Source organism: Balaenoptera borealis (genome assembly GCF_965194805.1).
Source record: "Balaenoptera borealis genome assembly, chromosome: 9".
Taxonomy (NCBI): domain Eukaryota; kingdom Metazoa; phylum Chordata; class Mammalia; order Artiodactyla; family Balaenopteridae; genus Balaenoptera; species Balaenoptera borealis.
The window spans coordinates 45487803-46438255 of record NC_138873.1 but is presented as its reverse complement, the minus strand read 5'-3'; the positions used below and the strand labels follow the sequence as shown (position 1 = coordinate 46438255).

At 36.9% G+C, this 950453-nt stretch overlaps 1 protein-coding gene, 5 long non-coding RNA genes and 1 pseudogene across 8 annotated transcripts; 4 read left to right on the top strand and 3 right to left on the bottom strand.

Annotated features, from left to right (window-relative positions):
• The first annotated feature begins 12220 nt into the window (after positions 1 to 12220).
• LOC309634561 (sentrin-specific protease 2 pseudogene) lies at positions 12221 to 23570 on the top strand (annotated as a pseudogene). The gene has a single exon. The product of its transcript is annotated as a sentrin-specific protease 2 pseudogene (transcript).
• Positions 23571 to 27164: 3594 nt separating this feature from the next.
• HS3ST5 (heparan sulfate-glucosamine 3-sulfotransferase 5) lies at positions 27165 to 303829 on the bottom strand. Of its 2 annotated transcripts, none has more exons than XM_082404879.1 (5): positions 303054 to 303829; positions 205702 to 205896; positions 136402 to 136510; positions 33264 to 33402; positions 27165 to 29741 (listed from the first exon to the last, which is right to left on the bottom strand). In XM_082404879.1, exons 4-5 carry the CDS (start codon positions 33368 to 33370, stop codon positions 28811 to 28813), a joined length of 1038 nt encoding a protein of 345 aa, XP_082261005.1. In that variant the 5' UTR covers positions 33371 to 33402; positions 136402 to 136510; positions 205702 to 205896; positions 303054 to 303829; the 3' UTR covers positions 27165 to 28810. The 2 variants fall into 2 exon arrangements, with proteins under 2 accessions (XP_082261005.1, XP_082261004.1); XM_082404878.1 differs by having other exon boundaries at positions 136398 to 136510; positions 303054 to 303827.
• Positions 238138 to 400965, top strand: LOC309634636. Its single transcript, XR_014248268.1, has 3 exons — positions 238138 to 248150; positions 248462 to 297849; positions 400813 to 400965. It is a non-coding gene; the product is annotated as an uncharacterized lncRNA (long non-coding RNA).
• On the top strand, positions 304025 to 309162 carry LOC309634615. Its single transcript, XR_014248242.1, has 2 exons — positions 304025 to 304174; positions 305255 to 309162. It is a non-coding gene; the product is annotated as an uncharacterized lncRNA (long non-coding RNA).
• On the bottom strand, positions 371343 to 542036 carry LOC309634640. Its single transcript, XR_014248272.1, has 2 exons — positions 532105 to 542036; positions 371343 to 373648 (listed from the first exon to the last, which is right to left on the bottom strand). It is a non-coding gene; the product is annotated as an uncharacterized lncRNA (long non-coding RNA).
• On the top strand, positions 403831 to 737672 carry LOC309634622. The gene is made up of 4 exons (XR_014248253.1): positions 403831 to 440521; positions 465798 to 466849; positions 586656 to 586706; positions 730736 to 737672. It is a non-coding gene; the product is annotated as an uncharacterized lncRNA (long non-coding RNA).
• Positions 737673 to 750873: 13201 nt separating this feature from the next.
• LOC309634637 lies at positions 750874 to 760344 on the bottom strand. The gene is made up of 2 exons (XR_014248269.1): positions 751773 to 760344; positions 750874 to 751458 (listed from the first exon to the last, which is right to left on the bottom strand). It is a non-coding gene; the product is annotated as an uncharacterized lncRNA (long non-coding RNA).
• Between the last annotated feature and the right edge of the window lie 190109 nt (positions 760345 to 950453).

Below are 950453 nucleotides of genomic sequence, written 5' to 3'. Positions count from 1 at the left end.
CTAAGTGAAGGTCCCCGTATTAATCCATATATTAAATGCTATTAAGCCTTATTTTTTTCAGATGACAATATAACAAATACATATCAACAGAAGTTCTGAAATTTCCTTTCTGAACCATAATGGATACACTTGTACCCCTCCTAGGGTACATTCTTCTCACTTTGGAAACCACTGATGAAATGGATATAATGGTGTCTTCCCAGCTCTTTGCTAGCCTCACACCCCACTTGAGTCTATACTCCAAATAGCCTAGGGTCAGATTTTTAAAGTGCATATCTAATTAAGGTATTTCAAGGCTTGAAACTATTCACCTCCTGCCCACTTCCTTCCCCGGCTTTACAAGCCGTTTCCAGCCTACACTGCCAAGCTCTTCATTCCAGCCCTTCAAACCCAGCCCTTCCCTGCCAACACCCCCGGCTGTCCTTTAGTCATGCACTAAACTTTTATTATCTTACTATAAACCCTGACAATTCAGGCTTCCTTGCTTTTGCTCATTTGGCTTCCTTGCCTGGAAGGCACACTTGCAATTTGTCTGCGGGCAAATGCTTTTTCCTCTTTGCAACTCATCTTAAGAAACGTCTCTTCATTGGAATTTAACAGCGGGATTTTAACAGCGATCTTGTGCAACAGGGCTCTGCCCTCAACTGCTGCCCCAGTTTCTGGTTCCAGCACCTTCTCAAAAGGTATGCTTGCAGCAGACAGTGATGGCTTTCAAATGACCAAATTCACCCTGAAACCAAGTCCCCCTAAAACCGAGTTCCTCTGCCGAGTTTATCTTTATCCAAAACATTATTCCCTCTCTTGTCCAACACCTGTTCACCTCAAGGTTGAAGAGTATCAAAGAAAAGGGGGGAGATTGAAACCAAGCAGAACCCTGTGGGGCTCTCCTGTGTCCCCTGTTTCTTGTTTGTAGGAAAAACGCTTCAGCCTCCTAGACCTTCCCTGAGTTCCAAAGGGCAGATTAGAACAGTTACTAATTATCAGGGGGTGAGGGAATGCAGAAACAAAGGAATGGCAGTCTAGAAACAATAGTGCAGGGATGGGGCAGGGTCCTGGTTTCTCCTCGGGATGTGCATAACAATTTGATACATATCTCTGAGCTCTTCTATAGGAGCTGGGGCCCCTACCCAGGGGGAGGATGGTAACTTCAGGCTAAGCATAAGCATGTGGACCCTAGACTGGTTGGAACCAGAAGGCTGATGATTAAGATTCCTGAAATACCACTGACTAATCAGAGGAGGGTCACACACCTGCAGCCCTTCCCCCAAATTTTGCCTGTAAAAACTTCTTCCCTGAAGCCCATCAAAAAGTTCAGGTCGGGCTTCCCTGGTGGCACAGTGGTTGAGAATCTGCCTGCCAATGCAGGGGACACGGGTTCGAGCCCTGGTCTGGGAAGATCCCACATGCCACGGAGCAACTGGGCCCATGAGCCACAATTACTGAGCCTGCGCGTCTGGAGCCTGTGCTCCGCAACAAGAGAGGCCGCGATGGTGAGAGGCCCGCGCACCGCGATGAAGAGTGGTCCCCACTTGCCGCAACTAGAGAAAGCCCTCGCACAGAAACGAAGACTCAACACAGTCATAAATAAATAAATAAATAAATAAAAGAACGTGAATTTCTAAAAAAAAAAAAAAAAGTTCAGGTCTTCGGAGCACAAGCCACCCATTCTCCTCACACGTCCCTTGCAATAAACCTTTCTCTACTCCAAACTCTGATGTTTTGCTTTGTTTGACCTCAGTGTGCATTGGACACACAAACTTGCATTCGACAATATTACTATGCTAGTTTAGGAAACCATCGCCTAAACCAGTGGCTCTCCAACTTTACCGTTCATCAGTCTTATCTGGAGAGTTTTTTTAACACACATATTCCTTGGTCCCAAACCCAGAGTTTCTAATTTAGTAGATTTGGGGTGAAACAAGAGAATTTACATCTCCCAGGTGATGCTGATGATGCCAATTGGGGACCACACATTGATCAAAATCGTGCCTGCAAACTTTAATGTTCATATGTTATTAAAATGGTCTATGACATGTTAAATTGCAGGTCAACAGTGGGGTCTGAAATTCTGCATTTCTAACCAGCTCTCAGATGATATGAATGTTGGCAGGTGTGCAGACCACATTCTAAGTAGCATGGATCTAAAGCAGAGGTCCCAAATGTAAACACACATAGGGTCCAGGCCAGCATGTAAATGAGTGATGCAGTCTGGTCGTGTCTATCAAGCACAAGCCCCATCTAACAGGGAAGTTAGTTTTATACAAATGTGGACCCAGTGCTATGATCAGATTTTTCAGGAGAATAGTATTATTTTATCTGTTAGGCACCACAGGCATGGTCTACAGTCTAGAGCTTTTGAAGAACTGATGAAGTATGGATAACCTAGAATTAAAAAAAGAATTTTGGCTTTAAAAACAAAACTGCAAATTGAAATTAATAAATGTTTTAATTAAATGTCTGTAAACACTAAATTGTTGCCAACTAATCAAATGCAAATCAACTTCTAGAAAGTTGGGTATAAATTATATTTAATGTTGGATTTGGTTTCACTTAGTAATGTTTGATAGAAAGTGGGATGGGGTCTGCAAACTCAATGCCTAGGCCTTAGGAACTATGAGGGTCTTAAAACAGCCTTTCTGGAAAAATTGGAAATTTGAGTTTTAGTGGGAAATATTCCCATTTTAAATGTTGGAAACTTATTTTGAATTTTTAAAAAAGTATTTAGGCATTTGCGGAAACATGGGTGGACCTTGAGGGCATTACGCTAAGCCAGATAAGTCAGACAGAGAAAGACAAATACTGTATGATATCATACCTATGTGGAATGTAAAAAAAGCTGAACTCATAGAAACAGAGAAGAGAATGATGGTTACCAGGGGCTGGAGGGTGGGAGGAACTGGGGAGATTTTGGTCAAAGGGTACAAACTTACAACCAGAAGATGAATAAGTTCTGGAGATCTAAGGCACAGCATAGTGATTATAGCCAACAATACTGTATTACATGATTTAAAGTTGTTAAGAGACTAGACTGTAGATGTTCTCACAACAAAAAAGAAATGATAATCATGTGACGTGACAAGGGTGTTAATTAACATGACAGTGGTAATCATATTGCAATATATTGAATATAACTGTATCAATATATAACAGGTTATACACCTTAAACTTGCACAATGTAATACGTCAATAATCTCTCATAAAAATAAGCATGTAGGCCAAATAAAATCTGCTATGGGCCAGATTGGGCCACTAGTGTGTGAATTTGGTTTGGCTGGCTTGGATTATTGAAATAGTCTTACTGATTTTTCAATTTTCATTCTTTCAACACATCTCATTCACAGATATCCCTTCAAACTTTCTAAATCATCAATCTCTTCATCTACAGGTTGAGTACAAATTGCTAAACCTGACATTCAAGAACTACATCATTTTGCTCTTAATCATCTTTCCAAATTTATTTTTTGTTATATCTAGTACAGGAATCCTGCACTGTATTTCAAATAAGACAAGCCAGATGAACTCCAGCTCTAGATTTTTACTGACATATTTTCCTTACCCTGGATGTCTGTATTCCTCTTCTTTATTTATCCAATTCTTCCAGTACTTTCAAACTCACTTCATGTCTGCATTCTCTGTGAATTTTTTCTTGACTTTTCCAGAGCATTGTTACCTCTTTCTGTGGCATTTATTGTCCTGAGCATTCATTTGGTACATAGTTTATGCCCCTTTGTTATTTCAATGCATGCTTTTCTGCATTTGGGTTTTGTCTCCTCAATAAGTGTTTGGTGATGGTGCAAATCTAGAGTAGTGTATGCTGCTTCAAAGTCAGGAAATAAAAGAGTTAACACACCCATCAAAGAACCTACCTTCTTAAGAAGTCACTTATGCCCTTGAATAAAATCCTGACACCTAAATGGAGAGTCAATACATTAAAAAGATCCTTAATCCAGCTGCCTGGGAGCATTCCTATGACTGATGGAACTTTGGACCAAATTGGCCAGATGTTCTGCTCAAGGCCAAATGTATTTGTTTGGAGTGAAAGTCTGTGACAAGAAATACAGGACATTTATTTTTATTCAGAAGCTTCTAGATATATACTTTTGTCTGCTCATACCTTCTCCAGAGGGTGGTATGGATGAGATATAGCCCCGGTTTATCAAGTTTTGTATTGGATTGAATTTTCATTTTTCAGTCATGGTTCTTAATATCATATTGGAACATGTTATAAGGCAAGTTGTAATCTATTATTTATATTTAATAAAAACTACTCCTCAGTCCATAACAATTTCACACGTAGGGTACTGCCCCCAAGACCTTCTAAGAATCTGAGGTTACAGAATCTTTCTATCTTGCATCTGAGTGTTAACACTGAGTGCTGACAGGGCCATTACTAGCATTTCTCTGACTTTGCCCTTTACAGCTTTTACTCTGAGTGTGAAATGCTCTCACACCCTTTGGGGCAATCTAATTATGATGTAGGCTCTTCCTTTTGTCCTCCTCGGCTCTAATATCTTCAAATGATAGCTCTTATTACCTCTGTTAGTGAGAGCGGACAAGTTTTCCTGCAACCAGGTTTGTTCCCCTTAATGAAGAGGAGCTTTGTCCCTTGGTATTCTCAATTGGTTTCTAAAAATAAAGCCTGATACTTTCTTTAGGACAGAAGTTAAAGCAGCCAGTCCACAGTTTTCTGAATCTAGAGCATCCTGGGCCTTTATTACTGTTACCTAATTTCAGTTCCTCGTGAATTTCTTGAATTCTTGACTGATGTCAATCCAATTAAATCACCTTGGTGTTTAAGTGCTGTGCTAAGAATTTGGCCAATCAGGACTCCTAAAAATAAGTTAACACTAATTCTGACGCTGTGACCAGTAAGTGTTGATGCTGCATTCTTGTTCATTCTTTTGTTTTATGAGCAAATGAGCTTTGGGAGGGGCACAAAGATGGTTTCCACTGCCTGCTTTCAGGAACTGATGTACTTCTATCCCCCAAAGAGCAGTATGAAATAAAATCAGGCAGAGTACGTTGAAAGTAGCTAGCTTGTTTACTTCCTTCGTTTCGAGTTAAACTGTTTTTCTTTTTCTTTCTCATCTTTAGTCTAATGGACCATCACCAAACTGGAGTTAAGTAGCATGCAGTGTGTTCACCATCGTCATCCTTCCATCAGCTCTTTGTCTGCTTTGGGCAAGTTTTCCAAAACAATTCAGTTTTGGCAGTTTCTGCCTCACTTAAGTACATTTAAAAAGCTGTGAATTACTGCCCCGGAAAGTTTTCCAAACTTCCAAGTTCACCTGCCATTTAAAAATGCTGTTTTCCTCATTTTAACTTTTGTAACTCTTCCTTCTACAAGGATCTCTGAAGTTATTTAAAAAGAACTCCAGTAGCATGTGGCACTCAATTTTTTTTTTTAATTGATTTATTTTATTTATTTAATTTTTTATTTTATTTTTGGCTGTGTTGGGTCTTTGTTGCTGCACGTGGGCTTTCTCTAGTTGTGGCGAGCGGGGGCCACTCTTTGTTGTGGTGCACAGTCTTCTCATTGCGGTGGCCTCTCTTTTGTTGTGGAGCACAGGCTCTAGGCACACAGGCTCAGTAGTTGTGGCACATGGGCTTAGTTGCTCTGCGGTATGTGGGATCTTCCCAGACCAGGGCTCGAACCCATGCCCCTTGCATTGGCAGGCGGATTCTCAACCACTGCGCCACCAGGGAAGCCCTCAACTTCTTTTATATCTGCCTTACCTTTGGTCTTGTACATTATTAGAAGGAAAATCATTTACTTTCAAACAATTGTTTCTTGCCTAAGCTGTGAGTTTTTCCAATGTTATTTTAACCAGTTTGCTTGCAGTGGGAAATTTTTTTTTCTAACATTCTATTTTTTATAGCATATGAAAATAGAGTAAAAAAATATGAGTTTGGGGTAGCAAATATCCTGATTAATAGATAAATCTTGTCAGTTCTTTTTACCAGAATGGATGCCATCTTCAGGCATATAAACATTTTTCATGCTGAAAATGTGTGAGATGTGGGACCAAGAACAAACTGCATTTCTGATGAAAGGAATAACCTCTGCATAAGCTATAGGATACATTAATTTAACAAAAAAGGCACTGAGGATAACTATGAATTCAGAACTGTGCTAGGCATTGTGGAGACACGATTTACACCAAGTTAGAGTTCTAGTTGGAGGGACAAGACTTTGATGTGGACATTTAAATGGCAATACAAGATAATAAGTCACAAGGAGTTACTAGGTAGGACTGGCAAGAGTGGTTTGTGAGTCATTGGGTGAGAATGGTCCGAGATGTCTCCACGGAAGAGTTGACAGTAGAGCAGAGTTTTGTGTGATGGGAGGATCCAAGTAGGCAAAGGGCAAGGAAGAGGGCCTCTTGGGTGGGAACAGTGGTGGGAGTGAGGTTTAGAGTCAAGAAGCAGAAGATGTGGCAGGTCCTAATGAGTACTATTGCTGTCAGCTAGGAGTGGGACCCAATTTTGAAAAAGCATTTGGGGTCACACCATGGAGGGCCTTGACTGGAAACCTAAGGAATCTGGAGTTTATCTTTAGAATAATGAGAAGTTATTGGATAAATTATCAATCTCTTTTTACTTCAGTTTACTGTAAAGTTAGGATACTAATCATTCCTATTGCATAGGTTTGCTGTGAGATGAATTAATGCATGTAAAGCCTTTAGAACAGCGCTTGTCACATAATAAACAATCAGTGACAGTGATAATTATTTTAAATTATCGTTAGTGGCATTATTATTACTGATCAGGAAGGAGCATTATGAATATGCTTAATAGCAACCAATCCCTTCAGCATTGAACGGAAATGTTCCTTGGACAATCATTCCTGAACTTCATCTTTAAATTATTAAATATTCCTTTGTCTATCTTTTAAAATAAATAAGTACATTAAATAAAATGGAAGATCTCTTTTCATCATCCATCATCAGGCCCCTTTGCCCTGGGTTCTGCCCTGGTCCAGTAAATCTCATGCCCTTCCCAGTAGGACCAATGACACCGACATAGAATAGTTTTGCAGGATCACATCCAATTTATTTGAACCTTTGGTTTAATCCTGAAGAAAAAAGAGAAGCAGATGAGGTGTGTTGAGATATCCCTGTCCCAATCTGCTCTGTTATTCTATTTTATATCTTTTCCTCACTCCATCACTCCACTATGTCCTCTATTTCAGTGCCCAAAACCCTTGTATATAAAAGTACATAACGAATGAGATGGGTACAGAGGAACAGTTCCCTGGCCCTTGCACCATGTTTTCTCTCCATCCCTGGGCTCCTATGATGTGTTACACATGTGCCAGGCTCAGGGCACATACCCACTTTCCTTTCTCTTTTCCATCTACTCTCTTACTGAGTGCCAGGAGAGAAATGAAGAGGAGGAGGAAATGAGAGCATCAGAGAAAGAACCAAGAAGAGTTATAACTGAAGATAGGGGACAGAAAAGCAAGAATCGTGAAGATAAGAGGAAACACATTCGATGTCAGATCAGGCTTCTGGGCTGCACACAGTTCTTTAGTGCTTCCTGTGTGGTCCCTGAAGCAAACATGAAGGGAAAAAAAATATTGTAAATTTATGCTGTAATTAAAAGTAATATATTACATTTATTCTAAGACCTAAAATAACTCCTCAATAAAGGCATATGAGGATAACTTAACCAACCAGTGACAGATAAAATGTTTTTACATAAGAGTGCCAGTATTTGCAATTAAATGTATTGTTGTTCAATGGAGTCAGTTCTGGTGTCCTTCTCCTGGTAAGGCTGGTCACTCATGATTGTGAACAACTGCCTTTGATCCTTTTAGGCAGATTGTAGAGTTGTTTAAATATTCCCTAGTAGTATCCACTAATTTTTTTGAATTATAAAATATGTTTTTTTCTGTAAGCTCTTTCTTCTTTCTATTTTGGGGGAAATGTATTATTAATTTTTAAAAATTGTTTTGTTCCCAGGGGCTTCCATTGTAACTTCTAGTGATGCTGTTTATTAGAAAGAAAACATCATCATGTTATGTTGTAAAAAGAAATAATAACTCTGAACCACAAAAATTACAACAACTATAAAAAATGTTGTGAATTTGTTGAAAACGGTAGTTGAAATGTTATTGGCTATTTACCGTGAGGTTCATTGTACAAAATATTGACTTGATTAAAAAGAAATTAGCTTTATTGAGTTGGAATGACTTTAGGGAAAAGACAGGAAAATGAGAGGAGAGCTTGAGGTGATTCCCAGGGTTTCTGGGTAGAAGACTTCTTACTGGGTAATGGGTGCCCTACTGTGGTTCTCTACAAGACTCTACAGGTCAAGTCCTGCCTCACAATGGCATCTTGTTTAGCCTAATGGCACGTTCTGTCACCAAACTGACTCAGTGGCAGTGACCTCAAACACACATCAGTGTTCACAAACTCACTGAATTCAGAGGACTTTGGCTTAAATGGAACATAATCTACTCTCTTAAAGAATAAAACAGTTTGGCTTCCCTGGTAGCGCAGTGGTTGAGAATCTGCCTGCCAATGCAGGGGACACGGGTTCGAGCCCTGGTCTGGGAAGATCCCACATGCCGCGGAGCAACTGGGCCCGTGAGCCACAATTGCTGAGCCTGCGCGTCTGGAGCCCGTGCTCCGCAACAAGAGAGGCCACGATAGTGAGAGGCCCACGCACCGCGATGAAGAGTGGCCCCCACTTGCCGCAACTAGAGAAAGCCCTCGCACAGAAACGAAGACCCAACACAGCCATAAATAAATAAGTAAATAAAATTTTAAAAAAAAGAATAAAACAGTTTAAAATCAAAATTTTGTTCTATGAGAGACAGCGTGGGATAATACAGTTTGGGGATTTGCAGGGTGGAGGTCACATAACCATAGGAGCTGTGTGGCTCCAGGTAGGTTATTTAACCTTTCTGAGATCCTTTTATTCATCAGTAAAATAATTACTATTTCAGAAAGTCACAGTGAAGATTAATGAAACAATAGAACTACAGTGACAATCATGGCCTCCGGTAGACAGTAAGTAATAATCAGTAGTGTGTTGCAGCTGGTCCTTATCAGCTCTCAAGGACTGATTGATCAGTTATCAGAAATGTTGAGAGCCAGTTGTTAAACACAGTCATTGTTGAAAATTATGTATATTTACAGTTAAAAAAATTATATTAAAAACAAATGAAATATATATATACTCATAACATTACTTTCTAATCAGTTTATTACATTTTATTATTATCTATGTTCTGAGCCTATTTGCATCTATTGTATCTGTAGGATGAAAACACTGTATGATGGTGTTCCACTGCACTTTTCTTCCCAACTCTGAATTCGGTGACTACATGGTGGTAACTTGAAATCATGGTGGGAATATTTGCACCTCAGATATTGGGAAAATGCTACAAATCAGGGCTTTTTTTCCCCTCCCCTGAAGAGAGCTGGTTGTTAAATATTTATCACCACTGGTAACAAAAACCATTAGTTTTCTTCCCTTTAATGTATGTAAAGTGTCTGGCAGCATGTATGGCACATAGAATGTGCTGGTGAAACACAGGTCTCCATTGCTCCTATTTTTCTTTATATTTTTGGCCACCCCACACGGCATGCGGGCTCTTAGTTGCCCCACCAGGGATCAAACCTGTGCCCCCTGTAGTGATGGAAGCATGGAGTCTTAACCACTGGACTGCCAGGGAAGTCCCTCCATTGCTCTTAATTGGGGGTCAACTGACTCTTAGAAGTAAAGGAGCCTTAGATATAATCTCATTCAATTCCCTTGGTAGACCAGAGGCAAAGTGGCCTGCCCAAAGTCATGGCTAATTAAGGACAACCCCAGAAACTCAAAGTCTTGTGTCTGACCTTGATGATTTCCAAGTTCTCTCTCCTTCCTTCCTTCAAAGCCAGAGTAATTAACCCCACCTGAAGGCTCTGTTACTGGGACATTGAGCAGGAGGAACTTAGGAGCTCTAGCTTGACATTTGGAGTTCAGCCTAAATCCCACTTAGTCCTTATCCAGCTCTGTCCTATGCTCCCATTTTGGTAACTCACCTTGGGCCTTATTCTGGGGTCTCAGTTTACTTCTTGGATTCCTGGCAGTTCTGCCAAGGGATCTCACTTGCTTCCTCTGCTGGGGTCCCTGTCTTGGGACCTTGAGCTTCTATACTTAGGCCTTTGCCTTGTCCATGCCAGGCAACCTTCCTCTGTAGGGACAGCAAACCTGCCTGGAGCAGATCCTTGCTATTTGCTGTTACCCAGCATAAGTGGATTTCAGGATTGCCTTCACACCTGGAGTCACTGCTTCCAGACCTCTCCTTATATCCTTGGTGTTAACTCTCATCTTCCTCGACAAGACCAAAGACATGGGACCCATGGTCACAATATTGCCACACTCGAGCTGCTAGCTCCCACATTTGGCCTGCTGGGCTGGGCTTCCTCCTCTCAGACCCTATCCCTGTGAGCAAGTCTGCCTCTGGGTCATGTACCCTCCTAATCTCTGTTTTTCTGTGGTTGGCTAAGCCAGGGACGATCCTGTCACAAAACATGAAAAAAGTAAAACTACAAAGGGAAACTAGCTCTACCAGACATTAAACATACTATAAAGCCTCTATAACTAAAGCAGTATGGTACTGGCTCTTCGGAGAAGTGGGTCATTCCAGAACTGAGGCAGGGAAAATGCAAGATGAACCCATAACATCTTGTGATCTTATTTAGTGGGAAACACTACAGTCTTCTTCACTAAGATCAGGCACAGGTACGTTTCTCCCAAACCATCAAAAACCACATGGTCCACCTGCTCTGTAAATTATTCCAGATCAAATGTCCGCAAACTAAGGCCCACAGATCAAATCTGGCCCTCCGCCACCTATTTTTATGTATAAAGTTTAATTGGAACACAGCCACTCCCACTTATTTCCTTATTGTTTATGGCTGCTTTCCGGCAGAGTTGAGTACACACAGCCCTCTGTATCCATGGATAGAGAACGCATGGATACATGCTGGGGTACAACTGTTCTACGCCATTTTATATAAGGGACTTGAGCATCCTTGGATTTTGGTTTCCGTGGGGATCCTGGAAACAATCCCCCGTGGATACTAAAGGATAACTGTAGTTGCAACACAGAGACCATATGGACCACATTGCCTAAAATATTTACTATCGTTTATTGTCAACCCATTATAGAAAAAATGTGCTGACACATGTTCTAGAACATGGAATGGGAAGAAAACTTCCTCACTTCTTTTATGAAACAAGTTTGACACTGATACGTAAGCCAGTTAAAGATAGCACAAGGCAAGAGTACTGAAGACCAGTAACACTCATGAACACTGATGCAAAAGTACTAACTAGAATACAGCAAGCAAAATGTTTCCCTGTAACTTCTTTGGCATTGTTTTGAACAGAACTTTAGTAATTTGGCTCAGTGCCATATATGTCTATGTTATCACTGCCGGTGGTGGTTTGGGTTTTTTGAGGTCACTGTGCTTAGTGTTGGGGAACACAGACAAAGTCTAATTGATGCCCTCACTATGCTTATTGTCATGGGGGAAATAAACACTGTAAATATTTCACTCAAAAGTGATGTTTATCAGGGAATAAATGGAGGGTGTAGAAGCAATTACCAGGCCAAGGGGTTCAAGGAAGGCAGTTGCGCTGTTGTAGTACATTGCATAGTGCACCACTATGTCCATTTTGCCCATATGGAGCCTGGCCCACATCTACAATGAGTAGGAACCTTGGATTGTGCACTGCTATGCTCCTTGTGTCCAGCACTGAGCCTGGACTCTCGTTCCCTCTAGGTAAGCTCATTTCCTTCTGCACTGGTGTGCTTCTTGGGTCCAGTGCCGAGGCTGGCACTCAACCTCTGTGGGCAGGCACCTTGCATCATGCGCTGTCAAGCTCCTTGTGCTCAAAGCTCAGCCCGCCCTCAGCTTCTTGGAGGTAGGTGTCCTGTGCACTGTTGTTTTCCATTTGCCTAGCATTGAATCTAAGTGCTCCTTGAGGATAGGTATCTTGTACACTGGTTCATCCTTTGTGCCAAGCAATGAGCTTAGGATAATTGCTTTCCCTGTGCACTGTTCATCATGCCCACTTGTGAGCCGGGCATACAGCTCCTTGAGGGTAGGCATCTTGTACACTGGTTCATCCTTTGTGCCAAGCAATGAGCTTAGGATAAATGCTTTCCCTGTACACTGTTCATCATGCCCACTTGTGAGCCTGGCACACAGCTCCTTGGGGGTAGGCATCTTGTACACTGGTTCATCCTTTGTGCCAAGCAATGAGCTTAGGATAAATGCTTTCCCTGTACACTGTTCATCATGCCCACTTGTGAGCCTGGCACACAGCTCCTTGGGGGTAGGCATCTTGCACTGTGCACTGTCATGTTCCTTTTGCCTAGCACTGGGCCTGGCACATAGTCGTAACTGGAATGATTCTCAGTTGAGCCATGAAGGGGCAGCAGAGGTTACCCAGGGAAACACAGAACAGAGGATTCTGGGTAAAGGAAGTAGCCTGAAAAAGGCAGGAATGTAAGTGTTGAGATGTGTATATACACCTTTTACTCCTACTGCCTATTTTTTCCCTTCTGGTTTTTGGCCACCCCCAGCAAATAGGTCATGGAGACACATTTCTGGCAACCTGCCAAGACCTCTGCTTCCTGTTGGGGGCCATGTGTTTGGGGCCTCAGTTCCACTCACAGTAGGATGTGCATCTTGCTAATTTGCAGTGAGATAAGTAAGATCTAGTAACTTTCTTGGAGATGATGTATTAGGCTCAAGAATAAGCAGAACAAGCGGCAACTTACTTGAACTTACTTTCACATTTTCCTCCTATTCTACCTGGAGAGAGATTTTTGTTATTTCATGGTTTTCTGATGAAAGATGTCTCGGGTGGGAAAATCTTCAGCAACTCTGAGAGTGTCAGAAATTTTCAAAGAGGAGGGAGAACATGCTTTGAAAGCTGAGTTAAAACGCTTCTCTCTTCTGAATGCCTTTCACAGCCTCGGGTCTGGTCTTTTCGATCTGGCTTTTGAAGTCCTGTTATCTTTCAAGCTTAATTCCTCTTGGAGTGTGACCAACTTACTAGAGAAGCTATGTTTTTCAAAAGGAATGTTGAAACCAGAGCATTTCCATGGGAATATGGGTTAGTGTTCCTGTACTTTTTCTCCCGGCTAGCACTCGCCCTGCTTGAAAGAAAGTGCATTCTCCTGCAGGCCTGTGGATCCCACGCTATTGTTTCTCAACCCAATTGACTAGGACAAGCAAAGTGAATATGCTAAAGGGACACCCCCTCCATCCTACTGATCCTGTTGTGCCTGAGTTTAGGTCCAGAAGTCTGAGATTGTTGCCTCTCATAGGTCGAGGGGCCTACCACCATTTTCTGAGGTTTCGGGTGTATTAACAAAATATGTCAAAAAATACTTTTTGGAAAACTAGGGTAACTGGTTAGGATACCCTATGAAAACTGAAGCAATGAGGTTGTGCTCCTCTGGTGGTACATGGGTGCAAGTTATCCAAACCAAGGGCAGAAATCTCAATATCCTTGTACTCCGTGTGGTTTTGGGATTCTCTTCTGGGCCTCCAGTGAAGAGTTCCTAGGTCTGAGAATGGCTCTGGCAGTAGTGGATTTGGGGTTAAGGATAATCCCACTCCTTGGTCAGTGGATGGGCAGTGGTCCATGCCTCTACAGTGGATGACAGGATATCGAAGGCACCAACTGGCAGACGAGACCCAGGCAGAAGTGACTCACTCTATTTTCTACAGTGAACACTGATGAAATACCAGCCAAAAGACCGAGATTAGATTGCTTTATTCACCAGGTGAAAAACAGTCTCTACAATGCTGCCAGCTTATTTGGATTCCCATTCCAGCTGACCACAAAGCCCATGGTAACTTCTGTTTGTAATAGAACACAGAATGTGGTTCCTTCAGGAAAGGTATTTTCGAAGTCTTCATCTTCTGAACTGACAGGTTCTGGATCCTGGAACAACATGCTGAAACTGGGTGATAAATCTCCTAATGGAATAAGTGCCTATCCAAAGATCAGAGTGACAGTTACTCGAGATCAGCCATGCAGAGTCCTGTCTTCCTTTGGTTTTACTTTGAGCTGAGAAGCCTGTAATAGAAGACCAGGTGGCCGTCACCATAGCGAAGGCAATCTGGAGAGCTCCTTAATGTGGAAGCCGCAGGAACAGGTTGTGACAGAGATGATTTCTGAAGAGGGTGGCAAGGGTCTGAGGTGTCCCCATTGTACTGTGGACGAGGGTGTTCAAAAAGAGGAAAGAGAGAAATGCCGAAGGTTATTAGAGTGACTTGAAGGTGGTCATGGAAACTCTGTTCCACCTGTAACTTCAACTCACTATAGTTCTCAAAGAAGTCAGATGGACACATTAAAGACCAAAGGCTGGGGGCAAGAACAAAGTCATGGAGTCAAAACAACTCAGTTTGTTCCAAAACAATATAGAGTTGTTGAAACAAGGGGACCTCTATGTTCAGTGAGGAGTGAAAAGAGGTGTCCAAAGGAGAAAATTTCTGACACAGAGAAGACAGTTGGAATCACACTTGAAAATGAAGGTAGGAGGGGACTCCAGCTGGAGCCTGAGCTATCTGAAGAAGTGTCAGCCTGACTCCGCCTGGGCAGGGGAAACAATGGCTGACTCAGGAGGAAGATGTCAATACTTGAGACAAAAGAAAAAAATTGCTCAAGCAAAGAGAGGGATAAAAGGACAGATGATCTTCTTGAACTTACAGAGGACATGGAAAAGGAAATCAGTAATGCTCTAGGCCATGGCCCACAGGATGAGATCCTAAGTAGCGCTTTCAAATTACAAATCACTCCAGGAGACATCCAGACCTTGAAGAACTATCACTGGCTCAATGATGAAGTCATTAATTTTTACATGAATCTCCTGGTGGAAAGAAATAAAAAACAAGGATATCTAGCACTTTATGCATTCAGTACTTTCTTCTATCCAAAGTTAAAGTCTGGGGGTTACCAAGCAGTGAAAAGATGGACCAAAGGGGTCAGTCTCTTTGAACAGGAACTTATTCTGGTGCCTATTCATCGGAAGGTACCTTGGAGCCTGGTAGTGACAGACCTAAGAAAAATGTGTCTTAAATATCTGGATTCTATGGGACAAAAGGGCCACAGGATCTGTGAGATTCTCCTTCAGTATTTACAGGATGAAAGTAAGACCAAAAGAAATATTGACCTGAATGTTTTAGAGTGGACCCACTACCGCATGAAGGCACATGAGATTCCTCAACAGTTGAATGGGAGTGATTACTTATAAATATGCAGATTATATCTCTAGGGAAAAACCCATCACATTTACTCAGCACCAGATGCCTCTGTTCCAGAAGAAGATGGTGTGGGAAATCCTTCATCAGCAGTTGCTGTGAGAATGCCCTGCCGCAGTCCCTCCAGCTGCTGGTGGTTCTTTCATGATGGACGCTTCCCTATACCTCATGCATTGTGGGTTAAAAAGTCCCTGCATCACCTCTGTTCTCTCACAGGTACTGAGCTGTCAGAAGTGCGTGAAGGCCCCTCTCTGCACCCTAGTCCTGACTTGGTGTGCGGAGGGCTGCTTGCAACCCTGTTTATAAGGCCATGCCTGCTCAGAGCCCTGGACTCTCAACCCACACAAGAACAAACGCTAATTAATACTCTTTTTTAAAGATTTTTTTCCCTATGAATGTGGGAAATGAAGGATTTATTCTATGATTTATTTCTTCTGTGTGTTTGTTCACGTGTATTCATTCTCTCACTCATTTGCAAACAATGGTCAGTGGCTATTTTCTGCTGCTCTTTTAAAGTTAACTCTAAATTACTCATTTGAACTATTTATTTCTGAAAGGAATGTTAAGCTGCCACTCCCTGCTGAAGATCAGGAGGGAAAGCAGTGGGGAGGGGAAGGGTTAATTAACTTCTCTAGCCGGAGCCATAACTGCAGACTTGAAGCAGGAGGTCTTTTTTCTTTTGAGGCTTGAAAATGCCAGGCGAAGCGCTGTGGTGTAGGGCTCTGGCTGCCTTTCAGAGGAAGTTCCACACTACAGCATTGGCACGGTGTCGTGGAAAAGTGGAACTGTGGCCAAGGAACTCTGGCTATCCAAGTGTCTTCAGAAGAGTGTCGTGGTCATCCTAAAGAGACTTCCCTTTCTGGAAATGAGGTGACTTGGCTACTCTTGAAACTGGATTTAAAGTCACTGTAAACCCTAAATCTTCATTTTCATCCCAGATCTGGTTGAGTATAAACCTCACATATGTAAGTGCTGGACTGAGCTGTTTATTTCAAAAGATACTATTCAATTTAAAGCTATTTTCCCTCAAGGTTTTTTTCTATATATAAAGCCAAAATTAAGTTTGGTACTCATTAGGATTTACATCTCCCCATTCCACTGCCACTGAAATCCGTGCAAGAAAAGTTAGTACTTGGCTCTGAGGTTGCCAGTTATACAGTAATCTATTTTGCAAATGAAAGTTTGTATTTAACTGTTTTGTTCATTAAAAACCTTACAGTGGTTGTGCATATTTAATTTCAGAAAGTTTAGAGTTGGTCAGAACTTATTTTGCAAGATCTAGTGCCTAGTGTTGCTTTTCTGATGTCATAAAAGATGGTCTGGAAAAAAAAAAGTCAAAAAATAAGATAAGTCATGGGCTTCCCTGGTGGCGCAGTGGTTGAGAGTCTGCCTGCCAATGCAGGGCACACGGGTTTGAGCCCTGGTCTGGGAAGATCCCACATGCCGCGGAGCAACTGGGCCCGTGAGCCACAACTACTGAGCCTGTGCGTCTGGAGCCTGTGCTCCGCAACAAGAGAGGCTGCGATAGTGAGAGGCCCGCGCACCGCGATGAAGAGTGGCCCCCGCTTGCCACAACTAGAGAAAGCCCTCGCACAGAAACGAAGACCCAACACAGCCATAAATAAATAAATAAATAAATAAATAAATAAATAAATAAATAAAGATAAGTCAGAGTTTTTCAGGAACAGCAGTCTAATCTCATTTGGAGGTAATGTCACCAGTCCAACTGTGACTTCTTCGCCAATGTGAGTCTTGGAGCAAATGGCCCTCCTTGCACCCCCTGTGATGGGTCCTACACTAAATGCATGTATCTACGATCATCCATATTTGGTGGGTTCTGAGTTTTATTGTGCATGAAAAGCTATTTTTCAGCAAATAATGAATTTTCAAGATTCTTGATATTATTTAAATAAATAGTTATAATTTTTTCATTTGAAAAACATTTTTTAAAATTATTTACTATGGTGCAAAGTGTGAGTCTGTGGCCTTCAAGGGAAAGGGAAATGTCAATGACAATACTTGTCATAACGTTGCTTACAATGAGAAGAAATGTTAAACAAAGACACCATTCTCTCTCTCTCTCTGTTTTTATTTCCTGGCCCCGCGGCATGTGGGATTTTAGTTCCCCGACCAGGGATAGAACCTGTGCCCCCTGCATGGGAAGCACAGTGTCTCAACCACTGCACTGCCAGTGAAGTCCCAAAGACACCATTCTCTTAATGATGCTGCATTTACTAAGACAATAAAGTCAACACCTACATTTTAGAATAGAGAATAATGGTTCTCCAGCTGGGCTGCTTATCTGCAACATGAGGGGTAGGAACTGGCAGAAACATTTCTTTTGAGTCTCTGCCAGAATTACCTGTGAGATACTGAAACAAGCAGCCCAGTGGGTAGATGTTAACCATATTACCATCCTGCCCTGACAGGTGTAACTCTATTGACAGGTGGATACTCAGGTCAAGACTTTTCATGTATTCACAGCTACTGCCTCTTCACTTGCTGAATTTTCCAAAATCATTCATGCATCAAAGTATGTTCCTAAAAGATTTGCCTGTGTCTATATGATGTAACCAATCAACTGAGACGCAAGAATCAACTAGACTCAGGGAATGACAATTTCAATTTGCAGGGACTTCCACTATTAGAGTAGAAAGAAGTAGATCATCCATGGTCTGGTTATTTTATTTGGACATATGGAGCCTTCATCAAATAATTAGCTTTAATCATTCTTTAATTAATATCTAATAATGATTTCCTAAATGTGTCAAAGCAAATAAAAGTGGGTGTTTGTTCTACTCTGTGACTGGAGAGTTATTGTGCATATGTAGATTCCTGTTTTTTTCCAGTGTCTTTGTGGCCTATGAACGGTCTACTTCTCTTTGAGTCCACCGTATTGTGTCTGCACATTCTCAGGCTAAGATGTGTTAACATGAAAAAGAGGTAGAAGTCAAGTGTAATTAAAAACGACAACAATGAGCTGTATGTACTTCTATACCATTAGTGAACTAAGCTGTTCACCTTTAATACTGTAAAACACTAAACAATGATATTCAGAGCATGGTTTACTGTGATGAAAGTGGCAATTAGTTTATTGTTTTGGTCATTATTTTTGAAATTCACAATTTTACTTTATGCTAAATTAAGTCTAAAATTTAACAGTTTAATAGAGAAAATTTAGGGATCCATGTTATTGAGGGGCCAGGACTCTTATAAATAGAAGTTGACATCTGCTGCCTCACTGTCGTATATTATGAGACATAAAGGAGAGAAGTGATTTAAACTGTCATGCTGGTTCCTGGCATGAAAAGGTCTTTGAAGTGTAGAGTCTGAAGCTAGCCCTTGGTTCTTAGCATCTGTATCTTACAATGCATTAAAAGTATAATGGGCGTTCAGTAGCCCAGCAAAAGCCTGCATTATGTCCATTGCTGGAGAACATGTCTGGCTGTATGGTGGGTTGGCCACCAGAGATCTCTTTGCATAAAGGACCTTAGAATCTCCTGGGCAGAGGTCCCATTCTAAGGGAAGAAAGAGACAGGCAGACACGCTTAATCCAGCAGTAAAGTCTCCATCATCATCAGGAAAGAGTCACTCATCTGTTCAATCCACAAAGGTTTATTGAACACCTATCATGAGATTCTGAGTTTACCATGGGGTCTGTTACTCAGATTTGTCTTCCACTCTAGCCTGGCCTTATGGAGAGGGTGGATTCTGAACACAGAGTGGAAAGGGCACCTTTTTTGATATCTACATAGGATGGCTTTTGTACTTCTTAAAAGGGAGTATAGGGCTTCCCTGGTGGCGCAGTGGTTGAGAATCTGCCTGCCAATGCAGAGGACACGGGTTCGAGCCCTGGTCTGGGAAGATCCCACATGCCGCGGAGCAACTGGGCCCGTGAACCATAACTACTGAGCCTGCGTGTCTGGAGCTTGTGCTCCGCAACAAGAGAGGCTGCGATAGTGAGTGGCCCGCGCACCGCGATGAAGAGTGGTCCCCGCTTGCCGCAACTAGAGAAAGCCCTCGCACAGAAACGAAGACCCAACACAGCCAAAAATAAATAAATTAATAAAAAATAAAAATAAAAAATAAATAAAAGAAAAAAAATTTAAAAAAAAAGAAAAAGGGAGTATAACATAAGGAGAGACAGGATCTCCCCCCCCCGCCCCGCCCCTTACACACACACACCCAACACATACCCATACATACATTGCCATAGGTCTTTGGGGATGTGGAGATGGTGGCAATGCCAGCTGGGAAGCCACAGTGCCCAGCAGGGTTGGCTGCAGTACTGACAGACAGCCACTCCTGACGGTGCCCTGTGGTGCTGGCTGGCTGTGTGTCAGCAGAGCTAAGGAGCTGTTGAGGGCTCCTGAATGCTCTGAGAGCACGTTGCAGGGGCCGGGGCCCATGGGGGGCATGAGCCAGCCAAAGAGATGGAGAAAGAAGTAATTTCACATAAAGAGTTGTTAAGTTCTTTCTCCAGATATTTCAAAGATATTGTTTGAAGGAGAAATTGGAAAGATTGAAGTAACTTTTTTTGAGGACAATCACATAGTCACCAATTTGACCAATTTCAACAAACTCTATCCAAATTAAGGGTTTGTGTAACTGAAGTCAGCTGGTCATTCTGTGGGTATAAACACAGATAATGCTCAGTGGGTGTCTGGTCCCTTTGCAGTCTTTCCCATGAGGTGGCTCTTTCCCACGCAGAGCACTGGGGCTATTCTGTCATGATGATTCTGGCCCCTCACCTCAAAAAACTTTTAATTTCAGTGTTGTTTCCCAGAAAGAGTTATCAATGCCATGCTCTCAGAGTTTTAGGCTTGGAGGTTTGTACTTACTAATTTCAAGCAATTTAAAATTAGTGCCTCAAGCACAATAGATGCAGATAATAATACCAAGTAAACACATTGTTCTTAAATTTATCTTTAAATTTAAAAGTAATGAAAAATGGGGCCTCCCTGGTGGCGCAGTGGTTAAGAATCCGACTGCCAATGCAGGGGACACAGGTTCGATCTCTGGTCCGGGAAGATCCCACATGCAGCGGAGCAACTAAGCCCGTGCGCCACAACTACTGAGCCTGTGTTCTGGGGTCTGCGAGCCACAACTACTGAAGCCCGCGCACCTAGAGCCCATGCTCTGCACAAGAGAAGCCACCGCAATGAGAAGCCCTTGCACCGCAATGAAGAGTAGCCCCCGCTCGCCGCAACTAGAGAAAGTCCGCGCACAGCAACGAAGACCCAGTGCACCCAAAAATAAATAAATAAATAATGAAAAATAACTCAGAATCTAGTGATAGTTGTTCAATTAGACTTTGTGGATTGAATGAATGAATCACTGTTTCGTTATTAATTATACTGTTGTCATATAATTATTTTCATTATTAATATTAATTAATTATTACTGTGTTTTCAGAGAAACCTGATACAATTCCAAGGTGGAAGACTTGTGATGATCAAGCTGAAGAGTAATGTGATAATCACATGAGGATGAGACACTGTTATAGAATTGTCAAGAACCACACACACGCGTGCACGCGCATACACACGTGTCCACATGCACAGCACACAATGGTGGCAGGTATAATATTTCCCATGTGAGCACCTTCAAAATTCTTGAATTAGCAAGACAAATAAACATATATTTTTTACCACTGAAACTTATACTATATGTAGTGACACTTTAATTAGGCAAATTGTATTCTTTTATCAAAATATTTGTTTCCAGATCGGTTAATGTGCTTTTGAAATATTAATTTATTGAATTTTTCTTTTCTTTATGTGTATTCACTGTGTTTGGCTGGACTGTGACACCTTTGGAATGTGATTTTTAGAAGGCAGCTGTGCAAATTTGACAGATAATCACTAACAAAAGAATGGTTTTGATTAGTCCCATAATGAACCATTATCATCAGCTTCTTTCAACAAGCTTACAAATACAAATATGTCCATAAACATTACATGTGTACTAAATGTGCATACATTTTAATTTTAATGCTAATTCATATTTTTATACAGACTCAATACATGTTACCATTCAAGGTTGATTAAGTACAAGAGGATTGAAATGCAGCCAATAAAACAAGATTAGAAAGAGATTAGAAACAAATTTTAATTAGAAAATTGCCACCTCAAATCCTTTTAGGAAGTAGGTAGACATAAATAATAAATAGAACCATTTAGAGACTTTTCTTGACAAGTGGCTGGAATTCTGGAGGGCTGTATTCTAGTCACACCTCTAACTCTGGCTTTCCTAGTGACCTTTAGTAATTGTTCGGTAAACCTCTCAGAAGCTAGGAACATATTAGGTGATCAATAAATGCCTCTGAATTTCATTAAGGTCAGGAGAAAGAATCTCAGGTTGTTTTCCTCACAGGACAATTTCCAAGGCCATTTGGAGGAGATCCTGGGACCAATCTATAATAAGGCTCCTGGCTCTGATCTTTGGAGACTTCAGATATTCTGGGTCAAGGCTAGATTTTATGGACTTGTAAGAAGACCGAAAATGTTTTAGTTTTTCGGCGTGAAAACCAAAATGTTAAAGATACTTTTAAATGTCACATAATCTAGACCTTGCCGTAAACTTATCTGCAATTTACCATTAAACTGTTTCTTACTCGTTGGGCTACAGTGGAGGTGTCCCAGAAGAAATGAGACTTGCTCTGTGTTTCAATGACCAGGGAATTGTCTCCTTGAGGGTCACTCTGCCTGCATTCACCTTTGGGAACTTGCAGGGGTGCTATCCTTCAGGTCCTATGCTTCAGGACTTCTGCTTGCTTTGTTTGGAAATGCCCTTTGTGACTGACGGCTGCTGCCCCCTCACCCTGCGACGCTGGAGGAGCATAAGCTGATTAAACACACCAGCATTTGGTGAGTGCTCTGTTTCCCCTGATTTCTTGCACTCATCTTCTAAGGCTACTGTAACAACTTACCACAAACTTAGTGGCTTAAAACAACAAAAACTTATTCTTTCACATTTCTGTACATTTAAAAGTCCAACACAAGTTTCCCTGGGCTAAAATTAAGGTGTCGGCAGGGCTATGTTTCCTTCCGGAGGATCTAGGGAAAACTATTTCCTTGCCTTTTCCAGCTTCTTAAAGTTGCCTATATTCCTTGGCTTGTGGCCACCTCTCTCCATCTTCAAAGCCAGCAATGCTGCATCTCTCTGAAGGTCCCCAAAGTCTAAACCCATTTTTCCATTATCAACATCTCTCTGACTGTCCCCTTTTCTCTCTCTCTCTCCTACCTTTAAGGACCCTGTGGTTACATTGGGCCCACCCAGATAAGCCAGAAAACTCTCCCCATCTCGAAGTCCTTCACTTCATCACATCTACAAAGTCCCTTTTGCCACATAAGGTAACATATTCACAGGTTCCTGAGGTTAGGATGTATATGTCTTTGGAAGGAGGGCATTATTCTGCCTACCACCCTTCTTATTAACATTATGTTTCTTCAGGAATGGAGGAAGATAAAGTTGTTTTGTGAATTATTACTATAATTGTTATAACTTTCACTATGATAGAATCACGGTTGAGAGATGTGGTCCATATTTGCAGAAATGGCCACGATAATTTTCTCTCCTATACACACTTTTGTGTCATCCCCTCTCATGCTGACTATGGGCTTGACCATGTGACGTACTTTGGCCAATGAGAAATAACAAACAGGATGCAAACATGTGCTTGAAGAATGCTTGCACGTTGGGATTTGCCATCTCTTGCTATTCTTTACACCCCTCTGACTACCATGAAGACACCCGAGTGAGTCTACCAAGTGGTGAGACACATGTGACCCAGGCACCTTTGTCATTGAGCCAATAGTCAGTATTGGCAAGTAGCACCAATCAGTCAGCAGCACAAGCCACCAACATTTAAGAGTGATCACCTTAGATCATCCAGTCACCAGCTGACCTGCCAGAAACCACAGGTGCACGAGGAAGGCCAGCAGTGTGGAGCCAAGCTGGACCAGACCAGAAGGACTGCCCAGATAAGCAACAGAATCCTGAGCTAATTAGGATGTTTTGAGGGTGGTCTGTTATGCAACAAAAGTTAATTAATGCAGGAAGTGACGGGCAAAATGGAAGCCAAAGCCAAGAATAAGGTTGAATAGAAAGAAAATTCAGTTACAAGGGAAGAGTGAAAAAGAATATCCCTTAAAAGACAAACCATAGATATGAAACTTTTGCGAGAGATTCTACGCACAGGAACAGCTAAGTACATTGAGTCTAACCCCTCTTTCCTCTCCACCTTCATGCCCTCAACTCTGTGACATTCACTGTCAAAAGCATGCTCCAATAATCATTTTCATCTGATGGTATGATGTTATCTTGAAAGAGCTTAAACATCCCCTAATCTGATGCTCCTATTTTATTTAATAGAAAGCTCAAGCCCAAAGAGATGAATTGACTTGCCCATTTCACTTACATTTAGCTTATATGTCCTTTGTTTTCAATGAAACCAATATATTTCCTAAACACTTTTGAAAACGCTACGGTACTTTACTTGCAGGAGAATGTTGTGTTCAGTTTCCTTCTTTTTCCTGTATCTCCCGATATAAGTCTCAGGATGGGTGGACCTATAGCCAGAAGCTTGGTGGCAAGGAGAGAGTATGATTCTTCCATGGTCAGCATACCCAGAGAACTGTCTTTGAAAGGACACCTTTGCCTCATTCCTGGAAAAAATGAGCCACAGATGGAGGATGCCATCAGCGTGTCCTTACCAAAGAAACAGGCAGTTTTGCAGTTGGTCTTAAAGATTGTTCTCTGGTGCCGTTAAAGAAGAGGTAATGTAAAGCAAAGCTGTGTGCATTTAGAAACGCTGGAGGTGAGCCAGCTCTTTGAAATGATGTTACCAGTCTTCTGGGAGCAACTCACCTTCTTGGTGGACTCTTTTTAAAGGGGGATGATATGTATGTTTAGAAACAATAAACCATTTCACCAACAGCTCCCCAAGACCTGGTAGACTGATACGGTTCACAAATTCAGAAGTGACGGAACCAGCCCGATAAGGTACCAAGCATGCTGCTGCCTCCTTGATATGATTGAAAGGCTATTGCTTTTCGACTGAGCTGCCTTTAAATAACAGACACTTGTTCTTGGAATACCAATCAGGTGCTTTCTGTGGGAAATGCATATTGCTCTCAGTTCAATTCTGCCTTTTCAATGCACCAATCCACTTTTAATCATTATGAAATAGCACTCTTATTCCTTAAAGCTACGATAAAATGTAATTGGAAATAAATCTTTAGAAGCATAAAACATAAAGAAATTGTTCTTGTAAGATGTATCATAAGGTATCATTTATAAGGACCTTACCAAATGATCATATTTTGGCCTAAATTTCATCCTTGCACTAGCTGTAAAAGAAAGGTTTGCTACAAAAATTCATAAACAGATACTAGGGGGTCTGAGTAACCTACTTAAGAGGACAGACTGTTTTGAAATACTTGAAGTAACACCCATTTAGGAAAAAAATATGCCAATTAAGAGGCTTTTATTTTGTAAAGCTGGTGCAATTAAGATATTTATTTATCAATGCACTGTTAGTATAGTTTGGTACTTTGTCTACTTGGGAATAATTGCAATGAATTTGCTTTAAAATAATTTCACCTTGTTAGCCTGAATTGCTAAGATTTTGCTGTATTTAGTCATTTTTAGAGGGAATGTTTTCAGCAAAGTTTTCTTTTCTGCTTAGACTGTGTCTGTTCTCATAAGTGGAAAATGGCTGCTGAGTGTGTGAAAAGAGTACAAAAGACTTCAGCAGGCAGACACTATTTATGATCATTTGAAATTTTCCATCCATGGAAAATTCTCAAATTAAGCTTATGAAGGCAATCCAATTTAGCAGACTGATAACTGCGCAAAGCACAAGCTTATTGGCAGGGCTGGATTTGGGGCTGCACTTGTCCTTGGTTCTTACCTTCCCTTAGCAGCATCCCAGGAGTTTTTCACTGGTCCTGGAGCTTGTCCTCCAGCAGGGCCCTTGTTCCAGGGGCACCACCCCAAGCAGTGCTCTCACAAGGCTTCATCAGCTTTAGTGGAAACTGTTCTGGCAATTGCTGGTCCATCAACACAAAAGGAACCAAATCTAAGATCAGATGTGATTACAATAGGTTTATGTGCCTTTGCTTTATCACACATCAGCTAAAGACCCTGATGTCTTAGATTTTTTCCTATACTACAATGTAATTAGTGGGAAAAATTAATACCTTCATCAACTGAAGGTTTTTGTGAGGTGATTTCAGGTGACTACAAGATGGACTTGGAATTTGATATCTGTCTGTGGGTTTGCATGTCTCCTTTTCTCTCTGTTCCCTAATCTCTCTCACTCCCTTGGGACTCCTGTTCCTGTTTGTACAATTATAATTGGAATTCCCTGGCTTCCAAAATGGTGTAGTTTCAGCTTTACAATCCAGCAGAAACCTCCGCATTGCCTAAACAGTTTTTTACTCTTTGCAGCTTGAACTGTTTCACAGAACCGTATGGTGCCACCAAGCCTCTGGAAGAAATGCAAAGTTTTCATGATGTAAAAGGAATAACTTACTAAAGAGAATCCTAGTGGATCTATTGGGATGAGCTGTAGATTTCTCTAGAGGTCGGTTGCCTGTTTGATGACAACAGGAAACATCTTCTAAACAAGGAGGTTTGAAACCTCCAGTGGAGTGTGCTGTTAAGGTCGTAGGATTTTTATTTCTACCTAGCTCAGTCAGCAGTGGCTGCGACTGGTTTTTTGTTTTGTTTTATGTTTGTTTTTTTTTTTTGGTGAAATGAAACCCGCCTCTAAAAACACCCTCCTAGGCCAGGCCTCCTGTTTTAGGTATCTGTGAGGAGGCTCCAGACTTTAAAACAACCCTCAAACTTATTTAACAACTGGAAACTGCAACACTTTTTTTTTTTCTGCATGTGATGAAGAAATACTTGCTTACTGAGCTAAAAATAACAAATTATAAAAGACAGCACAAGTCAAATAGAATCTTAGAATCAACTCTGATATATATTCTTGGTAGCAGCAGCAAAGTTGAAGAAAAATTTGGACTATAAAAGATTATCATTGAAAAATTTCTATGCATTACTTTTAAAAATGTCTCTATGAGTCTAGGCAAAGATTGCTATTTTTCAGTTTTACTGGTGGAATACCTAGGCTGAGTTTTTTTTTTTTTTTTTTTTAATTTAATTTTATTTATTTATTTAGTTAGTTATGGCTGTGTTGGGTCTTCGTTTCTGCGCGAGGGCTTTCTCCAGTTGCGGCAAGCGGGGGCCACTCTTCATCGTGGTGCGCGGGCCTCTCACTATCGCGGCCTCTCTTGTTGTGGAGCACAGGCTCCAGACGCGCAGGCTCAGTAGTTGTGGCTCACGGGCCTAGTCGCTCCGCGGCATGTGGGATCTTCCCAGACCAGGGCTCGAACCCGTGTCTCCTGCATTAGCAGGCAGATTCTCAACCACTGCACCACCAGGGAAGCCCTAGGCTGAGTTTTTGAAACGTCAGTGTTCCAGTGGAGCATACTTTGACAGTTACTGGTATAAAACTGTACTAGCTGTAGAGTGCTCTAGGAAGATTTATAATAAAATTAATGATAATGTGTTGATTATGTCCTTGAGTGTAGTATTCAAACAGTTTACTCTGATGGTTAGCTGAGAGTTGAGGCATAGAGAAGTCTGATGCTAAGTTCCTTATATTTGGTTTCCTTCACTGCTTAGAGGAGAGTGATTGACATTTAGACCCAAGGCTCTCACTCCAGACTCACTGCGCAGTCAGTGAGAAGCTGGCCTCTCAGCGTGTGCTGGTGTCATGCCTGTTCCATGCTGAGAAAACGGCACCAATGCTAATTGAAACGGTAGAGATGATTACCAAGGCTGTAGCTTGAGAAGCAACATACCGACAAGGAAGGGCAAAGGGCTATTTATTTAGAAAAGTTCACCATCAAATCACTGGACAGGATGAACAACTCATGGAGAAAATCAACACTTAGTACAATCAAAAGGGAATCCACTGTTATTTGCTAGGCACTCTCAATGTGAACAGAACTCCCTTAAACATCTTCCACTGGATAAGCAACCATGACTGTGAAAAATCCATCTTATTTTTTTTTTTCTGTTGATACCTCTTTCCAAGGTTTTCCGAATTATATTTAAGCATAGTACAGGCTATCTGATGTTAGCAAGCACCCAGTTTAGCATTAATTTCTCTGGATGGAAATCTGAGCCAGATGTTTATGTTAGTAATAGCAACACTACGTAATTTGATCATTCCTGAGCAGGCTGATGTAGTTTCATCTCAAAGAGGGACTTCTGAGAGTTTGTGGAAGCATCAGCAGATTTCAGTACAGAGGCTACACAAGTTTTCTAATCTTATTTTATTTAATTTCTTTATTGGTCTGACTTTGATTAGAGGTTCATATAAAACTGTGATTCTTCTATGCCTGGATTATGTTAAAGTATTTCTTGTCTGTCTCCTAGCACCAGGAGCAACTGCAAGTAAGTTAATTGTTACAAGGTTGTAGCAGAGAAGCACAAGTGCTCTTTGAGGTGGCTGTTATACTAGATTTCCAGATGGTTGAGATATTTTAAAAAATATTATCCAACCTTGCTTCATATCACAAGGGTACAGAAATCCAACGGAGAAGTGCATCTTTCCAAGTGCTCTCATGTGCACATAAACAGCTTTGACTTTGGGAGCCAGCAAGGGGCACATAAAACAAAATGAGTAAAAAAAAATTGCACATAGAGTAATTTTAATCCATTCCATTTTTTAAATACCACAATAAATTTAATTTTCACAATAAATTAAATAGCCATATTCAGTTTACAAAATAGAATTACTTAGTGTGAAACCAGTATTTACAACTATATACACTATGTACATGAAATTTCTCTTTATTGACATAGAACACGGAAGTAAAAGGACTTGACTTTCCGATGTGTGACTGACATGCTACAAGTGACACCATGGTCCATATGAGAAAACGATAGTGCAAAATCACCGCAGGAACTTTGGAACGATGTCAATTTTATGAGATAAGACATTTTTTTAAATAATAAGAAAATAGCATTTTCTGTTTTCATGGCATCAATTCAGCATCTGAATTAAAGAGTCAGCTTTCCCTTAGAAAAGAATGCATAACCGAATCCTCTACTTCCCGAAACTTCACAGCCATTGGTACATTTTCACATGTTAATCTTTTGGCTTAAATCTATGAAAATGGCAGGCGACAAATTCTGACTCAAAGGAAGACTAAGTCTTTGAGAATAGCTGAAGTCACTTTCCCCCAGTACCACCACCTCTTCTTTTTGTAAATAGCATAAAAGATGCAACTATGTAGATAGCAAATTGGTTTGTTTTTTTGTTTTGTTTTTTTGTAAATTTTCAGTAGAAAAAGAGCTGATCTTATATTTGGTCACACACTGCGTATGTACAAGTATACATGGAAAAATGACTTGGACAGTTGTGTCTATAGGAAAAGTGCATATTTTAATCCAGACGAGACATTGTGGGTCCCCAGGCACAACACATAGTGTTGTACGACATTATTTCAGGGCCAGTTCAATGTCCTCCCAGTGATCTGGTAAAATTTTTGATTGAAAGGGTGAAAGAATTTGCGCAATTTGGTAATGACAGAGGGGTCCACCTCTGGATGAATGCGCCCCTTGCTGCCCGCCAGGCACTTATTAAAGATAATGTTAAATCGCAAGCAGTAAAACCCTCTGGTAGCATTGAAATACAAATTGTATTGACTTATCCTCGGGGGAAGATTTAGGAACTTCTCCACGAGTTGAAGTTCTGGCAGGGGTTCCATGATGAGGCGATCTCCATCGACGATGTGAAATTGCTCAATTGGAAAGTACTTCAACCACCGTTCCAGATGTTTGGTGTAGATGCTGGTTCTTACTGCCTTGTATTTCGTGTTCACTTCGCAGGTATTAGGGTCTATAGCCAGCTTCTCAAACTTGTAATAGGTTTTATTCTTCCTCTCCTTCCCCTCTAGCACCTGAGTGTAATCAGAAATAGCTCTTGTGGTTGGCTCCCTGACAATGATCAACAACTTGATAGATGAGTTCATTTTGTAAATCCTTTCTGGAACTTCCTCCGTGATAAAATATGCTGGGCTCTTTTCAATTGTGATTTGCTGAGGGTAGGAAAAAGGCATCTTTTTCCTATACCACTCAATGCCCTTGGCATAATTCTCGTCATTGTCAAAAAAGTGGATTTCTTGAGAGGCTTTGACCACTGCCGGATGGAGGTTCAGCATCTCAAGCAGGGCCCTGGTGCCTCCTTTCCTCACCCCGATGATAATGGCCTTGGGGAGCTGCTGGACCAGGTCATGAAGGCGTACCTGTTCCTTGGAAGAGTTGCCCTTCCGAAACTCGTGCAGCAGGCCACGCTTAAACTGCAGGGCGCGCAGGGGGAATTCAGCCTGACCACGGGCTCCGAATCGGCCTTCGATGGGGCAAATGGGTTGTAGCCTGTAAGCAACAGAGAGATGCTCTAAGGAGCTCACTGCAACTAATTTCTCATTTCTCTGGTTCCCCAGTGAGAGTAAGACTTTAAATGCATAAATAAAACCACTGTTCTCCGCCTACTGCAATCCATAATGAACATATGTTTGGGAAGTTTTATTTTAAGCAGCTCTGTATTAAATGAAGCACACATAATTGATGGAATATTTTTATTAGTGCTTCTTAAAATTTTTATTCACCAAGCTCTTAATTGACTATAGCGTGTACTGACATTCACAGTACAGGACAGACAAGTGACACCAACTATACTAATAGCCTTTTGGCAGCCCACCCGTTAACATCATTTAGAAAATACGAAAGACGGAAGATTAGAATCTTCAGCTGGGAGGTTAAAGGGCAGCTAGGAGGCCACGTCTTGTGGGTTTCATGTGGTATTATTTTCTTGCAGCTCAGCTGCACTCATATGACTCTGAAAAATCTTTGAGATATAATCTGAAAAGAGGTCCCAGTCTCTGCCCTCGGCTATTTGCGTCATCAACCTGCAAAATTCCAATCTTGGCACTTGCTGAGCTTTTCATTCTATGAGAATTTCTGCTTTGGCCTTGGGGGCAGCTAGAAGAGTACATATTTCTTCTGCTTCTCTTTCTCTTTCTATCTAAAAAGGTCAGGCTTATGTTTTTACTTTGCTGAATATACGAGCAAACCCAATGCCAACAGCAAGTGCCGTATATCACCTACCACACCTGGGACCAGAAATCAACAAGACCTTGGCAGTGTCAGAAACCTCAGGTCCTCATCGTCAAGCCCATTTAAATCCGGGACTCAAGCTCATGAAGGAAGCAAAGCAATGGATGGACCCAGAAAGGAGGATTTCCATTTCAACATTGCCCTAAGCAGTGAAAAAGCACCATTGCTTTTTTTCAGAGAGAAAGTTGTGGTAACAATCACAGTGATATTAGGTTGGAGTGACTATTTAATTTGGTGTGGCCAATTTATATGGTTAGTAAATTGAATTTCCTTTTGGGTATAGTCTGCAATTGAACTGAATTCATTATAACTTTCTTAAGTTTATCTGAGAAGGTATTTTCGCTTTCTTGTTAAAGGGTATAATATTAGTCAAAATGGCTGTTAAACCAATTCCTCCAAATGAAGCTTCTAGTTGCCCTAATAATTTGGAGTCTATGTTCCCCTCTCTGTGGCAATGAGGCTGTCTCCTGCTTTTCCCAAGAGACCCCACTGTACCTTTCTTATCTTCTGTAATGTTTACAATTAAAGGGAGAAGGGAAAAACCTCAAGGTCATGCCAAGGCATTTTGCAGAACTGAGGGGAAGGGGCTTGGCCTATGCAATGTTTAAACAGCTATCTATCATAATGCTTAAGGAAATATATGAACACATTTTACCTTTTTTGTGGGTTTTTTATGATTCTAAAAACAACTTATGCTCATTGTGGAAAACATAAAAATATGGCATACTATAAAAAACAGGGGTAATCACAGTTAATATTTTAGAGAAACATGAATTTTGTTTTCATAAATTTGTTAATAGGATTAATATGTTAGAGCTCTAAATGGAAGATATATAAGGAGCAACACATACATAGTCAAAGTATGTTTTCAATTGTGACGTTGATTGGGCTGTCACAAATTCATCTTTTAGCTCTTGCTGGGCTCTGGTTGAGAATTAAACCTTAATCCCTTAAGGCATCCATTGAATGGAATGGATGGACTTCTCTCCCAGGCACCTTGAATGATGCTGTCCTTGGGAGAACTGAGGAAACAGTCAATCAAATCCTTTCCTGTAGGACTTGATTCTCTCACACAACTCAGGCTGAGAGAGGCTGAAACAGTGTCTTCCCTGTTTGAGCTCGAAAGGAATTTCTCTACTTCTAGAAAAGGTCATTTTCCTTCTTTCCTTTATTCACCTTCTACCATGGGAGCTCATTCCCTGCAGAGCAATTGCTTTTTGGACTCCCTAACTCAAGATAGGAAAAAATATCATATTATTTCCACTCCTTAAAGAGTAGGCATGGACCCCAGACTAAAAAACATGAAATTTTAGGATTGGAAGGGACAGTAGAAGTAATTGAGCTCAGCCTCCCACCCAGAGAGCAGGGTCTTCAGTTTCTAAAGGACAGGTCTGTGTCAACATGTGTCAATTTTAGACAATCTGCTTGAACTCTCAAGTGAGAGGTTTTGAGAAAGCCCCCCAAGCAATCCAATTCCCTATAAAAGCTACCCCATTAGGGACTAGAGACCAGGTTAAAAATGAAAAGAGTTATCAACTAAATAACTAATACATTAATGATTGTTAGATCAATTACTCAATAAAGCAAATGATTAGAAGCAAACTAAAGGTATTGGGAAGCACTTGATATAAAAGTTCCATGATGGACACAGGACAATGGTACCACCTCAAGGCTCCTCACTAATAACAAGTACTACTTTAGGGAACTACTCGGAGTCAGTGATAAGCTCTGGGTTATACCGTTTCCCATAGTGAGTAGGAAGTTTACTTAGGAATTTTGAATTGAAAAGCATCAAAGGGGTTCATTTTATCAGTCAAAATTAATACTGGCTGAAGGAAAGCAAAGACCACTGTTATATTATTTGTTAAATAGTTCTGTGATAAGATCTATAGATTAGAAAAGAAAAACTGTAAGGAAGATATTTTTATTTTAATGTGTGGCTGCACTTTTATAGAAAATGGGAATTGAATTCATGGGGAACATACACCAGTCTTTCAACAGCAAGAATTAATTTTAAAGGGCAAAAAAGGAAGCTTCAAATTTCAGAAATTAACTTCTCTACCCTTTCCAATCATACCGGATGTGGGACAGTCCAGTGGCATTCAATCTGAAGCCAGCTGACATTGCTGGACTTCTGCAGGTCTAGTACCTCTCAACTGTTGGCTTATTTAGAGCCAAACCCTAGCTCTGTAAATTTCCTCTCTGTGAATTTTCCATTGCTTTCCAGGCAATTACTCTGAGCGACAGACTCCTTGTCTGGTATGTTCAGCTCCTGGAAACCAGAGCTAATTAACATAGTTAAAACTCCCCAAGCCTGCAGCCATCTTTCCAGGGCAATGGATTCCAAACCTGATGAGCTCCTTTACAGGCTCATACATAATTTTAACTCTCTTGGTAGCACATTAATTGCCCACTTATAAATTTCAAAATGTAGATACATAAATACATTATCACTATTTTGCTACGGCTAGAGGTCAACAACCAGATGCACACAGAGCTATAGCAAATGACATTTTTACTGTACATGGCTTTATCCCTTCTCTGAAAGCAAACAGCACACACAGAATACAAATGGATCTCGATGAACACCTTGGTTTGGGCAACTTGGATCTCTTTCTTTTAAAGGCTCAATAAATCAAAATCAATACTGCAGAAAAACATGCTTCTTGGGAATCTTGAAGGAGGAAAACAAATGGATAGATTTAAAATTATGTCCTAAGGAAGTTTAAATCGAGAGACATTTAAAGTCACACAGGCATAAGTATGTGTTTAATCACCTACCTATCCAAGCTCCCAACTCTGGCGACTAGATACAGGAGACTGCCAACGGCAAGGCTTCCCAGCACCAGGAGCTTCTGTCTCAGCCATGCCTGCTGTTTGAATAGCATGGCCCTCCATCAACCTTCAGGACTTCTGCAGCCTGAGAGATGGGGATAGAAGGGGACTCATCAGCAGTCATCTCTTACTGGCTCTGTTGATTGTCTCAAAGCCAAGCAGGGGTGGGAATACAGGGGATAAAGTGATGTCACACAAAGAACAGACGCCATACCAGCCTTGACAACGTTCATGGACGACAGCTATTTAGCAAAACTTACCTACGTTTTCCTGCTCTGTGTTATAAGATCAAATACTAAACCAGAGAGAAGACACTAACCGGACAGAACTTGCTGGGCAACTGTCAAAGTACACTAAAATGCATATATAATTTTAAATGCATACATAAATGCATATATATATATGTAAATATATATATGTTTTTGTTGTTAATCGTTCAAAGAATACTGATAAAATGAGCAACTGAGCAACCTGAGGTTTAGCAGCAGGGCAACCAGTAAACTAAAGGTTCTACTTCAGTATGATAGGAGGAATGTAGCCATTGAAATCCCCCTTCAGTAAGTTAGTATTTGGGGCATAACAATGACACGCTTTACTGATATGTTTTTTGTTTCGTTTTGTTCTAGTTGTGAATGGAGGAAGGGGGTAAGATCAAAAGCTATGTCTTTACTTACTGAGGTTATCGGTGGTAACTATCAGGATCTCAAATGTTTGGGGACAGTGGCGCTCAGTAACCTGATGTTTCCCTTCGTCTCCTCTGCCCAGGCCTGGATTGGACTGACTGATTCTGAAAACATGCTCAGACTAGATGCCCTGCTATGCGACCCCCTCCTGGCTCTCAATGAATTTAAACAGGGTTGGTGTTATGCGCCTCACTCTAACATCAAGACAGAAGCTTACCCGGAAGCTTTGTACTCTTATACCTGAAATAAGGCCAGCTGAGGAGTGTAAGGCTTTGCTAGTGCTGTTATTAAATTTTGGGAAAAAATGCAAGCTTCCGATTCAGTCTCTCTTATTAAATATAAATCCAATCCCCCTTTCAAGATAAGATTGTTTGCTTCATATTAAAAGTCAAAATGGTAAATTTGCTGTTGTCCCTCTTCTGTCCCCCAGAAGAGGGACAACAGCAATGGGTCGTGGGTAGAGATTGTTTTGATGCAATAGTCTCTCCCTATTTGCTAAGTGAAGATTTTCTCTGTACAAAAAAGGATTATACTAGGATTGATGGGTTGGTTCATTCATTCATCAGGAAATACTGAGCACTGATAGCATTTCCAGCTATTCTACAAGGTCTATGGGGGATCCCAAAAAAGATCCCTAAAGAGTTTTAGCCCTTGGAAAACTGATGATGTGATTAGGGAATCATGAAACAATCAGAGAACACCACCTCATTCATGATAATGTATGAATAAATGTTGGGAAAAGAAAATGGAGATGGTCAGGTATGTGGGCTCGATGGGAATGCTGTTTGGTGGCATGTAGTATATGATTTGTTGAGGAGGCTGTAGGAGGTCATCCCGAAAGGGAGAGAGAAGAGCAGCAGTCACCCAACACACAGCCCACAAATATTTATGGAAAGTGACTTAGGTTTTAGATTCTGTACCGGGTGCCCCAGAGATAGTGGCCAACATGGGAGGCTATAGTCTCGTGGAGAAGACAGAAACTAAACCGGTAAATGTAGGATTCACATGCACCTACAAATTGTAATAACAGAGGAAAAGCACAGGATGCAGTGAGAAAGAATCCAGGAGGAAGCTACTTCCGTCCTTCTTGAAGAAGTGACATTTGGGCTTACGCCTGGAGCACAAGGACCGAGGAGGGCTGGAGGAGGGCAAGGCGGGTTTCAGCCAGACTAACCAGTGTGCGCAAAAGCACTGCGCAGGGAAAAAGCTTGGCTAGTTTGAGAAGCGAAGGAAGGTTGGTGTGGTTGGACACAGGGATTTAGGGGAGAAGAGAAAGGGCTAAGAGCAAAAGCAAAGTAGAGGCAATAAGAAAGGTCTTTGTAGGGAGTGGGTGAGGCTGGGGTTCTAGCTTAGCACGGTCTGCCTTGTGTGTAGATAAAATGGGGAAGAAAAGGGGGAGAGAAAAGGAGGTTTGTTGAGACCGACTGCGTGACAAGGACATTATCCAGGTGGTATTTCAGGAAATTGTCAGAAAAATCCTACTAGGCAGATACAGTTATTTCCATTTCAAAAACAGGTAAAGTGAAGCTCAGACAATTTTCTCTAACTTGCCTGTGATCACACAACTTGCAGGTAATGTGGAGGCAAAGGCAGTAACTTATGTAGCATGACTCAGGGCTTCACTGAAAGAATCAGTCTTCTCCTATCTCTGGGTCGATGTCTGAAGTCCTCAGAGCCATCTACCTTCAGCACAGGGCTCTGATCCCTGTTGAAACGTAAATACTGCAGCAAGATGTGGAACAGGGTGGCAGAAAGAAACCTGTGTTCAAGTCCCCTATTGAAATTCTCCCCTTAGTGATCTTGCAGTGGCTGTTTAGATTCTCTGAACCTTTTTTCCTTCTCTATAAAATGGGGACAATCTCTAACTTCCCCACTCCATAGGGCTATAACGAGAATGAAGTAAGTGTTCTACAAGTGATATCACTACACAAAGGCTTATTAATACGCCAGGCTAACATAAGGGATTATGTGTCATTATATCTTAGTGTAAATGAATTTAACGTGTGCTCACAAACAGTATGAGAGAGTAAAAGCTAGGACGTGGTTGAAGAGGGCCAGCTACAAATGGGAGAGATGGGAAAAGCAAAGGTAAAAATGTGCTTGCCCGTGGCCTCAATGAGGGTCACCGGCCTCATACAGAGGAGCAACTTGGAGGGAGGCTGGGGGTCACCTGGCCTCCTCTGCTACCTAAATGTAGCACCCACGCTCCCCATCCAAAACTATACCGCATGATGCTTAGTCTGCTTTCACCAGCTCCCTGATCCACCTGTCGGTCTGCAGCTACAGCTCAGCCATTCTTCAAGGTCTGGGCCATGTCCCAGGCCCTCTAGGAAGGGCTCTCCAGCTGATGCCCTAGTCCATGGTCCACCCCCTCCTCTCCTGAATTCTTGTTCTTGTAGTTAGAACCACAGTTAGGAGTCCAGTGTTCAGAAGTGTTGCGTTAGCGTTAGCTGCTGCCTTCTGCGTGTTCCATCACACCTCCTAGCAATGGGCTAAGCCCGCTGACTGAGAAATCCGAGAAAACTAACTGAAAGGCAGTCTGCCTGGAATCTGTCTGCTTTGCGCCATAGGCTGGTGGTTCCCCACGTTGAACTTGCAGAGTCTTTAGAAAACACACACCTGCCCCCCCCCCCCCCCCCGCCACTCAGAGATTCCAACTCAACAGGTCTGTATTAATCTTGTGTCTGTATTTTTACAGTGGAGGGAATGACACACAAAACTCCAAATCGTCTTCTATTATCTTTTTTCTCTTTGGTCACCACGGTCAGTAAACTCTCCTTAATTTCGTCTCTCCTTGTCCTGTCCAGGCACTTAATGCCTCCCTTGTTTCTTAACATTTGGGTGTGTCTCTGTGTTCATTTCCTATGGTCCAGACAGTCTGATTAACCTTCCTAACACAACTTATTTTGTCGCTCATCTGTTTTCAGTTGTTCAGTAGATCAAGTCCAATCTCTTCCCCTTGCCAGCCCAGGCCCTTCCTTCTGAGGTCCCAGCGTGGGCAGTTGGCTTCCTCCCTCTTATTACTCACCAACACCAGCCCCATGCCTGTCAGGTCGGCCTCTTCATGGCTCCGCATACCCCTGCGCCCTCATCTCTATGCTCTTGCCAGTTTCCTCACTGGCCTGGAATGTCTTTCCTATGTCTCCCCCTTTAATACTCCCAGATTCCACTGATATCTTCCTGGGGAGGGTGGTCCTGGTGGAGGTGGAATCTGGGGGGAAAAAAAATCCCAACACTCTTCCCATTGGTAGGTAGTAATGGGTCAGGTCCCTTGTGTAGATAATTATGGGACCAAAGGGTCAGAGCTGGGTTTAGGGATAAAACTTGGGAGACATTTACCTGCATGGGGTGCGTGAAGCTATGAAGGCATCTCACAGCTGAACTCTGCTTGAGTGAGCAGGCAGGAAAGAGACGAAAAAAGCGACTAAGGATGTGAAGGCTGCTGGGGAAGTAGCCCAAGATTTAGGAGAGTATCATGGCAAAGTTCTCCAGTTCTCTATCGCAACGCACATATCATCTGGTAAACATTAGATTATTAAACCTGGCTGAATATGGGGTCATTACTTCTTCTACTGCCACTGAATGTCGCTCAGTCTCCAAGACTCCAATGCTCCACCCACAGACTCTTCCTTTGCGATGAGCCCCATTATCACCATGAAGGTTTTCCTCTGCGGGATAAGTTGCTGCTGCCGGCTCAGCTTCTTTATGTCTGAGATGACTTAAATACACCCACTGGGGTTTTCTCTCTTTGGGAGTCCTGATTTCTCCAGCCTTTTGTTTGCAGGGCTGGCCTAGTTCTTTACACTGCCTCGTCCACTTATGGAAGGTCCATTATGCCCTCCAAAGCATCTTTATGCCCACTGTGACACTGAGGAAAACTAAGATTTTTATATTTATTTGAGACCTCAACTAATATGAACAAGTTGTACAGGGTGAAGTACAAAGACCATTGGATTGGGAGTCAAAGCCCTTGAGTCACATTTTTGTTTAGTTTTGTAACTGAAAGTTTCTGAGTTTTGGTATCTTCACCTGTAAAATGAAGATAATAATGTCTGTCTCGCAGGGGTGTTATGACAGGAGCCTTGAGTAAGATACTGAGGGATAGAACTTTACATTTGGGCACTTCACAAAAATGAAGCAGAATTAGTATCTTCGGGAGGGTAATACTTTAACAAGAAAAGAATAAAATAAATGCAGTTCTCATTAATAGTGCAACTGGATTGCAAAACACTAAGTCCACTTTTATATAAATAACTTTCAATGGAAATTCCTGTTAAACATTAAAATGCTAACACACACTATAATTGCTGTTCAAAGCAAGATGGCACAATTACAAACAAACAAAAAGTTAACACTTAAGTCAAAATCTCTTGGAATTTTTGAGAAGTGAGGGGGGCCAAGGTTGCAGTTTCTAATGAGGCTCTCTAGGACACAGGAAGTGAAATCTCATTCTGCTTTGTAATCACTCAGATCATGTGCTAAGAGATAGTATTAGAGCAGCCACAGAATAAACCTTGCTCAAGGAAAACCAAAGGTGGACTTCCCTGGTGGCACAGTGGTTAAGAATCCGCCTGCCAATGCAGGGGACACAGGTTCGAGCCCTGGTCCAGGAAGATCCTGCATACCGCGGAGCAACTGAGCCCACGTGCCACAACTAGTGAAGCCCGTGCGCCAAGAGCCTGTGCTCTGCAACAAGAGAAGCCACTGCAATGAGAAGCCCGCGCACCACAACGAAGAGTAGCCCCCTCTTGCCACAACTAGAGAAAGCCTGCGTGCAGCAACGAAGACCCAATGCAGCCAAAAATAAATAAATTTATTTAAAAAAAAGGAAAACCAAACGTACTTGGCAAATTTAACATTCAAGATGCCTCTTCGGTTTTCTATGACATAACGAAGTGCTCAAGCATCTGCCACAATGGAGTCTTAAAAGCTGGGAGTTGCAGGTCTTGGTCTAGGAGTACAAGTCACAGAGAAGCCATACCATCTAACCCTTACAGACAATGCTATTAAATTGGGGAGAAGGTTAACTGCTTCTCCAACCCCAAAGTCCCTTCCCTTTAGCTATGCCAGCTTTAATGGATAGTTTAATAATCTTTCATCAGAGCAGTCATACTGGTAATAGGCAATTTATGTAAAATTAAAGGTTTAAAAAATTTATTATTTCTTTGTATTAAAAAAAAGTGAAAGACCTACAGTGACATTTAAGCCCTCCTTTATCTCCAGTTTTTAATCTCCCAGTCTCTTTCATTTTGCGTGCCAAGAACAGCACAATTATAGTTTCTCCAGGCTATGAAAGCTTTAATAGACACGGCATCTTAGCTGAACAAAGCCGAGTATCTAAATAACAGAGTATGTGGCCAGAAACGACAAATTGTAGAGACATCTGGCTGTTTCTCCAAAGCAGCACTAAGCAAAGAAAGAAATGATTCCCAAGCTGACACAAAGAAATAAGGGAATTCAAAAATAATAATAATAAAGATATGTTCAAGTGCTCTTCAAAGGCTTGTAGACACGGTTGCTGCAAGCCCCTGGTACCAGTAAAAACGATAAGAGAAACAACATCAGCAAAGTTCATTAAAAACAACTGAACTTATATAGCAGAATTATTCCAAGGAAATCACAACAGTCTATTGAGTATTAGCTCATTTATCCTGGGCAACAGCCTTATGGGGTGGACAGGAATCACATTTACTGAGCCCCAGTCTCTCTGTTACTTTCTTTCACATTTATTATCTCACATAATACAACAGACCTGTGAGGTATTATCTGTTTTATTTTTTTTTCTGATGGAAACTGAAGAGCAGAGAGATGAATAGATTATTTACCCAAGGGCATGTGGCTGGTAAATGCAGGAGGATTTAAATTCAGAATTATCTGACCCCAAAGAACATGACTCCTTGATTGCAATGTCACTCCCTGAGCTTTGGATGCTCACCTGAGAGGTGCTTTTTTTTTTTTTTTTTTTTGATTAAATTTTTCTTTCAGTTTTATTGAGATGTAATTGACATAGAGCACGGTATAAGTTTAAGGTGTACAGCATAATGATTTCACTTACATACATCATGAAATGATTATCACAGCGAGTTTAGCGGACATCCATCATCTCACACAGATACAAAGTAAAAGAAAAAGAAATCTTTTTCCTTGTTATGAGAACTCTTAACAACTTTTATATATAATATAGAACAGCATTAATGATATTTATCATGTTGTACATTACACCCCTAGTACTTATTTATAACTAGAAGTTTGTACCTTTTGACTACCTTCATACAATTCCCACCCACTACACCCAACCCCTGCTTCTGGTAACCATAATCTGATCTCTTTTTCTATGAGTTTGTGTATTTGTTTTTTGAAGTACAATTGGCCTACAACACTATGTCGTTCCTAATGCATAACATAGTGATTTGATATTTCTATACATTTAGAAATGATCACCACTGGGAGACCGTTAATAAATACTTGTTTATTGACTGATGCGAGCAGACAGAACCACTTCAACTCTCCTCAAATTTCCTTCCATTGAACCTTGAAGTAGAAGATGAGGAGGTGAAAAGAAAGAGTAAAAGAGGGAAACATTTTTATGGAGGGGTAAATAAAAAGGGCTATTTGGGTGGTTTGAACCTAATAAAAGGAAGGGAAAATATTAATAAGTAATGATAATAATGATAATGAAAATAATAATGAAAGGTAATGTCTTGATAGTTTGTAATGTATTTTTCATATTCACTATACTGTTTATGATTAAAACCAACCAGAATCATGGGAACCCCACTTGTTTTCCCCATAATTCAAGAACTGACTCTCTTTTTGAAAGATTTTTTGGTAGAGGATCAAAATAACATTGGTTTTGACTGCCACTTGATTCAGATTCTTCTGTCCTGATCTCTGTAAGATCTTGGTTAAATCCGTTTATTGCCTTTTCATTATCACCCCGTCTCATCTTACCTCCCCCCAGCTCTTCTCCTCAGTATCTCAGTGAATGGCTCCCCATCTGTTGACGGGGTTGCCCAACCCAGAAACCCTGGAATCCAATCATCCTTGGCTCCACCCCGCCAATAAAATTCTCTCTCCAAAGTACTATTAGACTCTACCTACTTCTCTGCACTGTCATTTGTGACTGCCTTGGTTCAGGCCACACTCTCTTTCCCTCAGATTTTATGGGCTCCTAACTGGCCTCCCCACTGTTAGTTTTGTTTTTGCCTCAGTTTATTCTCCACACTGATGACAGAGTGGTCTTTCCAAACAGAAATTTGATCCTGTTGCCTTCAGGCTTAATACTCCTTAATGGGACCCTATTATCCACAGGGTTTTAAAAGGTCTTTTACTTCTTTCCACCGCAATTCCTCATTACCACCATCCCTCCCCCAGCACGTTCATGTACAAACTTCAGTAGATAGAACAACTTGCAGTTCTTTTGAATAGGTCATGGTCAGTTTTGCATCAGGGCCTTTCTATTGATACATAAAGTTTCCAGAGCCTAAGAACAATAACTTTGTGCCTCATCTATAGGTCTGGGGCACCAATAGATGGTGTCCCAGTAGGATACTAATAGCCTGTCCCAAAGAACTTCTGTGAGTAGGAAATGAGCATGTAAAGTAATTAGAACACTGTTTGACACATAGTAATACTCAATAAACATTAGCCACATCTACTAATGCTGACTTCTCTCCAGGCTTGGATTAATTCCTATCTTTTAGATTTTAGGCTCCTTGGGAAAGTCTTTCTCGACTACACGAGGTTGTCTTACATGTTCCTTCTATGTGCCAGCACAGCATCATTTAATTCTATTGAAACCAAATTGTAATTGCCTGTGTACTGTGTGTCCCTCTAACTAGAATGTAACTTCCATGAGATTATGGACTGCGCCGTGCTCATTATTGTATCATCAGCATTTAGGGTCTCAGATACTCAGTAAATAATTGCTGAATAATTGAATCAGCTAGATGAAATGAACTTTGACTATCCTAATAGCTATGGTATCTGGATACCACATCTCTTTAAGCAGGTAAAAGTACTTTATCTTTGTTTAGTAATTTGCAGGTTTACAGAGTACCATATGTGTATAATAACCTCATTAATATATAACCTCATTTCCCCACCCTTTTTCTTTTTTAAAGATTTTTTTTTTTTGATGTGGACCATTTTTTTAAAGTCTTTATTGAATTTGTTACAATATTGCTTCTGTTTTATGGTTCTTTTTTTTGGCTGGGAGACATGTGGGATCTTAGCTCCCTGAACAGGGATTGTACCCACACCCCCTGCATTGGAAGGCGAAGTCTCAATCACTGGACCGCCAGGGAAGTCCCTCCCCACCTTTTTATTTTGAAAAATTTGAATGATTACATATCCTTCATCTAGATTTACCGATTGTTAAATTTTGACACCTTTGCTTTATCTTTCTCTATATAAATATATATTATTTTTACTAAACCATTTCAGAATAAGTAGCAGATTATCAACATTTCAGCATGTTAGAAGACCCGCACCTGATCCCCACAAAGTCCTGTGATATAAGTGGGGCAGTGGGCATTCTTGGGGCCTAGGAAAGTGAAATGACCTGCTCAAAGCCTCAGACTATTAAACCTGGGGTTGCTAACTGCTAGTTTCAGGCTTTTTATATTGTGCAACTCTGCCTCCCTACTACGTTCTTTGAACGTTGAAAATGTTATAGAGTTTATTGGTAGAAATAGATATATCACTCATCTTCTCTGAGACAGTCAACTTGTAAATTCTGATGAGTTAGGTATCAAAAAAAAAAAAACCTTTGGAAAAGTGGCTGAGGAGAAAATATTCTCAGGAGATTTCTTGTACTGTCTCCTATTTGCTTTTCTCAATTCTTTTCAAGAAAGAAAAATGGGAAAAGCTCTTTCTATACAATGTGAATAATGGCAGCATCTGATGACGCCCATCCATTGGAGGGCTGGAGGTGGCTCGTACTTTGCAAGCTAGTTCTTAAAGCCATGATTAAGAACTACATTACAGACATTCACAATTAAAGAAATTAAAAAACAAAGGCAATAAATATTGAAAACTCATTATTTCCTAATTATCATACTACATTTTACTATTATCTATGCTCCTAAAGTTAGGTCTATTGTGTTGTACAGTGGAGATAATATTGTGCCTCTCTTCCTAATTCCACACTTAGTGAATTCATGTGGGTGGTTTAAAATTGGCCACGGAGGGAGGATTTATACAACTGATATTGAGAAACACTACAAAACATCCCCCTTCCCCAAGAGCAGGTTGTGAAGTATTTACCAGCACACTACTAACCATGTCCCATCCATTTTTTCTTTTATGGATTCATTAATCACATCTTTCCTGAGTGCCCACCGAGTGTGTAGTGTGCTGCCAAGTGCCATCAGGGAAAAGGACAGTGTACCTGTCTGTCACCTCCTCTTCCCTCTTTAGCCTCCTCCTCCATTCTCCTCCCTTTCTAAAGAGACTATATTCATTTCTTTTTTTTTTTAATTGGAGTATAATTGCTTTACAATGTTGTGCTAGTTTCTGCTTTATAACAAAGTGAATCAGCTATATGTATACACATATCCCCTCCCTCTTGGACGTCCCCCTCCCCCCCATCCCACCCATCTAGGTCATCACAGAGCACCAAGCTAAGCTCCTTGTGCTGTACTGCAGGTTCCCACTAGCTATCTATTTTACACATGGTAGTGTATCTATGTCAAACCTAATCTCCCAGTTCATCCCACCCTCCCCTTGCCCCTCTGTGTCCACATGTCCGTTCTCTACATCTACGTCTCTATTCCTGCCCTTCAAATAGGTTCATCTGTACCATTTTTCTAGATTCCACATATATGCATTAATATACGATATTTGTTTTTCTCTTTCTGGCTTACTTCACCCTGTATGACAGACTCTAGGTCCATTCACATCTCTACAAATGACCCAATTTCGTTCCTTTTTATGGCTGAGTAATATTCCACTGTATATATGTACCACATCTTCTTTATCCATTCGTCTGTCGATGGACACTTAGGTTGCTTCCATGTCCTGGCTATGGTAAATAGAGCTGCAATGAACACTGGGGTGCATGTGTGAGAAAATATTTGCAAATGAAGCAATGGACAAAGGATTAATCTCCAAAATATACAAACAGCTCATGGAGCTCAATATCAAAAAAACAAACAACCCAATTAAAAAATGGGTGGAAGACCTAAATAGACATTTCTCCAAAGAAGACATACAGGTGGCCAAGAGGCACATGAAAAGATGCTCAACATCACTAATCATTAGAGAAATGCAAATCAAAACCACAGTGAGGTATCACCTCACACCAGTCAGAATGGCCATCATCAAAAAAATCTACAAACAATATATGCTGAAAAGGGTGTGGAGAAAAGGGAACCGTCTTGCACTGTTGATGGGAGTGTAAATTGATACAGCCACTATGGAGAACAGTATGGAGGTTCCTTAAAAAACTAAAAATAGAACTACCATATGACCCAGCAATCCCACTACTGAGAAAACCATAATTCAAAAGAGACTATATTCACTTCTGAGGCCCTTGTAATCCCTTTCTTTCTATTTTCACCTTTCTAGGTCCTTGTCCTCAGCTTTCTGTGCCTGCTTCCAGATTCTCCCTGCATCCCGCCACTATGTTCTTTAAATAACAGAACTTAAAGAGAAAGAATGCAGTGCTGTTATTCTTAGCATTGATAGCAAAAGAAAAGTACAGCTACATGTCTTAGAAAAATCTTTTGAGTAGTTAATAAATCTGTAAAATAATTTATAATTAGTTTGTATGCAAAATGATTCTAAAAGTCTCCTTCTTGGGCAGGCTAACATTTTCTTAAATTGCAGAATTATTAATGTGCTTCAAAGCATTCCTCTTTTTATTACCGTAGACACCTCTTTTTTCGGAATCTCAGATCTTCCTTTCAGGGCCAGAAGGGCTCCACCAAATTCTGTTCTCAAGATAACTGCCTATGTTACCATTCATCAACAAATGTTTACTGAGTGCTGCCATGTTTACTGCAGACGCTGGGAATGATGTGGGCAACAAGGGACACAGATCCTGCCTCATTACTCTCTTCGTCTTCCAGCATTCAAGGTCAACTCTTGTTAAAAGTGTAAGGAAACTGCATCTTCCCTTAAACACAGAGCCCAGATCCTCTTAGACTGGCAGAGAAGGAAGACTCCTCACAAGGGCGGGGTCTGCTGGACCTCAGAGTCTCATCTCCTGGCCCTAAGATCCACTTCCCCTGTGGAGGGTCCTTGCCTCCTACCCAAGTATCCACAGTCAGACCACTCTCCAAAAGGCACTAGTCTTCCTTTAAAAGACTCCTCTTTTCAAAACCCCCTGCAAGTGAAGACTTCGTTGGGGATGTTTAGACCAGAATTTGCCAAGGGAACAACTTGCTGCCTGACAGGGCTAGCTGTTGGCCACGTGACCTGTGTATTTGCATGGGGCTCTGTGTTCAGAAGGGCCGAATGCTTGGTTTAAGGCTCTGCTGTCACTGCCTTGAAATTCTTAATAATTTCTGAACAAGGAGCCCATTTTCATTTTGTAGTGGGTCCCACAAATTATGTGTACAGTCCTGCTGCCAGGCCCTCCAGCCTTCAGAGAATGGATTACTTGTGTATAGGCTGTGGGCCTTCACAGCGGTGCCTCCTTTTTCCAGACGCTTGGCTTTAAGAGAGGTGCTGTCTTAACCCCATCACGTAGGAACACAGTCCTGCATAGCTTCTTACAGCACTGGGATTCCACTCCCCTTCATTTCTCCCTCTAAGTTCTGTGGTCTTCCCTGAGGCCCATCTCTTCCTTGGGTACCCAACCCTGGGAATGGTGTCTGTTTTCAGAAGCATGGTAGCTATCCACAAAGCCTTACAGTCCTAACTACAATATCCCTACAAGAGCATGGGCCACGCAAGGATAATGTGGTCACACACACACACACACTCTCTCTCTCCAGCAGAGGGGATCCCCTACCATAGATCTGTGGGGGGAAATCCTCTGAGGTGAAGAGGGCAGTATCAGCATCCCTATCATGCAAATAAGAAAACACATGGGCTTCCCTGGTGGCGCAGTGGTTGAGAATCCGCCTGCCAATGCAGGGGACACGGGTTCGAGCCCTGGTCTGGGAAGATCCCACATGCCACGGAGCAACTAGGCCCGTGAGCCACAACTACTGAGCCTGCACGTCTGGAGCCTGTGCTCCGCAACAAGAGAGGCCGCGACAGTGAGAGGCCCGCGCACCGCGATGAAGAGTGGCCCCCGCTTGCCGCAACTAGAGAAAGCCCGCGCACAGAAACGAAGACCCAACACAGCCAAAAATAAATTAAATAAATAAATTAATTTAAAAAAAAAAAGAGTATGCCTTTAAAAAAAAAAAGAAAACGCAGAGACCCAAGGACTGCAGAATCTGCTCCTATTATATGGCAGAAAACTGTCTCCCACCTCTCTGCTCCCTTTAAAGTAAAACAAAACAGGAAGCTCAAACTATGTTACTCCCCTAATCCGTGACTTTGGGTAAATCATTTACCCTCCCTGGTCTTCTGATTTTTCCTCCCAAGAAACAAAGGGTTTGGAAGGGATGAGTTTAACAATCCCTTCTGGGTCTAAACTTCTCTTACACTAAGGAATTCCATCAGATTAGCACTAAATGAGTGTTCTTATAAGGAGAGATTAATGTGTAAGGAAGTAGAGACAATTGCAGTGGGGGGGAAATTAGTGCCTGAGGTGAATCTCAATTGTTAAGTGCTTATTAGCCCCCAGGTGTAAATAGTCTTGAACTCTTTCAAGATGGCTGCCTCACATTCCACTGCCTATCACTGTGAAAAGCAATTCTCTCGTTCAAAGACATGAAATTTCTTTGAAAAGACACCGACACTTAAGAAAGAGTCTACTGATGAGCTTTCAATCTGCCCGGCCGTCAGGGAGCCCATAGGAATCGCGTTCTGAAAAAATTAACCAAAGGCAGCTGAGGAAAAGTGTCACAAAGAATTCTCTTTTCTTCTTATGATCACATAAGAGAGCTGTAAGGAGAAAGAAACAAATGAAGAGGGGTACAAGAACAAGGGCATGGGAAGTGGTGTTCTGCATGTGTCAGGTCGAATGTGAAGAGACGGGTGTAGATTAAGAGGAAAATGGACACCACTTGTTAGCAGATTAAGCAGAAAATGTATCCGTCAGGATGCTCATAATTGCTCCATCAAATGGCTAAGGAAGCTATTTAGTTCTTTGTTTCTTCAGTTAACCATGAAGGGTCAATGTTAGAAATGAAAAGAAAAAAGTTGGTAAATTATATAGAACTGTGGAGTTTATTACGGCTCCGGGCTGAGGGCTTATCCTCCTGGGAGTTACTGCAGGAGCAGCTTTGAGCAAATTCCAAATTTTCAAATGGGTTCTCCATTTCTTTCCTCCATTCAGCTTCTGATATTGTGCATACATAATTTATCACAGCTACCATTATTGTGTTAGCTTGAGTAGTCCTCTGGCTCTCTGCAGGAGGATACTCATTTTGCATTTGTAATTACTAAACTTAAAAGGAACCAGTTAATTCTGTTTCTGTTTCAGGGTCTCATTTACTAGAATGATGTCTTAAGGAAAGAGATGGGAACTGAATTTTATTTTGGCATGAAATCCCAATTAGTCTTCATCTCAGTATCTCATTGGTATATGTAACTAATGTTTGTAGAAGAAGGGTATGTTTTTTCCCTCCTAAAGTTTCTTTTCACTTCATTAAATAGTTACTGGAGTTTAGTAAATCTGTCCTGCTGATAAGTTCAGAAGCAGAATCTCTCCTTCTCTAATCTTGTGTTTACATAGAACAGTGTGAGTTGGAGAGATGACAATTATACAGGTAATTAAGTTAAGATACGTGGTCCAAACAGATCATGCCAGTAATGTAGGCTCATGCAGTTAAAGAGCTCAAGTTAACTGGATAAGCTCTTCCCTCTCCCTTGTATAGCTGGTAAATTTTATAGTAATATCAGTTCAGCTTGTCATACTCAGTAATAGTTGAGTATATTTATTTTAAAATCAAGTATAGTATTAACTACCAGATAGGAAGTCAACTTTTAAATCTAATTTCCTGTCTCACAAATTTTGTTTTTGGTGAGGATCAAAGAAATGATGTATATAAAAAAATACCTTAATGCCAAAAATAGATTAAAAGTATGGTGGTACTTTTATCATTAACTTTTATTTCATTGTAGTTTTCATTATCCTCTGCAGCGACTTTTCCCTCCCCTTTAACCTCTATAACACTAAGCTATATATTTCTTTTATAATCTGAAGATGATGCTGATTTTAACATTAAAGTGAAGAATTAAACCATTAGCAGACTGATTGCACAGAAATGTGAATGCACCATGTTCAAATCTCAAAGTTGGACTCAGAAAATTCAACACATTTAACATAAAATTTAAGTGAATTTGTATCAGAACAACCTAAAAACTTTAGAGAAAGATTTCCTATTATCTACTTAGTCATCATAAAAACACAGTTTTCATAAAGCTACTATCTATTTGTGTAGCACTTTGCAGTTTTTAAAGCTCTAGTTTAAACATTGTTTTATTGGAGTTTAACAGCAAAGATATGAGAGACAATAACTATTTTATTCTCTATTCTCTAAATGAGGAAGCCAATGCCTGGTCCAGGTACAGTCCTAGGTCCACTTAGCTAATGACTGGCAGAGTTCAAAATAGAATCTAGCTGTATTGACCGTCAGTATTTGTGGGAAAATTCATCCTCTTTCTATGAAGATTTGGCATTAATTTTAGTACCAGGACTAGATACTCATTCATCAGTGCAAATCTAATCCTTGGGTGCTATACGTTTTGAAAGAGTGCTAAAGTGATTTTTGTCAAAGTATAGCGCTTGGAAGAAAAGAAAGCGGTATAAAGTAATTAACAAGTGTTAATATCCTTTCTGTCTCTCTCTGGTTGGATCATCAGTTCTTCCCAGAAATATATCCTGATAGGATGAGAAGGATGACAATACTTTCACCAAGGGTAGAAAAAGAGGACATAAACCAGTTAGTTAAATAATTCCCGAGAATAACAATCATTATGCCAATTACAAATTTAACACGTTAACTCCAATCACTTTCTCCCAGCTACTATGTACATTTCGGGTCAGGATATTCATTCTAGTGTGATTCTGCAACACCTCCTAGGTTAGGCATTATTTTTGTTATTACTGTTTTACAAAACATTGCTTATTTAGATTTATCTGCATTTATCAATATCATCCAAAATTCCATTATCTGAGGCTGTTGAGGTTTTTTGTTTTACTCATAGTGTCTTATTTCCTTGTTTGTTCCGTGATTCTTCATTCTGGGTTGTTCATTTTCTAAGGAACTTTATTTAACCCAGGAAGCCTGTTTTTTTTTTTTTTTTTTTTTTTTTAAATAAAATCAGTTTAATAAGTCAATTAAAAATATATGCAGTACACATGCAACTGTCAGACACCTAAGTTTGCTTTCAAGTTTTCTCCATTATTAGGAATAATGCAATACATATTCTTGTATGTCTTCTACTACAAACAGCCACTATCTGATTCAAACGCAAACTGAGTATTAAGATGATCATGTTGTAAAAAACATGACTTTTTTTTTATTGGAGTAGAGTTGATTTACAATGTTGTGTTAGTTTCTGCTGTACAGCAAAGTGAACCAGTTATACGTGAACATATATCCACTCTGTTTTAGATTTCCTTCCCATTTAGCAGGAAGCCTGGGTTTAAGTTGGGTCTTTCAAAGGAGTTACAGATTTGTTTCTGCCAGTTGCCTGAGGGCATGATCCTCTGGGATAATGCTTGAGGTTTTTTGGACCACATCTGTAGCATGAATTAGAACGCCAAACTCAAGGGAGGACCAATTTGTGATTACGAATCCTCAGGGAATTTTGTCTTCTCACTCTGTGCCAAAATTGATTTCCTTGTGGAATATTAAGGTTTATTTCTAATTCATTCTTACAATAACAGTATAGTCTTCTAGAATACTATTTTTATGAGTGTCTCTTATTAGATTCCTTGCACTGACCAGTTCCCCTGCTTTTTCTCAAAGCTAAGCCCACATAACCATCAAAGTGCAAGCTAAAGGATTCTAGGGTTTGGTAGAAATTCTCGGAGTAATATTCTCTTGGGAACTTACTGACTAATCATTCCTCATTTTATTTCATTTTTGGGCTCCACTGATTCCCTCCTTTCAAGTAGCCTCATAGATATAGTTATATACTTATAGAGATGGACATATAGTTTAGTTACTTCACCATACATTTTAGTCATTTCAATAGTGAGTGCGATACAGGGTACTTATTTGACCACACTGCCAGAAATGAAAGTCTCTTTTATTCCTTTCCCCTGAGACTCATATAAATTTCTTGCCCATCTGTTTAATCAGTCACACAGCAAGGACGAAATTTGTCCTTTTATAGACAAAGAAATTTTGTGTCTTTGTTTCATCTTGTAAAGGGGCTTATTTCAATTTACAAGGAAAAAATGAAATGGTTCCATTTGAAATGTATTCTGATATGATATAGTAAGGGCACAGTAGGTGGGGAAGAATTCTTCATTTCCTCCATGACCTTTGCCCCTGGTGTTCCTCCTGTGATTATGTTATCTTATAGAGCAAAATGATTTTGCAGATTGTAATTAAGGTTGCTAAACAGTTGACCTAAAAATAAGGAGATCACCCAGGCGGGCCTAATCTGATCAGAGGAGCTCTTTAAAAGCAGGGAGTTTTTCTCCAGCTGGTAGCAAAAGGGATGGTTAGAGAGATTCCAAGCAAGAGAAGGATTTGATGTGCTGTTGAGAGCTTAAGGTACAAGGACTTGGAGAGCAACTTCTGGGAAGTGAGAGCAACCTCGGGCCAGCAACCAGAAAGAACACAGGGACCTCATTCCTACAACCACAAGGAACTAGATTCTGTCAACCACGAATGAACTTGGAAGTAGATCCTTCCCCAGACTCTCTAGATAAGAGCCCAGTCAAACTGATGGCTTGATTTCAGCCTTGTGAGATTCTCCAGAGAGAATCCTGTTGAGCCCACCTGGACTTCTGACCTACAGAACTGTGAGTTAATAAATCGGTATTAAGTTGCAATGCTGGCAAGTCATTTGTTATGCAGCATTAGAAGACCAATACAGACATATTTCCCCATCATCTGTAGCTTAAAGAAAACAAAAAAGCAGTAGTGATTTCTTTCTTCTCTTAGAATACTGAGTACCAAACAGGGAAGGCTTGCCTTCAAGAGATACATTGTACCCCTGGCAATGCCAGCTCTATGCTCAAACTCTGAACAGAGAGGATGATGCAATTGAGTTTGCTATTGGCAAGAAAAGGTCAATTTAGTGAAATGTCAGATACTTTTCAGTGAAAAGGCAGATCATTATATCCGACACTAAGTCAGTACTCCGAGTTATAATGTACAAACTACTGTCTTCATATTACTCTCTCGGAAGCCGACCCCTCTGCATCTTTTTCTCAAGCTAAAGCTATGTTCCCCAACGCCCACCTCTGGAAGTGGGCTTCTTTCCCTGATGACGCTCCAGGCCTCTGCAGCAAAGTGGAACACTGTTCATTTAACTAGCTGTTGACATTCCCTCACCCCGATTTCTCCTTAATCACCTTTCCAGCTTCCTTTCATATATGTCCATACAGACCCTAAATTTGGCAAATATTTAGTTTCCAAAACATGCCAGATACTTTGCTAATTTCCTTCATGCCTTTCCTTCTACTCATGATGTCCTTTCTTTATGTCCACTTGTAGAAATTGTCCTTATTCTTAAATATTCAGCTCTGAGCTCACTTCTCCCAAGAACCTTTTCTAGATTCTTCCAGGCAGAACTGTATATTCCCGCTTCTGTGTTTCCAAAGTGTTCAAAGTCAGGTTTTGCTATCTGTTGTGTAAATGCCTGCTTTGCCCATGATGTTGTTAAGTTACATTAATAACAAATGTTCATATATATACATTTATAAACATTTATATACATATACATACATATATATATTTATAAACTCCCCAAAGCCTGGCACAGTTCATTAGTAGATGTTTGTGGAACTGAGGTTCCAATCTAGTGAGATAAGCAAGATAATCAGGTGATGCAACAAATTTTTCTCCTTTTCCTTTAACTATGTGAATTGGCATACTGCTCATTACTTTCTCCTTCAATTGGATTGTGCAGACTTGGCATTTCTCCCAAACTTCTATAATACATGAGTCAACCACCACAATCCATCTTCAATTATTTCAAAGCCAGGTTATTTCCACAACATCATCTCCCTGTCTTGTGTCCATAATATCCTCCCTGTGACCATAATATCCTCACAATCTGATACATGTCTACATACTAAAACATCATTCAGCTGTCTAAAAATTGTTTTTACTGAACCACTCTCTACCTCAAAACCCAGCAATGTCTGTCCATAGCCTAGAGTTGCTTTGTCTAATACTGTAGTCACTGGTCACTAGCCATTAGCACATTGCTGCAAGTGTTAAATACCCACAGATTTGAAAGACATAGTATGAAAAAAAGAATGTAAAATATTTCATTAAAATGTTTTCTATTGATTATATTGACTATATGTTGAAATGAAATGATACATTGCCCACACTGGGTAAAAGAAAATATATCACTAAAATTAATTCACTTGTTTCTTTTTACCTTTTTAAATGAGGCCACTTAAGTCTTAAAATTATGTATATGGCTTGCATTATATGCTATAGCCAGTGCTAGCCAAAGGCATAAAGTCCCAGCACCTGCACTTGGCATCGTGATTCACTCTTGACCTCAATCTCCTTTAACAGCCTCATCTTTCATGCCTCACACATGAAATGTCCATATGGTCAGTACTTTTTCAGATATCCTGTTCTTAGTCTTTTCCTCTGCCCAAACTATTTCTTGTATGACCTCTTCTTCCACTTTGCTTCAAAATCCTATCCCTTCTTCCAGGCTCATTTTAGCACCACTGCCTACAAGAAATCTTTTCTGATCCGATCAAGTGAAAGGATTTTTTTTTTTTTTCTAAAGAAAGGATTCTGACATGTAATTATTTGTGAATATCTTTTGTCTCTTCTATTACAAAGTGCTTAGAGGATAAGGACTGTTTAATATATCTGCACATGCCACCACAAATAGCGAAGTGACTCCCCTCAAAGACTCTCAAGGTGTGATGCATAAATGAATGGAGGAATGCTATTTAGGAAATAAGTTATATATGTGCATATGTGTATACATTATAGACATTGTAATGTCTCTATATACATATTCATAAATATTATTTTGTAACTTAATGAATAGGAAAGATCAGCATGAAGACTCCCTGAGTCTTTGGAGGAGAGTATAGGATGAAAATCTGCAGAGAGGAAAAAAAAGACATTAGAACTGAAAGGGACTGGAGAGACCCTCATGCCCGTTTCCCCCTTCTTACAGATGCAGGAGTTCTAGATGGAGAATTTGAGTGATCCCTGCTAGGGATGTGCGAAGTATACTGCTGTATCTTTTGTGCTCAGTACAGGACCTGACACTTAGAGGTCAATAAACATTGGTCCAATGAATGAATGAATGAATAACAATGCAATGCACACCTAGGGAACTGAAACTAGACGACATATCTCCTGGTTCGCAGAGTAGTAAGATTTTCACTCTGCCATGTAGAAAGGGGAAGGAAAGTTGGGAAGCAATGTTTAAAATATTCTTATTAGCCAACTTTGGCATTATTCATTCAACAGTTTTTCTGGCAATGGCATCTAGGCATATGTGGTTATACAAGAGTAAATTACACTTCCCCTCCTGTTCAGGTGACCCCCTCCAAGTTGGTTAGGGTTTATTTATCTTGCTGCCCTTTATCTGGGCAGAAGAGTATGTGCTTTCAGTAACTTTCAAAATAGCAGTGATGGATTTCATTGATTCCCCCATTCTTTCTTGTTCTGGTCCCTTCTGTACACTTATCTGTTGCTTGATATTTTACAGAGCATTTCTCCCACATATATTACATCATAAAATCCTCAAAGCAAAGTTACTAGGTATTGTGAGCACTTCCACTTAGAAATGTGATACTCAGGGAAGTGAACTAAGAACTGGTCAAACATCATACAGCTAAGAAGGGTCAGAGCTGGATGTATCTTCTATATTATTTCCAAATACTATACTTGCTCCCTCCATTATTTCCCATTATCACTGTGAATAAGAGTACACATTCATTATAGCTGGGGCAAGAGGTATTATCTGTGGCCACTGGACAGAAGAAAGCCATCGGTCAACCTCATGGGGCAGAGCTGAGCTCAGAGGCCAGGAGGTCTCTGGAGAAGGAGAAAAGCAGGCTGATGAACAAAGCCTACAACTCTGAGAAGGAGCACAGTTGCTTTGGCAGGAGAACCGGAAGAACATGCTGCTGTCTGGGGCCATCTTCCTCCTTCTGACCCTTATCTACGCCTACTGGACCCTGTGAGCCTGAGATTTCTCCAGTCAGCACAGGCTTCCCCTCAGCTCCGTGGTCATGGCCAAGCAGGCCCTTCAAGCCTCAAGAGGACCAAGGTACAAGGGCCATTTCTCCCTGACCCAGACATCGGAGCAGGGCTTCCGGTTGGCCCAGCCCCTCTCGCCTCCCATTCCTGCTGTGGGGCTTGAGTCTCCAGAAGGACTTCGTGTTGGCTTAGCCCAAGGGAAAGGCAATAAAGACCACCCTGGCTGAAAAAAAAAAAAAAAAATCACCAGCTAATTTCTTATTTTTCAGAATATTCTCTTCAAAACACAATTTTTGGGGTTTAGTATGTGTGGAAAGAAAACAGCTTTTCTTTTTCCAATAGTTTTATCCAATATAACAACAACTAGAACCATTGCTAAATGGCTCCCCAAAACTTCATATGGGGTGTACTCTTGCTCCATTTCTGAAACTCCAGTGATGAAGAGACAGCAATTGACATTTTCTTGGGAACTCTGTACAGGTGGATTCCCCCCACCCCCTGCTAAAGATTAGGGGACTTATGAAAGCTTGAAGATTTTGAAATGAGGTTTAGGCTTAATGATTTTTTTTTTTTAAGAAGTTGAAAAGAATGCAGGATATGATTTTAAATAGGATAGATAAGTAGAACAAAATTCATAAATCTTAGTTGAGGTAGTTTACACAGGAGATCTATTCATCTCACACATTTTCCATCTGCATAAGGCAATTTGCTTGTTATTTAGATGGGACTGACACAATTTGACAATCTGGTTTATTAGCATACTTTGTAACTAATTGTATGTAAAATGCCAGCAATATTTTTCCCACCTCTTATTTTAGCAAGGGGAATTTTTCTGAAGCTGTAAATGAATGTCCCCAAAGTTCTCTCCCTCCCCTCTTTTCTTCCTCTCTGCTCTTATCTTGAACCAACTAATGAAAACAAAATTTAGAACATCAAATATTACTGGAAAGCCTGTTGGCCACGCATATCATTGTGGGTATGCCACCCTCTTAGCTTTAGGAAGCTTGAGTAAATGTCTACTATCCCTTTATGTTACCGCCCTGCTCCTCCCATCGCCCCCGCTTCCCTTTTGGGTGTGATGGGTAGACTGAAAAAAGTGCCAGTGAAATAAAGGGAAGCAGTTCCAAAATATGTGGACTTGCATTATGAAATCCTTGTGTTAAAAAGTAGTGTTTCTTAATAGAAAGAACCTATTAAATGAACAAGAAGAAAATCATAATGAAGTCATCTTGCTAATTAACTTGGACGGAACTAACACTGCTGCAGCTAAAACTCACAACAAAACTGCCTTCTTAGCGGAATTTTGTTGAATCATAATCTCCTGTTTCTTCGGTATCCACATGTCTAGCTATTTCAAGAATGTTTATATCAAACTTTCATTGTAAATGCTAATACTGAGTTATTTAGGAGAAATAAGTGACAAATACTTTCCGTGTGTGTGTTGGGGTTTGTGGCGGGGAAAATATCACTGTCATTTCAGGGGGCCTAATTATAACACTACTTTCTATTTTAGTCTTTACTTATTCTTCAGTTCTTTGTGGATTGGATAGTTTTTAACAATGAAACAAACAGTGCTCCAGTGTCTAATTAAGATTTTCTTGTAGGATTCATAAATCATGTCTCATTAGCCCCCCTGAACTAGAGCTGTTACTCTTCACCTTGGCCTTCTAGTCTGGAGACAAGTTTGTGGATCAAGTATTGAAGGGTATTGAGCAAAGAGTTTGATTAAAGCCACTAAGTCTTCAGATGCTAGTCTCATATTATTGATTCAAATGCACTTCTCTATATAAATGCTTAGATGTGCCTTTTCAAATGTACAAAGCAATGGTCTGGAATGACCATCAGAGGAAACCATCATCTTGGCCTTCCCTGGCAAAGAAAGTAGAAAGCATCTTTGCATTCTGCCTGAATTACCTCTGTTTCTATGACAGATTTTTTTTTTTCATGCTTGGGAAGAAGCAATGAGACCAGAGCACAGCCACCAGAGAGAACTCTTGTCAGTTTTCTGGTAAAGACTTGCAGGAGGTTATGCCATGCACGTTTGGGGCAACGTTCTCTGAGAGGAGTGAGCTCAGTTTCACAATGACGTGGCAGATGGTAAAACCATTCAGTTCCAAACTCTTGCTCAGTTAAAAACACCCTAGACTTTTCTCTTTGTTTTTCAAAATGACATGATTTAGTAGGGCAAAAAAAAAAAAAAAAAAAAAAAAAAAATCAGTGATGAAGAAATTAAAAGCCAAAGTCATCTCTTAGATCCTCAATCACACCTTTATAAAATTAAAGAGCTGGCCAGATAATCTCTTAGGTCCTTCCAGTTTTAAGATTCACATGCTTTTACTTGAGTGGTATCATCCATGCCTCATTCCAGGAAGCCAAGCTGTTATTCTTTGCTCTTTTTTTTTTTAAAAGGAACTCCTTTATTTATTTATTTATGGCTGTGTTGGGTCTTCGTTTCTGTGCGAGGGCTTTCTCTAGTTGCGGCGAGCGGGGGCCACTCTTCATCGCGGTGCGCGGGCCTCTCACTATCGCGGCCTCTCTTGTTGCGCAGCACAGGCTCCAGACGCGCAGGCTCAGCAGTTGTGGCTCACGGGCTTAGTTGCTCCACGGCATGTGGGATCCTCCCAGACCAGGGCTCGAACCCGTGTCCCCTGCATTGGCAGGCAGATTCTCAACCACTGCGCCACCAGGGAAGCCCCCCTGCTTTTGTATCCCCATGCATCCCACACAGTGGGTGCTCAAGAAATATTTGTTGAAGGAATGAATGAAGTGCGGCCGTGAAATGCTTTGTAATAGCAAGTGCCAGCTGAGTTTATGATGAGCTCAGCAGTGGGAAGACTTTCCCCAAGTAGTTCATAACATCATTGGAGAAATTAGCTTACATCAACTGAAACTTTGCAAACCCACAGCACAACAAAGAATGAGGCAGACTCTACAGATCACAAGAGCTTACGGAAAGTCAAGCAGCTCTCAGGGACAATTGGGTAGCCATTTTGGTTTTGGCAGATGGAAAAATAAAAATAATGATAAAAATCAATAAATATGTGTATACTTGCTAGATGTCAGGCATTTCATATATATGTAATCATATTTAATCCTTATAACACCATGGGGTTGATATGATTATCCACATTTTACAGATAAGTGAACTGAGGCTTGGGGAAGGTCAGTAAGTGGTCCAAAGTCACACAGCCAACAAATGGTGGAAGAGGAATTTGAACCCAAGACTGACTGGCTTTAAAGACCATGATCCTCCACATGCACCTAGCTGCCTAGATTAAAAGTACACTATGTCATGGGAAAGCCGGGGTCTCAGGCAGAGTACTCTCTCTTATCAAGCTGTTCTCTCATCAAGCAGGTGAATATGCACCTGCCTGCTCTTTTTGATCGCCCGCCCATCCCTATAATGCCTGAGAAGATCCTCACACATGACCTCTCTTGCCCTCTGGGATTTTGTTTTCTTGGATGCTTTCTGTCTGCCCATCTCTGCTTATCTCAACACTTGATACTTACATTTGTCCAGGCTAAGCAACCTAGCTTGGCTCTAGGGATTGGTTTTGACTTCTAGGATGTGATGACATTAGTGCTCATTATACCCACCTTCTTCCAACCTTCTGTCTCCGCCTTCTCTGCCACCTTCTGAGTCCTGTTATAGATTTGTTTTGTCGTTCTCCTTTTCTGTCATATACATAGAATCTGGCTTTCCCCTCATTCTTTACCTGGGTTCTCCATCCTCCAATATCTATTCATTGTGACTTAGGGCATTTATGATGATGATGACAGGGGCATGGACAACCCAAGTACAATATGAGCAGAGATAAGGACACAGACACAAGCTTGCCTTGTGTAGGAACCAGGAGGGAATTACTGGAGAGAGAAAAGATGGTTTGTACTAAACAATGGAAGTGAGATTGAATGGAATATATATGAGATGATAGATCTTGTAAAAAGCCAGACATGGGTGTGTATAGATGGTAGCATAGGAAACGGAACAGCAGCACAAAATGATTGAAAAAATAAACTGTTTGTTAAAAGCTGTTTATGTAGAAGAAAAATTCAATCTTGAATAGGACTGACAAAGTGGGGAGGAAATATTAGAGTAAGGACACCAGGTAGGGGGCTGATGCTGATTTATCCAGACATGAGGCACTGACAGCTTGCCCTAGAGTACACATTGTGTGAATGGAGGAAAAGGGGTAAGTATAGCAGGTATTTTGAAGAAAAGGTCATTAGGACTTGGAAGAAAGACTGGATATAATATGTGACATTTTAGGTTGTCTCTAGTTCTCAAAAATTCTTGTTTTTTGGGGGGTGGTAGTGTTCAAGAACAGGTGCCCAAGGAAAGGATTTAAAGTCAGTTCCAATATTTCACTAAATATTCATATCAAATCAAACCTCATAGTGGATAGTGTTGCAATCAGCAACAACCCAATGTTTTTATAATTTCATTTGGTATGAGGTTTTCTTAGATATTGCTCTTTTATAATTTTGAAACGATGAACTGAGATTTCTCAAATAAAAATTTGTTTCTGAAGAACAAATTTTTATTAAAAATGTATATTGTAACCTTTCTTGAATGGATGTTGAAGATCAGAAAGAATTGAGCTTTTCCTCCCTCTCTCTATGGTAGGTATTTTCAGGATAAATATTCTAATAATCCTAAATTAGTGTAATAATGGTCCAAGTTACAGTATATAATGGAATTTCCTTGAGTTGACAATTGGAAGTAGAGATACCCAGAAGTTTCACATTTTTAAACCTTATTAAAAGGCTCACGTGATGGACAGTTAGGGTATCACCCATGATCCCTGGGACCTGATGTTCATGCCTTTGGATAAGCCCCTCCCCTTGAGCATGGGTAAGACCTATGACTTGCTTCTAACCCCTAGAATATGGCCGAGGTGATGGGGTATCACTCCTGTGGTTTTGTTACATTATATAAGACTCTGTCTTGCTAGCGGGCTTTGCTGGCTTTGAAGAAGAAAGCTGCTATGGACTCTCTGCTGAGAGAAACTGAATGCAATCCACAGCTGCACAAGCAAGGAAACACATCCTTCCCTAGTTGAGCCTCCAGATTAGAACCAAGCTCTGGCTGACACCTTGGTTGCAGCCTTATGGGGCCGTGAGGGGAAGAAACCAGCTAAGCTGTGCCCAGGCTCCTGACCCAAAGGAATGATGAGATCATACATGTGTGTTGTTTGAAGCCGCTAAAGTTTGCAGGAGTTTGTTACACAGCCTAGAAAACTAGTTCACTTTGCTCCTTCTCTCTTACTGGCTCTACAAACCAGTGATTAGTGCTTCCATCTTCCCAGTTACCATACCAGAGGCCTAGGAGTCATTCTGGGCTTCCCCCAACCCTTATCCCCAACATTTAACATCTAATCATTCTGCATGTTCCATGAGTTTGTCTCTTCCATGCTTTACACCCTCCAAAGTAGTGAAATTTGACTACACAACCCATGTCTTTCTTCAAGGCTGAAGGCTATGAGATGCTCATGTGAGCTCACTTTCAGAGAGAGGGAGGGAGGCAGTAGTATGGCCAAGGACAAGGGGTAAATAAACAAAAAGACAAAATTGATGGGGTGCTGAGCTGAGGCATGGTGTGCCAGGGCCTTTGCTCAGAACTTGGTTAATTCCACTGTCACCCAGGGTATCAGTGGCTCAGAAATGACCTCACTTACTGCAGAGGCACTTTTACAACCTGCTCTACCAGCTCTCATCCTTTTCTGCCTGGACCAAATCTTCACTCTGACTTGTATCTTACTCCCTCTCAAATTTATCCTCTACTTTGTTCCCAGACTCACTCTCTAAAACACAGATCTTACTATCTCAGGACATTTGCCACTGGTGTTCAGTGTAAATTCAAATCCCTTGGCATAGCTGCCAAAGCCTTCCATAGTTGGGTTGGCCCTGCAGCATCTCTGGATATGTCTCCTATGCTCCCACCACTCACTCTGTGTTTCAATGATATTGACAGTTTACCATATGGTTTCCAAGGCAAAGTCATGCTATTTTCATCTCGACATTCCTGCTGAAGTTTTTCTCACTGTGAAGAACGCTCTCCCCCATCGTTTCTTTGACTTCACCTCAACCTTTAAGATTCTGTGGAAGTGTTAAAACCCACAGAAAGCCTTTGCTCACCTATTAAGGAGGATCATTCCAGGCCAGAATAGAGTAGAGGCTTTGTGGGGATCTGGTTGGAAAAGCATCAGAACTACTGCTAATTACTCACTTGACCCAAGGGGACATCATACTTCAGCCCATCATCAAATCTTCACCATAATTAAAAGTAAGTTCTAAACGTTTTATATAGTTGTCCCAATGACAATGCAGTCTAGGTATCATTGCGTACATCTTCCTTTGGCTAGACGGAAGTATAATAAAGATATGCCTCTGTACTACAAAAATATTAAAACTAACATCTATTTGGGTAGACGTGTGTTTTTACAATTTAATACAGAAATTTTGTTTCCCATGAAAATGTTTCTTCGTGGTCAATCTCCAAATGGTTTCTGAGATGACTGGAAAGGTCACAAGATGAGAAAGAATGAAAAGAGATTGTAGCAATTGGGCTTTTGAATAACTGGAGATGAGAATTATTATGAATATGTTTTTGATTCCAGAAACATATTCAACATTTGTGGGACGTGAAAGGAAGTCTACTTGTGTTTAAAAACTGGGAAAAAAGTCAGCAAAATATGTGTAAGTATCAAAACTGGTCCAAGTAATTAGTAAAAAAAAACAAAACTAAACTAACTTTATTCTTTAGTTTGGAAATTTATTAGAAATACAGGTGCCACTAGGGGGCTCCCTAATATTCCAAAATTGTTGGGAGACCTGAATATCATAGAAGGGGTAATAGAATAATGAATAAAAATGCTCTGTAATTTAAAGTATATTCCTTAGCAACATTAACATTTGCATGTTTGTATAAAGGCTGAAAATGGAACTTTATTATTTTAAGGTTTGCTAGAATTAAAAATGTATTTATGGTAAATAATTTAGAAATGCAATTGTAAATATGCACCTGATAGAGAAATGCATAATATGCTTCGCTGAACTCAATTTCTTTGGTGTAGTAAAAGGGGAAGAAAGAACTTCATCTAGTTTCCTGATTACTTTTCTTGCTGAGTAATACAAAGTGAAAATATTAAAATTTTTTTATCACCTGAACTATTCTATCATATTAGTAGATCATTATTTACTGACATGAAATAAATATCCCTCTGTAGAACATATAGATATATATGGAATTGGATATTAGAGTGTTTAACTCTATGCAACAGAATATGCAGAATAAAAATTTTAAGTTGTGAATACTAATATATTACCAGTTAAAGAAATCTATGAAAGGCTTGGTCCTGTGTAGATATACTTAAGAGAAAAGGTATCTTTTATTATAAGGATATATTTGATTTATTGTTCTCAGGCGTATAAAATGCCAAACTCATTTAAAAAATTTTCCCCCGGTAACATTAAATTATATTTATGACACAAAGCATTATTACTAGGAAAGGAAAAATTGGATATTTAGCATTCTTTATACAATATATTGTGATTGGTGTTTGTTTCCACAGACTTTTAGATATGTCCAAATTATGAGCACTGCATTACATTATTTCTTATTTGTTTCTATTCTTGTCAAACGCTGTAGCATGAATATCTGAAAATTTCACATAGAACTATATCTGAAGTGTATTTTGTGCTCTGGAAAATATGTATCCTTTGAATTGAAGTAATCAGAAGTGTTTTAGGGGGTGGTAGGTATGGAGAATGAGAAAGGGAAGAAAATTTTCCCTAGTTTTCCTTTCTTTTTCTTTTTATCAGAGTATAGTATGCATTCTCATTCTTTTCTTTTTCCCATTTCAGACTTTTAATTCCCCACTAAAATTTTAAATATAGATTTTTAACTAACTCTACCCCCTATGAACAAAAAAAAGCAGGGACAAAATTTTGTGGGTTGACAAATAATTCATTCTTATTTTTAGGTTTATATATGTACATTTTTTTCTATTTCTTTCCTACAAACAAAAGACAGATGCATAACTTGTGTACAACATTTACTTGTATGCCCCTTTCACTAGTCTTGAAAAAGCAGGGCAGGCTGTGAAAGGAAAGGACAGGAATTAAATATTAACATACACTTTAGACTTTTACTAAGCAAGTAAAGAACATACTAAAACATTCAAGGTAGTAAATAAAGTTATTATGATCTCAACCTGGAAGTTTTGGGCTGTGACAATTCTTGTGCTAATTTCTTTTCCTTGAAACTTAAAAAACAACCACACAAAAACCTACAGTTTGGTAACTGAAGTCAAAATCAGAAGATCAATTAATTTGTTAAATGCATTCATTTAGACAACATATTTGAAAATTCTGGGTTACCACTAAATCTGGAAACACAGGCAAACGAATAATGATTTATTGCTATTATATTACATATAGTTGATAAATTAATATTATCCATGATTCAAGACTTTATGGCTACTCTCAAATCATTTTATCTCATTGTCTTAAGTATACATATTTGAAAATGATATTTATATGCTTGAGCATGAGAGAAAGGCCTCTAGGAATTACTTAATGAATGTGTATGTTAAGCAGTTGAATAAACTATGAGAAGAAAAGCATTTTTCATTCTGAAAAATATTTTCTGAGTTGATTTGAGCTTATCCTAGAATGAATAACTGTGTAAATCTATTGGTATGTATATTTTTGATTTCAGGGTGAAAAATGGCTAAGTAATTTAATGTCATAGGGATAACTAGCTCATCCTGCATTTAAATATATATATATATTATATATAATATAAATATATATATATGCATCTGTGTATATATATATATATATATATGTATGTATATTTATAGGTTTTTTTCCTTAAGCAGTTATGAAGTTATGCATTGCTGATAACACAATGAACTATAATGCATGGTCTCTGACTTTACTAAGCTTGCTATCCTTTTGGAGATATTTAATCAACATATATCCAAAGATAAATAACAGTACAAGACAACAATACACGGGATGGCAGGAGGCAGAACCGTCAAGAGCTGGTCTAGAACCATCATAGGCAAATATCTCTGGGTCTGCACTGGTTTTCCAGGCTGCAGGAAGGGCTGCTCTTGTAACCTCCTCAGGGAAACTCTGGAGGATCAGCCATAAGCTTAGTTTGTTAGTTAAACTACAGCTTTAGCAAGTTATACCTATTTTAAGAGCTACAGATTAATTGTAACTGTTTTAAGACAGTTGCCCTAAATTGCAAAGTCCCATCTACTTAGAACATTTGTTACCTCATTTGTTACTACAAAGTAATTAACTGTCTTCTGCAAGCTTTTGCTACACATTCCTAAATTTTAATGCAGGACATTCAGTATAGAATGATCTCATCATAATAATTCCCATTCCCTTAAGGTCTATTTCCGATCATTGTTTTTTATTTAATCTCGAGGGCAAAGTGTATAGATCATGAAATCTAGAATACCTCAAAGGTCATTGAGTAATCAACAAAAAGCTAATCAATTTGCAATGTGGAGTTTTTAGGCCTGTGCCTAAGGCCAACGAATCAAGCTAAGTGGATTTAGCTCTCTAAGCTACCATGGAGGGAATGACCCTTCCCCTTATCAGTTTATTAGGAATTTCTCTAATCCCAATAGCTGATTCCAAATAATCCACATATATTGGCAGGTGATGATCTCTCCTCTTCCATACTAATTTTCCATTCTAACTGCCCAATATTAAAATCCATCCCTTACCCCAGCTGAATCGTGAAGTGCAGCCTCGTCTAGGCAGCTGAAACCTCCACAGATTTGACCAAAAGCTGCATGATTATTAGGATTCTTGGCCTTTTCTTAAACTGTTCATCAATATTTACAAGCACTGGGGCCTATGAGTAAAGCACAGCTCAGAAAAATCACTTCTAAGAGGGGAAAATGTGGCTAGTTTCCTACAGGCTGAAGGAGAAGAAAGGCCCCAACTTGGTGGTTTGTATCCTAATACATTTCACCTTCTATCTTACCTTATGGTTATCTTTGAATAGGATTTTCTAAAAATAAACATCCTTCTGAAATGATCTCTCTTGGAACACATGGGCTGGAAATTTCTAGCTTAAGTGTATGTGTGCTCCAATCCATATACAACAGGCCAGTTGGTAGGTAGGTGGCGTGGATCCACATCCTTTCCCACAGACAAATCCCTCTTAAACTTAAAATTCTCTTTTTCATTTTACTCCTGGATATAGGGACTCTGGGCCATTTTTTCGAGCAGAGATTGCAGATGACGGACTAGCATCCTACCACACCTCAGTTAAAGAGGAAAATTTGATGTCTGGACATGTGTAGTCTTGTGGAAAGGAACCTTATTTCACTCATAGACAAGAGCAGTACTATGGCTAGCAGTATTTCCCCAGAGATGGTCTGATTTAAAAAAAAAAAAAATCGATATCAACTCTTGACACATTTTCATTTACATCAACGCCTGGCTTTCAGTCGGGGCACAGATCAATAGGCAGCTTTTAACACTGCCCAACTATTTCTTCCTATCGGGCTCAGGCAGGCCATTTGCTGTTAACGTACCATGTTTCTTGGGGAGGAAGTTTAACTGTTTTTCCTGTGACTAATCACAGCAGCCTAAACTGTAGTATTAATCACATGACATTTCTTCATCACCACTTACAGCCAATTGACTTTATACTTAGTGAAGGCGTTTGAAGAAGGCGACAGCTGTTCTAAGGGGGTCAAGAGTCAATGGGAAGAAGAAATATTTAGTTCCAAAACATATACAGTATATGCTTCTAAAGTTGACATCATGCCAGACAGTCACTACAGGCCTTATCACTTTGTAGGTAAGGTCTCCCAGACAAGATGGAGAATAGGATTTGTTTAAAATTAAAGTGCTAGCTAAGAGTCATAGTATTTGGATTGAAAAGAATTAATCTGTGCCTTTCTGTAAACTAAGTCACATCCAGGGTCACTAGCAACTGGCAAAGTGTTTTCTCTAACTCTTGGAAGTGAATTCTTTTTCTTTTTTTTTTTTAAGCTGGCATGAAAACTCAGTAAGGTCTGATGCCATGTGAGATTGGCAACCTCTGCAGTATTTGTAGTCTCAATTAAGTGTAATATCTACTTCATTTACTGCAGCTACTAAGATTTCTAAATAATGAATCAAGTTCTTACATTATTCAGAAGCCACAAAGAGGTTACTAAGCTGACTAAGCAGAGACTTAACGAAAGTTTGAAACATATTTATCTAGGGCAATTCCAAAGCACAAAAGTAACATACTTTTAACATAGATGAAAAGGTAACCTCCTATATTATATTGCATTACATTTATATTATCCACAAAGAGCAATGTTATATTTTTAGAGCAGTGCTCCCCTGGGACACTAGTCTCCTCAGATACTCCCTAAAATAAAAAGATTATGTGGTAAAATCAGTCTGAGGACTGATGCATACGGAGTCCCATCTTGGTGATTTTCAGTGCCTATGGGTATATCAAAGGCTCCAAAAATATCATCAGTAAAGAAGACTATGGGGCTTCCCTGGTGGCGCAGTGGTTGAGAATCTGCCTGCTAATGCAGGGGACACGGGTTCGAGCCCTGGTCTGGGAAGATCCCACATGCCGCGGAGCAACTAGGCCCGTGAGCCACAACTACTGAGCCTGCGCGTCTGGAGCCTGTGCTCCGCAACAAGAGAGGCCGCGACAGTGAGAGGCCCACGCACCACGATGAAGAGTGGCCCCCGCTCGCCGCAACTAGAGAAAGCCCTCGCACAGAAACGAAGACTCAACACAGCCAAAAATAAATTAATTAATCAATTAAAAAAAAAAAAAAGAAGACTATGTATTTACTGTAGCATTTCCTCTACTGACTAACCATTTTGGTATATGTTATTGAACTCCTGGCTTAGGAACAGTTGCACACAGCCCATTCTACCTTCGGACTTTGGCATTCTGGAACATAAGCTGATTCGAGAACCTCTACATTCAGTGCTGAAATGGGAACAAATCTGTAGATCTGGGGCCTCCTGTTGTCGTTAGTTTCCCCATCTACAGCCTTCAGAGGGGCAGAGCCGGGTAGCTTGAAAAGTGCTAGTAAACCTTGATGGCAGTACTTATACACTAGGAAGCAAAAGTGAGGCACTCTGGTCTGAAGGGATTTCCATGGTCTTTGCTTCCCCTTTTAGAATGCTCAGTTTACTGGATGAATGCTTGTGCCAAAAAGTCACACAATATAGCCTTATTTCAGACTCTATCATTGAAATTACATCATAATGCCAACATGCTGAGCTACAGCTATGGCTGTGTAAGAAATTTAAAATATGGCTTCATAAACAGGCATTTCAGAAAAGTCTCCCCTTCTGAACTGCAGCATGTGCCAGTGTGCCCTTCCCCTGATGAACAGAAATTGCTGGACCAAGACAGGTTTTTAAAACCCCAAATACAAATTTTTCTTGGGAAACCACACTTCCAGATGACTTTAGTTATTGTAAAGGCGTTTCAAAATAAAATTCCAACTCATCTAAAGTTAAAAAGCAATACTGTACCTTTTGGGAGAAGAGTGATTATATCTGAAAAAGGATAAAATAATTGCCAAAACCTTTGATGTCTTCCATTTCTGACTCTGTTCAGCCTCAACTACTTGCCTGAATTTTAAAGCACTCTTCTTTAGCAATGTTTACTGAAGCATGTTATAGAGAACTATAAAGAATTTTAATAAGTATGAATTTATTTTAATATATATTGCAATTATATAAGAAGCACTTCAACCTCTGATTTTATGAATATTAATTTTAGGATGAGGCTTCAGTAGGCAAAAAAGAAAAAAAAAGTGAGTTAATTTATGGAAAAAATACTAAGTAAATAATAGTATAGGTGGTAGGAGGATATGGGAAAACTCATGGAAACTGACCACAAATGGTTGACCTTTGAGAACCACAGCTCTGCAGAGTCCAGCTAACTTTGGAAAACACTCAGCAATTCATTACTTGTTGACTGACTATATGCTTAACATCTTATCTAGTGCTCTAATTTCCAAAGCACTCCTACATATTGTATCCCTTTTGATATTTAAAACGATCCTGAGATCCAAAAGGGAGAAGCATTTGACTTTCATTTTAAAAATGTTTAAACCATAGAGATTTTTATGTTATAAAAATCCTATGACAAGCTTGGAATTGAACTCAGTTCCTCTGATACCTAGACTGTGTGGTGAAGGAAAAAATACTAACAGCTAGGGGACTATGTGCATTCAGATTTCCCAACAGACCTTTCACTTCTGTTGACTAATTATAGGTTAAAGTTGTGTCTCCAGAGAGACAAATCCACACTCATTATCTCCTTTTCTGAGCATCAGTGTGTGTTTAAATCAGTGGTGCTTGGTATCCCAAGTCCAGGTCCCCAGCAGCCATCTTGCTCTTTGTATCTTCTCCAAATCTATTCAGTTTTGGGGTTTTCCAGAACTGGTCCTAGTTTCGTAGGCTCTCTTGGGCCCTGCAGAATCCTACACTTAACTTCATCTCCACAGCTACTCTTGGCATCACGTGGGCACAGCTGATTTTTATGCTGGCACTTCACTAGATTTTGTTCAGCTGCATGAAATATGCAGGTGCTGGTCTTGAAAAGTTAATGTAGCTTCCCCAAAGGTTGACCTGACTTTTTTTTACCTCTCCTTAGAAAGTTTTGAAGAACTAGTATGTGGGACCAAATGCAAAGGAAAAGAAGAATACTTTTGGCCCAAGTTACCTAAGGACTAAGTGTATGTCACAAGACTCCTTTTTGTGGCTTTGAATATCATCCTCCTCAATTCAGGCTTAATTAAAACCTCAGTTTTTGCCACCCTTTATCCATTCACTTAAAATTGACAGATTTTGGAGCAAATACTTGTGCTCTGGGATACCTCTTATCTTTGCAATTCCTAAGAGAACTTTCAAAGCTCTGAAGAAAAAGAAAAATAAAGGTTTGTGTCAATGACCTGGTGATTTTTTTTACGGCCTCCCAGCGAAGTGTAAACCACTCTCAGAGCTGTCAACAGTGGCTCGTTATATTGAGACCAATGATTTTGATTTTGAGGTCAACAAAATAATTATGTATGAAAACTTTTGTTTAGTAGAGGGAAAAATACATTAGGAAAAAGAAGGGAGACGCACAGATGTCTATGGATAGCTTTAGGAGAGTTGAAAAAGTCACAAAATCCCTCAGATGTCCTCCTAAATTTTAAGCCAAAGAAATTTTAGTAAAATTTTAACTAAAGCTTGTTTTAGCCAGTATCCTACTTTAGGTTAGTTACCACATAGTACAGTGGTATTGTTTGGTACTGGGAGGTATGATTTTTAACTTCCTTGAGGGGTTCATAATTAGTTTATTTGTTCTCTTTTATACAAAGGGCAGCATCGTTTTCCTATTTGATCTGATCAAATTTTATATTTGTTGTATCTTTGCTATTTTGATATAATATTGATTATATTTTTAATTTATATTCATTTGATCAGGAAATGGAACCACAATAACATATTCCCCCTGTGGAGAAATACTGCTGTCAGCCTAGAAACAGTTTTCAAGAATTAAATTTGCTGAAGAGTGTAGACTTGTTCTTTTGATCACTATTGTCCTGATTTTACTTAGGTTGAACTCTATGCATTTGCTGTAATCACTAGCTGATCAGCTTTTAACACACACAGCTCAGGCAGTTTTCTATGTCAACAAATGTTTCTACATAATACTGTACACATCTCCTTCCTTATCTGGACACATCTCACATAAAACAATTAGAATATTTTGATGAAATATTCTTTTTTGTCTCACAAAACTATCTTATTAGTGAGGTCAAATTAACATTGTGTAGAAAATACAATTTCATGAAATAGGTTGCACACATGTTCTTTTACAAATGGACTCGACTCCTTGTGGCATTAGGAAAATTTACATTGATTAACCAGTAAGCTGTAATGCTGCTTTCGATCTGAACTGAACAAATCAATTTTATTAACACTAAGTTTTCTTGACTTTGGGGTGTTTAGGATAAGTAGATATTATATTGCTTGTGGGAAAACACTACACTTGTAATTAAACTAAGGAGGTAATTTCATGAAAAGAAGAAAACTGGGTAAAGTTTTAAGGATAATGGGATTCCTAGAAATGCAAAAACTCTCCGTACTTGAATGAAACAAATTACATTATCATCCATCATATGACTAATCTAAGAGTAGCCATCTCTCTGTTAAAATAGACCTATCGAATGAAATGATAAAATACCATCATTTCAGAGAGGGATAACAAATTAAGAAATACTATTAAGAACCCTGTGTTGAGTTGGCATTCCTTAAATGTCCCTTCAACTGAATAAACAGCAACAAAAAAAGACTTACATAAAAGGCACTCACCCTTCCCCACTCATTATATGTTCTATTTGTATTTTTCTATAAATAATAGTACAGAGCAAAACTACATATAATAGATATATATCCATACTTTTAAATGTATCATCTAGAACTACCTTTTTTATGCAGCACATAAAAATGATGTCCTGATTTGTGGCAGCCACAGGTAAAATGACTGCCCAGAAGTGGTGTCCAAATAATACGGGAGAATATTTAGGATGGAACTGAAACTTCCCTTTCGACACAAATTCCTTGCTAGTTAGAGTTGAAGCTTACACCAGAACACAACTGAAGCTTATACATGAATTCAATTGTTCATGGTAATTATGAAATGTCAGGTACAATGTAAAAGTTGGAAATGAATACAAGGTTCTGAGAAAGTATACAATCATCTATTCCTAGAAAATAATTAATGAGGAAAAACTACTTTGAACATTATTTCTGTTGGAGAGAAGTTACCAAGTAAGATATAAATTCTATAAGGTTATTATGTATTTTACCAAATCTTAGTCTCTGTTACTAGTGCTAAAATTAAAAGACCAGCAGATGGCATATTAAAAATAATTCCATTAACCACATTTTAGAAATTTCACAAAAAGGCTTGTGTTAGAAATTATATTGAGAAGTAATGAGAAGCAAACATAGGTTATAATCTTCCCCAATGCTCAAATTACTGACTAAAACTGAGTAAGGAATTAAGAAGGAAACACCATATTTTCCTGGCTTTTCATTTTCTTCCCATGAGTTTCAATTCCTGCCTTTTTGAGACAAAAAATAGAAAAACATTAAAAAAATGCATTATGACCAAGTGAGGTTTATCCCAAGAATGAAAGATTGGTTTAACATTTGAAAATCAAATAATATAACTACATAGCAATAGACTAAAAAAGAGAAACCGTATGATCACCTCAAGAGATGCTATAAAAGCATTTGACAAACTCCAACATCTGTTCCTGATGAAAACTCTCAGCAAATAAGGAATTGAAGGGAATTTTCTCAACCTGATAAAGTTTATCTATGAAAAACCTTCAGCTAACATCATACTTAATGATGAAAGATTTAATGCTTTTCCCCCCAAATCAAGAACAAGACAAGGATGTTTGTTCTCACCATTTCTATTCATCATTGTATAGGAAGTTCCAGCCATTCCAATAAGGCAAGAAAAGAAGAGACAGATTGAAAAGGTAGAGGTAAAACTGTCACAGATGACATTATTATCTATGGAGGAAGATTGACAGAATTTATAAAAATGCTACTAGAATAAGTGGACTTAGGTTGCAAAACACAAGTTCAATTTATAAAAATCCATTATATTTTTATATACTCGCAATGATCAATATAAAATTCAATGCCATTACAATAGCATAAACATATGGAATATTTAGAAATAAACTTGACAAAAGATATGCAAACCTGTACACCAAAAATTATAAAACACTGCTGAGGGCAATTAAAGAAGTCTCAATAACAAATGGAGAGGTATACCTTGTTCATGGGTTGGAAAACCCAATATTGTGAAGCTGCCAATTCTCCTTAAATTGATTTATAAACTCAACATAATCTCAATCAAAATCTCGGTATGCTTTTTGGTAGAAATTTCCAGGGGATTCTAAAATTCATATGAAAATCCACCATGCTTACAATAATCAAAACAAATTTGAAAAATAAGATCCAAGTTGGAGGATTAATATTACCTGATTTCAAGGCTTATTATAGAGCTATATTAATTCAGTGTGGCATTGGTATAAGGATGGGCAAATAGATTGATAGAACAGAAGAGAGTCCAGAATTAAACCCACATATATATGGACAACTGCTTTTTGACAAGGGTACAGAGCAATTTAGTGGAGAAATCATCTTTTTAATAAGTGGTGCTGGAACAACTGGATATCTATATTTGAAAAAGAACTTGGATCCATACCTTGCACCATATGCAAATATTAACTTAAAATGGATTACTGACCTAATGTAAAACCTAAAATTATAAAATTTATAGAAGAAAACATAAGAGAAGATCTTTGGGTTCCTATATAAAATTCTAGAAAATGAATTCTAATCTACAGTGACAGAAAGCAGATCAGTGTTTGCCTGGGGGAGGGAGGAGTAGCAAAATGGGATGGTTAGGAGGGTAGTAGATACATAGATATATAGGAAGGTATAGATAGATGGAGAGATTAATGGTCAGTCTGGGTCTAATCAGGAGAGGGAAAGAACACAGTAATTCAAACAGAGGAAGTTTAAAACACAGAAGTATGAACTATACCAGAAGATCGGAGTAACCAGGGATTGGCTAGTAAGAGGTAATAAGGACTCTACAGGAATAGCGATATAGAAGCAGCTATCATCCTGAATGCTGAGATAGAGCAAGCATCTGAGTAAGAGCCCCACTGCCACCTCCCCTCCTCCCATGGTTGAGACACAGACCTTGTTGGAGAGGGTGCAGCTTTGGCTCACTGGATAACAAAGGAAGTTGCTGGGGTGCAGCACAGGTGCAACTTGATTGAGATCCACCCTCTACGGTGCCAGGGGGAGCTGTTCCCTGGAAATGTCTCACGGGAGGCACTCAGCTATGAAAGTGCCCGAGGAAGTGCCGTGGGAAGCTTCTGGCCACGGTTGGGTGGGGGGGGCTGCTGGCTGCTAGGCACTGCAGGAGCCTGGCCCTGCACATGCTGTAGAAGCCTGCTCAGTGCATCCAACAGAACCTAGAAGCAAGCCCCTTTCTTCCTGTGATACCTCTCCAGCATCCTCTACCTACACAGGTCCTTTTTCACTGAGCAGGCAAAAAGGGTGCATTTGCAGCTGAGAGGCAATAAATCAGTAACTGGCACAAAGGGATTAAAAAGAAGCAAGAGGACATCTTTTTGGTAGATGCTGGATATATTCACTATCTTGATTGTGGTGACAGTTTCAAAGGTATAGACATATATTGAAACTTATCAAATTGTATACTTAAAATACGTGCAGTTTATTGTATGTCAATTATACTTCATTAAAGCTGCTAAAAAAATGTATACAGCCTTCCTCTACTTCTCTCCTAAGAGAACTGACCCTTGCATCTATTAGAAGTCTAAAGTGGAAGGTGTTTGTATGTATGTCTGTATATATTATTTTTTCACACCAAGAGACAAAATTGCTGACCATTAAGGGGTCCTTGCTTTACTCAGAGTGAAATCCTCTAGAAGCTCTACCTATAGATCCACTCTGACTCTAGTTCAGAAGCCAATTTTGACTGAGGAAGCTCATCTCCACCTGCCTGTCCAGTGGGACCAGGGATTAAGTAATCCTCCCTTGCAAAATTCAGGGCCAACCTTAACTGAGACTTGGTTTGAATGGGCATCGACTGTCCCAATGTAGCACAGCTCTCCTCCTCTGCCTTTTCATCTGGGTCTTGATTCCTGGTTTGATTGGCTTCCCTGGACCTCATAGCTCCCCTCTCTCTGAGGATGGCATCCAGTGGCTACTGCTGATTCTAAGATTTTGATAGTACACTGGGTTACAGCAGCGTGTGCTACCTTTGCAGTCTTAGAGTGACTGCCCTTCCCCTCACCCCTTGTCTCCTGTATGTTAAAGAGCAATCTGGCATTAATTTAACTGTATTTAGTGACTACTGTATGCAGGTATTGTGTTAGTTTTTAAGGCTACAACAATGAACAATACAGACATAGTATTGTAATCCCTCATGGAGCTTACATTTTAGTAGGAACTATAGAAAGCATAAGCAAAAACCTCTCTCAACATGCAATGTCTTTCCTCAAGCCAGAATTATTGTCAGCTTCTTGAGGGCAGGGACTCGGAAATGGTGAGCTATAGTGATGCCATTTACATGCGTACCCATATACATATAGAACATTTACCCTTCTAGATGATGACCTCTTGCTAGATAAGTGCTTATTGGAGAGTTGTGTTGTTTTTCTGTTAGTCTTCTTTAATCTGTCTAAAAGTAATTAAAATTGTTTATGAAATATACAATTGTGGCCTAGAGTCTATACATTGTTTTATTTCCCTGCTCTGTCACCACTGCCATCACCAAGTGAATCTCAAGCTGGTGGTTGGGATGGCTGAGGTGGGGTGGAGAGTTGAGGCATGCATCAGTTATTCATTGAATCAATAAATAAAACATGCTTTTGAGCCTGACTCTGTGCCCAGGGCCAGGCTGGTTCTGTAAGAATGTGATTTAATTTGTCCTTATAGACGTTAAATTGTAAAATGTTAAGATTAGTCAACAGAGACCATGTGCACCGAGAATAGTGGAGCTAACCCCAGGCCAAAAGGAAGCCAGAGATGAACTGTGTGTGGGTCTCAGGGTCAAAGAAATCTCTGTGGGAAAGCTGGGCTTCACAAGATGTTCAGAAAATTAAAAAGCTGCAAGAAAGAAGGAAGGGTGGATATGAGAGAATGAAAAAAGGGTGTGAGGTGGAATGAGACACGTGAGGCTATTAGAAGCGTGGAAATAATCACATGAATGTTTTAAAAGTGAAACTTGTATTTGCACATTCCATAATGTAGAGGCGTCTATTATTTTAATAATATATTTAAAAGATATATGATGGACTAGTTTCTAACTAGTTAAAACAGCCAAACATTTGTTTCCAAATTCTCTCCAAAGGCACAAGGCAAATCCTTATTTTCTAATAATATCACTGCAATAATTACATTTAATTAATTATTGACCTCAGAACACATAATGTACCATTCCATTTATTCTCTGATTTTATTCAGTAGATTTCTCATCCAACTCATATTCACCCCTAAATTACAGAGAACATGCAGACCTGGCCTCTTGTTTTCAGTAAGCTGTCATTTTATAATGCTTTAGAAAAAAGTATAAAAAGTATATGCATGGACCTGGAAGAAAATAATGATATTTTAATAATGTGACATGAAAACTATGCACCCCTCAGACAATTTTGTACCGGTTTCGACAGCAGAACTAATTCAATGCTTTCTGGGCATAGTACACTAGAGAGAAATCTTTCAATGAACACTGCGATGAGATGACCCATATTTGTATTGCAAAATAAAGCATGAAACAGTTTTAAGCTCAAAATAGAAACATCTTTAGTAAATTAGATACAAAATATTCTATAGGTACCATAGAAGGCATCACAAATAACACTGCCACACTTTAGTGGAAGCAGTTACACATAATTTTCTAAGTCATTTACTAGTCCCCGAATAGGATGGATATCCTCCTCACACAGAGCATCTATCTTCTGGGTTCTGCTTCCCTGGGTGATAGAAATTACTGTGCAAGCACTGCTCTCCCCTCCCACCCTGCTGAGGCTGGAGGAGGGGCTTCTTCCAGACAGGTCCAGGGACCAGGAACAGAATGTAAAACTTTTCAAAATGGATACACTGCACTTATTCTTTGGAAAAAAAAAAAAAAAGCAGCCAGGAACCTTACTATCTCCTTGGGGTCAATAGTAGGTGTCTGACTTATTTTGGAGGAAAATGACTTGTTATTAGTTTCTTTGGGTTCTTCAGTTTTCAAAACTCATCAACCTTGCCATTTCCAATTACCCCAAGCCTCTGAAATTCCATTTTAAAATCTTCTGCCCTCTGACCATCACCTCCTATTCTTCCCGCTTACTAATTCCAGTCCTCCCACTCCAGAAATTTCCCGACCTCAACGAGATCCATTATTCCTGGATATTACAAGTTTGCCTCCTTCTAACCATCCTTCTCATACCCTCACTCTCTACTTACAGCTTGGATTCTACGGTTCAACTCTATAACCTTTCCTTGAAAACACTCAAGTTTCTCACCCGCCTTCCTTTTCTTCATTATACTTCACGTGTCAAAACTCCAACCATGGTGTATGTTATGGACTGAATTGTGTCCCCTCACACAAATTCATAGGTTGAGGCTCTAACCCCCAATGGGACTATATTTGGAGACAGGGCCTATAATGAGGTAATTAAGGTTAAATGAGGTCATAAGGGTGGGGCCCTGATCCCACAGAATTAGTGTTTTTATAAGAAGAGACATCAGAGCTCCCTCCCCGCCTCTCCTCTCTGTCCCTCTCTGTCTCTCTCTTTCTCTCTCAATCTGCCGTGTGAAAACACAGTGAGAAGGCAGCTGTCTGCAAGCCAGGAAGAGCGTTCTCACCAGAAACTGACTGTGCTGGCACCCTCATCTCAGACTTCCAGCTTCCAGAACTGTGAGAAAGTAAATTTCTGTTGTTTAAGCCTCCCAGGCTATGGTTCTTTATTATGGCAGCTAGAGGAGACTGGTACAGTGTTAGGCAGAATAACAGCTCCCCAAAGATGTCCACAACTTAATCCCTGCAAGTGTGAATATGTTAGAGTGTATGGCAAAGGGGAACTAAAGTTGCAGATGGAATTAATGTTGCTAATAGCGGACCTTGAGATGGAGGCTTATGATGCATTATCCGGGTGGGCCCAGGGTTACCATATGGGATGCAGAGAGGGAGAAGCAGACTGTTGGCAGCATGAGAATTTGACCAGCCAGATGCTGACTTTGAAGATGGAAGGGAGCAGTGAGCCAAGAAATGTACTCTAGAAGCTGGAAAAGGCAAAGAAATGGATTCTCCCCTAGAGTCTCCAGAAGGAATGCAGCCGTGCTGACATCTCAAATTTAGCCCAATGAGACCCATTTTTGACCCATTTTTGGACTTCTAGCAAAGTAAGATAATAACTTTGTGTTGTTTAAAGCCCCTAAGTTTGTGGTATGTTACAGCAGCAATAGGAAACTAATACCCATGGTTAAACCCAACGATCTACTTATTCTCTGCCAGCACCCACACAGCTGATCCTTGGAAAAATTACACAACCTTGTTAACTGGCCTCCCTTCAAATATGACTACATATCAAAATTGACCTCTTGACCTTTCCAATCAATCTTAGCACATTTTTTATAAATTCTCTTTCTCCCTCTCTAAGGTGATTATTTCATATCTTTTCTTTCCTCAAATCTCCAACACTACCTTTCCTCAATTTACTCTCAGCTTGTGTTTGTTTCTTCATAGAAAAAATGATTCTAGATGGGAAATACAGCATCTTCCCACCATTTCCCTAATCTGCTCCCATTGCTACATATGCATCTTGCCTTCCACATGGAGTGGATGAACTGTCCATGAGCCAGTCGAAAGCCAGTCTCTTCAACTGAGAGATCCTTGGATCCCTTCCCTCTTAACTTTTCAGGGGCCTCCCTAATGGCAGCAGCATTAACTCAGCAGCTCAGGCAAAACATGTAGAAGTCTTAATTCCACTTTTCACCTCACATGCCACATCCAAATGCACAAGAAGTTTCTGTATGTCCTGAGTCCAGTGACTTCTCTCATTTCAAATGCTAAGGCTCAGTCCAGTTCCCCTTCATCTCTCACCGGGATGGAGGCAATAACCTGTCTTCACTTTCCACTACTCTATAGACTTAGGGTTTTTTCTCTAAAGTGAAGATTAGATTTAGCTATCTCCTCACTTACCATCTTCAAAAGTCTCTCCACTTCAAAAGTAAAAATTCCAGACTCTACTATGGGCTACAAAAATTTACATGATTGGACGCCTGTCTACTTTTCCATCTCATCTTCTACAGCTCCTCCCTTTGTTTACTTTAGTCATGCTGACCTTCTTTCTCCTTTCTTTTTTCTTCTGTCCGCAAATTAAACAGGTTTGTTCCTACCTCAGGGCCTTTGATTTGCTTCTGCTTAAATTGATCTTCCTCCACTTCATTGGATAGCTATCTTCTCCTCATTGATGTCTCAATTCAAATGTCGCCTCTTTTAATAAGGCTTCAGTGACCCTATCCAAACAAGCCTGAGGTTGTTCTGTTAAACTGCTGGTAAAAAACTTTCTTCATAGCATGTATCAGTACCCAAACTCTCATTCATTCATTCATTCCTTTATTCACTTATTGTCTGTGTGGCTCCATCAGAATACATGCAAGGCATGTATTCTTCCAATGAATTTTTATGACTAATTCTTACATACCAAATTCCACTCCAGAGTTAACTTGGTTAAAGGAAGATCTGGGCAAGTCAGAGTCTTTTTCAAGTGATCATTTACTTGTCCTTGGAAGTAGTATGAAAATAGCATCCCTGTAACTTGCGGCAGTTCTGGCCAAAGTTGACATCATTAGAAAACAGGCTGGGAAGCTGCAGCATCCATCTTTGTCTTGTTTCTCCGTTGATTCTGTGACAGGACTGATGACAATAACAAGTATCTCAAATGAACAACATACCTGTGGGCACCTGTATTTTAATTTTTGTTCTGCCATTGCAGTGATGGGCTTTGGGCTGTCTCTGCATTTTTGGCTTATACATGGGTTTGATTTCTCAGATTAGAATGGAATAATCTTGATGGTGGAAACAATTTATAGTTCTTTAAAACACTACAGCACCAAGTATGTAGCAGGTTCTCTATGAATAGTTTAACACATTGATAGATTTTTAATGCAGTCAGGAATATTAAATACTTATCTTACTGGGTCTTCCCTTTCCTCCATGCCGAACAACATATTCCACGTTCTACCTTATCCATCATGCTGTTATGTTAGCCATGAGCAGGGGAATAATCATTCCCGTTTCTGATTTACAGAAGAGAATGTTACTGAAGTTTCCTTGACGGTAATGGCACAAACTCTTAAAAGCTTTTCGACAGAGGCTTAGCTGGTGAAGATCCAGTGAGACCATTCAAAGACTTAGCTGTTGAAGAGCCAATGAAACTCCATAATAAATTGACCTCCTACGGCATGGGCTGCACAAACAGGAATGTTGTAAAGCTTCAATATGTCATTTGGCATTATATAAAGTCACATATTTTCCCACTTAGAAAACTGTTTTTTAAAAATCTGATTGTGTGAAGGTAATAAGTCTATTTTGTTGTTATACATGTGATTTTCTGACTGGTACAATATTCATGCTTTGATTTTTGTCTTTCTTGACTGAATTAATCATAGTACAATATATAATCGAAGGGGTTAATATTAAGGAGATGGCAAAAACTTTAGGGAGAAAGCTAAAGTTAAAACTACACAGATAATTTTTCTTTTAATTCTATTGACCAGTTGTTTTGTTGTAATTTAGACTCTGACGTAGGCAAATATACTCTTTTCATGTTAAAAGATTATGTGAAAACAAAGGTCATTCATTCATTCATTCAGCAAATCATCTTCTCTATTACCCTTGTAGGATTTATAAATGTAAGGACGGTGTCTATATGGTTCCGTTTGTTTCTCCAGTTAGCCACAGTGCCTGTCCAAACTCAAATGCATAAATGCTATGTATTATGTGAAATCTCAGTAATTACCCATTGACAAACTATGAAGTTCAACAACCTATTCAAGGATTTTATGCCTCTCCAAATATTTCTCCTACACATGAAAAATATATGAAAATAACACATGAATGTTAGAATGATTGTAGTTGAAGAGTGTATTCATTTCCCTGAGGATAGTAATTTATTTAAGATCCTGATTTTCAGGGTACATGCCCAGTAGTGGGATTGCTGGGTCGTATGGTAGTTTTATTTTTAGTTTTTTAAGGAACGTCCATACTGTTCTCCATAGTGGCTGTATCAGTTTACATTCCCACCAACAGTGCAAGAGGGTTCCCTTTTCTCCACACCCTCTCCAGCATTTATTGTTTGTAGATTTTTTGATGATGGCCATTCTGACCGGTGTGAGGTGATACCTCATTGTAGTTTTGATTTTCATTTCTCTAATGATTAGAGATGTTGAGCATCTTTCCATGTGCCTCTTGGCCATCTGTATGTCTTCTTTGGTGAAATGTCTATTTAGGTCTTCCGCCCATTTTTTAATTGGGTTGTTTGTTTTATTGATATTGAGCTCTATGAGCTGTTTGTATGTTTTGGAGATTAATCCTTTGTCCGTTGCTTCATTTGCAAATATTTTCTCACACATGCACCCCAGTGTTCATTGCAGCTCTATTTACAATAGCCAGGACATGGAAGCAACCTAAGTGTCCATCAACAGATGAATGGATAAAGAAGATGTGGCACGTATATACAATGGAATATTACTCAGCCATAAAAAGAAACGAAATTGAGTTATTTGTAGTGAGGTGGATGGACCTAGAGTCTGTCATACAGAGTGAAGTAAGTCAGAAAGAGAAAAACAAATACCGTATGCTAACACATATATATGGAATCTAAAAAAAAAAAAAAAAAAAAATGGTCATGAAGAACCTAGGGGCAAGACGGGAATAAAGACGCAGACCTACTAGAGAATGGACTTGAGGACACGGGGAGGGGGAAGGGTAAGGTGGGACAAAGTGAGAGAGTGGCATGGATATATATACACTACCAAATGTAAAATAGATAGCTAGTGGGAAGCAGCCGCATAGCACAGGGAGATCAGCTCAGTGGTTTGTGACCACCTAGAGGGGTGGGATAGGGAGGGCGGGAGGGAGGGAGATGCAAGAGGGAAGAGATATGGGGATATATGTATATGTATAACTGATTCACTTTGTTATAAAGCAGAAACTAACACACCATTGTAAAGCAATTATACTCCAATAAAGATATTTTAAAAATAAAAATAAGTACTGAGAGCAAAAAAAAAAAAAAAAAATCCTGATTTTCTAAGTAGACTGTAAAAGTCACTTACAGGCACATTCAAAACAAGGAATAATGGCATTTATTTGAAGATGGGGATGAAGTGTGTGCAGTTAAGTATGTATAACATGAAGCTGGCAGTCTTAGAACCCCTCGGTTGAATCACACTATTCTCTCAAAAAGCTTAACCAATTCCCTATTAGCTGAGTCTAGTTCTGCTGTTAATAAAAGAGTAATAACATCATAATAGCAATGATATGATGTTAACCTCTTATGGGAGGGGGAAGTGAGGTATAGACACCAGGATGAACCCACTGGTTCTAAAACCCTATTCTTTCCCTTATAGCACAATCTTTCTACAAATGCAAAAAGCATAGTGGAACTAGTTGTGATCTTTCCTCACATTATTTCAAAAGTGCAAAGAGATGCTCAATCAAATCAGAAGTTGAACTATTCGAAGGAAGTTATCTCTCCTTGTATACTTTGATTGAAGTTCTGTTTAGCATTGAAGCAGGCTTCTGTGATCAAAGGTGGTAAATGATAGATAGGGTTCAATAGAGTTCTGTAGTGAAGTGTAAGTATTTTAGTGTGTCTGTGACCTGATCCAAAGGCTATTTCTAGCAGTTTGTCATTTAGTACAGAGAAGGTTAGTGAGGTCATGTTGATATATGATCTTTTATGCTCTGAACTTTCACTGCAGTTGAACTGGCCCTACAATTCTCATTATCAGTGAGCAGTTATCTTTTGATACTAAAGAATAAAATAAAAAAACTGCTTTACTTTATTCTCCCAACTAAAATATAAAGAAAAATCAAAGCCTAAAGTTTGAGATATTTAGCTGGCGAAATTTAGGGCATCTTTATTTTTACCCAAGGAAGTAAAAATAGCTTTAGTATTCTCAGAAGAAAACCAAATAAGATCACATGGATGGAACTGCCGGTGAGAAGTGTCTAAATGTTAATATCACCATGATAAATATTTAGTTCCAGTAGAGAATGAGATTACTTTAAAAACTGTTCTAGCACCCTAGCACACATTTCAAAGGGAATAGAATTCTCTAAAGAAAGAAAATGCCAAAGAGACAGGAAAGCACTGTGGGATGGGGAAATAATGGCAACCTAGGAATTAGAACACCTGGGTTCTAGTTTCTGATCTGCCCGTGTATGTGCTAAATGATATGCAGCAAAGACCATAACCTCTCTTTACTTGGTCGTTTCTTGCTTGGATTTCACTAACAACCTCTTTGGATGTTTCCAAGTCAGCTGACAGACCTGCCAGGCCCCCAAATCCACCTGCCCCACAGACCTTTCTGATTTGGTCAGATTTGTCAGTGGCTCCAACAGCATAAAGTTGAAATTTCTTAGCAGGGCATCCAGGTCTTTCAAGGTTGGACACTTGCTCACCTCTCTAGCCCATCTCACTCTACTCCTGCCTCCTTCCGCATCCTCTTACCATGCAGAGCTACTTAAACTCCTGCTCTCATATCCAGAACTCCATTCCCCAACATTGACCTAAATAACTCTCCCACCACGAGGTTAAGTAACAGCTTAATTCACTTTAATGGCTGCCTCTTCCAAGAAGTTTTCTTGACCTTTCCTTTGGGGTTTGGTATCATCCTTTGTTTTCTTATTTTCTCCCCATTCCTCTACCCATTAGACTGAAACTTCTTGGCAAACGGTAGTAAATGAATGCATAATAAAGGAATGAGAATCAACTCTCCTTATTTCTATTATTTTTCGGGGGGGGAAGATGGAGTTGAGTCGTTGGCTAATACCATCCTAAGAAATCAAGTCATCATTTTTACTGGAAATTAAAAAGATCTTCCCCCCCCCCCCCATTCTGGCTGAATGCTCTGGTGGAGAAAAACTGATTAATTAACTGAATTAATTTTAATTCATTAGAATATTAAGATTAATCTTGAAGGAACGGTTAGTTCCTTTCATTTTCTAAGCAAAAGAAACCTGTAATTGGCTTTAAATGATAAGTTCCTTCCTGCTTGTTCAATCAATTCCCTCCTTTCCTACCCTATCTTGGTTCCACCTGATCATGGTTTATAGCTGGGTGTCACCTATGTCTGCCAAAAACACAGAGGCAGCCTGGAACAACGGAATACAAGATTACTCCATGCAGAATCAGAAAATCCAGGTTTGAGTGCATTATTTCTTAGTGTGGCGACTTTGGGCAACAGACTGAATCTTCTGGGCTTCATTCTCCTTTTTTGTGACTTAGGATGATGCCCACCTCACAGAGTGATAAGGTAAGGCTCAAATAAGATTATATGTGCTGTGAAAGCACTCTGCAAACAACTAAATGCCAAATAAACATATCATTACTCTAAACTCAAAGCATAGTATTATTTACAACCAGCTCTCCAATCTAGAGATTTTTCTAGAGATGATATACTCAGCCAAAAAAGGACTAATTTGAATTTTCTCTCTTCTGCCAAATGGTTAGGATAGAAACCAGAAAAATGCCTGAAGAAAGGAGGAAGATCAGTGTATCCAGCAGCCCAGATATAATCCACAACACAGATCCATGACTCTGTCTACTCGGGAATTCAGGAAGTGACATCTCTGCCCTATAGAACTACCTCTGGCCTCAGACATTTCTCTCTCTGGCCAGACAGTCACCTCTAGGAGGAGAACTGTAGGCAACAATGGGAATTCAGAGCACATCAAATGTCTCTACAGCGTCTCATATTCTGAAAATGCCTTTGCAATCAAATCTATATATTATGCCTCACAAGGACCTAGAAGAATATGTTAATATTATCCTTGGACCAGGAAAGGAAGACAGCTAGCAATTAAGTGATTGGCCTCAGGTCATAGAGGGAATTAATGCTGCCATTAATATTCACAAAGCCTTCTCTCTGTGACAAGGAGAACTCCTTTAGTCCCCTAGTTCTGGGTTTTCTGTATTATGACCAGACTTTCCAGTCTTCAAGGCAGATGACCTTTAGGTACTGTTGAGGGTCTAAGGGGGCAAGTATACACTTCTTGCTGACTTAGACATTCCCACATGTCAAAAGAGGTAGGCACAATTTTCAGTGGAAAAAAATGACATAGAGAAAGAAGTTGATCTATAGTTAAGCAGGACATACAAAGAAGAAATAAGAGGGCAAATTTGTGTTTTGTCTTAAGAGTTTGATGTTCTTTTTAGTAGACTAGTGATTCTCAAACAGTTGATTTCTTAAGGACGGGAGTTAACTGTATTAAAAACAATCTGTATATAAATAATAAAGCAGTTGTATGGGGTTATTACCACTATTTACTGTTATCTTGACTACTGGTTCCCGTTTTTCTATTCAAAAGTGGATGGTTAATAAAGTAAGCAAACTTGAAATTTTAAAGTATGGAAGTAAATATGAGCTCCCACAGGTGGGACAGGATGCATGGCCACAATGAATTGGTAGAAAGATGATGTCTTAGGCATTAATCTCTTTCCCAGTTATTTCTAGTTCTTCTTTTAGACAGGTGGTAGGAGGGTACTGCCCCGTTCCCTTTTAAGACAGGAATGATATAGGGCTTACCCTGGCCATTGAAATATGAGCAGAAATGACAGATGTTGCTTCGAAGTGAAAGCTTTAAGAGCTAGTGTGAGATGTGTCACTGATCTTTCTCTTTCTCCCATAGTGGCTGTTGTTTGACTATGTTCCAGGTAGTACCTTGTCTGTTTGCCTCATACTAAACTGAGGCCAAAGGGAACAGAGGAGCACCAACCCGTGCTGAGTATGTAGCTTGACAGAGAAAAAAGTTTATTTTAAACCACTTAGATTTGTGGGTTGTTTGTAACCAAAGCATAATATATACTGTCTTAACTGATACAGTTCACCTTGTTCAAAAGGAACAGATACACTAAAGGGAATAAGAGATTAGCAAGGAACAGGAAAAGGTACACATTGAATGGATGTCCACACACCTAAAGGGAAAAGTAGAATGCACAGTCTCTGAGGGAAGACAAATGGAGGAGTAAAGAGATGACCTTATCTGGGTGTATCAGCCAAATGCCTTCCTAACACAGATGGTAAAACTGGCATGGTGGTCAGACCACCACTGGGAGACTTTACCATTTCATATGTGTCAAAAATTTTGTTCCGTAGGGAGCCCAGAAATAAACTCATGGACCTACGGTCAATTAATCTATGACAAAGGAGGCAAGCATATACAATGGAGAAAAGACAGTCTCTTCAACAAGTGGTGCTGGGAAAGCTGGACAGCCATATGTAAAACAGTGAAATTAGAACATTCCCTCAGACAATATACAATAACAGACTCAAAATGGTTTAAAGACCTAAATGTAAGACACGAAACTAACAATCTAGAAGAGAACATAGGCGAAACACTCTTTGACATAAATCATAGCAATATTTTCTTGGACCAGCATTCCAAGGCAAAAGAAATAAAAGGAAAAATAAACAAATGGGACCTAATTAAACTTAAAAGCTTTTGCACAGCAAAGGAAACCATCACAAAACAAAAAGACAAGCTACAGAGTGGAGAAAATATTTGCAAATGATACAACCAACAAGGGGTTAATATCCAAAATATACTAATGGCTCATACAACTCAATAGCATAAAAACAAACAACCCAATCAGAAAATAGACAGAAGACTTGAATAGACATTTTTTCAAAGAAGACATACGCATGGCTATCAGGCACATGAAAAGATGCTCAACATTGCTGATTATTAGAGAAATGCAAATCAAAACCAGAATGAGGTATCTATTACCTCACACCTGTCAGAATGGCTATCATCAAAAAGTCTACAAATAACACATGTTGGAGAGGACGTGGAGAAAAGGGAACCCTTCTGCATTGTTGGTGGGAATGTGAATTGGTGCAGCCACTGCGGAAAACAGTACGGAGTTTCCTTAAAAAACTAAAAATAGAACTACCATGTGATCTAGCAATTCCACTCCTTGGAATATATCCGGAAAAAACAAAAACATTAATTCAAAAAGGTTCATGCATCCCAGTGTTCATTAGAGCACTATTTACAATAGCCCAGACATGAAAGCAACCTAAGTGCCCATCAACAGGTAATTGGATTAAGACGATGTAGTGAATATACATACAATGGGATACTACTCAGCCATAAAAAATAATGAAATATTGCTATTTGCATCAATGCGGATTGACCTAGAGAATATTATGCTTAGTAAAATAAAGTCAGACAAAGAAAGACAAATATTATATGGTATCACTCATTTGTGGAGTCTAAAAAATAATACAAGTGAATCTATATAAAACAGACTCACAGACATAGAAAACAAACCTATGGTTACCAAAAGGGAGAGGGATGGAGGGTGGGCGGGGAGGGACCAATTAGAGGTATGGGATTAACAGATACAAACTACTATACATAAAATAGATATGTAACAAGGATTTACTATACAATAAGGGGATTATACCCAATATCTTGTAATAACCTGTAATAGAATACAATCTGCAAAATAACTGAATCACTAAGTTGTATACCTGAAACTAACACAACATTGTAAATCAACTATACTTCAAAAAAAAAAAATTTGTTCTGATAAAATGGCAGAATCTGACAAATTCTTGACTTATGCAGAAAATAAAATGACCTTTCAAAAGCAACATTCTGTTTTTTCAAAAGCTGAGGAGGCCGTGAGAAGAAATGTAAATTAGAATTAAATTGGCTCAGTAAGGAAGAATTGCTTAAGGTTAAGGAAGTAATGGAAAACATGGGAAAACAAAGAGCAATGAAAATAGGAAACACTGGACATAGAAATATACTCCAGCTTCTAGAGAAGTGAATACAAAAGATTTAGAGAAAAGAAATGTATGATAACAAAATCATAAAATTTAAGAGGAATTGGAAATCTGGCATAATCTACTATATTATATTCCAGTAAAGTCACAATTAATCCTGAGTAGGAACGCTCAGTCCTTGCAGGATATTATACTACTCCATTAATTTATTCAACAGATGTTAATTGAGCAACTACTAGGAGAGAGGAATTGTGCTAAAATGTTGGGGGTCCGAAGAGACTATAGTTCCTGCCCTGAAGGAGCTTACAGTATAGTGAAACAAACAGATAATAAACAAGTCCTTAGCTAGCACTTATTACATACTTAGTATTTGCTAGTGATTATGACAGGGACTTTGCATAATTGTTTCCCTAATTTTTACAAGCCTGCTGCATAGGGGTTACTGTCCTTTTAAACAGGAGACACTGAAGCTCAGGGAGATACAGTAATTTGGCTGTACATTTATACAATAAACAATGATTGGCTAAAATGGGACTTGAAATCAACTTTCTGTGATTTCAATATCTGTACACTTTCAACCATATCTTGATGACTTTCATATCTAACTCTAAAATTACGTGATACCTCTTTTTACATTTTTGAAATGTTAATTTTAGTGTGTGTGTGTGTGTGTGTGTGTGTGTGTGTGTGTGCTCTAAATAGACAATGGATTCATTCCACAGGGAAAAAACATTTTTGTGTGATTACATTTTAGTCTTTTTTTTTTTTTTTTTTAGTTCAACTGGAAGATGATTTTAGAAACTGATGAAACATTAATGATTTATAAGCCATATTTTAAGAATCTTTCTAGTAAGTCACATGCAAAATACTAAGTTGCTTTTCAGGAAAGAGTCTAGAAATCAAATTCAACACAGGAAAAGGAATACTCTTAGGTAAAATAATAAAATCTTCTCTACAAAGATAAGCAATGATCAAGCTGGTTTTATACATTTATAGCTGAGAGTAGAAACTTTCTCCTTTTAGGAGCATTTAGTTCCTTTTCTTCAGGACTTGAATTCCAAGAATTAAACAGGGAAGTTTCTCACATTTTTTATTTTTCAGAAGTCCCAGTAATGTACACCTACAATTGGAGGAAAATTTGGCATCTGAGATTATAGCCCACCACTTAATACAAGCCAAACAGCTAAATTGATTTTAGCATTCTGGAAGAAAAATTGCACCTTTGGTGCTGAATTGCTTCTCTCTGAGTGTTGAGCCAAATATTAACGTAGATTTGAAAGGAAACAAAAAGCGTTCGAACTCTAATGTACCTCAGGCTTACAAATTGGAATTCAGTCACCTTAAATTAAGTTGTATTTCTTGAAGCAAAACTACACTTATTATTTTTGTATTATGGCTCTGACCCACAGTGTATGTATCACATAACAGTGTTCTAAGTTTTTTAGCTACAACAGAAATGGAAAGCTCGGTGCCAGAGGCTTCTGTGGTAACACTCACTGCAGCAAACACTGACACACGCCAGAGCAGCAGTCCCTTTCTAAGGACTTATAAAGACATGAGACATTCCACTCAGATGTCTTTCTGTAACCTGTGCATCAAGGAACAATTTACTGTTAATTCTTTTATATTTTTGTTGCCTTATTTTTATTTAAAAAGTAATACATGTTCATTACAGAAAAATTAAGAGTTCCAGGTAAGCAAAAAAAAAAAAAAAAAAAAAGTAATCCAATTATGAAACAAAAACCATTGGTAACATCTTGGCTTATATCTTTCTAAACTGTTTTCTTTGTAAATAAACTAAATTTTCTTTCTATAAAAAATGCAATACTAGTTACTTATTACCTTATTTTTTTCACTTAATAACGTGCTAAAATGTTAAAGAATACTTAAAAATAATTTTACATAGCGGTATAGTATTAGTGCATGGTTATTCCACTTTATTTTAAACCAAGCACTGGATTTGAATATTTAGGTTACCTCCAATATTTGGTTATTATAGTATCATTCCTTAAAGATATTTGCCACAGTCTTTGGAAAGAAACTGAAAGTTTATTTTTAAAAAATTGTTATTCTTTATCTGTACATTTGTTTATTTTTAGCAAAGGTTAAAAAGTAACATTTTGATGGTGGTGACTAAGAAGTTAGCTAGTATTAGATCCTAGTTCTGATAGCTTATCCTACCTTCTACCCACTGGGGGTCCTTCCCGGGCTCAGGCTGGGGGCTAGATGCCAGGGCTTGCTGCTTTCTCCATCCTTGCTTCCCTTCTTAATGAGACTCGGGTTCTCCCCTGGCCCAGTCCAGACACCAGCCCCTGTTCCCGAGGATGAGCCGAGTTGGTGCAACGCTGAAAGAAAGTTCCAGCTGGGATCCTCTGCCACTCTGCTTAGCCAGCCTTGCTACTGACAGTTTCCAGAATGTCTGACCAGCCCTTAGAGTCATGCCTTGACTGTCTGGAGCCCTTCAGGAGTCACCTTAGCAGGATCTATGCCATCCTCCAAGGCTGACCTTTAGGGTTGTGCTTAAACATTTCACCATTTCACATAAACATTCTGTCATCTATCACACGTTATAGTGAGCCTCTACTTTTTGGAAGATTGTCTGGGCCTGGGGATATAGCTGTGAATAACACAATCTCTTTATAAAAGTGGGTCTACGGTTCACAAGTCCTTGGGAATTCGGAGGAGAGAGAGAGCGAGAGAGAAAGCATGCATTTATTGCATCCAGTTGGAAAACTCTCTGAAATTCATTTTCAACAGGATGGTAGATTATATTTAGTAGGAAATGACTGTGGCATTAGATATTTCTAATGTCTTTAGCTCTATGTGCTTTATTTTCATGGTTTTCCCTTTTAAACTCATGATAATCCTTGTTAACATAAGCTTGGAAGAAAAAATCACCTAGGATGTTTAAACTACACTTCTGTTAACATGTATTACAGGTATGTTACCACACATAAAATCAGCTGGACCTCCACCACCTACACATTTTCCACCTTTGGAGGAGTGTGTGTTGAACAGTCAAGTGTGGGGCACAGAAGGAAAGAAACAGGGATGACTCACGGGTCATAATATTATCATCCTTTACACAAGATTGTAACATTTGCTTCACCGAACTCTCAATGTGTGGATATCTAATTTTAGAAATTAAGTCATTAAGCAAGTGAAAACAACTTTTCCCTATTTCAGTGTCAATTGGATATGTACAGCATTTCTTTACTTTTTTAAACTGCCCAGACTCACAATTGTAAATTGAAAGAGATCTCAGAAATATTCTAGCCCAAGACTTTCATGGTAGAGATGAGAAAACCGAGCCAAGGTTAAATGGCTGGAGGTTCCTTCATGGCAGAGTTTGAATAACCAAAAACAAAAGTTTCTCTAAAAAAAGTGAACAGAACAAGGTCTATACCCAAGAGAAAAATTTTTCAAAAGTGTCAAGAAATAAAAATTAATTAATAGTTGTCCAATTATCAAAACCAAATTTTTTAGCCTGACATTCAAGGTCTGTTTTTTGTTTCTAACTAGCACAAGTTCTCCTCTCCAGCTAAACCAATTTCTGAGCACAATTAACATTTTATCACAAGCATACAGATACATTATACCATTCGGCATACTAATGCATGGCTCTGACCTTCTTCACACCCAGCTCAGAAATCCAGCCCTCGTTTTCTCCAAAGAAATGGGTCTTTCCTTGGTTATGGATTCTTGCTCACACGTAATTTGTAAGGAACACATTTACTTGCAAATACAAAATATTCCTTTGGAAATTTAATAACTCTTTGCATTCGCTGATATTTGATGTCTGCAAAATGTTTCTTTCTCCCCCTAGGATTTTAGGACCTGGTGAGCTTGCTAGGATGCACCAGGGAGAATTTGTTACTGCTCTCTGGATTTCTTTTTCAAGCATTATGTAAGGATAGCAGCTGCCTCCCTTCTTATCTTTACTGTGGTCACCACCATGTCCTCTCTCTAAGGTGGAGATCAAAGCTGGCAGTGGCCTCAGCATCTCTTTCACCAGGAGGGAACCTGCCGCAAAGAGCTTCCTCCCCTGGCTTCAAGTTGCCTCTGGAAGGCTCTCTGAACTCCCTAGCTTTGAGTTTTCCAATTGCTGTCCCCGGTTTTTTGTCTAGCTCTTTCTGTGATTGACTTTGCCACTGAGGACCTAATACTTTAGACTCTGTCCTTCTTGATGGTGCTCCGAGGGCTGACCATCCCTGACAGTCCCAGCTCCAGAGACCCAGTGTAGGTGAGAACTGCTTCCGAACTGGAGGGAAGGAGGAACCCAGTAGTGCAGGTGACACCAAGGATGCAGGCTGGGCCAGGCCCAAAGCCCCGGCACTGAGTAATCAATTTCTTTCATTTCTTTCAGCCCATAGTCATTATTCTACAAGCGCTTCATTTAACCATACCCACTTCCTGTGCCCACACACATACGAGACTAAAAGAAGATGTGGGTTTTTTTTTGTCTATCAGACTGATATTTAGATTTAGGTAAATGAGTTTTGAAAATGTTCCGGCTTATATATTTCCACTACTGTGGCTCAGTTGTCTGGTTACCAAATCTATTCAAAATCAGCTCGCCCCCTCCTTTTTTAAATCTAGTAGTACTAGCTGATGAAAAATAAACCCTGATAGTGGGGAGAAAACAACACAAAGCCTTTAACATTATTATCCTTCTTTCTTGGTACATTTGAGACAATGGAATTGAAATGTGTCTCCTCTTTCAGAAGATAAAGGGACCATATTATTAACAATCAACTACTGATTTTCAGATTTGCATTGTTTTCAGTCATCTGGTATATTTCTCTGCAGTAAATTGCTTGATGGTAGTAAGGAAAATGTCCTATAAAATAAGCAAGTAAGATGCAACATTTCAAAGCGTGGTCTATGGGGTGATTCTAGCTGTGTGACAATAAGCAATTTGCTGGGGTGGCTACTTTTACTAGGAATTTCTTAAGAGAGGCAGCCAGGATATAAGTTTATGTGTCTTAGATTGGCACTAAACTCAGTCTGGGAAAAGTAAATAAAATGTAATTGATTTTTCTCTTGAAGATGTGACATTCGACTGAAATATGTAAAATGTAATATGGTCAATGAATTAAATGATTTTATTTTCCTTTTAAAAATACAAAACACTGTTGAAGTTGAAATATATTCAGAAAGAATTAGTATTTTAGCTTTTCTAGCATCATATATCAAGAGTAATCTAACAGGTCCCCCTCAACTGAGAACAGGATGTACAATTTGGAAACTTTATGTCTTTCAGTAGAAATTCCCTTCCTAATGCACACAATTTTAAAGGAGAATTCTAAAGGTCATTTAAAAATGTGTCAGTATTCTCAGAAAATTAGCTGTAAAATTTAGGGCAATACATCAAAAATAGTTTTAAACATATAAAACTTGATTTTGGTTCAGCAAAAAAAAAAGCATCATTGAATTCTAGAAAACCAGTTTTCTACCATTTCATGAAAGTAGTTAAATATTTAGCAAGATCAAAAGGTGCTCTCTTTCTGGCATCATCTACCTCAAAGGTGATTCTCAAGAAATTGGTAATTAGGTAGAATTTTATTCCAGTAATGGAGTCTTATACCACATATTCCTATTTAAGGCACTAACACAATAAATGGCATAAGCGGGACCCTAAATTGAACGCCACCTGATTAATCGAATCCCACAGCGTAGAGAGTACTTAGTGGACTCAAGGCTGAAATGACTGCACAGCCTCAAATATATCAACTTGATGACTACCTGACTGGCCTTTCCTGCTGACTCCTTGTCAACACATGATAGCCTACTTGGCATTGTTTGACTCGTTCTAAAACGCAGAAATAGGCAAATTACCCATCTTTCTTTTGAAGTAAAAAACATGCAGCAAGGAAGCTGACGGGCACTGCTACAAGGAACTAGGAAACAAAGTCAGCGGAGAACTCTCAGAAAAATATCTATAGGAGGCCATTAAAACAACAAAGCTCTGAGGTAAAATTCTATCTAAGAAGCTTTAATCAAAGAACAGCTTGAATCTTATATTCCTGTTCTTTCTTCACCATGATTAATATCATCAGTTCCTTAGGGCACAGTAATAAGCAACATTTCAAAAACATTCCTTGGATACACAAAGAAAAAGTTGCCAAATATACATTCTGCGCAAGCAAACAATTTACTGTCAAGGGAGATGTTTAAAAAAAAGAGTAAGAAGAAAATAAAACAGAGAGCCTTTATAAGTTTTTCATAGCGAGTCATTCATAAGTAGTAATTCAGGTCAGCCCCAGGCAAACTTAGGCAAAAAGTTCAATTTCACTCCTTTTTCCAGCCACTTGCATTGGGAGTGTTCCTATCTCTCATCCTTCCTGTTCCGTGTCTAATTAGAAGAGGGTCATGTAAGGGGCAGTATACTATAGGGATTAAAAGCACATCTGTACATCTAGGCAGATTTGGGATTTTAAAAAAGTTTCTCCAGTTACTTCCTGTGTAAATTTGGGGAAGTCACTTAAGCATTCTGGGCCCCGTTTATTCATCGGTCATAAGAGGATGACAATATCCACCTCCCAGGATTATTCTGAGAATTCAGTGAGGTATCTACTGAATGCAGAAGACTAGCACAGAGTCAGGGATGGGGTACAGGTTAAATAAATGGCAGTTGTTTTTATTATTATTAACTGATTTCTATTGGGCGAACATGATGTAAATGCAACTCATCCCTCAGGCATTCCATTTTTTTTTAACATCTTTATTGGAGTATAATTGCTTTACAATATTGTGTTAGTTTCTGCTGTATAACAAAGTGAATCAGCTATACGTATACATATATCTCCATATCCCCTCCCTCTTGCGTCTCCCTCCCACCCTCCCTATCCCACCCCTCTAGGTGGTCACAAAGCACCAAGCTGATCTCCCTGTGCTATGTGGCTGCTTCCCACTAGCTATCTATTTTACATTTGGTAGTGTATATATGTCCATGCCACTCTCTCACTTTGTCCCAGCTTACCCTTCCCCCCTCCCTGTGTCTTCAAGTCCATTCTCTACATCTGCGTCTTTATACTTGTCCTGCCCCTAGGTTCTTCAGAGCCATTTTTTTTTTTTAGATTCCATATATATGTGTTAGCATACGGTATGTTTTTCTCTTTCTGACTTACTTCACTCTGTATGACAGACTCTAAGTAGGGCATTCCATTTTAAAAGGGATTTCTAGAGAACTGAAGAACTCTCAGGAATCAAAGACGTCAATTTATTTCAGGAATTCCATCACCATGATAGGCTGGTGGGGAAGTTAATTTTTGTCATGGGAGCCTTCCTTGTGCCCTTCAAATAAACAGACAGGCAGCTGTGAGCACTGAACCTGGGTCAGGAGAATTGGGTTCAAATGACAGTTCTATCACTTGCCAAATGCGTGACCTTGGGCACATCACTACTTAATCCTTCATGGCTCAGGCTTTCTCTTTGGTAAGGTAGGGATAATGATAAATCACAGGGTTATTAAGAGGATTACATGACACAAGGCATGAAAATAAGTGCTGTCAATGGTCAATGCTATACAACTGTAAATTATTACCACGGTCCGTTCCTTGTCCTTGGCAAGGAACATGCCCTAAGAGTGACAGAAATGTCTTACCACTGAGAGACACATTAAAATCTGACTGGCTAACAATAAACCAGAGAAAGGAAGGAAGGAAGGAAGAAAGGTTGATTCTAGCATTCATTTGGTTAGCAAGAGTTTGAGAACCTTCAAAATTACTTGGGGAAACAACTACAGTTATGAGCAACTAAATGGGTGATTCTCTAAGCATTACGCTAAGTGAAAGAAGCCAGGCACACAAGTGTACATAGGCAGATGAATGGATACCAAACTGTGATATATACATACAATAAAATATCACTCAGTCGTAAAAAGGAAGGATATTCTGACACATGCTACAAGACGGTTGCACCTAGAGGACATTATGCTAAGTCAAATAAGCCAGTCACACAATGACAAATACAGGATTCCACTTATATGAGGTACCTAAATTTATAGAGACAGAAAGTAGAATGGTGGTTTCCAGGAACTAGGGAGAGGGGAGAATGAGGAGTTAGTGTTTAATGGTTACAGAGTTTTAGCTGGGAAAGATGAGAAAGTTCTGGAGATGGATGGTGGTGATGGTTGCACAACAATGTGAATGCACTTAACGCCACAGAACTGTACACTTAAAAGTAGTGAAAATGGTAAATTTTCTGTTATGTGTATTTTATCATGGTAAAAAACAAAAAGAAGCCAGGCACAAATAGTACATATTATATGACTTAATTTATGGAAAATTCTAGAACAGACAAACCTGATCCATAGTGATAGAAACAGATCAATGGTTATAAAGGCACAGGAGACAGTTTTCTGGGGTGAAGGAATGTGCTTTGTCCTGAATGAGGTAGTAGATACTGAAAATATACATTTTCAAAACTCATCGAACTGTATACCTCAAGTGGGTACATTTACAATATGTAAATTGTACTTCATTGTGATGGTTAATTTTATGTGTCAACTTGGTTAGGCTATGGTACACAGTTGTTTGTTCAAACACCATTCTAGATGATGTTGTGAAGCTATTTTTTTTAAGATGTGATTAACATTCAAATCAGTAGACTTTGAGTAAAGCAGACTACCCGATAATGTGGGTGGGCCTCGTGCAATCAGTTGAAGGCTTGAAGAGAAAAGACTGAAGTTCCTAGAAGAGGAAGGAATTCTGCCTCCAGACTGCCTTTTGACTCAAGACTGCAACATCTGTTCTTGCTGGAATTTCCAACCTGCCTTACAGACTTCACACTTGCCAGCTCCCACACTTGTGTGAGCCAATTCCTTAAAATAAATCTCTCTAAATAAATATACACCTACCTCCTATTGGCTCTGTTTCTCTGGAGAACCCTGACCAATACACCCATAAAGTTGATTTAAAAAGAAAAAAGATTACCTAGGATTCTCTGTGAGAAAATAGATTCTTAGACTCCACCCTGGATTCATGGAATCAAACAATCTTTAGGGGAAACACCTGAGCCTACATAGTTTTTTGTTCATTTGTTTACTGAAGTATGGTTGATGTATAATATTACTAAGTTACAGGTGCTCATAATAGTGATTCACAATTTTTAAAGATTATACTCCATTTATAGTTATAAAATATTGGCTATATTCCCTGTGTTGTACAATATATCCTTGTAGCTTATTTTATACATAGTATTTTGTACCTCCTAGTCCCTTACCCCTATCTTGCCCCTCCCTCCTTCCCTCTCCCCACTGGTAACCAGTATACTTTGTTCTCTGTATCTGTGAGTCTGCTTCTTTTTTGTTATATTCACTAGTTTGTTGTATTTGAGCCTATGTAGTTTTGAAAAACTCTTCTAGATGATTCTGATACATGCTCTGCCCCCTCCCTGGTTGAGCATTGGAAATATTCTTCAATAACATCTTAATATAGCTAAATAACATTTTAAGAAATTCTTAAACACGTCAAATTTTGTGTGCATGCCTTCTTTCCCCCATGTTTCTTAGTATTTTATATAAATAGTAAAACACTTTTAAAAGGGGGCAAAATTGTAACCCCTCACCCCCGCAAGATGGGATAGAGGAACATAGTGCAACCATATGAATACTTTGAATTTTGGTCATCGCTCATCTAACAAATGGTGATCAAGTGCTTATAATATGTCAGGCACTATTTAAAGGACTGCAGATACATGTAGAAGTGGACAAGCCAGACCAGATCCCTGCCCTCACCGAGCTTACACTCCAGTAGGGGGGACCTTAAAGAGAAGCCAATTATGCCTATGCCCTGAATACAGGTTTTCATGAAAAAATAAAAACTGCTCCATAGGCAACACACTAGACTGCCAGGAGGTTAAAAAACAACAAGAAACAAACCTATAGATCACAACTTGTATTTTCATGGTAAAATTTAACTGAGAGTACCAAACCAAGACTTTAGCAGCACCCTGGAGTGATTAATACAACTGCTGAGAGTAAAAAGTACAGGAAAATAGAGTAAGCAATTAGCTCCAGTCCAATGTGAATGTCAGTGAGCCAATCTGGGCTCTTTAGAGCTCCCGAGCATTGCTCTTTCAACCCTTGGTTGCTACGAATATTAGATAGTCACGTTACGTTCTGCAATGAAGAAAAACTGCTGCTAAGGTCTTGTCATTGTAGAAAAGGCTGCTGAGAACTTCTTTTTGTCTGTCATGAGCAAGGCCAACTCCAGGAAAAGGAAAAGCCAAGTTTCTGGCTTGATACTTTGTCCATTCATCATACATTTATTAAACTGAGATTGTAATAGTGTTTATCGCATAGATTTTGTGAGGGTAGATGAGAATATAAATCCCTTAGCACAATGTCTGGTCACAGCAAGCTCTTGGTAAATGGTAACTATCATCGTTGGTATATGGGTCTCATTATTGGCAAGGCAGACTTCCAGGAGCTGGGGATGCAGACGGTTGCCACAAGCCCACCACAACAAGAATCTTAACATCTAGCAGAGGGAGGGACCCCATACGTGAAAAGTATTCGAATTGCTACTGTAGAGATCAGTGGTGTCACTGCACAAGAGGTCTCTGGTGGGGACGGAAGGGACAAGGGAGAGACAGGTGAGCCTCGCAGGAGGATGTCTGGCCAGTGGTGGCTTTTGATGTAACTGCAGTTGTGCGAAGGCAGTTTTAGGAAAAAGTATTTTCTGTGATCTGTGTAAAAAGTGGTTGTGATAACATTGATTATCAAAGATTTTGTATAAAACTCAAGTGTCATTTTCACTGATGCTACTAAAGCCTCACAGTATTAGATTTGATATTTAGGCTGTTATAGAATTAAAGCTGGGTGTAAAGAGTGTGATATTTTGAGACAGAGAGGAGAGTCAGACAAGTTTGAGCTGCAAAGAACATTTAGAAATCACGTAGTCAACACTCTCATTCTGCTAATGAGAAAATCAAGGTGCACATAGGTTTGGTCTCAATGGAACGCTGTATACAGGCAACGAAATGACCACATCTGTTTGCTCTGTGCTATCCAATACAGTAGCCACTAGTCACAGATGGCTATTTAAATTTAAAATAATCACGACCTTTTAATCCCCTACTGTATCTTGCCCCTCCCTCCTGCCCTCTCCCCACTGCTAATCACTAGTTTGTTCTCTGTATCTGTGTCTGTTTCTGTTTTTTTATATACATTCATTTGCTTTATTTTTTAGATTCCACATATAAGTGATAACATAGAGTATTTGTCTTTGTCTGACTTACTTCGCTAAGCATAATAGTCCCTAGGTCCATTCACATTATCACAAGTGGCAGAATTTCATTCTATTTTATGGCTGAGTAATAGTCCATTGTATATATGTACCACATCTTCTTTATCCATTCATCTATTGATGGACACTTAGGTTGCTTCCATATCTTGGCTATTGTAAATTGTACTGTTACGAATACTGGGGTGCATGCATCTTTTTAAATTAGTGTTTTAGTTTTCTTTGGATATATACCCAGCATATATGTTGCTGGATTATACGAGAGATACAAACTACTATGTATAAAGTAAATAAGTAACAAGGAGCAGAGTAACAAGTAACAAGTGCTATATATTGTATAACACAGGAAAATATAGTCATTATTTTGTAATAACTTTAAATGGACTATAATCTATAAAAGTATTGAATTACTATGTAGTACACCTGAAACTAATATAATACTGTAAATCAACTATACTTCAATAAAAAATAAATAAAATAAAATGATCATGATCACTTAAAATTAAGAATTCAGTTCCTCAGATGAACTAAGGATATTTCAAGTGCTCAATGGCACTAGTAGTCCCATATCACATACACAGATTTTCATCATCATCCTAAAGCATTCTACTGTACAGCACTGTGTTATTTTTATGCAGTGAGAGAGGAAAGTAACTTTTAGTCACTATTAAAAGCATTTCACAATAAATAAAGAGCTTATTTCACATTATGACCAAATTTTCCAAGTGTACTTCTAAAATTACCTATGTAATTGCTAGCCTATAGAAAAATCTACCTTAGCACACAAATGTTTCGCAGAAAAAATTGGGCTGGTGTCACCACAGAATGCATGGCTTTACAGATGCATCAAAGTTACAAGCATAATTTTGGAAATGGGGTGGAAACAACTTTAATGTTCCAACTGTCATACATTTCAGGAGCAATCTAATACAAACATCTACTCCATAGATTATCAAAGAGAAGAAGAAGGAGGTAAAGGTAATTTAAGTAGATCATATTTGAGGAGAGAATTCCTAAAATAGGAAACAAAGAAACAAATAAAAGTTTTGTTCTTAAAATGTTGCAAAAGTAAACTTTAAAAAAGTTAGCCACTTTCCCTATACATTTGGGAAGTAAAAAAGTGCATTCTCCCTCCTTTGACAATAATTTTTCAAGTATAAAAATACATATAATACCAGTTCTTAAAAGATGTGTTTTAAAAGAGTATGCTGTATGGAGGGAAAATGTCCTTACACTTCTTAGGAACCACAGTTTTTATATAATGATTGGAAACTGGCCAGGGGTGGGGGGGGGGCGGTGGGCGGGGTGTGGATGATCTGAAATTGAAAGAGAGATTTTTAAAAATGTCCTTCAGGAAGCTGACATTTTAGACTTGAATATTGTATTTTAAGATTTGTTGTATAGCTACCAAAAATCTTTACCAATTTAGTTTCTTTTCATATATATACATATATGTGTATATATGAATTATATTTATAAGTGAAATCCATGTTTAAGTGACATTTCACATATAAGCAAAATCCATAAATTTCACTTCTGCAAAATTACTTTGTGCCATTTTTCCTTCTATATTTCTCTTTCTGACTAGTACAATTCCCTACAGTGTTCACCATTAGCTTTGGCCTTAATCCTGTGGGCATTTGATATTCCAGTGTGCCCTTTCACCAATGCCAAGGGTGTGACTGTGGTGTGGCTTCCATTTGGAAATTCCTCTCCCATTACTATGTAGTGTGTTTTACCCCTCATCTTAATTTTTCTATATTTTATTTTATAAATATTTTGGTTCTTTATCTTATTTGCACTCTGCATTTTAAATATCCTTTTGCATACTAATGATTCACTTTTTTCAATATTCTCATAGCTTATATCCCAGGGTAAAGGTTCTCAAACACCAGTCTATTAACTATTGTCAAAAGAGAAAATAAGGACCAGGCAATGACCATAATGTGCATGATATGGTATAGAGAGTCGATTTGTAACCAGTACATTTGCATGATTTTATGAATTCCCAGTAAAACTTCGCAAAAATACTCTTCATTTTATCACTTACTCCTACGATGAATTAAAATTTATTGGCAAATGTGATTTTGTTTTCCTACACCCAACATATCAATTTCTGATACCGATTTATAGACCATGTTTACTGTTAAGTTTGCCATATCTTGTTATGCCATATAAATGCTGGAAATGAATAAAGATCACCTTCTTGTTCTCCTAGCAGCTGGCTAGCCAGCTATTCAAAATTCAGCCAAGTACCAGCAGGGCAGGCATTTTCCAAGAATGTGCTAGTGGTCACAAACAAAGAATTTTCCGTGCTGTCTGCCTATAATATAAGAGCAACAGGAAACAGAGCAGTTTCCATGGCCTGAAGCAATGGAGATGGCCCGGCCTGATTGAAACAAGAGTTTTGGCCAGGTCTGTGGAGAAAAGGCCGACTTGTAAATAGTTTCAGGCACAGTAAATATTAAATAGGGCCTGCACCAAGGCATGCGTGTGTGCCTACTGTGAACCAAGGCTGGGTGTGGTAGTTCTGGAACACGGGCTAACTGCTGGACCTTTGGGCCCTTGTCTTATTCACCACCTGAGGCCAAGGCTCCCTTTCGGGCCACTCTGAATTTGGAGCATTTGACTTTTGACTTTCTTCTGGGACATTTTCAGGGCTAGGTAGACTGCCTTATGTGACATTTTCACTATTCTCTTATTCACATTATGCCTTTGTCAACCGAATCTCCAACCAACCTTCCAATTTCATCTCTCCCCTAAGCCCTTTCATTGCGCTTGCTCCCCGGTGGGCCTCCTCCTCCTCCTAGGTACTCCCGTTTCTTACCCCTTCTCCAGTTTCCTCTAGGCCCTGCATCCAGACCTGTTCCTTCTGGATTATTCTTCCCATACAGATTGCATCATTTCCCATTCAGTCTTCTGTCCATCTGGGTATGACGCTGGGTCTGGTCTCCACTGCCCTGTCCGTTCCTCCATCTTTCTCCTTCAGAGTCAGCTTCTCTGAATCTCCCCAAGCTCTGAGCCTAGACCCTTCGGGTTCTAGAGGTGGAGGGAACCTGAGAGCTTCTTCAGCCCGTGACTCTACTGCTCATCTGAGGGCACTGAGGCAAAGGCAGGGGATGAGAAAGGCAGGGGATGAGGCTGTCTGCAGAGGACAGTCCTTGCCTCTGTACTATCGTGTATCCGTGTGTACGTGTGTGTGTATGTGTGTGTGTAACCAAAGGTACACTCTAACTAGGTTTCTGTCCGTGTGGTGGTGTTTTTCTCATTTAACCCAAGAAAATGATTCCAATGGTAGAAAAATCAGGCTGGAAGAAGGGAGTGGGTATCTTAATAGGCCACCAGAAAAGATATTTTAGCACATTTAGGTCAGTCAACATTGATTGAGTGCTTGTGGCATACTGGACACTGTTTTAAGCACCAAAGGTACAAGATAAATTACTTCCAGGAGCTCAGTTCTAGTGGGGGCAAGGGGCACGTGCATAGATAGTTACAACACACTGTGATAAATGCAGAGTTAGAGATAGTACAGGGCATTTTAGTGGCACAGAGGAAATGACTCTGCTTGGCATGGGGTGAGGGGATGTCCAGGGAAAGTTTCAGGGAGATGATCACGAGATGAGTCTCAAGGATGCAAAGGAATCATGAAGGCTGAAGGAAGGACAGAAAGAGGCCAGGCCAGGCAGAGGGAACAAGGCAGGGTTATGAGAGACACCATGGAGAAGAGAGAAGAGAGAAAAAGAGAGAAATTAAAAACAATTCAAGTTGGAAGATGCAATGAGCCAAGAAATTGTCAAACCCTGAAGCCGGGGGCTGGGTAGAGACTTGCACATGCCAGGCTGACACGCACTGCTGACAGCAAATAGCAGCCATCTGCTACGCGCCAGGCACTACGTGAGGAAATTTACACTTAGACTTCGTGAAATCATCACAACCCCATGAGGTGGGTATTATTATTATCATCTGTTTACAAGTAAAGGAATCCGAGGCCAGGAGAGGTTAATTAACTGGCCCAAGGGCTCACTGCTGGCCTGGGTCCAAGGTCTGACCCAAGGGTCTGATTCAAACACTGTTATCACTTAGCCATCTCTTTCCCTCTCACGTACAGGGTCGTCTGGTTGGAGCCCAGTTTGGGAGGCCCAAAGTGGGAGGGAGGCCCAGGAAGGAGTCTTTCCAGGCAGGTAGGCAGAGTCCTTTGCAAACAGCTGCACGGAAGGCAGGATCCACAGAGAAGTCCTTTGTCGCGGCTCTGATTGTAGCTCAGTGGCCGTTGGCCCTGACGGATAGTAGAGTCATCAAGGGAATACCGGCCTGGGCTTTACCCCAGAGGCTCTCATTTAACTGGGGACTGAGCATTAGTTTTTGAAAGCTCCCCAGGTGATTCTAATGGGCAGCCAGGGCTGTTGGAAACTGCTGCTTCTATGCAGGGCTTGGGGTACATCTCCTTATATATGCCCTATATTCATTTCCCTTTCTCCCTGTTCTCTGTCAATCTTACTTTCCCTCCAGTATCCCCGATTTTTCTGTTCATTCAGGTTCCCTTTAAACCCACATCACAGTCATTGCCTACCACTCTGACATCCGTGCTTACTTTCCAAGTAAACCATCCAGGCGCAAAGGGACCAAAGATACAAGGGCTGGACAGGATGAGGAAGCTCAGAACCCCCACGGGAAGGGATCATGTCTGTGTGTGAACTCAGTGACAGACTAGTTTCCTGTATAAGTGACGGCTAGGCTGGGGAAACGGGGTGGAAGGGGTGTGAGAGATAAGATCCAACCTGGCCAGGAGGTAAAGACCAGGAGGGCGCCATGAGCTCCTTCTTCAGAGCCCCTGTGGAAACTTCTCCCATGTTCCTACTATGCAGTGGCTGCAAACATTCCCTATACCCTTCCTGTTCCTTCCATCATTCACAGGACTACAGATTCGAGATTAGATCATGACCCGGATGCTAACCTGAGAGAAAACCTATGCATTCATTTGATTATTAATTAATTAATTTATTTATTTAACTTGGGGGTTTTATTTTTTTTTATTTATTTATTTATTTATGGCTGTATTGGGTCTTCGTTTCTGCGCGAGGGCTTTCTCTAGTTGCGGCAAGCGGGGGCCACTCTTCATCGCGGTGCGCGGGCCTCTTACTGTCGCAGCCTCTCCCGTTGCGGAGCACAGGCTCCAGACGCGCAGGCTCAGTAATTGTGGCTCACGGGCCTAGTTGCTCCGCGGCATGTGGGATCTTCCCAGACCAGGGCTCGAACCCGTGTCCCCTGCATTGGCAGGCAGATTCTCAACCACTGTGCCACCAGGGAAGCCCCATTTGATTATTTATTTATTTATTTATTTTTATTTCAGATGTCAGAAAAGTTAAGCCAGGTAAGAAAATAGATGAGTGTGTTGTGGGGGGTGGGGAGGGACTGTGCCCCAGAGTCAGGGACAGGATGACCACAGCACTTCCCAAGCAGGGAAAGACATAGAAATGGATAGGCTGCTCAGGGCAGAAAGAAGCAGCAGGGTGCTGTTAGTGAGGTAATGAGCACCGTAATCCAGAGAACCCGGGCTGTCATAGACAGGCAGATGCCAGCAAATCCCACCTGCTCTCACCTTCTCCCACTGCTCCCCGCTCGTGCTGAGCACTACACACATCTACCTTCCTCACAGACTCTTCACTTTGCCCTGCTTTTCCCCTGCCTAGAATGATCTTCCCCAGATCTCCCAGTGATTTACTCCTTTACCTTCTTCATGTCATTATTCAAATGCCACCTTCTCTGTGAAGACTCCCCTGGACACCTTATTTATCACTGGAGCCAACACTGTATCCCCCTTCTCTGCTTTGCTTTTCCCTGTATCACTCTTTTTTTTTTTTTAAGGTTTATTTATTTATTTATTTACTTATTTATTTATGGCTGCGTTGGGTCTTCGTTTCTGTGTGAGGGCTTTCTCTAGTTGTGGCAAGCGGGGGCCACTCTTCATCGCGGTGCGCGGGCCTCTCACTATCGCGGCCTCTCTTGTTGTGGAGCACAGGCTCCAGATGCGCAGGCTCAGTTATTGCGGGTCACGGGCCTAGTCGCTCCGCGGCATGTGGGATCTTCCCAGACCAGGGCTCGAACCCGTGTCCCCTGCATTAGCAGGCAGATTCTCAACCACTGCGCCACCAGGGAAGCCCCTGTATCACTCTTTATACCATGAAGGCAGAGATATTTGTTCTTTGCTTTATTTCCAGCACCTAGAATAGAGACTGACATACTGGGTACTCAATGCATATTGGTTGAATGAATGAATGAATAAATCCTGGCCTGCATTACGATTGTTAGAGGAGCTGTCTGTCTAGCTCATTAGACTGTAAATCTCTAAGGACAGGAACTGAACTGTATCCGCCTCGTATCTCTCACAGCACCTCCTACACAAAAGTTCACACGTATTGCTATAATGAACTGAATGGGACATTACCTTGGAATCCTTCAGCCTCTCCTGAAGGAGTCAGTTTGTTTGGTTGGTGGCTATTGTGATGTGCTGCCTTTATTTTATGGTTTTGGCACTTGAGAATACAATTCAAGGAATTTATGGCAATTTAAAAGCTTTGTTTAGTTCAAGAGGAGGTCACTGTAGACAATCCCTCATTTCATTTGCATAATCCAAGTACTCCCAATCATTCTGGACACCTTCAGGGAGGAAGCCATGGGGCCGTCTTTCATATTGGGCTCAACATCTTTCTTCAGTTTGGTTCTTTTAATTATAATAGTTATAAAATGGTATTTATGTAGTGCTAAAAGTCCTGGTGTTTTTATGAAGAATTACTTTTGAAGAGAACATCATTCTGTAATATTTTGCCTTCTTAATCTCATCATTCAGAAAACGTAATGTATTCTGCTGAGAAACTATTACGAAAGTATTTTTTCTTCTAAATCTGTATGTGGATATGCCAGTATAATGCATCATAGCAATCTTATTCCAATGCCTTTTTGGATAACGGCAGTATCCAAAGTAGAAACCTGAGAATTATCTTTTCTTGAATAGGTTATCTGGAAAAGATATTTTCTCCCTTAATGAAAACAATTCCCATTTCTCTGTTTCTCCTCACATATCCCATTTACAGTTTCAAAGTACAAAAGTTAATAGTATGCTGGTTTTAACTCTTGGATACTAGGAAATTATCATTGCATATGAGAAAGCCACTTATGTTAGTAAAAGTGATAAAAGAAATACGCACCTATGGATATTACAGAGACAAGATCTGCTGCAGTTCTAGATTTTAAACATTAATATCTCTTTGGGGTGCCAACAACTGGGTTTTGGACTTGGTATTGCTCCACAGATATCGGCTAAATTGCTACAGTAAATTAATTAATTAAGTTGGTCATACAAAAGAGTGAGACTCAAAACAGTGGCAGGAAATGATAAGACTTTTTCCAGGTAACCATTCAAAATCCCCAACTTCTGTCTCTCCTGTAGCCTGAGACGATACTCTAAGGAAAGGAGAGGTGAGAGAGGTAAATCCCTCTGTCCCACCTGCTAACGAGGCAGGTACTGTTGTCACGTCACTCTGACTCAGATCCTCTGCTTGGCTTCCTTTCTTTGTCAGCCTTTTATATTCGATTCTTTTATTCCTATTTCATCTCCCCCACGTTTTCCATTTCCCGCTGCTAATGTCCCCTTTGGCATCCAACATTATGTCCTACTGGTGGCACTGACTAAAAAGAGTTGGATCTTTGAGGGAAAAGACATTTTTAGACTTCCTTAATACCCCCAAAGAATAAGGACACAGCATAGATGCACTTAGCTACCATTTATTAAATTCCTCCTACGGGCCAGGTACTATGCCAGATGCTCTACATACTTTATCTCTAATCTTAAAAATAGCACTAACATTTTATAAATGAGAAAATAGAGGCTCAGAGAGCTGGGTACCTTGCCTAAAGTCACACCACTAGTTAAGTGGCAGTAGCAGAATAAACATCCACATCTGATTGCTCAGCCCAAATGTCCAAATGTACATTCATTCATTCATTTGACAAGTACTTATTGAGCATCTATTATAATGCAGAGTAGATTCTAGGTGCTGGGGACGGAACAGAGTCACTGACTTCATAAAGTAAGAAGTTTCTACTACTGAATTGAACTTAAAAAAACATTTTCTTCACAAATTCACTTTTCAGATTGTCTTTTTTCTCCAAAAAAGGTGACTTGTATAGTATCAGCACAGTTAGAAGCAAGGTATTTGGGTTAAAAAGATCTTGTCTGTAATTGCTGTTAGAGTCGCTGTTGCTTAAAGTGATGGAATTTTGGGGAGGGCAGAAGGTCTTGACATTGGGAGAGGTCAGGTAAAACTTAAAAGCAGAAGCCAGAGTTAGGAGAAACTGGGTTGGAATGAGCCAGTAACCATTTAGGAACATCTTACATGTACTTTAACTTCTTTCTTAGCATTGCCCCCTCTAATTTATGACGTCAAATGGCTGAAAATATCATCTGTCACAACCCTTTGGGCCTAAACCATCTACTTGGCTCTTCTGGTAAACATCCAGAGCAGGATGTTTAAGGGAAACATTTCTGCAGGCTCCACTAAGAGCCAGGCTGTGCACACCACAAAGATGGCAGCAGGGAGGGTGCCGTGCCAGGAGCGGCATCCTTTGGTCCCAAAGGCACATCTTTGCCCTATTGCCCAGATCCTCTCCCCACTCTTCTTTCAGAAGCACTTCTTTAGTCTTTACTGCAATGACTGAGGCAGTTTTGTTTCCAACTATTGCTGAGTTTTGGTGTTGAACAGTGAGGCCATCTGGGATGCATGAACATAACTGCTTAATCTCAGCTACTCTCAGGCCAATGCAGGTAAGGAGACTATGAAGCAGGTTGGGAAAGCAGTCGCAAAAGTCCATGACGAGCTCAGAATTTTAAAACTCATTCTAATAGCATGGGAGACAAAGGGAAAAAATGGGTGAGGAAGGCAGAGGAGGCCTCTGTAGACAACTTCATCTTCTAGGTCATTCAGCATGAGTAATCCCATTTATCTTTGATTCTGCTCTAGATGAGCAAAAAGAAAAGGTGCCCAATAAACTGAAGTTGGATTTAATTGTTGAATTCAGAATGAAAAATACGACAAGATTCCTATCCATCTAAAGATTTATACCCTATTGCTTATTTAATACATCTTGGATTCCCAGCTCCATGTTAGGTTTTGGCTTGTAGAACTTGGACCTCTTACAGAACCTGTACCCAGCTCTTTTAACTACCATTTACGCAGCATCTTCAACTTGTGAGGCAAGATGCAACATTAGCAAGAACACTGCTGGGAGTCAAGAGACCAACTGGCATTTGATCGTACTGACATTAAGTGGTAGCAACAGAATTAGAATCCACATTCTATTCTAAAGCCCAAATATGTCCAAATAGCCCATTTATGCATTCATTGAACATCGACTAAGTGCCAGGTATCAGATATGTGAACATGGAAAATCATTTCACCTTTCTGGATCTCAGTTTCTTTTTTGGTAAAATGTGGGAAATAGACAAGACCAGAGTTTTCCAAGTGATGAATACAGACTACTGTTTGTGCTAGAGATGACTAAGTTATGCACGGACTTGGCATTAAGTAACATTGAACAACCTGGAAAGATTATTTCCTTCTAATTCCTTTTTTAATCCTCCTATTTATTCTAGGAGAAAAGTCTCAGTTTGATGCTACAATGTCTTTCATATCCCCAAACAATTTCAAATATGCACAAGAAAAACCTGGCTATCAATTTCAAAGAATTTTGGCCATATCTGGCTAGAATTTAATAACGTTACTTTGTTTTGTCTGTATTTTTTATGGTTAACTTCAAATTATGGAAAGTGTACTGGTTTTCCATTTAAAATAGTGATGTAAAAGTTCCTTTTATAATAAATGATTTAATATAAAAAAGAGTTTATTTAAACGATGTATTAAATAATTGTAAAAAAGTGATGGGTGGATCTGGCTGAAATGAAGGTGGTGTGTGACTGGCTAGAATTCGAGACCCATTAGATGTTTGAGATGAATTAGAAGAGCTCTAAGGTCTGTCTACCCTCACTTGTTATAATGTTCTAAGATTCATTGGTAAAACAAATGAAGATTTAGAAGGCATTGGACATTACTAATTCTATTCCACTCTCACCCGACACAGGGCACTAGTATCACATTCAGATCTGCTCCAAGGGCTTAGGGAAGAGCATCTTGGACAGAGGCGCCTCGAGGGGGCTGCTCTGGGATCGAGCCACCAGGGAGATGTGTGACTAATGTAAAACATGGCAAGTTTGCTATTTGCCAAATGGGAAACAGACGAGGGTTTTGGAACCAGGCAGGTCTTTGCATTTACTAGTTGTGTGATTTTTGAGCAAGTTATTTAATGTCTCTGGTTCAATTTCCTCATCTGTAAAATGGAGAAAACAAGGCTGTTTAATGATTAAATAAGATAGGGTGAGCAAATCAAGTAATAAATGGCAGCTATTATCTTTATTCATATGAGGACCAAAACGGGATTTTGAAAATAGTTTCAAATTGGGTTATCTGGCTTCACTGCCTCATTAAAATGTACTCATCTACGTTACCACTGGAAACCCGTGTCTCTTCCAGCTTCCCCAACCTCTAAGAATCTCCATTTATCCAGCAACCAAGGACAGGGACCTGGGATCATTCTAAATTGCTTCCTTTCTCCAGGATTGAAATGTAATCATAGCACTGCCATGGATGGCTAAAAACAGCCCGGTGTATTAACTGAACATTTTTATCATGTAAATATAGATACTAAACTTCTTCTACAGCCTATCAGTAAATCAGTGATGAAGAAGTTATTTTTCAGATCTCAAAATTCCATATAATATTTATAGCCTCTGAATATGTTTAAAGCTAAGCATACCAGGGATAAGAAAAAGTTCCATAAGCAGAGAAATAAATACACTAAATGTGTGCAGTATATCTGTCCTACAAGGCCCAAGCATGCTTCACGCAGTGCTGAGAGTTTCTGAGTGAGAGCTAAGCTGCGTTTCCCTGGTTGATCTTTTTAACTATAAAGGAAGGTGATAAATTATAAATGTGCCCCAGCCTCCCAAGTCTGACAGTTTTAATTTTCATTTTAACAATACGTACAATACCAAATGCATGAAACTCAGTTGGAATATGACAAAGCAGCAGAGGTTATTTGGAAGGTGAAGCTGAGAAGGTGAGTCTGATCTTCCTGCCCATTAGCTCCTGTCCGGTAGCCATTGGTAGGGACAGCCAGTGTTCTCAGCGCCTTACACTCTGCCATCTCTGTGCTCTATCTAGATGATAGTTCATCTGTTGCTTTGTACACAGGCTTACCATGCTAATGACTGCTCGAGTATTGAACTGGCTCTGAGATCCTCACATTATCTGAATAAAATGAACACTTCCTTGCTTCACTTTTTAAAAATTTAATTTAATTTTTTTAAAATTAATTTTTGGGACTTCCCTGGTGGTGCAGTGGTTAAGAATCCACCTGCCAATGCAGGGGATGCGGGTTCCATCCCTGGTCCAGGAAGATCCCACATGCCGCGGAGCAACTGGGCCCATGAGCCACAACTACTGAGGCTGTGCTCTGGAGCCCGTGAGCCAAAACTACTGAGCCCGCGTGCCACAGCTTCTGAGCCCGCACGCCTAGAGCCGGTGCTCTGCAACAAGAGAAACCACTGCAATGAGAGGCCCGCGCACCGCAACGAAGAGTAGCCCCCGCTCGCCGCAGCTAGAGAAAGCCCGCATGCAGCAACGAAGACCCAACACAGCCAAAAATAAAAAAAATTAAAATTAAAATTAATTTTTATTGGAGTATGGTTGCTTTACAATGTTGTGTTAGTTTCTGCTGTACAGCAAAATGAATCAGCTATACGTATACAGGTATCCCCTCTTTTCACTTTGTATCCCACTTTTTTCCTTCATTTCCTACAGCCAGTTGGCTGTTAACACACATGATATTTCTTGGTTTCCATGTTGTCTCTTCTTTCTCTCTCACAAAATGATGCCCCGTCCTTTATGTCCTTGTACTGCCTTTCTTTCCCTGTCATCCTTATTTCTTAAGCTTTTTGACTTGGAGCATCACTGCTTGCTTATTTCAAAGGTGACAACTTCTGCCCTTTGTATGGAATCCTCAGAAGAGGCTATGAGAAACATGCCACTTTTATAGACATTGTACAATTGCAATTAGGGTTTAAAAAGTCCAAACAGTCCTAGTTCAAATAGGACCTACAGTTTGGGATTGGCAAATCGATGAAAAGAATTAGTAAAATGAAGTAATATCAGAAAAGGAATGTCATCCACCTTGTTTCCTTGTCTTTTTCATTAAAAACCTATTCCATGTGGAAACTCTGAATGTGGTCTTGCGGCAGGCACGTGTACCCTGGGAGATGGGGAAGGCAGGCAGGAAGGAGGGGCAGTAATTGCGAAGGTGGGTGAGGATAATGCAAACCTGTGAGCCAAACAGAATTTAAATCTGGCAATATTTGAAACATGTTTGTCAAGATGGATAATTACATCACCGATAAGTAAGTATGATAATCTTTTTGCCCCTACAGGTAAAGTCACAGACTAGTAAATGCCATTACAGGGAAGTATTCTGTAAAATAAAACTATTTCAAGTTCTCAGAAGAGGGGCTAAAATAACACCATTTAATGGATCTAGTCTTATAAACTCTATGCAAGGAATAATCCTATGTTAAGGCTTTCCGATAAGTCTATCTATCTATGGGGGATAAGGAGGGATAAGGAGGGGGAAGGGACAAGTGCTCCATAGAATGGTATTATTTCCTTTGGACTGTTTTTAGGTAAAAGTTATTCTTCTACCTCACTCACCATTTCCTATCTCATTATCACAGATTCCTCACCTAAATATATTCACAAAGAAAATTTTTCAGGTTTTTGGAGTAGGCAAGATACAAGTGGATGGTGCCACAGGGAGCAGTGCAGTGACTTAAACAGTGTTAAGTTACACATGTGAGGTGACTACTGAGATCTCTCTTCTCCCTTCACTTATTCCAAAGTACCTGTCACTCATTATATCTGCCTCATCAACATCATCCTTCAAGTAAGGAGCACACTTTTAGGAGTTGCTTTTTACTAGATACCTGGCTTTGGGCAAGTTACTTAACTGGTCTATGCCTTAGTTTCCTTATCTCTAACTTTGGCATAATAACAGTACCGCCTTCACGCAACTGTTGTAAAAGTTACATGAGTTAATATCCATAAAGTGCACAGAACAATACTCAGCACATCATAAGCATTACATAAATGTCTGATGGAAAAATAGCGATTATCATTGTTAACAACACCTATGTTGTATTCAGTGGGAGTTCACTGTGTACAATCATTGCCCCATTCTTCTTCATGATTTGTGTTTCTCTTAGGCACTCTGCTCATGGCCACAGCAGAATAAGGGGTGCTTAGGTATATAGTTTTGTTGCTATTTCAATACTAGAGTTTGGCAGGCAATGCAAACTCACTCGAGGCGTTCCCAGCGGCAGTGCACTCAGCACCCTCCGCTCTGTGCCCAGGTAACTTCTCCTGACGAGGCTGATGATTTGAGTATCAGGAAAACTGCTGTTCTGTATTTTTAAGCTGAAAGACTTTCATTCTGATTTGGACTATACCAAGGCAAGCATGCTGTGCTCCCAAACATTGTCAGGACACAACTGGATGACTGAAGACCAATACATTTAATGAAATGATTACATTATTAACTGGATTTCCCACCGGTCATTGTTCAAAGACTGAAATTTCACAAATAAAATCAAAGCCTGTTGAAGGCTTTTTGCTTATATCATAAAGAAAGAAATCTGTTTCAGCCTTGGGACTATCTTTGATAAAAATGCAGAATGGTCTGGTTCAAGGACTTAAAATTAAATTCTCCAAAGATTCCTGCAGTCTAACCAAACATGACCATTTAATGATGAGAGAAATCCTTGCCCAAAGAAAGCTTTCACTCCAATATGTCTATAGGACAAAAGCAGAGAAATGGAAACTGGCTGTGACAGGCCCAGAAAACTCATGGACCATTTCAAACAAGTTCTAACCCCTGCTAGATGAAAAATGTAAAGCCTTTGGCATCAGGGAGATCTGGGCACTAAGTTCTGACACTTTCTAGCTATGTGATCTGAACCATGTTTCAGTTTCCTCATCTGTAAAATGCTGAGTTGACACCTACTTCAAAGTGGTGTTGCCAGAATTAAATGAGCAACCTTTGAATAGCTCCTATGACAGTGTCTGGCATATTAAGAGCTGTTCTGTAAATGTTTGTGTCTCCCTGGCTCATTGCTCTGCTGTTAATTAGGACCTGAACAGTGGGAGCCATTACCAGGTGCGGGTTCACCTGTGCCGTAGAACCTGGGCCCCTCAAACATGCTCAACTGATGCTCGTGGAAATTACTCTCACTTGCCCACTTCTTCTCCACCCCTGCTCCTCTATGCCCTGTTAGTTTTTGTCCCTGACTTGACCCTCACTTTTTGGTATTCCTCATTGTTTACCCTGAGACTCTTGGCTTTGAACCTGACCTCATAATTTTCATACTAATTAGGTTCTGGTTTTCTGTTCATGTTCCTTCAAGTTCTGGATCAGGGTTTGCCTTCGCACTTCTGGGTTGGTCCTGATATCACACACCAGGCCTATCTCACACATGGCTCAAAGACTGCCTCACCAAAACAAAACAAAATGACACCTTGTTTGGATTTTCACCATCTTTTCAGAAAGAGTCTTTATTATGGAAGATCTCTTCTGAAAATGGCTTAGTGTGCTTCTAGTTTCATCTCAAGTGTTATCTGCAATGGTCCTAGCAGTAGGCCTGGCCTATCTGGGTCCTGGTTTATGGTAGAGGCTGAATGGGAGAGACCAGGTATGTGAAGCAGGCAGGGTGGAGGGCACCAAAGCAAACACATACCGCAGATGCATAAGTGAGAGTTCAGTCTTTGCTGTCTGGGGAATTGCTTGTGAGAGGGCGTGCATGTGTGGTTGTGTCATGGGAAGGCTCTGCCATGGCAGGAAGAGGGCTGTCTGCCACCAAGCCACAATTCTCTGCTCTGGGCTGACCATTTCTGACTATAGTGTCATACTGAATTTAAAGAATTTGTGGAAAGTGACTTTAAATGAGCTATTACCATTATGCCTCATTACCTCTAAACCAGTGGACAGCTGAAAGGCAAGTACATCTTCCTCAGGTTGCATTGAAGTAAATTGCTATTGGAGACAGGCTAACGAAATGGGTCCAAAGCCTCATCATTTTTAGCAGACGAAATTAGTCTGATTTGGAAATAAGACTGCCTTCAGCATTTCCATTAATATTGACAAAAATAACCTGATCCAGTTATTCTGCTTCTACATATGCCTCTTCTCTTTAAAACACTGATCTACAAGAAGCAGTCTTTGATAGCAGAGAGCCTTATTCTGATGACTGATCACAAAAACAGCAAAATAGGATATCTGAGAGAACAATTTGTCAGTGCCATTAAAGGGTAACTGCTGTTTTAAAACAAAACAAAACAAACAAAACAAAAAAGTAATCAGCTTTCTTCCTTTCTTATGGCAGAGACTAGCTGAACCTGATTAAATTTTTAGAGACTCATGTTGCTAAAGAAACCAGAAGTCTAGCCCATAAAAGCCTGTGATCATTCAATCTCTAAATTAGGCCCCAAAGAAGGTATTCTTTCTATCTCACCTCAGATATGGCTAAGGAGAATACCGGACAAGGAAGAAACTCCCAGAGGACTTACCCAAGGGGACAAGTCCCCAGGCAGGGTACAGAGTCCCAGAAGTTCCTAAGCATCAGGATTTCAGCACTGGCATGGACCACTGCTCTGTGTTTCCCTTGACTTCTTCTCTACAGGAGCACTTTTATGGTAGTTGTCCTATTCCTAGGCCCACACTATGTATTGAGGGCAGGTGAGTAGAGTCAGACAGCTTGACTGTTTGTTTACAGGTGGCTGGAACACAGGAGCCATCTCTGCTCCGGATGGGAAAGCTGGTACATGACTATGTGCTGGATGCAAAAACTGGCTGGGTTTTTGAAAAGCACATGTGCATCTGGCCACCCAGAGGCACACACTGGATGGGGACTGCCACAGACTATGTGTCCAGCCTTCCTTGCCGCTGGATGTGGTCATATGACTGAATCCTCACTAACAGAATGTGAGCTGAGTGACGTGCACTACTTCCGTATCATTTACCTGATTGCCCTTCATTTCTGCTCTTTCATGGGTGGGAGCACCAGCAGCTTCAAGCATGAAGATGAAGATGATGGAAAACAACGTGGAAGGAACCTGGGTCTTGGAATAATCTCATGGAGCAGAGCCACCCTACCAGCCTGGACTGCTCACTCCAAATGGTTAGGGCAGTGAGAAACAAACTTCTATTATATGGAAGCTTCTGTGGTTTGGGATTTCGTTGGCATAGCAAATAAGTCCTCCTTCATCCCAATGCATGAAATCATGATTTCAGAACGATTCGATACATTTGATATAAGAACAAATATAAGCATCATCTCTAGAGTCATTTTAAATTTGAAATTTCAGTTCTCGGCACCACAAAATCATTTTTCTAGACATTGTAAATTCGTAGAGTCAGCAGGAGTTTTGAATCTGGGGCATATCACGCCCCCTGAAATTACATGTAGAAAAGTGCAATACACACATAAAATTTTTCATTCTTATCAGCTACTCAAAAGTAGTCTTGGGCTTCCCTGGTGGCGCAGTGGTTGAGAGTCTGCCTGCCAATGCAGGGGACACGGGTTCGAGCCCTGGGCTGGGAAGATCCCACATGCCGCGGAGCAACTGGGCCCGTGAGCCACAACTACTGAGCCTGCGCATCTGGAGCCTGTGCTCTGCAACAAGAGAGGCCGCGACAGTGAGAGGCCCGCGCACTGCGATGAAGAGTGGCCCCCGCTTGCCACAACTAGAGAAAGCCCTCGCACAGAAACGAAGACCCAACACAGCCAAAAATAAATAAATTAATTAATTTTAAAAAAAAGTATGAATTTGCTAGGATTAAAAAAAAAAAAGTAATCTTGAATGAATTAAAGCACTGTTAAATATCTTGGTAATTCTGCACCATCCAGTATCAAGAACTGTATTCTTAAGATACAGTTCCGCTTTGCTGGTTAGACGAACATGTTAGCTAAATGAGAAATGACTCTATTTCTGCCAGGAGGATGTTCTGATACTATTGGCCTAGTGTTACTTTTAGATACGAGAATTTGTATTCAGTAGGGAGTAAGGAATGGCTAATTCCATTTTTCTTGGCTGCCATCAAGTACTCTTGTTGAAAACTAGTCTTTTGCTCATTATTACCACCTGAATGGAATTAATTTAACAACATTTCCAATACACTGAACTGCTTTAGATGTCCTGTGGAGGTTGTTATCACCTGTACTTTTATTCATGCACACAGATCTAGATGTCACACAGCCTATGTCCACGCAACCGTAAACATAAAACACCACCAAGCTCTATCAGGCTCCAGTCCCACAGAGTACAAAATGATGGCTGTTCAGTGTTTGCCCTCTTAAAGTTTTCTAAGATGGGTAATCTCATAAGCAAATGTATAGAGATTCAGCTGCCTTTTTGACTAAGTACATCAAAGTAAGTATCTACTTCATATATAAGAAATTATACAAGTGCCCTTTACAGAGTAGAGAATGTGGAAAGCTGTTGCAATTAGACCTTAATATGGAGGATTGGAGGGGAAAGCCCTACTTCATTTTCATTCAGGAGAGATTTTGTGAAGAATATGGGGGTTCATAAGCTATTTGGGTGTGGTGGGAGAAGGTAAGGGGGATTTGCATTCTATAATGTACAATATGTATTTTTAAAAAGGCCCAGGGAAGGAGGTAATACCTGACTGTAGGAAATGAACTCAGTAGTTACAATAAAACCATGAAAGAAAGCATTGTCATTTGTGATCATATTTATTTATTCACTAGAAGCATGGAGAAAAAAACCCAGAGGGGACAGTCAAGGTATCTTCTGTGAATTACACTGGAAAACTTGTGTTTTAGACATTTTCAAAACTCAAAGTATTTTGCTTATTCTTGAAAGTGGGAATTCTAGTATAACTTAATATTCTTTCATCTCACATATTTCACTGCTTGTTTAAACCATGAATAAAAAACCAGAAAACACCTATTCCCTTATGCCTGTAAATTTTAAATGATCATTTTTCAAGTTATTCAAATGAAGGCTAATTCTGATCAAATCAAACACCTAAAAATGTTGATGATGAGGTATAGGCCTTACAAACCAACCATATTGAGTCAGGATTTTTAGGGGTTTTGTTTATTTTGGGCAGTATGATTTGACCCACAGAATAGCTATCTGAAACCACGTAATAAAAATCTTCTCTGTAATGGGGCTCTACTGTATTGCCTTTAAGATCAAATGTCAGTGTTCTTTGACCTTTGTTGCTCAGATGTTCTCATTATGTGGAGCAGAATTCAGCAGGTGTTTGATTGTTTATCCAGTAAAGGGGAAGGTGAGCTGGGATTAAATTGCTGTGACATAGCTTTGTTTTCGCCCCGCTGAGTCTCACTGAACTTGGAGGAACTGTGTTGCTGCAATAGCAATCTTGCTAAGTACAAGAGGACACAGAAAAGTTTGGCTCAGAGACTAACGGACTGCAGCTACCATTTGTGGGATTGAAACTAAATGCCTCTAAAAGAAATACTCATAAACGTAACTAGCCATCTTGTTGACTAGCTTGCTGGTGGCCAGGATTCCAGTGGTCTAAACGAACCAGCACAAGCTCTCTCTGGAATCCAATAAGTAGACGAATAACCATTTGCTTCTGAATAAGCATTTGCCCAATGAATTCCAATATACTCAAAGTCCCTTTGAAAGAGGACACTTACAATCAAATTATATAAAATGTAGAAAGTTATATCAACACTTCACAAGCTGTAAATTAAAACAGGAAAACATAAGTTCTTGCGCCAGCTTTTATAAGGTTGTTCTTTTCCAGTTCAACAACATTCTGCTCTCCTCTTGTATCCTATTCTGTGTCTGAGTTAATTGTAAACTGGCAAGTTCATGTTTCTGTTCTTTGATTTATTCAAAAGAAAATTTTAGTCTCCATTCTCAATATTAGCACACATTTTATTTTTTCTCTTTTTAATGAAAAAGAATCCGTCTTTGCAAGTGCACAGTTGTGTTTCTCTCAGTGTACTCACATCTGCATAGCACATACCACTCTTAGGCTTCATTAACTATTATTAACACACCCACATTTTTAATGTCTTTACTTTTGATTCCAGAATTTTAAGTTTCTGAGGACATAATTCTTCACTAAAATCCACCTAGAGGTGAAATTTTAGATAATTAAGAATTATTCTGTAACTATATGAGCTAAGCAAGAACTGGTTTTTATAAAGAATTTGAAACCCCCAAACAACTCTACAGATTTACTTTTCTCGTCTTCTCAGAATTTCATCTTGCAGCCCGAGGAAATCCAGAGGCTAACACTGGATTTTACTGAGAGCTTGCTAGATGAGAGGGGTTAGCACAGGTTCAGTTCTCTGCCTCTGCACACTTTCTTCCTATGGCCTAACCTCCCAAATGCAGGTACCAATCAGTGCCCACCTCAGCTGGGAGGGATGTAGGATCTCGGTGTCAGCATCATGCAGCTTTTGCTGTTAGGTGCTTTCGCCTATGCTTTGGGTTGTGACTCCAAAGTTTCTGTCTTGCCTTTATGTATTGGATCTTAGTTTTGTTAACTGAATCTGCCTGACGACCTGGCGAATTATTTCCACACTCTTTAGTTTACCCCATGTTAGTCCTAGTCTCTAACCCCTCTTGTCCTTCTTGACTCTACAAAGAGTTGAAGTCTTGCCTATGATCCCAGCCAATGATTGAGGCCCTACACATTTGCCTGAATATTCCCAGTTGTCCTATTTAACTTTCCCATCAAAACATCCCTTTATTGCCCGATGTCTGTGTTAGTGGTAACATGACTGCTGCCGTTCAAAGTGGCCTCCGGGCTTCCCTGGTGGCGCAGCGGTTGAGAATCTGCCTGCCGATGCAGGGGACGCGGGTTCGAACCCTGGTCTGGGAAGATCCCACATGCCGCGGAGCAACTGGGCCCGTGAGCCACAATTACTGAGCCTGCGCGTCTGGAGCCTGTGCTCCGCAACAAGAGAGGCCGCAATAGTGAGAGGCTCGTGCACCGCGATGAAGAGTGGCCCCCGCCTGCCACAACTAGAGAAAGCCCTCACACAGAAACGAAGACCCAACACAGCCATAAATAAATAAATAAATAAATAAATAAATAAATAAAAACAAAAAAACAAAGTGGCCTCCGTCTTTTAGTCTAGACTTCCTTAGAGTACATACGGCTGACATGTAGCCTCTTGTATGTCCTGTGCTGGTGGGGCTGTGCCAGGCCCTGACACCCTGCATCTACCCTGCTTCAGTATAGCTAACAGAATAATGTTCAAAAATCCCCCATTAAGTGACAATAGGTTGGAATATTTACATATTCTATTGGAATTCTGTTATACAACCTAATTTTCCAAATGTTGTCTGTTTCTATATCTTCATTGATATACTCTTCCTTCCCACCCATTGAAAAACTCTGGCCACTCTTAAGGGCAGGAATTGCCAGATGCTCATTTTCATATTCATGTTCTCAACTGGGCAGACTCCCATCACACCATATTGATGGACAGATCAAGCTTTGGCCCTGGACTATCATATTCTGTGTTATCTCACTCTAGTTAACTCTTCTGCACTCAGAAGTGGCAGTATGGTGAGACTATGAGGCTAGAACAAAAATGTTAAGTAATTTTCACCTCTGTTTCTTCTATTTCAAGTTCCTGGGACCCCCTTTTTGCCCTCCTTTTTCTCCTATCGGATCAAGGACTCACCTGGAATCAGCCATAATCACTTTATTAATAGCTACTACCCCATACAACAATTCTGCAGGCTGGGCAAGATCAGGCCCATTTTGCAGATGAACAAGCCAATAATCTTGACCTTTCTTGACTCAGAAAGGTCAAGATTATTTTCCCTTCAGCTCTTTGCTGTTCAGGTCCCTTCAAGTGGGCAACAGTGAGTAGGGAGGAATTACCTAGGAGACCCACGGGGACTGAGGGCACATGGGGTCAGGAGGGGGTTCAGTGGGGAGCAGAGAGGATCACAGTGGGTTTTATTTCCTGGGTCAAGGAAGTGGGCAGAAGCAGAAGCAAATTCAGTTGCTGGAGACTTGGTTCTTGGACTTCAGGCTATTAATAAATGCAGGTGGGTGGGGGAGCAGAGATGGAAAAATCGGCATGAGAAAGGCTATGTCTGGAATGGTTCATCTCTTGGCCAGCTCTGATCTTTTGCAGGCAGACCAGAGAAATCTGTGATCTTGTATTGCTGCCTGCCCCAGGGGAGGAGAGGGGAGCGGCAGCTTGCTTATTTTCTGATCCTGCTCTCCTTGGTTTCAGGACAAATCATCCAACTGGATCTATTTATAACTAAGAGGAAACCCGAAAGAGGAGCAAACCAGTAAAACTTGGATTGGACATGTTAAAGCAATATTAATTGTAAATGTGACTTCCTTACTAGATTTGACTAAAGTCCTCACGTGACTTACAGGGCCCTCTGAGGTCAGACCAGCTGCCCCATTACCAGGCCTGTCGGATTTAGTAGCTCGCTAGCCATTCTCCATTCCCCTAACCTATTCATTCTGGCTACCTGGCCTCCTTGCCTTGGGGAAGACAGAGGTAGGGACACACAAACACTTGGCAAGTTCCTGCTTTGGGTTGGTTGGTCAGGCTTCCTCTTCCTGAGGTGCACTGCACTGGGCTGTGGGCAGGGTTTGCCCCCTGTGGCTTCTGTCTAACTTTAACTCACCTGAAAAGTCTTCCCTGACTGCCTTACTTGAGAACACAACGCCTCTCTTTCCATCCCCTTGGCACTCCCTTTCTACTTGACTTTGCCTTCTCTTTCCCCGCTGTCGTGGTTATACATGTGTTTACTGTCTACCTCTCCCCTCTCCCACTTAGAAGGTCAGCTCCAGGAGGTAAATAATAAGATATAAATACATATAAAGAATAAAGGAAAGAAAAGAATAGGGTGGTAAAGTGAAGCCTGTGATAGATTTAGAAGACAACAATATTAGTCTTCTGTTAATCAAGCAAATAGACTCTATTCAAAACTTGGAAAGAAAGCAAAAAGCCAAAACAAAAACAAAAACAAAAATGAACAAAACAAGCACAAAACTCTTTAGTTCCAGTATGTCATTGTGGAAAAATCTGGGTTTGAATCCAGGTCTTGTTACTTATTAGTTGTGTACTTGGGCAAATTACTTCATTTCTCAGGTTCTGCCTTTCCCTTTCTGTGAAATGAATATAATTAGAGTATCGACCTCTCAGCTGTGCTGGAGATGAAGTGAGAACAGAGTGCCCCATCCCCAGAGGGGAGGCGCTCAGTGAGGTGGAGGACAAGGGTGAGGGGTGCCCCGCAGGGCTCTGCCACTGAGCGCACCAACCGCTCCACAAAGCACCGCTCCTTAGCTCTGCCTTCACGCACCAAAGCCACTGTGAGAGGACGCCCTGTCCGTGAAAGGACCCATTCTATCATCCACCTAAGTGACCTTATATATATATATTTTTTGAAACTGGCAAAGATTTTATTTTATTTATTTATTTTTTAACATCTTTATTGGTGTATAATTGCTTTACAGTGGTGTGTTAGTTTCTGCTGTATAACAAAGTGAATCAGCTATATGTATACATATATCCCCATATCTCCTCCCTCTTGCGTCTCCCTCCCACCCTCCCTTATCCCACCCCTCTAGGTGGTCACAAAGCACCGAGCTGATCTCCCTGTGCTATGGGCTGCTTCCCACTAGCTATCTATTTTACATTTGGTAGTGTATATATGTCAATGCCACTCTCTCACTTCGTCCCAGCTTACCCTTCCCCAGTGACCTTATATATTTTTAAAAGGAAAATTCCCCAAACACAATCCTTTTCAAATCTCTTTTAAACATGAATCTCACGCATTAAACTGGTCTGGGGCTTGGTGTGAAATGTGAGGATAAATGCACCTTACATTTATAGATGAATTGGAAGCAGTGCTTTCACATAGTGTTCCTACACCCTCCTAAATGAATTTGCTACGCTTTACCCTGGTGCCCTAACAGGAGCTGCTCCTGAAATGAAAAGAGCTGAAAATGAAAGTGGAACAGGGCAGGGAAAACAGAACTTGCTTCTCCTGCTTATGATTTATAACATGTACCCTCTTAGCTCACAACAATGAATCACCGACTTTTCCGCCAAGGAGTATATTCTCTCTCCAAGTTTGACTCTGCATATATGTAAATGCAAGGACAGGAACTTTCCTTCCAGTTGGAATTCCTCCATGCTTTGCGTCCACATTCTATTCTTTGCAACATTAACAAAAAAAATCTCCAAAAGGAATTTCTCTAAAGGGAACATTCTCCCTCACCCCATTCCTGTTTCTTCAGAATTCTCAGCTGAGTTTCAAAAGGCGAGTTACTAATAATCAGATTAAGACATAAAATTCATATTCTTCTAAAGAACATTTTTATGATTCAAAGGTGTATGTTAAACCAGTGATGAACACCCATTATGGAAAAAGAAAACATGATTGAAGTGGTAGATATTTTGTAGTTGTTGTATTTAAGTTTTAAAATATGTATTTAACAGATCTCAGAGTAATTACCTTACTAATATAGTTCTGTAACGTGCTATTTAGTCATCACATTTACCTGAAATTCCATCAAATCTTAGTTGTGTTTCCATTTATTATTTGTACCTCGACTTGCTCAAAGCCAGCCACTTCCTAGCAAAGTTTCCACAGATCTCCTTGTTGCCAAATCTGGTGGTTACACGTCTCAATATCCAGCTTATTTCACACCTAGGCAGCATCTGCCACCACTAGCCATTCATTCTCTCCTTCTAAAAACATTTTATCCCATTGGCCATCACGATAACCACACTCTACATTTTCTTACCACGTCTGTGGCTGTTCCTTCTCAGTGTCCTTTGAGGTACCTCTTATTCCATCTATATCTGAAATATGGCTTTACCTCAGGGCTCTGTTCTAAGCCTCTGTCTTCTCACTCTAAACTCTGCTTAAGCAACCTGTCAGGTGTTCACGGCTGCTGCAATCACCGTGTTATTTACATCTTCAGCTAAGATTTCTCTCCTAAACGCAAAACTATTTATTCAGCTCTTACTGGTCTTCTGCACTTAGATAACACACGCACTTCAAACTCAACAAGCCTTCAAGCACCAAAGCTGGAATATATCCATCTTTCACCTCCACCTCCTCTTCCTTCTGTTTTCTTTCCTTCAGTGACAACTATGACTGCCCATTCCATTGCTTGTGCTAGGACTGTGGGTGCCATCCTAGATTTCCAAGTGAGATATTTTTTATCCATCCTCTTCTCCCTGTTCTCACTGCTGAGACCTGAATCCAGACTGCTGATACCTCCACCCTTTTTACTGTCCCAACCTCCTATCTGTTCTTCCTGCCTCCTGTCTTGTTCCCACCCAATCCATTCCTCACTCTGTACCAACAGTGGTCCTTCTAATACACAAATCTGATCAAGATACTCAAATTTAAAACCATTCAATTGTTTCTCATTATCGTCAGGATAAAGTCCGAAGTCCAAAGTCCAAAGTCCAATCTATAAGGGCTTAATGGATGGGCATCTCCTTGCCTTTTTAGCCTTACCTCTTTTTTTTGGACACATTTCATTTTTTTTTCCCCATATCTAGTCTGCTAAGCTTCAGTCTTTCTGAAAATCTTCCAGTCCGCTCATACTATTTCCTCTGCCTGGTATGCTCTAGCTCTTGTACATTCCTTACCCCTCCCTCACCTGGTTAAGTCCTATGCATCTATCAGTTGTTAGTTGAGCTGTCACTTCCTCCAGGAAGTCTTCCTGAAGTGAAGGGCCTCTTCGATAGTGTCTGGACTTCCCCTTCATACCGAGTCCCACCACACATTCACTGCGTGAGGACTTGAGAGCCATATCAGCTCTGCCCAGAGCAGTGTCTGGACTGTTTATGGTGAAATCAGGGATTGTAGGTGTACAATGTTGCATAGTGCATAGCACATAGTAGGTACTCAATATTTATTTGTGGAATAATTAATAAAAAGAAGAATAAAATCTAGCTGTCAGGTTCTGATTGACTTTATAGCATATCTGTCTATCCACAAAGTATGAACAAGGGAATCTTTACTATTTTTAGACAGAGGTTGGAAGAATACCCATCTTAAAATTTAAAAAACAACAATAACGCCACCTGTTATTTATTGGGTATCACATGTAGGCACTGTGTGAAGTGCTTCACATGTGCTATGTCATTTGTTCTCACAGTGATCCATGAGGCAAGTTCTATTATTTCTCCACATTGCAGATGAAGAAAATAAGACTAACGGAGGGGCTCCCCTGGTGGTGCAGTGGTTGAGAATCTGCCTGCCAATGCAAGGGACACGGGTTCGAGCCCTGGTCTGGGAAGATCCCACATGCCGCGGAGCAGCTGGGTCCGTGAGCCACAATTACTGAGCCTGCGCGTCTGGAGCCTGTGCTCCGCAACAAGAGAGGCCGCGATAGTGAGAGGCCCGCGCACCGCGATGAAGAGTGGCCCCCGCTTGCCGCAGCTGGAGAAAGCCCTCGCACAGAAACGAAGACCCAACACAGCCACAAATAAATAAATAAATAAAAATTTAAAAACAAACAAAAAAACAAGTTCCGTTAAAAAAAAAAAAAAAGACTAACGGAGATTAATAATTTGGCCAAAGTCAGTTGGCAGAACCAAGATTCTATGAAACCCCCAAAGCCCTCCCCCCAAAAAAAACCCCATTCAACAAAATGGATAAATGAGTTCATCAAAAATGTACTGAGTACTTGTTTTGTGTAAAATACCAAAAGAGATGTACACCTACAACCCCTGATTTACTCCAGTGGAAATAACCAGGAACATTGAAGGGCGAGACTGTTTTGCATTTGGCTAATTATTACCATCAGCCGGGCAAACAACGTTCTGTGTTACATGAAAAAAAATGCAATTGGGCAAACCAGAAAACTTTCCAGCTCTTCTGCATCGGTTACTGTAATTTCATTATTTAGCATAAAATGTGAATGCTCAGGTTCATTAACAGTCAAATCCAGATGCAAATGTAAATAGAGAAATATAATGGAAAACCAAATAGCAGACTTTCATTATTTGCCTTATGTTGAAATCGATGCTAATGTTCTCCACTGTAAACAAGTACTGAATTACAGAATTTTTGGCCTGAAAGAAACCTAGAAATTATTCGCTCCAATTCTCCCCAGTTATTTTTAAGCTTGGGGTCCAAAGTAAAATAACTAGTAAGTGTAAGAGATTACCGGGACTCTGGAAAATGTTTGGCAGTATTTATGAAACCTGAATCTATACCTATCCTGAGACACAGCTATTCTACTCCTAGGATATTTCCAACAGAAATGCTTTCATTTTTCTTCAAGTGATATGTGTGTTAATGCTCATACAAGCATTTTTTTGCAATAATCCCAAAATGTAATCAATCTAGTGATCAATGTAGACTGGGTAAATAATATATGGTATATTTAAATGAAGAAATACACCATGTGGCAATGACAATAAAGTACAACTACATACAACCATGTGGATGAATCTCGAAAATATTACATTGAGGAAAAGATGTCATACTTTTATCATGATTTTACTTGTATAAAGTTCAAAAAAGAACCCAATGTAATCTAAGATGCCACAAATCAGAAGAATGTTTACTGGGGTGAGGGTGGGAGGTGGTAGCTGGAAGGAGACAGGGATGTTTGCTGGAAGGCTGGTGATTTTTGTCTCTTGACTTGAGTGCTGCTTACACAGATCTGCTCACTTTGTGACCATGCATTGAGCTGTATACTTATTATGTGTGCGTTTTCCCTGTATGTATACCATACTTCAGTAAAAATCCACCCCCAGAAAAAAGAAACTTTGGCACTCCCATTATGAGACTATACGTTATCAAGAAATCCTCTGGCAGAATAGGAAAAATTTATAGAACGTTGTAAATCGTAATTCTGCTAAAACTAACATTTGTTTCAGTCATATCAACAAAAATAAATACTTCAATATTGAAAACGTTTGCTAAAGAAACAAATGTGTTTGATGAGAAAGCAAAAAACGCTATTTCCTTTGGCAAGCATTTGTGGGATTGGAGGTAGCAAATGTAAAGCTTCCAAAGTGTTACTGAATTTGTTTACATGCTCAGTTTACTCAGGATTCAGAATTTTGTGGAGTTGTATTTTTTAAAAACCGTAGGGATAAAAATAATTGTAACAGAAATAAAAAGAACACATTTCTAAAATGTTGCTATGGCTCTGTCCCAACTCCACACAGTTTACAATGCCTGGCACGTAACAGGCATCCAAAAAATATTTGCTATATGAATAAAAATATACAACACTGAGTACTCTTTAGAATACATCTAATCAATTTTTGTCACATAGAGGTAAAATGAGTATTTTTTAATACCTGGTAAATAGAAAATTAACTATACTTCTTTACAATTTTAGTAGACAATAATAGAGAACAATGACTGAAAAAAATAAATCTCTATTAAAGTGCTAATTAATATTATTTACAAAGTACCTGTAAATGATAGAACATCACTAAGTGATTTATGAAGCAACAAATCATTTAGGATAAAAAAGTTTTTTTATTAAAGAAAAACTGGAAACTTGTTAGAACCTTAGAAAAATGAATAAAAAATCCACCTTCCTGTCCACTACCTTTAGAGAAAAAATTAAGACTGAAGTATTACTCTCCCTGGAATTAATCATATATTAAATTGGTGTCAAGAAAACCTTAGAAAATACGAGCTTTCAGGGAAAAACACTTACAATTTATATTTTCTACTTTTAAGTCATATATTCTTACTATGACTCTAAAATCTGTCTAAACCACCATTAACGTTTTAAGAGAAAGTTCTCTACTTCTTACCAAACAGAAATAAATAATACCTGACAATAGCATTAGGGAACATAGACATAAAATTACCTGTTATTAAAAACTGAGCACATTTTTCTCAAAGAAATATATTACTCAACTGTAAAATAGTATGTTTGCCATTCACACTAATGTTTCAACATTATGGTTCAATCTTCTAAAAAGCTGACATGGAAAATAATGGTGTAATAAACTAATTCATCATAATGTGCAAAAGAAACGGCTGGAATAAATTGTAATAACCTTTCAAAAACTAGCAGCTTTTAAAAGTATTAATTTCTACTCCAGATAATTGGAAAGGACACCTGGGTGGGTAGGCAATATTTTTTATGGGATTGCTCTGTCAGGAGCTCAGATTGTCTCTGGCCTCAGCAATGATCATTTAGCACTAAATGACAGTGAATCTTGCAAATAGGTCTTCCTAGATAGCGTTTGCCATAAATTACCAAACTCAGCTCCCCTCAAGGTCAGCCATATGAGAGGGCAGGTATCAAACGGCCTTTGCAGAGACCTAGAGTGGTCCTCGGGTTTCTCATAAATGGACAATAGTTGTGTTGGCTGCCATAAAATCAACGTAATGGACTGACAACATAAATTACTGTCAAACTTTGACAACATTCGTCCCTAGAAAACAACTGAAGAATGCTTTTATATCAAAGCTGGGGAAAATGGATAACAATATGTTTTGCTCTATACTAGAACATAAATATTCTTAACAATGCTAAGTGGGGAATGAATTAATATTAGAAGCCACAATATGTCTTACTTGATGCACTAAAAACAGCATCTAAGTAATATTAAAATGACACTTGCTTTTTGAAGTAACTGATATATATATATATATATATATATATATATATATATATATATATATATCATAGTAATACAATGGAGAGAGAGAGAGAGAGAGGGAGAGAGAGTGTGTGTGTGTGTGTGTGTGTGTGTGTGTGTTCGTTCTAGGGAAGAAGGTTGCATTTGCCTGGCACTGGGTATTTTTATTAAACCTAAACAACTGAAAAGAATATTGATGTCTTTCTAGTTTTATTTTATCTATGTAGTCCACTGGATCCATAGGAAAGATATATTCTTCTGCTCTCACACCACCTTGGATAAGTCATTTGAATTCACTTTCTCTATGGCTTAATTTTTCCATCTATAAAGTAAAATAATTATTATACAAAGACATCTTGAAGACAATGGAAATAATCCTTGGGGGAAGGCACCAAATAAACCCCAAATTACTAGAGAATCATATCAATAATGTGTGACAATAATGTACTCTAGACATTCAATTCACTGTTTTAGAAGTCAATTTGGTAGAAAATACAACAGCTAAACTAATAAATTGGAATTCTGGAGGTAAATTAAATAACAGCGTTTTGCTAAATTTTCTTTACTCATCTAATTTTGCTACCATTCTGTAACTACGGTTGTTATTATTATTATTATTACTATTACTACTATGATACACAGTTAGAATTATTCTCTCAGGCATTTTTACAATATCATCTACTATCTCTTGGAAAGCAGCACTTCACTGTAGATTTTGCTAAAAGAAATGCTACATTGAGTAAAAGCAAGATCTTCCTTGAATCTAATGACATCTCAGACCATGAATATTGTACATAACATCAAGTGAACTCTATCCACTTTTATAAACTATAGAAGTTCCTAAACAGAATTTAATCTATTTTGTGCCGCTCTCTCCCGTATCTAGACATCACCTTCTTTTATGTCCTTCTTTGCACTCTCTCTGGCATTTGTTTCTTTCCTTCTAGTCCCATTGTTACTCTGTCCAGAACCTCGTCACCTTAGACCCAAATTATTGCAGTAGTTTCTTTGCTCTTGCTCTCTTTCCACCAAACCATCCTCCCTAGTCCTGCCAAATTAATCTTTTTTAAAGCACTATTTTAATTATATCATTCCCCTGCTCAAAATTTTTCAATGACTCCCCATCACCCGGAGGCCAAAGGTCAGAGTCTTCAGCTAGAATCGAAGCCTTTGGCTATCTGGCCTGACCTCCTTTTCCAATCTTATCTTTTCCAGTTCCCCTGCACAAACCTTCAGGATAATAAATGTATTTGCTGCCTGGGCACCTCCACCACAAACACCGGCCCGGCCAGTGCCATCCATCCTCTCTGCCTAGCCAGTTGCCTTCCTTCGGAAAGGCTTTTTTTCCCCACTTCAACCCATAGTCAGCACCTCCAGCCATGAAATTGAAGCATTCATTTTTTGGTGTTTAACATGATGTATTTCACTGTTGCAATATTACTTAACTCAGTCTTTGTTGCTTAATAGTTATCATGTCTTTTCTCCCTAATTAATTTGTAAAGGTCTTTGAGGGCAAGGGTGTTTGAGTTCTTATTATCTGCCTATCTTCCTAGCACACACTTATAAAAATAGTTGGCAATCAATAGATATTTGTTTAATGGATGAATGCACAATGCTGCTCTAGGCTTCTTGTAAGATTAGGATGAAAGCTATCCAGTTGTGTTTGTAACTTCTAGTATTCCAGCACAGCAATTTATGTAAATGAGACAGTTTTCCTAAATTTAATACGTTTCAATTCTTAAGTTCTTAGTGAAATTCTAGATTATAAAATATAAGCTGGGCACATTAGATAGTTAATGTTAACTCTGACTTTAATGTAAACATGAGCACTATTAGAAGAAACACAGACTAGTGCATATTCATTGAATTAGTGTTAATTTTCTGGAAGTTTCTTACTAACAGAAAGCTCAGTAATTTCTAAACAAAACTAAAATCATTCTGAGAATAAATTCAGAGTAAAAAGATAATGATGCAGCAGTCCACAACCTAAAATATAAATCAGACATATATTATATTTTAGTTTATAATAGTCTATAGAAAGATTATGAATTTTGGAACTTGGCAAGACCTGAGTTGGCAACTTGGTTCTGCTACTTACCAGGGGTGCTATCTTGAGTTAGTAACTCAATGCCTTGAACCTTAAATTTCTCACAAGGCAGATGGGAATATTAATATCCAATTCATTTGAAATAAAAGGAATCCAAATTGGAAAGGAAGAAGTCAAACTGTCACTGTTTGCAGATGACATAATACTATATATACAAAATCTTAAAGATGCCACCAAAAAACTGTTAGAACTAATAAATGAATTCAGTAAAGTAGAAAATTAATATAGAGAAATCTGTTGTATTTATACACATTAAAAATGAACTATCAGAAAGAGAAATTAAGAAAACAATCCTATTTACAATTACATCAAAAAGCGTGAAATATCTAGGAATGAATCTAACCAAAGAGGTATAAGACTTGTACTCTGAAAACTATAACACAATGATCAAAGAAGTTGAAGATGACACAAACAAATAGAAAGTTACCATGCTTATGGACTGGAAGAATTAATATTGTTAAAATGGCCATATTCCCCAAGGCAATCTATAGATTAAATGCAATCCCTATCAAAGTACTAAAGGCATTTTTCACAGAACTACAACAAATAATCCTAAATATTGCATGGAAACACAAAAGACTCCAAATAGTCAAAGCAATCTTGAAAAAGAAGAACAAAGCTGGAGGTATCATGTGCCTTAATTTCAAACCATACTACAAAGCTACAGTAATCAAAACAGTGTGGTACTGGCACAAAAACAGCTGCATAGATCAATGGAACAGAATTGAGAGCCCAGAAATGAATCCATACTTCTATGGTCAATCAATCTGTGACAAAGGAGGCAAGAACAAACAATGGGGAAAAGACAGCCTCTTCAATAAATGGTATTGGGAAAACTGAATGGCTGCATGCAAAAGAATCAAACTGGATGACTTTCTCACACTATATACAAAAATAAACTCAAAATAGATTAAAAACTTAAATGTAAGACCTGAAACCATAAAACTCCTAGAAGAAAACATAGGCAGTACACTCTTTGACATTTGGTCTTAGAAATATTTCTTTTTTTTTAGATTTTTTTTTTCCTCAGGCAAGGACAACAAAAGCAAAAATAAACAAATGAGACTACATCAAACTAAAAACCTTTCATACAACGAAGGAAACTATCAACAAAATGAAAGACAGCCTACTGAATGGGAGAAGATATTTGCAAATAATATATCTGTTAAGAGGTTAATATCCAAAATATACAAAGAACGCATACAACACAACATCAAAAAAACAACAACCCAATTAAAAATTGGGCAGAGAACCCAAATAGACATTTTTCCAAAGAAGACATACAGATGACCAACAGACACATGAAAAGATGACCAATATCACTAAACATCAGGGAAATGCAAATTAAAACCATTGAGATATCACCTCACACCTGTCAGAATGGCTATTACCAAAAAGACAACAAATAATAAGTGTTGGCGAGGATGTGGAGAAAAGGGAACATTTGTGCACTGTTGGTGGGAATGAAAATTGGTGCAGCCACTATGGAAAACAGTATGGAGGTTCCTCAAAAAATTAAAAACAGAACTGCCATACAATCCAGCAATTTCACTTCTGGATAGTTACCTGAAGAAAACAAAACCACTAATTCGAAAAGACATATGTACGCCAATATGCATGGCAGCATTATTTGCAAAGGCAAGATATGGAAGCAACTTAAGTGTCCATCAGCAATGAATGGATAAAGATGTTGTACACACACACACACACACACAATGGAATATTACTCAGCAATTAAAGAAAGAAATCTTGCCATTTGCGATAACGATGGATGGACCTACAGGGTATTATGCTAAATAAAATGAGCCAGGCAGAGGAAGACAATCACCATAAGATTTCACTTATATGTGGAATCTAAAAAACAAAACAAACAAACACAACAAAATAAAATGAAAACAGACTTTTAGATACACAGAAGAAACAGGGTTGCCAGAGTGGAAGGGGATGGAGGTGGGTGAAATAGGTGAAGGGGATTAAGAGGTACAAACCTCCAGTTATAAAATAAATAAGCCATGGGAATGTAATATACTGCATAAGCAATGTGGTCAATAATCTTATGATAATTTGGGGGACAGATGGTTACTAGACTTATTGTGATAATCATTTCATAATATATGCACATGTCAAATCACTACATAGTAAGCCTGAAATTAATACAACATTGAACATCAACTATATTTCAATTAAAAAAAACTTCAAAAGAATATCCACTTAATTGAAAAACCTGAGATGACTGAACTCTTTTTGAGCTGGTTATTAGGATAATGAATTTAAAGCCCCTAGGGCACCTAGCCCAGTACACAGTCCAGCACATTAATAAATGGTAGCTATTATTATTGTTTTGTTTTCAGAATTTTTCTTTTTGACTCATTACCTCCTATCTATTATGGAGGTAACTAGCTTCCCTAATAGTTAAAGAGCATGAGTACAAAGTCTAAAAGATTTGGGCTTGAATTGTGGTGCTACCATTTACTAGTTTACTAATCTCTTTATTAACCTCTCTGAACTCCAATTGTATAAGGATATATGGGGAAAATAAAATCTCCTTGCAGGGACATCCTGAAGACTGAGAGATACCTATTTCAAAGTGTCTAGCATAGAGCAGGCCCTCTATGAATGTCAGATAATATAATTCATATGAGTCTCCTCTGAGATGGGTACCATCCTACTATGTGTTAAGGAACACATGTGTATGAATATTTTTTAAGTAATGGAGATAGAAACATTTTTCTCTGTTATATTCCAGTACTTTTCAGAAAAACATAATTTGGTATTTTAAAAATTATTCTTATAAATAATATTCATATAGTGACTTACAGTTTACAAAATACTTTTATAACTTAGGACAAGACCCTAAAAGTGTTCCCCAAATTAGCCATTTGTTGCTATATTATTGAAATCATTATCTTTGCAACCCCTTCAACCATCAAGATGCTTAATAATTAACAATAATGCTAAACTGCTAATATTAGGGAGGCTATTTCAAAAAAGTTAAATGTGTTACTGTCATAGGCCTATAGTTTTAGGAATACTTGACAGCTGAAATTGGCCAGATGAAACTGAACAATTGATGATAGCTTTTCCATATCAGCAGTAATCTTGGAAGCCTCTTCTAGGCAGTCTTTCACAAAAGACACTTACGAAAGTGGTTTCTTAATTTCTCTTTTACTTCTTGAATACTGTTCTAAGTATCAGATAGGTTACCTGTTCTCATTCAGGTTAAAATACAATTTAAAAAAATCTGGTAGGTGGTTTCTGGAACTTTGCATGTAAACAAAAGAGTAGAAAAAATGTAGGTAATTTTCTTAAATCTAAATGCATTAGGTCATATGCTGAGATTAATGATTTATTGTCTAAACTCAGTAGGAATGCAATTAAATGCTCAGAAATGGAAAGCACCTTACAGTTTTTCAAGACTGAGCTGTTTTTATTATCATAATAACCGAAGCACATGCTTAATAACTCATCAAATACATTGACTTCTCTTCAACATCTACAAGGTCAAAACCAGACATCAGGTACAACTTGAGTGCCATTAATTCCTCTGAAAAACTTTTGAAGAGATTGTTTCAAGAAGCAGCAGGCTGGATCCCACTGAGGCCTGTAGGATGTTTTAGGTTAGGGGTTCCCAAACCCTGGGCCACAGACCAGTACCTGTCCGTGGCCTGTTAGGAACTGGACCGCACAGCAGGAGGTGAGCAGTGGGCCAGCGAGCAAAGCTTCATCTGTATTTACAGCCGCTCCCCATCTCTCACATTACTGCCTGAGCTCCGCCTTCTGTCAGATCAGCGGTGGCATTAGATTCTCATAGGAGCACGAACCCTACTGTGAACTGCGCATGCCAGGGATCTAGGTTGCGCGCTCCTTATGAGACTCTAATGCCTGATGATCTGAGGTGGAGCTGAGGCGGTGATGCTAGCGCTGGGGAGCGGCGGCAAATACAGATTATCATTAGCAGAGAGGTTTGACTTCACAGAGACCATAATAAACTGCTTGCAGACTCATATCAAAACCCTATCAGTGGGCTTCCCTGGTGGTGCAGTGGTTGAGAATCTGCCTGCCAATGCAGGGGACACGGGTTTGAGCCCTGGTCTGGGAGGATCCCACATGCCGCGGAGCAACTGGGCCCGTGAGCCACAACTACTGAGCCTGCGCGTCTGGAGCCTGTGCTCCACAACAAGAGAGGCCGCGATGGTGAGAGGCCCGCGCACCGTGATGAAGAATGGCCCCTGCTTGCCGCAGCTGGAGAAAGCCCTCGCACAGAAACGAAAACCCAACACAGCCATAAATAAATAAATTTTTAAAAAAACAAAAAAAAAACCCTATCAGTGAGTGGCAAGTGACAATGAAGCCGCATCTGGTGGCAGGCTTTAAGTCAGAATCCGACACTTATTTTAGTCCATGCATAGCCCGCCCATTATTTTATTTACCACTTCCATCCGAGCCTCTTTCCCGCACTGTGCACTTGTCTCAGTCACAGATTTTGTAAGCCCACAAGCTAACCCTAGCCAAAAAGAGTAAAAAACAAACGTTGCTGGAGAGCTTCTTCGAAAAGGGGGAAAGACCCAATGATGAGAGAGCAGAAGACTTTAACACTGCCAACAAAAAGAAAGCTGCATTTAAAAGAAAATACCAAGAGTCCTACTTAAATTACAGGTTCATTGCAACAGGTGATTCACATTCTCCAAGCCCGCTTTGTATAATATGTGGCGACCGGCTATCCAATGAAGCCATGAAACCTTCAAAACTTCTTCGCCACATGGAGACCAAGCACCCTGCATTAAAAGACAAGACTTTGGAGTTTTTCAAAAGAAAAAAACATGAACACAAAGAACAGAAGCAATTATTGAAGGCCACCACTTCATCAAATGTGTCTGTACTGAGAGCATCATTCTTAGTGGCTAACCGCATTGCTAAAGCTAAGAAGCCCTTTATTATTGGTGAAGAGTTGATCCTGCCTGCTGCTAAGGACATTTGCTATGAATTTTTGGGAGAGGATGCTGTTCAAAAGGTGGCACGTGTTCCCCTTTTGGCTAGCACCATAACTAGACGAATTGGTGAAATAGCAGAGGATATTGAGGCACAATTGTTAGAGAGGATTACTGAGTCACCATGGTACGTAATCCAGGTTGACGAGTCTACCGATGTTGACAACAGGGCAACAATGCTTGTTTTTGTGCCATATATTTTTCAGGAGGATGTGCGTGAGGATATGTTATGTGCACTTTTGTTGCCAACCAACACCACAGCTGCAGAGTTATTCAAGTCTTTGAATGATTACATATCAGGAAAACTGAATTGGTCATTTTGTGTCGGTATATGTGTGGACAGAGCGGCTGTCATGACTGGACAGCTTTCTGGTTTCACTACTCGGGTCAAAGAGGTCGTTTCTGAACGTGAGTCTATGCACTGTGTCATCCATAGAGAAATGCTGGCTAGCCAAAAAATGTCACCTGAACTTAACAATGTTTTGCAGGATGTGATTAAAATTATCAACCACATTAAAGTACATGCCCTTAACTCACATCTGTTCACGCAGCTCTGTGAGGAGAAGGACTCAGAGCACACACATATTTTATCTTACAAATAAAATATTTTGATCCTCCTGACAATGTCATGTGAGATGAGGAAACTGAGGCATGAAGAGGTTCTATGATGTGTCTGAGTCACTTGTAGTTAGTGTCAAAACGTAGTCCCTGCCTCATAACTCTGAATCGAGCCCTCACTTCATCGCCATTACTACTTCATCATTTGCTTGGTTGATTAGACTTGTGTTGGAAATTCTTTCTCACTAGCTTTGTGACTTTTACAATATGTTAGTTAAACTCTCTGGATTTTAGCTTCCTTGTTGGTAAAGGGGATATAATAATACCTATTTCATGGAGTTACTTTGAGAATTAAATAAAATGCTGTATGCAGAGTAAAAAACCTAGAATAAGGTAAGTGTTCAAACATGTTAGTTCTTCCACTCCTCTCTCTTGGGTATGCTTCACATAAGGTAGTTCCTCTAGGTCCACAGAGGACTTCTGAAGTTACTCTGTAATTCAGTGGTAGGCCAGGAGAGCAGAGCATATTTAAGTATTAGTAGGGTGACAAAATTCAACTTAATCAAGGATTTATCAATCATCTACTACATCCCAACACAGAGCTAAGTGCTACAGCACAAATGAAGTAGCAGCAGCTGAAGAATTTTGGCAGTGAGAAGAACAAGACTGTTGATAACTTCCTAGAAAATAGAGAGATTCCAAGAGGGGCTAGTCTGCCAAGTTTAATAGAGCTCTTTGTAAATTCTCCAAGATAATTTCAAATAAGATAAAACAATTTTAAAACTCATCAATTTTATGGTTTACTCTTAAGTAGCACATTCCACCAAACCCCAAAGTGTTATCTTTGTAGACAATGATACTGTGTCCAACCTACATTATTACATGGGGTGAGGGAGGGACCATGGAAGAGCCAGTCTCATAAGGAACCTAGAGACGAGTGGTTAAAAAATGTGTTAGATATTTCTGCTTTGTTTCATTACTTGAATCACCTAGATTGTAAAACATCCTAGGGTAGGAATAGCCATCTTGTAGTTTCTTCATCTTTCTCCTTCAGTGCCTGGGACTAGAAATACTTGTTGACTCAAATTTGGTTTAAACCATAAGAATAGAGAAGAATAAATTTCATTATGATCAATATGAACTAGTCACTAGGCACCTGTGTGAGACAGCGTGGGGAGTGAAACAGCCCAGGGTTTAGGATCAGACACTTTGGTTCTCATGCTGACTCTTCTCTCCATCTTAGGCAGTAACCTGACCGCTCAGGGTCACAGGGTTCCAGTTTTTAGAATGGGAATTATGCCATCTATCTTCTAGTATTATTGAGAAATTAAATGAGATGAACTATTATTGTATATACAGTAACAAATAAGTAATGATTTTTGAGTGTTTGAAATGTATTAGACACTATTCTAAGCTCTTTTTCTTTATTAGCTCACTGAAACTTTACAACTTAAGGAAATGGGTATATTACTATTATTCCTATTTTGGAGATGAGAAGATGAAGACATAGAAAGTTTTGTAGGTTTTTTTTAGTAAATTTATTTATTTTATTTTTGGCTGCGTTGGGTCTTTGTTGCCGCTCACAGGCTTTTCTCTGGTTGTGGCGAGCGGGGCCTACTCTTCGTTGCGGTGCACGGGCTTCTCATTGCTGTGGCTTCTCTTATTGTGGAGCACGGGCTCTAGGCATGTGGGCTTCAGTAGTTGTGGCACACAGGCTCAGTAGTTGTGGCACACAGGCTTAGTTGCTCCGCGGCATGTGGGATCTTCCTGGGTCAGGGATCAAACCCATGTCCCCTGCATTGGCAGGCAGATTCTAACCACTGAGCCACCAGGGAAGCCCCATAGAAAGTTTTTTAAAAAACCTTGCCAAGGTCACACAGCTAGTAGTTGGCTGGGCAGCAACTCAAACTCAGGCAGCCTTGCTCTAGAGTCTGTGTTCTTGACCACGCCCCTTTGTTGCCTCGCTCCATCATGGTAGCTCTTTTCAAGCCCATTTCCCCTGGTCCTGGACTCTGATACAAAAATGCAACAGATCCTGCCTCTTCAGAAATAAACAGCTACACTGAGGACACAGGATAGACGCATGAAGAGAGAAACAACCATACATGATAGAAGTGGTCAAATGCCAGAGGAGAGGTATGACTACAAGCCCTACACACATTTGAAAGGAAGGAATGAATTGGGATGGGGAATCAGCAAGATGTTGTCATGTACGTGAAACCTGACTTAGGTCTCGGAGGAAAAACAGAACTAAAACCAGCAGAGAGGATTTGGGAAACTTATTTCAGATAGTGGGACAGCAAAGACAAAGGCCTTCTGTGCTCAGGAAACAAGATTCAGTGCCAGTGGGAAATGTTTCTATATGGGAACGCTGAGATTACAGAATCAGGAGGCAGTTTAAAGTCATTCTGTAGAATGTTTTAAAAGCCCACAGAGGAGAGAGGACCTCCTGCTGGAGAGCCGCCCTGCATTTCTGAGTAGCTGTGTGCATCTGTGCGTGCCTCCAAGTCCTGCCAAGTAGGGCTTTCAAAAGGCTGATGAGACGGCAGGTGTATAACATGAATGGGAAAGCTAGATAATAGATTGCAGGAACACACAGAAGTCTTTGGTACACATACCTACATTCAGACACCTCCAGTTATTCCAGCGATGATTATCTGCTTGGTGGATGTTCCATGGCCTCTCCGCATCTACTGCTGTCCTTTTGGCTTGTCCCCTGCTCTGTTAGCACCTGGGGGTAGAGACAGAGGCAAAGTGATCTTCCCATTAGTCTTTTTTTTTTTTTCTCTCCACTCCTCAGTATCTGTGGTTAAAAACTTGTGTTGGAAGAAGCATATTAGGTATGATCAGAACATTTCTTTTTTTTTTTTAAAGTACTTCTAGTCTTTTTATTAAACAATTTGTTGATGAAAGACAGAGCTCACATTTGAGCCTAACCTTGGAATATGTAATTGCTAATTACCTTTGATCAGAGATGGACTTGTAAATTGGGGGCTACCCACATGTACTTTCACGTAATGTTCTTGTTTCTGATCTGGCTGCTGAGGATTTTAGGTTGAGAGTGGTTAAATGTACTCTTTTAAAAAATGCTATATATTGACCTTTTTACAACCATATGATGATTATCCATCAATCATTCTTACCTTTGCTACTACTTGAATATATTAAGCAATTGCTGCTTCTTCCTAAGTTGAATATAGATTACTAGGAGACCTGAGTAATTCTCTAGCTGCAGAGTACATGTATGGCTCTAAAACAAAAAGTGTTGTATTGGAAAGATGAAAAAAGAAATTGATGGGAAAATGAAAAAAGATTTCAACGTAACAGATTTGCAATGCCAAACTCCTTTTTAAAAAGTAATATTTCAGTGTCATTTCAGGCTATTATTAAGAATGCGTATGAAGTCTAAATAGACTGTAGGAGCCCAGTCCTAATACATCATTAACACTAATATGTATTTGATAATAGTAGACATAAAGATTATTCAGTCCAAAATAGCCAGAATGTCCATCTTTCACTTGGGTCCACTGGATGCAAATATATTTAGAGTGCAAAGCACACATACACACACACACACACACACACCTCTTTCAAGAAAAGGAAAGTCTTTTTAAAATTTTATATATACTTGGCTAATAGCCAGCTACCAAACCTATTGTATTTCTTCTCTGATTAACATGCTTTCATTCATTATTTCCAGTTCTTCCATTTGAATCCTTGTCAACACTTCCCCTCACAACCCCAATATTGCCCAGATAGTTTTAGAGAAACCAGAGAATGAGTAAAGTTCATTCAGTTATTTCAGGACATGGCACACATCAATAGTATCCACTTATTAGCCAGAAAACTGGCTCCATTGCTCAGAGAACTTCTTGGCATGTTCATACACCTGCTGAGACCTCAATATAAAATAAAACAAAACAAAGCCTCAACTACTCTGTTTCTCAATTTGTTTTGATAAACCAGAATTATTTCTAAAGTTCCCAAATAAACAGAAATCATTATAATTATGAATAATTAACATGCTAAACTCAAGAGGGCACTCAACATTCATTACACTGTAGAATTCGTCCCCTAAGGGTAGTACCTTCAATTAGTTCAGTTTTTACAACAGAAAGAAAATGTGACAATCAGTAATTGCAGATACTCAGTACAAGGAACAAAACAAGCTAACTTGCCTTTAAATCACCCTCTTTCAGCCAGCAGAGGCCCTGCTCTCTTTTAGAGTCTTAACATTTGTGCTACTTCCAGAACACAGAAAAGCAATAGATAATAGAAAAACACACTGCCTTCAAAGATGTAAGTAGATGCACTTCAGCTTTATCAGCTATTCTAATAGAGCAGGTTAAAGTAGAAGGTAAGATATAGCAATAAATGGTTTTAAAACAGAATCTTTTAAAATACGTTTTATAAAATATATCAACATATTTATTCACTCAATTTACAAACATTTATTAAGCACTTACAATGTGTCAGGGTAAATGTGCTAAATGATAGTTACATTGTAGTATAAGAACTAGCCAATGTGGAGAAAAGGGAACCATAGTAAACTGTTGGTGAAATGTAAACTGGTGTAGTCATTATGGAAAACAGTATGGAGGTTCCTCAAAAAATTAAAACTAGAACTACCATACGATCCAGCAATTCCATTCCTGGACATATATCTGAAGAAACAAAAACACTAATTCCAAAAGATATATGCACCCTAATGTTTATAGCAGCATTATTTACAGTAGCCAAGATATGAAAGCAACCTAAGTGTCCCATAAGCAGATGAATGGATAAAGAAGGTGTGGTATACATACACACACAGGAATATTACTCAACCATAAAAAAGAATGAAAATTTGCCATTTGCAACAACATGGATGGACCTGGAGGGCATTATGCTTAGTGAAATAAGTCAGAGAAAGACATGATATCACTTATACGTGAAATCTAAAAAACAGAACAAATGAATGAATATAACAAAACAGACACAGACTCACAGACATGGAGAAAAAACTAATGGTTACTAGTGGGAAGAAGGACAAGATAGGGGTAGGAGATTAAGAGGTACAAATTATGATGTATAAAATAAATAAGATACAAGGATATATTATAGCAAAGAGAATATAGCCAATATTTTATAATAACTTTAAATGGAGTATAATCTAAAAAATATTGAATCACTGTGTTGTATAACTGAAACTAATATATTATAAATCAACTATAATTTAATTTAAAAAAATAAAGACTGAAACATAAGAAAAAGAACAAGCCAATGATTTTTTTAAATAAATACACATTTTTATATACAAATTTGAATATAGCAACACATTTGTATATTCTTACAAATATAAAGTTTGAAGTATATTTATAAAACGAAGCTATTCAGTGTTATTCCTCAAATTCAACTGCAACTGAAATTGCAGTACATCATTTTAATTAAAAAAATTAAATCACAAAATTATTTAGACTTTCTTCTTCCTCAGAGTCTCCTCTATAAAAATTATAAAAAATTTCAACCAAAATATATCCATTTTCTTTTGCAGTAATAAACGCTATTACAATTATTAGGGGTTTTCTTAGGCACTTATAGAACTAAAATATAAGTCAAGTTGAAAATGGTTTAGCAAATAGTAACTACAGTTGTGTATGCAAGTAGACATTTTTGTTCTGATTCAATATCAAATTGACAACCATGACCCAAGAAAGGGTTATCTTTTATTAGCAGCCACTTTGGGGAGATACATTTTATCTTCCATTGAAGTAGAGGAAAGAACTCATTAGATATGTGGTACAAGTGGTTTCAGAGTGATAAATCTCAAGTTACCAATTCCACTTTTAATGATTAGTTGCCCGAGTCTTGTATTTAATTAAAATGGTTATTTTAAATGCTTATATTTAATTTAAACATAATTAGCTAAACCTCAATGTTACTGCCTCATCTATTTTGAAATTAATTTATAAAATAGCTAAAAAAGTGCTGTAAGATTTTAATATTAAAATAAATCACGATCAGTCTGTATCTTTTGTTTGTTTCAGTTGTGAACCCACAGTGAGCCGTTTATATTAGGTATGACTGCAGGGTCTCTGGAATGGCTAACATGTAGTAGAATCAAATATTGATATGCCATTGATGTTTCCTTTATACATATGACATATATTTTAACCTCCTAGGCAAAAATAGTCTATAGACAGGATATGATTATTTAAACTTTAAAGGGATCTAAATATAAATTAATTTTGGCCTTAATACATTTAGGAGGAACCACTGTTTTTAGCAGATGGTTCATAAGCGTGTAACAATCAGTGTAACAAAACTTCCTTTGTGTCAGTCTGATAATACATTCTGATTTTAACTTCTATTTAAACAGACAACATGATATATATATATATATATAACTTAATTAAAAGGTGAAGGTAACACATTTGGCTTGCCTATTAGTAACTAAAATCTGTTCTTCCCAATATTAATATCTTTTCATACCAATATATGCAGAATTTTCTAATATTTTATTAAATCCTGGGCCTTCTACTCTCCAATGAATGCTTATAGCTGGAGGAATCTGTTTCTACCATTCTCTGACATTAGCTCAAACCATCTGCACCCTTCTCGCCCCCCGCCCCGACCCTTTAGGAATTTTAATTCAGAACATAAAATCTGACTCAGCTTACACATCAAGTGAAGCTGTGTAGAATATTTCTCCTCTTTTCACACTAGTACTATTATGTGGCATTCCAGGATGCCTTCAAGCTATACTGTATCTCAATTACCTCAAATGCCATCTGCTTTTGTTTCTTTCAGTCCTTCTCCCTGGTTCCCTAAACAATGAACAATAGATATTATTACTCAGGAGCTAGACTTAGGCGCATTCTCTGCAAAGAATGTAGGTAATATATACTAATATCCCTCCTGCTTAGATAAGACAATATGAGATTGTGATCAAATCCAATTATGTATTGATTTACCATTTACCATTTCAACTATCAACCATTATCTTAACTCCAAACATCCTCAGAAAGTCCAAAGGATTGTAACTGTCTCAAAGTAATCACAATGGAGAGGGACTATTTGAGAACCAGGAAGGTACATCTGCTTTGTTCACCTTGCTCAGGCCTTTAAATACCATCTGTTTTCCATTCTTTTCTGGCTACCATCTTCCCCTAGGCTAAAAGATTTTTAAATGACTGGGGAAAAAAAAAAACTTGAGAAACTAGTTTGAGATTTTAATTCAGCATTTCATCTGCCAGACAGTGAAATGCAGTTAGCCGCAGCAAGTGTTCCTAATAGATAAGGGAATTGTTGCTTCACATATAATTACATTGAGTCTAACGGTAGACATAGCCAACCATATCATCTTCATACTATTAGAAGTGCTAGTAAGTCTGAAAAGAATCCATTTGGAGGAGGGTCAGAGCTACTTTTATTTTACTTCAAACTGGGGTTATCATGGAATAAAACTGATAGTTCTTTTGGAGGAACAATTTTTGGTATATAAGAAAAAAGTATTAAAGAGTAAATGAAACTGACTGTTGTGACTGGCAGTAAGTTCAGGCATTTTGTGCGCTTTTGTGTTTGCTTTGGAATGTTAAACAGGTTGGGTTCTTCTAGAAAGAAAACATTTTATTCAGAACATTTTCCCATGAAAGCCCTCTTTGACAAAGTGTCATTTTTTGATATATTAGTACATGTCTGCCCACATTTTATATTCAAAAAAGGCAAGCAATGTTTTAACAACTTTTGACAAGCATGGGGAATTAAACTACCACAGAATCGACTCTCAGTGTAATACTATAGACTGTTATATTTTCTATTTCTGTACTTCTTCATGGCAGGACACAACATTTTAATTATATAAATTTCTGGTTGAAGAAAGAGACATTGAAGATGAGTAATTAGAATAGGAAACGTCAATTCATCAATAAAGCATGTTTTAAGCATAGAATTCTGAACTTTGTTGAGAAACAGAGCTACAGATATAGCATGCAGTGAAATATAAATAAGTAGTAGGAGATAAGTCAAAGAATTTTCTAGAAAACTAGCCAGGAAATCTCAAGAAATTTAACTACTTCTTCATTATACTTACAAGTTGCCTACTAAATTACAAATTTCAAAACCAAACCATCCTTCATGTTTTGGCAGTGCAGGCTCTGCCTATTGGAACCTCACTTGGATACACACAGGTACCTCCAGTCAGCAAACTGCTTCCAATCCTGTGTCCCTCTGACTGTGACCCTGCAGGACAGGGTCCTGGCTGCTCTCCAGCCTCATCTGTCTCCACCCCACCCTGCCCTTGCTCACTCATTCACCCAGACCTTCTTCCAATTCCTTGACTACGTCAGGTTCTTGCTCCTCTGCCTAGATCACTTGGCTAATTTCTCCTCTTCTTTTCAATCTCAGCTTGGATGTCACTTCCCTGAGGAAGATCTCTCTGACAGTTCTCTCTCTAGGTGTCCTTTCTCTACAGCCTGTATAACCCTGTTCTCTCCAATGCAAGTCCCTGTCATACAGTGATGCCATTGTCTCTTTATTTGCAGACTGTAAGCTCCATGAAGGCGAAGACCATGTCTATCTTATTTACTGTTAAATATCTACTTCTTAGACAGGTGCTCGGAATATTCTCGATGCTCTCGAACACTCTGTTAAGCAGGTTAGCGAATCATCTGAGTGAAAAGTTCATATATAACCAATGACTTTTTTTCCTTTTGGTGACAATACAAACTATTAAATATAACCACTTTTACCAAATATATTAACTTATTTGAGTTGGCAGTGTTAATGTTATTGCTCCCATTTGATTATTTGATTTAGCTGGGACAAGTTTCACATTTTAGTTCAAGAGCTTTCTCATACCACCTTTCTCTATAAAGAAAGTGCAACATGGATAATAGCCATTGAAGGATGTTAAGCTCTGAAATGCCATTCTTGGATTTGAGTTTAAGATACAGACTTCTAATGGTAAAATCAGGGTAGATTGAAAAGGGGGAGAAAATATTTATGGAGATTAATGTATAATATCTGAAAGAGCTGAAGGTCTTGCTTTACTATCGCTCTGTTAGTATAATCTGATAATTTTAGGGAGATGCTACAACTGGAAAAAAAAAAAATAAAGAAAATTTGAGACCAATACCCATTAGTGAGTAGGGAAGTGGAGTTGGAGAAGAGGGCATCTTACGAATATTGTTATCAGATAATCAAGAGCTGTAATAATCGTTATACTCTTTTTTTTTTCTTATTAGATATCCATTTTATACGTATTAGTGTATACATGTCAATCCCAATGGCCCAATTCATCACACCACAACCCCCAACCCCCGCCACTTTCCCCCCTTGGTGTCCATACGTTTGTTCTCTACATCTGTGTCTCTATTTCTGCCCTGCAAACCGGTTCATCTGTACCATTTTCTAGGTTCCACATATATGCGTTAATATACGATATTTGTTCTTCTCTTTCTGACCTACTTGACTCTGTATGACAGTCTCTAGATCCATCCACGTCTCTACAAATGACCCAATTTCGTTCCTTTTTATGGCTGAGTAATATTCCATTGTATATATGTGCCACATCTTCTTTATCCATTCGTCTGTCGATGGGCATTTAGGTTGCTTCCATGACCTGGCTATTGTAAATAGTGCTGCAATGAACATTGGGTGCATGTGTCTTTTTGAATTATGGTTTTCTCTGGGTATATGCCCAGTAGTGGGATTGCTGGGTCACATGGTAATTCTATTTTTAGTTCTTTAAGGAACCTCCATACTGCTCTCCATAGTGGCTGTATCAATTTACATTCCCACCAACAGTGCAAGAGGGTTCCCTTTTCTGCACACCCTCTCCAGCATTTGTTGTTTGTAGATTTTCTGATGATGCCCATTCTAACTGGTGTGAGGTGATACCTCATTGTAGTTTTGATTTGCATTTCTCTAATAATTAGTGATGTTGAGCAGCTTTTCATGTGCTTCTTGGCCATCTGTATGTCTTCTTTGGAGAAATGTCTATTTAGGTCTTCTGCCCATTTTTGGATTGGGTTGTTTGTTTTGTTTAATATTGAGCTGCATGAGCTGTTTATATATTTTGGAGATTAATCCTTTGTCTGATGATTCATTTGCAAATATTTTCTCCCATTCTGAGGGTTGTCTTTTCATCTTGTTTATGGTTTCCTTTCCAGTACAAAAGCTTTGAAGTTTCATTAGGTCCCATTTGTTTATTTTTGTTTTTATTTCCAATACTCTAGGAGGTGGATCAAAAAAGATCTTGCTGTGATTTATGTCAAAGAGTGTTATTCCTATGTTTTCCTCTAAGAGTTTTATAGTGCCTGGTCTTACATTTAGGTCTCTAATGCATTTTGAGTTTATTTTTGTGTATGGTGTTAGGGAGTGTTCTAATTTCATTCTTTTAGATGTAGCTGTCCAGTTTTCCTAGCACCACTTATTGAAGAGACTGTCTTTTCTCCATTGTATATCCTTGCCTCCTTTGTCATAGATTAGTTGACCATAGGTGCATGGGTTTATCTCTGGGCTTTCTATCCTGTTCCATTGATCTATGTTTCTGTTTTTGTGCCAGTACCCTATTATCTTGATTACTGTAGCTTTGTAGTATAGTCTGAAGTCAGGGAGTCTGATTCCTCCAGCTCCGTTTTTTTCCCTCAAGACTCTTTGGCTATTCGGGGTCTTTTGTGTCTCCATACAAATTTTAAGTTTTTTTGTTCTAGTTCTGTAAAAAATGCCATTGGTAATTTAATAGGGATTGCACTGAATCTGTAGATTGCTTTGGGCAGTATAGTCATTTTCACAATATTGATTCTTCCAATCCAAGAATATGGTATATCTCTCCATCTGTTGGTGTCATCTTTAATTATCTTACATTTTTCTGCATACAGGTCTTTTGTCTCCCTAGGTAGGTTTATTCCTAGGTATTTTATTCTTTTTGTTGCAATGGTAAATGGGAGTGTTTGTTTCCTTAATTTCCCTCTCAGATTTTTCATCATTAGTGTATAGGAATGCAAGAGATTTCTGTGCACTAGTTTTGTATCATGCAAATTTACCAAATTCATTGATTAGCTCTAGTAGTTTTCTGGTGGCATCTTTAGGATTCTCTATGTATTGTATCATGTCATCTGCAAACAGTGACAGTTTTACTTCTTCTTTTCCAATTTGTATTTTTTATTTCTTTTTCTCCTCTGATTGCCGTGGCTAGGACTTCCAAAACTATGTTGAATAATAGTGGTGAGAGTGGACATCCTTGTCTTGTTCCTGATCTTAGAGGAAATGCTTTCAGGTTTTCACCATTGAGAATGATGTTTGCTGTGGGTTTGTCATATATGGCCTTTATTATGTTGAAGTAGGTTCCCTCTACGCCCACTTTCTGGAGAGTTTTTATCATAAATGGGTGTTGAATTTTGTCAAAAGCTTTTGCTGCATCTATTGAGATGATCATATGGTCTTTATACTTCAATTTGTTAATATGGTGTATCACATTGATTGATTTGCGTATATTGAAGAGACCTTGCATCCCTTGGATAAATCCCACTTGATCGTGGTGTATGATCCTTTTAATGAGTTGTTGGATTCTGTTAGCTAGTATGTTGTTGAGGATTTTTGCATCTATATTCATGTGTGATATTGGTCTATAATTTTCTTTTTTTGTAGTATCTTTGTCTGGTTTTGGTATCAGGGTGATGGTGGCCTCATAGAATGAGGTTGGGAGTATTCCTTCCTCCACAATTTTTTGGAAGAGTTTGAGAAGGATGGGTGTTAGCTCTTCTCTAAATGTTTCATAGAATTCACCTGTGAAGCCATCTGGTCCTGGATTTTTGTTTGTTGGAAGATTTTTAATCACAGTTTCAATTTCATTACTTGTGACTGGTCTGTTCATATTTTGTATTTCTTCCTGGTTCAGTCTTGGAAGGTTATACCTCTCTAAGAATTTGTCCATTTCTTCCAGGTTGTCCATTTTATTGGCATAGAGTTGCTCGTAGTAGTCTCTTAGGATGCTTTGTATTTCTGCGGTGTCTGTTGTAACTTCTCCTTTTTCATCTCTAATTTTATTGATTTGAGTGCTCTCCCTCTTTTTCTTATGAGTCTGGCTAATGGTTTATCAATTTTATTTATCTTCTCAAAGAACCAGCTTTTCATTTTATTGATCTTTGCTATTGTTTTCTTTGTTTCTATTTCATTTATTTCTGCTCTGATGTTTATGATTTCTTCCCTCTGCTAACTTTGGGTTTTGTTTGTTCATCTTTCTCTAGTTCCTTTAGGTGTAAGGTTAGATTGTTTATTTGAGATTTTTCTTGTTTCTTGAGGTAGGCTTGTATAACTATAAACTTCCCTGTTAGAACTGCTTTTGCTGCATCCCATAGGTTTTGGATCATCGTGTTTTCATTGTCATTTGTCTCTAGGTATTTTTTGATTTCCTCTTTGATTTCTTCAGTGATCTCTTGGTTATTTAGTAACATATTGTTTAGCCTCCATGTGTTTGTGTTTTTTACTTTTTTTCCCTGTAATTCATTTCTAATCTCATAGCGTTTTGGTCAGAAAAGATGCTTGATACGATTTAAATTTTCTTAAATTTACTGAGGCTTGATTTGTGACCCAGGATGTGATCTATCCTGGAGAATGTTCCATGTGCACTTGAGAAGAAAGTATAATCTGCTGTTTTTGGATGGAATGTCCTATATATATCAATTAAATGTATCTCGTCTATTGTGTCATTTAAAGCTTCTGTTTCCTTATTTATTTTCATTTTGGATGATCTGTCCATTGGTGTAAGTGAGGTGTTAAAGTCCCCCACTATTATTGTGTTACTGTCGATTTCCTCTTTTATAGCTGTTAGCGGTTGCCTTATGTATTGAGGTGCTCCTATGTTGGGTGCATATATATTTATAATTGTTATATCTTCTTCTTGGATTGATCCCTTGATCATTATGTAGTGTCCTTCCTTGTCTCTTGTAACATTCTTTATTTTAAGGTCTATTTTATCTGATATGATTACTGCTACTGCAGCTTTCTTTTGATTTCCATTTGCATGGAATATCTTTTTCCATCCCTTCACTTTCAGTCTGTATGTGTCCCTAGGTCTGAAGTGGGTCTCTTGTAGACAGCACATATATGGGTCTTGTTTTTGTATTCATTCAGCAAGCCTGTGTCTTTTGGTTGGAGCATTTAATCCATTCACATTTAAGGTAATTATCAATATGTATGTTCCTATTACCATTTTCTTAATTTTTGGGGTTTGTTTTTGTACGTCTTTCTTCTCTTGTGTTTCCCACTTAGAGAAGTTCCTTTAGCATTTGTTGTAGAGCTGGTTTGGTGGTGTTATATTCTCTTAGCTTTTGCTTGTCTGTAAAGCTTTTGATTTCTCCATCAAATCTGAATGAGATCCTTGCTGGGTAGAGTAATCTTGGTTGTAGGTTCTCCCCTTTCATCACTTTAATTATATCATGCCAATCCCTTCTGGCTTGTAGAGTTTCTGCTAAAAGATCAGCTGTTAACCTTATGGGAGTTCCCTTGTATGTTATTTGTCATTTTTCCCTTGTTGCTTTCAATAATTTTTCTTTGCCTTTAATTTTTGCCAATTTGATTACTATGTGTCTCGGCATGTTTCTCCTTGGGTTTATCCTGTATGGGACTCGCTGTGCTTCCTGGACTTGGGTGGCTATTTCCTTTCCCATGTTAGGGAAGTTTTTGACTATCATCTCTTCAAATATTTTCTCGGGTCCTTTCTCTCTCTCTTCTCCTTCTGGGACCCCTATAATGCGAATGTTATTGTGTTTAATGTTGCCCCAGAGGTCTCTTAGGCTGTCTTCATTTCTTTTCATTCTTTTTTCTTTATTTTGTTCCATAGCAGTGAATTCCACCATTCTGTCTTCCATGTCACTTATCCGTTTTTCTGCCTCAGTTATTCTGCTATTCATTCCTTCTAGTGTAGTTTTCATTTCAGTTATTGTATTGTTCATCACTGTTTTTTTGTTCTTTAATTCTTCTATGTCTTTGTTAAACATTTCTTGCATCTTCTCAATATTTGCTTCCATTCTTTTTCTGAGGTCCTGGATCATCCTCATTATCATTATTCTGAATTCTTTTTCTGGAAGGTTGCCTACCTCCATTTCATTTAGTTGTTTTTCTGGGGTTTTATCTTGTTCCTTCATCTGGTACTTAGCCCTCTGTCTTTTCATCTTGTCTATCTTTCTGTGAATGTGGTTTTTCTTCCACAGGCTGCGGGACTGTAGTTCTTCTTGCTTCTGCTGTCTGCCCTGTCATGGATGAGGCTATCTAAGAGGCTTGAGCAAGTTTCCTGATGGGAGGCACTGGTGGTAGGTTGAGCTGGCTGTTGCTCTGGTGGGCAGAGCTCAGTAAAACTTTAATCCACTTGTCTGCTGATGGGTGGGGCTTGGTTCCCTCTCTGTTGGTTGTTTGGCCTGAGGCGACCCAACACTGGAGCCTACCTGGGCTCTTTGGTGGGGCTAATGGCGGAGTCTGGGAGGGCTCACACCAAGGTGTACTTCCCAGAACTTCCGCTGCCAGTGTCTTTGTCCCTTGGTGAGCCACAGCTGCCCCCCGCCTCCGCAGGAGACCCTCCAACACCAGCAGGTAGGTCTGGTTCAGTCTCCTATGGGGTCACTGCTCCTTCCCCTGTGTCCCGAGGCGCACACTACTTTGTGTGTGCCCTCCAAGAATGGAGTCTCTGTTTCCCCCAGTCCTGCTGAAGTCCTGCAATCAAATCCCACTAGCCTTCAAAGTCTGATTCTCCAGGAATTCCTCCTCCCTTTGCCAGGCCCCCAGGTTGGGAAGCCTGATGTGTGGCTCAGAACCTTCACTCCAGTGGGTGGACTTCTGTGGTATAAGTGTTCTTCAGTTTGTGAGTCACTCACCCAGCAGTTATGAGATTTGATTTTGCTGTGATAGCACCCCTCCTATCGTCTCATTGCAGCTTCTCCTTTGTCTTTGCATGTGGGGTATCTTTTTTGGTGAGTTCCAGTGTCTTCCTGTTGATGATTGTTCAGAAGTTAGTTGTGAGTCCAGTGTTCTCGAAAGAGGGAGTGAGAGCATGTCCTTCTACTCTGCCATCTTGAACCAATCTGCCCAATCTATATACTCTTGAAAGACCTTAAATCTAATGAAGCAGCTGTGGATAACTAAATTATGATTATGACAAATTCAGGGAATTGGTTCAGAGTTCCTTGCATCTGATATGCAAACAAGTAATCAAAGTGGAATTATATTAGCTCACCTCCTCAGACCACTTCTGAAATACAGGAGGCATTTATTAAGAATACTCAAAATAACAGCATGACATAACTGTTTCCGTATTTCACAAATGCCTTTGGCTAAGGGGGAGGGTGGTTGAAGTTGGGTTGGGGAGGGTGGGTATGAGGGGAAGGACACAGAAGGAAGAGAAGGAGCTACTTGGAAAGAGATCAGTGGAGCTCTTCTTTTAAAAATTGCCATAGCAAACTCTCCTTAAGTCAAGATTAAAAATGTGATGAGCTTATGGAATGTTACCGTCCACAGCAAAAGTAATATAAAAATAATTTTTATTCCCACATAAATTACTTAACACAGCAGCCACTGGTTTTATAGACTAATGCTGGAATTGATGGTCCATTATGTATAAGAGATTCTTTCTCTGTATTTTCTTAGTCTTAGGCTTTCAGTATTTCTTCATCTCTTTAGTAAACTCTTATTCTTAGAAATATATTGAAATAGTTCACCAGAAACACACATAGAGTTGTTTCTACTGGCTCTCTTCTGGGCTTCCTGGGGCCATTATGTGGGTGGTGGCGGAAAATAATCTCAAACACAATAATAATGATGAATAAATTAAAACACGGTGTATATAGCCCCCATCAAAGAAATACATTTGTTTTACTGAACTGTAGTTTCATCTCAAAGACTGCTCACCCCATCATCACCTCATTCCAAAATGCTTCTTTATAGCAATTCTCATTTCAAAAGGGTGCTTCAAATTGATTCTGAGGAATTTCAGTTCTTCACACTGTTTTCTGGCTCTATGCTTTTTTTTTTTTTTTATCAGATCAGCAGAAACAATGTGAAAATACCTGCCACAGTAATTTCAAATGTTTACCATCTACCAAATTATACATAAATGATCTATGGCTGCAATGAGGTCCTTGAACGAAGAACTTTTTCAGGAAAGACCAACAAATGCTGTTGAAAATATAAATGGATATGTTGCAAGGAGAAGACACTTGTAGCATTTGCGGAAACTTAAGAGTTTTTGTTTTTATTTTTAATCAGAACCGAGAGAACATTTCTGAAAGAACTAGTCTTGCTTTTCACAAGAGTCTTGCATTCACACAGAGTGTTATATATATACACACTCGCCTCCTCCTCACAGGGGTAGACATCACTCAACTAAATGCTACAGGGCTGCAACTGGCAATGGAGTCCGATGGGCAGCAAAGCATTTACTGGATGCACTCTCAGGGTAAAATGATAAAAAACCTATGTCCCCACCCCACACCACCCCCCCCAAAACAAAGAAAGGTATAATCGTTGAACATGTATAGGTTTTTTAAAAAGCACAGAGAAAGGCTCTGGGCTATAAATCTATGTGTATGTCCTACATACCAGTTCTGTTCTGTGGTCTTAACTTACATGCTAGTCACTCTTAGGGACTGCTGCGCTCCACGAGGATTCTGTTGTGCAGCCAGAGCTGAGAATTCTGCTCTAAAGCCTCTTCTGCTCTGTGATTTAGTGACAAACTCCCTTCCCATTTCTTGTTTCAGTCACCTGTGCACATCTGCATTTCCCTCACAACCAAGGAGACCTTTCACCAGGGCTTGAAAGTTTTGGTATATTTTCCTACTCCATTCCCCTTCTGTCCTCAGAACTGGAATATAGTTTGAATGTGAAGTATTACAGATTTTAGCATTCAGATTCAAGGAAGTAAGTATGTATCAAAATAATGTTTACATTTATCATCTAAAAGAATAACACTCGAAGTAAGCCTTTTGCATGGGGTTGCAATTTTATAGGAAATAAGATGGTATAAAAAGAAATGGAAAAACATATCCTTTTATTTTTTTAAGTTCAGTGTATTTCAGACTTAAACCTATGGGAACATAATGACACAGTATTATAAACACTCCGATATTTCTAAAGGTTTGACATTTTTAAAGAGTGTGTATAATATTCAGGTGGGGCTCAAATGGATCTAACCACCCCGGCTGCTGTTTTGTAAAGCAGCATGTTCTACGGTAGCGCAGCTAAGGGCAGCAATATCCAACCCTCAAAAGGCAATAATAAACACTCTTAAATGTACCTTATTTCTAAACTACGGTGGCATATTACAGCACTCTTTGTCAGCACTTTATTGGTTTCACAAGAATAAAAACAAACACTGAGGTCTTTACTCTGAAATCCATTTCTAGAATTTATTTTACTAACAAAGGCCTTAGTCCTGTGAGAGGTGTTCTAGTTATAAAAGAAGAATCTCTCTTGGTAAAGCTTATTTGCTGTTTGAAAGGCTGTATTTATTTGACATTCTTAATTTATAAATGTGCTTTAAAAGCAACAAACTCTTTAAAATCATGCTTTTCCATGATCCATATGATAAACCAAAAGAAGGAAATTTACTGAAATAAGAATAGTTTTCTGTATCTGGGCAAAACTGATGCATTTATGCATTTATATGGGAAGAAAAAAAGAAACCCTAAACTTTGTTTAAACATGAAAAAAAATTGGAATAAGTCCAATTTGCATTCAGCATTGTTCTAGAGGTTATTTACCACAATTGCATATTCGTTGAAGTTTTGCCAAAACATTTACTCTTACTTTTTCCTTTCTTTTATTTAAGCATACAACAATAGGCAGCTGATATCAGTGCTTCTCTTAGCTGTTTTGATTTTGTATTGTATATACATGAACTCAGGTTGCCTCAAAATAATAAAACAAAATAAGGTATATTTCCAAAGCAACAAAAGAACAGTCTATTTTGCTACACTGTTACTGCAGAATTGTGTCTAGGAGAATGGATGTTTAGATGTGAAAAATGGTTTATGAATCATAACCAAATCCATTTACTGATCAGTCCTGCCTATGGGTGACAAAAGGATGACAAACACAACAAAGAACATGGTAAATGGCCACCAAACCAAACAAAATCTACTCTGCAAATATTTATGCAGAGTATTTATTCCCTCTTCTGAATCAAGAGGGAAAGATGAATGGGGGCTGGAAAAGTGAGAACACCCCTCGTTCCCATCCTCCAACACTAGGAGGTTAACAGACTGTCCTATACAGACATCCACAAATGCTAAGAAAGGGAACTGGCGACAGAAAGAGGCCCCTTTTAGAAAGGTATCGTTGTGAAGCTTTAATTTCCCAACTTGTTTTAAGATGTTTTCCTTTTTTCAGGCTGAAATTTTTCAGAGACAGGATTCAGGAAAGCCAATTAAACATTATAGGACAATGGATAGATCAAGGTATAATTCTCTTTAGGATAAGAAAGCTGTCTTTATATAAAGCCTGTCTCACTAGAGGGGAGAGATGAGAGAAGAAAGGCTCTTAGAGAATAAGAGTAATGAGTAGCTTTTTATAAAATGTCATGTCAAACAGGAGTCCTTCATGCATTTTTGAAAAAGAAATGAGTAATATTTACCATATATGTGACAAGCTATTTGACAGCATACATTTTGTTTCTTTTTACATATATTTAGCCATTCATGGGGACTGTGTGAGTTGCCCAGAACAAAACCTTTTTGGACATGAGACATGGCTGGGGACTCAGGAGCCTGCCAACCCCAGGTTTTTGTCATTAGACTCCTTAATTCTCTCTAGAATGTAAGCTCTGTGAAGGTAGATTTTGTTCTGTTTTGTTTCTGTTTTGCTAGCTGCTTTATCTCTAGCACCCATAATCAGGCCTGGCAGTAAGTATGCAATAAATATTTGGGGTATGAACAAACGAATGTAGGCTAGCTCAGACCCCAACTTCTCTGACTTTGGCTACTATATGTAGTTACCAATTCACTGAGATGTTAGCATGTGTCACACACGGTGCCAAATACTAATGTTGACCTTAAACAAATAGGCTGCAGCAAAGACGGGTTTATTCAGGATCAGCAGAAAATTGCAGTTCAGGGTCTGCAACCATTGCGAGCCATGTGAAAGTCCCCCCCTGCCCGCCCCCGCCCAGGAAGGGAAGGAAAACTTTTATAAAGGAGAAAAGGAAGTTGGGAGGGCTATAGGAAATAAAGAGTCCATGGCTTTTCATTGGCTGAGTCCTTGCCAGGAAAGAGAGGAGTCTTCCTTCTTCCTGTTGGCTCTGCTATTGTTTCAGGGCATGAGAGCTCCCCCTTCTGGTGGCCCAACTCTATTTAATTGAGGTTTCTGTTTATTAATTTTTTACACTAATCGTTTAATTCTCACAAAGGCTATGTGATAAAAGCACTATCATCTCCATTTTAGAATTAGTTGTGAAGTACCAGAATTAAATTGAGGTACTTAAGTAACTTAAACTCTTGCAACATGTAGAAGATAGAGAAAAAAGTCACTTTAGTTTAAGTCCAAAGCCTAAACTCTTCCTTACTATGCTAAATCCTGGCTCAATCTTGCTTAGTTGATGACTCTGATCTATCCATAGTCTCAGTCTTGTCTTTATTCTGATCCCTACTCTTATCTAAACTCTGCTCTAACTCTGATCTTGGGATTTGTACTGCACCTGAGGCAAACTTCTCTTCAACACTCCAATGTCTCCAGTTCATCTGTGTGGGACTGTCTTAGTCAGTTTTGGCTGCCATAACAAAATGCCATAGATTGTTGGCTTTAACAACAGAAATTTATTTTCTCACAGTTCTGGGTGCTACGAGTCTGAGATCATGGTGCTAGCACAATCATGTTCTGGTGAGACCTCTCTTCCTGGCTTGTAGATGGCTGTCTTCTCACTGTGTGTTCACATGGCCTTTTCTGGGTATGTGAACCTGGGGAGAGATCGCTCTCTCTTTCTCTTCTTATAAAGCCACCAATACTATTGGATTAGGACCCCACCCTTATGACCTCATTTAACCTTATTAACTCCTAAAAGCCTTATCCCCAAACACAGTCACACTGGGCGCTAGGGCTTCAAAATATGAATTATAGGGGAACACAATTCAGTCCGTAGCAGGTATCCTTCTGAACTAAATAATCTGGGACAGTAACAACCAAGCATATCCTATTTTTCTGCATTTAATCACATGGTTCACTGTCACGCTTGCAGAAATAACTTTTTTGTCATCTTTTGGGTTCTTGCAATGTTTTGGCCTCAGTAATTTAGAGATTAAATATGCAAATCTTGGTCAAATGTGTACTGGATTTGAAGAACTGTTAAAACTCAAGTCATTCGCTGATGCAATCATCCAACAGTCATCTCTTGGGAATTCCTCTATTTTTCCAGAGTCTTCATTCTGGCCATCCCATGATCAGAGTTAGCATTATAGAGGAAAACACAGATTCGGGGGTCATATACCTGAGTGCTAAGCCTCTTTCTATCTGTATGACCTGGAGAACATGGTGCACTTCACAAAACATACATTTAAAAATTATTGTTGTTCAAAGTCTACCAAACCAAAGATACCTCTTGATTACCTAAGGGAAATTTTATAAGTATTATATGGTCTAATACAGTTTCCAGTGGTCATCACATCTGTGTGCTGCTTTCTTTTTCCTATATGTAATTTTGAGAATCCCTGTTCTAGGTAGACAATGACCAGAGGGTCAATATAACTCTTAATTATTCCTTGAGATATTATAAGTATTTCTTGGAACTTTCCAGTTGGATCTTAGGATCAGAAATCATATTCTGACGTAGTTATTACAAAGGTTCCTTACTACAGGGAAAAAAAAATGAAGCCTGTGAAAGTATCTCTTTAGTAACAATGGCCTTGTTTTCTGAACTTGTATTAAGCTTCTATTGGCGTGGCAGAGAATCTTGTATAAGGATACAACTACATGGCATCATGACCTGCACCAAAATCCCAAAATGCTGTTGTAGATTTGACCATTGTAGACATGACTAAAACATCAAAAAGCCTTGGTGCAGCAGTGTGAGCATCTTGTTTTGACAAAAATAGACCTGACTTATGAACGTTCTTTCTTCAGGGAACTCAGGGAAGTCTAATTGTGTGTGTGTGTATGTGTGTGTTGTATGCACATGCTGTCGTGAATTGCAAGGTTCCTCTGGAAGGGAGATATTTCTTTACATGTTTCATTAGCATAATTACATTTTAAGATATAATAGTGGGTTTTAAAATATATGATTAAAACAATTAAAATATGTGTCTACAGTAAATGCAAAGCCATTACTTAAAACAGAATGAGAATGTGTGCAAGTCATACATATTGCAGTATTTATAGGCATTTCTTAGAAATATTGTAACAAGTTATCACCATTAGATTTTCACATAATTACTTATGAATCTAAAATAGAAATTATATTTTTTTAAAGAAGAGATTGAACATCCGTAAGCTGCTATCAGGTACTAAATTTAGACAATAATGCAAAATTCAAGTAGAAAAAGTAATTCCTTTTTGCAATATTTTCTTTCATTACTGAACAAATAAAGTTTTCAGTTGTTTGCTAACACTGTGATAATTAGTTTAATAATTTCAGTTTCTCAAAAAGACCAAGGTATATTTTTCTCTAAAATTGTAGAGAAGAGTTCTAGACAAGGAACTTGGAGATCTGAGTTCTTGGCTTTGGCTCTAGCATTAAATAGCTGTGAGACTTTGGGCAGACTACTAAACCTCCTGAATTTTCCTGACTACAAAAGGAGAGGATAAGATAAGAATACATGAGCTCTGAAGTCCTTACAGGTCCTGCCAGTCTGTGATTCCAGGTGATTATTCATATTCTAAAGCCAGTAGAATTAATCTCCATGAACAGATTAGATGGTAAAGGTAATTACAGGTGAATGTTGTTCCTCACATGGTCACCATGGCTCATGTTGTCATTATTAAACACAATGCTCCAGGTGACATCCTGCAGTTAATTACCCCAGACCAACAGAAGCCACATTTGATGGTTCCTTACTCTTCTCTGAAGTTTATTACTCATAATGGTTGTTTGCCAACTACTTGGGGTTGGCATCTACCACACAAGGTGCCAACATGTCACTCTCTCACATAAGATTTACTTGATCCCCCTACTATGCTAAGCCAGCACTCTTTTTATATGGGTTTACACAAGATTAAATAAGAAATTTCAGTCACAGCATTTAGCACAGTTGGTAGTTAGCTACATACCTATGTAATCGTATCATATCTGTCTCTTGCTTTAGGGTGTAAGCTCCAAGACAACCAAGATGAGGCTAGTATTTTTTTTTTTTTTGGTTTTTATTTTTTCAAGGGAACAAATGAACATATCTTAAAGAGACAGTGCTATGGGGCTTAATAGGGAAAACAGCAGCTCCCTGCCCACTCCAGTACCATTTTCAGCTCTTCAGAAGCAACTACTTTCAATTCTTCTAGCTGAATATTTTGGCATTTTTGACCACTATTTGTAAATAGCATGCCTATATTACTTTTGCTTGAATTATTGTTTTAGGCATTGAATATTGATTTCCCTCTTGGAAGAGAAGGTTTTATTTAGTTCTCTTTCACTTCTCCACTATTCTTATCTCACAAACACTTTCTGTCATCTCATTCTCCCAACACAGTTAGATCAACAGTGATTATTATGACTGTCATTAATACATTATTATTACATAGTGCCATTCTCTATGTAATAATGTAGTAGTATACTGTACTATACTATACTATACTATACTATACAGTAGTATACTGTACAGTATACATAGTAGTATACTGTAGTATACCATGATTGAGTCCCTTTTTGTACAATTTCTTATTCCCGATGAGTTAATCATTATCTTGTTTAGTTTGTTTTCAATAGTTTATCATTATTTCAATCCTAGCCCTTTCCTAATTGGGAAAATCTCTCAGTATGTATAAATACACTAGGATTCTGTCAGTTTCCTTCTTTTGGAGAAATCTCTTGGAGCTTTCTGCCTGGTTCCATTCTAAACTAGTTGCTGCACAGATGTCATCGTGAAATTCCCAATGCTTTCTCAATGTTTCCTGATTCCTTACATCCTATGTTTTCTACTTTTTTTGGTTTCTTTCTTCTTTCATGAAGTACATCCTTCAAAGGCTTTTTGAGAAAGAGTACATGTAAGTTAGAGTATTCTGAATCTTGTATACCTAAAATATGATATTGTGACATATGTCTCTCTTCACAAATAGTCAATAGTGCCAGTTGGTATAGAATCTAGAAGTAATTTTCCTTCTGAATTCTGAAGGTGTTTATTATCTTCCAGCTACCCAGTATTGCTGCTGAGAGGTCTGATATTATACTTATACTTTTTCCAATCTATGAACTCCGCAATTTTGCTGTGGAATTAGGGTTTTTCTTTGTTCCAAGAGTTGTAAAATTTCTTAATGAATGTAGTTTATTTTTATTCATTGTGCTGGGCACTTCATGGCCCCCTCAGATGAAAAACTCATATTCTTTAATTCTGAGAATATTCCTTTGATGATTTTTCCCCTCCATCAAAAATTTTTCTCATATTGGGGAATTCTTATTATTCAGAAGTAGGATCCTTACACTAATTAAAAAAAAAATCTTCTACATTCCATCTCTTTACCTTTTTGCTGTATTTGCTGGGATAATGCCTCAACTTTATCTTCCAAGCTTTTTATTTTGTTTCTCATTTCTGCTATTATAATATTAATTTCCAGGCATATTTTTCTTTTGCTCTCTGGATACGCCTCTTTTATATAGCAAACTCTTCTGGTTTTACTGAGACAAATCTTGTCTTATGTCTTCATATAAACTCTGTTTCCTAAAAAGTATTACTTTCTGTTTTTGGTCTGTATGCCAAATTAGATGCTTGCCTTAAACACGTATGATCTATTGTTGTTTACTTACACTTATGAGTAAGGTGCTTGTGAATATGCAAGAAATGGGTCAATTGTACTCTGTATACTCCACGGTGATCTGGCCAGGCTGTTTCCCTAAGGAATCCCTGATCTCTGTATCCTTTGGATTTTCATTTCTAGATTGATCAAATTCCCCAAAGACTCTTGAATATCCTTCCTGGAGAACTCTGATTGTCAAGATTCTCTAAGTCCAGTGAGGAAGAAGGCTGTGAATCTCAACATTCCATATGTAAACTCTCACTTAAATCCATCATTTTTAGGGTGATACTCTGTTCTTTCTTCTCCCTGATGTTCCCAAGTCCACTAACTCCGTTTTGCCCTCATTATGGAATAAAACATCAGTCTCCCAGCTGTATGGATGAGTAAGGGGATCTGGAGGGTGACTAGTTGCTCTCGATCAATCTTCCTGTTATTTAGCTCATGTTTACTCCCCAAATCTAGACATTCACGGTGAGGTCATTTCTTGAACATTTTGGGAGTGCTTTGGTGGAAACTGCATTGCTTCTAGACTTTGCCCCCGTGCTGGTTTTAAGATTAAGCATTTTGGGGTTTGTTAAATTGGTTTCCATGTCTACATCTGCTCTCTAGCTTAAATGACTTGTTGCTATTGTCTCTTATCCCATGCTTTTGTCCTTATAAGTGTGTGCCTTTAAAATAATCCATTTTCAATCATTTCATTAGGGGTTAAGAAGATAGTTAACACACCATAACTACCCTGCTCACTATGGCATCCTCATCAGAGGGCATAGTGCTTTGCACTTAGGGGGTCCCTAATAAATATCTGTTACCTGAGTGAAGTAATCATCACCATGTATAATTCTTCTCATAAAAATAAGCCTCCTCCAATTGAGCAAATTCTCTGGATTGGTCTTATGCAGATATCTCCAAATATTCTAAGATCTTAAATATTCTCTGTCATCTCAATGTAAAACCATGTATGGAGCTCTTTGGTCTCTTAGAATGTAGCTGTTGTAAAGATATCTTTTTGAAGCTAATATACTATTTAGACTAGAACTGAATATCAGTCTCCAAGAAAGACAAAGAACTTCTCTGTGGCTGATATTGCCATCTGTCCTGTTTTCCACTTAACATGTATATTAGTTGTTTGAATAGATTCTTGGATGGTGACGGTCACTTTATTGCTGCCCTTTGATTATGGGGTCATCCTGAATAACCTCAAGCTGCAGCTGTGGCCAAAGAGAAAATGCCTTCAACTGTTGACAAATGCTCTTGGTCCAGATTTAATGGTGGTCTAATAACATTAAATATAGAAAATATAGAACAAAGGAAAAAAACCATGGAGTCACAAGAGTGCCATTGCATCGACAATTTTTTCCTCTTAAAGGAAGTGCTTCAAAATGTATATTCAACGTACTTGTGTGTTCTGTGTTTTGCTCCGTCTCCCAAAGTTGTTTTCAGTCACAAAGTAATAATTATTATAAAATAAAACTGTACTTATAATTGATCATTATTGTCACTCAATCTGGCCTTATTTTTTTTTTAATCCTGCCTTATTAACACAGAATAATATACATATGAAAATAGCCTCCTTATTTTATTAGAGAGATACTTAAACAGGTAGCTTACAAACTGTTATTTATTTATGTTGAAATAAATGTTGTGTTATGGGCAGAGAAAGATGACATAATCAAATTCAATGAGAATCAATCTTGAGGCAAGTAGCTTCTAGTCTTTGAAAGTAAAACAATGGATGCTGGCTAAATGGAAGAGACTTTGTCTTTATATTTGTGGCAGCACCAGGTTGAGTGAGGAGAACCCTCAGCATACAGCCCTGCACCATCAAATACCCACACACTCAGTGCCTTGCAGTGTCAAAAGCTGCTGCTTCACAGTTACACTGGGACGTTTGTGGAGGTGACTATTTTCTGAGGAAAAGCTTGGCTCTGTTCACTGTGGGTCCCCGGCCCACCTCTACCCTAGGTACCAGTGACCATTCTTGAGACATTCTTCCTGATTAGACTCCTTAATTTCCGAAAACAAAATTTAACTCTATTTTCATTTGGTTGATCATAAAAGCATATGTATCTTGACAACACAGGCACTGAAATTTCAAGTTCTTCCAAAGGTTGTAACCTTGAACTCTGTTGGCTAATTCTTCCTCAAGGCAAAAAGTGGTCTATAATTTTCAATACCTTATAGAAACAGATATCTATTCTTCAAGAGAGAAAAGTTTTACTGGTACTAAATTCAAAATTAAATTTGTCATGTAATCTTTAGGTAAGAAATAACATAATGAATATTAAATAACATACTAGATATTATTTTGGACAAGGGTTCTAACTCGGAGAAATATTTTTCACAGGGTTATTTTTGTAACACCTTCAGTAAGTGGAGGGCACAGTATATAACAATTTTTGAAGGCACTTCTTTTGAGATCTAATGTATGCACATAGATTTCTAAATAACCTGATGATGATGATTGCAAGTACTCATATGGTACTTATGTGCCAACACTGTTCTAAGCACTTTACTTAGATGAACTCACCTAATCCTCCTAATTACCTTAAGAGATAGACACTTATCATTATCTCATTTTACAGATGAGGGAATTATCTCACAGAGAGGTTAATATCTTGCCCAATATCACACTGTTAAGTTGCAAGAACACAAGGCTTGAACCTGTCTATTTATGGTGTGTTCCACTTTTTTTGGCCTACCTTTTTTTTTTTTTTTTTTTATATCACTTCTTTCACCTTGGAATTTTTGAAGTAGTTGTATAATGATAAATTCAAAACTGAACTCCAGGAGCCTACTATCTTGTCATTCTAAAGTGTCAATTAAAAGAGCAACAACCAGGGACTTCCCTGGTGGCGCAGCAGTTAAGAGTCTGCCTGCCAATGCCGGGGACATGGGTTCGAGCCCTGGTATGGGAAGATCCCACATGCGCGGAGCAGCTAAGCCCGGGCGCCACAACTACTAAGCCTGCACTCTAGAGCCCGTGAGCCACAACTACTGAAGCCTGCGTGCCTAGAGCCCGTGCTCCGCAACAAGAGAAGCCACCGCAATAAGAAGCCCGCACAGCACAACGAAGAGTAGCCCCCGCTTGCCGCAACTAGAGAAAGCCTGTGCGCAGCAATGAAGACCCAGCACAGCCAAAAAAAAAAAAAAGATAAATAAAAGAGCAACACCCAGGAGCAGGGGTGACATTCCATTTTTGAAAATTTAGGAAACTGCCTGCAGTCTGAGGGAGGGTCACAGATTATTCAGCTAGAGACTTCAGAATTATATAATTTGGGGAATATTGGTCCTCAGCTCATAGCTTTTACCATAAAGTTATAAAGAGAAAGAAATCATTCCAATGTCAATAAAACATGTGCTACCACAATCTCTTTTAAAGAAGCTCTACCATGAACTTCTATGCTATATAACATGGTTATATTATTTTTCTCCATAGTTTCCATAGAAGGCTGTTATTGTCTAAGTTGTTTTTTCCTCTTTTTAAAAATTTAACTTGATAGCAGCATGGATGTGCTTTTCTTTTCTTTTCTTTTTTTCTTTTCAGATTTTATCTTTTTTTCTTTTCAGATTTTATCAAGCTAACATTACAGCAGTCTTTATGGAACAGGACTTAAGTGGCTAATACCTTGTTTGCCCATTCATGGAACATATTAAATCAGCAAGCTCCCATTAATCATTGATGTGTGGGGCACTGGAGATCAAAGCTACCTGCTTCCCGATATCATCATATTTGGTGGAGGAACAAGCATAACAAATGATAGTTTAATACAGTAAAGGCTAAAGGAGAAATATATGTGAATATAAATATATAAATAAATATATATAGAGAGAGTGTGGTGTGTGTGTGTGTGAGTGTGAGTGATCAGAGCTGAGAGGAAAGAAAACTGTAACTCTCCTTGGAAAAGCCAGCAAGTCATCATAAATGAAGTAGCAAGTCACAACATGGACCTGATGAGCAAAGGTATCATGGGTAAAGGGACAACCTTGTGGGACCCAAAAAGCTTGGTGTGTTGGGGAACTGCGATGGCTGTAGTACAAACATGTGTGTGAAGTAGTGTCACATGGAGGTTAAGAAGGTAGAGCCTGGCATCATTCTGCCAGATCTGATCCCGGGCACTGACCTTGGATAAGTTCCTTATTAACTTCTCTGTGCTATAATTTCCTTATTTATATAACAGGGAAAATAATGGTACCTAAACTGTAGGGTTTTTGAGGGTTAAATAAAATAGTAGGATCGTAAAGCCCTTAGTATAGTGCCTGGTGCATAAGCATTCAATAAATGTTAATTGTCATTATTATTACCCTAAAGAGACAATTAATTCTTAAGTAATCAGTATCACTATTAAGGGTGAAATGTCCTCCACATGTGTCTTCACACTAATAGTAACTTTAGATCATGCTTATAGATTCCTTTTGTCTAAGGTACTCTCTTCTGTAAATCAGAAGGCTATTCCTGGAAGGCAGCTTCCCAACTCAGATGTTCTGAGTGGTGTCTGAATAGCTGTTTTACCTAAGCATTCTGATCTCCTAACTTATAAATTCAGTTGATGAATCGGTGCAAAAAGTAAGTGCAAGACACCCACACTGTCACTAGATACCTTACATACATATTTTAGAAGGATAAATGTTATTTTCAAGACATATAAGGTTTATCTTTTGGGGGAAGATGAATGATATTGAGAGGAACAAGTTCTCATCTGAGCTTGGGTAACTCAGAATTCAGTCCTCTAATTCTGACTGAATTTGACTTAGACATCTTTACCCTTCCATTGGCTAAATTTGGAAATTTGAGTGGAAGAAAGACTTGAATAAATTCATTTTCTAAAAGCTGCCTTCTTCTAGCTGAATGCTATTAAGTGATTACAATCACTTCAATGGACACCACTGAAAGATACAAGGAAAGTTAGCAGGACATACAGTCTTTACATTCAGATCCCATATCCCACCATTTCTCATGTGAGAGTTTAGCCATTATTAAGTGCAGAGAGCCACTGAGGAATGCCTGTTTGAATGACATGGGCAGGTTTAGGAGGACCAATTTCTCCAGAGCAGAAATTCAGCAGGACAGACCAAATTACACAGTTAGGAGATCTTTTCTAGTTCCTTAGATCAGGTCAGTTTGTTCTTAGGAACTCCTCTTTTTGCCTGTGAGTTGGGGCAGAGGTGGTGTAAACAAAGGAGTACAAAGATCTATCCCAATCCGTCCTTCCACTAAGTGGGGCTTTTGTGACAGAATAAGACATTATGTCCTTTAAGTAACTTCTTTTAGCTTATTCTTTCCTTTGTATTCATTCATTACTTTAAAATGGCACATGGAAAAGGTACTGCCCAAATTCCAGTGACAAAGCCTAAGAAGTAGGGAGTGGCCCTTTGGAAAATCTCCTCTTTCTAGCCTAAAACTCAAATACTAGCATCTTTCCCAGCACCTTTTAGCCAGACTGGGGCTTTACAAAGAGACACCCCAAATTCCTTGGGAGTTCAGTATCTGTCTATAAAGTGACAGTCACTGGATATGGATTTTAGAATGTGTGATGACAACATGCTACTATATGAGTATATTTTGAAGTTACTAATTTGCTTAATAGTGTTTTGAAAGATAACATTTTTTTTAGAAGGGAGTTGGTATCATTACGAAGGAGAGACTAAATTCCTGGCAAATTTGCAAATGAAAAACAAAGATTAAACAAGAGGTGGGGAGAGGACTAACTGGAGAAAAAGTTCCTTTGAAGGGCAAAGGAGTACAGAGGCAAGGTTCTTTTTTCAGTGGTTGTTATCTTGAAAAGACAAAATAATTTTAGTTGCAGGATGGAGACAGTACAATGTCCCAGAACTGCAACCAGCTAGCCAAAAACCAGCCACTTTTGGTTGAAATGAGAAGTGACCTACTCTAGTTCACGGAATAATCAGGGTTAATGGAGAAAGGTAGGGGGTAGGTTTAAGGGGCAATTAGCACCTTCTTTCCCACACACCAGCAGTGCTTCTACAGCAGGTGATGTGCTAGGCTGTGTGAAGAAATTTAGGATGGCTCTGTAGGTGGACAAAATTCAATGAGTAATTACGTAAATTAAAGAAATAATTCAGCTTACTTGGAAGCATCCTATACTTATTGTGGACTTTGCTCTGCTTTGTAAATCATGTAGATTTAGAAAGAAATTTAGTAGAAATTACAGATGGATGAAAATATCTGCTACTTAGTAAAAGTTCTTGTTTACAAGAAAGTAAATGTATGAATGAGATAATTATGGGTTGTATACCTAATTCTCATGATGGCCTATGCCTTAGGACAGCCAAACACCAGTCTATGACATATACACCCACACCCCCATTTCCCAGGAGCAGCTACCCAGACATTTAATGCCCTCAAGCAGTGAATTGGCCTTTAAAAGGTTGATTTTAGAATAGCAAACATTTTACAGACTTAAAACATCACATGTGATTTCAAATAGATATCTAGGTGCTTCCAAGATTAGTGTAACTGTCCAGAAATAGAACTGAGGGAATAGTGAAAGTGGTAAAAATATTAAAGTCATAAAATATTCATGGCATTATTATCAAAGTAATAAAATGGGAACACAGAATATTTATATTTTAACTGAACATAAAAATAGCATATCATGAAGCAAAATTAATAGGAGAAAACATCAACAAACTAAAAAGTCAAGTGCAAAAGTTACTTAAAAGTTTTGGTGACTATGGCCACAAAGGATGCAGGTGCAGGATAAGGTATCAGAACAAAATAAATGTACCCACTGTTTCTGGAATTGGTCAGATCTGTATTAGGTCAGCATGGCATTTTCCAGTGTGTGAATTGGTCCTAGGAGATACTCCATTAAAAAAAGTTCTATGATCAAACACATTTGAGAAATGCTGCAAAACACATTTCTCTCTTGAAATTTTATAACGCACACAAGCAAATTAAAAGTCCTGAGAAGTCCTATAGTAAAGAAATGTTTATGTTTATTTAACACCCAGAGCTCACCACTGTAAGGTCAAATAAAAATTAAAAACAAGAGGCTTAATCCTCCCTGTTGAAGATTAGGGAAGAGATTCCCCCATCTCCCACCCCTGCCTCCTTTTACCTAGAGCATTTACTTTAGAAACTTTATCATTGTAAATACTTTCTCTTGTCTTTAAAATGTACATAAATCCACTTGAAAACTAGATAGGGCTTTTGTCAGCTTTATGACCCAGAGACCTGGGAGCCATCTTTTTGAAAAGCACACATCAAGGAAGACAGCACCCCTCTCTCCCTCTTCTGTGGGAGGATAGGAGCCTAACTTCGGTGAACGCCTTGCTCTAATTTGCAAAGCTACCTCTTGTCATAAAGATATGAGGTATGTTTTTCCTCTGGATGAAGCCAATAAGCTAACACAGATAGGCAACCCAATTACTAGGTAGAGTTAGGATAAACTATATGTGACAAATGGTGCTGTCAAGTCCTCTTACTTTCAGACTAGTTACTGTGTCTGTAATGGGTTGTATCTACTTGCCTGTACGAGAGAGTGCAATCTCTTTCTGTTTCTGCAGTCTCTTATTAGACTATGTGTGATGCACATCACATTTAAATTTAATTCTTATTCATTAATAAAAGTGTTTTCTTTTTCTACTGCTTTTGTGGAGAGTATATCTGGATTGGTAGAAGACTTTGTTTTAATTATTTTTCTCCAACACCATACATATCTGAGCCATCACCCCCCACCGCCTTTTATACGAGCACCAGTGAAAAACGTGACCATTTTGGGAATCACTAGTTTACAGTATTCCACTTAAGGTTTTATAAAATGACTCCAAATATCTTAAGATCTCAATCACTTTAAGAATAAAAATTAAGACAGTTTGCCTGAAAAAGAGACAGAGAACCTAAATTTTCTTTAGGCATCCAAGCAATCTTTCTCATCTGGGCTTCCTCACCTGAACCACACAACACAAAGAGACAATTTCTCAACTCTTTAAAGGAGGCTACATAATCCGTACCATCCTAGACACCCGGGAGAGAATGGAGTTGATTACATACAAGAGATCTTTAGGCAGGAGGGCTTAATTCCCTTGTGAAACTCCAGCTGAGGGGTCTGGCTGGTCTTCACCTCCTCTCAGAGTAGAACAATCTACATGCTGATGACCTTTCCTTTGACTTTAGATTCATAAAGGCAATTGCTGACTTGCCATTTCCATTTAAATGTCTAATAAACATCTCAACTCAATACATCTAGCAGTAAATTTGATCTTTCATCACAATGCTGCTCCTCGAAATATCTCCTCTATCTCAGTTGATAATACTATTCTCCTAGTTGTCAAGTCAAAAAAATCTTGGAGTCATTCTTGACCCCTCTTTTTCATCTATACTAAAGAAATATTGTTGGCTCTACCTTCTAAATATGTCTCGAACTGGCCACTCCTCACTACCTCTATTGCTATCACCCAGGAGTGAGATATCACCATCTCTTGCCTCTTTATCCCAACAGCTTTTCACTAGTCTCTCTACTTGTACATTGGTCTCTCCCATCCAGTCATTTTCAGCATGGCAGCCAGATTGGTCCTTTTAACAGTTATCTCTCTGACCTCATCCTGGCACATTCTCTCCTTGCTGTTCAAACATGCTAGGCACCTCTCACCTTAGAGTCTCTGCCTTGGCTCTTCCCTCTGCCTGGAATATTCTCCCTCATGGTCACATTCCTCACTTCAAGTCTTTACCCAAATGTCACCTTCTCAGTGAGTCTACTTTGACCATACTACTTAAAATTGCAACCCATTCCCCAATCCTTGGTGCTCCTGATCTCCCTTACCCTGCTGTTCCCCTTCCCCCATAGTACGTATTTCCTTCTAATATACTAGGTAATTTACTACCTTTTATGTTTACTGATATTTTCTGACTCTCTTCTCCTCCCTTTAAAATATAAGTACCATGAAGGTATGGATCTTTGCATCCCAAGTTCCCAGAGAGATCCTGGCACACAGGAAGTAGGCAATGCACACTTGAACAAATTAAACAAATGGAGTTTGAAACCAGCAGCAGGTGAGATTAAGATTTGATGCATGGGGAAAAAATTCCAATAGGCTAGTTCTCAGGTTCATGTATAGGTTAATGATCAAGGTCACAAATTCCTCTCATAGGAAATCGTAAGCCTAGAGGACATTTCTAAACAGTCTAGCACAGTGAGGGGAAGCTGGCCTGGAGGCAGGGTAACGAAGCTGACTTTGGACGATTCAGACAGCTCTGTTTCATAAATTATTTTAGGGAATGGAAGAAACAAAACTTGAGGGCTATGCTTTTCTTTCAAAGTCAATCTAAGAGTAATTTACTGACTAGGAGCTTGATTAACTCTCCCTAAATGAAAATGAAAACTGGGGTCATAAATCCCTACTGACAAAGTGGTATTGCAAATAATCTAAATTTTGATATTACTCTTAGGATCACAGGTGATAACTTCAATGTCTTAACAAAAAACATTAGGAAGAGTTGAGGTATGGTCGATTCTCTCATTTTGTAATTAGAACTGGTGGTTAGTTGGCTAATTGAAAAGTTGGCTAAGGAGGGAATTTGACAAGTAATACACACTTTGTGCATTTCATTTTAACTTAAAACATATGAATCATCTTTTGAAGAAGAATCAAGGCCTTTTCTTTGAGTATAGGTCTGGTGGTTGGTGTTTCTTATTTTCTTCCTTGCTAAGTCACACCCATATTTCATCATCTACAAATTTCAGTTTTATTTCTTTAAAGTGAAACCTTAAAGATACTTGTGAAGAATTTTGAGTGGAGACTCCTCCTGATTTATTTTTTAAATTTAAAGCTTTTGTACTATAATTCATATTTATGCAATTAGTTTTTTTATGATTCTAAAAGTATATTCTGAAGTAACTTCTTGGGTAATTTTGTATTCTAGGAATAGATACATTTTTAATCTTTCTAGATTTAAATTTTTTCTTCAGTCTTTTAGAATGGTCTTGTCCAAGCCCACTTTGATAGAATTTTTTTTGGCAACTTACCTTTATCAAAGTCTTTCCAAAGAATCTGACTAAATTTTCATAGAAACTACTCTTGAATTTCACATTTATAGTCCTAAGTTTACTTAATATTCAATCATAGTGCGTAACTATACAAAATACAATTACCACAAACAGTTTGGGGGCAAACACTACTAGTTATTGATAAGTACACAACACAACTGGTGGACACAGAAATGCAAAGTGACCTAGAGAGTACCACACTGGCCACATATACTCCACATGCCTTGAGCCACATACAGGGCATTTTGTAGAGGACATGGTGAGCACTGGTGTTTGGTTTTTGCAAGCAATAATCAATTCTCCAATCCTCTGACCCCAACCAGGTATCTTACAATTCAATTCAATTTTGACAGTAACTACCCAGAGTTAGCACAGACACCCTCTGCCCCCCCAAGTTAAGGGCTCAGTTTCACAAGATTGTCTTCACTTCAGATGCTAGTCTCAAGTCCCAGGTCCCCAGGCTATCCATACTTCTGTCGTCCCTGGTTATAAATTCAAGGATCCCCTCATCCCAGGTTCAATATTCACTAAAATGACTCACAGAATTCAGGAAAACACTATACTCATACTCACTGGTTTACTATAAAGGATACAACTTAGGAACAACCAAATGGGAGAGATGCATAGGGCAAGGTATGGGGGGTGGTGATGATGATACAGAGCTTCCATGACCTCTCTGGTTGTGCCACCCTCCCAGCACATCACTGTGTTCACCAACCCAGAAGCTCTCTTAACCTCATTGTTTCAGAGTTTTTAATTAAAGTTTCATACAAAGGCATAATTGATTAAATCACTGCCAATTGGTGATTGGACTTATCTCTAGCCCCTCTCCCTTCCTGGACATTGAGGGGTGGGACTGAAAGTTCTAGCCTTCTAATCACGTGGTTGGTTTTTCTAGGCCTCCCCCCTTCCCCCATACGTCATCTCATTAGCAGACAATGAGACATTCCTGTCAGGAAATTGCAGTGGTTTTAAGAGCTTTGTACCAGAATGGGAGTGGAGGGCACAAAGACCAAATATATTTTTTAGTACATTACAAATGGTTAAGGTATTGTAGTGAGCATATATGTTTATCTGCTTTCCCTTCTGGACTGTGTACTCCTTGAGGGCAGCTTCTTACATCTGTTTTGCTTTTTTTCCTCCTGAAGAACAAAGTAGATACTCAAAAAATTTTAATTAAGGAGTGACTGCCTGAACGGAGCAGGCAAATTGCATTTTAGCAGTCTATAATATTGCCCAGTAATAAAAAAAGGATAGAACGAGACACTTCAGCAGAAATGAAACTATCATAGTCAATTATAATAATTCCTACAACAAAATTCTTATAAATATTGGCATGTGGAAACCCCGGTATCTGGCACCAGCTTGGCCACCTATTCACTATATATGACTGGGCAAGTCACATAACCACTCTAGGTCTGAATATTCTCAACCGTAAAACACAGGAGAAATAATACCCTCTTTTATCACACAGCAGTATCGTGAGGGTTAAATAAAATAAGGTACTAAAGTACTTGTAAATTTAAAATTTTAGTCAAATAAATGTAATTAAATATATAATATTAACAAAGTCTGACTCCTGAACAGCAAAAGAATATTCATGAAAATGCATAGAAAAAACATTAGCTATGAAGCTTATTTAATCTGGAAAGAGGCTGAAAAGTTTGGCGTTGTATACATAGCTCAACGTGAACTTCCAACTCATGAAGTTTGAGAAGGCTATAGCATAAAACCAGAAGGGACATTGTGAAGTGTGTTACACATTACCTCGTCTTCAGTCCACTTTGGGTCTGATGCTGTAATCAATGGGAAATTTCCCTGTATAAAGGCTGGAGGATACAGTATATCACATTCAACCTTTTCCAATAAGGTTATTTATTGCTATTCAATTCACATTTCCCTCAGGTTTTGGCAAGATTATAGAATTTATTCTCCTACATAGTGTCCAGCCAAGTAAATCACATCATATATTTCCAATGTCACATATTTATCTCACCCTGCATCAGTGGCTTTATTTCTTTGTCCCTCAGAGTATCTTAAAATTTAGCTGTACAAGCTTCCTTTTTATAATTCTGCAATTTAGTATTATTGTTTCCTTCCTAATATTTTCTTAATAAAAAGTGTTGAAAAAATAGAGTAAGTCAACAACAAAACCAGAGACAAGGTGATAAATATTATGGATGAAACACTTGTCCTTGTAGACAAAAGGTACTGGTTGATATTAAAAAATACTATCTCTGCCACAGGGTCTCCAAACACTTCATTAGCAACACACAAGCACAAAGAGCTGCGTTAGAGCAGTCCTGTGGGCCCCCCCAAGGACAGTAAGAGTGAAGATGGCTCACTCCCTCTGCTTTATGCCAGGCATTCTGAGTAAGAGTCCAAACTCCTGAGATCTGCTCAGGTTATGCTGCACTATAATTCAGTGGCTCCCACTTTTTTTTTTACTGACTTTTGTAGGCATCCCTTTTGGTAAAAAAAAAACACCCCACCATTCATCTATGTCGCTTGTTTCCACTTTCAAATGGGAAAAAAACTTTGTGATAACAATATTATACCGTATCATATTATCTATATTATTACTATATTATATGGTACTATTTTATAGTATTACTATACTATACTGTTTGTATACTTTAGTATAATTATAATATTCTATACTGTATATGTTATGCTGTACTATACTACACTATACTGTACTGTGTAATTTCTGAAGGGAAGTTTGTGCGTGTATCTACTTTAGCAATAAGTTGCATGAATAATCCATCTTTGAATCACAATATATAGCATGTCTCAAAGTATAGTTACTGTAAATCATAGGCCAAAAATACTGTTTATAAAAGTAGGGATAACTAAACACTTCAGGGTTAACTAAGCAGCATATAATAAGTGAAATCGATAATGATGAATTAAAACTAACAGTAACATATAATAAGGAATAGCAGCAACTGAAAACCCTGACCAACTCAAAACTACACTGCTGAAGCACTGATAACATGTTCTCTCTAAAAACTGGGGAAATTCCAGTGGTGTGTATACATTTGCAGGAGGCTTCTGAGTGCTGCCCAATGGTCAGGTTCTTGATAAATTCTAACAATCATTAATATTCAGGTCATGAATGCCAAGTTTTAAAAAATATTAATAACTCACTATTAGTAATTAATGGCAGAGGTGTTTTTCAGCAGGGACACTGTTCATATTTGGGGTTGGAAATCTCTTTATCACGGGCACTGGTCTCTCGCCTAGACAATTATTGTCTCTCGTTCCTCTGAACGCTAAATGCCAATGGCATCATTCAATCTCTGTGATCGTCAAAAAGATCAAGGCCAAATGCTTGCTAGTGGGGGGAGGGTGGTGTTGAGAATCATACTGCTTGTAAACACTCAACAAAGGACTGGTGCAGGGGCCAGTCTGCCTCCCACCAGGAAGAGCCCAACCTCTCATATTGCCTCGGTGACTCTGAATCTGACCAGTCACACTCTAAGACAAGAACAGATATGTTTCTTAGCTTTGCACTGTAGGAAATAAACAGCTTGGCCTCCTTTACTTTACTCCTTTTATCTGTGACTCCAGATGAGTTTTTCCTAACTTCTCTGAGCTTTAGCTTTCTCAATTTTGAGAACGGGACAATAATGCCTATTTTAATTTCTATACAATTTTATGTGAAGTGCATCGTAAATTGTAAATCATGATGCAAAAAGATACTATTAATTTTTTTAGTTTTTAAAGATCAGAGATTGCCCTGGACTATATATTCAATTCTCAAATACGATGGTTACAAGCTACATCATAAGCTCAATAAATATTCCTGGGTAATGAATGCAATGGCAAAACAGGGAGGATAGGGTTAAAATCCATAAGCGATCACAGCAATTACTGGAGTATAAATGGCAGCCTGTAGCCCAATGACAGTAAGTCGGATTGTGGGTAGGAGAGTCAGTGGGCTATACAGATTTTCAGAAGCACTTCATTATTGCCAAATTAAAATGTATAATGTTCTTTCCTATTTTCTGTATTTTTGGTGAGACCATACACTCTCCACAGTCAATTCAATTCAATCAAGCAGTTTTATTGAACATATGCTAAATTTTGGCACTGTTTTTGCTTTGAGAATTATTAATTATATATTTTAAATCTTCAAACAATAATCATTTCTAGTTCCCTTTTTATTACTGAAAAAAACCTTGTCTATCTTCTCTTTTATAGCCTTCTTTTCAAAAACACCTTCCCTAAGTATAATTTCCAAGATATTTTTTTCCCTCAGACACAATTTTCTCCCTTTTAAGCTTCCTCTTCCTACATTTTCCCTTCCTGTATTCTCTCAGCTTTTCTATGGAGTATTGTCTTTCTTTTCGCCAGCACACTAAGTAGTCCTAGAATAAACAATTTGGTATTCAAATTCTGGACACTCATTTTAATAAAAAGAAAGTTGTTAAGCAGAAGATGAAAATTACTTGTTCCTGTTCCAATTTTTATTCTGAGATAAATTTGTTTATAGTAGGAACTGGCATGTGAGTATGAATTTAGGTCGGTTAGAAATAGAAATCACCTATATCAATCGACTGAATATAATTTCCAATATCCTGGGTGATTGATTGGAAGTCAGGAGGGGAAAGGAGAAAGCAAGAGGAGAAGAGGGAGAGGGGAGGGATGGAGAGAAAATACGAAAGCATGTCAATGACTGTGCGTGTTGGTGAGAAGAGGCATAAAGTTCAAGTTTTTTCTCCTTTTAAGGTATTGTAGAGAGAAAATTCTCAATTAATAGCATAAAGTGAACTTTCAATGTATCTTTAAAATCCACAAAAGGCTAAGACTATCATTCTAATAGCATTTTACATCATGCCCAGGTTGTTCACAGTCTCTGATTTTTCTGTCAAAGGCCAAGGTGGAAAAATGGATACGTCATCCGTGACAAATATGTAAATATTGTATTGTGCATGAACCAAATGGAATAAAATGGAAAAGCTGCTAAAACACTTAGATAAAACATTCATTACTAGTAGTAATTATAAACTAAAATTGGAAATAAAAGTTCCATACGGGCAGAAGTGATTTTGTAGCTCCATTCACCTGTGTGCCCCTGTAGGTACATTCCACGTTTTCACTGCATAATTTGAAAGCAAAAGGCTGTTGTAGTCTTGGACCTCAATTACAGGAACAACAACAACAAAAATTTAAAAAAATCTGTGATCACAATTCATGTCTTAAGGGATTTTAGCTTATTTTCTCCATTGTAGCAGCTGCTCTGGTTTCGGAGAAAATGATAGACAAGAAAACTATTAGCAGTTCTCCAGCTTAGGTAGTAGGAATGCGAACACCGACTAATAAGACAGGAACTGGCTTATTTGGGGCTGCATTAAATGGCTTACTGTAAAAGTTACACTGTTGTTTCATTACATTTTCAAAAGGCAAACAGACCTCTGATGTATTGCTAAGAACATGTGCTGTACTCTGTTAAGGTATGGGCCACTTCTGTATAATTCTGATCGAGGTTTAGGAGGCACCAAGAACTGTGGCCTTTCGGAGTCACCAGACACCGTGGTTACTTGGACCAGCCACATTTTGATTGAGTTCCCTTAGCACTCGCGGTGATAGGTTTTTGACAACTCAGAGGCCACTTGCTACCTGCCGGGCATCTCAGTTATAGTTATAATAAAATTCCGACTTAAATTGAGCAAGGTTTACACACCAGTGTCGTCCGCCCTTTTCTCCTTGTTCTGCTCTATTCCTATACTCCATACCCCCTGGCAGCCTTCAGATACAGAAGACAGTTTTCAGCCTTCCACTCTGTCCCACTACACCTCATCTCCTTCCAGCTAAACATATCCTCTCCTTCAGGGTGCTCCTTCCCCTGTTACAGCTCTAGGGGCCCTACTCTGAACACACTTCGTTCCAGTTGCAGCGCAGCTCTGAAAACCTAATGCGATGTTTTAGGCCTGGCTGTGGGTGTGCTCAACCTAGTGTAAGAAAGGCCATCATCCTCTTTGCTATGGAAATGTTCTTATTATAAAACAAATCTAAGGCCATATCAGCTTTTTTAGGCAATTACATTGCGTCTCTAATTCATAATTAAATGAATGTCTAGAATCTTTCATGTGTGTTTCTTTCAAGTTCCTCTCAATGGACTTTTTTTCTTTTTTTTTTTTTAACTGGAGGATGGGATTTTACATTTGTTTCCATTTCATTTTATTTCCCCAGATTTGTTCCAGTGTTATAGCCGGTACAGATCTTTCTGAGTCTTGGTTCTAGCTTCCATGTTATGAGTTATCCCTCAGTTTCATGCCATCTGCAAATTTGATTTCTAGGATGCCACTGGTTCCTAGGAATCATTCTAGAAACCCTTTTCTAATAGTAAAATTAAAGATAAAATTATACACGTATTTTATGTGATGCTTATATAAATAATTTTCCTTTCTATTAACTTTAGGATTTTTTATGTCTCATGAATATATTTACTAAAATTATGCCATAGTCCATTAAAATAAAGACTTTATTTACTAAGATAAGTGTTTAACTTTATATATGTCAGAAAAAAATGTGTTAAAAACTAGTTTTCATTAATTAATTCCCAGATTATACAGAAGGACCAAAAAATTATTTCCAATTATGACACTATAGTGGTACAGAAAAGACTTGGCATAACAGACTAAGCTAGAAGAATCAAATGGAATTCATAATAGACTCTGAATTCTCAGAGGCTTTGGAATTACTGAAAGAGCATGTAAGGTGATTGCTAATGGCTAAAACATAATGAATGGGAAAAAAAAAGACCGTCAAGTGTCATGAGCACATGTTATGTGTCCCGCATTGTTTTGCAGCCTTAAGGGAAACATGATAGAAAGACATACTCTAACACTTTGCAGTGATTTTGTGAGAACTGGCAACCAGAATGTGTTATTTCAGGCATGGCTGTGGGTGTGGTCTCTAACTGCTTCTCACTGATCTCAGATCAAAAGGGTTTGTGTTAATGGAGTCTCTGCTTGCTAACAGGTTAAAGTGTTTGCTTACCAGGACTTAGTAGGAGTTAGACTGGGAGTTAAAAAGCGTCTCCCCTCCAGGAGACATGGAACTTCTTCAAAGGAGGGCAGGCTTGGCCTTCTGAAAAGTTGTAGTCATGGTCACGGTTGATACAGTATTCCAAACTCCTGACATGTTTTTCCAATGGGAAGCTCCTGCCATTGCGTTAGGATATTCAGGAATACATGGTGATGCTGAAGTTTTATTGCTCTTTTTGGATTACCGTTCCAGAGTAATGAGCACCCCTCTAATTTATCACTCCTCCTCTTGAACCCAAAAAGCAAGACATCAACACTCATATTCTACAAGTTCTGGTAGGAAAAACAAAAATGGCAGTGGAGGTTTATTATTTCCTGCTAACAAGTACATTTACTGGATCAAAACTGCTTTTACACATAGAGAACTTCTAATATTATTTAACATTTTAATAGTCTTCTCATTAACTTAGACATGTTTACTTTTGCAATTCCATCAAAGAAATCTATTTTCTCTCTATCCAAACATTTAAACTAAAGCAGTTAACTCCAAATATACTGCCTTGTGTTTCTAACACCCTTAACTTGCCCACTGCAGTAGGTCAGTATGGCCTTCATTCTAGCTAATATGTCTTTACTTTAAGCCTTTCTCTCAGGTATTCATCTTCTGGCCTGCAGATTCAAGCTTCTCCTGCAGCTTCCTCTCTTTTATTCATAACATCTCAATTTTGGATATTTTCTCTGTACACCTATTCCCAGATATCTCAATATAAGATACAATTCCAGTTTTAAAGTACTTAGAGTCTCCTGGGGAATAAGCTCAAACATGTACAGGGCTATCTTGTTGCATAAAAGAGGCAGGTCAAACTCCTTGCCTGGCATTCAAAATCTTTCACAATTTTATCTCTACAACCTTCCTATCCATCTTCATCCCCCACTCAGCCTCAGTTCACATATGGTGAGCTCAAGCAAATCAAATTGCTTGCGAATCTTTTTCCATGTCCCATACACCTTCCTGCGCCTTTGTTTGCCTATAAACTAAATCCCAAGTCCTTCCTCACGGGCTATAATGCTCTTCATTTTACTTACACTGTTTTTCCAGAAGGGTCCTCCCTTTTCCTGTTTTCATGCCTTTACCCACATTAATTGCTCTTCCTAGAAATGTCCCTTTTATTTTATTCTCGAATGTCCCTCTATGAAGCTTCACCTTATCTCATCAATTGGAAGTACATAATTTTTTCCTACTTTGAACATCTAAATGTACTCAGCTGTGCCTTCCTTATAGGATTTATCACTTTCTAAATTAAAAAAAAAAATTTTTTTTTTTTGGCTGCATCTAGTCTTCGTTGCTGCGCGCTAGCTTTCTCTAGTTGCGGCGAGCGGGGGCTACTCTTCATTGCAGTGCGCGGGCTTCTCATTGTGGTGGCTTCTCTTGTTGCGGAGCACGGGCTCTAGGCGCACAGGCTTCAGTAGTTGTGGTGCATGGGCTTAGTTGCTCTGCGGCATGTGGGATCTTCCCGGACCAGGGGGTCGAACCCGTGTCCTCCTGCACTGGCAGGCAGATTCTCAACCACTGCAGCACCAGGGAAGTCTCACTTTTTAAACTTTTAATTTGAAATGAATTTAGGCTTACAGAAAAGTTGCAGAGAGTTTCCATTATACCCTTGAATCATATTCTCCTAAATGTAAATATATCATAGAACCATAGCACAATTTTCAAAATGAAGAACTGACATTGGTACAATACTTATAACTAAACTGGAGAGTTTATTTGGATTTCACCAGTTTTTCCAGTAATGCACTTCTCTGGTCCAGGATCCAATTCAGGATCCCACATTGCATTGCGGTCATGCCTCGTTCATCTCCTCCAAACTGTGACACTGCCTCAGCCTTTCCTTATCTTTCACGACTTTGACAATTTACCTAATAATATGATTGCAGCTGTACACGTATACTTCCTCACTCTGCTACAAGTTTCTCGAAATATTTGTCACTGAGACATGTTTTTATTCCCAATAATGTCTAGCACATGACGGGAGCTCAATAATTAATACTTCACTACATGTCAGAAACAATTAGAAAAGATAGTAACAAAATCTACATAATTAAATACTGAGCTGTGTGCTATAGTGACTCTAAGTTGTTACAAAAATTAGAGAGCAAGAGTGCCAAATCATAAGACAGAAAACGCTCTTTGCAGATATTATATCAGAGGCCATTATCTGAGCCCCCAGAGCAGGAATCATCAAAGCCCCCAGCCCGTGAGCTGATCATGGCACATTGATATCTGGTGGCAGCAGGAAGGGCAGACACAGCCTCAGTCCCAGAATCGAGCATGACTTGTCGGATCTCGCTACCAGTAGACTTCATCTGTCCTGTGACAGGGGTGGGTCCTTGCACACACTACTGAGCTAAAATAATTACTCCCTCTGTCCCTTACACCTTGGTTTCTATCCAATAGCTTCCTGTTATGAAGCTCAGGACAGAGAACTCTAGTTTTCTTGCCTGGGGTCCTGAGCCCTGGCTGGTTCTGTTTCTGGCTCTCCCTACAAGTGACTGACCAGTGTGTCTGGTGCCTCACACCATGACACCAGCACTCATCTACCCTCTGATATCCAGTTGCCTGGACTTCCCCATTGTTATGACATGTTTGGCCCTATTGAATCCCACTCCTCTTCCATGAAGCCAGGAGAAAGCTCAGCTGACAGGTCCATGCCTTTTATATGCTATCATACCCACTGGCTATCCTCCTTAGCCATGGAAGCTTCTTTTTCTCTTTCCCACCAGCACCTCCTGCTAAGTTCCAGCATATTGCAGAATTGTGCCCATTCTCCTTATGACTCAGATGTCTTTAGTTATTTCACTTTGTTTCTAGTCTCAAATTGCTATGATATCCACATAAAGCTATACTTCCTCATTACTGCTGTAGAGGCTGACTCTGTGTTTTTCCCATCTTGCTGAACTTGTTAGTGTTGGCTTGCTGAAGAATCCACCCATCTTCTGGGGCCACAGAAGCTTTGCTTTGTTTTGAAGGGACTGTAATTACTGACATCTGAAAGAGGGCATTCTTTAATTTCAATTCCATACTGCGTCTTTCACAAAGACCCAGAAATACCATTTGACAGGTTCGAGAGAATTTGAACTGATATCTGTTGGGTTTTAACTGGGGCACTGCTGCATAATTTTTCATTTTCTTTGGAAGGCCTTACCACAAAGAGAAAACATGCCTAGTAGGGCCTCACAGAGGTGTTTTGACATTAGGCTTAATAAAGCATGAAGAACTCATTAATAAATAATGTTCTGCTAGGTTAACAAATAAAGCTGAGTGAACTAGCTAGACCCTGGAGTAAATCAAATCATGCATGCAGCCATGTGACCTGTTAACCTGCAGCAATCTCTTCACAGCTTCTGGTAGAGCCCAGTGCCACAATGCACAAGTGAACCCAGCACATGACAAAGGCAGGCACCTTTGGTTATGACACAAGCTGTCATTCTTCTTCATACTCTGTGGGTCCCCAAAAGTAAACAAACCTTTACTGTTATGATCAGGAGGCACATCAACGATACATTTTATCTTTGCTAGAAAGAAGGTTCCACTCATCAACATGTCTACACAACAGTAGACACAGTTATACCTTCTCGGCTCGTAGCCTTTGTCTCATTATCTACAGGTAGTTGACAAAAGAGAACTAGAGAATGAGTTAATGTGCACAGGCGAGCTAGTCAATTCAGCCAAAATGGTTACTGACGAACTTTTTGTCTGACTCAGAAAACCTTTAGGAATGACCAGAAACAGAGAAAAGAATCATCCTCTCTTTTCTAAAAGAAATGTATGTTCAGTGCTCCTGAAGAGTCCTTTGCTGGATTCAGAAGTTTTCATGGTTTTAGCTGGAGAGAGATTTCATGGCTGCCCAAAGTGGGTGAAAGCTCTCAGAGTGGTGGAGGGAGGGAGGGAAGCTTTGGTACTTTGGGCAGTTGTATTTCTCTTTTCGTTCTGTGGTGCTTAAGGCAGCTGCTGCTTCAAGGAAGCCCTTCTGAAGATTAAAAGCTTATGGACAGCTGTCAGGTGTAGGTTCAACATGACTCACTCCAGCTGCTCAACAATCTGGAGGGACAGAACCTCCTGCCCCCACACTCTTCTGATTGCCCACCTACTACGTTCACTAATGGGTTTAGCTGGAAAGCCAACCACCAAGCAAATAAGATGCAAACATTTCCAGGCACTGTTTTGATGAAACAACTTGTTGGGTGGGTTCAATTTCAACTCAAAGCCTTGCCAACCATGCTCATATGCACAAATTTACACATCTTGCCAGACCTTTTATGTGGTTATGATGACAAAGCCATTAGGCTGCCATTTAAATGCTGTTCCAAAGCTGCAGATTTAAAGGCAATCATTATCCCGAGAATGAAAGTATTCCATTAAACACTCTTACTTGAATATTTTCACAATTCCTATATACTTATGTGTATGTATATGCCATATATACACAGTTATATGATTATATAAAGTTATCTATTTATAGTTTCTTCATTTTCAAGTTAATGGAAACAATGAAAATAAAGGAACAATCAGGGTTCAAAGTAATGCATGACAAGATTTCATTTTTGAGAAAACAAGAGAGGCCATGTGGAATAGTAGCAATGAGAATAGTCTATAATTATTGAGACTTACAAAGTACTTCATGTGACTCATCTCCTTTAATTCCAATAGCCCTAAGTTGTTGGCAATATTATCATCTGCATTTTACATAGGATGAAATTGAGACAGTGAGTTGAAGGTATCCAAGATCACACGGATAGTAAGCAGCAGAACTGGGGATTTGAATATAGGTGATATGATTCCAGAATTCACCTTCTTAATTGTTATTCTATACCACCCCTGTTATGCTATCAGGAAATCCAGTCATGGATGGCTCTACCACTGAACTGGGAATAATGGGACTTCCTTTGTCCTCATATTAAAATGGGTTTAGGATTAGGCTAAATATTTGTTACCTTCCTATATGATTATTCTAATAAACATTAAGTTACGTACATATACATGGTCCCCGACTTACAGTTTTTTGACTTTACAATGGTGCAAAAGCAATATGCATTCTGTAGAAACCATACTTCGAATTTCCATCTTTTCTGGGGCTAGCAATATGGTGGATACTCTCTCATGATGCTGGGCAGAGGCAGTGAGCTCCCGGTCAGCAACGCAGTCACAATGGTAAACAATCGACACACTAACAAACATCCTGCACCCATATAACCATTCTGCTTTTCACTTTCAGTACAGTACTCAATATATTACATGAGATATTCAACACTTTATTATAAAATAGACGTTGTGTTAGATGATTTTGCCCAACTGTAGGCTCGTGTAAATGTTCTGAGCACATTTAAGGTAGGTGAGGCTAAGCTATGATGTTTGGTAGGTTAGGGGTATTAAATACATTTTCTACTTACAATGGGTTAAAGGGGATGTAACCCCATCGTAAGTTAAGATCTGTTTTTAAATTATTTTGCTTGCAATAGTGATGGTTCTCAACTGCAAGTTACAAAATGAAATTGAAAAAATTCATTTTGATATCTGAACAACTAAGCAGTTCTAGTTTCAGCGACAAATGTCCTTGACATTTAGCCAAACATATATTGGTATAAATACTTTTCTTCATAAAGTAAACAATACTTAACACCACAGTGTTGAAAATTTTGGTTCTTTTGGAAAGAACAAAACTTGGGTGAAAGGCCCCTAAGTCTTTCAGTAGATATGAAACTTTGAAGGAAAGATTCTATTTCCTGATCAGCTAGGAGCAAGCTGGGATTTTGACAGTCTACTCTGAAGAAATGGGAAATGCAATGCCTTGATTAGGTTTAGCATGAGGCTGTATTTGATCCCTGTTAAGAATCAAGCACCTACGGGAGACCTTCAAGATGGTGGAGGAGTAAGATGTGGAGATCACTTTCTTCCCCACAAATACATCAGAAATACATCTAAGTGGAACAACTCCTACAGAACACCTACTGAACGCGGGCAGAAGACCTCAGACTTCCCAAAAGGCAAGAAACTCCCCACATACCTGGGTAGGGCAAAAGAAAAAAGAAAAAACAGAGACAAAAGAATAGGGATGGGACCTGCACCACTGGGAGGGAGCTGTGAAGGAGGAAAGGTTTCCACACACTAGGAAGCCCCTTCACTGGCAGAGATGGGGGGGGGAATGGTGGTTGGGGGAAGCCTTGGAGCCATGCAAGAGAGAGCAGCAACAGGGGTGCAGAGGGCAAAGCGGAGAGATTCCCGCACAGAGGATCAGTGCCAACCAGCACTCATCAGCCCGAGAGGCTTGTCTGCTCGCCCGCCGGGGCGGGCGGGGGCTGGGAGCTGAGGCTTGGGCTTCGGAGGTCGGATCTCAGGTAGAGGACTGGGGTTGGCTTCGTGAACACAGCCTGAAGGGGGCTAGTGCGTCACAGCTAGCCGGGAGGGAGTCTGGGAAAAAGTGTGGAACTGCCTAAGAAGCAAGAGACCATTGTTCTGGCGTGCACGAGGAGACGGGATTCAGAGCATGGTCTAAACAAGCTCCAGAGATGGGCGCGAGCCACGGCTATCAGCGCGGACCCCAGAGACAGGCATGAAACGCTAAGGCTGCTACTGCAGCCACCAAGAAGCCCGTGTGCAAGCACAGGTCACTATCCACACCTCCCCTCCCAGGAGCCTGTGAAGCCCACCACTGCCAGGGTCCCGTGATCCAGGGACAACTTCCCCGGGAGAACGCACAGCGCGCCTCAGGCTGGTGCAACGTCACGCCGGCCTCTGCCACCACCGCAGGCTTGCCCCGCATCCGAACCCCTCCCTCCCTCCCTCCCGCCCACTCCACCCCCCCTCCCCCACACTCCCACCCCCCCACCCCCCACTGAGTGAGCCACAGCCGCCTAATCAGCTGCTACTTTAACCCCGTCCTGTCTGGGTGGGGACAGATGCCCTCAGGCGACCTACATGCAAAGGCGGGGCCAAACCCAAAGCTGAACACCAGGAGCTGTGCAAACAAAGAAGAGAAAGGGAAATCTCTCCCAGCAGCCTCAGGAGCAGTGGATTAAATCTCCACAATCAACTTGATGTACCCTGCATCTGTGGAATACCTGAATAAACAATGAATCATCCCAAAATTGAGGCGGTGGACATTGGGAGCAACTGGAAACTTGGGGTTTGCTTTCTGCATCTAATTTGTTTCTGGTTTTATGTTACCTTTCTTTAGTATTTGGAGTTTGTTATCATTGGTAGATTTGTTTATTGATTTGGTTGCTCTCTTCCTTTTTTTTTTATATATAGATATATATTTTTTTCTCCTTTTTCTCTTTCTGTGAGTGTGTATGTGTATGCTTCTTTGTGTGATTTTTGTCTGTATAGCTTTGCTTTTACCATTGGTCCTAGGGTTGTGTCTGTCCGTTTTTTTTTTTTAGCATAGTTTTTAGCGCTTGCTATCATTGGTGGATTTGTTTTTTGGTTAGGTTGCTCTCTTCTTTCTTTCTTTCTTATTTTTGTTTTCCTTTTTAAATTACTTTTTAATTTTTAAAATTTTTAATAATTAAAAAAACTTTTTATTTTAATAACTTTATTTTATTTTATTTTTCTTTCTTTATTTCTTTTTTTCTCCCTTTTCTTCTGAGCCGTGTGGCTGAAAGGGTCTTGGTGCTCTGGGCAGGTGTCAGGCCTGTGCCTCTGAGGTGGGAGAGCCAAGTTCAGGACATTGGTCCACCAGAGATCTCCCAGCTCCACGTAATATCAAATGGTGAAAGCTCTCCCAGAGATCTCCATCTCAATGCTAAGACCCAGCTCCACTCAACGACCAGCAAGCTACAGTGCTGGACACCCTATGCCAAACAATTAGCAGGACAGGATCACAACCCCACCCATTAGCAGAGAGGCTGCCTAAAATCATAATAAGGTCACAGACACCCCAAAACACACCAAAAAACATGGTACTGCCCACCAGAAAGACAAGACCCAGCCTCATCCACCAGAACACAGGCAGCACTCTCCTCCACCAACAAGCCTACACAACCAACTAAACTAACCTGAGCCACTGCAGGCAGACACCAAAAACAACAGGAACTACGAACCTGCAGCGTGCAAACAGGAGACCCCAAACACAGTAAGTTAAGCAATATGAGAAGACAGAGAAATACACAGCAGATGAATGAGCAAGGTAAAAACCCACCAGACCAAACAAATGAAGAGGAAATAGGCAGTCTACCTGAAAAAGAATTCAGAGTAATGATAGTAAAGATGATCCAAAATCTTGGAAACAGAATGGAGAAAATACAAGAAATGTTTAACAAGGACCTAGAAGAACTAAAGAGCAAACAATGATGAACAACAAAATAAATGAAATGAAAAATTCTCTAGAAGGAATCAATACCAGAATAACTGAGGCAGAAGAACAGATAAGTGACCTGGAAGATAAAACAGTGGAAATAACTACCACAGAGCAGAATAAAGAAAAAAGAATGAAAAGAATTGAGGACAGTCTCAGGGACAACATTAAATGCACCAACATTCGAATTATAGGGGTCCCAGAAGAAGAAGAGAAAAAGAAAGGGACTGAGAAAATGTTTGAAAAGATTATAGTTGAAAACTTCTCTAATATGGGAAAGGAAATAGCCAATCAAGTCCAGGAAGTGCAGAGAGTCCCATACAGGATAAATGCAAGGAGAAACACACCAAGACACATATTAATCAAACTATCAAAAATTAAATACAAAGAAAAAATATTAAAAGCAGCAAGGGAAAAACAACAAAAACATACAAGGGAATCCCCATGAGGTTAACAGCTGATCTTTCAGCAGAAACTTTGCAAGCCAGAAGGGAGTGGCAGGACATATTTAAAGTGATGAAAGGGAAAAAACTACAACCAAGATTATTCTACCCAGCAAGGATCTCATTCAGATTCGATGGAGAAATTAAAATCTTTACAGACAAGCAAAAGCTAAGAGAATTCAGCACCACCAAGCCAGCTTTACAACAAATGCTAAAGGAACTTCTCTAGGAAGGAAACACAAGAGAAGGAAAGACCTAGAATAATAAACCCAAAACAATTAAGAAAATGGTAATAGGAACACACATATCGATAACTACCTTAAATGTAAATGGATTAAATGCTCCAACCAAAAGACACAGACTGGCTGAATGGATACAAAAGCAAGACCCGTATATATGCTGTCTAAAAGAGACCCACTTCAGACCTAGGGACACATACAAACTGAAAGTGAGGGGACGGAAAAAGATATTCCATGCAAATGGAAATCAAAAGAAAGCTGGAATAGCAATTCTCATGTCAGACAAAATAGACTTTAAAATAAAGACTATTACAAGAGATAAAGAAGGACACTACATAATGATTAAGGGATCAATCCAAGAAGGAGATATAACATTTGTAAATATTCAGGCACCCAACATAGGAGCACCTCAATACATAAGGCAAATGCTAACAGTCGTAAAAGGGGAAATTGACAGTAACACGATCATAGTAGGGGACTTTAACACCTTACTTTCACCATTGGACAGATCATCCAAAATGAAAATATATAAGGAAACACAAGCTTTAAATGATACATTAAACAAGATGGACTTAATTGATAGTTATAGGACATTCCATCCAAAAACAACAGAATACACTTTCTTCTCAAGTGCTCATGGAACATTCTCCAGGATGGATCATATCTTGGGTCACCAATCAAGCCTTGGTAAATTTAAGAAAACTGAAATCGTATCAAGTATCTTCTCTGACCACAATGCTATGAGACTATATAACAATTACAGGAATAAAATCTGTAAAAAATACAAACACATGGAGGCTAAACAATACACTACTAAATAGCCAAGAGATCACTGAGGAAATCAGAGAGAAAATTTTAAAATACCTAGAAACAAATGACAATGAAAACACAACAATCCAAAACCTATGGGATGTAGGAAAAGCAGTTCTAAGAGGGAAGTTTATAGCAATACAATCCTACCTCAAGAAACAAGAAAAATCTCAAATAAACAATCTAACCTTACACCTAAAGCAATTAGAGAAAGAAGGACAAAAAACCCCCAAAGTTAGCAGAAGGAAAGAAATCATAAAGATCAGATCAGAAATAAATGATAAAGAAATGAAGGAAATGATAGCAAAGATCAATAAAACTAAAAGCTGTTTCTTTGAGAAAATAAACAAAATTGATAAACCATTAGCCAGATTCATCAAGAACAAAAAGGGAGAAGTGTCAAATCAACAGAATTAGAAATGAAAAAGGAGAAGTAACAACTGACACTGCAGAAATACAAAGGATCATGAGAGATGAGTACAAGCAACTTTTTGCCGATAAAATGGACAATCTGGAAGAAATGGACAAACTCTTAGAAAAGCACAACCTTTCAAGACTGAACCAGGAAGAAATACAAAATATAAACAGACCAATCATAAGCACTGAAATTGAGACTGTGATTAAAAATCTTCCAACAAACAAAACCCAGGACCAGATGACTTCACAGGCGAATTCTATCAAACATTTAGAGAAGAGTTAACACCTATCCTTCTCAAATTCTTCCAAAATATAGCAGAGGGAGCAACACTCCCAAGCTCATTCTACAAGGCCACATCACCCTGATACCAAAACCACACAAAGATGTCACAAAGAAAGAAAATTACAGGCCAATATCACTGATGAACATAGATGCAAAAATCCTCAACAAAATACTAGCATAAATAATCCAACAGCAAATTAGAAGGATCATACACCATGATCAAGTGGGGATTATCCCAGGAATGCAAGGATTCGTCAATATATGCAAATCTATCATGTCATATACCATATTAACAAATTGAAGGAGAAAAACCATATGATCATCTCAATAGATGCAGAGAAAGCTTTCAACAAAATTCAACACCTATTTATGATAAAAACCCACCAGAAAGTAGGCATCGAGGGGACTTACCTCAACATAATAAAGGCCATATATGACAAACCCACAGCCAACATCATTCTCAATGGTGTAAAACAGAAACCATTTCCTCTAAAATCAGGAAGAAGACAAGGTTGTCCATTCTCACCACTATTATTCAACATAGTTTTGGAAGTTTTAGCCACAGCAATCAGAGAAGAAAAAGAAATAAAAGGAATCTAAATTGGGAAAGATGACTTAAAGCTGTCACTGTTTGCAGATGACATGATACTATACATAGAGAATCCTAAAGATGCTAGCAGAAAACTACTAGAGCTAATCAATGAATTTGGTAAAGTAGCAGGATATAAAGTTAATGCATAGAAATCTCTTGCATTCCTATACACTAATGATGAAAAATCTGAAAGAGAAATTAAGGAAACACTCCCATTTACCATTTCAACAAAAAGAATAAAATACCTAGGAATAAACCTACCTAAGGAGACAAAACACCTGTATGCAGAAAGTATAAGACACTGATGAAAGAAATTAAAGATGATACAAACAGATGGAGAGATATACCATGTTCTCGGATTGGAAGAATGAACATTGTGAAAATGACTATACTACCCAAAGCAATCTACAGAGTCAATGCAATCCCTATCAAACTACCAATGGCAGTTTCCACATAACTAGAACAAAAATTTTCACAATTTGTATGGAAACACAAAAGACTACGAATAGCCAAAGCAACCTTGAGAAAGAAAAACAGAGCTGGAGGAATCGGGCTCCCGGACTTCAGACAATACTACAAAGCTACAGTAATGAAAAAAGTATGGCACTGGCACAAAAACAGAAATATTGATCAATGGAACAGGATACAAAGCCCAGAGATAAACCCACGTACATATGGTCAACTTATCTTTGATATAGGAGGCAAGAATATACAATGGAGAAAAGACAGCCTCTTCAATAAGTGGTGTTGGGAAAACTGGACAGCTACATGTAAAAGAATGAAATTAGAACACTTCCTAACACCACACACAGAAATAAACTCAAAATGTATTAAAGACCTAAATGTAAGGCCAGACACCATCAAACTCTTAGAGGAAAACATAGGAAGAACACTCTATGACATAAATCACAGCAAGATCCTTTTTGACCCACCTCCTAGAGAAATGGAAATGAAAACAAAAATAAACAAATGGGACCTAATGAAACTTCAAAGCTTTTGCACAGCAAAGGAAGCCATAAACAAGACGAAAAGACAACCCTCAGAATGGGAGAAAATATTTGCAAGCGAAGCAACCGACAAAGGATTAATCTCCAAAATATATAAACAGCTCATGCAGCTCAATATCAAAAAAACAAACAACCCAATCCAAAAATGGGCAGAAGACCTAAATAGACATTCTCCAAAGAAGATATACAGATTGCCAACAAACACATGCAAGGATGCTCAACATCACTAATCATTAGAGAAATGAAAATCAAAACTACAATGAGGTATCACCTCACACCAGTCAGAATGGCCATCATCAAAAAATCTACAAATAATAAATGCTAGAGAGGGTGTGGAGAAAAGGGAACCCTCTTGCACTGTTGGTGGGAATGTAAATTGATACAGCCACTATGGAGAACAGTATGGAGGTTCCTTTAAAAACTAAAAATAGAACTACCATACGACCCAGCAATCCCACTACTGGGCATATACCCTGAGAAAACCATAGTTCAAAAAGAGTCATGTACCACAATGTTCATTGCAGCTCTATTTACAATAGCCAGGACATGGAAGCAACCTAAGTGTCCATTGACAGATGAATGGATAAAGAAGATGTGGCACTTGTATACAATGGAATATTACTCAGCCATAAAAAGAAACGAAATTGAGTTATTTGTAGTGAGGTGGATGGACCTAGAGTCTGTCATACAGAGTGAAGTAAGTCAGAAAGAGAAAAACAAATACCGTATGCTAACACATATGTATGGAAACTAAAAGCAAAATGTTTCTGATGAACCTAGGGGCAGGATAGGAATAAAGACGCAGAGGTAGAGAATGGACTTGAGGACACGAGGATGGGGAAGGGTAAGCTGGGACCATGTGAGAGAGTGGTATGGACATATATACACTACCAAATGTAAAATAGATAGCTAGTGGGAAGCAGCCACATAGCACAGGGAGATCAGCTTGGGGCTCTGTGACCACCTAGTGGGTGGGATAGGGAGGGTGGGAGGGAGGGAGATGCAAGAGGGACGAGATATGGGGATATATGTATATGTATACCTGATTCACTTTGTTATACAGCAGAAACTAACATACCATTGTAAAGCAATTATACTCCAATAAAGATGTTACAAAAATAAATTAAAAAAAAGAATCAAGCATCTAATTTTCATATGTCTAGAGTCCAAATCATTAGGAAATATACTCTGCTGTCAACACACGAATAAAATGTTTTTGTACTTTTTTGCTTAAGCTTCTGCATGCACTGAACTTGTTTACATATGAAATATAGAAAGATAATTTATAATGGCCATGTCAATCCATATAGAAAATTGTATTTATTATTAACTCTTGTGTAATCTGACTTCTTATTTCTCTGTCCTTTACTTGTCCAAATAGATTAAAAGCTCTTTGTGGGAAGAAACTGCATTTGCTATTTCTTTGTTACCCTTTTGAAAACAATTGTACTTTCCACAGTGTGATTTATTATGCAAGTCTAAACTCTAGACAAGAATGTGTAAATGCAAATACTTATTCACAATAAATGTGGTGCCCCAGGGCACTATTTCTAGCTTATAATAATTTGGGTATTATATTACATGATACTGTCTGTCAAACTATACTCCCAATCACATTACTTTTATTTTTACCCATTTACATAATGTGTGAAAAGACAGTGAAAGGCAAAGGTATGTTCAATTTTCTCAGCCCAAGAGACAAATGAAGACACTCTTGGACCTGTAGGTTTACCTAGAAGTGAAGTCTGGCCCACTAATTCCCTTGGCTATCAGAGACCAATCATCTATGAAGTGATTAAAAATGGAAAAATAATGTTCCTTTGGGAAAAGAATATGCAAAAAATGTTGCTGCCTTCTAAACCATAAATATTCATGGGAGGGGGGAGAGGAGAAGGAAGAGGAGAGAAATTTCCAAGGATATCACTAAAGGCTTCAGACAAAATGAATTTAATCAATCAAAAATAAGCACAAATCAGTTATTTTCAAAGGTTTTTTTTCCACTGGTAACCTGAAGTATATTAGCTTTGTATTTTCTTAAACATCTTTTTTTATTATTGTTGAAAATAAAAAACAATCTAAAATGCCTAATGCTAGAATGCTAATAATTACCCATGACATCAATAAGAACCAGATGTAGTCTTAAATTATAATTTTCAATTAATTTTACTTATTATAGAATACTTTAATTGAACTGTGTCATGGATATTGGAACAGATAGCAGATCCAATTTTTAGCTTGGTAGTCTTATAGGATTTACAAGTGTACAAAAGCAGGAGTAAAAACTGGTTGAATTACTCATTTTCTTACTTCATTTACCATCAGACAAAACCATTAAAATCTTGCTAAGTTCACAAAGTACTCATTAAGTCTTCTGGACCCTGTGTCTTTACAGCTGTTTTCTTTAACCATCCTCATCAATCATTTAAAGTCATGTGCCTAATGTTATATATACTTTTTAATATACTTAAAATTTAAATTATGTTGGTTTAATAAATGATATGCCTGGAAATACATGTGAAAATTCTATTCTGTTCAATGAGAAACCCCAATTTTATCATTATATAAAGCCATGGTTATATCCTTCATTTCAAGCAAATTTAGAAACCATTTATAAGAACCAAACATACAGCATTTTAAGATGTATTATAATGCTTAAACTAAAAACTGTCTTAGAAAATTAACTGATATTGCTTTAATTGTTTAATTGTTTTTTGCATATGAAATTCCCTAGGCTTAGCAGACAGAGTTTTTTTATACTTTGCTTTGTGTTTTGAATATATTGCCTCTCTGCTCTATTAAATCTACTGGCATTATTTTCCAGTGAGTTACATAATTTTCCCTTATGAGGGTTCAGAGTTCTCACATGACTCTGTATCATTTCCTAAAGACTCTGAGGAACCCAGGGCCCAGGTGTTACTTAAGCTGTTTTCTAAACTCAGGACTTTACTATATATAACTTTCTCCTTCCACAATTTATTGAAAAATAATAATGTTGTATTACACTTGTACCATATATACTGATTAATAGGTAAGTAATTTCATGACTCATAAATTATTTTTCAAAGAAAAAAATCTCAAAAGATCATTAAGAAAAGCTCACTTCTGGTACTGCTGAAGAAGTTATCAAATAACAGGCCATTTCTGGGAGCTTAGGCACACTCACTAATCAGGTGACTTTGTGAAATTCAAAGGTATGGTCAACTCTCCTTAATTAAAAGGAAACATTATTTTAATAATAAGCATTGGGAAATCTTAGGTAGAGTGATTTGGCAAGCAAAGTATGGATTGTGATTTTTTTTTTAATTTTTATTTATTTATTTATGGCTGTGTTGGGTCTTCGTTTCTGTGCAAGGGCTTTCTCTAGTTATGGCAAGCGGGGGCCACTCTTCATCGCGGTGCGCGGGCCTCTCACTGTCGCGGCCTCTCTTGTTGGGGAGCACAGGCTCCAGACGCGCAGGCTCAGCAATTGTGGCTCACGGGCCTAGTCGCTCCGCGGCATGTGGGATCTTCCCAGACCAGGGCTCGAACCCGTGTCCCCTGTATTGGCAGGCAGATTCTCAACCACTGCACCACCAGGGAAGCCCTGGATTGTGATGTTTAAAGAATGGATTCCTGTCCTAGTTCTACTATTAATAGGCTTCCTGGCCCTACACACAACCATCTAACCTGCACAAATAACTTACCCTCTTTGGGACACATTTTTTCACACCTTTAAAATAAAGGCAGTTGGACTAGAATTTCTGGGATCATTTCCAGCTCACACAGGCTGTAATCTATAGCGTCGGTAGTTATGGCTGTACATGGTTATCAACATGAAAATAATTCTTAAATGGCATCACAAAATGAACTAAATTAGAAATGACTAATGGGTTGTTTTTTTTTTAATATGTGCTCAAATTTGGAGTTCAGTCCTTATTTTTCTGGGAATCAAGTAAGAATCTTATCTAAAGTGTCCAAAACCAGATACTCTCAAAATCCAGGTTAATTCTAGAAGTTAATATATTCTAACTTGATGCTTGAGTCTTTTTGAACTAATTAGGCACTGTGTAACATTACTGATGAAGATTATGGTTGCACTGATACTATAATTTAAAATTACTTCATGAATTATAAATTGTCAGAACAAAAGAAGGAAGTTTAAATTTAATATAACTTTTTATTCTTCATTGTTTGACCCCCTTTGGAAATTCCACAGCACCCTTTGGAGAACACTTGTTAATTAGACTACCTATAATAAAACCAAGCTCTAAAGCTAAAATTTAATAAACACATGCAGTTGATTAATTTGGGGAACTCTAAGGTGAGTATCTCAAGTATGAATGTCAATGTATAGAAGCTTATCGGTAAAAAAAGAATATTTGAGCAATGGTCATTTGATAATGACTCCACCCTCCAAGTACAATCCTCATATTCTGATTTAAAGACAACCAAAATAAACATAGAGAAACACCTGCCAGAAGAGCTGGTACAAACAGTACTGGATCTGATCCTACTCCTGTCATATCATTCCCTCCCCCTTTTTACCTTTAATCCACGTTTTCTTTCTTTCATACCTAATCACCGTCTATGATACTACATAATTCACTTACTTGGTAGGATTATTTTTTATTGTCTGCACGTCCTAAGAGAAGGCCATATTTTGCTCACTGATGCAGCTCAAGTCCTAGGACAGCCTGGCACTTAGTAATTATTAACCAAATACTTGTTGACTGAATGAAGAAATGGAGTTTGCAGTGGAATAAAATGTGTCCAGTTATGGGTCTTGTTTCTCAGCTGAAATCACAGTACTATACATAAAAAACCCCACCAAGCCAGTATAGTTTATAAAGTTCATATTGGGCTTGCTGGACATTTACTTCTTCTGTTATAAAAAATCAATCATTGAATTTGGCAGTGTTGACCAGGCACAATGAAAATGTAGTTGTCATGGGATGGTGCATATGTACCTTACTCATTAAAGAAGAGCAGTTAACAAAAGAACAAAGTTAATTCCTTGAACATCAGCATGAAGTTAGAAGAGCTTGCGGTTGACACCCATCAAATCTATTTGACTTTAGCCAACTTGATGAAACTGCCATCTAGAATTTTCTTATTCAAAGGATGAGACCAATATCTTAGTAACCTACATTATAGTAATGTGTGGTTTACATAATTCAATTTGAATTTATTACAGATACAATTATTTTAATACTAGGAGAAAAAAGATGCTATTCGAGCAATCTTTACTTTCTCAAACAAAGTAAGGAAAGTTTGAACCATATGGTTGAAGTTGAGGCCTAGTAAGAAAGAAATTAAACTGAAGAAAATGTATGTAAATTAGAGAAACTGTGCCATCTAGGGAAAAAAATGCTACTGTAAAATATAATAGCTTCATTAAAAAAATTTTTTTGCTGAAGTAATATATCATACAGGCCAATGTACTACATTTTTATTTTTGAATATTTTTTCTCCTTTTGTTTTAATGGGAGTGCCACATGCTGGCATACATGGCATTTCTTTACAATTTTAGGTCAGAAAAAATAAGCTTTTTCCTCTCATAATTTTTCATGCTCTACAAAGTCTGCCATCATAAGCCACTTTGCATTTATTATAAATAGGTATTACATTAGGAAAGCAATTCAAATGTATTCCATTTCACTTGTGAAGCTAAGCGGCTTTGCATTATAACTAAGTTGAGTTAATGGGACTATGCTTAAAGAATGTGTTAACCTGGAACTGAAGTTACCTACTTGTTTCCTACTCAACTTAGGAGTCTACAAAATGAAGGCAGGAAACCTGCTGTGAGCAGGATAGGAAAATTATTATAATCTGCATTCCTAAATTGAACGAGAATTTTTGCTCAGCAGAAACCTCTTGACTGCAAAAACTCTGAAATTGTATCCTGCTGTCAAGAATACCTGTTGGGGTGGGGGGGAATCCAAACATCCCACTTTTCTTCATATCAAATAAGTGTAAGGCATACATTTACAGTCTTAGTGGAAGCTATCTTTCTTTTCACAAAGAGAAGCAACTTGTAACCCTTTCTGCTGAAAATGAAAAAGAAATTTTCATTAATCAAGTACTTACTTCTTGGTTAATAGGTAGTTTTAACTCTCTTTGATACCAAAATACTTTCTCTTGAAAATAAATTTCAGTATACATGTTTTGCTTTATAATACAGAAGGTGACATTCTTTTGTTTTAGTCCAGCACCTAAAATACAGATTATTGATATTTCTTGGGATGTTTTTAGAAGTTTGCTGAACAAACTCTTATGGTAGCCCTTAAAGCCATTATTTATTCATGACTGTATACCTTTATTATGTATTACACATATCAGCATTCACATAAAGTTTTTCTTTTGTCTTAGTTAATGCCTTTGGCCCTAAGCATCACTTTTTCTGATATTAAGATTCTAACTCCTAATTTCTTTAGATTGTATTTGCCTAGTACACTTGTTTTAAAATTGTTTTTAGTACCGTTTTATTTTAGTGGACTAGGTAAACAGTTGGATGTGAATGTGTGCACTGGGTTGTGAGGCAATATTTTTTTTTACTCTGGATTTTGTCAAAAAGGCATGAAATCCACTGGTATAGTTATTGACAGAGAAAATTTGTGATATCCTAAGTATTCCATTGAAGCAAAAATCCCATTAACCACAGCTGTTTTCAAACAATTAGAAACATGCCATCAGAAAAGTACCAAAGTACCAAATGGTATCAGGGGAAATGGAAGTTTGAGTTGAATGCCCAAAGAGTAATTGAGAATGTGAAAAGAAAATGTTGTTTTTATAAATCTTAAAATAGTAAGTGCTAAGATAATCATGACTGCCATCATGGTATGACTGACCATAAAACTCTGACAGGAAATTCCTTATGGGATTAGCAGAGTTATGCGTGGTGTGGTAAAGTGTGACCCGTCTCAATACCCAGCACCAGCAATTGCCATTTTGTGACTCTGCTACCTTCCCCTTTCCATCTGCTCTTTGCAGTCTTACATTAAAAACCTAATTTTTACAGGCTTCCCACCAATACGTAGGCCTCGTCTCCAGGTCCTTGTTTTCTCCATTATCCCCTCTAACCAGTTAGAGGTCAAGTCCTGATAATTCTTCCTTCAAAAGATGCATTGCATCCATGTCTTTCTCTTTCCACTTCCCTTCTCACCTCTTGTCCCGACTATTGTTTTAACCACCTATCCATCCCCTCTACTCTACTCAGCCTATCCTTTCACTTTCAAATTTTTAAATAACTTTGTTTTTGTTGTATCCCGGTATCTGTATAGACAGAATTTGGTTCAGCACTGTGATCCAAGCTGAAAATATTTTCTTTAACAAAAATCTATATATTTCTTTACATTTATTGATATGAAAGATAAAACAAACCTATTTTGTCATAATATTTTTAAGTTTTTCTATTAAAGGTTTTAAGTCTTAAAAAACTTTCATTATATGATCTGTTTTCTTTGCTTAATATATGTATGTAACTTCTTAAGAATATTTAATAGAGTGCACATTTTCTTCTAATTTGTAACTTTATAAGTTCATATGATAACCTACATATAAAGTTTGTAACTTCATATAATAACCTTAATCTTCTATATCTTTAGAATATTCACTATTTCCCTATTATGACTGATAGAAAAAGTAGCATTTTTTCCCCTCTGTCTCCCCATTCTTTTTCACCTAATGTTGAGCATTAACATGACCTTCCTTAGTGTCTTTTTTTTCTAGCTTATACTTTTATGACTTGATTTGTCAGGTTTAAGTGGTATCTGATTCATAGATATTGAGAATAAAGCAATCAGCTAACTTTATATACCAGTTTCTTTCTGTTGTGTCCTCCTAATTTTTGTTAGTTACTTTAGTTCTACAGGATATTATTTTATGCTCTATTCTGTCACCGTAATCTCCATATCTGTTTTAGATTTAGTTTTAGAATTAAATACATTCAATGCTCACAAGCAGTCATTTTTCAGTAGTGTCTACAGTCATCTCTTGGTTTGATGGAGTTTGTCCTCTAATAGTTGCCTCAAGAAGGGCTCATGATAGCAACATTTCCTGAATTCCATTATGTTCAGAATATTTGTCTCTAGCTTTTATACCTTGAAGCCAGTCCGGCAGGTTATAAAACCCTTGGTACCAACTTTCTTTTCCTGTAATGATGGTGAATTCACTATCTCCCAAGGCATCCTATCTCATTGTTGGATATCTCATGTGTTACTAGGTGGGTTTCTTTTTGTTTTTAAGTTTTGCCAAAATTGGTCTCTTTGTAAATTTCTAGTAGAGTAGCCTACAGTCTCTTCTACGTAGAACTCTCCAAATATTTCTCTTCTCCAGGATAAAAGTAACAAGTCATTGAAGGAAAGTTCTCCAGAGTACCTTTTAGTAGACTTAAGGATTTGTTTATTCAGTCAGCTCAAGTCATTGCATCTTCCTTGTGCTTCTTGTGCCTTCCTCATCGCACTCTTTTAAAGCAAGTCAGAGTTAGCATTTTAGAGGGACCATTGGGATCATCTAGTACAAAGGCATCATTTTAGGAAGAAGGAACAGGCCCAGGGAGAGGCAAAGAGATTTTCCCAAGGTCAGTCTGCTACCAGGAAACTGAGTCTAACTTTGAACCCCAGTGATCCCCAGGCAAACGTTCTTTCCACTTCACTGAGTCCTTCAAAAATACAATGATCAATTTTTGTGTGTGTGTGTGTGTGGTGAGAATATTGAAAATCTCTTCTCTTAATTATGTGAGGTAATGAATGTGCTAACTAACCTTATCATGGTAATCATGGTATCATGGTAGTTGCATTATATAAATGTATCATATATAAATGTATCAAATCATCACATTGTACACCTTAAGCTTACACAATGTTATACATTAATTATATTTCAATAAAGATGGAAAAAATACAATGATAAAAAATGTTTCAATGCACTTAAAGAACTCAATGTATGCCCCATCACATAAGGGAAATTACCTAATGTCTGCTAGATGATTATCATTTCATTTCTTATTCCAGCTACGTACAAAACAATACAAAATACAGGATAGCCATATCAGAGAATTTAAAGTGGGTTTGCTGTTCATGTACACAAATTGTCACTTTCATTTTCTGTTTCTTGAAACTGACAAACTTCAGATAAATGCAGATTTCATTTTCCTACTGTAAACTCTCTAAACCATCATTTTGAAATCAAATTACACAGCTTATGCTTAAAACATAAGGGCCAGATTCTATCTTCAAATACACCACCCACTCTCTAACAGCAGAATTTGGCCCTAAAAACCCATTAACAAATATTGTCATTAAACTAAAGAGCTAATTACTTTGAATTCAGACAGAATAAACAAAATCATAGGCCAAACTCAGCTGGTAGTAATAATGGTAAGACTAACCGTATGTTACACTGGAGATTTAAAGAACAAAGACGTACTAACACTAATGTAACCAAACATAGAAAATTATCTTCCAAATGGAGCAAACTATTATAGTTAGAAAATTCCTGAAAGCACACTGGAATTACATGATACAAGAAATAAAGAATATTCTAAGAAATTAATGTCATAATTCAAAAATTTCAGTGTTTAATGAGGAGGGAAATGAGAAATTTATCTACTGCAATATTCCACAAATGAAGAATTACAACTAAAAATCATTTTGATCTAATTGGAAGTACTATTCTCATATTCAAATCAGTTTAATACTACAAGATGCAAGAGCCTTGCTTTAAGGCTATTTTAAATAACCATTAGCAGGACTACTTTATAGTTCTATGAACGTGAACTTCCCAGATAACTGAACATTTTCTCGGCTCTTAAAAAATATGTTAAAATTACTTTAATAATATATACTTCAGAAAAAGTTTTATAAATCCTGAGGAGCAATAAAAATTAGCCATAATTTCATCAATCCATCATAACCATGAATAATATTATGATATAGATCATTTCAATTTTCTTCCTATGCATCTGTAGCTTTTTCTTAATCAAAATGGGACCATACCACAACACAGTTTGTAACTTCTTGTTTTCATTTACAATATATTATGAGCATTTTGCCACATCAATTTTACTTTTGCTACATCAATTTAAATGAGTGTCCAACTTATCAAATTGAGAATAATAGACATTTTAATTATTCTGGATATCTCACAAATATCATTATTACACTGTTTTATAATAACACTAATACTCCCCAGAGATTCCTACATATTTAAATCTCCTTTCTCCTATACTGAATGGTCCCAGATGGCTCTACTGCTCTAAAGCTCTATCTTACATTCAGCTCTTTTTCCCTCTCTCTCAATATAGGATTTCCAGATACAGCTAACCCAGGCTGAAATAAACCTAAATTTTGCTATTTTCATTTCTAGATTAATGACATGGTAGATTATCTACTGACAACTAAAATAATACATGATTTCAAATTGAATTACATTTATAAGTACTCAGGTATTTTCTTCACTTCCTCAAACTTCATCTTGGAGGAAAAATTCCTCCTACCTTTCTCCCTCAAGAAATCATTATTGCAAAACACTTGGCTAGTTTCTCCTTGTTAATAAGTCATACCTGACCAGATTGATGTTTACTGCTCTTTGTATTAAGGTTTTTACCAGCAAGTTTGGAAGACAAAAGAATGCTATGATACATGAGGGGACCAGACTAGATCTCAATGGTCCATTTCTGCTCTAAAACTTTATGCTTCTATAAAGTTTCTGTATTTATTCTTTTGTTGTGTATTTTACTTCATGAGTATGGAGGCTGTTTCACTCAGGTTCCCTGATTGTAAGTTTTCTATAGGGAGCCACAATTTAAGATAAATAAGCCAATGATAATGAACATGACTCGCTTGAGGACACAATTCTATTCTTTCTCCACCTGCTCCTCTGCAAAGAAAAAAAAAAAGAAGATGAAAGAAAGAAAGCGTGGAAAAGTAGTTTCTACATTTTTCTGAAATTGAAGAATTATAAAAGATCTGCACTAAAAGCTTTATGAAATCTTATTTGGAGACTCTGTTGAACCATAAACTTGAATACTATATATTTAAGGATTTTTACTATCTTGTGTACTACACATTTTAGAATTTTATCATCAGATGGCAATCTTATTATTGAAAACAGTTCTAACAACAAATGTACATGAAAATTCATTGTTAGAGTTAATCCAATTCTGTAAATCTTTTATTTTAGTTACTTTCAGTGTTGCTTTATTTCATTTTATTATTTTTTAATTTTTTACTGAAGTATAGTTGATTTACAATGTTGTGTTAGTTTCTGGTGTGCAGCCAAGTGATTCAGTTATACATACATATGTCTTTTTAAAATTTTTATGCTGCTTTATTTTATGCATATAACTATATTCATTTTCTTTGTGTAATACTAATAGGTAATGTGTAGCTAACTTGCATTATAGGGGCACACTTCTTTTTGATTAGGGTTTATTTTTGCCTTTTGATATTTTATGGACAAGAAAGTCTGTACAATATGAATAAGTTCACACAAAGACTAAAAGAAAAGAAAATAGCTATAAGCCTGAAACTCAAAGGATTCTGATTAAAAACTTCACTCTTCACTGCAAAAGTAATATCATATTGAACCTTTAAAAAAAAATCATCACAATTTAAGGTCTGAATATGTCCATACCAGCCTCTTCTTTTACTGAAATAAAAATGCAAACATTTTATAAACTTAAAATTGCAAATAATAAAGATGAAGTTGCTAAATTATATATAGGAAACAGAAATAAAATAAAGTAATATTCAATGAATGTACATTTACCCTATTATAAATATAGCACGTGATTTCTAAGGTTTAATCTGCAGAGGAAAAGAGTAGCTAAAGGCATATTAAGCAGATCTGTTCTTTTCAAATTTAAGGCTAAGTTTTCAAACGAAGAGAAAAAGAAAAAACCCTCAAAAAAAAAAAATGCTTACCCAACCCTCAGTAGTAATTCATTATTATCATCCTCTAGATATTTCTTAGAATTAGATCCACAAACATCTGAATAAATTAAAACATTATGTGGAACAGAGAAACAGCTAAAGAGAGCAATGGCAGGACTGTCACTCTAAAAGAGAGATAGAGACATCGGGGAAATTAGCTCATCATACTGAACTTTAAAAAGGAATACTGGAGGAGCCACGGAGGAGAGCGCAGCAACAGGGGTGCGGAGGGCAAAGTGGAGAGATTCCCGCACAGAGGAGCGGTGCCAACCAGCACTCACCAACCCGAGAGGCTTGTCTGCTCACCCGCCAGGGCGGGCGGGGCTGGGAGCTGAGGCTCAGGCTTCGGTCGGATCGCAGGGAGAGGACTGGGGTTGGAGGCGTGAACACAGCCTGAAGGGGTTAGAGCACCACAGCTAGCCGGGAGGGAGTCCGGGAAAAAGTCTGGACCTGCCCAAGAGGCAAGAGACCATTGTTTCGGGGTGCGCGAGGAAAGGGGATTCAGAACAACACCTAAACGAGCTCCAGAGACGGGCGCGAGCCGCAGCTATCAGCGCGGACCCCAGAGATGGGCCTGAGATGCTAAGGCTGCTGCTGCCGCCACCAAGAAGCCTGTGTGCAAGCACAGGTCACTCTCCACACCTCCCCTCCCGGGAGCCTGTGCAGCCCGCCACTGCCAGGGTCCCGTGATCCGGGGACAACTTCCCTGGGAGAACGCACGGTGCGCCTCAGGCTGGTGCAACGTCACACTGGCCTCTGCCGCTACAGGCGCACCCCACATCCGTATCCCCCCCTCTCCCCGGCCTAAGTGAGCCAGAGCCCCCGAAGCAGCTGCTCTTTAACCCTGTCCTGTGTGAGTGAAGAACAGACGCCCTCAGGCGACGTACACGCAGAGGTGGGGCCAAACCCAAAGCTGAACCCCAGGAGATGTGTGAGCAAAGAAGAGAAAGGGAAATCTCTCCCAGCAGCCTCAGGAGCAGCGGATTAAATCTCCACAATCAACTTGATGTACCTGCATCTGTGGAATACCTGAATAGACAACCAATCATCCCAAATTGAGGCAGTGGACTTTGAGAGCAACAATATATATATATTTTTCCCTTTTTCTCTTTTTGTGAGTCTGTATGTGTATGCTTCTGAGTGTGATTTTTCTCTGTATAGTTTTGCTTTTACCATTTGTCCTAGGGTTCTGTCTGTCCATTATTTTTTCTTTTTTTAGTATAGTTTTTAGCACTTGCTATCATTGGTGGATTTGTTTTTTGGTTTGGTTGCTCTCTTCTTTCTTTCTTTCTTTTTTCTTTAATTACTTAAAAAAATTTTTTTAAATAATTCTTTTTTATTTTAATAACTTAAGTTAATTTAATTTAATTCTCTCTTCTTCTTTCTTTCTTTCTTCTTTCTTCTCCCTTTTATTCTGAGCCTTGTGGATGACAGGCTTTTGGTGCTCCATCCAGGCGTCAGGGCTGTGCCTCTGAGGTGGGAGAGCCAAGGTCAGGACATTGGTCCACAAGGGACCTCACAGCTCCATGTGAAATAAAACACCAAAAACCTCCCAGAGATCTCCATCTCAATGCCAAGACCCACCTCCACTCAACGACCAGCAAGCTACAGTGCTGGACACCCTATGCCAAACAACTAGCAAGACAGGAACACAACCCCACCCATTAGCACAGAGGCCGCCTAAAATCATAAGGCCACAGACACCCCAAAACACACCATCAGATGTGGACCTGTCCAACAGAAAGACGAGATCCAGCCTCATCCACCAGAACACAGGCACTAGTCCCCTCCACCAGGAAGCCTACACAACCCACTGAACCAACCTTAGCCACTGGGGACAGACACCAAAAACAATGGGAACTAAGAACCTGCAGCCTGCAAAAAGGAGACCCCAAACACAGTAAGTTAAGCAAAATGAGAAGACAGAGAAACACATAGCAGATGAAGGAGCAAGGTAAAAAACCACCAGACCTAAAAAATGAAGAGGAAATAGGCAGTCTACCTGAAAAAGAATTCAGAATGATAGTAAGATGATCCAAAATCATGGAAATAGAATGGAGAAAATACAAGAAACATTTAACAAGGACCTAGAAGAACTAAAGAGCAAACAAACAGTGATGAACAACACAATAAATGAAATTAAAAATTCTCTAGAAGGGATCAATAGCAGAATAACTGAGGCAGAAGAACAGATAAGTGACCTGGATGATAAAATAGTGGAAATAACTATTGCAGAGCAGAACAAAGAAAAAAGAATGGAAAGAATTGAGGACAGTCTCAGAGACCTCTGGGATAACATTAAACACACCAACATTTGAATCAGGGGTCCCAGAAGAAGAAGAGAAATAGAAAGGGACTGAGAAAATATTTGAAGAGATTATAGTTGAAACCTTCCCTAATAAGGGAAAGGAAATAGTTAATCAACTCCAGGAAGCACAGAGAGTCCCATACAGGATAAATCTAAGGAGAAACATGCCAAGACACATATTAATCAAACCATCAAAAATTAAATACAAAGAAAAAATATTAAAAGCAGCAAGGGAAAAACAACAAATAACATACAAGGGAATCCCCATAAGGGTAACAGCTGATCTTTCAGCAGAAACTCTGCAAGCCAGAAGGGAGTGGCAGGACATATTTAAAGTGATGAAGAGGAAAAAACTACAACCAAGATTACTCTACTCAGCAAGGATCTCATTCAGATTTGACGGAGAAATTAAAACCTTTACAGACAAGCAAAAGCTAAGAGAATTCAGCACCACCAAACCAGCTTTACAACAAATGCTAAAGGAACTTCTCTAGGAAGGAAACACAAGAGAAGGAAAAGACCTACAACAAAAACCCAAAACAATTAAGAAAATGATAATAGGAAGATACATATCGATAATTACCTTAAATGTAAATGGATTAAATGCTCCAACCAAAAGACATAGACTGGCTGAATGGATACAAAAACAAGACCCATATATATGCTGTCTACAAGTGACCCACTTCAGACCTAGGGATACATACAGACTGAAAGTGAGGGGATGGAAAAAGACATTCCATGGAAATGGAAATGGAAATGGAAATCAAAAGAAAGCTGGAATAGCAATTCTCATATCAGACAAAATGGACTTAAAGACTATTACAAGAGACAAAGAAGGACACCACATAAGGATCAAGGGATCAATCCAAGAAGAAGATATAACAATTTTAAATATTTATGCACCCAACATAGGAGCACCTCAATACATAAGGCAAATACTAACAGCCATAAAAGGGGAAATCGACAGTAACACAATCATAGTAGGGGACTTTAACACCCCACATTCACCAATGGATAGATCATCCAAAATGAAAATTAATAAGGAAACACAAGCTTTAAATGATACATTAAACAAGATGGACTTAATTGATATTTATAGGACATTCCATCCAAAAACAACAGAATACTTTCTTCTCAAGTGTTCGTGGAACATTCTCCAGGATATATCATATCTAGGGTCACAAATCAAGCCTTGGTAAATTTAAGAAAATTGAAATTGTATCAAGTATCTTTTCCAACCACAACGCTATGAGACTAGATATCAGTTACAGGGAAAAATCTGTAAAAAATACAAACACATGGAGGCTACACAATACACTACTTAATAACCAAGAGATCACTGAAGAAATCAAAGAGGAAATCAAAAGATACCTAGAAACAAATGACAATGAAAACACGATAACCAAAACCTATAGGATGCAGCAAAAGCAGTTCTCAGAGGGAAGTTTATAGCAATACAATCCTACCTTAAGAAACAAGAAACATCTCAAATAAACAACCTAACCTACTAAAGCAATTAGAGAAAGAAGAACAAAAAAACGCCAAAGTTAGCAGAAGGAAAGAAATCATAAAGATGAGATCAGAAATAAATGAAAAAGAAATGAAGGAAACAATAGCAAAGATCAGTAAAACTAAAAGCTGGTTCTTTGAGAAGATAAACAAAATTGAGAAACCATTAGCCAGATTCATCAGGAAAAAAAGGGAGAAGACTCAAATCAATAGAATTAGAAATGAAAAAGGAGAAGTAACAACTGACACTGCAGAAATACAAAGGATCATGAGAGATGACTACAAGCAACTCTATGCCAATAAAATGGACAACCTGGAAGAAATGGACAAATTGTTAGAAAGGCACAACCTTCTGAGACTGAACCAGGAAGAAATAGAAAATATGAACAGACCAATCACAACCACTGAAATTGAAACTGTGATTAAAAATCTTCCAACAAAGAAAAGCCCAGGAAAAGACGGCTTCACGGGCGAATTCTATCAAACATTTAGAAAAGAGCTAACACCTATCCTTCTCAAACTCTTCCAAAATATAGCAGAGGAAGGAACACTCCCAAACTCATTCTACGAGGCCACCATCATCACCCTGATACCAAAACCAGACAAAGATGTCACAAAGAAAGAAAACTACAGGCCAATAGCACTGATGAACATAGATGCAAAAATCCTCAACAATATACTAGCAAACAGAATCCAACAGCACATTAAAAGGATCATACACCATGATCAAGTGGGGTTTATCCCAGGAATGCAAGGACTCTTCAATATACGCAAATCAATCAATGTGATACACCATATTAACAAATTGAAGGAGAAAAAACATGATCCTCTGAATAGATGCAGAGAAAGGTTTCAACAAAATTCCACACCCATTTATGATAAAACCTCTCCAGAAGGTAGGCATAGAGTGAACTTACCTCAACATAATAAAGCCCATGTATGACAAACCCACAGCCAACATCGTCCTCAGTGGTGAAAAACTGAAACCATTTCCACTAAGATCAGGAACAAGACAAGGTTGCCCACTCTCACCACTATTATTCAACATAGTTTTGGAAGTTTTAGCCACAGCAATCAGAGAAGAAAAAGAAATAAAAGGAATCCAAATTGGAAAAGAAGAAGTAAAGCTGTCACTGTTTGCAGATGACATGATACTATACATAGAGAATCCTAAAGATGCTCCCAGAAAACTACTAGAGCTAATCAATGAATTTGGTAAAGTAGCAGGATACAAAATTAATGCACAGAAATCTCTTGCATTCCTATACACTAATGATGAAAAATCTGAGAGTGAAATTAAGAAAACACTCCCATTTACCATTTCAACAAAAAGAATAAAATACCTAGGGATAAACCTACCTAAGGAGACAAAAGACCTGTATGCAGAAAATTATAAGACACTGATGAAAGAAATTAAAGATGATACAAAAGATGGAGAGATATACCATGTTCTTGGATTGGAAGTGGGTCACTTTTGAAAATGACTATACTACCCAAAGCAATCTACAGATTCAATGCAATCATCAAACTACCACTGGCATTGTTCACAGAAGTAGAACAAAAAATTTCACAATTTGTATGGAAACACAAAAGACTCCGAATAGCCAAAGCAATCCTGAGAACCTGCCTTCAGACTATACTACAAAGCTACAGTAGTCAAGACAGTATGGTACTGGCACAAAAACAGAAATATAGATCAATAGAACAGGACAGAAAGTCCAGAGATAAACCCACACACCTACGGTCACCTTATCTTTGACAAAGGAGGCAAGAATATACAGTGGAGAAAAGACAGCCTCTTCAATAAGTGGTGCTGGGAAAACTGGACAGCTACATGTAAAAGACTGAAATTAGAACACTCCCTAACACCATACACAAAAATTAACTCTAAATGGATTAAAGACCTAAATGTAAGACCAGACACTATCAAACTCTTAGAGGAAAACATAGGCAGAACACTTTATGACATAAATCACAGCAAGATCCTTTTGACCCACCTCCTAGAGAAATGGAAATAAAAACAAAAATAAACAAATGGGACCTAATGAAACTTCAAAGCTTTTGCACAGCAAAGGAAGCCATAAACAAGATGAAAAGACAACCCTCAGAATGGGAGAAAATATTTGCAAATGAAGCAACTGACAAAGGATTAATCTCCAAATTTACAAGCAGCTCATGCAGCTCAATATCAAAAAGACAAACAACCCAATCCAAAAATGGGCAGAAGACCTAAATAGACATTTCTCCAAAGAAGATATACAGATTGCCAACAAACACATGATAGAATGTTCAACATCATTAATCATTAGAGAAATACATATCAAAACTACAATGAGATATCATCTCACACCCGTCAAAATGGCCATCATCAAAACAAACAAAAAAAATGGTCATGAAGAAACTAGGGCCAAGACGGGAATAAAGACGCAGACCTACTAGAGAATGGACTTGAGGACACGGGGAGGGGGAAGGGTAAGCTGGGACAAAGTGAGAGAGTGGCATGGACATATATACACTACCAAATGTAAAATAGATAGCTAGTGGGAAGCAGCCGCATAGCACAGGGAGATCAGCTCGGTACATTGTGACACAATTGTTCTTGTGACTGAAGGAAACAAACCACATAAAACCCCTTTAAATGAAGTTTGAAAATTAGAAGTACATTATTTTAAATGCCAACTTCCATGTTTCTCAAAGGCCCAAGACCCACTTTCATCAGGATCTTTTGGGGGTGAGTAGCTGTAAAAATGCAGATTGCTGGACCATATCCCAGTCTAGTAAATCTAACTCTCTGTGAAATATGCCCAGGAATCAGCATTTTAAGAACCGCTCTCTCCCCTCATGTCACTCTCATGAATATTAGAATTTGGGAACCACTGTATGCCATGCTTTTTTGTGTGAAACTGATTTCAGATATCAAGATAACCACTGTGCCTTGCTTGTATTTATATTTACATGACATATAACAACTTTTGAACTTTGTATTTTATTTACCTTTTTTTGCTGCAGAACTAAACATAGCTGGCTATTTTCCTTATATTCAACAACTGCTTTTACTTTTGTATATTTTAAAAAATATATTAAATATTCACTTTTGATGTAATTAAGAGTTACACAAGAATGTGAGTTACTTCCAAAGTTCTCTTACCTTCAAATCCTTATTGTTATTCAGAACGTTCTGAACATATACAATGGAAATTTTCAAGAAGAATATATGCAGTGGATTCTCTGTTTAATTTTCAAGTGTTTCAGGGCTGGCCAAGGAGACTCCTGAGGTGGACACCAGAAACGCCATTGAGAAGGGAAGACAGCAATGCTGAAGCCTCTGGGTACCTGATCACCTCTGAACAGAACAGAAAAACAAGTAGTTGGTCACCTGAAATTCACAGAGAATCTGCTATGGAGAAGGTTATTTTCAGTAAACTAGCACTGTTACTAAATTTAAACTTGGCCTGGGTTCGCTGCTCCCTGATTTAGCACCGTTGTTATTTAAAATTTCATATCACTGTGAAGTCAGCATTGCATGATGCTGTTGCCTGCAGAGGATTCTGGTTGAATTCATATTGCTTTAATTGACTATTTTTCTAAACATTGCATCAAGTAGTATAATGACTAATTTTATTTTTGATATGCAGGTGCTACATTTTGGTGCTGAATTTCTTCCTAAGTCAAGGCTGATGAGGTCTTTTGGAAATACATCCTTATGTGAAACTCTATCACATCTCATAAAAGATAAAATGTGATACTTTTACTAAATCCCAATGGAATCATCTGGTACTTTTGCTATGTTTTCTTTCACATGGGTAATGCTTGCCAAGATAATTAGACATAAATAAAAATTATATCCTTTGTAGTCAATATGTGTTGCCTACTCAGGGAAACCAAAATTCTAGCTTCTTTGCTGTATGAGTTAAGCAGGTGTTAGTAGTAGCTAATGGAAAAAGAGAATAAAACATCCATTTTAAAAATTGGTAATTAATCATGCAAATATTCTCCCAAAGGGTAGAGGAAGCATCATGTACAGATAAATACAAAGTCAAATACAAAATAAGAGTGTAATACATATGTAAGCACAGAGCACACTGTAGAACGATAGGTTTTCACGGAAGAGCTTACTGTTTGGCCACCCAAAAACCATTTCCAACTTTCTTCTTGCTTGCTATGACTCACACAAATAGAGAACAGAAAATCAAATGTTCACTCTCCTGGTCTCCCTTACTGCTAAGAGTGGTCATGCGATCCCATTCTGGCCCATGAACTATAAGAAGTACACTGGGTTAGAAATCCAGGCAGAAATTTGTTTTATTGATAAATAGAAAGATTCCTTCTCCCCCTCTCTTTACCACACAATTGCTTGCCTTGAATGAGGCCGTGATACTTGGAGGTAGAGCAGTCACCTTGTCACCGTGATGTAAAACACAACAAAAGTCCAGAGAAACTCAAAGATATCGGCCCTGTTATAGATGAGCAACTGAACCAACACTACTAACTGTTTCCTTTGGAATTGTACTTGTTTAAACCAATGGGTTTTCTGTTGCTTGCTAACAGAATCACTGTAGGTTGACGAAATGCTCAAAAAACATTTGTTAAACAGTAAGTGCCACTGCTATGATTGTAGTGATATCTATCTTTATAAATTGCAAAGTAATCTGCAAGTTCTCATTCTATGGAGTCAAGGACAGCTTTCATTCTGACAGAGGTTGGAACTTGCCTTCTTTTGACTCCTAGGAAAGTTGTGCATGTGGGGAATAATGGGTCACAAGGTGGTGGTAACTAACTAGAACGAAATGAAATGAAAAGCCTAGCTCAGAGCTAAGTTGGGAATAAAAGGGTCAAGTACTACAGTAAAAGAAAGGATTTCATTTTTGCCTCAGTGCCAAAGCTACCACATTAGTCGAAATCTCAGTGGAAGAGTTTGAAGTTCCACCATTATTATCTTGCTAAGTCTCTTGGATTCTTCTTCTGAAATATTGTTCACATCCATTACTTCATTACTGGCTTCCTTTCATCAACATTTCTTACTCAATCACAGTCTGGGTTTTCACTTTCTCTTTCCTAAACTATTGCTATACACTCTTGAACAGATTTCTTTTTCTGTTTTTCTTAAACATTGCCATATGTACTATAGTTGCCTCAAGACTTAATTTTTTGAAATAATTTCATTGGATGCCTCTTCTGTTCAAAACACAAGAACTTTTGGTCTATTAGATTAAGAACAAGGTCTTTAACTTGGCATTTAAGACTTCTTATAACATAACTCCTTCTAGATTTCCTATCTCCCTTCCCCAATACTCTAGGTAGTTTAGTGAGAGGATTTGTCTCCATTCCAGAGGTACACCCTGACTAGGTTAAAATAATCCGTGTACCTCAATCTCTACCTACAATATTAGCGATGAGCACACAACCTTAATAGGTCAATGATCTCCATTCTGGGGTTTTCATTGCCCTATTGTGTAAATAAATAAATAAATAAATGAACTTTGTTTTTCTTGCTGGACATAAGCATATGAACATGTAGCCTCTGGAACTACTAGCAACCACCTTGGGATCATCAGAGGAGAACTTGCTAGAACTTAAGTCAACACCAAGGAAATAGCTGAAAAACAGAAAAAAAGGATCTGAGTTCTGAGCATGGTGTTTCACCCCGGGACAGAGCTTTGCTTGCAGGTAGAATACCCTGAACGTCTCAGTTATGTGTGAATTTATAGATTCCTTTTTTCTTGTATTAAGCCAGTTTGGGTTGGTATCTCTGTTACTTGCAACCAAAATCTTTACAGTCTATTTATGTATATTTTTATTGTGTTCCTGCCATTTCATTCATTTCTACTTCTCTCTCTTCTTATCTATATTCTACCTCTTTTCATGATCCAGTCCTCTTCCCCATGAAATGTTTCCAGAGTCTTCTAATTCATAGTGAGAGAACCCTAATCTAAACCACTTTATTTTCCACTGTACATATTGATAAGAGAGCCCATCAGAGTATATGATGCTATCATTAGATGACTCTCAAATCTTATCTTTAGCTTAACATTTTCTTCCATCGCCAGACTTTTATTTCTAACTGAATAGTTGACATGTAAACTTGAATGTCTTGAAGGTCCCTCAAACTGAATTTTTCCATAACTGTATTCATAAAAACCTTCCTCTCAAACACACCATTCCTCCAGTGTTGCCTATTTTTGTAAACAGAACCATCAGCCATCAGTTAAACAAGCCAAAAAGCAAGGCCTTCAACCTTTAAAAAAAGGAATCAGAGTGGATTTAATCCTTCTTTTCCCCCTTAGCCCCAGTACCTGATTATCAAATGCTTTTGATTTTACTGCTTAAATAATTTTTAAATCTATCTACTTTGTCCCCTTTCTTTCTCTATCTTCCTCTTTCCTTTTCTCCCCCACTATCATCACCACTACCACCACCACCACTACCTCTAAAACCTTGTCTGTTGCCTGGAATACTGCATGGCTTATTTCTGTCTCTCATCTCACATTTTGTTTCTCTCCACTAAATTCTCCTCATGGTATTTAGATCTTTTAAAAACACACAACTGATCATGTCAACCCCTTGTTTAAAAGCCTTCAATGCCTTCTCATTGTTCTCAGGGTAAAGAACAAGGACTTACATCACCCAGTCCCTACCTCTTCATCCTCATATCCCTAGAGAGAAGTGACTATTTCTGTTTATAATTATCCTCATTTTTAAAATACCCTGCATTCAGCACAGTGCTTAGCACATAGTAGGCACTCAATAAATATTTGTTGAATGAATGAACAATATCCTTGCAATAACTCTTGAACCATGAACCACCTTGTGTTATTATTTTTTCCTGTATATTTTATTTTTTGAATTACTTATAAGTACGCTGAAGGCAAAGAAATGTCCTATTTCTTTGTACTATATAGCAGAATGCTATGTAAGTAGTAGGGGTTCAGAAGGCATTCAACTGTACTGATACTGATATTTCTTCTACTCTGATTCTTTCTTAAAAGGATAAGATTAAAGTGAACAAGGGGAAATATATTATTAGTCTGTCAAAAATGGAAGTAAAAAATAGGTAACTTGTTTCTGGATCCCAATTCTACAGAATCTGCGCAGATTAATTATTATAAAGGAGCTCTTTTTCTACATGACATGGAGAACCTTCAGATAAGCCCTGAGTTATGTGAATAGACACTCAAACATGATGTTTGCTATTTTCACTGTCACACTTTTAAATATTTTATATTTCTCATTAAAAATCTTTTGTCTTTGAAAAACATAAGCAAAAATTCAATAGTTTCAATAATTTTTAAAATATTTATTTATTTATTTTTTGGCTGCATTGGGTCTTAGTTGCGGCATGTGGGATCTTTTGTTGCGGTGCATGGGCTCTTTGTTGCAGTGTGCGGGCTTCTCTCTAGTTGTGGCGTGTAGGCTCATTAGTTGTGGTGCGAGGGCTCTCTAGTTGTGGTGCATGGGCTCAGTAGTTCTGGCATGAGGGCTTAGTTGCCCTGCGGCATGTGGAATCCCAGCTCCCTGACCAGGGATCTAACCGGCATCCCCTGCATTGCAAGATGGATTCTTAACCACTGGACCACCAGGGAAGTCCCAATAGTTTTAATAATTAACAGCTAAAGTCTTTTGGAGCTGAGACAAGTTATTTTGGAAAATAGTTATCCCAAGTACAAATTAATTCCTAGTTATTGTATATTTACCTGAAAGGGGCAAAAAGAACTGCAGGGATTCCAAGGTAGGGATGAAATTTTAGCCTATGCTATATACTGATATTACCTTAAATAAGATATTTCTTAGGGTAACCTAAAATAAGAACATGCACTGGAGTCTAAAGGTAATGAAGCAGTGGGGCTGTAAGTGTTATTAAACAGGAGGACACAGGGATACATGTTTCTCAGAGGCTTCTGACTGTGTTAATTGTGGCCAGAAAATGCTTTTTTAAGTTGAAAAATGGTAGATAGAATTGAGGGGAACCAGAAGAGGAGAGATCGGGAAATTTAAGAGTAGATAATGCAAATTTTGTGCCTGAATAAAATTCTTGAGACGGCTTAAACATCTGTTTCTTAAAAACTAGTTGAAGTTTGCCTAAGGCATACTTATATACGAGGTAATCGCCTTTGGGGTTCTATAGACTTGTTGTTTAGTTATAAATATCTTCTAGTTTTCTCAGGGTATTGGATCTGTTAGGGAGTTTGTAAAAGTAAAAAAAAGAAAGGAAAGGAAAAAAATTGAAAAAGAAACCTTCTTGCACAAAACGCATTTTAAGAAGGACTACAAATAGTTGTCTTAAAAATCAGAGAACAGGCTATTTTACAATTTTTACCCAGATATTAAAAGATATTTTAAGAAACTAGTGATTTGTAATTTAATATTCAACTGCTTTTCAAGCAAAATTCCACCAGAATATAGTCATGATTTCTTTTCTCCTGTAACTTAAACTCCAAGGGATAGGCTGAAGTGGCCCTGTTTATTTTGCTTCTCTTTATGTAAATAAAAAATAAGCTTAACTGCATGAAGGAAGGACCTTATGCTCTGCCTCTTTTTACATGCTTCTTTTCTGTATAATGGAAAAAATTATTTTCAAGTATATGGTATTTCACTGGCTAAACTTTTCTGTTTTGTTAATTTCTATAGCTATTGGCAAGATTGGGTTAGTCCTTTTGCATGAAAATTGACATGTGTTCTATAATTATAGTACAAACCTTTTGCTTTTCTTTTTTTTTTTGAATTTTATTTTACTTTTTTATACAGCAGGTTCTTATTAGTTATTTATTTTATACATATTAGTGTATATATGTCAATCCCAATATCCCAATTCATCCCTTTTGTATTTCTTTAAAAACTGATTCCTTTAAGAGTATGAGATTGCCAATGGATGTCACAGCCATTCTATAATGCAAGTAGTGAAGTTTTAAAAAAACACATGGAGTACAGATGTTCATAAGTGCTACAAAAAGAATATAAGCTTGCCTATTTATGTATATTTTTGGTAGGTTTTTCTCAATATTGCATTGAAATGTAAAAAGTTTTATTTATCTACCTCTGGCTCAAAGATTTAGAGTACCCTATAACAGCACCTACTAGTAAAAAGTAAAATTCTCTCTTATAATTTTGAAAACTTCCTAAGGAAATGAGAGAAATAATATCATATGATGAGAATTAAATAAGTAAAAGCTACACATAAGACATCCATGATTATTCCTAGATGATTGACCTTCTGTGATTATCTCAATAAAAGAAACACTGAGAGTTTGGGAACTCCCTATAGTCCATTAAGGAGATCTGGAAATAATTTCATTGCCAGGAGACAGGACTGGAAAGTGACTGGAGAAGCTAAAATTGTATCATAACAGGAAGGGAATGGCTAGAGAGGGCAGTAGTTTAAGTTTTGTTTTTTCTTTGTGAGAGGATCCATCTCCCACAAAATAATCCTTACACAGAATCCTAGCATTCTGTGGAACATGGATTGACCAACACTAGCTTTGAGAATGAAGAAGAGAAAATCCAGAAATCAGAAGTTGCCAGGGTGGATCAAGAGCTTGCATCCTACTGCAAACAGAAGTCACATCTTCAGAAGATTCCTCACACTTCCCTATGGTCTGAATGGCACGTCCCTCACAACCACCCACGTTTACTGGTCAGCTCCCCCAGGGACTGCTAGGTCAGAAAGAGGCACTGGACACAAAGGACACCAACATTCTGGACACAGTAGTGGAGTGGTTCTCCATTCATGAACTGACCACCTAGTTCAGGTACTTAAGTTCCTTGTGAGTCTGACCAGAATGAGACTGCCTCCTTAAATCAAATTCTCAGGCTGGTAATGCAGAGACTCATACTCAGAGCAGTGGTAAATTCCATCAAAGCAGTATGGCTTTCATTAAGGACGTCCATCTGGTCTGCTCCTTCTTATACACTGATCTTCTTTACTCTGTGGTTCTGACATTGGCATTTCTGCAGCATTTTCATAAAAACAATCAGTAAAACACCTGCTATTCATGAATTTCTCTATTCTTTGCACTGTGGAGAAAATCAGTACAAATCATACACGATTCACATAAGGTAACACCCACTTGTAGACATAGACACACAGTTCAACTATCAACTGTCTAACTGTCTTTAGTGGAGACTTGTAATAGGTTGAAAAAACTGTGTGAATGTATATAGCTCTACTCTTAAATCACAGAATATATTTAGAAGTTCTAAAAATTTCAATGTTTATTCTTTACTCTCAACGACTTTAAACTGTATTTATTTGCTTTTGCTCCATAAGAGCTGAGAGTAGAAACTATGCCTTCAATATTCTTCTGGCATCTAGAATGTCTGGCTTACAGTGGATGCTTAATGCATGATGATGATCACTACATAGAAAATTTTGCATCAGTGCAAAAGAGAAAAACGTTTCTAGCCTTTATTATCGTTTTCATTTATTTCTGGCACTGGCGAGACAGGAGATTTGCATTACTTTTGAGCATAGGCATGATGCATTTAGATATGCTTTCCCATCTCGGCACAAGATAAAATACGAGCCATACAACAATTGGTACTGCAATTTTATGCTGAATTGAAATACTTTAGACTTTGATGGGTTCAACAGATATACACACACAGAAAAGATAGATGTCAAAAAACCAGGAAAATGTTTAACTGTATCTTCAGCACTGCAAACTGGGCAGTGTTAACGGTGCTGTTTTCTCAGTAAGTGAGTTACACGAACTTTACATGATGATTTTAAAAATGGGTCTACATATGCTAAAATGATTAAAGATATCTTGTGGACTTATATAAAATGAAAGTTATACATATGGTTCAAAAACTCTTCACTACAATCAAAGACTAACTTCTTTTTGGTAGAAGGCAAGGAGGCCAACGCTACCGAGAAACGTAGGAAATTCATGTGCTAACCCAGCATGGTGGGGTTTTTCCTCAAGTCTATTTGACAGAAAGTTTTAAGAAGCATCATTCCTTCTGCTAATTTTGTTACTGAGCCCAAGCTCACTCTGCTCGCTGCACAACAGGCTGAAACTGGGAGATGAGGTGTTGGGGCAAGAAGCATCGACTTTAATCAGAAAGCCAGCAGACCAAGAAGATGGCACACTAGTGTCTCAAAAACCATCTTCCCTCCGGCTGAATTCGGGCTCCTTTTATACAGAGGAAGGGGAGGTAGGGGAGAGGGGCCCCTTGTGATGCCAATCAATGGCTGAGTGGGACTGCTAACTGTTGCTTGCTAACGGTTGCTCCCTAATGGTCACTTGCTTAGGGGAGGGGCCCCAGTTGCTTGCTAACAGCTGTGTGCCCACCCCGCTCCTATCACAATTTTATCAAGAGAAAGTTCAAATGAGTCAAACCTAACAAAAGATATTAGTACCACATTGTTATGGAAATTGCTCTGGACTGGGGCTAGGTAATGTGGTTTCTAATCCAGGCTCTACAAGGCCTGAAATACTTCATTTCTTCCTGATGGGTTTTTATTTTGCCTATCCTTATGAAAAGAATTGGACTAAACCAGGGGTTTTAAAACCTCAGCTGCACTTTAGAATACTCTGAGGTTTAAAAAAATACCCATCCTCAGGCCCTATCCTCAAAGATGATGGTTCAGTTGGTCTGGGAAAGATGGAGCCTCAGAAGTTCCCCAGGTGACTGTAATATGCAACCTGAACTGAGAATCATTGACTATATGTCCTCTAAACACTTTGACTGCCTAAGAGTCTGTGATTCTAGAATTTCTGGGAAAAGTCCCTCTCTCTCTCTCTCTCTCTCTCTCTCACACACACACACACACACACACACACACACACACAGAGCCAAAGTTTGTTCATTAAACTGGACTCCCATTTCTAGTCTGATGGTAGTTTTCTACACTTAGTGAGGTCTAGATTTTCAACTAACAAATGAAAACTGTGATACCCTTCATACTAATCAGATAAAGTATTAATTCACAGGGAGTGTAAGTAGAAGGAAGAGAAGCAGAGAAACAAAATATAAGTGCTGCCAGAATATAAGCTTTCTAAGAGGAACAGTGTACCTGTTCATCAACATTTAATAAAAGCTTTGCTAGGTGTTTATTTACATATAGAATTTTAGAGTTATAAGCTTTTAACAATTCCTCTACTTTCAACATATCTTAGCAACTATAAAAAAGATAATCCTGATAGTGAGAACACTATAGAAATGTTGAGAGTTGGTCTAATTAAAGGAGACAAATCTATTTCAATGAAGATGCTTGATGCTTATTTATTGAATGAGTGAAATTCTCCAATGTCCTAAATATAGACCTTATGACTGGATAGATCTGATGACTGGAAAAGATCTTTCCAAGGAAAATGGTAATGGGTTTTGCTTTGCTAAAGGAAGATCCAGAGTATCTCTGACCTTAATCTTAAAACTGGAATGGGGTTTCCTTGGGAGAGAGGAATATAGCATAAGTAATAAGCATATTAAGGTTAGACCTCCCTCTCCACTCTTGTACTTCTCTGTTCAGGCCACAGTGAAGAGGCTGAAGTCATGGTTTGATAGTAGGAGTTAAGAACTGTGGCCCTATTTTGCCACCTATATTTAGGCCTGGCCTCTCTTTCTGCAGTTGCTGGGACTCCTTCTAGCCTTTGAGACATGGCAACAGGGACAGAGTGCTAATGGTTATATCTGAAAGGCTGCTCAATTCTTAGATCTTTCTTTCTGTTTGAAGGGGCTTAATTTCCAGAAAAAGGTAAACCCATAGTCACTAAAATTTCTTTAATTAGATAACATTTATTCATTTGTTCATCCAATAAATATTTATGGTATATCTTCTTTGTTTTAAGCCATGGGGATATAAAGATTCTTAGATAATCTGCAAGTACACAGCATACTCATTGACTTCAGCTCATACTGTTTTAAGTCAGTTCTCAAGTTACTGCTTGACTCATTTCAATTTATTTTTAATCCCCATCTAAAAATATCTTAATAAAAGGAAATGACTCAAAATATTTCAGTGTCAGAAGCAAGAATGAAAAATATGTGTATGTGTGTTGGAGGAGGGGGAGCGGAGAGGAGATACTGGTGGATGTCTACTGGTGCTGAAAAATAGTATTTGAAATGACTGAGATGATCCTTTGTCACTAAACACAAGACCAATGTTCCTGTTCTGATTTAAATCCTTCATGAAAAACTGGAGTAGATGCACAAATATACCTTTGTAATTTAATGTGTAAAAAAGCCCACCATGTAATCTGGACTCTCTTCTATGTAATTATAGTCATTTTCTAAAGTGTCTAGTATGAAAACACAGAGCCATAACTCAGTTTTCAGTAATATCTTGTAAAAACAGCATCTCGGAGCTTACAATCCACTACACTGTTCTCCGTACCAAACTACCTAAACTGTTTACTATCTGGAGACGAGTACCGATCACGCAAGCTATGAAAGTCAAAGGTGCTCTGGGTTTCCTAAGAGCGTGAGCCCAGGTGTCAGCACTGGGACCTGCCATGTTGCCAGAGGAACAAGGAAGCATGAGGGCATTTGCCCAGAGTGGTTTTGATATCAATGGGTTACACAACCAAAGCACTGAAAAGGCACTGAATCACCACTGAAAAGGCACACAATAAGCAGAACAGGAATAAAAAAAGAAAAGAAATCACGGGGTGATTCATGGCATTTAAAAGAAACCTTTTTCAGTTCTTTAAGCTACGCTGATATATTTAAACAAACATCAGGGTTTTTATTTTTTAGACTACAAAGAAAATATCCTATCTCCCTATTCTTTTCAAGACGCTTTATCTGCAATTTCAACAGACAATAATTGTTTTCTAAAAACTACCCTTTTGATAAATCTTGCTTGGACAGTTTAGTGCAGAGAAATCAAAACTTTCTTTTAGGCACTTACAAGCTTAATCAGGTCAAAAACAGATAAACACTATTAATGTTTCCCTTTTTTTTCTCATTTTCTCCATTCTCTGCCTCCGTTACTCCTTGTACTACTTCTGAAGCAATAGTCTCCCCTTTATCTATTATTATGCATTCTCTCTACGACCACCCACAGTTTTGTTTTGTTTTTTTAATTTTTTAAAAAGCAGATAAGCACTGAGAAAGTAAACTTTTCCATTCAACTTTTCTATAATGAAGGGTCCTGGGCTCTTATCAGGTAAAGTTATAATGTGGAAATTTATCCACCTGGTAATAAGATCTCAGGTAATATCCCTTTACTATATTGATTTTGAAAAAAAAACAAAAACCACATCTTTGTTGCCAGACTTTGGAGTACAGCAATGGCGTTCCATAAGAGATTTGAAAAGACATGTTGAAATGTCTCCAAGCAAACTAGGCTAGAGAGGTTGCATGGGGTTGTATTATAGAGAATTAGTACCATAAGGACAGGAGTTGGTGCACAGGGGCATGACAAGATCTGAGAAATGCAAATTAAAATATGAGTTTCTCAAAAAGATATATAATGACTACACTATTTAAATTAAATCTCCTTTCTCTTGAGATTGTAAGATCTGTGGGGCAGGTGTCTTGTATCCTCAGCACCAAGTTCAATACATAGTCTATAACTTCACTGTCTAATACGGTAGCTAGTAGTCACTTGTGGCTTTTTAGCACTTGAAATGTAACTAGTTCAAACTGAAATGGGCTGCAAGAAAACACTACATGCTGGATTTTGAAGAGTTAGTGCCCCCAAAATAAGAATATAAAATATCTCATTAATAACTTTAATACTGATTACATGTCAAAATGATAATATTTTGGATAATTTCACTAAATAAAATACATTATTACACTTAGTCCTATCTCTTTATTTTTACTTTTTAAAAAAGTGGCTACCAGAAAATTTTAAAGTCCGCATATGACTCACAACATATTTCTAGTAAGCAGCACTTGTCTAAAGAATTCAACATTATGTGTTAAATGAACAAGTGAATGAATGGATGAATGAGTGAAAGGTGTTTGCATCTAGAGCTGACACTACCAGAAGGAACCATACCTAACTTTTAATAGGATGATACTCAAGAATAATAGGTCAACGACTATAGTAGACTTTATCAATGTTCCCAACCCTTTACCTCTTCCAACATCCATGCCCATTGCCATGTGCCTTTGTAGGCTGTCCTGAGAAAAAGGGATAATCTCTTTCCCTACTCCTTTTCTTTGGGTTTGTTCAAAGGACTTTTTGGTCCATAAAACATTAGAGAGCACAATTTATTCAAAAGCCTGAACAATGCTTTCACTATTGAGTTTTCTCACCAGCACTTCTGCTACTGCCATGAGAACTTGGGCAGGCAGGAGGAGGATGGGAGACATGCAGAACTACGTTGCCCCAGTGGAGCCCAGCCTGATCCCCAGTCACATGAGTAAACAGATGAGATCATCACATATCAACCCACTGCAGCCTAGATCAGCCAATCCCAAATGACCCACAAACCATGAGATAGATACATGCTTATTATTGCACACTGCTGAGATTTTGCACTTGTTTGTTATCCAGCCTACTTTGAGACACCTAACTGATATAGAAGTGTAGTCTTCAGAACTGAGCTTTCATTTTGAATGTGAGAATTCACACTGGGGACCTTACAGTCACACTTGAAAATACCCCTCTCTCTAACCTCTTAGATAAAATAATTTTTGCTATGATGACATGTATGGGAACTAGGGCAGATATTCTAGCAGGAGCTGGACAAATTCATCCTAGAAGTATAACTCATTGATTATCACGGGCAGTTTTAAGGCAGGCATCAGCAGGGATGCTAAAACTTAAAAGGAATGGAGTAGCATAGCATGATTCTTATTTTTCCAAGCAAGTGTTGGATTTGTTAAAAAGGTCCTTCTTATGAAGGTCCTTAGGTTTTTTGTTGTTGTTGCTGGGGAAAAGCTGTTAATATATGCGTACTCCCAGCTTTGTCGTATCCCTCTGCTTGATGAAGATGGTACTGGCTTTGTCCACTAGTCATCCCCTGCTTTGCCCTCAACATGCTCCTGGGAGGGATCTCCTACTGCCTCATGGGTTCTTTGGGCTTTTGTGATGCTGAATAAGAACGTTGAGAATGAGAGAGAACTGGAATTGTGGGTAGAAAAGTAAAAGGGTAAGATTAGGAGAGTAGTGTCCTTTTATAAAAGACAGAAAAGTTGTAGAAGATCAGGGATGGCACAGTGTTTTGTGAAGGACTTTTAAATAAGGGGACTCAGAGAAAGTGAGGGTAAAAGGGACCATGGATAGAAAAGGAAAGGAGATTTTAATGAACATTCCTGTAGGTTTTGTTAAGTTCTCTTCACATGATTTAAAAAATGTAGCTAGAAAACGAGTTAATTAATTAATTACATAATTTTTTTATAAGACCACCAGCTTCTGTGGGTCAAAGCTTCTGCCAGTGATGACCTTGTACAAAAAGTTTAATATGGAATGAAGTCATAATGTGGTGGAGAGAATGGAAGAACACATAGGACCTACAGTGATATTCACTTCCCATATCACTTACTAGCTGCATATCTGGACAGTTACCAAGCCATTCCAAAGCTCATTGTCTTGATTTATACTGTGGAGAAAGTTATACACGTCATAGGTTGTTTTCAGGCTTAAATAAGACAGTGAATATCAAAATGTCTACCACATTGCTTAGACATTTATAAACATTAGTTGAAATGTTGGGGCACAGTATTTTCTTTACAAAATTCAAAGTTTGGTCTATAGTCACTATAAAAGTTGACCTATACACCCAGGCTATGCTCCAAGTTTAGTAGCAGCAGCCGACTGCTTAAGCAGTTGCTAATCGACAAAGAACTCTGTTTTCGTTACAAGTTCCTTTTATGGAAGGCGAAAGAAGCTATGCTCCGTACCAGGCATGGTCGATGAGGAGCTTCTAAAGGAGGAGTGAACTCAAATGCTGGGAAACTCAACAAACAAAGTGACGACTTATGGAGACTTTTTAAATTAAATCTTTGAAAGAGCACCTTATATGTCGTTCCATCACTATCCTAAGTTACTTTGAGAAAAGACAGCAGAGGTATACCCGTGATCAAAATAATGTCACATATTATTTTCAGTAGTGAAATTTGGAAACCTGGTGCTACTGCATGGGAATTGATTGTGGCCTGATAGAATTCTAGTTTTTACTAGCAATACAACCAGCGAATCACAAGGTGGCATCTAGGTTTTAGATACTCTTCAGCATGGAAGAGCTATATAGAGCTGTACAGAAAAGGCACTGGCAATCTATGTTTTGAAATTGCAACACAAAATTGCTAGCTGATGCTATGTAAGCAGCAACTTGCCTAAGGCTGCAAGGAATGAACATAAGAATAAAATTAGATTAAGAAGATAAATATGCTTTTCTGGAGACTGGAAAACACCAATAAAGCATCATGCTTCTGAATTTACAAAATGGGGGTTTAGAAAGGACGGGAAGTAGTATGGGACCAAACCCACAGCTTTGAGACAGGGATGAAATGGAAAAATCCACCTGGTTCTTCTCACGTACATGTGAATAGTGCTTAACGTGAAATGGCAAATCAGGATCATCATCAACAATAATGTCTTGGTATGCAGCCAGCCTACCAGCATAGATTGCTAGGCTGGAGCTCCACAGGTGAGAGGAATAGATAACAACAGCGTAGCTGAGCAGATGTGGTTTGGTGAGTTTATGTGGGGACAGCCACAAGCTGCGAGGACAGATACAGTCTTGCAAGGACACTGAAACACAATTTCAAGGTACATCATGGAGGGCGGTGGACTACTGGGAAGCAAGAGCCTGACAGATTGCTCTGACACATAGCAATAAGGAAGAGTGGCCTCGTTTCCAAGGCACACCTGGTGCAAAGAGCAGACTCTCAGAATCCTAGGCTCTGCCCACACCAGTAGAAGCCATAGACAAATAAGACAATCCGCTATGCACACACAGGTGGGAAAGGATTGCTGCAGGTATGTGGTATCCAAACCAGGTTAGTTACACTAGAGCCAAATCTGGAAAACCCTATGTACTGTTTACTCATATAAAGGTAGGAGTTTTATGGAAAGGGCCTGGGAAAGATATTTCAGTCAAGTCTCATGACCTCCGAGAAGCTGCGGCTTAAATGATGGCATAGCACGTATCTTCAGGCTTTGAATGCAGGTAAATAGAATAAGGATTTTTACAAACTGATCTAGCCTGGGAATGCTCAGTGGCTATAACCAGTGTACAGCAGTCTACAGACATAATGCTTGATACATGTGGTGTATTATATCCTCTGTTAATAAAATGTCTTAAAATAACTTTGAGGAAGAGAGCTTGCCCAACATTTAATTATTTCCATGATTACTGGCAAAGGGAAACATGTCACACAGCAATAGTCCATGAACTAAATTACCAGCGGGGGGGGGGGGGATTATTAAAAACGTGCAGGTATGGTTGAATCACATGAGTTTTAAATTTGTCAGATATCGTCTCGTGGCTTAAGTCACAGTGTTTTCGTGGGGATGAAAAGTGATAATAGATATAGATGGGGTTTGTAAGCCATCAAGCACTGTACACACATATTGCAAGCCTTAAAGTACAATCAAGAGAACTTCAACAAGAGTGTTCCAAGCAGACCTACTACAATTTGCTCTTCGACTCATCTCAGCTTTAATAGACAGTAATATAGTTTGTTTGCTAGCCTCTTAAGCTAAGGCAAGTAAAAAGCTTTAATGATGGCTTAAGCAGCATTTTTATAGCAGTGCTCCTATTAAGAGAAAAAAGGAATAAACTCTCATCCTCTTGTTGTAGTAATAGTCTTGATAAAGCCATCTTCCCACCCCAAATCAAGTTTGTTTGGACTTTACACAACTTCTGAATGTAAGGCTGGGCACTCTACCAATTTGCAGTTACTGAAGAGGACATAGGTTGTGTTCTGTTCTACTTGTGTAACAGGACCACCTTCAAAGAGAAAGGATTTCTTTTTTAGCTCGACTGTTACTTTATTTATACAGATTCCCCACCCCCCAAAACAAACCTCCCCAAACCAACAATTTGAATTCAAAGGTAAACTCTAATCTACCACAACCTGGTTTCATTTATTGTGTTAATGGGAATAAGAATAGTAAGAGTAGATTAAACAAAAATCTCTTCCAATTTTCTCTTCATTTTAATTTTAATTTTAGAGTTCCTAACTAAAATAAAGTCATTTTTATCCATCTCTTCCTTAATCTTGTTTCTTTTGCCTTCATCCTGGAATTGGTAATTCACTCAACTGTGGGTTATTGTTTCTCATCTTTCCAAGTACCCTTCTGTGGCTAACCCTTTACATTTGTTAGTCTGGTTGCAACACAGCAGTTCTAAAGCTTTACTGAATTTAACGCAAGGGACCACAAGGAGAGCGCTCTGTAATTTTCTAGTGGCGTCAGTTTGCACTGGAGGTACCAGCCAATCGGGCAGTGAGAGTTAACCTAACGGCCACTGATACATTAGGCTGTTTTCTACTTGTTCCTTAGTGATGAAAACAAGAAAAATGTGCATCTTCATGAGAAATGAGAGAGATAAACCAAGAATGAGAGATAAACTTAAGAAAAGTAGAAAATAAACTTGAGGTCTGAGTCTACTCAGAGAAACAAGGGTGACTGACAGAAATGTGACTTTGAAGAAAGCACTGGGGCTTCCATAGTATGTAATCCACAAATTTGGTGATTCCAAAATATCAGGACATGTTTTATAAAGAAGTTGCTGTCTCATTTAAAAGTTTGATAGTTAAAAATAAATTTAAGAAACTCCTTGGGGTTAAGCATTTTGTCTTCTAGTCATTATTCAGTTTTCCCAGTGCCCTTGAAAACTGCTACATCCCATATTTGCATTTCTATACTTTATTTAATATCTATATTTTTTTCTATTATGTATACTGGATAGCTCAGTCTAGGTGAGCATAAATAACATTGAGCAGAGTTAGAAACATCAATTTTTATTATTTGTTTTTGAAGTCAAAAGAAAATTATTTTACTAACTGAATTTAAAAGCCTAAACTTGTTTTGTTAATAAATAATAATATATGAAATATGCACTATGGGATCCACCAATTATATATTCATATACATAGATGGTGATCCTTTTTGGAAATATAGTGAATAGTTGAAACTGAAAGAGCAACTAATATTTGATTAGAATACAATATTATGAAGATTGCTATAAAAACTATGTGTCTCTAAATAAGAAGCAAACACTAACAGTTTGCTACAGAAAGTTCTGTTAGCTTTTCAAGATTCACCCAGCAAACAATTCAGATATTTACCAGACAGTCTGAGAAAAGAGTGTATGGTCACCAGATTGTTGTGCATTACTTCATGGTTCATTCAATCATCAAAAATGTACTGAATGTCTGCTATGGGCCAGGCACTGAGTTAGGTTGTAGGGTAAAATAACAAGGACAAGCAAACAAGGTCTCTTCTTTCATAAAGCAAATGTCTAATAATTTTCAAAACAGAGGCAAATTATTAGGACAACAAAAATTGCAATAATTAAAATAAAAGTTAATAAGACAGCCCTCACTTTCCACGGTTCCAACATGTTTGAATTTCAGTACTGTGCAAAGCAAAGATTGCCTGTAATATAATATCGGCTGTTTTAGTCCCAACGCAGGATTTTCAGGCTGAAGGTACTGTTTTTTCAATCACGTGTCTACCCTGATTTGTTTTTTATGTTTTTTTGTGAATATGCTATGTGAGAAGAACATCTGTGACACTTTTGGTGGTCCCTGCTGACAACAAGATTGCTACCTAGCTTTTCAGAGTCTGGTCAAGACTAGCCCATTTAATCAATGAAATACGTGAAATAATTTTCTTGTAATTTCCTCTCCTGTCTCCCTACTTAAGAAATGTATCACATACCAAAGAAGTCAACTCCTAGAAATTCATTGCCTTGTGTCTATGCTTTTTATTAATATTCTTTTAGCACAAACATGCTAATCAATAATTAACTTTTTAGGCCCAGGGGAACCTCTTACATGTTTTTCTTCTTCTATCAACTATCTATTACTTGTACGTTCATTGTATCAACAACTGTCTTTTACTTTATTCAGTCATGCATTCAAAGTTACAAGAAATAATTTGAGTGGCAAACGAGGTATGAAACAGAAGCCCTTGGCACTCCTTAGGTACATACCTCAAAGCTCCTTTCTGGTGGTAAGCACTGTCCTGTTCTGGTGCGGTCACTGTCCTGCGGTGGATGTCCCCCTTCAGAACTGAAGTACTCATTCCTCCAACATCTACGAGTGTTGACTGCAGGCAGCTCACAGTTGCATCCCTCTCCCGGCATCGCCCTTGACTGAAGGGAACTGCCTTACCTACGGTGTGCCCCCTCCCCAGGGGTAGTCTTTATCCAGTGATTGGTCAACATGGGATACAAAGGCTGGGACTCTTGCCTCAATGTACGACAATTCTGAGGACCCATCTAGGTTAAAAGCTCCCATGATAACCTGGGGTCACTGTTGTAACAGCTCACAGGTGACCTTCTCCATCTGTCCAATCCTGCTTCCCTCAATTCCTTACAGCTGTTATTCCCAAACACTTCCCCAAATTCTATGTATACAAATTTCCCTTGGAATGTGTTTCCGGGGAAGTCAAAGGAGGATATAGTACCAAAGATAACTAATATAAAAATAGATCAATATGAATCTGATTTCTAATCCTTACCCATTTTCATGATTCTTATCATTCATGTAAGGAAATATTACTTACATAATACCACATTCCCCCAAATTTTATGATATGAGTATTACTCATTGTTTCAGAGTGAATTTTAGGAAATATTCTGAATTCCCTAAATGCTTCTCAGAAAATATTTTTTAAGGATAAAAAATTTTTATAGACCAAATACATCATTATGACGAAATGGGATGGAAGTAGACTGAATACAAATAAATACAATGTTAAGATATGAATCCTTTCAGAGCTAACAATAAATGTGATATATTTTCAAATTTTACATTTCATTGACTAGAATATGAAGGAGATAAAAATTTAGCAGCGAAAGAGAAGAATTCACCAAGTATACGACCACAATAAAGATATTGCCAACTTTGGTATGAAATAAGGGATATTTTGTCTTCTCTTGTGTTAAAGTTTGGCTCTTTGTTACTGTAAGTGTTAATTTTCAAAGTATAGGGTATAACTTCAGTCCAGGTAAGCAAGTGGATTATTGAAAGGACAACAGTAATCCCATTGCTTAGTGTCTACATTATTGGATCTCATCGGCAGATTCACTCATCCGTTAAGAACTCCACTTGCTTACTCATGACCTTAAAGTTGAGTATTTAGAAGTATTAGAAAAGTAGAAATCTTTCTCAAGTGTTTTGAGTGAGTAAATGGATCAGGGAACGGAAAGAATGTCTATGAAAGGACTTACTAATAGCAAAATATCAGAAGCATGAGAAAAGGGCCTGTGAAATATAATCTTCAGCAGTAAGACGTGTTCCAAGAAATGCCTTTCTGATTCATTCAATTAGCACTGGGGAGGTCCTGTAGCAGTAAGGATATGTTTAAAAAGTATAAAACATAGTTAATTTTGCCATTGCGGTAGCATTAATGTGGGAGAGTGGTTTTAAAATTGCCTTTCAGCAGCGAAGCACTTTCTTCAAATGAAATCTTATACAGAAGCCCAATATGTAAAACAGAAGAAAGAGGACTAGGTCTGTTTGAAGTCAAGGTCAGGGGCTGGGAGTTCCAGTGGTGCAGAACCCCTCAAACTCCAAGTCACACTAGAGAACTCCTAGGACTCCAGGGAGCAGAGTGTAAAAACCAACTGGGCTATTGGAAAGCTCTCAACTGTGAGCACTTGAGTGCTTAAAATTTTTGTTGCTTCCCAGCTTTGATTTTTCCATTTCCCCTTCCTATCAGTATTTTGGAATTCTCAGCATGTATTCTGGATAGGTTTGACACCATTCTTGACTCTGGGAATGGCCCCCAATTGGCTTAAGCCAGTCAGCATATCCAATCTCCAGGTCACACTAATAGACTTAATAGATTCAGGGTTGAATACATGATCCAACTCAGGTAATGAGAGCTGCAAGAATCAATTACAAGTTGGTCTTTTTTTTTTTCTATCCTAAGAGCAAAGTGCTAGATTTGTATCTGAAAGCACATAACCCCAGGAGCTGCTGAGTTGTTATATTGTGACAGTAATGGAGGAGGATTGCAGAATGGACCCAGCACTGGGGAAGTGGCCCTGAGAACTGGAAACAGTCATCCTCCAGAATGCATTTGAGCTACTGGTCACGAGTTGCCCGAAGCCATTCAGCCTTCTCAGCTACATGACAATAAATTTCCTTTATACTTTAAACCAACTTTTAATTGGGTTTTCTGTTATAACAGGAAAGTATCACCACTGGTATCTATTTCATCCCAAGACCTAGAAGAGTCAGTCCTAGCACACAGTGAGTAGCTCAGCAAATATCTGTTGACTGAATGAGTCATGGGTTCTAATGCCCATCTTGCCCCTAACTGATTCATTTTACTCCACCAGATCTTACTTCCTTTATTTGTAAAATAAGAAGGGTTGCTCAGATAGTTCTTCAAAACCCATTCCTGCTCTAACACTATGAGTCTCTCTATGCCTTTGTGCAGATTATTACTTATGTGTCTGCTTTTCAGCTAACCTGCAGAGGTTTGAGAGTTAATGAACTGATTCAATTTTGTAGAAATTTAGCCCACTGAGGATTTTTCATTAGCTGTGGGTTAAGGTGGCCCTGTTCCTCCCTGAGGTGACTGCCTGATTGTGAAATTATGGTAACCCACAGAAGAGAATCTGTACACTGGAGGACTGGGAATGTTGAATTCATGGGAATCAAAGCTGGGTTATCACTATTTGCTTGAGAGTATCCTGAACATCTGTGGAGGGGGATGAGTATAAGTTCTAGATGATTGCAAGAGAAAACTGTATTATTTGAGGATAATTGCAAGGATACCTATAATTCTTAACTAAAATTTCAGAATGCTAGGGGCCTGCGAGCAGAATGTGCTGAGAAATGGAAAGGAATGCTTTCTTTTGTAAAAAATGTAATCTAGTCAATACCTATAAACTCACGTCAACTCAGGCCTGACCCTGACTGCGGCTTATGGCAAAGCACCATCATCTCTGGAGCTTCAGAGGCTAGGATGGGTGGGTGCAGAATCTCTGTCCTTTCTTTATAAGCTTTCATATTGTAGGTTGTTCCATCATAGTCACAATCTAGAGTAGATTCAATAGAAATATAATGCAAGTGAGCCATAAATGCAATTTAAAATTTTCTGGTAGCAACATAAAAAAACAGTAACAAAAACAGGTGAAATTAATTTTAATAACTTATTTTATTTAATCCAATATATCCAAAATATTACCATTTCAACAGGTGCTCAATGTAAAAAGTTGTTAATGAGATGTTTTATATATTTTTGGCACTAAATCTTAGAAATCTGAAATTATAACATATTTCGATTCAGATTAGTTACATTTCAAGTGCTCAATGGCCACATGTACTCTGTATGGATCAACAAAAATCTAGAGAATAGCTCCTTCCTCCCAGGTTTTTGTTTTGTTTTGTTTGGGGTTGGGTAGGGTAGGGGGATCATAAGTGCACACACTATCATCAAACACTGTAGTTTAAATCTGAGGGGTCAGCATGTCTCTTCTCACGAGGGACAGAAGTTTAAGATGGCCCAGCATTGGGCAGGAGTGGGGGAGTGACAGGGAAGGAGAATGGGGAAGGCTGTGGGCTTGTGCTAACATGTCTAAACTTGCACACCAGGTCCAGAAGTTTAGATGTAATGCTCAACACAATCAGAAGCCATGGGAAATGTTTACACAGGGGAATGACATGATTTAAGTAGTGTTTTAGGTCTTCAGTCTGTTTGGCTTCTGTCTACTGAATGTGTGGTGAGACAATATTTCAGATACGAATCTATTTTTTCTCCTGGTAATTCTTTTTCCCTTTCTTCACTTAAGCAGACAGCAGACCCTCTGCTCATTGCCTCAGGGAAGGAATATAGCAAGGTGAAAAATAGAAATGTTCTCTCTGGCTTTACTGATCCAAAGTTGCCTTAGGGCAACTTAGAGATTGTGTGAGGTAGGTTAATAAAAGAGAATGTGGAGGTGCAGGGAAACTGTTTTGGAAAGAAACACAAAGCTAGAAGGGCAGTCCTCTGAGCAAGGAGGAAAATGGCGAGAGAGAAGAGAAAAGTAAGAGAGAGAAGAGAGGGCTTGAGCTTGCTTCTTGGAAAACAGGTCCTCTTTGAAAGGCTACCCAGAGAAGAGGCAACACTGCATGAAGAAAATGAGTGTGTGCTACAAGAAGATAGACGAGACCACAGACAACCTGGGAAAGATTTCTGTACCCAGGCATGGCCAGGATGAAGCAGAACAATGCACGCTGTGGTGGGGGACACCTCATGGCCACCAAAGAAGACCAAGGACCAGATTCTCATTTGTCTCTGCCCTACAGGATGATCTGATACTGTGGAAGACCCCGAAATGCTCAAATGAGTGTGTTTAAATTTCTTACCATCCTGGCACGTTCAATACGGTTTCAGAATAGAATTTGATTGGGCTTTGGAAAATTGTGTAATCTTTACTGCACACCTGAGTTTGTGATTGAGATTCATATCAACAAGGGTGCTAGGCTGAGGTAACAGCCCAGTGAGAAGACTACTGCAGGTCAAGTTAAAGATGTTGAGTGGGACAGCCGCCCTTCCAGAGAGAGAAGTAGATGGTGTCAAGTGCTGCTTAGAAGGCAGAATTGGCAGTGTTTGTTGAATGGAAGCAGTGGGCTGAGGAGAGAGAAGAATCTGGGCATATCTTAAATTCTGACCTAAGAAAACAGGGAAAAATTTGAAAACATCTACATATCTAAATACTCACCAAATATTAGGTACTATTCTAAGCTCTTGACAAATAGTTCATTTTATCCATATAATACCCCTATGACTATTATTATCATCCCTATTTCCAGATGAGGACCCCAAGGCTCAAAGAGCTGAAGTGACTTACCCAAAGTCATAGCTGAGATGGAACAGAGGCAGGATTTCAACCCAGGCAGTTGGGGTTCACAGTCTGGCTTGTACATCTCTACTACTATCAGGTAACAGGCTAAACAAAACTCAGGATTTTATTAAAACTAACAGGAAACTTATAGAAATACCCCAGTTGAGGCAATCCTGTACTTTTGTTGTCAAGGTCCTGGATACTCAGTAACTTTTGTCCATACTCTGTGCCTGTCTTTAATCCCTTTATGTGTATATATCTTATATATGTGTCTCTTTTTAATAAGTTATTATGGACTTCAAATCCAAATATAAACGTTCTTGAATCCATCTTCCAATAAATTTAACAACTGAGCCACAAAATGCAAAGGCTTCCAACGGCCTTTCCTTACTCACAAATAAAAGATGGCGCCTGGGGTGACTTGCTTCATCCACATGTGCCCTCCTTTGGAGAGCTGATTTGACCCTGGGGAAAGTACATGAAGATTCGTCTCCTGTTTCAGATCTTGAAGACTCAGGATTCCCTGATGGGATTCTGTGTACCAACCAGTTCTCACAGAAATCTGAATTTAGATTTTAAAAAAAAGTTCCCATTTACAGTACTAACTCCACACCATCAGCAGCATGGTGACAAACACTAGCAGGGCAGACCAATGCTGTGTAAGACTTTGGGGGACAGAGGAGATGCAAGGCCAGAAGGGAAGATGAGGAAGGCATTGCAGCTATGGCCCTGGGCATGGTGGTAACTGAGTGTCTTGTCCTTAGGCTTTAGCAGTGGGGGGACACCTGGGGACAGGGTACCCCTCGGTAGTGCCTCCTTCCCTAATTGAAGCCCTTTTTGCCCAGTCTCCTTGCCCTAGCTCTCAATCCTTGTTAGTAGGCAATTTCCCCCCAATTTAAAAACTGCTGGCTGTCCTGACCTCTTGCTATATTCCTCTAACTGCCTGGTGTCCCCAATTTTGATGTTCTTAGCTCTAATCTGTTTTACCAAGGTTGACTTCCATTTGATAGGGTTCTTTGACTCCAACTGAATTGCCAGGTCCTGATTATTTAAAATTACAGAGACAATAAAGCTAGTAAGACATGGGTTCTGAAGTAGAGATGATGTGGGAAACAAATACTTAAAGCAAGGCTTTGGACAAGGAAAGCCTTAATAGCTTAGATTCTCATCTGGAGATAGTAAAAGTATTTGCTTATTTTACACTCCATGCATAGGCCACATCACACTGTCTGGTCAGTAGTTGGGTTAATGTTAGCTATTAATATTATTATTTTTTATTGTTATTATTGATCTGAACCTTCAGATTAGCCTCAGTTTTCTTAGATCCTACTCAATACCCTTTGTAGATGAACTATTACATGTTAGTAACCAATTAGTAATCAATAATGATTAGGAATCATTATTGTAGCCAGTAAAAACATGAGCAATTTAATCATTTCACAGAGGATTTTGGAGAAAAAGTTTTTGTGTTTATAATTTACGATATCATTGCCTTTCCATCAATCTCTATTTCTATATACTAAATTTAATAACTATTTATATAATTCTTTAACACTCACGTGACATCATGGTAACAGATTTTTATGAATATGCATCATGTCTCCCCTCCTAGATTATAACTACACAAGGCAGGACTGTGTGTCTCAGTGTTTTGTGTCTCCACAGATTGTTGTTTGGCACATGGCAGAAATGCAATTAAAATCTGTTGACTGACTTGTCCTGTTACGTAAGGGAGAAGACGTGTACCACACACTGTGAAATGGGTACTCTTCTACAACTAAGTGGTTCTTCTACCAAGATAGCACTTTAGTGGTTAAGCTGCTAAACAATCAAGTTAAAAGATCAATGTGCTTGTACCTAGAGACTGTCATACAGGATGAAGTAAGTCAGAAAGAGAAATACAAATGTCTTTTATTAACGCATATATGTGGAATCTAGAAAAATGGTATAGATGATCTTATCTGCAAAGCAGAAATAGAGACACTGACATAGACAACAAAGGAGTGTACACCAAGGGGGAAGCAGGGGGTGGGATGAACTGGGAGATTGGGATTGACATATATACACTATTGATACTATGTATAAAATAGATAACTAATGAGAACATACTGTATGGCACAGGAAACTCTACTCAATGCTCTGTGGTGACCTAAATGGGAAGGAAGTCCAAAAAAGAGGGGATATATGTATATGTATAGCTGATTCACTTTTCTGTACAGCAGAAACTAACACAACATTGTAAAGCAACTACACTCCAATAAAAATTAATTTAAAAACATCAATGTGCTACTTCAGTGTGATTATCTTTATTTATTGGAAAGGATATTACTAAGATTTCTAGACATTTTTTGCTGGAATCCCTTAACACATAGATATAGATCTAGATAAGATACAGAATAGATATAGATACAGACATAGATATATGTCTGAGCGATGATTTAGAGCATCAATCTGCAATGCACATGCTTCTCCAAACATCTCAAAAAGCAAGCAAAAATTCCTATTTAACAAAAAGCAACTAATGGCAATAAAATTCTATTAATAAGTTGTTTTCACTTTTTAAAAGTGGAATTTCTTATTTAGGTTTCACTTTTGCTAGTGATATGTCAAGATAAAAATACAAAAATAAGTTGTCAACAAGTTGAGCTGTTTATTACACATTTAAGAACACAGCCTAATTAACAGGTCCAAAGCATCTCATATAGGTAAACTATGACAGGTCATGTAACAAAAATAACATGTGTGTTAAGGTGTATTTTTATACTAAGAACTTAAATAACTTTAATATCACGATGTTTTTATCACTAAAGAAATCAGAGGAAATTGCAAAGTTGAGTATTATTTGCCCACAAACTTAATATCATCTATTCAAATATGTCAGACTATATACAATTTCAATTAATGTAAGTAATGAAAAATTTATGAATGTTTTAGGTCTTTTGAAACTAATGTTTAACACACATTTTCCCAGAGATAAATATTATAAAAATTACTGTGTAAAAATTATGAAATGATTAAAATTCTTCCACTGTGTTTACTTATAAGAAATATGCCTAAGATAATTATAATTTTAAGGCTTTTTCTTAAAATTCTTTCAAGTTGTTCATTTAATAGTAAGATACTAGCTTAAAGATACTCTATCCCTAACCAGATATTAAAAGGTACTAGCAGGGTTTTAATAGAAAAGTCAGGATATTATAACTAGAATGTGTAAGGTTTTTTGGCAGATATAGAGAAGAGATCATAGTATTTCAGCAGTTATAACCATTACTGTCTTTTCCAGAGTTTAGAGTAATCTAAGTGATAAGACTCTAGATTATTTTAATCTAAAAGGTAAAAACGTACTCCAAGCCATGCTCTATGCTAGCTGCTGGGTTGGCCTGGGAACATAATGACATTAGTGTTTTAGATTGTTCACTCTGGAGGCAGTGTGTGAGATGGATTTGAGGGGAGCAAAAGAAGCTGCACAGCCATTGCTATGATGATGATAATGAGAGTGACAGTAGCGACCTGAGCAGTTCAGGTGAGTGGTGGGGGCAGAAGCTAGAGTTCAGGGCTTTGGATAATGCCTGGGAAAAGGAGAAGGGTGTAACAGTGTGGACCCTTATTCAAGAATTTGGGCAGTAAATGGAATGAGGGAGATAGGGCAGTAGTTAGTCAAAAATAAGATTGAGGGAAGGCTATTTTTTAGGATGGAAAAGCTTAGTTATTGGGTAGGAGAAAGGAGATTGTTGAGAAGGAACAACTACAGATAAAGAAGAGGGGACTAACTGATGGGATGCTGTCCCAGGAAGTTGAGAGACCAGGTACAATCATACAAGTTGAAGAATTAACCATGGGCAGAAGACTGAGCATCTCCAGTTGACGGGCAGACAGGAAAGTAATTTTAAATGGTTGACAGGGAAGCTGGTTGAGTATATGCTTCTATTTTTTCTGTAAGTAAGTATGGTCTCAGTATTAAAGAGAGTGGCAATAATCAGTCAATATGAACAGGTCTGAAGTTGACCTTTGTAATAACTTGCAGAGAAAGAAAGAGAGAAGAGGGAAGTAGAATTTGATGATTTTTATACTATAAACACAGCATGGAGGAAATACATGTATGTCTTACTTAACAACAGACATTTTTTCCAAATCTATTTACAGTATGTTCTATTGCTAAATCATAAATGCAAATGCTCAGTATTTATTAATATGCTTACATTAGATATGTCTTCCAACACTTACTTACTTTTTGGAACACTCAAGCAGGACCAAGCTTCCCCCTCCCCCTTCCCAATGTGCCCATCTTTGTCAAAACCCGACAGGAGACTGTTTCTGCCTCCGTATTCACTCATCTGACATGTAGTTACGAGGACCTCAGTACAGGCATGATGCTAAAATGAGAAAGTTTCTGTCCTCATGGAACTTACTGTTTACTGGACACTCTCTTCTCAGTAACCCCTTCTTTACACAATTTCTCTACTATTAACAGAAAAATGGGTATTGCTTTCAATGAAATTCCATTATGTGGGTATTGTGCATTACAGATTTCTATAAGAAGCCAAAGCAGTAAAACTTCTCTATTTTGCACCATTCTATTTTGCAGATCACTTCTATTAATAATTAGACCACAGGTTACCTAAAGAATCTTTCCATGAGATGTGATCTATGAATCAAACTATAATACTCTTTTCTAAGACTCTATTCTGCCTCGTATCTAAATAAGACTATTATCATGTCTTTTAAAAATGTTTTGTAACATGTATTTTTGATTAAGTTGTACCAACATACTTCCTCTCACTTTTAAAATGAAATGAAAAGAATTTTAAATATTGCAAATATATTAAATTTTTCCATAATATTATATATATCTACCTTAAAATGACTGAAATAGCAAAACAGCAATGTTACTTAACAATAAAGATAAAAGTCAAAGGAATGTAGAAACTCAACTACTTAGACTGCATGAGAGACTATGAACTATTATATTCTCAGGTTAATTGATAGTGATTCAGGATCTCTTCTTGTTGAATAAGTTTTTATTGAAGAAATGCTATCAAAAATATCTTGTTCCCTTAGAAATATACTAAATATAAATGAATCTTTCTTTGATAATTGAAGATTTTGCTATCCCTATGAATAAAACCAAAATATTAGTAGTAGTAGTCTTGAAAATATAGACAATGTAGGAGATCTAAATAAACATATAATAGTATCAGGTTGCTATTGTTTCCAGCAAATTCCCTATATAAGTTTGCTTTCTTTTAATTATCATCAGTGTAGGTCTGGAAACAAGGGGTGGAGGGATGGCTATCTCTGTTGGACTCCAGCTGACTGAGATTTTTACAAAATATTCAAAACATGAAACTTTTTTTTCTAGTAGACAAGCCTTTAATAATTAAATTATAATTTTCTTTCAGGACTCTGGGCCTGTCAGACATACTTTTTAGTAAAATACTTCAAGATCTTTATTAACCACTTTCATTCAGACAATTATAACCTCCATCTTAATATTCAAAAACAGATCAAAGACTTGGAAAAAAAAAGATTTCCAATATGCTTTGAACTCTTATATACTATCTTTCCTCATTAAATTTGGTAAAAAAAAAAAAAATTCTTCTTAGCTAGTTAAACAGTGAATTATCCAATTCTCCAGATAAGAAAAAAGCTATTTGAACTTCTAACATATCTCCTAATCTTCAAAGCTTTGAAATTTGTTATTTTCAGGTAGCTTTCTGCCAACCTTGTTTTAGATGGAATCTCATTCCCTTTTTAAAGTTTCTACCTCTAGTTTCTAACTGAAAAAGAAAAGCAAAAAGCTTGCTGATAAAGTCTGAAAATGAGGTTGTGTTCAGGTGGTCCATAAAAGTGTTTACGGACGACAATGTCGGCAGCACCCTGACCTCTCCAGGGAAGGACGAAGGGAGTGTGGGGCTCAGCCTCCCTACTCTCCTTTCAAAATTGGTCGTAAGAGAAAATGGATATGGAGAGAGATTCATCCCCCATCCCATTGCCATGAAGTGTCAACACTAATTAACTAAGTGAAATAAGCCAGACAAAGACAAATACTACGTGGTATTACTTATATGTGGAATCTTTAAAAAAATGTCAAACTTACAGAAACAGAGAGTAGAAAACTCTACTATTAGGGGCTTGGGGGTGGGGGAAATAAGGAGAGGTTGTAAAAGGGTACAAACTTTCCTCTATAAGATGAATACGGTCTGAGGATCTAATATAAAACATGGTGACTATAGTTGATAACACTGTTTTGTATAATTGAAATTTGCTAATAGAGTAGGACTTAAATCTTCCCACTCCCCCTGCAAAGAGACAACTATGTGAGGTGATGGGTATGTTAATTAAATAGATGGGGGAATCCTTTCACAATGCATATGTATATCAAAACATCACACTATACACTTTAAATATCTCACAATTTTATAAAGCTATTGAAGTATAATTTTTAAAAAACAGTAATTAAGAACAGAAAAGTAACACCCATATTCATTTGTAAGGAGAGAGATTTTTTATAATTAAGGAGGTAAAAGTTAATAACATGGTATAGTGAAAGAATCTGAAATACATAAAGTATAAAGAAAAATATAAAGTGTTCTTATAATAGCATAGCCCGAAAAGACTCACTATCAACCTTGTATTGGGTCTCTTTCCAGACTATTTTCTAGGTATGTCTAAACAAATATTTTTTTTAAAGGATCATAATATGAATATTATTTTGAAAACTGCTTTTTTACTTAATATAGTATTGCTCTTGTTCTAAAAATAAAAATACAGCCACATTATTACATGTATGATAGCTTCATATATAGATAATACATAAATTATTTAACTCATTCCTTATTGATTGACATTTAGATTGCTTCTGAACCTTTGCTTTTATAAACTCTAAAAACTCTAAAAACATTGTCTGCATATCATGCAATTACAGCATTATTTCAGGATGCCTTTCTGGAAGTAGTAATGTATCAAAAGGCATGCATAATCTGCATTTTGATATATATTTATAAACTGTACTTCTAATGTACCATATTATTCCCCCACCAATGTTGTATGAAAATGTCCATTTCTTCAACCTTACTCATTATAATAAATATTATAATTCATCTTCATATTGTCCAATGGAATTGTTTTAACTTGATATTTTTATTACTAGTGAGGCTGAACATATTTTCATGTGCTTATTGCCTATTTTCATCTTTCCTGTCCTCTCAGTTTCCTAATGTGGTATTTCTTTTTCTTTCTTTCCTTTTTTTTTTTTTTTACTACAGATCTGAAAGAGTTTTTCATGTTCATTCCATTCAGTAGGTATGTGTGTATCAGATATTCACTGAAAAGCTTGGATTGTTATTGTAAACCTGACAGTTGCAGCCTATGGGAGGCATTTCAAATCCAGTAACAGGTGTGGTCACCTACGGGGAGAGTTAGGAAAACAAGATAAATGGGTCTAGGACAAAACCCAGGAAAAATGTCTCATTGAGAAGTTGGGTAGAAGAAGATAAGTCAGCAAAGGATACAAAGCAAAAACTGTTTACATAAGGTAGAAAGAATGCCAAAAGGATATGGTGTCACAACAAGAGAAGAGAATGTATGAAAATGGAGAAAGGGGTGGATGATGTGTAATTCTGCTGAGAGGCCTAAAAAGTGTCCGTGCGGTTTGGCTGCCTGGAGGTCACTGGTTATCTTAATATCAAAGCAGCTCTACTAGAAAGTGGGGGTGGTAATGGTGCAGAAGCCAACCTGGAGTGGGTTAATGAGTGAAATGGATTCCAAATGGCAGATGTAGCATGCATAAACACTCGTTTCAAGCAGCTTGGCTGTGAGAGTGGAGCGGAAAGATTGGGTAGTTGCTGGAGGAAGGTCTGGGTCAAGTATGGATATATTAGCTCACTTTGATGGAAATGATCCAGTAGAGGAGCAGCCACATTGCAGGAGAATGACAGGAAACCCAAGGAGATAATTTTTTAAGAAATCAATAGTCAGTTGGTTCTAGCAAAGGACTGACTCTTCTGGATCTCTCTGGCCAATGTCACCAATGTCCTTCGGACCAAATCTCATGACCAGTTTTCAATTCTCCTCTTATTAGATATAGTTAACACCATTGGCTACTTATTCCCTCTACTCCTTGTCTTTCATGACACCCCTCTCTTCTGGTTCTCTTCTGTCCTTTCTGAGTGTATGTTCTAACCTTCTGGGGGGGCATCTCTTCTTTGCCCACCCATTCTTGGTGCATTTCAGGATTCCACCTCTGGTTCATTTTTCTTCTCATTCTACACGTGTCCCTAGGTGATCTCTTTTAGTCTTATGGATAAAATATAATTTATATGTCAATGGCACCCACCTTGCAACCTAGTTCCAATCTCAGCAAACAGACTTTGTATCCAATTGCTTGAGAGATACCTTCACCCAAATGTCCCAAAGGTACCTAAAACTCAAGGAACCCAATTTGAACTCATCACTCTCACTTTAAGATTTGCTTTCTATCTTCTGTTCTGTCAGTTAATGACCTTGTCAACTACCAGCTGTCATATCCAGAAACCCTTGTCATATCCTCCTTTTTCTCCCTCCCCACTCATATGCAAGGCTTTGCCATATTTCATTGCTAATTTGAAGGAATCATTACAGGGGAAAGGGTTGAAAATAAAGGAGATTTGATTTTCTTCTTGAAGAAAGAAGCAAGGTATTCCATTTAGATAGGGTTGAGAAATATGTTTGTGATGTGATGGTTAGAGGTGAGTGAAGGTTTGATATTGTCATGGAGAACTAAAAAAGAGAGCTGGGTAGGAAAACATAACAGGACTGACAGTGTCGATATTGTGTTGGGCCCAATGAAGAGAAAGACTACTTATTGGTATCCTGCCTTAACAAAATTAAAAATGAGTATTCTTATCTGGTAGTTTCTAAAGTACACTGGAAACTCTGATATTTACCTTGAGGATGGGTTACAGGGGAGACCAGTTTTACTGGGTCTTTGGGCTCTGCCTTATTGCTCAGCTTGTTAGTCTCAAAGGCAGAAAGCCAGCTCAGAGGTGGGTGGCATCAGCACTGCCTGTAGGGAAAGCAAGTAGTTTAATTTCTGGGTATCAGTGAGTTTACTTGCCTGAAATGTCCTTTCTCTCATGTTTGTTGACGCCCTAAATTTGCCTAAAGGAAAAATGCTTGAATTCAGAGATAAGGTTTAAAGATTAGGGAGCACTTCACAAGAATTTGAACTTACAAAAGTTTAAAAATTGGTTTTTGAAAATAAATGGAGTCAAATATCTCCTCACTTTTAAGTTAAATGGAGAAGCATTAGTTAACTATATATAAGTCAAGTCTCATCGTGAGAGAAGCAAGAAAAACAATTACTGATTGTCATTTTCCATTTTTTTTTTTTTTTTTTTTTTAATTTATTTATTTATTTATTTTAGCTGTGTTGGGTCTTCGTTTCTGTGCAAGGGCTTTCTCTAGTTGCAGCAAGTGAGGGCCACTCTTCATTGCGGTGAGCGGGCCTTTCACCGTCGCGGCCTCTCTTGTTGCGGAACACAGGCTCCAGACGCGCAGGCTCAGTAATTGTGGCTCACGGGCCCAGTTGCTCTGCGGCATGTGGGATCTTCCCAGACCAGGGCTCGAACCCGTGTCCCCTGCATTGGCAGGCAGATTCTCAACCACTGTGCCACCAGGGAAGCCCATCATTTTCCATTTTTAAATGCAATGTGTGGGTTTCTTTTCTAAAAATTCTCAGAAATGCATCAAATTATGAGGAAAAGAAAACAACATTAATACTTATCATGCAGGTTTGAGAACCATAATTTGCCAGTATTCATGTCAGTATTTTTCTGCATCACAGACATGTCGCCAAGAACCTTTTAAGATAGGTGACAAGCACCAGCTTTTTTCTTCAAAGAAATGTTTGCTCCAATTTTTGTTGATCAAAAGTATCAAAAGGATACACAAAACGTCTGTATTTGAAATAACTGAAGTGGCCAAGCTAAGCTTCTCGTCCATGCCCAGCACTCAAATATTAGTTCAAATATACTAGGGAAAAATCCCCTTTCAATTGTAAAAAGTATGTCTAGTTGCCTATTAGATACACTTTTTGGTACCTGTTATTCTCATGTCTGCAGAGAACAGGGGCTCTCACTTTTTACTGCATCTTCCTTGTCTTGCCTCTAAACAAAAATGCCAGCCTCGGATCAAAGCACAGTCACGTGTGTCTTGACACAAAATCTCAGATGTGGCAAATGTGACACAGAATGAATTGGTCTTTCAAGAAGCATAAAAAAAAAAATCAAATAACTGAAGATTTATTGGTAGATAATTTAATATTATAAAAAATGGAAGTTATAAAAATGAGTCAGTATGATGAAGTTATTTTTGCAATTAAAAATCCAGCTACTGTGCAGAATATTGAGAAAAGAGTGTCCATTTGCCCTAGCTTCAGGGTGGGGCTCTGGGCCTTGAGATGAGGGATGGTGAAGCAGACACCAGATCCCAGAGGACATATCAGAGATTCAGATTCACAGAAGACAAGGGAGAGTCCCTCTTCCTAGAATCAGGGTAGCAGATGTACTTCTAGCTTCTGGACTGGGCTATTTACTTCTTTCTTTATTTTTTATAAGGCAGGGGTTTGGTCAAAAGAATGACTTGCTAGATCCAGGGAACAGGCTGGACCAACCAAACAGCCAATTAGGCCAAGCTACCACTGGACCTTAGAATTCCCGAGGGCCTGGGAGACAGGGCCATGACGGACAGAAGCCAGACAGAACATGCAATTTCTTTTTTGTACAATATCCACATCAGTATACTCTTTCACAAGTTCCAGGTCACTGCTTTCAGAAAATGTGGCTTTCTTGGACATCTTCCCTGGGAAAATTTGTGTTGCTGCCCACCTTTCCTCTAGTTCTCACGATACAAGTCTCTATGAACACAATTAAGGAATAGAGAAAAAAAAAATCAATTTATAAAACTTTGTCATCTGTTCCTGGGTACAGACATAGAACATTAAGTTTGTATACCCCATATAGGTCCTGAGCTTTCTACCAGACAATCAATCATGAATGTCCACTTTCCTCAATCATAGTCAATATGATTGGTCCAGGGAACCTCTCTCTCCTGGTTCTTTGACCTTGTGTGCTGTGTGGTGCAGACACTCATACCAGACCCCGAGCCCTCAGGGAGCGTTCAATACCACTGTATGTGCGGCTTCCCTCTCCTCCACCATCCAGGTGTGTAGGCTCACTCAACTCTCTAAGGGAGGATCTGACATAGAATGTATTCTTATTGTTGGAATAAGAAGTACTAATGGATAAAAGGATAAGAGGGAAGCTTAATCAGATCTGCCTCAGTTTCTCTCTGCCACTGCCACTCATTCTCATGACTTAGAGGAATAGAAAATAAATAGGAAGGATGGAAACAGTACACATTCCCTGAGCACTTCCCTAAAATTTTTATAAACAGCAGTTAAAACTGCTTCTTTAAAACTTTTCATTCTAACCCAACTACAGGAAGAGACATGTCGGAAACAGTATGAATTCTGCTCTGACCAAGTCTCATCTTGCATTTCCCAAAGTATAAACTACAAGACACTCACAGGTAGTTGCTTGTCAAGCAACAATCCAGAAATGAGGAATTGAGCCATTATTATGCAATTAGTCATTTCTTTGGGCAACAAGTACTGAAGGCAGCAGTTAAAAAGTTGGAGGTGTGGTAAGAAATATTTTATTATGCACTGTTAACAATTTAACTAAATTTTAACTTAAAATAAGCTAAGGAGGGAGTAAGGCAAAAGGGTGGAAACTACGGGACAGATGGGTTTTAATGAGTAAGAGAGACCAAGCTGGTGCCCAAGGCAGTGTGGTCTGGATGAAGCCCCACACCAGAGAGAGACCTGACCACGGAAGGTCACTGAATATGCCAAAGAGGAGATGGTGGGACTCTGAAGATGCCCCGCAGGCCCCACTCCAGTTCTCCAGTATCTCAAGTTGCAGAACTTACAGTCTAAGAGTTAAGAATTTTATGGGCTATTAGATCACTACCTTTCAACACTTAACAATTTATGATTCTAAAATTTCATTAGTTGCTCTTCTCAAACTTTCACCTAAAGTATAAACCAGTCACATTTTTGAAAGGAAGCAGGAAATAGATTTGTTGATGTATCAAGCATGGTGTTGGGGAATATTATTATTATCTCATATAACCCAAATTCTGTGAGGAAAGAGTTATCTTCTTGTTTGATGGGTGAAAATAAACTCACAGTGATTAACCATCTTACCTAGTATCTCAGAGCTCCGTGCAACAAAGCTCTAAGGTCTAATCCCAAAGCTCGTGCTCTTTCTAATCACATCGTGATGCTGCTATGAAAAACCCAACATATACATACCACCCACCAAAACAAAGACATTTCAGAGGGGACAGAGATGGCTCTAAGAGGTACATGAGCATTCTGAAATTCAAGCGAAATTTGAATGGTTGTGTGATTTCTGGGAAGGGACAGTTTATAATTTTTATCAAATTCCCAAAGGGTTAAGCCATAAAATTTGAAGAACCACTGCACTCAGTGTATTTAGAAACTAACAGCCATAGTCTCCTTCAGTCCCATATGGCATATGGCATCCTGAGCTTATTCCCAACATACTCAATTTTCTCCAGAGATTGGAGCAAGGCTGGAAACCTTAGAAAGAAGATTAAATAATAATGAAATATACAAGAGTCCATTTAGCTATGTGTGCTGTTTGGCGGCTGCCCATATAATTTCGGGCTATCAGTACACCCCAGGGGCTATTGCAGGTTCATTAATATAATTTTAGGCTGGAAGATCCTTGGAGATCATAGAGTCCAATGCCCTCAGTTTACAGATGATAAAACCAAGACCCAGAGGGCTAGAGTGACTCACAGATTGTCATATAACCTTTTACTGGCTTGATAATGGACTTAATATTTACCCAGCAATCAGTCACTTTTGGCCATCATCTGTGCCTCCATGGTCAGTCGAGGGAGAAAACTGCGCTAATGCTCAAATTGCCCCTTCCAGTTCTAATATTGATCTAGCATGGCTAGATACTATTTAGTTTTTAAGTTCTAATCAGATTTGCATGGTGGCACCACAGCCGTCTGGCACCACTGTGGTCTGCAGACGATTGTCAGGAAAAGTTGACATAAGGCTGAGGATTCTTGTGTTCCAAATTAATAAACCAGAAAAAAGAAGATGCACTTCTCAAATGCAGCTTAATGTGGCAGACTGTGCCAATTTTGCTAATATAAGCCAAGTTATAATGATAAAATCAGTAATTTAATTAGTCTATTGCAAATGAAAACATTCTATCTACACCATTATTTGAAAGCACTATGATTCTATTGATTTCCTTCTCAGTGAAAATATAAGAAGAAACTTTTATTTTCAAAAGTCTGTTTTAAAATCTTTGACTTTGTGTTAAGAAGAAACTGCTAAAATAAATTGCAGTTTTAGACTGCATTATAAAATTTCATATTGGTTCAATTTGATGCATGCTCCTGGTCATTGAACATGTTGCACCTGTACTGAAATAAATTAGATATTTGAAATAAAAACGCTGCAGAAATAGTCATTTAAATTAGTTTAAACAGGCAAGAGGCCGCTGTATAGTAGACAGCTCTGGAAGGGGGTCCAAGGAAGTTCTACGCCCCGTGAGCTTGGACAACTCATTTGGCCTCTCTGGACCTTAGTTTCTCTTCCTGCAAAATGTTGAAGTCTGTGTTACTTTTAAGGCTTACTCCAGATCTAAAATTTTAAGTCTATGATTCTATCATACTATTTTATCCCTAGATATGAAGTCAAGAAACCATACAAATAACATTTCAGCTAGATCACTAATAATGGGTTGTAATAATTAACAATGATCACAGAGAAAGTGGGGACTGAAAAAATTAAATCAGTATATTTTGGTTGAGGTCCTGTATTTAAAGAAAAAAGCTCCAAGTAGCCTTATTATAATAGTTTACTACTAGATTCTGATTCTAGAGTCTTAGAACCAGAAGGGAATCTTAGAGGTCATCACTCAATACAATTCATGATAGAAATTTCCCCTAAAGTATCACAAAGACATGATGTTTATCCTTTGTTTGAATATTTCTATTAACTAATGATACGAGAAAGTCTGCTTCAACAGATCTAATTGTTAGAAAGTTCTTCTTTATGGTAATTAAAATCTGGCTACCAGTTGTCCTTACTTATTTATCCCACTTAGTTCTGGCATGTAGTCTGATACTCAGTTGACCATGAGGCTCATCTCACCACGCCTGCTTCCTGAACTTGATAGCTCTTAATATAATCTCCTAGTCCTGGATGAACAGAAAATCTAAATTATAAATATAATGAATCCAGGTCTTAGAGAAGCTTAACTTTAACACATATGCACTTTACATTTTAAAAACCAATTATGACTTCAAATTAAAGCAAAAATTTAGTTTACATATTGCTGATGTATTATCTCTTCCCCTACAGTATATTCTAAATTATTTTTAGTTTCACTAAATTTTCCCCCTAACTCTCTGCACATAATCTTGCCCCCTATATAATAGGGATGACTGAATCCATTCAACATGGGGTCCCAATTAGTCTTCTTTCTGACTTAAACTGAATATTTATCATAAAATAAACTTTCATTTATTTTATTCTTCTCTCCCACCTCAGAGGAAGAATTCTCTCAACTTCCTAAATTCTACACTTTGCAATCTCCATCTGATTCCCACCTGCCTACAGGAAGACCTTGCTCCAGTTCTCTTTCTCTCAAATCTCCCATCTTTCCTGGCAGCCTATAAATATGTCCTCAACATATTAAAAAAGCAGAAGATGGCAGAGTGTTAGATGGACAATGGATGATACTGGTGAGCCACTGAATCAACCATACCTGGAGCACATCCTAATGCTACACTTCTCTGAATATATTTTTCTTTAATTATTTGAACATATTACAGGTTCTTTAAAGTCTTTGCTAAGTCCTACATCTGGGTCATCTAGGAGTTAGTTTCTATTGAATCCTTTCTTCTTTACTATGGGCTACATTTTCCTGTTTCTTTACACATACAGTAATTTTGATTGAACACTGAATGTGGTGCATGATATACTGTACAAGTTCTGGAGTCTGTTTTCTCCCTCTGAGGTATGTTGATTTTATTCTAGGGGGCAGTTAAATTATTGGCTGATCACTTTGACATTATGTAGGCTTGGTTTACACTTTCAGGGCAGACCTATGGAAAGCTTGAGGTGTTTCTCAATCCCTTCTCGCTGGGCAAGACTTAACTCTGAAACATCTCCCCTTCAAACCTTGTCATGCCTGCTTTTAAGCTCTGAAGAGCAGGTGTGGTCCTATCTCCTAAGGCATGGCCTTTCTAGTCTTGCATCAGATGTTGAGGAAAACAAGATGTGAAGAAGGTGTTAACGTGGCTAGAATGGAAACTCAAAGTCTTCCAGCACTGCTGTTCCATTCTCAACTCCAGAGCAGTCCCTCACTGTTAAGCCTCAGGGGGGTCTCACCCTAAGCCCAGCCCTCAGCCAAGGATCCATAGGGACCTCTGGGACTCCTCTGCAAACTCCTTCCTTTCTGGGAGCATGCATAGGGCACTGTAATTACTGAGGTGATATTAGATCAATGAGCTAAATGAGGTGAAGAAGTAAGGCATGTAGATATCAGTGGAAAGAACATTCCAGGTACAGGGAACAGCAAGTACAAAAGCCTTGAAATGTGAATATGTCTGGTGTATTGTAGGACTTGCAAGGTGGCCACTGTGTGACTAGAGTGGAGTGAACTAAAAGTAGCCGAAGATATATTCAGAGACATACCAGGAGAGGGGGAGGGGGGGACAGACACCTTGCAGGAAAAATGGCCAGCCATTGGGGGATTCTGAGTAGAGAATAGTGACAAGATCAAAGTCAAGTTTTACAGCAATCATTCTGGCTGCTGTGGTGAGAATTAACTCTAAGGAAACAAAGACAAAGGAAAGGAGACTGAAATAATGCAAGTGAGAGAATATCATGGCAAGAACAGGTGTAATCATGGTGGAGAAGGTGGGATGCAGTTAGATGTATTTTGAAGATGAGTCACCAGGTAATCCTGATGGATTAGATGTGATGTATAACAGAAAGAAACTCTGTCCTGAGCAATGGGAAGAATGGCATTGCCCTCTACTGAGATGGTAAAAAACGTTGGAAGAGAATTAACAGGAAAATCAGGATTGGTTTTGGATCTTTAAATTTGAGATGTTTATTAGAATCTAAGTGATTTAACCTGCTGTATCTGAGTCTGCAGCTCCAGGGTGAGGCCTGGGTGGGAATTATAAGGCTATTGATGGTATTTAAAGCCATAAGAATGCATTCAATCATTGAAGGAGTAAAAATAGAAAAGAGAAGAGGACTGATATCTGAGCCTTGTGGAACTCCAAGTTAAGTGGTTAAGGACATGAGGAGGAATAAGCAAGACACTGAGAAAGAGGAGTCAGTGAGGAATGTGGAAGTTTAGGAGAGTATAGTCTTCTGAAAGCCAAGTGCAAACAAAAAGTGTTTCAAAGAAAAGTAGAGTAATTAACTGTGTCAAATACCAAAACATCAAGTTGGATGAGGAATAGAATTAATCACTGTATGTGCAACGTGAAGTTACTGGTGACCCTGAAAGAGCAGTTACAGGGAGCAATAGGGTGAAAGCCTGATGGGAGGCGGCCCAAGAGAGGTGAGAAGAGGAACCAGAGCCAGAATACTGATGACAGTTTAGAGAAGTTCTACTCTAAAGGGGAGCAGAAAAACTGGGGTGTAGCTGGAGGGGAAGGTAGGGCAAAGAAAAAGTCAAATTAAAGATTGGAGAAATAACAGGTTTGCACACTGTGGGAATGATCTTGTAGAGAAGGACAATTTTAATGATACAGGATGAAGAGGAGAAAACTGGTGGAGCAGTGATCATGAGTAAGTACAAGGGAAGGGGATTTAGTGACCGAAAGGCAGCCTCAGATGGGAGCTGAGGTTCACCTCAAATAATGTGGGCACAGAGGCTAGGGCCAGGTAGTTCTCTTGGTGGACTCTTTGGAAGTTCTCTTCTGATTGCTATTTTTGAAATGAAATAGGAAAGACAAAGATCAGTTGAGAGACAATAAGGAGGATGTGTGGACGTTCAAGAAAAGAGGGTGATGGATGGATGAGGGAAATATAACACAGCTGCTGGGCAGCACTAATGACCCCTTGCGGTTAATGATCGTGAACTGAAAGATCATGCTGAAAGAGCATCAGCATGGTTGTGTGTTTTCCTCTAGAAATGTTAGGCTGCAAGGGACCCTGCATAGATAGAGAGCTGGATTTAGTTACTGATAGAACTGAGGGTATAAGCTAGGGAGTAATTTTGATGAAGAGCCACATAATTAAGCTGATAGGAGGGAATTAAAGCTGTGATAGGGCGAGGGCAGTGAGAAGGTGGTGGGTCAACGGATTGTAGGTCCCTGGGCATTGCTCGAATTGGAGTAATAAAGGGAGTAAGATGGAAAGACAAGTAGTAGTCGGGGATGCGATACTTGAAAATAGGATTATGAAGGCTATGCGATTGTTGGTAATGAGAAGGGTTAGACTACGACCTCAGGAGTGGTTGTGCAAAGGAAAGGACAAGATCAGCTCAGATGTTGCCTTCTGTAGAAGCCTTCCCTGATTTCACCTTTCCTCTCCTCTTGCCTTCCAAGTCTCATCATACTTTATCTGCAAGTCTTTATGACTCTAGTCTACTTCGCATTTACTGTTATTCAATAGATATGTTTTAGAGTATAAGCTCATTGAGGTTTGGGAATGTGTCAGAGTTACCTTCCCATCCCTTAGGACCTAATGGTTCCCTGACTACACAACTACACATAATAAGAGCATAATATATATTTGCTAAATCAATATACATATAAATAAATAAGAATAACAATAGTAGTAGCTAACATTGTCTCTCTGTGCCAAGCATTCTCCCACGTGCTTTATATAATGTTACTAAACTTTAACATCCTTTTGCAGATACACAATGCTTATAATACATGTACAGTAACTGTGAGAAGAGAATGATTTAACTGACTCACGTGATAAGACTGCAGTCAGGGGATGTGCATTAGGGAGCACAGGGACAGTCAGGTGGCTTCTGGCTGAGTAGGGTCAGGGTTGTTATAGAGTAGGGTAGGTGCCAGCAAACTTTTTCTATAAAAGGCCAGAGAGTAAATATATTTTTTGTAGCCCTATGGTCTTTGTAGCAACTAGTCAACTCTGCCATTGCAGCCTGAAAGCAGCCACAGACAATCCATAAAGGAACAAGTGTGGCTCTGCTCCCACAAACTTTATTTATGAATACTGAAATTTGAATTCTGTATAGTTTTCATATGTGACAATATATTCTTCTTTGGATTTTTTTCAACCATTTAAAAGTGTAAATGGTCCCAGGTTGTAAAAAAACTGGTGACAGGTCTTTGGCCCAAAAGCGATACAGTTTGCTGACTTTTGGGAGAGAGAAAAGTCCTCGTGGTTTTGGCTTAGGCAGCAGTTTTCAGTGTTGATAGAATCTCAGGTTGGTTACTGTTGCTGTTCTCCTGGCTCTTGCCCTGGGGTTTTTGATATAATCCCATAACCATCTGAAAAGTATTTCCCCAAAACTGTTTATTGGCTAGTCAAAATTCATAGGGTTGGGGAGGTAGATTGCCAAAAAGAAAGAAAAGGTAGCAAACGTAGAAGGCAAGTTAGGGTGACTGGAGACCCTCTATCATATCTATTTTAGTCCTTTTACAAAACCAAAGATAGAGAAATTAAGTGACTTTCTCAAGACTACACATCTCAAAACTGACAGAGCTGGGTGAGAACTGTGGACCTATTTGGTCCTCATTTCCTTGGCCATCCTACTGTACAATGCTATGCAAGTCATGCTAAGGATTAATACCTTGCTCTGAATGTGCCTATAACACTTCATCTGCCATGCACACAGAATGTTCTGTATGTACTTATTATTTGAATATATTAACTCACATTTAAATACTGGCACGGTGAGAGAGCAAGTATTCAGTGCCACCTTAATAAGTGGGTAACTCAGGCTTTTATGCAAGACAAGGGTACTCTACTAACCAGCCATTAAAAGGCAAAAAACACTCTTTTTGTACTAGTACAAATTCCATTTGGGTAAATTAGCCCATGATCTGCCACAGCTAAATCTCCAAAAGCTGTGAGAGTAGAGAGGAAAAAAACAAACAAAAAACCAAAACAAGTCTCAGATTGGTGAAAATTTCCAGGTGAAATACATTAAATGATCTCAGCACTGCATTTTCAAGTTTCCTCTCCATAGCCCAAATTTCATAAAATACACGGCAATTTCTACAGCTAAGATTGCAGTCTAATGGGCACAAAAAAAGGCCTGTTTTCCAAGCACATGCATATTTTCCCTCCTTTCTAGTTGATCCACTTAGCTCACCTTTGATGAAGTACTTGCTCTTTCCTGTATCCCTCTGTTTACGTAAGGACATAAAGAAATGGAATGATGTTCAGTATGGGGTTATTTTAGACACTGTTGGAAGACATTATGATCCTTTGGCTGCATGAGGACAAATCTCCAGTTAAAGAAGTTATCCTATGAAGGGAAGGGTGCATTTGGCAAAGAATGAACATCAGTGGGACCTATTTTAGCTTTTCCAGGTTGACTTTCCTTTACATCAAAGAAAAATCTGTAATCAGAATGTTTTTGGTGTTTTGTTTTCTTTTTTTTTTTTTTAAATTTTTATTTATTTATTTATTTATGGCTGCGTTGGGTCTTCATTTCTGTGCGAGGGCTTTTCTCTAGTTGTGGGAAGTGGGGGCCACTCTTCATCGCGGTGCGCGGGCCTCTCACTATCGCGGCCTCTCTTGTTGCGGAGCACAAGCTCCAGACGCGCAGGCTCAGTAGTTGTGGCGCACGGGCCCAGTTGCTCCGCGGCATGTGGGATCCTCCCAGACCAGGGCTCGAACCCGTGTCCCCTGCACTGGCAGGCAGACTCTCAACCACTGCGCCACCAGGGAAGCCCCTGTTTTCTTTTAAGACCAAGCAGAAAGATACAAAGAAATCCAGAAGAATCATAGTTTTTCAACTTGAAGTTTCAAATATTTGCAGAATCACTTTTACCCCTAATAAGGCTGATACATTATTAAAGCTTATATTTTTAAAAAAATTCTTGATTTAATTCTCTTTAATTCCATCCAGGGGTGGCTCTCCTTGGTTACAGTATCAACAGGGTATTAACTGCCAATGGTGGATAAGTAATAAGTAGTGCCGAAAAAAAGGGAAAAATGAATTATGTTCCTTTTGCTTTTTCGCATTAGGAAATATGTAGCTGCTTACAAGAGCAGTTATACAAACAGTAATAATAATTTTGACAATAATAAAATCCTGTTTGTATAAATGCAAATCTTAGCTTTCTCCCCCTCTCTTTTTTGGTGTTGCAAATTTATCACTTTCATCTGCTGAATAAACAGATACGTTCCTGGGTTATGATGTTTGTTACACACAACGTTTCATAGGCAAAGGAAAGTAGGGAAGTTCCTGATAAGAGAATTCATTCTAAACTGCTCCATACTTGAGTACACATGTGGAAATTTCAATGACTTCAGGAAATGCCATATGCAGAAATTATTCAAGGATGTTTTAAAAGGTTTAGTTCCAGAGGTATATTCCTATATCCTTTCCTGAGCAGAAATGCTCTCATTAAAGGTTGCCTTGTCTGGGTTACAGTTTTAATTATAAAGGAGAAAATGATGACCAATATTTTTTACTCTGATATTTTAAGGTATATTTTAAAATTCCCCAAACATGGGAAGGTCACCCTAATTATCCCTGATGAGAGAGGATCGTGGCTCTCATTTCTTACTTTTGGTGAAGGCCACCTGAGATGGGCTTCTGGGAGTTCGGTTAGCGTGAGAAACAATAGATGGTTAAACACAGCCACCCATGACTGACAGCTGTTTCCTGACATTTGGGTTAAGTCATGAGGGAAGAGACCCAAAAGGGACAAGGGAGCAGGTTTACATGTGCTCCTCAATTATCCTTATGAGATTTATATAGCTCCATAAATGAACACCATACTGTAATAAAAAAATATGTCAGAATCAATAGAAATCCTTTCTGTGTTCAATTCTTTTACCTCTTGAATTTGAGTGTAGGTAATTTAAAGTGTTTTTCTTGTCATTATTACTAATTTCTCTGCCTTGAGGGTTGCATTTTCTGTATACTTTTGCTTGCAGATTTAACAATCTTACAAGGTTTGAGTCCAAATGAATGGAAAAATTTCCCCCCAATAAACAGTAAAATAAAACGCAATAAAATGAAAACTGAGGTGCATTTAGCAACTTGGCAGGAATGTGAAGTCTTTTTATATTCATTGAAAAAGGTGATATTTCAGTATTCTTTAAAAACCCAGTAAAATGTGAGACCATAAATTCTTATAACAAATCTCCAAGGTTTTAATTGTTCATCAGCTGTATTCAGATTCCTTGAATACCAATTTCCACTAGAAGGTTGATGGCTGGCAGGGTAGAGGAGAAAGCACATGCTTGAGGTTGAGGCGGAGATGAAATGGACAGGGAGTGATAAGAACCTCTGAGTGAATTTACATGAAAAAAGACCAAGGCTAGGGAAACACACTTTTTTCTTTGCATAAAATTTCATGCACACATGCAGATCTCAAAGGATCCCTTTTGAAAACCAGATGGAAATGTGTTCTCCACAGCAAATGACGGAATGTAGCTAACAAGATCAGTTTATCAGTAATTCACCACTCAGGAAAAACTCCAAAGCTTAGTAAAGAATCAAGCACAACTACAAAAATAACCTATTTTCATTCTGATTCTACTTTACTGCATCAATTCCATTTCTATTTCAAGAAATAGGCAGTGCGCTATAGGACTGCTAATCAATACCAGACAAACTTTACTGACAAGAAATAATCTATTTTTTTTAGTTAAGAATTAGACAAAGAAATCTGGAACTACTTAAGGATGTTAAAACTTTAGGATTCTTCCAAGTTCATATTTCTTCACAAGAAAAATCAGCGCCTTATGTCAATATTTAGATGTGTGTGCTTGGGTTTTAATGAGCATTGAATGAAAGCAAGAATGTATATGCAATGATATTGAAATGTGAAAGTACTGCTTCAAGAAATGCCCTGAAGTTGTACTAGTTCTTAACACAGTACAAGAGGCATAAGGAGCAGCAAATTGCATTATGCGCTTCTGCAACGGAAGTATAATTTCAACTTTAACCATAACTTGTTCTTTCTATTTAGGGAAAAATAGGTGGAATCTGTGCTTTGTGTGTTATACAAGGTTCTAAATGTAGATTATGCAGTGATAGAGGATAACAAAGCTGTCCCAGATTTTTGTTGCAATTGCAGTGAGATTTAAATGATGAAAACACCAATCAAGGGTGTTCTCCATTCCGGCAGCTTCCACCTTTCTATTAGCTCCTGAAGACTGTTCCCATTTCATTGCTTTCTGAGAGCCTCCTCATTATGGTCAGGACATGGTCTAGTATGGCAGGATTTACCTTGAAGGAATGGGGCAGGGTAGGAGAATCAGAAAGAGGGACTGTCTTCTGCAGGGGGCCGTGGTCTGGTGGGAGGAGGAGGGCTACCTTTCAGATGTTGTGAGAGAGTTGGGACAAACTGGCTCCAGTTTGCTCATTCATTCAACAAATATTTACCGAGAAATCACTATGTAGCCAACAGTAGGGTAAGTGATAGGAACACCATGGTGAGTAAGTCCTGGTCCCTAACCTCAGATAGCTTAGGGAGCAGCGAGGAAAGAGTTCCCAAAGAGAACAGGAAAGGGAAGGCAATTATAATTCAGAAACATAAACAGGACCAAGGTTTCTACCTGGCCTACATGGCCCCAGAACTAGTGAAGGACATGGAAGGACAGCCAAAACAGCCCAGGAGGGCTTCTAGATATTTATGTGAACCCTGAAGAGACTGGGGGTTTTCCAGGATAGGGATGTTTGTGTTTATGTGTGTGGGTTAGAGCCAGAAAGAGAGAGAGAGAGACAGTACAGAGACAGAGACAGAGAGGCACACAGAGACAGACAGAGAGATGAAGAGGAAGATGCTGGAAAAAGTATCCCACACAGAGGGAAAGAAAACATGAAGAATGTGGGAGGGGGAAAGTCGTTCAGGGTGACTGGAGCATGAAGGGAAGTGGGAAGTTGAGGCAACCCAAGCAGATGCCAACTTATGAAGGGCCTTTTTAGGCCGCGTTGAGGATTCTTTACTTGTTCCTGAGGACAATAGGATGCTATATTCCAGGATACAGGCAATGACATAGGTCAACGTTTGGCAGCCAATGGAGTTAAAAAAGATTTAAAAGGGGCATGGTGAGCTGAGTCTGAAAGGAGACTCTGGGTCACATTATAGAGCCTTTCAACAGATAAAAATGAGAGTTCTGGCCACAGGATGAGATTTGGGAGGTAGACTCCCTTCCATTAGGCAGCGGGAAGGGGGATCAGAGCCAGTTATCCAAATCCAGTTACCAAAACTAGACTCAAGATCAAACTTGTTCTAATCACATAGTTGATTATTGCTGAGTCCTCTGAATACTGAATTACTAAATGATTTCTGACAACATTTTCTGTCTTCCACATGGCAAATGGTGTATCTAAAGTTTATTTCATTACAATGATTTTCAAAAAGTTCAAAAGTATGATATTTTTGAAGGCAGTAAATATTACATTCTATCTCTTCCCTTTTGGATGAGCCTTCAGAGATTCAATTTCAATTTGTATGCCTTTGAAGATAATCTGACCTGCTTATTCACAATTCAGCATTAAAACCAAAGTAGGGCGCCTTCAGCTGTAGACAGAGCCTTTAGGAATTATAAAAACTGGTAAGTAATAAAATCATAAAACGTCTAATCATCATCAGACTTACAGTGCAATCTGTAAATGTGAGAGCTTCAGATCAATGGTTTTGTGGTTACACATTGAGGCCACTCATTTCTACTTCTTTAAGGCAATAGCCTAATAAGTTTGGCAAAGTTTTTATTAGGAACAGATTTTGAGCATGAAAATGAGAGTTCAGACATCATTTAATTGGGAATGCAGAATAAGAAATGTATTCTAGGATACATCTGATGATTTCTCCAAATAACATATTGCACCTTTGTCTCAATGGTCCCTTCCAATATACCTCAGTGTTTCACTTATTTTATCTTACCTTATCTTTAGTCAGCAGTACAACTTATATGGATACTAATGAGGGTAACATGATCCCTTAATTAAAATATACGATTTAAAATGAGTTATACTTTACAAAGTATGCCAGTGTAGTCCTACAATGTTAGATCTAATTCTTGGAATGATAGTTCTGTATAATGCAGTTTTATCATGAAAGTGTTAAAAGCTTGTTCTGAAAGTAACAGAATTCCTTTGAAAGGCCACAGATGCTTTTTGGCCAGCTTCTAAAGAGACTGATAAAAATAAACTTCTTTTCTCCCTGCAGCAGCAGCCATCAGCTTCCTTGCCTTCCGTGTCTATATTCCCATCCCCTGTGGCCACCTGGAACACAGCTCACCACTGCACTGATGTTCGGGATGGCGGGCATTGGGGGGAGGGAGGGGAATCAAATGTGAAGACAGAGGTAAGCTTTTAACTCTGCTGTCAGTAAAGGAAAGAGGAAGTAGAAGATATTGCTGCTACCCCCTTTTATCCACCTTCTTCAGCCCAGGCATGGTGTGAAGTCCCTGAGGGAACACCACAAGATGTTTTAGCTTTTCTCAGTCTGGCAAAGCCTCCAGGAATACAGTGAATTGTTTATTTCAGATAGGCCCTTTGCTGTATTCAACCCAGAAAACAAGCATGACAATTAGCCTCCTCGCTGAAGACATTGGGAGATGGCAGGAAATTACTAATAGGAAGTGCACCAGAGGGGAAAAATAAGCACCTTCTACAAAAAAAGCAAGGTGCTGATGAGACTTGGCATGTGGAACAACCAAAATCAAGTAAGATTTTTGAACATTTTAAAGGAGTGAATTGAGGTAGTAGCTTAAATTTGCTATGGAAAGGAATGTACATGCAGCAATAATCTTTATTTTTAAAACAACATATTCAGAAACTGTATGAATACACATATATACTAAATATATATAATATTTTGAACCCCTTAAGCACCTTACATGGAGATATTAACTGAGGAAATATTTTTTCTAAAATGAGTGGCATATTGATGTAAAAAAAAATTGCATCTTCTTGTTTATTTTGAAAGCTACCTTTCAAAAATGTAATATGCCACCACTGGCATCTTTGAACTCACTATTCCATTTTTCAAGCAGTCTCAGAGTTGAATCCTGCATTCTTGCCATATGCCAAGGGTTAGGCCATTAATATGTAAAAGAAGCTGGTATCCAGAGAATTGACTTTATAATTGGAGAACACCAAAATAAACCTAACACTTCTCTAACAATGTTGCACCCCAGCATCCCTGTTCTCTTAGGCTATTAAGCCATGTCCAATTTTCTCAGTCTGTCAGAGGATACAGCTGCCTCCATGTGCCAGGGAAGCTTTAATTAGGGGGACTTTTCCTCCCACTGGAAAGCCTCTTCCTGTGGTTTGAAAGTTTGAATTATTCAAGCCCATGTTAATACACTGGGCTGAAGGCTCTGTCTGGCCCACTGAGGTGCACCTGGAACTGTTCTCTTTTCACAGATTCTATTTCTTTCTTTCCCTCTCTCTCTCCCTCCCTCCTTTTTCTATCCTTTCTCATCCACTTCGCTCCTATTATTCAAGGCAAGAAACAAGGAACACTGAGCACGGAGAGACCCATGGAATCTGGCACAGCAAATCTCATAGACTCTTCATGTGCAGTCACAAGAAAAATAATCTCTCAACTAAAAGTTTCTCAAGTATAAAGCTTCATTCCCTAAACCTTTCTTTTTTGCAAAAAGTAATACGATTTATATACTCTGGTAGCCAGAATTTCAGGACTTTTAAATCTATTTCTCCCAAATTCAAGCTGTTAATTTGGTTTTACTCCTAAAATGGAATCAACAGGAAAATTCTTAATTTTTCCTGTTGAAGCTACACAGAGTTGATACAGATAAATCCTGTTTTAATACCAGATTCTAGATTTCAGTCTTTGATTAGTTTTTAGGCTTTGCTTAAGATTCCAACCCTAATTTTCCTTTATTCTAATTTTTAGTCTAGTTTTGAGTTGTCATTGTGACTTCTTTAGAACCAAAGTCAGCGTCAAGATAATATGAGGTATCCTTGGATTAAGGGTACCATGATTTCTAGACTTGGTTTGTCATTCATCACCTGCAAGGCCTCTCAGAGGCTTACTTTTCTCATATATAAAATAGTAGTAACAATACAAACACTATCTAGAACCTGCAAAAAATCAAATAGAATTATATTCAGGAAAGTTTTTTCAAAATTATAAAGTAATATATAAATTAAGATGTCTTTGCTATTATTTTTTCATGTCATAAAAGAAGCATCATCTTTGGTTTATACTCCAATTCATTCATTTAAATTAAAATGTTTTGGAAGTCTTTCTTCTATGTCCAATTACAAAAAAGAAGCTACTGAGTTCACAATGCAGACAGTGGGATTCTCTTCCTTTCCTACACATTGAGTCTATTGTTTTAGGAGGAAAGAAAAAGGTAGGGAAGAAAAATGTATTCCCTGAAAACTCCTAAAGAGCTGTCCAAGTCCTCTGGCTAATAAACCAGAGAATTTGTGAAATTTATTGCCTACACTGAGAAATGCTCTTAGAAACTGTTTCAGAGTATCAAAAAATAATGTATCTCCAAAAAGAACCTCAAATCTTTTTCAGCAGCAGGTGGAATATTTAGGCAAAAATAATACATATAGAAAGAACTTATTCAAAATAACACTGCATGTACCTCTGGGATTGGAGAAGCTGATGAAGGACTCAACCAAGCCTACCAGTTGGAGGTTATTTCTATCTCTGTACAGGTCTAATCATTGGATGGTAATTACATATCTGCCGTGTTATTGACCAGGAATCTGGTCTTAAACATTCAACGTCAAGAAAAACAAAACAAAACAAAGGTAATAACCAAAAGACTTTAAAGATGGTAACAAAATGGCTCTGTGCTCATACACCATTATTTAGAAAATAAAACACTTGACTCGCTGTCTAGGAAGAACTTAAACATCATTAAAGAATTTTAAAGTTTAATACCGAACCTATATTGGCTTCCTTTTTCACATTAACAATGTGTTCTTCATCCACAAACCCATTCACAATGCACAGACCTGAAGGCTTTGTACTATGCTGAACCACTATTCTACAAAGGCAGTATTTTTGGTACTAACTGAAGAGTTGTCACAAGTCATATATTTTTAAAGTTCTTTTTTTTTTTTCTTTATGTGTGCCCTTTTTTACAATGAGAAACCAGGTATGAAGTCATTCGTTTCCAAAGAATTGTGCTGTGAGTTGGGAAGCTAGCCTGAGCCAGGAGATTTAGTTTTACTCACAACTTGGCCCTAGAAAAATCTGTGATGGTTTCTACAGTAGGTTTCCTAACCACAACCTTGGGAGCACTGCATCTCCCAGCTCCTAAAAGCCTGAGTCTGTGACTACAGGAGCCAGGGAAAAAAAAGAGCTAAAACTTCTTCAATATCAGTGTTACAAATCTTTGGAATGTTTTCCATAATAATTTGTGGGAAGTAAAATTACTACAAACTAAGAGTTTACAGCCAGAATAAATGTATTTTGTAGAGGTAAAAAGTAAATCCTCAATTTGTCTTTTTGCAATACACACACATACACATACACATATATATATGTATATATGAGTGTGTATGTATACCTCTATGTACATACACACACGTATATTATTGTATATTCAGATCAGAGAAGAACACTAGATTTGAGAGGAAAAGATACTAAATTTGACAAAATTAAATTAGGGGGAAAAGAGAGAAAGAGAAAATATCCATAAGACTAAAATCCAAATTGGTCTGCAGCTCATGTTAATCTATATACATTATTATACGACTCATTCTCTAAAGTGCTAGAATATTCTATTTGCACACCATTTTCATACATATGTTAGTTTTACAAAGTAAGATAGATCGTCTAGTAAAGGTTTGAATGGTTATTAGCCAAGTATATCATATTATATGGATTAATTTGTCTAATAAAATAAAAAGAGAAGGGCTTCCCTGGTGGCACAGTGGTTGAGAATCTGCCTGCCAATGCAGGGGACACGGGTTCGAGCCCTGGTCTGGGAAGATCCCACATGCCGCGGAGCAACTAGGCCCGTGAGCCACAACTACTGAGCCTGCGCGTCTGGAGCCTGTGCTCCGCAACAAGAGAGGTCGCGATAGTGAGAGGCCCGCGCACCGCGACGAAGAGTGGCCCCCACTCGCCGCGACTAGAGAAAGCCCTCGCACAGAAACGAAGACCCAACACAGCCAAAAATAAATTAATTAATTAATTAATTTAAAAAAAAAAAAAAAGAGAGAGAGAAGAACTAGGCATGTTTATGTTCCAGTGGGAAAAACCTTCTTTTTCTTCCCAATTAGATATATAATTGTCAATTTTCATTCTTCCCTTTTATGAACTAACCTTGAATTAACAAGCAGTGACTTACTAAACTCTTTTGCCCTCAAGCATGCAATTTTGCTTTTCACATTTTCTTGGGACTCACTTTCAATTAGGAAAACATAAGTAACTTTAGAAACTTAAAAAGTTGTAATGAATGATAAAAAGTCTGTCTTAATATTTATTACTATAAATAACGTTTTGAGAAGAAAAGCTACTTACATTTTTGTCTGCTAACCTTACTTCTGTGGAACTGTTAAGATCTTAGTAACTTAGTAACATTTCAGTTTTAATCCACTACGAAGAATGAAATAAAAACTAAAGTGATATAGAGTAGTTTCTGTGTAGAAGACTTAAAGATGGCTGGAGCTGTGCTTAAAGATTTCTAATATAAATTAGAGTATTAGCCTTTTTATCCTCTTATTTAAAAAACAATTTAACCTTTATTCATGGGAATTTTAGCCAATTTAGAAAATACATAAAATTATAAAGAAGAAATAAAAATTACTTTTAAGTCCAATTATCCAAGATAAGCACTATTAATATTATACATTAATAATAACAATATAATTTTAACAATATTGAGTACTTACTCTGTACCCATCTCCATTCTCTATTATATATAAATAATTTAGAACGGATAATATGTATAATTTTTGATGTACAAACCCATTATTTCCATTTTGCAAATGACGAAATTAAGGTACAGAGATGTTTAGTAACTTGCTCTGGGTCAAAGGTCACATATTTAATAAGGTGAGAAGCTGGGATTTGAAATTGGGCCCTCTGAACTATGTCAGAAACTGTGATCGTAACCACAACTCTACTACACTAGGCTTTCCTCTGTGTGTATAACATAAAAGGGGGCTGTAATTTATACACTGTTCTATAATCTGTTTTTATCCATGTAACTTACTATGAATCTCTCTTCTCACATCAGTAAGTGATCCCCGACCACAACACTTGAAAAGGAAGCATTTTGACAAGTAAGAAATCTTGTAGCATGGCTGTTTCTAGCATGGTATGATTCAAGAAATCTAAACAAAGAACACTCTCTATTTTCTGACATGTATTCAAATCAAGCAAACATCACCCTCTTTAAGCAAACAGAAATTATCATAGCAGAACTGACCAATGATCTGATCAGTCCAATATCCTATTTCTGAAACTGTCCAATGCTGGCTATTTTAGTAGAAGAAATAAAATCCCCCATAAAGTACCTAATTGTGTGATACACTGCAGTAAGATGAAAATTTCCCCTTTGCCCAGTTTCTCATCTTCTTCTACATAAAAGCTTTAGAGGGAATAGTCCTTGAAATTTTATCCTACTGAAACTAGTAATGTGTGAAGATGTTATTTTAACACACACATGTGCACTGTAAACGTGAAGAAACAAGAGTTCTTCCTGATAGCTTAAGAAAGTTAGGAATTATTATAGCTATTTCTATAAATATATAATACATAGAGCACACATAATGAATCCATTACAATTATAAGAGAATATTGCTAGGTAATATACAGCACCAGTGAAAGAAACTGGTAAATAGCATTCAATAAAATAATCCTTTCCTCCATTAACAATATATTGTAAAATATATTCTTTAGGGGAGGTAACCACAGGGCAATTACTGAGTGGCAAAATTCATTGCATGTGTTTCTACACAGTGCAAATCAGAAAATCAACGCAATCATACATTTTATTTTGTTTTATATATTTCAAAGTCCCATCAACCACTGATACTATATTACAGTTGGAATTTAATGTGGTTAAAAATATCACTAAGTATATTGGCATGGTAGCCAGGAAGACAGGGACATTTTAAAGAGAGTTTTTTAAAAAAATTTTTTCTCTGAAATTGTGCCTTTCTCTAATGAAAGAAGACTTAAGAGACTGGTATCTTCCATTTCCTGACGCTTGGAATACTTGCTCTTAGACCCCTGAGCTGCCATGCAGATACAGACAGACAGATATAAAGACATATAGATATAGATACATAGATATTTGACACAAGATGCAAGAGCTTTGTGAGTTCAACTAAATAGTCATCTTTGACTGGACAGATTGTAAAGGTTTCATGAGGAGAAGGCATTTACACCATTTCTATCTGCACTCTTCCAGAATCTCTCACCTGTGTCTCTTGTAGCCATCCCCCAAAACAACCAGAATGTTAGATGTAGTCTGTGCCCAAAAATTTGAATAAAGTAATTCAATCCAATAGTGATGGGGACCATTGCCTCATAACCTTGGGGCTTTTCCCTGACCTAGTCAGCTACTAACTGATCATCCCTACTTCCCATGATAGTACCGATCCTTAGTTCCCTAAGAAGACAGACTGTACTTTATGAATTTTGTATTCCAAATGCCTGGCACAGTCCCTGGAACAGAGAAGACGTTCAATACATCCTTATTGGAACAGTACCTGACACATAATAGGTCCTCAATAAATGCTGGTTGGTGGAATATTTAAATGGATGAATGAATATATTTAACCACTGACTAAGTTTCTCTATTTAACGTTATTTCATACATTTCAGTCTGGAATACACATATTTTAAAATCTATTTCATAGGAACTATCATTATACAACATTGTAGTTTTTACACTAAAAATATATTCCCTAAAGACAATTCAGTCACCAGTTTAAAAAATAACATATATTGGATACTGACCAGTACTATTTATAAATTCTTTTTTGGATAGGAAATGCAATGCTGCAACTGCTTCCAAATCAGCAAAATGTACAGCCAGTAAGTCCAAGAAACATGAAGATACTGTATGTTCTACAAGAACAGAAACTCTAGATATTTATTTTAAAATTTAAGATAATTGATGGGATGTTTTTCCATAAAAGGCACAGGCCATCAATTATCTTCCTCCTTATTATTTTTAAGTCACCCCAGCCAGTAAGCCAGCACTGATGGAGTTAATTCACCAAACATTCTCCCTTGCTTGGTAGTTTGTTCCCACCTTAGGTAGGATGCAGAGAAACCGCTCCAGGAGGTTGTTTTCCTTATAACTCTGCAGATGATAAAAGCTTAAGTCAATCCTAACCTGTGTTTCAGTTTGTCAGCTGAGGACATTAATACTTGTAATGTTATCTCCTTCTCAGAAGACCCCGAGAGCAATACTTTCTAGAACCCACCAGCTAAACTCCTCATCAAACATGTTCTACACATACAAATTTTACACTTCGTATCATCACCTAAGTGATGAACAGAATTGAAATCAGAAAGAGTAAACAAGATATAGTTTAAACTTTTCAAACTATCTTTCTGAACTTTGAAATGAAAGTTAAACATTTTACATTCAAGTAACTCTCTTGACCACAGTTCTTAATTAAGCACAAAATGTCCTATGGGTAACATCGCAGTGAGTTCTGTACCTCAAATGAATAGCAAAAGTAATAAAATTTTTTTATAATAATGATTATATAAGTTGTAAGGAGCCAAAAAGTCTACATCAGCTTATTACATAAGAATTCTCGACCAGAGGGCAGACAGCAGAAGCAAGAAGAACTACAATCCTGCAGCCTGTATAACAAAAACCACATTCACAGAAAGACAGACAAGATGAAAAGGCAGAGGGCTATGTACCAGATGAAGGAACAAGATAAAACCCCAGAAAAACAATTAAATGAAGTGGAGATAGGCAATCTTCCAGAAACAGAATTCAGAATAATGATAGTGAAGATGATCCAGGACCTCGGAAAAAGAATGGAGGCAAAGATCAACAAGATGCAAGAAATGGTTTTTTTTGCAAAGACCTAGAAGAATTAAAGAACAAACAAACAGAGATGAGCAATACAATAACTGAAATGAAAACTACTCTAGAAGGAATCAATAGCAGAATAACTGAGGCAGAAGAACGGATAAGTGACCTGGAAGACAGAATTGTGAAATTCACTGCTGCAGAACAAAATAAAGAAAAAAGAATGAAAAGAAATGAAGACAGTCTAAGAGACCTCTGGGACAACATTAAACGCAACAACATTCGCCTTATAGGGGTCCCAGAAGGAGAAGAGAGAGAGAAAGGACCCGAGAAAATATTTGAAGAGATTATAGTTGAAAACTTCCCTAACATGGGAAAGGAAATAGCCACTCAATTCCAGGAAGCACACAGAGTCCCATACAGGATAAACCCAAGGAGAAACATGCCGAGACACATAGTAATCAAATTGGCAAAAATTAAAGACAAAGAAAAATTATTAAAAGCAGCAAGGGAAAAACGACAAATAACATACAAGGGAACTCCCAGAAGGTTAACAGCTGATTTCTCAGCAGAAACGCTACCAGCCAGAAAGGAGTGGCATGATATACTTAAAGTGATGAAAGGGAAGAACATACAACCAAGATTACTCTAGCCAGCAAGGATCTCGTTCAGATTCGAAGGAGAAATCAAAAGCTTTACAGACAAGCAAAAGCTAAGAGAATTCAGCACCACCAAACCAGCTCTACAACAAATGCTAAAGGAACTTCTCTAAGTGGGAAACACAAGAGAAGAAAAGTACCTACAAAAACAAACCCAAAACAATTAAGAAAATGGTCATAGGAACACACATATCGATAATTACCTTAAACGTGAATGGATTAAATGCTCCAACCAAAAGACACAGGCTTGCTGAATGGATACAAAAACAAGACCCATATATATGCTGTCTACAAGAGACCCACTTCAGACCTAGGGACACATTCAGACTTAAAGTGAGAGGATGGAAAAAGATATTCCATGCAAATGGAAATCAAAAGAAAGCTGCAGTAGCAATACTCGTATCAGATAAAATAGACTTTAAAATAAAGAATGTTACAAGAAACAAGGAAGGACACTACCTAATGATGAGGGGATCAATCCAAGAAGAAGATATAACAATTATAAATATATATGCACCCAACATAGGAGTACCTCAATAGATAAGGCAACTGTTAACAGCTATAAAAGAGGAAATCAACAGTAACACAATAATAACGGGGGACTTTAACATCTCACTTATACCAATGGACAGATCATCCAAAACGAAAATAAATAAGGAAACAGAAGCTTTAAATGACACAATAGACGAGATACATTTAATTGATATTTATAGGACATTCCATCCAAAAACAGCAGATTACACTTTCTTCTCAAGTGCGCACGGAACATTCTCCAGGATAGATCACATCTTGGATCACAAAACAAGCCATAGTAAATTTAAGAAAATTGAAATCATATCAAGCATCTTTTCTGACCACAATGCCATGAGATTAGAAATGAATTACAGGGAAAACAACGTAAAAAACACAAACACATGGAGGCTAAACAATACGTTACTAAATAACCAAGAGATCACTGAAGAAATCTAAGAGGAAATCAAAAAATACCTAGAGACAAATGACAATGAAAACAGGATGATCCAAAACCTATGGGATGCAGCAAAAGCAGTTCTAAGAGGGAAGTTTATAGCAATACAAGCCTACCTCAAGAAACAAGAAAAATCTCAAATAAACAATCTAACCTTACACCTAAAAGAACTAGAGAAAGCAGAACAAACAAAACCCAAAGTTAGCAGAAGGAAAGAAATCATAAAGATCAGAGCAGAAATAAATGAAATAGAAACAAAGAAAACAATAGCAAAGATCAATAAAACGAAAAGCTGGTTCTTTGAGAAGATATTAGCCAGACTCATCAAGAAAAAGAGGGAGAGGACTCAAATTAATAAAATTAGAAATGAAAAAGGAGAAGTTACAACAGACACCACAGAAATACAAAGCATCCTAAGAGATTACTACAAGCAACACTATGCTAATAAAATGGACAACCTGGAAGAAATGGACAAATTCTTAGAAAGGTATAATCTCCCAAGACTGAACCAGGAAGAAACAGAAAATATGAACAGACCAATCACAAGTAATGAAATTGAAACTGTGATTAAAAATCTTCCAAAAAACAAAAGTCCAGGACAAGATGGCTTCACAGGTGAATTCTAACAAACATTTAGAGAAGAGCTAACACCTATCCTTCTCAAACTCTTCCAAAAAATTGCAGAGGGAGGAACACTCCCAAACTCATTCTAAGAGGCCACCATCACTCTGATACCAAAACCAGACAAAGATGTCACAAAGAAAGAAAACTACAGGCCAATAGCACTGATGAACATAGACGCAAAAATCCTCAACAAAATACTAGCAAACAAAATCCAACAGCACATTAAAAGGATCATACACTATGATCAAGTGGGGTTTATCCCAGGAATGCAAGGATTCTTCAATATACGCAAATCAATCAACGTGATACACCATATTAACAAATTGAAGGAGAAAAACCATATGATCATCTCAATAGATGCAGAGACAACTTTCGACAAAATTCAATACCCATTTATGATAAAAACCCTCCAGAAAGTAGGCACAGAGGGAACTTTCCTCAACATAAAAAAGGCCATATATGACAAACCCACAGTCAACATCATCGTCAATGGTGAAAAACTGAAAGCATTTCCACTAAGATCGGGAACAAGACAAGGTTGCCCACCCTCACCACTATTATTCAACATGGTTATGGAAGTTTTACCCACAGCAATCAGAGAAGGAAAAGAAATAAAAGGAATCCAAATTGGAAAAGAAGAAGTAAAGCTGTCACTGTTTGCAGATGACATGATACTATACATAGAGAATCCTAAAGATGCTACCAGAAAACTACTAGAGCTAATCAATGAATTTGGTAAAGTAGCAGGATAAAAATTAATGCACAGAAATCTCTTGCATTCCTATACACTAATGACGAAAAATCTGAAAGTGAAATTAAGAAAACACTCCCATTTACCACTGCAACAAAAAGAATAAAATATCTAGGAATAAACCTACCTAAGGAGACAAAAGACCTGTATGCAGGAAATTATGAGACACTGATGAAAGAAATTAAAGATGATACAAATGGATGGAGAGATATACCATGTTCTTGGATTGGAAGAATCAACATTGTGAAAATGACTCTATTACCCAAAGCAATCTACAGATTCAATGCAATCCCTATCAAACTACCACTGACATTTTTCACAGAACTAGAACAAAAAATTTTATAATTTGTATGGAGACACAAAAGACCCCGAATAGCCAAAGCAATCTTGAGAAAGAAAAACAGAGCTGGAGGAATCAGGCTCCCTGACTTCAGACTACACTACAAAGCTACAGTAATCAAGACAGTATGGTACTGGCAGAGAAACAGAAATATAGACAATGGAACAGGATAGAAAGCCCAGAGATAAACCCATGCACATATGGTCACCTTATCTTTGATAAAGGAGGCAAGAATATACAGTGGAGAAAAGACAGCCTCTTCAATAAATGGTGCTGGGAAAACTGGACAGCTACATGTAAAAGAATGAAATTAGAACACTCCCTAACACCATACACAAAAATAAACTCAAAATGTATTAAAGACCTAAATGTAAGGCCAGACACCATCAAACTCTTAGAGGAAAACATAGGAAGAACACTCTTTGACATAAATCACATCAAGATCTTTTTTGATCCACCTCTTAGAGTAATGGAAATAAAAACAAAAATAAACAAATGGGACCTAATGAAACTTAAAAGCTTTTGCACAGCAAAGGAAACCATAAACAAGACCAAAAGACAACCCTCAGAATGGGAGAAAATATTTGCAGATGAAGCAACTGACAAAAGATTAATCTCCAAAATTTACAAGCAGCTCATGCAGCTCAACATTAAAAAACAAACAACCAAATCCAAAAATGGGCAGAAGACCTAAATAGACATTTCTCCAAAGAAGATATACAGATTGCCAACAGACACATGAAAGAATGTTCCACATCATTAATCATTAGAGAAATGCAAATCAAAACTACAATGAGATATCATCTCACACCGGTCAGCATGGCCATCATCAAAAAATCTAGAAACAATAAATGCTGGAGAGGGTGTGGAGAAAAGGGAACCCTCTTGCACTGTTGGTGGGAATGTAAATTGATACAGCCACTATGGAGAACAGTATGGAGGTTCCTTAAAAAACTAAAAATAGAATTACCATATGACCCAGCAATCCCACTACTGGGCATATACCCTGAGAAAACCATAATTCAAAAAGAGTCATGTACCAAAATGTTCATTGCAGCTCTATTTACAATAGCCAGGACATGGAAGCAACCAAAGTGTCCATCAACAGATAAATGGATAAAGAAGATGTGGCACATATATACAGTGGAATATTACTCATCCACAAAAAGGAACGAAACTGAGTTATTTGTAGTGAGGTGGATGGACTTAGAGACTGTCATACAGAGTGAAGTAAGTCTGAAAAAGAAAAACAAATACCATATGCTAACATGCATATATGGAATCTTAAAAAAAAACGGTACTGATGAACCTAGTGGCAGGGAAGGAATAAAGATGCAGACGTAGAGAACGGACTTGAGGACATAGGAGGGGAAGGGGAAGGTGGGACGAAGTGAGAGAGTAGCACTGACATATATACACTACCAAATGTAAAATGATGGCTAGTGGGAAGCTGTTGTATAGCACAGGGAGATCAGCTTGATGCTTTGTGACGACCTAGAGGGTGGGATAGGGAGGGGGGGGCGGATATGGGGATATATGTATATGTATAGCTGATTCACTTTGTTTACAGCAGAAACTAACACAGCATTGTCAAGCAATTATACTCCAATAAAGATGTTTTAAACAATTTAAAAAAAGAATATATAGAGTGCTTTAAATATATAAAGTAAAATCTAAAAAACAAATAACTCAATTTAAAAATGGCCTAAGGATTTGAATAGACATTTCTCCAAAGAAGACATACACATAGCCAATTAAGACATGAAAAGAGGCTCAACAAATTCATTAGTAGTTAGAAAAATGCAACTCAAAACTATGAGACACTATTTTACTGCCACCAGAATAGCTAAAAGAAAAAGACAGACATAATAAGTGCTGGCAAATATATGGAGAAATTAGTACCCTCATAACATTGCTGGTGGAACTGTAAATGGTGCAGCTACTTTGGAAAACAATTTGGCAATTCCTCAGTATATGAAGTATAGAGTTACCATGTGTCCTAACAATTGTACTCCTAGGTATATACTCCAAAGAAATTAAAACAAATGTACATACATATATGAAAGTTCATAGCAGCATTATTTGTAATAGGCAGAAAGTGATGAACCCTAATAACTGATGATAACGCATGATAACTAATAACCCTAATAAACTGATGAATGGATAAATAAAATGTGGTAAAGTCATACAATGGAATATTATTCAGCAGTGAAATGCTGAATCATACTACAGCATGGATGAACCTTGAAACATTATTCAGAGTTGAAGATGTTAATCACACAAGACCACATATATGCTTCCATTTGTATGAAATATCCAGAATAGACAAATCTATAGAGACAGGAACTAGATTAGTAGTTGCCTAGGGATGGTGGGTTGGGGAGAGGGAGGATGGAGAGTGACTCTAATGGGTACAGAATTTTATGTGAAAAGCAATTAAAGTGATTTTTAGATTGTGGTAATGGTTGCAGAGCTCTGTGAATATACTAAGAACCACTGAACTGTATACCTCAGGTGAATTTTATGATGTGGGAATTAAACATCAGTAAAGTTGTTTTTAAAAAATAATGTTTCTTCAAAAATTGATTCTGCAAAAAATCTCTATGTTAGTAAATTCATTTTTAGTTTGGTATACATAAATTAAACCATCCTGACACCTTTGTTATTGTTCCATAAAAAGTTAACTTATTTCTGAAGGTCATGCACAGGACACACTAGCATGCCCTGGGAAGTTAAAGATGTCTTTGTGTTCTCAGTCATGGAGCCACTGTCAAAGACTTGTATTCTTAGCTCACCTAAGTCAATGGCATATATAATTTGAGAAGCCCCATTCCCAGTAGCAAGTAAGGTCTACATGAAACCTTGGTATCCTAGGTGCTGGTGTACATTTAAGGCATCTGTATCCCAAATAAGCTATCATTTTCTCCCTATTGTCTCAGCACCAGGGCTCCCCACCCCACACTCTTTCCCCAAAACAGTAAATCTTTGGTTTCCTAATTTCTCCACTTGGGGCCTGGTTCCTTGACCTGCACTCAATTTCAGGGACACTGACACTCTCTTTAGCTCTTACCATCCCTCCCCTGGAGGGACTGGACATAGAGCTGAGCCCTTAGCTACTTCACAAGTTTCTCTTTAGAACAGGATTGGTCTCCCAGGACCATGACACAGCCCTGCTACGTGCCATCATCACCACTCAAATATGCCTGCCAAGTTTAGAGGAATGGCAGGGGAACCAAGGGCTTAGAAGAAGATTTTTAAGGAAAAAATAGCCTTTTGGATAACTGAACGTTGATTTCCAGTGTTAAAACTACAGCATGTATTCATTAGATCTTTGTTGGCTTTGAACATCATTGATGACTCACTACATTTGCTCAAGCTGCAAATCATACTGTCTGCTCTTCTCTCCAAGATTTGCAAATATTTGCAGTTACCCAGAAAGGTGCTGAATTATTCTTGCCATAGTGGCAGCCTACAAACTATACTTTAGGTATCAATCAGGAGGTATGCATTCAATTCATGAGTGATGATCCTTGATGCCCCTAAATATATTTTTTTAGGTTCAATTAGGTCATGATAGAGATAGAAAAATCACTCATTTCTATCACTATAACCCTCAAAAAGGAGAATCAAGGTAAGAATAATCTAGCCTTGCTGAAACTCATAGAAAATTATTATTTCATGATCATTGGAACATAGCAGTGTGAAATACTATGGGAGGGTCATGTTTAAGTTTATTAATGATAGAATTTACCAAGTTTTATTTCTGCACTATAGCTATATCCAAGCACAAGCAAAATTAAACTATCAATCACCTACTACTTAAGTAAAACCAATGACAATAATTCAGATATATAGATGTATCGTTAAAAGAAGTTAGAGCATCTGGAAAGCAATGCAGAATAATGAAAATTCCTTATAAAAATTCTAGGGGGCAGAGATCTGGGGTACAGTATTTATCTTGAAAGAAAAAAATATTTTATTTTCTGGTAAGTTTCAACTATCAACACCAGCCAGGAATTATTGAACAAAAGTAATTTTCCACCCTTTTCTCTCATCTTTTTCTTTCCTGTAGGATCCTTAGTGAGCATTTTTAGTCCTTCAATCCTTTATCTCTTAGTGTAATCATCTTATGTCTTCATTATTTGCAGTTTAAATATATTATTCCAATTCCTTCTCAATTAAGAGTAAAAATGTTACAAGCTGAATATGGATTAACAATTTTAATGTTACTATTTAGGTTTGCCTGTAATTTAAATGCTCTTAGCTTATTTTATATAACTTAAACTTGTGTAGCTATTACCGATGAATTCTTGAGACCAGTTCGGCTCCTGGGGATTGAGTGCTCTAAATCATTCAAGAAAGTTTAATTTGTTTAAACCAAGATTAACTCAATAAGGCTTTTTTAAATGCATCACTTTCTTAAATTTGTTTAAAAAACCTGACAGGCTGAATGGACTTTCTGCACTGAGGAGTTACCAGGTTTCACCAGTTCTGGCCTCAATTCTACCAAAGCTTCCAGCTCTAGCTTGCATAAAATTTTAACAGAAAAGGATTATGAAGCCTCTACTAAAAGCATTTCAGAATACCCAAAGATATTTTTAGTGATTCCAACATAAATAAGATTATTAATGCATACTTATCCCAGATACTTATCTTTTCCCCCCAAATAAACAAAAAACACTACCATGTTCTATCTTCACTGGTTTTCTATTGATTTAAACAAGAATTCTTAACTGGAATTCTTGTGGACTTCAGAATATCTGAAAACCTTCAAAATTGTATGCAAAATTTAGCATATTGTGCTTGTATATTTTTCTGGGCAGAGGAATCATGGTTTTCATCTGATTTTTAAAGTTTTTCTTTTCTTTCCTTTCTTTTTTATTTCAATATGTTAAGAACAACTGGTTTGAGAGAGCACAAGAAGTTCTGCAGGAAGAAGAAAGTACTTAGTGAAAACAATTTCTCTTGCAGGGGACTTCCTCACCTTTGCCCTTATCAGGGCACATCACATCTTACCCAGGAACAAACATCCTAAGAAATCTGGAACAACATAGCAGCTGTAAATTTGGATGTACTTAGCTGTAGTTTTACCATAACACTGATTGCTTAAGATTATTTATAAAATACAAATAATAATGCATGCAATTATTTCTAAAATACCTACAAAAGTCATCTAGCAGCTTTAACTACTGATCCTGCACCCATCTCTTAACAATTAAGATGTGGTTCTCCATACCAAGCCTTCAGGAAGACAAAGATAATAAATTTATTATTAAAAAATGGATGTCATTGAGGGAGAGTTCATAAAACCACAGGAATGACTGGCTGCAGTAGCAGTGTGATTCTACGTGAACTTTAGAGACGAGAAGAAATAAATCATTCAGAACTCAGTCACTGATTCCATACGTACAGTCATTTCCCCATAACTGATACAAATGTCTCTGGGAGAAATACAAGATGGCAGAAGCATTTCTGACTGACCTATACTCAACTAGCAATTACTCAAAGGTCAGCGAGGAGAAAGAACTGCATCAACTCCTGCTATTTATAAGGAAGCAATTAGAAAGAGAACAAAAGAATTAATGACTTCTTACCATATGGTGTCATATAGTAAGACTTCATGATGTTTTCTTAAATGTCTACTTTAAAGGAATTTTCTTAAGCATACTAGGCACACACAAACTTACGGCTATAGAAAAAAAATCCTTCCATTACGTTTAAAGAGCTACCATAGAAAGAAAGCACAAAAAGCTGGGGGGGTTCTCACAAAGCTCTGTGTTTTATATATTAAGTGCTGTGAGTCTAGAATTTTTGCATTTATTTTTCATATAAATTCTTAATGCCTCTACTCTATACATAATTTATATAAAATAAAAGCTCCCTCTAGTGGCTAAAAAGTACTATTTTTAGCTTTATTTTATATTTGAATAGCTTCCCCCACACCAGCCTCATGGTTTCTATTAACAATTCTCAATCTTTTTGGTCTCAGATCCTTTTGTTTATGTAGGTTATATCTATCACTATTTACCATATTAGGGATCAAAACTGAGATTAAAAAATTATTAATTTGTTTTAAAAATACCAATAATAAACCTATTATATGCTAACACAAATAATATTTTTATAAAGAAAATAACTGTACTTTCACAAAAATTGCAAGAAGAGATATATTGTTTTACATTTTTACAAATCTCTTTAATGCCTGGCTTAAAACTGCTGGATTCTCATAAATGCCTCTGCATTAAATCTGTTGCAATACATTGTTTTGGTTGTAAGATACATATCAGGCTTCACACAGATGTGTACTTAGAAAAGGAAAGAATAATTCAAAAGCATTTTCAGATAATTGTGGTTATTTTTCTTTAATACTACACTGACATTTGACACGTAATAGTTTCTTAAAGCTTGGCTGCATTGTGGAATCTGAAACTATATCAGTGAACTTTTGTACTCTTACATTAAAATAGTTCTATCTTTCACTTTTACCAAGCATAAATTTTAACACGGGTCATTTGGAAAATATTACACTGAACTCTACAAATCTTCCAAATGTTGACACATTTCATTATCAAAAAAATTACCACCTGTCTCATCAGAAACGTCTTTACCTATTTCAAAGCTGTCACAGTAATAGAGGCATATACATGTTTTCCAGTACTTTTATTTTGAAAGCTTGAATTTTATCATTGCCAGAAAATATTGTCAGTTGTTCTCCTCGAAGCGACAGCCCACCTTGCTCATTTTTGAGAAAATGTCTGTGAAATACCCAGGAATGAATAACTGCAGTTTGTCTGCAATTCTTTCAAGTAAACATAATGTTCCATGGAAAAATGTGGCTACTTTAGCTAGCAACTCAAACAATCCACTTGAGCTTTTTCTCAAGAGAACTTTTGTACTTCGATATGCAGAAGTGCTTGATGCATACTTCCCATTTCATCACGTAGCCTATTTAAAAGATCACATTCAATGGTTAAGATTTAATATAATTAAGTTTTACTGCTTTATCAAGGACATTCTTAAGGAAAGCTGCATCCTCCTCCTCCTCTCCCTTCTCCTTCTCTAAATGCGAGTGTGTGGCAGGGGAGAATGTAATCAGTTTGCCTTGATTTGTGCTAAGGCTTCAGAAGTTTTTCTCACCACTGACTGCTGCACCATCCAGACAAATGTCAACACAGTGAAAAGGACAAAAAACACCCTCATATTATTATGGAAATGGTTTTGACCTCACAGACTCCCTGACAGTGACTCGAGGCTCCCCAGAGTCCACAGATCACATCATGAGAACCAGAGTTTATATGATAGATTGTACTATAATGTTGGAAGGGAGAGACCAGCTGATTGGCTTCTTAAAATAGTAGAAATAAACATTTAAGCTTAGAAAGTCCAAGTGACTCACTCAAGGCCACACATTGCCTGGGCAATTCCCACTGCATTCTGCCTCCATGAAAGTACTTTAAATTCTGAAATTCTTAGTCTGAATACATTTTGAAACAATTATGACTACTAAAAATGTTCAACAAAGTCCTCCTTTTCTCTTTAAGACTCTAAATTTTATTTTAGCATTCTTATTTTGGTTTATTCAGGGACCATTTAAGGCAAAACTTTTCATGAATAGTATATAGATTATTCAAAAGCAAAGAGTTTAATCATGAGATTATAAATAGTATGTAATTTCAACCTAGAATACATCTTAGGGCCAATTTCATATTATAACATTACTAAAAGATGTTAGTGCTTTAGTGCCCGAGATTGTTTATAATAATTTTTCAACAGAATGTTGTGTCTCTTGTGTTTCGATATTCTAGCTGCAAATTGTTATCTATCAATATGATAATAGACTAAAAACATTCTCATCATTTCACAGGTTAGGAGAAAAAGGAGACACATATAGTGTTCCTGCAGTTAAAGATATAGTTGCTATAAAAACAGTTATATTTGAAAAATGCTATTTGGGTACCCAAATTAAGTGAGATGGCATTAAATGCTTTATAACCCAGGAATCCAATGAGTTTAATAGATATCTCGATCACCAAGAAAAGAAAAGCTCTAAATTTAAGGAACACACATTAGGACATAAGATCACTTCTTGGGTGATTCTTCATTTCACTATCTCCTATTCCTCCTGAAACCCTGTTCTGACCACAATTGTATAGGTGGTAGCAGCAACCAGAGGAGACTCATGGGGAAATACACATAACTGCAGTAGTAAGAACAGCATGAACATCTCATTACATTCCTGTTAAGCAAGGACTCCCAAGTCATGAGTAGAGAAGATGTGGATTGGGTTTCCTTTACTGTTGATACAGAAGGTCCAAAGCCTCATGCTGTCAAACTACAGTTTCTTGACTTTGTGGGCACTGAGAGGAAATTCCAAACTTTGATTCCTAAAACCTTGTTATACTATGGTCCATGAGATCACCTAGGGTGGGTCTGCTGGGACATCCTCTGAGTCATTACTCATTCTACCAGTGGTTGAATAATATAAAAATCATTTCTCTTTCTCTTGTAAGGCCAACACAGGATGCCACATTTGAAATATGTGTATCACAAGTATCCTTACTTTTTCACATAGTACTCTGTTGAAATTACATACAGATTGCTATGAACTATGATAAAACTCTTTTTATAAATATCTAAGAATTTTATTATATTAAAATTTAATACAGGAACTAGGATAAAAATTGGATTCATTGATGTTGGTCTGAAATAAATTTTTGGAGAATAGTGATAAAAAATAATTTTGGTATTGAAGCCTGTGTAAAGCAATGCATAACATATGCAATTTCTACTTTGTAAAGGTAAAGGGCAGAAAGAATTTGCATTTAAATTTAAAAAGCAGATGAATTGGCATTTACTAGTGAGATGTAATTTGCTTCCTTTTAATAGATAATAAAATATTGATAGCAACATATCCAAGGAAATTTGGAATACTACTATTTTAATTAATACCAATGTGAGGTGAATTCAGATTTATTCTCAAAGATATTCTTATTGACCTGTTTTGAATTGGTTTTGATTAAAATGATTGGGGGTTTTGAGTATGTTAGTATATATAATATTACTCTAATTTATAGTTATTAGTCAATGTGCAATATTAAGACTGATGTAGTCAAAAGTTTAATGAGTTGAGTCACATAGAGAATGCTTAAAAATGATTGCTTTAGAAAGCAGATAACAACAGATTAATTTGGAAGGAAACTTTTTATATACTGACATTGTTCACAGAGAGGAAATAAGTAATTAACTGAATATTCTTTATTTCAAGAATAATGTAGGAAAAGTTGTCATAGTAAATGCCTATTAAAAATTTTAAGTTGAAATTTTATATACTAATAAGCATATCTTAAGAGTACATTGAATTTTTTAAAAAATTCTCTTTAGAGCAAGAGTCTCTTAATATTCTTGTCCTTGTTTGACTCGCATAGCAGGAAATAGCCCACTTTCACACAAACTAGATGGCTCACTGAACATTTAAGTATAAGTATAGGAAGTTAGCTTTCTCACTGTTGACTAGAGCTGTAGCTCTATGCAACGTCTCAGAGGCTCCAAACTGCCCCAGCACAGGGTCCCAGGAGGAGGCAAGACCCGGGGAAGAAGTGAGTAAACACAAAGGTTGGTGAGGTGATTCTCCTGACAGTCCCTTGCATATCAACAAAACCCTGAACTGTACATAGAGATATTCCTACTCCCTGGGAGCTGGGACACAGCTGTCCTTGATAAGCAGGTGGTCTCAGGGTCAAGCAGGCGTGAAACAAGAAAAGGATGATCTTCCCTTCAGACCAAGAACCATATTAACAAGCAACCAGGAGGCAAAAATGAGAACCAATCCCACAAAGCATTGGTCTTTAAAATGTCACACTCACCTGGGATGTGGTTAATATTATGTAATGCAGAGTCCCACCTCTAGAGATTCAGATTTAGAAAAGGTAAGGCCAAGGAAGCTGGCTTTGTACAAGTAACCTAGGGGATGCCACTGAAAGTGGTTTCTTTGATCACACTAAAGAAACACTTTCACGGAGTATGTACAAGTACCAGAAGACATGAAGTTCTGAAAAGGGTGGTATGCTTCAAATAAGTGAAACTTGTAATATACTTAAAGTACAAATAGAGTTGTCCAAGACATAGATTTAAGCAGTAATAAGTGAAAACTTCTTACTATTTGGATGACTTTTCAATAAGACACACCTATACGCCTCTTCTAAAATACCACTCCATGTAATAAATTAAATAGTAACCTCAGGTTGAAAATATTATAGTCTTTTGTGTTAAACATTTTAATTTTTTTATAAGAGGACTAAAACACTGAAAAACATAGTACTACAATACATTTACCTTTGGGCCAAGATTGTGTCACATTTTGAGCAGAAAATTAAGTTTGCACTAAATATTACCTGCCAGGGCTCTTTTCCAACTTTATTTCATAAATATAAAAATATCTAAAGAAAAAGGTCTCTATATTTATTTATACTTGAGCATGCCTTTCATCAAGGTCTTAAGGGTAACACGCAGAGAACAAGACCTATGAGCCAATGGAAGATGGCAGTGAACCTGTTCCCTCTCATATATTACATTAGACAAGCAAGCAATGAATCTATGACAGAATGGCGGGAAAAAAATATTAAAGTCACGGTCTTTACAGAAGACTTAGATTTCATTGCAGACTAACATTCTTATATCTAAAATATGTTTCAAGTTTTAAATTCCCAGACAGGTGGCAAGCTCCTCCGGGGTACTCAGTACAACATCTATTATGTTACTCAATAAATGAATGAGAAATCTGCCTTTACTATATACCAATGATCAGAGAGAGGCAGTTGCATAAAAAAAAAAAAAAAAAAAAATTGGGACTCTAGATTTTTTTTTTCTGAGAGATAAGAAATCAAATGATTTAGCTTATCTGTAAGTTACTTAACGACTTTAGAGTAAGGAACTCGGCCTAAAATGGCATTTCAAGCTTTCAAATTCGGTTGTATTGTAAAAGGTAGCAATTTAAAAAACTTCTTGTGTAGAAAAGACCATTTTATTTAATCACCAGTATTTTTCTCCTCCTAGACACTCAGGAAATGTATTTTTTTTCTCCCAGCCCACTTCCATCTAAGTAGGCCTTGTACACAATAAATATCTGTCGAATATATGTTTATTTAGTGATATGATTATATTCCCCACAATTTTCAGTGATAGGAAAGTTTGATAAATTTTTCATTTATTTCCACATATATAAACGCACTTAAGTCTTCAAAATGCCCTGGAAAAATAAGTACAGTTTGGCAACTTTCTGATTCACTTCCAGATTGTAAAGTGTCCAGTAGGTTGAATTATTCTGATACAACCACAGTCATCAAGATAAGTGCTCAGGCTCAAGAATAAATACATCAAATAAGCAAAGAAACAGAACTCCCAATTCTATTCATTGAAGCAAACACTGCCATTTAAAACAATCAGACAAGAATGCAGAATTATACATACCAGGCTGTTAATCACAGCACTATTTTATAATAACAAAAATCAAAACCAAAACAACAACAAAAACATTTATATGTTTATTTTGAGGGAAGTGGTTAACCAAGATGTATAACTTTCAAATAATATAACCCTATACGATTCTAATATTCATTTACTAAGACATAAAGAGATCTACAATGTCTTAAGGAAAACAGTGATATCTTGACTATGTTTCCATTTGATCTCTGTGATTATGTATTTGGGCCAAACTAATATTCAGACTAATACTAAATGCCTAGGAATATTTGGAGTTCTTGTTAATATGTTTGCAAACTAACATTATCTAATGGGACCTCTAGCAAAATCTAAAAATAATGGATAAGAGTCTCAAGCTTTTAAAAGAACTCTAATGTAAACTATTTAAAAGTTAAAAACAGATGCTTGTCAGAAGTTTCAACAAATATGCTGAAACAACTGGATAGCCAAGTAAAAAAAAAAATGAACCTTGACCTTTACCTCACACCATACACAAAACATATTTAGACTTTAGGTCTAAATTAAAAATATAAAATATTTATATTTATAAATATAAAAGCTAAAATTATGAAACTTCTACAATAAAACAAGAAGACCCTTGAGGTAGGCAAATATTTCTTAGACTAGACACAATAAATACAAACTTAAGAAAATAAAATTGATAAATTGGACTTCATCAAAATTAGAACTTCTGGTCTTCAAAAGATATCATTAAGAAAATAAAAGGGTAAGCCACAGATTGAAAGAATATATTTCTAATACCTGTTATGACAAATACTTGTATCCAGAAGCAAAAAAAAAAAATTCTTAAAGCTGTGTAATAAGAAAATCAACCCACTTAAAAATGGCCAAAAGAATCCACTTCATCAAAGAAAAGATACTCATACCCAATAAACACATGGTAAAATGTTCAAGATTAATCATCAAGGAAATTAAATTTAAAACCACAGTGAGATACCACTTTACAGTCATTAGCAGGGCAAACATTAAAAAAAAAAAAAAGACAAAAAGCTAGTAGTACTAACTCCTGATGAGGATGTGATGGAATCACTTGAAACTCTCACATGTTTCTGATGGGAATGCAACCATGCTGGAAAACCATTTGGCAGTCTTAAAAGGTTAAACATACACTGACCATGGGATCTGGACATTCCAGTCCTATGTATTTATTTACCCATGAAATATAAAAACATGTCCACAAAAAGACTTGTAGAAGAATGTTCATAATATCTTTATTCACAATAATCCTAAACTGGAAACAACCCAAGTGGCCAACAACAGATGAATGGATAAACAACTGTGGTATATCCATACAATGGAATATTACTCAGCAATAAATAGAAATGAACTACTGATACAGCAACCTGGATGATTTTTTTTAATTATGTAGAGCAAACACAAATTGTACAATTTCACTTATGTGAAGTTTTAGGACAGGCAACACTAATCAACAGTGATAAATATCAAATCAATAGTTTACTATGTAGAAAGTGACAAGGATTACCTAAAGGTACATGGGGGAACTTCCTAGGGAGATGGAAAAAATATTCAATATCCTCATTGTGGTAGTGGTTAAATGGGTACAAAGATTTGTCAGATCTCACTAGATGTACACTTAAAAATGAATGCATCTTATTTTATGTAAATTAGGTATCAATCAAGCAATTTAAAATAGATGCTTGGCTATGGGGATTCGAAATAAGAAAATTCGTTAGGATAGTGGTTCACAACCTTTACCTTGCATCAGAATCACCTGGAAGCTTCTTACAATATTTTGTTAGGTTTTACCCTAAGTTTCTGATTCAGCATGTCAGAGGTGATGCCCCAGGAATATGCATGTCTAACAAGTTCTCAGGTGATGCTGATGTTGCTAGCCCAGAGAGCACAGTTTGAGAACGACTGCCTTTAGAGGTAGACATAACTGATTCCTAAGTTGAGACATTAGATAGGTCAGTTTCAGCAAGCTACCCTTGTCACAGTAAGATACAGAGCAATTTTACAAGTTTAAGTCCATACATATGCCTTTCAATTTAATGGGAATAACATATAGTATTTTGAGTAATTTCCTGGAAAAATAAAGTGAGCTTTCTTTTTGCTTTCATGGGTCCAAGGAGTCCCTGGAAATTCACAGAGAGAGTTGGCAAATCCTCTGAAATTCAGTAGAAATTTTTGTGTGCATGCTCTTTTTTTTTCCCTAGAGAAAGGGCCAAATTTTCAGCAAATTTTCAAGTGAATATAGTCAAAAGAGATTAAGAAGCACTAAAGTAATTCTATGAATATCCTTTCCATTTTTAATTTTAATATACATGTGTTTTCTTCAAAGATAAACAGTAGGAGAACATGAACGCTTACATATTCATTTTTTTAATTTATGCTGAGCACTCGGAAGTTTTAGATTTAAGACTTGGCATAGATATTATGTAGGTCACTGACTGTGAAGAGAAATGAATAAAAGTTCGACACTGAAGCTTCTGAGCATTGTAAGACTTTCTAGAAATGTAATTTTTTTCTAGTAAGATTAAAATTAAGAGAGTATTAATTTTATGTTATTATACCTCTACCTTTCCCCACTATTTCTGGTTCCAATGTAATTAAAACAACAAATATTAATGTAAAATTAATAACTATACTATGTGACTTGGGCAACATATGAACAATAGAGCATTTGTGGCATAAAAGCTTTTTTATTTGTGCATATAAATTCTCATGTATAGAATATGCAAGCACGGTTAGATTTCCTACCTATTTTACCATTATGCATAAGCATTTTAATGGAAATGCCACACATAATATTAGAATATAGCACATCTCTCTATTCATCGTCCACTACAACTCCCTTTATTCCTTACAAATATGAAAGAGGTATATTTTCAGTCTTATGCTTTATCTGATCTGTATCCTAGACATATATTTAGGGGGTCGTTTTAGTTTCTTAACAAGGTACCAGAAACCTTGTTTCATTCAATTATTTTCATAAAATAGAAAAAAATTGCAAATAGAGCTTAGCCGTCAACAGATTTAGTAAACATATTTAGTATTAGTATTTCAGAATAAACATGTCAAAAGGCTTCTACAAATATGTGATCCACTGACTGTTTTGTGACTTAGAGGTACACAGAAAACAATTTGATTGTAAAATATTATGACCACTGCTAATTCTTTCATGCCCTGCTTTATGAAAAGTTCTGACTTATTTTTCTGCATGCTTTTTAACAGGTTATAGACTTAGATATGTTCATGGTCTAGATAATATATAGACACTAAACTCTTTAGGAGATTAAAAAAAACAAATTTTCTCTTAACTAAACTTTGTTTTCTCCCCCATTTTTAAATCTTTGCATAAAATCACCTTGCAGAATAATATTCTTTTCTCCCTCTTCTTGTCTGAGCTGTTGCTAACAGCTTTTAATTTGGGAAGTCTATCTCTGAGTTTTCTGTGCCTCACTGATTTCAGCTCAATTGTTTCTCTAGCCAGCAGAGCATTTCATTTCTTCTGAAGGTCACCGCAGGCTGCCAAGGTTTTGAAAACATACCATCTTTTCATTCATGCTGCAATCTAACCCTGCAGTGCCATTAAGAGAAATGGAAGCAGGCATGTGACTTTTTCTATCAACAATTATTGAATTTACTGTTATATAAAGTGAACTAGGCCATCAGTGAACAAGGATCTTCCATAACGCCGCCTTTTTTCAAGGCAATAGAAATTATTTTTTGTATTTTAGTAGTTTGCTTGTGTACATATAATTATTTGTATAAATTATACCATAATGTCATCTGCTTTTGGAAGTAACTCTTCCAACCATATCACTACCAGTTGCAATAAACCAATGATTCAGGAAGCAGCCCCATTCTAAGGACACTCATAAAATGAGCACACATTGGCCATCTGTTGGAGGAGGGATGGCATTAAATGTGATGTGGGCCTGGAACACATCCAGTATTGTTTATTCTGTCACATATCAGATGAGCACTGAAATCAAATTGATGATTTTTTAATTCCAAGGGGACAAGAAATGGAGAGCAGATGAGGGAGATGATTCCAGATACATCCAAAAGTATTCAAGTGACAACTTGATTCAAAAAGAAAAAAAAAAACTAATAAAACAAATGATCTCAGAGGAAGAGTAATCCACATTATACACACCAAATATTTATATTATTGGGCTAACAGAAATTTTCCATAAATATTACTTGTATTCTGTAGTTAAGGCTGCTAGAAAAAATAAAGTTTCCTAGATGAGCAAGTTCATTGAATTATCAGCACTAGTTTTTATTTCTAAGATTTTAAAGGTAAGAAAATTTTTTCTATATTTTAGGTAAGATAAAAATGTTTTAGATTATCGTATATGCTTAGATTAGCCTATAAGAAAGAGATGATACTGTGAATCATGAGTTGCTATTCTTTTTGTTTTTGTTTTTTTTCATTTTTTTTTTTAGTTCTAGGGCAATGAAATTATTACATAGCAGTTACACTATGTTAGCTAGTTTGGGAAATAAAATGAGATTTTCCTTATAAAAGCAAATTATTTTAGGTGTTTTAATGGGAAACTCACTGAAGTTTGATTCAGAGATCTGACTTAACATCTTAGATTTTCCAATTATTAGTGAAGTGACTTTGTGCAAGTAATTTCCCAACTCTAGGTTTCTTTAAGATGTAAAAATGTCAAATGGGGAATTTATGTCCAATATCTCTGTAAAAGCTATGGTATCATGAGAATGTAAATAATTTTATTTTCCTTTTTGTAAACTCTATAGGTCAGTCTTGGGGGAAAATGCCCTTAGGATCTCTTACGTTCTCATGTAGAAGTGCCCCCTTCTTCCTCAAGTCAATTTTTCTTCCTGCATTACTCACAAGGGCAATCTTCAACAGACATGGAGTACACAGAAGCATATAGTCTCAGTTACTGAGCTTCCTTAAGACTGAAAGTGCTAACAGAAATACAAAGGAATTCTGTAACAGTCTTAAAATCTCAATAAGAAAAATATTCTTTCTTTAGGTTGTGGGCAATATCTATGGATATGAGATTTGAATTGTATATTACAATGTTTTTGATTATTCAGGTTTAATGGGAAAGACATTTCATGCATCCATCTGTTCATTTAACAAATACTCATTGAGTACCTATAGTGGTAGACTGGGCATCTACAATACCTAGTTGGGAACAAAAGTGACATGGTGCCTGTTCTAAGAGAGCTTGTTTTAATTGGGGGCTGATACCAACACAGGTAAAATATTCCCGAGTTGTCCTAAGGACTATGAAGGAACCTCAGAGTAACGATGGTGTCTGTGGGTGGGCTGGAACGTGGGCGGAAGTCATGGGGAAAAGTGGTTGACTAGATAGAGCGGCTAGTGACCTGAGTTCCATATCATCAAAACATATGAAAACGCGTACACACCAACAAGATTCAGAAAATCGGATGTCCTCATTAACATCACTGTTAATGCACATACTCAAATAAGAATACTTTATTAGATAAAGTGAACTTTTCTCCACTTGAAAGTCTGAACTATGAGCTCTTACACATATAACTGGCAAGAGTTAAGCCCACTGCCGTGCAAGCAGATGCCACCCAAGCCCCCCCACACCCTGACCTGCCAAGGCTCATTAATCTCCACCGTTTAACACCTTACCATTCATGGCTCCCCATCCTGGGGAGTGAATTACATGCTGTCCGCTTCGTGGCTTGTCCATAATATAAGGTGACCAATTAGGAAAACTGCAAGGTCTACACTAGCCAAAAGCATAGTGTATATTTTTTTCAAAAACTCTTAGCAATGCTTTAACTCAACTTCAATCTCTTCCTCAGTGATTTCAAAATCCATGTGGATTATTTTTATAATTTATCTAACTACTCATCACTGGATTGGTCAAATTTTTATTTTTTCTCCCTCTCTCACCTATTCCCGGGATCTCTCAGAGTCTTTAAACAGACTTAAAAAAAATAACTATCTGATAATAAACTAACTATCCTGGACAAAATTATAACAGTAAAATACAAGTCATAGATTCTGCCCACCACTCTGCACACATTATTTCCTGTTTCTATACCCAAATCCATTCTCTTGAGTTGCTTTCCCTGTAGCTCTGTATAGCTAACTGAATCCTATCCCATCTCCCTCCTGTAGATTACACCCTAAGCTTAGAGCATTCAGCATCTTGGTTACAAACAAGAGCTCTGGTGTCAGCAGCTCTGGGTTCAAATGCCCACTTAACCTTTTACTACTTGTGGGACCTTGGGCAAGTAATGAACCACTTGGGGAAACAGAAGCACTTACCTCATCAAGTTGTTATGGGGAATTAACTATTATGTAAATCACTCAGTACCATGCTTAGACCCAGCAAATGCTCAGTACCTATTAGCTCTTTATAACTTCATAATCTTTTACCAAGAATGGCTAAAACACCGCTTTTATCAGCTCCTATCAGCCCAAGGAGAAACAAGATTTAGGTATTCCCTATCATCTTGGCAAGTTTTTGTTCTGCTTTGCTATAATTGTTTGCAAAAAAAACCCTAAACCAAAAACCATCCATAGTATGTATTTTAAATATGCATCTAATTTTATGTTTATGCAGCTTCTTTTAAATGTGATATTTGTATGTCTCTGAAGATGTTATATACTCCAAGCTCACAGAGAAACTGAGAACTCAATCTGTTTAATTTTCTTAAACTTAATATATTTCTTTTGTATTATTTAATTTGCATGCACCATTATGCAACACTTGTGATTTATATCAATTCGTGTCCTTTGGGTTCAAAAATGTTACTGCTGGGAGTGATGCCACAGAAAAATATAGCTTAAGAGAATGATCTGTACCTTCAAGTTTTCTCTAAATTTGATTCATATGTAGTATAGCCTCTGGTCACCAGCTGTCACTGCTATTTCCAAGTCTATCCATAGTTGTGACCATGTTGATGTTCTGTGAAGGCCACTTCAAAAGACTTAGTTAAAAAACAACATCATCTTATCATTTTTTATTCAATTTTTTTCTTTTTTTGGTACCCTGAATATAAATATCATGTGGGAAAGCTTACTGTTATTTTTCTGGAGAGTGCACATCTTGCTTTTATATTTAAAAATATGTTAAAAATCATCTCATATTTTTATTTTAAGTTCTATTTCATTCTTTCTTTTTGTCGACTAGTATTCCACTGTATAGGTGTATCTTAATTTATTTCATCAATTCTTTTTTTTATAAATTTATTTATTTTTTATTTATTTATTTTTGGCTGCGTTGGGTCTTTGTTGCTACACGTGGGCTTTCTCTAGTTGCAGTGAGTGGGGGCTACTCTGCATTGCAGTGCGCGTGCTTCTCATTGCGGTGGCTTCTCTTGTTGTGGAGCACAGGCTATAGGCGCACGGGCTTCCGTAGTTGTGGCTCGCGGGCTCAGTAATTGTGGCTCGCGGGCTCTAGAGTGCAGGCTCAGTAGTTGTGGCGCATGGGCTTAGTTGCTCCACAGCATGTGGGATCTTCCCGGACCAGGGCTTGAACCCATGTCCCCTGCAGTGATAGGCGGATTCTTAACCACTGCGCCACCAGGGAAGTCCCTATTTCATCAGTTCTTGTTGATGGACGTACAAGTTTTTCCATCTTTTGCTACTATGAACAATATTGCAATAAACATACTTCAGTTCCTTTGTATATTTGTGTAAGTATGTCTGTAAGTCCTGATTCTTATTTTTTGTCAATGGCTCCACCATTATCCCAATCGGAATCTCTCTCTCTCACCCTTCTTCATAATAATATATATATATATAATATATGCCACATCAAGTTTAATCAGTTCTTTATTACATCCAATCTTTACTAGAGAGGTAGTGGTAAAAATAATAATAGAACTTGTTCTTGAGTACACATAAGACAGTCCCTAGAAAATCTTATAAAAATTGGTGGTGATGGGATGGTACTTTGTAGAAGACTACATTGTTCTTGGGATTTTACATGTATTATCTTTAATTCTCACAATTAGGTTTTATTATGCCCATTTTTCAGATAAGGAGATTGAGGCTCAGGTCAAATTAGAAATTTGACCAAAGCTATAAAGTAAGTACTGAGGCCATACTATGTACCTGGATTCTCTGATTCCAAAACCCATATTCTGCCCTGAAATCTACAATGTCTCTTTAATGTGTGACATCAGACGTAATGCTGACTCATTATATCTTCTGAATCCTTCTGAATCTACTCAGTGCCCACTACCATATCATTAGTTCAGGTAAACAGCCTCCTATGAAGTTTTCTTGTCTTCTGTTATTCCCCTCAAATTTCTCCTGCTCGCCACTCTCTGATAACCTCACTCCAGTACTAGTTCAATTACATCATAAGTTACTCTTTCAATCTAGTATTCATACTTTCTCACCATCTGGACCCATTTGCAGTTCCCACACTGATATCTCCACTGTTCTGGTAGCAATCTCAAGGTGTAGGGACTCTCTAAGTAGGTATATGTGAAATGAGGAAGGAGGCAAGGGAAGTGTTGATTGGGTAAAGTTCCCAGCTCCTTATCTTCACCTTAAACAGAGCATCTTTATTTTTGTCTGCTTTATGTATGGGGGAGGGCATATAATATTTTATTTGAAAAAAACGTAACATTCCAAAAACAAAATAGGAAACCATGAATATTGGAGAAATACCAGCCCCATAGGACAGGAGGGTTTTCCTCTCTTGTTCACTGCAGTATTCCAGCACTTAGAATGGTGTCTAGAAAACACTCAATAAATATTTGTTGAAAGAATAAATAGATGAATGGATTTAATTAATTTTGGTTTCCATGATGTTCTAAACTGAAACTTAGGGCAAATTAGCCAACTGCTTGCTATAAGCCTCTTCTTTTTTTTTTTTTTTTTCCTCCTGTGGAACTCACCACTCCCACTCAGGAGCATTGTGGAGATTAAAAATGTAAAGTACATAGCACTTATTTTTTTTTCTTTAACATCTTTATTGGAGTATAATTGCTTTACAATGGTGTGTTATAGTTTCTGCTTTATAACAAAGTGAATCAGTTATACATATACATATGTCCGCATAGCTCTTCCCTCATAGCACTTATTGTTATTGTGCTATAACTGAAACATTCTAACCTTTGGGTTTATTGCTCTCTCTATATCGAAAATTATTTGTTGTTTCATAATTCTTCTTCCACTTGGAATTTCTTGTTCTCTTTTCCTTTAAAATTTGTCTTCATCAGAGCCACTAATGGCTTTTCCCAGAGTCTTTCTCAATTAACTCAGAGTCTGACTATTTGTCTGATTGTTTGGCATTTGTCTGTTTCTCATGGTAATGGGAAGTGGAGAAAAATAAGGCTAGTCCGGTATTTTTTGGTCACTTAATAATTTAATAATGTGGTGACTTGATAGAAGCCTTTCAGATTAATTATTAAAATCAACTTAGAACAAACAGAAAAGCCACTTTTTTCTTACAGTTACTATGGAATTTACTTTTCTCTATGCCATTTAGATTAGTGTAATATAATTTTTTTCATTTATACAGTGCTTGGTAGTATACAGACTTTTCCCTGAAAGTATGTTCAATTCTTGTTAATAGTATTAACTACAAGTAATAGAATTGTTAGCCATTTCAAAATTCCTGTCACCAAAGTCAGAGGAGGAAAGCTCTCTATGCCTGCAAATGTTATTTCCCATGCAACGGAAAAATAAATGTGGTTTTAAAGGAGCAACATAATGTGTCTTTGGGAATGTATATATATTTTCAATTTGTTTTATCTTAACCCTGAAAACGAATAAATCTATACTCGTCAACTACCTTCAAAGCAACTTAACCTTAATTTTAAGACCATACTAAAAATATGGTCTGCACAACCTTCCCTAATCAAGTTTGAAAGAGACAGATGGGGCTGCTTTTTCCTTGCACTGTGTTTATAGTTACAATCTACATTTGCTCACATAACACATTAAAAAAAAAAAAACCAGCTGCAGAACTGACATCAGAGAAAGTGGTTCCAAATTCTACATATATACTCTAAATTCAAAAAGGCAACAGTGCAGTATACAAATTCCCTTTTGATAATGACTAAAATCCATTTTAGCAAAAGTAAGAGACGTGAAGAAACACTACTTGTGAAAGGACAAGAATTCTGGAGGTCATTTCTGTTGAAGCTGCTAAGGTAGCCCTTGAGAAAATTCCTTGCAGCGTAGTTCCCTTCTTGCTATCTATACTTTCCAGTCTCTCTGAAGGTTTCTCTGACTTTTGCCCACTAAAGAGACTAGACATACCACAGTTTCGAGATATGGTGAGTATATGTAATGTCATAGACAGTATTAAACTTCCAAATACTTGCTACTCCTCCCTGGGAGAAAACTGTATTTTCTTGGCCTCACTGATGTCAGACTTGGCCATAGGAACTGATTCGATTAATAAAATAAATACAAGTGACTTGTGTCACTTCCAGAGGGAAGTCTTGACAGCTAGCATGTCTTCCACAGTGATGTCTCCTCCCTATGCCACAAGATCAGCAATGTTCCCCACAGACGCTGCTCGCACAGAGCAGGTCACCTTGTGGCAGAGTCCTCCAACTTGCAGTGCACATGTGGTGGGAGGGAGAAATGAGCCTTTGAGTTGCGAAACCATTGAAATGGGGTCTTTTGTTACCTCAGCTCAACCTAGCCCATTCCTAACATACTTGATAAAAAGTCATACACTGGAATGAAGGGAAGCTCTTTTACCTAGAAGCCACAAGGAAAAAATAATACTAAAGCAGGACTGTTATTGGGATTAGAGAAAGATAACATATGTAAACTACCTGGCACAAATGTGATGATATGTAAAATTATTAAGGCATTCAAGGACTCGTGTTCGGATGACTATTAAGTGTGTGCAGGGGGATACAGGTAAAATTATTAATCTGTTGGTGAGTATCAATAGTACAGGAATACTTAAATTTTATGCTCAGAAAAACCTACAGTGGGTAACATGACTGGTGACAGGAGTCATGAATTTATGGAATCAGAAAGACAGGAGTTCAGTTCCCACCTCTACTTCTTCCTAACTTTTCGGCTTTGAGCAATTTAACTTCAGCTGCAATTCCTCATCTATAAAAGTTGAAGAGAACCTACCTCATTGGGTTCACATTTACACACTGTTATATTCAAAATCGATAAGCAACAAGGACCTATTGTAAAAAATTTTTTTAAAAAGTAAATATGTGCGATGATAGATGTGTTAGTTAACTTGCGGGGGGCGGGAAATCCTTTCACAATGTATATGTACATCAAAACATCACCTTGTGTACTGTAACTATCTTATAATTTTATTGGTCAATTATACCTCAATAAAGCTGGAAAAAAAGAAGAAAATAACAGTGCATGTTAAGGCTCTAATATAGCATGTGGTATTCAATGGCAACTCAGTCAATGCAAATCTTATTATTTCTATATATTTAGTTTACACTTTCCTTCTCAATGAATGGAAAGCTAAAGTATACAAAGTTATCCAGGGTATAAAGCTATGCTGGCCTGGGGTGGGTTAAGGAGTACAGCTTTCAGTACTTTTGATCTTAATTTTGGGACAGAAGATATTTTCAAAAGTTCTCAAAAGAAAAACACAGTTTTAACTTTAGGGCCAAAGAAATCTAGAAGGCTACTTTGAAGGAACGCTCGTGTCACGAGGTGAGGGTTAACAAAGACATCCTGAGGAGACTCCAGCAGGAGCGCTGGAGGATGGGAATTGACTTCTTTGTGTTTGGTCTTAGCTCCTGAGAGTTTGAGATTCAAGAGGAGGAATAAAAAGGAAGGAGTCTGCATGAGATAAACATAACCTAACAGAAGAGGTACTGTGCACTGCTATAGCCATTATTGCACATAAAACGTAAATGCTTGAAAAGGCTTACCCATTCTCATTCCCTTTTAGACAACAGGGCTGCCATGTCTCATGGGCATCCGAAAAATTGGAAAGTTTCTAAGATTCTGGATCATGTGAAGAGAGTTAACACCTGTGTTGCCTTGAATATCTTTTCTGAAAACTCTCATTTCTAACTTGGCCCTGGAGGGACAAGTAGTTTCTGACATGGGCAGGTTTATGGTTTCAGCTCATCACTTTTATTCATCATGTACACATGGCTTTTGACATTCAATCACTGTACAATGGAACAAAATCCGTGGACCTAAGACGTTCTGATGCAACATTAGTTAGATGGCTCTGACTCCAAGTTTTAAAAAATGAACACCCTTCCCCCCAAATTGTTTAATCATTATGTAGGCTAGGATTTATTCTCCTGAGTTTTTTGCAGATATTTGCCATTAAAATAAATTCCCTTAAAAAAAAAACAAACAGGGTATTTCATGGTAAACTACATCTTTGTGCACTTTAAATGTCACTTGTCAGTTACTGACTTGTTTTTATGTCTTCTGCATTCTCCAGCCAGGATGCACAAAGTCTGTCAATAGCCTCTTCATACAGTGATGTTCTGAAAGAAGACTTTCAGCCAACATAGTCAAGTGCATTCAGATGGACCAGGAATGGGACTGCCGACTTGAGCAAACCCCCATTATAGCCTCCTTTCAGTCTGTGGGATCACCACTCTTATGCTTTCTAGTGATTCCAATTGCTGACATTATGTCTCATCCAACTTAAAGGACATTATAACATAGGACAGCTTTAGTCATATGGCTAGTCAGTGAAGTACTGTCAAACTAGGAAATGATAGTTATACATGCAGAAGATGTCTACACTGGGTTCCAGGCCAATAATCTGGAGAAAGAAACATTTAAACAAAGATTTAAAAAAACTCTTTGGATTGCCTTATAGTAGGAAATGAACCTTGAATGCATCAGCCTAATCTCCCACTCTCTGAATAAACAGACTGCTAGGTTTAGTATCTGCAGATGATTTATGCTTCCTCTGTAGTAGGAGATTTGGCTTTGGGCAGAGACCCAAGTGGTTTCTACAGGTCAACTTGATGGGGTTAGTTATCTAGGCATAATTGATCAAGGGTTAAAATAAGAACCTATTTAAACCACGAAGTAGCCTAGGCTTCATAGCAAAGCCTGCTCCAGTTTAAAAATGTGTATTATAGACAAATGGTGATAAAAATTAGGTAAATGGTTCAAAAATATAGTGGGATAGAAACATGATCAAAATGTTGTTCCTTCGTTGAGGTGGGCTGAATTGGAGGATAGTTTCATTAAGCATTTGTAGAGAAGGAAGGCATATTCTAGATATAGCTGTTGTGTATGTGAAACACACATAGAGATGGACAGAGGCGTCTCGAGGAGTTTTGCTGCATCCCAAGACTCAAATTTCTTATATACTATTTTTGGCTGTCAAAGTAGTGCTTCTTTGACTCAGTGTTAAGGCATGTTTCAAGACAAAAAGAAAACAAAACAAAACAAAAAGAAAAAAAAAACAAACAAACCCACTCAGCTTTATGCAGGTATATGTGGCCTCTGTAAGCTTTGTTCAAATTATTTTCCATTTAGAGCTTCTAGACTGAGTTCAAAGTTTACCTCCTCCTGGAAATACTTTCTTACTCCTTTCCCTCCCAGCCTCTTCTCTGTTCCTCTACTCTTCTTCTTTAATACCTCATATAACTATGATTTTATTCAACAAGTATTTATTGAGCACTTACTATGTGCCAGGTATTTTAGCATACTTAGGGTATATTGGTAGATAAAAATTCTTGTTTTCAGTGGATTTTACATTCTAGTTGGTGGGAGGGGAGAAGTGAAAATAAATGGATCCTTATTTTATTGTAAAGTTATAATTTACTTTTTCACCTGACTCTTTGAAGCCAGAGGACTGTGTTTCGTTCGTCTCCGTAGTACACAGTAGGCCTTCAACAAGTATTTGCCTAATGACTGAAAATGGAATTCTGAGTAATGACAATATTAAGAGTCAAAGACATTTTCAAAAGAGAATATTTGGGCCTTTATTACTCAGTACTGATTTATGAACTAGCACAGTAATTAGAGCAGTTGCTGGCAGAGTTTCCAATTTTATAGATCTAATTTTGGAAAGTTTTATAGTTGAAACATTGAGTTGTCAAACATACCCAATTTCAATGATCACAATACTTTTTAGTCAATGTCCCTGAATCCTATAAACTGTTTTTGGTGAAGAATCTTCTGTTCTTGGTTGGTTTCTAAAGCACAAAATAAAAATTAACCTCTATTTTTAATAGGACTTAAATACCAATATAGTATAAGACTCAGTAGGGCTTTAAATTTAGGGTTTTAGTGAAGCTTTGTACTTTAATATTCAAAATTACTCTTAAATGGTCTTAGATATTTATATTTAGTATCCATACAAATGCTGCTCCTTAGAATTTCCTTTTTGTAAAATCTCCCTGAAATACAGGTAAGCTCCTGATTTTTTTTTTTTCTTCTAAGTACCCTTGTTAGAATGATCAGTATTTGAGAATGAAGATGGTACACTGCCTAGTGGGGGGTTGTGAACTCAGTTGGTGGTCATATTGTCCTTGTGAATAATGATAAGTATCAAACTAGTGGGTTGGCCACATCCTTTGTGGAATCTCCACTGTTTACCTTGCTCAGGCTGTCCTGGGAAGCCCCCTTGTTCTTTAGCTTATGTCCACTAGAGGGTGAGTGGGAAAGAGGAAAAAAAAAAACCAAAAGACGTTTAGCAAGTCTGCTAAACAGTTTGATGATGGAAATTTTTCGGAGGATCAATTTAGGATTTCTTTATTCATATTCATCTTGCCTCTTATTACCATGGATACATAAGTTGATTTTTATGGATACAGCATTTATAAGTGGCAAGTTAAAAGATGGTAGTATATTATACTGAGTCTATTTTTACAACTTGAAAAATAAATGCCGTCCAGATAACTTAAAGCAGCATCGTGAAAACACACTAGGCTTTCTCAGTGAAAACAGCTTCCAGACATGCAACATCATATTTTTTTGCTTCAGATTTTAGACCTCCAGTAAATATTTTTGAATTGGGTTCCGTGAGTGTGAGAAAATATATTAGGTTCTTGGACTAACATTCTACTGATAATGCTGCAATAAGCTGATCTGTTTAAATATCTCGAGTCATACACTTAAGTAATGAAAATAGCAAATGTCACGTAAGTCAAGGACTGCTAGTTTGAGCGTTCTTCGCAGCCCTTCTTAAAGTTAGCGGCAGCTACCTATGCCCTGCGGTTTGATGATGTTAGGAAGGTGGTACATGTTGCTCAAACTATTGACCATCTATTTTGATGTTTGGAATCCCACCATTATATGTTCACGCTTAGTAGAAATTACCAGATGAGGGCAAGACAGGGCAGGGGAGGGGGAGTAACAGGGGCAGTGGGAGACAGGACAAGCTTATATTATAAGAAGGAATGGATGGAAAGTGCAGTTAACTTTAAAATTTAGAATGTATATAAAATCCTAAATTTGATTGCATATACTTTTCAAGTACTCTACAAGTCACAGTTGTATATAGGGTAAAGCACAAAAAAAGAAAGAGGGAAGGAAGGAAGGAAGAAAAGAAGGAAGGAAGGAAGAAAAGAAGGAAGGAAGGAAGAAAAAGAAGGGAGGAAGGAAGAAAAGAAGGAAGGAAGGAAGGAAGGGAGGAAGGAAGGAAGGAAAGGGGAAGAGTCAGAGTGTCAATATAATCAGAAATTACTAATTTACATGGTTAATTGTGTTTCTGTCTTTGGCACCCAAACACCTCCACCACCCCTGACCCCCACTCCCCCCAAACGTACACACAGACTCAGACACAAAAAAAATGACACACAGTTCCAGACCAGGGACCAATGTTTGGCACTGGACTATTTCTTATTCCTTATACAATCTGCCTGTTTAAAACAACAACAACAACAACAAAAAAACACTTTTATAGTTAATGTTTTTCTTTCTTTTTGTAACCATAGACACTCCCACGTAGCATAAGCTCAATTCCAGCCAAACTCTGTGTGTGTTTTTAAATAAAGAAAACGGGTCTTCTAGTTCTGTGTTAGCAAAGTCACCTCTTTTACTGCCACTGCTAATGCTAAACATGTAATAATACTTTATTGTCATGAGCAGGAATCTGCTTTGCTAATTAAATGCAGCTGTCAGTAATTACTACTTGTCAGTGTAATCTATTTTAGGGAGCTCTACTTTAAATGATAAAAGATGGGCCTGATATTGAGAGGGTGGAATAGGCAAGGTGACTGCTTACTTCCTCAGATCAGAAACTCACTCTTTTATGATGAATGAGTAACTTTATTGTGAGTAACTTTATCTTAACTAGGTTATCCTGTATTTCTCTGGTGCATGAGTGACGAAGTTTGCAATTACATAGTTTTTCTTTTTTTTAATATCTGAAATCTAAATGTCACCACCTTTGTCACACCAACAAGTACTATGACTTTCACAGAGTTAAAAATGTGTCATGATGGTAATCTATAAGAAAAGCGTCAATGGTGAAGTCACTGTAACCTCCACTATCAAATATTGAGCTCAGTATAAATGTACCTGCTAATTCTCACAAACTGGATTAGACACAGAGGAGGATCACTGTGAAAGGTGGGCAGGGGGAGGGGGGCTAGTAACTGTTTCTTGTAAGCATTTTTCACTGCTATTCAACCAGGTTTTCTCTGGGGAAATGTTTAAACTTTAGGTTAGGTCTTTGAAATCTGCGAATGAAAAAAAAAATGCATGGTGTTGGCTTGTAATATTAATTTATCTTAACTGATTCTGAAATGAACCTCAAACTCTTTAAAGCTCTACATCTGCAGGACTAAAAGTAATGTCAGGACAAGGGTAATGGCAGCCTGATTTGCTCCATGGGATAGGTGCTGGGGCTGCCACAGATGCTGGCATTGTGTCCAGGGTCTAAGGGGAGCAGACCTTTGGCCCTCACCTCCCCTTACTTCCCCTGACATTTAAAATGAATGTGGTGGCAGTGGGGCAGGGAAGCTGCAGTCTCAAGGACAGAAGTGATGGAGTGGTGGAAGTATCAATGGAGAAAAATAAGCACAGCAGGGAGTATGAGAGAGGCTTGGCGCACAGGTGGCTTTACCCCACACAGCCTGAAAGACTTATCACACCCCTCACAGCACCCTGACTGCTTCATCCTTCTTCTCCCACCATCTGTTTTATATCCAACACTCAATAGTCCTCGTGTTGCTGGATAATTAATTGTCTTGTTATAGGCCCCAACAAATTTGGCAGCTACTCTTCTGAATACAGCACATTATTTAAATAGAATTAATAATTCGGTTGTTCATCCCAGGTGGAAAAAAAAAAAAAGCTTTCCAGATGGAAAAATAATGAAAAAAAGCAGAGCAACCTAAGTGTATTTTTGAAATACAGTAGGCAAAAGACTCTAACTTGTATTCTTTTTCCCAGTACTCCTTCTTTGGGTAAGAGATGAAAGGTCTGAGGGGAATGGTATAAATTCTCCCTTTTCATGGCATAAATGTTAACCTCTTTTACTGAGAAAATGTGAGTTATTCCAGATAGTTCTAAAAAACCAAAATGTTAAAAATTCCGAGTGACCAGCATCTCAGTCAAAGAGAGGATACATTGAATGGCCACTGAGCTCCTTAAAAAGTATTCAAAGGAAAAAACCGAGAAGACAAATATATGGATAGTGGTGGAACCTCTGAGAGTTTCTGACTTTTATGGGTTCCTACAACCATAATTTCACTGCATCTTGAATAGCCTGTCATGTGCCAAACTCAGTCTTTTGAATCAGCTAAATGATATTCCTGGATTATAGTAGGTGTTCAATGAATTAGCGGCCGAATGTAGGAGTGATGATTTTGAACTACTGTCATGATATTGTTTCTTGCTGCTCACACCAGCTGGTTGAAGCTGGCAGGTGACACTCAGTGGCAAGTGTTTAGACAGCAGGGACAGAGGTATACTTCCCACTTGTGGACTGGTGGTGATAGGGGTGGGGAGAACATAGACCTTGTTTTCTCATATGAGCATTGAGAGGGCAACACACTCACAAAGATCTCCAGTTCCTTTCTCTGCACTACACCCCCTCCTGCATCAGGGTCCCTTTTGCCGACTTGGGTTTTAAGACCCACTTAGCTCTCTTCTCCAACAACAAAAAATGTCCTTCTCCTCGAGCCGACTTTAAGTAACAAAGGCATCCTGGCACAAAGACTATAGTATGTACAACTACCAGCATGTCTTTCCCAGCCCTGTGCTGGGTGAGGGATGAAGGTGCAGGCCCAGGCACTGGTGGGGGTTAGGACGAGTATGTGTATATGTACTTTGGGGGTTCATTAACAAATAAACCAACAATTCAATAAACTACATATAATAGAGGACCAGAAAGCTAACCCATCCTGGCTTGGAGCGGGGTGAATAGGCTACAAAGAAGGAGAAGAGTAAGAAAACAAAAAGAAGTGAGGAAGACAAGAAGTTAGACAAGCAGAGAATCCGCTTGCAGAGGGGCCGGCATGTACAATGGCTTGAAAGTGTGAAAGAGCACGCTCTATTCTTTGCTTGGAATCACCCAATTGAAGGGACCTCAGGTTGAGTGACAGGAGATGAGTCCCAGGCTGGGCCACTGAAACAGTAAGGACTTTGAAAGTTGAGCTAGCTTGAACTTTACCCTGAAGGCAAAGGATGCTACAGGTTATTAAGCTGGGGAATTACATGATCAGGTTTGCATTCAGAAAAAATTTCAGAAGCATGGAAGAGGATGGAGACCTGAAGCTAATAAGGAAGCCAGTAATTCAGGTGAGAAGTTCTGATGGCCTAAACTAAAGCAGGAGCATTGGGGCTGGTAGTAGGTAGATGTTCAAAGGGAAACACTGTCATGTCTTGGTGACAAACTAGAGGAAGAGAAGGAAAAATACAAGATGATCCCCAGTTACCTGTGTTCCTACTCTGATCTTTTAACTATTTTTCCTGGTTTCTCACTTTTCTTGGGTATCTGGACAGTTGATGCTACCAATACAGGAGAGCAAAATAACAGCAAGTATTTGAGAAGAGGTAACATTAAGAAAGTAATGGTGTGCGGGACTTCCTTGGTGGCGCAGCGGTAAAGAATTCGCCGGCTGATGCAGGCGACACGGGTTCGATCCCTGGTCGGGCAAGATCCCACATGCCGTGGAGCAACTAAGCCCGTGCGCCACAAATACTGAGCCTGCGCACCACAACTACCGAAAGCTGTGCGCTTGGAGCCCGTGCTCTGCAACAAGGGAAGCCACCGCAATGAGAAGCCCGTGAACCGCAATGAAGAGTAGGCCCTGCTCGCTGCAGCTAGAGAAAGCCCGTGCGCTTGCAGCAATGAAGACCCAATGCAGCCAAAAATAAATAAATAAAATAAATAAATTTATTTAAAAAAAAGAAATGGTGTATGAAAATTCTTAAACTTTTTTTTGCTTGTTTGTTTTTAACATCTTTATTGGAGTATAATTGCTTTACAATGTTGTGTTAGTTTCTGCTGAACCTAGGACAGGAATAAAGATGCAGACGTAGAGAATGCACTTGAGGACACGGGAAAGGGGAAGGGGAAGCTGGGACGAAGTGAGAGAGTAGAAAATTCTTAAACTCTTGATCTTATTGTTCAGGTAAGTACAGAGTTGGGTGTCCCTTATTTAAAGGATGCTAGTATTTGTAGAATTCGGAAACTCCAAAACTAAACGCTGCCTAGTAACCTTTGACTGTCTAGTCATCCATTTCAGAGTAAACGGTGTATAAAAATAAGTACTTGATTAAGAAAACATAATTCTGTCTGCAGAAAATCAAGAAATAATAATTATAGCTAATACTTATTAAAATTGTATGGTGTGCCAGATACTGCTACCAGGACAGTAGGCAATAACGTTCTTCATTTTACAGAGTCAGATATCAGGGTTAAGTGCTCACTGCACATCTAGGCTAGATTTGGGAACAGAGGAATATAACCATAACCTGAATAAAAATGAAATGAAAATAAGTACCGCCCCAGCTACCAATCCATCTGCCAGCCCTTCACCCGCTCGCACCCCCTTATCTGCCCTGTTTTCTGCCTCCACCTCCCTCCTTGTGTCTTTCCAGCCTGGATCCCTCACCTCTCTGCTTTCCAGGTTCTGAGATGCCTGAAGGAAGAAGCTCCGAGTCTCCCCGCCTTATACCATGTGCCAAGTACCATGGAGAAAAAGGTGACAAGGACACAATCCGGCACAATCCCTGCTCTTGAGAGGTACTCAGGCAGGTGGCCCATGGAACAGTCCTCGGGCCTTTTCCAGCTATTCTTAGGAGGAAGGAACCCTTCAGACCCCCAGGAACGCTGGAGCTCCCCATAGTAAGACTTTCTGCTTATGCACACTGTGTCCGTGAGATGAAGAGCCCCTTCCCAGTGCCCTTTGGTCCTATACTATTTCATTCAGCTCAGAAAAAGTGAGGCAGTTAGGAAGTTCAGGTCACAGGCGGCTGGCTCACCAGATGAAGAAATTCCACTAGCATAGACTGGTAATTCCCTACCACTGCATACAGAGCATAAACGCAACTATTTAGCAGGATCTTGGCAACCAATTTAAATCGATTGAAAAACAGATCCAACCATTTACTAAAAATTAATATGGTCTCATTCTTTGCTTTTGTGGCCGTTGTACATACACAGGAAAATAGTGTGATAGGACAAAGCCAGGAAAGTAAACTTTATTGAAGATAAACCCCTCTTTTGTTGCAGGGAGGACACAGGGAAATAGGAAGGCGTGGGTTTCAAGGCCCAGAAATACAGGGAGGTGCTTGGGGGCTAATTGCTACTCAGAAGTCTGTTGGTGTGGGTAAGTGTGGGCTCTGGGCCAGATGACATGGGTTTGTATCATGGCTCCACCCCTCTAGCTAGAGGACATCTCTGGGCCTCAGTTTCCTCATCTGTGAAATGGAAATACTAATGACACATACCCTATTGAATGCACTGTGGGAAAGAAATGTGTTAAGACCTGTACAAAGCTTGGTACATTAGTAAATGTTAATTAAATGTTAGCTATTATCATTTATTATTTTTACAAAGATAAAGAGGTAAATAGGTATATCCATTAGGACAAAATAACATGGAGGAACATAGTTTTAAGCTTTATAAGTTTGTAAAGTGAGGATAGCCAGGTGGCTACCGGAATTAAATGCATTACAGAAAAATAATCTAAGAATAAAATTAAACTTTTAAATCAAGTTACTCAAATTTAATCATCAGAGTTAGGAAATAGCTTTTTAAACCATGAACTCTATATGGTATAGAAGTATAAAAGGAAAGAAATTTCTGTGCATCCTAATACTTCAACTCATGTGGTATAAGAAGATAAATATAAATAGGTCAATGCTTTTAGCAAACCTTTTGTTCTTCCCCATTAACTGTATTTGTATAAGAGGATACATCTTTCAAAGAATTATGTAAACATACATAGCTGGGCCTTGCAAGAAAAAACTGTGCAGTAGCTGTCCCAAAACCCTCCTCTCAATTTCTGTGCTTGACGCAGGCCTTTAAATCCAGTAACATTTTAATCACACTTAACTCTGAAACACATATTTCTTCTCTTCAGACCCTTCTCTCAACAGTAAGACAGTCCAGAAGACCTATGCTTTGTAATGGAGAACAACCAATTCAAGATACACACATACATATAGACAGATTGATAAATAGATATAGAGAGAATAATGTACCCATTATGTTTAACCATTGCTGATGATATTACAGTGATGTTAAAGATGATAACAGCGATATCAATTACTACTTGCTGAATCTTCACTATGCATGACACTCTATGCTAGGCATTTTACATATATTATCAAACCTAGATATAGGGAAATCTAGAACTGCTATTTCCATAACCATATTACAGATAAGATTACTAAGAATTAGACAAGTTCAGTAATCTGTCCAAGATCCCACAGCTAACAAGCCATGTAGCAGGGATTCTAATTCAGCCAGCTCTGTCTGACTCCAGTACTTATACTATAATAAATACCTTATTTATATTGAGGTGCATTCAGAATTATTGTGATTTTTTTTTATTGACTTGACTTACTTAGGCTATGGCAAACAGCATTACAACGACATTTTAATATGTTCCTAAATAGTTCCCCAAACTATACTCAAATAGTAAAGTTGTTAACATTTATGATAGAAGAGTTGTGCTACCCCGTTAGCAGTGTAAAGATTCTGTTACTTAATGTTAATTATGTCTTATATGCCTTTTTTTTTTTAACATCTTTATTGGAGTATAATTGCTTTACAATGGTGTGTTAGTTTCTGCTTTATAACAGTGAATCAGCTATACATATACATATATCCCCATATCTCCTCCCTCTTGTGTCTCCCTCCCTCCCACCCTCCCTACCCCACCCCTCTAGGTGGTCACAAAGCATGGAGCTGATCTCCCTGTGCTAAGCGGCTGCTTCCCACTAGCTATCTATTTTACATTTGGTAGTGTACTTATATGCCTTTTTAAAATAAAAGGTACAATTACAGGCAGTTTTCCTTTTCTCAAATTCTAAATTTAAACACTTTAATCAATTTATTATTTTACTTTCCTTCCCCATCATCTTCCTTCATCTCAGGCCACTCAATCTTAAAAAGATTATTATTCCACAGGGTTTCATAGATGGTGATGTCCTGAGGTCATCACAACGAAGGAAAAAGCCTGTACAATATTGAATCACAATCTTAAAACTATGCAATTTTAAAGACTTGTAAAGTTTCTGGACTATCAACTTCTAGAATACCCTTCATCAGTTTGTGCAGTAAACATTAATTGGATGCCTACTGTATGCCAAATGGGTCAGAGCAGAATAAGTCTCATTTCACACTTTCACATTAAACTCTGATTCCTTTGGCAAGTACCATATAGGAACACATAACACTGACCTCTATGCAAGAAGCCGACATTATAAGGACATTAATGGCAAGCATAAAACATGCAGTATCAGAACTTCTGAGCTATTAAAACTACTTAAATATGGCATCAGTTGTTAAGTTACCTAATTTTAAAAAGTAGTTGAACCTAAGAAAATTGTTGAGTCCATTAAAAACTGAATTAGGCTATAGCACTGCTCTAGCATTGCTCTAGATCAGGTTATTTCTGTGCTTCATACCAATCACCTTCCTTACAAATTCCTTAAGAATTCACTCTAACTTGAACTGTCATAAATCTCAGTTGCTAGAATGCATTTACTCTACAACTCAACTTGGTCCCCCTTTGGTTCCCTGTTTAAGTAAACTTAAAAAAAAAACCACATCTGTTCAGGAGCCGCGGCACAGCACAGTGGACTGCCTGGGCGCAAAGGCCAGCTCTGCCATTTAGCAAGTGTGGGGCTAAAGCCATTTATTTAGGCTTGCTGAGCCTCACTTCCTCACCTCCTAAATGAGGATAATAATAAAAACATCCGCTTTACCTATTTATTTTCCCTCTGGGGAGAGCAGGGCGGCTACCAGAATTAAGTGAGTTAATATTAGCAGAGTTCTTTGGACAGTGTCAGGCACATACTGAAGGTTATGATAAGTGTTTTTTAAATAAATTGTTCAAAAAAGTTTAGTACACTCCCAATTTTTTAACCTCAAACTAGTTGAGCATTTAATAAGTATCATTCTCCAGATAATGATGACTTCACAAACCGCATATGCCACAAAGCGGGACTCTCTTCCTATTGTTCAAAGTTATGAGACAAAACGTAGATACATACCTAAACATACACAAGTATGTAAAGTATACAAGTAGATAGAGATGTGCTCTAGATATATACACGTGCTCATATGTATATAAATATTTATACAGAAGCACATGTGTATATAGATGTAACTTACCAACCTCCCACACACAGTCCAGGTAAAATGGCCTAAAGTCAAACCAACTCTGCCAACATCTCTTAATACTGACAGAGTTTTCTTTTGTAAAACTTTTCAAGAAGAGGGAAAATAATCCATTGTACCAAATGTTAATTAAGACGTGATAATGGAACTTGCATATGAGATTTAAAGAGGTTCATTTACCCTGCTTATACATTATGGGGATCTCCAGATATAATCTTTTACTTCTACTTTCGATAAGTGTTAGCTGCTCTGAAATGGTTTTGAGTTAGATCAGTGATTTTCAAGTGTAGTTCTTAACATCTTGCTTTAATTGCACTCCTGCTGTAAAGGTTAGGATAACCTCATGACCCTCAGAAACAAATATCGGTTCTAGACTAAGCAAAATTTGTCAACAATTAAACTGGATTTCAGTGGGAAAGAAGTTATACTTTTGCTGGTTTTAAAGAATTTGTATTAAATTCACAGAAGAATTACAATGTAGGATTTTTCTAAATAGTAACAATTTAGGTCATAGTGAAAGTTTAACTAGTGATTTTGGTTTTGAGGTCCCCCTTACCACCAAAAAAAAGGACAGAACTTGAATGAAGATAAATCTGAGGTTAGACAATCATTTCCTTAACTTGACTTGCTCTCTCCTTTCAGACTATTTATGTTTTCTTAAAACAAAACAAGCTATAATTCCATTACCAATCAATATCTCCTCACTTAATTGCAATAATCTCAGAATATGAAATATTTGAATAAAGTATTAAATAGAAAATTTAAAAATCATGCATAAATAAAATATACAAGTATTCATATAATTTCAATGGCACAAGAGTGTTACTGCTTACACTCTATTCCTCGTTTTAAGCATCATTTTTAGCAAGTGTCCCCTTTGCTAAGGGATTGCTATCTCCTTTTACTAGGAAGTTACCTTGACAGTTACTTCATTCATGAATGAACATCCCTAAAATAAAAGACCACTCTGGCAGACCTACCAACAGAGTCAAAGAAAATTCTTCTCAAATAAAATTTCCATAAGGTATTTCCCTTTTTCTAAAGAGTCCTAAATAACCATTTTTGTTAACCTGCTCTTTTACATATAACTGCACTTGTAAGAGATGTTACTGTTTCTGAGATTATAAAAATAAAAAGATGAGGAAAGGAGCATAATATTTGTTGCATTCTAGGAATTTGGGTTAGCTTTCTCAATGCAATGGGAACATTTGCATTTACTCATAAATGAATACTAATGACATATGCAGATCTGGCACTGCTTCACAGAAATCACACACAGAAAGCTAGAGCAGTGCACAGATAGTTCTATTTCTCCAAAGTATTCAAAGAGTGAGACGATTAAAGTCAACATCAGTTCTCTGAAGTTGAGTCATAGCTAAATGACACGGTGTGTTAAGAATAATGGTGGGATTTATGGTGAAAGCGAAGTTAGCTAGTGAACATCTTGTATGATTTTTGAGTCAACAACTCATGACTGACCACCTACTTTGGGCAAAATGCTGCTTCCTTAAATAAGTCACTATTCTGCAGTTCTTTTTACATTACACAGTGTAGGAGTAAGCACCCAGCTTCCACTGGAAACCCTTCCTTGTTATTTAAAATAATGCTCAGCTCAGCTTTGCATACTGTGTGTACTCCTGTGCTCCTTTTTGAATGAGTAGAAATTCAGTGAGTAAGAAGATTATTCATTCAAAAACATCTGTGTATGCCTGCAAAATGGTACGGACAAGGATGCAAGCATAGGCAACTCACTGTGGGCATCACTTGCTCACAAAGAAGTCAAAGGGATTTCTAAGGGAAGTGTCAAAGGGACACTAAAATTTAAGAATGAGGTCTGGCTTAACCTAGAAACCATGATCCTAGTACTTCTGCAAAACTCTGAAGAGTGTGCTTGTGATTTCCCATATTATCTCCTTTAGGCATCTATTTGAAAATATTACTTTATATTATTGATGATGTTTCTATATATTTTATTAATCCAGGAAAGAGTATTTTTTAAATAGCCCAGAGTAATCTGGAAGGGGCCAGAGCAGTTTTCTTGTTCACTGCTAAGAGTCCCTGCACCGGAGACAGTTAAATTTAAGCAGCAGTTTCCTTCCCATCATTATGTTTCTTATACTGTCTTCCTGTGTCTCCATCAGTTCACTAGTGAATGACTTCGTATCCCTAAAGAAGCCTACCCTGCCGCTCATTCAGTCACTTTAAACAAGGTTCATTTGTAAACAGAGGGAGGAAGGTTAGTATATCTCTTTCATTTCTCCTTTTAAGAGCTTTACCAGGAGGAACCACTACGGCAACTTCAAAAAAAAAAAAAAAAAAAACTGCTACAACATAATTGATACCAATAAAAACATCAAAAATAGTTTTGATATCCAATTTTGTAATCCCTTTTATTATCTTCAACTTTTTCTTGGAATAGAAGCTAAATATACTTCAAATAAATTGTACTGTGGAAACATTCGTCTAAAGCCCTGAAATATGCCAAAACTACTGAGCAAAAAAGCTTTCAGAAGCACCAGCTTTAAATTACTTCTAGCAAATCAGTTCAGAAAGGAGCACCGTGAGAGAAAGAACGCCCACCCACTCTCGCTCCCACCCCAATCCGACCCTGAATGCTATTTATCCGACTAAGTTTACATAAATCAGAGTTACAGTGCAATTAAATGTATCCACGAAGTAATATGATATAAAGCACTTTGCAAATATTAAACCTCCCCTTAAGGGATCAATGTTTTCCATGAAGAAGCTGGAGGGGTGGGGGGGGGGGAGAGAAAAGCAGAAGGGAGGGAGTGGGAGAGAGAAAGAGAGTCCGACCCACCGGGTGAGTACTGGGGAGACCGGGATCTGAGCAGCAGCTCTCTTGGGTGGGCGCCCTGAAGCACTCAGTGAGGGAAGCCAGAGAGCGGAGCCCGCCAAGGTGAAGTGATTCCGGAGTCGTGACAGAGGTTTGCTCGCTGTGCACCTGGAACCGCCAGATAGAGGCATCCGCAGGGGGCTGGGCGCTCCTTCCCGGCTTCCCCAAACCAAGGCGGTCGCCCAAGTCCCAGAAACAGAAGTCTCTGCGCTCCAGTTAGTAGCCACAGCGACCTCGCGCACCTCTGAGTAGCAACGGTATGACCACCCACTCCACTGCATTTATCTCCTGAGTGTGTGTGCGAGTGTGTGCGAGTGTGTGTGTGTGTGTGTGTGTGTGTGTGTGTGTGTCGGGGGTGGGTGGGAAGGGCTGCGTGAACTGCGTGCACTGGGGCTGCCCTGGGGCGGGGACCAGTACTTCGAGGGGTGGGGGCCGGCGGGGCCGAGAACGCACCCCACCCGCAAGTTCACGGCGCCTTTGCTTGCCCTCTGCTTGTCCTCCTCGGGCCTCGCAGCCCCCCACTCGCCCAAAGCCGTCTCGCGCTCCAAGCGACAGCCCCACAATCACCCCGGCAAGTGGCCGAAGGCGGGCCCCCAAACTCTGCTGTGCGCATTTAACGCGTGTTTCCAACCTCCCTCAAAGCCAGCCCAGAGCGCTGCGACCGGCTCGAGGAGAGACAGACAGACTGACTGACTGACACCGACGACTCTCTCAATCTACCCCGAGAATCCTCCCTAACGTTTCCCATCTCGCACTAGTTTAACCTCGAGCCCCAGACAACGTCTCAAAAGTCTCCTCCAGGCAGTGCCCAAGAGAACCGCGCCCCACAAAGCGCTTTGGCCGGCACCACACGGATGTCTCTCCTCGGCGACCTCCCCTCTTGTCATTTCCCCCCAAATCTACGAAGCTTCAGCCCCCTGTGCTCGAGCCCCTCCCCGGCGCGAGGCGGGCAGCGCGCCCTGCTCACCAACGTCCCCGGCGGCGGCGGCGTGGGCGGGAGCCCAGGGCGCGGGGGCCAGCGGCGGGTCGCGCCGGGCCACAGGGCGTCTCCAGCAGTCCCGTTGGCAGTCGGTGCAGTAGTTCCGGACGTCCGGGCTTCGGCTCCGCGGGGAGCGAGGCTGCTCGAATGCGAGCGAGCCAGCGGGGCTGTGCGTGCGCGCGTGAGAGTAAGAGGCAGGCGGGCCCCACACGCAGGCGGCGGCGGCGGCTGCCAGGTCTGGGGCGGGGAGCCAGGAAGGGGAGGAGGCGGGCGAGAAGTAGTGGAGTTTAGGGCGCGTTTCCCGCACTTCCCCTGGAGGCTGGAGCCAGGTACGGCAGGGCGCGCTCCCGCGGCGCGGGCACGGCAGGGGCGACCGCGGGAGCCCGAGTCCGCGCAGTGCCTGGGCCCGCAGCGGCTCTGCGGGAGGAGGTGAGCATCCTCCTCGCCCCACGCGGGCACCGGCGCGGCCCCAGACTCTGAGCGCCGACCGGAGAACCTCCTGCGTCCTCGTGACAGGTCCTTGCGCAGCTTGCTTCCTCCCGGTCAGCCTAAAAGAGCGACAGTCAGTGCGGCTGGGATCTTTCCTTCCGGGGTCTTGGAGCCGCCGGGGCCAAGCTGCGTGGGCGCCCGGCTCCCCGCGGCTGGTGCTGTCACGGCCGCCGCCCGGCTCCCGGCGGCTGCCTCCCGGAGACGTGCCCAGCTGTGTGCGCGAGTGTGTGTCTAAGCGAATCTCTTCCCCTCCATCACTCGGGCGCGCGGGAGGGATCGGGTCCCAGGCGACCAGTTGCGGAGTGGCTGCCAGTTCCCACCCTCCCGGCTCTCTCCCCACCCACCCCGCCCCTACTCCTCCTCGCCCTCGTCCTCCTCCCCTGCTCCTCCTCCAGCTGCCGCTCTGGAGCTCCCAAAGGCAGGGGAGAAACCGCAGCGAAAGGGGCGGAGAAGGGTGGGGAAGGAAGCGCAGGTGTCTTCAGCCGAGAGCGGGGCCGCCCACACGGGAGCAGCTTGCTGCAGGGGGAGGGCAGGGCCTTAGGCGGAGAAGGGGGAGGAGAGGATTTACCCGGAGGCCGAGGTCCTGCGGCTGAACCGCTGCGCGTCCCACCAGGAGCGCGGTGAGGAGGCCGGGTGGGCGCTCAGATCTCCCTGGCCAACTGAAGCCGCAGCTTGTGGAACCCGCGGAAGTGACCAGGGTGGCAGAACCCGGGAACACAGAAGTCAGAGAAGCTGAGACCGGTCTCTCCCGGGTCAGAGGGGCCTAGACCTGGAGCTTGGGGCACACAGGTGTCCAGGGAGCTCGAGTGTGGCTCCAGCATGCCAGGCGGGAGAGCTGGAGGCTGTGAGGGGTCGGGCGGCTGCGGCAGCGGCGGTTCTCAGACTGCTGTGTGCCTCCGGAGTCGCAGGGGGCGATCACCGCCTAGCCGGCAAGCGGAGATCAGGGCTCTCTGCCTTTTTCCTGGTTCCAGATCCCAAACCCGAGAGGCACACTGGCCTTCCCAATTCAGTCAACGTCCCGCCTACCCCTTGCTCCCAGAATAGCAGTGGGGCAGTGGACTCTACGTGCTATTTCCTGTGCTCTCTGCCTGATTGAAAAGATCCCACCTAATCTGAGACTGATGTGTTGATTCTTCTTTCCTAACTCCAGTCCCCTCACTCATCATCTAGCCCCACCCAACTAAAATTTCCCAGAAAACTAATATCTTTCTCATTGATAAAGTTTTCCCCTCTGCAGTTTCCTTAAAGAACAATTTTTTTTTCTCTCGAGGTATTAGGTCTCATATTAATTCCCTAGTACAAATGCAATACGCAGAAAAGTCCTTTAGACTGGGAGTCACGTACGTTATTGCTTATGAGCGCTGGTCTGTTTTCAGATGAGTCATTGTATGCAGAGTCGAGTCAACCTGGGGTCCTGGAGAGAACTGGTCCATTTAATTAGAGGTCTGTTGGAATGCTCACTGGCAACAGCACTAGAAAGAATTGTGGTGCTTCCGCCAGTATCCATTCTTTTCTATTATGGTAATTTTATTTTGTTAATTTAGGCAATCCGAAAATGAAAGGTTGGATGCAATTCACAAGGCACAATATTTCTAGATTATCATTCAACTGCGGCCCCCTCCCCCTTCCCCATGTCCACTCTCACCATCACTTCCAAAGGTGGTGAGCTTGGATCTCAAGCTGTACTTTTTCAATTTCAGGATACAGCCTGAAGGACCAAGCTGTTGAATTCTAGAAAGAGATAACTTAAATGTAAGTAAACTTATTTACCAACTACTCAGACAAAATCATAAGCTCAGCAGCAACACAACAGAATGTATATTGTTTAATATATTGAGCAGGAGGAAAGATGGCTGTTTGCCAGATATGTGATCCATTAACCTCTGTAGCTCATTGTTGGCAACAATAGCATACAATCACATTCTTATGTTTGAAAGACAAGGGATTGTTTTTTCCCCATCTCAAAATCCAAATGCCACATTATAGTCTAAAAGAAACCTCAAACAATAAAAGTAATAAGAAAGGAAGAAGCACAATTTGCTTTTTTCTGAACAAATGTTGCTGTTCTGTTTTTCTGGAGGGGAAAAATTCTGATAAGCAATAAAGTCTGCAAAAGCATGACAATAGATTTTGAAGAATGCATCGCTCCATCTATCGGTCTTTTCAATTAGGCAACTTTATTTAAAATGTTTATTTATACTACCTTTTTATTGGTATTCATTCTTTCTTTTGTGCCAGGAGGATTACTGAGGAGGATGATGGGGTGAGATGAATCTAGTTTCTCATAATTCTGTCTTGCTTCAGGTTTATGTTTGGCAGCAGAGGAGCAATCAGCAGCCCGTGCTTTCTCAGCAGTCCTAACTTCTCCTCAGAGAATCCTTAGCTCTGTAGCTGATGGACTAAGACATTGTCACAGTGATTTTGCCTAGCTTGTGCAAGATCACACCGGGGGCTGGGAGCAGGTACAACCCCAGAAACTGTGAAGCAAAGCTCTGGAAAGGCTTTCTACCTAGCCTTGGGTTGGAGGATTAGATCAGGGTAAATGCACTTTCAGCGTGTGCTGTTCTTCAACTCCTCCAACAATGTGGCTTTCTTGCTAGGTAAAGTGCAGAGGAGGGTGGGTGGGTGTCTAACATTTTTAGTAGAAACATTTTAGTATTGTGTGAAATTAAACAAATAAAACTAAACACTGGATGATGAGGCACAGCCAAAAAATCTTTTTAGGATGCAGTTTTGAAAATGGTCACAGATTCATTGGTTTGGTTTAGTCACCAAAGCCAAATAAAGTGCACAGTAATAAAAATATCTGGTTAATTAGTTTTCATTTGGTAAAGAATATATTTTTTCTGAGCATCATCACACTCTCTTGTCTCATAAAGATGCAACCGTTAAATATTGTTCAGCTTACGGTTTCAAATGGAGGCTGTCCTTTCAGGAAAGTATAGAAATGTTTGTCATTATTAGAGGGTATTTGACTTGTTTTCCAGCTATATCTTTTTTTCTTTTTTAAACGAGCCAATCACTGACATCTAGACTCAGTTGGTTAAGTAAATATTTATTAAAAGGAACTCTTTTTATGCCAACCACTGGAAACCAAAAGATGAATAAAAGAAGCCTCTGCTCTCATAGGCTGAGTTCAGTAATCACTAGGGTTATCAGGTGTAGGTCCGGTTCAACAGGAGTCCTTACCTTTTTCAGAAATGAGCCCCTGAGCCCACATCTCCATGCTCCATCACTGTATTTGAATGTCCCTGTATGAAAGTTCTGGTTTTCTATTGTGCTAGGAAATGTTTAGCAGTCAGAGGCCTAAAGGTGTAAGGCCACACCTGATTATAAGGAAACTATTTCTTATGGAAGAGGTGAGTCCACAGATCTGATGTCAGAAACGATGAGGACGGTCAAGAGGATTTAACCCCTCTCTAGGTCCAGACCAGTGCTGGCTAATAGAAGCGTCATGCAAGGCACAAATGTGAGCCACATGTACAATTTTAATTCTATATAGCTCATTTAAAAAGTAAAACAAAACAGGTAAAATTTAATATTATATTTTGTTTAACTTAATATATCTAAGATATTATAGTTTTGACATATGATCAAGATATAATTATTAGTGAAAGATTTTACATTATTTTTTTCACATCGTGATGGGCAGAATGGCTCCCACACCCTAATTCTTGGATCCTGTAAATATGTTACATTACATGGCAAAATGGACTTTGCAAGATGTACAGTAATTAAATTACAGACCTTAAAATGGGGAGGTTATCCTGGATTGTCTTGAGTGGGCCCAACCTAATCACACGAGTTCTTAAAAGCAGAACATCTGCTCAGGGGACAAGCAGAAGAGATGTGACCCAAAGAGAAGTCAGAGAGATTCAAAGCATGAGAAGGATTTAACATGCTTGAAGATGGAAGGGCCAATGGGACAAGGAACGCAGGTGGCCTTTAGCTCAGCGAGCTCCAGAAACAAGACCCCTGCCCTATAACCACAACTGAATTCAGCCAACAACCTGAGTGATCCTGGAAGCAGATTCATCTGCAGAGTCCCCACAGAAGAATGCAGTGCTAATGGCACCTTGGTTTTGTCCTTATAAGACTAAGCAGAGGGCTCACCTGAACCAGCTGTACCAGGACTCCTGGACTACAGGACTGTGATAATAAATGGATGTTTTAAATCATTAAATTTATCATAAGTTTTTACAGCAGCAATGTAAAACTCATACATGTACTGAGCCTTGAAATCTGGTGTGTATTGTACACTTACAGCCCATCTCAATTTGGACTCTCCACATCTCAAGTATTCAGTAGCCACATGTGGCTAATGGCGATCATATTGGACAGTGCAACTCTAGACCAAGAGGAGTAAGATGTCTAGAAAGTGCTAGATCTGTAGGCTAACTATAATGTCCCTATGTGGAGAGAGAAGACATGCAAGGAAAGGAGGAACTGGCAAGATCTCTCCTGATTCCCCAACCATGACCCATGTGAATCGGGGGTAATCTTGCTCATACAGGACACAAGCTAAATCTTACAAGTGAGACTGTCAAAATTCACTGAATTCTGATATTTTTGCTTTTATTACCTTTAGGCTATTAATAAAGTCTTTCTGAATATTCCATTTTTGTGTCAGTTAAGTTTTGGAGCAATCAAGAGAAGAGTCATTGCTTCTACTTTTCTTCATGCTTAATGTAGAACATCATTTATTTCCAGTATTATGGTGTGGGGGACAGTAGGCAAGGGTAACCATGAAAGGTCTCTAGGAGAAGAGGAATTATGTGGATTGATTTAGCAGTCCTAGGAAGGCTGTTCCCCCCACCAGAGAAATTGTTTTCAGTATCAATCTTCTGAGATCTACATTTTATTTTTATTAAGGCAGCATGTTTTACAATTCTAACTGCATTCCATGTTTAGCTTTCTAAAATCATCTTTTACCATCTTCCTTAATAAGGAGGAATGTAGGCTCTTACCCTATAAAACCTAGAACAGGAACTAACTACTGTAATCTGGGACCATTTTAGGAAGGTTTTGCCAAAGAGCTGTAGACCTGAACTGAGTTTAAAGAAAAAAAATGGAACCTAGACCATGAGAGAGTAGAAGGAGGACTTTCAAGGCTGCAAGGAGCAGTGGGGTAACAGTATAAAGACCGGAAAATGAATGGTAGGTTGATTGGCTGACAAAAAGGTCCTTTGACTATAGCAAAAAGCTTTTGTAAGGAAAGCTGTAGCTGATGTTAAAGAGGGAAAGGTTAGTTAGCTCTAGATCTGCTCTGTTCAATATGGTAGCCACTAAGCACATGTGGCCATGAAGCTCTTGAAATGTGACTAGTCTGTGAGTATAAAATACATACTTGTCTAGGAAAAAAAGATAACAGTGGCTTGAACTAGATGAAAAGGCATGGATGGTCTTCAGATATATTTCGAGGGCACAGCCATAGGACTTGCTGATAAATTGAATGCAGTGAAGCAAAGTAAGGAACCAAGGATGACTTCTAGGTTTGGAGCAAATGGGTATATGTTGTTACTATTTACTGAAAAGGGAAATAATAGGGTAGTAACAAGGCTTGGTGAAGCAAGGTCCCCACCAAGAGGATACATTAGGCATCCAAATGGAGATGTCACTTAAGGAGGCAGATATATCAGTTCAGAGGTTTGAGAAAGCCTGGGGTTAGAGATATGAATTTGGAAGTGATCAGCATACGGAAGGTGTTCAAAGCACCCAGTGGGGGGAAAAAATAGAAAGAAGCCCTGGTGATTGGGAAGGAGGGAAGGAAGAGCATAGACAGAAGACTGAAAAGAAATTGCCTGGCCAATTAAAGGCAACCTAAGAGTCTGGCAACTCAGAAGTCAAGAGAAGAAAGGATTTCAATGAGGAGGTAGTGGCCCCTATGTCAAATACTGCTCAGAAGTCAATAAAAGAAAAATAAGGATGCCTGTATTGAGTTTGGCAACATTGGAGATAATTAGTGACCTTTACAAGAGAAGTTTCGATGGCAAGGTTAAAGCCAAATTGAATTGAGTTGAAAAGTGAATGGGAAATGAGAAAGTAGGGAAGTGAAGGCAGACAGCATTTTGAGAAATTTTGCTTTGAAGAATTGCAAAGAAATGGGGGCATAGTCCAGAGAGGGATATGGGATTAAGGGATGTTTTGTTTTAAGATGGGAGGTACTAGAACATCTTTGTATAATGACAGAAATAGTCCAGTAGAGAAGGGGAGAATTAAGAGAATAATTGAAGTCCTTGAGTAGGGTAGAAAAGAGGGGGTGTGGACAAGTGGAGGGGTTGGTTTTTCAGGAGCAGGCATCATTGTTCCATCATAAACAAAAGGAAGACAGGAGTTGTAGAACCATATGAAAGAATATGTAGACCTAGTCAAGAGACGATAAAGGAGTTATTTCCATTTTCTCAAAATATGAGTCAAGGAGTAATATTTTAGAGAAAGGAAGTAATGGAAAATTGAGGAGCGAGGAAAAATCATGGAATAGTGATTTCAGAGAGTGAGAAGTCAAGCTTCCTAGAAGAAAACAAGAGATTAGGTGGGGGAGTGTTGAGTGCTATTTGAGGTTTGAGGTCCTGAATTTCCTATGAAATCAGTGAGGCCAGTTAGATAATTTTCTCCAAGAATAATCAGCTGATAAAGTATACATATGGAGAAGCCAAGCAAGTGGTTGCATTCTGCCAAACTGGGAATATTTTAAGCAGCATGAAACATGGGAGTTGAGACTGTCTGCAAAAGAATTGTTATAGGGCTAGATCATGATATTCAACCTGAGTACAGAGGGAAGTGGAGTCAGGAGGTTGAGATGATCAGTGAAAAAGTAGTGAGGTCAAGAGCTTCATTTCAATTTTAAGAGTGATTCAGTCTGGCAAGTAGGAGTTGGGACAAATTGGGGAAGGAGGATCTTAATTTTTTATAGGCAGGGTATTTCTATGCAGAGTCTAAAAGGAGAAAATTAGGGAGTCAGATCAATCTAGATTCAACTTACATTTATTGGAATCAACTGTGTGCTACACTCTGTACTGGGCACTTTCCTGTTATTTCATTTAATCCTCACAATATCCCTGTGCTTTGGGTAAAATAAATCCTTGTTTTATAGATGAGAAAATAAAACAGAGACAATTAAAAAAATAAATAAAATACATACTGGATTTCAAAGTCTCAGTCCAAAAAGAAAACTTGTGAAATATTTATTAATAATTTTATATTAATTTTTGAAATGATAACCTTTTGGATACCTTGGATTACATAAATTATGTTATTAAATTATTATTACTTTTTTTAAAAAAGCTTTTTAAATAGAGCTACTAGAAGATTTTAAATTACACATGTAGCTTGCATTATACTTCCACTGGCCATCACTGCTCTAGACTAAGTGCTTCTTATACTTTAACGTACATATGAATCACTGGGGAATCTTGTTAAAATGCGCATTTAGAAACTCCCAGGTAAACCGCTGTCACTGGTCCTTGGACCACACTTTGAATATCACAATGATGATTTACAACTTCACCTGCAATATAGAACCATTCAGGAATTTTTTTTAAAAATCACAATGACCAGATTGCTGCACCCAAAATTAATTAAATAGGAATCTCTGAAGTTGTGACCTGAGGATAAGTATTTGTTATAGCTGTCTAGGAGGTGATTTTAAAATATTACAAATTTCAGAACCACTGCGTTAGAAGCTCTTGAATAGAGGTGAACTAATTTAAACTTTATTCTGTAGAAAATGGAGAAGTTTATATATCAGGTGCAATTAATTTGTCACTAACAAATATTCATTTATTCATTAAGTGAGTGTAATTACTATATGTAAGTCATGGTGACTTATATCCTGCCTTCTAGAAGCATAGAAACTAGTTACAGAGATAAGATACCTACTTAAATAATGGCAAAGCAACATAGCATAGGTTCAGCATGACTGGTATAGATATTAAGAGTTATAGGACTCCAGAAAAGGAAGAGTTAGTCTTGGATGGGATAATTAGTGAATCTTCCTGGAAGAACTGATGTGTAAGAAAGATCTGATACAGGGGTTCTCAAACTATAGAATGCATCAGAATCTTCTCGGGTGACCAGGGCAAGGCCACTATTGTCATGGAACACTGCTAATATCACCCCTGCCACACTATGAATGAATTGTAAAACCATCCTGCTTCTCTGTCCCAGTAACTCAAGTTCAAAGTCCCCAGTGGGAGGCTGACTAACTGAGCCCAGACCACATGCTCCAGCCTAGGCTGCCAGGAGCCACTGGCTATGCACAGCTTTTCACCAACACTGCACACAAAGGAACTTTTTCCAAAAGCAGGAATAAAGACGCAAGTCTGCTCAGCCTGCCCCAAAACTCCTCACCCTACCCTTGCCAAAGCCAAATCAAAATGAAACAAAGCCAAAAACCCCCCAAAAGAGCCAATCAAAGAAATATCTACCACAGGTAGTATTACTCAAAACGTTGACATATATGAGGGGGGACTTGACTTTGGCAAATTCAATTTTAGATTGTTAAGCTTGAGATTATGATGTTTAACTCAAGTAGAGTTGCCTATTTAGTTTGGGGAATGAGGCAAAGGCTAGAGAAGGTTGCTTAGGTGTCATCTGCATAGAGGTAAAAATAGAGAACAAATGTGAGCTTCAGGAGGCTGAATGTAGAAGGAGAAACTCTGGACAAAGACTCTTATAATATCCTCATACTTCTGGGACTAAAGGAGCAGTACAAAAGGGGTGTTGCATTACCTCTCAAAAGGTACTAACCCTCCAACCAGCTCAGATCAGAAGAGTTAAATAAGAATTTCTATTGTAGTAGTTCTCAGAGTTTTTAATATGCTGATTTGTATTATGAAGCTCTGATTATGCTACACTTCCAAATACCATTTGCCTATGGAACTTTCTTGAGAAACTAGTGATATATTGAAGACATTTTGGGAAACAATGGGCTAGAATTATCTGGAACCAGAAAAAGACAGAAAGATCTTAGAGAAATGTCCAGGGGGAGAAACAATAGTCCAGAATCCAGATTATTCTGACAATTCTGATGCCTGTTATTCCACTGTTATAGGAGATGGGTTTAATAGTATGGAGATTAGTGCTACTGAATTCTGTTTTACCCCCATGTCACCCAAATGCACAGTGCTTGGTAAATGGAGGCACGCCATACAAATTTGTTGAGTGAATAAATAAGAGAATAGTTAAGAAAAGCCCTTTAACTTGTCAATATGGAGGTCACAAGTAACCTCCAAAAGCATTGTTTCAGAATAATGGTGAGGTGGGTTGGAGGAGGCATCCACCTGCTAAGGATTTCTCAAGTGATTCCTCAAGGATCTCTGGCAGAGGCTGAATTGTCTACCCCATCATCTGTTTCTCTCTTTTTTTCTTGGTAATATAACAAGAGTGACCATGTAATTTATCATCTGAACTAGGACACTTGAGAGAAAGAAGGGGGGAGCTATTAATATTTATGCCGGGACAACACACACAAAACAGACTTTCAGGCAAACTGGGACAAATGGTCATATTAAAAATAATTCCTGATTTTTAGCTGAACACTTGACTGTTAGGAATAAAGACAGCCTTGCCCAACCTCTCTTGTATTTATGGGTAACAATGTGACTAAAATGTTACTAGATCACAGTGGTTAGTTTTCCCCCAAAATTTTTACAGAGGTACACATATCTTGACCAGCGTGTGTTCTCATTTATCAAAGAAGATGGTAGAAGATGGTTTCAGAAGGTTGCACATGGAATGTATCTTTTTTTAAATTGAAGTATAGATCATTTACAAAGTTGTGTTGGTTTCTGGTATAGAGCAGAGTGATTCAGTTATATATGTTATATATATATATATAAATAATCTGAAAAGTACTTTTCAGATTCTTTTCCATTATAGGTTATTATGAGATATTGAATATACTTCCCCGTGCTATACAGTAGGTTCTTGTTGTTTATTTTATATATAGTAGTGTATATCTGTTAATCCCAAACTACCAATTTATCCCCCCCACTTCCTCTTTAGTGACCATAACATTGTTTTCTATGTGTCTTTAATGGTCTGTTTCTCCTTCCAGCTGGCTGGAATGTGGTTATTCTGGTTAGAGCTTTAGCAGCCATCTTGAATAATCCTGTGTTATTCTGGAGTTTTCTGTTACTTGCGGTTGAACCTAATCCCAATAGATAGACCTTATACCAAAGCTGCCTAAAACCAGTATAATATGAGCCACAAATGCAAACCACATATGTAGTTTTACATTTTCTTGTAGCCATTTTAAAACATAAAAAAAGAACAGGTGAAATTAATTTTAATAATGTATTTAAATAAATGTGTCCAAAATATTATTTTTTCAGAATGTAACCAATATGAAAAAATATTAATGTGATATTTTATATATTTATGTTTTATGCTAAATCTTCAAAATCCCATGTGTGTTTTGCACTTACAGCACATCTCAATTTAGATTAACCACATTTCAAGTGCTCACTAGCCACATGTGGCTAGTGACCACCATATGGGACAACACAATTTTATACCATGAATAACCTCCTCTCACCCATGTATTTTCTATCTCTCCCTCTCCTCTTGCTTCTCTTCAATAGATAAACATAGATAGATAAAACTCTGTATCTTCCACAACAACAAAACAGCAACAATAAAACCCTGTTTCATTTCTTACTTCCCAGAAGTGATTTCTCTATTGTTTTTCTTCCCTTCACAACTCTATTTAATTGAATTTGCAATATCAGGTAACTCTGTTCTTAGCATAATGACAGAATGTTGTCCTTCAGGATACCTTTTGATAAATTGGGTCTCTGGGTGTTGATCAACCATAAGCAATCTATTTTTAGAATGATCCCCTAGCAAATTGAGCCCCTAGCTATCAGGAGTTGTTAATATCAGGACCAAACTCCACTATGCTTTGTCACCAGTTGCCACAAGAAATTGGTTAAATAATTTTTTTTGCAAATGATTTGAGAAAATCGCTTCTAGTAGAATCAAGTTTACCCTTCTAATGATGACATTCTTCCCTTCTTTGAGACATATGTTGAAGAGTGGGAGAGAAAAGAGAACTGTTAGAGCTGGCCTCTTGGGAATTGAACCTAAACTGGATACTCCCTGGAAGGGTAATGGATGTGTACATTGACTACCACGTGTGGGACGATGGAAAAGTGACTTCCAGCAGCTGGGCTTTATACAGTACAGCATAACCTCAGTTATCCAGTGTAGTGTTCAAGCACCAGGAAAGATGTCAGATACAAAAGGAAAAAAATTGTGTATCTTGTAAGAAAGAAACTGTGAGATTTGAGCATTTGAATGAGTTAAGAAGGACCAAAGACGTGAAGGTTATAGCGGATGAGCTGTGATTGATTAATTCTCCAGCAGGAGGAACAAGTCTTCTGGCTTGATGGTGGTGTATATAAAAGGTCAGCCTTTTCATGTAGGAGCCAAGAAGCTCACACAACATGACAGGGATCCAATGAGATAAGAAATAAGAAAGGCCGAGAGAAGGGGAAAGCAAGCAAAGAAGATTGTATATGGAGCCGAAGTGGTGGTAACAAAGACAGAAGTAGTAGCAAAGGAGGCTAACAAATGTCGCCAGCTCTTGTGGGCAGTGGAAAGAATGGTGCAGGGGTGAAGTAGTCTAATGGGTGTCAGGGTGCCATGTGTACTTAAATCTTCACACACAATATTTCTGGAAGAAAATCTCTTATGCCGACTGTAATCATTTGTTTCTTTGTCAATTTACTTACTTCCCTGTGGTTGTCTAATCTGTACCAGAGGTTTGCTCTCTCTTAGTCTGTGTGCTCTCAATGACTTAGGTAAAGTCGTTGGATGCTGTGGGTGATACTGCCAAACTTAAGACCTAAACCACAGTCCACTGGCCAAGAAAAACAAAGTAAGGAGGAAGAGAAAGAAAAAGACCATCATAAATATTTTAGTTATCCAGAAGTCATTTACCTAGCCTCCTTAACTATGCATACTCTAGCTAAGAACAAAGGAGTAAGCAAAAACACATCTGAAAATCTAGATAGATGATGCCAAGACCACACAGTAACTTTCATGAGATTTACTCATTGAAAACTCCCCAGGCTCCAGAAGCATGGCACCACTTTCTCTTGTCTTAACTATGCCAGACTTTGCTATGCCCAGTGGGCCCTTCCTGCAGAGCGTGGATGTTGCCTCAGCCCCGCCCGCTGGTCAGCTACTACTGTGCCATCAGGGTCAAGCAGGCAGCTCGAGTACCAGTTGTCATCCTTTCCTTATGTTGTTACTAAGAATATTTTATTCTTATTGCTAAATAAGTCTAACAAGCATGGTTAGTATTTTCTACGCTGATTGAAAACCAGAACAGCAAAATCAGGTAGGAGAGGGCAATAGCCAGAGGTGACAGGTGACTTTGAGGGAGGGGCAGAAAAACTGTATGAATTTCATCTCCAACCAAAAAGCAGGTGGCCCATTCCATGTCAGAGTGAGTGTATGTGGTTTGGCAGGACGTGGATGGACTTTGGCATAAGACAGGTCCAGGTTCAAGTTATAGCTCTTCTGCTGGTAGCTGTGTGATTTGGGGCAGGTATTTGAGTTACCTGAGCCTCAGCTTTTTCATTTCTAAAATAGAAATACTAATATTACCTTCTTACTCAATTATTGTGAAGATTAAATATATAAGAAACAACAAATTTGACGGAATTATCTTTTTCCTCCCTTTGCTCCCAGAGATGAGTAGGTGCTTGGGTTATCACTGAATTTTATAACTTAAGATAGTGCTTATTAAACTCATACCACATTATGGATTGTATAATCCATAGTGCTAGGCACTGGGACATAGAATTATATGAAAAACAGTCAATGCCATCAAGGAACTGAGAGTTATCTGGGTAGAAAGACTGTAAAACACAAGTTAGACGGTGGGTAAAGGTGCACCAATAGAATCAGGAACAAGTAATTGAAGCAGTACTAGCAGCAACATGAGGTGGATGGCAACAATTTATTGGGAGGAGGCATTGTATATATAGTGATGATAGTCCTGAATTATCAAGGAAACAGAAATTGTGTTTAATAAACTATGTTTAAAGAGGCAGGATATGAGTAATCTTGTTTTGAAATTTTTCCATTTAGGCTGATTAGAACTAAAAAATAAATTTCCATGGTTTAGTTTGGTGGAAAACTCATTAACTTCTAGTGGAACATCTTATCTATTGGTCTGTCAAATAAATGAGGCATTGTTAAAATGGCAGATGAAAAAGGCAAAAAAAAAAAAAAAAGGAGGAAAGTAATGGAGAAAGGATTGAGAAAGAAGCAGAAAATATTATGCTGCCAGAGCTACCTCCTGAGTATCAGTCTTTTCTAAGTGCATCCTTCTCGCTGTTTCATTTAATCTTCACAGACACCCTGTCCAGTTGGCGAAACAGATATTGTTCTCTGTTTGACAGATGACGAAGTTGAAAATGTAAGAAGCTATTTCTTGTCCTAATTCACATATTGAGTAAGTCACATATCTAGAAAGAAGAGCCCACATTCTCTGCTTGAGGCACAAAAATGTAAAGAAAGTTACCCACATAAAAATGTATGGTTCTAAAGAATTTTATTTAAAGATAAAATTTTAAAACCAGGAAGCAGAGTGATAGGGGCACAAAAATATTCTATGTAGAAAATAAATGCTGAGCATGATGGCTTCACTACAACTTTACCTCTTCTTTCTCTTTTATTTCCTTCCTTTCCTTCCTTCCTCCCCTCCTGCCTCCTCCAAGAGATGAAGGTATATGTGAGAAATACCAGAAAAGAAGGAAACAGAGGAGAGAAAAACAGAACTTTATGAGGAGAAGGCATAAGAGAACAGGAAACGAATGTGTAGGGCGATCTTAGTCATGAACATATAATATGCCCCTGGTAGATTTAAAATTTGGAAAGAACATATCAAAGATTTTGTTTTAAAATTTCTCCTGAAAAAAATTGAGGTCAGAGAGGGAGTAAATGTGTCAAGGAGTTTAGATGATGTCTTTGCTGCCAGTAAAAGAATAGGCTGTTTAGACAGAACCGAAAGCTTTCCCTGTGGTCCCCGAGCGGGCACCTCTGGCTTCAGCTCCATGGTCTGACACTCTCTATTACTCAAGGGCATCGACTGGCCAAGCACACCTTCTCCTCCCCATCGAGTCACTGTAAACACCACCCAGGGCTGCTGCTGCTGCGGGGAGGTGACAAAAGATCAAGTGCTGATCATGTTCCCTGGGCATTTTCAGGACACAGATCTACATCTGCAGAGCATAGTGATCAAGAGGCGGGCTAGGTTCCAACACCAGTGTCATCCTTACTGTGTGACCTCTTGGAGTACCAGTTTCTCCTCTGCTGGGGCATAATCATGGGACACATCACACAGGTTATAGCGAATGTCAGAGACGATAGTTCATGTGAAGTACTTAATATAGGGATTGCTCACGGAAAGTTCTCAATAAATATTAGCCTTTTGTAGCAAGCTGTCTTTCTCCCTTTCAAAAATTAACACTATTTGTCTCGTGTTAAGTTATAGTGAGTTCTCCAACCTATAATTTTCATTTTTTAAAAAATGAAAAATAGGCCTCAATTAAAACTAGCTATTCATCATTTTCTATTGTTCAGCACAGAAATTTCCCTCCTAAAAATAAGTGACAAAAATCTGGTGGTATTTGAAATACCTGTATTAAAAGTCTTATGCGGCTATGGGCATTTCCTGGTTTCTTGCATCAGCTTGGGAAGAATTGCTCCATGAATCAAGGACTATAAATTTGTATCATTTACATTTTCATTTCTCTAAACAGCCTCCACAAAATTAAAAAGAACATAATTTTGAAAGTTGATGTTTATTCATTGGGAATAAGGGAGGGAAAATAGTGAGAAATCTGCCTGAGAAAATATTTGAGAAGACATGGAGTTTTAGTAATCTCAAGGGAAGTTAATATTTTAAGCTAACATTTAAATGGTTATTAATGGGTAATAATACTAAGCTCATAAAAAACTATACTTCACAAAAATCCTTGATTGTTTTATACTGCATCATAAGTATAAGATACTTTGGTAACATAATAAATTTAATTACTAGAGCCAGAAATAAATGACTTTAAAAAAAAAAAACCCTAGATTTTTCTAGCTTACAAATAAGATTCTAACAAACTCTTTGAAGAAAAAGTAATATTTCTTAATATTAATTACCTGTAGTTTGGTTAACTATAAACATGAGATTAGTGAAGTGTGAATTAATGGGGTTTTATTGCATAATACAAGTTAAAGCAACATACTCATAAAATAAACAGTCTAATTATCTTTTCTTATATCATAGCTTTCAAACACCTAGGGCTTTGGTCTTGTTTATCTTTAGTTGTTCATGGACAGAATTCTATCAAGGGAATGACAGGAATATAAAGCTGTTAACTCTTTCCACTGAAGTTGGAGGTCAAGAAACGTCTTGCACATGAAGTCCTGATTTCCTAGCATAATTTAAGAGCGTGGGCTCCAGACTCAGGCTGCCTAAGTTCAAACCCTGCTTCCCCTTTATAGGCTCTGTGACAGTTGGGAAATTACTTCAGTTCCCTCCTTCGTGAAACAAAGATGATTATGGAATTTATCTCACAGGGTTCAGTAGAAAGATGAACATTTAAGAGTGCCTGGTATACCGTGAGCTCTCAATACATTCCACTGTCACTATAGCTTACCTGGTGGAAGTTTACCCACCTTTAACCTCATGGCAACAAGTTAATCAAGTTCTAACTTAGATTATTAATTGAAATGTACTTATACTTTGCCATATCATTTAGTGCTTTGTGTGTTTCTCACCCAGGAGGTGATTTTTAAAACTTGTTCTTTGTATAAGTGCATTGTAAAATGCTTTTTAAAAATTCTTTAGAATAAAACATCTACTAAAGTTCAGGTACTGTACGGTTAGTATTTCAATTCAGATGACAGAACAAGCACTGGATGACTTTCATGAACTTATTTACTTTTTGTTATTTGTTTTATGGCCGTTGAAATATCACAGGAGAGCTCTTGAATCTGCCCCTCCCAACCTGCTCTTTGCCAGCCATCACCCATTTGTTCAAACCCCAAAGCCTTGGTTTCTCGTTGGTTCCTTCTTTGGCCTCATATCCCATATCCACTCTATCACAAGAACTATAGACGTTGCTTCTAAAACATGTCGTAACTCCATTTGTTTCCCTCTCTGCATGATTATCTCTGTCTCCAAAACTACCTCCATCTGACCTCTTGGGTGAAATGCTGCAGTAGCTTCCTAAATGGTGTGCTTGCTTTCACTCCTTTACTAATAAAATTCATTCTCCACTGACAGCCCAAGCTGATCTTGGGGAACCACACATCTATCCCTGGTACTATTCTTATTTAAAACCCATTCTCCATTGAGATCTCAGACTGATCCTCGTGAAACATATCTAACCATGACACTACTCTTATTAAAGACTTTCCAGTGGCTTCTCAGCATCCTTAGAATAAGATCCAAACTCTTGACTCTGGAATACAAAGCTTTGTATGCTCTGACCACTCCCTACCTTGTTGACCTCTTGTCCTACCCTTTCGCCATCACCCACCGTGCCTCAGCCACATGGGCCTTCTTCCTGTTGTTTGAACATGGCAAGCTTGTCATCTTAGAACATTTGTACTAGCTGTGACCTTGGCCAGGAATGCTCTTAACCCCCAAACTTCTCATGGCTGGCTCCTTCTTGCTCTTCAGATTTCAGGCTAAATGTCACGTTTTGGGAGATGTCCTCCTCTCTCATCCAACTGAAAGCATCAGCCTAGTTACTCTCTATCACATTACCTTTTTAAATGTCTTGCATGGGATTTATCAAGATCTGATTTTTTCTTATTCGTTCATTTACTGCTCACTTGTCTCTTTGCATATTTTCAGCTTTGTTCCCACTAAAACATAAATTACAGCAGACAAGGGACAACTTTTCTCTGTCTCTCTTACTTCTGCATGTGGTATCTTTTGCATTTGGCAGACAGTCAACAAACTATTGAATGAATGTACAGAAAAATTCTCAGATTGCCCGCAGGAAGATACTCCCTGTATCCTGACTTCTAAATCCCTTCAATTCTTAAGTTCCACCCAGGATCATTCCATGCCACACCCCGGAGAGTGTAATGACATGAATTCCTCATCAGGAAAGCAGTATAATTGACTATTTCTTTCAGGACTGCCTTAGTTCGTTTCTATACTACCATGTGTTTTATCTCCCTTCTCTCAATTTTCTTTTTCTTGTCTCATAGTGACATCTTCAACAAAATTATCTCATTCATTCACATAACAACCTGGGCAAGTATCATTTCCTCCTTGTTTTTTAAGGGAGAAAGCTGAGGCTCAAAGAGGCCATGCAACCCATGAGTGACAGACTGGAGATCTGAACCCAAGCCTGCGTATTACCTGTGGATTTTTCCTTGCCTGGAGATAGTGTCCCATTCATTATGGGGTCTCACATTTCCCACAGTAGCCATTAGTGAGCTGACCAAAGGGTTGCCAAACTTGGCTGCCCTATATAGTCATTTGGGGATTTCTCCTCAGACTTGCAGAATAAGAATCTGGATTAGAGTTTAAGAATCTGCATTTTTGAGGAGCTCTACAGATTCAGGTACCACTGAGTTAGATTAAAAAATCAGGTAAGGGAATGTTAAATATATGTTATTCCAAAATGGCCTTTGAGATATCAGCTGAGATTAGTTTGTCTCATAAGGTTAGTGACCTAGTGAGCCTCTGGGGCTGAGACATGGAAAGATAGGGATTGTATACCTTCAAGCCCTTGCTTGGGGAAGAGGAACAATATATGCTATTTGTTAGGAAAAGAGCCACAAAGCATGCACTGGGGCCTGGTCTTGGGTGTGGAGGGCAACCCAGGGAAAGTGCTGAGAGTAGAAGAGCCTACTTACAGTGGTTTAAGGTCCTTCAGTAAAACCCCATTAGCTTTTTGAGCTTTTTCAACTGTCTGTTCAAGTTTCCTGAAGTCTTTTGCATAAGTAATTTAGCATGTTTTTGAACCATTAAAAATATATTCAAAATAAAGTGGGCAAGAAGGGCATTTTATAGGAGTATAAGCTTACTTAGGCTATCAGAAATAGCTTAACAAGCATCTCCATATTACTCCCCAAACACTGAGAAGTGTTTTCATCATATAATTATAACATAATGAAAGGAAACAACACATTTGAAGTACTTTTCCTCTTGGAGAACATGCAATTTTGTCAAATCTATAAATGCTAGTAAAATGCTCCTCCACCGTGCATCTTGTTAGCATTGAGTCCTATCTAATAGAAGAGATAAATGGCCTCCTGAGGCTTAGAAGCCATGGAAAGTCACATCTGGTAGCTTGCACCTGGCTGACCTATTCATGGAAAAGGTCAATTTAGTGCAAAAGGGCATTTAAAAAAATCAGTTCTGGTGGAGGGAATTAAGCAGCTGTCAGGGGGGAAGGGGTTCATCCTTTCACACCCTTCCACTTGCTGAGCCCATTGCTTTAACCATTGCTGGAGGGCCACAATTCTGCATTTGGTAACATTATTACAGGCTACTTTTTATCTCCTTTTGTTACTAGAAATTCAAGTATTTCTGTATTTCCTATATTAATGCAGTATCCAAATAAAGACTGAGAGCATTTCATTTTATTACAACTTGAAGTAGTATTTAGGACTAGGTTTTATTGTCTTTAAAAATATTCAGTATTGCCTTTTATATTTCAGTGAGCTTTATTTGTTGAGCTTTCTTCAACATTTGGTTGTAGTTTGTCATGAAAAAAATGCCTTTTTTTACTCTTCCCATATTTGAGTCAAGAGACAGTTCCAGGAAATCCATGTGAAAGGAGAGGCAAGTTAGAGTCAGCTTCTAAGGGATACAGTTTTGATCTCAGTACTGTAAGGCTTCAAGAGTATCCACAGTATATTTTTCTAAAATGCAGGAAGTAAGGTGTGGTCTTTCATAATATTTGGAAGTTTCAAAATGCCTGCGCTGGATGAAAGATTTGTTGGACTAGACTGAAGTGCTGTTTCTTAGCTAGACCCAGAAAGTCTCCACTCAGAGTTGGCTTCCATCCTTTAATGCCCAGGGGACAATTAACTACATAAGCTGAATCTAGGGTTTAGTGTTGCACCTACTCTCTGGCTCATCAATTGCAGATATTGATAACATCTGAAAAATATGTTTAGCTATTTAAAAAAAAAAAAAACCTCATTACTTTATCTTTTAACTTTCCTGGTTCTCTGTTCAATTTTATTTATTGATTTATTTTAAAAGGAGCTTTTTTTTTTGGCCACGCAGTGCTGCTTGCCGGATCCGGATCCTAGGGATCAAACCCAGCCCCCAGCAGTGAAAGTGCAGAGTCCTAACTGCTGGACCGCCAGGGAACTCCCTCTATTCAATTTTAAATGGCCTAAAGAGAAAGGCAGTATTTACCCAGATAATGCAGAGATTTGCCCTCTGGTGTTTCCGGACCCCAGATTCCCCGTCACTGATGGACCGAATTTCTAGCTTACTTGATGAATGCTGAGCTTTCACATCACGTCATCCTGAGGAGACAAGTTCATACTGAAATAATTTTCCTTTCATTGAAAGCAAAACATCAATATCCCCAGAACAGTCTACCCCTTCAAAAGAGAAGAGTCGGGAATCTTTGAGACTATTACGTATAATTATTTTATGTTTAACTAAGGTGCTTTTTAAAAGGCTTCAGATATATACTTTAGATATTTCATGAAGATTTATGCAGAGTTTAAATATTTAGTTTAACATGTTTAAGTTTCAATGATTCATGTCAAAACAAAATTACCCATTAGCCAAATGCCAAACAAGTTTGACATGGAGATGAGTCAGACTGGGGCCATTTGGGCTCCACACGGCAAAGTGCTGTTAAGCATTCCCGCATCATGGGTGCCATTTCCTCACAGGGTCCTCTCTCAGCGTTCGGGCCATGAGGCTTGCGGGGAGTCACACTAGAAATATGGAGAACACTCCATTTCTGTTAATTTATCATGGCTGAATTGGCATAACAAATGGTGACAAATAGGCCTTTTTCATCCACATAAAAGTTACCATTACATTTTCAATGGCTTTTGCTTGAGCGTCAAAAACAGCAAGTTTAATTACACAAAAGCTGGTAGAGGCATGTACTGTGAATTTAATGCAGGGAATAGGAGAGGGGCTGCTGGACCATCAACTTTGAGCCTGCATAGGGAGATAGAACCAACATAAATATACACATGGAAGGAGATATTAGAGATTACAGAAATCATAGGGAAATTTACTTCTTCAGGTCAGTGTTATATTTATCTAGAAATAGGTTGAAAGAAAAACAACTACTAAATATTATTCCTTGATTCCCTTCTGTCTCAAGAGTTAACCATATGGCTGAAACTCTAAATGCATGTGAAATGTGAATTTTGCAAGATGTCTTTAACCTAATTTCAAGAAGTGCTTAGGCTTTGATCATGGTATTTAATAGACTGTCATTAGTTAAAAGAGAAGAGCCCATTATAGCATTGTCGGTTGGGTAGTAAAATCCTTATGTATAGAATCAACTTGATAAAATATGGCCCCCAAATGGAATTATTATCACTAGACAACCATTTAGAGTTACTTGATACCTATTATATATCAATAAATCTAAATGGAGGTGGATCACAGCACACAAAAGATATTCCTTTGCAGCCCAGACTTACTATATTTTCCTTATCTTACTTGATTGATTATAACATAATTCTCTGTATAGTTTCACCTCTAGGAAATAAAAAAAATTAATATTGATAATATAAAATGAACCATCTCGGTAAGTGTTTTGATACTAAGAAAATGCAATTTGTTGCATCTAAATATTACTGGCATGCCTTATTTTAACTACATATTGATTTTTTCTTATATACCTATGAAATGAAGTTTTTCATGATAACTATAATAACATTAAGAAGTATGTTCGCCAATGCCTTATCTCAGTTTTTTAAGGATACAAGAATTTAATGACCATATGGTACAACTAACTCAGATCTAAACAATGATAAAAACAATTAGCTACTGCAAAAATCACCTTAAAGACCAACTGGATGAATATGTAAAACTGCACATTAGAGAATCAATGCCAAGAAATCACAAATCCTGATATTCTGATGTTCACGTGTACTTCACAGTTGCTGAGTAGTGTTTTTCAAATTGGAGCAGGAGGGAAGCCATGTAAATTCACACCTGTCCCAGAGGTTTAGATGATCCTTTTTTAGTTTTGTTAGTAGGAAACTGCATGGAATAGATTACTTTCCCTTCTGCAGCTCTATTGTAATTTCCTTAAAGAAGATCAAGGGCAAAATTGTGTTCTATCTGCTTATCGAAATGCAAATACCATCTTTAGGTTCTAGATAAATACTATAAATCATTCTTCAGGTGTATTTTGGATTAACTATGTAAAATATAGCTAAATATGAATATAAACATATCTAACACTTGCTATGTACCAGGCACTGTGTAGAAGATAAGAAAGTAAAGAGGCAAACACAGTGCTGGATTTGTTGGTGCATAAAAAGATACACCATGCCCTTACGGAGTTTACAGTATTACTGGGGAGACAAGAAAACTGTTGGAAATATGATTATGTATAAGCAACTTGATATAGGGCTAGTCTATAAGGGTAGGTGAACATAGAAGTAGAGGGTAGTGTGTGGTGCAACATGAGAGGAAGCAGGGGTGAGGATACTGATGACTATAGTCCTGAAGAGGAGACTCTTCACTCCTTGAATATGCTTTGGCTTGTGTCATCATGATATGAACAAAGAGTCAAAGAAACGCTAAGAGTTTGGACTCTATTGCAAATCAACCCTGTAATTAATCCTTCTTTAGTTTTTACTTTCACAGGGATCCTAGGGGAGAGAAACCTCCCCCCAGCAATGTCCTTTCTTCCTTTTTTCCCAACGGCAAATCTATACTTCTTTCCACATCTAGCTTAAACATTTCAGGGAGGGTCAATCTCTGAAAATTCAGAAAAATCTTGATTTTGGAAGGAAAGAGTAGTAATATTGTATATAAAAAGTCTTAAAAGATAATTTTATGGTAAGCTGAGAACAAGATTAGTTTTAAGAACTTTTAATTATATCATAGATATTTGTTATCTTGTATATGTGTGTTTGTGAAGAGTCATTCCAAGGCCACGATCTCACATACCTCAAGGAGGTGGCTAGACAAAGCAAAAGTTAATATTCTAAAAAAGGAAGGTAATGATTAGTGATCACTAAAGAAGCACCTCAGTTCCTGAGGAAAATATAGTTCTTTTAATTAGAATGGAATGATACAACTCTGAATGTGTTTTCTCTTGTAGCATTACAATTATGGCAATAACATTTAGATTTTTAATATTAAAGTCTTATATTCCCCTTGAAACTTCCCTCAACTCCTACATGATTCAACTAATTTTTTTAACTTAAAATTAAATGTCCTCATTTTTTTCCATGGAAGTATGTATACATTCTTGGCCTCAAGATGGAAAGTTATTTGCTTTAATATTCATGATTCAGCAGGGTATTTTATAGCTCGCAAGAGTTGCAGCTTAAGTGCATATCTTCTGTACATACAGAGGTCAGAAATAATTTGCTTCATGATATAGGAATTAAAATCAATACTCTTACTTCCTTAAGAAAACAAATGTAACATAATGTAAATGAGAAATGAGTAAATTATTAATAGATGGGCCTATCTAAAATATAATTCAAGCGAAGCAAGGTCAACCCAGAGAATCGAGTTTTAAGAAGCACTGCAAGTTACAGGAAGCATGAGGAGGTTAGATATATTACCACAGCTTTGTCTTTAGAAAGTTGCTTTCATCTAGGGTCTTTAAGCCATATTAGAAACACCCTGTTATCTGCCCCTGTGAATAAGTGCATGGTATGATGTTTCTCAGATTGAGGATGAGGAAATGGAGAGCAGAGAAGTCTTACTGGGCCTGGAAGTCTTGCACATGGTACCTGAGGGGACTCCCAGGTTTCCTATTAGCACTTAACTAGCCATCAGGCTAGAGGGAGTCCCACTGGATGCTGTTGTCAGGATTGTTCATGCTTCCAGATTTTCACTTCCAATGCCTTTCTTTTCTTTTCTTTTCTTTTTTTTTTGAAGCAGACTGCTTTCTTAGTTGTATTTTAAAAAGATAAAAATGTAAAAACAATAATGACTTGACACCAATGCCTTTCTATGTCCTTTCTGCTCAGGATTTAGGCAAATCCTATACTCCAGAATGATCCCTTCCTTTCTCTCTCTGCTTGGTATATTTCCACCTATTGAAGATACGGTGAGCCCAAACTGGCTGAGTTAGGTGGAAAGGGCATTTTCTTCTTTATTGTTAGAGAACAGAATTTATCATCTGCCATCTTTCTGGGTCCTGCTCTAGCTTATGATTTCTACACAGCATCTGGGTTTGGCTTCCTATTTCCCAAGTCAAGAACGAGTATTTCCATGTGTATAGAAAAGTATTCCTCTTAGAAGGAGGAAAGCTGCATGAGAACCTGACCCCCTTGAAAGATGGACAGATATATGACTCATGATCAGCAAAGTCAGAATCAGCTTTGATTCTGTCTTTCTTACCTTCTAGTCCATGTAATTTACTTACATTTGTAGGATCCTCTCCCCTACCATCAAGCGTTGCTTCTATAGCAATTCATTCATTTATTTCTTGACCCAAAATTTGAACTTCTTTTGTGTCAGTGTTGGAGATGATAGATATACCCAAAGCAATTCCTTACCTTAAAGCACTTATAGTTTAATAGGATGGACTTATACAAATGAATTCTAATAAATTGAAATGAAAAAGTGTATAATGAACATATGTCCAAAGTACTGTGGAGACACAGAAGAGAATACGATTATTGCTAACTGGTAGGTGGCAATGCTATATGCAGAATTTTTTCAATGGAGAGATTACCAGTGTTGCTGCTGGGGTGATTTTCTTAGTAGACAAACAGGCAGTTCTTAAGATGGAAGTAAATATGTTCTGTCTGAGTAATTGCATGGTGCCTGAGGTCTCCGTTTTCTTTCAGCTGGACGTAACACTTTTCAAAAAGCCTCTAAACTGGTTGACCAATGAAGGTAAGGTTAAAGCGAATTAACAGATTGGAATGGGGAGGTCTGCGAGTTGGATTACTCAGGATAGGATCACAGATTTTTCATCTTTTATGCTCAGCCCCTACCATGGAAGATGGTTGTTGAATTTGTATATATGTACCCATACATACTCACTTTTCTAATGCAGAATACTTCATGAACATGAGGTCATTTGCAGTCGTATCTTTCAAGCAGGCTTTCAGAAGGAATTTCATTGTTCTTTGACTATTACAAATCAAATAGATCTCTAGCAGAGACCTTAGGGCCTCACTTACAGACTAGAGTCGAAGTTCAGAACAGATGGTCATTTGAATCTAGGGCATTAGTATGTATCTGAGAAAGGAGATTAAAACACCACAAAAAAGAAAGCCTTGTTCAGAGACATCATGTGGGCACAAAAGGTGAGAGATTATTTATCATAATGACTTATTCAACCACAAGGGAAAACATGAGTTAGAAGACATTATTTTCATCACACTTTTCCTCTGAGAATTCAAGAGACTGCCCCAGTCTTATGTAATGGGCAGCAATTCTCTTCATACTATGTTGCTTTGTTCCTAACCCCCAGCAGACAGTAGTAATAAAAAATTCCCAAAGATGACCAACTTATTCTCCTCTCAAAAATTACTCTCCCACAGATCCTGTGAGCTCATGAATACTTAAGGACAAGCTTATTTGACCTTAACCACCATAGTTACCTGCTCATTTCTCGTCAGGCCGTTCTCCTTATTCCACCCCCTCAATGCTCCATCTCTCCAATTCTAAATACTCTCCTTGTCCTACCACTTCTGTGGAAAGAGCTGTTCTCCTTTCCCTCCTCATACTTAACCACATCACTTCGACTTTCAATTACTTCCTCAAGTTGAGAGGCAGGGTGAAAAATTTAAATGCAACACAAAGCATCTGGTGGGATGGGAAGGGGCATAATTCCTGCTCTGCTTCTATCACCAAATGATAGCATGCACTTGGAATACTGTTTTATTTCCTGGGCTTTAACTTCCTCATTTACCAATAACAAAGGGAAAAATAAACAGTATATAATATGTAAGACATATCCTGGTATGAACAACAATATGATTCCTCAGTGTTTATCAAGATGAGTGGCACCAAGTTCTAACATGTCATGTAAAAGCCCCTACAAAGTCATGAAGGAGTCGGCCTTCTCATATCTGTAGCTGTCACTCATATACTTCTGCATATATGCACACACATATGTTTAATAGCATGTGTTTATTGTGTACATGTATATAAATGTGACTACTTTTCTAAAATATTGACATGCTATTAATATATTTATCATTATTATTCCAATGTCTTAGATTATAATCTTTGTCATAAATGGGAGAGCAGTGGAACAAATATCAGGAGACCCGCATTCTAGGCTCCTCTGCACCTCTCAAATTTCATGGTTTTGAACACGTCAGACTCATTGAGCCTCAGTTTTATCTATAAAAAGATAAATTGGGGAAATTATCCCTTTTAGGTCTATAATTGTATGATGTTTGTATTAATGAAGACAAGAAAGATGATATTGTGGGGTAACTAATTAAACCCCAAATCTTATAGCTTAAACAATAAAGGTTTGTCACACGTGAAAAGCCTGACTGCAAGTTGGAAGATACTTAAAGATGACTGTCCTCCATGTGGTGTCTCAGTAAACCAGGGTGCTTGAATTTTGTGTATCTATTATCTTTACACAAGAATCCCCCTTCCCCATGGCAGGGGCCCCATTTCAAGCCACATTGCTTCTGCTCACATTTCACTGGCCAGAACAAAAATCATGGTCTTACCTAACTGCAAGGTAGCGAGCTGGATATGTAGTCATCATTATTACATCCTCGAAAGACAACTATTAAATGGAATTTGTCGGACACTCAGACTTGTCTTTGCCATGGTGCTAAATCAGAATAGAGCAGGGAGTGTGTCCCATGGAATTGTTTCTCCTGTCCCATCTTTAATATCATGGCATTTAGAACACATCTGTCATTCAGTACTTTCTGAAAGAGCAGGAGATTTTTTCTCTTTACTGAATGATCCTTGATGTTGTAGGGTGGTTCTAAGACTTCTCCCGGGTTTTTAACACGTCAGGAATTTCCAGATACCCAAACTCTTATCCCTCAAGTTTAATGGTGAGAAATCTGTGCTCCCTCCATTGAGTCCTTTGCTAGTGGGAAGAATTGACTGGAATTTACATGTCACATGTGTTGAAACATGGAGGATTCTTAGGATATCCTTTGGAATGAGAAATATAAATGGAAAATGAGAGAAAGAGCTAAAGAAGTTGTCTTTTCTAACAATAACTTTCTTATTGCTTTAGAAGGTTTTGGTTTAGTGCCTTTTTTTTTAAAGCAGGAAGAATGAGTCTTGGAGAAGAGAGAGAGAAGAAAATCATTATGAAAAATCAGCCATGAAAGCATAGAAGTCAATTCAGACAGATCTTGGGAGTGGTATTAAATAGTATCAGCTTTTTAGTTTGCTCTTTCTCCTTATCAGAGTAAGGAGAGTTTTGTCTTGATTGAGTGGCTTCCACAGAGGGGCCTGGGTGGTTTATGCAGTAGAGTAGATGATGACAGATAACATTCTTACTTCAAGGCCTTTGGGACGGCAATGTGCGTAGAAGGATTTTTCCAGGGAGATTTGCTTCTGCCCACTAATTGTGGTCATATATTTTATGGCTTTGGGAATATCTTGGCCACTAGTATAAGTCTCAGTGCTGCAAGAAGCCATGTTTGTGTCTGATTCAGCAGAAGCTGTAGCTGTATTTCTGAAGCTACTCTTGATAAAATCACTCTTGACAATAATTTTCACTTCCAATCCTGTATTTTCTTTCCTCATCCTGCATAATTTGTTTACAGTTGCTACTATTGATAATATCTACCTTTTAAAACACTCTCTAACTTTTCAGCCCCACTTCTTTATGTTCATCATTTTATCTAACTACAACTTTTCCTCGGCACCACCAGTAAACACCTTCTCTGTCAACTCTTTAAATATTAACGTTGTCTGGAATTTTATCCTTGGTCCTCCTTGCTTCTCCTGCAACATGTTTTCCTTAGGGGATCTTATCTACTTTAGTGGTATTCAGCCACCACCAAAAACCTTTAAAATGACGAGCTCTTGGTCAATTCAACCACCCATGCTCTCTGTGCCGACACCAGGGCTGCATTCACTGGAGAAAATAAGAGAAAGAAGCAGTTGGTCCTCCACCACATTGGTGGTCTCCAGGCTGATCCAGGCCTTCAACACTGCCTGGTTGTCTTTTTATTTTCTGTAGACACTGCCCTCTATTAATTTCTGCAAGAGCAATTTTAGATCTTCTACACGGATTGACAGATGACCTCACATCTTCCTTCACAGTTTTGAAATTGAAACCATAGGCCAGACTGAGTATCAAGAAGGAGAGGTTGGTGGATTTTGTAAAATGTTGCCCAGAGGGCAGAGAACATGTTTACTTCGTTAAGACTTTCAAGAGGACTTGGGGAAAATCACTCTGTTTTGGTCATCAAAACCAATGGGGATCATGGAAGGGATCATGATGTTTCCAAAATCTTTTTAACAAAAGTGTTACTATGAAGGCGAGGAATGACATAGTGTAATAATTGTTGGAGGGTCATGAGGGATCATGAGAGCGTACTTAAGAGATTAAAGAAAATCAGTGTGTTTTAATCCTCTGGGAAAGGGCCCAGTAAAGGCAAGAATTTAAAAGCAATTCCTTTGCTCTAGAAACCTTCTCCTGGTTTTCCTCCTGCTTGTCTGTCCATGTATTCTTAGAGAAATATGAAGGATGATGCCCACATTTCTGGCTTAAGTGACTCGTTGAATAGTTGTGCCTTTCACTGAGTTGCACAGTGTTTCTCAAACTATCTGTGGTGAAGGATCAGTTTTTGTTTTTGTTTTTTTAATTCTCATTTATTGTATACTTTTGTAAACTACAATAAAAATGAATTAGTAGAAGTATGCTCATGCAGTTAGACGTTGCAGCATTGTCAAATTGCTATGAAAGTTTCCGAGTGCTTGCTCTCAGTTTTTGTACTTACTTCATGGACCAGTTCAAATAATCCCCAGATCATCACTTCTCCATGGTTCATGCTGTCAGTAGCACTGACCTAGAGAATATATAGAGATTAGCAATGTGAAGGATGGTGATAAATTTCATCTTGGACATGGGCAAGTTGCATCCCCTGTTAGGCATCCAAACAGAGATTTCCAATAGGTAACTGGATAGAGCACATGATATGTGCTTCAGAGAAAAGTTAAGGAGCCCATAAAATAACATGATGTCTATCAGTTGTAGAACGTGGCATATCTGTATCATGGTAAACTATTAAGCAGTAAAGAATGAGAGCACGAAAGCTAAGTGTCCCGATATGAAAAGAGCTCCAAGACAAGTTGTTAAGTCAAGAAAAATAAAATAGGGTACAATATGACAAAATCATGTTTGTATAACATACATAACATGTATAAGATACATTGAAAACTTCTAGAAGAATATGCATCTGTTAACAGTGGTTACTTTTAGGAAGGAAGCTAGGGTTAATGGGGTGTACAACATTTTAGATCCATATGTTACTTTTCAAAGTTAACTTCAGTATTATTCTTTTACAGATTTTTTTTACAGTGTTTATATGACTTGGGTAATTAAAATGTGAATCATAAAGTTTTTGTATATAATGCAGTATATTGCTTTAAGAATATAGAGGAATATAAAAGCAATCAGTAGCTTGTTACAGTTTAGTTTTGTAGTAATTATGTAATTGAGGGAGGCAATAACATAGTAGGTAGGAACTCTTTAGCACCATGCGATCAGAGGTTCAAGCCCAGCTCTGCCGCTGACATGCTGTGTGGTCCTGGATAAGCTTTTGAACCTATCAGCCTGTTTCCTCATCATTAAAATGGAGACAGTAATTGTATCTACCTCGTGTTATTATTGTGAGGATTTATTTTAACTATTTATTATTTTAATTATTGAACTATTTTGTTACATGATATAATGCAGGTAGCATGCTTAGCTCAGAGCTTGGCAAATATGCAAATTTGTAAATATTATATCCCTCAAGCATTTTGTTGTTAGGCTCTTCAAATATGTGGAATTACATAAAATGCTAAATCAGAAAGCACTCACCTCCTTTTTTTCTCCACTATGCATTTATATTATAGTAGTAAAATACCAGAGTTAGAATATTTTTGTTTCTATTTTGTTTATTTGTGTTTGTATGTAGTGCCTCTGTGGGGTACATGATAGTCAGGTCTCAAGAAAGAAAATGGAATTGGGAGCCAGACAAAGTTCAGATTCTGGGTCTGTTATTATTAGTGGTGTGGTCTTGGGCACATAATCTGTCTGAAACTCAATGTGCTTACCTGTAAAATGGGGCTGATTTCCCGTCCCTCCTTGGGCTGTTGTAAAGATTGATGGATATAATATATGGAAAGGCCCTTGTAGAATAGATGCTCCATAAATATTAGTTCTCCTTCCCTTCTCTGAAAAAAAAAGGGCATTTTAAAAATAATCAGTGTTTCAAAATTTTACTTTATATAAATCTTCATGATTAAATGGAAACGGCATCCCAAATATACTTATAAATTATTTTCAAAATTTTGGAAACTCCTTCCAGAGTACTCCGATTAGGCAAATATTTCTATCCATCCCCTCAAATTATCCAGTTCAAGATACCCTGAAATATTTTCTTCCTGACCTCTTGTATTGAGAAAAGAAAGAGCTTGATAGAAAGAGGGAGTTTTAAAAGTTCTTTCTGAATGATAATGGTAGAAATATATGGTGTGTGGAGAGGTGGGGAGCGTCCCACATAATGAATCATACGTAGAACGTACAACAGAGAATCGAATACTGTGCTTCTAAAACCTCAATAGTGCTTACTGTAAGTGATACTTTTGTGGCCTTTTCTTTGCACAGATATTTGTCATTCTGTAGTTGATTTATAAAGAGATTCATGGAAAGTCATAATTATTTAAAGAAGAGAACAGGCAAAGTGTTCTTTTGCCATGTCTATAAATCTTTACTTATGCTTTGCTGAGAACTCTGTGCTGGCTGTCTGCTTTAAGCATGTAACAGGAGTATATCACAATGTCAGGAGTTGTCAGACCCTCAGAACTCTCCATAATGTGAGATCACAAGCAGAGACAATTTCATTGTAACATTTCTGACTACAAAGTATAAATACCATTCAGTTGGCATGCTGATATCACATCAGGGAGTTTCTTTTTTTTTCTGTCCTTATCCTTTAAGTTTGTCAAGGTATTTAAATCTGTAAAGTTAGATAAAGCTAGAATAAGAAAATTAAAATTCATAATAGAATAACAATGTCAGAAGAAAAACATATTTTTGAAAGGAAACATAAAAAAGAAATTAAAGATTACAGAGACATTGAAAAAGTGCTACATGTATTTCAGTTATGTTTTCATTAGTTCTCTCCAGAGAACAAAAACATTTCTCAGAACAATTTAGAATAGTAGATACATTTTTAAAAAAACTCAATCATAAGATTTAAAAATCTCTTTGAGAGCCTTGAGAGAATATTTCTTTCTCATGATGAAGTTACCAACTGGGAATATTTCACTAATTCTTCCGTGTGTTTACCTGCCTCACTGCGTACCACTATGGCTCCCTTAACAGGTATTGTTTTTAAAATGGAAAAAAAATTTAATGCTTGCATAAACTCAGATGTGAAAAACGAGCTTACAGATGTTTTATTTTTTCCTGTGATTATGCATTTCCAGTACATGTGCCTTTTCAATTTTGCTATATAAAATAAATGGACTCAACCATTAAAAAAAAAAAAAAAGAAATATAGAAAGGAAGATAGAGGTACATTATTTTCTTCCTAGAAATACCTTACTAAATTCTCCTTGGTCCTTCCAGGTTAACCTTAACTTCTTGTTAGTGATTAAAACACAACAGCCCGATTATCCCCACAGAATCAGTATATCCTGACTGTCACTGAGGAAGGAGCTTTGTTAGGAGATATGCTACATGAATACATATGTTGTGCTCAGAGAGGAGATACTATACTCTTTTTCTATTTTATAACCGACTCTCTCCTTCCTGGAAACCAAACATGTTTGCTGAAGTCTCAACTGGGTCTCTCTCCCCAGGATGTGTTGGAAGGAAGCCTGCACTTCGTGTCTGCGGTACATGGCTGTCATCAAAGATTCAGCACCATTGTTAGCACCTGGTGAGGGCATGGACAACTCGCTTGGTCTCCTACATGCCAAAGCAAATCTCATTTTAAATGCTTGGAGATAAATTCGTTTTCAATAGACATGGGACAAATATATTGGTTGGTAAATGAAAACATCCTTCAATAGGGTAAAAATTAGACCTTAATATATATTTTTGATTATTTGAGGGTTTTTTTTGTAGTTTACTTAAATCAAAGACCCTTATAAGCCATCTTGCTCTCATGTGTTTCCCTGACTTTTGAAATTATGATATTAGTGTATTCTGCTCTGTTCCTTTATTTGTTGTTTTCTGCTTTCTTGATAACATCTTTTTAGGTTAGGGTAAAGTCTAGTCACAATGAGGAAGTTGTGACAGATTTCTCCCTCCCCATTAGGCTTATTCAAATCTCATCCTAAGATTTCCTTTTCTCACTTTATTCACTCTTTCCAGGCAATCCCACCCAGGCTCATGGCTTCGATTACCATCTCCATGCCTTACATGCCTTGTCTATTTTTTTTTTTTAAACTTCTTCATTGGAGTATAATTGCTTTACAATGGTGTGTTAGTTTCTGCTTTATAACAAAGTGAATCAGCTATACATATACATATATCCCCATATCTCCTCCCTCTTGCGTCTCCCTCCCACCCTCCCTATCCCACCCTCCCTATCCCACCCCTCTAGGTGGTCACAAAGCACCGAGCTGATCTCCCTGTGCTATGTGGCTGCTTCCCACTAGCTATCTATTTTACATTTGGTAGTGCCTTATCTATTTTTAACTTCAGCCCAGAGCTGTCCTCTGAGCTCCAGACCAGTATGTTCAGTTGACTATTTGGTATCTCCACCTGGACATCTTAAAGTCATTTACAATTCTACCCATCCCAAATGGAACTTATCATTATCACCTTCCCACCATAAACAAAACAAAGTAAGATGTTTTTCTAGCATTGCTGTTTCAAAGATAAGCAAGCTGGAAACCTGAATCATCCTTGACGGCTTGCTTTTTTCATATGCCATGTCTAATTAATCCATCACCGGGTCCTGCTGATTTTACTTTCTTTTTGTCTCTCAAGCCAACAACTTCTCTGTTTTTATTACCACCATCCTAATTCAAGCTGCCATCATCTTCACCTGGAGAACTGTAAGAGCCTCCAAAACCCTTCTACCTTGGTACTTTAAAATTGGGGCTGTACTACACTGTGCATCATGCCACTGCCAGAATGATCTTTTTAAAATAAAATGTAACTTCCCGTGCCAGTCTCCTGTTAAACAACTGAATGGTTTCTCATGATTCTTAGAATAAAGACCAAGATATTTCATGTGGCCTTTCTGTGTTGTTTTCCCCCTACGTCCTGCTCCCTCTGTCACTACACATCCCTTCCTCTGGGCTTCTTAGTCTCATCCCTTCTTCTTCAACACCCCTCCCCACCGCCACACACATCATCATCCTGTTAACTCCTACTCCTTGTTCAGATTTCAGGAAACTCATCACTTCCTCAAGGATGTTGTGTTGTGCCATCCTTTTTAGATCAAATCCCCCTCCTACAAACTCTCAGAGAATCACTGCACTTTCCTTTCCTAGTGCCAATCACATTTTGCATTTACTTGAGTGGATACTTTATGGACATCTTCCATACCTGATGATAAAGTCTGTATGAGCAGGCACTGTGTCTGTTTTTACTAAGTATTGTATCCCCGATACTCAACATAGTGATGGCACTTATGCTGGATTCAGGGTTGATTCAGAATTCTGCTTGTTTATATTAACATCTGATGTAGCACGTCTAACTGGTGATGCTGGTTTTCTGCTTCTGTTACTTTAGCATCCTTCACCTCTCTCTGCCTCTTTTGCATTTTTGTACATCTGTGAATTATCCTTGCTGAATGAAAGGTACTTTCTTTATATGGACAGGAAATACATTATTATTTTTATTCTTCATCATTTGGACTTTGCTTTTTGTACCCAGATCAATCTTTCAGAGCAACACTAATGGATAGGTTACAGTGTGTTCATGTATTTATTTTTTCATCTGGTTCTCAAGGCTGTACTCTGTCATCAGCCATCTGCTTCTAAGACAGGTCTCCATGTTCTCTAAGGATCTGAACTCCATCTGTTAGAACTTCCTGAGTATTTTGTTCATTGTCAATCTGACCAATTTAGTCTCGCTCTTTTCCCTGGCCTAATTCTGATAATCACAGCTTCCTGGTAAACTAATTTTGACTCTCAGGTTTCACTACTTCTCCAAGTCTGCTGACCTCCCCCCAGGTCTCAAGGACACCCTTTGTCTTCGGTTTTCAGCCCTTAGGGGAGGTATTTATCTTACAACTATGGTTTTAGGGACAAAGGATGAGAGTTTGAAGCAAGTGTCACTGAAAATACTGAACCCATGAAGTGATGCATTTCATTTTCTTTGGTCATTTGCGGTTGCCCTTTCAAAAAGTTAACCTACTTTGCTTTTCAACCGCAACAAGAGAGAAGGGGACAAAATGACAATCTTTAATATCTGCAAATTGCAGTTTAAAATTAAAGTGCTACTTTTCCAAGAGAAAAGTCCTTGTCAGTACTTTTAAATCCTTTGGCATTTTTCGCCCACTATGTGTGGATTGCATAAGCATAAAGAAGTTGTTCTATGAGCGATGCAGTAGGTCAGATGCCTCCTGCAAGCCTCTTTTTTGTGACTACTTAAAACAAGATTTTGAAGTGAATGTATCTTTCTCATTAGTGCAAAGAAATATCTCTATAAAGGAAAAAAATATAGCTATTGTTTTGATAATTAGAATTTTCTGAGAAAAGAGTTTACTATTTGCTTCTAGTGCTTTCATCAGGCAGTTGGAAAGAACCTACTACGTGTTGAATACCATCCCAATGCTGTAGGGCCTTTAAAGATTCACAGATCACAGTGCCTGCACTCAACAGCATGTTCTGAGTAGGGAGGTATAGAGTAATACAGTAAAGAGTGAAACAAAGTTAATTACAAAGAATTTTTTGAGCTCAAAAAATACTAAAATAATCTACTCTATGTCCTTTATTTAAAAAAAAAAAAAAAAAGAAAAGTGGACACAAAGAAGCCATGGGACTAGTTCAAGGTTCTCCAGAACTAGATTTGGAACCCTGCTGTTGCTCTTTCATCTGCAGCATCTTGTGTGCTATAGTGAAAAGTTCATGTTCCCTTATCTACCACTGAGGGAGATCTTTCTGAGTCCCCTTTTTGACATCAGAATATTGCCTTGAATGGAAAATTGGCATTGGTGATACAACTGAGAAAAAATAGACTGGAGTCCAGCTCTCCTCAAAGTGTCCTCTGTGGATAGAGTCAGCATCACCTGGAAGAAGCTTCTTAGAAATGCAAAATCTCAGGCTCCACCCAGACCTGAATTACAACTTTTTTTTTTTAATATTTATATGATACATGTTAAAGTTTGAAAAGCATATCTCTAGAATGCTTGATGTAGAGCAATGGTCCTGAAAATTTAACATGCATCAGAATCTGGATGGAGGCCTTGCTAAAGTACGATTGTTGGGCTTTAGCCTTAGAGATTTTATTCAGCAAATCTGAGGTGAGGCCAGAGAATTTGCAGCTTTCCAGGTGATGCTGATGCTACTGACCTGGGGGCTATACTTTGAGAACCAGTGATTCTCAGCTCTGGTTGCACATCAAAATCTCCTGGGCAGCTTTTTAAAAATACCCAGGCCTATGCTTCATCTCCTAATAACTGGTTTTGGATGAAGCCCAGTCATTTTCTTGAAAACTTCCTCATGATTCTAATGTGCAGTCGGGATCAGGAACCGCTCTCTAGAAGATGAAAAGAGCTTCTGTATTTCCTATGATTAACATGGGATCCCAGGAATCGAACACCTTCCTAAGGAACTCCAGGAGACCATCTCTGTCCACACAGACTTCTGCATGATCCAGGCCAGTTGTGCACTGATAAGGGGCCATCAGAACTGGGCCCCAGTCTCAGATCTGCTACTTACTGGCTGTGTGGCCTTGGGCAGGTTACTTCTCCTCTGAGCTTTAGTACTTTATCTGCTAGGTGGAAATAGTAATTTTTACCATTGTGGGCCTGTTCTTGGGAGAGTTAAATAAAGTATCAAATTGCCCAATCATAATAGGAATTCGATAGTTGCTGGCTGATAATAAGTTTGGGTAGTTCACTGTTTTTCCTACATGAGAGCTGAGATGAGCATACGATATTACTAAAGTCATACCGTTAATTTTCCCAAATCTGAAAGATTTTGAAAGGATATCCAATATTAAAGTTATATTGAATGAGCAGAATCTAGTGGCAGATATAACTCCTGAAGAGGCTCAAACAAGGAAGTTTTGCTTTTAATATACAGTTTATCACTCTCACCATCATTACCTGAAGTTCGTTCAACATGCACAGTGTTTATAGAGCACCAAGGCAGTCATGCCTTGAGCAAATGATTTATTTTATGGTGATATAGACAGTTTACTATTGATAAGTCCTAAGGATTATAAGTCTCTCTCAGCGTCCACGTGGTCAAGGTCAACGGCAGATGTGTCAACCAACTGACCATTCCCCTGCTTAGTTTAGGCACACTACATGTTTTGTTGGAAAACTCTGTAATTCCTCTAATGCTGAATGTTCAGGTGTACAGCAAATGTTTTAACCAAATGCTTTGGTGGGCCATTTGGGGTTAGGCAATAAGGGTTCATGACTGTTGTTTGTATGCAAATCTAAGTACATGTTCCTAGAGCATGAGAGCTTGGGAGACACTAATACAGCTCTCATGTTTCACAAATGAGGGACCAGAGTGACCTGCCAGAGGTGAATCACTTAGCTTTTCCCAGAAATAGTCTAGGGGCCATGTTCTCCTAGACATACAATTTTCTCTTTATTTATTTATTTTTGTTATTGTCATTATATTGACATATTCTTGAGTTGACCAAATTTCTGTCATATTTGTAAGACGTTATTTTTCAATTTGGTGATAAGACTTTTTGTAATAAAGAGGTCACAAGGTGTGTGACACAAGGTGTGTGTGTGTGTATCCATGTGACTTGGTATGTGTGTCTCTGAGTCTATGTATTTGTGCACATGAGAATGTTTGAGCATGTGTGTGTCTAAGTGTCTGTGACCAGGTATGTGTGGTTCTGAGTGTGTGTTTATATGTGACATTTGTGTGTATGAGAATGAGCATGTGTGTGCATGTGAGTGTGTAGGTGTGTGTGTACAAATGGAAGAAGGAAGGGTCCTGATTCCATATTCCCTGTGATATGTACTGTGCTTCTCAGCAGAGCTGCAGCCTCACCAACTGTTCTTTCCAGTATCTGGGCTAATAGAAAATCTGCCACATTTATGACTGCATATTGTTCAAATTGAAAAATTTCCCCCTTGACCTAGAATGTTTTTGGTATCAAAGACTCTTGAGTCACTTGTAGACTTAACACTCTTTAAAAATGAAACCTTTATTTCTGTTCTGAGTGCTGCAATGTAATCTCTTTCGGTGCTAAATGAAAAACTGAGTTTGGAAGAAAGATATACCAAAACAAGAAATGTTATGATACCAGTAGGATGACTTACTAAAGCTGTTTTGAATTGCATTAGATACTATTTTATTCTGCTCCAAGTGTGAAAACAAGAATTAAAAGCTCATGTTTACAGACTTAGAAATAAGAACCACAGAAGCTAAGTGTTGGAAGGGCTTGCATAGCTCCCCTAAGTGCCCCGGATCTCAGTTTCTTTCTTCTCTAAAACAAAAGGGTTCAGGTTATTTTTCAGATGTCATGCCCCTTGTTTGCTATCCCCAGTCACAATTTAGAATTTATTTATTTATTTTTTTCAATTTTGAACAGCCTGAACAGCCAGACCTGCCTGACAGGGAATGTGTTACTTTTTTGGATCTTAAAATGAAATATCTAGTGTGATGTTCAACTCTCTTAAAACATTATTATAAACTCATTATCATGCAATCATTTAGAAAGGCAGAATACAGTATGCATGACACGTCAGAAAGGCATTTACTTACCTAGGTATGAAAATTTTGCTTATTTAGAGTAGAGTCATACAACTGGAACATGGAAAAGGTCATTTTTATAGACAGAAGGATTGTTGTTTTATAAAAGATGATGCCTTGCAATTTAAGGAAGCCAAAACTCTGTGTCTGAGGAATCAGTAACAAAGTTCTTGACATCATGAGGTAGAATATTCATGTCAAAATATTTCAAGAAAAGGGTAAAGTGTAAAAACTTTAACAAAACTGAAATTTTACTAAGCGAACACATTAAGTTGATAATTCAAGTTAGTTATTAGCATGTTTTTAGTTTATACAAATTTTATACCTATGTTCTTATTCAGTGCTTGGCCAGAGGAAAAACCTACCATTTTTCTTTTCTTTAAAGCTTATTTTATATTTACATTATTGATTTATTTTAAATTTAGTTTTTGTGTATTTGTTATTCAATGTTGTGAATATCTGTAACAACATTGTTTGAGTGTATGAGTGGAGAGATGATAACATTACAGTCCCCCATTGTCCACAAATAGGTGAAATCTATGTTGTAATTATAGTCTATAAGAAATAAAATATTTCTGTCTGGAAGGCAAAGCATATTGAAGAAATGAGGAAAAAAGTGCTGAATTGAAAACAAAAAGACAAAAAATCCCCTAAAAATAGAAAACAGGTAGAAAAATAAACTTAAGCATTTTCCCCCAAAACACCCTTCCTACTACATTCATCCAAACTGCTCATGTTTTCTGTAGACCACAGTCCTCACAGAAAACTACATAGTAGTAATAAAGGCACAGTGATCCTTTCCTCCAGATCAGAGGCCAGCAAATGTTTTCTTAAAGAGACACATAATAAATATTTTAGATATTTCAAGTTAAGAGGCAAAATCAAGGGTACTATGTAGGTACTTCTATAGCCATTTAAAATGTAGCCATGTAAAAATGTAAAAGGTGTTTTAGCTTGTGAGCCATACAAAAACAGATGGTAGGCTGATTAATCTTTTATTATGGAATTGGAATTTCAAAATTCTATCCTATATCAGCTATACATTCAATGTTTTATAAAAATTAAATAGGTTAGGTTAGACCTTTAAAAAATTTTAATGTCATTTTTTCCTCAACACCATTGCTACTAGCTATTAAAGGTATTATCTTTAAATAAGAAAAGAACACTGAGCCTTAAACTTCAGGAACATTTCCCCATAGGATATCTCCATTGTCTTAACTCAGAAGCAATGAGGTAAAAATGAAAAGTTGAACACAGAGCTAATAATAACAATATAAACAACATTAATAAGAATGGTGGAGGATGATCAGTGATTCAATATCTATACTTTAAAATTTGATCCTCCAATATATGTCTTTAATGTTATATTAATAGTTGATGTAATTTTAAAAGTTTCGGACGAGATAATAAACATTTAACAATTAATGTTGTAAAAGTGTATGAAAACATTATTTAGATATTGAGATATATGCTATTGGAGGGAGATTAATATATTTTCACCCAGAAATTCTTGGGCACCCCATCAACTGGGGCAAAGAAGTATATTCTCTTCAAGATTGGAACATACGGAAAGCAAAGATAGCCTTGGCCCATCTTTTACTGTGCTTTTATCTTAGAAGGAACAGAACTTAGCAATATTTTCCTCCATTGGCATTTATGGAATTATGTAGTTTGTCTTAATTAAGGAAACGAAAAGGAACTCGATATTTTTGTGTGAATCCACGTAGGTGGTAAAATACATAAACAAGACAGGAAAAGATGATAACGCAAGAAAAACACAGACTTTTCAAGAAAACTGGAAGCTATAAAACATCATATGTCATAATGTTGGGGTGGAATGTGACGTGCCAAACTATTCAGATTTTTTAAAACTCAGCCATCAACTCATTAACCAGCATCTGCATGCAGGTGTTGCCTTGTGCTGTGGTGCTATTTGGTGTGTTCAGGGAAGTGGAGATAGATATCAGCTTTTCAAACAGAAAGTTGCTACCTAATATAAAAAAGTGACTTCTTTTCTCAAAACTTACTTGTCATATTATGTTACATTAGATGATGAAATAGAACGTTAACTGTGTAATGAGACAGGGATACTAAAACGTAAAGGAGAACACACTTTTTTCAGCTTAGATACGTGCCATCGTTTCAGACACAGGTAGCCGTTCTGAAATGATGGCAGAATTTTTCATGCGAACCAGCTGCTTGTGAATTAGAATAATGTGAAAGTTAAATAAGTTTGAAAACTTCTCAAAAAAAACAACAACAAAAAAGCAAGAGGCTCCAAGTGATACTTTGCTATTTTTTTAAATTAATTTATTTATTGATTTTTATTTTTGGCTGTGTTGGGTCTTCGTTTCTGTGTGAGGGCTCTCTCTAGTTGTGGCAAGCAGGGGCCACTCTTCATCGCGGTGCGTGGGCCTCTCACTGTCGCGGCCTCTCTTTTTGCGGAGCACAGGCTCCAGATGCGCAGGCTCAGTAGTTGTGGCTCATGGGCCCTGTTGCTCCGCGGCATGTGGGATCTTCCCAGACCAGGGCTCGAACCCATGTCCCCTGCATTGGCAGGCAGATTCTCAACCACTGCGCCACCAGGGAAGCCCGATACTTAGCTATTTTAAACAGAGGTGTGACTGTTGGTAATGCAGAGTGACTCAGTACCCGGCTTTTTTTTTGCCTGCTAAAATGCCCAGGGCCCCTTGTTAATGCGAGCACCCCAACTTTTGGGTTGCTGATGCTTCTCAATACTGTATGTGGTTCTTTTGACAACGGTGCATATAGATGAGCTTCTAGACCTTCACTAAAGTCTTTGTAGTTTATCTCTCAAAACGGAATGTAATACAGATATTTGCAGAGTAGATAAACTGCATATTTGATTTATTCTGGTAAGAATGAATATATCATTTCAAGGTGAGAAAAATTTATAAGTAAAAATAACTGTTAATAGAAAAAAAATAATGTGGAAATACACAGAGATGGACCACTGATAAAATCACTTTAAAAAAAATTATTTTATTTATTTATTTATTTTTGGCTGCATTGGGTCTTCGTTGCTGCGTGCGGGCTTTTCTCTAGTTGCGGCGAGCAGGGGCTACTCTTTGTTGCGGTGCATGGGCTTCTCATTGCAGTGGCTTCTCTTGGTGCGGAGCACGGGCTCTAGTTCTGCGGGCTTCAGTAGTTGTGGCATGCGGGCTTCAGTAATTGTGGCACGCGGGCTCAGTAGTTGTGGCTCGTGGGCTCTAGAGCGCAGGCTCAGTAGTTGTGGCGCATCGGCCCAGTTGCTCCGTGGCATGTGGGATCTTCCCAGACCAGGGCTCAAACCCATGTACCCTGCATTGGCAGGCGATTCTTAACCACTGCGCCACCAGGGAAGTCCCACTTTTTGTTTTTAATAGGATTTGTATTTACTCTCTGCTCTTGAATCATTCTTATGTATATACTGATTGATTTTTTAAACTATTTCAACCCAGCCCACAATTAAATATCAGCTTCATTTAATCTTAAAAATTCTAGGTTGGTTCAGACCTAAATGATTCCAAGAAAGATAATCACTTACTTTATTCTTTTTAAGATCTTGTCAGAAAAGGAATCTCACAAACTTGTTTGGGTTAAATTCTCATTTTTCTTAGCCTTTGGTTGCAATGTGTTCCCTGGGAAGCTGACTCTGAGGCGGCAGTTACATGCAGGACTTTATTAGGGATTGTTCTCTGTATCAACAACTATAGAAGAGAGGAGAAGGCAAGCAAAGAAAGGGAAAGGGACGGGGAGAAGGGGGAGGAGAGGGGAGAGAAAATGGGGTGGGAGTGAGAGTGAAGAGAAGTGACGGAGGGGCCGGGGGGCGGGGGAAGCAGGACTGGGCAGAGAGCAAAGCTGGAGCTGTGATACTGTCTCAGTAACAGAGTTATCACTGGACCTTTACACTGTATACTATATACTATGCTAATAGTTTACATTGTAAACTGTATACTATGCTATATATTCCAGACACTACACTATATGCTGTTTTCTATTCTATATAGTATATATTCTATATACTATATTAATATGCTATATACTATTCTCTATACTATACTAATTCTATGTATACACTGTATACTAATCATTTTATTCTATATACTATATTATCATACAGTATATATTATATATAATAGTTTATACTATATAGTTATATGTAGTTTGTACTATGTAGTATACTTTATAATTTACATCAGTCGTTGGATACTGCTGTCCCAGGAAGAAGGCTTGCAGTTGGCTGAGACAGCTTTCTTTAGTTCAGGGCACTTTCCGAGGTCAGTTTCTGGAGAAGACTGACAGCTAAGGACACCTCTTCTATCAGCTGGGATAGTAAGTCCTGAAGTCCTGAAGGGGGATATGGCTGCTCATCAGAGCATCCACTACAGCTTTAAAATGAGGAAGATTGGGGCTTCCCTGGTGGCGCAGTGGTTGAGACTCTGCCTGCCAATGCAGGGGACACGGGTTCGAGCCCTGGTCTGGGAAGATCCCACATGCCACGGAGCGACTAGGCCCGTGAGCCACAATTACTGAGCCTGCGCGTCTGGAGCCTGTGCCCCGCAACAAGAGAGGCCGCGATAGTGAGAGGCCCGCGCACCACGGTGAAGAGTGGCCCCCGCTCGCCGCAACTAGAGAAGGCCTCGCACAGAAACGAAGACCCAACACAGCCAGAAGTAAATAAATAAAAATTAAAGTGAAGAAGATTGTTTTAAGTTCTAATCTACATTACTGCAATAAAATAATTTATATTTTTAAATATCGGAGTACCGGGCAGTTACTTTTCATTATACAGACTACAAATTTCAATCATGATGCAGAATAAATTTACTAATATAACTGAAAGCCAGATGAACAATCCCAGTCTACTCTTTTTTCTAAGCTTTGAAAGCACTTCTCTTGTGTTTCCTTGAATACATTGGTTAAATCTAGAACAAAATTTATTGATTTTGTATAATATTTTTGCAGAGATTATACCAATAGGGCACACTACATAACAATGCTTGGAAGATACTGTTAAAATTTTAACTACCTGTAGGAGACCAGCTATTCAATAGCACAATATCTTTTCATTTCATAGTGGACTGTGGGCAAGATATGTGTAAGCACATTTTGGGATCATAAAGTAGGATCCCAGGCTATCTATTTAATTTGGAGAGATGAGAACTAGGTATTTAGGGAAGAATAGAATAATTAATTTATTTTACCTGAATTAAAAAAAAAGAAAATTATATGACAATGTAAGAAGCAATGAGATGTGCAGAAACATCAGTTCTTTGTGGGACATGCAAGCCCAGTGACCTCCATCAGTTGGCCAGGGGACACTTCATAGAAGCCAGATGAAGTAAGCATGTTTTGTTGACACCTCCATTCATGAGACTATCAACAAATCACTGCTTCAACCCCAGAATGCGTACCTGAACACAGAGGGAATCACATAACAAGGATTTCCAGTCAATTCTGTAATGGAGACATAGCTTTCCCTTTTTTTGTGTGACTACTTTGATAGGACCAACTGGAAATATAAGAGTTTGAATTACATGAAGTCTTCAGAAAAATAGTCAATTCTGAAAAATTGGGAAAAATATTTCAGATTTCAGGACACCTTAGAAACACTAGAGGTAAACATGACCTTCAAAGTCTGCCCACATAAGAAGTATTAAAAGTTTCACTCTTTAGGAACCCAGGAAAATTTTTCCTCATTCGTATTTTTAATTAATATATAAAGTACTGCCCTGTGTATTGCCAGTTGATGACACCAACCATTCCTTAGAAGGGCAGGTGCTTTAAGGGAACCTTCCAGGAGCAGAATTGGTAAACCAGAATTATAAAAGATGATCCACTAAGTTATGGGGACTTTTATTGCAAAGAAATAATAGAGGCTCTAAATCTGGTTAGATGAACAAATGCCCATTAAAAATGATACCTTCAAGAAGACTAGACAGCAAGTAGTAGTTTAATGGTACAACAGTACTATAGTTTGCTACTGATTGAACTTGCTCGGTGATGTATATATTTTTTTCCAGTGTGAGATAAGAAAATGAGACTTTGGTAAGGACTTGTAGAGGTTATGCTTTTCACTTTTCTGCCTGTAGAATAGTCTGAGAGTGTTTGGTTAAGACTTTCTCTTATTCTCTAGGCAGAAATAAAATTGCTGAACTTTTATAGAAATGTTGACCTCTAAATAATACTTCCAGCCAAGACTGCAAGTTCCATAAATCTTGTGCAAAAGTGTGAACTGATCCTTTACCAGTTGCTGGAATTACCTATGCCCAGTGGTAGCAAGCATTTTTAATCCAACATTTTCTGCGTCTTTGTCTTTCATTATTTTGTTTACTTTAAATACATAAATGAATGTCCATGTGTAAGAGATACAATTATTTTCAAAGATATTTTGTGCCAAAATGGCTAATAAGCAATATGATTTCTATAATTATAAATGAATACTAAAACTATAAATGGGTCCTGCCTTTGGACCCATATCCTACAGAACATACAGATTCTTCCTCCCTACTTATTTATGTTTCTGTGTAAATAAGCAACATTCTTAAACATTCTGGGGTAAGGAATTGAAGTTTCTCTTTTACCATTATTGTCTAGTCTTTGACTAGCCTCAGGTCTTAGAATATGAGAAGCTGAAATGTATCATTCGGTTTTCAGTTGACTTAGACTGAAGAAAGAACCTAATTGCACATTTTTGCAAGATTTTAAATATATAACATCTGCTGTCTTGGCTATAGATGATTTAATTTTTAACACGTGCTTCCAAACTTTAATTTTCTGCAAAGCAGCCACATCAATTATTAATGCATCTATATTTCCTCAAAGCAAGTCAGACTTAAGATCCTTCATAAATATTTAAGAATACTGCTACAAAATAAACAGAAACTTTTACTGAACTTTTGAATGCAAGTTTGAGAACCAACTATTGCAAAAGCAACAAAAAGCAAGACAGACATGTTAAAGATTCCAGAGACGTGAAAAGAGCAGACGCTGAAAGAACAGGGAGGCCAGATTTCTACTATAACCCTCATTGTCTCAATTTTACAATGTGACTCACATTGACTGCACACTTAACTAATGGAATTAATGGATGTGGCCAAATTTAACTCAGGCCTGATTCATGATAGCACTTAATTTCTGATGGCTCACTTTTTCTCTTTCTTTCTCTTTCCCTCTCACATACACATTTCCATGTGTCCTATACAGTCTTTACCATTAATACTGACCAAGTTACTGAATGAATGAATACATGAATGTATAAAAATAGCTCTAACTTTCCTTTCTTATTATCATTAGCAAGGCTTCTGAGATAGATGTGCTGAATTGTGTCCCTTCTCCCACCCCCTCATGACATATGTTGAAGTTCTAGCCTCGGGTACCTGTGAATGTGACCTTATTTGATAATAGGGTCTTTGCAGATGTAATCAAGTTAAGATGAGGTCACACTGAATTAGAGTGGGCTCTAATGCAATATGACTAGTGTCCTTATAGGAAGAGAAGAACCACACAAAAAGACACACAGGGAGAATGTCATGTACTAACAGAGGCAGGGATTGGAGTGATGCATCTACAAGCCAAAGAATGTCATTGTGGGCGATAGTAGAAGCTGAGGGAAGGCATGGAACAGATTCTTCCCTAGAGCCTTCAGAGAAAGCATGGCCCCACTGACCCCTTGATTTTAGACTTCTAGCCTCCAGAACTGTGAGAGGATGAATTTCTGTTGCTTTAAGCCACTCAGCTTATGGCACTTTGCTACAGCAGCCCTAGGGAACTAATATAGATACTGTAAGCAAATCTATCTTTTTCTCATTTAAAAAAATTATGAAATGAAACATATGTATAATGCATAGCATATATATACAGTTTAACAAATAATTATAAAGCAAGCATCCATCTGACCATCATTCAGGTCAGTAAACAAGATATTTCTAACTTCCTAAAACGCTCTCTCTCTATACCCCTTTATTATAGCCTACTCCCTTCCCCCAGGGATAACTCCTGCCTGATAATTGTTAGCTTTTCCTTATAGTTCCATCACCTATGTAATCATATTGTAAACAACATAGTTTAATTTTTGTACTGATAAATCTATTTTATCAGGCCAGGCTCTTGGTCTCCATGTCTCTTTTTTGGTTTTTTGTTTTTTTTTAATTTATTTATTTTATTTATTTATTTTTGGCTGCATTGGGTCTTCGTTGCTGCGCACGGGCTTTCTCTAGTTGCGGCGAGCAGGGGCTACTCTTCATTACGGTGCGCGAGCTTCTCACTGCAGTGGCTTCTCTTGTTGCTGAGCACGGGCCCTAGGTGCGCAGGCTTCAGTAGTTGTGGCACGTGGGCTCAGTAGTTGTGGCTCACAGGCTCCAAAGCACAGGCTAGTAGTTGTGGCGCACAGGCTTGGTTGCTCCGCAGCATGTGGGATCTTCCCGGACCAGGGCTCGAACTCGTGTCTGCTGCATTGGCAGGCGGATTCTTAATCACTGTGCCACAAGGGAAGCCCTGTACTGATAAATCTTAAAATAAGAATATATTCAGATGAACCTACCTGATGAAAATGCATTTTAGAGCTCTGCTTAGGCAAATTCACAAGTTACTAACTGATATATAAAAATTAAAACCAATATTCTGTAAAATCGTATTTTAAATAGGCATATTCATTCAGTTGATTTACTCATTGAACACTTACTATTACTCAGGACATGTCGAGAGAACTTTATCTTTCAGGAATTTTCTAGAATAGAGATTGAAAATAATGTCAATAATTCCATTTTAACAAGTAAAATTAAATTTTTATAGTCATACTTAATTGTTGCATCCATACACATACACACATTGAGAGTTTGTGAGATTTAGTAGTATTCTTTGTAATGTAGAATACTTGGTCCATACAGTGGATTTTACTAATTTATAGATAAACTTTATTGATTCAGATAAACAGGAGTGTATAGTTTCAGAGATGCTACACATTTTAATTTTTATTAAGTCACTAGGTTTATCTAGATGTGTCTAGTTACTGAACTTGCTCTGTTTGTGCGTATGAGTTCCTCTTGGTATCTCCATGTATATTTATTGTTTTTTTGTAACATCTTTATTGGTTTTTTTTATTTATTGTTAATAGAAGGTAAATAAATCTTTGTTTTGATTTCATAGACTGCTTACTATACTATGTATTTAAGCATTAAAATGTGCTATACTGTAAATGAGGACATAAAGGGATTCAAAGTAGGTTACCTTAACACTGAAATGTTTGTCAGTAGAATACATCAGAAGTTTTGGAAGGCACCAGAGCACAAGTATTTTCTGCCTTTTGAGAAGCTCATGGTCCCCAGGAGAAAAGAATGGGTTGGCTAATGATTATAATATAATAATGCATCTGTAGTCCAGAAAAATTTTAAGTGCATATTGTAGTCCACAGAAGAAAATCAATGAAAGCTACCTAAAGAGAAAGAAATTGGTTCACATAGGGAATGGCATTTAAAAAGCCATTCTTGTGTCTTGAAGAACAGGAATTTGTAGACAGGACATCATAAAGTCAAAGAAGGGCAAAAGTGTATGGTATGCATTGGATTTTTTAATGCCTGGAAGTACACCTAGATAACATTTATCTGTAAATATAAATGATCATTATTATTACCTTAAGCCAACTTTTAATTGGTCTTGGAAAGTCACCAACTTTATTGATTATTATCTAGTTAACAGAAAATATAACTGACATGTAATTTGGTTGACTCTCTCACTATCACAGCATTATTTCTTTTTTTTTTTTAAACATCTTTATTGAAGTATAATTGCCTTACAATGGTGTGTTAGCTTCTGCTTTATAACAAAGTGAATCAGTTATACATAAACAATATGTTCCCATTTCTCTTCCCTCTTGCATCTCCCTCCCTCCCACCCTCCCCATCCCACCCCTCTAGGTGGTCACAAAGCACGGAGCTGATCTCCCTGTGCTATGCGGCTGCTTCCCACTAGTTATCTATTTTACATTTGGTAGTGTATATATGTCCATGACACTCTCTTACCCTGTCACATCTCACCCCACCCCCTCCCCGTATCCTCAAGTCCATTCTCTAGTAGGTCTGTGTCTTTATTCCCGTCTTGCCACTAGGTTCTTCATGGCCTTTTTTTTTTTTTCCTTAGATTCCGTATATATGTGTTAGCATACTGTATTTGTTTTTCTCTTTCTGACTTACTTCACTCTGTATGACAGACTCTAACTCCATCCACCTCATTACAATTACCTCCATTTCATTTCTTTTTATGGCTGAGTAATATTCCATTGTATATATGTGCCACATCTTCTTTATCCATTCATCTGTCGATGGACATTTAGGTTGCTTCCAGGTCCTGGCTATTGTAAATAGAGCTGCAATGAACATTTTGGTACATGACTCTTTTTGACCTATGGTTTTCTCAGGGTATATGCCCAGTAGTGGGATTGCTGGGTCGTATGGTAGTTCTATTTGTAGTTTTTTAAGGAACCTCCATACTGTTCTCCATAGTGGCTGTATCAATTTACATTCCCACCAACAGTGCAAGAGTGTTCCCTTTCCTCCACACCCTCTCCAGCATTTATTGTTTCTAGATTTTTTGATGATGGCCATTCTGACCAGTGTGAGATGATATCTCATTGTAGTTTTGATTTGCATTTCTCTAATGATTAATGATGTTGAGCATTCTTTCATGTGTCTGTAGGCCATCTGTATATCTTCTTTGGAGAAATGTCTATTTAGGTCTTCTGCCCATTTTTGGATTGGGTTGTTCGTTTTTTTGTTATTGAGCTGTGTGAGCTGCTTGTAAATCTTGGAGATTAAGCCTTTGTCAGTTGCTTCATTTGCAAATATTTTCTCCCATTCTGAGGGTTGTCTTTTGGTCTTGTTTATGGTTTCCTTTGCTGTGCAAAAGCTTTTAAGTTTCATTAGGTCCCATTTGTTTATTTGTGTTCTTATTTCCATTTCTCTGGGAGCTGGGTCAAAAAGAATCTTGCTGTGATGTATGTCATAGAGTGTTCTGCCTATGTTTTCCTCTAAGAGTTTGATAGTGTCTGCCCTTACACTTAGGTCTTTAATCCATTTTGAGTTTATTTTTGTGCATGGTGTCAGGGAGTGTTCTAATTTCATACTTTTACATGTACCTGTCCAATTTTCCCAGCACCACTTATTGAAGAGGCTGTCTTTTCTCCACTGTATATGCTTGCCTCCTTTATCAAAGATAAGGTGACCATATGTGTGTGGGTTTATCTCTGGGCTTTCTATCCTGTTCCATTGATCTATATTTCTGTTTTTGTGCCAGTACCAAACTGTCTTGATTACTGAAGCTTTGTAATATAGTCTGAAGTCAGGGAGCCTGATTCCCCCAGCTCCATTTTTCGTTCTCAAGATTGCTTTGGCTATTCGGGGTCTTTTGTGTTTCCATACAAATTGTGAAATTTTTTGTTCTAGTTCTGTGAAAAATGCCAGTGGTAGTTTGATAGGGATTGCATTGATTCTGTAGATTGCTTTGGGTAGTAGAGTCATTTTCACAATGTTGATTCTTCCAATCCAGGAACATGGTATATCTCTCCATCTATTTGTATCATCTTTAATTTCTTTCATCAGTGTCTTATAATTTTCTGCATACAGGTCTTTTGTCTCCTTAGGTAGGTTTATTCCTAGATATTTTATTCTTTTTGTTGCAATGGTAAACGGGAGTGTTTTCTTAATTTCACTTTCAGATTTTTCGTCATTAGTGTATAGAAATGCAAGAGATTTCTGTGCATTAATTTTGTATCCTGCTACTTTACCAAATTCATTGATTAGCTCTAGGAGTTTTCTGGTAGCATCTTTAGGATTCTCTATGTATAGTATCATGTCATCTGCAAATAGTGACAGCTTTACTTCTTCTTTTCCGATTTGGATTCCTTTTATTTCTTTGTCTTCTCTGATTGCTGTGGCTAACACTTCCAAAACTATGTTGAATAATAGTGGTGAGAGTGGGCAACCTTGTCTTGTTCCTGATCTTAGTGGAAATGGTTTCAGTGTTTCACCATTGAGGACAATGTTGGCTGTGGGTTTGTCATATATGGCCTTTATTATGTTGAGGAAAGTTCCCTCTATGCCTACTTTCTGCAGGGCTTTTATCATAAATGGGTGTTGAATTTTGTCGAAAGCTTTCTCTGCATCTATTGAGATGATCATATGGTTTTTCTCCTTCAGTTTGTTAATATGGTGTATCACATTGATTGATTTGCGTATATTGAAGAATCCTTGCATTCCTGGGATAAACCCCACTTGATCATGGTGTATGATCCTTTTAATGTGCTGTTGGATTCTGTTTGCTAGTATTTTGTTGAGGATTTTTGCATCTATGTTCATCAGTGATATTGGCCTGTAGTTTTCTTTCTTTGTGACATCTTTGTCTGGTTTTGGTATCAGGGTGATGGTGGCCTCGTAGAATGAGTTTGGGAGTGTTCCTCCCTCTGCAATATTTTGGAAGAGTTTGAGAAGGATAGGTGTTAGCTCTTCTCTAAATGTTTGATAGAATTCACCTGTGAAGCCATCTGGTCCTGGGCTTTTGTTTGGTGGAAGGTTTTTAATCACAGTTTCAATTTCAGTGCTTGTGATTGGTCTGTTCATATTTTCTATTTCTTCCTGGTTCAGTCTCGGCAGTTTGTGCATTTCTAAGAATCTGTCCATTTCTTCCAGGTTGTCCATTTTATTGGCATAGAGTTGCTTGTAGTAATCTCTCATGATCTTTTGTATTTCTGCAGTGTCAGTGGTTACTTCTCCTTTTTCATTTCTAATTCTATTGATTTGAGTCTTCTCCCTTTTTCTCTTGATGAGTCTGGCTAATGGTTTATCAATTTTGTTTATCTTCTCAAAGAACCAGCTTTTAGTTTCATTGATTTTTGCTATTGTTTCCTTCATTTCTTTTTCATATATTTCTGACCTGATCTTTATAATTTCTTTCCTTCTGCTAGCTTTGGGGTTTTTTTGTTCTTCTTTCTCTAATTGCTTTAGGTGCAAGGTTAGGTTGTTTGTTCGAGATGTTTCCTGTTTCTTGAGGTAGGCTTGTATTGCTATAAACTTCCCTCTTAGCACTGCTTTTGCTGCGTCCCATAGGTTTTGGGTCATCGTATCTCCATTGTCATTTGTTTCTAGGTATTTTTTGATTTCCCCTTTGATTTCTTCAGTAATCACTTCGTTATTAAGTAGTGTATTGTGTAGCCTCCATGTGTTTGTATTTTTTACAGATCTTTTCCTGTAATTGATATCTAGTCTCATAGCGTTGTGGTCGGAAAAGATACTTGATACGATTTCAATTTTCTGAAATTTACCAAGGCTTGATTTGTGACCCAAGATATGATCTATCCTGGAGAATGTTCCATGAGCACTTGAGAAAAATGTGTATTCTGTTGTTTTTGGGTGGAATGTCCTATAAATATCAATTAAGTCCATCTTGTTTAATGTATCATTTAAAGCTTGTGTTTCCTTATTTATTTTCATTTTGGATGATCTGTCCATTGGTGAAAGTGGGGTGTTAAAGTCCCCTACTATGATTGTGTTGCTGTCGATTTCCCCTTTTATGGCTGTTAGTATTTGCCTTATGTATAGAGGTGCTCCTATGTTGGGTGCATAAATATTTACAATTGTTATACCTTCCTCTTGGATCGATCCCTTGATCATTATATAGTGTCCTTCTTTGTCTCTTGTAATAGTCTTTATTTTAAAGTCTATTTTGTCTGATATGAGAATTGCTACTCCAGCTTTCTTTTGATTTCCATTTGCATGGAATATCTTTTTCCATCCCCTCACTTTCAGTCTGTATGTGTCTCTAGGTCTGAAGTGGGTCTCTTGTAGACAGCATATATATGGGTCTTGTTTTTGCATCCATTCAGCCAGCCTGTGTCTTTTGGTGGGAGCATTTAATCCATTTACATTCAAGGTAATTATCAATATGTATGTTCCGATTCCCATTTTCTTAAATGTTTTGGGTTTGTTATTGTAGGTGTTTTCCTTCTCTTGTGTTTCTTGCCTAGAGAAGTTCCTTTAGCATTTGTTGTAAAGCTGGTTTGGTGGTGCTGAACTCTCTCAGCTTTTGCTTGTCTGTAAAGGTTTTAATTTCTCCATCACATCTGAATGAAATCCTTACTGGGTAGAGTAATCTTGGTTGTAGGTTTTTCTCCTTCATCACTTTAAGTATATCCTGCCACTCCCTTCTGGCTTGCAGAGTTTCTGCTGAAAGATCAGATGTTAACCTTATGGGGGGATTCCCTTGTGTGTTATTTGTTGTTTTTCCCTTGCTGCCTTTAATATGTTTTCCTTATATTTAATTTTTGACAGTTTGATTAATATGTGTCTTGGCGTGTTTCTCCTTGGGTTTATCCTGTATGGGACTCTCTGTGCTTCCAGGGCTTGATTAACTATTTCCTTTCCCATATTAGGGAAGTTTTCAACTATAATCTCTTCAAATATTTTCTCAGTCCCTTTCTTTTTTCTTCTTCTTCTGGGACCCCTATAATTCGAATGTTGGTGCGTTTAATGTTGTCCCAGAGGTCTCTGAGACTATCCTCAGTTCTTTTCATTCTTTTTTCTTTATCCTGCTCTGCAGTAGTTATTTCCACCATTTTATCTTCCAGGTCACTTATCCTTTCTTCTGCCTCAGTTATTCTGCTATTGATCCCATCTAGAGTATTTTTAATTTCGTTTATTGTGTTTTTCATCATTGCTTGGTTCCTCTTTAGTTCTTCTACGTCCTTGTTAAATGTTTCTTGCATTTTGTCTATTCTATTTCCAAGATTTTGGATCATCCTTACTATCATTATTCTGAATTCTTTTTCAGGTAGACTACCTATTTCCTCTTCATTTGTTAAGTCTGGTGTGTTTTGACCCTGCTCCTTCATCTGCTGTGTGTTTTTCTGTCGTCTCATTTTGCTTATCTTACTGTGTTTGGGGTCTCCTTTTCACAGGTTGCAGGTTCGTAGTTCCCGTTGTTTTTGGTATCTTTCCCCAGTGGCTAAGGTTGGTTCAGTGGGTTGTGTAGGCTTCCTGGTGGAGGGAACTAGTGCCTGAGTTCTGGTGGATGAGGCTGGATCTTGTCTTTCTGGTGGGCACGTCCACGTCTGGTGGTGTATTTTGGGGTGTCTGTGGCCTTATTATGATTTTAGGCAGCCTCTCTGCTAATGGATGGGGCTGTGTTCCTGTCTTGCTAGTTGTTTGGCATAGGGTGTTCAGCACTGTAGCTTGCTGGTCATTGAGTGAAGCTGGGTCTGGATGTTGAGATGGAGATCTCTGAGAGATTTTTGCCGTTTGGTATTACGTGGAGTTGGGAGGTCTCTTGTGGACCAGTGTCCTGAAGTTGGCTCTCCCACCTCAGAGGTACGGCCCTGATGCCTGGCTGGAGCACCAAGAGCCTTTCGTCCACACGGCTCAGAGTAAAAGGAAGAAAAAATAGAAAGAAAGAAAGAAAGAAAGAGGCTATAATATAGTGAAGTAAAATAAAGCTATCATAAAGCAAAGCTATACAGACAAAATCTCACCCAGAAGCATATACATATACACTCACAAAAAAAAAGGAAAAGGGGAAAAATTAATATATCCTACTCCCAAAGTCCACCTCCTGAATTTGGGATGATTCGTTGTCTATTCAGGTATTCAACAGATGCAGGCACATCAAGTTGTTTGTGGAGTTTTAATCCGCTGCTTCTGAGGCTGCTGGGAGAGATTTCCCCTTCTCTTCTCTGTTCGAACAGCTCCTGGAGATCAGCTTTGGGTTTGGACCCGCCTCTGCGTGTAGGTCGCCTGAGGGCGTCTGTTCCCCGCCCAGACAGGACGGGGTTAAAGGAGCAGCTGCTTCGGGGGCTCTGGCTCACACAGGCCTGGGGGAGGGAGCGGTACGGATGCAGGGTGAGCCTGCGGCGGCAGAGGCCAGCGTGACGTTGCAGCAGCCTGAGGCGCGCCATGCATTCTCCCGGGGAAGTTGTCCCTGGATCACGGGACCCTGGCAGTGGCGGGCTGCACAGGCTCCCGGGAGGGGCGGTGTGGAGAGTGACCTGTGCTCGCACACAGGCTTTTTGGAGGCGGCAGCAGCAGCCCCAGCGTCTCACGCCCGTCTCTGGGGTCCGCGCTGATAGCCGCGGCTCGCGCCAGTCTCTGGAGTTCGTTTAGGTGGCGCTCTGAATCCCCTCTCCTTGCGCGCCGTGAAACAAAGAGGCAAGAAAAAGTCTCTTGCCTCTTCGGCAGCTGCAGACTTTTTCCCGGACTCCCTCCCGGCCAGCTGTGGTACGCTAACCCCTTCAGGCTGTGTTCACGCCGCCAACCCCAGTCCTCTCCCTGCGATCCGACCGAAGCCCGAGCCTCAGCTCCCAGCCCCGCCCGCCCCGGTGGGGGAGCAGACAAGCCTCTCGGGCTGGTGAGTGCTGCTCGGCGCCGATCCTCTGTGCGGGAATCTCTCCCCTTTGCCCTCCGCACCCCTGTGGCTGCGCTCTCCTCCGTGGCTCCGAAGCTTCCCCCCTCTGCCACCCGCAGTCTCTGCCCGCGAAGGTGCTTCCTAGTGCGTGGAAATCTTTCCTCCTTCACGGCTCCCTCCCACTGGTGCAGGTGCCATCCCTATTCTTTTGTCTCTGTTATTTCTTTTTTCTTTTGCCCTACCCAAGTACAGGGGGAGTTTCTTGCCTTTTGGGAGGTCTGACGTTTTCTGCCAGCATTCAGTGGGTGTTCTGTAGGAGCAGTTCCACGTGTAGATGTATTTCTACTGTATCTGTGGGAAGGAAGGTGATCTCCGCGTCTTACTCTTCCGCCATCTTCTCTCCTCCCCTCACAGCATTATTTCTAAATCCAGAACCCCTGGTACGGCACATTGCCAAATGCAAATTATTTCTCAAAAACATTAATTAAAAGGTAATAAAAAGCTCACTAATTTTTAAGGATTACATTTCTCAATTTTTAATATGAGAACTAAATTAATGCCTTTCTTATAGTTTAGGATAGGTCAATATGTGTTAGAAGTTTTAGTTCAGTGTAATTATCAAGTTTTCTTAAATTGCTCTTAAACCTGTCTTTGTTAAAGACTTTGAATTTTGACCTTGCTATTGACTCAATCAGCATTTCTCAAACATGGGCCAGTGAACCTTCATGAAATTTACTACCATAGTTGGGAGGCCATTTAATTTTCTAGGGTTGTTAAAAATTTTAGAGGATTATGAAATGGAAATATAGAAAAAAAGCACTATTTATACATTAAAATACTGTTTTATAAAATGTTACTTAAAAATGTAGTTGTAACAAAATTAATACATTAAAGACTGTAAGTAATTATGTGATCAGTTATCTACATCCCCCAAAATTTATGTTCTTGGCAGCCTGAAAAGAAGGAATATTTTCATATCAAATACTACACATGCCTAACTATAAAGTAGCTCTATAAGGCAATCATAAATCCTTCATATTTTGCTTTTTTTCAAATATGCTTTTTTTATGTGCCTCTTTCTTCAAGGATTCTGATACCTTTAAAAAATTCCTTAACTACTTTATAGTTCTTTTCCAATAGTTTGATTAATTTAAATTCCTGAAATTAAATTTCCTCAGTCCCTCCCATGAGGAAACTTGCACAACCGTCTTAGATAGCTTCATCCACCAGAGGGCAGACAGCAGAAGCAAGAAGAACTACAATCATGCAGCCTGTGGAACAAAAACCACATTCACAGAAAGATAGATTTGATGAAAAGGCAGAGGGCTATGTACCAGATGAAGGAACAAGATAAAACCCCAGAAAAACAACTAAAGAAGTGGAGATAGGCAACCTTCCAGAAAAAGAATTCAGAATAATAGTGAAGATGATCCAAGACCTCGGAAAAAGAATGGAGGCAAAGATCAACAAGATGCAAGAAATGTTTAACAAAGACCTAGAAGAATTAAAGAACAAACAAACAGAGATGAACAATACAATAACTGAAATGAAAACTACACTAGAAGGAATCAATAGCAGAATAACTGAGGCAGAAGAACGGATAAATGACCTGGAAGACAGAATGGTGGAATTCACTACCATGGAATAGAATAAAGAAAAAAGAATGGAAAGAAATGAAGACAGCCTAAGAGACCTCTGGGACAACATTAAACCCAACAACATTTGCAATATAGGGGTCCCAGAAGGAGAAGAGAGAGAGAAAGGACCCGAGAAAATATTTGAAGAGATTATAGTCGAAAATTTCCCTAACATGGGAAAGGAAATAGTCACCCAAGTCCAGGAAGCACACAGAGTCCCATACAGGATAAACTCAAGGAGAAACATGCTGAGACACATAGTAATCAAATTGGCAAAAATTAAAGACAATGAAAAATTATTGAAAGCAGCAAGGGAAAAATGACAAATAACATACAAGGGAACTCCCATAAGGTTAACAGCTGATTTCTCAGCAGAAACTCTACAAGCCAGAAGGGAGTGGCATGATATACTTAAAGTGATGAAAGGGAAGAACCTACAACCAAGATTACTCTACCCGGCAAGGATCTCATTCAGATTTGATGGAGAAATCAAAAGCTTTACAGACAAGCAAAAGCTAAGAGAATTCAGCACCACCAAACCAGCTCTACAACAAATACTAAAGGAACTTCTCTAAGTGGGAAACACAAGAGAAGAAAAGGACGTACAAAAACAAACCCAAAACAATTAAGAAAATGGCCATAGGAACATACATATCAATAATTACCTTAAATGTGAATGGATTAAATGCTCCAACCAAAAGACACAGACTGGCTGAATGGATACAAAAACAAGACCCATATATATGCTGTCTACAAGAGACCCACTTCAGATCTAGGGACACATACAGACTGAGAGTGAGGGGAATGAAAAACGATATTCCATGCAAATGGAAATCAAAAGAAAGCTGGAGTAGCAATACATATCAGATAAAATAGACTTTAAAATAAAGAATGTTACAAGAGACAAGGAAGAACACTACATAATGATCAAGGGATCAATCCAAGAAGAAGATATAACAATTATAAATATATATGCACGCAACATAGGAGCACCTCAATACATAAGGCAACTGCTAACAGCTCCAAAAGAGGAAATCGACAGTAACACAATAATAGTGGGGGACTTTAACACCTCACTTACACCAATGGACAGATCATCCAAACAGAAAATTAATAAGGAAACACAAGCTTTAAATGAAACAATAGACCAGATAGATTTAATTGATATTTATAGGACATTCTATCCAAAAAGAGCAGATTACACTTTCTTCTCAAGTGCACATGGAACATTCTTCAGGATAGATCACATCTTGGGTCCCAAATCAAGCCTCAGTAAATTTAAGAAAATTGAAATCATATTAGGCATCTTTTCTGACCACAACACTATGGGATTAGAAATGAATTACAGGGAAAAAAACGTAAAAAACACAAACACATGGAGGCTAAACTATGCGTTACTAAATAACCAAGAGATCACTGAGGAAATCAAAGAGAAAATCAAAAAATACCTAGAGACAAATGACAATGAAAACACGATGATCCAAAACTTATGGGATGCAGCAAAAGCAGTTCTAAGAGGGAAGTTTATAGCTATACAAGCCTACCTCAAGAAACAAGAAAAATCTCAAATAAACAATCTAAACTTACACCTAAAGGAACTAGAGAAGGAAGAAAAAACAAAATCCAATGTTAGCAGAAGGAAAGAAATCATAAAGTTCAGAGCAGAAATAAATGAAATAGAAGGAAAGATCAATAAAACTAAAACCTGGTTCTTTGAGAAGAAAAACCAAATTGATAAACCATCAGCCAGGCCCATCAAGAAAAAGAGGGAGAGGACTCCAATCAATAAAATTAGAAATGAAAAAGGAGAAGTTACAACAGACACCGCAGAAATACAAAGCATTCTGAGAGTCTACTTATGAGCAACTCTATGCCAATAAAATGGACAACCTGGAAGAAATGGACAAATTCTTAGAAAGGTATAACCTTCCAAGACTGAACCAGGAAGAAATAGAAAATATGAAGAGACCAATCACAAGTAATGAAATTGAAACTGTGATTAAAAATCTTCCAACAAACAAAAGTCCAGGACCAGATGGCTTCACAGGTGAATTCTATCAAACATTTAGAGAAGAGCTAACACCCATCCTTCTCAAGCTCTTCCAAAAAATTGCAGAGGAAGGAACACTCCCAAACTCATTCTATGAGGCCACCATTACCCTGATACCAAAACCAGACAAAGATACTACAAAAAAAGAAAATCACAGACCAATATCACTGATGAATATACATGCAAAAATCCTCACCAAAATACTAGCAAACAGAATCCGACAACACATTAAAAGGATCATACACCATGATCAAGTGGAATTTATCCCAGGGATGCAAGGATTCTTCAATATACGTAAATCAATCGATGTGATGCATCATATTAACAAATGGAAGAATAAAAGCCACATGATCATCTCAATAGATGCAGAAAGCTTTTGACAAAATTCAACACCCATTTATGATAAAAACTCTCCAGAAACTGGGCATAGAGGGAACCTACCTCAACATAATAAAGGACATATATGACAAACCCACAGCAAACATCATTCTCAATGGTGAAAAACTGAAAGCATTTCCTCTATGATCAGGGACAGGACAAGGATGTTCACTCTCACCACTATTATTCAACATAGTTTTGGAAGTCCTAGCCACAGCAATCAGAGAAGAAAAAGAAATAAAAGGAATCCAAATCGGAAAAGAAGTAAAACTGTCACTGTTTGCAGATGACATGATACTATACATAGAGAATCCTAAAGATGCCACCAGAAAACTACTAGAGCTAATCAATGAATTTGGTAAAGTTGCAGGATACAAAATTAATGCACAGAAATCTCTTGCATTCCTATACACTAATGATGAAAAATCTGAAAGAGAAATTATGGAAACACTCCCATTTACCATTGCAACAAAAAGAATAAAATACCTAGGAATAAACCTACCTAGGGAGACAAAAGACCTGCATGCAGAAAACTATAAGACACTGATTAAAGAAATTAAAGATGATACCAACACATGGTGAGATATACCATGTTCTTGGATTGGAAGAATCAATATTGTGAAAATGACTATACTACCCAAAGCAATCTACAGATTCAGTGCAATCCCTATCAAATTACCAGTGGCATTTTTTACAGAACTAGAACAAATCATCTTAAAATTTGTATGGAGACACAAAAGACCCCGAATAGCCAAAGCAGTCTTGAGAAAAAAAATCGGAGCTGGAGGAATCAGACTCCCGGACTTCAGACTACACTACAAAGCTACAGTAATCAAGACAATATGGTACTGGCACAAAAACAGAAATATAGATCAATGGAACAAGATAGAAAGCCCAGAGATAAACCCACACACCTATGGTCAACTCATCTATGACAAAGGAGGCAAGGATATACAATGGAGAAAAAACAGTCTCTTCAATAAGTGGTGCTGGGAAAGCTGGACAGCTACACGTAAAAGAATGAGATTAGAACACTCCCTAACACCATACACAAAAATAAACTCAAAAGGATTAGAGACCTTAATGTAAGACCAGACACTATAAAACTCTTAGAGGAAAACATAGGCAGAACACTCTGTGACATAAATCACAGCAAGATCTTTTTTGATCCACCTCCTAGAGTAATGGAAATAAAATCAAAAATAAACAAATGGGACCTAATGAAACTTAAAAGCTTTTGCACAGCAAAGGAAACCATAAACAAGATGAAAAGACAACCCTCAGAATGGGAGAAAATATTTGCAAACGAATCAACGGACAAAGGATTAATCTCCAAAATATGTAAACAGCTCATGCAGCTCAACATTAAAAAAAAAAACAACCCAATCCAAAAATGGGCAGAAGACCTAAATTGACATTTCTCCAAAGAAGACATACAGATGGCCACGAAGCACATGAAAAGCTGCTCAACATCACTAATTATTAGAGAAATGCAAATCAAAACTACAATGAGGTATCACCTCACACCAGTTAGAATGGGCATCATGAGAAATTCTACAAACAACAAATGCTGGAGAGGGTGTGGAGAAAAGGGAACCCTCTTGCACTGTTGGTGGGAATGTATTGATACAGCCACTATGGAGAACAGTATGGAGGTTCCTTAAAAAAAGAAAAATAGAATTACCATATGATCCAGCAATCCCACTACTGGGCATATACCCAGAGAAAACCATAATTCAAAAAGATACATGCGGGCCTCCCTGGTGGTGCAGTGGTTGAGAGTCTGCCTGCCAATGCAGGGGACATGGGTTCGAGCCCTGGTCTGGGAAGATCCCACATGCCGCGGAGCAACTAGGCCCGTGAGCCACAACTACTGAGCCTGCGCGTCTGGAGCTTATGCTCCACAAGAGAGGCCACGACAGTGAAAGGCCCGCGCACCATGATGAAGAGTGGCCCCCGCTTGCCGCAACTAGGGAAAGCCCTCACACAGAAACAAGGACCCAACACAGCCAAAAATAAATAAATAAATAAATAAAAATTAAAAAAAAAAAAGATACATGCAAAAAAAAAAAAAGATACATTCACTCCAATGTTCATTGCAGCACTATTTACAATAGCCAGGTCATGGAAGCAACATAAATGCCCATCGACAGATGAATGGATAAAGAAGTAGTGGTACATATATACAATGGAATATTACTCAGCCATAAAAAGGAACGAAATTGGGTCATTTGTTGAGTCGTGGATGGATCTAGTGGCTGTCAAACAGAGTGAAGTAAGTCAGAAAGAGAAAAACAAATATCGTATATTAACGCATATATGTGGAACCTAGAAAAATGGTACAGATGAACCGGTTTGCAGGGCAGAAGTTGAGACACAGATGTAGAGAATAAATGTATGGACCCCAAGGGGGGAAAGCGGTGGGGGGAGGGGGTTGGTGGTTTGCTGAATTGGGCGATTGGGATTGACATGTATACACTGATGTGTATAAAATTGATGACTAATAAGAACCTGTTGTATAAAAAAATAAATAAAATTCCAACATTCAAATAAATAAATAAATAAATTATGTGCTCATCCTTTTTTTTTTTTTTTTTTTTTTTTCCCTTTAGTTGTTCTGACTACCTCCAAGCGCTCCATGGCTGCACGCTTGTCTCACTGGAAAATGCACAGCCCCAATTCTGTGCAGGGACGACGCAAAGCAGAGTGTGATGCATCTCTCTGGAGCATCAAGTTTATTAACTAGAATTGGAAGAACCAAGGAGTTCTTGGAACAAGAACTATCCCCCTCCCCCACCAACACGGAAGACAGAAGAGTAGGGGAGGGGAGACGTGCCCCAGGAATGACAGTCCAGTCTCTCAAGTTTCACCCAGGTGGGGGTTGAGGGGCAGACCTGCAGCCACGGTGGCCTCGCTTTTGGTCGCCCGGGCTGCTCCGGACCATCCTCTGAGCTGGCCAGGGTCTTGGATACGATGCTTCTGAAGGCCGTGCAGAGAACACACTCCTCTTCCCCTGCACCGGGCCCCAGGGAGTGCGGCGGCCTGACCTTCCTGCCTCGGTCATCCATGGGGTTCACATGGGCTCACTTTATTATGACGCCTCATGCTGGGCAGCTTGCAACAAAGATGTTTCAAAATAAAGTTCCAGATTCTCCCAGCCACCCCTTGCTTTTTCTGGCTCTGGCCAGAGACAGTGGATGAGGACACACTCTCAGGCTGCCCAGCGTGGGAGGACCTTCCAGTGTTGGACACACCCAGGGGGCAGCTGCTTCCCTCTGGGGCTCCAATCCTGCTGCTGCTGCTGGAGGTGGATGTCCCAGTGCCACACTGGGGGGCTGGGCTGGGAGTGGCAGTCCTCGCCTCCAGGCTGGGTGGGGGACAGGCAGACTCACCGGTCTTCTGCCCTGCCTGCTGGTCTTCCTGCAGCTGCACATTTTTTCTGTGGTAGAGCCACCTGGTTTGCAGGGAGGACACCACAGGGCTTGGAGAAGGCTCAAGTTCACTGCCACAGAGGTCCCCGCAAGAGAAGGGCTTCAGAGTTATGATGGAGACCTCCACCTTGGGTTTCTTGGAGCTCACACTGCCTGTCCCAGTGTCCTGGATCTGGTCGCAAGTCAAGCCCGGAGTCCTCACCATTGTCACCTCCAGGTCCTCTTCACAGGGTGGCTGGAGTGGCTCCTTCTGGCCCATGTTGACCCATGGATGCCTCATGAGGTCAGGTAAGGTGCCTCTGTCACTGGGGTTGAGGGCAATCATTTTTTGTAACAGATCCCTTATCTTCAAAGACAGATAAGGTGGGATGGGGTATTGCCCTTGTAGGATTTGCTTCCGCAGCTCCTGGAAGTCTTTTCCCACAAAGGGCTGGGACCCAGTTACCATGGTGTACAGCACTACTCCCAAGCTCCACACGTCCACCGCAGGGCCGCTGGAGCTCTGCCCCAGGAAGAGTTCCGGGGCAGCATAAGGGTGTGTGCCGCAGATCGTGTCCAGTTGGACAATGTCATCACACTTGTTGCTGAGGCCAAAGTCTGTAAGTTTGATATTCATGTTGGAATCAAAGAGGAGGCTCAGTGGCTTCAGGTCTCGGTGCACGATGCCCCTCTGGTGGCAGTGCTGCAGGGCGGAGACCAGCTGCTGGAACGGGCCTCGGGCCTCCGCCTCTGTCATACGGCCATGGATCTTCAAATAGCGGTACATGTCCCCCCCACTGAGGTACTCCATCACCACGAAAAATGTCTCCTCTGTGTCAATCACCCCCAGCAGTTTTACAATATTGGGGTGATTCAGAGCCTTCAGACTGCACACTTCCCGGAAAAGTGCCTGGACACTTGAGAAGCTCTGACGCCTTTTCTTTATGACCTTCACAGCCACCTGTGTCCCGGTCAGAATGTGCCGGGCCAACTTCACTTTACTGAAGGTGCCTTCACCAATGGTGTGGAGGATCTCGAAGTCATCAATATGAGCCTCCTTGCCAGCAGATTTGGCTGTGAGGCCCTGCATCATGGTGATCTGCTAACTACACTGACTGACAGCACTACCTAGCAACGCTAACTACGCTAACTAACAATGCTAACTGTACTAACAGGGCTAAGTATGCTGTCTCTACTAACAACGCTAACTACGCTAACTGTACCAACAGCGCTAACTAGTACTAACTACACTAACTATGCTAATCAAGTATTAACTATACCAACAATACTCACTATGCTAACTGTAGAAAGAACAATGACACAAATAAAAAAGAGTAGAGAAAGGAGAAACGAAAATCAACAAAATGGCAGAAACAAGGAAAACACAAGCTAACTGTAGGTCCAAGGCCGTCAGGTCACCAAAAGCAGCTTCCTGGGCTCTAAGGACCAAAAACCTGGGCCCACCTTTCTCTTTCATAGGGCTTTGTGAAGTACATCACAATGGTGCACTCTGAGGTCAGAGCAAGAAATGGACCCATCACCGCTGGGGATACATCACAGTGGTTTTCTCACTTTTGGAGTTCAAGGCCCCTTTACACTTAGGAAAAAGGATCCCAAAGAAATTTTTCTTTACGTGTGTTATTAGATATTGGTATTCACTTTGTTATAAATAAAAATCTGCAGGATACTTCAGTGGCCTTTTTATTTCTAGTTTGAAAATGTGTAATAATTTTAGAGACCTCATAATGTCTACACTTGAAATGTTCAATTCCTTTTCCTTAAATTCTGGTCTCAAAATAACGTTACAACTTAACTGACTTCACGATACTATACAAAATGTTCTGTTGCATAAGACATGATACGGTACATTATGAAAGTCTATGAAGCTGAGAGAAGGTTTGCCAGGAAGGTCATTGAGCAGATTTCTCATCAGGAGCCTCGGAGGCCAGATGGCATGACTCAATGTACTTGAAGTGTTGAAGGAAAGAAACCGTCAACCAAGAATCCTATATCTAGCAAAACTTTCCTTCGAAAATGAGGGAGAAATCAAGACATTCCCAGTTAATCAAGAGTTGAGAGAGTTCTTAACCACCAGACCCGCCTGCCACAGGGAGTTCTTCAGGTTGGAGTCAAGGACCCTGGACAGTAGCTCAAAGCCTTATGAAGAAATAAAGACCTCTGGTAAAAGTAGACAGACGGGCGATGAGAAAAGCTAGTACTGTTGTAACTTTGGTTTGTAGCTCCACTTTTTGTCTTCTATTTGATTTAAGAGACTAATATATAATAAAACACACACATCCAAATCAAAAAAAAAAAAAAAGATCACCTCTTCACCTAGAAAAGTTACTTCACCCCCACTTTAGCCTAACTTTGGGAATTTCCATCAACAACATTCTTCTTTCCACTGTAGGAAGCAACGCTGCCAGAAGCTATGGCAAGCAGAGCCTCTTCTAAAATGCCTTTGATGACTGCAGCAACATGGATGCAACTAGAGATTATTAAGTGAAGTAAGTCAGAAAGAGAAAGACAAATACCACGTGATACCACTTACATGTGGAATCTAAAGTATGGCACAAATGAACCTATCTATGAAACAGCAACAGACTCACAGACATAGAGAACAGACTTGTGGTTGCCAAGGAGGAGGGGGGTGGGAGAGGGAAGGGCTGGGAGTGTGGCATTAGCAGAAGTGCTCATCCTTTTTTTTTTTTTTTTTTTTTTTTGCCTGGGTTGCAGAAATGTTCTTAGATGGCAGTTTCTTAGAGCTTCGTGTGTTTCCTCAGTTTGTATTAGTTTTCATGTTAGTTTTTCAACTTGATATTTCCATGTAACCCTAACAATACAAATGCAAATTTCACACCTAGGATAGCACAGGTTTAAGGTTTGAATTTCTCTTATTAGACTCTATCTACATACTATCCCCACCCCCTATCTTCTTTTGCTCAACTCTGGTAGAGATAAGCTTTCCTTGTGGATTCCCTAAACTAATGGCTATTTTCAGTATCAGTCAGATGCAGCCTTTCCATATTTCTGGCTTTTTATGCAGGGTCTTACATCTAGCTTTCTACCTTGCACAAGCCCAAGGTTATTCAGTTTCCATGTGAGTGGTAAACTTCCTCCGGCCAATATCCAAGTCTCTTTGACCTTCTGCAGCATTAGCTTATGTGTTCTTTATTCTGGCTTTGACTCCCCTCTTCGTTTATAAAAACTTCTAGTATTTATTTCAAGCATGACAATATTTTGGTATGCTTCATACTTTCTATATTATTGTTGCCAAGAGCTGAGAAAGAGCAAAGAGAGGGTGTATTTTTCAAGTTGCTAAATTGCTAGAACTAGAATTAGATATTTTGGGTAAAGTTACGGAACGATTTGGGGATGACCCTGTCAGAGAAGGTTTTACAGTGTAAATAACTGAGAGATAAGTAGCAAAGGATGATGGTGGAAGGATGGGGTAGATATAACTTTTCTGGTAAGAGTGGACAATTAAGGAACAAGTCAGAAGAAAGAGTATTGGGGACATATGGACATGTATGAACCAGTAGAGAAGGAGGTGTCAGTGAGGGAGATGGAACAGCCAGATATTGAAGTAAGAGATTCAGGAAACTGCCATCACCAAAACCTCGGGAGGAGGAGATTTCAGGAAAAAGTAGGGTACAGAACAGTGTTAGGGACCATAACTGGGAAAAGCTCATTGGATTTGGCACCCAGACAGTTATTAGCAGTCTTCCTCACTTCAGTTGACAGCAACACTATCCTTTCAGTGCTCAGCCAAAAAACCTGAAGCCATCTTTGACTTATGGAGCTCTCTTTCACAAGACAGATATCCAATTCATCAGGAAATTCTATTTGCTTGGCCTTCAAAATGTATCTGTACTGGACTACTTCTTTCCACTACTCTATTTAAAACACAAACTGAATCTCTCCCCCCCATTCCCAACTATTCCAATACTGGTTACTCTGCTCTCTTATTTTCCCACAGTACTTCTTACCTCCAGCATACTAGATAGTTTCTTCATTTATTACAATGATTGCTTATTGTCTGTCTTCTCTCACTAGAGTATGAGTTCCATGAGGGCAGGGCTCCTCTTCTGTGTTCCAAGGGCTTAGAGCATCAGCACCTGGCACATAGTAGTCACTTAATATATGTTGAATAAACAAATTATAGTTTTGTTGTGTATTTAACTAAAATTTGATTTGAGTTTATAATTGGAGCTGTATATTTTAGGTCTATGAACCAAATTCAATTCTAGAGTGAATTCAAGCAGTATTTTAGTAAAACACAATCTTTTATCCTGTTATAACAATTCTGTGCTCAAGAATTGCTGCATTCATCATATCCCAGAAATTAGAGTCCACATACTACTACTAGAAGCAATTTTCATCTTGTGCTCTAATTAAATTAAATACTTTAGCAAAAGTTTTAAATTATGAGATTAAAAATATTCATAGAAATTAATACTTTATTTAGCATTACTTCTAAGTGCTTATCCAGTAAACAAGAATATTCAAATTATAAAAAAAGAGTGCATATATTCAAGGACTCACAACATGTTCTTTGGGCAAGCTCATTCAACACACATTATTGTTGAATGTATGTAGACATTTAAATAATAAGGTTGTGACATGAATACACAATTTTTCATTGATGCAAAATATAAATTTATTCCATTATATCAGCAATTCATATAGAATCTGTTTGTCACAAGGCATTTAAAATATTATTTTTTCCTGAAAAATCCTAGTAAGAACTTCTAGCCTCTCTTTGACTGGAAGTTAAGAAATTGACCTCACACTTCCTTCCTTTCTTCCTTCCCTCTCTCCATCACTTCTTTTTTCTTTATTTTTGGTCTTACTCCCCACCTCACATCTTTATTCATTGACTGAAGAGTCAATGCCTACTCTAGAAATGAGCAAATGAAATGACAATGAACTACTATGCTTAACTTGTCCTGCAGACTTCACTGCACATTTTTGGTTCATCGTTATTTTCCAATAGATTGTGTTTCTTCGATGAATATAATTGCATTGACTTCCTACCAAGTAGTGTAACTCTCAACTTTTTCTCTCTCACACCTCTCTTACACATCTAGGAATCGAGCCCACATCCATTTTCTAATCATCAGAGCTGATACTCATTTGTAGCTCCCTCAGCATTCAAATCATTTGTCTCTTGGGCTCAGGGGTCTATTTATTTTCTATTGCTTGGCCACTTGAAACCTCAGAATAGAGACTTCAAAGACTGTGATCTGTGGCTTTTCTTATGATTTGCACATGCTAAGCTTACTGGGTGTATTAACATCACACCTGGGACACAAACAAATGCAACAAGATGAAAACAAGTGAAAACAAGATCCAGAACTCTAAGGACCTTACTGTTGATGCAAGTTAATAGAGAGTATTAACCCAGAGAAATCAACCCAGCCGAGTAATGTAAAAGCAGCTCTTACTCTTTGCTCATTCAGATATTGAATCAAGAAAACACTAAAGTCTAATTTTCTTTTTTCTTTGCAAGTTTTACCATCTCATAAAGCCCTATAATTCAATCTTGAAAAATTTTGAATGTTAAAATTGATTTTCAAAATTTAAAAGAAAAATATAGACTCCTTTTCTGGCTAGAAGCAAATCAAGTTTGAAAATGGCGAGAAAAAGCACTATGTCTTTCTCCTCCTTTTCCTTTTCCTTTCTCTCTCTCCTCACTCCCTTTTTTCTTTCTCCTCCATTCCTTTCTCCTTGTCTTATTATTTTAATCCCCTGTCCCCCCAAATATTTATGTGAATGAAGCAAACTATATTCCAATTTGATAATTTGGCATTTTGTATTTTAAATTACATCTTTTCTCCATGAAAATTTTAGAGTGAATTTATCTTGGGGGATGAAATTACCCCACTTCTTGAAATATAGTGAAGGCTAACAACATAAGCATATCCATGACATTTTCACCTGCTGTCAATATAATTTGGTTATAGTGATAAACAAATATATTTAAGATAACAATAAGCTAAAACCTATAGATAACATAGCTTATTTTCAAAGGAGACATATGGATGGCTAATAGGTACATGAAAAGATGTTCAACATTACTACTTATCAGGGAAATACAAATCAAAACCACATTGAGATACCACCTCGCACCTATCAGAATGGCATCATCAAAAAGAAAACAAACAACAAGTGTTGGTAAGGATGTGGAGAAAAGGGAACCCTTGTACACTGTTCATAGGAATGTAAATTGGTGCACCCATATGGAAAACACTATGGAGGTTCATCAAAAAATTTAAAAAAGAACTATTATATGATTCAGCCATTCTACTTCTGGGTGTTTATCTAAAGAACACAAAAACACTAACTCAAAAAGATATCTGTACTCCCACGGTCATTGCAGCATTATTTACCATAGCCAAGATATGGAAACAACCTAAGTGTCCATTGACGGGTGAATGAATACAGAAAAAATACGTATATAAACGGAATATTATTGTCATGAAAAAGAATGAAATCTTGCCACTTGTGACAACATGGATGGACCTTTAGGGCATTGTGCTAAGTGAAATAAGTCAGACAAAGAAAGACAAATACCCTATGATCTCACTGAAATGTGGAATCTAAAAGACAAATAAACAAAACACATACAAAAAAAAACCCCCAAAAGCCAAGTTCATAGGTACAGAGAACAGATTAGTGGTTGCCAGAGGCGGGGAGTGGAGAGTAGTGAAATGGGTGAAGGGGGTCAAAGGTACATTCCAGTTGTAAAATAAATAAGTCATCTGCTTATAGTTAGTGTACAGCATGGTGCTTATAGTTAATAATACTGTATTGCATATTTGGAAGTTGCTAAGAGAATGAATCTTAAAAGTTCTCATCACAAGAAAAAAAAGTTTGTAACTATATATAGTGATGGATATTAACTAGACTTACTGTGGTAATAATTTTGCAATATATACAAATACTGAATCATTTTGTTGTACATCTGAAACTAATATAATGTTATATGTCAATTATGCCTCAATTAAAAGAAAACATAGTAGCATATACAATTCAGTTTCATTTTTATGAGAAATAAAAGTCAAATAGGACAGCAGATCTTTGTATTTACACAGTAGAATAAGAAGAACACATTTTAAACAACATTTTCAAAGTATAAATACAGAAAACATTTGTAAAGCTTAATATAATTTTGTGATAATTTCTAGAATTATGCTACTCCTCCAAGTATGGTGCTAATGTTGTAAAAAGTTGATAACTTCAGTAATGATTGCCAAATTATCTTATTTAATGAAACCAGAGTGATGCCAAAATTATTTCTTTTTCATTGTGCAATTTTTTCATAATTTTAAAGTGACCTTCTGTCAAACAACTAAAAATCCCAATGAAATAGTATGTTTTCTTTGAAATCATCTTTTTCTCTTCTCTGTACCCTTTCTTCACATCTTGTTTGCTGATAGTGGAATAGAAGGGGATTGGGAAGCTGAAGTTGAGAAAAACTAATTTTTGGAAATTTGTATCATATTGAAAATCAAATTAATGAACATAGGTGATTCCAGATCATACCAGAATTTCTACAGTTCCCCAATAAGTTACTTCTTAACCTAGAAAAGGTCCTTTGTATAGCTAATAATCATAAACCTACATGCTCTAGATAGTTGTTTGAACTTGTTCTCTCTTGTCATATGAGAATTGTACATAAAAGAGGAAAAAAGTAACATGACAAGGTCGCCAGTCCTATAACTTGTCCATGTGCAAATATTTGCTGATGAATTCAAAGAAAAGGTAGACTTGACCTTTAACACGAAGCTCTGATTGAAACCAAGTGAGAAACAAAACCCATGTTGTACCATCTGTATTATTTTAATCATCAGTATCTATGTAAATCTACTAAATACAGTGCTTCAGCCCTTAAGCATTTTATAATTTAGTCATCTGTATTATCTTTATTTTATTGTCATAATAGCTATATCTCATAATATTTAGATATTAAAAATAATATATCTTAAGTGATGCTTATAAGCTGTATATGTCTGAAATAAGGGCAAGCAAACCTCAGAAACAGAAGATATCTTTTGGGGAGGATATGGGATTAAAAAGGTACACAAAATAGCATGTTTTATAAAAAATTTTGCTTTCTTATATCTTAGTGCTTTAATGTAGTTCTATATTTATACTTTTCTTTGTGACTTTGTAAAAAAGTAAACAGCTAGTGTGTTTCCTGTTTTCCCATTTAATTGCCCCTATAGGCTTTGCTACAAAAAATAATCTTAGAGAAGCAAAACTTAAGGCTTTTTCTAATTTGTATTTAGTCTCCCTCTGTGTAGATCCAACTCACAACCCAGCAAATAGTACAAAATTATTTTTTTTTCTGAACTTCCTTATGGTACCTTCACTAACCCATTGTTATTTGCACAATATATTTAGTTAATCAAAGATTTTACTGGTTATATTTCCCAATTGAACCTTTAATTGTTTTTCTTGCAAAACTCCAATCTCGATTTTCCATTTGAAAATGACAATCATGACTAGGAATAAAGTGCTTTTGCTAGGCTGCTTGGAGAAGTATGCAGTGGTTTTGACTGACTCTATATCCCAGTTTTTGAAACTCTCTGCACTTCTTTGAAATGAGCTCTCTTCTTGGAATAAGAAAGAAATGTGAAAAAGCTAAGCTGCTGTTCAGGCTCTGCTCTTTTTTTTTTTTTTTTTTTTTTTAATTATATATATATATTTTTTATCTTATTTATTTATGGCTGTGTTGGGTCTTCGTTTCTGTGCAAGGGCTTTCTCTAGTTACGGCAAGTGGGGGCCACTCTTCATCGCAGTGCGCGGGCCTCTCACAATCGCGGCCTCTCTTGTTGCGGACCACAGGCTCCAGACGCGCAGGCTCAGCAATTGTGGCTCATAGGCCTAGTTGCTCCGCGGCATGTGGGTTCTTCCCAGACCAGGGCTCGAAACGTGTCCCCTGCATTGGCAGGCAGACTCTCAACCACTGCGCCACCAGGGAAGCCCCCAGGCTCTGCTCTTTAATCAACAGCAAAAATCATGCAAAATAAACTTTATAAGTTTATATAAATATAGTAGTACTTTGTCATTTTAAGCATGAGCAATTCTGTAACAAAAGCATAATTTATTCAATCATGCAATTATCTTTGTATTGAGGGCCCTGTAAGGTGGACATGAAGACTACCAAAGCAGGAGCTCTGCCCTCTGGGAGCCCACAGTCTAGCGGAGGTCTCAAAGATACACACACGATTACAAAACAACTAAGTAAGTGGTATTGATGACAGAAAAATGCACCAGCTCTGGAGTGACTGTGCTTCTTGTTTGGGTGTCAAATGTCAGAGAAAATTGTATGAAGATTGTAATGTTTTGGCATCCACGTGAAGACAGAGAAAGAATTGGCTAAGAGAGAAGGGTGAAGGGAAGCATTCAGTCACAAAAAGATGAGGACACACAGGCTTACTGCAAAGAGATTGATGCTTAAGTTTGCATGGCTCCTTCACTGGCGTGGGCTCCTTCCAAGGTGAAAAACATCAGAGGTGGCACAGTAGAGCAAATGGGCCAGTTAAGCAACGTAAAAAAGCTGTGGGAATTTGAACCAGATCTCATGTAAATCATTTAATCTTTTTTGTGCCTCCATTTTGCCATCTTTATTTTCATCTCTATCACAGGGCCAATTAACTGCAAGAATCCAGCTGGAAAATTGTAACAATATTTAGCTACTAGGTTGAATTTTTAGGGCTGCCTGACTACCGTGATTCTTTTACATCTTCTTGTCTACTTCCTTCATCCTACCCTTATCCACCAAATAGCCAGTTTACCCCACAGTTCACTACCTATTCCCCCTCTTAAAGACTAAAACTGTCTATGATTTCAGTAAACTTTGTCCCTGAGTTACTTACAGAAACAGTTTCATTTTACCACAAAGGACAAGAAGCTCAAATGTTGAAATAAATTTTCTTTGCTCTTATTTATTTTGGATTGGGAGAGGCATTAGTAAGAGCCTTGTTCTTCAAAGTCTTTAACCTCACAACAATTCTAGAGCTTCCCAGTCTTTCAACTCCTCTTGAAAAAAGCTGTTTTTAATGCAGAAACAATAGAAAATTTGTCCTTAAACAATCCAGAGGGAATCCATAGAAAGACTTGTCTATTTAAAGGAAATCAGAAGAAAGAGTATTAAACAAATCACATTTCATCCATGAACTATTTCAAGAATCTGTTTTTTAAAACAAAAAAGCCAAGTTTCACTGAAAATTCCTCTAGTTCTTAACTTTCCTCCTTTTAAAGGTGCCCTTTCTTCCTCTGACTATACAGCTCATGGATAGTGAGCTCATAGAAAACAGGGGAGAGAGAGAGAGAGAGAGAGGGAGAGATTTTAAAAGATGAATACTTACAGGTAGCTTGGTTATGAGAAGGTAGGGTATTTATGAAGACAAAATTGATAATCTGATAATCTGCTAATGTACTGCTTTGATACAACTTGCAGTCCTATTATATCCTACCATGTGTGAATCCATCACAAACAGTCTTACCCCAGTCTCAAGGTTGACTGTAGGACACATGCTTTGAGTTAATGTCACACAGGAGATCAGCTTTTTCTCACTGTGGTCCCCCCATTGGCACCTTGCAGAGAGCTTGTTAACAGCACTACTGCAGAGTGGATTGGCTTATCATTAAATACTGGCCTAAAATAGTGCCCAGATTTTGCTTTATGTCATCAAATACTAGAAAATTCCACACTTACAGGTGGGATAGCTGAAGAATGGAATCAATATCTAGATACAGGAATAGAAATTAAAATGGATTTTGGCTTAGATCATAGCATATCGAGATAACTTTCATTCCAAGGTTTTTCAATTGAATGCAGTTATTATAAGCATGTTGAAGAAAAAAATGTTCCTGGGCTTTTATGTTCGTTTTGTCCTGGAAAAAATTGAAAAATAGCTGACTTACCATTTTCTTCCTTTTTTTTTTTTGCAAAAGAAGAAAGGCCTTCAGAGTTGAAGTACTGGTGACCTTTCAAAGGAATTATGCAGGCAGACGTGCAGGGCTGTTCTAATGCTGATGGTGTGGTACAATCAGTTTTACTTGAAGAAGAGCCCTCTAGGCTGCAGGGTAACTAGCTTAATAGCTTTTCAAGAGGACAAATCTGATACAAGACCTTAAAATGCACTTTACGTATTTAAGTATTAAATGGGCACATGGGGGAACTCCTGTGGTTGCACCGAGGTGGATAAAGACACATTGCAAATATGGGCAGCTATGACTTGCTACACTCCCACCTGCACAGAGATTGCCCTGCTTGCCAGCCAGTTTGGATTTGTGAATTGGCAGTTTTTCCTCAGTATTCCCAAGTCCAGGGTACTCTGTATGAAGCTAGTTGCCTTGGAAATACATCTGCTTTCTCTTTGTTTTACATTCTCATTTTTCTCACCTTTTGCCCACTTCGCTTGGTTAAATTATCCTTGAACATCACCACTAGAATATTGAGGGCTGCCTCTACCCGGAGCCTGGAGGGTTTGTTACTATCAGACGTTATCTCCATTGGTAGGAGCCAAGAGAAACGGTCTGAGTACAGCACACTGAAATGTAGCTGTGACTGTGGCTCTAGTTTAAAGATAACTTCAGTCTTGGTGTAAAATGTTATTTTGTGCATGTAAATTTGAGGGATATTATAGCATCGTGCTTAAGTGCCCTGTTCACTTGGGTTACAATGCCAGTCCTACCTCTTCTTTGCAGAGCTATTTAACTTTTTCAAGCCTCAGTGTTGTCATCTGGAACTCAGGAATTAAAATGATATTTATCTCATAGTGTTGTGATGATGAAATAGTCCAAGCAAAGTGGTCAGCACAGAGCCTGGCACATAGTTCTCAATAAACAATGGTTATTTTTTTTACTGAATAAACCAAAGATGCTTTCCATTTCTTAATTATTTTATTAGGCAATTGCACTATCTTTGTGTTTAACTTAATTTTCTTTTTACTTTAAAAAAAATTTAAGAGAAGCATTGCTTCCATCAGTTGCAATGAACTTACATTTATTAAAAAGATAAAGCAAAAATATTTGACTGATTTCTGGGGCAGTGGAGGTAGAGAAGGTGAAGTTGCATGAGCCAGTAAATGGTTCTGGAATCAATTCAGAAGTTGCCTAATCTTGGACTAGAACACTCTAGAGGAAAGAGGCTAGAGCTCACCATTGGAGGAGAGGTCTTGGTAAGTTATGAAACGCAGGCAGAGAAAGAGAAAATTTCCAAACCCAAAGGTCTGACACAGCTATGAGACTTATCAGAAGAACTATTTTTTTTTTTTCCTCCTGAAGCACTGGTGAAGTCTGATAATAGTTACTTATTCATTCAGCAAACATGTAGCAAGTATGAATAAACACTAGGAAGTTCTCCTGTTGACTCTCTTTCTGGCTTTGCAGTAAGTGTGAGAGATACAAAGGCAAGTTAGGGTCTCTGCCCACAAAGAAGGCAGAGTATGTAATTTTATTAGTTATAGATGAATATAATTCTAAGAAAATTCTTAATTTTATAGAAGGGATGAAAGGAGGCATTGAGATAATGATTCTATTATATCAGTAAGAATAAACAGCGAGAATTGCTATTTTTAAAATCTAAATTAAGTAATTTATGATTATTAGTTATCAAAGCACATTATAAAGTTACAAGAATTCAAACAGCTTGGTGGGGTCCTGAGAACAAAGATCAGCGGAACAGAAGAGCTAGCAGACAGGATTGTTAGAAAGACATGGTTTCGATGTCTGAAGGGGCCAGTGTTGTGATATTCTATCTGTGAGCAAGAGGTTCTTTTTTTTTTTCTTTTTTTTTTTTTTTTTTTTTTTTTAATTTTTATTATTTATTTATTATGTTTATTTTTGGCTGTGTTGGGTCTTCGTTTCTGTGTGAGGGCTTTCTCCAGTTGCGGCGAGTGGGGGCCACTCTTCATCGCGGTGCGCGGGCCTGTCACTATCGCGGCCTCTCTTGTTGCGGAGCAGAGGCTCCAGACGCTCAGGCTCAGTAGTTGTGGCTCACGGGCCCAGTTGCTCCGCGGCATGTGGGATCTTCCCAGACCAGGGCTCGAACCCGTGTCCCCTGCATTGGCAGGCAGATTCTCAACCACTGCGCCACCAGGGAAGCCCGAGCAAGAGGTTCTAAAGCAACTACCTGGATGTATTTTTTTCTTTAATAGATCTTATTCTATTCATTTGAAAACTGGGACATACAAAAAAGGGACTATGTATTGAGAAATCTCACTCACTCTGATGTCAATCAGTGAATATTTTTAAGAAGAATTTAAGAGAAAGCTTTTGGGTACATAGAGGTGGCTGCATTTTTTTTTTTTCCTGTAAATATGCTTATTGTTGCAGCAAGCTAACTTATGGAACACTCTAGCTAAACTGTCACTCATCAACATAAACAGATTGCCTGTAAATTTAATCAGGAAATTCATTTTGCTTTGAAAGAAGGCATTATGTGTTCATTTAAAATTAAATATCATAAGTAATAGGATATATTATGGCAAAAACTATAGACACTGGAACATTGCAGAATATACACTATGTAAATGACAAGCTTATGGATGACCTAGAGGGGATAAAGTAGCATGATATAATGGCCCTATGGCTGCACATTGAGGACTAGTCAGGGAGAGACCCTAAGTTAAGGGGCTTAGGATACAGGCATACCTGTAAAATAGACCTATTTTTTCCAGACTATTTTCCATTATAGGTTATTATAAGATATTGAATATAGTTCCCAGAGTTATACAGTAAATCTTTGTTGCTTATCTATTTTTGTGTATAGTAGTTTGTATCTATTAATCCAATAGTCCCAATTTAGGAAACTGGCTTTTTAAACTCATGATAAATCTTTTGAGATTCATCCATGTTTTTGTGTCTATCGATTCCTCACTCCTTTATATTGCTGAGTAGTGTTCCATTATATGAATGAACTACACTTTGTTTACCCACTCACCTACTGTAAGACATATGGTTGTTTCCATTTTAGGTGATTATGAACATAACTGCTATAAAAACATTCATGTATAGGCTTTGCATGAACATAAGTCTGTATTTTTCTAAGTAAATACTTAGGAGTGGGATTGCTGAGTCATATGGCTAAGTGTACACTTCAGTATAAAATACTGCCTGTTTCCCAGAGTGGCTGCACTTTTTTGCATACCCACTAGCAATGTATAAGATTTGCAATAGCTCTGCATTTTTGCCAGTACTTGGCATTGTCAGATATTTTAAAATTTAGCCATTCTCATGGGTGCATAGTGGTATCTCATTATGGTTTTAATTTGCATTTCCCTAATGGCTAATGATGTTGAGCATCTTTTCATGCTCTTATTTGCCACTCATGTATCTTCTTTGGTGAAGCATCTGTTCAAATTTTGTTGAATTTGGGCATTCTTTACATTCGGGGTACAAGCTCTTTGTCAAATAGGTTATTTGCAAATGTTCTCCCAGTTTGTAAATGATCTTTTCATTCTTTTAACCATATCCTTCAAAGAGCAAAATTTTGGTATGTTTTAAATTTCCCATATTTATTGACTTTATCCTATACTACACTGTAAATTTTTTTCCAGGTTTATTGAGAAATAATTGACATACAGCACTGTATAAATTGAAGGCATAATGACCTTCTTTGTCTCTATTTACTATTTTTAAAGTCTATTTTGTCTGATATAAGTATAGCTACCCTTGCTTTATTTTTTGGTTACCATTTGTTTGAAATGTCCTTTTCTATCCTTTCACTCTCAGTTTCAGTGTCTTTAAGACTAAAGTGAGTCTCTTGTAGGCAGCATGTTGTTGGATTTTGTGTGTTTTTTAGTCCATTCAGTCATTCTATATCTTTTGATTAGAGAATTTAATCCATTCATGTTTAAAGTAGTTACTGATAAGGGCTTACCTATTAGGTAAGGACTTACTATTGCCATTTTGTTTATTGTTTTCTGGTTGTTTTGTAGATCCATTGCTTCTTGTTTCTTATCCTTCTCTCTTTTTAAATGTGTGTTTTGACATCTTTAGTTTCAGTATGCTTTGACTTCTTTACCATGTTCTTTTGTGTAATTAGTACAAGACTTTCTCTTGTGGTTACCATGAGGCTTACATAAAATGTAATCTTATAACACCTTATTTTAAACTGATAATAAATTAACTTCAATAGAATTAATATACTATACATTTTTACTTCTTCCGCTCACATTTTATGTTATTGCTATTATAATTTACATGGTTTTTAAATATTGTGTAACTAATAACAGATTAATGTATTTATGCTTATTCTTGCTACTTTTTTTAGCTTTTAAACTAGAGTTGTAGTGAGTTATGTACCACTATTACCATATTGCAGAATTAACTATGATTATCTATTTACCATTACCAGTGAAATTTACACTACCTTTTTTTTTTTATGATGCTAATTAGCATTCTTTTGCTTCCACTTAAAGAACTCCCTTTAGCATTTTTTGTAAGGCAGGTCTGGTGGTAATGAATTCCCTCAGCTTTTGTTTGTTTGGGAAATCTATGTTCCTCCTTATTTTTGAAGGATAGCTTCACCAGGTATAGAATTTTCTGTTGACAGTTATTTTCTTTCTATTGTTTGCAATGTGTAGCCACTTCTCTTACTCTTCTAAAGCAGTCTGTCTTGGTCTCTGAGGTGCAGGGGATGCTTCAGCTTATCCCCATGTTCTAAGATTTTCTCAGTGGTGTCTTATTTTTGAATAGCTGTTAGTTGTTCTTCTTGTGAGGAGGAGTAAAGTCAGAGAAAAACCTATGTTGCCAACTTGGTGATGTCACTCCTTTGAATGTATATCTTAAAGAACCGCCCTATAGACTTAGCATAAGTGACTAGCAGAGTGGACCACACTATATAAACTATACCTCTAGGAATAGACACTGCTTATTTCTAATTGCAGGAGGAAGTAATCAATGGCCAGAAGAGCAGTGTCTTCAGCAGTCTCTTTGATTGGAAAATACTATTGCAAGATAGTAACCAACATTATAAAAAACTTGAAAAAGAATAGATACATGTATATGTATAACTGAATCACTTTGCTGTACACCTGAAACTAACACAACATTGTTAATCAACTATACTCCAGTATAAAATAAAAATTAAAAAAAAAAAAGAAGCAGTTTTAAGAGCTCCTTTTTCATTCCTGAAATCTGTTCTCAGGAGGCCAACACATTAATCTTGAAACTACTATCACTTACTGAGGCTATTATATAATGCAAAATTAATGTTTATCAGCATCCTTTTATGTTGCTCTGGAGATTATTGTAGGAGAAAAGGGCATTTTGTCAGGTCTTCACAGGCAAGGCTAAATGGGAGAATTGAAGCAATTATCTGAATAATTTAATAAAACTCCTTTTATTTAATTATTCAAATTAAATAAAAGGAGTTTATGTATTCCTTATTTTTCTTTCTTTGCTCTGGCCATGGAGATTTCTTTGCCATCTAATTTGCTTATGAAAAGTGACATGCTTTTTTTTTTTTTTTTATAGCTAGTAGAGGCTTAAAGTTTTTTAATGTTTAAGGTTATCAGACCTTTATAATAATTAGTAGAGATTCTAAAACGCTGCTCCTCATAGCAGTTTTGAAGATGACTGAAAAAGTATGATGTAATCTCATGTTTTTACACATTTAATTCTATATTCTAAAGAAACTACTACTTGCTCCTAATTTCCAGCTGCCAACATCTGCAATTAGAAATTGGCAAAACAATCACCCTAACAGCTGCTAGAAACATACAGTTTACAACAAAATGTCAAATGTGTCTTGAATGTTGAATAAAAAACACTGTTTTCATTTCAGTTATCATACAACCTTTCTCTCAATTAATTAATCATTCTGTTGAATAGTTTCCCAAAGAGATCACATTTTATTAGCATTCACCACATTTATTTTTAGTGAAGAGATAATGGGAATACAAGGGACATTCAACTGTAAACACAAGATTGAATTACAAAACCTGTATCTAGATGACCTCTGTCGTCCCCTCTAACTCTCAGACCCTGGGATTAAAATCAAAGGAAGGTTTTACCAGGTCTATACAACAAGATTATCATCCATACCCCTTGTGGCCTTCAATTCTATTTTGCAGAGTTACAACTGCTTTTGTATTCTCTTCTACTGCAGGAATTGTTCAATATGCATTATATAAATTCAGGCAAAAACATATTTGTCAAGGCAGCAGTCTTTCCTAAAATATTTCTGAAAGCAGTGTCATCTGATCATACAGGTTAAAGCAGGTGTATCATTTTGCTCACAAAATTGCAGATGAAGCAGAATTGCAATATTTTTCTATTAGTTGATTTGAGGAATGAAAATTAATGAAAAGGTCTCTGAGATTCTTATAATAGGTGATTTGCTAATTCAGGAATTTTCTGTCTTAAAATAATGATATAATGAAATGAGACTACAAATATTATTTCTTAACTCTAGTTTTTAAAATTCATTCAACTGCTATTTTGCACAACAGAAAATTATTATAATGGAAAGCATAATCCAATTCTATGTCTCTTTTAAAGATACACTTAATTTAAGAATTCTCTAAATACATTTTCTCCAATACTATAATATTTGAAATTTAAGCAGACTGAATTATATGGAGTCAAGGAAAGAAAATAGCAGGGAATATAAGATTATGAATTGTTAAAAAATGAATCTCACCTCTTCCCCTAATAAGTATACACATACGCATGCACACTTGACCTGAGCTATCAGTTTATAAGACGGCAAAGTGGTCTTCTGAACTTTCTTAAGTATATGAGAAATAAAACTTAACAAGCAAGGTCTATTGTTTTGATATGTATAAAATCAAAATAAATATGACAATGAGATATTCATATGTTATTTAGTTGATCCATTTTGAATTGCTACATGTAGTATAGAATTCTTTTAGAACATTGAATTAGCTATATCATCACCATTACTAAGAGCAAGTATAGTTCAGAAAGTCTGTATCATTTTCTTTCTTAATATACCTTTGTTAGTATTACATTAAGCACTTTTTATAACTCTAATTTTTTTTAATAAAGATTCTGCTGATTTTCCAAATAAGCCTTAAATGTCAATTAGAGAGAAATAAAATAATTGAAAGTTTAAATATACTATCTGCAATAACCGTAACTTTTAATATGGAAATATTCTTCAGTATATAATCTGCGTTCATCAAAATGTATGGTAATATGAATAGCTTGTTAAATACTTGTTCAAAATAGAATGAATGGAAAGATAACCGTTTGGTTATCATACCCCAGTTGAGCTTGCCCTATAATTATCCAATAAAATAAACATAAATATACAAAGAAAAAGACTAAAAAGCAAAAATAATATTTAAAACAGGAAAATTATAGTAGTGGGGGTAGTGACTACAAAGGATGCACAGAGAAAATTTTGGGGTGAAGGAAATGTTTCATATGTTCTGGGGGTGATGGTTACATAACTTGATTTGTCGAAATCCATAGAACTGTACCTAACAAAAAGTACAGTTTAATATATACAAACCAAAAAAAAAAAAACAACTATACATAAACTCTGTACTCTAGTTGGCAAATCTGTTTCTCACAGAAGTATGGATTAACAATTCTGAAACTGGTTTACATGTATACTGGGATTGAACACATAAGTAAATGGATTTTGGGTGGCAGGGGCCAAGTTTCTCTTTGTAATAAAGGGAAGTTACACATTAACAAAAAAGGAAGTCTAGTATGAACACTGCACTGATTCATTAGAGTTGGAGACATTGGTAAGAATTTGTGTTTAGCTTAATATAGAAGAACTGGATTAATATAGAAACAATTAAAGGTACACAGGTTAGTATAAGTGCATATAGTACCCAGCACTGTCCGCTGAGAGAGCCTAGAAGCAGTGACACCCCAGTAGCAACAGGCATACCCCACACCCTAAATACCATTCTCCAATAAAAGCAATAGGGCTCCTTGAAGAATGGCTGGTTCTAGGACTGGGGCAGGGAAAATACAAGATGAGTCTGAATTACCTGTAAGTACCAGAAAGTAAGGAAGTGGGCTTCCCTGGTGGCGCAGTGGTTGAGAATCCATCTGCCAATGCAGGGGACACGGGTTCAAGCCCTGGTCGGGGAAGATCCCACATGCCACGGAGCAACTAAGCCCGTGCACCACAACTACTGAGCCTGTGCTCTAGAGCCCGTGAGCCACAACTACTGAGCCTGCGTGCCGCAACTACTGAAGCCCGCACGCCTAGAGCCTGTGCTCCACAATGAGAAGCCACCTCAATGAGATGCCACCGCAATGAGAAGCCTGCACACTGCAATGAAGAGTAGCTCCCGCTCGCTGCAACTAGAGAAAGCCCGTGCGCAGCAGTGAAGACCCAAAACAGCCAAAAATAAATAAATAAAATAAATAAATTTATATTAAAAAAAAAGAAAGTAAGGAAGTGTTCAAAAAGCAAAAGGATGGGGGACATGTCAAAGAGACACAAGAACCAACCCGAAAGAGCTCTGAATGACCAGAGATGGAACAATTTGAGCAACAAAAATATGTAGTATTATCAATAAATTATAATCCAAAGTATATACATGAGTCTATGCTGACAAAAACAAATGATCGAATAAAGAAATAAATGGGGGAAAAGAGACAAATGTTTCTTACAGAAGAATTCCAAATAGTGTATGTAGATATTCCCCACTATAGGATGTGAAGATTAATTTCCTCTACTCACTAAAATGCTCTAGACTTTGTGACTGATTTCCAAAAAATAGAGTAGGAAATGGAAATAATCATAGATTTACTGTGGCAAATGCTACTTTAACCAAGTGAATGAAGATCAACATCACAGTAATGTCATGTGGATATTGTATGCCCCTTGATATGATATGATGCACCTTTGTTTCTTTTTTAATATAATCCATAACTCCAGTGTGATGGTCAGTTTTATTTGTCAACTTGGCTAAGCTATAGTACAGAGTTGTTCAATCAAACTGTTATCTAGGTGTTGCTGTGAAGCATTTTGTAAATGTGATCAACTTCTGCAATCAGTTGACATTCAGCAAAGGAGATTATTCTCCAAAATCTAGTGTGTCCAATCTGATGCAATCAGGTGGAAGTTTTTAAGAGAAGAGGTGAGGTTTCCCTGAGGAAGAAGAAATTCTGGCATGCAGTGTCAGCTCCTGCAGTGACAGTTTCCAGCTTACCCTTCCTGATGGCCTGAACAATAGATTTTGGACTTGTCTAGCTAGCCTCCACAGTCACTAAGCCAATGTTTTGTAATCTATCTGCCTATCTATCTATCCATCCATCCATCCATCCATTCATCCTTGTTCTGTTTTTCCAGTGGATACAAACCCAGGTTGGGGGTCACTCTAAAGGATACCTGGCTGATCCTGCTCAAGACTTTCAAAGACATAAAAAGCAAGGGCAGACAGAAACCATCAAAGTTCAGAGGAGACTAAGGAAAATGATTTCCAAACACAATGTTGCAAATAACTTTATTGGTCTCTCAAGAAACATCTTGAAAAACCCATTAACTCTTCAACAGAAAATGGTGAAGGAAAGTTTACATCCCAAGGCAATTTTTTAGCCCTCAAAATTTATTAGATAATTTGGGGGATCTTGAACACTCATATTTAATGATAATAAAAAATACTTATTGAAACTGGACCACTATCTTACACCATATACAAAAATTATCTCAAAATGGATTGAAGATTTGAATGTAAGACCTGAAACTATAAAACTTCTAGAGGAAAACATAGGTGGTAAGCTCCTTGACATTGGTTTTGGCAATAATTTTTTGGATTTGACACCAAAAGCAAAGGCAACAAAAGCAAAAATAAACAAGTGGGACTACATCAAACTAAAAAGCTTCTGCACAACAAAGGAAACTATCAAAAAATGAAAAGGCAACTTACTGAATGGGAGAAAATATTTACAAATCATATATCTGGTATGCGGATCATATCCAAAATAGATAAAGAACTCATACAACTCAATAGCAAAAAATCAAATAATCTGATTAAAAAATGGACAGAGGATCTGAATAGACATTTTCCCAAACAAGACATACAGATGGCCAACAGGTACATGAAGAGATGCTCAACATCACTAATCATCAGGGAAATGCAACTCAAAACACAGTGAGATATTATCTCACATCTGTTAGAATGGCTATTAACAAAAAGAAAAGAAATAACAAATGTTGGTGAGGGTGTAGGGAAAAGGGAACCCTTGTGCACTATTGGTGGGAGAGTATATGGGTTCACCCACTATGGAAAACAATGTGGAGGATCCCCAAAATATTGAAATAGAACTCCCATATGATCCAGCAATTCCATTTCTGGGTACTTATCCAAAGAAAACAAAAACACTAAACTCGAAAAGATATCTGCACCCCTATGTTCACTGCAACATTTTTTACAATAACCAAGACATGGAAACAACCTAAGTGTCCATTGATAGATGAATGGATAAAGAAGATGTAGTATATATACAATGGAATATTATTCAGCCATAGGAAAAAATGAAATTTTGCCATTTGTGCCATGGATGAACCTTGAGGGCTTTATGCTAAGTGAAATAAGTCAGGCAGAGAAAAAGAAATACCATGTGATCTCTCTTATATGTGAAATCTAAAAAATAAAATAAAATAAAAACCAAGCTCATAGATACAGAGAACAGATTGGTGGTTGCCAGAGGCAGGGGGTAGGAGGTGGGTAAAATGGGTGAAGGGGGTCAAAGGTACAAACTTCCAGCTATAAAATAAATAAGCCATGGGGATGTAGTTTACAGCATGGGGACTACAGTTAATAATACTGTATTGTATATTTGAAAGTTGCTGAGAGAGTGTATTTTAAAATTTCTCATCATAAGAAAATTCGTAACTATATGTAGTGATGGATGTTAACTAGACTTACTGTGGTGATCATTTTACAATATATACAAATATCAAGTCATTATGTTGTACACCTGAAACTAATCTATAATGTTATATGTCAGTTATACCTCAACAAGAGAGAAATGCTGTTAATTATTTAGGTATAGTGATGGTGTTTTGATCATATTTTTTTTTCCCAAGATACTTTGAACCTCTCTTCTCAAAATCTACTTTTTGCTGTGTTTACCAGTCCTATACTATTATATCATGATCCTTACTCTCCTTCTCTTCTCCTCCCCATCAAAAGATCTACTTTAAATGAGACTTCAAAATCTTATCAATATCCCAACTTTGCCCTCTCTCCTCAGAGATGCCATGAATACTACAGAGGTAGCATGTTTTGTTATCAAGGTAACTCAGCTTTGTCTTGTTAACAGGCTCATTTGGTAAACCAGCATTCAACAGAGGATTGGAAAAACTCACTGTAATCCAGGAAAAATTCAATGAAAATATATCTCCCCTTGTTCACTGAATAAAAAATATTGAATTGCATAGATTAAAATACCTTATAAGTATCTAAGCAGGTAAATGTAATTTATCTTCAAGGAAAGAAAATCCAGTTTGGCCTCAGGTCATCTGAGGCAAAAATTAATGTCCAGAAACAATTCTGAGGGGCTAAAAAATTCTACAATCTATAAATGTTTTATCTAATCAATCTGTCATTTAGGAAACAGAAAGATAATTTTGGGTTTCATTCGGTCTGAGAAAATATGTTACCTGTCCACATTCTTGAAAAGTTATTTAGTTATATACTTCAAAAGAATGAGAGGTAAAGCACAAAAGCACTAAAGAAAGATTTTCACTAAAACAAGTTAGAGAAAAGTTAAAAAAATTTATGAAACAATGCAAATGTTAAAAATTATTCTTAAAAGATAGGATACATCATATAAAATTAATAATGCAATAGTAATTTAATGTAAAAACAATGATAACAATAATCATATCAAAGACACCAGACTCATTTAACAAAGGCTAAGAAGTGAGAGCTGGGAACTGTATAATGAAGGAGTAAGAACGTGAAAAACTCAGTAGCTTATGTAGGTGACCCTTAAAGTAAAATCTCCCACCTGGAGCTGGCATTTAAATAAATATATGTTTTAAAGTTTTTGTTAAAGGAAACACTATTAGAATGAAAAACAAGAAAAATACTTCCCACAATTCATTATGAGTAGAACATGAAGTGGGGTGAATAGAGGTGAACAATATTTGTAGAGGCAGGCAGAGGCCATCTCATAAAGGACCATGCACATCATATTAATGTGTTAGGACCCTAATGATGCAATATTTGTTTAAGGAAACTTGGAGTAAGAATGAGGCAGTATGCCTAGTTAGCTGAGAAATGATGGTGGCCTGGACGAAGACATTGACATCAGTGATAGAAGGGAGTGGCGGGTTCTACAAGACATTAGAAGGTTGAGATAGATACTCTCACTAATTAACTGGATGGAAGGGTTGAGGTAGATGGAAGAATCAGGGACTCTGATGTGTTACCAGTGGATTATGAGGCCATTCACTAGGGGTTGGTGGGGAATGCAAAATGAAATCTGGGCTGGAGCTACAGATGTGGTGGAGCCACCCACATATACATTCATTTGTCCTGCAAATATTAACTGGACACTTCTGTTTGTTAGCTGCCCTGCTGGCTTTGAAAATTCCATGATGAGTAAAACAGATTCAATTCATGCCTTCATAGAAATTATAGTTTAGTTCAGTGCTGAAAGATGATCTGCAGGTGGTCACTGCGTTTCTCCGAATTGTCTGGGGTGCTCGTTAAAATGCTAAATTTGGCCCCAGCCTACATCTATTAAATCAGATTTTCCAGTTGATTCTTATGTACACTACGATTTGAACTCCACTGGTGGAAATAACTGAAACCATCTCACTATCAAGATCACCCAAGGGGGTGAACGCTGTAAAGAGATGAGGGCCTAGCACCACACCAGCATGTCTCAGAAGGCCAGAGGAAGAGCAGTTCATCAAGGAAAATGAGCATCTGTGGCCAGAAATGTAAGAGGAGAACTAGAGGTTGTATTGTGTTGGAAGCCCAAAGGAGGGACTCTTTAATGTAGGAAAGTTTGCTTAACATTTCAAATGCTACCAAGAAATCAGTACGATGAGTCCTGAAAGATATTCGTTATATTTAGTGATTCTGGGGAGAGCAAGCTTGGCAATTGTAGAATGGTCGGTGAGGAAGTAAATGCCCAGAGCCAGCAACATGTCCACAGAATCCGTGAGGAAGAGGGTCAAAGAGCAAGACCGGTGACCAGAATCTGAGGGAGAATTTAAAAAACAGAAAACTGAATGTTACATGCTGATCGGAAGGAGAAACAGAAGACAAGGGAGTGAAAGGAAATAGTTAAAAAAAAAACAACAATGAGAAACTCTTTATGGCATAAGAACCAGATAGAGGATCTAATATAGATCTAATAAAATTTAATAAGATCTGATAAAGAAAGGAAGGCAGGAAGAAAGGAAGAAGGAATGTGAATACAGGTGGTTCTGTTTAGACTAGTGACCTTGAAGGACACAGGCACCTGTCTCTCTGTTCATCTGTATAAACAGTACCAGGTACTATCCCTGGCACAGAGCAAGTCCTTAATCAATACTTATTAAATGGATGAATAATTAAGGTAGAGAAGGTGTCAGCAGCTCATCTTCAATTTCTCTGTAAAATACTAGTTAACGTCCACTACAATGGTGAGGGTTATTTTGCTTTCCATTCTGTACCCTTTATATAACAAATGACAATGACAAAAATGGCACTTTTGTAGTCTCGATGGCATGCGTCTCTTCTGTTTTATCCTTGTTTAAGTTACCAAACTGAATGTTTTTGTTTATAAATGTGAGAGGAAAGGGAAAAGCCAAAATACTGCACAACTAAAAAAGCCCATTGTTCTGAATAATAAAACTGCCAGAGAAGGTAAATCGTGTGTCAGTGCATGAATTTATTTAAAGAAGATAAAAGACTTTGTTTCCTTAAACTCTCTGATAGAGACACTAAATCAAACTCCAAATCTGAAGCAGCAGATATTAGAAGTGAGATGCATGGGTCATTCATTCATCTCCCCCTTTCCTTGATATAACTCAGCTCAGAACAAGGGTAAAAGAGTCAGCTGTATTAAGATGCAAAGACTAGGTCTCCATCCTTGGGTGTTGCCAGCAGTGCCCGAAGTAGCAGGCCCTCAAATGTTTGTGCACAGCTTGAGAAACTTGATGATGGTGAGAGAATTTAAAGGGGAGGGGACAGTGGATAACATAAGATATAACATGATTTTCTTCACATCAATCTCGTGGTTTCCCTCCATATGCAGACCCAAAGTATTTAGGAGAAGATTTTGAAAACGTCACGAAAAATGACTACTTCTCTTCAACTTTGCTATTTTTGAAATTGTCTCCGTAAAAACTAAACAAATATTGTGACGAAACTTTTCAGTTCTAATGTTTTAACTGATTCCAGGTTAATTAAGTGAAACCCTTCAAGGGTCACACTGATGGGTGTCTTTTGGAATTGTCCTAAAATTCGAATACGTATTTATAATTTCCTAACTGTGTGAATCTCATGCTTACGTTGTGGCCTCCTCTAAATGGGAAAACAATTTAGGCCCCAAACAGGTATTCTTCCTGCAGTGTCATACCAATTCAATTTCAACCATCTGAAAAATTACTCAATTAAAGTCTCTTTTCTGAGTGAAAGTGATTGCCCTTCCTGGAATAACTCTCCTTCTCTGTGGCCTTTTCTGCAGGGGAGCTGATAAGGAGCTGGCTGGGCTGACAACATGTGTGTGTACAAACACACAGCTGGAAGTTAATCTTCTAGTGTGAAAGCTTCTGTACTCAGAAACTTTGTGTTGATGTTGGAGGGTGTTTGAGTTTTTGTTTTTTAATTATAATGTTCACGTATTCACTATATATTTGTTTAAGCTGCACACTAATAGTTAAATATCCAAAATGACTTAACAACAAAATGCATTTTAAAGCCAGAATGGGGAGGGGAGTTAGAGCAGTTCAATCTTTAAGAGAAACTTAATGAATGCCTGCTGGGTGAAGCAGGGATCCCGGAATGAGTCAGACACAGTCTTAGTCTCAAGCAGTGTATGATTCAGTTGGAGGATTGAGAAGAGGATGCAAAGAATTATAATATAAAGCAGGTGAGATGAGTCATCCAGAGGTACCAAGTAAAATGAGTTCAAAGGAGGGAGTGCTTACATCCCTTTGGAACTGCAAAAAAATTCAGTTAAACTTGGAAATTTAAGATTGGCTTGAAAGATGAGTAAGATTTTGACAGGCAAAAATATTCCACATGTAAGGAATAACATATGCAAAGGCACAGGGAGCAAAGGACTGCATGGCAAGTAGTTTATTTTGGCTGGAGAATGTTCTTCATATAAAAGAACATTAGGAATGAAGACCAGAATGCACTTTAGCCTGGGAACACTGCAGACTAAAGTGGGGTGAAGATAGAAATGAAAGGGGAGGCTGTAGCTGGTTCATGCAAAAGACTGGAACAGCAATGCAAAAGAGAGAGATAAAGAGGAACTTAGCCGTAGCGGTGACAGCAGGAAAGGCAAAGACAAACATGAAGAACTTTCTAAAGAACTCCTTGCTAAAAACTGGTAATACATTCGATGTGGTTGAAAAAAACCAATTATGACTGAAATGGAGCCTGGATAGCGAGGGTGCTGCCTAACAACAGAGACAGCAGAGTCAAGAGGAGGAATTGGCTGGGGGAAAAAACAGAACCTTTTTGTTCTGAGATTTGATTCCTTTGAATACTCGGTGCGATGGCCAGGAGCAGAGGGGCTCTTTTTTCTGTCACACATCCTCGTGTCAAAGCCGTTATATTGCAGCTATGGATATAAAATTTGGGGGTCAGTGCTTGATGATGGAAGTTTAGATGGGAAAATGTAGGGCTTACTAGAGGAGAGAGAAAGGAGAGAGAGAAAATGAAGTCAAAGGGAATACCAGGTAGCTGAAATGTCAAAAATCTCAGAGAAGTTGGGAACAGGAGGGCTATTTTTGGTGCTTAGGTGATCACTGGCAACACTGAGAGAATTTTTAGTACAGAACTGGGAGTGGGGTCCAGAAGGAAAAGCCCTGAGTGAGGTAGGAGAGAGACAGGGCTCTCCTTCTGGTATACAGCTTCTTATGGGACTTGAACCATGACGTGCTGTTAAAAATGACCAGAATTATGTTAGCGTTGACCAAGCATTCCAGTTTGCCCAGGGCTGTCCTATTTTAGCACTGAGAGTCTGCATCCCAGGGAACTCCTCAGCTCTGGGCAAACTGGGATGGTTGGTCACCCTTACAGCTCCTACTGTGACATCTGACACTTAGTAGATTTTCAGTACATTATCTGTTGAGTGAATGAAAAAAATGCATGTGATAGCACAACAGCTCTGAGGCTTGGTTCCTTAATTTCATAAAATGATGTTAGTAATAGTAGTAACCAGCATGTGAGGTTGTTTTGGCGATCAAATTAAATAACGTATATGAGAACATTAAGAAAACCCCATAAAACACTGTATAAATGTAAACAAATATATAGGATTATTTCTATTAATTTTTGCATATTCTTGATTTATGTGAAAAGCGTACTATTCTTTGTTGAAATTTTCGATACTGTCTGCTTTTTTTTTTTCAACTAGCCTCTCATTGCCAGTGATCTGATATTGGCACCGAAATTAGTAATTAATTTTGTTTATATGGCATCCAACACCCAAGAGTCTCTAGGCACCTAGCCAAATCCTTTCTTAAATATAGTCATTAAATGGAGGAAAAGAGCCAAGCAAATTCCTAAAAGAGGCAAGTGAAAAAAAGAGCAACTGGCAAATGGGAAAAAAAAGTTATCAACTGAGAGAATTTCATCCACTATCTAGGGACAAAAATTATACCCCAAACTTAGCAGAAAACTAGTTGTATAAATTTAGCTACCCATCTCTTGACCTCTGGATAAAAGGGTCCCTGAAACATGGATTTTTAACAAACATTTCCAACTTTTTATTTATTAAAAATACAATTAGGGGGCTTCCCTGGTGGCGCAGTGGTTGAGAATCTGCCTGCCAATGCAGCGGACACGGGTTCAGAGCCCTGGTCTGGGAAGATCCCACATGACACGGAGCAGCTAGGACCGTGAGCCACAACTACTGAGCCTGCGCGTCTGGAGCCTGTGCTCCGCAACAAGAGAGGCCGCGATAGTGAGAGGCCCACGCACCGCGATGAAGAGTGGCCCCCGCTTGCCGCAACTGGAGAAAGCCCTCGCACAGAAACGAAGACCCAACACAGCCAAGAATGAATAAATAAATAAATAAATAAATAAATAAATGTACTATTTAAAAAAAAAAATACAATTAGGCTTTTTCCACTTATCGAATTCTCATGTTAAAGCTGGAAGAGACCTTGGAGATCATCTCATCCCACTTCTTATTTGATAGGTGCTTTCTGTAGGAACAGCTCTGGGTAATGTTTTATTAACATACAGAAAACATAACAAAGTTTTATTAACACAGCTTGGCTAAGTGAAGCGAACACTCCCCTGTGAATGAAACTGCAGTTTTCTGCCGGCTCTTTCAGAGTACAGACACGGAATGGATCAGGGTCTTTGACCCGACTCCATCAATCCCTCCATCGATGTGCCAATTCCTGCCTCTCTACCAGACAGACCACCGTCTCATGGACCTGGGAGATTTTGACTCAGTTTTAACCCCCAAGGGCTGAACCTCGAAGACTTGTTTTGTTACCTGCTTTACTTTCCTTGCCTTTTCTCAGTTCCTACTGCTTCTTTTTCTTTTTTCTATAAACAGCTCTCTATATTTCTAAAATGGTAGATGTGATATGATTCAGAGAACTATTATTCAAGGACTTACACTTTTTTCTCCAAGAAATTCAGCACACTTTAAACTTTTCTTGCATTACCCCACTCATATTGCCTTTGAAGATTTCCCTGGGAGACACTCTATGTTTGAAGTGTCCCTACATCTCAAATTCTATTTCCACAGCAACAAAAGAGTTTCTGAGATTAGACCTTCTCCACAAATAAGTTACTTGATAATTGGCAGAATAATTATTTAGTACTCAAAGTTCTCTGACACCACTGTGCTATGCTAACAGGTTTTAATAAATTATATGCACAAATTTGACCTGGATAAGTAAATTGTGAGAAGTTTATTCTGCGGTGAACCCTGTTATATAATGTCTGATTCTCTAATTGTGTTGATCAAATTATCACTCTAATATATCAATATATGATATTGTTAGCAAGGATATCTTGTTTGCAACAGTATTTATTTCATGAATGTATAACTTGTCACATGACTAGCTTGTGTCAAATTGTGACATAAAGTCACCTCTCTCCACTTTCCCTAGTAAATTCTTAAATCCTTAATTTATAGAGGTGTCTGTTGCTGAGAACAGCTTAAAATGTTACTGCTTCCAAAGCACTTCTATTCACAGTAGATGGAAAACATGAGGGTAACTATGTGGAATTAATATCAAACTCTGAAAGCTGAAGCACCGGTGTCTCTGGCAGAGAGGGAAGGTGCCAGAGTACAAGGAGCTCTGACATGACATCATAAGACCTGAATTCACTTCTGATTCTAACTCTTATTAGCGATTTGACCTTAACTATGTGATTAACTTTGCTAAGCCTTAGTTTTCTTATCCATAAAATAGAAGAATATGTTTTTCAGATAAAGTAGGTAAAACATGTTGTAAACAAATTATAGAGCAATATACAAATGCCATATATTATTAATTCGCTTTTTTGTACTTCCCATAATGCTTTTCTATGTGCCCATTAAATACTTTTCAATAAATAGTGACATGAAATTTTTACAGTAGCCCAAATATAATTATTTCTTATAATTAGTCACTTTTGGGGAGCTGCATATCATTTCATTAAATTTTATTTTTTAGAAGTGTACTGGAAATTCAGTAATCTGGAAACTATTTTGTTCTTTCAGATATCTGGGACAAAACATTTTAAATAAATCTCACAAGCTAGGTACAGGACAACCTTGTAATATTGGCTATAGATTTCTGAAAGAGGGTTACATTTTATTCTCAAAACCCATTTTACTCTTGTTAACTTTTTTCCTTTTACAAGGAAAAATCTGGTTAAAATCCAGCTGTGTTCTTCATGTAGTATTCTCTTAGACAAAATTTGGTCCATAAGGTTTGAATCTTTTCCTCTTTCAAGTAAACAAAACCAACTAAACACATGGTTATTTGTAAAATTTTTCCTGTGGAATTTACAATTCATTCTACTCTTATTTTTTTATCGAAGTACAGTTGATTTACAATGTTGTGTTAATTTCTGCTGTACAGCAAAGTGATTCAGTTATACACATATATACATATTCTATTCTATTTTATTTCTTTGGCAAAATATTGACTGTGAGGGCACTGCCTGGATGCATTTGAGAGAGGCTTCTATTTTTAAGCTTCTTAGAAAAATTACTTCTGTTCTTTGGGAGTCATCTTAAGGGATTTATTACAGTAATTCTATTATGTAGAGTTAAATATATATACTGGGATTATTTCACACTTAATAAAACATAGTACCAAAATAGATTTAGATATTTTCCTCACTATAAATAATCTCCCCCAAGTCCCTGATTTTTTGCCATTTTCTTCTTTCTCCACACCGTCCATGAAGGATTGCATTTTTTACAAATAAATTAACTGTGTACAAGCAAGTTCTCCCTGTTTTAATCCCAGTTCCTGGGCCAAAACTCCTTTAAAATATAAATTGCCCTAGGATTTTTGGCTTTCACTTTCATATCAAAGACTTCTTTCTAAACCTATATCAATAATCATGCTGAGTGAACTGCATTGTACTCAGTTCATCCCCTACAGAAAAAGGGAGGATTTAGTTGATACTGTCTGGCTTTGGCTTCATGACTAGCGATAATCTGAACTAGTACCAGGCTAGACCCTAGACTGAACATGATGGGCAATATTCCTGCATTTGATCAAAATCTTCTGCTATTCTCCTCCTCCTTCCCCTCCTCCTCTTCTATCTCCTCCCTCCTTCTCTTCTGTTTCTTCTTCTCCTTCTTCATATTTTTTTTGGAATCATCATTGACTGTGGTGGCAGATGGCATGTCTCTCAGTGAAATCAAAGGCATATGGCAAGCTGTTTTCAATAGTGCCATGCCACCTAAGTTGCAGAATTTATAGTTCAAAAGAAAAAATAATGTAGCCTGTGATACCAAGCTTTGAATGCAGTCACAATGAGTACTTAATTCCCAAACACCATGCATTTTGTTTCTAAAATATTGTATCGAAATCCTCTCTTGAGGGTAGTGAGCAGTCAAGTTTAGAAATGTAGAAACTGTCTCTTAGATGGATCAGGCAATTCTAAGAAAGAGACTAAAAAGGAAACTTTTAAAGAAGTCATCTTAATAGCTTAAGGGAGAGTATGAAACTTTCAAAAACAATGTCATCTATTTAAGAGAAAAAAATACACTCGTTTGAAATGCAAAGCCTTTGTCCATTTCTCTTCTTTTTTGGTTTATTCATTAAGTTGTATGCAGGGATCAGAAGCTAGGGGTTAAAAAATTCCTTAAGTTATTTGTATGTACGCTTCATTAATTCTATATAAATAATTCATTTCAGAGTATTAATGGTTAAATAAAACTAGAACAATAGTCAAAATTCTAAGAACACTTCCACTCAGTATTTTTTTCTATATAACACAATAAACCTTAGTCTTCCTAGAAGACTAGAATCAGATTTAATGTTAACTCTCACCATCGTGTCTCTCTGGAGTACACATTTTTGCGTGCAGAAAATCAGCACCATGAAACAGGGACAGCTGCTGTGATAGCAGCCCTGTAATTGTCCTGGGCTGAACTCCCAGGAGTGTAAAGGAGGTGGGGTAGAGAGAAGCAACAACATCAAAGCTCAGAGAGACTCCATTTTTATGAGTATCTCCACATTTAAGTCTAGTCAGTATGTATGTCTGAGTAATTCAGTGTTGATATTTGCTATTTTATTAAGTAAAAGTGTTGCAATTTCCTTCCTCTGCAAATACAGATTTTTTTCTTTCTTTTAACGGAATTATTGTTTGCTAACAAGTCTTATGGCTTTTGTAAAGCAAGTCTCTGAACTCAAGCTGTTACATCATCACCAGTTCCCACAAGACAGAGTGATAATTATCTCTTTTCCTCTATTTCAAATTTGACAAATCTACCAGAAACTACTGGATCTTATAAAGATTATCCCTTCTTTTTCCTCTCAAGAGTTTTCCTTTTTATGAGGTACTATACATTTATTTCCTATAAGATTCATTATACTTATCTTTATGTATCACGATTGTGATGCTAAAACTCAGAAAAGACAACCTGATGGACATTATATGTAGTGTTGCCTCTCCCAATACCGCAGTGTTGTTTATCTATATCTATACCTATTCCCATTTGCTGTTTGTTGTATCATTTAGATTTGCTAATGGATTTGCAAAAAACACCTTTATTTAGGATGAAATGCCTGTTACTCTGAAATTTCTTGACTGCTGAAAAAAGCCTAGCACAGTGTCTCTGATGTCTGGTCAGTCTCTGCTGCCCAAATTTTGGCAGGTAGAGAATTAGTCTTCCTTTTTTATCAACTAGAATTATTCACATTGACATTCTGTCTTGTTATGATAAATCCTGATGCACAAGGTTGGAGTATATGTGGTTGTGAATTTTAAGAACTAAATTTAAAAATGGCTATTTGGAACCTATTAATATTCTTATAGCATCATGGTTAATGGTACATAATCTGAAGCTAGTCGCCTGGGTTAAATTATAGGTCCTCCATTGATCAACTTTGAGGCTTTAGGCAAGTTACTTGACCTCTTTGTGCCTCAGTTTCATCAGTTATACAGTGGGAAGAACAACAATACTTTCTAAAAGAATTAATGCATTTAAGTACTTAGAAAAATGTCTAACATGAAGTAAACACTAAATAAAAGCTAGCTGTTTACTTTTTAAATACAGCACAGAGGTAGAAAAATGTGATTCAAGGCTTATGGATTATTACCATATTGTAAGTATTTTGTTGTCCCTGTAATTAATTTGCCATGGGCAAATCATTCAGCTCTTTGCACCTTACTTTTCTCATCTGTACAATGGGGACGATAACAGTTACTTTAGAGATATTATTGTGGATATTAGAAATAAAATATGTAAAACTCCTAGTCTAGTCCTTGGCAAAGAGTAGGCAGTCAATACATGTGTTAGTAGTTGTTACTCATACTTACTACACTCAATTCTCTCTAATGCACAGGGAACTGATTTCAGAAGTAAAAAACATGTATGAAAACATCTTTTCTGTATTTCTATCGAAAACAAACTTACAAAGGACATATTTAGAAAAATCAGAAATATGGAGCTAATGTTGCACCTCTTTATCCGTCTGTCCTGGCGAAGCAGGAGGAAGCTCAGGCCAAATTCCTTAGCTCAAAATTCAGACTGGTGCCAAGGGAACCATCATCCCTGATGTGGGCTAAGAGCGGTTAATGTTGATTCACATATGGTTTTCTTTTTCCTAAATGAGATTATTCCTTTGAAACTGCTGCGTGCCCAAGGTCAGTGAGAACTCTGATCTTCTGCAGGTGTGCCTGTTCATAGGGAGGTAGGATTCAGATGGCTTAGCATAGTGAATTTCAGGCCCTGATTTGGAAGAAAATAAAATTAAATAAAATGCTTGCTCTCAATTTTAAAATTAAAAGAATTTAAAAGTATAAATATGAATTTTTTTATTGACATCGTTCAGGAAACCTTAGTCTAAAAAGTAGAATAAAGATCAATGTAATGTATCCATTATATATTAGCTAACATTGTTATGCATTGTATAGCATCGGGCAGTTTGTACTGTTATGTGTTACAGTCTACATGTGCATTTTTCTTCAGGGAGCTCTGTTTCCATCCTATTTTTGTTTATGTAAAATTTCTGTCTTGAGGAACAGACATATTTTTGGTAGTCTTCTTACTCAGTAGTTTAGTTTTAATTAAGACAATTTGGTTACATTGAGCTAAAATGAACAACAGTCACAGAATTTTATTTTATGTGCACATCATTAGTTAAAAGCTTTAGTAATTTTAAAATAAAACCTAAGTTGGCTTTTGTTACCCCTCTCTCCGCCTCCCCCAAAAAATAAGAAAAGGAAAACACAGTCACAAAGACATGTGCCTGTACAACTAAACAAAGTCTTTTTCTCTCTCTTTCCTTTTTTTTTTTTTTTCATATTTTCTACCCTATCTTTCTCAAAACAGTGGATCTCATTTAGTTTTCTAAATAAGTCATGATGGTGCCAAGGGGAAGATAATTTTCAAAGTGCTCTGAACATCTATCTAGTGATTGTAAAACAAAACTGTGATATTGATAACCCATTTTACCCACTAAGAATATTAGTCAAAGAGTGCAATACAAGAATATTAAAATAAATTTATAAAATAATTTAGTTTTTCAAGATAGTCATGTTGATTTGTTAATTCTGGGCTACCTTGTTATAATATTATTTTAATCCAAGTCTAGATAGTGACTAGATTTTGAGTAGCCTTCCTTAAAGTATGGTCTGGTGACCACCACATCAGAATTATCAGGGCCCCTTGTTGAAAATGCAAGTTCTGGGTGCCCACATGTGACTGGTGGAATCTGATTCTCTATAGGCTAAGTCCCAGAACTGTGTATGTTTAGAAGAACCCCAGATAATTCTCGTGCACACAAAAGTTTGAGAAGCAATGGGTTAGTATCTGTAGCTTCTACCCTCTTGATTCCCTACCTACAACTGAAAGCCAGTTGTCAGTCAGGGTGGAGACTTTCCAGCACAGTAGATATCATCACTGGCTATGTATTAGAATAACCGAGGAAGCTTTCTAAAAATGTCAGTGCCTGGACCTGTACCTGAGGGAGTTAAGAACAGTGCTCCTTGATATTTCAATACAACATTTAGTAATTAAATATGCAGTGGCTTGTACTATCCTCTTTTTAAGATCTGGCAAGTTTTTAACCTTCAATTCCACTAAAAGTTCCACAAAGGTCATATTTTAGTGTGTATGTATTTTCCCAAATAATGGTGCTGGCACATAGGAGTAGTTAAATAATACTCTTCGATTATAGAAATTGGACTGGAGAGAAGAAAATACGGGGATAATGAGTGTGGGGTGAATCAATTTTCTAAACATAGTGGTGGCCTAGAGGGGTTTAAACAATATCAAGCAAAAGAGAGGGAAGCTGACTCACTGGACAGAGACCTGGAAGTTGAGAGGATGTGATGAGCTTGAAAGCTGAGGGTCAGTGCAGGTTTATTTCCTCCCCCGGGGACTGTTGAAGAGGGTTGTGACCATTACCGGCAAGGCCAGTGGGGGAACATCGGATGCCCTGAGGGGCAGGTACACTGTGTATGCCAGGCACTTGGGCTTGTTTAGGGCTGGTGGGGGGAGATGGAATTTACTACTGCCCATGAGCATACACACATAGGCCACTATTCTGGCTAACTTAACTAAGTATCCTTCATATAGCAATCTAGTTTTGTAAATGCTGTTTTTCTTAATAAAAAAATAACTGGTATCTTAACTAACAAAGGCCAGTTCTAGGGATTTAAATGAATGTGTGTGTGTCTGTGTGTGGTGTTTTAATTGTAAAAGGTCTTTTTCCTCAGTTTCTCCAAATGTTGCTTTGCCTTTTGTTTCCTGTTGCTTAATCCGTAAGTAGAAGCTGTTAAAAGTTCCTAACAAGACAATCTGTAGACTACAGTCGTCCCTGAGCTCTTAGTCTTTGAGAGATGTGGCTCTCAGAACTGTAGGTTCTGTTGGACAAGGTGTTGGCTAACCAGCTGATTTTAACTAGAGTCAGAACTGAGATGGCTGAGTGTTAATAAATTAAACATAAGAATGGTTGGAGCTGTTGTTTAGCATGTGCTGTAGCTACTTAATGGTGAACTAAGGAAACTCTTTTGAGAATGTGGGCAAAGAACTAAATATCTGTTCCTAGGTTTAGTTTTTTTTTAACATTTCTTTTTTTTTTATTTTTAATTTTATTTATTTTTTGAACATCTTTATTGGAGTATAATTGCTTTACAATGTTGTGTTAGTTTCTGCTGTATAACAAAGTGAATCAGCTATATGTATACATATATCCCCATATCGCCTACCTCTTGCGTCTCCCTCCCACCCTCCCTATCCCACCCCTCTAGGTGGTCACAAAGCATAGAGCTGATCTCCCCGTGCTATGCGGCTGCTTCCCACTCCCTGTCTGTTTTACATTTGGTAGTGTATATATGTCCATGCCACTCTCTCACTTCGTCCCAGCTTACCATTCCCCCTCCCTGTGTCCTCAAATCCATTCTCCACGTCTATGTCTTTATCCTTATCCTGCCCCTAGTTTCTTCAGAACCTTTTTTTTTTTTTAGATTCCACATGTATGTGTTAGGTATTTGTTTTTCTCTTTCTGACTTACTTCACTCTGTATGACAGACTCTAGGTCCATCCACCTCAGTATAAATAACTCAATTTCATTTCTTTTTATGGCTTAGTAATATTCCATTGTATATATGTGCCACATCCTCTTTGTCCATTCATCTGTCAATGGACACTTAGGTTGCTTCCATGTCCTGGCTATTGTAAATAGTGCCGCAATGAACATTGGGGTACATGACTTTTTTTTTCTTTTTTTTTTAACATTTTTATTGGAGTATAATTGCTTTACAATGGTGTGTTAGTTTCTACTTTATAACAAAGTGAATCAGTTATACATATACATATATCCCCATATCTCTTCCCTCTTGTGTCTCCCACCCTCCCACCCTCCCTATCCCACCCTTCTAGCTGGTCACAAAGCACCGAGCTGATCTCCCTGTGCTATGTGACTGCTTCCCACTAGCTATCTATTTTACATTTGGTAGTGTATATATGTCCATATATACATTACCACTCTTTCACTTTGTCCCAGCTTACCCTCCCCCCTCCCCGTGTCCTCAAGTCCATTCTCTAGTAGGTCTGTGTCTTTATTCCCGTCTTGCCCCTAGGTTCTTCATGACCATTTTTTTTTTTTTGATTCCATATATATGTGTTAGCATACGGTATTTGTTTTTCTATTTCTGACTTACTTCACTCTGTATGATAGACTCCAGGTCCATCCACCTCAGTATAAATAACTCAATTTCATTTCTTTTTATGGCTGAGTAATATTCCATTGTATACATGTGCCACATCTTCTTTGTCCATTCATCTGTCAATGGACACTTAGGTTGCTTCCATGTCCTGGCTACTGTAAATAGTGCTGCAATGAACATTGGGGTACATGACTCTTTCTGAATTATGGTTTTCTCAGGGTATATGCCCAGTAGTGGGATTTCTGGGTCATATGGTAGTTTTATGCTTAGCTTTTAAGGCACCTCCATACTGTTCTCTCTAGTGGCTGTATCAATTTACATTCCCACCAACAGTGCAAGAGGGTTCCCTTTTCTCCACACCCTTGCCAGCATTAATTGTTTGTAGATTTTTTGATAATGGCCCTTCTGACTGGTGTGAGGTGATACCTCATTGTAGTTTTGATTTGCATTTCTCTAATGATTAGTGATGTTGAGCACCATTTTATGTGTTTGTTGACAATCTGTATATTTTCTTTGGAGAAATGTCGGTGTAGTTCTTCTGCACATTTTTGGATTGGTTGTTCGTTTTTTTGATATTGAGCTGCATGAGCTGCTTGTATTTTTTGGAGATTAATCCTTTGTCAGTTGCTTTGTTTGCAAATATTTTCTCCCATTCCGAGGGTTGTCTTTTTGTCTTGTTTATGGTTTCCTTTGCTGTGCAAAAGCTTTTAAGTTTCATTAGGTCCCATTTGTTATTTTTGTTTTTATTTCCATTACTGTAGGAGGTGGGTCCAAAAGGATCTTGCTGTGATTTATGTCATAGAGTGTTCTGCCTATGTTTTCCTCTAACAATTTTATAGTGTCTAGACTTACATTAGGTCTTTAATACATTTCAAGTTTATTTTTGTGTATGGTGTTAGGGAGTGTTCTAATTTCATTCTTTTATGTGTAGCTGTCCAGTTTTCCCAACACCACTTATTGAAGAGGCTGTCTTTTCTCCATTGTATATTCTTGCCTTCTTTATCAAAGATAAGGTGACCATATGTCCGTGGGTTTATCTCTGGGCTTTCTATCCTGTTCCATTGATCTATATTTCTGTTTTCGTGCCAGTACCATACTGTCTTGATTACTGTAGCTTCGTAGTATAGTCTGAAGTCAGGGAGCCCAATTCCTCCAGCTCCGTTTTTCTTTCTCAAGATTGCTTTGGCTATTTGGAGACTTTTGTGTTTCCATACAAATTGTAAAATTTTTGTTCTAGTTCTGTGAAAAACGCTATTGGTAGTTTTATAGGGATTGCATTGAATTTGTAGATTGTTTTGGCTTGTACAGTCATTTTCACAATGTTGATTCTTCCAATCCAAGAACATGGTATATCTCTCCATCTGTTTGTATCATCTTTAATTTTTTCATCAGTGTCTTATAGTTTTCTGCATACAGGTCTTTTGTCTCCTAAGGTAGGTTTATTCCTAGGTATTTTATTCTTTTTGTTGCAATGGTAAATGGGAGTGTTTCCTTAATTTCTCTTTCAGATTTTTCATCATTAGTGTATAGCAATGCTAGAGATTTCTGTGCATTAATTTTGTATCCTGCAACTTTACCAAATTCATTGATTAGCTCTAGTAGTTTTTTGGTAGCATCTTTAGGATTCTCTATGTATAGTATCATGTCATCTGCAAACAGTGACAGTTTTATGTCTTCTTTTCCAATTTGGATTCCGTTTATTTATTTTTCTTCTCTGATTGCTGTGGCTAAAACTTTCAAAACTATGTTGAATAATAGTTGTGAGAGTGGGCAACCTTGTCTTGTTCCTGATCTTAGTGGAAATGGTTTCAGTTTTTCACCATTGAGAATGATATTAGCTGTGGGTTTGTCTTATATGGCCTTTATTATGTTGAGGTAAGTTCCCTCTGTGCTTGCTTTCTGGTGGGTTTTTATCGTAAATGGGTGTTGAATTTTGTTGAAAGCTTTTTCTGCATCTGTTGAGATGATCACATGGTTTTTATCCTTCCATTGGTTAATATGGTGTATCACATTGATTGATTTGCATATATTGAAGAATCCTTGAATTCCTGGGATAAACCCCACTTACTCATGGTGTATGATCCTTTTAGTGTGCTTTTAGATTCTGTTTGCTAGTATTTTGTTGAGGATTTTTGCATCTATGTTCATCAGTGATATTGGCCTGTAGTGTAGGGGCCAGGAGATCTCTGGTGGTCCAATGTCCTGAACTCGGCTCTCCTACCTCAGAGGCTCAGGCCTGACACCTGGCCGCAGCACCAAAACCCTGTCAGCCACATGGCCAGCTACGTGGGGAGTTTCTTGTCTTTTGGGAAGTCTGAGGTCTTCTGCCAGCATTCAGTAGGTGTTCTGTAGGAGCTGTTCCACATGTAGATGTATTTTTTATGTATTTGTGGGGAGAAAGGTGATCTCCATGTCTTACTCCTACACCATCTTGAAGGTCCTCCTCTCCCTAGGTTCAGTTTTAGGATGGATTACTTATTAATTTTTTGGCTACAGGATTATTTTATGAAGGTGTCATTTATGACTGTCGTGGTGCAAGTTGTGATTTGGCTATAGAGGATATGATTCAAGTATTAAGTAATGAAAGAAAATAGACTTTTTTTTCATTGATATTCAAATAGGGTGGAAGAAAAGGCATTACGTAGGGATGCATATGCAGTCAAAAAGCAATATTATATGTATATGTATCATAAAGTTACATTGAAAATGGAAGTGCTGCAAAATGCTTCCAGAAATTCTTAGTGGGAATTAATAGAGAAGATGAAGAAAAAGACTCATCTTAATGTTTATATTTGTGTGTGTGTATATCTATGTACACTGTGAACTTGAAATTTTGATACAAATAGGTAAATTCATTCTCATAAAAATTACTGAGTTGTATTCTCTTGAGTTCAATTCATGACTAGAACAGCAAAGAAAGGGGATTCCTTTTCAAAAGAAACTAAAACTGCAAGAAAGAAATCTATTTTCCTGAATACACTGTAATTATGATGACTTGTTTTCCTTCTTTGGTCTCAATTCAAAAGTGACCACCACTTGGATATTTTCCTCTGTGGAAAGCAAGGATAAGTAATCAGAAATAGATATACCTTTTTAGCTTGTTCTATTTGAGATATTTGGAAATTCAGCATTTTAGTCAGAACCATATAAAACAAATTACTCTGGATATTTGTTGTATTCAGATATTTAATCACACTGTATGTATAATTTTATATAAACTCTAAATGAAGAGCTGTGACTGATTTAGAGTTTGAAACTTTTAGATTATACTTAACTTTTAATTAAAACTTCAAAACAAAAGAGCTGGTACACTTGAAACTAACACTACATCGTAAATTAACAATACTTCAATTTAAAAAGAAGAGCTGGCATTTTAGCACAATGCACATAAAGCCTTGCCTCTTCTCCCTCTTCCCCCACCTCCCTCCCCCACACCCCTTGGGTTCCAGTGTACAATATTTCCCGTGGCTCCATCCCCTTGGTGTAATTATCACATAGCTATCCCGTCTCCTCAGTAGGAGGAAAGCCTTGACCAAGCTTCATTTTAAGAAGGAAGATGGAAACTATAGCCAAATCACTCATTTGCACAGGAAAGCGTGAGCAAAGATTTTATTTATACTTTTCAAATAGAAAGAGGTGATCCCTTGGTCAGGGAACTGGTATTTTAATGACATGTCATCTGTATTTGTTACAGGTAAAAATCAAATGGAGGTCTGGCTTCTTTCCTCCCAAATCAGAAGTCTGATTTCTCTCCTTTAATCTCCACTCCAAAAACTAGTTGCCTTGAAGGAAACATTACCTTTAGGGGGAGTGCTTTCTTTTTCTTCCTTTTATTTTTTTCTTTTTAAAGCAGGAGTTGGCATCTGGATGCCTCAAGTTGCCAGGTATATTCCATGTAGAACTACAGCTGTTCTCTCTGCTAACTGGAGAAATAAAGAGCAAGAGACTGCTAGACACTTGGAGACAGCAAGAGATAGCTAGACACTTGGAGTCAGCAAGAGATAATGAACTGTTATTATTTTAATTACACAGGGCTCCTGATTTGTATTGTAATTTGTATTGTAATTGTAATATAATATTTTTTAAAGTTCATGGTATTCATGGAAAAATACCAAAAATGTCGTTTTCAGTAGTACTAAAGTTTACCAACAAGAGCAATGCACACATAAACTAGGAGAGAGGGAACAATGATGATTGCCATAGTTTTTGAAGCTCTGTTTTAAAGTCAGTCTAACTGGGAGATGAATGAAACAAGAGCAAAAATTGAAGATGTTCTTTAGATAATCTGCATGATATCGTTCTTTTCATGATCACTCTCTGTCATAAGAGATTTGTATCTAAAATGTTTCCTACATAACTATATTATTTTTACATTGTAGAGTTTCTCAAAATATAATTTTACTAGTAACTTATCATCGCTTTGGGTCCATATCTGTATTTACTTAAAAATTGATGGTTACACAATTGGATTACATTCTACAAAAAAACAAAGTCAAAGAGAGTATTTTTAAAAATAAGTCCTGTTTCTATGGATCAGTCATGATATACACGTAGATGTCACTAAGCCTCAATATATTATTACAGTTAATCTAGGCTAAGATATCATTACCATAACATCATGAGCAAACAGATGGCTGATTTAACAGATTGTCTTAAGGCAATATTGTGTTAATCAATATGATTACTAGTATGGATTTAGTAGATGATTTTTAGATTCAGAGTTTACACAATGGCAAAATATTTTACTTAAGACCACATTTCATAATTTTTAAAACATATATTCATTACATTAGAGTATACAAATATTAAATTTAACTATGTTTTAATTATAAAATTTTAAATGAATATCTAAAAGGTGTTAGAAGGCATTAGAAATGTGGATTCGATTTGCACTCCAGTTACACTGTTTACAATGTAAATATTCAGCCATTCAATCATTTCTGAGAGCTTTCTGTGTATGAGGTAGTACTCTCAAGAAGCTTACATTCTAGTGAGAGTGACAAGGAATAAATTATATCAGTAGGTGTAGCTATTATCAAGAAAACTAAAGTAAGATGGGGAAGAGAGTGCTGAGCAGGAGACTGTGTTAGAAACCTCTGTTGGAAAACCTTTCAGTTAAGGTCAGATTGTTAAGCAAAGATCTGAATAAAGTGAGAGATTAGGACATGCAACTAACTTGGAAAGAGTATTCCAAGTTAACTTGAAATAAAAGGTAGACTTCTCTTATTAATAATTGCTATAAATATTTGTTTATTCAAAAAATATTTACTGAACACCTTCTAAGTCCTAGGGGCTGGGCTCAGCAGGATTACCGGGGTGGATAAGATACGGTACCTGTCTTCAAGATGCTCATGGAAAAATATAAAAAATTAATTATAACAAAAATGCTAATTACCACGATTAGAGCTATTCACAGGGCATTTAGCTACCATTTCTACATTTTTATCTTGATTACGCTATTAACAATGGTATTAACTATAACTTCTAATTTGTCTTTAATGAAGACTTAATTAATATGGTTATATAATCAGATATATTGGGTTAAATTCTGGCTCTAGTATTGTATTAACCAGAACTCTTCCTGTTGCATTAATAGAAATCCAACTCTGGTTTAAACAAAAGGGATATTTATCGACTTTTGTTACTGGCAAGTTCAAGGATTGGCATTAGCTTCAGCTACACCTGGATTCAGAAGGTGTAATACGATTCACTTCTTTTCCATCTCTCAGCTCTGCTTTCCTCAATACTGGAATCACTCACCAGCAGGCTGCGTTTGTGTAGTGACAAAGAAGGTCCCTGGTACCTTAAATATATATGACTCAAACGCTATCATGAAAGCAGAAAGATCATTTCTCTCCCAGCATCCATACCCACTGTCCTGGCCTCGGGTCCTGCAAAGATCACATGGTTACTCCTAGACCAATAACTGTATCCATCCTGACTATCCATTCTGGTGACTCACCCACACTTGAGGGCAAGGTCAGTGAGAAGCCGGGCTGTATAAGTGACAGACCTACCAGAATCCTGTAGTGTGGAATGGACAGTAGAAAAATGGTTCTTCTACTAACAGAAGAAAGGGAAATAGTACTATGCTGGCTAAGACAAAAATATTCTACTACAGAAAGATTTATTCTGTGACCTTGGTCAAATCATATCTCCTCCCTGAGTCCCAGTTTCATCATCCATAAAAGCATCAACCTCATAGTGTCAACTTATTTATTTATTTATTTTTGGCTGTGTTGAGTCTTCGTTTCTGCGCGAGGGCTTTCTCTAGTTGTGGCAAGCTGGGGCCACTCTTCATCGCGGTGCGCGGGCCTCTCACTATCGCGGCCTCTCTTGTTGCGGAGCACAGGCTCCAGTCGCGCAGGCCCAGCAGTTGTGGCTCACGGGCTCAGTTGCTCCGCGGCATGTGGGATCCTCCCAGACCAGGGCTCGAACCCGTGTCCCCTGCATTGGCAGGCAGACTCTCAACCACTGCGCCACCAGGGAAGCCCCACATAGTGTCAACTTAGATAAGGTAGTGTGTGTAGCAAGTTTAAGCACAAATAAACAAATGCTTAATAAATAACTATATCATTGTTACTACTTATAATAAACAAACATAATATGTGGCAAATTCCAGGTAGTGGAGACCAAAGTATCAGAAAAGATGAAGGGTAGACTCCCCTCTGAAAATAAAATAAAGTGACAAGGCCAGCCAGAGTCTGGACACCATGTGCTCCACTGAATGGTTCCAGAACAGGGAAGCAGAATCCATCACCTTTGGTAATAAGGAGCCATTTAGTTGCATAATGTAGCTCAGAATGGAATTTATGCCTAAAAGATCAGAAAGCTGCCTTCTTGTTGCTACTTCTCAAATAACTAATAAAATGAACATTTTAGTGACTTAAAAAGAAGACAGATTCCCTCAGCAACATTCAATTCAATTCCTGTTCAATTAAGTCGATAATGTAAATTGTAACAATATGCACTTCTCTGCTAGGATGCTATGGAGTTATTTTCATCTTGAATGAAATATAAATATGGCATTTTTATGTTTCCTGAATCGGCTCTTAGGCAGATAGGGCTGCTCACCTCTGCTCTAGGCCAGGGGTTGCAACCATAGACCCTGGACCAAATTTGACCCTCTTCCTGTTTTTGTATGGGACCCAAACTAAGAATGATTTTACATTTTAACTGGCCCTTTTTGGAAAAAGTTTGCTGACCCTAGTTTCAAGATAATCTTTTCCCTGAGAACTTTATTCCTTTTTTCTGTTTTTCACAGTTACTCTCTAGATCTTGCTAAGCAGCATGGTTTATATCTCCTATGCTATTCTAGGCAGTTGATACAAAAGGATGTCTCTGAATGAGAAAGAGATTTTTGTCCTAGATGTACTTTCTGCCTGTTTCATTCATTTTACCGCATAATTTGTTTCTTCCACAATGCCTTTAAGGGATTTTGTGTGTGCCTGCTCTCTCCTAGCGTCAAAGATGAGCATCTTCACCAGCGCTTCTGACTCTGAATCCCATCCTTTGATTCTCTCCTCTGTATCACTGTTCATGTGCACCAATGCATTCTGCCACATGACTGACTCTAGACTTCCTCAAATCTACACACTAGGTCCCCTTTACTTGCATACATTTTTCAGACAAGGAGCTTATCACTCAGCAGACCTTCAAGGAATATATCACAACAGGATAGGATAAATAAAGAGGCAGAGCTACTGTGTTATTTTGGCTCCCCCAAAGAAGCCAACACATAAGTTTGATTACAGGCAACATAGGACAGGGCTGGGAGAGCTTTCAAGTCATAATGCAGGTCTAGCCCCTGTGTAAGAGAGAGGGAAGGAGAGAAGGTTGGGCAGGAAAAGTTGTAGAATGCAGTATAGTTCTAAGAAAGTTTAGGCAAGGTTTATGCATAGTTCCTGAGCCAAAGGGCCCAGTCAGAGGAGACTGTATCTCTCAAAAAAGAGGATCGACTTACAATTTTCTTCTCATAGGTTCTTTTCATTTCTAACTTGTCCCCAAGCCATCTGTTTGAGATTCTGCAAATAATTTGTCTTGATGGCTGTCACACAATGGAGAGAAGGATGAGCATGGCTGATCTGCAGCTTGGGGTGGGGGCCCTTTTTATCTAGAGTTTCCTGCAGGGACATGGTACCTGTCAATTTCCAGATCTGGTCAAGACAGTTGAAGGATGACGTCTAGTCTTATTAAAGAGAATGTCCTTCAATGTGCTAGTCCTTCAATTTGTTCATTTTCCTTTAACATGTTAATTAAGGGAAGAAAAGTGAGAGAAGTGCTTCTTAAAAGGATGATATATGTGAGATTTTGAACTTCTGTATTTCTCATTTTAAACATTTCTAAGGAAGTTTGACACTGACTTGGACATTTCAGTATAAAATGGAAATATCTGATATTCTCTCAGCTTTGGCTTTCTTCTTGTGTGTGTATGTGTGTGTGTGTGTGTGTGTGTGTGTGTGTGTGTATGTTTATGTACTACTTTCCCCAAGGTGTAAGCAATTTAGCTGATGTGCCCACTGGTTATTTGAAACCAACTGAACACATAATAAAGGTGAAGAGTATTTACTTTTTCAGTGTTCTTTCATCTATTTTCCAAAGGCTAAAGAATGGTGACCATATACAAACAATGCTATTTAGTCTTTTATAACTCTTTAAAAACTATGAAGATAAAGCTAGCTTTCTCTCCTTTTCATTTCCTGACTTCTTTCCACTTCTGTAGGCTCATCTAAGGGATATATATTTTCTCAGTTTTCTGATGAACTATTGTTGGGCTTTCCTTTTGTATATGTGTAGTGGAGTAGCAATTTGGATTTATTAAGAAATGAATAAGAAAAGAGAAGATAAGCTCTACTAATTTAAAGATTATGGATACTTTCTTTCCCAGTTAATTTCTTCCCCTTTTGGAGGACAGGAACTACATCTCTCTGTGGGATACATGATATACAGATGATCTCACTTTCATCTCTTTTTTCCCTCCCCTTTGGTCTTTTGATATGTGGAGATGGTTTTAGAATCATTTTTCAACTACTTTCTTCTAGAAGAATATGTCTTCTGTTTACTGATATTCCTATCCACTAGATTCAAAGAACAAGTTTCTAGCCCTGTGCTTCTTTTAAGAGGGAGAGACATTGTCTTTAAAAAGAACTAATAAAATATAATTTCTTAGAAAAAAACCCCAACTTTTAAGATAGCTGCTCTTCCATTTTAATTTTAGGACAATAAGACTGTGTCTATGTTTCTATGTTGCTATAATCAGTGATTGTAGAAAATATTTTTATTATCTAATTTAATATTAAAATTATTTTGATATCCAGCACACATGATGTTAAGGGTTTTTGTGCCAGCATGTTGGTTGAAATAGAATTCTAACTAATGAGAACTTTTATGAGAGAAGAAAATTCTAAAGCTCACACAAGGAATAATTTCATACAGATCTCTCCTATATTATATATGACTTCTATCATTGTAAAAAGTTACATATCAATAATAAAATATTAATAAAGATGATTTTAATTTTTATTGTTTTTATTAATTTCTTCTACTGCTTGTTTATATTTTCACAATATAATTATCTTTGTCATAAACATTAAGAAACCTGTATTAATTATTTATAATATGCATTGACACATAACACCCATGTAATAAATAGACCTTTCAATTTAAACATGACTCTTGATTTTTAGAGGTTTTTTAAAAAATTAAAGTATTCATGTTAATTTCGCTCCTTTTTTTTTTTTTTTTGTCTTTCTTAGTGTTAGCTTTGGTGTGGTGCTTAATACTGGTAATATTGGTGAAGGATTTAAGTAAGAAAACTTATAGGAGCCCAGGAACCTGGGCACGAAAGAGGTAGATTGGGAGACATACATGCATTGCTGGGGCTGCCATGTGCTGTCCAGGTTTTCTTTACTCTCTGTCAGCATGTGCCATTTTGATCTTTGCCTTTTATCAACAGAATCGGGAGACATGATAAAGAAATAAGATCGTTTGCTATTTAAGCCATCTTCTTTACTTTCTGGTTTCTGCAACCGGGTGAAAAGACCAGTTTAAAAATATTATGATCCCATTTTGAAAAATAACGTACCTCTGTTTTTGTATCTGTAGACAAGGACCTGTTAACAATGCTTGCCTTTGTGGAGCAAGTTTATGGAGAATTTTCGCTTATTATTTTAGTCATTAAAATATTTTTAACAAAGTCCATGTATGACTTCTGTAATCTGAAAGTGTTAAGGAGTTTTATGGGTGGCAGTGAAATTGAAATTTATTTTGGAAGCATAAATCTTTGCTATTTTAACTTTAAGCTTAAATATTTTGACAAAAATAACTCTAGGTTCTATTACAAATGACCTAAAAGTTCTATATTTCAGAAATTACTTATAAATAGATTGGGAATATAATTTATCCTTTAAACCAGTATACTTTTGAGAGTGAAGGAGGGTCTTAATTAAAAATTACTACAAGTGGCAGGCCTTGATAAGGACTGTCCCAAGTAAACCAGGACATACAGGAATGGTTACTACTAATCAACTAAAAGTAACATATTAATAAAATAGATATAAAAAAGCCTATTAAGGAATCTATTTTGATTAATATGGTTTAATAAAGAATTGTTCTGGTGTTTAGTCCAAATAGCATTTTAGGTTTCATGTTAATATTTGAAACTGATATATGAGAAATGTATTAGTAGGCTAGTCAGAATAATTCAAAATTCAGTATAATGCGGGTGAGTCCATTTCAATTATCTCCAAAGGGCTCCTAACTAACTCCCAAAGTTCCTAATTCCCAAAGGGCCTCTTTATGAGGCTGTTTCTATTACATCACCAAGGACCTGCTGATAGCACTGAGAGGGAGGCTCCAAGGTGGTACTGGGTGGGATTTTCCTTCTAGAATACAATTTTAGCTTACATGCTCTATATCTATGCTACTATTTCTGTACCAAACTTTTGCCGAGTTAGCTCATCTGTGCAGAAATTATTCACGATCCATTAAAACAGAGGAAGAGAGAGAAAAAAGTGATTGAGGTGAGGGTGAAGTTCAACTAAATTTTGAGATAACTTTTAAAGAAAAAGATAATATATTGTATTGAAAAAGGCATTTCTTACTCATTATTCCTTGCTGTTAAGTAGTTCTACTTATCACGTATTAAAAAAGACAAGGCAATTTCCCACTGAATGTGGTAAAAATCAAAAGGCTATAAAAAGAAAATAGTTTAGTGTTGAGGCACCCTATTGGGTTGCTTATGTGTTTGTATAATCTATCTACAATATCATTTCTCAAACAATAGCCCACTGCATCAGATACATGGAAACCTTTCTAAGCTCTAAAGACATATTTTTAAGATGGTGAATGCTATTTTCTATCTGGCCAACTGCTGGGATCTGATTGGTCATTACCCCATTTCAGGGGAAGATTCAAGAGCTAATCAGGGGTGTTATCAGCTATGACTTTTATTGCTGCTGCACAGAAAACTTAGCAATAAAGAAAACTGTAAATTCAGGATTTATTCTTTGTAGGGGTGTTCCCCATGCTTGGAAGATTAATGAAGAATTCCTGGTCCATTGTTTGTTAAAGATACCGCCATTCTATAGCATTTTAATTGTAAATCCACTCTTTGACATCCTAACTAATGGTTCCTGCTAAATTAATAAAAGCAACATATTAAATTTAAATCCCAGATAAGGTAAAGATTGCTGTTTTAATATCCCATCCATATCCTTTATCTTTCTACAGGGGCTTTCAGGCCAGTAGTTTTAATAACATGCATGAATGAAGATGCTCTTTTTTAACTCAAATGGTGGTGAAGAGTTTTTCCTTTATATTAGCAGGCAATCAATTCCAATAGCTTTTTAATGCTTTCTTAAAGAATCAATTTTAAAGCAGACCCTCTTAAACTTCTTCACAGCCGGTCTCCTAATTTTCTATTACAATGCAATCTAAAGCAGCTACAAAAATAATGCAGATAATGTTTGCTGGGTAATGATTTCCAATTTCCCCATTCCATGTACCCTGTTATTAGGAGGATCATCTTGGTTGTGTAAATTAATTTTCAATTCACTTCAGGGGAACATTACAATGATTTATTCAGCACCAGTGTTGAAGAAAGTGTTGGGAATATTTTAGCAATCTGAGAAACAAAATCAATTTGTTCTGATTATCACCATGTTAAAGGGAATAAAGGGGAGAAACAAAAAAGTCACTAGAATGTGTGTCCTGACCGTTGCAAGCACACTAGAACCATGATTTGATGTTGGGTTGTCACTCTGTAATACATGAATTTAGCAAAAGTACGGTGTTTGGTGGTTCATCTCAACTTGGAGATTAAGTAATGAAATAGGAATGTTCCTCCATTTGATATTTCAGGTAAATGCCTTCAAGGCGAGATAGCCACTCATTCATATTTCCTTGGAAGAAAGAAGTAACATACTAGCTTATAATCGAGGAGGAATAGATTTCCTAAGCAGAGCATAATTAGCCACTTAGTTTGGTACAAAACTTAAAATAGGAACTATCAAAGCAATGTCTCATAACTATAAGAAGTACAGCTTCTGTATTTATCATAATTTATCGCATACAAATTTTTCCAGGATTGTATATGAACAATGGTCCTTGTAATATTGCCAAAAAGTCATCCTTTGTAAAGGTTTTACTGACCTTTTACTTTAATTAACTTGTATGTGTTGATCACCGGAGTCAAATTTCACTGTGCCCAGGTGTGAATGTAAATCAATGCCCCATTCAATTCACCAGATCACTTATCGTCATTCAACAGATACTCATGAGTAGGCTGTGCCATGCACTGTGCTGGGAGCTACAGAGATGCTGAGAAAGAAAAGCAAACTGCTATAAATATGAAACTGCGACCTGTGACACGACCTATGAAAAAGAGGCTCATGGTAATATTTTAAATAACTTAAGTTTAACGATTTAAAGAATCAATTTAAAATTTAACCAGGTAAGAAAGGCTGGGGGGAAGTTTCCCCAGGAAGTGATGGTCGGAGTTGATGAAATTTGACCTGAATGATAAGTGAACTGACCACGGGAAGTGGGGAGGGAACACTGTTTTAAGACAAGATACAGGATCAGATTTGTTTTCTGAAAAGCCCCGGCTACATTGTGGTGAACATATTGTTGGGGTGGGGGGGAGTAGAATGGATGTGAGATAAGACTGTTGACACAGTCCAGACGGAGGTAAATCATGCCCAGGTGGATGTACTGTCTTTCCAAACCTCTGTCCATCCATCTGTGGGTGGCCAAGTTGGACGTTCCTTTCTTGACTTCACTGTAGCAGATGATGAAGGTCCAGGTCTGTGTGGACTGAAGTGGAGTAGGCTTAGTTGGATTCCTGAAACTAGGTGCCTTCAGGAAAAAGATTGTGTAGACCAGTGGGAATGGATTTAGTATCCTTGACTGAGCAGTGGAGGGGGTCATAGAAAGATCCAGAAACTTGAGCTTAATTTATGAAGCTAAATCTTTTTTTTTTTGGGGGGGGGTGTTAAGTCTACATATATTATTTGGGGACACTATTGAGAAATGTTCTTGTTTCAATAGAATATTTTTATTAATAACACATACGTGTACTGCCTTGGCCTTGTTCTGTTTCCAAGTCAGAGCCAAGTTTGTCTCTTTAGTAGAGAATGGTCTAGTGAAGCAATTAAGCACATGTAGTCCATACTCAGCCTGATGTGAGTGCAAAGCCTGGGTCTGTCACTTACTAGCTCTATGACTCAGGAAGCTACCTAATTTCTGAATCTCAGTCTCTTCATCTGTAGGGTGAGGGCACTCAGTATCCCCTCAGACGAGCTTGCAAGGAATAGGTGAGATGGCGCTTGTGAAACTCCAAGCAGAACGTTTGTCATGTGAGTTGGCAGTAGTGTTGGTTCAGGGTACAGTTCCAAAAGTGTCAATTTAGCTTGAACAGGTTTAAATGACACAGTCTAGACAGTAACATGCCACTCAGAATGGAAGGGTCACAGGGAACCAGGAACCAGGGCAGTGGTAAAGCAAGTTTACTGAAGTTCTAGAGTAAGGGACATGGGATTACTGTTGGAGAGCTGAGTGGCACCAGAATCCCCTGGTCAAGAGGAAGCTGTGCGGCAGGGGTCACTTGGACTGGAGTCTGGGGGGTTCAGATGATTTCTACACTCAGGATACATAGGGCCCTGAGTCTCATCTGATTAGACCTCTCAAACAGTACTGACTGTAGAGCTTCAAGAGAGCATGAATACCTGAGGTCTTGCTCCTGGAGTCTGGAACCCTGTGCACTGTTTTCACTTCTACGAGCTGGGCTGGGGCCTGGGTCATAGTGATCTTGAATGAGTCCTCCCTCCACCGTTTTCAAATGTACTTAGACCTGCAGATGTTTTTGGCATTGGATTAACGTTGGAGTCAATGACCTCAAAGAAGTTAAGCACAAAGGCACACTACCTGTTGTGTATAGAAATGTAAACTTTTGCATCATCCCTTTTAGGCTTTTTCATAGTCATAAAACAAGGATAGGGGTAGGATAGGCTCTCTATGAGATTGAAACATGAGCTCAATGGAAGTAATATGGGAATTCAAGTTTCTTCTTTAGACTGATTTTAACATTATTTATATTCTCTCAATAATGCAAACATAAATGAAGAACAAAACATAACTGATATATGTGTACGTGTCTACTAAGTTGGGCTGTTCAAAGAAAAGAGGCAGATTATTTTTGAATTTTATTTTATTTATTTTTTTATACAGCAGGTTCTTATTACAGATATTTTTAATGCTTGAATTTTTTTAAATGTTAAATGCTGTTGTGGCAGGTAGAACAATTGTATATTTGAAAACTGCATTTATGAGAGTTAGTGGTATAGATTTTTAAATCTATGCCAGCACTTTTCCCCCATTCATTCCAAAATCCATCATCAAGCTTGTCAAATGAGAAGAACCCTTCATGATTTCAAAGGACATACAAACTACATTTATTAATCTCTTGATTATTTCAAGTTTTAGCAATCAACTGACAGATTGAGTTAGAAGTAATCATATCTAAATATTCTATGCATGGGGGAGACATTACCTCCATCTACCTAATCTTTCAAAACTACATAAAAATGAAATTTGTCTGCTTGGTTTATTAATGCATCATGAGAAAATGAACGTGTGAATTGTCACCAGATTTATAGAGTAAGTTTCGAACCGTCTGATGTGAAAATGTAAGCCGTGTAGTATTTACGAAATTCACCTATGGGGGCTCTGAAGACCACCTCAAGGAGAGAGATAATGAAGATATATATTTTTCAGTAAATATGAAAGATATGTGGGAGATCATCTGACTTTAAAGCAGGCTATGACATGCCTGAAGTTCTTTTTTGAGGGAAACTGGAGACACCTCAGGTAAAGAGAAATTCAACTTCAGAGGTTAAATACAGTTAGATCGAGGTCCATTTGCTGCTCATTGGGAAAGAACTATCCTACATTTGAAGACACATGGAATGGTGAAAACAATCAGTGGTTTTAACAAATAACTGGACAGATGCTCAGAATTTCAGGTATTGGTTTGCATTTGAGCTATTTCTCACATGGGAAACTTTGTTTCTAACTCTAGGGCAAATTGTAGAATATGCAGCAAGAATTTTTTTAAAATATATTTTAATTAATTCATGGTTGGTGAGTTTCCTAAGAAAAGTTGGGAAGCTCAGCTAATAGACAATATAAAAACCTCTTATAAATGAATTATCCAATAACCAGAAATAATAATTGAAATAAATTTAAAACAAAAGTCTAACGAAGAATCTAACATTAATTGGGGGAGGTGGAGAAGTAGAAATAAAGCAATGTAGAATATGTAAGCAAGCCCTCTTTCTCCCTTTTTTCTTAAATTTCTCTTTATATTTATATTCCACTACCTTCCAAATTGAATATATAAATGGGACAATGGAGAATAAAATTCAGAATAAAAATCTATCAAGAGTAGTTAATAAATACACGTATCTGAAACTGGCATGAGTTGGTTATTTTGAACATGTGCTAATTTTATTCCTGAACTTCAACAAAAACAAAGCAAAATATGAGATTCTGATTCACATTGTCTCAAAAAAGTGAACTTTTCCCTGACACTGCATTCTAAAAGCTTTTTTTGTGTGTGATGTCAAATAACAAATACAACAATAATAATTAAAACATTATACAGCACTATTATGTGCCAGGCAATATTGTAAGCTACATATAATTTATATATAATCCTCACAATAATCCAATGAAGTAGGATTATTATTCCCATTTTAAAGATGGAAAAACTGAGGCACAGAGAGAGTAAGCAACTTGCTCAAACTCACCCAGTAAATAAATGGGGGAACCAGGGTTTGAGCACAAGCCATTTGGCTTCAGAGTCAATATTCTTAACTATTATGCTATACTGCTTATATATACACCTAACATGTATATATGTATGTAAGTGTGTGTATCTATACATCTACATATGGTTACATAGATATAGATAGCCACACACACATATATATATAATATTTAGTAAATCAATAATTTGGATTGTCTCTTGTCAACTCAGGGTTCTACCTTCATTTTCTAATGTCACTTCTGCACTGTAGAGAAGCTGGGAATTATATTTTCCAGAATTCTTTATTCTGTGTTGCTTCAGCTTAGAGCTTGCCAATGAGAGGCACTGGGTGAGGCTGAGGGTGGAATAGAAGAAGCCAGTTTCCTACAGAGGCAGTTGCAGCCAGATGTATGAACAGACCTGACATGTCATGGAGGCTTCCCAACAAGCTCTTGAGAGGCACCTGCTTTCCTATCACAGACTGAAATAGTTGATGGACGACTTCCAGAGACTTTTAAGAAATGCAGAAGCTTCTGTGAGCTGTTAAGGACCGCTTGCCTCTGACCTTCTGACTTAGAAATTTGTGGAGACTTCTCTGACCTTCTTCCCTGCAGATTTTTCAAATTTTTAAAGCCTTGAATTCCTGTATTAAATGTGTTGTATCTAGTATGCAAAGAGTGGCTGTTGTTTTCCTGGCCATGGCCTTCATACAATAAAATAGTAAAATAGTCTAACATAGTGGTTAAGACCACTGGCTGTTGAGTTAGACATATTTAGTTTAGTCTTTCAATTCTACTACCGACTGGCATATATATATATATATATATATATATATATATATATATATATATATATATATTTGCCCCTTTGTAAGATATGGATAATAACAGTACCTTTGTTAGTAGTACTTTAATGGTAGTATCTCTTTTAGGCAGTTCTGAATACTAAAAAAAAAAAAAAAAGTAAGGCACTTAGCACAGCACTAGATTTCAGAAGTAGTTATCGTGATTTACTGCAGTTTAGCTTAGAAATATTGTCCAAATTTTCTTATATCATCTTTTCTATACATCTGGGAATTTAACATTAAATTTAAACTGTACAAGTTAAATGAGAACTAAGGTAATATGGTACAGTCTGGTTTCATTCAGAATATTTTTGTAATGAAAAGATTAATTTTTCCTAAAATAAAACAATGTTAGGCTTATTATCAAAAATTAAAAATACAGAAATGTATACTGTCTAAAGTGAAGGAGTTTACACAACCATTGAATAACTATACTTATAGTTGTATACTTTTTAATATGGATGTGTGTGTTTATATACATTTAAACAAAAAATCAAATTATATTTGCTTTCCCACATTTTTTAACTTAACAATAAATCTTTACAGATCTACATATAGAGAAAGCTACCTTAGTCTTTCTAATGGCTTCATGGTATTACACTGTATTGCTGTGTCATACTTAATTTAATTAATCTTGTATCTATGAGTATTAAGGTTTATTTCCAATTTATCTGCACTATAAAAATGTTTCAGTCAGTATCCATGCAACTTGGTGTAAAGTCTAATCATTTTCTTAGAATAAATACTTGAACATGCAGTTTTTAAGTCAAATCAAATGTACGTTTTCAATTTTTGTTCATATTGTTAAATGCCCAAGAGAAAGTTTGAATAAGTTTTCACTTCCAACAAGAGAACATGAAAGTGTTTGTTTCTGTAAACTCTTGATAAGCTTCTGGGTAGCTGGTGATAAAGGTATTGTGTTTACAGTATCCAGGATTCATGGATAATTAAAATGTCCCTTATCCCATTTGTATCAAACATTCATTGTCTTAAGTGGGTCTTTGGCAAATGCTGGAAGGAAGTCAGGTTTCAGGAAAATTCTCTGATGAGTGCTCTAAAGGCCAGGACTCTGTGTTGTTGAATTAAGGGAAACTGTATGCTTTAGATACCAGCTGCACAGACCACAGATCCATGCTACTGTGGACATGTGAGAGCTTGATTTGAGTTTCTGCTCAGCTTCAGGATTTTTCCAATTGAATGGAGGTGGGCTTTGGGGATGCTGAGAATATCACGTTAAAAAAAAATTGTCTCATAAGAAGGTGAAGATGTATTTAGTTGAGATGTTTAGGTTCTGCACCAGATACTTAATGAAGAGGTGATTTGGGCCTTATAATCTACGTCTGTTATGGAAACAAAAATGAACAATCCAAACACCTCAATAAAAATGTGAGATTTTGAATAAGAGTAAAATCTCATTGCTTACCTAAATAGGTGAAAAAGCTTCTAAACAGTGGACTGAGTGGAGCTCTTGGGCGAGGCCATTTTAGTTTAAGCCGTTGCAAAACCATGTTCTTATTGATTAATGGCAACAAGAGAAAACAGGCTCAGTATCTTTTTTAAGGCCATTTTATGAAAGCAAAATGGGAACACTGACCCAGAGAAAAGTAATAGTTTCCTTCTTAACTGTGACTAAAGAGAAGGTCCCCACTTCATCAAGACCTGCATCTACTAATTTAATATAAATTAAAAGTGTGACAAGGGCTCAGGGCTCCTTTAGGCTATTTGAAATTGAAAATTAATTTGTCAAGAAAACAATTTCTTCTCTAATTTCGACAGCAATGCTATGTGCAGCCTAGTCTGTGATCCCTGTGTCATGAGTTGTCCGGGGAATCAGAGGTAGATGGAATGAAGGTTTTCTTATTGACTGAACACAGTCAGACTTGATCTCATTTTTTTGTCTATATACTTCTTTAACTGATTCTCTATATATCCAGTTAGGACAAAAATGGAGCCAAAATCTAATAAAAGAAATCTGGGATTGGAAGGATTTGGGGCAAGATATTCCTAGTGTACTGCTATTAATTTGACTTTCCTACCTCTCCACTATTTTGATGACCGTGGGTGTCAGAAAAGGACTATTGGAATAGGTTTTGCAAGAAGAATCTTGTCAATTTTAATTAGAACATTTTTCAAAAATGTTATATAACTTACATGCTAGCAATGCATATTTAAAGAGACAATACCTTTTTAGAAAAGGAAGAACAATGAAAATTGATTTGTATAGACTCCTAAATAAAAAGCCATTTAAAGGAAAGTTGTTTTTTCATTTTTTATAAACTGACTTTAGCAGTTATTTTCAAGTGGATGCTTAAGATAATAAATACATATATTAATACATACTCACTTTGATTGAAGTTTTTGGATCAGATATTTGATAGCAGGAAAAAGATTATTAAGAATAACAATAATAATAGCTTAACTTTCTATAGTCTTTTACAGTTTTTTTAAAATTTAATTTAATTAATTAATTTATTTATGGCTGTATTGGGTCTTCGTTTCTGTGCGAGGGCTTTCTCTAGTTACGGAAAGTGGGGGCCACTCTTCATCGCGGTGCGCGGGCCTCTCACTATCGCGGCCTCTCTTGTTGTGGAGCACAGGCTCCAGACGCGCAGGCTCAGTAATTGTGGCTCACGGGCCTAGTTGCTCCGTGGCATGTGGGATCTTCCCAGACCAGGGCTCGAACCCGTGTCCCCTGCATTGGCAGGCAGATTCTTAACCACTGTGCCACCAGGGAAGCCCCCCTTTACAGTTTTTGTAGAATTTTACACACATCAATTATTAACTGATGTCGAAAATCTAGTATACAATTTAGACAGATGGAACTGTCTCCCTTTTAAAAATGAGGCCTCTGAAGCTCTGAGACGGTCACTGACTTTACTTCCCTGATAGTCCTAAGGTTTTCCCTCAGGGTACCTCCGGTATACTGTTCTTGGCACAAGACAAACTCAGTCTACTGTTGTGTAAGTGACCTGCCTGAGATCACGTGGCTAACAAATAGTTTCTTGGGACTCACACTTAGTCCTCCTTATACTTTAAAAAGTTGGAAGAAATAAGACAATGTTTACTTTAACATTCATTGCAAAATTAAGCCCTTTTTGATCTGATGGTCTAGCTGAGTTAAGGGGAATAAACGTTTTCTGCCAGAGCGTTTTCCCTTTTGAAATGTCCATGAATTAAGGTCAGTCAATTAATGAATGTTCTTCTTTGAAATTCCGTCTAGTGGATGCTATGGTGCAATGCCCAGAACGCTTCAGGACTGGACCTTCTTGTCCAAGGGCATACCATCTACTGCGTGGGTGGGTCTAGCCTGCATCCAGTGACTCCTCCATGCTGAAGCATAAAGGCTCTGTCTCTTTGCATCAAGACAAGACACTCTCAAGGGCCATCGTAGCTTCAAAGCTCACCGGGTACAACTGTTTCACAGTTCACCTTCTCCCTAGGCCCAGCCTGCGTGGCTCATCTCTCATAGGTATTGTCCTTGGGCAAACTTCCCAATGACCTCTTACACACAAATCTCTGATCTCAGAGTCTGTCTCCTGGGAATGTGATTTAAGAGACTCCATGCCTGGACTCTTGCTGGGGATGGGTGGAAACTGGGTTCTGGCGAGCCCATGTTTTTTTTCATGTAATTTCAAGGCCTTTTCATGACGTTTCTCTGGGTGGAAGGGTAGTTAGACTTCTTCCTTGGTGACTTAGGACTTTGAGAGACCAAGGCTGAAGCATCCAGTCCTCTTAAAGGCTGAGCCTAGAAATAGCAGAGCATCACTTTCTTTGTACTCTATTGGTCAAAGCAATAGGCCAGCCAAGATTCAAGGGAAGAGAAAGAAAGTGGGAGAAGTATGAAAGAATTTGAGTTTATCTTTATCTGCTACATGTACTAATTGAAATATGATTTAGCCTGACAGGGAGAAATGGTTTTTTCCCCCTATCTCTTTACACAGGAGTGCAGAGTTTACACCTACGAATGTATTAGTTGGCCTGGTGCACTTTTTAGTGTTAATAGAAAGAAATCAAGACATTCTCATGGGCCATGGCTGGGGCAGAGGGTGTGATGGGGAGGTAATGTGTAGAAGGAAGGTCAATGAATTATTCCTCTTCTGTATAAACTATTAGAGGAATATCCATCATAGGTATATACTTTCAATCTATATTTATATTGGTTGTTCCTATGTATACAAAAATATAACAAATCAGATGCTGAGTTGGTTAGAAGTTAAAAACCTGAGACATGAAATCAGATAGTCTTACATTTGAGTTCCAGTTTTGCCACTGAATGAATGTGTGACCTCTGATGAATGAACATTTGAGCCTACTTTCCACCTGTACAATAGGGGTAATAATGCCTACTTTATGGATTTTGAAAGTCAAGTAAGATGAAATAAGATAATGTCTATAAAGTATTTGTATTGGGTCTGGTGTATACCAAAACCTCAAAAATTGTGACTAAAATTTGCAAAAAGAAAATAATAGAAGTCAGAATATTGATAGGAAGCAAACAAAACAAAAAAATTAAGGGAGAAACACTAATGATAAAAATCACGAGTAATATTGAAGGAGTCTATGTGTTATTAAATTGTAAAATTGAGAAAGGTAGACTTGAATTGTTAAATAATAATGAACTCTAAGGACTGCTTTTCACAATGCCTGGCAGATAACAGACACTAAACAAATGTTGCAGATTCTGAGGTATCATGAAGATTTAAGTGGGAAATGAGCTGCATTTGAAGGGGATTGGTAAAGGATACGTAGAGGGTGGAGAACTAGAAAGTGACTTTCTTTCTCAGTGGAACCAAACCAGCTGGTTGTTTTCTAGAATCATGTTTCCAACACTATTCAGATGCAGAAACAAAACCATAGGTTTTAGAAGAAAACTTAATTTTCCACATTTAGTCACTGGGAAGTTTCCCTCAGTTATTTCTCATTCTTCATGCTGATTAACTACAAACCCTACTGGTGGTAAAAATCTAGACGTTGTTGTGCCTATGTTTTAAAACTTTTGTTTAACTGTCTTTTTGACAGGACATAGCTAAAGAAGAGAAAAACTTATTTTGAAGAAAGTATATGCACCAATCCATTTCACCCATTAAATATTGATAATTTTACATTACAGTTCTAAAACAACACGGAATTATTGCTCCCATATCAACCGGTCTGAAACAGAAGCAAGTCTGTTTTCCTTCCCCTGTGGTTAGCACAGTGTGTCTGGACGAACAGGCAATTAAGTTCTTAAAATATGCACCAAAATGAGGCTGCGACTGGGTGTGTTTTCATATTGTTCTACAACCAAAGACAGTTAACTCACTGGGGTGGCTTAACTTATTCTGACTCTTCTTGATAAACATGTGCATTATACATAATATTTACACAGGTTCTTAGCAAGTTTCAGGAAAAAGGATTATTTGTAAAATAAAGAACTTATTTTTCACATCTCAGTGTTGATATGGTGGAAAGAAGAATCATTCAACGGAAAAGGTCAGAACATCTTGATCATATATCTATTTCACCCTTTAGCTATTAGTGTGACCTCAGCAAAGTCACCTCTTTCATTCGACCTCCAGGTACCTCATCTCTAAAATATGACTGATGCTAGTTCTTGATTGACCTACAGAATAAGGCTGTGAGGCTCAAATGAAATTATAAATGGAAAAAAGTGTTCAAATGCCATATAAAGCTCGTTTTCCATTAGTACTTTAATATTAACGCCACAAAAATTTTGTAGTTTTATAGTATCTGTTTGCATATACATGGCCACAAATATTTTGAACGTAGAGTTTTAAAAAAATCAGCCAGACTATCTGCATGCTTTATCTCCAAGAGGCAATAACCTGCCTGTCTAAAATTATATAACATTTATAAAATAAAACACATGTAAACATATACATAATTATAATGTCATTTAATTTTATATATGTGTTAGATACACATATAATACATATTATATACTAAATTAAATGATTTGTTAAAACTTAACTTTTAAATTATGTGTGAGGATGTGTTCTCAAGCTCTTATCTACTTTTTAAATGTTTTTTCTTAAATGCTGGTTTTAACATTCACCTTCTTCTGTAGCTTCCTCTCCCCTTTGCTTTATTGTATCAAGCTTGTAAAAATAATTTGTTACACAACCTTGCTGTCTGTGTCTATTTCAGAAAACATACTATTTTATACTCTTGTTTTTATTTTAACAAAGTGGCGATATTGGTGGAGGGCCAAGGGAGAGTGTATTTCAAGCACATTCCACAAGAGAATTGCTGGAGGTAGTTAATAAATGTCAAGAATTGGCATGAAATACTCAAGATTTTCCAAGAGGAAAAAAAATAAATAAAACTTAGGTCTCGTTCATCCAAACGGTACCTTTGATCAGAACAATTTTGATTACATTCTTTTAATTTCCTTGCTTCAGTTTGCTCATTGGCTTTTTCTATATCTCTGCACAGTTAACAAATTGGCTGATATTTCTGGCTATCTTCACAATCAATTATGCATTGATCAACTGACTGACCATGCAGCAATCTGGTTTGGTTGTTAAGACAGCTGCAAACACTGGATTGACTGTTGCAATTGTTAATTCAGCTGTACAGACCTGGCGTCAGAGAAGGACTTTTGAAATATGTATAAAATGCCTCACATTCTCAAATGGTCATCTAAATGTTAAACCTGTGTTCAAAATAAAGTTTAATTTGAATAATCTTGTTCTCACAGATTGCACATTAAAAATAAAATTCCACATGGAACATAATTTAAGGTTCTCATATAACAAGAAACTGCCAGACTAACAGTGAGGCATATTAGTAAATATTGCTGTCCTTCAGTGCTGAAGAGGATGTTGACCCTTGCAATTATGTTGTTCTTATTCAATTTTTGATTATGGTGAAATGATCAAAATACTTAGGTTTTATTCTATATCATTATTAATATTTCTTCTTTTATGACTCTGTGCTGCTGAAAATTAAGAGAATTTAATTGTTATGAATTGGGAACTGTGTAGCCTTAATTTCTGCCAACAGAAACTGTATTGTCTGTAAGTCTAAAATATTTACTATCTGGCCCTTTAAGAAAAAGTTTGCTGACCCTGCCAGAGTTACTAACCCCCCCTCTAGTGAGAAGGCTCTTTTCCACTCACAACACTAGTTGTCCCTCCGTCCCACCTAGAGATCTGACTCTGCTTCAGATCAGGGACAATAGGAACCCCTCGGCGACAGCACCTTGCTAGGGCTCTGGAGGGCAGAGTTCTGGGTGGGATGAACAAAGGACTTAAAATATCAGGTAGTCACAGAATGAACTTTTGAATATGTTGGATTTTGGCTTCTCTCCTATGTCATTGTCATACAGGGATCCAAAACCTTCTCTCCTTTGCGAAATGTTTCTTTTTTCATAACTTCCTCAGAAAACCCATTGGTAATCAGATGGATTCCACAGTCCAGTACTGGAGTGGGTGCATTAGCTTTCTGTTAGGCCTTGAAATGATCTTTCATGGCTTCATCATACTATTAATGTAGAAAGATATTAAGCTTAGTTCAGTGCATGTTTAGGGAAAAGGAGCAAATATAAATACCTGACACATCTTCACATAGGCCAGGGACTCAACAAAGATACTTTGTGACTCAACTGGGGTCTGTTCTAGCTCACCGGAGCTTAGGATTCCTTTCCAAGCTTTGAGGCCAAACTCCAGTAATAAAGTCTGTATGTTTTCTGGTCTCTTCCAGTGGTCTTTTCCATCTGTAGTGCCAGTAGCCTTATTTTGTCAAGGATTCAATATTCTCAGCCATCTTTCCCCTCTTTAGCAAACAAATGATGACATCATTACTATTATTGTTGCTGATGTGGTTGCTGTTATTACAGTCCCTACTCTCCAGTGATTGCTAGTCTGGTGATAAAAACATGAATGCAAACAGCTAACCTTAATGAAACGCGGTAAGTGAGGAACTGCTTCACCAGAGAAGGTAAAATTTCTCAGTGGTGGGATGTAGTTGGATCTTACCATCTCCATCATTAAATATTCAGGAATCTTGACAGCTGGTTGTTAAAACCTTTTGTAACTTAAAATTGGCCATGGTGGGAATATCAACCCCATGGAAACTGGCAAGTGCTACAAAGCAGGAATTTTTTTTTTTGTTCAGAGAGCTGATTTACCAAAACAACACTGCATTTGAGCTGGAAAAAAGAGGAAGGGAGTGAAATCATTGCAAGAAGGGGGGACAGACATTATGATTAATATATAATAGATATGAGGGCTTCCCTGGTGACGCAGTGGTTAAGAGTCTGCCTGCCAATGCAGGGGACACGGGTTCGAGCCCTGGTCTGGGAAGATCCCACGTGCCGCGGAGCAGCTGGGCCCGTGAGCCACAATTACTGAGCCTGCGCGTCTGGAGCTTGTGCTCCGCAACAAGAGAGACCGCGATAGTGAGAGGCCCGCGCACCGCGATGAAGAGTGGTCCCCGCTTGCCACAACTAGAGAAAGCCCTCGCACAGAAACGAAGACCCAACACAGCCATAAATAAATAAATAAAATAAAAAAACAAATACTTTTAAAATATATATATATAATAGATATAAAATATCAGTAATATTTGATGTTGAAAAAATTTATTCTCTTTGACATGCAACATTACTTCAATTTTATTCATTAAAATATGAAAATCGTATTTTAATCAATTGGAATCAAATTCTAATTCTTTTCTATGCTTAATTTGCCACAGACTGATAGGGCAAGCACAAGTTTCTCACCACAATTAGTTTTGGTAATTTTTCTCTTATTATTTTTCACAGATTTTATTTCTATTTCACAGGATATATATATCCTGCTCTGTTTTCCTTTGGTATATAGTGTTATTCAGGATTCAGGAAGTCTAATGTCAGCCTGACTTTTATCCAATTGTAGGCGAGCCACCCTTCTTCTTTGATGTTTTTAGTATTCATATATTATTCTATAATCCCAAATTTCCATTGTTTCCAGAATGAGTCTATTATTTTAGTCTGATATTTAGTGAAGCTTTTAAATCTATAAATTTGGGTTTCTTTTTTTTACCTTAGGCAGATTTTTCTGTGTCATACTATTCCTTTAGTTGCGTCAGAAAGAACTTTCTTGGGTTGTATCTTTATTCCCTTTCCTCCATATCTATAAATTTTCCTGTCACTTTCTGTCCTTTACCTTTAGACTTAAGGTTTCTCAAATCTGCTATCCTTATTACCAATTTGATTTGGTCACATCCATTTATATCACCTCTAATGGGAATTTCAGTTCTGCTCTTGCTCTGGGGTTTTGTGCATTCTCTCATTATTTTACTCAGATTTCTTTGTATCTCTGCCTTTACCTAACACTCTTTAGTCTTCTCTTACTGCAGAGGACACTTCCTTCTTTAATGTTTTCGAAGACAGCAAGCATAGTTTGCTAAACTTTGCCTTTTTCCTACTGTTTTGTTCTGTTTGCTCATTCTTACACAGGTGGAGATTCACCCAGACCTGGCATGTCCCAAAAGATGCTTTTTTGGTTTCATTAGCCTGGGCTGCTCTTCTCCTAGGTACAGGCACTGCCATCTTTCAGCTCTAGAACCAAAGGCAGATTGATTTCCACAGACCTTAGAATATTTGTTTCTAATAGTGATTAGTCCAGAAAGGATGGACTTAGTAATTCTTTCCTTAAGAGGAAAGGCATTTCAGCCAGTGTTGGCCAACATGTACCTCTGACGGCTTTAAGGGTAGAAGCCCCTGAATGGATATATGGGCAGACTCTGGTTGGCTTAACAAGTGATTCTTTGGCAGCTGGAAAAAAATGTCACATGTTTTTCTGGTCTGTGTAATTTCTGTGGTCAGCGTTTAGGGCAGATAAAGGAGGGTAAATCGAAGACTTTTCCTACCCCTGGTTTGGACTCACCCTTGTTGCTTTGTATGTGCCGCTGTATCATATGTTGTGCCACAGGATTTCTCAACAGCAGTGCCACTGACATTTTGGACTAGACGATTCATTGCTGTGGAGGGCTGTTCTGTGTGTCGTAGGGCGGTCTCCCTGGTCTCTGTCCAGTAGATGCAAGTAGCCATACCCTGCCCAAGTTGTGATAAGCAAAAATGTCTCCAGATGTTGCTAAATGTTCCTTGGGAAGCAAAATTGCCCTCCCTCCTTCCCACTGAAAACCACTGCTATAGGGTCTAAGAATATACTTCCAAATCCATAATAAATGCTATGTATTTTATGAAGTTTTCTCCAAAACTGAATGATGTTCTTTTATGTGAAATTTTTTGTACTGCTGCCAGTCTTTTTCTCTGTCTTTATACGCATTTTGTAGAATGTTGAATGGAATTGTATGAGGAATTACTGCTTTTGCTGTTGCATTTCTTTATTCACTGATTAATCTGCCAAATATTCATTGAGTGCGTAATATATGCCATGGTCTCTGCTGAGTTGTGGAACAACAAACTGAGTAAGATACTCTCCTGCCAATTCTTAACTTTTGGGATTTCTTCTAAGATTTATACAAATGATTATATCTATCTTCTTGAAATGTCTTGTTCTTTTGGCTTTCTCTGGTTCTTTTCCTACATCTGGACTAATTGTAGGACTTGTCAGTTCCTTTAAAATGTTAATGTCATTTACAAATTTCCAAAGGAGGGGGTAAAGCATGTGGTATTCCTTAATCTTATTTGATCCTAGACCCCTATTTTCTCCAGACCATCTCATGAGATTGTTAGTCCAAGTTATAGGCTTTGCAAAATACTCATTTAGAGATTTCTCTATTATCTGAGGATGGATGATACAGATGTTTTTCAAATTAATATCTTCAGCCCTGATATTTTACAGAGTCCCAGACCCAAATATTCAATTCCTCCTGGGTATCTCCAGATTACATACAGTCCCACAAATACCTCACACTCAGTACTTCTTCCAAGGCATCTATGACCCCCGAAATAGAAAGTAAAATTTTTCATTTTCCTCCGTACCTTTAACACTGTTCTGTCCTAACCTTAAGTCAGTGTAGGTTGGGCATCTGTTACAATTCTGTCTCCCCTGCTAGACTGAAAACCCAGAGGCAGGGTCCAGGCCTCTTCTTCACTCTTTTTCAGAATTTGGAATAGAATGGGTGCTCAGGAGATTTTTTTTTAAATTAAGTTTAAAATACAAAAACCCTGGAAAAAGTAATACCATTGACATTTCTTAGAAAATGTATTTAGCTGATTTCTCTACATATTTAAATTGAGGTTCAGGGATAGATCTGAAAGCTCTAGGAACCTAAGGTGAGGTGCTGGAGAGGAGTAATAGCAAGTGGAAAAAGGACAGAGAAGCAAGGTACTTGGATTTGCCAAAGACAAACTTGAATGATTCAATAATACTGGATAGTGCTAGCAGTGTTTTTGAAAAAAAAATTTGTGTCTTTTGTTTTTATTTTTGTGTTTTGCCAGTCCTGAGGATTTTGCAGGTTGGCTTGGGTCCAGTGTGATGATTAAACATTTGTTTCTTAAAAAGCAAATTGATTCTTTTGTTCCCTGTTACTCAATTCAAGATTAAATCATGAGGGGATTTGGAAGGATGTACTAAAGTTTCATCTGGTTTGTTGAGAACACTATACTACTAGATAATCATTCCTTTATAACAGCTGAAGAAAGTAATAGTTGTTGTTTTTTTAAAATTAAAACTCCATATACACTTCTGATTAAATCCACAACACAGTAAACATCATGACTGGGATTGGGGGAGCCCACCAAATCTTCCTGCCACAATTCTTTGCTGAGCCCAGAAATGCAATTTCTCTCTCTTCCCTTTTGAGATGGGTATGTTATGGGTCCATTTATCTTTGCATTCAGGTGCGTGAGACAGCGAAGAGGAAGAGAATCTGCCAAGCACTAGGAAACAATACTAAATGAGCACCTTGAGGAAACTGCAAAGTAGTTTCTACTTTATCAGGATTTTCAATTCCAGGTATCTTACTTTGGAACTTTTGTATTACTTTGATATCACTCATAAAATGTTCCATTTCTGAAACTGCTAGATCCACAGAAATCAGTAGCCTCTTTGGGGCAATGTATAAAAAGAAGACCATAGATTGCAATCTGATGATTATAAAAATAAATAGGTTGATTTTCTTTTCTCAGCTATCAATACAGCTTTATTCTTCATCAAGAAAAAGTAAATCTTAGATCTCTGTTCTTCTAAGTCTGTGTGAAAAAAAGACAAACCTCAGCGTTTTAGAGGATCAAACCTCATAGCGTAGGTATTAGGCAATTTGATGCTTTCTGTGTCTACAATTAGCATTATTCCAGGTTCAGGTACTAAAATCAACAAAATAGGGTAAACTTTTTTTCTTTACATTGATTTAACAACACGTGAGGTCACTATAGAAGATGTAATTTGACTAAATTAGGCCTATATTCACAATGTAAAGAAATGCTTTTTAATACAGTTATCTAACAATGCTAAGTGTACATTAAAACATAAGTCAGTGGTTATGTTTATTTAAAGTAGATGGGGAGGACCTTCAAGATGGTGGAGGAGTAAGACGTGGAGATCACCTTCCTCCCCACAAATACATCAAAAATACATCTACATGTAGAACGACTCCTACAGAACACCTACCGAACGCTGGCAGAAGACCTCAGACTTCTCAAAAGGCAAGAGACTCCCCACGTACCTGGGTAGGGCAAAAGAAAAAAGAAAAAACAGAGACAAAAGAATAGGGACGGGACCTGCGCCAGTGGGAGGGAGCTGTGAAGGAGGAAAAGTTTCCACACACTAGGAAGCCCCTTCACTGGCGGAGACGGGGGGTGGACAGGGGGGAAGCTTTGGAGCCACGGAGGAGAGCGCAGCCACAGGGGTGCAGAGGGCAAAGCGGAGAGACTCCCGCACAGAGGATCGGTGCCGACCAGCACTCACCAGCCCGAAAGGCTTGTCTGCTCACCCACCGGGGCGGGCAGGGGCTGGGAGCTGAGGCTCGGGCTTCGGAGGTCGGATCCCAGGGAGAGGACTGGGGTTGGCGGCGTGAACACAGCCTGAAGGGGGCTAGTGCACCACAGCTAGCCGAAGGGAGTCCAGGAAAAAGTCTGGACCTGCCTAAGAGGCAAGAGACCATTCTTTGGGGGTGTGTGAGGAGAGGGGATTAAGAGCACCACCTAAACGAGCTCCAGAGACGGGCGCGAGCCGTGGCTATCAGCGTGGACCCCAGAGACGGGCATGAAACGCTAAGGCTGCTGCTGCCGCCACCAAGAAGCCTGTGTGTGAGCACAGGTCACTATCCACACTGCCCCTCCTGGGAGCCTGTGCCGCCCGCCACTGCCAGGGTCCCATGATCCAGGGACAACTTCCCTGGGAAAACACATGGCATGCCTCAGGCTGTTGCAATGTCACACTGGCCTCTGCCGCCGCAGGCTCGCCCCGCATTACGTACCCCTCCCTCTCCTGGCCTGAGTGAGCCAGAGCCCTCTAATCAGCCACTCCTTTAACACCCTCCTGTCTGGGAGATGAACAGATGCCAGAGGGCAACCTACATGCAGAGGCAGGACCAAATCTAAAGCTGAACCCCAGGAGCTGTGCGAACAAAGAAGAGAAAGGGAAATTTCTCCATGCAGCCTCAGGAGCAGTGGATTAAATCTCCACAATCAACTTGATGTACCCTGCATCTCTGGAATGCTTTAATAGACAACAAATCATCCCAGAATTGAGGCTTTGGGAGCAACTGTAGACTTGGGGTTTGCCATATGTGACTGACTAGTTTCTGAGTTATGTTCATCTTAGTTAAGTCTTTAGCACTTGTTATCATTGGTGGATTTGTTTATTGGTTTGGATGCTCTCTTCTTTTTTTTTAAATTACTTTAAAAATTTTTTATTTTAATAATATTTTTAAAATTTTTTTATTTTAATAACTTCATTTTATTTATTTATTTATTTATTTATTCTCCCTTTTCTTCTGAGCCATGTGGCTGACAGAGTCTTGGTGCTCCAGCCAGGTGTCAGGCCTGAGCCTCGGAGGTGGGAGAGCTGAGTTAAGGATATTGGACCATCAAAGACATCCCAGCCCTACGTAATATCAATCTGTGAGAGCTCTCCCAGAGATCTCCGTCTCAACACTAAGACCCAGCTACACTCACCGACAAGCAAGCTCCAGTGCTGGACACCCCATGCCAAACAACTAGCAAGACAGGAACACAACCCCACCCATTAGCAGAGAGGTTGCCAGAAATCATAATAAGTTCACAGACACCCCAAAACACACCACCGGACTCAGTCCAGCCCACCAGAAAGACAAGAACCAGCCTCATCCACCAGAACACAGGCACCAGTCTCCTCCACCAGGAAGCCTACACAACCCACTGAACCAACCTCACCCACTGGGGGCAGACACCAAAAACAAAGGGAACTACGAACCTGCATCCTGTGAAAAGGAGACCCCAAACACAGTAAGTTAAGCAAAATGAGAAGACAGAGAAATAGACAACTGATGAAGGAGCAAGGTAAAAGCCCACCAGACCAAACAAATGAAGAGGACATAGGCAGTCTACCTGAAAAAGACTTCAGAGTAATTAGAGTAAACATGATCTAAAATCCTGGAAAGAGAATGGAGAACATACAAGAAATGTTTAACAAGGACCTAGAAGAACTAAAGAGGAAACAAAGAATGATGAACAACACAATAAATGAAATTAAAAACTCTCTAGAAGGAATCAATAGCAGAATAACTGAGGCAGAAGAACGGATAAGTGACCTGGAAGATAAAATAGTGGAAATAACTACACAGAGCAGAATAAAGAAAAAAGAATGAAAAGAATTGAGGACAGTCTCAGAGACCTCTGGGACAACATTCAATGCACCAACATCAAATTATAGGGGTCCCAGAAGAAGAAGAGAAAAAGAAAGGGACTGAGAAAATATTTGAAGTGATTATAGTTGAAAACTTCCCTAATATGGGAAAGGAAATAGTCAATCAAGTCCAGGAAGCACAGAGAGTCCCATACAGGATAAATCCAAGGAGAAACATGCCAAGACACATATTAATCAAAGTATCAAAAATTAAATACAAAGAAAAAATAATAAAAGCAGCAAGGGAAAAGCAACAAATAACATTCAAGGGAACTGCCATAAAGTTAGCAGCCAATCTTTCAGCAGAAACTCTGCAAGCCAGAAGGGAGTGGCAGGACATATTTATAGCAATGAAAGGGAAAAACCTACAACCAAGATACTCTACCCAGCAAGGATATCATTCAGATTCAACAGAGAAATTAAAACCTTTACAGACAAGCAAAAGCTAAGAGAAATCAGCACCACCAAACCAGCTTTACAACAAATGCTAAAGGAACTTCTCTAGGCAGGAAACACAAGAGAAGGAAAAGACCTACAAAAACAAACCCAAAACAATTGAGAAAATGGTAATAGGAACATACATATCGATAATTACCTTAAATGTAAATGGATTAAATGCTCCAAACAAAAGACAAAGACTGGCTGAATGGATCCAAACACAGGACCCATATATATGCTGTCTACAAGAGACCCACTTCAGATCTAGGGACACATACAGACTGAAAGTGAGGGCATGGAAAAAGATATTCCATGCAAATGGAAATCAACAGAAAGCTGGAGTACCAATTGTCATATAAGACAAAATAGACTTTAAAACAAAGACTATTACAAGGGACAAAGAAGGACACTACATAATGATCAAGGGATCAATCCAAGAAGAAGATATAACATTTGTAAATATTTATGCAACCAACATAGGAGCACCTCAATACATAAGGCAAATACTAACAGCCATAAAAGGGGAAATCAACAGTAACACAATCATAGTAGGGGACTTTAACATCCCACTTTCACCAATGGAAATATCAACCAAAATGAAAATAAATAATGAAACACAAGCTTTAAATGACTCATTAAACAAGATGGACTTAATTGATATTTATAGGACATTCCACCCAAAAACAACAGAATACAATTTCTTCTCAAGTACTCATGAAACATTCTCCAGGATAGATCATATCCTGGGTCACAAATCAAGCCTTGGTAAAGTTAAGAAAATTGAAATCATATCACGTATCTTTTCCGAACACAATGCTATGAGACTAGATATCAATTACAGGAAAAAACCTGTAAAAAATACAAACACATGGAAGCTAAATAATAAGCTACTAAATAACCAAGAGATCACTGAAGAAATCAAAGAGGAAATCAAAAAATACCTAGAAACAAATGACAATGAAAACACGACGACCCAAAACCTATGGGATGCAGTAAAAGCAGTTCTAAGAGGGAAGTTTATAGCAATACAATCCTACCACAAGAAACAAGAAACATCTCAAATACACAACGTAACCTTACACCTAAAGCAACTGGAGAAAGAAGTACAAAAAAACCCAAAGTTAGCGAAGGAAAGAAATCATAAAAATCAGATCTGAAATAAATGAAAAAGAAATGAAGGAAACGATAGCAAAGATCAATAAAACTAAAAGCTGGTTCTTTGAGAAGATAAACGAAATTGTTAAACCATTAGCCAGACTCATCAAGAAAAAAGAGAGAAGACTCAAATCAACAGAATTATAAATGAAAAAGGAGAAGTAAAAACTAACACTACAGAAATACAAGGACCATGAGAAATTACCACAAGCAACTCTATGCCAATAAAATGGACAACCTGGAAGAAATGGACAAATTCTTAGAAAAGCACAACCTTCTGAGACTGAACCAGGAAGAAATAGAAAATATAAACAGACCAATGACAAGCACTGAAATTGAAACTGTGATTAAAAATCTTCCAACAAATAAAAGCCCAGGACCAGATGGCTCACAGGCAAATTCTGTCAAACATTTAGAGAAATGCTAGCACCTATCCTTCTCAAACTCTTCCAAAATATAGCAGAGTGAGGAACACTCCCAAACTCATTCTATGAGGCCACCATCACCCTTATACCAAAACCAGACAAAGATGTCTCAAAGAAAACTACAGGCCAATATCACTGATGAACATAGATGCAAAAATCCTCAACAAAATACTAGCAAACAGAATCCAAAAGCACATTAATAGGATAATAGACCATGATCAAGTGGGGTTTATCCCAGTAATGAAAGGATTCTTCAATATGCGCAAATCAATGAATGTGATATACCATATCAACAAATTGAAGGAGAAAAACCATAAGATCATCTCCTTAGATACAGAAAAAGCTTTCAACAAAATCAACACCCATTTATGATAAAAACCCTCCAGAGAGTAGGCATAGAGGGAACCTACCTAACATAATAAAGGCCATATATGACAAACCCACAGCCAACATCGTTCTCAATGGTGAAAAACTGAAACCATTTCCTCTAAGATCAGGAACAAGACAAGGTTGTCCACTCTCACCACTATTATTCAACATAGTTTTGGAAGTTTTAGCCTCAGTAATCAGAGATGTAAAAGCAATAAAAGGAACCCAAATCGGAAAAGAAGAAGTAAAACTGTCACTGTTTGCAGATGACATGATACTATACATAGAGAATCCTAAAGATGCCACCAGAAAACTACTAGAGCTAATCAATGAATTTGGTAAAGCAGCAGGATACAAAATTAATGCACAGAAATCTCTTCCATTCCTATATACTAACGATGAAAAATGTGAAAGAGAAATTAAGAAAACACTCCCATTTACCATTGCAACAAAAAGAATAAAATACCTAGGGATAAACCTACCTAAGGAGACAAAAGACCTGTATACAGAAAATTATAAGATACTGATGAAAGAAATTAAAGATGATACAAACAGATGGAGAGATATACCATGTTCTTGGTTTGGAAGAATCAATATTGTGAAAAAGACTATATTACCCAAAGTAAGCTACAGATTAAATGCATTCCCTATCAAATTACCAATGGCATTTTTCACAAAACTAGAATAAAAAATTCCACAATTTGTATGGAAACACAAAAGACCCCAAACAGCCAAAGCAATCTTGAGAAAGAAAAACGGAGCTGGAGGAATCAGGCTCCCTGACTTCAGACTATACTACAAAGCTACAGTCGTGAAGACAGTATGGTACTGGCAGAAAAACAGAAATATAGATCAATGGAACAGGATAGAAAGCCCAGAGATAAACCCACACACATATGGTCACCTTAGCTTTGATCAAGGAGGCATGAATATACATTGGAGAAAAGACAGACTCTTCAATAAGTGGTGTTGGGAAAACTGGACAGCTACATGTAAAAGAGTGAAATTAGAACACCCCCTAACACCATACACAAAAGTAAACTCAAAATGGATTAAAGGCCTAAATGTAAGGCCAGACACTATAAAACTCTTAGAGGAAAACACAGGCAGAACACTCTATGACATAAATCACAGAAAGGTCCTTTGGACCCACCTCCTAGAGAAAGGGAAATAAAAACAAAAATAAACAAATGGGACCTAATGAAACTTAAAAGCTTTTGCACAGCAAAGGAAACCATAAACAAGAGAAAAGACAACCCTCAGAATGGGAGAAAATATTTGCAAGTGAAGCAACTGACAAAGGATTAATCTGCAAAATATACAAGCAGCTCGTGCAGCTCAATATCAAAAAAACAAACAACCCAATCCAAAAATGGGCAGAAAGCCTAAATGGACATTTCTCCAAAGAAGATATACAGCTTGCCAACAAACATATAAAAGGATGCTCAACATCACTAATCATCAGAGAAATGCAAATCAAAACTGCAATGAGGTATCACCTCACACCTGTCAGAATGGCCATCATCAAAAAGTCTACAAATAATAAATGCTGGAGAGGGTGTGGAGAAAAGGGAACCCTCTTGCACTGCTGGTGGGAATGTAAGTTGATACAGCCACAATGGAGAACAGTATGGACGTTCCTTAAAAGACTAAAAATAGAACTACCATATGACCCAGAAATCCCACTACTGTGCATATACCCTGAGAAAACCATAATTAAAAAAGAGACGTATACCACAATGTTCATTGCAGGTCTATTTATGATAGCAGGACATGGAAGCAACCTAAGTGTCCATCGACACATGAATGGATAAAGAAGATGTGGCACATATATACAATGGAATATTACTCAGCCATAAAAAGAAACGAAATTGAATTATTTGTAGTGAGGTGGATGGACCTAGAGTCTGTCATACAAAGTGAAGTAAGTCAGAAAGAGAAAAAAAAATACTGTATGCTAACACATGTATATGGAATTTTAAAAAAATGGTTTTGAACAACCTAGGGGCAGGACAGGTATAAAGACACAGACATAGAGAATGGACTTGAGGACACGGGGAGGGGGAAGGGTTAGCAGAGATGAAGTGAGAGAGTAGCATTGACATATATACACTACCAAATGTAAAATAGATAGCTAGTGGGAAGCAGCACATAGCACAGGGAGATCAGCTCAGTGCTTTGTGACCACCTAGAGGGGTGGGATAGGGAGGGTGGGAGGGAGACGCAAGAGAGAAGTGATATGGGGATATATGTATACATATAGCTGATTCACTTTGTTATACAGCAGAAAGTAACAGAACAATGTAAAGTAATTATACTCCAATAAAGATGTTAAAATAAATAAATAAATAAATAAATAAATAAATAAATAAATAAATAAAAAGTAGATGGGATAAGGATGACGGTTTATGGAGACAAATGAGGTGCTACTAAAAGAGTGATAACCTGTCACATTCACTTCATTATTCACCATTTGTACTCTGATGGGAAAGCCAGAAACATAGGATAGCTCTTTGCTTATGTTACAAACTTGATATGTATGGTATGCCACACATTTTGTTTAAAATACACAAGTTAGCATGTTCAACAGTTCTTTTTCCCAAAAGTGAATTTTAGACATTTTGGGCAAAGTTTTATGAAATTAAAGGAGAACATTTGTGAGTTAATATACATAAAACTCTTAGAAAAGCAAACGTTGCAGAGTAAGCTCTCTGTATTTGCTATTATATATAGAACACTTACTGTGAACTTAAGGATTTACATATTAGTTAATATTAATATTAAGCAGCTATTATGCATTAGAGGCTATAATACTATAAGCTATCAGAGTCACAAATAAAGTAGACACAGTATTTTTCCAAAAGAAGCTTGTACATCAGTGGTAAAGAAATGCACAAACACAAAAATTTAAAAATATAAAGCAGCATGGTAGGAACTTGGTGACATCAGGGGTTCAGAGAATGGAGAGATTCTTCTGGCCCCAGGCAAGATATAGATTGATTGATTACACTGGAGGAAGATTGGAAGAGATAGTAAACATTTCAGGAAGGGAAAGAAAAAAAGAAATGGAGATAGGACTACATAAAAGATGTATAGGCTGGATGTACTGGAGGTCAGCCTAAGAAGACGAGATTAGAAAAGAACACCAGAATTACAGGCCTGGACTTGGCCCCATTTAGTCATTGAAATTTTCTTAGTAATAAGCCAGGATGATATTTGTGTTTTGGAAGGTTAACATGACAGTTATGTATAGAGTTAACGTGTCCAGTTATATATTTTTAGGGGCAGAGAAATGGGAGCCTAATAAGATGGCTAATAGGTAAGTAATAAAATAGGTAGCAGTGGAAATGGAAAGGAAAAGTTGAATGCAATGGACATTGCTGAAGAATTACCATACTTTATTGTTTATAAGATAGTATTTTTTGTATACTCTGCATATTGGAGTAAATGCCTTCATTTACAAAGATGGTATTTCAAATTCTTAAGGATTATGGTCAATTTTTAATAAACATCATTCATTTCTATGGCTAAAATAATTAACTAAATAATGGCAGATGAAAGAGATAGCCATTTTAAAGTGTTAATAATTTAGCAAATATTTTGAAAGCTTGTGCTAGAACTTGGGTTTTGGATGCAGCTGACCATAATTCAGTTATGAGCTTTGCAACTTACTTAAGTGAATTTGGGCAAGTTATTTAACTCTCTGAACCATGCATTTCTCATCTCTAAAATGCTGAATAATAAAGCTTTCCTCACTGATTTATTATAAGGATGAAATAACATACTTTAAAATGCCCAGATGTATCTGCCGCATGTAATAATTATGCAGTACATGTTAGGTGCAATTAATGTCTGTAAACTAAGTGCAAAAAAGTAGAAAGCAGATCTTATTGTAAAATCTATTACAGGGCTTAGCACACAATTCACTTTATTTTTCTAGCTTCAAGGACCTTACAATCTTTTTATTTTCCTCCTATCTCCCTGATTTCTCCCTTAAAACCTTATTTGTTTCTTCTCTTCTGTTTGACCTGTTTCTGTTGGTATGATCCAAAGATCAGATCCTGGATTTCTCTGTCTCACATTTTCCCTTGATGATCTTATCCAGTCCTATGACTTTAAATATTATCTCTGTGCTGATTACTTTGTGCTAATTTTAAAGATATGGTCTCAAATTCTTTGATAGTTCTCCCTCCAAAAGACTGAGCTTAATTCCACTTGCCTGAGTACAGAGTGTGGATTATACATAGTGACCCTTCTAGTATGACTAAGTGATGGACTGTCACTTCTGAGATTAGGGCTTTCATATTGGGTTATCTCTCTCTCTCTCTTTCTCTCTCTCTCAGTCATCAATTGCTCTGTGTGAAGTATATGCCCTGAGAAGCCCTAATGTAGAGGTCCATATACTGAGGAACTGAAGCCTCCTGCCAAGAGCCACATGAGTGATCTTGGAAACAGATTCTCTAGCCTCAATCAAGTGTTCAGAAACTACATACAGCCTTAGTAACAACTTGATTGCAACCTCGTGAGGAACTCTGAGCAAGAGTCACGCAGGTAAGCCATGTCTAGATTTCTAACATTCAGAAACTGTGTGAGATTCTTTTTTTTTTGCTTTAGAGTGCTAAATTTTGGGACAATTTTTTACATAGCAACAGATAAGTAATGCAACTGTGAATTTACATCTCCATCAGACCTCTATCCGGAACCCCAGACTTGAATATCCAACTGTCTACTTGCTATCTCTACCTAGATGTCTAATAGACATCTTGATTTCAACATGTTTAAAGCTAAACTCATTCTCCTTGTTCTCATTCTTCTAAAGTTCAAGATAACTTTCCCGTGCCAGCTGCTATGTTCCTTGACTTCTGTCTTTTACACTCTATCCCCAATCTATTAGGGAATTCTTTTGGCTCTACTTGAAGACTATATCCTGAGTTGACCACTTCTCACCACCTCACTGCTACCATTCTAGGACAAGTCACTCTCATTTCTTTGCGGATCATTTCAAGGAACTCCCTGTTGTCTTTCAGTTTCTATCCTTGTCTCCCTCCCCCACTATATATTCTCAACACAGAAGACAGCTATCCTTTAAAAGTGTATCCTATCCTTTAAAAACTTGAGTCAAATTTCCAGCTTAGATACTGGTGGAGTTGCTTGTATTGCACTGACTTTCTTGCAGATAGCAATTATAAACCCTGGACAAAATATTTTTTAAAAAGCAGTTAAATCCCTCTCAGTGTCTGCCTATTTCGGATTAGCACTGGAGCATAATCCAAAGTAAGGAGACGCTGAGAGGGATTTAACATTGGAAAGAAGGGTACCATCCTGGGTAACAGCCACATTTAAAGGCTTTTTTCCTGATGGCAATACCCAATTAATGTGTGGTGCAGTTGGATAAAACTACTGTCTTATGGCTTCTAAGAAGTATAAAACTACTGTCTAGTGGCTTATAAGAAGCCACTGTCTTCTTGACTTGTAATTTTATTACAAGGTAGGAGCTACCAGAGTGACTGGAAATTAAGGGGAGAAAGCCCAGAAAAGGAGCCACAGACACAGGACCCCCAAATCTGTTTTTGGGGTCCTGCAAAACTCCCCCCCAACCTGTGGACGATTTCCTGAAGTTCATATATAGTAAGCATTACATTAAGGAGTCCAAATCAACAACGTGGTGGCTGAAAAAGTTAAGCATAAATTTCAGCTCTGGACCCATATTGGGAAGACAGGTTTAGAGCCGAGTCCTGCCAAGTAAAAGGGACCTGGTAAATATCACAGACTTTCCATTGAAACCCAGGAAATTCCCCATATTAGATGCAAATACTATGTTCCCTGATTTGCCCAAGTGCTAAGAGCAAAATGGAAATAAATATGTTCCAACAAAGCATAAAACCAACACTTCAAAAATTCAATGTGATCAGCCAGTAATTTAACTATCAGAAAAAAAAAAATCACCACTTTTCACAGGAAGAAAACAGAATTCAGAGTCTCAGTTCACAATACCAAGAGTACAATAAAAAATTTATTAGATATAGGAAAATGTGAGTTATTATCAAGGATGAACGCAATCAATATCAGTAGACCACTGATAATTAGTAGACAATTAACAGTAAATGACATTTAAGTATCTATTATAAGGACTTAATTTAAAAGATAGTCACAATGAGAGTGAACAGATGGGAATTATTGGTAGAGAAATGAAAGCTATAAAAAAATCAAAAAGAATTCCTACAAATGAAAAATTTAGCATCTGAAATAAGTTCTGTGGATGAATTTAGTAGAAGATTGGAGTTAGCAGATAAAATGTTTTGGTAGGCAGAATAATAGCTCTGTAAAGATGTTCACATCCTAATCCCTGGAACGTGTAAATATGTAACTGTGATATTATGATTTATAATAAATATATATTTGATCTTGGTCCCAGTTTCTAGCTCAGAGCTCCTAAAACTCTTGGAATTTCCTAAGTGATAAGAGTGATAAAGGTGAAATGTGTGTCTTTTGTTATTCATAACAAGCCCCTTTCAACCACACCTGAGTTTATATTACTGAGGCGAATTTTGAAAAGTCCCTAGGTACGCTAAGGATGGGGGCTGGTTACCAGGGGAACCAACCTTGATTAGAGAGTTGGAACTTTCAGTCCCAGGCTCTAACCTCTTGGGAAGGGAGAGGGGCTGGAGGTTGAGTTAATCTCCAACAGCCAATGATTTAATCAATCACGCCTATGTGATGAAAGCTCTGTAAAAATCCAAAAGGATGAGATTCAGAGAGTTCTCAGGTTGGTGAACTCGTAAAGGTGCTGGGAGAGTGGTATGCCCAGAGAAGGAATGGAAGCTCCTTGGCCCTTTCCCACATACCTTCCCCTAGGTATCTCTTCCATCTGGCTGTTTCTGAGTTATTTTTTAAATAATAAATTTGTAATCTAGTAAGTAAAATGTGTTCCTGAGTTTTGTGAGCCAATCTAGCAAATTAATCAAGCCTGAGGTAGGGGTCCTGGGAACCTCTGAATTATAGCCAGTTGGTCAGAAGCATAGGTAACAACAACCTGGACTTGCAGTTGGCATTCGAAATGGGGGGCAGGCGTGTAGGACTGAGCCCTCAACTTATGGGATCTGATGCTATCTCCAGGTAGGTAATGTCATAATTGAGTTAAATTGTAAGACACCTAGCTGGTGTCACAGAATTGCTTTGTGTGTAGAAACTACCCTGCACCCCTTCTCCGCCTCCCCTTCCACCACCACCCCCCCCCCCGCCGACACATTTGGTGAACAGAAGTATTGAGTGTGAGTAATATTAAAAGAGTCACACAGGAGGAAGTGAGCTTTTCCTTTACAGTAACTTTCCATGGCAAAAGGAATTTTGCACATGAAATTAAGACTACAAACTTCAAAATACAGAGATTATCCTGAATTATCTATGTGGTCCCAATGTAATCGCATGGGTCTTTAAAGGTGGAAGTGGGTCATAGATTTGAGAAAATGGAAGAAGACAGGAAAGATCTGAAGTGTGAGAGACATGTCACCAAATATTGATGAATTTGAAGATAGAGAAAGGGGCCCACATGCTAGGGCAGGCAGGGAACCTGTAAAGCTGGGAATGACCCTCAGCTGACAGTGAGCAAAGAAACAGGGACCTCAGTTTCACAAACACAAGGAACTGAACTGTGCCCACAACCTGCATGGATTTACCTAGAGCTTCCATAAAAGAAGACAGCCTTGCTGATACCCTGATTTTAGCCTGGTGAAACCTGCGTCGGATATTTGACCCACAAAACTGTAGGATAATACATGTATGTGGGTCTAAGCTTCTAAATTTATGGTAATTCGTTATGGCACCAATTGAAAACTAATACAAAAAGGTCAATAAACTTCAAAATAGATAAATATAAAAAGAAAGAAGGGGCAGATAATTATTTTTTTAAAATACTGGCCAAAAATTCCCCAAATTTGTTCAGAAACATAAGCTTATAGGACCAAAAACTTGAATAACTCCCAGCAAGATAAATACAAAATAAACTACCTTAGGCACATCATTATAAAACTTCTGCAAACCAAACATAAAGACAAAATATTGAAAGCAGCCAGACAAAAAGAAATTATACACAGGGGAACAATTATATAAATGATGGCTGAATTATCATCAGAAACAGCAAAGACCAGGAGACTATAGACACACTTTACATTTTCAGCAAATGGTGTTGGAGCCATTGGATAAATATATGTTAAAAAAGGAATCATGACTCCCCCTCATGCCACAAACAAAAATAAATTCATGATGGGTTATAGCCTTAAATGTATATGCTAAAACATGAAAGAATATAATCATAAATTACACTTCATCCAAATAAATATATTTTGCTAATTAAAATATACAAATAAGAGAGGAAAAAGTCATACTATGGACTGGGAGAATATATTCGCAATACATATATCCAACAAAGAAATTATATCCAGGATATTTAAAGAATTCCCTCAAACCCTTAAGAAGCCAAATAATCCTTTAAAGTGATTAAAGGAATTAGGTAGATATCTCACAAAGGAAGATACATGATGGTCAAAAAGTATATGAGAAGGTGTTGACATTACAAATCATCAGGGAAATGCAAATTAAATCACAATGATTTACCATTATACATCGACCAGAAAAAAAAATTTTCAGTGTCCAGTACTGCCAAGGATGTGGAACAACTGGAACTCATACATTGCCAATGGCAGGGTAATGTGATACAAGTGCTTTGGAAAATTTATTGGTAGTTTCCTATAAAGTTAAACATATAACAATCACTCAGCAATTCTACTCCTAGGTATTAACCTTAGAGAAATAAAAATGTGTCTTCAAAACGACTTGTATGAGAAGCAGCTATATACCTAATTGCCAAAAAAAAGGATATAACTCAAATGTCCATCAACAGGATTACAAATAGCAAATTATAGTATTTGTACAATGAAATACCACTCAGAAGTAAAAAAGAATCAGCTGCTGATACAAATGACAACATGGAGGAATCCCAAAAACACTATGTTAAGTGAAAGAAGCGAGACAAAATGAGTAAGCAAACAGAAACAAACAAAAAAAAAAACCCACACATCTTGTTTGATTCTATATATTTATTAATTTATTTTAAAATTGAAGGATAGTTGACTTACAGTATTAGTTTCAAGTGTACAACATAGTGATTTGATATTTTTATAGATTATGTACCATACAAAGTTATTACAATATTATTGACTATGTTATTGACTATATTGAATGTGCTATACATTACATCCCTTTGACTCATTTATTTTATAACTGGTAGTTTGTACCTCTTGCTCCCCTTCACCTAGTTCACCAATCCACCCACCCACTTCCCCTCTGGCAACCATTAGTGTGTTCTCTGTATCTGTAGTCTGTTTCTGTTTTGTTATATTTATTCATTCAACATACAGGTGAAAACATAAAGCATTTGTCTTTTTCTGTCTGATGTATTTCACTTAGCATAATACCCTCCTGTGCATCCATATTGTTACAAATGGCAAGATTTCATTCTTTTTTATGGCTGAGTACTATTCCATTGTATATATATGCTACTTGTTTATCCATTCATCTGTTGATGGACACTTAGGTTGCTTCCATATCTTGGCTACTGTCAATGAACATGGGGTACGTATATCTTTTCAAATTAGTCTTTTTGTTTCTTTGGAAAAACTGGATCGTATGATAGTTCTATTTTTAATTTCTTGAGGAAGCTCCATACTAGTTTCCATAGTGGCTGTACCAATTTACATTCCCAACAACAGGACACAAGGATTCCCTTTTCTTTACATTCTTAACAACACTTGTTATTTCTTGTCTTTTTAATGATAGCCATTCTGACAGGTGTGAGATAATAACTCATTGTGGTTTTGATTTGCATTTCCTTGATGATCAGTGATGCTGAGCATCTTTTCATGTGCCTGTTGGCCATCTGTAGGTCTTCTTTGGAAAATTACCTGTTCAGATCCCCTGCCCATTTTTTAATCAGATTGTTTGTTTTTTGATGTTGAGATGTATGAGTTATTTATATTTTTTGGATTTTTATCCCTTAACAGACATACCATTTACAAATATATTCTCCCATTCTGTAGGTTACCTTTTTGTTTTGTTGATGGTTTCCTTTGCTGTGCAAAAGTTTTATAGTTTGATGTGGTCCCATTTGTTTATTTTTGCTTTTGTTGCCTTTGTTGGAGGAGACATTTAAAAAATATACTGCTAAGGCCAATTTCAAAGTGCATATTGCCTATGTTTTCTTTTATGAGTTTTATGGTTTCAGGTCTTATATTTAAGCCTTTAGTCCATTTTGAGTTTGTTTTTGTATATGGCGTGAGGAGATGTTCTAGACTGGTTCTTTTAGGTGTAGCTGTCCAGTTTTCCCAACACCATTTATTGAAAAGACTGTCTTTTCCCCATTTTATATTCTTGCCTCCTTAACTGACCATATGTGAGTGGGTTTATTTCTGGGCTGTCTATTCTGTTCCATTGATCTGTGTGTCTGTTTTTGTGCCAGTACCATACTGTATTGATTACTATAGTTTTATAGTATAGTTTGTAGTTAGGGAGTGGGATACCTCCAGCTTTGTTCCTCTTTCTCAAGATTGCTTTAGCTATTTGGGGTTCTTGCCTCTTTTACAATATACTTCATAATGTATTAGTGAGGGTGATAAACACTTCACAAGAAGACTGTAGTTACGAAAATTACTCTGGTTTACATATTTAGTGACTTCAGTCTGAACCTTAAGTCTTTTGATTTCAAGTCTCATTTCCTTTCAACTACTGTCTATGAAATTCCTGGTGTTAAATTCAGTACTAAGAAAAAGAGAGTTGGGAGGATAGAATACTCCTTGGCTTTTATTCAAAAAGTATTAGTCTTTTCCAAATCAAAATAGATTAAAAAGGAAATCAAAATTAACTGCAATCTGTATCATTGACTGCAAATGTTGCTATAAAGTACATTGTGGGTGATTGACAAAGTATAAACATGAACTCTAGATATGGATTATAATGTGATTTTGACAAATGGAATGTGACTATATAAGAATTGCCTTGTTTTCAGGAATGCACACTGAAGTATTTAGGGGTAAAGGGCCATGAAGTATGTGACTTACTCTCTCTCTCGGGTAGAGAGAGAAAATGGGGAAGTAAATATGACAAAATGTTAACGACACACGAAACTGGATAGAAAGTATAAAAGAGTTCTTTGTACTATTTTTGCAAATTTTCTGTCCAAATTATCAAATTGTTTCATGATAATAAAGTTTTTAAAAAAGGAAAAATATTGAGTGTCTACCAAGTGCCAAGAAGGCATTCTTAGAGATATTTGCAATACAAAAACAGATAGGATGCAAAAACAGATGACTTGGGCTTCCCTGGTGGCGCAGTGGTTGAGAATCTGCCTGCCAATGCAGGGGACACGGGTTCGAGCCCTGGTCTGGGAAGATCCCACATGCCACGGAGCAACTAGGCCCATGAGCCACAATTACTGAGCCTGCACGTCTGGAGCCTGTGCTCCGCACCAAGAGAGGCTGCGATAGTGAGAGGCCCGCGCACCGCGATGAAGAGTGGCCCCCGCTTGCCGCAACTGGAGAAAGCCCTCGCACAGAAACAAAGACCCAACACAGCCATAAATAAATAAATAAATAAATAAATAAATAAATAAATAAATAAATAAACCCAAAGTTTAAAAAAAAAAAACAGATGACTTCAGGAAGTTTTAAGCCCTGTGTGAAAACAGGAAATTAAACAGGAGTTACAAAATGGTGTCACAAGTGCTATAATCTAAATAGCTCTACTGTACCTTTTCCTAAGTAAAGCTGGTTGTATTCCCCAGATTCATCTGCCCTCCCAAAAGACAGTAGAGGATTCTCCACTTTAGTATGTTACTTTAACCCTTAGCCTTGACCTTTATTCCTGGCCACTGATTTTCCTATGTGATTGACCATCAAAATGATCACACTCTCAACCCATTGATGCTGGCCTGTGACCTCTATTTGCTGCAGAAGAAGAATCTCAGGATATGCAACATACATGTGGGTAGATTAAACTTGTAACTATGGGGTTTAGGTCTTCTAGACTTTGGGTTTTTTGGGTGTTTTTTAAAAAAATTATTTATTTAATTTATTTATTTTGGGCTGCATTGGGTCTTTGTTGCTGCGCATGAGCTTTCTCTAGCTGCGGCGAGCGGGGGCTACTCTTCGTTGCGGTGCGTGGGCTTCTCATTGCGGTGACTTCTCTTGTTGCGGAACATGGGCTCTAGGCGCAGGGGTTTCAGTAGTTGTGGCTCGCAGGCTCTAGAGCACAGGCTCAGTAGTTGTGGCACACGGGCTTAGTTGCTCCGTGGCATGTGGGATCTTCCCGGACCAGGGCTCGAACCCGTGTCCCCTGCATTGGCAGGCGGATTCTTAACCACTGCGCCCCCAGGGAAGCCCTCTTCTAGACTTTGAATACTAACTAGACTGTAACTTTTGGTACCTGACATTCAAAGAACTATTCTGTTCACTGGAACAATTCCAGCACCTCACTCTCATGTTTTCAATGAGGCAGGAAAATGGAATGGTTCAATAAAGAAGCATATCAGAACAACTGTCTGCAGGAGAGAAAAAATGTGAAACCTTCACCCCTGTCCCCATTTAGAATCACTGTGCATAAGGAGAGTTATTACGGATAGTGCTGTGTAGTGATGTAAAAAGCAGCAAAGCAAAATACAGGTTGGCACTCACTGATCTAGTCTAGTTCACAGGTAAGGAAACTTTTACCAAGAAAGGTAAAACATCTTAACCGAGATTATGCAACTGGTACGTTGAACTCTATGAAATCAACATTTTTGTAGGTTAAAAAAACTGTCTAATAATGGTGACTTTATATAGTTAAAAATAATAATGTTATGCTTGGTCTTCATACTCCTAGGGAAGGGCCTTTCTAGTAGACCATGCTTTTTCCTTGATATAGAAAACAAAGTACTTTCTGAAAGATTCTCCAATGACAGATATGCTGTTTAAATTGAACCATTTTCTTGATAGCCAGGGCCCTCATATATGGTCACACTCAGGGTGCAAGGCACAATTTCAGGAGGCACTATTCACGTATTCCATGATGCAAGTGGCAGAATCATCACATTCTACACTGGAAAAACATTTTACACCCATACTCTTTTGAACTTGTTTCTTTTCCTTGATATCTGACATTAATATTCACTAATTATTGCTATGCCCACTTCCTGATACTAACCCTCCTTTCAAATTCCTTCCTATTTGATATTTCTCATTTTTACAGTCCTAGAAGCCTACTCGTTGCTTTTCCGTTGGTAGCTTATTTCCCTCACATGGCTCTGTATCCCTCCCCGCCTTCTCCTTAATGAGGATCATCCCATCTGCCCTTATTCTCTTTTCTCCATGAGCAATGTCATCAAAGTGAATCCCATCCAACGTTAATTTAAATTTACAGATTAATTTATTTATATATGGTAACTCTTATCTGAAGTGCAGAAGCAGAAACACAAAACAACATAAGAATGAGATTTCTAGGTGTTCATTTTTTTCTTAAATATTTCTTAATATGTAGACGATTGGATGTGTTTTGAATTATATTTTAAAGTCTATTTTATTTTATTTTTATACGTGCATATATGACTGAACTGATATGTTCCATGACAGTTTTCTAGAAGCAGCATGGGGGAGAAGAAAACTAGGAAAACAGAGTATGGACCAGAAGGAAAGTTAGAGACAGAATCTGAAACATGTATTTAGAAAAGTGCTGAATAACTGAGTTATGTGGAAGAAAGATCAGCAAACATGCAGAGATGTGAACTCATCCTAGCAACAGTTTCCAACCATGGCTGTAATGCCAACGATAGCTTTAGCTGAGAGCCTCTTTCATTCAGAAAACATTACTAATTCTAACATGCATTGTCGTATATAACTTTATCTTAGGTATACAAGTCCTATTTGGGAAAAAAACCCCTAAAAAACAAGTAATATTGGGTAAAAATTTGATCTATTTTTAAAAATTTCTATGTTTCACATTTTAAGTTAAACCACTAGATTTTTTTTTTCAGCAAAACTAGGACCAATTTGATGTTTTATTGATTTAGAAATATCATGCTTTCTCAGACTTTACATGCTATGCTTTGATGGCCTGACTGCTGGGTGTTATATTTTAGCACAAAGCCTTAATAACACTCTTGGGGATGGAAGGTCTGTTGCTCTTTTGTTATTGCTGTTTGTTTGTTTGTCTATCATTTTTTTTCCTGACTAGAAAGTCAATAGATATGTGCATTTGGTTGCAGGTTACCAACTACAGGCTGAAAATAGTTTTGTAAGACATACTTTATTTTTCCTTTTTCTTCCTTTCATCGAGATCTGGCATAGATAACAAACATTTGTAAAGAATAAACACTGGGGAAAGAAAAAACCATAAAGTTTTTAAAAATATATATATAAAACGTTGGAAAGAGTCCCCTTGTGAATTGTTATAGAACTTTATGGTAACTTTTGTTTAAATTCATGGGTTTATTAGAAGTTACTAATTGGATGTTCAGATCCAGTCCTTTATTTTTATAAGAATTTTATCTACATTCCATTCACTTATGAAAAACACATTTTCCTAACTCACCTACTTTAACAGCAGGACTCAAAATGCCTTAGGAAAGGAAAGTGAGTGCTGAGAAAGACTTTGCCTTAAAAGGGGATTTTGGTTGGCATACTGTTCAACAAGACATAGATTAAAATGGCCAGACATCCTGGATTGTCTTTTCCAATTTTAATTCAATTCACTTTAACAAATAGTTTTCTAATGGTCTAAAAATTATAAGACACTGGATTGGACTGGGCAGGAAATAAACATATGGGATATCCTTTTCCCCCTAAGTAGTTTAGTTTGGTTTTGGGGGAGGCAATAAAACTTGTACATATGTAGCTGTTAGAGGAAGCAAGAGTAAATGGGCTTTGTTAAAGAGCTATCAGTACGGTGCTATAATGTAACAAGCCCAAATAGATGTCATTCTTTTAGGACTGAGAGGGTTATTAAGCCTTCAGGGAGGGAGCTATTTTTGAAATAAACATTGGAAAAAATTAAGTTTTTAAAAGCAGAGAAAGAAAGGCATATCAGAAGGAGGGAAAAGTGTGAACCAAATGCAGTTTTAATTTTGCCAGCGAGTAGGGGGCTTATAATGGCTTTTGATAGAGATTGGAGTTGTGTTTTAGGCAGTGAAGTTTAAGATGAAGTTCGGACAAACACCTCAGCAGATCACATAGGATTCCATGGGTATTTTTCATTGGGTGAAATGTATCAAGGTCTTAATATAAATCTCTTTATAATCTGGACCCAATCTATTTACTCTAGCACCTTTTTCTTTTCTTTTTTTTTTTTTTTAAACTTTTGGATTTTTATAATTTTATTTATTTATTTATTTATTTATGGCTGTGTTGGGTCTTCGTTTCTGTGTGAGGGCTTTCTCTAGTTGCGGCAAGCAGGGGCCACTCTTCATCGCGATGCGCGGGCCTCTCACTATCGCGGCCTCTCTTGTTGCGGAGCACAGGCTCCAGACGCGCAGGCTCAGTAGTTGTGGCTCACGGGCCTAGTTGCTCCGCGGCATGTGGGATCTTCCCAGACCAGGGCTCGAACCCGTGTCCCCTGCATTGGCAGGCAGATTCTCAACCACTGCGCCACCAGGGAAGCCCTAGCACCTTTTTCTAACACACCAAGATTAAAAGTAGAACCTAGGGAAACTCTAAAATATAAAGGATGGACACAGAATTATAAGTGAAAAAAAATGGCTGAGAAGAAACAACAGTATGAAAAAAATATGGAGGAAATAAACTATGAGAGAATAATGTAAGAACATGTTTCAGCTCAGTTTTTGAGACTAGAATAATCCTGACACCAGAACTGGATAAGGACAATAACAAAGAAAATTGCCAGTAAATGTTCCTTATCAACATGGACTAAAAAATTCTGAGTTGAGTTATATATAACTGGAAATCAGTTATATATAGAAAGAAAAATGACCGTGTGAAGTTTATTCCAGGAGTGCAAGGATGGTTTAAAGTTTGAAAATCGATCAGTGTAATTCATCACATTAATAGAATATGATGGTCTCAGTAGATGCAAAGAAATATCTGATAAAATTCAACACCCATTTATGATAAAAATTCTCAGCAAGCCAGAAATTTAAGGACACTTTCTTAATCAAACAAAGGATATCTGCAGTTCAGAAACAGTTGCTACAGCCATTTGGAAAGTATTTTCATGCAATGATGTTGGGCGGGGGTGGGGGAGGGGAGCTAAAGCCTGTCTAAAAAGGAATGAAGAACAGGGGAATTCAATGTAAACTGTACAAGCCTTGGCTATGATGGGAAAAGGAGAAAAGGGTGATAGTTCCAGGAGGGTAGTAGGAAGGTGTTTTTTGGGTTTTATTTATTTTTGATACTTTGAAAATTGGAGAAAATGAACTATTTATCATTACCTAAATAGACCATGCAGTTTTACTCCCTATGCTTTGCACATTGTATATATCTGGGGACTGACAGGAAAGAGATATACACTTAAAGGGTTTAACTGGAGAGAGCTAAATATTGGGACTATTTAGAGGTACACAGGGACTTGCAGTATTAGAATGCTGTTACCACCCCTAGACCTGGAGTTGCACCCATGAGAATTATATGGTCTAACAAGATTAACACCTTGAACTCTCTTTCTTCCCACCCTCCATTATCCTGTAGGTACCTACCACTGGCTGATCCCAACAGAAAACAGAGGGCAAGGAATCCTGGGTAATGCAGTCTGTAGGGGTCACTCTGCTAGGTCACAAAGAGATGGACAGGAAGAGATTTGGAGAGGCCAATGAAGAATAACTAGTACACACGTGTTGTTGTCTAACTATTATGCCCTTCCCTACTTTTCTATCTGGCAAAATCCCCATTACTCGTCAAGGCTCAGTTCATGAGAAATATTCTATATGGACTCACAGTGCTTCCCAGCCAAAGAGAGTTGATCTCTCTTCTATTCGTATGCATGTATCTGTGACAAAGAATATTTACTGGTGCAAGAACGTGATGGACACAGTATTAACCTGTATGGTTTATCTCATTTATCCATATAATCTTTTAAGGTAGATATATCTATTTAATCACTGAGGAATCCGAGGCTTAGCAGGTTAAATAACTTGTCCAAATGTACAGAGCTGGTGACTGGCAATTTTGCCGAGTTCATACTGCCTTCATCACTTCATGCTCCCATAATGCTTTGTGTATAGATCAGATAGAGCACTTTACCACATTCCATTTGTTGAAATTCAAGCAAGAAAAATATACATGTAGCAAATGATGATCACAGAATACAACAGGCAAGCAACTCATCCTGGCACCTTTAATCACTAGTAATGGTGTGAGTTTCTCTAAGAAGAGGGCCTTGGACTGGGGTTCAGGTTTGTTATCTGTCCCAGTGACAAATGGGATGACAGCAAAGCATGGAGTCAGAGTTCTACTATATTAGGTAGGTCTTCTTCTGTTGCAAACAATAAAAATCCTCCTTAAGGTAGTTGAAGCAACAAAAGAAAACGTATTTGTCCATATAGCTAGCAAGTCCAAAGTGAACCTGACTTAAAGTACAGATAAACAAGTCTAAGAGTTCAAGGGTTCACACAATGTCTTCAGGGCTTTTTCTCTCTCCCAATCTCTCTGTTTTATTTTCTAAAAATCTTTTCCTTGCCTATTGCTCAATTTTCTTCTGACAAGTGCTCTCTGCTGCCACTGGTAGCCTTTGGTTTACACAGCAATTTCTTAGTACACCCAGTTGAATGAGAATATCTTTCCAATATCCATTTATCAATTTGGGAAGGCATCTCTTTGGTCTTGCTTATTTGTTAAATGCTCACCCCAGGGTCAATTACTGTGATAGGGAAATTGGTCACATTAACTGGTCATGTTTGAGATACACGTCCACCACTAAGGATGGGAAAGGGAATAACTGTAGGATGCTAGAAAAATAATGAGAGTTAATGGAAAATGTGCTGGGAAGTCCACCCAGATAGCTATCACAATCTTTACCCAGTCTCCTTGCCAATTTTCAAATTAAATGCACTCTTCTTTCAAAACATGGTTTTGTTTTTTGTTTGTGTTCCAGCTCTACCATCAAGCTTTTCAGGAAATAATTAGCATGAGTCTAATTAAGAAAAGTATGGTATTTTCACCCTTATGAAAAATCTTTCTCACCATGGTTAATTCAGCACAGGGAAACTGTATTGCAGTTTACCCATATTGTCACTCTTTTAAAAGCACAAGAATGGCTTCATATTGAATGATGTGTTATACTAGTCTTCAGTTTTTTTCAGAGGACTGACATGACATGTACCTGACAACCCATTGACATGTACCTGACAATCCAAATTACTTTTCTCCTCTGCCTGCTGTATCAATATTTCTTAAACATTTTGGGTCAACAAGGATCTGATGAAAGCCGAGGACCCACACCCTAGAAAAATGCACATATAAACATACCATGAATTTTCTACAGAATCCTAGGGAGTTCACAAATCTCTAATGTGGAGAACAGTTTACAATGCGGGGAAAGCAAAGTATAGGCTTGCACATATAGTTAGTACCTTAGCTGAGGAGTGTGCAGTTTTGTAGGCTTTGTTTTTTTTTTTAACATCCTTATTGGAATATAATTGCTGTACAATGGTGTGTCAGTTTCCACTGTACAACAAAGTGAATCAGCCATACACATACATATATCCCCATATCCCCTCCCTCTTACGTCCCCCTTCCCCCCTCCCCATTCCACCCCTCTAGATGGTCACAAAGCACCTAGCTGATCCCCCTGTGCTATGCAGCTGCTTCCACCAGCCATCCACTCTACACTTGGTAGTGTATATATGTCAGTGCTACTTTCTCACTTCGTCCCAGCTTACCCTTCTCCCTCCCCTTGCTCTCAAGTCCATTCTCTACGTCTGTGTCTTTATTCCTGTCCTGCCCTTAGGTTCTTCAGAACCATTTTTTTTTTTTTTTTAGATTCCATATATATATGTGTTAGCATACGGTATTTGTTTTTCTCTTTCTGAGTTACTTCATTCTGTATGATAGAATCTAGGTCCATCCACCTCACTACAAATAACTCAATTTCATTTCTTTTTTTTTTTTTTAAATATTTATTTATTTATTTATTTGGTTGCACCAGTTCTTGGTTGTGGCAGGCAGGGTCCTTAGTTGTGGCATTCGAACTCTTAGTTGCAGCATGCATGTGGGATCTAGTTCCCTGACCAGGGAGCGAACCCGGGCCCCCTGCGTTGGGAGCACAGAGTCTTAACCACTGCGCCACCAGGGAAGTCCCTCAATTTCATTTCTTTATATGGCTGAGTAATATTCCATTGTATATATGTGCCATATCTTCTTTATCCATTCATCTGTCGATGGACACTTAGGTTGCTTCCATGTCCTGGCTATTGTAAATAGAGCTGCAATGAACATTGGGGTACATGACTCTTTTTGAATTATGGTTTTCTCAGGGTATATGCCCAGTAGTGGGATTGCTGGGTCATATGGTAGTCCTATTTTTAGTTTTTTAAGGAACGTCCATACTGTTCTCCATTGTGGCTGTATCTATTTACATTCCCACCAACAGTGCAGGAGGGTTCCCTTTTCTCCATGTCCTCTCCAGCATTTATTGTTTGTAGACTTTTTGATGATGGCCATTCTGACCAGTGTGAGGTGATACCTCATTGTAGTTTTGATTTGCATTTCTCTAATGATTAGTGATGTTGAGCATCCTTTCATGTGTTTGTTGGCAATCTGTATATCTTCTTCGGAGAAATGTCAGTTTAGGTCTTCTGCCCATTTTTGGATTGGGTTGTTTGTTTTTCTGATACTGAGCTGCATGAGCTGCTTGTATATTTTGGAGATTAATCCTTTGTCAGTTGCTTCATTTGCAAATATTTTCTCCCATTCTGAGGGTTGTCTTTTCTTCTTGTTTATGGTTTCCTCTGCTGTGCAATAGCTTTTAAGTTTCATTAGGTCCCATTTGTTTATTTTTGTTTTTATTTCCCTTTCTCTAGGAGGTGGGTCAAAAAGGATCTTGCTGTGATTTATGTCACAGAGTGTTCTGCCTATGTTTTCCTCTAAGAATTTTAGAGTGTCTGGCCTTACATTTAGATCTTTAATCCATTTTGAGTTTATTTTTGTGTAGGGTGTTAGGGAGTGTTCTAATTTCACTCTTTTACATGTAGCTGTCCAGTTTTCCCAGTGTAGGCTTTGTTTTGCAAGCCTTCAGAATGTTTTAGCAGAGGAAAGACATTGTCAGATTTGCACATTAATTATATTACTTTGTCTGAAAATTGAATAATACTTACATATTCCCAAATCAAGTAAAATCAACATAATTCAAGTTTTATTTGCATATTTCAATTTGTGTTCTGGTTGCTACAACTACTGATTTGGTTATCTTAACATGAACACCAATCTAGGTAGAATTAGCCATAGAGTATGTGCTGGCATGGGCTCTGTTTAATTGTTTCTGCTCTGATGGTGGTGTTGTTATTGTTACTGATTTATAGGGAGACATTCAGGTCTCTGTCTTGTATTTTGCAAGCAGCTCTGATTAACATCTACAGATGCTCTTACTATTTTTCTTTTAGTACAATGAAATTAACAGGAAGGAGACCACCTGAGGCACATTAATTAATAGTTAAGAGAAAAATTTTAACCTATTTGCCCTCTTCATTCCTTCAACTGGATAGATAATATGTTTTCACTAATAAAATTTAGCCTGCTGCTATGCTGTATGTAATGTGAATTACCTTTCAGTGGGGCACTAGGAGAATTTAGTGTAACATGCAAAACCTCCAAAGAATACCAGATCTTGTTTTTGCTCTTCCTTGAATTCTCTCTCTGGTGTGCCTTGTGATGTTTAGAGGGATTTTAAAGCATCTGATTTTTTTGGAAAAAGAAAAAAAATTCAGATTGACAATGACTTGACAAAGTTTCTCTCACTCTTTATATTACTGACTGTGTAAAATTGTTAATATGCTTCTTTACTATTTATGGTCTCCCCAATATCTTAGTGACAGTTGAAGAAGAAAGATGAATGCCCATGATTCATCTTGTTCTGAGAGAGCACTTCTAATCTTAAGAAAAAAGTGGAATATTACCTTTTGATGAGGTCTACTATTCCAGTGACAAACAGGACCTTAATAATCTACCATTATTGAATGAAGACAATAAATGACATATCACTTATTCTCAAGACATCATTTTAACAGAAACTTTGGAGGGAGGGGTTACTTTATATCCACAGGGGGGTAAATATTAAGAGTTATGTATAAACCCTGAAGCTATTATTCTCTAGTTATTTTATTAAATTACAGATGCGTGAAACCTTTCCAGGCTTATTTAATTTGTGCCCCTGGCTTCTCTTTAAGAGCGAGGACAGATAGCACACATTTCCATGATGTAGCATGAACAGGGACCTTATTTCATTTGTTAGTGGAGTGGAAGTTGAAAAGAGTTTTCTGGGGGAAATATAAAACAGAGTTTCCCACTGAGCTAACCTCATTTTCTAGGATTCTACCATTGCCCTCGCCATATGTCCCACTGCATTATTATAAAGACATCAAACTGCTAAGGTTATTTCTGTTTCTAGTAAATAGATGCTAGTTATATTTCTAAAATTATCCCCATGCAAGTTAAATTTCCTTTTGAAAGAAGCATCGGTACTAATGTACAATTTTGATTACCTAAATGCAATGAGAGGAAATGACATGTACAAAAGAGAAGGATGGGGCAGGGGTTGGGGGTATTAGAAAGGTAGATTGGAGTACAACATAAACATTAAGCTAAGGAGTTTGGAATTAATTCCAGTACCTTGGAGAACTCCTTAGAGTAATTGGCGTGGGTCTCTGGGTATCATTGCAAATTCAAACTTAAGCCATATGTGAAGGGTTTTTTTGAGAACTTCTACTGCCAGCACCATTACCAGGCTTCACCCTTGATGTGAGAGATGTGAGTGGGGGCTGTCTCCTCTTCAGCCAAAAGATTATTTCATTTCAGATCCTGTGTTTCCATTCAAATAGCCCCTCTATCCATCCTCCTGCCAGCCTCTGTCTGATACATGCACACTGATATTGTAAGCCAACTTTCTCTTGCAGGAGGCTCCCACAACTTTTCTCATAAATATAGTGCATGAAAGCAACATAACCTGTTTTTTAAGCATTGTGGACATGCAAAGAATAAATCAAGAAATGTGTAAGACTAATGATTAAGAGCAGGCATTCTAGAGTCCGAATGCATTGGGTCAATTCCATGTTCTGAAACTTACTTGCTGTGTGACTCTGAGAAAGTTATTTAACTCTTTCAGTCTCTGTAAAATGAGGATAGTGTTTGGGCCTCATATGGTTATTTCAAAGTGTCAATGAGTTAGTATCTGTAAAGCACTGATAACTGTGTACAATACACAGTAATGTCTCAATAAATGTCTGAAATATTTTTTATAGGTTTTGACCTGATGAGAGTCCTAATCAGTTAATATGGGTTAGTGGAAAAAGCAAGGGCTTTGTAGTCAAGCAACCTTGGTTTCAAATCTTGGCTCAGCTGCTACTAACCATGTGAACTTGGGCCTCTCTGAGCCTATCTCCACATCAGAGGATTGCTCAGCAGGCATACCCAGGCTGCAAGTAATAGAATACCCTACTTGAAATGGCTTAACAAATAAGGAAAGATATTACCTTGTGTAACCAGTAGTCGGGGGATGAAGGTACAGTGTGTCACTTTCTGACTTTCTTCTTACTACTCTTTGGCTTCAGCCCTTCTCTCTCTGTCAATTTTGTTCTCAGTCTGGCTCCTCTCATGGTCCCAAGTTGGTGGCTGGGGCAACTTGGGCAAGATGCTCTCTTTTCCTGCCTAGAGTGAAAAAGAGAGATTCTTAGCCAACCATGAAATACAAGTTCTTCCCTTTACCCTTCTGAATCATTTTAGGACACACAATCACCCATAGACCAATAACAAGAGTCAGAAAACTAGCATAGACTAATTAGAATCCTCCTTTGGAAGGGATGGAGATAGAAACCTGAAAAAAAAAAATCAGCATTGTATTTGGAAGAAGGAAGGGGGAATTGGATACTGTGTGGGCAACCAATTATGTTCATCACAATTTGTTTTTAATGTTAAATAATATAATATAGTTACATATATATCATAGCACCCAGCTGCTGTACCAAAATGCTTTCTTCTTTTCTCTCTGTAGTAATTTTCTTATTCATAAACACATTAAATTAAACTGAGGCTTTATCTGGCATTGTTGATGGATTAGTTGAAAAAATGAAGGTTGGGAGGGGAGCTGGAGAGAGAGATTTAAGAGGAGTTAGAACAAATTAGAAGGTTATTATAGTAGTTCAGATAAGACATAATAAACCCCAAACCATGGAGGTGACAAACTGGAAGATAATGATAAGTGTGAAAATATTATGGAGCTAGAATTCATAGGACTGGTGAGTGATTGGTGATAGGAGATGGGTGGTAGGAAAGGAAGGAACTTCAAGATTTTGAATCTGGTTGCCAGGGAGAATGCTAGTGTCTGTAATACAGAGAGGAGAAGAAGGGTTAGTCTGGGAGAGCGGGATGACTTTGGTTCAAGGGGTGTTTTGAGTTCAAAGGTCTGGCAGAATATCCAAGCAGATAATTAAAGAGATTATTAATTTACTGTGGAGGCTAGACCCTTTGGTTCATTCAAATAGGGGTGTTAGACTTGGTGAAATTTCAGGAAGGATTGTGCACATCTAAATGGAGTGGATTAAGCAAAGGAATTAAGAAACAGCTACATTTGTAGATAGGAAGAGAATGATCAGTCAGAAAAACACACAGATACAGCCCAACAATAGATGCTGAGGGATAAATTATTTCAAACAAAGGGGTATTCAACAATGTTGAATGGCACAGATGTTTCAAAGAGTTTAAAAACAGAGAAAAGACACAGGACTCAGTGATTAGAAGGTCAATATTACCTCTGAGGAAGTAAATTTGATAAGATCAGTAATGAAATTTAAGAAATTTGGAGTGATCAGGAAAAGACTACAGGAATAGCTACTCTTTCAAAAACCTGGTGGTAAAGGGAGAATCATGGGGTGGTACGCACAGGATGCTACAGGGTTGAGGAATTGTTTTTGTTTAAATTCAGAGAGAACTGAAGAGATCTGTGGGAGAAGAAACAGAATCAGTATAAGAGAAGAGACTGACGATTCAAGAAAAAGAAGCAATGATAGAACACCTCTCAATTTTTAAGAACTTACTATGTGGCAGGCATTGTTAGGATTCCATATTTCAAAGGCAGAACCTGAGCTCGTGGGCTGTTAAATAACTTACGCAGGATCCCACAACTAAAAGGGGCAGAGCCATGCTATGAGTCCACTTGTGATTGCAAACTCCATATTCCCTGCTGTGCTGTGATCTCAGCTGCTGGAGGAGGGGGTGGGGGGCATCAGAAGTACCAGTGAAGACAGGCATTCACTTTGGCAAAGAGGAGGGGCACTTCTTTTTCAAATCTAGGACAAAGAGAGAAAGAGAAAGTGAAGGTGGGAAAGAAGTTGAGATGGAGGAGGAAATTGAAAAGTGCAAGTGAGACCTTAACTTGCTCATCAGAGTCCTGCCTTCGGAACATAAGAGACGGGAAGATTTCTTAGCCTTAAGGAAATAGGAAAATTTTCTAACAGTTAATGCATATCTTGCCCTTTCACCACCTCTCTGGCCAAATTTAACAGTTGTTACATATAAAGTTTTTCCTTTAGTAGAGAATGATTTAATATCATCAGAAAGAATTGTAAGAATGGTAATGGTAAATGTAAAAGTTAAACACCTTATAAATATTTATAGAGTGAGTGATTGGGCCCATGAACATTTAAAATGGGTAAGTAGTTTATGTATGATTTTACCAGTAGTATGAAGGGATATTATGTTCATTGCTATTTTTTTCATACTTTCTCTTATATAATAACCCTAGCCAGCTGGGCATTTTGCATCATTGCCTCAGGGAAGAAAAACACAGTAGAAAGAGAAAACAAGGGGTTAATTCTTAATTTTTGAGGGTTTGAGCCTAGGCCTCCGACAGTGAACATAAAATTTGGATAAAGCAAAATGATGAAAGTGATATAAAGAGCCATGAAGTTCTGTCTCACTTTGTCTACCACTGGTGTTTATCTCCAGACTAGATGACCATTTTCATTAACACAGTAGAGATGTGGAGGAGAGATAAAAGGAAAACCAGGAGTGAGCAGATGCTGTGACCCCTAACAGGATCTGGTGGACCTAAAGGAGACCACAGCCACCCCACGGAGATCTGAAGATCGAAGGGCAGAGGACCCTTTTCATGGGCTCCACTCAGAGAAGAAGTTCTGGCTTAGTGTATCTATGCAGTGTATGTAGACAGATGGACCTACAATTGACCTATTGTTTCTTGCACTTCACTGGGGTGTAAAGAAAGTTGAATGACTCCTGGATGTGGGAAAGCTGCACAGAAAAGGAAAATGACTGCATGGGGGAACTCAACTGGGTTTCTCCAGGCTCAAAATGAAGCAGGAAAGGCAGAATGACTCCAGAAAGGACTTGCAGAAGTTCACCGAGAGAGAGAGAGAGAGAGAGAGAGAGAGAGAGAGAGAGAGAGAGAGAGAGAGAGAGCCAGTTCTGAAGGATGCCAAGAACAAGGGATGACTCAGGATTCTGACATGAATAGATGATGATGTAGGACAGAAGCACCTACCTTCTACCCCTCGATGGCTCAGTACTGAGTAAATGGTTCCTATACCACTCCCCACCCAAATTCACCTTGTGGATATTGGTGAATACCCACAGTGACATACTCATGGTAGGAATATACTCATAGTAACAACAGAGTCATAATTTTCATAAGAATCGGATTTGATAAGTTTACATTTCATAATTTCAAAGGACTGGAAATAAATATACAGCATTTTAATTCAAATGTCCAGTGCTACCTTGAAATTCAACAATACTGTAATCCTTAGTAGCAACAATGTTTCTAATGTATTGGTATTATTTGCCACACAAAGTTGTACAGGAAGTAGAAAATCCCCAGGTAGTACATGGATAGACTAGCACATTTTTAAGTCCAAAATGAAAATGTTATAAAGTTCTCTAAAGTGCTTTCCTCAAAAGTCAGGTGTAATCAAGATGAAGGGAGAGTGTATTTATTGCTTGCCATTTTGAATTATGTTTTAATTGTTTCATGTGAGTACTTATTTTATTTCTCAAGAGAATGTAAATTCTTGAGGGCAGAGTTTGGGTCCCACCCAGCAGTTCAGACAAGCAAAAGGAGAGCTGCATTCAAGGAGATCCTGGAGAGCAGAGGGGTAAAAACCCAACGCTGCCCAAGTCAGCATTGACAGAAAGAAAGATGAACTATTTTGAAGAATGAGAGCCAAATTTTGGAGCCGAAAAAAGCAGTACAGGAAGTAAGTGCAAAGGCTTAGGGAACTATCAGTGGTGCACAGCTGCTGGAGAATCTCTTTTGGGGAGTACCAGCTGCAGAGTGGAGAGATGGTACTGTTGATAGGAACTACACCACACATGGTGTTAGCACACCTATGATTCAAACCCGGAGGAGCCCAGCATTACAGTTTTCAAGCTTTACTTTAAAAGGGAATTTTTACTGGAATAAAGCAACTAGATTTTGCATGTAAGTTAATCTAGTATGGTAGAAAGATCCCAGAATTTGGAGGTAGAAGGGCACTGTTTGAAGTCTGACCCAGGGAAAACCACCTCTTGACCTATTTTCCTCACGTGTAAAATGAAGTTAATTACACTTTTTCTACCCTGCAGCATTACTTAGATGATCAAATAAAATAATATATGAGAAAGTATTTTTGTCTTAAAGTATTAAAGCTGTCAAGTGTTATAAAATATTAGTTATAATTATTTTTGAAGTTGTAATTTTAAAACTATTAAACTCTCCTAGTTGCCTTAAAAATACAATGGAAGGAAAAGTACGCATAGTACAGAGAACTTTTCAGAAATCAGTTATCTAATCAAACAATTGCATAATGCTTTTGTGCCTTTCCTCCTCCTTTTTTAGTTATTCCATTAATCAGTATCCCTTTACGGGTAGAGAGGCTGGGGAAAGAAGATTCCCCAAATCGCTGCAGCTTGGCCCACAGGCCACCAAGAGTCAGGCCCCATCCATAGTTTCAGACTTAGCTGCCCCCAGCGACTTGTTAAACAAGTAGCAACTTAAGTCCCAAACAAAGCCTGGTTCATGCCTCCTTGCCTTTAGCACTTACTCCTTCTTCTTACTGTAGCACATTTTTTTGGACTCATATTCAATCTGCAAGACCCACTCAGGTGTCTCTGAAACCGTGGGGAATCATCAGTTAAATCCATTATGCCTGGAACCTGCCTTCCCCGAGCAAGGTCCTTTTAGTTGTTGCTACAGAAAAACCTAACTTGTTCTCCAAGCCATACTTACCCTAACAATAAGAGGTTTGCCCGAGTTGTTTTCCGGGAAGGTAGAGTCAGCTGTGTCTAGTTAGGACTGAAGTGGTTAAAGCTGGATAGGACCACCCATCCTCCAACTGGGCATGCGCTAGTGCCGCTCCGTGACCTTTTGACGTCAGAGGGCTGAAAGCTCCACCCTTTGATTAGGCTAAGTGACCCCATTTTAAAACAAGCATTCGCAGAAGAAGCCGGTAGCTTAGTTATCTCCGCACAGAAAGATGGCTACGTCAGCTTTTTCTTATTTCCAGTCACCTTTCCCCAAGCTTCGCATGCCTCCCATGCCTCAGACGACCCTGCTTCTTTATCTCATAAATATCCCGAGGCTGTCACCTTCGTGGAGGTGCATCTGAGAACTTGTTCTCCCATCTCCTCGCATGGCTGCTGCAAAACTTGACGTCTTAGCGTTTTGGCTTGCTCCGTGTCAGGCAAACGAAGCTGGTTCAGTAACACCTCCGACTCAGCAAAGCTTTTCCTGACCACCTGTATGTTTTCCTGCTACCTGTGATGCCCTTCCTCCTCCCGCTCATTCTTTCTGGCCGAAAAATGAGGTTTCCTCAGGGAATCTTTCCCTGCTCTATTAAGGGTCTGCGCCAGAGCTCTTCAAGGACAGAGATTGCATTTGGTAAGCTTTTCACCAGAACGTCAGCTCCAAGAGAGGTGAGACTTTGTTTTTATTCTTTGCTGTTTCCTTGGAACCTAGAGCAATGCCTGGTATATAGTAGGTGCTCAGTAAATACTTGTTGCTCCATAGATGGTCATTTTAAAAGGCTATGGGACAAAGATTGCTAGTTGAAATTCTTGACTGAAGTTAAAATTTTTATTTTCTATTTTAAGAATTCAGTGTACTTTCATATGGTGGTAAAATATGTTGCATTTCAGTGGAATTGTGAACTTTCTTGCACTTTTGTGTCAAGGAAATAATATTAAAATTCATCGGGAATAAAAATGGGTGAGTAAATGGATGAATAAAAATGTGTCCTGTGATTTTGCTGTGTTAGGAATGATCATTACAGGCCCTGACTGCCATGGTGAATTGAAAACCATAACAAGTTAGAATATGGAAAGAACCAGAGTTTTCTATTATCAAAGTGAAATAAAACAATAAATAGGGAATCATCTTGATAATGCAAATAAAAATTACGTTTTAGCCTTATTTAGAGAAGTATTCCTGGAAGAAAGTATTTTGGTTCTGAACTATCATAGGCAGTTTCTTTAACTTTTCACTTTCTTTTGTATTTATAAGTTTTAGCCTTGGGATAATTTAAAAAATCCTCATGATTATTCTGTTCAGAGAAGTGACTCTGTGTCTTATTTGAAGTTTGGAAAGTTTGCTTTCTAGATGTACGGCCACGTGCCATGTTGGCTGCAGAGCTGTTGGGACGGGCTTGATTTGATTTGACTGCAAGGCCTGATGAACTGTTTTATCAAGTGCTGGCAGTTCATTCAAATAGCACCTGCTACAGACCAGAGACGCTGCTAAGCTGAAATTAATGCTTATGTTACTCTTCCAAGCAACTAATTTGATAAACAAAATTAGATTTCTTGGATGGTAATTGACGTAGTCTGGTAATTCAGAGACTTGTCATTAAAAATTAAGCATATAGGGAAACAATGTGAACTCAGCTTCCACCACCAAGCCCCTGGCGGCAGAGCATCCAAAGCAAAAATACCTCAAAGCAATGTCAATAGCAGAAAAAAGATCAAAGGGGAGTCTTCACTGAGTATGCACTGAATCTCTTCGGTCTTAGCAGAGAAAAAATTCTCATGATACTTTTCTCTCACTGCAAAAATCGGTTTATATTTGGGAATGTGTAATTTTACTTAGAAACTATTGAAAACTGTTTTAGCATTCCTAGAAAGGTAGTAATGAATTTAACTTTTTTCTAAAAATAAGCGAAGACCTTTTTTAAGTTCCTCAAAAATCCAGTAACTCTGAAATTCCAGGAGGTTGTATGACTTTTTTTGTTTGACCTCTAAAATTTTTCTCATAATAAGAATCCTTTTTTCTTCCGTGAAGTTCTTAAGTATTATAGAAAGATATGTGCCAGAAGAGTCAAGGAAAATCTTAAGTTCACAGGGAGAAAAGTTAGTGCTTTATTATTCTGTCTTCACTTTTGTTTTTCTCCCCATTTCAAGGCCTCTTCTCCACACACCTCATGTCTACCTAGCAACAACATTACTGCTTCTCAGAAGAGTTGCCCCACTTATCCCAGCCTGATTTATCCCTTTTGGATGTCCTTTTGCATTTACTTTTGAAACCACGTATTTGGTATCTAATTTCATACTGCACTTAATTTTTTTTTTTTTTACTAATTTTACTGTTTATTGTGTATTTTCAGATTGTTCTCCAGCAATAGTGGCTCAATTTGTGGCACTACACACATGTGTAGTTGGTTGCCTGGCTCTCTACCAACATAGGGTTTGTCAAAGGAAAACTCAAAGTTACAAACATCTAGAAAAAGAAACAAAGAGTTGACCTACAAAGAAGGACTAGTTCTCCAAATAACACAATGCTGAGTATTTAAAAAGAAAATACCCTGTGAAATTAGGAACGTTTCTGAGTTCAGATCAATCTGTTCAAAGTGGAAAGCAGCAACTTTGTGACATGATTTTTATATTCACAAAGGTCAAGACACAGCTTCAATATCTGCATAGAAAAGATGAGGGACAGACCTATTTTTGCAGGAAGTCCAGGTTATCTGAAATGTTCAGCAATTGGACATTGAGGAAAGGATCTCTGAGCTTGAGGATATCTCAGTAGAAACCACCAGAACTGAAAAGTGAACAAAGACTGAAAAAATCAGAACTGTGGGACAGTTACAAAAGGTGTAACATATGTGTAATGGGAATAACAAAAGGAGAAGGAAAAAAAGGAAGAGAAGAAATATTTAAAATAATAATGACTGAGAATTTCCCCCAAATTAATGTCAGATACCAAATTACAGATCCAGGAAACTCAGAACACCAAACAGGAAAAATGCCAAAAAAATTACAACTTGGCTTTCTGTATTTTGAATATGATATACCTTAGTCAAAGAAAAAAATTCTGAAACAAGCCAAAGGTAAAATACACCTTACCTATAGAGGAGCAAGGATAAGAATTACATCTAACTTCTCATAAACCATGCAAGCCAAGAAGAGAAGTGGAGTGAAACATTTAATCTGATGAAAGAAAAAAAGCCACTTACCTACAATTCTGTACCCTGAGAAATTTTCCTTCAAAAGTGAAGGAAAAGTAAAGACTTCCTCGGACAAACAAAAATCGAGGGAGTTTGTTCCTAGTGGGCCTTGCCTTGCAAGAATGTTAAAGGAAGTTCTTTAGAGAAGAGGAAAATAAGTCAAAAACTGGGATCCACATGAAGGAAGAGCATCAAAGAAGGAATAAATGAAGGTAAAATACAAACTTTTTATTTTTCTTAGTTGATCTGATAAGTTTGTTCAGAATAGTAATACCAACAATGTATTCGATTATGTATGCTTATATGTAAATGAAATGAATGATGGCCATGCTACAAGAGACATGATTAGAGTATGCCAAAGGTTGGAGAAAGATATACCATGCTAATACTAATCAAAAGAAAGCAGGAGTAGGTATATTTAGAAAGAGTAGACTTCAAAGCAGGAATGTTACCAGGGATAAAGAGGAGAATTGCATAATGATAAAGGGATCAATTCTCCAAGAAGACATAACAGTTCTCAATATGTATATGCCTAACAGAGCATCAAAATAGATGAGGTAAATCTGAAGAAAATATATTAAAAAGAAATTGCTGACAGTAACTTTGTCAGCCTTTGAGCATGATTATGTTTATTTTTAATTGGAAAATACCAGCAAAAACTGAAATATATTAATGCCCTTTACCTATATAAAATTCACCTAAGAAGCCTGATTTTTTTTTTTCCACTTGAAAATAAAAATAAACAAAATAGCTCTAACAATATTGCACTGATCAAACATCTGGGTAGTGTCAAATATAGCTAATTATTTTTTAATATGCCTTCTTTTAAAAATGAAGGAATACATCTCTGTATCTATCTAATACATCTCTAATATCTATCTAGCTAGGTAGCTAGCTAGCTAGCTAGTCATTTAGGACACTTAAACATAATTTACATATAAAAGAAGTCTTAATAATTTTATTATTTTGAAATTGGAACCTGAATTTGCAAAAGACAAGGCAAGAAGAGTCATCAGAAGAGATAAAATATGGATATATATCGCAAGTAACTAAATACAATAATTATTAGGTAATATTTTAAAACAGCAATAAATAGAAATTATGAATTAAACATTTTCAAAGAATAAGAAACTTTAGTTGAAATGATTAGAGTATGCGAAAAACCACAGAATTATTTTGATGATAAAAAGGGACTTTATTTGTGCAGGGTATAACTTGGCCCTTTTAACAAAGAGAGCACAGATTTTACTTTTACTTTTTTGGATTATCATCTATATGATGGTATGCAATAACGGATTCATGAGTTTTTTTCTCTCATAAATAAAGTCATCAAATTTATCCAACTTTGGCAAGCTCATTTCATAGTTCCTTTCAAGCTCATTATTTCTAAATATTATTCAAGCTCATTATTTCTAAATATTATAAACCCAAGCAAGTGAGGTTCATTTCTCAGACCTACATTTATGGTACAAACCATCAGATTTGTACTTCATTATATGCTTTTACATTCTGGCATATTTTTCCTTTAGACTAAATTATTCTCTTATAGCTCATAATAAACCAATATATATTCATTATTTTGTTTACATACCTTACATCCCATATTTTTACATTTCTTAAAAATGAACATGAACTTTAACATAACTAAGATTCATTTGCCTTTTTAATGTGTTAACTGATGGCTACTCTATAACGTAGTAAATAAGAGCCCAGGTATTTTAAAATTAAGCTGTTCCTATATAAAGACTATTAACTGACTCAAATTAAGGTTAGTTTATGACTTTAAGATTAAAGACATGGAAATTATAATTTAGGCTAACATATGAAATCCTTATGATTTGTAGTATCATATGCATTGATCTCTTTTAAAACATTACTTACTAGTAATTAATTCAGTTGAAAACAAAATTTTATGGCTTTCTAAGTGATGTTAGTTTATCTGATGCACCAAACCAGTAGAAGTAGTTTGGGAAATTCACAATAGTCTATTCGTTAGAAAATAAATCCAAGACTTGCATAAACTAGAATGTTGTGCTAGCATTATTTTTACATGTTGGTAAAATCAGGAAGAAGATATAGAACACTTTCTATTAAATCAGTTATGATAAATCAGTTATCAAAGTTATTAAATCAGTCTAATTAGTCCAGAATTATCTTGAGGAAGAAAATTACATGGGTTTTTTTCTTACACAATGATGTACCAGATATTAGAATTTTTAAGTTGTTTAGAAGTAATGTTTTTCTTTTTATCTTGTAACCTAATAACTAAGGGCATTCATTAAATTCACAGGTCAAAGCTTTCTTAAAATTTTTTTTAATTTTGAGATAATTTTATATTCATGTATAGTTGTAAGAACTAATACAGAGAGGTCCTGTGTACTCTCTACCCAGTATCTCCAATGGTAAAATCCTGCAAAACTATAATTTATTAATGTTAATCAGATTTCCCTGATTATACTTGTGTGTGTATTTAAGTTCCATGCAATTTTATCACATATATGAGTTTGTATATACACCATCTTCAGGTTACCAAATAATTCCGTCACCACAAGAATCTCTAGTTGGTGTCCTTTGATGACTGCATCCCTCCCCTTCCCTCCTCCACCCCCTTCAATCCATTCCTAATCTATGGTGACCTCTCCCTCCTGCACCCGCTACCCCTAGTAACCACTAATCTGTTCTTCAATTATATAATTTGTCACTTCAAAAATGTCATATAAATGGAATCATATTATACGTAACCTCTTGGAATTGACTTTTTTCACTTAGCATAATTTCCTGAAGATTGATCCAAGTTGTTGTATGCCTCAATAGTCCATTTCTTTTTATTACTGAGCAGTGTTCCATGGTATGGAGGTACCACACTTTGTGTAACCATTCATCTATTTAAGGGCATCTTGGGGTGGTTCCAGTTTTTAGCTGTTACGAGTAAAGCTGCTATGAACTTTCATGTACGGTTTTTTACATGAACATAAGTTTTCATTTCTCTAGGATAAATGCCCAAGAACTTATTGCTGGGTAGTATGATAATCGTATGTCAGTTATAAGAAGCTGCCAGACTATTTTCCAGAGTGGCTTTACTCTTTTACATTCGCATAGACAACATAGGAGTGATCCAGTTTCTCAGCATCCTCTCCAGCATTTGGTGTCATCACTATTTTAGCCAATCTGACGCATGTGAGAGATATTACATTGGGGCTTTAATTTGCCTTTGCCTAATAATGATGCTGAATATCTTTTCATGTGCTTACTTGCCATCTGTGTATCCTCTTTGGTGAATGTCTGTTTATATCTTTTGCTCATTTTATAATTAGATTTTTTTTATTCTGTGAGTTTTAGAGTTCTAGATACTAGGACTAGATACTAGTCTTTTGTTGGATATGTGTTTTGCAAATATTTTCTTCCAGTCTGTTGCTTGTCTTTTCATCCTTTTAATGATGTATTTTTGAGAGGAAAAGTTTTAACTTTTGATGAAGTCTAATTTATCAATTTTTCCTTCATGGATCAAGTTTTGGTATCAAGTCTAAGAACTCCTTGCCTAGCCCTAAATCCTGAAAAATTTCTGACTTTTTCTAAAAGGTTTATAGTTTTATATTTTAAATTGATCCATTTTGAGTTAATTTTTGTTTGAGTTGTGAGGCTTAGAGTTCATTTTTTGTCTATATAGGTCAAAGCTTTTTGTTTTGTGTGCATGTATGTTGCAGCTGTAATAATAATTAAAAAAAAACATTTTAAAGAGCCAACGCATTTAAAACATAAATCTCTTCCTGGAAATGTTGTAAGTTGACACTCCTGTCTTTCAGACGAAATCTGCTGAAATCATCACCTTCCCTTATATTTAATATATTTGCTGTCCTGGAATCAGGCTCAGTATATACATGAGGCTGTCCCTCTTTCAGTGTCAACTACCTACACCTTGCAGTGTTGAGGCGTCAGTAATGCCACCTGTTGTTAATTTGCTGTAGACTAACTTTTCTCTGAGAAAAGACCAGAGAAAATGTGTACATCCAGTCATTCAAGAGGGATCCTTTGTGACTATTTCCTCCTTACTCTACCAGCATAAGACTTGATCATCTGATGCTTTGATCATCTGATGCTTTTTCTGTGACTCTTCATAATTCCTACCATTTTTTTCTTTTCTAATTTTAAATTCCTCTTATTTGTGCATCAAACTCTGATAATATTAGCAGCAATAAGGATTACTTATCAAATGATTATTTTGCACCAAATATATATTTTTTCTCATTCCTCACAATTGTTTATACAACGTACACTTTATTTACTCATTTTACAGGTGAGAATACTGAGACTCAGGGAGTTTTTTTATTTCAATGCTTTTACTTTTTCCACTAAGACCTTCTCTCTTTCTACAGACATCCTATAAATTAGGCCATTGCTATTATATTGAAATGTGATAATCTGCCACAATTTTTAAATATTTCTGAAATTCTTAGATAACTTTCATCACTACCTTGCCTCCAAAGTTCTTGAATTTATTTAATTTGTCTCATTATACTACTACTCTGCTCCTTGAATGTATAGTAACAATTCCATTCTCATTTTTCTTCCTTATGACTCTGGAAAACTTTGAATTTGCCATTTTTGTTCTTGTCACTTTAACAGCTTCCCTGTTGCCTATCTTCAAAAACATACTGCACTATTCAAAGGAATAAAACAATTTAGCCTTCAGAATTGAGTAGATTCATCCCCTAAGTGAAAGGTGAGCGAGAAGGATTTTCAAAGTTCTTTTTATTTGGTTGCTTTTCTAGTTGTTTGCAAGCAACCTCTTAGACCTTTATTTGAAACTTTGTCTTGTGTTTCAAAATAATGTTCTAGCTTAATGGATTATGAATAAAATTCTGCCAAAAGATTCTTGTAAAATGTATCCATATTCCTGCCTAAATATATAAGTATAACATTATTATTTTAAGTGGATACAATACTGGATCTGATGATTTTTATAACAAAATTAATGTAATGTTTTACATTGGTATTTAAAAATGGAAGGAGTACTTTTCCATGCCTTTGACAGAGTTGACCATAAATCAACCCATACAATTTTAAAAGCAAATAAAACCCACTTCATGCCTCTCCATTCTTAACATTCTCTGCTTGCAAGTGTAATAGCTTGTTTTCTACTGAGCTCCATCACCTCTACCTGAATGCCTTAAAATATGACATTAGTGTTTTTCTCCCCTTGTTCCTTCAACAACTTTAATATCTAGCTATCTTTTACTACTCTCCTATATAAGGACTTTACTCAGATGAACTCATTGTCTCTATAAAGCTTTCTCTCACCTTTCTTTCACTCTTCTTCTGATTATTCTACCCAATGTATTCCTTTCTTCACTACAGTCTTTTCAGTCTTAGGCAGTATTTAGCATTGAGACAAAAATATATCTTCTTTATTTTTTTCATCATCCTCCAAGGTCCACTCATCTGTCCTTCTCTCCATCCATGCATCTACTCATCCACCCAGCTCTTTATCCAGTAACCCAACAAGTGTCCACAGGATCCATAATATGTGCTAGATGTTGTGGTAAACTCTTGAGTTATAAAGACATATAATCAGGTGCAGTGAGAATACAGGCATAATTTATCTGAAGGGAGTTGAGAGACACTCCGCTTGGGTGGCTGCTTGAAGGATCAGGAATGTTTGACAACTGGAGAAGTGTAAGGCGAATGTTTGAGACAGAGGCGATAAGTGCAAAGTTGTGAACATTGGTGAGAGAAAGCGAGTGCCACTCAGGATCTACGAGAGATCTTGTGCTATGATAGCATAAAGTACAATGTGGAAAGAGGTAGGAAACAAGGCTGAAGGAATCATGAACACTGTATACCAATCCAAAGAATTTGAGACTTTGTGATAAGTCTGTTTTATTTGATTTATTTTTTTAAATAAGATTGTTTATAGTTAAGGTATACAACATGATGATTTGATACACATATATTAATACATAGTGAAGTGATTACTACAGTCAAGCTAATGTACATATCTTATCCTCACACAGAGTTACCACTTTTTCTGTGTGTCACGAGAAGTCTACTTTCTTAGCAAATTGCCAGTATTCAATACAGTATTATTAACTATAATCACATTTCTGTACATTGGATCTCTAGAGGTATTCATCCTACATAGTTGCAACTTTGTACCTTTTGGCAAACATCTCCTCATTCCCCTTACCTCCCTGTCCCTGGTGACCACCATTCTACTCTCTGCTTCTATATATTTGACTTTTTAGATTCCATATATAAGTGAGGTCATGCAGTTTTTAAGACCTAATGATATTCCATTGTATATATATACCACAGTTTCTTTATCCATTCATCTGTTGATGGATACTTAGGTTTTTCTATATCTTGGCTATTGTGAATAACACTGCAGTGAATATGGGAATGCAGATATTTCTTCAAGGTAATGATCTTTTTCTTTTGGTTATATACCCAAAGGAGAAATTGCTGGATCATATGGTAGTTATATTTTCAGTTTTTTGAGGCTGTACCTGTTTACATTCCCACTAACAGTGTACAAGTGTTCTTTCTCTTCACATCCTCGGTCACACTTGTTATCTTTATTTATTTATTTATTTTTGTAATAGACATCCTAACAGGTGCGAAGTGATATCTTATTGTGGTTTTGATTTGCATTTCCCTGAGGATTAATGATGTTGAGTACCTTTTCACGTATCTTTGGTCAGTTGTATATCTTCTTTGGAAAAATGCGTATTCAGGTCCTTTGCCTATTTTTAAATCATTATTCTTTGTTTTTTGTTCTTGTTTGTTTGTTTTTGATCTTGAGTTGTATGAGTTCCTTATATATTTTGAATATAAACCCCTTATCCAATGTATGGTTTGCAAATATTTCCTCCCATTCCATAGGTTGCCTTTTTATTTTGTTGATTGTTACCTTTGCTGTGCAGAAGCTTTTCTGTTTGATGTAGTCCCACTTGCTTAATTTTACTTTTGTTGCCTGAGCTTTTGGTAGCATATCCTAAAAATCATTGCCAAAGCCAAGGTCAAGGAAATTTTCCTCTAAGCTTTCTTCTCGAAGTTTTATGGTTTCAGGTCTTACTTTTCAGTCTTTAATTCATCGTGAGTTGATTTTTCTATATAGTGTAAGATGAGAGCCCAGTTCAGCTAATTAAGACCTGGCTCAGCTGGGAGTATCACCCATCATACCAAAAGCAGTCTCACCTTGGCTTGGACCTCTCTACTCATGGCACCTGGGTTCCCAGCATGAAGGTCCCAAGAGAGAGTATCCATAGGGCAGGCATTCCAAGAGACAAAGCAGAAGTGGATTTTTTTTTTAATAACCTAGCCGAGGAAGCCACATAGGGTCACTTCTTCTGTAGTATGCATAGTATATTGGATGAAGCGGGAACTGCCCTTCCAGATTCCAGGGGAGGGGAATTAACTCCACAGCTTGGTAAGGAGGATAAAGTCACACTATAGAATACAGTCTATAGTGTGTATACAGAATACTGGGAGATTTGGGGAAATATAATCTGCCATGGTTGTTGGTAGCTGCTGGCAGGTTGGGAGGGGTTTTGGTAAAAACATTGTCTTAGAGGCTTCTAAGTCTATTTCTACCGGATAAAAAAGTCTAAGGAAATATTAATGTTTAGGAACAGTGAGAGGTAATTTACAGAATACTCATACAACTCAGTGGAGATTACAGTATTGCAACTTTGCGCTTACACATTTTTAATTAACAGGTTTTTTTTTTTTTTTCCCTGAGCTCTGGACAGCAGCACAAAATACCATTTGTCACTAGTTTTTTCGAATAATAAATTGAGTTGCTACAAATTTTCATTAAGGTTATTATTAATATCTCCTATTACTGCAAGCTTCTAAGTACTTCATTTATAACATCACTGGTGGTTCTTCACTTACATTTTATCAGAGTGGCTGGCTAGAAAGATAGACTATTCGATATGCAATAGAGACAAATGAGGGCAGAAAAATGGATTCTGAATGTTGCTTGAAAAACCACAATTCCCTTCACTGAGTTGAGACTCTAGAATTGCCCACACTTAATCATCAACTGTTCATTTTTTATGTTTTTGCCATCTGGCCCACTGAATAGAAAACAATAAGACTACTACCCCTTTGGAAATTTCTGTTAAGCCATTCCCTTTTCTGAGGTGAATGAGATATATACACATGTATGGTCATACAATTTTTTGGTTCATCTGTTTCTTTTTGTTCCTATACCTGTTACCAGAATAACATATTTTCTTAAGTCTGTACTGTTTTTTTTGATAACCTTTGTTGACAAATTCTTTTCATATCATTACTAATCATGGGGAAATCTACTTAGCTTAATCAATAATCCATTTCTTAACTTGATTATTTCTGTGCAAAAAAATGGTCCCTGTATTTAAGGCAGTTTCCAGTTTAGTTATGAAAGCAAATCACATACAGTCTATCATAGGAGCAAAAGAGAAATAATGTGTGCATTGATTAACATTTATCAGCAATCCTTTTCTTTTTATACTTTTCTGGGCCTTTTATGAGGCTAATTGTGGGTGGTAGAAGTAAAGAAAGGAATTATAGTAAATTTCAAAAATAAAAAGAGATGAATTATTAAGTTACTATATCATTATTAACAATAATATACTTATTATTATCAACAACAGTATACTATACTTTAAAAAATGTTCCTATGCTTTCATGATAAAAGTAATACAATGCTCATTGTAGAAAATTTGGAAAATATGAAAAAGAAAGTGAAATTTGCCCATATTCTCCCATTTCAGTGGAAACTATTCTTAATATTTTAGTGCATTTTCTTCTAGACCTACATGTACATATGTGTGTGTTTTCTATGCAAAAACACTGAAGTCATAGTGCAGTGGTGGTTGTGGTGGATTGTCACTCAGCAGCTGATCTCACCTCCTTCCAGTGTGCTTTACTGTACTGCAGAAGCCAGAAAGATAAAAAAGTATATCTTCTAGATGCTTTTGTAGAAAAACATTTTGGATGTAAATTGGTTTTGGCAGTTAGATGCTTCTTGTGAGTTTTGTAGGGGTTAGGTTGGGCAGCAGCTTTCTGCCTTGTAAACATTCTTGCTCTTGCCACTAGCAAACACAGCTGTAGAGATGATTTTTTTTTTTTTTTTTGCTGCAGTTGCATTCCAGGGTCCACTTGCTTGCTTCATGGGTATCTTGGGGCAAGTTAGTGATAGCAGTAGCTTCTAAATCCTCGGATGTAAATGATTCCAGAGAATCTCTTGATTCTTCAACTTCCCAATTGTGATGCTGATTTTAAGTCCATAGGCAAAGTCGGCTATTTTATTAATTAGAGTGATTCAATTATTGTAACAAACCCTAAAATGTCACTGCTTTGACACTTTATTTTTATGTTTTTAAAAAAATTTATTATTTAAAAAAATTTTTAATTGAAGTTTAGTTGCTGTAGAATATTATATGTTACAGGTGTATAATATAGTGATTCACAATTTTTAAAGGTTATACTCCATTTATAGTTAATATAAAATATTGGCTGTATTCCCTGTGTTGTACAGTATATCCTTGTAGCTTATTTTATACCTAATAGTTTAACACACTTTAATAGTTTTTAAATAGTTCAGTGCCAGTGCTCCTGGTTGGCTGACACTTTCCTTCCATTTTGTGGCTCTGGAATCCCCTAGGCTTCATCATCTTTGTGTCCAACTGGCAGAAAGAGAAAGGGATTGTGGAAAAAACACATGTTCCTCTTAAAATCCCTGGCCCTGAAATGACACACATAACTTCTGACCATATCCCACTGGTGAGGCTATTATTAAGTGACCTGGCTTTACCTGCACTCAAGGAAGATGGGAAATGTGATCATTGGGCAGTCATTTCCCAGTAACAACTCTATATTAAAGGGACATGAAGTTTGTATCTGTGACAATGGCTTATTCTGGGTGTCATTCTTAGAATACCAGACAGTGGAACCCATTCCTGCATCCCTTGCAATGATTTTTTAAGACTCTATTTCCTTATATTCAAGTTCTTTTTACTTAAAAGCAGCTAGAATGATTTCTGTTTTCTACAACCAAAGTATACGTTATATTCGTTTTGTATCTTTTCTTAATCTTTATATTTCATAAAAATCAATTTCTAATACAATTGAAATTTGTCTTTTGGCTCTCAAATGCTGCTTCCATGACTTACACTATTTCATATCGTAGGGGATTATAAGTCTAGGTTGGGTTTTTCTTTTATTATGAACATATTTTCTGCCTAGATTTAAATGTTTTATGGCAATTCAAATATTTTGACAGAATGTGTCTAGATATAATTTTCCCTGTAATACACTGACCATTTTTCTTTTGTCACCTCTGGGCTTTTTGTACTTCAGGAAAACTTATGCCAACCTTAAATATATTGGATTGTTTCTTTTTCAAAGGACTTAAATTCATTTTGTGAGAACACCTGTAATTTTGATGTTGAATTTCTGTCATATTTATAATTTTTATTATAAAAACCTTGTAGAATAATGTTGCTCTTTAATTATACATATGTATAATTTTAATAAAATACAGCCTAAATATTACATGATAGTGTTAATAAAATGCCCTCCAAAATCTGCTCCCAAACAGTAAGTTTTACTAGAAAGATCAGGCAGTTTTGTTGGAAACACTCTAAATGACCATGGTAGGGACTGTGTAAGTAAACAATAAAACATCCTTACTTTAGAATGTGATATAACCCTTAAAAATAAATTTTTAAAAAGCAAGGAAACATAAGCATAACAACTGAGAAAACTCATATTCATATGAATGAACTTTGAGATATTTTGTTTAGGGATAAACTCAAGTTCCAAAACAGTGGGACTCATGTGCTACATTTTTGTAGAAAGGGGATGAGAAAGAAAATGAATTTACATTTGCATATGCGTAAAATACCTTTCCAGGCTTACATTAATAATGGATACCTTTGATTGTCCCTGGCTGGGTAACTAAGTGGTTAAGGGCAAGATTTGGAGAGAGATTTTTGCATTGCATGCCCTTTTGTACCCCTAGAATATTGAAATATGTGTGAGTGTAAACTGCCCCCCAAATAAAATAAATAAATAAATCTTAAAGATGCAGATGTAGAGAACGGACTTGAGGACACAGCGGGGGAAGGGGAGGCTGGGATGAAGTAAGAAAGTAATGTTAACATATATACACTACCAAATGTAAAATAGATAGCTAGTGGGAAGCTGCTGCATAGCGCAGGGAGATGAGCTTGGTGCTTTGTGTCCACCTAGAGGGGTGGGATAGGGAGGGTGGGAGGGAGGTTCAAGAGGGAGGGGATATGGGGATATATGTATACATATAGCTGATTTACTTTGTTGTACAGCAGAAACTAACACAACACTGTAAAGCAATTATACTCCAATAAAGATGTTAAATAAATAAATAAATCCTGTATGATAACCCAGAGATTACATCATTCATATTAAAGTCTTGATCTGTAATCCCTTCAATAAAACTTTCAGTAAAAGAAACATTTTACGTGTATATGGAGGGCCTACACTGTGTCAGATATTGGGAATGCTAGCAAGAACTAAGACAGTTCTACTTTCAAATACATAAAAGTCTAGGAGGGGAGATGACTTTGTAAACCAATCACTGTAGTACATTTGATAAATGCTGTAATGCAAATTACTTTGCTGTCCATAATCAACACAGGGAAATCAACACCTAGCCTCAGTGCCCTGCCAACCTAAAGCAGTAGGTTAAGCTAGAGTCTTTGACTTCTATGCCAAATATATACAGCCTATATAGGAACCCCATGTGAACCTAACTGATTTGTCCTAATTATTTGTCTAGGTGTTAGAAAATTAGTAGTCAGACACTTCTCCAGATTTCTAGGTTTGCAGTTTTCTTTCTTGTTCTGGAGGAATGTCATGGACTTCTTCCACTGCAGTACAAAATATTCCTACTGCAAGTTTTCTAAAGAATTGTCGTTTCAGCGTTTGCCTCCACTGATGGGAAATGCACCACCTCTTGAGGGGCCTGTACTAACAGCTCCTGTTCCTCTGTTGTGCCTCCTTTTCCCACAGAAACTTAGCTGAGTCAACAGACGCCAACCTCCTGTGTGTCAGTATGGCTTAGTGGTTAGGAGCTTGGGCTCTGAAGTCAACCTGCTTGATTTTGACAAGTAGTTTCAGAAATTACAAATATGTGAACTTGAGTAAGTTATGTAAACTTTCTTTGCCTCAGTTTCCTCATTTGTATCAGGAGGATAACAGAAATACCTACTTTATGCAGTTGATATGAAGATCAAACGAGACAATTAAACAAAACTTAGAGCAAAGTGACTGGGATATAGTAAATGCCTAATAAATGTTGATTATTGTAATTTTCATTATTGTTTACAGGTTTGGTCCCCGCCCAGTCTCAGGATTGTCCCTGTGACAATCCTAACTAGGGAATTAAAACTACAAGTAACTTCAGTTTCCATTCATCCCCATCAATACTCCTTATATCCAGGGCCAATAGAAAATATTTTACTGGGTGGCATGATGAATAAAGAGAACGTGAGTGCAAGAGGAAATTAAAGACATATTCGTGAACAAAATTTATTTCTAGACCATTTGCATAGAGGGTGTCAGACAGGGGTGGAGTCCATCCCCATTGAAGGGTTTGATGAAGCTGTGGTCAGATGACGGGGGAGCAGTGTTGAACAGTGATTAAGCGCTCAGCATCTGCAGTCGGCCAGAACCTGGTTCAAATCCCAGCTCTGCCTCTTTCTGCCTGTTTCACTTTGGGGCAGATTACCTGATTCAAGCCATGGTTCCTTTAATTATAAAATAGGGGAATATTATAAAACTAACATCATGCGATTGGTGTGAGCTTTGAATGAGATGATGACTGTACGCTGCTTAGCAGAGTGTATCCATAGGACAAGCAGAGTAAGGAGGGGCATCGACTAAATGGGCTGAGCCCACTGAAGGGGACATCCAGTGTTTCCCTCCCGGAACACGGAGGTATGAGAATGAGAGGGGTTGAGGGGCCTTGCCACAATCGGTCCCTTTTACAGTGGCCTCGTTCCCCATTTAACAGTGGGTTTGGGAATACTTTATGCTGAGTACAGGGCAAAAGGCTGCTTGAGTGGGAGAAATGGTAGGAAACCTTAATTTTAGTTGGCTTTTGCTGTGAAGGCTTCCTTTTCTTACAAGCTTAAAGCAAAAGTAGAAGTGTACTATCAATGATTCAGTCTTTGCAGAAGTTGCATGCAGACCTACGTCCTTGACCTTTTTCCCTTTTAACATTTATAATGCTAATGGAATTAACCTTGTTGTGGTGATCTTTTTTTTCTTTTTAAATGATTTTTTTTTTAATTTATATATTTATTTATGGCTGTATTGGGTCTTCGTTTCTGTGCGAGGGCTTTCTCCAGTTGTGGCAAGCGGGGGCCACTCTTCATCACGGTGCGCGGGCCTCTCACTATCGCGGCCTCTCCTGTTGCAGAGCACAGGCTCCAGACGCGCAGGCTCAGTAGTTGTGGCGCACGGGCCTAGTTGCTCCGCGGCATGTGGGATCTTCCCAGACCAGGGCTCGAACCCGTGTCCCCTGCATTGGCAGGCGGATTCTCAACCACTGAGCCACCAGGGAAGCCCCTGTTGTGGTGATCTTACTGTATGGCGCTTAAGATTTCTAGTGGCCTTTCTCATTTGTTATTCATAGTACAAATAAATTTCTCCCACAAACATTATTTTGTGGCAGCTAAACTTTTGCAGTGTAAATCGGGGTCCCCAACCCCTGGGCCACGGACCTGTATGGGTCTGTGGTCTGTTAGGAACCAGGCCACACAGCAGGAGGTGAGTGGCGGGCCAGCAAGCGAGGAAGCTTCATCTGTATTTACAGCCACTCCCCATCACTCACATTACCACCTGAGCTCCGCCTCCTGTCAGCATTATGGTGAGTTGTATAATTATTTCATTATCTATTACAATGTAATAATAATAGAAATAAAGTGCACAATAAATGTAATGTGCTTGAATCATCCCGAAACCACACCCCCTCTCCAATTCTGTGGAAAAGTTGTCTTCCATGAAACCGGTCCCTGGTGCCAAAAAGGTTGGGGACCACTGGTGTAAATAAATAAAGAAATGAAGGGCACACTTTACTTTAAATTTACAATTTTTAGCTTAGGGTTCACTGCAGGGGGAAGATTTCCATATAAACTACCACCTCTAACAAAATGTAGAGGTAAGTCATGTGAGAGAGAAAGAAGGGGAATTTAGTGACACAATCAAATCCAGGTTTAGGGGTGGGGGAAGAAAAAGGTAAGAAGGTTTTCCAGAGGGGTGAGTCTTGAGATAAATCAAAGAAAGGGCTGGCTATTCTGTGAAAGGGATGGGAGGAGCAGAGACACATAGAAGTGTGAGAAGATGATATTTGGAGAAACTGCCAGAATTTGAGCATGTTGAGTGGAAAGTACAACAGGAAAATTGTGAGAGGCGAAACCTAAGGAATCAGCAGGAGCCAGATATTGTAGGTCCTGATACTTTATGGCAGGAGTTACTGTGCCAATCCAGAGAGGCTAGGGATTCATTGAAGATTTTAATCTAACTAGGATAAGGAACGGATGTGATCTGTTTTTAGATTTAGAAAGCCCACGCTGACAGATCTGACCTGAGAAAAAGTAATTTAATTTTATAGTGATTGCTTAGTTTACTTGCTGCAAATGGAAGAGATGACAATTCAAATCAGTGAGAGCATAAAGTGAAGTCAAAATTATGTGTGCAGACTTTGTCCTTGCTTACTAGTTGAGAAAGAAGTACATATTGAAACTAAGAAAAAAAAGACTAATGATGAGATTAAAGCCATCTGGGAAAAAAAAGAGAACATATTCTTGGATGCCTGAAGAGAGAAAACATAGAGTTGCAGGAAAAATAAGCTTGGAGGGAAATAATAAAGAGCTTTGGAGAAAAAAACCAAGTTTGAACAAAAGACGTACAGGAAACAAAATAAAAGCCTAAAGCAAGACGAAAAAGATATTTTACTAAAAGATGGACACGGAGCAGGAAGTAATTGAATGATCCTAACGTGTGGAATCAGCCATTAATCGAGTCAAAGAAGAAAGGGTAGAAAAGCACATTGCCAACTCATATAGAAGCTCAGTTTTTAATTTGTCTTTTCCTACATACTGCAATATGTGAAGCAATCTAGTTAGACAAAACACGTTCGTTACAGTCTGTGTAATTTCCCCACAAACAAAAATGTTTTGTTCAAAATGTTAAGTGTACTACAAAATATTGAGCTCTTTCCTAAGAATTCATATGTACTTTGCTGTGTAACACTACTGTAATGGGTAGAATCCTAAAAGGATTTAGTTCTGATGAGCAGTCATAAGTTTTTTTGTTTTTGTTTTTTATTTTTTTTAATAGTAGATTCTTTTTTTTTTTTACTTATTTATTTATTTATGGCTGTGTTGGGTCTTCGTTTCTGTGCGAGGGCTTTCTCTAGTTGTGGCAAGCGGGGGCCACTCTTCATCGCGGTGCGCGGGCCTCTCACTGTCGCTGCCTCTCTTGTTGCAAAGCACAGACTCCAGACACACAGGCTCAGTAATTGTGGCTCATGGGCTTAGTTGCTCCGCGGCATGTGGGATCTTCCCAGACCAGGGCTCGAACCCGTCTCCCCTGCATTAGCAGGCAGATTCTCAACCACTGCGCCACCAGGGAAGCCCCTAGCAGTCGTAAGTTTAAAGCTCATTGTTTAGAAACTAAATTGTTTAGATATTTTATTAGAATTAGAATTGTTAGATATTTTATTGGAAACATGAAAGAAGAATTTTCGATGGGGCTATCAGTGTTTTCTGATTTGATCCATTTAAGAATTTTCTGGGCTTTCTGGAGGCTTCCTGAATAGTATAACATCTCAGCACAGTAGATGTGAGTGGGTGGGGCAGTGGGTAGCCACATTTGTTGTGCGGTCTGAAGGATTTTAGAAAAACTCCAAATTCTCTCTCTTGCCCAGGTTGTCAGTGCTTGAAATTTTATCCTAAGGATTTTTTTTTTTAGTAGGTATTTTCCATTCCTTGCTGACCTGAAGCCCAAATAATCCTTGATGTCGTTAAGGTCTTTATTAACGCCTATGAATTTAATCGTTGTGGAAGCTTGGAATTGTGGAGCTAAAAATAAGCTTAAAGATCCAAATTCACCTCTCTCAGCCCAGGCAGTTTAGGTAACTGGTCCCAAATCACAATTGTGGACACAGAACTAGCTCAGTTTATATGCGTCCTAGTTGGTTGCTTTTACTTAGTGATGGTGGATCGTTTTTTTCTGAGAAGCAAGGACCAAGGACCTGAGAGTCTTGGGCTTCATGTGGGCACAGAAAGGACAAAATGGGTGAAGGTGGAAGGTAGAAATACAAGAGGGATTTCACCTTCTTCTCGGTTGGTTGGCTGCCATTGTCTTGTGAACATGCAGAGGAAAAGGGTAGCTTGGCATAAAGTCTACTAAGGTTTTGAATCATTTCCTCCCAAATAGAAGTACTTACAGTCTTTAACTTGGGTGTTATCTACTTTATAATGGAGAAGCTAACTTGTTTGGGACTTTCTCTTTCCTTTGTGTTAGCGTCTCAAGCAACAAACTTTCTCTGCTGCAGAGTTGTTGCACTAAACACAAGACTCAGGCCATGAAATTCAAGTATTTTCCGGTATTTTCTTCTCCAGCTGTGTTCTCTGATTACAGAGTTAGTGTTTGGAACTCTTACTCTTTAAATGACCCTTATATATATTCCAGTGACCAGGAAACCTGCAGCTTTTCCCTTACTCTTTTAAAGTGCCATTTCAGTGCTCAGAAAACATTTCATCCGTCAGCGGTATCAATACTTTTCATGCTGTGAAAGTTGTCTGTCCTGGCTTCTTGCACAAATAATGAGCATGCAGAGCTGACCCAAATTCTACAAAAGAACTGCATAATATAAGCTAATCATTATATAAAAAGTGCATCAAGTGGCTCTATAATAAATTTTGAGAGATCTACAAAATAAAATGCACACCATGTCAGCTCTTTAATATGCTTTGTCAGTGTTAGGAAAAACATATTTTCTTTTACTATTTCCTGTTCTCTCCAAATTTCTCTCCTAAATAAGAGTTTCAGTGCTTAGTGTAAAAAATAGAAACAGTAGATATAAATATAAAAAATGAATGGTAGTTTCCAAAGAGAGTTCCCATCCAAAGAAATAAGTACTGAAACTATGGTATGTTTCTTCATCTGTAGGTATTCATAGAGAATGTGTACACACACACACACACACACACACACATTTATAAAGTGGACCATGACATATGTTTTATTCTATAACCTGCATTTTCCCATAATAATATACCATGGGAATCTTTCTGTTTCATAAAAAGCAACCTATGTAATCATTTTAAATGGATGTATGTCCCATGATATAGTTAACTAGTTATCTATTGATGAACACATAGGCTATGTTCCAAATTTTTCATTATTACACACTATGAGTCACCCATGTCTGTCCAAGGCACACAATTATAGCATCCCAATAAATTGCCACCACCTTTCTTTTTTGCCTTCCTGGCACTTCCTGTTTGTGCCATGTAGCTGGCTCTTGAATAAGCTCTTTGTTGTACCTGGCACTGTTAGTATATATTTTAATATATGTTCAGTTTTTCTGTGCAGTGTGTAAGCCCCCTGGAGAATGGAATTAGGTCTTCTATTTCTTTATTCCCTCTCCCTTAATGTATAACACAGACCATTGATATAGTAGGAGATCCTCAAATATTAATACTTGATTTTTATTTCAGTTTGATTTGTGGCCCCTAGGTAGTTTCCCATGTTCTAGGCTTTTGCTGTTTATTTTATTCTATCCAGATTTATCTATTCTTTGATTTATCCCCTTTTAAGTATATACACCTAAATACAGGATGGTTAATACAATTAGACTTTTATAAACTAATAATGAAAATACAAAAAAAATAGTACTTCCAATGTTCCAGGAACTTTTCTCACATATATTAATTCATATCCAAACATATTAATTCATTTGTTCCTCACAACAGCCAAATGACATAGGCTTAGTTAATAACCCCATTTATAAGTGGGGAACTTGAGGCATAGAAAGACTAAATTACAGCCCAAACAAATAGGGGCAGAACCAGTATTCCAACCTTGATAACTTGGCTCCAAATAAATGTACTTATCTATGAATGTACTTAATGAACGCTTCTGGTTCAATGTGTTTGCACCGTTACCATTACAGAGACCTGAAGAGATGGGACCTAAGAAACAGAAACTCCAAGCACTGTGAGGAGGGGAAATGCTTCAAACAGGCTTCTTCTTAGATCTTATGGGAGATGCACTGCTCCTTTGCCTTCATTAGGGATTCCCTCTGCGTACTTTAAGACCATATAAGTCTGAAAAGGAAATGCCCTTAATAGTCCAAATGCAAAAAGGATCTCAGAACTGTCTTAGTCATTGAGACTTCAGATATAGTACCCCATATTAGTGGCTCCAAATACATACAGTTACAATTTTATGCCATAATCATCTGTAAAAACCGCACAAAGCAGTATGTTTGCAGAGTAGGTTTGATTGCAGGATGCTGAATCAAGCATTTGGAAAGGGTCTTCCTTCTTTTTGCTTACCACCAGTGAACATGCATTGGACACGACCCTGGGCAAGTCACACCTCTTACAATCTAATTTTCCCTTTAAAATGAGCTGTTTGGAATGAGTGATCTCCAGGGCCTTCCTAAATAAGACAGTCAATGACAATCTGATGTTAAATACTTCGAAATGAACATGTCAAGTAGAAACTTTAGAGCAGGTAGAATGAGAAATAAGTCAGCTGATAGTGACAGGGTCTTCTTTACCCTTCATCTTCCCTTGCAGGGCCTTGGGGCCAATTAGGCTAGTGCTCTCCACAAAGCCAGCTGACTTCACCAAACCCAAGTTTCTCCTGAATTTACAGTGTTTGGCTGACATGAATATTTTAGGTGTAAAGAATAACAAGGTGATTTTTGACAACAGTCAGAAATGAACTCTTCAATGTGTGTGTGGGAAGAGGTAAGGTAATTGCTAGCATGGCTTTTGGGGTCCTTTTTGGCTGTTGGCTCCTGCAGGAATAATGTACATTAAGATAGTATTATTGCCTCTTTGACTACAACTAGCTCAGTGCTTCCCAACTGAGGTCAATATTGGCTCCCCACGGACATTTGGTAATATCTAGAGACATTTTGATTGTCACAGCTGGGAGTGGGGTGGGGGAACAGTGTGCCACTGGCATCCAGTGTGTAGGCCAAGGACCCTGCTAAACACTGCTTCCTAAAATGCACAGGACAGCCTCCACAGTAAAGAATTATCCAGCCCCAAATGTCATTAGTGCCATGGTTGAGAAAGCCTAGACTAGCTAACCCATGGAGAAGGTCTAGGCTGAGGAAAAGATAAATGACCTGTGGGTCCTGGTTCACATGCAATTTCATCTTGTAAAGTCAGAAACCTGTGTAATGACAACCGAATGAGCTTAGAGAATATATTGCTAAGAAGCATTTTAAACTAGTAAGATAATTTAGGTTTAATGAGCCCTACGACCTTTATAAATATCTCCCCCCAAACTTTCTTTTAAAAAATAAATTGAATTATGAAACTCATCTGCTTAGAACACTTTAAATAGATTGCTCTCAGGAAAAATGCACACTTCTTAGTGGCCCACAAGGCTCTGCATGAGCTGGTCCCAACTCACAGGGCTCCTTGTCTGCTCTTCTCCCCATACTAGCCCTTTAGCTCTTGAAATGCATGATGCTGTTCCTATTTAGAGTCTGCACCCACAGTCCCTCCTTCCTGCCTCTGTCTAGAGCATGCCTTCCCCACCCGCAGGACTTCTTCCTGCACCTCCTTGGCCTTAGCTCACATGTTGGCATCTCTTGTGACTGTTTCGCTAGAGCTCTTCCTAACCTAAAGTAGTTTCTGTGTATTCTTCTCTACATTTTAGAATATTTATCACACTTCTAATCATATATTTTTATGAGTTTGTGTGTTAACATTTAGCTCCCTCCATGGCTCTAAGATCCATGAGGGGAAAAAAATTGATGCTGTTTCTTCTTTTTTAACTTCCCAGAAAGTATTGATTGCCTCATTTGTACATATTTACTGAGATGACAAATATAAGATACATTATTTTTTTAATGTGGTTAGAATAGGTAATATGAGTTCTACCGTCTTAACAAATTTTTAATTATACAGTGCAATATTGTTAACTATAAGCACACTGTTGTCAGCCAATCTCTAGAACGTTCTGACAGTGCTTTTGCACCTTGCATCTCCAGTGTCTAACTTCAGATCTGCTCAGAGTAGGTCCTCAATAAATATTTATTGGATAAATAAAAGAGACTGGCTTTGAGTCATGGAGGAAGATGATATCTCTGTCCTTTTTCCCCTCAGCCCCTCAGACAGAACCACAATTTACCACAGTGCTCTAGGAAAGGAAGTTCCTCTGTTGGGTACAAGGAGCAGATGTCTTTACCAGGGGCTCCATTCTTTCTCTGAGGCAGAAATAGATAAGTATCCAAAAAAGGAGAGAACATTTGTTCAATGCTGTGTGTTCAACCTGGAGTTGATGTTTCTTGCTGCTGCCTTGTGATACAACTACATCTAGCTAGAAGTGCTGCTTCTCTCTGTAATAACAAGGACAAAAGGGGCAAGACAGTTCTTTCCCAAAGTTTAGGATTAGAACAGCAGAGCATCTCTGCTTGAAGTGTGCACTGGATTGAAGAAAAACAGTCCTAAGTGATATCCACATGTCAACTGATCTTTGATAGGAAGATTCCTATGAGTACCATTGCCCATGTACGTTTAGGGTTTTGATTGACAAGGATTTAAGAAGAGCTCGGGACCTCAAGAAGTTATCTAGTCTGTGCACATCCTTCTTGAGGCAAATAAAGCTTTATTAACAATTACAGCTGGAATAATCTGATTAGCATCCTGATATTCTGATTGCTGGTAGCCTGGTCTGCTTTCCTGTTTATTATCAGCACATCATCATTCTGTTCCAAAGAACTGGGACTGACCTGGAACACTTAGTTCTTCTGAGTAAAATCATAAAGATATGTTTTCCTTTTTTAGTTCTCTGAATGTCTGGCCTACATTTTATCTTTTTGTTATCATGTGTTCTACTTATGGTTTATTATAAGAGAAGATTATGTCTCTGTGTGTAGATATATATGATCTTCAGTTTCTATTGGGTCAAGGTATCTATATATAATGAAATGTATTCTCACAGTGAAAATCCTTTTATATAGATTTTGTTCAGATACAGAATTTAATTTTATAAAATGGATAAACTAAATCAATAGAGGTCAAAACTTTTTTTCTAGCACTATAATTCTTTCTGTTTGAGGTTAACGATAAGATGATCCTAATGCCTTTAGTCTCTAATCCAAGAAGCTACAAATAGTTCTTTTTAAAAAATGCTAAATTTGAGATTATTTTTAAATATGAATTCCTGAATAAGTATATCTGCTTTGTTGTGGTTCGAATCTTAACTGTCTGATGTTTTGAATTGAGATCATGTGTTTTACATATTCACTATTATCTTGTGAATAAAAACAATGATCCTGATTCAAAGATGGTATTTCCCTTATTAATGACAAGAAAAATTTCTCAGAAATATCAAATTGCCCATTGAAATAAACATAGAGTAAAATTTCACTGGATGTTCTAATTATTTAAAGCATGGTGTAAACCAGTAAATGTGTATTTTTAGTATCAGCATCATTACCGTTATCGCTTTGAATACTATTGTCATCACTGCTGCCCTCATCATCATTGTCATGCAGTTTTCCTTTTCTTCCTCCTCATCCTCCTTTTCCAATTCACAAAAGGCTAACAAAGTTTTCTAAAGAAATACCTTAATGTCTACTTTAAGAAACAGTTAAGAATAGACAGCATAATTTTATAAGTTGAGTCATTCTGCTGAAAGTTTTAAAGCATATTCTCTTAAATAGGTTAAGCTCAAATTCTCTATATTAGTTTTCTGTTGCTGTAACAAGTACCACAAACTTCGTGGCTTAAACCAACATGCATTTATTATCTCACAGTTTCGGAGGGTTAGGAGTCCAGGCATGAGTTAATGGGGTCTTCTGCTCAGGGTCTCCCAAGGCTGCAGTCAGAGTGTAGGCAGGGCTGTGATAGCATCTGAGGCTCAGGGCTCTTGTCCAGGATTATTCAGACTGGTGGCAGAATTCAGTTTCTTGCAACTGTAGAACTGAAACCCTATTTTCTTGTTGGCTGCTGGCTGGAGACTACTTCAGGTCTTAGAGACAGACTTCTGTTCCTTGCCACGTGGCCCTATTCATGACATGGCATTTGCATCTTCAGTCTCTCTCATACTCAAATCTCTATCTTCAAGAAAAGCATAGTTCTCTGTAAGGATTCGCATGAGTAGGTCGGGCCCATCCAGGATAACCTCTCTTTTGATTAACTGAACATTAACGGACTACTAACCTAATCAGAAGAGTGAAATCCCATTATGTTCACAACTCCCACCCACTCTTAGGGAGAAGAGATCATGCAGGGTATATGTACCAGGGAGCAAAATCTTGGGGTTCTCTTTTAATTCAGTCTACCACACTCTTTATTAATTTCTTCAGCTCTTCCCTATAGAGAGAAGCTAGGAGCCACATGTGGCCATTTAAACTGAAATGAATTAAAATTATATAAAATTACAAATTCAGTTTCTTAGTTGCACTAGCCACATGTTACATGCTCAATAGTCATATGTGGCTAGTGGCTGCCATGTGGCAGTGGAAAGTGCAATTATAGAACATTTCTACTATCACAGAAAGTTCTGTTTGGGGTTAAGGTGTTAATACTTGGTATGAATTATCACTTCAATATAGCATAGCTAATAAGACTTTTATTGTCTTAGAAGATTGACTAAAACTGGAAATTTTAGACATTATTATGCAGGCAAAAGAAGGCATTTTTTAAAAAATTATTTATTTATTTATTTATTTATTTATTTATGGCTGTGTTGGGTCTTCGTTTCGGTGCGAGGGCTTTCTCTAGTTGCGGCAAGCGGGGGCCACTCTTCATCGCGGTGCACGGGCCTCTCACTGTCGCGGCCTCTCTTGTTGCGGAGCACAGGCTCCAGACGCGCAGGCTCAGTAATTGTGGCTCACGGGCCTAGTTGCTCCGCGGCATGTGGGATCTTCCCAGACCAGGGCTCGAACCCGTGTCCCCTGCATTGACAGGCAGATTCTCAACCACTGTGCCACCAGGGAATCCCGAGAAGGCATTTTTAAAGAGAGTATTTTCATATGTATCAAGTCATACCACAGAGGTGGTATTTTCTGGTCTTCTCAGAGTCTGAGCCTCAGGGACAGTTTCTTGGTATTGTCTCTTTGCTGTGGCTGATTTCAATAATAGAACATTACCAACACCACAGAAAGTCCTATTGAGGAGTGCTCCATAGGAACCCATAAAAAGGACAAAATTCAATCTATCATGCAGCTAGAACAGTGCTGTCCAATGGAACATTCTGATGACAGAAATGCTGTTTATACAATACTCACTAGCTACATGTAGCTATTGAGCACTCGAAATGTGGCTAGTGAGGAACTAAATTCCTAGTTTTATTTGATTTTAATTATGAATTCATTAAATAAATAAAATTTTAAAAAGATACATGTGGCTAGTGGTTACCATATTGGACAGTCCAGGTCTAGAATATCATACATTTTCAATCACTGGAGTCCCTAAATGAAGTTGGATACTATTTTGCCATTGGCTCGTAGGTAACATCTGGGCGCTTTTAGGTTGGCGGTGGGAAGATGATTGGGTAGATAAGGGAGAGACAGTGTAAGGTGCTTAATCTTCATTATGCTTTAGACAATTTTGAAAGTGCAAGAAAAGAGGTTGAGAAGTAAAATCTCCTAGTTTTAAATCTTATTTTAGATTCAAGTTAGCTTTTCATCTATAGCAATTTGTCTGCCTTTAGAATGTTACAGCTTTATTCAGCTGGAAGAAATTTTCTCACAGTGTTTCTCCTCACATTCACTTGCCTTTTGCTTTGTTACATTTAATTAAATCTCCCCTTAAGGCAGATAGGAGGGAAAGCATCAAGTAAACATGTTCCACTTCAGAACTTGTGCTTCCCCAAAAGGTATAATTTGTAACTTAATAAACACAACCACATTGTGATTTAATTAACAAGTCACGGCAACAAACAAAATAGTAAATCTGTGATGTATTTTAATATGATGAAAATGGCAGATTTCTTTTACATGAACATTTAAAGTGGAGCAAAATCAAATTTAGCTCAGCGTATCATCTCTAGATGTGCTGATGTGCTGTCACAAAACACACACTGACTCTCTCCATGAAATGTACACCTATTTTTAGGGATGACGATTTCCAGCATGCTAATATGTTTAGGTATCATCTCCAGACGCTCATCAGCTTCTTAGGAACTGGACCAACTATTGAAACCTCATGGCACTCATAATGATAACTATCTCTGAATTAACAACAACATGGAAAGTCCAAGTCAAACAGAGTTAGGCAAGCGTATTTTGTAGTTACATTTCACCATAGCCAGAGTTTGCCATTTCTATTATATATATATTATTTTTGTTTGTTTGTTTGTTTTGCTTATGGGTCAGAATGCCACAGAATGAAATGTCACAACTGAAGATTTCTAAGAAAGAAGGTACCACAGAACTTGGCTCCGTATGCACCATAGAGGTTAGAGAAGGCCACTTTGGGCACTGGCTTTGGTCCAGTTACAAGTTCGAATTCCAGAACTCTCCAAAGAGAATGAATTTAGAAAATGGAAACTCTGAAGAGTTCTGTACTTTGCCTAACCAAGACCCAAGGAACATTTCGACCCACCATTTTCTCTGTGTCTTGTTGCCTTATTATTTTTTCCTTGAGCTACAGAGTGATAAGTAGGATTGGAAGGTAGGGATGTACAGCAGGATAATGATACTTTGAAATATCACCTAAATATTCTTCTTTGTAGGTAATTCACTTTATTTTTCTCCCTTGCAACCTTTCAACACTCCCATTAGACTGTGAAGTTGAGACTTATTGCCATGGAAAATAAGGAGAATGGGGATATACCTGAAAATAAGCATTTTTGACTGAGTCAACAAAATAATTTTATTTAAATACAGAGTAGAGGGAGGGGACCTTCAAGATGGTAGAGGAGTAAGACGTGGAGATCACCTTCCTCCTCACAAATACATCAAAAATACACCTACATGTGGAACAATTCCTATGGAACACCTACTGAACGCTGGCAGAAGACCTCAGACTTCCCAAAAGGCAAGAAACTACCCACGTACCTGGGTAGGCAGAAGAAAAAAGAAAAAACAGAGACAAAAGAATAGAGCACCGCCTAAACGAGCTCCAGAGATGGGCATGAGCCGAGGCTATCAGCTTGGACCCCAGAGATGGGCATGAAACACTGATGCTCCTGCTGCAGCCACAAAGAATCCTGTGTGCAAGCACAGGTCACTATCCACATTCCCCCCAGGAGCCTGTGCAACCTGCCATTGCCAGGGTCCTGTGATCCAGGGACAACTTTCCTGGGAGAACACATGGCGCGCCTCAGGCTCTTGCAGTGTCACGCTGGCCTCTGCCACCGCAGGCTCGCCTCACATTCCAATTATAACTACTGTACCCCTCCCCCTGGCATTAGTGAGCCAGAGCCCCCTAATCAGCTGCTGCTTTAACCCTGTCCTGTCTGGGCGGGAACAGGTGCCCTCAGGTGACCTACACGCAGAGGTGGGGCCAAACCCAAAGCTGAACCCCAGGAGCTGTGCGAACAAAGAAGAGAAAGGGAAATCTCTCCTAGCAGCCTCAGGGCAGCGGATTAAATCCCCACAATCAACTTGATGTACCCTGCATCTGTGGAATACCTGAATAAACACCAAATCAACTCAAAATTGAGGGAGTGGACTTAAGGGGCAACTGCAGACTTGGGGTTTGCAGTCTGTGACTGACTTGTTTCTGATTTTTATGTTTATCTTAGTATAGTTTTTAGCACTTATTATCATTGGTGGATTTTTTTATTGGTTTGGTTGCTCTCTTCTTTTTTTTTTAATTGTTTAAAAATTTTTAATAATAATTTTTTATTTTAATAATTTATTTTTATTTATGCTTTTTTTTCTCCCTTTTCTTCTGAGCTGTGTGGCTGACAGGGTCTTGGTGTTCCAGCCTTGTGTCAGGCCTGAGCCTCTGAGGTGGGAGAGTCAAGTTCAGGACGTTGGTCCACCAGAGACCTCCCGGCCCCACATAATATCATTCGGCAAGAGTTCTCCCAGAGATCTCTGTCTCAGTGCTAAGACCCAGCTCCACCCAATGGCCAGCAAGCTCCAGTGCAGGAAGCCCCATGCCAAACAACTAGCAAGACAGGAACACAACCCCACCCATTAGCAGAGAGGGTGCCTAAAATCATACTAAGTTCACAGACACCCCAAAACACACCGGATGCAGCCCTGCCCATCAGAAAGACAAGATCCAGCCCCATCCATGAGAACACAGACACCAGTCCTCTCCACCAGGAAGCCTACACAACCCACTGAACTAACCTTACCCACTGGGGGCAGACACCAAAAAACAAAATGAACTACGAACATGCAGCCTGCGAAAAGGAGACCCCCAAATACAGTAAGTTAAGCAAAATGAGAAGAAAGAGAAATACGCAGCAGATGAAGGAGCAAGGCAAAAACCCACCAGACCAAACAAAGAGGAAATAGGCAGTCTACCTGAAACAGAATTCAGAGTAGTGATGGTAGAGATGACGCAAAATCTTGGAAATAGAATGGAGAAAATACAAGAAACGTTTAACAACGACCTAGAAAAACTAGAGTAAACAAACAATGATGAACAACACAATAAATGAAATTAAAAATTCTCTTGAAGGAATCAATAGCAGAATAACTGAGGCAGAAGAACGGATGACCTGGAAGATAAAATAGTGGATATAAGTACCGCAGAGGAGAATAAAGAAAAAAGAATGAAAAGAATTGAGGACAGTGTCCTCTGGGACAACATTAAACACTCCAACATTTGAATTATAGGGGTCCCAGAAGAAGAAGAGAAAAAGAAAGGGTCTGAGAAAATACTGGAAGAGATTATAGTTGAAAACTTCCCTAACATGGGAAAGGAAATAGTCAATCAAGTTCAGAAGTGCAGAGTGTCCCATACAGGATAAATCCAAGGAGAGACACACCAAGACACATATTGATCAAAGTATCAAAAATTAAATACAAAGAAAAAATATTAAAAGCAGCAAGAGAAAAGCAACAAATAACATACAAGGGAATCCCCATAAAGTTAACAGCTGATCTTTCAGCAGAAACCCTGCAAGCCAGAAGGGAGTGGCAGCACATATTTAAAGTGATGAAAGGGAAAAAACCTACAACCAAGATTACCCTACCCAGCAAGGATCTCGTTCAGATTCAAAGGAGAAATTAAAACCTTTACAGACAAGCAAAAGTTAAGAGAATTCAGCACCACCAAACCAGCTTTACAACAAATGCTAAAGGAACTTCTCTAGGTAGGAAACACAAGAGAAGGAAAAGACCTACAAAAACAAACCCAAAGCAATTAAGAAAATGGTAATAGGAACATACATATTGATAACTACCTTAAATGTAAATGGATTAAATGTTCCAACAAGAAGACATAGACTGGCTGAATGGATACAAAAAGAAGTGCCATATATATGCTGTCTACAAGAGACCCACTTCAGACCTAAGGATAAATACAGACTGAAAGGGGATGGAAAAGATATTCCATGCAAATGGAAATCAAAATAAAGCTGGAGTAGCAATTCTTGTATCAGATAAAGTAGACTTTAAAATAAGGAATGTTATAAGATACAAGGAAGGACACTACCTAATGATCAAGGGATCAATCCAAGAAGAAGATACAACAATTTTAAATACTTATGCACCCAACATAGGAGCACCTCAATACATAAGGCAAATGCTAACAACCATAGAAGGGGAAATTGACAGTAACATAATCATAGTAGGAGACTTTAACATCCCACTTTCACCAATGGACAGATCATCCAAAATGAAAATAAATAAGGAAACACAAGCTTTAAATGACTCATTAAATAAGATGGAGTTAATTGATATTTATAGGACATTCTATCCAAAAGCAACAGAATATACTTTCTTCTGAAGTGCTCAGGGAACATTCTCCAGGATAGATCATATCTTGGGTCACAAATCAAGCCTTGGTAAATTTAAGAAAATTGAAATCAAGTATCTTTTCTGACCACAATTCTATGACTAGATATCAATTACAGGGAAAAAAACTGTAAAAAATACATGGAGGCTAAACAATATACTACTTAATAACCAAGAAATCACTGAAGAAATCAAAGAGGAAATCAAAAAGTACCTAGAAACAAATGACAATGAAAACATGATGACCCAAAACCTATGGGATGCAGCAAAAGCAGTTCCAAGAGGGAAGTTTATAGCAATACAATCCTGTCTCCAGAAACAAGAAAAATCTCAAATAAAGTGAACTTACACCTAAAGCAATTAGAGAAAGAAGAACAAAAAAACCCCAAAGTTCGCAGAAGGAAAGAAATCATAAAGATTAGATCAGAAATAAATGAAAAAGAAATGAAGGAAACAATAGCAAAGACCAATAAAACTAAAAGCTGGTCTTTGAGAAGGTAAACAAAATTGATAAACCGCTAGCCAGACTCATCAAGAAAAAAAGGGAGAAGACTCCAATAGAATTAGAAATGAAAAAGGAGAAGTAGCAACTGACACTGTAGTAATATGAAGGATCATGAGAGATTACTACAAGCAACTATATGCTAGTAAAATGGACAACCTGGAAGGAATGGACAAATTCTTAGAAGAGCACAACCTTCTAAGGCTGAACCAGGAAGAAATAGAAAATATAAACAGACCAATCACAAGCACTGAAATTGAAACTGTGATTAAAACTCTTACAACAAATAAAAGCCCAGGACCAGCTGGCTTCACAGGCGAATTCTGTCAAACGCTTAGAGAAGAGCTAACACCTATCCTTCTCAAACTCGTCCAAAATACAGCAGAGGGAGGAGCACTCCCAAATTCATACTACAAGGCCACCATCACCATGATACCAAAACCAGACAATGATGTCACAGAAAAAGAAAACTACAGGCCAATATCACTGATGAACATAGATGCAAATATCCTCAAAAAAATACTAGCAAACAGATCCAAAAGCACATTAAAAGGATCATACACCATGATCAAATGGGGTTTATCCCAGGAATTCAAGGCTTCTTCAATATATGCAAATCAATCAATGTGATACACCACATTAACAAATGGAAGGATAAAAACCATATGATCATCTCAATAGATGCAAGAAAAGCTTTTGACAAAATTCAACACTGTTTATGATAAAAACCCTCCAGAAAGTAGGCATAGAGTGAACTTAACATGATAAAGGCCATATATGACAAACCCACAGCCAGTATCATTGTCAATGGTGAAAAACTGAAACCATTTCCTCTAAAATCGGGAACAAGACAAAGTTCTCCACTCTCACCACTGTTATTCAACGTAGTTTTGGAAGGATTAGCCACAGCACTCAGAGAAGAAAAAGAAATAAAGGGAATCCAAATTGGAAAAGAAGTAAAACTGTCACTGTTTGCAGATGAAATGATATTATACATAGATAATCCTAAAGATCCTATCAGAAAACTTCTAGAGCTAATCAATGAATTTGGTAAAGTAGCAGGATACAGAATTAATGCACAGAAATCTCTTGCATTCCTATACACTAATGATGAAAAATCTGAAAGAGAAATTAAGGAAACACTCCCATTTACCCCTGCAACAAAAAGAATAAAATACCTTGGAATAAACCTACCTAAGGAGACAAAAGACCTGTATGCAGAAAACTATAAGACACTGATGAAAGAAATTAAAGATGAAACAAGCAGGTTGAGAGATATACTGTGTTCTTGGATTGGAAGAATCAACATTGTGAAAATGACTCTACTACCCAAAGCAATCTACAGATGCAATGCAATCCCTATCAAACTACCAATGGCATTTTTCACAGAACTAGAACAAAAAATTTCACAATTTGTATGGAAACACAAAACACCCCGAATAGCCAAAGCAATCTTGAGAAAGAAAAACAGAGCTGGGGGAATCAGGCTCCCTGACTTCAGACTATACTACAAAGCTACAGTAATCAAAACAGTATGGTACGGGCACATAAACAGAAATATAAATCAATGGAACAGAATAGAAAGCCCAGAGGTAAACCCATGCACATATGGTCACCTTATCTTTGGTAAAGGAGGCAAGAATATACAGTGGAGAAATGACAGCCTCTTCAAAAAGTGGTGCTGGGAAAACTGGACAGCTACATGTAAAAGAATTAAATTAAAGCACTCCCTAACACTAATACACTACAATAAACTCAAGATGGATTAAAGACCTAAATGTAAGGCCAGACACTATAAAACTTTTAGAGGAAAACGTAGGGAGAACACTCTATGACACAAATCACAGCAAGATCCTTTTGGACCCACCTCTTAGAGAAGTGGAAATAAAAACAAAAATAAGCAAATGGGACCAAATGAAACTTAAAAGCTTTTGCACAGCAGAGGAAACCATAAACAAGACCAAAAGACAACCCTCAGAATGGGAGAAAATTTTTGCAAACGGAGCAACAGACAAAGGGTTAATCTCCAAAATATACAAGCAGCTCATGCAGCTCAATATCAAAAAAACAAATAGCCCAATCCAAAAATGGGCAGAAGACCTAAAGTGACATTTCTCCAAAGAAGATATACAGATTGCCAGCAAACACATGAATGGATGCTCAACATCCCTGATTATTAGAGAAATGCAAATCAAAACTACAGTGAGGTATCACCTCACACTGGTCAGAATGGCCATCATCAAAAATCTACAAACAATAAATATTGGAGAGGGTGTGGATAAAAGGGAACCTTCCTACACTGTTGATGGGATTGTAAATTGATACAGCCATTATGGAGAACAGTATGGAGTTCCTTAAAAAACTAAAAGTAGAACTACCATATGATCCAATAATCCCATACTGGGCATATACCCTGAGAAAACCATAATTCAAAAAGAAGCATGTAGCACAATGTTCATTGCAGCTCTTTTTACAATAGCCAGGACATAGAAGCAACATACGTGTCCATCGACAGATGAATGGATAAAGAAAATGTGGCACATATATACAATGGAATATTACTGTGCCATAAAAAGAAACGAAATTGAGTTATCTGTAGTGATGTGGATGGACCTAGAGTCTGTCATACAAAGTGAAGTATGTCAGAAAAAATCAAATACCGTATGCTAACACATATATATGGAATCTAAAAAAAATAAATCCTTCTGATTAACCAGGGGGAAGACAGGAATAAAGATGCAGGTGTAGAGAATGTGCTTGAGGACACAGGGAAGGGGAAGGGTAAGCTGGGACAAAGTGAGAGAGTAGCATTGACATATATACACTACCAAATGTAAAATATATAGCTAGTGGGAAGCAGCTGCAAAGCACAGGGAGATCAGCTTGGTGCTTTGTGACCACCTAGAGGGGTGGGATAGGGAGGGTGGGAGGGAGACGCAAGAGGGAGGGGATATGGGGATATATGTATACATATAACTGATTCACTTTGTTACATATCAGAAACTAACACAACATTGTAAAGCAATTATACTCCAATAAAGATGTTAAAAAGAAAAGAATGTGAAAGAATTTTTATATATAAAATGTACAACTATCACTTTGCTGTACAGTAGAAATTAACAGAACTTTTAAAATCAATTAGACTTCAATAAAATAAAATTTTTTAAATAAAAATTAAAAATAAAAAAAATATAGAACAGACACAATAGTATAAAAGCAAGATGCACTTGACTTGCAAGAAGCAGGCACTTGAAAGAAAAATGATTTATGGATTTATCTTGGTAGACCCAGAGCTTTCTGGAATCACACAGTGGAAGGGTGCAGGGTGCGACAAAAAGTGGGTTTTTGTTTGTTTGTTTTAATTAGAAAGAAAGTAGATAAAGAAAATGAGAGGCTTTGACAGTTTGAAAATGTGCAAGAAGGTCTGGCACAAACATGGGGCTTTATATGTTCATTCAACTGTGCTTTGCATTGTTTTAGGCACTATATACTCGTAATTGGAGTAGGCTTGAGTCAATATGAGAGGAAAGAATTGGAAAGAATGAGTCTAATGAAGTTTTGAGAGATGTTCTTTAAGAAGCTGGAAGGTATGGGGGAAATAGAATCAAGAGGCAGAGTTTTGTTTTGTTTTAGTTAAAAATTTTTAAGATGAAATGAATAATAGCATGTTATATTCTGATAGGAATGACCCAGTAGAAAGGGGGAACTTGTCAATGCAGGAGAGAGGAAAAGCTCATTGTGACAATGTTCTTGAATAAGTGAAAGGGGATGGGAATGAGAGGTTGGGTTTAGTTGGAAGTAACAGGAACACTAGAATTGAAGGTGGATGTGATAGTAGAATCGGAAATGCAAGCAAACAGAATATAGCATTATTTGAAGATTATACTTACATAGAAATAATGCATTGAATATTTAGGAAAATAAATTCAGATTGGAAGGGATTCCAGTTGTGAAAGATGATGTTGGCTGGGAATCCTGACTTTAAAGACATTAGAGAAGCCCAGTCGTTTTCAGCTGGAGGTGATTTTGCCTCTGCCAGTGCCCAAGGAGATTCGGTACTATATGGAGATGTGTTTTATTGTCCCACCTAATGGAGGGGATGCCACTGACATCTAGCACGTAGAGGTGAAGGGCGTTGTCTAAAAGACAGCCCCCGCCACAAAGAATTATTCTGACCAAAGTGTGATTAGTGCCAAGGCTGAGAAACTCTGGCAGGAGCCAGTCTACCTGATCTCTACCAAAATATGCTGGAGTTTTCAAGGTTGCAATTGATTTTGTTTGGTCTTTAGAGCCAAACAGAGGAGGAAGAAGAAAAAAACCAGGCCCCAATCCAGAGCACTGAATATTGACTTTTAGAAGGTATCTGGCCAGGTAACATGCTGTGGGGAATTCTCCTATCTAAAAGCATGTAACCTTTGGCTTAACTATGTGGCTCAGTCACCACCCTAAATGCATTTATGTTGAATAGGCTCACTCAGATTCTAGGAAGTCACCACACTAAGCTAATTCAACGAGTCCTATGAGAAACAAATGTATACAGGTATTCTAGGTCAGCCTAAACACCAAAATGAGGTTTACTGATGAATTAGTTACTGAGGAAAACAAACTTATTTTAACACCATCTTTTGAAGTCATACATTTTGTTGCTTAATATGCATCTTCTTAGTTCAAATGAGAGTAATGAAGATGCATTTTCATAAACTTTATATGATCACATCCAAAAATTATTTAATAGTTAATAAAATAAGCCTCAGACAAAATAAGGATTTGAAAATTTGCCTATTTCAGATGCAAATGTCACATTATCTGGCACATGTTTTGGTAAATTTTTAAGTGGATTCTTTATTACATTATAGGCAGAGTGAAGGGAATGGGGTTAAGAGAAAGGTTTGAAAGACCAGAAAATTTTAATATTTGCAAACTTGAAGACTGTTGTGAAATGTCATCTTGCAACTAACTAAGGTTTGCTTGAATACTTCCTAAAAGTCATCTAAGTACTAGGACCAATGTAAATGCTCCTATCTTCTTTGACAACCTTTCTCGTTTTTCAGATGCACTGGATTATAGTAACTGCAAGAAGGGCTAGTCAAAACCAATTAACACTTGCATCCTAATATTAGCTTTACGTAGTTACACATAATAACACAGGTAAACTATATAAAAAAATCAGCTGTCTCTAAACAATATCAGACTGAAATACAGCATATAAATATATTTATTGTAAAACGCCTCAATCTTTTTAAAAGAAGGCAAAGCATAAATTATACAGAAACATCAAAATATTTAGTGACATATGCCTTAAAAATGAAGAATGACTTAAGTTTCTCTTACATACGTTCTTTTATTTTCAAACTCCTTTTAAAGAGCCTTCATTATGTCAACGTCAGCTATAAATTGATCTTTAATCCATTTGTCTATATTTGTTCTCTGCCCACTATATGCAAAACACTGACTTGGGCCTGGAGAGTCAGTGATAAGTAATATGCTGTACTTGTTCTAAGGGCTTTATTGACTAGCAGGATAGAGAGAGAAGTAACACCAATATAATGTAAGTTCCATGTCAAGGGTAACCATGAAGATGCAATGAAAGGTCAAAGAAAGGAGTACTTAACCCAGACTTGGAAGGTTTCTGAGGAGGGTGAGTTCGTGGAATTCTAAGCTGCACTCTGAAGGAAGGATAAACAATAGTTGCCTAGGGAAGTGGGGTGAGAGAGGAGGAGGTCATTTCAGTGAAAGGGAACAGCTGTTCAGATCAAATGTTCAGATATGGGATAGAGGATGGTGTATTGGAAGAAACATAAATGGTTCAATACGACATTAATCTAGAAAATGGAAGAGACCAATGGGATTGTGCTATGGTCTGAATGCTTGTATCCCCCCAAATTCATATGTTGAAATCCTAACCCCCACAGGTATTAGGAGGTAGTACCTTTTGGAGGTGATTAGGTCATGAGGGTGGAGCCCTCATGAATGGGATTAGTGATTTTGTAAAAGAGATCACACAGAGCTTCCTAGAGTCTTCTACTATGTAAAGTTACAAGGAGAAGGTGCTGGATATGAACCAGGAAGAGGGTCCTTACTCAACCATGTTGACATCCTGATCTTGGGCTTCCAGCTTGCAGACCGTGAGAAATACATTTCTGTTATTTATATGCTACCCAGTCTGTGGTAATTTGTTATAGCAGCCCAAAGGGACTAACAGATTGCTGAAGATAGAGAGGTAATCAGGGGCCAGAGCACCAAAGGCACTTTATCCTGAGAGCATTGGGGAGTCACTAGGATGCATTACTCTGTGAAACAACTTGATCAGGTTCTAAAATGAAGGATCTATTTATTTTTGCTTTTGTTTTCTTTGCCTGAGGAAACAGATCCAAGAAAATTTTGCTATGACTTATGTCACAGTGTTCTGCCTATGTTTTCTTCTAGAAGTTTTATGGTTTCTGGTCCTACATTTAGGTCTTTAATCCATTTTGTTATTTCTAAATGTTCTAATTTCATCCATTTTGTGAGGAAATGTTCTAATTTCATTCTTTTACACGTAGTTGTCCAGTTTTCTCTGCACCACTTATTGTAGCTGTCCAGTTTTTCTAGCACCATTATTGTGTATTTTTCCTCATTGTATATTTTTGCCTACATTGTTATAGATCAATTGACCATATGTACATGGGTTTATTTCTGCGCTCTCTGTTCTGGTCCATTGATCTATGTGTCTGTTTTTGTGCCAGTATCATACTGTTTTGATTACTGTAGGCTTGTAGTATAGTGTGAAGTCAGGGAGTGTGATACCTCTAGCTTTGTTCTTTCTTTCTCAAGATTGCTTTGGCTATTCGAGGCTTTTGTGGTTCCATATAAACTTTAGGATTATTTATTCTAGTTCTGTGAAAAAGGTCATGGGTATTTTGATAGAGATTGCATAAAATCTATAGATGCTTTGCGTAGTATGAACACTTTAACAATATTAATTCTTCCAATTCATTAACATGGGATATCTTTCTATTTCTTTGTATCATATTCAATTTCCTTCATCAACATTTTATAGTGTTCAGACTATAGGTCTTTTGCCTTCTTGGTTACATTTATTCCTAAGTATTTAGTATTTTTTGATACAGTTTTTTTTTTTTTTGAGTAGATTTATTTATTTATTTAACATCTTTATTGGAGTATAATTGCTTTACAATGGTGTGTTAGTTTGTGCTTTATAACAAAGTGAATCAGTTATACATATACATATGTTCTCATATCTCTTCCCTCTTGCATCTCCCTCCCTCCCACCCTCCCTATCCCACCCCTCTAGGTGGTCACAAACCACTGAGCTGATCTCCCTGTGCTATGCGGCTGCTTCCCACTAGCTATCTATTTTATGTTTGGTAGTGTATATATGTCCATGCCACTATCTCACTTTGTCACAGCTTACCCTTCCCCCTCCCCATATCCTCAAGTCCATTCTCTAGTAGGTCTGTGTCTTTATTCCCGTCTTACCCCTAGGTTCTTCATGACCTTTTTTTTTTTTCTTAGATTCCATATATATGTGTTAGCATATGGTATTTGTTTTTCTCTTTCTGACTTACTTCACTCTGTATGACAGACTCTAGGTCCATCCACCTCACTACAAATAACTCAATTTTGTTTCTTTTTATGGCTGAGTAATATTCCATTGTATATATGTGCCACATCTTCTTTATCCATTCATCTGTTGATGGACACTTAGGTTGCTTCCATTTCCTGGCTATTGTAAATAGAACTGCAATGAACATTTTGGTACATGACTCTTTTTGAATTATGGTTTTCTCAGGGTATATGCCCAGTAGTGGGATTGCTGGGTCGTATGTTAATTATATTTTTACTTTTTTAAGGAACCTCCATACTGTTCTCCACAGTGGCTGTATCAATTTACATTCCCACCTTGATACAGTTTTAAATGGCATTGTTTCCTTGCTTTTTCTTTTTGATAGTTTATTATTAGCATAAAAGTCTCAAAAAACTAAAAATAGAACTAGTATATGTTCCAGCAATTCCACTTCTGGGTATATATCCAAAGAAAATGAAAACACTAATTCTAAGAGATATATGCACCCCAATGTTCATAGCAGCATTATTTATAAAAGCCAAGATATGGAAGCAACCTAAGTGTCCACCAACAGATGAATGGATAAAGAAGATGTGGTGTATATATACAATGGAATATTATTCAGTCATAAGAAAGAACAAAATTTTACCATTTGCAACAACATGGATACACCTGGATGGTATTCTGCTGGGTGAAATAAATCAGAGAAAGATAAATACTGTATGTTATCACTTACATGGGGAATTTAAAAAGTAAAACAAACAGATGAATGTAACAAAACAGAAACAGACTCACAGATATAGAGAACAAACTAGTGGTTACCAGTGGGGAGAGGGAAAGTGGGAGGGGCAAGATGGGGTAGAGGATTAAGAGGTACAAACTACTATGTATAAAATAAATAAACTACAAGGATATATTGTACAGCACAAGGAATATAGCCAATATTTTATAACTTTAAGTGGAGTATAATCTATAAAATATTGAACCACTATGTTGTACACCTGAAACTAATATAATACTATAAATCAACTATATACTTCAATAAAAAAAATAAAATTAAGGATCTATAGCTGCAGTGTGAAGAACATATTAGAGAAGGATAAAGTTGGAGTCAGTGTACCCAGTTAAGATGCTCTGCCTTACACTGTGTGGCCTGGACAAAGGTAAGGGAATCTTGATGAGAAGAGTGGGAAAATTTGGCAAATAATTTGGTGGTAAAATGGACACGACTTTGTGATGAGAGCTAAAGGAAATAGAAGGTTTGACAGTGATCTCCACCTCTTTGGTTTAGGAAGTTGGGTTAATGATGATGCCACTGACTGAGGAAGGCCATCCAGAGGTTTGTAGGGAAGATGAGGTCTATGAGCTATTGCACTTAAAGGTATATATTGATTACAGTGGGAATTTAGTTGCATGGTGATGGTTTCTCCTCTGGAATTTCCACATGTCCCATTTTTAGGTATCTAAATGCTACATTTAATAAGATATATTTCTGAAGACAACCAGTAGAATTTGTAAACAAATCCCTCTGATAGCTTATCAGAGGTGTCAACTCAACAATTCTATTATTGTTTTCTCAAGCCAACTGGCTCACTAATAAATACATCCTAAATAATGATACATACATTTGCAGAAATGGCCACTAAATGTAGGATGGGGATGTTAAATTTCTAGCACTCAAGTTGGGGAAAAATATATTTTGAAACTACATTAAGGTGCTATCAAGTGATATAAGAAGAAGAAGAAACGATATGCATTTAAATTGTCTTACACTATTCAATAATGATACTAGTAAATATACTCATTGGTAAGTGTACTCACTGGTAAATAATACACTAAACTCATAACATTTTATTTCATTGCTAAGAATAAAGAATAAGTGGTAAGAATTAGGTGAATTCTATTTACAGAAGATTTTTGAAATTTGATGTGGTTAACACAAAGTATTAATAAGTTGTTTCTTATAATCTAAATTAATAGCTGATATAAAATGTTCTCTTCAAAATAAATTGTTGTTATTTGTTGCTAGTTTAGATTATTAGGTATTAATGAGTTGCTTGTGCCTTATCCAACACATGCCTTACCCAACAACATTTATTGTCTTTTTTAATGGTGACAGGAATTATATTTTTTTCTCCATGGAATTCAAGATCCTAACAGAGCTTGTGACAAGGAACGTCTTATGCTAAAATATTGCTAATACAGCTCATTTCTTTCTAAAGAAAAATAAAGAATGCGCAGGAGCTGTTTTCCAGTTCTAGGTATAAATCTTGATTTTTCTCAGGTTTTATCTTTTTGTTCTGGTAAACCAAACTACAGTTGTCTTCTATAATTAATACACTGTGATTTTATGATTCACTTCTATAATAGTGAATCATAAAATCACATTGAAGGTGATTTTAATGTTCGAACATGACCTTGTATAATGAAAATTTCAGAAATATTATTCTTTAAGTACTCTGACATTTTTCAGACACTCTTCTTTAAATGCTATAGCTCAGAGAAGGGAATGGGCCACTTTTACAATAACATGCTGTGTGCATATGTCTCTCTTTTTAATTTCAATTCAAAGAAAGTGCAAAAATCTTCAAACACAGCAGAAATTGTGAATTAATAGGATCTGCAATTAGATCTTTTTTGTGTGGTATAAACTGTGCCTGTGCCTTAGCAAAACAAGTTGTCAGCATTGTGAAGGTCAAAGTTGCTTGGTATCAAATAGATCAAATGCTGAATTGTTTATATACATGTTAGAAAAGTGCACTGCTGTAAAAATATTCTTATAATCTGCAGAACGTGACACTGAAAATAGCATTTACTATTTAATTAAATGTTGAGAAGGCATTTATAGATAGACACCAATAGACAGCAGTTTTCTTGGATTGTGTCTAGAACGACCTTTATTCTCCTTTGCAATAATTCCCTTCCACCAGAAATACTTGACAAAGAAGGGTGTTTGTCAACGGATACATCCCTTGCAATTTCAGCTGGGCTTTGAACTTTGAGGTCCATGTGAGACAATTTTCAAGACTTATTTTTCACAAGATTTCCTGATTATTTTTTCTATACTGGATGTTTTCTACCTTTTACTCACCCTAAGTATGGTGCAGATTATAGGTAAAAGTTTTCACTGTTAGAAAGAGTGGAAAATCAGACATGGAGATGAAACTAAGATACTTTACTGTGACCACATGAGGCTCCTCAAAATATCTCAGTATGTTCCTATTGCTTTGTGGATAAAAATTTAAATTCATTAACTTTCCTTTCCATCATCCAGCCTTTCCAGCTTTGCTGACTGTTCACACTAGCTGAAATGGCCTACTGTGTGTATCTTAGGTACTATACGACCTCTGTTTTATGTTTATTTTGTGTATTTATGTTGTTTCATGCAAAAGAAACAATTTCCCTCTTTTTTTTTTTAAATTTATTTATTTATTTAGTTTTGGCTGTGTTGGGTCTTCGTTTCTGTGCGAGGGTTTTCTCTAGTTGCGGCGAGCGGGGGCCACTCTTCATGGCGGCGCGCGGGCCTCTCACTATCGCGGCCTCTCTTGTTGTGGAGCACAAGCTCCAGACGCGCAGGCTCAGTAGTTGTGGCTCACGGGCCCAGTTGCTCTGCGGCATGTGGGATCTTCCCAGACCAGGGCTCGAACCCGTGTCCCCTGCATTGGCAGGCGGATTCTCAACCACTGCACCACCAGGGAAGCCCTCCCTCTTCTTTTTATTTGTGGATCTCAGTGAGAAAATATTTACATAAAGATATCTCCCTATACTGCCCCCCGCCCACCCAGAATTTGTTGCTTATTTCTACCTCAGAATCAAGAGAAATATGCAGAGTGGATAGCTGGGGGGAAACCACAGCTTGTTTTTATGAGGCTGTCTCCCCAAGCTCCTGTGAAGAAGCTATTCTCCTGTGAACCAAATCAGACCACAAAGGACCTACTGAGATGCTTCTTGCTTTTCTGGTCTTGATTCACTTTTCCCATGGTTCACTACTATAACTTGGTGCTCTAGATCTACGGTCCTTAGGAAAATCACACATTCATTTACCCCCTATCAAAAATGTCACCCCATGCATCAATAATACCTAATAATATTACATAAATGATATTAATATTACAATATTACATTAATATCCCTTTATATTCCTCAAGGCAGATATGAAGCAAAAAAGGAGATTAAACTTACCTTTGAGCAGTTATTTTCAAATACTGAAGAACATTTGGAGTATGGGAGTGCTGATGGTGAGGATTAAGGGGGGATAAGGAGGGGAAGAGAGGTTCCCACCCTGTCATCAGAATTGCTCTTCTTTCATGGTTTTGTAATTTTTTTTCCATACAGTATTTCATTTAAACTAAGATTGCCATGGATAAAAAAAAAGAATTCTAAAGGTTGAAGTGAATCACTAACTCACTCTGTTCATCCAAACTCAACTTTCTCTCCAAAAAGCAAACCTTACCTTAAAGTTTGTCCTGACCTCCCCATCCAAGGTATGACTTCCTTTGAACGCCTGTAGCCATTACTGACTGGGCTCTGGGAGTCAGACATTCTAAAGTCCTCTGTGCTTTGTTTCTCCTATTATTATCCTATAGTAAGAGGATAATAATAGCATCTGTCTCAAGGATCTGTGCTGCAGATTGAATGAATGAAGTTACTAACACCTAATATGCAAATCGCACTAGCTATTATTATTAGCTACTTAATTCTATTCTGCCTGATGATAACTCGTGTGTTACTATTTTGAATTGATTTTTCATTTTATTATGAAATATATGCATTCAAATAATTGATATATATACACATATATGTCAAATGTATGTATTATATAATACATATAAGTAAATATTCACTTAGGAAATAGAGCTTCCCCAATATCATTGAACCAGTATGCACCTTTTTCCAGTGCATACGTCTTAGTTTCTGCCAGAAATTTTATCACACTTGTATCTCTAAAAATTCTATTTTTTTCGTCTAGCACTTTAAAAAATTTATATCAGTGGTACCACACTGTTTATATTCTTTATTTTTCAAAATCAGATGGCTTTTGCTCGTCAACAGTTTTTTTGTGACGTTCATATGTATTATTTCATATTGCAGTAGTTAATTCATTTCTGCTGCCGTAGAATGTTTCTTTTAATATTCTATAGTTTGATTTCCCAATGAGAGGCATTTTGATAGTCTCAAGTTCTTTGCTATATTAAAACTGCTATAAACATTCTTGAACGTGTTTTCTAGTGTTAAATGGTACCTTATTTTACTATTTAATTTTTCTCTGCCCTCCTTCCCATCCCACCTAAGTTGAAAATGTCTCTTAAAGCCTTTATAGCATTGAACAGTTTCTTGAACACAATAGGTACTGCACATGTGATGGTTAATTTTATGTGTCGACTTGACTGGGCTACGGGATGCCCAGATAGCTGGTAAAACATTATTTCTAGGTGTGTCTGTGAGGGTATCTCTGGAAGAGATTAGCACTTGAATCATTAGACTGAATAAAGAAGATCCACCCTCATCTATGTGCACGGGCATCATATTGTCCTTTGAAGGCCTGAAAGGAGCAAAACGGCAGAGGAAGGGTGAATTCTCTCTCTTTTTGACCTGAGTTATATATTTTCTCCTTCCCTTGGATAATGAAGCTGCTGGTTCTCAGGCCATTGGATTCCAGGCTATGTATCAGCAGCCCCTTGGGTTCTCAGCCCTTCGGACTCAGACTGAGTTATAACTGGCTTTACTGGTTCTCCAACTTGCAGATGGCAGATCATGGGTTTTCTTGGCCTTCTTAACCATGTGAGCCTGTTCCCATAATAAATCTAACTATCTATCTATCTATCCATTTACTATAATCAAAATAGATTTATCCCTTGACCAATATATCACTTAATTTAATTGGTCTTTTTCCTTTTTCTGTCCTTTAGCATTCATCTCTTCATTTGTTGCCTCCTCGTTTGGCCATTTATTCTGTTCTTGGTAGCCCTTTAGAATATCAGTGGTGCACGTGCTTGTTTTTAAAGTCATGTTCACAATTAACATACGCTTTTTCAATATTACACACTATCATATGTTGGATAAGCTACTTAACCTGTCTAAATTTATTTCTTCCTCGATAAAATTAGTATAAAAATATCTACTTAATAACTTTGTTGTAGAGATTGGACATAGCACATTTAAAATATCTAGCATAAGGAGGGCTCAAAATATGTATTATTATTGTTATTATTATTCCCTAACTGACTTCTGTAGTTAACTCCGATCTCTGAAGCCGGACGTTATGTCCCTAGAGCACAAAGAACATTTTCATAATTACACCCACCCACGGTGCCTGACACAACTCATGTTTGTAGAATTGAACAGAATAGGCAGTGGCTATTAAGCAAGGACTGGTTGACTGACTCCCTGTTGAGTAACTCTTCTTCCTCCTTTCTCTCACTTAACTCTTGAAGGTGATTTACCCTCGCATAACATTACTGGTTAGGACGGGAGCAGAGAGGGAAACCATCAGCTGCAGCAAAATGAAGGAGAAATAATAACAAGAAATTGTTCCTGAGGCTGAGGACTATGGGCAGACAAGTTAGGTGGTCACCTCTGTGGTATGGCTTGACATATATTATCAAAAATGTCCCCTCCCACCTCCTGTCACGTTGTCAAGAATCGCTTCTTTTAGTCATTTCTTTTGAATTAAGACAATAGGGCTTCCCTGGTGGCGTAGTGGTTAAGAATCTGCCTGCCAATGCAGGGGACATGGGTTCGAGCCCTGGTCCAGATCCCAAATGCTGTGGAGCAACTAAGCCCATGCACCACAGCTACTCAGCCTGCGCTCTAGAGCCCACAAGCCACAACTACTGAGCTCGCATGCCACAACTACTGAAGCCCATGCACCTAGAGCCCATGCTCTGCAACAAGAGAAGCCACCGCAATGAGAAGCCCACGCACTGCAGCGAAGAGTAGCCCCCGCTCACTGCAACTAGAGAAAGCCCACGCAGCAACAAAGACCCAACGCAGCCAAAAATAAATAAATCAATAAATTAAAAAAAAAAACTTTGAAAAGACTTAATAAAAGTCTTGTTAAAAGTATATGAATAAATAATAATAGATAATATTTATTTTAAATAATATTAAATATTTACTATTAAATAATAAATAATACTATATTAAATAATAATATTTCAGAAGGGAGGATGCAGAATGATCAGTTGAACTCTTTAGGGTGTCAAACTTTGCTAATTTCAAAGTTTTTCTTGGAGTCACTTTATTATAATAAAACATTCAGTATGTGTTTTCCACATGCCAGACAGCTTACTTATGTCATTTATAATGTTTACAAACATCTACAGTTTTGATATTATGTCCATATTACAGGTAAGCAAATTGAAGCCTAGAAGAGTTTTTTACCCAATTTATCAGATCTTAGCTATCCATGCCTTAGAGTTTTGTGATCCTAAACTCTACTACATAGTGAGGTCTTTAATCTCTTGCCATGGCCTGTGCTTGCACCACAGTAACTGACAGCATGGTGGGATAATTAGAGAGGACGTTCTTGACTTGTGTCAACAACCCTGTAACCCCATTGCCTGCACTTAGCTGTCTTCTATTCACATCATAAAAAAGCCTAGTGTTAGACCTCATTTCAGTAATGCATGAGCTTTCTCGAGTCTTTTTGGGGATGTGTTCTTCTGCTTCTGGGTGAAACCACACTGCAGCTTGCTTCTCCCCAGTAACATGGCTCCTGACCATCCTCTGAGCAGCTCCATCCCCAGTCTTCACTCCCACTCCTGTGGCCACTGGCTTTTTGTGCACAGTTGTGTCCCCCATGTGATCACTTTCCTCACTCCTTCATTTCTCTGCAGCACCACTTTTACAAGATAATTACCAAAATGTGCAGATAACAGTTTTACCCTCATGTTGGCCTAGGCTTGAGTTGTCTACCCTAAAGCCTTGGCCAACGATTTCTTCACCTGAGGTGCAAGAACTCCCTGCATGTTCACATGCCTTGTTCTCTCATCTCATCTCAGGTCTTTTGTTACCTATTTGGTGAGTTTTTTGCCAACCATCCTATTTAAAATTGCAAGCTTGCATCCTCTCTTCTCTAGTTTCTAAACTCTCTATCCCCCATTGTTGCTCTGTTTTTATTCCTAGCACCTATCATCACTCTACTTATACAAATTTTACTATTTTTGTCTTTCTTCCCTCAATATAATCTAAGCTTCAAGAATGAGAGATTTTTGTAAGCTTTGTTCACTACTGTATCTTCAGAGTCTTAAGCAATGTAGAGCATCTAGTGGATACTCAACAAATGGTTGCTTAAATAATTAATAATTATGTTGGATTACTTGAATGACAGAAGTGGTACTGGGTGTGACAGCTGAAGCTATTGAGGTAGTGGGGGCTGGGGTCTGGCACATCATGTTTTTTAGGGATTGGTGCTACATCAACATGAAAATATTCTTACTAAACCTATTTATTTAAAAAAACTTGATAGAGACACATGAAATTATTTAACATATTTTACTCCTCTTTCTATCTCAATGTCAAATCCATAGAACTTGTTATAGGTAGTCACTTTTTATACACTATTGTCCTAATTTGAACATTTGTACTGTGTAGAAGGTAATCATTTTCCCCTTCAGTTAGATCTAAAACATGTGGCAGAGATATTCCAGGGACTGTTTGCTGTTATGGTACAAATGGTGAGAGAGATAAAGGGGATGAGAAAATGGTAGTGAGCTGAAAGACTTTCAATCTGGTGCTGATCTTCAGCTATCTGAGATTATTACCTATTTCATTCTTGTCAAAAATTGCTGATAAATGGGTAGCAGTTATATTAGCCCAATACTTTGGTTTATTCTTTTAGTGTCTTATTTGACAAGGATTGCTAGGTAGGAAAAAAAAATCTTGGCAAGGCTAGTAAAGAGATCATTTGGGAAATTTTCAAGTTGAAATCTAATTATAAACTTCTCATTATTGAGTTGTTCAGTCAAACTAATAATAAGGAAAGAGTCTGAGATATTCATAAATTCCTGAAGGACGGATTTCATGGATGAGGTTGTAGAAATCAAGACCTTAAAGCTGACTTTTTCCAGTTTTTCAAATCATGGTCTGGTATTTGAAGCTTCTTTTTTTTTTTTTTTTCATTTAGTGCTGGTAATATTTTATTATAGTATAAGATATTATCTATAAACATTTCCTGAAGTTTATATTATAAATCTACCCTTTCAGTTGCTCTAAATTTTGTATTTGGATTCAACCAGGTCGTCAGGAACTTCCCACTTGTTTTGCATCGTTTCAGCCCCTTGTGGAGTTGCTTGTACAGAGTTGCATTTTAGATTTATGCCATCAGCTTGTGTTGAGGGACATTGTAAGTAACAGCCATAGGAAAGACACTATCATACATATTGTAAAAACCTTGTCAAGCACTTGTTCCTTATGAGAACTCCAGGAAAAATTTCTTTCCATATTCTATAACAGGGAAAACTGGGTTTCTTTTGAGCAAGTGCTTTGTATATGTCTTATAAATATGGTGAATTCAATGACTAGTGGGCTTTCTGTCTGCTTTGGCCTCTGTGGAACTATATCAGCCAGGATTTGGACAGGAAAACAGAAGTCACTCCATGCTTTCCAAGTATGAAGAATTATAATTTGGAGAGTTAGAGTTTTGCATAACTGCTGGAAAATCTGTGGGTTATGAAGGTTGTCACTACTGCAGATTACAATTTGAAGCAGCAAAGGGAGTGATTCTCAAGTCTCTGTGGAAGCTGTTACGCTCTCATATCTGCCTCTGCTTCCCGAGAATATGGCCTCTTTTTTACCTTTGCCTTCCAAACCCACATGAGTGCTTCTCCTTGGCATATTCTAACCTGGAAAATATGGGGAAAGAGATTTTGAGAAATAATATTGTCAAATTCTCTTGTGCAATACAGAAAAGAGCTTAGAAAAGCTGGTGGTAAGGCTGAATGGATAATAGGTAATTAAGCAAAAAAAAATTTTAAAGCATAGCACATTTTGCCCACTTCTTGCAATAGGACAGGATCTAAAAATGCATAGTTTATATTCTAATTTTAGACCTGGATTCCACTTGCTTTACCTATTTTTTTAATCCTAATTTTCTTATTTATTTATTTATATTTTGTTGTATTATAATTATCTATTTTTATAAGCCATCTCAACTCTTTTGGAAAAGTGGTGTATAAATAAATAACTTATTTGAAAGGTAAGTAGAGAAGAATGAGTTTGTGAGAAATGTGTATCTAAAAATAACCTAATACACATGAACTATGGCTGAGATCTAAAGTGGATGGTAAGAGTAACCCAAACAGTTGCCATACCACTCTCCAAAACACCACCCGTTATCTTAGATATTTCCTTTTTGTTATCACACTGATTTTTTTCTCTTACTAATGGATTCTCAAAATATGTTATTAAAAATAATAGACTATAAAATATACACATTTACCCAGCATAACTGAACAATGAAGTCTTTCATACAAGCAAATTTTTCATGTAGTTTAGGCTTATTCCTTTAAAGTTCTTAATTTTTTAATTTTAATAATTTTTGTGAACTTTTATAGAGAAATACAAAAATTTTATAAATAAAAATGTATATCTCTGCCTTCTTAAGCAGTCAATAGTGAAAAATAATTCAAACTTTTTTGTACAAATTTAAAGTAACTATTATGAAGCAATAATTTAGTTGTAGTGTACCGTTGTCATGCTTTCAGGGACTCTTGGGATGTAGAAGAATCAGATTCCTTAAAAACGAGCTTAATTCTTCTGCTCTTTTTGATTTGTTTCTTTCTTGCACTATTTTCCTTATCCAATGTCTTATTTTTCACCTAGTTGTCTAGAAGAGTTCTGAGAATGGCTCTACCTTTCCAGTAGAATAAGTATAATGGTCTCAGTATAACAGTTAATATTTCTTCATGCTTGAGAGCTTCCTTTTTCTTTATTTTTTTTTCCTTTTAAGTTTAAAGCTATATATCAACTCCTGAGGTTTCCAGAAGCTTGACCTCTGAATGAGTGGGCATTATTGCATGTATTTGATCCCTTTAATAGGATTACAGAGTAATGAAATTTAGAGACTAAGGGAGAGTATGAAAGGTCACCTGGTCCACCACTTTCCCAAAGAGGCCACTTCCATTTAGAACCATATCTAAACCACTGCAGGCAAAGGGCAACCTCCACTATTTTATAGCCTTTTAAAGACAGAAATGCTACAATCTCTAGTGGCAAGCCATTTTTTAACGTTTTATAATTCTGTCAGAAATTCTTCCTTACATTTAACTTAAATTTCTCATGCAAAAGTTTAAGCTCCTGAACTCGTCCCTGAGGAAATGTGAAAAAAAAAAAAAAAAAAACAACTGAGGTTTTGAATGGACTTAAGAAAATTATGTTCTACTGTTCCTCAGTTTTACTTTTTCTATGGCAAAACTTGGCGTTAAGGGTGTGTGTGTGTGTGTGTGTGTGTGTGTGTGTGTGTGTGTGTAAGTAAGAGAGAGACAGAGATAGAAACAGAGGCTGTAGATATTTTCAGATGCCCATCATTCATATGACATTCATTCATGGATCAGGCTAGTTGGTGAGGGTCTGGGCTGAACTAATTCTACATTCTTAACAAGTCTCCCTTGATACTTAATTCACATTCACAAACTAGCCAGCTGCAGCATAGGATTAGGAGTGTAGTTTGTAGCTATCAGGCAGGATATAGAGATGATATAGCAGAGAAAAAGTATAGCGACTGGAAAGAAGACCCACCATTATCCTTGGCATTTAAGAACTGTACGACTTTGAGCAAGTTTATTTCTGCTGTGGAATGGAGATTGACAGTAATATATCATTTTTATCATCCTATGAAGAGGGAATTTGGGGGACCCAAAGAGAAAATGGGTGTATAAATTCTTCAAAAATTGTAAGCCACATATAAATATATGGTAATTTCTCATTCCTCAAGTATTTACCTCTTCCTTAAATACTGGATTGTGGAATTAGGAAAATCTGTTTTGGATTATAGATTTGGCACTCTGTAATTGTGTGGCCTTAAGCAAATCTCTTAACATCTTTGAGCCACAATTTCTCCTACAAAATGGGACAATATAATTGACCTTGCAGGTTAGTGGTGATGATTAGAGGTAATGAATGCAAAGTGTTTAGCATGATGTTTCACAAACAGTAGGCATTTAGTAAATACTAACTATTGTTATCATCCAGTCATTGAAGCAAAAAAACCCCAAAACATTAATTTCTACTTCTCTTGCTATCTCATATCTCCCATGCAGTTATGCCAATTCTACTTTCTTAATATTTCTGGAAGTACTTCTCTTTTACAGTCTCCAAGGCTATTGTGTAATCTGTGCCATTATCATAACTCTCACGATGTATTTCAGTATTTAGCTATCCCCTTTGCTTCCAAATATTTTCCCCTTTGATCCAGCTTCCATACTATAACCAAAGTCATCTTTCAATGAGCTGTATGAACATTGTACTGGCCTTTATCAAATACTACAACTCTGCCATTAAATGAAGCCAAAGATATTCACAACCAGTTAAGGTCCTTCATAGCCTAGTTTATTATTTTTGTATTATCTTCATCTTTCCTCTCCTGGTAATACATCCTATTCTTCTTCTACACAATGCACTGGCAGTTAGTCTAAATGTGCCATGTCCTTGTGTGTGCTGCTTTCTCTGCGTGAAATACTCTTGTCCTCTTATCTTCCTTGAAAGTCTACATTTGCTCTTTGGAGAATATGGAGATTCTAGCCTTGAAAGCTACAGACATGTAGAAGAATCTATATATAAGCTTCATGGGTTCAAATGTTAGGTATATGGATTTTTCTGAGGATTCTGTGACTCTTAAAATGTTAGGAACCACTGTTTGGAATCAGATTAAGCATCCTCCCCTTGGCAAAGTCTTTACTTTTCAGTGACCCTTGGGCATTGAATATCAAATGATGGGTAACATTGTCTTTAATATTTTGAAGCAGACATTTATCACTGTTGCTTTCAGCAGGCAACCGATGAGTCAAAGTAGGATTCTGAGCAGATAAACTCCTGTGTGAAGTGCCTTCAGAGTCAGATCTATTGCTCAAACTCTGTCCCTTTTGACTAATGCCTGGAAATACATGATCAAAGTTCATTGCTCTAATATTACAGTGTTGATTCCATTGAGTACACAAATCCATACATTTTAGTGTAAAATGTACAACTTTGGGCTATTATCAACCATCGTGCTTTAAAATTATAAGTGAGTTTTAGGTCTTTTCTTAACAGAAAGAAAGGGCAGGAGGAAGGATGTTATGGTCCCAGAGAATCTAAGGAAAGTAACAGGACTACCATGAGAGAAAAATAAGAAAGTTAGGGAAATCAAAGTCAAATTTTACCTCTGTCTCTCTTTGTTAAGTGATACTATAAAGCAGTAGTCTTCCCACTGGATGTAGATAACCCTGTGGAAACACAAACATTTTCCAAGGGGTACAGGGACACCAAGAGTTTCAAAAAAATTAATTTCTAGATACTCAAATTCTATGTACTTTTTCCTAAAACTGATTGCCTGTGAATAAGCCTGAGGTCATGCTGAGTGTCCTTTCCCATCTTCACACCTTTCTCCCACTCTACAAAAGAAAAGAAACTCTCTTACCTGTCCAGAATCATACCATGGTGCATTGCTATGGTTCATTGCTCTGCCATGTAAAACCCCTTGGGGCATTGTGTACAGGTATCATGGGAAATATTGCTGTAGGTGCTAAGAAAGTGAGTTAAATTTGCTTAGTAAAAACCAATTTGCAAGTGAATTTGATTCCAATTCTTTGCTTTCAATGCAGTTGAAGGAGGACCCAATTGAATTGTTGGCTGTGATGGCTTTTGTCAGGTAACTCAGAAGTAGTGTAATAAATTGAGTTAAATTATTATAGCAAAACTCCTTCCATTCCCATCTAATTGTTCATGTAACCCATGCTTACATGTATAAAAATGAAAAATAAGAATTGAATTAATGCTAAAATTCTGTCATTTTATCAAAAAGTAGTATTCACCCCAGGGTTACACCTACTGATAGAGGAATGAAAGCTCCATACATCTCATTAAATGCATTTCCAATAAAAGTTGACTTTTTATGTTTAATTATTATCAATCAAGTATATTTATATTGTTTTGACCAATAGTATATTAACAATAATTACAATACTGAAAATTTTTTTAAACATTTAGAGCTTTTGAATCTCTGAAAATAAAATCACAAAAATATATATATGTTCATATATGTAATATATTGTATATAACATTTAAAATTATATATTATAATATATAATATATATGAAATATATACAGTTGTAGGAAAGCATTATAACTTGAATAACAGTAAACATTCAAATAAAATAATATGTTCCTCTAAGAAAAAATTCTGTGGGAGAGGTGGAATGATAATGCAAGTTTAAGGGGAAAATAAAATGCTAAATTTCTGACCATTAAAAAGAGCTTTTCATTTTCCAATGGATGATGGTATGAAACTGCTATTATAAACATGTGAAAGTATGATATCATATTTTAAATGTCAGTATTTGCAGTATGCTGGAGATTACATTCTTCACAAGTATTTAGACTTGAGCAAATGTTCTACTCTCAGAATCATCTATTATAAAAATTGTGTTTTGGGGGGTTTCTTTTCACGGAGTCCTCTTAACTACTCATCCTTCCCCAAACTGAGCACATTCTAGTAAATACATTGACTCCTCAAACAGATCCCAGTGGACTTTGGGATGGCCTTGGGTACTGAGAGTAAGGGAGCTGGACCAAACAAGGAGAGGTAAGGATGAACAGAGTGGGGAGTGCCAGAGGCAAACACACCTGTGCCATGATTTTCCTGGCTGTGGCTTTGGCTCTTAAAAGTAGATATCCCTCGTTGTGGTAACAAGAGCCACTGCTGTGTTTTCAAAAGGCAGGGGAGCTTACCTTAGAGGAGGAGGTGGTCCCCAAGTACTCCAGGCGTTACCTCATGCCTACTCGTGAGAATCATCTCCAAGGAAGGAAATGAGGTAATAACCAGGCAAACATAATTCAATGAGGGAAAAACAATTTTTATCTCATTTATTTTCAGGGATGAATCATTTTCTCCTAGTTTATTTTCCCTGTTTATTAAATCATGTTCAGCTCTTCATCATCAAACTCTTCACTTCCTTTAGGCTTGTTTTCCCATGTTCAATACTTCTTTGCTTCACAATAATTTGGATTTATAGCTACCAACTTAGTGCAACAGTTTTAAGTAAGTGAGGAAGCAATACTCTTGGCAAATTCCTGACTGATTTGTCACTATGTCTGAATTTATGACATATTTATACAAGTCAACACAATTCATAAATTTTTTCTGTGGTACTGGAGGGGCAATCCTGAACTTCATTGAAGCGCTAATAATACAAAATAACAGCATGCATATTCACCAGAAAGTAGTTGAGCATGTTTTATTATTTAAGTGTCATTTTAACATTGGATTGAGTGACAACATGACATGCTTGGAGCTCCCAGACTTGGGTTCCTGGCCAGCCAGTATTGCTACCAAATACTTTGTGTCCTTTGAGAAATTTTGGTCCCTAACATCTCTGGTCTTTAGTTTCCATATTTATAGAATGAAGGAGTTGGACCCGACCAATTCTTATTTTCCTTTTCTGCTAAAACTCTATTACCTGACTTTCTAATCTTATAATGAACTTCAGTAGGGATTTACTCTCTCCATGTCCCATTTATTCATTCTATTCTTAGGAACAACAATATTCCTCTTTGAATTTTAAATACGTATGAATTTCTGGTATTCCTTGTGTTAGATGGAGATCTTTAAGGAGAAGAACATGTTTGAATTCAAATTTGAGTCCTACGTAACTTTTCCACATTTGATGCAATGTAAGTTTTGGCTAGATTGACCTGAAATTGTCTCTTTTTCTGCTTATTATAATCCTAATGTCAAGATTCATTTTACAGATGGATGTTAAGTGATCTTGTTTCAATATGATGTTTTCTCTTTCATCCTTTTCCCCATATCCGTATTGATGTAATTTAATGTTCTGCCTCTTTGATTCAGAATTAAATTTTTCTCTGTTTCTTGTATTTCTACGTAACCTCTCTAAACTACATCAAAGAATCTGTATCCTGTTTTATTCTCTACTTATTTGATCATCTTTATATCCTTGGCTGTCTTTCTGGTACTCATCAACTTCACAATGGGACTATATTTTAAAATATTGGTGTTCAGAGAGGATGGGGGGGTTGGATTATTAAAATCCATGTTTAACCAATTTACAATTTTATTTATATAACACTTTAGTATTAGGAAAACTAGATCTTTTATTAAGTGGGAACAACACATATATTTTATGTTTGCATACTTCCTGTGTTTGCCAGTTTCCATGAACTAGATGCTTGAGGCTACAAAAGAATATATTCTCCTCCCTTATCCTCAACCAAGAGTGAAGTATAATGGTGTGATTTTTTTTTTTGAATTTGAGAACCACTTTATTTTAAATAATTTATTTTTCCAGTCATTTTCCAGTCACAAGAGAAGGTTCTTAAATGATATCTCTAAGGCAGTGGTTCTTTTTTTTTTTTTTAACATCTTTATTGGAGTATAAATGCTTTACAATGTTGTGTTAGTTTCTGCTGTATCACAAAGTGAATCAGCTATATGTATACATATATCCCCATATTACCTCCCTCTTTCGTCTCCCTCCCACCCTCCCTATCCCACCCCTCTAGGTGGTCACAAAGCACCGGGCTAATCTCCCTGTGCTATGCGGCTGCTTCCCACTAGCTATCTATTTTACATTTGGTAGTGTATATATGTCCATGCGACTCTCTCACTTCGTCCCAGCTTACCCTTCCCCCCTCCCTGTGTCCTCAAGTCCATTCTCTATGTCTCTGTCTTTTTTTTTTTTTTTAACTTTTATTTATTATTTATTTATTATGTTTATTTTTGACTGTGTTGGGTCTTCGTTTCTGTGGGAGGGGTTTCTCCAGTTGCGGCGAGTGGGGGCCACTCTTCATCGCGGTGTGCGGGCCTGTCACTATCGCGGCCTCTCTCGTTGCGGAGCAGAGGCTCCAGACGCTCAGGCTCAGTAGTTGTGGCTCACGGGCCCAGTTGCTCCGCGGCATGTGGGATCTTCCCAGACCAGGGCTCGAACCCGTGTCCCCTGCATTGGCAGGCAGATTCTCAACCACTGCGCCACCAGGGAAGCCCCCTATGTCTCTGTCTTTATTCCTGTCCTGTCCTGCCCCTAGGTTCGTCAGAACCTTTTTTTTTTTTTTTAGATTCCATATATATGTGTTAGCATACAGTATTTGTTTTCCTCTTTCTGACTTACTTCACTCTGTATGACAGTCTCTAGGTCCATCCACCTCACTACAAATAACTCAATTTCGTTTCTTTTTATGGCTGAGTGATATTCCATTGTATATATGTGCCACATCTTCTTTATCCATTCATCTGTTGATGGACACTTAGGTTGCTTCCATGTCCTGGCTATTGTAAATAGTGCTGCAATGAACATTGTGGTACATGACTCTTTTTGAATTATGGTTTTCTCAAGGTATATGGCCAGTAGTGGGATTGCTGGGTCATATGGTATGATATTTTAAATGTGGTGGAGGGCATTAATATAAGTTGAAAATCTAATAAAAAATCTGTTTTCAAACAGGGTATGGATTTTTCAATAGAAGTAAGAGGAAATGTAATAATAAAAAGCTGCAAGGTAATAGCAGTGTAATAAATCCCCATCTCTTTTTCTCTGCAGGCCTTTTGTCTTAAAGCAGTATAGAAAATACTCTCAACTTTATAAGCCCTATCGAAAGCTAAATTTAGTGTTTGAAAGGTGAGGCCACCTCACTGACCTTAATTACATATCTTTAAAAATACAATTGAAAATATTTTTTCCCGTACAGGGGTTGCTGACACCTGGCTGTCGCAGGCCATATCTGAACCCATCTTCTCAGTCATAACTGTAAACATGTAGTTTCCAGTGCTCTTTTCAGGCGGTATGTTAGCAGTGGACTTGCTGGTAAACTCTAGGGGATATTAGATGGTCACTTTTGGAGGACACATCAACAAGGCATGTTTGAGGCTCACAGGAAGGTATTAGAGTGGACGTGAAAGAAACAGACTTCAATTCAAACCCCATTTCTCTCTCATTAGATGTGTGGCCTGTTAATAAACTGAGGATGCCATAGTACCTGCCTTGTAGAGGTAAGCCAGGCATACTTACGTGCTCTTATGAGTTTAATTTTACATTAAGATCTTTCTCTTCCAAAGACATGCCTGACTCTTCACTAGAAAAGACTGGTATCACCTAAGATTGGATAAGCAGGGTGTAAGCCACCTGTGGGAGAGGCGGGGGATTAAAAACCAGGCAAAGATGCTTGGATTTAATATGGCGAGAAACGGGAGGAGAACACATTTTTGAGCATAAGAAGCAGTGTGTTTTGGAAGCGGTCTTCCAGGTGAAAAGTAGTTCATAAATCAAATCACATTTAGAGTACAGTCTAAGAGGACATCTTTCTTTGTCTATATAATGGGATAAACACTGTCCACCTCTGAGTTATGAGCATCAGAGTACATAGTGGTGCTTTATAACCATAAGGTATCATACAAGTAATACACAGGAACAAGGGCAAGGGGGAGTAAGACAGGAAGAAGCTTGTCCCGACCTCTTTTTAGTCTCTGCAGATGCAGAGGGTGATTTTCACAGGTACATCACACACTCCCATTTATTGTCTATTCCAGAAAATAAGAACTGTAGAGCTGTAGACCTTTGGCTGTGTGGTGAGGGGGAGGGTCTTGGTCCTCCTAAAATCATGTTTTAAGCACATAGATCATAAAGGAAGCCATTTAAATGTTCACTCTCCTCAGTCTCGAGTGCATGTGGAGATATATTTAGCAGTATAAGCACAGTTCCCTGCAAAGTAGCTCTACCCTTTTTGCTTCCACAAGAACACACTGAAAGCAAGTGAGAGGGATGTTACTGCAGTGATTACTCAAATCATCTTTAATTTGTAAAGAGTATAATTCACAAACCTCATTAACTATTTTCAGGGGCAAACAATGTGTAATATTCTGTTTGCTGAGACACCCAGGTGGAGAACTTTACGTTAGCCTGGACGCAGAGTGGTTTACCTTCCCTTCTTCGTGAATGTCATATGACTGTTGTGAAGGCAGAAGGTACCTGGTAGCTAGGACCAAGGATGCTCCATCCAATCCTTCCTGTAGTCTCCCCAGCATGGGTTCCTCATGTTTCTCATCTCCCTTCTTTCCCTGCTCCTCCACCTCCATCTAATGCTTTTCCTTCACTCCTTGCCTTTCACCGCTGCCCTTTGCTGATATTTCTTGTGTATTACTAACACATTCTGGAAATGGGAGTGCTACCAAGAGATGTTCTAATAATACTTGAGATGTGAAAAAGTATCCTATACTTAAAAAAATAAAAGCCGAGCAGTTCTTAACTGCCAGATGAAGATCAGTGAATATGATTTTTGTATAGAAATTCTTTGGTATTGACAGCATTTACCACCAGAAAACACAGTGTCAGCCTCTGTATCAGTTAGGATGACTAGTGTGGGGCAGGACACCTCCCGATTCTGCTGCATAAACCAAATGCCTTTGGCCTCCATGCAGGTCTAGGCTAACATGTGTCCCCCAAACTGAGAAGATGTCATGGAGGAATGTTGCAGGAAAATTTGAGGGTCAAACAAATTATGAGAGGTCATAAAAGGGAATGTTGGGAACAAAAGAAGAAATCAGAAATCTAGGAAAAGGAGTCTCTGAAGTAACAGACGTAGCAAGGAGGATAAGAAAGAGCAATAAAGATTCTTATGTATTTTGGCGACTTGATTATTGAGTGGTCCTTGGAGTGTGCGTGCCATGGGGAAAACACAAATCTCCTGTCTCTCTGCCTCAGAGAAGAAGATTATTAGAGTTGCTTTAAAAAAGATAAAAGGTGTGAGGGACAAACTCTCAGATGGGATAAATGTATACAGCACAGACACCAGAAAATATCTCCCCAACAGAGAAGCCTGAAATAGCTGTGTGCTCCCCACTGGCACCACCGAAGCTGCTCACAGAGCCTAGTAATTCACTGAAGGGAGGGTTTTTTAAAAGACACTTTCCATTACTCTGCATATGTGTATCGCCTTTGGAACAGTTATTCTGCTGAGCTTTATACCAAAAGGGAACTGTTTACGCTATCATTTGCAGCTAAACCCGTGTGTGTGTGTGTGTGTGTGTGTGTTTGTGTGTGAAAATTTGTAGGAAAATATTCAGAATAGTGTTTCTTTAACCCATGGTTGATTTTCACTACAGAAATCAGATGTTAATGTGAACTTTTATTTTCACTCTTCCCGAAATCACCAGGAGGCCCTGAGTATTGGTATAAGACGCTAATCCAGGAATTCGAGATATTTGCAAAATATACTTGGCATGTCCTTGATTAATAGTCTTAATTATATCTAAAATGCAATTTTTAATTTGAATAAGAGAGAAATATAAACTTATTGAAACAAAAGTTAAGCAGTAATGATAAGTAAAATTGCTGGGAGGGAAAAGAATGGAGGAGTTTTGTGATGCTGTCGAATAACTCTGAGTTCACTACGTTTTGCTACTGTTTTTTATTTTATTTTTTTAAACACAAAACATGAAATTTACCATTTCAACCATTTTAAATATATAATTCAATGGCAGTGAGTACATTTATAATGCTGTGTAACCCTAACCACCATCCATCTCCGGGATGTTTCTCATCTTCCCAAACTGGAACTCCACACCCATTCTCCCCTCCCTGAGTGCCTGGCAACTACCGTCCTACTGTCCGTTTCTATGAACTTGACTGCTCTAGTACCTCATACAAGTGGAATCATGTAGTAGTATCTGTCCCTTTGTGACTGGCTTATTTCACTTAGAATAATGTTGTTAAGGTTTTTCCATGTTGTAGTGTGTGTCAGAATTTTCTTCCTTTTTAAGGCTGAATAATATTCCATCCTATGTATATATCACTTTTTGTTTATCCTTTTGTTTGTTAAGGGCACTTTGGTTGCTTCCAACTTTTGGCTGTTGTGAATAATGTTGCTATAAATGTGCGTAAAAGTATCTGTTTGAGTCCCTGCTTTCAATTCCTTCAGGTGTATGCCCAGCAGTGGGATTGCTGCATCATATGGTAGTCCTTTTTTAAACTTTTTGTTTTGCTGTTCTCCAGAGTGGCTGCACCATTTTACATTCCCACCAGCAGCGCACAATGATTCCAATTTCTCCACATCCTCGCCAACATTTAGTCTTTTTTCAAACAATAGCACTTTTAATGGCTATGAAGTGGTATCTTTTTTAAAAAATCAGATAGATTACTGACTAATTTCTGATACAGATTGAATGTATTTACAAATTTTGATTTTACTAACAGAATGTTTTATTCTTTCAGGATAGGTTACTTTTCAGTATTAGTGCCCAGCAGACCTGTAGCTAATCCGGTTTAGGCAGGTTAGATAACTCCCGCATGGTCATTTGGCAGTAAGGGATAGAACCAGAATGCAAAGCTAAGTATGTCTGACTCCATCACACAAGTCTCTTGAGACAAAATCTACCCACAAAATCTTATATTGTAGAATGATGGGTGTCTACCAAAACTCCAGTAAGGATATATAGTTCATATCCGTTGAAGGCTTACTCTGTGCCAGGTACTATGTTAATGGCTTTACAAACATTATGGCTAACTCTCACAGCAGCCCTATGTTTACACATAAACAGCCTGAGGTTCAGAGAACTTAGTTTACTATTCAGTATTATCCAGCTGTGAGTGGATGGACCGGGGTTCAACGTGAGGTCTTCACACACTCAGGCCAGAGTTACCAGTAGGGCATATACTTAGAATTTTGCCTCCACAAGATGCGTATATCAAAAACTGCTGGGAAGACATCCTGTTTTTGTCCAGTAAAAAATTTCTAAGAGTATTTATAGAGGGAATATGATCCCTTGGAGGATGGGAAGAGCACAAGTACATAGAGATGGTAAGAAGAGGATTCCAGACAGAGGGAAATTGTGAGCCTCTAATCTAGAACCAGGTCTGGTGCGGCATTTCAAGGCTGCAGCATCTCGGTGGTGTTGGGTATATCTCCAAATTAGTGACTACATCAGCAGGTGACTTGAGTCACTTCCTGGTCTAGCTTTGTCTGCATCCTCCTGCCTCCTAGATGGCAGTGTTATATTAGCCACAGCCTCTGCAGTGGCAGTCAGCTGCATCTCTTGCTTCCTTTCATGCGTGAAGAATTCCACTCCAATGCCTGGTTTTAAGAAACAAGATCTGATCCCGTGGGGATCAATTTTAGTTTCTGCTTCCCTAAAGAAGCCAAATATCAGGCCTATTCTGCTATGACTCAAAACCCAGCAGATAGTGGCTTTAGCCCCTCTTACCACTTCCTGTGTGCACTTTTGCTTTGCTTCATTTTGTGTGTGTGTTTAGTTCCTGATGATATTTGTTTTTTCTCTTTTTACCTATCTCTCAATGCTATGTGTTTAGAACAGCAGGGATGCTTCAAAGTGTGACCGTACAGATCTTTACTGATTAGAAGTCCTGGAATAAGGTTGTGAGGTACCATTAAGTCAGGGCAGAATGGAAAGGGGTGAAGGGGAGTGCGCTTTCCAAGGGGGCTGTGAAAACTCAGGATTATTCAAGGAGGCACCAGTAATAAAGGGAGTTCAGTATCCATGGCTGGGTCACAGCAGTAGGGATCTGAGCTGCAAACTGTATTCAGCATTAGACTGGAGGCATAATGTGGTTTGGACAATCAATTCAAACTTCAAGTGATAATGGATTTGGGACAGGAGAGGAAATTTCAGGATCTCACTTGTGTGGCCTGTAAACTCACTTCCAACACAGCAGGAAAGTGTAGTGTCAGGTAAGGTAAATAAAGTGACATTGTACTGTGGTGGCAGGGTTGGGTGAGAAACTTCATCTTTTCAGAATATTCACCTTTCCTTCTCAAGCCAGCCAAGAAACCCATGTGAGTGGGTTTGTAGTGGGAGGTTCTGGTACCTCTGGCTGAGAAGTATTGAGAAAGACAAACTTTAACATCAGGTCCTTCTAACTCTGACATTCTACAATCTATAAAATAGTCTATTGAATTTTTCTACCTCTTCTACTGCTTCTATTATAGTTAATATCACAAGGTCATTAGCTGTAGTGTGCTTGAAGTGCTTATTGCACCCACATGGAAATAGGGCCAGATTAGGTACCATATAATAAGGAATACTGTTTATTGCCAGTACTTCAAAATAATATCTGTAAACAAAAAGGTAGGTTTTCTTGCTTATTTAATTTTCCAAATGGCTTTTTGTAGTTCAGGACCGTCTAAAGAAAACAGAGGCATTAACTGAAAAGAACTTAACTGTTAGTAAGACTAAACTACAGAGAAGTTGATAAATAAGTGAAGCATAAATTTCAACATAATAGAAATAATGCTCAGCTAAGACTTCAATGTGATTCTCATGGTAATTGAAAATTAGTAGGGGCTTGGGGATAAATGTAATTCTTGAAAGGAATTCTTTAATTTTGGGGTCTTTTTTTTTTTAAATGAATTTATTTATTTATTTATTTTTGGCTGTGTTGGGTCTTTGTTGCTGCGCGCGGGCTTTCTCTAGTTGCGGTGAGTGGGGGCTACTCTTCGTTGTGGTGCACAGGCTTCTCATTGTGGTGGCTTCTCTTGTTGCGGAGCACGGGCTCTAGGCACATGGGCTTCAGTAGTTGTGGCTCATGGGCTTAGTTGCTCCGCGGCATGTGGGATCCTCCCGGAGCAAGGCTCGAACCCGTGTCCCCTGCATTGGCAGGTGGACTTCCAACCACTGCGCCACCAGGGAAGTCCCTTGGGGTCATTTTTTGATTAAATTTTCTTTCCATTTATCCGTTTATTCAAAAAATATTTATTGAGGGCCTACTATAGGAAATATACTTTGCTTGACTTATGTTCCACACCCTTATAAAGCTGATACAAGCCATCTTTGAGCTGACAATCTTCTGTATCCTTGTGGGATACATGTTATCCCTTGCTGGTTGCATGTTAAATCATTCCAAACCACTTTAGCTCTTCACTTGTATCTGAGCTGACAACGGATTCTCAGAGAATTCCTTCTGAGAGTGAATGAATTCTACTCATTCGCTTAAAGACTATCTAGTAAAGTCTAGTCTAGTGGGACTTTGTGACACTTTTTCCTGCTTTTGCAATGAGCACTTCTATTATAAAAATGTATACATGTTGTCTCAGCTCAGATATGCTGGGAAATATGAAAACCATTCTTTAGATTAAGGTAGGAATAGAATAACTTTCAGACTGGATGCTACTTAGGAGAGCTTCCCATTTCTCACCTCAATCAATTACTTGGAATTCCAGTACTCAGTGACTTCTCCCTATATCAGACTGTCTAATTTGGGTATGGTCCACAAACTCAAATGCCTGTGGGATTTGAGAAATAATAAATTTGAATAAACATGAATAAAACAAGCAGTGCCCCTGGCAATGAGGAGGGGTAAGAATGTGGTCATCTGGAAAGTGCATACGCTACCTAACGGGACAGCCATCACTCAGCTGCCACTGAATGTCCCATATGGGAAATCTTGTCTTTTATTGCTAGACCAGCTCATGTAATTTGTAAGCAAAGACAGATTCTGAAATGTTATATAAAATTTCCAATTGAAGATAAAATAGAATTTAAAAAAATCACCTGACTAGAGAGAAATATTCATGTTCCTGAATTTCCATTTCGTGACCTCTTCTATACTCCTAAAGCTGAAAAAAAAAAAAAAAAAGAATTCACTCTCTATCTTACTGGGCTTGGCTATTTTAAAGTGTAATGTCTATCTGTAGTTGTCATGTACAATGTGAAATATTTTTTTCAGTTTGCAGTTATAGACAAAACCGCCTTTATAATCAAGTCTAAAAATAAAAAAAGACTGATTATACTTTAGTAATTTCTTGCTATTTCTCATACAAGTTAAAGGAAGAACTAATATGACAGTGCTATCTTCATTCCATCAATCATTACACAGTTTCTGGGAGAATCAACTTTCAAGATTTTAATAAGTTTACTGGAGTTCTGAAACCAAATTAGGAAGAAGTATTCTGGGTGAAATGTTCCCCGAAAACTCTTTATAAGCTAGGTAATCAAATCACCAGTGAAGGAACTTAATGCACGAAAAGTAAGAGAACTTAAAAGGTTTGGATCCAGTTCTCCTTTATACCAGAAATTATTCAAAACTATAATCTCTGCTTTCTCCAATCTTTGAATTCACTGCTGATTTCCTATGATCTTGAGCAATGCTAGCATATAATAAGGTGCTTGATTACATTTCTTGATGAGTAAATGAATGAAATAAAAGGAGAGGAAATTTAGAGTCAGCAAGTAATGATAATGGTCATAAAACAAAACCCCACTGAGGAAGACAGAAAATATGGTCACAACACGTCTAGGTCATAGGAAAGAGGACCCCTTGTGCACCTAGGGACAGATGTGGAAAGATGTGCCAAGGAACAGCCAGTTTCAACCTGACTGGGAGGCTGTCACATAAGTGAGCTCCAAAGTACATAAACAGAAACAATGGGACAAAGTTGAACAAAGGGTACATGCTTTGTAAATGTTTTTCAATTCTTCCTTTGAAAGGATTGGATTTTGATTGTCTCTCACAGTCTGGGACAAAGGTGCCATGATTAGAATTGTGGTAAGTACAAAAATCAACTGATAAGACTTTAGGGCTGGGTAGGTAACAACTGCTGGTCTATAAGATTTTTTAAGTCATCATTTTTTTTTTTTTCCAGTGGTTGTATTTACCATACAATAATTGTTGGTATGGATTTCATAGTACAAGAGAATTCAGCATCTTAATTGATTAATCAGATTAAGCTCATATTGGTCAAGTAAAATATCTCTTTGCTTTGTGGAAAGAGAGGCAATTTAAGGCCATTGAATCCAATAATAGTTTCAAATCAATCAACTGAATTACTCCCTGACTTGATAGATCAACATGGTGATTTTGTAATGAGCTATGGGCAAGAAACATTTACAGTTGCCAACTTATCATTTCAATATCAATGGTGGAATGAAAAATAGACTCTGTTCCCAGCTGGTTTCCTTGTGAGCAGAACAAGTTAAACATGACTGTGTTTCTTAGGTAGAGTCAGAAACAACATTAGATAAGAGTAAATTAAGGGTCCTGCTTTGTTTTATTAATTACTAGAAAATTATTCATTCTCCTCCACAAGCATGGCAGAATCATCCTCTCCCACTCCAGGCTCTCCACCATCTAAGTTCTATCTTTACACCAAGATAGCTATCTAAAATTTAGTGGATCTCAATATTATACCATATAATGTATCATATTTAATTCTAACAGCAACACTGCAAGGCCTGCATTTTAAATCAATGTCTATGTATTTAATTCTAAGTAAATAAAATGATTGGTTTGATTATTTAAGGTTATTAAAAATGGTGGTTATACATCACATTTTGAGATTTGGAAATATTAATAATTTTTTCAATATGTTCATATGTTGAACTTTTATATAATTATGTTAAAAACATATATATTTATATTATATAAAGTTTCAATATATGTTAAAAGTACAACATGGCACATGAAATAACAGTAATATACAATTAAGATATAGTGTATAGATTAAAATAGGCAAATTAATCTTCTAAGAAATTTTCAGGAAAAGCTTTGCAAGTTTAATACCTAAAAATAGGGGCTGCTACCCAGTGGTATATACTTCTAGTGATTTTAGAGACTGAAACAAAAAATAATTAAAATATGGACACTTCATTTAGTTTATATATAATAAATTTGGAGATGTCTAGGAAATGCATTAACGTATTTTCCACTCTACTGTGTTGTGGTTTTAAAAATATGCATACATAAGCTATTATAGGATCCAATCATGTTAATTAGGTGATTGTAGGACCAGGACATTTAGTTTCTACAGACTGAGGTAATTAAATGATTCAATGGCATGAGGGAGAATGATTTTGGAACTCTTGTTAATTTGTTGTGAGAACTCTGCATGTCCATAAGATATTTCTTCACATTTCAAAGCTGAGAAACTTGATTCCTAAATCTTTGGTTGCTTTAATCACCTGAAACCTCTTCACCATGAATTGTGTAAAATAATAAATTATGTTAGGGTATGGTGATATCTTCAAAGTGCCAGGAATTTTCAGGCTCACCTCAGCTGTTATTCAAGAAGCTTACTTTTGAAGACAGAGGGGAAAAAAGTGAAATCCTGAGTTCACTCATTGCTTGGCTTTCATACTACATGCCAAATCTAATTGTGCACTAGTTACCCTATTACTGGATAGTGTGAATGGCATCTGTGTAAACTATGAGTACAATTAAATGATTTTCCACAGTCCTGTTTGTGCTTTGGTGTCTGTCAATGTATAAAATTGAGTTTACACTGAAGTAAAGGGGTGCTGGGTAGCTTTATACAAGTCCTGGAATTATCACAAGAAAAATAATTCAACTACAAAAAGAAACATAGATGTATCTTAACTTACCTTTAAAGATTGAGGAACTATGCATTTATTTTTCTTTGCTACTTCAAATATGATTTTGAGTAAATATTCTGAAAATAGTCATCGAATCCCATTTCTATTTAAAAATTAAATAAACAAATTAGATGAAAGTGCAACACACAAAAATGTTTTCAGCGATTTAAGCTCTTGTCAGTGAAGGCAAGCATGAAGTGCACAGCAAAATCTTATTTATAAAAATGTCTTTGACTTTCATTTTTCTGGTATAATAATGTGGTATTTTGATTGTATAAAAGATACTTTTAATTTAAAACAGAAATGACTAAGCTCTAAACCTAAAATAGCAGTTAACAGTGCTTTAATAATTGAGAAAGAGATTAAGAAGACCCTTGTAAATTTATCCTTAATCATAAACTGTGTGAAAATTATATAATTTGAAAGTCAATTTATTTTTGGCAGGTTCTTTTCGTTATGCATATGTCACAGATTGAAAATATCTAATTTGCATATAAAAGTCTAAGTAGCATGTCTTCTGGAAATAGAAATACTTAAAATGCTGAATTAGCCTCTTTACTATGTATAGAGAAACACTATCATAGATTCTGAGTTAAACTATATGTCTAGGCTGATGTCCTGAATGGGCTAATGTCCATTAACAATCAACAAATTAGTGAATTGCCTTTATTGAAATTTCTTTTCTCAACCTAGTGGTTTGTTTAACTGATGTGACCATTAGGAGCTATTAGCATGTTAAGTTGGCCTTAGAAACAAAAGGATAAACACAGCACAATTTATTATTTTGCTAGGCTAAGCAAGCATGGTTTACATGCATTACTGCCTTCTAACAATGCCAGTAGTCATCTGTTGAATAAATATTCTGTTGGGCTAAGAACAAAAGAATCAACAAATCTATGATCTACTGAACTTCTAATTATTGATATGTTTTAGCTAATTTGTAGACTTTGAGCCATATGTATGTAGACCCATCCAAAATTTCATATTGTGTTGGATTTTTTCAATCAAATATTACTATTATGAATAAGAAAAATGCATATTGCAACCAGATGTGGGTGAAACTTTCTTAAAATGAAGCTACTTTCAAATGTACTCCATTTAATATACATTAAGGTAAAGGAGAATCAGATGGAAGTATTTATTTAAATGTTCAACATCCTCATGTTGATTTTTTACTACTGCTACATTTAGTTTCTCGTTATTGGTTTTATATCTAGGAAAGCAGATTTAGCAGTGTCATATAGAAGTCTGAGGAGAATCTCTTTCCATTAGCCTGTTTTATTCTGATTTAAATGCCTGTGCTTTTGAAGTTGTTTCTGATAGTGTTTCAGAAAGAAATAGGAATTTTTGTATGTATTCATTTTCCTTAGCTTGTGCCTTACAGGAAGAAATGGAGGAAATAACATTTCCAACAGACTCTGAGTATTGCACTAGGCATGTGGCCCCATTGCCCCAGTTTGAGCCTGAATTTTCGTTAATTCGCTCCATGAATGTTTACTGATCACCACCACATGCCAGATACTTTTCTAAGCACTAAGGTTACACACTGAGCCCAAAAGAAAAAAATCCCTGTGCTTGTGAATCTTACATTCTAGTAGAGGAAGACAGACAACAGACAATAAACCTGAGTAAGAAGGATATTGAAGGATGATAAGTGCTATAAAAGAAAGAACAGAATAAAGAGATTGGAAGCGGTGAGGGAGGGGGAACAAGTGGCCTTTTGAATAGAGTCATCCAGCTTCCCTCAATAAGAGTGACACTAAAGTAAATATTTTAAAAAGGTAAGGGAGTTTGTTTTTCAGATATCGGAAGGAAAGAACACTCCAGGCAGAGGGAACAGCTAGTGTAAATGCTCTAAGGCATGTGCTTGCCTGATGTGTTCAAGGATCAGAGTAAACAAGGCTAGGTAAGAGATCTGTGGGAAATGAGGTCAGAAGGAAAAAACAAGGAGAGTCTTATATTCCATTGCAAGATATGTGGCCTTTACTCTGTGCATGGTCTCCCATATGTTTTAAGAGTATCACTCAGACTGCTTTAGGAAGATTAGACTGTAAGAGGGTCAGGGTCTATTAAAGGAGGCCCGGTTAGGTGTCAATTGCAGTGATCCTGGAGAGAGATTATGGTGATTTGGTTGTGGGAAGGGGGATCACAGGACATGAAAAAGTAATGAAAAGTAGTCTGATTCTGGATATATTTTGAAAGTAGAACCAAGAAGATTTGGATTGTGGAATAGGGAATATGAACGAAAGAGAGAAATCAAGGGTGGCTCCAAGGTTTCAACCTAAGTGGCTGGAAAGATGAATTGACATCCACAGCTCATTGGGAAGAGTTGTGGGTAAGAGTAAGAACAAGAGTTCAGCTTTGAACCTGTTGGAAGGTTGCCAGATTGAGCAAATAAAAATACAAGGCAAGTCCGTGGAAGTTCTCTTGGTCAAATTTGTATTTAAATGTGTATTTAATCTGGTAGTCTTAACATGTTGTCATCTAAATGAAGATATTGCAAAAGTATTTGGGGCACAGCTGTGAGCTGAAATTGTAATTTTTGTTAACATGTAGATGAAATTTAAAACCATGAGACTGAATGATACAGCAAAAGACATGAGTATAGATAAAGAAGGACAGAGGTTCTGTGGCCTTCCTATAGTGAGGCTTGAAGCATCTCAACTTTTATAAAGCTTGGGAAGAAGAAGAGGGAGTTGCTAAAAAGTCCAAGAAAGAGAAACAATAATAGCAGGAAAACCAATAGAATGTAGTGTGCTAGTAGTCAAATGAGGAAAGATTTCAAAGAGGAGGGGGCAATCCATTATGATAAGTGCTGATAGGACTAATCCTATATAGAGGAAAATATTGATGTATTAGAGAAGAAGAGTAATTGCTGAAGCAATGTCCTTGACTAGATAGGATGTCATGGATTCAACTAGTCACGTATAGGAATGAAGCTTGGCAGCAAGAGTAACAGATAGGAGGACAGAAAATGCAGTGACAAATGCTGGTGGGTAAGCAGAGGAGGTGGTGAGAGTCGGTGGAAGTTCTCTTTGATTGCTTCAGTTTTCTCAGTGAAGTAGGAGGCAAGATCATAGTTGTAATTCAGGATAGGTAAAGAAATATTTGGAATTTGAAGAGAAAGAAGACATGAGACACATCTAGGTGAGGAGAGTAACTGGACAAGTCAAACATAGCATGATTGGGGAGCATTAAAACCCTCTTAATTTGTGGGCATGAATTTAAATTGAAACTAGTTAAAATGGTTTTGTGTTATTTGTAGCACATCCACACCAAAGTAGGGCATTGAAAAGTTTATGGTGAAAATTAAAGTTAGGATTTTAAAAAGTGAGTGTTACTTACCAGATATTACCCAATTTAGGTGAAAAAATCTTAAATATAATAGACAGTCCTCCATTTGCCAGCACCAATTTATAACAAATCCGAGAGAAGTTCCTTTACATGGTGATGAGTAAAACTATAAAAGATTTGTTGAGAAAGACTAAACCCAAAATAAAGGAGAGCTTTGTATACTTTACTATGTAAGAAATTATTAAGGGGATCCTGAGCTTAGTTTTCAGATCCTCACAGAAATTGGTAGGAATTCTAAACCAGTATTAAGAATTCACTTTCTAGTGAAGTTTACCTTCTCGTCCACGTTTTTTTTTTTTTAACATCTTTATTGGAGTATAATTGCTTTACAATGGTGTGTTAGTTTCTGCTGCATAAAAAAGTGAATCAGCCATATGCATACATACATCCCCATATCTCCTCCCTCTTGCGTCTCCCTCCCACCCTCCCTATCCCACCCCTCTAGGTGGTCACAAAGCACCGAGCTGATCTCCCTGTGCTATGCGGCTGCTTCCCACTAGCTAGTTAATTTACATTTGGTAGTGTATATACGTCCATGCCACTCTCTCACTTCGTCCCAGCTTACTCTTTCCCCTCCCCATGTCCTCAAGTCCATTCTCTATGTCTGCGTCTTTATTCCTGTCCTGCCCCTAGGTTCTTCAGAACCTTTTTTTTTTTTTTTAGATTCAATATATATGTGTTAGCATATGGTATTTGTTTTTCTCTTTATGACTTACTTCACTGTGTATGACAGACTCTAGGTCCATCCACCTCACTACAAATAATTCAATTTTGTTTCTTTTTATGGCTGAATAATAATCCATTGTATATATGTGCCACATGTCACATCTTCTTTATCCATTCATCTGTCGATGGACACTTAGGTTGCTTCCATGTCCTGCTATCATAAATAGAGCTGCAATGAACATTGTGGTATATGTCTCTTTTTTAATTATGGTTTTCTCAGGGTATATGCCCAGTAGTGGGATTGCTGGGTCGTATGGTAGTTCTATTTTTAGTTTTTCAAGGAACCTCCATACTGTTTTCCATAGTGGCTGTATCAATTTACATTCCTACAAACAGTGTAAGAGGGTACCCTTTTCTCCACACCCTCTCCAGCATTTATTGTTTGTAGATATTTTGATGATGGCCATTCTGACTGGTGTGAGATGATATCTCATTGTAGTTTTGATTTGCATTTCTCTAATGATTAGGGATGTTGAGCATCCTTGCATGTGTTTGTTGGCAATCTGAGTATCTTCTTTGGAGAAATGTCTATTTAGGTTTTCTGCCCATTTTTGGATTGGGTTGTTTGTTTTTATGATATTGAGCTGCATGAGCTGCTTATATATTTTGGAGTTTAATCCTTTGTCAGTTGCTTCATTTGCAAATATTTTCTCCCATTCTGAGGATTGTCTTTTCCTCTTGTTTATGGTTTCCTTTGCTGTGCAAAAGCTTTTAATTTTCATTAGGTCCCATTTGTTAATTTTTGTTTTTATTTCCATTTTTCTAAGGGGTGGGTCAAAAAGGATCTTGCTGTGATTTATGTCATAGAGTGTTCTGCCTATGTTTTCCTCTAAGAATTTTATAGTGTCTGGCCTTACATTTAGGTCTTTAATCCATTTTGAGTTTACTTTTGTGTATGGTGTTAAGGAGTGTTCTAATTTTATTCTTTTACATGTAACTATCCAGTTTTCCCAGCAACACTTATTGCAGAGGCTCTCTTTTCTCCATTGTATATTCTTGCCTCCTTTATCAAAAATATGGTGCCCATATGTGCGTGGGTTTATTTCTGGGCTTTCTATCCTGTTCCATTGATCTGTATTTCTGTTTTTGTGCCAGTACCATACTGTCTTGATGACTGTAGCTTTGTAGTATTGTCTGAAGTCAGGGAGCCTGATTCCTCCAGCTCCGTTTTTCTTTCTCAAGATTGTTTTGGCTATTCGGGGTCTTTCGTGTTTCCATACAATTGTGAAATTTTTTGTTCTAGTTCTGTTAAAAATGCCATTGGTAATTTGATAGGGATTGCATTGAATCTGTAGCTTCCTTTGGGTAGTATGGTCATTTTTACAACATTGATTCTTCCAATCCAAGAATATGATTTATCTCTCCATCTGTTTGTATCATCTTTAATTTCTTTCATCAGTGTCTTATAGTTTTCTGCATACAGGTCTTTTGTTTCCTTAGGTAGGTGTATTCCTAGGTATTTTATTCTTTTTTGTTGCAGTGGTAAATGGGACTGTTTCCTTAGTTTCTCTTTCAGATTTTTCATCATTAGTGTTTAGGAATGCAAGAGATTTCTGTGCATTAATTTTGTATCCTGCTGCTTTACCAAATTCATTGATTAGCTCTAGTAGTTTTCTGGTAGCATCTATAGGATCCTCTATGTATAGTATCATGTCATCTGCAAACAGTGACAGCTTTACTTCTTTTCCGATTTGGATTCCTTTTATTTCTTTTTCTTTGATTGGTGTGGCTTAAACTTCCAAAACTATGTTGAATAATAGTGATGAGAGTGGACAACCTTGTCTTGTTCCTGATATTAGAGGAAACGGTTTCAGTTTTTCACCATTGAGAATGATGTTGGCTGTGGGTTTGTCATATATGGCCTTTATTATGTTGAAGTAAGTTCACTCTATGCCTACTTTCTGGAGGGTTTTTATCATAAATTGGTGTTGATTTTGTTGAAAGCTTTTTCTGCCTCTATTGAGATGATCATGTTTTTTCTCCTTCAATTTGTTAATATAGTTTATCACATTGACTGATTTGCATATATTGAAGAATCCTTGCATTCCTGGGACAAATCCCACTTTATCATGGTGTATGATCCTTTTAATGTGCTGTTGGATTCTGTTTGCTAGTATTTTGTTGAGGATTTTTGCATCTATGTTCATCAGTGATATTGGCCTGTAGTTTTCTTTCTTTGTGACATCTTTGTCAGGTTTTGGTATGAGGGTGATGGTGGCCTTGTAGAATGAGTTGGGGAGTGTTCCTGCCTCTGCTATATTTTGGAAGAGTTTGAGAAGGATAGATGTTAGCTCTTCTCTAAATGTTTGGTAGAATTCGCCTGTGAAGCCATCTGGTCCTGGGCTTTTGTTTGTTAGAAGATTTTTAATCACAGTCTCAATTTCAGTGCTTGTGTTTGGTGTGTTTATATTTTCTATTTCTTCCTGGTTCAGTCTTGGAAGGTTGTGCTTTTCTAAGAATTTGTCCATTCCTTCCAGGTTGTCCATTTTATTAGCATATAGTTGCTTGTAGTAATCTCTCATGATCCTTTGTATTTCTGCAGTGTCAGTTGTTACTCCTCCTTTTTCGTTTCTAATTCTATTGATGTGAGTCTTCTCCCTTTTTTTCTTTATGAGTCTGGCTAATGGTTTATCAATTTTGTTTCTCTTCTCAAAGAACCAGCTTTTAGTTTTATTGATTTTTGCTATTGTTTCCTTCATTTCTTTTTCATTTATTTCTGATCTGATCTTTATGATTTCCTTCCTTCTGCTGACTTTGGATTTTTTTGTTTCTCTAATTGCTTTAGGTGTAAGGTTAGGTGTTTATTTGAGATGTTGTTGTTTCTTGAGGTAGGATTGTATTGCTATAAACTTCCCTCTTAGAACTGCTTTTGCTGCATCCCATAGGTTTTGGGTCATCGTGTTTTCATTGTCATTTTTTTCTAGGTGTTTTTTGATTTCCTCTTTGATTTCTTCAGTGATCTCTTGGTTATTTAGTAGTGTATTGTTTAGCCTCCATGTGTTTGTATTTTTTACCGATTTTTCCATGTAATTGATATCTAGTCTCATAATGTTGTGGTTGGAAGAGTTACTTGATATGATTTCAATTTTCTTAAATTTACCAAGGCTTGATTTGTGACCCAAGAGATGATCTATCCTGGAGAATGTTCCATGAGCACTTGAGAAGAAAGTGTATTCGGTCTTCCACGTTTTTTAAGTGGCTGTCAGAGACAGGCTCTGGATTTCTTACTTAGAATGTTACTTAGAATCTCAGTGGTAATTACAATTTACTAAATTGCAGTTTAGTAAGTACGATTATCTCAGTGGTAATTACTAAAATGCATTTTAGTTCTATCGAAACACGTTATATACTTGGTGAGGTACAATCTTTAGTTCTTAATCCATTAATTTCTCCGGAGTGTCTTGCTTTCCTCCAGCAGCTCAAATTCTGAAAAATACTGACACCCAGCCTTTCTAGGTATGAGAGTGGCTGTGTAACACTGTAGCTCCCTGATTCTCAAACCAAGCTGAGTACTCTGCTTTGTGGCCATGATCCCTGCCAGGTACATTTTTTGCTGGTATGATGAGATTTCCCTGAAGAATAGTTTTCCCTGATAACTGTAGTGAAGAAAGGGCTGTTTGAAATTTATTTTGTTGGAAAAAAAGTGACTTCTTTCTTCGACTCTCAGTTAAAAATGCATCTTTTTTTTTTTTCTTTTTTTTTGGTAGTGCTATGATAGTTTTGTACAATCATCAAATATCTCCTTAATAGCAAAAGCTTAAAGGCATTATTAAAGTATAATGACTTGAATAACTTTCTGTCTAACATAGCTTAGTCCAGTGGCTCCTTAGTACCAGTCCATGAGCATAATTGGCTGTCTGTGATGATATTAATATAGACGATACAGATATTTACCATAATCTTTGGTAAAATGAGAAAAACAAGGACATTGTAAGATTGTCAACTGTCTTTATTTGAGAAACACTGTGATTACATCCTTTTTAATTTTATGGCAATAATGGGTAATACTTCTTTTTATTTTATATCATGCTTAATTTTTGAAAGAAGTCGACACTCTATGACCTCTAATTTAATTTTAAGATTTAACTGGTCTGTCAAATACAGAAGACAGTGAACCAAATATTTAGTCCATATATGATCCCATGAAGAACAGAGCATATGCAGGGGCTTAGAAAAACATAGAAAAGGTGAAGAAAGGAGCAGTTCTGTTCCCTTCATACAGGAATAAAAATCCATTTATGCCCACAGCTAGAAAAATTTGGTTTAGTGTTTCCAAATTGATTGATTGCATTATATTTTTAAAATTAGGATGAAAAATATGTAGCTTAAATGTGACTTTGCTTATAAACTTTGTATAAAAATTCTAGATGGGAAATAGAAAAATTATTTTTCTGTAATCGACCTTTAAAAATCATCTGTGTTTTCTTTACATGGAAACTAGATGTTTACTTTTGTGACTGTGTGTGTACCTTCATATTGGAGACTGACTAATGCTTAGAAGGGCAAAATGTCATAGGCAGATCCTAGGCAGGAGGCAGTCAATCCCCTACAGTATTTCAAAAGGTCCTTCTGAGTAATTTTTTTCCTTGAGTGTTTAGATGCCTGTGGAGACATCTGAAAAATAAGATCCACAAAATATTTTGTAGTAGATACCTATAATCATAGAATTATCTTAGATTAAGTTTTAAGTCATGTAGAATTTAATAAATGATTTTATTTAAACTGGGATGAAAATGCTAAAGAAACTTGAAAGAAATCTTATCCTTAGGGTAACCATATTTTCTATAATATGCTTTTGACACATCATGTAAAAAGTAACAAAAAAAACTTGGGGAGAAATATGATACTCTGAAGTTTAAATACTTTACTATGTTCTACAAATCTCTAATTATTAAAAAATTAGATTAAGTTAATTAATGGAAATGATTTTTTAAATGTTCAAATAAAAATTCAGATTACATTATACTTTACCAATTAAAAAATAGTTTATGGTGAGGTGATTTTTAATAAGTCCCTAAATACTTTTATCATAGATAGCAAACAAAGAAAACAACTGTTTTGAACTTAAATGTCTAATTATCGAGTACTATTTTGAAAATCTCTGGTAAACATATTTCATGCCATCCAGTGTAGTTATCTGGGCCAGAATAGCTCAGGGGTGAAAGTACATACTAGAAACAGACTACCTGGGTTTTTTTTTTTTTTTTTTTAATTTTTATTGGAGTGTAGTTGGTTTACAGTGTTATGTTAGTTTCTACTGTAGAGCAAAGCAAATCAGCTAGACGTATACATATATCCCCTCTTTTTAGGATTTCCTTCCCATTTAGGTCATCACAGAGCACTGACTAGAGTTCCCTGTGCTATACAGTAAGTTCTCATTAGTTGCCTGGGTTTGTATCCCTGCTCTGCCCCTTACTTGCTGTGTAAAAATGAACAAGTTACTTAACTTTTCTGTGCCTCAGTTTGTTTTTTCAATCTGAAAAATTGAGATGTAATGGTATATACCTCGCAGCCATAGAACTGTTGTGAGCCTCACCTAAATTGGTACATTTGAAATGTTTGGAACGGTAACCTACATACGATCAAAGTGTTAGCTATTATTTTTTGAAATAAAAATCTTGAAGTTTATGCAAAATGTTAAAAAATTACATACCATACAATGTCAGGTAAAAAAAAAACACAGGATACACGATGAAATATGTTATGTGGTTAAATTGGCTTTTCAGATATGATTAAAACAACTCACAAATAGAAAATGTCTGCAAGAAGAGTTACAATCTGCAAAATGTTAAAAAATTACATACCATACAATGTCAGGTAAAAAAAAAACACAGGATACACAATGAAATATGTTATGTGATTAAATTGGCTTTTCAGATATGATTAAAACAACTCACGAATAGAAAATGTCTGCAAGAAGAGTTACAATTGAGGAGTTTATAGTGCAACCTACATTAGTGTCTGCTTTGCGTAGATATTCAGTATTCACAACCCTAACCCCCAATTTGCAAGTAGTGGGGAACATCTTGTCCTTTTAAATGTGGACTCTGCCATAACTAGGGAGGGAGGCACACAGCCTGACAGAGGCGGCCCTGGGGCTGGCTGGGGCAGTGATGCACTGCCCCTACATGCCCTCACCTTGCTCAACTCTAATGTGTCACAGACACTGGTCACTGGAGAATAATCAAAACTACAAATATTAAACTGGAAAAAAGCCAAAGTCAAACCTATTCCTTGATCTATTTCTGCTGGTGTTGCCAAATTTTTCGCTGTTTCTATGATCACAACAATGGATCCTCATTGAGCACAGCAATTTGAGAGTTCTAAGAGAAACTTGTCCTTTCTTTTTTTTTTTTAATTACCTCTCTCTGGATCTGAAATATAAAAATATACAATCACTTTCCTCCTTAAAATCCTACTGTTCACAGGGATTGACAATATGAACTTTATCCCTAAATTTATGGTTGCTTTTATTAAGCAGGTTCAGTTGTCATTAAAGACTGTAAATCCCAGTTTGCTTCCAGTTGTACCACAGCTCAGGACTGGTTTGTTGCTCTTATATTAACTTGGCGAATATAACTAGTGTTGAGATAAATGAATGGGCATTTTCTCATTACAGAGCTGCTTACTGTCAAGGACAATATCTAAAGCTGGAATTGGGGCAGTTTGCTTGGAAGTGAGGGGAAAGGCATAAAATCAGTAATAATGTTTATATTTTTTTCAATTATACTTTTTTTGGTGTTGTAAAAGAATTTCAAAAAAAAGACTTCTCTTTTTCAGCAAAGAAACCATAAAGTATTTTCTTTATGGAACAATAAGTAATGTCTGCACATGTATACTGTGGCCACACATTGTGTGCAGGTTAACTGCTAACTTAATATTAGAAGAATCAGTATGGTACAGTTATCCAGATTGGATATTATCTGATTATTCAGTTTCTTTTTCCCCATTTTTCCATTAGTTTGTTACTAAGGGATGAAAATGTAGGTGGTTTTATTGGAATTTTTGTCTAAAAATTTGCAATAAACTGTATATTTGCAATAACAAATATCTCTATATTTGTCTTGTGGGCATTTGTCCATATGAAAAAATTATTATAGCAGCAATTTCTTTCATAACTTCCTGAACATATTAGCTTTGCTTGGTAATATAAATTTAAAAATCATTGATTATTAGTATGATGCTAGCGTTCTAGAAAAGATTGCACTACTAATTTCTGTATTCACTTAGCAGTCATGATGCTACAGTTAAACTCATAATTAGTAAAATATATCCTTCAGGAGGTACTTGTGTTCAGCCTTTTCCAAAACTTTTCTAAAATTTAGGTGATATTCAGTGAAACAAATACTTTTAATCATCTGCAGTCTGTAATCCTCTTTGTACAAGATCACACAGAAATCAGCAGCATAATATTGGAACAAAGTCAGGGAAACCAAAAGAAAGTGGATGTAACTGTGAAATCAAGGGTGTTCTATGACGGTAGGGGGTAAGGTTGGAAAGAAAGATTGGGTCTAGATTGTGAAGGACCTGTGTGCTTTGATAAGAAGTTTGGGAGCAATGAATGGTTTTGAGCAGCAAACTAGCAATGAAATATAGGCTTAGGGAACATCTCTGAAAGCAAGTCTGGTTGAATGTAAGCATGCTGTCTTGGGAATATGAGCCTTTTACTGTGATTCAAGCAAGAAATAATGAAGGGCCAGACCTATAGAGAGAGAAAATAGAAAGGAAGGGATTGATTTAAAATGTAGCTTTGATTTTTTTCATTATATTTCCTTCAGTCTCTTCTGAGTTTTCTTGGCCTCATTTCAATCAAGGAGTCTTGTTAAAATATCATACTCCATTGAAAGTATGACCAAATAAATATGTGATGTTGGGGAGTAAAGGGTATGAGGAGGAGAGAAGATATATTTTCCAATAACAGGAGTAACAGACTTGATGGAAAACTCTCCAATTCGCACTCAAGAGTCTGATGTTTGAGCCTTATCTAAGTGATTACTAAAGATATGAAAGAGGAACAGGCATGACATTCTTGAGGAATTCAGTTTGATACATCAATGCATACCACCCCTTTTTCCCCTGTAGGATGACACGAGCATTGCTCACAAGAATCCTCTTATACATCCAAGATAATCTAAACCCTGTCTTTTTCCTGTCTTATCCATTTTAGAGACATTTGCCAAGTGGCTTAGGACTAGAGATTTAACAAAGACAATGTTTTGCATCTTTACTATGTTCAGTCCCCTTTGGGCCATCAAACTAATTATAACTATTGATTCAGCAGCCCTGTTATTCTGTTATAGAAGGAAGTTAGATTAGGCAGACAAGCTTATTTTTGGACTTTTTCTCAATTCCTCATGAACTTTTGGATGCTTGTAAATTGATTTTTAAAACGTTTAATATATTCTATGCACAATTATACAGTTCATAAACTTATTTTTCTCCTCTTTTACTTTGAAATAATGTGTAGTGCTCACAGAACATCTTGCTGTAATATAAGGATAAATGAATTTTCTCATTTCCCATCTTTGCTTCCTCTTTATTTCTCCATCCGCCTCACGCTAAGTCATTTGTTTTTCGTGCTAGCAGTTGTTCTGCCAGGTCTCTCTGGGCTACCCAGGAGACACCTCAGAGCACGCTGCAGGCAAGCATGCAGAACTGCTGCTAGTTTCTTTGAAAAAGCCTGTCTCCTCTCTTGGAGGGCAGCTGAAGCAGGGTGGTATCAGCTGGCTGACAGATACAGTATAAAGCAAAGCCCTCCACTGCTTTCCTCTGATGATCTGGGTGAGCACCTGCCTGCAGAAGCGATAAATTAGTGATACCCCTCTCTGAATATAGCTTCCTTCTTTAGGTTACTTCTCCATACTCAAGCCTCCAGTGAATTTATTCCCATGATATAAGAAACTCCATTTTGTAGACACATCTACTTAGCAGTGAATTAGCCACACATAGCCAATTCCATTCATAGGGTCCTGAATACGACACTTAAAAATCAACATGGCCTGTTAAAAGACCTCAAGTTATGTGTTTATATCTTTTTACACATTGTAAGGAGTAAAAAATGGGGCACAGTTAATCAAAACAAATCTAACACATCAATGGGTTCAAACCAGGTTCATGTTTATTTGGGACCAAATTATTTTCTCTCTCTCCTTTTTTTTGTCTTTTAATGGAATTTAAACATGCTTAGATACAATGGGGTGGTGATATGTCCCAAAAAAGAGAATTTTATGAGAAAAAAAACCCTCAAAAATGGGAGAAATATTTAGAAGCAATGGATAAAAGGTAGTAGAGTCAAACAGACACCTTAGTCCATGGCCAAACATGCCAGTTAAATTCTAACCAGATCAGGACCACCTTAGACCCAGGCAAGGGCAGCCCCTGCTCTGGGCCTTGTGTTTCAGAGAGCCCTGCATGTCACAAACACAGAAATTCATTGAATATAAAACACATTGGCCATCTGTCACTTGGGATCTGGCACTTGTGACCTGTAACCCTAAACATCTGCTCTTGTGACTAATATCATTTAGGCCCCAAAGAAATAGATGCTTCTTCTACATCTCTTTGCCTATGATCTTGAAATGAAAGGTGATTGCATGCCAATGCCAGGGAGGTTTGTGGCATGTACAGCTGCTGACATCAGACATACACAATGCCTTGGAATGTAGGAAGCATTTGAGGGGATAAATCTCAAGTGTGAGGCCCACTGAGTTTCCACAAAGTGAATAATACCTGTGTAATTAAGCATTTTCCAATCACAAGCACTGCCAAGAGGAAGTGCTAACCGAACACTGTAGACTGTTGTCGTCTGTTACTTCATGTAAATAGGATCCTCTAGTACTCTATTGTGACCAGACTTTTTTTGCTCAATATTTGTGAGATCCATAAAGATTGATGAATATAGTTATAATTCATTCATTGCTGTATAGTATTTTATTGTGTGGAAAAAACCACAATTTATTTATCCTCTGTTGTAGATGAACATTTGTGTTATTTCCAGTTTGGAAATATTACTGAATAGTGCTGCTATGCACATTCATGTTCATGTCTATTAGTAAATCTATATATTTATTTCTGTTGGGTATACACCAAGGAGTGGAATTTCCGGGTAATAAGGTATACATAGGTTTAGTTTCAGTTTTCCACAGTGGTTGTATTGATTTATACCCTCTAGAGCACTCTGTAAGAGTTGCTGTTATTTTCTATCCTTGCTAACTTCTGCTATTTTCTGTTACTTTTATTTTTGCCATTCTTGTGGTGTACAGTAGTATCGCATTATGGTTTTAATTTAATCTTGTGTGCAGAAAAATCTTAAAAAATCCATACAAAAAATCTACTAGACCTAATAAATGAGTTAGGTAAGGTTGCAGGATACAAAACTAATGAAACTAATGTACAAAATTCAATTTATTTCTATATACTAGAAATGAACGATCCAAAATTGTTCATGGACATTGTTGATGGACAATCATATTGTTTCCAGTTTTCTGGCTGTTACAAATAAATTGCTATGAGCATTCATATACAAGTCTTTGTGTGTACGAAAGCTTTCTTTTTCTTTTCTTTTCTTTATTTTATTTTATTTTATTTTAAATTGGGGTATAGTTGCTTTATGATGTTGTGTTAGTTTCTGCTGTACAAAGAAGTGAATCAGCTATATGTATACATACATCCCCTTCCTCTTGGACCTTCCTCCCACCCCCCGGCCCCATCCCATCCCTCTAGGTCACCCCAGAGCACTAAGCTGAGCTCCCTGTGCTATATAGCAGGTTCCCACTAGTTATCTATTTTACACATGGTAGTGTATATATGTCAATCCCAGTCTCCCAATTCATCCCACCCCACCCCCTTACCCCCACCATGTCCACACGTCTGTTCTCTACGTTTGCGTCTCTATTCCTGCCCTGCAAATAGGTTCATCTGTACCATTTTTCTAGATTTCACATATATGTGTTAATATACGATATTTGTTTTTCTCTTTCTGACTTCCTTCACTCGGAAAGCTTTCTTTTCACTTAGGCAAATACTCAAGAGTGTATGGCTGGATCATACAGTACGTATGTGTTTAACATTTAAAGCCAATCTGCTTTTGAAAGTGGTTATATTGTTTTACATTCCCACCTCCAGAGTATCAGAGTCCTAGTTCCTCCACATTGTAGCCAACATTTGATATGGCCAGTCTTTCTATACATCACTATAGTTGGTATATAGATGTGTCATAAAATATCCTTTTGATTTTTATTTGCATTTTTCTGTTGACTAATGATGTTATTAACTTATTTGCCATTGAATATCTTCTTTGGAAAATGTCTGGTAAAATTTTTGCCCAGTTTTAAAATCAGGTTGTTTGCTTTTTTATTATTGGGTTTTGAGAGTTCCATATATATTCTGAAACAAATTTTTTTATCAGACATATGATCTGCAAATATTTCTCCTACTCTCTAGCTTGTCTTTTTATTCTCTTAACAATGTCTTTCAAAGAGCAGAAATTTTTAATTTTAAAAAGTCCACTTCATTTTTTTCTTATACAGAGTGTACTTTTAGAGTCATAACTAACAACCTTTTGTCCAACACAAGATCACAAAATTTTTTTCCTGTTTTCCCTTATAAGCTTTATAATTTTAAGCTTTATATTTAGGACTCTGATCCGTGAATTTTGAGTTAATTTTGATATGTGGTGTGATATGAATCAAAGTTCACTTTTTTTTTTTTGCAGATGATATCCAGTTATTTTAGTACCTTTTATTGAAGAGTTTATCATTCCCCTATGAACTAAGTTTGCACCTTGGTCAAACCTTAGTTGTCCATATATAAGCAGGCATATTTCTGGACACTATGGTGTTCTAGTCATCTATTTATCTATCTTGATGCCTATATTGCACCTTTAGTTGTTGCAGCTTCATAATAAGTCTTCAAATAATGTGGCATTAATTTTCCAACTTTGTTCTTTTTTTAAAGTTGTTCAGGTTATTCTAGGTCCTTTGCATTTCTGCTTATTTTAGAATTAGCATGTTAATTTTTACAAAAAACTCTTCTGGGATTTTGCCTGAGAAGCATTTGAATCTATTGGTCAATTTGAATCTTTAGATCAATTCCTAACTACATTTAGTCTTTCAACCCAAGAACATGATGTATATTTTTGTCTTTTTCTTTTTGAAATTGAATCTGTTGTTTAATTGCCACATTTCAAAAACACATTTTTTAATTATTTTTTTATGGAGGTATAGTTGACTTATAACAGTGTATTAGTTTCAGGTATACAACATAATGATTCAGTATTGGTGTGCATTGCAAAATGATCACCACAGCAAATCTAGTTAACATCCATCACCATACATAGTTACAATTTTTTTTCTTATGATGAGAACTTTTAAGATTACTCTCTTAGCAACTTTCAAATATGCAATACAGTATTTTAAACTATGGTTGCCGTATTGTACATTACATCCTCATGACTTATTTTATAATTTAAAGTTTGTACCTTTTGACCCCCTTCTCCCACCCCCTACTCCATCCCTGGCAACCACCAATTTGTTCTCTGTATCTGTGAGGTTGGTGTTTTTGTTTGTTTTGTTTTGCTTTGTTTTTAGATCCCACATATAAGTGAGATTATATGGTATTTGTCTTTCTCTGACTTATTTCACTTAGCATAATGCCTTCAGAGTCCATCCATGTTGTTGAAAATGACAAGGTTTCCTTCTTTTTTCTAGCTGAATAATATTCCAGTATATATGTACATCTTACATCTTCTTTATCCATACATCTATTGATGTACACTTAGGTCATTTCTCTATCTTAGCTATTGTAAATAATGCTGCAATGAACATGAGGGTGCATATATCTTATCAAGTTAGTGTTTTGTGTTCTTTGGATAAATACCCAGAAATGGAATTGCTGGATCACACAGTACTTCTATTTTTTATTATTTTTTTTAGGAAGCTCCATACTGTTTTCCATGATGGCTGCACCAATTTATATTTCCACCAACAATGTACAATGGTTCCCTTTTTTTCACATCCTTGCCAACACTTGTCATTTCTTGTCTTTTTTTATGAGAGCCATTCTGACAAGTGTGAGATGTTACCTTATTGTAATCTTGATTTGCATTTTCCTTATGATTAGTGATGTTCAGCATCTTTTTGTGTACCTTTTGGAAAATGTCTATTCAACTCTTCTGCCCAATTTTAATTGAATTGTTCAGTTTTTTGTTACTGAGTTGTATGAATTATTTGTATATTCTAGATGTTAATCCTTAATCAGATATATGATTTGAAAATATCATCTCCCATTCAGTAGTTTGCCTTTTCATTTCGTTAATGATTTCCTTTGCCGTGCAGAAGCTTTTTAGTTTGACTGTATTTCCACTTGTCTATTTTTGCTTTTGTTGCCTTTGCTTTTGGAGTTAGATCCAAAAAATCATTGCCAAATCAATGTCAAGGAAATTACTGCCTATGTTTTCCTCCAGGGTTTTTATGTTTTTAGGATTTAATCTCTCTCAACAGTGTATTATTAAAATCTCTATATCCTTACTGATTTTCTGTTTAGTTTTCTATCATTATTGATTAGAAAGTATTGAAATCTATGACTATAATTGTGAACTTATCTAATTCTTCTTGCAGTTCTATCACTTTTTGCTTCCTGTATGTTAAAAATTGTTATATTCTCTAATAAATTACCTTTTTATCATTATGAAATGAGATTCTCTATTGCTGTTCATAATTTTTGCTCTGAAATCTACTTTGCTATAATATAGTCACTCTAGCTTTATTTTGATTATTATTAAAATACATTTTGTTTCTTCCTTTCAATTTTAACCTATTTGTACCTCTGTGTTGACAGTGTATTTCTTTTAGGCAGTATATAGTTGGATCTTACTTTTTTATCTATTCTGACAATCTGTGACTTTTTAAAAGTGTGTGTAAACCATTTATATTTAATGCAATTGTTGAGATAGCTAAGTTTAAACTCATCAGATTTCTATCAGTTGTGTAACTGTACCATCTATTCTTCTTCCCTTTTTCCTTTTTTGCTTCCTTCTCATAGATTGAATATATTTTTATGGTTTTATTTTATCTCCTTTGTTAGATCATTAGCATAACCATCTATTTTTCTATTTAGTTGTTGTTTTGTGTTTATTGTTACATTTTAACCTTATCACTGTCCACCTTCAAATGGTATTATAACACTTCACATACAGTAAGAATATTACATGTTACACTTCTGTTTCTTTCTTCCTGACCTTTGTGCTATTGCTATATATTTTACTTCTAAATATGTTATAAAACTCACATTATATTATTATTATTGTTTACATAATCAATTATATTTTATAAACATTTATATTTTAAGGATATTTAAATTGTAAAAGATTTATATATTTACTATGTAATTACCATTTCTGCTCTTCATTTTTTTGTATAGATCCATATTTTCATCTGGTATCACTTTCTTTTTTTTAAATTTTTATTGGAGTAGTTGATTTACAATGTTGTGTTAGTTTCTGCTGTACAGCAAAGTGAATCAGTTATACATATACATACATTTACTCTTTTTTAGATTCTTTCCCCATATAGGCCATTACAGGGTATTGAGTAGAGTTCCCTATGCTATACAGTAGGTCCTTATTAGTTATCTGTTTTATATATAGTAGTGTGTATATATCAATCCCAATTTCCCAATTTATCCCTCCCCCTGCCCCGGCTTTCCCCCCGGTAACCATAAGTTTGTTTTCTACATCTGTGACTCTATTTCTGTTTTGTAAATAAGTTCATTTTATGATTTTTTTAAGATTCCACATATAAGCAATATTATATGGATCTAGAGATCATCATGCTGAGTGAAGTCAGTCAGACAGAGAAAGACAAATATTATTGTCTACTTTCTAGAAAGACTTCCTTTACTGTTTTCTGTAGTGTGGACCTGCTCGTGATAACTTCTTTCATCATTATATGTCTAAAAAAAACTTCATGTTGCCTTAATTTTTGAAACTTATTTTCAATAGGCACAGAATTTTAGGTCACTTGCTCTCTCCAGTTATTTAAAAATGTTGATTTCCTGTCTTCAAAATATTTTCTTTCCAACAAGAAATCTGATGCCATTTTATTTTTATTCTTCTCTAGGTAATATATCTTTTCGCTGACTACTTTTAGGATTTTCTCTTTATCATTATATTGTAATAATTTGATTGTGATTTGTCTTCTTGTAGTTTTCTTTATATTTTGTGTGCTTAAGGTTCATTGAGTTTCTTAGGTATATAGATTTATAGTGTTCATCAGATAGGGAAACATTTCAGCCACTATTTATTAAAATATTTTCCTGCCTTTCATCTAACACATCTACTTTATTCTCTATTTTGAGAACTCTAATTACATGTATAATTGACCCCTTGACATTTTCTATAGCTCAGTGAAACTTTTTCCTTTTCCTTTTCTTTCTCCTCTTCCTCCTCCTCCCTTTTTCTCCTTCTTCTTGTCCTTCTCCTTTTCCCTCTCCCTTTCTCTTTCCCCCCCTCTGTCTCCCTCTCCTTGTTTTTCTTATCCTTCTTTCATTCTCTGCCACCTCTGCATTTCGTTTGGAAAATTTCTATGAGTTCAGGTTCACAAATACTTCTGCAATATCTAATCTGCTGTTAATATCATCCAGTAAATAGTTCATCTAAGATGTTATGGTTTTATTTCTAGAAGTTTGACCTTTTTTATATTTTCCATATTTCAACTAAAGTTTTTGAGCATATGTGACACAGTTGTATTAAGTATTTTAATATTCTTACTGGCAAATTCTAATATCTATTTGAATTCTGACTCAGTTCAATTGGTAGATTTTTCTGTTATTATGGGTTATATTTTCCTTCTTTTTTAAACATCTTGTAATTTTAGATTGGATGCCAGACATTGTTAATTTACCCTTGTTTGGTGTTGGATGTGTTTGCACTTCTATAAATATTGTTGTTTTGTTCTGTAATGCTGGTTAAGTTACTTGGAAACAGTTTGATATTTTCAGGTCTTTCTTTTAAGATTGATTAGTTGAAACCAGAACTGAGTTTAATCTCAGGCCAATTATTCCTGACAACTAAGACCCTTCACTCTGCACAGTGTCATATGAATTATGAGATTTTCTAGTTTGGCTGGTGGGGATAGGGACTATTCTTACCCTGTGTCAGTTATGCACTGCTCAATCTACTCCTTTTGAGTAGCTCTTTTCCTGGCCCCAGGTAGTTTCCTTATACACATGCTAATCAGTATTCTGCTAAATACACAATGATACCCTCTAAAGATCTTGAGGTTTCTTTCTCTGGATAGCTCTCTTCTTTCCCGTACTCTGTATGGCAAACTCTTGCTGCTTGGTCTCCCTGAATTCCCAACTCTATCTTCTTAACTCATGGAGTTTCCTGAGCACTACCTGGATTCTTCCCATGCTGTTACGCTGTACTTTCTTAAGGCATTGAGTTAGAGCAATCGTAGGGTTCTTGTTCATTTCCTGTCCCTCAGGGATCACTGTCCTTCATTGCCTCATGTCCACTGTCTTAAAAACTGTTCAAATATCTGGGACTTTCCTGGTGGTCCAGTGGGTAAGAATCCACGTTCCCAATACAGGGGGCCTGGGTTCGATCCCTGGTCGGGGAACTAGATCCCGCATGCATGCCGCAACTAAGCGTCCACGTGCCGCAACTAAGACCCGGCACAGCCAAAAATAAATAAATAAATAAATATTTAAAAAAAAACAAAAAAAACAACTTCATATATGTGTTCATTGTTTCAAATGGAAGGAAAATTTTTTTCTCTGTTCCTCCATCTTGTCCAGATGTTTGGTATTTGATGTTTTGATATCTTTGATGTTATCTTTAATCTTTTATGTAAATTCTGTATTTCTTTGTTGCTGATTGTGATAGGTTAATTACATATATAACCCTAGTTTTCCACCCCTTTTTGTATTCATATTCTTTACAGTATGATTCTTTAATTCTTTCCATCAAGAGGAGGCATCTGTTCCTCCACCTGTGGAATCTAGATGGCCTTGTGACTTGCTTTGGCTAAATGGTTTTCTAGTAATACTTAGCTTCCATGCAAAAAGGTCCAAGATGGCCTGCTGCTGCTGAGTAAACATCTTGAGCAGAGTTGAGTCATCCTAGCTACAGCCATCTCAAGCCAACCAATCCTAAGTGGCCCAGAACCTGACCACAGAGTATGAGTAAGCCAGGCCGAGAAATGAAGAGCTGCTCAGCTGATCCCAGACCAAATTGTTGATGTTCAGAATTGCAACTGAACAGGTAGTTTTTTAATCAATAAGTTTTAGGGGTGGTTTTTACACAGCAAACATTAACTGATATATTGGTATACAGAAATGCAATTAATTTTTATTGACCTTGTATAAAATGATCATTAATTATTCTTATAGTTTGTCTACAGATTCTTTTGATTTACTATATTCACAAAATAGTCATATGTGAATAATGACAGTTTTACTTCTTTTCAACACTTGCACCTTTCATTTCCTTTTCTTATTTTATTGTAGTTGCTTGAACCTCCAGTATAATATTGAACAGAAATGGTGATCCTCCTTTCATTCCTAATCTCAGGAGGGAGCGCTTATAATAAACTTCCTTTGTGTGTAAGGTTTCAAAGCCCCTTTAGAGTTTGACAGGTCTCTTGAGGGATATGCATTCTTTATGCTTAAAGCTTCTCAAGTCTCACTTTCTTTGTCACTGCAGAACCAGGGGACCACCAAAGTTCTGCCAACCTTTCCGTCCCCCAGTGAGACCCTTTGTCTGAACCAAGCTTCTGCTATGGATTCTGACTGCATCAAGGCAGCAAGTATTCCAGGGCAGAAATGGCTACAGATCTGTTGGCTACTCCTCCAGGATTCCTACTTCTTCAGAATTTTAGCCTCTCTAGTCCTCTTTGTTTCCACAGATCTCTGATGCCTATAAACGGAAGCTCTTTTTATTTTATCTGACTTTTCTATTTTTTTGACTAGAACTTTTGTTAGACACAGACTATATCATTTGTATTAGAGTTCTCCAGAGAAACAGAACGAATATTATATATATATATATATATATATATATATATATAGAGAGAGAGAGAGAGAGAGAGAGAGAGAGAGAGAGGGAGAGAGAGAGGGAGAGAGAGAAAGATTTGTTATAAAGAGTTAGCTCCTGTGATTATGGATACTGAGGAATCCCACAATCTGCTGTTTGCTTGCAAGCTGGAGACCTAGGAAAGCCAGTGGTATAATTCCAGTCCTATTTAAAAGCCTGAGAATCAGAGGAGCTGATAATGTAAATTCCAATCCAAGGGCAAGAGAAGAGCTATGTCCAAGCTCAAGTAGGCAAGTAGGAAGGGAACTAATCATTCCTTCTTCCGATTTTTGTTCGTTTTGGCCTTCAACATTTGGATGGTGCCCACCCACATTGGGAAGAGCAATCTACTTTTACTGAGTCCACCAATTTAAATGCTAATCTTACCTGAAACACCCTCATGGATATACCCAGAAATAACCTTTTATTTAGGCATCCCATGGCCCAGTCATGTTGACACATAAAATAAACCATCACACCATCCTACTAAGAAACTTAAACAAATTAGCCTGCTATTTACAACAGTTACACATGGAAGCTAAATAACATTTTACATTATAAGATATTCATACTGAAATTAAATTTGTATATATGCAACTCTCTTAAAACATTAGCCAGATCTCTACAATTTATGTTGCTATTTACAGTAGAAATCTAGTTACTGCTTTTAAAGACAGTAAAAATTATGATTTTAGGAATAGTGATTTATGTGAAGAAATTGAAATGTTTTGTAATGTTTTATGCATAAGGACAGTTTGTGTGTTCCCGTTATGATGTTTGAATGTGATATGTAAAATTTAGTATTTAGTTCTGAATATAACTATTGCTTTAAGAGTTTTATTGACAATTTTAGTTACTACTGCCTATGCAGAGTTTCTTCAAATTGAAATTAATAAAAACTTGTCTAATAACTAGAATGACTAAAAATTATCTAATTTGGTATTTAAGACACATAAAACCATAACTCTGTGCTTATACTTACAGTTATTTTTGAATTTGAAGTTATAACTTTTCAGGGTAGGAAAATAGAAAATATTTTACTTGGAAGTTTTAGCTCAACTTATAATCAATATATACTTATTAATATACCATGGGGACTTCCATTTGTACTCTTGCTGCAGGTTGTGAAAATAGGGTCAGCCCTCACCAACACATTTGTGTTAGAGACATTTTAAAATGTCTTTTTCTTTTTTGTCTGCATAGACTGGCAAGATTATTTTTTACAATTAAAAAAAACCAAAATCAAACCCTTTTTGTCTTTACCGACCACTATTTCATTTCATCACTTGGGGTTCAATCATGGATGCAGAATCACTATGAGTATTATGGAATAAGAAATTTATTATACAAAATAAACCTCACCTTGTTGTTGCAGGGACTGGGAAGTAAAGGTCTGAAAAGATTTAGAGAAAAGTCCTTAATTAATCCTGGTGTTGATGGATGATTTAGAACTTGCAGAAAGTCACTTCAGGGTCCTAAAGTAGAATTGGTGCAGAACTATCTGAAGGTTTTTGACTCTCCATGACTGTCGCCTCTCTGAGTTCTCAAGGAAGCAACTTTTGTTGCTTGGGGTATTCAGCTGGGGCAGTTGTCAGGAAGGAGAGATAGATGTACGTGGAGCATTAAAGGAAGGACAAGTTGAAATCTGCCAAGCAAATTATCACCAATGTTGTCCCTTAGAGCACAGTGGCTACTTCTTCACTGCTGCCTCCTATATTACACACACACTTTTCTTATGATTGACCTTAACCCAAATTATTCAGGGAAGGAAATTCTGGACAATGCAGATTTAGCTTAGCTAAGATGACACAATACAAAATGGCCATATCACCTATGACCCTATGGGATGAATTAAAACATTAGAGCAGGGAATATTGAGCTGAAAAAAGATTATGTGATTTTCCTAAGAATACCACACAAAGGGGGTTTTTAGGACTTTTACCTTCTGATTTTTCCATCGGTGTGCTCAACATCTAGCCTCCTGATGTGCTTATTTTTTACTGTATTCGGTGTTTTTCCTTTGCATTTAGGACCACATTTGTATAGAGAACGATGCTTGTCCAGCAGAAATGTCTGAGCTCTCATAGAAATTAAACAGCAAGGGATGGTAAGGAATTGGAGCAGCCAACTTAAATTGAGTATAATGATTTCCCAAGGATGTGATGTGGCCACCACTGGCACCATTAACCACATCAAGCATTTTCTCAGCTCTGTAAGACAAGAACATAGAGGAGAAATGGCTTTCCCATCAGCCAGAATTGTTCCTTGTTTGTTAATTTATAACTTAATGCTGTGTTTCCTCATCAGGTGTCTCTGCATTTGCTGAAAATGTCAGGAAGATGCCATGGAGGGCTTAATATTTTATACAGTAGAAATGTTAGTTTTTTATGTCTCCGGTCCTGTATCTGCCTCACAACTTCCCTACTGCAGTGCTTGCGTGGCTTCTGTTTATCTATTGAAATATAGTTGGGATATCTCCTGTTATGTTCTGTGACAAGGTAATGTTAAACAGGAATCTATTTCTGCAGACACTGTTTTGTTTGGTTATCTTGCTGTGGAAGCTCAAGAACTCCCTTATCAGAACTCACGGGTTTTCCAGACTAAATGGCTCTAATTAACAAGCAAATCACAATGACTAGAGATAGAATTTGCGTGGTGAAGCACTCTGGGGTCCCAGGCACACCAAAGAATGCAAAAAGTTGGACACGAGGGACTATTCAGCACCAAGTAGTACTTACATTTTATAGACAAAGCACCCAGACAGTAAGAAAATATAGATATTGTCCCAAGTGTGTATGCAAAAGTTAGAGTTTTCTTAAATTCTAAAGGCAATAGAATTTCTAAATTGGTCTTTACTGTGTCTTTTTTTAGATTTGTAAGCAGCATTTATCTTGTAATGTATTATGTTCATAACATGCTTCATTTACAAATCACTTTCCTGTAAAAATTATATTTACTTCTCACAATGACACTATAAGGTCAGTATTAATATGTTCATTTTACAAAAGGAGAAATAGAGGCTCAGAGGATAAGTGAGTTGCCCAAGGTCATATCAAGTATAAGTGGGAAAGGCAGGACCTTCATCAGTTCTCTGCTATGACACAAACCTACTCTTATACCCAGTGAAACACAAATGAGCAGTGTGCTGTTCAATAGCAGTATTTTTTCCAAAACGTCTCAGTCTTTCATGTTGTAAGTTTAACTTACATTCAAGTCTCTATCATCTTATGAGACCTTTATTGTTTGGTAGCTCCTGAATTATTTTTTTTCTTTTCCTTCTCATCCAAACACTGAAAGCATAATCTACACTCCCTGTCCCTATTCACCTTCATTCATCTCTAAATTCTCAGCAACCTGGTTTCTTCAGCCACCACATCTCATAAGATCAACAAGTACCTCTTAATTATTAAATAAAATGTATATTTGGGGTAATTTTCTGGGACTGTTATATTTCTCTTGAATTGATTCATTACAAAATGCCACTCAATCTCTACTGATACTTTCTTGCCTTGTCTTTAAAATCTAATGTATCTTATATTAATAAAATATCTTTCTGTTTCCATTCTTTTACTTTCAACCTTTCTGTGTATCTAATATTTAGATCTCATCTCTTGTAAGCACCATATATCTGGCATTTAAAAAAATCAGTCTGAAATTCTTTGTCTGTTAAATGGAGTCTTTAGTCCATTTCTATATACTGTACTTTGGCTTATATCTACATTTTGTTGATTCTTGTTTTTTTTATTTTGTTTCTATCTATTATTCTTTTATTCCTCTTTGTTTCTTTTGGTTTAGTTACAAATTTTTAATATGCTATTTTTCTAGTAATTTTAAAATTCATTTAAAATCACATTTATTTATACATTTTGACTTTTAAAATATATACTACTTATTTACCCTTTCTATTTCTCTTAATTGCTTTCTGAAATGTCATGCTCCCATGTAGGATAGTTCCTGCTGCCTAAAATCTCTCTTTAGTATTTCTTGGAAGGCAGCTTTTGTTTGTCTGATAACCTCTTATTTTACCTTTAGTTTTACAGGATATTTCCTATGAGCATAAAATTCTACCTTACCATGTTTTTTTTTTTTTTTCCACACTTTAAAGATGTCATTTCACTACCTTCTGCTTTGACCATTTCTATTGAGAAGCCAGCCGTCCTTTTATACTCTGCTCCTTTAAATGTAATGCGTCTTGTTTTCCCTCTGCCATTTTTATGATTATTTTTCTTTGTCTTTTTTCTAGCATTTAATTATACTATACCTATGCATGTTTTCTTTATACTTTTCTTTCTTGGGTGTTGTAGAGCTTTTTGAAAGTATGGATTGAAGTCTTTGCCACTTTTGGAAAATTCTCACCAGTTATGTCTGCAGGTATTCCTTCTGCCCTATTCTCTTTCTTCTACTTTTTTTTCTTTTCAATTTGTGAAGTGCTTTATGTACTTTATCTCATAAAATCCTTAAAATGATCCTACAAGGTGCTTTTGTGATTATCGCTACTTTACAAATGATTAAACTGAGGTTTGAAAGGGTAAGGGATCAGCCCATGATCAACAACCAAGAAGTGTCAGAGTCAGAACACAAAACCAAGTTTTCCCCAAAGAACTCCGTGGATGATTTGGGCAACAAGCCAAAGTTCAAGAGACAGTGGAGTCCAGAGTGGATTTTATATATGGATTACCTAGAAAACTTCTCCAGTCCTCCGTATTACCATCATATTGAGTGGTGCAGTTGAAAGAATGTTTAAATGAAAGTTGAGGTATCTGGGTTATAGACTTTTTTTTTGTTACCAAAAAGTTTGTGGAATTGGGAGCCATTTATTTAAATTGCTGAGGCACTGAAGATGTTTTCAAGGTGATAGAGAAGGTCCCTTCCAGTTTTAAACATCTTTAATTAGATGGTAGCTGCCTTTTGACTGGCTTGGAGGAATCAAGTATATCATAATGGTCTCTGATAGTGATATTCTTCTACAGCTTTATTTATTCATTTATTTTTTGACCTTGACATTTGTAACATTCTCTTTTTTTTTAATAGATCTTTATTGGAGTATAATTGCTTCACAATACTGTGTTAGTTCCTGTTGTACAACAAAGTGAATCAGCCATTTGCATACACATGTCCCCATATACCCTCCCTCTTGAGCCTCCCTCCCACCCTCCCTATCTAGCCACCTCTCTAGGTCATTGCAAAGCACCAAGCCGATCTCCCTGTGCTATGCTGCTGCTTTCCACCAGCCAACTATTTCACGATTGGTAGTGTATATATGTCGATGCTACTCTCACTTTGCCCCAGCTTCACCCTCCCACCCCATGTCCTCAAGTCCATTCTCTATGTCTACCTCTTTATTCCTGCCCTGCAACTAGGTTCATCAGCACTATTTTTTTTTTTTTAGATTCCATGTATATGCATTAGCATACGGTATTTGTTTTTCTCTTTCTGACTTACTTCACTCTGTATGGCAGACTCTAGGTCCATCCACCTCACTACAAATAACTCAGTTTCGTTTCTTTTTATGGCTGAGTAATATTCCATTGTATATATGTGCCACATCTTCTTTATCCATTCATCTGTCGATGGACACTTAGGTTGCTTCCATGACCTGGCTGTTGTAAATAGTGCTGCAGTGAATACTGTGGTACATGTCTCTTTTTGAATTATGGTTTTCTCAGGGTATATGCCCAGTAGTGGGATTGCTGGGTCATATGGTAGTTGTATTTTTAGTTTTTTAAGGAACCTCCATACTGTTCTCCATAGTGACTGTATCAATTTACATTCCCACCAACAGTGCAAAAGGGTTCCCTTTTCACCACACCATTTCCAGCATTTACTGTTTCTAGATTTTTGATGATGGCCGTTCTGACTGGTGTGAGGTGATACCTCATTGTAGTTTTGATTTGCATTTCTCTAATAATTAGTGATGTTGAGCATCTTTTCATGTGCCTCTTGGTCATCTGTATGTCTTCCTTGGTGAAATGTCTATTTAGGTCTTCCTTCCATTTTTTAACTGGATTGTTTGTTTTTTTTTTGATATTGAGCTCCATGAGCTGTTTGTATATTTTGGAGATTAATCCTTTGTCTGTTGTTTCATTTGCAAATATTTTCTCCCATTCTGAGGGTTGTATTTTCATCTTGTTTAAGGTTTCCATTCTGAGGGTTGTCTTTTCGTCTTGTTTATGGTTTCCTTTGCTGTGCAAAAACTTTGAAGTTTAATTAAGTGCCATTTATTTTTGTTTTTATTTCCGTTATTCTAGGAGGTGGGTCAAAAAAGATCTTGCTGTGTTTTATGTCAGAGTGTTTTCCCTATGTTTTCCTCTAAGAGTTTTGTAGTGTCTGGTCTTACATTTAAGTATTTAATCCATTTGGAGTTTATTTTTGTGTATGGTGTTGGGAGTGTTCTAATTTCATTCTTTTCCATGTAGCTGTCCAGTTTTCCCAGCACCACTTATTGAATAGGCTGTCTTTTCTCCATTGTATGTTCTTGCCTCCTTTGTTGTAAATTAGGTGCCCATATTTGTGTGGTTTTATCTCTGGGCATTCTATCCTGTACCATTGATCTATATTTCTGTTTTTGTGCCAGTACCATACTCTCTTGATTACTGTAGCTTTGTGGTATAGTTTGAAGTCGGGGAGCTTGATTCCTCCAACTCTGTTTTTCTTTCCCAAGATTGCTTTGATTATTTGGGGTCTTTTGTGTTTCCATATGAATTGTAAAATTTTTTGTTCTAATTCTGTGAAGAATGCCATTGGTAGTTTGATAGGGATTGCATTGAATCTATAGATTGCTTTGGGTAATGTAGTCATTTTCACAGTATTGGTTCTTCCAATCCAAGAACATGGTATATTTCTCCATCTGTTTATATCATCTTTGATTTCTTTCAACAGTGTTTTATTGTTTTCTGAGTACAAGTCTTTTGCCTCCTTAGGCAGGTTTATTCCTAGGTATTTATTCTTTTTGTTGCAATGGTAAATGGGAGTGTTTCCTTAATTTCTCTTTCTGATTTTTCACTGTTGGTGTACAGGAATGCAAGAGATTTCTGTGCTTTAATTTTGTATCCTGCAACCTTACCAAATTCATTGATTAGTTCTAGTAGTTTTCTGGTGGCATCTTTAGGATTTTCTATGTATAGTATCATGTCATCGGCAAACAGTGACAGGTTTACTTCTTTTCCAATTTGTATTCCTTTTATTTCTTTTTCTTCTCTGATTGCTGTGGCTAGGACTTCCAAAACTATGTTGAATAATAGTGGTGAGAGTGGACATCTTTGTCGTGTTCCTGATCTTAGTAGAAATGCTTTCAGTTTTTCACAATTGAGTATGATGCTTGCTGTGGGTTTCTCATATATGGCCTTTATTATGTTGAGGTAGGTTCCTTCTATGCTCATTTTCTGGAGAGTTTTTTATCATAAATGGGTGTTCAGTTTTGTCAAAAGCTTTTTCTGTATCTATTGAGATGATCATATGGTTTTTAATTACTTAATTTGTTAATGTGGTGTGTCACATTGATTGATTTGCGTATATTGAAGAATCCTTGCATCCCTGGGATAAATCCCACTTGATCATGGTGTATGATCCTATTAATGTGCTGTTGGATTCTGTTTGCTAGTATTTTGTTGAGGATTTTTGCATCTATCTTCATCAGTGATATTGGTCTAGAATTTTATTTTTTTGTGATATCTTTTTCTCGTTTTGGTATCAGGGTGGTGGTGGCTTCGTAGAATGAATTCCGGAGTGTTTCTCCCTCTGCAATTTTTGGAAGAGTTTGAGAAGGATCGGTGTTAGCTCTTCTCTAAATGTTTCATAGAATTCCCCTGTGAAGCCGTCTAGTCCTGGACTTCTGTTTTTTGGAAGATTTTTTTTAAACATCTTTATTGAAGTATAATTGCGTTACAATGGTGTGTTAGCTTCTGCTTTATAACAAAGTGTATCAGTTATACACACACAATATGTTCCCATATCTCTTCCCTCTTGCATCTCCCTCCCTCCCACCCTCCCCATCCCACCCCTCTAGGTGGTCACAAAGCACGGAGCTGATCTCCCTGTGCTATGTGGCTGCTTCCCACTAGCTATCTATTTTACATTTGGTAGTGTATATATGTCCATGACACTCTCTTACCCTGTTACATCTCACCCCACCCCCTCCCCATATCCTCAAGTCCATTCTCTAGTAGGTCTGTGTCTTTATTCCCGTCTTGCCACTAGGTTCTTCATGGCCTTTTTTTTTTTTTCCTTAGATTCCGTATATATGTGTTAGCATACTGTATTTGTTTTTCTCTTTCTGACTTACTTCACTCTGTATGACAGACTCTAGCTCCATCCACCTCATTACAAATACCTCCATTTCATTTCTTTTTATGGCTGAGTAATATTCCATTGTATATATGTGCCACATCTTCTTTATCCATTCATCTGTTGATGGACATTTGGGTTGCTTCTATGTCCTGGCTATTGTAAATCGAGCTGCAATGAACATTTTGGTACATGGCTCTTTTTGAACTATGGTTTTCTCAGGGTATATGCCCAGTAGTGGGATTGCTGGGTCGTATGGTAGTTCTATTTGTAGTTTTTTAAGGAACCTCCATACTGTTCTCCATAGTGGCTGTATCAATTTACATTCCCACCAACAGTGCAAGAGTGTTCCCTTTCCTCCACACCCTCTCCAGCATTTATTGTTTCTAGATTTTTTGATGATGGCCATTCTGACCGGTGTGAGATGATATCTCATTGTAGTTTTGATTTGCATTTCTCTAATGATTAATGATGTTGAGTATTCTTTCATGTGTCTGTTGGCAATCTGTATATCTTCTTTGGAGAAATGTCTATTTAGGTCTTCTGCCCATTTTTGGATTGGGTTGTTCGTTTTTTTGTTATTGAGCTGCATGAGCTGCTTGTAGATCTTGGAGATTAATCCTTTGTCAGTTGCTTCATTTGCAAATATTTTCTCCCATTCTGAGGGTTGTCTTTTGGTCTTGTTTATGGTTTCCTTTGCTGTTCAAAAGCTTTTAAGTTTCATTAGGTCCCATTTGTTTATTTGTGTTCTTATTTCCATTTCTCTGGGAGCTGGGTCAAAAAGAATCTTGCTGTGATGTATGTCAGAGAGTGTTCTGCCTATGTTTTCCTCTAAGAGTTTGATAGTGTCTGGCCTTACACTTAGGTCTTTAATCCATTTTGAGTTTATTTTTGTGCATGGTGTCAGGGAGTGTTCTAATTTCATACTTTTACATGTACCTGTCCAATTTTCCCAGCACCACTTATTGAAGAGGCTGTCTTTTCTCCACTGTATATGCTTGCCTCCTTTATCAAAGATAAGGTGACCATATGTGCGTGGGTTTATCTCTGGGCTTTCTATCCTGTTCCATTGATCTATATTTCTGTGTTTGTGCCAGTACCAAACTGTCTTGATTACTGTAGCTTTGTAATATAGTCTGAAGTCAGGTAGCCTGATTCCTCTAGCTCCATTTTTCGTTCTCAAGATTCCTTTGGCTATTCGGGGTCTTTTGTGTTTCCATACAAATTGTGAAATTTTTTGTTCTAGTTCTGTGAAAAATGCCAGTGGTAGTTTGATAGGGATTGCATTGAATCTGTAGATTGCTTTGGGTAGTAGAGTCATTTTCACAATGTTGATTCTTCCAATCCAGGAACATGGTATATCTCTCCATCTATTTGTATCATCTTTAATTTCTTTCTTCAGTGTCTTATAATTTTCTGCATACAGGTCTTTTGTCTCCTTAGGTAGGTTTATTCCTAGATATTTTATTCTTTTTGTTGCAATGGTAAACGGGAGTGTTTTCTTAATTTCATTTTCAGATTTTTCGTCATTAGTGTATAGAAATGCAAGAGATTTCTGTGCATTAATTTTGTATCCTGATCCTTTCCAAATTCATTGATTAGCTCTAGGAGTTTTCTGGCAGCATCTTTAGGATTCTCTATGTATAGTATCATGTCATCTGCAAACAGTGACAGCTTTACTTCTTCTTTTCCGATTTGGATTCCTTTTATTTCTTTGTCTTCTCTGATTGCTGTGGCTAACACTTCCAAAACTATGTTGAATAATAGTGGTGAGAGTGGGCAACCTTGTCTTGTTCCTGATCTTAGTGGAAATGGTTTCAGTGTTTCACCATTGAGGACAATGTTGGCTGTGGGTTTGTCATATATGGCCTTTATTATGTTGAGGAAAGTTCCCTCTATGCCTACTTTCTGCAGGGCTTTTATCATAAATGGGTGTTGAATTTTGTCGAAAGCTTTCTCTGCATCTATTGAGATGATCATATGGTTTTTCTCCTTCAATTTGTTAATATGGTGTATCACATTGATTGATTTGCATATATTGAAGAATCCTTGCATTCCTGGGATAAACCCCACTTGATCATGGTGTATGATCCTTTTAATGTGCTGTTGGATTCTGTTTGCTAGTATTTTGTTGAGGATTTTTGCATCTATGTTCATCAGTGATATTGGCCTGTAGTTTTCTTTCTTTGTGACATCTTTGTCTGGTTTTGGTATCAGGGTGATGGTGGCCTCGTAGAATGAGTTTGGGAGTGTTCCTCCCTCTGCAATATTTTGGAAGAGTTTGAGAAGGATAGGTGTTAGCTCTTCTCTAAATGTTTGATAGAATTCACCTGTGAAGCCATCTGGTCCTGGGCTTTTGTTTGGTGGAAGGTTTTTAATCACAGTTTCAATTTCAGTGCTTGTGATTGGTCTGTTCATATTTTCTATTTCTTCCTGGTTCAGTCTCGGCAGTTTGTGCATTTCTAAGAATCTGTCCATTTCTTCCAGGTTGTCCATTTTATTGGCATAGAGTTGCTTGTAGTAATCTCTCATGATCTTTTGTATTTCTGCAGTGTCAGTGGTTACTTCTCCTTTTTCATTTCTAATTCTATTGATTTGAGTCTTCTCCCTTTTTCTCTTGATGAGTCTGGCTAATGGTTTATCAATTTTGTTTATCTTCTCAAAGAACCAGCTTTTAGTTTCATTGATTTTTGCTATTGTTTCCTTCATTTCTTTTTCATTTATTTTTCACCTGATCTTTATAATTTCTTTCCTTCTGCTGGCTTTGGGGTTTTTTTGTTCTTCTTTCTCTAATTGCTTTAGGTGCAAGGTTAGGTTGTTTATTCGAGATGTTTCCTGTTTCTTGAGGTAGGCTTGTATTGCTATAACCTTCCCTCTTAGCACTGCTTTTGCTGCGTCCCATAGGTTTTGGGTTGTCGTATCTCCATTGTCATTTGTTTCTAGGTATTTTTTGATTTCCCCTTTGATTTCTTCAGTGATCACTTCGTTATTAAGTAGTGTATTGTGTAGCCTCCATGTGTTTGTATTTTTTACAGATCTTTTCCTGTAATTGGTATCTAGTCCCATAGCATTGTGGTCAGAAAAGATACTTGATACGATTTCAATTTTCTTAAATTTACCAAGGCTTGATTGGTGACCCAAGATATGATCTATCCTGGAGAATGTTCCATGAGCACTTGAGAAAAATGTGTATTCTGTTGTTTTTGGGTGGAATGTCCTATAAATATCAATTAAGTCCATCTTGTTTAATGTATCATTTAAAGCTTGTGTTTCCTTATTTATTTTCATTTTGGATGATCTGTCCATTGGTGAAAGTGGGGTGTTAAAGTCCCCTACTATGATTGTGTTGCTGTCGATTTCCCCTTTTATGGCTGTTAGTATTTGCCTTATGTATTGAGGTGCTCCTATGTTGGGTGCATAAATATTTACAATTGTTATACCTTCCTCTTGGATCGATCCCTTGATCATTATATAGTGTCCTTCTTTGTCTCTTGTAATAGTCTTTATTTTAAAGTCTATTTTGTCTGATATGAGAATTGCTACTCCAGCTTTCTTTTGATTTCCATTTGCATGGAATATCTTTTTCCATCCCCTCACTTTCAGTCTGTATGTGTCTCTAGGTCTGAAGTGGGTCTCTTGTAGACAGCATATATATGGGTCTTGTTTTTGTATCCATTCAGCCAGCCTGTGTCTTTTGGTGGGAGCATTTAATCCATTTACATTCAAGGTAATTATCGATATTTATGTTCCTATTCCCATTTTCTTAGATGTTTTGGGTTTGTTATTGTAGGTGTTTTCCTTCTCTTGTGTTTCTTGCCTAGAGAAGTTCCTTTAGCATTTGTTGTAAAGCTGGTTTGGTGGTGCTGAACTCTCTCAGCTTTTGCTTGTCTGTAAAGGTTTTAATTTCTCCATCGAATCTGAATGAGATCCTTGCTGGGTAGAGTAATCTTGGTTGTAGGTTTTTCTCCTTCATCACTTTAAGTATATCCTGCCACTCCCTTCTGGCTTGCAGAGTTTCTGCTGAAAGATCAGATGTTAACCTTATGGGGGGATTCCCTTGTGTGTTATTTGTTGTTTTTCCCTTGCTGCCTTTAATATGTTTTCCTTATATTTAATTTTTGACAGTTTGATTAATATGTGTCTTGGCATGTTTCTCCTTCGGTTTATCCTGTATGGGACTCTCTGTGCTTCCAGGGCTTGATTAACTATTTCCTTTCCCATATTAGGGAAGTTTTCAACTATAATCTCTTCAAATATTTTCTCAGTCCCTTTCTTTTTCTCTTCTTCTTCTGGGACCCCTATAATTCGAATGTTGGTGCGTTTAATGTTGTCCCAGAGGTCTCTGAGACTGTCCTCAGTTCTTTTCATTCTTTTTTCTTTATCCTGCTCTGCAGTAGTTATTTCCACCATTTTATCTTCCAGGTCACTTATCCTTTCTTCTGCCTCAGTTATTCTGCTATTGATCCCATCTAGAGTATTTTTAATTTCATTTATTGTGTTTTTCATCATTGCTTGGTTCCTCTTTAGTTCTTTTACGTCCTTGTTAAATGTTTCTTGCATTTTGTCTATTCTATTTCCAAGATTTTGGATCATCCTTACTATCATTATTCTGAATTCTTTTTCAGGTAGACTACCTATTTCCTCTTCATTTGTTAAGTCTGGTGTGTTTTGACCCTGCTCCTTCATCTGCTGTGTGTTTTTCTGTCGTCTCATTTTGCTTATCTTACTGTGTTTCGTGTCTCCTTTTCACAGGCTGCAGGTTCATAGTTCCCATTGTTTTTGGTATCTGTCCCCAGTGGCTAAGGTTGGTTCAGTGGGTTGTGTAGGCTTCCTGGTGGAGGGAACTAGTGCCTGTGTTCTGGTGGATGAGGCTGGATCTTGTCTTTCTGGTGGACACGTCCACGTCTCGTGGTGTATTTTGGGGTGTCTGTGGCCTTATGATTTTAGGCAGCCTCTCTGCTAATGGATGGGGCTGTGTTCCTGTCTTGCTAGTTGTTTGGCATAGGGTGTTCAGCACTGTAGCTTGCTGGTCATTGAGTGATGCTGGGTCTTGATGTTGAGATGGAGATCTCTGAGAGATTTTTGCCGTTTGGTATTACGTGGAGCTGGGAGGTCTCTTGTGGACCAGTGTCCTGAAGTTGGCTCTCCCACCTCAGAGGTATGGCCCTGATGCCTGGCTGGAGCACCAAGAGCCTTTCGTCCACACGGCTCAGAGTAAAAGGGAGAAAAAATAGAAAGAAAGAAAGAGGCTATAATATAGTGAAGTAAAATAAAGCTATTATAAAGCAAAGCTATACAAACAAAATCTCACCCAGAAGCATATACATATACACTCACAAAAAAAAGGAAAAGGGGAAAAATTAATATATCCTGCTCCCAAAGTCCACCTCCTGAATTTGGGATGATTCATTGTCTATTCAGGTATTCAACAGATGCAGGCACATCAAGTTGTTTGTGGAGTTTTAATCCGCTGCTTCTGAGGCTGCTGGGAGAGATTTCCCCTTCTCTTCTCTGTTCGCACAGCTCCTGGGGTTCAGCTTTGGATTTGGACCCGCCTCTGCGTGTAGGTCGCCTGAGGGCGTCTATTCCCCGCCCAGACAGGACGGGGTTAAAGGAGCAGCTGCTTTGGGGGCTCTGGCTCACCCAGGCCGGGGGGAGGGAGGGGTACGGAGGAGGCAGGACGAGCCTGCGGTGGCAGAGGCTGGCGTGATGTTGCAGCAGCCTGAGGTGCGCCGTGCGTTCTCCTGGGGAAGTTGTCCCCAGATCACGGGACCCTGGCAGTGGCGGGCGGCACAGGCTCCCGGGAGGGGCGGTGTGGAGAGTGACCTGTGCTCGCACACAGGCTTTCTGGAGGCGGCAGCAGCAGCCCCAGCGTCTCATGCCCGTCTCTGGGGTCCGCGCTGATCGCCGCGGCTTGCGCCCGTCTCTGGAGTTCATTTAGGCGGCGCTCTGAATCCCCTCTCCTTGCGCGCGGCGAAACAAAGAGGCAAGAAAAAGTCTCTTGCCTCTTCGGCAGCTGCAGACTTTTTCCCGGTCTCCCTCCCAGCCAGCTGTGGTGCGCTAACCCCTTCAGGCTGTGTTCATGCCGCCAGCCCCAGTCCTCTCCCTGTGATCCGACCGAAGCTGAGCCTCAGCTCCCAGCCCCGCCCGCCCCGGCGGGTGAGCAGACAAGCCTATTGGGCTGGTGAGCGCTGCTCGGCGAGCCTCTGTGCGGGAGTCTCTCCGTTTTTTCCTCTGCACCCCTGTTGCTGTGGGTTCCGCGCTGATAGCCGCGGCTCACGCCCGTCTCTGGAGCTCGTTTAGGCGGCGCTCTGAATCCCCTCTCCTCGCGCACCAGGAAACAAAGAGGGAAGAAAAAGTCTCTTGCCTCTTCGGCAGCTGCAGACTTTTTCCCGGACTCCCTCCCGGCTAGCTGTGGCGCACTAACCCCTTCAGGCTGTGTTCATGCCGCCAACCCCAGTCCTCTCCCTGAGATCGGACCGCAGCCCGAGCCTCAGCTCCCAGCCCCGCCCGCCCCGGCGGGTGAGCAGACAAGCCTCTCGGGCTGGTGAGTGCTGCTCGGCGCCGAGCCTCTGTGCGGGAATCTCTCCCCTTTGCCCTCCGCACCCCTGTTGCTGCGCTCTCTTCCACGGCTCCGAAGCTTCCCCCCTCTGCCACCCACAGTCTCTGCCCGCGAAGGGGCTTCCTAGTGTGTGGAAACCTTTCCTCCTTCACAGCTCCCTCCCACTGGTGCAGGTGCCGTCCCTATTCTTTTGTCTCTGTTATTTCTTTTTTCTTTTGCCCTACCCAAGTACGGGGGGAGTTTCTTGCCTTTTTGGAGGTCGGACGTTTTCTGCCAGCGTTCAGTGGGTGTTCTGTAGGAGCAGTTCCACGTGTAGATGTATTTCTACTGTATCTGTGGGAAGGAAGGTGATCTCAGCGTCTTACTCTTCCGCCATCGTCTCTCCTCCCCATCTCTGGAGGATTTTTAATTACGGTTTCAATTTCATTACTTGTGATAGGTCTGTTTATATTTTCTAATTCTTCCTGGTTCAGGCTTGGAAAATTGTACCTTTCCAAGAATTTGTCCATTTCTTCATGGTTGTCCATTTTATTGGCGTATAGTTGTTTTCAGTAGTCTCTTATAATCCTTTGTATTTCTGCAGTGTCAGTTGTGATTTCTCCTTTTTCATTTCTAATTTTATTGATTTGCCTCCTCTCCCTTTTTTTCTTGATGAGTCTGGTTAAGGGTTTATCAATTTTGTTTATCTTCTCAAAGAACCAGGTTTTAGTTTTATTGATCTTTGCTATTGTTTTCTTTGTTTCTATTTCATTTATTTCTGCTCTGATCTTTATGATTTCTTTCCTTCTACTGACTTTGGGTTTTCTTTGTTCTTCTTTCTCTAGTTTTAAGTGTAGGGTTATATTGTTTATTTGAGATTTTTCTTGTTTCTTGAGGTGAGATTGAATTGCTATAATCTTCCCTCTTTGAACTGCTTTTGCTGGGTCCCATGTGTTTTGGGTCATCGTTTTTTCATTGTCATTTGTTTCTATGTATTTTTTTAATTCTTTGATTTCTTCAGTGATCTCTTGGTTATTTAGTAGTGCACTGTTTAGCCTCCATGTATTTGTGTTTTTTACAGTTATTTTCCTGTAATTGATTTCCAGTCTCATAGCATTGTGGTCAGAAAAGATGCTTGACACAATTTCAATTTTCGGAGGCTTAATTTGTGACCCAAGATGTGATCTATCCTGGAGAATGTTTCGTGTGCACTTGAGAAGAAAGTGTATTCTGCTACTTTTGGGTGGAATGTTCTATAAGTATCAGTTAGATCTATCTGGTCTATTGTGTCAATTAAAGCTTGTGTTTCCTTATTTATTTTCATTTTGGATCATCTGTCCATTGGTGTAAGTGGGGTGTTAAAGTCCCCTACTATTATTGTACTACTGTCGATTTCTCCTTTCATGGTTGTTAGCATTTGCCTTACGTATTGAGGTGCTGCTATGTTGGGTGGATAAACATTTATCATTGTTATGTCTTCTTCTTGGATTGATCCTTTGATCATTACGTAGTGTCCCTCCTTATCTCTTGTAACAATCTTTATTTTAAAGTCTATTTTATCTGATACAAGTATTGCTACTCCAGCTTTCTTTTGATTTCCATTTGCATGGAATATTTTTTCCATCCCCTCACTTTCAGTCTGTATGTGTACCTAGGTCTGTAGTGGGTCTCTTGTAGACAGCATATATATGGGTTTGTTTTTGTATCCATTCAGCCAGTCTGTGTCTCTTGGTTGGGGCATTTAACCCACTTACATTCAGCGTTATTATCGATATGTATGTTCCTATTACCATTTTCTTAATTGTTTTGGGTTTGTTTTTGTGGGACTTCTCTTGTGTTTCCTGCTTAGAGAAGTTTCTTTAGCACTTGCTGTAAAGCTGGTTTGGTGGTGCTGAGTTCTCTTAGCTTTTGCTTGTCTGAAAAGCTTTTGACTTCTCCATCAAATCTGAATGAGATCCTTGCTGGGTAGAGTAATCTTGGTTGTAGGTTTTTCTCTTTCATCACTTTAAGTATATCCTGCTACTCCCTTCTGGCCTGTAGAGTTTCCGTTGAAAAATCAACTGATAGGGCTTCCCTGGTGACGCAGTGGTTAAGAATCCGCCTGCCAATGCAGGGGACACTGGTTTGAGCCCTCGTCCGGGAAGATCCCACATGCTGCGGAGCAACTTAGCCCATGTGCCACAACTACTAAGCCTGTGCTCTAGAGCCCATGAGCCACAACTACTGAAGCCCGCATGCCTAGGGCCCGTGCTCTGCAACAAGAGAAGCCACTGCAATGAGAAGCCCATGCACCGTAACGAAGAGTAGCCCCTGCTCACTGCAACTAGAGAAAACCTGCGCAAAGTGATGAAGACCCAATGCAGCCAAAAATAAAATAAATAAAGTAAAAAAAAAAATTCTTTAAAAAAAAAATCAGCTGATAACCTTATGGGGATTCCTTTGTATGTTATTTTTTGTTTTTCCCTTGCTGCTTTTAATATTTTTTCTTTGAATTTAATTTTTGTTAGTTTGATTAATATGTGTTTTGGTGTGTTTTTCCCTAGGGTTTATCCTGTATGGGACTCTCTGTGCTTCCTGGACTTGGGTGACTATTTCCTTTCCCATATTAGGGAAGTTTTCAACTATAATCTCTTCAAATATTTTCTCAGACCCTTTCTTTTTCTCTTTTTCTTCTGGGACCCCTATAATTTGAATGTTGGTGCATTTAGTGTTGTCCCAGAGGTCTCTGGAATTGTCTTCAATTCTTTTCATTCTTTTCTCTTTATTCTGATCCTCGGCAGTTATTTCCACCATTTTGTCTTCCAGCTCACTTATTCGTTCTTCTGCCTGTTATTCTGTTATTGATTCCTTCTAGTGTATTTTTCATTTTAGTTATTGTGTTGTTCATCTCTGTTTGTTTGTTCTTTAGTTCTTCTATAGCTTTGTTAAACATTTCTTGTATTTTCTCAATCCGTGCCTCCATTCTGTTTCCTAGATTTTGGATCATGTTTACCATCATTACTCTGAATTCTTTTTCAGGTAGATTGCCTATTTCCTCTTAATTTATTTGGTCTTGTAGGTTTACCTTGCTCCTTCATCTGTGACATATGTTTTGCCATCTCATTTTTTTTTTTTTTTAAATGAGTGGGATTGTGTTCCTGTTGTGCTCAGGTTGTTTGGCCTGAGGCTTCCAACACTGGAGTTTGTAGGCTATTGGGTAGAGCTTGATCTTGGTGCTGAGATGAGGAACTCCATGAGACCTCACTCTGATGAATATTCCCTGGGGTCTGAGGTTCTCTGTTAGTCCAGTGGTTCAGACTCGGAGTTCCCACCGCAGGAGCTTCAGCCCGACCCCAGGCTCGTGAACCAAGGTCCCACGTGGGGGGGAAAAAAAAAATAACAATGTAAAAAATAAAATTAGACTAGGAAACTAACAGAGATGTTAGAAAGAATATAATAATAAAAATATAGATGAATCAACAACTGGAAGGTACATCAGTACCACAATAATAAAAAAGAGGAGGGAAAAAATGGGGGGTGGGAAGGCCTTGGCTGTGGAGGGCGGGGCCTAAGCAAAGGCGAGGTTTGGGCAGTGGGCAGGGCCAATGCTCAGGACCCACAGGGCTGGAAAAGGCCCTGGGGGCTGTGGGGGGTGGGGCTTAGGCTCAAGGAACAGAAGGGTCCCAGGCGTGCCCCCCACCCCTGGTCTCAGAGGACAGGGGACCTCACCTGGGAGCCCAGCAGGCTTCCTGGGCTTGAGTGGGTAGGGCAGATGCCCTCCTCTTCTCTCTTGCTCCTTCAGTCTGGGAGGGCCCCTCCTGCCTGCCTCTCCTGATCTCCCCGGCCTCCCTCCTATGCCCCCAGGACCAATGTGGCTGGAGGGGAAGGGGGGGCCTTGGAGGGCAGGGGACCTGCCTGGGAGCTCAGCAGGCTCCCCGTGCCCGAGTGGGTGGGGCAATCGCCCTCTGCTCCTCTCCCGCTCCTCCTGGATGGGCCCTCCCACCTGCCTCTCCTGATCCTCCTGGTCTCCCTCCTATGCCCCCAGGACCCATGTGGCCTGGGTGGGGCTTTGGAGTGGGGATACCAGCCTGGGAGCTCAGCAGGCTCCCCTGCCTGAGTGGGCCAGGCTATCACCCTCTGCTCCTTTCCTGCTCTTCCCGGAGAGCCCCACCCGCCTTCCTCTCCTGATCTCCCTGTCCTCCGGGGCATTGATCCTGTCTGGCCTCTACTTCTCCCCCCTCAGTCCCCCTACGTCCTACTGGTTCACTCTGGGGTTCCTCCCATCTTCTTGGGTGTCAGAGTTCCCCACCAGCGGCCGGCAGGCACCCTAGTTGTGGGGAGACGCTAACTGCGTGTCTTCCCCCACCGCCATCTTGACTCTGCCTCCTGTCTTTCCTCTACTTTTGAGACTCCATTTATATGTATACTTGCCTTTTGACTGTGTCCCACTTGTACCTTTTATTCTGTTCTATTTTATTTTTCTTGTTGCTTCAATTTGTATTTTTTCTATTGATCTCTGAATTCATTAATCCTATCTTCTCTTATGTTCTTAGTTCCCAATAATGAATTCTAACTTAAGATATTTTATTTTTTGTTCTAGAATATACATTTGATTCATTATAGTTTCCAATTCTTTATTGAAATTCATATTTTTACTCATTTTGTTCAGCTCTTACTCTGTTTTCTTTAACATATGAAGTATTTAAAAATACCTATGTATTGAGTCCAATATTTTGATTATTTGCACATATGCTTCCACTGGATAATTTTTTACTTTTTTAGTCACATTTTCTCACTGCTTCATGCTTCTATTAGTTTTTCTATTAAGTTCTAATCATAGTTTAAAAGATGGTATATTTTATAAGTAAAAGCAGTAAAGTTGTTTCCCCCTTTATTTTAGTCAGGCATAAAGAGAGAGGGGGTGATAACTCCAATCAAATCAGAGTTCAGTCAGAGCTAGGTTGCAGAAAGACTCAGTCCATCGCTGGTTTGACCCTATTCATTGTGCATGATTCTCCTAGGGCCTTTAAGAACATGTCAAATCTCTGTCTCCTCTGCTCTGAAAGTCTATGGAAAATTTCATTCTGCACTTTAAAGGCAGAACCCTAATTCATGTAATCCTCTTTTTTTTCTACCACTCTCCAATATGTTTAAAACTATGATTTTATAATTTTCCAGATTTTACGTAATTGTTACAGCAAGAGCATCGGGCTTCCATGACCTAATAATCCTATCCAAAAGTAGAAGTACTCTCCTCCTCCCTTAAAATTTCACTTTAGCAGCAAATCATCCACTAGGGCTGCTCTGATTTTTTATATTGAATGAGGTTAGTCATCTTTTTTTTTTTTTTTTTTTTTACCGTGCATTTGAAGTTTTCACACTCATCATCGTGAATTATAATTTTCATTATATATGTTTCTGTTTCCCAGAAACATTCTCAAGGTTCAAGACCTTCTTGTGGAATATGCATTCTTAAGTGGCTTAGCATCCTCAATATATCCAATATGAAAATAATGTGCTCATCACTTTTGTGTGTAACTTTGGTCATCTCTCTTTTTATTTTTAAAAAATGTTTTTCCTGTTTGAGAGATTTGTCATCCATTGTACTCATTCATTCAACCATTGCACCAATAACATTGAGGATCTTCTATGGGGCAGAAACAGGATTAAGAGCAGGCAAATTAAATGATCAGGTTCCTGTAGTGTTTTAATTTGAGTACCAGACATACTGAATCTCAAGTAAAGTTGTACTGCATTCATAGCATTGTGAATAGCAGAGACTATGGCTTTGGAGGTGCAAGTATCCAATCAAATGCAAGAATTAATTGCAGAACCAGTGATTCCGTGAATTCAAATCGCACCTACGATGCAGAGCTAAAATTTGATATGGTTAGCTGGAAAGTCTTCTGAACTCTGACAAAAGGTTTATAAATTCACTTAATTAGCTGTAAGTTAGGGAATACAGATGTGACTACCAAGAGCAAGATTGTTTGAGGGGGGCAGGAATTCCACGTCCTGGATGACTGTGGCCTCAGGGAGGCCAGATAGAAAAAAAGAAAAGGTTAAATAAACACACATGGGCACGGACACACACCTAGCTCTTCCTGGGGGGATGACACTTTCATCTTATTATTCTGCCTTATTACCCCTCCCTCCTTCCCTTAACACTCCTAGAATGTAGTCCACTACATTGAGACATCTTGTTTCATTTACACAATTACATTGCTTTCCAGATACTAAAATTCTGGTTCAGTGCCAGCTTACTTTGTCACGCCACTGCAAATTCCTTGCTAAAAGGTAGACACTCTAGCACAGTTACCCTCTTTATAAGCATAAGAGTCTTTACCTATGGGGCATAATTTGAGAAGCACCTCAGAGTCCTATAGCTTGGGTCATAGTTCCCTCTAATTCGTCTCTAGAAAGACTGGTTCCTTTCGGTTAAGTGATGGTCTTTAGGAGGACTGGGGTAAGATCATGATGTTAGCTCATATTTTCCCAGGGTTTCCTGTGTGTCAGACGCTGTTACTAAGTGCTTTGCATATGTTAACTGGTTAAACCCTTAACACAATGCTGCGAGGTAGATTCTACTTATATTTTGCAGAAAAGAAACAAAGAGGTAGTAAAACTTGTCCAAAGCCACACAGTTGGTCAGTGAGGCAGGATTTTGAAGCCAGGAAGTCTGCTGCTATGGGCTTACGTCTTATCCATTGCTTCATGCCAGCTTTTGAGTGAATTGAGGTCACGTGGCATAGGAAGAGGGAGCTAAGCCAGTCAGTGCTTACCCTTTAAGAGTGGCCTCATGTAGGAGGCAAGTCAATGGTAAGACACAGGGAGTAGTGGAGGTGTTCTGTTCAGAAAGACCCAAGCGTTGACAAACACCTTAAGGTGAGTCTGGGGATCAACAGAAGGTAGAAACAAATCAGTCTTGCAAGCTATTCCCTGGTAGCTGTGAAAAAGAGAATGTAATCTGAGCATCAGGCTGGAAGAAGTGGTAGTTAAATTTACTGTGCATAATAATCACCTGCTGTGCTTGTAAAATGCAGATTCCTGAGCAGTACTCCCAGAGGTTCTGACTCACCTCACTGTCTGGAGGAGGTCTAGCACTTTCCATTTTTGACAAGTGCAGCAGAGGATGGGGATAGCTTTCTGGCCACACTTCAGGAGAATGTTGTATTAGTATAAGATAATCATGCATTTTTATATTTTCAAAGTTTTCACAACGTTAACCTGTTACACATATTTAAATGGTTAAATAGAAAGTCTACCAGAGTGGTAAAAATTTGTATCTACTTTTTCATAAGTAATCAGTCTTTCTGCCTTAGTTACATGCATTCTAAAGCCTATTCTTTAAAATACAGTAAAAAAAAAAAAAAAACCTTTCCCAGCCTAATCAAACACAATATCCCAAATATTTTTTTCTGCATATTTATTTCAGTACAATTCAACACAACAAAAGTAACATGACTTTTATACTAATGTTTCAAAATTAATATACACGTTTAGAAGAGCTCTTTTCTTAAAAAATTATATATATATGTATATAGTGTTATATGTATATAATGTTTAAGAGAAAAGAATCAGGCCTTTCTGAGGCCCTCTTAGGCTTACTCTATATAATGCTCATAGGCAGACACTCAGGGTTGTGAATCTAGGAGGTCTAGAGATGAAGAGAAAATAAGATATTTCTTTCTTTTTTTTTTTTTTTTAAACATCTTTATCGGAGTATAATTGCTTTACAATGGTGTGTTAGTTTCTGCTTTATAACAGAGTGAATCAGTTATACATATACATATGTTCCCATATCTCTTCCCTCTTGCATCTCCCTCCCTCCCACCCTCCCTATCCCACCCCTCTAGGTGGTCACAAAGCACCAAGCTGATCTCCCTGTGCTATGCGGCTGCTTCCCACTAGCTATCTATTTTACGTTTGGTAGTGTATATATGTCCATGTCACTCTCTCACTTTGTCACAGCTTACACTTCCCCCTCCCCATATCCTCAAGTCCATTCTCTAGTAGGTCTGTGTCTTTATTCCCGTCTTGTCACTAGGTTCTTCATGACCTTTTTTTTTTTTTCCCTTAGATTCCATATATATGTGTTAGCATACTGTATTTGTTTTTCTCTTTCTGACTTACTTCACTCTGTATGACAGACTCTAACTCCATCCACCTCACTACAAATAACTCAATTTCGTTTCTTTTTATGGCTGAGTAATATTCCATTGTATATATGTGCCACACCTTCTTTATCCATTCATCCAATCATGGACACTTAGGTTGCTTCCATGTCCTGGCTATTGTAAATAGAGCTGCAATGAACATTTTGGTACATGTGTCTTTTTGAATTATGGTTTTCTCAGGGTATGTGCCCAATAGTGGGATTCCTGGGTCATATGGTAGTTCTATTTTTAGTTTTTTAAGGAACCTGCATACTGTTCTCCATAGTGACTGTATCAATTTACATTCCCACCAATAGTGCAAGAGGGTTCCCTTTTCTCCACACCCTCTCCAGCATTTATTGTTTGTAGATTTTTTGATGATGGCCATTCTGACCGGTGTGAGATGATATCTCATTGTAGTTTTGATTTGCATTTCTCTAATGATTAATGATGTTGAGCATTCTTTCATGTGTTTGTTGGCAATCTGTATATCTTCTTTGGAGAAATGTCTGTTTAGGTCTTCTGCCCATTTTTGGATTGGCTTGTTTGTTTTTTTTTTATTCAGCTGCATGAGCTGCTTGTAAATTTTGGAGATTAATCCTTTGTCAGTTGCTTCATTTGCAAATATTTTCTCCCATTCTGATGGTTGTCTTTTGGTCTTGTTTATGGTTTCCTTTGCTGTGCAAAAGCTTTTAAGTTTCATTAGGTCCCATTTGTTTATTTTTGTTTTTATTTCCATTTTTCTAGGAGGTGGGTCAAAAAGGATCTTGCTGTGATTTATGTCATAGAGTGTTCTGCCTATGTTTTCCTCTAAGAGTTAGATAGTGTCTGGCCTTACATTTAGGTTTTTACTCCATTTAGATATTTCTTTGTTTCCAGGCATGCATTCCTGTTTGGGGTAGAAGCGAGTATTTTGGTATCAGGCATGGTGATCAGAGATGCTTACATGGAGTTTGCAACAAGTAGATAAAATAAAGTGGTAACTGGCGGAGAATGGAGACCCCAGTCAGGGATGATGGAAAGGATGCTGCAACCTCTCAGTAAGTGTGTGTAGCAGGTGGATCCTACTGGAGTGTACAGAGGCCCCGTTTGAGGAAAAGACAACCCCATTTAGTTTGGATGCCTGATGAGAAAATGTATACATAAAGTTTAAAAATTTACAATGTTCCTTGAGTAGTCATTTTGGGGATGATCTTTGGAAAGCATCAATGTAAGATTATGCATTTCTGCCCTATGCACTGAGTGGGTAACTGTAAGAGAAAGGGAATTAGAATGTTTTCTCTTAAAAATAAACTCATTTTATCATAAGGCCTTATAAGTTACATATTTTATAGATATTCTTCCATATGCATCAAGTAACATGTAATAGCAATTCAAAATTAGTTAGCACTAAAGTTCCACTGTAATCTAATAAACTGGGCTTTTTTTTTTTTTTTTTACTAGTTTTGGAAGCAAAACTCCTCCTTTGTTATGGTAAGTCACAATGGATGAGCATTTTTGGATAAAGCTGAAAGCCTACTCTTGGAAATTTATGAGAATAATTTTCCTTTGAAACAAGTTATATTGCTTGTTTTTGAGAATCCCATATTCTAGGATGGTGAATATGGGAGCTGAGTCCCTTGAGACTAGATATCAGAGGCAGAACATGGAGTGCAGGGGTGGGGAGAGTAAGATTGGTGTGAAATCCTTATAGTCTGTTTCCATTGAAGTGGTAGCCCTGGCAGAGTGACAATCTCTGGCTTACAAATGGGATGTGTTCCACCCATTTTTTGGGGGAGAAGTCAGTTGCCTGACTGAACACATTTTCTTTTAGAAAGAGTGCTGTAAAAATTAGGTAGTGTCTTGGTCAAACCACATGAACTATTTAACCAATGTGTGACCAAACAAGACCAATGTTGAAAATGGCCAGCTTCTTTACATTTGGGGGAGACAGAAATCCTGCGGAAAGAGGTGGCATGCTTTGAAATATAGCTCTGCCACTTCTTGGCTGTGTGAGCCTGAGAAGTAACTTAAATCTCTAAGGTTTAGTTTTCCCCCAGGCAAAATAAAGACTAATAATAGTACTACCTCAGTTCTTGTGAAGAGTAAATAAAACACTAAATACATGTGAATGAGCTTAGCCAGTGATGAAAAATATAAAGAGCCCAATAATGATATTTATTATTATTATTTGAATGAATTCCTGCTGACTTATGAGTGACTTATAAGCTCTTTACTCCTCCCAATGGTATCAGCATTTAAAATAGACACTTCGTCCCAGCTTACCCTTCCCCCTCCCCGTGTCCTCAAGACTATTCTCTACCTCTGCATCTTTATTCCTGTCCTGCCCCTAGGTTCATCAGAACCATTTTTTTTTTAGATTCCATATATATGTGTTAGCATACGGTATTTGTTTTTCTCTTTCTGACTTACTCTGTATGACTTCGAGGAGCTTTTTACACTATCTCACAGAGTACCCAACAGGTTTGAGCAGTAGTATCCCCAGGGGTAGCAGACTAGATAGTGCACTTTATTGACTATTCCCATAATTTTCCCACTCCTGCATGTATCTAAAAGTGTTTCCTGGGATCACTTCCCAAAGTGCTTAAATTCTAATCCTTGTCTAAGGGTCTGTTTCTGTGGGAACTCAAACCATGCTAGTATGTAACATAACGCTAATAACGATTGTATTTTATTTAATCTTTGTAACAACACAATGAAACGACTATTTCTTCATTTTGAAAATTAAAAAAAAAAAGCAAAAAACTAAGTCTCAGAGTGATCAAGAAAATAACTCAAGGGCAATCCAATTGATTGTGACATATCTGAGATTTTATTCTAGGTGTATCTTGCTCTAAAGGTTACTATCTTCTTGGTATCATTATCAACATGACAAGTTGCAGTGATAACAGTAGACTATCTAGAGAATAATAACTCTAAGTTAAAAACATAGCCATTAATTTAAATTGGCCATTTTCCATCTGCTTTCAAAGATAGTTTAGTCTAGTCTATGTTTTATCTTTAAAATTTTTTCTTCTTAATTGACAATAATTCAAAGTTTAATTGGGTTTCCTTCCCAAATCACTTGTTTGTAAGGATCTACCCTCCCATGAACAGGTAGGTAGTCACATTCTTGGCATCATAGGACTTTTCTAATAAAAATGACCCCTTTTTGTCCTCCCATGGTACTTGAAATTTTTATTAGTAACTTCACTTTTTAAGGATTTCTCTGGACATTGCTCCTTTTTAACTGAGTTACACAGAGCATATGGAGTGTATCTCTTTGCCAAGGGGAACGTCTTCTTTCATTTCTTTCCCCAGTGTCTACTGTGGTGATTCCCAAACTCTGTTCCATGGAGAGAAAAGAAAATTCATGATGGCAAGAGTTTTCCTTCAGTATGTATTTTCAATTACATATGTAAAGAGGTTTTATAGTTGTTTTTAAATTTTGTGCCACAGCTAAGAATTCCAGGAAGTCACAAATGTGATCACATTATGCATTGCCCTTAACAAATAGGCATCATTTATCAACTTTCCTGTAAGTTATACAATGTCTGTTGGATTAAACTGGAATAAATTATTTATGTATTATGTATTATCCCACAAATTCAAACATAATTATGATATTATTTTTTCCTTTATTGATAATTTACTGCTGCAATTAATTAGTCTCTGATGAGGGCTTTTTTTCTTTATCCATGTCATGAATCATATTGAAGTTTCATCATTACTTCAAAAAATCTCTTGTTTAAATAAACATGGGTAATATGAATCCAAGTTCTCAGCAGTAGCATCTAGCTGTTTCTCATTCCCCACCTACCTCTCAGCCCCATCACCTCCCTGATAGTACTTTCTTGAATATGCTATTTTCTGAATACAGTATACCTTTTCAGTTTTCTGTGCACTTGCTGATGATTCTTCCTCTCCTCTGGAATGCTCTCCTTCTCTTCTCCACTTAATAAAATCCTTCACAACCCAATCCAGATATTAATTGCTTCTGAAACCCTCCTTTCCCTGCCCAGGAGTTATTGTTCTCTCCTTACTCTCATTATATTTGTACACTTCTCTATTACAGTCCTATACATTGTTAATGTATTATTTATTAAAACACCTGTCTCTTTTACTAAGCTAGCTCTTCCTAAGTTCAGGCCATTTTTATATTTGTGCTAGTGTTTAGCATAGAAAATGGAAGCTCAAGATAGCCAATAAATACTTAGGAAATGACTAACTGCACACATTGTATGACCTTTATTTTTCCTCCCTCCTCCTTCCCTTGTTTTCTTCTATCACCATGACACTCATCCATGTATTTTTATATGTCATATATTCACTGATTACCTACTCTGTAAAAGCCACTGTGTAAATGCTACAGAGGAAACAAAAGTGAAAAAGAAAGACATCGTTTTTGAGTTTAGTGAATTTACATCCTAGTATTAACTATTATTGGACATTGTAACTTGGGCCCTGGAAGGAATATGTATTATATAAAATATTATATTATCTATACATACAGACATATACAATGTATATCTCTGTATTTTGGGAGATATATATATATATATATATATATATATATATATTTCAAAAGATTTAGTTGTTTTACTTTGTTATGGCCTAGTTACACTGACTTATAAGAGGTTGTGTCACATAATTACTTTAGGTTCTTGTCATTCTGGATCTGATAGTAATTAGATATGATGGTGTTGTGATTATTTCTTATTTAACCAAGAGCATGGAGACATGGTTTTTTTATTATGAAAAACTTTAAATGAGAATAGAGAATAGTTGTATTTATCAATCTTAGACATTCCAAGAGTTTTATTTTTTAAAAACTATTCATATAAAAATTAAATCTTGATAACTTATTTATCCAAATATCTTGAAAATTTAGACTTGAGGGCTCTTCAGCCTGGCTTATTTAATTTATCTCAGCAAAAGAATGTCTCCAAAATGGGTTCTGTATAAGGCCTTGAAAGGGTTCTGCAAATAAAATGTGGGGAGTGCCTTGATCAAACAGGTTTACACATGGTGGATAAGCTTCAACACACCTCCCCTTGGAAATTCATGTGCTTATTAGCATAGTAAAGAGCCCTGAGCTATGAGTAAATGAAGAAACTTAAGTTTATTTCACCTATTTTTTTTTTCACAAATTCCTTTGACTTCAGAAACTTTTTCTATGTAACATCTAGAAACATTGCTTGTAATTAATATTTTGAAGTCCATGATGACATTGGTTAGTGAACTGGTTACAATTGGTCGGTACCTTCTTTTTTTTTTTTTTAAAGTCTTTATTGAATTTGTTACAATATTGCTTCTTTTTTTAATGTTTTTTCATTTTTTCGGCCTTGAGGCACGTGGGATCTTAGCTCCCCGAGCAGGGATTGAACCCGCACCCCCTGTACTGGAAGGCAAAGTCTTAACTACTGGACCACCAGGGAAGTCCCTGGTCAGTACCTTCTGATAAAATGTGATGTAATGGTTCATTCCATTAACCATTATAAATATTCCGACAGATGGAGAAAGAAGCAAGAGAAAATATCTGCTTTAGGCTGAACACCTTTTGACCCAGTAAGAAAAACCAAGGGAGAGAGTGAGAATGGAGTACTTTCAAGGTTTAATAAAGGATCAGCTGGAATCAGAAAAGATGTAGGGCAGAGCTCAGAATCAGTGATCATGAATCAGAGCTGAGAGGAACTGGAAGACGTCATTTAAACATGCTTCAGAGGAAAAGCCTTCTTTTCCAGATTATGGTCCCTGTTTCCAAGGACAAAGCCACCTTGGAGGTTGGGCTATCAAAGTGTACAGCAGGAATTAGAGCTCCAGGAGGGATATATACATTACTTTCTGGACAATGAAGTCCATAGTTTCTCAAATCGAAACCACTCTTCCATCCTGTCAAATAACAAAGATCTTTCTGTCTTTCCTACTGATAATTTAGGCTTCTCTTTTCCCCCCACCTAGTTATTTAAAATGTCACAGAGAATTAGGCTACAGATAATGTTTCAACAGTATTGCCATCATTTAATTTATGATGTACTCCAGCTGAAAGTTTCTCAAGTTCAAGGCTTTGGGCTTTTATAAAAAATTATTAACATATTATTAATTAATAGAGTCAATATTCTATAAAATGTTTTTTTTCTTTCAACTGTATAAAGTTGTAAAGTATTGGCCATTAAATAGAAATCGTGCCTCTTTTTTCAATTGGGACTTTGTCTTTTGTATCTCTGTGATTGCACATACTAGGCACTCCTAAAATAGTTATAGGATTGAAGTCAGTAAATTATGGAATGAAAAAAGTGATCATACACCTACAATATAAATGAAGAATATTAGTTTATCTATAGTGTTTTGATAGAGTCACTTATGTTTGCTTTGCTTTGATTTTTTTTGATTCTAAAATGGGTTTATTTATGTATCTGTTTGTTTCCTATTGGCACGTATGTATGAGGCTGCAAAGAGAGCCACAGTAAAGATACTCTTTACAACCTACCTCGTATATGATGTAAGGATTTATTAAATAATGGTGACTCTTCTGTGGTTCCTTCCCATACTCAAACCAATCCATACTGCTTCCTGTGGAGAAGCCACTGGGTGAATAACAAAAATGCTTTTTGATGGTGATGATGAAACCAAAAGACAGACTGCTTCTTTAGAAGATAGATTCTCTAATGTTCTTTTATTGACATAGTGTTGGAGGAGTAGAAAATTATAATCTTCTGTCTCAGCTAACCTGGAGTTCTACCGCAAATCAATTCCTTATTCAAACACAAAATGTACTTCTTATGACCCCTCCTCTCTCCTCAACTTCTTGCTCAGGGCAAGGCCAAGGAGCTTTTGAAGTGCTCTGGCTTAGCTGGCTTTTAATCTTCCTTTTAAAAACATCTTCTGCGTCTGGAAATCTGATTCAGTTTAAACAGCTGAGTTACAGTATGCTGCAACCTAAAAGTTATAAATGCATAGTAAAGGTGTAGTGTGATAATTGAAATAATAAAATAGCATTATGAAGAGAGTTAGTTGATGTGCATACTTGAAACCTATTTTTCATGTATTAAATACTGACTTTAAGTTATTTCAAAATCAAACATGCTTAAAAATAGACAAGAGTTAAAGGTCGCATTATGAAATATCTATAAATTGTTGTCTTTTTGTAAGCTTCACTGATTGGAAGTTTTTTGTTTTTTTAAAAAATTTATTTATTTATTTATTTTTGGCTGTGTTGGGTCTTCGTTTCTGTGCGCGGGCTTTCTCTAGTTGCGGCAAGCGGGGGCCACTCTTCATCGCGTGCGCGGGCCTCTCACTGTCGCGGCCTCTCTTGTTGCGGAGCACAAGCTCCAGACGCGCAGGCTCAGTAGTTGTGGCTAATGGGCCTAGTTGCTCCGCGGCATGTGGGATCTTCCCAGACCAGGGCTCGAACCCGTGTCCCCTGCATTGGCAGGCAGACTCTCAACCACTGCGCCACCAGGGAAGCCCTGATTGGAAGTTTATAAGAAAAATACCCAGTGATTCAAAAAAAATCAGCTAAAACTATGAACACAGAATATTATTTTTATATTATCTTACAATTCCCTTTTCTATTATTTTGCACTTAAGCTGAAATTTGTTTTATTTTTAGTGTCATATATTTTAAGTTTTGCAAGAAGTTTTTAAAAGACATTTGCAATGAATATTTCTCTAAAGATCAAGTTCCTGATAGTGTAGAAAAACCTTGAAAGAGGTGTTTCTTTTAAGATATCTATAAACTATTCATTTCTTAATGCAACTTCAGAAAAGTATTATCTCCAATAATAAACATAAAACTATCCGAAAACTTTCTGCCACTTCGTGATTTCCATTTTATTTGGAATTGTCTTAATCACAGGCAAAGTCTGAAGCTATAACAACTGTTGAAAGTCATCACAAATCGGTGTTTTATTATTGGAAGTGGCCCGCCTCATGCTCCCAGAATATGGAGTTTTTAAACTACAGAAGGACATTCCACTAGCTGAGACCCATTCTTATTGTTTACAGTGAACATTGGGTCTACCCTTAGGGCTTGTCACCAGGCAGCGATTCAAGTAGAATAATGCTCCAAGACCATTTGTTCTTAATGAAAGCAATTTATTATGAGCTGAGGGGAAAGTGTCCTTTGTCCTTCTGCCAAAGCAGCCTTGCTCTGTGTTTGTTGAGTTTGTTCAGATTAATGGGGATACTACAAGATGCTTTAAGACAAAAAGCATTAGCAGAAAGATGCAAAGCATTTTTCTAAAACAATGCCAAACATCAGTGAACATATCATGTTTTCAGACATCTATTATGAAAACTGCTTATGTTTTCCTATATGTGTCCATATGGCCCCATTATTCATTTGATAAAATGTTTTTTGAGGAATGTTATTTTTTAGGATGATGGTAAGAATTGTATGGATAGAAATAACATTCGTAAGACCACACAATTTATAATTTATGGTCAGTCCCCTTGGATAAGATGATGACCAGAACATATCACTCCATTTTGTACTTAGTAAGTCCCTCACGTTAACATCATTTAGGGGAAAAATGTCCTTGAAGAGCAGCAGGTCAGAAAAATGAAAAGTAAAATATGAAGAAAGATAATGAACCATCTTGGAGAGAAAAACCATGACCAGGCCATATGAGATATTGTTATAGTGAATTTTCAAGTGTTCTAATTACTACATAGACTGAGAAATATATGCGTTTGAAAAGAACTACCACCCGGATACCTTTTTTAGTTAGCATTCTGTACCTTTCAGGGACTTCAGCCTGACAACTCAATCCAGAAAGACTGAGTTTTATCTCTCACTCTTCCTTTTTATGAGCTGTGCCTATCATTGTAGATGTTTATTTCAAACACTTTGTCTTCATTTTCTGTAAATTCTGTAACTTTGACCATACATTCCTTCCCAAGGAGTCTATGAGGGGGGCAGAGAATAACACATTTATCTAATTTGGAATTTGAAAAAAAAAATAACCCACACTGTTGAGTTTTTATACAGCCTGGTTCTGGATGACAGTGACTCTATAAAAAATAACAAATATTTCTCCATTGAGGAGACTTCTGGACCACATGTGCACCCTGGAGGAATCATGCTCAACAGTGGTACTTACCTTGCTGCCTTTATCATCCCATTTAGGAAATTTTAATTTTTCTCTTTGAAAATTTTAAAGGCATCAATGATTCAGTTATTTGTGGGAACTTCTGACCAGTTCTCATCTTATGATATTTATATAATGTTATTCAGAGAATTTTTTATTTGTAAACATTTTAGTTTTACAGTTCTTTTTACATCAGATTATCACATTTTACAATACAGACTTACTGCTGGAAACTGAGTTGATATATAAGAGAGTCAACATGTGATATTAAATGGAATGTCTCATCCACACATTAAGTACCTACTGTGTTCTCTTTGCACTTTAAAACGTTTTCGGTAATTATTAATTTGTCACTGTAAGTGGATGTAATATTGGTTAAAAGTCTTGGTTGGCTGGAACAGAGATAGATGGCTTATGTGCCGCTGTCACAGGGTTTCAGGCTTGCTGCCACAATATGTATTTCAACCTTGATCGAGAAGAAGCAGCATGGATGGTAAGGAGGGAATTCATCATTTTCAGTCATGTGGCTTTTTAATTATAGACCTCTTTGTTGAGGCAATTCACTTGGGTATCAATTAAGATCACCTGTGATGTTGCACTGGCTGCTGAATACATATCTGCTAGGAAAAGCATTGAGATGACCATCTGAAAATTGTCATAAACAAAAATGACATGTGGTCACCTGCAAACAGTTATCAATTAGAAATTGGCTGTTACAATAGTGGATGAGGTTTGTTGTGAAATAAATGATTAAATCACACAAAAACAATTTGCTGATCATTTTCTTCATCTGCAGTAGAGATGGCAATATTTTGCCACGAACATTTTTTTAGGAATAATTGAAAATTGAAATGTAATTTTATGAGCCTTACCTTAGCAAAGTCTTCATAGTAACAACAACAATAATTAAGTATATGCCAGCTAATAAGATAATTGGAAGATGTATTTCCTTGACTGCAATGTTTATACTAAGAGGTATAATAATATTGCTAAGATTCCATCAACATCCATAAAATACAAATTAATGGATTCAAGCTGCATCTAAGTATTAGCACACATTTGTATTAGGATTAAATTATAAAGTAGATTTATACAAATAATAGATAACAGGCTAGCATTTTTTGTTTAAATTTGAGATACTATATTTTTGGAGAGTTTGTTGTTACACTAAGAACATATAGCCTTAAAACCTTAAATAGAGATAAACAAGTGTGAAAGTCTGACTAAAGAAGCTGCAACTAAAGGAGCTTGAGAGACATACAAAGACATTTTGGTCCTGTATGCCTGATACTGATAGACATTGAAAAATACAAAATTCCAACAATATCCTATTTCTTAGTATAGATAGAATTGTTCTCTGAATTCTACATATTGATTAGCTGAATTAATTAGTTGCCTTGGTGCCATTTAGATGCATTTTTAAAGATAAAACAAAATATAGAGAGACAAGTAATCCAATAAAATTAAATTTTAATTTATAATTTCCTTTCTTCCTTCTGTCTTTCCTTCCCTCACTTTCTGTCCCACTTTCATTTTTTTCTCCACTTCATTATGTAAATAATTTTAACTGATTGTAGAATTAATTTATTATAGACCCTCAAAATCAAAATGAAACCTGATACTTTGAGAATATCAATATGTTTCTATTCATTTTTATATCATACTTAAAAATACTGCTCGTATTTCATGCATATCTGAGCAAACTCTGAGGTACTGAGTTTTAAATGGGGGTGTGGGTGAACATGGGACTGGGCAAAACTCTGTAATTTCTGTAATTTGGAGAACCATTGATTTGCTGTGTTGCTTGTGACTTACTCTGGGGTTCCTACGTGATTCTAAAATGGTGACCAGTGGCTGGCTAGCCAGGGACAGTGGGCCCAGTGCTCCACTTTGTGGTAGTGGCTTCTGGTGGGTGGTCAAAATCAGAGCCCACTCCCATTGATACATTCATTTTGCCTTCTCTGAATACCTATGTGCCCAGGAGATGCTTTTCTTAGTCTCCTGCCTGGAATAGCACAACAGAGACAAGGTTTTCAGATAATGATTATCTTATTTGCTGTCTGTTCTTTTGGCCGCAGGTGGAACAAGAATTGGGAAAACACCAAAATCAAATCTTCAGGAATTTTTAGGTAAGTTTGAACTTCTTTTTTTACTCAAAGGCTGATGCAGAAAAGATGGTAATCCAACAACCTGAAAGAAAAAAAAAAAAAAAAAATCAAGCCATAGGAATATGGTTATATCTTGATCTTTAAAAAAAATGACTATACCTTCTGGATTTGATTCAAGTTTGATTTTATTCTCCCTGGATTTCTGCTATGTTGAATTTACCTGAAGCACACTTATATTTTATGTTTATATTTTTGCTGGATTTTTAAGTGACTAATGGGTCATACATTTTATGATAAAATTTTCCTACACTTGGAAAAGGACATGAGAGCTTATTATTCAAAATCTATTTGAGTCTCTTTTGTAATAACCAGGTTTATTCCCTTCTTTTAGGTCATCCCTTATTCCCAGTTGGAATTTTGCTAGAAATAGAGTCTAATCATTTCTAATTCCCTTAAGAGTTGAAAAGCTGAAGTAGTATGGGAAGGTTTTAGATACAACTCTAGTATTTCTATAATAAGCATAATTCCACTGGCTTGTTTTGCAAGACTGTTATCGAAGAGCTATTTAATCACTGGATTTTGAATTGTGGAAAATTTCATAACAGTTGGCATATTAACAGATAAATGAAATCCTGAATTTGTAGGGTGCTTTCCAGTAGAAAAGTTAAATTCAAAATAACATTGTTAATTATAAAGTAACTTGCAGCTTGTACTCTATTATACAATTATTATACAATTATTGGTAATAATTTGTTTTAATAAAGAGTTTTATATAGACAGTATTTGTTCTAGCATAGACTTTTGTTGGAAACAGTTATCTTGGTCATCTGAAAAAAATTACCTATTGTGAGTAAAGAATAGTATAGAATAACTTGAAACTTAATTTTTTAAAAATAGATATTGTGTATTGTTCTTTCAGTATGCTTTACATATGTAAATAATATTTTTATGAAATACATGGTAAATATTTGAATCAAAAATGAAGTAAATTTTCTTTATAAAAGTTTGGATATTTTTTCCAGCTTTATTGACATATAATTGACAAAATTATAATATATTTAAAGTGTACAATGCAATGATCTGATAAATGTATACATTGTGAAAGGATTCCCAAAATCAAGTTAATTAACACAAGGCTATATTGTTAAGTAAAAAGCAAGAAATGTAAAAGATTTTGGTGTAAATTTTCAGATTCCACCATTATAATGCTATTGGTCAAGCATTATACTATACTAATTATACTATACTAACAAAATTATACTGTATTAACTATGTTAATAGTACAAGAGCCTAGGAATTGAAATTTAGAAAACTGTAAAATATGAGCATTTTCTAGCATGAAAATTTAAACAAACTGATGACTAATCAAAGAAGTTTCTAAAATGTCATATATGGACAACGTTAAGTTCAATTTCCAAATTTTATAACTTTCCAGTCTATGCAATTTGCTGGTCTGAAAGAAACTACAGATTTACTCCCTAATTCTCAAATTTTTCACTCTAAAACCTCCTGTACTTAGTTTCTTAATTTATCAAAATTAAGTGACCTGGATGTGAGAAGATAGCTGTTAATGTTTTAATGAGCCTGATATACCACTGTATTCAGAGCCTGCCCCTTTATTGACTTCAAAAGTGCAGTTTGGGAGAGTGAGAGGACAGAGAAAAATGAAAGACTGGAGAAGGTTGATAGTGCAGATTGATTAGAAGAGACAGGAGAAAATGTTTTGAAGGTATATTCTTTAAGAATTTTCAGCTCCTTAACAGATAAAGGACCTAGTAATTATAATGGCAAAAAAATTAAATAGAACTTGCTATGTGATATATATATAATATATATATGAGGAAGATTTTATTACCACCCCTTTTTCAGATGCAGAAAGGCAAAATAGATGTTAAGTTACTTGCCCCAAACCACCCAGCTAATAAATGGCAGAGCTGAGCTTTAAACCTAGGAAGTGTGGTTCCAGGGTCTGTGGTCTTCCATATGAATTACTATGCCATACTGCCTTTCTATATAATTTTTTTCCCAATAATATATGCCTGTGAGCCTGGACAATTGGAGAACTTGCTTCAACTATTTAATTTTCTTCTAAGCAGAAGGACTTGGAGAGTAACAGGCTGAATGTGGCTACATTCTTATGTATCCACACCGAGAGAAATCTAGCACATTCTGTACTGGGAGTTACAGCTCAGCCCAAAGTGTCAGGTTGCTTCAGAGGGCTCACATAAGCCCCAGAGCTGTGTAAGTGGCTGTCACTTCACTGGAAGCTTCCCTCACAACGCACAGCACTACAGGAAGTCCTGCTAAGAGCTTGCTGAGGATTTGCAGACCAATGAGCCCTTCTGATCACAGGTTCCCCATATGCAAAATAAAAGGAATCCATTTGGGGTCATGACATTTAATAACACTTTGACATCTGATGTGATTGAGAGGTTAAGGGTTTGGGCCTTGGAATCCAGAAGCCTTAACCAACCTGTTCTTAGTTATATTAAAGTGGTTAAGAATGTACACTTTGGAGCTAAGTTGCTTGGGTTCAAACTCCATCCCCACCACTAGCTACTGATGACCTTGGGAAAATTCAGTTCACTTTTTATACTCATTTTCCTCATCGGTAAAACAGGTAAAATGTTAGTACTACCTCATAGACTTGCTACAGCAACTAAATGAAATATATGCACAAAATTTCAAATAGTGTCTGGCTTTTGGTAAGCCCTCAATAAATATCTCTCCTAGTACTTACCCTTTTAAGTGTCAGCTTCCTCACCTATGACATGATGATAAAATAGCCCCTGCCTCACAGAGTCGCTGTGAGGCTAATAGGAGACAATTAATGGAAAGTGCTTCATACAATGGCTGGCATAAATCCAGTGCTTAGTGACTGTGTTATCATTTTCAACTGTCATCCTCTTGGTTTTCTACTTTGCCCTCCTGGACGTGATTACCCTGGTGTCTATACACACCTGCCAGTGAGGCTGTTGCTATGTGATTGTGCTACTTTATTAAGGATGGGATGCAGCGAGATGGGGAGGGCTAGGTTAGGCCAGTTGGGCAGGGAAAGGCTGCTGCCGCGATGAAAAGCCCCACTTTCAGGAGCAGGTCTATGAATGATGCTTGTGGTGCTGCCACAAGGACACACGTGCTGGGTGGAATGAACAGTTGTGTTTGAAAGCCCAGAGCCTGGTGCAAGCAGCATCAGTGTAGGGAGATCATGTGGCCGACCTGACCAACACCAGTGATCTCCAGGTCACGTTGCCTTTTGTTTCTCTAAGAATGTTTGGAAATCTGCTCTGGCAGGGCCATGGCTGTTGGCTCTGTTTTAGATACATCATCAAAGTTGAACACGTGTGACAGTGTGAGCAGGGAAGTGTGAGCAGGCAGGGAACGAAGGGCCAAACATCACACGACTCTTCTTACTCATTATTTCCAGCACAGTCAAATGGATAGACCTGGGTAAACTCTTCTTTCCACTGAATTTTTTTTTTACTGTATGTAAGTACATGCAGGTTAAGTATAAATTTCATTAAAGAATCATATTTTCAAGCAAAAATATTAAACATGTTAATTCATTTAATTCTCACAAGAATTATGATCCTAATTTTATAGATGAGGTTGGGGAAACTCAGGCTCAGGGAGGCTGAGAAACAAACCCAAATCCTAATAGTGAATAAAAGAACTTGGATTTGAAGCCTGATATATCCTATACTAAAGTGTGTATATATGTGTATGCATGTGTGTGTGTGTGTGTGTGACATGTACGGGTAGAGATAAAAATTTCACTACAACTCAGGAATGTAAGAAATAGAACTTATTTTTTATAATTAAATTCAATATCTCTTTTGAGCCTACATTCTACCCAGTGGCAGAAATATTATCTTAGTCAAGTTTGTACCTTTTTCTTCAGGCTGAATCTAAGTTTTAGGGGGCTTGTCTTGGAATATAGCCAGGGAGGGACATGTCATCCTTAATATTGTATATTCATGAACAGACCTTTATATAGACATCCCTATTCCTATAGAAACCATGTTATTTATCATCTACATCAGATACTTTCCAGAATAAAAGGGGGTGCTGGAAATAACTACACCAAGAGAACAAATATAAGGCAAACCAGATTATGGTCACTATACATTTTGATTCCTTCTGGGTCTCTTCTGGTCTGGAAACTCTCTCCAGTACTTTTGTGCTGGGACTGGGCCACAGCGAAGGCTGTGTACAGGGAGCATAGGTCAGTTTCTGGAGGCACTGCAAAGGGGAATGTGGCTGCAGCAGTGTGGAGTGAGGGCAAAAACACATTGCATTAGTCAACTGTGTGTGCCATTTGCCCTTTCTCTGCCACTGTGCCCTGAAATCGTCTGCTCTGAGACCACACCAGGCACGGGGACTCTCTGTGAAGCTGTCCCTGTCTCTGTCTGCTTAGACCCACGTGCATCCCTTCCTTCTCCAGGCTCTTGCTATCTTCCCAAGCTATATGTGGGAAGGACAGTGCAGGTCTCCTCCATTCTCAGGGTGCACAAACATGCCCTGGGTTCATCAAATCAGTAGTAGAGGGAGGTGAACAGCTGTAGCAGAAGACCTCAAACCCCGCTGGCTTTGATCTTGGTTACCTCCTGCTTTAATTGAGTGTTTAGTGGGCATCTATTCATTCACACTTGCGATTCAGGTTTCAGGCTCTTTCCATCTTGTGGCTCTCTCATCTTCGAGGGTCTTTTTCCAGAAAAGAGACAGAACATGGAGGACCAGCAGAGAGCTTATAGAAACTAATCATAGAAGTAGTGTACATCACTTCTATCCACTTAAACTGGAAGGGGGCTGAGAAATGTGATCTAGCAGGGATCAAGAACTAAGAGGGAAAACTTGAGTTTTTGTAAGCATGAATGTTCTCGGCTCGTTAGCCCCTACCTGTGTCAATCCTTTTGAAAAATTTACTTGTACTGTATTAAAAAACTTTAATTGCTGTCATTGTAGAGAAAAATGTAATGAGTTATTTGTATTTGTAGAATTGAATAGCTAAAACTCAGCTGAAACATTTTGACTGGACTTAATACTTTGTGTTCTTGTTTATTTTTAATGTTCACACAAATATGAAGTGGGTAGAACTTAGTGATATTTAAGTCTGTCCTTTGTTTTTTCTTTTACATTCATACAGTTGTGATCCTTTGACTTCCTTGGGGTTATTTGTCTTCAGTGGAGAGTTTTAATATTCAGAGGTAGCAGTAACAGGAAGAAAAGTTTTGTTTTGTTTCATTTTATTCGTTTTGGGATGCTATCTGGGAATGGACTATTTCCCATCCCGGTAGAGCTTAAGCACAGTGGCTTCGTGTGCCTCAGGCTCACTGGCATTGCTTTTATAAGTTTGGCAAGGCTGGAGTTTTCAAACTGGCAGAACATTCTGGAAGCATTTCCCTGTTTTGAAGCTCCGAACAACTTCTCACACTGAAATGTGGCTGTATTTTTGAACTAATTCACTGGAAAGGAAGTTTATGCATGAGAAGTTCAGAGGATCATTAGTAAAGTCTTACTTAATTGAGTGTCTCAGTACGGAAACTGTTACAATGAGAGGTTCTTTTACTTCTCCAGAAGAGAGCACGCTCTTGGGAGTAGCTTCTGTAACAGTGGATGTGCATATAATTATTTAGTATCAGTCGTGGTATAGAAAATTCCTTGAGCCTCCCCCTTCCCATCTTTTCTACTCATACCCACAGCCCTATTTTGACTGGAGTTAGGGAATAAGACTTCAAACATCAGCCCACTGATTTTTGAAATCTTGATAGATAGAAAATGGAAAAAATAAAACCAATTCTTTCTCCATATATGTTCTTATAAAAAGATAGATATTTGAATTCATCTTTGAAGCAGACTGTTTTTGTTTGCCTGTTTCGGAAAAACCATCTAGATTGTCCCTTTTGTTTCACAGATATAAAAAACACCCATTCACTGGTCTTGAGGAAAACTGTAGAAATCTGAACTGTTGTTTTTAGATAGAGCAGCTAAGAATTCTGATTAATAATTTAAGCTGCTGTGTACGTTGAAAACTAGTATGTTGCTTCTTATGTGAGGGGGATTGTTTTCCCCTGTCAATGGATTTGAATTGTTCTTGGCCTATAAAATAGAACACAGTTTGTATTTGTGGAGCTGCGTCCTAGTTGAGCCGTAGCTTACAGGAGCTGGTGAGCTAAGATGAAGGAATTGCAGAAGGCTTTTGACTTGGTCATTAAGAGAGGCTTTAAAAAAAGGAAATGAACTGTTCTTTGTGTACCTGAGCTTAGATATTTTTGTAGATGCCATAGTTGTGATGTTAATAACAGAAAACTCAGAAAGTTTTGATTTTGGATTAATCATACTCAGCATCATACCTGCTTGCAAATTGCTCAACTCTTTTGAGTTTATCTCTTTTTTTGAAATAACTTGTCAAAGGTGACCAAATACACTAATGATTTTATTAGTAATCTCTGTTTCTAAAGCAGGACTTTTCAACCTTGACAGTATTTACATTTTTAGGATCAGTATTTCTTTGCTGTGGGAGGCTATCCCACACACTGTGGGATGTTAAGCAGTATTTATGGTCTCTATCGACCAGATGCCAGTAGCACCCCCCTCACTCAGTTGTGACAGCTGAATATGTCCCCAGACGTTGCAAAATGTTGCCTAGAGAGCAAAATTGTCCCTGGCATAGAACCGCTGGTCTAGAGCCACTATTCTGTTCCTTCAAAGCCTTCTAAACTGTCCCAGGTGATGGCAGTTTTACCATCTCTGACATTGAATCTAATGCTACATGTTTTAGAATTTTAATTATGTCAGTACTTCATTTCTGTTACCAATTTCTACATTAGTTATTATTATGAATTGAATGTTTATGTCCCTCCAAAATTCATATGTTGAATCCCTAATCCCCAATATGATGGTATTTGGAGATGGGGCCTTTGGGAAGTAATTAGATTTAGATTAGGTCATGGGGGTGGGGACCTCAGGATGAAATTAGTTGTCCTTATAAGAAGAATATAGAGGAAAGGCAATTTGAGGACATAGCAAAGAAGTAGGCATCTGCAAGCCAAGAAGGGAGCTCTCATTAGGAACTGAATCAGCTGGCACCTTGATTGTGGACTTCCCAGCCTCCAGAACTACAACAAGTAAATCTCTTGTTGTTAAACCATCCAGTCTATGCTATTTCATGATGTCAGCCTGAGCTGCCTAGGACGGCTGTCTTTCACCATTATCCTAAGTAACAGCACAAAAATTTTAAAATTCATGTTGCTTATAACAACATAAGTTTATTTCTCACTCATGTTATGTGTTAGCCGAGGCAGCTGTGAGTTATTTGTGTGTCATGTGTCTTCTTCATGCCAAGATGCAGACCGTATTGCCAGTCACGATTTGGAACATGATCTCCTCAAAGCAGAAGGAAAAGTGTAAATGCCGAACTATGTGATGGCTCAAGTTTCTGCTAGGATATCAAATACTTGAGATCTGCTATGCCAAGGCAAGTCATATGGTCAAGCCTGAAGTCAGTCATGTGGGAAAATTTACCTGCATAGGAGGACACTGCAAGTTAAGACAGTAAAGAATTGAGAACAATGATACAATGTAAAATGAATGGCATCATTTTGGGGGGTTATAGGATAACACTTCATCCTCTGGGCAGGAGGTACAACTTCCCCTATAGGATGTGGACTTTTCCACTACCAATTTATCATTCTGTAAAGGGGTAGCTCTTGAGAAAAAAATGTGAGACTGGGGATGCAGGACTTACGCTGGAGGGCAGGAGAAAACACTTCTTTCACACAGGCATCATAGCGTTTGGATCTGAACCCCAAGGCATACTACTTTAATGTGCATAAGTAGCTCCAAAAGGCCTGACAGGAACTAAGCAGAGCTTCTCAGAAGGAAACTGTGAGCAAATCTGACCTGGGTACCATGAGAATGATCTCATCAAATAGCAGCTGTAAGTAGCTTTCTATATCATGCTGTATTCCCTACACCTTCAGGTAGCACTCTAAAATGTTACAGGACGTGCTGTGGCTGTGCTGCTTTAGGGCAAGTGTGGACAAACTCTATAAAAGGCAAGATGGTAAGTTTTTTAATGTTGGTGGGCCATAAAGTCTCTGATTCAACTGTTCAACTCTGCTACTGTAGCATGAAAGCAGCTATAGATGACACTAAAACAAATGTGTGTGTCTATGTTCCAATAAAACTTTATTTATAAAAACAGGTATCAGGGCTGGAGGGCTCTATTTTGCCGTCCCCTAATTTAGAGGAAAAGATTGTTTTGTGCTTAAGATAATGTGATAAATGGACACTTGACACCCACCCTACAGTATAATCTCTTCTCCAAAGCCAGAAGAACTGTAGGAGGTGATCAGAGGAGAGGCACTGCGGTGCTCATATAGGGAGGCCACAGGAGGGCAAATGAAGCACCAAACGTCCAAGGACCGCCTCCGCCCCGGCTGTAGAGATACCAGAGAGTCTGGAAAACAGACCCTGACACAGTGATATTGCTACTAACCCTCCTGAGTGGGGCTCCAACAAGGATCCTCCTGCCCAGTTTCGTTTTGAGTCAATAGAATGAGATCAAGTTTGGTTCAGTAGCAAAGGAAAGTTTTATTCTTTTTTTTTTTTTTTTTAAGACTCCGCGCTCCCAAGGCAGGGAGCCTGGGCTCGATCCCCAATAAGTTTTATTCTTTGATCAGAGAATGGAGAGGTGCAAGCTCTTGCTCTAGAGCACACACTCCCCTACAGGCCGCGGGTGGGGCTGCTTCATAGGCATCTCTTGGGCGTCAGCGGGGAGGGGGCGGAGTTCTCGAAGGGGCGCTGCTCGTGCTCCAGGTGTCTCTGCACCTGGCCGCCCGCCGAGCTGAGGCATCAGCGCAGCTGTTTCGCACTGAGAACCCTGGTCTGAAGTGCCTGGTGTGAGGCCTCTACACGCGGCACCCTATGAGCAAGTGAAACTAGACAAAGTGCAAAGGAAAAGAAAAAAACAGGTTAGACTTTATTTTGATACCCAGATTCTATTTTTATTTCCTGGGAATTTTTAATGGGCTTTGCTGGTGACAAATCCCTCCTCGGTCTTTTGTCCTGCTCCTCATTCTTGAGGGGCGCTGAGGGGCGGATGGTCCAGCTTCTGTAACTTCTTTGCTGACATGGGGCGTTGTCACAACCCCAGGGAGAGGAGTGGAACTTCTCCCCAGCTGCTTTTAGATACGTTTGGTTGTCGCCTGGCCCTTGGCCCTAACTGTTCGTATCCCTGAGTGATCACCATTTGTGTAACCTTTTGGAGAAAAAGAACACCAGACAATTTAAGATGCATGGCCCAAATATTAGCAAGAGAATAATGGTCACATGTCAAATTTTCCTAGAAATGAAGGTCTCTAGGTCTTTTGCCTGCAGGCAAAAGTGTGCTGTGATGTTGAGGCTCACTGTGCTGGGCTGAATATTTCTGGTTGCACTTCTGTTGTTTTTTGGAAGAGAAGCTTCAGGTCAGAGAGAGGTTCACATGAGTAGTCAAGGGGGTTCCTGACCCAGGTTGTCCCTCTGGAGTTTGGGGCTTGGGGCCCTCTTCACTTGAGTCTGATGTACCCACAGAGTGATCCCCTGAAGCTTTGGGCAGAATGAGTGGTTAGGATCACCAAGTGGGGTCTGTTCCCCTTAGGAGTGAGCTAATTTTGTGGGCTGCCGGTTTTCCAGGATTTTAGGTTCACCAGGTCTCCCGGCCAGAAGGGGTCGGGGGCCAGGTCAGTGGGTGCGGGCAGCACCTGGTTACCACATGCCATGAGAGCTTTCATGATTTCTCCTACCTGGAGGGCACACTTGAGTTGTTCTATTTCAAGGGTATTACGGTATCTCTTCTCTCTGGTTTAGGGAATGGGTCTACCATACGTGAGTTCAAATTCACTTAACTTTAACTTATCCCTTGGGACTAACATCAGGCAGAGCAGGGCAATCAGAAGCAACTTAATCCAGTTTTCTCGAGTTTCCTGACGTAGGTTGGCTAAGGCCCCTTTCAAGGTCTGATTGAATCTCTCTACTTTCCCTGATGACTGGGGTCTCCAGGTTGAGTGCAAGGTCCATTTTATGCCCAGGGCCCTCGTTATCCCCTTCGTCATGTGAGACACAAATCCTGGACCATTATCAATTTGTAGGGATCCTGGGACCCCAAATCTGGGGATTATTTCTTCTAGTAATGCCCTAACCACTTCAGTTGCTGTTTCAGTTCTAGGAGGGAATGCTTCTATTCACCTAGAAAATACGTCTACTAGCACTGAGATACCTGAAATTGCCTGGCACTCTCGGCATGACAGTGAAATCAATCTGCCAATCTTCCCCAGGATATGTCCCTCTGGTCTGAATGGGCCTTATCTGGGGCGTTTTGGGGGTCTGGTGTTGGAGTTGTTCATTGTACAGATGGGACATGTCTCAACTATCTGACTGATTATACTTTTCATGCCAGAAGTTACCATGACCTCAACTAACCTATTATATAGGACTTCCCTCCTGTAGTGAGTTAGTTCCTTGATAAGCCTCCCTGATGGCTTGACAAGATGCAGTTTGGGGAAAGAAGTGTTGCCCATGTTCATTAACTAGCCACCCATGGCCTCCTAGATCTCTACTGAAGCCCCGTTTTAGGGCTTTATCTAATTCTTCCTTTGTGTAGATTGGGGAATAATTGGATGGATCTGGCCTTCGAGGCATGAGGGATAGTTGCCAAGTTACTGGTTCTAGGGCCACCCTTTGGGCAGTCGTGTCTGCCTGTTGTTTCCCTTTATTACCTCTGCATCCCCCTTTTGGTGACCCCTGCAATGCGTCCCTGACACCTTTTTGGTAGCTGTATTGTTTTTAAAGCTTCAACATGCTTAAGCCATGTTTCACCTGTTTATTCTCTGCAATAAGCATACCTCTTTCTGAAACCGCTAATTGGCATCTCGGTGGGCTCTGAGGAGCTCCAGTTCTTTATGTCTCAGTGCAGAAAGAATTCAGCGAGAGGCAAAGTGATAGATAAGAAGTGATTTATTAGAATAGGACGCTTGTGAGAATTGCAGGTGGGTGGATGAGAGGGTGCTGTGACCCGAGAAGTTAGTGGGCAACAATTTTATAATCAAAGGAAATGTGGGGAGGGGGGAAAGACCACCTTCTTCCTCATTCTTGAGTAGACCTCAAGCTTCCATCATCAGCTCCTCCCCCATGTTGGGCAGGGGAGTTTTCTTGTCCCCACATGGTCAAGCTAGGACTGTCACAGCACTGTGGAAAAATTATTTCAGGTCTCAGTACAGTGAGGGTCTTTCACTTTGAAATGTCACCTTTCCATAAATTATTGTTCTTTTGTGTGCAGAGAGCATGTCCTAGGGGTCATTAACTTACTGACTCGCTGGACAGGATGTGGGTCTCATGCCACCATTGTTATTGTTTTGGGGCATGTCTCATGCTTCTGTTGGCATGGTTTTGTTGCTAAGCAGGCCTGCTTGGTTTTGTGGTTAAGCAAACCTGCTTTCTTGAGTGATCATTAACTTAAAGAGCTCTCCCATACTTTTTTCTTTACTTACAATCCCCTAGTGGGATTAACTATTTAATTACCTACTTTTTATTCTGTCCCTATCATTTCCTTCCAAATAGCCCCACGTGTGTAGGATGGCATATGCATACTGGGAATCCATGGAAACAGTTAAGATCTTCCCTGCCCTGAGCTCTCAGGCTCAGGTGAGGGCTATCAGCTTGGACTTTTGGGATGAAGTCCCTGGGGGTAAGCTTCGTGCTTCTATGACTTGGGTCAGGGAGGTTACTGTGTATCCTGCCAGCCTTTCCCCCTCTCTCGTAAAACTGCTGTGGACCTTTCTTCTTCTTCAGGAAAAGGCTCACTTCCTACGTCAGGGCAACTGATCACTTCCTAGATCCTGTCTATGGTTTCTATACAATCATGCTCTAGGGGCCGCATTTCTGTGGGTAACAGGGTGGCAGGATCTAGCGTGTGATAGGATTTTATGGTAACCACTGGGGTGTCTTAAAAGCATAGCATGAACTTGAATCAACCTTTAGGGGATAGCCGTTCTGTTCCCTTAGAACTTACTAAAGCTTGAACCTGGTCTGGAGTCCATATAGTGGTTGGCTGACCAAATGTTAACTTTTCAGCCTTCTTTAGCAGGGTTGTAGTAGCTGCTACTGCCTGTAGGCAAGGAGGCCACCCTTAGTGGTTTGAGGTAATTGTTTAAAGAAATAAGCAACCACCCGAATAAGGGGTTCCAGTTTTTGAGCTAATACCCCAAGGGTGATTCCCCTTCTCTCTTGAATGTCTTGAAAGGTCAAAGGGTTTAGCTAAATCTGGGAGGGCCAGGTCAGGGGCCTGAAGTAATTGCTTTTCCAATTCTTGAAATGCCCTTTTACATTCTGAATTCCATTCAAAAGGATCATCAGTCTTTCAACTTTTTATATAGAGGCCTAGCTACTAGACCATAGTTAAGGATACAGATGCAGCAAAACCCAGCCATCCCCAGGAACCCCCTAAGCTGTCTTCTAGTTTTAGGCGGGTCCCAACAAGGGTCCTCCTGCGTAGTGTTTGAGCCAATAGAACGAGACTAAGTTCAGTTCGGTACAGGAGCAAAGGAAAGCTTTATGCTTTGATCAGAGAATGGAGAGGTGCGAGCTCGTGGTCTAGAGCACGCACTCTCCCTGACACGTCATGGGCAGGGCTGCTTTATAGGGATCTTGTCAGCAGCTGGAGGGGGTGAGCTCTTGCCGGGCAGGTGCAGCTGGGCTGCTCACAGCTCCAGATCCACAGTGCCCAGCGCAGCGTCTCTGCACAAGGCCCACTGCTGCCACCTTGAATTGTAGTGCTGTGCAGAGGGGTTCTACACATGGCCTGCCAGCTGAGGTGTCAGCACAGCCCTTTCACACTAGGAACTCGGGTCTGAAGTGCCAGGTGTGAAGCCTCTGCACGGGGCACCCAACGAAGAAGTGAAACTAGACAAAGCACAAAGTAAAAGAAAAAAAAAAAGTTAGACTTTATTACCCAGATTCTATTTTTATTTCCTGGGACTTGATAATCGGCCTTGCTGGTAACAATATCACTTTGAATTTGGGAAATATACTCCTTTTCTAGTGTGTTTGATGTAACATAATCTTTTTTCTATGTAATTCTACCAAAACTAAAGTGTTATGAAATATTTGAATTTTTTTTGAATCCTTCCAAAGTCCTAACACTATGCACGGATGGTGATCTACGTGGTGTATTTAATCTGGAATTATCAATCATCATCATCATTGATCCATGTAATTAGCCAGATTGTTTAGTTAATAAATAGATCCACAAGTATTTACATTGTTGCTTCCATGTGCCTAGCATAATGCAAGACCTTATAGGACATGTAAAAGCTAAAAGCATAATCTGGGTTGGGAAATTGAGTGCTGAAGACAGTTCAGAGCAAAAACCCTAAATTTTGAGTGAGCCAGTTAGGAGGGAGTGAGTGGTGACATCCTGTTGGTGGATAGTTTATTTCAGGATGTTCCAAGGGTTGGTTAGGTCCCAGCTACCACTGTTACTGAGGAAAGGGCTGCTCCTGCATTCTTGCCATGCTCACAGATGGCCACATTGCTGGAAGAGACTGAGCCAGACCTTTGTGTTTCCTGCAAAAACATGTGGGGGGCAGCGGTGGTTGACATTGGCCTTATGCTTCTTTTAATACTGTGTCTGTTTTATGTTTGTTTGTTTAACTGTGTTTTGCCTGTTAACATTATTCAACTTTTTCTTGGGAACTTGACTTCTTCCTCAGAACTGAAGTTTCCCCCTTTTAATTGAGTCACTGGCTAGGTCCTAACGTTTTGCTGCTGGACTTCCCTGAGTCTAATACATTGAACTGACCATTGAAGGACCTTTTGGAACACAACCACTTCCTAGGTTGGGGACTACTTGTCTCTAGATAATTGACTCTTTCCCTTATTTTGCTGTGTAGAAAAAGGATCAGTAAGATGAAGAGCTGTACTGTGAGATTTCTATTCCTGCTTTCCTATAAAATAAAATAATTTTAAATGATTGAACTACTGAATTACATTTTTGAGATAGAAAGCCTCTTGTCCATCTTTTAGAATTGAACTAATAACAATAATGATTTCAGATTTTAAAAATAATCAAACTAAAAAGATATAGTAATTCTGTTTGTTATGTGCCCTCTCACAGCCCTTGAATTTTTTTCATTCCTGGACCAGAGAATCCATTAAATATAGTCAGAATTATAAAGTTCATAAAACACGCTAAAAAATTCAGTATATGCTCAATAGAGTTCATAATTAGTAGTTGTAGAGATTGTGATTTTAGGCTTTTAATATTATTTTATAAACTATGAAGCTAAAAACAGGACAAGATCATGCAACTTCAGTTTTAGTGCACATTACTTTAATGACAGTAGCTTCCAAAATTTTATGTACGCTGATAACAGGGAATAAAATTTCCAAGTACTACACATTTAGAATACTATTATTAAATATTTTGCACATCTTAAGTCATAGTTTTATAAAATTGGAATATGTACTTTGCTATTTATTTTTTTACCAACTAAGTGTTGTAACAGTTAACAAAGCAGATCTAAAGGTATCATTCTCACACTGGTCAGGATGGGTATCATCAAAAGATCTATAAACAATAAATGCTGGAGGGGGTGTGGAGAAAAGGGAATCCTCCTACACTCTTGGTGGGAATGTAAATTGGTACAGCCACTTATGGAGAACAGTCTGGAGATTCCTTAAAAAACTAAAAATAGAATTACCATATGACCCAGCAATCCCACTCCTTGGCATATACCTGGAGAAAACCATAATTCAAAGAGATACATACACTCCAATGTTCACTGCAGCACTATTTACAATAGCCAGGACATGGAAGCAACCTAAATGTCCATTGACAGAGGAATGGATAAAGAAGATGTGGTATATATATGGACAATGGAATATTACTCAGCCATAAAAAAGAACAAAATAATGCCATTTGCAGCAACATGGATGGACCTAGAGATTGTCATACTGAGTGAAGTAAGTCAGACAGAGAAAGACAAATATATGATATTGCTTACATGTGGAATCTTAAAAAATGGTACAAATGAACTTACTTACGAAACAAATAGAGTCACAGATATAGAAAACAAACTTGTGGTTACCAGGAGGGGAAGCCGGGAGAGGGTGAGGGATAAATTGGGAGACTGGGATTGACATATACATACTACTATATATAAAATAGATAACTAATAAGGACCTACTGGATAGCACAGAGAACTCCACTCAGTACTCTGTAATGACCTATATGGGAAAAGACTAAAAAAGAGTGGATATATGTATATGTATAACTGATTCACTTTGCTGTACAGTAGAAGCTAACACAACATTGTAAATCAATTATACTCTAATAAAAATTAAAAAAAAAAGAATATGGCCAATTAAGTATAAGAAAAAAATAGAGTTATATATTCTCAAGGATTTTCATGTAAAGATATGGTCTTTTAAAAAATCCTCGTAACCCACGTTCTTTTAATCAATCTTTTTTCCAAAGATGAAATCTACATTACTGTACATTATGTTAAAAGTTCATAAGCTCTTGTAGGATTGGAGCAGATCATACTACAACAGACCATTATAGAATTTTCAGTTCAAGAGACAATGTACCCCCCTAGCCTTTACCTCTATGGCTTCCTCATCCCTACCTAAACTATACGATATCCACCCTAATGGGCACTTAGCCACATGTTACCTGAACTTCCGTTAAAAGCACTCCTTTTTGGCTCATAGAGACCCCAAGTTATTACCAGAATCAAACGGATAACTAAAAGTAAATATCTTACTTTGATACCCATTATTTTTAGCACACACTTTAAATTAATTCAGATCAAAGAGAAGGAATTTATCTGTTGCTCTTCTGAAGATACTCATTTATTGTCAATGACTGTGCTCACTAAGAGATATTAAAAGTATAATGTGATGCTATTAAGTACCTCTAGTACACCTAGTGAGAGCAAGATATTTTTTCCTTATAGATTTATAAAAATAGTTTAGAGGTTGTGAGACATGGTCTTTTTCCTGGCATTTATTCTGAATGTTTCTGCGAGGGTGTTTTTGGATCAGATTAACATTTAAATCAGTAAACTGAATACTGAAGATTGTCCTCCCTAATGTGGGTGGGCCTCACCCAATCAGATGAAGACCTGAATAGAACCAAAAGTCTGACTTTCCCCTCAATAAGAGAATTCTTCTTGCCTGATTGCCTTCAAACTGGGACACTGGCTTTCTTCCTGCTTTTAGATTCAAAATGAATCATGGGCTTTTCCTGGATCTTGAGCCTGCTGGCCTTAGGACTGGAATTAAGCCACTGATTCTCCTAGATCTATAGCTTGCCAACTCACCCTGCAGACCTTGGGATTTGCCAGCCTCCCTAGTTGTGTGAGCCAATTCCTTATAAAAAATATTTTCACTCACACACACCAGATATATATATATAGATATATATATATATATATATCACACACACACACACACACACACACATACATACATACATACATACATACATACATACATACATACATATTCTGTTTTTCTGAAAAACCCTGACTAATATACCTATTCTAAGTCATGAAGGCATTCTCCTGTGTTTTCTTGTAGAAGTTTAGGAATCTAGCTTTTACATTTAAGTCTATGATTTATTTCTAATGAATTCATAGGTATGGAGTAGAGTAGAAGTCGATCTTCATTTTTTGTTTTCCTCCATGAGTGCATTCAGTTGTTTCAGCACCATTTCTTTAAAAAGCTTTTCTTTCCCCATTAAAACGATTTGGTAAATTGGTCAAAAATCAGTTGTCTGTATAGATGTGCAACTATTATAAACTCTGTTGTATTCCACTGATCTTTATTTTTCCATATGCTATTACCACATTGTCTTAAATACTATAGCTTTACAGTAAGCCTTGTAATCACATATAGAAAGTCCTCCAAATTTGTTCATCTTTTTCAAAATTGTTTTGACAATTCTAGATACTTTGAATTTCCATACAAATTTTAGAGTGAATTTGTCCATTTCAAACAAAAAGTCTCTAGAATTCTGCTGGTATTGCATTGAATCTGAAGATCAATTTTGGGAAAATGTGCTTGTTAACATTATTGAGTCTTACAACCTATTAGCATGTAATATCTATTTATATTTTCATTAATTATTATTTTCAATATTTAAAATTTTTAAACACACATCTTTGGTTAGATTTGCTTCTAGATATTTGATATTTTCTGATTTTTATTCTACTTTTCATTTAATGTATATTATAATCCACAAATAATTCATATCAGAGGAGAAAGAAAAATAAATTACAAAACATTAAATAAAATCTCTATCTGATAACTGTTGCACCTGGGACCATCTCAGTGTCTATTTCAGTTGTGTTTCCTCTATTTACTGTAAATCACATTTTTATACTTATTTGTGAGTCATGTACTTTTTCATTATATACTGGACATTGTGTGTAAAATAGAGACTGAAATAAATACTTACAGCTAGTAAAAGCTATGTTCCTTCTTTGGTCAGGCTGTTAGTGTGGGGAGCTGAATTGATCTAATAGAAATTTGATTTGAGTTTGGACTTTGATGCAGCTCTAGTTAGTTTTAGTTTACAACTGGTTTCAAATTTTTAGAGTCAGGACTTTTCCTTTATCAGGGATTGAGATCTCAGCATGCCAAGTCTTTAGCAATCTCTTTATGCTTTACAACTTAGCTGACAACTTTCTCACCTTGTGGTGAGAGGTTGGGGGACCAGGGCTCACTTTGAAATCCTCTGTAGTGATTAGAACCGAACAACCATGGAAGGAGTGAAATGTTCTGAGTGTGGAGAAAACAACTATAGGATTTAAATGTTATGGCTCTGGAGTCAGAGAGCTGCCACAGTATGAATTATGTGAATGAGAGCTAGGGGCAGGCTCATAGGGTTTAGTCTTTATAATGTCTATCTCATGGCTGTGGTGAGGATTAAATAAAATACTAGTGGATAAGAAAGCAAGATAAAAACTTCTCTCAGCTATAGATGATATAGACAGACCCAAAAGATAATGAACACAGTTCTTTTTCCTCAATGGCATTGATCTTCTCTCAACATACATGACATGAAAGCCAATTTTTCATGCACACCTGACAACTGTCTTAAGAAAACTTTGCGCATGTTCTTTCCAACTGGAAAGTGGAAAACACTGAAGTTTGTGTGGTGTTCTCAAATGATTTTTATATGCCCCGATAGCTTCTCTTCAATTTTTAGTTTCATTTGTTGTATTTCTTTCCTGAAATAATATTGCCTCATCATAACTGTTGTCATGCGACTACAGTTATACATTTTACTGAAGAATGTACCATAAGTATATGATTAGAAAGACCAGTGACAATACATTCATGGGCAGTTTTGGAGAATGAATTTATGTCGGCATTTTTCTACCCCTGAATTTGGTTCTTAATAAGCATAATATGAGAGGGTTAATGTATAGTATCTCCTAATTATGAACACTACATGACAATTGAAAAGTACATGGAAGCAAAATAGTTGAAAAATCAGTATGCTGTCTGTGTTTCTAAATGTCAAAGTTTGTGTTAGGGTTAATTTGGTTATGAGAGTGATCATAAATGATGAAATTTAATAAATATCATACTCTAACATGAAAAAAAAATACTGGTGGAAAGTAGCTTAGCCTGGTACCTGTCATATAATAAGAATGCAATAAATGTTACTGTTGTTCTTATTATGAGTTTGTGGAGGAAGAGTAACCAGTTGTCAGGGTTGCTACACCCTGTATTTGGTGAGAAGTCGTACTTCATTTTTGCTTTCATGGGTCAATGAATATTTTTGTTAAATAGGGTAACCAATATAAGGTTACCAAGTATTTATTTTGCCAAATAAATATATTAAAAGAAAACTACCACGCACTCTTACCATAATTTCATAAGAGAAATATGCTAAAAACAAAATGTAGAAAGGGTATAATTACCTACTTAAGGCAAGTCTTTTATAAGAAATGTTAAGTGATATTTGAATGTGCCTATACTTGTTTCTCTCTATATTCATATAATATTGTCCTGTTTTTAACTTCTTATAACAGCCCAGTAAAGTTGTCATGAGGTGGCCAGCATTTGTCAACCACAGAGTAAGACAATGTTCTTCATCACCAAAGTTTTAAGAATCTAAAAACTAAACACAAAGCAATTTGGCAACTATAACTGTTTTAGAGATTTTTAAGCATCTGGTTTTAGAGGATTAGACCAGTTCTACTGGTTACCCCTGGATTTCTTCTGAGTTCTGGGATATAACATAGCTTCATATTAAGAGATCTTGGCTTCTTCCTGATCCATTTCCCCAAAGAATATGAAGCTGAGGCTTGTAATAATCAAGGGGTAAAGAAGCTCAAAAGTAGTTCAGTCAGCACTGCTTTGCTCCCCTCTCAAGTTTGGCAAAATTCCATCAACCACCAACACCTGGTAAATTACACTCCTTGCATTGTATGTAGATTATCTGAACTTATTTGAATTATATACATCTTTTGAAATTAATTCTGACTCTACAGGCATGATTGTTTTCTCTTTGTAAAAAGAAACAACAAACAAAAGCATGTTATGGATTCATTTGTTAAATAATACTAACCAGAAACACAACAGAAATTATAATGGAGAGCCGAGACTAGGTGAGGTGAGTGAGGTACTTACCTTAGTTGCAAAATTTAAGGTGATGCCAAACAATCAATAATCTAGGTGAATATTTCAATGCAATATTTTAAAAAATGTAAAACACTAATGATGAACAAAATATCAAAAATTTAAATAAAGAACATATCAGTATTCTTCCTTATTTTTTTTTTCTTCTGGTTCTGTTATGCTTTGGCACGGCACTGTTGCAATTACATTAATAGGTCTTGTTCACATTTTGGAGAGGTCTTTTTGTAAGGTCATTAGAATTCCAATAAGAAGCCTGTAAAGAGGAGTGATCTGTTAATTGGACCCTGTAACCTGAGAGACATCACATGCCACCTTTAAGTCCACAACTTCCCATCTCCTCATTGAGGTTGGGGAAACATTTTTGAGAATATTTCAGACTAAGTTCCTATTTTAGCAGAGCATTGGTCTACATGAAGTCTTCCTACTTTTGAACTTCATGATTTTAGTAAGCCTGTCTCAGTCCTTCTTTCATACTCTAAATTTTTAATTTTATTTATTTATCTATCTATTTATTTTTGAAAAAAGACTTTTATTTTTATCCCTCATCCTGCACCTTCACTCTCCCTCTAGTTAACCATTTTATTTTATTTCCAGGTTTATTGAAACACAATTGAAATAAAACACTGTGTTAAGTTTAAGGTATAGACTTTGTTGATCTGATACATTTACATATTGCAATATGATTACCGCTGTAGTACTAACACTTCCATTATATCACATTATTACCATTTCCTTTTTGTGATGAGAACATTTAAGATCTACTCTTTTAACAATTTTCAAATATACAATTCAGTAATGTTAATTATAGTCGTAATGCTTGTGCATTAGATCCCCAGAACTTATTCATCTCTTAATTGGCAATTAGTGCCCCCCGACCAATATCTCTCTAATTCCCCTATAGCCCCTCCACACTGGTAATCACCGTTCTACTCTCTATTTCTATAAGTTTGACTTTTTTAGAGTTTCACATATAGGTGATATCATATAGTATTTGTCTTTCTCTGTTTGACTTATTTCACTTAGCATAATGCCCTCAAAGTCCATTCATGTTATTGGAAATAGCAGATTTCTTCTTTCTCATGGATGAATTATATATACACACACACACACACACAATGGAATGTTACTATATATATACAGTATTACTATGTATATACAATATTGATGTATGGTGTATATATACAATGTATCTATAATATACAAATATTTTAACATAAAATTTTATAGTCATGTTTTTGTTTTAATATGTAGCTACTCTCCTTGGAGAAAAGACATTGTTTGGTTTTTATTATCCAGAATTATAAAGGCAATAATAAATTTCTATTAGAATATTAATCTCATCCAGAAAGTTCAGAAGCAATAGAAAAAGCGTAAAAAATACATTCTGGGGTCAGAATGTAAGTATTATTTTATGGTATCTACCTTGTTAATAAATTGATTCTTATAGGAATCAAATAAGTTAAGATGATGGAAGTAATTCACTGAACAAAACTCTGCTTCTGGTCAAACTTCTAGTCTTCACAAAATCCTGAAAATGTGATTTTAATGTTCATTATCTCAAAATAAAGAAAACCAATTAAAATAACGTTGCATTGACAAAATAAAGTTTGTACATTTTAATTTTCCCTAATACTAATAACATTGTAGATTACTAAAACTAAAGGCTTTCAGAAATCCAATTTATTTTCATTCTTTAAGGTCATCATTTCCTTCTTGTATTCTTCTCAGTTTGAATACTGGATGAAGGCAGATTTTTCTTTTTTCTTATCCTATGTATTTTCTGGTCTTCATGCAGTATAACTGTTTTATACATGAAGCTGGGAAAAAAGTTTGAATATTCTTTTTCATAGTAATGTTTAAAAATATTACAGGAACATTTTTTCAAACTGTTTTAAAAATATTCACTAAGTTCTTCCTTTAATTTGCCTAAAAAGTCAAATAATAACAGAAATACATATAATAATAGACCCCCTGGAGTTTGAATCTAATAAAATATTTGTACCTAAACTATAGTAGGATGAACTTACCTTTGTCATTGTCAAAAATAAATGGCAACTTTAAAATATTTTGGTAACTGCTTTTAAAAAGAGTTTATGCATTTTATGTAAGGCTCATAGAAAGAGAACTTATCTTTCTAATCATGTTATTAATAAAAATATTCATATGTTATATATATTCATATATGTTGTCATATAGACTATGTTGTTGGCACTAGAAGTAATATTTAAACAAAGTAAGGAATATAGGAAGGTGTACAGAATAAATAACATAACACATTTACTTATAGATAATCCTTTATATAAAAATTGCTAGTATTTTGGTGTATTTTCTCTACAATATATTTCTGTTTTTCTTATTACTCTGAATATATTTATTTATCCTGCTACCTTTTACTCAGCATAATATATCATTGACATTTTTCAATATCACTAAGAATTCTTTATTGTAATTAATTGTACTTTAATTGTCTATTTCTAAAGAAATTTGGATATCTACTTTTTTACAGAATATGGTCCATTTCTAATCACCAAATTTATTAACATAGAATTATAATGTATACTCTACTCCTATAATAGCTTGTTTTCTTTTTCTTAGTCTTATTTGTGTTTTTCTCTTATTTTTATTGATTCAATTTTTATTAGTTTTCTAGAGCTGCTATAACAAGGTACCACAAACTAGGTGGCTTAATCAATAGATTACTGTCTCACAGTTCTGAAGGCTAAAAATCTGAAATCATGATTTTAGCAGATAGGGTTCCCACACTCCTGAGGCTTTCAAACTAGAAGAGGAGACAATATGTGGTCATAAACAAATACATACATAAATAATAATTTAATTTACTATTGCAGTAAGTGTTAGAATGGGAAAGTGAAAGGGTACCCTGCCAACTCAGGAAGCTCATTCTTAGGATACTTCCTACTATATAAGATTATCTATTTAAGTGAATATAAGATGACTCTGGATGAGGAGAATTTTACTAATGGAAGATAGAGATGTAGAATATTCCGGGGAAAGGGAATTGTGATGGTGCAGACCTTAAAATTGGACCTCCAAGGTGGAGCTTGAAGAAAATACTAAAAAAGTAAAACAAACAAAAAAAACCGAAACAAAAACAGAGTGACTAACACAGCAAGCAATGAGGAGAGCTGCAGAAAAGGAAACTGAGAGACTCTGTAGGGTCTTGCAGCTCATATTAAGGATGTTGGTTCTTTTCTTTAGGCAAGATAGCCATTGAAGCATTTAAGTAGAGAAATACGTTAAGATTAAGTTGGTTGCTGTGCTGAGTGTGATTGGAAGGATTAAAAGAAGATACGGAAAGCTAGTACAGCAGTATAGACCAAAAGATGGAGGCTTGATCTAGAATGGTGACAATGACAGTATTGAAAAATCATTGGACTGGAGACATATTTAGTAGGTAGTATTCACAGAATCTTCTACTTGATTAAATGTTCAGTGTAAAGAAGGGAGAGCTGTCAAGATAACTCACAGTTGTTTGGCATGGAAATCCTAATGGATGGCATAACCATTTCCTGATACTAATAAGAACTCAGTAAATGTTGGTGATGTTTAGCTGCTTGCATAATAGTTTTAAGAAAAATGTGGATATGTGGTAAGTGTCCTTCCATCCCCAATGAATCACACCACACATACACACATATCCAAAAATCATTTGAGGGGAGTTCTGTATCAAGATGGCAGAATAGGAAGATCCTCCTCCCACGGACACACCAAAACTACAGCTACACATAGAACAACTGTCTCTGAGAATGGCCTGAAGACTCACAGAACTGATTTTCTACAACTAAGAATATAAAGAAAAGACCACATCAAGATGGGTAGGAGGGGCAGAGACATGGTCTAATCAGAACCTGCATCCCCACTGCAGCAACCCACAAGCAGGAGGGATATCACAGCTGTAGAGGAGTGAAGGGTCTGAGCTCCGCATCGGACTCCCAGCCCTGGAGACCTGTACTTGGAGAATGAGCCCCACAGTGTCTGGCTTTGAAAAGCAGTGGGGCTCATATTCAGAAGAGCTGGGTGTCTGTGGGAAACCAAGACTCTGCTCATGAAGGGCTCATGTACAAGCCCACTCGCTTTGAGTCCCAGAGCAAAGGCAAACAAACAAAACCCAAAGTTAGTAGAAGGAAAGAAATAACAAAGATCAGAGATAAATGACCTAGAGATTTAAAAACAGCAGAAAGGATCAATAAAATAAAGAGCTAGTTCTTTGAAAAGATAAAATAGATAATCTTTTATCCAGACTCATCAAGAAAGAAAGAGAGAGGGCCCGAATAAATAAAATCAGAAACAAAAGAGGAGAAGTTACAACTAACACCACAGAAATACAAAATATCATGAGGTTACTACAAAAATTATGTGCCAACAAATTGAACAAGCTAGAAGAAATAGATAAATTCTTAGAAACATAATCTTCTAAAACTGAATCAGGAAGACATCGAAAATCTGAACAGACTGATCACTGGTAGTGAAATTGAATCCATAATCAAAAAACTCCCAACAAACAAAAGAATTCAACTAACTCAATGTCAAAAACAAATAAACAATCTGATTAAAAAATGGGCAGAGGGGACTTCCCTGGTGGCGCAGTGGTTAAGAATCTGCCTGCCAGTGCAGGGCACACGGGTTCGGTCCCTAGTCTGGGAAGATCCCACATGCCGTGGAGCAACTAAGCCCATGCGCCACAACTATTGAGCCTGTGCTCTAGAGCCCGCAAACTGCAACTACTGAGCCCGCATGCCACAACTACTGAAGCCTGCGCGCCTAGAGCCCGTGCTCTGCAACAAGAGAAGCCATCGCAATGAGAAGCCCACACACCAGAACGAAGAGTAGCCCCCGCTCACCGCAACTAGAGAAAGCCCGCATACAGCAACAAAGACCCAACACAGCCAAAAATAAATAAATAAAAAATAAATTAATTAAAAAAAAAATGGGCAGAGGACCTGAATAGACATTTTCCCAAAGAAGACATACATATGGCAAGTGGACACATGAAAAGGTGCTCAAACTCACTAATCAGTAGGGAAATGCAAATCAAAGCCACAATGATCTATCGCCTCACACCTATCACAATGGCTATCATCAAAAAGACAAGAAATAACAAGTGTTGTGAGGATGTGGAGAAAAGGGAACCCCTGTGTCCTGTTTTGGGGAATGCAAATTCATATAGCCACTATGGAAAACATTATGGAGCTTCCTCAAAAATTAAAAAATAAAACTACCATAGAATCTAGCAATTCCATTTCTGAGTATTTATCTGAAGGAAATGAAAACACTAATTTGAAAATATATCTACACCCCTGTGTTCATTGCAGCATTATTTACAATAACCAAGATATGGAAGTAAACTGTGTTCATGGATGGATGAATGGGTAAAGAAGATGTAGCATATATATACAATACAATATTACTCAGACATAAAAAACAATGAAATCTTGGGACTTCCCTGGTGGTCCAGTGGTTAAGACTTCACCTTCCAATGCAGGGGGTATGGGTTGGATCCCTGGTCCCACATGCCTCATGGCCAAAAAACCAAAACATAAAACAGAAGCAATATTGTAACACATTCAATAAAGACTTTAAAATTGGTCCACATAAAAAAACAAAACAAAACAGTGAAATCTTGACATTTGTGACAACATGCATAGACCTAGAGGTCATTATGTTAAGTGAAGTAAGTCAGACAGAGAAAGACAAATACTGTATGAGTTCACTTATATGTGGAATCTAAAAAACAAAACAAATGAATAAACAAACGAGAAGCAGATTCATAGATACAGAGAACAACTGGTCGTCACCAGAGGAGAAAGGAGTGAGAGTTGAAGGAAATAGGTGAAGGGGATTAAGAGGTACAGACTTCCAGTTATAAAATAAATGTCATGGAGATATACAGAATAGGGAATATAGTCAATATTGTAATAACTTTGTATGGTGACAGATGGTTACTAGACTTGTGGTGATCAATTCATACTGCATATAAATGTTGAACCACTGTATTGTACACCTATAACTAACATAATATTGTATTTAAACCAACAATCAAAATCAACCCCCCATAAAACACAAAAGCCTCCAAAATGTTTGAAGAATAAAAAACAAGTAAACGAACAAAAACTAGACATAAACCAAACTAACCAAATTAAATTTTACCATTCTCCTAAAAACTTTTCTAAGTCATAATTTTAAGAGCTATTTGGTGAAAGACCTGTATTATCATCTCTCTAGCCACTGACTTCAGGGTGAAATTTGACAAGATGAAGTGGCTGTATTTTTTAAAAATTAAGTAATTTTTTTTGGCTGTGTTGGGTCTTCGTTGATGTGCGCGGGCTTTCTCTAGTTGTGGCGAGCAGGGTCTACTCTTCATTGCGGTGCACGGGCTTCTCATTGCAGTGGCTTCTCTTTGTTGCAGAGCATGGGCTCTAGGCGCGCAGGCTTCAGTAGTTGTGGCACGTGGGCTTCAGTAGTTGTGGCACACGGGTTTAGTTGCTCCGTGGCATGTGGGATCTTCCCAGACCAGGGATCGAACCTGTGTCCCCTGCATTGGCAGGTGACTTCTTAACCGCTGCGCCACCAGGGAAGTCCCGGCTTTACTTTTCTGAGCTTCAGTTTCCTCAACTAGAGGGAAAAAAAAGGCAGGAGCTCTTGGCTATTAATTATTATGTAACATATTATCTTCTGTAGTTGTAAGTGGATAGCCAGAGCCTATAACACTATGAAAATTTCTGCAATGGTCATGACGGTGGTGATGCAGTAGTCACTATATTTACTTCATTATTGACACATTTATAATAAATTTTATCACCTAGAAGGATGGAAAGCAAACCTAATCTTAGAATATATTCAAACCACTCTATTTAAATAGCATTATATAATTTTTCTATGCCCAGTATGATATTTAAGTTTTCTTAGTATAACTCTCCATATTTTTATTGTAGTGTCTCATCTACTTTTTGTCCCTTAATTATGTGTACATTAGTTATGAGTATTAGTTCAAAACAACTATTTCTGAAGTAGATAAACAATCATATATGGAAAATCTATCAACTACAATGTTTCTTTTTTTTTTTTTAATTTTTTAATTTATTTTATTTATTTATTTATGGCTGTGTTGGGTCTTTCATTTCTGTGCGAGGGCTTTCTCCTGTTGCGGCAAGCGGGGGCCACTGTTCATCGCGGTGCATGGGCCTCTCACTATCGCGGCCTGTCTTTTTGCGGAGCACAGGCTCCAGACACGCAGGCTCAGTAATTGTGGCTCACGGGCCCAGTTGCTCCGTGGCATGTGGGATCTTCCCAGACCAGGGCTCGAACCCGTGTCCCCTGCATTGGCAGGCAGATTCTCAACCACTGCGCCACCAGGGAAGCCCTACAATGTTTCTAATTAATATTTTTCAATGGTTTCCATCCCATTTAGAATAAAACATTAACTAGTTACTATAGCTTATCAAGAAGTACTGTATAAACAGGCTTGACTTACATCTCCCAAATCACCTCATGCTCTCTTTCCTTTGTGCACCATTTGTGGAAGTTCACCTTTGCGCCTGTCCCCTTGGCCTTTTATCTGTTCTTACAACATTGCAAGCTCTCTCCTTACTCATGACTATGGATAAGCTACATTTCTACTCTGAGAAATCTCTATTCCTAGTCTTCCCTTGGCTGCTTCATCTTGATATGTCAGCCTGAATATCACCTTGAGAGATGTCCTCAGCTTTTCCATCTAGATCTGGTCCTTTCCTGTTATCTTCTTTTACAAAATCCTATTTGTTTCTCTCATTGCACTCATCCTTTCTAATTACTAAAGTATGTTTATTTTTTTTTCTCCCCCCACCGGGATCATAGATGTCATATTCATTTCTGTATTCCTAGTGCCTACCATGTTGTCTGGCACAATATCTGGTGTACTTTAGACTCTCAAAAATATTCGTTTAATGAATTAACAAATAAACAGTGTTGCCACATCTGGTACATATGTAGAATCTGAACTCTGAACTTTACCTGCCTGCAGAGAGTATGATATTTGAATTCTGTCATCTTACCCTCAACTGATTTTGAGTCTTACAATGAGATAATTTTAAAAAAAACATTTAAAAATTGAGAGTTAGTAAAATGAAGATGTTGTCTCTGAGGCAAAGTTAAGAAGAAATAACGAGTTTCTTTTCCACAAGCAGCTCACCTTATCACGTTTAAACTTTTTTTTTTTTTTAATGCTGAAGGAAATGTCACCATGTTATTCACATATATGCCTGAAGCATGTTTAAGTTATATTTTGTCAAGGTGAAAATTTTGAAAGTCAGAAATATACAACAAAGGGTCATTTTGTTGCTTACACCGATTTAGTCTGAGAAAGGATTTCAAAAGTTTGATTTATTTCATATACTAATTTAAGTTCAAATTGTATGTAATTTTAATTCCAGAGCCTGTCATATCTCACAGAATAGTGTTGCATTATCCTTATTTCATTATTTGGAATCTACTCAGATTTTCAAAGAAGGGGAGTGAAATGAGTACCTAGTTTGAGGATTAGAAGTCATTTTAAGTGATGTGTCTATGCTTTAAAGATACAATAAACCTTATGCGATAATCTATCTTAGACAGGGAGGATTCTATGATGTGTTGTTTCTCAGTTGGGGGAGTTCAGAATAGTTTTCCAAATAAATCACTTGCCAGACTTTGGTTAGAATGAAAGAAACTTTATTTTGAGCCTAAGAGAAATTTTTACAGCTTTTCAAATAACTTTTTTCATGACGATCACTATTCTAAAATTTTGCTTTCTTTGGCCATACTGGTATAGCTGCAAAGGGAGTTTTTTTCCATGTTGTTTATTCTATATCCATTTAATCAATTGTGCCTAAAAGTAATTGGTTACATCTAATCCCCTTTCTCCTTCCTTTCTGTTTTCTTTAATAATGACTCCAGTTTGAGGCAATTTTGTTTACTTCATTAGTATTAACCATTATAGACAGCAAATAAAAAGTACTAGGATTTTGTGTAAATTAATCCTAAATATACATTGTTTTCTGAATCCAATTTTGGGAACTGAACCTCTGCATTTCTTTTTAGAGGGGAAAAATGTGTCAAGCTTTATATTTACCACAGCCAATGTCAAGCACATACATTTATGCTCTGTTAAGTTAATCTCGGGTTATACATAATGCCTTCCATATTTTTCACCTTTTTATAATTTATTCTAAATTACATATGCAAACAGTACTATAACCTTTGAAGTAGGAAATCTGTCTCTAGGTAATATTCCCATCCTGTCAGAGCCATCCACCTAAGTGATATTAATGGGACTTTAATGATAGAAATTAATTACAGGGTTGAGTTGTTTCTCACTATTGTGTGCCACTGTGTTGTCACATTGCTTTCAGCTTCAGTGCTCCCTGCCACTTGTCTCTCAAGAAAGTTTTGCTTGTAACTGAAGTATGTGCATGTTTATCTCAGTCTGAACATATGTGTATGTGGGGGAGAGATGATTCCATTTTGCTGATCACTGCTTGTGATGATTATTTAGCTCTTTAGATCACTTTTATTTCCCAGAGTCTACTTCTGCCTTCTAGGAAGCATTTTATTGAAAGGGACATTTTGAAACATCAAAAATAGGTACCCTACAGCTGCCACTGGCCATATTCTATACACAGTAAGGATAATATAAACAATTTTAACTCTTTAAATATTATATTTATAGGATAATGTATTCAAATGGATCCACATTCAAGTGCAAGATAATATTACAGTTAATCTGTGGTGATAACAGGATATCCTCAAAACACATAGGGTTTTGAAGTATTTATGAGCAGGGATGGGGACAGGGGTGGAGATTAGGAAGGAAAAAGAAAAGAGTAAAGAAATTGTATGCTGTACAATCTTAGGAAATTATTTGAAGCTAATAAACCAAGTATGAAAATACTTGAAGTTTGATTTAACAAGAAAAACAGATAAACAGGCAGATAGAACCTGGAGAGTCTAAGAGGTTAAAAATGAATTTGTTTAAACTTATGGCTCTACAATTTATCTGTTCTGAGCTCAAAGGGAATGAGAGTTTTGGGAAAGATGTGGGGAGGAATCAAAACTGAAGTAATTAGAGTCATGGGGCACTTTATATTTTAAAGGAAGGAAGACTTTTTTACACACCTTTCTGAAGTAGAAGTACGAGGGTTATATGGGGCAGTAAGGCAGGAAAGAGTATTGGGCGCCTGGAGAGAGAAAAAACAGGAACTTAGAAAAGAGGTAGAAAGGATGGTATTAAAAAATAAACATTGAATATTTCAAAAAATTCCCTTGGGTCAATCATCCACCCCGAATCAGTGAAGAAACATTCTATAAAGATCACACATACCATCCCTGTTGTATTTTCAACCTGCTTTTCCACCTCTCTTATTTATCCCATGAATTCCAGTTCTTAAAACCCTAAACCAAGGCTGGTAATGTATGTGCCAGGCAATGCTTCAGCCTCTGGGGATTTAGCAGTGATCAAAACCGACACAAAGTTCTTCTCTCACAGAGTTTATGGTCTAGTGTGAAGGGGAGACAGGCAATCCAAAAAGCAAGTTGGTAAAGTTTACAGTACATTAGACCATTATAAAGGCTTTAGAGAAAGATAAAGCAGGGAAAGGGGATAGGAAATAAGAGTGTTGTATGTTCAGGAGGATCTCACTGAGGAGGTGAAATTTAGAAGCAAATACATTGAAAAGGAATGCTTTAGAAATTGGAGCATACTAGTTGGATGCTATTATCTTGGAGATTTAATTTTTGTACAGCCAGTAGATAAGTGCAAAAAAAGCTTTGCTTCTAAATCAACAAATAATAAAGGAAGAACACTAAACACAGTTGGAAAAAGTTAAAGAATCTGACAGAAAGATCAAGCTTCCCTTTGTTCCTAAGAGTGTATTACTGCCATTTTATTTCATTTTCATTTGTTTGCTTGAAATTGACCAGAGAAGTACTAGAATCTGCTCCTTGCCTGCACCCTCAGGGTATTTTACAAAGAAACCTCTGTGAGTAAGCCAGGGCACAGCACATAAACTAGGGTTTCTCTTGACACAGTTCATCTCATACTTTTGTTTCAGCAGAAACTAGACATCCTTCAACCCAAATTATAGGAGCTCACAGCCTGAGGCACTGAATTGCATGGCACATAAAAGACCTCATTCAAAAATAACTTATTTAAACATTCTGTTACAGCTGCATGAAATTTATCTATCAAAGAAGTGAGTGGGTCCTACATCAGTAACTCCTGGTTTTCCTACACACCCCATAAACCACCAATACAATATTTTAAATGTGAAAGCCAGCATCTTTTGTTTTTCAGAAATGTGATACTATATGGGATACTATAATGATTCCTTCCTTTCAAATTGTAGAAGTGTTCTTTTTGAGTAAGAGAGGCACTCCAAATACTTCGTGGCACTTTAGGTAGATTTTTATTTTACTAAATTTAATAGATATTGATATTTACCACAGTTCTAGCATAAGAGCTTCTGTTCCCTGAAGTGAAAGCACCATTTAAAAAATATATAGAACAATCACTTATTCTGAATTGTTTTGCCTACTGAAGCTCCTGAGTGGATGACAAAGGTAGGAAAGTAGATCTGATATTGCATCACAAATATCCATGTGATGTGAACTACAAGAAAATATTAAATTAGTCTATTATATTTGATAACATCAATAATTATTTTGCAATCATTAAATAAAGTACTCTGACTAATTTCTGGAAACCAACAGTGGCTTGCTTCTCAAGGAACAGATAATTGTATCTCCTTCCTCAAGAGTATCAATCCAGAAGGTCTGTTTCAAGTTCCTATATCAAAGTTTGATATAAATCTGAAAGCTCCAGAGTACATGGGGACAAAATTTTATAGATTGACCTTTCACATGACTTTATTGGGTGGTTCTATCGTCATTCAGGGCTTATTGAGTTGTGGCACCTGGAGAGACCGGCCTGGGGTTGCCTAAGCTTAGGTTCTCATTGTTGAACTAAAGCACTTTGTGAGATTATTATATCGGCATGACCATTAATTCTCTTTACAAAGTGTTGACCTGATGGGGTTTCCTTGACCAGCTATCAGTCTCAACTCTGTCAATAAGATAACAGAAAAAAAAGGTCTAAGCTTGAGGAAGCTAAACGCCTGAAATCAATTTAATTTATGATAAATAATCTCCTTCCAGTGAACACTTGATTTCTTAATGACATTTTTTCTTTTAAAAATGGAGGTGAGTCATTCTTGTTAGAATAACAATTGTTAGAATAACTGGTAGCCTTTTACCACAATTACTTCAAAGTGACTACTTATCCTTAAAGACATCCCATGTACTCCTAGGGCAGAAAAGTACATTAAACTTCATATGTTTAACTATTCAATGTGTTATATAGCTTTATATAATCTATATAATGTGCTTGTATACTTTTTTTTTTCTAGAGTAATGCCTGGGTTATCTATGAACCACTTCTAGACTTCCAAATTCTCAGAATAATTTTTTAAAAACTAAGAAGGAAAATGACCAAAGTAACAGAGGGAGTATTTTTGACTGAAAAGAAAGAACTCTTTAGCAGAAAGAAGTAATTAAACACATATGTCAAGCCAAAGTTTTAAATATGATACCTGCCTCACTGTGAGTGCTTTGTTTTATATCAAAAAGAGAAAAAACAGACCAGTGCCCATCATCTATTCATCCTTTAAATTATTGATTGCTCAGCATGTGCCTAAATAATTGGATGAAATTTAGTCTTTTCCTTAAAGAACTCACAAATAAGTGACGAACTATAGGGACATGTATGTATATGTGTATGTGTATATGTATACATGCACATATGTACACACATGCATATACACACTGCAAGTAGATATAAATATATAATTATATATAAAGTATTACAATAAAAATACATATATAATATATATAATAGTATAAATGTAATTAAATATATTTATAATTTTTAACACAAGGTATACATATACAAAATACAAATACAAGCAATTATAGTGGGATATATGTTCTAGTACTAGATATATCTATATAACAAGATATTTATGCTTTCTCGGTACATGGATTGTAGGAAGGGTCAGAAGAGAAAGGCTTCTGCAAAGAGGTCTCTAAAGTCTTTTCAATAAAAATCCAATAAAAAGGGGGAGCAGCCAGAGACATAAAAGATCAAAAATTTTAAAAAAAGGGAAGAAGAAGAGCTGAGAAGAGCAGTAGAGATTAGAAGTGATGGTAGCAGAAGTGGCAGCATCTGGGTGATTAAAACCTTGTGCATCAGCAGTGGAGGGTAAAGGCTGGCTTGAGGTCAATGAGAAGACACACAGAGGGGAGGAAAGCCCGTAATGAGGAGACAACAGGTAGGACCACCACCATGCCATCAGACTCAATGGCATATAGACACTTATATCTAAGTCTCCTTAGAAAGCACAGGTATCTGGCGATGAGTGTGTATAGGTGTGTGTGTTTGTGTATCTATATGTTTTTGTGTATATGATCCTGTTTAAGGATGGAGTAAAAGTGAAAGTCATTAAAGAGTATGCCACCAGTTATGACTTAGGTTTTGAGGTTCTAGTGTTTAAAGTAACGTTCAGTTTCGTAGAAGATCCTCTTGCCAGAATAGATAATAACCCTCTCATCAGTGATGTCAGCTGATGTTTGTTAGGATTGTGTCAACATTTTTTCTCTTCATGCTGTCTGGTGGGATTAAGCAGCTTTCACAACATAGCTTTATATGACATATATCTTCAATCCCTCTGTTTTTGCTCCCTCTTCTTCATAAATTCTTCTTTGGAAAAATAAATTGTAGACATATATTTTATAAATTGAGGTTATCTCAGTTGACTGATCTGTATTTTTTGTTTAAATTTTTATCCTATCAAAACTGGTATCAAAATCAAAATCATAATCATCTTCTACAGGTAAATTGCTAAACTCTAATAGTGGGTTTTAGATTTAAGAAAATCTCAATTTTTTAACAGAAAAATTGTGAGCTGGCTTCTATTCCTTTCATCTATATTGTTTATTTATCTACAAAAACCTCTGCTTTTTTTTTTTACTAGCCTTTTCAGGTTTTTTAGGAATTTTGATAATACTTATATTTCCTCAAAGCCTTATTTTTTCCACATTAAGAGACTTATTTCTTTAGTTCTTATAACATTTCTGTGATATAGTCAAGAATTTGTTTTACCTGTTCTACGAGAGAGATATATACAATATATTGTATACAGCATTTGCCTATAATTCAAGATAAATCATAGTAGAACTGAGTCTTATGTCTTCTAAACTAGTTCCCTTCTCTTTCTCCCTCTCTCTTTCTCTGCATCTCTCCCTGACTCTGTCTCTTATCTCTCTCTCTTTTTTTCTTCTTTTTATTCATCAGTTTAGGTTTTCTATATTGTATGGTATCACTTTTAATAATTTTATTTGCACATGACAATTTCCATTTCATCAAGTTTTCAAAATTGTTAGCAGTCACGTGTACATGGTAATATCCTTAACAGTGGTTAAGCGGCCAGATGCTAGGGTATGGGAAATGCTAAGGGAACAAATTGTGGTTATAGACCACCCACAGGAATGTTTACAAATCCTTGGCAGAAACTGCATGACTCTCACTGCAGTTGCAAAAATAAATATCCTTTCCTGTAGCTTCACAGCTCAACATTTTTAGGTAGGTTTTGAGAGAGCCCTCTGTCAGCACTTCCACTCAAAATGTCCATTTCCCTGTTCTTTGCTTTCAGTGTATGTTTGCCTTTATTTTAAACCATTCTGTAAAATGACACTAATAATTCTGATCTGATTTTGTAACTCTCTTATGAAAGCAACCTAGGCAAATAGCAATAAAATATAGGCATACCTCAAAGATATTGTGGGTTTGGTTCCAGATCACTGCAATATAGTGAATATCGCCATAAAGCAAGTCACACAGATTTATCCCAGTGCATATAAAAGTTATGTTTACACTATATTGCAATCTATTAAGTGTGAAATAGCATTATATATAAAAAGACAATGTATACACCTTAATTAAAAAATACTTTATTGCTAAAAAATGCTAACCATCATCTGAGCCTTCAGCAAGTCATAATCTTTTTGCGATAGTAACATTGAAGATCACTGATCACAGGTCATCATAACAAATATAATAATAATGAAAAGTTTGAAATATTGTGAGAATTACCAAAATGTGACCCAGAGACAAAAAATGAGCAAATGCTAATGGAAAGTGATGCCAGTAGCCTTGTTTGACACATAGTTGCCAGAAACCTTCAATATATAAAAACGCAATATCTGCAAAGAGCAACAAAACGAGGTATGCCTTTGTATAAATTGGACATTATCTGCTTCATAAAAATATTAATGAGATATGCGTTCTTGGCTAAATTGACCTATTTGTGCCTCTGGCTATTTGTTATTACCATCTCATCTTTTGTGAGGGTGGATTTGTAATCATAATTTTTCACAAATCCAAATGAGTATTTATACAAGAAATATTTCCTACCCATAACTGTTAAACCCCACTTAAACCAAATTTCATAATATTATTATAATATCAAATCCCTCTGGTGAAGCAGAAAGGGAAGGAGATGGGGAGCCCAAGGTCCCCATCTGTTCAAAATCTGTCATTGACTAGCAGAGTGAACTTGAGTAAGTCAGCTAATCAATCTTTGTTTCTCCAACTGTTGGATGAAGGTTTTAATGAAAACAACAGTGTCATTGCTAACATTCTAAAATCCTAATCTGAACTTCCAGGAAGAAAAAAAAAACCCTGCTCTAAGCATGGGTAAGCACCTGCAGTGCATTGTCCAATGTTAGGCTGAAATCAGATTCTTCACGTAGGCCTTGATTTCTCCCACACGTAACTTATGTTTCACAAAAACTGAACATGATGGATATGAGATTTTTAGTTAGAGAGTGTTTAGGAGCAGCTACAGTCTGCAACTCCGTGAGCTATGACCCATGAGATTGATAGAGAATATGGTAGAGGTAAACCAGAGATGGAGGAAAGGCATTAAAAATTGGCTGAGAGAGAACAAAAGACAGTCAGCTATGTGATATAAAATAATAAAAACTAAAAGAGAGGTGTGATGGATGGAGTGCAAGGAGATATAGTGGATAAGGGTGATTGACAGTGAAGAATTAAAGTTTGGGATGAGGCATACTGTGACATTTAGTTTTTAATAAATAGTATAATGACACCTGACATCTGACATAATGACACCTGACATATAAGCTCTCAAAAATTCACATCAATGATGTTCATTCCAATAATTAAAAATAAATAAAAAATTTACTTCTTTTTTGCTTTCTTTTTGACTTCTTGAACTCCTTAAAAATAGGTTTTAAACCTAAGGCAAAGAAAATTTTTCAGGTGAAGCATACAGTAAACAGTGTTTGATGAATGACTTTTAATTTTTAATTGATAAAATTAAATGTATTTAAATTCAGGTATTAATATTCAGGTAATAGTTTAGCTATAATCTGTAATGATATTATGTTGGCCAATAGAACTTTAATGGTACTGATTAGAATACTTTGAATCATTACAAAGAAAAATAACACTTATTGTACCTTGAACTAGACTGTAGCCAAATAGAATGTCTGGAAGTCACTTGATGATATGATAGACATATATGAGAGCAGCTGATAAAGGATAGAATGAACTTTAGACCATAAAACTGGATAAAGAGTCTTCCTTTAATAGGTATATTACACTAACCATTTATGATCAAGGACTTAGGCATTTTAAAATTTAGATGTGAGAAGTGGGTGAAGAAGGAGAAATAGTTTAGGATTTTTTAAATACCCTTTTATATTTAGCATATTTTTTTAATCAAACATTTTTGGGGGATTGGGGTACAAAAGGGAAATAAAATTATACAAGCACACTAGCATGGCAGGAATCCTTTACCAAGATGGTATTAAGACTAACTAGGAAAAATAGATTTAAAAAATAGATGAATGACGTCCATAGTGAAAAGTGCTGCCTTACTCATTCTGTTATCAAGTCTAAAATGCATACAACTATTTATTGAGAACCTGCTACATGCTCAACATTGCACTAGACTGTTTAGAGCACTAAAGAAATATGTGAATTTGATCTAACAAGAGTTTTGAATTGAAGAATCAATTTCAACACAAAGATAGCAATTAAAGAGCAACATAGGCCTTTATATAATAAAGTAATGAACTGACAAAGGGGAAGGAGCACTTTGCCTGAGAGATCATAAGTCCCTGCTCTATGCTTCAGTCTACACTCCATCATTTAACATTTGTCAGCCACTGAGGAAAGAACCTGAACAGAAGCTTTCTTAATGTCCCTTTCTGCCAATGGATTTATAATACAAATAAAGTTCATAGTGTTTACTTCATGCCTGACATGATTTGCTTCATAATATTTCAATTAATCCTCACTAAAAGAGTGAGGTCTTACGGAATTTAAGAGATGAGAGGGCTTCCCTGGTGGCGCAGTGGTTGAGAATCTGCCTGCCAATGCAGGGGACACGGGTTCGAGCCCTGGTCTGGGAAGATCCCACATGCCGCGGAGCAACTAGGCCTGTGAGCCACAATTACTGAGCCTGCGTGTCTGGAGCCTGTGCTCCACAACAAGAGGGGCCACGATAGTGAGAGGCCCGCGCACCGCGATGAAGAGTGGCCCCCACTTGCCGCAACAAGAGAAAGCCCTCACACAGAAACAAAGACCCAATGCAGCCATAAATAAATAAATAAATAAAAATTAAAAAAAAAGAAAAGAAAAATATCCCCCAGGAATCTGAAAACAAAGACTAGATTCCAAAATAATTACTGTGAATGTACAGGGAGCATATCTCTTTAAAAAAAAAAGAGAGATGAGAAAACTGAGAAATCAATAACTTTCTTTGGTTAATATAGCTGGCAAATTGTGGCTCTGAGATCAAACCATGTTGTTGATTCTAGAGCCTGTGGTTTTTGCTATGTATTACCCCTTTTATCCCAATGCTCTTCTGATTTTATAAAGCTTTAAAATATATTCTGCAAATGTAACTGACATGTAATGGGACATAAGAGGATTAAGCAGCCACTGAAGGAATGTTCAGTGTTATTTTGAAGGATACATCATGTTGCTGCCCACATGGAGAACAGTTGGAAACTCTCACCTAACAAATTAAGAAATCTGACAAAAAGGCACACATCCCACTGTACCACCCCCATTAACACCCATACCACCCCTAATGCCAGCACAGCACACACATATGGATCATATCAGCATGATTGAGCATAACAATGTATCAGCTATTCCTAGAGTACGTAAAAAGAGACTAACAGCATTGTGTGACAGTCATAAGGGTTCTGAAGCAAAACTGGCTACATGGAGCTACAGACCGAGGGCAACCAGGGTGACTGGACAAGGATGTAGTCTCAGTCACTTAGTTAGCACCAACCCCTTGCTCCTCACTAAAGAGAAATTGAAAACTGCTATCCTCTGTTATACAGCATTTATAATATTAACTTGTCCAGCACATTGCTTTTTTTTTTTTTTGTATAAGATGTGAGCTCATTCTAGCTACATTTTTGTGTCATCTTTCAAAGTATTTATTTAAATACTCCTTCAAGGTATTATTATGAGGTAATTGTATGGTATTTATACAGATATAAATAATATAAATATATCAGAATGAGAGAGAGAGAGAGAGAGAGAGAGAAAGCGATTGCTCAACTAGGATGCCCCCTTTGATTATCCCAGTTATTACAGTAAAGATTTTTGGGGACCCGAGTAGGGGTAGGACCCAGTACCATCTCTTTTTTAGTGTGCTGCATTGAATACAGACAATAGAAGTTCTGAAGAGAAAGTAGAATCCATGAGGAAGGCTTACGAGAAGAGATGGATTTTTGAGGAAAGTCTTTTTTTTTTTTTCCTTTATGTGGTGAAGGAAAGCACAGCATTTATTGCAGGGCACCGAGCAAGGAGTCCAGGCTGCTAGTGCTCAAAAGACCCAACTCCATGATGGCTTTCAGGCAAAGGGGTTTTTTTTGTTTGTTTGTTGTTTTAATTTTTGAATTTTATTTTATTTATTTTTTTATACAGCAGGTTCTTATTAGTTACCCATTTTATACATATTAATGTGTATATGTCAAGTCTTGATATGACCTTTGTTTGATTTGTAAGATGATCACTGTTTTGCTACCAACATGCTTTCATTGGCCCTAAATGATGTGTTACCTTAATGTATTTGGTATATATGGCTATTTTGCTTTGGTATGCATGTCAACCTTGAAAAACTCAAAGGTGCATAAAGCTGGAATCAGTGAGGAACAGTATTAAGCTATAAGAGGCAGATTTAGAGGGCCATTTGTACCTTAGTAAACTTTAATCATTATCTTTCTTTAATCCACTTCCTTTAATCTTCATAATTACATATATACACAAGTGTGACGTACCTTAAATGTAATTTGTATACATCTATTAGGCACTATAGCAGAAACTCAGAGATTATCATCTTATATTGCAGAGCATTATAAGTTCATGATAGCCTTTTGATAATTTTTTTTTTAACATCTTTATTGAAGTATAATTGCCTTAAAATGGTGTGTTAGCTTCTGCTTTATAACAAAGTGAATCAGTTATACATATACAATATGTTCCCATTTCTCTTCCCTCTTGCATCTCCCTCCCTCCCACCCTCCCCATCCCACCCCTCTAGGTGGTCACAAAGCACGGAGCTGATCTCCCTGTGCTATGTGGCTGCTTCCCACTAGCTATCTATTTTACATTTGGTAGTGTATATATGTCCATGACACTCTCTTACCCTGTCACATCTCACCCCACCCCCTCCCCATATCCTCAAGTCCATTCTCTAGTAGGTCTCTGTCTTTATTCCCATCTTGCCACTAGGTTCTTCATGGCCTTTTTTTTTTTTTTTCCCCCTTAGATTCCGTATATATGTGTTAGCATACTGTATTTGTTTTTCTCTTTCTGACTTACTTCACTCTGTATGACAGACTCTAACTCCATCCACCTCATTACAAATACCTCCATTTCATTTCTTTTTATGGCTGAGTAATATTTCATTGTATATATGTGCCACATCTTCTTTATCCATTCATCTGTCGATGGACATTTAGGTTGCTTCCATGTCCTGGCTATTGTAAATAGAGCTGCAATGAACATTTTGGTACATGACTCTTTTTGACCTATGGTTTTCTCAGGGTATATGCCCAGTATTGGGATTGCTGGGTCGTATGGTAGTTCTATTTGTAGTTTTTTAAGGAACCTCCATACTGTTCTCCATAGTGGCTGTATCAATTTACATTCCCACCAACAGTGCAAGAGTGTTCCCTTTCCTCCACACCCTCTCCAGCATTTATTGTTTCTAGATTTTTTGATGATGGCCATTCTGACCGGTGTGAGATGATATCTCATTGTAGTTTTGATTTGCATTTCTCTAATGATTAATGATGTTGAGCATTCTTTCATGTGTCTGTAGGCCATCTGTATATCTTCTTTGGAGAAATGTCTATTTAGGTCTTCTGCCCATTTTTGGATTGGGTTGTTCGTTTTTTTTGATATTGAGCTGCATGAGTTGCTTGTATGTTTTGGAGATTAATCCTTTGTCAGTTGCTTCATTTGCAAATATTTTCTCCCATTCTGATGGTTGTCTTTTGGTCTTGTTTATGGTTTCCTTTGCTGTGCAAAAGCTTTTAAGTTTCATTAGGTCCCATTTGTTTATTTGTGTTCTTATTTCCATTTCTCTGGGAGCTGGGTCAAAAAGAATCTTGCTGTGATGTATGTCACAGAGTGTTCTGCCTATGATTTCCTCTAAGAGTTTGATAGTGTCTGCCCTTACACTTAGGTCTTTAATCCATTTTGAGTTTATTTTTGTGCATGGTGTCAGGGAGTGTTCTAATTTCATACTTTTACATGTACCTGTCCAATTTTCCCAGCACCACTTATTGAAGAGGCTGTCTTTTCTCCACTGTATATGCTTGCCTCCTTTATCAAAGATAAGGTGACCATATGTGTGTGGGTTTATCTCTGGGCTTTCTATCCTGTTCCATTGATCTATATTTCTGTTTTTGTGCCAGTACCAAACTGTCTTGATTACTGAAGCTTTGTAATATAGTCTGAAGTCAGGGAGCCTGATTCCCCCAGCTCCGTTTTTCGTTCTCAAGATTGCTTTGGCTATTCGGGGTCTTTTGTGTTTCCATACAAATTGTGAAATTTTTTGTTCTAGTTCTGTGAAAAATGCCAGTGGTAGTTTGATAGGGATTGCATTGAATCTGTAGATTGCTTTGGGTAGTAGAGTCATTTTCACAATGTTGATTCTTCCAATCCAGGAACATGGTATATCTCTCCATCTATTTGTATCATCTTTAATTTCTTTCATCAGTGTCTTATAATTTTCTGCATACAGGTCTTTTGTCTCCTTAGGTAGGTTTATTCCTAGATATTTTATTCTTTTTGTTGCAATGGTAAACGGGAGTGTTTTCTTAATTTCATTTTCAGATTTTTCGTCATTAGTGTATAGAAATGCAAGAGATTTCTGTGCATTAATTTTGTATCCTGCTACTTTACCAAATTCATTGATTAGCTCTAGGAGTTTTCTGGTAGCATCTTTAGGATTCTCTATGTATAGTATCATGTCATCTGCAAATAATGATAGCTTTACTTCTTCTTTTCCGATTTGGATTCCTTTTATTTCTTTGTCTTCTCTGATTGCTGTGGCTAACACTTCCAAAACTATGTTGAATAATAGTGGTGAGAGTGGGCAACCTTGTCTTGTTCCTGATCTTAGTGGAAATGGTTTCAGTTTTTCACCATTGAGGACAATGTTGGCTGTGGATTTGTCATATATGGCCTTTATTATGTTGAGGAAAGTTCCCTCTATGCCTACTTTCTGCAGGGCTTTTATCATAAATGGGTGTTGAATTTTGTCGAAAGCTTTCTCTGCATCTATTGAGATGATCATATGGTTTTTCTCCTTCAATTTGTTAATATGGTGTATCACGTTGATTGATTTGCGTATATTGAAGAATCCTTGCATTCCTGGGATAAACCCCACTTGATCATGGTGTATGATCCTTTTAATGTGCTGTTGGATTCTGTTTGCTAGTATTTTGTTGAGGATTTTTGCATCTATGTTCATCAGTGATATTGGCCTGTAGTTTTCTTTCTTTGTGACATCTTTGTCTGGTTTTGGTATCAGGGTGATGGTGGCCTCGTAGAATGAGTTTGGGAGTGTTCCTCCCTCTGCAATATTTTGGAAGAGTTTGAGAAGGATAGGTGTTAGCTCTTCTCTAAATGTTTGATAGAATTCGCCTGTGAAGCCATCTGGTCCTGGGCTTTTGTTTGTTGGAAGGTTTTTAATCACAGTTTCAATTTCAGTGCTTGTGATTGGTCTGTTCATATTTTCTATTTCTTCCTGGTTCAGTCTCAGCAGGTTGTGCATTTCTAAGAATCTGTCCATTTCTTCCAGGTTGTCCATTTTATTGGCATAGAGTTGCTTGTAGTAATCTCTCATGATCTTTTGTATTTCTGCAGTGTCAGTGGTTACTTCTCCTTTTTCATTTCTAATTCTATTGATCTGAGTCTTCTCCCTTTTTCTCTTGATGAGTCTGGCTAATGGTTTATCAATTTTGTTTATCTTCTCAAAGAACCAGGTTTTAGTTTCATTGATTTTTGCTATTGTTTCCTTCATTTCTTTTTCATTTATTTCTGACCTGATCTTTATAATTTCTTTCCTTCTGCTGGCTTTGGGGTTTTTTTGTTCTTCTTTCTCTAATTGCTTTAGGTGCAAGTTTAGGTTGTTTATTCGAGATGTTTCCTGTTTCTTGAGGTAGGCTTGTATTGCTATAAACTTCCCTCTTAGCACTGCTTTTGCTGCGTCCCATAGGTTTTGGGTCGTCGTATCTCCATTGTCATTTGTTTCTAGGTATTTTTTGATTTCCCCTTTGATTTCTTCAGTAATCACTTCGTTATTAAGTAGTGTATTGTGTAGCCTCCATGTGTTTGTATTTTTTACAGATCTTTTCCTGTAATTGATATCTAGTCTCATAGCGTTGTGGTCGGAAAAGATACTTGATACGATTTCAATTTTCTTAAATTTACCAAGGCTTGATTTGTGACCCAAGATATGATCTATCCTGGAGAATGTTCCATGAGCACTTGAGAAAAATGTGTATTCTGTTGTTTTTGGGTGGAATGTCCTATAAATATCAATTAAGTCCATCTTGTTTAATGTATCATTTAAAGCTTGTGTTTCCTTATTTATTTTCATTTTGGATGATCTGTCCATTGGTGAAAGTGGGGTGTTAAAGTCCCCTACTATGATTGTGTTGCTGTCGATTTCCCCTTTTATGGCTGTTAGTATTTGCCTTATGTATTGAGGTGCTCCTATGTTGGGTGCATAAATATTTACAATTGTTATACCTTCCTCTTGGATCGATCCCTTGATCATTATATAGTGTCCTTCTTTGTCTCTTGTAATAGTCTTTATTTTAAAGTCTATTTTGTCTGATATGAGAATTGCTACTCCAGCTTTCTTTTGATTTCCATTTGCATGGAATATCTTTTTCCATCCCCTCACTTTCAGTCTGTATGTGTCTCTAGGTCTGAAGTGGGTCTCTTGTAGACAGCATATATATGGGTCTTGTTTTTGTATCCATTCAGCCAGCCTGTGTCTTTTGGTGGGAGCATTTAATCCATTTACATTCAAGGTAATTATCGATATGTATGTTCCTATTCCCATTTTCTTAAATGTTTTGGGTTTGTTATTGTAGGTGTTTTCCTTCTCTTGTGTTTCTTGCCTAGAGAAGTTCCTTTAGCATTTGTTGTAAAGCTGGTTTGGTGGTGCTGAACTCTCTCAGCTTTTGCTTGTCTGTAAAGGTTTTAATTTCTCCATCGAATCTGAATGAGATCCTTGCTGGGTAGAGTAATCTTGGTTGTAGGTTTTTCTCCTTCATCACTTTAAGTATATCCTGCCACTCCCTTCTGGCTTGCAGAGTTTCTGCTGAGATATCAGCTGTTAACCTTATGGGGATTCCCTTGTGTGTTATTTGTTTTTTTTCCCTTGCTGCCTTTAATATGTTTTCCTTATATTTAATTTTTGACAGTTTGATTAATATGTGTCTTGGCGTGTTTCTCCTTGGGTTTATCCTGTATGGGACTCTCTGTGCTTCCAGGACTTGATTAACTATTTCCTTTCCCATATTAGGGAAGTTTTCAACTATAATCTCTTCTAATATTTTCTCAGTCCCTTTCTTTTTCTCTTCTTCTTCTGGGACCCCTATAATTCGAATGTTGGTGCGTTTAATGTTGTCCCAGAGGTCTCTGAGACTGTCCTCAGTTCTTTTCATTCTTTTTTCTTTATCCTGCTGTGTAGTAGTTATTTCCACCATTTTATCTTCCAGGTCACTCATCCTTTCTTCTGCCTCAGTTATTCTGCTATTGATCCCATCTAGAGTATTTTTAATTTCATTTATTGTGTTTTTCATCATTGCTTGGTTCCTCTTTAGTTCTTGTACGTCCTTGTTAAATGTTTCTTGCATTTTGTCTATTCTATTTCCAAGATTTTGGATCATCCTTACTATCATTATTCTGAATTCTTTTTCAGGTAGACTACCTATTTCCTCTTCATTTGTTAAGTCTGGTGTGTTTTGACCCTGCTCCTTCATCTGCTGTGTGTTTTTCTGTTGTCTCATTTTGCTTATCTTACTGTGTTTGGGGTCTCCTTTTCACAGGCTGCAGGTTTGTAGTTCCCGTTGTTTTTGGTTTCTGTCCCCAGTGGCTAAGGTTGGTTCAGTGGGTTGTGTAGGCTTCCTGGTGGAGGGAACTAGTGCCTGAGCTCTGGTGGATGAGGCTGGATCTTGTCTTTCTGGTGGGCACGTCCACGTCTGGTGGTGTATTTTGGGGTGTCTGTGGCCTTATTATGATTTTAGGCAGCCTCTCTGCTAATGGATGGGGCTGTGTTCCTGTCTTGCTAGTTGTTTGGCATAGGGTGTCCAGCACTGTAGCTTGCTGGTCGTTGAGTGAAGCTGGGTCTTGATGTTGAGATGGAGATCTCTGAGAGATTTTTGCCGTTTGGTATTACGTGGAGCTGGGAGGTCTCTTGTGGACCAGTGTCCTGAAGTTGGCTCTCCCACCTCAGAGGCACGGCCCTGATGCCTGGCTGGAGCACCAAGAGCCTTTCGTCCACACGGCTCAGAGTAAAAGGGAGAAAAAATAGAAAGAAAGAAAGAAAGAAAGAGGCTATAATATAGTGAAGTAAAATAAAGCTATTGTAAAGCAAAGCTATACAGACAAAATCTCACCCAGAAGCATATACATATACACTCACAAAAAAAAAAAGGAAAAGGGGAAAAATTAATATATCCTGCTCCCAAAGTCCACCTCCTGAATTTGGGATGATTCATTGTCTATTCAGGTATTCAACAGATGCAGGCACATCAAGTTGTTTGTGGAGTTTTAATCCGCTGCTTCTGAGGCTGCTGGGAGAGATTTCCCCTTCTCTTCCCTGTTTGCACAGCTCCTGGGGTTCAGCTTTGGATTTGGACCCGCCTCTGCGTGTAGGTCGCCTGAGGTCGTCTATTCCCCGCCCAGACAGGACGAGGTTAAAGGAGCAGCTGCTTCGGGGGCTCTGGCTCACCCAGGCCGCGGGGAGGGAGGGGTACAGAGGAGGCGGGGCGAGCCTGCGGCGGCCGAGGCCGGCGTGACGTTGCAGCAGCCTGAGGTGCGCAGTGCATTCTCCCGGGGAAGTTGTCCCTGGATCACGGGACCCTGGCAGTGGCGGGCTGCACAGGCTACCGGGAGGGGCGGTGTGGAGAGTGACCTGTGCTCACACACAGGCTTTTTGGAGGCGGCAGCAGCAGCCCCAGCGTCTCATGCCCGTCTCTGGGTTCCGCGCTGATCGCCGCGGCTCGCGCCCGTCTCTGGAGCTCGTTTAGGCGGCGCCCTGAATCCCCTCTCCTTGCACGCCGCGAAACAAAGAGGCAAGAAAAAGTCTCTTGCCTCTTCGGCAGCTGCAGACTTTTTCCCGGGCTCCCTCCCGGCTAGCTGTGGTGCACTAACCCCTTCAGGCTGTGTTCACGCTGCCAACCCCAGTCCTCTCCCTGCGATCCGTTGGAAGCCCGAGCCTCAGCTCCCAGCCCCGCCCGCCCCGGCGGGTGAGCAGACAAGCCTCTCGGGCTGGTGAGCGCTGCTTGGCGCCGAGCCTCTGTGCGGGAATCTCTCCGCTTTGCCCTCCGCACCCCTGTGGCTGCCCTCTCCTCCGTGGCTCCGAAGCTTCCCCCCTCTGCCACCCGCAGTCTCTGCCCGCGAAGGGGCTTCCTAGTGCGTGGAAATCTTTCCTCCTTCACAGCTCCCTCCCACTGGTGCAGGTGCCGTCCCTATTCTTTTGTCTCTGTTATTTCTTTTTTTTTTCTTTTGCCCTACCCAAGTACGGGGGGAGTTTCTTGCCTTTTTGGAGGTCGGACATTTTCTGCCAGCATTCAGTGGGTGTTCTGTAGGAGCAGTTCCACGTGTAGATGTATTTCTACTGTATCTGTGGGAAGGAAGGTGATCTCCGCGTCTTACTCTTCCGCCATCTTCTCTCCTCCCACTGATAATTTTTTATCATTAACCAAAAGCTAAAAATAACTCATGAGATATCAATACAGTAAAATATTTTTATTGGGGACTGACATAATCTTTAAAGGATTCTCATATAATTTTTTGGAAAATAGCAGCTATTTTATCTCAGTCTGAAATTTTAACTCAACTCTTAGATTAATAGAAATAAAACGGTGGGAAGGGGATGGGACTTGTATTTGTTTACACTGATACATACCAGGGTACTTTAGTTATGCATATTTGAAAGCAAATCTCTCATGGCAAGTGATTTCTGGATAGAATCTCATGAAACTTTATAGCTTTACTAGAACTGAAATATGTAATTGATTAAAATCTTCACAAAGTACAAATAGAATTCACACATCAAGAGCAAGAGGAAGATTATGGCTTAACATGAGGTGTAGCCTCTGGAGGAAGTGAAAGGCTGGTCGTTCACGCTTTGTGCTTATGAACAAAAGAGAAATATAATTTTAAGACTCTTGGGAATGATTGAAATAAAACAACAAAAAAAGTGATGTACCTTTCAATTTTCATCTAAGTCACACTTGACATAAAATACATGTGTTAAAAAATGATTACCCAGGATATAATTTCCTAGCTAGTATGTCAACATGTAGCAGTCGGTTAGATACATTATGCATATATAATAAGAAATATTCTTACTGTTAAAAATATTTAAGTTCAAGAGCTAACTTAATTGTAGAAACATATTTAGTTAAGACCCTTAGGAAACTACATCCTTGATTTATTGCCCTGTCACACAGCTCTGCTTTCTGTAGCCCAGTCTCAAAAAGCCATATTACCTGAACTTTTTAAAGATTGTAAGGTGGCAGTTCCTCTAAAGGTTATTCATGATCAGTATTTTAACATGGCACTTCAGCTCTGATATTGGCTTAACTTACCAGTTTTAGTTGTTGCTTATCATATAGTAAAGCTGATTAAAACCAAATAAGAAAGTATTATGCTACACCACATTTTCTTTCTCATCTGTGGTCTTGCTATATTTGTCTAATATAACGTTATCTCATTATATTGCAATTGTATGTTTATGTAACTTTCTTCTTCACTGATCTAAAAGATCCTGGAGGGCAAGTATTGAGTGGGGTTGTATAGATTCTATGTCTTTCATACCCACAACAACCTAGAGCTGGGGAAGATAGGGACCACCATTATGTGGCTAAAACAAAAGATTTGTCTAAACTAAGTCTCAATGTATTTTTTAAAAATCCAAATGGCAAGTCTAAAAACAGCCTTTTATTCTGATAATAACTTAGATGAGAAAAGTAGGCCCTTAAATTAAAATTGCCTTATTCATTTGGTTTTTTGTTTGTCTGTTTGAATGTACTAATGCTGCATTTGTGTAAGGTATTCAATAATTGAAGCAAACTTTCCTCTATTATTCCAGATTTGTGAGGTTTTATTATATAATTTCCCTTTAGGGTTAGTGTAGATAAGAATTTTCCTCACATTGTGTTTTTATTCTCCATATAGTTATGGATTACAAATAATTTATGTCATCTAGATTTTTGAAGAGCTCATCAGTATCAGTTTACAGTTAATGATTTTCTGTTGTTCAATTATGTCATCATCAGATGATTTTTTTAATGTGGTAGCAGTGGTAAATGATTATTTAAATATCACAAAGGATCATTTAAAAACCATAAACAACTGCAAGAATGGTTATCTAGAAGTGGTGAAACCAATCTGAATTTATAGAAAAGAAGCTCTTGGTATATTTTGGGGAAAAATGAAGTGTAAAAATCATGGGGAGGGGGTGGAAATGGACATAGAATAAGGCAAGCAATCCCAATTTCAGCATTAGAAAGACTGTAATTTTATATGGTAAAAATTTTAAGGTGTCATAAGAAGTACTTAATGGATGTGCTGCCTTGGAACACTCCACTGCCTTGGAATATTTTGTGTTCTCCCTAGTATTGCTTTTCTCTCCATAGATATTTCAAAATGCTGAGGGTTAAGAAAGCAGAACTGCTTCTGATCATGTATGTTCATTAGAAACAGTTGGTTATGGAAACACCACTGGCTTGGATGATTCAAACTTGTCTAAATTTTTCAGGTAATTAAACACAGATGAGAACTGATGACTGCTGGGGTTTTCTGAACTTTTCCTAATACTCTTGTTAGTGATATATAGATGTGAGGGAACATGATACTTATAGCCTATATATACACGTGGACAGGTAAAGTTCTTTTTGTTCCCAAACACTTCTGCAACTCAAATATCATATGGCAAATGAGTCTTCCAATAAGGATTCATCAACTACCTAATGGCTCAATTTCAGCTCAGACAAGTACTGTGATATGTTTGCAGGGTTTTTGCTTCAGGTTTGTCTTGATTAATGTTCAGTGGATAAGCATTATCAACTTAGTTTTCGTGTCTCAAGCCATTAGTATAATGAGGAATGGACTTTTCCATTTTTGAAGTAATCTCAGAAGTTCAGAGGACACTATAATTCATGACATCTATGGTATCATGACCCTCTGGGTGAGGGGTAAGATATATCAAACATGAGTGTGATTTCTGAAGAACTAGGAAAAGTTTTTTTCTCTTCTTTTTGAAGGGCTTGATTTGCAGTAATTGACACAATTACTAGAATCAGGATACTTCATCCTACACTATGTATATGTAACATTTTATCCTGTGGTCAATGAGCAAGTGATGATTGTTTTTATCAAAACATCATCTTACTATTTTGAATTTTTTTTTGCTTTATTAAGACTTTATTTTTTTAGAGCAGTTTTGGATTCACAGCAAAATTTAGGGGAAGGTAGAGAGACTTCCCACATACTCTTTGCCTTCACACATGCATAGCCTTCCAAATTACCAACATCTCCTACCAGAGTGGTACATTTGTTTCAGTTGATGAACTTATGTTGACTCATCATAATAACCCAAAGCCCACAATTTACATTATAGTTCACTCTTGTGGGGTTGTTTGTCTCAAATGTATAATGATATGTATCCATCCTTATGGTATCATACAGAGTATTTTCACTGTCCTAAAAATCCTGTGTTCCACCTATTCATCCCTCCCCTTCCCCAACCCCTGACATCCACTGATGTTTTTACCATGTACATAGTTTTGCTTTTTCCAGAATGTCATATAGTTGGAATCATATAGTTTGTAGCCTTCTCTGATTAGTTTCTTTTACTTAGTAATATGCATTTAAGCTTCCTCCATATCTTTTCATGGCTTGATAGCTCATTTCTTTTTAGTGCTAAATAATATTTGTAATATTCTATTGTCTGGATGTACCACAGTTTATTTATCCATTTACCTACTGAAAAACATCTTGGATGCTTCCAAGTTTTGGCAATTATGAATAAAGGTGCTATAACCATCTATGTGCTGATATTTGTGTGGACATAAGTTTTGAACTTCTTTGGGTAAATACCAAGGAGTGTGATTGCTGTACCATTTGGTAACAGTATGTTTAGTTTTGAAAGAAACCTCCAAACTGTCTTCCAAAGTGGCTGTATCGTTGTGCATTTCCACCAGCAGTAGATGAGAGTTCCTGTCACTCCACAGCCTCTTCAGCATTGGAGGTTGTCAATGTTATGGATTTTGGCCATTCAAATAGGTATGTCGTGGTATCTCATTATTGTTTTAGTTTGCATTTCCCTGATGACATATGGTGTGGAGCATCTTTTCATATGCTTATTTGCCATCAGTATCTCTTCTTTAGAGAGGTGTCTGTTAAAGTCTTTGGCCTATATTTTAATTGGATTGTTTGTTTTCTTATTGTTGAGTTTTAAGAGTTCTTTATATATTTTGAATAATAGTCCTTTATCAGATGTGTCTTTTGTAAATATTTTCTCCTAGTCTGTGACTTGTCTTGTCATTCTCTTGACATTGTCTTTCACAAAGCAGAAATTTTAAAATTTTAATGAAGTCTGGAATATCAATTGTTTCTTTCATGGACCATGCCTTTGGTATTATATCTAAAAAGTCATTGACATACTCAAGGTCATCTAGGTTTTCTCCTATGTTATCTTCTAGGAGTTTTATACACTTAGGTCTACAATCCATTTAGAATTAATTTTTGTGAAAGGTGTAACTGGATTTTTTTTTTTTTTTTTGCATGTAGATGTCTGGTAGTTCTAGCACCATGTATTAAAAAGACTGTCTTTGCTCCATTACACTTATTGCCTTTGCTCTTTTGTCAAAGATCAGTTGACTATTTATGTGAGTCTATTTCTGGGCTCTCTGTTCCTTCCATTGAGCTCTTTGTTTCTTCTTTCTCTAATACTATACTGTCTGGATTACTGTAGCTTTATAGTAAGCCTTGAAATCAGGTAGTATCAATATTTCAACTTTATTCTGTCCTTCAATGTTGTGTTGTCTATTCTGGGACTTTTGCCTCCCCAAACACACTTTAGACTCAGTTTGTCAGTATCCACAACATAATTTTTTTAATTGGAATTGCATCAGATCTATTGATGAAATCGGGAACAACTGACATCTTGACATTTTGAGTCTTCTTTTCCATGAATATGACGTATCTCTCCATTTATTTGTTTCTTCTTTGATTTCATTCATCAGAGGTCTGTAGTTTTGCTCATTTAGATCTTGTACATATTTTGTTAGATGTAAAACTAAGTATTTTATTTTTGGAGTGCTAATGTAAATAGTATTAGGTTTTAAATTTCAAATTCCACTTGTTCATTGCTATTATATTGGAAAGTGACTGACTTTTGTATATTAATCTTCTATTCTGCAACCTTGCTATAATAGAGTTTAAAAATATTGGTTCATTGGCTGTAACAAAGGTACCACTCTGGTGCAGGATGTTGATAGGAGAGGAAGCTGTGTGTGGGGAGACAAGGGGTATATGAAATATCTCTGTACCTTCTGCTCAATTTTGGTGTGAACATAAAACTGTTATAAAAATAAAATCTAAAAAAGAAAGAAAGAAAAGAAAACTGACTTTGTGAAATCTGTTCTTATTTATCTGGAGACCAATTTACTGGCGAAGGATATATTCAACATATGAGTTGTCAATTAGAGAAAAATCAAGAAGTTACATTTTACAAATTGAAAGACTCATGGCATTATATTTTATCAGAATACATTTGCAAAAACAAATGTGGCTATCAAATAAAAAGGAGTTAGCTTACCAAACATTTACTGAATTCCCCAAAACATTGCTATTTAAATCTTGCTCTTATTTTGTATTTATTTATATTATCACTGTAGAGCACAATATGAGTTTGTTAGCATTTGTCCAGAAACGAAGCTTCTGCTGACAAAGCTGGTCTGAACCGGAATGGTTCTGGAAAAATGTTACTATTGAGCTCTTGAAGCAGTGAATCACCGGAGGAAGTAGCAGTGCTTCCGCAGGTCCTGTCAGGTGCAGGTTCAATTATACATACCTGGAGCATATCTAGCCTACCCATTTGATGGTATAGGCCCTGATCAGCCTGAAACCAAGTGGGGATATCCATAGGAAGAGAGGAATTGCCAACACACTTCCAGTGGAGAAGAGAAAAGGATTCCACCAATAACACGGTATCTCCCACCTGTACCCTTATTTCTTCGTATGTATTGAAGAGGGTCTACACACTCACTAACCTCATGCCATCTATAATACTTTTACCTGTGATAATAAAATGTCCATTGGAAAGCACCATAACACTACTCTACCTGAGGTCATTATAAACAAAAATGATAAAATGTTTTTCTTAGAAAGATTAAATACTTTGTCATAAGAAAGCTTTTAAAATAATTGAACACTTCTTTGTCATATGATTATTTTAACTCTCTTTTTTCATTTTACATTTTAAGCCATCTGATTAGACACAAGCTAGGAGCTAGGATCTCTAAGATCATACCGTTTTCATAGACCATAATACTATTTTTGCATACGTTCATCCACAGACCATAATATGAGACACCGATTAAATTGTTTACTACTCTTTAGTCAAGCATGAGGGAGCATTTAGTTCAAAAGATATTACGTTTCTCTTGTGAGCTTTATGGTTATATTTTTCAGTATTTCCAACACTTGTAAAGAGCTGCAAAAAGCCGCTAAAACAAAGAGAAAAATATTTTGAGCAAGATGTTAATTAATTGTTAAAAACGGGAAATCATCACATTCTTATTAGATGATACACATATAGTCAAAATATGAATTATTTCAAAATGATACTCATTGAATTAACAATAATTTCGTATATGATTTAGTTGTTCTTGCACTCTAGTAATAAACTTGATTACCTTTTTATCTTAAGGTAGAATTCAAAGACTTTAATTTCTTGCATTCTGAGGGAAGCAGAAACCTTAATACTGGTTTAATTGCCCTTTCACTACATCAGTCTCAATGGCAGCTGGCACTATGTTCCATCTGGCACATTGAGGGCAAACCATTAGAAAATTTCAAAAGGAAACAAGAAATACACAGCTAAATCAATGAGGAAAAAATAATAAATAGGACTTATACTTTAAATAGGTGCTTTACTGTATTTATTCTAAAACTTATATAATTATAGAGACCTTTTGTTAAATATTGGAGTGGCAGTGGCATGAGTCCTTGCAAACATAATTCTAGGACAGAAAGTTGGATCTCCCTGCAGCCCTCTTTTCCATAATACTATTCTTCTTTTGATCTGTCTCAAACTGTTATATTTTTTTCTGCAAACATTCTAGTTGAGTCTTAAATCCTGCTGTAGCTTGGTGACCCACCTCTTCTTTATTTGTAGAAATAACTTCCAGTTTTAGTAACCCGCATCTGTTCAGAAATAAGGAAGGACTCTCAATATCCACTTTTACCAATGGTTCAAGTGATTTTCTATTTAACGCCTTTTCATGCTAATTTTTTAACATAATCAACATTCATTTTCTACTATAGTTCACTTCATTTATGCAGCCTTTAGTTTCACATTCTCAGCTGACTTTTTTTTTTTTGTCATCATAATCTTGCTTGTTTACAATTATCTTGATCTAGAAACTATCTTGGAGTTTTACAGTTGCCTATCAAATATAACAAAGAAGGGAAAAACAAGAAAAGAAGCATAATATAAAGCTTATTAAGCTTGATAATTAGGTGTTAAAAGGTGAAATGTTTCAGCCTGTGAGTGGAAACTTTAACACTTTATCTTTATTTTCTTACAAAAACAAGAAAAAACTAAGCATACAGTTTCCCATTTCAGTAAGTTTGTTTTGGAGTTAACTTAAATCATGAGTCAAAGATAAATCTATAATGATCAAGAAGAACAAATCAGAAAAATATCTGGGGTATTTAACTTGTTTTCTGAGGTAAGACAAAAGAAGACACTTTGCCTCTCAACGTGCCTATGATGAAGAAAACAGTGAGAGAGGACCACGGTCTCTGTCCTCTGCTGCTCACCTGTAAATAACTTTGGAAGAAGTATGAAAAGGGAGGGAGTTAATTTAATCCTGTGCTGGTTAGGTTTAAGGGGTAGTTTAAAGGATGAAGAAGTAGAAACTACAAACCACCTGAGATTTCATCTGGGGCTGATAAGAGTCAGTACTATATCTGGCCCATTGTTACAGTTGTCTGAGACCCAAAGCACTTCAGTTTTTCCAGGACTGGCTGGGTGGGAATGATTTCCCCTTTTGTCCATGAACCTAATATAGCATTAAGGATGGTACTTCAGGGGCTTCCCTGGCAGTCCAGTGGTTAAGACTTTGCCTTCCAATGCAGGGGGTGCAGGTTCCATCCCTGGTCGGGGAGCTAAGATCCCACATGCCTCGTGGCCGTAAAACCAAAACATAAACCAGAAGCAATATTGTAACAAACTCAACAAAGACTTTAAAAATGGTCCACATCAAAAAAGTCTTTAAAATGTAAAAAAGAATGGTACTTCAGATAAAATTTGGAACTGGGCCAGGGATAATTTAAATAGGCTATAAAAATGAACTTAGCCCAGACAGTCATTCTGAATCAGAGACAAAGTGAGGCCACAAGAATAACTAAATGTTATATACCATAATGACCCACAATGTATTATGAGATGGGTCAAAATATTAACCAGGAACTTTCTAGCAAACAGCCTGACAAGACTCATTACATAATCATTTCCCTCTGTTGTTCTTTTCAAATATTTTCTTGCACCAAGTCTCTAAGTAAACCATAGCAGCTTCAATGGGAGTTATAGAACAGCTCCTTTGTCATCTTTTTATAAAATCTCCCCACCCCAGGAAGGGTCAGATCTTTCTCCTCAGTATGTCAGTATCACTTTGTTCATGACTCTTGTAATTATAATGATTTTTTTTTCCCCATTTAGGGATTATGTTCCTAAAATTTCCCATGGTAGAAGAATTTGTGATTGAGGAAGCTGAGACTTAAGAGTAAAGTGATCAAAGTTCCGTGATATGAGGTGACCTTAAGTTCACCAAAATAGTGCAGTAAAGATAGAACACCAAAATAATAGCAATGACAATGAAATATATTAGTAATATCCATTCCAGTGCGAAGTATTGTAGAAACTCTTCCCTTAAGCTCTCCTAAGTTTGAACTTGAAATTTTATTTTATTTTGGTGCAGGTAAATGAATATTAACAGTCTTTTGTTTTGTGTCTCAAGTTTTTTCTTCCCAATACTTAATGCCTAGTCACAATATTTTCCAAAGCATATTTCTCAGGGCACTAATACACCAGCCTCCAATATGGTCCGTGAAAAATAGGTTCCATCATCCAAAAATAGTATGAGGATTGCTATATACCATATTCTCCTGCTTAGAATTTCTACTTTAATGTGTTAGGGACCACAAGACCTGTAATATAAAAAACCCATTTGAATTTTGTTTTAGCTTAGTATGTCATTAATGTGTTTGAAAACTAATTAATTTGATGCGTATGTGATGCAAGACATCTATGAAAGTCCTTTGGTAACCATTTTTGGGGAATCTGTCTTAATGCACTGGGTTATGAGGAGTATTATACTAAATTATATTGATATATCTAGCACAATATCCAGAATATATTCGGTGATGAGTAAGCACTGCTATTTAAAATATTATTACTGTCTTTTGATCGTTTCTCCCATATCTCTGCCAAACACTCCCTTAAAATCCACTTTCACTTGTGATCATCAAATTAGCAACTATCTGCACGGCTTACTCAATTCTTCTTCACATAGGTGCTTAAGAAATGCAGCCATATGGCCCAATTTGACTTTTCCTTTATAGGTTTTATCTTTCCTTAGGAAAAGAAGAAGAAAAGTACACACACATGCAAATATGCACACACACACCCCCTCTTTTCTGCTATTTTTGTTTTATACTTTTTAACTTTGTTTCTTCAGTTCTCTCCTTTTATAATCAGTAGGAGTGATTTGATATTTTTCTAATTCCAGAATCAAAAATTCTCCTGATTTCTCATAAGAGAGATGAAGCATGTATTTGCAAATACTTTTATAACAAGAAGAAATAATATTCAAGTTGTTTGTATGTATCCTTTGTAAATCATGCAATATCTAAAGCAAGGGATATATATTTTTTAACTTTGCTTTCCTAGCAACTGGCACATCCTAAAGAGTCTCAGAAAATGTTTGGTAAATATAAAAGTGAGTAGTGCATTTGATTTTGGTTTAGGAGAAATAAAGTTTCAAGCCACAAGTAGAATGGGAAATCTCAAGACGATAAGGTAGAAATCAGGGGGACTGGACAGAGGCGTTCCCTGAATCCTTCATCTCCTACTGTCCATCCCTGTATCACAGTCTTTAGTTTTTTAATGGACCACTGGTCTCATAGTAGGTACTCAGTAAGTATTTGACAATTTACTGAAAAAACTGTGTCAAATTTCCTAGAAGATCATGATAGAAGAAACAATGTAGACAGGAAAGCTACATTTGCTGAGAACTGTGTCAAGTTCTTCAGCATTTCTCCCGCAGTTTCATTAGCTCTGCCCTTTTTTTCTGCTTTGACTTCCAAACCAAATGGTCTCTCGCAGGAGAAGACAGTATGGAAAAATCCCTTCAAAAAACATGAGATCTAAGGGTCATTAAGCTCCTAAATGTCAATAAATGAAGTAATATTACCAAGATTGGTTGAATTATTGTAGTGTTCAAGACTCAGTGTGAACTGAGTTTGGCTTTTCCAGATCGGGAGCAATAGATCTTTTACAGATTCTCTGCAATCAGTGGGTATGTCCTCCTTCCACACTCTTCTCCCCAGCTGGCTTGTTCAGTGGCCACTTTTGCAGCCCTTGGGTCAGTCTCACGTAGAACAAGAGAGAAAAAAAGCTAGTTTTCAGGCAGCCAGAGCAACAGTTGAGCCAATAGTTGAACCAACAGGAAGTCCTGCATCAGTTAATTTTTTTTGCTCTTGTCCTGCTTTCCCCAAAGTAGAAAATCTCTCCACTAATAGCTTTTAGCTTAATTTCTAGTCCCAGCTACTTATCTGACCTCTTGATTCTGCATCCGTCAGTCTCTGATCTGTCTACCTGGCATTCTTTCCTGCCTTGCCCTGACCTTACATGTATGACACTGACTTCTATTATTGGCTCACTTCTACAGATGCTTTCTTGGTTTTGGCTCTTTAATGCATCTTTACTGCCTATAGATCCTGGTGCCAAAGGAGAAAAGGAAATGATACGCATAATCTTGATTGAAAACTAGAACAATACTATTCAAGTATGTTGAGGTGCAAGGAAAATAAACATTTCTAGGTTAGGTATTTTCTTTTTTCACTAATTAGAAGCAAGCTCATTTAGAAAGATAATTGTCTTTCTGTCTTGGGATTCTATCATATTGGATGACTGCCAAAGTGCTAGTACAAGAGAAAGAGACCCCAAGGGTTGGGGGTGGTGAGAATGGATATTGGCTGATCCTGGGTCAGCAGAAAAGCACTGTTTTTGAAAGGAAACATAATATTAAAAACTCCAAAAAATTTATTACAATTTGAAATTATGAAATAATCTTTCCATTAAATACTGAACGTTTGTGCTCTTATTAGAGCACAGTGGACAGTTCTGTACTTCTTTACTAGAAAAGTTGGGAGGAAAATTAAAAGGGTAAATAAACTTTCCCTAAAAAGAAAAACAGGTAGAAAAAAGTTAAAGTGAATTTCAGCATGAAGAAAATAGTCCTCAAGACCAATGACTAATTGAATCCAAAGTTTATTTACTCTAAAATGTATTGGGCACCTGTGAGGTGCTGGGTACATTAGAAAGGTAGCATTAAATAAGAACTAATCTGACTCTCAAGAATGTCATGATTTAGCAAACTTTTGAATGAACTTACAAGGAGGGAAAGCAGTCTTGGACTGACAATGGTTGATCAGGTCTTCATTTTCCCACTGAGGACAAATAATACGAAGGAAACCCCTAGATATCCAGGTGAGAAAGAAGAGAATTGAGACCTATAACTGGATTCTTAGATGTTAGAATGGTAGAACAGGATATTGAGGCCTTTCTTCTATGGAGGTCAAGTTAAGCATAATCAATTATTCTTTTTCTTGTGAGGTTTTGATATGATGACGTAGTCTGGGAAAAGTGGGCAATATGAGAACTTCGGTGTATTGCTGCAACCCTGTGGCCCTTTGCTTCTATTTATTGGGCATAAAGTCAAACTACATTTGTTGTGCTCTAAGGTATGGGTGATCTTGTGTGACAGAAATATTTTATCTTACATTTGTTGTGCTCTAAGGTATGGATGATCTTGTGCGACAGAAATACTTTATCTTAAAAACAAATTAGTTAGCAGAAGCCAATGATCCACAATAATTTGTTTTGGATTGAGACATAGAAAGCACATGGGACTTGGCATTGGAAGACAGAGGTTCTTTTTCCAGGAATGGTACAAATGTGTGTTGCTTTTGGCATGACATTTAATCCCTTTTGCATCTTACTTCTTTCAGCTATAAAATCTAGGGGCAATCTATAAGATCCTTTCCAATTCTATGATTATGAATTTTTCAATCTCTTTTATGTTGGTGTCTGAAAACAAAAGATAGTATTTGTCACCATGTTTAATTTTTCCTCTCCAATATGAGGCATTAACAAAATGAAATATTATATTAGCCCTAAATAAAACTTTCCATTTTCTATTTTCTTTAAAATAATTAAATGATTTGGGGTGTTATAGTACAGCTGAATAGAAAATGAGATGAAATTACAAATTTCTATCTCAATATCAAGTATCCCTCCTGTTTCTATGCACAGGATTTTTTCTAACAGATAAGCATATAGTAGCAATTATATGCTAGCACATTATAGAGTTTTAGGCACAATTTTACAAAAGAGTGATGAAGCTGTATTAATTATTTTTCATTATGTAAATATATTTCTATGTCCATTATTGGTTATTATCTCTTAGAGAATGAGAGAGAGAGAGTTCTGATCTGGCAGATTGTAACAATTCTGCCAGCCCACTTGCCACATATGAACCACAATTTGCGATAAGTCATTTTCAGTTAATTGCTAATTTACCTCTAAATTATTTAGTAGTTCTGATTTTGATTCTGAAACACCTAGAGGCAATGATCTGCACTAGGAACTAACAGCGTATAAAAATTTTGGTTTTAATAAGAGTCATTTGCTCTTAGAAGTTAAGTAATGACAATGATATATAAATTTTAGGGAAGAGGGAAAATATTTAAGAAGTACTTAAGAAATCTGAGTGTAGACTTTGCTGAATGCAAATTAATTATAGAAGAAATTTGTTTAGGTATTATAATCCTTAAGTTTCCTGCAAATTAATGAAAACAATGTTTGAAAAAAGGAAGACAAAAACCTAGGAGAGTAACTACATAATTAGAAAACATGGCATACACAAAATTTAAGTGAAAAGAAAGGCTATCATCAATTGCCTCCTAGTAAACGTAATAAAATTTTTTAAGAATGACCTCTATATAGATAGATATTAGCTTCCAGATAAAATTATAGAATCCAAATTAATAACATCATGTATGTATAATAACTATAAGAACTAATAATTAATGTGTGTACTTATGTGCCAGGCTCTGTTCTTATTACTCTATAAGTAAACTCATTTAAGCCTCACACAAACTTATGAAGTAGGTACTATTACTTATTTAATAGAAAAGGCAACTGAGGCATAGAAAGGCCATTTGCCAGAGCTCACAATCCTACCTACAGTCACCTTCTCTATGCAAGTACGAAATATACAAATATGCACTCATTAAGAAAATAACATTAAATATTATTGATCTATGAATATTCTGTGGGTCAAAACATTTAATAGCGAGTAAAAGTAGTACATTACTGTAAGAAAAACAATAATCATAATGATGCTATGTCTAAAAGCAGGCACTGCAAAGTTGGAGATCAGTGGTCAATCCTCTAAAATGTTTACTTTTATCTTCTTTTATTGTTCTTGAGAATTTTAATTCACAGCTTGGTTTTGAGGGTCAAATAAGATAATGGACACGGAATCATCTCACCTCCCTATTTACTACCATGCATAACACTGCCTTATACACATATATCAATTTTTAAAATATTATATTTTTGCATGTCCCTAACATGTTCCTAATGTTATAAACGCATTATTTTCTGTGTTCACAGATATGCCTCCATACAAAGTTTATATTAATTCATTGATTCTCTGGATAAGTATTTATTGAGCTACTATCATTGTCAGATGCTGTTAGGTAAATAAGAGTAAAATGATGGACAAAATCCAGTGACTATCTTTAGGAAAACTTTGAGTAAGTAACGAGGTAATTATTGTGTGATACAGTCAGTCCAATGTTAGGAAGCATATATCAGGAAGAAAAGGGAGTCATTAAGTTTTGTAAGCAGGATAATGAGATGCATTTTGGAAGGACCACTCCTTTCACAATATGGAGAATGAATTGCGTTGGAGGCAATGATGGAGATACGGAAGCCAAGGAGGGGACTGTTTTAGTAACACAGGAGAGAAGTGTTGGTGACTAGGACAAGAACAGCAGCAGAGAGAAAATATAAATTTTTAGAATTTTGTGAGATCTAATCAGTAGAATTTGGAAAGTATTTGATATAGTGGAAAAACTAATATTTTCCTGTTTTATGGGATGACCAAATGGTCAAGTGACAGAGGATCAGGATTTTCCTAGCACAGTTTTTTTGCAAGTTGAATTTGAGGTAATTGTGGGACATCCAAGCATACAAGCTTATAGTATATATTGGTTCTCATGAAACCATGAAGGGAGAGGGCTCAGAGTGAACAGATACAATGACCAAGGATAGAAATGCCAACTCATAAGCAATTGGCAAAAGAAGAAAAGCCCTCAAAGTAGATTGAAGAGCATCCAAAGAAACTGGAAGAAAATCAGTGTTAGCAATGCGATGTCAAGGGCCTCAACTAACCAAGAAATTACTCTATAAAAGTTAAAGTACTGGAATTGTTTGAGGTTCAAACTGGAATGGTGATGACTAAATGCAGCTATTTCCTTCTTTGGCCAATATTTTCAAAATAAAATATTTACTCATGAATAATTAAATGGATGTTGCTTCTAAGCAGTCATTTGAGTTAAATTAAAAAAATCACTGAAACATATTTTCTGAGAATAAAATTAGGAAGAACCACAAGTTAAGGTAAGTCAGCAAAGTATATTATCAGCTATCTGTAGGAACAACTCAAGAGGTTGTCTGAGAGGAGCCCAAATGCAATCAAGTTCTTGTGAGAGTGTGATCTCAGGCACAGCTGGACTCTGTGTGCTCCTAAGAAAGTCTCTTTCTAGATAATCATTTTCTTCCTCTTCTGAAGAAGGAATATGTTAAAAGAATGGCCAGACCTACATGGGAGAATATATATATTTTTCATGTGTACATTGCATTATTTCTCTGTGGGGTTTCATTGAAGAAGATTTTCTGCCGCACAAACATTCAGAGACCCGTCACCTACGTAATTTTGCTTCCTGTTTGATAAGTCGACATTCTTGTTTTCATACGTGGATCGTCATGAGCTTAGTTAATGAAAATATGCCCCCTTTAGGAGACAGGCCTGCTCATATGAACAAAAACTCTTGCCATGAAAGCCAGATCCTGAGCTAACATGAATCTACTAGATAAAGGCCTTACTGTAGGTGATCACGTCTTGATGGCGAGCAAGCCAGCTTATCTCTGGTGAACCACAACTTTGGTATGAACTTTTCAAAACTATAAAACTGTCTCAAAGGGTTAAGTATTTTTTAAAATTTATTTTATTGAAGTATAGTTGATTTGCAATGTTGTGTTAGTTTCTGGTGTACAACAAAGTGATTCAGTTATATATATATATATATATGTGTATTTGTGTGTGTATGTGTGTGTGTGTGTATATATATATATATATATATATATATATATATATATATACACACATTCTTTTTCATATTTTTTCCATTATGATTTATTACAGGATATTGAGTGTAGTTCCCTGTGCTATACAGTAGGACCTTGTTTATCCGTTCTTTTTTTTTTTGTTAATTGATTTATTTATTTTTGGCAGTGTTGGGTCTTCATTGCTGCATGCGGGCTTTCTCCAGTTGCGGCGAGCAGGGGCTACTCTTCGTTGTGGTTCACGGGTTTCTCATTGCGGTGGCTTCTCTTGTTGTGGAGCATGGGCTCTAGGTGCGTGGGCTTCAGTAGCTGCGGCATGTGGGCTCAGTAGTTGTGGCTCGCAGGCTTAGTTGCTCTGCGGCATGTGGGATCTTCTAGACCAGGGCTCGAACCCGTGTCCCCTGCATTGGCAGGGGGATTCGCACTGGCAGGCGGATTCTTAACCACTGCGCCACCAGAGAAGTCGTGTTTATCTATTCTATACATACTAGTTTGCATCTGCTAACCCCAAACTCACAATCCGTCCCTCCCCCACCTCCCCTCACCCTTGGCAACCACAAATCTGTTTTCTATGTTTGTGAGTCTGTTTCTGTTTCTTAGATAAATTCATTTGTGTCATATTTTAGATTCTACATATAAGTGATATCATATGGCATTTGTCTTTCTCTCAAAGGGTTAAGTATTATTTTTGATTGGAAAATTATTTTACTAAATATTTAAACAAACAGCATTGCTGTGAATAATTCTAATAGCACAGCCTTTTCATTTTACTCAAATTTGGAATAATAGGTACTATTTTTTCATTGAAATCATAGAAGAGATTTTTCAGCTAAACATAGGCTTGGAGTTAGGTGGTCTGTACTAATTTTAAGATATGTTCTATCTACCTGGGAACCAGAAAGTGCTTCTATCTATCTATCATCTGTCTATCTATTTATCTACCTATACATATCTGCCTTTTATTCTTTTCCTTCCTTCTTTCCTTCCTTCCTTCCTTCCCTCCTCCCTCCCCCCTCCCTTCTTTCTTTCCTTCCTTCTCTCTCTTCCTCTACCTCTCCCTGCTCCCCTTTCTTTCTTCCACCATGGCCACTAACACCTGACACTGACAATCCACATTGAGTGTTTGAGCCTCTCGTTACAAGAGGGATCCAGCAAGGGGTTATAAATAGAATTAGGAACAAGAACAAACTTGTCACTCTGATTACAGAAATACTTTAATATCTCAAGCCCTACTAAAGGTGGGTTAGGTGAGATGATTTATGAAAGAAGGCTAGTATGTGCCCAACAATAGCAACACCCTTCACAGCAGAATAGAATTCCTGATAAGCATCCTCCTTGCCATCTCTCCAGTTGAATTTTATGATTGGAATACACAGAAAGCTTTAGTGTACTGCGGTATTTCAACATGACCCTTAAGATCAAACTCAGGCTCCAAACACCTTCCATGTAAACATTTTCCTGTTTCCCTTGATGACAAACTTAGTCTCAAACCATACTCAAATATTATTGAAGAACCTAAGTTGGCTGAGTTTACCAGGGTCCCTTGATCTTGAGAAATTATCTTGGGGTCATTTTTGAATGAGAAAGCACATGCCCTACGGTGGCATTCAAGTCAGCTGAGTCTGCTAGAATTTTGTTTTGTTTTGTTTTTAAATCATTTGTCTTTTGTCTCACTCACAGTTATTCCACTGGCCTCTCAGAAGCCTCCCCTTTAACATGCTTGGATTTATACTGTTCAGATGATACCCTGCAGGAGAACCCAATCAAATATATGAGCAAATTTCCTTTCTTTACACAAAGAAGTGAAAGCATACCCTCACCCCTCCTCCTGATATAGCAAAATTTCAGTCCAATGAAACATTAGAATTTATGTAGATAGACTCTGCAATATGAGAAGTATTCCAAATTTCAATTCTTTGGTCATATGAAAATATTTGAATACTGTATTCCTTGATTTTTTGTTTGATAACTTTAAATATATTTTGTGAATGGATGGAGGGAATTATCTGAGATGGACAGTGTAAGATGAAGTTTAAATGACCCTACTTTTTGTAAATGGAGGTGCTAGTATAACTTTAATGGAAAAAAACCTGTGAATCTAAAACAGTATTAAATGTATTTGTATTACATGTATGCAACCACAAAATAACCATATAAAATACCTAATTAAAAAGGTAATTAGAAAAGGGTTTCCTGTAATAAACATACAGTATCCTGTAAGAGCATCAGACTTTTCCCTTAATTTTATTATGTAGATGCTATGATATTCACAAATTAACTAATAATAGAAATTTCTTGATTTGTTTTGGATAAATCTATGTTTCTCAAAGGCATTCTTAGAAAAGCACCATTATTACTATATTAAATACAAATTTTGCCTACTTGAGCTTAACAAACAAATCTAATGGTATGAAAGAATTTAATTTCAGAGCTGAATGATAATTTGTTAGGCACTGTTAATTCACATAATTCAAAGTTAATTATGTTTGCAATATTAGGAGTGTGGTGATTTTGTTCTGTTGAGCTATAACTTTTATAAAATTTTATATTCTGATTAAGCAAACCCAGTTGATAAGACTATATCACAAATTGTAATATTTACAGGAGATATTTTGTGTGTACATGTGTATGTCTAATCAGATCATATTTTAGTCTAATTCACTCACACTTGGTGGACTCTATCTACTTCACAAAGACTCTCATGTTTTGTTTTTCAAGACGTATTCATTCTTCTTTGGTTATTACTGAAGCTAAAATTCTCAAACATCATTTGCTATTGTTCTTTTTCTTTTTCATTATATAAAAGTTTAGTGTTTTACTTTTACCCTGAAGCTCTACTGGAGCTGCAAAAACAGTGTAATAAATTACACTTCTAAAGAACATTAAAATTATCTTCCCTAAATGTGTATTTATGGTTCATCTCTCCCATAATATTTGTCTCTCCTAGTCAAGTTTTAAGCAATAATGGAAAGTATTACTTGGTATGACATCAGAAAAACCATTTCACCTTTCAGAAAACATGGAGGAAAGCATATCATATTGATTACTTTTTCAAAGATGACCTTATGACAAGAGTTTCAAAATTTGTTGACATATCACTGTATCTTAAATGATCAAAGCCACCTTAACATGTGTTAAGTATGAAAAGCAGGCAAAATGAAAAGAACACATCCTAGAGAGTAGGTCTATCATAGGTCCAAAATTTTGCATGTCATTATCTTGAACGTTTAGTGGAATTCACAGAATGGGTTAGATATTCCAAGTTAATTCTTCAGTCTCTTTGTTCATTCTCAGCATCATTTATCCCTACGAACTGAATTGTCAATTTTTGAAGCAGTTGGATCACGTCATTAATTCCTTTCCAATCATTACACCTTCTCTAGATGCCTACCTGCCCTATTTCAAAACTCCCATAGTTAGGAACTTTTTAAAATAGTACTTTTGGAGGGACCTTCAAGATGGCAGAGGAGTAAGACAGAGGAGATCACCTTCCTCCCCACAAATAGATCAAAAATACATCTACATGTGGAACAACTCCTAAAGAACACCTACTGAATGCTGGCAGAAGACCTCAGACTTCCCAAAAGGCAAGAAACTCCACATGTACCTGGGTAGGGCAAAAGAAAAAAGAAAAAACAGAGACAAAAGAATAGGGATGAGACCTGCACCTCTGGGAAGGAGCTGTGAAGGAGGAATAGTTTCCACATACTAGGAATCCCCTTCACTGGCAGAGACGGGGGGTGGGCGGGGAGGAAGCTTCGGAGCCACAGAGGTGAGTGCAGCAACAGGAGTGCAGAGGGCAAAGTGGAGAGATTCCTGCACAGAGGATCGGTGCCAACCAGCACTAACCAGCCCAAGAGGCTTGTCTGCTCACCCGCTGGGGTGGGTGGGGGCTGGGAACTGAGTCTCGGGCTTCGGAGGTCGGATCCCAGGGAGAGGACTGGGGTTGGCTGCGTGAACATGGCTGAAGGGGGCTAGTGTGCCACAGCTAGCTGGGAGGAAGTCCGGGAAAAAGTCTGGAACTGCCTAACAAGCAAGAGACCATTGTTTCAGGGTGCGCGAGGAGAGGGGATTCAGAGCACCGCCTAAACGAGCTCCAGAGACAGGCATGAGCCGAAGCTATCAGCACGGACACCAGAGATGGGCATGAAATGCTAAGGCTGCTGCTGGAACCACCAAGAAGCCGGTGTGCAAGCACAGGTCACTATCCACACCTCCCCTCCCGGGAGCCTGTGCAGCCCACCACTGCCAGGGTCCCGTGATCCAGGGACACTTCCCCGGGAGAACACGTGGCGTAGCTCAGGCTGTTGCAATGTCACGCTGGCCTCTGCCGCTGCAGGCTCGCCCTGCATTCCGTACCCCTCCCTCCCCCTGGCCTGAGTGAGCCAGAGCCCCCTAATCAGCTGCTGTCCTGTCTGGGCAGGGAACAGATGCCCTCAGGTGACATACATGCTGAGGAAGGGCCAAATCCAAAGCTGAACCACAGGAGCCGTGTGAACAAAGAAGAGAAAGGAAATTTCTCCCAGCAGCCTAGGATCAGTGGATTAAATCTCTACAGTCAATTTGATGTACCCTGCATCTGTGGAATACCTGAATAGACAACGAATCATCCCAAAATTGAGGCGGTGGACTGTGGGAGCAACTGTAGACTTGGGGTTTGCTTTCTGCATCTAATTTGTTCTGGTTTTATGTTTATCTTAGTGTAGTATTTAGAGCTTATTATCAATGGTAGATTTGTTTATTGATTTGGTTGCTCTCTTCCTTTTTTTTAATATATATATATTTTTTCCCCTTTTTTCTCTATTTGTGTGTATGTGTATGCTTCTTTGATTTTGTCTGTAAAGCTTTGCATTTGTCTGTATAGCTTTGCTTTTACGATTTGTCCTAGGGTTCTGTCTGTCTGTTTTTTGTTTTTTTTCAATACTTCTTAGTGCTTGTTATCATTAGTGGATTTGTTTTTTGGTTTAGTTGCTCTATTCTTTCTTACTTTATTATTACTTTTTTATTTTTAATAATTTTTTATATTTTTATTTTAATTATTTTATTTTATTTTTTTCTTTCCTTCTTTCTTTCTATTTATTTATTTATTTATTTATTTATTTATTTATTTATTTATTTATTTATTTTTCTCCCTTTTGTTCTGAGCCGTATAGCACACAGGGTCTTGGTGCTCTGGCCAGGTGTCAGGCCTGAGCTTCTGAGGTGGGAGAGCTGAGTTCAGGACACTGGTCCAGCAGAGACCTCCCGGCCGCACATAATATCAAACAGAGAAAGCTCTCCCAGAGACCTCCATCTCAACGCTAAGACCCAGCTGCACTCAATGACCAGCAAGCTACAGTGCTGGACATCCTATGCCAAACAACTAACAATACAGGAACACAACCCCATCCATTAGCAGAGAGGCTGCCTAAAATCATACTAAGTTCGCAGACACCCCAAAACACACCACCAGACGCAGACCTGCCCACCAGAAAAACAAGATCCAGCCTCATCCACCAGAACACAGGCACCAGTCCCCTCCACCAGGAAGCCTACACAACTCACTGAACCAACATTACCCACTGGGGGCAGACACCAAAAACAACAGGAGCTATGAACCTGCAGCCTGCGAAAAGGAGACCCCAAACACAGTATGTTAAGCAAAATGGGAAGACAGAAGAATATCCAGCAGATGAAGGAGCAAGGTAAAAACCCACCAGAGCAAACAAAAAGAGGAAAAAGGCAGTCTACCTGAAAAAGAATTCAGAATAATGATACTAAAGGTGATCCAAAATCTTGGAAATAGAATGGAGAAAATACAAGAAACATTTAACAAGGACCTAGAAGAACTAAAGAGCAAACAGACAATGATGAACAACACAGTAAAAGAAATTTTAAACTCTCCAAAAGGAATCAATAGCAGAATAACTGAGGCAGAAGAACGGATAAGTGAGCTGGAAGATAAAATAGTGGAAATAACTACTGCAGAGCAGAATAAAGAAAAAAGAATGAAAAGAATTGAGGACAGTCTCAGAGACTGCTGGGACAACATTAAACACACCAACATTCAAATTATAGAGTTCCCAGAAGAAGAAGAGAAAAAGAAAGGGACTGAGAAAATATTTGAAGAGATTATAGTTGAAAACTTCCCTAACATGGGAAAGGAAATAGTCAAGTCCAGGAAGTGCAGAGAGTCTGATACAGGATAAATCCAAGGAGAAACATGCCGAGACACATATTAATCAAACTATCAAAAATTAAATACAAAGAAAAAATATTAAAAGCAGCAAGGGAAAAGCAACAAATAACATACAAGGGAATCCCCGTAAGGTTAACAACTGATCTTTCAGCAGAAACTCTGCAAGCCAGAAGGGGGTGGCAGGACATATTTAAAGTGATGAAAGGGAAAAACCTACAATCAAGATTACTCTACCCAGAAAGGATCTCATTCAGTTTTGGTGGAAAAATTACAACCTTTACAGACAAGCAAAAGCTAAAAGAATTCAGTACCAACAAAACAGCTTTACAACAAATGCTAAAGGAACTTCTCTAGGCAGGAAACACAAAAGAAGGAAAACACCTACAATAACAAACCCAAAACAATTAAGAAAATGGTAATAGGAACATACATATCAATAACTACCATAAATGTAAATGGATTAAATGCTCCCACCAAAAGACACAGGCTGGCTGAATGGATACAAAAACAAGACTTGTATATATGCTGTCTACAAGAGACCCACTTCAGACAGAGGGACACATACAGACTGAAAGGGAGGGGATGGAAAAAGACATTCCATGCAAATGGAAATCAAAAGAAAGCTGGAGTAGCTATACTCATATCAGACAAAATAGACTTTAAAATAAAGACTATTACAAGAGACAAAGAAGGACACTACGTAATGATCAAGGGATCAATCCAAGAAGAAGATATAACAATTGTAAATATTTATGCACCCAACATAGGAACACCTCAATACATAAGGCAAATGCTAACAACTATAAAAGGGGAAATCGACAGTAACACAATCATAGTAGGGGACTTTAACACCCCACTTTCACCAATGGACAGATCATCCAAAATGAAAATAAATAAGGAAACACAAGCTTTAAATGATACATTAAACAAGATGGACTTAATTGATATTTATAGGACATTCCATCCAAAAACAACAGAACACACTTTCTGCTCAAGTGCTTATCGAACATTCTCCAGGATAGATCATATCTTGGGTCACAAATCAGGCCTTGGTAAATTTAAGAAAATTGAAATCATATCAAGTATCTTTTCCGACCACAATGCTATGAGACCAGATATCAATTACAGGGAAAAATCTGTAAAAAATACAAACACATGGAGGCTAAACAATACATTACTAAATAACCAAGAGATCACTGAAGAAATCAAAAAATAACTAGAAACAAATGACAATGAAAACACGATGACCCAAAACCTATGGGATGCAGCAAAAGCAGCTCTAAGAGGGAAGTTTATAGCAATACAATCCTACCTCAGGAAACAAGAAACATCTCAAAAAAACAACCTAACCTTACACCTAAAGCAATTAGAGAAAGAAGAACAAAAAATCCCCAAAGTTAGCAGAAGGAAAGAAATCATATAGATCAGATCACAAATAAATGAAAAAGAAATGAAGGAAACAGTAGCAAAGATCAATAAAACTAAAAGCTGGTTCTTTGAGAAGATAAACAAAATTGATAAAACCATTAGCCAGACTCATCAAGAAAAAAAGGGAGAAGACTCACATCAATAGAAATAGAAATGAAAAAGGGGAAGTAACAAGTGACACTGCAGAAATACAAAGGATCATGAGAGATTACTACAAGCAACTATATGCCAATAAAATGGACAACCTGGAAGAAATAGACAACTTCTTAGGAAAGCAGAACCTTCCGAGACTGAACCGGGAAGAAATATAAACAGAGCAATCACAAGCACTGAAATTGAAACTGCGATTAAAAATCTTCCAAAAAACAAATGTCCAGGACCAGATGGCTTCACAGGCGAATTCTATCAAACATTTAGAGAAGAGCTAACACCTATCCTTCTCAAACTCTTCCAAAATATTGCAGAGGGAGGAACACTCCCAAACTCATTCTACGAGGGCACCATTACCCTGATACTAAATCCAGACAAAGATGTCACAAAAAAAGAAACTACAGGCCAATATCACTGATGAACATAGATGCAAAAATCCTCAACAAAATACTAGGAAACAGAATCCAAAGCACATTAAAATGATCATAAACCATGATCAAGTGGGGATTATCCCAGGAATGCAAGGATTCTTCAATATACACAAATCAATCAATAGCATACACCATATTAACAAATTGAAGGAGAAAAACCATATGATCATCTCAATAGATGCAGGAAAAGCTTTTGACAAAATTCAACACCCTTTATAATAACCCTCCAGAAAGTAGGCATAGAGTGAACTTAACTCAACATGATAAAGGCCATATATGACAAACCCACATCCAACATCATTCTCAGTGGTGAAAAACTGAAACCATTTCCAATAAGATCAGGAACAAGACAAGGTTGCCCACTCTCACCACTATTATTCAACATAGTTTTGAAGTTTTAGCCACAGCATTCAGAGAAGAAAAAGAAATAAAAGGAATCCAAATCAGAAAAGAAGAAGTAAACCTGTCACTGTTTGCAGATGATATGATACTATACATAGAGAATCCTTAATATGCTACCAGAAAACTACTAGAGCTAATGAATGAATTTGGTAAAGTAGCAGGATACAATTTTAATGCACAGAAATCTCTTGTATTCCTATACACTAATGATGAAAAATCTGAAAGAGAAATAAAGGAAACACTCCCATTTACCATTACAAGAAAAAGAATAAAATACGTAGGAATAAACCTACCTGGGGAGACAAAAGACCTGTATGCACAAAACTATAAAACACTGATCAATGAAGTTAAAGATGATACAAACAGATGGAGAGATATACCATGTTCTTGGATTGGAAGAATCAACACTGTGAAAATGACTCTACTACCCAAAGCAATCTACAGATGCAGTGCAATCCCTATCAAACTACCAATGGCATTTTTCAAAGATCTAGAACAAAAAATTTCACAATTTGTATGGAAACACAAAGGACCCTGAATAGCCAAAACAATCTTGAGAAGGAAAAACGGAGCAGGAGGAATCAGGCTCCCGGACTTCAGACTATACTACAAAGCTACAGTAATCAAGACAGTATGGGGCTTCCCTGGTGGCACAGTGGTTAAGAATCTGCCTGCCAATGCAGGGGACACGGGTTCGAGCTCTGGTCCAGGAAGATCCCTCATGCCTCGGAGCAACTAAGCCCGTGCGCCACAACGACTGAGCCTGTGCTCTAGAGTCCACGAGCCACAATTAGTGAAGCCCACACACCTAGAACCTGTGCTCCGCAACAAGAGAAGCCACCGCAATGAGAAACCCACACACTGCAACAAAGATTACCCCCGCTCACCACAACTAGAGAAAGCCTGCATGTAGCAACGAAGACCCAATGCAGCCAAAAATAAATGGATAAAAAATTTAAAATAAAATAACAGTATGGTAGTGGCACAAAAACAGAAATATAGATTAATGGAACAGGATAGAAAGCCCAGAGATAAACCCACGCACAGATGATCACTTTATCTTTTATAAAGGAGGCAAGAATATACAGTGGAGAAAAGACAGCCTCTTCAATAAGTGGTGCTGGGAAAACTGGACAGCTACATGGAAAAGAATGAAATTAGAACACTCCCTAACACCATACACAAAAATAAACTCAAAATGGGTTAAAGACCTAAATATAAGGCCAGACACTATAAAACTCTTAGAGGAAAACATAGGCAGAACACTCTATGACATAAATCACAGCAAGATCCTTTTTTTCCCCCCCCCCCACACACGCTGTATTTTATTTTTACAAGAGATAAATAGACTGACACCAAGCATTGTACATGGATGACCACAACAAAAGCAACAATGATTGCAATTACCAAACATGAAACACACTCTTACTATGTCATAATATTGACATTCAGTCCAGTAATCCTCCACTGTAACAGCTCCTTTACTTTGCAGTGAAAATTGATTTGTATATTCTTTGCCTCTGAGTCCTTGTGGGATTTTTTTTTTTAATTCAGACAGAAAGTCACAAAAATTACACTCATCCTCATCAGTTCACTCAGTCCCATGTAATTAATTTTTTTTTCATCTTGATCTTTTGTAAGCACTTTTATGAGTTCATCAGTTTTTCATTAGAGTTCTGAAAATGCTTATTCATTCAGTTCAGCAGTACAGTCAGTTACCAGAAACCTGTACTTGTCAGAGTCTTTTCCATGAATTTCTTGAAGATGAAACCCTTTTATAGGAACATATTTGCAAAAGCATCAGAGTACACCCAGAACTGTCTGTAAATGACAAAAGACTTAAAAATGACCACAGTTAAAGATTTGATGAAAGTTCATAATAATGCAGTTGACAAGAAAATTAGTTATTTCTGAGATATACATTTTAAAGTAATAACTAGGATTATGACTTATAACATTATACCAGAACATATAAGATTTTTAGAAATTTCATGTAATGTCTGAAACATTTATATTAACATATTTCCATACACATAACCCAATGAAAGTTTAGTATTAGTTGTTTTGTTTGTTTGTTTTTTTATACTGCAGGTTCTTATTAGTCATCAATTTTATACACATCAGTGTATACATGTCAATCCCAATCGCCCAATTCAGCACACCACCATCCCAACCCCACCGCAGTTTTCCCCCCTTGGTGTCCATATGTCCGTTCTCTACATCTGTGTCTCAACTTCTGCCCTGCAAACCGGCTCATCTGTACCATTTTTCTAGGTTCCACATACATGCGTTAATATACGATATTTGTTTTTCTCTTTCTGACTTACTTCACTCTGTATGACAGTCTCTAGATCCATCCACGTCTCAACAAATGACTCAATTTCGTTCCTTTTTATGGCTGAGTAATATTCCATTGTATATATGTACCACAACTGCTTTATCCATTCGTCTGTTGATGGGCATTTAGGTTGCTTCCATGACCTGATTATTGTAAATAGTGCTGCAGTGAACATTCGGGTGCATGTGTCTTTTTGAATTACGGTTTTCTCTGGGTATATGCCCAGTAGTGGGATTGCTGGGTTATATGGTAATTCTATTTTTAGTTTTTTAAGGAACCTCCATATTGTTCTCCATAGTGGCTGTATCAATTTACATTCCCACCAACAGTGCAAGAGGGTTCCCTTTTCTCCACACCCTCTCCAGCATTTGTTGTTTGTAGATTTTCTGATGATGCCCATTCTAACTGGTGTGAGGTGATACCTCATTGTTGTTTTGATTTGCATTTCTCTAATAATTAGTGATGTTGAGCATCTTTTCATGTGCTTCGTGGCCGTCTGTATGTCTTCTTTGGAGAAATGTCTATTTAGGTCTTCTGCCCATTTTTGGATTGGGGTGTTTGTTTCTTTAATATTGAGCTGAATGAGCTGCTTATATATTTTGGAGATTAATCTTTTGTCCGTTGATTCATTTGCAAATATTTTCTCGCATTCTGAGGGTTGTTTTTTCGTCTTGTTTATGGTTTCCTTTGCTGTGCAAAAGCTTTGAAGTTTCATTAGGTCCCATTTGTTTATTTTTGTTTTTATTTCCATTACTCTAGGAGGTGGATCAAAAAAGATCTTGCTGTGATTTATGTCAAAGAGTGTTCTTCCTATGTTTTCCTCTAAGAGCTTTATAGTGTCCAGTCTTACATTTAAGTCTCTAATCCATTTTGAGTTTATTTTTGTGTATGGTGTTAGGGAGTATTCTAATTTCATTCTTTTACATGTAGCTGTCTAGTTTTCCCAGCACCACTTATTGAAGAGACTGTCTTTTCTCCACTGTATATCTTTGCCTCCTTTGTCATAGATGAGTTGACCATAGGTGCGTGGGTTAATCTCTGGGCTTTCTATCTTGTTCCATTGATCTATGTTTCTGTTTTTGTGCCAGTACCCTATTGTCTTGATTACTGTAGCTTTGTAGTATAGTCTGAAGTCAGGGAGTCTGATTCCTCCAGCTCCGTTTTTTTCCCTCAAGACTGCTTTGGCTATTCGAGGTCTTTTGTGTCTCCATACAAATTTTAAGATGATTTGTTCTAGCTCTGTAAAAAATGCCATTGGTAATTTGATAGGGATTGCATTGAATCTATAGATTGCTTTGGGTAGTATAGTCATTTTCACAATGTTGATTCTTCCAATCCAAGAACATGGTTTATCTCTCCATCTGTTGGTATCATCTTTAATTTCTTTCATCAGTGTCTTACAGTTTTCTGCATACAGGTCTTTTGTCTCTCTAGGTAGGTTTATTCCTAGGTATTTTATTCTTTTTGTTGCAATGGTAAATGAGAGTGTTTCCATAATTTCTCTTTCAGATTTTTCATCATTAGTGTATAGGAATGCAAGAGATTTCTGTGCATTAATTTTGTATACTGCAACTTTACCATATTCATTAATTAGCTCTAGCAGTTTTCTGGTGGCATCTTTAGGATTCTCTATGTATAGTATCATGTCATCTGCAAACAGTGACAGTTTTACTTCTTCTTTTCCAATTTGTATTCCTTTTATTTCTTTTTCTTCTCTGATTGCCGTGGCTAGGACTTCCAGAAGTATGTTGAATAATAGTGGTGAGAGTGAACATCCTTGTCTCGTTCCTGATCTTAGAGGAGATGCTTTCAGTTTTTCACCATTGAGAATGATGTTTGCTGTGCGTTTGTCATATATGGCCTTTATTATGTTGACGTAGGTTCCCTCTATGCCCACTTTCTGGAGAGTTTTTATCATAAATGGGTGTTGAATTTTGTCAAAAGCTTTTTCTGCATCTATTGAGATGATGGTATGGTTTTTATTCTTCAATTTGTTAATATGGTGTATCACATTGATTGATTTGCGTATATTGAAGAATCCTTGCATCCCTGGGATAAATCCCACTTGATCGTGGTGTATGATCCTTTTAATGTGTTGTTGGATTCTGTTTGCTAGTATTTTGTTGAGGATTTTTGCATCTATATTCATCAGTGATATTGGTCTGTAATTTTCTTTTTTTGTAGTGTCTTTGTCTGGTTTTGGTATCAGGGTGATGGTGGCCTCATAGAATGAGTTTGGGAGTGTTCCTTCCTCCGCAGTTTTTTGGAAGAGTTTGAGAAGGATAGGTGTTAGCTCTTCTCTAAATGTTTGATAGAATTCAGCTGTGAAGCCATCTGGTCCTGGACTTTTGTTTGTTGGAAGATTTTTAATCACAGTTTCAATTTCATTACTTGTGATTGGTCTGTTCATATTTTCTGTTTCTTCCTGGTTCAGTCTTGGAAGGTTATACCTTTCTAAGAATTTGTCCATTTCTTCCAGGTTGTCTATTTTATTGGCATAAAGTTGCTTGTAGTAGTCTCTTAAGATGCTTTGTATTTCTGCGGTGTCGTAACTTCTCCTTTTTCATTTCTGATTTTATTGATTTGAGTCCTCTCCCTCTTTTTCTTGATGAGTCTGGCTAATGGCTTATCAATTTTGTTTATCTTCTCGAAGAATCAGCTTTTAGTTTCATTGATCTTTGCTATTGTTTTCTTTGTTTCCATTTCATTTATTTCTGCTCTGATTTTTATGATTTCTTTCCTTCTGCTAACTTTGGGTTTTGTTTGTTCTTCTTTCTCTAGTTTCTTTAGGTGTAAGGTTAGATTGTTTACTTGAGATTTTTCTTGTTTCTTTAGGTAGGCTTGTATAGCTATAAAATTCCCTCTTAGAACTGCTTTTGCTGCATCCCATAGGTTTTGGGTCGTCGTGTTTTCATTGTCATTTGTCTCTAGGTATTTTTTGATTTCCTCTTTGATTTCTTTAGTGATGTCTTGGTTATTTAGTAGTGTATTGTTTAGCCTCCATGTGTTTGTATTTTTTACAGATTTTTCCCTGTAATTGATATCTGGTCTCATAGCATTGTGGTCAGAAAAGATGCTTGATATGATTTCAATTTTCTTAAATTTACTGAGGCTTGATTTGTGACCCAAGATGTGATCTATCCTGGAGAATGTTCCGTGCACACTTGAGAAGAACATGTAATCTGCTGTTTTGGGATGGAATGTCCTATAAATATCAATTAAATCTATCTGGTCTATTGTGTCATTTAAAGCTTCTGTTTCCTTATTTATTTTCATTTTGGATGATCTGTCCATTGGTGTAAGTGAGGTGTTAAAGTCCCCCACTATTATTGTGTTACTGTCAATTTTCTCTTTTATAGCTGTTAGCAGTTGCCTTATGTATTGAGGTGCTCCTATGTTGGGTGCATATACATTTATAATTGTTATATCTTCTTCTTGGATTGATCCCTTGATCATTATGTAGTGTCCTTCCTTGTCTCTTGTAACATTCTTTATTTTAAAGTGTATTTTATCTGATATGAGTATAGCTACTCCAGCTTTCTTTTGATTTCCATTTGCATGCAATATCTTTTTCCATCCCCTCACTTTCAGTCTGTATGTGTCCCTAGGTCTAAAGTGGGTCTCTTGTAGACAGCATATATATGGGTCTTGTTTTTGTATCCATTCAGCCAGCCTGTGTCTTTTGGTTGGAGCATTTAATCCATTCACGTTTAAGGTAATTATCGATATGTATGTTCCTATGACCATTTTCTTAATTGTTTTGGGTTTGTTTTTGTAGGTCCTTTTCTTCTCTCGTGTTTCCCACTTAGAGAAGTTCCTTTAGCATTTGTTGTAGAGCTGGTTTGGTGGTGCTGAATTCTCTTAGCTTTTGCTTTTCTGTAAATCTTTTGATTTCTCCATCAAATCTGAATGAGATCCTTTCAGGGTAGAGTAATCTTGGTTGTAGGTTCTTCCCTTTCATCACTTTAAGTATATCATGCCACTCCCTTCTGGCTTGTAGAGTTTCTGCTGAGAAATCAGCTGTTAGCCTTCTGGGAGTTCCCTTGTATGTTATTTGTCATTTTTCCCTTGCTGCTTTCAATAATTTTTCTTTGTCTTTAATTTTTGCCACTTTGATTACTATGTGTCTCGGCGTGTTTCTCCTTGGGTTTATCCTGTATGGGACTCTCTGCGCTTCCTGGACTTGGGTGGCTAATTCCTTTCCCATGTTAGGGAAAGTTTTCAACTATAATCCCTTCAAATATTTTCTCTGGTCCTTTCTCTCTCTCTTCTCCTTCTGGGACCCGTATAATGCGAATGTTGTTGCATTTAATGTTTTCCCAGAGGTCACTTAGGCTGTCTTCATTTCTTTTCATTCTTTTTTCTTTATTCTGTTCCGCAGCAGTGAATTCCACCATTCTGTCTTCCAGGTCACTTATCCGTTCTTCTGCCTCAGTTATTCTGCTATTGATTCCTTCTAGTGTAGTTTTCATTTCAGTTATTGTATTGGTCGTCTCTGTTTGTTTGTTCTTTAATTCTTCTAGGTCTTTGTTAATCATTTCTTGCATCTTCTCAATCTTTGCCTCCATCCTTATTCCGAGGTCCTGGATCATCTTCACTATCATTATTCTGAATTCTTTTTCTGGAAGGTTGCCTATCTCCACTTCATTTAGTTGTTTTTCTGGGGATTTTTCTTGTTCCTTCATCTGGTATATAGCCCTCTGCCTTTTCATCTTGTCTATCTTTCTGTAACTGTGGTTTTTGGTCCATAGGCTGCAGGATTATAGTTTTTTTTGCTTCTGCTCTCTGTCCTCTGGTGGTTGAGGCTATCTAAGAGGCTTGATGGGAGGCTCTGGTGGTGGGTAGAGCTGACTGTTGCTGTCGCAGTCAGAGCTCCGTAAAACTTTAATCCACTTGACTGTTGATGGGTGGGGCTGGGTTCCCTCCCTGTTGGTTGTTTGGCCTGAGGCAACCCAACACTGGAGCCTACCTGGGCTCTTTGGTGGGGTTAATGGCAGATTCTGGGAGGGCTCACGCCAAGGAGCACTTCCCAGAACCTCTGCTGCCAGTGTCCTTGTCCCCACGGTGGAACAGAGCCACCCCCCGCCTCTGCAGGAGACCCCCCAACACCAGCAGATAGGTCTGGTTCAGTCTCCCCCAGGGTCACTGCTCCTTCCCCTGGGTCCCGATGCTCACACTACCTTGTGTGTGCCCTCCAAGAGTGGGGTCTCTGTTTCCCACAGTCCTGTCAAAGTCCTGCACTCAATTCCCACTAGGCTTCAAAGTCTGATTCTCTAGGAATTCCTCCTCCCGTTGCCAGACCCCCAGGTTGGGCAGCCTGACGTGGAGCTCAGAACCTTCACTCCAGTGGGTGGACTTCTGTGGTATAAGTGTTCGCCAGTCTGTGAGTCACCCACCCAGCAGTTACAGGATTTGATTTTATTCTGATTGCACCCCTCCTACTGTCTCACTGTGGCTTCTCCTCTGTCCTTGGACCTGGGGTATGCTCCTTGGTGAAGTCCAGTGTCTTCCTGTCGATGATTGTCCAGCAGCCAGTTGTGATTCTGGTGCTCTCGCAAGAGGGAGTGAGAGCACGTCCTTCTACTCCGCCATCTTGGTTCGCAAGATCCTTTTTGACCCACCTCCTAGAGAAATGGAAATAATAAAAAATAAAGAAATGGGACTTAATGAAACTTAAAAGCATTTGCACAGCAAAAGAAACCATAAACAAGGCGAAAAGACAACCCTCAGAATGGGAGAAAATATTTAAAAATGAAGCAACTGACAAAGGATTAATCTCCAAAATATACAAGCAGCTCATGCAGCTCAATATCAAAAAAGCAAAGAACCCAATCCAAAAATGGGCAGAAGACCTAAATAGACATTTCTCCAAAGAAGATATACAGATTGCCAACAAACACATGGAAGGATTCTCAACAACATTAATCATTAGAGAAATGCAAATCAAAACTACAATGAAGTATCACCTCACACCAGTCAGAATGGCCATCATCAAAAAATCTACAAACAATAAATGCTGGAGAGGGTGTGAAGAAAAGGGTACCCTCTTGCACTGTTGGTAGGAATGTAAATTGATACAGCCACTACGGAAAACAGTATGGAGGTTCCTTGAAAAACTAAAAATAGAACTACCATACGACCCAGCAATCCCACTACTGGCCATATACCCTGAGAAAAACATAATTCGAAAAAAAAGTCATGTACCACAATGTTCATTGCAGCTCTATTTACAATAACCAGGACATGGAAGCAAGCTAAGTGTCCATCAACAGATGAATGGATAAAGAAGATGTGGCACATATATACAATGGAATACTACTCAGCCATGAAAAGAAACGAAATTGAGTTATGTGTAGTGAGGTGGATGGACCTAGAGTCTGTCATACAGAGTGAAGTAAGTCAGAAAGAGAAAAACAAATACCATATGCTAACACATATACGTGGAATCTAAAAAAAAAAAAAAAGTTCTGACGAACCTAGGGACAAGACAGGAATAAAGATGCAGACTTAGAGAACGGACTTGAGGACATGGGAAGGGAGAAGGGTAAGCTGGGATGCAGTGAGAGAGTGGCATGGACATATATACACTACCAAATGTAAAATAGATAGCTAGTGGGAAGCAGTCACATAGCACAGGGAGATCAGCTCGGTGCTTTGTGACCACCTAGAGGGGTGGGATAGGGACAGTGGGAGGGAGACGCAAGAGGGAGGGGATATGGGGATATACGTATATGTATAGCAGATTCACTTCATTATACAGCAGCAACTAACACACCATTGTAAGGCAATTATACTCCAATAAGGATGTTAAAAAAATAAAAAATAAATAAAATAGTACTTTTTGCTGAATAATGAAAGTGGTCATTTTTACTTAAAGTAGCCTTGTCAACAGAATAGAATAAAATGTATAGATTTATATACTTTCTTTACAAACTATGAACTGACTATAAATTATTTGAAAATTTAATGTTTTTTAATAAAATTTATTAAATTTGTTTGCTTTCTTTATGTTAATTTTTTTTCTGTCTTAAGAGAGAAACCAAACCTGTTTCATAAAATAAACACAAAATTTTCTTGATGAAATTCCTGTATTTTATTTTAGTTTATTAAGACTTGCCTGCTTTTAATTAAGTCTTCTTGTTAATTACATTACAGGTTTTAATTTGCATCCTTTTACATCAGTTAATTTTGAAGGTTGGAGAGGGATGGTTTAAGTAAATCTCTGGCAGTTGGAAAATCTCTACGTAGGAGCGAGTCCGTTTTTGTTTCCTAGATTTTGTAGAGCCATTGGTGTGAATGGTGGGCAGGTGCTTTCTGACTTTGACAATGCTTATCTCTTTTCCCTTGGTTATTATTAGTCATGAGCCATCATGCTTCGGTGCTATGCAGAGCGTCCAGAGAGATAGGTGATTGGGTAACAAAGCTAAGTTCTTGGACCTCTTGTTTTCACTGATGAGTCATATTTTGCTGCAGTATGCATGCTGGGAGGGCCTAATTTTCTTACGGAAAGGGTAAACTTCTCCAGTTCAAGCTCAAATGTTATTGCTCATAAAATACGAGAACTCTTCTAGTTGGGATACTCTGTGGCTACAGTTGTACCTTTGAATTGAAATGAAGGTTCTGTTAAGTATTTAAAATTTAAATGGAAGGATGGCTGCTGGCCAGAAAGGAGATTGAAGCAATAAAGGGTATTAAAAATTCAAATATATGTTAGTAGAAGAAAATTACTTCAGGTTAAAAGGACTATTATTTGAATTATAGGATAGGAGATGTAGAATGGACCTTATTATTTAATTCCATTTGCACTTTTACAGATGAGGAAACTGAAGCCCCGAGAGATGATAGGGCATGATTAAAGATTTTATATTATTTCTGGAAACTACACAGAAATTGAATTCTTGAAGATGAGAATGTCATTTTTCCTCTGTTCCCAGAACTCTTGGGCTAGGAATTGTCAAAACAATGCTTTTATTTCTCTCATTTTGGAAATTTAGCCGAGTTCCTCATTTTTATTTTGTAAAATGTTCTTATTGAGAAGAATCTTTGGAATAACTGTACTAAACAGAGAACAATAGAAGTCAGTACTGCCTTGCACCTATAATTTTACTTGCCTAGAATACTGGACTATAGATAGTTTCAGGCCCTTTTGCACTTTGACATAGATATTCTGTTAATCATGTTCTAAAAATGCTTGGACCTTGGACTTCAAAACCACTTGACTAGATAGAACAGGCCTTGCATTTTCAGGGTTCTCAATTATAAGCATGCCTTCCCTTAGTATTTGGGTCCTTTCTATTCATGAAACTCAGTCCTCAGTCCAGCTGTACTATCTTCATCATATAAACATTATTGGCTCCCAGGTCTCCTAGGACAACACCTTAAATTTGGCATAGCTTTGTCAAAATCAAAAGGCAGTTTCCAAAGAACTAAACTGCTCTCAGTCATCAATCTAATTATATAGCCAGGTGTTGTGTGTACACATCAGGAAATAATTGCCAAAGTTTTCTGGAGCCTTACTTGTAAAAAATCACCTGCATCTTCCAAATTATTTGCTTAGGGTTAGAAATTTTGCACAGAGGAGTGAAAATTACTTTAAAAAAATAAAACCAGATTACCATAATTTAGGAAAAAAAGATCCTTGAGTCCCTAAAATGTGGCCTCCATAATGTGATAGATCCTTATAATATATATTCACAATATTGCAATAATTATGTCAGTGAGGATTCTTTTAAATGTATTATAGTTTCATGTGTATGATGTAGAGAGTATATAGACACACATTTTTTTTCCCCTTTAAATAAAATTATATGCCTTATTCAGTGAAAGTAAGATTTTGGAAGTTCTACTAAAATTAACACATCTCTTGAAAATGGTTACTGGAAGGTAAACCTCCCAAATCTTATTTACTTTATTTACTTATTTACTTGTCCTGGGTCATCAGTAAGCAAGTTTAACCTCATCCGCCAGCTGGTGATAATTAAGTTTTACTTCACCATTGGCATTGCAGGTGGCAGCTGTTCTAGTCATCCATAATGAAAACAAAAAAGGATGGCAAAAAGCTCTCCCAGATCAATTATAAAATAAATTTATTTTCTTCTCTTTTACTTCAGGGGAAAAGAAATTTAGCTCAAAAGGACAACAACTCTTTTTCCAAAATTAAATATTTAGAGCAAATTCACCTGCAGAAATAGAGTAGGAGAAAAGATTCTTGGTATGTTCCTGAAGTTAGAATTTATCTTTTTTTTTTTAACTCAAGAATACAGGATTAAAAGTAATTTTTCAGTATATGTATATATGGCAGTAATTCATTTCTTTGAAGCTTTTGCACACCATGCATTGGACTTTCCTGCAAGTGTTGATTACTACTTCTACCACTACCACCATTATCATTATTAAATTGTCTAAGTGTGGTGTATGGCATCCCACCAGAGGCCTGTTAAGATTCTACTTGCCAGGGAATTCAATCATAGAGATTGTACAAAAAGGCCACAGGTATCCAGAAATCTGGGGATGAAACATTCAGATATCTAAGAGCATTTTCCTTCAGGCAGCCACTGATGTTATGCAGGGCGAAGATTCCTTGTTTACTTTGGTGATACAAATGCAACACATTCAGGGGTGTTACTCAGTCTTGGGCCAATTGGACAGCAGCTGGAATCAATAGAGGTTGTTCAGATGGAAGCACAGTGGATCCATTGAAGCCAGGCTATTCCAGGAACGCTAGCAAGACAGCTTCCTCAGAGAAAATCTTTCTCCCCATTCCACCCTGTTCTTTAAAACTGAAGTGGAGTTTCTATGGAATTTTCCCCTGCAGTACAATTATGGAGTCACATACTGAAAGCATTTGACTCTATAATAACAGCAACAGCAGTCTCAGCAGTTAGATAATGGTCTGAAATTTGAGAGCGGCAAGTGTTTTTCTAGCAATGGGTGATAATGGATAATAAACAGTGGCTTTAGATTATATGAGACTTCTGGGGATCAATATTCTAAAATGCTTCTTAGCATCAATGCTGTTTTTATTGACAGAATAAGTATCATTGTTTATGTCAATATCAGCATGACAACAGATTGCAGATGTGCAAAACTGATTAAGGAAATTTGAGGGTCTCAAATCTCCCCAAATTTTGTACTTCAGCATGCATTAGAAATGTGTAAGAGACCCAGAAATTATAAATTTTATTAAAATACTTCAAATGGGTGATTCTATAGTAAATGATGAGTTAGAAATAGTGAATAAACTTATACTAGGTTGCGGTAGAATATTTTACTGAACTTTCAAACCTCTGTTTTTCATTTTGCAAACATAGGCATCATATATGTTTCAGTTGCATCTGAAGGTTAGCAACCTATGACTTTATATTTTCTTTTGATATTTATGAAATAGTGTTAGAAATCTGATGAGACTGATAAAGGATAGACATTTCTCTCAGTTTAAATAAGTGCCTGTGGGTTCTTAATTTGTCTGGCTTCTGTATTATCTTACATAATACAGTTGAATGCAAAGTAATTCCTGACTCAGAGAAGTTTTTTCCCCTGGTATTAAATCATTTATTATATTAGATCACTAGACTGATCAATGTATGTCCTGTATTAGGTTGATTTTTTTTTTTTAATACTCTGACACTCTTTATTTAAAATTTTTTATTTAGTTGGGGAGTGGGGAATGGGAGCACACAATCTTTGGCAAATATAATGGCCTCAATAAACAGAATCATATGGAATAATATAGGGAAATACTATAAGTTGTGTCCTCACACTGTTGATGAATATATACTGTTGATGAATATATTCACCTTGCCCTCACCTTCTAATTCTTTCTCCTTTTTCTTTTAAGTCTCTGAAATAAAGTGTGTAATGAAGACAATTTAAGGGGTCAGAGATTCCAGTCCTATAAAATATCTCGAAGAAAATGGCAGTGTACGAGAATTTGCAGGGGCCCTTTGGAGGCACTGCTGAAGAGTCTTGGCCCTGGCATGGCCCTTAGGGGCGGTGCCCTGCCATGCTTATTGCTATGTAATAGCCAATCAGAGCTTACTTGGCTCCGATCAGATCGAATGCTGTGGTGTTAGCCCATGCTTTGCAGAAACCTGAGACAGCTGTTTCAGAGTTGGACCTGCTTATTATTTGTCTTCTCTGTGTGTAACTGTAACCTGTGAAGAAGAGTTAACAGAACAACCAGGTGTATCTCATCTCTCTAGATAGGTTTGAAGAAATTCAGTCAAGCTCATACGTTTAACTGCGTTCTGTGTGTAGCATTTAATACTATGCATTAGAGAAGCAACAGTGCAGAGGTGATCTAGGAGATTCTAGTTTTATTCCTGCTAAGGATTTAAAGATTAAACCCTCTATTTAAAAAATAACTCCTTGTTGAATGTGAAAATAAGGTTTCAAGGCAACTGTATGTCTGATATTGCATTAGGAACATGAAACTTTGGAAACTAAAGCGTTTAGTAGATGGTCAGTTTCTAATCTACATTTTATTTCTAGATTTAAGAAAATATAAGCCAGCGTAATTTGTGAACCATGGTTCTTTCCCAATGTTATTATTCTAAACTGATGAGTTTACAGCTAACAGAGTCTGAAAATGGAAATAATAATAACATCCACCTCAAACAGCTTTTAGGGGTTAAATTAATTAATATATTTATAGTGTTCAGAACATTGTTTGCACATGGTGTTCAAAAACTGTAAGCTGTTATTATTATTATGACCTATGTGTTTATAATTTTACCTATGGAGGAACTCACATGATTAATTTTACTTATTTATGAAAACCTCTTGATATGAATAACATTGTGTAAAGAAAAGGATAAAATCAACTAAGGAGAGGATGAGAGTAAACCACTCTTTCTTGGATTTCTTACAGAAAAGTCTTCATGGAAGGGGTAATGTTTGAGCCGGATTTTGAAGGATAGATGGAAGCTTGCCTAGTAGGCAAAGGAAGGATTAATTTTCAGTGCAAGCCAAATAACATTACTCTATGTTTAGAGGCAATCTAAATACTTCTCTCATATTTACTAGATCAATGTTTATCATTTTTTCTGTGTATACACATCACCTGAGGTCCTTGTTAAAAATGCAGTTTCTGACTTAGTGGGTCTAGGTCAGGACCTGAGAGTTTGCATTTCTACCGGTTCTCAGGTACTGGAACCACACTTTGAGTAGGAAGGCACTAGATTACTATAGATCTTGGAGTCTCGATATTGTCTTTAGATAATTGTTAACTTATTTTTTAAATAATGTACATCCTTAAAGCTAAAGAATGGAAAAGAAAAGAATGCGTCTCAGAAACTGTCACTACTCGTGTAAGTCTTGCTGCAGACTAAATACCTGTCTCTGGTGGATTTTATGTTAGCAGTGGTTAACCTGTGCTCTTTTGAGGAGCACATTCATAATTCAAGGGCCTCAGAGTATACCAGAGGTGATCGCAGCTTCTTTGGGAGACACCGTAATCAGAGGAGGGGTGGGACAAGAGCAAGGGCCCTCTCCTGGTCTCAAAGTCTCATTTCTGAAGACTGAAAGCTTACAATACAAACTGCAAAGCTGAAGGTCTCTGACATCCTTGACCTGATCTGGGTTGATGCATGCACATGGGCTCTGCTTGGGTGAGGGGCAAGCAATGCCAGGATTGGCAGGTGGTAGTGGCATTGTGGTTTTGGTTTGGAGCTAGCAGCTGCAGGGAGAAGTGTGTCTTGCTCTTGGAAAGGAATGCTGGCAAGAGCCGGATGGCATGTCAGGGTTCTTCTAGTCAAGCCAAATGATCTAAGGTTTGGTGACTGCTTCAGTTCCAGTTGAGAAAACTCGAGTATAAATCAGGATTCAGGATAAATATCTGGTCATGCATATTTTATATACAGGCTAGAAGTCAGGGAGAAAGTCTGCAGTTTAGTTAGCATGCAAATGAATGTTGGTTTGTTCCAGATCTACTGGGTGCCAGAATGAAAGCAGTGGGTAAATCTAGACCTCAAGTGCTGAGGGGCTAGAGCTACTGATATGTGACCAGACTTGGTTATGGCTGAGTTGAAGCTGAGGCAGGGCTGCATACGCTGGCTGAAGATCTGTGGTGTGTGTATTTAGTCAGGGCAAGAACAAGGAAGCTGCTGCGAAATACTTATTTCTAGAAATGGCCCCTCATGTGTATTCAGAACAAGAACATGAGCACTACCCAAGTACATTCTCTGTGTGAGTTATATCCTTGTGACAACTGCAGAATTTCTAATGCCTAAAATAGGTTTCTGATTCTGTAATCATGTATTCGCTTCCAAAGAGGCATTGAGGTTTTAGAGCAAGCACCTTGAGTAGGTGCTAGAATCAGAGAAGTACATGTCATAAGAGATGTCTAGGTTCATATTGAGACTCTCAGGACAGTTGAGGATAAGTTGGTAATTTTGATGAAAGCGGCACAGAGCCTGACATGAAAATGATCAACAGGTCAGTGATGCTCATTTTTTCATTTAGTGAGCATTTATTTGGTGCTCACTATGTTTATAACACTATCATAAATTTTGATAATAAAAAACTAACAAGACAGGTACATCCCTGGCTTCCATGGAGGTGGACAAAAGCCACATTTCCAGATAATAAATATCATGACTCTAAGTTGTAATAAGCGTCATAAAGGAAACACACATCCATATACAATATTGGACTCGTGAGTCATTTCTGGAGGGCATCGTCTATAAATAGGGTAGCCAAAGAAGACCTGCTGAGGAAATGACCAAAAAACAAAAGGTGGTTTCACTCTTTGATTTGCACTGTGATTTTCACTCTATGACAGGACACTTGGGAGTAGACAGGGATAGTGGAATACAAGACCCAGATCTGGGCCAGAAGACTAGCAGATGAGCAGAGATCCAGTCCTACAAAGAAGTACTGAGAAGGCAATAGGATGGAAACTGAGGTTGGACACCTGGGCCATAACCTAGCCCTTTGGATGGGGCCTAAATATGGGTGAGGATGGGGAAAGTCTCCCTTAAGGAGTTGAGGGGTCCACAGCCCAGTTTCTCAGCCAGTGGGGACTATGGGAAACGAGGGTTTAGGTGGCAGCTATGGAGGAACCAAGAGGCTCAGGTCAGATGAGTGTTTCCAGCCCATATTCAGCTTCCCTCCCTGAATCATACACCTGAAAAATCTGAGAGGCAGTAGGATAATCAAACATGATCTTCCACAAGTTGCTGGCACTGGTGAAAATGATACAAATGCCTTAATCTAAAGTTCATATAAATGTGTGTTTCTGAATTCATCCAAAGGATCTTGGACAAAGTTATTTAAAACCATTCTGTGACTAATGAAATTCAACCCTATTAACAAACTTAAAAAAAAAAAAGAGAGAGACAGAGAAAACAATGTAGTTTGTCCTTGATGATTACAATTAATAGAATAAAGCCATTGGGATAAGTCAAACTATTCTCTCAAATTATAGTTTTATTTTATTTTACAAATAATAATTTTAAAAAGCCTCCTCCAAAACTTCTTTCAGAACACCAAAAACTCCCAAAGTCTATAAGAAATGACAGGTATTTTAAGACTAAAATTTGATTAGAAATGTGATAAGAAAAAGGTGGTTCTGAAGAACAATGGGAATTTGAAAGCACTCCTTCGACTCCAGAAATAGAAATGCAAATCTGGAATTGTCTCTGAATGATTTAAAGAAGTTGAACAAACTTAAAGTAATCATGTTTCAGATCAGGCAATCCTGAGGTGAAATAAAGGATGAAAATCACATATGAAAGAGGAAAAGGAGCAAGAGTAGGGAAATAAAAGGCAAAAGAAAATGATAGTGAGGAATAGGCTGAACAGATACCCTACTGACCTTGCATGTGACTCAGATATTCCCTCCTGACCTATCTGCTAGGCTAGGGACAAGGGGCCCATCTAGGAGCCAGATGGATATCTCCTTTCTGTTTATCCACACCATCTAAAAGACTGATTCTCCAATGCTTCATTCGGTTTTCCTCTGTCTTTTAGTTTTTATTTTCTGACTACCCTCATTGGTTATATGACTTTTGTCTTTCTGGGGTGTTCACAGTAGAAGATAATGGCTTAGCCTGCCAGAGCTAGGTCATAAGAGTAAAATCTAGGAGTAAAATTCCATACCTCTATGATAGTCTACATTTTTTTTTTTTCTGCCATGCAGCACGGCCAGTGGGATTTTAGTTTCCCAACCAGGGATTAATCCCAGGCCCTCGGCAGTGAGAGCACAGAGTCCCAGCCACTGGACCACCAAGGAATTCCCGATAGTCTACATTTTTAAGTAAACTGTGAAGTTTATTCAGTTTCATAGTTCAAATGACACCATTGCATGAGAGAAACATTATGGAAAAGCTACAGAACTTCTCCATAGGTATGAAACATTCCAACTTGGATTGTAATGGTGCTGGCAAAATGGGAAAATGTTTGGTGTTTTATATTGAGGGGTAGAAATTTGAAAGAGAGTGAGTACCATTAAGTCGCCATTTATTCGGGTTTAATCGAGTGGGACACAGTAAGAGGACCTCTGATAAGTCTCTGGAAATCACTTGAGTGTAAGGTGAAGCCAAGAAAACCACATAATTTTAAAAGAGTAAAACATAATGGCACATAGACTGACAGACAGTCTGTCACCCTAATCCTGGAGGGATTTCCCCTCATTGTAACAACAGCAGCACTGGACTGAAGTTGGCTTCAGGGTCTCTTCAGCAAGTAGCAGATACCCATACGCAACACATGTTGGTAGAATTAATGAATTTGATAAGAGAATGAATAATGAATCAAAAAGAAATCAAGAGGACACTATAATCCTGCCAAATTATCAATATTAATCAAATGTCTTACAGTAATTCCTACACTTTGATCGAGCAATTCCACTTCAGGAGTCTGTTCTAGGGAAATAATCAGAAACACACAAATTTATGTGAAGTGTGTTCCTAACAGAATTACTAATAGTATTAAAAAATTAGAATATTAGACTAAATATAAATGTCCAATAATGTGAGAGTAATTAGATGATTATATAAGTATATGATCATGCTTCTGAAGGCTGTACAAGGTCATTATGAAAATCTTCATGTTTGACTAAGTGGAAATACACATTTTCAGATCATTAAAGACATAAGTATGCGGCTTTTCTATCTCTCTATCTGTAAAAGACCGGAAAGAAATATATCAACATACTAACAATAGATATTATCTGAGTATTTGGAAAATGGAGATTATTATTATAGTTTATATTTTGCATGTATTTTATGCTATGTCTTAATAGGGAAAAACTGGACATATTAATTTTAAGAAGAGGTTTTATATTTTAAGACTGTATAAGATAAGATATAATACCAAGAGGCCCATTGATAAAGTTCAATCAAAATCTTTACTGTGTGGGGTCATAGATGGCATTAAGGCACCTTCAGAGAGAGTGTAGGGCAGAGAGCTTGCAATCTAGTTGGAAGAGTACAGAAGTGTATTTGATGTGTATTAGACTGTAAGGCTTGATTGAAGGGCTGCGAAGGTACAAAGGAGAGTGACTATGTGGGCTGCTGTAGGCAGAATGGCTGCAAGGACACGGAGGCTGACAGAGATACAGGTTATCCATGGGAAGGACAAAGTGGTTCAGGCAGGCCAAGCAGTAGAGCGAGAAATGAACACTGAGCGTTCAATGAAAAAGGAAGAGGCAACCTGGGTGAAGTGGAAGTGGCTTGTTGGGGAGTAGTGGAAAACACGCTGATTTGATTTGGGAATGTCAGATTTTGAGCAAGGTTATAAATTGATCAGAGAACTAATAGGGCCATGTGCATTAGATGTGAGAATGAAATAAGCAAGGCAACTAAGTCATTGCAGGTTACTTAATTAACTATCCTTCATTAATTAAGGATTGGGGGAAATGAAAGAAATGATAAAGATGGGATCTATTCAATTGAACATATAGAAACTGCAAATAGCACCTTCAGATGGACTATTTGATGGTTACTAAACGTCCACTGGAACATCAGGAGCAAACACAACCCACAAGGTAAAAAGTCAGGCAGTAGAAAGAAAAAGAATATGGCTTTCAGGTTGTGAGTTACAGGAAAAGACGTGAACAAAAGGCAAGGCAAACACGTGCAGAAGTGTGCTATTGACTAAGGAGCACAAAAATTTAATAGCAGAGAGATTCAGTACATTCATCTGAGTGCTTACCAGGAACAATACCGCTGCTTTAAATATGGAAACTGTCACTGGCCAAACACAATACCACTGCATTGTGTTGCCATTGGCTGTGAAGCCAAGGCCCTGAAGCTTTTACCTAAAAGAAATATTTGACATCTTAATATGTTTTGGGAATTTTTCTCAAAAAAAAAGAATAAATTATAAAATCTCAAAGAGTTCCAAAGAATAGATAGTGACAAATAAGTGAGGCAGAATTAAAAAAGAAAAACAGAAAGAAAATCTTTCACAAAGTTACAGGGATATGTTACTGGAATTATTGAGAAAGGAGAGGGCATATTTGTCATGGCCTGGGTAAATTGAATGGAAATATGATTTGCTTGATCCATGCTGTCCCAGAGAAAGCAGGACTTGTTCATAACATGTATCATTTTTATGGAAAATGCAGGAAACTCAGTGCCTTGAGTTGGGAGAGAAGATGAGCGATGCCACAGGGATCAGAGAGCTGTCGTGGGCAGGGCCCTGACTCCTTTGTGACTGTTTGTCAGACTCTTGCACCAGATATTTCCAGGGGTCTTGGGAAATTGCAGTCTGAATCAATGTTGCCACCTGCCCAGGCTTAGTTTTGGCAAGCTACTTACTTGTTGCCTCAGGTCATACATTGATTCCTAGATTAATGGATTAAAATGTGAATGTAAATACTCTGATCCAGCTACCAGCACCACAAGGTGAAGAAAATTGGCCTCCAATGTTTAATTTAATTATGCTATCTATTCAGGACATTTATCTATAGGGTTATTGTGTCACATGTAGTAAGCATTTCTAAAGAATCTGATGAAGTCAAGTCCTGTAAAGAGATCTGCATTACAAAGAAAGGAAAACAACTGAGTGTTTGTGTGTGTATGTGTGTTTTGTGTGTGTGTGTGTGTGTGTGTGTTTAAATCCTGCTGAGACCAAGTGAGACAGTTACTAAAGCCTAGAAATATGATTCTGGAAGAGAAATAAATAACAAAAAATTGAGTAAAAACTGTTTGTACAAATTACATAATTTAAAAAAAAATCATTAAATTCAACCCTCAAAATTAAGTGGAAGGATAAAGTGCCCCACTTCCTAATACTCTTAACAAAGGAAAATAAGAGAAAAACATATGAATTATGTAAAGAGCTATTTTATTTCTCTTGGTTTTTCTTATAGGCTAAGGTGCATAATTTCTGGATGTCCCAAAGAAGCCTGTGTGTCTGTTGTGATCACTATTCATAGTAATTGGTGAGGATAATGATGGCCATTGATGTCAGAATTAACTATGTGATATCTACAAAGATAGGAGTGTGCCTAAAGAAATATTGTTATTGAACTCTTGGGAATAATTTATTAATGATTGTGTGGGTTAAACTACAAGTTTATTACCTGGTACATTTTTAGGGAGAGCATTTCTACTAATAGCACTCATTCAAACTGATCAGAAGAACATCAATAGAGAATTGTAATATCTCTGCAAAATGATGCGTTGATAGACTGAACATATGTGACCTTATTAGCTAAGACAGTAAGATGTTGCCTAGAGTGATGGGAACTAATCATAGTCATTGTAGAAATGGAAGGAGCTTTAGAAGGGACTCTTTGCCAATCCCTTCATTTTACAAATGAGGAGCTAAGCCTAGACAGGTTGTCACTTGCCCAAGGTTATATCATTAACTGGTAGTAGAGCCCAGACTGGAACTCAGGTCTCCAGAGAAAAGGCATCAAACATCTTGGGTTGATAGTTCTTCTGACAGTGGTCAGCCTTCCTGATACCTCCCTGCCCCTATCCTACCCTCCAACCCAGGATACTATAGGATCTTACCACAGAAACAACAAAAACAAGAGGCTATTGATGGGAGGAAAACAGGTGTGAGAGAATGATAGTTTAGAGTGATTGAAGGTTAGTATGTATACATGTTTTTCTGCCAAATTTAACAATTTAAAATTACAGACTGAGGGATGTATTTATGGCTTATGTGGTTTATAACAAAACTTTAAGTTATTCAGGATATGAGGGTGTCAGTTAAATGCTCTTTATCATCACTAACATCACCATCATCACATCATCGTCATTTACTGAGCACTAATAATGTGCCTGACACTGCATTAGACACTTTACAAATATTATATCCTTGGCTTTTAAAAAGATAATACTGTGTTATTTTATATATCAAAATAAACAGTTCTAAAAAAGGTGAATAAAGCTGCTTATAGTGTGTATAATTACTAAGTTATGGAGCTAAGGCACTAATTCAGACCTGTGTGCTAACCACTAATTATGTCAGCCCACAGCTATTCTCACCACTGTCCAATTAAAAATATCAGTATTAACAGAGTGGCATAATTTGCCATTCTGGCTTTTATACCTTTAGGTAAATATTTTAATATTAGGCAGCATTCTAGGACACCTCTCACCTTTTCCTTTCCTTCTTGCAATACTTTACTTGAAATGTGTATCTTGTATTACAAAAATGCAAAATGACGAGTGATAGAGGAGCACCTGAAGGCAGTCACAGGTGAAGTGGGCAGAGGAGCGCGGTCCCAGGATGGAAAGTGGACTTAGTTGGCCCTATTTGCTCCCCCTGGCTCTAGGCCTAGACAGTTCATAAATAAATACATGGTTGTTTATTTTTAGAAGTTAGATTTTCTGGATTTTTAGAAAAAAATTTCAGAAATTACAAACACTGCTGCTAAAATGATTTGCTTTATAGAAAATTATCAAGATGTTATAGATGCCCAATAAATGCTATATTCCTAAATGGCAGCAATTTTGACTATACATTTTCAAGTATTTTAAAGAACTGATGGTAGCTTGTGTGTGGGGTGCTGGTGACAGGCCTTGTGTTCCTCCTTTCCTGGTAGAGGGAGATGGAAGACCTTGTCAAGAGTTTCAGGCCTGGGCTCTACTTTGGACTGCTGGCCTTTTATGAACTCTCCACCCGAGACATGTGGGTTACCTCTCTCAGTCGTGACCTAGCTCCTTTGAGATTACCATTTTGTAGTCAAGAGGTATTTGTCCAATGGCTACCATGTGCCAGGATACAGCAGTCAGTAAAAAGACATGGCCTATAATCATAGTTTTCAGTCTAATGGAGAGGACACGTTGAACAAATAAACACAGGAATAAACACATAATTGCCGATTGTGCTAAGTGTTATAAAGGAAACATCAATACAAGGAATGGTAAGGAAGCACCTGGAGGCAAAGTTACAGGTGACGTGGGCAGAAGAGAAGGGTCCCTTGGCTGGCCCCCTGCTGCATCTACTTCCCTTAAAGGTAAACAGCCTGAACTCCTGGGAAGGAGGGTGGTGGAAATGCACATACCCTACAGAGAGAAGTTGAACTAAAACAAAAGTGAGGTTGGTTCAGTCTGAATGAAAGAGTATGACTTGGCAAACAGACACAATTACAAACAATGTACGTATTGGCTGGCTATATAAAACAGTGAAAAACAGAAGGAATTAAAACAAACATGATAAGATAGCAAAAAGAAATGGCAATACCTGGGCTACTAGTGATGTAGAAAAGCTGCTATATCAAGGTGCATCATGATAGGAAATCTAGTGAGCTGACCTTCATTAATAAAGAAGTTCAATTACATCACCATCTCAGAAGACAGTTTATAAAAGAAAGGGGCTGAAGAAGGCATTGCTATTTACCTACTTTATACTTTTCCCAAACTACATGCCTATTCCTTAAGCTGATAACAGAAAGTCTCTCTGATCTTCTGATATCTGAGGAAAGGTGAATGTTGGTGGGTGGGTGAAATCAAACTTTCTCATTGAAACAAAGCTTTATGGAGCTGCTGTATTCCAACAAAACACTCATTTAACTTATTATTCTTGGGGCACAGGCCTGACAGTGTTATTTCAACTAGTGATCCTTGGGAAAAATGGAAGATGGATTTAAATTAGAAGGATGAGATCACCCCCTTAACAATATCTGGATCTCCTTAGAAGAAGTACCTGTTACAGAGCAGTCACTTGTTAATTTTCTGTCTTTGCATAGCAGGAGGCATCTGCTAGGGGTCAGCACTTCCAAATGTTATTTAAAAAAATTTGAGAGAGGGCTTCCCTGGTGGCGTAGTGGTTGAGAGTCTGCCTGCCAATGCAGGGGACATGGGTTCGAGCCCTGGTCCGGGAAGATCCCACATGCCGCAGAGCAACTAGGCCCGTGAGCCACAACTACTGAGCCTGCGCGTCTGGAGCCTGTGCTCCGCAGCAAGAGAGACCGCGATAGTGAGAGGCCCGCGCACCGCGATGAAGAGTGGCCCCCGCTTGCCGCACCTGGAGAAAGCCCTCGCACAGAAACGAAGACCCAACACAGCCATAAATAAATAAATAACTAAAATTAAAAAAAAAAAATTGAGAGAGCTATACTTATAACGGGGACAGGGACTCTGGACCACAAATTGCCTTCCTGCAGCCCATTCATTCAGTCATTCATTTATTCATTCAGTTATTCATTTATTCATTCAGTCATTCATTTATTCATTCAAACATATTCCATCAACATTTATTAAATACCTCGTATATTTAGGTACTTTTGTTGTGTTAGGAATTAAAAACAGGATTGAAACCCAGTATAGCTTCTAAGAACTTCAAAGAACAGAGTGGAAAACTACCAAATAAATAGATATATTTTAATAGTGTAAAAGAAAAATTGTACCTGACAGAGTTAAATGGACAAGGAATACTTTATTCAAGACTATTGTTAACACGGCAGAGAGATTGTACTCTACTCCACTCAGACAATAGATGGGAGAGTTTTCAAGCACTGTGGTCAGCTAGTGAAAAATACAGGAGGATATTAAAGAGGAGATTGGTCAATGAAATTGGGCCTTCTGTGTTTGCTAATTGGTGCTTATCTTAGAAGCTTCGGCTCCTGTGTCACACAGACACTGGAAGATAAAGGTGCTATCTTTCTTGATGATTACCTTTCCAGGGGATGGCTCCTAGGTCCTTGAGTAGGACCTTCCTGGGTTGTAAAATTGGCAAGAGGCTGGGAGAATACTTACATCTCAAAGAGACAAAGACAGCATTTACAATTGTTTTCTAAAGTAAATGCTCTAAGAAAAGGGAGGTCAGGGCAGGAAGAAACCTGTCTCAAGTTTAGTCAAGCAGGGGCAACATTAAGGACATCTTGGTCAATTCGGTGTGATAAATGAAGTGATGGAGTCTATCTCAAGGAAAACATAGGAAGATAAGTGTTAAGGTGCATTGGAGGGATAAGTTAAGGTGACCCATGGGGCCATTTAAAAGTTAGAGTAAGAGGCAAGATAGTGTGCTCAAAAGAAAACTGGCCTCTGAATTATTTGGGATGTTAACCTTGACTGCTGCTTGTTACACCAGTGTGACATTGGACAAGTCAAGCCTGTTTGAGCTACTATTTTTATCTTTAATGGGGAAACAACTACATACACTTGATTCATCATGTTGTATTGAATATCAAGTGCAATAAGATTTACCTGGAACCCCATTTAAATAGCACAGCAGCAAATAAATGCAATGTAAAATTGTTAGATATTATTGACTAAGCCCATGAAAAACTGTAAACAAAAAGTGAAAGAATTACTTCCCAAAGTCTCTAAACCCAATCAGTTTAATTAATATATTCTTTCCAGTTTTCAAATAACTGGTGATTCTCTTTTTGTGTAATCCATTCCATTCTCCCCAAAAAAATCCTATTTAAAAATGTATCACTTATTAAACCATGATCTACAAACTGACATCTGTAGAAGAAAGCACAAAAGACGAAACTACAGACCATTTATATTTCAGATCTTTTCATCAAACATACCCAGATACCCAGGTGGGGCTTATTATAGCAAAAAAAAAAAAAGGTTTTGACAATCAATAAGTTTTGACAATCAGTAAGTCAGAGGGAAAAAACACTATTTTTAAAAGAATCAGAAAGGAAATTTTACAGTTTATAACAATAAATTTTTATTTTAAAATTATAGAAAGATAGTAATGGAAAGATAGTTATCACTTATAATAAAGGCTATCTATTGAAGTCAACAGACAACATTATACTTAACCTTGAAACAGCAGAGGCATTCCCATTAAAATCAAAACAAGACCAGGAGGCACTAACATTACTATTAGCATTGTTCTGGGATAAGAGTACGGTTAAAAAAGAGGAAACACAATCACAGTGTTCTCAGAAAAAAGAAGTATAAATCAAGGGATTCTACTAAAAATAAATTAGAAATATTGTTTTTAAAAGAAAATTGTTACAAATAAATATACAAAACAATAGAGTTCAGTATAGTAGCCAAAAATAGTTGCAAAAGTAATTTTTTTTAAAAAATTAATTAATTTATTTATGACTGTCTTGGGTCTTCGTTTCTGTGCGAGGGCTTTCTCTAGTTGTGGCAAGCGGGGGCCACTCTTCATCGCGGTGCGCGGGCCTCTCACTATCGTGGCCTCTCTTGTTGCGGAGCACAGGCTCCAGACGCACAGGCTCAGTAGTTGTGGCTCAGGGGCCCACTTGCTCTGCGGCATGTGGGATCTTCCCAGACCAGGGCTGGAACCCGTGTCCCCTGCATTGGCAGGCAGATTCTCAACCACTGCGCCACCAGGGAAGCCCCAAAAGTAATTTTTAAATATTATATTTCCAATAATCTAACACTTGAATTATAAAAAAGAAACACACAAAGCCATTGTGAAAACTATTACAAACAATCATGAGGATGAAATTAAATGGCTAAACAAAGAGACAAAATATATTCTCAAATGGGAAATTGAATATTGTGGAAGTAGATACATTAGATACATTAATCATTTTCATATTCATTCATATGATGTGATTCTAAACAGAATAATGGGAGGAAGATTAAACTTGATGAAGTAGTTAAAAAGTGATAAAGCAGTAAAAAAGTAAAGTTATAAAAGTAACCTATATGTTATTAAAATTAAAACCACACATAATTGAATGAAGAAATTTAAAAGATTACTGTCCATCCAACCCCGCACATTCTCCCAAAGTTTACAAACAAACCGAATAGGTAGGGACATCTGAAGAGGAGCTGCCTCTCTACATATTACAGTGAATTGTAAATAGACAGTACTTAAAATTATATGTTCCTGGCACAAGAAGTGATACAGCTTAGTTTAGAAAGATTGACTATGATCAATGCGACAAAGGAGGAATGATTCAGTGCCTAGGGCAGAGGCTGGCTCACTGTGAGTAGGGAGTCCTTATTGAATGAAAATGTCGATTCACTCTCTGGTGCTGGAACAATTCCAGAATAAATTCCAGAATAAAAATTAAAGTGTTTTTTCTTATACCCTGCATCAAATTATTTCAGATGGATTAAATAACAAAATATAAGAAAACAAAACTGTAACAACAAGATGGACATTTAGATAAATATTTATATAGTTTCAGAATGGAGAACTTTCTAAGAACAAAAACAGCAGAATAAATGGCATGAGAAAAATAAAGAATAAAGATTGAATAACAATTTAAACTTTGAGGTTCAAAACATTAGAAGAAATAATAAATGGGGAAATATTCAAAACATATATATTAAATATAGCAGTATCATCCTTAATATGTAAAGACATATGTTCTTAAAATCAGTTAGAAAATTATGGCACCAGTAGAAAATTCAGAAAAGAACATATACAGTAAAGTCAAGAATTATCTATAAAAGCAAACATGTAAAAGCATGTTAGTTAGTAGTTTATAAGAAAAATAAAATAAAAGTAAAATGTAATACTATTTAATCTCCCATGAAGTAATGGTTAGTAGCATAATATCTAGTGCATGTAAGACTATCTATGGTAAAATGGGAGTGTCTCTTATGCAATACTAGCTTGGGTATAAGAACCTTTCTGCAAGGACAGTTGGAAAATTGTAGCAGGAGTTTTAAATAACCTTAGGACCAGAAATTCCATGTATAGGAATTTTTCAAAATATGTGGGTTTTGATCAGATATAATGTAAATATCCAAAAAATTAAAAAGGCTTTATAAATTACAGTACAAGTATAGAATGGAATATTATATAAATGTTGAAGTCATGGTTTTAGGGAGTATTTAATGAATGGAGAAATATTCGTAATAGCGGAGTTAAATAAAAAAAATCGGATGCAACTACATATGGTACATATTGTAGGAATGTAATTTCATGTGACAAATGTATATATCTAAGAGAAGACATGCTTGAAACCTACCAAAATATTAATCTTGATTGTGGGTAGACTTATTGTATTCTTTTTTACTCTGTAGAATGTTCTAATTTTCAAAAATTACTATTAAGTTAATTCTTCAGTCAGAAAAACTGCTCATAAAACATAAACGGTCTAAGGCCTGCTGTGGGCTGTTTGCAAAATGTTTGCTGTCACATTAGTCCAACAATCATTACAAACAACCCCAAAACATTGAGCATATATTATATAGATTATGAACATTATTTCTCTTAACTTAACCCAATCCCAATCCAAACCCTAACCCTAATATTAACCACATTGCTTCATAAGTAGCAACGTCAACTCTATGTTTAACTTTTTTTTTTTAATGATGATTATAAATTTCACTTTTATTTTCCTATGGAAACTTGTCCTCCCTTGGTAAAAATAGCATTTTTATGACTTGTTTTGGCTGACTTTTTTTTTTCTTTTTTTAACCTTTTTATTTATTTATTTATTTATTTTAACATCTTTATTGGAGTATAATTGCTTTACATAACATTTTAAAAACAATTTTTTCTCATAGTACTAGAGACCATGTAAAATTATGTACAATATAATCTTAATATTTTGGACAATAACAAAAGAAGTCATGCAAGTTTGTATTAGGCAGTGCAAAATAAAAATTGTCCCCTTTATATCAGATACCCATTTTTTTCTAATTTATTCATCTTCATTTACTTAACAAAAATGTATTGAATCTTAAGTAGAAGTTATATTCTAAAAAAGATGACAATCCAGGAGTCATAAATTAGAATTTTAGAAAGATAATCAAGATGTTATTCTGGGACAAGCTTAGTTCTGAACTCCAGAGCTTTTATTTACTGAGAAAAGGAGTATTTGTTTATTCCCTCTAATCTTCTCAGTGAAAATCCCTATCCCCTTTACTTTCATACATTTATTTTTCCTCATCTTTGTATTTAGTGCTTGTCCTTATCATATGTATTTTTTTAGTTAGTCCTTCAGTCAACTTCATGATTCATAACAGGATCCTCTAGCCTGTTCTAAACATAGTGGCCACTCATTAAATAAATGGAATTAATTCCATGTTTCACTCATGCAATTATTGCTGAAGTGGAGGGTCTAATTTTAGATTATTTTGCTCTATTCATAGATAATGCTTTTACAGGTATTGTCTATTCAATACTATGCATGTCTAAGATTCAGTGACTTTTTCTAAATATCTAGCTGTGAAATTAAACTATTGAATATTTAATAATGTTTAAATATTAATGTTCTTAGAGGGCAGGAATATATAAAAATGGGATTCATATTTTATTCCTTTAGATAATGGTAGTGAAACAACAATCATTGCATCTCTTGAGCATATAGATAGATAGTTTGCTATCGAGGGTGAAACTAAGTGGGTGTCCATCAAATAGAACTAGCTGGAGGCCTGGATTGTTGGCTGTGAGATGTCGATACCACTTGTATATTAGTGTTTGTTTGCAGGATTTCCTAAATCAAACTTAGCTTTATTCACTAATATTGAATGTAGTAATTAAATACTGTCATAACATAAAGTTAAAATTAAAAATTGTCTTTTTTTATATAAAAAAAGAGTTGTGGAATTTTTAAGATCTTAATGAGGTATAGTTAAATACACAGACTAAGAAAAAAAGAGACATAATGTTTTACTTAATTGTGATTAAAATAAATACACATTATTGTGGTGGAAGAGATCTTGCCTGCACTGTTGAAATATACAGAGAAGATAGAACCAATAGGAATTTTGGCTTAAGCACTCGTGTAAATCAGTGGTCTCTAAATTGGGGTGAATGCACCATTAGATACACGGATGGCCCTTTGAAGAGTGTGAAGAAAATATTAGCACTGATATTTATATTTTTTCCTGAAGATGAAATAAAAATTGTCTTGTTGATATTTGAAATGTGAATAGGCACTGGAGTCTTCACTAGGTCATTATGTCATATTTGGAATTTCATGAAGAATCCGTAAGGTATCTGGCGGAAGAGTGGAGTTTGCATAAAACCAAGTAGATGTTTGCTTTCAGCATTTTCTAAGGCTGTGTAGTTTAGATGTATCTCATTAAGTTGTTATATGGATTATATTATCTAGTTTTAACTACACTAAACTTGTGGAAATGAATAAGTGGATCAAAATGAACCCTGCAGAATAACTCTGGGTTGAGGATAATGTTTTTAAGTAGAAGCAAACAACCCTCCTCTTCACCCCGTAAGAATGTTAGAGCTGAAACTTCTGCTACTAGTACATGTGGGTTTTTTTGCCAGCCACATGTCAAGGCAAGATCAATGAAGATCTAATCAGGTCTGATAAAAAAGTCTGCTAAATTCTTTGAAATTATAAAATTATTAAGAAAACTATTTGAAATATAAATTTATATATACTATATTTAGCAGTAAACATAGTCTTAAGCATATTTTATGCCTTGAAATATTGGCTTAGAATAGTAGTACACACACACATATATCACTTTTAAAGAAAAGGAATGCATATGTAGATTCTGATCATGCATGGCTATTTATTTTTTATATTTTAATTAATTGTTAATGATATGAGTATTTGATCAAAGAAGTTTGGAGTCTACTATTAGAGATAGTCAATTTGGCATTATGCTGGACAAATTGGACTAGGGCTGGTTTAGGCAAAATAGAAGGTGCTAATGTTAAGTGAATATTTATTAATATACATACCCAAAAGTAAATCTAAGGATCAGATAAGAGACAGGGAATGTCTGACAGTGATCTTGAATTATTGACAAATAACACTCCAGTATTGACTTTCCCTCACCACCCCCCAAAACATTTTCATAATACCACTGAAGTCAATTTGGAAAGCTTAGGGTACTATATCCAAACTCCTGGGAAAAATTCCCAGGGATAGTTCCTATTAGAAACCTGACAGCTAAGTCTGAGGCTCCATTTCTAAATGTAAGTTTTTACTGCTGAAATGGCTCACCATAGATAAGGATCAGAGGTATACATATAGACTCTTCTTCTAAGTGTGGACTGATAACATCTCCTTGCCTTTAGTCTTGAGCAGCGTTAACTGGATGCTACGGGGCATTTCAGAGTGGCAGCTCTTGGAGACTATGTTCTAGGTTTTATTTTAGGTCAAGCTTGAGGAAAAGAGATGCATATGCTCTATCCCACAGGTTGTAGTCTGAGAATACCAGTATCCCACCTAGCAAGGGGGTGTAGAACCTCTGGGGCTACAGACAGATTGTTTTATCCTAAAAAGTTCGGCAAAGCTAATATCTGGGGCTATCTCTCTGGAATCCACACTGCAGTAATGATGAAACACTAGGCTTGATGATTGCTGCCTAGCAAAGTGATTTGGAGTTTCAGAGAGTGATCTTAGGAGGGAAAAACTGAGTCTTGGTGGCAGAGATTACACTTCCTCCAAAGGCAAGCAATTGCTGCTCTAGGAACTATTGTATATTACTTTATAAGGGGGGTTCTCTCTAGCATATTATAATACTCTGGAAATAAGCTGTAGTAACTTTGGAGACCCAGAAAGAAAATAGACATAGAGCTAACTCAGTCTTTGTTCTTCTGAGGTAAGATAGGCTAGAGTGTTCAGACAAAACATGAGACCTGTACCTGAGGCATTCATGAGAAAAAAAAATTACCCATTCAGAAAGCTCCACACCAGACTCATGTCTGAAAAATGATAACTAGATTCATACCTGAAAAGTCACTCAAGTTAATTTTATTGAATTTTGCCTTTAGGAACATACTGTCAACATCTGAGCAATAAATAGCTGGTGATATAAGATTTAACCCACATGGCAGGTATGTCCCACTGTAGATCAGAAAATATCCACCATAGCAAGAGTGTTATGGGAACAAGTCTCTTTTTATGGATTTTCTGCCAAGATTCATTCAAACTAAGGGGCAAATTCTTAAGCAGCTTTATTTACAATAAATTTCACACATTTGAAGTGTATAATTTGATAAGCTTTGCTTTCTGTGTCCATCCATGGAAACATTACCACAATCAAGACAGTAAATATATTTATCACCCTTTTGAGGTGCGTATAAGAACCGAGTGGAATCTTTTGGAGGAATACCTTTATTTATTTTTAGGTCGCGCCGTGTGGCATGTGGGATCTCAGTTCCCTGACCAGGGATCAGACCCGTGCCCCCTGCATTGGAAGTGCAGAGTCTTAACCACTGGACCACCAGGGAAGTCCTGGAATACCTTTTAAAATGAGAAGAAAACTGGACTAAATAGATTTCTGAAGAACATTAATTTTATGGAAGGGTAGGAAAAATGTAAGAGACAGTATCCAAAAAGTGATAAAGGATTCTGAAAGTCAAATAAACGAAGAATCAGAAGTATTCATTCATTTGGCCTGTGGATATAACTGGTGGGAGAGATTTTAATCAAAGTGATGAGGATGGCAATCATAGTGCCAGTGATTTCATGGAAATGGGAGGCAAGGAAAGGGTGATCTTGACTGTAGATTACCACTTTCAGAAATTTGGCTCTGCAAGTCCCAGGAACTGTGGTAGTGAAAAAAAGGATGTAGGGTTCATGGAGTGTTGGGGGTTTGCTTACTTGTTCCTTTTTTTTTTTAAGATGAATAGTTGTTCACATCTATAGACTTTCAGAAAGAGTGAATAAGATGGAAAAGGTAAAATTGAAGTAGGGATAACTGGGAGTGTGAGGCAAATAAAAAAGGAAGGGGAGAAGATTTAGAGAACAGTGGAAGGATTATACTTCAGGTTAAAGACAGTCTTTCTTCTACTAACAGAAGAAGAAAAGAAATAAATATTTGGGCTTCCCTGGTGGTGCAGTGGTTAAGAATCCTCCTGCCAATGCAGGGGACACAGGTTCGAGCCTTGGTCCAGGAAGATCCCACATGCCGCAGAGCAACTAAGCCCGTGCGCCACAACTACTGAGCCTGCGTTCTAGAGCCCGCGAGCCACAACTGCTGAGCCCATGAGCCACAACTACTGAAGCCCATGCGCCTAGAGCCCGTGCTCCGCAACAAGAGAAGTCACCGCAATGAGAGGCCTGCGCACCGCAACGAAGAGTAGCCCCCACTTGCTGCAACTAGAGAAAGCCCGCATGCAGCAACGAAGACCCAATGCAGCCAAAAATAAATAAAATAAATAAATTTATAAAAAGAAAAGTAAATATTTATTTTGGCAATTTTACTTTCTGTTTTTTCTTCCATTTCTCCTGTTCTGATTTCTCAGTCAATTGGGTAGATTTGTCTTTCTCATACTTCAGCTGTCCCTATCTAAGAAATGGTACTCCCATAAATTTTGGGCAAAAATCTAGAAATCATGCTCAGTCTGTGCCTTTCCCTTATCTCCCGTATGCAACCCATAAATATATCCTTCAGTGCTACCTTCAAAATAAGGTCTTCAATTGAATCACTTCTTACTTTCTCGAACACCAACAACCCGATTCAGGCCAACAGTATCTATCTTGTATACTCCTGCTAAAGTCCCTTAATGGTTAGAGTGACCATATGCTTAACTTCCTGACTTAAACAAAGCATTTTTGAGATTATAAAGGATGCTATTATGCTCAGGTGGAACATTAGACAAAAATTTAAGGGTCCTAAGACACGTGGTCACCTTACTAATGGATGCTCCAGTTCCCACTCTTGTCGGTGTACAGTCTGTTCTTCATGTGGCTGCCAGAATGAAAAGTAATCAGATGGTGTCAATCCTCCCCCCCTCCACCTGCCCCCCCCCCCACTCATCCCCAGCTTCAGACTTCCTGGAGAATTCCACTGAATATAAAGTTAAAAGCAAACTACAGCCAATAGTCTAGAAGGGCATGCACGAGCTGATCCTTGTTCACCTTTCCCAACTCATCTCAGAATGTATGCCCCTCCCTTTCTTTCTTATAACCTATCAGCCAAATGGGTCTCTTGCCTTTTTTGTGTACCATGAACATACCAAACTCTTTCCTGTCTGAGGGCTTTTATATTTGCTTTTCTTTTTGCCTAGCATGTGCTTTTCCTGGCTCTTCCTATGGGAATCTCTTCCTGATAAGTCCAAGCTCAAATGTCATTGCCACAGAGTGCTCTTTCCTCATCGCACAAGTAGCTCACTTTTAATCTCCCAAGCACTATCTAGCCCATTAATTGTTTATATCCTTTATAGCACTTGCCACAACCTGTAATTATTTAGTTTATTTGTTTACTTTTTTTGTTATTTGTTTTTTCTTACTGAAAGGTAATTCATGAGGTCAAGGTCTGCATAAGAGTATAGAGTGGTGCACTCAATTTGCAAAGTGGTTTGGCACTTCTAGTAGAGCTGAACATAGGCAGACCATGTAATCTAATAATTCCACTCCTACGTATACATCCATCAGAAGTGCACAACTGTGTTCACCCCAAAAAATGTACTAGAATTTTTATAACAGCATTATTTTTAATACCCCAAAACTAGAAGCATACCAAATGTCTGCCTATACTATAATAGATAAATGTACTATGGTATATTCATTAAAAAAAAAGAAGAGAAGGAAAAAGAAAGGAAACAAGGAAATTAAAAAAAAAAAGCAAAATAACCTGTATTGTTTAAAGTCAGGCAAATGGGGCAAAAGGGAGCCCAGCAGGGCTTCAGGGCTGCTGATAATGTTTGGTTTCCTGGTTGGACTGCCAACTTACACAGGTGTATTAAATTTTTGAAAACCCATCAAGATGTAAACTTACGTGCATTTTTTGTTGTGTCATTTTATGCTTTCATAAAAAGTTAATTTTAAAACTCATGGGGACGCGTCAGGATACAAGGATTGAGAATTCTTGTAATAGCTGGTACTTGTACAAGGGTGCTAACTGGAAAGAATGCCATGCAATGTAAGGTACCAAGCTGAGGTTCGAGACTCGGACTTTGTTGTGGCCCAATGCGCACAGCTCTGTGGTTGTCTCCAATCTCATTTTGGCAGCTCTGGCGCGAGAGGAGAGGAGGTGGGATGTTCCAGATCCAGGTTGGAGATTTTTCAGAGCAGGGATGGCAGGAAGTTAAAGGAGAAAGGAAGCAGATGTTGTTAACAAGAGATGGATTCAAGTTGGTGGCTCTAGATTGGATAGGAAGGAATATGGAGTTTGTCCGTAGATTGAGGAAAGGCAGAGAGATAAGCAACTAGGGGCTTATGGGCTTCAATTATAGTTGTAATAGGAATAAATAAGTGAGAAAATGGAAGGATAGGCATTAGAACAAATGAGAATTTACAGCTGAAAACTTCAGAGATGGAGTAGTTCCATGTGATTACAAGATCCCAGGTGTATTTTTGGGTTTGAGGGCCAGCAGCAAGGTGAATATAAAGTTCACCAGAGTCAAAAAGCTCCAGAAACTATGAAGCAAGCACTTGAACTGGTCACCTGCATGGGAGAGTATTGACAAGAAGTTGAGTGGAGGGGAAGCCCACAAGCATGGTGCTAAATCCTTTGATAAATGTGGGAAAATGACGCAGAGGCTTGTTCATGATTCTGGATTGTAGAGTTGAATGGCATGATGTCAGAGGAGGCAGGCTCTATCCATAGGGGTGGAGGAGTAAGAGTTCTGAAGTGCCAGGTCTATGGATGGGGTGGAGCTAGGGGCTAGCAGAATGCTGACACCCCCTCCTGACGTGAACATCCCGACCCTGTGACTTCACAGTCTCCATTTCAGAGAGCTGGGGTTAGTGGAAAGGAGAAGACTATTTTCAGCCAAAGCAAGGAACTGAAGGGAATGTTTGATGAAGGGATGTAAAAGAGGGTTTTTTGTTTGTTTGTTTGTTCTGTGTTGTTTTGCTTTGCTTTGCTTTGTTTACCATGGAACAGGGATTTTAGAAGGAATAGATAAAGTTTTGGGAGGAGAAGATCAGTGAAGTCTAAGTAGGAAAGTAAAGCATGAAACTATGGAAACGAGAGTGAACAGAACACTGGGTTCTGATTAAGGGTGACAGGATGTTAAGTGTGGTGTTCTGCTGTATCTCAAAGTTCCATGTATCTCTGTTGTTATTTCAGCATTTCTAAGGGACCAGGTTCCAGGTCGAGTCAGATAATCCATGATGTAGGCGGATGGACTGTCCTTCAGAGCTCCAGCAGATTGTCAGGGAGAATTCATTATAACGCTCCTGGAAAATTCTAGACTAAGGTTAGAGAGGAAAGATAATTGAGTTCCTGGGACTTATTCTTTCTTTGTAATCGTATCAGTTTTTGGTGGATGGAAAAACTTGTACTCCTTCAGAATGAGCCAGGAAACTCTAAACTAGTTCTTAGAGTAATGATCCATGGTATTGATTCCTGATTCCCTGTTGAGATGGTAGCTGATAACCAAGGAAAGTAGCCTTTCCTAAAGCTGGAGCAAGATGTAAACAAGGAATCTTCCCTGGGGTGGACTGAAAGAAAGTCTTAGAGAGAGAAACAAACTTTCTGAGAACAGGATATGCAGTCACAAAGGAGAGAAAGTAAATGAGGGAAAAGCCTGGCTCTGTGGTGACAGTCTCTATTTATCCCAAAGGGGCGGTTTGCTTTTTTCCAGGGCTGATGGAATATCCCCTGGTAACACTCATGTGTTGCTGCCCATCAGCTTCTTTAAAGGACTTGACTAGCAGCTGGGGAGTGAAAGGGCGTGAGCAGCCCCATGGGCACAATCATTGCGTTTCTGCTGTTTAAGAGTGCTCTGCATTGGGCCTGTGAGTTCCTGTTATGTCCTCAGAGTAGAGGAAAGGGCTGAATTTCCTAAATAACCAGGGTCTATTAGCTTGCCATGCAGCGACCCCACATTTGGCCAGATCTTGATGTCCCATAGCAAAAGCCTTCTGGAACTACATGATTAAATTTATGAGGGGGAAAAAAGAGTGAACTAAAAGATTCAAAGGAAGGGGTTCAGTCTTACAAAGAGAGAGAGCCAATAACCACATACTTGAGAGTAAAGACTCTTGGGATGCTTATAAATGTTTATAAGGCTCAGGAGAAAACTTTTCCAGAAAGTAAAACATTAAAAAAAGTATGTGTGTGTGTGTGTGTGTGAACAAGATAACGAAAACACTAAAGAACGACTAACACACTAAGAATATAATGAAAATGGTAAGCAATATCTTTGGAAAATTCATTTGTTATTTTAGAAGCAAAAAGCAGACAGATTGTATTATCTTGAGACTTTAATATCTTGTTATGTCCAAATTGTAGAATAAAGGTAAGAGAAATTAGGGATTTGGTTCTTAAAAAGGCATAAGAAAATGAAGGGGTAAGTGTCTAAATGAGAGAAAAATCTGCAGTCTTCATTTTCTCTTGAGAAAAGCCATGCCCTGGAAGCCCACTGAAGCGACTTGCATAAGAAACAAATATATTCTAAAGAATCCAGTAAAATATCTCCTCCCTTCTAGTTCTCCTTTAGGTTCTAAGCTGTACTGTCTCCTTTTCTGCTTTGTAGGACTGAATTTAAATCAGTAAATAAACACATAAGGATGTTAAAGCACTTCATCAATTTGAAGTATTTAATGAGATGTTACAGGGTGCTATATCATGCTGTGGATGCTGGTTCAACTCCCACACTCAGTTTCTAATGGCCTAATTTAAATTGTGGCAATAGTTTCAGTGTCACGGTAGCTAAGGTGACCTTTTCTAACCCCATGTTAATTATCTATGCCCCAAATTTTCAGTTTGGTGTCATGTCTTTCAGTTTTTAAAATAATTATTGTATTTGATCAATGATATCTAGGAGTATTTTATTTCTTATGCCACAAATATTATATAATTGTTTCTTTATCTTTGCTGCTTTTAACATCTACACAGTATCCATCTTTCTAACGGCTAAAAATTAAATATGACATTGTGTTTTGTATGTGCAAGGAGTTCAGCTATGATTAAGTGGCAAAGACTAGAAAATGCTTCCTTAGAAAAACCAATAACAAAGCGTTATTTGGCTTTTCAGTGTGGAAAATGAATGTTGCATTTTACTCCTTTCCATCATTGCCCTTAGAATTGCATCTTCTTGCAGTAGCAACAAGAATAATGCAAGGTCATTTCTAAAGTGTTTGCTTTTCTTAGCTTTGTTCACCTTTCCTCTGAGAGAGGGAGGTTATATGTTTGAATTGTGACCCAAATGTCTCTAGTGTGTCCAGAAGCTCCCCTTTAATTACTCAAGTGGACAGATAAAAATAGAGTAAGTGCACAAAGGTTTATGGTTTTCATAAATGCATTCATTGTGGTAATTTTCATTATCCATACCATCTGAAGGCTATGTGCTTTTTAAAGCTAGCATTTTCTAAGTCTGAGGCAAAATGGAACCATAGAAAAGTTAATTTCAAATAGAAACTGGTGAATTGCTTTCTCTATACCATTACCTTAAAGAGTCTACCTAATAATTATATTTTTCAGTCTCTGGGACTTCCTTCCCTTGCTTTGACATGTAGATAATGGATCTTTCTATTATGTAGAGCACAGGCTCAGAATTCATATTCTGCCATGTTAGTAGGCTCTTTGAAAACACTATTTATCTGTAAACCTGGGTCTAGGTAAGTTTTCATTTTAATTAACCTGTGTAATCTGTTTTTGAAAATAAAATTCATCCCTTCATTTGCATTTTAATTACAGGGTGTACAAAATGTCAAGTTTTAATTGGCTTAAGAGAACTATGTACAACAAAGCCTCATGCTAAATGTAACAGAGAGCTTTACAGGGGACCAGCTGGCCCTCTATTAAGATTAGGGCTACCATAAATGGAAAAGGTTTAACCCCGTTTCAGATTCTCCAATATCTCAAAATCAATACAGAAAAGCTTCATAGATGCCCTGATCTTAAAAAAGAATGTCACAGATGATTTCTCCAGAGGGTTCTTAATACGCTGCAGTTACTAGTTATTATTTCTGCACAGTTACAGTACCTACTAGTCCATAAGCAGCTAATGTTGATGGGATAAATCCAGTAGCATTAATATAAGTCTGCACTGAATAGTGGTTGAATGAAAAGTTCCTAAAATCACCTAAATCCTTATGATTCCAAGGAGTTCTAAATCTTCTCAAGTATTTGTTATGTAAACAATATTGCTAAGCCAAAAACTTTCTAAGGATCTTTATACTTCAGATGTAAATGCTCAACTCTCTTCCCTGCCTTGTTCTCAGCTCCCTTTCTGTTTTCTCTTTTCATTCATTATTCTTAATAGCCAGTAGCTTTTTCAAAACTTACTGGAGTGAATCCATCTTTCACTGGGCTCTGACAGATAGGGAGGCTTAAAAAATGCACAAAGTCTTCAAGATAAGACATCTGAGGAAAAAACATTGTAGATTTTCTTCTGAATGCCTTCTCCAGCATTACGAGCCCAGAGTAAAACATTTCAAGTACAGCTTGGGAGCATGCGTATAGTCAGCTGAAGATAGCTCGCCTCTCCTTTGTCTGAGAGCATTTCACTGAAGGCTTCTTAACTTGGAAGCCAATATGACATTTTGACACAAATATACTGTTTCAGCATTTGTCTCAGAATTTAGCTTGTACTCTGCCACCATTAAATATTTGAAGTATTTACGTGATGTCAAATTAGAAAAGGCCATTTATTTTTAATGGTCTTTAGAAATGTGGCCATTTATTTTTAACGCTCTACCTTATTTCAGAAGACTGGATTCAAGTAAGTGCTACTTTCCTTAATCCAATTCCTTTTCAACCTGTATCTCTTTTATATCAGAAACATTCAGTGATTTCAAAAGAAACTCCTTACGTTGTAATGATATTCAGTGAAATAGGAAATAATGTCACAGTCTCAGATGAAAAACTTTTCCCAAGCAGGAAATCTTTGCCTTCCCCCCTGCCACCTCCCAGCCCCTGCCCCGCAGTATTTCTAGATATTGGTCCATCTTGATAGATCTTTATAATAAGCTCATAATGATCATCCTGTCACCATGCTTCTTAATGTTAAATTCTTATAAAAATGGTTTGATTTAGGGATCATAATGAGAAATTTTTGAACTAGAGATACTGGGATGATCCCTCCAAACCAATGGACAGCATTTCTTGCCAGTAAGTTTAGTGACATCTCCTACTCCCCCAGAAATAGGGTGCTGAGGTGTCAGTCTTCGAAAACATCAAGAAAAAAAAAGCCAAATTATAAATTAAATATCTGTATTTTGTTAACAGTTTGAACTTAGCAAGACCACCAGGGGGAGCAAACTACTGGTCAAAGGAAGTGAGGTACAGTTTCAGGCTTTTAATAGAAAACCTAACTTGAGAGAGCAAAATTACACCGGAATTGGTGAGAGTAAAAGCAAAACAACATGACTCAAACTTACACAAACATCTAACTCTCTATAATAATGTTAAAATCAAATTGTTTTACTTTAGTTTCTGGAATAAGTGGCTATGCCAATACTGCATAGTTATTTTTTTTTTCTTTGTAAATATTTTTCTAGTGAGGTATCCTATCTTCTGCAAACCTGATCATCTGCATGCTAAGAACACTTTGGAAAATACAAATGATTCTACAAATTTAATGATGTAACATATGCCAACTCCGTGTAGTTATAAATAGAAAAAAAATTGACAGTATGAGGGTCTGCCTGCTTGAAAAAATGCAATATAATTTACATATAGAGGGAAAAGTCCTCAAAGATTTTACACTCAAATTAAGGGGAAATAACTTATTTAAAGAAAAAAAAAGTGACTTCTGAGCAATCTGTGAGCCAGTACTCTTAAGTCCTATGACTGGGATTTTTCAAGAAGTCCTTCATGGAACAAGAAAGATTATTTATAAAGCATTTTTAAACAACTGTTGACAAATTTATAAGTCATATTGAGTTTATAAATTTAAAGTATTTTGAGGAAAACAACTTGTATCAGTGTTACTATGAATATTTCATATTAGAATAGAACAGAATAAAATCTAGATTTTATTTAACATGAGACATTTATTGACTGCATACTGAATAGATAATACTAAATAAAACTATTTTGACCCCATTCTCCTGGGTGTAATGGGAAAGGAAAACATTAAATACACAATTACTCCAATATATGATTATATAGCATAAAGTTTTCCTAAGAAAGCACTGTATGCAATGGGAGAGTATAATGGGGATTCTAACTTTGGTTAAGTACTTAAGGAAATCTTCTCAGAGGAATATATGATGTGGTAGATACTAAGAGTTAATGAGAATCATAGGACAGGAGACAGGGAAGAAAAAAGAATAATTTGGTTAGAGGAAACTGCACCTTTGTGAGCTGAACAGAGAAGAACCGAGAGACACCTAATGAGTCAGGAGTTGAGAGATCAATGGATGCAGGTCAGCGGAGGTGAAGATGGAAGAACTGTGGCATCAGATGAATCTGAAAAGATTTTCTAGGCCATGTTGACGATTTTAGATATTAATCAGAATACAATGGAGCCTGGAAGGATTTTGTGCTGGAGAGTGACGTGATCCAGGTTAGGTTTTGGGAAGAGCATTTTAGTATATGTATGGGAAAGAATTAGAGTGAAAATAAAGGTGAAGCAGGGAGACCCGTTAGAAGCCCTTTGCGGCGATCCAGGTAAGGAATAATGATGAATGGAATTAAGGTGGAGACAGTGAAAATGAAGAGAATCACATATATCCTTTTGGAAGGAGAATCCAGAGGATTTGGTAGTAAACTGAACATAGAGAATGATAAAGAGGGCAAAGACAAGGCTAGGAAATGCCCTTTAATAATACAACAAAGACTGGGAAGAAACAAGTTTTACAGAATGAGATTAATAATTCATGTTTTCAAATATTTGAATATTCAGAAGTTTGAAATTCTTGTGAGCCATCCAAATTGACATCTAAGATGCCAAGCTACTCATTTATTCTAACCTCTCTCTATATATATGCATTAAATAAGCAACATAATTGGAATGGAGATATGGGAGTCATTGGCCATCAGATGGTAACTGAATTGAAAGCATAAGAATTGACAAATAATATACAGATAAGAGTGTAGAGTTTGAAGAGAAGAGAGCCCAATACTTAACACTGAGAAACCTGATTATTTAAATAGTCTGAATAACTGAGAATCTTGCCACAGAAGTTGAGGAGGTGACATCAAGGCAAGGAGAAACCTAGAGATGTGCATATATGAAAGCCAAGAGAAAAGGTTATTTAGGTGCTAAACTTTTGTGGCATGTTTTGGAATATTTTGTTTTTAAGGAGATAACTACATTCAAGGAGGGGCTGACAATTATGATTTAACACTAGGGCTATATTTAGAATTATTCTTTCAAATAAAGTTTATTGTTGATTGTATTTTCTCAGAGAAATAAGAATTTTACTAGTCTTCTTTATTGATGAATTGTGAAAATGTAGACTGTAGAAATATCTGAGTCAATATTCTGGTATTATACGTCATTTTGCTATTTAGAAAATAAGGTGAATTAAATACATGTACCTTCGGTCAATGCCCCTTGGTTCCATCCTCCCTTCAAGAACAATCCAGAATTGAGTAGCTATAATGGCTTTGAGTCCTGTTCAACTTCCCTATGAACTACTGGGAGTGCAAGCTGCCAGCAGTTTCTTTTGTCACTGCTGCTAGGTGGTTCATATTCTCACATGACTGACACTTCTTCCTCTTGTCTAAAGCATGTTTCTGTTCTCACTTTATTTGCGACTCTAGTTATTAGCAGATTCTTGACTTCTGTTCATTTTACTGTTATAGGTACACTTGAGTTTGGATAATTTCTCCAACTTGCCACAGGTTAGTCCTGTGCAGTATCTTGGAGTTATATTTGAAGACATTGAATGACTTCCTGTTACACACCAGAACATCATTTACTACAGCTGATATGGTCCTGCCCAGGTGTGCCATACTTTTTCATATGAAGTTGCTGTCTGTCTCTATCCAGTTAACTCTTATACATACTTATCCTCCTCTTTATTTAGCTATCTTAATCCCTGCAGCTCAGGACACGGATATCTCACCCAAAGTTTTCTGTGTATTTTTTTTTTTTTCCCAGTAGCTTAGGGAGGCCTGTTGTACAACCTTAAGATATGAAGTTCATAAGAAAGCTGTGCAGGTAATTCCATCACTACCTATCTCTGAATAAGCTCTACAATATGGTTGGTATATCACAAAACCTTTAAATGTGATGTGTTTACTTTTTGTGTCTGTAAAGCTTTGTCATGGTGAACTGTGGCTGCTAGTAATAGCTAAAAAAAAGAAAAGAAAAGAAAAGAAAAAAGCAACTGAGAAAAAACTGGGAAACATTACTGATACAACATTTCCTTCCTTGGGTATGTCCAAGATCCTATCCAGTCAATGAAACCCTTAAATCTGGAGTTTAATTTTGAGCTCATTTTAGTGTCAGTTGGACATATTGATTTTGATTTGGTTTTTCCATTTTGAAATATTATCTTTTGTGCTGATGTAAGAGCTATATATAAGGACTCTTGGTAGAAAAATATTTTCTTCTTCGATTGGAGCAATTTTGCTCTTACAGGTTATTTTTTTCTTTTCTTTAAATGTAAAATTACTTAAGATGTCATCTTTGGTGTCAGGCAAAACACTGTGAAAAAAATGTGCCAGTCTTAACCACAAGGCTTTCTAGACAGGAAGCCTTTTGTTCTGATAGACTGGGAGTCCTAAAAATGAGTTCACAGCAAATGCAAAGCTTATAAAAAAATCTGTGTGATGTTGAATCTGAGGTAAAATTCTATAAAACCATTAGGATTTACCTGTTTAACCTAGTATACTGAAAGGTACTTCCTTCACCTGGTAAATATTGTCAATTAATAATATAAACATCCATTTCTGTGATATAGCTAGACTGTAATTAAACTCCCAAACTTGTTTGTAAAACCTAAGTTATTTATGGTTTTAATGATATGGTGATCTTCCCTAGCTTTAGTATCCAAAGTGTCCTCTTATTGGCCAGTGTATCAAAAAGGGGTGGATGGGGGAGACACCTGAACTAGGACCCGATTCACTAGCTGAATTACAAGAGAATTTTCTCTGAATTTATAGCATGGTTAATTATTTTATATTCCACAAGCAACTTTGTGTAATGACGATACTTAAGAAAGAGGCCAGTACACTGGGTATTGATAATAGACAATGTGACAAAGAAGACACATAAGATAAAGTATTAGTCAGTATTCTCCAGAGAAGCAGAACTAATAGCATGTGTGAGCATGTGTGTGTGTGTGTATGTGTGTGTGTGTGTGTAAAAGAAGGGGAGGGGGAGAGAGAGAGAGAAAGAAGACACATAAGATAATGTATTAGTCAAGGTTCTCCAGAGAAACAAAACTAATAGCATGTGTGAGTGTGTGTGTGTGTGCGTGTGTGTGTGTGTGTAAGAGAAGGGTGGGGAGAGAGAGAGAAAAATTTATTTTAAGGAATTGTCTCATTGTCTCACATGATTGTGGATACCAGCAAGTCCAAAATATGCAGAGTAGGTCACCAGGCTAGAGAAGCAGGGAAGAGTTGCATTATGAATCCGAAGGTAGTCTGCCAGCAGAAATCTCTCTTGAGGGAGATGAGTCTTTTTCTCAAGTCCTTCAACTGATTGCATGAGTTCCACTCACATAATGGAGGGCAATCTGCTTTACTCAAGGTTAATGATTTAAATATTATTCCATCCCAGAAATACCTTCACAGAAATATGTAGAATGGTGTTCGATCAAATTTTTGGTACCGTGGCCTAGCCAAAATAGACACATAAAATCAACCATCACAGATGGTCTTCACAGCTTCTTAAATAGGAGAATATTTAGCAGAAAACACACATTTTGATTAAATTAATTATTCCACAGTGCACTGTTTCTCCTACCATTGTCTTGTGGCCAGAAAATTCAGATATATTCTGCAAAAGGTTTAGGAATCCTGCTGAGAGAAACTTATGTATATGACTATATAGAAACTTCACTTGGTTTGGGATTAATGCAGCCAGCCAGTGAGTCAACCTCTGAAATTTTTTACTTTGGACATAAAAATAAATACCAGTTGAAAAGGTTTTTTTCTGTAGGCTAAGCTAGCTTTCTACTTGTGCTGCTACTGAAGTTACAAGGGAGAATCTGAAAAGCGACATTGAGACATGTTGTGAGAAATGCCTTGCATTTAGATCCAATTTACTGATACCCTACAACTAATCTGTTATACAGTACCTTTTCAAAGACTGGGAGCCCTCTGGCCCTGGTTATCACTGATATTGAAATAGCAAATAACTAGAGTAGACAAGCTCTGTTATGCATAAAGAGAATAGAGAACTGAATAAGACAGTGCATTTTTTATATACATAAAAGCCTACAGAGTGTATTTTAATTCTTTTGTCACTAATTTTTATAAATCAGGGTTTTCAAGCTCTACCTATTTCTTGAATTTTTAAAGCTGTTTTTGTAAAAATCAGTATAGTAATAATAAATATATACAAAATTGGAAGTTCAAAATTAATTTTTTACAGTTACTAACTTTCCTTCTGATATTTTTATATTCATAATTTTTGTTGTGATACTAAAACGGTTTCAATAATATATGATTTATAATTTTGCATGCTGCTTTTAAAAACTTATCATATAAATACTTTTTTATTATACAATGTCTAGCACATGCTAAAGACATTTGCTAAATACATGAATAAATTAATGAATATAGTTATTGTAGGCAGTGCATGTTGAAATTCACCATAAAAATTATTTTTTAAGTTTTGGCTTATTTATTCAAGCAAATATTCCATAATTATGTAATTATTTGCATATTAACCAGCATTTAGGTTATTTTCGATATTTTCTTTTATAAATAATGTGATGAGCATCTTCAAATGTACAGATTTTTCTGCTTTCAATATTTTTTCTTAGGTATATTTGTACAAGTGATAATACATGGTCAAACAATTTTTCTAAGAAAAAACAATTTACCTATCAAGGTCATTAGAGAGAGAAATGACAGATTCCTTATATTATAAAATTTCAGGTCAAAAGATGTTTTATTGTTATATAAAGTGAATAATGTTCAATATGAGAAAAGATATACTTGCAGGATACAAAAAGCAGTGGAAAATAGAAATACATATCCTATTCCTTTCTTTCTGATATTACTCAGATACCTCTTATAGTCCCAGCATTCCTTGTACCTAACTTCTGGGGTTTGGAAACTCAAGCAAACAGAAACAACAGAATTTTTATAAAACATTTCAAAACCAAATATTTAGATTTAACTATTGCTTTGGATTACCCAAACCACAGCTTTTCTTCATACAGAGACTTAATAGTTGGTAGTATTGAAAATAAGCGGGAGAAGAACACTGGGATATGGTAAGTACATGTTGAATAAAGTTGATTGGCTTGGATTTAAATTACATAATTTAGATTTACTCAACCAAGAGTTCACAATAAAGATAAGAATGTTCTGGGCATCTAATTATCGTTCTTTCTTTATTTGTATTCACAATAGAATATTGCTCAGAGAGAAACCAAATGCTAATATAACCAGTGATGCATTCTTCAGGCCCCAAATAGATGTACATAATATTAGAAAAGTGCTGCCTTAGGAGTTTATGTTATACAACGTATAGAAACTATCAATCTGAAAACATAAATAAGTTGGTCCAAACACTAATAGTGTTGGAGAAACAATTTAAGGGCAGGCACTAAAAATAAACTTGTCAAGAGAGAATGCAAATAAGTAAAATACCTTTTGTTATTTATTTGTAGTATTAAGAGTTGGGAACAGCCTGAGTCCTACCTCCATCCTTTCTTGGTTGTCCATCTGTGCACTTTTTCCATAGGCCCCAGGAATTTATTTGGTGTTCTTTCCCTTTTAAATATTTTTCTTCTTTATTTCCTGAGACTCGTATCCCCATGAGGCTGGCTCTCCATTTTTCTGTTGATCAAGATAATCCTCATAATTTTGACTAATCTCTCTCTAGAAAATAAAAGACAATGCAAATATGACATTTAAGGACAGAGAAGTTGCAAAGGTGTCAGGAACCTAATAAAGTTTTCAGTTATTTTTATTGGACTAAAATTCTTGCTATTATTAGATAGTGCTATAAACTTCCTGTTATCTAACTTTCTTCTTAAAAAAAAAGATAGCTGTAAGACAGGAACAAATATTCATTGTTAACAAAGTGCAGACAGATATGCAACAGTGGTCCTCAACATTTTCTGTGTGTAAGAATCAGAAGCATCCTAGGGTCCTGCCCCAGGAAATGTGGTCCAGGGGCCAGCAGCTTCAGCATCATTTGAGAACTTGTTAGAAATGCAGATTTTAAGGCCCCATTCCAGACCTGCTCAATCTGCATTTTAACAAGATTCCCAGGTGATTTCTGGGCACGTTAAAGTTTGAGACATGCTGTGTGATTCCATTTAAATGAAATGTCCAGAAAAGGCAAATAGATAGAGACAGATAGTAGATTAATGGTTGTCTGAGGCAGGGGTGAGCATTGAGTTAACAGTAAAAAGATGTGAGGGGTCTTATTGGGGTGATGAAAATGCTGTAAAACTGATTTATGGTGATGGTGTCACAAGTTGATAAAATTTCTAAAAATCATTGAATTGTACACTGGAGTGAATCACATGCTGTGTAAAATATGCTTAATACATTTTTTTAAAAGAGAATAAAATGTCAAAATGCAGATTCCTGAGTCCTACCCTAGATACCATGTGATTCTATCTGGTTTTTTTGTGAACTTCCAACGAGAAACACTGATCTTAATAGTGACAACCCAAACCCAAAAGCCCACCCCAATCATCAGTTCAACCTCACTGCTTCTCCTTCTTCTTCACGTGTCCTAAAGAATTCCAGTGTCAGTTGTTTAATTGCCAGGTAACGTTCCATAGTATGCTGGTACTCTTTAACGATATCCATACCTGATGGAGATTTTTTTCCCAGTATTACGAACAATGTTTCATTTGCATTTTTTTATACATGCCTCTATGTATAGGCGCAAGTATTTCTTTAGGATGGTTACATAGAAATGGAAATTGAATCTAACAGTTTGAAAATTTTAATTTGTAATAAATACTGTTGAAATGATTTCCAAAAAGTTGAACCACTTTATCCTCCACCCAAACAGTATACGAGTGGCATTTCTTCAAGATAAATGATTAATAAATGCAATCAATCTTTTCCCTTTTGTCCAGGTGTTGGGCAGAAGAACATAATTCATCATTTGAATTTGTATTTCTTTTAATATGAGATTAAGCAAACTTTCAATATTTTTCTTATTCAAGTTGTCTGTTTTCCTTGCCCATATTCTTTTGGGTTATATGTTTTCTGTCATTTATTCATAGAAACTATTAATTGTGGTTAACTAATCCCATGTTTCTTCTAAAAACTAGTACTAAAAGTTATTCATCCGGTACTTTATTTACATTTTCACCATGTAAATGGTGCCTTTTATTATTCCAGTTTTAAAATGTTTATGTAATTGTATTTTTCAGTCTTTATTTGTACGTTATTTAGGGATACATACAGACAGATAATAGGAAGTTTATAGCACTATCTAATAATAGCAAGAATTTTAGTTCAATAATAACAACTGGAAACTTTATTAGGTTCCTGAAACCTTTGCAACTTCCCTGTCCTTAAATATCATATTTGTATGTTAGGGATATGTGTGTGTGTATATATATATATGGATTTATTTCTGAGCTTTTTATTTTATTCTGTTAATTTATGTGTTCTCTCTCCAGTCCAAGTAGTTTCTGTTATTTCACCATACATTTTAATATCAGATGGGGCTAGTTCTTCCTCACTAAAATTCTTCCACAAATTGTTCCTTTCTAGTAAAAAAATTCAGTTTAAACTGCCTTTCAAGAATAAACAATGATTATCTCTCTATTCCAGCCCTTTCTCCTTTTAATTTTCCTTCAGTTTTATAAAAATTTGCCGTTAATGAGGTAGAGGGTGTTATTAAACACATTTGCATTCCCAACTTTATGCAAAAAGAAATTATGCTATGTGAAGAAAAGAATAAACATGTTTTTAGAAACTTCTATATGTCAGGCACCTTAATGATAGATACTCTCCAAAATAAAAAAAGAAAGAGGGGAACAAACAAAATGAAGGAGAACACTACACTAAAATCTTGGTATCTCAAATCTTATTCTATGATTTTCCTAAATAACTTGGAACCATTAGTGAAAAAAATATGGGAGGATATCCCTAATATTGAGAAAAATAGGAGGTATTTTATTTAGTAAATTAAATATATATGAGAATAGACACAGCAATTGGGGAGGAAATCAGTTGAAGAATACCAATACAAGTAAGGTTATTCTGAATCTTCTTTTCTTTCTCTGTAGATCCCTTTCACTATCATTCACATGATTATCTTCATCTGTCCAAAAATGTTGATATTTTTCAGAGATCTGTCCTTTCTTCTGTTATCTCCTTTGGGTTTTGCAATCAATTGCCTTTAGGGGCCAAGCTGGTTAACACAAGGGAGTAGAGCAGGCTGTACTATGTTTACCTTGATAGTGCCTGGTGAGAACTGGGACACTTAGAGAGGGCCTGCCCCATAAAAGAATGCTTAAGTGCAGATATTTAATAAACACCCTACTGACTCAAAAAACCTACCTGGCAACTTCTGAATCTCAACTTTCCTGGTCACCTCTTCCCAAGTCTGAAATTACCATTTTTGGGCAAATTACTCCCAAATCTATATCACTAATCCAATTCTCTCTTAGCTTCAAATCAGCATGTCCAACTCTCTAAACATATATAAGATAGGCACCCAAAACTGAACATAGATACCACACTGATTTTCTTCTTGTCTAAATTTGCTCCTTTTCATATATGTCTAATTTGCTTTTAATGTTAAAAGCAGAATCTTGAAAGCCAACCGTGACTCTCTACTCCATCGCTTATCTCTAAATGAGCTACAAGTCAAATACAAATCACCTCCATGATATTGCTAAAGTCTGTTTGTTGCCCTATTCCCACTTCACTCTCTTAGTTCAGCTTCTCATAATATTTTTGCTCTGGATGATTGAAACAGCCTCCTAATTATATCCACAATTTACTAGTGTTATATTTCAGATTGTCTTCTGTACTTTTATAATTTTCTAAAATAAAAATTTAATGAAGACACTTCTCTTCTTGAAATTCTTGGTGACTCATTGGACTTTGGGCACATGCTTCTTGGTCTTATCTTGGCATTTTTCCAGCCTCCTTGCTCATCACTTCCCTTATCCCATCTTCCTGTGCTACTTTTCTCACTCATCATTCACCTTCGTGTACTGTATTGTGCACTTCAAAACCTTTGCTCATGATTGTCCTTTAAATTCCTGGTACTTTCCCCCACTACCCCTTTGCTTTCCACATGGCTAACTCCTATTAATACTACAGGACTTAGCCCAGTGTAATTTACTCCAGGAAATTCATAGTTTCTTATGTTTAGGCTTATTTTAACATGTATCATATGTATCTTTATCTTCTTTTTACTTGTCTTTCTCCCCTTTCTCCTCTGAGCATCTTGAAATTAGTGGCTTAGTCTTCCTGATTTTTCATACCTATAACATTTATCTCATACATGGTAGATATTAAATAAATACTTGTTTAAAAACATGGATGAATAAGTGAATGCATGACTGGATAGAATAGGCAGTAACCTAGAACTTGAGAAATGCAAACATAATTTAGGAAGAAGGGTAATGCTGGTGGTGCCAAGTCTTATTGACTCTTTCATGTAAGAAGCATCAGAAATATTTGATACAAAGAAACCTGAAATAATACAAATAATGTTTCAGGAAAACGATAATAAAATCTGAATTTTAGTAAATAAACTGCGCGACTAATATGTCCTGAAACATAGTGTTTGGAAAGAAATATTTTTTGTTTATCTTTTGTCAAAATATCAATGCTAGAATAAAATCAGACTTAAGTATATTAAGCTTTATTTCAGAAAAATTTCTAGTACCTGTGAGCATGCAGCTTCTAATAAAGAGTTACATCCAATGTTTGGTTATGAAATTAGTAATCAGTTTCAGATAAAATTTCTGTCAGTGTGAGATTCTGCCAAAATGTGCTCAGTGTAGATATTGAGAGTGTCATGGAATACTCTGATGTTGTCAGTGTGAGAATTTTAGGTAGATTCTGTTTTAGGTAACTAGTTTCATACCAGCTTTTATTGTTTAACTATTTTTAACGGAATAATTTAGCCAGATTAATAATTACTGTATTATGATGAAGTTCATTCATTTAGTAATTCACTTGAATTTGATTTCATATATCCCTTGAGTTTGTTATGTAAATAAAAGTCTTAATACAGAATTAGCGAGTTTGAGTGCTTTTGAACTGAGATCTTTGCATGCAACCTAAGGTGATGAGCATAGCTCTGTTTTAATCCTTGAGTTAGTTTTCTGTAAATAATAATTTTAGATAAAATAAAATGATTTACTGTAAGCTAAGAGGATTAATATTGTAAAATTCTGAGTTCTGAATTTATATAAAAATACTAAAATTATGGACAAAATATACCTTGGAAGTTCTTTAGGCAAAAATATCTGAATATTACCAAAGTAGGATATAGGGATGGTATAAGAACTAACAATTTGAAATGAACTCCTAAAATTAGTAGATGAGGTATGAATGAAAGAAAACTTAAAAGGCTGACAAAGTAAAATCTTGTTTTTAAGAAGGAGACTTCTGTTGGAAATCCAATTTACATTCAGGACATGTGAGGAACTATAGTGCTATTATGCTAGGGCCATGAGTTCATTGTTAGGCTATTTGATAGCATAATTTAACCTATTCTAATATGAGGGAGCAAAGTCCAAGGCCAGCTATAATCATGTGCTACAGAAGGGAACAAAACACCCAAAGAATGCCTGCACCTGCAATTTTACCTACAAGTCTAATACTTGGGCTGAAATTTTCCCAGTAATGATTAGGGGATAGAATTTGGATAATTCTCTTTGCCTGAAGTTTAGTCAAGAAAAGAAAGACTGAATGCTGGGTACATCTGGCAGCTTCTAACACCTAGTACCATGAAATTACTTCTTTCACTCCAAATTTCAAGGAATCAAGAGGGCAATAGCATAATTCTTGGTATAGAAACCATTAAAATCTAACCAAAGTTTTAAAAAACATTTTTCCTGTTTGTTTAGATAACAGGCACATTCTATAATCTCTGAAGTTTTGCTTTTTATGTATTAAATTGTAAAGATGTCACTGTAAAAATCCTTGAAAAATACCTGTGGCTCACCTCTTCTAAATTGTATATATATCTTGTATAAATAATTAAATATATTACAAAATTATAGACATATATTTATAATATATAGATAAATTATATATAATAAATACAAAAATATAAATAAAATATAGAAAATATAATGCCTTCTTTAAGTCTCATTTAAAAGTATCAAATATTCAAGGACTTAGACTTGAATGCAGCTTGCAAACATTTAGTCAAAGGACCATAGGAATAATTGAAAGTAATAAATATCTCATACCTTTATTCAAATACCAATAACAAAAAAGATTAAAAAAAATACTGAAGTAAGATATGACTTACTGAATAAGACACAAAACTATATGTAAGACAGGACAGAAATGAAGAAATATTTGAATGCTGTTATGCCAAAGACTTAAAAATAAATATTATATTTATGAAAAAAGGAAAAATTTTAAAGCATAACATCCTCATATCAATCTTATGCCACCTCTTTCATATTTACTTCTGTAAATAAAATCTCCAAGAATATGAAATTATGCAAATGAAGACATCATGGACACTCTGCAGTTAGATACCCTTAAAGTTTTGGTTCTGTTTTCATGTAACATATGTGCAGAGGAACATATTAACTAGTGAGACAGGCCGGTGGCATGAAATGAAATCAGCTTTCCTTAAATTATTCTCCAAGAAATAACTTAAATAATAGCTATCTATATTTACCTTAGCACAAGGAAAAAAGACTTTATCAATGTTTAGGATATATATATATATATATGACCCAGGGCTTAGTGGAGTGCAAGAATGGCTGTATTATAAAGCTGACTGGGCAAGGGCAAGTGTGTTTTTCTCCGGGGCTTACAAATGCTGTAGCTGTTCTCTCATGCAGCACATTTTCAGTTTCTTCAACAGATCCATAACATATCTTTGCCACCTCAACTGTGTCAGTTCAAATGACTTCCAAACAGCCCCTGGATTGCCAACTATAAAAGATGGGCTTATTTGCTCAATCTCCTTACTCAAGCATATATCTACAATGAATCTGCAATCAACCGCTTTTCTTTTTTTTAACGTAGAAGTTTTTAGATACGGTTAGCTCTGCTATGATGTTTGTTTTGAAACTCAAATTTGTTCCAAAGCAATTGATATATTAAGAAATAATTGGGGCAGAACATGAATTCCACATTTGCCTACGTACAGTTTCCCCCACAAGAAACACTAGGTGAATGCAAAATGTGCACTCAGCTGAATGGAGTTGTGAAGGAAAAAACCAGACACACATATGCAGATCTCAAATATCCACCAGTTTCCACATGTCTCTGAGACACCTGTTCACATCTGAAGTTACAACTTTCCCTCCTAATTCAGATAAACCTATTTCATCATTTAACAATAACTCACAAGCTGAAAACATTCTTATGTTCACTGCTACAAGTAAATTTCAGGTATCTTTTTTTAAGATATAGTGCCATATTTATTTCAGGATTTATATATTTCTTCACAAGTTAACCTGTTTAAAAAGGTACTACCTCAAGTTACAGCAAAACTGAACATATCATCAAGAGTAAAATGAACTCTAAAACTGTTGCATGCTATATAGTACATCCTCAATTTCCACAGAGTGAAAAATGTTGGAAACTGTTTATGGAAAACTTGGAAAAATGCCTGCTTCTTCTCTTATAGAAAATTTAGTTATTGTACTTCATAAAATCATTGTCATTGCTTTCTAACTGTTCAAAATGTGCTGTCACAACTATGCAGCCCATTGTCATCATAAAGGAGCAGTAAGAATCTGAAATAGTAAACTGAGATTTCCTCCAAAAATATTTTTGTAGTTTTCTTCAGTCTTATTGAGATAGATCCCATTTCCAATGTGCAAAATCCAGAGAAAATTTCTGAAGACAGCAAAATAAAAATAAATATCTGAACTTTTAGATATTTACAGCTAATTTTTCCACATGCTACTGAAAATTCTGGGATATGTCACATAAATCTTTAAGTCCTTCTCCCTGTTTATTTTCAATTTAAATGAGACCCACATTACTTGCTAGTTCCAGCTATCATACAAGGATTAAAATATTTTTTAAGGATTTATTATTTAATATTTAAAAAGTAATTGAAAATATAACATCAGTAATCTAAATTTTCACCTCAGGAAACTAGAAAAAGAAGAGCAAATTTATTCCAAAGTAAGCAAAAGAATAAAAAATAGAATTAAAGCAAACTTCCAGTTATAAAATAAATAAGCTCTGGGAAAGTAAAGGTACAGGATGGTAACTATATTAATAATACTGGATTGTATATTTGAAAGTTGCTGAGAGTAGATCTTAAAAGTTCTCATCAAAAGAAAAAGAAATTGTAACTATGTGTAATGATGGATTTTAAAGAGACTTATTGTGGTGATCATTTTGCAATGTTTACATATATTGAATAATGATGTTATATACCTGAAACTAACATAATGTTATATGCAACTGTATCTCAATTTATGAAAAAAGAATTAAAGCAAAAATCAATGAAATTGAAAACAGTAAATCAATGGAAAATATCAAAGAAATCAAAAACTGCCTCTTTGAAAAGATCAATAACATTGAGAACCTCTAGTCAAGCTAACTAAAAAAAGAGAGAGGACAGTACTAATATCAGAAGTGAAAAGGGACATAACTACAGATTCCATAAACATTGAAAGTATAAAAAAGGAATACGAACAACCCTACACCCACAAATTTATAACCTAAATGAAATGGACCAATCCCTAGAAGGACACATTGTGCCAAAACTCACGCAAGAAGAAACAGACAATCTGAATAGGTCTATATCTATTAAAGAAACTTAAAGAAATCAGATAAATAACTAATAACCTTCCAAAACAGAGGAAGCACCAGGCTCAGTTGGGTTCACTGGTGAACTCTACCAAACATTTAAGGGAGAAATGATGCCAATTCTTTACAATCACTTTAGGAGGATAGAGACAGAGGGATTACTTCCTAACCCATTTGATGAGGCAAGCATTATTCTAATACCAAAACCAAAGAAAAACATTACAAAAAGAAAACTACAGACCAATATCTCTTGTTAACAAAGATGAAAAAAATCTCAAAAAATATTAGCAAATTAAATCCAATAATGTATTAAGAGAATTACAGTTGACCCTTGAACAATGTGGGGATTAGGGATGCCAACTCCATGTGCAGTTGAAAATTCATGTATAACTTTTGACGTCACAGAAACTTAACTACTAATGGCCTGTTGACCCGGAAGCCATACCGATATCAGTTGATTAACACTTATTTTGTATGTTATGTGTATTGTATACATATTCTTACAGTAAAGTATGCTAGAGAAAAGAATATGTTATTAAGAAAAATCATAAGGAAGGGAAAATATATTTTCACTACTGTACTATATTTATTGATACTGTAAGTTTACATTGTCTGTTTACAAAATGAATTGTCTGTCAGTACTTCAGTATTGTCTTATATGATACAAAACACTGTAGGTGTTATAAGTATTACTAACTCTAGACATCAAAAATAAAAAGATAATGTGAAAAAGAAATTCATATTTATTTACAGATATAATGATGCATGCACTGATAATGAAGAAGCAGCAATATGACTGCTTCATGGTAGTCTGCCTATACACTAATGAATAAATCGTTATAAAATTTTTATAACATACACTATTACAATCATATTCATAATACAGTATTGGAAACATTGTTAACTTTAAAAAAAAAAAAAGCCACTCGTGATGACTGGCTGATAACGAAATTTCTCCAGTTACAAAGAGAGAGAGGCATACTGTATGGTAATGTAGGTTTTGAAAGCAAAGTTATAAAACAGTAAGCAAACTAACACATTATTAACTTTAAATATTGCTCACCTTATGCCTATGTAAGGATAGGCTATCCACTTTAACACAAGTCTTGCACACGATGTTCTACACAATGAATACTTAGGTGATGATGACACAAAAAAATGTCTCATACAGCTCTTGCAGTTACAAGTATTAGATTTTCACACAGACACTCACACATATACACAACAGATAGGTTTATTAACTGAGTGGCATGATGATTATTTACTATTCATTAAGTGGAAGTGGATCATCATAAAGGTCTTCATCCTCATAGTCTTGAGTAGGCTGAGGAGGAGGAGGAAGAAGAGGGCTTGGTCTTGCTGTCTCAGAAGTGGCAGACGTGGCAGAGGTGGAAAAGGTGAAAGGGGAGACAGGAGAGGCAGACACACTAGGTGTAAGTTTAGGGAAATATATCATAATTTCTGTCTGACCTTTTTGCTTTTTTATTTATTTAAAAATGTTTCTATATAATACCAACCCTTTTTTTTTTAACTTTTTATCTTTATTTTGTTTTTATTTTTTTAATCGAAGTATAGTTGACTTACAATATCATGTTAGTTTCAGGTATACAACACGGTGATTCAGTCATATATATATATTCTTTCTCAGGTTCTTTTCCCTTATAGTTTATTACAACATATTGAGTAGAGTTTCCTGTGCTATACAGTAGGTCCTGGTTGGTTATCTACTTGATATATAGTAGTGTGTATATGTTAATCCCATACTCCTAATTTATCTCTCTCCAACCCTCCCCGCCCCAGTCCTTTTTCCACTGTTTGGTGTTTCCACTGTTTGCTTTAGTTTCAGTGCCTGTATCATAGAAGGGTCTATGTTGTAAAGGAAGTCAAAAGCATTCTTGAATAATTGGAACCATTCTTTCTGCCAGGTTGTCTAATGTCAGTTTGTTTTTTGGCACTGCTTCTAATCTTTTCTTCCTCATCATCTGGCACTGGTTTAGAAACACTCGTCTTCATCAAGTTTTCTTCTGTTAGTTCCTCTGATGTGGTGTCTATTAGCTTTTGAATTTCTCCAAGATCCATATCTTGAAACCTTTCACCCACCCCCCCTTTTTTTTTTCACATCCACAATCTCTTTCAAGATTTCCCTGATTGGCTGTCATGAATCCTGTGAAGTCATTACACAACATCTGGACACAGTTTTCTCCAGCAGAATTTATTGTTTTGGACTTGATGGCTTTCACTGTTTTTTCTATAACAACATTGGCATCCCCAATGATATAATCCTTCCAGACTTTCATGATGTTCTCTCTGTCAGGATTCTCTTCCATAGTAGTGACAGTGCTTTCCATAAAATACTCTGTGTAGTGAGCCTTTAAGGTCTTTATGATCCTGTGATCTGGATACTGAATTAGAAACTTTATGTTTGAAGGAAAGTAGACCACTTTTATGCCTTCAGTGTTTAACTCATGCAGTTCTGGGTGGCCAGGGCCATTGTTCATTACCAAAAGAACTTTAAAAGGCGTTCCCTTGCTGGCAAGGTATTCCTGACTTCAGGGACAAAGCATCGATGGAACCAATCCAGAAAAAGGGTTCTTGTTGTCCAGGCCTTCTTGTTGCACAACCAAAGGACTGGCAGCTCGTGTTTATCTTTTCCTTTCCAGGCTCCGGTGTAAGCAACTTTATAGATAAGGGTAGTCTTGATTATAAATTGGACTGCATTTACACAAAACAGTAGAGTTAGCCTATCACTTCCTGCCTTAAATCCTGTTGCTCACTTCTCTTCCTTACTAATAAATGTCCTTTGTTGCACTATTTCCTTTTTTTCAAAATAGGGCGCTTTCGTCTGCATTACAAACCTATTCAGGCAGATATCCTTTCTCCTCAATAATTTTCTTTTTATTTATTTATTTGTTTGTTTGTTTATGGCTGCATTGGGTCTTCGTTGCTGCATGCAGGCTTTCTCTAGTTGTGGCGAGCAGGTACGTGGGCTTCAGTAGTTGTGGCACACGGGCTCTAGAGCGCAGACTCAGTAGTTGTGGTGCACCGGCTTAGTTGCTCTGCGGCATGTGGGATCATCCCGGGCCAGGGCTCGAACCCATGTCCCCCGCATTGGCAGGCAGATTCTTAACCACGGTGCCACCAGGGAAGCCCTCAATAATTTTCTTTATGGCATCTGGGAACTCACCTGCTGTCTTTTGGTTGGCAAAGGCTGCTTCTCCTGTTATCTTGACATTTTCTAAGCTAAACCTCTTTCTAAAATTATCAAACCATTCTTTGTTAGCACTCAGTTCTCTGGCTTTATACCCTTCACCTTCCTTTTGCTTTAAATTGTTATATAATGACTTTGCCTTTTCTGAAATCATATTAGAGTCCATAGGGATACCTTTCTTATAGCAATCCTACACCCACATAAAAACTGCATTTTCAATATGAGATAAAAGGGTATTTCCCAAAAAGGCAAGCTTTTTGCACCTGCTGGCATAGCTGCAGTGATGGCTTCATGAAATTCCTTTTCTTTTTTTACAAAAACGGTCCTTACATTGGATTCATTTATCTTGAAATGGTGGGCAACCACAGCTATAGACCTCAATCTACAATACATATCAAGCCATTCAACTTTTTCTTATAATGTCATGACTTTGCTTCTTAGGAGCCCTTCCAGCATCACTAGTGGCACTTCATATGGGTCCCACAGAATTATTCAAGGTTTATGGTATTGCACTAAACACAATGAAAAATACGTGAGAACCACAAGATATGCATTTTTACTGTGATATGCAGTTTACTGGAGAGAAACTGCTCACGAAAAGATGATTAGCATTACAAAGTGATTTAAGCAGATACTCACAACATTCTAGTTCACCACAATAGTAACAGGAGGTGGCTACAAAATTATTACGGTAGTACAGTATGTACCAGAGTTAATTTTGTGCAGTTATAATTCAATACTGCATCTTTACATTTGTTTACATTTCTCTCCACTGCAAATGATTCCATGTATGATCTGTAAGTGTGTGTGTAAGTTTTGATGAATTTCAAGTTTTTGTATTAGATTTGTGTATATTTTATGATAGTAAATAATAAAAAAGTCTAGTATCTATGTACATTTTATGCATTCATGACATACCTAAAATTTTCTTAATTTTTCCATGTTTCCAGGCTATATGGTTTATCTGAGTTTTTTCAAATCATCGCAAATCTCGAAAATTTGTTTCCATATATCTTTTGCAAAAATCTGCATATAAGTGGTCCTGTGCAATACAATCTTGTGTTGTTCAAGGTCAGCTGTATACACCACCATAAAGTGGGATTTATCCCAGGCGTGGAAGTCTGGTCTAACATTGAAAAATCAATTAATGTTATCCACCACATCAACAGGCTAAGAAAGAAAAATTACATAATCATATTAATAGATACAGAAAACCATTTGACAAAATCCAACACCAATTCATTATAAAAACCCACAGTAAACTAGGAAAATAGGGGAATTTCCTCAACTTGATGAAAGAATATCGACAAAAACAACTAACATTGTACTTAATGGTGAGAAACTCAAAGCTTTCCCACCAAGATGAATTACATGACATGGATGTCCCTTCTCACTGCTCCCTTTCAACATTGTACTCAAAGTTCTAGCTAATGCAATAAACAAGAAAAGGAAAAAAATAGTACATAGATTGGGAAGGAAGAAACAAAATTGTCTTTTTGCAAAAAATCCAAAAGAATCACCTATGCAGAAAAATCCAAAAGAGTTGACAAAATAACTCCTGAAAGTAATGAGTGATTATAGCAAGGTTGCAGGCTACAAGGTTAATATACAAAAGTCAATCACATTCCTATATACCATTAGTAAGCAAGAGGAATATGAAATTAAACACATAATACCATTTATATTAGCACACACAAAAGTGAAACACATATACAGTCTAACAAAATATGTACAAGATCATATGAGGAAAACTACAGAACGCTGATGAATGAACTGAAAGAAGAAATAAATAAATAGAGAAATGTTCCATATTTATGGATAAAAAGACTCAATATTGTCAAGATTTCAGTTGTTCCCAACTTGATATATAGATTCAATGCAATCCCAATTAAAATCCCAAGTTATTTTGTGGATATAGAAAAACTGTTTCTAAACTTTATGTGGAGAGGCAAAATACCTGGAATAGCCAGCAAAATACTGAAGGAGAAGAACAAAGTTGAAAAACTGACACTACCTGACTTCATGACTTTCTGTAAAGCTACAGAAAAGAAGACAGTGTGGTATTGGAGAAAGCATAGGAAAATAGATAAATGGAACAGAACAGAAAATCCAGAAGTAGGCCCACATAAATACAGTCAACTAATCTTGGACAAAGGAGCAAAGGCAATAAATGCATTGGAGCAAAGATAGCCTTTTCAACAAATGATGCTGGAACAATTGGATATTAAATGCAAATAAATGAATTTAGATGCAGACCTTACAGAGCTTTTTCCTTTTTCTTTCCTTTTACTTTCAGCCTATTTTGTCTTTGAATCTAAAGTACATCTCTTGTAGACAGCATGTAGTTGGATTTTTTTTTTTATGAAATGTGCCAATCCGTCTTTTGATTGAACTGTTTAGTCCATTTAAATTAATGTAATTACTGATAAAGTACAACTTTTGTTCACCATTTTGCTATTTGTTTTTTCCATATTTTATGTCTTTTCCTTCTATTCCTCTATTACTTTTGTATTTAAATAGATATTTTCTGGTATACCATTTTGATTCCTTGGCTGTTTCTTTTACTATATTTTTGACAGCTTGCATGGCTATACAAGGAAAATCTACAGTAAACATTATAATCCATGGGGAAAAAAATAAAAGCTTTTTCTCTAACATCTGTTACAAGCTAAGGATGCCTGCTCTCGCCACTTCTATTCAGCATGGTACTTGAGGCCCTAGCTAGAGCAGTTAGACAGGAAAAATAAATAAAATGCATTCAGGTCAGAAAAGAAGCAAAATTATCTCTGTTTTCAGATGGCATGATCATATATGTAGAAAACTCTAAAGACTCAACAACAACCAAAAAAACACTGTAGAAGTAATAAATAAATTCATTAAGGTTGCAGGAGACAATGACATCACCTGGGTGATGGAGTAGGAGACCTCAGCCTATGTGTTCCCACAAAGATCTAAAATGGTTTGGAAGATTTTTTGTTTTTTTTTTCTGGTGGCTCTCAGGGAGAATCTGTTTCCTTACAAAGCTCAATAATAAAAAGACAAACAACCCAATTAATAAATGGGCAAAAGATTTTAATTGATATTTTCCAGCAAATATATACAAATGTCTAATAAGCACATGAAAAAATGTTCAACATCATTAACCATTAGGGAAACACAAATCAAAACTCAATGAGATATAATTTCATACCAACTAGGTTGGTTATAAACAAAAAGAGAGATAATAAAAAATGTTGGAAAGTATGTGGAGTAATTGGAACCCTGTACACTGCTGCTGGGAATGTGAAATGGTACAGTCATTTTGGAAAATAAATTTGGCAGTTCCTCAAAGGAACAGTTGTAGAGTTACAATATGACCTGGCAATTTCACTCCTAGGTATCAACTGAAGAGAAATAAAACACTGGTCCACACAAACATGGAAATGCAAATTTTATGGCAGCATTATTAGCAATTGCTAAAAATTGGAAACAACCAAATATCCATTAATTGATGAATGGATAAATAAAATGTGGTATATCCATACAATAAAATATTGTTCAACAATAGAAAGAAATAAAATATGGTACATTCTACAACATGGATGATCCTTGAAGATATGCTAATGAAAGAATCAAGCCACAGAGGTCCACATATCATATGATCCCATTAATATACATTGTCCAGAATAAGCAAATCTATAGAGATAGAAAGAAGATTGTTTGCCTCGGGCTTGGGGGCAGGTATAAGGAATGGAGTGTGACTGCTAGTGGGCATTATTTTTCTTTTAGGGATGATGAAAATGTGCTAAAATTTATTGTGGTGATGGTTGCACAACTTTGGAAATATACTAAAACTACTAAATTGTACACCTTAATATGGTGAATTTTATGGTATGTGAGTTATACTCAGTAAAGGAATTATAAAAAAGTAATTGAGATGCCTATTTGAAAGGTACCACATAGAAAATGAGTTTATATTAAGCTACTTGGAAACTGTACAGTAAACTTTAAGATTTACTTCACAATCATGTAAATTCCTTTTTGGGGGGGAAAGCTATTTTACTGTCTATTAGAATTCAGTGAAAATATTTTTTCTGATACTCTGTTACTCATTTCTTCGCTTAATCTAATATTATTCCTATTTACACTCCCTAATTTTTCAATTAATTTGTAAAGATCATTGCCAGTTGTTAGTGTTACCGTATTTGTCAAATGAAAATACATGACACTATTAAATTCAAATTTAAGATAAACAAAAAATATTTTTGTCACGTAAGTATGTTCTATGCAATATTGGGGAAATACTTATAACAAAAAAGTATTTGTTGTTTATCTAAAGTTCAAATTTATCCAGGTGTCATATACATTTTATCTGAAAACCCTACCAATTGTTTATATAAGGATAAAAATAAACTTGAGAACCAGTTGTAAAAAGTTGTGTATTGGTATGGGGCATGCCAAATTGTTGCTCTACAAATAGTTTGCAGAGGTCTCCATTACCATAATTATTTGAAAAAGGTAGAAATTTTAGATGTTTATAAGAGAACTTTCAATTTCACAAAGGAAGGGAAATACCATACTGTGACTTTTTAAATACTTATTTCTACCATGACTGAAACTCACAAAAACATCACGGGAACAGAGCAAAGTTTTAAATAAAATCCGATCTTCACTCTTACTTGGCCCAATGATGGAAAGCATTCCTTCAACCCTACCTTCACATCTCCCAGAGTGTTTTTTGTATACTATTTGGAACTATTTTGAATAGAATACAGATGCTTGGACATTTAGTGGGTGGAACATTTTATAGCCACATTATTCCATTATATATATCACCGGGGCACATTGGATCATACTTCTCATCCTGAGGCCTTTTTCTAATCATTTGCTATAATTTCAAATGTCTCATCTTTCTTTTAGTTTATTGCATGCAATGATGGGTATTGCTTTTCTAATTAGTAGGATTATTTACCATGGAAGATACGAAAATTGCCTTTCTTTTTATATCTTGGGAATATTAGGAAATGACTGTTATAGCAAGAGTCACATTTGCTTACTGACTCTATTAACCCTCTAATTTTTCCTACTTATTGAATCATTAAAATAATCACAATCCAGACAACTCGTATTTGTCTAGGCACAAGGAAGCTATTTGCACATTATTGGATTAATAATAAGACAATGCCTTTCAGCTATTTTCATTTGGGGATTCAATTTTATTAGGGAGAATGTAGGGAGAAACATACGGATCCATTTCACAAAGTGTCTTGGTTTTTATTCATTTTAAAATCAGTGCAGTAAAGATAATTACAACTTTTTAGAGCACTGTGGTATTGTTTAAACTGTTATTAGAGGTTCATGATTCAATTTATGCTCTTGCTATTTCCATCTATATGACTTAACTGAATTTATCATAGGTTTCAAGCAATGAAAATTAATTTGAAGATCATCAAGTCTATCACATACCAAAATGTGTTTGCCAGGGTCTTGCTACCCATATATTTTGACTACAGAGTCTATTTATGAACAATTTCTATTAACTTACTGTACTACTATACTGAGAAACACTCTTTGGGGAAAACAAATTTTGCTCAACTATACGTCCATTTAAAATTGGCTGTAATATCAACTATTTTATTTCTGTCAGTAATATCAACTATTTTATTTCTGTCAGTAGTATCACCATTCTTCTGTTTCGAAGGTACAAATTTTTATGCTATTGTAGACACTAAGGCAGAAAGACTAGATCTTAAAATCAAACTCTGTCCATTGACTATATTTCCCAATTCCATTGAGTCTGTTTTGCAGAATACACACATACAAATGTCATAAAAAGCATTATTTTTCTTTTGATAGAGGTGGAAAAAAAATGTCATGTTCTGCATGGTGCTAATTCCAGGAGTAAAATTACCTACCATTAGTTTTTGAGACTATTAATAGAATTAGGTTGTATAGTATATCATCAAGAAGCAACCAACATAAAAGATACTTAATATAAATAAGTTACATACTGTTGGGTATGTCAGTTAAGAAACTGACACACATGATTGTTAAGTGTTTATTCAATACTGCCTAGGGCAAAGAAACCTTAGCTAGTCAATACAAAGAGAAGAAGTCACACAAAGCAGCCAGCCTCTATTTTTTTTCTTTTTAAAGAATCAATTTTATTTCTTTCTTTATTTTTGGTTGTGTTGGGTCTAGGTTGCTGCGCGCGGGCTTTCTCTAGTTGCGCCGAGGAGGGGCTACTCTTCGTTGCAGTGCGCGGGCTTCTCATTGCCATGGCTTCTCTTGTTGAGCACGGGCTCTAGGTGCAGGGCGTCAGTAGTTGTGACACGTGGGCTCAATAGTTGTGGCACACGGGCTTAGTTGCTCTGCAGTATGTGGGCTCTTCGCAGACCAGGGCTTGAACCCGTGTCCCCTGCATTGGCAGGCGGATTCTGAACTACTGCACCACCAGGGAAGTCCCCAGCCTCTCTATTTTGAAGTTTCAGTTTCTATCACCATTCAGTCAGACATGTCTGCTTTACTCCTATCCTTGCCAAATTCACATCTGACTGTTAATTTATTTCCCATGTATGTTTTCAGATTTTGGACTGGAGTCCCAGAGCAAGGACAGATTTACATACTTTCTTCAGAGTGTTTCTCCCATTGTAGCTGAGTTTTGTTTTTGTTTTTCTTTTTCTGGAACTTACATTGATCACCTGATTTTGTTTTTCAGGGTCTGATCTCTCTTTGTCTTTAAATGTCAAAACTATGATCATATTCCAGAAGGTGATGATCTTACCAATATGCCCTTTAGGTTAAAATGAGGCTGTCCTCCAACTTCACCAAAGTTACTATATTACAGCAGTCATTTGAATTTTTTTCTGTTACTTGAAATGGTCAAAGTCTTACATACTACGCATATTTCTCTTCCTCCCTAAAAAAAAAAAAAAAAAAAAAATTAAAAACCAAAACAAACAGTGACAGAAAACCAACCAATTTACTGTCAGCTCATTCTTTTATTGGTTTCATTATGGCATAGCAAATTACCCCAAAACTTAGTTGCTTAAAAGAATAAATACTTATTATCTCATATAATTTCCAAATGTTGGAAACCTGTGTGTGGCTTAGCTAGTTGGTTCTGGTTGAAAGTCACTTATGAAGTTGTAGTCAGGATATTGGCAGGAGCTGTAGTCATCTGAATGCTTGACTGGGGTTGGAAAGTATGCTTCAAGAAGGATCATTCACATGGCTGTTGGATAGAGGCTTCTTTATCTAGCTGGCCTCCAAAGGGCTGCTCATGACATGACAGCTAACTACTCTAAGAAAGAAAGCAAGGATGAATACGCAGTCATTTTATGATGTAGTCTAAGAAGTGATGTACTGTCACTTCTACTGTATTCTATTGATTAGAATACACTTAGAGAATCATTAAGTCTAGCTGGCTCAAAGAGAGAGGAATTAGGCTCTACCTCTTGAAAGGAGGAATATTAAAGAATTTGTGGGCACATTTTTAAACCACTATACCCTCTATTATCTGGAGTACTACAACAGACCCCAGGCAAATCTCTCTGACCCTAAGATTTTCTTTCTTTAAATCCAGTTGGCAGAGAGTACCAAATTATCTTTCCTCATGTTACTTCACTGCTTAAGAACTTGAAGAAGTTTCATGTAACTCCTGCATCAAGTTGACTCCAGTGTCTAAGTTCTAATGTTGCTCATAACCTCCTTTTAAATTATAAAGACTAACTCATAATATAAGCTGAATCTTGTTATAAAATCTCATTTCACATTCCAAACATTCTAGACTTACACATTGGACAATTTCCACAGTACACTGCCAAAATCAGACTCTTTGCCTTCTATCTTAATATCATTCCCCTCCCTCCTTTCCCTTTAACCCACTCAGATCCTCTTACTTTTCCAGATCTAGCTCAAGTGCTATATCCTAAGACCACACTTGCCATTCTCTCACTGACCTCACTTCCCACTTTTCTGCTCTGAGCCTACATTCTGTTACCATAAGTACTACATGTTCTAGCACAGAACTATTCTCAAATTGTTTCAGCTATGGTTGTGTTGTTCCCTCCAGCCAGATCATAAGCTTCTCATAGAAAAGAACCATTTTTCATCTTTTTCAGTTCTCATAGACCCTTACAGAATTTGGGAAATATAGGAGGTTCTCAACAAATGTTTGTTCTTATATTTCTCTTGAATATGAGATTAAAGAGTGTTTTTGATATACTTTATGTAAAGTGCCTAACAATATAGGAACAAGAAAAAAAGAAAAAAGCCTACCTTTTTTTCTGTATATGTATTCCTTCTTTTTTTTCTTTGCTTAATATAGGAATTCATGATATCCAGCCAAAAGTTATCTTATGAATCCAGACAGTTTAAAATTGGAAAATAATTCATGGTAGCAAAAAATTCTGTTTGCAAGCATGAAATTCACAGTATTAGAATTTATATTGATTATGATTATACCAAAATAACTTTTCAGCCTCACTTTTCTTAAAAATATGATTATTAGTAGTATAAAGGAAATATAAGGAATATATTATTACTTCTATTTTCTCTGGACACTTTAAAATGTAGACAATTTGATTTTTAAAAAGCATTAATTCTACCTAGATTAGTTTTTTCTCAGTTCAAAGGGAGTTCTTCTGTGAAAAATGTCTATTTCTCCAGAGTCTTTTTGAGAACTTTTGAAAAGTGTTACCTACCTGTAGTGTTATTTTTTTGGAAAAAAATTCAACTAAATACTGCATTTTATATTTTTACTTGTTCTTTTTAAAATTGTTTAAATCTTTTTCCTCTATGTGAGTGGTAATAGAGAGAGGAACATTTTGACATAATTTTGGTTTTTAAAAACTTTTTATAATGAAGCATTTTTAAAGCCACTTTTGAGGTATGATTGACATAGAAAAAGCCATACATATTTAATGTGTTACAACTAGATGAGTTTGGAGATAAGTATGCATTTGTGAACTCATCATCACAATCTATGCCACAAACATAGCCATCACTTCCAAAAGTTTTCTCCTACCCTTTTTCTTTTATTATTATTATCATCATTATTATTATCACTTTGTGGTAAGAACCCTTATCATAAGAGCTGATGAAACATTTAAAATGTAAACAAAAACTGATGAGACGAATATAATGAACCTCCATTTACCTATCGCTCAGCTTCAACCATTATCAATATTTTGCTAAATATTTTTTATCCTCATATCTTCCCTACTCAATGAAGACATTATGATTATTCTTACAGTAGACTTCCATTGTTGACCCAAATGGTTTGCTGAGCTTTGGAATGTTGAAAAGATGGGTCTTCTCTCTCCTACATCTATATGAAATGGAATGTGAGAACCCATATCATCGTGCCTTCACTTCCTTACCTTCAGATGAGGAGTTTTGAATCCTGGAGAGGTTCAATTTCTAACTTCTTTGTGGTCAAATAACTGGTTTGCAAAGCTGGAAGGAGAGTCTAGATTTTCTGCCCAATTATTTTTTGCTTCCTATTGCTCTGGTCAGGAGATTCAGAAAACTTCTCCAGCAGAATGTGGCTTTGGAAATAAATAGAAGAGACATCATTGGAGTCACTTTGCTACAGTTACCTAAGTTCCCCACCCCAGCTGTCCTTTAATCAGTAGTTTACAAAAGTTAAGACAATTATATGTCTTTTTCTCCTTTGTGTTTGTAGCCTATTTTCTCTTTTTGGTAACATTTTTCCAGTTGACTCTATCGGGTACTTTTTATACCATTATATAATTTCTAAATTATGATAATTATGCAGATCGATTTTAAAATTTTATACATATTGATTTTTTTCTCAATTCTAATTCCATCAGCTCACATCTCTAGAATAACACCAAATAAGACAACATCTTTCTCTTGTTCCTAATTTTACTTTTATTATTTGACCATTAAAATGATGCTAAATTTATTTATACATTCATATATAAAATTGTGTCTATTCTTCATGTTTTATTAGGAGTTTTCATCTGGAATAAATATGAAGCTTTTATTAAATGCTTTTCAACATCCATGGAATTGATTATATGATTTAATATTTAAATTTAGTAAATTGTATTACTAGACTATTATCACTGCATTCCTGATATATAATCTGTTCTTCATTGTATATTGTTCATTTATTGCTTTGATTAAATAGCTTTGCTAATATTTATTTATGTGCTTACATTAATATTTGTAGATAAGTGGTTTTTAAAAAATCATTGTATTTGTTAAATATTTTGTTATTTTATTTAGCAAAAATTTATATATCACTGTGTACCAGGTATTGTTCTAAATGCTTTACAGATACCCTCATGATAGACCTATGAAGGAAATACTATTAGCATCCTCGTTTTGCAAATTATAATATGGAGGCACAAAGAGGTTAAGAAACTCTAGTAAAGCTAGTTGAAGATAGGTTTTGAACCCAGGCAGTTCACAGGTGAAACAAGAAACAGAGATTTTCTCCTTTCTTTCCACATACATTTGAAAGACTTAATCTGTACAATTGTTTGATATATGTTTGGAAATAATAATTCATTAAAATTTTCATTAAGGCAATGAGCATATTTATATTTTCACAGAAAAAATCTATTTAACTCTGATTTTCAATTTTTTTGTATACATATAAACAAATCCTATAATTATTTTAATTCCCTTTGCCTTTGGTTATTTCCACATTCTCTCTTTTTTTTTAAAATTATTTATTTATTTATTTATTTATTTTTGGCTGTGTTGGGTCTTCGTTTCTGTGCTAGGGCTTTCTCTAGTTGTGGCAAGCAGGGGCCGCTCTTCATCGCGGTGCGCGGGCCTCTCACTATCGCGGCCTCTCTTGTTGCGGAGCACAGGCTCCAGACGCGCAGGCTCAGTAATTGTGGCTCACGGGCCTAGTCGCTCCGCGGCATGTGGGATCTTCCCAGACCAGGGCTCGAACCCGTGTCCCCTGCATTGGCAGGCAGACTGTCAACCACTGAGCCACCAGGGAAGCCCCTCCACATTCTCATTTTTATCTATTTTGCTTGAGCTTTCATTTTTATTTTTTGAGAAGGTAGCTAATAATTTACCTAGCATGTAATTTCTCTGCAGAGAACTGGCTTTTGATTTACTTAGTAGTCTGTTCTTTTCTTTCGGTAAATTCTTTAATTTCCAGCAGTAAAATCTTAGTTTATCCTTGAAGAAAGTCTAGAGGTCCTGGTTCTTCTCCTGGTCCCCTTTAGTTTTATTTATTTATTTTTTCTTCTGTCTCTTCAGTTTAGGTCAGCTTTTTGCAACCTCCTCCTCTGCTAAGAGAATAAGCTGGGAAAATAAGATTGTAGGGGTAGGATATATATTGATCATATGATACAAGGGAGCTATTGGGAATAAACTGAATATTTTGTGTGAAGGGGTGTATTGAAGACAGGAGTGCACCAGAGAAAAATACCCACATCAGTTTAGAAAGTAGCCAAGACCACTGTTTCTGGGATCAGACAGATTAATACTTGAATCCCAGCTCTGTCATTTACTAGCTGTATGATTTTGGACACATTACTTAAATTTTTTAAGTCTCTGTTTTCTCATATGTTAAGAGGGTATAACAACTATCTCATGAAGTTAAAAGAAGGTGAATATGATAAATCAACCATTATACTGAAGCTATCTACTGCATCAACTGGGAGCTGTATTTAGAATTTTACAATCATAAAACTATATTGGATGATGAGTATTATAATTTTGCCCTCTAGATTCATTACCACTTTTTTCCATCTTGCTCTGTGCTTCAAGAGGCTGGCATTTGTGGGCCACATAAACAAATTCTCTTGTTCTTTGGCTTTCAGTCAGCTTAGGGCAAAGAGAGAATCCAAGAGGGAAATTTCAGGGTGGAAAAAGCTTAGGTGTGGGGTATTTATTCCCCTGGATGACTCTCTCTCTCTCTTTCTCTTACTATATAAAAAAGAAACTATCATTTATAACCCTAAAGGAACAAGAAGAAGGAACAAGAAACTAGAGAGAGTAAACTGTCATGGAGATAGACAGATAGATAGATAGATAGATAGATAGATAGATAGATAGATAGATGATAGATAGAGGTGTTGATATAGATAAGTCTGTATATCTCTCTTTGTCTACATCTGTCTGTCCATTCATCCATCCATATACCTCTCTATATCTGTCTATCTGGATTTTGTATTTAAGGAATTGCTCACATGATTGTGGGGACTGGCAAGTCCAGAATCTTCAGAGCAGGTCAGCAGCAGGTCAGCAGTAGGCTGGAGACCCAAGGAAGAGTTGATATTGCAGTCTTGAGTCTGAAGGAAATCTGGAGCAGAATCCTTTAGGTCCTTCACTATTTCCTATTGACAGGAATGACTACATAATTTGTGGGGCCCAGTGCAGATGAAAATATGGGGGCCTTTGTGAAAAAAATATTAAGAATTTCAAGATGACAACACTAAAACATTACACCAGACACAGGGCACTTAAGTGTGAGGACCTATGCAGCACTAGAGACGGCACACCCCTGAAGCCAGCCCTGCCTGTTCATTTCCCTGAAACCTACCCACACACATAAACATCTCCTTATGAAACTTTTCTCAATTAACCTATATAAGTGTGTCAGATGTTTCCTGCCAGGACCCTGTTGCGTGCAATCAGAATGAAACCAAATACTAGGATTTGAGTGTCAAAGCTCAGTGATTCTAGAATTTATTTATTCATCCAATATTTTTGGTGAATTTCATTTTCGGAAGAGTGTACTGACTGTGAAACATATTGAAAAGATTATAGACCCTAATTTATGTAGCCTGGAAACATTCACATGAAGAAAGGAGGATTTACACCTACTGATTTTTATAGAAAATGAACATACATTTATTTTATACTTATATTTATTTGTAATCTAAAAATATTATTTCATCAACCAAATATTCACACATGAAATTAGAGTACTTATTAATACTTTAAACAAAGTTTTCCATTTGAACTCCATTCCCTCATGAGCATTGCTTCTCGTGAGTATGATGCTGGTTTGTATTTTTCACCATTCAGTAACCAGAATTCTAGCAATATATGAGTCTTCTGTGTTGGTTGTTTTAGGTGATGAAGTGATAAGGGTATTTGGCAACATGTTTATTTGTCCTAGTCTAGTCTAAATAATCTGGCATCAATGGTATATATAAAATACAACTTTCAGAGTTAACGATATCAAAAAGAGGAAGGGTTATTGAGGGGTTGCTAGTAGTACACTGGGAACATGGCACACCTGGAGATCATCCACATCTCTGAAGGACCAGGCATTCAGAAATTCCCATCTTAAAACCTTTGGGTTAATTTTGGTAGGGCATACTTCTTGGAAGTTCTAAAAAGGAGATTTTTATCTTGTTTCCACTTGATGACATAGAAATGTTTATTGTATCTTTTTTTCTCTCTCTCGTATTTATTTGCTATAGAGAACATTATATTTTAACTTACTTTAATAAAAAATTTGTTAATTGACTTTCTGTATTAATCTAAAGTAAACTATTTTAAAATAACTTAATAATAGGACAATATTTTATTAGGGCATTGTGTTCATTATTGATTATGATAATATATCAATATTTAAGAGTACAGAACTATTTTAATAAAATAGAAGAAAATTACATAAACAACATTTTTTATTAATGTACAATTTTAAGAAATAGGAAATAATTTATTCACATTAGGAAAGGCCAGTTCTGATGTTTATATAATATGGAAAGTGTTGATTACTGAAAAGCAAAGAGAGAGAGAATAAATTGTCTATCAATCATATTAAACACTTTTCCACACTTTTCCTTTGTTGGAATAAAATTGAGTCTGTCATTTGTCAAGAAGCCATGATTGGACGAGTGAATAAATGCCACTTACCTGAGTCTCCTTGATTACAGTTTGGTCCTGATAGCAGGCTGAAGGAGGAAAGACTAAACATACACTGGAGAACATGCCAGGCATCTCATAAGGGGTCATATCTTTGCATTTGTAATTTGTGCCCAGGATATGATAGGAAATTCGCAGTCCAAAAAGTAATTTCTTCTAGTAACTTGGATGTCCCCTCATGCACTCGTTATGCATAATGGTAATTTTTGTGCTAATAGTGTCTACTACAGTATTCTTACAGATGGAAATGAAGGCAGGATGGCAAAAAGGTAATGCACATTGATGGGTTCTTGTCAAAAGAGATGATAAACCCAAAGTTTCTGGTTGCCACTCATATGATTAGAACAACACACTAGGCTTCCAGGATCACATCCAGAAATTCGTTTTCAAGCCTGGCTGCTCTGCATTCATTAAAGTATAAACTTTGACGAGCACCTTTGAGCACATTCTTTCTTGGACATGGGAGACAAAGCAAGAAGGAAAAAATCTATTTCAGGATTGAAAATGTATTCTCTTCTCGGGTACTTCCATATGATATTTAGCTTTTTCAAGCCTAATCTACTTGTTCAATGAATTTCTGACAATTCCGTGGTTCTCACACTGCATGCTAACCCGGTGTAATCTTGAAACCATTTATTTACAAATTTTGGACCTCCATATTGGGCAGATTTCGGCCATGCCAGAATGAGACACTGATCGGAATGAATTGACGGCGATTCTTTCCTGCTGAGTGCCTATAAGAGTGGAAGCTTAAAACACATTATATTCAAAATCCAGTGGGGTATCAGTTTCCTCTGAAGCTGCTGGTGCAGGTGGACTTTCCCTGGTCCATCTGTTCTGGATAGACTCTGTCATGACTGCTCTTCTTTCAGCCCATCTTGTCTGTCTTTCATTGACACATAAAGATTCCTGCTATTTGGTCATTTTGCTGCTTGTTTCATTTCTTCTTTTCTCTAATATTCCCTAATTGAAATATCCACTTTGCTAAGAGAATTTAGTTATATGTTTAATATACTTTTTAAATCTCAGAATCTATTATAAATAAGTTCTTCCCATTAAAAGAAAAATAAACTAGCATAGCAAGGCCTTCCCTCCCAGCATTTACAGTCTCATTTAGTAGGTCTTATATAAAATCACTTTACTTGAAAGTTTTTTTTGTATATTTAGTCTTAATTTTAAAAGACTGGGTGATATTCTAATATTAATACCTGGAAAAATCAGACAGCTGAAAAAAGGCCAAATCATACCGTATAAGTAACATATCTTATAAATGCATATCTTACATATCTTATACTTCTTTTAGAGTGATCAAAGTTAGGTCAACAAGTGTTGCAAGAATCAAAATATATTCATAATTAAAACTGGCCTGTATTAACTGTAGTAACTTCCTCTTCCTTCTGGCCAAGTTTGACTACATCTGTTGAACATTTCCTTTGAGACATAACTTATTCTTTGATGTGCAGAGATGACAAATACTCCAATAAAATAAGGATTTTTAATTAGTACCACATAGGTTGACTACTCCCTCACTATTTTGCCAGTCTTGAACCATTACTGTTCATTATTTTTCTTCACTCTTGTTATTTTACTTTTTACTAGCTCAGCTGATTCATCTTATGTTGTTCTACCTTCAGTGTAAAGAGACAATTGATTCTATGAGGCAACAAATAACGTCCAATGTATTCATGCTTTTGTAAGATCATAAGCGTGTCACATAGCAAAGGCTCTGCTGTGACTGAGAAAAACTATGCTTCCTTTATATAGGGCTTTTTGAGGAGACATACGTTGTCCAGAGGCTTTGCTTTTTAGCTCTTGACCTGTGAACTTAGCAGTAACAGAACATTTTTTGTTTGTCTTTATGCCTGAGAACATGTAGAATGGGTGCTTACAAACATGAATTATGAAAAATAATTAATAGAAAAGCATCTGCCAGAAAGAATGATAAAGGAAGGGTTTTCTCTGGTATGTTCTTATCTATAGTAGATATGGAGCATATCTTTTAAAAAGATGTGACTTAAAGATCCCAAACTGGTCCATAATTTCTTATCCACAACTCTTGAAGCCAGATGGATTTTGAAATTCAGTATATTTTGGATTATAGGTTACAATATTTTATATATAGCATTTAAAATATAGAATTTTAGAATACAGAAAAAATGATAGATAACACAGTGGTTGCTCTTTTAAGCCCCTAAGTTTAGGTATAATGTTGTTTCTCTGCAAGAAATAACCATTTATGTATCTAACCATTATGTATCTATCTTTATGTTTAGAAAGATAATGTATTTAACAGACCATTCTGGGTCTCTATTTCTCCTTCACAGAATTAGAGCCTGGAAGATGGATGGAGGAGGCAAAATTCTTTCATTTAATTGCTACTGTGGTGATCTTCTTCCGGCTAATTAACATCAAAGTCCCTCAGAAGTCTTCACATGGGAATGTCTACTGTGTCCCGATGTGTTCCCAACTTCTTTCCGTGAGAAATCTGGTAATCCATCTTGTAACATGTTTTGTAATCGGGGTCTTTGCCTGGCAAGCAGCTCAAGTTCCATATTTTGTAGCATCCACTTGAATTATGGGGATCTCGCCTACTGTTGCCTTGCCAAAGAGTAGGAATTCAGGCAAATCAACAGCTGTTCTCTTTATTCTTCTTGCCATCTCTGCAGCTTCTTTGATTTTGCTTAGATGGGCAGAAAACAGAGAGAAGCAAATCTAGTGTGTAAATATATATCCAGCTGAAAAATGAGATCCCATTCTCCTCTTCTTTGCCAGCACCTGTGTTCTCTGGGAGTGGTTCTCTTGCTTGATTTAACTAAGGATAGGAGGAAGTCACATCACTGAACCCCTGAGCAGACAAATCTGAAACACTGAACAACCACTCTAGTCATCTTTCCCAAGCTGGGCTAGGGTAGTGGTGATGTTGTGTGGTGATGTTTGCTCAGTAGCAGAACTGTTCTGCTCACTCTGAGCAAGTCCTAAAAATGTGTCTGGTAATCCTTTTATACAGGAGTCCTTAGCATTTGTGGTCCTTAGCTTTGGGGATTCAAGAATATTTTTGAGACCAAAGGAAAATTCCCATTCCTTCTTCTGTTAGTCATGGCTTTTCAAATGTGTTATATTTGCTTATTTTTTTCTGATAACGAAACAAATCATTGTTGAATAAAACTTTAGAAAATATAGAAAAGCAATAAGAGCAGAAAAAGAAAACCTCACTGGCACCTCTCTCATTCGGAGACAGTCATTTTAATTATAATATTTAAATTTCTTTCCATCTCCTTTCCATGTTTATGCAGCTTAAATCACATCTCTGTCAATATATTTTTGAATTCTTTTATACTTACCATTACATCATAAATTTTTCCTATGCATACTTTTTAAGACATGTTTATGGTAAATACTTACCTTCTTATGATATAGGGGAAAGTGCATTAACCAAACGTTTTTATTAATCATTGATGCAATTCAGATTTATCTGAATGCCTATAGCAAAAAATTGTTCTAAGTTTGCTCCTAGTTGGACAGAAACAATTCTTTTATGTGCATTAACTCTGTGGTAAGAGCATAAAGAACTGTGCCCGTTTTGTTACAATAATAATCACAATATTTATTGCCTGTCAGGTGCTACTTAGACTATAAACATAGAGGCATAGCCCCCAGTAGGATGGTTATTTAGCCAATATAACACAATCTGAAAGCTGATAAATAGTAGTTTGGTAGGAAGCAGTGAGAAAATGTCAGTATTTTCAGTTTCTTCTTTGGGGAAAATATCTAGAGAACTTGGGAAGAACCGAGTTTAGGGACTAATACAGATCATAAGAATAGAGAGTAAAAGCTCCTTGGTAATAACTGTTCCAGTTTGAGAAGGAAACAGATCAAGAGAAATAGAGTTCTAGTAGTGACTAATTATGTATTAATTTATCCACTCTTCATTTAGCAGTGGGAAGATAGCTTCTGGTCTCAGAATTGTAATATTGTTGGAAAGAATGACAAAAAAATTGTAACATGTAATGCTGTCTTAAAATGTGAGGTGATTTTTGTATAAATATGGTAACTGACTGACTGCTGTGTGCCAGGCAATATGCCCCATATACTGTACAAACCATGTGTGCTCATGAAATTGAGGAAGATGTGATTATTGAGGAATGGAATGGTCAGAGAAGGTTCAGAGAGGAAACTGCATCGGATCTGGATGAGTAAGAGAAGTTCAACAGAGGTGGGCATAAGCAGTTGGCACGGACACATCATGGAGAAAGACAAGGCAGTACGAAACACGTGACACTGAGTACATCCTTGTCAGCTGTCAGCTCTTGTAGGAAAATGGCAGGACCAGGACTGGAATGGAGGTTTAGTGGACTTTGTTGTACTTGCTCCCCATAACACCCACTTCCCCTTCCTCAGGTCACAGGACCTGATTTGGTCCTGAAGGAAGAAGAGTTGCTAGAGTTGCTAAGTGGAGAGGGTCTCTGGGAGGGGTGGAAGGCAGGGATGAAGGTAGGGAGGAATGGAACGGGAACTGGGAAGGTATTAAAGAGGGAGTCAAGATGGTAAAGAAGCTGCTGACCAATTATATTAAGCCAACTAATATACTAGGGCTTGGCTACTTAAAATTAGGAAGATGCAATGAAAATAAACACATAAAAATATACTAAAAATCAGTATGTCAACCACAGACGTTGATAGGAGAAAACAGTTTTTATCTGCTCCTGTGCATGCTGGACAATGACCCAGTGGTGCTCTTACAGCTGTCTGATCGTCCTTTACAGCTGTCAACTCCACAAAGCCTTCAAAGCCCAAGCAACAATTCCCAAGAGACTTACAGCTTTGGGGAGAATTGCTTGACTTGTCTCAGAGGAAATAGGAGATGGATAGAATAGTAACTAGACTGTATGCCTTCTGTTGGAAGAATGTTAAATGTGTCCTTTGAGCTTATCTCCTAAGCACTCCTGCAAGGCTGAGTCCCCTGCTTCTTGCTCTAGGCAGGAGATGGCCTGGTAGGGAGTCAGCCCTGAGCACCAAAAGACTGTGATAAAATTCATCTTTTGATGCCTTCCTTTTCTTTAACTGGTAACTGCTAAATGATTATCGTATGGTAGTTGTGCATCTTGTAATCTCTCCCTTATCTGCCTATCAATAGGGGAGTGTGAGAAGTACATAGTTGTCACCCTGGGTTTGTATAGATAGATATTCATCTAAGGCCTTTGTTCTCAACCAGGCACAATTTTGTTCCCCAGGGGACATTTAACTGTGTCTAGAGACACTACTGGGTAAGACAGGAGGGATACAGCTAAACTTCCTGCAATGCATAGGACAACTCCTCATGAAAAGGAATCATCTGGCCCCAAATGTCAATAGCACTGAGGTTGAGAAATTCTGGTCTAGGGCTGGACATAGAGCTGATTTTGGGGGACCGTGAACAATGCAGTCTCACAAGGTCACACACTCAGGAGGGGCTTAAGGTTTAATACCTGTGGTCACTGTCTCAAAAATCTTAATAATTATATTTTGGGATTTGCATTCTGTACGTGGAGTCCCATGGGACAATGAAGCACTGGTGCTGGGGACTTAGATTCCCGGCTCATACAGGGTTGTGGCTCCCATACCTCCCATCCCCTTGCGGCAGCTTCTCAGACACCTGCTCACTGCTCCTTCCCAGGGACCACTGCCACCCTCACCCGAGCAGGCTGGGTACAGACGTGGAGAGGGCAGTGATTGGGCACACGTGTCCAGTGTGCTAAATCACCAGCTGGGTCCTGTGCTCCTGTGAAGGTCTTCTCTTGCTGGGAGTGTCCTTATGGTGGAAGAAGTTCAACTTTAAATAGCAAATAAAAAACCAAGGCAAGTTGAGAGAGAGAGAGAGAGAGAGTAGAAAAAAGGAAATAACTTTATTTTTTGGTGTTTGAATAGGGGGCCTCACATGTTTATTTTGCACTGAGCCCAGAGAATTATGTAGCTGGTCCTGGCTAGGCACAAACTGTTTTGAGGTTCTCGATTATTAAGGTTCTCCTCAGTAAAGAGTTAGTTCTCAGATCTGATGCTCTTTTTGGAGATCCTAGATAGTCCGAGCTATATTCTTTGAAACTGTCTTTGGGCATCTCTGTGGGCTGCCTACTAATGTTTTAGGAGGGTCTTGTTTAGGAGGGTACTGTTTAAATTCCTAGAAGTTTGGTGCAGATAACACCGTCTCCTGAAACAGAAGTCAATAACTGACTTTTGAGTTACTTTTTCTTAAATCAGGGTACATTTTTTTTTTTTTTAATTTATTTTTGCTGTGTTGGGTCTTCGTTTCTGTGCGAGGGCTTTCTCTAGTTGCGGCAAGTGGGGGCCACTCTTCATCGCAGTGCGTGGGCCTCTCACTATTGCGGCCTCTCTTGTTGTGGAGCACAGGCTCCAGACGCGCAGGCTCAGTAGTTGTGGCTCACGGGCCTAGTCGCTCCACGGCATGTGGGATCTTCCCAGACCAGGGCTCGAACCCGTGTCCCCTGCATTGGCAGGCGGATTCTCAACCACTGCGCCACCAGGGAAGCCCAGGGTACATTTTTAAAGTGTGTTTTGTTCTCTTTTTATTTCTCCTTTTGAAAGAGTATGGGGGAAAAAATCCCCACATTTCACAGTAAATAAAAATATCTCAATGTTAGTGTTTTTTCAGAATCAGAAAAATACTTAATATCTAAATTTTGTTGCTGAAAATGTATAACAGTGATAATTTAATGTAGTGATCTCTCTTGCCATTTTTTAATGTGTATGTTTGATTGGTTTTGTTTACTTCTGGTTTGTTTTCTGTTGCTTGTTTTACCATAAAATTTTGTTTAGGAAGCTGATATAATTAAATTTTTTTTTTGATTGGGTGGAAAGATGAGTGAAAAATAGGAATCATTTAGATCACTAAAAATAACTTAAAATGTTTAGAATAATGTGCTATAGAAAAGTATTACTTTGCTTTTCATAAGAAACTTTCATTTCTGGGAGTTTTTAGTCCCCCGGGAGGGGGACGGGGCAGGAATTCAACTGCTGTGCACAGAATTGGGTTAATTGTTTTCACAAGCTAGATACATTACTGGTGAAATTGGTAATTGAAGCTTGTTTTCTATGGGAGTGACAGCTCGTCTTTGGTATCCAGGGAGGCTTGTCAAAATCTGTGTGATATGTGTCTGTATTATAAGGATTTTAAAGCCTCAAAACCATACCTCTTTGTCTTTAAGCAATTTTCTGCACGTCCAGTGGAATGTTCAGATGTGGGTTAGAGACAGTGAGATCTGCTTTAAGCTCATGAGGTTTCGGTAAAAGCTCTAGAAGCTCATTATCCTCTCTGATGTGTTGTGGTTTATACCATTATCTGGCAAAGTAAAATTGAAGCCACTATATAAGTGCCACTTCTCCCAAACCTATATAAGTGCCTTTATCCTAACTGAAGATTCAAACTAATTTGAGGAATTGTTTGAATCTTCTGGAAGAAAAAAATACATCTTCAAGAAGCTCTAGCTAGTCATAAAAAAAAAAAAAGTAGATATCAAACTTCTATTCCAAATGGGTTACTGCTGCTATAATTAAACGTTCTTTATTATGAATGTTAAATTCATTGTGAGAAAATAAGAGTGATTGCTTCCCAGAAGAGGATAAGCTTTAAAGGATTTTGCAGTTTTGAGGTAATGTTCTATTATTATAACATAGGAAGCCAGAGTGGAAAGCCCTCTGTAGATGTTAGATGTTAGATGTAGATGTTAGAGTTGTAGAGTTTGATATTTGGTGTCCACTTCTGCCTACAGATAAGATACATCATCCATGTTTATTTTTAAGGTTTAACTTTTCATAGTTGGGCCACTTGCCTGGTTAGGAAGATGGATGGTAACACAAGGTCATACACACTGATTAGGTGACAGACTGTATTCTGAACAGTAGCTAGGGCCATGGCCTGCAGAATTTTCCATTGTTGGCAGTAGCTTTTGCCTTTGCAATATGGACAGTGTAATAGTTTTCCACAAATTAAACCACTCCGTCTTCAGCTGTTGCGGGCCAGTAGGTTCTGTTGACCCTGGGCACTTTCAGATAATCAGCATCTGTGTAATGAAACTTTTCAAGCTCTGTTTCCTTTCCTACTTTTCTTTCATTTGGTTGAAAACTGCCTTGTGTCTTCATGGTTGGGGCAGTGGATTCTCAGCCAGAATGGGCATCATTCTTTTTTAATAGAATGGATGAAAATCTATGTTATTCTTATTTATCTTATCAGCTAATTATTTGGAAAATGGTCTCCTCCAGTACTTATTCAGGAGAAAAGATTGCAGGGAGAATATTCTAACACATATTTTTAATTTGGGTTTAGATGTTTAGTAAATGAGGATATTATTCAGCTTTATGGATGGCTCCGAGGAGAAGGTCTGTAAGAAACTGGATGAGCTTGGTTTTGGGAATCAGACAGATTTACAAGGCAATATTCAAATCTTGAATATAGGAAAAAAATAAAAATCTTGGAGAATTAGGTAAGTTTTGAAAATCAAAATATACTCAGATTACTATTCTAATGATTCTTTAATCAGCTAATGAGTATATTCATACTTATTTCTAAATTATCCCATTTTCAATGGCAGTCTTTTATGGTCTTTTATCTCCTTCCAAATTCTTTCAAATACTCCAGCTGTAGTTTTCTTTTTTCAAACTATACCTTCCATCTGTAATGTCTGAAATGTATTTCTTTACCTATTTAAGACCTTTAAAACCTTGAATAAGTGACCTCTTAAATGAAGATCTTAACAATAAGACATCTCAACATAAGAATCAATTATTTATAAGGTTCTGAATATTAATTTAAATCTGCTGTATTTGTTGTAAATATTTTAATTTCAGTTTTCTCTATGTCTTGAAATTGTTTAAGTAATATCTGACATGGAAAAGTTTTTTTTTATTTTATATAATAATATCTTTCAAGTTTTACCATTGTCATATTGTCATAGATTTTATGAAATCTATGAAATCTATGGGTCCAATAAATATTGATCTATATTTTCTTTCAAGATTTATTAAACTTTTTGTTTTTATATTTATCTCTTTAGTATAATAGCCTGAAATTCATTTTAGTGTAATACATGAAGATAGAATTTGATTTTTGCCCTTAGAATGTAAACAGTTATATATATTTGAATAACATTTTATTCTTCTTCTTGATAAAACTGTGAGGGGATGAAATATAACTAAATAAGAGATGACTTAAAACAAAAACCATGGTCAAAAAACTAGTTGTGGGCTTCCCTGGTGGAGCAGTGGTTGAGAGCCTGCCTACCAATGCAGGGGACACCAATGCAGGGGACACCGGTTCACTTTTTTTCATCTAGCTCTCTGATAATGCTTTTTTGTTCATCTCTCTTCTTTTTATCACCTAACACTGTGTATGCTCCTACTAAACAGTTGATGAACAAAAATAGTATTTTCCTGACCTGAGGCTAAGCAGAAAGAGGGCAGAGCTCTGTGGATCTCCCTTCAGACTTCCAGCTTAGGTAGTTTATTTGCCATGTCTACTAAATGGCAACACCAGCACCATGTGGAATCTAGTACTTCTCTAAGGGGCTTGAAATTGTCTACAGCTGTATTTTGGAAATGAGAGAAATATTCATGGAGCATGTACATGAAAAAACAGAACAGGATTTTCAATATACATTTGAGGGGGAAAAAAAGGTTTCTATTAAACCTGTTTGTTTTTATAAACTTCTGAACCTGGAATTTGACACCTGGAGAAATGTGGAGGGTGCAGGGGGAGTGAAAGGGGTGGTAATTCAGATGCTGTGGATTGCTACCTGAATGTTTATCAATATTGCTTTCTTCTCCTCCTAACCTGGAAGAAGTTTATATTTTATTTTCTTTCCTGATGGGGACTTCCCAGGTGTAATATCTTTCTCTTCTTTAGGTAAAATTTGCCCTTCTCTTTCTCCCACAGTAGAAAGGCTGCAGGGATGAGGAGCACTAGATTACTGAAAGAACAGAATGGATGGTGAGTTATTTATAAATATATCTCCATTACATTGATTTTTAATTTCTAAGATCAAACTAATGACAAGGCAAGGAAACCCTTATTATCATTACCAGACAAAATGTAAATGTTATTATCTCTGGCAGTGTCAAAACAAAATTACGGTGGTTAGAGACTGATCCGAAAAAGGAGGCAGGGATGATGCAAGTTAACGCTTCTTTTAATAAAGCCGGGGTCAAAAGATTCTGCCTGTGTTTGATGTGACATGTAATGAAGATATAAGTCCATCATTTGCGGTTGCACAGATCAGTAGAGAAATTAGAATAGTGATATAATTTTAAGAGATGGATGAGTAGATTGAAGTCAAGAGATAACTTAAAGGTAGCAGATCAAGAAATAGGGATCAAATTATATTAGAGTAATGGATGATCACCAGAAGGTCTAAAAAATTTTTTGTTTGGTTTTTCAAGTGATTCCTTTCGGGGAGTTAGGGATAGGGTAGCAAATTATTGATATAAACTAAGATCTTCTGTGTATTTGTTTAAAAATTTTTAAAGCAAAATAGTAAAACAGGCTACCCTTTATAAATTGTTTCTTCTTCTGTCTGACTCACATATCTTAAATGAAAATCATTGAAACAAATATAACAACAATAGTAATAATAAAAATAAAATAACAAGGCAACTCTTCCACTAGGAGGTAAACAGGACTGTGGTACCAAGAGTTTCTTGACTGTTTTTCAAACCCTCTGGTCAACCTTTTCCTATGTTTGTAAACACCCTCCCTCTCAGCTTCATGTAGCTAAATCTTATTTAACCTTCAAATCTTAGCTTCATCTGAAAACTTCATCTGATACTGCTAATTCGGCCCCTAACAAAACTTGAAAATCTTTTTTAAGGGTCTCTAGCAAAAGCAATTGAATTTGATTTTTAATTCACAGAGTAATTGTGGCATATCAGCTATTAATACCTCAATTCTGTTCATTTGGTATGTATGTATGTATGTATGTATGTATCTATCAATCTATCTATCTACCATTCATACAACAAATATTTATTGGGTATCTGTGTGTACTATGATCTTTCTCATCAGAGTTTAATACATTGGGTTGAGAAAATAAATATAAATAGGCAGATACATTTGTTATAAATATTAGCAAGGATGCTTTGAGAGGAGGAATGTCTACTTTACATTGATTTGTCACTGAAGCCTTCTCTGTGAGAGTGAGTTTTGTGTTGAGGCCTGAAAAATGAGAAGTAGCCACCTATATGTGGAGTATTAAGATGAGTATTGAAATAGGTAGAGGGAACAGTGTCAGCAAAGACCTTATCCTTGAAAAGAAGAAGTCATAATCAAGAAGCTGAAGGAAAATCAAGTTGACTGGGTCAGAGTGAATAAAGTGAGCCTTGATGATGAGTGTAACGGAAGTACAGGTAGTGATCTATGCTCACAGGGCCCTGGGGAGGCACTGTAGACATCTGATATAATCTTCAATGTGATGGGGAGCTGTCCTGGGGTCAAACCAGAAATAATAATCCAACCTGCATATTAACGAATCATTCTGGCTTTCCCGTGGGGAATGAAGTGAGAGTGGGGTAAGAGTGGAATCTTACAGATCAATTATGACTGTACTGCTTAGTCTAGAAGAGAGGTCGTGGCAGCTTAATTTAAGGAGATGGATAGAAACTAGATGGGTTCAACACACATGATAGAGGAATGATCTCTCAGATTTATCCTCCTACATTTCACTAGAATAAAATGTAGTTCCCCCTCTCTCCTCTCAGTGCCTAAACTCTTCCTATCTTCTAAATTTTGCCCTATCTCGTATTTAGTACTACTTTTTATCTGTTATCTCTTCTTTATCACGTCTTCTTCAGCCACAGCTTCACTGATCTTATTCCTTCAGCATATACACATATCAGGTCTCTCATCTTTCCACAGACTTCTTCCCCTTGTAGTGCACTCCTCCCTCCTTCCCTCCAGAATCTTACTCATCTCTGCTTTCTACCAATCAGGCTTCTGACTAAAATTATGTTCCCTAGGACCTTGCTTCATCCTTAAATGTCAAGGTCAATGTATCATTTTTATTTAAAATCTTACTTGATCCCTATATGACAACATGAACCATTTATCTCTTGTATTTTGCTTTATTTCCATGATGCCTATGGCAAAGTTCTTTTGCTATTTCCTCCCCCCTGTATTTTTCATGGATAAATACATCATTTATGGTGTCCCTTCACCTCTCTGTGCTTAACTACTAATACCCCATTGTGTTTGATCTTTCCTTCTTTTCTTCTCTCATTCTGTGAAATCTCTCTGGATTGTCTCCGTAATTCTTAAGTAGCCACTAAGACTACCTATTGTTGATGGATTCCAAACCATCATTTCTTTTGCATATTCTTTATAGTCACTGACTATCCTCCCTTGTTTTTCCTTCCCACAGCATAGTAATATGCACTTTCTCTTTTCTCTGCACTTTGATCAAACTAAATATCTAAGACTCCCACAAAGATAATAGTGGGTGGAAAATTCATGTCACCTCAGAGCCACCCAAGGTATGTGTAGCAACAGAAGCAAATGAATTAAGGTTAAATTGTTTGCTTCTTACTTCCTGTAGGAGCTTGAGCTGATTGCAGATATTGGCAGTTGGCTGGGCACTACAAATGCAAGTTCCCCCTAAAGAAAATGTTGAGACTTTGTAAGTTAGTTGATGTCAACTTTTCTAAAATAACTTTTATTTGCTTTTTAACAACTTGAATTTTAAAATTTCTTATTTAAAGATCTTTGGAAGTTTTAGTTTTGGGCTTTAGAAATAGCTATCTAGGGGCTAAAAGAATTCTGTCTTTCATCAGGAAATCTTGGACCTTTTGATAATTAGTCTCCTTCATTACCTTGTAAAGGCAAGGTAAAGGCAAAACGCTAAAGGCAATGATTGATAGATTTTTCAGAGCAAACATCTTTATGCCAAAAACATGAGAAATGAAACTAAAAAACAAATGGAATAATTTTAAAATGTATTGGCACAATATGTAACAGATAAATTATTTTTACCTTAGTTTATGAGGTACTCTTAGAAATAAAAAAGGAAAGAAAAACAATCTGATCAAAAATAGGCCAGTGATACAAACAGATGGTTTATATAAAGAACACCAATATTCTGTGGATATATAGAAAACATTTAAATAAAGACTAAACAAAGGCACAGAAGGAGACAGTACAGCAAAAAGAAAAATAGCACAGAATCTCCTGTTAGACTGCCTGAGTATAGAGCTCAAATCCCTCACTTAGCTCTTTCATACTTTTAGGTAAAAAACATTGCCTCTCAAAGCCTAGTGTCCTCCTATTTTTTTCAAATTGAGGGGAAATTCATATAAGATCAAATGAAACATTTTAAGATGAACAGTTAAGTGGCATTTACTATGTTTACAATGTTGTGCAACCATCACGTCTATCTAGTTCCAAAACATTTCATCACCCCAAAGAAAGCCCTGCACCCATTAATCAGTTAATGCCCATTACCTTCTACCCCTAACCCCTGGTAACCACCAATCTATATGTGCCAAAATATTAGTAACGGTTATTTCTGGGTCCTGGGATTAGTTACAATGTTATTTGTGTTTTTTCCCTTACAAGTTTTCAAATGTATACTTATTATTTATGATTTTTAATAAGGAAAAAGACAAACATATTGTCTGAAAAGATCTTACTAACCTTAAGAAAACATTTTCTCTCAGAATCTACATGTTACCCTTTTGAAACAATCAACTTTTACTTTTTTTTTTTTTTTACCATTTCATTTTATCTTTATCTGGAGAAATAATTCTCCAGTGGTATGTGTTGTAGTGAGTTATGGTGAAAAGAAGAGGAGAAGAAAGTCTCTAGTCAACTTATATAGTATCTATATACATATTTTGCTGGAGCTAAAACTGTTCTGCAGAATGCTCTTCATGAAAGTTTTTTGAAAAATTAATGGAAATAACCACAGCATCCAGGTATAGGAACTTAAATGGGACAAGGGTAACAGGAATGCAAGGAAAAAGGTTATGATACTTAACAATTGAAAAACTAATAAATTTTAGCTTAAGTTAATAAACGTAGGCTAAATTAGTTATAATTGCAATTTTAAAAGTCTGTTCAGTATGTAAGAAACAGGTGATACTGAGGAAAGTAAACAATTCCTGTTACAACATCACATTTTAAATTTGAGATCAGTGACTGCAAGAGGAAAATAGGTATTGCCGGCTTCTGTTTACAAATTTTTGTTTAGGAAAATTACAAATCCTGGTGAGGTATTCTATTAAGAATGAGAATTCCTTTAAATGTTACTATTCTTAGTTCTCTTTTATTCCTCAAAATATTGTCATTTTTTAAACAGGAAGCTTACTAATATACTTGTGTAACCTGTGTATTTATTTGTTTTGAAGTTTAAATAGCTCTGTTTTCCAAATTTTACAACCATTTCTACAGTAACTTGTCAATATAGACATTAAGTGGTACTTAAATGATAGGCATGAAATGTACACTATGTTTAACATGGCTAACATTACTGGAAATCTTTGAATTTTGATAATCTCCAGCATTCTATACTTAGTAATTTTTTGGCTACGTGAAATATAGTTAATTTCTTCTACCAGAAGTACATTAGAATGTAAATTAGTTAATACTTTATCTCATGTTAATGTGGTATGTCAAAAATGAACAGAGTTTGAACCTAAAAGCCTGAAAAAATTACAATGTGGCATAGTACAAATCTCAGAATTGTCTCTTTGTAAGATTTTCACCTTTTGATACTGTGTGGCTATTTAAAACATATGATTTAGATTAGTAACCTAATATTTCTGCTAATATGGCTCTGATCCCATAAGCAGTAATAGATAGGCCTGAATTCTATCAACCTAAGGAAGGTTTAGAGAGGTATATTCATTTGTTGTCAATGTCTATGTCATCATTTTTAACTACCCCACATGGCACCAGTGACCCTAACCTACTTGTATTTTTGTGGAACTGCTCGTACTCTCTCAGATCTCTAAGACTATGTGTGTATATAAATATATACGTGTGTGTGTATATATATTTATATACAAACATATGCATGTGAGTATATGTATATATACATATATTTTCCTCTTTATTCTGTATCCTGTTACAGTCTTTATATTTTTTATCCTCCTCTTCTTAGTATTGCTTGTCCTTCTTTTTGTCTGATTAAGTTTTTATCTGTTCAACTACTTTTTTCTCATGCCTTTTTATTTCTCTTTTAAATGTGTTACTTGGAAATGGCATAAAGCTATGTTATGTTTTTTATGCCAATATGAAGGTACTTGGTTTTTAATGGGAAATTTCAGTCTATTTTTAACGTAATGCAATAAATAATAAAACTGATTTTATTTTTCACTAATTTTTAAATGTTCATCATTTATTTTTCTTATTTCTTATTTTTTTCCTTTAGCCAACTTTTGGTGAAGTGATCAAATTGTTATTCACTCCCTTCACCCCTCTTGGCATTTTGGAAGTTTTATTTTACTTTTTCATTTTATTTCTGATTATATTCTCCTTCCTGGTACTCATAGTCAAACACACAGTTTACTAACATATTAAAACAATGCCCTTTCCACCTACTCATAGCTTCCATTTCCTTACTGCTTCTCTCCATCCAGTCCCAAAATACTTTTACCTCTCCCTCTTCTGCTTGCCACTATCAAAGATTTTGCTGAGACATTTTGGAATTTTTGTTCTAGATTATAATTAGTTTCTTCCTATATTGTTGTCTCCCTATTTCAAAAATTCTTAATTAGTATTTATAAATCGTATACATAGATTATTAATCATATTCATATCTATCTATCTATGTATCACCTATCAAATCTATGTTTATTGATAATACTATTTATTTTCCTTCCCATCATTTCCTATTTTGAAAATTCCATTCTGAATTATTACTGTCTGGAAAGAGTATTTTCTTAAATAGTTTCTTCGGAAGGGGCATATGAGTGATATATTCTTTACTTCTTTGTGTATCCACATTTACCTGACAGGGAAATGCTGTCTTGGATGAATACAGAATTCTTAGTTTAAACTCTTTTTTTTTTTTTTCTCAGTGGTCCGCTGAGGTGGTGAGAGCCCAATGACATTCTCTCTTTTTTTTTTTTTTTTTTTTTCATTCTAAGTAACTAATTCTTTTGGCTTGAGAGTTTGTAAGAGGTTTCTCCTTGTCTGTACTAAGTTATGCCTTGGTGAGTGCCTTTTCGCATAGATTCTATCCAGAATGTATTGAGCCTATCTGCAGTCCCAGGCTCTTCTACAGCTCAGGGACATTTTTTCCTTCCTTTATTAGTTTAATTATTGCCTCTCTTCCTTCTGTTCCTTTTTATTTCCTATAAATTTTCATGATTCTAATATTTAGCCTCACACATTCATTCTCCACATCTTTTATAATTTCTGCTCATTTATCAGGCCATCACTTTGGTAATTAGCAATATCATACTCTATTCAGTCAATAAAATCACTAATTTTATTATATTTGAAAAAGTGTGCTTTTTAGTTCCAAAAATTGTATATTTGGTGCAGTCCTTGAATCTTCTTAATGTTCTTACTATTTCTTTTCAGGTTTTATCCTTCTCTATGATAGAGCTAGTTCTGAGTGCACTGCCTTTTCTTTTTTTCCCTGATGTCTACCACCCGTTGGTACATTATTGTTTAACTTTGTCAGAAATGGCAGCTCATCTCTAGTTTCTGGGATATACCCTCTCAGCAGTGCTGTGGTGGCTAAACTCTGTTCCTGTGACCTGGCCCTGTAGCAAGAAGAACCTGCCAGTCTCCTAGGGATTCTGCATGTGGAAACCTCTCTGCTCCCTGGTCTTTTCACACTCTTCAGGCTTAGAAGTAGAGAGGTAGAGAACACCCAGGTCAATTTCTTCAGCTCTTTGGGGAGAAGTGAGGCAAAGCACAGGTGAGGGAACAAACACTGCCTTTTCACAGGGTGACAATAGGGGAGTTCACAGGTCTCTGAGGATCCAACCCTCTTCCTAAAGAGCTCTTGGCAGACTTCCTGGGGAGACATTTCTCTTCCATTTATTTCTCAGTCAGGATTCCATGGAGCTGGGACCTCACTTGCATCCCCTTGGCCTTGCCTACCTGCTGTCTACAGCCAGAGGTAATAACTGAGGAGAAGGAGATAAGAGTTGAGGTGACCAGGATAGACTTAGTCAAACCATCACCTTTTTAGAATCCCCTGTGCACTTTTGGCTTTAGCTCTTTACCCCTGAACTGACATGTGCTAACTATAATGTTGGACTTACATAAAACATTTGCATATTAAATCATGAATTTTCTTGAGTTCAAATTAGAAGCTGACTACAGAGGCTTGAGGAGGCCTGCCAGGAATGAAGCTTCTGCATTCTAGGAGCCAGACAGATTCTGGGAACAATTAACAGCACAGTCAAAAAAAAAAAAAAGGACATGAGAAATCTGTTCTGCTAATTATTTTCTTTAATGACTCAAACACACACTTCTTGAGTACCTACTATTTACTAATGAAAGGTTATTAAACACACATTAATAAACCTCATCTAGGCACCATTTGGAAGAGGGTGATGACCTGCACTTCTCAGTTTGATTTTCAGAATTGTGATTGTAAATGCTGGATCCATCTCTTCTTGGAAATGCACATAATGTTTATTATTGTTGTTATTGATAAAGACCATAAGGTTATTGCCTAAAAATAACTGGGTTTACATACCCATTTTACTACACAATGCTTAAATATATACATTATGTATTCATTCCAAAAATTATGTAACTATTTGCCAAATACCCTACAATAGTGAAAAGCCAGACCCTTTTGTTTACCTCATGGGCAAACACAATGTAGATGTATATCACCATGTGTATATCTTTCACAGTGTAGATGTATATCAAATCATCATGTCACGTATTTTGAGTGTTACAATTTTGTCAACTCTACTTCAATAAAACTGAAAAAAATAATTTAAATTATTACAAACAAAGTTTAACCTGATATATGCTACTAAGGAACACACAGAGACAGAAAAACCAAAGATGACCTATTTTTAAAATGGTCAGGAAAAGCGTCTTTGAGGCGTATGTAAACTGAGACCGAGAAATGATGAGAAGTAGCAGGTTAGGCAGATGTGGAAAGACTGATGTTAATAGAGGGAACAAACATACAAAGCTCCAAAGATGAGAAAGAACTTTGGCAGTTTAAAAAAAAGACAAAAAACAAAAGACAAAACAGAGTTTCAGGGACTTGGTATATAGCAGGAAGAGTGGGAAATAGAAGAGGCTGTAGTCCAGGCATTGATATACCTTTCAAGCATAGTAATAAATAAGGATTTTATTCTATGTGCAATGAAAATCCCATAAAAATTTCAAGTGTGGGATTCATATAATCAGATATACATTTTTAAATAAACTTTTGGTTATTAAGTAGAAACAGATTGGCAGCATCATGAGAGTGAGTTTGGTCCAGGAAGTGGGGAGATTAGGGTAAGGAATCAAGATCAGATTGCCTTAAATTCTTTACTTCAGATTTGTATTTTGGCCCAGAATTCCTTGGGAACTTTCAGGCCTATCATCTTAAATTGGCTTCCTCTCACCTTTTCTTTGTATTGAAAAATTAGGAGACTATGTAATAGTCCAGACAAGAGATGCTGAAAGCCAGAGTTAGGTAGTAACAATGACTATGGACACCAGTGGATAAATGTACATTAATTTTTCAGGTTAAATTGACAGAATCATCTAAGGTATTAGACACGAGGTTGAGCAAATGATAGATTTCAAAGATGATATATAGTAATTTCCAGACCTAGCAGCAGGATAGATAGTTATGCCATTTTCTCAGATAGGAGAAAATTGGGGGTAACTTGTTGAGCCGAATCAAGAATTCATGTTTTATACTTATTAAGTTTAAAAGTTTGTGACATTTAAGGGATAGATCAAGTAAGTGTGTGCATTTGTAAGCCTGCAGCTCACAGAGAGATCCAGCCTTGAATTATGCATCTGGGAGCCATTAGAATAAAGATGATCTTTAAATCCATGGGGATGGATTAATCTAATCATGCTACATATCTACTGAGCATCTTTTATGGAGTAGATATTATTGTAGGCATGGGGTATATAATAGTGAGTAGTATAGATTTGTGCAAGTTTCCTCACAGTGGGAGGTAGACGACAGTGTAGAGCAAAGCCGGGAATTGAATCTGAGTAACACATTATAGAAGTCTGGCTGAGGAGGATTACTGAGCATAGGAGACTAAAAGGAACTGGTTAGTGGGTAACAGAAAATTCAAGAGGGTTCCGAAAGAGGTGGTTTTCAAAAAGGAGAGAGTTGTTAACTGTGTTGAGTATTGCTAAGCAGTCAGTAGGCTAAACAAAAGAAAGAGTTCACAGCTTGGCAGTGGAGATTGCTGGTGCCCTGAGAAAACTCTGGTAACGGTAGGGCAGCCAGGTTGGAGCAAGGTATGGAGTGAGTGGGCAGGAGCAGAGGCACTGAATGGAGACATTTAGATTTTTTTTTTTTTAAACTAAAAGATTGCTGGAAGCATCATCTCCCATTTTGGGGAAAAAAATTAACCTGATCATCCTGTCTAAAATATCATTTAGAAAATTTTAAAATTTACTTTTATACTGAGAAAGGACAGATGAGAAGCATAGAGACCCTTTTTTTCACGGGAGATCCATTAAACATTTTCGTAATATTTACAGAATTTTGGAGGGTTTACAGATAAAGAAGGATAGGATTTGCTCACATTACGTTAGATAGTTTTTATGGTGTTGCAAAATTATGATTAATCAATGATATCTCTCTAAACTGTAGTGATTTAGACATGTTTATTGTAACAGTCCCTAAGACAGACATAACAGATTCACATTTAAAAATACTCAACATCTAATGGTGTTGTGTACATGTTTAAGATAATAAAAGTGTTCTATAGTATTTTCTCTGTGAGGCACTTTAGACTGACTGTTGTTAATGTATTAAAGACTTCCTTTGCTTAATGGTGAGCTGTAGTGTTAGATTACCAAGTAAGAGTGGGAGTGCCTTTAACCAATCCATAATCCTCCCTGGTGCTCTGTGTGGATAATCACAGTAAACGTGCCTTACCACGGCAGCACTATGCAAGCCACTGCAGTGCTTAATTTTGACAAGTTTTGTTTTTGTTTAATGGTATATATCTTTGGAGTGGTTAAACAATGTTTAAGTTGGGGTGATAACCAGTTCAACATTGTATATGGCTTACAATAACAGGATTAGGATGAGATAAACATGCTAGACAGAGAAAAAAATTTTTCTGGTGAAAGTAAATACAGGCCCAAGAAATATTGCCAAAGGTTACAGTTAAAGCTCTAGTATTTGATATTGTACCTACACTTAAGTTGGATATTTTTAAATTATTACAGTAGTCCTACAGCTGACATGTTCATTTTCCCCTTACATTGATAAACTGGAAAATGTATAGTGATATCTTCCACAATTTTTTCTAGGTGAGGCAGGTTCACACACAACATGTGTGTTGGAATAACCTGGAGTTGCTTTGCCCAAGGAATTGATGGGAATAAATTTTCAGAATTCTTTTTTTTTTTTAATGTTTATTTATTTATTTGGCCATGCCAGGTCTTAGTTGCAGCATGCGGAATCTTTAGTTGTGGCATGTGGGATCTAGTTCCCTGACCAAGGATCAAACCCGGGCCCCCTGCATTGGGAGCATGGCGTCTTAGCCACTGGACCACCAGGGAAGTCCCAATTTTCAGAATTCTTGATCAAAATGCTAACTCTATATTTGCAGGGTAAATGGAGCTAGAATGAGTTAAGAAAAGCTTAGCTTCCTATTTAATTTTAAACTTTTAAAATAAGATAGTATGTGCTTTTTAGGTTTGCAGCTTGTTTTCATGTATTGAGAAAATACATACAATTCCTAACCTATGTATTGACTTCATTCCCTAAATTCATTTATATGGTATTATTTGGAACTGGGAATAGGTTTATCAGCAAGAATGGCTTAAATAGAGTAGTTATACTCTAGGTCAGCTTACAAAGTTTCATTGAACTCTTACGATAAGAGAGATTTTCTTCCCTTGTACAATAAAATATAAGCGCACTGGAGTGAAAAAAAGCAACATGAAACATAGCTTCTTATGTCACAGAGCATATGCCTAATTGGAAAAGAATGACCCATACATAAATACACCAATAACAATACAAATGCCAAATGAGTGACATGTTGAAATTATGTTTGTGGCTTGAGTGGCGAGAGCAATATGGTCATAGAATTTAGAGTAAGTTTTGAGAGTAGGTATATTTTGAAATAAACCTTTGAATAATGAGGAGAATTCAGGTACATAAGAGGAATGGTGAGCATTGCAGGTGGGTGGAAAGAAACAAATGTTAATGAAAGAAGATAAATAAGAGGCTGGGCTTGGTAGGCTTATGAATTAGATTTGTAGGCAAAGCTATGAGAAAGTGAAATATGCAGAGAGCTAGAAAAGGCCAGTGACCTCCCTGCCCTTCCCCTACCCTTCCAGTGAACTGAACTGGGGGTCCCTTAGTTCTCTAGGCCTATTTTGGTTGTGTCCTCAACTATGTCAGGCAGAACTTCCACCTGAAATCAGGTGTTGATGTGACTCTTTCCTTAGAACACTTGCAATGGACCTAAAACACATACTTGGCTTTGAGAATAGCCTTGCCGACTTCTTAGCTGCCTGAGAAACCTGACACTAAGAAGAGTGAAATGCTTCCTTTTCAGCAGCTCAGCTGCCTCACCTTTACAGTTATGACGTGATTTTGGTTGTTTACTTGCTTGTTTTTAATGTAGCTCTCTATTTAAAACAAAATGGCTGCATAGTCTTCTCTGAAAAATTGGAGATTAGTAGTTTAAATTTAACATGTTAGGGAATATTGTTCAAGGCACTAAGAGAAGGCCTGAGGACTTTCATCTGTCCTTTAGCTAACATCCGTACAAGAGGTAAGATACGTAACTGCATTCACAGTTGCATCCTCTTACGTGTTTGAGGCATCATAGCTCTAAGTGACCATGAGCTTATTGCACTCACTTATTTTATGACACTGAGATATCATTCTGCTAAATGTCAGTGCATCCCTTCTGTGAATGCATGTGACAATGTATCTCCCCAGGAAAACATTCTTCGTTTTGTTCGTACTTGAATTTTTAATAATCCCAACCAGATGGACATCTGCCTTCTTCTCTAAATAGCAATGCTATAGAGTTTGCTTATCCTGGGACTTTTTAACATTTGTGATGAACTCTTTAATGATCAGTAGCAAAGAGATCCCGGAGTTCATCTTGTTAATTAGTAGTACAGCTTCTGGCTAGTGTTAGGTCGAAAATAATTGATTTATATTTCAATGCTATACCATACATGTGTTCTCAAGCAAAGGTATTTGTTAATCTTACTGCAAAGAGGCTTTCCAAAAAACACTCTCTAAATTGCATCTGTTTATAAAGCAAGTCAGGAAAGTAGGTGTTTACATTTTATTCATGTGGACGATTAAGAGGATTGTTCTTATCCTAATTATAGCTACTTGTTATAGTATTTGCAAATGTAATAACATATGATTTTCTCCTATGATTCTGTGTATCTCTAAGATAGAAATTTAAATGAAGTTGGATTATAAATGAAAGTAGGTATAACATATATTGGGACACCATCAAATATTAGCAAATGAATACTTGGCTGTAGATTTTTATCTCTGATTTGCTTGCTGTCATAGACCCATTAAGATTTGTCTGACCACTAGTGTAGTGAAAAAAATATTGACTAAGAGTCAGTAGATCTGGGTTCTAGTTTTAATTTTGCCACTATTTAAGTATGCAACCTTCAGTAAGTCATTTATTTACTTCTTTCATTTGCTTTTGCAATCAGTCTTTAATCTGTAAGGTGAGTTGCTATACAATTCCACGAATTGAAATTTCGTCTGTTTCCTTTCCTCTATAATGGCATTTCCAGGGACCTCAATGAGCAAGTGGCATGTGCTAGTCTTCAATAGATCTTACTTGAATATATTAAGTATTATCATTTACATTTTTAAGTGTTTTTGAACCAAGATATAGTTCTCTGGGCATTTCCATATCAACGTCTTTTTTTTTTTTTTAATTATTTATTTATTTATTTATTTTTGGCTGTGTTGGGTCTTCGTTTCTGTACGAGGGCCTTGTCCAGTTGCGGCAAGCGGGGGCCACTCTTCATCGCGGTGCGCGGGCCTCTCACCATCGCGGCCTCTCCTGTTGCGGAGCACAGGCTCCAGACGCGCAGGCTCAGTAGCCGTGGCTCACGGGCCTAGTTGCTCCGCGGCATGTGGGATCTTCCCAGACCAGGGCTCGAACCCGTGTCCCCTGCATTGGCAGGCAGATTGTCAACCACTGCGCCACCAGGGAAGCCCCATATCAATGTCTTTTAACTCCACTTGCTGAATAATAGCCTTTGTCAACCTTTATAAGAATTTATGACCATAACTGAAAAAAATGTACATTTGGATTTTTCCATTCACCCTTGTAAATAAATTATGCTTAAATTCTAAAGAAGAATGTTTTAGGTGTTTTGGGGCCTGAGAGGTGCTGGTGGAGTAATGAGATACTGTGTCATCCATCTCCTTCTATGTACTCTGCTCTCTATTCTGATTAAACATGATCGTTAGCAATTTTGATGAAGAAACAAATGGTGCAGTTATCAAATTTATCCATAAATATGCTAAATGAAAGAACCAAACAATACACTTGAGAATCGTGATTTATCTCCAGAGCATTTCCGGGAAATACCAACAGAATATACAATAGAGAAAAATATGTCAAGGCCTGAATTTTGGTAAAACAACAAAATCAGCAGGACAAACCCAGATTTATAAAGACAATTTAAAAAAAAGCTTCACAACGAAAAACAGTAAGATGCTCTTAATTATCCACAAAATAGGCTACATTAACATAAATAGACTATTTCAGTGTCAGAAGGGGATATTCTTACTTGTGCCACATCTGGAGAATTTCATTTCATTCTGTGTTTAATTCTTGAACTCAGTAAACTTTTGTATAACATCATATCTAAAAAGAGAAGTTCCCAACCTTGGTTGCCCTTTAAAAGTACCTTTGAAGCTTTCTAAAATTAACTGTGGTAGAACTCTACACTAGGTGATTTTGATACAGAAGTAGTTCTGGGATATATACCAAACAGCTGCATTATTTTTATGCAGATACATAACCTACATAGCCAGCATCAGCTGGTATAGTGGGAAGACATCGTTGTCTAAGAGACCTGGATAGGAATATAAAATTAATTAACTTGGCCTTATATGATAATGCTAATTATAACACTTAACAAATAGTGAATAATTTCAATGAGTTAAATTGTTTACGTATATTATTGCATTAATCATTATAAAAATTTTTTTCTAATGATAACTGAGCTTCAATGATATGAAATAATTTTCCCCAAATGGTGTATTTAACAAGTGGCTTCTTTGATTTCAAAGATCCTTTTCTCATTTTAGTTATTGCATTATATCACTAGTAGATGACCTGGGATGATGGGAGGAATCGCAGTTCTGAGCCACACTGGAAGTAGGCCTGAAGCAGGGACTCTTCAGGCATTGGGTCACAAAGGACACTGGAGCCCTAGTGGGTACTGGGAGTCAGAAGGAGTCACAGTTGCAGGCACAGAGCCCTAGTGGGAACAGGGTGACCAGGGCAGAGCTGGAGAGGAAGGCCCAACAGCAGAATGGTACCCACTTGTCCTTATAGTAGAAGTCTTATAGGAAAAAGGAAGTGTAAAGGAAAATCCTTTTCTCATTTTGCCTATTCTGGGCACCAGAATCAAAACTTCAGTTACTAGGTAGAGTTACTTGTGTTGGGGTATCCAGTTCTTCCTAAGGGCTGGTCCTTAACACCACAGCTAAGGAGATGCATGGTTCCAGCCTAGCTTTTCTTTTGTGTCTCAAGTCAATCTGGTCCTACATCATCTGTGCTGGAATTTCTGTTTTGCGCTTTATGGTCCACACTATTAACTAAAAGTGTTCTGTCTGCTCCATAACCATGTGAGCGTGTGTGAGCGCACATACACAATTCTGCATACCCTCTTCTGACCTCAGGACTCACTCTACACCTTCTTTGAAACTATTATAGCCATGAACACGGTTTAAAAAAAAACTATTTTCGGTGTCAACACTCGTCCTGAGATCAAGACAGTTCCCCATATGGCAGCAGAGTATTCTTCAAATCAGTGGAAACAGTAACTCACCTTACCTCCCGGAAACCAGATTGGTGCAGAGGTGACTGTGTTGCTATCAGAGAGCTGGAACAGGACTTGGAAATCAGGATGGGTTGGCAGAGCAGTTCGAAGCCACGTTAGCTTAGTCAGGACAGGAGAGGCTCAGAACGACATCGTTGATGCTGCAGTGGCAGTAGCTGGTTAGTTCAGCTTGTTGTCATAGGACTAACCTGGAAGGAAAAGCCTGTGGAGGGGGGAGGTTTACACACTTTTTCAACATTCAAATGGTTATTAGCTCCATGAAGACACGGGTGAACTTGCTTTGACCAAGTGACTCTAAGCTTCTGTTTGAGCTAAAAGATCATGGACTTTAACGGGAATCTTGATTTCTCCACTGTTATGTATGACCCGGGAAATAAAAGTTACACAGAAGACATGAAAGCACATAGAAGACATATTATTTTTCTTCAAAGAGCTTTTATTCTCGGTATATTTTATATTGGAAAATACTTTGTTCATTCAGGAATTGTATTTTCACAGTACACCACTTTCTTTTATGTAGTAATATGTTAATTGAACTATGAAGAAAAATACATAAAATTTGCTTTTAAGAAAGCGAAACATTTCTGATTAGTAAGTGTTACCATAGTGGTGGGAAACTATTTCAGAGAAAGAATGACTGCAAAACAAAAACAAACACAAAAACAAAACAAAAATGAGGAATGGGCACAAGTAACTGTATATGTATTTATTAGAAAGTAACAAAAATAACCGTGAGGGCCTGGTATACTAGAGCCATTTTGCAGGGAACTTTTGATAAAATTTAAATTAATGTATGACGACACACCAGAAGGAAATGTCTATTATTGTGGCATTTGAAATATAAGATTTATGGTTCTCAAAATGCTGATGAAGCCAAACAAATATACTTATTCATTATTCATTTTTTTGCTGGTTGCTATGTTAATGTTGGGTGTCAGTAAAAGATTCTGATGCAAAGGCCTTGATTATGCCCTTGATGAGCTTAGTGACTTGTTGAGGCAAACTCAATTCATACTTGAATGCAATGTTTTCCTCAATAAATTCATGTCATAATGAATATAGAGGCCATAGAGATAATGATTGATTCTTCTTTTGTGCACAATGTGCTACTGATTTTTCTTTGTTGGCATAAATTAACTTACCCCTTTAACTTCCCAAGACAAAATAAGCTAACCCACCTTCTTTTTCACTGGTGCCATATTAGAATAATGTATATCCACTGACAACTTTATTTTTTTAAATATATATTGCTACAATAATTTTATTAAATACTCACAAATTACTAATAAAAGTACTTAAATCACTGAAGTTGGCGGTAAGTGCAATTTTTATATATTGACAATTCTGAGGAAGATAAACTTCCCCATAAGATAAGAATGCTAATCTGTGTCTAAATTTTGTGTGTGTGTGTGTGTGTGTGTGTGTGTGTGTGTGTTGAAATATAAGGAGAAAAAACATCTTAGACTTAGTGAAGTTCTGAATACCTTATAATATGAAAGTTGTGCTTTAGTGGGTTTTGAAATTGGATTTAGAGAATATTAAGGCAAAAGATCAATAGAGATGGATTATTTTAGAGAGAGAGCAGGCATGTTATCATTGCTTAAAGGATTACCCATATTGTGCTTCTAACTTTTCAACAAAGTATCCTGGTATCATTGAAATAGAAAAGTACATTCTTAAAGTTTCAAATCATATAATTGATAGGTCTTGCTATTCTTTGACCCTTTAACAAGTAAAATTACATGAACTCAAGGTGAGGGTTTCCATCTGTTTCCAAGTGGTCTTTTATCATTCTAATATTAAATATAAGGTATTGGGGATTCTAGAATAATAATGAAAATAGTGTTTTCACCTGGTTATTGCCAATTTCTAGGGGTCCCATTAATATTGTAAGCTATGTGAATGGTCACTTATGGAAGTCTCTAGTGTATAACACCCCCATAGGAGTATTTTGCAGTTGTGATTATTTTTTAATAGAAAGTGATGATTTTCAATTTATTTTAAAAATCTGATTTCACTTTAGAGTATATAGGGTACAATATCATAACATTTATTTTCTTCCTTTTAACTTATCTTTGAGGCAATTATTCGCTAAGCAGAGGACATGAAAATATCTGGAATACATTTAACATGACCTCTTGCACATGTAGATTCATAATTTCTATCTCCTCCATCTCCTTTGTGTAGCTCAAAAATAATGTTATTACAAAGTTTGTAACTGCCATCGATTTCCTCTTCTTTGTCTCCATCTAGCATTTGATGCATTGTCAACTGCCTTTTGGTAAATTCTTTTCCTGTATGTTTTATACTGGCCCACAACAGGCCAAGCAGAACAGACAGATGGTATTCATTCTCTATTCAAAACTATTTTTCTGGTAAATATAAATTCTAATACCCATACAAGGTTGCAGTCTTTCTGCAGGGATACAAAGAGAGTAAATCAGGAAGTAAAGCACATTGAATTTACCTTGACGGTTGGCATTTCTCTTTATTAGATGTATACTGGGCTCATGTGGAAGGTTTTGGGATGCTCGTGCTGTAAATATTAAGTACTTCTCCCAATGAAGAATTATGGGGAAAAGCTTGCAGCTTCTATATCTGATCTCTAGAAAAGATTATCGCCCTTACTATAAGACTCTAAGTAGAATTCCATTAATTAATTTTTTTTTATAAAATAGTTGTGTTTTCTCTTTAGAATACTTAACAAATGTAACTCAAATATTTTATTTTCTTACTTTTCATTTGAGATTTTTTTAATCAAATTCAATACAACATTTCCAAGCATCAAAAGCAAAATGATAGCATAACTAATGGGAGAAGAACAGAAAAACATTTCTAGAATTAGAGAACATTAAATAACCATTGATAAAAAGAAAATTAACTAAGTTCCCTGTAGAGACTTCAAATATTTTTGTCAAAGAAAAAATATTTTGTTGGCTATCTTAATAATTTTAAAATATTTTTAATACTTAATCACAGCTGTATTTAGTATGTATACATATCTGCATGTACATATTATGACAGTTATAAAATATTTAGTTTAACTTGACTTCTCTCAGCTTAAATTGTCATTCTAATTTCTTTCTGTCCTCCAAGTTTTCCTGTGCTTTCTGAAGCCTGATTTGTGGTGGCTCACCTATCTTTTTTTGTTGTTTGTCTGTTAAGTTACCATTGCTTGAAACCTTTGCATCTTAAACAAAAACAATTTCTGTTATTTCCTGATGAGGCAGATTCTTTGTGCTCTATTTCAGAACTTGTACCACACCAGTTCTTCTGAGATCCTTATACTTCATCTAGGTTTTTCCTCAACTCCATTCTCCTCTTTTCTGGGTAAAGAGAGCTAGGAAGGGTACTCAGTTCTTTCATGCTTGTCTTCCTCTACAATGCCTTTTAAAGTCTCAAATCTACAGATAACATGCTCTCTGAACAAGTCCCTATATCCTGATAATTTCTAATTTTAAGAACTGCCCTTGATACTAAGTTTGGCTACCAATAGTTGTATTTTTTTATTAATTTCCTGAATTCCTACAGAGTAATAAATTGAACACTTAAAGTGTGCCTGGCACTGAGGTAAGTGTTTCAGGTAAGGTAACTTCTCTGGACTAGTCAACTGTAACAAAGGAACAAGGCAAATATCACAGTACTGCTGCATAGTTAGGAAGTGAGGGTAAATATCCAAGAGAAGGGGAAAGTTAAGCAGACAGTCCTATAAATGTCTAACCCAGGAGTTTTCCCCTGGCTTTATGAATGGAGTGTGTCAAACCGTTTATTTATTGTTTAATTTTTATTTATTATTGATTCTAATACATTTTTTTCTGTTGACCATGGATTATTAGACAAATATCTAACAATAGAAACAGGGTCAAGGTAATTCTATCCTCTTAGCATGGTTGTTTGGCCTTCTTGCCTCACTCTGTATACTCTGGTGGATCTCAGCAGCTCTAATAATCTGGTCCAGATTTTTTCCCCAAATCTGAACTTCCAGCACAAATTTCTCCCAGGTGGTAGGCCCATATATCCCGACATTCCTTTGTTTTCCTCATGTCCCACATCAAACCCGCCATGTAGTCCTATAAATTCTACTTTTGAAAATCTCTCCTCCCACTTCCATTTCCAATCTCATTCCCTATGCTTTAGTAAACAATTTAATTATCCTTTGTCTGTACTATCGAAAAGGTTTAACAACCGCTGCCCCTGATTCCATTCTTATGGGCTTCTACTTTACCTTATACATTAAGACATCTTTTTCCATCACAGAAATGATCTCTACTTAAATCCACTGTTACTTGGATACAGGCTCAAATCCAAATTAAGTCCAACACAATTTCATTCTCAAATATCTCTCCAGTCTTGACTGTTGCTCTAATTGCCTTTATAAATCTCACTCTATCTATACTAGATGTAAATAGTTCTGATATATGAAACTTCTCTGCTGTTGATATAACTGCTCTCTTTTCTTGAGGAGAGTCCTTGCTCTTTTTCCTTCTGATGGCAGGAATAATTTTAACGACTCTTCTCCTACTAAGAGCTGTAACATAAGGTATCAAATATAATGCTATGTAATATTATCTCATATAAAGCTGATGCTCTTGTTATCTCCATTTTTACTGTTGAAGAGACTGAAACATAGGTTAAATAACGTGTCCGAGGTCAGAAGCTGGGAGCATGTCAGAGCTGACATCTGTAATAAAAGTAATGTATGCTGTTATCACTGAAGGACTTGTCCACATTAATTTAGTGCAGAGATGTGAAGAATTTAAAATGAAGAGCTTAACCCCCAATGAAATGTATAAACTGAATATAAACCTAAATGCAAGGAATTACTAAAAGAAGCAATTATTATTATTTGTGAATTTGTTTGGGTCTTAATCCTTGGCTTAGAGACCCACAAACTTTGTGGCTTAATTTAAAATAGGTAGAATAATAGACTCAGTTGGGTAGGCAGTACATGATAACACAGAAGTATGTGACAGAATGCAGAGACACAGCTCTGATAAAGGAACAATAGTTACTGTCTCAATCATTTCCTTTATTAGAACAGAAGCTCCAAACAGGGTATTGTGGGCCATACATTACTCTCCTAGATGGGAGTCTTCCACCTAAAATAGCTACACGGTGGTTCTGGACCAATTTCAGAAGTAAGAACAGTTCTTTTTCATATGGAAAAGGTAGGAGTCTGTCCCTCATAGAGAGAATGACGTGTATTTCTGTTTCACCAAGTGGACAGACAGATTGTGATATTTTACTTTTAGCTAAATTAATCTCATCGTTATTTCACTTTTTTTCTGAGAAAGAAAAAAATAGGAAAGTGATGTTTTCTGTTTCTAGTAAGTAGTTTCTTAGAACACAATGAAAGAAATCTTGAGTAAGAGATATTTGAAAAAGAACTTTAAATATTTCATATATATTATCTTTCTTTAAAATTCACGGTGTTTTCTTGGCACCTATCATAGTAGAAAAAGGTTTCTTTTTTATTTTTGACAGAACAATAAATTGCAACTTTGAGGGATTTTTGTAAAGCCAGATAACACCATTATCTAGTAGAAAATGTATTCTTGTTATATTTATGCCACTCTTGGAATGTAAAGGATCACCATAATACATCTGAGAGAAATAAATGGATAGAACTATGAATACAATTTTTTTTTTAATTGATTACTTCTAAGCACAGGCATTGCAGCCTACTGGCTGGACTTGCAGTGCTCTCCTTTCAAGTCAATACATAGCTCTCCAGATCTACTTACTTCTATAAAATGGTCAATGCATTGCTGAGCAGACTCTGAGATTTGAAGACAGAGAGGCAGTATGGCATTTCAATTGAAATTGTTTTGACTGGAGGGTTGGGTGATTAAGCTGGTCACTTGTGGAAATATATTGATTTCGTGATGTATTTTCAGGAAGCAATTTTTCTTTTCTGAAACGCTGTGTCATCATGTGCTACTTAGAATTTCTTCTCTTCCCAAAGGGACATGGCACAGCTTTCAACAGCTGAAATGAAGACGTAACAATGGAAAAAGAAAATATTTTGTCATTGTTATATTCAACCCCCTAAATGTTAATAGAGACTCTGCAAATATGAGTTTGTGTTTTTCTTGATTCTTAAGGGCTTATGAAGTAAGCATATTTCAGCTTATTATGCATTAGCCATACTATCCAGAAAAGCATACTGTGGTATATTCCAATTTTAAATTACAGACAACACATGAAATGTATAAAATACTTAGTTTTATACTTGGCATAGAATGTTGCTTACATTTTAGATTAGATTTGTTTCCTTTTTTCCACATTTCTATGCTTTAGAAATCGCTCTTTAAAATTGACTCTTTTAAATGAATAGTTTCATGATCTCTTTTTGAATACTTACCTTTGGAAAGAAACCAACATATATTGAGCCTGTATTATATGCCAGGCACTTTAAGATTACATTTCATTTAATAGTCATAAGAATTATTTGAAGTGGACATCATTACTCTTTTGCAGATAAGACAAAAAAGATAAGACTCAAAAATGTTACATGGGACTTCCCTGGTGGCGCAGTGGTTAAGAATCCACCTGCCAATGCAGGGGACATTGTTTTGATCCCTGGTCCAGGAAGTCCCACATGCCACGGAGCAACTAAGCCCGTGCACCAAACTACTGAACCCGCACACCACAACTACTGAAGCCCGTGTGCCCTAGAGCCCGTATGCCACAACTACTGAGCCCGTGTGCTGCAACTACTGAAGCCCACGTGCCTAGAGCCCATGTTCCTCAACAAGAGAAGCCACCGCAATGAGAAGCCCATGCACCGCAACAAAGAGTAGCCCCCACTCGCCGCAACTAGAGAAAGCCCGCATGCAGCAACGAAGACCCAACGCAGCCAAAAATAAAAAAAATTTTAAAGGTTACATGTCAAGACTCATCCAAATAATAAGTATAATAATATAATGGTAAAATATGACATATTTTGGGGCACATTCAATACCCGGTCTAATCCTGTTCTCTTTTATCTTCATTAAATGGAGACTAGACATTTAAAATATTTTATTTTTCAGCTTTGCTTGCAGCTAGGGGTGGCCTAATGACCCAGTTCTGGTCAATGGGATGTAAAAAGAAGTTTCTGTAGAAGGTGTCCTCCTTATCTTTATTTTTCTCTTCTGTCTGAAAACAGATTTCATACCTGGAATTATGCAGTCATTCTGAGATCACATGAAAATTGCCAATCGGGAGGACAAATAATTCTGCAATATTAGGTCTTCCTGGAATAGTTATATGAGGTCTTGGTTGTCCAGCCAAGGACTTGATATTGCATAAGAAAAATAAATTGCTTATTTTTTGAAAGATCATGTTTATATGAATTTTTGTTACTTTAAGCCCAACAAGTCTTTGCTAAGTGTTAAGCCCACTTCCATTGTTGGTTTCTGTGGAGGGTAAGGGAGGGTTCAAAGAATGTACTCCCGAAGAAATTTTAATCCACATTTAAAGAACTGTTAAGGAAATTAGATAATAGTTTAAATGAATCAAATTAACAAATTACGAAGCCTCTATTGTGGGCTGGTCACTTAGATAGCGAAGCACAGGATGTGATTGAGTTAACGTGTATTTTGTGTTCGTTTGTTTGAACTTCCTGCCTTAGCTCCGGTGTAGTTGAAGAGGTGAGGTTTTTGATTTTTTTTTTTTAATTAATTACTTAATTATTTATTTATTTTTGGCCGTGTTGGGTCTTTGTTTCTGTGCGAGGGTTTTCTCTAGTTGCGGCGAGCGGGGGCCACTCTTCATCGCGGTGCGCGGGCCTCTCACTATCGCCGCCTCTCTTGTTGCGGGGCACAAGCTCCAGACGCGCAGGCTCAGTAGTTGTGGCTCACGGGCCCAGTTGCTCCGCGGCATGTGGGATCTTCCCAGACCAGGGCTCGAACCCGTGTCCCCTGCACCGGCAGGCAAATTCTCAACCACTGCTCCACCAGGGAAGCCCGAGGTTTTTGATTTTTTTTTTTTTTTTTTTTTGAGGTTTTTGATTTTTAACTGACTCCAGGCAGCTAGGTCTGGCTTAGAAGAGAAGGCACACCATGTCTTGACTTTTCTCTGAGCATTCATTTCTATGATTTCTCTAATTTTTGTAACATTTCTCTCTCCCCTCCCTCTCCCCCATCTCCTTCTGTCTCTTCTCCCTCCCCGTCCTTTCCTTCTTCTTTTCTACATAATCAGGATTTGTTGATTCTAGTTTATGTTTGTTTGCTGTCCTTTCCTCCCTCCTAAAAATGTGTGAAGTTCAGGTTTGGATTCATGGCTTTTTGGTAATTAATCTCTATATTTTGTGTAATTTAATATTATTCTTTTTTTAAAATATAAAACGTAGAGCCAACTCTTCTGGATAGAGTAAGTGACCACCAGGAGATACAGGGTTATGAATCTGGTTATTCTTGCCTGTAATTTGTGAATTGTAGTTTTTTCAGAGAATAATCCTATCTGACAATATGTGAACACTAGAGGAAGTAGATAACTGAGAAGGAATGATTAGATAATTAACTTTTTCAGAAAGATACAGGATTACAGTTTTCAGTAAACAAACACAGCCTCCTATCTGGACAAAGGCTAGGTTAAAAATTCGCTACTTTCTAGGATGGTAGTAATTTTTTACACCATTTTCATCTCTTCCTCATAAATTGCAAAAAGATGGGAGAGTCATGGTTCATCTTACAGTTTCCCTTTCGATTACAGCAATTTTAAGGCAAATCAAAAATAAGACCAAACAAGCTGACAGGGCCCTTTTAAATACCTTCTTTACCATTTAAATGCAGTCTAAGAGTCCAAAACAGAAAGCCTGGGCTTTTGAAACACAACTGGACCAGGTGTGTGGAGACATTTTGAAGGCTGAATTAGGTATGAATGTTTATTAATGTTGGACTGATGGCTTTGAGGTTAAGGTATGATTTTATTAGATAAAAATGAGGTCAGTTATGGAGCAAAAAGAGAGCTAAAATGTAATGTTATGCTTGTAAACTTGTTTGATAGATAAATAATTGCAGTGATATAATATCTGAACAAAGGAATTCAGTTGACATTTTGCCAGGCATCTGAACGAACAATAAGCTCCATGTTGGTTTTCCTTTTTTCCCCCCCTACGAATTATTTAGATAGGTGTGGTGGAATGGAGAGCAATCTGGGAGAAAATATTTGAAAAGTGAAAAAAAGAAATTATTATCTATTTTCACTATTGTGAAGCTATAAGAGACTTTGTTGTTTGATTAGGAACAATCAGAAGAATTACAGTAAATTATTTTAATGTTTTTCAATATTAAGTGTAATTGGGATTTTTGGGGAAATGCTAAAACATTTTGAAAATAAAAAAATTAATTCAACAAGTACAGTGTATAGTGTGAAGATTTTTACCTCCTCAAAAATGTTATAGATCATTATACTACAATGGAGAATTGAGGTTAACTTCTTTACTGTAACTGTGTCAATTAATGATACTTGTCTTTATTTCTCCCATGTGCCTACTGATATTTTTATGCCTTGTAATTCACAGCAGTCATGGAACTGAGATTATCTTTCATTCTCAATTGTTCCTATCACAATTTTAGTAGTAAGTATATTACTTTTAAAAACAATTCTTGTACTACCAAATTTTTAAAAGACCAGTTTACAGAGTTTTAAAATGAAATGTAAGTTAATAGGATGTCCAAAAATAAGGCTTCTTAGGAAAAATATAAATTAGAAAACAATTTTCAAATTGATACTTGATTATTAACCTAGAATGTACCAAGGCAAGAATTGTAATAATTATCAAACTTTTATTAATCAAACAACCTATTTACAAATATGTTTCCTGACAAATTGCAATAAATAAGAATGTTTATGGAGAACAACTGATTAGGTAGCTATAAAGGATGATATCAATTGAAAAGATAAGAAAAGTACTTTATTGCATAAGGCATGTGAGAAGCCAGCCACGGAGTCAGCATATAGTACTGTATGGTACCCCATTTAAAAAGCCTATGAAAGGCATTGGTCATGAAAGGCAAGCAGATATACAATCTCTTTGATGGCTAAAATAAAATGAGGAAAATACAGCTTGGAAATAATGTTCAGAATTCTTTTCATGTACGAATGTATGATGGTTTGCTGAGAACTCAATCATGACTGAGAAATCATGATTCTTTTACAATGCTTTCTTTCCTTCATGCTTTAAGCAACACTAATTTACATATTTATATCTTCAAATCTCAGCTTGTGCAATTCTAAAGCAGAGCTAACACTTCCTTTTAACCTGAAATCATGAAATCAAAGCAGCGTCTGGGTAGGAACAGGCTTTAGAATTGAATTAGTCTACTTTTTTTTTCATTGTGAATATTTTTGCTCATTGTAATTTTATTAGCTCATAATGAGTCAGTCAACTTCAGTCTACTTCTTGATCTGCTGACCAAATTCCCTTTATTATTCTCCTGCTAAGGTGATTTACAATTGAACTCCTTTATTGATGGGGAAGTCTGTCATATCTTTGAACTTCACAGACTGATGTAGGAAGAATGTCTCTATCTTAACCAAACATATACTTTTATATATATTTTCCTATAAAACCTAGTTCCACATCATGGGGACATCGAGAACACATTTGGTCCCTCCTCCAGACAATAACCCTTCAAATATTTAAAGATTATAATTTCTACCACACTCCCACATTCTGATTTTCTCAAAATTTTTAACTGTTTATATTTTAGAATAATTACATTGATATTTATACAACAATCTTGCTGGAACTTTATAGGAATTACATAAGCCTGTATATCAATTTGTGAAGAACTTACATCTTTACTATGTTGATTCTTCCAATCCAGGAACACATATGTCTTACTACTTATTTAGATCTCCTTTGATTTCATCAGTTTTTTTCAGTTTTCAGCATACAAGTCCTGTATATGTATTGTTAGATTTACACATAACTATTTCATCTTTTGAGTGATTGTAGATGGTGTGATGTTTTTAATTTCAGAATCTATGTTTTCATTGCAAGTATATAGAAATATAGTTGATTTTTATATGTCTGCACAAATAATCGAGTTCTCTGCAAAGAGTAAGTTTTATTTCTTTCTTTCTGATTTTTGTGACTTTTATTTCCTCTTCTTGCCTTATTGCCCTAAAACTTCAAGCCCTACACTGAATGAGAGTGGTGAGAAAGGACATATTTGCCTTATTCTCAATGTTAGTGGGAAAGCATTCACTGTTTCATCATTTAAAATAATGTTAATAGATTCTTTTGTAGATGATTTTATCATGTGAGGAAGTTCACCTCTGTTCCTATTTTTCTGAGAATTTCTGATGTGAATAAATGTAGACTTTTATCATTTACTTTTTCTGTATCAATTAATATAATAATGTGATTTTCTTCTTTATCTTGTTAATAAAATAAATAACATTGATCGGTTTTCCAATATTGAACTTACCTTTCATCCCTGAAATAAACCTCTTGGTCAATATTTTTCTTACACATTTCTGAATTCTATTTGTTGATACTTTGGAGTATTAACAAATAAGATTTTTGTACTATTATTAATGCTCACATTTTAATCAGCGTCCTTTTTTGTGAAAAGCTCTATGTTCTATTTTAGGAACATATTATGGAGTAAAAATATTTTAGGTCTTCATTTATATTACACTGATGCTAAAGCAAACTCATGGAGAAATAAGTAAATGGATTTAAAGGAAAACTATCTATTAGGTAGTAAATATCTAATAGGTGAATATTAGATAGTCATGAGTAAGTAAATGAAAGCAGTTTTCCCCAATTACTTGAAAAGTGGAAAAAGTTCAATTTTATGTATACAACATGATTTTGTGGATGTGCTATATATGAGTATTTGATTGATTTATTTCTTGTTACTGGTTTTGTGTATAGGACTTATAATGTGCCAAGTGCCATTTAAAAATACTAATTCATTTAATCATACATATAGTCTGTAAGACATTATTATTATTCCTGCTTTTTATATTATTAACTAAATTAGTAGCAGGAAAGGAAAACAAAATTGAACCATGAGTATTTACTCATCACTTTTTCTTTGCTGCCATAAAATTACTCAGATATTTATGCTAATAGAAATGTTGAGGGTGGGTTTTTTTTGTTGTTGTTTGTTTGTTTTTGGTTTCAAGAAAAGTTTTATTACCTTTCCAAAGCATCATCGTTTTTCTAATGTTATAAACAAGACAAAATTTTAAATAAGCTTGCATTTCCTGAAAATAAAACAGCAATATGAAAAAGGGACATAGAACCTAAGGTGATCATTCTCAATTCATTCAATAAATTTTCTTGATCCATTTATATTAAAACTTTGGTGTCACTCAAAAAATAAGACTGGGTAATAAAAGTAAGGGATATGGGAGGAATACTAGTGGAAATAGATGTTGGAATCTTACTTTAGAAGCAATTGAAAATGATATTTTAAAAGAGAAACAATGAAATTACTTTATTTTGATATCTATCATGCTAAGCAAGGAGTTAACTTATATGTGGCTTCAGAAAGAATAATCTTTTGTTCAGTCATTCCGTAAACTTAGTAAACATCTATTGTGTGCCAGGTACTTTGTGTGGTTTGGGAACAGAATTGGAGCTGTGACAGGGTTTTACCTTAAAAATGCTCTAAGGGAAGAAAGACATGTGAAAAGAAGAAGCATAATGCAATGTGGTAACTCCCGTAATAGAAATACTATGCACAAAGTGATGTGTTGTGGCCAAAGGGAAATAGTTACGGGGAATCAGATTTTTGCCAAATATATTAACAATCTTTAAAAAATAGAGCTATTTCTTTACAAAAGGAACAGGCTGAGGAGTAGTAGTCCATAATTATGAAAACATTCAACCAGCACATTGCTAATCGTGTAAAAAGTATTGGAGGTTGATTTCCTCCACTGGTTGAGATTCAAGACTAGGAGACTTCACCTCTATGACCTCTCGACTCCAAGATTCTGTGGGGAGATTATGAAGTGTTGTGCACACTTGTCAGATCATATAGAAATGTCTTAAGTAAAAAGCGTTTTAACAAGTGTTTATCAAAACCTCTTATGGGCCTCTCTCTCTGGTTGCTGCTGCGGGAAATACAGATAAGTACAGTGCACAGATATTTTTCACTAGCTTAAAATTGCATAATATTCAGGTTGAAAAGTATCCTTACTCATTTAACAAACAAGTATACTGCATTTCCACTAGACACTAGATGTTTTGCTATTTTTATTACTTATGAATAGCTATCACTTTTTGAGATCCTAGGGCACTCCACTGGCACTGTAGCATGCTATTACTTAACCCTTTCAAGGTGACTGTATAGTAGAGATAGTCTCCATTATAGATAGGATGATCACATTGATATTCAGAAAAGTTTAAAAAATCACCCAAGATTACCCAGCTGGTAAATGGCACAGCTAGGTTTTAAACTCAATTCTACTAATTCCAAAACACATAGTGCTTGGTGACAAGGTAGATGATCCATTAGAAAACAATCTAAACCACACTAAGCATTTGTGCAATTACCGTGGATGATTCATATATTGGTTACTAATATCAGATAATATTTTTTCTTACAAACTTAAATTATAATTTCATATATTCTAATACTTTCTAACATGTCTTAAGCCCTTGACATGCTCCAGGCGTTATTCTAGAGCGCTTGCACTTAATCATCACCATAAACCTATGAGGAATTTCCTTGCTCACCATCTAAATTTTAGAGAAAATGTTATCCTTAGTCTCATAGCATTATTCCAACCATCAAAACTATCTGTTTCTTTGAACCCCCCTCCTTCACATACACACTACCATGGTGTGTATATTCTTCCAAATAATTTATGAAATTTTGCTATTCATTTTCTCTATTCTTGAAGGCATAAAGCATGTAAAATGCACCACCACGTTATTATCCACATTTAAATAGTATTTTGTTCCTTGGAAATTATATGCATTAAGAAGAAACACTTCAGTCTATTGCCTGAACTTGCCATATTAAGCTTAAATAACTTAGCATATGATTCTCATGACCTGTGATTAACTCTATCATATTTTTAGCCTTATATTTGCTCATTACCTGAATAGCTATTTAATGAAAATAATCCTGAAATTATTCAATCATTATTTATCACCACACAGCTAGTTTCCTACAGAATCAATACAAGTATATTTGACTATTCCTGAACTTAATATTGGACTTGTAACTTTGATGACTGAATCTATCAAAATCTTAAATGCATATTTGGATTTTTTTAATGAAAGAACTATAAAATTTATGGAATTTTAATCATAACTATTTTGTTATTAAAACTTTCCAAATTTTACATTTATATACATCATATTTGTACTCTAACTGCAGTATGGCATTTTATAATGGTAAGAATTTTAATATCAGTAAGCTCACAAAAGTTTAGTAAAATTAAACAAATACAGATATTTTATCATCTTTGGTAAAATAGGAATAATAGCATCTGGGTTGAAGGGGTTTGAAGCAGAATTAGAACACAATACATGTAAAAAGTTGTTGGCAAAGTAGGCAACCAATAAATACCTTCTGTTATATTATGGACGAAACTGGTCAGACATTTCAGCCCTGCAGAATGGCATAAACAGTGACCTGTATGACATTATATATATATATTGTTTCTGTTTCTCTGGAGAACCCTGACTAATACACTAATAGAAGTAAAAATCTACCACGATACACTCTGATACTCGTATGGTCATATATTGACTAGAAGTTGATAAACACATAAAACATATATTTTCTAAAGTGATTTTTACCCAAGGCACTAATGTTACAAGATAGGAAAAAATATTTTCTTCATTACAATAAGCCAGTTAGGCCCCTGGAAGGATTACTGATGCTAGAAAACAAATCAAGACCCTGGGCACTTGCCTAATCTATGTCCTGCCCTGTTCATCTGCTTCATCATTTTCTCTCTGCAGTCCAACTTGTTTTGTCCCCCAAGCACACAGCAGTAAACAGGTTTGATTTCATTGTTTACATGCTCCTTCAATCCAAATGGCCCATCTGGGTTAGGTTCCAGTTTATATCCAGTGGGTTGCAAGATATATTGTCATATTCCCTGCTGCTACTGTAGTGGGATAGGTAGTGAAAGAGGTGGTTTTGAAGTGGGCAAACCCTGCAATCAATGTCCACTTACATTTCAGTGCACCCCTGAAAGCCCAGCCTCCATATGTCCATTACCTAAATGTATACATGTCTAAAACCTATGATCTTTCCATGGCATGTGCCTAGGTAAAGCACACCAGTAAATTTCATTTGAATTATCTGTGTGAATACTGCTGTTTAGAGCAACTAATACTTAATTGATGTTTCTTTCCCCCTCTCTTTTTCTCTGACTTCAATATCATCTACTGCTCTATGAAATATTTGTTTGTTTTATCTTTTGAACAATTTTATCTGCTGCGAATATGCATATGGAGTCATTGCTTGGCTTTGGAGACTTGTTCTGTTGGTTATCACATTGTTTCTTCATGTCTGACTTTATACAAATAATCTGAGGTTACTAGGAACCATTGTATCTCAGAACTTTGCCCAATATGCTCATTTCTTTTTACCGTGTAAGATGCAATTATGAAAAACCCATGTCTCAGCATTTTCAGAGTATCCTAGTTTCATTTTAACTCTAAGGTCTCAGAGGAAAGAATAAGTTTACTGCACTGAACTTGAAAGGGGGAATACTAGGTAAAATGGTTGAGAAAAAATTAAACCTGTAGCCCTTTTCATATGCTGGATCCAGTAGTGGACTTCTCTTGTTACCAGAAGATAATAGCCCAAGCTGATTGAATCGAAAATTTGGTTTCCTGGGGACTGCTGTTTTTTCTTGATGGAACCCTGTATCTGGGTCAATCAAATATCTAATTTAAATGTTTTTATCATAAAGATATTATTCAGTGCTCTGACTCTGGTGTGCAGAGTATGTCCAGCTTGGAGTGTATGCGTGTCTGATAACCCTTAGGGCTGACTCTGAAAAAGCCAAGAATGTGTGGAGCAGGCAGGGGAGGCTGTTGGTGTTCCTGATCTCTAATCCACTAAGCTGCTATTAGGTTTTAGATCAGTTTCTTTAACACCACAAGCATCCCACCAGAGTGCCAAGCATGGCCTCTACCACACACTACACTGATGGCAAAGCACAGAGTTAGAGACTGGTGATGCATATTTATATGTCCAGGGACCAGAGATTATCAAATAATAAATCTGTCCCTTAATTAATAGTCACTATAACCCTTTCACATTTCCAAGTTTATTTTTAATGCTATCTGTAATTGTATTTTAAAATGATGGCAGTAAATTTGAGTAGAACTAGAGATAAAATATTAGCATGTGTGGACTCCTGTATGCTCTCTGCATTTACCTATTACAAGGGTGGGATTCAGTGACTCTTTAGAAAGCAGCAAAAGATCTGCCTAGTACACAAATCACAACTTAAACATTCAGACCCAGAGGTGTGATGAGGCTTTTTATGTGTCAGGGTTTGCAGTACTACTAGTCTAGTTTGTCGACTCCTGTATATTCTTGTCGATTTTCCCCTCATTTTTGATATATAAGATCTATACTGATTGTTAGTATGTGAGCCTTGAAAAGACTTTGGTTTTATTGCAAATTTAGGATTGAAAATCAAATGTGATTTGAGAAATGTATTTGGAGATAGAATATACTGTTTTTCTCAGGAAACATAAGTTGAGTAAGCTTCTTTGAACCATATGTTGTTATTTTTAAGAAGACCTTATTTAGTACTTTCTAATTCAGCTTCATTCTTCTTATGCTATTAAGAAGAGTCTCCTTTGTTTTCAATTTTATTGATTAGTATTAATAATTGACATAGTCTTGGGCCATAATTTTAGCAACAATTGAATGCACAATATGATATAAATATTGAGATTGTTAGTGAAATAGATCGATTTTTATCAACTCTAAGCATTTAGTTTTAAGTTCATAATGCTTTATTCAGGTTTTACAAGTTAGTACCAATTTAAAAATTATTTGCAAATCAATTTAATAAGGAAACCAAGTTCATATTTTAATGTAATTACTATAATTATAAAATAAAAGAAGTTGGCAAACCCATATGTCATCATAACAACATATTAGACATAGTTGCATAAAATATTGCTTCAGAGACATAATTTACTGTGAAAGATCAATGGTGAGAGCATGAAAGCTTGGCAAATATATGGCTTTAATTAATAATCAATAATAATGATAACAACAATAATAAATTTTCCTTCACAGTAGTCATTCCCAAAGGTATGTAGAAGCCTAAGTAAAAATAAGAAAGAATAGATTCACTTTAGAGAAGACAATACTCTTTGCCCATATATGCTTTCAAAGAAATAAAAGCAAATAAGATCATTTTATGTACAGGAATAGCATCATGTTTATATATGAAAAATTTAAAACATCTCTACATACATCAATAATAATCTGTTCACACGTTAATCATATCAGGATAGTTAAAATGGCATAAATTAATGTTCAGGATAACTAAAAGTGAATTTACCTTTGGTGGTTCTATACAAAAGAAAAAGAACAGATACACTGTGGCATATTATTTTTACATTTGAAAAAACCAAGCTGATTTTTTAAAATGCTGACAATTCTCTTTGCTCTTTCTGCCTAACTATTCATTATTTCAATAAATTTGCTCTAATTCACAGAATCATATGAACTCTTCGTGAGTTGGAAGCAATGGATCTTTTGATTTGAAAGAGTTTATGCTTTTATTAAATAATTCTTAATTATTCTGGAAAATTAAGATTCACAGACAACTCTAAAGATTTAAGTTAAATTAAATTTTAAATTAATTTAAATTTGAAATTAAATTAAATATATTTGCTATCCTGCCACCTAAAAATACATCTGGTAAATTTGTTTTGTATATCCTTCCAGACTATATTCAAAGAACTTTTTCATTTTTCAACCAAAAATGTAGGTACAGTACACATATTGTGTTATAATTTGTATTAGCATTATATTGGAAACATTTTATTAAAATATAATTCTATAAGATTTTGAAACACGTATGGAAATTATATTTTGAATAGTATATTGTAATTCAATACAGTAGATTTTTCACTGTGTGACACTTTTTTTACTGAATATATAAGATAATGTTATTTTAGTCACTATTCTGAATTCCATATAAAAATCTAAATTAAAATAATTTTATTTGGTGTTTTTGGTAACTTTACACAGAATGTAAAATAGCAGTAAAATGTTTTTTACTAGTTAGTAAAATAAACACTAATTAGCATATTTCTTTTAAAGGTAATAGGTAAGAGAATATTTCTTTGAATCTGCCTGTTGATTTTGTCAATATTAAGGTCTTTTCTTTTTCTTAGACTCTGTCACTATCAGAAATGTTAGGAGAAAAAAATAACCAAAAGTGTTTTTCCATGTGATACTTGAGGATACAACTACTAAGAACTTTGAAATGTGTATTGAGCCTTTAACCGTTTAAGATTTGAATATTTGAGGATAAAATGAAGAAATCCTAAATTTAAAAAAAAATGAAAATAATCTTAAGAAATGTGTTAATGAGTTCAAATGCAATGTTTCATTAATTATGTATTCACTCATTTAATAAACAAATATTGCTAATATCCCTATAACATGTCAAACACTGGAAATAAGCCTTTAAAAAAGATGGCTATGTTTTCTGTCTAGATAGAATCTGAGGGAGGCATACAGACAGGAGAACTGAAATTTGTAACATTGTGAAAGGAAAGAACAGGGTCATTTAAACTAGATACAAGTAAGATTAAGGGAATCAGTCCTGGAGGAAGAAGTTCTGATGGCGGATCAGAGATACATGCTAGGCAAAAATGTGGAAAGGAAAGCGTGTGTTAGGGAGAGAACTTCAAGTGTGGAGGCCCAAACAACAAAGGATTTATTTATAGAACTCCAAGATGGTAGAAGGACCAAGCGACTGAGTGTAAAATGATGGCTGCTTATTGTTGAAGTGGAGTTCCAAACAGGGGCCAGATCACATGAGGCCTTATAAACTGTGTAAAGGGTGTTGACTTTATCAGAGGGGCTCTAAAGGTCATTAGAGAGTCTGAAGGGAAATGATATGGTCAGGTTTGCATGTTATAACAATGACATGGGATTCAAAATGGAGGGTAGATTGGAGTGAGACAAATTAAAGGAAGAAAGATTAGGTTGATTCAACAACCCAGTATATAAAAAGTAGTAATTTGCAATGTTATAGTGGCATTAAAGGTAGAAATAACTGGATCAATTTGCATGCTGGGGGAGGGTAGATAAGAAGGATTCCAGATGGCACCCAGGTGTTTTCGTCTGATCTCCTACATAGACGGTGATGTCTTTTATATAAAATTCTAAAAGGAGAAAGGACCAGAAAATTGTGTAAAGTTTCAATAGTATATTCATGGCATCATATTGGACTGAAATAGCTATTTAATTGCAGCAAACCTATGTCATATCAAAATATTGTTATTAACTTCATTATTTAATTGTTGGTAGAGTTAATTGTGTTTAATTTTAACTCATTTTGATTTACAAATGATTTATTGCCTAGCAGAGACTCCTCAATAGGAGTTGTGGCTGCAAAGGAATGCAGACTCCACCTCCACTAAGCCAGGCAGGTGCCGCAGGGGACTCTGAAGGTGGGGTAGGGCGGAATAAATATGCTGGCCTTTCTCTTTGCCTGCCGTCTGCTCTGCTTTGGCAGAACTGTTAGGGAAGCCACAGGGCAAGAGGGCCCAGGTGATGTAGCTCATTAACATAGATCGGTTTCCTAGGGCTCAGAGATCACAGAAAACAGAAATGGGAAAAGGGTCGTAAGATGAAAACAAGCATACGAGCAAAGACGTATCTGCTTAACACGCCGAAAGGAAAAATTTTCTTTCTACTCTTCTAGGTTCTTTGCTGGTCTAGTAATTAAATTGACATAAGACAGATTAACAGGAGAAAAATAAATTTAATTTCATATGTATGGGGGTCCCTTAAAAATATGAAACCCAAAGATAGACAGTTGGGGCTTATATGCCATCCTGAGCTAAGGAATGAGATTGGGGCCTGGGGCTTCAGAGGGCAGGAGGGCAATTCACAGGATGATAAAAAGAGCAGATGTTTGGTAATCAGATGTTTGCAAATAGATCTTTCAGATAAAAAGTTATCCCTGGTAATAGCTCTTTTTCTGGACCAGGCCCATAGCTAAATTCTTTTAGGCAGTTAGAAAGGTAAAATATTTTCTTGACTCTGCTGGGTCATAACTGCCTTCAGCTCAAAATAATCCACTTGCCAAAGTGGCATATTTTGGGGTGACATATTCTGCTCCCCTTCAATACCAACCACATATTCATTTTTTAATAGTGTACTGAAAATGGTTTCAGTTACTAAGAGTAGAAAGCAATACTATGACTTAAGCAATTTATAGTTAAGCTGAAAAATAGCCACACAAATATTTAGAATACACTAAGGATTAAAGAATGCTTTAAAAATTACGTGCAGAGGTGCTAATGGGATGTGCAAAACATGTCAGAATGGGGATCAGCACTCAACGTGATTTGCCTTGGGCATTACACAATCACAGGGAAAAAAAACACTATACACTCCTAAAGACAGAAATTATTTAACCAATAGTATAAAATATGGCGGAGTCTCTACACCAATTTTCCCAGAGAAGCAGCGATGTGTTTAATGCATTTTTATTGCTACTAGCCACTATTTTTTCTACTTATACTTAAAGTTGTCATTGTTAGGATAGAACCTATTTGCAATGCAATGTGCAAACAGAATATCACCTCTGCCTGTCTGAGCCTTGCCCTGTATTCAAAGTACTTAATTTTCTGACTCATCCATTTAGATGCTTTGTCAAGTGCAAATTCTTAAGTTCTACATAGGAAGAAGGCTGAGGGGGAATGGTTTATTCCCTGCCAAGTTTTAAATAAATGATCACAAATGGATATTTTCCAATTAGTAATGTCCCATTTCTCACAAAATCATTGAGTAATAACTACCTAGTCTTAACATATGTTCACAGTTGATAGATGCTGTAAGTTATAATCTAATGTGTATGATCCTCAGTGAGCTACTCATGCTGGCAAAACTGACTCATTAAATAAACATATAATCAGCATATAGAGAGTGTTTAGACAAAAATGATCTCTGATACCTTATTTTGAATTTCTGATACCTTCACTTCTAAGAATTTAGCATTTCAGGTTCAGAGCTGGAGTTATGAGGTTTAACATGCAGAGCATAATAATATGTAATATGTGCTGATATGTAATACTTACTTCATTGCTACTTTGTGAAAACAAAATTTCCTAGCTGAGAATTTGCAGTAAATATTCAATTCAGTCTTAGAACAACAACAAATATCTTACATGTGAACAGTATCTTATGGTTAATAAAAGCCTATACCAGGTACTTTATCATTTAGTCTTCACAGCTCTGAGAAACAGTTATCTTAATTCTGTTTTCAAGATGAGAATAATGACGTTAAGTGACTTGTCCCAGATCACAAAGGCTTCAACTTCCAAGGTTATTTTCTTGCAACTACCCCAGCTATCCTAATTCATGTCCTTACATCATGAGTGAACTAATAATAAAATTAATACTGATAAAAAAAAGGAACTGAAATAAAAGTAATTTCAAAATATGTTTTGTCTGTGGTTAGAATTCACAGCTCTCTGTTATATTGGAAAGCATACTTGGAGTTAGAAAATAACCTGAGTTCAAATCACGGATCTGCCACTTAGTGGATGGTGGACATGAGGAACTCTGTTAACCTTTGTCAGTCAGGTTTTCTCATCTCAGTGACAAAAATCATAATATCTATCTGCCAGAGTTATTTTGAGGATAAAATGAAATAATACATGAAAGTACCTAAAGTGAAATCCACTCAATATTTAGTACATTTCTTTGATGTCCTTTTTCACTGTAAATGTTCATAAAATTGTCTACTGGCAGGCTTTATGAATTATCGAATTAGCCTAATTAGGGACAAGGATAGTTAACAAAATTGATCCCAGAGATTGATGGTTTTTCTATACCTTGGAGCCATTTTCACCTTTTCTGTAATATGGAACAAGCAGTTCCAAGGACAGTAGGTTCCAAATTATCTTTCTGGTATTTGAAAACATCAGGAAATGTTACCACCTAAGCTGTAGGATTTTCTGAAGCTGTAGGAAAGAAACTAACATGGCCATGATCCCTAACATGGCTAAAATAACAGTCTCCACTCAAACTCCATGTAGGAAGAATGTAAAGTGGTGTTGTGATATTAATGCTTCAGTACCAATAACTGCATAAGTTGATTTTATTACAATGGACTGATATTTTAATCAGTCTTGTTATAGTAGAACAAGGTAGACAGAGATGCTGATTACTGTAAGTATCAAAAAGCATTACATTGCATGCAAGGAGATTGTGAGGAGAAGAATTTGCATTACCTTTTCTTTTTGATTTTATTCATTTCTTATTATCCTCCATATTTGCATTGGGATCAATATTCGCTGAGCTTGTAATGAAATTAGAAGAGTCATTAGCTATTAGGAGAATTAGCTTGGGTTGCAAGAAAAGAATAGAAAACTAATGAATGATCTGACTTGTCACCAAACATCTATAACTCCTCTGAATTCTTTATATAATATAAAATCTAAAATGTAAGTAAGACATAATTAAGGCATATACACATATATTTTATCGTTTCAGCAAATATTTTTGAAGCCCCTTAATATGTGTATAGCAGTGAGCATTGGTTATCACTTCTCTGCATCGTAATATCTCTGCGTTTGATAACAAAATGTAGAAAAAGGGACTTCGAGCTTGACTTGACTTGATATATGTGTGTTATTTTTAGGCTGAAGTCTAGTCACCTATGTATGATTGAATCCAAAGTAATCAAACTGAGACATCACTTATTGGGCACCAGTGATTAGAAATGTATTATTCTAGCCACTGTGGAGGATACAATATGTGCTGAGAGAGAGAGACAGACAGACAGACAGAAAGAGAGAAACCAAGTAACTTAAGGTAAAGAAGAGAAATGCCCCTAGGCTAAAAATTGTCAATGAGAAAAAGAGCTTGTCTATGAGAGGGCAAATGAGGAACTCGTTTTGGAGGCAGTAGGAGTTGCACAGAGTCTACTAATACATTCATGAGAAGAATGACCACACACCCCAATTTGCTGGGACAGATCCAGCATAATTACTACTAACACCGTCTTTCATTTTCAAAACTATCCTTTCTTACACCAAAATTTTTATTATAACTTGAGCTATAGAGAAGTTTTGAAATGTGTTTCTTTTCAGTGTTTAAAGGACTGCTGTCTTTTCTGAACAACACAAAAAAGATTTTCTATTTTGGGGCCAATATTATTAAGATTTTTATAATAACTAAACATTTTAAAGTAAAATCAATCATGGAAAGTATTAGCAATTTTATTGCCTTTTGCTGCATATATGAATTTTAAAATATTTTCTTCCTTTCTCACAATCAAGATAAACAGAAAAATCAGTTTTCAATTTATGGAGTTTAGAATGTTAAATAAGATCTCTATGTAAAGCAATAATCATATTTTTGTGACTAGAAATATAGCTAAAACGAACACTCCAGATATGTGATGCATTCCTGCTCAATCATGATTTGTAAAATTAGACAGGCACCCTTTGTAAAAATTAAACCTCCGAATAGGAATCAAAAAATTTGAGATGGTTCTGTGTGTCCTTGGGCCATAACTTTTATTCTCTAAATTTAAGTTTCCTCATCTTTGAAATGACAGGGTTAACATAGATGATCCTTAAGGTCTCTCCCAGCTCTAATAGCCTACTAGTTGAAATTCAAATAGGTTAATGTAAATTTTACTCTTGGTAGTGAAACTTCCTGAGGTGATTGCTTAAAATAATTGAGAAAGTAAAGGATAAAAGTCTTCAAAAGAAATTATAGAAATACGTCTGCAGAATGCAGTGATAGACTGGAACCAGTAGACAGCTTTCTTTGTTGGGACATATTTAATATGCACTAATATATACTTCCTGTTACTTTACTCTTAAACATTAAATTGCATCAAATTACTTGAGCTGCTTGTTAATACCCAAATTCTGAAACACACTTCTAGAAATTTTGAATGCAGTCATAATGCTATATATACAAGCAGTGTTTTCTTTTTTCTCAAGTAATAGGTCCAAAATATTCTACTGCCTTAGACTGTGTCTTTCTGGAAAGAGATTCTGAGCTGAGGATTTGAATGCAAGTGATTTATTAAACATATGCTTCCAGGAGAAACCACTGGGAAGTGGGGGAGTGGGGAAGCAGGGCAGGGAAGGGCACCTCCAAGTAAAGATGGAACTTCAAGACAAGTCTCAGACCCAGCATAATCCACAGGGGAGTTCTGGAGTACAGCAGAGAGTTTTCCCAGCAAAGGACCTGGACTTTTGTATTCTCACACCAGTCAGTCATTGGCTGTGAATCAGTAGGAACATGGCGGAGGAATGAGAATGAAAACGTGTATAAACTTTTCTGCATTTCCAGTTCATCCAACTGGCAGGGCACTTTCAGTGCCCAAGAGTGATACTTTGAAGACATTTCCAGGTGGGGCATTTTAGCAGCAAAACAAGCAGAAGCTGGGAGGTGGGGCACAGTGCCAGTAAAGGGATGTGAGGTTTTCTAGGTGGCACATCAAGAATGTCCACTGCGGCTGTTTACCTCCCAAACTCTTTTCATGGTCAAACTAATGTGAGAAACCTTACATGCTATACCTCCTTCTGAGATTGATGATGCATGATAGCATATTATAGCTCTTAAGTAGTAATGCAATAAAGAAACTTTTTGTTTCCTTTTTCCAATCCAGTATTTCCCAAATGAATTTGACTAATTTATCATATAACTACCATATGAAAGTTGGTAATTTTTAAAATAAGACCGTAAGAATTCTGAGTTAAAGAGGGACATTTTACTAAATCATAGCTTTTTAGTCCAAGTGGCATCTAGTAGCAGCATCTGAAGTAGACTGTAGTAGACTAGCTACCCACTAAAATACTTATTAAATACTTATTAAGGGATGTATATACACAAACACACTTACATGAACAGTAAGGGATGACTGTCAACATATTGTATTAAACTGTGAGGGATTTCCTCCAACTAAAGACCCTGAGGGAATGGGATTGAAAAATAAAATTGTTAGTTTATATGGTCTCTGCTTGCAATTTGTTAGCAGAGATATTCTGCCTTTTGGCTCCTACATTCAAGATCTATACCAGTAGTAAAAGTAATTGACTGTCTCTCTCATGGGGGTGTGCCACTTATTGAAGCAAAGTGTAAACCCTAACCCTTCCCCATCTCATCCTTCAGTATAAATTTGCTTTTCGTGTTTAGTCAAAATCTGCAACACTGAGGGGAAAATCTGGACAGGAAGACAGAGTAGTTGATGGTGACTCATTACATCCTGGAAGTGTAATAATACTTAAATCTATTACTTATTTTCATCTATGTGGTATGCCCAGTGTTAGGAACTTTACATGTGTCTTTTCATATAATTTACACAACCAACACAATCATCCTGAGAAGTGAGAGATTAGAAAACAGATTTAACAAGGTTAGGAAACTTTCCCAAAGCCATAAAACTAGAAAGTGATAGGGTGGTGATTCAAAAGTAGACCTTTCTATATTCTCACTAGACCATGCTAATTGTAGTTAAGGCAGTCAAGATTAGCTTTGTCACTAATGCATAATAAAGATTTTGGTAATGCAAGTGGCCTGCCTATTTAGAGAAACATAAAGCTAGAGGGAAGAGAGCAAGATAAGTCTGAAAGACCTGCCTTCAATAAGAGTATTTTAAACAAAGTAATTTCATTTTAAAATCTAGAGTCTCATTTTTTTTTTTTCAGTTAGCCATCTGAAGGAGAGGGAAATTAAGAGATAACAAGGTAAATAGTATTCATATACATTGTTTGTTGGCAAACGCAGGTTTTGGGTATAGCTCTCACCTTTCAAGGAGAGTTGTACAAACAAACATGGCACTATGAATTCATGTTGTAGAACAGCAGTAAAAGAATATCTTCCTGAAGACTCATAAATCCCTGAAAATGATTTCCTGTAAGAACTAGAAGGAAATTTTAAAACCCTGTTTGGTATCTTTAATAGGAAATAAGAAAGAATGGCTTCTATGATAAAGAAACAGAAATCACATGGAAGGAATAGGTAAAGATATAAAGCTCACAGCATTTTGTGAAAAGAGAGATTGTAACATAGAAATGTTTGCAGGGAAGCTAAAAATGCAAGAGCAGAATTGACATTGTCAAATGGTACCAATGTTGTAGAAGAACATAACTGAGTCACTCTTCCAAAGTCATTTTTCCAGAATATTCAGAGGAAAACAAGATTAAAACAATGACAGAGAATATGACACATAAGGATTCCGAAAGCAAAGGTTTAATGTATGAGTTGTTTGTTTCCCTGGAGATAATACCAAGATAATCACAGAAGCAGGAATATAAAACTGATTTATTCCTGACCCATTACAGAACTCAGGATACAGATAAAAATAACAATGTTGCTATAAGAAAAACACACAAACACACATAAAGAGATCTACATCTAGAAAAATACTTGAAACATTTTCAATTTTAATGATAAAGAAATTCTTATATACATTCAAGTAGAAAATTGTGCTTTTCTCCAGAATACAAGTCATACTGAATATAATCTTCTCTTTTACAACTTAATATTAAATTGGATAGAGAAAGTTTATAGAGTTTTAACAGAGAAAAGTTTGCAATTCAATACGTTTTATATCCAGCTGAGATATATTTGAAATGTGAATGCAGTAATAAAAATTTTCACTTAATACTTAGGTTCAGACAGAATGCCTTTTTCACTTCTTAAAAATGTTATTTAGCATCATATTCCCATTGACTATGGAAACTCAAAATAATAATTCAAGACTTTGGAAGTTTACAGAGAAAAGCTGAGTAGAGTTTTCACACATAACAAACAGATCACCAACCCACATCATGATATTTGGGAAAATCACCATTTTACCGAGCCATGTCTATTTATACTGACCATTTGATTCAACCTGTAAGAAAACTGAGTAGTTGCCTCCTCCATTCATGGATGAAACTTTAAAGAAGAAATCCAATGAATTATTATCATTTATGACAGGCATAAATGGGACTATTGTTGAATCCCCCCCATGAAATTCTTTAGGAATAAACTCTCCCATAGATAGTTTTCCACCATTCAGAAATCCAAATAAATGTGATTACAATTATGCTTAAGCATTGAGACTTATTAAGCGCACACATAACTGTTTCTAAGGCATATGAAAAGAAGCACATTAATTGTTAACGCTTTTGTCTTTGAGTGGTGGGAATATGTGTAACATTTTCACTCTTTTTTTTCAAATTTTCTATAATGATTAGGTTTAATCTAAATTACAAATAAATCTCACATTAAAACAAAAAGCAAACAACTACAAAAAACTTACTTTCCAAAAATCCAAAATTAAAAAAAAAGCAGTTTTGGATATTTGGATTTATGGTTATTGTCATAAGTAATTTGGTAAAGTTGGTTTTCCTTTCCCCAGTTTTCATCCAGTGAAGTAGATGTGCTTCTGTGGGCAGGGAAGATTCTAAAGATGTCCTTCCAAGATTCCCAACTCCTGCTCATTCAATCAAACACTAGTCTAGGTACTGCTGTGATGGGACTTTGAAAATGTAGGTAAGGTTACTACCAGTTGACTTTAAGATAGGGACATTTTCCTGGATTATCTGGGTGGACACAATGTACCCACATTAGTCCTTCAAGAATAGAAGACTAAAAAAAAGACTAAAAAAAAAAAAAAAAAAGAATAGAAGACTATGGCAGAAGAGGAAGGCAGAGATTTATTTAAAGCAGGAAGAAGCAGGAGAAACAAGATTAGGATTCTCTACATCTTTGCTGGCTTTTAAGATGGAGGAGGCCATAAGCCAAAGAATGCGGGCAGCCTCTCTACAGCATGAGAACAACCACTGGCCTATGTCCAGTAAGGAAAAAGGGACTTCAGTACTACAGTTGCACAAACTGATTTCTGCAAAACATTCTGCTTGAACGTGGAAGCAGATTCACCCCTAGAGCATCCAGATAAATAAAACAGCCTGTTTCATACCTTGACTGTGCCACTGTAAGCTCTTACGGTTACACTCAATCATACTATATTCAAACTTTTGGACTACAGAACTGTGAATAATAAAATGGGTGCTTTTTAAAAAATATACCTTTTTTTCTTAGAGCAGTTTCAGGTTCAAAGCAAAATTGAGTGGAAGGTACAGAGATTTCTCATATATCCCCTGCTCCACAAATGCATAGCCTCCCCCATTATCAACATCTTCCACTAGAGTGGTACGTTTGTTATGATTGATGAACCTACACTGACACATCATAATCACCCAAAGTCCAAAGTTTACATGAGGATTCACTCTTGGTGTTGTAACTTCTGTGGATTTGGACAAATAGTACATTACACAATAGTTTCACTGCCCTAAAACTCCTCTATAATCTGCTTATTCATCCCTCAACTCCCTAACCCCTGGCAATGGGTCTTTTCTTTTTTTTTTAAGTTGTGATAATTTGTTGTAGTGGTGATAGAAAATTAATACAGGTCCCAATCTCTACTTGAAAGCTCTGTAGCAGCTTATAGTCTTTTACTTGATTCAGTCCTTCTATTTTTAATTTATGGGTGCTTCTTCATGGGACTTGCTAAAGAATTTAAGGTTAAGCTGATAAACTAACTTAAATTAAGGCAAAATATATTTAAATAAGGGTGTTTGTACCTTGACCTAAAATGGTGACTCTTGCAGGGAAATTCAGGCATATTATTCACTTGACACATTTTACACAAGCAACTCTCTTATCATCTCTTATGTACTAACACATATGCACTACCATGCATTTGCTTGAAGAGCCAACACTGATTGTCATAGTTGTTCTACTTGGACCAGGATGACATGGTGTTTTTATATCTGAAATTGTCTAATTCTCTGGAAAGAGAAATTTTAACTGTTGTGAGATCATCAGTATGTATTACAGATACACAGGTTTATTGAAAACCTTATTAACAGGGATTCCCATTGCCAAATATCTTTGTTTCCTAAAACTCACTTCTAGGTTGCTTTAAAAAATCACTTCACCAGTATATTTGGAATGTGGTTTTACATATAGAAATTTATGTATTATGAAAAGAGAAGTATGTCTAGAAAAAGTTAAAGATACAATAAATGGGTCCCATAGGAAAATGCTTATAGTCTTGGATTTATGGACATTATATTTTCTGGTCTTTCAAACTAATTCACTGATTAGTGCTGCCACTTGCATTCCTTTAATCTGTTAAAATGCAGCTGCCCATAAAAACAGTGACTAGATTCAGACTAACATAATTATCCAATTCATTTAGCATCTGTTCAGAAGGTTAGCCTACAATATTAAAATTAGACAAAATTATCACTAATTTCACAAGGATGTTCACAAATTCTCAATTTGCATATGTAAATTTTCAGTGTGTGATTAACTAGACCAAACCTGTTCCAGGCTTCTACTTTGAAGTCCATATTTTCAATTAATAATGTGATTCTAAATGCATCATTGAGTTGAGTTTTTAATATAAACTCCAATAATTCAGACAAACTTTTACTTAGTTCCCCAAATCACTTGAAAACTTTAAGCCAGCTAAATGGTTAGGGAATCTTTTCAGTGGTTGCCTTTACTGATACATAATGTTATCACTTTCCTGAGGAAGAGATGGAGCCTCATAGAGAACCCAAACACTACGATCCTTAACTGACTTTGTCCCCCTACCTCCTTAGGTCTGTCCCCAGTCCTGAGTCTGATTTGAAGATCTGAGTGGCAGAAGCTAATTTTAAAGGATCAACATTACTACACATCAAAACAGTAAGTACTGTAATACTACCTTGAGTCAGTCATGCAGCAATGAAGGTGAAGTATATATAATTCAAATTTTAACTAGATTTGAAGAGGCAATGAGCAGATATTGGTCAAGGGGGGCAATACAGCATCTCTCCTGTGGAAGAAAGAACTGGAGGTGAATATTTTCCAGTGCCAAGGAGGTACAGTGAGCAGATTTTCAATTATAACATATGGTGGTAGGTGGAAGATAACTGAAATCTTGAGTTGTGTGTTCATCAAACCTTATTGCTTCTGCCTCATTTCCTGCTTGACCATGAAGGAATAAGGATCCAGATAACCCCAAAACTATGTTATGGTTGTCAGAAGCCTACTCATTAAAAAAAATGGACAACAGCCTTTTAAAAAAGATTATGTTTTACGGCTAAAATTAAAGGAAAACACTGTACTGAGGATGAGAAACCTATCAGTATTAAAAATGTATGTGGCTCTCGCATATGGCAATACTAGGTGAAAACAAAACAAGCAGAGAGTCAAAATGAGGAAATTATGCCATTAGGCCTATTTTCTAGGTACTCTGACAATTATGTACTTAATGAAACTTTTCTGACTTCTGATTTCCATTCTTTATAAGAGAGTCAACACCTTCAGAAACTGTTAAAATAGATAAAAATAACTCTGCAGTTTTATCATCACTTCCTGGATCTGATTTGTAAATCTCATGACAGCTGTTTCTTTTTTGTTGCTTCCTGACAATAGTGCTTGTCAGAGCCTTGAATACTTAAGTTCTAAATCAAGAAACTCAAAGATAAATTGTCCTTCTTGATACTGTGCTGAGTTAACATGAAATGACTACATAACTTAAGTGTTTGTTGCTCTGTGTTTGGTCACCAGATACAATTGAGGATACTTTCATTGTTGCCAACGTTATGTTAAAAAATAAATTATTCTTTTTCTAAGGTATGTGTAACCCAGCTCTTTTCAATTATATAAAGAACTGCTTCCCTTAAGGTTACTTGACTTGTCCAAATATTAATCTTTTCTCTCACAGAACGCTGTAATGCTCCTAATTATAGTCTTCCCAATCAGGTTTTGCTCAAGCTCTGTAGACTGAGTGTGGAATTCATTAATGAATTGCTCTTCATTGTGTAGATTGCCTTTATACTCCTAAGAAGGTGGCATTATTATTACGTTTTTCATTTAAAGGCGATTGAGTATGTAAGGCTAATTGCTGAATTATACATAGCAGTACGTAAAAGGAACATAAAATGGCTTTCTCAAATTAATATAAAGTTCCACTGAAACAATGTCTATGTAATAGCAGAAAAAACAGATTAAATGATTTCATGAAATGTTTTCTGTTCTTTGACTAAAAATCACCTAGTTTGATTTATTTTTACTGATTTTTTTTAAACTAATATATGTGGACTATAATTATGCTTATGTTTTTCAATTAAATCTTTTATTTTGAGATAACTATAGATGCACATGCAATTGTAAGAAATAATACAGGAAAATCCATGTATTCTTTACCCAGTTTCCCCCATAGTAACATCTTGCAAAACTATTGTACAACATTCCAACCAGGATATTGACATTGATACAGTCAAGATAAAGAAATGTTTCTATCTCAAGGATCCATCGGTTGCCTTTTTATAACCACACCTATTTCTCTCCCACCTCACCCCCTTCTTACCCCCTTGCAACCACTAATTCATTCTCCATTTCTATATTTTTGTCATTTCAAGAACGTTATATATATGGAGTCATATATAAATGTAATCTTTTGGAATTGACATTTTTCATTCAGCATAATTTCCTGGTGATTCACCACATTGTTGTGTGTATTAGTAGTTCATCCTTTTTATTGCTGCTTACTATTCCATGTTATGGATGTACAACAGTTTGTTTAACTATTCACCCATTAAGGACGTCAGGGCTGTTTCTACTTTTGAGCGATGCAAATAAATAACAAAGCTGTTATAGACATGCATGTCCATGTATTTGTGTGAACAAAAGCCTTCATTTCTCTTAGGTAAATTCCTAGAAGTGCAATAGCTGGGTTTTATGATAGTTGAATGTTTTATTTCTAAGAAAACTACCAAAATGTTTTTCACAGTGACTGTACCATTTTATACTCTCAGCAGCACTGTATGAGTGATCCAGTTTATCTGCATTCTTGTCAGCTTTTGGTATTGCCGCTGTTTTTACGTTGGCCATAACACAGGCTGATAGGTTGGTAGTGGTACGTCATTGTGGTTGTAATTTGCATTTTCTACTGGCTAATGATGTTGAACATGTTTTCATGTGCTAATTTTCCATCTGTATATCTCTTTTGGTTAAATGTTTCTTTATGTCTTTTGCCCATGATCTAGTTGGATTGTTTGCTTCTTTTCACTGTTGAGTTTTGAGAGCACAGCCTGAGTTCTAAAATATAAATCTAAATATAAATTTTAGAGCCACTTTCAGCTTGTGGTTAGAAAAATCAAATATTTGAGGTAAACACAAGCAAATCAAAAATATCAAGACTGACAAAATCACTTAATGCAAAAAGAATAACTCTAGTCCAGGGGTCACATCATTTGGGAAGTACAGTTTGCCATGATCAAATGCTATAAATGACTTTAAGTAGATATGCATGAATTGGAAATCATTACATGAATTATGAAGTAATTGGGGCAACTTTATAAAACTTCTGTTCCAGGTGAAAAAGGGAATACATACACACTACAGAAAATTTAGAAACACAAAGAAGGATAAAGAAAACAAAAAGTTACCAGTATTTCTACCACACAAAGATAATTACTATGGAATCAGTTTATTTATTCCAGATTTTACACCCAAATTATACGTATGTAAGTTGGAATCATACTCTATACACAATTTTGTATAATAAGTTCCATATTTTAAATTATGATACTTTCTATGCCCTTAAATATTTTTCAAACATAAATTTAATGGCGATTATTTAATCATTCACCTATTTTTGGACCTATTTTGGACATTTGGGATTTTGATGAATAAACCACATTTGGTCTTTATGTCAACTTTCACATTAAATCTCCAATTGATCTACAGTTGTTTTATTTTTGTACAGCGTAAAGTAAGAATCAAAATTTACTTTTATTTCATATGATTTTCAATTGACCATCCTTTCACTACTGTACTGCCTTAATTCAGGTTAACATAAAGATGTGGGTCTATTTCTAGACTATAACATTCCATTTATTTGTCTACCTTTGTGCTAATATTACATTGCTCTTATTACTGTAGCATTACAATCAGTCTTAATACTCGGTAGTTTAAATTCTCCAACTTTGTCTTCTTTAAGATTGATTCATCTATAAATTTTAGAATCAGCTTGTCAATTTCTACAAAACCCTGAAATTTTTGACTTTGATTTCATTAAATTTGTAGATCGATTTGAGAAGACTGACTTATTTACAACTTGAGTTTTCAAATAACTAATATAGTATGATATATCCATTTATTTAGATATTTGTTAATTGTTCTCCATAATATTTGAAGAATTTTACCAAGTGCTTTTTCTACATTCATTGAATTGATCATTAAATTGCTCTCCCTTTTGCAGTCAATATGACACAATATATAGATTGATTTTCAAATGCTGAGCCCACCTTGAATTCCTATAATCCACACTGTTTGTGATATGTTGATATAATCATTATTAGTTATCACTGGAACAAATTTGCTAATATTTTGATTATAATTTATTACCTTCATGTTCATGAGAGAAGTTGGACTATAGCTTTGTCAAGTTTTGGTGTCAGTATTATTCTGGCCTCATGAAACAAATTGTGAAATATCCCTTCTTTCTCCGTTTTTCAAAAGAGTTTGTATAGGATCTATAAGATTAGTGTTATCTCTTTCTTAACTTTTTGTTAGAAGGATTTTTTCTTTGTTAGAAGAATTTTAATAACAAATTCAATTTATGAGAGATATGGGAGCATGCAAATATTTTTTCTTTTACCAGTTTTGATATATTGTGTTTCTAAGGAATTTGTCTGTTTTCCCTATATTGCTGAAGTAATTCCTTTTCTGTCTGTAGGGTTGCTGGTAGTGTGCTTCTCTCTCTCTCTCTGTTATTCTTATTTAGTCTTAAATTTTTGCCTTTAGATTTTCTTTATTGTATACTTCTATTTCATTTTCTCCTGGCATTACCATTATTATTCCAGTTTATTTGGGTTAGTTTTACTGTAGTTTCTTGAGAAACAAGGTTGGATATTGATTTTTAACCTTTCTGATTAAATATGTCTTTAAAACTATATTTCTCTCTAAGCCCTGTTTTAGCTACATTCCATCCATTCTGATATGTTCCTTATTATTATCATTAAGTTTAAAATATTTTCTAATTCTTATTCTGATTTCTTTTTGTTCAATAGATTTTCTAAAAATATATAATATTCCAGCAGGTTGGACTTCTTAATGAATTTTTAACTGATGTTCACATTAACTCTGTTGTGGTCAGAGAGTACTAAAACATTTTAATTTTGAAATTTGTCGAGACTTGTATCCTCATCTAGCATATAGTTAATGTTGTTAAGAGTTCCGTGAGTCCTTAAAAAGGGTGTGAATTCTGTCATTGTTGGGTGCAGTGTTCTAGTTATATTTTTATAAATTGCTTTACAGGTAATATATTTATTTTCAAACAGAATTCCAAAGGGCAGTATTTCATGAAAAAAAATCTATATCCTTTTCCTTTAACTATGTGAAATTGAATGATGAAAGGATTTATCCATCATCCTTCATTTAATGTGAGAATATCATTGACTCCATTTCTTAGAAGAAATTCCTCCCTTTATATCCTGAAGACTTCTTTCCAACAATTTAATTCAAATCTTTGCATCATTTGATAAGGTAGTGTTAGACCTGAGAAAATAGGGTTATAGGTTGGACTCCACTTAGAAAATGCTATTTTGAGAATAAACCCAAAAGTGTCATTCTTTAAAAAAGAGAGAGAGAAAGAAAAAGAAAGCTAAAAAAAAATTATAAAGAGATATCTTTCTTCCATCTCATTGTCACTCTTGATAGTGCAATCTAGATTGAAGTGCAGAGTTGAAAGAGAAATAATCCATATTTACCCTTTGTTTGTGCAATTGCACAGAAAAGTGGAAATAAAGATGTCAGCACCTCTTTGCAAGAACATGACCTTGCTCCTTCTCTACTTGATTACTAACTAAATTCTAAAAGCACATTGGTAGCGGTTTGAGAGCTTGCCATTATCTTCTGTTAAATGTTCTGCATGTCATAGTGCAATTCAGAATGCTCATGTGATCACTCTCACCTGATAATTCTGAATGTATTAAGCCTGTTTATGCCACCATTTTCTGGGCTTCTCTTCTTTTTCCTAATTCATTTTCCTTTTTGCCACAATTCTCCCTCACACATCTGACACTTTTCCTTTTCTTTGTTACTCAGTGAAATGGAGCATGCTTATGCTTCCCTATGGAAGGTGCTCCCCCTGCCCCCGACCCTGATACAGTCAGTTATAATCTATTGCTACATTATATGAATTCCATTATTTTTCCACTGTGTTAACTTCAAGTGCCTTAAGCTGAGTTTTTGTACCATGGGACCAAAAGAACTAGAGTTTGTGAAAGTGAACTTATCATCAAAGCTATATATCTATAATTTAATAGATTGTTTATTCATTCAGGTGTCTGTAAGATTTCCCAGGGAATTTCTCAAGTTATGTCATTTTAATAAAACCCATCATATCTAATGTTCAAGGGACAATAAACTAGATTCTATTTGGAACAATCAGCAACGACAAACACTGGAAAGATAAGACATTCTAAAATGAATAAGAATTCAATGACGTTTTTTAAGACATTACTTTCTAACTTGCCTCATTTGCATCTCTTTGGACTCTTTCACGTTATTGTATTTACCTGAGTTTTAACAGTGCTTCATGTTCCTGAAATTGAAGACATTTTAAATTTATTTTGGTATGAAGTCCAATAGTAGGCCTTATAATTTAAGATAATAGTTAACTAAAACCCTGGTGTAAGCCATAAAATCAAGCTCTAAAACTACATCTTCTTTCCCAAAAAACAAAGAGAGACCATGGGAACTTACAGAATATTGTAGGAAAGTTTCATAATTTCATTCCCTTCTGGGCTTTTAATCATATATCCCAAATACTATCCATAGGATGGCTTTACAGATCATCATAACTCACAGTCTGAAGGTTCACTATTTGGGATCTCCCTATTAAGTGCATTGGCTTTTAAAAATCGGCCATGACAACTGCTGTTTTCTCCAGTGTTAAAAGATGAATGCTACTTTACTTAAGTAAAGACCAAATATTTAATCCCTTCACCCCTTAAAAATGACTGTGTCTGTTATCAAAAAGGCATAGAGAAAATTCAAATCATGGTTACACTAGAACATGGAGAGAGTTTAATCCCATTTATATGACAGTACTAACTTAACTGCAAGGTCAGGTACTATCTTTAAAATCTGTTTTGATAATACTCACCACTGCTTTTCTGCCTATTACCAATATTGTAGCCAAAGTATTTACAGTCCTTCAAAAGAAGGGCTTCTATTCCCTTTCCTTTTTCTTTTTCCGTCTTCTCTTCCTTTTCTGTTTCCCTTTCTCTTTTTAGAAAGAGATTTAGATTTAAATGTTTAGGTTGTTTATCATAGCTGGCAGTAAGTTATTCTGGTGATTAAGTGGCAGAGAGAAAAATTTTAGGCATAATAAACCATTTTCCTGTACTCATTTCCTTTGTAGATTAGTTTTTGCTGTCAATCTATTTGTGCATGACGGTAGAGCAGAATGTAAAGGAGCACGAGACTGGATGAACTGGCTTTGATCCATCGCTGATATTATTTAGTTGAGTAACATTATCTGTCTATGAAACTCCTTGTCTTCCAAAATGGGGACAATTCCTACCTCACTGGGTTGGTGTAAACACTGAAAAAATATTGTATGCAAAATTTAAAAAGACAGTTATTACTATCATATTTTATAAGTGGTTAAAACTAAGGTTAGGGCAGCAGTAGAAGAAAGAGAACCAATTCAATGTTATTCATTAATTTGTTAACATTTAAATAATGTAATAAGAATTTTTACAGATTAGTGATTACAAGTTTAATACTACTAATTGTATATATATGTGTGTGTGTATAAATATCTTAATTATATATAGTTGTATGTACCATATTCACTTAAATTGCTAATTGTTTCTGAAAGGAGAAAGATACCTCCAAAATCAAAATTTCTGTAATGTGGCAATATACCTTGAGCCTTGTTTTCTCCAGTGCTGTAGTCTATTTTGGTCAGTGCACAAAGATGACTAAAAGGAATGTGCGACAAATCTTATGTGAAAGTAGGGCAGGCTATTCTCACCTGAGAGTAAGGCAGGCTGCATTGCCTACAGGTTAGAACATATGATGCCGCATCAGATCGCCACAGCTTCATCACTTACTAGCTGTGTGACTTTGACAAGCTATTTAAACATTATGAGTCCCAGGTTCTGCATCTGTAGGATGGGGACAAAAATAATATCTATTTCTTAGAGTTGTTATGAAGATTAGATGAGTTAATAAATGTGCAGCACTTAGAACAGTTTCTATCAAACAGTAAATACTCAATACATTTTAATTATTACCATCCTCAGATTTTTCAGCCTTGGTTTTCACTGATGCTTTAGAATATACGACTCTTTTACTCTCTTCTCTACCAACCTGTCACTTTCCTCTCCAAAGCTCTTATTGTCCGCTCATCTTCCTGTTTCCATCTTTTCCTTGGCTGAAAACAGATGAAATCTTGATGGTACTAGCTGAAAAGCAGGACTCCCTTACCTCACCAGGCCACAAGTGGGAGCTGAACTGTTTTAAGTATGAATGATGGAATTGAATGGATATGAGCAAACTTCATGTCTCAATGTTATTTGTGGTGTCAGATACGTTTGCAGACTCCTTCCATTTGAAATGTCCTCTTAGGTTAAATTAAAGGTTGAAAATGATGCTCACAGTTCTCTGCCTCAAGCACATTATAAATATTGTAACTTCTGAGAAAGCTTCTCTGGGCGTTGTATAACTGCCTAGATGTTTTGGACAGCCATAGTTTGCAAGGCATACAGTGACTGTTTTAATAACACCCGTCCCTGCCTTACTGATACTTCCAATATCCCCTACCCTTTCATACATTGTTTTTCCTCAAAGCATAGGTTACCTTCTAAGCTATTATATAGTTTGCTTGTTTATTTAATTTTTAAAATTTCCATCTCTACCCACTGAAATGTAATCTTCATGAGAACAGTGGTTTATGCCTGTTTTCTTCACTAATATATTCCCAGAGCCTCAGAAAGGCATCTGGCACATAACAGGTATATCAGGTTAACAATGCCTCTAATTGACAAAAGTCAGTTTATTTTTCACAAGAACTTTACGCTTTCTTGGCCTCATCTCGTATAAGAGTATTATTCATTCATTCACTTACCATTACTCAATCTTTCCTAATGGGTGTGTAATTGATACCTCAAATCCATGCCCAAAACTGAACTCTTAATCTTCCCTGTGAAATTTTACTCCACTCACATCTTTCCAATCTGAGTAAAATCCAAGCTATTCTTCCAGTTGCTTAGATCAAAAAAATCTAGGGTCATTTTTGACTTTTTTTTTTTTCTCATACTATATATCCCTTCCAAAAGCAAATGCTATTGACTCTACCTTCAAAATATGTCTAGATTTTAAACATCTGTCATCACCTCTATTGCTATCATAGTGGAGGCCAGCATCTTCTCTTGTCTGGGTTATTGCAAAACATACCTAACTGGTCTCCCAGCTTCCATTCTTTTTCCCTAGACAGACTCAGCTGTGAGATTAATCTGTTTTAGTCAGAACAAAACACAAAGCCCTTCAAGGATTTACAAGATCCATTTCAGTGCTTGGATCATCTCCTAATATATTCACCACTCACCTAACTTTCAGCTACATTGGACCCTCTTCTATTCTTGGATCTTACCAAACACGCTCCATCTCAGGGCTATTTTGTTGTCTTCTCCTTTGGCATGGCATGCTCTTCTTCCAGATTTTGAAGGAAATTTCTTCAGATTCAGTGAGTAGATCTTACATATAATTTGACCTATGGCTTTTAGACAATATATTTGCAAAGTGAAATGGAAATTCCCTTTATATTTTTATGGTCTTGCAGCAATAATATGCTTGAATGCTGGCTAGGTTAGATATGATTCAAGCCCTAAAACTGCGCTACAGAAAGCTGTAAATGATTATGCAAAAAAAAAAAAAAAAAAGGCTCAAATAGCCAGATATGTCATGTGTAAAATAAGCCAAGTATAAGGGAAATCCATATTTACTTGTTTTACTAACTGGATCTATGTTTCTCACATTTGAAACAATGTCTACCAGCTTCTAAAAGCACATACTAGCTACTCTAGATTGATTTCCTCCTCTTTCTTTATCAATTATTGGACAATTGGCTACCAAAGTATAGAATTTATGAACTGCTTTATGCAGTTATTTGCCAAATGAAAATCAGTATCTGTGGAAGATGGTGTTTTGCTGCTGGTGTCGATATGGACAGACTTACAATCTCAGGGTCTATGAGAGCTTTATGATTGGTAGTGCAGTATATTATTGAGGGTGCTCTCTAGGGCCAGAGAGCCTGGATTTGACATCCATTTAACCACTTACTAGCTGTATACCCATGCAAGTTGTTTAAACTCTCTCAGTTTTTTCATCTATTAAATGAGGATAATAATTCCTCAGGGAACTTTTAAGAAAATCACACGTGAGTTAATAAATGCAGGTCTTTTGCAACAGTGCTGACCTACATAGATATGTATTCAGAAAAATGGTATTTATTATTATGTTCTACTTCTCTTTCCTTTTAAATAATATTTTTTGGTGGGGAAAACATCATAGACGCATACGAGAGTCTGATGGATTGTTGATTTCTCTCATAAAAACTGTACGCAAATATATACACACAAAATTTTACATACAATTTACACAGGTTTGCAGAGGCCCCTGAAGATCACCAAAGAGGCCCCTATTAGATCACCAAATGTCTCTATATCCCTGGTTAAAGTTTTGCTTAAGGTGATAAATTTTAATCCAATCACATCAGTAATCACGTTAAATATGAATAGTCTAAACACAACAGTTAAAATACAGAGATTTCCATATTGGCTAAAAAAGCAAGATCCAATTATATGCCATCTAAAGGAAACCCATTTTAAAAATCAAGCTATTAATCATTTAAATGGAAAAGGATGAAAAAGTTATACCATATGTATGGGAAAGGTTAACTCAACAGGTCTGGATTGTTTAAACCCTGCACATTCCAAAGAAAGGCTTGTTTTCATTATAGGTCTTTGGCTGGCTTCTGGGAAATGAGCTCTTGGAATGTTCTGTTTGAAAAAAAGGGTATTTTTGTGGGCCTACAGCTTTGGGCTATGCTGAATTAGTTGATTTAGATAGTTTGTGCTAACAGTGTGATTTGTGGTGAATATCTACTTTTGCTCTGGGGTTCTGGATCTTGAGGAATTAAGGTCAGTCATATAGGTACCATATGCCCATATGACAGATACCCAATAAAGTCCTGGAAAACTTGGTTAGGATAAGCTTTCCTGGTTGGCATCTTTTTGTACATATTGCTAGACATCATTGTTGAAGGAATTAAGAGTGTCCTGTGTGAATCCACTGGGAAGGGTCACTTGGAAACTTGTACCTGGTTCCCTCTGGACTTCACTTTATGTACCTTTTCTCTCTCTGATTTTACTCTACATCCTTTCAGTAATAAATCATAACCATCATCACAAAAACTTGTGAGTCCTGTGTGTCCCTAACATCATTGGGCCTTAGGGTAGTCTTATGAACCTTTAACAATCCATGCAAACACTAACCAAAAGAAAGCTGGATTTTCTATATAATATCAGAGAAAGTAAACTTTAGAACATAAAATTTATTAGGGATAACAAAGGTTATTACATAATGAACAAGAGGCAGTTCTCCAAGAAGACATAACGATATTAGATGTGTATATACCTAACATCTGAGTTTCAAAATAAATGAAGTAAAATTTAACAGACCTAAAAAGAGAAATAGAAGAACCCACAATTACAGTTGGAGATTTTAACACTCCCCTCCTAGTTGAAGGATATAGAGTTAATAAATGAAAATCTATTTCACTTCTATATAATAAATGTAAACAATGGGAATTTGAAATTTAAAAAATCTTTAAAAATTGCAGTATCTGTATGCTGAATACTTCAAAATACTGAAGAAATAAATAAAAAGACCTAAATAAATTAAGAGATGTTACTGTGTTCCTGAACACTATGTTCCTTGATTGAAAGACTCAGTATTGTTGAGATAGCAGTTTATCTCAATTTTGTGTACAGATTCAATACAATCCCAATGAAAATTACAGCAGGTTGGTTTTTGTTTTGTCTTTCTGGAGTAATCAACAAGCCGATTCTAAAATTTATATGGAAAAACAAGGGACTGAAATAGCTAGAACAATTTTGACACAGAAAAATAATTTGAAGGATTTACATCTCCCAATATTAATTGCTTAATATAAAGGTACCTATTTGAGACACTTTCCCCCTGCAGTAGGACATCTGAGAAGTGTATTTTCATGACTGCCAAGATGAAATCATGCATTTATCTCCATTTCCTCTCAAAACTTCACTGAAAGGATGATAAATAAATAAAAGGACAAAACCCCACAGAAACAAAGAGATGGGAGGGAAGGATGATTTATGTCAGCAACATTTTGGAACTGGAAAGCAGGTGATAATTAACCTAGTAGACAAGAGAAAGCCAAAATTTGGACCAGTATGTGTGTAAAGCTCACAAGAAACAACATGACTCTTCTCATGGTAACTCAGATGTTGAAGGGAATAGGTAGCAGTAAAAACAGAAGTGCAGGGTAGATTGAAAACAGGAAAAATGAATATAAATATTTTAAAAGAGCACTTAAATTCACCCATCCTTTCCCTATACCAAATAGTCATGAGACCTCCTTCTCTGAGCCTCAGCAGAAGGCTAGAGATTCCCTGCCGAAGAACCTGGAACAGACAGACTGACATTGGACTTGGGGACATCAGGAACAATTTGAGGGTGGAGATAACAGAAGTCTACTTACTGAGAGGTGAGAACCACCCTCCAACTTTCTCTTCTCAGGTCCCAGAATTCTGGCAAACACGCTGAACACTTGCCCAATCCCAACTTGCAGCTGAGGAATTTCTTTCAGATGAAAGTGACTGGTTTCAAAAGAAAAGGCCCTCAAAGAAAGAACCAAGTCTGTCCTAATTACTCCCCAGTTAGGCTCATCAATTTCCAAGCCCCATGAATGCATAGGGAGTCCTAACCTGCTTTTCAGATCCTCACTCTTACGTATGATCTGACAGCAAAGATCATTACACCATTGAAGAAAATCTCTAACACAAAAGAGAAGAAAACAAGCAAACTAAAACATCATGGAAGTAAAAAATGAAAATAGCAGAAGAATACTTTAAGAAGATTAATAATTCAGAAAAGTAAGAGAATACATTACATCCATGAATCAAGAACATATACATACATATTTACACAAAGAACATTCAGAGAACAAAAAAGAATTCCTTTAAATTAATTATCACATAGCAGAAACTAACATTTCCAAAAGAATATTTAAGAAAAATTTCCCAGATAAAAGGGAGGGAAAAAGAAATGAAAAGTGAAAGGGAAAGAAAAAAAAAACCACACTGTGGTATTGGTAAAAGTATAGACACATAAATCAATAATATAGAATATAGAGGGCTCATAGACCCTCACTAATATAGTTAAGTAATTTTTGACAAAAGGTAAAAGTGATAAAATGGGAAAGCAATAGTATATTTAACCAATGGTGTTGGAAAAATTAGATAACTACTTTTCAAAAATAGAATTTCAATGCATAACTCATACCTTATACAAAAATTAAAGTTCAAAATGAATGATGTCTAAAGAAAAACATCAAAATATGAAGCTTCTAGAAAAAATGTAGGTGAAAATTTGGATGCATTTGTGTAATACAAATAGTTTTAAAATACAACACCCAATGCATGATCTATTTTTAAAAGTGGTAAATGAGATTTTATTACAAAAATTTTGCTCTGTGGAAGTCACTATTAAGAGAATGAAAAGGTCAGATACAGATTGGGAAACACATTTTCAAATGATATGTCTGACAAAGAATTATATCCAGAATATATGAAGAACTCTTAAAAACAACAATAAGAAAACAAACAACCCGAACAAAAATAAATGAGGAAAAGTTCTGAACAGAAATTTCACCAAAGAAGATATGTGACTGGATGATAAAGACATGAAAAGATGCTCAACATTATTTGCCTTTAGGGTACCAGAAATTAAAACCAGGAGCTACCACTACACACCCATTAGAATGGCAAAACAAAACAACCAAACAAAGAAGCAAACAAAACCCTATCATTATCAAGTGCTGGCCAGGATGCCAGACAACTGGCATTCATTGATAGTAGGAATGCAAAATGATATAGCTATTTTGGAAAACAGTGTGAGGAGTTTACTATAAAATTAAACAAAATTAACCATACAATCTTGCACTCCTACTCCTGGTATTGATGAAAACAAAATAAAAATACATACTGTCAAAAATATTTATGTGTGGAGTTTATAGCAGCATTATTCATAATCACCAAAAGCTAGAAACAACCAAGATGTCCTTCTACAGGTGAATGGATAATGAACTATGAAATATCCATGCATTGGAAGACACTTCAGAAGTAAAAAGGAAAGTGCTATCAATTTACAACCAGATAGTTGCCTGTTAAGTAAGTGAAAGAAACAGGACCTGATAAGCTACCTGATAGGTATGATTCCATTTTATGACAATTTGGAAAAGTCAAAATTGTAAGCATGGGCGATATGTAGTGCTACAAAAGAACAGCACAAAGGAATTTAGGGAGTGTCAAAAATTAGTTGGTATAATGGTTCTGTGTGGCACTGTGGTAGTAAACACAGAACTCTATGTAGTTGTCAAACCCCATAGAACTGTACACCAAAAAGAGGGAATTTTAATGTCTGAAAAAATTTAAAAAATAAACCAGGATACTGGGGAAACCAAAATAGAACACAAATTGTGGCAGTGAATCTAATTGTATTACAAATAAATGATATTAGCACCAGAAGAGAGTGGGAAAGAAAGGAGTGGACCCAGTAACTTAAAAAAATATATATTTTCACTGGATACTGTAAGGCTAATGATAAAAAGAATAGTATACAAATACTGAACTCTAGTTGGTAAAATTTGTTTCTCCCAAAGGTATATGTTATCAATTCTGAAACTACTTTACCTATACAACAAATAAGTAAATATTTGTAGATAATAAAATCCAGGTATTGCACTATTGGAGAAATGTTACAAATAAGAAAAGGAGGAATTCTACATAAACCTAGTGTATATATTCATAAATATCCACACAGAAATAGGTAAAACAATTACATAGATGCTTGTGTATGCATGCATGCTTGTGTATACTTGCCTATGCACACACACACATACACACACAGAAATAGCTAGAAACAGCAATATATATGTGTGTGTGTATATATATGTTTGTGTATGTATGATATATATGTGCGTATGTGGGTCTATATATAAATATAGACACACACATATATACATAATTTCCTAGCTCTGTTCACTAAGATTGTCTAGAAGCAGTGATAACACAGTAGCAATAAATATGCCTAATATCCTGATCTTGGTTTCTAAAAATCATTCTCCAATTAAAAAAATGGTCTTCTTGGAGAAATAAATGAATCCAAGCCTGGGATAGGCAAATTGCTAGATGATCCTGGAGCATCTTATAATATTAGTTATGAGGAAGTTCTCAAAAACCAAAAATATAGGGGCATATTAAAGAGACACAGGAGTAGATCTGAAAGAGTTCCCATTAGCCAAAGTTGAAAAAAAATTGAACAACTAAATAAATAACCACAGTTGAATTTTTCCAATTATTATACTTATTATATAAATTTACATAATTTTATATAATAAAATAAATATCTTATTGATATAAATGGATATTGAAAAAACAAATAGATTGGAAAGAAGGAACAGCTCTTCCTTTCAGTTTAATTCTACTTAATAAATGTAGATGAATGAGGGAAATAGAAAATCACTATTAGAATATCATTACAGTAATTGATGCTGGCAAGATCCGCAGATAAATGGTAAAATTAGTGGGCAAAAGTTTAAGGAGAAACAGGATATTTGCATACCTTCTGTATTAGTCAGGGTCATACAGAGAAACAGAACCAATAGGTCTCATCTGCAAGCTGGAGACCCAGGAAAGCCAGTGGTATAATTCAGCTTGAGTCCAAAGGCCTGAGAACCAGGGGAGAAGATGGTGTAAATCCCTGTCCAACGGCTGGAGAAGATGATACGAGACGTCCCAGCTGAATCAGTGAGGCAGGAAAAACCGAATTTCTTCTTCCTCTGTCTTTTGTTCTATTCAGGCCCTCAATAGGTTGGTTGATGTTCACACATCCTGGGGAGGGCAAACTACTTTACTGAGTCCACCAATCCAAACGCTAGTCTCACCTAGAAACACTTTTACATATACACCCCAAAATAATGTTTAATCTGGTCACACCATGGCCAGTCAAGCTGACACATAAAATTAACCATTATAGCTGCAAAATGTTTCCCCCCAAATATTTACTCAGTGCAAAGGGAAAAGTTAACTTACAATAGAGAAACCAGGCAGATATCACATTAACCAAGTGGTTAAAGTTAACACCCCAATAGTAAGATATATGAACATCATGTACCCCTGATATGATACAGTGACTTCTCTCAAGGGCACATAACCTCTGTGGTATGCTTGACAAAAATTTATAACTTCAATTTTATGATGAGAACACTTTAGAGAAACCCAAATTGAGAGACATTTTGCAGAATACCTGACCCATGTCCTTCAAAAGTGTCAAGGACATGAAAGACAAGGAAATATTGTCACAGATTGAAGGAGATGAAAAAGACATGACAATTAATTGCAATGGCATTCTTGGTCAGACTCTTGAACTGAAAAAAGCATTGGATAAACTCTGTAATAATTAATAGGATAGTGCCAATATTAAGTTTTTGGTGTTGATAATTGCATGATGGTTATGTAAGATGTTAACATTAGGGGAAGCTGAGTGAAGGTTATTTGAAAACTTTCCATACCATCTTTGCAACTCTTCTGTAAGTCTAAAATTATTTCAAAAAGAAAAGTGTTCTAAAAATCCTTGCCTAGGTCCTGTCATTTTTTGTGCCTTTCAAGATCTTTTGACACGTTTAAGAACTAGAGGTTTATCCATATGACAAAGGACCTCACCTGGAGATGAGAGAACAAGTTATTTTCAAGTTGGCTGTACTTTTCATTTCCCTTCTTTTCTAATAGTTCTCTTTTTTTTTAAATCAGTTTTATAATCCCTATGAAATTCCAGTTGGAGGTAAATCAAATAAGCTGATTCTCACAATGTGTCTTTTATTTATTTTATTTTTGATGTATTATCATATCAATATTAATTTTAGTGCTATACTAGGACCTAGGGCACTTGATACCTTGGTAGTCATTTTTCTAACCAGTGTTGTATGAATACTAAAAAAGGAGAAAACAAACATCTACATTTACATAATCTCCTAATTTGCAGTTAAAAGTCCTGTACCCAATTCTAATGTGAGCGAGGAGGGTATTTTCTCCATACCACCAACAAGCAATTTTCGGAGGCTAGCTGAGTGTCCTACAATTCAATTTAATTCTGACATTATCTACCTGGGGATAGTGTCAGATCCCACAAGTTATGGGCTCAGTCCTACAAGACTGCCCACCCCTCCACTTCAGAGGCCAGTTTAAGTCTAGGTTGTCACCTGTGCTTCTGACAGGCTACAGATTGGAGGTTCCAACGCACCCTCCTTGGGTTTGATTAATTTTCTAGAGTGGCTCACAGAACTCAGAGAGACACTGTACTTACTACATCACCAGTTTATAATACAAGGATATAACTCAGGAACAGCCAGATGGAAGAAATGCATAGGGTAAGGAATGGGGAAAGGGCATTCCATGCTCTCCCAGGGCCCACTCTCCCCAAGTCTCCACATGTTCACCAGACTGGAAACTCTCTGAACCCTATCCTTTTGAGTTTTTATGGAGACTCCATTACATAGGCATGATTAATTAAATCATTGATCATTGGTGATTGATTCAACCTCTACTGCCTTTCCTCTCCCTGGAGGTGGAGGGGTGGGTGGGACTGAAAGTTTCAACCCTATAAACACAAGGTTGGGTCTTTAGGCACTCAGTCCCCATTCTTAGTTTAACTACTGCTTTCCAAAAGTCATCTCATTAACATAAAAAATGACACTTTTATCACTCTCATCACATAGGAAATTTCAATAGTTTTAGGAGCTCTGTGACAGAAACAGGACAAAGACCAAAAATACCTTTCTTATTATAAGCCACACTGTCACAACAATGTAATTAAATGAATTGATTGATAATGCTGTGTGCTGAATTTAGGTCATGCATTCAGTCATTTTGCACATCTGTAAAATGAGAGGGTGGGATACATAAACTCTATGGTCCTTTCAGTCTTAAGCTTCTGTCAAACATTATATATGAATGCTATTGGAGATGGTTGCATTGATTTACTTTGTTTAATTTATTTGGACTTAGAACTTCTCAAACTTAGCATGTAATTTTGTGTATTAGCAAATTATTCTTAGTCAAGCACTTTGCAGATATCCTCATCAGATGAGTGAACCTATTATTCTTAGTTTTCCTATTTATGTTACTGGTCCCATGGGTCCAGACATATTTTGTTTATCATCAATGATGATACTACCATTTTTGCGCAATTCTGTTCTCATGCAGCTACTTCAAGGATATATTCTGGAGCCAGTTTGTCTTTGGCTTCCTGTTTTATACACCATCTGGAAACTTCAGCTGATACAGAATTTTGACCCTCACTATTTAAAAGTAATTGCTCATGTAGTCTATGCAATTACCACCAATATCAAGGAAATATCTTTATCACACATTTCCCATTTGAGAAGGAGGAAGTGTAGAATGGATACTTTTAAACAGCTCTATGTGTTCCTTCATCTAAAACATTCTTCTAGGAGCAACAGATTTACATTTCTGATAATAATAAATAATTGGCTGAATGATTCCCATAGTGTCCCCACTGAAAAATTCATTTTGAATGTGAAAAAGTAATTCGTCAACAACAAAAATTGTAAATGTTTTTCTCAACTTGGCTAGAAGAGGACATAAAAAAATAAAAGAAGATATTGATACTACATGTAAACCCTATGATTAAAGTATTAAAATCACATGTACAGAGCACAGTGATTAGAGTTCTCTAATCAATGCCTGAATGTGTATTCAAATATTATCGCCCCTTACTAGCTGTGTGATATTGGACAATTAGCTTAACATCTATAAAGCATTGGTGGCTAAAGGGGCTTTTACAAGAATTAAGTGAGATCTTTGACTTCAAAGCTTTTAGCACAATCCCAGCACATGAGAAACTAAGTATTAACTAGTATTGTTGTAGCTGGGATGCCTAAGATGATGATAATTAATGAGGATGCTACCAAGCCATTTATTAACATATTGCCTTTGAGGTAGTTACTGTCTTGCTTTTGGAGAGGTGGTATCCTGTCACTTTGTCGCCTGATTCACAATTTGAATAACAACTGTTTCAAGTAATTTAACTTGTTTAAGGAAATGTACTGAAACAATTCAAATTATACATCCAAGAGGCAACAAGAAATGGTCACAAAAGGGACGTAAGTCTTTCTCTCTCCATCTCTCTCCCTGTCTTTCTCTCTCTCTGTCTTTCTGTGTGTGTGTGTGTGTGTGTGTGTGTGTGTGTGTGTGTGTGTGTGTGGTTCTGAGTGTTTGCAGTGGAGCAAGAAATATTGATTAACTTTGGTAGTTAATAGATAAGAAGGTATCTATTTTATTATTTTTTACTCAGAATATATCTCCCCAAACTGGAAGCACCTAATTATTTAGCTGATACATTGTTTCTCAAAGCTAGTGATCCAGTAAAAGAAAAGTGCACTTTCTAATTCCTTGGTGTATCTGTGCATCTATTCCTACCTCATTGGCTCAGGACAGCCCTCAGGTGCACATATGACACTTTATTGACACTGGTGACCTATAAGCCAGAGATGCAACTTCTAAATTATGCAGTTCATTGTTTGGATTGCTGGAATTATGCCTTACTCTTGCTTTTCAGTTATATCAGAAGTCCTGCTTTTACATTTGAGATTTGATTCTGTCTCCGTGGGCTTATTGTTTGTGGTAAAAAGAAGGCCACTCTTGTGCTTAGAAACTTCAGGGATCAATCTTGAGTGTTTGAAATATTTGCTTAAACATTACTTGCTTAATCAGGCTTTTAGCTGATTGCTACACAGTTCAATGTTTGCTTTATGTAGTTCTAGAGGGTACTGTTATAAAGCACTCTACAGATTGCTGCAGAAATGTACATTATTATCCAGCGGTCCTATTTCATTTGGTCATACTCTCCTATCTGCATTGGAGCACAGTAAGAAATATTTAAGACATTTCTTTTCAAACCTCCAAGAAAAAATAGGAGCTTCCAAGATAATTTTCTGAAAGAACTCATTATAGGTATTTGAAATTGTAGTTAAAGTATTTGTGTCATACCTTCACTTAAGTCACGACTTTAAAATCTATTAACAATCATTTTGAAGTACTACTGATCTGTCCATGAAAATGAATCAAAATATGACAAAATAACCAACAAATCAACCACAGGTATCTCAATATTTGTGATAATTACATATGAGAGAAGGACTCTAAAATTTAATTTAAAAGTCTGATTGGCTATTAACACCTTATCAGTCAAATGATTTGAAAATATTTTCTCCTATTCTGTAGGTTGTCTTTTCATTTTGTCAATGGTTTCCTTTGTTGTGTGAAAGCTTTTAAGTTTAATTAGGTCCCATTTGTTTATTTTTGCTTTTATTTCCTTTGCTCTAGAAGATGGATCCAAAAGAATATTGCTATGATTTATGTCAAAGAGTGTTCTGCCTATGTTTTCCTCTAGGAGTTTTATGGTTTCTGGTCTTACATTTAGGTCTTTAATCCATTTTGAGTTTATTTTTGTATATCAGGTTACAGAATGTTCTAATCTCATTGTTTTACATGTGGCCGTCCAGTTTTTTGAGCACCACTTATTGAAGAGACTGTCTTTTCTCCATTGTATATTCTTGCCTCCTTTGTCATAGATTAATTGACCATAAGTGCATGGTTTTATTTATGGGCTCTCTATTCTGTTCCTTTGATCTATGCATCTGTTTTTGTGCCAGTACCATACTGTTTTGATTACTGTAGGTTTGTAGTATAGTCTGAAGTCAGGAAGCATGATCCATCTAGCTCTGTTCTTCTTGTTTTCAGTATTTGGGGTCTTTTGTGTTTCTGTACAAATTTTGAAATTATTTGTTCTAGTTCTGTGAAAAATGCCACTGGTATTTTGATAGGGATTGCACTGAGTCTGTAGATCACCTTGGGTAGTATGGTCATTGTAACAATATTAATTCTTCCAATCCAAGAATGTGGTATATCTTTCCATCTGTTTGTGTCCTCTTCAATTTCTTTCATCAATTTCTTTCATCATCTTTTAGTTTTCTGAGTACAGGTCTTTAACCTCCTTAGGTAGGTTCATTCCTAGGTATTTTATTCTTTTTGATGTGATGGTAAATGGGATTGTTTCCTTAATTTCTCTTTCTGATAGTTTGGTGTTACCATATAGAAATGCAACAGATTTCTCTATATTAATTTTGTATCCTTCAACTTTACTGAAATCACTGATGAGGTCTAGTAGTTTTCTGGTAATGCCTTCAGCATTTTTTATGTATAGCATCATCTCATCTGCAAGCAGTGACACTTTTATTTCTTCCTTTCCAATTCGGATTCCTTTATCTCTTTTTTCTTGTCTGATTGCTGTGGCTAGGACCTCCAATGCTATGTTGAATAAAAGTGGCAAGAGTGGGCATCCTTTGTCTTATTCCTAATCACAGAGGAAATGCTTTCAGCTTTTCACCATTGAGTATGATGTTAGCTGTGGGTTTATCACATATGTCCTTTATTATGTTGAGGTAGGTTCCCTCTATGCCCACTTTCTGAAGAGTTTTTATCATAAATGGATGCTGAACTTTGCCAAAAGCTTTTTCTGCATCTATTGAGATGATCATATGGTTTTTATTCTTCAACTTGTTAATGGGTATCACATCGACTGATTTGCAGATATTGAAAAATCCTTGCATCCCTGAGATAAATCCCACTTGATCAAAGTTTATAATCCTTTTAATGTATTGTTGGATTCGGCTTGCTAATATTTTGTTGAGGATTTTTGTACCTATGTTTGTTCATCGGTGATATTGGCCTGTAATTTTCTTTTTTTGTGATATCTTTGTCTGGATTTGGTATCAGGGTGATACTGGCCTCATAGCATCATTTCAGAAGTGCTCCTTCCTCTGCAGTTTTTTGGAATAGTTTGAGAAGGATAAGTGTTAACTCTTTTCTAAATGTTTGGTAGAATTCACCTGTGAAGCCATCTGGTCCTGGACTTTTGTTTGTTGTGAGTTTTTTAATTACTGATTCAATTTCATTACTGGTATTTGGTCTGTTCATATTTTCTATTTCTTCCTGGTTTAGTCTTGGGAGATTGTACAATACTAAGAATTTGTCCGTTTCTTCTAGGTTAACCATTTTGTTGGCATACAGTTGTTTGTAGTAGTCTCTTATGATCTTTTGTATTTCTGTGGTGTCAGTTGTAATTTCTCCTTTTTCATTTCTGATTTTATTGATTTGGGCCTTCTCCCGTTTTTCTTGATGAGTCTGGCTAAAGGTTTACCAATTTTGTTTATCTTTTCAAAGAACTAGATTTTCATTTCATTGATCTTTTCTATTGAGTTTTTAGTCTTTACTTCATTTATTTCTGCTCTGATCTTTATGATTTCTTTCCTTTGACTAACTTTGAGTTTTGTTTGTTTTTCTTTCTCTAGTTCCTTTAGGTGTAAGCTTAGGTTGTTTATTTGAAATTTTTCTTGTTTCTTGAGGTAAGCTTGTATATAAATATTTACACAGCTCATACAATTCAACATCAAAAGAATAAAAAAGATTAAAAATGGGCAGAAGACTTGAATAGACATTTTCCCAAAGAGGACATGTAGATGGCCAACAGGCACATGAAAAGATTCTCAGCATCACTAATCATCAGAGAAATGCAAATAAAAACTACAATGAGACATCACCTCACACCTGTCAGAATGACCATTATGAAAAAGAACATAAACAACAAATGTCGAGCATGTGGAGAAAAGGGAACCCTCATACACTGTTGGTGGGAATGTAAATTGGTACAGCCACTGTGGAAAAAAGTATGGAGGTTTCTCAAAAAACTAAACATAGAACTACAATATGACCCAGCAATTCCACTCCTGGGTATATATTCAAAAAAAAAAAACAAAAAAACAAAAGTACTCATTTGAAAAGATACATGCACCCCAATGTTCATAGCAGCATTATTTACAGTTGCCAAGATATGGAAGCAACCTAAGTGTCTGTCAACAGATGAATGGATAAAGAAGTGAGACACACACACACACACACACTCACACACACATGATGCAATACTACTCAGCCATAAAAAGGAAGGAAATTTTGTCATTTGCTACAACATGGATGGACTTGCAGAGTATTATGCTAAGTAAAATAAGTCAGGCAGAGAAACACAAATACAATATGCTATCACTTATATGTGAGATCCAAAAAACAAACTAGTAAATACAGAAAAAAAGAAACAGACTAATAGATATAGAAAACAAATCAGTTTTTTGGTATTAAGAGGTACAAACTATTAGGTATAAAATAAGCTACAAGGACATATTGTCCAATACAGGGAATATAGCTAATATTCTATAATAACTATAAATGGAGTATAACCTTTAAAAGTTATGAATCGGGGACTTCCCTGGTGGGCCATTGGTTAAGACTTCGCCTTCCAATGCAGGGAGTGTGGGTTCGATCCCTGGTCAGGGAGCTAAGATCCCACATGCCTCATGGCCAAAAAACCAAAACATAAAACAGAAGCAATATTGTAACAAATTCAATAAAGACTTTAAAAATGGTCTACATCAAAAAAAAAAAAAAATTTTAAATAAATAAATAAAAAGTTATGAATCACCATATTGTACATCTGTAACTTATATAATATTGTTCAGCAACTATACTTAAACTGAAAAAAAATTGTTTTAAGTCTGATCGGCACTTTCAGTCCTCATGTGTAACAATGAACAAGGTAATAGATGCAAGCGTATACTATAAAATTACTTGAAGTCATCAATACATACATATGGGTTAAAGTTTATTAATATAATAATCCTCTATTAATTAAAGCTAAAATAACAAATTCAAATAATTTATTTACATATATCCAGTGTATATGCAAGTTTATTGTTACATTTTAGTAAATAATTTTTTCCTCACTAGATTGTAAGCTCCATGAAGATAAGAATTTTTATCTAATGTATTCAATGTTGTATCTACAGTATCCAGAACAGTTCCTGTCACATAGTAGATGCTTATTAAATACCTGTTTCATGAATGAATGATCTAATACTTAAATGATCTAAAAATCAAAGTTTTTTTTCCTTGCTGTAAACCCAGGACTACCATGACATCAACTCACAGCAGATGCTCAATAAATGGTGCCCCCATTGGAGTCTGCCCACGGGTAGACGCAGGCACAATGCAGACCTCCAAGTGGCAGTTTACTGAACACAGATGGTTAATTCTCATGAAAATTTGCCAGACTTTATAGAATTCATATTAATAAAAACATTTTTTTTCTTTTCAAGGTGATGATTTATCTAACAGATAAAATAAATTACTCTGACAAGAATAAGCCCAGGCTTACTGAAGAATCAAGTAAAATATTATTCCTCAGTTCTCAGGCACTATTTCACCAAAAGTTACAGGTTGTTTAGGAAAAGTTGTTCTATCAGAATTTTCATACCAGACATGTAATATCATTTTGTTTGTAAATATAATCTCTTTCTGTGAAAGATGTGCTAAATGGCCTTCAAGTTAATCATTGATCAGAGGGTACAGCTTTTATTTCAGAATGCTAAAAAATACCATTTCATATTGAGAAAGCAACTAATATTTTGGTGTTTAAATAAATATGTGGCTTCCTATATACAATTAATTTAAAATGATCACTCTTGCCTTCAAGAATCTAGATAGAGAAAATATACCCAATAATATATATGAGTCCTCAAAAACTATTTTCTGCTTGAAAAATATTATAAAAATGTTTGACTCATTTACTATACTTATTCTTCTTATATCAGACTGATACCTTTTTTTTTTAGGTACACTGAAAGTCTTTGCCATGTGAATGCTACCCCATTGTCTTTTTCCCTATATAAATATTGTTTCTATTTTTATACTTCTATTTCTACAGAATCTCTCAGATCCATTTTTCCTATTTATTCCACTTGTTTTTGACCCAGTTCATACCCTGTTCCTTAGGCTACTTTAGTAACCTCCTGGCTCATCTTCACTGTCTGTCTATCTCTAGGTCTATAAACATCATCATTTCTCACCGGACCCTCAGGCTTCAACACTCCACACTTCCATTCTTCTTCTATGTTAACCTTGTCTACACTACACCCAAAGTGATCTTTTAAGAAGTAAATCACATCTTGTTAGTTCTTGGTTTACATCTTTCTAGTGAGTTCCCTTTGTGCTGAGAATGAAATCCAAACTCCTCACCAAGGCCCGGATGGTTAGGAATATGAGACCTCTGCCTTCTTGCAGTTGATGCCCTGTCCCTCTTTCCTTATGATCCAGCTTAGACTACAATAATTGGCTAACAACACCCATTTTACAGGTAAGCAAATGAAAGCCTAGAGAGGTTAAGTTTATCTGAGATTACATAGCTAATCAGTGGCAAAATGAGGGCTCAACTCAGGTCTATTTGACTCCAGAGCATTCCCTCTCTACGAGTGCTAAAAAACTCTGATTTCTTCCTCTGTAGAACTTTCCTTGATACACTCTAGAAAGACTCTGAACTTTTACTAGGACTTATAAAAGACTGCTAATTATAAATGCATTTTTTCCCTGCAGACTGTGGGCTTCACAAGGCATTTCCTACTACATTTTTGATACAATGTCTAGCACATAGGCGATGGCTATCAATTTTTGAATAATTAATGTATTATCTGGGCTATAATTAATTAACAGAAAGCAGAATCACTATAGATATGTTGCAAAGATTTAAATAAAATAAATTTCCCTAAATGCTAATAATTAATCATAATAGTTGAGTAGTGCAAAATGCTTTCAATTTTTTTTTCATTTTCTAACAATCGCTTTTATTATTTTAGCATGTTCACTTAAAAGAAAAACAAAACAGAATTCTAGAAAATACTTGTTCCAGAAGCAAAAGCATAAAAACAATCAATATTTATTTAGTACATGGCAAATTAAATGCTATGGGAGATTTTAATAAATGGAAAGATCATAGGCTGCCTCTGAAGGTATTTTGGTTTTCTTGTCACTCCAGTTGGTCAAAAAAATATAGCATGTGACAAGTACATAGAAAACCATAATTTTACTGACATCCAAGATTCCAAGAAGTAGGAAGAAATTTCATCAAATATGTTAGAGTCTCATATGCTTGGACAAAATAATCATGTGATAGTTTAATGTTTCAGCAGAGGAGGAGGGTATTCTAGGCAAAGTAATTGTCATGTTAATATCTGGCTCAAAGAGAAATTTTAAAATTTAATTTTAGTAGGGATTGATTATTCATTTCAAAAGCAATGTTTGTCCGCTAGATGGTGAGAGCAAAGATGGCTGGATGAGGGAGGGCATTTGGGTCAGCAATATCGAGTAAAAATCCTTAGTCTCACTACTGAGGAGTTGTGATTTGATTAGAGGCAAAATGGAGAGACTAGAAATTAGTAGGTGTGGCTCTAGTTTCATTATATTGTTAGCCCAGGAGTCTCTTCCAGTGTTCCTCTTCCTCACCAATTCATTTCTGTCTTTAGATGAAATTTACCACAGGCATTTTTAACCAAATCTGAGAGTTCAGTGAAAATTTCTACTTTCACCCTTCCCCCATTGTAAAGAAGGCAGACGTCTGAGAAACTTCCAATCTCCTCTCTTCACAAGGAGGCTCTACCAATCCTCTGGGTACACCAGGCAACCTCCACTGTGATGCAATAATCAGCCTCCGTCCCCAGAGAGATTAGAATACCAAAGCCCTTTTCCTTGTCTCTTGAAGGAGCCAAGATCCTGTCTATATTAAGAGTAAAGATATTCCCATATATTTACACTATAAATGCTTCTAAAAATACTGATATATAATAATACAATTTAGATAACTGAAACATTTTCACTTCTCCTAATTTTTATATATACTTCATCAGTCCACTTAGCTGATTTAAGGTGACGAATATGTTGTCTACTAACTATAGATGGATTAGAAATTCTTCAGGTTAGTCTGAATCCTCTAATATTTTACCAATCAAAGTGTGTTTCTCTGAGCAGCAATCAGCTTTACCTGGAGTTTGTTAGAAATACAGAATCACAGCCTCACCTAGCCCAGGTGATTTGTATTGACATTAAAATAAAAGATGCCCTGTTCTAGACAGGGCATCTTTAGCCATTTGTGGTGAAAGACCAGTGGTGTGTTTCCCCCAGGCCACCCAACCCCAACAATTGTGGACTTTTTGTAAAATGCCATAAAAATTAATTTCTAGAAAAATTAAATGACAAAAAATGACAATCATATTTTAAAGTGTCAAGCTTTTCCATGTGTATGTGCATACATTTAATTTTGTAATCTTACTTTCCTTCCTTCTTAAACATGTATGAATGAATATGAAAAAAATACCATATAAGAGAAACTTTAAAATAATGGATAACATAACAATGCATAACTATATTAAACATAATACCATTTATGGAGTGTTTCTTTGTGCCAAGCATTCATTGTGCTCTATATTTTCACATATTACATCATTTCATCCTCACGATTCTTTCAGAGTAGGTCCTGTTCATGTGCCCATTTTACAGATGAGCAGTTTGTTTTGAGTTAAACAATTTGCCCAAGGTCTCACAGCAAGAAAGTAGTGAATCCTATATTTGAATCCAAGTTCTATATGACTTGAAAGCCTGAAATTTTGCCTTCCCTAATGCCTCAGACTGATCTTTCCGAAGAAGAGAGAAGTTCAGAGAAAAACACGTATGCTGCATTATTTCTAGAAATCCCAAGTGTTAACAAGAAAGTCAGAAGAATGTTGCTACATGAATCCTTTCCCTCCACCATCTAGGCTCATTCTTGTTATCCTCACTGTATTACAGTTGATCGCAGGGAACTTGGTAAAACTGATTTTGGGGAGTGGGAGGGATGGAGAGTTTGTGGTAGAATGAGGATGGTTCATCAATAGTTAGAATAAACACTATAAACTAACACTCAAAGGAGGAAAAATCTTATCTTGAGCTTTTATAATAATGTCATTGCCAAAAAGCTTCTCTAAAGTGTAGAAAAATGTAAAAAAAAGAAATTTGAGGAGACAATATACAACTTGGGAGCGGAGTTATTTGAGTAAAAGTGTATGCTTTCAGCAAAAAATGGCACAAAAATTATTAACAGACCCCACATTTAACACTTATTTCTGATTTAATATTGGGTTGAAATGGGCTTCTTATATCTTTTTTTTTTAAACATCTTTATTGGAGTATAATTGCTTTACAGTGTTGTGTTAGTTTCTGCTGTATAACAAAGTGAATCAGCTCTATGCATACGTATATCCCCATATCCCCTCACTCTTACGTCTCCCTCCCACCCTCCTTATCCCACCCCTCTAGGTGGTCGCAAAGCATCGAGCTGATCTCCCTGTGCCATGCAGCTAATTCCCACTAGTTATCTGTTTTACATTTGGTAGTGTACATATGTCAGTGCTACTCTCTTACTTCGTCGCAGCTTACACTTCCCCCTCCCTGTGTCCTCAAGTCCATTCTCTACGTCTGTGTCTTTATTCCTGTCCTGCCCCTAGGTTCATCAGAACCATTTTTTTTTTTTTTTTTGGTTTCCATATATATGTGTTAGCGTATGGTATTTGTTTTTCTCTTTCTGACTTACTTCACTCTGTATGCCAGACTCTAGGTCCATCCACCTCACTACACATAACTCAATTTCGTTTCTTTTTATGGCTGAGTAATATTCCATTGTATATATGTGCCACATCTTCTTTATCCATTCATCTGTCGATTGACACTTAGGTTGCTTCCATGTCCTGGCTATTGTAAATAGTGCTGCAATGAACATTGTGGTACATGTCTCTTCTTGAATTATGGTTTTCTCAGGGTATATGCCCAGTAGTGGGATTCCTGAGTCATATGGTAATTCTAGTTTTAGTTTTTTAAGGAACCTCCATACTGTTCTCCATAGTGCCTGTACCAATTTACATTCCCATCAACAGTGCAAGAGGGTTCCCTTTTCTCCACACCCTCTCTGGCATTTATTGTTTGTAGATTTTTAAAAATTTATTTATTTATTTATTTATTTATTTATTTATGGCTGTGTTGGGTCTTCGTTGCTGCATGTGGGCTTTCTCTAGTTGCAGTGAGCGGGGGCTACTCTTCCTTGTGGTGCACGGGCTTCTCATTGCAGTGGTTTCTCTTGTTGCAGAGCACAGGCTCTAGGCACATGGCCTTCAGTAGTTGTGGCTCATGAGCTCTAGAGCACAGGCTCAATAGTTGTAGCGCACGGGCTTAGTTGCTCTGTGGCATGTGGGATCTTCCTGGACCAGGGCTTGAACCCGTGTCCCCTGCATTGGCAGGTGGAGTCTTAACCACTGCACCACCAGGGAAGCCCCATGTTTGTAGATATTTTGGTGATGGCCATTCTGACTGGTGTGAGGTGATACCTCATTGTAGTTTTGATTTACATTTCTCTAATGATTAGTGATGTTGAGCATCTTTTCATGTGTTTGTTGGCAATCTGTATATCTTCTTTGGAGAAATGTCTGTTTAGGTCTTCTGCCCATTTTTGGATTGGCTTGTTTGTTTTTTTGATATTGAGCTGAATGAGCTGCTTGTATATTTTGGGGATTAATCCTTTGTCAGTTGCTTCATTTGCTAATATTTTCTCCCATTCTGAGGGTTGTCTTTTTGTCTTTTTTATGGTCTCCTTCGCTGTGCAAAAGCTTTTAAGTTTTCTTAGGTCCCATTTGTTTATTTCCATTTCTCTAGGAGGTGGGTCAAAGAGGATCTCGCTGTGATTTATGTCATAGAGTGTTCTGCCTATGTTTCCCTCTAAGAGTTTTATAGTGCCTGGCCTTACATTTAGGTCTTTAATCCATTTTGAGTTTATTTTTGTGTATGGTGTTAGGAAGTGTTCTAATTTCATTCTTTTACATGTAGCTATCCAGTTTTCCCAGCACCACTTATTGAAGAGGCTGTCTTTTCTCCATTGTATACTCTTGCTTCCTTTATCAAAGATAAGGTGACCATATGTGCATGGGTTTGCTCTGGGCTTTCTATCCTGTTCCATTGATCTATATTTCTATTTTTGTGCCAGTACCATACTGTCTTGATGACTGTAACTTTGTAGTATTGTCTGAAGTCCAGGACCCTGATTCCTCCAGCTCCGTTTTTCTTTCTCAAGATTGTTTTGGCTATTTGGGGTCTTTTGTGTTTCCATAAAAATTGTGAAATTTTTTGTTCTTGTTCTGTGAAAAATGCCATTGGTAGTTTGATAGGGATTGCATTGAATCTGTAGACTGCCTTGGGTAGTACAGTCATTTTCACAATGTTGATTCTTCCAATCCAAGAACATAGTATATCTCTCCATCTGTTGTATTGCCTTTAATTTCTTTCATGAGTGTTTTATAGTTTTCTGCATACAGTTCCTTTGTCTCCTTAGGTAGGTTTATTCCTAGGTATTTTATTCTTTTTGTTGCAATGGTAAATGGGAGTGTTTCCTTAATTTCTCTTTCAGATATTTTTGTCATTAGTGTATAGGAATGTAAGAGATTTCTGTGCATTAATTTTGTATCCTGCTACTTTACCAAATTCATTGATTAGCTCTAGCAGTTTTCTGGTAGCATCTTTAGGATTCTCTATGTATAGTATCATGGCATCTGCAAACACTGACAGTTTTACTTCTTCTTTTCTGATTTGGATTCCTTTTATTTCTTTTTCTTCTCTGATTGCTGTGGCTAAAACTTCCAAAACTATGTTGAATAATAGTGGTGAGAGTGGGCAACCTTATCTTGTTCATGATCTTAGAGGAAATGGTTTCAGTTTTTCACCATTGAGAACGATGTTGGCTATAGGTTTGTCATATATGGCCTTTATTATGTTGAGGTAGGTTCCCTCTATGCCTACTTTCTGGAGAGTTTTTATCATAAATGGGTGTTGAATTTTGTCAAAAGCGTTTTTTGCATCTATTGAGATGATCAGCTTCTTATATCTTTAAAGCAAGAATCAGATTGAATTATTTTAAATGACTTATTCCAACATCATTGCTCTCTGGTGAGGATTATACAGGCAGGCCCCTCCATAGCTGTTCTCTTAGTGGCATGGCTCACTGGCACCTCCGCTCAGACTTGAGAATTGAGCTAACAACCATAATAAATCTATTCTTGGCAACAACTCTGGTAGAGGGTTTGCTAGAAGCTGATGCAGTCTGAAATGTGATTGTTGATGCTGGCCATCCAAGACAGTCACCATCTCACCTGTCATGGATAACTGTCACTGAGCTATAATTTTACATATAGCTCATTTTATTTTTCTACTGTCATTCCTTTCCTTTGTGGAATTAAAATATTATACAACATTTAGTAGATTAGAATTAGTGATCTATCTGCTTTTTAAATGGTGTGTTAATAAATAAATGTGTAGAGACCAACATTTCATTCAAGAAGTAAGCTAATAAGCAGTCACTACTGTAATAGTACTCCTACCATTTATTAATTCAAGAATTGTTTGATTTACATTACCCAAATCCTGCAATTACCTAGACAACTACATCACACTGACAGTATTTTCTTACATGTTATTTTGACTCTAACAATTAAATTAGAAATGTAATATATTAATTCTCAGAGCCCTCATCCCTTACTTTTTTCCAACTTTGTTAATTAATTAATTAATTATTAATTCAAAGATGGTCTGGTTCAAGGAATATTGCACCACCCTGACCAATGGATATTTATGCAATATGAATGAGGTGCTGAAATTTTTAAGAATAAGGTACTAAAATTTTTGTAAATGGGTATTTACAAAATATGAATAAAGTGTGGAAAGCTTTGAACATTCAGGGTTATGGAAATCTGTAAGTTTGTTGGTGTTGATTAGTCAATAGAGGAAGTACAAAAGGTAGAGGTAATGGGTTAAATGCCTTGAAAATTACATAACTTATAACTGGAAAGTAACTTAGAGGTAATTTAGTTTCAAACTCCTCAGTTTTCAGGTTTGGAAACAAATGCAGAAAGATGAAGTGGTCTATGAACTAGCTAGTCCAATATTCTTTCTTCTCTTCTTTGATTTGCACTATTCATCTTGACAACAACAGAAGTCTAATTAGAACCATATTGTACTTAGGGAACTTGGTTGTAGTTTCTGAGAACATAGGATTTATTCTGAGGGTGTGGAGTGTCTAGGGTTTTCTTTGTTCCTTCTTTTGCTTTCTTGTTTGTTTAAAAAACTTTGTTTTTCCAGTAATATATGAAATCAGGTTGTCTGTTTCTCTATACAGCTGCATCACTATTTTGAGGTCTTTTTAAAAATTTTAATGTTTTCTTTTATGTGCATGTCTGATGCAGCCAGCACTTGAGGCTATATCTTAATGGAAGCACCATATTATGAATCATTGCAAGTCAGAGAAGTCAGGAGATACTACAAAACAAAAAATAGAGATGTATTTTAAAAAGCAGTCCTGAAGATGTCACAGAAAGCTATTGTTCACAGCCGAAATAAATAACTGTTTTGGAACAGAAGAAATTAGCGACTGAGAGCACTGAAGAATGCAGATGGAAGCTACATGGAGCCCTGGGAATAGCACCGACCCAGGCCTGACTTCACTATTAACTAACAATGTGACTTTACGTATGTCACTTCAAATCACCAGGCCTCAGCTTTCTCACCTCCACAAAGAAGAAACTGGATTGGAAAGTCTCTATGTTCCCTCCCTCTAAAATTCGGATTTCAGGTCTCAAGTTTTCTCTTCTTCAACTATATATACTGGATGGGACCTGGAAGTAAATTAATTGTTTTTAGGTCACTGGCACCCATCAGATGTCTGGGTATAGTAAAAGACAAACTATTGCTGGAAGAGTTCACATACGGATTTTGAACATAAGTACACATAGTCATGAGTAAACATACTTTAAACCATAATTGGGAAGAAAAGTAAGAAAGCTGCCTAATCATGTTAAATTTTTTGCAATGATATCATAAACGAATGGCTGGATTGTTATTTTTAACCAGAATTTGAGAGCAAAGAAATACTAGAATCTATAAATTATTTGAAGCACAAAGAAACTGTTTTTTGTCGTTGCCCTCAAACTTAAAAAAGAAACAGATACGGCTTGCAAAATGGCTCTTGATTTATTCAGTACCAAGAACAATACAAAAAGTGATGGAGAGAATCAATATTTCCTTCTCCTCCAATTATGTTTTGCCTTAATGTCACATCTGGGACAGCTGTGGCCATCTGGCTTCACTGCATAGGGCCTGAAATTTAACCAGATACAACATTTTAATATTTTACAGTGCACAATCTTTACATAATCATAATGATATTGAGTGCAAGTTATTATTAACTCCATTTAATAGGTGAAGAAGTAGGAAATTTTATCAATTTTCTCAGTGTCAAATAGAATGTAAATGATGGAACAAAACCTTAAATCTTTGTCTTCTAACTCCAGATCCCTGGTGTAAGCTCCCTAAACTTCCTTGGCATTAAAATTCACTTACATCTGAAAAACAAGACCAAAATCAGCTGCCTGTTCTTCCAGGGTGAAAATGCTCTTCCCCTTAGAGCGCCAGAGTTGTCTAGTTTTATTCCTACTACATGAACTAGAAAGGCAGTACTACATACCTTAGTGACAGTGAGGTAAAATGACTTGTGGCACTGTGCTTCCAGAGTGAAATGGAATTATAGAGCTGGAATCTCAGCCATCAAGTATTTTATTACATGATCACAAGTGTCATGGTCTATAAGGGACAGTGAGATTACTCTGCTTTAACCCTCTTTGACACAAGGGTATGTGCCAAAATATCTTTTAAAAATATGAAGGATATTTCTGCCAATCATGCATATACTTTCTATTCAGTCTTGCGTTTACATAAATCTATTTCTGAAGGAAGAGTCTTGATGATAATTTAAGTGACTGAATTAATTAAAATTTAATATGGTATTTTTTTTTAACTTGAAAGGAGTTTAGAAGCTATTCCAAATTTATCTAATCCATAGATTCACATTTATAGACTCTATTAAGATGCATTCTGGCTATATAATAATTTCACATTTTGGAATGAGAAACATGAACTATAATTGGTATAGCACTCTGATTTAAAACTTTATAAACTCCTTTCTCTCTTGGACCTAGTTGACAGAGAAGCACATTCATTTAATCTTTATTAGAAACTGGAGTTGGCTTCCAATATCAACATTCTTACAGTTCATCTCATTCCTTAATGTGATTTTTCTAGAGAGATCAGAGGTCTTGACTTCTGTAAAATAGCAATTACTGTATTTTTCACAGTTGTGTGGGTCTTTATAGATTATAAAATGTCACATATCATGACAGCCTTACAACTAGTCAGTCTAGGGGTATTTATTTTTTGTCCATATTTGGAGTTTCAAACAAAACAAGCAAAAACAAATAAATAACAAACTTCCACCACCACCACCAATACAGAACACTCTGAATTTGAGACCATAATACAGTTGAAAAGCCTAAGAAAGAACACCTGAAAACATGTCTTCTATACCCAAACCCAGTACTCTCTGTACCCCTCTTTTGATCCAGCCTCCTAGAGACCATATCTTGGTATCTGTGATAGATATTTATGGTGTCTTTGGAACTAGAAAGATTGAGTGTTTATAATTTTCTCTAAGCTTTGGTTTCCTCATCTAAACAATGAAGTTAAGATTTAGAGTGTATTAAAGAAACAAAATACCTTATAGCACTTGGAACAAAATGTGGAGTATAATATATTTTCAATAACTTACAAGTTACTAACATTGTTTATGATTACATGGTTAATGTGAGGTGCATTACAGTATAATGAAGAGACTTGCTCCAGAATTTGGAGTTTCTGAAATGCTGTCCAGGAAGCACTTTATAGGCTGAGTTACATGCGTAAATTTTGCAGACTCCTTAGAGAATAGGTCTCAGGATAAATAAGCAAGGTTGACTTATCTCTGGTGGAGAGAATATGAAAGGCAAATAAAGATAATTTATTGCTATTCCAAATATAAATTCTTATGCTAACTTGTATGTGGTTCTTTAGTTGCTTAGAACTAATTAACAAACCCTGCACACCGTTTTGTTTTTTTCTGAGGGACCATCAATACAGTAAGTACACATATTTAGAAGGAAGCATTGGCAAAAGTTTTCCAAACCCAAAAGTATAAGAAGTCAGGGTTAGGAAAACTGGTTGCCCATGAGCTATCCCTCCAGAAATAATTGTTTAAATCATAGAGTAAAATATCTCATCCAATTCACTTATTAGCACAACTTTAGAAGTTTTTACAGTACATTTAGGAGCAATAAAATCTATAGATAGAAAACATAAATTATGTAGAAACAATAGAACCTGTAATAATAACCAATAATCTTTATTCTTTTTAAGTTTTTTTTTTTAAAGATTGTGTGTTTTTGATGTGGACCATTTTTAAAGTCTTTATTGAATTTGTTACAATATTGCTTCTGTTTTATGTTTTGGTTTTATGGCCCCGAGGCATGTGGGATCTTAGCTCCCCGACCAGGGATCGAACCCGCACCCCCTGCATTGGCAGGTGAAGTCTTAACCACTGGACCACCAGGGAAATTCCGATGACCAATAAACTTTAATTTGTTACATTAGACTAGCTATGCTTACATTAGTCTATTTTAATACTATTATTTTTCACTTGATCTTATTTCAACCCTCCTTATTTTTAACCCATGAGTCTTAAGACGCACATTGGAAGGGTAAGATTGTACTGATAAAGAGGTTAATATAAACCACAGAGCACAGATAATTTTTCATTATTAACCTCCAAAGAATCTGTTAGCCCACTATACTAATACTATCATTTGGAAAATATATTCCTTTTAATATACATAATGCCAGATCCAATAATTTTAAAAGTGTATTTTCTTATATATAAATGTTTAAATTTTCTGTCTGTACTATTTATCAGAAAGTTAAGATATTTCCTTAATTTAAAAAATGTAAACTATTGATGTTATATTACTATCTCATTTAGGAACCCTATGAGAAAGAATGGAAGGCTATTGTGTTAAAAATCTGGTCCCCCTGGATTATAGGTTCTTTGGAGATAGAGATTGTGCTAATTTATCATTATAGTTCAAATGTCCAACATAACACCTGTTATATGCATAGTCGTGGATTAAGATTTGTTGAATTTAACTATCCTATTAAGGTAACCACCTCCATATGATATGATGTCTTTTTATGAGTAATTCAAGATCTCAAATGCAAACAGTAGAAACTTCTGAAAACAGTTATTTAAGAGTTTACTGATTAGGAAAGCCCAACGGTCAGGTCTAAAGGTCACACAGCCTGGAATAATGCTCATATCACACTTGCTGGGTCTACCAGCCACTGTAGATGCAGACCCCAGTGCCATCATAATTGCCGCTGACCTAGGTGGCAGAATTTCCACTCCACTGCCCTGAAACCTGCATGCTTCTATGGCTACTGTCTTCCCCAAATGGATTCTACTCGGTTTCTGCTTCTTCATATTGCCCATGTCTGAATTAAAGTCTCATGTAGTTGAGTCTGAATTGCAGAACCTAGGTCATATACCAGTACCCTGGGTACAAATAGAGGTTGAGAAAGTGGCATTCTGGCTTCTGCTTGAGTTGGAAGTATGTAGGATGCATGAAACGGGGATTTTTCTCAAACAAAATAATTGAAAAAGTGCTATATTACAGGAGACATCACACATTTCTGCCACAAGTCCTTGCCTCTCCACCCTCACTCCACATCTCCTGGCTCTCTATGTTTTAGTCATAATTGTCCTTTTTTTATATCTTACCAAAAGGATTTTTAAAAATTAATTTTTATTGGAGTATACAAAGAGAAAGATCAAGATAATTTTCAGCTTTTGGCATTCAAAATCGGATTATATAACAGGTAAACAGTCTTGCAAACCACGCTGTTGTAGTGAGAAAGGATTTGGATATCTCAAATCATAGATTTATTTTCCCTATGGTATAGTGGTAAAAACACACTTAAAAAATAAGGTTATTATTCTATGGCCTCTAAGGCCTTCATATAATAGTAAGATACAGCAGGGGAGAAGAATAAAATAAAGCAAACTGTATTCTGGCTCTAGAGAATGGAAGAGAGAAGAGGGAAATCAAGAGGGGAGGGGAGAGAAAGAATCCTGTATCCTGATTTTCTTGTCCTCAGCAATAAGTAGTTTAAAGAAACTAAGGGTAACATTGAGAGAAAAGAGAAGATATTCTCAACTAGCCGCTTGGAATTCTGTGTGAATAGGCTTCCCTGAGGCAAATAAAAAAGAAAAGTAGCTCAGGTGATCAGGCAAAAGGAGATCCTCTGCTTTAGGTTTTCCAAAGCTGTTCTTAGTGTCTACATGTGGATACTGAGGTAAGAGCCAGCGGACCTACCGTGGAAGGTAAAATGACTCCAAAACAGGCTAGGGAAACAGGCTAAATTAAGTACAAATTAAAATAAATAGTAATAATGGATAATGCTAAAATAATAGTAATAATATTAATTAACATAATAGTAATAATAGATTATTGAGCACTTACTAAGTGCCAGGAATGGTTCTAAGCACTTTAGGCTTTTCTCGTTTAATCATAACAACTCATTGAAGTATAACCTCTATTTCGCAGATAATGCACCTGAAACCAGAAAGGTTCAGTGTCTTGCGCAAAGCAACACAACTAGAAAATGTGTCAATAAATGTACACTACAATTATTCAGGTGATATATATTTTTTTCTTTTTTATATACATATATCCCCATATCCCCTCCCTCTTGCGTCTCCCTCCCACCCTCCCTATCCCACCCCACCTATCCCACCCCTCTAGGTGGTCACAAAGCACCGAGCTGATCTCCCTGTGCTATGTGGCTGCTTCCCACTAGCTTAGCTATCTTACATTTGGTAGTGTGTATATAAGTCCGTGCCGCTCTCTCACTTCGTCCCAGCTTACCCTTCCCCCTCCCCATGTCCTCAAGTCCATTCTCTACGTCTACGTCTTTATTCCTGTCCTGCCCGTAGGTTCTTAAGAGCCTTTTTTTTTTTTTTTTAGATTCCATATATATGTGTTAGCATACAGTATTCGTTTTTCTCTTTCTCACTTACTTCACTCTGTATTTTTTTTTAATTTTTTAAAAATTTTTGACGAGAGTTTTCAAATTTGAGATCACTGCAGTTCTTTCAGGGCGAACCCTAGTGCCTTACTGCTTTCAGATAACTAGTAATTTCCTCTCCTATTTTACCTGTATATTCTCAGTGATAGCTTTCTTTTCTCTTCAATTCTAAGAAGGAAAAGATAAGAACATCTTGAATATCTCTATATTTGAGGGTCTCAAAAGAGTTCTCTAGATTTTTCCCTTTCACCATTATGACTTCAAAAGGGAAGGGGGGGGTGTTACTTGGAGTTGCGCAGTACAGTTACAAGTTCTTTGGCTTTTTTTCTTGACCAACACTTTTTAAAATATTTCCGGTGCTAAGTGTTGCCTCTTCATTTTTTTCTGTGTGTGCTTATTTCTTTAGAAATAGGAGAAAGTTTTTCTGATAAGACTTTATACTGCCATCATTAAATGAAAGTTAGATTTTTTTTTCCAATGGGAAAGATTAAGCAAGTTTAAATAGTGATGACTATGCTTTGATAGATAGGGAGAGATGAAGTTACAACTTAGGGGATATTTGATTACAATAATAATAATCAAAGAATATACATAATTCAAAATTATAATAAGCAACATGATTTTTGGAGATAGTTACATAGTTAGCTTATCTTGACTAACACAGGAACTGTATTTGTGGGGGAACTGGACCTGAGAGGAGGGAGAACGGGCAAATATGTAAATGGATGAGTGGTTCGGGGTAGATCATAGGAGGAAACAAACTGGGTAAATGGCTAAATATCCATGAAATATAATGGTAATACCTTTCCTAAAACTAACACCTGTGGAAATTAGAAAGCAAACCAAATGCTTACTGAGCTTGTAGCTCTAGGTAAAAAAAAAAAAAATTTAGTAATGATTTACATTGGTTTTTATAGGCTTCAGTTAGAAGATAATTAAAAGAAAATATGAGTTTAAAAAAATGAATTGATCAGATAGGGAGTAGAAATGAAAAGAACTAAAGAGTATTCAAGAACTTGGAGTTAAAGATTTTGGAAAGAGAACTTCTAGACGTAGTAATAGATGAGGTTCTAATAGATTTTGAGTAACAAAGACCCAGCAGGACTTCTTCAAAAAGAGTGACTCAGCCTGTGGCAAAGAATGGATAAAGGTTTCGTCCTGTTCACACAAGTCTATTAGCCACCAAGCAGCTGGAACAAGTTGAAAGAAAAGTTATGGAGAAAAGACTGTAGAACTATGTCTAGGAAAATAACACTTGGGTGGTGGTTACTGATACAGGGCACTTTCTGAAAGCAAATGTATCAGAAGCTTACTGATTTTTGCAGGGATTTGTATTGGTAGAAAGAAAATTAAGGCCAGATTTTAAAATGCCTGAGATTGATAGTTGAGCCTTAAAATAATCCAAAATCAGGGAGGAGGATGCAAAACAGCATCTTCCTCATCAATAGATAAAGGAAACTTTCCAGAGCATATTTCAGGAGAAAATGGATGCAGTAAACCACACAGAGAGCAGAATCATGGCCAATTCAAGGAACTGCCCAACCCCCAGAGTAGAAGTTTTTTTACAGTGTTTATACAGAGGAATTTCAGAATAGCTGTGTTTTGGTGACTTGCCTGGACTCTTATTCCTCCCTTTTCCAGAAGGGAATGAGTGTTGTCTCTTCTTTGCTATTTTAGCTCATAGACTGATGCAATCAAAGAGCCACATCCAGACCAGATACTGGACCATGCATTAACCAGAGACCCTTGACTTTTAAGAGTTGGAGGTATTAACTGGGCCTTTGACTCACTGGAGAGAAAATGTCGTTTTCATTCGGAAAAATGAGAGGGACAGACATTTGTTACTGAGAAGAGTGGATTGTGGCAGTAATATTGCTATGCATTCAGCAAACTGATTTCATTTTCTTCCTGGGTACATGGCCAAACCACATTTTCCAGGTCTTTTATAGTAGGTTTGGAACATGACCGAGCTTAAGCCGTTGGAAACTGAATGGAAGTTGCATTGTTATCTCTAGGCCTTACCCAGACATGTCTCTCACCTATAATTAGACACCTCCCACCTCTGCTGACCCCAGTGAATTGTGACATGAGCAGACAAAACCTTTTAGTGTGTCAAGTCACAGATTTGGGAATTATTTATTATATTATACAGTTCCTATAATTATTAAATGATAGTCTAAAAAATTGCCTAATCCAAGACCTAGCCCTTCATAAGTCTTCAAAACTGTTAATTATTTGATATCAAGTACTTTAAAACTCTAAGATTATAGTATCATGAATGACATTTAAAATTAATGCACATAAAGAGTATGGAAATTAGTTATTGGGTGTGCTAGAAACAGAATAATTTTTCTAATTGTTAAAGAAATAGTGTAGAATAAATGCAGAACACTTTTATTTTCCCAGAAGTCAAAATTTAAAGCAATGGGTGGAAATCACAAAGAGCTATGATTTGATTTAACTAAGAAAAGAGTTAATAAGACAATAAGAGGCCTTCTCCATTGTGGCAGCCAGCTCAATCTAAATAGCTACATTCTGGAATAGACATCTCTCAAATACTTTCCAACACTGTCTTGAAATTCTATTCCAGGTTTTAAATAGTTTATACAGTTTTTAAGAAAAATACATAAATATTGCATATATGTTACACACTTTCTACAGAAGAAATAAGTTAAATAAGGAAATATTAAATTCTCAAAAGTTAGTGTGAGGGAATATGTCCCAGAAAGCATTATAAGAAAAAAAAATTACCGGACATATGAAATAGTATTTTAAATGTGTTTCAAAAAATAGAACTTGAAAAACCTTTTAATGGAATTATAATTGATAACATAATAAATTATAAGTGGAATTTTTAAAAAGTGGAATTTTATTGAAAATTATTTTTAAAATTTTAATAATTATTAAAAAATCAAAATTATTAAAAATGTGAAAATACAAAATCTATTCTCAAAAAATAAAACTCAGATCTATCAATATTTCACTATTAATGGAATTAGAGCTCTGTCTTCAATTGTTCTAATTACTATAGGAAGTTGCATAATCTACTACCACCCCTGCAAATCCAGTCTTATTATTAACAAAGTTCTCATTCAAATTTTATTCTTTTCAATTTAATTGTTGTGTCTGTGTATTTTTTGAGAATGACTGAAGTACTTTATAATTCAAAAAAGCACAAATTTAAGTTTCCTAGGAGAAAAATCCTAAAAACCATGATTTTCTGACCATTGCCAATATTCTCTAAATACACTACACATTGTGAGCACTATTAACATTCATATATTGAAACACATATGTCTGCATTTATAAATAAATCTAGGTGATGTACTATTTAAGAGAATTAATCCTTTATTGACAACTGATAGAAGAGGTCACCAAAAAATAAAAAAGCAGGCTGGCACATGGACACACCCAAGACACAGGATGTAAATTTCCTCTAAAGTATTCCCAGTACTGGTCTCAGAAATATGATAATAAAATAGTTTTTATTGTAACATATATGTCATGATATCACATAATCTTTAGAATACAGTGCACATATCTATAAGTGTTGATATATAAAAGACTGAACCAGGTATTTGTTACCATTTCCAGCTTTGGAAAATTGAAAAGGTAGTAAAAAGGATTTAACATATTCTTAAGAGAAACATTTAAACAGGACACAGTGATAACTACCCAAGTTATAAAGCAACTGAACTCCAATGGCTATTAATTTTGCTAAGAAACAAGGAACAACTGAAGAAAATAAATTGCAGCCAACTATTGCAAACAGCAAAAGGGACAATTTGTCCTACAGAGTTTTGCAGAACATTTGTGAAAACCCTCTACAGCATTACCTTACGTTATTACATTGTATTGAATATTGATTATTCTAGAGCAAAAATACTAGCTGAGAATTATGGGTGTAATATTCCAAGATGAAAATAAGGCTATACATTACTAAGCAATCTGTTTATATTGCTGATTTAATGACCTCCATCATTATTTATACTCTTCTTCTGGAGGCGAAGCATTCTCTTCTGAACCTTGAGCCTCCTCCTTCACTATAAAATTGGATATTATCTTTGTGGCTGACTGTGAAAAAATAATTCCAAATTCAACCTATAAGAAATAGGCTTTGAGGAACCAGAAAAAAATAGTTTGCAGTTTGTATGCTCTTGTTTCTTGTCCATTTTCACCAGTACTGGGTGCTGGGATACAAAACAAATTATTAAAATAAAGCACCCAGAGACAACACAGGGAATTTTAATATGGCTTTACTGTATGTGGATTACCAAGAAGTGATTTCATTTAGATAATTTCACACTAATTAAAACACTTGCTATGACTTTAAGTTTATGCAGTGAATTAATTTACTTTTTTTGACTGATATTATTCTATATTTGTATAACCCAAGAAATTAACTTTAAAACTATTAGGAATATAGAAGTATTCAGTAAGCATCTGATTAAATGATTAATTAACAAAAATTGATAGATTTTCTATAAACAAAAATCTAGGGAAAATGTAATGGGAAAATGTTCTATTCATAATAGGTCAAATGATCAGAAATAAATTTATAAAGGAAAATAATAGAGTGTAATTTGTAAAAAGGATTGAGTGTGTGATGAAAATGTTACCTAAGTCAGGGAGGAAAGGTGTATCACTCAATAACTATAACTGGCTAGAACTTTTCAAGATGGGGTAAATCTCGACTTACTCTTTTTTTAAACCACAAATAAATTAACAAATCAAAGACTAATGTCAAATATAAAGAAACCTTAGAACTAGATAAAAATAAAGGGTAAATTTTGTTTTAATAATTGTGACGGTCCAGCCACCGCAGGGGGTCTTCCAGGTCCCGACGGAGAGGGGTAAGGGACTGAATAGCACCGTGTGAGTATGGGGTCAGAAGGACCAAGACAACTGATGGTTGCAAGGCACTTTATTTAGAATTTACTGAATCTAATATAGACAGAAGAGGAACTCATTATTAGACAGTGAACTCATAGAATTGCTTATCATCTCAGTTCAGTCACCACCATGGATGTCAACAAGTTTACAACAACTATCCTTGAACATTATCTTCCCCTAACCAGGCACACACACAGCCCCCAGCCATAAGGAACAACCAGGACTCTCAGCTCCCTGAGGTCTCCTGGCTTGAGATAGCTTTGCTAATCTCTTTTACATTCCTCAGGCCTGGGACAAAGAGTGCATTCCAAGTCAATGGTAAGGGCTTTGCTTTTTGTGAGAAACATACTGCCTCCTCCAGGAGTTACCTCCGGCTAAGACTGCATGCTTCCCACAAATAATATTGAGGCAGCAAAGACCATTTTAAGTTGGTTTCAAACAACAGAAACATTCATAAAGTAAAGATTGACAAATTTGATTACAAATTAAGCATTTTTCCAAGAGGAGAAATATCACAAACAAGGCCCAGATACCAAATGTGAAAAAGTATATTCACAAAATATATTACGAAGGATCAATCTCTCTACCTTGTGAAGAATTATTATATTCAGTAGGAAAGGAATCTATAGCTCAATATAAAAATGGACAAGGGACACACAGAAGCAGTGTGTAGCTTTTAATTTATCATTTAACTTATTTTTTTCAATAAGTAATATATTCACAGGGATCAAATCCAAATGATACACAATGCTAAACTTTGAAAAGTCATTTCTATCCCTGTGTCCATGTACACACCATACCTCTACCCTCTGAAAGAAGCAAATTTTATTAGTCCTTAATATGTATCTGTCCAGTTTTTATCATGTAGACATAAGAAAATGCAAATATATTAAAAAATACCATATAATATCCATGCTTCTACACCATATTTTCTTTTTCTGATGTAAAAATATAATGTGAAATTTTTCTTTTATTTTACATAGGTGGCATTTTCATTCTTTAGAGAGCTTTACATATTCCACTATATAAATATACTACTGTTTACTTAACAACTTTTATATAGATGGGCCTTTGGCTTGTGTTCATATTTTGCTATTATGAACAGGAATTCTATGAAGAAAGATGTACATAAATCATTTTCTATGTTTATTGGTGTGTCGGTAAGATATAGTTCCCAAAGTGGAATTCCTGAGTCAAAGAGTAAATGTAATTGCAATTTTAAAAGATACTGTCACATTTCCCTTCATTAGAAGTTGAACTATTTCACACTCCTGCCATCAATTCCATCAATATAAGAGTACCTCTTTTCTCAAAGACGTGCAAATAGAGTGTTGTCAAACGTTTAGCTCTTGGACAGTCTGTATAGATGATATATATAGTGTAATTCTCCTTAATATGAATGAGATTGACTATCTTTATATCTTTTAGTATCATTTGCTTTTCTTTTGTGTGTGCATATACCTATATGTATATGTACATATATGAATATGTTACGTATTTGTTTTGTATTTGTTTTGTTTGTTTTGCTTTTTTCTCTTAAATTTGTAGATGATTTTAATTTCCATGTAGTTAAAGACTAAAATTTTCTTCTATGGCTCCTGGGCTGTTTTTAGTAGCTCCTGGGGCATGGTTGGAAAAGGCCTTCCAATTCCAAAGCCATAAAATAATTACCTCTGTTTTCTTTAACTACTTTAAGGTTTCATTTTTTCAAGCACTTTAATTATTGACAATTTTGTAGATTTATACCTGTGGTTTGGTATGAGATATGAATCCAGTTTTCATCCTCTTCTAAATGGCTCTCCATTTGTCTAACATTATTGAGTAATAAGTTCATATTTACCACCAATAACTTATGGTACAAAGGGCTTTTAGATAGCAAATTGGTGCACAACCTTGATTATACTTTTAAAAATTATATTTAAAACAATGATAGAATGCACTTTATATTAAAAATTTGGTAATAGATGATATTGCTGATTGTGAGGGACAATAGCTATTTTCATACTTAACTGATGGAGGGTAGAGTAGTGCAGCCTACTGCAGTCGGTGAGCAGTTTGATATTTATATCAAACAATTTATGTGAACATACATTTTGTTTTTTGTTTGTCTCTTTTTGTCTTTTTCCTTTTGGCCTTGCCACGCAGCTTGTGGGGTCTTAGTTCCTTGACCAGGGATTAAACCCGTGCCCCCGCAGTGAAAGCACCCTGGGCCACTGGGGAATTCCCTATGCACATACATTTTGATACAGCAATTCTACTTGTAGAATCAATATAATCACATATATATGCAAAAACAACATGCTTTACCATTAACAAGAGATTCATTAACTCTAGTAAGATACATTCATTCAATGCTATGCCAAAGAGCTGTTGGAACATAAATGAAGTGGATCTATATGTCTTGGCATAAAATTATTTCCAAGAAATATTAAACAATAAATAAATATTCAGAATAATGTGTATATAGAATGCTAAAGTTCATGTAAGCAGAAATATATATGTTTATAAGTATATATGCTTTTAAATATATAAAGCATATGACGTTATGAACATAAATATGATTAACCATATAGATTATTATTATTACTATTATTATTATGAGGTTTGTTGCCATAAATATGAAGACTATGAAAGGCAGCAAAGAAACTGGGTCTGATGTTTACCTCTGAGAAGAGGATTGCAGAATTAGGCCCTGCATAGAACAGAGGTATATCTTTTTTAAAATAAACTTTTTATTTTAAAATAGTTTTAACTTTACTAAAAAAATTGCAAAGGGAGTACAGAGAATTCCCATGTACCCCACAATCAGTTTCTTCTATTGTTAACATCTTAACTGTATGGTACATTTCTTGAAATTGATGAACCAATATTGATACATTTTTATTAACTGAAGTCATGCTTTATTCAAATTTCTTGTTTTTCCCTAATGCTCTTTTTCTGTTCCAAGATCCCATCCAGGATAACACAATACATTTACTGGTCATGACTCTTTAGGCCCCTCTTCACTCCGGGTATTTCTCAGACTTCCCTTGACCTTCAACACTTTTGAGGAATACTAGTTTGGTATATTGCAGGATGTCCCTCTATTTGGGCTTGTCTGATGGTTTTCCTATGATTAGACTAAGATTTGGGATTTGGGAGAGGAAGACCACAGACATATATTTCCACTGCCATCACATCACATACTATCATACTATCAGAATACATATTATCAACATGACTATCGTTGTTGATATTAACCTTGATCACTGGGCAAAGGTAGTGTTTGCCATGTTTCTTCACTGTAAATTTATTTTTTCCCCCTCTTCATACTGAGGTCTTTAGAAGTAAGTCATAATGTTCAGCCTACACTTAAGGAATGAAGAGTTATGTACCACTTCCTTGGGTGTGAGAGTGCTTATATACAATGCTTATGAACAGGTGATTTGTCTAATCTCCCCCAGTCATGTACTTAGTCATAGCCGCATAGACTCATGGATATTTACTTTATACTTGGGTTGTAATTTAATACTATTAACTGTTCAAATTGTTTCAGCTTTCAACATTGGGGATTTTTTTAGTTGGAACTGTGCCACATTAATATACCCCAAAGTGGGTTTGTTTGTTTGTTGAGTTCTTCCTTACTTTCTGGCTCTACAAGGTGCTGCAGGCTAATCTTGTTTTCTACCTCAGTCCCAGAATCAGCTATTTTTCCAAGGATTCCTGACTTTTTTTACTGGAGAAAGGTGTTAAAAACCAATATTGGAGTAAGTGCTCCTTACCATTGGGCTGGTTTTGCTCCTAGGGCCTCTTAATAAAAAGGACAAAGAAATATATGTATACTAATCTGTGTACATACATGTACCTATAAAGGTTTCTATATGTAAGCATTTGAATCTACATCAAGGTATATGAAGCTCAATATGAATTCTTGTGGAGTCTCCAACTTTAATTCATTACAACATGGATCATTCTAGTTTCCTCCCCTTACTTATCTGTAACTTTCCACTCCAAACAATGAGAAGTCTTTTTCCCATCACCCACCATCCATTTCCTTAATTATTCAATTCATATATGCATGTATAGCAATGTCAGTATTATTAATCTGTACCCTCATGGCAACAACTTTATCAACTAGAGTTCAGTTATTATGCACAATTCTTTTTTGCCTTTAGTCTTATAGACTCCACTCATTTCCAAAGTTAATAGGTGAGCACCTTTCTCTCCCACACTTTCAGTGTTGGCTGCTCTGCGACTTTTGTAGCTCCATATAAAATCTAGTTATAGTTTGTCAGTTTCCACAAAATAACTTGATGGGATTTTTATCAGAAAGATACTTTTAATTGTATATAGTTTTGCAATTTTCTATTTAATTTTTTCACCTTGAGCATGTATTCCTCTAAATCAATCAACAAAAATTCTAGTTCAAGGAGATCATACCTGAGTACTAGTCTCAATTTTACAAAATTTGATTATATGATATTTAATTAGATAAAAGTTCCTCTCTCAACTTAAAAGAGACATGTATAAAAGAAAAAAATCAAATAATAATGATGAAATAGTCAAAATTTAATTGAAATTCTAAATATGTATCTACATATTTGTATATCGTGCTTTTGTCATAGGATTAGCAATGGAGAAGAATAAAATCCATGATTCCTAACCTATATGCATTGATAATCTAAGGAAAGAATTATAAATATACAGTACATGAAAATTCAAACTCTATGAGCACAGGGGTCTCATCTACCTTTTTCATCCCTTAATTCTCAGGACCTACTTGTTCCCAGAACATATGTTTCCTGAATGGAATATAGTATCAAAAATTACAGGTTTTCTCTTAAAGATACTTTCTTTTTAACATGGTACAAGTCTGTATATCCTATTTTCTATTATTTTAAGAGGATAACATTTCAACATAATTTTTTTAAATGTATGCAGTCACTTCATAACTTTTAATCTCTACTTTCCATACCAAGTGAGTCAAAAGATGACTAACTTTTATCTCATAGTATGTCATAAACAATATTGAAACAGAAAGACCTTATCTTCAAAAAGGGTTTGAAGAAGACTGATAAGGTTATTGACTGCAAAGAGGGAAGTGGTTTCTGATAGGTGGGGTAAATTAGGAAATTCATTGTTGGAACATTGGAGAAGAGGTCTTAGGTGTATAAAGAAAGTATGGTAAACGATAGAAAACTCAGTGACATATGCGAAGAGAAAAGTGAGTTTAATAGTGGTTATGTGGACAACTGTTACCTTTTTAGTTTCACATCCAAACACCATTCTGAATTTAAGGGTAGCCCTCATTGTGTAAGATGTGGTCAGAAGTAAACTCTCCCATTATTAGAAGCCCTCAAAACTAAATATTTTGTCTTAAATAACTACTGGGAAATAAGATACAGGCACATAATTCAGTTTCTATGCTTCTCTTTGGGGCTTTGAATCTTGAGGGAATAAGCCAAAGACACAAGGTCATTTGAAACATTATCCATGGAGGTGATAGCAGTGGCGATGGTCTAGCGGTGGAAGCAGGGAAGTGGCGAACTGTCTGATACTGGTGTCATCAATACTGTGTTAAATGAAATATTCTTGGGTATAATTTTGGATGAGTTCTCTGATGACTAACCTCTTTGGTCCCTACCCATTTTACAAGCCTGGTTCTCTAGCCTTCCTGTCAAGTTTCTGAACCTTGAAATATCATTTCAACCCCTTATTTTCTGCTTCAATTAGTTCGTTGATTACTGTTGCTTGCAACGAAGAACCCTCCTGACTGAAACAAAACTCTACATTCAAACGCTGAAAAGGGAAGACAAGGAAATCACTTTAAAAAATCACTTGTGAGGATATACTGCAATGCTCACTAGAAAACCTCTCTATTGATAAATGTATCAAAACACACTTTTTTTGCTAGATTGATAAATCTATCCAAAAAATCAAAGCACTCAGTTCATTACTCAATCATTTGAAATACATCCTGTTAAATGGTATCTGTATTTAGAATATGATGTTAGGGACAAAGTCAAGTATGACACTAAGATTGGCTTTAGGGAGAGGAGAGAACATGGGGCTACAGTAAAGGAAGTTAGATAATTGACAGCAAAGGTGCTTTACAGAAATATCAATATAGAATTTCAGTAGTAAGAATGAAGAATTATACATAGTTTATACTGCTTTTGGAAAAGTTTCAACGTGCAATTAAAGGGGAAGGAAAAGAAATGGAATAGTCTGTTATTTTTGAAATTAAAATCCTGAGAAAATGGGATCCTTATGTGGTTGAAAACAGATACAGCTGTGGAAAAAAAAAAAAAACAGATACAGCTGAATAAGCTATAAGAAAAAGAAGGCAATTTTTTTTCTTTAAATTTGTCTTTCTTAATTGTGTGATTGTGTGGAGTCTCTGTCTTTGCCTATTTTGTTCCTGTCTTCTTCGCTGTAGTTATTTGTGCCCTTCCTTCACACAATTGTCTTTTTCTTCCACACCTCTTTTTCCAGTAATTAAATTTCTCCATTGTTAGTCCTCTTCTGATCCACAGGTTCCTGTGGCCAGTTTCTCAGTTCTTATCCTCCTCACCTATTTCCAGTGGGCATGTCCTGTTCTAATGAAAAAACCCCAGCGTGTGGCTCTAACACAGCTCGGTTGGACTCATTACCTCCTGCAGTGAGCAAAATCAGTGCATTTGGACACTGCTTAGTTCTTCTATAGACTAAAGACTTTAATACGGTTAGGACACAGTTTGCTGCCCAAAGGAAGAGTTTACATTGCTGTTTGATCCAACTGAATAAATGTTCAAGAAAAGAAATGTAAGCACACATACATGTTTACACTCCATTTGAAATGCTCTCCTTTTCTCCCTACCTGCGTCTCGCTGTATAAGTAACCAATGGTCTTCAGCATATGATGCTCAAGTAAAGTCCTTATTTTCCCATGAAGATCTGTAAGACTTTTTCCAGCTTAGTTGAGAGTGACCTTCACAAACAAGATGTAGTATATAATGTAAGTTTATTACTTATGGTATCTACATGGTATGAAGAATTGAATAGGTAGTTGTACCATGCAGAAAAACAAGTGACCAATGACAATTAGTCATTTTATGTCCATCAGAATGTAAGAATTAATATGTCAAATGAAAGCAAGTGTAGATGTAGAAAGGAGAGAAGGTATATATTGTATTTAATTGTAGTTGTAATTTTATTTTCTCATGTTTGTTGAAGTTTTAAAAAATATCCTATGAAGTGACTTTAAAATTTCTTTGTTCTCTTTCTGCTTGGATTGGTTTTCTTCTTCTTTTTGATGGGGTTAGAAGTGTTCTCTAAAAGTTTTATTTTAATAGTAATACAAATGAATTTTCCTATTTGTGATTTATTATTTTCATTTTCTATGTGATGTTTTTTGAGGAACTGAAGCTTTTAATTTTAAGGTAGTCATATATATTAATCTTGTCCTTTATGGTTTGCAAATTTTGTTTATTGCTTAAGAAATCCTTCCATATTCAAAGATATTTTCATGTATTTTCTTCTAAATATTTTTAAAATTTTAATATTTTTAAATTCAATCCATATGGAGTGGATTTCTGTGTATAGTATATGCAGATGTCCATTTTCATTTTTTCTAAATAAAAACTTATGTCACCATCATTAAAAATCCCTTATTTTTCTACTCATCTGCAATATTAGATAAGTTATAAATCAGTTTGATTTATAATCTATTTCAAGTTTCCATAGATCTTCCTTTGATCTATTTTTCTATCCTTGTACTCAGAGTACCTGAGTGCTCTGATTCAGTAGCACTTTATAATAATTTTTGATGTCTAGTAAGACATATTGCACCACTTTTTTCTTGTTCAAGATGGGGTTGGCTATTATTGGACGATATTATTCCATGTTCATTATAAAGAAGAAGTTTATCAAGTTTCATAAAATATAAAAACTACCTAGGGCCAGATAGTAGATAATCTAGTCTTCATAGACCATATGGTCTCTGTTATAACTACTCAACTCAGCTATTGTAGTGTAAAAGCAATAACAGACAGTGCATAAGTAAATGGAAGTGTCTGTGTTCTGAAGAAAAAAAAAAAAAAGAAGTGCTATTTACAAAAACAGGTGGAGGGTTGGATTTGGCCTGAGGTTACAGTGTGTGCTGATGGCATTAACATGTAGGCTTGGATCCCTAAACAATGTATTACTTAGTGTTTCCCTTTTTTTCTTTTTCACTTTGTATCAATGCAATCTTAATATATTTATTCTCCTGAGACTTATATCTCTCAACATTGTTTTTCTTTCATCATATTAATGCCTGAACCTGTAGCCAATTCAATCTCTTTGATGTAATATTTTATTTAAATGCTGTTACATTTTTCTAATAGATAGGCATCATTTGATCTGTATATGTTTTCATAATACTGACTAAGTATTTTTTCTTTCCTATTTCTATCTGCCCAACTAGTCTTCAAAATGCTAAATTGAGCCAAATTGTGACCCACTACCAGTATCCCAAAGACGTGAAACATAGTCTCAGATGATATTTTCTATTGCATTAAAAGTACTTCATGACATGTGAAAAAGAATGCTAGAATCTTGGATAAAATTTAGAGATTAAGGTAAAGATTAGGTTATTTTATTTTGATCCTCATTTCCTTAAGTAAAAATGTAGAAATATTTGAGTGTAACCATGATATTTCTCCTACTTTTGGAGGTATTTGGGAATTTTGTTCCCAATATATCCTAAGTATATTAAATGGGACACAATATTTATTTTCATAAGGGTTGAACAGACTCAGAAATTCTAGAGGATCCTGGTATACTGGCTGGGACTCTTTTGGATGAAACAGAGACATATGGATGAAATTTTCAATAATCAAATGCGTTACGTAGAGAAACATATGAGAGGAATCATGCACTGCAAATCTGGGGCACATAAAATGGTTCTTCTACCTTGGTGAGAGCACCAGGTGCTGCTTTGGGAGACACATTCAGAAAAAAGGATGTTTACCTTCTGCCTCATTGAAAAAAGATCATCAAATCCTTATCATCCTGTTGCACAGACACTTTCCCAATTGAATGAGTCCCTGGGGAGATTGCCAAATGAAAGGCTGTGTCACCACAGTAAAAGGCACTCATTAGTATCAAGTCTTATTCTATCCCCAGATAATGGTTGACTACCTCCTCTTACCTTTGATTAAGAGTTTAAGACCTTCTCCTACTAGCTCTACTCTCTGTACTTGCCCAGCTTTCTATATTAGAGCTCTCTCTCCATCAGTCTCATCTGCTTTCAGGCTAATCTTGGTAAAGATTGTCAAAATGTTTTACATTACCTTACCCATCTGACCAGGATCCCAGTATAAATTCTCCTAATTTTTTTAGACTGAATATGTACTGCAGTGAGTAAAAAATGATACTTAAGAGAAAAAGAGTTATAAAGTTATATCTGGAGACACATAGTTAATGAAGTGTGTTGTGTACCTTTATATTGAATCCTTCTGTATTTGTGTAGGTACAAAGTCATCTTCTAACTTCAGTTTATTTAGTTTATTTTCAGTTTATTTAATCTCACCTCCATTCAAACTAAGGCTTGAGTGGTAATCTTGTGCTAGTTACAAATTTTCTTTATACAAAGATGGCATATGCATCACATAATTGTTTCATTGATCCACTCCAAGTTTCAGTGAATATATTTGTTCTACTATCATGGAGTATTCTCTTGTGATAGAAGAACCTATATTAAAAATAGATTATAAGACATCTTTTTTGAAATTTCTTTCTCAAAATTTTGTTCACCTTCCTTTATCACCTTTCCCTGAACCCTATTTTTTTTTTAACCACCACTCTACTTTCTGCTTTGTATATTATGTTAATATATTCTAGTTATCATATTGTATAGGATTTTGATTAGGAATTGTTTATTTGTATATCTTCACTTTTCAGTAAACTCCTTTTCTGAGAATACATTCCTTATTTAACAATTCCAAGAAGAAGAAAATACTTGAATTCTCATCTCAGTGAAGTGGAAAAGCATTTTTAAATTGTCGAGTAAGAACAGAACTCTTATCTACACTAAATTGAATCTTGAAGTTTTTTTCACAGTCACTTTACCCTCTGTTGTATGTGAGATCAAGCCTTTTCTATTTACTCAAAATGGCTGACTAGGCTAAACATAGTGAATACCCTTGAGTGTCCCCAGCGCATATGTGCCCTCCAATGCATGATTCTTCTGCCAAAAAGTGACTAAATGAATTGAGTCTGGAAATGATATGCTGCCACATTTGACATACTTCTCTTTCAGATAACAATAATCCCGTAGTATGTTATGTTTAAAAAAAAAAAAAAGCTTATAGAAAAAAAGAACCCCTTATACCTTAAGAAGTATTTAAAATGTTAAGTTTACTTCTCTAGTTTCTTAAATCAAGTATTGTATGTGTTTTTGAATTTTCAAACTCATATATTTTGGAATCAGTGTTTTTCATAATTTAAAACTGATGCTTAGATAAATGAGGGTACGATGAACAAACACAAGATAAGCTTGACCTTCAAAGTAATACTTTTGAAATCCTGCATTTCAGAAAAAAAGACTGTGTGAAAGCCATCGTTTCACACCTTAAAAAAACTAAACTTGAGGACTGCTAATGTGTTCAGATTGCAAAGGCTGGATTGAAAGTGGTTTTGCTGGTCCTTCCCCCCATCCAAGCCATTTTTCACCCTTCTCTACCCTGCTCTGTTCACCAGAAGGCTCACACCTACAGGTCTTTTCACCTGGGTTCCCTTGCTTTCTGGCTTCCTATTGATGTCAGGGATAGCAGGCACTGGCAGGGGATCCCAGGGAAGAGGGAGACATGAGTATTGTTTTTCCTCCTTCCCCCATGCTTTTGGCGGTATTTTCTGGTGATAACTGGATTTCTATAACTACTGGCACCAGAAGAATGATGTCACAGGATTAAAGGTTGAAAGGAAAAAAGATGGAGAGCAGAGGGAAGTAGAGGACCTCTTAGTGGTGGTATGGTCAAAGAGGCGTTTTGGGGATAAAACAAAATATTTCATTAGAATTGCCCCCTAGCCTATATGACTTTCTTGTATCGGTCACAAAAAAATCCCCATTCAAGAGGATGATTTTCAAGAAGGCAACTCTGTCAGAGGATATGGTACAAAAAGGCTCTTTTCCTGGTCTAGACTGATGCGGTCTGTCATGAGGGCTCAGCTTGGTGAGAGAAACATGACCTGGACTTTGATCCCCATTCACCACCTCCGCAGTGAGCCTTTGTGTATTGCATTCTTACACCACTGCACCCTGGCTGCTCTGTGTCTAAGATGGCTTTTACCAAATTGATTGCTGTGTGACATGAAATCTGTACCCTCTCTTCCATTTCCTCTATGAAATATTTACTAAACACCATATTGTTGAAAAACATATAAGTATCTGTAAGTCTATTTTTTTTTTCCTTCAAAAGGAGCTCAAAGAGGGTAATGGGGTGATAGCTGACATTTAGATTAAATAATACATAAGTAATTATATAGATAGCTAAATATCCAGAGTATAGAACACAAATTCTCTTATTGATGAATATGAACTGCAGCCTCAAAGCTGTGGATACTCCCTGACATTGTAAGCAGAGCTACTAGACACATTCCCATATGACTAGTGCACATTAGATCTGATGTCGTCTCTGGTCTAAAAAGCTGTGACCAAGGAGATGGTGTCACTTGGTATAAACAAAGCCACCTAGACTCACGTCTTCAGTAGGAGCTGGAGGTAAGGCGAGACTCTTGCTTTAGAAGGAACTACAAGCAGAGGGGCAATCAATTATCTCTACCCCATGTTGAAAGTAAAATCTCTAACAATCTCCTCACAACCTCCCCTTTCTTTCTTGCTCCCTGTATTGACTGACTGATGCTTTTATGAACTCTTCAAATTACATAATCTCAAAGCTTCACAGTCCCTATGATTTAGAACACTTCTGAGCCCTTCTTCCTCCAGATTTAATTTCTTGCAGATGTATATCTATAGAATCTTTGTAGTGTACACTTGTCATTTTCCCCCTTTTCTTTCTGAAAATATCCAAGTTCAAATTTTCTTTCCTTCTCACATTCAGTACTGCAATATACTTACTGAGCCTAATCTAATTTCCGTATTTCTACTCCATTTTTCTGTCTTTTAATCTAAGCCCAAATATAACTGTTCATATAAATGGCACAGGTTCTAAGGACCATGCCAGACCTACCTAGTTTGATGTTCAGAAGCTAGTGTGTTTCCTATAAACCTCTAGGTGAGTCTCATTCAACAGCACACATGCTGGAGATTATATACCACTGCTGCACTGTGTCCCATGCATCATTCTCAGATAAATCATCCTTAATCTCAGATTCTGGGCTAAACAGCATTTAATGCCTTTCTTTTTGAGAGCTAATGAAGTTCAGGTTTTAAGGCACTTCATAATCTGGTTCCAGCTCATAGATAAGGAATGATCCCCTTGCACTTACCCTGTGTTTCCCTCAAACAGAAAGACTTGCCAACACTCAAATAATCTCTAGGAAATTCCCACCTATTTCCTTTTATACTGTCTTCCCTTATTTCTTGTCTAAGAAATGTAATACCATCCATTCAAAATATAGTGTTGTCAACTTCTGTATTAGTTCTATCCTACCAAAGGCAAGCCCCACCAAAGGTAAAGTCATGCTTTGATATAGTTTGCACTATGTTGTAGAATGTGGTATGGGTAAAAAAAATAATATGGGATTAAAAACTGCATTCTACCTCTGGTGTGTCACCTGATATTGAACAAGTCATTTAATTTCTTACAGTTTTTTTCCTCTAGTCCATAAATGGATAAGGAACACATACACTGTCTACTGCATAGAGCAATTGGGGAAGATTGGATTAGATCTTCTTTCACACCAAGAATCCAAATGCCTGGGTTCTAATTCCAGCTCTATCACCTCCAAGGTCTAACCTTGTGGAAACTACTTAAACTTTCTAATCCTCAGTTCCTTCATCTGTAATGTGCATCATAACAACTCCCATGTCAAAAGATTATGTTGAAAATTAGATGAGATGATACATGAAAAGCGTATAGAACAGTATCTGCCAACTAACTGGTGCTTAGTAAATGATACTGTAATAAGGGTTTATAATTTTCTTTTCAACCCTCTTTGGCATCTGGCATAGTAAATACAGACTGAATAAAAATTTTCTTAAAGTAAAAATGTTGAGTGAATGATTGGATAATTCATTTAACTCTGATATGTGACTGAGTGAGTAATGAATTTGGCCTGAACTGGAGGCTAACATGATTATTAGGTACAGTAGAAAAATAAGATAGGAAAAACAGAGCCTATGTCCAGAGATGCAGTCCAGTATGAAATCCAGATACAAAGAATTATGAAAACTACAGACTGTTTGAATTTGATACAGTAGTCAACTGGAAATCATTATGACTAGTTGAGAAGGGAAGCAAGATAGATATAGAAATGATTCAAAATATATATTTTTGCAGCAAGAAACTGGATGGATTGGAAACAGGAAGACACGCATATAGGCAATAGGCTTTCATAGTTAATATCACCTTTTGCATATACAACTTTCAAAATAACTTAATGGATTTCATTATCAGAATAGTTACAAATAATTGTAATTAAGCTAATTTATTTTTATCTTGCATTGTCTTGGTGAGTTGCATATAAGAAGGAAGATTTTGGGGCTTCCCTGGTGGTGCAGTGGTTAAGAATCCACCTGCCAGTGCAGGAGACATGGGTTCAAGCCCTGGTCTGGGAAGATCCCACATGCTGCAGAGCAACTAAGCCCATGTGCCACAACTACTGAGCCTGTGCTCTAGAGCCCACAAGCCACAACTACTGAGCCAGCGTGCCACAACTACTGAAGCCCACACGCCTAAAGCCCGTGCTCTACAACAAGAGAAGCCACCGCAATGAGAAGCATGCACACCGCAACGAAGCGTAGCCCCAGCTCGCTGCAACTAGAGGAAGCCTGCACGCAGCAATGAAGACCCGATGCAGCCAAAAATAAATAAATAAATAAATGTATTAAAAAAATAAATAAATGAAGTGGAACCACAAGTTCATCTTCAAAAAAAAAAAAGAAAGATTTTGTTAAAGTGATGTAGTCTTATGAAAGAAATATAAATTTCATGTTAGGAATTTATGTTTTATATGCTTTAATATAATTCTTTCTTGCTGGGTCATCATAAAATTTATAGTGTGATGCATTGAAAATCCTTCTTATTAGTACATCTCAGTAATTAGAAAATATTAATCAGTAAGTTACTACTTTTGAGTACAACAATAAAAAGATTTGCTTTATAGCAAAATGATCAGAATACTACTCAATGGTGCTATAAGAAAATGTGAGGAACATGAGGATTTATTAATCATGGTGAAATACACTTAACCAAAAATTATTTATACTGAAAATAAAATCTATAATTTTAAAGAGTTTACAGTATGTTTTTTATTGAGTTATTTGAATGCATTAATTATTATTCTTTATTCTAATAATACACATGTAACAAACTGAGTGGTACCATTATTCCCAGAAAAAAATTAATGTGCTTTTTAAATTAAAATTTACAATTTTGGAATCACATATTAATGAGAGAATTGTATGCCTTCAAAAGGGCAAAGTGGTAAGTTGTTTTCCACAAATCAGTTCTCACAAATTCTGACACTCACATCTCCTAAAGAAAGTCTTTTCACGAAATCGAATATTGATATGACCAAACGTTTTAACCTACAAGTAATAATTTCATTGATACTTTTAAGTAAAAATTACATACCCAGAAATAATTGATAATTGTGTCAAAAGCCATCACTAATTCTTTCAAATTTTAATGTTTCCAACAGTCTTCTTAATACTTAAGATTCCAGGATGTCTATTAAATAAATATGTGCTTCGTAAACATAGTTAATATAATTTTCACAATTATTTAGTTCTCTGTTGAGACTTGTGGCTATAAGTTTGTCTGTATCTTTGTTTCTCCCCATTTTTCTCTATTTCTCTCTGTCTCCTTCTCTCTCTCACTCTCTCCACACACACAGACACACACACACAACACAAACACAAATATTCATACGTAATTTGAATGATCATACTGGACTTTTTAAATAGTATTTTTAAATCACTCTCAAAATAGTTTAGGTCAAATTTTCTTTTTTGGTTAGGAAGTGCACTGCCACTATCCATTTAAAATGATGCTATGCTCAGAGATGAGATGAATAAAAAATTGGTAAAAATTGCTAACCATAGCAAGGCCTTTGTCCTTGCCTATATTCTTAGACTTCCTCTGATTTCTGTAGTATTTTGCTCATCTCAGATAATTCCATTTTAAGGTCAGTGTATCTAGTCAAATTTCCTACTCTGTATGTGTGCCTGTCAGCTACTAAATAGAAAAGAGTCGGGAAAACTGCAATAAAAAGCTAATTATTAACAATGGCTTAAGAAGTTTCCCCTCGACTCTTGGCCTATGCTTTGTGCAGGACTCTGGAGTTTTCTATTGGTGTACTCTGATCCAGTGGATCTTCTTATTTGGGGGTGCAATAACCGATACAGAATACATGGGTGGGTCAAGACTCCCTAAAATTGTATGTAAAATTTTGTCTTTATGCTTATATTAATATTTTCAGAAACAACTTTCATCAAATACAATAACCTATTTGTAATCCAGAGTAAGGTGAAGAACCACAGTTTGGCAGAAAAGAAGAAACTAGGACATCTGGCAAAACAGGGACACAGCCCTCCACAGACCCATATTTCCTTGAAAATTGCTTTTTTTTTCTTAGAACTCATACAATTTTTACTTTCTGTTCCATAATATCTCTGTGTTTATTTAATATAATATATATTTTTAAAAATTACAGCATGAAAGTTATTGGGTGAACCTCTGTTGTTCACATAAATTAAGCTGGACAATTTCTATTTCCTTCTGAGTTCTGTTAAAGAATGGCCCAATATTGAACCCTTTCTGGCTCTTTAGTCGTCTGCTGACCTGTGGGAGATCATAAAATTTTTCATAGTGCTCCTGGGTGCCTCGAAGAATGGGATGAGGTTTGCACCATATATTCAGGGTTTCTAGGTTCCTTAATGTCTATTTTTTGTGAACACATTCCTTCCTATTATTCCTTTAACCCCACTCTCAATTAATGTGATTAAGAAAATATCCAGCTAATTAACTTACAGAAATTAAAAGAAAATAATTATTTAGAAATCTGTAGTCATTTTCTCTGACATATTCACTCCTTGGAAGAACACTTATCAGATTATACACGTCATGTGAAGAATAATAATTAGTATGTCATTCAGTTCACTTCCAAAAACATTTTAAGGCAGATTATTATATGAGACAGTGCTCCCAAATGTGGAAACAGAAAGTTGAGTAAGACACAGTTAATGACTTGAAGGAATAGGCTGTCTAGAAAGAGAAACTGGTATGGAACCAAATAATGATCATACTGTGCCATAGCTAATGGTCCATTCTGTTTTTCTTGATTCTTACTTTTGCCTCAGTAGTAGTTTTTCTTTTGTCTATTCAGAGTGACTCTCTTTTGGGAGAAGTTTTTCTCTCCTCTTTATCTACAGTGGAGAGCCCAGCAAAAAAACCCAGAAATTTGTCATATGTGATCTCTTCTTTCTGCTCATAACTTATTTGACCAAGTTTGGACAGTTGACTCAAGCTGAGCTGAATAGATTTTTCCTTGCAAGTTGTTAGAACTGCAAGGTTCAGAAGTGGCTGTGAGTGGCTTATGACCAAGTTAAGTCCTGTAAATTTGGAAGCAGTGGTACATACTCTTTCAGCCCAATGACTAGAGAAAGTCAGACACAAAGAAAGAGTAGAATATGTACACAAAAGAGGAGATCTGAGAAAGAAAGTTCTGATGGATTTATTTTTTAGCTCTACTGTTTAGTTACATTTTTCAGAAGGCAGGAAGACTGTGGCACCAGACCAGTGGCCTTTCCATCATGTTATTCTACCTCTGTCCTTGTGACCAAGGCAAGGAAATTAACTTTTTGTACACCAGTTTCCTCATCTATAAAAAGGAAATAATAGTAATAGTATATTACTCCATAGTAATACTATATATTACTATAATAATTATAGTATATTATGCCAATGGTAATACTATGGGGTTTTTCCAAAGATTAAATAAGCTAATACATGTAATGAGCTTAGAGCAGATTTTGGCACATGGTAAGCACTTGATAAATGGGAACTGATATCATTATTGCTTTTGCCACTGGATTTCATGGGATAACTTTCACTAATTAAAATAAACTACCTCTTTTATTTCCTTGAGATTGTTTCTGTTACAAAAAGCTCCAAAAATTGCCCTTCTGTAGAGTTTTATCTTGGCATTGGTGTTTTTAATTTAATAGGCACCACGGGAGACAGCTCAGGCTGATGGAAAAAATTAACCTTGGCAAAATAGTTCTCTGAGATTCATTTTTTCTCTTTGTTAAATGCAGGCATTAATAACTATCGTGTAACATTGTTTTAGGATTAAATGATTTACAGTGTCTGTCACTTGGCATATTGTGAATAAGCATCGATTATTATGATGTTTATTATTTCCATAGATTTATTCTTATTCTTGCTGTATTATTAACTGGTTACTAACTTTATTGTTGCCTGATTTGCCTGAATTTTGAGTTATTTCACTTAGAAACTGAGGCAGAGTTTTGTGTTTGGGACTCTTTAGTTAGTAATTTTAGGTCTCAAAAATAAGTACTGCAATAAAAGAATTAAGTAATTTTATCCATTATGGGTATTAAATGTCTAACTTTTTTTGCCAGTTTTCCAAGAATGACAGTTAAAGTAGGATTAATATTGATAGCTATTTAATCACTTCCTTACAGTTCCTACTCTTAATACATTTCTAATTCAATATATTAAATTAAATAAGTTAGTAATTGTTCTTAAAATTTTAAATTTTAAACTTCTTCTAGAAAAGAATTAAGATATTATGGTAATCAAATAGACATTAAAAATAGTTTCCATTTTCTCTACATTTCTTAGATTCTTCTTTTCACTCCATTTCTATTTGTCATTCTAGCTTCATCTTTCTGGTTGCATATTTACATTCAGGATTGCATTATTTTATTAGATATTAAATCATCACCTGAATTAACATGTATTAAAGTATACTTTTATAATTTTTAATTAAATGATTCATACAGTTTTTTTGTACCATAAATCTAATAAGCCCAATTTAATAGAGGCCCTTTTACCCTCAAGCAGAAATCAGTGTAACCAAGAAAAACTTCTGTATAAAGTCTCCAAAGGAGATATTTTAAGATATTTTATGATTTCAAATGCTTGTAAGCATAAAATGGCAACAAACAAAATCTTCTTCAATATTAAAAAATGTACTGACAAGTGATTCTACATAAATGAGGCATTCAAAAACAAAAGGAAAAATCATCATGAATTTAGTGAAATAAAGAATGTTTCATAAGAAAACCTATGGGCTGCAATTAAAACTGTAATCAAAGCAAAATATATAATTTAAATTACTCTATTATTTAAAAAGAAAAAATAAATTCTCATATTAATAAATTAGAAAAATAATTTATGGTAAAATAAAAAGAAAATTAAAAGTAAATGAATAAATTATAAAAACCAAAACACAGTAAAAAAGGATTTAAAAATACCGTGTTTGTACTTTCAAAGGCCCAACATATCAGTGAAAGAATTACTTCTTTCTAAAAAAGTATAAAATTTTTCAATGAAATAAAAGAAAAAGAGATTAAGACATAGAGATAGAGAAAAATAAAATAACTTATTAAGAATGAGAAAGTAAATATCACAGCCATGGTAGAGATTTAAGTTAATGTAAAAGCTTATCAGATTCAATTAAAAAAAGAAAATCTATACATATTGGATAATTTCCTAGCAAAATATTAATCATCCCGGGAAAAAATAATAACATAACTGAGTAGACAATTAAGGGAGAAGAGATAATAAAGGTTAATTTTGTTCAGTATGTTATGTTAAAAAGGCACAGATCTATTTGTAAGTCCTGAGAGATTTCTAGTTGAAGTCTATCTTTAGAAAACACATTTAACTTGTGCAACCATAAAAAAGATGAAATTCTCACCAATTTATTTTAAGCTAAACACCTTAATGCCAAGAAAAAATTAAAATCTCCCTATAAATCAATATTATTTATTAATATGGATAAAATATGTAAATAAATAATAGCTAATAGATCCAGGATAGTATTAATGAATAATGTGCTATTGCAAAGAAAAGTTTATTATAGGAATGTAAGGGTGTTTCAGCAGTGTTCATTATATTAAAATAATTCATTATATTTTACTCTCTCCTAGAAAGCATCCTGTGATCTGGCCACACCCTATCACCTTCCCTATCATATTTTTAATTATGTCTCCCTCCCCCGTGATAATCTCATCACATTGAACATCTTTCAGTTCATTAAATATGTATGTAGGCCTCTTCTTACCTTGATGTCTTTGTATTAACAACTTTCTCTGCTGCTGGAATACCCATTAATCATGAAATTCACAAAATAGTCATTTTACCATTTGCATCCCAGTATAAACAAATGTACAATAGTCATCAAACATTTTTTATCATATCCCCTTTAATTACATATACATACACATAAATGTATACACATATGCATACACATACATGTATATATGTAAATATCTATCTATCCAATCACATATTATCTTTTATATTCCCTGTGCTTATGTATTTATAAATTTCTCCACTGGACTCATCTAGTGTAGCCCCAGAGCCTAGAAAAGTGTCTGGAACACAATAAGAGCTCAATAAATATTTATTAATTGAATAAAGAATAACATCAAGAAATTGACAAAAAGCATCTACATCAAAAAATGATCAAAAAGAATTTGATATAATTCAACAGCTATTACTCATGAAATGCATTCAGTAAAATAAAAGGAGATTGTGCAAAGTATATAAAGATTACTAATACCAGACAGCAAATAATATTTGAAGGTTGAAATTCAAGTAATAATCAAGAAAATAGAGGTCACAGTCAGCAAAATCAGTCAACTTTTTTTTGAATATTGAAGTCCTACAATGAGGCAAATATAGAATAAAATTCAGACAAGTTAAGAAAAAGATACAAAATTCCCCTTCAATTGCATATGATATAATTGCATTACTAGAAAATGAAAGATAATTTATTAAAACTTAATTAAAATTAATAAGACTATTTGGAAAATTGGCTGCATACCAGATTAATATATAAAAATCAATACCTTTCTCCATATTTGCAATAATCAGAAATAAAAAAGAAAAAATTGACAATAGTGTCAAAGATCATAAAATACTAATAAAGTTCTAAAATGCTATTGGACTATAAAACATTACTGAAGAACATAAAAAATATTGAATTAATAAAGAGGTATACTCTGTTACTGAACAGGAAGATTTGATTTCATAAAATCAAATAGACATACTTTAATCAGCTTTATTGTTATAATATATAGAGTAATATGATTGTTATAATTAATTGTTATATATACAATTAATTGTTGTAATTGTTATAATTAATATCCAGAAAAATGTATACATTAATATACAGAAAAATGTATACATTTAGAACATTTTCATTACAGTAGAAGATTCTCTCATGCCCCTTGGTAGGGAATGCTCCCCAATCCCAGGAAACTACTCATTTGATTTCTATCAGTATAGATTAGATTTGCCATTTTAGAACTTCACATACGTGGAATAATACAATATGTACTCTTTTATCTGGCTTCATTCACTTAACATAAGATTTTTGAAATTATTCACATTACTGTATCAATAGCTGTATCAGTAATTTATTCCTTAATTTGTATATCTCATCATAAGAATATACAAAGGTTTGGCCCCTCTTCACATGTTCATGGACAGTTTCGTAATTTCTAGTGTGGAGACCTTAATAAAGTTGCTATTCTGATATTATGCTTTAATATATAATTCTTTAATGGGTATATTTTATCTTTTCTCTTGGGTGAATACCTAGGAGTGGAATTACTGATTCATATAGCAAGTGCATTTTGAAATAATTTTATGTTTTATTGACATATAATTCACATACCATACAATTCACTCATTTAAACTGTACACTTCAGTTGTTGTTAGGATATCACAGATACGTGCAACATCACAAAAGTCAATTTTAGAACATTTTTATCACCTCAAAAAAGAAACTTTGAGAACATTCAAGATGGTGGAGTAAGAGGACATGGGCGCTCACCTCCCACCATGAAAATATTAAAAACATACATCTACATGTAGAACAATGCTCACTGAAAACTAACTGGAAACTGGCAGAAGGACTCCTAAACAACCCAAACTCTAAGAAAGATACACATGCAATCAGGTAATCCTTTAAATTCAGGAAAAAGACAAGGATGCTCACTTTCACCACTTCTATTTAATGTAGTATTGGAAGTCCATAGCCACAGCAATCAGACAAGTAAAAGAAATAAAAGGCATCCAAGTTAGAAGGGAAGAAGTAAAACTGTCACTATTTGCAGATGACATGATACTTGATGTAAAAAAGCTTAAAGTCTCCACCCAAAAATAATTAGAACTAATAAATGAATTAGCAAAGTTGCAGGATATAAGATTAATATACATATATTAATATATACATACATATACATATATCTGTTGCTTTTCTATACACTAAAAATGAACTATCAGAAAGAGAAAGTAAAAATACAGTCCTGTTTCAAATTGTATCAAAAATGATAAAATACCTAGGAATAAGCTTAACCAAGGAGGTGAAAGAACCATACTCTGAAAATTATAAAACATTGATGAAGGAAACTGAAGATTATTCAGAGAAATGAGTAGATATTCAATGCTCTTGGATTGGAATAATTAATATTGTTAAAATTGCCACTACTCAAAAAATGATCTACAGATTTAATGCAATCTCTATCAAAATACCCATGACATTTTTCACAGAACTAGAACAAATAATCCTAAAATTCATATGGAACCACAAAAGACCTGGAGTTGCCAAAGCAATCTTGAGAAAAAAAACAAAGCTGGCAGTGTCACCCTCCCAGACTTCAGACAATACCACAAAGCTACAGTAATCAAAACAGCATGGTGCTGGCACAAACACACACACACACACATAGATCAATGGAACAGAATAGAAAGCTCAGAAATAAACTTGTTTACCTATGGTCAATTAATACACAACAAATGGGCCAAGATTATACAATGGAGAAAAGACAGTCTCTTCAATAGGTGGTGCTGGGAAAACTGGACAGCCACATGTAAAATAATGAGATTAGAACATTTCCTCACATCATATACAAAAATGAACTCAAAATGGATTAAAGACCTAAATTAAGACCTGAAATAATAAAATTCCTAGAAGAGAGCATATGCAGAACACTCTAACATAAATCATAGCAATAATTTTTGGCTCTGTTGCCTAAGGCAAAATAAATAAAAGCAAAAATAAATAAACAGGGCTTAATTAGTCTTAATAGCTTTTACACAGCAAAGAAAACCATTGACAAAGTGAAAGGACAACTTATGGACTAGGAGAAAATATTTGCTAATGATATGACTGACAAGGGGTTAATATCCAAAATATATAAATAGCTCATACAACTCAATATCAAAAAACAAACAATCCAATAAAAAATGGGCGGAAGACCTGAATAGACATTTTTCCAAAGAAGACATACAGATGACCAACAGGCACATGGAAAGATGCTCAACATCACTAATTATTAGAGAAACGGAAATTAAAACAACAATGAGATATTATCTCACACTTGTCAGAATGGCTATTATCGAAAAGTCTACAGGGAACTTCCCTGGTGGTCCAGTGGGTAAGACTCCGTGCTCCTGGTGCAGGGGGCCTGGGTTCAATCCATGGTCAGGGAACTAGATTCCACATGCATGCCACAACTAAGAGTTCGCATGCCGCAACTAAGAGTCCGCATACCCCAAATAAGAAGTCCCCATGCCACAACGAAGATCCCGTGTGCTGCAAGGAAGACCCAGTGCAGCCAAAATAAATAAATAAATAATTAATAAATAAATATTTTTTTAAGAGTCTACAAATAACAGATGTTGACAAGGATGTGGAAAAAAGGGAACCCTTGTACCCTATTGGGAATGTAAATTGGTGCATCCACTATAGAAAACAGTATGGAGGTTCTTCAAAAAACTAAAAATAGAACTACCATATGATCTAGCAATTCCACTTCTGGGTATAATCCGGAAAAAAATGAAAATACTAATTCCAAAAGGCACATGCACCCCAATGTTCATAGCAGCACTATTTACAATAGCCAAAGCATGGAAGCAACGCAAATGCCCATCAACAGACCAATGGATTAAGAAGAGTGATATATATACACAATGGAATATTACTCACCTATAAACAAGAACAAAATTCTTCCATTTGCAGCAACATGGATAGATCTAGAGAATATTATGCTTAGTGAAGTAAGTTAGAGAAAGACAAGCTGTATGATATTACTGTATGCGGAATCTAAAAAATAAAACAAACAAATATATTCAGCAAAACAGAAACAGACTCACAGATATAGAAAACCAATTAGTGCTTACCAGTGAGGAGGGCAAGATACAGGTATGGGATTAAGACATACAAACTACTATGTATAAAAAAAGGTAAGCAATAGGGGCATATTACATAGCACAGGGAATTACAGCCATTATCTTGTAATAGCTTTTAGTGGAGTATAATCTGTAATAATACTGAATCACTATGCTGTACAACTGAAATTAGTATAATATAATATTGTAAACTAATATAATATTGTAAATCAACTATACTCCAATAAAAAAATACACATATATATATAACATTTAAGTTCTAATTGCTTAGCAAAATTCAATTATAAAATACAGTGTTATTAATTATAGTCACCATTTTATACATTTATACAAGACCTTATTCACCTTATAAAGTTTGCACCCTTTTACCAACCTGTCCCTATTTCCTCCATCCTCCAACCCCTAGCCCCTGGAAACCACTTTTCTACCCTCTGTTTCTGTAAGCTTGACTGTTTTCTTTTTTAAGATTCCTAATATAAGTGATGCCATGCAATATTTTTCTTTCTCTGTCTGACTTAGTTAACTTAGCATAATGCCCTCAAGTTTCATCCATATTGTTGCAAATGGCAGGATTTTCTTCTCTTATGGGTGAATAATATTGCATTGTGTGTATAAACCACAAATTCTTATCCATTCATCCACTGATGGATACTTAGGTTATTTCCATGCCTTGGCTATTGTGAATTGTATTGCAATGAACATGGTAGTGAAGATATGTTTTCACTATCCTAGTTTCATTTCCTTTGGATATACACCCAGAAGTGGGATTGATGTGTCGTATAGTAGTTCTATTTTAAAATTTTTGAGGAGCCTCCATACTGTTTTCCATAGTGGCTGTACCAATTTGCATTCCCACAAACTGCACAATTTCCCTTTTCTCCACATCCTTGACAGTACTGGTTATTTCTTGTCCTTTTGATAATAGCCATACTAACTCTGATGAGATGATATCTCATTGTGATTTTGTTTTGCATTTTCCTAATGATTAGCAAAGTTGAGCATCTTTTCACGTGCCTGTTGGCCATCTCTATGTCTTCTTTGGGAAAATGTCTATCCGGTTCCTCTGCTCATTTTTTAATCAGATTGTTTGGTATTTAGGATATGAACCCCTTACCAGATATATGATTTATAAATATTTTATACCATTCCATTGGTTGTCTTTTCATTTTGTTGTTGGTTTCCTTTGCTGTGTAGACGTTTAACTGTTAGTTTGATGTAGTCACACTGTTTATTTTTGCTGTTGTTGCCATTGCTTTTGGTACCATACTCAGAACTGTTATTTTTTATTCTACTTATTGGAAAAGCTCATCTTAGCTATGATTCTCTGTATTGGCCTCTCTCTCCAGGTTTCAGGGTGTGGTTTGTTCTGTGACCTCAATTCACAATGGGTTCAAGAAAACTTACTGATTTTCAGTTTGTTCAGATTTTTTCTTGTATGGATGGAAGTGATAACTTACAAGACTTCTACATGTCAGAGCTGACACTGGGTGTATTTTGCCTTTTTTAATGTATTTATATATACTTTAAAATATTTGTTCATTAAATCCAACAGTTGTATGTTTGGGTTTATCTTAGGGTTGGATCCTATTTACAGCTTTTAAATTTTTAATTAATTTATTTTTAATCATAGATAAAAAATAAGTCTTTCCTTGTCTAGTACTATTTGTGTACTTTACATTGTTGATGAAAAGATTTTGAGACTCTGGATTCTTTATTTTCCTTTAATTAGTGTTGTTTTTTGAATAGGTAGTTCAATCAATGGCAAATCAACTCTCACTCATGTAAGCTTGTTTATATGTTGTGTTAGTGCATATCTGTACCAACACCAAGATGTTCATGCAGCCCTTCTAACTCAGTACCACATAACACCTACCAAGTGCCTTGTTATAGGGCATTTTTCTTAAACTAAAAGCACACTGCTTCTGGTATTTCAGCTGGAAGCTCAGTGTGTTTGGGAGGTTTTAACAAAATCTCTACATTCTGACAGGGCCAGTTCTCCAAAGTCCTCCAGCACTGCCTGATCTGTAAAATCTTTTATATTTTCTCAAGCTCATAGTAACAACACTCATTCAATCTGAAAATACACAAACTAGCCCCTAATCAAGGATTTATGGGGAAATCTGCCCCCTAATTTAGCTCCTTCCTCTCCACTGTTCTGTTCTACAGATCCCAGGGGCTCCCACTACCCTGAACTCTAGTTTCTGTCTCCTTAGATAAGTATGACTTCCATGTTCAGCTCTGATTCCCAGTTACAGAGACAAGGATATTTATTGCAAAATTGTTTATAGTGACCCCCTTCCCAAATAGAAAAATGTATGTTCATCAAATGATCATGATTAAACAATTATGGTAAATATGCATTATTAAGATGAATGAATTTGATCTTTAATGTATTGAAATAAGGATATAATCATAAGTGAAATATGCAAGATATAGAATAATACAAGTATGATACCATTAGAAAATTTAAAATGTGTACACACCACACACACACACCGACACAAGTAGAGAAATTTGTTGAATTACATAACCCAAATGAATAGATCTTTTTTGTTCTAATGTGTGTGAACTCTAACCTGCTAGGGCAATATTTTTTAATGAACTAGAGAGCTCTAAGCTTTAGTAATGGAAATAGAATTTATCTTTAATTGATGCCCGTTTAACAGTGAATGTGAACGCTATTTATTAATAATTGAGCTGGAAAAATAAGCATAAATTAGAGCTGTCCTGAAAACACCAAGATGTCTGATCACTTCATATTAGGCCATGGGCATGAAGTTTGGTACAAATATTTGTCTGTACTCAGCTCTTTCCTACTATTGGTGCCATAGTAGCCTCTCATTCAATTTCCAGAAAGGACATATTCTATTTACTAATATGATTTTAAGTCACTTTTTGGAAATTTTAGTATTAACACAAGATATAATTCTTTAGTTAATTTTTGGCTTTGATTATTTTTACCATTACTGTCTTTGCTTTTTAAATTTTATATTGATTGATAATGTCACCATTTTAAATCCTATAGTGGGGTCAAAATGTTAAGATTAAGAGGTTCTTGGGTAAAAATACAAGGGTAAAAAAGCTAGAGCCATTTTAGGCACGTGTACCTAGTATGTTCCTTTCCAACTGAAATTCTCTGTTTGTGAAAGAAATCAACATGCTTTCACCAATGCAGAAAAGGATTTTAATTGCATATGCTCCTTGACTGTGTCTCCAGCATCTAGAAAACAATATTCAAAATATTAGAACTTAAAATATTTGACCAATTGACTACTTGGTCACATTGTAGTCAGCAAATGATTATCAGATAAAGGGTGCTTTTTGAATAAAAATTATATATTCATATCATTAAAAAGAATATATTAGATTTTAACATATATAGATGTGGTGTGAATTAACAAGTATTAGGGACTCAATATAGGTGAAGATCAGAGTAGATTGGCCTTAAGCAGAATAATTTTCATTGGGTTGAATATGATTTTTGAAGAATTGATAAGGGTAGCAAAGGGGAGAAGAGTTGGGTAGGCATTAGTATATATTGAACATTGGCTTCATATGTGGGGAAAGGAAAAGTAGTCAATGACGACTTTTATCAATTGTTACTTTCTTTATATATCCCAGGGAACCTGCTAAATACTTAAGAAGCACAATCTGATTTAATATTTATAATAACCCTGCAAGTTACTAATTATCCCCGTTCTACAGAAGCTCTCATCAAATGGTTTACTTGAGTTCACACAGTTAGCATTCTGGTAGTAGCATCAAGATTGAAATCCAGGACAATTAGACTCAATGCACTGTGTCCGGAAGCACATGGGCAAGTGAGACTGTGTACTCAAGCAGTGTAATTATAACATTTACACATTTTGTTTCTTTTCTGATACCCAGATATTTTCTTACTTATTACATGTATTTTTTTAAAAATTCAATTGTTATGATAACTTTTTTCTCCTTTTTTCTTTCTTTTATTTCACGAAAATCAAGGTCAGACATTCTTTTGGGTAAGGATATTATATACTTTTTTCTAACATCGATATGTCAGGTCACATAAATGACTATGACTCTCTATGTCTATGGGATAGTGCATGGCTGAGAGTTACACTTCTATTGTTTCAGTAATTTATATTTGCGCTACTACTTTTGGAAGTATTATGAATGCCTGGGAACATGGGCATTAATCAGAAGTACAGTGGTCTCTCCATGGAGTATGGAGATAATAGAGACTTGAGCTAAATTACAAGAAGGAAGAAAACTCTTTTAAATACTTGTCTAATAACACAATTCACGGACAAATTAGAGCAATATAAAATAAAACTCCATGATATTAAACAATTATTTTCATACTCATCACTCTCCTTTATCTCTTCCATGTGAGAAATCATCAATTGATAAAATACCAGAAAAATTTAAAAAAAATTTTTTTAGAAAATATTCAGGATCCATGGTAAGCTCATCACTAAACTTTAAAACTTGAGCCTGCAAAAGCAAAGTAAGCATGCTAAGCAAGATTAAATCTGAGCACAAATTGAATGAATTCATCTCCTCATATTGATATACAGAGCAAAATGAAGAAATACGGAATTAAAATATCCAAAGTTGAGGCATCTGAGAGAAATGTAACTGTTATCAGTTTGAAAATATGGCATCTTTTTTTTTAACATGAGAGTCATTTTCTAATCTTGCTCCACCTATTTGAAGATGATGCAACTAGAGACATTCAACTGTCCTATGAGTAGTATAGAAAATATCTCAAAAATGTTAAACAATTCGTGCATATAGATGTGTTAATGTAATAGAAACAATGGCAGCCATAATGATTGATAGAAAGTTATGTGGCAGCAGACAAGATATATAATGATGCATATTTTGAAATGCTATGATTATTTTTTTTGAGTTCCATGGCTTACTCAAAAGCACTGGGCAGGGCTTCCCTGGTGGCGCAGTGGTTGAGAATCTGCCTGCTAATGCAGGGGACACAGGTTCGAGCCCTGGTCTGGGAAGATCCCACATGCCGCGGAGCAACTAGGCCCGTGAGCCACAACTACTGAGCCTGCGCATCTGGAGCCTGTGCTCCGCAACAAGAGAGGCCGCGATAGTGAGAGGCCCGCGCACCGCGATGAAGAGTGGCCCCCGCTTGCCACAACTAGAGAAAGCCCTCGCACAGAAACGAAGACCCAACACAGCCAAAAATAAATACATAAATAAATAAATAAACTTAAAAAAAAAAAGCACTGGGCAAGCACATACATAGAGGGGTTTTTGTAAAAAAAAGAGCAATATTGAGAGAGAGAGAAATGTAACAACAATAACGATATCATAAATCGGAAGTTTAACTTTTGAAAAAAGATGAAAATGAAATTCTTCCTTTGATTTTTAGAATTGTGATGATGTTTTCATGAATTTTTAGAATATATAATCTTTTTTAGATGCTAAATAGATGAATTTGAAAGAAACTAGGGTTATTCAGTTCTTATATTTCCCTCTTAGAAAAAGAGTGATAAATGCTATCCAAAAAAAAAATGGAAGATGTAAAAATATATGAGCAGATTATAGTAAATCCAGTGTTTCATACACACATATTTGTGTCCACATGTGGATATTTATATGTGTGTGTATATATAAATTTCACTACTGCTAATTTTTTGTTCTTACCCCTCCAAAATATCACAATTCTGGAAAAGCATTGTAGTTTGATTTCTACCTTTATTATATTTTACAGCTCCTCAACAAAAGAATGTTCCACCATATTCCACTTACATCTTTTTAAGTGCCAATGCCATGCATCTTTATCCTCAAGGTCTCCTTCCTACACCAACCAATCCCTTACATTCAAGGAGAAACACTGGTATCTACACCTATACTTATGTCCTAATGTTCATAATTGAAAAGTAAAAATAATTGCTTAGATATTTTCCTGTAATTATTGAATTATATTAGTTATTTCCTCATCTTATTACTTTAAATGACAAATAGGTTCACTTCTTTTAGCTTTTCACACATTTCCAATATTTTCACACATTCAAGACTGGAATAAGAAAGAATTGGAATTGAAAATATTCCTTCTAGGTATATATATATATATTTTAAATTTATTTATTTATGGCTGTGTTGGGTCTTCGTTTCTGTGCGAGGGCTTTCTCTAGGTGTGGCAAGTGGGGACCACTCTTTATCGCGGTGCGTGGGCCTCTCACTATCGCAGCCTCTCTTGTTGCGGAGCACAGGCTCCAGACGCGCAGGCTCAGTAATTGTGGCTCACGGGCCCAGTTGCTCCGTGGCATGTGGGATCTTCCCAGACCAGGGCTCGAACCCGTGTCCCCTGCATTGGCAGGCAGATTCTCAACCACTGCACCACCAGGGAAGCCCTCTAGGTATATTTATATGTTGGATTTTATTCCTTCTCTGTCCTCTCGTCCATCTCCAAATATGTTGTATTTGCTTGACTTCTCTGACTCCTCCTAACTTTTCCTCTTATAAAGTGGTGACCATGTAGCTTTCATTATAGATCATAACATAATAGAGTCCAAATGAAAAGCTGTGTAATTGAAAATTCAAGCATTCGTGGTAAGGGGCAGAGAAGTATAATAGAAAGAGCACAGATTTTGAAGTCAGAAAAATGAAGCTTGGTTTTGCATTCACTAGCTGCATAATTCTGAGCAGTTAACTCAAAATTTATGAATTTTGGTTTCTTAATTTGAGAAAGGAGAATAATAATATATACTTCAAAAGATCACTGGGTAAATTCAGTGAAATAACATAGATGGTCAATGAATGAGAGTTATTATTATGTCATGAATATGGACTCTAGGTTCCACCATTGTTTATTAAAGTTAATAAAATCTTATAATATAGTACAATAAAATTTAAAACTAATATAATGAGCTGGAATACACTGTCTTAGTCTGTTTGGACTGCTATAAAAAATACCAGAGACTGGGTAGCTTAGATATAAACAACAGAAATGTATTTCTCACTGTTCTGGAGGCTGAAAAATCCATGGTCAAGGTGCTGGCGAATTTGGTGTCTGGTGAGACCTCACTTTTTGATTCATAGACAACAGTCTTCTCATTGTATTCTCACATGGCGAAAGGGGCAGTCTAGCTCTCTGGGGTCTCTTTTATAAGGGCACTAATCCCAATTATAAGGGCTCTATGGATTTAATAATATTTAATAAAATTTTGTGTGTATACACCACAATTTGCTTCTCTATTCATTTGTTCATGGACATTTGAGCTGTTGGTACATTTCCAAAAAAAAAATGGAAGTATATAGTTGATCCTCTAACAGAGTCTCACTAGAGGCTGATATCTGGGTCTCTGTTTCTGTCTCTTTCTCTCCTGTATCTACCAAAGGAAACATGTGCCAGTAAATAAGCCAGATTTCTACTCCAAATCCAAACATAGTAAACCAGTGATTTTCAATGGAAGGTTCAGGGTTATTACCCCTTGAGATCTTTTTCTGATACATGGATGGATATTTTTAAAAACTGGTTGTCTTATCTCCACGAACCACATACACCGTTTTCATTCTTATATGTCACCAAACTGTGTTTCCTTTCATCATCTTATCCCCTTTTTCAAGAAATACTGCCATAGAGAGCAATTATTGATCATATTGCCTAAGTTCCTCAACTGTGCTAGGCATTACAAAGAAGCTTGAGAATCACCATAAACCTATAATTTTAAATTCATCTTTGAAAATGTAAGATTCTTTTACTTTTGCAGAAATAAATGTGTTGATTTACCTACTCAAAAATTAGTGATATTTCAAAAAGCATTTCAGCTTGAGTGAGATGAGAACATAACTTCAATGATTTGTTGCCAGTCATCTTGAAGACAGTATGAAACCACTGTTATCACCTTTTGATATTTTCTTGTTCTGTAGGAAGTTGAATGATAATAAAATTACAGAGAGAGAAAGAAATGTTGTGAAAATACTAACTCATAGTTTTTGAGAAAGGAATGGGAGATTTTATTAGATTCTTAGCATAATAGTTAGAGAATCTGTCTGATCCTTTTTTATTTATTGTGCCTGGTGTACTTAGAGTGTGTGATGATAACACTAATATGAACAACATTCATTAAAACTTAACAGATTTTACATTTTATTCTCATTCCCATTTTTTCAAAGATTTGAGTCATTTGTGAAAGCAAAGTACACTTTTTATAATGTTTTTGTCAAAGTTTAAAAATTTTTTCTTCTTTTTGAATGTGAAAATTTCTTCTAAATATTTTGAAGATATGGCATCCAAGTAAGTGATCTGAAACACTTTAATACAGTATATATAGTGCTTACCATTTACAAACTACAGTATTTCTAAAAGCCGTGCTTTTAGCAATTAAGTTAAAAAGCTCTTGAAAAAGTATTTATTGTTCTAAACATATTTGAAGATAGTTGAAGTCATATGTTAGTCAAATGGAAAGGGACATATTTGACAAAAGGCAAAGTTTCTCATTCTAAATGCCAAATTATTTTCAATCTCAAATTTTATAATACACTTAAAAGAGCCCTTGGTTTCTTATGATGTTTTTCTGTACCAGTTAGTGTCATTCATATACAGATGGATACTGAAAAGAGAGACACGATTATTTATTTTTCTATTAATGTAATAACCCAAATAAAATTAGGATTTACCAAACGAGATGCCTTCCAGTAAGAGATGCATCAACAATTGTCGCCAATTGCTTCCTTAACATGTACTCGCTTTCTTTTTGCAAGGACTTTTTCAAACCTTCCCATCCTCTCAACTTTATGACAGAGAAGCGCCTCTTGTACAGACAAGGTGGAGGCCGTCAGAAGGCCAAATGCCTGATATTACCTCCACTGGGCAAGTAAATCCACTCTCTTAAACTTACCCACCATTTTCTCCTTCTCTATTGAAAAAATCGTCTCCTCTTTCCCATCAGTGTTTTGCAACCCGAGTCCTCACACGTCTCTCCACTTTGATTATCCCTTCTCTCACTTCTGTATTCAGCTCATTTGTTTCTTTTCAACGATCTTTACACATAATCAAGTATTTCTAATTCAAACGTTTTTAAAGATATCAACAAAAGGATTAGTAAAAACAATGAATACAACAGTTCTTCCAGCTGCTGCTTGATCTCACCCTACCTTTTCATAGTCAACTTTTTGTAAGAGTGACATATATTTCCTATCTCCATTTTGTCACCTATCACTGAATCCTCAGCCCTTCCAGTTTGATTTATATCTCTTATTCCATTCTAACGTGATCTGCAATGGCAATGTCATTAGGTCTAATGGACGTTTTTCAGAATCAATCTTTTTTTTTAAACAATTTTTTTAAGTTAATTTATTTATTTATTTTTGGCTGTGTTGGGTCTTCGTTTCTGTGTGAGGGCTTTCTCTAGTTGTGGCAAGTGGGGACCACTCTTCATCGTGGTGCGCGGGCCTCTCACTATCGCGGCCTCTCTTGTTGTGGAGCACAGGCTCCAGACGCGCAGGGTCAGTAGTTGTGGCTCACGGGCCCAGTTGCTCCGCGGCATGTGGGATCTTCCCAGACCAGGGCTCGAACCCGTGTCCCCTGCATTGGCAGGCAGACTCTCAACCACTGCGCCACCAGGGAAGCCCTCAGTATCAATCTTAGGTTAACTTTCAAAAGCATTTGACATTGTTGACCTTGGCCTTCATCTCTAAACACTTTATTACCTTGGCTTACTTGATATAACAATACCTTAACATTTTTTTTTTCTATTTCTTTATGTGTACCTCTCTCTCTCTCGTAGGCTTATCTTCTAAAAGCCACTAAAAGTTGAAGTTCTTCAAGTAGTTTCCTTGTACATTCTCTCTTCTCACTCCATATCTTGTACCCACTTAATTGCATCCATGCCCATGGCTTAAATTTTCACCTTTATGAAGGGGGTGGTGGGGGGGAAGCTCAAATCTTTTTCTATCCAGACTGTGTCTTTTCTGAGCATTAGACCCATGTATCCAACTGCCTACATGACAGTTCTACTGAATATCTGCAGAGTAATTCAAATCAAACTTTTCAAAATTGAACTTTATGATATTTCCGCCTGGGTTCTAAGCACCATTCCTCATCAAGGGGCCATTCTCAATATGACCTCTTTCTCCCTTTTCATCTATGTGTATTATACAAAGTCATACTAATGTTACCCCCTAAGTAGCTCTTGAGTAAACTCACTTTTATGCCTCTCCCTTACCAAAATTATGGTCCAAACTACAATAATTTCTCATATAAAGCACAGAATAGCCCCCTAGCTTCACTCTCTAGATCATCTCTTGTCACCCTCACTATGCACTCCATAGACCAGCAAGAGTGATTTTTCCAAAATATAAGGTTGGTCTTATCTCCACATGCTTAAAATAACTGTAAGAGCCAGATAAAGAACCAAATTCTTGATACAGCTTAACTTTGTAAATCCCTCCCTACCTCCCTTGTCTTGCTTTTAGCAAGGCTGGTTGTATGTAGTTTTCCAGGATGCACCTATACTCTTTTATGGCACAGACTGTTACCCTCTGACATTTCTCTTAACCTTAGTTTTTACCTAGTTATTTCCAGTGCTTCCCTGAATCATAGCTTAATCAGGTCATCTTCAGGGAGTGCTTCCCTATCCTCACTGACTAGGTCAATTTTCTTTATTGTAAACTTGGAGAATACTTAGTAACTCTTCTTTTTTAGTGTTTGTTACATCTAAGGTTTTGAATTTAAGTATTCAACTCTTGCATTGACATCTGTCTTCCCTACTAGACTCTAAACTCTGTGAGAACAGGTTCTGTGTCTCTTTGTTCTCATCATGGAAGCCCCCATACTTAGTACACTGCCTGGCACTTAGTAGGAACTCAAGAAATATTCACTGGATGGCAAAAATGAATGAATTATGAGTATTATACTTAGAAGAATTGAAATTCCGATACTGAAAGGAATCTTTATTATGACTGCTAATTTGACAGAAATTTAAATTAAAATTAAGAACAATTACCAGCTCTAAAAGTGTGATACTGTATCACTATTTGATTTTTGTTAAGACTAAATCTAAAACAATAGTATCACTTACATGTAACATGTTAGAAAAATGGTATGTGATAAAGACAAAGTGGAGGAACTTCTAAGAAAGGCAGTGAAATGATTAATTAGTTAAAGGAACTGACTCAAGTGGGAAAAATAATAATGATCAGCCCAGCATTGAATTTGAAGTAGCATTCTTCATAGACTAGACAGAACTTGTTTTCTATGTCATGATCTCCACTCTTACTATTTTAATAGTGATACATTTAATTAGACTGTTCTTTTCCAAAGAAAGTAAATAATTATATTTCAAAGGCATGGCTCAGAGATGGTTTAAAGGAAATATGATAATAATCTACGTTTATTGAAAGCATGCAAACACCAGTTGAGGATAAAAAGTATTAGATAGAAGAATTAGTTCTAAGATTAATAGAATGAAATTAAACTTGGGAAATTTTCAATCAAGCATAAAATTCCTATCCAAGATACTGTTTTTTCTAAAATGAGTGAATTCGCATAATATCCATTATGCAGCAATTTAAAGAAATAGCCAGACTGGGGTGGTTTTGAAGATGGGGCATTATAAATAAAATAAAAATAAAGCAAATGTTGGAAATGTAATACAGTATAATATAATAATCTTTTCTTTCAAACATGAGTTTCCTATAATTTTCAAGCTTTTGGTCATTATAAATATTTATTATATTTTAAGTAAAGTTTGATCCCATCTTTTAAATTTTTTTACATTGGAAAATTAGAAGCATCTAATGACAAAAATAAAATTTACTGTTTTTTTAAGAATGAAAAAAATAAAGCTGTGTTCATTAAGAGAGATTTGTAATCTTCACTGCTAACACAAATGTCTCAATTTTATTTTAAAATTTTATGCAGGAATTTTATATTTATCAATATTTGAATATTCTTGATATCTGTGTTCACATATTCTTTTTCTCTCTGTTTGTCAGGTTCAGTTCAAAGTCTCATCCTTTTTCCTATATGATGATAGAATAGAATCACTTTGAAACACATAGATGAACAAATATGCCATGAAGAGAAATTAATTTCCTTGACTTCTTCTTGGACACGAGACTATGTTTCCCAGAATTGTAGCTAAGTATGGTCATGTGACTAAGTTCACACAAGTAGAATATGAGAGAAAGGGAGATGTACAATTTCCACCTCACATTTTGAGAGAAAATCTAGAGCTCTTTCCCTTGTTCCATAAGCAAGAATGATAGTGACTCAGATGGCCTTGGAAGGCCTCTGTGAACATGGCAGAATTGCCCTCCTGGATCCTAAACAGACTTATGGACCAGAGCTGTCCACAGACACTGAATACTTGTAAATGTTCTTTGCTTGAGGAATGACCTGGGTATTTTCATAGAGCAGCTAAGCGTTTTACCCTCATTAATACATATGTGAGTAAGAAAAACAAAAAACAAAAAAGTTTGAAATTTTATTCATTGTGTATCAATTATAATCTAAACAAAACAAAAATATCCCAAAAACATAGTCGCATTTTGGGTTTGAGTTGAATACCAGGTTATGGAAAGATCATGAAACTTCTGGGTGGTCTGTGGTTTTGCTGACATTTCCAAACGTCACACAGGTATGGTGTCTTCCCTTATTGCCTTTTGGAATTAAATACTTGAACATGAAATAAAGATGTCACTTGAAATTTGAAGTCTCCACTTGAAGCTGGGCTCTTGGGACAAGTATCCGGAGATTGCCTAAGAATGACACCAGATGGATTTTGTTGTAAGAACTCCCTAATCTTGTGTCAATATAAATTAATTCTCCGGCAACAGCACTGGGTTTAAGATCAGCAATAGAACACTTTTTGTGAGAGAATGTACTGAAAGAATGACCTATAAGCCTGTGTCCCACTTACAGTTATTAAATTTTCTGATCTTAGTAACTTCATCGGAGGTTTACTGTTTCTATTTAGCTCTCATTTTACCTTGAAGGAGAGAGATGTTAAATGTTCTTTTGTCTGTGTTGAATGCTTCCTTGGTGCCATTTTGTGGTATTTGCAGCCCTCTCTGACATTATCTAATGGACTGACATTTTAAATATTTGCAGTGCTCAGTGGGTACTAATTCAGCAAAGGTGAACCACAAGCTTCTTTCACTGTGGCACAGCAAGTGATGTGTGTCTGTTTAATCACAGCAGCTGAAATGAAATCAAAAGGCACTATGTTGTTGAAGTACTAAAACTGCTGTCACAGCAGACACACCTGGAGGGGTCCTTAAAGGGAAAAGCTAAGTAGTGAAGAACGTACTTAGGCCACAAGCTTATCTGAACCCATTAACCCAGCTCAGCAGGAAAGTCTCTCCTAGCATGTAAAGTTTCCATATTTCTAATAAATTCTTTATTGGTGCAGCTTAATCATTTGTGGGCCTCTCAGCAATTCTTCATTTTCTTTTTACCCTAAGTGGAAATTTTACATTCTATGCTTTATCAGAGGTGAGAATCCAAATATTCTCAAAAGATGAAAAATAGAAATCATTTGACATATTCACTACCATATATTTTGGGGACTTGAGCCAAAAAGAATTTTAGAGAGTGTGAAATGGTACTACTAACTTTTTGGCTGTTGAGATTGTATACTTCATGTATTATTTACAGATTCTACAGTGACCAGTATTAAAACATCAGTGAATGGAATGACTTTAAAATTTTGTCCTAAACCTTTTTTTTTCAACAAAGCATGGACTTTATGTATTATCACCAGTATTTTAAAGTAGTCCATCAAATAACCATTTGTATTTTTGGTTAACTTGAATATCTTCAGCCCTCAGGTTCCTGCAAGCAAGGAAGAGTTTGCATTAAGATTTTTACCCAAGTTCCCCTGACTTACGTCAATCCCATGTATACCTACAGAAACTCAGCATCACTATCTTCCATCCTAGTCTTTCCGAAGAGGTTTAGGGTATCATATCAAACCTATCTATGCAAGTGTGTCAAATATATTAGTATGGAAAATACTAAAGGCCAGCTTCCTGTAGTTCAACTTGCTATGTGTTTAAACTACATTTAAGAGATAAATAGAATGTAAAGCTTAAAAAGTTTGGTTAAATATAAGGTGGAAAAGTCAATATATGTTATAATTTAGGTATATAAGGCTAATTAGTATGACAGTAGGGAGTCATTGAATAATTCGGAAGACAACTCAGTGATTTTTGTCCTGCAATTTGCTCCATTTACTTCTTATTCTAATATATAACATTCTTGGTTGTCAGGCAAGTAACTCAACTTTCTTCTATATACCTTTTCTTTGCAGTTAAGAAAAACAATTATCATAATAGCAAAATAAAATAAAATAAAACCATGGAGTATATGGGAAAGAAAAATAAATAATTGCTTTGGGAGTATTTACAAATGTCCTTCCTCTCCAGTGTCCCAAAGGGAAACTGATTTCACATAAGATCCTCATCGTCGTTCCCCCCCTAGGCTTTTAAAAGACAGCACTGAGGCTTTCATAAATAGATTCAAAGAGTGTGTGGTAAAGAACAGGGCCTGTGGAGTAGGAGGAGAAGGAGAAATATTGAGGGTAAGAGATTGTTACTATACTCCAGGGCTGAAATAAAATACTTAGCTGCACAAGCTGTAATAAAAGAAATATTTATTGAGCATGAACTACAGGTGTGGTGCTATTCTAGGCGTGTGGATGAAAGAAAGAAGGATCCATACCCTTATGAAGCTTCCATTCTAGCAGAAGGAGACTGATAATAGATGCAATAAATAAGTGAACTATGTAGTTTGTTAGAAGATTAACATTTTCAGGATAAAAGAATAAGATGGGTGGAGAGTGTGGACGACATGGTTGGTAATGGGGGACTTAGTGCAAGTTTAAATGTGGTGGTAAGAGTTGGCCTTATTGAGCAGGAGAGGTTTGCAGGGCCTCGATGACTAATATGGATTGGAGGAGGAGGCTTTTAAGAAAGAGGAGCTGAGTGTTTGTGAGCAGTACATGGAAGACAAAGGTGTAGGGGAAAGGAAGTTATGTTAAAAATATTTAATAGGTTGCTTCCATATCTTGACTATTGTAAGTAGTGCTGCTGTGAACATTGGGCTGCATGTATCTTTTTGCATTAGTGTTTTCATTTTCCTCAGATATATACCCAGCAGTGGAATTGCTGGATCATATAGTAGTTCTATTTTGAGTTTTTTGAAGAATGTTCATACTGTGTTTCATAGTGGCTGCACCACTGTACCTTCCCACCAGCAGTGTACTAGGATTCCCTTTTCTCTGTATCCTCACCAACATCTGTTGTAGAGTTTTTGATGACAGCCATTCTGACAGGTGTGAGGTGACACGTCATTGTGGTTTTATTTTGCATTTCTCTGATGATTAGTAATGTTGAACATATTTTTATGTGCCTGTTGATATCTGTATATCTTCTTTGGAAGAATGTCTATTCAATTCTTCTGCCTATTTTTTAATTGGTTTTTTTTTTTTTTGATATTGAGTTGTATGAGCTATTTATATATTTTGGGTATTAACTCCTTGTTGGTCATATCACTTGCAAATATTTTCTCCCAGTCCATAAGATGCCTTTTCATTTTGTGAATGGTTTCCTTTGCTGTGTCAAAGCTTTTAAGTTTAATTAGGTCCCATTTGTTTATTTTCATTTTTGTTTCCTTTGCCTGAGGAGACAGAGCCAAAAAAAATATTGCTATGATTTATGTCAAAGAATGTTCTGCCTATGTTTTCTTCTAGGATTTTTATGGTTTTCATCTTATATTCAGACCTTTAATCCATTTTTAGTTTATTTGTGTATATAGTATAGGAAAATGTTCTAATATTATTCTCTTACATGTAGCTGTCCAGTTTTTCCAACACCACTTATTGAAGAGACTGTGTTTTATCATTGTATATATTTGCCTCCTTTGTCACAGATTAATTGATCATAGCACCCTTAGTGTCCATCAATGGATGAATGGATAAAAAAAGATGTAATACATATTTATATTTATATATATATATACATACACACATATATACATACATACACACACACACACACACACACACACACAATGGAATATTACTCAGCCATAAGAAAGAATGAAATTCTGCCATTTGCAACAACATGGATGAACCTAGAGGGTATTATGTTCAGTGTTCTAATTTTTTTTTAATTAAAAAAATTTTTTTAACATAGTTGAGTACACAATTGTCCATTTCATTGTTTTAATAATTTGTACATATTTTAATAATTCTTTTGTATAGTTAATATTGAACTAAAACAACATAAAAACCACCTTTGAGTAGAGAAGGCAAATTCTAAAAGGACTGAATGTGGTAATAGAAGTCAAAATGGTAGTCACTACTGGCGCTGGAGACATTAACTCACCGGGAAAGGGGAAAAGAGCTTTCCGAGATGTTGGAAATGTTTTTATCTTAATCTGGATGCTGGCACACACGCCTGTGTGTGTGGTATGTGTGTGTGTGTGTGTGTACACTTGTGTGTCTATAAATACTGAGGAGCATTGTGTACCTTTCATCCAGGTACATGGAACATCTTGAACACTCTGGAGAGGGGGACACAAGGAAAGAGAAGTTAGGCCAATCATCATAACATTTATCCCTACTCATTTCCCTTTTCTCTTCATTGGTTGTCATGGCCCTCTAAAGGGCCTTCATATGTACGGGTTTCTTAGAAAATCTCTTCATAATTAGCTGTTTCAGTATTTTTTTTTTTATAACCTCTCTCCTAAATAAGACATCTCTACCATGTTATAGATTTCTATTTCCAACTGCTAAGCATGTTTCTTTGGATCCTCTACAGCATCTTCCTAGTGATACTGACCAGGGTTCTTGGCCTTTCCCAATCAATAGAAATTGACTAGAAGTTAGACAAGAAATTCAGGCAAGGTTTTACTGGGGCCCATGCTGCAGCAGGGGGCATTGAGAACAAGTAACAGGTTCCCTTGCTCGTTCCCCAAGGAGGGGCGAGCTGGTTCCTTAAATGAGGTGAGGGTAAGGGTGTGTCCAGGGGTTGGGCCTGAGGGACGGCTTAGGTGCTCTGCCCACCCCTTTGTGGTGTTGGGTGAAGGGGGCATACACAGTACCCTGCCTGCTTTTGCTCCCAACACCCGACACCTGGTTTTTGCTCCTGGCTCTTCAGAAGTGGCAGTTGGTTTTTTTGGTTTTTTTTTTTGGTCTTTTTGTATATTTTGGCCCAGAACTTGCCCCTACTGTGCATACATGCACTTACTTTTAGTCCAATATAGTTTCTTTGTATTTTGTTTCTTGAGGAGAGGTTTGTCCAGGTGCAAGCATTGCAGCACTGCAGCAAAGGGTCTCAGGTCCCAGCCTGTCTCAATAGCACTAAGAATATAATTAATAAAACATTTTGGGAACAGACAGATAAATTTTCTTACCTTCAAACCTGCACTTTCTAGAACTGTAAGGGTGTAATATGTTGACCATCCACATAGTTGAATACCTCTTCTATATTCCTACCTAGGGGTCAGGCATGTTCCTTTGAGTACTTCAGAGAGGAGTAATTCTGCATCTTCTGAACCAGAACACCTTTAGATCTAAGGGTTAGAATATTCTTTATGTTAACACCAAAAACTGTAATCTCAGATTCCACATCATACCATTTATATATTCAAAGTACATGGCATATATTGAGTTTAATACATTCATTTGAACAAATATTTACTAAATGACTACTGTTTAAAAGAAACAGTTTGTTGAATGTTAATTTTTATATAATTGCATTTATATTTTGCTTCTGTATAACACAATTATCTAAATAAAATAAATAGATAAAAATTAATCTAAAACAGATTGAAAAAATCTAAATGCTAACAAAAATATGAAGGCAACTTTGATTTAAATAATAATTGCACCTAACATAATGAGTAATTCTTTGTTTGAGCAAAGGCAAGGCCATTTGCTGCATAATGCAAAGCAAGTCTGTTATCCCTCAGGGAGGACACAGCACTTGATCTACTTTTTCCATGATATATTACCTTTCAGAAGCTTTTCTTTCACATAAGTAATCACTTGTAGGACAGTAAGAATATCTTATGAAGGAAGAGAAAGAGGAAAATAGGTGAAAGCACATGCTAGAAAAAACAGAAACCCTAAAAATTCAACCACTTAAGTTTACCAGACTTGAAGAATTTATTAACAGTGACAAAAATCGATAAAATGAAAGTCCTATGCAAGGAGTAGAAAAAGATTATAAGAAAAAAAATTCTTTCTTACTAGTTCTAAAATATTTCCTTAAGAAGACCATCACAGAGTATGTTGATCATGTTGCATTTTTCCTACTGCTATACTATTTTTCAATTACAGGATACAAAAACTCCTCAGTGAAAAAAATAAAAAGGATTCAGAAACAATTTTTTTAGGCATTACAGACATGTTCTAAATACCAAAAGCCCAGTCATTTATGCATTTTAACAGGTAAAATGACATTATGACTATATAATATGCCAAATATAAAATAGACAATTTTCCTTAAATTTATTTCCCTTAAATTTCCACTTCCTCTGATTTATGTCAGGTTCAGAAAATGACATAGTATCAAGTCCAAGAGGTATCCATAAGTGAAATTTCCCTGTGGACCACTAGAAAATGGAACTGCATCTTTTCAATTCATGTATTTCTTCAGAACTCGATGTTAACTTGAATCTGACTATAATATCTGAAGTTTGATGGTTGCTCCTATTTGTAAAATGGTTACAGAAGAATAAAATAGTGAGATTTGGCAAATCATGTTCATTTTCTTGTACCTTTTTTTATTTAATGCAAGTCTTTACAGGTATAGTATATTGTTTCTTATTACAGTTTCTTATTGTACAGATGATAAGATGGGATAGAGATGGATCATTAGTGGAATATTTTATGTTGGAAATAATTTATCTGTATTGGAATTGTGCTGTTGGGGCCTTTAATAACTTAGCTACATTTCTGAGCTGAGATACATCAACCAAGGTTCATTTTGTTCTCTGCACCCTATCAGCAATTATTTTCCTTAACCTTAAGTTTCACATTCAATATACACATTAAACTAAACACATCATCTTGGGATACTCAGAGCATATTTTCTCCATTTCTACTGTAAATATAACGTGGCCCTTCAATCTATGGACTAGAACATGAGTACAAGAAGGTTTATTTGGAGAGAGAGAGAGGGACTGTCAGTTAAGGATGATCCACTGACTATTCTGGAGTTCGTTGGCTTTAATTAAAGTAGTAGAGATGCCTGAGAATTTCCAACAGAGACTGAAATTAAGAAGCACTAAACCAGAAATCTATAGAGCCGTGTGGCTGACAGGGTCTTGGTGCTCCAGCCTGGTGTCAGGCCTGAGCCTCTGAGGTGGGAGAGCCGAGTTCAGGACATTGGACCACCAGAGGCCTCCCAGCCCCACTTAATATCAATCAGTGAGAGCTTTCCCAGAGACCCCCATCCCAGCGCTAAGACACAGCTCCACCCAACAGCCAGCAGCTCCAGTGCTGGACGCCCCATGCCAAACAACCAGTAAGACAGGAACACAACACCACCCATTAGCAGAGAGGCTGCCTAAAATCATACTAAGTTCACAGACACCCCAAAACACACCACTGGACACGGCCCTCCCCACCAGAAGACAAGATCCAGCCACCCACCAGAACACAGGCACCAGTTCCCTCCACCAGGAAGCTTACACAAACCACTGAACCAACTTCACTCACTGGGGGCAGACACCATAAATAATGGGAACTACGAATCTGCAGCCTACAAAAAGGAGACCCCAAACAGAGTAAGTTAAACAAAATAAGAAGACAGAGAAATATGCAGTAGATGAAGGAACAAGGTAAAAACCCACCAGACCAAACAAATGAAGAAGAAATAGGCAGTCTACCTGAAAAAGAATTCACAGTAATGATAGTAAAGATGATCCAAAATCTGGGAAATAGAATGGAGAAAATACAAAAAACGTTTAACAAGGACCTAGAAGAACTAAAGAGCAAATGATGAACAACACAATAAATGAAATTTTAAATTCTCTAGAAGGAATCAAAAGCAGAATAACTGAGGCAGAAGAACAGATAAGTGACCTGGAAGATAAAATAGTGGAAATAACTACTGCAGAGCAGAATAAAGAAAAAAGAATGAAAAGAATTTAGGACAGTCTTAGAAACCTCTGGGACAACATTAAATGCACCAATATTCAAATTATGGGGGTCCCAGAAAAAGAAGAGAAAAAGAAAGGGTCTGAGAAAATATTTGAAGAGACTATAGTTGAAAACTTCCCTAATATGGGAAAGGAAATGGTCAGTCAAGTCCAGGAAGTGCAGAGAGTCCCATACAGGATCAATCCAAGGAGAAACATGCCATGACACATATTAGTCAAACTATAAAAAATTAAATAAAAAGAAAAAGTGTTAAAAGCAGCAAGGGAAAAGCAATAAATAACATACAAGGGAATCCCCATAAGGTTACAGCTGACCTTTCAGCAGAAATTCAGCAAGCCAGAAGGGAGTGGAAGGACATATTTAAAGTGATGAAAGGGAAAAACCTACAACGAAGATTACTCTACCCAGCAAGGATCTCATTCAGATTAAACAGAGAAATTAAAACCTTTACAGACAAGCAAAAGCTAAGAGAATTCAGCACCACCAAACCAACTTTACAACAAATGCTAAAGGAACTTCCCTAGGCAGGGAACACAAGGGAAGGAAAAGACCTACAATAACAAACCGAAAACAATTAAGAAAATGGTAATAGGAACATGCATATTGATAATTAACTTCAATGTAAATGTACTAAATGCTCCAACCAAAAGACATAGACTGGCTGAATGGATACAACAACAAGACCCGTATAAATGCTGTCTACAAGAGACCCACTTCAGACCTAGGGACACATACAGACTGAAAGTGAGGGGATGGAAAAAGATATTCCATGCAAACGGAAATCAAAAGAAAGCTGGAGTAGCAATTCTCATATCAGACAAAATAGGCTTTAAAATAAAGACTATTACAAGAGACAAAGAAGGACACTACATAATGATCAAAGGATCAATTCAAGAAGAATATATAACAACTGTAAATATTTATGCACCCAACAGAGGAGCACCTCGGTACATAAGGCAAATGCTAACAGCCATAAAAGGGGAAATCGACAGTAACACAATCATAGTAGGGGACTTTAACACCCCACTTTCACCAATGGACAGCTCATCCAAAATGAAAATAAATAAGGAAACACAAGCTTTAAATGACACATTAGACAAGATGGACTTAATTGATATTTATAGGACATTCCATCCAAAAGCAACAGAATACACTTTCTTCTCAAGTGCTCATGGAACGTTCTCCAAGATAGATCATATCTTGGGTCACAAAATCAAGCCTTGGTAAATTTCAGAAAATTGAAATCATATCAATTACCTTTTCCAACCACAATGCTATGACACTTGATACCAATTCAGGAAAAAAAACTGTAAAAAATACAAACACATGGAGGCTAAACAATATGCTACTGAAGAACCAAGAGATCACTGAAGATATAAAAGAAGAAATCAAAAAATAGCTAGAAACAAATGACAATGAAAACGCAGTGATGCAAAACCTAAGGGATGCTACAAAAGCAGTTCTAAGAGGGAAGTTTATAGCAATACAATCCTACCTCAAGAAACAAGAGCTATCTCAAATAAACAACCTAACATTACACCTAAAGCCATTAGAGAAAGAAGGACAAAAAACTCAAAGTTAGCAAAAGGAAAGATATCATGAAGATCAGATCAGAAATAAATGAAAAAGAAATGAAGGAAACAATAGCAAAGATCAATAAAACTAAAAGCTGGTTCTTTGAGAAGATTAACAAAATTGATAAACCATTACCCAGACTCATCAAGAACAAAAGGGAGAAGACTCAAATCAACAGAATTAGAAATGAAAAAGGAGAGGTAACAACTGACACTGCAGAAATACAAAGGATCATGAGAGATTACTACAAGCAACTAATGCCAATAAAATGGACAACCTGGAAGAAATGGACAAATTCTTAGAAAAGCACAACCTTCTGAGACTGAACCAGGAAGAAATAGAAAATATGAACAGACCAATCACAGGCACTGAAATTGAAGCTGTGATTAAAAATCTTCCAACAAACAAAAGCCCAGGACCAGGTGGCTTCACAGGTGAATTCTATCAAACATTTAGAGAAGAACTATCCTTCTCAAACTCTTCCAAAATATAGCAGAGGGAGGAATACTCCCAAACTCATTCTACTAAGCCGCTATTACCATGATACCAAAACCAGACAAAGATGTCACAAAAAAAGACACTACAGGCCAATATCACTGATGAACATAGATGCAAAAATCCTCAACAAAATATGAGCAAACAGAATCCAACAGCACATTAAAAGGATCATACACCATGATCAAGTGAGGTATATCCCAGGAATGCAAGGATTCTTCAATATATGTAAATCAATCAATGTGATACACCATATTAACAAATTGAAGGATAAAAACCATATGATAATCTCAATAGATGCAGAAAAAGCTTTCGACAAAATTCAACACCCATTTATGATAAAAACCCTTCAGAAAGTAGGCATAGAAGGAACCTACGTCCACATAATAAAGGCCATATATGACAGACCCACAGCCAACATTGTTCTCAGTGGTGAAAAACAAAGCATTTCCTCTAAGATCAGGAACAAGACAAGGTTGTGCACTCTCACCACTATTATTCAACATAGATTTGGAAGTTTAGCCACAGCAATCAGAAAAGAGAAAGAAATAAAAGGAATCCAAATCGGAAAAAAAATAAAACTGTCACTGTTGCAGATGACATGATACTATACATAGAGAATCCTAAAGATGCTACCAGAAAACTACTAGAGCTAATCAATGAATTTGGTGGAGTAGCAGGATACAGAATTAATGCACAGAAATCTCTTGCATTCCTATACACTAATGGCAAAAAATCTGAAAGAGAAATTAAGGAAATACTCACATTTACCATGGCAACAAAAAGAATAAAATACCTAGGGATAAACCTACCTAAGGACACAAAAGACCTGTATACAGAAAACTATGAGAGACTGATGAAAGAAATTAAAGACAATACACACAGATGGAGAGATGTACCATGTTCTTGGATTGGAAGAATCAACATTGTGAAAATGACTATACTACCCAAAGCAATCTACAGATTCAGTGCAATTCCTATCAAACTACCAATGGCATTTTTCACAGAACTAGAACAGAAAATTTCACAATTTGTATGGAAACACAAAAGGCCCCGAATAGCCAAAGCAATCTTGAGAAAGAAAAACAGAGCTGGAGGAATCAGGCTTCTGTACTTCAGACTATACTACAAGGCTACAGTAATCAAGACACTATGGTACTGGCATAAAAACAGAAATATCGATCAATGGTACAGGATAGAAAGCCCAGAGGTAAACCCATGCACATACGGTCACCTTATTTTTGATAAAGGAGGCAAGAATATACAATAGAGAAAAGACATCCTCTTCAATAAGTGGTGCTGGGAAAACTGGACAGCTACATGGAAAAGAATGAAATTAGAACATTCCCTAACACCATACACAAAAATAAACTCAAAATGGATTAAAGACCTAAATGTAAGGCCAGACACTATAAAACACAGGGAGGAAAACATAGGCAGAACACTGTATGACATAAATCACAACAATATCCTTTTTGACCCACCTCCTAGAGAAATGGAAATAAAAACAAAAATAAACAAATGGGACCTAATGAAACTTAAAAGCTTTCTCGAATCAAAGGAAAACATAAACAAGACGAAAGACAACCCTCAGAATGGGAGGCAATATTTGCAAACGAAGCAGCTGACAAAGGATTAATCTCCAAAATTTACAAGCAGCTCATGCAGCTCAATATCAAAAAAACAAACAAGCCAATCCAAAAATGGGCAGAAGACCTAAACAGACATTTCTCCAAAGAAGATATACAGATTGCCAACAAACACATGGAAGGATGCTCAACATCATTAATCATTAGAGAAAAGCAAGTCAAAACTACAATGAGGTATCACCTCACACCATTCAGAATGGCCATCATCAAAAAATCTCCAAACAATAAATGCTGGAGAGGGTGTGGAGAAAAGGGAGCCCTCTTGCACTGTTGGTGGGAATGTAAATTGATGTAGCCACTATGGAGAACAGTATGGAGGTTCCTTAAAAAACTAAAACTAGAACTACCATATGACCCAGCAATCCCACTACTTGGCATATACCCTGAGAAAACCATAATTCAAAAAGAGTCATGTACCAAAATGTTCATTGCAGCACTATATACAATAGCCAGGACATGGAAGCAACCTAAGTGTCCATTGACAGATGAATGGATAAAGAAGGTGTGGCACATATATACAATGGAATACTACTCAGCCTTAAAAAGAAATGAAATTGAGTTATTTATAGTGAGGTGGATGGACCTAGAGTCTGTCATACAGAGTGAAGTAAGTCAGAAGGAGGAAAACAAATACCGTATGCTAACACATATATGGAATCTAAAAAAAAAAAAAATTGGTTCTGATGAACCTAGGGGCAGGATAGGAATAAAGATGCAGATTTAGAGAATGGACTTGAGGGCACGGAGAGTGGGAAGGGTAAGCGGGGACAAAGTGAGAGAGTAGCATTGACATATATACACTACCAAATGTAAAATAGATAGCTAGTGGGAAGCAGCTGCATAGCACAGGGAGATCAGCTCAGTGCTTTGTGACCACCAGAGGGGTGGGATAGGGAGGGTGGGAGGGAGATGCAAGAGGGAGGGGATATGGGGATATATGTATACATATAGCTGATTCACTTTGTTATACAGGAGAAACTAACACAACATTGTAAAGCAATTATACTCCAATAAAGATGTTAAAAAAAAAAAAAGGTTTATTTGTTTTTAATTTCCTGAGATGAGACTTATACTTCCCTTGGGGTGCCACTAGTGAAAAGCTATTATCTTATAGTTCCTTAATATTTCAGTATCTTGGTTCATAACACTAATTTATCTTTTTCATTAACTCCTCAAAATTTTGAGTTAATAATCAATATTATAATCTGGTTGAGGAACATTATAAAAATTTAACATCAATAGTAGTGGCTAAGAGGAAACAAATTCAAATCAAAGGTTTCATTTAGAAAAAGATTACCATAAAACATATCAGTATATATATTGAATCTACCGACTTACTGATGACTGAATAAATGCACCTTACATGAAGACTTTTAAAATTAGGTTCAATGTATTCATCTCATGGCATTGGTTGTCCATTTGAGAAATTCTAATCCCTAGTACAGGTTATTTTAGTAACAATATATATACATATATGTTCACAAGGATCTTACATGTTATTAACAATAAAATATTTTTTGAGCAGAATATGTCTAAAACATTATGCTTTTAGCATGGTTCCAGAGTCATCATTTAAGCCTGTCAAAGTACTTAGTTGCAATACTCTTTCATAGAAACATTTGAAAGATTATAGAAAGAACTTACTTTAAAAAATGCAAGATACTTAACATAAATTGAGTATCAGTAATACAAGAGAGACTGTATAGAACACAGAATCATTCAAGATTCCTCAGGTAATAAATTATAAAGTGGATGGGTTAGGACTGCACTGGACAAAAAGACTGGAAACAAAAAATGAAAAACTTTTCATTTTAGCTTTACCTATTCAAATTGCTCATGGGGATTTGAATAAGATTTTGACATTAGGTAAAAGACAACATTTCTAAAATTTATTTACTTATTTACTTACTTATTTATTTATTTATTGACTGTGTCGGCTCTTAGTTGCGATGCGGGATCTTTTGTTGCGGCACACGGGCTTTTCGTCGTGGTGTGTGGGCTTCTCTCTAGTTGTTGTGTGCGGGCTTCTGTCTAGTTGTAGCGTGAGGGTTTTCTTTCTCTCTCTAGCTGTGGCACCCAGGCTCCAGGGCGCATAGGCTCTGTAGTTGTTGCGTGTATGGTCCAGAGTGTGTGGGTTCCGTTGTTTGTGGCACACAGGCTCTCTAGTTGAGACACGCAGGCTCGGTAGTTGTGGCACGAGGGCCTACCCCGCGGCATGTGGGATCTTAGTTCCCTGACCAGGGATTGAACCCACATCCCCTGCATTGGGAGGTGGATTCTTTACCACTGGACCACCAGGGAAGTCCCCAAAGACAACATAGTTTTCACCAACTCTTGCATCCACTGTTATTGTAGGACATATAGGCCTGTATAATGTCCTTCTGTTAATTTCTGGATGTCCCAGGAATTGTACCTCTTGTACTCACACCTGAAATCTGTCATTTTCTTCATCAAATTTTTAATTTTTTTCTCTTTGACTTTTATGTATTTTCTATTTAGTTTCAAAATTTGCTTGATAATAAATGCCAAAGAAATGCTACTGTTTAGTTGTAATATATGGTACAACTTTCATTAAAAGATTTTTTTGTTTGTTTATTCTTTTCCTATCCCAGACCTCATGGTCCTCTGCAGGCTCAGACAGAAATGCATGGCGAGGTGGGCCTAGAGGTCATTTTGATGCCATTTTGTGCCCAGAATCACTCTGCCCTTTTTCAAACTAATTCTTACCTAACTCTGACTTCTCTTAAAGAGGACAGTCTCCAAGGGGGTCCCTGTCATTCATGTGTATGCCTGCAGGAGGGAGCATTCCACTAGTTCACCCCAGCACCGTGAATTACAGCAAGGGATGGTAACCGCAGCAGAGGCTCAATAATATCAGCTCGACTACTACTCAGTACTACTAGGTACTCTATAAATATTGTGCTAGTTGCCTTTGCTTTTTCAATCAATCTCATCCTTTACCAGGTAACAATACCTTTTACCTCTGAATAAGCTAAGGATTAGAATAGTCTTGCCCAAAGTCTCGTGAAATTAAATTGTGGAAGAGTAATTAGAACCCAAATTTATTTGTTTTTAAAGCCCGTGTTCTTTAATTATAACAAATTGCTTCCTGATGCTCAAATCTTGGAAACATAAGCCCCTATTGGAAAGATTTATGCTCAAATTAATTAAATTCTACAAATTGGGCTTCTATAAGCAAAAATAAAATATAATTAATTTGATGTTTGTTTGTTTTCTTTTGTTTATAACAGAACTAGGGCAACTAGATCTCTGAGCTAAAACCAGCTTTAAAGATTCATTTGGTACTAAGCAGGGATCAGGTGTGGTGTGGCATGTGGTAGCTGCTTCCTGTCGTGATCAAATGATTGTATTAAGTTCATTAAGTGACTAAAATAAATAAATTAGAGCATGAACAGTCAAAAATAGAAAATACCTTTTTTTGGCTGTTTGTTCTCCACATTAAATTTGGAATTCTCTCAGATTTATTGCACTGAATCAACATGGGGGGTACAAATATAAAATTGTTTTATTTTCTCTAAGGTTGCCCTTAATCATGCTCTGGAGAACTGACCTTTTCCATCTCTAATGACATCTCAGGGAGATTCATAACTTCCTGGTCACTTTCAGATTTAAAAAAATATCATCCAGTTCTGTCCAGTTATATATTCTTATTTCATATTTTTTCCCACACAATCCCTCTTCCCTCCACATTACGCTTTACTGTGGCTCCGGGCTCCTGCCGTGGGGAAGTACACATGCCTGATTCTACTCTTTCCTATGCTGAGATGGAGAGAAGGAATTGGAGAGATAGCAGTGGTTGTCTCTGCCTATTGGTGGTGGAAAGACACTGCTGCTTTCACTCCAGCCAGGCCTGGCCTGTTTGCTCCTTGTAACTTTTACTGGTGCGGTGATCTCCATGTAGATGACATGCCTGGTTTTCTTGTGGACAGTGTTGTCCTTTATAGAGCCTCAAACATCATCGAGTCCCTCCTAAGGCAGAGTCAGTCCAGTCTTTCTCAGTCCCTGGCAGTAGACCATGCCCCCAACCCCAGATTTTAGTGGGAAAACTTCCTTGGAAGCCACCTAGGCAATTTCTTGTCATGCCCATTCTTTTACCTTTATGTTCCTTCGGATGGAGCCACAGAAACCATTACTGTGCTTTCCAGGTTTCCAAGAACCATTGAAGACTCTGGGGAAATTATGGGATTCTCATTCTAGGCATGGAACACTACAATCTTTACTTGCCTTTATAATGTGGCAAACAGTAGTGACCAGAACCAAACTTATGTACCAGAACCAAAATGTAAAGAAGTAGTAGTCATGCTTTCTCAAGGATGACCTCACCACACTCTATTCTGATGTCAGTAAATGTCACTTGATTCCTTAGCAGTAAGCATCCAGGCAGGGAAAGGGGCTCCTGTCTCCCTTCCTGCTGGCCCCTTTCTTAGGGCCTCCTCTCACTACATGGAGGGTGTTGAAGGGAAGTGGAGTATCCCCAGCCTCCACAGGGAAAAGAAAGGACCACTGCAAGCCTGTCAACTCTAAGGATAATGAAATGATCTTTCCTTTACAAAAGGGGGGGGGGGATGGGGGGGCATGCACGGGGACGGAGGTAATTGCAGAGTTAGCAAAGCCAAATATTACAACATCTTCAAAGGACCTGGAGAGTTATCTTGCACCTATTGTTTTTTCTTTTTTCAAAATGTCAAAATCATGAAGCTTCTTTGTCTTCACTTTTGGGTTAAATGTCTGTGCAACAGAAATGTGCACTCAGCATCACATTACAAAAGCATCATTTGAGTATCGAAAAACTTACCTTGTGAAAAAATTGACATTATGCCTTTAAGACATCCTGAGTGTGTGTGTCTCATCAGCAAATATAAGCCTTCCAGTCTGCTTGACAGGTAGATTTCTAGTGGGAGATGAATGCATCTCAAGCTCTCATAGCTCCGTGACAGAGCTCTCTGTAGTCATTCAACTCACTCCCTTTGCTCTGTCTGCTAACTCCGCAAACAACATTTAAGATGCTGTTTTTAAAAAAGATATATATTTTTTTAAATGTGGCTTTCTGTGTAGATTTTCCTGACCACAAATAATAAAACTTCAGTTTCATTGTATTTCTCAGAGTAATTTTCCCAACATTTTCTGTGTTTCTAATCTTAATTTAGGTTGCTTTGCTGTCTTTTTGTTAATTTATTTTCAGGTTGCTGAAAAGAATGTCCTCTTCATAAGTAACTACCATGTGGCAGGGTTGTTGTTACCCAATCAAACAAAGTAAAGTTGGCTTCTCAAAGGAAGTATGCAAAAAATGTGAATTAATAGTTGTTGTTACCACTGGCACAGACTGAAGAGGAGACTAAATGAGTCTTTCAGAGAAGTTCACTCATATTATTGGAGCTGTCTATACATCAAGAGAAAGTTAGGCCTGTGCCCTTATATAACTAAATACTTACAAACAATCTTCTATTTAGTTTCCAATAAAATAATTTTATTTTAGAAATCTAGAATTTTTAAAGAACTTCATGAATATCAGAGGAAGTTGAAGCATATTTTTCTCCTCTCTGATTCTGACCATCATTTTGAAGGACCTTGGTCTTTCAAATTCTAAAATAATTTCCATTAGTTTTTTAGCTTTAGATAATATAAAATTAATTTCTATAATGCTCTCTAACAATAACAATGAATGGAGTTCCAAATATATCTGTCATAGACATACAACTTGCAAATGTGCTAAGGTAAAAAGGAAGGTGGTTCTTTATCCAGTTTAAATGGCACTGAGTATATGTTTTTGGTCAACCTCTTTACACAGGAAGACATAGTGATTTCATTAGTGTGGTCCTAGAGATTCACCTTTTGTTCAAAATCTCAAAGGATTTAGCAAGCAAGATCAGGTCAACAAATAAAACCCAATAAATGCAGTAGCACCCAAAAGCTAATTAGACAAGCAATAAGAACACACCGGTTATAAACTACTTAATCTAGACTTCAATAAAGGAGATAAGAGACATGAAAGCCAGTTGTGCTAATTCCTCCCCCACCTTTATCTAACACTCCCCCTCTGCTCTACTTTTCCCCAATGATTCTAATGTAGTTATTAGTTACAATACTAGACAACATTGACTCCGTTCACGGAGCACTTAATCTCTATTACACAGAGGTTGGAAGTCAAAAAACGATCATCCATATCAGTGATTTCAGCAGAAGACAGCTGCTGAACCATGTAAGGCTGTTTAAGGATAAGAATGAGTTTCCAGCTATTTCACAAGTCAAACACTATTGTGGAATCATATTAGAATCTTTCACGGCTAAAGGAAACACTAGATCACAGAATATTTATGTTTGCAAAAAGTATTATATCTTAAGACAACATCAGTCATTTAATATCAATTATTTTCAATTAGATTTAAAGGTAGATGGAGAAAATTTTCTATGGTCAGTGTTGTCTATCAATCAACAGAAAACAAAAAGATAATTTTTACAATTATTTGTTGGCAGTTAATAATTTTTATGAACTTTGTCCCCATGTTTAGAAAAAGATATTATTTTTTAATTTCTTAGTTTGTAAATAGATGGAATTATTTAAATGTTTACATAAAGCTAATTTGGGGGATCAAAAGGTAGTTAAAATTCAAGAGAAAGAGGTACCTATTTTAAAATCTCCCTTGAAATTCTTTTGTGATGTGAAAAATCTTTTTATTATGCAAATAATGTTAAATTTATCTTCATATACCTTTCAGCTTCTCTTAAAGCAAAATGTTTATAATTTAGCAATTTCTTTAAAAAACACATCAGCTCATACATTTCTTCAGCCTCTCTTTAACTCTTTTCCATCAAAAAGGAAAAAAAAATATGGACAATACAATAATGCAAACGGCTTTTTTTCCCCTCGTGTATCATTGCTATTCTTTCCTAAATGCATGAGTGCTATTTACAAAGCTGGGGGCATTCTATTTTGGCAGCAATATGAACCTCTGATAAACAGCTGCAGGGCTTATGGCTTTAGCACAGCCATACTGTAATGGAACATTTCAACGAGACAAACAAAGGAGAAGTTTGAAGAAAATGGGAGAAAGCCTTCCTGACAACACCGACATTTACCCACATACAAAAATGGTAGACAGAGTCACTCTGGCACCTTGACAATTCAGACACTGCACTCTGCAGTTTTGCCTTTCTGGCTGCTTCTTTCCCAAGTCCATATATAACAAGAATGAAAGTCATTCAAGTGGTAAATTACTCTTCCTGGAAAGAGGACTTCAGTTTGACCAGTATACAAATGAAATTTGAGGATGGAGACATAGAATTTTTTAGTAAGGGATTTTTTGTGTGTTTAATCGACAGAGACTGACTCCTATGGTTGTAAGACATATTTATTTTCTATATCTTGCACTCAGGAATTCCCTCTTTTCTCTCAATATTAGCTTAGTAGAAACTTCCTAGGAAAGTTTTGAATGTTCTATAGACAAGTTTCCATATTGGCTTTAGAAAACTGAGAAAACATAGCTCAATCATTTTAATTTTTTTGCAGAGAATGCTAAGGTCCCTTTGTACGGTTTTTATGGGGAAGAGAGCCATCAAGCACAACTAATATTCTAAGCCTGTTACCAACAATAAAATCTATCATGGCACAAAAATTCAAAGTTGAAGAGTTAAATATTAGTAGTAATTTTAAACATTGACACCTAAGTTTAAAATTTTGGAAAACATTCAGGAAAACAGAAAAATAAATTTTAAATTATATAATGATCTTACTTTCTAATGATGGCTACTATATCTTTTTCTTTATTTATGTACACATACACATATAAATGCACTGATACACTTTTCTCATAAAAATGGGTCCGTGTCAAACTCATTAAAGTTATGTTTTTGATTTAATGACATTTTCTATGTCATTAAATCTATAAAATCAGATTAATAGAGACATAAAATTCTTAATTTTATTTTTTCCTATTAAGTTTTGATGTCTTTTTCAACTACGCTTTGGAAAAAATTCCTGATATAATCCATAAAATATTTCAAAATAAAGCATAAAATCTGGTAATGTTGAAGAAAATTGCACCAGACAGGTTAAACAGGCAAGGAAAACTTTATTCAACATGATTGCAATAGTGGTGAAGACTATTGCAATAGAGGAGAAATACTGAACTCAACTCCAATGAAACATAAGGCAGGAAAATTTTTAAATCCTGGGATAAGCTGGTGGGCAGGTACTAGAGAATATAGGAGGGGATTTAGCCAACGTGATTTGTTCATCAGTGTTTACCAATTGGCTTTTATCCTATTTATTTTATTGAACTTAAACTCCTATCTCCACACAGAGACTGGGAGATAGGGGCCTTATTTTTCTTGATGACTGCATTCCAAAGGGATGACTTCAGGTCCTTGAGAAAGACATTCCTAGGTTGTTCCCAGCTGGTAGGAGATTTACATCACAAAAAGGCAGGGAAAGAATTTACAATTGCAAGTTTTCTAGAATAAATGCTCTAATAAAAGGGAGCTTAGGAGCCTATTGTCAGGAAGAAACCTATCTAAATTTTAGTAAAGCTGAGGGGAGAGGTAAGGCCATCTTGGTCAGTAACAATATATGTTGCTATGCGTACTTCATTTATGAATTTTGGTTATGGTTCATCTATTAAATTGGAAGCCTGCGACTGTTTGGGGTGAATGTAGACATGCGTAATGTCAGGAAGAAATGATGCAGTCAAGACCAGTATGGCTCAAATCCAATCAATTATGAGAAAGTATTTAAATTTCTACATAGAGTAAACATGTACTATCTGACATATAAAACAAATTAAACAGACAATAATAATGCTACAAGATGGTTGCTGGATTACTGAGCTTTTTCAAGGACTATTTAAAGAGAAGGAATTCACAAACACATTTATCATTATGAAAAATAATTATTTCACTAAAAAACAAAACTTTAATTTAAAAAAAATGATTTGTGTGAATGAAGTCATAAATAAGCCCTCAGGAGAATTTTTACAACTAATTTAAAAGAAAGCATTTCAAATAAACAGAATCTCAATGGCATTTCGTTGTTGTACGTTAGTAAAAATGAACAACTGTTCTCATTTTCCCTTCTGAGAAACTTGGTAGTATAACATCCATCAACCATACATCCACTCCTTGTTAGTTCTAATTGGTTTAATCAAAACAAATCAAATTATAGGTAAAAGGAATCCTGAATGACATTTCCTCTGTGTCTACTCCTTTATCCAAATGTTCCTGATGTCATAATTGAATATCTTTGACTCTTGTTTCCCTAGACTGCTACACAGATCCTAAGATTTAAAAATCTTGGTTATTTTAAGTTTAGATGACTTTTATTTAACCATTCTTCACATTCCTGCTCTATCTGAAGCTCTGCTAAAATCCTAGAAAAAAAATGTATATATGTATATATGTTTTATATATATATATACATGAATATATATACATACATATACACAAATATATATACAGATATAGATATGTATACGTACAGAGAGACTAACATATTAATACAAAATGGTTATTTATACATGTACATATAAATACATATATTTATGTATATGTAAATATAATTATTTCTGTATCTATACCTTCATCTGCCTCTATATCTGTATTTGCATTTCGTATATATATTTGCATTTATAGCTTAATTTTGCCACAATCACTTCTTTCCAAAGCGTAGGATGTCAGTTTTTTCCTTCACAGTTATTTTTTGCTCCTTGCTTCTAGATATAATATTCAGGCTTTAAAAACATTTTTAACCCCAACTAAAGCCATTTCATAAAAATAACTTTTAGCCCTGTTTCTTTACTGCATGTTTTATTTCAATTCTTGCTCCCATTTTCTTGCTGATGACAACAGGAGTCACTTCCTCATACTGGAATTTCTAAAAGGAACTGTAACCTATGGGTGAGATTTTTGTATCCCTGAACAAGTGGAAGACAGCAATAAATAGTAAAAGAATTCTAGGGACATAGAAAATTTTGTGTCTTATATTATTTTAGTCTAGTCTTGATTACTATCTTTCCTTTAAACTGTCTTAACACTTTAAATCTGAGATTTATGATGCAAGAAGCATAATGATAGAGCCATAATCATCTCAAATCATTTTCACTTTTCCCTCAATAGGGGGTTGTAATTGCATGTAGTCATGGAAATTAGTGTTGGCCATAGGCCTAGAAGGGAAAAGAATGGCACAACTAGAAAAAGTTACACTGAGAACTATTAAATTTGCTAATAAAATTTCAAATCCACTCCTCAACAGAAAATAATCTTTTCCTGGTATTGTATACTTGCTTACTTGAGTATCTACATAACACATTTAGTATGAGAAGGATTTAGGGAAATGTATCCATTTAGTTCTATTGAAAGAGGTGAAGAAATTAAAATTTACTTAGGGCCCTACTGTAATTCGTATATATGTTGTCGCTGACTATTTCTTATGACTCCATCTATCTACACATCGTTTAAATACATATAAGACACTCTCCCAGCATACTCGGGCAAAAAATAGAGCTGCACCTCTGAGTGGACCATGGCAATAGCCTCAATACAAATTTTGATTTTCAATCAGTATTTTCTTGAAAAGTCAAGCTTGATCATTCAACTGTCATGATTAAAACTCTCCACAAGCCTCCTACTCTGTTACATAGATTGTGAGAACACCGACCTTCCAGGCCCTGATTTAGTCTTCAGCTTCATTTCATACCACTAACCACTAACTCCCTCTTTGTCTATGCTTTCCCCACTCCAGATCTGTTGAACTCCTTTTGGTTCCTCAGAGTGCCCTGTTCTCTCTTCTCTTCTGGACTTTGTGTCTAAATCAGGCCAGTGGAGGATAGACAAGATCCATAAGGGCAGTAGATATGATGGTCAAGCACATGAATGGAAGAGCCAGAATATCAGCATCTGAGTCCTAGCTCTGCCTCAAATATTACATAAGCAAGTTACTTTCTGCCCTCTTCTGCACTTATGTGCAACAATGGAGTTAATAACCGTATTCTACCTCATAGGTCTGCTGTCTACTATGAGAAAGTACAAGTAAAGCACTGAGAATAGTCCTTGGCACATAGCAAGTGTTCAATAAGTGCTGGCTGTTATTATCATAAAGGACATGTTTTTCAAGGAGGAAAAAATTAGATGAGGCAGAAAGGGATGTGTTATTGCCAAATAGAGCACTGATGAGAATAAGCATGAATTTACAATATTATGTGAAAAGGGTCATTTATTTGAAATCTTGGAGTTTCTCTTGTGGCTTATTTACTCATACAAATTTAGGAAGAAATTAACGTGATTCTAACTCTCCAAGCCTCATCAACACGATCATCCGGAATAAATTGTAATATCAGTGTTCTACAGTTGACAGGGGAAGAACATTGTAAGATGAGCCTAAGGGTAATCAGATCTTCCTGAAATAGAGAAAATTAAAAGGTCAATTGTCCTTTGAAGCTTCCCAGTGCTCTTTTTTGTCAAACATGCAAATCCGTAGTGCTGCCTATAGAATAATCTTCACAAGTACTATCAGTTTAATAAAATACTTACTTTTATCTTTCTTATACATACATTATTCCAAGCTCACATCTAAGTCATTCTTCATAGTAAGAGCTAATCTCATTTCCTCATACCTGTCACTGAATCATGTTAAATATCTCACTAAGAATAATTACCTCACAGCTAAATGTCCCTGGCCTTTCTGGGTACAAAAAAAGGGAATGGCTTTATCCACTCAGAAGCATTGCCATCTAGGATAGCCATTTTTATATTCTGCATAAGAGTATACATATTATTTTGACATAACTAAACCATCAACTTGATTCCAATATAACATTTGAGATATTTAAGTTATTTGTGTCCAAGTTACCATAATGTGACCTTCAGAAGTATGGTCTCATCTCAGGAACTTTTTCAAACTTTTTCTATTATCTTGACTTTCATATAAAGAAAAATTTAAATATTTTAGTTTCCCCTCTGTCTGTCCCTATTTCTGTCTCTGTCTGTCTGTCTCTCAAAGAAGAAGAAGAAAGGCAATACAAAAGCTAACTTTAATATCCTGAGTTGCATGTGCTGCTTGATTAATGTGCTTGTGAATTATTAATAAGGGATGTGTGCATATTCATGGTGATGTTTATTAATTCATAAAGCAGCTGCTCAAAGGCAGCTAGTGGAGAGAGACATCGTCTCCTTGGCAGTGATCAGAACTTTTCCCTGCCTGGTCGTAGATCACAGCCCCAGCATCCTAACTGATGGCCCTTTATCTGCCCTGGGAAATGGATCCCTTTTGCCAGCCGGAGGCCTGAGGGATTGGAGGTTCGGATCTAAATCCCCCAATGTGTGGAGGATGAAATATTAAACTTAATGAGACTAGTAGAGTCCACGGCTCATTTCAATTATTTTTAATTGTTTTCAGATGCAGCCCGGCATGCTTCATTTAGTTCTGCAATAAACAGAGCATGCAGTATGGTGGTGGATCTCACTTGAGACCCTGAGGAAACATCCCACAGGAAATGATGAAAAATAATAAAGAGTGTTACATATATTGGAGCATGTACCAGGCAGATGAGATGGAAAGCACAGGGGTGGGAAAAACTAATGACTGTGCCTCATCTACCTGGAGGATACACAGGAAATCTCACTTTTACATTCTTAGAATGACTCCTGAAATTAAAAATAAATAAAACACATTGTAAGTTATGTATTACTAAGCTCCTCTCTCCTGAACTATTTTCTTCCTACCCACTTGGAGAAAAGGCTGACTACAGTTTAGAGGAGTTTGAGACATTGATATACACAAAATTGCAGAATACCAGTTAATAATCTGAGAAAGTTTTTTTTTTTAATTAATTAATTAATTTATTTATTTTTGGCTGTGTTGGGTCTTCGTTTCTGTGCGAGGGCTTTCTCTAGTTGTGGCAAACGGGGGCCACTCTTCATCACGGTGCGCGGACCTCTCACTATCGCGGCCTCTCTTGTTGCGGAGCACAGGCTCCAGACGCGCAGGCTCAGCAGTTGTGGCCCACGGGCCCAGCTGCTCCGCGGCACGTGGGATCTTCCCAGACCAGGGCTCGAACCCGTGTCCCTTGCACTAGCAGGCAGACTCTCAACCACTGCGCCACCAGGGAAGCCCCTGAGAAAGTTTTATACGGAGTATCTCCTAGCAGCTTGATCTGAAATTTGATTAGACATTTATAAGTTGCTTAGAAATGTAGTTTAATTGAAAATGCCTGAAAGCTTTTATTTGATATCATTAGAGCATGTCATTTGGGGAAATTAAAATATTTTATTTTAATGACTTTTATCATTTTGACTAGAAGACTGTCTGGAGAATTTTACTACGTCAACTTGGCTAGGCAAGGGTATCCAGATTTTGGACAACCACCAGTCTAGATGTTACTGTGATGTTATTTTTTAGATGCGATTAACATTTATTTATTTTTTTTAAAGATTTATTTTTCATTTATTTATTTATTTATTTTTGGCTGCATTGAGTCTTAGTTGCGGCACGTGGGATCTTCGTTGAGGCATGAGGGATCTTTCATTGTGGTGCGCGGGCTTCTCTCTAGTTGTGGCGTGGGGTTTTTTTTCTTTTCTCTAGTTGTGGCACAGAGGCTCCAGGGCACGTGGGCTCTGTAGTTTGCGGCACGCGGGCTCTAGTTGAGGCGCGTGAGCTCAGTAGTTGTGGTGCGTGGGTTTAGTTACACCGTGGCATGTGGGATCTTAGTTCCCTGACAGGGATCGAACCTGTGTCCCCTGAATTGTAAGGCGGCTTCTTTACCACTGGACCACCTGGGAAGTCCTGCGATTAACATTTAAATCAGTAGATTTTGAGTAAAGCAGATTACCATCCACAATGTGGGTGGGCCCCATTCAACCCTTTGAAGACCTTAATAAGAATGACAGAGGTGCCCTGAGGAAGAAGGAATTATGTCTCCAGATCACCTTCAGAATCAAGACAGAGGCATCAACTCTTCCCTCCGTCTCCGGTCTTCTGACCTGCCCTACGGGTTTTAGACTTGCAGTCCTTACAATAGCCTGAACCAATTCCTTAAAATAAATCTTCCTTTTCTTTCTATATACACATTCTATTGGTTCTGTTTCTCTGGAGATCCTTGACTAATACAAAGACCAAGACTGAATCTTTGAAGCTCAACAGAATAGTTTCTAACAAAATTCCAAATGTACGATAAGGGCTTACTGAACATATTTTTGAAGTATATGTCTGTAAGTGAAAATCCTTCTTTTAGTCCATGCTCAATCATTCTCAGCTTTAAGTAATGCAGTACCGGCAAGTAAATAGTAATCATGACTTTTAAACAAGAAAGTGCCCAATTCCACTCCCAGACCTAGTGGAATATCTGTGGATGAGACTGAGGTGTATTTTTTTTTTTAATTTCCTAAATAATTCTGACATTTAGCCATGTGACACAAGTGATTATCCATATATTGGCATAGTCTCTTCCATTTTGCCTTCCAGGTATATATTTATATGTACTGTTTTCAGTGAATGTTCCATTTGTTTCCACTAAACATTACATAATCAACATTTTATCATGTCATTGAATACTATTCCATGGTTTTCCCTTATAATTATGTTCCGTAACTTATTTACCAAGAATCTATTGAGATTGTTTCTAATATTTACTTTTATAAATAATAATCTGTTAAATATTATATATAAAGGTCACATATACACATCTATGTCTGAATTTTTTTCATTAGGAAAAATTGCAGGAAAAAAATAACCAGGTCAACTGAGGACATTATGAAAGCTCTTAATATATATTTCCCAATGGCTGGAAGTTCACATCATAAACACTCTCACTAGGAGGGCATGAGAGTGACTATTTTCACCTTCTCTGCAGCCATATTGATAGTTATAAGTTTTAAACATTTTAACCAACTTAATATTGAAACAGTGCCATTGCTGTTTTAATTTTAATCTCTCTTATCACTAATGAGGATGAATATTCTGGGAATTGTCAGCTCATGGACTTTTTATTGGTTTATTAGTGCTTTCCCATGTATTTTAAGATCCCTTTATATATGACACTAACCCACTGTTTGTCATATTTGTGGCTCATATGTTCATAGCTTTTAAATTGCCTTATACCTTATTTATGGTATTCTTCTGCATCTAAATGGTCTTGTTTTTAAAATACCAAGTTTAATGACATAACTGTGTATAATTTCTATCATTCTTTGTAAGCTTAGAAAAACTTTTTTGCGCTGTTAAAATCAGTAAAAATTTACCTCTGTTTTCTTCTACTTTGTGTGATTACGTTTTGCTTTTAGGGTTTAAATGATCTGTATTTATTTTGGTTGCTGTATGAGTTGCAAACCAGCTACCTTGGTTTTTCCCCCAATACTCAATTTATTGAATAATTAATTCCTCAATTTTTAGATTTCTTTAGCCAGGTACATTTATACAGATATGTTTATACATAGAGACTATTTGATCTAATTGATTATTTTTATTCCAGTATCAAATTTAAAAGAAACTGGGCTAGACTTATACATTTAAAAATGGCTTAGAGGAAAATTATTCTCTAATTTTTCCTTTTTTAAATAAAAATTTCTCAATTTTACTGTAAAATTCAAGAATACTTTAAATTTTCTGTAACATTTGATGTTAGTTTTTCCTTTTTCCCCCATTGCATACTTGAATCATTTCTAAAACCCATTCTAAGAAACTTAGCTATTTAATAAAACGTTAATTTATTTAAATTCATTGTCAAATCTCGTATGTTAAAATTTCTGTCATCACGTTTTAAGCAAATTTGCTAGTTCTCTTTTGTTTGTTTGTTAGTTTAAATTCCCTTGCTTATTATTTTGTTTTCTGACTTGGTAGGCTATAATTTATTTCTCATTATTATAAATAAGACAATATAATATCCACAATTTTCCACCATGAAGGATAAAAAATTATCTCAATATTTTTGTCTTTGTTAATTTAATCTACTGTTATATATACTCAATCTACTACTATATAATTATAACTTTAATAATATGGTTCTCTTTTTTTAAACAATAACTTTTGGATTATTTATCAACAAGCAAAACATCATTGTCCCAGTAGAAATATGCATATCCTGAAGAAATAGGCAATTCATGCACACACAAAATTACTTCAAATTGTACAAAAATGCTAGCTTCATCATTACAAATTCCATGTTTAAGTAATAGTATATCAGTGTTGCCTATTAATTAAAATTTTGTGCTTTTAAATTAAAGGAATCATCTCCAAAAGGAAGAAGGGAGATTTTATTCTTACATGTATACTCATATACTCTGGCTGGTTAGAGATAGTATTAAAAGCCTTTGAAATGTTCACATATTTTGACCCAGAAATTCTACTTCTAGTAATTCATCCATTGGAAATTATGGCTTCCATACAAAGAAACATACCAAATGAATCAAACATTACTTATAATAATGAAAATATTAGAACATCTCAAAGTCTAACAATAATAATGTCTATCATTTATCAAGGACTTACTAAAGTTCCTGACATATAATTTTACATGCATAATTTCACAGCAACCCAAGGAGGTAGGTACTATTAATATTCCTGTTTGTCAAATTAAAAAATGAGTCATAAAGCTAGTAATGGTTCATGCCCAATTTGAACCCAGATAGTCTAGTGTCAGAATCCAGGCTTTGACTAGTAAAACAACAGATAATTCTCAACAAGGGCAAATTTAATTTAATTTTCTTAGTCCCAGCAATATGAGATTAGTTACCTATTCTATACCTATACGATGGAATAATATGCTTCCATTTTTGAGTTCCTGACTTTGATTAGTTTAAAATTTTGTTTCATCTTTGAGTCCACTCTCAAAAAAGACACACAGGAGTTTTATATGTTCTGAATCATGTCCTTCTGTCACTTTTATACATATCGAATGATATTTTCCTCTCAATAAATGGCACTCCATTGTCTTCTAGCACTTAATGTTGTATGAGCTATTTATGTTAAACAGCTGTGAACATTTTTCAGAGAAAAAGTTTAAGTACATTTATTCTGTTTATATCCTTGAAATTATTTTTAGGAATGTGTTCCTCTTTTCATCAAATACTTTTTATTTATTTATTTTTTAACGCTTCAATATCTTTCAAGGCTCCTGTGTTGTTATCTATTTGGTTTTGTTTTTATCCTAGAATTGAAAAGAGATTTTCCAGATCTCATGTTTGCTACAGATTGGAGAGATTGAGATTATTCCTTCTCAATGTTTTTTTTCTCAATATTTTCACATTTTACAATATAGAAGAGTTCAGATTAATGAGTACAGTCCGATTGCAATGCAAAAGCATCAATGATCTATTTCAAGGCTGCTGAATAAAGGAAGAATCTTCTCTGAATTATATGGTCACATATGTTAAGGGTACTGGTGTTTTTGGAGTCAACTGTAGTGCATGAAAAATTAGACCCCCGTCTGCCTTGTTCCCAGAACTTTTTATGCCTCTTTCCTTGCTTTCAATTTCCTTCTAACTAAACATCTTGGTTTCAGTATATATTTGTTCATTTCTCCTTTTCTTTTTTCTGTGTTATATCCTAGAAGGTCAGTTCTTGGAAGAAGAGGTAGCAGACTTTTTTTTTTCTCTGGTTCATAAAATGCTTTTAACATAGTTAAGAGGCAGTTGTATAACTTTTTCCGTTCAGTGTGTTAATTTGTCCTGAGGCAGTTACAAAGAATAAGTCACCTTGGTCTCTGATGATGCTTTCCTCTCTTACGGAGAGATTCAGATCTACCCAGCTTTTATCTCCAAATGTCATAAAGGAATTTCAGAGCATCTACAGTTTTCAAAACAAAAAGACTTTCAGTTAGGGACTAGAGGGAGGGGGGAGTGGGGAGTTGTTGCTTCTCTCTTAGGTAGAGCGTTTCGGTCATGTAGGATGGGGACGTTCTGAGGATCTGTTACACATCAACGTGCATGTGGTTGACAGTATTGTACTGCACTTGGAAATTGTTGGGAGGGTGAATTTAAATGATTATCTTTGCCACTATTAAAAAAAAGAAAGACTATCAGTTAAATACCTTACACAAGTTCATTAATGAATCATATCTTGTTCCTCAAAGTATGTCCTTAACATTTAATCCTCACCCTATGATGCAAATCAAAATAATTCCTCCAAAGGCGAACAATGTGGCCTCCAAGAGAGAATCTGGTGAATACAATTGACTTTGCCTTTTTTTTTTACAAGTTGTTTGTGATCATTATAAAACATGGCTGTACTTATTGCGTTTAATATTGGCCACTTCTGCCTCTCCTTCAAAATCCAGGTCAGTTCCTACTCCCAAACTCTTTCCAGTCCTCACAGATCCATACTTTTCTTTTGTTCTTTTGCACTTAGAGTATTTATTGTTTATATCAGTTGTTTGGCATTTAGGTGCCTAAGGCTTTATGGTATCTCTTACGTTGTTACTTAAGTTGAAAGAGAGGAAAATTTAAACTTCAACATTTTGCTCATTATGAATTTTTACCTTAATTTGATTTTTTAAAATATTGCATTGAAATATTATTTACCTTGATTACTTAATATTTTGACATCCCCTTAAATATTTTTTCTAAGACAAGTACCTTGTTTGCCTCATCCTAGGCCTAGCCTTAAAAGCTAAGTAAACAGATAATCTTAACAATCAAAATATCTGTTAATTGTTAAGCTCTTTGGTGCTCTACCAGATTGAGAAACTGAGTCTCAGATCTGAACCTGAGTCCCTCTGTTGATGATGTATTCTAAGATCCCAAGATTGCCATCTTACTTTCTTTAGACCTAGGTCTGTGCCTGGAGATGAGACTCCCTCATTCTTAACTCTCTGATGCTGAGTGTGGGCCTCTTATCTGAATATCAGCCAACTATCTGCCTGATTCTTGAGCACCAGTTGCTGTGCTGAGTGTGCATGTTGGGATATTCCCCTCGTGATGAACCACATCTATAATGTCTGCCTGGCAACTCCTATCCACTGCTTAACCTGGTCTTTTCTATACATAAGTGCTCCTGACTTTCAGTTCTGTCTGCAAAGCCTACACCTACCTCACTGGCCATCCCGGAGTTTCAAAACTCATTTTGGCCCATCAACTTTTTTTTTTTTTGACCAGGGATCGAACCTGCACCCCCTACAGTAGAAGTGCAGAGTCTTAACCACTGGACCACCAGGGAAGTCCATAGCCCATCAACTTTTAAGTCAGCACATTCTGAAAAATCCTATTTGATCAATAGAATGTGAGTAATTTTATGAAAGTCAATAGAAGAAAAAGTTCCAAGGAGAAGGTTAGGGTTCAACAGTGCCAAATGCTACACTAAAGTTAAAGTGACAGAAAATTCAGCTAGAATCACTGATTTGATTATTTTATGGCTTTCTTGGATTCCATAGACTAAAGAATTTTATTACATTCAATTCAGCACATATGTATTAAAGGCTGATGTGTTAAGTTCTGCTCATTTTTATAACAAGATTACATAGCTTAAAGCAGATACTTACAAAATAAATATCATTGTAACTTTTAGCTTTCACCTATGATCTTTAACACAGTTTCAGTAGAATTACTGGTAGGACCTTGGTAACCTTCAAGAGAAGATTTTCAATATAATGGTTAAGGAAGAAATTGAAGTGCAAAGTGAAGAGTGAACTGTGATAAAGTGGGGTTGACAGGTTGATTATTTTTCAAGCAATGTGGTTATAAGAGAAAAAAGGTTTAGGAGGAAAAGTTTTATTTGCTTGTGGTTTTTTTGGCATTTACTGCTTTTTGTTTGTGCATATTTAGTATAGCTAAGACCTGAGCATATTTTCTGATAAGAAAGAGCCTGGAGGATCTTCGTGACAGAAAAAAATGATGAATCAAAGTCTTAGAAAAAGAAAAATATTGTATATTAGTTGTATGTGAAAGTATTCGCCTCAACAACAGCTTGGCCCATCCTTCCACCAGGAAAGAAACAAATAAACATGAAGAAAAAGAGTATTTTGTTTGTTTGAGCTTTAAGGAGTGAATTGGAACATGGTGTTGATTGGCTTTGATTTGTTTCCTGTTATGCACTTGATTTCCAAATGATGAAGGTTTTGGGGTTATGACTCAAACGTGTTAACAAGCAGGGACTATTGAGAACAGTCTTACAGGGAATATGATAGGAAAGAGATGCATAAAATATTTGACAAGGAGAATTTAGGGCCTATTAATTCCAGGTAACATGAATTTGTGGTAGACTTTTCAATGATTTTACCCATCAACCTATAACAGTGATGTATTAGAAATGGAGCAATTAATTGAATATGTCATTACCATCTCATTATTTCATATTTAATAACTATTGCCTCAAATAAAATTTCAGTTTCTTGAGTGAAGAAGCCATATCATATTATTTATTACTTTTGAATTTTCCATGATGCTTAATATTTTGTCGGTGCATGCTATACATACACAAGTAATTCATTGATAATGACTTATTTTTATAAATTTCAAACATGATGTTCTTACTTTCTGAATCCTATCATGTTAGTCCTGATACAGAGGTATATGTTTAAATCTCTGGCACCAATTCATAATTTTCAAAGCTCAAGACAATCATTCCCCAAAATGCTGTAGTAGTACTTCATAGTGATATATTCCCATATAGCAAAAAGAGTTATATATTTAAAAATAACTACCTGATATGTAGGAGAGAAAATACAGCATTGCATAGAGAACTTACAAATTGTTTATGTAGTGTTTACAGCAAAGAACAATTATAACACACCAGAAACCACTCAAGTTACTTTAAGGATTATGCATTATATTGTAAAATGTTTGTTAAATAATTACAGAGCATTGGTGTCTGTGTGCAGCTTTCTATTACATGGATGGCTTATGAAATATTTACAACTGCTCCCAAATCACCCTAAACACATTTACATCATTTCAAGTTGTAATTAATTCATAATTTTAATTATGAAATGTTCGTTGAAAATAAGTATTCTACTTATAGTATAATAGAAAATGCTTATACTTCAATAAACACCTTTAAACTGATAGTGTGTTAAGTGACTTCTAATGTACTTAAAAAGGGTGAATAGGCTTACTTGAGAATAGTGGATTTAAAACATCCAATAGCCTCAGAATCCATTTTAACTTTTTAAAATAAGTTTATAAAACTAACAAATGTACAGTTTATAAGGAGTTGAAGTACAAGGTTTTTGAAATACCTCAACCCCTATCCTACCCTTAATATTTACTGGAATCCATTTTCAAAGCTTATGTAGATATCCCTGGTATAATTAGGTAAGAGAAGAGCCACTCTGGTGAAAGTGTTAGCTCAGGCTGGGCACCCAACCACTCAGCTCTACCCCAGCACTTCCCCAACCAGAGCAGCACTGGAGCTGATATTGTGAAGCCCCTCAGGCTCCAGGGAAATAGTAGGGAATTCTCCATTTTGGATGATGTGCAATTTGTGAATTTTTATAACAACTGTTTCATGGCCAGGCCGGAGAGAACCCTGTCAAGAAAAACATTATTTTTGAAATATAAAGATGTTGTTATCAAACATTGGCCAATTTTTAAGGACTGTCTGGAGGTTTCTTGGTAATGTGGACAATAGAATTAAGATAACAGAAACTTTGGTGCCATAACTTCAAGATCCCATCTATCTTCATGATGAATTGGAAACTGAATTGTTCTTTTAAGGTCTATGTAATTAACCTTTGGAGGACACTTCACCAAAGAATAAATGTTTCTAGTCTATACCTCTGAATTTCTTCATCTTTAGCAACCCAGAATCATTTACAAGCTCTGCGTCAAACTGTGGTCCTTAACAGGTCTCATTTTGGTTTACTGATAAGTTGCTAAGTTTTTTTTTTTTAATCACCAGGGAGTTCTTATTTCACTGGCTTTGTGATGCCTGTAGCGTAGCAATTGATGTGCCTTAACCTGTTAAAAATAAAAGTTGAAATTGAACTGAATATGACAGAGAGCTGTCATGATAGCAAACTTATTTTCATTAGCTTTCTTTTTCAGGAATATCATGCAAATTTACACAATTACTCTGGATGTGACCAACCATATTTAAATTATCATCATTACCTGCTTCCCACTTAACAATCATAAAATAATGTTGAACCTGTAATTAAACTATAATAATTTTCTTATTTATTAAATTGAAGGCTGAATAACAGTGAAAGACCTATTGTATAACCTCTCATTGATATTCTTCTATTCTAAGTTTAATATTCACATAAATTCATAGACACACAGGAACTTGAAAGTGATATTTTGGAAGTTAGCGAAGAAGCCCTTTTGATGATAGTTCCAGGTGTTGGGAGGAGGAACTATAAGGAAGTTCAATTAAATCAAAATTATTATTATTTTTTTAATAAATTTATTGTATTTATTTTTTTTATTTTTGGCTGCGTTGGGTCTTCGTTGCGGTGCGCGGGCTTCTCATGGCAGTGGCTTCTCTTATTGCGGAGCACGGCGCATGGGCTTCAGTAGTTATGGTGCATGGGCTTCAGTAGTTATGGCGCACGGGCTTAGTTGCTCCTTGGCATGTGGGATCTGCCCAGGCCAGGGCTCGAACCCGCGTCCCCTGCATTGGCAGGCTGATTCTTAACCACTGCGCCACCAGGCAAGCCCTCAAAGTTATTTGAAAAAAGAAAAATCACTTGTGAAAATGGAGTTTTCCTAGCCACAGAAAGACTGAGATCTTAAATCTTAAGTCAAATGCAGCTTTGTCTGGAATAAGAAAAAGAAGCCCTACAAGAAGAAATCTGGCTCAGAGGGTATTGACAATATTCAGGCAACAATAACCACAAGTACCTGGGCATGTGATAGGCCCTTAATAGATCTTCGTTCATTAAGTCAGTCAAATAAAGAGATGATGAGAACTTTAAAGACTGATTAGGCATTTGCTAAGTAAGGAAGATGTTGGAAGGAGAAGGAGAAAGAGAATGTCAGGAGAAGGCTGCCCTTCACACAATGAGCAGTATAAGCAAAAGCTCAGAGGTGGGAGAGAAGCTGGCACATTGGGGCAATTGTGAACCTTCAGTGTGGTCAAAGAATAGATTTCCAGGAGGAAGTGATGGAAAATGAAAGGCTTTCCCTATCTTGCTAGGTTTAGGTTTTATCCTGAAGTCAATCCAAAGGTACTGAGAGATTATAGGTAGGAAAATCATATATCAGTTTTTAATTTAGAAAGATCATTATGATAGAAAGAATTGACAGGAAAACAGAGGTGGAGCAAAGGGGGAATAGTAAAGCTATTCCTGCAGTAAGTAGTCAAGATATGGTGCAGATATGAATAGTAATTAGAGTTTATTAGAGAAGTTAAATTGGGGAAATGTAGGATGGCAAAATTTGCTGATTCTGTGTTCCAACCAGATAGGGAAAGTAAGATTGCAGGAGAAGTTTGAGACTATTTCCATATTTCTTGCTTTGCAACTGCTAATACCTATGACTGAAAGAGTGCTTACTCTCTGCCAGGCATAATCTCAAGGAATTACATGAATTAATTAATTATATAATACTCCCAACAAATTTATAAAATAAGTATTTTCATTATCATCATAGTAGAGAGGAGAATATTGACTTACAGAGAGGTTAAGTAACTTTCCCTTACATAATAGTGGCAGAAATGAATTTTGGACCTATTCAATTCTAATTCAAAGCCCACCTTTTAAACTGTATTGCAAATTTTGATAGGATGAGTGTACCTCATGTAACATGACAAAAAATAAAAGAGGAATACTTCAAAGTAAAGGGATGAATTCATATTGAGCATTTCAATAGAAATTCAGATGTATTGGTCTGACACTCATGAGTAGGCGAGAAATAGAAGTTATAGATAATAAAGTTGATAATTTATTTTATTTTATAGTTTTTATAACTACTTTTTTCTATGCATCTATTCATACATTTATTTATTCATACATTCAGTCATTTAATGAGTGAGCATTAAAAGTCTGCCATATGCCAGACACTGTCCTTGGTTATGGGGATACAGTGGTGAGAATACAAGTCAAGATCCATGTTCTTGATAAACTTAAATTCTAGTTAGAGGAACAAAAGAAGTAAGTAAGTGTATAAAATAATTTCATGTAGTTTTCAGTTCCATGGAGAAAATGGAACAAACAAGTGAGAGATTGACTAAGCCAGGCAAGATAAGGACTTGACACTAATTGTTAAGAGAAGGCCTCACAGAGAATGTAATATTTGAGACAATACATGAACGATAGGGGAGAGCCAGCCATGGGAAGATTCTAGACAAAGGAAATATTTGGAAGGACAGCATGATGGGGAAGAATGAGTGAGGGAGAGAGTGGGCTTGTAGCGTCTTGCAGGAAAGGCTGATATTCCATCATTAGGAACTACTTTGGCATTACACATTGTGATCAGTGTATCGTCTGATTGGTGAATGGTCATTCCACACCAGCCGTTAAATATTTACTTCATATCTTTCTGCACATAGACATGGTAATAAGCAGAAATTTCTAAGTTCAACAAGAAACTACCAGCTTCCTAAATAGCAAGGGACATGACTTCAGGTGCATTTACAAAGGTCTCTCTGGCTATTATTTGATTAATTAGATTGTAGGGATGCACCAATTGGAGAAATCAGGTGATGACTGTGCTAATAGAGGTAGAAGATTAATAGGGGCTTAGCAAGAGAGGTAGCGGTACAGATGGAAGTACATGGACAGAGTTTTAACAAATTCTGGAACTTTCAAAGTCAAACCTACTTACTGATGTTTTGGATGTGGGTTAAGGGGAAGGGAGAAATGAAAGATGATTATTTGTCTTGAAAAGGGGGATGGAGCTTACTAAAAGGAGGAAGACTGAAAGAAGAACAGCATTAAAAAAATCAAGAGTTCTGCTTTGAACATATTTGGCTTGAGATATTATTTAAAAAGTAGTGATATAAAATAGGCATTTGGATGGATGAGTTTGAAATATTGTAAAGAATTTGAAATCAGGGCCAGATAAATACTTATAGAGTTGTCTAGCTTGGGTTCCTCAGAAGCAGACTCAGGAATAAGCATTTATATGCCAGTAATTCATTAGAGTTTTCCGAAGATTTTTTTCTGAAGAGGTTTCATTACTCTGAAGTTTTATTTTCTTCATTCTTAACGAGTGGCTCCACCAGTGCTTAGGATCCCTTTTTTACTGCCATCTCAGAGATTTCATTCTTTTCTCTGCTTTTAGCCTTTCCTTTTTTACTGGTTCCTTCCTATTAGCATTTTAAAGTACTAAGGCCACTTCCAGTTTAGGAACACAAAAAATCTACTAAAATAAAACTTGAAAAGAAATCTCTCAAGTCTATCTAAAACTTGTTCCTCTAGCCATTGCCCTACTTGCTCCCTTTCACAGCCACATTCCATTTCGCATTGTCTAGACTTGAAGTATCTACTTCATCTTCCATTCACCAGTGGATCACTATCATTTGGCCCTAATGACTTTATGTAAACTGTTCTTGCCAAGGTTGCCAATGACATCTTTGCCTTAAATCAAATGGTTGCTTCTCAGATGTTAATCCTTCTTGATCTCTGAGTAGAATTTCAAATTTTTAACCACTTCTTTCTTTTCAAAGTCTCATTTTTCAGAGCTTCTGGGGCATTCAACATTATAGCTTTTAAGAATCCATACTCTGTAATTTTCTTGTAACACACATACATTTCTCATCCCCTTCAGTCTGTCTTGTGTACAGCTCTTTCTTCAAATGTCACTTAAAGGTTGCTTGTGCCAAGATTCTGCTCTCTTTTTTCACTTTACACTCACCAATTGGGTATTCTCAGTTACTTCTAAGGATTTAACTACTATCTGCTTATATATGAATCTGGAATTGAACCCAGTGAGAGCCCTTATGATCCAGATATATAGCTCTAACCAGAGACAACGATGTGGATCTTCCACAGGTCCTTCATAATCATTTTGTTTACTTCCAGTGCCAGTCATATGGAGTAAGCCTACTACAGCCTATCTCCTTCATGAATTACAACTGTAAACCCTGGACAGAATATAAACTTGAGGGCATGAAAAATAAGGAATTACAGGAGGGTTGGCAAGGAAAGTCAAAACTTGAAAGACAAAATCAGGGGTGAGTTGCTTGGTTATTTTTTCCTCCTTTAATTTTCAGCTTTGACAAGAGGTTAGTCCCTTTGCTAACTGCACTACCCCAAGAAAAACAATAGTGTGGGTACCTAAAATCCAGATAGAAAATCAAATCCTCTAGCCACAGGAATCAAGAAAAGGGTTCCCTGAGGACCACATAATGTGTTTCAGAGAACTCATGTTTCTTTAGCTCTTTTTTCTTACTCTGTGGCCTCAAGGGCAGCCCCAGCTGCCCACAGCTGAAGAGTACAGGGGCTTACACCCTGAAGTAACCAATTTTTCTGGCTAGATGACATAGGAAAAAGGACCTCCAGGAACTAGACAGTATAGGGGAAATCACAAAGAAGGAGAGCTAAAGAAGTTTATCCACTAATTCTGTGTGCAGAACCACACAAGTCTTGGGCTCCAGGTGCACTAAGTCTTGAGCTGCACATATGTGGAACAGAACCAAAGAAACAACAGCACAGACTTTGAAACCTGGACTGTTATATAAACCAAGGCCAAGTCCTGAATTAACCTCAGAGTGGTACATGCATAGTACAGATCTAAAAAGCATAGCAGTGGATTTGAAAACTGAACTTGAAATTGGAACCACTGAACACAGAAGATGAGATCAACCTTGTATTCTAAATCTAACTGGGTTCATTGACAGCAAACACACACACACACATCAACATTCTCCATATGATTTTAACAGGACTCAAATCCCACAACATGGTATAAAAACATCCAGGACACAATACAAAATAAGAAGGAAAATGTCAATTTGAAGAGAGAATAATGTAAACAAATGCCAAAAGCAAAAAATATCAGACTATAAAAGTGGTTATTATAATCACGCTTAATAAGTTAAAGATGAAGGCTCTAGAAATGTATGGAAACATATATGTTTTCAGCATGAGAGACAAGAAAAGTCTATAAAAAGAAATCAAATGAGAATCAAAGAACTGAAAGGCATAACATCTAAAATAAAAATTCACTGAATGGGTTTGATAATGGAGAGGAGATAGCAAAGTAAATAAGCAACAAATTTGAAGGTAGGCTGATAGAAATCAGCCACTCGGAAGAGCAGAAACACACAAATTAAAGGACTGAAAGTAGATGAACAGAGACTCAGGGAACTGTGGAACAATATCAAAAGTTCTAACATTTGAGTCACTGAGGAAAATAGAAAGAGATAGACAAGGAAAAACATTTGGAGAAATAATGGCTAAAAACTTAATTTGATAAAAGACATACATGTATAGATTAAAAAGCTCAGCCAATCCTTGAAAGGATAAACTTAAAGAAAATCATGCTCAGAATCATCAAAATAAAACTACCAGAAAACAAATACAAGGATAAATCCTGAAACAAGGCAGGAAAAAAATGACACATTACACAAAGGGGAAACTGTAATTTGAATGTATTCAGATTTCTTACCAGAAAAAATTAAAATGGAGGAGAACAGAAGATAGAGGAACACTATTCTTAAAGAACTGAAGCAAAAGAAATATTAATGCAGAGTCTTGTATCCAATGAAAATATCTTTCGGGAAAAAGCAAAATAGATATTTTCAGCTGAAGGAAAAGTTTGAGAATTTTTATGTTGCCAACAGAACTGATCTAAAAGAAAAACTAAAGAAAGTTCTTCAAACTAAAGGGAGGCTTAACAGAAGAAAACTTGAAATATTAGGAAGGAAGGAAGAGCTGAAGAAGTGGTATATTTCCAGATAATTAGAATAAATTATTTTTCTCCTTTTAAGTCTTTTATATATGACATAAAGGCACTGTACAGTTTTAGATTTCTAGATTTTAATTGAAGTGGTAAAATATTAACTCTGAAGAGGCTATAAAAATTAGGTATGTATATTGTATTTATCAAATAAAATATTAAAAACAATAGAAAAAGAAAACACAAATGTAAGTTAATTAAACTCTACAAAACTTTGAAATAATCCAAAAGAAGATAGGAAGTTGGGAAAAGAAGAACAAAAAATGAGAGAGAACAATAAAAATCAAACATTAAAATAGTGAGCCAAAATCTAACCATATAAATAACTACATTAAAAACAAATGAACTCTATTTAAAAGACAGAAATTGTCAGATGATATAAAATAGCAAGACTGAATGACATACTGCCCTAAAAAATTAAACTATAGTGCTACATGTAAATTAGAGATTAAACGCATGGGGAAAAACATGCAAACATTAATCAAAAGAAGACTGTGGTAGCTATGTTAGTTGCAGAGAAAGTAAATTTCAAAACAAGAAAACTCATCAGGGTTACACAGGTAGATTTCATAATGACAAAGGCATAAATTCACCAAGAAGACAAAGTAATTCTATAGAATTACTTCTATAGAAGTCCAAAAGACATAAAGCAAAAACTGTATCTACAATTACACATGGTATCTTCAACATTTTTTTCTCCATAATCAATAGTTCAATACAAAAAATAAACAAGATATTATAGAAGAACTGAATACTGTCATCAACCTAATTTATCCAATTGATCGGTAGCACTATACTCAACAATAGCAGAATGTACATTCAGTTCAAGTGTAAATGGACTATTCACCAAGGTAGATCATATCATAAGCTATAAGGCAAGCCGTAACAAATTTGAAAGGATTAAAATTATACAAAACATGGTTTCAGACCATAATGAATCAAACTAGAAGTTAATAGCAGAAATGTGTCTAGAAAATATTCAAATATTGGACATTAAACCACACACATCTAAAGCCTTCATTCATCTAAAACTCTCATTTCTGGACCTTCACACATCTGAATGAAACATCCCCGCTACCTTATTTTCCCTGGCTAATTCTTATTTACACAAGAGGAATTAGTTTAAGCTTTATTTTCTCAAGGCATCTTCTCTAGTTCCATGGAATAGAGAATGGGCCACTACTTTGTGCTTTTATTGCATTCCTATTTCCCCTTCCATACTTCCTCACAATGTTTTATGTAATCAAATGTTACTAGACCTTGTTGGACCATAACGTTCCAATCTAGAGGTCAATCTCTGTATATGTAACATCACAACAACGGAAAAATAAAATGTAACAACCAAATCTGATATGAATTGCCACTTTCCCAATCACTAGACCCAGCCAACAAAAAGCACCTCCTTCTTTAGAAACTGGGATAGATGAGATTTGAATCACTCATGATTTATTATTATTTTCTTTTCATGTTAGTTGATCTCCCTATAACACACTAAACTGCATGAGGTAAAGGACAACGTCTGTCTTACCTTTTCACCTGGCCAGCGCCTGATGCCCACCATCAGTTATTGCCACTTGCTGCTTCTTTGTCAGTGGTCAGGCCACCAGTATTCTGGGGTGACTCAGAAGAACCAAAAGAAGTCCAGCTCACAGAATCTTTGGAGAGGTTTTTTTTTTTTTTCATTCTTGAACACCAAAGAAACTGTTTAATAAAATGACCAACCTAGCTCTAAAATAAGTCATATTTTAACCTTGTCTGCAAATTCACTTCCTTCTTGCAAAACCCTAGTATCTTGTGACATCCCATTCAGCATTTTTGTGTTTGTATCTCACTTCCTTGTTTAGTGTTAATAAAGTATTTCCAGGAGGCAAAGCCTTCTCTACTTGCTCTTTATGTATCTGTACTCACACTCAGCAGGAATTTAACTGGCCCCTAGCAAAAAAAAGTATCTAGCTGAGAGCAAAATGCACTCAGGAAATGCATTATGTGAGCAGAAACATTTCACTTTAGGGAAATACAGTCTTTGTACTTGAAGGTATTTGGGAGGGAGTGCTTCAAAGTACTCTGCCTCATCAGGTAGGATGCCCAGATGGTTCAGTTAATGATAGCTTCTTCAAAACAAATGAAGCCCCCATCAGTGTATACTGGGAAAATAATGATAGATTATAAATGAAAATTTAAGTAAATAAAAGAAGATTTTTCTTTTAAATATTTTAAAGGCATTCAATGACTGAGATACAGGACGCATACACTGATAGTCAATAGCAGAAATAGAATCAGTAAGGAAGAAAATGATTTATCCAATATAACACAACCATGCTTCATCGTTTTTATGAAGATAATATAAATCATTTTTCCCTCAGCATTAATATATTTATTAAATTGATGCACTATGAAATTTTGCATAAACTTTAAATATTACTCAGAAAATATGTAAATATTGTCTCCCCACTACTGCCCCTCACCTCCATAGAGTAATAAACAATAATTTCATGATTGAGGAGGTTCCAAAAATATCCCTGAAATAACAGATGTGAATATTCAATACAATTTGTGAAAATGTTGCATTAATATCTGTTAAAACAAGGATCTGATTAATGTGGCTTAGGAACCTCAGACAATTTATCGAGCTGCTTGCTGATTACAATCTATGATACTTTCCCTCTTCTGTGTAGATATTGATTTGATAGATAAAGTGGGGGTAATTTTTCTTTTGGAATGGTGACATTAATGGCCATTGAATTCTCACTGACAAGGTAGTGAACCATGTTTATTGGAACTCCAGTAGTTGTTGCAGTTATTTTTCTCCTCTTCTGCTCCCCTCCCCCTCTTTCTCCTCCTCCTTATGATTTCAGTCTTTCAAGGATGATGGAAAAACCTATAGGAGGGTAAGCCAGGATTTCAGCCTATATTTCTCTGAAAGGCAAGATGAACTTTAAAAAAGGAAAGGAAGAAAAGACCATTTTGTTGGGTCTATCATGTTAAAATCTTTATTAAATCTGCCTTTGCAATTGTTTATCTATTGTTTGAAGCAGTTTTCCTACTGAAATCATTTCTCTCTGTTTTACCAGATCACACACCAGGGTTCATAATGACATCCACAGCATCATATAATGAGTTCAGCTATAGGTGCTATCTTGAAAAGGAGATTGCCTCAATATCAGGGTAAGCAGGATAGAGATGCACACGTCCCCAGCTTCCCATCATCCCATAGTAACACACACCAGGGCATCTGTTAAGTAAGGCATGGCTTCCATATTGGTAAAGAGTCCATACTTTCCATGTGTTTCCTGCCTTATGCAGAAAAGCATTAAGAAATCAGCCTTGACATTGGAAGAATAAACAAGCTGCCAGAAAGCGCTGATGTTTGTTGTCAGTTGTTTACAAGAAACTAATGGGAATGTCAGTTGCCTCGCTCTTGTACACGTACACATCCAAAGGATGTTGTGGTTATCCCTGCTAGGAGAACTTTCCAGCCCTTGCGAAACTGAGTCTGAGTACATCATCTCTCACTGAAAGAAGGAGAGGGTACCTGGTAGCTCAACTTCTAGGCAACTCGGAGTGAGTTCCTAGAGTCATTGTCAGATAATTTTATTCATTGCTTCAACATCCTTATATAAGAAAAAAGAGGAAATATATAGTTTATATATTTATTGTATATATATAATCACAATTATATAGACATGATATAGCTATATGTTTATCATATGTATATATGTATATTATATATTCACATGTATATCATGAGCATAATATATGTATAATATAATCACATGTTTATGTGTGCACATGTGTGCATATATACATATGTGCATATCATGCTGATGGACAGTTTTCTAAAAACAAATTTTATCTGGGCCCTTCATTGAAGGCCTTACATTATAGTAGACATGGTATAAAGTGAGGAATCAAATGTGCCCAGATGTGAATACTGACTCTGCCTCTAAAGGTGAAATCTTGGGAGACATTTTTTTCTAAGCCTCAATTTGATAATAAATTATTGATAATCGTAAATTCTCTGCAGAATAGTTTGAGGTCTCAAGAAAGTAACTGTAAATCACTTAGTGTAATATCTTGTATAGTCGACACTGACATCTCCATGTTGTTAATATTGTAACATATCTCAAGAGAGTATTAATTCAACAGAGAATTAACTTCACTTAGTCATTTAGTCAAGAAAAATTTACTATCATCTAAAGTATTGCAAGGTGCCTAGAGATACAAAGATGAAAAGGCCACAGACCCTAGTGTCACTGGGCTTACACATTAGGGAAGGTACCAAGGCAACAAAGAATATAATTCTAAAATAGGTAAATAAATAGTGGTATGAGTTACTGATTGAAATCTGCATGTCCCTGAGGCTTTTGTTTTTAGTTTGCTCTTTTTATTTTTTAATGGTGCAGAGAATTAGAGTGGTGATAGTCTTCCTTTGAATTATACAAGATTCAGATCAAAAAAGCCCTCGTTCTAGGCATGAGAGTCTTCAGGTGCACATGGGAGAGAGAGTAGTATGCCTGTTTTGGAGGTCTGCCCTTGAAGGAGAGCGTGAATGGGAAGGGAATCTGGGCTCTCATTTGTGTAAATATGTCATCCTAAAGAGAGGCCAAGACAAGGCCTCTTGTCTCTTTTCATCTCCCTGTCAGTGAAGGTCAGAGGCTCAACTGATTCCCTTTATTGAAGGTAAGGGAGGGGGTCCCCAGGAAGTCACTTGTAAAGTTTAGGGAGCCCTTTAAGAAGGGGAGAATAAGATCTCATTTCCTGGGTAGAAATATGTTCAATCACTGTGGGTGGTGGGGGGGGAAGGAGAGGGACTTGAATCTTCGAGTAAATTATTTTCTGAAATGAGAATGGGAACATGATTTCATCAATAGAGTGCACAATTCAGAGAAATAAGGATTCAATAAAGCACAATTAGAGGCAAGTATTTGAAAAAATTAAATAATTTTTTGCTTATAACCCCAATGAACTCAACCTGCGTAGTGAGACAGTTATATTTATAGCACTCTCCATAGCAAGTATAGAGAGACATGTAGGCAGTATTATTGTAAAACCAAGGTGTCAGAGAAGGCCTCCTAGGGGGTTTAAATGCACATCCTAAATTTTAAAACATAGGCATTCATTATACAATCAAGTTTGGCTTGGGAGAATATTATAGATCATTTCAAGGAAAGGATGAGCTAAAGAACTGAGACACGAAACAGAATATGACAAACTGTGTTGTATATTTTACTACATTTATTATTCGTGATATGTTTTCTGTTCATCCCAGTGAAGCACAGACAAGGAAAATTAAGCTATGTTCACACACCCACAAGCAAGATGGAATTCTGTTCTTCCACATGGGATGAAGCACTTTGCAGTAATCTCTGCCTTGCTGTGAAAATAAAGTAAGGCAGTAATGTTGCTCCAATCGTTTTTATAATAGGACGGCCCTTGGGTAGGTATCCAATTGGAATGACGTTTGTCAGGACACTTGACAAGATATTTTACTTATGCTGCTTTTATTTAGATCTTATAATTATTTTGGTGGTGATGGGAGGTGTGTGGTCTTGCATAGAACACCACTGGAAATAGGGAAGTAAAGAACCCTGCAATCCATCTATTTGCTGCTGACATTGACAAGTCCATGTATCTCTTCATATTTTTTAATACGTTGTGTGAGTCCACTGAACATAGAGGCAATGACACTTTGCTTTGAAGATGTATTAGCTGGTTCTAAATAATGAATTCTTTCAAAAATAATTATTAACTAGAATGTCTCAAAGTCATGGTGATAACCCTTGGTGATACAACGTCAAACAAGGTAGATACTATCCTTGTCTATAAGAGTTAACAGTTGAAGTCTATTTGATTTCTCTCAGGAGAGGAAAGGGAGATGCTTTCATCTTCCTTTAGAACCTTTCTCAGCCATCACAACTCATTACCCCCTAAAGTAGTGATGTGTTGATGGATATAGTAATAATATATGCCTGCTACTGACAGAGGGTGTGGGAAAATGAGGAGGTTTGTTGCTAATTTGCATTGTTGTTAGGGAGACTATGCAATGTCCTAGTAGTTTATGTAGTAGTCGGGGTTCATTCAGATTTTAAATTCCTCTTTAATATTCCCTTGGAAAAGAAAATTGTAATATGTAGTCTACTATCATGGTCACTTTGATGCCTGTGAGTTAGCTGTGTTCAACACAGTGTGAACGTCCATTAGACATCCACATATATGCATCACTATTTCATACCTGTGAATAAATTATTAGTTAAATTGAAAGAAGCAATGATAATGTCTATGATTGCTACAAAAAAAAAAAAAACCTACTTTGACAAATTATTCTAGTTTTTAAGGAACACTGTTTTAATGGAATACAAGCATACATCGGAGATAATGTGGATTTGATTCCAGACCATCACAATAAAGCAAATATCACAATAAAATGAGTCACATGCTTTTTTTGGTTTCCCAGTGCATATAAAAGTTATGTTTATGCTATAATATAGTCAATTAAGTGTGCAATAGCATTATGTCTAAAAAATGTGCATACTTTAATTAAAAAATACTTTATTGGTAAAAACCACTAATCATCATCTGAGCCTTCAGGGAGTCGTAATCTTTTTCCTGGTGGAGCGTCTTGCCTCTATGTTGATGGCAACTGACTGATAAGGGTGGTCATTGCCAAAGGTTGATGAATCCATAGCGATTTCTTAAAATAAGACAACAATAAAATTTGTTGCTTCCATTGAACTTTTTTTCCTTTTGTGAACGATTTCTCTCTAGCATGCATTGTGCTTTGATAGCATTTTACGCACAGTAGAACTTCTTTCAAAATTGGAGTTAATCCTTTCAAACCCTGCAGCTGCTTTTTCAAGTAGGTTTATGTAATATTTTAACTCCTTGGTTGTCATTTCAACAATCTTCACAATATCTTTACCAGGAGTAGATTCCATCTCAAGAAACCACTTTCATTGCTCATCCATAAGAAGCAACTCCTCATCTGTTAAAATTTTATAATGAGATTGCTGCAGTCTAGTGAAATCTTCAGGCTCCACTTCAGGTTCTAATCCACCACATCTGCAGTTATTTTCTCCACTGAAGTCTTGGACCTTTCAAAGTCATCTATGAGGGTTAGAAACAACTTCTCCAAACTCATATTAATGTTGATATTTTGACCTTTTTCCATTAATTGTGAAAGTTCTCAATGGCATCTAGAATGGTAAATCCTTTCCAGAGGATTTTCAATTGACTTTGCCAAGATCCATCAGAGGAATCACCATATATGGCAGCTATAGACTTACAAAATGTTTTTCTTAAATAATAAGACTTGAAAGTAGAAATTACTTCTTGATCCATGGGTTGCAGAATGGATGTTGTGTTAGCAGACATGAAAACAACATGAATCTCATTGTCCATCTCCAGCAGAGCTCTTACGTAATCAAGTGCATTGTTAATGAGAAGTAATATTTTGAAATCTTTTTCCCTGAGCAGTAGTTCTCAACAGTGGGCTTAAAATGGTCAGTAAACCATGCTGTGAACAGATGTGCTGTCATCCAGCCTTTGTTGTTCCCTTTATAGAGCCCAGGCAGAATTGGTTTAGAATAATTCTTCAGGGCCCTAGGATTTTCAAAATGGTAAATGATCATTGGCTTCATCTTAAAGTCACCAGTTGCATTAACCCCTAACAAGAGAATCAGCCTGTCCTTTGAAGCTTTGAAGCCAGGTATTGACTTCTCTAGCTATGAAAGTCCTAGATGGCATCTTCTTCCAATATAAGAGCATTTCACCTACATTGGAAATATGTTGTTTAGTATAACCACTTTTATTCATTATCTTGGCTAGATCTTATGGATAACTTGCTGCCGCTTCTACATCAGCCCTTGCTGCTTCACCTTGCACTTTTACGTAATGGAAACAGCTTTCTTTCCTGAATGGAAACAGTTTTCTTTCCTGAATCCTCATGAACTAGCCTCTCCTAGCTTCAAACTTTTTTTCTGCAGCTTCCTCACCTCTCTTAGCCTTCATAGAATTGAAAAGACCTACCACCCTGCTCTGGACTAAGCTTTAGTTTAAGTGCATGTTGTGGCTGGTTTGACCTCTATCTAGACTCCTAAAAATTTTTCCACATAGGCAAGAAGGCTGTTACACTTTCTTATGATTCATGTGTTCCTTGGAGTAGCACTTTCAATTTCCTTCAAGAACTTTTCCTTTGCATTCACAATTTGGCTGACTGTTTGGTACAAGAAGCCTAGATTTTGGCCTAGCTTGGCTTGTTGACATGTCTTCCTCACTAAGCGTAATCATTTTTAGCTTTTGATTTAAATTGAAAGACTTCCTTTCACTTGAACACTTAAAGGACATTGTAGGGTTATTGGCCTGACTTCAATATTGTTATGTCTCAGGGAGTAGGGAGGCCTGAGGAAAGGGAAAGAGATAAGGAAATGGCTGGTTGGTGGAGCATTCAGAACACACACAACATTTATTAATTAAGTTCACTGTCTTACATGGGCAAGATTTGTGGCACCCTCAAAACAATTTCAATAGTAACATTAAAGAGCACTGATCACAGATCGCCATAACAAATACAGTAATATCAAAAAAAGTTTGCTGTGTTGTGAGAATTACTAAAATGTGATACAGATACACAAAGTGAGCAAATGCTGCTGGAAAAATGGTGCCAATAGACTTGCTTGAAGCAGGGTCACCACAGATCTTCAATTTGTAAAAAACACAATATCTGCAAAGCACATAAAGTGAAATACAATAAAATGAGGTATGCCTGTATTAGGAAAGACAGAGAGAGAGAGAGACAGAAAGAGACAGAGAGAGAGGGAGAGGGAGAGGAAGGAAGGAAGGAAGGAAAGAAGGAAGGAAGGAAGGAAAGAAGGAAGGAAGGAAGGAAGGGAGAAGAAAAAGGTGTTTTCAGTGAAATTTCTCCATTCTAAGTCAAACTAAATTGAACTGGAAATAATTCATAGTGGCCTCTACCTTTGTTTGGTAAAGTAAAATAACACCACCACTCAAACTAATACTAGTATATAAATAAGCATTGACACAGGAGAGAAGATTTACTGTTTATGAATGTTTACTTTGTAATTCAGAGTAGGAACCTGTATAATCCATACAGCTGCCATACTAAAGACCAGTGATATTCTCTAAAGTGGTTGATTCCACCAAGACATCCCTAAACTGTAAACTGACAAGTTTCCAATCACCAAGTCGCTTTCAAAAGGAGCTATTTTTTTAAAATAATAATTATGTAGGATTCTGAGAAATTTCAGTTGCTTTTCTCCGAATTATATTAGTCACTGGCATAAAAACATGTCTACACTTTGAGAATGAGCATATTTGTTTGGCCAAAAGAAACTGCAAATGAGAGATGAAGTAGTGTTTACTCTGCACATTTATGATAGAAAAGGAATTCTTCAATGCATATTAGAATGTTCTTATTCCTGTTAAAGACAGAATAAGCTCAGAATGCTTATGATATTACTGGAATTCTGTATAGTCACCTTCATTAGTAAAGCAGTTGGAAAATAGAGTTTACCATTTGATACCTTAAAAAGAATTTTCTCATATTCAATATTCTCTGCGTAATATGTTGTCAAAAGCAAGGAAGGCAATAGTAAAATTCAAAATTTGTCCTGCATGTATTTTCTTGTTTTCTGATTAAAATGGGAAAAGTGGTGAATTACAGTTTGATATTTAAAATTATTTATTTGAATTGCATACACTTAATCTCTTGTTTTCCTCTGATATAAGCCGTGCGTTAAATGATAGCACTAGATGCTACAAATATTTGCTTATTATTTTACTAATAAGCAAATCTACAGATGGGCTGAGTAAATATTTGAGTTTATGAATGTTTTTGGAAGATTTTAGTTGAAAAATTAAAATAAGAGAATAGAACGTGATTCATATATTTTTACCAAGTTTGCTCTTTAGTAAATAATATAAAAAGATCTTTTAACATATAATTCATGATATAGTGAAAGTCTTAATACTATGCAAGATGCTTGGGCTTGATTCTTTTAAGGGAGAAGAAATGATCTCAGTGCTGGGTAAGGTGATCTTATCAGCAATGTGTGTGTTGCAGGGAGGGTAATGGGGGTGAGGATATGGGTCCAAATTAAAGGTGAGAGACCATCAGCAAGTTATTGCAATGGTCTGAAGAAACAGGAGGATCTGCTCTAGGGTAGAAGCTGTGGGAATAAAAAGAAAAGAAGAGATGTAGAAAGACACAAAGATAAAAGAATCAGCATCAATAGGAGTCGAAGTTTGATTACAGGGTTGTAAGAAACAGGGAGGAATGAAAGACCATGCTGGGGATCCCAGCTTGAGTTACTTGAAATAAGATATTCAGGAAGAATCCTTGAGCTTGAGTGTATATTGGCATAGCTCTTGGGAGCACTGGTGCTCATTTTCCCAGTTACTGTAGCAGCTGGAACTATCCCTTTGAAGATACAGAAAGAGGCTTAAACTGAAGACAGTCTATGGTTTCAAAAAAATGTATGCACGTATTAAAGCATAGTTAATGCTTTCCAGGGAAAGCAGAGGAAATCTAGAATTTGGAGTGGCACGTGGTGGGAACAAGCACACAAATAAACAAATACCATTAAAAGATTTCTTCTTTTGATTAAAAAAAAGTCAAGTAAAATCCAAAAACATGTTATACATTTATCGTGGGAAATCAGTCTCAAACAGAGACTGACTTCATAAGGCTTCCACCAGCATATGCATTTACATTTAATTTGCAAATCCAGTTCAGAGCTTAGAAACACCATTGAGATCTTCTTCGAGGGGTTTCTGAATACTGCTGTTACTGCTCAGTCAATGCTGCTGTACTATCGGAAATTCTACATTTGAGCAGTCAGGCAGGCACAGAAAAGAATCCAGCAGCCCTACAGTACCAGTTATTAAAGGAAAAATAGTTGAAAGCTTAAGTTATTTGAGAAATGGAAAACATATACACTATTTAAACTTCAGCCTTCTTTTCCCTGGTGTAAATGAGTTAACCTCGCACAGTTACAAATGATCTTCTGAATCACATGGCGCTGTGGGTGTGCATCATTTCTAGTAAGCTTGTGACTTTGATCCCTGCATTGATGTGCATCATGAAGCCTTTTCAGCAGTACTTGTTTAGTTTAGAATTTATGCCCTGCTCACTTGCAGAAAATATTTGAATTGGTGGGGAAAAAATAGAACACAATATAAAACTGAAACACACACGTTCAAATAAATATCAAAGCCATAAAGACATAAATATTACCATTCATCTGGGATGACTGAACCTCTGCAAGAATCACCATGAAGACACAACACAAGGACCAGAGGGGTTTGTACTGTGTCCAGAGAAGAAGGAACTCAGATATGCCCATCTTTTTCCTATCTTCTTGGCTTTTCTGATCATCTCATTGACCTAATCCTGCCGGCACTGTCATTATTACAACTAATAGAATGAAAATCATGAGTATGCCTATGATTTTATCATTTGGAGAAGGGACCACAAAATATATTTTATCTACTTTTGGAAATGCAGAGGATAGTATAATATCAGAGTACATAACTGATGAAAAGAATTAAACATCTGAGTGAACAGAATATGCTCAGCAGCAGATGGCCCCCAAGAAGACGCTCCACTCCAGTGAAGATCTTGCAATTTTTTAAAAGAATAAAGAGAATTATAGCATTATTTTCTTTTTTCCCCACTTAAAACGTTTGGAAATATTTCAGGAATGCAAAAAGAAGAGAGAAGGAAATAATACAATAGACATACTTAACTATAACCCAATTACATCAAATCTTAATATTTTATCTTATGATCATTTCTTTAAAAATTAATCTTTAGAAACGTGGTCTGAGAACTCTCTCCTGACACTTTTTCTTTAATTTCGAACGCCAATCAATCATTTAAAATTATTTAAGATGTGCTTGATATTGTTATCACATTTTTATGTACCCATAAACAATAACCTCAGTTTGTATGTTCTTAAAATTTATATAAATTGCATCATATGTCTACAACATCATTTTATCTTTTGAGATTAATACTTATGGGCATGTAGTTCCTAATGCACTTTCTTAAAACAGTATAATATTCCACCCTATGAAGATACCAAACATTATTTATCCATTTTATTGGTGGAAATTTGGATTGTTCCTTATTTCTGTTTAATAATAAACAGCATTTCATTTAGATCTTAATAAATTGGAAATTTGTATACTTATATGGAGTAATGTAGCCATCTAATATCATTTCTTTCTATATAGATAGCCTATTTTCCAGAAGTATTTTATTCAGTAGAAAATGGAAAATCATTTAGCCACTTATTTGTAATACAACTTGTGTTCCATGTCAAGTACCATATATGCAGGATTGCCATTTTGGTTCATTTATCTATTTGTCTAGCTTAGTGCCAAAATCACACTGTATTAATTAGTATCTATTTTTAAAATATCTTGATATTTTTGGAAAGATGTTTTCTCTAATATTTGTCATCAATGTTAGGACAATTAAGAAATAAATGTATCATGAAGAAGAAAACTTACCTGTCCTGACACTAAACTTGAATAGGGATAAAAAAATTCCTACATAATTTATAAACACAAGCTCTGACATAAGTTTAATGACTGAATTAAAGTATCTTTGTGGTGAGAAAAACCAAAGTTGGGAATTTAGTTTATTTTCCATAAAGCATTGGCAGAAGCAAATGCAAATATTCTACATAAGAGATCATTCAAAGTCTCAAATAATTTTCAGAGATAAAATGTCAAGAAAAATTAGTGGGTCATAGTTACATAGAAAATCATACAACTTAAGAAAACAAGGCACCATGTGTGGGAGTTAGCTAAAACAACAATGAGCAGTGTTAGATTCATAGCCTCAGAAAAATTTGAATTTTCAAACCTGGAATATGTTGAAAAGATGATGTGTTTTGTATTGAATGTATTAAAAAACCTTGAAACCTTCTCAAAAACCTTGAAAGTATAAGTCAGTAACGTGAGATCATAAAGCAGACTAAGCAGATTTTTAAATATATACATATATATATATATATAAATTTTAGAGTTAGAAAACCATAAAAATTCAAATTAAAAATGAATGGACACATTAAACAAAATTTTAGACACAGGTAAAAACAGAGTTAGTGAAAGAATGATATAGCTGAAGAAATTTTCCAGAATAGATTACAGAGGATAAAGCTATGAAAAAGGCAAAAGAGAGATTAAGAAAGTACAGGAAGAAGTGAGAAGGTTTAGCACAGATATAATCAGGATTTAAGAATTATATGAGAAAATTAGGAAGAAGAGTTATTTATTCAAAAGAATGATGGGTGAGTATTACCCTTTTATGAAAAACACAGGGAATAGAAACCCAGGTCATGTTCAGGAAATGGCTCACAGCCTCATTTTGCGTATAGAAATCAGAATTTACAGACTTTTATTTCTTTAACTAATTACAAAATGTTACACTTTTATTTGGCATAACACAGTTTTTTTAACACTCGAATGTTTTGTTGAAATACACATTTTCAGTAAGATTACAAAAGTCCTGAATATATACATTCTGGTGACCACAGAATACAAATAGAAGATGAGGGAGTGGGCAAATTTTCTAAGTTAAAATGTCTACATATACTATTTCTTGTCATTTTGAATCACAGTTCTGATATGAATGCTTACAGTGAAAGGATCAAGAGGCTATCCAATTTATTCAGTTGGTGACTAAAAATTTCAGTTTTTATTCCGGGAATCCAACTTTTAACCTCAAGACTTTAACCAAAAATTTAAAAGACATGTCTATTTATAGGAACTATATTAATTTACTCAACTACAGAATGTATTTGTTTCAAAACAATACATATAAATTGACTACCACATCTGAATGGGATAGCATACCATACAAAAAAATGTATATAGAGAGGAGAGTCCAAATTTAGACCACAATGACTCCAATATATAGAAACTGGTGAAGGAGAAGAAAACAGCAAAGGAGACCGTAAAAGAGCATCAGTGAGGTAAGGAAAGAAAGCAAAACATATCAGAGTCTTGAAAGCCATGAGAGAAGAGAATTTCAAGAATATGGGTGTGGTTAACTTGGTGAGATAGAGAGTAAGCTGAGTACAGAAATATCACTAGCAATACTGGTGACCTTAACAGAAACACTTCCAATGGAGTAGCAGGGAAATAGTGAGATTGGGTTGGAGATAGCCTGTGCAGATAATCTTTTGGGCAGGTCAGCTCTGAGAAAAGTCAAGGATATGGCCAAGTAGTTTGAGAGAATGTGGCTTTGGATACATTTTTCTTTTAAATAATGGTTGAAGATACTAGATGTTGTTATGCTGACATAATTGCCATAGAAGGGAAGGAGAGAAGAAGAGGGAATAAAGAAGCAGAGTTTTAGGGGGAGTCAAAAGGATGGGCTTCAGAGCGGACATGAAAGATTGGCCTTTGGTAGAATAGGTGGAACTTATCTAGATAGGATTATAGGTTTGTTGGGGAGAAGATGAAGGCGGTGAAAATACTGCCTGAGGTCATCTGCTGTGGGTGATTACTGAGAAAGGGTATGGGAGATTGGGACATTTGAGTGAAGAAGATTATCTAAGAAATAATCCTCCTGGGAAGTGGAGCTAACAAGCCAAATAGAAGAGATTGCCAGAAATTCTGAAGAGCCCATTTGAGGTTTTTGTATTTGTTTTTGTTTTGTTATTGTTCATCAGGAATAAAAGTGAAACAAATAAGCCCATTTATAGAATTCTTACCTAAAAATAGTCAAATTTTCTGCTTTAGTCACTGCATCTGAAGGTTGCAGTTTATCTAGACTTGATATTTATGTCCAGAGGGGATTAACAGAGATAAATTATAGTGAATCAGTTTAGTATTTAGCTTGAACAAGGAAGGAAAAAAAGGAGGGAGTTTATTGCTAGTGAGGAAGTTGTGAGGCTAAAAATAGACCGTTTTTAAATAAGGGGATATGTGATTGGACAGTTTCCAATTAATATTGCAAAAGCATTACAGTTACTAATATAGAAATCAATGATAAAATATGAAACAGTTGTTAGGCAAGACTACGTTTTGAGTTTGAATATAAGAATAGGCTGATGGTATATCTTTTCATTCATCACTGTGTTGTGACTTTCTCCAGAAAATCTAGAAGAGGAAGATCAAGTAACTTTCCATAATTGGAGATATGAGACTTTGGGTTGGCAAGGTGGATCACAGTGGCAAAAGAATAGTATGAAAAGTATAATTTTAGCAGCTGGTTATAAGGTTTTAATTTGGAAGAGAGGCAGGTGATGCCAGAATTAGGAGATGAGGAAGAATATGTACAACTGGGACAACTAGAGATCTTCATCTTGGTAAATATAAAGATCTAGGTTGGTAGAAATTTAGAAGTGAGAGATATAAAACATTAGGAGGCACAGTCAAGTGTGGGATTTCAGTGTAGGTCATCTTAACAAAACATTCAAATGATAATGAAATCTGTCCTGTGACTGCTTATGTGAGTGACTGTACAGACTGGCATGGAGGTCACTGTTCCCAAGAAGTTCAAGATATTTAGGCTGGAGTAAAAGAAATACCAAATAATTAAAGAAAAAAATACACTGCATATTTCTTATAAGCAGCAAGAAATTTCTCATATTATTTTTGGTGCTGAGTGACAAAAGTTAAATAACTAATTTATTTTCCTGAACTTTTGATTAATTTCCTAACTGGAGGCTATCATAAAGAAAATTGACAATTTTAGAATTTGAGGTAAAGGTCAAGCGTATATTAAATGTCATTTTGGGAACAAGAAATTGAGTCTTGACAGAATATATTCAAGGAAAACCACAGACTTTGCCCACTGATAACACAGCCTAACTATAGATACCACCCCTTGCCCCCTGGAGATAATTCTTAGTTACAGTAATTATTTGAAATGATCAAATGGAAATAGATTCTTCACCTGGAAATTGTTAAAGCTGTCTTGAAATTGAGTAGGAAAATTATGTGTGTGTGTGTGTGTACGCAAGTGGGCCTGTACACATGCATGTACACTCACGCTTATGACTTCAGATATTTTTGGATTGACTTTTGAGTATTAGGATATACATTGTAGGCAAAGAAATCTGAATAATTCATAATAATATAAGATGACTTCCTATGTATTTTTCAAATTATAGTCTAAAGAGAGATGTCAGGGAAATGCACGTTTGCTATGGACAAATCTAACATTTACAAAATCCTTTATACAAAGAATAAATTAAATAGGGGTTCATTATTTGTTTTGTAAAATATTTATTATAGTGTTCATTTAAATGTCAAGTTTCTTCATTGAGTTTTCCTAATTGGATAACTTTTGTAGAGCTCAATTATTTTGTAAGTCAAGATACCAATGCATGTTAACAAAATAAATTTCAAGAAAGTAAAATTGACAGAATAAACTACAGTTCTCTAAAAGAAATAAGTAAGAACTTAGTAACTAGAGTAGCAGAAATACTAAAAATAAATTCCATGCACCGAAAAAGTAAAATATAAGCTTGGGGAACTGGAACCAACACATAGAAATTCTCAAAATGGAAGTTGGTAGGAGAAACATAATGTATGAGAAATTATTAAGAATTCTTATTGAAAAATATTTTATGATGATTGTATGTTCATTTAAAACATACTAGTTCCACCATACATAATACATGTGTTGAAAGATGGCAAACCGTTTAAAAATTAGTACTTATAATTTTTCTATGAATAATAAAGAGAAGTAATAAAATTCAGCAAATAGTGTATTCCCAGAGTCTCCTACATTGAGAAAAAGAGAAAATTATGAGAGGAAAAAGAAGGATGTGATAGCTGGAGAGAAAGAAAATCTTTCTCCTTTTCCAATTTAAATATAGGTATCTTTAGACAAATTTTAGTTATTAAATTAAGTGAAAGTATATATAAAAGTGGAAGACGTGGGAACATCTAAGCTATCCTTCTCAAGGGTCTGCAGCTATTCTCAACAGAACTTTGACAACCTCTCTGCTCTGCACAGTCTAATGTGAAAAAATGTGCATGTCTGTTTAGATCAGTAGTTGGAAACTGAAGCTTTACAAAATATATTTGGTATGCAGATTACTTTAGTTTAGTCTACAGAGATTTAAAGCTGTGAGTGGCAGCTGGCCCCTTTTCACAAAAGCTGTGCCACTGTCCATTGTCCACAGTCCTTCCCATTCACCTGTGTACTTACACTTGCCACTTTATTCACTTTTTTGGCACTTGTAAGCACTTGATTTTGAGATGCTCTGTTCAGAATGTGGGTTCTGAATACCAAGTAATTCCTACAGATTCCATCTTTTACCAATATGTAAAACGTATGGTTTTACCAATATGTGAAAACATGTATACCAATGTGTAAAATAGATATGTGAAGAGTCATAAAGCCTGGGAAATAAGAGATTAGATGCAGCTTTGCCTGTGCCTGTGAAAATACAGTGGAAGTAGAAAATGAAAAATTTAACCTTGTGTGCTTGTATCAAACAAGAAATAATGGAAGGATGCATGGCAAAAGTAAATAAAATGGTTAATAGGGAGAATGAGATAATAAAAGGAGGAGAATTGTGTAAAATGATCAATTGATTGTGGAAATACATTTTACTTTCATTATTTCATGTCTCAACTTTCCCATTCAATTAATTCAGTAATGAGACTTTCTCATTTTCTAATTCCCTTGTCTTCAATTAATTAATGCAGTAAATGAATGTGAAGTCAAATTTAAGAGAAATTTCCTATAGAGAACAATTAAGTCCAAGGAAAAAGATTATGGGTAGAATTTAAATGAGTAAATTAAATTCATAAAAAATGACAATGAAAATTATAATATTGTATTTTGTGTAATTTCTTCCAAAATTTTGGATGAAAGTTATTCGCTTACCTTTTTTTTTTTTTTTTTTTTTTTGGCTGTGTTTGTTAGGTCTTCGTTGCTGCGTGCGGGCTTTCTCTAGTTGCCGCGAGTTGGGGCTACTCTTCGTTGTGGTGCGCAGGCTTCTTATTGCAGTGGCTTCTCTTGTTGCAAATCATGGGCTCTCCACGCATGGGCTTCAGTAGTTGCAGCACGTGGGCTCAGTAATTGTGGCTCACGGGCTCTAGAGCTCAGGCTCAGTGTTTGTGGTGCATGGGCTTAGTTGCTCCGCAGCATGTGGGATCTTCCCGGTCCAGGGATTGAACCTGTGTCCCCTGCATTGGCAGGCGGATTCTTAACCACTGTGCTACCAGGGAAGTCCCACTTAACCATTTTTTAATGAGCACAGAGTTTTTAGTTTTGCAAGATGAAAAGAGTTCTGGAAATGTATAGTGGTGATAGTTGCACAACAACATCAATAGGTTTAGTACTACTGAACTGTACATTTAAAAATGGTTAAGATAGTAAATTTTACCATAAAAAGAGGGAAAAAAGAATAAAAAAAAATATGTTGAACCCAGCTGAAGAATTTTTTGAAATCACAAATCAAAAGGAAAGTACAGTCTTATTATTTTTTGCTTAAACTGATAGAAGCAAAGACAAAGAAATGTGAGTGTTTGAAATCCAGGGGTTTCCTCACAAAGATTAATTGAGGAAATGGAGGAGAAACAATATTAAAGTTCAAGGTGTATATAAATGTAGCATCCTTTGTACTCACTGACACTGGTTGATGTCACTGTTTACAGTCTCTGAGGCTGACTTTCATGAAGTTTTGGAAATAGTCCATCTGCAATCTTTCTATTCATGTTTAGGACAATTTGAAATATTTTTTAAAATAGTATCACTGAATCAAATTTTTTTTGTCTTGCTGTTGCAACTTTTACTACACTCTTTTTTGATTTAGTCTTTTATCTCTGACAACTTCTAGTCCTCACTTCTAATTACAAGATGTCCTTTGCCATCAAGTATAAATGGATCTTCATCAAAGAGGTTCATTAGAGAAAAAAAGAATGAAAAAATGAGAAAGAGAGAGAGAAAGAGGAAATTGAGACAGAGTTAGACCCTGAAAGTCTAGGGAGAGCCAGAAATAATCAGCTATGAAAAAAGGAAATGATAGGATACACCTATTTTGTTTCAATCAGGGTTTCTTAACAGCTGCACTAGTGACATTTGGGCCAGATACTTCTGTGTTGTGGGGTGCTGAGATATGCACTGTAGGATGTTTAGTAACCTCGCTAGTCTCCACTCATTAGACGCCATTAATTCACCTCTCTCCCAGTAGTGACAGCAAAAAATGTGTCCTAGTGGACAAAATTGCCCCCAGAAAAACTAGTGCTCTATATTTTCCAGTCTCTCTGAGGTGAATTTTCCAGGGTACAACCATTCTCAATGTAGAGTTGACTGACTTAAAGTATATCTAATTTTTTACATCTTAAGGAGTCTCTGTTTTAATGGATTCAATTTCTGATTAAAATAATTTAAATTAGATTATTTGAAAATTTTTAATTATCCTGTTTTAAACTGTGATTAAATTCAAATGGATGTTACTATAACAACTGACAAATTTTAAGATCACACATACATTCTTGGCTAGAATGAATCCCAAGAAAGAACCTTCAGTATAAATAATGTTTTAACTATTTTATCTTCATATCTTTAACTATTTTGTATTTGCATGTCACAAACTATAGTTAAATGACTTTGGGCTGAAACATAAAACCCCAAAGCAAAGAAATGAACCCATAAGGACTGGAAGTTCTGATCAACCAATCCCAGATATCAGGTGACATTATGATGTGCCTCTATATGTATAACACCTGTTTCCCTGAATTTCTTTATTTTCCTCAATAGGAAAGATATTTTCCATTCAAATATAAATGCTTTGGTAAATGTCAACATAATTATGGCATGACAAAATATTCATCACCATATTTATCATATTTTTCTTCTCATATTTTTAGAAAAGCATTTTATGACAAATTTATTGTAATCAAACATTTCTTGAAAAAAACGCTATGTACAAATCAAATTGTCACTGTGACAACCAAATAATCCTAAAATTTATATAGAACCACAAAAGACCCTGAATAGCCAAAGCAATCTTGAGAAAGAAGAAAGAAACTAGAGGTATCAAGCTTCCTGATTCCAAACTGTATTACAAAGCTATAGTAATCTAAACAGTATGGTACTGGCACAAAAACAGACACAGATCAATGGAATAAGATAAAGAGCCCAGAAATAAACGCATGTACATATGGTCAATTAATCTATGACAAAGGAGGTGTTAACATACAATTGAGAAGGCAGTCTCTTCAATAAATTGTGTTGGGAAAACTGGACAGCTAGCTCCATGTAAAAGAATGAAACAAGACCTTTTTCTTACCTCATATACAAAAATAAACTCTAAATAGATTAAAGACTTAAATGTAAGACCTAAAACCATAAAACTCCTAGAAGAAAACATAGGCAGTATGCTCTTTGACACTGGCCTCAGCATATTTTTTGGATATGTCTCCTCAGGCAAAGGCAACAAAAGGAAAAATAAACCAAAAATGGGACCACATCAAACTAGAAAGGTTTTACACAGTGAAGGAAACCATTAACAAAACAAAAAAGCAATCTACTGAATGGGAGAAGATATTTGCAAATGATATGTCTGATAAGGGGTTAATATCCAAAATATATAAAGAACACATACAACTAAATATCAAAAAAACAAAGAATCCTATCAAAAAATGAGCAGAGGACCTGAATAGATATTTTTTCTAACTGTCTAAATACAGATGTCAAACAGGTACATGAAAAGATGCTCAACACCACTAATCAGGGAAATGCAAATCAAAACCACATTGAGAAATCACCTCACAGCTGTCAGAATGGCTATCATCAAAAAGACAACAAATGACAAGTGTTGGTGAGGATGCAGAAAAAAGGGAACCGTTCTGCACTGTTGGTAGGAATGCAAATTGGTGCAACCACTATACAAAACAGAATGGAAGTTCCTCAAAACATTAAAAATAGAACTACCATATAATCCAGAAATATCACTTCTGGGTATTTATCTGAAGAAAACAAAAACACTAATTCAAGAAGATATATGCACCCCAGTGTTCATTGCAGCAGCATTATTTACAATAGCAAGATACAGAAACAACCTAGGTGTTCATTGATAGGTGAATGGATAAAAAAGATGTAAAAAATCCACTTTAATATATGGAGCCAATGCTTTATTATTCTTTGGACCAATTAGCAATTCTTCTGGACCTTCTGGTTTTGGATTTTCTGTCTTTCTCACACTTTGGTACCTTTCTAGTGCCTCTCCCTCTGAGACACAACCCTCCTGTATTCTATGAGACTATGGTCTAAGATTAAGTAGCATTCTTTTTCCCTTTTTAAAAAAATCTTTCAGTCTCCAATGTCTGCATGAGATATTTTTGTTCTTAATAATTTTCCTCCAATATTGCCTCAAATATTGGGGCTCTTTAGGTTATCATCTCATTTTAAATAATTTCCTTTGGGGATTTTACATACTCCCATATTTTGACAACGTTTTGAAATTTGATGACTTCTAAAATATATATCCAATTCATTATATCACCTAAATTACAGATTTATATATCCTTTGGCCTTCTGAGAATTTCTTCTTCAGAAAACAATTCCCTCAAATCAAAAGAGAATCTTCAACTCAATAACTGAGTATTTAAAACCCGAACTCTTCAGCATCAACTTTGTGTCTCACTTTGTTATTTTCTAGCTTAATGAAAAGTGCTACCATCTTCTCATGGTAGAATCCTGAAAGTCAACTCACAGTTCTTGCTCTCTTCCCCACATGGCTTAATTTGTCATCAGATTGTTTTGATTCAATCTCTTGAAAACAGGTACGATGCCACTGCTCCAGCCATAGCGACTGCTGTCATCCCTCCCCTGGATTATTATATTTACCTCCTAACTCAACTGCCATCTCTAATCTGTTCTTCATACAGAAAACCCTTCAAAAGTCTATGTTTGTCCATGACATTCTCTCAGTTAAAAACTTTCAGTAGCTCCCCATAACTCACAGTAAAAAGTCCAAACTCATTAGTAAAACAACCTTCAAAATATGACTCTACCATCCACCACATTTAACAATGCTTACTTTCCTCTATCTGTATCTTAGGCACCAGCAATATTAAATTGCTTCTTATTGCTTGAATAAGCTATGCTATCAAAATTTACTACATTTCTGCATGTGCCATTAATAGTGTTTAAGTTGCTTTTTATCTTATATCATATGGTAAAATCCTAAGTCTTAGACTCAATCAAGTGAATCATGTCCTCATTGATACTACTATTTTATCTTATACCTATTTCTATTATTCATTGAACATGTTGCTCTAATTATTTATATATGTATCTGTCTCTGTTATATAGACTTAAATCCTTTGGGAGCAGGAACTGTATTTATTGCTCTTTGCATATCCAACATTGTTTAGATAAGTGAAAAACGCATGAATAAATGAAAAAATAATTGTAAACTCTCAGTTATGTATATCTATGTAGATGTTCTAAAGTTAGTGCCATATTTCTCCTGAGACTAATTAGTCTTTCTAAAAATCACCTGGCTCTACTGAGAGGAGTTAATTATACAGTCATAGCTTGGAGACATTGTGGGTTCGGTTCTAGACCACTGCAATAAAGCGAATATCGCAATAAAGCAAGTCACACTAATTTTTTTTTGATTTTCCAAAGTATATAAAATTTATCTTTACACTATACTGTAGTCTATTAAATGTGCAATAGAACTAGGTCTAAAATATGTACATACCTTTATTAAAAAATACTTTGGTAAAAAATGCTAAACATTACCTGAGCCTTCAGGGAGTCATAATCATTTTCCTGGTGGAGCGTCTTGCCTCGATGTTGATGGCTGCTGCTGACTGTTGAGGGTGGTGGTCACCAAAGGTTGTGGTGGCTTTGGCAATTTCTTGAAATAAGACAAGAATGAACTTTGCTGCCTTGCTTGACTCTTCCTTTCACCAACAATTCTTCTGTAACATGCAATGCTGTTTGATAACATTTTATCCACAGTAGAACTTCTCTCAAACCCTACAACTGTTTTATCAACTAAGTTTATGTAATAATTCTAAATCCTTTGTTGTCATTTTAACAGCCTTCACAACATATTCACCAGGAGTAGATTCCATCTCAGGAAAACATTTTCTGTGCTCATCCATAAGCATCAACGCCTCATCTGTAGAAATTTTATAATGAGATTGCAGCAGTTCAGTCACATCTTCAGGCTTCACTTTGAATTCTAGTTCTCTTGTTATTTCCACCACATCTGCAGTTACTTCCTCCACTGAAGTCTTGAACCCCTCAAGGTCATCCATGCGGGTTGGAATCAACTTCTTCCAAACTCCTGTTAATGATGATATCTTGATTTCTTCCCATGAATCACGAATGTATTTAATGGCATCTAGAACAATCAATACTTTCCAGAAAATTTTCCATTGACTTCATCCAGATCCATCAGTGGAATCACCATCTATGGTAGCTATAGCCTTACAAAATGTTTCTCTTAAGTAATAAGACTTGAAAGTAGAAATTACTTCTTGATCCACGGGCTGTAGAATGGATGTTGTGTTAGCAAGCATGAAAACAACATGAATCTTATTGCACACCTCCATCAGAACACTTAGGAGACCAAATGCATTGTTAATGAGCAGTGATATTTTGAAAGGAATCTTTCTCTCTGAGCGGTAGGTCTCAATGGTGGGCTTAAAATATTCAATAAACCATGTTGTGAACAGATGTGCTATTATCCGTGCTTTGTTGTTCCATTTATAGAACCCAGGCAGAGTAGATTTAGAATAATTCTTAAGGGCTGTAAGATTTTCAGAATGGTAAATAAACATTGGCTTCAACTTAAAGTCACCAGTTGCATTAGCCCCTAACAAGAGAATCAGCCTGTCCTTTAAAACTTTGAAACCAGACATTGACTTCTCCTCTCTAGCTATGAAAATCTTAGATGGCTTTCTTCCAATAGAAGGTTGTTCTATCTACATTGAAAATACGTTTTTAGTGTAGCCACCTTCATGAATTAGGTTAACTAGATCTTCTGGATAGCTTGCTGCAGCTTCTACATCAGCACTTAATGCTTCACCTTGCATTTTGATGTTATGGAGACAGCTTCTTTCCTGACTCCTCATGAGCCAACCTCTGCTCACTTCAAACTTCACTTCTGCAGCTTCCTCACCTCTCTCAGCCTTCATAGAATTGAAGAGATTTAGCACCTTTCTCTGGATTAGGCTTTGGTTTAAGGGAATGTTATGACTGGTTTGAGCTTCTATCCAGATTACTAAAACTTTCTCCATATTAGCAAGAGGGCTGTTTACTTTCTTCCACTGGAGTAGCATTTTTAATTTCCTTCAGGAACTTTTCATTTGCATTCACAATTTGGCTGACTGTTTGGCACAAGAGGCAAAGCTTGGCTTTTTGCATGCCTTCCTCACCAAGGTCAATCCTTTTTAGCTTTTGATTTAAATTGAAAGACTCTTCCTTTCACTTGAACACTTAGAGGGCATTGTAGGGTTATTAATTGGCCTAACTTCAATATTGTTATGTCTCAGGGAATAGGGAGGCCTGAGGAAAGGGAAAGAGATAAGAAAATGGCTGGTTGGTGGAGCATTCAGAACACACGCAACATTTATTAATTACGTTCACCATCTTATACAGGCAAGGTTTGTGGCACCCCAAAACAATTACAATAGTAACATCGAAGATCATTGATCACAGATTACCATGACAAATATATTAATAATGGAAAAGTTTAAAATGTTGGAGAATTATCAATATGTGACACAGAAACACAAAATGAAAAAAATGCTGTTGGAAAACAGCACCCATAGACTTGTTTGTTGCAAGGTTGTCACAAACCTTTGATTTGTAAAAACATCAATATCAGTGAAGCACAATAAAATGAAGTTCATAAAAGTGAGGTATGATTATATTTGGAAATAATGAAAATTTAAGGAAAAAATACCACTCTGACTTAGGGTATTGCTATAAAAAAGATGTTTCATTTTATGAGTATTGCAAATTATAATATTGTCCAGAAATTGATGTCAGTTTGATTTTTTGGTTTGTGATTAAAGATTTCATCTCTTGAGAACTCAAAGTAATACTGACTGGCTGTCTAATCCTGCCTAATATCAATGCTTCTTGCTTTTAAGTCTTCTAGCTCTTCCAGGAAGCCATACTGGGCTCTTCCCATTTATACTGATACCCTCTTTGACCAGTCATTGTTTCACTCATAGAAAAAACATGTCCTTTATCTTGTGTTTGTAGTTAGGAAGTATGCATAACGCTTTCCTTTTTCTTCTCTCAAGGTGGTAAGCCCAGCACTGGGTATATTTTCATAGAGCTGTAAAAATTAATAGACAGAAACCTCAATTAAAATAGAGTCAGGAGGGCAGAAGGGGAAGCTTTCAAAGTCGATAACAACAGCAGAGCCCAGAAGGAAGAAAGACTTCCTCTTCTTACCTAGTAAGAGCTCAGCCAATGAGAGACTGTCATACTCAGCCAATGAAAAGCAGCTATACTTTGAACTCTTATTTCCTCCAATGGGCTCTGTGTTTACTATAGTGCTCCCAGCTTCCTTTTCCCCTCTTTAAAAAAGTTTCCCTCTCCTTGCTGTATGAGGACTAGCATGTGGCGCCCCGTGGTTGCAAACCCCAAATTGCAAGTCTTCATTGATCCTGAATAAACCCATCCTGAAGAAATAACTGGCAGTCTATTTGTTTTAGCTCAAAAGAACTGATAATTAAAAAACAAAACAAAACAAAACACAGAAAATTTTAAACCATTCCTCTAATAACATGTCCAAACTATACATTTTAGAAAATTCACCATATTTATATTGATTGCAAAATTATAGTATTTTTGAGATTTAAATATTTTTTAGTGTTTAGAGATAAAGGAGATGGTATTTTTGTGCCAGTAAAAAAGTGAAAGACTAAAACATTATTCTGCAGGCATTCTTAGGTTCTGAATCAAATACAAAGGAAAAAATCTGTATCCCATATAATATGGCGGATTCTATTGTTCATTGTTGCACGTGGTATTCCCCATCTCAATACACACACACTATTTTAACACTGTTTAAGCTTATTTGAGTCTTAAAAGAAATATGTGTTTTCAGGTGAATGAAAAACTGTTGTCTGTCCAGGTGAGTTCAATAGAATATAGTACTTCTGAAACAAATCATTGAGATCGTTGAGATAGTTTTCACTCTCGAGCTTGGGAAATTCCTCCTTACCAGTGAGGTCATTTTTTTGATAACCCTCAGCCCTGCAGTGGTGCCAGCCGTGTTTAGTAATTATGATAGATCACTCTGAGCTATAAATTCCACTTTTTGATGAAACTAAAGCTAGAGTAACAGATTCTTGCCTTTATCTCACTTCCAACTTTAGTGACCTCAGTTCATTTTTTTTTTCTCAGCCATATATTACGTTGGAATTCCCCACATGATAAGGCTCACATCTACTCTGTATTCAGGTCCTCATGGAAGTGATTGAGGAAAACTCATCATAGTTGTTTAGGTGCGCTTAATCTTCCCTAGTCTTGTTTTAAATCTCTTTATCTTTTCTCTTTAAGTGTTTTTTTGAGGGTTTATTAGTTCCAGAAAGTAGGTAGAGTATGCTTTAATAAATTTCTTCTTGTAAAGCCACATATTACTAAGGTCAGTTGAGTTTAGGTTGAGCACATTTGGTCTGAAAAGCCCAGCGGCTCAGGTGGGTGAGCTGAACCTCAGTTCACTGATAGGGACTCCTGTCTTCATTACTTCAGATTCAGACTGTCTACTGTCTGTTCTCAGGGGTCACCTGGACTGTCCTATCCCCTATCTGTAAGAAACATTTTTCTAGAATTGCCAAACTCTAAGCCTAGACTAGCAGCTCTATGAATTCTTGGGACACTGATGACAGTACAGGTGCTGTTTTGTACTAATTCTTGCTCTACTCTGCAACTTCCTCAAGGGCTGGAAATTCTGCTAAACTCCTATGGTTGATGATTGAGTTGGCGGAACACCTCAATCCCCCTGTCAGGTCCACTCAGTGCTTGAAATTTGAACATACGTTAAAATTCAGAATGTCCATTCATGGATGAATGAAGAAAACTTCCTTGAAGCATAGGTGCTCTTGTAGTTGAGAATTCTATACCATAGACTTAGATTTACATTTTTATAAATGTCTGGCCCTCTTGTTACTTTGTTCAAATATGCAGATAATATATTACTTAGATTCTTCATCAAAGCCTTGATTATTTGAATTTCTTTTTTTTTTATTTTTTTTTTATTTTTTGGAGCAATTTGGGATTTTTTTTTTTTTAAACCATTCCTAATGAGCTTTTTTTTTTAAATTTATTTTTGGCTGTGTTGGGTCTTAGTTTCTGTGCGAGGGCTTTCTCCAGTTGCGGCGAGAGGGGGGGCACTCTTCATCGCGATGCGCAGGCCTTTCACTATCGCGGCCTCTCTCGTTGCGGAGCACAGGCTCCAGACGCGCAGGCTCAGTAATAGTGGCTCACGGGCCCAGCTGCTCTGCGGCATGTGAGATCTTCCCGGACCAGGGCTCGAACCCGTGTCCCCTGCATTGTCAGGCAGACTCTCAACCACTGCGCCACCAGGGAAGCCCTATTTGAATTTCTTAAGAGATCTATAGATGCCTTCAAGTCCTCTTCACAAGGCACACCCTCACCTTTTAGTTTTCTCCTTTCAGACATAAAGATAATAAGCATCTCAATGTTGGATGTGTATAATGCACACAAGCAACTGCCTGCTGCTCGATGACATAATTATTAGAAACAGTGAGAGGGCAATATTCATTATTCAAACCTGAGCGGTTATTTCCTTATGTTAATACAACCTTAATCCACATTTAATATTCTTCAGATGCATTATAGGTATTCCCACGTCTCTTCCTTTCCTTATAGGCAGTTCATCTTGCAGGATTATTACCATTACCATGGCTTCCAAATGCTTGTCTTCCTCACAGTTTAAAGATGATTTCCTGAGCTTATTACAGACATTCGCCCATTTTATACACAAAATTATAAGTTTACACAATTTTTTCAAACTGTTTTCCTTGCAGTCTGCATTTCGTGCCTCTGTTAATCTTCTTCTCCATAATGCTTTACATTATTTCTTAATTGCGATATTGGAATTTGCTGAGCCGACCATACTTGCTCCAGAGCTACATTCTGAAGAAATGCAGGTGCTGCAGAATTGCTAGAAACTGTCACTTTTTATCCAGCTAATCACGGTCACAGTTTGATTAACTGTTTGCCTTTGTCTGCTGCCTACAGTGAGGTGGCTTCAGCTCTCTCATCTTGATGCCATCTGGAAATATCTGGTAGGAATGAAACTGCAACATAATTACTTCACACTGAACAAAGAAATAAAATCATCCGTTGAAAAGCTGTGTAGGTGTAAACAGGGTCCTGTAACTATGTGAGAAAATGACTGAAGAATCTTTATTCACTATATAGTTCTCATTTTCTTGCATTCTGTAACAGTATATGAAAATAGTTTGAATTTTAAAGTGCCTTGTATCTAAATTTCTTAGTGTACTTAGCGACTATTTTGTGTGGTATTAAGTAAACACATTTCCAGAATGAACTCTGCCTGTTTACGCATATTTAAACAAACAAATAAAAGAGGTAATTATGAAGATGTTAAATTTCAGGATGAATATCCCTAACAATTAAGTGTTAAAAGCTGCCCAACTGGATCATGTGGTAGCTCCAAGAAAGATAGTGTATTATGGAAAAAAATCTTAATTTGTCCTAAAATACTATCTCTGGAACAACCTTACATAGAGTGAATCCTCTAGAGAATTCCTTGGCATGTTTCTAAAATATCTACTAATGGATTGTTGATCAGCTGTGAATATTTTAGGCAAACACTATATTTAGTTTAGGATATTTGCATCTGAGATATACTCTGCCAACTTTGCTTAATTATAGTGACAATTCAAAACAAATAAACATGAAGGCATGAAATCCCAATGGCCATAGCAAATACTGAATGATTTTTCTGTGCAGATTGGCTTCTGCAGTACAAAATGTGCAAAAGATGTTTCAAGTATGAATTCTATGATAAGGTATATATGGAAAGAATTTGGAATCTCATTGGAAGAAATATTAATTTGTTTTCAAATTTCCTTTTTTTGCAGAAATTCATTTTAGGAAATAAGAGCTTCAAAAATATCAGTCTATCATTCATAACTCAGAATGCCCTGGTTTAAAAGACCTCTGATCTTTGAAGCTAGTTTGCTTTGTATTCCAATTTAGTTCAAAGCATCCACTTGAAAATAAGAGAAAGGAATTATCAACATGTCCATGAGCCTCAAAAAAATGTTTGACATAACTAATGTAGCAATTTTGATAAACTTATTTTTATCATATAAAACACAAAACGAATTCACTGCTCATTCATTTGCAACTATATCCTTCCACCCCCAACCTCCCCAAGAGACTGCTGAAAACAAGAATAGGATGATTTCTAGTACATTTGTGTTATTCTGGAAAAATTTAACAAATTGGAATCCCAACATTGATTTTAGAATAAGAAAAGACAGAGAAAAATACTCAAAGATAAGACATCTCTGGGCACAGGAATATTTAGATATTGATTTATACTCATCCCAAATTTTTCATCTTTTAATTTTTCCCTCATCTTTATTTCACAATATCTACATTTCTCTTATTTTCTCAGAAGTGTAAGGACACCAAATGACTCAACAAAGCATTGCAATTTTTTTTGAGGTATTTTCATCCTGGATTTAAATTTTAAACCCTATGACCATATTTCTTTCTTCCCTAAGGCTTTGGATAATCTCAAAGGAAAACACCTCTCAAACACTGAGTTCCCTCTATAAATCTTGAAAATCCTGTATCCAAATTGTTTTATCTGGCATAAACCTGCAGGTTTCCATAGGTGAGTAACCAAACACTCCCTAATATAGCCAGTTATGTAATTTGGAATGGAATTTGATTCCTCCATTTTTGGAAGGGACAATCTAATTTGAAAATGAAACTCACAGCCCATTTGTGTGACTGTTTCACTATAACATAAAATTGTCACTTCTTTTTCAGAAAGGCTAGGAAACATTAGATAGAGCTGCTATTATATTGAAGAACATCACTTGATTATTGCATAAGAAAATAACTCTAAAATTTAAAAAAAGAAAGAAAATGATAACTTTAGTTTTGTTATGTAATATTAGTGTTACTGAACTCAGGTTTGGCTGCTCACAGTTCAAAAGTCAATAATCAAGAGGCAAGTGTCAGTAGAAAGGAAAGATGGTTCAATCAAAAAAGCTGGCAATCTGGGGAGAAGGTGGACTCATGTCCCAAGACCGACTCTGAAAATTCTGCTCAGCCATGACAGTTTTTAAAGGGAGAAAGGGGGGAAGAATCTCAGTGAATCATCAAGGCAGGAGGTTGGATTCTGTATCATCCTCCATCACGTACAGACTGACTCTCTCTTCAGATGTTATCTTGCCCGTGTGATCTGCCTGCAGGATTGCTAAGGGCGCTGTTGTGGGTAGAGAGCTAGTCATTAACTACTTAATTCTTCATTCTTACTTCCTTTAATCTAGGGAAGGAATCAACAGGTTAGGCAAGGCATAGTGTGCATTCAGGAGAGCATAAATCAGGAGGTAGGTTAAATTGCCTAGTGATCTCATTCCCATAATTAGGTTCTTTCAAGATTAGAGGGGAACAAAAATGGGCAAAAATGAAAGGGGCAAAAGAGCTGCTTTCAGGCCCCACCATCAAACATCATTCCATTTCTGTGGGATTAGGGGCAAAGATCCATCTTTTGCAGCTTCTTCATGCTGACATAGAGCACCGTACTCTCAGAGTGGAAGATGTCAACATGGGTCTGTAAATCTCTTTGCTGACAATTTTAGTTGCCCACTTACATATATGGGCAGAGCAAGCGACAATTATTTTGATGCCCACAAAGATATAGATTATTATGAGCAGTAATGTTAATCCTATTCTCTTGAGGCCAGTTCTTGGAATTGTTTTAGCCATAGATTCAGTACTGCTCAAGATGGAGTAGCTTATGTCATGTCTATAGTCTGGTCATCATAAAGTTAGCGGTTTTTTTTCCTCTGGTGGCAGTTACAGTATCTGTAAAACAACTCAGTAATGTGCATCAGACACTGAGTTTGTGACTCTATTGTCCTAATCATTAACTGCTTGAGCCTGCTCTTTTGTGACTCTGGAAGGCCTGGGAGACTTACTTTTCTACAAATAAAAGGCAGGGGACATAGCAGGGCTTTTGTACTTGTGTGTGGGGGGCTGCTGTAAAAACTGCAGAGAAAACAGCAGAAAAGGACTTTTAAACTATATTCGTAGCTAGAAGAAGAAACACTTTGGTCAAAAGCAGACCTTATAATGCTTATAACTATCTGGGAGGAAGCTGACTATTCAAATCCTCTTTTGCTTTTATCATCTTTACTAAGGAAAATGATGATCTGCCAACTGGAGGAGTAGAAGAAGCATGGCTCAGAGGAAATGTACTAGGTGTGGCAATTGTACCTAAGTCACTAAACCAGGGTCATTGAGAATAGGTGGTGATGCTGTTTGACTCCCTAGCCGTCTTTCATACTTAATGGACCATGCCATGAATTAATTTGGTCATTCATTCATTCATTCATTCAACAAATACTTATTCAGCCTACCCTCTGGGAGGTGAAGGCAAGTATATTAATGAGCATGAAAGATCATTTTGGAAAATGACAAATGCTTTAGAGAGATCCAGGGGGAAGAAATAATGAGTGCAAAGACCTGCAGAGGTCACTTTCTTCCATATCGATCACTTCTCACTGTTCCCCAAATATCCCTCTTTCCCACCCTCGTGCTTTTTTCACATGCTGTTTTCTCTGCCTCAGATGCCTCTTCTGTCCTCTGCTTAGAAAACCCATAATTATGCTTCAATATCCAACAGAAATAACATGCCCTATGAAGCTCTCTCATCACTCTACTGCTTGAAAAGAAAGCAACTTGAGGAATTAGTGTGCTTTATCTAGTTATTTTTGCCATATTTTGTGAATGTACTTTTAACAGCATTTGTTGCATTACCAGTTTTATTTTCCCTTCTCTTACCCTATTAGCTGATGAGTTCTTTGAAGGAAAGCATCATGTATATATATCTTTACTATAGACCAGGGGTTGGCCAAACTTTTCCATGAATTGTAATATTCAGATATTTCCTGAGTGCAAATAATTTAGGCTTTGTAGGCCTTACAATCTTTGTTGCAACTACTAAACTCTGCCACTGAAGCAGGAAAACAGCCATAGGCAATATGTAAATTAATGGAATCGCTGTATTCCAATATAAGCTTATTTACCAAAACAAGGCCAGATTTGGCCCATGGGAAGCAGTCTGCTGACCCCCATATTTATATGTTCTTACTTTTTCTTTTCCTGCCTCTCATTTGAAATAATTATTTTGATTTCTATATTTTGTTACATGAAAACATGTAAAATGAAAATATTTTTTCTCTACTGATTTGGAAGATATATACCATGTTTTAAATCCTATTGTTGGTTACATCTGAGTTTTGTTTTAATGTACCTTTGAACATATACTATAAATAACAGTGGCAAAATTTTAGAGTGTATCTATTGAATGCCCTCAGGTAATATGAGAAAACTAATACAAAGCTTCTTCCCTTATCTCCTTCCTATTTCCAATTTCTATGAGTGAATTATAATCTGTCAAGAAGTTTATTATTTTTAGATGATTTTGATACTAGGCATACTTTCTTTCATGGTTTATTATGACATTTGAATTGTTTTATAACCATATATACAAAATTACATAAAGTCGATCTGACTTTTATACATTTAGTGAACATTACACTAATATTTTATACCACCTTTCTCCCATTATTAAGGTTCTTCTTTTTATTCATTTCCCAGTTGGCTAAATTACATTCTCAAGTAGTTTTTTTGTTTTGTTTAGTTTGTTTGTTTTGGAGAGGGCTGGAGTCTCTGTGGATGGTATACATTCTGAGCTGTTGAATACTTATGAACTTATGAATCTCTTTTTATTGCCTTAACATGTGGAAAATAATTCTCTTGATAATAAAATTTCCCTTCTTCTGGTGTGTGATTCCCCATTCTGCACTCTCTTGACTTCTCTTTGAAGATAATTACTGAAAAAAGGAAAGTGAGCATTGAGTTTCATTAAGTTCTTTGAAATACTTGTCTTCTATTTTTGAAGATTAAAATATCTCCATCTGCTTTTCCTAACAATCAATCATCTATAAAAATTACTCATCACTGCCTTCTGAAATATATTAACTTCTAGGATACTGAATATCAAGCAGTATGGTTTTATGATGAGTGAATTGTACTGGACTTATTTAATTCAATGTTCTGCCAGAGAGAAACGCTAGGTAGAAGAAGGAAAAAAAAAAAAAAACTTAGATTTTTTTTGATTTGGTTTGACCTGAGAATTCCACCAACTTTGTAGGAAAGATTTATTTTGAACACATTTATTTTGGGTGGACCAACAAATTACTTAAAGATCTAATTTAAGGAAGAAGCAGTTATGATGACATGGAAGGAATATGGATTTAGAGTCAAGAAAAATAATATTGATTTTTTTTTAACTATATCATATTATTGCTATTGACCTTGGGTGAATTTTCCCATTAATTTATTAATACATAAATGAGATATAATACCTATCCTTAATTACTTATGGAACTGTTCTAAGGATTACAAGAAAATGTAAATCTAAGTTTTTCATAGCTGTAGAATCTGTACATTAGTATTATTATTTTCTATTTTATTAAAATAATTCATGCAATTTGGTAAGTCAAATGAAGTTATCTCTAGCATATTTTTTAAATATCTATATAATTAGAAACATTTTTCCACATTACGTTGGGTATGCTATACACCACAAATTATTCTTCCTTAATATTGAATAATATATTATTTATTAATTGTACCTATTTGAATAAAATAGGTTTGTAATCTACTAGGCAACATGATAGACACTAAGAATGCAGATTTAAGTAATATAGAATTCTCTGTAGTCCCCATAACTCATGCAAAAACTGATGTGTAAAACTTAGTGTGAAAGTTAATCATTAACCAACCAGATAGCTACATGCAAAAGAATGAAGTTGTATTCTTAACACCATTTACAAAAATCAACTTAAAATGAGTCAAAGACCTAAATGTAAGAGCTAAAACCTATAAAACATAGGAATAAATTTGTATAACTTCAGATTCGCAATGTTTCTTAGCTATGACAACAAAACCACAGGCAATAAAAGAAAAAATAGATAAGGTGGACTTTGTAAACTTTAAAAACTCTGTGTATCAAAGGATACTATCAAGAAAGTAAAAAAAACAATACACAGAATGGGAGAAAATGTTTGCAAATCTTATGAGTCTAATATCCAGAATATATAAAGTATTCTTACAACTCAAAAACAAAAAGGCACACAACTGACTTAAACAATGGTAAAAGATTTTAATAAACATTTTATTTTCAAAAAATATATACAAACAGCCAACAACCACATGAAAAGATGCTCAACATCATTAGGCATTAGGGAATCACAAATCCAAATCACAAGACACTAGGATGACTAGGATAATAATATTTTTAAATGATAATAACAAGTGTTTTCAAGGATGTAAAGAAATTGGAACCCTTGAACATTGTTGGTGGGAATGTAAAATAATGTAGCTGCTATGGAATACAGTTTGGTGGTTCCTCAAAAAATTAAACGTAGATTTACCAGTGACTCAACAATTCCACTCTTAGTTATATAACCAAAATAACTGAAAACAGATGTTCAAACAAAAACTTGTTTCAGAATTTTCATAACAGCAATATTAATAGTGAAAAGGTCCATCAACAGATGAATGAATAAACAAAATATAGTATATACATACGATGGAATATTATTCAGCCGTTCAAATGAATTAAGTGCTCATACATGCTACAATATAGATGAACCTTAAAAACATTATGCTACTGAAATAATCCAGGGACAAAAGACCACGTATCATATGATTCAATTTATGTGAAATGTCCAGAATAGTTAAATATATAGAGATATCAAATAGATGAGTGATTATTTTACAACTAGGGGAATAAGGGGTTAAGGGAATGATAGCTTAAGGATAGAGTTTCTCTGGTCATGAAAATTATCTAAAATTGACTTATAATATAGTGCATACGATGTTCATCATATTTACATTTTTCCTATATTAAAGCACTCCATATGATACTTTACAGAGTTTTAGCTACAAATAAAAATTTTCTCAAAATTATTATATTTTTAATTCAGAAAGCTGGAGCTCCAGTGTTTTCAAGAGTTAATGGAATTTAAATTTATTTTCTATAATCTGATATACCGTTTTAGTAGTCTGATTTTGTCACTTGTAATTTTATAGAAAATTGTTATGAGATTACACAGTATTCAGTTAACAGTAAAAAAATGGCCTTAGGCACTTTTTCAGATAAGCAAGGTAATAACAAAAGGCAGTAAACATATTGTGAGTTTCTAATTACATAAAAACTGTCCGGCTTTTCCTCAGTGTAGGTATGAAAGAATTATTAATATTCATTACATTTGCACAAGTGTACTCTGGGAGTGTTTAGACAACCTAAATGCAGTCTACACACTAGGTCTCAAAAGAATTGGAATGAATCTGTGTCTCTAAAGGAGGTACTTACAGGGAAAGATGATGTTTGCATTTGTAACAATAATGTTCTTTTTACATTTATACTCTGGAACAAAAAGCTGTTTGCTTCTTTTATTAACTATTTAAAATTTATAATAAAATAAGGAAAACTAATAAGGAAAAAAAATGGTCCCTCTTACATGTTAGCCCCTAAATAGAGTCTAAACATATATTTATCTTAAAAAGGGTCTTGTCCTTTATTCTGTTCTAGAGTTTATGTTAACATGTACCCTTCCGGGAGGATATTATTTAAAAATAGAGATAGTAATACAAAAGGAATTCCAATAGCTCTCAAGATAATATTGTAGAAGGAAAGAAAAAATCCCGACACTCTCTGAGAGCTTATTTGTATTCAGTTTCACAGGCCTTTGAGATTGCTCAGGTAACAGATAGGTCTGCTCCTGTGTTCTGAGGCCTAATATCCTAGAATTTCATAAAGGTCTGCACAGAATAAGTTCTAGAGATGCAAGTCCTACCACCAAAAGATTCTTGTTGCTAATTTCCACTGTGACACAAACATTAGATTAACCTCAAAATTTGCCCCAATTATTTCATAGTCCATCTCAGAGCCAAAAATTTACTCATGGCTATTCAGAAAATTCCTAAGTATAATGAAGAAAAGAGAGGAGTGGTATTCATTGTGTTTTTGTTGTTTTCCCTGGCAGTGTTATTTATTTTAACTGGCAAATTAAAACTATTTCTGAGGTCAAAGTGACATTTTTATCCCACTGGTCTACTCTGCTTCCTCTAACTCATCAAAGTATTGTAGCAGCAAGAAAAATAAAGTAAAAAAAAATAAGACCATAACCCCAATCAGAGTCAATGAATGTATTCTGCCAGATACTGGGGAATGTTGCCCAAACAAAGAATAAAGCTGCAAGGTGACCAACAGGTCCCTCTCACCCCAGCTGGAAGCAGTTTTTCTAGTATTAATATTGGCAGTTAGGAAAGAATATCTCTATTGATTCTTTGATTAGAGTGAAGAGAACTGAGGTTGAGTGGCCTGAGGCAGAAATGAGAGTTTTCCCTCTAGGGACCCAGCATGACAATTCAGAACAGCAATGGAAGTGGAGTTGAAAAATTAAATTGTGCTGTCTAGTCATTTATTTTTCTATAATCTAGCCCCTTAGCCAAAGGAAGTTGCCAGGAGTAAATGTCATAGAAAAAGGCCAGGCAGGTAATGAACATGATGAAGAGAAACTTTGAACTAAAGCACTTAGCTGTGAGCCATGCTGACACCCTTAATGCCAGAAGCTTTGGAGGAGACTTTCTCCCTGGGCAAAGGAAATGATAGATTTGGTAAGAGGCATCAAGCTGATGTCAGCACAGCAGATTTCTGGAGTTCTGTCTCCCTCCTTTCCCCAACCTGCTTTTCTCAAACATATACTAGCACCATTCAAAGATGAATAGAAATATGAAAGAAATCAAGAGAGAAGCTGTACTTAAAGATTGGCAATTTGTTTTCCTCAACAGAAGATGAAAACGATGAACAAAAGCACATGAAGTACATACATCACAAGAGGAATTACCTAAGAGTACCAAGGAAAAATGTAGGTAATTGTTTTGTCATAGAATCAAAGAAGTTGGCAACAGCATATTTCCAGAAACAGGTTCAAAGAAGAAACTAAGTTACAGAAGGATAGCACAATGGCAGAAATCGGGAAAGGAATAGAAAAAAAAGAAAAGAAAATACAAACACTGTCAAAATGAAAGGCACATCAGAAGCAAACAAAAAATATTGGGGCATAAATGGCAAAGTAAATGAAATATAAATGTATTAATTTCCTAATTTTCTCAAATAAGTATTCAATAATATGATATGAAGAGAGAATACATGTATGAAGTAAACACTCTAACATTAAATGTTTTTCACAATATTTTTCATAGCCTAGTAAAGCTAATGAATTCCTTAATTCAACTTCTATTTTTATACTGTTAAATTTAAGTAAATTAATAATGCTTCTGATTAAAAATAACATGTAGGGACTTCAAGTTTCTTACATGTAAAGACCTTGGAAGTCATTGATTCCATCTTTACAGTAAAAAACAAATGGACAAATTATAAACCAATGGTTTTTCTTGGACCCTTTGTGAACCAGTCCCACAGTCTTCTCCTTCACAAAGAGCCTCTTTGCCAGAGAACTATTCAGAAACTCTCTCCAGTAGGAGGACTATAATTCCTTTCCTCCAGCTCCTCCAGCCCTCCTTTGTCACCTAAGAGGGGAAAAATAATCAACGGCGGACCAGGCTTCAAGGAAGTAGATTGGGAATGCTGCAGCCAGAGTAGGCAGCAGGGAGAAAAGTATTTTACCAGTGGAGGAGAGTCTGAAACACTTGTGAAGACCACAGCCCCAATACGCAGGCCACCCTAAAGACTTAATTGAAAAATCACAGAATGCCCCCGCCCTCCACCACTCTTCTAAGGAAGCTGCAAGATAACCACAGTATACAACAGCTGCAAGACTGTAAGAGCGGCCAGGTACAAGAGATATCCTAAAAGCAGTACCAAAGGAAAGAAGCCCTAAAGCCAAGAGGGGAAAAAAAACAAGATCACTAGCAGAGTTTTAAGCCTCAGCCTATAACAACAATAAACGTTAAATAAACCCACTCCTAGTAACGTCAATTGTGATGCTAAAGGCCTATTTTCCTCAGTTCCTGTTCCCCAATACAACATGCCTCTTGATTTTCAATAAATATTACAAAGCTTGCCGAAAGGCAAGAAAAAACACAGTCTGAAGAGACTAAACATATAACACTAAACAGGAAGCAAATGTTAATATCTTTTTTAAAGGAAAGAACATTTTAATAAATGTCAGACTAATACTGATCCCAACATACATACAAGTCATTTCTCTCCATGGGAGGGAAAGGAAGAAGGAATTGAGTGGTGAAAACAGGGGCATATGTTCCATTCCCAGCACTCCAGTGAAACAGCAGGCATGTTGTAGTGAGTTTCCATTTGGGTGTCCAAGGGGGAAACAAAGAGATGAAGAGAGAATGTGGAATCTTCTTCCCTGCAGTTATCTTCGAGCTAAAATTCTTCATATCTGTTTTAATTGCTGCTCTCTTTGAAAAATCAGGTTTGTGGATTGTCAGACTCTAGAACAATAGATTATCTTTTTTTTAAATTGCCTTTTATAAAACAGTCTATTCAAATCCAATTTACTAATTTCAAAATTTCTATGATTTTTTCCTCCATCAGGTACTTATAATTTTAAGAAGCAAATTTATATCACACAAAAACTCAGTATTATTATTTTAGTCGTATATTTAAGGGTCTTTAAAAATTGAAACAATAATTATAAATAATATTAAGGTATATGTTATAAAACTCGCACAAAATCCCGTATTTTAATTACAAAAATAATTTTAATTTTATGGATATCTCCTAGCCTTTTAGTGTAAATCAGTTTATAAAGTTGGAATTGTAGGGTCCATATCACTTGGTTATCTTCTATTTTAATTAATATATTATTTTCAAAACATATAGTCTTTCTTGTTAAATTTTTGAATAGACTTTATAAAATTAGAGGAAGAATTCAAAGATGGGACTCTGCTACTCAGGAAGAGGAATGTGGATTAAGTTTAGATGTACATGTAAATGGAATTAATACAGTGAATTCAGAACAAACTATTCCAGATCAGCCAAACTTCAGCAAATACACATAGAACTGTGAAATGGTTGTCATATGTTTAACCACAAAAGTCAAGGAAGCCAAGAACATATCAGACCTAACACACTAGATGAAAAATCAGAATCAAGGCGAAACTGGGAACACTCCACCCTGAATACCCTTGGTAAAGAGTGCCACCTTGTAGTCATGGCATTATTTTTTTGATGAGAAAGAAAACACATACAAATTAAGTAAATAATAACTAGAGGGAGAGCCCAGTAGGAAAAAAACTTGGTAGTAATTTGGGAGAGGCTTTGCCTCAGACAAGAAGTAACTCCTAGAAGAGCAAAATTTTAGAAACATATAGAAAGATTCACTTGAGCTGGTTCCTCCTGACTTGTTGCATTTTCTTCTCATTCTGGGAAAATAATTGTAGGCAGTGACACATGTCATTATATTTTCCAATTTTCCCCTATCTGCCCATCAGCATCCCTGCCTAAAAAGATGAAGAGAAGTCTGAAGCTGGCTGTGTTTGTATCAAGCATGATACCATGTTTAAAAGGCTCTCCTAGCAGAAGGGGGAAGAAAGACAGTTTTATCTCTAGAAGTTCCATTTCAGTATTTATTTATATCTTGCCATTCTCTTTTTCATGATCCTGTTTCCTCTACCTTCTGAAATACATAGGAAAAAAATATATATATATACAGTTTTATATTCTTTTCTATTAATTATATTATCTGTGAAATTTCTTCATCTGTTTCTATTGATTGATTTTTCTCCTTGTTATGTATCATATAGGCCTGCTTCTTTGTATCCTAGTAAATTTTCATTGGATGACAGACATTGTGACTTTTAGATTATTGGGCTTGTTATTTATTATTATTAATATTATTTCCTTAAAATTTTTTAGATTATTCCTGAGAGGTAATTAAATTATTTGGAAAAAAATGTTTAGTCCTCCTAAGGCTTTCTTTTAAGCTATTTTATCAGGTCAAAAGCAGCCTTTATTGTAGAACTAAGAAATTCTCCCTCTCTTAAGACAATACCCTCTGAAGACTCTGCTTATGTGTCAGGACTTCTTTCCACTCTGGCTAATAACAGCCTTTTGCAAGCTCAAGAATTGTTCCATCTGCTTCTTTCCAATGGTTCTTTCCCTGGCTTTGATAGGTTCTTTACACACGTATGCTGGTCAGTTCTTATCTAGACTTGAGAAGGACCCTCTTCGGACCTGTGGTTTTCTCTTCAGGTCACTGGCAACTCCCTTCTCTCTAGCATCCTGCCCTATGAATTCTAGCCATCTTTACTCATCAGATTCTGAATGCTGCTTCTTCCTCTCAGCAACACTGCCAGGCTCTTTGGGTTCACTCTCTCTGCTCTGCAGTCCAAGTGGTAAACTAGGAAAATAATTAGACTCAGTTTTCGTTTTTTCCTTCTCTTAAGAATCACTGTCAAAAAAAAAAAAAAAAAATCACTGTCCTACACTACCTGTTAGTCACATATTTTATCTATTTTTTAAAAATTATCTAAATTTTTTAAAATTCCCTTTTTAAAAATTGTTTAAGTGGGGTGGGTAAAACAAGTCCCAGTTATCTTATCATCATAATAATATGTTATTAATTATGTAATTTATATACGCTTACACAAATTTACATATATGGTAGGATAAAGTGAACAGCAATGGAGTTAAAAATCCAAGATTTTCAGTGTTAGAGAAAAGAGATGCAAATATAAAATTAAAGAAGTTAAGTAAAAACTCTGTAATTCTAAACCTGAATTTAACATATTGGTCTTATTTCTTAAAAATAAGCATGTTTCCTAGCTCTGTAAACTTAAATACCTAGAAAAAATGACCAACTCAGTAGCAACATGTAATCAATGCAGCCCAGATTACAGCCTCTAAACACCATTTACAGTTAAGGGAACTAAGATAGCTTGGAAAAATGACAGATTCCAGTTCTGTGTGAGGTAATATAGATGAACCTGGACTATATTATCAAGCCAGAAAGAAAAAAAAAAAAAAACTACTAAAAGTATGAGATAATGTCAAAAGGGATCAGGGAACAACTTAAAACGGCAGTAGTAACAACATGGGACAATTGAGCGTTAATATGAATGATAATTACAATGAATCAATACACATTAAATATATTAATATCCATGAATCCCTAATAATATGAAAGGGATAAAAACACCAACCTTATTTACCACCTTCAGAAGATGCTAGACAATAAACTCATATTTTTCAAAATGTTAAATTAAGAGAAATAATAATTGATTTATTTTGTTTTTCTGTAATTAACAGCACCTTAGGATAAACAAATTTTAGTAGGTTTCTTTTCATGGAGTCATTTTAGCTAATAAATGAAGAAATAATAGTAGAATTAAGATATTGCCATTCTGTATAATGAAATAATGGATCTAGGTAATAGTTTACATCACAAAAAAAGAAGTTAATATCACCCACATGTAAAAGTAGACAGTGCAAACTGTGATATATTTTTTGGCTAAAGAAGTCAAGCCTGAATCAAATCAGTCCTCTAGATCTAACCTCCAGTTTAAAAGAAATACAAGATGAGAGAGAAACATATTAAACAATACCCTACAGAGGCAAGCAGGAAAATCCACTCTGTGGGACACCAGGTTTCTTCAACAAGTGAATTAAAGGAGAAGATAAAAAGATGGTAGAGCAAGTTATAGATTAAAAGAGATCTAAAATACATATCAATAAAATGCAAAATAAAATTGACCTAGTTTGGATATTGTTCAAACAATATTGTTGAAACAAACCAACTTTAAATATACAGTTATGAGACAACTGGGGAATTTGGAGCTCATCTTGATAACTGATTATATTAAAACATTATTACAAGTCATTTTGTCTTAATGTTTAAAGTTTATATTGTGTTTAGATTTAGAAAAGGGAACAATCCTTTCATTTTATTAATAGACTACACAAACTGAAATATTTAAGGATAAAATGATATAGAATCAATGACTGACTTCAAAATTCTACAGTGGAGGGAAAGAAAATGCCTTGAGTGGTAGATGTAATGAGTTGAGCCAATTGCTGAAGCTGGGTCATGGCTACAGGAGAGTTCACGATACCTTTTTTTCCCTAATATTTTAATTATTTAAACATTTCTTAATTTCCCCTCTATTATTTTCAAAAAATGTCTCAAACAAACTAAAAGCACTCCACAAGTCAATAAGATGGCTTTTCTTGGCCCTTGATTTTCACATAAGGGAAAAGTGGAACCCAAGCCTAGAACCAGCATATATGGTAATTTTCCTACTGATATTCCTTTTTGGAGTAATAAGACAAAGCATAAGTATGACAATTGGAAGGGAAAGAGGAGCATATAACAGAAAGGATGTGGATGTTTCAAAAGACTTTTCTCCACTAGATGGTTCAGGATTCTAGGTACCCAGGTCTAGACTCAGACTGCTCCAAAGCCTCTAGGGTCCATTCACATAAGCCTCCTGGCTCATCATTTCTAGGTCAAGAAACTCCTTGATTTGAACAAGACCTGCTTCCTTTTCCCATGCTTCAGGAGGCTGGCGAGATTTTAAGGACACCTCTGTCTACCACAGTGATCTAGCACAGATATAGTTAGCAGATACAACAACCTTGTGTGGCTTCCTAACCAGAGAAAACAGATGCTAACTCAGTTTGGGCTAGCAACCTACTCTCAATATCTCAGTTCCCGGAGCCTAAGTATAGATGGTTGCTTCTCTTCTGAGTACATAGGCCCTGAATAAGTGGGTTCACAGGCCTCAGCTAGGCATCTGTGATGGCAGTCTTACCATCTGTCCTTTTCTGAGAGATAATCTCCCTGCTCACAGTGTTCATCATTCTAAAGTCTACAAGGAAACAATGCGGCCTGATCTATAGAACTTTTTTATAGTACTATTTCAAGTACTGGAAATATGAAGATACAATACATAGTTCTGCCCTAAAAAAAGTGTTTTAGATAGTGGGGGAGATGGATATAAAAATAAGTAGTTTCTCCTAGTGTTAAATTTAACGCTATTTATATACAGTGTAGTAGTATAGGAACACAAAAGAAGTGTACCTAACCCAACCTGGGAAATTGCAAGAGAAATTTCCTGGGAAGTTTGTTCCTGATATGGGCCTTTAAGAAGCATAAGGGTTGCCAGATGAAAATGAGAAAAAATAAATTTCCATGAGAAGAAAATACAGGTAGCATGTTTTAAGTATCATCTGTATTCTGACAAATTCCAAATTTATATTTCCAGTGCAGACTCTTCTTACAAACTATAAATGCAATTATCTTACTGTGGATATACTCAGTATATCCAGTTGGATGTCTAATAAATATTTCAAATTCAGCATGTTCAAAATGATGCTCTTGATCTGACCTCTTACCCCCAAATCCTTACCTGAACATTTCTCTGCTAGGTTTATGGCAACTCTTCCATTTGCCCAGACCAAAACCCTGTAGTAGTCCTTAACTCCAATCACTCTCTCTCTCTCTCTCTCTCATATTCTGTGCAGCAACTCTGCAGAACCAGGTAATTGAAAAGAGTCATACACATACACACACACACACAAAGAAAACACAGGCAAACATTAGAGAGATCTAAGTGTTCTAGGCACAGTTTCCAGGGAACATTATTAATCACACAAGACATGCTTTGTCTTAGGGTTGTAAAACATTAAGATCCCTCTTAGAGGTTTATTTTCTCCCTTTCACTGCTACACTATCAGGTCCATGAAGGCAAGGATCTTAATCAGTTATAATTGCTGATATATTTCAAGCACTGAAATATGCCTGGCATATAGTTGCTGCATAGTAAATATTTATTGAATGAAAGGAGTAGAATATGAAGAAATTTATGCCATTGTGTATGTAGTTAGTAATACAAGAAACTACATATTGTGTAAACAGATATTGTGAAACCAGAAATGGAGATAAAGAGATGTAGGAAAAGGCTATGTCATAATGAATGTGAGATGCCAGTGTTATGGAGGGTGGTCTTTATCTCACAGATAATGGAAGATTTGGTAAAATTTTGTAAAAGGAGCTGCATGGTCTGAGTTGCCTTTTGGTAGCTGTTTGGGGAGAGACTTGAAGTCAAGAAAGATCACAAGGTTATTATAATAGCTATGTTAAACATGATGAGTGTCCAACTTAAGGAAATGCGGAAGCAGAGAAGAGGGAGATAAAGAACACTAAACCATGAGCCATTACATTAGGACATTGTGCTTGTTTGGATATAAAGAATGAGGGAGAGAAGACAGTCTAAAATGACAACCAGGTTTTTTGATTTGGCATTGAGAGAATAGTAACTTCATCAATGAGATAATTGAATATAACTCACCAAGACTACTTATTGTAACTAAATGTGCAACCTTCTACCTAATTCATGTTTCATACAACTCCATGAAACCCCAACATATTAGCAATGGGACAAACTGCAGTCATTCTGCTCCATTCCATTTCCAAGGCATTTTCATTCACAAGGACATTTGTCCTGTAATATCTACTTTCCCATAGTTCTAGACAAGGACATGTTAATGGAAATCAATACATTTTGCATTACACTTTCAGTTACTTATAACACTGTAAGAACAATAATTAGTATAAGAACAGGCTCTACATACATCCCAATAACATACCCTAAATACAAAAAAATTGCCATGGGAAATAGCTGTCCAAATCTAGAGTTAGCATTTCAAAAAGAACAGGTTATTTATGAAAGCCTAGAGGGGATTAAATTGAAGCAGTTTAAGGTTTACAGGGAAAAGCAACCAAAGTAAAGGGCCAAAATATGGTATGATGGTGATAAAGTATATCTATTCCCCAGGACAAGATTAAACTAGAGATTTGAAGATGGAATGGGGTAGTTCAATGTGAAATATCTTAATTTGTCTACAATCCTGAGAAGCCTACATACTATCAGTCCCACCTGCTATAAACTAAAGGAAGTCCAAAGAATCAAGTTAAAAATAGGAAAGAAGATATTTTATTTTCCTAGCACCCTATATTTGAAGCTGGTGTTAAAAAATGAGTATTTCACATGCTTAAGATTGTATTAGATGGAGCTAATGGTTAAACTAGGGAGGTCCTATAAAAATGCTCTAGGTACCTCATTTAGCCAGTAATGTGGCATAGGGGAAACATTTCAGCCCTATTGCCCTAGCCTACCATGACTCAACATCACCAGTTAACATCCTTTTCCCTTTCACACCTGCACAAATGTAATTTAGGTTTTGCTTCTACTCCCAACAAAATGAAACAAACTCAGGCCACCTATAATAGCACAAAATCACATTGCAAACTAAAGAAAGTCGCAAAAGAACTTGACATTTAAAGAAAAAGATGTGTCATGGTAAAGTGTCCCTCCTAGGAAGCAGCTGACTATGTAGTCTCTAATCATGACTACTCCATAATTAGAGAGTTTCATAAACATAGCATCATTTTTCATCATTAAATATCTGTGGATTTCAAGACTTGACAATTATGAAGAATTGTTACTTCTTTGTGAGTACTTCAATAAGTACTTTGCTTTCAAGAAGTACTTTTTTCTTTAGATTTTTCTCCTTCCTATTGATTGTATTAAAATAACCAACATATTGCTGGTATTGATTTTTTTTTTGATTCATGACATATGCACAATAAAGTGAACAAATCTTGGGTGTACAAACTGATGATTATTTGTGTGTGTGTGTGTAAACACCATTCAGATCAAGATATAGATTATTTACAGAGGTTTCTCCATGCCTCTTCCAAGTCAGTACCTCTCTCCCCTGAAATAACCAGTGTTTTTAATGCTACTACCACAAATTAGTTTTGTCTGTTATTGAACTTCATATAAATGAACTCAGATACTATGTGTTTTTCCATGTTTAGCTGCTTTTGGATATCTCTATGTATGTGAGATGTATATGTGTTGTTAGATCAATGCATAATTTATTATCACTCTCCCATCGACAAATTTTCATTATATTGCTGATGGGAATTTGGGATTTCCAGTTTTTTTCTATTATAAAGAAAGTTGTTTAAACATTCTATCACAACATCTTTGTTGGTTATATGCTCTCCTTTCTCTTGGGTGTAGATTTGTGAACAGTGTTTCTGGGCTTTATGGGGGGCAAATATTTAGCTTTATCAAATACTCCCATATATATTCTTTTTTTTCAGCTTATACCCAATCAGCAGTATATGAAAGTTATGATTTACACACATTTTTGTCCACTTGATTTAGTTAGGATTCTAAATTCTCACCTTTCCAGTAGGTACAAAATTACACTGTGCTTTTAATTTTCATTTCTCTAATGAGTAATGATATTGGACATCATTTCATATGATGAAATGCACCCCCTTTTTCTGGGGGCACTGTGCTGCACGGCTTGTGGGAACTTGGATTGAACCCAGGCCACAGCAGTGAAAGCTCTGAATCCTAACCACTAGGCCACCAGCAAAGTCCCTATTTGCCTTTTAATATTGCCTTTTTTCCTTAACAATTGATATAAGATATTATGTATTCAAATAAGAGTCTTTTATTGGGTACATTTATTTGAATATCATCCCCTGTGTTGTGGAGTCCCTTTCTACTCTTTTAATGGTTTCTTTTGATATGGTTTCTTTCATTTTAATATAGTCCATTTTCTCAATTTTCCTTTTGTGGTTAAATGTTGTGTATATTTAGCAAAGTATTTCTCTATTTCAAGGGTACTAAAATGTCCTTCTAAAAGCTTTATTAATTTTTTCTTCACATTTTGATCTGCAGTCATTCTGGATTTGTGTGTGTGTGTGTGTATTGTGTGGGTTAAGGATCACAAATCACTGTGCTATTTGAATATGCAATCAACACAGCATCATATTTTGAAAAGACTACTTTTCCCAGTATAGTTTGGTGCATCCTTTGTCATTATGATGTTAATTTTATATGTCAACTTGGAGGACGATTTTGGATGATATTGGCATTTATATCAGTTAACTCTGAGTAAGCAGATTGCTCTGCATAATGTGGGTAGGCCTCATCCAATCAGTTGAAAGCCCAAATAGAACAAAATGACAAGCCTCCTGAGCAAAAGGGAGCTCTACAGTAGACTGCCTTTTGACCTCATCTGCACCATCATCTCTCCAGGGTCTTGAGCCTGCTGGCCCAACTCAGCAAGATGGAAACTCCACTCCAGATTATTACAGCTGAGAACAGGGTTCCCTTTCTCCCACTCCCAGTTGGAAGGCTATCTTCCCAGGAAGGGCATAATATCTCTTATCCTGCCTCTAGTTATCTGCTGCTGAAATAGAGAATAGATAAACATGAGAGAAAAATTAACAAAATTAAAAAGCTGTTCTTGAAAAGATTCGTATCAGACAATTGTATAAGATTCAATGCAATTCTTATCAGAATCTCAATTTACTTAATTTTAGGAGTTGATAAGCTGATTCTAGAATTCTTAAACAACTGCAAGGGATTTGATATAACAACAACAAAAAAAAGTCTTGAAAAAGAACAAAGTAGGAAGATTCACATTTCCCATTTTCACGATTTGCTAGAAAACAATAATAATCAAAGCAGAGTGATACTAGCATAAAGATGGAAATTTAGATCAATGGAATACAATTAATAATCCAGAAATAAAACCATTTGTCTATGTCCAACTGATCTCGACAAGAGGGCCAAGAGTATTCAATGGGAAAGAAATAGTCTTCAACAAATGGTGCTAGGACAACTTGATACCACATGCAAAATAATGAAGTGAGATGCTTACCTTAGATGATATATAATAATTAACTCAAAATTGATGGAAAATCTAAATTTAAGAGCTAAAACTATAAAATTCTTTAAAGAAATTATGGGAGTAAAGCTTTATGACCTAGGATTTGGCAATGGTTTCTTAGACATGATACCAAAAATTCAAACACCAAAGAATAGAAAGTTAGACTTTATCAAAATTTAGAACTTTTGTGCTTCCAAGAACACTATCAAAAAAGTGAAAAGAGCACCCACAGAATCAGAGAAAATATTTGCAAATTGTATCTTTGATAAAGGTCTAGTATTAGAATATGTAAAGACTCTAACAACTCAAAAATAAAAATACAAATAATCCAGGAAAAGAAATGGACCAAGGAAAGAATAGATAACTCTCCAAGGAAGATGCAAAAAGGGCCAATAAGCACATGAAAAGGTGTTCAACATCACCAATTATTAGGGAAATGCAAATCAAAACTACATTGAGATACCACGCCATACCCATTAGCATGGCTATTATCAATTCAAACAAAGAAACAAAACAAACAAAAAAACAAGTATTGGCGAGAATGTGGAGAAATTGGAAATCTTGACCACTGTTGGTAGGAATGTAGTGGTACAGCTGCTGTAGAAAACAGTGGATTAGGTTTGGTTATGGCTGGAGAGTGATGGGGTTTCTTGCTTGATGTCACAAAATGTTCTAGAACTGATTGTGGTGATGGTTGCACATAGCTATGAATATAATAAAATCTATTAAATTGAACACTTTAAATGAGTTTACTGTATGGTATGCAAATTATATCTCAAAATGTTTTTTAAAAAGGAGCAAATACAATGAAAATAGGTGCCTCTTAAGAACAGATGTCTGCACTGGGGAAAAGTGATGCGGGGAATTGTTGTTTGTTTTGTTTATAAATCCTATAGTACCATTTGATCTCACAGATTATGTGTTTTATTTTACTAAAAGTGAAAATACTTTGAAAATAACATGTAATAAAAACTGTTGGCTTAATAATGATTATGAAAAGTAAAGACAAAAAATACATGGAGGAAAAAAAGTGTCACAGTTCAATAATCTTTTATCTACTTTTGGGACCAGACATATTTTGGAAATCAGCATTATTTTTCAAA

What these genes read in the sequence shown, in the direction of transcription:
- HS3ST5 (XM_082404879.1), bottom strand. Translation starts at nt 33,370, where the DNA reads ATGCTATTCAAACAGCAGGCATGGCTGAGACAGAAGCTCCTGGTGCTG. An exon ending in AGAGTTGGGAGCTTGGATAG is followed by an intron (nt 29,742 to 33,263) that starts GTAGGTGATTAA and finishes TGTTGCTTACAG; the next exon opens with GCTACAACCCATTTGCCCCA.